Source organism: Phocoena sinus, chromosome 2 (genome assembly GCF_008692025.1).
Source record: "Phocoena sinus isolate mPhoSin1 chromosome 2, mPhoSin1.pri, whole genome shotgun sequence".
Lineage (NCBI taxonomy): Eukaryota > Metazoa > Chordata > Mammalia > Artiodactyla > Phocoenidae > Phocoena > Phocoena sinus.
In genome coordinates this window covers 124,670,059-125,803,272 of record NC_045764.1, presented here as the reverse complement: position 1 = coordinate 125,803,272, position 1,133,214 = coordinate 124,670,059, and the positions used below count along the sequence as shown (strand labels likewise).

Genomic DNA, 1,133,214 nt, shown 5'->3' with positions numbered 1-1,133,214 from the left:
GGCAAATGCTAACAGCCATAAAAGGGAAAATTGACAGTAACACAATCATAGTAGGGGACTTTAACACCCATTTGCACCAATGGACAGATCATGCAAAATTAAAATAAATAAGGAAACACAACCTCTAAATGATACATTAAACAAGATGGACTTAATTGATATGTATAGGGCATTCCACACAAAAAGAGCAGAATACACTTTCTTCTCAAGTGCTCATGGAATATTCTCCAGGATAGATCATATCTTGGGTCACAAATCAAGCCTCATTAAATTTAAGAAAACTGAAATTGTATCAAGTATCTTTTCTGGCCACAACGCTATGAGACTAGATATCAATTACAGGAAAAAAATCTGAAAAAATACAAACACATGGAGGCTAAACAATACACTACTAAATAACCAAGAGATCACTGAAGAAATTAAAGAGGAAATCAAAACATACCTAGAAACAAATGACAATGAAAATATGATGACCCAAAACCTATGGGATGCAGCAAAAGCAGTTCTAAGAGGGAAGTTTATAGCAATACAGTCCTACCTTAAGAGCAAGAAACATCTCAAACAACCTAACCTTACACCTAAAGCAATTAGAGAAAGAAGAACAAGAAACCCCCAAGTCAGCAGAAGGAAAGAAATAATAATGATCAGGTAAGAAATAAATGAAAAAAAAATGAAGGAGACAGTAGCAAAGATCAATAAAACTAAAAGCTGGTTCTTTGAGGAGATAAACAAAATTGATAAATCATTAGCCAGATTCATCAAGAAAACGAGGGAGAGAACTCAAATCAATAAAATTAGAAATGAAAAAGGAGAAGTTACAACAGACACTGCAGAAATACAAAGCATCCTAAGAGACTACTAAAAGCAACTCTATGCCAATAAAATGGGCAAACTGGAAGAAATGGACAAGTTCTTAGAAAGCTATAACCTTCCCAGACTGAACCAGGAAGCAATAGAAAATATGAACAGACCAATCATAAGTAATGAAAGTGAAACTGTGATTAAAAATCTTCCAACAAACAAAAGTCCAGGACCAGATGGCTTCACAGGTGAGTTTTATCAAACATTTAGAGAAGAGTTAACACCAATCCTTCTCAAACTCTTCCAAAAATTGCAGAGGAGGGAACACTCCAAAACTCATTCTATGAGGCCACGATCACTCAGATACCAAAGCCAGACAAAGATACTACAAAAAAAGAAAATTACAGACCAATATCACTGATGAATATAGATGCAGAAATACTCAACAAAATACTAGCAAACAGAATCCAACAACGTATTAAAAGGATCATACACCATGATCAAGTAGGATTTATCCCAGGGATGCAAGGAGTCTTCAATATATGCAAATCAATCAATGTGATAAACCATATTAACAAATTGAAGAACAACCATATGATCATCTCAATAGATGCAGAAAAACCTTTTGACAAAATTCAACACCCATTTATGATAAAAACTCTCCAGAAAGTGGGCATAGAGGGAACCTACCTCGACATAATAAAGGCCATATATGACAAACCCACAGCCAACATCATTTCCAATGGTGAAAAACTGAAAGCATTTCCTCTAAGATCAGGAAGAAGACAAGGATGTCCACTCTCACCACTATTATTCAATATAGTTTTGGAAGTCCTAGCCACAGCAATCAGAGAAGAAAAAGAAATAAAAGGAATACAAATTGGAAAAGAAGAAGTAAAACAGTCATTGTTTGCAGATGACTTGATACTATACATAGAAAATCCTAAAGATGCCACCAGAAGACTACTAGAGCTAATCAATGAATTTGGTAAAGTTGCAGGATACAAAATTAATGCACAGAAGTCTCCTGCATTCCTATACACTAACAAGGGAAGATAAGAAAGAGAAATTAAGGCAACAATCCCATTCACCATTGAAACAAAAAGAATAAAATACCTACGAATAAACCTACCAAAGGAGGACACAGACCTGCACTCAGAAAGCTATACGACACTGATGAAAGAAATCAAAGATGACTCAAGCAGATGGAAAGATATACCATGTTCTTGGATTGGAAGAATCAATACTGTGAAAATGATATACTACCTAAAGCAATCTACAGATTCAATGCAATCTCTATCAAATTATCAGTGGCATTTTTAACAGAACTAGAACAAAACATCTTAAAATTTGTATGGAGGCACAAAAGACCCCACATAGCCAAAGGAATCTTGAGGGAAAAAAATGGAGCTGGAGGAATCAGACTACCTGACTTCAGACTATACTACAAAGCTACAGTAATCAAGACAGTATGGTATTGGCACAAAAACAGTAATATAAATCAAAGGAACAGGATAGAAACCCAGAGATAAACCCACGCACCTATGGTCAACTAAACTATGACAAAGGAGGCAAGGGTATACAATGGAGAAAAGACAGTCTTTTCAATAAGTAGTGCTGGGAAAACTGGGCAGCTACATGTAAAAGAATGAAATTAGAACAGAGGGAAGAAGACTCCCAAACTCATTCTATGAGGCCACCATCACCCTAACACCAAAGCCAAAGTTGTCACAATAAAACAAAACTACAGGCCAATATCACCGATGAACATAGATGCAAAAATCCTCAACATAATACTAGCAAACAGAATCCAACAGGACATTAAAAGGATCATACACCATGGTCAAGTAAGGTTTATCTCAGGAATTCAAGGATTCTTCAATATATGCAAATTAATCAATGTAATAATCATATTAACAAATTGAAGGATAAAAGCCATATGATAATCTCAATAGATGCAGAAAAAGCTTTTGACAGTATTCCACACACAATTATGATAACATCCTCAAGATGCTACCGGAAAACTACTAGCCCTAATCAATGAATTTGCTAAAGTAGCAGGATACAAAATTAATGCACAGAAATCTCTTGCATTCCTATATGCTAATGATGAAAAATCTGAAAGAGAAATTAAGGAAACACTCCCATTTACCACTGCAACAAAAAGAATAAAATACATAGGAATACACCTACCTAAGGAGACAAAAGGCCTGGGTGCAGAAAACTATAAGACACTGATGAGAAGAATTAAAGATGATACAAACAGATGGAGAGATATAGCATGTCCCTGGATTGGAAGAATCAACATTCTGAAAATGACTATACTACCCAAAGCAATCTACAGATTCAGTGCAATCCCTATCAAAATACCAATGGCATTTTTAACAGAACTAGGACCAAAAATTTCACAATTTGTATGGAAACACTAAAGACCCCGAATAGACAAAGCAATCTTGAGAAAGAAAAATGGAGCTGGAAGAATCAGGCTCCCTGACTTCAGATTATACTATAAAGCTACAGTAATCAAGACAGTATGGTACTGGCACGAATACAGAAATATAGATCAATGTAACAGGATAGAAATCCCAGTGATAAACCCATGCACATATGGTCACCTTATCTTTGATAAAGGAGGCAAGAATATACAATGGAGAAAAGACAGCCTCTTCAATAAGTGGTGATGGGAAAACTGGACAGCTACATGTAAAAGAATGCAATTAGAACACTTCCTAACACCATACATAAAAATAAACTCAAAATGGATTAAAGACCTAAATGTAATGTCAGAGGCTCTAGCACTCTTAGAGGAAAACATAGGAAGAACACTCTATGACATAAATCACAGTAACATCCTTTTTGAAACATCTCCTAGAGAAATGGAAATCAAAACAAAAATAAACAACTGGAACCTAATGAAGATTAAAATCTTTTGCACAGAAAAGGAAACCATAAACAAGATGAAAAGACAACCCTCAGATTAGGAGAAAATATTTGCAAATGAAGCAACTGATAAAGGATTAATCTACAAAATATACAAGCAGCTTATGCAGGTCAATATCAACAAAAACAAACAACCCAATCCAAAAATGGGCAGAAGACCTAAATAGACATTTCTCCAATGAAGATATACAGATGTACAACGAACACATGAAAGGATGCTCAACATCACTAATCATTAGAGAAATGCAAATCAAAACTACATTGAGGCATCACCTCACACCAGTCAGAATGGCCATCATTAAAAAATCTACAAACAGTAAATGTTGGAGAGGGTGTGGACAAAAGGGAACCCTACTGCACTGTTGGTGAGAATGTAAATCGATACAGCCACTATGGTGAACAGTATGGATGTTCCTTAAAAAACTAAAAATAGCACTACCATATGACCCAGCAATCCCACTACTGGGCATATACCCTGAGAAAACCAAAATCCAAAAAGAGTCATGTACCATATATTCATTGCAGCACTATTTAAAATAGCCAGGACGTGGAAGCATCCCTGGTGTCCATCGACAGAGGCATGGATAAAGAAGATGTGGCACATATATACAATGGAATATTACTCAGCCATATAAAAAAACAAATTTTCTGTAGTGAGGGTGATGGACCTAGAGTCTGCCATACAGAATGAAGTAAGTTAGAAAGAGAAAAACAAATACCATATGCTAACACATATATATGGAATCTAAAAAAAAAAAAAAAGCTTCTGATGAACCTAGTGGCAGGACAGGAATAAAGACGCAGACATAGAGAATGGCCTTGAGGACACAGGGAGGGGAAAGGGTAAGTTGAGACGAAGTGGGAGAATAGCATTGACATATATACTCTATGAAAAGTAAAATAAATAGCTAGTGGGAAACAGCTACATAGCACAGGGAGATCATCTCAGTGCTTTGTGACCACCTAGAGGGGTGGCGGGTGGGATGGTGGGGGTGGAGGGATACACAAGAGGGAGGGGATATGGGGATATATGTATATGTGTAGCTGATTCACTTTGTTACACAGCAGAAACTAACACAACATTGTAAAGCAATTATACTCCAATAAAATGTTTAAAAAAAAATAAAGCATTAAAATCTAAAAAAAAAACGACAAAAAAATGTTTTGTCATAATTAACACAAATTCACAAGTTGTCTTAAAAATCTGGCCTTATTGATCCTAATGGTTTCCAAAATAAATGAGAAAACAAATCATAAAGAAAATCTCAACAAATTTTAAAAATTTGTGTCATACACACTGTTCTGTGACTATAATGACATCAATTTAATATGAATAATTGAAAGGCATAAAAAGATAAGCATAGTTTTCTAAATTTAACAATAATATTTAAATAGCTCGTGTGTTGAATATTTTGAGCTGAATAAAAATTTTAATATTCTATATCAAAATTAAAAATTATGAATAAGTGATATTTTGAGGAGAAACTATGTCCTTGCATTGTTACATTAGAAAAGAAAAAGCCTGATAATTAGTTGAGTATATAAATAAATAAGGAAGAAGTTGAGCCATTACATGCTTTAAGAAAGTCTTAAAGGCTTAACGGCTTTAAGTATGACTTTGGGTGAAAAAATTAAAGAATGGAGCAGAAATTAATGGAAAAAAATGTTACAGTAGAGATGATCAAAATAGACATAGTTTCTTTTTTTAAAAAACTAGTAGTAAAGTCCAGTATCTGGTGTTATTGGTGAATGATTGAAGGTACAAATAAATCAAGTTGAAAAAGTTATCAAAGATGAAAACTATATGATGAATAATATTATGAAACAATTTGTTCCAATACTTTTAAAAACATATAAAAATCTTACAAAGAATTACAAATCAAATAATCTCAGACGCATTAATGAATTGAAGAAAACAGTTAAGAATATCAACTGAGGTTGGTTTGAAGGTGAATTCTAGCAAAATAGCAAACAGTTAATTCTGATCTTACACAATCTCTTCCTGATAGGAAAGTGAAATAGGAACTCCATCTTGAGTCTTTCTGAGTTAAAAATAATCTTGTTTGCAAAAGCAAACTAAATTATAAAGTAATTTCACTAATGAAGATAGATGGAAAACTTTTAACAAATATTAGCCCACCCCACCTACGATTACTTTCAAAAAACAATGAAACCATTAAAAAGTTTGTTACTGATTATATGACAAGCTTAAGGAGAAAACAAATCATTTTGATAGATTTAGAAAACATATTTGATAAATTTCACCATTCTTTCTTAAAAATACGCAGACAAATGAAAACTTAGAAAACAGTAATAAAAGGTGACATTCTTAGTCTGATAAAGAGTAGCTACCAAAACCTACAACAATTACTACCCTTAATAAATAATATCTGAAGTTTTTCTTTAAAAACAGGAAAAGTCAATATCTGACATAGATTATAATAGAACATGCATTGGTGGACCTAGCCAAGTAATAATAAGAAAATTAAATAAAAGGTATAAAGTTTGGAAAGGAAGTAACAAAACTGTCACTATTCACAGATTAAGTCATTTTCTAAATAGAAAACCTCAAGGGTATTATGGATTTTATTACTAAAAAATCCATATTACTAATAAATTCATATTTATTACTAAATTATGGATTTATTACTAAAATTTTTCAGTAATTTTATAAATTATTGAATAAAAGGTCAATATATCTATTTTACATTTCTAAACATTAACAAAGACATTTAAAAACATAATTAGGAATATACTACTTAAAATATCAATGGAATTTTTGTAGTATTCTTAGACATGTTTCTCAATTAATAGTCCTCTTCAAATTTGTCTAGAAATTGATTCAAATATTTACTTCTTCCAAACTAAAACCCAGATAGAAGACACTATTAAGATTTTGAACAAGGTCCTTATATGATATGTCCCCTCCCAACAGGATAATTATATCACCCTCTCCCCATGATCAAGTCCACCTGTGAAAGACCTCCCATAAATTTCACTTCACCTCTATGGAAATTATAATATCAACAATCTTTTTCCTAAAATGTTAAATAGGATGATAAAACTTTTTGACAGCCAGTAACTCTAGGTATATATCTACCCCTTCTAGGGGCACAAGCCTATCACCAGAACCTTTTGAGAGAGAACCATTTGCTGAGGAGCCCATTCCAGTATTGGATCATGTCACTTTAATCCATTCCAAGTATCCTAGATTATCAATCCCAATTTCAGAGCTCATGGTTACCCTCAAGTATATTTAGCCTGTACTTCACTGTTCTCTTCTGAACCCAGATTTTATGATTCCCTGTTTTGACAATCCTGTCTTGACAATCAATATTAAAAATAAAAAAGAACTAGAATACTCCATATGGGTGGTTCTTGCCTCATGTTACCACAGATGTCAGTCCAATTCCAGCATCAAGGAGAGCTGACATTTCATTCTTTGAGGGTGTTTAAATGTACCAGTGTTCCATGGAGCACGTTTAGAGGAGTCTCATAAAAAAGAATTTTAGTGAACTCAGACCCACTCCAACTCAATGTTTAAATAGCTGTACTGATCCATCCACAACAAAACTCAGTGTGTGGGCACCATATAAAAAGCTATCCTATGATGTATCTCTTTTGGATAAATGACTCAATCTGCTCTGTCAGATTCATACTTCACCTTGTTTCTATGTTCTTAGATTTCCAATGCACTGGCTTCACTGCTTATTCTGCTGTTTGCCTTCCCTCCCGACCTCTTCTGATTGTGAACACAGCTATTCTCTTGAATAAAGCCTTGTGTCTTTGTTTCAGAAATATACTCTTGATTTTCTTTTGGAATTCTACTCCACATGTGACTATCCCCTGTAAACTTCCAAATAGCAAGTGACCCTGAGGTCCATTCAACTGGTCTTTTTGTCTCAGAGACAAATCCTAAGTAGCGAAGAACATTACTGCCAGAGTGAACAAACTTAACAACTAATCAGGAAGAAGAGTTAGTGGGAAAGAGAATCAACTTTGATGTTCATTTCTTGTCTTTCGAAGTAACTTGAGGTTTAACCCTGATACTCAAAGAGAATAATGAGGGTTTTGAAAGAGAAGAGTTTCTGACTGAGACATTTTACAAAACAAGTCAATCTAGAGTGATGCAGAATATAAATTAGAAGAGAGAGTTGGAGGAAAATGAAATCAGAAAGACTAGTACTTACCAAAGAAATGCTTCTGCTTATGAAGGAAGTGTTAGACTTAACAGCTCATTGAATGATGACAAAGAATTAGGAAAATTATAACTTTTCCAAATCATATTTTAGAGAAATTCTATAGTGAGTAATGTGTTTCTGTGGACTACACAGGCCATTGTTTTGAAAAATACAGATTGTGCCTGACATTTCCACTAATTAAAAATATGTGAAAATAATATGAAAATGAATCTTAAGATTTGTGATAATTTTGAGTACTTAAAATTAATACAGAAGTGTTATTTAGTGTATGATCTCCCACTGAATGAAGTAATTTTTTTTTATTGTCAAGACAATGATTATATTAACCAACTCACCCTTGGTATCTAAAAAATGGTAACTAGAGCTGCATTGTCCGAAGAAAAAGGAGAAACAAATACTGTCATGCCAGTTGATGGCTGAAAGAGATTCCTGTCACAGAGAAGGTGGTAAGTCAGCAATTACGGCCTTCACTTATCCACCAAAGTGTACTCGGGCTCTAAAATTATGTTCTAAAACACAATTTTTCCTTTCATGGGAGAGACAGAAACAAGAAACTCTATTACCAAAAAAAAGACAGTATAATTCAGCTTTTTTGTCATTACAACAATGTGTAAAATCCCTCTAAGCAAATACATTTTCATCTATATGTATATATCCATATATGTATGTATGTACATGAACGTCATGTGTAGGTGTATACATTTTTATATGTGTAATTCTGAGAAGTCTTCTAATTTTAAGTCTCAATACAGCTAATCAACACATTTGTATTAGGATATGATCAACAAACATGTCTTTAAAAGTCAAACATGTCTTTAAAAGTCAAGAATGAACGATAATGTAAACTATGTACTTGGGGTGATCATTATGTGTCAACGTAGGGGATGTAACAAATGTACCACTCTGGTAGGGGATGTTGATAATGGAGGAGGCTATGGCAGAAAAGGCTATATGGGAAATCTCTGTACTTTCTCCCCAATTTTACTGTGAACCTTAAATCACTCTAAAAAATTAAGTCTTAATAAAAAAATAAATAGGAAGTCAATATTTCCCAGAATATCACATATATCAGCTACTCAGCAATCAGTAGATCATTTGCTTAATCCTTCAATCATTTAAGCATATTGAATGGCTACTTTATTTAAGCACTATATTAGGTATCTGGATTACAGAAATCAATAATAATTGTCCCTTTATTTGATGCCCTTATGGTCTATTCTATAAAGTAGTTCTCTGTTCAGTGAATAACACTGATGTCATGTCTTTGAGTGAATGCATTCAAAGAGAAAACACAGCAGATTGTTTATGAATTCTGAAGTCAGACTGCCTGGATCAGAAGCCCACCAGCATGATCAACTAATTTTACACTTTTATTTTCTCAGTAAAATATGAATGTAATATTACTATTTCTTCAGCTTGTTAATTTAATTACCCAGTCTAAGTAAAACTCTTACAATAATACCGGTGCATTCTAGTAAAGAATGTTTATTATAACTATTAGTAAGAACAATTAGTGTTCTGTTTTAGATATATTTTTCCCAACTGTTGAACTAATAATGATAATGTAAATAGATATCCTTCTACTGATGAATATCCATATTGTGATTAATATTTTTAAAATAATTCTAATAGCATACTTCTGAAGAATATCCCAAGCGGTCATCAGATATACTCAAATCATAGCTCCATAACCCGTCTGCTTTGGTGTTTATTACTTAATACTAACTACAATGTGCTCAAGATCCAAGACAGAATATTACACATTTGCATCTGCTTGTTTACACAAATGCAAAATATGTTTGATTGGCAGCATATGTTAGAGTGAACACCAATCTGTTATGGTAATAATTTCACTGTTGGCTGTATTGCAGAGGCCTGGTCTACAATGTATTTTATTAAGATGGATGTGCTTTAGTTTGTTCAACCAGTCATAGTAAAATATTTGGCTAATGTTTTTATTGCATGCCATCTGTGTGGGCAGTAAGGTTGTCTAATAACACATGAAATGTCACTGTTTTGAATAGGCATCTAATTGAGATTTAATCAGACGGATATTTTACATTAATCAAATGCCAGCTTATTAATGAAAGTGTATTTTTGATATTTAATAACTATGTAAAAATGACACATGATTAGCTCAGAATTCCATGCATTATGCACAAAATGTAGACATTCTCATGAATACGAGCATGCAGAACAGTATGGTAGAACCTTGATGCATTTAAACAGCATTAAAATAAATGTCACCCTATTTTTTAAGAAATAGCAAGCACTATTTGTTTGGAAATGATTCTCTCTAATATCTGGATCTCTTTGACCTCTGCTTGTACTGTCATAAAGCAGCACATTTTTTTTTCTCCACAGCCAGGAAGAAATTTAAGTGTACCCACTTGCACTGAGACAAATAATCAGTTCCATATATACAAACCTAGAAGCAGTATTAACTATCAAAATGATTGTAAGAATCATAGGAGAACAAAATCGGGCAGATGTTTTGAAAAGAAAACAACTTGCTGAAATTTAGCTTCTCTCAGGAAAATTCAGAGAACAGAATAAGCTTCACTCTCTATTTGTCTTCTCTTGTCATTTTCCATCTTATCTCCTGGAAAAGCCATTTTGTTCAGTCTTGCTCTATTTCACTGTAGGTCCCCATCTCAAGTTTATCAAAAAACAATTGTGTATGTGCATTCTCCCTTTCCCATGAAAGATGTTTCCTTCCTTGAAACTACAAAGAAAATTCTGCTCAGAAGAGAAGACAGTTCTTACATGCCATTCTCTCATCGTTTATATCAACGAAAGTCATTTCTCCCCTCTTTGCTGGTGTTTTCCCTTCAGATTAAAGAGAAATCAAGGTATAGAATTAAGAATTGGATACATTTTAGACAGAATCAGGCCCAGGACTTTCCCTAGAGTGGAGTCAGATTGCCAGTGCCTCAGAACACTCTTTTCTTCTAGGTAACACTAGGTAAAGGGAAGTTTGGATTTTCACATTTAGTATCTGTAGGCCCTACTCATCGTTGAAGCCATGAATAAAGACAGAGATGTTATATATACCTGAGCATTTGTCCCACTTAATGTCTGTGTGGCCCTTGAGAACCAGAGCTTTTTCTTATTTTCTATCTTCAGTGACTAATGCACTAAATAACGATTATTTGAATGCATTATCATTTAAATACTCCATATTATCTCAAACCTTTAAGATGGATTTCCCTTTCCACATATTTGTAATGAGGTGATAAAATTAGCTATTAGACAAATGTATCATATGACCACAGTATAAATAAATTAGCTTATGGCATTCTGTTTCTAATCAATATTCCATCTAGCCCAGTAAATTTGCAAGGTTTAAGAATTTTCAAGCATCCTCAACTTTGTGCAAAAACTGGCTAATTTGTGAATTAATTTTAATATTTTTGAGTCTATACTTTTAGCCTTCAATAGCACTTTGGATAATGATAGTATTAAGTTTGCCACCTGCTGTAGTTTTATTTGACTAAAAACTACTTATTTTAGTGCGAGCTTTTAGTTCTGCTATTCTTCATTTTGTGTGAGTGTGTGTGTGTATGTGTGTTTGTATAGGTAAACCCATTTGACAATGACTTTTATGACCTTAAATGTGTCATCTAACCTCCAATATTTTTAAATTATTATACCTAGGATTTTACTATTTGTACTCTATTTTTCTATCAACGTTTAAAAATACAGATAAGGCAAAAAAAAAACGTGGCTTATCACCATAAGCATTGCCATTGACACTTTGACATCTAGATGTAGGGACTCTTTTTAATTCCTGTCTCTAAGGAGTACACATGATAAAAAGAATCCTACCATATAGAAATATTTCATAATCTTTGCAGAAGAGCAATGTCAACAAGACTTTTGGAAATTCTCGATAAATTAATTTAAAAATAAAAAGCTTAGTAAGGTTTACTTTTTCTTATAAAATTCAAGTTGCTGTTTCAAAATAAAAAAATGATCTATAATCCACTCTTTTTTATGTATCCCACCAGCTTAGGCACCAAAGAATCAATGCTCAACACGTGTTTAAAGAGTGTCTTCTAGATGTCTGGCACACTGGCAGGCTTTTTGTACCCTGACACTGTAGCTTTTGTTCCAACAGGTAATGCACTTTGGCTAACAATTTCACCGTTTCACCATTGAGTTCTTTCAAAACCAGTAGGGAAATTCCATCTGGTCCTGGGGATTTATTTATATCCAGATTCCAGATTTTCTTATGACTTTATTACTTTTTAACTAATAATTTTCTCATGTTATTTTTTTCTGTCTTTAATATATATTTATTGGAAAGCAACACTAAAAAACAGAAGATGATGGCATCAAAATGATAATTTGCAAAACATAATTTACCATAGTTGCACAAAACACTTCAAACTTATAAAATATTACTAATATGTTTTCAAATTTTGGAATTTTTCAAGTGGAAATGGAAAATACATTCATATTTTCAGGGAAAAAAGAATCCCTTTCCCCCCATATAGACATGAGCACATGCAGATAAATATCCATAAATTTAAGGCAGTTTTCTATAGAAGGTATATTATAGAGATTATTAAAAGAAACTTGAATTAATAACTCTCCAATTTTTAAGCAATTTTCTACTACTTACTCCGTACTTCTCAACACAGTACACATCAAGCTCACTTATGTATTAAGCCTAGTTAATTATTCTTAAAATTAAAGAATTTTAACTGTTGGACATTTCAGATCTAGAGTGATTTGGGCCCTAAATAATCTTGTTGATACTTCCTTTAACAATTTCCCTTTAAGTTCCTAACTCTATGATTATCCAAATGTGGCATTTAAAGTAAGATTCTAAACTAAGAAAATTATGCTTTACATAAAAAGGTATGAATTAAGTAAAAACATTTAATGATATTAACATTTTGATAAAGTTTCAAAACATTGACCTAGAGAGCATTTGTGTTAGACCAATCATTTCATAAATGTTCCAGGTATATTAATTTTCATTTCAATATCATTAAAGACATGTATTTAACTTCACCAGCCTGCTAATTCTATTTATTATGCAATCTGATTTCCATTTTACACATAAGAAAACAAGTTGATATGTGATCAGCATCACACAGCCATAGATATCCAGGGTCTAGGTCTGAACCCAGAACTGAACACTCTTTCCATCATGCTGCATTCCCTCCCTCTATTAATCTCACGTTTCCTTTGTAGCTATTTACTACACTAGAGGTCCCTTATCTCCAGGTATGCCTGGAACATGTGATTGGGAGGCAGCAAGAGAGAAATTAGGTAAGATGGAACTTTTTTTTTTCCACGAGCAGAATTAGAACAACCACCTTTGTTTTTGCATAGGGTGGGTGTGAGTGTGGATTAAGGGGGATAGTCTAAGTATCCTGGAAAAAACACTAAAAGGCCTCCATTAGAATGTGGTTCTTTAGGAAGGGAGACAAGCTGGTAACTAGGATGCACATCCAATCTCATCAACTCTTTAACTTTTCAATATGTTCTGGACATTTTATTTCATGTATCATTTTCAATCCTGTGTTTCTGGTTATCAGATTCCCTCCACAGATTAGAGCCAAGCAAAACTGAAAGACTGACGACTTGCCTCTAGAAAATTTATTTTAGTTATAGGACCTCCTTGAAATATTGAACAAGAGGCTATCATACAGAGCCTGGTTATATTATTCAAGTCATCAGCTGTGAAATTGGTGTATTTAGTTTAAATCACTCAGTTCTCCTCAGAGGCTCTCTCTTTCCTTCATGGAGATTTCTGTAAAGCATGAATACAACATCACAAGTCCCTTACAGATCTAAACTGACTGGCTCTATTGGACAAGTGTAACACATATAAGAACATTATTTTAGAAAAAAAAAAGTAAGTAAAGACATCAGACTGGGATTACTAATTTGTTAAGTAATTAAGGAAAATGTTGTTTCTGTTCCTCCTCTTGTATTTTCTATTTCAGTGAATCACAAAACCATTCAGCCCACAGAAATAAACCTGTGAATCTGATCACATCTCTCTCATGTCTTGTCTTACTACATTTAAACATCAAGTCCAGTAGTTTAAATTTCTTAATATTCCTCAAATCTTCATCATTTCTCACTTTTTCCAACTATTATTTAGTCTCTTTCTTGCTTGGCTTTCTGCTGTGGCATGCTATTTCATCTTCAAGTACTGTACAATCTAAACTATCTTCAACAGTCTAGCCAGTGAACTTTTAAATTACTGGTAACATCAAATTTAAAATATTTCCATTGTTTCTTATGATTTTTTGGATAAATTGCAAGTTTCTAAACATTTCTCATAAAGTATAGCATGATCTGGTGCCATTATCTGGTGCCTAGTATCGTAAGTTTGAACTTTCTCCTGTTTTATCCACTTCCCCTCAGCCTCCGCTTCACTTCATTTTAGGCATATAGAACTTGCTATTTCATGAATCTGTGCCATGCCATGTCTTCCTGTTAATTAGCAATAGAGCAAAGATTATTAAACAAAACACTACCTTTCCTTTATTTTTTTAATTGTATAGTTGACATACAAGATTATGTTAGTTTCAGGTGTACTGCATATGATTTGATATTTGCATACCTTAGGCAATGATTACCACAATAAGTACAGTAGCCAACTGTCCCCATATGAAGTCATTACAATATTGTTGACCATATTCCTTATGCTGTATATCACATTCCTGTGACTTGCTTATTATATAACTGGAAGTTGGTACCTCTTAATACCCATCATTTACTTCAGCCACCCCCTCCCTTCTGGCAACTATCCATTTGTTCTCTGTATCTATGAATCTGTTTTAATTTGTTTTGTTTGCTCTGATTTTTAGATTCCATGTATGAGTGAGATCATGCACCATTTCTCTTTCTGTCTGACTTATTTCACTTAGCACAGTACCCTCTAGATCCATTCATGTTGTCACAAATGGCAAGATTTCATTCTTCTTTATGGCTGAGCAATATTCCATTGTATATATGTGCCACATCTTCTCTATTCATTTGTCTATTGATAGACAATCAGGTTGCGTCCATATTTTGGCTATTGTAAATAATGCTGCAGTGAACGTTGGAATGCATATATCTTTTTATTATTTTTTTTACTTATTTTTTAAATAAATTTATTTTATTTTATTTATTTTTGGCTGTGTTCAGTCTTTGTTGATGTGCACAGGCTTTCTCTAGTTGCAGCGAGCAGGGGCCACTCATTGCAGTGCATGGGCCTCTCATTGCGGTGGCCTCTCCTGTTGCGTAGCATGGGCTCTAGAGGATGGGCCCCAGTAGCTGTGGCACACAGGCTCAGTAGTTGTGGCTCACGGCCCTAGTCGCTCTGTGGCACGTGGGATCCTCCCAGGCCAGGGCTCGAACCCGTGTCCCCTGCATTGGCAGGCAGACTCCCAACCACTGCACCACCAGGGAAGCCCTCTGGAATGCATATGTCTTTTAAATTACTATTTTTGTTTTCTTTGAGTAAATACTCAGAAGTGAAATTGCTGAATCAAGTAGCAGTTCTATTTTTTATTTTTTGAGGAAACTCCATACTGTTTTCCTTAGTGGCTACGCCAATTTACAATACCACCAGCAGTGCATGAGAGTTCCCCTTTCTCCACATGCTCGCCAACACTTGTTATTTGTTATCTTTTTGATAATAGTCATTCTGACAAGTGTGAAGTTATATCTCATTGTGGTTTTGATTTGCATTTCCCTGATGATTAGTTATCTTGAGTATCTTTTCATGTGTGTGTTGGCCATCTGTATCTCTTCTTTGGAAAAATATCTGTTCCAATTCTCTGCCTATTTTTTAATTGGGTGGGGTTTTTTCTGATGTTGTATGAATTCTTTGTACATTTTAGATATTAGCCCCTTGTCAGATATATCATTTGTAAATATCTTCTGCCATTCAGTAGGCTGCCTTTCTGGTTTGTTGAGTTTCCTTTGCTGTGCAAAGCTTTCTAGTTTGATGTAGTCCTATTTATTTTCTTTTGCCTTTGTTTCCCTTGCCTGAGGAGACAGTCCAAAAAAATCACTGCTAAGACTGATGTTAAAGAGCATACTGCCTATGTTTTCTTCTAGGGGTTTTATGGTTTCAGGTCTTATATTTAAGTTTTTAGTCCATTTTGAGTTTGTTTTTGTATATGGTATGAGAAAGTAGTCCAATTTGATTCTTTTGCATGTAGCTGTGCAGTTTTCCCAGCACCATTTATTGAAGAGACTGTCATTTCCCCCATTGTGTATTCTTGCCTCCTTTGTCATACATTAATTCTCCATATAACCGTGGGTTTATTTCTGGGCTTTCTATTCTGTTCCATTGAACTATGTGTCTGTTTTGTGCCAGCACCATACTGTTTTGAGTACAATAGCCTTGTAGTAGTTTGAATCCAGCGTTTGTGATACCTCCAGTTTTGTTCTTCTGTGTCAAATGTGTTTTGGTTATTTGAGGTATTTGGTGTTTCCATATAAATTTTAGAATTATTTGTTCTAGTTCTGTGAAAAATGCCATCGGCATTTTGATAGAGATTGCATTGCATCTGTAGATTGTCTTGGGTAGTATGGACATTTAACAATATTAATTCTTACAATCCACAAACATCAACTTTTAAATTCCATTTCTTTCCTGAACTCAAGGGCCAAGATATAGGGAAGCTATGGAGAGAAGTGTTTGAGACATTTTCAAATTTGTAAGCATACAAGTTTTGTTTTTTGTCATAAACAGCATTCCTTTTTCAGCAAATGGAATTGTGAGTAATTGGGAACATTTTTGTTCATATTGGCATATTGAAAAAAATTAGTCCACATGGTCAGGTGGTGAGTGAGGGAGTATAAGTCTAATATGAAGACTGGGGCCTAATTCCTAAGATCTCAGCAGGAGATCTTTGTTTGTTTGAGTGCAGAATCTTCTAGAAATTGTGATTAAATATAACAGATCATAATGGATCATAAATTCTAGAGTTAGAATGTTGTCTCCAATAAAGCACGTGGTACCTGTGCATGTGCAGCCTGCTAACACCTCGGCGGTTTGCCCTTAGGAGTAATTCTCTGCCTCAGGGCAGTTCCAAGACTCTCTTGGTAAAATCATACAAATATGAGTACAAGCCTATGACAGATGAAAGAAGGACAGTCACCAATGTGCTAATGGTATCATCTCTGAGATACGGGATTTCAGCACACAGAACTATACTTGGAGTGGAGACAAGATGGCAAAGTAGAAGGATGTGATCTCACCCCTCTCATGAAAACACTAAAATCACAACTAACTGCTGAACAGCCATCGACAAAAAAAAATGCTGGAACCTACCAAAAAATATATCCTACATCCAAAGACAAAGAAGATACCACAACAAGATGGGGGCAGAGAGCAGAAGCAAGAAGTACAACCCTGCAGCCTGCATAACAGAAACCTGCATAACAGAAACCACAATCACAGAAAGTTAGACAAAATGACACAGCATAGGAATATGTCCCAGATGAAGGAACAAGGTAAAACCCTAGAAGAACAACTAAGTGAAGTCGAGATAAGCAATCTACCTGAAGAAGAATTCAGAGTAACGATAGCACATGGAATAGTTCAGTCCTCTCTCGGCCTTTTCTTAACGTGGTAGAAACTGATACGTAGACAACCACAGTAAACAGTGATAGGATTAGTAGGGGTGAATGTAATGGAAATATCTTCAGCTACAGTTACAACTACGCTTGATCCTATTTATTTTATGACTACTATATGTATATATGTATAAATACATAAATATACACACATACATAAATACATATGTGTGTGTATCTCAAATATTTTTCCCTATGCATATATAGTTGCCACTGTAAAGATGAGGAGCCTACAATCAGAGAGGTTAACTAATTTCCCTAGGCTAATAGACACCCATTAAACAGCTAAATATCAAAAATGTAAGGATTTAAGCACACATTTTACTGCCCCAAATTTACTACTACTTCCACCATTTAATATATTACCTAGCATTTTACTTCTCACAATATTTCATAAAAATTGTTCTTTCCTACATATTATATATTTCTCATTCTAGCATTTCCTGAATTATTAATTCCCCCAGACTTTGTCTGGAATCAATTCAAACCTTTTTAGTCATTGTTGGGCCCTGATGGCCAGGGTGATCCTCATGCAAGTGGAAAGCTGTCATTTCTCATTAGCCCCTGCTGTTTATCACAAAACCAGCTACAAGGTTAAGCAGTGTACACAGTGATCACTGAGGTTTGTCCTTGCTTTTTGCATTTGATGGAACATTTATGAACATGAACCAAAGCTAGGCATTCACTATTATTTTACTCTTCTTAACTACAGGAAGAGTATAATTTAATACAACCAGTAAAGTAATATATTTCAGGTACACATACCATTATGATAACAATCACACTTCATTAGTTGCTTCTAATTAGAAAATAAAGGGCACTCCTGCTTCTTTACAGGGAAAATCAGATTTGTTATAAATCCATTTGCAAGCCTGATATAATGAGCATGTTACAGTTAAGCAGTCTGTTTAATCAGGTGTAACAAAATATGGTAAGCCTCAGGAAATCAAGATGATTGCCTTAGGAAGGATGTTGATGGTGAAACACAGGAAAAAGCATTAAATCTGAGATTACTCCTTTAAATGCATACAGAGGCCAAGTGCTTATCAATAATAAAAGATCAAAGCAGGCTGCTTTGGGTCTATAAAAAGGAGCAATAGAGACTGTAGTGAAGTGAGGAGCTCGTGTCCTTATTAATGGGGCAGTCACAGTTCATGAGCAAATGTTGCTAGTATTGTGAAAACTTGAAATTTTGTGGGAGAAACCAGAAATTCATAATTTTTTAAGTCTTCCAATTTTTGAATGTTGGAAGTGGATTCGATTTCTTTTGGAAAATAGAGACCAAGTCTGATATTTGTGATCTTTATAACAGTGTAGCTTTTTAAAGTTGTCAAAAAGTGTAGAATACGGCCAGTTTCCTTTCAAAAGCCCACAAATATCTGTAAGCACAGTAGCCAAGATTTGTATATCATATATAAGCTTGAAGTAAATCATAAGATGTCAAATCACCTCTGATTTTCCTCATTGTAAAAATTTTTGCAACAGGAATTATAAATTAAAGTAACAATTGTATGTGTGGTAAACATAATGGGATACATTTTTTAAATAGAAGAGATATTAGAAAATTCTTTAAGATAATTTAAGCACTTATATTAAAATCAACCATAGCAATATGACCAGCAGAAAACAAAAGCAAAGGATAAAAGATTCCAATATAAGAACCTCAGCTATCTATATAATATATAAAACCTATACTATATATGAAACCTTTATATTCAAGAACCTATGTCTTTAAAGTAATGTTTTATATTACATGAAAAGTAATCTGAAATGATATACACCAATTGTTTACAATCTCTGTATGTAGCATTTGATGTGTGCCCTTTAATTATTTTTCTTATCTGTATTTACTATTTTTTCTAGCTACATTGAAAAGATTTTCAAATTATTAAATTATTTTATTTTCTATTTTTATTCTGATTATATGTATTTTAAAAGAGAGAGCTGCCTGATTGAAATTATACCAAGTGCTTCCAAACTCTGAAAATAAATACTTAGAATGAGACAAAACCTAACCATTTGGGAGAATTTTTTTTACTTTAAATACAGTGAATTATACAAACAAAGTTATCTCATATCATGAAAGACACTTCATAAATACTAAGGCAGAATTTTGCATTCAGCATAAAAGGGAACTGAATTAAAGTCATTAATGCAAGACAATTTATCAGTGCTTTCTCTCAGGTTACCAGAGATCACAGTAAAAATGGTAAGAAGAATTGCATAGAAAATATCTGAAGAACCAGACTCTCAGCCAGAGCTCAGCTATGGGAAATTTTACAATTAAGGGCTAGGAGGAAAATATCATTGGAATGATTATGACATAATAGGACAAGTGTTCCCTTCATTCCTCATGGGGCAAGAGATGAAGCCTGTCTTCTTCTAACCACATTTTGAGAGTTCTTTCATAGTTATGGACCTGTTGTCAAAGGGTGGACACCCATTCTTCATTAGTTGTGGAATTCTAATGAACTCAGTGATTCTGGGAATCATCTGGAAAAACATAGATGTTGCACTTTTCTTTTCCAGATTCTAAACATGCTTTCTAATGAGGGAAGACATCAAGCACAACATGCTCAAAATTTATGGCCTTTATATACCAGTCAGTTTTCAAAGCACAGAGCTACCCATAAAGATACTGGAAGGAATGTGATATCAAGACAACACTGTAGACATTCAAGTGGGCCAGCTACACTGAGTGTATCATGAATCATCAGAAAAGACTTTGAAGTAACTAGCAAATTTTCTATGTACTCCAGGGAAGTATTACTTTATTTGTTTTGTTTGCTTTTGCACAAGAGATTTATTGCCAAGCCCTAGATATAGAGCTGTAGGGATTCAACAGGATGGGAGAAATTTGCCATTAAAATTAACCACTCCTAAATCTATTCTTCCTAAATCTCTGTTGATGAGATTCCGTTAAATTTTAATAAGAAAAATTATTAAGTTCAAAAGTATTTATAGTGAAAAATAAATAAGGTAAAATGAAATATAAAACAAAAATTAAAAACTAAAAAGTTAAAAAAATACATTACCCAAAAAGGGAAAATTTAAGCTTAAATCCAAAATAGTTAATGAAAGTTTTTTAAAGGAAATAAGAGAAATGAAATGTTAGTGTTACAGAAGAAATAAAAATTAAAAATAAAGAAAATGATCTAAAATGTTAGGAAAAATTGAAACTAAAATAATTGACTAAAAACATTTAAAAAATAATTTTTAATAAGAATGAAGGACAAAGAAATACAATAGTTTATAAACTTTAAACAAGTGCTAGGAAAAAGTAATGCAAGCTTAAAATCATGTGACCTTACAAAATGATAAGAGAATTTTTAAAGCTTTATAAAATAAATAATATTAGCTAACATTTATTGTGTGCTCATTTTGTGTCTGGTTTTGTAAGCATTTTACATAGCTAACAAATTTATATAGCTTCTGGCTAACAAAAGTTCCTAATAATATTGGAACATTTTACCCATTTTTTTTTTTTTTTTTTGATTTAGCACTAGACTCAGACTGTGAGCCAAGGTCATAAAGTAAATAAATGGCAGAGCCAATACAGTCTAGTCTCTCTTCCTCCAGAACATGGACTCTATTCACAACAGTATGGTAAAAAAAAAAAAAAAAAGATGGGGAAGGGCTTGGCTATAAAGAAAACAATGATAGTGTATAGTAATCATACTATATGTAGATCAGGATGGCACTGGCAATTAGCTATTTATGTGTGCTTAAGTTTATTGTTAAGTTTCCTATAAGTCGACTTTCTTAATTTGCAGCACTTATAAATTTCAGTATAACAAAAACAATGACATTGACATTGCAGACACTGCCTTGGTGCCCTACTTTCTTCAAGATAGTCTCAAATTGCCTTCTGGATTCACAGTCCCTTCTTAGCACACCTCATTTCAATGGCACATATTTGTAATCATTTTGCTTTTATGCACATTTCCTACTCATTTCACCATTATCTTGAGGCTTATTCCACCATAACTTTTAGCTGACTCCAACAACAAGTTTCATAGCCCCTTCACATGTGTGTGTATATGTGTACACATTACATGTATATTTATAAACCCTCAGAGGGTCCCTGTTCAGGTTTATACAAATGCGTAAGACAACCGTTGAATCCACCTGCTCCCTAAAACCATTTCAAATTATAGTTGGTGAGGTAAAACCATTTTTCCTTTTCTGGGGGAGAAAAATGTGGCATAAGAGAGCACCATTCTTATATTCAGCTTCATAATAGATATTTGGAATGGAATTCCATTTAGTAAAATTTTGAATATTCAGTTTTTAAAGAGATTTTGTATTAATTATAACAGTGACAATACATTAGAAATATGATATGATACCTTTCACTAGAGGCTGATTTGTTTTTGACCCCATCTGAAGAAGTTTTACCCATTAATCCACAACAGAAATATCAAAAAATATGATTACTTAGTAACAGTTCTGTTGATTTGTTTGTGTCCAAGGAAACCACAAGAAAGGTTTGTGAAAGAGTATCTAGCAGTCTTAATTTCTCACAGCTCCTGGAAGAAAAGAGATCTAGTGGATCAGGGGAGACATCTTGACATGGGAAGAGCAGCAATACCTCACGTAGAGTCCAGGGCTGGACTGAAATGAAAATTTGGATTTTTTGAATTCCACCGAGTCCTGGATTGGTCTCTGTTTACCATAGAGCAGTCATATGGGCTTTCACATTAATGACTAGATGTTCCTGAGCCATTTATTTTCACTTCTTTTGAACTCAGACTATACGTAGATGTGTTTTTTCTTTCTACACATGTACATCAATGTTAAGACCCAAAAGATGAGTTTACCCTTACACATATGGTCTCTTTGATGTTAGGATTTTACATTTTGTTTTGTTTTTGCCTCATTACTTCAGTTATGTGAGGGAAGGAAGCAAGATATTGGGAAAAGAGTACCTCTTTTTATATTCAATAGGAACTCTTTCTCTCTCTCTCTCTTCTTTTTTGCCTAGCCTCTTCTCTACCACACAAATATCATTTTCTTTCCTCCTGAAGCACAAATCTCTGTGCTTCTCTGTTCATTAATTCATTATCTACTGAATAACACTGTGGGGCACAACACATTGCTCCCCATGGTGCTTTTCAATAAATAATGAAAGTAACCAGATGACTGGGGCTTGCTAACACCCCAGAGGAGTGAGGAGCCGAGCATCTGTGAAAGTCACAGAATTATTTTTTGAAAGGAAAATTTTTTTCATTGGTTCAGTGCTGCAGCTTTGGGCTCCCTTATTTTCCCTCATGGGGTTCCATAAGATTTTAGCTCTAAAGTTTTATTGAGGAACACAACTGGGGACTTCTACGGGAACCACACTGATCTTTTCAACTGCCTGTGTTGTGAAATTGGTGAGGGAGTAAGCCCAGGAGGGCTGTCAGCAGCCACAGCATCAGCTGAAAACAAAGCCAACAGACATGTCTGTATCAAAGGAGTCACGTTTGTGACTGATAATAACCTTAGACTGATTTTCTAATGCCTTATTCATAGCACTACAATGAGGAAGAGGTGTTTATGTTGACTGGGCTCCATTTGCAATTTGTTTGGCAAGAGCCTGATTTGTTGGTGAACATTTTGACACTAATCATATGATTCTGCTGATTTAAAAGATGACATCATAATTTCTACCGGCTTAATCAGAAAATATTCTACTATGTTAAACTCGATATATAAAAGATGTATTCACCACACTTTATATCTCTAGAATTTCACCAGAAATTAAATAACGATAAAGTAAATAACTTGATAAGAAATTAGATTAAAGAAGGAGCATCTGTATTTGCAAATTCCTCTCTCTATGCTCAACATCTACTCACCTTGTCATGTTTTGTTTATCATGTTTTATTCATAAAGAGATAAAAGGAAAAACACAATAGGAAATTTTAGAATAAGCCTAGAGGAGTTGCAAATATACACCTTTGTTTTAAAATAAGACTGCACTCAAAATTCCTGAAGGAAAAGATAGCCGCCCACTTTTGTTCTGAAAAATAAGAAGCAATTTAAGTCACACCCATAATTTCCTTTTGCTACTTATCTTAGCATTGTACAGCCCTTAAAATCATGGTTTGCTTCCTGAAACTTACAAAGAAACTGATGAGTTAAATAAAGTATCTACTTTTCTTGTCTTGGGTTTTGGTTGAATTAAAATAGCAACCAATAGGTTCCCACATAAGACCAAATTATGTAAGTCCAGATAGATCCTCCCAGGAACATCATCACTACCATCACCATCACCTTCTACTCCTCACCCCTATAACTTGTGCCTTTAATTTCCCTAGAAAGAAATCTCAGGAAGAATAGAAGTCACAAATCAGTATAACCTAGGGAGTTTAGAACATCTTCTGAACATACAACATATTGAAATTTTGCCCTGAGAATTCTGCTCTTGTTTCTGATCAAAAGCCCAGTGTACCCATGTTTAAAAAGGTTTGATTTATCTCAGTCTCAGCAATTATTTTCCAAAGTTGATGTGGATGGGGAGAGTATGGGAGGAAGGAAAATATAGGTGTGACTATTCTGTTTAATTATGCTTTAATGTCATCTGAGATTATACAATGATTAAAAACATGGGCTTTTAAGAAGGCTGACTTGAGTTTGAATTCAACTTTGCTGTATACCTTGAGTAAATTACTTAAATTTCAAGTTTAAATTCCCACAATTTAAATGGACCTAAATCCATCTATCTGTATGATTCCTGTTAAGATTAAGAATAATTCACACAAAGCACCTAGCACAGATCTTGGCATCTAGGAAATGTTCAATAAACTGTAGCTAACCTTATTATTCTTTTTATCATCCCTTTAGAATGTTATTAATCACCTAATTTCAGCTACCAATCTGAAATATAAAGACACTTTTCTTTTTAAATATGAGCTTTAAAATTATTTATTATATATGTATGCATTTTAGAAATAACTGAAACAGTGATTTCTTTATTCTTAAAATGTCTGCCTCCTTGTCAAATAGCAATTTACAAAAACAGAAGTAAGATACTTCTGCCTTTTCTCCAAACATTTATTACATTTGTCCTTTTCAGCATTTAGCTATAAAAGTGATTTATTTGAGTTGAAAGTTAAAAGCGATAGCTTAATTTCTCAAACAATCACTCAAATCTATGCAAATTGAAATGTCCAAATGTGATGGGAGATGTAAAATGCTAACTACAAGTGATATTAAGGAGGCTATTCTTTTAATAAAGACTGATGCTATCAGCATTGCTAACAAAAGACATTTAAGAACAGATTCTTCCACACTTTATCTAATCCTACATAAAGTATGGCAAAAGACTAGCCCAGCCTCAGCTCTCACCACATTGCTTCAAATGGCAGTCCCCAATTTAAGAAAACAGACCCTACAAAAAAGTAACAAATGTTACAGTCATCTGCATATTCCTGCCTTTTTAAATATGATGTTAAAATGTACTTCTGGTTTTCATTTGTTCATCTCACGCACATAACATAAAGATTTTACATAACAGTATTGTAACAACATTGCACTAGAGACAGTTTTATTCATTTCAGTAGCTTATACTGACACTCCTTTTAGAAAAACAGCCATTTTGATGGTTAAAGAAAAAAAAAATCACATATTGAATATGAACATATGAGCAGCTGAGAGCAAACTCCTTGTCATGTTTGTCAGGAACTGAGAGGTACAGTCAGAGTTCTTGGAGCGAAGGGCAGATGGAAATGTGCGGTTTCTCAGTGAGAGATGTCATTAATATTCAAACTTGTAGTGGATGTTAAAAGACACTACAATCTAAGATCTGGGCCATTTGTACCAGAATTCGTTTAGATTTTTTTCAAATATTGTCACCAAGGAAATGTAGAATATTTTTCTTTTGAGAGTCTTGAAAGAATTCATGGGGAGAAAATACCAAAAAATAAGTTTGAGTTTTACATGTTAAACTTGCTCCTCCTTTTTCACAGAAAATTTGCAGCAATTAATCAGTAGATTTTTAAGAGTTGCCAATAGCCTGAGAGATAGGAACTGAGGAATTGTAGCAGCTCTCTTGTGTTTGAGATGAACTGTCACATACTGCTTTACAGAGGCTTATCTTTTTACCAGAAGGTTCTGTTTCTTAGGTAACTTGAATACAGTTTTACAGAGGTTAGCCCAATGCAGAAGTCAACCAGGCTGAGAAATGAGATCATATATGAGAATACACAAATACACACACACACACACACACACACACATACACACTTTTGTAGTAATTTAGGATGATTGTTTTGGTGTGTCTCTTCCTAACTCTTACCGTCAAACTCACTGAATGAACATTCAAGTAAAATCTAGGAATGTTCCATTGTACTATAGGTAATGCCTAAGAACAAAGGTGTCAAGGTTTCTTCTTCAGTGTACATATGTTTAAAAAACCACTGGCATTCACAAGACATCATCAAAGTGATCATAAGAACAAATGTTGGAATTCTTAATTTGTTTTAAAAAGTAAATTTTTTAACATGGTCAATATAATTGCAACAAAAATTAAAACAAAGCTTGTATAGGTTAAGTGCCATAGAAAAAAATTTCAAAATACTTACAAGTCATAATTTTCACAACCATCATTCCAAATTCAACCATCATTGAAAGACATTGCCTGAAAGACACAAGTATGTGAGAGTTTTTCCAGCTTATTGACAAAATAATGTTAACAGTCCCATACATTCTCATAAAGAAAGAAAACACTCACAGGAAGACATGAGTTGAATGAGGCAAAGTTATAACTGACTATATATATATCTTAACTATTTGCACAGTTGACACATTTTTAAAATGTTTTTCATATTCAAGTTTTAAAAGAATTAAGATCTAATAATGGATTTCTACTCACATTTAAATTAACTGAACCTGTATTCTAAGTTAACATCACTATAAGATAAAATGCTTTATGTTATTTGAGGAGATATTTGGTGGGAGGGGAGAGGTGGGGAGAGAAGGAAGGAAGGAAGAAAAGAAGAAGAAAAAAATGAAAGTTATCTCCTGACCAGGTATGTCTGATGAAGAAAGAAAAACATGTATCAGGGAAAGAAAATGTTAGCTTTAGGTTTTACAAGATGATTCAAGGAGAGAATAACCTAGAATTTTGAAAAATTGCTCAGTAGGATGTTACCTTTTAGCTCTCTTCTGTATATTAAAAAAAAAAAATAGGTACACAAAAATCTTATTTTATAACATTCTTAAAAATAAATACCTGATATTTTAAAATATTTGTATCCTACTTTCTTAATCTCACCTGATTGCCAATAATTAACATTAAAATCATGTACTTTCTCTCATTTCCCCATAATTTTATATTGTTTCCATGAAATAAAACTATGGATACACATAAACCAGCTGTGCTCTCTTTAATAGCCCATATGTTATACAAGAGAATTGATCCTGACAGGTTATTTATTGTTGGCTTTACTCCAAGGATGCAAAATATTATAACACTGCAAAAAAATAATATATTGGGAAAGGAACACTAAAGTAAAGAAAAAATAGAAAATAATTATACTGTAATTGTATTGTCTTTTATAATGTGCATAGAACATTCTTTGCTACAGTAAATACAACTCATGATACCAGAAGTTTGTTGGAATTTATATTTTGAACTTTTCTTCTAAAAATTTAAATTTTGGTTATGAGATAAATTGCATTCGTATTCTAATTATTTGGATTAAGTCAAGAGACTATTACTATCTATATTTCAGTAAACAGAATGATTTCCCACAGACTTAAGTAAACAACTTTGTTTCTCTCTAATTGAAATTTTAAAATAAATATCTTGCCTATTTAACAATGAATGACAAATAACATGAATTATTTTTATTAATTCTGACTTTGCTTCTGTAATCCAAATTGGTTCTAACAGGTTAACCAAGCTGAATGCTTTCTAAAGTTTTCTATAGCATGCTTTCTTAAGCCTTTGATAAACTTGGATTCCTGTCTGTTCTAGTAATTAATGTGAAGAGAGATTGCTATCATAATAGAAAAATCAAGAAGTATGCCAGATTACACACATTTTAAAAAATCTTCTGCAGTTATTCTTCTCTAGTTGTAATTTTAGATGAATGAAATCATATGAATTCTTTTGTCTTTTTTCTTCAAAAAATGTTGTTCCTGAAGTTCAACTATAGTTTAGCCTATGTTGCTTATTAATTTTTTGCTTACTTTTGCACTGAATGAACATATCATAGTTATCCATTTTACTGATGATATATGTGTGTATTATCAAATTTGAATATAATAAACAAATATGCAAAGAAAATACTTACTCATATATCTTGAGGAACATGTACAGAAGATTTGTATTTATGCTTAGGAAAAGGATTGCAAGATGAGAGAACTTGTGTGTCTTAAAATTTGTTAAATATGCCAAACTGTGTTCTAAGGTGATTGAAGCAATGTACATTCTTAGTAATAGAATATGAAGATACTAGATGCCTACAGCCTTGCCAATAGTTATCATCACACTTTTCTGATTGGTGAGTAATGGTAACAATACTGTCTTCTTTAATTTGCATTTTCCTTATCAAAATTGAAAATCTTTTCATGTATTTATCAGCCATTTGCATTTCCTCACACATGAAGTATTTATTCTAGTCCTACTTACTTCTCTTCTTCTCATTGATGTAGGCATTCCTTATATATCCTAGGTATTAATTCATTGTCTGTTGTACACATACAAGTCCTTCCCCCACTTGGAATCTTGCCCTTTCTGTTTGTAGTCTCCTTTGGCATTTTGCAGTTTTAGTAAAAGTTATTATTATTTTAATTTATATTTAGTGTATTTTTTGCCTCCTCTCAGAAATCATTCTTTGCAATAGATTATTGGAGATGATTTCCTATAGCACATTTTAGAATATGTTCAGTTTTGAATTTCACATTCAAGTCTTTGATCTGGCAAGAGTTTACTTATTTTGTGTGAGGTAGGGGTCCAATTACATTATTTTTTCCATATGGATATCCATTTAGATGAGCTTTTTTTTGTTAAAATGTTATCATTGGCCCACTGCTTTGCAGTACCAACTCATTATATTTCAATTATCTGTGTATGGGTGGATCTACTTCTGAGCTCTCTACTATATATTCTATCAGTCTATATATCTATCCTCAAACAAAAACTATGCTGTCTTCATTACTATAGAGATATCTTTAGTGTTTATATTTGATAATGTAAATATTCTTTTGTCTTCTTTATGACTAACTTGGCATTATTTGTCCATTGCTTTTCCATATGAATTTTAGAATCAGCCTGTCAATTCCACAAAAACATGTTGGGATTTTGAGTAGTGCTCTATTAAATCTAGAATTAAATTATAGAAAATTAGATTTTTTGAAAACTAAAAATTCTAATATATAAACATACTACCTCTATTTGGTCTGCTTTATGTCTCTCAGTAATTTATTATTTTTCTTTTGCACACATTTCTTTAAATTAATTCCTAGGTAATTTGTATATTTGATGTTATTAAAAGTGATATTTTAAAACTTTACACTAAAAACCGATATATAAAGTTTAAAATATCTAAAAATAAAGATAATTTGAAGGGCAAAAACTTTCTAGGACCAGTAACAGATGCTTGCTCTCTCTCTTCCCTTTCTCTCTCTGAATTTGAACTAATATCCAAGATAGAAAAGAAATTATTGTGTTATTTCAATTCTCAGGCAATTCTATTTCTCAGCACCTGAGTAATTTCTTTGGAACTTCTGGCTTAGTTTGAAAAATGGAACTACAGTGACATATGTAAGAAACAATGATATAATCTGAAAGTAAAAATGGATAATTTTGATTATGATGAAGTTGATGGGCTAACTTTAATAGTCTCTGGGGCTGTCAATTTACAATAGATGTGGTAATATTATATTATTAACTTACAAACCTTATATTGCATATTCATTGTCTAATTACATATGTGTGTATGTATTATATATGTATATATGTGGGTATAAACACAGATTTGCTATGGTTGTTTGGTTAATTCTGAGTACCTAACTGCTTACAATCAATTTATAATCTCAATCTTTTGTTCCTAACATAGGGACCTCTTAAACTCAGTTATCATTTATTTAATAAAAATATATTCTTTTATTGAGGAGGAAAAAATTTCAGGCATACACCTGAAACAAAAAGAAACAAAACAAAAATATATGACAAAGGTTTTCAAGACACTGGACATTGTGCAACAAAGACAGTAGGAGATAGGAAACAAATGAGGTTAGCCCTAGGAAAGTCCCAGCTTCCGGACTTGAAAAGTTTACAGGTCCTGGCACAAGAGAGAGCAATCAAGGTGGAGCTCAGCTCACTCCTTGCGTTGAGGAGACGGAAATTAGAGTCCTCATAGACCAACGTGGCCAGAATTTATAAGACAGAATACTGGAGAGGAGAAAACTTCACAGAGAATCTAATATCTGCAGAGATTGTCCCTTGATTATTCAGCAGAGTATTGATGTGTATGTGAATATGAAGAAATTACTCAAGGCCAGGGAGAGAAGCATCCAAAAGGATTAGAAGGAACAGTACTCAGGGATCAAACAGAGACAAGAATAGTATCTATTTCTCCCAGCCAGAGTAGACAATCTAAAAATTTAGTGTTGCACAGAGTATTTAGAAGGGTATTACTTCAGCAGTGGTGAATACTTAACCTTAGACTAAATGCTCCTTTGGTACTGTCCTGCCTAACAAATTTTAACAACATCATACTGTTTACAAAAAAACTAAACAAAAGGACCATACTATTTTCAAATGCTAAATTGATTCCAGAATAAAGCTCAAGACTTTTTATAAAAATACAAAAATATCCAGCATACAACAATGTAAAATATACAATATCTGGATCAAATAAAAGATTACCAGGAATACAAAAGAGAAGGAAAATATCTCCCAAAGGGAAAAGAAAATCAATAGTTTAGCATAGATAAGGGTTGATCCAAATATTAAATTTAGCAAACAAGGGCACTTAAAAAGTTATTGAACTAAATTCCATATGTTCAAAAAGTTAGGTAAAGACATATAAAAAGACCCATATCAGGTCTTCTCTGGTGGCACAGTGGTTGAGGGTCCACCTGCAGATGCAGGGGACATGGATTCATGCCTTGGTCCAGAAAGATGCCACATGCCGCGGAGCAGCTGGGCCTGTGAGCCATGGCCGCTGAGCCTGTGCATCCAGAGCCTGTGCTCCGCGATGGGAGAGGCCACAACAGTGAGAGGCCTGTGTACTGCAAAAAAAAAACGACCCATATCAAACTTCTAGAGTTGCAAATTACAGTCTGAAAAAATATAGTGGATGAGATTAATTACAATTCAACAGTGCATAAATTGGTAACTTTAACAACAGTAATACAAACTAGAAAAATTAAATTCTGAGAGAATTTTAAAGTGAAATAAGCAATAGTAAGTTTCGGAGCTATTTTAATCACCCTAATATATGAAGGAGGAGCAAAAATATTTAAAGAAATAAAGGTTGAAATGAGTCCAAATTTGATGAAAACTGTAAACCCAAGAGGCTCAACAAAAGTCAATCATGAGAGATATGAAGAGAGACATATCATAGTCAAATTGCTCAAAACCAGAGACAAGAAGAAAATCTGTAAAGCAGCAAGAGACCGACATGTTATTTACAAGGGAATAAAGATATGGATGACAGCAGATTTCTCTTCGGAAACAATGTAAGTGAGAAGCAGTGAAGCCCCATCTTTAAATTATTGCAAAGAAATTCAATTTAGGATTCCATATCCAGAGAAAGTATCTTTCAAAAATTTGAGGTACAAACTTACAAGCTTCTGTACTTCAAAGGAAACAATAAATAAAATGAAAAGACAACTTATGGACTGGGAGAAAATATTTGCAAATGATGCGACTGACAAGGACCTAATTTCCAAAATATACAAACAGCTCATACAACTCAGCAACAAAAATCAACCCAATCAAAAAATAGGCAGAATAACCAAAGAAGACATACAGGTGGCCAATAGACACATGAAAAGATGCTCATCATCACTAATTATTAGAGTTATGCAAATCAAAACTACAGTAAGGTACTACCTCACAATGGTCAGAATGGCCATCATTAAAAAGTCTACAAATAATAAATGTTGGAGAGGGTGTGGAGAAAAGGGAAACCCTCTTACACTGTTGGTAGGAATGTAAATCGGTGCAGCCATTATGGAAAACAGTATAGAGTTTCCTCAAAAAACTAAAAATAGAGTTGCCATATGATCCAGCAATCCCAATCCTGGGCATATATCCAGACAAAATTATAATTCAAAAAGATACACTTCTATGTTTATAGCAGCAGTATTTACAATAGCCAGGACATGGAAAAAAGTGTCCATCAAAAGATGAATGAATAGGGCTTCCCTGGTGGCACAGTGGTTGGGAGTCCACTTGCTGATGCAGGGGATGCGGGTTTGTACCCCTGTCCAGGAAGATCCCACATGCCGCAGAGCGGCTGGGCCTGTGAGCCATGGCCACTGAGCCTGTGCGTCCGGAGCCTGTGCTCTGCAACGGGAGAGGCCACAACAGTGAGAGGCTTGAGTACCGCAAAACAAACAAACAAAAAAAAAGATGAATGAATAAAGATGTTGTGTGTATATGTACACACATATACACACACTGGAATATTACTCAGCCATAAAAAAGAATGAAATAATGTAACTTGCAGCAACATGGATGGACCTAGAGATTATCATACTAAGCAAAGTCAGAAGGAGAAAGACAAATACCAAATGATATCATTTATATGTGGAATCTAAACTATGACACAAGTGAACTCATCTATGGAACAGAAACAGACCCACAGACATAGAAAACAGACCTGTGGTTGCCAATGGGGGGTGGAGGGGGAAGGGAAGGATTGGGAGTTTGGAATTAGCAGATGCAAACAAGTATTTATAGGATGGATAAACAACAAGGTCCTACTGTATAGCACAGGGAACTATATTTAATATCCTGTGCTACACCATAATGGAAAAGAATATGAAAAAGAATGTATATATATATATATGTATAACTGAGTCACTTTGCTGTTCAGCAGAAATTAACACAACATTGTAAATCAACTATACGTCAATAAAAGTTTTAAAAATTTTGTGGGGTAAAATAGACTTTTTCAAACACACAAAATTTGAAAGAATTCATCACCTGCAAACCAACATAACAAAAAATGTTAGAGTCTTTCAGGCAGAATGAAATGAGAGCAGATTAAAATATAGATCTCTACAATGAAACAAAAGCACAAAAAAGGATAACTATATGAATATATGTATAGGATATTTTTATCATTAATTAAATCTTTTAAAAATATAATTGATTAAACAAAAATAATAATATCCAATGGAGTTTATAACATATGTATGTATGACAACAATAACGCCAAAAATCCCCATGAAATAATATTATAAATACTCTTTTTGCTCTGAGTAGTTCCTGTATTCAATATAGATGATAAATCATTATTTCCTGAAGTAGTTCAGTATAAAGACACTCCTGTATAATACATTTATAATAACTAAATGGTAACTAATAACTAATTGGTAATAAACCAATATTAAATGCTTACTGCAAAATTTATCCTATGACATTGGAAACTGAAAATGGAAATTCATTAATGAGAACTGAATATTAAACCATGTTATTTCAAATGTTTCTCAAACAACAATATGAATAAATTAGAAATTGACATAGAAAAATGATGAATATTGATAAGATATATCTATTGTGTTTTCTTTGTATGATGGGGAAATTATTCTACTGTTAAGTGTACATAAGCATAAGGTCTTAGTGAAGATAGTAATGATGGCATTTTACATACAGGTGATAAAATCATTGTTGGTGATATGGTGAAAATGCATATTCTGTTAATTGCTCCCCTCAAACAGCCTGCCTTTATCAGTGAGCAAGAGATTCATGGCCTTTTACACAACTAAAGAGGGATTACTTAGTCAGAAAACTAGTTACTGGGCCAAATAACAATGGAATACTCTTTTAAAGGTTTTTAAAATGACTATTGTAATGCTATTTTATCCCTAAGAATGGGTTCCATCATTATTATGAGATGTCCAACTCCAGTTTGATGAAAACAGCAGTAATATTGCTTCATCTCCAAGATCTTCAAACAACTGTAATAAATGCATACTGCATATATATGTACAGATATAATGTAGCTTAGATTCTATATGTTTAGAAGTTCTACTAAACATATTTCTTAAAATAAGAGTTCTAGTATTTAAGGTTTATATTTATCCCACTATTTCATTTATCAATTTAGCAAAATATATGAATAAATAGTAACATATATAATAGACTATCAACAGTGTTAATAGTTATACATCTTGTTAGGAAATATTAATGTTTATTCATACAAACAAGCTGTTTATTAATAGAGTGCTACACTAGACATTATTGAGAATGTTACATAATTTGAAAATATATACTCATTAAAACTCTAAAAGCAAAGCAAATGATAAATTCTAAACCATATCTGGCCTGAAAGATTTCAGATTTGATACTCTAGGACTATAATTTTTTATCATAATTTGTATGGTCCATCTTGGGCTGTCATTTTGTTCTTCTAGTCTCTGGAAGAATATCTATATGAAAGAGTTTTTTTGTTCTCTGAGGAGTTTGGTGATCTTTATCTGTATCTTGAGGGCTTCATTTTTCTTTCATTATTATAGATCTAAAATTTTCCTTTGTTCTTCTTGAAATTTTTATGGTAATTTATGAATACTGGTAGAAAAATATTTATTTCATCTATCTTGTTTTAACTTAAAAATGTAATGCTGTTCTTAATTTTTTCCCCTCTCCCCTCTCCTTTCTCTCTCTCTAATTTCTACTGTATCTATAGTTAGAGAAAACTCAAGCCCTTCTATTTTGACATATTTTACCCTTCTTATTGTGTCTTCCATATGTCTTAATCTTTCTTGAGTACATTTTATCTCTTCATCTCTCTGTTCTAGACACAGTAAGTCCCCTACATAGGAACCTTCAAGTTTCGAACTTTCAAAGATGTGAATGTGTGTTTGCATGTCCAGTCACTTAGTCCATGTGTCTAGCATACATTGTCACATACGTGCATCCTCTACAAGTGGTTGTGCTTTTGTGTACTTTACTGTACAGTACTGTATAGATTACAGTAGTACAGTACCTTTATTTCAAACCCAGTATGTCCGGAAGCAAGCGTAAAAGCAGCAGTGATGTAGCTTGTACTGCTAAGAAGTGCCAAGCAATAATGATGGAAACAAAAGTGAAAATAATTGAGAGAGTGGAGCAAGGTGAAAAGATGGTAGATGTCGCTCATTCTTATAACACGAATCGTTCAACCATCAGCACGACTCTAAAGAACAAGGATAAGATCATGGAACATGCGACATCAGCTGTGCCGATGATGTCGATAATATCAAAGCAGCTTGGAAAAGTGATGGAGGAGATGGAGAAACTTCTCAGTGTGTGGATGTAGGATCAGCATCAGCTTCAAGTTCTGCTCAGTCTGATTTAAGAGAAAGCTAAAAGCCTTTATGAAGACTTGAAGAAGAAGCACGGTGAAGAATCAGAGGGCACATCTTTTAATGCCAGCCATGGCTGGTTTCATCAGTTCAAGGCTAGAGCTGAGGCATTTAGGATTTTACTTACTAGGAACAGCAAATGTTTAGATTTTTAGAAATTAGTTTACAACTCTTCAAAAATGTCCACCCACTTTGTATCTATAGGCTTATTTTGGTGGACCAGCTATTTACAAATCAGGTCCTTAACAATGATAAACCATCCCACAGACTACCCATGTCTAAAATGTCCATCATTTATAAATTCTTATAAACATACTACATGTCATCATAAGTTTAACCCTTCTTTCTCAGGGAAAATGGTTCTAAAGCACAGAGAATTATTTGAATTTATGAAAATTGAAATTGGATTCCAAATAAATGTTTCTTTTCTAATGGGCTCTCTAAAGTGTCTTTTAGATGACTCTGTTATGTGTTCCCAATTATTTTGCTTGTTGTGACAGGTGACTTTCCCTTTTAGTGATTCATTTCTTTCTATACATTACAATTCTGTTTCCTTGAGCTTATCTTCAACATGGGCTATATAAATTTTTTTAAGGAAACCCACGTGACCTTAACTGAAAATCTCATATCCTGAAGAGTTTTGCAATAGATTTTTCCAGGGCTCAAGCAGCTTGCAAGGTCTGGGACAAATTGCTATTTAATTTCTCAGTTGAATATTTTTATACGATATGAACAATGTAAATATAGACTCTAAAATGATACTTAAGATTTTAAGTATCATTAAAATTATACTTAAGTTTTTTTCTTTTTACAAGTGATTTTTGTTTTTCTTTCAATCCAAGGCTTGGGGAAGAAGACAACGTACTTTATGATATACCTGAACAAGTGAGCAAAGATTTTTTATTTTTTAACATCTTTATTGGAGTATAATCGCTTTACAACGGTGTGCTAGTTTCTGCTTTATAACAAAGTGAATCAGCTATACATATACATATATCCCCATATCTCCTCCCTCTTGCATCTCCCTCCCACCCTCACTACCCCACCCCTCTAGGTGGTCACAAAGCACCGAGCTGATCTTCCTGTGCTATGTGGCTGCTTCACACTAGCCATCTATTTTACATTTGGTAGTGTCTATATGTCTATGCCACTCTCTCACTAAGTCCCAGCTTACCCGTCCGCCTCCCTGTATACTCAAATCCATTCTCTACATGTGCATCTTTATTAATGTCCTGCCCCTAGGTTTTTCAGAACCTTTTTTTTTTTTTTTTAGATTCCATATATATGCATTAGCATATGGTATTTGTTTTTCTCTCTCTGACTTACTTCAATCTGTATAACAGTCTCTAGGTCCACCCACCTCACTACAAATAAATCAATTTTGCTTCTTTTTATGTCTGAGTAATATTCCATTGTATATATGTGCCACATCTTCTTTATCCATTCATCTGTCGATGGAAACTTAGGTTGTTTCCATGTCCTGGCTATTGTAAATAGAGCTGCAATGAACACTGTAGTACATGACTCTTTTTGAATTATGGTTTTCTCAGGGTATATGCCCAGTAGTAGGATTTTTGGGTCATATGGTAATTCTATTTTTAGTTTTTCAAGGAACATCCATACTGTTCTCCATAGTGGCTGTATCAATTTACATTCCCACCAACAGGTCAAGAGGGTTCTCTTATCTCCACACCCTCTCCAGTATTTATTTGTAGATTTTTTGATGATGGCCATTCTAACTGGTGTGAGGTGATACCTGGTTGTAGTTTTGATTTGCATTTCTCTAATGATTACTGTTGTTGACCATCTTTTCATGTGTTTGTTGGCCATCTGTATATCTTCTTTGGAGAAATGTCTATTTAGGTCTTCTGCCCACTTTTGAATTGAGTTGTTTTTTTGATATTGAGCAGCATGAGCTGCTTGTAAATTTTGGAGAACAATCCTTTGTCCGTTGCTTCATTTGCAAATATTTACTCCCATTCTGAGGGCTGTCTTTTGGTCTTGTTTATGGTTTCCTTTGCTGTACTAAAGCTTTGAAGTTTCATTAGGTCCCATTTGTTTATTTTTGTTTTTATTTCCATTTCTCTAGGAGGTGGGTCAGAAAGGATCTTGCTGTGATATATGTCATACAGAGTTCTGCCTATGTTTTCCTCTAAGGCTTTTATAGTGTCTGGACTTACATTTAGGTCTTTAATCCATTTGGAGTTCTTTTTTGTGTATGGTGTTAGGGAGTGTTCTAATTTCTTTCTTTTACATGTAGCTGTCCAGTTACCCTAGCACCACTTATTGAAGAGACTATTATTTTTCCATCGTATATTCTTGCCTCCTTTATCAAAAATAAGGTGACCATATGTGCGTGGGTTTATCTCTGGGCTGTCTATCCTGTTCTATTGATCTATATTTCTGTTTTTGTGCCAGTATCATACTATCTTGATTACTGTAGCTTTGTAGTACAGTCTGAAGTCAGGGAGCTTGACTCCTCCAGCTCCGTGTTTCTTTCTCAAGATTGCTTTGGCTATTCGAGGTCCTTTGTATTTCCATACAAATTGTGAACTTTTTTGTTGTAGTTCTGAAAAATGCCATTGGTAGTTTGATAGGGATTGCATAGAATCGATAGACTATTGTGGGTAGTATAGTGATTTTAGAAATTTTGATTCTTCCAATCCAAAAACATGGTATATCTCTCCATCTATTTGTATCATCTTTCATTTCTTTCATCAGTGTCTTATAGTTTTCTGCATACAGGTCTTTTGTCTCCCTAGGTAGGTTTATTCCAAGGTATTTTATTCTTTTTGTTGCAAAGGTAAATGGGAGTGTTTCCTTAATTTCTCTTTCACATTTTTCATCATTAGTGTAGAGGAATGTAAGAGATTTCTGTGCATTAATTTTGTATCCTGCTACTTTACCAAATTCATTGATTAGCTCTAGTAGTTTTCTGGTAGCATCTTTAGGATTCTCTATGGATAGTATCATGTCATCTGCAAACAGTGACAGCTTTACTTCTTCTTTTCCGATTTGGCTTCCTTTTATTTCTTTTTCTTCTCTGATTGCTGTGGCTAAAACTTCCAAAACTATGTTGAATAATAGTGGTGAGAGTGGGCAACCTTGTCTTGTTCCTGATCTTAGAGGAAATGGTTTCAGTTTTTCCCCATGGAGGATGATGTTGGCTGTGGGTTTGTCATATATGGCCTTTATTATGTTGAGGTTAGTTCCCTCTGTGCCTCCTTTCTGGAGGGTTTTTATCACAAATAGGTATGGAATTTTGTCGGAAGCTTCTTCTGCATCTATTGCGAAGATCATATGTTTTTTCTCCTGCAATTTGTTAATATGGTTTACCACATTGACTGATTTGCATATATTGAAGAATCCTTGCATTCCTGGGATAAACCCCACTATGATCCTTTTAATGTACTGTTGGATTCTGTTTGCTAGTATTTTGTTGAGGATTTTTGCATCTATGTTCATCAGTGATATTGGTTTGTAGCTTTCTATTTTTGTAACATCTTTGCCTGGTTTTGGTATCAAGGTGACGGTGGCCTCGTACAATGAGTTTGTGAGTGTTCTTCCCTCTGCTGTATTTTGGAAGAATTTGATAAGGATAGGTGTTAGCTCTTCTCTAAATGTTTGATAGAATTCACGTCTGAAGCCATCTGGTCCTGGGCTTTTGTTTGTTCGAAGATGTTTAATCAGAGTTTCAATTTCAGTGCATGTGATTGGTCTGTTTATATTTTCTCTTTCTTCCTGGCTCAGTCTTGGAAGGTTGCACTTTGCTAAGAATTTGCACATTTCTTCCATGTTGTCCATTTTATTGGCATAGAGTTGCTTGCAGTAATCTCTCATGATCCTTTGTATTTCTGTAGTGTCAGTTGTTATTTCTCCTTTTTCATTTCTAATTCTATTGATTTGAGTCTTCTCTCCTTTTTTCTTGATGAGTCTAGCTAATGGTTTATCAATTTTCTTTATCTTCTCAAAGAACCAGCTTTTAGTTTTATTTATTTTTGCTACTGTTTCCTTCATTTCTTTTTCATTTATTTCCTTTCAGACCTTATGATTTTTTCCTTCCTCTAACTTTGGGGTCTTTTGTTCTTCTTTCTCTAATTGCTTTAGGTGGAAGGTTAGGATGTTTATTTGAGATGTTTCTTGTTTCTTGAGGTAGGAGTGTATTGCTATAAACTTCCCTCTTAGAACTGCTTTTGCTGCATCCCATAGGTTTTGGGTCATCATGTTTTCATTGTCATTTGTCTCTAGATATTTTTTGATTTCCTCTTTGATTTCTTCAGTGATCTCTTGGTTATTTAGTAGTGTATGGTTTAGCCTCCATGTATTTGTATTTTTTTACAGATATTTTCCTGTAATTGATATCTAGTCTCATGGCATTGTGGTCAGAAAAGATACTTGATACAATTTCAATTTTCTTAAATTTACCAAGGCTTGATTTGTGCTTCCTAGACCTGACTGTTTCCTTTCCCATATAGGGAAGTTTTCAACTATAATCTCTTCAAATATTTTCTCAGTCCCTTTCTTTTCTCTTCTTCTTCTGAGACACCAATAATTTGAATGTTGGTGCATTTAATGTTGTCCCAGTGGTCTCTGAGACTGTCCTCAATTCTTTTCATTCTTTTTTCTTTATTCTGCTCTGCTGTAGTTATTTCCACCTTTCTGTCTTCCAGGTCACTTATCTGTTCTTCTGCCTCAGTTATTCTGCTATTGATTCCTTCTAGAGAATTTTTAATTTCATTTATTGTGGTGTTCATCATTGTTTGTTTGCTCTTTGGTTCTTCTAGGTCCTTGTTAAATGTTTCTTGTATTTTCTCCATTCTATTTCCAAGATTTTGGATCATCTTTACTGTCCATACTCTTAATTCTTTTTCAGGGAGACTGCCTATTTCCTCTTCATTTGTTTGGTCTGGTGGGTTTTTACCTTGCTCCTTCATCTGCTGTGTGTTTCTCTGTCTTCTCATTTTACTTAACTGACTGTGTTTGGGGTCTCCTTTTTGCAGCCTGCAGGTTTGTAGTTCCCATTGTTTTTGGTGTCTGCCCCCAGTGGCTACGGTTAGTTCAGTGGGTTGTGTAGGCTTCCTGGTGGAGGGGACTAGTGCTTGTGTTCTGGTGGATGAGGCTGGATCTTGTCTTTCTGGTGGGCAGGTCCATGGTTGGTGGTGTGTTTTGGTGTGTCTGTGGCCTTATTATGATTTTAGGCAGCCTCTCTGCTAATGGATGGGGTTATGTTCCTGTCTTGTTAGTTGTTTGTCATAGGGTGTCTAGCACTGTAGTATGCTGGTCATTGAGCGGAGCTGGTCTTAGCCTTGATGTGGAGATCTCTGGGAAAGCTTTCAACGTTTGATATTATGTGGAGCCAGGAGGTCTCTGGTTGACCAATGTCCTGAACTCAGCTCTCCCACCTCCAAGGCTCAGGCCTTACATCTGGCTGGAGCACCAAGACCATGTCAACCACATGGCTTTTGGGAAGTCTGAGGTCTTCTGCCAGCATTCAGTAGGTGTTCTGTAGTAGTTGTTCCACATGTAGATGTATTTCTGATGTATTTGTGGGGAGGCAGTTGATCTCCACATCTTACTCCTCCACCATCTTGAAGGTCTCTCTCGTGAGCAAAGATTTTAAACTTTTTTTCTTTTCATAAGTGTCATAGTCTTTGAAAGTTCTTGATTTATGAAAGCTTCTAATTCTAGCCCCACTTTGTATAGGTGCAAAGCCATATCTTGTACTTAACTGTTGGGTATTTAAACTCTAATTCCATATTCTAAAACCTTATATCCTAATTTTCTCCCCACACCATCCTTAGCCACATTGTGGTTGTTTATGCAAAGCACTCACATCAAATTCCCTCCTTTTTGGGGCATGTAAGGATGTCTTTTTTGTCTTTTGTTTACTTTGTAGCTACAGCCACATTTCCTTATATAGTCTGACTAGTAGATTGGACTTTTGCGTATTGTCGCCATCTTAAGTCTGAAGCCATGAACGGTTTTATTTCTGTTTTATAATGTTAGATATTATTGAACATTTCATGTCAGCCCAGGGTGCCATCTTTCCAAGTACTGACATTATTATTCTACTATATCATAAATTTTCAGTTTATCTGTTCTTGTTTGGAATAAGGAAAGATTAAAAAATGGGATCCTTAGGATTTTTCTTGAAATCAATTTTTGTCTTATTATTCTCTTTTTTCTATTGATTGTATGCATGAAATATTTGGGCTGATTTTCCTCTATATAGCTACCAATGCTTACTCCAATCCTTATAGATTTTTTATTAAAACTGGATACAAAATAAGATACTCTTTCTACCTCATCTTTTCTTTGGTATAACTGAACACAAACATATGAATCCTTACATGTTAATAATTTTATCAGTTATTATTACAAGGAAATAAAACAGGAATAGTTATATAATAACAGGAGAAATTGACAAAACTTAATATACCCAAAATGTTCTTACAATCATGGTCTCTGACCTCTATTTTCTCACTTCCTTCTCTGATTTCACTTTTGTATTTATTTATAGATGTAGTATTAATAATAGCCCAATCCTTATTTATTCCATGAAATTCCTTCTTCTAACTTAAAGCCTCAACATTTAAATTTATTTAAGACAGCAGTTTATCCCTTATCTCAGTTGGGTAATTTGGAATTTTAAGAATTCAAAATTAAACCTAAATTTTTATATTAGAAATTATTATCTCTTGACACTTTTTCAAAAATTCCTAGAGAGACTGAAAGATAAACCAATCTACATGGACCTTACTTCTGCTAGCAAAAACTTTTCTTAAAAAGTCAGTAAGATAGTAGGCAAGCCATTTCAAAACACATGATCAGAGATATGGGAACATATGTATATGTATAACTGATTCACTTTGTTATAAAGCAGAAACTAACACACCATTGTAAAGCAATTATACTCCAATAAAGATGTAAAAAATAATAAAAAAAATTAAAAAAAGAAAACAAACACATGATCACTTTTTGGAGTAGAATAAAGCCAGTACCAGAAATTTCCAGGAGAGACAAGTAAACCTATCATAAAACTCTTCCAAAATTCTGACCCACAATATAGTGATCTATACAACCCCCTATAGTAACATTTATGCAATTTCCAAAGTTGTCAAAAGTTAGTGTTTAACTACGGCAGGCATTAGGGTTTTAGTCAGTCATGTCCCTAGTCAAGGAGCTCTTAAGAAGTCTTAGATCATACTTGGGTACTGTATCAGCATATTCCTGATTCTATTTTAATTTCATCATAGACACTTTTTTCTTTGCTCATTTTGTTCTTATTCCTGAATTACACTTAGTTCAAAAAAAGCCTTTGTCTAGATTTTACTTTACCTCCTCCAACTCTATCCTCAGCATTCCCAAGTCAGGCTAAGAATACCTGATGCCCTATCTTTTTCAGAACCATGGTTTTGCTATGCTTCACTTAGCCTCAGACTTCAATCTTCACTATTGTTTACTTTCTACAGCTGCATTTCCTGACATAGGTTGATAGGTTGGGTTTCTGTGTATTGTTCTTGCTTGACTCTGAAACCATGACCCCTTTATGTTTCAAGATTTGAAAACTGTCACCTATATCTAGACAACATCATAATTATTATATTAGTAATAATCATGACAATAGTAATAACTAAAATATACTTTGTCTGCTATGTGCCAGTCAGTATGCTGGATTCTTTGGATGCCTTTTCTCATTTAACCCTCATAAACCTGTGAGTTGTGTATTCTAGTGCTCATTTTCTGTGAGAACGTGCAGTTTCAGACAGTAAGTAGTTTATTTTTTTTTATTTTTTTTTTGCGGTACGCGGCCTCCCACCGCTGCAGCCCCTCCCACTGCGGAGCACATGCTCCAGAAGCGCAAGCCCAGTGGCCACGGTCCGCAGGCCCAGCCGCTCCATGGCACACAGGAACCTCCTGGACCAGGGCACGAACCAGTGCCCCCTGCCTTGGCAGGCGGACTCTCAACCACTGCACCACCAGGGAAGCCCAGAAAGTAAGTAGTTTAAATAAGGTCATACAGCTAATAACACTGGAAAACAATTGGAATCCAGCTGTTTTGGACTCCAAATCTCAATCATATCACTTTTATCATTTTTCTGCTTGGGTTTTCACCATAAGTGATTTTTTTAAACCCCTAATCATAAATCCTAACTCACCACTTCACAATCTTGCTTCTGACCATATGTTGGGCATCAAATGTCTTATTTATCAACTAGAGTTACACTGGGAGTTTTTTTCAGTTCTGATGAACATTAGGGAGTCAATGAAATAGCAGGGCCAGAATCCTTATCTTGATTTGTTTTTAAAGTGATTCCTCTTAGCCTAGCTACTGTTTCTGGGGGATAAATTTAGTGAAGTTATGGTATAAGCTCAATGCCATGTTTAAAAATTATAGGATCTTTCTACCAAGAATAGATTTTCTATGCCTCTATTTTCTATGCCATTCTTAAAATAATAAGCAGCCAAAATCTAAAAGAGTGTTCTTAAACTTAGATCTTCACCTAGATCTTAGTCCAAGTGATTAGTCTGCATGCACATTCCCCCATTCTCCCTCATTTTCTTCTTTCCTTAATCCATCCAGAACTAGCCTCTGTCCTCTCTTTTTCAAATCGAAATATCTTTAAGGAGTTTCTTTCATCACTATGTCAGTGGAACTTCTACCAACCTGCACACTCCCAGATGGCTAAGAGATACTTTCAGATCATTTTAATCATCTGCTTTTCATATCCCCAATGACTCTGAGTTTATAAGAAGATTATTTTTCATGAATTGATTGTGTTAAATATGAAGAAGTTATTATAATTACATTTTTTTCTTTTAACCGGTTCTCATAACTATGGCTACATTTAGAATAAAATGATTTGTTTCTATACAGTTTATGCGTGAAACCAGGTTAAGGAAGAGAAGGGGAACAGTAATTATTGCCTATTGCAAAATGGAATGATGCTAACACGGTCAAAATACGATCAGCTTTAGGAGGCATGATTTCAATTCTATTGAATCAATCAGCAAGGGCATGGGTGAATGTAGTCAGTAGTATCTACCACTCAATAAGATTCATATTCAAAGTTCCAATCTCAATGGACTTGAGGATATGGGGAGGGGGAAGGGTAAGCTGTGACAAAGTGAGAGAGTGGCATGGACATATATACACTACCAAACGTAAAATAACTAGCTAGTGGGAAGCAGTCGCATAGCACAGGGAGATCAGCTTGGTGATTTGTGACCACTTAGAGGGGTGGGATAGGGAGGGTGGGAGGGAGGGAGATGCAAGAGGGAAGAGATATGGGAACATATATATATGTATAACTGATTCACTTTGTTATAAAGCAGAAACTAACACATCATTGTAAAGCAATTATACTCCAATAAAGATGTAAAAAAAAGAGAAAAAAAAGACCAAGCCATGATCAGCTTGGAAATTTCATCCCCCATCTTCATCCCTGAGAGAAGGGAGAGGGGCTGGAAATGGAGTTACCTGCCTACGTGAAGAAACCTCCATAAAATCCCAATAGTGCAGTGTTCTAGAAGCTTCCAGGTGGGTGAACACATCCACACTGGGAGGCGACTGCACTCCAGTCCCATGGGGACAGAAGCTCCTGCGCCTGGAACCCTTCCAGACCTCGCCCTCTGTATCCCTTCATTTGGCTGTTCATCTGTGTACCTTATCATATCTTTTAATAAACTGGTGAATGTAAATGTTAAAAAAAAATGTTCCAATCTCAGACTTTATACTCTGTGATCTGAAATATGCAAATGGAATGGTTTTAGCTTACACTTTATGTGATAAAATGACAAATTCAAGGATATGGCATCATATAAAAGGTCAAAAGTAAAGAACACAATTTTCAAATTAATCAAATTCCTAACAAAATAGAGATTGTTATGATGCATGACATTTTAAATTTTGATAGAGGATAGTTAGATCAAAAATCATTTAAAGGGCTCCCCTGGTGGCGCAATGGTTGAGAGTCCGCCTGCCGAGGCAGGGGACACGGGTTTGTGCCGCGGTCCGGGAGGATCCCACATGCCGCGGAGCGGCTAGGCCCGTGAGCCATGGCTGCTGAGCCTGCGCATCCGGAGCCTGTGCTCCGCAATGGGAGAGGCCACAACAGTGGGAGGCCCACGTACCGCAAAAAAAAAAAAAAAAAAAAAAAAAAAAAAAAATCATTTAAAATAATAGATACAAGACTATTCAATAGTCTGCAACACTATGACTATTGGTAACTAAGGTAGCCAACAAAAAGTTGCAGGAGAAAATTAATTTTATGTAATAGCAGTGTTCAATAAAGATCATTTAATAAGATATTTGTGTTGCAATTTTATAACCAAAGCATTTAAACTTGTTAACTCTCTGTCTCTGACTGTCCTGTCAAAATTTAAATGTCTGAACATTTTCTGCAAAGTTTTATGAAATAAAACTATAAGCCAACTCTGAAAAGAAATTGCAGTATATGTTTAAAAATCCAGTTCCCATCTGGTGTCTCACAGCTTGGCTTTTGTTTCAAGGTGATTTTTTTAAAGTTTATGTTACATAGAAATGTCAACGAGTAATGATCCATAACCACATGTTGACTATGTCATAGTGTGTGTTTATGCTGCAAACACTCATTTGAGAAATCAAGAGAGAAACATTACTTTATGTTCACTTGTTACAGAATCAAATACTCTATAGCTACAGCATTATGTCCATTGAGTCAAAGTAACACACAATAAAATGATCTTTTAAACATTTAATGAGAATGTAGTCAGTGAAATCATATATTTAGAAATAATTATTTTTAGAAACTTATTATAACATGGCAAATCAGAAAAACACTGCTAAATCAGCTATAAAATCTAGAATTGTTGCCTAGCTCATGATTCTTTAATCACCTCTCATATCTTACATATTTAATTTTTGCACACACACAAATTGTTATCTACATATGCATACATGTATATGTGTATGTGCAATACATCCATTGCATTATTTTATTATCCGTTTTCATAAATAAGGAAATTTAACATAGAAATCATTATAAAATACAAGTAGAGACTTGATCTGCTAATCCTATGAGTTAGCATATTCTAACTTAGAAAACATACCTGAAAAAATTTAAAACAACATTTAAATTATTAAAGATGGTAGCACAGCTTTTAAATATATAGATTATCTAAAAATTCCAAGACACTTTATACTTATCCTCCTTAATGTGAAACAAGGATGGATACAGTTTTTTCCCCTTAATAAAATAAAATGGCTATTCTTTACTTGAATACAGCAATCAACAGCTTTTAAAAAAGCTTTTTATAAACACTGTGTTTTATAAACACTTCCAGAACACTGCAGGATATTTGCTTAATATATTAATGTATTTTTCTTTCCTATTAAAACCAAGATCAAATTTAACAGTAAAATGTCTGACATTCCTAACAATGGTTTATATAGAAAATTTGTCAACCTTACTTTTAAGCAAATAATTAAAAAATAATATTTAGAAATAACAGATTCTGACATTTTAATTGTGAAAGATAACTTCTGTTTAAATGTGTGTTATATACAGTTTATGGTGGTGAAAATTGAAAAATTTTATGGGGAAAAGACAGCCTCTTCAATAAATGGTATTGGAAAAACAGGACAGCTACATGTTAAAGAATCAAATTAGACTACTCTCTCATGCCATGCACAAAAATAAATTCAAAATGGAATAAAGACTTAAATGTAAGACTTGAAACCTTAAAATTTCTAGAAAAAAAACACAGGCAGTACACTCTTTGACACTGGTCTTAGTAATATTTTTTGGATATGTCCTCTCAGGCAAGGGAAACAAAAATAAACAAGTGGGATAACATCAAACTAAAAAGCTTTTGCACAGCAAAGGAAACTATCAACAAAATGAAAATGCCACCTACTGAATGGAGGAAGATATTTGCAAAAAATACAACAAATAATGGGTTAACATCCAAAATACACAAAGAACTCATACAACTTTACATCAAATAAGCAACCCAATTAAAAACTGGGCAGGGGAACTAAATAGACCTGTTTGCAAAGAAGACATACAGATGGGCAACAGGCACATGAAAAGATGCTCAACATCACTAACCATCAGGAAAATGCAAATCAAAACCACAAGATATCACCTCACACCTTATCAAAAAGACAACAAATAACAAGTATTGGCGAGGATATGGAGAAAAGGGAACCCTCATGTACTGCTGGTAGGAATGTAAACTGGTGCAGCCACTATGGAAAATAGCATTCCTCAAAAAATTAAAAATAGAACTACCATATGGTCCAGCAATTCCACTTCTGAGTGTTTATCCAAAGAAAACAAAAACACTAATTAGAAAAGATATATGCACCCTAATGTTCACTGCAGCATTTATGCAATAGCCAAGATATAGAAGGAACCTAAGTGTCCAACAACAAATGAATGGATAAAGAAAATGTGGTATGTGTATACAGACACATACACACACAAAGAAATATCACTCAGCCATAAAAAGAATGAAATTTTGCCATTTGCAATAACATGGATAGACCAAGAGGGTATTACACTAAATGAAATTAGAGAAAATATTGTATGATTTCATTTATATGTGGAATCTAGAAAACAAAACAAATGAACAAACATAACAAAACAAAAACAAACTTATAGATACAGAGAACAAACAGGTGTTTGCCAGAGGGGCGGGTGGTAGGGAGAGGAAAGAAATAGGTGGAGGAGATTAAGAGGTACAAACTTCCAGTTGCAAAATAAATGAGTCATGGTTATAAAATGTACAGTGTGGGGAATATAGTCAATAACTATAACATCTTTGTATGGTGACATATCATATCTAGACTTAACCTGGTGATATTTTGAAATGTACAGAAATACTGAATCACTGTGTTTTATAATAGGAGCTAACGTAGTGTTGTAGGTCAATTATACTTCCAAAACAAACAAACAAACTCACAGAAAAAGAAATCAGATTTGTGGTTACCAGAGATGGGAGCAGGGGGAGGGAGAACTTGATGAAGGCCGTCAAAAGGTGCAACCTTCCAGTTATAAATAAATAAGTACTCAGGATGTAATATACAACATGATAAATATAATTTACACTGTGGTATGTTATATAGGAAGGTTGTTAAGAGAGTAAATCCCAAGAGTTTTCATCACAAGGAAAATTTTTTTCCATTTCTTTAATTGTGTATCTATGTGAAACGATGGATGTTAACTTAAACTTACTGTGGTAATCATTTCATGATGTATCTAAATCAAATCATAATGCTGTACACCTTAAACTTATACAGTGCTGTATGTCAAATATCTCTCAATAAAACTGGAAGGAAAAAAAGAAAAGTAAGTTTTGAAAGATTTTTTTTTAAAAAGAAAGAAAACTGAACAACTTTGGAGGAAACCATTTGGCACTATAAATTAAGAGCCTTAAAACCATTTGTTCCTGAGCTTCTCTGGTGGCGCAGTGGTTGAGAGTCTGCCTGCCGATGCAGGGAACAAGGGTTCGTGCCCCAGTCCGGGAAGGTCCCACATGCCGCGGAGCAGCTAGGCTCATGAGCCACCGTTGAGCCTGCGCGTCCGGAGCCTGTACTCCGCAACAGGAGAGGCCAGAACAGTGGAAGGCCCACTTATCGCAAAAAAAAGAATTTGTTCCTTTTACCCATTAATTTCAATTCTGAAAAACCAGTCTAACAAAATATATATAACCACCTCTCCAAAGTTTAATGCACAAAGATGCTCAATTTCATAAAAATAAATAATAAAAAAGCATAAAGCTCTAATTGTCAAACAGTTGGGGAAATGCTAAAGGAGCTAAAGTATTTTCTTCTTTTGTTTGATGATATAAAAATCACAGAACATATCAACCAAGAACAAGGGAGAGACTCTTATCCTTAATCTTGGGTGAGTGAAACTACTGTTGCTCCTTCCCTGTGCCCACATGATCCCAAGAGATGGGCATCTCCACTGGTGGCCTCTTTCCCTCTTTATAAAACTTGATTCTCAGGACCTTGAGTGAAGCTCCCAAAAGGAATAGGAATCTGTATTAACTAAGGATGGAATCCACAATCACTGTCTCACCCATATCCCTGTCTACCACCTCTATCCTAAGTTCTATTAGAATCCAAGGAAACTGTGAGTAAACAGGACATTCTCCCTCCTTCCAAATCTCAATATACTTGGCCTATTCCCATTCTTCTTTAGGAAAAAAAAAAATCAATTTAGTTTACTTAATGAACTTAGACATATAAAAGAGGTCTCCTTAATGCCCAATTATACTAATGAAATTTATGGTTTTATTATTAAATGGCAACTCTCCATTCAATGGTCTCAGATTTATGGACCTAAAAGAGGAAAGGAAGAATATAATTCATTAAACAAATTTCTTTTTGTGGGTGATAGATGTCAAATACTGTTTTAGACATTGAAATTACAATGCTGAACCAAAAAGGTGTTTACTCAAGGAGTTTATTCTAATGCTGGAAGACATTTAATTAGCAAGTAAAGTAAATGCCTAATATTAGAAGGTGATGTTTTTATTTCCCTTGTGATGAGCCTAGAACTGAAAAAAACTAAGACATTTAATTTCACAAATGGTTCTTCTATATAAAATTCTAAAATGGCCTAAGAGTAAAATATTAAGAATAAAAATTTATACATAATTTTTATAATCCTATTAAAATTATAGAAATATCTTCTTGTTTAAAATGATATCTAGCATTTCCTATGCCAAGTTCCAATTAAAATAGTTTTGAAGACAGAAGAAACTATATATATATTTGTGTGTATATATATATATATACTGGTAGTCACCTTATAGCTGGAGGAAGCCATAATAACATCAAGAACAATGGAATACAATGAAAAATTACAATCTAATTGCTGGTATACTAGTCAATCTAAAATGCAATCTTCCTGATAAAAGAAATGCAAGAGATTTTACTCCTTTCTCTGTTGCTTGAACTTTTGCTCAGAGAACCAGTCATATAACAACCACAAAACTAGACCGTAAACCTGAGAATATTGCATCTTGTATAAGGATGGTTTTTGAGGTGATCTGTGAATATTACACTTTCTATAGACATTTGTAGATTGATATTCCTGGAAAACAACTGAACACCAAATGTGGGGGGCAGGGAATGCCTGGTTTTGGGGAGGTGGGTAGCTGAAGAGAAGGGGAATTATTACTGCTAACAAATCTTTATCTGGGATTTTTAGTTCACATAAATTAAGCACTCAATATAGAATAAAAACAGGAAGAGTCTTTGTGGCATTCATGCTAATAGCTCTCTTTTTTTTTTTTTTTTAATGTCCTTACAGTTTAGTGTCCTAGAATCAGGAGTGAAGGTTAAGGAATAGCCCATTTCAACTCCTTTCAGTAAAGCTATGCTAGATGAATGCCTGCTAGGTATGGGGCATGGATAAAACTTTGAAATATCACTTGATACTTTAATTTTAGTTTTAATAAAGTTTTTATCTAAGTTAAAAGTGGAACATAAGCAAGGCAAATCACCTACTGGCAAATTCCTGGTCTAGATAAATCTCTTTTCATCACAGAATAATTAAGTAAAAGAAAAATCTAAGATTTTATTGTTAAAAACTCACTAAAGGGCATGGAAACTGGAATGGTTTCCTAATGTCTCAAAGGAAGATCTTAACTGAGATAAAACAGTTAACTAAAAGAACTTTTCAATAACTCTTTGGAATTCTTAACATGGAGACATGGGATTCAAGAAAGATAATCAAAGCCACAGCAAAAGATAAGCTGAGATTTAAATATGAATATATATGACAAATAAGTATGTCAAATTAAAAAATGGTTTAAGAAAATTAAATTCTAACTGCAGAATTCACCTTTTAGTAAAGTATATTACTGGCATAGAAGAAAAGTTGAGAACTTCTTCTCAGAATTCAAAGTGAAGGAATAGAAAAATGAAAAAATAAATTTTAAAGGAGAAGATATAGGGGATACATAAGAGAAGTTCAAAATTTAACAATTTTGCCTAAATACAAGAGACCAGAAATAAAAATGATAGAGAAGCAAAAGTAAAAGCTTCTAAAATATCCAAAGCAAGAAATCTGAATACGTGTATTGAGAGGGTATTAGTGATTGCTAGGGGAAAAAAAAAAAAACTGATAAGAAAAGAAAAACTAAAATCTTGTGAATTACAAAGATTAAAAACAAAATCTTTAAGCATCCAACTACAAAATAAAGCAGGATGCCCTAATTTTCTTCTGTAAGATTACTTTTTTATAAAGCAATAGAGCAAGAAATTTGGGGCATAAGAGTTGCTAATCTAAAAACACTCCAGTGAAAATTTAATCAACCAATAACAACTATTTCATTTGTTTTAAATAATTATAACTTTTGCTCCCAGGTATGATGGAGTAGTTTGTGGTACATCAATGCTCCTTTTGAGAGCAACTAAAATGGATAAATATACAAATGTATGTCTTTATAGGCTTTGGAGAGCTAATGAATCAACCTGGGATAGAGGAAATGAGATTCCCCTCAGGGGAGCAGCTTTTTCCCCTTTGGGTATTTTCTGATTCTGGCCACTAGGCAAGAATTAGACAATCTGGATTTTGCCTGGGCAGAGTTCACTGTTGGGAAGTAGAGGTAGAATAGAGTTTTTAGTTCACTCTGGGGGTTATAAAGATTTGAGAAGTAACAAAGAGAGGAATAAGAATTTAGCCTAGTGAGAAGTGAGGAATGAGAGCTGAGCCATCACTAAACCTGTTTTCCCCTCAACATTTGCTGAAAAGTAGAGGTGTGAAGTTAACTAAGTCGCCTCTGGAAAGCAAAGCAGTGAGTTTTTCAGTACCATCAGACTAAGACAAGGATTAGAGTTGAGAACTTTTCATGTGAAGAGCCCCTGGTGAAACCAGATGGAAGTCCTGCAAGGTTTGGCCCATACATGAAAGCAAGTCAGACAGGATGGTTGTGGGGACTATAAGGCACAGGAGGGTGAGAGCAGCATTCACAATGGTTGATGTTTCTTGGGTTGAAATAGATGTGCAGTCTAATAACATTTTACATGAAGTGTAACTGACAAAAACAAACAAACAAAAAAACCTTTATAGAGGCATTGTTACCCAAAAACTGGATTTGCCTCTTGGTGGGTATTGAGCCAAATGACACAACCAAGTCAAAGCATGGAAGAAGGAAGGATTAACTACTTACAGCAAGTAAGGAGAACACCGAAGATCTTTCCCAAAGCAGTCTCCCTGAACAGCAAAATTGGGGAATTTTATGCTAAGGGTACATGCATATTTATGAAGGGGCTTGGCAGTGTATGCATATTCATGAAGGGGTTTGAGTAAAGTAGAATTCAGCATAGAATTGGGGCAAAGGTTGACAGAGTCCAAGGTTTAGTTGATTGAAGTCAGGAGGGTCAGAAAAGGTCAACATCATTATTCCTTTAGTTCTGACCAGTCTGGGTTCTCAGCATGATCCTCCACCTGGGTGGGGCCTTAGTTCCTGCAGAACTCAAAAGTATGTATCAGATTGTTATGCATATCCCTTGGGGAGGAATTAGGACTCTGTTTTATTGCTGAACTATTATTGGTTTCTTGATTGCTTTTCCTTTGTTCCTGACTTTGTTTTTTCCTTAAGATAATTAATCACTGAGTCCTGTTCAAGCACAAGCATTGTGGCCAGGCTTACATCACAGAATGACTTAGGCCTAAAATGGCTTATCTTATATCAAGAAAGCCATGCCTGCTTCTCTTTCTCTGGGGATCCCCTACCCTATCTGCTTATAGCATTTTGTTTGGTTTTGTTTTGTTTCTGCAAACTGAGAACCTGAATCACCACAAATGTAGTCACAGAAGGATGTCTGTGCATTAAGAAAAGGGAAATGCCCAGACTTTTCAGAAATTACTAGACTCTGAATTGACAATTCCTTAGAATCCAAAATGTTATTTTGGTTTGCCATTCAAGTAGGCACTAGTGGGTTCAGTTTATTAATAAAGTTTTGGCTTAGGTTCATCTCATGGTAGGCTTAGTGAGATTCCAAATACATCTGTGGTTATTTTCTCAGTTCTAGAATGCACAGTGGCTATATACCTATTTAATAACTAGAAGAATCCCCTTGCTGGTTCCCTGGCATATGGAACAAGAGCTCTTATGGTAGAATTTGCCAATGGAAATGTCACTATAACTGCTTTCCCTATAAAAGTAGTAAACCCATAACAAAACTAACCCCCTAGAATATTGGCAGAGTTGTGTGCCACCATCCCAGACTTAAAGGAGAAAACGAGGGTGAGTCCTACCACAGCCCCACTTAACTTGCATGTTTGACTGTGAAGAAGACAGTTGGATATTGCAGAATGACAGTGGATTACTATAAAGTGAATCATGTTTTGACTCTATTTGCAGTTCCTTTGCCAGGTACAATATCTTTACTGGAGCAAATCAAATTAGTCCTGATACCTGGTATGTAGCTATTAATCAAGCAAACACACACACACATACACACACACACACACACACAAATATGATCTGTTAGTAAAGACAACCAGAATTAGTTTGCATTCACCTGACAAAGGTAACAATATACATCAATATATATATTTATTACCTTTCCTCAGAGCTATATAAATTCATGTCTAGCTTTGTCATAATTTACTCTGAAGGAATTTCGCACACCATTCTGATACATTTCATTGATACCATTTATTCTGATGTACAAGGTAAGCAAGAAGTAGTGAATGCTGATACACCTTCACATAATACATATGCCAGGGCAGGGACCAAGGTAAGACAAGGGAGGGACTCTCCACAGAAGCAAAATTAAAGAGGTCACCAAAATGCTCAGTAATTGAAATAAAGACTATTTTAAAGCAATATTTAAAGAAATCAAATTGATTTTAAATCCATGACAAAAAAACTAAAATTCTGAATAAAGGCAGGATCAGTACTAATGATTTTTCCTTTTGACTAATACTCTGCTATGGTGTGGCATGGTACTGTTATTGATCCTGAGCAGTAAAACAGGGCCAACCAAAATTACTACAGTCAAAGAGCTTTATTATGGGAATTTGGTTTGCACAGATATGGGAGAGACTGGAGGAATAAAGACTTAGAAGGCTGAAACTCAAGGATTATAAAAATATAGTCCTCTACATCAGCCTGAAGCATTAAGTAGGGTAAGAAGTCACTGCAGAGTATACTGGGACTTCTGGTTTCCAAATCTACATGTAAGGAACTTGAAATTTGCCACTCTGTCCTAACAACACATAAAAAGCTCAACAAACTGAAAAATCAACAAATCCTCTTAAATTTCTAAGAGAAATTAGGTCACAGAGAAAACCACTACCCACAGAATTGGAGAGACAGATAGGCAGATACAGAGAACAACTTACCAAAGCAGAGACCTATATGGGAACTAGTGCTGGGGTAGGTAAACTTAACTGTATTTGATGAATTGTCAAAGGCTAGGTGTGGACAAGTTAAAAACTCTGGGGGACCCAGTCATAGAAGTGCTCCCATGCTTTTTTGAGTTTTACTTATATGAGCTAGAACAAGTTCTCATGATAAATATTAGGGAAAAATCTTCTCCTTCCAGCATGGGGAGGGGAAAAGGAATGATTATGAAATAAGTCGAAGCACTCTGCTCTACATAACAAAGGCTGTTCTCAGGGGGAAACTAGTCAACCAGACCCTATCATTCTGGGGTATTCTCAGCTCCTAAATGACGTGGGGGAAGGGAGATACTCAACTGCAGTCCACATTAGCCCTACATGTGAGAGATGGGAAATACCTAACTGCACACTATCTAACCATCCTGTCCCACCTAAGGGAAGAGAAAAACAAAACTGAGAAACACTTGTGAAGTTCACAGTCCAGAGGCATAAGCTCACTAAAAGACTGAGACCTAATCATAGGACTATAGAATTCTTCCCCTCCCCACACACTACATTCACCACCACATTACTAAAAACCTATTTACAGCAGTCTGTTTTATTCAGACATCATATCCAGTCATCAAGGAAAAAATTACAAGGCACACCAAAAGGCAAAAACACAGTTTAAAGAGAGGGAGAGAGCAAGCCTCAGAATCAGACATGGCAGATATAATTATCAGACAGGAAATTTAACACAACTATATCTATTATGCTAAGGCTTCTAATGGATAAAGTAGACAGCATGCAAGATGGGTAATGTACATAGAGAGATGGAAATCCTAAGAAAGAATTAAAAACAAATGCTACACAATTTTTTCTTAAAGTAAAAGAAATGAAGAATGCCTTTGATGGGCCCATTAGTAGACTGGACATGCTGAGGAAAAATCTCTGAGCTTAAGCATATACCAACAGAAAACTTCAAAACTTAAAAGCAAAGAGAAAAAGACTGAACAAATATAACAGAATATCCCAGAACTGTGGGAAAGCTACAAAAGGTGTAACATATGCATAATGAGAATACCAGAAGAAGAAAAAAGAGAGAAAGAAACAGAATGACTGAGATTTTCCCAAAACTAATGATCTAGAAAGATCAGAGAATACCAAGCAGGATAAATGCAAAAACCAAAAAAACAAAAAACTATACCTAGGTATATCATTTTCAAATTACAGAAAATCAAAGATAAATAAAATGTCCTGAAAGAAGCTACAGGGAAAAAAATACTTATAGAGGAGCAAATATGAGAATTACATCTGACTTATCTTCAGAAACCATGCAAGCAAAAGAAAGTAGAGTAATATGTTTAAATTATTATTTATAAATATTAACAAATTAATACTTTTTAGAGAAAAACCCACCAGTTTAGAATTCTGTACCTGAGAAATTATCCTTCAAAACTGAAGGAGAAATAAAGACTTTCTCAGACAAACAAAAATTGAGCAACTCTGTGGCCAGTAGACCTGCTTTGCAAGAAATGTCAAAAGAAGGGGTTATTTCTACCATGAATGGGTATTGGATATTGTCATATACTTTCTCTGTATTTATTGATATTATCATGTGATGGCTTACATTAATTGATTTTTGAATGTTGAACCAGCCTTACATACCTGAGGAAAATCCCACTTGGTCATGGTGTATAATTCTTTTTATACATTATTGAATTTTACTTGCTACTATTTTGTTGAAGATTCTTATATCTATGTTCAACAGATATATTGGTCTGTAGTTTTCTTCCTTGTAATCTCTCCTTACCCCAAGTCCTTGGTTCTGTATATGTATCATGGAATTGTAGCATGGTTTTTGTAGGTATTTTGACTATTCACTTCATACGGTTTACTTATACCTTCATACTTTCTTCTAAATTCTCAATTTTCCTCATTAAATAAAAGTTTCTTTCTCTTTTTTTCTTTTGAAGCATTACCCCCTTTTTTGCCTTTTCGTAGAAGTATCTTAACTGTTTCACTTTTATGGCATAGTCTTTTATATCTGTAGACTACCTTATATTTACATTATATACTATGTCAACTCTGTACAGTTTTTCTGAGATCATACATAATATTTCATTAAATAACTTTCCTTCAACCTAAGAATCAATTAATGCTGAGAAAAATAATAAAATTAGCTTATGTTTTTCCTAATTACCCTTAGAGCATAATATTTATAACAATTTAAAATATTTCCAATTAAGTGTTTATTGTCAGCTACTCTATTAAAAATAAGTCATTTTGTCAAAAACAATGCTCTTTCCTTCTTAAACCATTTCTAAAAGTAGACGTTATCTTTTGACCATATGTTATCACTATATAACAAATACTAGTCATAGCCTGAGATGGCAATTTTCCTATGTCGTGTTTATAATGAAAAGATATTTATTTACAGGTAGTTCAAATCTCTGAATGCACACAGCTATTTACTGTTGTGTTTTTTTTTTTTTTTTTTTTTTTTTTTTTGGCCGTGTTTGGTCTTCGTTTCTGTGCATGGGCTTTCTCTAGTTGCCAGCGAGCGGGGGCCTCTCACTGTTGTGGCCTCTCCCGTTGTGGAGCACAGGCTCCGGACGCGCAGTCTCAGCGACCATGGCTCACAGGCCCAGTTGCTCCGCGGCATGTGGGATCCTCCCCGACCAGGGCTCAAACCCGTGTCCCCTGCATCGGCAGGCGGACTCTCAACCACTGCACCACCAGGGAAGCCCTACTGTTGTGTTTTTGTATTTAGCAATACACTAGGTTAAATTACATTTTATTAGTTTAAAGAAATTAAGTATTATATAAAATAATAGGATAAGTAATATGTATCTGATGTGTCTATAGGATATATCAAATATGAAAATTAAAATATGACAGTATAAGTCATAACAAAAAAGATGCTGAAGCAAATTTAGCTGGTCATTATCCTTTGCCAGGGACATCTGAAACATTTAATTACTGGTGGAAAGTTTACAGTGAGTCAGAGTTGAGGGGGATATCTTTTCCTTCTAATAAAAGACAACTTAAACACCAGCAATTTCAACTGAATTGCTATGACTGGGAAAATACATCAGTACTGACAACCTCCATAAACACATTCTCTCAAGAGATGTTACAAAGTATTATAAGTGTTATTATCTTCCTTCTTTATTTGGTGTCTCTTTTCTTTATTTGGTGTCTCTCTTCTTCATTTGGGGCTTATGCATAGCTTAAAAATCTGTGTTTCTCAGGAATGTTTTCCAGTTGACTTGGCTCTCTATTTTGACATATGGTTTCAAATCAACTCCTCCAACCTCCACAAGGTCTTTTTAAGTACCTAGTAGAATGGACCAACAGGTCTGCTTCTTAGTTGGAGTTACAAACTCTCATCCACTTTCCTCAACATGTGTTCTCCCAAATTCTAGGTCGTTTCCCAGGTCCTTCAAGTCTTCACTTTTCCCATAAATTCCAGCTTTCTGCTGCCCTCTCCTGGCCTGCGATGACATATAAGCACTTATAGATCCCGAGTTTTACATTAGAAGGAAGTAAAACAGTGATTCTAAAAATTTAACCACCAAAATCTTTTGCAGGTTTGCATTTAAGCCTTTATTTAAAGTCCATTCTTAATTGATAGAGATCAATTTAAGAAGAAATTTGGACTTCCTTTTAAATAAAGTCAAAATCTGGCTGTGAGAAGCCCTTGTGGTAAATCCAGTGCCGGATCCTTTCTAGAGCAGAATGTACGCAAATGTAATGAGTTACAAAATTGTTATACTCTTACACCCTCTCTATTAGGGAGAACAAACCCACATTTGTTAGAAAAGTTCTCAAAAAGCACTTTTGTCTCGAGACCATTGGAAAAGTAAGCTTGTTAAAGCCAGAGTCAGGGATCTATGAAGAGAAAAAGGAAGTATATTAAGGCAAAATAAAAGGAGATAGTGGGAGGTTATTATTTCCAGAAAACTATTACAATCATAAAATTATTGGTTCAAGGAATCTTTTCTGGAAAACAGTGAAGAAGCTGCTTATTTCCACAGGCTAGGAGAGAGCAGCATGGTGACAGTGGACAACATAGGCATGCTAACTATAGACAATTTTCCTGAAATTACAAGGTGACCTTAAGATCCTTGAAGATTACAAAACAAGTTTAAATAGATCTCTGAATCTCAAGGGGCTCCAGTTTACAACTGGTTTACTGACAAATTACCATAGAATTTTTAGATTTCATTAAATTCATTTACTTCTATTTTGTTATACAGCACTGTCACTGGTAGAGTATAATTCACTGAAACAATTCCTCACACACACACGTTCTAAAGAAGTGTATTTATAAAGTGGCTTTAACTCCCTAATGAAGGCTTGGGAAAGGAGTTTTGTTGAACCTTGATATTATAATCTGCAGATGCTAGATCACCAAGTTCCAAGGGCTCTAGTTTAAATTAGTGAGTGCAAAATGAAGTAGGGAGCTTGAAGTAGTGAGTACAAACATGGGACTATATAGAATCTTGATATAAATGAGGTGTTTGTCCATTTTATAACCACTTTACATCCACTTTCAGAAAACTCTTCCCTTTCCAGGTATATTTTATCTCTGTCCTCCTCTTCACATCTAATTTTTATAAAAGATTTATATGTATTTATAGTGTCCATTTTTCCCTTTTCTATTCTTTATTCAACCCATTGCATTTCTTCACGCCCCATTAAAATAAATTTTAACAAAGTGATCAATGACTACCATGTGGCTAAATCCAATGTTTTTTTTAAAAATTCATAATGTTTTTCTTTATTTTAGATTGAGGTTGTAACACTCAACCTCAAATGACTTTTTTTCTACCTCCTCCTATTTCTTTTTCTACTTTGCCAATTCATTTTCACTTACATTATATTTAGATTCAGGACCCTAGTTCATAGGTCTGCACACTATGGCCCATGAGTCAATCCAGCTTGCTTCCTGATTTTGTGAATAAAGTTTTATCAAATCACAGCCACGCTCATTCATTTATGTATTGTCTATAGCCAGTTTTGCACAACAATGGCAAAGTGTGTAGTTTTGACAGAGATCATAGACCCTGCAAAGCCTGAAATATTTACTATATAGATGGCCAGTCACAGAAAAAAATTATTGACCCCAGTCCTAGGTAACAGATCTTAGGTCATTTTCTAATCATTTTTTATAGATTACACTGACTGCCCTGCCCTGACTCCAATTTGTACCTATAAACAGGATGACTTTCAAATTTGTATCTTCAATCTAGACAATACTTTAGAATTGCAAACCTTTATATCCATCTGCATATTTACTAGTTCTAAAGAAATGTCTTACAAATATCTCAATCTCAGATTCAAAACTGAATTTATAATCTTATATGTACATGTAACCCTGTCCTCATCAGCTCCCTTTCTTAGTGAAAGGTACCACCATTGATTCAATTGCTTAAATCAGAAGCCTGACATCCATAACAGCTTCCTCTCTCCACTCCATGCTTAAGGTAACCTGTACGAAGTCTAATCAGTTCTAATTTTTGATATTCTCAAAGCCATCTAATTGTATTCATACCTATTAACTCCAACTTCATATAAGCACCTGGACAATTGCAATAACCTCCTGACTGGTCTCCCTGCATCATCCGCTTGTATTTCTACTACTCTATCTTCTCTATAAAGAATACAGGGATTTTTTTTTTTTTTCCGAAATGCAACCCTAAGCCTTAACTGCATTCTATAAGATGTGATTATAATTAACATATTTATGGCAGCTGACCCACATGCATTCCAATTTGATCTTCTTTTTTTTGTTGTTTTTTGCTTCCACTGTGGAGGAATATATATGGCTTATATTACTTAGCTATATAGGCAATCTCTAAAATAATTACACACTGATAATACACCTTTTAAATCACTACCTAAATGATCTAGTGATATACTGAGTTGTAAGTTCCATGTATAGCTTACATCCCATTCATGGTAGCATGCTTTACTTATAAAGCCAAAATACCACTGCAAACTATTCTAACAGGTATTATAAATTCCCCAAATTAAACCCTTCTGGATTAACCTTAGCAACCTTACTCTTTCAGACCTGTATTTTTGTAATAAGCTATTATATACCAAGTGCAAATATAAAGGACTTAAAGGTGCTCTGCCCAGGATTCTGTCCACAGCGTTGGGACAGAGTTTTAAGTAGACTAAATCTTTGTATTTGTCAGTCCAGCCACCCCCTCATTTCCCCCAAATCTTGACATATAACTTTATCTGTGTCAGCCTGTTTCTGAACTCCCACATCATTTTCAGAAAATAGCAGCTTCTAAATCATACACCGAGATCTGGGTAAGTCTCTTCAATAATGCCACAAAATAGCATGCCATTCAATGTTTAAAATGCAAAGTAAACAATTTGTCAGTTATATAATGAGTTTAAACATTTATCCCTTGTGACCTACTATGCAGCACCACCTAACACCAATTCTCTTCTAGCTTTGCCTCCAAATTTATCCTAGCTCTCACCAATCCCCTAGGGACAAGCATTGTAATATTTAAATGGAATGAGTCTATTCCTATGCCTTCAGCAATCAAGTCACCTGCCTCTCTAAATGCTGACTTAAAACATACACCTGATGCTTGGAAAATCTATAGCAGCTACAGGAAATGGACGGAGACCAATATCAATAGTGGATCTAAGCCTCTATATTAGTTTAACTCCTTAGTTATTCATTCACATATATAGTAAGTATGTTGAGTTATACTATGTGCCAAACACTTTTCTAAATTTGAGTGTAGAGCAGTGAAAAGGAAAATAGGGAGAGAGAAAAAAATCCCTAATTTCATGATGACACTGTGAAGAGAATGAAGAGACAAAACAAAGACTTGGAGAAAATACTTGCAAAATACATATCTGATAAAGGATCTGTATCCAAATATATAAAGAACTCTTAAAAGTTGACAACAAGAAAGCAAATAATCCAGTATCTTTCAGAGCACAGGAATTTATCATTTTAGTAAAGTCCAGTTTATCAGTTTTTTCTTTCATGAACCATGTTTTTGGTATTACATCTAAAACCTCATCAATCAAACCCAAGATCTCCTAGAAGTTTCATAGTTTTGATTTTATACTTAGGTCTATAATCCATTTTAAGTTAATTTTTTTGAAAGGTGTAAGATCTGTGTCTAGGTTCAGTTTTTACAAATGGATGTCCATTTGCTCTAATACTGTATGTTGAAAAGATTTTCCTTTCTCTAATTTTTAAGGAAATTTCAATATTCTTGAATTGATTTTACACTTTTTTGAAAATCAGTTGAATATATTTGTTTAAGTCTATTTCAGAGCTCTCTATTCTAGTGCATTGATCTATGCATTAATTATTTTGCCAGTATCTTGAACATTCTATACTGGCCTTGAAATCAGGTAGTATGACTCCTGTTTTCTGCAGCACTGTGTCTTTTGGTTTCCATGTAAACTTTAAAATCAGTGTGTTATTATCTACAACATAGCTTGCTGGGGTTTTGATTGGAAATGTATTGAGATTGTAGATAAAATTGGGAAAAATTGATATTAACAACATTGAGTCTTCCAATCCATTGGAATTATTTATTTGAATCATCTTTGATTTCTTTCATCAGTATTTTGTAGTTTTCCATATTCAAGTCCTGTACTTATTTTGTTAGATTTACACCTTAGTATTTCATTTTTTTGGTGTTATTATTTGGTATTTTTAAAATTTCATTTCAAATTATAATTATCAATCCTGGTATACAAGAAAGCAATTGACTTTTATATATTATCTTTTTATCCTTCAGGCTTGTTATACTTATTAGTTCCAGGAGTTTTTGGTGCATACTTTGATATTTCTAGATAGACAATGAATAAAGAGTTCCATTTCTTCCTTTCCAATCTGCACATCTTTTTTTTTCTTATCTTTGCACACTAGCTATTACTTTCAATAACGTGTTTAACAGGAGTGGTCAGAAGGAAAATGTTGACCTTATTCTTGATCTTTGGGGGAAAGCATCCAGCCTCTCACCATTAAATATGATATCATCTATAATTTTTTTACATGTTCTTTATCAAGATGAGAAAGTTTTTCTTTTTTCTAGTTTGCTGAGGTTTTGTTTTGTTTTTTATCATGAAACGGTGTTAGATTTTATCAAATTAGTTTTCTTTGTCACTTGATATAATAATATGATATTATTCTTTGGCTTCTGTACATGGTAAATTACATTAATTGATTTTTCAAATGCTGAACTTCCGGCCTTACATATGTAAACCTTATTCATGGTGTATAATTCTTTTTAATATGATGTTGGATTCAATTTAGTAATATTTTGTTGTGGAATGTTACATCTATGTTCATAAGAGATATTGGTATATAGTTTTCCTTTCTGGTAATGTCTTTATCTGCTTTTGATATTGTAAGCTACTCTCGTAGAATAAGTTAGGAAATGGTCCTTCAGTTTCTATTTTCTGGAAGAGATTGTGGATAATTGAAATATTTCTTCGTTAAATGTTTGGTAGGATACACAGCTGAAAGCATCTGGACCTGAAACATTCCTTTTTGGAAAGTTATTAATTATTGATTCAATTTCTTTAATAGACACAGGGATATTTATGTTATCTACTTCTCCTACGTCAAATTGTGGGTTATCAAATTTGTGGGCATAGAGGTGTTCCTACTATTCCTTTATTATCCTCTTAATTTCCATAGGGTTAGTAGTGATGACCCCTCTTTCATTTAGGATATTGGAAATTTTTGTCTCCCTTCATTTTTTAGGTTTATCAGTTTTACTGATCTTTTAAAACACTAGTTAGTGGCTTTGTTGATATTCTCTCATTTCTTTGTTGATTTCTGTTCAAATTATTATATTCTACTTCTGCTTGATTTAAGCTTAAATTTCTCTTTTTTCCTCTAGTTTCCTAAGACGAATGGTAAGGTTGTTTATTTTATAGCCTTCTCTTTGTAATATATTCATTTAATACTATAAACTTCCCTCTAAACACTGCTTTCTCTGCATCCCACAAACTTTAATAAGTTGTATTTTCAAAATATTTAAAAATTTCCCTTGAAATATCTTCTTTGACCCATGGGCTATTTAGAAGTGTATTATTAATTTCCAAATATTTGAGGATCTTCCAGTTATCTTATTGCTATTGATTTCTAGTCTAATTCTATTATGATCTATGAACATACTTTGTATGAATTTTATTATTTTAAATGCGTCAAGGTGTTATGGCCCAGAATGTGGTCTGTCATGGTAAATCTTCCAAGGGAACTTAATATTATTGTATTATGCTCTTATTTAATGAAGTATTTTACAGACATCATTTAGATCACATTAATTGATAATTCTGTTAATGCCATTTATATCCTTACTAATTTTCTTCCTGCTTGATCTATCAATTACTGACAGAAGAGCATTGGAGTCTCCAACTATAATAGTGGATTTGTTTACTTCTTTCAGTTCTATCAATTTTGCTTTATATATTTTGAGTTGTGGTTATTATATTTATGCACATTAAGGGTTGTTATTTCTCTTTTGAGAATTGACCCCTTTATGTAATACCCCTATCTCTGATAATATTCCTTGTTCTTAAGTCTACTTTGTCTGAAATTAATATAGCTACTTCAGCTTTCTTTTGATTAGTGTTAGCATGGTATATCTTTATCCTTTTAACGTATTTCTGGTTTTATGTTTAAATTCTTTTTTTTTTAATATAACATTCAATTGAGGCCTTGTCTTTTTTTTAACTCTGCTTAATCTCTGTCTTTCATTTGATACATTTATACCATTCACATTTAAAGTGATTGGTGATATATATTTTGATTAATATGTGCCATTTTTGTAGCTGTTTTCTATTTGCTGTATTTGTTTTTTCTTTCTTTATCCCTCTCTTTTTCTGCCCTCTCTAGCTTTAATAGAGTATTTTATATGATACTATTTTATCTCCTCTTTGGTCATATCAATTATACTTTCTTTTACAAATAATTAGTGTTTTCCTTAGATTTTACAATGCATATTTTAATTTAATCTAAGTTCACCTTCAGTTAACATTATACCACTTCAGGTATTGTACAAGTGCCTTATAACAAAGTTTTCACAATTTCTCCCATCCATCAATTCTAACATTGTTTACATTCATTTCACTTGTCCATGTGCTATAATCACCCAATAAATTCTCACTATCATTATATTAAACAGTTATCTTTTAGATCAAAAAAAAAGAGAGAAAAGGAAAGATTTTATTTTACTTTCATTTATTCCTTGTCCAAAGTATTTCTTCTCTTTCTAAATCCAAATTTCTGAACTGTATAATTTTCCTTCTGCCTAAATAACTTAACATTCATTTCAGGGAAAATCTGTTGGGCATGACTTCCTTCAGTTTTTGTTTATTTGAGAAAAAATATATTTCTCTTTAACATTTGAAAATAATTTCACTAAGTATAGAATTCTAGATTGCTGTTTAAAAAATAATTTTAAATATGTTACTCCATTCTCTTCTTTCTTGCATTGTTTCTCATGAGAAATCTGCTTTAATTCTTTTTCTTGTTCTTTTATTGGTAATATTCCCTACCACTCACCTTTCTGGCTTCTTCCAAGAGGTATCTGTTGGAATATGATATGCCTAGGTGTGGATTTTTAGGTATTTAACCCACTGGGTCTATTATGAACTTCCTAGATCTGTGGTTTTATGCCATTATTACTTTGAGTATTTCTTCTGCTTCATTTTCTATTGTCTTTCTGGTAATCTGATTATGTGCCTGTTACATATTTTGAAATTGTCCTATAATTCTTTGGTATTCTCTTTTTTTCATTCTTTTTTCTCTTTATGTTCAGTTTGGAAAATTTCTATTGACCTGTCTTTAAGCTCACAAATTCTTTACTAATCTATGTCGAGTTTACTGATAAACCCATAAGACATGTTTCATTTCTCTTGCAGTGTTTCTGATTTCTAACATTTCATTTTTATTATTTTTTAGAGTTCCTCTCTCTCTTCTCACATTACCCATTTCTTCTTGCATATTGTATAATCTTTCCATTGGAGCCCATTTTTTGATATTCAAAAATGTTTCTCCAGTGGTGTAGCTTTCTCCCCTTTGTTCTCTACTTCCTTCTGTGACTGTAGCATTCCCAATCTTTCCTTGAAGCCCTGATATCTCTTGACTATGTTCCCCCTGCCACCTGTTAGGTAAGACAAAAAGGCTAGAGGAGACTGAAGTGGGAGTCATTCCTTTCCTCCTGCTGAGATAAGGCTCTAACAAAGTCTTTTCTTCTGGACAGTAGTCTTTAGTTAAGGAGAAGTCTCCAGGATATTTAACAAGATATCTCTTTCCATCTCTGAGATCTTTCTTGAACCTTCACCATGAGAATCTGGTGAGGTTCTTTGAAATAAAACTAATGAGACTGTAGGGGCCACCCCAAAACTGAAGTCCATGGGAGTTTCTCACTCCCATTATAGTCTACATTCAGTCTCCAGCACATCACTAAAATTACCTTTAAGTGCTAATAAAAGTTTATGGCACCAGTGGGATATGTTCCAGGTAAGCACATCCTGATGGTGATTTTCTGGATATGCCTGTCTTTTAAGATTCTGTGGTGGCAGTCTTACCTGCAAACTAAGTTCTCTTATGTGTCCAAAAAATATTGCTTTTCAGTTGTCCAGGTTTTTCTTGTTTTAAGGATGGAAATGAAGACTTCTAAGCTTTTTACATGTTAGAAATGAAACTAGAATTTGTACTCTTTTTAATTAAATAAAATATGTCCACATATTAAGTAGCTCTTTAGTGATAGACTTCATGGACGTTTTTTACTTGGTTATATACATGTTTAAATACATTCCCAATTTCCTTCATTGAGCATCTAAAAGCATTAACAACAATGGGGCAAATAGTACACATTTATCAAAATAATATAATATGAAAGTATCTCTGGGAAAGTGTATTTAGAGCAAATTAACACATAAAAAATAATAGTATGCATTTTAAGGGCACGATGTTTTTATCTCTTTTTATCTCTTACATAAAAATGAAAGATTTTACACCTTAATTTATCTTTATTTTTTGATAAAAAGAGACTATTATTCATGTGTCTTTAGAGTTTGTTTCTACCATTTACCATATTACTGCCCAGTTAAAATGTTAGTTAGTTTTATCCATAGATTTTGTTTCTTTTTAAACTATTGTTTCCCAGAAAATAAAACTGAGGTCAAAGTTACTGCATGTACCCAACTCAATGGAAAATACATAAGTACTGAGCAGAAAGAGGAAATCTTATAAACTAGCCTATATACATTCTGAAGTCTGATGCACATCTTGGTTTCTGACTATCACTCTTTTCCTTTCCCATTGCCTTTGGAGATTTTTTTATATGATCATGGCACTTCCATATGAATACCTGATTCCAGACTTTACTAGCTGTTTGAGATTCTCTTTACTAAATTAATGACTCTCTTTACTTATTTTGCACTGGTGATAATATGACCATCGACACTCCCCAATTACTAATTCATTACGGGGCTTCTCTTGAACCAGAGTGGAAAATTATGAACAACCATTTGTTTTGTCATTAGGTGTCATAAGCAGAGTGAGTCTTCTAAGTATGTATTATATCTTGCCATGTGGTCTATAAACCAAAAGAAGTTTACTCAAAGGGAAGTTAGATTTCATATTAAGAATAGATTATTTCTGGGCTTCCCTGGTGGCGCAGTGGTTGAGAATCTGCCTGCTAATACAGGAGACACGAGCTCGAGCCCTGGTCTGGGAGGATCCCACATGCCGCGGAGCAACTAGGCCCGTGAGCCACAACTACTGAGCCTGCGCGTCTGGAGCTTGTGCTCTGCAGCAAGAGAGGCCGCGATAGTGAGAGGCCTGCAAACCGCGATGAAGAGTGGCCCCCGCTTGCCACAACTAGAGAAAGCCCTTGCACAGAAACGAAGACCCAACACAGCAAAAATAAATTAATTAATTAATAAACTCCTACCCCCAACATCTTCTTTAAAATAAAAAAAAAGAATAGATTATGTCTACAATTTATAAAATAATGCAGTGACCTTAGATAAACCAAATAAGACATTTTAGTCTAAATCTTACTGAGGTGAGTCTGCTGAATCAAGCACTATTGCTTCATTTGTCATTACCTCAGCTAATCAGCAGTATGAGATTTTGTGAAAGTGAGGATTGTTCAAAATTTCAAATCTTAACAGAAGTTTAACAAGTTGTAGTATTAAAGGTATATATGTATAACAACAGACTTTACTGGTTTTATATTTGTGCCAATAATTGCTTTAAGTTGAAAGTCTTGCCATTTGTTCTTTCATTTAATAAACATTGATCATCTAGTAAGTACCAGGTAATATAAAGTATTGGGAACACAATACTTGTCAAAACCAATATGATCTCTTCCCTCAAATTTTACAATCTAGGTTGAAAACATATACAAAGGAAATAAGCAATTAAGGTTACTCTAAGTGTTTTTACAGGAGAGATAAGAGCTCATTTACATATGATTTTCGTTTTATAAAACACTCCTAATGATAAAGACTATGTAAATAAAAGTCACAGAAAACCATATGGAAAAATCTCCTTTTCATTTGCAAAAGTGAAGATATATGTCCTATATTATATTACACTGAAATACAAAATATATTTTAGCAAGCCAATATAGATTAAAATGATATGTTATCATCCCACTAGATCTTATTTAATTACATAGAGATGTTTTAAAGTAGAAGATAAAATAATTACATGAATACATAATCTAGATATATGAACATATTTTCTGTTCTGAATTCTGTTAGCTAATACAAAACAGAAGTCAAAACTAGTTACATAATTTACATTATTAGAAAGGCAAAAACTAGCCAATTCTATAGAAAAAGAACGTTATATTCTAGGGCTAATGATAATGTATCATATATTTTTAGAGGAAAAATTTTTGTGGGGAAAACACTGCAGTGAATTTTATATGTTTAATGTTTGAACTATATTTATTGTACATTGGTAAATAATGGAAATAAACTTTAAAATAAAAAAATTTTTGAGATATTTTGTACGTTCATAAATATTAAAATTAGCGTAGATATAGACTGCGATGAGCTGATGGAAAGAAGTAAATATTGGACCATAACTGAGAATGATAGGAATATGTGGTTGTTTTAGGCTTCTCCATGGAAGTGAATTTTAAACAGAAATTCAAAGAATGAGAATAAACTTGTCATTGGGACAAACGCAAAGGAAAACATCAACAAAACTAAAAGACAACCTACAGAATGGGAGAAGATATTTGCAAATGATATACCCACTAAGAGGTTTTTATTCAAAATATATATTTTTAAAAACCACATACAATTCAACAACAACAAAACAAACAGCCCAATAAAAATTGGGCAGAGGAGCTGAATAGACATTTTTCCAAAGACGACGTACAGATAGTCAACAGGCACATGAAAAGATATTCAATATCACTAATTGTTGGGGAAATATAAATCAAAACCACAATGAGATAACACCTCACACCTGTTAGAATGGCTATTATCCAAAAGGCAGGAGATAACAAGTGTTGGTGAGGATGTGGAGAAAAGGGAATCTTCATATACTGTTGGTGGGAATGTAAATTGGTGAATTCACTATGGAAAACAGTGGAGATTCCTCCAAAAATCAAGAATAGAACTACCATGCGATCCAACTGTCTCACTTCCACGTATTTATCCTGGAAGAATATAAAAACACTAATTCAAAAAGATATATGCACTCCTATGTTTATAGCAGCATTATTTACAATAGCCAAGATATGGAAACAACCTAAGTGTGCATCAACAGATGATGTGGCATATATATATATATATATATATATATAAACACACAGACACATATACATACAATGGAATACTACTCAGCCATAAAAAGATGAAATCTTCCCATTTGCAACAACATGGAAAGACCTTGAGAGTACTGTTCTAAGTAAAATAAGTCAGAAAAAGACACTCTTCTATGGCATATAAAAAACAAACAAGCAAATTTTTAAAAAGAAAAGAAATGAACAAACCAAACAGAAACAAACATGTTGATACAGAGCTTAAAAATATTTTACTTGAAGAGATAAAATGACCTAAGCAGCCAATGTAACAAAATACTAGTAATAAAAAAGCAAGCAAGTAAGCCATAAAAGTTAAAAATCATTGAGTGATTACTGTATTTAAAAAAACTGTGATAAGGTATCTTATTTAAATTAGTACAGTCATATGTCTAGTGTTCCAGGCACATTCCTGGGTTTTATGTGTTGCTCTAGCATAATAATAGTACCTACATACACTGTCAAATTTGTCATGGCTTAGGTGATAAACTATGTTTACCAAATTATATTTAAACCATATCTGACAGGTATTGTTATAATCATTCTCTTTTTTTTATAGGAAGTAATTGAGGCATAGAGAGAACTTATCCAATGTCCACACAAGTGGTAAAGCTGAGCTTCAAACATATGGAGAAATAAAGCTTTCCTAGGTTTCTCAGTGTTCCTATAAAAAGCCCTAGCCTACTGAGACACTGAAATGTACATAATATAAAGAGAATACCCTTAGTAGAAAAGTAGGAAGAAAATGAATAAGACTCTCAATGTGATTCATCTGTAGGTGATATTATCACTTCTGATAACATCAGAAGTGATGATACCCCTATTTTATAGGGGTATTTTTTTTTTCTTTCCTAGAAGAAAAGTAGGAAGATACCAGTGAAAATTTCCAGAGAGAAGCATTGAAACTGAGACCTAAGGTAATCAGAGTTAAATATCCAGGCATAGAAAAGGGCATAGGAGAAGATCCAGATGTGAAAGAGCATGAAGACCTTCAGAAATTAAATAAACAAAACCATGAGGTTGGCTTACAGACTTGTGTGGGGGAGGGTAGAGGCTTCCAGGAGATGGGTCTGAAAAGAAAAATGGTTCAAGATAGGTCTTATATGTTTTGACATCTGTGATATCTTTAGACTTTTATTCTCTTACCTTTTATCTATTTTATTTATTCTCTTACCTTTTATCTGGAACTTCTTGATGTAATCACATATGTTTCTTATTATTTATCTTAAAATTTTCAAAAATCTGTTCTATCTTTTGGGAGATTTTCAAGGTTTTATCACTTAAGTTCTATTATGAGTATTATCATATTTTTAATTTCTAAGAGTTCTTTTTAATTTCTAAATGTTTGTTTTCCATTAAATATGCTGTAAATTTTTATACCTTTGGTTTTATTTTTATCAAAGTAACATGTAAACATAGTTTTATGAATTGATAGAAATAAAAGACAAAAAATGGATGTCCCCTTGTGACCTCTTTCCACCTTTTCCCCCACATCATTGGAACACTGACTCACAAATTTTTTGTTATTTTTCTACTTTCATATATGAATAACATGTATATACTATTATCTTTTGATTTATCAATTTTAGAAAAATATATTGACTTCCTGTTATGTTAGATGAATTTAGACTTTTGGCAGTGCTATTCTTTTTGCTTTTATTTTCCCATTATCCTACTGTGATCATATTAAGTTTCTATTAATTCAATATTGAATGCTTATGTTATTATGTCCATTCAAATATTATTCATAGCTAAACATTTTAGTGTGCTGTGATTATAATTTTTTATTACATTTTTTTGGTTTAGCTAATAATTATTTTATAATTTATTCAATTTTCTTTGTACTCACTGTTGACTTCTTACATATTTTCTAATAGCTCCTTAGTATAATTTTTCTATGTTCTATTCCAGTCACGTAATTGATGGATGTATTAATTTCCTAGAGCTGCCATAACAAATTGCCACAAACCAAGTGGCTTAAAACAGGAGAAATTTATTGTCTTATTGTTCTGTAGTCTGTAAATCAGAAATCAGGGTGTCAGCAGGGCCATGCTCCCTCTGAAACCTGTAGAGGAGAATCTTCCTCACCTCTACCTGCTTTTGGTGGTCAGTCAGCAATCTTTGGTTTCTTGGCTTGTTGTAGCACTTCAGTCTCTACCTCCTTTGTCACATGTGTTCACTGCCCTGCCCCCACCCCACCCTCTGCCATGTGCCTATGTCTCTGTGTCTCTACTCCTCTTCTTATAATAACACCAGTCATATTGGAGTAAGAGCCCATCCTACTTTGGTATGACCTTATCCTACTAATTATATCTGCAACAACTGTCTTTCCAAATAAGGTCATATTCTGAGGTCCTGGGGGTTAGGACTTTAACATAATTTTTTTGGAGAGGGAGGTGTCACAATTCATCTTATGATAGTGGATCTCCTTCCCCTCTCCCACCCCCACCCTTGGAAACATTCCCTTTGGGAATCTCAGTTTCCTTCTGTCTGAATTACTTTCTTTCAGATCTATTGTACAGCTATCATCCTGGGAAATTTTTCTCCTGTCATCCTAGAGAATTCTCCTTTGTCCTTCTCCTGGGTTGGATTATAGAGCTCTCATGACTGCTTCCAGTGCCTTCATAGGTCTGTCTCATGATTCACATTTACTCTAATTAAGTAGCAACAGCAATAGCAGCAGTACAGATAGCTCAGTAGCACAATTGGCACAGATGAAAAGAAAATTAACAGTAATGTCAAAAGGAAAAAAATCTTCCCAAGAGTCAACAATTGGAGAAAATAAAATAGAAAGCATGGGAGAAAAGTTAAGAACCTGGGAAACTGCTCCAGAAATGACAATATCTAGTAAATAGAGCCTTCAGAAAGATAGAATAGGAAATGAAGCTAGGTTAAAACTCAAGGAAACAATAGAGGGAAAGTGTCTAAAACCGAACAAGACACATCCTCAAATTAGAAGAACCCTCCTAACTTATAAGAAATGTTAAAAAACAAACACATTCTTTGGTGAAATATCACAACACCAGGAAGTAATGAGAATATCTAAATTGTTTCTAAACATTTGTCATAATATATATTTGGCAAATAATACCTATTTGGAGAATGAGAATTCTCCAAAAATAAGAATAGAGTAAGAATTCTCCTATAAGGAGTATAGTAAAGGGCATAGGAGAAGATCCAGATCCCCTATAAACATCATAGTAGAAGAATTTAATATATGTCCCTCAGAAATTAGCAGATCAAAATGACAAAAAATTAATGTATGGAAGACATGAACACACATTAATAAAATTGATCTGACTATAGATATGTAATTCTGTATCCCAAAGAATACACATCCTTTTAAAAGCACATGAAATATTTAGTAAAAATGGCCATATATTAGATCACAAAGTTAACATCAGTAAGTATCAAATAAGCTTGTGTAATATAGGACATATAATTTTAGAATTTAAGTTCTAATATTTTTGATCTATTGTTCTATTGGAGAAACAAAAATTGCTAGTTTAAATTTTATGGATATTTTAGTTGTTTTTGAAAAGACTATATTTATACATATTTCTATAAGTATCAATTAATGTAATTTTATTGTAACTTTTGAAAAATTTGGGTCTATCCTTTTTGTATTTGCTATGCAATAGTCAGTATTGTTGCATTGTTATTTTAATTTGCATGTAACACACCTTGTACATTTTACCAATTTCTAAAGTATGTTATTTCTTATTCTGTGGACTGCTTTTCTTAAAATGTTTTTCTATTGTTTGCATAGGCATTATTTAATATTACTCTCTTACTTGGCATAATATCAAGTATTTACTATATCTTTACTTCATAATATATATTTTTTTGCTGTCAAATTTATCATTTTTCATCTTTACAATTTATTTTATACTTCTTAAACTTAAAATTTACTCCTTCCTATTTAATGACTATTCAATTCAGTTGCCCTAAATCTTTTTCTGTGGTTTAATTCATAAAAAATATTATAAAATAATATACGAGGTGAGTATCGAATTGATATTTTCAAAAATGTTGAATAGTTAATACAAATAGTATTTTTAAATTCTGCCAATTTAAAATGGATCACTCATTTTTAAAATTCTCTTATAGTAATATCTATTTCTTGTTCATGTATTGGCTTGGCCAAAAAGTTCGTTCGGATTTTTCCATATTACAGAAAAACCTGAACAAACTTTTTGACCAACCCAATGTTTTGTTCAGTTAATCTCCCTTATTTTTGTTAAATTACCATACTAATTTTTTATTGCAGCTTTGTGATATTTTTAGTATTCTGTAAGAGAGGAATGTGGTTTGACAGATTCTAGAATTGCACCATTTGGATTTGTTGAGTTTTTAATAGTCATCTTTATTAATTTTATCTTAAATGTGCACATGAGATGTTCTGGCTAAGAGACTCATTAGTTACTATAATTATGTAAATAATAATGTGTCAGTTCCCTTTACTCTAATCCTTACCTCTAGGGTGATGTGATGAAAGTCAGATGGAACAAGTCCCTACATAAGTGAAAGTCATTCCATAGGCAAAGGATGGAGAAAACTGGATTTTCTCTACTTACCAAGGAGAGAGGCAAGTTCATCCTCCTCCCCTTTCCTCCTTGGAGATAGGATGGAAAGAATCCTGGTTTTCGCTTTAACCTTTTGGAATGTAAATACATCCTTCCAAGGTCCAGATAAGCTCTAGTGTCTCTCTGGCTTTTCTGACCTAGAGATGTCTCCAAGGTCCTGAAAGTCATTCCTTTTTGCAATTTAAATAACTAAGGTGATAGTGCTCCCAAGTTTCTGAACCTTGAGAGCTTAACTTAAGGGTCTAGTCTAGGATGTAATCATTTGGCTTTCTTGGGGAAATAATAGAAATTTTACAATCCTTTTGAATCAACATAATTAACTAAATAAATGGCTACAGATCTAATCCTCACAGTATGTTAAAAATAAAATCTTTCTAGGTGATACCCCTATTTGAGCACTTATTAAGCTGTCTTGTTCATTCTAGTTTATATCCCAACCTCTGACTGTAATCCTCACAAAAACAAGGAATGTGTCCATATTCTATGTCATGCTGGGTTCTACATATTTTGTTTTCATTTAATAAATGAATATTCTAGCTGTAACTGTGGAGCAAACTTCTCTTAGACACTGAAATGATAGACATAAAACAAAAAAACAAACAAAATACTTATATACTGCTGTTCTAATTTAGTCATACTTTGCTTTCATTTTCAGATGTGAGAAGATCATGGATTTTTTTTTTTTTTTTTTTGCATATCTTCATAGCATTGTCAGATGGCCTGATATCTTATTTGAAATTTAATATCCAGTGATAAGCTTAATTTTCATATTACTTCCAGTATCCTAATTTTCTCAATTTCTTACATAGATATTATCATAATCCTATAGCATTCCTTGTACCTACAAGCTTATTTTTTCCATAATATGAAATAATTTGTTTAAAACTAAATTTTTAAAAATGCTTTCAGAAATTTTTCACTGTCATCATGTTTGCCTCAAAGCAGTAGGTTCTTTGTGCTATATAAATAAAAAGTAGACTACAATATTAATGAAAATTGATTATATATGTGATATCTGTCTAGTGTTTATCAACTGTAGGCATATTTATAGGTGCTTTTTACAGAACTGCTAAAGGGTATATTTCCTATATCATTCTTTAATTTTCGAATCAGTAGTTCATGACCATTTGCCTACATTTGAAAATAACACACATTTTGTTTTCTGATTTTAAAAGTATAATACTCATGTTCAATTACTGAGAAAAAAAATCAGAAGTGATAATATCATCTACAGATGAACAATATTTAGAGTCTTATTCTTCAACTCATAGGGTAAAATAATTTTAGAATTTTTCTTGTAATCTACACCCAAAGTATTTTTGTTAATTATTCAGAAACTATACCAAAAACTTTTAAAAATACATATAGGAAATTCATTATAATTTTCCTTTTAGCTGATAATGGTTAATATTTTTGTATGTATTAATTTCTTTGAACAAAAAGGTAACAAGAAAAGTATTATGTTTTTGCACCTCTGTCAAAGCTTTTGCAGTCTAGTAAATCAGATTTAAATTCAGATCAAGTTCTTAGAATGTCTGCTTGCCACCTGGGAATGGTATCCCTCAGGATTCTGCAGACAGATGGAGAGACTGATATAATGATAAAGTGTTCTCAGGATCTCAGAAAACATTCTTGGATGGAAACAAAAAGAAAAAGATAAACAAATAGTACCTGTTTTGAAAAGAAAAAGAAAGAAGCAGTACTGAAAATGCATTTATATCTAAGCAAGTAAAATATACCTCAATTATCTAGCATTCTTTAGAATCACTATTTCAACAGTTGAAAAAGAACTCAAAAGTGAAATTCAGGGATTATTCTTCATCAATACATTTTTTAAGTAATTACCATCTTCATTTACCTCAACAGTCTGAAAATTTGCTGTTCACAGTTCAATGTGGTTCCTAACATGGACATAACACAAAAAAAAAGTTCAGAAATTGAATATATTTTCAATGTTATCATTTTAAGATTTCTATCAGAAGACTCAAGAGTTTATTCAATTTAGTCATGAAATTAGTTTTCTATAGATTTGTAGGTAATGTTGATATAGTGGGCTTACATATTAGGTATATTATATTCTAAACATTTTAGTTTATGTTTTAAATATATTCAGGTGAAACATTTATTTCCAGGATAAGACATACATTCAATATGTCTTAAAATATATTTTTATTAATTATTACTAATTTTTACTAAAAATAAATCTATACAACTCTTTATGCCTAATAAATGCTGTGGGCCACAGTTAACATTATGATATTTTCCTAATTTAAATAGAAATATATTAAATAATTTTGTAAGCTCTCTCTTTTAGGAAATTCTGGCTAAAACAAGCCATTTAAAATCTTATACAATTTTAGCTTACCAGAGCCTATCACGGCTCTTTTCTACTGCTATATTTTATCTTATGGTATTTAAAAAAAAAAGCATAAAGAAAATTCCAGATTCCTGGGTCTTTCCTGGTGGTCCAGTGGCTAAGACTGCGCTTCCAATACAGGGGGTGCAGGTTCCATCACTGATAGGGGAACTAAGATCCCACATACCGTGAGGTGCAGCCAAAAAAAAAAAAAAAAGAAAACTCCAGATTCTTAAATGTGCTTCTAGCCCTTGTGTATTTACTTGAAAGGCAGGGCAATTTAAATTGACTCCTTTAAATGAACAACTTGGGAAAGTAAAAAGGACTAACTCCAAATAATAAGAGGTCAAATTCTGTCAGGAAAAAGTGTTTGCTATCTTATGTTTTTAAAACTCTCTTTTTAGAAAAGTCTGTTAGATAGGGGAGCAAGTTAAGTGACATGTCAAAAGTGGAATAGGAGAGCTTCTGTCAGAGGCACAGTGGTGAACTCTGACTTCAACTGAATCCATGTATGAAAGGAAGCTGGCATCACAACCTGTATCCTCTGCCCTGACAGGATGCAACCTTTTGAAAATGCTTGAAATGCCCAGTGCAACATTTATATCAGTGAGGAATGCTGAATTGTTAGAAAACTTCATTTGCTTATTACAGTGGGACTTCAGTTAAACGCCCATTAATTCTCAAGATTTTACTTATTAGATTATCTCTGAGTTTAAACAAAATCTCAAACTTAAAAATGCATGTCCAATCATATCTGATTAATTAATCTACAGTTAGGATAGAATTTCTCATTTTCAGAGTTACCATTTGTTTGTTTATTTCCACATATTTTGCTTTCCTCAAGATCTATAATATTATAATGTTTCCAAAAGTGCTTATCATTCATGTATATGAAAGCAATGTAATTTAAGGGCTGAAATCCCATCTCCAGCCAGTTCTGCCATCTTTTTGCACATTCACATATGCAACCTTTCAGTGGGCTATATTCAGAATGGCACTCACTACCAGATAGATTTCTAATATTATTTTGCTCTTTAGCCAATTGTTTTGTTAATATTGACATTAACCAGGTTCATATCAAAACATAAATGCATTATACAACACTGTAAATCAATTCTACTTCAATAAAATAAAAAACAAAATAAATGCCTTTAGCAAATTAATTGAGCTACAATTGTTTGTGTTTATACAGTCAAGGATAATCCCTTATTTAATAAAGGTTATCTATTGATCACACACATCAAGAATGTGAATGTGCTGGTTGATCCTAGTTCTTCTCTACTATGAGATGCAAATCATGAGTAGCCCAAATGTTGAGGCCTCACCAACATATGAGTAAATATAAAGTCATGTTTCCATATTATAAAATTTGTGTTTCCCCCTCATAATGCTGCATCTCAAACTAAGCAAAATAGAATGCTCTCTTGTTATTTACTGGGAGTCTAAAAAAGGAGAGTATCACTTGTTCTCATAATGTAGTGAGTCCCCTGTAGTTGCAACTCAGGGTCTTTCTTTGCTGCTGCCCCAGCTCCCCCTGTGCATTGTCATTGCCCCTTAAATCATCCCAAAGGGATGGCCTATTTCCACCTGTCAATGGAGTTTCTTAAGGAATATCCTTTCCAGGGATGTTTTTCCTGGTACTCCAAAAATGTCCCACTCTCTGTGGTATAAGAATAGGGCCGGTTCTGAGTGCAGGCAGAAAAAAAATGGCTATCTTTTCAACTCTGAGCTAAAATTTTCAAATGTGTGTCAAACCACAGTATTTGGGTCCAAAATTTCAACAAAATTCTTATGAAAGTTTTTCTACCTCTTCTCTCAATTACTCATCTCTGGCAAGTAACTTTCAAAAATAAAAATGAACAACACAAAAACCACCCAGGAATAAAAATCAACAGCAAAAACCACTCATGTCCTCACTAAGAAAATAACTCTCTCCATTCAGCGCACACAAAAATGTATTTTTCCATTTTCTCACTTCACCTCACAAACAAAAAAAGCAAACATCCTTAGACATATTACTCCAGTACATGTTCACCTACCAATATATATTACCTCCAGTATAGCTCCTGGTTAACAATTTTCCTAACAACTGGCTAAATCCAAAGTCCATTGAGGTGATTTGCCTAAAATAAGGAAGCACCCTGACCCCAATGTAAGCTGAAATCTCTACCTCTAGAGACAAAAGAAAATACAACTTTTAAATGATTATTTTTCCTACCCTTTGTATCAAAAATAATAGGCTACAGTTTCATCCAGAGTCCCCCATTGTATCTGAAATCCAAATGCCCTTGTGAAATGTAAAACAATTTCATTGGCTATGACTACTCCTGGTTAACTCTAGAAGTCTGCCAAACACATGTTTACCCTTGAATTAGTAAAACACCAGTTCAAATCATGTGTTATAAATTGTTGTATTGCAGTACAATATACCTAACAACTTGATTATTTTTTTTTCAGGAGGATTATACTAAAGACATTAAATGGCATTCATCAAATATGTAAGCATATGTCAAACACTGTATAATGGCTTTACAATATTATGAAAAATCTTGAACATAATGAAAACGAGGATTTGCAGAACCCGGAATGCAGAGGGTATGAGAAATTGGAAGTTCTTAGCACACAAGAAGGAGGAACAACGCACACAGAATAACCACAGAAATCAACAGAAAAACAGCATGAATGTGAACTTGTGATTATTGCCTCTAACACAACTGCACCAACAGCAAACTTGGAAAGCCTAATATAGGCTATGGACTTTTTGTGATTGTTTTTGACTTAATAAATTCCAAACCAGTTCCCTTCCTTGAAGCACCATCTCACAGAACCTCACCTTGAAACACTGCTTTCAGTTTGTCCCACAGCTCTCTGATGTGCTGGTCTTTTATTTAAGTCCTTTTTCTCTCTGCGTTTCATTTTAGATAAGTTCTATCACGGTTTTCAACTTCACTTGCCATATTTTTCTTCAATGTCTGGTTTGCCATTAATTGTACCCAGTGTATGTTTTATCTCACCCATTGTCGTTTCCCTCTTTAAAAGTTCAACTTAAATAGTGTTTAAATCTTCCATTTCTCTTCTTAACATGTTCAATCATTCCTCAAACATCTTGAATGTATAAAACACAGTCATACTCTTTTAAAGGCCTTTTCTACTAATGCTATTATTGTTATCAATGTCAGTTGACAGATGTGAGGGTTATTTATTTGGTTTGTTTTTTTGCACGCCTATAACTTTTTGTTGGATCCGACATTAAAAATTTTGCTTTGTTAGATGCTGAACATTTCTGTATTTCTATAAATATTTTTGAGCTTTATTCTGGGATATAGTTAAGTTTCTTGGAAACAGTGTAATCTTTGGGGGGCTTGCTTTTAAACTTTTTTGGATGGCAATATAGCAGCATTTATTCAAGGTTTCATTTTTTTTCTCACTACTGAGTGCTCTACGGTATGCCCCATGAGTTATGAAGTTCCCCACTCTGACTGATGGAAAAATGATCTATTTCTGGCCATGTGTGAGCTCTGGGGATTATTCTTCTAATCCTTTCTGGCAATTCTTTTCCAGGTTTGGGTAGTTTCTTCATACTTGTGTCCTGAGCAGTGCTCAGCTGAATACCCATGGGGTATTTGCAACTCCAGAGTTTTCTCTCTGTGCCTTTCTCCTCCTTCTGGTATTCTGAAAGAAACTCTAGCCATCTTGGTCTTCCCAGACCCCCAGTTCTATCTCTTATACTTAAGGAGACTTAACAGGCCTCATCTTGCTTACTTTCCCTATTCCAACATCTGATATTTGCTTCAGGAAGTAAACTGGAGCAACTGTATATTTCATCTCATTTTCTTCCCATCTCTGAGAGACCATGGTTCTTCTTTGCCTATTTTCAAAGTCTTGGGAACCATTGTTTCATATACTTTTTTTGTTTTTGAAATTGTTTTAGCTAGTGTCGTAGACTGAATGTCCCCCCCAAATTCATATGTTGAGGTCCTAACCCTTAATGTGGCTATATTTGGTCATGTGATCTCTAAGGAAATATTTAAGATTAAATGAGTTCCTGAGGGTGGGGTCCTGAGCCAATAGGAATAGTGTCCTTATAAGAAGAAACACCAAAGTGCCCTCTCTCTCTCTCTCTCTCCACCCAACAGAAGCACAACAGAGACATCACATGAGGACACAGAAAGAAAGCAACAATTTGCAAGCCAGAAAGACATACCTCACTAGAAACCAAATTTCCTGGTCCCTTGATCTTGAACTTCTGGTCTCCAGAACTTGGAAGAAATAAATTTCTGATGTTTAAAGCACACAGTTTGTGGTATTTTGTTATAACAGCACAAACAGATTAATACAAGCAGATAGATAAATCCCATCCCTGTCACTCTATCTTGGCTGAAACAGAAGCTGCAGTTAACCTTGCACCCAGGACACAAAATTCAGAGGTTATCATGATACAGAGAACATGGAAGTGAAAGCACAGAGCTCATATAGCAATATATTAGTAATATATTAGTAATATTAGTATCAGTAACATTCATCAAGTACTTAATCATGTGTGAAGTACAGTGCTAAGGGCTTTAATTTTATTATATCATTTATTTCTCTTCAAAAACCTCGAGAGAAGTCTAGAACTTCTTCTACTCAGAATAATACCAATTCTCCCTACACCCTAAACCACCATAGGCAGTAGTGAGGAGGAATCTTGACAGTTCTGTGTACCCCAGTCACCTGACAAGATCCTTATGCTTGTTTTTCTCTCTCATTCTTAACACCAAAATTCTGCCTTGAGAATAGTAAACTAGATGTCAGATCAATAGAAAATATTGAAACAGGAGTAAAGAGAGAAAAAGAATGGAAAATATAGAAAAAGTCATAGGAGACTTGTAGGACATAGTAAAAATTCTATATATATGTATGCAGATGGAGAGGTGGAAGTGAGTGAATCAAAAAAATTATATGAAGAGAAAATGTCTGAAAATATTCTCCAAATCATGAACACATCAAGCCACAGATTCAAGAAATTCTGTAAGTCCCAAGAAGATAAAGAAAACCGCTCCAATATGCATCATAGTAAAACTGCTGGAAACCACAAGCTAAAAGAAAAATGTTAAAGCACCAAGAAAAATGGGTATTTTATCTTCAAAGGAGCAGCAATGACAGCAAGTTTCTCAATATAAATTATGATAGCCAAAAGATAATAGAATGACACTTTACAATGCAGAAAGAAAATAACTGCCAGTCTAAAAAGCCCATGATTGTATTCACCATTACAGTAACATACAGAACAGGTTCACTTCCCTGAAGTTCCCTTTGGTCCTCCTATTCATCTCTCCTCTCTCTGCCGCTACCCTAAACTCCTGGCAACCACTGTTCTTTTTACTATGTCTAGACTTTTGCCTTTTCCAGAATGACATGTATTGGAATCATACAGTATGTAGCCTTTTCAGACTGGCTTTTTCCACTGAGAAATATGCAGCTAAGTTTCGTCCATGTCTTTTTATGGATTTATAGCTCATTTCTTTGTCATTGAATGATATTCCATTGTATGGATGTATCACAGTTTGTCCATTCAACTATTGAGGGACAGCTTATTTGCTTCCAAGTTTTGGCAATTACAAATAAAGCTGCTATAAACGTTCAAAGCAAATAAAAATAAAAAGCACATGATCGGGCTTCCCTGGTGGCGCAGGTTGAGAGTCCGCCTGCCGATGCAGGGGACACGGGTTCGTGCCCCGGTCCGGGAAGATCCCACATGCCGCGGGGCAGCTGGGCCCGTGAGCCATGGCCGCTGAGCCTGCGCGTCCGGAGCCTGTGCTCCGCGACAGGAGAGGCCACAGCAGTGAGAGGCCCGCGTACCGCAAAAAAAAAAAAAAAAAAAAAAAAAAGCGCATGATCAATAAAACAATGGATAGCTGGTGGGAACCTGCTGTATAGCGACAGGGAGCTCAGCTTGGTGCTCTGTGGTGACCTAGATGGGTGGGATGGAGGTGGGGTGGGAGGGAGGTCCAAGAGGGAGGGGATATGTGTATACATATAACTAATTCGCATTGTCGTACAGCAGAAACTAACACAATATTGTAAAGCAACTATCCCCCAATTTAAATAAATCAATAAATAAAATAAAACAATCTTCAAAACTAAGGTGAGATAAATGTTTTCAGGCCAACAGAAGGTAAAATAACTTTTGTCAGAAAAATTGCACTTGAAAACAGACAAAAACCCACTGAAGTGAGTTCCAAAAGCAGGAAGAAAACGATCCAGAAGGAAATGAGGAAATGAAAGAAGGAATGAAGAGCATAAATAATAAGTGAGTAAATACAGAAAAATATTAATAGGCATGTATTGGTCACATTTATTTAAATATATGACATCTCCTCTGGAATGAGCATCCATACATCAAATTTTTGTCTCAACATCTCCTAAATTTAATATACTTCTCAAACTTAATATGTACAAAATAGAAATCATGGCCATCCTTCCAAAACTACTGCTTCTTCCATAATTGTCAATATCTTGGTAAATGGCAACTCCATCTTTCCAATTCAGGAAAAATAGCTTGGAGTCAACTTTACTTCTGTAATTTTTTTTTCACATATATATCCAAACTTTCAATAAATTCTATCTTTATGCTATTTCTGGAACCAAATGATACCACTTCCACTATTACCATTATGGTCCATCTTTTACTTGCATAATCCTAATAGTATCCTAAATCGTTTCCCTGCTTCTCCTTTCCCTCCACACATAGTTTATTCTTAAAACAACAGCTACAGACATCTTTTCCCAAACCTAAATCAGATCTTGTCACTGCTAAAATTACCTCCAGTAATTTTCCATTGCATTCAAAGTAGAAGTAAAGTTTTTCAGTGGCATACAAGGTTCCCTTACATACACTTATTATCCTGTTACCTATCTGGCTCTATCTCAAAATATATCTATCTTTTGCTAACTGCTCCAACCACAATGTTCTCTCTGCTTTTTTTCTCAAAACTCTAAGACCATGTCTGACTCAGAGTTTTTGCAACTGCTATTTCCTCTGCCTAGAATGTTCTTCAACCATATAAATGTGCAGCTACCTGCTTCACCTCCTCCAACTTTTGAAAATCTATTCTCAGATGTCTTCCTATTGGTCAGGCCTTCTGACCACATCATTTTTAACAGCAACCACACTCAGCACACCCTATCTTTCTTTGCTGTCTTATTTATACCCCAACACATCACTATCTGAGAATCTATGTATTCTACTTGTTTTGTTCTTATTTGTTTTTCCCAAATGAAACCCAAGTTCCATGTAGGCAGGTATTTGACATATATCTTATTGCAAATAGTGTACCCATATCATGGAAATAGAGCCAGGGAAATTTCAACCCCCAACCATATTTGTTCAATGAAAAGAAAGCCCTTGCAATACTTGAAAGTATTATTCTTATAATACATATTTTACCAATGTGAAAAACAAAGTAAATAGTTTTGTCAGGTTCACCAGCAAAGAAGAACTGAAATCAGGAGTAATACCCAAAATATCACAGCTCATAATCCTTTCTTTTTACAACTGGACTATATTATCTCTCCAAACCTCACTTCAAACTTCTGATAAAAAGGATTTAATCAGTCCTTGTTTTCCAACTGAGGAGAATCTAAGCTAATGCACACGGGGAGCTTTTAAGACAGCATGTAGTACCCATACATTTCTTTTAATACACTTAATCCTACAGAGCTGTTCTCTTAGAATACCTCTGCTGAAGTCAATGTCTATTCATTGGGACCTTTTAAGAAGAGAAGCAATAAAAGTTACTTGAGGGACTTCCTGGCCTTTAGCTGAATTAATCAGAAAACTTCACTGGGATTTTTTAACTTCAGATGTAGTTAATGGAGTCTAAAATTTTAACGGTTATATCTTGAAAGAGATAGTAGCCAGGTTCCCCACAAGAGAAGCAAAGATGGTCTTTAGAAAGAAAGCTAAAGATGAAGACGAACCAAGGGAACAGAGTGAGAGTCCTTTGATCATGTTTCCAGTGCATTATTTTTCTTATTGATTTTTGACAAAACATCATAAAGATTTTCCCATAAGATAACCTAAACGTTTTCAAGCTTCTTTACTTTTTAAGTTTGTCTTGAGATCTATTTCTTTCCATTGCGTAAGGGAATATATAATTCTATATATATATGAAAGTCAATTGGCAAAATATCATTCATTAACTTGTTTATATTTTAACAGTATGATTTGAGGTGACTCCTTAAGCAAACAATCTGTATAATACAATAAGTTTTAGACATTTTAGTGTGATATGCTTTCTAGATTAGAGTTGAAGTATTGGTTAGGAAGAAGCATACTAAAGTTTTTCCTTATCTTTGGGCATACCTATGGCTGTTTTTTGCCCTAAGAACTTCAAAAAACATGTGTATCAGGGAAAAATGTATTTTGAAATTACTGAACGATAATCTTACACATTATAAAGGACAAGCCATTTTAACTTTTGACCTGTTTAATAAGTACATTATATGATTGAATTTATCCAAAAATAGTAAAATGAATATTTTATTTTAAATAAGTTGCATTGTAACATTTATGATATATTCTCACAATAAATAGGTTAAAACTTACTAAAAATGTAAATTAGTCAATAATTATATAGTAGTGACAGACTTGTTTCCATTTGTGAGATTTCTGATAAAATCTATATTTTCTTCCACTGAAAAAATTATCTGATTTCTTATTAACCCAGGTATGACATTTTAAAAGTAATAATTAGGGCTTCCCTGGTGGCGCAGTGGTTGGGAGTCTGCCTGCCGATGCGGGGGACGCGGGTTCGTGCCCCGCTCCGGGAGGATCCCGCATGCCGCGGAGCGGCTGGGCCCGTGGGCCATGGCCGCTGGGCCTGCACATCTGGAGCCTGTGCTCTGCAATGGGAAGGGCCGCAGCAGTGGGGAGCCCGCGTACGGCAAAAAATAAATAAATAAATAATAAAAGTAATAATCATAGAGGGAAATAGTATAGAGTTGCATATTTCTACAGTTTTTCAGTATATATCTTATGATTTGGGAGAGAATAGTTAGAGTATTGTTGTAAGTTATATGAATATTCCCTTATTCGATAACAACTGTTCTCTATTTGGAACAGCATTTCTTAGTGTTTAAAAAGAATACCACTTACTAAGAAGGAACAATTTTTCTTCGAATAAAATTGCTTCCTAGACATCATTCAGGAAAGTATTATTTGGGTATATACACAATAAATAGATGATAACAATCTGTGGTACAAAATGGAATATGACATCTCATCTGTAGATTATTTCCATCTCTCCTTACTTTATACTGTTGCCTATCTATATTTTATTTTAAACATTGTGGAAGTGTATTTCAATGTTCTCAATATGAAGAACAATTGATAGCCATTCTTGTGTGATGCTTCTTTTCCTTTCTTTCTTTATTCATTCTTTATTTTACTTCTCAAAGATTTACACTTTTTCTTGTTTTTATATCAATAAATATATCACTTATTACCTGAAGATTTAATTAATTTCCATTTGCATCACTTTCCAGATTATTAATAAAGCTAATGTTAAGAATGATCTATATATTAGGTCCCTTCAACTTGACAGTCTGCTATTTTTTATTATTCTTTGTTTACTGTCCTTCAGAATATTGTCAGTCTTGCTGGCAACCCTCATAGGGCAGGTATGAGTTAATTTTTCAAGCAAGATAATATGAAAAATAAGAAACAACTTTAAGTGCCTTCTGATAATTGGACTCTCCTAAAGCAAAATTCTACCACTGTTTACAAAATTTATTTATAGAATTATTTATCATTAATATGAAGAGATTATAATCATAATTATTAATCTAATATATTTTAGTATTTTGTGATCTAATAGATATATAGTAAAATAAGTTGGAATGTGATTATAAATTCCATCAAGCCATTTAAAACATTTTATGAAAAGTCTTTACTCTTATTCATCTGTAGTTATTCCAGAATAAAAACTGATTCTTTTTTTTTGAGTTCCAGTAACAAACTAGCCCCAACTAGTTCAATGTGATTGTTCAATCCATCCAAAATATTTGCCAATTTGCTAATTGTGTATAAAAAATTGTACAGCTCATTTCATAGAAAGACTCACAGAGTACTCTAAACATAGGAGAAATCTTTTATTTAGTTTAGAGGAGGGGAAATATTTAATGATTAATGCACTGTCAGTTTCCTCTGGACACTTCCTATAGACTTTAATCAATATTCATTAGGTTTATTGGTCAACCAATTTTTTTTTTGTTTAATTGATAAAATTTTTCCTAATATCCCTGTAACCATCTGTCTTTTCAAAGATAAGTTTTGTTAATATAAAAGTAGGTCTTTCTTTTTCTCTTTTAGTGATATAAGATTTTACGAATTTCTTTTTTTTATTTTTTTCAGATAGATATTTCTACTTTAAGTTACCAAAGAGAAGAAACACTGGTTTTATATGATTTAACTGTATTTGAATAACAATGTATATAACCTTATGGTAATATTGATTCACAATTATACAACAATTCCTGAAATCTAAATTAATGATATTAGTCCAGGCATTGACAAATATTTTTAAGACATAGAACATATTTTTCAAATGATATCATGGGAATACCTCAAGCTATATGACAGATAAAGCAGAACATCTCTGTAAAATAGATTCAAGGGAATGGATGTCTGGGGGTCTGCCTCTGTCGGTATATCCAGACTTCTATGATTCTCCACCTCACACAACCTCAGGCACCTCCAGAAGAAGCTAATATGGTGAGAAAATCAACTCAGTTCCTTGGGAAAATGGGCACGGAGATGTATGGATTAAGAGATACACATTCAGAGGTATTGAATGGCCAACACAAAGTGTTAGTAGAATGGTGGTTAAACATCCACGTGCTAGCACGCACACACACACACATTTATTCTTAAAATCTGAGAGTATTCTACAGATATAGAGCTGCTTCTATGGAAGATTCTACTCTATTAGCTGGGTACTAAATGTACTAAATGTACTTTTCTAAGGGATCTGAAAATCTTCTTTTATAAAGCCTACTTGTAATTAATTTCATATTGTGGTTTACATATGACATACGAATCATTTTTGTGTTGCATTTATTTTCCAATTGAATTTAATGTGCTTGACATGATAATAGGTTTCCTATACCATTGGAATAAACTGTTACTCTAAGATGCTTTGTGAACAAAATGTATTTTCCTCATTTTTCAAGTAGCGGTACTAGAAAATCTTAAGCTATTCTAGAGCTAATCCAAATAAAGAAATAAAGCACTCAAGAAAAGGACATTTGTGAGGGAACTTCTCTGGTTCTTTTGAAACTAGAAATATGGAAAACAAATTAATTCTTCATTAAAGTAAAATTAAATCAGAAAATATATTTATATAATGAGGTTATATAAAATATGGTTCATTCTCATATAAAAGTAAAATTATATAGTTATTAAGTAGTGGTATATTCAAAGCCTCTTTCAAAATATTTCAGTAATTTCTGGATCATATAGCTTTGCAAATTTAGGTTGTTGAAAAACTATATTTCAATTTTCACGGAAAGTTAAATACAGCAAACTTGGCAAACTAAAAATGTTCTATTACAACTCATGTCATTTGGTATGTTTCTTTCCTGGACACTTGCTTATTATTTATATTTGACAAAGGTTTAAAACTTGGTGTACTGTTTGTATAAATGCACATATTAGGCTAACGATTTTAATTACTCAGAAAGAAAGGTGAAAATTTCTTTCCACTTAATCATGGTTATAATTTAGAAGTAGAACAAATAATCAATCATTTGAGGGCTACTTGACAATATTGTTAAGTCTGAGATTTTTAGGCTTATTACAATCTGTGCCTCCTGTGAACCCAGAAAAGATAGATGCCTGGTTGCCCTAGGGCTGGTGCTTTAGAGGGTCCAGATCTGGCTCTCCTTCACCCATGACTCTTACCATGTCCCTCTCTACAGTGTAAAGAGTGTTAAGTGTCAAGGAGATGACACTCCTACCTGAGGTCCTAGTTCCCCCTGTCAATCCATTCTGTGGATATCCAAAAACCTGGAACTTCCTGTCCCAAAGGACTGTTGCCAGGGCACTCTGACTACTACAAAGGTTTGCACACCTCTAAACCTGAAGGTAGGTAGAAGGCAACTATTGTAGGGCCAGGGTAGTGGTGTAAAGCCCTGGGAGGACAGAAAAGTGAAAAGGACACGGTAGAAGATCAGAGAATTTCAGAAGCATTATCTCCCTTAACATTACATTTCACCATAGAACTCTGAGGAATCCAAGAAGTATAAATTCAACTCTGAACCTCTAGGTTTTTATGAAGACATTTATCCATGTAAAAGTATAAAACATATTTTATATTGTAAATTGTTGCTTTAATTTGTAACTTTCAAATGTTTATAAATATATTATGTGAACATCTATCTGTACTCTGGCCCTACAACATAGGCATCTCAATATTGGACATGCACCTAATTACGATGACAGTTTCTACACATTAAGTAAAAGAAGAAACACATTAAGAAAAAGTCATCTTAAGTGACAACAAATTTGAATAATTTAGTTTCCAAATATTTGGTTTTAGCTTGTTTTCCCATTCTGGGTGAGCCAAATTGGCAGTCCACATGGTCTAATGCAATGACAAAAATGGATCATTGCTCAACCTCCCATTCTATTTGGGGATGGATGACAATTAAATGAATAATACAAAATTATTCTTTTTTGTTTTTTATAATAATATATCATAGCATACATATATAATTGAAAAAGTACAAATATATGACAAATATGTCATAATAGTTAATATATTAGTTAGTGGTATTTTTTTAAACTTTTTAAATATACTAGTATATTTTAAAATTTAGTATATTTAAATATAAATATACTAGTATTTTATTTTAAAATAAATTTTTCATAAAATTTAGTTTAAAATTCTAAATAAAATTACCTTGATCCAAATGGTACATGACACTGAGGAAGAAAATCACACTTTACATGAAGTCTTATGTATGAAAATAGAAGACTCATAATAAATTACTTATATGTGCCCCAGCAGATATTGAGTTACTCAGAAACTTTAAAAATTTTTCTTATAAATTACTCATGAGGTAAACATATTTTCTTAACAAAAGAACTCTGAATGATGATATAAATACTTCTAGTCTCAAAGAGTATAGAATAATAGGATTTTGATGATCATGAATTATATATATTTTCATGGGTATTGTTGAGCACCAATTTCATGTATGATTGATTCTTAAAATGTGTTGAATGGAATATATTTTAAAGGTTCATTTATTCAAGATGAGGTTCAAGTCACATAAATAAAATTTCTTATAAATTGTAAAGACAAAACAGTCCGCTAAAACACCAGAGTTTACATGGATTCCTATAGTAGGGTTCTTTTATATTTTTAATCAGTTCTTTTTACAGAGGCTAATTAAGAAAAAAGTATACTCTATAATCTGATCATTCAACTTAATGTCCTCAACCAGCATCCAAGGGAGGACACTTTTTCTCCTGAACTTTTCTGCACTGAATAGGTGTAGCAAGCCCTCTCCATCTCACTCATTCATTTATTCACATACATATTCATGTATTCAACCACCACTTACTAGACATTATGCTAGGTACTGAGATAGAAACACATGTATAGCTTCGGAGCAACTAAGCCTGTGAGCCACAACTACTGAGCCTGGGCTCTAGAGCCCGTGAGCCACAACTACTGAGCCCAAGTGCCACAACTACTGAAGCCCACGTGCCTAGAGTCCATGCTCCACAACAAGAGAAGCCACGGCAGTGAGAAGCCCATGTACCGCAACAAAAAGTAGCCCCCACTCGCCGCAACTAGAGAAAGCCTGCACACAGCAACGGAGACCCAATGCAGTCAAAAATTAATTAATTAATTATAAAAAGCAAAGGTACATTGTACAGCACAGGGAACATAGCCAATATTTTATAATAACTATAAACGGAGTATAATCTTTAAAAATTATGAATCACTATGTTGTACACCTGAAACTTATGTAATATTGTAAATCAACTATACCTCAAATTTTAAAAAAAGAAAGAAAAAAGGAAAAAGGGTGAAAATAGGCAAAAGATCTGAATAGACACACCTTGCCAAAGTAAAATATACCGATGACAGCTAAGCATATGAAAAGGTGCTCAACATTATGTCATTAGGGAAATACAAATTAAAACAACAATGAGATACCACTGCACACCTAGTAGAATGGCCAAAATTCAAAACACTGACAACACCATATCATCGTGAGGATGTGCAGCAACGGAAACCTCATGCACTGCTGGTGGGAATGCAAAATAGTTCAGCCACTTGGAAGACAGCTTGGTAGTTTCTCATAAAACTAAACATAGATCTATATTTCTGGTTTTGTGCCAGCACCATACTGTCTTGATTGTAAGTCAGAAAGAGAAAAACGAATACCATATGCTAAAGCATATATATGGAATCTAAAAAAAAAAGAAATGATACTGATGAACCTAGTGGCAGAGCAGGAATAAAGACATAGACATAGAGAATGGACTTGAGGACTTGGAAGGGAGGGGGAAGCTCGTGCAAAGTGAGAGTAGCATTGACATATATACTGTACCAAATGTAAAATAGATAGCTAGTGGGAAGCAGCAGCATAGCACAGGGAGATCTGCTCCATGCTTTGTGTCCACCTAGAGGGGTGGGATGGAGGGGGAGGGAGGTGCAAGAGGGAGGGGATATGGGGATGTATGTATGCACGTGGCTGATTCACTTTGTTGTGCAACAGAGACTAGCACAGTATTGTGAAGCAGTTATACTCCAATAAAGATCTATTTAAAAAAACCTAAAAATACACTTATCTTGTAATCTAGAAGTCACATCTCTGGTATTTACCCAAATGAGTTGAAAACTTATGTTCACACAAAACCTGTACACAAATGTTTATAGCAGCTTTGTCCATAATTGTTAGAATTTCTAAGCCACCAAGATGCCCTTCAGTAGGTGAATGGGTAAATAAATATCCGAACAATGGAACATTATTCAATGATTAAAAGAAATGAGTTATCAAGTTACAAAAAGACATAAAGGAACCTTAAATGCATTTTGCTAAGTGAAAGAAGCCAATCTGAAAAGGCTGCATACTGTATGATTTCAACTCTATGGAGATAGTAAAAAGATTTGGGGAAAGTAGGGAGGGCTAAATATATGGAGCACAGGGGATTTTTATATTAGTGGAACTATTCTGTGTGCTACTGTAATGGTAGATACCTGTGTCAAAACCCATAGAAAGTACAACAAAGAGAGTGAACCCTAGTACAAACTAAAACTTATATCTATACTGGTTTGTTAATTGTAACAAATGTACAATAGTAATGCAGGATGTTAATAATCAGGGAAACTGTAGGAGAGGGATAGGAAGTATATAGGGACTCTGCTTTCAGCTCAATTTTTCTGTTAGCCTAAAATTGCTCTATAAAGAAAGTCTATTAATTAAAAAAAACACACACACATACATGTATAAATGCACACACGCCAGATTATTATATGAAGAAGTTAAGAGTATAAAGAGGAAGACAGATAAGTAATTGAATTTAATATGGATTGTTAAGCCTTGTGATAGAATAAAGTTCCTGTGTGAATATCTCTATCTACTAAAATAACCCAGGTAACCTCACGTTCTCTTCAACATGGACAATATATCTTTCAGTATTAAAGTTACTTTACAGTTGTATATATTCTATACTTAAATTCTGTACTTACATTTACACACCACAACCCCAAAACAAATGAATCAACTGAAATCAACTGATTCAGAATTGACAAGTTAAAAATTAATGACAAGGACAGTAAAACAGTATAATAATTCCATTCCCTATTGTCAGAAGTTTAGTAGAAACATGGAAGATTTTTTAAAAAAACTTGTAAAGATGAAAATTTCAATATCTGATATAAAACATATTATTAAATGGGATTAATAGTGGATTAGACATTGTAGAAGCAAAGATAAATGAACTTGAAGACATAGTAGTCCAAAATGAAACACAGATAGAAAAAATACTGAAGGAAAAATAAATACAGCATTTGTGAGTTGTGGGACAAATTTAAGTGGCTTAAAAACTGTGTAATTGGAGTCCCTAAGGGAGACGGTTGGGGCGGGGGAGGGGGGAAGTGTCAGAGAAAAAAAAATACATGAACATTCTTTTAATATAAAGAAATTTATAGATTTAGGGATTTAAAAAATCCCCAAGCACCATGAATAGGAAGAAAACTATACCAAGGCACATCATAATCAAATTACTCAAAACTGATAATTTTGGGGAAATCCTAAGACAGGAAGAGAGAAATAAACAAAAGTACATATAGAAAAACAAAGATAAGGATGACAGCAGATTTCTTGTGAGAAACATTGCAAGTGGGTAGACAATGAAACAGCATTTTTAAAGTACTGAAACAAACAATCCCCATAAACCTGGAATTCTATATCCAGTGAAAATATCCTTCAGAAACAAAGGTGAACTAAAGACTTTTTCAATATTCCAAGGCTGAAAGAATTTATCTCTAGCAGGTCTGCACTAGAAGAAATATTAAAGGAAGTCCTTCATACAGAAAGAAAGTTATAGCAGATAGAAATATATATATAAACAAAAATGAATAAAGAACACTGAACATGGTAACTATATAGATAAGCATGTACGTTTTTTCCTACTATTTAAAAATCTTTAAAAGATGATTATTTAACAAAAATAATAACAATATATTGTGGGACTTATATGTTGGATTTAAACGTATGATGACAAGAGCAAAAAGGCTGGGAGAGAAGGAATGGAATTATATTGTTGGGAGGCTTTATAATATATATGAAGTAGAATAATATCATTTGAAGGTAGACTCCAATAAGTTAAAGATACATAGGATAAACCTTAAAGCAACCACTAAAATAACAAAATAAGCATTATAGCTAATGTGCTAACAAAGGAGGTGGTTGGAATCATAAAATGTATTCAATTGAACCAGAAAAATAAGGAGGGGAAGAGGAAGAGTGCAAAGCAAACAAAGAATAGATAGGGTAAATAGAAAATAAATAGCAAGATGAGTTAAATATAATTATATTGATAAGTACTTTAAAGGAAAAAATTATCAAACCATCACACTTGAAAGGCAGATATGATCAGATTGGATAAAAAAGGTAAGACCCAACTATATGCTGCCTAGAAAAAAAAGCACTTTAAAGACAGTCAGGTAAAGAGCAAAAGTGACATATATTGCTGGCTCCTCTGAAATGCAAATGTTTAATAAAACTTGCCCTTTTTTAACAGGAAAGATAGAATCTGCAGTTCACTCTAGAACACATTCCCAGGGGTGAATGTCAAGCACATAACTGGCAATTAGATAACATGGGCCCTTTTCTGATAGTTCCAAGTGGATTTAAATGGATTTATGCATAATCAGGGTTTGGCTCTTCATACTTAGTGATTGAAGCCAGTGCTTCATATACTATAAAGGACTGAAACCAAAAGTATTATGCCAGTTTGGAACTCTTGGGTCCATTTCATCAGATCAAGGCACTCACTTCACTGCCTACTCAGCACAACAATGGGAGAAGAAATATTACAGTCAGTGGACTTATCATATTCCTCATCACCCTCAAAGCAATGGCTTAATAGCGAATTGGAATAGACAAGTGAAAATCTGCTATTAAAGATAGTGGGGGATGGTAGGGAGAGACAAAGAATCAAAGAGCTTGTCTATAACCCTCTAGTGTTGTGCTTTCCAACTTAACATGAGAGCAACTACATTATGTAAATGATAAGATAGATTTACATTATATAACTTGTTATTCTATTTGGTGAAATGGGGGAACATGGGGCTAGAAGGTGTTATGGGAACTTAGAAAACTTTCCTACAGTACTACATCTTCCTTTTTCAATGCCAGATCCAATAGTCCCTGGACCAAGATACTGTTAAGGATCCCAGAGGCTAGCAATTTTTCAAAATAAAATACTTTGTCTATAACTAGCACTCTAGTTTTATCTGAATTTATAAAATAAGGCTTTTTTTCATTTTTGAACTTAAGTATATACAACACAATCAATTAATACCAAGTAAAAAATATGAATCTATCCCACTAAAAGTATGACAAAAGTTATAACACTGAAAATTTATATGAAAATTGGTCTGTGTGTATGACACAAATTAAGCATTTAATAAAGTAAAAGAACATAGGTTTTGGGATGCAAAAAGCACTGGTGATGGTCCTAAGTCCATTACTCAGTAGCTCTTTTAATTTATAAAAATTAAGATTATGATATTTTATTCAGCCAATTTTACATTCCAAATGCAGTCACAGCTGAATCCCACATTGTACATGCTCTTTTGCAATGGGACTTTGCCATTCTACCTTTGAGAGGTGAATATGGGCTCTCCCATGAATACAGCCTGGCCTTAGTGACTTGCTTGTAACCAATATCAGGCAGCAGAAGTAATAGTACATGACTCTTGAGACTAGGTCACAAAGAGGCTTATGGCTTCTGCCTAGATTCCTCGGAAAGCTTGTTCCATGCTTGAGAAGCCTGAACCTCATGAAGAAGGCCCACATGAGATCTCCAGTTGACAGCCCAACCAACCTACACTCCAACTCATCCTAGCCCAGGTGCCAGACATTTGAGTGAAGTCCCTAGAGGTTTACCACCCCCACCAGTTCAAATCACTCCTCCTATTCAAGTGGGAAGCCATCCATCGAGGCCTCAAACATCATAGAACAGAGACAAGCCCCCATCTGTGCCCAGTCTGAATGCTTTTTTTTTTTTTTTGCAGTACGCAGGCCTCTCACTGTTGTGGCCTCTCCCGTTGAGGAGCACAGGCTCCAGACGCACAGGCTCAGCGGCCATGGCTCACGGGCCCAGCCGCTCCACAGTATGTGGGGTCTTCCCAGATCGGGGCACGAACCCGTGTCCCCTGCATCAGCAGGCAGACTCTCAACCATTGCGCCACCAGGGAAGCCCTCCCAGTCTGAATTCTTGATCCAGAAAACTTGTAAACATAATATAATGGTTGTGGTTTTGTATCATTAAGTTTCAGGTAGTTTTGAAGATGGAAGAATTTATAATAAGGTATGAAGAATAACCCAATTATCAGCCTCAGTAAGGGTTCATTTCTTCCTTCTATTTCTCCTTAGTGCAAGAGTTCAGAGAGTCAAATTAGAGTTGCTAATATACCAAAACTGTGAAAAGTCCAAAAGAGAAATGGTAAGATGATAAAATATCTTATCATCTTTACCTTTGAATAAAGCACTTCACATTTTACCTTTGGATAAAGCATTGTGCATTTTTAAAATTACTGTTTTAATAGTTTATAAGCCTGATATTTTAAAGTATATAGAGTGAATGAAATAAAAATTCAACTTAATATATTCAATTTTTCTATGTGGTTTTGTTCCTTTTTTTTTAAGGAAAGACTTGTTTTCTTTTGACTGTTAGCACCCAGTAATAATGAAGACTTTATTAGTTCCACAGTGAGGGAAGTAAACCTTGATTCATAGGAACAGTCACAAGCTAAGTTGGGAACCTGCAGTTTTCTCAGCATGATCTTCATGTAGTGAACTCTTCAGGACAACATGCAATTTCATTAAATCATTCCTCTTCCGACCAGCTTAACTACTACTTCATCACACAGCTTTCCCTAAAAATGTAATCATTCAGTTACTTTCTATTATATATACTTCCAAATAATGTGTTGAGCTTTCCTAAAAAAGCAAATTAGGTAGCACCAGTTTTGTTCAGGATGGTACAGTAGTTCTAGGACAAACATGGACTGTTCTTCTGTAAAATAGGACATGATAGCCTGTCTTTTACTCCACTCATATTCTGGAGCCACAATTAAGTTTGCACTCCCCAGAAGCATGTTATAGCAGATGTGAAATTACTGCTGTTTATTACATTTGAAGTTTAACATTTTATGCATAATGAAAAGGTTTTAATTTCCTAAACATGGATAAAATGAAATGGTAAAAAGATTAAAACTTACAATGAAGTATATAATGATTGTTAATAAACATTTCCTAGCCCACCCCATCTTAGGAATAAAAATCAAACCACCATAATATTTTTTTAAAGTATATCTCAAAAAATTGTGGGAACACTAGTCACCTTAAAATTCTTCCAAATGATCCAGAATGATACAAAGGCTTCCTGGCTATGATGTGATATTTAACTTTTCTCCTTAATCATGTTGGCTGTAATTGTGACATTTAATTACACTTACCCCCCCACAACAGGCCTAGATTTTGCAACAAAATGTTTTTCAACATATCTAAAAGATAATTTTTGGGGGGAGTATATCACATTCCTCCATTGGACCAGTAGAAAATTAACTTTTTCTTCAAAAATTTGGAAGATTCTTATTTAAATACATTTTTTGTACATTTATAAGCTTCTTTAAAACACTTTAAATATGTATGAAATACTTTATCAGGCTGAAGCTCACTTGGAGAATTTGTGTCTGCTTCCTTAGAGAGGCTTCCTTTTAGTCTTTTCACATGTTCAATAAGCTTCATTTATTTTGCTTTCTGTGTGTGTGTAATGTCTGGAGGGAGTAAAACAGTTTTTGTCCAAGTTGTACTGGTTTATATTAAAAACTTCTAGGTCCTAGTAAGTGGGAAAGGAGAGAGACTTCATTTTCTATAATTTCTTTTGCCAGTTAAGAGGTATAGCTGTCTGTAAGAACAGGAATTAACCACAGTTAGAGGGTTTTCTTAGCAGGCAGTTTCATAATATAATGAAAATATCCATATTTTGTTTGTTTGTTTGCTTGCTTGCTTTTCTGTTTTATTATAGGCTCACATTACTTGAGGCATTAGCTCCTTTCTGTATTTTGCACAACTGACCCTATTAGAAATCATTGCACCAGCCCTCACCATGCCTTCCACCTCACTCCCACATACAGTTAAATTATCCTGCAACCTATGCTCTGTTGGAAATTGAAACTGAGTCCTTTGACCACTCACAGTTTCTTTGCTGTTCTGTTTCAGGCTATTAGCAAATTTCTGCTAGTAAAATTATAGCTTCAAATGCTCAAATTAGAAGAGCAGAAATATCCAAAATAGAGTATCTTTGTTTTAGTCAGTCTGGGTGACTACACCAAATTACCAACATTTATTTCTCACAGTCCTGGAGGCTGACCAGTCCAAAATCAAGGCACTAGTAGATTCAGTTCCTGGCGAGAACCTGCTTCTTGGGTCACAAATGGCCATCTTCTACCTCCATCCTCACATGGTGGAGACAGAGCAGAAAGAGAGGAGTAAGTTTTCATGTCTCCTCTTATAAGGGCACTAATCTTGAGGGCTCCACCCTCATGACCTAATTACCTTCCAAAGGCCCCCCTAATACCATCCTAACACCATGCTATTATCTCCTAATGCCATCACATTGGAGGTTAGGATTTCAACATATGAATTTTGGGGGCATACAAATATTAAGTCCACAATATACTATAATTTAAGAAATTTTAAAAAGAGCAAAATTAGTAAGTGGAAATAAAAAAGAGTAAAGATGAGATTAAAAAATCAAAGAAATAGAAAACAAAAAAGCATAGAGAAAAGCAATAAAAGTGCTCTCTTTGAAAAGACTAATAAAATTGATAAATCATTAAAAATACTAATAAGGAAGAACAGAGAAAAGACTTTTTTAATAATATCAAGATTGAGAGTTATTACAGTTTCTTTAGACATCAAGTAATAATGTGTTAATATTATGAACAAATTTATGCAAATAAATTCGGAATTTTTGATGGATTGGATGAATTTCTTGAAAGACACAAACTATGATGGTTCAAAAGAATCAGAAAATCTGACTATCAATTAAAAACATTGAATTCATGATTTAAAACTTTCCCACAAACAAGGCATGGATGTCTGCTCATACTATTTCTATTCTGCATTGTATTAGAGATTCTAGTCAGTATAAACAATGAATAAAGTACACAAAGGAAATAAAAGTCATGCAGAATGGAAAAGAAGTAGATAAACTGCCTTTTTCACAGGTATATGGTTAACTATAAAATCCCAAAGAATCTACAAAAGAAGCTTCCACCACTAAGGCATGAATTTAGGAAGGTCACAGTGTACATGATCACTGTGTGTTTGTGTACTAGTAGAAAAACTGAAATATGATATTTAGGAAAAAACAGTACTTAAACAGTAACATCAAAAATATACATTGGAAGGGACTTCTCTGGTGGTGCAGTGGTTAAGTATCTGCCTGTCAATGCAGGGGACACACGTTCGAGCCCTGGTCCATGAAGATTCCACATGCTGCAGAGCAACTAAGCCTGTGCACCACAACTACTGACCCTGCACTCTAGAGCTCAAGTGCCACAATTACTGAAACCCGTGAACCTAGAGCCCATGCTCCGTAACAAGAGAAGTCACTGCAATGAGAAGCCTGTGCACCACAACAAAGAGTAGCCCCCACTTGCCACAACTAGAGGAAGCCCGTGGACAGCAACAAAGACCCAATGCAGTCAAAAATTAATTAATTAATTAATTAAAAAAAAAAATATATATATATATATATACACACTGGAATAAATTTAACAAAAGGCTTGTGAGCCCCCAAACTGAAAATACAATTTTGCTATGAGAAATTAAAGAACATTTAAATGAATGGAAGGTTATACTATGTTCATGGATTGGAAGGCTCAATCAATAGTATGTAAATTCTTTGCAAAAAGTTCTATAGTTTCAACACAATCTTGATTAAAATATTAATAGGCGTATTTATAGATAAGTTGATTCTAAAATTTATTTGCCTGTGAAAAGGACCTAGAATAGTCAAAATAATCTTAAAAAATTACTCTGTTGGAAGACTCACACTATCCTATTTCAAAAGTTAATTAAAGCTACAATATTCAAGACAGTGCATTGGTGTAAGGATAGATAAATAGATCAATTGAAGAGAACATTAAATCCCTAAAAGAACCTACACATATAAAATAAGTAGATTTTTGACAAAGATTCCAAAACATTGGAAAGAAGCTGGGGAAAGACACTCTTTTCAACAAATGTTGCTGGACTTCCTGCATAAAGACAAGGTCATAAACTTCTGCTCATCAAAGTCACCATAAAGGAAATTTTTAAAAAAGAAGTGACAGACAGAAATATTTACAATACATATATTTGACAAAAGACTTTTATCCAACATGTAAAGGATTCCAATAAATCATTTTTTTAAATCAAGCAATTTTGGATAAAAAGATATTTTACAAGAAATATATTTAAATGGGGAATAAGTACATGAAAAGGTGCTCTACATCTTTAGTCATCAATGAAATGACATTAAAAATACAATGTCATACCACTTTACTCCTACTAGAATAGTTAAAATTAAATGTCGACAAAAATGTTGGCAATTCTGTGAAGCAATTCACACATTGCTGGAGCAAGGTAAAATTGTAAAATCATGTTGGAAAATTGGTGGCTTTTTACTAAGCCAAACAAATTGACCCAGCAATTCCCCTTGTTGGCTTTATTCCTGACCCAAAATAAAACATACATAAGTAAAATAATTACATATAAAATATTCTAGTAGCTTTATTATTAATTGGCATAAAAACAAATATCAACCATCACAAATGGATAAAAAATAATATTCACAGGGGAATATAATTCAGAAAAACAAATCTGCTGAATCACGCACCAATGGGCCTAAATCTCAACATTATGTTAACATTATGTTAAGCAGGAGAAGTTTAACACACACAAAAAAACACATATAGCATAATTACAGTTATATGAATATTGAGAAATGGCAAAATTAATATATTTAATAGAATCAGAAGTGTGATTGTTTATAGAGGTTGAGATTAATTTGTAGAGAAAAGGAACTTCTGGGGTTGATAGAAATATTCTATGTTGTAATACTTATCAAATCACATCAAATTATACAATGAAAATATGAGTTATCATTGTATACTAATCTAACCTCAAAAATAAAATTATACTAAAAGTCCCAGTGTGAGTGAGGATGGAGGGTAACTGTACTTCTATACACTGCTGATGAAAGTGTAAAATGGAACAACTACTTTGGGACACTCTTTGCCAGTATCTACTAAAACTGAACATACTTATCCTATTACTTAGCATTTCCACACCTAGTTATTTATCCAAAAAAATATAAATTCAGATGTCTCCAAAAGAGATATAAAAAATACTCAAACTATGCTATTTATAATTGACATAAAAATGAAATAAGCAAAATATCTACCCAAAGGAGATTACAATATAGTTTCTCAAGAGTGGCAATTTTGACATTTTAGATCAAATAATTATTTTGGGGGGGAACTATCAAGTGCACTGTAGGATGTTTAGCAGCATCTTTGGCCTCTGTCCAACAGGTGTTCACTAGTAAACATACAGTTATGACAATCAAAAATATCTCCAGACGTTGCCATAGGTACCCTAAGGGAGGAAACTTATCCCCAATTGAGAACAACTGAAATAAACAAATATGGTATATATATTCAGTGGAATATTACTCAGCAATATAAAGGAGCAAACTATTAATAAACATGCACAAATGTTAGACAAAGTAGTATGTTGGTAAACATTAATAGCTGCTCCCTGAGATGGGGTGAGGGAGGCTGATAGGTAGCATTTGCCCATTTCTACTATTTCTACAACTATTTCAAAAGATAGCCTTTGGGGCTTCCCTGGTGGCACAGTGGTTGAGAGTCCACCTGCCAATGCAGGGGACGCGGGTCCGTGCCCTGGTCTGGGAAGATCTCACATGCCATGGAGCGGCTGGGCCCGTGAACCATGGCCGCTGAGCCTGCACATACGGAGCCTGTGCTCTGCAACGGGAGAGGCCACAACAGTGAGAGGCCCGCGTACCGCAACAAAAAAAACAACAACAACAAAAAAAGATAGCCTTTGAATGCTTTTAGATTTATGTTTTTAGGGAGAACATTTCTATTTAGACTGTCACAAAATAGTTGGAAATGTGAAATATCTTTATTAGTGAGTTTACAGATACCATTTGACTATTTATTGAGGATATTTTATAAAATCTTATGAATCCATAAACATTGGGGTTGTGTAATTTTGAGATTTTGTAATACTAACATTTCTCCTCAGTATCTATTGCTTTTTTCCTGTTTAATTTAGGTCCATTCCTAAATGGATCTCAACTTTCAGTAATTTATATTTTTAAATATGTTCCATTTATATTTATTTACAGATTTTAAATGTATCTTTTTATCTAAGAAGAAATTACTTTATATTTTCATAAAATAAATATATTTAAATACCTATATGTGTATAAAAAGAGGCTTTTTGTCCTTACAAGTAAGTAAATGTTACACAAAAAAGTCTCAATTAGAATTCAAAGATAATACTGGGACCAGAGTAATTATTTTCCTTGAGGCTATGGTGCTGGATTGCTGATAATAAGGATATAAAATCTGACACCAGATTCTTCTACTTAAAGATGTACCAACAATAGTAATGAAGAAGGATTCAAGAAAGTTACCAAGACTTTTGACTCCAGAAGGAAAGATTTGGCATCAATTTGTAGCTCAAGTTGAAGCACCAGCAAGCCACTGCAAATTCCATAACATGGCTATAATATTTAGATTTTAAGCAAATATCACATGTGAATTCTTGACATTTGACTTTTCTTTTTCATCCCTAGTTCACTATTATTTTTCCCTGAAGACCCAAGATGGATGCTGATTATAAGCTATGCTTAATTACTAAAGAATTATTCAGCAGTCCCTAGATTGAGTCTTTAGTATGTCATATACTAATACAGTCATTGAAGTTACCAATATTAATTTGAAAACTGAGGAGTACTTGGTTTTAGCACTCCAAATCAATGCCATTCAGTAATTAGGGGGAAACTACTCTCTGTAAACTGCATTCACTCACATCACATTATGTACAATTTCTTAGAAAAAGAAGGAAAGTAAATACTGGTCTCTACTCTTCCTCATGTTAGTTGGAAAATGTAAATTAAATTAATATTGGTAAAATGGAAATTTACTTGTAGATGACACTTGAACATCTACTCTACATCCTTCAGTAAAGTTCAAAAATATTTAATTTCAAAAGCATTTCACAAAAGTTCTTTACACTTTCAATGATGGTTTAGGCAGTGGTTATATCTAGTCTCATATATGTTAATTTTAAAATTCGAACTCCTCACCAGCCTCCCCTTTACAATTAGCCTCTTGGGCACTAAATAACAATCCAAAATGTTTTAGGAAGCAAGGAAATTGACATTGTTCTGGAAGCCACACAATATATGTGATGTATGGAGTTACAGCAAAGCTGTTTGTTGTGAGAGCAAATCAGCTGCCCTTTTCAAATAAGGGAAGATAAATTATTACACTTGGTTATAGATATAACAGTATGCATTTGTTAAATAACATGAGTTCACTATGGAGAACAGTATGGTGATTCCTTAAAAAACTAAAAATAGAGCTGCCATATGATCTTGCAATCCCACTCCTGGGTATATATCCAGAGAAAACCATAATTCAAAAACATACATGCAGCCAATGTTTATTGCAGCACTATTTACAATAGCCAGGACATGAAAGCAACCTAAATGTCCATGGACAGAAGAATGGATAAAGAAGATGTGGTACATATATACAATGGAATACTACTCAGCCATAAAAAAAATGAAATAATGCCATTTGCAGCAACATGGATGGACCTAGAGATTATTGTACTAAGTGAAGTAAGCCAGACAGAGAAAGACAAATATCATATGATATACCTTATATGTAGAATCTAAAAAAATGATACAAATGAACTTATTTACAAAACAGAAGTAGACCCACAGACATAGAAAACAAACTTTTGGTTACCAAGGGAGAAAACGGAGGAGGAATAAATTAGGAGTTTGGAATTAACATATACACACTTGTATATACAAAGTAGATAAACAACAAGGACTTACTGTATAGCACAGAGAACTATACTCAATATTTTGTAATAGCCTATAAGGGAAAAGAATCTGAAAAAAAAGATATATATATGTATAATTAAATCACTTTGCTGTACACCTAAAACTAATGCAACATTGTAAATCAACTGTACTTCAATAAATAAGAGACAAGAAGAATAAATGTGTTCAATACCTTACCTAAAGCTACAATGAGTAGGTTGATTTATTTAAAAAATTAATGCCAGGTAATAAGAAATCTTATTTCATGTAACTATGAATTATAAATATGTATTAATTTGCACTTCTGTCATTGCATGCCTAACACAACTATTTAGCATTTCCTAAAAGTTTATAAAATTCACAACCATTTCAAAATATTCCCAAAGATATGAAATGCATTGAACTGTTTTATAATTCAGAGCTAAATGTAATTTGCTTTATTCAGGGTCTTTCTGCCTCAGTTATTCAGAATATGACTATAATCTCCTATAATTATGAAGTACTTCATACGTTGAGCAAGTTTTACAGCCCACTAAAAAGCTAGTTAATGTTAAGTTCAAACTGGTTCTCTCACACTGACATTGCTGTGAGTTGTTGGCTTGGCTTAAATATAAAGTGTGCTTTCCTTTGACCTTATGTAACCAAATGCAAGGGTAGCTCATTAAGAGAATTTTAGCATTTCTCTTCCACGGATATTTTAGTCATGCTTGGCTTTCAAAAGCAAAACAGAAAAGTGGAGGGAGGGGGTGCAAACTAGTGAAAGTTTAGCCAAGGTCAAATACCACATGCAGTTTAATGCCTTTCTTAGTTTGCTTTTGACCTTGGGCGGGAAGCAAATCTCTAGAAGTCAGATGTCATAAGAAAAGTGCTTATGCTTTCTTCCCTCTAGTAATTTTTCTAATATTGGTTTTAGGGCATTCAACCTATGGTTATTTAACCTTATTGAGAATTCACACAAAGCAATATTCTTGCCATGTCTTCCAAAGAAATGCATTTAAGTATGCGTATAAGATTCATTTTATGGCCACTTCAAATCCTCCTGGCCCCACCTCTTCCTCCTGTCAAAGTTCTGGTCATCATTTCCTCACAGACTTTGACCAGTTTTGTGAAAATGCACTTGACAGTGCCTTGCTTCATGCCAGTGCCCTGTGCTTCTTCTTTCCTACTCTAGGATGCTTGGGTTACATAGAAGTGTGGAGAGTTAACCTCCATGAAACCACTCTTCCTAATGATAAAGTCTTCTCCCTTTCTTGCAAGTGTAAGGAGTCATGAACTAATTTCATAAGACTCCTTAGGAGGTCCACTGGATAGAGCTCAGGTGGCCAGTAACAAATGCCAACTTAATATTGCATCCTTGGATGGTTTTCTCACTTCCTGTTTTACTTCTCTACTGCTCCCTGGGATCATTTTCCAAATAAAATACCTACATGCCAAACTTTCCTTCCGTTATGGCTTTCAGGAACTTCAGATAAGATATAAGCAATGGACACATAGAGAGTTTTTATTAAACATTATTGTCTCATGCTTTATGATATGATAAATATTCTAGGAGTAATTTTTAAGTTTCTTGTTTCACTAAATGGGATTTTTTTTTTACATACAGGACTAACATAGTACTGCCAAGTTTTTAAAATAGGTATGGATATTTAAAAACAAAACAAATATCTTCTTAACACACTAGGTTCCAAAATTTTGCCTACACCTGAATCTAAGAAATCCTGCTTGTTCAGGGTATGACTTTGGCAAGCTGTTAACATCCCTGAATCTCAGTTTCCTCATCTTTAAAATGGGGATAATAACAACATACTAGAAAGTTGTGATAGTGACATAATAGGTAATGGAGTGTATTAGATATATCTTGTTGCATAACATGCCAATCCCAAAGTAAGTGACTTAAAATATTAACCATTTAACTTGCTCAGGATTCTGCAGTCTGGGCAGGGATCAGCAGAACAGTTCTTCTGGTGCTCTCTCCCCTGGGATTGTTCATAAACTTATAATCTGGAAGTTTCACTAGAGCTAGGTGGTTCAGGTTGGCCATCTTCACATACCTGGTGGTTAGCTGAGGTACTTTGATCTATCTCCCTCCTGTGGCCTCTTTGGAGGACCCCTGATGTTTTTTACATTGAGGTAAACAGCATTCCAAGTGGGAGAGAGTGGAATCTATACAAGCACCTTAAGGCTGAGGCTGGAGAGTAACAAAAAAAAACTTCTCTCACTTTCTATTGGTCATAGCAAATCACAGGGATTGGAAAGAAAAGGAATAAACTCCACATCTTAATGAGAGAAGCAAGAAATGATATGTGGCCCTTTTTAAAGGTAGTCACCACAGGAGTAGTATTTGTAAGTAGTTTAAAACAGTGCCTGGTACATAGTCTCTGCCAGTTTAAAAAAATAGATATTTTCACTACATATTATTTCCTTTACTACTATTTTGTAAAAGAACAATTTATTTTTCTTAAAACTGTATGAAATTCATGATCTGAAAATAAAGAATTCCTCATATTTAATAAATTTAGTATAATTAAAATAGTATATATTCTTATCTCATTTCACACAAAATATTAAGTACATATTTAAATATACATATGTGTGTATACACACACACACACACACACAAAAAAAAACTAACCCTAGTCCCAGCACTAGAAGCACCAGTGTTTAGTAATTACTGGTCAAAAGCATCAGTTTTCCTTTTAAAATTCAGTCATAAGGGGTCTAGTTTACCTACTTTTTGAAAAAAAAGTTTTTATCACAACATGGCCATCCCAGGATTTCCATATAATTTCCTACGTCGAGAAGCCAAATACAAGGAGAGCACATCTATTCTGTTTGAGAATTGAATACAATTACAGGTTGAAATTATGTGGTTTCCGGTTCCACAAATGTTCCTAAGCTTCATGTGTGAGTTCAGGCATTAACTTAATTCTAGTAACGAGAACAAGACCAGTATGAATCTTCTTCCTCAGAACACATGGCCAAGTGTCAACCTCCATTCTTATCATGACTTCTTATTACTTTCTTCAATGTAAGAATGACATTTTCCTTGGGTGGTTTTAAATATTATATGAAATAATCAGGGTGTGTGATGGCTTTGGACACATTTTATTATTTATAAAGTGATTATAGAAAAGTCAAAGTTATTTTTACTCTGCAACTATAATATACTCCATGCCTAACCAGAAACTGCTGACTGCTCAGACCCCTGACAGGAGACTTTGACTGAACAGGGAATGTTGGTTCACCAATGCCTTCCATGGGCATTTGATTTCTGCATCACTTGGTTTGCTGGATTTCACATTTCATCTCTGTGTGCCCGAGTGCCTGACTGCTTCTTGTGATGTAGAACTGACCTGTAGCCAAGATAACCTATTTTATCTGCTACCTTCCCCTCCCCTTCCTGACTTTCCTACTTCCACCATGTGACCTATCATTGTTGATCTATGCTGAAAGGATTACAGTGACTATGGCAATCAGGGTAGTTGAACTTGCTGCTCTACTACTTACCTACAAATATCTATTTGAGGTGAATAGGATCAACTACACAAAGATTGTCTCTAAACAGCAATAAAATCCACCAGACACTCTAATTCCTACCCTAACATCATGTACATTGTGATATTGGTAGGATGCAGCTAAAAGCTTCTATAACATGAAGAAACCACCTTTCAATTATTTATGATCAGAATTTTTCCAGGACATCTGTACCTGCTTTCCAGAATTGATATAAAGCTGATAATGTATAAACTCCAAATTATGTGTGCCTAATCCCCCTGGGTCTTGCAAAAAAAAAAAAAAAAAACGAAAGAGCCATGTGACTCTAAGTCCAAATCAGCTACAGTATTTCGGAAGGTACTATGCACTTTCTACTTTGAGTGGTTACTTGGCAGGATTTGCTTATTCAAAAAGTTGAACTTTGTGAAAAGTGTTTAGAATTCCTACAGTTTTCAATGATTCTTATTTTATCTGGTATATATTTTCAAAATTCATAGAAATCATATGGATCAGATTTTCTAAGTATAATTTGTATTGATAAGGGAATTTTTAATATTTAGGGAATACTTATTGAATAATACCTATTGTAGTGTCTTTACAAAGAACAAATGAGGAAAGAGATGAAAGAGCTAGCAATTCAAATCATTTAAACACTCAGGTTAAGAAATCTAACTATTTACAAATTATTCTTAGTTATCAATAGCTAGGTCTTAAATGGGTTTTAGTTATTGAAGGCAAATTTATTTAAAAGCTTTGTATTATTTTCCAAGCAACATTATCAAGGAAAACAAATAATTTATATCATGAATAGTCATATAGTCTTATGTAAGAAAGGTAAACAAATGTAAATGCAGGTGGATAGCAGAAGATTAAAAAGTGAATTCAGCAATTCACCATGTAGGCATTTCTGTCTAACAGCCTTTGAACTGTCACTTACGTAAATGTTTTTGGAGCAGAAGGTGGTTTAAATTTAAGATATAAGAAAAGCCACATGAGAACATTTGCATTGTTTTTGAGAGAATTTGTTTTCCCTTGTTGGGCTTACTCAGGAATAAAATGTATTCTTCTAAATACAAAAGCTTTTAAAGGAAAAGAAAGGATCTTTTACAGGATAACTGGAAACAGAAAATAAAATTCCACTACAGGAATCAAGGTCACAGAAGGAGCAAGATGACTGTAGAATGGAAAAGAAAGGATGAAAGTAAATTTTAAGTTGCTTGGGAGAAAAACAAAGCAGCATGGAAGAGAAGATTGTGCAGAAGTAAAAATTCGGAAAAAGTGAGTCTGGAAAACTATGTTGCAATTGTTAGAAAACCTTACAAATAGTGGTGATAATAGAGCACCGAGGTATTTGTTGAAGCAGTATTTCAGCCCTCTGAAACAAGACAAGAGGAAAGACTACAGATAAATCAAGACAGTTCTTGAGGGACCGTTATCACACTCCCAGCGAGCAGCATTTGGAGGCCAAAATTTAACTCACCCTTGAGTACCTCTGTAATTGGATTTGGAATATCTGCAGTGATAAATAGTCTAGTAAAAAATATTGATTGGAAGAACAGTGCAAAATGGAAAGATCTAGGAATGTCAATGCGACCAAAAACCTGGGGTTTAAATTCCAGCTCCAGCTCTTAATAGCAATGTGACCCTGAGCAAATTATTGAATTCTATGCACCTCAATGTCCTTATCTGTGAAGTGACATTTTAACTGTCTTATTCTGTGTGAGTAAAATTATTAAGTCTTATAAATTGTAATAATTAGAAATGCTCTATCTGGGCACTGCTTGGAGGAGAAATACTTATTCTTGAAGGTCTATAATATTCCTTTAAATCAGTACTGTCGTGTCCATCACTGTAGAGCTTCTCTTCCCTCTTATTTCTTAAAATTAGGAAAGTTTAAATAAAAGTGATGGAAATGACTGAATCTAATATCGCTAACATCGTTACTGTATTTAAATTTGTAGAATGATAATTTTATTATAGAATTTAAAAGAGATTTTAGGAATATTAGGCCAGAAACTACTTAAGTCTTTATTCCTTTTATAGTTTAGTCTGTAATGCAGCAATTTCCTATTTTATTTTCTCTGTTTTATGCAATATTCTTAAAAGACAATTGAGCATTAAAAATTCTATTAAATAGTTGAATAATTAATTTTTGAAGGTTATAGTCCCACTCTCTACTGTAAAACTTTCAGAATCATAGCAACTTAAATTAAGTAGAAAAAGGTATGTTTTTTCAAATTCATAAACCAGATGTTAACCTTATGGAAAGTTTCTTAGAGCTTTCCTTTTAACTCATCAGTATAGAATCATCAAACAGCCCAGAGATTTTCCTCCAAGAGAACGTACTTTTTGTTCTTTAGTCACCACCCACTCACCAGCACTTCCAGTTGAGAAAATAAGAATTATTAACTTGAGTACTTCCATACTGTTTATTCATCACCATAATGGAATTTTGGTGATTCAGGAAAGGCTCATGTAAAGATTATTAGGATGTGACATGATCAGATCTATATTTTTGTATTTTAACTGGTGGCAGTCTTCAGGGCTAATTAGACTGGCATGAAAATGGGTCAAACGAGGCCAGAAAGGAGATGACACTATAATCCAGGAGGGAGGCAGACTAAACTATGAGATGATTCACAGCATAAGCAGCCTACTACTCAGCCTTGCGTTTCCCTATACACATTCAATATAGCAGTTTTACACTAATGTAAGAAAAGACTGAGCTACGATTACTTGAGTGGGATTGGTAGGAGATTTAAGAAATGGTAGAATGCTTGCCAGCAGCATCTGAAAAATGGTTGGCTATAGAGACTCATCAAATGGGAAAGACAGAACTATGAAGGTTCAGGAACATATAACTAGGAGAATCAAGTGAATTAAGAGATTGACATTAAGAAAAATAGAAGTAGGAGTAAATTTGGGAATGGAGGATGAACTATTTTTACTGGTTGAATTTGAGGCACTGTCAAGACATTGGGCAAAAGTGCCCTGCATGGAGTTGGAAAAAGTTTAAGACTGCAGAAATGTCCTTACAAAGTTAATTTATCTAGTGCTAGTGATTTAAGCTCCTTTAATATGATTCAGTGCTCTTGAACAATCTCCTCAATGGTCCTGGGATTAATTTCCCTGTTATCATGATTAGTTTCAGACTGCCAGTTCCTAGTGGAAAAGTTGGAAGGAAAATGAGAACTTATTCTAAAACAATATAATGTGGTTGGCTCAAGCCACAGTTTTCCCTTCTTGAATCATGTCCAAAGTATAAACATGACTTTCTTTTTCAGTTTAGCACTATCAGTGTCCCACTCAAATATAAAGTACCTTATATTAGCCAAAGCAAACACTCTTTTTTCAATATTATATAATATTTATGTCTATCTGTAAATACTGCTCCCATTATCCTTCTTTCTAATAATTTCCAGCTTTATTGAGGTATAATTAACAAAATTGTAAGATATTTGAAGTATCTATTGTAGTGATTTGATGTACATATATATTGTGAAAGGATCCCCACCACATAATTAACATATCCATCACCTCACATATTTCTCTTTTTTGTTGTTGATGACAGCATTCAGTTCTATTTATCCCCTTTCCATTTATCCGTAACTTACTTTGTACTCAGAGAGGCCTACTTATATGAACCAAACCATTGAGCTCTCTTGCCTTCTATCACCACATTGAACCAGAGATGGGGAAGGTAGGGCATGAAGGGTATTTATTCTTTCTTCTTGCCAAGTTACTGTAGGTTGGCTACATCTACCTATCAAAGACCACAGCTCTGGTTGGCAATTCTTCATATAGTTACATACACTAGGTCCTAGTAACTCCATTTCCCCCTTCAAGCTTAGGGCTGGTAAAGACCCCCTGCTATGCTAGCCCTATGCTATAAATACCCCTTATTTAAGTATTTTCAGCTCTCCTTATATTACTTGTCTTGAATATGTCATTACTTGCCTGTTGGCACACAGAGAGTAACTGATGGATTAAATGAAGTAATATATGTCAAATGCCTGGCACAAAGTAAGTTCTACAAAAAGTGTTAGCTATTATTAATATTCCTATATATTTGAAGTGCTTCTATGACATAATTACAGCTGATAAGAAATAAGTTCTAAATGATTAACATAAAGTGACTAATTTAATACCATAATCCTATGAGGTAGCTTCTTTTATACTTTACCAAAGAGTAAACTGAGTAACAGAGACACTAAGTAACTTGCCAAAGAACGTACCTCTAAGTAAGTGGCAAAACCAGAATTTAACCTGCCAGTCAGCCTCCAAAATATTTGCTCATAACACTGCCTATATTGTTTCATCTATGCCCTCTAGTGAGCCAGTCATTCTGCCAAGATCCCAGTGCTGGTTACTGCGATCCCCTACCCCGCTTCTCTTTCACAGTCACCTTCCCAGGGATCAGGCCCAGCAGATTCCCCTGTGATCCCCATAGGGCGAGAGTGAGCGGGAACTCCCAAGAAGTGACCCACAACACTGAGGGAGCTGGATGTCCACCCTAGGCTCTCTTTTCCCACTGGAGGAACTGTAAGCTCAGGGGAGACCTCCATCACAGTATGGTGCTAGCCTGGGGGAGGGGCAAATGCAGTCAGTGCGTAGCTGCTCCTCTTACCTTTAGAATGCCATCTGCCTTCATCTTTGTAGTTCAAAGGGTGCTTCAGCCTCGCCCTGTGTTCTAGGATTTTCTCAGTGGCATCTTGTCTATGAATAGTTAGCTGTTCGTCATTCTCCTTGTAAGGAGAGCAAATTCGGGAATGACCTACGGCACCATCTTGGTGATGTTGAAACTGTGGATTATCATTAGTGAAATCCATTTTACCTGTAACCTGTCTTCACTAATCAAGGTTGTTTTAATTGCTGCTATAAAAGACTTGCCTGTCCTTCAAGCAGCACATAGCCTAAACAGTAAGATGTTTGCCTGAGTTGTTTTCCAGGAACTTGGAGTCAGCTGTGTCTGGTTTGAGCTACAGAAACTAGACACAGCTGACTATAATAGTTACACAATTATTGCTCCCTTTTCCAACACGTTTCCACATGCTCCCCATACCTCAACCTGATTCTTAATCCTCAAAATACCCCGAGCCCCTTGCCTTCAGGGAGGCTGATTTGAGGCTTATTCTCCAGTTTCTTTGCTTGGCTGCTTTAGGAATCAACCCTCTCTTTGCAGTAAACCTCAGTGTCCCAGCGTTTTGGCTTGCTGTGCATTGGGCAAAATGAACCTAATTTGTTAACAGTATCACTCTCCTCTGAGCCAGTCATTTTGAAGTCTATTTTCATTCTGATGTGTTTTTAGTTCAATACAACTCTGTTCCTCTCTTCACTTATCTACACACACACAAACACACACACACACACACACACACACACACAGACACACACAAATCTATCTTGTTTCCATCCACCCTCATAGTTGATTTTTGTGCTGATATAAAATTTCTTGACCAAACACTAGATTGTCTTACCTCCTAAAAAATCACTTCACATGAATGTACATAAGCATGCACAATGCACCAAAGAATAAAAGCAAACTTAAGAACTTAAATGCTCATGTTTTAGTGATGCAACTTGAATAAAACAAAAATTCATATAACCTTGAGTGATGCTAGTACAGAGGAAAAGGGATAGTTACTGAGTTAAATCAAGCATCTTAGAGAAAAGTATTAGGAAAAAAAATCTCCAAATACAAAGCATATCTTGCCATTTCAAAATATTAAACACAATAACATAATTGTAAACATAATCCCCAAACTCAGTTCTAATACCTTACTGTTTTGAAATAAGGATATTTTTTTAATTTTTCTTGGATTTAGCTTAAATAAGATATAATTATCAAGTAACAATATGTTTATAGTACATATTCAGCATTATTAATTTAAAAATATAATTCTTTAACTTTCTATGTTAATTTGTACTATATTTGTGTCTACTAACAATGGTGCTTTTTGTTTTTATCAGGAGGAAACAACTTGACATTTTGGATATTAAGAAATACTTGCTCTTATGAAATAACACTTTACTAAAAATATAATTAATTTTAATTTAATATTCAAAACATATAAATATATATCATTATAATCTTTAATGAAAATCAATGTATATTAAAGACCTACTATGAGCCAGATATTTTGCTAGTTACTGTGATAAGAAAAAATGAGATCCAGGATCTGCTTCACAAAGCTTAACACCCAGTAGGGAAACTTAGATATAAGAATAAAACATTTCAATAAAGGAAGAATGAGACATCCTGAGGGATCCCCCAACGTGAGAGACATGAATAGTGATTGGAAATTATCCTGGAAAGTTTAAAGAATTAATCATTTGAGCTGTGTTTTAAAGTTTAAAAAGTTTTCAAAAAGAAGAGAGCATAAAAGGGAAGAGAGAAACATGTCTAGTGGAAAGAACTGCTTAACCTCAGGGACAATGACAAGGAAATGAAGCGCATGTGCAGCTTCACCAAGCTCACCTTCCTCTAGGGCATGACGCATACCAAGTATGACAGTGGAGAGCAAGCCATGAACAGCAAGGCGGTGACAAACTGAGTAGATTTTTGAATGCCAGGCAAGGAGTTTAGATTTCCTTGTTGAAAAGCCAAGTGTTTCTGCTTTAGAAAATGTAAAATGTCATCAGTGTGTGGAATAAATTGAAGGTAGGAGAAAATAATGGCAGAGAGACCAGTAAGAAGACAACTGCAATAGTCAATGCAGGGAGCAATAAGCACTTGAATTCTTATTATGTCTTTGTGAATTTAAAGTAGGAGAAATACGTAAGAAACACTTGGTATGTCCAGATCAAAATCATCCATAGAGCCTACATAGAATAGACTAGCAAATTTCTTCCCAATAAAGAAGTTTATTGTTTGACTAGGTGACTTTCTACTTTTCATTTGAGAACTTTTACGAGTAAATAGTTTGCATTTACTAAGACACAAGTAAACAAAAACTGGATAAGATGTAGAGAGCAAAGTTTTGGAGACAAGAAACAGGCTTAAGTGAAGGGGCAGTTATTACAAAGAAGAATTCTAATGTACTTACCCAAGAACTGAAGAGCTCCCTGCAAAGAAGGGAAGACTATGCTGTAGGAAGGGCTGTGCATTTACAGACACTGGCTTGGGTGCCTTGAGAGCACTCAGGCTTTGAGAGCACAGCAGCTGGGAAGTTGCCACTCAGGCTCCCTGTACTTCTGTAGGATTGGCCCCTCACCTGTTGACAACCACAGTGATCCTGACCCACATGTTCTGCATGATCCCCACTGCTGGCTTCAGCACTGTATGCCTACTCTCAACACCCATCCAAAGTGATTTTCCCAGACTTCCATCATCTTCCAGCATTTAAGGAGTTGGGGTTCTGTTTATACCAGTAGATTGTTCCGGTGGTGAATGCTTTGCTCTAGACCAGGCCTAAGACACTTAGAGCAGAGCAATCCCACATCCATTAAAACACAGAAGGCAGATAAAAATTGTAGTGTGACTGATGAGCAAGAGCATTCTTGACATCCAAACAAGTTTGTATTTCTTAGGAGGGAAGTAGGCTGTGGGAGTATAAATACCTACATTAAAAAAAATTCCACCAAGATATGGTGCTATTATCTTCCTGTGCAAATTTTTTAAATCGCCCAGAAGTTTAATGTTTATGGAAAATTTATTCTTATTTCTTTATATTCATAATAATACGATGTACCAGCTGTTTATTCATTATAGACAGTTGGTTCATGATCAGTTTGGAAATAAATTTGAAAAATCATGGTGCTGGTTAACAACAATAACAAAAAAAGAATATAACACATAAACTAAATTTCTGATAAATGCATACTGTTTTCTCTTAAATAATTTATTTTAATTAGTCATTCATAATGAAAGAATATTTAACTTTCCTTTATTATGGAAATATTCAATCAGAATATTTTCCATAATTTTGTAAGTACTTAACTTCTTAAGTTTTATAATCCCCAATTGAGCTGTTGTTTTAATACAGTTTAAAATTCAAACAACACTTTAAAGATGACCTTATTCCTCAAAAAGTAGTTGTAATAGTATTTTATTATTACCACCATTATCAAGATTGAATTCAAGATATTAGGACAGATGAAAATAATTTGTCCCAAAAGATAATTCATTTTGAGCCAAAGAGTAGACCTCATTTGAAATGAAAGATTAAAGCAAGGATTTCTACCCACCAAAAGGGATGTATTTGCTAAAATAATAGAAGTGAAAGAACAATAACTTTTACATCGATTTTCATTCATAATTCTCAAATTTACAGGAATTGGAGGGTGGAAAATGGAAGGTAGTTGTACATAATTCTTATGGATAGACATATGAAAAAACAATAAAATAATATGTTTCTTAAAAGAGATTAATATACATTAGAGTAGAACCTACTACCATTTCCCTCAGAATCTTACACACATAGTATAATCATCAATAGTTACAGTAGAAACATAAAAATAAAATGATTCTTCAAGACTGGTATACAAAAACTAAAAATCTTAATATTTTGTATTTCTAATTTTCTAGTAATATATTCTAGGACTTATGAATATAAAAAGTTTACTAAAATTCTTTGAAAATTAAAAGGGATCACATTATTAAATAGGGGACAGATTTTTCAGTGTAAAAATTTCATTTATTTCCCACTTTCTAATGTAAATATTCTGAGGAAATCCATTAATTCTAAATGTCCTTGTATGAGTTTGTCTAATGTATGAGATTTATATAATTTCACTCTCTAGAAATAAGCTAGGAAGAAGAAAGTAATATATGGTTTTAATTTTATAGTGAAAAAAATTCAGGAAAAGAGTTTAAATAATGATATTTTAAAATAGCATAATATAGCCACTAATAGAATACCTTACAAATTATTGAAGGGTAAAATAGAAAAGAAAATTAATACTTATAGTCAAAGAGAAGAAATACAAGAAAATTAAAAACTCAAATACGTAAAACGACAAACCAACATCAGTTACATCAGTGCATGTAAATATGTAAGAATCCCTTATTTATAAAGAAGCTCTCAGATTGATCTAAATAATAAAGCTATACACATTATATAAGAGGCAGATCTAAACAGTACAGGATTATATCACTATGAAAGAAGAGGAAATGAAATATCTAATAAAAAGGGATCAGTTGAATTCATTATACCTCCACAAGATATACTCATTAAAATCATGTCCTTGAAGAAAATATAAGGTTATAGGAAAATGTCCCAAATATAATGGATAAAAAAGATATTCTAATATCATAATGAATATTCTAAATATAATACATATAAATATGTCTTGATATTAAAAATAGCTCAATATTTAGATATTAGCTATTATAGCTATATATTATAGGTAGCTCAGTATATAGAGATATAGAGATTATAAATAGTACAATATAGAGAGATATATTATATATTTATATAACAAGGAAAACAAGGATACACACCAAAATATTAATAATAATTAAAATTTAAAAATAATTAAATTAAAAAATTTAAAAATAAATTAAAAATAATTAATATGATATTGCCATCATATCTGCATAATGTGATGGGTGGTAGTCTTCAAATTTTTGGTATTTTCCAAATTATGCTTCCACCAGATTTTGTTTTTATAATAGACTAAAGGGTGAGGAAGGTAAGATACATTTGCTTTGTTTCTATTTTTTTTTTTTTTTTTTTTTTTGGTACGCGGGCCTCTCACTGTTGTGGCCGTTCCCGTTGCGGAGCACAGGCTCCAGACGCCCAGGCCCAGCGGCCATGGCTCACGGGCCCAGCCGCTCCGCGGCCATGAGGGATCCCTCTGGACCGGGGCACGAACCCGTGTCCCCCGCGTCGGCAGGCGGACTCTCAATCACTGCGCCACCAGGGAAGCCCTTCTCTATTTTTTAAAAATGGGTAATCATATAAAGAAAGAATTTTACAGTCACCTCCTAGACTCAAAATTCATTGACACTATTTTGTTTTGTAGGAAAGCATTAGTTAATGTTTAAAAATAATTAGAAAGAAACAAATTACATGTTATTTTGCCCCAGATTTTTATTTGTTAATATTTGGCAATGTTAGATTCCATTATATAATTACAACATTCTGGATTTCTTGTGTTACAACATTACTTCAGTCTAAGAAGATCAAATTTAACTATAACAGTTTAACTATCATATGCTTATTAAAGGATCATTTGGTAATGTTTTATACTGCATGTTGCACCCTTAGCTTTATGTAGAGTTATTCCAGCTTATAAATATCACCTTACACCAGGGTTTTCCAACACTGACACTATTGACTTTAGACTGGATAATTCTTTGTTGTGGGGTGCATTTCAGACTTGCCAGTCCTCACAACCCCCAATCATGTGAACCAATTCTCTCTCTCTCTCTGTGAGAGTGTGTGTCTCCCATTGATTTTGTTTCTTTAGAGAATGCTGACTTATACAGAGCTTGGTACCAAGAACAGTGGTTCTAGAGGAACAGAATCTTAAGAATGAGTTTTTAAAAGTTGGCTCTGTGATTTCTGGAATTGGTTCTCTAATCAGATTAGATTTAAAGGCACTGATGACTATATTTCCAGTGGTAAAGAGACCAGTGATTAGAGAGATAGAGATAGAGACAGCGGCAGAGATAGAGTTATTATAGATATATCCTATTTTTTCTCTTTCTCTGGAGAACTCTGACTGTTACAGTAGCCTAAAATCAAGATTGCAATCAAGTTGGGATGGAAAATGGAAAAAATGGTGCAGGAAGACCCAGTTGCCTTTGATATTCTCTCCACAGCCCCCTCTAGACTCTAAGATCTGAATAATTGACACTCTGGGAATTAACCCTTAGAGAAAAGGAATTTCAGAGAATGATGGGAAATTCCACTAGAGACACGGTCATGTGGATTGTCAAAAATGGAAGTATATATTCCTATTTCAGATTCTCACCATCCTAATATGCCTTCCTCATTCATCCCCCACTCTAAACTTATGCAGAAATGCACCAACCAGGGATCAAACTTTAATCCACCTTTGCTCTTTTCCTAAAAGGAATATAATCTAACCAGAAAAACTAATGGGACCTCCAAAGAACACAAACCCTAGAGAAGAAAGGCAACAAACTGAGTAATAATAAAAGGTGAAGAAAAATTAATGAACCTGAGAGAATAAGAAATTAAAATAAGCAAAATAAATCTCTTCCTCGAAGAGATCAGGAAGGCTACTGTAACATGGAGTGAAGTCAGATCTTTATAAAAAAAGATAGTCCAACTGTTATATATAAAATACAGAATATCTAAAATGAAAATATCAAGTATGAATTTAGTGGCAAAAAAAGCAAGTCACTAAGTTAAAAGATCAGGTCAAGAAATTCTCCTAGAAAGTATTAGAAACAGATAAATAATGTGAAAAAAAGTTAAAGATATAAGTGGTAGAAGTAGATGCAGCAATATTGAAATGATAGATGTCCTAGTATGTGAAGAAAAAACATAAAAGGAAGGAAATATTTTAAATAATAAAAATTCACAGTTCCTAAGAATTAAGGAAAGATAAAAACTTCAAAAGAATCTCTCAGTCATGCACACACACACACACACACACACACACAATCTAGATAAATTAGAGTGAAATTCAAGAATACCTAAAATAGTGTGACAATTCTCCAAGCTTAGAGAGTGGATCTGACTTAAAAGCAAGCATCAGATTGATAGGATGAATCACTGACACTGTAGGCAAGAAAACAGTGATACATCATTTTCAAGTTACTGGGGAAAAATAAAAATAAGTTAATGGCATAGTTTTATACTAGCAAATTCTCATTTAGAGAAATAGACAAAATAAAATTATTTTCAATCACACAAAGTCTCAAAAGTTTAAAAAAAAAAAAACTACACGAAATTATATATGCAGGAAATAGCCAAATAAGGACAGAAATAAATCCAAAGGATGCTAATTAATAAAAGTTTATTAACATTATTAATGATGTAAGGGTGAGGAAATAACTTACTAAATTGACTACTATCTAAATATGCAGTAAACAAAAACGGTTCAAAAGAACACATAACTAAACTCAAAATAATACCAAAATTGTGCTTTGGGAGGTTGGGGTAGAGAATGAACAATCAGGAAATACCTGCATGCCAGGCATATGGAGAAGGAAGAACATTTTATATCAAGAACGTTATAAAGAAAAAATATTTAAATGACCTTAATAAATTAGATACCAAGTGAAGCACAAAAAGTAGAATTTAGGGCTTCCCTGGTGGTGCAGTGGTTGAGAGTCTGCCTGCCGATGCAGGGGACACGGGTTCGTGCCCCGGTCCGGGAAGGTCCCACATGCCGTGGAGCGGCTGGGCCCGTGAGCCATGGCCGCTGAGCCTGCGCGTCCGGAGCCTGTGCTCCACAACGGGAGAGGCCACTACAGTGAGAGGCCCGGGTACCGTTAAAAAAAAAAAAAAAAAGTAGAATTTATAAATTCTATATACCTGCCGAAGAAAATTGTATCTATTCATTTATTAAAATAAATGTAAATGAGTTAAGGTAACTTAGCAAAATAGAAATTCTCAGACTGAATTTATAAAACCAAGATCCAGCATTATGTAGTAAACAAAAAACTTTGAAGGAAGTGGGATTTTAAAAAGCTTGATAGTTAAGGAATGGAAGAAGATATGCAGAGAAATAAACCAAAGGAAGGCAAGAGTAGAAATTTTAACACTAAGCCATCATGAATGACCAATAATAGAAGGAGCTCTTAAATATAAAGCACCGGTAAATAAATTGGAGAAAATCTTTATGACCTTGGGGGTCACAGTTTTCTTTGACAAGCCACAAAAAATCACTAATCATTAAATTAAAATTTAGACTATATAAAGAACTTTTGCAATTCACTAATTAAGACAAACCCAATTAAAACAAATGGGCAAATTCCTGAATGGACACTTCAAAAAAGAATATATAAGAATGGCCTGTAAGCATATGAAGTATGCTAAATATCATTAGTAATCAGGGAAATCAGTTTAAACTACAAAAAGATGCTACTTCAGATGCAGTAGCATGACTAAAATTTTAAAAACTTGACAACACCAATTGTTGGCAAAGATTCGAACCAACCAGACTCTTGAATTGCTATAAATTGTACAACTACTCTGTAAAATTCTTTGGCAGTTAAGCACCTATTATATGACCAAGCAATTCCACTCCTAGATATTTACACAAGACAAATAAAAACATATGTCAAAAGAAGACTTCAAAAAATGTTCATAGCAGGTCTATTCATATTTTCCCAAACTAAAAATAGCCCAAATGTCCATCAACAGGAAATGGAAAAGCAAATTGTGGTATATTTATTTTATGGAATATTATTCAGCAATAAATGGGATCAATTACTAACACATGCAGCAATATAGATGATTCTCAAAAATATTATGTTGAATAAGAAGTCAGATACAATAAAGAACATACTGTGTAATATCACATTATGCATCAACTGCCTCAAGTGACAACAACTTCAGACAAGGAAGGGGCAACACTATCAGATAGGGAGGGGTTGCCTCTCCTGCCAAGAGAGGCTCAGTGACATTCAGACTTCAGGCACTAAGATGTATCTGGATCCCCCAGAGTAACCCATTTCAATTCTTAGAGTCCCACTGTTTCCCACCAGATGCCCCACACTTAAATAAGACATTTAGGGGGGCTATGAATTCATCTAACTTTGTATCGATAATTTGGCAACTCAAAGGATCAGACTGTTTCTGGTTTTTGTATGTTAATATTATGCCTTCAAGGATCAGATTCTACTGGGGCACCACAGAAGACCTCTTATCTTCTGATAATTCAATGAGCAAGGATATTTAAAGCTCTAAGCTTATCATTTTATTTTTCCTATAAATCCTCTAAGGAAGCTAAAAATATCCAGCTCAACCCACAGTCTTAATAATTACTTAATAAGCGCTTCATTCTAAGTGACTCCAGGCAATAATATAAGTAGAACTTTCATAAATATGTACCATATACTACCATTGCATAATTCTCTGGTCTTAAATTCAAGTATCTGGAGGCATATTTACTATTTTTAAGCCCTTGCCAGATCAATTCAGCAATCTCAGCCTTCTATTTTCTTTAGAGTCTGACCTTCAGCACCTCCAGCTAATATTTACTCTATCTATATTTAGTGCAAGAAGAAAGAATCCATTCTAGCTAATTAAACAGAAAAGGTTTTACTGCAGGGTATTAAATGGCTTAGAGAATTTTTGGAAGGGCTGATGAGACAGATTTGGGCCTGAGGAAGGAATGGGCCAAAAGCCACCCCAAAGAATCAGGCCTCCAACTGCTACTCTAGCCAAGATCAGGTGGCTGCCTATCGAATTGGAAAGCTGCCACAACAGTATCCCCTGCTACAATGCATATTACCATTGCATGAATGAGCTTAAATAAGATAATAAGAAAAGTATAGTATAAAAACTGCATTAGTTTATAAGAATTTTTCCGTTTGTCAATCCTTCACACCAAATGGTAACTGAAGGCAAAGTATATGAACACAGTCTAGTGCAGCAAGTACCAATAGGTGGCACTCTTTCCCTGAACATAATACCATTCACTCCCACCTTTCTCCTGGGCTCAGTTTGCCAGGTATTGGAAACGCTTAATGTGTGATTTTCTCCTATCTTTGTATATGTTGCCCTTACCTCAATAAAATAGCATAACACAGGATTTTGAGGAACACATCCATCACCTTATATCAAAAAATTCTGTTCAATGGCCCCTGTTAGAAACTGCATTTTCAAAATGCATGTCACAAGACCGACCATTCTATTCATTGCATGATATGCTTCTTATTGCAAGAACCTAAATCATATCCAGAACATGAAAAGCAAAACAGCTGGGCTAAAGTAATTTTAGGTTTTCTTAGTTTAGAAAGCAGTGGGAATAGTTGTAGAATCAACCAGGCTAAAATATCTATCAAAGAAGAGGCTCTTGGCAGCTCAACCAAAGATATATAAAGTTACAAGGAGAGAACTCTAAATAAAAAAAAAAACAGAAATAAACAAACAAAAATCCTCACCAAATGCTTCACAATAAAAAAAAAAAAAAAGCAGGAAATTCTCCACTTGCCTCGCAAATGAATCCGATGCCTTGTTACCATTAACTGGTCATTTAAGATGTTTCCTGGCCTTTTACTTCACTTCCACTACTTCTATCAGTTCTGAAAGAGCCCTCCCAAACCACCCTACCCATTAATAAAGCAGCTAGAGAGTAAGAGAACAAATGTGGCAAGAAAGAGAGATGTCAAACATTAACTGCTCCTTCTATTGCAGATGTCTAAGTCCAGGGTAGGCTTTCCCCACTAAGCAGGGGGAAAGATTTGAATTATGTAAAGGTTTAAGTTTCCTATTTTATTATCTCAAGTTGACCAAAAAAGTATGGGATATGTCTGATATTTCACCCAGAGCCAGGAAAGTGGTTTCTACATAAAGAAATCACAACACCTGAAGTAGGAAAAAAAAAAAATTTGTCTTTTGTTTGAATCCTACTGCGTACATCTCATTTAACAAACCACTTACCTTACCCTAGGTGATACTTATCTTAGATGCTAGACTGTTTTCACTTTTCAATGATATGATCACACAACTATGGCCATGGTATAGCTTTATTATGGGCAAAATATACCTGCCCTCATCTTGACATTGACTTGAACATGGAATTTCTTCGGCCAATGAGATGTTAGTGGAAGTTGTAAGTAGAGGCTTGAAATGTGGTTGTGGAGTTTGGCTTGGCTTCCTTAACCTTAGTCATTTACCATAAGAAGAAAATGCCCTCAGCAAGCCACTGTCTTTCAAGCTGGATTGCACAATAAGATACATGGAGATGGCCACATGCACTGGGTAATTGCTGGACCCAAAAGATTGAGCATGATAAGGTACAGACCTGAACCTGAGCCCAATCTATAATCTAGAATTGGGTGCCTGGAGCCTACTTTCTAGAATACAGCCTAGATCAGCCATGATGCAGTCACTCAATGACTCATGAATATGAAAATTAATTTTTAAAATTTTTAAACCACTGAATTTGTGAGTGGTTTGTTATACAGCATTATTGCAGCACTAGCTGACTGATACACACCTAAATTTCAATTAAACAATTTTATTCCTGACTATAATACATTGCTATGTCTCATCTAGCTTAGCAAAATTAACAATGTATTGATATTTCAGGTGAGGGGTTGTTGAATAATGTTAAAACAACTGTGAGAGAAATAATTAGAAAATGATGATTTTCATAATTAAAATAAAATATGGAATAAGATTTTAGCGTACCTGACAATACATTTTCTAACCTTGCACAAATCTATCTTGCTTTTGCACAGTTTTTCCCTTTTTTGTTTTTTTGAAAGCTAGGTGAAAATGTCTTCATGAATATAAAAAATCTAAACTATTAGTAAATTTATAGGGCGAATTCATCATTTGCTAGGATTAATTTTATCAAAAATAGTCTTTAACTAGAACTCATATTAATTATAACAATCATCAAAAATATTTATGAAATAACATACATGCAAATTTCATGTATAAAATAAGTTTAATATATGATTTCTTTTGACCCTTATTACAATGCTGAGAAGTTCCTATTTTAATAATTATTTCTTTTTTACAGATAAGAAGACTGAGGTTAAGATTTTGCTAAAAATATTAACACTCAAAATTTATTTGTTTACTATTTAAGTAAAATATGCTTTTAATATATTTAATAGATATAACTGAAAACATTTAAAAGTTTTAGAACGGATAATATTATTTTCCCTCACTATTTTAAAACCACCTATCTCAGCCACTTTCCTAAACATCAGTACTCTACATGTGTCAAGGTGATGGTGGGTAAAATGTAAGGCTAAAGTTGCCATCAAAGAATTCCTTAGAAAAATCCTTCAAAGTAAGAATAAAAACCCTATTCTTTAAAATGGAGACTACAAGAAGAGCAGCCTATTAAAATTTGTCCCCTAGAAAACATGTGTCCCCTAATGTACAGAGAACATTTTAAGGAAATAAATACTGCTAACACCTTTGTTAAACCTAACAAGCAGATTACTCCATGTCTAACAGCAAAGTAACAGCAAAGGGAAACAAGAATGGCAAATTATGTAGGACCAGTGTAATTGCTGTGTGTGAGCTGAGAACAGTAAGGTCCTTTGCCTTTGAAATGTAACTACAACACTGTCTTGCTCTAATACCCCATAGGCAGCAGAATGAGTGGAGCCAATATTAACTTAGACAGTTCTGGGGAGTCTCTGTTTAGCAACAGCTGTATGACTAGCACAAACCTAATATTGTAGAACTAGATAGATAGTGAAACAACACATAATCTTTTCATCACGGGGCACTATTACATAAATGCATCTGTGTTGTTCATCTGAATGCTGCCAGCAATGGTTTGTTAGATTAAAACAAAAGGACTAAAGTAAAAACTACACAACATGCAATTGTAATGATCTTACACTCTACACAGGTGTGTTAGTGTGGAGCTTTCATCCACTAAAAGCCTGCTTCTATTTCCTTGTGAGGCAATAGATCATAATGCTTAGGATTTGGGGAATTAAAAATCTGAGTGCAATTCTCAACTCAACTACTTACTACTGGTCTGACCAAAGGCAAATATCAACTTCCTCAATAGTAAAAGGAGAAAAACAATTGTGCATTCTTCAAAGAGTGCTTTGAGATATATCAACTAATATATGTTAAGCCTTTAACACAATAACTAAGACATGGTAAGTACTTGAATATACTTTGCCTTATTATTTTATAACCAATATCATCACTAACCCATTTTCTTACACTTTTTCTCAGTGTTTGATGTTCCTCTCACTTCATGCACTAGACCACTTAATTAGAATACACATATATCTAATGTGCTTAGGAAAAATGTGAGATGGACAGAAATGATGAGAAGAGGAGAGAGATATAGAAGAATCCAATAAAGAAGAAAGGTCAGTGTAATGGCCAGTAAGGTTTTGCTGAGTTCAGAGAGTTGAGCTGGTATAGTAGTTTAATAAGCCTAGAAATCAATCAGCACAATTCTCTCATTAAAACCCAATACAGGGGCTTCCCTGGTGGCGCAGTGGTTGAGAGTCCACCTGCTGATGCAGGGGACACGGGTTCGTGCCCCGGTCCGGAAAGATCCCACATGCCGCAGAGCTGCTGGGCCCATGAGCCATGGTCACTGAGCCTGTGTGTCCAGAGCCTGTGCTCCGCAACGGGAGAGGCCACAGCAGTGAGAGGCCCGCGTGCCGCAAAAAAAAAAAAAAAAACCCAATACAATATTGTTTGTTTTTCCTGCACAGAGAGACAAAAACCACCATTACTGTATTCATGTAGATCAGTGGTTCTAAACCCTGTAACAAATATTTTCTAAAGTTCCCTTTACTGCCTAAAAAGACATTTATGGAAAATATAACCTGAAACCACACATTAGAATAATTCAATCAAACATTATTAATGCAAATTTATTCATTATATTGATACAAGAGAATCAATATAATCTTCTAACTGTAAAGGAAAGAAAACATAATTTATAGTAAAATAATTGGCTACAATAAAAGACTTAATGAAGTAATTAGATTCTTGTACTTCCTTATATTAGGTTTGGATTTAAGAGGAGCTTACTCTATTAAGTGCAGGAAAATTCAAGAACAGAGATGTGTGTATACTAAAATAAAACCGATGTTAGGCTAACTAATAGTTGTTAATTGTTGATAAGACTACTAATAACATCAATACGTAAGACTGTAGACCAATGATGTCCAATGTGGTAACTACTAGCCTCAAATGGCTATTGAAATATGGTCAGTGCCACTGAAGAACTGAATTTTTAACGTTATTCAATTTTAATTAAATTAGGTTTATATTAAAAATTAAATCAGTGTAAAATAGCTCAATGATGTTTACACTATTAATTACAGGTTGAAATGATAATTGGGGGATATAGTATGCTAAATATAATATGGAATTAAAATTAACTCCCCTTGTTTATATTTACTATTTATAATATAGTCACTAAAAATTTTGAAATTATATATGTGGCTCTCATTTGTGGCTTGCATTGTACTTGCACAGCACAGCATTGCTATAAACAAAATGAGTAGTAAACCTCTGAGGATAATAGCAGAGTAAAATGGATTAACAATAAGGAATACCCCCAATTTGTTTCAATTTCTATAACCAAGATAAATTATTTCAATATGTAATTTCTACAACCTAGATTTATTTCTGCATTACAAAAATTAAATTACCTATATATACAATTTTAAAACAATCTTTATTAATGAAATTCAGTGAGAAACCTAAATATTATCTATGCTATTAAAGGTGTTCCAAGTATGTTAAAAAGAATCTCATGTTTCTCCTCTGCTACAAATATATGTATTGATATTGGTCCTTTTGCAAGAGTTACACTACAGCCCTGGCAGCCATTTCAACCAAATATGTTGTTGGAAATCTAGAGTAAGTTTTTCTTTCTGAGGAAGTGTGTATAAGTTTTCAGAGCATCCAAAACCCTTCATAATCAAATTGAATGAAGTGTGCTTTGGCCCCAACATCGGTTTTCAGCTCAATTAAATTTTTCTGAAAATTTTGGCTAACATGTTCTTCATCCGTTTCAAATGGATTAATTACCCAGTCCCGTTTTGTAAATTAAACCAAAATTTTAAAAAATCTAATCATCCTCTCTTTCTAGTAGCCATTCAAATGAAAGCAATCCATTTGCATTTATCTAACTTCTGCAAAGATGAAAGCTATAAAAATGTTTGAGGCAAAAACTAATTTAAAATAATACATGTTCATTGACAAATCCTACAATAATTCCATTCACTATGAGATTGATCTTCATTTCTAGCATCTTATAATGGATTTCATTTAACTTTGCAAACATAAATATATCTGCAAGATATATTATTTTTTGATATTTGAATTGTGATGCTTAATTTTTCATTTAATGAATTCTTTGGTTATTTTAAATAATAAACACATGTTTAACTTTACATTGAAGTCACCTTACTTCCAATTTCAAACTTTTTATTACCATTGCATAGTTTACTCTTAATTCTATTTGTAACATCAAATACAACATTCATTGATCTTGAAGTATTTCTTTAATATCCTTGATGTCAGTAAATAATATAATGAATTACTAAACTACCTAGAGTTATTAATATCAGCTCTACATCTACTCTGTAGACCGCTCATAGCTGCTATTGAAGCAGTGGTATTTGGAAAGCAAATATGTTTTCACAAGAGATTTTTAAGAACTTTGTGAATTGACAATCTCTTTGTATCCATCCTCACTAATTTTGAAAGTAACATTTCTTTCACGATTTTTTAATCTTTAAGAACCTGACATATATATGAGCAGTAATGATTCGTTTTCACATAGGATACTTCATTCCTTGTATGAAAATTTGCTTGACTGCTGTTCATTATACAGTGGATCTTCAACATTTTTCACAATCTCATCAAGGCTTCTTGATACAAACTCATTGCTCAGTAAAACACAAGATTTCTTTTTTCATTTGAACTTCTTTCTATAAATAAAAATAACAGTCTCTTAAAGAGCTGGAAAGATTAATTTACTTTAATATTTTTTGTTTCATATGTCTTATAATATATTGTGCTATTCTATAAGAAATAATGAAAACTTTAGTCCTCTGAGTAGGATATATTTAAAGCAGTCTGGTGACAGTAATACAGTTTTCAAATTTTTTCTATAAATTTAAGAAATATGCTATATCCTTGCTAATTTAATCAGTGTGTTTCTCTGCAAAATTTGCATTAAATTTCACTGGTTTTTATTGTTTCATTTAAAAATGGGTTCACAGACTAGGAATATGAGAAAGTGCTCAATTATTGGACAAACTACAAAATCCAATATTACATAATCAGCTGAATACCATTGATATGTTTTCTTTATATTTGACATTTTTAAGTAAGAATTTTGTATGTATGCTTACATAAATAATCTCTGAAAATGTAAAAATTATAAATACAAACTGAAAAATTATGTTACATTCGTGACTCAAATATCACAAGCAACATTGTCATAGTAAAGTAATTTTCCAAAATGCAACGTGACTTTTGGCAAAATTCAGACAAAAAAGATGGACAATGTCCCTTTGATATATAGGTGAAGTCCAGGAAAATTTGGTATATATTAGAACCATGAAAAATATCTTATATATGCCTATAATGAGTTAGTTTCTAGGCTCAGCTAATTTTAAACGAGAGACAATCAAAATTTGTATCCAGAGAATTTTTTAAAATATGCAGTACTTCTCCATGCTTTATAGAGTGTCTAGATTTCTTGGTCTCTATCTACTAATGCAGCAGCACCTTTAATAATTTAGCAATCAAAGAAATGCCTCCAATAAATCTCCAAAAATTACCCGAGTGGGAGTGCTTCTGCCCCCAAAGAGAGCACTGAATAAGATATAGAACAGTGAATTCTGCTATCCATGTGAAAACTTTTGCCACACTTGCCTCTCATCTGCTATTGTGTCCTTTTATATTCAATGAGTAATTTTTGCTATATTTCAGCCTCTTTCATAAAAGCAGGTATTATTAAAAATTTAGGCTTCCCTGGTGGCGCAGTGGTTGAGAGTCCGCCTGCCGATGCAGGGGACACGGGTTCGTGCCCCGGTCTGGGAAGATCCCACATGCCGCGGAGCGGCTGGGCCCGTGAGCCGTGGCCGCTGAGCCTGCGCGTCCGGAGCCTGTCCTCCGCAACGGGAGAGGCCACAACAGTGAGAGGCCCGCGTAACGCATAAAAAAAAAAAAAAAAAAAAAAAAAATTTAGCCTTTGAAGAGACTTCAGGGTTTGTCACAGAAAGATGATATTGGGAAACTTTTTACAAGTTTATGAGAATTAATCACGTTTTAGCAAATTTATGAGAATGAATTATTTTTCTTTCACTTCTTATATGTAATGCTCTCTGTAATGCTAGTTTCATATTTTTATACTATAACACATAATATATGGGTTCACCTTTACATATCTATTATACAAAGAAAATAATTTTTAGCAAATGTTACAGTGACCACTCTATATTTTATCATTAATAAAATCCACATAGCCTTCCTCCATGACACAAATATAAAAAAGGAATCGTTGACTTGCTTCTGCAGCTAGCATTTGTGTCTTTGCCTCGGATGGAGAAGGGAAGCTAACATTTAATGTGTGTTTAACATTGGCAAAATACTAAAGTAATTGTTTAATCCTGACAACAATCCCAGAAAGCTATTTTAAAATGAAGAAACAAATCTCAGGAGACTGAATGACTTTCTCCAAAGCATAGTGAAAGTCAAGTTTAGCTAAGTCTTTCTACTCTACCACCTTGTCCTCCATCTTAGCCTGTATGCTCAGGGAGTGCTCCAAACTTAACCTTTTAAAATGACACCTTATTACTTGTAATAAATATCATAATTTTTTCCCCAAACTATCAGAATGATTTTGGAAATTGTGTTTCAGTGCATCAATTATTATTTTAATGTTCTGCCCCCTTTACTTATTGTCACTCTACTCAACTTGTCCCCTGTTGAAGTATCCTGATAATCTTAACTATGTGCCCTTCAATGTAATGAGCATGGTTGTTATGGAAAAAGTGACATATACATACTTCCCCTAAAATGTTTGGTATAGTCTATGGATTAACAACATGGATTTTGAAAACGAATAAGCCAAGTTTACTGTGTTTTGCATTTACATGAAAATACTTATTTTCCTTAAGCAGGTAAGGTTAAAATTTATACTATGATGGAAAAATTTTAAGGATCTTGAGGGTTTGATAATTAGAACCATGGGAAACTCTCAGTTCTGAAGGCTCATCAGAGCTATCAATGTGAACTAAATCCATTTAGTTCTTTTTTGACTAGTGTTTTTCAGTATTTTATTCCCCTAAGATTCTGTCTGTAGTCACATTTTCTTTTGAATACCCACAAATTATCTATTCCACTCACATTAGTTCCATTGAAAAGCAGTATTTATAATGTGATAACTTTGAAAGCTATTTATCATCTCACTCAGGCTTTTATCCCTCTCTTACTTGTATCGACCGACATTTCTTCTCACCTTTAAAGAGACAGTTTCAGCCCAACCAGGATATTCATTAGTCTTTGATGTAAACTTGCTTAGTCCACTTGCTCCTGTGACGATTTATACACTTTCTTCTGCAGTTTTACTTTGATAATTAGTCCAGTCATTCTTCCCACAGCTTCTTTTCCAATTATCTTCCCTTAAATTCCCCACCACAGTGTAATTTTCCAATGTTAGAGGATAATCAACAAGTCCTTCCCCTGATTCTGCTGTAGATTCTCCAGTAGTTAAAATATGCTGCGTTATATTCCTAGGCAGAATTCTTACCCTTAAATTAAAAAATAGACTTAGAGCCATCTGTGGGGGCAAAAAAGAAAGTAAAAACTTCCTGGCCTGGGTATGGGTACATATCTGGTGTTTATAAGAGTTGAAGACTGCCTTCAAGACCCCTTATTCTCGTCATCATCATGCGCTCTGTTTTCTCATTTTCCTCAACACTTCAACAATCTCGCAAACCTACCATAGAAATAAAAGTTCCTAACATTAATGTGGGAAAGCTGCATAAAATTGTCTCTTTTCCTCATTCTTATATTGAAAAGCTTTAAGTCTCTGTTTGTGGATGTGAACATCATAAGGCCAGATAATTGCTTTTTGTTGATATAAAGTTCTTTCACTCAATGAACACTCCATAAATGTTTCATTTTTATTAAGAAATTAGTTTGTATAACAAATACTAGTAAAACTTGAAAATAGCTGCTATTTTCTACCTTAAAAATGCATACATATAAATTGGATGCTGCATGTATGTTTTAGTTTATGTGATGCTGATTGGGATGAAAGAAGGTGATAGGTAGAAATTGAAGGGAAAAGGCAATGTCTATGATTTTTAGACATAAGAGGAGAAACTAACTGGAAACAGAACTGACACTGCCTGTTTTGACCATAATACAAAGCAAGTAGCTTGATTAAAAGGGAGAGAGTAAGAAGAAAATCAGATTACTGAACTTATAAATGAAGTATAATATCAAATTCTTTAATAGGAACAAAAAGTCTCATGCATTTAAGATATATAGCAAAAGCAGGTATAAAATTCCGAAAATCAAACTCACATTTATTAAAATCTAATATAAGGAAGTTAAAAGCAAGAATCCAGAAAATAACAAGTTATACACATAGTACAAGAGTAAAATAATCCTTAAAAAAATAAATACCTTAGGGCTTCCCTGGTGGCGCAGTGGTTGAGAGTCCGCCTGCCAATGCAGGGAACACGGGTTCGTGCCCCGGTCCGGGAAGATCCCACATGCCGCGGAGCGGCTGGGCCTGTGAGCCATGGCCGCTGAGCCTGCGTGTCCGGAGCCTGTGCTCCGCAATGGGAGAGGCCACAGCAGTGAGAGGCCCGCGTACCGCAAAAAAAAAAAAAAAAAAGACCCTTAAGTGTAACTCACTTTATATTTGCAAACATGTATAATGGAATACTTTTGTATAATTAGAAATAAGGACTGAAAGCAATTTTAAAACATTTTACAGATGGCTTTCATAAAAAGGGGACCATAGGAAAACAAACATTCCAGTACAGATCCTCCACAAATACACTTTTACTAAATCACTTCCAATCCTTGCATCCAAGGCCACTGCAGTTTTCATTGATCTCTATGGAATAGAGAAACCACATGTCTGCCTGTTAAGGTACACCTTATTACAGTGACTACTGGAAAGTAATGTGCTTGAACAAACAAACATACACAATATGTTCAAAATGTTAAATCTCACTACAAAAATAAAACAGAAAAAGATTCAATATCACTAATTCAATAATAAAGATCTAAATGTTTAATATCACAAATAAATACATGCACATTAGAACAATGGGATAGCATTTCACCTTATAAAATCAACATTTAAGATATGAATTAGTTAAATTATTTAAATGATTTATTTATTTTATATGACTCTAAATAATATATGTTTTCAAATATATGTCATTAAAATAAAAATTTAACTGTCCATAATATCAGAGTTTTTTAAAAAATTGTGTGAGCCTACAAAATTGATGCAAGTGAAAATAATAACCCAATGACCAAGGAGCCCATGTGTTCTGGATGATCTCTGAGCGGCTGTGGAGCAGAGCCCTCTGATGATCTATTTTGAACATATATCCGCAGAGAAAATTCAATGTTGTGTTGAGACACTGAAATTCTGAGGAATTACCTATCATGATTCAGACTCCATGAGAGTTTCAGTGCATATGTGGACATGTACCTCTCCAATCAGAAGATCCTGGCCTCTCCTCTCAAAATATATCACTTTCATAAAAGAGCAGGGCTTACTGAGATCACTGATATCTCCAAAGAATAGAGATTAGAGTTAGACATAAATTTAGGGTTTAGATTAAGTTTTAGTATTTATTACTTAATAGATTATCAGGGAGCAACAGCCTAAGAGGTGCATACTTTCTCCCAGCCTGAAGATGACTTATAATATTGAAGAAAAATACAGTTGAGTGGATAGAAAAATAAATTTTAGAGTCAAGGAAATCCTAATTCAAATATATGTCTCACCAGTTATTGGCAGTGTGAACATGAACCAGTTATTAAATGTCTTCAACCCCACTTTGCTTGTCTGGAAAATTTATTCCCAGAGTTGTTATTTGGATTAAATGAAATACAGAACAAAAGCACATGGGACAATATCTGGTGTATAATAAGAACTAGCAGTTATCATACACTTAATAAGTGCTCAATAAATAAGAGTAAGCATTAACATTACCTTTATATGGTGGAAAGGATCACATTTTTCTCCTGCTTTTGTCTATTTTCTTCTCCTCAAAATTCTGAAAGAATATTAATTTTTTCATGTAATTCTAATATATACTTTTGACGCGATTATATTTGTGATTAAATATTTAATTTAATCAAAGCTTTACAAAAATTAACCACTATTTAAGTTTTGACCTTAATACAGTGCCTGGCCCATAGCATGATTCAAAAAGTGCAGCTTTATAATTATTGTAACAAATCACTCAATATTTTACTCATATGCAATTTTAACACATTGAATAAATGGACACAAATCCTCTCTGTCTTTCATCATTCAACATGATCTCAAAATCTCAATCAAGCTAAACACTTAGTCTCTGGACTTTAGGTTATAAGGGTGGAACCAAGCAGGAGTGCTTTTTGAGAAATGAGAGGCAGCTGAAGGAATGCTCATTAGTGCATTTATGATCTCTAACCATTTTCATGTCTTCCCCAACAAGCGTCTCTCCCAGTTTGCTACTGAGCTAATATAAATCCCACTCCTCTTCTCAGACCTGCTTTACAACAAACCGAATGTATCCAACTCACCGTTGTCTTCCTCCTACACTATTCTCATTTATCACTGAATTTTCAATGTTCCATGTCATGCACTCTCTATGTAACAATCTAGTGCTCTTTTTTTCTACAAAGCTATTTAAATTCTCGTATTATTCTAAATGGTTTTATTTTGCTTCCACAAAACTCTTCTCATATTTCAAATGAGCTCCTTGAGAGGAAGAATTGCAAAAGTCATATTTCTTTTTCTTACTATAAAAGTATGATTTTTAGATGGCAGCGTGGTATCTCTTGAAAATCTGCTCTATATTGGAAGTGTTTAATGTCAAATGAGTTTGTCAACAGAATCTGGCAACACCCTGGGCTATGTTGGGTGTTTGTAGTGAGATATAGTTCTGAAACACTCTGGGAAAGCAATCACTTCTGCATTGTCTAGCCTGAGGAATCTGGACTCCACTCGCTCCTGTAGCTCACAGATCTCACCTGCTGGCTGTCATTTTAGGAAGGGCCTTGATTGCAAGTGGCCTTAGCTGCAGGGTAGTTCTGGAGATATATATTTTTCTGTTTTAATCTATTTTGTCTATCTTCCAGTTTTTCTGCTTTTGACTCCTGGGAACAAGTATATATATATATATATATATTTACATTATATTTTGTTAAGAATTTAAAGTATCACATGCTTATATGATCCCCGAGAAAGGTTTTACTTTTTTTCTAAACTCATAAAACCAATGTTCTGTTTTGATTGACCCTCTTCAACCTGAGTTATTTCGCTTCTTTTTAAGTACATTAGAAATTACAAAGCTTTCCGAATCTCTCTTAAGAGAGATCTTAAGAGATCTCTCTTAGTAGAAAACACACTCAACAACTGCAACTAGGTCAGATAGAAACTCCCTGGAGGAAGTAGGAAATATATCTATCATTTTCACATGCTTATTACTAGGAACCCATCTGAAATCTTATTAGTGCCGAGTTTGGGGATTTTTTATTTCCCTTTCCCTTCAGCTAATGACTTATTTACATATTGACTTGTTCCATGAGATTTTTTGTGAAAAATAAAACAATAAATGAGCACTTGACTGGAGAATAAAACTGTATTCAAAAATATGTTCTTCTTATGAAAATCCTTCTTGTGTTGAATTAATAACTTTGAAATTATCACTGTCATGAAATAATCGCTAAATGACATATGGCTCGTTAATCAGCATTGTTCACTGCTGACAGGATCATAGAGTCATTGGACTTGCAAATGCAGGTTTTGACTTATCGTAGCTTAGTGTAATGTATGAAAATTGGTGATGGGGTGTTTCAAACCAAGAAAATTCAACTCTGATTTTACATGCATGGATAGTACTGGCCTGAGTGGCAAAATGAAATCCATTACCTATTTTTCTGTTTTCTATTTTTGGGAAGTTTGTTTTGGATTTTTGAGTGAGATTTTGTATGGAATAAAAGATACATGCTAAACTTTCTTTTAAAAATTCTGTATATTTGAAGATAATGCTGCTAATGATGTAGCTAAGATTATTATAGTTCTGATCCTCAACTACATCCCTCATGTGATTTACAGAAATGCATCTCTCTCCAGAAAATACCAGCTCCCAATATTACTCTGCCACAATGACTAAGGTTTTCATAAATAAAAACACTGGGTTTTTTTGTTGTTTTTTTTTCAGGCTCCGGATGCACAGGCTCAGCGGCCATGCCTCACGGGCCCAGCCGCTCCGCGGCATGTGGGATCTTCCCAGACCGGGGCACGAACCCATGTCCCTTGCATCGGCAGGCGGACTCCCAACCACTGCGCCACCAGGGAAGCCCAAAAACACTGTTCTGAGTTAAGATATTATCTCCATAAAAATCAAATTTTTACCTGGAGACAGTAAATATTAGAATAAATTAAAATAATCTTTTTCTAATAATTTGGTGCCAAATATAGAGTGCTATAGTTTTGTTTATGGCAGCTATATTACCAATATCAATAGATTTTAGAAATATACATTACTGATTTAAAAGATATTAAAGATTATATCAAAAAAATAGCATCACATATATATTTATTACAGGTGAATAGAAACTGCCAAGAACAACACATATATATTTTGCTTCCATTACAGATACAACAAAGTTGCCTAAATTAAATTGCAATGAAGAAACATTTTTTTGAGATAGCCTGAAAAACTGAACATGTGCCTTCTTTCACCTGTTTATTTTACTTAAATTTTAGTTATAGCACCCTGAGAGAATTACTTTCTATTTTACAGAAAAATAAACTAAGTCTCACAGAGGTAAAATGACTTTCAGAAGTTCAAACAAGTAGTCAATGAAAGAGCTAACATTATAATTGTTTCTGTCTTCTATTATGGTGCATTTTCCATGAGTCTGTTGCAAATTGAAGAGAGTCAGATCAACCCATAATAAGAATATATGTTAGGTCTATGATAAACGAAGCCTACAATTCCATTATAATCTCTAAGAAAAGTATCTTTGTATAATGAGACAAATTTTGGCTTGCTGGCTTCCTGATTACTGGATTACTTTGTTGCAATGGATCTCAAAATCTCAATTCATTGCCATGGTTGAGAGTAATATCTGGACACATCTGCCACTCCCTGGGTTTGTTTCAGGGCTACAGTTTGGCAATCTCAGGTTTAAGAGATTGACCTAAGATTACCTAAGAATCAAGAATGCCATTATGGTTAGCCTTGCTCCTAAGCTTAAAGAAAAGGAAGAAATAAGATAAGAAGCCTGTGACTTCTTACCCTTACATTATCATTCTACTTATTTTTAACTAATGATCTCTCAGACACCATAGTTCAAAATATTTGTTTTATCTCCAGTAGCACTTGTGCACACAAATCACGGAGTCCTTACTGATCACATGCCACTAACAAAACCTTTCTCTTTATGTGTCTTTTATCTCCTGAGTTAGAGCAACTTGATACCAGAGTTATGCCTTTTGTCATTCATAGTACAGCAAGGAAGAGTCTTTACAAACTAAATTTTGAATTATTTCCTAATTTTTGATTATTTGATTTATTGGGTTTGACTTAATCCATGTAAAGTTTTAAAATGTTACCAACTTTAGAAACACTGTTTTTTTAATGTATGTCCACATAAAATTGTTTAAATCATAGCACCTATTTTTTCCAATGATAATTCTTTCCATCTGAACTAAACACTGTACTCTAGTTGTTTCTCACAGGGGCATGGGTTAACAAGTCTGAAAAGACTGCATATGTATAGTACCATTAAACAAATAAGTAAATAATGGTGAATGCTGTGAGTTAAGCTTATCACTATTAGAGAGTGAGTCACATGTAAGCAAGGAGAAGGGGGACTAGAATGAAACATGTTGTAATGGATTAGAGTCAGAGACAGCTTTATGGATCCATATTTAGCTTGATATAGATATAGATATACAGATAGATAAATAATTATACATATCTGTGCACATGCAAATTAGTATACATATAGAATTTCCTAGTTGTGTCATTTGAGAAGGCCTGAAAGCAACAATGACAGAAAATTGAGCTTACCTAGCTCCCAGATCTTTGTTTATAAAACCATCCTCCAGTAAATGGTATCAGGGCTCCTGGGAGAAATGGCTTAATCTAGGGGTGGGGCAGAGAATATACAGAATGAACCTGGAGCGTCTTGTAATGCTAGAAAGTAAGGAAATGATAAAAAAAATTAAAAAACAAAAACCCAGAAGGATTGGTGAATGCCAAATGGACACAGGAGCCTAGCTAAAAGAGCTCCCAGTAGCCAAAGCTGGGAAAATTTGAACAATAAAATAACATAGTATTAAATTATAGGGCTTCCCTGGTGGCGCAGTGGTTGAGAGTCCGCCTGCCGATGCAGGGGACACGGGTTCGTGCCCCGGTCTGGGAGGATCCCGCGTGCCGCGGAGCGGCTGGGCCCGTGGGCCGTGGCCGCTGGGCCTGCGCGTCCGGAGCCTGTTCTCCGCAGCGGGAGAGGCCGCAGCGGTGAGAGGCCCGCGTAACGCATAAAAAAAAAAAAAAAAAAAAAAAAAAAAAAAAAAAAAAAAATAAATTATAACACAAAGTATAACATAAATATCCATAAGTCCATATTAATATAAAAAACTGAATGAATAAATAAATGGTAGTGTATATATGTCCATGCCACTCTCTCACTTCGAGATAAGCTCAGTGCTTTGTGTCCACCTGGAGGGGTGGGATAGGGAGGGTGGGAGGGAGATGCAAGAGGGAGGGGATATGGGGATATATGTATACATATAGCTGATTCACTTTGTTATACAGCAGTAACTAACACAGCATTGTAAAGCAATTATACTCCAATAAAGATGTTAAATAAATAAATAAATAAATAAACGGGAGAGAAGAGATAAATCTACTTTACCTAAGAATTCCAAATAATTTACGTACCTATTCCTCCTTCAACGAGGTGGAGCTTAACTTTGCCATACCCCTTGAATGTGCATTGTACCAAATAGTGACTTGCTTTCAAAAAATAGAATACGGAAGAGTAAAGAAGTGCCTTTGTAGTGGAGAAACCTGTCAAACACTACTTTGGCCAGGCGATGAAGGTCAACATCATCAACAATGGCATGTTGCATGTGTCTTTGATACGATGTGAAGAAAATGATACTTCAGAATCTGAAGCTCTTTTTACACAATCTATTTTCTTTACTGGTATTGGACGTACAGTGGCAACATGAAGGCTTTTATTACATATTCCTGATGACTCCCTTTTATTATTCACAGATGTGAATATTTACATGAGTAAATATTTACATGAGTAAATATTTTGAGCTTCTACCTCCGTCTTGGGTAAATTTTCTGGTGAAATCAAATGACTATTAATTTAATAATTGATATGTTTGGGTTTAATTCTACTAAAATAGTATTTTCTATTTGCCTGTCTGCTCTCTCTTACTCTATTCATCTTTTCCTGACATCTCTAGAGTGAATAGATATTTTTAGTATTCCATTTTATCTCCTCTGTTGACTTTTTAGTCGTGTCTCTCTGTGTTATTTATTTTGTGGTTTCCCTTACGCATTTTTAATTTATCAAGTCTACCTTCAAAAATAATCTACTGCTTTATAAACAATGCAAGAATCTTACAAAAGTGTACTTCAAATTACCAACCTCATGTTCTTTGTGTCCTTATCATATATTTAATTCTACATATGCTATAGATCTCACAATCTCTTGTTATTTAAATCAATAGTGTCTAAAAGATATTTAAAGAGATAAAGATATTGATATATATAAAAACATGGACATAGATGTAGATATTTAGAAATATATTTACTTATATATTTGCTTTTTCTGGTATTCTTCGTTCATTTCCTATAGCCTGAAGAACTTCTTTTATCATTTCTTGTACTGCAGGTTTGCATCACATGAATTCTTTAAGCTTTTGCTTATCTGAACATATATTTATTTCAACTTTATTTTAAATATAGAAATCTTTGTGCATGATATTTATTTTCCACCACTAAAAGCATGCCATTCCAACATTTGGTGTAGTAATTTCTGCTAAGAAATCAGCACTACTCTTCATGTTGTTCCACTGTATGTAATGTCTTTTTTTTCTCTACAGCTCTTTTACTATTTTCTTCTTTCCCTTGGTTTACCACAGTTTGACTATGATGTGCCTATATCTAGTTTCATCATACATATTATGCTTAACCTCTGAATTGATATATTAACAAGTTTGCAAATATTTTTGCTATTATCCCTTTAGTTTTTCTGCTAGATTTTTTTTAACATCTTTATTGGACTATAATTGCTTTACAATGGTGTGTTAGTTTCTGCTTTATAACAAAGTGAATCAGTTATACATATATATATGTTCCCATACCTCTTCCCTCTTGTGTCTCCCTCCCTCCCACCCTCCCTAGCCCACCCCTCTAGGTCAAAAAGTGCTGAGCTGATCTCCCTGTGCTATGCGGCTGCTTCCCACTAGCTATCAATTTTACATTTGGTAGTGTATGTATGTCCATGCCACTCTCTCACTTTGTCACAGCTTACCCTTCCCCCTCCCCATATCCTCAAGTCCATTCTCTAGTAGTTCTGTGTCTTTATTCCCTTCTTGCTCCTAGGTTCTTCATGACCTTCCATATATATGTGTTAACATACAGTATTTGTTTTTCTCTTTCTGACAATTCACTCTGTATGACGGTCTCTAGGTCCATACACCTCACTACAACTAACTCAATTTCGTTTCTTTTTATGGGTGAGTAATATCCATTGTATATATGTGCCACATCTTCTTTATCCATTCATCTGTCGTTGGACACTTAGGTTGCTTCTATGTCCTGGCTATTGTAAATAGAGCTGCAATGAACATTGTGGTACGTGACTCTTTTTGAATTATGGCTTTCTCAGGTCATATGCCAAGTAGTGGGATTGCTGGGTCGTATGGTAGCTCTCTTTTTAGTTTTTTAAGGAACCTCCATACTGTTCTCCATAGTGGCTGTATCAATTTACATTCCCACCAACAGTGCAAGACTGTTCCCTTTTCTCCACACCCTCTCCAGCATTTATTGTTTGTAGATTTTTTGATGATGGCCATTCTGACAAATGTAAGATGATATCGCATTGTAGTTTTGATTTGCATTTCTCTAATGATTAATGATGCTGAACATCCTTTCATGTGTTTGTTGGCAATCTGTATATCTTCTTTGGAGAAATATCTATTCACGTCTTCTGCCCATTTTTGAATTGGGTTGATTGTGTTTTTGATATTGAGCTGCATGAGCTGCTTGTAAATTTTGGAGATTAAATCTTTGTCAGTTGCTTCATTTGCAAATATTTTCTCCCATTCTGATCGTTGTCTTTTGGTCTTATTTATGGTTTCATTTGCTGTGCAAAAGCTTTTAAATTTCATTAGGTCCCATTTGTTTATTTCTGTTTTTATTTCCATTTCTCTAGGAGGTGGGTCAAAAAGGATCTTGCTGTGATTGATGTCATAGAGTGTTCTGCCTATGTTTTTCTCTAAGAGTTTGATAGTGTCTGGCCTTATGTATAGGTCTTTAATCCATTTTGAGTTTATTTTTGTGTATGGTATTAGGGAGTGTTCTAATTTCATTCTTTTACATGTACCTGTCCAATTTTCCCAGCACCACTTACTGAAGAGGCTGTTTTTTCTCCACTGTATAGTCTTGCCGGCTTTATCAAAGATAAGGTGACCATATGTGCATGGGTTTATCTCTGTGCTTTTTATCCTGTTCCATTCATCTATATTTCTGTTTTTGTGCTAGTTCCATACTGTCTTGATTACTACAGCTTTGTAGTATAGTCTGAAGTCAGGGAGCCTGATTCCTCCAGCTCCATTTTTCTTTCTCACGATTGCTTTGGGTATTCGGGATCTTTTGTGTTTCAACACAAATTGTGAAATTTTTTGTTCCAGTTCTGTGAAAAATGCCTTTGATAGTTTGATAGGGATTGCACTGAATCTGTAGATTGCTTTGGGTAGTAGAGTCATTTTCACAATGTTGATTCTTCCCGCCCAAGAACATGGTATATCTCTCCATCTATTTGTATCATCTTTAATTTCTTTCATCAGTGTCTTATAATTTTCTGCATACAGGTCTTTTGTCTCCTTACATAGGTTAATTCCTAGATATTTTATTCTTTTTGTTGCAATGGTAAATGGGACTGTTTTCTTAATTTCACTTTCAGGTTTTTCATCATCAGTGTATAGCAATGCCAGAGTTTTTTGTGCATTAATTTTGTATCCTGCTACTTTACCAAATTCATTGATTAGCTCTAGTAGTTTTCTGGTAGCATCTTTAGGATTCTCTACGTATAGTATCATGTCACCTGAAAACAGTGACAGCTTTACTTCTTCTTTTCCCTTTTGGATTCCTTTTATTTCTTTTTCTTCTCTGCTTGCTTTGGCAAAAATTTCCAAAACTATGTTGAATAATAGTGGTGAGAGTGGGCAACCTTGTCTTTTTCCTGATCTTAGTGGAAATGCTTTCAATTTTTCACCATTGAGAATGATGCTGGCTGTGGGTTTGTCATATATGGCCTTTACTATGTTGAGGAAATTTCCTTCTATGCCTACTTTCTGCAGGGTTTTTATCATAAATCGGTGTTGAATTTTGTCAAAAGCTTTCTTTGCATCTATTGAGTTGATCATATGGTTTTTCTCCTTCAATTTGTTAATATGGTGTATCACGTTGATTGATTTGTGTATATTGAAGAAGCCTTGCATTCCTGGGATAAACCACACTTGATCATAGTGTATGATCCTTTTAATGTGCTGTTGGATTCTGTTTGCTAGTATTTTGTTGAGGATTTTTGCATCTATGTTCATCAGTGATATTGGCCTATAGTTTTCTTTCTTTGTGATATCTTTGTCTGGTTTTGGTATCAGAGTGATGGTGGCCTCATACAATGAGTTTGGGAGTACTCCTCCCTCTGGTATATTTTGGAAGAGTTTGAGAAAAATAGGTGTTAACTCTTCTCTAAATGTTTGATAGAATTCACCTGTCAAGCCATCTGGTCCTGGGCTTTTGTTTGTTGGAAGATTTTTAATCACAGTTTCAAATTCGTTGCTTGTGATTGGTCTGTTCATATTTTCTATTTCTTCCTGGTTCAGTCTCAGAAGGCTGTGCATTTCCAAGAATTTGTCCATTTCTTCCAAGTTGTCCATATAGTTGCTTGTAGTAATCTTGTAGTAGCTTGTATGTAGCTTGTAGTAGCTTGCATGTAGCTTGTAGTAATCTATGTATGTAGCTTGTAGTAATTTCTCATGATCCTTTGTATTTCTGTATTGTCAGCTGTTACTTCTCCTTTTTCATCTCTAATTCTATTGATACCAGTCTTCTCCCTTTTTTTCTTGATAACTCTGGCTAATGGTTTATCAATTTTGTTAAACTTCTCAATGAACCAGCTTTTAGTTTTATTGATCTTTGCTATGCTTTCCATCATTTCTTTTTATTTCTGATCTTTATGATTTCTTTCTTTCTGCTAACCTTGGGGGTTTTTTGTTCTTCTTTCTCTAATTGCTTTAGGTGTAAGGTTAAGTTGTTTGAGATGGTTCTTGTTTCTTAAGGTAGGATTGTATTGCTATAAACTTCCCTCTTAGAACTGCTTTTGCTGCATCGCATAGGTTTTGGGTCATCGTGTTTTCATTGTCATTTGTTTCTAGGTATTTTTTGATTTCCTCTTTGGTTTCTGCAGTGATCTCTTGGTTATTAAGTAGTGTATTGTTTAGCCTCCATGTGCTTGTATTTTTTACAGATTTCTTCCTGTAATTGATATCTAGTCTCATAATGTTGTGGTCGGAAAAGATACTTGATACGATTTCAATTTTCTTAAATTTGCCAAGGCTTGATTTGTGACCCAAAATATGATCCTGGAGAATGTTCCCTGAGCACTTGAGAAGAATGTATATTCTGTTGTTTTTGGATGGAATGTCCTATAAATATCAATTAAGTCCATCTTGCTTAATGTATCATCTAAAGCTTGTGTTTCCTTATTTATTTTCATTTTGGATGATCTGTCCATTGATGAAAGTGGGGTGTTAAAGTCCCCTACTATGATTGTGTTACTGTCGATTTCCCCTGTTATGGCTGTTAGTATTTGCCTTATGTATTGAGGTTCTCCTACGTTGGGTGCATAAATATTTACAATTGCTATATCTTCTTCTTGGATCAATCCCTTGATCATTATGGATTGTCCTTCTTTGTCTCTTCTAATAGTCTTTATTTTAAAGTTTATTTTGTCTGATATGAGAATTGCTACTCCAGCTTTCTTTTGGTTTCCATTTGCATGGAATATCTTTTTCCATCCTCTCACTTTCAGTCTGTGTGTGTCCCTAGGTCTGAAGTGGGTCTCTTGTAGACAGCATATATACGGGTCTTGTTTTCGTATCCATTCAGCCAGTCTATGTCTTTTGGTGGGAGCATTTAATCCATTTACATTTAAGGTAATTATCAATATGTATGTTCCTATTCCCATTTTCTTAATTGTTTTGGGTTTGTTATTGGAGGTATTTTCCTTCTCTTGTGTTTCCTGCCTAGAGAAGTTGCTTTAGCATTTGTTGTAAAGCTGGTTTGGTGGTGCAGAACTCTCTTAGCTTTTGCTTCTCTGTAAAGGTTTTAATTTCTCTATCAAATCTGAATGAGAACCTTGCACGGTAGAGTAATCTTGGTTGCAGGTTTTTCTCCTTCTTCACTTTAAATATGTCATGCCACTCCCTTCTGGCTTGCAGAGTTTCTCCTGAAAGGTCAGCTGTTAACCTTATGGGGATTCCCTTGTGTGTTATTTGTTGTTTTTCCCTTGTTGCTTTTAATATGTTTTCTTTGCATTTAAGTTTTGATAGTTTGATTTAATATTTAATATGTGTCTTGGCATGTTTCTCCTTGGATTTATCCTGTATGGGACTCTCTGTGTTTCCTGGACTTGATTAACTATTTCCTTTCCCATATTAGGTAAGTTTTCAACTATAACCTCTTCAAATATTTTCTCAGTCCCTTTCTTTTTCTCTTCTTCTTCTGGGACCCCTATAAGTTGAATGTTGGTGCATTTCATGTTGTCCCAGAGGTCTCCTAGACTGTCCTCAGTTCTTTTCATTCTTTTTTCTTTATTCTGCTCTGCAGAATAAAGAGTTATTTCCACTATTTTATCTTCCAGGTCACTTATCTGTTCTTCTGCCTCAGTTGTTCTGCTATTGATCCCTTCTAGAGAATTTTTAACTTCATTTATTGTGTTGTTCATCATTGTTTGTTTGCTCTTTAGTTCTTCTAGGTCCTTGTTAAATGTTTCTTGTATTTTCTCCGTTCTATTTCCAAGATTTTGGGTCATCTTTACTCTCATTATTCTGAATTCTTTTTCGGGTGGACTGCCTATTTCCTCTTCATTTGTTAGGTCTGGTGTGTTTTTGCCTTGCTCCTTCATCTGCTGTGTGTTTCTCTGTCTTCTCTTTTTACTTAACTTACTGTGTTTCGGGTCTCCTTTTCGCAGGCTGCAGGTTTGTCTTTCCTATTGTTTTTGGTGTCTGTCTCCAGTGGCTACAGTTGGTTCAGTGGGTTGTGTAGGCTTCCTGGTGGAGGGGACTAGTGCCTGTGTTCTGGTGGATATGGCTGGATCTTGTCTTTCTGGTGGGCCGGTCCACGGCTGGTGGTGTGTTTTGGGGTGTCTGTGGCCTTATTATGATTTTAGGCAGCCTCTCTGTTAATGGATGGGGTTGTGTTCCTGTCTTGCTAGTTGTTTGTCATAGGGTGTCCAGCACTGTAGCTTGCTGGTTGTTGAGTGAAGCTGGGTCTTGGCATTGAGATGGAGATATCTGGGAAATTTTCTCCGTTTGACATTACATGGAGCTGGGAGTTCTCTTGTGGACCAGTGTCCTGAAGTTGGCTCTCCCACCTCAGAGGCACAGCCCTGAAGACTGGCTGGAGCAGCAAGAGACTTTCATCCACATGGCTCAGAATAAAAGGGAGAAAAAATAGAAAGAAAGAAAGAAAGAAAGAGGAAGGAAGGAAGGAAGAGAAAGAAGATAAAATAAAATAAAGTAACAAAATAAAGTTATTAAAATAAAAAATAATAATTAAGAAAACAATTTTTTGAAGTTAAAAAAAACGGACAGACAGAACCCTAGGACAAATGGTAAAAGCAAAGCTATACAGACAAAATCACACACAGAAGCATACACATACACACTCACGAAAAGAGAAAAAGGGAAAAAAAAATATATATCTTTGCTCCCAAAGTCCACCTCCTCAATTTGGGATGATTTGTTGTCTATTCAGGTAGACCATAGATACAGAGTACATCAAGTTGATTGTGGAGATTTAATCCACTGCTCCTGAGGCTGCTGGGAGAAATTTCCCTTTCTCTTCTTTGTTCACACAGCTCCTGGGGTTCCGCTTTGGATTTGGCCCTGCCTCTGCGTGTAGGTCGCCTGAGGGCGTCTGCTCTCCGCTCAGACAGGACAGGGTTTAAAGAGCCGCTGATTCGGGGGCTCTGGCTCACTCAGGCGGGGGGAGGGAAGGGCACAGAGTGCGGGGCGAGCCTGCGGTGGCAGAGGCTGGTGTGACATTGCATCAGCCTGAGGTGTGCCGTGCGTTCCCCCTGGGAAGTTGTCCCTGAATCACGGGACCCTGGCAGTGGCGGGCTGCACAGGTTCCGGGAGGGGAGGTGTGGATAGTGACCTGTGCTTGCACACAGGCTTCTTGGTGGCAGCAGCGGCATCCTCAGCGTCCCATGCCCATCTCTGGGGTCTGCGCTGATAGACGCGGCTTGCGCTTGTCCCCGGAGCTCGTTTAGGCAGCGCTCTTAATCCCCTCACCTCGTGCACCCGGAAACAAAGAGGGAAGAAAAAGTCTCTTGCCTCTTCAGCAGCTCCAGACTTTTTCCTGGACTCCCTCCCGGCTAGCCGTGGCGCACTATCCCCTTCAGGCTGCGTTCTCACTGCCAGTCCTCTCCCTGCGCTCTGACAGAAGCCCGAGCCTCAGCTCCCAGCCCCGCCCGCCCCGGCGGGTGAGCAGACAAGCCTTTCGGGCTGGTGAGTGCTGGTCGGCCCTGATCCTCTGTGCAGGAATCTCTCCGCTTTGCCCTCTGCACCCCTGTTACTGTGCTCTCCTCCACGGCTCCGAAGCTCCCCCCTCCGCCACCCGCAGTCTCCACCCGCGAAGGGGCTTCCTAGTGTGTGGAAACCTATCCTCCTTCACAGCTCCCTCCCAGTGGTGCAGGGCCCGTCCCTATTCTTTTGTCTCTGTTTTTTCTTTTTTTTTTTGCCCTACCCAGGTACGTGGGGGAGTTTCTTGCCTTTTGGGAGGTCTGGGGTCTTCTGCCAGCGTTCAGTAGGTGTTCTATAGGAGCTGTTCCACATGTAGATGTATTTGTGGAGAGGAAGGTGATATCCGGATCTTACTCTTCCACCATCTTGAAGCTCCTCCCCCTCTGCTAGTTTCTTACTTCTCCTTCTTGGGCTCCAAATGTATGTGTTAGACCATTTTATATGGTCCTATAAATCTTGCAGGCTCCGTTCTCTTTCATTCACTCTTTTGACTTTGCTATTTAAATTTGGAAACTTTCTTTGACCATTTAAGAACACTGATTTCACTGATTCTTTTCTCTGCTGTGGCCAGTCAGCTGATAAGCTCATAGGAAGAATTTTTCATTTCTGTTACTATATTTTTCATTTCTAGCATTTATATTTGACTATTCTTTTATAATATCTAACCCTCTGATGATACATATCATCTGTTCATTCTTGTTGTTATCTGCCTTTTGCCCTAGATCTTTTAACATATTTATCACAGTTACTTAGAAACAGCTGGCCTTTTCCATGAGACCCTTTAAAATTTCTATTTTGGTTATTATTAAATCACTGGTTGATAATTCCAACATCTCCTGACTGCTTCATTGTTGATGATAGGTCTCATTTTCTTTCTTCTTTTCTTGTCTAATAAATCTCTCTTAAATGTCATAATATTGTTAAAAAAAATAGAGACAAATAAATTATATTTATGTCTAGAAAAAAGCATGCCCCTTCTTCTGAATCAATCTTGACTGTAGTTGAGCTTGGTCTAGAATCTGTTATTGGTTTTGTTAGATTTAGTTTACTGAGGTTTCAAATTATTTGAAGTTAAGTTCAGAACCTTTCTTTTAGTAGACTTGGGATCTGAATGCTTACAGCATTGTTTCACTGTCCTTAGACTTCAGTAGGTCCCATTCTCATGCACCTTGGAGAGTTTTAATTCATCTCTGTTTCCCACACCCACTCACACATGACTTCTGCCTCCTGCTCATTGTAAGACTCCGAGTGTCTGTGGAGAGTCTACTCCTTCTTCTGCATGGTTTCCAGCATTCAGGAATCTCTGTGCACCTGTGTCTGAAGGGTTACTTTCAGCTCTCCTCCAAGCATAAACAGATGTTGCCCCCTACTCAGTAGAAGGTGTGGAGGGCTGGAGGCTTTCTCTGTTATCCTTCCCCTGCCTTCACGTTTTAGCAGGCCCATGGCACCAACACACAATGAGTACCTGAAGTGCACAGGGATTTTCTCAGTGCTACTGTCCTCCCCTCAGACTTCAGCATTCTCTGCATACCTGAATCCCAGGTAGAATCTGTCTCAGCTCTGCGGTGCTGCTCACAATTTTCTCATGAGTGCTCAACGAAGCTGTGGAAAAGATTTGGCAGGTGGTTGCAAATTTTCTATCTCTGCCTCCCTGGGATTCTAAACTGTCATACCAGCCCATTATCAGTCTTTAACAACTTATTACAAAGTATCTCTTTTCTCCTTAGTCACAGCTATGATGGCTTCTTCTTCCTCCTGCTGTTTCACCAGATAAAAAAGTAGCCATGGATCACTTCTCTTCTAGGTCAAGTTAATTACTCTGTGGTTTATAATTCAGTAGATTTCTTTGCATGCTCATATCTCTGATAAGCTTAAGAAACTATGACTTTAAGATTCTTATTGCTAAGGTGGAGGAACATTCTCTTGCAACTGTTTCTGTATCCAAAGTGGAAGCAGAAGTCCTCATCACAAATTTTATTTCTAATGGACTATTTCCTTCAATAGTCTCTTTGAACAATGACTAATGAAAGATGTTTTAAATTTTTTTAATATTTGTGATTCATTTCTCTTATTCCTAGAAGTTTTTTACTTTTAATTTCTCTAAAACTATTGAGATGCCCACCATAGGATTTCTCAGAAAGATATAAAATTTCTATGTTCTGGATTTATTAAGCCTCAAGTGATGAATTCAATGTACAGTAGTAGCTGAGATAGCATACATGGCGAACTGCTAAGAGAATATTCTGATTCCCACAAGAATTATGAGGTATATTTCCCTACATGTAAAACTAGAACAATATTGCTACAGAAATAAAAGTTTATGAATTTTAAAGTATAACTACAAAAGTCCAGGTGAGATTAAGGTAATTGTGAGGACATAAGAAGTCATGTTGAATACAAAGATTTATTGCGTAAGCCTAATCCTCAGAGTAATAGAAAACTAGTGCAATTCATTGAAATAATGAAGGGTCCATTTACTGGACTTTATATAAACAGTTATTTGAAGCTTAAGGGAAGCAAAACAATATTCTTGACATAACCTTAATATAAAATATTATCTGCATTTTAAGATACAATCACCTTGAATACAAGCTTGAAAACTTCAAATTGATTTTTTAAAAGTACTGATAGGTGGTTTTATCATCAAAATAGATATTCAATAAATTCCAAAATAAATATAACCATCCCAATGTAATGAATTGATATTACTGTATTCCAGCAATGCATTTCTAGTTTAAAATATATATAATTGTCCAAATAATCAGGAAAGTTCTGAGTTAGCAAGCAGGAAATTCAGAAATAAAGGGAAGAGAAACAAATACTTTATTAAATATTAGTATAGATAATAAATGTTGAATAAAAACTACATTTGTTACTAAAAATCTCTCATAAGTTATCCTTCAATACAAGAGGACTAATTATAACTTCAATATGGGTGAAAGGGAAGTAGAGAAACTGAACTTAAAGTATTTACTATGTGCCTGGCACTGGCAATGTTACATCACAACTTAATTTACGTATCCCAGTGTGCATTTTATAGAACTTGTGGCTCAGCAGTCAGTATCCTGGCCTAAAACAAATACTAGTAGGGCTTAGTTTCCAAATCAAGCGTGGTTGACTTTTAATTCCATGTTCCGAGAAAAAAAAATTGGAGGTACTATGATAAGAAGGATAGGTAGAGGAGGTCTAACTTCAAAGGTAATAAGTTCTCTGTGAAACCACAGAAAGCAGACATCAGAATGGGGAGAGCCATCAAACAATAAAATTCTCTTAGGAACCACTAAATCAATTCTTGGCCACAAGGAAAGGAATACAAATATTCCAGCAGCTCTCCACACTGGTTATCTAATAGTGAAACAACTTAGGCAGGGATTTAAATATTACCAAATCCCTAAGGTCTATGGCTGGAAGCATCAATCAAAGGAGGCATAAAAATGCCTCATAGGTGAGCCAAGGGACTCCTTATAAAATAAAGTTTGGTTAAAACATAGCTAGAGATCAGCAAATAGCTTGAATATCCTTCAGCAATGCTCAAGGCAATGAAAGAGTTGACTTGTTCATATACGCAGCTCCAAGATATCCAAGCAGTGGTAAGGCTGGCAGTTTAAAGACACAGAGTGATCTTGAAAAACAAATCAGCTGAAAAGGAAACAACCCTCTACTTTTCTGAATAATTGTCTTCCTCATGACACTTATTGCCCCCAGAATATTCCTTATGAAATTAATTAAGGATTAATTTTACACATGTTAACTTTCTAAACTCAACCCACTAGTCATAATCTTCATAATATACAGTAGCTCGAAAGAATGCTCTGCATTTGGATCACAGCATTTATTTATGCCATTTATACATAGCTGTTTGAAAGAGAAAAATTAAGAGCTTTGTATCTGACAAAGGACATAACTGACTGGAAATAGAATTTTGCATATTAGAATTCAAACAAATAATAAATATGCACAGACATGCATGAAGTCAAGTACGAAATTAAATAGAGATTATCCTATCATGCTGAAAAATGTGTAATACAGCTATGAAATATGGAAGTTTAAATACTATCTTGTAAGGAGGATTATTCTCTTTAAAAGCTTTGCCTATGAAAATCAGCAATGTAGGTCAGTAAGTATAATGTTGCTTCAAAATGTATCCCAGCAGAATCAAACCTAATAAGTTATTGGCACAGTTCTTTTTCTCACATAGAAAACTTGTTAATATAGGTGATACTAATTATCGAAGTCTATGGATATATCTGTGAAGCTTTAATTTTTAATCATGGTGAATGATTTGTCTGCAAGTAATAGAAAAACCAACCAAGAAGCAAGAAAATATTTATTATTTTACCTAAGCAGTTACTCTTTCCATTATGTGACTTGAAAATCAAGAATCTGAATCAGCATCAGTGGTAGTTTAATTTTGGATTTAAGGGACAGGAAACCCCAAAATAAAATGAGGGTCAAAAACATGGAAATTTAATTATTTATTATGTAAAAGTTCAAGTACATGGTCTGTGGCCAGAAAGATGCTCCACAGAATTGGAGATCTAGAGTCTATCTTGTTGCACCATTATTGTATCACTTCCATTCCCAATTCACCTTATAGTATAGGATTACTTTAGCCAGAGCCATCTTATTTTCATTCTAGACAACAATAGGAGAAAAGGGAGAGAAAAAAACTATCGGAATTTGCGTATCTTTGGTCAGAACTTAATGACCTGACAGCAACTAGCATCAAGAAAATTTGGTACATGTTAGCTTTATTTCAAGCAGCCATGAACATAGCTAAAATTCAGAAAGGCTGTTATAAAGAAAAGTGTGGAACACCTGTTCCTTCTACAATATTCTTGCAATTTTCTTGTTTTCCCCAAGATATGAATTTTTTTTCCCCAGTACTCCCACAGGAGACCTCCGATTACAACTCATTGGACAGAACTATGTCACGTGCCCATCTGTAATTACAAGGACAGTTGTGAAAGCAAGGATCTGTCCCGGTAAAGAAGATTGGTTTGAATGATCAAGACCAATGATAGTTAATCTTCTCAGACTAGGAACATTCATGTCAAAACAAAGTTCAGTGGCATGTACATATATACACTACCAAATGTAAAACCGATAGCTAGTGGGAAGCAGCCGCATAGCACAGGGAGATCCGCTTGGTGCTTTGTGACCACCTAGAGGGGTGGGATAGGGAGAGTGGGAGGGAGGGAGACGCAAGAGGGAAGAGATATGGAGACATATGTATATGTATAACTGATTCACTTTGTTATAAAGCAGAAACTAACACACCATTGTAAAGCAATTATACTCCAATAAAGATGTTAAAAAAAAAAGTTAAAGTTTTGTTAGCAAGCGAGACTGGAGTTTAGCTATTGACTGAGTAAGCCACAGTGTTTGTCAATACAACAATGTTTTGAGTGTGCTGTTAAAAATGCAATGACATAATAAAGCCAAACATAAAAATACAAAGCACATACTTTTCAGTTTTGGAAAGTAGTATTAGTGAAATCAGTGGAATTGATAGGGAGGAAGGAAGGAAGGTAGGAAGGAAGGAAGGAAAAAAGGAAGGGAGGGAAAGAGAAAGAAGGAAGATAGAAAATCAAAAAAATTTTTTGTTTCTAAATATTATTTTGCTTAAATAGGAAATCTAAACATATTATATACTATTAGAATTGACTGAAACTGGGAATAAAACATATAAAATAATACGTGATACAGCTGAAATTTTTCAGAAGAAAATGTCTTAAATGCTTATGGGAAAATAAGAAAGATTGAAAAATAAATAAACTAAATATTCGATGTTTGAAGTAACAATAACAATATATCAAATCAAAATAAAAGAAATATGCAAAGATGAAAGTGAAAATTATGGGGTAAAATTCGAGAATGTTTTAGAACTAGATATCTATTAACCTAATTTAATATTACATTAAAAGATAAAAATATATAAAAACTTCTTTAGATACTAAAAAGGGATTGGAAACAATAAGTATACATTCTTGATTTTAAAAAAATAATAATTATGTGACAAACTAAGACTAGGAGAAATTGCATTTAATCTATTAAAGACTCTCAGGAATCAATAAGAAACTCCTTATTAAGAGTGAACAAAGAAAAAAAGCCCCAAATCATCAATTATTATCCACATTATTCTTCCAATAAATATAGTAATAAAATTAGAGAATTTAGTCATCTGAATAATAGAAAGTTAACACAAATGATAGTAATCACTGTTATCATTAATAATAAATAGGTACATTAACTAACATAGTAACTGAACTTATGAGAAAACTCAGCAAGATGCAAGACAAAACACACATAGTCTATACCATATCCTTGCTCTATACCATGGGTCTATAATATTATCAGATATAGCCAGCTTTTTAAAAAGGTAATGTAAGAGTATTTTATTCACAATACAAATAAAATAAATCAGAATAAAACAAACTCAAAATTAATCAGCAAGACTTTTATAAAGAAATAATAAATCTTTACTTAAGAAATATCAAACATGGCCTGAATAAGTAGAGAGAGATTATGTTCCTGGAAAAAAGAATCACTGCGTAAAAGAGTTCACTTCTCTTCCAGCCTACATAAATACAGTGCAATTAAGTTTCTATCACCCAGTAAAACCTGGATAGATGGCTTTCCCTAGAATATAAACTTTATAGAGTTCCTGAACTTCAAAATGGAAGTGCTGGAAAGACCTCAATAAACAGCTGATCTGAGAATCAACAAAAAACTTTGCAAGACTTCCAATTTCAAAAGATAGACATGAAAACATCATGGTTAGACAAAATAATCCATGATTTCAATTATCACTCCCCCAACACAGAGCAATGAAAACCACAAGCCCAGTTGGTTCATATTCCTTGTAATAATTTGAGATATGGTTGCTGCTCACAGTAGCTAGCTCTAAGTTGAGAAGCCAAGGAACTTATTTCCAATAGTGGCTGTTACTTACACTGAGCCAAGAGAGAGAAACCAAATCAGTGACAGTAAATTTAATGTAATGCCAATAGCAATCCCAAGGTAATTATTTTTAAGTTGAAAAAATGATTCTAAAGTTAATCTGGAAGAGTAAATACATAAATTTTGAAGAAAAATTCTAATGGGTAGTTCTACCAGCTAAACTTTAAAGTGTTCTATAAAGATATTGTAAATAAAAGGTTAAGTCACAGCACAGGACAAAGAAATCATTGGAACAAAACAGAGAGTACAGAAACAAATTCACAAGGAAATGTAGGATTTGATGAAGCAGCGAAGGTTATGATATTTATTCATAAAACAGTGTTGGGATAACTGAGTATAAATTTGGAGAAATAACATCTTTTATATCTGTTCCTCATGCCATAACCAAAACAAAAAATCAAAAGGATTAAAATGATAAGAACTAAGATTTCAGAAACACAAACAAAACACAGGTAAATTTTTAGAAGGTATGCCAAATATTCTGGTGGAAGTTTTCTTCTAAGCATAGGTAATCAGAGACAACAAAGGGAATTCAGTAAACAGATATGAATTACCAGATCCTCAGCACTCTGTAAGAAAGTAAATCCTTTCAGGGGAGACATCTCATCCCTAATTTTTATTTCTCCTGAGCACAATAATTTGAAATCCTTGTCAACCATTTAAAATATACATAAACAAATTCTTCTATAACATTCAGAAATCCTTTACTTTTTTTTTTTTTTTTTAACATCTTTATTGGGGTATAATTGCTTTACAATGGTGTGTTAGTTTCTGATTTATAACAAAGTGAATCAGCTATACATATACATGTGCTCCCATGTGTCTTCCCTCTTGTGTCTCCCTCCCTCCCACTCTCCCCCTCCCACCCCTCCAGGCTGTCCCAAAGCCCCGAGTTTATATCCCTGTGCCTTGCGGCTGCTTCCCCCTAGCTATCTACCTTACTACGTTTGTTAGTGTGTATATGTCCATGACTCTCTCTCGCCCTGTCAAAACTCACCCTTCCCCCTCCCCATATCCTCAAGTCCGTTCTCCAGTAGGTCTGCGCCTCTATTCCTGTCTTATCCCTAGGTTCTTCATGACATTTTTTCCCCTTAAATTCCATATATATGTGTTAGCATACGGTATTTGTCTCTGTCTTTCTGACTTACTTCACTCTGTATGACAGATTCTAGGTCTATCCATCTCATTACAAATATCTCAATTTCATTTCTTTTTAAGGCTGAGTAATATTCCATTGTGTATATGTGCCACATCTTCTTTATCCATTCGTCCGATGATGGGCGCTTAGGTTCTTTCCATCTCCGGGCTATTGTAAATAGAGCTGCAATGAACATTTTGGTACATGACTCTTTTTGAATTTTGGTTTTCTCAGGGTATATGCCCAGTAGTGGGATTGCTGGGTCATATGGTAATTCTATTTGTAGTTTTTTAAGGAACCTCCATACTGTTCTCCATAGTGGCTGAACCAATTCACATTCCCACCAGCAGTGCAAGAGTGTCCCCTTTTCTCCACACCCTCTCCAGCATTTATTGTTTCTTGATTTTTTGATGATGGCCATTCTGACTGGTGTGAGATGATATCTCATTGTAGTTTTGATTTGCATTTCTCTAATGATTAATGATGTTGAGCATTCTTTCATGTGTTTGTTGGCATTCTGTATATCTTCTTTGGAGAAATGTCTGTTTAGGTCTTCTGCCCATTTTTGGATGGGGTTGTTTGTTTTTTTGTTATTGAGCTGCATGAGCTGCTTGTAAATTTTGGAGGTTAATCCTTTGTCAGTTGCTTCATTTGCAAATGTTTTCTCCCATTCTGAGGGTTGTCTTTTGGTCTTGATTATGGTTTCCTTTGCTGTGCAAAAGCTTTGAAGTTTCATTAGGTCCCATTTGTTTATTTTTGTTTTTATTTCCATTACTCTAGGAGGTGGGTCAGAAAGGATCTTGCTGTGATTTATGTCATAGAGTGTTCTGCCTATGTTTTCCTCTAAGAGTTTGATAGTTTCTGGCCTTACATTTAGGTCTTTAATCCATTTTGAGCTTATTTTTGTGTATGGTGTTAGGGAGTGATCTAATCTCATACTTTTACATGTACCTGTCCAGTTTTCCCAGCACCATTTATTGAAGAGGCTGTCCTTTCTCCACTGTACATTCCTGCCTCCTTTATCAAAGATAAGGTGTCCATATGTGCGTGGGTTTATCTCTGGGCTTTCTATCCTGTTCCACTGATCTATCTTTCTGTTTTTGTGCCAGTACCATACTGTCTTGATTACTGTTGCTTTGTAGTATAGTCTGAAGTCAGGGAGCCTGATTCCTCCAGCTCCTTTTTTCGTTCTCAAGATTGCTTTGGCTATTCGGGGTCTTTTGTGTTTCCATACAAATTGCGAAATTTTTTGTTCTAGTTCTGTGAAAAATGCCAGTGGTAGTTTGATAGGGATTGCATTGAATCTGTAGATTGCTTTGGGTAGTAGAGTCATTTTCACAATGTTGATTCTTCCCATCCAAGAACATGGTATATCTCTCCATCTATTTGTATCATCTTTAATTTCTTTCATCAGTGTCTTATAATTTTCTGCATACAGGTCTTTCGTATCCTTAGGTAGGTTTATTCCTAGATATTTTATTCTTTTTGTTGCAATGGTAAATGGGAGTGTTTTCTTGATTTCACTTTCAGATTTTTCATCATTAGTATATAGGAATGCCAGAGATTTCTGTGCATTAATTTTGTATCCTGCTACTTTACCAAATTCATTGATTAGCTCTAGTAGTTTTCTGGTAGCATCTTTAGGATTCTCTATGTATAGTATCATGTCATCTGCAAACAGTGACAGCTTTACTTCTTCTTTTCCGATGTGGATTCCTTTTATTTCCTTTTCTTCTCTGATTGCTGTGGCTAAAACTTCCAAAACTATGTTGAATAAGAGTGGTGAGAGTGGGCAACCTTGTCTTGTTCCTGATCTTAGTGGAAATGCTTTCAGTTTTTCACCATTGAGGATGATGTTTGCTGTGCGCTTGTCATATATGGCCTTTATTATGTTGAGGAAAGTTCCCTCTATGCCTACTTTCTGGAGGGTTTTTATCATAAATGGGTGTTGAATTTTGTCAAAAGCTTTCTCTGCATCTATTGAGATGATCATATGGTTTTTCTCCTTCAATTTGTTAATATGGTTTATCACATTGATAGATTTGCGTATATTGAAGAATCCTTGCATTCCTGGAATAAACCCCACTTGATCATGGTGTATGATCCTTTTAATGTGCTGTTGGATTCTGTTTGCTAGTATTTTGTTGAGGATTTTTGCATCTATGTTCATCAGTGATATTGGCCTGTAGTTTTCTTTCTTTGTGACATCCTTGTCTGGTTTTGGTATCAAGGTGATGGTGGCCTCGTAGAAGGAATTTGGGAGTGTTCCTCCCTCTGCTATATTTTGGAAGAGTTCGAGAAGGATAGGTGTTAGCTCTTCTCTAAACGTTTGATAGAATTCACCTGTGAAGCCATCTGGTCCTGGGCTTTTGTTTGTTGGAAGATTTTTAATCACAGTTTCAATTTCAGTGCTTGTGATTGGTCTGTTCATATTTTCTATTTCTTCCTGATTCAGTCTTGGCAGGTTGTGCATTTCTAAGAATTTGTCCATTTCTTCCAGATTGTCCATTTTATTGGCATAGAGTTGCTTGTAGTAATCTCTCATGATTTTTTTTATTTCTGCAGTGTCAGTTGTTATTTCTCCTTTCTCATTTCTAATTCTATTGATTTGAGTCTTCTCCCTTTTTTTCTTGATGAGTCTGGCTAGTGGTTTATCTATTTTGTTTATCTTCTCAAAGAACCAGCTTTTAGTTTTATTGATCTTTGCTATCGTTTCCTTCATTTCTTTTTCATTTATTTCTGATCTGATTTTTATGATTTCTTTCCTTCTGCTAGCTTTGGGGTTTTTTTGTTCTTCTTTCTCTAATTGCTTGAGGTGCAAGGTTAGGTTGTTTATTCGAGATGTTTCCTGCTTCTTAAGGTGGGCTTGTATTGCTATAAACTTCCCCCTTAGAACTGCTTTTGCTGCATCCCATAGGTTTTGGGTCGTTGTGTCTCCATTGTCATTTGTTTCTAGGTATTTTTTTATTTCCTCTTTGATTTCTTCAGTGATCACTTCATTATTAAGTAGTGTATTGTTTAGCCTCCATGTGTTTGTATATTTTACAGATCTTTTCCTGTAATTGATATCTAGTCTCATGGCGTTGTGGTCAGAAAAGATACTTGATACAATTTCAATTTTCTTAAATTTACCAAGGATTGATTTGTGACCCAAGATATGATCTATCCTGGAGAATGTTCCATGAGCACTTGAGAAAAATGTGTATTCTGTTGTTTTTGGATGGAGTGTCCTATAAATATCAATTAAGTCCATCTTGCTTAATGTATCATCTAAAGCTTGTGTTTCCTTATTTATTTTCATTTTGGATGATCTGTCCATGGGTGAAAGTGGGGTGTTAAAGTCCCCTACTATGAATGTGTTACTGTCAATTTCCCCTTTTATGGCTGTTAGTATTTGCCTTACGTATTGAGGTGCTCCTATGTTGGGTGCATAAATATTTACAATTGTTATATCTTCTTCTTGGATCGATCCCTTGATCATTATGTAGTGTCCTTCTTTATCCCTTTTAATAGTCCTTATTTTAAATTCTATTTTGTCTGATATGAGAATTGCTACTCCAGCTTTCTTTTGGTTTCCATTTGCATGGAATATCTTTTTCCATCCCCTTACTTTCAGTCTGTATGTGTCTCTAGGTCTGAGGTGGGTCTCTTGTAGACAGCATATATAAGGGTCTTGTTTTTGTATCCATTCAGCCAATCTGTGTCTTTTGGTGGGAGCATTTAGTCCATTTACATTTAAGGTAATTATCGATATGTATGTTCCTATTCCCATTTTCTATATTGTTTTGGGTTCGTTATTATAGGTCGTTTCCTTCTTTTGCATTTCTTATCTAGAGAAGTTCCTTTAGCATTTGTTGTAAAGCTGGTTTGGTGGTGCTGAACTCTCTCAGCTTTTGCTTGTCTGTAAAGGTTTTAATTTCTCCATCAAATCTGAATGAGATCCTTGCTGGGTAGAGTAGTCTTGGTTGCAGGTTTTTCTCCTTCATCACTTTCAGTATGTCCTGCCACTCCCTTCTGGCTTGTAGGGTTTCTGCTGAGAGATCAGCTGAAATCCTTTACTTTTATTTTTTTCATCTTGAACTCATATTTCCATTTCACTCCATCATTAAATTACGTGATAACACAATATCATTTTATGCTTAAATCTTTTATTAAACAGCCCATCTTAATTCTGTCACAAAATATGTATATATAATAAATTTTATATTTTGTTATACAAGGCTTTATTAAATTGTTTTTCTTCTAGATTGACTTGCATTATAATTATTATTAGTAGGTAATTGATCTTAGCACAAACATACTACTAATTTAAGTAATTTTAAGATAAAAATAATTCATTCAACATGCATATCTCAATGAGAGTAATAAAGTTATTTTTTAATTACTAAACTTATCCATGGATAAATGTGTTATTGCTGGAATATGACAGTTTAAGGTCAACCTACTGACAGTTTTCATTTTATTACTTGAAGCAGTAAAGAAACTTGTTTATCTGTAAAGCGGATAGGAATGAAAGAGGTTTTATTTTAACATCACTCAATTCTTTGAAATCCTTCAGAATTACATGCCAAATAACATAAAAGTCTATTATCAAAAATTATTATTAATTATAAATCAGTTGATTAGGTTATGGTTTAGATTTGTGGAAAGCAAAGAACATGAAGTAACCTGAATTAGAAAAATTTTTAACCCAGTAAATAGCATCATTCATTGTTTTTATTTGAGGGGGGTGTGATACTTAATTTTATGATCAACTTGACTAAGGTAAGGGATGACCAGGTAGCTGATAAAACATCATCTCTCAGTGTGTCTGTGAGAGTATTCCCAGACAAGAATAACATTTGAATTGATAGACTGAGTAAAGAAGAGTACCCTGCCCAATGCAGGTGGGCATAATCCAATTTGATGAGGGCCTGAATAGAACAAAAAGGTAGAGGAAAGGTGAATTTGTTCTTTTTACTTGAGCCAAGACATCCATCTTCACCTGCCCTCTGGTATTGCTCTCCTGGTTCTAGGGCATTAAGACTAGGATTGGGATTTACACTATTAATTCTCCTGGTTCTTAGGCCTTCAGGCTTGAACTGAATGGCACCACAGGATTTCCTGGTCCACCAGGTTGCAGATGGTAGATCCTGGGCTTCTTGGTCTTCATAATTATGTAAGCCAATTCCCATAATAAACCTTCTTTTATATATATCTATGCATATGCTATTCGTTGTGTTTCTCTGGAGATCCCTAATACATCATTACAATCAACCTAAGTTTAAAATCATCATAAAATGATTATAATTTATGCCATAAAGGCATTTGGTTAAATCCATTAGCCATGCAGATTGGGTGAGTTAGCAGTTGGAGAATAACCAGGAAAACAACATCGACAACCAGAAACAACAACACAAAGAAAGATTCGACTAAACTGTATCAATATGAAACCAATACTCAATGGCATTCTGAACTGTGAAGCACTAGAGGCATTCCAATTAAAACCTGAAGCATGTTGTCCCTAACATTTTTCAGTTTTCTAATGGAAGTTCCTGCCAGTGGAATTTCACAAAAAGGGAGGAGACTCACTACTACTGGAAAGAAGCAATCAGAATCATCAATACTAGCATATTATATTACTGCTCACTTACTGATAAACTCAAGACAATTAAAGAAAAATAGGCCTAATAAGCAATTTCAGCTGATTAACAAACGAAGAGATGAGCATTTGACTTGATAGACTAAGAAGACTGCCTTCACCAATTCAGGTGGACATCATCCAATCAGTTGAGGGCCTAGATGCAACCAAAAAGTCAGAGAAAGGGCAAATTTGCTCTTTGCTTGAGCTGGGCATCCATCTTTTCCTGCCCTCAAACATCGGGTGTCCTAGTTCTCAGGGCTTCCGACTCAACCTGGGATTTACACCATTGGCTTCCCTGGTTCTCGGGCCTTGAGATTTGAAATAGAACTACACCAGCTTTCCTGGAACTCCAGCTTGCAGACAGCAGATCAAAAGACTTCTCAGCCTCCATAATCATGTGAACCAATCCTCCATAAGAAATCTCTTTCTATATATCTATATGTACATATATCCTGTAGATTGTTTCTCTGAATATCCTTCATTAATACAGGAGGGATCCCCAAAAATCCTTTAGCAAAACTTTGTAAATGATAATTAATTGTACCTGTTATTCTTTCTCTTTGGTGCATCTTGTTTAACTTGATATAATAAGAAAAGGCTTCTATTAGATGATAAGTTTTATGTGCCCCTCCAAAGTCTTTCTCTTTCCTTCTCTGCCCTGCTCTCTGCTCTGGTGTGCTGACTTGCATCAAGAAGTCAGTGGGCTTCCAAGCCTTCTAAATTTCTCTCTGGCTTCAGCTAAAGGAAGACTTAGCAGATTATCTGAAGGAGAGAAGGGAGCGAAATCAGCGTCTTTATTCTCCTGAATCCTTCTGCTTCAGTACTGCCTCAGACTGGCTGTGTCCCTAAACAAAAGGGAGTGCTCATTTCCAAGCAGCCTTGTCTACAAGATTGACTCTCCTTCCAGGGTTCAATAAGCCCTCCCTTCCCTTCCCTTGTCCTTGTGGCTAAGTGGTGGTGACAGTTTCACTGCTGCTTGGCCCTAGTTCTCATTTCACTGCTTGTGGTTCCTCTATAACTCCACAATTCCCCTTTGTAAATAAACTGTCTTCAAAAATTCTAATTTTAGGGCTTCCCTGGTGGCGCAGTGGTTGAGAGTCCGCCTGCCGATGCAGGGGACACAGGTTCATGCCCCAGTCCGGGAAGATCCCACATTCCACAGCAGCTGGGCCCGTGAGCCATGGTCACTGAGCCTGTGCGTCCGGAGCCTGTGCTCCGCAACGGGAGAGGCCACAACAGGGAGAGGCCCACGTACCACAAAAAAAAAAAAAAAAAAATTCTAATTTTAGTGTGTCATCTGCTGAATCTTGACAGATATAGAGTTGGAGTTATGAAGATATTTGAATTCTGTTATAATTTTATTAATTTAATGTTTTTAAATGTTCTTAGCTTGAACTTTAAACATGTATTTGTCAGATATTTTGGAGCTGCAGATTAAGTTCATTCAAGTTATGAAAAAAAATGTCCAGAATACAACCAAATTAGCAAAGCCAATTCTCATTTTCAAGCCAAACATCCAATTCTTTCTCTTTGTCACATAAAGTCCTATTTCATTTATCATTTTGCATAAATATGTTTCAAGGAATATTATTAAAAAGATTGAGAAACAAATAGTGACACACATCTTGAAAGACAAATTAGTACATGCTGTGCACTCAAGATTGAAATGTTGTACATTTGACATGATGAGGTTATTTTAAATTATAAAAATTACATAATATATCAATATGCTATTTCCCATTATTTAGTTGTAATACGGCTATGCAATGTGTGTAGCTAGAATTTGTCATTTATGAGGCAAGGAGCATGATAAAATACATAATATTTCTTTGATAAACTTGTGTGGATACATATATTTTTGGCTTTCAGAATAATTAAGTAATAATCGGAATAAAAATTAGAAATAAGTTTACTTTGTTATACATTGATCATGTTTTCTTATATATTTAATGAAAGAAACAATTATCTATTGCTAAAACTAATATATCTGATAGCCAAAATACAATTTGGAAATTATAGATATAAAAGATTTTAATTTTATGTTTTATATTTTAATTTTATATAATTTCTTCTGAGTATAAACAAGATGAGTTGACTGTCATTGGAGATATAGCTTTTGATATGATTTAATAAAATAGGTTTTAACTTCCTTATTAAATAAGGTGAAACTACAGATCAAAAAGAAATCTCTCTTTCTCTCTCACACACACACACACACACACACACACACACACAGGTTTTATACTGAGATCATTTGCCTTCAGAAATTTGCTGTACAACATCCCACATACATTTTTATGTATTTTTATTAATAGCACAGATTCTTCAGTTTGAAAATGCTTTTGAAATGGACCAGGGCTCTATGGTCCTTCCTGCCCGCCCTTGCTTCAGCCTGCCTTTTGTCTGTGAAAAAAAACTTTAGCCAAACAATAAGTTTCATCAGAGAAGTGAGAAAATGCAGAAACAAAAGAAAACAGTCAAACTTGAGACAAAACAATAGTTTAGTCATTAAGCAAAGTCAAGGACCTTTACTTCCTCTTCAAGGATTATGGATAATATTCTGAGCCTGTGCTGTGAGCTGTCCTACAGATACTGAAACCCCCACCAGGTGGAAGAAATTAACTATATGATGACCAGACTGTAGCCGTGACATAAACTGCCACAATTCTGAGAACTGGCCTCAAAGAAATGGGAACAAACTGACCCTGGAACTAAAGACTACCTTTACTTAAAACAATCAAGATGATGCTGATCAGACCACTGCATGACTAATTCCAAGGGAACCGTCAGAACTGTCAGTGCTGTTTCTACATGTAGCCCCTCCCTCCATCTATAAAAGCTCTTCCCCACTGATTGTCAGGTGGGGAGTCAGCTTTTGGACAGAAGGCTGCCCTCCCCCCACCCAGGTTGCTGGCATCTGAAATAAAGCAAACTTCCCTTTCCACCAACTTGCCTTTTTATTGGTTTTTGCCCAACAAGCAAATGTATCTACTTTACATTTGGTAGTATATATATATATGTCCATGCCACTCTCTCACTTCGTCCCAGTAACACTTCCCCCTCCCCGTGTCTTCAAGTACATTCTCTACATCTGCGTCTTTATTCCTGTCCTGCCCCTAGGTTCTTCAGAACCTTTTTTTTTTTTAATGATTCCATATATGTGTGTTACCATATGGTATTTGTTTTTCTCTTTCTGACTTACTTCACTCTGTATGACAGTCTCTAGGTCCATCCACCTCACAGCAAATAACTCAATTTTGTTTCTTTTTCTGGCTGAGCAATATTCCATTGTATATATGTGCCACATCTTCTTTATCCATTCATCTATCGATGGACACTTAGGCTGCTTCCATGTCCTGGCTATTGTAAATAGTGTTGCAATGAACATTGTGGTACATGACTCTTTTTGAATTATGGTTTTCTCAGGGTATATGCCCAGTAGTGGGATTTCTGGGTTGTATGATAGTTCTATTTTTAGTTTTTGAAGAAACCTCCATACTGTTCTCCATAGTGGCTGTATCAATTTACATTCCCACCAACAGTGCAAGAGTATTCCCTTTTCTCCACACCCTCTCCAGCATTTATTGTTTATAGATTTTTTGATGATGACCATTCTGACAGGTGTGAGGTGATACCTCATTGTAGTTTTGATTTGCATTTCTCTAATGATTAGGGATGTTGAGCATCCTCTCATGTGTTTGTTGGTAATCTGTATATCTTCTTTGAAGAAATGTCTATTTAGGTCTTCTGCACATTTTTGTTTTGGATTGTTTGTTTTTTTGATATTCAGCTGCATGAGCTGCTTGTAAATTTTGGAGATTAATCCTTTGTCAGTTGCTTCATTTGCAAATATTTTCTCCCATTCTGAGGGTTGTCTTTTCATCTTGTTTATGGTTTCCTTTGCTGTGCAAAAGCTTTTAAGTTTCATTAGTTCCCAATTGTTTATTTTTGGGTTTTTTTCCATTTCTCTAGGAGGTGGGTCAAAAAGGATCTTGCTGTATTTATGTCATAGAGTGTTCTGCCTATGTTTTCCTCTAAGATTTTTATAGAATCAGGCCTTACATTTAGGGCTTTAATCCATTTTGAGTTTATTTCTCTGTATGGTGTTAGGGAGTGTTCTAATTTCATTCTTTTACATGTAGCTGTCCAGTTTCCCCAGCACCACTTATTGAAGAGGCTGTGTTTTCTCCATTGTATATTCTTGCCTCCTTTATCAAACATAAGGTGACCATATGTGCATGGGTTTATCTCTGGGCTTTCTATCCTGTTCCATTCATCTATATTTCTGTTTTTGTGCCAGTTCTGAACTTGTCTTTCCCACTTGAGAGGCTCAGGCCTGAAACCCAGCCAGAGCACAAAACCCTGTCAGCCACTCAGCTCAGAAAAAAAGGGAGAAAAGAAAAGAAGAATGAACGATAGAAGGAAGGAAAGAAAGAAAGAAAGAAAGAAAGAAAAAAGAAGGAAAGAATAAAATAAAATAGTTATTAAAGTAAAAAAATATATTAAAAATAAAATTTTAAGTAATAAGAAAAAGAAAAACGAGAACAACCAAATGAAAAATCAAATCCACCAATGATAACAAGTGCTAAAAACTATACTAAAAAAAAACCAAAAAACCGGACAGACAGAACCCTAGGACAAAAAGCAAAGCTATAGAGACAAAATCACACAAGGAAGCATACACATACACACTTACAAAAGGAGAAAAGGAAAAAATATATATTTTTTTTTAAAAAAGAAAACAACCAAATCAATAAGCAAATCTACCAGTGATAATAAGCTCTAAATACTAAACTAAAATAAACATAAAACTATAAACAAATTAGATGTGGAAAGCAAACCCCAAGGCTACAGTTGCTCCTGAAATCCACCGCCTAAATTTTGGGATGATTCGTTGTCTATTCAGGTATTCCACAGCTGCAGGGTACATCAAGTTGATGGTGCAGATTTAATCCACTGCTCCTGAGGCTGCTGGGAGAAATTTCCCTTTCTCTTCTTTGTTCACACAGCTCCTGGGGTTTAGCATTGGATTTGGCCCTGCCTCTGCCCGTAGGTCACCTGAGGGCATCTGTTCTTTGCCCAGACAGGACGGGGTTAAAACAGCAGCTGATTAGGGGGCTCTTGCTCACTCAGGCCGGGGGGAGGGAGGTGTATGGAATGTGGGGCGAGCCTGCGGCGGCAGAGGCCAACACGACGTTGCACCAGCCTGAGGCGCGCCATGTGTTCTCCCGGAGAAGTTGTCCCTGGATCACGGGACCCTGGCAGTGGCGGGCTGCACAGGCTCCTGGGAGGGGAGGTGTGGATAGTGACCTGTGCTCGCACACCAGCCTCTTGGTTGCTGCAACAGCAGCCTTAGCGTCTCATGCCTGTCTCTGGTGTCCCCGCTGGTAGCCACGGCTCGCACCCATCTCTGGAGCTCATTTGGGCAATGCTCTGAATCCCCTCTCCTCGAGCACCCTGAAACAATGGTCTCTTGACTCTTAGGCAGTTCCAGACTTTTTCTGGACTCCCTCCCTGCTAGCTGTGGCGTACTAGCCCCCTTCAGGCTGTGTTCACGCAGCCAACCCCAGTCTTCTCCCTGGGGTCTGACGTCCGAAGCCTGAGTTTCAGCTCCCAGCCCCCACCCACCCCGGCGGATGAGCAGACAAGCCTCTCAGGCTGGTGAGTGCTGGTCGGTTCCGATCCTCTGTGTGGGAATCGTTCTGCTTTGCCCTCTGCACCCCTGTTGCTGTGCTCTCCTCCATGGCTCTGAAGCTTCCCCCCTGCCCATCCCCCTTTTCCACCAGTGAAGGGGCTTCCTAGTGTGTGGAAACTTTTCCTCCCTGATAGCTCCCTCCCAGAGGTGCAGGTCCTGTCACTACTCTTTTGTCTGTGTTTTTTTCTTTTTTCTTTTGCCCCAACCAGGTACATGGGGAGTTTCTTGCCTTTTGGGAAGTCTGAGGTCTTCTGCCAGCGTTCAGTAGGTGTTCTGTAGGAGTTGTTGCACATGTAGATGTATTTTTGATGTATTTGTGGGGAGGAAGGTGATCTCCATGTCTTACTTCTCTGCCATCTTGAAGGTCCCCCAGTAACACTTACAATATGAGAAAAAGTACTGAGAATAGCTTAAAAGAACTGCCTATGTTTAAATACCTGGGGTCAGAGAGGATGGAATTTGTGGTTAGCATTCAATCATTTCTTCATGTTTTTTCTTGTACTCATGGAACTCTCCCTCAAGTGTGATGCATTCTTGCTGGCAGCCAAATGTTGGAAGGGATGACATTAAAAGAAATTTATCATCATACTTACCACCCCACTGTACCGTATATCAGATTCATTATATTGTATGAGGTCAAATGTCCCCTTTCAATGACCACATTTTGTATGCTTCACATACTTCACATAAATATGGTAGAAGCAGACATTACGCCCTGTGGGTTTGGATGGCTTTAACTAAATCATTAAAAGAAGTTTTTGTTTCATGTCCTGAAATTTGTCAAACAATGCATTTTTGTGGTTAAAGTAGCCACAATATCTAAAAATTCAATTTCTTAAAACTATATTGCCAGATTGTGTTTGAAAACTGTTTAATAAAGTATTTAACCTTACCCAGCTGCTGGGCAATGGGAGATGATCTCTAGGACCTTAGGACATCCTCCATGATAAGCGTGTGTTTATTTACCTGGAGGTCTTTACCACTGGATGTCTAACAGTGTGAATTATGATGAGAACTTTGGGCCATATACGATATACTTTAGATATCCCCACTCTATCTCCAATGAGCTGGAGACTAAAGGCCAGCCATGTGGAAAGTCAAACATGGAGCCCCAATAATAACCTTGAACACATGCTCAGATGTGCTTCTCTGGTTTCCAATATTCTGTGAATGATGTCGCATGTTGATGCCAGAAGCATAACGCATCCTAAGGAAAATGAAAGCTTCACTTTTGAAACCGTCCCCCATTCTTCCCTATGTATGTCTCCCCTTGTTTGATTTTAATCTCTATCATTACCCTGTAATAAACCATACTTGAATAGTACAGTTTCTGATAAGTTCTTTGGGTCCTTCTAGTGATTTATCAAATCCGGGAGTGATATTGGGAAACCCCAACTTGCAATTGGTATTAGAAGTGAGGACAGTCTTACAGACTGTGCTTCCTAACTTCACAGAAAATATCTCACATATACCCCCTTACAGATACTCCCTTTGATAACATTGCACTAGAGGACGTTAAATGCATGTAAAAGCATGCCTAACATGGATCTTTAATATGATATGAAGTTAAGAGAGCAATCATGAGCTGGCTAGCTACCAAGAGATCATAGGAAGTAAGGAGATTTTCTTAGAACTGTTGTTCCCAAAGATTCCAGTTAGTAGAGGAAAGAGGAAACACTGGATCAGAGAGGATACTGCTGGCAACTACTGCCATAACCTGTGCTGCTGGTGTTTATTAACTGGGACATCCACTGGGAGAATGTCAAGCGGGAAAGACATTACAGACTGGAGGAGCCTGGTGGTTTCCACCATCCCAAGGAGTGAAACAATGAACATCTTGGGAAAAGGCTAAAGATGCCTAGGCTAAAATATTGCTTCACAGAGGAAAACCTGACTCCAGTAAGACTAACTTGCAAAAATTGTAGAAAAGCACTGAAATTTGAGGTTGTAGCCTAGCATTGGGTTTTCAGTAGAAGATTTGGCCTGCTAAAAGGGAATTACAGTGCTATTTTCTAACTGGATTTCATATAAAATTAGAAATGTGTTCATCTGGAACATAATTTCCTCCTAAGAATTACAAGTTACTTAACATCTTATAATTAAGCTAAAGTTAAAATTTTATATATACACATATATGAATATACAAATGCTTGAAAATAATTCTAATAAATTAATAATAATATTTAAGTTATAATAAATATTAACTGTAATTTACATTTGGCAGAGTGGCTTAAAAGTATAAGTAATTCAATATACGCATAACTAAAAAAGCAAAACAAAACAAAGTTCCAATTAAATTACCTTGCTTGGGCTTCCCTGGTGGCGCAGTGGTTGAGAGTCCGCCTGCCAATGCAGGGGCATGGGTTCGTGCCCCGGTCTGGGAGGATCCCACATGCCGCGGAGTGGCTGGGCCTGTGAGCCATGGCCGCTGAGCCTGCGCGTCCGGAGCCTGTGCTCCGCAACGGGAGAGGCCACAGCAATGAGAGGCCCGCGTACCGCAAAAAAAAAAAATAATAATAAATTACCTTGCTTGCTTGACAGAATGTGAACAGGTAGTTCAGTCTTTGGTGGGTCACATTTAACTGTTTTTCCAATGTTTGGTTTTTAGTAAGAAGCAGTTTACTTCGGGCTTAATGGAGGAATCAAAATACTACATCAACAATCAAAGATAGGTCCGGGAGGATCCCACGTGCCGCGGAGCGGCTGGGGCCGTGAGCCATGGCCGCTGGACCTGCGCGTCCGGAACCTGTGCTCCGCGACGGGAGAGGCCACAGCAGTGAGAGGCCCGCATACCACACACACAAAAAAAATAATACATTGGTAACATTCAGCAATAATTTACCTCTGATTGTAAGCTAAGCATATTTCTGCTTCACAGGAAGAAAGCTGTTGTCTATAATGATATTTGATTAACCTGGTGAATTATATGAAGTACTATTTAGTGGTATAATCTGACTCTTTCTACAACTCTCCAGTGGCAGGAAGGTGGGTGAACAGTTTGTATTTGCAAATTTTGGAGTTTTAGAGAAAATGATCTGTCGTTCGATAAAATTAAGAACTGTATAATTTTGTTTAATGCTAGGGATTGCAGCTATCTCTCTTTGACTTCTGGAAGGTAGCCTATTTTAATTGCAAGGTCAAAACCAGACATAATACATGTTTCTGAATGGGCATAGTAGATTTTTGCAATGTTCTCATACTTAGAGATAATGCTGTGAATAACAGCGGAATGACAAGGTGGCTAAAGAATAGCTCACCAAAAACATTCAAGGCAAACAACTGGTGGAGAAACGTGACCCAATATTTCCACTGAGTTTTTAAATCATTGCATTTTGGCGATAGATTAGGGGAAAGGAGGAGAGAAAGAAGAAAAAAATAAGGAAAGTGATAACACAAGGACAAGAAATAATGAAGCTATAGGCATTTCAAGTGATTTAAATAACTCCCTTTTATCAAATTTCACCTGTGTGTGCAAGGCAGTGTTGTTCAACCTAACAGTTGAGAAGTTACTGTTTATTATTGATGGCTGTTCAGGCTCGTTCAGAGGGAGGAAAAGCTGAGCACTTCTCCAGTGCAGCCTTATCTCCGTGAAGCAGCAGCCTTGAGAACATAGGTGCTCCATCTGTGTTATAGTCTGATCTCAGCAGCTGAGGAGCAGCAGGTGATAGACTCCTAACCTCTGGGGAGCTGGAAAAAATCAGAGAGCAAAGAAATAAATGCCTGGCACAAATAACTCATTTCATCACCACTGTTTACCTACCTAGAGCTCTTTGGAAATTATGCATTATCAGTTTCAAATCATACACCTGAAGTTGTCTGATATTTGAAGCTGTTGTAGTATTTGGCTGGTAGCCTGAATTTTAGTGGGTTATAGATTTTAGATGTTTTATGAATATTGTGCCTTTGATGCTTCTTTCATTTCATAATAATGGACGTGTTATTTAATGCGTTATATTTTGCACAATTTGCTCTGATTAAGCATGTTTTTTGGGTGAATATTTTTATAAAAGTAGACGGAAGAACTTCGAAAGAATTCTGTTTTAAAATTTTCAGTTGTTGGGACTTCCCTGGTGGCGCAGTGGTTGGGAATCTGCCTGCCAATGCAGGGGACACGGGTTCGATCTCTGGTCCTGGAAGATCCCACATGCCACGAAGCAACTAAACCCAGGTGCCACAACTACTGAGCGTGCATTCTAGAGCCAGCCGGTGAGTGACAACTACTGAAGCCCAATCGCCTAGAGCCCATGCTCTGCAACAGAAGCCACTGCACTGAGAATCCTGCGCCCCCCAACAAAGAGTAGCCCCCACTCACCACAACTTGAGAAAGCCCACGCCTAGCAACGAAGACCCAATGCATACAAAAAATTAAAAGCAAAAAGTTGAGCTGTTATTGTTGCTTTAATGAGCTGTTTTTTTGTCTTGATTTTGCCCATTGTTAGCTCTGCTTAATGGAAAAGGGGAGCAGGAATTTTTTTTCTTCACACTTAAATAGTCTGATACAGCATCTAAACTGGAACAGGGAGTGGATATAGAATCCGTTTGGATTGATCAGGGGTTTGCATAATTCTTTTAGGTACTCATTTTACTGGTGTTTATGTAACATATAAATATATTCAATATTTTTTTAAGGGCTGCAGATGGTTATTATGTGATTTTTAAAGTTCTGCTTTGCAAGTCATGGAAAATTGATGAGTTAATAAGAGAGGGAGAGAGAGAGAATAATTATAAACTATGAGTTGGTGATGGTGAGTAAAAGATTCAGAAGAGTATGTTATAAATGTGATATGTCAAGCCTTTCTCCCAGCTGAGCATGCATATCTCACTGGCTTCCCTTCATGTACTAGCTGTGTGAACTTGGGCAAGTTCTATAATCTATGTATATCTCCCAGTTTCCCCATATGAAAAATATGCAAAAGAAGATTAAATAAGACTATTGTGAGGAGTAAATGAGATCACCCATATTAACAGCCTAGAATCATGCCTGGCACATAGTAAGTGCTTAGAAAATGCTAGCTATTATCTCTACCCAAATTCCCTTCCCCAAAGTCACCAAATAAAAATCCAACTTATCTAAATTATAAATCCAATAATTAAATTCTAGGGATTTAGTTGCTGGAATATGGTTCAGTAAAGTCTAGTTTTTGTGTTGTTCATAATATTTGCGCATAACACCTAACACTATATTCCTTCTAGTTTTCAATGACAATCATGCAGGTTGCAGGCTGTACAACATGGCATTCATGAGAGAAGTAAAATTCATACTCAAATTGGGAAACATTTGGCAGATGAAGAGACTTTTGAAGTCTTCTGTAGTATTGGCACACATTGCTTATTTTGGATTTAATTAAGACTTCAAAATTTTAATTTTCTTAGAAGTGGTCTCCTTAATGTCCACATGCAGATATATTATTTTTATAAATAAAACTCTTGGCCTTGTAGAATAGCTGAATGTGTCATGCCAAACCATGCCACTTTGGCATAAGGATTATTTTGAGCTGAAGGCAATTAAGAAGAAGCAGGTACAGAAAAGCTCTTTACACTACCCCTATATGCCTAAAAGTAGGACATAAATTTGCAAGGGTGTCTCCCCTCCCATCTCTATCAGGAAGGACAGAAGCTAATTACCAGGGACAACTTTAGACTCCATCAACCTGGAGACTACAACAGTAGAATCTCGATAACAAGCCTGGCTAAAACTAGCTCTTATCCACCATTAGTTTTCCTTTTCCGTATATTTGTCTTCCCACAATTTGCCACCCTAGAAGCTCAAAGTGCTTTTCCTTTGTCTTTCTACTTCTCTAGAAATTTTTTGTTCTTTTCTTAAGGTGCTAGTAAGCCCAAGTTCTAACCATCCCTTGGAGTTACTTGCCTCTGGGTATTCTCATGTCTATGCATGATGCACGTGCTAATAAACTTCTCTTCGTTTTTCTCTTGTTAATCTTTCTTTGGTCAGTATAATTACTGGACCATAGCAGGAGAACATGGCGGGGGTGGGGGGGGTAGAATGGAAAAGAATTTTTCCTCGTTTACAGCCTTTTGGGAAAAGTTATTATGTGTTTTTAGTGTGTTATATTTTAAAAATGGCTTTATGCATAGTTCAAGAAGGGGTAATCGTTACAAAATTTTAAGGGGCTATAGTAAGGCTCCACTTGTTCACCCACTGGTTGATATTTGAGATTTAATATTTAGTGTTTTATTTTAGTTAGCAAAACTTTGATTTTTGTAAAACAGAAACTGTGCAGAATACGTAGAGGATGCTCACTCAGCTGATTTCAGTCTTTTATATTTCAGAGTGAATGAGTTTATTCCACAAATCTCTTGAATGTTTAGAGATGATAAAAAGGAAAAACACCATGAAAAACATGAGTGTCAATGAGTGGGAAAGGGGCATAATTAGGAAGTAAAGTGATAAAAAATGGAAATCCGAAGTACTACAAAAACATCTTTGCCTACTTTATAATTCCCTAGGATCTGCCCCTCTGTACTCAAAGTCAGGGTGGGGAAAGGAGACCCCAAAGACCACTGCAGAGGGACAGTGTTGGGGAAGGAATAAAGTCCAGTAAATCTAGGCCATCATAATATAAGGAAGGGACCACGGAGGTAGATCAGGACTGGGAAAACCCAGAAACAACAAAAAGAATAAAGCTCTTCACCAGCGCCATGAGGAGCCATGTCTGATCCTGAGGCAGAAGGAAAAGTGTGCTCTCCAATATGCACTTATCCAAAATATCAACAAATTCCATTTGTTGAACCAATGGAGAAAAGTTAATAAAAGCTCTATAATAAAACATTTATAACTAAAGTCCTACATTGCCCAATTGTTCCTATGCTATTGTCCACCCTCATTAACTCACTTCATGTGATGTGACAGAATTGCAGCCCTGCCTGGAACTCAGGGGCTCATTAGAAACAACTATTCCTTTTGCACAGCACAGGGTCTTAAACAAACAGTAGTCCATCTTTATTTATAATTGTGTTCACCATAGTTTTTCTGGCATTAACTTTTAGTTTTAAAATATTGCATTAAAATATTATTTTCTTAACTGGCAGATTTTTTTGGTGCTCCCTTACATTTTGGGCTGAGGTGAGCGCCTCACTTGCGTCACCCTAATCGTGACCCTTCTGCTTATATGCAAGTTTCCAGATCAACAGAAGAGTAACAGAAGAGGACTAAGCAATTATATAACTGTGACAATAATATAAGAATTATATAGAGAGAATTTTATAATGTATGGTTCATGTTTTCTTCCCCATAAAGACTGTTTTTCATTCCTTTTTATTATATTTCTACAGAGATTAGGACCTCTATCACCGTGTTAATTTGAAGTAGAGACATTCTGCATCCTTGTCATATTCGTGGTATTAAAGGAAATGTTTCTAACATTTCACCATTAGGAGTCATATTACTGTAGTTGATAGTTATTGTTTATCAGGTTAAGGATTTTTCACTGCATTTTCTTCAGCTACTAAGTGATATTTCTTTTTAATCTGTTTTCATAATATTAATTGATTTTCTAATATTAAACTATCCTACCATTGTTTTGGTTCTCCGCTAATTAGATTTTTCTATATTTTGTTTAGGATCTTCTCTTCTAATAAGTCTGCCACGTTCTTTTTTCATATTATCATCTGATATTTATATCAATATTATACTGGATGGACTCAAAAAAGAGTTGGAAGCTATTCTTTCATTTTTTAGCCACTGGAGCATTGTATAGAATTTAAATGATTTATTCCTTAACATTTTGGTAGACTTCACCATAAAACCATTGAATCTCTTATTTTCTTTATGGGAAGAGCTTTAAATTCTGCATCTATTACTTAAAGGCATTTCAATTATTCTTTGTAATATTTGTAAAGTTATATTTGTCTACGTATTTTTTTCATTTTTTCTGCTTTCAAATTTTTTAGCAAAGTTTTTCATGGTTCTATTTCTTCTAATATCTGTTTTGCTAAATTGTGCTCTTCAAGAAATATGTCCTTGTCATCGAAATTTAAATTCTTATTGGGATAAAGTCATTGATAATATCTTCTTATTATACTTTTCACATCTTCAGGATCTACTGTGACGTCCCCTTTCCATTCCTGATATTTAAAATTTGTGCTTTCTGGATTTGTTGATCAGTCTTGCTTGAGGTATATCCCTTTGATTAATTATTTCAAAGAAAGAATTTGTTGCTTTGTTGAAAGAATTTGTTGCAACATCAGGCTTTTGATGTTGCAGGTCATGATCCCTGGGATGCAGACTACAGTGAAATTTAGCACAGGAGGTTGATTAGGCAGTGTTCTTGGAATTAACTCATGCAGGAGAAGGGAAAGAATTAAAAGACAAAGAAGTCGGGTTCTCTGATTCTTTACAAAAAAGGCTTCAGTCAACCCCACAGAGAGTTCCAGATGGCATTTTAGAGTTCTTCTAAGATGATGTGACTGGGCCAGGACTTTATACCCTGGCATCCACAATTGTGTTTCAGGGAAGGGGGAAGAACTTCAAGTGAGCAGCTCTCCAAGAGCCCACAGAATAATAATTAGTTTAGTAAATGGGTGTTGAAGCACAAGTCCACTTTGGAATTTAAAACGTCCACTTTTAAATTCTACTCGAATCCACTTCCACATATGTGTGGGGAGCAGCAGCTTCTCCCTGATTCTGGTGTGCTTGTTTTTGTTTTCTGTTGGAAACTCATGAGAGAAGGAGCCACAGCTACCAACTGTGCAGCACATCTTGAAGCTGCAACTGATACTCAGCATCACCCTCCTTATTATGGACTGAATGTTTGTGTCTCCCTAAAATTCATATGTTGAAGCCCTAGCCCCAATATGATGTTATTTGGAGGTGGGGCCTTTGGGAGATAATTAAGTTTAGATAAGGTAATGAGGGTAGGGCCTCCATAATGGGATTAGTGTCCTTATAAGAAGAGGAAAAGCAAACAGAGCCCTGTTGTGCTCTCTCTCTCTCCATTAGGTCCTACCTTCATCTTGTGAGGACATAGCAAGAAGACAGCTGTCTACAGACGAGGGGCCTCACCAGGAACTGAATCTGCCAGCACCTTGATCGTGGACTTCCCAGCTTCCAGAACTGTGAGAAATAAATGTTTGTTATTCAAGCCACCCAGTCTATGATATCGCATTATAGCAGCCAAAGCTGAAAGACATTCCTTAACTATTCATTTCCATTCCCTTCAGTCTTAGATAGCATCTCTGTTGGTCTCTATGACCTAGTTTTGGATGACTCAGACCTTCATTCATGAGACTTCTGTAGTCCTGGTCACTATACCATCTCAAGCATTGATTGCTGTATTATTACATTTATTCTCAACATTGGGCAGTAAGAGACACCCAAGTGGATCACCTAGTGTTAAACACATTCCTCTCTGCTCTCATCTTGAACAAGAGCTCTACCTCTTCCTGAAGCTTAGATCAACTAGTGTCTCCAGTATGGTGACTTCTCACTTTGCCTCTTGGAAAACAATTGCCTGAAATACTCAGGAAGAAGCCATAGCTTAAGTTCATCCCAGGGCCAATGCATTCTACCATTGTCAGTCAGAACTTCTATACCCATAGAGTCCAGAATTATGGGTCTGGAAAGCTCAAACACCCTAATTAAGTAACTGGCGTGATATTGAGTTATTCCTATTTTAATATCTTGGTTTTCAGACTCAGGTATTCTACCTTTTGAGAACACAAAACCATATTAGTTTGTTGAGTTAGAATAATTACAAATCCTAGAAAATGACATGTATGGTCTCATGTCTAAGCACCTCACTGGAAACATTAAATGGCCATGCCATTTTTCTACCATGTGACTGATTGGTCTCCCTGCAGAGTGGTGCTATTAGAGGGCTCAGTGATTGTCTCTGTATGTCTGGACATCATGCAGTGGCAATAGATACACTGGTGTTGGAGAGAGGGAGTGTATACTGCTCAAATCATGCATAGACTCCCTCACAGCACTGTGGTACCCATTTTCACATGCCCATCATGCCAACATTTTGAGGTTGCTGTCAACTGAGCAAGTCACTCTGTGACCTAAGGGTTTTATTAGTACTTTAATACTTCTTCCATAGTTAGTGTGCACTGATGAATGTGAACATTTGTATCATCTAATATATGGGTTGGAACAGCATCCTCAGATGTGAATATGCTGCCTCCTGTATCCAAGAAGGACTACCTAATATGTGCTTCCTTCCTGTGATGAGCAGTGCAATAAGTAATAATTTGTCCTTTACCTTGTAGATGTTCCATGATGCCCCAAACCATTGAATGCCTAAGTTTCACTAACTTGGAAGCCCTTATTTTTGTAGTGTAAGAGAGAGATTAATTTTTTTCTTTATTGATATTTAGTTGTTCCAGCACCATTTACCACCTCCCCTCCCTTAAAATGCATTGGCAAATTTGATAAAAACCAACTGACTACATATTTATGCATACATTGCTGGATTAGATTCTGTTCTATTAATTTAAATATTTGTCCTTATGCCAATACTCTATTCCCTTTATCACTGTCACCTACTATACATCTTAAAAACAGGAACTGTGTGTTCTTCAACATTGCTCTTTATTTTTAAAGTCACTTTGACTATTCTAAGTTGTTTGCATTCCATAGAAATTTTAGAATCAGCTTGTCAATTTCTATAAAAGTCCTGCTGAGATTTTAATTTATTAAAAATAGAGTTTCATTGTTTTCTGGATGATAATGTTTCAGATGAGAAGTGTGGTAATATTCTTATTTTGACTGCTCAGTAAATAATGTGTCATTTTTCTCTAGCTGCCTCTTTTTTTTTTGCACCAGGTTAGATTTGGGGTTAGGGTCAGCTTGATACTTTTAAGCTTTTTAGGGTAGTTTTAGAGGATTCTTTACCTAAGGATTACTTTAACTCATGTACTAAGGCATGACCCCTCTGAATGTTCTGGATGGTTGGAAAGCAAACATTTCCCAGCCTCGTTTGAGCTCTAAGAATTATTCACCTAAAACCTCCCAGCTTACTGATTTTCTTCCATGCATGTGCAACTTAGTGTTTAGCAACAGACAAAAGGAGTCCCATGTGTGTGTTCCTGGAGCTCCTCCTCCAGGTATTTCTTTCTCTTTGGTAATTTGCCTTACACATTCCACACTCCAGGTACCTCAGCCTCCCCTTACTCTGATCTCTGCAACTCAGTGAGATCATGTGAGGGCTCATCCTCCTGTGGCACAGTTTGGAAAATACTTCCAGGCAGATCACGGGGCTCACCTTGTTTGTTTCCTTTTCCCTTGGACTACAATCCTATGTTGCCCATTACCCTATATCTGAAAGCATTTGACTAATACATTCTCTAAGTTTTCTAGATGTTTATAATATTAGGAAAACTCCAGTCCCTGTTATTTATCCTGACTAGAGCAGAGTTCTGTATCTGCTCATTCTTGGTAACATTTTGTAGTTTACTGATTTTGTGACCTCACATATTATTTGCTTAAACATTTTATATATGGTCATTCTACATTCCACTTCTGATCACTCCAATACCTGAAGCCCTTAGGAATCTAAATGAGATATTTGTTGTTTCTGGCATCTCATTCACTGTGGTTTGATTTATTTAATCTCAATCTTTGGGTATTCTAGGATCAATTTTTCTCCAGGAGGTATATGAAATTATTTCTCCGAGGAGTTTGGTGTTGTAAGAACTGGGACCAGGCTTACTAACATAATGCCTGGTTCCCAAGATCAGCTCCCTCAGGCTTAGTCTTAGAACGCAATGCTGATAGCAGCGTTTGTCTCAGACTAGCCCTGTCTACATTTCCCTTTTGTGTCTCGAAGGCAGTTTACTGCTCCTTGACTCTTTCTCAGGATTCAGGTCATTTTTTGCATGTTTACTAGGTTATTTATTCAAGGGGTGCTTAAAGATTCACTTATTTCCCTTTAAGCACAGCAATGCATTGAAATGTAGATTTTTATGAAGAATCTATATAGATTCTTTTTCCTTGTGGGTTATTTATGTTGATTTTAAAGATCTTTTTTATGTATGGTATTACTACAATATATCTATGTGTAATTTTGTTTTATCTCGCTCCAGATTCAGTGTGTTTCTCGAACCTTAGGATTCATACTATTTATCAATTTAAAAAAATTAATAGTTACTATCCTTTCTCCATTGCATCTATCCTATTTTAATTTATCACCTTTTTTCCCCATCTTTTTTCTCTCTCAAAATTGCTTTAGTCTACGTAAAATCTTCAACTCTTTGTCTCTGTTAATGTTCTCTTGGGAAGTGTCTTACCTGCTTTTTAACCATTGTGTCAGAAACTACAATTTGTTTTCTCAATATCCACATTCTCCTTTGTAGTAACCCAATTTTTAAATGGGTAATTGTCCATCAACCTACCCTTTTCCAGGCTCCATTGAAACTACCTATGGCCAGATCAATGGGATATAAGTAAAATTGACGTGTACAACTTCTGGATCACAGTCTTAAAATGAAAAAAGCAGGCCCCCCTATTCTTCTTTGTCACTCAGGTACAGTGGAGTGCAGATGTGATGGCAAGATGTGGAGTAGCCATGCTGGACACAGATATAAAAGCTCACTGAGAATGTTACAAAAGGAAATCTGGTTTGCTGACAATCCGGAAATGCCTTATCAGCCACAGGAGCCCTGTATTGCTTGCATTTAAGAAAGGGGAATAAATATCTATCTTATTTGAACTACTATTTCTTTGGAATTTTGTTACAGCCTCCTATATCCTGTTCAGAGAGTATATATAACTATTAAACCCATATGCTGGAAGGTTTTTCTTTACTTAATATATTTTTCATTTTTATAACTTCTACTTGGCCTCTTTCCAAATATATCTGCTTTTTTTTTGCCATCTTATCTTTTATAGTAATTGACTTCTTCTTTCCTGCTACATTCAGTTTAAAACTACTTATTTTATAGTCTCTGTGTCAGTCAGAGTTTGATCTAAGAAGCAGCACTGCCAGATTTGTGTGTAATAGGGGATTTATTATAGGGATTTGCCCATACATATTTGTGAAAGCTGTTTAAATAATCACTGTGAGGCTACCGTTTCTGCATCTGGTGCCAAGCCTGAAGTTATCAGGACAAGTAGTGAGGAAGAAAAGATGGGTGTGAAGCGGGGGAAGCAATGACTACCTCATACCTGTAAGAATAAGCCAGGATCAATCAGGATGGATGGGAATTCAGGTCAGGTTTTCACTGCTTCCAAGTCCCCAACCTCAAAGGTGGGCTGATCTGCAGAAGGCACTGATATCAGCTAAAACACACCTCATTCAGAAGTCAGAGGCTGAAAGGAGGAATCTGGCAGGAGTGGCATCCCTGTAGGCCCAGCTACTATCCCACTTCAACTAGGCAAGACAGCAGAGTAACAACAACCTGCATGAGTGGCAACAGTGCCCTGTGCCCAGCACTGACTTTCTGAAAAGAACAAGAACATACTTCTTGCTTCGCTTCACCCTTCCAAATCCATACAAAATCTCTCTCATGGCCTTCACTAACACAGAACTATGCTGGGAGGGGATTCTGGGAAGCATAATTTGAATTTAGTTAATTTAGCATAATACAAATCTACAACAGTCTCTGTGGTAGCCAACCTCCAAGATTTCCCCAATAATCATTGCCACCTGGTATTCACACCCTGTGTGAATTTAATAGGACTGACCTGTGTAACCAGTAGGATATTGCAGAAGTGACAGTGTGTGATTTATGAGGTTAGGTCATTAAAGATATAACAGCCTCCCCCTTGGTCTCTTAGCCTGCTCCTTCTGGGACAGCTGGCTACCACATTGCGAGGACACTTAAGCAGCCCTGTAGAGCATCAATTTGCCAGCTGTGTTAGCCACCTTGAAGGCAGCTCTTTTAGCCCCAATCAAGTTGCTTTGGTCTGAACATTTGTGTCCTCCCCAACCCCATATGTTAAAAACCTAATGCCCAAGGTGATGACTTTGGGAGGTGCTTAGGTCATGACAATGAAACCCTCATGAATGGGACTTGTGCCTTTGTAAAAGAAGCTTCACAGAGATCTCTTGCCCCATCCACCATGAGAGGATACAGGGAGAAGGCACGGTCTGGGAAATGAGTCCTCGCCAAACACCAAATATGTTGGTACCATGATCTTCAACTTCCTAGCCTCCAGAACTTTAAAAAATAAATTATTTTATTTATAAACCACCCAGTATATAGCATTTTTTTGTAGTAGCCAGAACAAAGACATGTCTTCAGCCAGTTCCAGCTAGTCAGCCCTCAAGTCTTCCAGCTGATACACCACAAACAACATGGAAGCAGAGACAACCCATCCTATCTGAGCACTGAGTTTATAACCCAAAGAAACTATAGGATAATGAGATTTGTGTAGCTTAAGCCACTAGGCAACAGTTAAATAATACAATCTTTAGTTCTTCATACTGCTTTGAATGGATTATTTCTTCTCATGCTTTGTGATTTAGTATTTTGAACTCATTTTAGAGGGGCTTTATCTGAAATGACAACAGGTGGTTTGGCTTGAAAGTGTTCACCAGCAGAGTGTTTGCATCTGTTATTGTCAGGTGCGTGCAGGGATTCACTGATCTGAGTATAACTTGGCATTGATACTTGTAGCTTGAGAATTCGCAGATCATATGGGTTATATAAATTTGAACCCCAAATTTACATGTGGTAAAAATTCCATTGTCTTAATTTGTATTTCTCTGAAAGCATTACTTGATACAATGACTTGTGTATACATCTCATATGTGGGAGTTGATCCCAAGATGTCAGAATGAGAGAGTAAAGACAGTAAGGCAGGGAAGGATGTAATACAAATAAAGGGCATGTTATTGTGCTATAGTCATATCTGGATGCAAGCGGGGCTCAAACTTCCTGAGGGTCTTCTGGGACACAACGTGGGGTGTTCCTCAGAATCTTACCTTTGAAGGGAGGGAGTCGAGAAATGTTTTTCCTAGTTCCCATCTTCCATTGACCGAGGATTGTTCAACAGGTGCTATGGGCTTCAGAAAAAGCTGGGGTGGAGGGCAGTAACTTGAGATGGGAAGTCTGCTAAATGCATGGAAAATGGCTACCACCACTGGAGCTGAAATTGAAGATAGCTCTGGAGCATGTGATATATAGAGAGCCTCTGCTCCACATAAGCTTTCAAATTCTAAGGGGGATATTTTTTTACTCTCCATCTAGAGACTAAAAGTCACAATAAAAAAGTGTTTGGATTATCTTACTGTGACAGTGGGAGGATTGTTTTTAATTCCATCACTTCATTGAAGATTGATCACTTTGTGGATCCCAGCTTTACAGGGAAGACTCAGTTGTAACTCACTACCAGCATCCCTACTTCATCTTCTATTCTGATGTGGACCCTGGAACCAAGCTACTAAATTAATTTCTTGTTCCCTGCCAGTAAAGCTGCAACATCAGCTCATAAATTTACCACTCAGTGTTCCATCTCACCATCAATCTGAACCATAAACATTTTCTTTACTGAAAGTTCAGCTCTACATTTATAATATTTGTTTTTCAGTATTTTCATCCAGTATTTTAGGTGTTTTACAATAGGAAGGTATTCAATATATCTAGTCAAACACGTTAGCAAAATGGAAACCCCTGGTCTTCTTGATTGTTTGTAGTATGGAAATTGTCTGAGGAAAGAAATGCTAGCCTGTCTGTCATTAAATTCAAATCATTCTCCAAGGATGGAGAAGGCATTTTGGATACAAAGATCCTAATAGTATCCCTAAAATATAATTTGGGACATAACGAGTCTCGGGGGAGGATGAAAGGGGTTGGGAATGACATGCAGGACAAAGTCATTTGTTTTGGCTGCAAAAGTAACCCCCTAATGTTTAGCCTAAGATTGAAACCATACTTAATTTCAGGCTAAATGAAGTAGAGCATTGCAGTGATCATCTAAATAATTCATGCCAAAATAAGACATAAGTGTGTTTCACATATATTATGTAGCTATTTCAGGATACTATTTATTTTTAGGGAACATTGGCACAGGGTTAAAATTGTCTCATCACCCTAAATTTCCACAATTATAGTCTAAATGTATTGTTATATTTTATATCCTTCTATCAGGAGATAAGAGAAAAAAGCATTTACTCTTTTCCACTTCATTTTGTACTTTCCCGGGCTTCTTAGCAAGTGTTCATGTTCACCTGTTCCTTCTGTTACTAAGGAAGCTTAGGTCTCTTTATGATCTCTGACAGGCTATCTTATCTACTTTGTTAATCACAGCTGAGGCTCTCCTTTGAAGAAATGCATCTCCTTGAGCCTATAAATTAATGCAAATCTAGTTATCAAGATTTTTCTAGTTCTTACTCATTGCTTGTAAAGAAGCCCTAATGTTTGAAAATGGCCAGTGGTTCCCAAGACTGGCCATGCATTAAGTATCAGCCCAGGAAGTTATTTTTAAAAATAAAGATTCCCCATCCCAGACAAAATAAGCTTTTACAAGGATGTGGATCAAGTACTGATAATTTTAACAAACCTTTCCAGGTGATACATATAAATTCAGTTTGGTTCTTATCCTCAGATTAGCAGTGAGAATCACTGAAGTAGAACTGGTGATCTATTGTCCTCCAGGATCTGGACAAAATCAGGTAAATGATCTAAAGTTACAGATCTTTCTAGGGACTTCATGTACCCTGGTACATTGTATTCTTGAGTGAACAAGGGAACTATGGTTTAGAGGGAAAAAATCAAAATACTACTGTGAAAAAAGGGTCCAATCACTAAAGAAAATTGTTTAGAAGAAAACAAGGGCATTTTTAGACAGAATAGTTAATTTGCTACTTTGTTTATCTCTACAGTGGTGAGACTAAGAAAATGCTTTTATATTACACAAAAGCATAACGAAATACTTCCCCAGGGTAAAAGATTCAGTAAAATGTCCAGTCATTTTTGTATGATCAAACTGGTTTTATGTGAGCACATATGCATCTTATTTTGTAATTAAAATGCGTCATATTTTTGTCTGCACTTTTAATTGATGTATAATCAATATAGATCAACTGCACATTTTTAAATTTTGATGTCTTTTTAAAATTGAGATATATTTACCATACAACATTATGTAAGTTTAATGTGTACAATACATTGATTCAACACATTTATATTGTAATATATTTAATTCCTCAGAGGAAGTTCTAGTAATTGCAAATCTAGAAACCAGGAAATCTCACTTAAACTTGTGCCTTAATAAGTTTGGAAGGGGAACAGTGGAGGAAAAGTATAGTATTAGCACTATCAATGTCTTGGCAGGTATTAATTTAATAGCTGGATAGAAATTTAGGAACATCCATGTTGGATTAATCTATGAGAGAACTCTGGGGAAAGCAAGGCAAGGAAGTATAGAAGGGCTGACAGAAATAGATTTTAGAAGGAGATTTGGAAGAACATCATAGTATTTCTAAAGTTTCAGTAAGATTTTTGGTACTGTCTTTCTCTAGTAAAGAGGGAAGGGAAAAATCGAGTAATTCTCAGAGGTTCCTCATGGTCTGCATATTTAAACTATGTTATTCACAAATTTTCACAGACATGTTCAACTCCGTGAGTAATCTACAAAGTATTGTAACATTTCCTTACTTGGTGTGTGGTATAACAAGATTATTTTAGCTAGGACTATTCAAAATTATGAATATGACATTAATTATAGATGCATATAACCATATGATATTATGTTTTAATCTTACATGGACACACTTTAGAAATAGAATATTATTTTTCATTTAAACAAACTGAGCTGATTGGTTCACAGGAAAAGAAACTCTTCATCTGCTTATTTGATATTCACTACAGTTATTTCCTATTGAATGAAAAGGGAGCTCTATAATGTGAGTCATCCATTCTGACTCAACTTTTCATGCAGCAGATACTCAACATGTTTCATGCCATTAAATTTAGTCCATCTCTAATTTTTCTTTACCTGTATATTTCCATATAACCATTTCAACTATAATTATTCATTTTCTCCAACATGGTTTTTCTCATTTGAAGTCATAGAAATCCAAATAAGACTGAAAAAATATAAGAAAGAATGTTAAATATAAAAATATAAGGAATAATGTTGAAAGCACCCAAAATATCACAAAACAGAAGCAAAACTTTTAACAATTTTTCTCTCTATATATATTCTGTTCAGAGCCAAACTTCTTTTGTATAACTTGGCCTTAGTGCTAAGCCTAGCTAAACATGTGGATGTCTCCCTTTAGAGTAATTTTCTTCTTAGGGACTCTTGAATTTCCCTGCAATCATGCACTTGTCATTATAATTCTAAATATCAAATATAATTTAATGTATTTGATCATCTACTGGGGTGCAAAGGAGTATCTGTTTCCTGGTCCAGAAGTCTTTTTTTTTTTTTCTTTTTTCGGTACGGGGGCCTCTCACTGCTGTGGCCTCTCCCGTTACGGAGCACAGGCTCCGGACGCGCAGGCTCAGCGGCCATGGCTCACGGGCCCAGCCGCTCTGCGGCATGTGGGATCTTCCTGGACCGGGGCACGAACCCGTGTCCCCTGCATCAGCAGGCGGACTCTCAATCACTGCGCCACCAGGGAAGCCCTCAGCAGTCTTTTGACCTTCACAGATGCATAGAGACAAAGAGGAGTGCCTCCATACTTTACTCAGCAGGATCACAGCCACCTACTCCCGCCTACAAAGAGCATGTCTAACCCATGCCCGGGCAGTGGGGAGGAGAACAGTGGGGAGGGCCAGGCACTAGAGTCATTGTCCTCTCCTTCACTGCCCATATCCCTCCAAATACTCTCTGAACCTGAGTCTTGGAAAATCTTTAATGACTTTGAGAGCAAATACATTATAGGTTGCAAATTTGAAGATTACGTTTAACAAGTATTTTCAAGTATTTAACAAGTATTTTCCTGAACAACACCACAGTGGAACAATATTCATTTTCTTTTACCATCCTTGAACGATAAATTTGAACATCAAAGAAAGAAGCTTTCAGTTTTGTTCTCTAATTATAACCTGAAAGTCAATTTTCCCTAAGGATGTTTATTTTCTTAGTAAAATAAATTAAAAGGCATCTTCCTCTTTAGGTATATACATAAAATCTGTTATTTAATTTATGTAGAATTTAATGAGGAATTAGGCAATGTGTTATAACACAGTCTGCTGTTAATAGGGAATGGCAATTTTGTTTAATGATTATTAAATAGCTTTATTGCCAAAATGCATCATCAATACACATTATTAAATTGTCATGGGATCGGAAATGCAAACTGCATTAATTGTTTCCTTTTCATCCTCCCCGTATTTTCCCTCTGCACCACTGCCCACAAGTGACACCTACAGAGATCTCGTTGCAAAGTTACTAACTACTTTGAAGCAGATGTCCACCACAGTTTGATGGGCACAGCATCACTCAGGTTCCTTCACATCTCCTATTCCAGAAATTAATCACAAAGGGTGGGAAAGCAGATTATGTGTTTTTTCTTCCCTGGAAAATTTAAGTTCAAACAGAAAGCCAATGCCAACATTGTGCATTAGCCTCCCAAATAAGAGGGAAGGCTAATAACTAAATATAACTTAGAAAGTGAATTGATTCTCCCCTGCAGCATAACTGCTTTCAAGTTGCAGGAAACTATTTCCAAAATATAAGACTCAGAACAAAATGAGTTGAAATACTAATTTATTTCTTCTTCTTATTGCATTATCACTACTCTGTTAGACATCTCAGTATTTTTTCCCCAGGACTGTCACACTTTTATAAAATGAAAGCAAATATTATTCAACCAAGATAGAATAAGCACAACCACAGAGGGTAGCTAAAATGATGTATCAGGAGTGACATGGAGATACAATTTAAGAAAAAGAAACTTACTTGTTTTTAAGCAGTCATTGCAGAATGTATTAGCAAATGATGACAGCTTTCCAATCCGTTTCACAGCTCTCATTATAAACTTTATCTGAACTCTCCAACACTCTCAGTAGTGCTTTCCAGTTATTGTTACTCAGTAGTTCTTTATTATGGGACAGAGGATTGAATGTATACTGTTCTTTATTTTTTCTAAGATATAAAAGTGCAATGATAAAGTTACCTTATAATTCTTTTAAATAAAATTATAAATATAAAAATTGAGAAATATTTCCTTTGAGGATCTGAATCTGAAATCTTAGGACAAAAAAAGAAGCCTAAAATTGATTGCTGGATAATAGAGAATTATGAGATATTTCTCAGTGTATCTGTGCACGGGGGGGGTATAAAATTTTTTATAACTTTGCTTTCTTTTCATTTCCAAATTTCCGTTAAAATGAAGTAGTATTTTACCAGAAGACTCTAGCTTGCTAGGAACTCATAAAATTAGAGACTCGAAGAACTAAAAAAGAAATGAAGAGAATCGCATTCAGCTCCTCTTTATTGCCTATAACAGCATTACTTAACAGTGATGAAACAGTTGCTCTCAGTTTGATCTTTTGAAGTCCTATATGTGTACTGTATCTCAGCTTTAGCAATCAAAGTTGTGTTTGCTAAGGATTCATTAAATTCTTTTGAGTAAATAAATACAATAATTTGACCTAAAATGTTATTTTACTTGTATTCAGCTCTTATTGTCTTCAGTGATATGCTAACACCAAAATGGGAAGCATCTCTGGGTCAACTGATGCCCAAATGATAGTACAAAAAACATTAGACACATTTGGCACAGGTATAGCTGGTGATTATTATTGAATTTCAGAGTGTAGTACCCCTTTTGGGCATAAGGCAACTCATAACTTACAAATGTTGTGAATATTTTTATACTTAGGGTAGCTTGATTAATTGCCATTTTAGACCACTGACACACAAAGATGCATTTCTATCTAAAAAACTAAAATTTGTCTCCTGAATGATAGCAACTTAGTTCCATAAGGTAATGGAGAAAAACTAAAATATCACTTAAGATTAATAAGATAGGTAAATTAGAAAAATGGGTCTAAATAATTGACCTATGTATTAGATGAACTGTAATCCAATAATCAGATACCTTGTATTTGCCCACTTTGACTTTGTTTCTGATTGGTACCCACAGAGTGAAATCTTGCCTTGACCACAAGAGAAAGTATATAAACATCTCAGACACTTTATTTGTAGGCAATGTTATAATTTTATTATAACTTATTAAAAGTGATAAAACTTTAAAGGCCGCCTAGTTCAAGTGCTTAAATTTTCTTTACAGCACTACTGCCAGATGATTATGTAATTCAGTACTTGTAAAATTTTAAAATATAGATTTTTTTCTTTTAATCTTATATAAGCTGGATTCATAAAATATATAAACATGGAGCTGTTTTTACTGAGTTAGAGATGGAGACCCCTTATCCTACGAATTTGCCTCCTTAGCCATCTAACATCTTCTGAGCTTGAAATAATAATCACTGATTATTAACATATCTTCACAGCAACATAACTCTCACTACTTTTTAAGATAGTCCTTTTTATTTATTTTTTTATTTGAATAGCTGCCAGCATCAGAAAGCTCTTTCTTACAGTGGAAAAAAAATCTGCCTCTCTGGCACTTCCTCTCCATCATGGTGGTTCAGCAATTTGGAGCCAGATGGAACAAGTCTACGTGTTCCTCCAGCAGGCATTCTCAAACAAAAGTTTTCCTCCAAGTCTATTGTTCAAAGGTAAAATTCCCCAATCTTAAGGAACATACTTCATACATATTTTCAAATGTCTCTAAATCTATCAACACTCTTTTTTTTTTTTTTTTTTTTTTTTTTTGGGTACGCGGGCCTCTCACTGTTGTGGCCTCTCCCGTTGCAGAACACAGGCTCCGGACGCGCAGGCTCAGCGGCCATGGCTCACGGGCCCAACCACTCCGCGGCATGTGGGATCTTCCTGGACCGGGGCACGAACCCGTGTCCCCTGCATCGGCAGCGGACTCGCAACCACTGCACCACCAGGGAAGCCCCTATCAACACTCTTTTATCATGTTTTAGTGATCTTAATGTTGTCACTTTAATGCCCCTGGTTACTCTGGGATAAAGCATAATAAGACTATGCCCTCTCTTATTCTCAAAATATAACATAAATGTGTATTTTTTAGAAACCATATACCACTATTGACTAATTTTAAGATTTCTGCTAACTAAAATTTCTAAGACCTTTAAAATATACTCTGATGCTAAAATTTAGCTGTCTCATCTTGAATAGGCGGGTTACTTTTTTTCTTTTGACCCAAATTTATTTTATTTTCTCTTGTTAAATCTGTAACTCACATAATAAATATGATAAATTATTAATCCAAATTATTGATTAAAAGTGTTAAACAAGATTGGTGTAAATACAAAGTTCATGGCAGCAACCTCTCTCCAAGTTGACAATGAATGATTCATTAGATGTCTTTGAACACTGTTATTTCAGCCCATCCAAAGCTGCCACGAGTATTCAGCTCCTTTTTATCATCTATGCACAAAGGACATAGGAGGACATGTTCACAAGTTGATTAAAAAAATGTTCATGTATTAAACTCGCTGTTCCTCTATCTGTTGGTACTGTGATTGTTGATAATGACAAAAGCAAAAGGTAAACTTAAGTAAAATCTACTAACCATTTGTTATAATTTATGCCTTGGATTAGCACAGAGTCGGCATATTTATTATATGAGTAAAAAGTGGGGATGCTGAACTTTTGGCATATATAGAATATGAGGCATGATCACTGAATGATGGTACAAATGTGTACTTCATATTACAGCGCAACATTCAAGTTTAACCATTTATTTTTATAGTAATAGTATGATGAGAAACGGATGTTATTTATCATAGAAGGGAATAATTTTGCAGTTTGTATAACTGTAATAAAATCTTCAGGGCTTCCCTGGTGGCGCAGTGGTTGAGAGTCCGCCTGCTGATGCAGGGGACACGGGTTCGTGCCCCGGTCCAGGAAGATCCCACATGCCGCGGAGCGGCTGGGCCCCTGAGCCATGGCCGCTGGGCCTGTGCGTCTGGAGCCTGTGCTCCGCAACGGGAGAGGCCACAGCAGTGAGAGGCCCGCATACCGCAAAAAAAAAAAAAATAAATAAAATAAAATCTTCATGTGAGACAACTGACTTGTTAAAAAGATGTCTATAAAATATCAAGAATAAAAGTTTTCATCAGAACAAAAGGATTAAAAATTATAAAGATGGGGCTTCCCTGGTGGCCAGTGGTTGAGAGTCCGCCTGCCGATGCAGGGGACATGGGTTCGTATCCCGGTCTGGGAGGATCCAGAGCGGCTGGGCCCGTGAGCCATGGCCGCTGAGCCTGCGCGTCCGGAACCTGTTCTCCGCAATCGGAGGGGCCACAACAGAGAGAGGCCCGCGTACCACAAAAAAAAAAAATTATAAAGATGGCCAATATGCTGTACAAACAGCCTACACGTTAACTCTAGCACTGATGAAAATATTGGAAATGTCAGATCTCAGTTCTAGAGTAAGATAATAGGCTATGAGGACAATGGTCAACATCTGAATTTAGATAAACAAACTAGTTCTGAAAACATCATGAACACGTAGAATATTTCTACAGAACATCATGCTTCACTTTTTGAGTGATAAACATTCATTCTCTTCTTCTGAGGAAAGTTAAGCAAAGTATTCCTAAAGAAAGTAGTTGTCAGGATGAAAATATAGGTGTCTGGGCCTATGCAAAAATACATGTCAAAATCCAAGGAGAAAAATTGAAGATGTCTGATACCCAAAAGCATATATGCTTTAAAATCACAAATGAAGCCAACAGAGTTTATTTCCTCTGCATTAATGATGATCTTTATGCATAATTCATTTCACAAGATCAAAATGTCAATCAAGCTTAGTATGTAGAAACCATCCATTATTTCTAAAATTCAAGATGATAAATCTTTACCGTCTTTGAATCTGTTTTTAAAAAGAATATGTCACAGGTTTTGAATATAATTTCAAAGAAAACATTTTAAATGGTTAGCTCAACATCATCCCACAAATGCATTTATGTATAAATGCATGTATTTAACTTATTGTTTCCTTTTCCAAAAAGGCTTTAAATGCAGGAGCAGCATATTTCGAAGAAGTGAATAGCCTCTCAAATACACTGATACCTTAAAAAACAGTTATTTTTCAATTGTACAAGCTTCTGGAAAGTTTATTTTTAAAAATCATTAGCACTATTTCCCAGAAGTATATTAATTACTTTACAATTTTACAATAGTAAACACCATAAAGAGAAACAATTTTTATGGTTGAATTAATATGCACTCACTCTTTTTTCTTATTATATGCATTAATTTATATTGTCAGTAATTTACTTGCTTTTATATTATTATGAAATTTAACAAAGAGTTTATTCCACTTAAAAATTGTGGGGCTTTGAAAACTGTTTATCTTCCTTTATTTAAATAATTTCTGAAATGGAATTTGTTTTAATGGACATCTGTAAAATTAGCTCTTAATCAACTATCTTTAACTATAACTAAAAAGGTTTTATTTTCCATTTTATTTTTAACCCACAAAACAGACAAAAGGTTTAACATAGTAATTATTCATCTGGCATTTCATTATAAATTCCATTTTATAGGAACTAGCCATTTTATTCTGATGGGCTATTAACATTAGGGCAGATAAATTGAGTGTTATTAATAAATGTGTATATCTCCCTGAAAATAGGGTGGACTAAGGAAGAAAATGTTATGACTTGAATATTCGATATTTTTATGCAATAGTTCCAAGTAAACTATTTTATAACCAAAGCGTTTTAAACTGGTCTACTTTGTGTTATATCTATTCAACCCTGTAAATTACCACATGGTAGAATGGGACACAGAAAAATATTTGAATATTAAAGTTCACTTGTCTTAAAATCATATATTATTGTGCTGTTTTAATAAGAAGGTTATATTTTTAATTCATTCGACAAATTTTATCATTATTACTATGTGCCAGGCAATGATTTAGGATCTGGAGCTACCCGGTGAGGAAAACATTTTAAAACATTCCTTTCCTCAATCTTACATTCTAGTGTGTATGTTTGAATAAATGGGTTGGAAGTGAATGTCAATTCACTTCCCCATAAACCATAAATGTTTTGATGTTGTTTGACAACTCCAACTTCTTGATTTAGTCTCTCTTGGCTCTACTTCTTTGCCAAACTCCTTCATGGTTCTTTTCTACCTACTTGATGTTACTCTCCTTTGCTAGCCCTTCTTTCAGTTCTTTAAGTATTGGTGTTTCTAAAAATATGTCCTTTGGTTCTTTTGTGCTTGCATACTCTTGCTCTGAATATTTCCACTCACCCCCAAGGTCGTATATAACATCTTTATGTACATGATATCCAATTCTAATCTATGGTCTAGTCAATGCCTTTGAATTCCCGATTTAACTGCTTCCTGATCATATTCTGCTATGTACTTCATAGTAAAATTCAAGGCAAAAACATTGTATAAGGCAAATAGGGTACCTTAATTGATAAATAGTAAGTTTAATAGAAACATTGGTAGCTAGTAACATAGTTTTAAATGTTAAATGAAAGTATTATAAATATATACATTTGTTAACAAACCCACAGCAGTAAAGATGGTCTTAAACACATCTCTCAATAGGCTACATTGATAAATGATCAATACAATTACAAAGCATCTGAATATGATAAATTATAAGAAAGATATAGATTTGTCAAGTATTATACTCAAAAGAGTCAAGTTTTTTCAAGACTATGCAGTGCTTTTAATTTATTTATTTTATTTATTTATGTTTGGCTGCATTGGGTTTTCGTTGCTGCACGCAGGATTTTTCTAGTTGTGGTGAGCAGGGGCCGCTCTTCACTGTGGTGCACGGGCCTCTCATTGCAGTGGCTTCTCTTGTTGCGGAGCACGGGCTCCAGGCACGCGGGCTTCAGCAGCTGTGGCATGCAGGCTCAGTAGTTGTGGCTCATGGGCTCCAGAGCACAGGCTCAGCAGTTGTGGCACACGGGCCCAGTTGCTCTGTGGCACATGGGATCTGGCCGGACCAGGGATCAAACCCATGTGCCCTGCATTGGCAGGCCGATTCCTAACCACTGCGCCACAAGGGAAGTCCCAATATGCAGTGCTTTTACAAAATTTCAAATGTAGAAAGTGTGTTCAGGTAAAATCTGGAACTATAACTCAACAAAAACAGAAATTATATGTGAAAATTACTAACAAATTTTATTACTTAAAAATTACAAAAATTACAAAATTATATAATATTCTCCTGAACAATATCAAAATCATGATTAGAAAACCAAAACCATTAATATACAGTTATAAATTGAATACTAGCAAATTTAACTCAACAATATTTTTTTAAATATGAAGATAACATTACTAATTAGAGTTCATTATTAAAGTCAAATACATATATTAATACCATTCATCATTCTTTAGTGAAAATAGAATTATATAATTTTTTAAATTCTGAAAATGTTTGACTAAACTTATCATTTATTCCTGATAAAACTCTTGACCAACTTGAAGTAGAAAGATAGTATGATAAAGAATAAAACTTAAGACAAATTATTAACATTATATTTAATGGAAATAATTTTAAGATATTTTCAATAAAATTAAGAGAAAACAGAGCTCCTGAAGTTCTACAAGAAAAAAAGAAGACATACAACTAGAAATAGAAATGAAGATCATTTATTTTTATTTTTCTTTTGCCATTTTTATTGAAGTATAGTTGATTAACAATATTATATTTGTTTCAGGTGTACAATAGTATTTACTATTTTTATAGGTAATAGTCCATTTAAAGTTATTACAAAATAATGGCTATATTTCCCTGTGCTATACAATATATCCTTGTTGCTTATCTATTTTATACATAGTAGTTCCTATTTCTTAATCCCATACCCCTAGCTTGTCCCTCCCCTCTTTTCTCTCCCCACTGTTAAGCACTAGTTTGTTCTCTATATCTGTGAGTCTGTTTTTGTTTTGTTATTTACATTTACTTATTTTTTAGATTCCATGTATAAGTGATAATAGAGTATTTGTCTTTGTCTGACTTATTTCACTAAGCATAATACTCTCCAGGTCCATCCATATTGTTGCAAATTGTAGAATATCATTCTTTTTTATGGTTGAGTAATATTCCATTGTGTGTGTGTGTGTGTGTGTGTGTGTGTGTGTGTGTGTGTGTAAACATTGGGCTCCACGTATCTTTTTGAATTAGTATTTTCATTTTCTTCAGATATATACCCAGGAGTGAAACTGCTGGATGATATGGTAATTTTATTTTTATTTTTTTGAGAAACCTCCATACTGTTTCTCATAGTGGCTGCACCAATGTGCATTCCCACCAACAGTGTACAGAGGTTCCTTTTTCTCCACATCTTCCCCAACACCTGTTATTTGTGGTCTTTTTGATAATAGCCGTTCTGACAGCTGTGAGGTGATATCTCATTGTAGTTTGATTTGCATCTCCTGATGATTAGCGATGTTGAGCATCTTTTCATGTGTCTTTTGGCCATCTGTATGTCTTCTTTGGAAAAATGTCTATTCAAGTCTTCTGCCCATTTTTTAATCAGGTTGTTTGTTTTTTTTGATATTGAGTTGTATGAGTTGTCTATATACTTTGGATATTAACCCCTTATCATTAATATCATTTGCAAATATTTCCTCGTGTTCAGTAGGTTGTCTATTCATTTTGATGATGGTTTCCTTTTCTATGCAAAAGCTTTTAAACTTGATTTGTTGATTTTTGTTTTTAATTTCTTTTGCCTTGGAAGACAGATTGTTTTGCCTTTTTTTGCCTTGTCTTTTTTTTCTCTTAGTATAATTGTCTATATGAATCAGACATAATAATTTAAAAGTATTAAAAATAATTATAGAATTCTATAAAGTATCACTGAAAACATACATATACAAATATCAGTGCTTTCCTTATTACCAGAAAATTTGATAGAAAATTAAGATAAATGATGTACATGTAGTTGTAAATAAAATTTTTAAATACTTAAGAATAAATATAAAAAAATAAGAGCTCTGTAAAAAAAAAAATTAAACAATATAAAACACATAAAATGAAGATCATGTAACAGGTTTAATAGGTAGAGGTTTTGCTTATCTCAGAGAACCACTACCATTCCCGGAATACATTTAGCTCATATTCACCGCAGGGCCTGAGCTCTTCTCTCTGCCTGGGTCAGTCACTTCATCCCTATCACATTCGTAAGTTCACCCTGGAAATCAGTCTGGCTTCAATGTTGTCTCCCTAAAGAGGATTTTCCTGACCATCCAATTTAACCTAGAAACTCCAGAGCTCACTCTTACACTAAATTGCCACCTGTCATTCTCTAGTTTTTGTAGTAATTATCAATATCTACAATTATCCTGAGTCTAAAGTTTTTTTCTTATGTACAGTTTCATGAATATTATTTTTGTGTTTCACCCAATTGGATCATAAGTTCTCAGAAAGCAGGCACACACAGTCTTGTCTTCTACTGTGTCCTCAGACCTAGGCTAGTGTCCAACCCACAGTAGGCTTGTAATAAAAATCTACTGTGGTAGTTGTTGGTCAATATGTCTAGACACCTTTCATCTCATAACTGCTTGGTGCAGCCTCTAGGACCTGATTTGTAGATTCACTAGTTGAAAGGAGACTTTGAATATCCATGGCTGGAAAGAAAACCTAGAGATCGTAGAAGAGCAAGGTCTGTTTTGGATACTCTCCCTGAGCCAGGCATCATTTCTGCTGGAACCTTGAGGAGAGAGAATCTGAAAGGTGAATCTGAGATCACTTTTTCTTCAAGAGATTCTGAAACAAACTATCGATGCTTCAATATTATGGTGAAAATGTGTTAAAAGAAGCTCATGGGGTTAAAGAATGAACTTGAAATACCTATCCTGTGGTCTAGCCATACAACATAATTTATCCCAGCTCCATGCCCCCACATACTCATGCCCTGCTCCCACCCCAAAATGTACTTTTTCACTTGTGGCAAAAACAAATTCCACCTCAGTTTGCAAAGGAACACTATGTTCCCCAGTCTCTCTTGCAGGAAGGATAGTGGGCACGTGAACACATTCTTGTCAAACTCCTTATATTAGTTTTCAGGGCTGTACATAATCTGAGCACCATCTGTCTCTCTGACTCTGATTTCAACTCCAACTATTTCCTGTTTCACTTTTTTCTGTTCTTTATTATTTCGCAAACCCATCAGCCAAGCTGCCAATTCAGGGCCTCTGAATAGGCTATTCCTTGCAGCTAAAAGCTATCCACAGGCTCACTTTCTCATTTCATTCAAGTCTTTTCTTCATCATCACAATAATGCCTCCCTGATTACCTGATATAAATGTGCAACATTATATTTCATCCTCGGTAGTCCTTATACTTCCATCTATGCTTTATCTTTTTTCATAATGCTGATCAGCTTCTAACCTACAATCTTGTTTGCTTTTTAATTTTTTATTTATTGGTTCTCTCTCCATGAAGTCTGGGATACTTCTTTTTCTATTTGTGTGTTGTTGATGTATCCTTGGTCTATTTTTAAAAGTGTTTTAATATTGAATGAACAAATGAATTATCAAATAGATATGATTTTACCCTACGAATTCTGGTTGTTATTGTCAAGAAACATCTAATATAAATATTTTATATGTATATTTAATATCAGCCTATGGATCCAGGCTATATGCTCTCAAAATATAAACTTGACGTAGCTATTTTAGAATCAAAATATCTGTTTGATTCAGTCTTACCATGAGTTGAAGACTCTTTATCTGTAAAGTTGGGCCACAACATACTTCCACTAGATGAACTTATTTACATGTTTGCTGAAACAAATAATACCAGACTACAATGTACTCTGTTTATGCAAAGCATTTATTCCAATACAAGAAATAACAACTCTGCTTAAAAATTTAAAGATAATAACTGGATCATCACATATTTTCTATTTTTTCATGTACTGGAAAATCCTCATAGAAAAAAGTTCAAGACAGTTTGCTTATAGCAATGAAAAATATCCTTGGGTTTGTTTATTCTTTATAGATAAGAGAAATGAGACCTAAGTTATCAAAAACAGAAATGCTGTAATGGCAACTTGAGAACAAAATTGTAATAAATCTGTGGCACAGGGTGTCATTCACCTGAGAGTTCTGAAGTATGAACCTCCCACTCAAAATAATTAATATTAAAGCAATAATTTTCCAGAAGCACTGAAAGTTGTCTAACTTTGTCCTGAATTTTAAAGATGTTTGTGTCTATACAGGGAATTATGGACCAGTAGGACTTATATTAGAATCCCCTCTTCCCTCAAAAAAGTCACAAGGTAGTTAAAAGAAAAAAATAAATATAGTCATAAAATACATAAATGAGTTTAATTACCCATGAATAAACCACTATGTTTTCTATAAGGGCACAAAACCTGTGGCCTGCATAGGTGAAAACTAGCATGCTAGCAGTCTCAAAACTATAAGATATATTTGAAAGAGGTCAAAATAATAATGCAGCAAGGGAGGAAATTTAACCTTTTAAAACTTAAAAGAAATTTTATAATTTCTTAATAAGAAGATGAGAAAATAATTAACCATGGTATTATACAAAAGTCATAGATTGAGTACTAAGTGAGAGCTAAAACACAAAACTAAACAATCATCACTTGAACTGAAAAAAAAAAGTAACAGTAGGGCAATAGTCTCTGTCTTAGGGATTTAAATATGATTTTAACAGCTGTATATCTTTCCACCATGCATATTAGACTTCCTTCAACATATATGGCAATATTTGTTTAAAGACTTAGATAACATTATATAAAATTATCTAATTTTTCTTTTGTCATAAAATTATTATATAAAGGTGTGAAAATAACAAGTTTAAATATTTTTATGTGCTTATTATACATAGGTATGGTAGGCAGACTTTTAAGATGGCTCCCAAGGATTCTTGCCTCCTGGCATTCACATCCTTCTGTAATCCCTCCCCTTGACCATAGGCTGGACGCAGTGACAAACAGAATACAGTAAAGGCAATGGGATCTCAATTCCATGATAGATTACAAAATATTATGACTTCCATCTTGCTGGTTGACATTCTCTCTGTTGCCTTCTTGGCTTGCACACTTTGATGAAGCAAGATGTTATGTTCAAGAAGCCCATGCAACAAGGAACTGAGGGCAGACTCAGGCCAACAAGCAGCAATGAACAGAGACCTTCAGTCCAACCGCCCATGAGGAACTAAATCCTGCCAACAACCACGTAAGTGACACTGGAAGGGGCTCCTTTCCTAGTCAAGCCTTTATATGATTCCTCAGCCCTAGCTGACATTTTGAATGCAGTCTTGTGAGATGAAGCAGAGGACCACGCTAGACTGTGCTGAGAAGCCTGACTCACAAAACTGTTGCTTTAAGGCACTAAGTTTTGGTGTAAGTTGTTATCCTCAGTAACTAAGTAATACAATAGGAAGTATTTATTTAGCACGTACAGTATGCCAGACTTTTTTCTAAGTGTTTTGTTAGCATCTATTAGATTTATCTTTTGACGTGTCTTATGAGATAGATGCAATTATTATCACTAACACACGTGGAAACAAAGACACATATATGCAACATTCTCAAAGTTAAAGCATCCTCAATTAGCAAGCAGAAGATACAGTCTGACTTTGTTCATAAAAAATATGCTCTTAACTATTTGATACTGTCTTTCACTTAACTCTAACAACAGCTGTCATTTGTATAATTCTTTATGAGAGATAAAATTATCTAGCTTACTTCATTCGATCCTTCAAACAACTGAGTATTCCTTTTAATCCAGTTTAAAGAAAGATGAGGACCTACCCTACCTGATTTCAAAGTTTATTTTAAGCTACAGTAATCAAGATAATTTGGTAATTCTCTAGATAGTTAAATAGATCAATCAGAAATAGAGAGTACAGAAATGAATCTACATGTTTATGTTCAATTGATTTTAAAAGGCACCATAGGAAGTCAATAGGGAAAGTCTTTTTTAGGCAAAACATACTTGAATAACTGAATAACATTACAGAAAAAGTTCTCAATTCCTATCTCACACCATATCTAAATATTAATTTGAAATGGACCACTGACCTAACATATAAATTAAAATTATAAATCTTCTAAGAAAAAAATATTAGAGAATGTTCTCACAACTTGGGTAGTTAATGATTTCCTAGGACACAAAAGTGTTTACCACAAAAATAAAAGGTGGTAAATTGGACATATTCAATGTGAAATTTTCTGCTTATCAAAAGATACCATTAAGAAAATAAGATACCTTTAAGATACCATTAATATTAATACCAACCTTAATAAGGTACCGTTATATTAATGCCAATGGTATTAATATATCAGTAAGTAGTGGAGCCACAGTCTGAGAGAAAAATATTTAGAACACATATATATGACAAGGAACTTGTATCCAGCATATGTAAGAAGCTCCTATAGCCCCTGAACTTTAAACTGGGCAAAAGATTTTAACAGAAACTTTATAATACAAGATATATGAGTGACTAACAAGCACATGAAAAGATGTTCAGCATCATTAATAATCAAGAAAATGTGATATAAAAACCATTAGATACCATATTATTCCTATTAGGTTGGCTAAACTTTGAAAATATTGAAAATACCAATTGTTTCTGGGGATATATGGCCCCTTGAGTTCTCAAATATCGTTGGTGGGAGTGTATAATGGTATAAAACGTTTACAAAGTGTTTGGCAATTCCTTAGAGATTCAAGCCTATACCTACCCTATGAGCCAGCAATTCTGCTCATAGTTGTATTTTCAAGAAAAATGAGTGCATATGCCTCCCCCCAAAAAACTTGTGTAAGAATATTTGTGGTGGGGCTTCCCTGGTGGCGCAGTGGTTGAGAGTCCGCCTGCCGATGCAGGGGACATGGGTTCATGCCCCGGTCCAGGAAGATCCCACATGCCACGGAGCAGCTGGGCCCGTGAGCCATGGCCACTGAGCCTGCGCGTCCGTAGCCTGTGCTCCGCAACAGGAGAGGCCACAACAGTGAGAGGCCAGCGTACCGCTAAAAAAAAAAAAAAAAAAGAAAAAAGAAAAAAAGAACAACTGTAAAGCTGGATTACCCTAGATATTTGCATTTAATTTTCTAGGCTCCTTTTTTATCCTGTTCATCTGGTATTAGGCAATTCTGTGATGACAATGTGAGCTTCTGTACATACAGGCCCAAGGCAAAGGTTTAGGTACCTAATGTTTAAAAGACTAAAAGTTCCCATTAGCGGGTACAACTATTAGCTTTCCTCTTTTACATAAGTAATCCAAAGAAGACCTGGCTTTCTTCAAATGTCAGTACTTTAAAAATCAGCACTCTTGGTCTTTACCCATTTTGGTTCTAATATTACTCAGTTACTTTTTGTCCATTTGCATTCTCAAGCTGTTTCTTCGTTCTATTGTCCTCAAAACTAGGCACTATTTATTACTCATTGACAGAACCACATATTATGTCGCCGGCAAAGCCCATTAACAACTTCCAAGAAATAAAAATAGAATCTGGGTAATAAACTAAAGTCTAACCTTGTTTTTTTTCCTTTATGCCTCGTCTAGTTTCACTTGCTCACAGGAAGCTGTGTCCAGAGGCCTTGAACCCAGCCCTTCAGACCAGAGTTCCCAGTGTGAAACGTTTGTGCCAACACCTCAGCTCCGTGGGCCACGTGCAGAAGCACCCGCATGACACTGCAATTCAAGACGGCAGTGGCGGGCCACGTGCAGAGATGCTGCATCTAGCGCTTCAGGCTGAAATACCAAGATCAACACGACTGAGCCCAATCCCGCCAGAACTTCTCCCCGCTGACGAGATCCTATAATGCAGCCCCCTCCACCGCCTGTGGGAGAGAGTCTGTGCTCTAGAGCGAGAGCTTGCAGCTCTCAATTGTTTGGGCAAAGAATTAAACTTCTCTTTGTTTCTGAACTCTGTCTTGGCACCAGTGACACCCTGGGCAAAAGGACCCTTGTTGGGGACGTACTCCAGAGGGTCGGTAAAAACTTTAGGATCGGGGGGGACCTTGAAGATGGCGGAAGAGTAAGACGCGGAGATCGCCTTCCTCCCCACGGATACACCAGAAATACATCCACACGTGGAACAACTCCTACAGAACTCCTACTGAAGGCTGGCAGAAGACCTCAGACCTCCCAAAAGGCAAGAAACTCCCCACGTAACAGGGTAGGGCAAAAGAAAAAACAGAGACAAAAGAATAAGGACGGCACCTGCACCAGTGGGAGGGAGCTGTGAAGGAGGAAAAGTTTCCACACACTACGAAGCCCCTCCGCGGGCGGAGACTGCGGGAGGCAGAGGGGGGAGTTTCGGGACCGCGGAGTAGTGCACAGCGACGGGTGCGGAGGGCAAAGCGGGGAGATTCCTGCACAGAAGATCGGTGCCGACCAGCACTCACCAACCCGAGAGGCTTGCTGCTCACCCACCGGGGCGGGCGGGGCTGCGAGCTGAGGCTAAGGTTTTGGTTTTGGACGGAGCTCAGGGAGAGGACTGGGGTTGGCGGCTTGAACATAGCCTGAAGGGGTTAGTGCACCACGACTAGCCGGGAGGGAGTTCGGGGAAAAGCCTGCACCGGCCGAAGAGGCAAGAGACTTTTTCTTCCCTCTTTGTCTCCTGGTGCGCGAGGAGAGGGGTCTAAGAGCGCTGCTTAAAGGAACTCCAGAGACGGGCGCGAGCCGCGGCTAAAAGCGCGAACCCCAGAGACGGGCGCGAGCCGCGGCTGAGGGCGCGAGCCCCCGAGACGGGCGCGAGCCGCGGCTGAAAGCGCAAACCCCAGAGACGGGCGCGAGCCGCGGCTGAGGGCGCGAGCCCCCGAGACGGGCGCGAGCCGCGGCTAAAACCACGGACCCCAGAGACGGACGGGAGACGCTAAGGCTGCTGCTGCCGCCACCAAGGGGCCTGTGTGCGAGCACAGGTCACTCTCCACACCCCTCTTCCGCGGAGCCTGTGCAGCCCGCCACTGCCAGATTCCCGGGATCCAGGGACAACTTCCCCGGGACAGCGCACGGCGGGCCTCAGGCTGGTGCAACGTCACGCCGGCCTCTGCCGCAACGTCACGCTGCCTCTGCCGCCGCAGGCCGGCCCCGCACGCAGTGCCCCTCCTTCCCCCATCCCCCAACCCCCGGCCTGAGTGAGCCGGAGGCCCCGAATCGGCGGCTCCTTTAACCCCGTCCTGTCTGAGCGAAAAAACAGACGCCCTCCAGCGACCTACACGCAGAGGCAGGGCCAAATCCAAAGCTGAGCTCCTGTGAGCTGTGAAAACAAAGAAGAGAAAGGGAAATCTCTCCCAGCAGCCACAGAAGCAGCGGATTAAAGCTCCACAATCAACTTGATATACCCTGCATCTGTGGAATACCTGAATAGACAAGGAATGATCCCAAATTGAAGAGGTGGAATTTAGGAGCGAAATCTATGATTTTTTTCCCTTTTCCTCTTTTTGTGAAGGTGTACGTGTATGCTCCTGTGTGACATCTAGTCTGTATACTCTAGCTTCCACCATTTGTCCTAGGGCTCTATCCGTCCATGACTTTTTTTTAAAAATTCTTTTTCTTAATAATTAAGTTTAATTGTAATAACTTTATTATACTTTACCTTCGTTCTTTCTTTCCTTCCTTCCCTCCCTCCTTTAGACAACGAATCACCCCAAATTGAGGAGGTGGTCTCAGGGAGCAGGATTTATGATTTTTCCCCCTTTACCTCTTTTTGTGAAGGTGTATGTGTATGCTTCTGTGTAAGATTTTCTCTGTATAGCTTTGCTTCCAACATTTGTCCTAAGGTTCTATCCGTCCCTTTTTTTTTTTCTAAATATTTTTTAATTCAATAACTATATTATACTTTATTTTATTTTTACTGTATCATCTTTCTTTCTGTCTTTTTTTCCTTCTTTCCCTCCTTCCTTCCTTCCTTCCTCCCTCCCTCCCTCCCTCCCTCCTTTCTTTCCTTCTTTGCTTCTTTCTTCCTTCCTTCCTTTCCTCCTTTCCTTCTTTCTTTCCTCATACTTCTACTAATTCTCTCTACTTTTTCTCCCTTTTATTCTGAGCCGTGTGGATGAAAGGCTCTTGGTGCTCCAGCCAGGAGTCAGGGCTCTGCCTCTGAGGTAGGAGAGCCAACTTCAGGTCACTGGTCAACAAGAGACCTCCCAGCTCCACATAATATTAAACAGCGGAAATCTCCCAGAGACCTCCATCTTAACACCAGCACCCAGCTTCACTCAACGACCAGCAAGCCACAGTGCTGGACAACCTATGCCAAACAACTAGCAAAACAGGAACACAACCCCACCCATTAGCAGAGAGGCTGCCTAAAATCATAATAAGGCCACAGACACCCCAAAACACACCACCAGACGTGAACCTGCCCACTAGAGAGACAAGATCCAGCCTCATCCAGCACAACACAGGCACTAGTCCCCTCCACCAGGAAGCCTACACAACCCACTGAAACAACCTTAGCCACTGGAGACAGACATCAAAAACAACGGGAACTACGAACCTGCAGCCTGCAAAAAGGAGACCCCAAACACAGTAAGATAAGCAAAATGAGAAGACAGAAAAACACACAGCAGATGAAGGAGCAAGATAAAAACCCACCAGACCTAACAAATGAAGAGGAAATAGGCAATCTACCTGAAAAAGAATTCAGAATAATGATAGTAAGGATGATCCGAAATCTTGGAAGTAGAATGGACAAAATGCAAGAAACAGTTAACAAGGACCTACAAGAACTAAAGATGAAACAAGCAACGATGAACAATGCAATAAATAAAATTAAAACCACTCTAGATAGGATCAATAGCAGAATAACTGAGGCAGAAGAACGGATAAGTGACCTGGAAGATAAAGTAGTGGAAATAACTACTGCAGAGCAGAATAAAGAAAAAAGAATGAAAAGAACTGAGGACAGTCTCAGAGACCTCTGGGACAACATGAAACGCACCAACATTCGAATTATAGGGGTTCCAGAAGAAGAAGAAAGAAAGAAAGGGACTGAGAAAATATTTGAAGAGATTATAGTTGAAAACTTCCCTAATATGGGAAAGGAAATAGTTAATCAAGTCCAGGAAGCACAGAGGGTCCCATACAGGATAAATACAAGGAGAAACACGCCAAGACACATATTAATCAAACTGTCAAAAATTAAATACAAAGAAAGCATATTAAAAGCAGCAAGGGAAAAACAACAAATAACACACAAGGGAATCCCCATAAGGTTAACAGCTGATCTCTCAGCAGAAACCCTACAAGCCAGAAGGGAGTGGCAGGACATACTGAAAGTGATGAAGGAGAATAGCCTGAAACCAAGACTACTCTACCCAGCAAGGATCTCATTCACATTTGATGGAGAAATTAAAACCTTTACAGACAAGCAAAAGCTGAGAGAGTTCAGCACCACCAAACCAGCTTTACAACAAATGCTAAAGGAACTTCTCTAGACACGAAACACAAGAGAAGGAAATGACCTATAGTAGCGAACCCAAAACAATATATAAAATGGAAATAGGAACATACATATCAATAATTACCTTAAATGTAAATGGACTAAATGCTCCCACCAAAAGACACAGATTGGCTGAATGGATACAAAAACAAGACCCTTATATATGCTGTCTACAAGAGACCCACTTCAGAACTAGAGACACATACAGACTGAAAGTAAGGGGATGGAAAAAGATATTCCATGCAAATGGAAACCAAAAGAAAGCTGGAGTAGCAATTCTCATATCAGACAAAATAGACTTTAAAATAAGGACTATTAAAAGGGACAAAGAAGGACACTACATAATGATCAAGGGATCGATCCAAGAAGAAGATATAACAATTGTAAATATTTATGCACCCAACATAGGAGCACCTCAATACATAAGGCAAATACTAACAGCCATAAAAGGGGAGATCAACAGTAACACATTCATAGTAGGGGACTTTAACACCCCACTTTCACCCATGGACAGATCATCCAAAATGAAAATAAATAAGGAAACACAAGCTTTAAATGATACATTAAACAAGATGGACTTAATTGATGTTTATAGGACACTCCATCCAAAAACAACAGAATACACATTTTTCTCAAGTGCTCATGGAACATTCTCCAGGATAGATCATATCTTGGGTCACAAATCAAGCCTTGGTAAATTTAAGAAAACTGAAATTGTATCAAGTATCTTTTCCGACCACAACGCCATGAGACTAGATATCAATTACAGGAAAAGATCTGTAAAAAATACAAACACATGGAGGCTAAACAATACACTACTTAATAATGAAGTGATCACTGAAGAAATCAAAGAGGAAATAAAAAAATACCTAGAAACAAATGACAATGGAGACACAACGACCCAAAACCTATGGGATGCAGCAAAAGCAGTTCTAAGGGGGAAGTTTATAGCAATACAAGCCCACCTTAAGAAGCAGGAAACATCTCGAATAAACAACCTAACCTTGCACCTCAAGCAATTAGAGAAAGAAGAACAAAAAAACCCCAAAGCTAGCAGAAGGAAAGAAATCATAAAAATCAGATCAGAAATAAATGAAAAAGAAATGAAGGAAACAATAGCAAAGATCAATAAAACTAAAAGCTGGTTCTTTGAGAAGATAAACAAAATAGATAAACCACTAGCCAGACTCATCAAGAAAAAAAGGGAGAAGACTCAAATCAATAGAATTAGAAATGAAAAAGGAGAAGTAACAACTGACACTGCAGAAATAAAAAAAATCATGAGAGATTACTACAAGCAACTCTATGCCAATAAAATGGACAATCTGGAAGAAATGGACAAATTCTTAGAAATGCACAACCTGCCAAGACTGAATCAGGAAGAAATAGAAAATATGAACAGACCAATCACAAGCACTGAAATTGAAACTGTGATTAAAAACCTTCCAACAAACAAAAGCCCAGGACCAGATGGCTTCACAGGTGAATTCTATCAAACGTTTAGAGAAGAGCTAACACCTATCCTTCTCAAACTCTTCCAAAATATAGCAGAGGGAGGAACACTCCCAAATTCCTTCTACGAAGCCACCATCACCTTGATACCAAAACCAGACAAGGATGTCACAAAGAAAGAAAACTACAGGCCAATATCACTGATGAACATAGATGCAAAAATCCTCAACAAAATACTAGCAAACAGAATCCAACAGCACATTAAAACGATCATACACCATGATCAAGTGGGGTTTATTCCAGGAATGCAAGGATTCTTCAATATACGCAAATCTATCAATGTGATAAACCATATTAACAAATTGAAGGAGAAAAACCATATGATCATCTCAATAGATGCAGAGAAAGCTTTCGACAAAATTCAACACCCATTTATGAAAAAAACCCTCCAGAAAGTAGGCATAGAGGGAACTTTCCTCAACATAATAAAAGCCATATATGACAAGCCCACAGCAAACATCATCCTCAATGGTGAAAAACTGAAAGCATTTCCACTAAGATCAGGAACAAGACAAGGTTGCCCACTCTCACCACTCTTATTCAACATAGTTTTGGAAGTTTTAGCCACAGCAATCAGAGAAGAAAAGGAAATAAAAGGAATCCACATCGGAAAAGAAGAAGTAAAGCTGTCACTGTTTGCAGATGACATGATACTATACATAGAGAATCCTAAAGATGCTACCAGAAAACTACTAGAGCTAATCAATGAATTTGGTAAAGTAGCAGGATACAAAATTAATGCACAGAAATCTCTGGCATTCCTATATACTAATGATGAAAAATCTGAAAGTGAAATCAAGAAAACACTCCCATTTACCATTGCAACAAAAAGAATAAAATATCTAGGAATAAACCTACCTAAGGATACGAAAGACCTGTATGCAGAAAATTATAAGACACTGATGAAAGAAATTAAAGATGATACAAATAGATGGAGAGATATACCATGTTCTTGGATGGGAAGAATCAACATTGTGAAAATGACTCTACTACCCAAAGCAATCTACAGATTCAATGCAATCCCTATCAAACTACCACTGGCATTTTTCACAGAACTAGAACAAAAAATTTCGCAATTTGTATGGAAACACAAAAGACCCCGAATAGCCAAAGCAATCTTTAGAACGAAAAAAGGAGCTGGAGGAATAAGGCTCCCTGACTTCAGACTATATTACAAAGCAACAGTAATCAAGACAGTATCGTACTGGCACAAAAACAGAAAGACAGATCAGTGGAACAGGATAGAAAGCCCAGAGATAAACCCACGCACATATGGACACCTTATCTTTGATAAAGGAGGCAGGAATGTACAGTGGAGAAAGGACAGCCTCTTCAATAAATGGTGCTGGGAAAACTGGACAGGTACATGTAAAAGTATGAGATTAGATCACTCCCTAACACCATACACAAAAATAAGCTCAAAATGGATTAAAGACCTAAATGTAAGGCCAGAAACTATCAAACTCTTAGAGGAAAACATAGGCAGAACACTCTATGACATAAATCACAGCAAGATCCTTTCTGACCCACCTCCTAGAGTAATGGAAATAAAAACAAAAATAAACAAATGGGACCTAATGAAACTTCAAAGCTTTTGCACAGCAAAGGAAACCATAACCAAGACCAAAAGACAACCCTCAGAATGGGAGAAAACATTTGCAAATGAAGCAACTGACAAAGGATTAATCTCCAAAATTTACAAGCAGCTCATGCAGCTCAATAACAAAAATACAAACAACCCCATCCAAAAATGGGCAGAAGACCTAAATAGACATTTCTCCAAAGAAGATATACAGAATGCCAACAAACACATGAAAGAATGCTCAACATCATTAATCATTAGAGAAATGCAAATCAAAACTACAATGAGATATCATCTCACACCAGTCAGAATGGCCATCATCAAAAAATCAAGAAACAATAAATGCTGGAGAGGGTGTGGAGAAAAGGGGACACTCTTGCACTGCTGGTGGGAATGTGAATTGGTTCAGCCACTGTGGAGAACAGTATGGAGGTTCCTTAAAAAACTACAAATAGAATTACCATATGACCCAGCAATCCCACTACTTGGCATATACCCTGAGAAAACCAAAATTCAAAGAGAGTCATGTACCAAAATGTTCATTGCAGCTCTATTTACAATAGCCAGGACATGGAAACAACCTAAGCGCCCATCATCGGATGAATGGATAAAGAAGATGTGGCACATATACACAATGGAATATTACTCAGCCTTAAAAAGAAATGAAATTGAGCTATTTGTAATGAGATGGATAGACCTAGAATCTGTCATACAGAGTGAAGTAAGTCAGAAAGAAAAAGACAAATACCGTATGCTAACACATATATATGGAATTTAAGGGGAAAAAATGTCATGAAGAACCTAGGGGTAAGATAGGAATAAAGACGCAGACCTACTGGAGAACGGACTTAAGGATATGGGGAGGGGGAAGGGTGAGTTTTGACAGGGCGAGAGAGAGTCATGGACATATACACACTAACAAACGTAGTAAGGTAGATAGCTGGGGGGAAGCAGCCGCAAGGCACAGGGATATTAGCTCGGTGCTTTGTGACAGCCTGGAAGGGTGGGATGGGGAGAGTGGGAGGGAGGGAGACGCAAGAGGGAAGACATATGGGAACATATGTATATGTATGGCTGATTCGCTTTGTTGTAGGGCAGAAGCTAACACACCATTGTGGAGCAATTGTACCCCAATAAAGATGTTTAAAAAAAAAAAAAAAAAAAAGATATTCAAGAAAAAAAAAAAAAAAAAACTTTAGGATCTGTAAAATAGGTATATATTTTACTCAATTGTATATTTGTATACAGACTTCTGTATTATATACAAGTAAATAAATATTTAGAATTTCCATAGCCATTTCAGTGCTTCAGAATGACATGTAAACTCCCCTCAAAAAAAATTCTCCCCTGATATTGTTTATTAGTCACCTGCAGCAGTGTTCAAAAGATTTGAGTATGGTTTCTTAGAAACAGTCACTCATCTTAAATACGTGGTGCTTAACTTTAAACTCATCAGCCACGCCATGAATGTTGTCTTGTTTAAAGAACATCTTGTTCCTGGTTTGTTCCCTGAGTAAATAAGGTACCAACAAGGTATTAGTTACACTTATCTGTGACATCAGCCATCAAACTCACCAATAAACTGTGACTGTGAAGCAAGAGACGAACCTTTAGAAAAGAGCACTGAAAGCCTGTCAAAGTTCCATTAAGTACTGATTCCGCTGGCAGGGTTGCCTTCTTAGCATCCACTCCCTGACATTGATTAGAAGCAAGGGATCTAAGGGCAGCTCACTGTTAGTTAGCCCCAAAATTGCACTCTGGAAAGAGATACACAGCATCTGGCTGAATTCTGTCAGAAATTCTTTAAAGCAGGGCCAGAAAAAGAGACTCTGTATCTCATTTCTGTGGCCAACACACTGTTAATTTTTAATCTGGTACAAAGATCTGATTAGTCAATGAACATATTTTGTTGATAAAAGTTCCAGAAAACAATTAAAATGCACACCACTTTGTTTTGGAAACTATTGATGCTGTCTAAAAGACTTGCATCTGGCACCCTGAACATTTCAGCTTTCATCAAATGCTGCATGTCCCAGTTTTTGGCCATCCCAATTCATGATTATTCTCAAATTTTTGGAAATAACCAAAGGACTAATTAGGTCACTTGTAGCTTGGCTTCAGTACCAGTCCAGGATCCCAGCTGGAAGTGAACGCACTTAGGAGAGCAATCACCATGTCTAATGCTGCTGCCTAGCTTTGGGGATGATTGACATTTCAAGAGCTGAACAAGCTTAATATTGAATGAAAGGCATTGAGGCAGAGCTGACACTAGGAAATGAACACATGTGTTCTACAAATATTTGCCAGGCATTTGCTATGTGCTATACATTGTGCTAGATGCTGGAGAAAGAAAGGTTAGTATGAAATTCCCCTGCCCAAAGAAACCATAGCCTATGGATTTAGACAAATATGTTATTTACAATATAGTATGATAAGTGACACACTGAGGCAAAAAAAGGGGGGGAGGGTTACCAGAATATAAAGTAGAAGTATAAAATTTTAAAAGAAAAAGGAGAAGGAAGAAATATCATTAGGGGTAGGGGGTGGCTAGGGAAGAACAGCACATGTAAAGAAGCATGACAGTAGAAAACATGGCATCTTCTGGGAAATCAAAACGTTTAGAGTATGGAGTACAAGCAGTTTACCATGGCCCTTAATATTCTGCATTATTTGCTTCTCACTTTTTTAGCATCTTTTAGGTGTTCACTATTCTTCAGTTGCTCAGACCTTTGTTTAGATCCTCCAGTGCTCCAGGCTTTTTCCTGGCTCAGTGTTTGCCCACATGGTTCTGCCATGATTGGGTCAATCTTATTAATCTCAGTTTAAATATCATCTCCTCAAAGACATATTTAAGTGATAACATCTCCTTTATATTATTCTCCATCATGGCAACCTACAGAATTCTCATATTAATATGTATTTCATTTTGTAATCACTTCTTTTTGCATTTATTTCTTTATTGCCTATTTGTTGAAAGTATCTGAATCTTGACTTCTTTGCTTTATTTCATGCCTCTAACTTAGTAGTATTTAGATGAATTTTGGAAACTGATTTAATGGTCCCAGATGAAAGCTATCTAATGTTTTATTAAGTCTGATAAAAATGGCATTATTGTTGTAGAGTTTACTTAATATTATGTGCCTTTCATCATTCACTATGACAAAAAATAGTGATAAATTCCCTGAAAGTTTATTCGTTTTTAATATCTAGATAAGCATGAAGAGAAAGTTAAAAGACTCTCAGACACTTGTAATTTCTCCTCAGGAGACTATGTATATACACTTAAGTGTAATAAATGACCAGAATTTCATAGCGAGTCAGGAGTAGAGCTCAGGTTTGAAACTGTTATACTTATACATAGACTTTGGTTTAGTCTGAAAACAGGCTTGGTTTCTTTTCATCCCTCTTTGCTTAGTATCTCCCAAATTCATCACATGAAGGAAAAATAAATGTCTCTCAAAGCTATCCTTATTCAAAGATCCTTTTTGCATTGCAGATCTTAAGTTCTTTGTAGGAGCATCTTGTATGAGCTGGTGCCTGATCAAATGGCATTAGAACTATGTATTTATAAATTCCATTGTCTCATAAAAATCCATGAGTCCTCAGACATGATTAGAAAACTACAGATATTCAAAGAAAGAATACTTAAGTAAATACTAAGAAAAAGTGACATAGCAAGTGACCAACAATAACAAAAGAGTAAAAAATTGGACATTCACAAACTAAAATAAGATAAAATTGAAAACATCTTTAAGAAGATAATATTCTTAATAGCTTTTAATTGATAGAAATCTGGTAACGAAGGACATTTATTCGCTTATTTATTTGTGCTCATATGATCTATAAAATTGGAATCTGCTTTCCTTAAGCTAAAAAGAAAGGCATAGGGCATGCTAATGTCATGACTGTGCTTCTCTGATGTCCTATGACCTTAGTAGAATACTCTAATTCTGAAAAGTAGTTTGCTTTTATTTACTTCTGTTTTTTAATGCATTAATAGATTTTACTTATCAAGATCAAGTTCACTGATAGAAATCTTTGCAGGACGGCTGAGCACTACCTAAGGAATACAACCTGAAGTTTATCCTATAGTTCTAACACAGTGCATATACAGAAAAGACTGGCCTTAAATATGTAAATGTCTTTGCCAGAGACAATATATCATGAAACAGTTTTTCTTGGAGACCAGGAAATGATCTAGTGAAGCCAGCCACGTCACAGTTCTTTACAGACAGTCCGTCTATCGTCTATCCAAACATCTATAGGAACAATAACTGGAACTGGGGTTTATGATCTATTTTCTTGTTGCACTTAATTTCTGGCTTTTTATGGTAAAATATAAATTTTTAATTCCACTTAATGATTAATAAACTTCTAACTATTTTTAAGAAAAACGTAGTTTGCCAATAATATTAAGCAAGATAGTGGGTTTATTGGATAATTGTTTTATATGTCTCCTGTAATCTTCAGTTTTTATTACACCATTGATTATTACATTTCAAAGACATTAGGCAAATCAAATGAAAATATGGTTTATTTGGGGGGTGTGGTAAATAGTGTTTCTAAAGCCTTTATCATGAATTAATTTTTATGCCACAATAAAATGTTGTGGTTGACTCAATACCTACAACTGCTAGTTTGTGAAATCTAAAGGGCCGGAGGGCAACAATTGGCCAAAGGTCTTCTCTGTGGAGTATAAGCTCCACTCTCTCCCCAGTGGGAGAGCCGGACCATAGTGGTGCCTCATTTCTCATACTCTGGGGTTACTTCTTTTCTCAGCTTCTCAGCCAGCAGAGTGCAGTCAAACACATCCATGCTGACAGCACTCTCTGAAAAAGCAACTTACACACTTCCACTGCTTTCACACTGCTGGGTTTAGGCAGTTGAGTGTTTAGAAGGTTTACTGGTGGAATACAAAGGGGCTTTGTTTTTTAACCAAAGGGAGTATTTAATAATATTATTTCTATATTGCTTAATATGGGCATATTCTCTCTCCTACCATCACCACTAACACACACACACACACACACACACACTCACACACACATACACACACATTTTGTGGCTCATCTCAGGTCCCATGAATCAAAATTTTAATAGGTTGGGCTGAGGGAATCTGCAGTTTTATCAAGGAAATAAAAGTTTGAAAATCCACTCTTCCTAGACAGTAACAGACAATAAGGCTATCTGCCCATATCACTTTAAGAATTTTAATGATTCTTAAAGGGACACTTACTACCAGACACAGAGGAGAAACATTCTATTACTTCCCTAGTTAAGCTCTGAGAATCTTCTAAATTAATGAATTTAGATTAATGAATAACTACAACAATTTTAGCCATGACAGAACCTAATCTATTATATAATCTTAAGAACAGCACTACATGTATTATTTTAATGAAAGTTTCCCAAAATACTGATTTACTCACATGTTATTTTAAGTTCTTAGAAATGTTAATGTTTATATCTGCCCTAGTTACTAACATCTGTCTACTGATACGTGTATGCAATTTTTTATTTTGCACATTTAAATGTGAACCCATCCTTTTTTCTATTCACTATCCATCATCAATGAAATACTCCTAAATAAGCAACCTTAAATTTTCCTTTTAATATTTTAACATCACAAAGTTTGTTCTATTTGTAACTAGGTACGTTTTGGGGTAGATATAGAAATAACTGCTAGCAGTGATTCAGAGTTTCATAAAACAAAGAGCAAATGGAAAAAATGGTTTTAAATGTATTTGATTTGACTTGATTTAGATAAATTGGGTAGATTAGAAAAATTTTAAATGGCCATTATGTTTCTGTGAATTGGCAGGAGAGGTGAAAGGTAACTGGCCTGTTTAACCTCCTTTCTGAAGCAGACTGATAAAATGCTGTAGTTAAAACTAATACTTGGCAGTAGCAAGAAGCTCATAAACCTGGAGTGACTTGAGCCCTTCATTTAAAAAAGGCAAATGGTAATGTAAAAATGGACTCATTTCAGGTTTTAAATTTAGACTATATTAAAAGATTAAGAAATGAAAAACACACATTATATAGAAAGAGAGCAAGACATTGCATTCAGAAACAATCTGCCTCAAAGCAAAGAGGGTAATCCCACAAAAAAAGAGCCAGACAATAATTCTTATAAATTGTGGTTAATCAAATAATAACACTTGTATTTTATATTTATATAATGCTATTTTATTATATACATTTCCTATCAGTGAACCTGATTTGTAAAAGAACTGTCACCTAACAATAATTCACCATTGTTCCTTGCTTGTTTTTGTGTTTGTTTGTGCAACAGAGGAAAGTGATTGAGCAAAATTAAGTAATTTGGAAATTCAATAAAGGAACTAAGACTAGAATAGTCCTTACTCTTGAGTTTTTAAAATAAATCCCTAAAGAGAGTCAAAATTTGGAAATTGTGTAATTCAATTAAAGTATAAAAACCAAATCTTTTTTTCTGAATTATAAAATCTTAGGTATGACAAAGAATAGATGTGATGCATGGATTCGCACAAAGTTATGTGCCATAGAAATTTTTGAGAAGCTCTAAAGTATAGCAAAAAATACCCAGCATGAGAATTATGTCTTGGCTTAAAGGCCCACATACTATGAAGAATTCCAATAAAGATTCTCAGTAGTCTACTTGATCAGCTCACTCTCAGTTTGGGGAATATGTTTCAGTGCCACCAACTTTGATTCCAAGACCTCATCCTCTTGTGAATACAAAATAAATCAGGCTAGCCATTAATCCCACATTTTTTACCTTCATAACTACAGAACTTCAGCCCTCTTCCAAGAGATTTGCCCCACTCCAGAATCTATAGATATAATCTATTGGATTATATCCCCAATGAGGCACAGACTCATCAGGACCAAGGCCAGCTCCATACTCTGTGTAGCATAATCTTCTATTTCCTGTTTCCCAGTTAGGTAACTATTCAGAGAACCACTCAGGCTAATGCTTATGCTGCTGCTGAATTGCCTCAGACAATGGTGTCATCTCTGTTGTCTGAAGCGAACAATGAAATGTCTTCTTTACCTTTATTCTGCTTCTGTACAGCAGAGCCTCAAATCAATACAGACTTCAGGGATGTGGCTTTTTTCAGAATTTCATGCAGTTCTTTACCCCCGCAGCATATACTGCTTCCAGCAAGTCTAGGTCAAGGCTGCCACACAGTACAAGGAGCCTCGGTATCTGTTGTTAAAGCTTCCTTATCGAGTCACACTTCATCAAGGTAGAATTGTCTCTAAAAATTTGTAATCCCACCAGTTGTCTTCATTCTCATATCTCAGTCTATTCACCCTGTAAGTCTACGTGTCACTCTCCTATGATGCATGTCTACTTGCATGTAAATCAGAAGATATAGATCAACTAGTCAGGAAAATGGGGTAAAGCAAAACATTCCCTATTTCTATAAGCCATTTTAACATTCAGCAACCACAGTAAACTCAGTTGCTACAATGAACAGATAATTACAAACAAATAAATGATATCAACTTAACAAGGTTGTTCAACTTAACTTAGGTTGCTTTATATACAGTTTTATATTCTCTTATGAAAAAAATACTTGTCTTTCTCAAAAACTCACACCTGGAAAATTTCTGTGGTATATTAACATGACCATGATTTTGATCATCCTCTCCAACAACATCAATAAGACAAACAAGTTCTTAGGCTTTCCTTACACATTGTTCTTTTCCTCCATGGTACTAACATTTCACATGCATTTCATGTTTGCCAGGATTCTCTCCTTTATTCAATGTTCTATCCCCAGACACTAGGAGCATATCGGGAGTAGAGTGGACATTTGTAGTAAATATTTCTTGAATGAATGAATGAAAGAATGAATAATTGAATGAATGGCTCTGTTAGTTTGCTAGGGCTGCCATAACAGAATACCACAGACTGGGACACTTACTCAATAGAAATTTATTTTCTCATAGTTCTGGAGGCTAGAAGTCCAAGATCAAGGTGTTAACAGGTTTGGTTTACCCTGAAGCCTCCTCTTCCCTTGGCTTGCAGATGGCCACCTTCTCACTGTGTACTCATATGGTCTCTTTTCTGTGCTTGCACCCCCAGTGTTCTTTTTTATGTCCAAATTTACTCTTCTTATGACAACAGATTGGATCAGGGTCCACCCTAATAGCCTCATTTTAAGTTAATCACCTCTTAAAAGGCCCTATCTTTAAGTACAGTCACAGTCTGAGGTACTGAGGTTTAGAGCTTCAACTAAATTCAACAAGAATTTTAGGGGGACACAGTTCAGCCCATAAAATGAACTATGAACATTTACACCACTCATCTAAAATTCAAGATTACAATAAAAGAGACAAATGCTAACTCACTTATGTGTAAAATATTATTACTATCTATTTAGTCAGTATGCATGCATATCTTACAAGAAATCTAAATATTTTATTAACAGAGAAAAAATTATGTAACTAAAATAAATTTTAATGGAAACAATCAAGAAATTAGCTCAAATGTCAATGTTTGTACAAGGAAACTAGTTAACGGTTTGCAGCAATTCTCATAAGAACCTTTTACAAGTATATTAAGTAAGTAATCCTGAGAGAAAGTATGATGAATGAAGAGTACCAGAGACAAGAGGAAAAGTGAAAACAAAGCTCTAGAGTCTCTATACCCAAGAACAATATTTATAGTTTAGAACTTAATTACATAGATGGGTTGTGTAAAAACTTTTCATAAAAGAATTGTAAAAGAGAAGCAAAACCTTGCAGTGCTAAAAGCAGAGGCTGGGAGCAAAGCCGAACTGTGCCTGAATCCCTGTCCCGCCACAGCCTGGTTGTGATTTGGACAAGTTATTTCACCTTTCCAAACCTCTTTTTTCTTCTGTAAAACAAGTCATAATTGGAGATTAAAAGAAATAAGGTAAGTAAAGAGCTTTGCACAGTGGATAGAGAACACTAAATATTCGATAAATGAGAGAAAAAAGAAGGATATAAATTAAACTTTAAACTGAATGCTAAATATTTGATTATCTCACGTTAACCTATGATTATGGATATGTGGTTCATTTGGCACATATTTAGTTTCCAGCTCAGAGCAAGAGATATAAGAGATCAAATCATCATCTTCTTCTTCATCATCATTATCAATATTTTAGAATTTATATTTATTAAAGATTTACTCTGTGAGACAAAATATGCTTTTAAGTTTTATGTTCATGATCTCATTTAATGTTCCCTCTACACACACACACACACACACACACACACACAGAGGCACACTTTATGGGGTAGGTACTAACATTATCTACATTTTACAAATGAAGGAAAGCAATTTCCCCATCATATACTTACATGTACTTAGGCCTTTATGATTCCAGAATGACCTTTGGTGTAGCATAGTTACTGTCAATTACTAATAATATTCAGATTGAATCCAGAGAAGCCAACTGCAGAAGTATGTTAATGAGATTATTCAAAACTTTCAGGGTTAAATATATATTAAGTTTATCTATTTTTTGGAAATCTGAACAAACAAAAAAGTCAAATGTTTTCTCTGTGTCTTATTTTACAATGTAAAAAGGATATAACTGCCAAGTAGACAAGTTGGTTTTGGACATATACTTAAGAAGGTAACTAATCTACAGGCTCTTTGACTTAATTGGTGTGGGCCATGGGTTGATCCTCCCAGAGGAACTACCTTAGCTATTCACTTTGAAGAGAACCTTTGCACAGATAAAGAGGTAGTTAATTGAAGGGAACCCATACCCTTTCTTCTTGCCTGCCTTGATCACTAATGTGGAAAGACAGGATGCTTGAAGCAGCATAAATGATCTTATGACCATGACAGTAAAGCCAAGAGCCTCTCAGAGATGTTGGACTCAACAATTCTGGAACAACAGATATTAGGACTCCTTGCTATAATTCTTGAATTAATTGTCCTTATGTTTAAGCCATGTTTAACTGAGCTTTCCCATATGGAGAGCTGAATGTCTCCCTGAATGACCTAAGTTTGCTTTACTATAGTCAAATGTGAATTAACTGTGATAACTCTTTATATTCATCAATTTTCTCTTTAGTTCACATAAAGCTTACTATATTCCTTCCTGGGGAAAAATAGATTATAATTTTAGAATAGAGAATATGGAAAGTTGTTCTTACAGAAAAACTATTTTTATGTGTGGTTAAATTAACATAAATGCCCTGGGCAAAAAATGAAATATCTAGCAAAAATAATTTCACAGGTGATGTGAAAATTTTCCATACAGCTCTAATTATGATTATATTGCCCATAAAGCAATTGTTCTTTTCTATATTCAGATCAATACCATGCCAAAAAATAAAAAATAAATAAAGAATGTCTCTTGCCATAACTCTAAATGCTAGTTTGGCTAAAAAGAAATTCATTTTGAATGAAGTACATTTTGTCTGTACTGCTTCATCACCAATAATAAAGAATTCATTCTGTCTTCCTGCAAAAATTGTTACATGATATATTCTTAGTACAAACTTTTCAAAATTTGGAGACTTGATTCAAGTGAACTGTATGTAATGCTGTTGCTGACACTCCCCCGGTACTTACTATCCCTGAAATACTTTCTGAACTCTTCAAGTTATCATCACAGAATCACTCAACACTATGGCCTCCAGTCATCTGTACCATCACTGAAATTCCTTTTAAGGGCAATAAAAAGAACAAGAGAAAACATTCAGAAGCCAAAAAGACAGGCCTTTCCCCCTAAGAGGTTTATATGACAAGATTCTCAAGCAGAACTGGACATATATACATAAACTAAGAAATGCGTCACAGATTTGAAGTATACCTGCACCCACAAGCTAAATAAATAGTTATTTTTAAAATGTAAGCAGTTAATACATATTAGACACCCGTGAATCTGAATAATTTATTACTTTCAGAAGTGGTAGGCTTTCTTCTTTCCTCTCACACCCTTCATAAACCCTGCACAATATACTGTAATAGCCCTGTTCCTACGCTAGGACTGAAAGCGGGTGAACAAAACAACTTTATATTTCCACCTAACAAGACACATTCATACTTCATACAAATAAAGATGTTCTCACTCTCTAAAATAAGGAGACACACAGTCCCAATAGCATTGTATCTATAGTTGTTATATTAATTAATTCTCAAATTCATTCACAGTCCCACTGGATTTACTTTAAAGTAAAAATTGCACCTTTGAGGTCTGCCTGAGCCCAGCCTCTTATATACTGTTTCCACTTGATGACATATTAATTTTGCTCATGCCCAACCTTCAGTTTGATCAAAAAACAACATGACTGAGAGCTCAGACTTCATGGTCACCTGATATCCCATGGTGCATTGTCTTTCCCAATGACAAGTAGTAAAAGTCAGAAGCTGTTTCTCAAAATAATAATAGTTACCGGCTGAAGAAGGTATGGGTTTTCTCCAAAATTTTTGAGGTTTGTACTGCAATTCTCCTATATGTTCTTGCCAGATTCTCCATACAGCATTCTTATTTGCCACAGATAAGTTGAATATCATTGGATTTCCTGGATTATGAGGTCCAAGGAGAAAAGCAGGTTGCACTGGAGCCTGAACTTGCTTCAGAGTATTCTTTTGCTCAGGGAATAAAAACTTTTAGGTAATTTGGTATATAGGTTAAAATAGAACACACAAATGTAGTATATGTTGCTTTTAAATTCCAAACATCATGCCTCATTGTGTTTGTGTGTGGTAGGTGGTGTGAAATACAGTAGCTTGTGTTTCATCCTGATGAATATATCTTGTGTTCCAGATTATTGAACCCCTAGAAATTTCATTGAGGTAAGAAAGTCTTGAAATTTTGTGCAGTTTATCTGTTACTCTGGTTCGCATATGTCTTACTAAGGCATTTAAATTATCTACTACCTCCATCTCATCCTATCTAATCAGAATAATATCAATTTATGGAAACAGTGTGGATAATTAAGATATTTGCAGACTATGTTATGGCAGAGAGTAGGAGAGAAGAAATAGCTCTAAAGTATAACCATGAGGATGTACTATTGCCTGCTAGAAAAGGCAAACTTTCTGGTGGTCCCTGCAATTTTTTTGTATGGAGAAAAATGGATAGGCCAGATCAGTATTTGCAAACCAAGTCCCAAGGGCTGTTTTGATTTGCTCTGTGCCTGTTTTATTGGCTGCAAACAGAGTCACCAAAGTTATTCTCCAAGATCCATCCAACTTTTGCACAGACCAAATAGTCAAGTTAAATGAGGATGTGATAAGTATAGCTTCTCTGCATCTTTACAATCTTTGATAACAGTACAAATCTTTGCAATTCCTTCAAGTATGTAATACTGTTTCTGGCTTAATATCTGAATAGAAAGGGAGAAGCCCAGGGACTTTCACATGGTCTTTACCCATGGGTCACAAAGTTAATGTAGGGATTCTGCCAGTTTCCAAGTATATCTATTTCAATTACATATTCAAGAACTGCTGTGAGTTAAACTTGGGCTGAGACTCCGGCTTTCCCCTAACTACCATTAGCTTCTGCTTTGACTGGTGAACCATAGTGACACTTCAGGTGGAAAAGAAATTACCTGGAGAATGCTGGCTTCAAGAGAGCCACCAGGGCTGCTGCTATGGGATGGAGAAATATTTCAGAAAGCATGGACTTCTAACCTATGAAACTTGGTACTGTGGTGAAGAGTACCAGGCCTCTTGCATATCAATCCACTGACTACCATGTTGAACCCAGAACACCCTTAAAGGAAAAGAAGTCCCTTCCTCCTGTTCTGATCTTGCAATGGCCTTTCAGTGCCCTCTATTGGTAAAGTCTAACATCAAGTTACTTGGCAAAGGAGAAAAGTCCAGGAAGTCCAGGATCACAAAGCCAGGCAAGGCAAGGCATGGCAAGATGGATTTGGAGCTCAGAAGTAATAAATAAATAACTAACACAGGTAACAAGATTAACTAAGTGAGAGATGAGTGAGTAGATCTCTCATGATAGATTTTAGAGGATAAGAACAGTTATATCCTTTGTAAGAAATAACCAAAAGTCTCCCTTGCATTAATAATCAAGTATAGAAAGCAGACTTCTCTGTGGATGTCATTTGACCTCTCTCCCCTGCCAATATGATATTTTATGAAACTTTAAGTTCTTTTTGTGTGACATATTCAAATGGAATATCTTTTTCAACCCTTTAACTTTTAACCAATGTATGTCTTTGTATGTAAAGTGAGTCACTTGTAGACAATTTATAGTTGGATGATTTTTTTAATCCATCTCTGCATTTAATTTGGAGCATTTAACTCGTAGATATTTACTATTATTACTGATAAGAAACACTTAACCCTGCCATTTTGCTACTTGTTTTCTATAAGCCTTATATTTTTTTGTTTTTTTCAGTTCCTCTTTTAAGGTTTCTTTTGACTAAATTGATATCTTCTGGTGTATTATTTTAATTCCCTTGTTACTTCTCTTACTATTTATTTTTTAGTTATTTTCTTAGTTGTTTTCCTGAGGATTACAATTACTATTTATAACAGGGTTACCAGAGAGGAGTGGGTTGGGAGGTAGGGGCAGAATAGGTGAATGGGATTAAGAAGTACAAACTAGTAGGTATAAAATAAATAAGTTACAAGGATGTAAGGTACAGCACAAGGAATGTAGTTAATATTTTATAATAACTCTGTAAGGAGGGTAACCTATAAAAATATCTAATTACTATGTTGTACACCTGAAACTAATATAATATTGTAAGTCAACTATATACTTCAATAAAAAATTTATGATAGAAGGAAATTTTTTAAACTCACAAATATGTGGAAGTCAAACAACAAACTCCTAAAAACCAATGAGTCAAAGAATGAATCAAAAGTGACACTAGAAAATATTTTTATATGCTTGAAAACAAAACACAACAAACCAGAACTTATGGGATGCAATGAAAATGCTCAAAGGGAAATTCACAGCAGTAAATACCTTCACTGAAAAAGAAGATTTCAAGTCAATAACCTAAACTTTCAACTTGAAAAGCTAAAATTTAAGAAAGAGCAAACCAAACCCAAAATAAGCAGAAAGAAGAAAATAATAAAGATTAAAGAATTAACATCAATCTTTATCAAATTCTTCCCCCCAAAAAAGAAGAGATGTGGACTCTTTCTAACTCATTCAATGAAGCCAGCATTACCCTGACATCAAAACCAGACAGACAATAAAAGAAAAAAGTCCACAGATAAATAACTCTTATGATTATACTGCAAAAATCATCATTAAAACCAAATACAGCAAATCAAAACCATAATGAGATGTCAATTTACCATTAGTAGGATAGCTTTTTTTTAAGGAAAACAAGTGTTGGTCAAGATGTGGAGAAACTGAAACCCCCATACATTGACGACTGGAGTGTAAAATGGTTCGGTTTCTGTGGAAAACAGTTGGAAGAGTTTTGGCAGCTCTTCAAAGAATTAAACATAGAGTCACAAAAGGACAGAGAAATTCCACACCAAGGTATATACCTAAGAGAACTAGAAACATAAATCTACGCACAAAAACATGTACATGGATGTACATAAAGCATCACTGAAAATAGCTCCGAAATGGGAACAACCCAAATGTCCATCAGTTGATAAATTTATATTAAAAATATGATATATCTGTTAGTGGAATATTATTCAGCCATTAAAAATGATGTACTGATGCATGCTACCACATGGATAAGCTTTGAAAACATTATGCTAACTGAAAGTGAGACACAAAAGGCCATATATCATATGAAGCAATTTATATGAAATGTCCAGAATAGGCAAATTAGTAGAGACAAAAAGTATTAGTGATTTCCAGGAACTGGGAAGAAGAAGCAAATGGGGAGTGACTGCTTAATATGTATGAGATTTCTGTTTGGGGTGATGAAAACATCCTGAAATTAGATAGTGATGATGGTTGTACAACACTGTGAACATACTAAAAACCACTGAATTGTATGGTGAATTTAAGTTTTGTCAATTTTATCTCAATTTTTAAAAGTTTAAAAACTGATGAAGATAGTTTTTGCTATATACACAATTATACCAACTTAATGAAGAAATGTTCTTCTTCATATATGTTTATATCTTTATAAATACTTAGTTTTTAAAAACAGTTTTATATTTACAGGAAAATTAAGAAGCTACTTATAGAGAGTTCCCATATGCCCAAACCTAGTTTCTCCTAGTATAACACTCTATACTAGTATAGTACATTTGTTAAAACTAAAAATGAGATTAATACATTATTATTAAGTCCATACTTTATTCAGATTTCTGTAGTTTTTACGTAACGTCTTTTTTTTTCGATTTTAGGAACCCATTCAGGATACCACATTAGATTTAGCTGTCATGCTTCCTTAGGTTTCTCTTGGATGTAACAGTTTCACAGATTTTTCTTGTTTTTGATGACCTTGACAGTTTTGAGGAGTACTAGTCAAGTATGTGGTAGGATGCTCCTCTATTAGAATTTGTTGATGTTTTTCTCATGATTAGAGTGGAAGAATTTCTGCTATATAAAAATTTCGAGAACTTTCTGTCACTGTGTATGTCACAGGAATTCACTCTATTAACAAGAGGCTCATCAAGAGACTTTTTTTCTCAGCTTTATTATTTATAACTGACAAATAAAATTGTAATATATTTAAAGTGTACAACGTGATGATTTGATATACATATACATTATGAAAGGATTCCCCCTGGAAATCTTACCTAAATAATCCCTTCTTAATTTTTGCTTCTGCTGATACACCTGAAGGACTTTGCCCTCTAGTTTCCTAGAGGCTACTTAGTTTAATTGAGGAGACTTTTGATTCATATCCTTAATCTCTCAAAGAGATCTTATGAGGTTCTAAGGGAGGATTTTATGGTCACACCTTCAGCATTTTCTCTAGAGTATTTTCCTGATAATGAATTTCTGAATTTCAGCATTTTTTGCCATCTGGGTGGACTGACAGTTTCCCAAATCATCAGTTCTGGTTCTTTTTACTTTAATAATTTTTCCCTCAATTCATCTCTCTCCTCTCAAATTTTACTATAAGCAGCAAGAATAAACCAGGCCACATCTTCAACACTAAGCTAGGAAATCTACTCAGCTAAATACCAGACCATATATATTTAATCAGTTCCTATTAATGGATATTGGGTTGTACTCTGTTCTTCTACTATTACAAATAGTACTACAATAGGTTTTCTTGTACATATGGCTTTTTATATGTTCTGTCAGTATGTATATGAAATAGTACTAAAGAAGAACTGCTGGATAAAAGGGGAAAATGTATATGTAATTTGCCAGATTACCTAATTTCTCTCTTTAGCTTGAGTGATTTTTGTACTATATCAGAATGCCTGTTCCCCAAGTCTTGCTAAGACAGTATTTTCAAAATTCAATGTTTGGCACTCTGATAGGTGAGAAATGGCATTTTAGCACAATTTTATTTTGCATTTTTTATTATTGTAAGAGAAAACAGTTTTTCCTAATTTTTTACCTCTTCATTTCATTTTTGAAGACCACTTTCTGGGTATAGAATGTTTAACTTCTTTTAATACTCTGAAGATAGTATTCCATTGTCATATGGCTTCAATTTTGTTTTTCTGTTTGAGGAAACTGGCTTCAGTCCTATCATGACTTCTGTGCAGTGATTCATCTCTTTTTCCCCAGATGATTTTGTCATTTCTCTGTGTCTTTTTTGTTATTTTTAGCACATTTACCTTGTTAGGTATAGGTATATTTTCTTCATTTGCTTCTTAATCTGAGGCTTTATGTCATCACCAGCTATTTAAATTCTGAGCTATTATATCTTTAAATCTTTAATATTCTTCTTTTTTCCTCTTCAGAATTCAATCATATTTGAATAGACCTTTGTTTTTTTCTTACTCTCTTATCTCATATGCTCTGTTCTGTATTTTTCTACTCTTTTAAATATTCACATACATTTTTGAAATTGTCTTCTGACTTTTTTTTTTTTTTGGCGGTACGCTGGCCTCTCACCATTGTGGCCTCTCCCGTTGCGGAGCACAGGCTCCGGACGCGCAGGCTCAGCGGCCATGGCTCACGGGCCCAGCCGCTCCTTGGCCTGTGGGACCTTCCCGGACCAGGGCACGAACCAGTGTCTCCTGCATCGGCAGGCGGACTCTGAACCACTGTGCCACCAGGGAAGCCCCTGACTTTTAATTCAGTTCAAAATTCTCTCTTCATCAAAACAAAACAAACAAACAAACAAACAAACAACAACAACAACAACAAAAAAAAAAAAAAATATATATATATATATATATATATATATATATATATATACCACATCTTTTTTATCCATTCATTTGTTGATGGACATTAAGGTTGTTTCCATGTCTAAGCTGTTGTAAATAGTGCTGATATGAACACAAGGGTTATGCTTCTAAATATTTTCTTCAAAGATTGATTTAGATGGATAGATTGGACATCTTTGAGGAATGAATTTGGTAAGGACATGAATATATTTTAAATGCTTGATGAATTAGATAAACAAATGGCAAGTATATGCTATCTGCAGAATAAACAATGTGGACAAAAAAATTTTCAACTCTGCCTGCTGGAAGTCACTGTTTCTGAGAGTAAAGTCTTTAGGTAATTTGAAAATTAAGGTCAAAAGAACAGAAACAATAAATTAATTTTCAATAATTTGTCACAACTTTAAGATTCTTGTATGTAATATTACTTTGTACTTAATTTTTTAACAATTGATAAGAAATCAATAATTGTGTTTACCTTAATGTTTTATTAACTAAATATGATTATGTTAGTATTTGAATTGTCAGAATATATATTTGCTCCATATCATTAAAGGGGGAAAAACATTAAAATTTTATTATATGCCTAGAATTTCTCAAAGAGTGATGATTAACCAGATATGTTTTATCAATTTCCTACTTACGATTCAATTTTTCTTTTTTAAAAATTCAAGATGGAAAATGAACATAAAACCCAGGCATTATTCTGAAATTCAAATAAGTAGCTTGACGAAGTTCACTATCAGCTCTTTATTTCTCTGCTAACAGGAAGAGGACTACATTTTAGCTGAAAAAATAATACACTGAAGCAGACACTGCAATAATTGTCTCCTTCGGGCATTTGTCTGTCAAATAAGGAAGTATCTAATGAATATGGAATTACTCTGCACTGTAGGGAAAGGCTGTTCCAGAAATACATTGCATTATGTCACTGTTAAAATTAATTACTTGGAGCACTTTATAAATTCAAAAATAGTTTTTTAATCAACAGATGTATCTTAATAAAAAAATTATTATTCCAAAATGCCTCTAGTCATCCTAAAATAAAACTTTCAACATAGATTATGACTTAAATCCAAATAAAACAATTACTTGCAAACTGGGTTAAAGTTAGAATATAATGCTACAATAAAGGGATATTATTAATGTAATTGTAGGGTTTCTTAGCAAAATAATCCAGTTCAAGTGGGGAAAGGGTAGCAATTCACAAAAAGTCAGTGTGTTTCTTACATGATCTTTGAACATAGGACATTACTTTCCCACTAAGTCCAAGCCCATATAGTGAAAATATGCCTTTTACTTCCTTACTATACATATCTCTTTGATTCATTAAATCCAGGTTTTAGTTTATTTCTACTTGAGGAGAACATATTCCAAAAAATTTTGGAAAAATTATATGCGTGTTTGTATGTAAAGTATGGTAGAGTTAGGGAGCAGTTTTGCCTTTAGATTAGACTTAATAGTATACAATATAAAGCAGGGTAGATGTAGAGATAAAATGACAGGATGTCTGTTATTTGCCTAAAAGATTCATGCAAGCTAGAATTTAGAATGGTATTGAATTTTGTTAGTGTGAGCAGTAATTGAAAAAAAGTGTATGTGTGGCAGTGAGGGAATTTGGGGGTGCTGGTATTAAATATTTTATTTATTTTATCTGGGTGCCAGTTACATGAGTATGTTCAGTTTGAGAAAGTTCATTTTGCTATATATATTTACAATGTGCATTTTTTGTGTGTATATTATAATTCCACAAAGAGCTTAAAAAACAAAAAATGAATAAGATAGGATATGTAAAAGTATAGTAAATATGGATATTTATTAAAATTCGATGGCAGTTGCAGGATTATTCACAATAGCCAAGATATGGAAACAACCTAAATGTTCATCAAGAGATGACTGGATATATATAATAGAATTTTTTTTTTTGCAGTACACGGGCCTCTCACTGTTGTGGCCTCTCCTGTTGCAGAGCGCAGGCTCAGCGGCCATGGCTCACGGGCCCAGCCACCCCGCGGCATATGGGATCTTCCCGGACCGGGGCATGAACCCGTGTCCCGTGCATCGGCAGGCAGACTCTCAACCACTGCCCCACCAGGGAAGCCTTATATAGTAGAATATTATTCCATCTTAAAAAGAAGCAGATCCTGCCATTTACAACAACCTGGATAGACCCCAGAGGACATTCCACTAAGTGAAATAAGCCAGACACAGAAAGAAATAATCTGCATGACTTATGTGGAATCTAAAAACGTCAAATCCATAGAAGCAGAGAGTAGAACTATGGTTAGCAGAGGCTGGGAGCACAGGCTGGGGAAATAGAGAGATGCTTATCAAAGAGTACAACGTTGTAGTTATGTAGGATGAATAAGTCTAGAGCTCTAACGTTTCAGCATGATGACTATAGTCAATAATACTGTATCAAATACTGGAAGTTTGCTTAAAAAGTAGATTTTACGTGCTCTCATCACACAAAAAATTGGTAACTATGTGAGGAGGTGAGATGTTAGTTTGACTGTAGTAATCATTTCACTATGTATATGTATATCAAATAATCATGTTGTACATGTTAAATATAAGCAATTATTATTTTTAAATGTTAAAAGAAAAGAGACTAAAAGAAGAAGTTGGATGACAGGATCTATGGGTTTTTATATTCTACATTTAGAATTCTGAAATATTTTAAAATTTTCAAAATACAAAGATTTTTTAAATGAAATAAAATGATACAAGGCAGATAGCTGATTCGGCAACCATTGTTGACCTCCTGACGTGAAACTTTTACATAGAAAGCTAGCATTATTGTTATTGAGTAAAACAGTGGCTTGGAATAAATATTTCGATGAAATGTTTGATTGAATAGAATCATTTTCTAAAAATTACCACTTGCACTATTTGCATTGATTGATTCCCCCCCCTAAAATTTGCTATCATGTATACCCTCTGGGACTTTCCTCCTGTCTTCGAATGAGGTTCCCCCAAAAGCAGAAAGTCAATAAAAGATGCATTATTGAATGGAAACTTCTGTGGGCAACTGGGGCTCAGACTTGCTGACTATTTGCTGAGAGAACTTTCCCACCAAGGAATGAGGAAGCCGAGGCATTTATCTCCCAATAATTGTCCCTTATTGTTGTAAGGTTGCTTCTGTGGGCACAACTCTGGCCTGCTCCTTGACTTACTATTTTTCAGCGTGAGAATACCCTCACGCTGAAGTGCTTGAGGTGGGAAGCCATTCATTTATTCCATGAATTCTTCATTAAAGACACAGGTGACCTCCAGGGGGACCAAAAGAGTAAGTCCAGAGCCTTATACAAATGCTACACTTTTCCATATATGGATTTAACAAGTATTTAAAATGAACAAATGCTTAAAATGAACTAATATTACTACACATCTAATAACTTGTAATTAATAGTTTGTGCTTTTGATTCCTTTCCTTTCATATGAAGTTGATTATAAACAAAATAGGAATGCACGATATATAGGGTACAAGGATTTTGTACGCCTGAGTATTTTCTGAGTATTTTCTCCAAGATTTTGAAACAAGAATTCTCTTACTTTCAACACTGATGACATGTGTTGAATCCATCTCAGTTTCATTTCTGTTGCTCTAGAGTGAGATTTGTATTATAAAAGATTTTATCTGTGATTCCATCATTCTCTTTACAGGTCTCTTGTAAACAATAAGGATGGCTTAACAGAATTCAAAATAACTTAAACAATAAAAACCAAGGCAAATTCTTCATAATTACCAAGTAATAATATGAAGAATGATACCACTTATTCTGGGTTGCCTACAGAATGGAAGTAAAGAGAATATCTTAATGTAAACTAGGTCTAGAAAATTAAATATGATAACACCGATTTGAATGATATGTGGCTAATAGACCACTAATGCAGCCCTCTCTATATGGAAAAAAATGTGGAAAAAGACAAAACCTAAAAGGTAAGTAAAACAGACACATAACCTTAGGCTAGAATCTGGGAGTAATTGACATAATATAAAGAGAAGTAGTTTGAGGGAGGAAAAAAAGAAAGGAAGAAATTTACTCTGGATTTAGTCCTTGACTAAAGTCAAGAGGTTAGCTAAGAAAAAAATTAAGGAATATGCTTCGTATATCTCCCAACTAAATGGCGCATATCAGGTGCCATTTGCAGAGAAAGCACCACAATACACACATCCTGGAAAGTATAACTACTACAACTGAGCACTGGAGAGAGGACAGATATAACAAATCCTGTTGCAGCATGCTGGGAACTATAATCTTTACCTACTCTTTTGGTTTGGAACCAGAAAATCAGATTGTGCAAGTAGTGGAAAAATACCTTGAAGTAATAGAGAATTTCATAGTCTGTTCCTTGTTAAGGCTACATCAGTATACCCTCTACTGTGACTCTCAGAAGAGAATTTCACCATTACTTAGGTGGAGAGAGCAGGACTTAAGACAATCCATATTTTTCGTTAACAAAAATTAAATCCTGATAAATCTAAACTCTCTTTGAAAAGAAAAATAATCAGCATTGGGCTAATAAAAAATTACTGCAGCAACAGAGGAAGGGAATGGCATGGAGAGAGGGCATCTTTGACAATAATTTATTGCAATATCTAGAAGAAATTACAATTAATTATTTGACACGTCTTGTGGCCCTGAGTGTCGGGGAAGACATAAGAAGAAATAGGATGAGGTAAAGAAGGCAGTGAATGAATTATCAAAGGGCTTCAATGATGATTATAAATTAGTGATAAAGTTAACATTTCCATTTGACTCTGGTGTGGATATCCACCGCTGTAGGCAATCAAAGCAGTGATATGGACCAGAAGCATGGGAAGCTTTCCAAAAACGTAAAGGAAATGACAAATTTGAACTAATAAGAGAAAATGAATGCACACACATACTATATATTTTGGATATATGAAGTGAATATATTTATATATATCGAGAGAGAGCAAAGAGTAAAGATAGAGCAAAGAGTAGTTGTTCCTGAAAGAGTATAGCCAGAATAAACAGAGAAGACATAAGTAAGAGAAAACATTTCAAAGGTAAGAAAGGAATTACTGACATTTAAGGTGCAATTGCTGGGGAAAATCCTTATCTAGATACATCCTGATAAAATATGTGAATCACAGACATGAAGTAAAAACACTGAACACACCTATGGAGAAAAAGCAAATATCTATAGTGCATGAAAAGTCAACCTGGCGTCAGACCTCTCCTCCGTTAGAATATTGACAAGTTACATTGGTGCAACAGGCATCAAAATATCATTAGGATATAATGAAGGTAAATAATCTAATCAAGAAGGTTGCCTTTATATATTTATATTTACATATACAACTCTGTATCTTATGTTTACGATTACACTGTATTTTCAGAATCCATGAAATATTTTCCCAGAAAAAAACATCTAAAAGACCACAGGGAACATTCCAACAAACATAAAAAACTAGAAATTGTATGGTCTACATTTTCTCATTATGCAATAATTGACATGGAAGATAACTAATCACAGCAAATATTTTTAAAAGTCTCCTTGGCAGCTGATGGGTTAACCAATAATTAAAAACTACAGTTATTATAGTCTAAATCCAAACTAACAAGAAAGATAACATATGTCAAAAATACAATGAAAAAGCAAATTCTACACTCAGGACAAGAGGCATAAATCTAAATACTTTTATCAGTAACTAGGTAAGAATAAAAATAAATAAATGAATTAATCTAAGAAGCTATAGCTGGAATGCCAAAATTATCCCAAGGAAACTAAGATAGTAATAGAGATGAAAACTAATACAAAACTTAATTAGGAAACATGAAATAGTATAACTGACAAGTAAATTTGAAAGCTGGTTGATTGAAGAGACAAAAAAAGATGAAACTTGAAAACTCACAAAACTTATACACTGATACACACAAAGAAATTAAAAGTACTAAATTCTGAGAATGAAAAAAGTGATGTAATCACAGATCTAGAGAAGATGTTTATTAAATTTTAAGACTACACTACTCATAAAACAGTATTTCGTAAACGTTAAGAAATGCATGAATAACTCTGATACCATAAGTTGAACAGGAATGCCCTTCAAAAACGTGCAGGTCCAGATTACCTTTCTGTAATAATTTTTATGATATTCTAGAGCTCATAAAAATTACAAGCTTCCCAGTTAACCTAATGATTACAGCACAAAAAAAGAAATTTCAGACCAGTTTCAAATAAGAGTATAAATATAAGAAAATACTAAATAAAATTATTAGTAAATCCAGAACTTTATTAAAGCCATAATACATTCTTACAGAAACATACACAAAGATATTTCAACATAATAAGCCCTCTGTGCCTCAGTTTCCTCATCTATAAACTGAATAATGATAGGTTCTACTTCATATGGTGATTTCAAAGATTGAATATATTAATAAGCTTAAATGGCTTAGATATTTTGTTATATAATTTCTCAACAAATATCAACAGCCATTGTAATATTAACAGCAATTAAAATTGATTAAATACATCAAAACCCATCAAAGTAGTTTTGGATCAGATAAATTTGTATTTAAAAGTCTGTGTCTACCAGTGAACTTAACCCTCTCTAACATCTCAGCTTTCCTCAGGTACATATGCATAATGATAGCTTTCTTCTAGCTTTATTATGATGATTCAATGATATAATACTTAGCATGTTGCCTAGTACATTATAAATTTTCATGGTAGTTGTCATTGCCATTTGTGATGGTTAATTTTATGTGTCATTTGACTGGGCTAAGATACTTAGCTAAATCTCTGGTATTTACCTAGATAGCTGGTAAAACATTATTTCTGGGTGTGTCTCTGAGGATGTTTCTGGATGAGATTAGCACTTGAATGGATAGACTTGGGAAAAAAAAAAAAAAAAGATTGCCCTCCCCAGGGCAGGTGGACATCATCCAATCCACTGAGGGCCTGAAAAGAATAAAAATGCAGAGAAAGGGCAAATTTGCTCTGTTTGATTAAGCTGGGACATCTATCTTCTCCTGCCCTCAGATATCAGCTTTACTGGTTCTAGGACCTTAGGACTGGGACTGGGCTTTATACCATCAACTCCCCTGGTTCTCAGGTGTTCAGACTTGGACTGAATTACACCACTGGCTTTCTTGTTTTCCAGCTTGTAGACAGCAGATTGTGGGACATCTTGCCCTCCATAATCTCACGAGCCAATTCCTATAATAAATTCCTTCCTGCGTACAACTATATATATCTTATTGGTTCCTTCTCTAGAGAACCCTAATATATCATTACAATAAACCTAGGTTTAAAGTAATCACAAAATGATTATAATTTATGCCAAAAAGGCATTTGGTTAAATTCATCAGCCATGCAGATTGGGTGAGTAGGTGAGAGAAAAACATCAACAACCAGAAATAACAACACAGACAAACCTTTCATTAGAATAGCAATTATATATCCATTTGAAATAGATACTCAATGGCATTCTGAACTGTGAAACACTAGAGGCATTCTAATTAAAATCTGAAACATGTTATCACTAACATTTGTCAGTTGTATAACAGAAGTTCCTGCCGATCGAATCTCACAAATCGGGAGAAGTAAAGACTCATTACTACTGGAAAGAAGCAATCAAAATCATCATTATTAGCAGATTATATGATTGTCTTCCTAACTGATAACTCAAGAAATCAAAGAAAAAAGAAAAGTAGACCTAAAAAGCAATTTCAGCTGGTTATCAAATGAGTATACAAAAATTAAATAATTCTCCTACATACCAGCAAAAACCAATTAGAAAATGTAAGTTTTAAAATTTCTCATTCATGGTAATGATGTATAATTTTTCAAAAGTGTACAAGGCATACACAAACAAAACTACAAAATATGATTACAAACTTGAAAAAGTTTAAATGAATTAAGAAACAGTCCATGTTCCTGGGTGTATGTAAATTGTTTCTGAACTCTGAAACTGACTGTAAGTTTTATATGGTCAGTACCCAGATAGATTCATTCATAACCATAACCAATATATCTGCTGACTATAGGCTCTTTTCTCTCTTGGGATAGTCTCTGTCTCTCTCTCATCTCTCTGCCTATTTCTATTTCTCTCTGAGTTGTCTACAGGCTTCCACTTACACTGAGAATACAATCTTCTCTTTACACTGACCCATAGGGTTCTTCATGAATTGGTCCCTAACTACTTCTCAGAAAGCCTTCTTTCTCTTCCTTCAAGGCATTAATCTCCAAAAACCCTTGTTTTTCCTTTTGTCTGTAGATCTCACCTCTCTATATGGTGGGCCTTTTATTCCTGAGGTCTAAATCATAATCACTTTCCTAATGATACTATCTAATTTACTCCCCAACCCTTTCAGAGTCTAACACAACACTGTTGTTGTTTTTTTTAAAGTACTTATTGCAATCTGAAATTATCCTTGTTGTTTGTTTGGTTGTTTATTGTTCAATATCTGTCTCCTCCCATTAGAATGTAAGCTTTGAAACAAACCAAATGTCCAACATAGGGAGTTTAGTTAAATGATTATATTGCATTCACGCATTGGGATGATAGTCAATCATTAAAACTGTTGCTGAAGATGATCACTTACTGCCATGGCAAGATGTCACTCTATACTGAATGGAAAAAAATGGGATACAAAATAGGTAAAGAAGTATGTCACTCAAAATACATCTTTAACAATTATCTCTCCTCCAAGCCTGACCAAGAGATTTATTGTCTCAGGGCAAGAGAGTTAGGGTACATGCTCTTTATCTTAGGATAGAGAACTTGCTTTTTTTTTAAAGTAACACTACAGCATGTCAAAAGCCAGGCATTTGCACCCGATATGATGCTTGACACATTAAGGGGTTATGCAAAAAATTTAATGTAGCCAGACCATACTTTTTAAAAGTAAAATAACATGGAAGAGAATGAAATGGAATGGAATAGAAAGGAACACATCAAAATACATGCAGTAGGGGCTTCCCTTCCCTGGTGGCGCAGTGGTTGAGAGTCCGCCTGCCGATGCAGGGGACACGGGTTTGTGCCCCGGTCCCGGAAGATCCCACATGTCGTGGAGCGGCTGGGCCCGTGAGCCATGGCCGCTGAGCCTGCGCGTCCAGAGCCTGTGCTCTGCAACGGGAGAGGCCACCACAGTGAGAGGCCCGCGTACCGCAAAAAAAGAGAAAAATATGGGCGGTAATCACTTTATGAGAAAAAAATGTATTTTGTGTGTGTTTATGTGTGCCTGTATGTTAAATAAATTGTTGTAGGTTGAGGTTTAAAAAGATGGCAAGAAAAGAAAGTTTGAAAACTGCTGCTCTAAGTGAGTTTTATTTAAGGGAAGTAGACAGGAAGAAGAGGCAAATTCCCCTCTTCTTGTCACAGGAAAGTAAGAAAAAGAGAGGAAAGAGAAGGGAGAGATTTCCTCTTTCCAGGCTTTTGTTGAATAGAGGGTACTCATCAGAGAGTTGCAGGGGAACACTGAGGACAGAGACTTGTACTTTGATTAGTCTCTTGGGCATCCCAGGCTCCCCACCTATTTCTGGGGAGTGCTGCAGCAAAGTTAACTTGGGAATAGGAGTCCTTCAAGCCTAGTTTCCCTGGTCCTCTCTGGTTCCCTGAAAAAGGTCATGATCACCTATGTTTTAATAAACATCATTCCATTTAACTTTCACAACATTTTTCTGAGTGAGTAGTATAGTTTACAGATATGGAAAGTCATGTGTTACTGAGGTTATTGGATTTGTCCAAGCTAGGAAAGTGTGATTCCACAGTGATTTAGAAGGAAACTTCCTACAGGCAAGGATTTAAGATAGACGCTCCAGAGGTTTCAGCCAAACAGCCTTTGTGAAGACTGTTGCCCAAGAAACAAGTGTGGCTCCACTATTAGTTTTCCAGGGCTGCTGTGACAAAGTACCACAAACTGGGTGGTTTATAAAAAGAGAAATTTATTCTCTTATACTTTTGGAGGCTAGAAGTGTAACATCAAGGTGTCAGCAGGGCCACGCTCTCTGTGATGCTGGGGGAGAATTTGTTCCTTGCCTTTCCCTTAGCCCTTTGGCATTCCTTAACTTGTACATGCATCACTCCAGCCTCTGCCTCTGTTGTCACCTGGTATTCTCCCCTGTGCATGTCAACTTCTGTGCCTTCTCTTTTCTAAAGACATCAGTTTTATTGGATTAAGAGCCCACCCTACTCCACTATGACCTCATCTTAACTAATAACATCTGCTACAACCCTATTTACAAATTAAGTCATGTTCTGAGATTCTGAGGACAGGCTTTAGAGGGACACTACCATCCCAGTACAGCTCCCTGTGCCTCTTCTCTTCCATTGTCTATTTTATTTCTCTCTTATTAACCCTCATCAGAGGACTCAGCCCCATTTTTTTCTTGGCTGTTCTTACTTTCTTTGCCAGTTTGGTGGCACGCCAGGATATTTGTCTCTCCAACCTCCTAATAAACAATTTCCTACCTACAGATTTTTTCTCCCTTCTTCAAGGAACTTCCCTCTGGAAACTCTCTGGCCCACCCAGCCCTGCATTCCTTTGGATCTGCCCCTGAACTTTGAACTTCCATGTGATATTTTGCCTTCCTGGGTCACCCCAAGTAGGCAAGACCTGGTCCTACCCTCTTAGTAACTTAATTATAGGGGACCAGGCCATGCAGCTATAACGAATGTTTTGAAATATTATCCTATATTCAATTTGTTTCTGACTCCCTCTGTAATTCTTGCTGCTCTAGGGTAATATATTTATTGAAGTTGGGCATCTCTTCAGGGAAAGGGCAGAAGCCAGGGAAAAAAAGAAGTGTCAGACATTTGAGAGAAAAAAGGATTTTGGGGAACTCCTAGACCCAGGATCTAAATTATTAAGCTCTAGCTTGGAGGATTCAGACCACAGCAGTTTTTCTACAAACCAGAGAGTAGGGAGAATGCAAGGTTGAAATGAAGTCCATTTTTCCCTTTAGAAGGAAGGTGAGTACCCCCTCTGCCCTGGTGTGAAGCTTGTAGTGGGGGAGAGTGGAGGACCCCAGAGAGAGACTGAGAGAGAGGAAGGAAAAAGAGAGGTAGAGTTGGAGAATAGGGATATGCATGTCCCTGAGGACTTCCCTGTCCTCATGTGGTTGCACAGGGATTAGTGACCTTCTTATACTTTAAGAATTCCATGGTATAGAAAGCTTGTTTTTTGAATCTTTCCTTAACTCTTGGTTGAAAATGCCTCATAGAATGAAAATCAGAATTTCTACAAATGAGTAGAAATGTCAACACGGTATATTCAGGTAAACGGAGAATGAAGAATAGTGCCATTTGGTTTCCTAATGTGAGTCATGTGTAGGAGATCCAGACTCTCCCGGTGGCTCCAGAGGAGCATGGGAAGGTGCTTCCATGGCTAGAGGTCTGGGAGAAACCTGAGCTTGGAATGAGGTGGGAGCTGAGTCCTTATGATTCAAAGCCAATGGGGAAGATGAGAGCACTGAGTGCAGCAGGGTAAGTGGCAGACACCCAATAATCAAGTAGAGGACAGCAAAGCTGAATGAAAGAAGATACCTCTCCCTATTATCGGGACAAAACATGAAACAACCACTAGTCAGATAAGGACAAGAAGAGCAAATGAGTGAAACCCTAGAAAACGAAGTAATTACATGGGAGACAAAGTTTTAAACTGAGAAGAGATTCTGCTTCCTTGAATTTTTCCAATAGCTAGCTGATATGATTAGCTTGTTTGCAGATTGAGTTTAATTACAGAGAATGTTGATATTGTACTATATTATATTATGTTATATTATATTGTATTGTATATTAGATTATATATTTTAGTGTTGTGATGACACATTTTGAACCTACCACCTGATTGTACCTCAGATTTCCTTTCCTTTATTTCCTATTACATGCATATCTGTAAATTGCTCCAAATATAGAATCTTCGGGGAAATGTTTGTTCAACTCTCTCATAGTCCTTGATATCTTATCTGTGGCTTAATCAAATCACTTCTTTGTCAGAAACAGTGGGTTTCCTTATATTTCCACCACAAATTTTCTAATCCAACGCTGATGTCGATCTTTAATCTGGTCTACTGGTGACCTAGATGTGCAAGCATTGCTGCACACAAATCTGTTTTTGAAAGATAGTAAACCAGCATAGTGATAAGTAGAAACTTCTCTGCATTAATATTTAAACTGTTGAGTTCTCCAAGGATTCATCCAGGGACGCAGCAGTTTCAAAAATAATCTTGAAGCAGAATTGTACTCTCAAAATTTCAACTTTTCAGCTATACCTAAGTACTTAAATGCCAAACCGTTACAGATAAACTGTGGAAGGACTTCAGAGTTCAGTGTGACTGGACAGAAATGGGACAGGTGAACGTTGAATAAAAGCAAGTGAAGTAATGCTTTTAGAGAAAAACACTTATCATCCTTATAAAACGAAAGGTTCCAAGCTGTCAGCTAACCTCAGATGGAGCTCATTCCAGTTATTAGGCCCATATATTAATGCTCTCCAACAACCAACAAATATTAAGAAAAATATTGACAGTAATAATAACAATGTATTGCTTAAGTCAAGTGCTGAGCTATGTAACGTTCATGTATTACTTTATACAAAACTCTTAGTAACCTCTTGCTCTTTTCATTTTATGGGATACAGGAAATGTCAAGGTCACAATGACGTCAGAAATTCAAGCTCAAGGCAATCTGATGTTAAAGCTCAGACATTTACCTACCACGTTACACAGCCCTGCACTGAACATCTGCTCTGGAACAAATCAGCATTAGGTTTGTTCCCAAAATAGTATCAGAATTTTAATAATAGTGGAAAGGAGACATGTCAGAATAAGAATAAATCTAGGGCAGGGCTACTAAAATCACCAAAAGGTGATATGAGGGTATATGAGGGTAGACTTTTAAAAATAATTATGGGTTCAACATACAAACTGTATAGAAAACATGAATGGTTCACAAAATCCCAGAAGTCTGGAACTAGAAACTAGCATGTCTGTCTTGAAAGGAGGGCCTATGAGAGGGAATGCTCTTTACCAAATGAGTAAAATCTCTCAGAAATTTGCTATTTTTAGCTGATGATAGAGTATCAAGAATATCAAGGCCCTTCGCTCATATTTTCTGCCTCTACTTTCCTCTGTTTGTCAGATACTCTTCATTGGCAGCCACAATATATCTGAGACCTTAGCCCCATCATCTGGTAACAAATTACCTTGGCATCCTCTCAAAACAGTATCCATATATTCAGCCTCTCCTGGACACCTCCTTTGTTATTTGGACCCTGTATTTGCTACTTCCAGGGATTATTCTTTGGGTACTTTGTTGCTTCCTCAAGCTATACATCTCTCCTTGACTTCTCTCAGTCCTTACAAAGGGGATTTGATGTGCTTCCTCATTTCTAATATTAGCAGTTACCATTCTCATTACCCTTTTTGTTCTCACCAGAGCCCTGTCAAGGGACAACACTGTTTCCCAAAATGAAATCCTTGTCTCATATTTAACACCAGTGTCTGGGTTCTGCTTCTTATAGACAATTGCTCCCACGCTACCTCCTGGAAATTACCAGCACCTGGAACCTCCAATGCTATGCTCTGTGTCTCTGATAGGAAATCATATCTGTCATCTGAAACAGCCAATTCTATGTGATGCTGCTTAGACTTCCAAGCTTGCATGCTGGAAGCTATTACTAAGTGGGAGGAAATAAAACCAGGAATTTGGTTAGAGAAAATTTACCAGGATAGAAGACTCTGTGCCCTACAGAAGTGGTTCCAATATAGGTTAGTCAAACTTTATTGTAATCTAGGTTAGCTTTAAAGAGATCTGGTCAGAGGTTGAGGGGGTGATGGTTCGTGGTCTCAGGTACATGTCTGAGTCATAGAACAATGAGCTTGCCTTAACTGATTTTGAAATATCAGAAATATATTTAGTCTCAAGATTAAAGGGGTAGGCCAGGGATACAGACCTGTAGCCAACTGCGGTATGATTCAGGGTGGGTTATATTCCTAGTAAGCTGTGATATGAGCCAGGAACCCGTGACCATGAAGAACAGAGCAAGCACAAGGAAGTGTAGAACAACAGGTCAGGGTGCACAATTCCCCAGAGATTACTATAAACCACTGATGATTTTTACATTCTTCTTTGCTTGTATAAACCAGAAAAGGAAGAGTATATATGGGAGTCAGTGTGATTTAAAGGGCCATAAGGGAGTAGCCGTAGTAAATAGTATAGAAGACCTGGTATTTGCTTTGGGGGAGGAGGCTAGCTCTGAAAGAAAGGATGCATTTGCCACTGATAGTCTGATTTTGCCAACTCAGCTGTACCTCCAGAGTTACTAGTTTTTCTCACTTCTGTCCCACTACCTTGGGTGGATTTTGTGCCAAGCTGTGACGCTCTCCATGACGTTGCCTCTCTCATGCTACCTAGGTTGGAACATCCTGCTTATACTGCAGGACAGAGATAGAAATTTAAAATGAAACTACAGTCAATAAAACTCTAAGGGCAAGGCACAGGGATATTAGCTCGGTGCTTTGTGACAGCCTGGAGGGGTGGGATAGGGAGAGTGGGAGGGAGGGAGACGCAAGAGGGAAGACATATGGGAACATATGTATATGTATAACTGATTCACTTTGTTATAAAGCAGAAACTAACACACCATTGTAAAGCAATTATACCCCAATAAAGCTGTTTAAAAAAAAAATTACATTTCTACACACTAAAAAAAAAAAAAAAAAAAACTCTAAGGGGTTATTAAGGTAATTAAGGCTGTCAGAGGAGAGCCCCTAAATTTTCCTGGCCTTGTCATCACAAATGATAAAGTGTGCATTGATGCTTCTGTTAGCGACAGAGTAATACTCTTGAGCGGGCCCTGGCAGTAATGCAATGGAGGATTCCTTTGAGTTCTGTACAATTTCCATATTCACCATGCAAAATCCAAGACACTGGCAATCCTTAAAGTTACTTACCCTTCCCCCATAAGAAAGTGCACTAATTGGGTCACACAGATCATCCTGGCCCTGATTTTATTACAGCCTTTGGACCTGCCTTCTGGAGCATCTCCCCTTCTCTCTGATAAACCACCTCCCTGCCTGTCCTTAAGACTCAGCTCAGGCTCACCACCTGGAGGCCTTCAATAGTTAGTGCTAAGGTGTGGCTGGATACATCATGCCTATTCGGTCAGGGCAGCCTAAAAAATGTTGAATTTTAAGAAAACAAACAAACAACAAAAAACCTTGGTTGACTGAATTGGCCAATTGTTCGTAGAAGTAATCTATCATTTTCACTGGAAGGAAAAAACATATGAAATCCAGTGCAATTTTTATTCTTACTGTCATATAACCTAATTAATGGTTCCATGTAAAATCTGCCACCATGGGACTTTCCTTACATAGCACTTATAGTGTCAATAGAAGTAGTGGTGCATGTGTTGACCAACACACCCTGTCCACTTGATTGTGTCTTTCTTAAAGGAAGGGATTCTGTCCTGTATATCTTTGAATGTTCAATATCCAGGGCAAGACCTGGCCCAGAGTAGATATACCTGGTGGTTTCCTCAACTGAAGTAAATTGTAAAATGACTGGGTTCTCTAAGTTCTCTACAAGCTCCAAATATTTTATTCAGGAATGCTGAGGGCTCCATGGGTGTTTGGTCCTTACCTAGGCAGAGGTGTGCATTCCATGGAAAAGAAAGGCCCTGAACTCCTGAAGCGTAAGTCCTAATGTGGCAGGTTAAGCACAGTAATCCCTCTTAGAGATACTGACTTAGTCTGGGTTACTTTGTTAAAGTGATACACTGACTTTTTAGGATAATAAAATATTTCAGTGCAGAGTCCTGAAATCACTCAAAGAGCCTACGCTTCCATAAATAAAAGTCAAAAAAGGACAGTACAAATATACAGGTGAAGTAGTATCTCAGAATATGAGTGGCCAAAATCTGGAAGTGCCTCATGGACAAGACACATTCTGAGCTGCCATCTGAGAGAGGAGTTGCACTTTACTGCTCCTTGAAGCTGCTGTGCTGCTGTATGCAGGAATTATCTCCTTTTAAAAGACTAATTTCCTGAAACATAACACAATTCCCCTCACAGCTGACCAGTGAGTGAACTTCACTCATTCTCCTTCAGAAATAACACATTGAGTTTTGCTTCTACAGTGATACTTAATTCCATCTACTATGTGAAAGTGGCATTTCATAAAGAAGCGGTCCTCAACGCTGAGGCATCCTTTGCCCTGAGGCAACCTTCTCAACATTGGTCCTCTTACCTTGTAAACCCAGAGCGTAAGCAGTAGATCACACCCTGTAAAAATAATATGCATAATTCACTTAAGTGAGGAAAAGGACCTTGGTGGAAACAATGGGGGCTATTCATTTCCTAGTGCTCAGAGGTAACACCACCCCCTCCTGCCCCTCCTAGCCGTAGCAGAGGGAAAGGGACCTGCAGTGTGTTATACCAGTCTATTATAGGAGCAGATAAATGAATACTATGCTCCAGATTTTCTATAGCAATTACTTTTTTTAACACATGTATAAATGCACGTTTTTAGCTATTTTAACCACTTCCCTATCCATATGTTGTTTGAAGAGTGAAGAACATATTCGACAAAGTGGATTGAGCGCAGGAAGCACTAATTTTTGTGGCTACAGAGACAAATCAGAAACCGCTACTTATATTACCAGTTTTCTCCTATAAATCTTCGGAGGACTATTTCTACACTAGTTCCAATGTAAATTATAGATGCTTTGCATTTTCTAATCCTTTTGTAACTATGAATTTCTTAAGCTCCTCGAGAGCCTCTGTCACAAAAGAGAAAAGATTTTCAAAGCGGTTAACTTTAGTAGGAGACATTGCATATTAAATATACTAAGCTCTGAACTCAGTGTTTTGCCCCTAGAGCCTTCACTGCTGTGATGACCGTATTTCCATTTAAAAGGACAGAAATGGGGAAGAAACGATGCTGTTTCCAAGTGCTGTGGCCGGTTCTGCCCTCTAGTCAAGCGGAACGGATCCTGGGAGACCCTGGGCGGCGGGGAGGGGATGGTGTGTCCTGTAATTACCCGGGATCTAAGGTGGTAGCTGGCCCTTCCGCGTGCAAACGCCAACAGCGGCATCGGAAACGATAACCGGTGTCCGAGGACGCGCAGCTCCGGGAGGTTGGGGGGACGGGGGGCTCGCGGGGAAGGCTGAAGGCTGGAGGCCGGATGCCGTCGGCCTCGCGGAGCCTCTCTGCACTGTCCATACTGATGGGTTCCACGTCTGACACAGGAAGGCAGAGTGAGGAGGAGGCGCGGAGGCAGGCGACTGAGCCGCGCACCCGGCTTTGACGTCGCCCAGCTGCGGCTAGAAGCTCGCGCTCTCAGCACGTAGCGCACAACGTGACCACACACAGCCTTCCTCTCCGGCAGCCCGGCAGCTCGGCAGCCCAGCAGCCCCACTCTCGGCTTCGCCCTCCTCCTCCTTTCCGCCTCCGCTGCGCGCACCCCCGCGCACACCCAGGGATTCCGGCCGGCGTCTAGCCCTCGGCGCTTCGCCGCCCGGCCCGGGCACCTCCGCCGCAGCTGGAGCCCGAACGGCGGCCACGCAGCCGGTGTCCTTCTCAGGCGGCCGCTCCCGCGTTCATCTCCGGATGCCAGCACTACGTTAGCCCAGGCGGGGAACCCCTTCTGCGGCGCCCTCCTCTAAACTCCCGCCTGTCCCGGCCGCCCCCACCCCTCCACCTGGCGGGGGCAGCGCGGAAGCGAAGAAGACGCGCGCGGTGCCGGTGGGCACGCGTAGACGTGTGTGCGATCCTCTCTCTGCATGGCATTCTCCGTCTCCTGCAAGTGACGGTGCCTGGACTCCGCTTTCGGCTCCCGGAATTGGTGCGGCCGGTCTGAGCCCCCTCTTCGCTGGCGTGGCGCTAAAGGCTATTTTGGAGAACGGTGGAGGTGGCCGCGGCGGCGGCGGCGGCGGCGGCGGCGGCTGAGGCTGGTGCCCGAGAAAGCTCCAGACTCACACTCTGCGCCCTGTCCGTCCCTCTCCTCCTTCTTACCCCTCCTCCCTTCCCTTCCTCCCCACCCCCGTCCCCCTCGCCCCACTCCTCCTCTTCCTCCTCCTCTTCCTCCTCTCCCCGCTCGGCGATGCGAGCCTGTATCGTGTAACAGGATTGGCGTTGCAATGGCAACTGATGGAATGGGGGAAGGCAAGACAGCAGGGCTGGGGGCTCCGGACTGCGAGCGGGCGGGCCGCTGCCGCCGCTTGACGCTCCTCCGGGGACCTTCGCGAGTTACTTTGTAAAGGCGAACCCAAGCGAGGAAGCCCCTGCTCGGTGCCCCGAGTCAGAGGCCACTTCCTGCTCCCTGGCTGCCCGCGTCAGGCTCGCACCGCTCGGCACACCCGGCCCCTCGCCAGCACCCGCCGCCGGCCCAGCGCGCCGCCGCCGCCGCCGCCGCCGCAGCAGCAGCTGCGAAGACTCCGGTCCGCTCTGCTGAAGAACACTTCGCCTCACGGCTTCGCTTCCCATCACGCCCCCTGCTCCTCCCCGGCGTCTGCGATTTTCCCAGGCGCCCAGTGTGAGTGAGGCGTGCGTGTGAGTCTCTGTCAGGGTATTGTGTTGTGGGAGAGAGAGTGTGTGTGTGTGTGTGTGTGTGTGTGTGTATATGAGTGTGGGGTGTGCGGGGCTCCTGCGCTCCGCTCACGGCCGCCGCCGGGGAAAGACAGACGGACTGCGCTTCCCCCTTCCGCGAGCGGTTCCCGGGCACCTCGGCTCGGCTGGGGAGCGAGCGGAGCGCGCCCGGCTGGCCGCCGGCCACCAGAAGGTCCCGCTGCGTCCGCCCTGGGCTGGATATGTTCATGTTCACGTGAAGATGGATTTAGTGTACGGTCTCGTGTGGCTGCTGACAGTCCTCCTGGAGGGGATCTCTGGCCAAGGAGTGTACGGTGAGTGGAATCGCGACGCTATTGTGACCTTGCGATTCTTAGGGAAGATAGGCTGGTGAGCGAAAATGCACGACTCGCGCCGTTCCGGGGCCCCTCCCGGCGTGGCTTTTGATTTCCACTTCATCACGTTATTGGGAGCGATAAGGAGGCGGCGAGCGCGCTGCGAATCGGGCTGCGAGCCGCTCTCCCAGCGCCTCGGCTCGGGCTCGGAGTTGGGTCGAGCCGGCAGCCCAGCACTCGTGCGAATAAGTGGCTTTGTACTTGATTTATCCTCTCTGGGGACCCGAGCTCTAGCAGTCTTTGATTTAATAATGATTTGGCTCCTTGCATGCCTTGGTGTCGGTGCCGCGGTTTCCTCCAAAGGGAAGCTTCGAATGTGACCCCAGTGAGCTCCGCATTCTTCTCCGCCCCGTGTCTCAGCCTTCTCTTTTCTTTTTCCTTTTTTTTTGGGGGGGGGGGGTCGTGGGGAGAGTTGAATGCCTGCTTGACTTGACTTTCCAGCTCAGGAAGTGGGTTGACAGTCGAGTTGCGTTCTGCACCAACCGTTGCCATAAGCACTGACTTGGGGAGGGGAAAATAGCAGGCAAGATTCTCGGTGCCAGACACAATTAAGGGACATGTTTATGTGAATGGATGAGCAAATGCATGAATGAACGGACGGCCAAGTCTGCGCGTCTCGGCTCCGGGGCAGGACACTAGCTCACTGCAACAGGAACATAATCTCAGTTCTCCGGAAAACGCAGGGCTGGGAGGGTTAGGACGGAGAGAAGGGTGAACGTGTTAATTCGGATGTTTTTAAGTCCTCAAGAGCCAATCCAGGTTCCTTCGCCTGTCAGCAGTTGGCACCCTTGGTTTTCGGGACTGAAAGATACACACACACACACACACACACACACCCTCTGGCTCAAGTGTGAGTCTTCTCCTGGGTTAAGCAGGCGGTGCTACAAAGGAAAAATAACTTTTGTGCTCTCGAGCTATGGTAGGAAGGTTAAGAGAACAGCCCTTGAGGGGTCAGCAGGCCGAGACTCACCCACAGTTCCCAGGCTAGGGCCGACATCCAGAGAAACTGTGTGCTGGAAATTTGGCAGCCCGCCTTTGGTCTCCCTCGGGGTTGGGACCCCAGCGCTGCAGTGCTAGGCACCGGCTGCCCCGGGCAAAGGACATGAGTGTTCGTGGAAGCGCAGACCCTAGAAGTGACTTGGGAGTGGGCACGGATGCAGGGGGACCTTGAGTCCTCAAACTCTCTGGGAATGTGGAGTGCGCAGTGGGCAGGTGTTTGGGAACCGAGGCGGGAGGTCCGCCTTTACTCTCTCCGCGGTGTCTTGTGCAGGGCTGAGCGGTGCAGGGGAGTGGTGGGGAGAGGGTCAGGAGCGGCGAGCACTGGGCTCTGCTTCGCCTCATCGGCCACTCCCCTTGCCTGTCTTCCTACTTCCCTCCTTGGCTCTGGCCAAGAGATCTTCACTTTCTCCCACCTCTAAACATCTTAATTTCCCCTCTCTCCTCACTCCCTCTTTCCCAAATGAAAGAGAGCTTTCTTGGTGATGGTGGTGGTGCTGGTGCCGCTACTGCTGGTGTGTGTAGGAGAGATGCTGAGGTCTTGAACCTCTTGGCTTAAACCGCTTGGCTGATGGCAGGAGGTGAGGCCTTGAGCAGAGCAGGAATTCATTTAGTGCTCTTTTGACTTCTGCTGGACTCTGGTGTCCCGCAGCTGAGAGTGGCTAGGATTCTAGGGATGGAGGAATGCTGCAGATAAGATGGAACCTTCTCGTGTGAGTCTGAACTCTGCTTGTCCAAGTCTTTATTTCTCTCCCATTGGTTCAGATTAGCTCAAATAAAAAGAGTTTTTGTTTTGTTTTTTAAATGTGTGTGTGTAGGAGATAATGAGAAGTGAGAAAAATCGGGGTGGGGGGTAGGGGATGTTCTGGAACTGTCTGGATTAGAAAGGGTTCCATCATTTTTCTGTCACTGTTTGTCATTCAGATTGTTTGTCCTGGCAAGTCTCACGCTGGGCGGTGGGAAAGTGTAAGATTTAGGAGTGGAGACAAGTAGAGAACAATTGCATCAAAACAGTCCTGGGCCTTGCTGCTTAACAATAAGGGGGAAGGCATTTCTGCTACTGAGCTGACCGTTGTGAAGGTGGTGGTCTTTTTTTTTTTCTTTTACTATTGATGTGGTTATTAGTCACTTAGCTAGGAGTAGAATTGGCTTTGTTTGAAAATTAGTCAGCATCTCTAGTCGTTATAAATGTCATAGCTATCAGGTGAGTGAATTTATATATTATATAAATAATTATATTTATATATTACTTTTCAAATATGTCTTACAAATCACAGAAGTTAGATTCTCAAAGTGGGAATCCGCACCCTTCAGTATGAGCATCACCTGGGAACTTGTTAGGAATGCAAATTCTCTGACCCCTCCCAGGATTTCTAAATCAGAAATTCAGAGTCTGGGATCCACATTCTGTGTTTTTCACCTCAGGTGATGATTAGGATGCATGCTAAAGTCTGAGAACCACTGATAAAACTTCCCATTTCATTGCTTTGACTTTGTAAACCATGACCTTTCTTAATCTGAAGTAGTTTTATTGTGTGTGTGTGTGTGTGGAAGCATTTATGGGGAGAAGATTTTATTTTTATTTAGCTATAAAATATTGATTAACTGTAAGAAGGACGTAGACATAAGAGTTAGTGTAAGATTATAGAGTGTGTTTTGAACACTTTACATGAGGAGTCTGGAAGATGATTAATTTAAAAAAAGCAGTGCAATTATAAACAGAGACTTCAAAGACCTAGATAGGAACTTTGCTAGCATAAGTCTATATCTCTGTCACCCTTTATTTGCCTGTGTTTGCCAGATGTAAAACCATTCGTGCTACACACAAAGTATTATTTCTTAATATTGTTTTCTAGTAGCTAAGTTCAAGAGAAAATAACATTGTTTTATCGGTAATTCAGGCAAAATCACTTCACTGTAGCCTAAAACTAATTACATGATTTAGAAATATATCATTGTAACCTTTCTTCCTTGATATAGCTAGTCAGCCCTTCATTCTTCTACTGCTAGCCTGGACAATTCTGAGCATGAAATTCAGATGTTTTTAAGTAATCGAGACTATTTGTTTTAATATATAGATTATATTGTCTTGAGTTACTGTAGTCTTCTTCCTATTGTGTTTGGTACCGTGTATCAGCTTGGTACCGTGTGCACTACTTAAGTATAAAAGTTTCTGCTATAGACCTAGGGACTTACTGTCATTTATCTGGGAATACTGCTTAGCAGACTTACTGCACAGTAGCTGAGATTTGTGTATATGTGGCATTTGGGTAAGGGAGATTATCTTTTGATTTATATCTGCCTGTCTCCGCTCCACCAATGATTCTGATGTCATTAAAAAACACTTTTTAAAAATGGCATTTTTCCCTGTAGATATCTATATTTCTGTAGTTTTTATTTTTTAATTTTTTTAATAATTTTTTTTTTGGCCATGCCATGAGGCTTGTGGGATCTTAGTTCCCCAACCAGGGATTGAACCCGGGGCCATGTCAGTGAAAGCGTGGAGTCCTAACCACTGGACCACCAAGGAATTCCCTGTGTAGTTTTTAAAATCAATTTTCTTAAGTTTTTATATTCTCCCATTTTGAATTAAAAAAAATTTTTGGTATTCAAGCTTTTTCCTCAAAATAATCTTGGAAGTTTAAAGTTTTATTTTAATTTTCTTTTTACTATATTATACGTCACTGAAAACCAAGAAGTCATTAAAGAACAGCGAACTGGTATCCATTTTTGGCATTGTTAATTTTGTTGCACTAAACCCATTGCATTACGTTTAGGATAACTGATTAAACATAGCATCAAGGGTCACAATGTAAACCCCAGCTAGGTGTATATGACTGCAATACTTAGAGCTGAGTGATCCAAAGTATTTTCCTAGTTTTGAAAGTTTTCTTTGTAAGTTATTCTGTGGATGTTTAACTGTGTTTTATAGAGAACCTGTTGATAATTACGTAATTTTGAGAATCATATCTCCTGTAAACTTCACAGTTGTCTTGCTTAAAAAGGAAAAAACTGCTCCATTGACACACACTGTATGTTTACTTCTGACCTATTATACCCTTAATTTCCAAGGAGGCTAATAAAAGATTATAACTGCATTAGCACAGGACAAATCCCCACTGCAATTGAAAAACAAAATAAAAGTCTATGTCTAAATAGATTGTAATGGGAGCCAAATCTACCAATGACTTGGTGTCCTAAAATAATTAATGTACTGCCCATAAATAGCTTGCAGGATGTGCTAGAAGCAATAAATAGAATAAGTTTATCAACACATCTGTATGACAAATTAGCAAGCTGTATTCTCTCAATTCAGGTAATATCAATTAGTCTCATAAATTTTAAGAATGACACCCCAGGCAGTAGATGACAGAAAAGACTTGGTGGAACCAGGGGATAAGGTAGACAGGAAGGATCTGGAAGATCTTTCAGACTGTCAGTGGGTTGAATCTAAATGTACAGATTGACCCAAAGGGATAAGAGTGCTCTGGGAGGTCAGTTGACCATTACATCCAGTCCCAGGATGTTTCCATCCTCACAGCAAAATTATCCCAAGGTGCATTGAATTGTGATTTTTGTCCTGTTTGAGTTTGGAGAAACGCTGTGATCAGATTCTGCTTTTGACTGAACACATATTTAGGGTGTCAGCCTGTGGGAGATGACTTTAATGAGTGTTGCTAAAAAAAGGTAAATCTGAAGCTCTGTCATATGCAATTAGCTTTAACCTTCTCTCTTCCCACTCCTTACCCCACTGTCCCTATATGCACACAAGAACACGCACACACGCGCACGTACCCTGGATCATCACCACTTTGGTCACCATCACAGGAAAAGTGGGCTGTCCTTTGTATCTTGAGATTATTTTTGCACATTCAAGGTTGTCCTTACTGGCTGTGTTACTGAGAATTTGCATGACAAATGAGCAGATTATTTTATACAGTGTTACTTGCTCATGTCCTGTTTGTCCCTGGGAAGTCCCTAAGTGGGCTATTAAGTACTTTAGATTGAGCAGGTTGAACATTAAGCCTAAGGAATCATTTTCTAGAGAACAAATCAGTGAGGGTGAATAGATGTCATAAAAGAAATTCAAGAAAGGCATTTTTCACGATCTTCATTATCTTGGCTTAATTTTATTGTCTCTGATACCAGCTCTTCTTACTGATATTGTAAAATTATTTTAGTGTTTGTTTTGTAAGGCAAACCACCTTAAACCTATTTTGAGAAACAGGTTTTCCGGAAAAAATGTGCTCTGTATTCTTTTAAAATGTACTGTTGTAATGTGATTGGGGTAGGGCTCATGGGATGCAACTAATAGCATGAGCCTGTGGGTTCAGTTTGTCTTAACACAGTGTTAGGAACCGTGATCTTGGGTTGCTTTCCACCTATTGAGATAATTCATCACTCATGTTCTCTGGCCTGGTCCTCATGCTTTGGGAAGAGTCTTGGAAGAGTTGGGCCCAAGACTCGAAACCCACAAAGTCAAAGGCAAAGAGTCAGTTATACCCGCCTAGTCCTGGAACTGAGCTCTTGGCAGCTGCAGTGAACTAAAGGAATGTGCTATCAGCTCCCAGTTGAACTGGGGGAAGATCTTACTTTCCCTTTTGGCTATTTTGGAAGGACAAGCAAAGTATTATATTGAATTCATTTCAAGTATGAACAGGGTGAACGTTTTTAGCTTCACTGTAATTGCCATTAACTGAATAGTCCCTCAAAATGAAATTTCATTTCTTTGCTTCAGTGACTGTCAATGTAAAAATATTACTTAGAGCAGAATGAATAAATGATTTCATTTATAGGCCACTGTATCCTATTTTTATTTTCAAATCCAATTAATAAACTTTTGGCCCTGTAAAATCATAAAGTCAGAAGAGACTTTACGATGGCATTAAATCATCTCACTAATTTATGACACAATGGCTTTATATTATGCTACTCTGATGGTGGTCCTATCCTATTCGTGAGATTTCTTTCACAACTCTTTTTTCCACAATCCAGACTTATTCACTGGATGGATATTTTTTTGTCACCTTGCTAAAATCCCTCATCTCCATTATTGAAGCATGCACTTAGTTATTTCCCATTTTATACCAGTACAATTCCATTTTTTTCTTAACTTATATGACCTTGAACTGATCCCAATTAAGCTCTCTTATATTGGTTTCTTACTACTTTTCCAAGATACTAATGCCAAGATACTATTTCCAAGATACTATTTCTGTCTTGTGTTTTAAAACACTTATTTCCTTTCCTGTTGATATAATTGATTGAATTCAGTAAGAAAGATGATTTCCATTTCATAATCTAAATCATACTTTCCCCAGGAGTTCACAGTCATAGAAAAGGATTTCAAATGTTAGGAACATTGTTTTTGGCTATTACACATTTACTATAAATTTACCAATTAAAGGCATATTATGGTAGGAGCAAAGGTATTAGGAATTATGACGTAACTTTTCTTTCTGTCTTTTAGTATGCTACCTCTATAACTTTACATAAAAATAGGAGACATCAGTTTCTTGCTATTCCCCATCAAAACTATACCAAGGACTATTGTGTGGTTGGCAGGTGGGGTCAAATATGTGACTTGTTACCATATCCCCAAGCAGCATATTTCTTGTCCTGTTTTGTTGGAATAAGAATGGGAGGGATAAAAATAATGGAGTGATTCTGTAGAAAGGGAAACATATATGTCTGAAAGAGAAAGGGTTGGTTCATAGCTAGACCTCCCACAGTCTTAAAGGACAGCACAAGGGGCAGTGAAATCTCAATGAGGTGAGTAGGAAATCAAATGCTGGCCTGGAAAGGCCATTCGAAGAATATATCTGTCCTTTAAGTAATAGCAAAACAGCAAACTATTTTATTTCTGAAATAAATAGAACTTTGTTCATGTGTGTCAAACGGAGGAAGAAAAAACAATGTCTGCCATTTGACTGAATGACAACTTCAGGGAGATTTTTCTGTTCTCCTGAAAGGGAAAGATAGAAAGACGAGGAATTCTTAAACAGAGCCTATGGTCCCAGTGGACCAGATTATCCTACCTGCCAATTGATTGTACTTAAGGAGAGATAGGCACAGGTTAAACATTGAGGCATTCTCTCTGTTATTTCTGAGTGGAGCTATGAATTTGGTCCAGGCCTTGCCTTGGGTCCACTTCCTACTGAAGAGGGGGAGGCTCCCACGAGTCTCCTGAGAAGGATATAAAACTCTGAGGAAGATATGCAACTTTTCAGAAATTTTCAGTAGGAATTGTACACAAATTCTGGTCAGATGGTGGGTAAGTTCTGGTAACTTCAGTCAGCAAATTAAGGTATAACTACTATGGATTAAACATGTAACTAAGTAGTAAGAGCTGTGAACTCAAAAAGAGTTTACTAGTTAATTAAGAAGATAAAGCCAAATGGAAAAACAAACAAAATAAGGCTATGAGAAATATACAAATATTTGTGCAAGACGAGAGAGCATTGATAGCTGCCATGGTTGGAGGAAACTTGAAAAAGCTGGTACGTCATGGTTTGAGACTTGAAAGTAGTTTGATGTAATATAAATAAAGAGGGAGGATAGGCCAGTGCTAAAGCACAGATCCCAGCTGCAGGAATAATAGGGCAGAAAGGAAAATAACCCTGCAGTACGTGTCTAGTATTAAACCTAAGCAATTTCTCCAAAGTTTGTCCCAACTAGAAAGATGTATCCATCATTAACCTATGGTAACTCCCTCTCCCCCAAAGTCTGTAAGTCTGTGAAATAAATTTGACTGTGTGATACTCTGGAACTTGCTCAGCTATTTATGTCTACCAAGTTCCTAGGTTTGTGTGTGTGCAATGTGGAGCCACCTGACCTTCTCATCAGGAGTTAAGGCAGTTGTCTCTAAAGTTCCTGTAGGATACTGAGCCCTCCCCAATTCTACGCAAACTTGGGAAGCTTTGAACTTACATAGCAGCGCCTTTTGGAGTTAAGGTCAAAGACTTTTCAAAGGCTATTTAAGAGTGCCTGCTACTTAGAAGCAGTGGACTGTGGGTCTACAATCATGTTGTTCTTTACAAATGTACAGCCACTGAGATGAATGCGTTACCTTTATGAAAAGAGGTATGTGGTTTCATTATTTATTTATTTTTATTCTTGTGCAAGGCAGCAAAAAAAAAATCTTAATCTCTTTATCCCTCAGTTTCCATACGTAATAAACTCTTAGGAAAGTGGGCTGTTATACAGAGAAAATGTAAATAACAGCAAGAATAAAAAAGTCTGGTTGCATTTTTATATCTGGAGTAGAGGGAGACTGCATAGCAAGTGTCCTTTATCTTCTTAAAAAAGTATACTCAGGTGGTCCAACAATTGGACCTCCTAGTAGGAGTGCCATTTGGTTCTCAGAACAGAGTTAAGGGGCTTGGAAGTAACAGGGAGAAAGTAATTTTTTTCTGGAAAAAATAATTCCCATCTGTCAGTCTATCAGAAAATAACTCAAGTGGTATATTTTTAAACAGTATATGTAATATTAATATGTGCATGAAAACGCCATTTGATATTGCATCTTGTATGCACATGTGGTTGATATTGCTCTTCAGGCTAGTCTCCTCTCAATCCATATAACCCTGGAGTTTTTCCTTTTGCTCCTTAATGGTGGGGGTCGGGAGCTGGTATCCCCACTCATTTAAGAGCTCTAGAGACAATTAGTGTCACCTAAACCTTATGACCATGAGTATATTTATATATGTGTGTGTTCAAATATATGTATAAATCTTGCTTTTGTATCAAGGAGCGAGAATAGTCTCAATGTCCTGCCATTTCGAGACTAATCTAAAAATGATACAAATAGGGATATATTTGTAAGAGACTACAAGTCATTGATAATTTAAAAAAAAACCAGAGAAAAATGAGAATAAATCATTAAGTGGGGCTATCACAGGTTTATTGTGTATTTGGTCCCAAAGTGACCAAAATGACTGTTTCCCACCTAGTCGCCTAATTATTTAAAAAAATCTATAGAATTAACTGAAAAGGCTGGGACCTTATTCACCATTACACTGTAACAGCTACATACATAGGAAAGCATTTTTATATATAATGGATTTCAATTATCCTTGGTAAACACTTATTTTCTATTTTTTGAGGGTGAAAGGTAATTCACCTCAATAATACCCATTCATATAACTAACTACATGGAAGAAATTCATTAGGCTAGTTTTCTGAGTGTCAGAATATTAGCTAGTTATTGTTTGGGAATATTGGTCAGGTACTTCTGTAACCAAACCAAAAGGTCATCTTTACTTGAGACTTTAAACAGGCAACAAAATTATTAGTTGAGAATAATTTTCCCCACTACGAGGGATGAAAAATATTGGCTTTGCTAAGCATGTCACCTTAAGCATATACACACAGTAGACTCTGTGACATGCACAGATTTAACTGACGTGTAGTTTTTGAGTTGTCAGTCTTATCCTGGTAGTATTTCAGAATTAGTGAAGTTATTATCAAGAAGTTGTATAGTTATTGTTTTTATCCTGGTTCTGAACTTGTTCATTCTTTTTCATGGCTTATTCTACACCCTTATTGTGATTCTCCCCTCATTCTTTTATTTACTTATGTTTTTCATTTGGTTCATTTTTCAAACTGGACTATATTACCTGTACCCTTTCTTTGTACAGAGCTGCTGTATTAATATTAAAGTTTTCAGTCTAAGTTCACAATTAATCAAACCTCAATCTTGGGCTAATTTTGTTCTTAATTTGTCATGTGTAGCTTCATCTAAGTGTAATTGCCTAAGGAGGTGCAGCTCTCTTCTATTCTGACCCTGTAATACTGCTAAGATTGGGGTTTAGAAACTTTCCGCTCTTTACCTAAGACAAGAATAATTCTCAGTGGGCCACAGCCTTTTTACTCAGAGGCTACTTATCCTCTGATGATTTTCTGTATCTCACTAACAAACATTCCTCTAGTTGCAGCAGCTGGGGTTAAAAGTGGCCTTCTTCCTGCTTCCTGTGATTTTATAATTTACTGTTGAACTCTATTATCATTATATGATTTTAGTTGATATTTCAAAAAGCATTTACGTTTTAACTTTTCTGTCATCATTGAAAACTCACTCGTTAATGCCTTAATTCTCTAAGCTTACTGATGCAAAGAAGTACTTTGAAACCTTTTAAGTTTAATCACCTCTCCAGTTTCAGAGAAGGTGTAAAGAAGATATCTATCTTCCTACACATAAACTACACATATATATTTGTATATATAGTATATATTCTAAAATATATATTCATATATATTAACTGTCTGAGTGTGTGGGTATGTGGGTGTATCTGTGTATTCATGGAGTGGGTCTCATGGCTGAACTTTAGACGAGGAATTGGATGGCTTTCTTGCTTCCCTTGCAAAGCTGACTCTGATTCAGTGTTGACAGCAGGGCATGCAATCTCTCATCTAACATTCATTTTGTTTTTAGATATCTTTTGTGATAATTCATGTTTGTATTGTTCACCAATTTCCAACATTACCTTCAGAAACTCACATTACTTTTTTCCTTCTATATCTTTGCAATTGACAGAAATGTTTCTTAGCTGCATAAGTGCAATACATGTGAAGTTTATTTTACCTGAACTATAGTGATGTATACACTTGAAGCCTAGGGTCACTTGCATACTCAAAAGACCATCCCTCCTGCTCTATTAGCCAGGTCTTTATACTGGTCTTTTCTCTTTTTTAAGTGGGAATTTAGAGCGTAAGGCATATCTGTCTTCAAGTATGGATTCTAAAATATATCTGTAAACCAAATTCAATTAACTTGGGTTATCTGCTCTCTTTTTCCATCTGTCATTGAAAAATAAACATAGGATATCGTAGTTTTTTCATAGAATAATTGCCGTTTTTCAAGTGCCTCCTATATGTCACACCTTCTACTAGGAGTTTTTTATACGTTATGTCATACTCTAATCTTTGAATTAAGTAGATGAGAAATCTGAAATTCGTACAGTTTAAATAACTACTATATAGTTACCGGTGGCTGAATTTGAAATCACATATGAAGTGTATATGAAAATAAATATTTGTATATATTCTTATATGTATTATTAAATTATATTCATATATGTGTGTTTATACCCAGTATGATGAAGCCATGCAAGTTACCTGGATCATCTTGTGCCATGTATGTGACGTCTCAGTCTATATTTGAAATGCAGATTAGGTGATAAATTCTAGCTTTTTGCCTGAGAAATAGAAATAGGTAGCTAATGTCAGCACTTTGTATCATAATTTTCTTACTTGGAAAAAGAAGATATGCTTTATAATTTTCGTTGTTTTTTTTTTTTCTTTTTAGAAGCAAAATGCCCATACTGAGGACTCTCTCTGATATAATTTATTTTTGGACTAGTAGGATATTTTAAGCATATTCATAATTAGTGACCTGTAAAAATGAAGACATGGCTCTACTAGATATTCTGCAGAAGTAGTTATATTCCTCCATGTAAAATAGGAAGCATGTGCTCATAAAAAAAATAAACTGTCAACTGTACTACTTTATTTTCCCCCAGGCTGATTAACAATCACTGGTCTTGGTAAGATTGATAGTTAAGTGTGATATGTGGCCTGATTTTTGCCTTGAGTTCCCTCTGGGTATTGCTTGGGCACTTTTTGCAGAGTTAATTTAGGAGACTGTATCAGCGTATCAGTGGGTTTCTATTCTTGAAAATCTTGTTGTGCTCAAGAGGAGAGTTGATTGCAAGCTCTGCCCCTTCTCTTAGCTGCCAGGGAGTTCCTCAAACCTCAAAGCTTACAAATTAGTGCAGTTTAGTGATTTGTTTTAGGCTTTTAGCTACAGCATTTGCGGCTATAAAAGTAATGTTTTTCCTATGCTTTTTGAATGTAGTTATTGTGTGATATAGTATAACCCTGTACCATTCTGGCTATTGTGTGATTGATACAGAAACGGCTTCGATAGGAAACCATTTCAAGCGAGAACAGGAAAGGTATTATATTCAGCTGTAATGCCATGCATTTCTAAACAGCTGATGTTTTCTTTAACTGATAACCACCCCCCAAATTTTCAGAGGCAGTTGAGCCTTTAGAACTTTAACTCTTAATTCAGTCTGGCTACAAGAGCAGTGCCCTGAAATTCACTATACATTCACAATTCACAATGTGGAATTCATTAATTCTTAGTATAACTGGGTGCTGTGATTGTTGTGTTTTAAAGTCAGACCTCTTTAAGAATATGGAGAAACATCGATTTTGTGAATTTTTCTCTAAAGAGTGCTTCTTCATATTCAAGCCAGATAGTTGAAACTAGTGGTCTATGACTTTCTGCACACTGAAAATTGTGATAATGTTGTTAAATGGAGTGGGCCATCATGTATTTTGCAATCTAAGAATCTCAAATTAAATTGCAAGCCTTTGTAAAGGAATAGAGTAAGAGATGAGTCAAATCAAAGTTCAAAAGAGTTTAATCATAGATTGTATGTTTTTCCTACCTCACATATTTAATGATATAGCTGGGAGTACTTACAAAAAATAGTGCACCCTGTTTTTATGTCTTTCTTTACTCCTAATTTTTGTATTTTATGATACTTTGGATGCAATGATCTATTTTGGATGAAGGTGGATAGTGTCTTAATGATTAGGTATAAAATTAGATACCTAAGATGCATCTGTATGTTATGGTTTATCATTTAATTGGATATTATAAATATTAACAATTAATATTAATTCAATTAAATGTCTAAAAAAAGCTGGAATAGAGATTCTTATGAACTTGAAAATGCTATTTAAATATCTTTAGTTGTGACAAAAGGTAAAGTCTAGATATTTTTAAAGATTATTTTAAAATTGTTCTAAGAAACTTTTCTGGTGGCTTAACTATTGACAGCTTCTCATTCATTGTACATAGCTGTCATCCTCCCAACAATCATTATGACATTGCAGAGGTTTTCTCATTATTAATGAAAAACTCAGCATTTCTACAAATGGGAAGTGTTTGGTAAAGCAAGTAAATGAAAAACAGTAAAGCAAACTTCCAGTATACTATTGTGTGCTGTTCTGGGGGGATTGGATTTGAAGTTGCATGTGGAGGAACAGGTGAGTTAGTCTGGTCAGAGTATTGGCCCCCAAATAGGCAGAATCAGCTGGAATCAATTTATTGCTATTACAGGAAAGTTGGGCCCAGGTCATGGGAATTAGTAGGATGGATCAAGGCAGGATGAGGTGCCTGCTTGTCAGAGACTGAGAGGCAGATTAACATGCAGGTGGTTTTGGAGGGAGTGCTCTTGGAAGAGAGGGAGGGAGCCGGAATTCAGCAGGGAGAGAAGTTGAGCTGCGATTCAGTTACAGCAGAGTCCTAAGCTGAGCAAATGGGGTACTGTGAAGTTGGGGTAGACCTTCAGAGATGTCCCAGATAAAGATCCTTTTCATCCCCTTTTCCACCAGTCACTGGGTGTGGGCTGCCCCTGGGGAGGGGGCAACATATCTCAGCTTCTCTTGGGTTGAAGACAAATCCTGGGAGAAACTCAACTGTGAGCAATCAGAAGGTAACACTCTTGGGCGTTGGGGGAATGAATGCCTTCATGCAGAAGGGGTTCTGGACAGTGCATCACATCTTCTAGACATCACCCCTGTGGTGTTCATATTGGCTTGCTTATGAAAGTTTATCCCTTCTGGGAACTGGTCCTCTGAGAGCAGGCCTCTTGACTTAGGGATACAAACAAGAAGAAAGTCTGGGATAAACTTCAGCCCCTGCTGCTGCTCCTGAACTCTGATACTCATCATCCCTTTTTTTTTTTTTTTGCGGTACGCGGGCCTCTCACTTTTGTGGCCTCTCCCGTTGCGGAGCGCAGGCTCCGGACACGCAGCCCCAGCGGCCATGGCTCACGGGCCTAGCCACTCCACGGCACGTGGGATCCTCCTGGACCAGGGCACGAACCCGTGTCCCCTGCATCAGCAGGCGGACTCTCAACCACTGCGCCACCAGGGAAGCCCCATCATCCCTTTTTTAACCACCTTTTCTAGATCTCCCTTACCCCCAGCTAGCAACTCTAATGGGCTGGTTGGTGTAAGCGACCCTGAAGGGCTTGGGATCCTGGTCTCTATGCCCTTTTCAGGCTGCTTCCACAGTTGCTGCATTTGTCAGTTTGCTTCCAGAATCAGGAGCGAGCACCAACAGATACTTAAGTGGGTCACCTGGGTGCCTGATGTCTTCTTCCCTCCTCACATTGAGTTCATAGCAGTCTTGCCTTCTCTTGACAATTAGGGTTAATTGTCCCTGCCTGAAAGGTGACTTTTTCTTGCCTGCTTGTCTTTTGCACAAGGAACCCACAGTGGCTAGATGGCAACTGTCACAGGAGTTTGAGACTCTTGCTCTTTTCCCTGGGGGATGTGTTACCCCTCTGGAAACCGGGAATCTTAGCCACACAGGGTCTATAATTATGGGGATTGGAAGCACAGATACCCCATATGGGTTACTAGGAGTGAAGGTAAAGGGACTCTTGGACCTGTGTGTTCTACTTGCTAGGGACACAGGTCCACATGATCATTCATTTAGGGTTATACTACATCCTGTGGGTGGGTACCTGATCCACTCAGGGTATTCTCCCCAAGTTGCTCTATTAGATGCTCTTTCTTCTATCATCCTATCAGATCAGCAGCTTTTGAGTGGCACATGATGTGATATAACCAGTGGATTTATGATCACATAGTCATCGCTGTACTTTCTTTTTTCTTCAGAGGATCCCTGTGTTCAGTGCAGTGTTATGAGGGATCCTATTTGGGTGGATTACATATTCTGAAAGCCCTTGGATTGAGGTGCTTGCTGAGGCCTTGTAGGCAGTAAATATAAACCCATATCCAGAATATGTGTCAATTCTAGTCAAGATGACTCTCTGCTCCTTCATGTCTGAACGGAGTCCAGTGTAGTCAGTTACCACTGAATAGCTGGCTAGTTTCCTTGAGGCATGGTATATGTCAGGGTCTCTCTTACTGGTAGGTTGGACATTTAGCATCAGTGGTAGCTGATAAGCCTCTATGAATGGGAGCCTATGCTACTCAATATATGCATAGTGTCCATACTTTTCACTGTGGCTGCTTTCTTCTTGCACCTATTGAACAACACTGAGGTGACTGATGACAAGCTGACTGATGTCAACTGGTCAAGTCTTTATGTCTATTTGGCTGTTTATTGCTTTACTCTAATTACTATTGCTCTGTAAAAAGCTGTCCAAACTTAGTGGTAGAGAACAGCCACTTTATCATGTTCATGGAGTCTGTGGGCCAGGAATTCATACAAGGGACAGTCAGAATGGCTTATTTTTGCCCCATAGTTTCTGGACCCTTACCTGGGAAAACTTGAAGGCAGAGGGTGACTTGACATCTAGGAACTAGAATCATCTGGAGGCATCTTTATTCTGGCTGACAGCTGAGACCTCATCTGGTTGGCAGGTAGAATGCCTGTATGGGGTGTCTCCATGTGGGCTGTTGCATCGTTTGGGCTTCATCACAGCATGGTGGCTGGATTCTAAGAGCACGTATCCCAAGAGGATAGAAGTAGTCTCCTGGGATCTTGCTTGGGCAGCCACGTGCATCAATTCTATATACTCTTGTTTGAGGCAGAGACAAATGTCCACCCAGGTTGAAAGGAAGGGACTATAGATCCCACTAGTTGATGGGAATAGTGCCAAGTTCACATTGGAGGAAGGATTTGTGTGATTAGAGAAATTTTTGCAGCCTTCTTTAGAAAGTACAGTCTGCAACATGACTCTTTCATGGTGGATGCTCTCTTGGGGGCAATAACATGGTAGACAAAGATCTGTCTACTTTGTGCCCACTCCAGGCATCCAGCCAACCAACCAGCCAAGCTATTCACTGCCAATAAATAAACAAGTATATATTTAAATATATAAATAAATAAATAATATAAATACTTAAATAAATAAGTATATATTCTTACCTCATCTACTTCTCTTTCCACACAGAGTGTATGATCCCTGAAGTTCTGTCCATGTTCTGAGGGTAGATTTCCCCTCACCACTGACTTTGAAGACACCCCCTAGTGGGGTGCAGTTCCTTTTTAGTATGTACCACATATCAAGCCAAACCAATCTCTAGACCATTATTGGACTTGGTGATTATAAGGGACTTCCCATGCAGTCACAGGTAGGAGTTGATGATAGGGAGCCAGTGCTCATTAGTCAGGGTAGATGTAGGGGTCCGGACCACCTCCTCTGCATGTAGCTCACTTGTGCATTCTCTGTCTACTTGTGCTCAGTCCCAAATATACCATTTTTATCTAATAATGGATTAGTTCTGGGCCTGCTTGACCTTGCATGACTTGGCTGACAGAATCCAGCTTATAATGGACATATTTGGCTACATGGTCTCTTGATAGCCTGTGGTCAGGCGCTCTGCCTCAACAAGGCTCGGTAGTACCTTATAATCTATTTTCAAATGATTTTTAATTCTCTCTTGCAAATGACATGGGCTTTCTTAAAATCTTTAGGTGTTTATGCTGTAATTCTCTTACTGTGGCTTGCCATAAATTCTATGCGGTATTTTCTCCCACCAGAGATACTTCTAATATCGTGGAGTTTGTGGGATCATATGGCCCAAGCTTCAGGATTTCTTCAGTGAAACCTGTACCTTCTGCAAAGCCTTTGACTTCCCTATGCCCCATTCCAACCCAGCATCCTTCTGTCACACATGGTAAATGGACCAGATCAATATTCCTAGCATAGGATGTGTTCCCTCCTGAATTTAAAGAGGCCTGTTAGAGATTTTGCTTCCTTCTTATTGATGAACGACGTGAGATGCAATATTTTGTCCTTTCCTTATAAAGAGTTGTCCTCGCATTACTCAGGTCTTAGAACCCTAAAACTTTCATTGGTAAGATGTTAACTTTGCATTCTCTGAGCACATGTGTTTTTCCAAGGCTTCTAAAGTACTTGCCAATTTTTGCTTATCTGGCCCACTTAATGGGATGTGATTGATATAATAGACCAATGTAATGTTTCACATAATGTCCAGTAAGTTCATATCCTTATGGACTATTTTATGGCAAAGGATGAAAAACTTATAATCTTGGGTCAGGATGGTAGATGTATACTGCTGTTTGCCCCATGTGAGTAAGAACTGCTTCTGGTTCTTCTTGATAGAGATGGACAAGAATGCATTTGCTAGACCAGTTATCAATTACTGTTACTTAAAGTTGTATCAGTCTGCTCTATCAAAGATACCACAACTAGCCACACACCTGTGATTGATGCTTCTACTTGGTTGAATATCTGGTAGTCCACTCTCATCTTCCATCATCCATTTGGTTGTTGTATTGAGCAGACTAGTGAATAAAATTAGGACATAATGTCTCCCTTAGGGTTTGAAGAGTGGCACTAGTATCTTCCATTCCTACCGATAAACAATATTGTTTGTGATTTGCTATCTTGGTTTAGGGTTGGGATAATAGATATTTTAGTGACTCCCCTCACCCTGGCTGCCACTCTGCTGCTTTTTATGATTAATTGTGCTAACATTGCTACTGAGGCTTAAGTGCTTCAAACTGGCCTGTATTATTTAGAGATCCTATCATTCCCACTGCTGTCAGGGAATCCAAGTCTGTAATGACATCTCCTGCTGTCAGTCCTGACCTCAGCAATGTCAAGACCCCTCTCACTGGTGCAGACATAGTCAGTTGCTGATTTCTCTGGCTTTAAATAGTATATGTACTCAAGCTTTCCCACTCTCTTAACCTTTTAGAAATATTCTTTGTTTAGTCACTCTGTGATAAGAGTATAGTGTTTGGTCTGGTTAGCCCCATTTTTTGAACAGCCCAGAGATAATGAAACCCCTTTCCCCAAATAACTAGTAGTCTTGGTAACATTTAAAAATACTCCATTGTCATGCATCGTATTTCTACGCCTGACCAATTATACATTTGGTTTCCAAGAGGATTGTTATGGACTAAATTATGTCCCCCAAATTCCTATGTTAAAGCCCTAACCTTCAATGTTACTGTACTTGGAGATTAGGGCTTTAAAAAGGTAATTAAAGACAAATGAGGTCGTAAGAGTGGGACTCCAAGAGGACTGCGTTCTTGTAAGAAAAGGAAGAGATACCAAGAAAACACTCACACAGAGGTATGAACACAGCAAAAAGGTTGACACCTGCAAGCCAAGGAGAGAGGCCTCTGGAGAAAATAGTCCTGTCAGCACCTTGAACTTGGACCTCCAGCCTCCAGAACTGTGAGAAAATAACTTTTTGTTGTTTAAGCCACCCGATCTGTGGTTATAGCAGCTCTTTTGTTATGGCAGCCCTTGCCAACTAATTCAGGGATCAATAAATAAACTGACTACAATAGCACATATCTATCCCCCTTACTAGGAATAAAACATACTCTGTCTTTTGATCTACTTTTCCATTACATGCCATGTTTCTGTTTCCGGTATTTCTATTTCACCTAGTAAGGGATGTCCCTTGCAAGCCAGGTTTGCAAGCCTGTTTTACTAGTATTATTGCACTATTTCCTGGGGTCCTCACTAGGGTGTTAATAAATCCTTTATCACAGGAAGGTACTCCCATGTCAAAAAACTCTTCCTTATCCAGCTTTCTATTCTTTCCCATCTTAATCCAGCACCTTCAAAATCTGTTTCCCTGCATATTCTTCCAGCTCCTGCTAGTACTTATTGGCTAAATCCACTTCCTTCAGGGCATAGTGTTCTTTCTTCCTTGGCAATTCTAATACCTCCATGGCTGGGTTATGTTTTAATTTAACCCTGGCTATTGGATTGGCTACCAGTGTGGACTTTAGGGTTAGTTTCTAAGGGAGAAAAGTTTTGTCTTGCTGGACAGAGGTCTCTGCATCAATGAACTCTCAGTGATCCAACTTTATGTCCCATTCCCTGTAGACTCAAGCATCTTCATACTCAGCCCCTAAGTTACCCTACAGCTCTGCTGGCAATGTTGGCGAGGTCCTGTGGCTCTTGTGGGCCATTGTCCCTTTCCTCCCTCTGCAGGCTCAGCGCTTCCCCAGCCAGCTGTGACTTATTCCTAGTTGTGGACCTAGGCAGGAGAGGACACGGTGGCAAATCCTCAGTGAGGCTCATGTCCTCTTGCGGAGAACTGTCATTTGACTTGTCTTCAATCAAGGAGGAAGTAGGAAGCACTAGTCTCTAATGGGGAGGAACGTGCCACTTCTCGAGGCATACATAGTCCAGGGAACCTGATATCAAGATTGTTGCATGTGTCAAACCCGATGTTCATTTCCTAAATCTCCAGGGTCCACAGCTTCTCAACTCGGCCCTTTATTTTGAAGTAGCCGACTTCTTAGTTGAATTCATCTGTATCTAGAGCCCCTAACATAATTAAATTCTGGGCCTGACCCTCAAGAATTTTTTTTACCTTCTATTTGTAAGGAGATGAGATTATTTCCATTTACCGACAAGAAAACTCTCTGGCTTTCACACTTGATCTTAAATTGATAATTGTATTAGTTTTCTATTGCTGTTTTAACAAATTACCATAAACTTGGTGGTTTAAAGCAATAAAAGTTTTCTTACAGATCTGTAGGTCAGAAGCCTGACATGGGTCTCAGTGGGGTAAAATCAAGGGGTCAGCAGGGCTGTGTTAATTTCTAGAGGCTCTAAGGGAGAATCCATTTCCTCTTCCTTCCTGGCTTCTACAAGCTGCCCATATATCTTGGCCCATAGCCCATTTTTCCATCTGCAAAGCTGGCAGTGTTGCATCTCTCTGTGCCCTTTTTCCATAGTCACATCTACCTCTGATTACATTGGACGCACCCTGAAAATCCAGGCAGTTCTTTCAATTTTAAGGTAGCTGGTAGCAACCTTAATTTCATTTGCAGCCTTCATTCCTTTTTGCCTTGCAACCTATGTGGAAATCTTTGACGAGGGGGCAGTATTCTGATGCCAGCCTTCCACTGTTTTTCCTCAAGTGCATGGGTAGTACCCAGCCATAACCATCTAATTCTGCACTCCTTGTAGTTGCTACTTACCCCAACCTCTTAATACCTGAGGCATTGCATACACCTTCCTCTAGTATATCATCATCTCAGTTCACCTAGGTAAGCTAGAGATAGAATTATGAAAAGCTCAAGCAGTCCTCATCACAGATCTCAGCAAATCTCAGCAAAGAACTGTTGCTTCCACAACATTCCTTTGATGAATGAATTCTTTTCTCTGGGGAAATTTGTTACCACTGTCTTGTGTTTCTTCTGTCTCTTGTGTTCTATAGAAAATGGATCTTTTATTGTAAAGGACCTTAACTGTAGCAATTTCAGTTTTTCTTATGTTGAAAGTTTTTTCTTGTCCATCTTAGATTCTCACTGGATAATAAGGATCTGCCATACCTACCAGTGTGCCGTGAATTGGTTGTTGGAAGTTAGGGGAATGAAAATGGAGATTAGATGGTGTGTCAGAAAGCCGGACCTGGCTCAGAATTCCAACTACCTCTGTGGTATTTTGGCCGTATGTGCCAACTCTTTAGGGATTTTGAGATCCTGATTTCAGAGTGTGAGTTATAGTCCTTACTCATTTTTACTTTTTTGAAAAAATTAAAAGTGATACATATTTTGTTCCACTATCAATTATCAGTTATTGGAGAAATATATGTGTGTGTGTATGTATGTGTATGATATTGAAAAGATCTTTGCAATTTTAAAAACTATTAAAGAATTATAAGATACTGTTTTCTTACCCAATCTCCATTTTCCTGCTGATATTTTACAGGACTCATTTTCCCTCAAGAAGTAATTATATAAACCTGAAGCAATTTTAATGGCATCTTCATAAATTTTACATTTGTAAATTACAGCCTAATTCTATTTTAAAATGTATACCTATTATAGATGTTGAATAAATTGATCTTTTCAGATAAAGGAAAATTACCTTGTGAGTTTTCCATCATTGGAGTTAGTCTTGTTTATGCAGAATTTAAGAACATATGTGTATCATTTGATACTTCTGTTGGTTGTTATGTATATATAATGAAAGTTCAGGTTTCTCTGTGAATAATTTATTATGTCTATAGAGAACTTTTATTCTCAGAAATAATAGATGAGAGGAATATTGGCCATATTTAAGTTTGCTGTAAATAACCTTCCTTATTCCAAACAATTTGAGATGTTCCAATAGTACTTCATAGTAAAGGAAAATAATAATATTTTCTAACAAAGGAATCTGTTTCATAGATGATGCTTATCTGTATCCTTTGCTAATTCCTCCTCCTTTTAGTTATGAGATATTAGAGATTCTCAGAATTCTGTTCTTGTCGCTCTTTTTCTCCTCACTCTGCCACCTTCTTGCCTTAAGACGTTTTCCAAACCATCTCCCTCTGATGACTTGCGGACTTATACTCCATACCAGATCTTTGTTCTGAGCTCCAGAGAAACACAGGGAACTGCCTCTTTCACATTTCCACTTTGATTCCTCAAAAGCATCAAAATTAATATGTCGAAAGCTGGACTCTTGATCTTTGCCTAAATCTTTCTCCTCAGCTTTCCCCTTTTCGTTAAAGGTCACTCTGGTCTACACAATTATGCATATCATCCTCCTGGAAGTCATACTTAACACCACCATCTCCTTTATGCCACTTTAACCAGGCCCCAAAAAGGTCTCAAATGTACTGCTGCCACCACCCTGGTCCATGTCATTTTTATAGTTTGTCTCTATAGATGCAGTTGTTTCTTAACTGTTCTTCCCCCAACCTTTTTGAACAACCTACTTCATACACCTCTGTACAGACATCCATACGTCAAGCCTGCGTGATTTTTGAAAAAAGTCAGATTATGTCACTCCTCTACTTTAAAAGTCATTCAGGAATCGTTCCCATTCCTCTGAAGATAAATTTGAACTCTCATGCCATGCTTACAAATCTAAGATGTGGTTCCTGCCCACCTCTGTAGCTTCATTTTGAATTGCTGCTTTCTTTAAACATGGTGGTGGAGACACAGCTGTTTTTATTTCATCCCATAAACCTGCTAAGCTCTTCCCTGCTTTAGAGTCATTGTACATGGCTTATCCCTTGCTCTGAAATTTTCTCCCTAGTATTAGTCAGGGTTCTCTGGAGAAACAGAACCAACAGGAGATTATCTATCTATTATCTATCGATATAGATATATATGGTCAGAGATTTATTATAAGAAATTGGCTCATGTGATTATGGAGGCCGACAAGTTCCAAGATCTGTAGTCAGCAAGCTGGAGTCATAGGAGAACAGATGGTTTATAGTTCTAGTCAAAGGGCCATCAGGCTTGAGACCCTCAACCCGGGAACAGCCAGTGTTTCATTTTGAGTTTGAAAGCAGGGAAAAAACCCTGTGTCCCACTTCAAAGGCAGCGAAGCAGGAGGAGTTCCTTCTTATTTGGGGAAGGTCAGCCTTTTGTTTTATTTAGGCCTTCAACTGATCAGACAAGGCCCACCAACATTAGGGAGGGCCATCAGCTTTACTCAGTTTATTGATTTAAATGTTGTAAATTCATCCAAAAACATCTTCATAAAACCACATAGAATACTGTTTGACCAAATGTCTGGGCACCCTGTGACCCAGTCAAGTTTACATGTAAAATTAACTGTCACATTCCCTTTACCCTTTACCAGTCATTTCTGCCTAAGATTTTTCAATTCACAGATTAAAAATAGAGCAGCCCACCATGATCACTCCGTTGACTTAACTTTAAGTCCACTGTTAAACCTCTCATAGCTTCATACATTTTATCTTTGAGTGCTTATCATGATTTATTATTCTGTATTTACCTGTGAAATAATTTGTTTGACATGTATCTTCCCCACTAAATTGGATGACCCAGAAGAACAAGGACTGCTCTAACTTATTCACCATTTATACATGGAGCACTTTGCAGTTTGCCTGACACAACAGTTATTTTATTGGGGCTGGGGCATGAATGGATATATTCATAAATGAGCTCTTTAAGTTTGTCATAGAAGTAGAACATTGTGTGATTTTATTTATTTAGTCTTGTTCTACCTAGAAATGCTTTCACTTCCCATTTCTGGTGCCTTGTCTGCCATTGATCCTTCCCTGACTACACCAGCGCACTCACATCACATTCTGTGAAGCTGAGGTTTTCTTGCACTTGTATTTCAGTGCCTTCTGGTTTAGTACTTAATTGCTCTCTATTTATCTTTGGTTACAATTGTTCATTAAGCAAATCATTATTAGACATTATGTACATAACATGGTACTTTCTAGACGTTCAGGAAAACATTCAAACAATTTTGAGAATGGTCTTTGTCCTCAGATAACATATACTCCCATTGACAAGACAAGGAAATTCATAATCATACCCATGATACCATCATTTACTGAGAACGAACCTTGTGTTAGAAACTTTATTTCATAAATTCTCAAAATACTCCTTTAATAGTGTCTGAATTCAGTGGAAGAAGCTGAGTCTCAGACAGATTGTATAATTTGTGAAAAGTTATGTAGCTAATAAGCGCCAAAGCCCAGATTAGAAGCCAGAAGTGTCTAACCCCACAATCTGTATGCATGTCTCTTAACAATATAAAATAGCACATGGGCAGAGAATTGGAGGTTTTGCATGAAACATAGTTTGAAGTTGTGTGTATTTGAATGGATATTTGAGAACACAATTTAAGTGGTAGGCATAGTTTATTGTTGTTTTGTGAGCTTTTAAAAATGTGTTTTAATCATGATTACTTTATAGTTGAAGAGAAAATAAAATGATAACAAAGGCACTATAACGCATATAGCTGACTTCATGTTTTATTATATTTCATTTTTAATGTTCTAGAGCTTTTAAAACAGTTATACAGCATATATGTTTGGGACAGCAAATATCTGTGTTATTTTGTGATTCTACCCCAATATTACCCTACTGCATGGAATAGTATAAACTAAGTGTCAAAGTAAGTAATATGACTACTTTTGTCCACAAAAGGAGATCATATTTTATGCCGTCTTCCTAAAAGGTTAAGATTTGTTTTTTCAATTAGGTTTTACTCATTCAGGATAAGAAATCTTATGATTATCAGTCTCTAAGCCAAATGGTGGAAGTTGAGTTACATTTTAAAGGAACTGTGATTTTTCTTTTACCATATTAGCTTGTACCTGATGTTATTATATAGTGTTAGAGGGAAAAGTCTTCCCAGAGGTGACGTTACAGAGATGCATACAGTGCAATAAATAATTCAGTTGAAGCAGGCTGTATATGTTACTGCTCCAATATAATAACACTGAAGATAATAAGAAAACTTTGAAGCATATTTCATAAGGTGAGGCTTCAGAGTGTATGTACAGATTCAAAATACTTGAACAATTAAAATTTTAGAGTATTTTAAATCTTTCCAACTTATGAATGGCATGCATTTTGGCAAATGGATAAAAGGTACATAAATTCATTTGAGATATTAGAACACCATATGTGATACTAGAGCTAGCGATTAATCCAAGCAATATTTGCTATAGACAGCCAGACTTCCTGTGAGAGGGCAATATGTTTTATCAGTAAACCATCTCATAGATATTCCTGTATATCAGTGTAGTGGTGGAGTATGCCTAAATAGTTGTGTTAAACTTGGTACGAGGGAGGCAGAGAATCCAATCATTGTTTGTCAGCTGTATACATGCTAGAGAATGTGTATTTAAGGATCTAGTAAATGTAAGCTTCAAATTTCAGATTCATGAGCAATTTTATCTTATGTAAAACTTCTCTGTGATGCAAATTCACCCCTAAAACCAAACTATCACCTAATGTTTGTTGAGCGTGTGGCAGATTTTGTGCTAGGGTTGGAATGGCATAAAACAACGCCTAATAATAACATAATAATTGAAATTGCACCCATGGTAGGGCAGGTACTTATATGTATTGTCATTTTCACACCATGACCAAGAATGCATTATTGTTATTCTCATTTACTGACTAGAATACCAAGCTTGGAGGGATAAATAACATGTTAAGTTCACCCAACTAGTAGGTGGCAGACCAAGGATTCAAACCCAAGCAGAATGACTCTGAAGCATCATTGTCAATCACTTTGCTACTCCTTCCAGGCTCAGAGTAAAAATTTAAACTGAAAATCTAGAAAGAAGTGAGCACATGTTTTAAGAAAACTAGTTTGGTAATCTATCCTAGACACATCTCTAGCATGTGGGAAAAAAAAAAACAACTGTTGTTTTATTGTGTATTTATATCTTGATATTTGCATTGGGCATATTTCAGAAATAGAAGTTTTTGTGTTGAAGGTGATAAAACTGAGGAAAGTTTTCTTCTTTTATGTTGAATATTAATCTGTCTTGAAACAATTAATGGTTGCATTTTGATTAGATCTTCTTTTGATCAGTTATAGACCTTTTATTAGTTCTGGTACTAGGTTTATGAGAACTTCAAAATTGTGTAATAATAAAACAGACATGTCTAACTTGAATTAAGTCCTTGAAAGCAATTTTTTTCTGTTTAGAATTTTCACTTGCAGGAGAGAAATAAAGATGATCATTCAGAAACTCTTGTAGATAGAAAAGAGGCAAAAGATAGTTCCCTTCAAGAGTGATGTAATAGAGGCAACATTAGTTTTGTAAAAGCAGTGCGTTTATTTCGTATTACTGCTATAACAAATTACTATAAACTTAGTGGCTTAAAGCAGCTCAAATTTGTTATCCTACAGTTCTGGAGGCCAGAAATGTGAAATGGGTCTTAATGGGGCTAAAATCAATGTTTCTGCAGGGCAGCATTCATTCTGGAGGTTCTAGAGGAGTATCTCTTCCCGTGCTATTTCCAGCTTCAGGAGGCTGCCTACATTCTTTGGCCCATGGCCCTTCCTCCATTTTCAAAGCAAGCTTAGTAGCATTTTCAAATCTTTCTCCTAGTCTGGCATTCCTACCTAAATCTTATGAGAACCCTTGTGATTCCGTTGGACCCTTCCATCAGAAGGTAATCCAGGATAATCTTCACATCTCAAGATCTTTAAAGTAATCATATGCAAAGTGCCATTTGCTATGTAAGGTAACTTAATCACAGGTATCAAGGGTTAGGATGTGGACATCTTTGGGGGCCTGTTATTCTGCCTACCACAGTCAGATTCTACAATATAGATTAAATTATTGTTTTCATATAAAAAACATACCTTTATAATTCTTGCTGCATGTGTATATATGCTCTAATAAAGTAACTTAAAATTAGCCATGAGAAAGCTCACCTGCTTTACACTCAGATCCACTGAATGAACCTTTAATGGCTCATTTCCTCCTTTTAACTATGTAAATTAAACGCAACAAGGAGAATGCTTGGTAATGAGCTTTTAGCAGTTACTGCATTTAAAAAAAAGACTTAATCAGTTTCCCTCACAAAACATTTTTTCTATTTAAATAAAGAAGAGTGGAGAATAATCTAAACCATTGTATTTTTATTTTAGCACTGGTTATCCCCAAGTTTACCTTTGCAGGGAAAATGGAAAAGTAAGAACATTTTTGTTATTCTAGTGAAAAGAGATTCTTATTATTATATAAAGAAACTGCCAGTCAAATTATGACTTCTTGATATTTTTATGAACACAACAAAGCTTTTAAGGAGAGATTAAGAGGTTCCACCAGGTATGTTAACAGTTGGTACCTGCTTGCTTTCCCATATTTTGAATGATTGGTGATAAAAAGATGCAAGGTTTTATTTCAGTAACTAGGATGCTATTTCCTTGCATGTTAAATTACTTCTGAGAGATGAGTTTTGAGGAATTATTGGGAAGAAATTGCAATTTCATATTTAACATCATTAGCCTCCTTACAGCAAACCTGATGGGCTTAGAAAAACCAGTGATTTGCATATGCATCTCCAAAAGTGGTGAGTGTTAGTGATTTCTACATCATTTTTATAATGATTGACAAGAAGTACCAGAGATGCTAAAACATTCTGCTCATTAAATATCTTTTCAACTTTTGATAGACTTTTTTTTTTTTTTTTTGCGGTACGCAGGCCTCTCACTGCTGTGGGCTCTCCCGTTGCGGAGCGCAGGCTCCGGACGTGCAGGCTCAGCGGCCATGCCTCACGGGCCCAGCCGCTCCGCGGCATGTGGGATCTTCCCGGACCGGGGCACGAACCCGTGTCCCCTGCATCGGCAGGCGGACTCGCAACCACTGCGCCACCAGGGAAGCCCTAATTTTTGATAGATATTTTATTAAAATTGCATAATGTAGTACTTCAAAATATTTTCCTTTTTTTCCTTTCCTTCATGAACAAAATTTAAAATAAATGAACATTCACAGAATCCATTATTTATTTGGCTATTTTTTTAAGAGTAGAATTTGATTTCTCATCAACATAGGGAAAGAGTATAGTCATTGTGCTTTATCCAGAATAACAATAATAATGATAAAGCAGAAGCTTACATAGTGCTTACTATTTGCCAGGTAATAGTCCAGGTGCTTTGCACATATACGTGTGTGTGTGTGTGTGTATGTATATATGCACACGCATGCATTGTTGTTATCCTCATTTTATATATGAGGAAATGACTCAAAAACAAGTTAAATCTGACTTCCATAACTAGTAAATATCAGCTGGGGTTTGAACCCAGTCAATCTGTCTCAACAGTCTGAACTCACAACAAAACAAATCATTATTGTATTTTTAAAATATTGTTAAGCAGTAATCCTGAAGAACATGCACATAATTCACCCCACGTAGAAATCTTCCGGAGGTTAGATTTTCAAAGTTAACTTTTTTTAGTTAACAGAGGTTGGAGTGTAGAATTCACAATGTTTATGTTTTAATGTAGATATTTAGGAGTTGTGGCCTTAAGGGCTCTAGGGTTTCTGTACTATGGGTTTAGGGACATGGTTTGTTTGAGAAGAAGGAGGTGAAGCTGTGTTTGCCTAGCAATGCATGTGAAGTTGAGAAAATGTTAATTTTTGATTCATATATATCTGGTGGAGAATGAGTGAGAGCGAAAGCTCTGTCCAATTCCTCCTTTGGAATGGCTGCTGGATATAGGTCCTTGTCTGTTTTCATCTGTTGGAAAGTCATGTTTTTGAGCTCATTTTGTTATGTTAAAATGCGTACATGTTTATTTAGCACACACAGTTATATAGTGCTTATTATGTACCAGACTCTGTTCTAAGTGCCTTGAGAATATCGATTTATTTAATTCTTGTAACAATCCAATGAAATAAGTACCACAATAATCCCCACTTTACTGGTGAGGGGACTGAGTAGGGAGAAATTAACAAACTGCCCAAGGTCACTGAGATAATAAGTGGCAGACCCAGAATTCGAATCTGGGCAGTCAGTCTCCAGAGTCCATTCTCTGTTCATAAAGTAGTCCAAATCTGTGAGAACAAGTTTCTCTTGGGAGAGGAGCCTCCCCTCTCCTAATTTTAGCCCAGTGCACACTTTTTCCTACTTTCCTGTCACAACTGGAATGAGGTAACTAAATACTATGGCACCCTACCCCCACTCCTTAACCCTTGAGTTCTCATCTATAGATCGTATTAATTCTGTTCTGTTCTCTCCTCTCCTCTCCTGTTGTTGCCTCTCCTTCTCTCTCTCAAATAAGTTGTATAGACTAATGGACTGGTAAGTTAATTTATATACATCTAAAGTGGCATTTTGTGTAAAGTACCTGAGAACCTTAGCTTAAATTGTTACCTAGGAATGAAGTATTACAGTAAAACTTTCTGATTATTGCATTTTAGCTTGGAGGGTTATCACAGTATTCAGCCAAAATTGTTTTGTAAGAGGATTAAATCCTTCCAATGACAAATAGCTTGTTAGAGGATTGCCACTGCTTATCAATCTTTCTGTTGATTTCTTATTGATCGTGGTCTGGACTTTTGAACTCTTAGTCATCACTCAACTCTCTATTCGAATACTACTTCTTTTTGGTATCACTTTCCTCTGCTGGAGTTTCTCTCTCACTTCCCTTTTTCTCTGATACTTGGCCCCTCGTTATAGTGTTTTCATTAGTCTACCTTTTATAGTCATATTTGCATTTAGAATCCAGTAAGTAGAATGGTGAGCCATTTCTAGAAGCATTCATTGAATCAGGGATTACAGCTCCCCAGCGTGAGCAGAGTTGATAACATAAGTGAGAAAACAATTGATTTTGCTTTGGAATCAGACTTGCATATACTTGGTAAAGGGGCATGTTTTATTCTTTAGACCAGGCATGGTAATATAGGCATCAAGGTAGGGATCTGTATCCCTGATTATAATATGAACTTCTTGGCTTGACTCCAGGTATATCAATATTTGATATATTTAATCTGCATTGGATGGATACATATGTGTAGGTACATGCATATATTTTTGCAGTTTCTTAGTTGAATGAATAAAACAAAAAAGTTGAATACCTATCTGCTATGTTTAATTCACTGGGAATAATGAGATGAATATTTCTTCTCGCCATTGAGGAGTTACTTGAGTAGGAGAGAAAGAAGAGTAAAGAAATAATTGCACACTTGTTTCTTCAAGAAGTGTTTGACATGTACTTCCTAGGTACGGATCATACTAAGCTCTCTACGTGTAGTTGTAAACCAGAGAGGTAGTGCTCCGGCCTCTGCTGGGCAGGCTGTGATCTTATGTGATATGTACAATAAGAGAAATGAACAGAGAACTTGATGATAGCTCAAGACAGGAAGACTTCTTAGAAGAAATGATGTGTGAGGGAGTCTTCATAAAGCTATCAGTAGCATTGAGTGAGGGAGAGTGTATTTCAGGTGGAAAGACCGGCATGTGCAATAAGTCAGCCCTTGGAGACTATGAGTGGGAAAACTACTGGAAAATAGATGGATGCGGGTGGGTGAGAGCAAGAAGTAGACATGGAAGAGGCTAAGCTAAAGAAGAGGTGGAGCCCATATCGTTTGGGGCTTTATATGATATGCTAAAAAAATATGGATTTTTAAGTACTCTAGAAGGATATAGGAATCCCTCCACAGATTTTCAGCAAGTAATATGAGATAGTTTTACCTTAAAAAGCAATAGCAACCACAGCGACATAAAGGCAGCCATGTGGAAGGCTACTAGGATATAACTGGAGGCAAGGAGGACACTTAGTCATTGCAGCAAACCTGTTAAGGAATGACATGCATTGGCATATTTGTGTCAGTGTTAAATGAGGGAGGATTTACTGAAGAGGCAATTAAAAGAAGAAGCTAATAGAAGCTAAAAGCTGGATATACATGGAGAAGTGATTCTCAAATCCTTGGCTTGTGTGAATTTCATTTCTCAAGATGTAGAATATAGAAAAAGGGAACAATTTAAAGTTAGACTTAAGGAAGAGGGAAGAAGAAATGGGGAAATATTTGACTTATTTTTGAACATGTTGTGTCTTACATATTCGAAGAAACTCAGAGTCAAGTGAACATACCCTGTTAGTAGGTAGAGCATTGGCTCTGGAAATCTGGGGAGAGGTCTGGCTTAGCATTGTGCATTGACTTGGGGTCATCATTCATTTAGCATATATTTACTTACCATCCATTCTGTGCCACATACTGTGCTTAAAGCTAGTGATTCAGTAATGAGTAGGATATGGCCCTTTTTCTCAAGGAACTCAGAATGGAAGAGCCATTAAGGGTGTTTGGGAGTCAAAGCTGTGTAGATATCTGAGGTCGTCCAGGAAGTGTTTCTATTGAGAAAAGACACACCATGGAGTCTTAGGGAACACTAATATCTTAATAGATTGATGGTGGTGGAGAGGTCCTTGAATGAGACCGAGAAGCAGCAGGGGTAGGATGGCAGGTATTGAACCAGGAGAGGCATGGAAAAATAAAACAGTATACAATGTGAACTACAATAAAAGTTTTAAATGGAAAATAAAACAAAATGACATTTTTATTCAGAATTAAAGAGGTGTTATATGTGACCCTAATGAGAAGAGTCACAATACAGTTGAGTAGAATTCAACTTTGCAGTGGTTCGGGATGAAAATATAAAGTAGACTGGAGCCCATGAATGATCGTAAATGGAGAGAGAGTTAATTATTTAGATAAAATCTTTAGACAAATGTATTACTATCTTAGTTGTATTCAAAGGAAAAGGAGGTGGATGTGAGAGAAGGGATTTATCCATGTCTTGGTCAGAATAGATCAGATAATAAAATACATTGAGGGGATGATGCATGGAGATGGCAGCAGTAGTGCTTAATAATACGCTTGTTCATCAAATTTTTAATTGGGTGACATCCTCAAAAGACATGAGTAGTTCTCATGGTGCCTACAGTCTAGTGGAGCAAAATAGACAACAAATTTATATCTGTGTGTGTCTATCTATACACATACATTTACATATATAGATTATATCAGCTGGTAACTGTGCTACAAAGATTATAAATTAAGATGAGAAGGTAGGGAACAATGGCAGGAGGTTCCTATTTAAAGTACAGTAACCAGGGAAGACTTCAGGTGGTGACATTTCATCAGAAGCCTAAATTACATGGGGAAGCTAGGACAGAGCATTCCAGGCTGAGGGAACTCTGAGTGCCAAGACCCTGATATAGGAGTGTGCCTCATGTGTTCATGGACTACCATGGAACTGCACAGAACTAGAGAAAGTATCAATAATAAAAGGTAAGACCAGAGGGATAACCAGGGACCAATCATGTAAGCCCTGAACATCATTAAATGCATTAAACGTAACAAAGACTATTAAATACATTAGAATATATTCTGACTGAATGCAGTGGAAACCGTGGGGCCTGAATAGAGATGTGAGATTATCTATTATAGTTTTTAAAGGGATCACTCTGGTTGCTGGGTGTATGATAGACTAGAGAGGTTTGAAGTCGTCTGAGAGAGGCCCATTAGAAGGCATTTTCCATAGCTGAGGAGAAAGATGATGTGGTTTGGACCAGAATAGGAGATGGTGTGAAGATTCATGATTTGACTTTCTGTTTTGAAAGCAGAGGCTAACAGGATTGGCTACTGAACTGGCTGTGGGTAGGAAAGAGTGGAGATCAGAACCTCCTTGGGAATTTCAGCTTGAGTAATTGTGCAGAATTAGACTGACTAGATCTGAGGGTAAAACTTGGGAGTTCTGCAGTTCCTACTCCTTTACCTAGTATTGGGGATTGTAGGTAGGCATTTGATGAATGTTTCCCTTAGTGTCAATTTCATCTTCAAGGAAGCACAGAGGGAGAGTTTTGTTTAAGGTGCTAAGACTCACTCTAGCTACTGTTTTTTGCTCATTTCTTTCATAGCAGAACTGGATTTCTAATTTATCATTTTCCTGTGAACATTCTCAGCCCCTCACTCCTATCGGTCAAATTAAATTTATTTTGAATGATTTTAACTACAAAATGGATTTTACATTCCTATCTAGAAATTATGTGTCTGCACACACATCCATACACTCGGGCATACTTTGTGGAGGTGCCTAGATTTATTGGCACTAATTTCTTCACTATTGAGTATTTCTGCCTCTGGATGTCAGTTGCTTCATCTAAATTCTTTGTGTTAGACATCATTAGCCCAGGTTCTTTGACTCTGTTGTAGCTTTGAAGACCATAATCACATGCTCAGAGTCTGGCAGGATTTGATTGAGAATGACGATGACAAAGGAGACAGTAAGCAAAAGAATCAGAGTTGTGTCATTTCATCTCCTTGGGTAACCGCAAAGACATTTAATCTAAGCTTGCTGCTGTTTGCCTCGCCAAGGGCAGTGTGGGAACAGAACTATGCAATTAGCATGATGGTTCATTCAGGAAGAACAAAGATACGAGACCAGCTAGAGTTTAGGATTACATATATCCCATCTGAAATCTGACATTTTGCCCTATTTAAAACTATCTTGCAGTGAAAATTTGGATAGCATTTTCTATGGTGACTTCATACTGGTATATATTTCATATAATATACTACATGAGGACGTTTTTGTGCAGTGCTATACATATTTATAATCTACAGAATTTTTATTTCTTAGAGGTAGGAGTGATGCGACCTTTCTTGGGAATTTTTTAACCTTCAAAATTCTTTCCTTAAAGTCTTTGTAGGGTTATTATTCTTAGAAGATAATTTAAAATTATAACTTGTATTAGTTATTTTAAGTGGCCATTTGGCTATGTTATTCTAGAGGGAACTAAACCATTAAAAAGTTAATTTTCTCTCAAAATATTTTGATCTTTCCCTCAAATTCACTCTCTTTTATTGACATTTATGCCAGTTAGTTACCTTAAATAATTTACTGCCCAATGCTAAATGGTTTATCCATAAAATTAAAAATTTTGATACCAAATTTTTAACTATGGGCATCTTAAACACAGACATATTCTCATAGTGGATAGAGTTAGAAGTTCTGGATTTATTCTACTTGGATTTGAATCTTGTTTGTATCCCTAGCCAGCTGAGTGATCTTGGGCAAGGCATTCAACTCCGTACACACATCCATATGGATGTTTTATGAGATCTTGTTTCTTCATGTGTAAAATGATGATATAATGCCAGATTTCATAAACTTGTACATTAAAATGAGAAAAATGCATGTACAATACATCTCATGAGGCTTAGCAATAGTTAAACACTTTTTAATTCCTGGAAGTTGTTGGGTTTACACATGTATACATTCATTTACTAATGCTGGTTTCTGGATACTAGCTGTCTTCAATTGATGTAGCTATCTCTAGCCCTGCAATAATTTTAGTAGATTTTCCTCTAATGATTGACTCAAACCTAAAAACCAACAAAAGCTGTCTCCTTCATTTGTATTCAGTGAAGGCAGATTAGACTGTGTTGTGGTTTCATGTTTTCTTTCCAGTTATTCTTAAAAGTTGTTGCTTTTAATGGTAAGATTAATATTGCATGTTATCTTTTTGCTTAAATTCAAGTTATGCTTTTAGGAGGATATCTTTGTTTAAGGAATTTTTGAGTCTGGGGGGAACAAAGTGCTTGAAAGTACTGTGTTACCATGAAAAGATCAGATGTAATAATAAGATATCCCTGTTGTAAGAAATTATTGTCCTTTAGTGACAAGCCTTGTTCCTTCAGCAGCTTTTTGAAAAATGTTCCCATTTATCCTACTTCCTCTTAGTTGCTCTCTGAGAATTTTAAAGTAGGTGACTTTTTGAATGAAGATTTGCTAGGGTCTATATTTTTTGTCAGTGGGTTCAGTGTCTGTCCTTCATTCCCTTAGATTATGTCTTGCATAAAGTGTGTCTGTTTTTACCATTTCTAAATTAATACCTTACAACCATTTTCTTGGATACCTCATACACTGCTTTGGATGAAACCTATGCTCTCTGGAAGGTAACAACCAGGCATGGTTGCTTTTCTTGACAGAAAATCAGCACTTAAGGACCTTCTTGTTCCTGAAAGTTTGAGTTGCAAGATTCGCAAAATTTACACTTCTGATTTCAAGGACTGTTGAAGTTTGGAGATTAATTGTTTTCTGTGACGATAGATTTAATTAAGATAATGACCATAGTCCTGTCTATCCACACATTGATAATTTTTATATTCTTGTAGGAAGGTGTTTGCACTCTGGCATCATAATACATTTGATAAGTAAGGAGTAATGACATCTCATGACATTTGACCTGTTGAGGTTATTTTTTAAATTCATGTCCCCTTGAGAAACTATTTTTTGCACAAGTATATACCTACTTTAAAAAATTATTATTATTTGTAACCCATCTGTTCTGTGTCAGATACTGTGCCAGTCCATATAAAATTTAGGAGAGAACACATTGATTGTATCACACTGATTCCTGTTATATGTCTCACGTAATCCTGTCTAGAACGTATAATGTAGGTATTCATCCCATTTTGTTAGTGGGAGCCTAATGCTCAGAGAAATAGTGACCTACCTAAGGTCAACTTTAAGATAAAGAATTTCAGGACTTTCTCTAGGAAAGCAAAATGAAATTTATTTCTTTCAATGTACTTTGCAGAGAGCTTTTAATAAGAAAAAAATGTGTAAAACCTAGCTCTGATTAAAGTTGAGTGATGATTATACTAACATTTATATGCTGTTTTCTATGTGTCCTATTTTAAGTACTTTCCATCTGTAAATATATTTAATGCTCACAACCACTCTATTAAGTAGGCATACTTAATTATTACCCGTAATAATTAGATAAGAAGTTTGAAGCACAGAGATGTTAAACAACTTGACTGAAGTCACACAGCTTAGTATGTGAGGCACTATGATATGGTTTCAGAGCCTGTTCTTAAATTCAGTTCTTTCACATTAATGGTCTCTTTTAAAAGGATTCAGTTAAAGGACTGATACATAATAATGATTTACATGAGAGAATCTAAGAACATTGTGCCTTTTAACTAGCATCCTGCATATTCTTCATTTGTTACAAATCAAAAAATAAAAATGGTTTTCATGCTGTGTAAACTGTGGCTGAGTAAGTCAAATTAACTGGCATTGAAATCTGTCTTTCTAATTCAAGTCCTGTGGTATGGACATGAGACACAGAAGTAATCATTTTATTTTACAGAGTATAGTCCAAAGCATGGTTTATAAAAGCCCTGCTTTTCTATTGAAGACCAGACTCACAAGCAAATTTTTTTTCCAGAATGATAATACTAATAAACTTGTAGGACTGATTTTTTACTTTTGAGGAACTCTAAAAATGGACAGATATTATAACAAATATACATATTCCACAGAATTTATTAAAAAGTGACTTCACAATTATACAACTCATAAATTATTGCTTAGCCATATTCACATCTATTCCTCAACATGAATATGCAGGCAAACCTTGGAGATTGTAGTGGGTTCACTCCCAGACCACTGCAATAAAGCAAATATGGCAATAAAGCGAGCCACACAAATTTTTTGGTTTCCCAGTGCATATAAAAGTTATGCCTACACTATACTGTAGTCTATATTAAGCGTGCAGTAGCATTATGTCTTAAAAAAACAATGTGCATGACTTAATTAAAAAATACTTTATTGCTAAAAATTACTGACCATCATCTGACAACACAGGGTTGCCCCAGACCTTCAATTTGCAAAAAACACAATACCTGTGAAGAGCAATAAAGTAAGGTATGCCTGTATCACTTCCATGTAACTGAAGTCAGTATATATAAAATATGCTTTTATTTGATATTATGTAGCAACATAAAAATGCTTATGATGTGGTCATAGTTTGATTTTTTTTTTTTTTTTTTTGTGGTACGTGGGCCTCTGACTGGTGTGGCCTCTCCCGTTGCGGAGCACAGGCTCCAGACGCGCAGGCTCAGCGGCCATGGCTCACGGGCCCAGCCGCTCTGCGGCATGTGGGATCTTCCCGGACCGGGGCACGAACCCGTGTCCCCTGCATCGGCAGGCGGACTCTCAACCACTGCGCCACCAGGGAAGCCCCTAGCTCAGGCATCTTATATCTAACCTACAGGATATACTTTTGAAGGTGATTTGGGTAAGAAATAAATCCAGGGACAAAGATCTGCCTTATGTTTAAGGTGGATTACAAACTGAAATTTATAGTGTCTTTATAGCAGCATCAGTAGAATTCTGCGTCTTTCACATGGCATTTGTAAAAGAAGCAAAGTACGCTGTATAGTTCACTGTTGAAATTATTGATATGACACCTGTTTTTCAGAATATATCATAATTCTTCAAATTAAAATTTTGATGTTTCTTTTATATGCCCACTTAACATTTTGTCAAAATTTATCTATATAATTATTTATACTTTACACTTACTAAAATATGTACAACATAAACTAGCATCTCAAATTAAACATAAAATTTAAAGATTATCCCTGAATGGTTTAATTAATACACACACGCACACAAACACATATACACATACACACACTGACTGCCTCATTGCTTCAGGAAGCAGCATGATGCTTTGAGAAGTGCACAGCCTATGCAATTGGAATGGTTTCTTTTTAATTCTGAAGCCCCTGCTCATTCACGGAACTAATATTTAACTGGTGCTATTATAGGCTTGTCTCTGTGCCCGATGTCAGGAGTTCAATATTAAGTAAAATGGATGTGGTCCTGACCCTTAAAGAGCTTCTGTATAGTGGGAGCTAAAGAAAAAGGTAAAACACTTGGTCAATTCTGTATAATGGGGACAATGACAGGAGCAGTAGAGGGCGTGGTGAGAGCACTTAGGATACTGACCAAAAACATTTCTGGGGTCAGTGGAGCCTTCCCAGGAGCATGTGAATAATAATATTTATTGACAATTAATATGTGCCAGGTAGTGTGCCAACCACTTAACAAGCATTATTTCATTTATATTTTATGTATTCTATGACATGAATGTTTCTATTATCCTTATTTTAAAGATGAGTTGACTGTGAATTAGGGAGGTTAAATAGCTCTCTTAGGTTCACCCATTAAGAAATGCTAGAGTCCCTATTCAAACACAGCCTGAGCCTGAGGTATGAGCACCTACTGTTGAACTAACACCTGAAAGATGAGTGAAGTGTTATCCAGAAGGGGAGGAAGTCTGGGGTAGGGAAGAAGGGGAAAACAGTTCTAAGCAAAGAGCCTGTGCCAAGCTGTGGAAGCCAGAAAAGGCACATGACAAATTGGAGGGACTTTAAGAAGTTCATTATAGGCGGTTCTTCGAAGGTGAAGGAGAAAAATCACATGAGATGAAGCTAACAAGGAAAGAAGTGATCAGTTTATGAAGGACCTTTTAAGCTAAATCCATAAGTTTAAATTTTATTCTGAGGGAAATATGGGGCCATTGAAGAGTTTCTTCAAGGAAAGTGACATGATCCAATTTGCCTTTTGCAATGATGCCCATAATGGCCATGTGCAGAATGTACAGTAGAGGGAACAAAATTAGAAACAGAGGGGACACTTAGGAGTAGTCATCTAGTAGTAGAGAATGGTCACCAGACTAGGGGAGTGGCAATAGAGGATGATGTCAAGATGATATCTTTGAGAATTAAGGGGACTTAATGATTGGTTTAATGTTTTTGTAGGGGAAGAGAGACTTCAGGGATGCATTTATGTGTCTGGGATGGGGCTGAATCATGGCACCCTTCATTGCCAAGGGAAAGAAAGCATGATAAGAAAGTTTGTGTGGAAGATTCTGAGTTCATTTTTAGACATACTAAGTTTCCATAGCTTGGAGATGTCTAATTTATAATAGGGTATATAAATCCACAGTTCAAGAGAGATTAAAACAGGGCATCAAGATTGGTGATGTACTTGCCTAATGGTGTTCAAGTGGGATTCATGTCTATGTGCTGTACAGGGTGCGAGAAGTATTGAGTACAAGGAGGAACATAAATATATGAGACAAGAAGCCTGCAGAGTGACTGAGAAGGACCTTCCATATCATAGGAGGAAAGCCCAGAAAAGTGCAGTGTTGCAGAGAAGGAAAGAAATCAATTGAAAAAGGAAAAAATTAAGGGTCAAATGCTGGCAAATGTTGTGAGGTATTGGATGAAAAGTGACATTTGTGATTTGGGTAGAGTGGATCTTATTGAATGTTGGGGTACGAATAAGACGGGACAGGAAGGGGAGAAAATGTCACCGTCCCTTACGGTTAACTTGGTGAAGAAATTTGGCTGTGATGGGTATAGACAGAACAAGCTAAAATGGTTTGTGATGACAAAGAGGGTTTGGGGGCTTTGTTTTAAAAGATAGGAGAACCAGGGCTTCCCTGGTGGCGCAGTGGTTGAGAGTCCACCTGCCGATGCAGGGGACACGGGTTCGTGCCCCGGTCCGGGAAGATCCCACATGCCGCAGAGCGGCTGGGCCCGTGAGCCATGGCTGCTGAGCCTGTGCATCCGGAGCCTGTGCTCCGCAATGGGAGAGGCCACAACAGTGAGAGGCCCGCGTACAGCAAAAATAAATAAATAAATAAAATTAAATTTAAAAATAAATAAAAGATAGGAGAACCATGAGCATTTTAAGTTAGGAATGAGTTGACAAGGAGGGACAAGCTGAAATGACTATATATTCAAGAAGGTTCCAGGAAAGGAGTTGGAGGTGGGGGTGGGAGAAGAAGGTGCTGTCCAGCGCTTAAGGGGAAAGAATTGGCATTAAGGGTGTGCGTGGGGTGGGGGAGGAATTAGAATGAATAATCTCTGGTGTAAATTGGAGGAAAAGTGAAAATTGGGGGAAAAGAGAATATTTGTTAGAGCTAAGTATCTAGGTTATGGTGGTGACAAGTTGAGGAAGCTTCTACTTTCCTTGTGAAATAAGAAATGAGGTCATCTGTTTAGACTGAGGGGGAGTAGATGAGGACAGACGTATTCAGATGCTCCAGAACGTGGCTCTCAGCTTTGGTGCACATTAGAATCACCGAAGGAACTTTTACACTCTGTATATGAAGACCAAACATCTGGCTTTTTAAGTTAGAATCTCTAAGGGGTAGGATCCAAGAATCAGTGTTTTTAAAAGCTCTTCAGATGTTTCCATTGTGTAAATGTGGTTGACAGCTATTAAAAGGATTTACATATCTTTACAAAGGAAGATAGGAGCTGCCTTGCTCTGGGACCAGGAACATTGTTTCATTTGTAGAATGGGGATAATAGGACCTATCTGATCTAGTTTGCCTTTAGAAATAGATAAGAAAACAGATAAAACAACTAGCAAAGTCCCTGGAACATGGTAAATTCTCAGTACATATCGGTTCTGTTCTTCCTTGTACCCCAATATACAGAATCTTAGAAATGTGTTTCATTTCTAATATCTGGCTGTTCTGCGGACTCAGGACATTAGGGTAGTTGTACTGACTTCATTGGAGTGAAGGGAATAGATGTTCTGGATGTCCCTTTTTCCTTCAGCATTATCGCAATAATTCATTTTCAGACTTGTACAATGCACTTATGGGTTGTTTTAATGTTTGGCTTTGTTTTTAATATTCAGACACCTGAAAGTATAAATCTTTTTACAGAAAGAAAGTCTCTGTGTTGTTTAGATAATTCCATAAGCACAGAAAACGTAAGATTTTTATTAAAGAGACATGAAACAAGAATAGTATGTGAATCAGCTTGTATTATCAAGCATTGTATCACATAAAATTTGACATAAAAGCTTTCATTTGTGTGTGTATGATATACCCACACAGCATAGATATGTGTAGAAATTTCCATCCTGAAAATGTGGTTTTTGCAGTATGAAAATAACCTACTGAAACTATTTATTATACCATGTTGAATTACATAATTACAATTCATAATTCATAATTACAAAACATATAACACTTTGAGGTTTACATTACAGAAATGATTTTCACTTGCTCCCCACAGCTACTCATTAAGGTCGACTAGACTTTTGGTGTACTCATTTTATAAAGTACAATGAAGTGGCTAAGTGACTTTTTTTCATATATACTTGTGTGTGTGTATTTTTTTTTCCTTCAAAAATGACATATATCCTTGTTCCCCTGCCCCCACTGAGCAATATATCAGAGATATTGGCTTAAATCTAGATCACAGTCTATAAGCCCTAGTTACATGTTCTTTTGTTTTTTTTTATACCCTTGTTCCTCGGAGTATGGTCCATAGATCGGAAGCATCAGCATCACCTGGGTGCTTGTTAGAAATGCAGACTCTCAGGTCTCATCTCAGAACCCTAAATTTGAATGTACATTTTAATAAGATTCTTTGGGTGATTTGTGTTCATAATAAAGTTTGAGAGGCTCAGATGCCTCAAAAGAAACCTGTTCTTTCCTAGTAGACATTTTCTAATGAGCTACAGAGGTAGGAGAATGTATATGCCTTTAGAAAAGGGTAGGTGTTTAATTGAGAACACTTAGCTACACAATATGCATAGTTAAGGTACAAGAGAGAAAGTAATAAGTGTTACATTTTAGCTAGTATGCTGAAAAACAGCTGCCAAAGTCAGCTGGATAATTCCTTTATTCTAATAACAAACATTTATATATTTTTCCTTCTGTATAAGGCCTCCCTTCTTACTCTGAAACTAGTTATATCTTTATCCTACAGCATTTACTGTCTGAACCAATGCTTATAAGGATGGGCTCTCATTTTCTGGAAAGATAAACAGATCATTGTGGTGTTTCACAAAATATGGCATATTTACCCTCCATCATTTCCTCCCTTGACACAGAAATATCTTCAACAATGTACTTGTTCCCTTCAAGCAAATACAGACCATAATGCTTAATATTAAAAAAAAGAAAGCTGGACAATAATACCAATATATCTATAAATAGCCACTCAGCTCAAATTAACTAGAATTGCTATTATATAAATGCTATTGAAAGAACCATATGGTATCCTTCTAATAGCTTAAAAAAACCCTTTAATAATAATATATACATCTCCACAACACCAATGTGTCATAAGTTCTTTATCTATCATTTGTATCCACATAAAACACTAATTTTTCTTCTTGTCACAGAAAGGGTTTGCTGTGAAGCAGACCCTAAGATGGAATATGGCAGAATGTTCATTAGGGATGGCTCTTGGGATCAACGTCTATAGAAGTGAAGGGAAAAAAGCAGGAGTGGGTAAAGGGAGAAGTTGAAAATGATCCAGTCCCTAGCCAGCCTCTGTGGACCCCAGGGAGAGCTCTGGAAGTGGGATGGCCCTTCAGCATTGTCCCAGGTTGGAGTGAAGGGGCTGGACCTTTGGACACCCGGATGGAGAATGCCTCTGCAAGTAGGTGAGACCTGAAACATAGTGGTTTTCTTCAACTGAGGCAGTCCCCAAAGTGAGCTGACTAGGGTCACTCACTAGTGACTAGTGACTAGATTACTAGGGACGGTAATCTTCCTGCAGCACTCCTACCATCTGGGGGGATATCTTCACTTCTCAAAGGGGATCCTTCAGTATGTCTGGATAATCAAAGAAAGGTTAATGCTGTTCAGCATAATTTTTGATTCATCTTTGAAAACTGCCCATTCATTGATCTAATATTTAGTGAGAACCCACTATGGTCAGTTCTGCACTATACAATTATTTGGTGTTGCAAAGTCAAATAAAATCATTCCTCAAGAACAAGGATGCTTAGTAAAAGAGGCTTTGAACTCATTCAACAGATATTCCTGAGCCCTACTCTGCAGCAGTCACTGGGCCAGGCACTGTGTCTGGAGTGATGAACAAACCCCAAATAGTCTCAGACCTCATGGAACCTACAGAGGATGTAGAGACAGACCTTAAGCAAATGGTCATGTAAATAAGTACATAATTATACGTTTTGATAAATGCTGTGAAAGAAAAGTAAAATGTGCTATGAGAGGGGATGAGATGTGAGTTTTCCTGAAAATGGGTGGGGGGATGACTCTCTGAGGAAGTGTCATATAAGATGAGACCTGGAGATGAGCAAGGGCACAAGTGAGGAGAGAGGCACTTGGGACAAGGGAAGAGTAGATACTAAAATGGGGAAGGAGTTCAGGTTTTCTCCCCCTGCCCCCAAACTATGACAGGGGGCATAATGGGCAGGAAGAAAAATGTTGCCAGGTAGATAAGGATTTAGGCTTGGGCTGGGCAAGTCAGGTAGCACCGTTGGAGGCTGTTGTCCAGAATTCAGGGGGCAAGTCTGGACTGTTTTTTAATAATAAGATTAGGTTTACATTTTTTTTTTAAGTAACACCCTAGCTTCTATGCAGAAAATAGATTTAAACATGGATTACTGACTGATAGGATGTGACAGTTCAGAGGATGTGGTGAGGACACACAGGAGAGCATCTAATCAGATTCAAGGGTAAAGTAATGCTTGAGTGAAGCTTTAAGTCTCAGTGAGGTCAGCTGTACCAGCGAAGGGCAGGAAAGGATCCTAGGTAAGGGAACAGGATATTGGAATTTACAGAGATTTGAAACTCTCTCCAGTCCTGAGTCCCTGTAATTAGCTTGATAAAGATAGCAGAGGAGCCTGGGGTTAAAGAAAAGGCAGAAGCTAAGTCTTATGAACTTAAGAGGTTAAGGTAGGAATTTTCCTTTTATTCTGAAAACTGTGAAGAACTAGTGAAAGCTATAAAGCAGAAAAATGACAGTCTAATGAGCATATTAGAAAGATAACTCTGATGGTCATGTGGAGTAAAGATTGGAGAGTGATAGGGTTAGAACTAGGGAAAAGGTTAGAGAGACATTTCAGTAATCCAGATAATAGACGAAGGTGGCTTATTTTAAGATATTGAAACTGAAGAGGAAGGAACAGAACCTAGAAATATTAAGCATAAGTGTATTTATGTCTCTTTTCATGACCAATTTTATTTAATAGCCAAAAGTCATTGAGCAGTTTTGATATTTGCAAACCACAGTTATTCTGTTTAAGACCTGAAAACACAATATAAATTTTGTGTAACATTGCTCTTAGGGGAATATTATAAATATTAGCACTGGTATGTGATTAGGAGGTACAATCTAAGTTTTAATATGAGACTACGTAAAACACTGTTATACAAGTCATTTAGTGCAACAAAGAATCTTGCATTCTGAAGTTAAATGAATTTTATTTTTTTTGCTTATACATTATTTAGGAGCATCTGTGTTTTTTGTCTCTACTTTTGCTGCAGATATAAGAAGTTTGACCAGATTTTAACAGAGACTACTGTAGTGCTCTAAAATAAACCATTCCAAGATGAATAAAAACCTATGCAGAAACAACTATACTATAACCTGTTGTTGAAAAAGGAGCCATAGATTTCAGGAGATGTGGCTTGACGTTTTTAGCTGTCACTTGCAACAAAATCTTGAGCAAATCATCTAATTTTTAGGACTTAGGCGTTGGTCAAGGCAAATAAATTCACTCACTCTATAGACAAGAAAACCTAAAAAAATGAGAGTTTGCGTGATTTGTTTAATTTCACATGTCAAGGTCACAGTCAAACCAGAAATAAATGAGGGTTCCATTTAATTGTGATTCTAACAGAAATGTCTATACAGGCAAAGGTAAAACCAATCTGTACAGAATCGACTTATCCTGCATTTGAAAATAGTTTTATAAGTTGCCAAACATACTATCCCCTTATTTTTGTGTGATACCGTCTTTGTTTCATCTGAAAAGCATTTATTTGGTATAAAAAAGATAAGCAGAAGTGTATATTTCCTAGTTTGAAATCAAAGGAACTGAATTGGTTTTGACTTCCACCTGTTCAATGTGACCTCGATTTTAATTTAAAATTAGAAGCACATAGGAAAATTGTTTACCATCTATTTCATAGCCTGGAGCTGTTTTCAGCTGATTGGATATAAGAATATTCATTTATTTTTCAGGTCCTGGAACCAACCCTTTGGTTCTATTTAGATCCTTATAACTGAATAAGATGTATAATTTTTTTTGTTTTTTGTTTCCTCAAGGGTGAATAAAAAGATCTCCCAAACTAAAGGAATAAGGACTTCAACCTTACTTGGTTGAAGACACATCCTTTAAAGTTTACAGTGATCAGATAAAAACAATATTTATGTCATAAAGGTAGACATTAAAGCAAAAGCAGTGCCTCAAAAAGGTGGAGGATAAGGCTGATTAATAACTTCCTAAAGATAATTCTCCCTGAATGACCAGAAGGAGCCAGGCATTGGCCTGTGGTTTGGGAATCACACAAAAGAACTTGTCTGAGATGATGGGTGATTTCAGTATATACTGGGAGTTTGCCATATGGGTAGTCTACTTCTGCTTCTGAGTTTTCTCCATACATTTCTTGAGAGGCACATATCAAAGGATTAATAAACTGGGTTTTATTATAATCCATCACAAACTCACCTTGGAACCTTAGGCAAGTTTTAAAATTTGCCCAAACCTCAATTTTTTTCCAGTTATAAAACGAAGATATTAATACTGGTTTCCCATTACCATACGTTGTAATGTCAATCAAATGTGGTGTTTTCAATGAATGGGAAACATTTGAACTTAAGGGAAGTGCTTGAAAATCAAGTAATAACAGAGTCTTAGATCACATAAGTTATGCCTGTGTTGGGTGGTTTACAGAGAGAAGTGTTTACTATATCCTGATGATACTTGTAGACAGCAACTCCATCAGATACTGTATGGAGCCTAAATTTTTTTAAAAAATCCATGCTTTGGCTTCATTGAGACCTCCAGTCCTTTGAAAACCTCTGCTTTTGCCACATCTATCAGTGGCAGCACCCACCATCCTTTATTTTCCTGACTTAGACATCATATTCCATAGCAGCAGCCACATCCTTGCCAGTAGTCACAATTCCAATTCCTTGTTGGCTTCAGTGCAACCATCTGGCATCAGAAGCTACTCTGGCACAAACCACCTGCCTACTTCCCTGTGAGCATAACCAGTCTGAGTGCCACTGTAAAAAATCACCCCACTCTGATGATCAATGCCACTCTACTGCTATGCTTTCCAGTAAGCCAGCAATAGTGCCTAGAAAACTATCCCAATCTCTGGTCAGCTTCCTCACTCATTGTCTGTAATGGCAACATTGGTCCTTATCTAACTTCCTGAAGATCAGCTTTACTCCCAGCACCCCTTTCAGTGACAACACATAGATTTTTCTGTTTTCACCTGAAGAAAACTTCCTCGACCCCTTCCATGTGTTTCAAAGTCACTGTGCTTTTCCAAATGGGAGGACATATAATTGCTACTTACTTTTCATTATTTCCCCATCTCAGTGAAGGCAAAATGGCCTCATTCACAGTTGCCTCCTTAATGTGTATCACTGTGTCTGACTCACAGTTAATTCTTCAATAAATATTTATTGAATAAAAAGAGTGATGACATCATTCTTTCTCCCCTCCTCCCTCCAAATCTTATTCTTCGCCCTACTATGGCTTTCTTCAGGTTACCTGTTTGTTACTTTTTCCTTTGACTTTATTTAATACTTATTAGGTACCTGTTACTCTCCTAGGCATATCAAGAATTACTATTTAGAAAACACATAGTTCTGTTCTTTGAAAAATGTGAGAAAATGAAGCAGATACTTGTGGAATGATGCTGACTTGACAGTAGCTCACATGTATTGAATATCTCCTGTGTCACCAGCGCCATTCACATTCTCTCATTTGGTTATCACTATAAACCTATGTAGTGTTGTATTAGTTTTCTCTAAGTTATGCTGGGGTGACAGATAATCCCAGAATTTCAGGAGCTTACAGCAGTATATGTTTATTTCTCATATACGTGTGAAGTGTGGTTCAGTTGTGATTCTGCCCTGTGTCCTCCTCACTTTGGGAACTAAACAGAAGCAGCAGCCCCTATTTGGGACACGCCATTCTTGTGCTCACATTTTATTGGCCAGTGCAAGTCACATAGCCAAGCCTGATGCCCATGTTTTGATGTGTTCTAAATATAAGTAAGTGCTCTTTTCTAAGTGTACATGGTCAAGAAAATTAGATAAAAAGAGGCAAGAAGGACTTCCCTGGTGGCGCAGTGGTTGAGAGTCCACCTGCCAATGCAGGGGACACGGGTTCGTGCCCCGGTCCGGGAAGATCCCACATGCCGCGGAGCGGCTAGGCCCGTGAGCCATGGCCGCTGAGCCTGCGCGTCCGGAGCCTGTGCTTCGCAACGGGAGAGGCCACAACAGTGAGAGGCCTGCGTACCGAAAAAAGAAAAAGAAAAAGAAAAAGAAAAAAAAAAAAAGAGGCAAGAATTTGTGACTAATAATGAGTGGGCAGGAGTTCCTTTGGTTGGGTGAGTATTCTGAAATGTGAGATGGAAGGAAGAAGAGAGAATAAAAATCCCTAAGAACTAGATCTTTAATGCATTCATTGAAGAGTTTAGGGATTTGTGAAAGGAGTAGGGACTTTGAAAAAAAAGGAAAATAAAGTTCTAACACTTTGGGGAAAAAAAGGAAAATAAAGTTCTAATAATGCAGGGGTATGAGTAATGGGAAAAGGGGTTGGGAGTTAATGAGAGTGGTCAGTGATGCAAAATGTATGTATTCAGATATAAAGATCATTGCATTGGTCAAGTAGTAGGAGGGTGACTGGAATTGCAAAGGATTTGCTCTATTTAAGTAATCTTCAACTATTTGTTACATTAAAGTATTTTTGAGGTAAATGACTGAAACTAATTTTCAGCATTGGGGATGCTCAGTGATTACATTTGTAATTAGGCTTCAGGTGACAAATAGTGGGCAATTCTGCCTGTATGTGCTTCACATTGTCTTGATTAGAATGATAGTGCCTCAGCCAGCCTAACTCAGTCGGAGTGAACACAAATATCCAATCATGTACTGCCAGGGGAGGTTCAAGACTGAAAGACATTGCCTTTAATTGTTCCATTCTCTCCTCAAAGCCTTATCCTGCATGCAAGCCATAACATGGCAACCAGATTCTTATTTTCTTATAAGATTGTTTTGGACACTTAGAAGAGTCGAGTGTGTATGCTAATCTTATCATTTAGAAATAAAAATGTGCAAAATTTTTGGGACAAAGTTTATGGCACAATTAGGCAGCAAGTAATTATGTTCTTCTGCCCTCTCATTAATTGAAGAAGGAGGAAAAGCATTTTAAGCATATAACATATACCTACAATTAAATGAAATGTACTTACACGTAATTGGATCTTTATGATTTAAGAATTTAGAAGTCAGATTGAAGAAATTTTAAAAATATATTACTCATGTAGAATCAGTAATGCTTTCTATTTCTTTTAGGGAAAAAGTATACACTGTGTTGATTTGGTATGATATACTGGGAAACTAAGAACTACATGTGCTATCTTTAAAATTTAGAGACTTTAACTTTATAGGATAATTTAATTTGCATTTGCCAAGGATTTCCCAAAGTAAACAGTGTTCTTATGGTACCTTTATATATGTTAACAACATCACTGTGTAGTCCACTATGTATCATTTTATTCCACATGTCCTCGAATAGGCTACAGTATCTTAAGTGCTACTTATTGTTCTGATTCAAAAACTCAGTTATTAGTATTTATCCCTTGTATCAGAAACAGTGATTAATGGCTTGATAAACCATTATATTGATATTAGCTTCTTGATTCATTTATTTCTAAAAGTTGGCATTTATTTGATACCTTGGTTTTCTTGATATGTGCCCTATTAGATCTAAATTCATCTCATTCTTCAGCATTTAACTCGATCTCAGATATCAGCATTACGCCAAGGATTGTATGTGTATCTAGTCTGGAGCTTCCTGTGAACCTTTTCTCGGGGTCTCTTGTGTAGCTAAGATAGGAGGGCAGGTCTGGGCCAGCAGAATCAAGTAGATGGCTGTGTGCTGTGATGAGGACAGCAGCGGATCAATGTGTGGGTCAATCATGCCCCACTGTTGAGAGTGGAGCAGCTGTAGCTAACAAAATAATAAGTTAAATTGCAATCGCGTTTAAGATCAGTGTTGAAAACCTGTTCAAATATTGACTGTGTGGGGGAAAGTGTCTAATCAGATGACTGTATTTGTCAAAGGAAACAAAACATAAAATCAACAGCCTTCTTAAATGTCAGTACCAGGCTTGAAAAGGGCACTGGAGCTTGTTATGCTCAACCTGTGAGTACAGGGAAGTACCTGTTCATCGGTGAGTTGTGCTGCGTGGTCTCTTGAGAGCCTTCTGGGCTCTTTCGTTCTGAGATTCCATCTCTGCCAACAGAAAGCTAGAGTGGTGTTTCACTGCTCTCTTTATCCACCTCCGCCTACTTGTTCTGACTGAATACACAGTCCTGATTCATGGCTACTTCCACCCTTTATTTGATGTGTGGTTTTAGAGAAGCCTTTGATTTACCTATGAAATTATTGATACCAGCTTTAATGTACTTAAAGCTCTGCTTACTCATTAAAACAAATCAATCAGCTAGTCCTCTATTAGCAGCCTACTTCGTGGTATTGACAATGCACCTGACACTATTCCATGAAGGGTACTGTTTTCATTCATGTGACATATTTTGAATATCATTATTTAGGCACTAAAGTTATTAGGTACTATTTATGAGTGTCTTCTTAGTGGCTAACATAATGCTAGATGTTTTACTTACATTGTTTCCCATCAGCGAAAGTATTGCTACATATATTTAAAATTAAGAAACTGAAGCTCAGAAATGCTATTATGTTAATGTATCAAAAGCAGTATAACCCAGAGATTTCCATTCCAGGGCTGTGTGCCAAGATCTTGATTCTTTGAGCCTTTGGACCTGCAAAGAATGGCCTAGGGAAGCTAGAGCCTGTGAATGGGTCCCACCTGACCACCACGAAAGGATTTTTTTGTTCCTTTTAGTGTACCTTACAGATGTGGTCCTTTTTATGAATGCCATCAGTAGTAAGTTTGGAAAGCTCTACAGCCTACTAAGTTGTGGTACTGCAATTTCAACTCAAGCCTACCCAAATTCAAAGCTGTATTATTTTGTCTTTTTTTGCGTGACTTTTGTTTTTAAACTTAAGCTAACTTTGTTCATGATCTGAGTTTAAGGCCTCTTTTTAATTCTGTGGTGGTGTAAAAGTACTGGAATAGTAATTGTAGCAAAGCAAATGAAAAGAAGAAATCCAAAGTAGTTAGAATATTGTCCTAGCTAGAGGGCTTACTTTCAACAGACTTAGAACTTTTAACATAGTATGTATTGCAGCAAGAAAGGTACAGATGGAGAGTTTTAGAGAGTCTTAAGAAAGGATGTGTCACTTTCAGGGAGGGAATGATTGGTGGAAACATCCTGATAGATATCCATGCATCCATGGGTGGATGGGTAGGCGGTTTGATAGAGAGCAGGATTCTGATGGACATTTGGCAAAAAGGAACAGAACAGCACAAATAGAGGTCCTGAGCTGGGAATACTACTGACTTTTGTGGAATTTACTTATCTTGCATTTTGAAGTTTGCATCTGCAAAAGGAAACAAAAATGGTCCCCACTGCTTTCCAGGCATCAGAATGATATTTAAGAATTACTGTGATAATATATATGAGTGGAGCATTTTCACTGATTGGAAGAAACATCTCCACCTAGTACAGTTATGTGTGTTTACCTATGTGTTTGTCCTTGTCTTCCTTTTGACTGTAACAATAATATTAGTATGTTTTGTCATAATTACTCTGGGTTTAGCCATTTTCACCCCTGTTGAAGACTGATCAGGTTTAGTATGAAATTGAAAACTTCTGAATTCTTAGTTAAATTCAAATGTAAGATTCAGCCTATATTAGAAACTTTTTACATTTAATGTTCTTTGGGCTCTTTCCAAATGCTGGCATTGTTTTGATAAAAATCTTGTACTAATCCACTCATTGGCGTATAATGAATTTGAAATTACCCGCACCCTCCAATTGCACTGTGCTTCTTCAAGCTGTCTCTATCTCACCTTCTGTCTCTGTATAATATTTGGTGTGTATGTAGTATGTTGTATGCAAATATGTAAATAATATACGTCTAACCTAAGAAACAAACAATAACTACAAGTCGCTTGGCACCAAGCCACTCAGTAACATTTACATGTTTACAAATCAGCCAAAAAGAAACTGTCTTGGAGAGTGTCAAAAGACACTAAATATTTATATAAATATATATTTATAACTTCAGTATATACTTATAAACAAAATATAATATATATATATATATATACGTAGTCTTGATGTTTTATGAAGTCTAAGAACTGCAGTGAGCTGGTAGATTTAGTGCATAGATAATTTTTTTTTTTTTTTTTTTTTTTGTGGTACCCGGGCCTCTCACTGCTGTGGCCTCTCCCGTTGCAGAGCACAGGCTCCGGACATGCAGGCCCAGCGGCCATGGCTCACGGGCCCAGCCGCTCCGCAGCATGTGGGATCTTCCTGGACCGGGGCACGAACCCATGTCCCCTGCATCAGCAGGCGGACTCTCAACCACTGCGCCACCAGGGAAGCCCCATAGATAATTTTTTAAGACTGTAGTGATTATTAATAGTAGCATATGCAAGTTCACCATTACCTTATTTAACAAGAACTGATAAAACTTAAATAGTTTTAGAGATGCTTTATTATTCACCTAGCTTACTGGATTATATCTACTCTTCACTATACAAAAAGAATAGATCATTTGGAGGCATATAAATTTAACTCAAAGTCTGTCATTTAACAATGAGGTTATTCCAACAGTGATGCTCTAAAATTAGTGCTGTCCAATAGAACTGACTCTGATGATGGATATATTCTTTATTTGTGCTGTCCAATGGGGTAGTTGCTAACAACATTTGGCTTTTGGGCACTTGAAATGAGGCTAGTGCAACTGATGGAGTGACGTTTTAATTTTGTTTAATTTTAATTTAAATAGTTGCATGTAAATAGTGGCTACCTAGTGGATAGTGTAGCTTTAGATGACAGATCAGGTTACATTATTAATGTTTCTGGACAAATATGTCTTGTGAACATTCCATGTATATGCTCATACAAATGTGGAAATAAACTTACATTGGCAGTCCATTATCTTAAAAATTGCTGTGTTTTATATTATGGTGACTTAGGTGAAAATTTTATAAATCAGTGGGATTTCAGTTATCCTGTTTATGTGACAACCTTCAAAGTAACAAGTCACTGCTTGGCCTGTTATGTTATCCTTAAAGCAGACCCAGTAATTAGCAGGAGAAGCATAGAGATGGTGTTTGGAGACTCAAACATGCCTCAAGCAAAAGGCTTCTGAGCTAAAGAAGTGCTTACCTCAAAACTGCACTGGCAGGTGTAGAAAGAGGAAGCAAGAGTTTAACAGCATTATACAATCTAGGTTTTTTTTCATGTTAGTCCAATATCTAGAACAACAATAAATCACCTGTTATCTCATAAATATACAAGAGTAGCATAAATGGCATAAACAGACACTATTAAAATAAACTCTCTAACTGGCTAATTCAGAGTTAACTGCCAGAAACAAAGTAATCTGGGAATTTTAGCAGCCGATCAGACAGTGTACAGATACTCACTCTGATTCTTCTGTCAAATTTGACAGTAATCCTCCATCGTATTTTACCGTCTGCTTCAAAACTGGAGTCAAATATATTTTAGTTATAAGATATAACCTTATAGTGCTTATTGATCTTATGCTGAGGTTTTAGTGGTCTTGATTCCGCCTCCTCACTCTCTGTCACTCCTCACAGGGGAGGTGCAGTGACTTTTCTGCTTGGTGAGATTGGAAGGAGAAACAAGGTCTGTTCTTCAACATTTTCAGTCCCACTTGGGGTAGTGCCAGGAACCCTGAACAAGAGGCCGAGGCTCAGATCGTTGAGTGCAGTCACTGTGGAGCTGGTTAGTCCACTCAGTTTTGGGGTCAGTATCAGGATGCCCGTTTGCTCACAGATATCAGCCACATTTTACAGTTTCAGTTTTGTCAATTGTCAAGGTGAGATTTGGTTTTATTTCCTAGTTCAGAACTCAGGTTGGGGAGGAGGGTGATATTGATTAGACTCCTTTGAAAATCTAATAGTTCTCACCTGCACTGGGAGGAAGGTGGCTGAGGGTTTGAGATTGTCCACTAGAATCCCCAGAATAGGTTTTTCAAAGTGCATTTCTCCTTCTCCTTCTTTCCTCTCTCCAACTGACCTCACTCCACCTCAACCCCTATAAATATCCCCCACTGAGAACTGGCCTGGATACTGGAAGACCCAGTTATGATTTTGCTTAGCGTAGTTTTGCACACAACCCACATTTCATCCTCTGACTACTCCAGGCTACTATGCTATGAATGTCCTGTCTGTTGGCTCAGGCTAGAGTCATACACTTTAGGGTTATCTTGGGCAGTCCCTTAATGCTCAGTATAGCCATGGATCTGGATAACTGGAATTATCCTTAAAACGTTCATGAATTTCAAATGCTCCATTAATTTTTAATAAACATACATTATTATAGAATGGTTGAAGTAGTTATTTTGGTGGGAATTAAAAGCACCACTAAATCAAATGTTATTTTTATATTCTGAATAGTATCATTTTATATTAATTCAGCATCTATTCCTGAGGAGGTCAAGAGAAATAAAATACATGCCCGTATCTTTCCGATGGCCATAGATTTATGAAAGAGAATCGAAAAAATAAAACAAAACAACAACAAACCAGGAAGACAGAATTAACCTTGCTATAAGATTTTTTTAGCTTAAATAATCATTTTTCCAAATGAGTGTTTAATAAATACATTTTTAATCAGCCCACCAACTGGAGAATCCACTTTGTAGCTGCCAAATAATAATAATAATGACAACAAAAAAACTTATGGAATACCTACTGCATACCAGATGTAGAGCTAAATCCTTAATAGATAGAATCTTTTAAAAAAATCTAAACTCCACTTACAGCAAGTACTATTATTGACACCATTTTATAGAAGGAGGGACACAGAAGAACTATGTCACTATTAAGCCTTAGAGACATGGGTCTTATCTTTTGAATGTTCTGAATGAACTAGTTGATGTTTGAGATACATTAAAAAAATACTACCCTTCTTATTTACCCCTTCTTACTTTACACAGTTAAAATGATGAACCACTAGAGATTTAATCTGATCAGGTACCATTTTAGACCTTGCTCTACTGGAGGGTTCTAAACTAGGAAACTTGACAGTTTTTCACCTGTAGCCATTTCTGAGAATCACTTAATGGTGAACCTTCTAATTAATATGGATTCATTAAAGAATGTTATATTAGAATTAATCTGTAATTGTTCCATTGGTTAGCATAATGGATATGAACATAAATAACATGAATACGTACAACAAGGCCAGTAGTTGCCTTAAGTAGGCTTTCTGCTCTATAAAATTGAGTGGAATGTATCTGAGGGAAAACATTGGTTTAAAAAGTGAATAACTTGCTTCTGGACAAATTTAGCCAAGGTTTCTTATGGGGAAAAGAGGTTTTTATAGGTCAGAGTTTATCAACTTCATTTATATACTTTATAAACTTTGCATACTTTATAGTATATAAACAAGTTTATATACATTTTAAATTGAAATATAGTTAATTTACAATGTTGTGTCAGTTTCAAGTGTACAGCAAAGTGATATGCTTATACATACACATATATATATTTTTTCTTTTCCAGATTTTTTTCCATTATAGGTTATTACAAGATTTTGAGTGTAGTTCCTTGTGTTATACAGTAGGTCCTTGTATTTTACCTATTTTACATATAGTAGTGTATATATGTTAACCCCAAACTCCTAATTTATCTCTCCCCCCCGCCCCTCTATTCCCTTTGGTAACCATAAGTTTGTTTTTTATGTCTGTGAGTCTATTTCTGTTTTGTAAATAAGTTCATTTGTGTCATTTTTTTAGATTGCACATGTAAGTGATATTATACGGTATTTGTCTTTCTCTGACTTCACTTAATATGGTAATCTCTAGGTCCATCCATGTTGCTGCAAATGGCATTATTTCATTCTTTTTTATGGCTGAGTAATATTCCATTGTATATATATACCACAACTTCTTTATCCATTCATCTGTTGATGGACAATTAGGTTGTTTCCATGTCTTGGCTATTGTAAATAGTGGTGCTATGAACATTGGGGTGGATGTACCTTTTTGAATTAGAGTTTTCTCCAGATATATGCACAGGAGTGGGATTGCAGGATCATATGATAACTTTATTTTTAGTTTTTTAAAGAACATCCATACTGTTCTCCATAGTAGCTGTACCAATTTACATTCCTGCCAACAGTGTAGGAGGGTTCCTTTTTCTCCACACCCTCTCCAGCATTTTATTTGTAGACTTTTTAATGATGGCCATTCTGACTGGTGTGAGGTGATACCTCATCACATACTTCATACTATATAAGCAAGTTTATATACTTTAAAATAATGTATATGAATTTCTTTCAGAATGGCACAAATTCTGTTCTCAATTCCTCAAATAGGGTTATAGAAGCTATATTTAACACAACTCCAAATATAGCTCCAAATATATATATAAAATTCTGATATATATGTTTTAAATGTGTTCATATCTGATGAAAGAAATTAAAAATATTTCATATAAAAGTACAAGTAAAATATCCTAATAAGTACATGAAATTTCATTTTTAGTGTGATGTGGGAAGTTAACTACTATATGAGATTGAGATTTTTTCATAGTAAAGGAAATGATATGGTCATCTTGTGTGGTGAATGTTGACATGACAGATGTGTATTATTCACAAAGGAAATCAGGAGAGCTATATATAAATGTATGTGCAGAAAGCATATAAGTCCGTATCCTAAGCTGTTTGGTTTACATTGACCCTCACGATATAAAGTGAATCCGTCTTTCATGATAAAATAATATTGTAGCAAGTTCACAATTTGTTTTTTGGTGTATGTGTGTGTGTGTGTTATACATGCAGATATAACAAATTAGGTAACGTCTGCAGAGTGTGAATTCAGAACCTCTCCCTCAAAATATGCGTTCCCATCTCCTGGTGAATGTCTGAAATTACACCATGCAGCTTGCATATTTCTTTGGTTTAAGACTTCACTAACGGGTTAACATGCAAAAATTATTTTCTTGGGAGATGCTCTGGGCAGTTTGCCATCTAATGAAAAACAGGGCTATTAGGGTCAGACAAAGCCGGGACTAAACCTTGCTGGTAGTTGGCTGAGTGGCCATAGGCAAGTTATTTATACTCTAAGTTCCTCAATGTTCTCTTCAGGAAAATAAGGTAACAGTAGTTACTTCATAGTTGGTGTGAAAAAGAAATGAGAAAATTATAACAGTTATCACAGTAACTGGCATATGGAAGATGTTTAAAGCTCAATGTGAACTGTTGTCTGAAATTCTTCCCCAACTTCAGTTTTCAAAACTAAGTAATAGGGGAAAGAAAACATGGTGTCAGTAGGTCTCCAAAGGATGCTGAGAGAGGGGTGTGAGTGAGGCCCAGGAAGGGGAAATCCTACAGACAAACTTGGTCCACTTTTAGTATGGTCAGACTTAGATTTCAAGAACATACTTGCCTAACAAGTCGTGAACCAGCTGCGTATTTTAAACTGGGTATGAATTTTACTTTGTACTTTTTTACCTGTGGAAATAGAGTATGTTCACTTTATGTGTATAACGTGTTTCCTGAGCTAGAAATGCTATTTCAGCACTTTATTTGGGGGGGGAACCCCAATACAGCTAGTACTTAAAGAGCACAAACAGTGGCAAATTACTTGGAGAAGTTTTAAGGGTTTTCAAATAGGAGCACATCCAAGTAGCTTTGCATAGCCAACAGTGAAAAATATTAGACGATAAGTGCTGTATAAGACTTAAAGCCAATTCACTTTCAGTGTTAATGAAAGTTAAAATTCACATGCCAGTAGTTATAACCTTAGGCATCTAGAACTTTGAGCAGCTTAAGAAATTTATAGAGCCTATTTTGTTGTTATTGTTTTAAAGCTTATATTTATAAATGTTTTCATTTTAAAGTATAGTAATATAACAAATAGTTCTCTTACATTGCTGGTCTTTCCAATAAGGGTGTGTAACCTCCTAAATTACTTACATGAATTCTACGCAGTAAGTCTTTGTCCTGCACCTACTAGATGTCACACTCCATTCCAGAGACTGGCATTTGATAAAACACAGGAAACAGGTACATAAACATATATTTTAAATATAAAATAGAATGTGGTGAGTGCAGTAGAAAAATAGTATTGGGATACAGATTAAGGGAAACGTATTTCTTGGATAAAGTATTTATTTGGAAACTTGGAAAATATTTCCAAATAAGATAGCCAGAGTTTTCCCCACTAAATGCTACACTCAGGATCCCCAAATAATTGTTTATATTATAGTTCTGTGCTATCTGTGTCTTGCTAAACACATCCCTCCACTCTTGGGAAGTAATGGGCTATAGTGCACCTCTCCTTACCGCACAAGTATTGCTCACACAGGTGAGTCCCTGCTTTGCTCCCCAGAATTGCTGAGAGCTAGCCTTTTTTATGTGCTGTGTTGGGTTGCTGGGCAATAATATGCTTGATCATTGTGCACTATACCGCCAGTATCTTGCTACGTCTCTTGGTTCTGCTGTGCTTGGTTTGTCTGGCAATTGGCTTTCCAAGCACCTGAGATTTGGGACATCTCAAAATTAACATCAGAACTGAATGCCTGATTTTTCCTGATTGGACCTCCTCTTCTAGGATTCCTTTCCTTCTTGGTAAATGGCTTCCAGTTGCTCAAAGTAGAAACCTGGACTTTTCTCTCTCTTCCCAAACCAATCTCCAAACTGTCAGCATAGCTCTACGTTGATGTATATTCAGAATTCAGCCGCTTTCACTGCTACTGCCCTCCCTCGTCCGAGTCATAACGTCATCAGCTGTCAACCAGGTCACAGACTAGCAGCTCCCAACGAGTCTCCCGCCTCTGCCCTTGTGCGCCTTGGCCTACTTTCAATACAGCTGCCAGAGTTATTCTTTTAGAAATTATGTTTTACATCTTTCTCCTGCTGAGAACTTTCCATGACTTCCCACTTCACTCAGGAGGAAAGCCCAACATCCTTACAGTGGCCTACCAGATGCTAACTGATCAGGGCTCTGTTGCCTCTCTGAACTTACCTCTCACAACCCTGGTCCCCCACTGCTCTAGTCACAGGACTTCCTGACCATCGTTCTTCATATATGGACATTCTTTCACCCACTTCACAGCCTTTGTATTTGCTCTTCCCTTTGGAATTTTTTTCTTAGTAGCCCCATTGCTTACTTATTCATCTCTTCAAGCCTGCATGCCAAGGTTTTTCCTGACCTCTCTATAAAAGTGCAAGCTTGTCCACTCCCAGCAATGTAACATTCCCTATACTTCTTACCTTGTTTTATTTATCAACATCGGATATATTATACATTAGCCTATTTATTTGTTTCTCTCTGCACCACCCCCGTCCCACTCATCTCAGCTCCGTGAGAGCCCATATTTTTTGTATGTTCTATTCACTGTCTACAGTGCCTAGACTTTCCTCTGGAATATTATATGCTCTCAGTGAATACTTTTTGTAAGAATGTATGGTTTGGTGGGATCTAAACAAAAGTTGTTGTATCACTTGTCTTACTGCTGCCGGAGGATCATACTATATAATTAAGCTGATTAATTTCTCACAGTTCTAGTCAGAAGAAGGTGGGGAGGTCTTCAGGAATGAGCTATAATATACCCCAACTCACTAGGAACTGCTAGCACCTATCACCTATTCCTGAGCCAGTGTCCATGAGAGGTGATACGGCTGTGCTCGGTTTAGTGATGCCTTCCCCGCCATGGGGTGTAGATATTACTAAATGGACATTAAAATATTTATTTTATTGGGCTTACATTGAATATATCAAACCATTACCAGTTGTGTGGTCATAGGATTGCAAAAGAAACTCATGGTGATTTTTGGCAAGTTTTTTATATTTTTCCCCCATTGGGGAAAAGCAGCGCAGTAAGTGCATCAGGAAAACAGCAACAACGACAACCACATGGCAGTGTTGCAGTACAGAGTCTCTCTTTAGTATTTGATCTAATCACATTATAAACGCAATTTTCCCATGGGGCTGGATTAGGCTGTTCCCTATATATACAAGAACATTAACCTGTTTTAAGTAATTGAATAGCTATTGACTACTTATTTGAAGGTACTGAATTAAGTTTGCTTATTAACCAGTTTTCTAAAATACAAATCCCATATCCCTTCTGGCCTACATGGTGCAGTCAAGACCACTTAGTCTGAATGTAGGGCCCTTCCTTCTGTGTCTGTGTGTGTTTACATCCTCCCCAGGCTGTTGCTTGCAAGGCTCCTTGCCCTTTATGCCATCTCCATTTGGGTCCTTGATTACTTGTTATTGACCAACACTGCCACCACTGACCCTCGCTGCCCCACCATACAATGAGCTGAACCATTTCCTGGCTAAAAATGTTAGACTTAAAATTAAGGCCACAGAAGAGTATGTTAAAATTTTCATTTTGCCTGAGCTAAGTAGTTCCATTGATATACAGCAAGTAAAATAACTTATGCTTTTCCCACTTAACTGCAGTAAAACTGACAGTAAAAAATAAATGGTGAACAAAGTTCGTATATCATTAGCTGTGACGTCCCCTTGTTCCATAAGCGACACTGAAATACCTATCTTTTAAAGATAAAGATGAAGATAAAATACCTACCTTCATATGCTTTATTTTCTCCATTTTCCTGCTCTAATCTCTATTATAGGAGAGTAAATCTACACAAATTCAGAGGCAACATATATCTGGAGACAAATGTCAAGCAATTTGTTTTCTACTGAAATATGCATTATAATATAGAAATATGTGTTTATTTTCTTGGGCATGTATTTCTTACAGGAAATCTTAACTTTAAAAATAATTTGACTCTTGCTATTACCCAAATAATCTTTAGCAAACAATAACAAAAAATTTTGAAATTCAATTATTCTACAAATACTGGGCCAATTAAAATTTAGGACAATTTGGTTATACTAGTGTATGCTTTTTTTTTTTTTAACTCAAGCTTCCTAGTGTTATAACCTTTGCTAACGCATGACATTCTTCCTTAATATTCATTAAACTATTGATAAAACTCTATAGTTTAAGTGGTAAGGAAAACTGGTGAATTATTTAAAAACAAAACAAAAAACAAAACAAAAACCAATTCTTTGTGGTTCATGGAGCGAGGCATTTCAGCTTTGCACAAGATGCATGCTTTCTGACTCACTCACAGCAGCTCTTTTTGTCCTACAAACCGTTTCTTCCCAGTGGGAAACGAATCATATCATACATCTTTATAAGCGTACTGTGTGCTGTAGGAAATGGTGGTGCCTTTTCAAAGTGGTGTGGGTGGATCTGCTGACACAAGGCAAACCTGTACCTTTAGTATTTAGCCTCAGATGTAAGGTCGGAGCTGGAGGCCGTGATTCCGGGCTAGCTCTACACAGTTAGGTCTCAATTACCTCTACTAATGGAGAGTGGCGGGTGTCTCATGCCCTGACATGGTGATGACCAAAGTACATTTTGAACATATAGAATATATATTTAGCTCTTGGATTAAATTAGGTTCCTTTCAGTAGATACCATTTAAAAAGAGTTTCACGGCCATATCAAAATTTACCTTTCGGGCTTTCCTGCTGGCGCAGTGGTTGAGAGTCCGCCTGCCAATGCAGAGGACACGGGTTCGGGCCCTGGCCTGGGAAGATCCCACATGCCACAGAGCGGTTAGGCCCATGAGCCATGGCCGCTGAGCCTGCGCGTCCGGAGCCTGTGCTCCGCAACGGGAGAGGCCACAGCAGTGAGAGGCCCGCGTACCACAAAAAAAAAAAAAAAAAAAAATTTACCTTTCTTTTCTGAGTCCTGGTTTTGATAGAAAAGGGAAGTGATTCCAAATTGTGTGATGTGGCGGGAAGAAGTTACATGGGATGACTTTTTGCCTGGCGAGGCAGTCAGCTCTGTACTTCCTATCTATGTAGTTCATTTGCCCACTCACACATTATGTTCACATATTCTAGGTGCTAAGGACGTAGTCGTGAACAAGAAAAGGAAGGTAACTAAACTCACAGACTGTATACTTTAGTTGAAGAAAATAAAAAATAGAATAACAGAAACATAAAATAATTTCAGTTAGTGATGTGTGATATGTAAAATTTTATAACCCGATTATATGTAAAACATTACCTGGGGGGGAGGACCATATGGTATAGTGATTGGAGACAACCTCACTGAGACAGCAACATGAAGGAAGAGACTTGGACGTTGGTCAGGAGACAGCCGTGTGCATGGGCTGAGCATACTTGAGAAAAACCAAGACCACAATAAAGAGGAGAATTGAAGGAAATGAGGAGAGATAGGGAAGGAGCTAGATTACTTAGGGTATTACATTATGAAATACACTTGTACCGTATAATCAAATAGCAATAGCGATTGTTGGAACCTACTCTAAAATCTGTTTTTATTTTTGCGCGGAATACTTCAACTTGTGAGAAGGAATTTCACAAACCTGCCTCAGAATTCATGTTAAAGTTATTTTGGGGAATTCTGAGTTTCATTTCTCTCATTGTAACCATTGTAAAGCTTATGTATAGGACTGTGGGAACATAGGATATTACCATAATTTTGTTCCCTTGAATATTTGCTGGGCTGATTTGATGTGATTTTCTCTGTTCTTGTAAATGATGTTGTTCCATCTATAATGTCTTATAGAAAAATATGATATACAGCAGTTTCTAATTTCCTTCCATCTACCAGCTGAATCATCCATCCCCCAGCTGACTCATCCATCCCCGTGGGTCCATACGCTCCTCTTGTAGTTAGGACTTCCTTATAGCTGTAATCAAAAAACGTTTGTGTGTGCACACATGCACACAGACACAAACACGTATGTATTGCCACTTAACTATTTTGCTTCTTATCTGTAAGTAGGAAAATAGTGATTGCCTTCATTCTCTCTCCTTGAGGTTAAATGAATTGATGGGTTTATAGCTAACTGCTGTTACTTATTAAAAAATTCTTTACCAAATACAAAAATATGAACCCAAGGAAACACTTGTTACTAGACAAATGTCAATAGCATTGGTAGCACAAGATATCTTAAATTGTACCGAAGAAAATAGGAAAAAAAGAGGAACTGAAAGCTGCCGGAGCTTTTTGTTGTGTATTTCTCCATAACAAACCACTCCCCAATTTGGTAGCTTAAACACAATTTATTATTCCCAGTGATTCTGTGGTTTTTTCTTCTGCGGGTCTTGCCTGTACACTGTCATGGAGATGCTTCAGCAGGTGGGTCACCTGGGACAGCTGCACCTCTCTCTTCATGGGGCCTTTCAGCCTCGAGGAAGCCAGACCAGGCTTTTCCAGAGTATGATGATCTCAAGGTTGTAAGAGGGTGAGAATGAGGCCGTCTTGGAAATTGTAGGATATCATTTCCATGAAATTCACAAAGCCCACCCAGATTTAAAGGGTGGAGAAATAGGCCCCCTTCCTGATGAAAGGGGCTGCAAAGAAAGTGTGGCTATTTTTTTTTTTTTTTTTTTTTTTTTTTGCGGTACACGGGCCTCTCACTGCTGTGGCCTCTCCCGTTGTGGAGCACAGTCTCCGGACGCGCAGGCTCAGCGGCCATGGCTCACGGGCCCAGCCGCTCCGCGGCATGTGGGATCCTCCCGGACCGGGGCACGAACCCATGTCCCCTGCATCGGCAGGCGGACTCTCAACCACTGCGCCACCAGGAAAGCCCGAAAGTATGACTGTTTTTAATCTGAGAGAGCTAGAGTGAGATCCAGATTCAGGAGGAAGGAGGAGCAGAGGTGAGAGTGGTGGTGGGTAAGGAGAAAAAAGGGACAAATGAGGTACAAAGGAAGTGAGAAAAGTGACATCTGAAGTATCAAAGTACAAGTATTCCTTTCACATTTTACTCCAGTTTGGCTCAAGGACTATCAATCAATTACATGTATGTTCAGCAAAGTTTTCCAAAGGTTTGGAGACAATGGGCATGGAGCAGAGAAGGGAAAAGAGAAAGGAGGTGGGCAGAGAGAGACTGTGAGAGACGAGTGGGGGAACGGGAGATAAATTCACATCTAATTTTAGCTTAGTCTTCGGACAAAATCAAAGCATTTGCTAATCAGCATCTTGCAGAATATAGATCTCTTGTTGCTTCAGAGGAGCAACCTGACACAGGAGCATTTTCAGTGTGACATCAAATAACACCCCTGTTTGAAGAAGTGCTTCTTTGAGCAGTGGTGATTTCATGTCTACTGTATATAATTTGAGGATGGACTAATACATCACTATGCGGAACTAGTACACAGTGATGTATTAGTTTAATAAAGCATTCCAGTGAAATTGGTTAGTTTCATTAATGGCTGGGAAAGGACTGTAAAAGCGAAATCAATTAGTGGTGTGACAAAAAAAATTAGAATCCCTTTATTTAAATCATTGCAGATGGAAAAAGTAAAAATATTGCATGTCTCCGTGTTTTGGCAGACAGACTGTGTTGGTGCTTAGAGAGCTATGATCCTAATTCTTGTTGGGGTAGATTTTATATAGACTCATTAATCTAAACCCCTAAATTGACCAGATGAACTTGTAAGGATAAGCAGGCTCCTGTGGCTTTGTGTGGGCAATAAATGAATGAAAGTCCTGGGTAGGCTCCATTTAATGTATGACTTATGGCCCATGTTGTTTCCTTTTTAACTGATAACCTTAAACTTTCAGACTAAATACCTCACTTGGACTCCAGTGATATATATCAGAACAAAGTTCAAAAATATGCAGCATTGAACCTAACCTTCTGAGTTCTGGGGCCACTTCTATCTCGTACAACATGTTTCACAGCCCCTGAGCCCTATATAACGGAAGCATGGGTGTTGAGCTAGTTTTTTCCCCAAGCTCTATCTTGCATGAAGTTTGCATACTGCGGACAAACTGATAGTTAAATTTTCCTGCTTTTGGAAGCCTCAAGCAAAAAATTCAGGTACTTTGTCACTCCCCGCCCCTCCCCAAAGAAATTCCTGTTTAAAATCTTCTTTACTGGAAATAGTTTTCCATAGAGACCTAGTGGGAAACTAAACATATGCAAATTTCAACCTAGTAAGAGAGGAAATATAGGTGGTCTCTTTTTCCTGCTGCTTTTAGAGGTTGTAATTGTTTGTATTTTACAGAGTTTCAGAGCTCCGTAAACACCCTCGAAAAATAAAGTGGAATTATTCCGCTTGTTTAATGAGTGATTCATCTGATCAAAGTTCATGCTGCTCATCCCTCTTGGCACTGTCTTATCTAAAATCAGGCGCTAATTAGTGCTTTTCTGTGCTCACTCTGTGCTGGGCCTCTTGGTCTCCGCTGTCTCTTTGGATTTAGTATAACTGGTACTCACAGTATACCTTTGTGATTGTGCCCGTCGGGTAGTTGGTTAGTTGTTTAACATGGTCATTTCGTAAACACATTAAGTTGCTGGTACAAGATAGAAGCAAAACACGTGCTGCTTATTTAAAAAATAATTTCTGTTTAGATTTAAAACAGTAATAGGTTTCCACAGTCCTGACAGGAACTTTTTTTAGATTAAATATGTAGCATCAATTGTGGCATTTCTGTTCTTTCTAAATGAGTGAATTTCCTACAGTGGTCATATCTAAAACAGTGGATAGTGACTCCAGGAAAATAAGCCTAAACCAGAACTCCAAAGCTAAAAGAGAGAATATAAGTTTTGTATCTGTATGGATTCATGAGACTACTTTGCAGTTAAAGCGAGTTCAAGTTTTATTGAAGAATATCTGTTAGTACCGGCCCAGATACACACAAGCATGCTTTCATCCCCAGAGCTACATATACACTGGGCTAACACATCCAAGTGCTATTCACTGATGTAGCTGGATCATGACCCTTGGGCTTGTCTCAGATGCCACTGAAACTGGAACAAAAACTCTTTTACCCATATTTTTAAGAGCAAAGTTTGAATTTCATCTCAACTATGCATGTAATTCGGACAGAGTCCTGTCTTTTTTATTTAAAAGGAAGAATTTTTTATAAAACCATTTAGTTGCAGTATTAAATAGTGGAAAAGAAAATGAATAGAGCAGTTTTGTCCCAGACTAGTAGATTAGTAATAGAATATAGGTTTATATGTGATCATCCTTCGTAATTTAAGGGCCATACCTTAACATTCTTGCTCCCTAACCTTTTATAATCTTCCAAAAAAAATAACTGCTTTGGATCAATACACTTTTTATTTTGATTCTATATCCAGGATGCAGAGGACTGTTGGAGAAAGTCACAAGTGTTGATTTCTATCACAATAGACACATGGCCTTTCACCTCAGATGGGTCCTGGATCTTGCTCTGTAACCAAGACTGTTCCAGTTTCTCCTAGTTACTCTCTGTAGCTCTTACAGACCTTCAGTTTTTCTTCATGCCCTCTGTCTGACTCCTCAGATCTAGCTGATGGTATCAACTAGCATTTATTCTGCAGAGTAAAAGGAGTTCCTCAACCTACAACCTAGTTGGTGCTCAAAAATATTTGTTCAATTAAATGCCTAGTATTTCTGTTTGTGTTGATATCAAATATTCTGTCAGCTTGTACTATCTTTGGAAATCTTGTGACAACAGACTTGGTATTATTACTCTTTATAGCCATACAATAGTATAGATGGTAGACATTTTGGGACACATCTCTCTGCATGTTGTAACAAGGTGCTAGTAATAACAGCGTATAATTCTGGTGTCACCAAATTAAAATTTCTTGTTAAAGTTGTCCCTTTAGTCAGGGAAAACTTACCGGCTAACATGACTTTTCAGTGTTTGAAAATGGCTTTTATTCAGCTGTCAAAAAGACACCTAAAGCTGCCTTTTAGCAACAGTGATGAACTTACACCAATTAAAGTGAGCTCTTTCCAGCTTTTCTTCATGATCTGACATGCAGACACACATCTTTGATGTAGTTTACTAGGACAAGGGTGACTGAGGCTGTGACTATGGACCATAAGCATCCCCACCGGTGGGTTTTGATGCATTTCTTTTGTCCCCAAAGCCTGATACTTTAAGGAATCAAGACTACTGAGAGCCCTTGAGAAGGTATGCACACAATTCTGTTACATCCAAAAGCAGCCATGTAGTCATTAATTCAATAAGATTTAGGTAAAGTATTAAACTGTCCTCCTGGGACAACCATGTAGAGTAACAGAGAGGAGAAAACTTAACCATAGCCATGTAGCCTATACAGCTGCAAATCAGATATATCTCATGTCCTTGTAAATTTGAATTACAGTTCTTTACTCTGTATGGTATAAACTAGAAACTAAATCATTTCTTATTTTCCTTCTTTGATAGAGCTATTACTGAGGATATCCAGAACATAAATAGGTTATCCACCTAAATCTGTATTAAATCTTTACTTTCATTTATGTATATTTTTTACATTTCAAACAGATTTGTGATTCATTTCAAAACACAGTAGGGTGAGGAAATAATGACACAGAATAACTCTTCGGCAGACCTGATACCCAGCACTGACTCTATCCTTAACCAACTAGGTGATTTTGAGAATATGATTAACCCTCTCCTCACCTGATTTATCTGTGAAGAAAGAGGGTGGGAGCCAACTTATTTTTAAAATTTCGTTTCAGTTGTAAATTAATGTAATTTTAGAACACAAGCTTGTAAAGTATATGAAGGAGGCATTGTGCTTTCCAGATGGGGAAATTGAGGCAAACAAGATCAGTTATTTCTTCAAAGCCTAGTCTTTTGTATGGGGTTAAACTGATTGATGGAGTTAAATGGAAAACTCATGACTCCTACACTAAGCACATGCCACCTTCTGCTACTTCTTGAAAGAAATATTGAATGCAGCAAAATACTCAGCTGTGTGTCAGCGATTTGAGATCCGTGTATTGCCTTTTCTTTGTGTGCCTAAGTAGACATCAGTAATTATTGTAATTTGATTTGCTGCCATTTGAATGAAATGGAAAACACCAGCACTTCTTAGTTTCCAACTGACTTCAGTCTTTCCTGCTAACAGATTTTCTGTCTCTTTATGTTTCAGATGGAATTGACTTGACAGATTCCTTTTAAGTTAAAAGTCATTGACTCAATTATGGAATATCCTTCTTGTGCATAATGATATTGTGAAGCATAGTAGAGGAGGACAGACATGACGTCTTCCCCAAGTGATCTTATTATCTAGTTTAGGAGGTGAAATAAACTGATGGGAAACAAATAGAGGATGGCACACTATTGGTGTCGCATCCCAGTTTCATGATTCCTTCGACTAAACTATATTCTGTCTAGATATTAAATATAACCCCTTCTTATACTGTATCTAGCAACAGTTAATTCTCCTAATTAATTGTTTCTGTGGAGAAATGAGCTGAACTACATTTGTGGGGGAAGAGTCTAGAGATAATTGCAACTTTCTTTTAAATTATTGTTATTGTGGTAAAATATGCATAGCATACTATTTATCATTTTAACCATTTGTAAGTGTACAAATTCAATGGCATTACATCCATTCATAATGTTTTGTGACCATCACCACTATGTATACTCAAAAATTATCATGTCCAACTTAAATTCTGTACCCATTAAATAATAACTCCCCTTTCTGTTTCTACTTTTTGTCTCCATGAATTTGTCTATTCTAGGTGCTTCTTATAAGTGGACTCATACAATATTTGCACTTCTGTGTCTGACTTATTTTACTAAGCATGTTTTCAAGATCCATCTATACTATAGTATGTATCAAAATTTCATTCCTTTTTGTGGCTGAAAAATATTCTGCTGTATGTATGTATCACATTTGGTTTATCCATTCATCTGTTGATTGACACAGGTTGTTAGCACCTTTTGGCTATTGTGAATAACTCTGCTATGAAATTTGGTGTACAAGTATCTGTTTGAGTTCCTACTTTCAGTTATTTCGGATGTATACCTAGGGGTGGAATTTCTGGATCATATAATGTTTCTATGTTTAACCTTGTGAGAAACCATAAACTGTTTTCCACAGGGGCTGCACCATTTAACGTTCCTACCAACAATGTATGAGAATTGCAATTTCTCAACATCCTTGTCAGCACTATTTATTTTATTGTAGGCTTCTTAGTAGATGTGAAGTGATATCTCATTATAGTTTTGATTTACATTTCCCTAATGACTAATGATGTTGAATGCCTTTTCATGTGCTTATCAAAGCTTTCTTTTACAAAATATATGCTAAAGCATACTTTGCATCTATATCTTGTAGATACATTACTTGATAAGCTTTATACCTTTGATGTCCTAATAAATCAATATCTGTCCTTTCCCAGGGCTTGAAGTATTATATCTGGAGGTGGCAAGTCCAGACTCTGTGTTTTTTTTCTTTTAAATAAATCTTCCATATATGTAACTTTCTTTTTGACTGTAATCTACTATGTTTTTAAAGAGGAAGCCATTGTAGCAGCTGTTGAACCCAAAGATACATGAAAGTGCTTTAAAGTTGTTATAGTAATTATGATTAGGGAGAAGGGTGTTAAGCAAAGGTCATTTTGATTCAAGTGACTATTAACTTGTCACTTTTACATTTATAAAATATCTCTTGGAAAGGGAAACATAAAATTATTTTTCAAAATTTTCAATTTTTGAGATGTAAAAATACAAGGTGAAGGATCATAATAAATTCCAAGATCTCCCATGGGCTAGTCATATTATAGTTGGAATATTTTACTGACATTATTATTTCTAGTTCATTGTTGGAAAAGAGTGTTGGTGAATTTGCTAGGAAAAAGAAAGTTTCCTCTAGGATATTTTCCCTATTGAATTTTACTGCAAAAAATTAAAATATTTTCTTTAAAAAATGGACAGGCTGCTACAGAGATATCATTTCTTGATTGTGGAAACAGACAATTTTAGTCAATCTGTAAGAAATAGTCATAGAGAATTTGTTTATTTTGATGATTCCTTTAGCTTTTTCTTAAATGACTACCTATTAAATTTAACCTTGACGGGAAAATTTTCATGACCTCAGATTCTTAATGAAAGGTCTCTTGATTACTCCAGCACACCCATCTCTCACAGACTATTTCAGTCTTCTATGGGAAGAAGACCTTGATGGGATTTTGGATGTGTGGCCTCAGTGTGGTAAGACAGTGACTCACTAACACATTAGCAGGAATGCTTTATTTGATGTAGCTACCAATTAATGCAGAGTGGGGCTCTTATAGAATGGCCTTAGGCACCAAAGCATATTGGTTATGGATGCAGGCTCTTGATTGAGAGTTGAATCAAGACTCTGTAACCTACTAATTTTTAGAAGTTGGGAAAATTGCCTCATCTCTACAAGACTAATTTTTTTATCTGTGAAAATGGTTATAACAAAATACTGACTTCAGAGGGATATTTTGAAGGTTAAATAAATGAATCCAAGTAGCAGAATGTCTGGGAAATACTGTGTTCAGGAAGCATTAGCTGTTGATGATATTGGTAATAATTTTTGGTAGGGATATGAGGCAAAGAGAAACCAGAGGACAGAATGTGTTTCCTGGGAGGAGACAGAGTAGGTAAAGTGATGCTGAAAGTGGAGCTGGTTGAGTGGTCAGAAGCAAACTGCTTAATAATTTTACCATGGACCTGAACATATGAAACATCAAAGAAAAATATAAATAAGAAAATAAGCCACAAAAAAATGACTTTGAAGAATGAGTCAGAAGTGCTTTTGAAAGGTGATGAAGAGCTAAGTCCACATGTTTTTAGGTTTCAGTTCTTAGAATGAATCAATTGCATAATTTAAAAAAATTCTCATCAAGTTCTACTTCTTGACTCCAGAATTATTAGTACGACACTGGAGACCTTTTGTGTTTGTTTGTTTTTTTAACTTTTAAACAAATTTTATTGAGTTACAATTAACATACAATAAAATTCACCCATCTGAAGTACAGGTCAATGAGTATTGACAAAGTATGTGCACTTTTGTAAATACTCCTATAATCAACATATAGAATACTTTCATTACCTACCTTCCCAAATTGTCTGGTTTTCCTTTGCAGCCAGTTCCCCCACCTCAGCCTTGGGCAACAACTTGTTGGTTGGATTTTTGTTGTTGTTTTAGAATTTCCTATAAATGGAATCATATAGGATATACTTTTTAATATTTGAATTATTTTGTTCAGCAGGGGAGTCTTATAAAGTCAGACTTGTTCTAATAGAAAAGGCATTATACCTCATGCAGACTGTCAATTTCCTTGTTAGGGCTTTGAAAACTACCAAATCATAGAGGAAAACTGAGTTAAGGGACAGAGATCACTATATGCCTACATGCTTCTGCCTAGTGTTGGCACTGCCTTGGTGACTCACTTCAGGTGGTGAACATTTGAGATGCATGGCTGAGGATGGCTCCTTCAGAGAGTATAATTAATGCCTCTCACTCTATTAGGCTGTCATGCCCTTGAGTGAATTCTTCACTTGGATTCAAGTGAAAACATAGTAGGATGAGTTTGTGTGGGTTGCTCCTTTTTTTAAAATTTCTTCGAGTACATGGCTGAAAATGTCTAAAGGTTCTTCTTTTGAACGTCCCAGTTATTTCTTCTTGTTAGTTATGTGCAAAATCATCAGGGCTCTACAGTATGCATAATTTATTGTTAGGCACTTTCAGGGTGTGAGAGAAGCTGAAGGGCCTTGCTCTAGAAGAGCATGTATATGTGTTGGAGTGGGATTTGTGAAAGAGACTAGGTATTTAGCTAGACCTTGAATTTGGGTAATGTTTTAATTGTGAGGAGAGAGGAGGCATTCTCAGATGAAGGGGGAGAGCACCAACAAAGGCCAAAAGGTTGGAGGATATGGAGGAAATTGTCGAGACAGGTAAATGTGATGTACACCATATAATCTCTCTTATCCATTGTGCTAGAAGCGACTTGAGAACAGAGAGCCTTCTTTGCCCCACTGTATTCTCAGCATCTAGCACAGTGCTAGGTACACAGTAGTATTCAGTAAATATTGGTTGAAAAAATAAAAAGCATACATGGAACTTCACGGCGAGCACAGAGCCTAGTGGGGAGTGGCTCTGTCTCTACTACACTTGCAGTTAAGAACCAAGACCAAGTCCTTGTTTAAGTAAGGAGCACAACTGCATCTGACTCCTGAGAATACAAAGACCACTTAGGAGGCTTCACTTCCCCCTTAAGCCCTGAGGGACACTGAACCTAAAAGTCTATTTGAAAACAATGACAGAAACCTACTTTTACTCAACCTGAACCTTAATGTTTCCATTAATTTATGTTTTTTGATTGAAACAACTTTATGGGTCCTTCAGAGGAATCTGTAGAAGAACCTATCCTCTTATTGGAATATTGCATTTATTTACGAGCTCTCAAGACATTTTACTTTCTAACACTTTAAGATAAAAATTAGAGTAAATCAGTCATCAAAGCCAATAAATTATTATAGAGGTATGGGAGAGAATAAAGTAAGATAGAGAAGGATATCCATATCCACGTCTTTACCAAAGTCCCAACAAACTAGCTCTTTAAAAGTATGACCACTTATTCTAATGTTTATCCTAGACAAAACCATGAATTCCCTGAAAGGGAGCAAGCCTTAATTTAGGAGTTAATTTTACTTTGTACAAGGACTGTATTTCTCAAGCCACAATGAATCTGAATTCCTTACTGAGGGAAAGAGGGGAACTGATTGATTTTTGAATAATTTACTTTTCAAATTTTTTTATTTTATAGTTTTTATTTTGAAAAATAAAATTTTATTTCATACTTTTTTATTTTGAAACATGTGTAAGTTTCATTCTAAAAAACTTCTGGCACTTCTATAATTTCACTAGTGTTTTTAGTTTAATTACATTTTAAATATCATTTAAAACATGCATGTCACTGATAAAATCTCCCCACAAGAAACTATTTGGAGTAGCAAAACACAAATAATCAAGCAGGGTCTTAACTAAACTGCTGTCTTTACATGACACTGAGTTTTCATATTGTTTGAATTGGTGCCAAACCTTAACAAGTAAGTGTGAGAGCATGAATGGCAGATGTCCAATCTCAGCAGTCAAACCTGGGAATCTTCACATCAGAGATTAGCAATTTTCCTTTGCCATGAGGCAGCAGAGACAAAAATTTTCTTTTGTAAAACTGGTACTAAATTTAATAAGATTCCACAGGGGAGAGTCATTTCTTATGACATATCAGAGTTCTAATATAAAGATGAAATGGCCTCTCCTGTTCCAAAATTAGCCTGTAATTGACACTTTTTCCTAACATTTCATCATTATTTATTGATTAATCATCAGATTTCAAAAATATTACTTGGTTAAACTAATAGAAGAATTTCCTTGTCTTATGGGGTGGTCAGTGAACATATTACAAAATACCGTTTGGTGCATTATTACTATAATTATCCTAAGATACATACTGCATATGAAAATTTCTTGGTTTAACTGGTCCGTATTATCTTCTTGGCATTTTAATAACTAAATTCACAATAATGAGGACATACCATCATTTTCTCTGTAAAATATTCAGTTATACCTAGTGTTCATAATCATACCCTATGTCTTTCTCCCTAAATGCCTTTGCTTACACTTTCCTTCTGCCTAGAAGGTATCTTACCTTGTCAAAATCCAACACATCTTTTAAGATCCAGTTTGTATTCTTTTATACCTACTAAAAAATGATAACTACATCTCCTGAAACTTTAGTTATTTGCATCTTTCGTTTGACAATTTTCATATTCTGCTTTTCATTTAAAATATTTATACTGAACATCAGTTATTTACTGTACCATGAACTAAGCCACTGCTAAGCTTATATTGTAATGGGGAAGACAGATAATTTAAGATAGTATTAAAATAAAGAATGATATCTTCTCTTACCTCTCTATTCAACATTAGGGTCTAGACAGAGCAATTATGCAAGAAAAATAAATAAAAGGCATCCAGATTGGACATGAATAAATAAAACAATTTCTATTTGCAAATGACATAATTTTTTTATAGAAACCCCTAAGGAATCCATATATAAAAACTGTTAGAACTAATAAATGAATTCAGCAAGGTTGTAAGATACAAGATCAACATTCGAAAAGTAATTGCATTTCTATACATTGTCAATGAACAATTTGAAAATGAAAATAAGAATTAGAATACCATCAAGAAGAATAAAGTACTTAGGAATAAATATAACAAAAGAAGTGCAAGACTTGTATACTGAAAGCTATAAAGCATTACTGAAATAAATTAAAGACCTAAATAGATGGGAAAATGTCTTATGTCCATGGATTAGAAGATTTACTATTGTTATCATGATAATATTCCCCAAATTGATCTACAGATTCAATAAAATCCATATCAAAATCCACACCACCTCTTTGCATAAATAGACAAGCTGATTCAAAAACTCATATGGAAATTCAAAAGACTCAGAATAGCCAAAACAATCTTTGAACAAAGTTGGAGGACTCAAACCAACTGCTATCAAAACTCACTACAAAACTACAGTAATCAAGGCAATGTGGTATGACCTATTGGCATAAATCAGTGTAATAGAGTCTGGTAATAAACACTTGTATTTTGTTAAATTGATTTTTGACAAAGATGCTAAGACAATTCTGTGGGAAAAGAATAGTCTTTTGAACTTATGGTATTTGTACAACTGGATATCCATATGTGAAAGAATGATGTTGAACCTTTTTTTCATACCATATACAAAAATTAATGCCAAATGAATTATAGGCTTAAATGTAAGAGCTATAACTATAAAACTCTTTAAAAGAACGTAGGCCTAAATCTTTGTGATCTTGGGTTGGGCAATGATTTCTTACAAATGACACCAAAAGCACAAGTGGCAAAAAAATAAAAATAAATTGTGGTAGGTAGATTAACATCTCCAGAAAGATGTCTGCATTCAAATCCCCCAAACTTGTGGTTACCTTACCTGGCAAAAGGGATTTTGTGGATGTGATTAAGTTAAGGATCTCAACCTGGAGAGATTATCCTGGGTTATCTGGGTGGGTCCAATATAATCACAAGGGGTTTTTAAGGGGAAAAAGGACACAGGAAAGTCAGAGGAGGAAATGTGAAGACAGAAGCAGAGTTTGGAGTGATGCAAGACCACGAGTATGCAGTTTTAAGAAGCTGGAATAGGCAAGGAAACAGATTCTCCCCTAGAACCTCCAGAAGCAGTGCAGCTGTGCCAACATTTTGATTTTCACCCAGTGATACCCATTTTAGACTATTATATTGCCCAGAACTGCAATATAATAACTTTGTGTTGGTTTAGGCCATTAAGTTTGTGGTTGTTACAGCAGCAGTAGAAACCTAATACAAAGATAAATTGGACTTTATTAAAATTAAATCTTTTGTGCTTTAAAGGACACCACCAAATAAGTGAAAAGACAACTTCCAAATGGGAGAAAATATTTGCAAATCACATATCTGGTGAGTTGTATCCAGAAAATATGAAGAACTCACATTCAACAACAAAAAAAGACAAATAACCCAATTACAAAATGAGCAAAGGATTTGAATAAACATTTCTCCAGAGAATATATAAAGATGGTCAACAAGCATATAAGATTCACAACATTGTTAGTCATTAAGGAAATGCAAAGGAAAACCACAAGGAGATAACACTTCACAACCACTATGATGGCTGTGATAAAAAAGATGGGCAATAACACGTGTTGGCAAGGATGTAAGATATTGGGACCCTCATATGTTGTTGGTGGAAATGTAAAATGAGTCAGGTATTTTGGAAAATAGTTGTTGGTTCCTCAAAATGTTAAGCACAGAATTATCTTATGATCCACCAATTCCATTTTTGATATATCCCCAAGAGAATTTGGAACATACTTTTACACAAAAGCTTGTATATTAATGTTCACAGTAGAATTATTTATAATACTCTAAAAATAGAAACAACTCAAATGCCTACCAACTTGTGAAAGAATAAATAAGATGTGGCATATGTATACAATGGAATATTATTCAGTAATAAAAAGAAATGAAGTAATGATACGTGCTCAACATAGATGAACCTTTCAAACCTCCTAAATGAAAGAAGCCAGACACAAAAGGACACATATTTTATGATTCCATTTATAAGACAGTCCAAAATAGACAAATCTATAGAAGGAGAAAGTAGATTAGTGGTGCCAGGTGGGAGGAGTGTTCTGCGGAAATAGAAAGTGACTGTTACTGCATATGGGGTTTTTTTTGGAAATGATGAAAATATTATACAGTTAATGGTGATGGACACAGAACTCTGTGAATATACTGAAAACTACTGAATTGTAAACAATAAAAGGTGAGGTTTATGGTGTGTGAATTATATCTCAATACAACTGTTATTAAAAATATGAAAAATAAAATTAGAAAAGGCAGTAAATGCTTTGAAAGGAAAAGTGCAAGGTACTGCCAGAACCTAGGAAGGCCACCCTGACATGACTCGGAGTGTTATGGAAGGCTTCTTTATAGAAGATATCTAAATTGGAACATAAAGTAATTTGCTTCCTCCTCTTATATTCTCTTGTAGTCTGTGAACTCCCTGAAAAAAAGGACTATATTTTTGTGAGGTGCAGTATCAGATAGGATAGGCAGTTGAAGAGAATAGAATGACACACAGTCAAGCCAGCAGAGTTAGCTAGATGCCATTACTACTATAGGAATGTATAGCCTAGATTCAGCTCTGTGGCCAAAAGTAACGAATCCAAGAATTATAGCTATTTATAGTCAGGATTCAGGTACTGAACTCCAAAGGAAAGACAGTGTAGTGTTGCCAATGACTGTCCAGGAAGTTGGAATGTGAGTAGGCATCAGGGATAGGACATTCATTAAGAAAGGGTTATTGGATTATAATGGGAAAGGATCTGAAAAAAATATACATATATATGTATATATATCTGAATCACTTTGCTGTATATCTGAAACTAACACAATATTGTAAATCGGCTATAGTTTAATTAAAAAAAGAAAGGACAAAGCAGGCCTCAATCCTAGAAAGTACATGGGAGGCCACTTATAGAAGACTGTGCGATGCCCAGCCCAAGTCCCTTCAGCATTCACCATTCCTACATTGATGTACTCCAGAAAACCTCTGTGACTTTTGCCTTGAAGAGCTTTCTTTCAGCCCTCATAGGGGATGTCAGGAAGCACTTGAGGAAGGATATACCCTGGAGCTGTCCTCAGCCACTAACAAATGGACATTGGAGGATAAATATTCCAAATTCCTCATTCCTTGGGAGGCATAATTCTGAGAAGTGTCTCAGATGATCTTCCAGAGGTGCCCAGTGGAGTTAAGTCCCTGATGCCTGCAGAAATAACTTGTTTTTTTTAATGCATGCCATACTGGTTTGCTTCCATCCCTTGCCTTGCTTTCCTATTTCATACTGATGCTTCTGAGGATTATCTTACAAAAAATTGTTATACTCAAATCATTATATTTGGGTGGGTACCTGGAAAAACATTTTAGACACCACTGAAACTGGGACTATGAGTTAAGATATTAGGGAGCAGTAAGAATAATAAACTAAATCTCATGGAGTAACATAGGTGGTCGGGGTAGAGCCGGAAGACATTGTGTCCTTGGTCGCGGTTGTAGCAAAAGTACGTAGTACTAAGTACAGTCCGACGCCAGTGGTTAATGCTGCTCACGACTTCTTTAGGTAGCAGTCAGTTAAAAGGAAAAATCAAAACAAATTTAAATTTAGCCAAGATCAAGTTGAAGATGGAAATATTAAGATGGATAATATTATAGCTATGGTTTTCATCTGTCCAGTAACAGACCTCACCCTCCAGAACTCGGGAGTGAACATGTAACCTAGGTTCTACCAGTCCAAGTAGCCTCTCTTCCCACCTACAGCAATTGGTTCTAGGCTGACTGTCATAGTCCCTTCAGCCTGCTATAATATAATACAATAAACCGGGGTGGCTTATAAGAAACTAAAGTTTATTTCACATCGTTGAGAGGCTGGAAAGTCCAAGGTGATGAGAACCTGCAGATTTGGTGTCTGATGAGAGCTTGCTTCCTGATTCATAAATGGCCATCATTTTGCTGTGTCCTAACATGGCAGAAAGGGCAAAGGAGCTTTCTGGGGTCTCTTTTATTAAGGGTGCTAATCTCATTCATGAGGATCCCACTCTCATGACTTATCACATCCTAAAAGCTCCATCTCCAAACACCATCGTATTGGGGATTAGGTTTCAATATATGAGTTTTGGTGGGACACAGTCTATAACACTGACCAATGAAACCTCCCAGAGAGTGTACAAACTGAGGCTAGGAGAGAGAATGTTTCTTGGGTCTTGTTTTGCTAAGTGGTTTGCCAAAGTTGAATGATGCAAGCCTGGAGCTGTAGGACTGATGTTGGCCATATACAGTGGAAAAGAATTGAAACAATGTACATAGGGATGTAATAAAGAGGGAAGGAGGAAAGAGAAGTTGGCAGAGAGAAATTGATTCTGAAAGTGAAAGGGAATTAATGATTTACGGCAACCTATTAGGCACTCTATACTTCCTAGTTATGGGAAACGATCAGTCACCTTTTTTTGGTGTCAGTTGGCTTATCTTGGCTCTATCAGCTGTAAAAAGTCCTATCAAATAGCTATCTTTCCTGAGCACTTACTGTGTGTCAGACTCTGTTCTACGCACTGTGTATATATTCTCATTTAATCCTTACAGTAGCTTTATGAGATGTGTATTGTTATCATCTCCATTTTATTGATAAAAAGTCTGAGGTTTAGAGATAGGTAATTTGCTCAGGTTCAGATAGTTGTTGGTGGTGGTGGAAGCAGGATCTTAAACGGGAAGAATAAGTTCTTTCATAACTTAACATTGTTCTGGAAGCTGAGTGGTGCTAATGCTTTAGAGAGAATGTTGGCTGACCTACATCTGGAGACTTGGAGAAAAGGCAGCTACCACGTGCCATAAATAGTTTTGTTTCCTACAGTACCTATATGCTGTCTTTCAAATAGTCATTTATTCCTCAATTTTCACTGAATGCCAAATAACCCATTTGGAAAAAAAGATTCTAAACTTCAATAGATTATGTTAACCAAGAAGAGATACCCTTATATACATATACATTTTTGAAAGTATATTGGAATCTGGGCATTATGATTTAAGTCTTAATGAACTGTTATAAGGGGGCATGAAGGAATAAATATGTTTTTACTAGAGTAGGGAAATAAGATTCAGAAAAAGCTTTGTAGAATGGATACATGAGTGCTATTCGGGGTGAAGAGGAAGGCATTCCAAGGAGAGGGAGCACGAGGCAAAGGCTTGAAACCATGAAACAGAATGCAGGTTGCGGGAATTGTGAGGAGTCAGCTTGGCTGAGTTGTGAGATATTGATGGGATGTAGGCAATGATTAATTTCATGGAAGAACTTCTATGGGATTCTCGTCTGAACTCTATCCAGTAGAAAAGAAGGAACCATTTAAAAATTGGATTCACAAAGATAGACTTAAAGAGGAAAGATAGACTTTCATAAGAAGATAGACTTAAAAATAAAAAGTGACTTTAACATAGGCAAGAAGAGAGATCAGGAAGGCCTTTAGGAGACTTCATGATAATCCAGACAGGAGTCACTAAGTTTCTAAACCAAGGTTGTAGCAGAGGGGATGGAGAGGAGGGGATGGATGGTAAGAGGCATGTTAAGACATTTAAATGCATACTTCTGTTTCGGAAATGTGATTTTTAGTTGCCTGGACTGTAACGATAGAACAACGCTTTCCTCCACATAACACTTATCTTATTTATGGTTTTGATATTAAGATTATATCTACATAGCAAAATATCAGTTAGCAAGTATTTTTTCCTTAAACATCTTTATTGGAGTATAATTGATCTACAATGGTGTGTTAGTTTCTGCTTTATAACAAAGTGAATCAGCTAAACATATACATGTATCCCCATATATCTTCCCTCTTGCATCTCCCTGCCTCCCACCCTCCCTATCCCACTCCTCTAGGTGGTCACAAAGCACCGAGCTGACCTCCCTGTGCTCTGAGGCTGCTTCTCACTAGCTATCGATTTTACATTTGCTAGTGTATGCCACTCTCTCACTTCGTCCCAGCTAACCCTTCCCCCTCCGCGTGTCCTCAAGTCCATTCTCTAGTAGGTCTGCGTCTTTATTCCCATACTGCCCCTAGTTTCTTCATGACCAGTTTTTTTTAGATTCCATAGATATGTGTTAGCATACGTTATTTGTTTTGCTCTTTCTGATTTACTTAACTCTGTATGACAAACTCTAGGTCCATCCACCTTACTACTCAATTTCATTTCTTTTTATGGCTGAGTAATATTCCATTGTATATATGGGCCACATCTTGATCCATTCAACTGTTGATAGACACTTAGGTTGCTTCCATGTCCTGGCTATTGTAAAGAGTGCTGCAGTGAACATTGTGTTAAATGACTCTTTGAATTATGGTTTTCTCAGGGTATATGCCCAGTAGCGGGATTGCTGGGTCGCATGGTAATTCTATTTTTAGTTTTTTAAGGAACCTCCATACTGTTCTCCATAGTGGCTGTAACAATTTACATTCCCACCAACAGTGCAAGAGGGTTCCCTTTTCTCCACACCCTCTCCAGCATTTATTGTTTGTAGATTTTTTGATGATGGCCATTCCGACTGGTGTGAGGTGATACCTCATTGTAGTTTTGATTTGCATTTCTCTAATGATTAATGATGTTGAGCATTCTTCCATGTGTTTGTTGGCAATCTGTATATCTTCTTTGGAGAAATATCTATTTAGGTCTTCTGCCCATTTTTGGATTGGGTTGTTTGTTCTTTTGATATTGAGCTACATGAGCTGCTTGTACATTTTGGAGATTAATCCTTTGACAGTTGCTTCATTTGCAAATATTTTCTCCCATTCTGAGGGTTGTCTTTTGGTCTTGTTTATGGTTTCCTTTGCTGGGCAAAAGCTTTGAAGTTTCATTAGGTCCCATTTGTTTATTTTTGTTTTTATTTCCATTTCTCTAAGGGGTGGGTCAAAAAAGATCTTGCTATGATTTATGTCATAGACTGTTCTGCCTATATTTTTCTCTAAGAATTTTATAGTGTCTGGTCTTACATTTAGGTCTTTAATCAATTTTGAGTATATTTTTCTGTATGGTGCTAGGAGTGTTCTAATTTCTTTTTTTTACATGTGGCTGTCCAGTTTTCCCAGCATTACTTATACTTATTGAAGAGGCTGTCTTTTCTCCATTGTATATTCTTGCCTCCTTTATCAAAAATAAGGTGACCATATATGCGTGTGTTTAATCTCTGGATCTCTGGAACAGGTTCCATTGATCTATATTTCTGTTTTTGTGCTCGTACCATACTGTCTGGATTACTGTAGCTTTGTAGTATAGTCTGAAGTCTGGGAGCCTGATTCCTCCAGCTCCATGTTTCTTTCTCAAGATTGCTTTGGCTATTCAGGGTCTTTTGTGTTTCCATAAAAATTGTGAAATTTCTTGTTCGAGTTCTGTGAAAAATGCCTTTGGTAGTTTGATAGGGATTGCATTGAATATGTAGATTGCTTTGGGTAGTAGAGTCATTTTTACAATGTTGATTCTTCCAATCCTGGAACTTGGTATATCTCTCCATTGGTGTGTATGATCTTTAATTTCTTTCATCAGTGTCTGATAGTTTTCTGCATACAGTTCTTTTGTCTCCTTAGGTAGGTTTATTCCTACGTATTTTATCTTTTTGTTGCAATGGTAAATGGGAGTGTTTCCTTCATTTCTCTTTCAGATTTTTCATCATTAGTGTATAGGAATGCAAGAGATTTCTGTGCATTAATTTTGTATCCTGCTACTTTATCAAATTCATTGATTAGCTCTATTAGTTTTCTGGTAGCATCTTTAGGATTCTCTATGTATAGTATCATGTCATCTGCAAACAGTGACAGCTTTACTTCTTCTTTTCCCATTTGGATTCCTTTTATTTCTTTTTCTTCTCTGATTGCTGTGGCTAAAACTTCCAAAACAATGTTGAATTATAGTGGTGACAGTGGGCAACCTTGCCTTGTTCCTGATCTTAGTGGAAATGGTTTCAATTTTTCACCATTGAGAACAATGTTGGCTGTGGGTTTGTCATATATGGCCTTTACTATTTTGACGTAAGTTCCCTCTATGCCTACTTTCTGGAGGGTTTTTATCATAAATAGGTGTTGAATTTTGTTGAAAGCTTTTTCTGCATCTACTGAGACGATCATATGGCTTTTATTCTTCAATTTGTTAATATGGTGTATCACAATGATTGATTAACGTATATTGTAGAATCCTTGCATTCCTGGGATAAACCCCACTTGATCATGGTGCATGATCCTTTTAATGTGCTTTTGGATTCTGTTTGCTAGTATTTTGTTGAGGATTTTTGCATCTATGTTCATCAGTGATATTGGCCTGTAGTTTTCTTTCTTTGTGACATCTTTGTCTGGTTTTGGTATCAGGGTGATGGTGGCTTCGTAGAATGAGTTTGGGAGTGTTCCTCCCTCTGCTGTATTTTGGAAGAGTTTGAGAAGGATAGGTGTTAGCTCTTCTCTAAATGTTTGATAGAGTTCACCTGTGAAGCCATCTGGTCCTGGGCTTTTGTATTTTGGAAGATTTTTAATCACAGTTTCAATTTCAGTGCTTGTGATTAGTCTGTTTATATTTTCTATTTCTTCCTGGTTCAGTCTCAGAAGGTTGTGCTTTTTTAAGAATTTGTCCATTTCTGCCAGGTTTTCCATTTTATTGGCATAGAGTTGCTTGTAGTAATCTCTCATGATCCTTTGTATTTCTGCAGTGTCAGTTGTTACTTCTCCTTTTTCATTTCTAATTCTATTGATTTGAGTCTTCTCCCTTTTTTTCTTGATGAATCTGGCCAATAGTTTATCAATTTTGTTTATCCTCTCAAAGAAACAGCTTTTAGTTTTATTCATTTTTGCTATCATTTCCTTCATTTCTTTTTCATTTATTTCTAATCTGATCTTTATGATTTCTTTCCTTCTTCTAACTTTGTTTTTGTTCTTCTTTCTCTAATTGCTTTAGGTGTAAGGTTAGGTCGTTTATTTGAGATGTTTCTTGTTTCTTAAGGTAGGATTGTATTGCTATAAACTTCCCTCTTAGAATTGCTTTTGCTGCGTCCCATAGGTTTTGGGCCATCGTGTTTTCATTGTCATTTCTTTCTAGGTATTTTTTGATTTCCTCTTTGATTTCTTCAGTGATCTCTTGGTTATTAAGCAGTGTATTGTTTAGCCTCCATGTATTTGTATTTTTTATAGATTTTTTCCTGTAATTGATAACTATTCTCATAGCGTTGTGGTCGGAAAAGATACTTGATACGATTTCAATTTTCTTAAATTTACCAAGGCTTGATTTGTGACCCAAGATATGATCTATTCTGGAGAATGTTCCATGAGCACTTGAGAAGAAAGTGTATTCTGTTGTTTTTGGATGGAATGTCCTATAAATATCAATTAAGTCCATCTTGTTTAATGTATCATTTAAAGCTTGTGTTTCCTTAGTTATTTTCATTTTGGTCGATCTGTCCATTGGTGAAAGTGGGGTGTTAAAGTTCCCTACTATGATTGGGTTACTATCGATTTCCCCTTTTATGCCTGTTAGCATTTGCCTTATGTATTGAGGTGCTCCTATGTTGGGTCCATAAATATTTACAATTGTTATAACTTCTTCTTGGATTGATCCCTTGATCATTATGTAGTGTCCTTCTTTGTCTCTTGTAATAGTCTTTATTTTAAAGTCCATTTTGTCTGATATTAGAATTGCTACTCCGGCTTTCTTTTGATTTCCATTTGCATGAAATATCTTTTTCCATCCCTTCACTTTTAGTCTGTGTGTGTCCCTAGGTCTGAAGTTGGTCTCTTGTAGACAGCATATATGTGGGTCTTATTTTTGTATCCATTCATCCAGTCTATGTTTTTGGTTGGAGCATTTAATCCACTTACATTTAAGGTAATTATCGATATGTATATTCCTATTGCCATTTTCTTAATTGTTTTGGGTTCGTTATTGTAGGTCTTTTCCTTCTCTTGTATTTCCTGCCTAGAGAAGTTCCTTTAGCATTTGTTGTAAAGCTGGTTTGGTGGTGCTGAATTCTCTTAGCTTTTGCTTGTCTGTAAAGGTTTTAATTTCTCTGTTGAATCTGAATGAGATCCTTGCTGTGTAGAGTAATCTTGGTTGTAGGTTTTTCCCTTACATCACTTTAAGTATGTCCTGCCACTCCTTTCTGGCTTGCAGAGTTTCTGCTGAAAGTTCAGCTGTTAACCTTATGGGGATTCCCTTGTATGTTATTTGTTGTTTTTCCCTTGCTGCTTTTAATATTTTTCTTTGTATTTAATTTTTCACAGTTTGATTAATATGTGTCTTGGCGTTTTTATTCTTGGATTTATGCTGTATAGGACTGTCTGTGCTTCCTGGACTTGATTAACTATTCCCTTTTCCATATTAGGGAAGTTTTCAACTATAATCTCTTCAAATATTTTCTCAGTCCCTTTCTTTCTCTCTTCTTCTTCTGGGACCCCTATAATTCGAATGTTGGTGCGTTTAATGTTGTCCCAGAAGTCTCTGAGACTGTCCTCAGTTCTTTTCATTCTTTCTTCTTTATTCTGCTCTGCCTTCGTTATTTCCAGTATTTTATCTTCCATGTTACTTTTCCGTTCTTCTGCCTCAGTTATTCTGCTGTTGATTCCTTCTAAAGAATTTTAAAATTCATTTATTGTGTTATTCATCAGTGTTTGTTTGCTCTTTAGTTCTTCTAGTTTCTTGTTAAATGTTTCCTATATTTTCTCCATTCAATTTCCAAGATTTTGGATCATCTTTACTATCATTACTCTGAATTCTTTTTCCGGTAGACTATTTCCTTTTCATTTGTTAGGTTTGGTGGGTTTTTATCTTGCTCCTTCATCTGCTGTGTGTTTTTCTGTCTTCTCATTTTGCTTATCTTACTGTGTTTGGGGTCTCCTTTTTGCAGGCTGCAGGTTCGTAGTTCCCATTGTTTTCTGTGTGCCCCCAGTGGCTAAGGTTGGTCAGTGGGTTGTGTAGGTTTCCTGGTGGAGGGGAATAGTGCCTATGTTATGGTGGATGAGGCTGGATCTTGTCTTTCTGGTGGGCAGGTCCACATCCGTTGGTGTGTTTTGGGGTATCTGTCACCTTATTATGATTTTAGGCAGCCTTTCTGCTAGTGGGTGGGGTTGTGTTCCTGTTTTGCTAGTTGTTTGGCATAGGACGTGTAGCACTGTAGCTTGCTGGTCATTGAGTGGAGCTGGGTGCTAGTGTTGAGATGGAAATCTCTGAGAAATTTTCACCGTTTGATATTATGTGGAGCTGGGAGTTCTCTTGTGGACCAGTGTCCTGAACTCGGCTCTCCCACCTCCAAGGCACAGGCCTGACACCCGGCCAGAGCACCAAGAGCTTGTCATCCACACGGCTGCTAGTGTTGGAGGGTCTCCTGCAGAGATGGGGGACAGCTGTGGCTGACCATGGGGACAAGGGCACTGGCAGCAGAAGTTTTGGGAAGCACTCCTTGGCATGAACCCTCACAGAGTCCTCCATTAGCCCCACCAGGGAGCCTGTAGCCTCCAGTGCTGGGTTGCCTCATGCCAAGCAACGCAGTTAACAAGTATTGATTGAAGAACCCTCATGTGCCCAGATTAAAGGTTAAGCTATAATAATTAGATGATTATTCACAGGTGTGATCAGGTTTTATATTTTATAAAATGACATTAAAATATCATTGCCAGAAGAGGCCACATTTGATTCGTTTACATTTGTGTGCTCAATGCATAGCACTGTCTCTGAAAAATAGAAGGGGCACAATAAATGCTTCTTCAGTGAATGAGAGATGAGCAAATATCATGGAATCGGTGTATTAAAAAAAAGTGGAAAGTTTTATTTTAAAAAATGGATGAATTTATTTTTAAAATAAATACCTATATGTTTCTCAAATAGCCAGCCTCTTGTCATCAGGAAGATAACTAGCTAAGATGATTACGTTTTATCCAGACACTTTGAAACCATGAAAATACAGACTACAGGGTAATCAAGAATTAGTAATTTAATTGCCCAGTGCCTCAGTATACTCATTAGCATAGTAGGGATAAGGTTATCTTCCCTCTACATCAATAAGATGTGTTGAGGATTATGTGGGTTTAAAGTAATTAAAAAAGAAGTCTGAATGGACAACTAAGCTCTTCAGAGAAAGGGCTGTTTATACATAAGGTAATCATTTCAACTTCTAAAGACAGCTAATAAGGAATTTATCTTAGAAAGTAATCACATATTACCTGGGGATCATATTTTGGCTTGAAGATAGATGCAGTTTTATATTATTTTAATCCAAGATCCAAATACAGGGATTTAAATAAAGAAGAGGTAGTGATTAATAAATAGGTATATTTTAAATCTCCATCATTTCTCCATCCCCCTGAGAGTTAGAGGCAGATGATTTTGTTGCTGAGACCTAAAATTTTCATCAATTTTTCAAGGTAGAGAGAGCTCAATACATGTATTTGATATACATATATATGTATATATTTACACAGGTATGTATATATATTTACACATGTATGTATATATGTATATTTCAATAAAATCTTGGTTATTCAAGACCCCAAAGTCTGGTACCCTAAAGTCTCTGAAAATAAATTAAGAATCAATTATATAGTTTTAAAGAGAATTGTCAAGATGAATCAAAGGCTCTAATTCACATTTAAGCCAGGAATTGTAAAACTCTCTCTAGTTTCACTGGATAGCTGCTTCTTGTCATTTGGAGCTCACCATAAATCCGACCTCCTAAGAGAGATGTTTTCCCCAGCCATCCAACTTAATCTGGCTGCCTGGTCTCACATCATTCTGTCTTAAGTCTCTGCATCACACTACATTTATTCATTTATTTAGTTGTACATTGTCTGTTTCCCCTTAAGCTCTGTGAGGCTATCTTGCTTACTTCTTTCACTCTGGTGCCCGAAACAATGCATTGTGGGTTCTTGATAAAGGTTTACTGCGTTAATGAGTAATGAATAAAAACCACAACTTGGATGGATAGTCTTGAGGATGAATATCTGAAGTTTTCACAAGATGGTGTTATTTTCCCATTAAATAGAGTGCTCTGGCATGCAATCAGATGCATATTTGCTCACTTGCCATAGTTAGAAGTTTGTGAAAGTGAGAGACTGAATTGAACTTAACAAAGCAGTTGAAGTGGTGACTAATTCTGAATTAAGAGAAAATGTTTTGAATAATGCTATAATATCAAAGGTTACTGATAAACAAAATATGATTTTATTAAGAGCATAAAATAACTTCAAAGAAAACTGGTTCATCCTTTGATTTGCTAATCTGTTTGGGGCAGAACAATGGTCGTCTAGCAAAAGCCAAGCAACTATCCTAGCTGCACTCTACTTTTATTTAAACTAAGTAAAGGAGAAGATGCTATGTATATTGTATTTAGGAATGTAAGTTGTAGTGTTTATCCTATAATCAGTACTGGTACCTCAAATTTATATTAAAAATACAGTGTGATAATTACAAAAAATAAATAAGAAAACAAGAATAGAGGGACTTCCCTGGCGGCTCAGTGGTTAAGAATCTGCCTGCCAATGCAGGGGACACAGTTTCGAGCCCTGGTCCGGGAAGGTCCCACATGCCGCGGAACAGCTAGGCCCGTGTGCCACAACTACTGAGCCTGCGCTCTAGAGCCCGTGAGCCACAACTACTGAGACCATGTGCCACAACTACTGAAGCCTGTGTGCCTAGAGCTGAGCTCCGCAACAAGAGAAGAACCTCAGTGAGAAGCCCGTGCACCATAATGAAGAGTAGCCCTCCCTCCGCAACTAGAGAAAGGCTGCGTGCAGCAACGAAGACCCAACACAGCCAAAAATAAATAAATGAATAAATTTATTTTTAAAAAAAGAAAACAAATATAGAGTTATGGAAAATGCTTAAAACTTGAAATGCATATACAGAGGAAAGGAGGTTTAGCATGTAATTTAGAAATATTTCCATCAAAATGATTTAAAATAATTTTAGTGTGAAAGAGTTCCTATTCAGCCACATGTAAAAGTCATTTATTCTCAGCATCACATTTTTAAAACATGAATTTATTATGATTCCCATTTTGTTGTTTTCATGAAAAATCTTGGAGTGTTGAGGTCCATTTTCACTATACTCACATTGAAGAGTGGCCTTTGGAAGGATGCCCCCATCCCTTCCTTCCTTCTACTTTCACTTCCCATTTCCTACCTAGACCTTCGATGGCAGCTTGTGGCATGATACTGTGTCAATAATTAAGACATAAGTAATAAAAAAAATAGTAAAACCATAGCTAACATTTAGTGGATGATTGCTCTATCCCCAGCATAGTACTATGGACTTTAAGTCTCTTATCTTATTTAATCTTCACAGTAACATTATGAACTAGATACTGTTGTTATGCCAGTTTCACAATTGACTGTGTTTGCAGAAGTTAGCTTACTGAAGGTCTATAGTATTTCAGAGCTTGCGTGCTTAACTGCCATTGTTTTGCCTAGAGTAATGAATGCAGCTCTAGGCAGAATGAGGGGAATGAATATGGAAAGGAATTATTAAAACACAATGTACATTAGTCAGGTTTATACATTAATCAGCCCTAACTAACAATGTTCAGAGACTTTTAATAACAAACATTTATTTTCCGTCTTAGGTTCAAGTCACTCCATCTGTTTTCATTTTGGGGCCAGCAACTGCTGGGAATACTTTTCCCATGGAGGAGCAAAAGAGCAGACAAATTTTATACTAACTGTAACCTATGTTTTGAATAGGCAAACTGTCACTTCTGCTCAGATTCCAATGATCAACACAAGTCATGTGAACGAGCCCAAACTAAGTGAGGTGAGAAAGTGATCTTCCCCCACAGAGTGAGAATGGTGAGTGGGACTATGTCCTGTATGTATTTCATATGGTGGAAACTTCTGTGTTCTTTTCACGTTTATCAGCTAAGTGTATCCCATAGATTTCCTGATTTCTTTTTAAGAGACTGTATTTGAACATATTACCATAAAAACCTGATTGTTCACAATCCCCAATTCTCATATCCTCAAGTAATCAAAACAGTAGTCTTCAACCAGGGGCTGAGTTATTGGAAACTTGAGTGAGGACAGAGGGAAATTAGCAGGCAGAGGTGGTGTGGAAATACCACCTCCACATCGTACACTGCCCCCGCCCCCCGCCACCTCATCCTGTTGAGAACTGCTTTCCTAAAAATGTTGCTTTCCTCTAGTCAGGAAGTAGGCCCCAATGAAGAGAGTAACATAGGATAGGCTGTAGAGAGAATTTCTTTTTCCTATTTGTCTGTGAAGATAAAGGTTTAGGGCTTTCATTAGCTGCAAAGATGAATTAAGGGATAAAGACTTTTAAAAGAAAATTGCTGAAGAAATGTAAGGCACTGTGATAACTTGTATGTGCTTCTTGATTTCAGATGATTAAAATCTTGCTTTACTCAGTGATTGAGTCCTCATGGCTTTACATTTATTAGCAGTCATTTTTCTATTCTAAAACAATATGAGTCGGGAATATCTGCGAAGTCAGGCAACCACTGTTGATGTGCCCCTTTGATGTGTGGCCTGTGGAGAGTGGCACTGTCACCAAGTTGACTAAGAGGCAATAGGCAGCATGTTATATAGCAGTAGCATTATTTCTCATAATTGCAAACTGTGAGGTAAGAAAACTAGTGCCTTGTTCTGATTTAAAACCTCAGGAAAATATCAATCCATATTGTTTCAAAGAAAAATAAATAACTTTCAAGGCATATGCTAGCATTTGTTTCTTTGTGTTCTCAAATATGTAGAAACCACATATATTCTACTCTTTCAGAGATTATTGAAGGTGAATGGTTCTTCTCTACATTCCTCTTCTATAATCTCATACTGTCTCCTCATATGGTTTATAACAGTGGGTTGAGTGGAAGTGTATTTATATGATTACATTTTATGAAAACTAATTCATATGTAAAAGCTTGAGCTTTGGAGAGTAAAATGAACATAAATAGAATAAATATAAATATAGCTGGGTTCAAACACTTACTCTGCCATTTAATTGTGATGTGAATTTAACAGAGAAAAGCAGTCTCTCTGGATCTGCTTCCTCATCTGTAATATGGGAATTATAATTCCTCCCTCTTGGACCTACTTGGTCAGTTAAATAATAGTATAATGCCTTGTATATAGTAATAGGTCCCTCATAGTTTTTAGTGATTTCTGTCTCTTTTTCTAAAACCTGTTTTAACTAGAAAATGGACATGCAGAAAAAACTGTCTACCCACTATGTACCATCAGGGCCCATTGAATCAAATTTCAGATTTTCGTGTTTTCTGAGAGCAATTCTAAGTCTTTGTAAGGATTGATATATCATGACTTTTGTTTCTTAGAGGTCTTCCAAAGGACAAAGAGAACATTTACTTGTTTATTTAATTAGAATAAAACTCACCCTATCTTGTAATTATCATAAGGGTCCATTGGGCCCCTTTATAAATCTAAGTCATATTATGGGATTTTAGTGATATTATTTTTCCCATATCTTAAAACATTTTGCTATTTTACTATCATATGAATTAGTTCATTTTTTATCTTTTATTCCTAACTATTCTAAAAAAGACTTAAAAAAGAAATAAAATAAAGGAAGATGTTTCACAATTATTAAATGAATCAGAAGATGAATGAAGAGACAGTAGCATTCTAGACTTTCATGATGTTGATGAAATTTATTATGTAAATGAAATCTCAGACCATGAGTCTTCAGATTATGATATTCTAGATGAATTTTCCCAAAATCAGTGGATGAATAATACATTTTTATGGATGAAAATAAATATAGCATTTCACTTCATTAGTCATTCAAGTAGAAGGACTTAATCATGTAATACTTTACTACAAAAACCTGATGCATCCCATTTTGATAAAAGTTTATCTTTTTTAATATTTGTATACCAAAATTCTCTTTAAAAAAAGAGAATGATATGTTCAAAATCTTATGACAAATTATAATAAAGTTTTTCACTATCGCTTTACACATCTGTAAATTATTTACAAAGCTTAAAATATATATAAAAATATATTTGTATTTTAAAAATTGGATGAAGATGGAAAATGGTGATGATTATTTTTCCTGTTGTGTTGAGGGTAAACTATTCATATACTTTGACCTAATATTGTACTCCCAGAAATTTGTCCTAAGAAAATATTTCAACCCAAGGAAGAAGTTCATTGTAGCCCAAAAATGGAAACAAGCTAAATGCATAACATATAAAATGCTCTAATAAGTTCTAGTGTGTCCCCTAACAAGGATAATTGTGAACACCATGGAAATTTAGAAAACTATTTATGATGCTGAGTGAAAACAACAGCATATTAATTGATAAATAATGATTATAGATGGATTAAAAGGAAAATCATTATGCTGTCCTTCAATTATAAAAAAGAAAGTAAATTATCAAAATTAGCTAAGCTTAATTCTGCCCTACCTTGGTCATATATTACTATCATTGCTTGGTTGGGGATCTGAACTCAGATTTTGATAATTTCCAGAGTAAGGTGGAAATTCACCATGCTTTGGGGACATTATGAAGTCATTTTGCTAAAATGGGTTATTTCTACTCTACACTTCCCATCTCTTGTCTCATTTAACTTATTCCTTCCCAGAAATAGTCACAATAGCATGAGTAACTTTCCAATTTTTCTTCAATAATACTCTGGTTAGGTGAGAAAGTAGAATTTCAAAGACCAAGACATTTGTTCTACATTTGAGGATCCCCCAAATTTCATTTGATGCTTGATTATATGTTGTGGCCTATTTTTCTTCTTTGTAATTAGGTTGTAAGCTTTCTGAAGGCTGGGATTGTTTCCCAGTTCACAGAGGACCTGTGGTAAAAACACAAAAAATATTTTATAGTTTGAACTTAAATGCATCTGTGAGAATAAACCTGGTGCAATGAGAACAATGCATCTTGAGATAAGGGGAAGTGATTGAAGAAAACTGAGTCTTCTTAAGGAACTATAACATGCCAGGCATGTAGATGAAGATTCTACATCTGTTCTTATGATAATTTTCACTAAAATTTGTAGAATACATATTATTATCCATTTTTTACTAGTTCATGAAATTTAGGCTCAAAAATGTTATATGTTCAAGATTGCGGTGCTGGTAAGTTTCTGAGCCAAAATTCCAATACTGTTCTACATGCTCCACACATAGTGGGCATACTGTACACTACTCCATAGTGTGAAAAAGTAGAGAAACAGAAATATATTGCTTACTGCATAGGTTAATCTCTGAGATTGGGGAGCACAGAAAATTATGTTAAGTTGTCTGCCATCTTTTACTAATGACTAAACAGAGAAAATGAGAAAATGTGTAAGTAATTATTTGACTAGTCCAAGGTTGTACAACGGTCCACTTGGTAAAGAGAAATGAGCTTTGATCAGGTTTTGATTCTCAGTTTTGTAGATAGTCTTTTTGGTCTTTTTAAACACGCACATACACTTTCTAGTATGATGTCTTTACAGTGAACCATCTTGTTATTACTTGAAGCTGCCTGGCTGGATGTAGCAGCTCTATGGGCATATGTTACTCTGAGATAAAGTTCAAATAAGTGGGAATGAAAATAGAGCTATAACTAGGTTACTACCACAAATGTTTCAGGGCTTTTTTTCCTTCTATTTTTATTTGGAAAAGGAATAGCAGGTCATGGGTTTGTGTTGGCATTTTTATGGTGTGTACTCCAGAGAAGCTAATCACAAGTTTACAAAAAGACTGACCTTGCAGTGGCATTTGGGAGTGCATTTGTGGAATTTAATTTATAAGGAAAGGAAAAACAATTATGATTTGAAACAACTGAAGACTGGGAAATATCATCCTCAAGTTAAGTTAGTGTGCTGGGATTTCTTCCTGACCTTATTAAATCTTATTTCCCTTTTCCCACTGAATTTAATAATGTTTCCCAACCTCCATAGACTTGCCATGGATGGAGCTCCTGTGGGACAGAATCTCTGTGACACGAATAACCCTTTTTTTTAAGACTACAAAGCTGAAATAAAAGTGGAAACATACTGATGGAGAGACCAGAGCTAGCAAACATATCTTGCATTTTTTGGAGTTGGCTATAAGAGGTTATTTAAAGTTAAATGAGTATTTGGTTCAGAGTAAGTTATTAATACTCTTGTTGCTGTCAATACTAACATTTTAGTTTCCCCCACAATATCCAACTAGTATATTTATGCAAGGCTCTGTTCTCACATTTGCTTCTCCTTATTGTTTTCCAATATTGCCACGTTTACTCTGGTGATTGACACATGGGAAATATAGCTGTTTGATTTTTATACTGATTGAAATAATATTTGTACCACCAAACATAACTTGATTTTGTGGTAAGACATAAATAGGGAGATGAAGAGCCAAAGTTACAAAGAAGAAGGAATTCCTTTATTTTTAGCTGTTCTTAACATCATACCAGTTATCCACATTAAGGATGCATTGTAACAGCAGTTTTGAAAATATTGATCTGTACTCTCGAGAGATAAATTATTTTTAGGGTAAGCTGATTTTTACATTTATTTATTTATGTTTACAGTACACTTGTTTCATGAAAGCTTTGAGACTGGTTAAAAAATAGGAATCGGTAATGAAATAGTAAAATAGAAATTGAATTAGAAAATCTGTTTCAAATATAAATATTCTATATTATAAGGGTACAGATAATCTCTCTGTGATTGACACTCAAATTTGGCTCTCAGCTTCCAGAAAGCCGGAGTTGAGGTTCAGGAGAAAACATGGTGTAATTATGTAGCTTATAATACTGAACCAGAATATATATACCGGTTCTTCAGAGGAAACACAGATTTTTTTTTTTAGCATTGAATCCCAAAGTGTATCATGTTGGTTTTTATGTGCTGGATATGAATTTATATAATAGAAAGAGCCCTAAATTATAGTTTACATAATATTCTACATTAAATTTCATATATATTTTATCACCCTCAGAAAAACTGTAGGGGGCACAATATTAAAATGTCTTTCAGTAAAGTTGATTCTGTGAATGTTAAAACTAATGTAATTCAAATGCATATCCTTGCATAGTAGCTGATTTTGATCTCTAATAAAAATGTAAAATACTGAGGAAAGCATGAGATATACATATTTTCTCTAAACATCACTTCTTGTCCTTGACTGGTAATGGAGGGCAGAACACCCAAAGTTTTCTTTTCTTTCTTTTTTCATCTTTGGCCACGCTGCATGGCTTGCGGGTATCTTAGTTCCCCGACCAGGATTGAACCTGGGCCCCAGCAGTGAAAGTGCCGACTCCTAACCACTGGACTGCCAGGGAATTCCCTCCAAGGTTTTATTTTCTGATGATGACCTGTGATGTTGGCATGATAGAACTAATTTTTCCTGGAACTGTTTTAAGCCCTATACTGATGGTCACCATGTTCAGCCAGTTGATCAGTAGTTCCAAGTGGCATGGTATACTTTCTCTGTGAGTCTATGTAGTGTTTAATACAGACCAAATGGCTTTAGTTACTTGCCAAAAATAATGCTTTTGCTTTTGATAAAATTAATGTTGAGCTCTCATTCCTTTGAATATTTAGATATTAGGACCAGGATGTTGTTTTTTGCTGTCTTATTTGAAAGCCATCCATTATGATGATTAAAATCATGTCAAAAGGGTATTGCTTTTCATGGTGCAAAGTTAGTATATTGACTGCATTTGGTACAGTGGACACAATGATTAGAAATGATCTTAATCTGCTTACTTCAAAAATAACTTGGAATGGTAAACTCAGAAGCCACTCTTACTGAAATAAATAGCTATGGGTGTTCTAACAATAGAATACTGTTAGTTTTATGCATAAAGACACACATACACTCACTCACCTCTGTCCTACAGTGGCATGGCATACATCTACTTCCAGCTACACTACCCTCCAGTCCCAGCTGCCATTCTAGGAAAGAGGGTGTGGGTAGCCCAGTACCACATAGCAGCAGGAATGGAGAGATGAAATGCACAGACTCTGTGGCCAGACTTGCTGGATTCAGTTTCAGCTCCACTTACTGGCTGCATGACTGTGGGCAGGCTGTTTACTCTTCAGTGTCTCAGTTTCCTCATCTGTAAAAGGAGCTATCAATAGCAACTACCTTAGGGAATTGATGTCCAGCTTAAGTATTTTGTATATGTAAACTATTTAAAAGTATTTGATCCATAGTAAGCACTCAATAAATGTTAGCAATTATTTATGTTAGGAGTAGGAGTAATAGTAGCAGTACTAGAAATGAAGGCAAAGAACTTTCCTTATTTTAAGGGGAGAATTTAGATATTACACTTGAGCTGTCATGGCTAGAGTAACTAGAATTGGGTTATAATTCATGCTTAAGAAAATCAGAGTAAATTGTTTAATAAAAAGAATAATTGTAAATTGTAATCTGGTCATCAAAATGGAGTCAGAAATATAGAGTTGGGCTTTGGGGTGGATGAAGTAGGCCGAAAGGTCAGAGACAAAGCGAAGTCTGTTGCTGAGCCAAGGACAAGAACCCAGGGGAGCAGAGAGGCACTGACACTGCTGGTTTATGCATAGGATTTGAACATGGGGGGTCTTAGCAAGGAACCTGGGAGTGAGGATATAAAGGGTTAGGGGAGAGAAGCATCATAATTTAGGCTTATGATGTGGGTAAGGCCACAGATGCCAATCTTCAGTGAGAACAACTGTCCATGAGTCCCCTAATATCTGCTTGTGTTTAATCCACTCTCTCCTTGGTCTGACTCTAGCTTGCTAAAGATACACAGTACACAGAACCCATATTCTCCTCCATAAGAACTTGCCATTGATAAGCTAGTGTCTATGCCTGTACATGTATACATCATATGAGTTTTATCAGCAGCAGAACAAAGAGAAAGGAGAACAGTGAAAATAAAGGCAAACAATGTCAGTTTGGGTTCAAAAGCCCTTTTGGTACAGTCCATGGAATTGAGTATTTTCTTCCTATCAGTTTCAAAGCTTTGCCCTATACAGTTTTACCTTTCTGGGATTTTTAAAGACAGCAACATTCTACAATAAAATCAATTTTTAATTTTAAAAACAATGTTAACAAATTCATGACTTGTAAAACACTCCTTCCATGTCATTTCCTCCAGTCAGCTCTTCTGATTGCTTTTAGCTGATTTTAGCTGATTTTCTACTGCTTATTAAGAGCAGCTGTGTTTAAGCAGCTGGCACACAAGTTGGCCAGTAAATGCATGCTATATAGATATTTAATACCACTTAGTGCTTTATCAGGCTGTACAACCTCTAATTAGTTAAACCACAGAATACCCAAGAACATTAGGTAATTATTACTTTCCCCCCATTTCACAGATAAAGAAACTGAGCATGAGAAAGTTGTGTTTTCTACTAGATTCTAATGGTTAAATGAAGACACATGTAAGCCGAATGTTGGGTTTGTTAAAAAATGTGCTATCCGGTAAGGTGGCAAGCCCTCGGGGCTCTAGCAATGAGAAGTATAATAATATATCTGCCTGCATTATCCAAGGATTATAATGTGATTAATAACATGCTACTTTTCCAGGGCTAGAAATAGTCTATGTCTATTATGCTGGATTCTCTATCCAACAGTTCATGCTTAACTGCTTGGAAAACACTCCCCGAAAGAATAATACTTATTTCTTCAGTGTTGTTATCTTAATCAAATCTCATATTGTTTCATATTTTCATTCATAATTTGATGGAATTGATGTCTATTAATGTTTCCAGAGATATAAAGTAGGCAGAGAAGCAAATTCCTTAATGGATATATTCAGTTACAGAATTAAGTGCTAAATTAGAGAAATAATCAGTTGCAGAGGGATTGGTGATTGTTTTAAGGGATCTGTTCAAGGAAACACAAAACCATGGCAAATTCATTAAATTGATTCTTAGGATAATTTCTGCCTTTATTGATTTGGACTGAAGAAAAGAATCAGGAGGTAAAGAGCATTTGTATCAAAATGCTAATCAAAGTTGAGGAAATTTATTTCTTATATGAAATTTAAATGAGTTTGCTGGTCTGGTTGGTTTATATTGCTGAATGATGCTACCAAGGCCAGAATTTTTAGTTCTATTTATATATTGGCTGGTTAATTTACACTGAGAGAAAAAAAACACAACTTTTCTGCTTCTGTAGTTTGTATCCCCAACCCCAGTTTGTCATTTTCCCAGGAGTTGGGCTGGCTATCTTGAGTGTGGAGGTGGTAAGATCTCCCAACCAAGAGACTTAAAGAGATTCTATGCTGCCTCTTCTAGGTTTCTGTGGAATTTCCATCTGAAGGATTGACTTGTGATTTGGTCCTTTCTAAGGCAACTCACCAAAAGACTATTAACTGAGGAATGCTACCAGTTCATCTGGTGAACCTCTTTAGTGACTAAGTCTAATGTTTTAACCAGGTCAGAATTTTAAAAAATTGTCCAGCCAAAACTTGAACATATTTAAGGGATTGTTATAGTAAATAACATGATCACAAATATTTCTAAATCAAGTAAGGTATTATATGGCTAGGAATTATGAGGATTTCAACGCACAAAATGTGGCTCATGACTTATATAGCCTAAAGTTTATATGAGGATGTTAGAAATATATGAGTGATTTTTGTAAAGTAATACAAATGACATATAGAGGTCAGGATTATTGTTAATGGTCATTGTCTATACACGTACCTTGTATTTTGCAGAGAAGAAAACTAGCAAAGCAATGAATCTTGAGTATCAGAGGCAGTGCAGGAATTTGGAAAAGCAAGGGATGGGATGGGGTAGCCTAGGATTCTTTTTGAAACTTCTTCCTAAAGTAGGACCAGAGACGTGCTATTCAGAGGGAATAATGAGAATAAATACTGGAGGCCAAAGACCAAATCCTGTATTATTGCTCCATTTGCTTTTTTATTTATTTATTTTTTTGCGGTACGCGGGCCTCTCACTGCTGTGGCCTCTCCCGTTGCAGAGCACAGGCTCCGGACACGCAGGCTCAGCGGCCATGGCCCATGGGCCCAGCCGCTCTGCAGTGTGTGGGATCCTCCCAGACCGGGTCACGGACCCGTGTCCCCTGCATCGGCAGGCGGACCCTCAACCACTGCGCCACCAGGGAAGCCCCTCCATTTGCTTTTTTAATTGGACACATAAGAAAAGTACATATGTGCGTGCATAAGAGTGTACTGTGCAAGTATGTGTGTGTGTGTGTTGATGTATGCTGTACATTTTTAAGAGAAGATATGACTTCAGTTGAGAATTTGAACTGGAAATACAGAAAAAGACATTTTTGTCCCTTACGGTGTGAGACGTCATTTAATCTTCTAACAGCTCCATTAAAGGGATTTTATTATCTCTGTTTTACACTCAAGTATGCTAAGTATGAGAGGTTAAGGAACTTTCCTAATGTGAAAATGTGTCTAACTGCCAAATCTGTGTTGTTGTGTTGTATGTATTGGTATCGATCATTTCCTTCACATAAAAAAAGCTTCCTCATTTTATTTTAATTTTTCCATTAATTCTGGGGCATACTTGAGAAAGAAGACAGGTTTTTTAGGATTAATTTTTTAAAGCAACTTACAACTGGATACTTTGTAATAATATATGTGGCTAAAACTGTTCCTTTTTTCATTAAGTTAGATCATGTACAGAGTTAAACTTAATTTCATTTAAAACATTTTTCTGTCATCATCAGTAATGTGGTTTGTTTTGCCTAAACAGTTTATTCAGCACTTCATTAAAGTTCTTGCTTTGTGAGTATAACCAAAAATCTTTAAAAGCACTTTTAGTTTCCCATGCTTAAGATGAATCTTTTCTTAGAACTGATCTTTCGAAAATAAGACATTAGATGTTATTGCTTGCACATCAGTGGATACTGGACCTCAAGAGAGGGATCAATATCTGAAATGTACTTAAGTTTGAATTTCAACTGGATTTTTCTTAAACTATATTTAATCAGTTATGATGCTATGAACTGTAAGTAATGGAAATTCTGACAAAGGTAGCCTAAGCAATAGGGTATTTCTTATCTCCAGAATTTGTCAGTGCTCAAGAATTGTTGATTGAACCGTATCGCGGGGGCCTTTCTACTTCTTTGCTCTGCCATCTTTGGTGTATGTCTTTTCCTCAGGCTCTTTTTCATGGTGATTGCAAGATGGCTGAAATCGTGACCTAGGACTGTGTGTTTTTTGGTTCATATTTAGTGAGAGACAGAGAACTTATCCCCCAACTATGGATAAATCATCTCGTTTATCTGACTGGGCCAGACTAACAGCAGTTGCCACATTAATGCCATCCACTGGATAGCTCAGAGTAATCAAGATCCATCCTCTAGAGGCAGTGATGGGGTAGATATCTGAACAAAACTGTGGATTGAAAGGAAGAAAACAATGATTAGATTTTGGTCCTAAACTCTGTATGTGTGCATTTTAAAAAAAATCCAGTATCAGTGTTACTCTGATATCAACCCTAGTTTTTCTATAGGATGTCTAATTATGAGAAAGAGTTATTTTGTAAAGCAAATAAAGGCATCAACAACAAAAGGAACGTAAAATTGGATTTTATTATTTATTTCAGTAATCAGCCAAGTTTATAACTAGAATGGCCGAAGTTTCATGCTTAGTAAATGTGATAGAAGAAACTTATATACCAAAAGGAAGTAATAATCTCCAACTAGTGGCTTAGTTCGTAAGCACTAAGTTAAAAAAAAGTATAATTTTATAACCGGCAAAGGGAATGCCATCTAAAATTGATCACATGAAAATTCTGCATTAAAAAAATTTTTAACTCCAGCAATAATTTCAAATATGCCAGACTTCCCCTATTATATACTATACCATTGATAGAAAGATAATTTTACCAGTCTACAAAGACTTCTTAACAGCAATTATCTAAACCTGCTTGATTTTTATTCTCCCCAGAGAAAAGAATTTGAATCATTTTGGGGACAATTTCAGTGATATGGGAATTGGAATAAATGACCATATAAATAGACTTTGAGTGGTCTGAATCACCTAGCTACCTTTTCTAAAGACATATTTTGAAGTCTTTCTTTACCATGCAGAGAAAATGTTCTGTTTTTTGGTGGTGACTTCTTTGGCTAAAAATTGGTTATTAATCCATATCCCCTACTGTCATATTTATATTTAGATGTGGTTGTCACAAAAAGGAATTCACAAATAATTGCATTTTGTTAAATTGGAATGATTCATTCAGTTTTATATTTTATTTTAAAATTTAAAAAAATGACTGATGGTGAATGCTTTAAGTGGACGGCAGTAAGGGAAGCTGAACAGCCCTAACACTCTGACTTGTAATACAGGAACAGAATTCCCTGGAACAGCAGTTGGTTCATGACTTTAGTCTATATAGACAGCATGAGGTCCATAAAATCCACATGTGATTTTAAAACTTTTAACTTTAATGACCTTTCCGTGTCATAACTCAGGCAGGCTGGAGCATAATCCATACTGTTAGGGCCCCAGCAGTACCAGCCAGTGAAGAAAACAAGGACACTAAGATCCTGTGGAAACAGGGGAGTGAGCTGAGGAGAACTGTAAGGCTGGCTCATTGTTTGGGGGCACTGGTATGGGAGTAGCCAGGAAAGTCCACAAATAGTATCCAGTTGCTGGGAGCATGCCAACAAGCAGAGGGACAGGAGGTTTTAGAGAATCTAACAATTAAAAGCAGCATTCCAGCCAGGCCTAGGAGTAAAACAAATAAAATATACCTTATCAATACAAAGGACGAGATTTTGTTTGTTTACTATATATATATATAAAAAACATATATAATATATATTATATTATATATATTCATAATCTATATCTATGTATCTGCATATGCATACACAAAAGCCAAACCAAAGTAAAAAAGCCAACCAGACATAATGTCAAGTTAAGTGAGCTACTCTTGCATTAGGGAAGTGAACTCAGAAGCTGTAGGCAAATGGCCTCAAAATGGTAAAACGGACAAAGAAAATGTGCCTATATATGTTCTCCCTGAAGGCAGAGGCTATTTATAAAATTCACTACTTAAGGGGCTGCTTTCTTTTGTCAATTCACGTCATTTATTCCTGAGATCCAGAGATGTTTACTCATTATTTTTGGAATCTTGACAGTTGTTCTTCATTTTGTTTAGGTATAAATAATGTACTCCCCCAGAAAACTGCATGGTGAGTCAGTCATTTTCAGTAAACATTACTTTTCTACTGAAAATATAACTTCCTCCAGATGCTGGGTTAAAATCAAAACCGTTATTATACCAGTCTACACCTAAAATTTGGGGATATCAAAATGGATTTATATTTTTTCTTACCCCTGCCCACCCCTACCACAGATTTTTTAAAAATCAGGATTGGAAGTTCTTTGAGAAATAATATTATTTTTTAGAAAGCATTATACTTTTATCTATAGGCATAGATGGGAATAGTCAGAGTCTTCATCCAGTGATAAATCTTGTTTTCTAAGGGTGCTGGAATCATGGTCTTATATATTATCAGCCTTCTTTTTGACACTGCTCCCCACTTGCCTTCATCTTCACTGTCAACTATCCCACAGGATTCTATTTTTTAAAAATTCATGACAGCTCATCTTTTTTAGAAATGTGATCATTCAGACATATCTGAATTATATAAGTGAAAAAATTTTAATGAAAAATGTGGGAAACCCAAAAATCAATTTATTTGACTTACATCTTTGTTTGCAACTTTTGTATATGACAACGTGGAGAGGTGAGTTTTGCATATACAAGCTAACAAAGGGAAGCCAAATCAAAATGTGTTAAAAATTACAAATCAATTACTCACAAGTGCAAATCAATTACTCACAAGTGCATGCATGCACGCACACACACACACACACACACACACACACACACACACTCCAGTTATAGAACTGACCCAGGGTAATTATACTGCTTCCTAACAAACAGATCATTTGTTCAACATTATAGCCATAGTGCCTAACATAGAACATGGCACATGATAGGTATGTAGTAAAAGTTTGTTGAATGAATGAATAAATTAATAGATGGATTTAGTTGGACACAATGTAAGATTTGTGAAGAATTTTGAAAGTTTGAACAATGACTCCAAGCTTCCTAGCATTGTATCTGCCCTCCCTCCCTCCCTGTCCCACCTCAGCCTGCCCAGGTACTGGAAATGTCATCTCTCCTTCTCTGGTTCTTTTTTGTTGTTGTTCTCTAGTCCTTAAGGCCTGTGCGTAGGGGTTTTTTCTCACAATTGGTTTGTGAGCCTGGACTATCAGGAAGTTTTATAGACCTACCTAACACTTCAAACAAGGGATGTTAAAACCAAATCAATTGACCTTTTGTTTTTTAAACGAATTATACACTTAGTGTAAATTTTCCCCAGAGATAAGGTGACAAACCGATATCTGAAATGTCCCTAATCTTATTAGGATGTTTATAATCAGTTAAATACTAAAATTTGTCCATCCTCAAATTTTTGTGAATTTTACTTCCATTCTCAGTGATTCTCATTTTCACAGGCTCACTATTGGTCTGTTTTCTTTTCTAGAAAAAGTGTCTCTTGAAATGTAGAAATAGTAATTTTACAAAACCTCTTAAACATCACTATGATGGATTCTTACTTATACTCCTACTTATGAGTCTTCCTCTGGAGGATAAAATGTCGAGTGGCCCTAGCACATATATTGGTCAGAATAAAGATGCTGTGTCCTTCCCAGACTTAGGAGTATATATTCTTAGTTCCATTTTGTGCCTGATTTTGTTAGTCTCTCTTACACACAACTCACAAACTCTTCACAATCCCACACCCCAGTTTTCATGAGCATGCGATCCCAATGACTAATAATGTTGCAGTGCTGAGGAATGAAAAACAATGGGAAGTCAGGGTTTCTGGGTTCTAATTCTAGTGCTAGTGCCAGCTAGCTGTATGACCTTGGTTTAAAATATTAGAGATTTACCTTCAGCTTGCCAATTGAAGCCAGAGAAAGCATTGGCGATCCCTTTTTTTTTTTTTCTCAGTCAGTTGGTGAGAACGTATAAAGTATTAAGCCTATCTCTTGTTACCACCCTGTACTCTGACAGAGGCAACAGCCCTGTTCTAATAATCTGCTTTCTGTAACATTTATAGGATGTAACTCAGCATTCAGAATGTTGTTTTCGGCTGAGTTGAACTTATTTATTTGTATAGATTTGGCCTTATTCTGCAGTTCTACCAGGGAAAATTAGAAAAGAGAAATATGAAAAAAAAGAAGAGAGGTGAAATAGATAGTGCCATAGCAGCTTGTGGCAAATAACTTTTGCCCTCAGTTTCCACATCAGTGAAAGAAAGGAACTAAAGGAACTCATTGCTAAGGCCACTTCCAAATATGAACTTCTAAGATTCTGCATTTGAATATAACCAAAGTATCCTGAGGTAGTGGGTTTGGATAGAAAGAATCCAATTTTAACCACTGACTCTTAGGTGAAAAGGGAAACTAATATCTTCATCTTTAAAAATCAGAAGATTGGATCAGCTCATGTTAAAGCACTTATTATCTTAAAAATTATTTATCATGAATACAGTCGGGGAACAGAGATTTATTAAAAAATGCTGATAGTAAATTTGGCCTGCTCCTTGGAAACTTCCCGAAAGAATCATTATTAATTTTTCAGCCATCCAGTGTACCTGTATGTGCACATCTTCATCTGTCTGGGATAGTTTAGTTCTAATGCTGCTGGGGTGGTTTATGAAGACAAGATGATTTTTCGTTTTTTTTTTTTTGCATTCCTCTGAGCTTGTTTCTGTTCTTATATATAAACATACTCAAAAACAAACAACATACATTTCAAAAAATAGTCTTCAAAATTATTTTTTCCTAGCAACAAAATTTCCATCCATATCTCTGTTTTCCTGTGAAATAAAATAAACTACTAGGTGTGCAATAGATTCATTATCAGGCAGTCAGATGGCAAATGTAGTGTAGCTCAGAGAAAGAAAATCAGCCCAAATCAATAACACCTGTAATGGAACTCCCACTCTGAAACTCAGGACACAGGCATCCAGGGAATCAAATACCCTTCATAATGGAGAGTGATTTCAGCAACTGAACACTCATTGAAAGAAAATGGATTTCTTAAATCATAACAGAAGAAAAAAAATAGGGGAAGTGTTAAAACAGCAAGTTTGGACTAAAGTGCATAGAGTTGCCATACCCCACACCTGAAAATAAATAGAATGCTTGACTTCATTTTATCTGTGACTTTGCTATTAGGGAAGTATAGGGTATTTGCATATTTTCTTCATGATTAGTAAACAAATATTTATTGAACACTTAATATATAGAAAACAACAGGAAGTTCTAGAGATGCAATAAAGTATAAGAAAACATATATCCTTATATATTATAAACAAGTAAGTTACAATTCTGTGAAGTCTTTGATGAATGATTCTGGGTGAGTGCACATCAATGTGGAATGAGACAGCAAAATTGTGTGGGAGATATTGGACTTGAACTGGTCCTTCAGATAACTTAAATTTCAATAATATGGGATTGCCTAAATAAATTAATTCATGTGCATTCAATGGACTATAATGACACTATTAAAATGTTTTTGACAAATGGTTAATGACTTGATAAAGTATTTAAAATTAAGTATATTTTTCTTTATTATAAATTACATCTTATAGTATTGCTATATGTGTATATGCATATGTATATATACATGTATATGTATATAGCTACTTGTATGTATATGTGTATACATAGGAAAAAATCAGAAATATTCCAAAATATTGATAATATTGAGACAGAGGTGACAGTTTCTTTTTACCTTTTGGTATTTTCCAAAACTTTTGTAGTGATCACATAATTATTTCAAAAAAGGAGCTATTTAAAAATTTTAAAAATAATAAAGGTATCAAACATTTTACATGTTATTTATTTATATCACATAATGATACAAATTATTGAATACCTAGCAGGGTTCCAAGTGGCTGACGGTAATACACTAGTTGACTTTCAGACATCCCATGCATGCCTCATCACCATAGTTTAAAAATATTTATTAGGCATTTACTCTGTGTCACTACGTTTCTTGTTACTAGGAAGCGGTGAACGAAATAGACAAAATCCTTTGCCATGATGGAGATTACATTCTAGTGGGGAGAGTTAGGTAATGATAATGAAAACAGAAAAAAAGTGTAGTATACCAAATGTTAAATGTATAGACAAAATAAAGCAACGAAGTGGCATGAAGAGTGCTGGGGGAGAGGTTAGGGCTGCATTTTAAAATAAGGTGTAAGGCAAGGTCTCACTGAGAGGGTAGTATTTGAGCAAAGATCTGAATTGTTTGAGGGACCCAGCCAGCCAGCAGCCTGCCAGCAGATATCTGAGGGAGAAGAAATCCACGAATGGAAGGAAAGTAAATGCAAAGATCCTGAGGCAAGAGCTTGCTTAGTGTGTTTGAGGTACAGAAAGGAGAAAATGGCAAGGTTGAAGTGGTAAGAGATTGTATCATGTTTTGTAAGCCATTGTAAAGAATTTGACTGTTACTCTGAGTAAAAAAATAAGCCATTGGTGGATATGATCTGATTTATTTTTCTTTCTCTTATTTTTTAAAAGGATATAAAGATAAAGACCAATTATAAGGCTATTGCAATAGCATGGTTTTGTGGTGGGGAGTGATGGTGGCATGGACCAGTGTAGAAGGGTTAGAAATTATGAGATGTGATCAGATTCTGCATATATTTTGACATAACATATAGGAGCTGCTGAAGGAATGGATACTGTGGTATGAGACAGAGAAAGGAATCAGGGTTTACTCCAATAAATTTGTTGTATTTGGTCTGAACAATAGGAGGGATGTAGTTGCAATTTACTGAGGCTGGTGAGACTGTGGGGAAGTTTTTCTGGTTGAGATATATCATGAACCCAGTTTTAGACATTGATTTGGAAGTGCCTACTTAATAACCAGGTTGAATGGATGAGTAGACAGTTGGATAGTCAAGTCCGAATTTCAGGGGAGAGGTCCCAGCTGGAGAAATACTTTTGGGAGTAGTCAGCTCGGATGGTATTTAAGAATCTGGATTTAGATAAGATCTCTGGTGGAGTGAGTGCTTATCCAGTAGGATCACAGAAGCACTGTAAAATATAGGGTCACTGAAATGAGACAGAAGCACTAAGCTGGAATGGTGAGGGAGGAGGAAAGAGAACTAGGAGAGTTGAAGTGTCGAAATATTATTTTTACGCTAATTTAAAAATAAACTCCAAATGACAGTAACTCTTTCAAAAATGAAGTATACCTTCCTATCGGAAAACAGAAAAATAACTTGAGTCCTTTTGTAATTACTATTGTTGTTGTTATTTCTACTGCTGCTTCTCCCTTTCCTCTTATACATACAATAATTTCTTCAATAAAGATAGAGTATATTGGGAAAATCAAATGGGAATTGATTTTTTTTAATTTTTAAATTTCATTTTTTTAACATCTTTATTGGAGTATAATTGCTTTACATTGCTATGTTAGTTTCTGCTGTATAACAAAGTGGATAAGCTATACGTATACGGGAATTGATTTTTTACCTCATGAGTATTTCATAAAAAAGAAGACATTAGTAGACATTTTTAGAAATATGCTTACAACTTCTTTTGATCTTGTTTGTTTTGCTTTCCAGTCTGTCAAGAAATAGTTATGAACATGTTGTAATACTAAGGTCTTGGGATACTTGGCTTTGAGTCTATTTCTATTGCTTTCTATTTTGTGTCTTAATTCTTGGGAGACACTAGATTGTAAAATATAGAAAATATCTAATCATGCAGAAACCCTTCATTGGAGATTAATGCGAGATCAGATTTGGAGGAAGTGTTGGGATCATTACAGTAAGACGCCAAAGACACCCTTTATTTAAATAAGATGCTGTTAAAGTATTGCATGGAGACTCAGAGGAGCAATATGTACATACTTAGGTGGGTTGTGAAGACTTGAGAACATCACAGTATTTATCCTGAACTGCAGCTGCATGCAGTAGAGATGTTTTGATAAGCAGAAAAGCATAGAAAGAAAAAATGTTTATCCCCAGGCAAAGAGCAGGCTCAGTGATTTCTGAGCTGGTAATCAGACATCATTCTAATAGGTTAAAGGCTGGTCTGTGATAAAAGGCAAAAGGAAAACCACCACCTAAGCTGTCTGCAGGCAGAATTTAAAGGTATGTATATTTTGAAATATTTTTGAACCAAAAACAAATGGTCTCCTCTGAATTATATTAAATAACTAATAATTATAGTTTTAGTTTAGTTTGGAAGATGTCATATTGTGCTTAATTTCTTCATAAACTTCTTTTGATTTGCATCTTTACTTAACATTTAAAATATATTTAATAAATTAATATTAAACATACATGTTTCTCATTTCAACAAATACTTTAGATGATGAAAGCACTCCAAAAGCAAAAATGGGTGAGACTCTGTGCTTTGAAAAGACTGGGTTGGTTTTCCTCCTTGTGCTGCATAGGGACCCATGTAGCTGGTTGGCCAAGAGTCGGCTTGGAAAGGGTAAGGGTTCTGAGAGACACTCTACCATTCTCTCAGTGTGCACCTTGGGCCAATCTCTGGACTTTAAATTCAATGAGGGAGTGTTTTCTTGATATGTTATCTGGTTATCAAAAATGAGATCACCCTAGGCAGAACTGGATATAACTTGTAACAGAGAAAAACCATTGTCCCTTCTGGCAATGCTCACATAATTCCAGGAATTCTGCCTTGCTGCTAAATGCGAGGACAATGACTGTTTACAAAGACACAGTCTCATGAAGACTATGGTGAGACAGAAATTTGGTCATATTTATTTGTGAATTAAATAGTGAATTAAAAAGTGAAAAAAAATCAGTCAATGAATCATGTTTTGACTTATGTAACATCTAAGGATTACTGTAACTTTGCTTTTTCTTCACCAAATTTTCAGTTTTACTGGTGGGTTGTTTGCAGGTACTATGGATACAGGTTTAATGTCTTGCAATATCAGTGGCTGTGATAGCAATTTTCTATTTATAGAGCATAGCCTTTATATGCTTGATGTTATTGATTCTGAAGAAGGTGATGGAAGTATTAACATATCGAGCTGGCTTGCCAAACACTATACTGTATCTTATAGCCACATCCATTAACATGGGACTTTTTATATTCACTAAGAAGTCACAAGTAAAGAAAAGAAAATGCTATCTAGCCTTTAATCCCTTGTTTAGAAATGATCACTAAATAGCTTTAGAAAACATTTTATTCAATCAACTCTGCTAGGGTATGGGTATGGGTATGGGTAGCTGGGAGTGGGAATCAATAAAATTTAGAAAGGCAGGGAGAGTTGCTGATTTACAGTTATGAGTTCTAGTTGGAATATGTCGAGATTATGAGGCCAGAAGGGCATCAAGAAAGTGATACCAAGCAATAAGTTAAAAATACATGCTGATAATTTACAAGTGAGTTTAAGAGTTGAGAAATAGATTTGGGGGATAGACTATGAATATAAATTCATCAGTTTGGGTTGCCATAAAAACATACCACAGACGTGGTGGCTTATTTTCTCACAGTTCTGGAGGGTGGAAGTCTGAGGTCAGGGTGCCAATACCGTCAGTTTCTGGTGAGAGCTCTCTTCCTACCTTGTAGATGGCTGCCTTCTCACCACGTGCTCACATGGCCTTTCCTCAGTACGTATGGGTGGAGAGAGAGAGCTCTCTGGTGTTCCTTCTTATAAGGACACTAATCCTATTGGATCAGAGCCCCACTCTTACATACTCATTTAACCTTGATTATACCCTTACAGGCCCTCTCTCCAGCCACACTGGGAGTTAGGGATTCAACATATAAATTTGATGGGAGGAGACAATTCAGTCCGTAACAGTAGCCAAAAGCAGGGAAGAGGTAGCCAAAGGCAGGGAATCACTGATGCTTTAAGTATAAAGTTAAGTATAAAGATATGAGACCCAAAGGAAAAGTCTGGCAGTCAAGAGTAATGAGGACTAAAGAAAACCATTGACTGTAGATATTAAGATGTCATAATGAGAAAAGCACTTCTGGAAGAACAAATAAGGACTTCCACAAAGTTAGCTGTTCCATTAGAGAAAGAGAGAGAGACGGTTGTGGGGTGGATTGGGGGGAGCAGAGGGGATACTGGTAAGACCTGTCAACCTGAACTTTTTCAGAACTCTGGAAATCATTCAGAGTTGCAGCAATCCAAGGAGTATTTATTCAAGAAAGACCTTTGAATATCATAAGAAAAAAGAGCTTAGTGGCACTTTGTTTTTTACCTTCTCTATATTTATCTCCCTTTCCCTACCTTCACAGTACCTATGAAAATCATCAGCCAAACATGGTATCTATAAGAACCCATAGCCTATCAACCACTGGAAGGGTAAGACAGTTTTAGAGCCCCTTGAAAAGCTTCATCCCTTAAACAATCTACATACTTAATAGAATGACCAAAATCCAGAAGACTGACAACACCACATACTGTTGGGATGTGGTGCAATGGAAACTCTCATATATTACTGGTGGGAATGAAAAATGGTACAGCCATTTTGGAAGATAGTTTGGTGGTTTCCTACAAAAGTAAACGTACTCTTACCATGTGATCCAGCAGTCATCCTCCTTGGTATTTACTCAAAGGAGTTGAAGAAATATGTCCACAGAAAAAACTGTACATGGATGTTTATAGCAGCTTCATTCATAATTGCCAAGATATGGAAGCACTAAGATGTCCTTCAGTAGGTGTATGGATAAATAAACAGTAGTACATTTTCCAAGACAGTGGAATATTTTTCAATTATAAAAAGAAATCAGTTATCAAGCCATGGAAAGCCAATCTGAAAAGGATACATAATTTATGATTCCAACCAAATAACATTCTGGAAAAGGCAAAACTATGGAGACATTAAAAATATCAGTGTTTTCTAGGCTTTGGGGATAAGGAGAGGGATGAATTTATGGAAAACAGAAGATTTTTAGGGCAGTGAAAATACTCTTTATTATACTATAATTATGGATACTTCTCATCATACATTTGTCCAAACCCATAGGATGTTCAACACCAAGAATGAATCCTAAGGTAAACTTCAGATTTTTTGTGATTATATGTATCAATGTTGGATCACTAATGTTAACAAATGTACTACTTTTGTGGGGGATGTTGATAATATGGGAGGGCATGCATATGCAGGGACAAGGAGTAGAGGAGAAATCTCTGTACCTTCATCTCCATTTTACTGTGAACCTAAAACTGCTCAAAAAGAAAAAAAGAAAAAAACTTAAAAAAAAGTTTCATCCCCACTGAATTGTCACTATTTGACCTGTCTGGCAGATCTCTGGAAAAGCCTATTAGTAGGGCCTATCTTAATTTGACCTGAGTCAAGAGGTCATTTAGTGAGGACCAAGGACTTGGTTGAAAAAATTCAGCTGCAGTTGTTAACAATTGAAATGGTGATACCAGTTGGGAAAAGCAAGAGGCTGACCAAATCTTAAAAAGAAAACCTGAGAAATAAGAAGTCCATGGGGGATGTGAAACTCTCTGCCATATTCCTGGAGATCCAGAAGCCCACAGCCATAAGCACAGCTGTGTGCATGCCCAGGAAGTAATTCAGAAGGTTTTATTTTCTTACCTCTGGCTGAAAGCTTTGCACAAACAGGAAGTGAAGGCTCAGACAGAGTGCATATGGCTAATTCACTTTGTTGTACAACAGAAACTAACACAGCATTGTGAAGCAATTATACTCCAATAAAGATGTATAAAAAAAAAATGCTGGGGTTTTACAGCCTTGTCTCCAAACATACACACACACACAGAGCTCCTCTTCAAATGTTTATAAACTTACTGGTTCAATGCATTTAAGCAAATCTCTGTCCAATCATTGGCTGCTCACTAAACTAAGCAGAAACTTCAATGACTACACATGACAAAGAGTACAGACTTTCTAGAAGTAGTCTAGAAGATTCATTAAACAGCAGCAACAAAAAACTGTCAGGATGGGGATCTGATTTATTAAATTGTAGTATCAACAACAAAAAGTATGGCCCATATACAGGTTTAAAAAATTCAAAAGAAACCATCCCTGAGGAAGCTTAGATGATGAACTCCCCCCTCCCCACCCCCCCCAATAAAAACCCTTTAAACCAGCTATTAATAATATATTAATAATATATTCACCAAGCTTAAAACTATTATATAAAAACTAAAATGAAAAATTCACTAGTGGGGGGCTTCCCTGGTGGTGCAGTGGTTAAGAATCCGCCTGCCAGTGCAGGGGACAAGGGTTCGATCCCTGGTCCAGGGAGATCCCACATGCTGCAGATCAAATAAGCCAATGCACCACAACTACTGAGCCTACACTCTAGAGCGCATAAGCCACAACTACTGAGCCCGCATACTCTAAGGCCTGTGCTCCACAACAAGAGAAGCCACCGCAATGAGAAGCCCGTGCACCACAACAAAGAGTAGCCCCTGCTCACCACAACTAGAGAAAGCCCACATGCAGCAATGAAGACTGAATGCAGCCAATAAATAAATAAATTTATTAAAAAACAAAATTCACTAGTGGGGCTCAACAGCAGATCTGAGCTGGCAGAAGAAGTGTAAATTCAAAGATAGATAAATTGAGATTATCCAGTCTGAAGAATAGAAAGAAGAAAGAAAAATGAGCAGAGCCTCAGAAACCTGTGAGACACCATCAAATGTTCTAAGATGTACATAATAGGAATCCTATAAGGAGAGGAGAAAGGGCCAGGAAGAATGTTTGAAGAAGTGATGGCTAAAACTCCCCAAATTTGATGAAAAATGTTAATCTACATACCAATTCCAAGTAGGATAAACTCAAAGAATTCCATACCTACACACATTATAGTTATACTGTCAAAAGCCAAAGAGGGAATCTTAAATGTACCAAGAGAAAGCACCTCATAATATATGCAAGGGATTCCCAGTAAGACTTTCAGCTGCCTTGATTAGGAAGCATGGAGGCCAGAAGAAAGTGGAATGACATATTCAAAGTACTGAAAGAAAAAAATTGTCAACCAAGAATTCTATATCCAGCCAAACTATCCTTTAAAATTAAGGAGAAATTAAGATATCCCCAGAAAAACAAATTGAGAGAATTTGTCAACAATAGACATGCTCTGCAAAATAAAGTACAAAGTCCTAACCCAAATCCACATGTACAAATAAAGAGCACAGGAAAACAATAACTGCATACATGCATAAAAAAGACAGGAAGAACATGTTTTTGTTTGTAACTATTCTCCTATTTGACTTAAAAGACAAATGTGTAAAGCAATAGTTTTAAAACTTTGTTGATGGGTTTATAATATATGAAGTTGTAACTTGTATGACAGTTTTAGCACAAAGTAGGGGAGGGGCAAACAGCTATATTGGAGCAAAATTTTTTCATACTTTGAAATTAAGTTGGTATTAGTCCTAACTAGATGGTTTTAAATTAAGATATTAATTACATACCCCAAGGCAACTACTGAGAAAATCATTCAAAAAATATAAAGAACATCAAAGGAATTAAAACTGTGCACTAGATAATATCTAGTTAGCACAAAAGTAGAGAATAATGGAAGAATTGAGGAAGAAAATGACATAAGGTGTATAAAAACAAAAAGCATAATGATAGATGTAAGCTCAATCTTATTGTTAATTACATTGAATGTAAATTGATTACAGATCTCAATCAAAATTAAAAATTAAAAAATAAACCACAAAGGAAATTGGAAAATACTGAGATGAATGAAATGAAGACACCACATACCAAAATGTACTTGATGTTGCTAAAGCAGTACTTAGAGCTGTAAATAACTATATTAAAAAAAAGATATCCTTAAATCAATAACCTTTTACCTAAGAAACCAGAAAAACAAAAAGGGCAGACTAAATGGAGAGCAATCAGAAGGAAGGAAAAAATAAAGGTTAGAATGGAAACAAATGAAACAGGGAATGGAAAAACACTAGAGAACATCAACAAAACTAAAAACTGCTTCTTTTAAAAGATCCAAAATTGCCACACCTATAGCTAGAATGACCAAGGAAAACAAGAGGAGACTCAAATTACTAAAGCAAGGAATGAAAAAAGGGACATCACTATTGACTTTGTAGAAATTAAAAGGTTTATCAGGAAATACTATTGCATCATATATCTTTGGCTACTGTCTTTATCACAAATTTAGTGCCCAAAACAACACAGATTTATTATTTTATAGTTCTTTAGTTCCAAAGTCTGAAATGACTCTCACTGGGTTAAAAGCAAGGTATCAGCCAGGCTGCATTCCTTTCTGGAGGCTTTAGGGGAGTACCGGTTTCCTTGCTCTTTCTAGCTTCTGTAGGGTGCCCACATTTCTTTGTGGCCCTCTTCCTTCTCCTCTTCCTGTGATGGACGTATTCTCATTTCACATCAGTCTGACCTCTTCTTTTCCCTTCCTGTTCCATGCTTAAGGACCCTAGTGATTACATTGGGCCCTCCTGGATAATCCAGAATACTCTCCCTATTTTAAGGTCAGCTGGTTAGCAACTTTTATTTCTTCTGCTACCTTAATTTCCCTTTGTCATTCAAGGTAAAATATTCACAGGTTTGTGGTCATCTTTGGAGGGCTGTTATTCTGCCTACCAAAATGATAAAACTGGATGCCCAATGAAGTAGATAACCTAGATGAAATCGTAAAAATCCCTATAAAGATACAAACTACTGAAACTGACTTTAGAAGAAATAGAAAAACCTGAATATATATATATATATATATATATATATATATATATATATATATATATAACACAAGTAAATAGATTTTTACTTTTGGGAAGAATTTTTAAAATTCCAGCAAAGGAAAGCCTAGGTACACATAGCTTCATTGGTGATCTACCAAACTTCTAAATGAGAATTAATAATATTCCTTCACAAATTCTTTCCCTATCCCCCCCACCACAAAAAAAAAAAAAAAAAGAGTACGAAATACTTTCCAACTTATTTTCTGAGGTCAGTGTTACCTGAAACCAAAACTGGATAGACATCACAATAAAATTAAAGGCCAATATCTCTTATGAGTATAGATGAAAAAAATCAACAAAATTCTGGCAAACCAAATCAAGAAGCATTTATGAAAGATTATACAGCATGACAAATGGGATTTATCGCAGGAGTTTAAGGTTGATTCAACATCTGAAAATCAATCAATATTAGTAAACAACAAAAAATTACATGATCATTTCAATAAATACATGAAAGTATTTGACAAAATCCATAACGTTTTAAAATTCAGGTAAACAGAAGGAGAGAGAGGGCAGTAAACTTTAAAGGAGTAAAAGAATCATAGATAAGTCCTGTGAGAACTGGAATGAAGGGAAGAAACTGAGAGAGAAAAAATATAAGTGAGGGAGCATAGTTTGATCATTTTATTTCATGTGAAAAAATACAACTTTCTTTAAATACAGATACATTGCTTCGAATTGATTGGTTGCTGGTATTATCAAATTAAAACTATATAATTATCCAATTTATGTACATAAGTGCTTTTTCTCCTCCAAAGTTTGCATGACATTCTAACCCAAGCCAGATCTGAGTTAGGTCTGTGCTGATTCTGTGATTAGAAAATATCAAAACTGCATATTTTCAGCCTTGACCCTCTTAATCATGAGAGTTGGCCTGTGCCTGGCTGAAGTGTTCATGGTTTTCTCATTTGTTCAGCCCCATAGTAGTTTTTCAGCCTTTGTTGAATGGTTAAAAAATTGTCACAATATTTAAAATATGTGAACTTGATGCATCTGCTTCAACAATTTGATTGTTGCCTCTAAAACTCATATCCGAGGCTGTTATTTTTTTGTCAGTTCTAACATAAAATGTTTTGAATATTTATCTTATTAGAGAATTTGACTTTTATAGGTTTTGTTCCCTAGTATCTAGAAACCTTAAGCTCCTAGAAATTCAAGAAAATATTATTGAAAGGTTCTTAGCCTTCTTTTCAGTGTATCAAAAGTACTAATAAAAGCCTACATTTACCTATCATAAGGCTACAAAGAATACCTAAGGAATCAAGATCATTCGTTTAAAAATATATTCATGCAATGTGGAAATACAATGCTATAGTTAGATCCTGCTGAATAGAAGCCCTGACTGTATGTCTGCCTTTCTTTCTATCTATTTATATGTTAAAACTGGAAAGCTAATGTTGTTTCAAAATCAAATAAGTTGGTAAAAAAAAAAAAATCTCTTTAAGAAAAATCTGTCTTAAAAGGCAATATAGAAGTCGTAAACGAAAGGCTTCAGATAGTGCAATGCCTACCTCCTTAGGTTGGAGAAGATGTGGAAAAATATATCAATATGTAAATCAAATTTTATGTTTAAAGGAATGATTAGCATCTACTTTAAAAACTGACAAATATTCAGCATTATGGGTGTATTAATTAATTTTAGATTGTCATGGCAAACTTATAAATAGTACATCTCAACTAGTATCTTTTGTTTGCATGTAGAGATTTCCAGGTGTGGTGTAGTTTTTGTTTGCCTGTGTCCAGTGGTAATGAATAATTATCAAAAATGGTTCCCCAAATCTAGAGTGATAAGTTTAAAATAAAAACATCATCATAAGTTAAAATAAAAACATCACCCAAAAATGGGTGATGAGAGTTAATGTATGCATGCTAGAAAATATTCTAAGCGTTTTTCTTTCCTTGTGAACTCAGGAAGTCATTACAGCCACTCTATTATAAAATGAGATGGGAAGGACCAGAGAGGTAAAGGAGCATGCAGAGGTGTGCAGCTAGTAAGTGGCTGAACTGAGACTTGAATCCAGACAAGCAGGCCTTCATTCATAATCATTATAGTACACTGCAATTTTTTCTTTTCTTTCATTTAGACAAAACATCTCTCATTCCTCTTTCCTCTCAACTTTACCAACATCCCCAAAGTAAATGCATTAAAAATAAGTTAAAAATGTATTCTTTTAGGAAAAGTATATCTAGATTTTATGGCATTAAAATTGTTGGAGGTTATTCACATGCTTCCATTTTTTCCCTGTGTGGTATAACAGACACATAGTTAATGCTTACATTACTCAGATAGATGAGCAAGTTCAGACATTTTTTTAAGAAATATTATGGAAAGTTGGACTCAAATGTAGCAAGACTGATCTCTCATTCTGCACATGAAAATTAATCTCATTATTACCATGGCTGTAGCAATAGTAGATTTTTAAAGGACACCACTGATTATAGCAGTATCTTTACATTTAGCTTCTGCAAAGAATTACGTTTGACACAATTTTAAAGTATAAAATAATCTTGTTTAAAACTTGTTTAGGGACTTCCCTGGTGGCACGGTGGTTAGGTGGTTAGCCAATGCAGGGGACACAGATTCGATCCCTCACCCAGGAGGATCCCACATGCTCCAGAGAAACTAAGCCCATGCACCACAACTACTGAGCCTGCACTCTAGAGCCCATGAGCCACAACTACTGAGCCTGTGTGCTTCAACTACTGAAGCCCGCGTGCCTGGGGCCCGTGCTCCACACAGAGAAGCCACCTCAATGAGAAGCCCACGCACTGCAGCGAAGAGTCCCTGCTCGCCACAACTAGCGAAAGCCTGCCTCTAGCAACAAAGATCCAATTCAGCCGAAAATAAATAATAAATTAATTAATTAATTTTTTAAAAAATTGTTTAAAAATCACCTTGCTTCTTTGAGACTGAAGACATTATTCATGGAAATGAGGTTACATTGTTTGCAATATGTTATCATCCCATTTAAAGGACTATGCATGTGTGTGTGTACTTAATTTAAATAAATTTATTTGGCAATTATGCTTAACAGTAAGGTATAAATTCTTTTTGTATTGCTACTAAGATTATGAATATGAAATTTAGCTTTAGAAAATATATACTACTATTAACAGTTTTTATTTATGTGTTCAGAATGGTGATGAAACAATTTTCTACAAAGAATAACCATTCTTTTAGATCTTTAGAGCTATTGATACCATCCACATATGTACCACAAATAAATTGAATTGAGGTTTTGTTTTGTTTGCTTGTTTGTTTTTAATCCCAGTGCTTTTGCTCTGCTCACATTTGCTCTATGACAAATAAAAATTTCTGAACTTGAAACTAAAGATGTGGTTTATAACCAAACTTGAACAAAGATTACTGGTCCATCTGATTATTTGACTAGTTTTCTTACCATCACTTTTTTTTTTTTTTTAAGAAGATGTTGGGGGTGGGAGTTTATTAATTAATTTATTTATTTTTGGCTGTGTTGGGTCTTCATTTCTGTGCAAGGGCTTTCTCTAGTTGTGGCAAGCGGGGGCCACTCTTCATCGCGGTGCGCGGGCCTCTCACTGTGGCGGCCTCTCTTGTTGCGGAGCACAGGCTCCAGACGCGCAGGCTCAGTAGTTGTGGCTCACGGGCCTAGTTGCTCTGCGGCACGTGGGATCCTCCCAGACCAGGGCTCGAACCCGTGTCCCTTGCATTAGCAGGCAGATTCTCAACCACTGCGCCACCAGGGAAGCCCCTTATCATCATTCTTAAATGAATATTTAAACATGCTTTTATTTAAAATATGCCATATGCAAGATATTATAACATGTAAGGTAACTTAATTCTCAGATGTAAATCTTCATTTAAAAAGCACTAAGTTAATGTGTTTTCTCATTTTAAACCGCAGTGTGATTGTATATTTGTATTAATGGGCAGTAATAGCAACAGCATGTGATACTCGGTGGTTATTGCCTTCTCTCTTCAGTGCTAAATATTTTGGATTTATCATATTTAATAATAACCATAGGTAAAGTAAGGGATATAATTTATATCCATTTACAAATACTTAACTGATACTTACAGAATTTAACTAACTTGCTCACGGGCATACCAGGAGGAAGCACAGGGCCAGATTTTAAATCGAAGACTTCTTCAATTTAACCTCTGTATTTAACCTCCGTAGAACCTCTGTATTTAACCTATTTTGAACTTTGAAAGAATTTCATAAAGCAATAACCAGCTTTCATGCTTTTACGTGGATAAACCTGGGAATGTCAGGTAGTTGTGAAAATACTATTTCTGTATCAGCTACAGCTAGTTCATCTCCTACCATCCCACTTCCTTGGCATCGCTGATTCCCAACTCCTACTCTCCCCTCTTTGTATTCTCTCCAGGCCAAATCCTGGAGGATTTGGCCTGGATAGCACCTGGGAAAAGAAAAGAGGAAAGATGAGATAGTAGAGGAGAGCAAATTCCTAGAGTCTCCTCATTCAGTCTTTGCTTCTTTGGGGCATCAACAAAGTGATACAAAGTGTAGGTACAAGAATGAAAAGGCAAAGGGCCAGTGTTCAGAGGTTTCACAACCTGTAATTAATGCGGCAGTTGCTGACTGCAGTTCTGTCCATGTTAACTACTGTCTTTTATTGCAGTCCTGCCCGTCTTCTATACTGAAATGCCTAAAATATACTGAACCCCGTTTTTCTCTAAGATGTAGCTGAGTCTTAATTCATTCTCTAATGTACAAAAGCCCACTACAAAATTTATCTATTATTTAGCTTTCACTATCTTATAAAGAAAAAATAAGTTAGGACTAAAATGGAGCTGTTTTCTTCTAGAATCCCTTTAAGTAATTTGTGTGTGACACCTTCATTAAAAACTCTAGGGCCTAAGTATATGCTTCAGGAAAATATACCTTGAAGAGAATTTGTGGAAATAAGTGGTGCAGTTCCTTTGTGAGTTACAGAGGGTAATCTTTTTTGAAATAAAAGTGAGAATTTAACATTAATTCATTCAGTTTACTGTGAGCCAAAAATGAACCAGATACTGTTCTAGGCACTAGGTCTCAAAGTGAACAACATTAAAGGCCTTGGCTTTATGGAGGTTCACTGAAGAAAAGAAAGAGGCTAACTCAGGAACTGGAGGAACCAAGAAACACTTTTGAGGTTTTAAAGTAATCTGAAGCCCCAGACACACAGCCCCAGTTCTGGAGATCTCCTCCCCCGCTACTCTTCTGGGATATCCAGACCCCTTGTCAAAACCAAAGGAGCTTCCCTTTGTGGCTTTTATGAGTTTCCATTTCTAATGGAGACAGAGGAAAAGTTCTTCACATGTGTGGAATAAATGCTTGACATCCCAACTAAGGGCTTTGAATTTGTCTTCCCATAGAAAGGCGACGGTTCTCTTCATAGTCAATGGACATTGCCGCCTGCTCCAATAATATTATGACTTAAGTAGATTCTGTGAGTCAACTGAGATGTGTGTAGGTTTATATATAAACCTACACACACAAAGACACAACCTCACATAAATGAGTGCAGATATATTCCTATTACTCTTGGAAACATATATTCAGAAGCAAATATTACATAAAATTGGTCCATGTTATTAATTGATTAATAATTGCATGTTCTATGCTTCCTGCTTGTGACCAGCTGACCTCGAGTGCTTTCTGCCAGGACTCTTCCCATCATACCCAGTTACATGCTGCTCTCAGACTGTGCCTTGTTAGTTTGCATTTCTTGTCTTTGCCAGATTGTCGTCCCTGTTAAAGCTCTATCATTTTGCCTGAACCATGTTTTCCAAGTTCATATTAAAAGGAACCTCCTATGTAAAATATTTCCCCCCACTATCTGTAACCTCCCCTCTTGTGAATAATCATAAAATTCTGTTTGCATTTATTTCATGGTACAAATATACCATTTGGAGTAATAGCTTTGTTATTCTTTTAAATCCAGAATGCTCTCCATTTCACCATCATACCAGTTATTTAAAGGCAAGGATTGAGTTTTAAATATCTGAATATTCCTTCAAAGTACCTAGCACAGATCACATACTTCGGTGAACACAGCTGGTTCATAAACTGGGCTACCTTATTCTCAAACATCTCAGTAAACACATGATTCTTAAATTGTTCACAATGTGCTTGATGGACATGGCTTGCGAATCCTTCCCACTATCTTCTTTATTTCTGTTTGTAGCACACTGCTGTATTTGAGACTGCTGCTGGGTTTTCATGTTATCATTATTAAATAATCAGTGTAAGAATCCGAGCAGGTTGTCTTTTTCCCTTTGACTGTGACCGTGACAGAGTTGTTAAATGTCATTGATTGACACTGCAGATTTGAAATGTATTTAAAGGTAGAAAGCTTTGTTAGCAGAAATTCACCTGTGTAAATAATACATCATAAGTAGCACCCCGCGTAGTTTTCCTTGGCTTTTGGTGTGTATGGATAGACCTTTAATCTATGGTTTTCATTCTTGTTTACAATGTATATCAAATCATGAACATACTCCTTTTTGAAAAATAAAGTGTATCTAGCACATGATCCCTGCCCCTGTTCTAATCTTTTCTAATCTATAAAAGCATGAGATCTTTTGAAACCAAATATTGAGTCTATCTGACCACAAAATGGAGATTTCTTTTTTAAATGAAAGTGTGTGTTGATGGGTTTTATGGTACGCAGTTTAAACTGCTTTCCAGCCATTAAATATGGACACTTAAATACATTTCGGGCTTAGCCATCAGCTTTTAGTGGCATCAGATTTTCTATTTTGTCCTTTTATTTGCACAAATATTATTAAACACAGCCAACAGTGACAGAATTAATTCATTGATATGAAACTCATTTGTCACAGAATTTGACAGATTTTTACAATACCAATATGAGGCTAGGGGTTTTCATTTCAATACTGAGCTTGGTGTTGCATAGATGAATAGTAAAAATGATTCTTTTCTGAAAAAAAATCAATTTTAGTTGGTACAGATCATATAGATCATTATTTTATACCCACTTTTCTTAGTACTGTTCTTTTGGTGAATTAGATCAAATTTAGAAAAGGTTGGTTTACCTTTAAAAATAAATCCAGCCTTAACCTGCATATCTCTGGTAACACAAAGTAGTTATAAGACCAGTTCTTTCATACTGGTCCTGTGTTGTGACTCTCATGGTATCTTTATTTCTCTCTACAGATTTGATCCCCTTAGATAATCTTTGTATTCTCCAGTCAGATTGGCTGTGAGAACTGGTCTGATTAGCTTTGCTAATTAGAATCAATGTAATTGTTTCACATTGTTCTTTTGGGCAATTAAAAACCATGTGCAGGTTAGGAAGCACGTATTTTATCACAGTTGTTAGTCCATGACTACAAGTTTGAAATATACAAATTGTACATTTTATATCTGGAAAGCAAGTTAGAGGCCTCTCTAACCTGCTAATGGTTTTGTAAAAATCAAAAGTGTTTAAACACTTAGTCTTATAACTGTTTAATCCTGAACACAATTAAATTTTTGATAACTGTTATTTTCTCACTGGTGATATTAACCCTAGCATTTAGTCTATGACATACTTTCTAATCTTTATATTTCAAATATCTAGTTCTTTTGAATATGTTTGCTATTAGAACTTTATATGAACTAATCGCAAACCTTCAAGATATTAGTGTGGAGTAGTAGAGAAGTTTGGCCAAATGTTTCACTGGTAAATATAATGAAAAGATACTGGGTTAAAGGAAATTAATCAGGTTTGTTTACCACAAGTGTCCTCAGAGCCTTTATATGTTAATGTACTTTGAGATTCATGCAGAGAGGGTTCATAGGCTACCCTCCCCCTTTTTTTCCTTAGAAAATCTCACTGGACTAGTGCTGGGCTGTATTCACTTTGCTGAATTATATTTTAGTGCTTGATATCTTACACAGCATCTTTCAAACACATCTCCCTTGATGAGTTATAGAGTTTTTTGGAGTCTGATGGCTAGATTAGATGATTTATGACAGTAACTCTGGGAGTGTGCATGAGAAAACTCAAGATATTTTTGAATCATATGGGTAAATTCATTTGAAGTGGCAAGAATAAGGGTCATTAACTTATTAACCATGGGGAAAAGCTGGAAAACTGATAATGTCACCTGCTCAGAAGTTATATTCCATTCACTGTTTTGGACCATGCCTATGTCCTTAACTCCTTTAAATTAGAGTATTAACAATTTAACCAACTTCCCCTTGTTTCAGGGTTCGTGCTTACTCTCTGCTTGACCGTCTTTAGGCATTAAGGGTTAATAATAATTACCCACGACACCGTGAGATTTGTGCCTGAGGTGATTTGTTACACTTTCATAATTGAAGTTATTAATTATATTATTTTCTACGTCTTATGTTTTTCTACTCTCTATTCTTGTTAAAAGTGTGTATGCATTACTTTTTATAACCTGAGAAATGAAACACATTCATAGATCTATTTTCTAATTCAACACAAAGTCTACCACATCTTTGCATTAACCAGTTATCGATATTTAGAAATTAGTTGATAATACAAAATATAAGAGAAATAAATTAGAATTTTTACAACATTTTAGAAATTTAGTGTCAAAAATTTTTAATTTGATTGATTTGTTTTTATTACAGTTGACTTGTGGATAGATAGTTTTTCTTAAATTTTTTTACCAATACAAATTTACTGTTTTACCTAAATGATGGTATTATGTCCTTGACCTAGGAATGATTTTTAAATGCTATCCCTCTTTAAACTATACTGTAGTCTAAAGGCTAAAGTAAGTGTTGACTCTGAATTTACCGGTAAGAACATGAAATAGTGCCAAGGTTAAAGGAAAGTTGAAAGAACATCAGCTAGGCTAGTTGTAGTCAATCTCTGACTTCCCTTGTGTGCTAGAAGACTAATCAAATGTGCTTCCTAGAGGTTTTTACAAAACCGATGGAGAGTTTGCTACCCACACATCTTTTCAGAAATAAACATGAGTTTTTAAATGTCTGTTAAGGGCATCATAAAAAGAGATTATCCTTTTCATGAACTATCAGGGGGAAATAAGTACTTTGTTGGAAATAAATATTTGTCTATAAAATACGCTGTCCTCTCAATTATTTACTATGACCATGTAGTCACAGAACCATGGAACACACAAGTAGTGCTTTAAGACTATGGAATCCATTCTTTTGCCTCCAAGAGATGCTTGGTAACAAAATAATTATTCCTTTCTTAGTCTTCCTCTTTCTTTTCCTCCTTCTCCTCCCCTCCTCTCTCTCTCTCTCTCTCTCTCTCTCTCTCTCTCTCTCTCTCTCTCGCTTGACCAAGGAAAGTAGATAATAACACATTGAGAGAATAGCTCAGTAAATAAAAATATTCTATGCTGAAAGGAGGATATAGTGCCAGAATTTGGCTTCTTTTAGAAGACAAGCCTTGTGTGAATCTCCCTGTTAAGCAGAGATGGATTCAGGCTGAAGCGCAGCCAGAGGCCTGGGGGACAGCCCAGGGTATTGGAAAGTGATAGAAAAATTTCAGAAAAAGTGGTGTGTTTTCAAAGGAAACTCAAATACTATGAGAAAATTAGGGGTTGGAGTTGTAGAAATTGATCCAAGTTCTCATAAATATCAAGAGCTAGAGCTATAAATTCAATTCTTTTTTTTTTAAATTCTAAAACAGATGGTCCTTCTGAAAATTTACTAAGTGTAGGCAGAAAAGACTGAAAGAATAAAGGACATAAAGAGGACAGAGGGAAGAGATGTCTTTATGGGGGCAAAGTTTACTTGATAAGAGAGATGACTGAAACATTAGGGCTGAGCATAAGTACCAGAAACATGAATTTAGAAATTAAACATGGAATTTCCATAGTATAGCAGTGAGGGAAAATCATGTGATTCCTGGCTGCTGTGGCTGTCTTCTGCCTCCAGACATATTCTGTTTGTTTAGCAAAAGTGTTTTGGTTTTATTTTTGGTTTCTTTTTGTTCTTAAATTGAATCATTACCTACATTTACAAACTAGGAGATTATACCCAAAAGTCTTTATTTCCTGCCACTTTTGAAAAGTCTTAAATTGGCAAGGCTTAGTCTTATTCCTGTGTGGCCACAATTTTCAGTAGAGATGATGAACAGCTAACTCCCTTCAGACAGGACATGCATTCTTCCCTTCATCCAGGGACTCACCGCAGCCTGCTTCAGACACTTAACATTCCTTGCTTGGCATATGTAGGCATTTGAATTTTTAAATTTTGAAAGAGTGAGTAATGATCTGATCTTACGTTATAGAATAAAAGTCATTCCACATGTATTTATTAATTACCAGGCATGCGTCGGGTGCTGATCTAGGACCTAAAATATAGGGCAGTGAAGAAACCACAAAAATTCCTCCATGGAGATTCTATTCTAACGTAGATGGCAGCAATAGCTAGTATAATCAGCTAAAATATATAGTGTGTTGGTGATAAGTGCTAAGGAGAAAATAAAGCTGGAAAGGGGACAGGAAGTATCACTGGGTTACTATTTTAGACAGGGTAGTTAGGGAAAGTCTTATTGAGAAGGTGACATTTGTGTAAGAACCTAAAGAAAACAATCCCTGTGACTCTGAGGGAAGAGTGTTCCAGGCAGAGAAAAAAAATCAAGGACAGATGCCTGAATGAATTTGCTAGTGTTAAAGGAACATTCAAGAGGCCAGTGGGGGGGCGGGGCGGGGGGGGGGGGTTGCACTGAGTGAACCAATAAGAGCGGTAACAAGGGTTTGGATCTGAAATGCCTTATAAATTGTTAGCAGTCCAACTTTCATCTGAATATGAACTGTATGTCCATAAATATTAGGCCCTAAAGGAGTTGCGTTTATGCCAAACTTGCTCTGAGCTACAAATATTCCCCAATTCTCTGAAATAAAAGTAATGGTAACCTGTGCTCTTTACCTAGATACTCCATTGCAATAGATTGCTTGGAAGAAAGGATGCAGGTTGGAACAATAGATAAGAGAATCAGAATGGTTAGATGCTAATCCTGAGCCTCTTTTGATTGCTGAGTAATGTTCCAGTTATTCATTCATTGCCTCTCAGCTTCAAATCCACCCTTCATTACCTGCTCAGCTATAGTGGAGTTAGATCCTTTAAGCATTTTTCCTTTGCAGTAAATGCAAAATTAAGCTTTGTCAGTAGAGGGTGCTAAAGCAACATAGCAGAAGGAAGAATGTTTCCCTTACTGGTTCTCATGTGAATCTGTTTTGCTTCTTGCTTTTAGTGCAAGAATGCTGGTGTAGGAACATACAGTGGTACCCTGCTTCAACCCTACACCCAGAGCATGCAGTTTGATGCACCAGCTTGCTGTAGCTCTCCCTGTGGGATACCGTATATAGTAGTTCTCTTGCTGCTCTGCTGGTGAACAGGCTCTAATACCCTGACTCCTTCAGTATGCCCACCTGCCAGCCTTGACCAGCCTGCACCCCAAAAGATATTTCCTGCTTGCCTAGCAACTGTAGACCAGCTCTGGCCTGGACAACTCAGCAAACTTCTCCAATTAGACCTAATTCCAGACTTGGAGAGATCTCCTCACCTGTCCAAGCTGTACCTTCCTCAGGTACTCTCTCTCAGCTCTAGAGTTTTCTCTTGAGCTCTCATTACATCTTTATATTGAACTTATACTTAATAACTCTTTGTTATTTAATAATTTAAATATCATTTAATTTGTATTTACGCTATATCATAATTCTTGGTATTAACTTTTGCCTGTTCAAATCATGGTATGGTTTCTGACCTGATTGGACCCTGAATGATACAGGTGGTAGAGCAAAATACTAATTCTGAAACTTACAGACACATGTTTATTTTTTCAGTATTCTCAGGGATGCATCAAGCTGAAAAAGTCAACCAAAGCATTACTTGACTTGCAGTTATCAGAGAACTCAAGAGTGAGACTAGCAAGACAGGTGGGGTAAGAGAGGTAACTGACAGGTGCGAAGCACTCTTGACTAGCAAAGTGAACTTAATAAGGAATAGAAAGATATGGCTTAATTCAGGGCCATGCATATTTATTGAGCAATTTTTACGTGCAAAGCAACTGTGTCACTTGCTCTGAAACTTACAGTGATTTTGTTCTTTTTTTTTTTTTTTTTTTTTTTTGCGGTACACGGGCCTCTCACTGTTGTGGCCTCTCCCCTTGCGGAGCACAGGCTCCAGACGTGCAGGCTTAGCGGCCATGGCTCACGGGCCCAGCCACTCCTCTGCATGTGGGATCCTCCCGGACTGGAGCACAAACCTGTGTCCCCTGCATCGGCAGGCGGACTCTCAACCGCTGTGCCACCAGGGAAGCCCCTTACAGTGATTTTATTCACTATATATATTTGTTGAGCAACAGTTAAGTGCTGGCACCAGATAACTTCTGGGTAATTCCTAGGATAACCACATAGTGTAGACAGGGAATTTCTACCTTTCGAGTAACTTAGAGTCCTATGTGGAGGGAGGGGTCGGCGGAGACAGGGAGGGAGCGAGGGAGAGAACATGGGTGGGGAGGGGTGGGGAAGAAACACACACTTACACACGCAGAGTCACATCATGATGTGATAAGACTTGTGATGGGGGTGATAGAGAAGTAATAGAAGGGTCAAGTATATCAGTCATGGAGAGGTAGAGATGTTTTCAGTGTGAGCAACCTTTCAGTTAAGGACTCCAGTCTATAGATATTGCATTGTTATCTTTATGTATAACACTAAATCTCCATAAGTTAATTTCTGAGACCACTTAGTCTCATTACAAGACTTAGACAGTTTGACCTACCACTTACTGTTCTTGAACAATAATTTACTGAATCACCTGGTAGTCGAATAATGAAGTCAACTTCTTAGATGCTACTCAACACTCATGGAATAATTTGCTGGCCAGATTCTGCTAATTAGAGGAGAATAATTAATTTACAAATTGGAAATACCATGCTAATCACAAACAGTCAAACTTTAATAAAACATTAGGGCAGGAAAAGCACCCAATAATTTTATTTCATCAATAAGCCATGTATATCCAGGGCATATATTTACATATGGTTAAAATGTGTTAGCGCAGATTCAAAACAGCATACCTTTGTTTAAGTACTGCCTCTTTTAACATTGTAATTTAAATTGCAAATAGAAAAACACAGAGGATCTATTTATCTGAATCTGTATGGTCTTAAACATCAGTGCTGGTAACAGTGCTTTTCATTTAACAATATTTTTTTCCTATCAGATAAATAATACATTAGGATATAAAACTGCCCACCTGTGCTGTACATGTTTATTATTCATTATGTTTTCTTGTTTGGTTCCGAAATATTTATTGGTATGAACTCATCGAATTGTTTTATCCTTCAGGAGTATGTTGAAATCTTAATCCTGTTCTTTTGAGACTCAGTGAACCCTGGAATTAATATGGTAGCTGAAATAGGGGAAAGTTTAAACCACACTTCTTTGGCACAGGATCAATGGATCTGTTCCACTGTAAACAAATGTTGGTTCAGTCAAATTAGCCATCTGTCTCTGATGAATTTAAACAGTAATGTGACACATTTTAGTACTGTAACAAGCTTTTGCTTATTTTTAAGTTTTTACAGTGAGAAGGTATCAGTGGATAATAGTAGGCTCCAGGTTTCCTCTTCAGAGGAATTCTTGAATTGCCCTGTAGCATCCCTCTTCCATATCAACAGCTGTTGCAATTTGTTACAGCTGCACATTTGAAGGAACTTTCATTTCTAGATTCTACAGTTCTTAAATTCTTCCTTAAATTCTTCTACAGTCACTTGACCTCTTTTCAAAGTCTCTTCTTTGTGGGTTGACCAATTTAGTCTGCCATTCTTCCGTGGAGTGGTCTATAAGCTTTAACTACTTAGAGTTAGTGCCATACTTAACTTTTGAATAGACACAGAAGGTGTCTGCTTCTTTTGTTATATGACTAACTTTGGGGTAAGATCATATATTCAGGGGAATTAGATCACTGAAATGCCTTGATGGCCAAGCTATACAGAATATTCATGCTGAGCTGTCAATATTGTTGGTGGTGTAAATAAAAGCCTTTTACTTCTTACAAAGAAGTTATTAGTAATTCTAGATTGTCTTGCTGGAAATTTTTCACATTATTATGTACTCTCAATTATGTCTCACAATGGTATGAATATATTCTGGTGTTTATTCTTCACCACTGTTTCAACTGGTATGATTATTGACTAGTGTGATCAACTAGTTAATGGAGTACTTGTGAACTCTCAGTTTGAGTAATAGAACACTTGGAAACTCCCATCTGCTTTAGCAATATAAAGCTCACAAGAACTTTCATACTTCCCAATAGACATAAGACAATTATTACTTTTTCGTGTGTGCTAATGTTGACATCACATCTGTACACACAATGCCCAAGGCTATAGATGTTCTCTATAAATATTGGACCAACAGCTGGAGGGGAAACATACGTCTTAGTTCATTCAGGCTGCTATGACAAAGTACCATAGATTGTGTGAATGGGAAACAAAAGAAATTTATTTCTCATAGTTCTGTAGGCTAGGAAGTCCAAGATCGAGGCCCCAGCAGATTTGGTGTCTGGTGAGGACCTACTTCCTGGTTCATAGACAGCTGTCTTTTGCTGTTTCCTCACATGGTGGAAGGGGCTAGGGTCTCTTTCATAAGGGCACTAATCCCATTCATGACCCTCATCACCTAATCACCTTCAAATACCATGACATTGGGGATTAGGTTTCAACATATGAATTTGGGGGAACACAAACATTCAGTCTATGGAGACATTTAAATTTGTTTTAATAATGCATTTGTATGTATTTTATTTGGTAATTTTTATTTGCTTAACTGTTTTTGTGGTAGGTTAAAGTATGGCCCCTAATTCTTCACTGTGCCCTATGTCCAAGCCCTTGCCCTTTGTCTTGTGTCTTTGTAGTTCTTCCAACTAGAGTTAGAAATCCATTTCCTGATTTGGGTTTAGCCAAGTTATATGCTTGGATCAATGGGATGTTAACAGAGCTTGGGAGTGGTTTGTTATGCATTATTTTTGTGGCTAAAATTTTGACTGACACCGTAGCTTTTATTGTGTATATGCATTGACTTTAGAACTATTGTTTTGCAAGTTAAAGAATATGAAAAATTTCAGTCGACATCTATTTCATGTTTACTTGTCCTCTTTTTTTTTTTTGTGGTACGCGGGCCTCTCACTGTTGTGGTCTCTCCCGTTGCGGAGCACAGGCTCCGGACGCGCAGGCTCAGCGGCCATGGCTCACGGGCCCAGCCGCTCCGCGGCATGTGGGATCTTCCCAGACCGGGGCACGAACCCGCGTCCCCTGCATCGGCAGGCGGACTCTCAACCACTGCGCCACCAGGGAAGCCCTTGTCCTCTTTTTTTGTCTGTGAGTTATTTATATAGGACATAACCATTCCTAAGACCCATAATCTCCCTCTATTATTATTTTTATTTTTTTATTTTTTTTGCAGTACGCAGGCCTCTCACTGCTGTGGCCTCTATCGTTGCGGAGCACAGGCTCCAGACATGCAGGCTCAGCGGCCATGGCTCATGGGACCAGCCTCTCGGCGGCATGTGGGATCTTCCTGGACCGGGGCACGAACCCGTGTCCCCTGCATCGGCAGGCGGACTCTCAACCACTGAGCCACCAGGGAAGCCCCTCCCTCTATTATTTTGTCTGTCACTATTTTACTGAAATCCACTCCTCAACTCAGAGCCACTGCTTCCACCTCCTTTGTAACCCAGAGCTGACTAAACCCTTTCCTATTGTCTGGGTGATAACTGCAAACTCCTCACAATGACCGCCAACTCCCTTACAAAATCTTTCAAAACAGCCCTTTCCCCTGCCTGCTAATGTAAGACAGGACATTACTTCCATTCCAGTTAAACTGTTTGCACTTGACTTAACTTTCCAAAGTCAGGAGTTAACCTTTAGAAACTAATAAGTTCCTGACTTACATCTGCATGCCCAAGAGAGGAAAACAAAATGGCTCCTTCCAGAACAAAGAATCTGCCATAAATAGGATTTTCTGTTTCTATTATTAGAACCACTAGAAGCAAATAACCGTCCATTTTAGATATAGAAGTTTTATCTTTATTATTAGTTTTTGTGTACTCTTTTATTGAGTTGGTCAGTCAGGTGTGGCTACAAGAGGAGACTAAGGAGAGGCTCAGGAAAAATCTAAGTGTGTTATACTCACAGGTCTTAGATATGGGAGGAAGAACACATAGTTCAAGGCCATGTGGAAGAACACCAGGGTGGTCAGGAGTCAGAAGACGGGAGCAGGGGAGTGCTTAGTCCAATGGCCTTGTTTGGGTTTTCCCTAGGAAAGGCAAGTCAGGGCAGGGTACACAGTTTAGGACTGGCTAGTTTGAATAATTTTGGTGGGCTTTGGGCTATACAGCTGTTCTCTGGTTGTTGGTACTGGCCCTGGGGTGATTAAGACAAAGGAATACTGCCTCCTGGAGAGAACAGGCCCCATAGAGGAGATGTGTTTGCATATCAAAGATCTGCTCTTGGCTGGGCCCTTTGCTGTCTCTAAGAAATATCCACCAAAGGAGGAGCAGGGCTTCCCAGGTGGTGCAGTGGTTGAGAGTCCACCTGCCGTTGCAGGGGACATGGGTTAGTTCCCCGGTCTGGGAGGATCCCACATGCCGCGGAGCGGCTGGGCCTGTGAGCCATAGCCGCTGAGCCTGTGCGTCCAGAGCCTGTACTCCGCAACGGGAGAGGCCACAACAGTGAGAAGCCCGCGTACCGCAAAAAAAAAAAAAAAAGAGGGACAGTCTCTCCCAGGAAGAAAGATTTCAAAAAATCAACTTCATATTATACATAAAAATTTTTTAAATACACACACATACACTCAACAATACACTAGTTGTCAAGTCTTCAGGAATAAGAAGGTCCGGTGGCAGTGCATCCTATTACCTAAAAGAAATTGTGTAAGTGACATAAATGGACTTTATATTACTGCTTTTTAATTTTTTCATTTTGCTAGATAGGAACAAAAATATGACGTGAATCAATGTTCAACACCTGGCAATCCTAATGATGACAGATAGATTGTGAAGAAACAAAAATGAAAACGTGTTGTCATATGAATGTGGTTATCTGGCAAATAACTTTTCACAAGTCAGTTTCTAATTTTGAGACACAGTTTATGTTTCCTTAGGCTCTACCTGAGTGGCTTTCACAAAAGGCTGCAAGAAGCACAGTAGTATTGTGTTCTTTGAGTTCTGTCCAAACAGATCTGTGAGACATTCAGGCCCTTTAGTTTCTCTCCAGATAGTTTAGGAGTTCCTGGGGAAGCTCTACATTATATGCTTCACTGTGGTCCTCTCATCTATCACCTGCTGTCTGACTTTTTCGACCTTTCCTACTATTGGTGCCTAATATATTCTCCCAGAGTCCTCAGACCTGGTTCAGTGTTCTTATCAAAACAACCTGTGCCCATGAAGCTACTATATTTGCTGGTGCCAAAGCTGTCAGATTCAAAGCCAGCACTTTTCCTTGTTACTTGCTTTTTTATTGAAGCCACCAGCCTCCCACTCACTGCACCTCCACCCTGGGATTTATGTATGAGGACCTGAAGACTGGACCACAGAACAATCAGAGTGACAGATGTCTTCCTCACCTTAAAGCACTCTTACCTCTTTAGTACTAGCTCACTGCCCTTGAATGTCTATTGAGCCTCACATCTCATCCATAAGATTTTTTTTCCCAGAAGTTTTATCTAACATGAAGCTCCCTAGGCATATCCAGACCCACTTGAATACTATGGTGAAAAGGTTTAGGCTGCTTAAACTAGGACCTCCTATGAAATATAAGGAATTTCTCCCAGTGATGAATCTGACCACTTCAGTTGTATTTACCATGACTAAAGGAATGTCAAATTGTACTTATTTGCTTTCTGTCTTTATTAATCAAGGAATAGAATAATAATTAATGCTATTTAACAAATAGATATTTGGGACCTACTATGTATCATGTCTTTTGCTGAATTCTGGAGCGAATAAAACAACAAGTGATTTATTCTTCTAAATAAGTGTACAGTCTACTAATGACATATATATTCATTAATAATACATTCAGGTGATAGGTAGAGGATATCAGGGCATAGGCAGCATAATGAGGTCATAATTCTCAGATATGCAAATTAGAACATAGGTATGGTAGTATATGCTTTTTAAAATTATATTCTAGATATGCAGTTGTGTTTTGAGCATCCTCCCTATGTTTGTAGAGGTGGAAAAAAATGGATGGACGGACACATACCCTTCGATTACTTTATTCCTCCGAGCATTTAACCGGGCCTTAGATAGATGCATTAAACCATTTGATCCAAACATGTATGTCAGGTTGGAATTATTATTGATCAATCAATAAATCCCAACACATGTATTAATAATCAACTTTTGGATTTCCTGCAGTGCTGGATATTGTGGGACTGAGGAGAAAGGACAGGAAGGAAGACGATCTGTGCTTAGAGTTTGTCACCTGATGGGCCTAGTTTCGGACGTTTTTACCTTCCTTCCCAGCATCTATTTCCCCATCTCTCCACCCGGTACCCTGATTTTCCTTTGAAGGATTCATCTGCCCCCATTGTAAGCCTTGTGTTATGGGAAGACTTGAAGCTTCTTCTGACTCAGAAGAGCCATCTCTGATCTCAGTGATTCGTTTAGGGGTGTACATCTGACCTAAATCAGACCAAGAGAGAAGTAACCCCAGTATTTGTGTGGAAGCTGTCAGACAAGGTGTTGTCTTCTGCCCTGGAGAGTGTGTTGTGAGGATTGGAGAACTGGAGCTGATGCAGCCATGCTGCTACCATGAGGGAAGGACGTGATGCTGATTTAGTGGCTACGGTATGAAGGCTAAGATGTAACTCCTCCTGTAGAAGGTAGAAGAGGGAAGCACACTGAAATCCGCAGCACTGCTGTAAAGACTTTCTGTGAAGTTGGTGTTATTATTATCCACGCTTTATAAGCAAGGGACTGAGGCTCAGATAAGTTGTTGCACACCTAATAATATTGTATTTATCTGATGGCTGTCTAAAATAGTTCAAACACTTTCCTTTCCCTTTTAATATGGGACTTCGTTAGTACTGGCTTTTGCAGGACAATGTGACGTGCACATTTTGTGATCTTACACCTTGTATCCTCAGTTTGAAAGTGATCATATTTGAAGTTCTGCTGAAATAGAGGTACCAAACTCCCAATGTTACATCTTCTACCCTGGAACTCAGTGTTAATTTTCTAGGCAAATTTTAACGTCCTTTGGAAAATTAACTTTAGCCTGGAAACCTAATGGAATGTAGATTACGTGGGTTTAATTAACTTATAAGTCAGATAAGGAAACCTTTAAGGTGAATGCTAGAAGAAAATTATTCTTTGTTTTATTTTACCTATCCTTTTTTTTTTTTTTTTTTTTTTTTTGCGGTATGTGGGCCTCTCACTGTTGTGGCCTCTCCTGTTGCGGAGCACAGGCTCCGGACATGCAGGCTTAGCGGCCATGGCTTACGGGCCCAGCCGGTCCGCGGCATGTGGGATCTTCCCGGACCGGGGCACGAACCCGTGTCCCCTGCATCGGCAGGCAGACTCTCAACCACTGCGCCACCAGGGAAGCCCTACCTATCCTTTTGAGTGCTGCTCCCTCATGTTTCCAAGTAGCAAAAATTCAAACTAAAGAAAATATGATTCCTGTGTAGAGAATGCTTGCAGTTGTGTAAATGTCATAGCCGTACACAGCCTGCAACTCCTTCTGTACATCTGTACAATTGCTTTGAATGACAGGATTTCCAAAATAGAAAAGTCTCCAGCTGTGACACGCAAAACAACATTTAGTCGAACACGTAGACTTACCTACCGAAAAGGATTCTCTCTCCAAGTAGAGTTCTAGCTGACCATTCTCAGTTGTTTTCGTGAAAGAAAAGAATTCAGAAATTCAGGTCAGGAGTTCAGAATGCTGGAACAGAGCTCTCTGTAAAAGGTCACTAAGAGTGTGGAAATGATGAAAAACGGGAGAAGAATTCTCCATTTTTCCTTTACAAAAATACAGCTTTTTTTCTTTTTTATTACTTAGTGAAATATTCTCTACAAATATGCAAATAATAAATGTTCATGGTAGATACTCCAAGAAACAATGGAGCTAATGTGCACCTCTGATTTGTAGTTTTTTCAGGATGGTTATACGAAAAGGGGCTCGCTAATACGGTAAAGAGCTGTATTGCAGATATAGTTTGTTATGAAAAAGTCCTTAAAATCTTTCTCACTGATACTCTAGGAGGTAATGATGTCTGCGCCTTGTCCAGAAAGCTTTATGAAACTGTTTCATGGAATACAGATAGTCTCTACCCAAGAGTGGATGTTCAGATAGATAATTTTCTCTGTATAGTAGATAGATTGTCTTACAAAATAAAATCTATTGATAATCCTTATTCATGAGCTTCCCAATTCGATGCAAAAAGACCATTTATTTTAGGCTAAGTAAAATTATAAAAAATTATTTGATTTAGTCAATTCAGTCTAAAAGCTAATCCATCTGAAAGAAAATTAGTCTTAACCATCATTTCTATTACACAGATCATTAAAAAAATAACCTGGTTAAATGTAACTTTTAAACATTTGTTATACCGAATTTTGTTGGCATAATGTATCTATAATTTCAGTGAATGCTTATTTTCTAGTCTTATTACCTGAAAATCCGCTGGAAACCTTCTCTCAGACAATTATAGAAGAGACTATGATTTCTGTCTTCAGTTGGAAGATGGAAAGTTGCCACAAGTTTCCACGGCCACTGACTGAAGAACTTCCATATTTGAGACCCGTAACAATATGGTTGTTTGATGGGAGCATATATTGTTCTGTAAACAGCTAGAGTATAAGCTCTAGTGGGCAGGAACAGTGTCTGTTTTGTTCACTGCAATATTCGGCTTGCTAAGCTTCCTGCTGTGCCCACAGTGAGCACTGATTAAATATTTATTGAGTGAAAGCTTTGGAGGGCAGAGATGGAATTTAGCAGTGCTGTGTCTGGGCACAGGAGAAGGAACACTAGCCCACTTGGACACAAACAGATAAGAAAAGGCCTGGCTTGGCAGCAGTTCTTGTAAAAAAAGATGTGTTGGTTCTATTTGGTCTTGAGTTTAATGTGCACCTGCTCTGAAACGTGGGTACAAAAAAATGTCTGGGATAATCATATGCTATATATCATAACATCCAAGGAAGGGATCTTATTTTGTTAACTTTATGTTCTCTTGCCTGCATTTTCAGTTTCTGCCTTCGGATTGTTTCTTGCCTTTAGTTGCTAAACATACCTAAGTCTCTCTTTTTTTTTTTTTTTTTTTTAACATCTTTATTGGAGTATAATTGCTTTACAATGGTGTGTTAGTTTCTGCTTTATAACAAAGTGAATCAGTTATACACATACATATGTTCCCATATCTCTTCCCTCTTGCATCTCCCTCCCTCCCATCCTCCCTATCCCACCCCTCTAGGTGGTCACAAAGCACGGAGCTGATCTCCCTGTGCTATGTGGCTGCTTCCCACTAGCTATCTATTTTATGTTTGGTATATTTGTCCCAGCTTACCCTTCCCCCTCCCCATATCCTCAAGTCCATTCTCTAGTAGGTCTGTGTCTTTATTCCCGTCTCGCCCCTAGGTTCTTCATTACCTTTTTTTTTTTTTTTTCTTAAATTCCATATATATGTGTTAGCATACGGTATTTGTTTTTCTCTTTCTGACTTACTTCACTCTGTATGACAGACTCTAGGTCCATCTACCTTATTACAGATAACTCAATTTTGTTTCTTTTTATGGCTGAGTAATGTTCCATTGTATATATGTGCCACATCTTTACCTCTTGAGTTAAAACTAAATAACTTACCCACTGCTTTATCACTTTTCTTTCTGTCCTCAGCAAAGATCAAGAATAATTGGTCACTGATGTCTTCCATTTCTCCATTCTCACTTCCTCTTACCTCTGTGAAACCTGGCTTTGCCAAGACTGCTTTACTCAAAATATTTCCATTTAAGCCACCCATGCAGGTATTATGAGGGTCCAATGAAGAGGGTGTTTGTAAGAATCTTTGGTACATTTGAACCTTCTGCTCATGTCCTCTTTTTTGAAACTGTTCTCTTGCTCATGGAGAGTCTTCACAGTTTCCTCTTTTCTAACTACCCCAATCTCACTTCTCTCCAGCTTTTGTACTTTAGCTTTTTCCAAGGTTCTTACCTCAGTTTTCAGTCCACTGAGTGTCTCATGGGCAAAGGCTTCAAGGATAATCCTTTCCACTGTTAGTATTTTTTACACATCCTATATGCTGATGACTGCCTTTTTCTTTCTTTCCTATGTCAACTGAAAAAAATGCACACCCTAAAAGTTGAGAGTTATGTTTTATTCGGCAGACTTTTCTGAGGACTTCAAGCCCGGACACAGCATCTCAGATAACACTGAGAAACTGCTCCAAAGAGGCACGGTGGGAGAAAGGGGAGCTAGGATACATAGGAGATTTTGCAGTAAAAGACCACGTAGTCGGAACATCAAAAGATTACTGTTAAAAGAAAACCAGATATCTCAAGTTAAGGAATTTAGCGCTTTCGTATGTATGGGAAGATGCAAGAGTCTGGGCTCACTGAAATCATACCTTTGATATGTACCTCAGCTATCTGGGGCCAGTATCCTGTCTTTTCTCATCCTGAGTTTCCTAAGGGTGCACCGTTGGGGGTGACTGCAGCGGCTGCCTGGTAGATGGACTTGGCAGTGGGCAGCCCATTTGTCTCCATCCTGAGTTCCCTCAGGGGTCACCATCCGGGTGGCTGTAATGTGATGGCTTGATGGCTGCAACGTCCTTTGTTTACTAGTATGGCTGGCAATATTTTCGTTTTCACCTACCTCCTACCTTTCCTTTCTCTCTTCCTTCCATCCCTCCTTGTTTTCTTTCTATGCATCTATCTATAAAAGTCATGATGGGTAGAGAATAAAACAGTGACTGTCTGCTGATGAGAACCAAGAGGTAGTTTCTAGTTTATTCATAGTTTTATTCCTTTTCTGATTTTTTTTACAGTGAATGAGAATTACTGTTTTAATCAGAAGTAAAAAAAAATTATTTCTTATTAGAAACAAACAAATGAACAGCGAATTTGCTCAAGAATAAATGCTTTCTTCAACACACGCACTATCACCTTACACACTTAACTTTGCTCTCTGTGTTAAGTGAAGTTAAGGGTGGGGATCATATCTTAATTATCTTTGTAGATTGTTTAGCACAATGCTTAGGATTTAGTAAATATTCAACAAACATTTTTGAACTATGATAACCTCACTGCACCCTGCACAATTAAAATCACATATTCAAATCTTGATGACATGGGTGAAAATCCAAAGCAGACAGGACTTGGGCCACCACCCTGGAGAAAAGGGACCACCATGGTGGTCTCAGCAAATCATTCTAGTTTTCTGTCACAGAACCTGTCAATTTTCAGCAGAGGGAAGAGAGACCAAGGGAAAGTGTCAGCCAGGAGCTTGCAACAGACTTGCTGGGCTGGAGGGAGAAAATTTAGTATTCAGGGCTACCGAGTAGATCAAGACATGAGGAAGAAACCTCTAAGAACTGAACCAGAAATAATATATGTGATTTCCTCTGAAAGCATTTTCCAATTCTTAAACTATACATGTGCAGGGTGAAAGTCCTAGAAATCAAGTAGAAACCTGTTCCCAGGAGACCAAAGAGCTTAGCAAAGATATCAACAGCCTGATGGTCCTAGTGAGAGAGAAGTTAGAGTTCAGGGCCCAGGAAAGTGGAGTGGCCCTTGTCAATTTCACAGGCTTTCAGTCTTGATCCCAGAGGTACTATAACCTAGGAATAAGGGCAAACTGGAAAAAAGACCAGCCCTAACAAAATCCAAAACCCACGCTTAACTGAATATGCCAGTATTCTACCTGCCTTCCAGAATTTGGTTTGGAATAACATCAACCAGAGCCTTTGCAACAATATTTTATATATTATGTCTAGTAGTCATTTAAAATTACCTAGCATGCACAAAAGCAAGTTCAGATAACTAAAAATAAAAACAAAATTTTATAGACAGAGACCCAGGGGATGTTTTAGATATTGGAGTTATCAAATAGGAACCTCTAAATAACTATGATTAATATTTTCAAGAAAATAGAAGGAAAAAATGGAGAATTTTCCCAGAGAACTGGAATCTGAAAAAATGCAGTGACTGAAAACTAAGGATCCAGTGGATAGGTTAATCACAGATTTGACATGTTGGAAGAGAGGATTAGTGAACTGGGAGATAAAATGACTTAAAAATATCTAGATTAAAGCTCAGAGAGGGAGAAGCCTGGAAAATGAGGAAGAGTATAAAAAAAGTGACATATGCCTAACATATATATATAATTTAGAGTCCTAGAAAGCGAGGTGCAAGAGAATGGGACAGAATCAGTGAAAATTTTCAAAAACTGGCAATTAAGCCACAGATCCCAAAATCTTCAGACTCCAAGGGGGAAAATACAATGACAAACCACACCTAGGTGCCTTGCAAACTACTGCAAACAAAAGAGGAAGAGAAAATCTTAAAAGCAGTGAAACTACATTTTAATTTTGTTCATTTTTGAGTTCCACATGTATAGAAGGTGACTGATGAGCTAGAGCATATCCAGTGGCAAGTGTCCAGAGATCATAAAACACCTAGAGACTGGACCTGGAGACCAGGAAATAATAAAAAGGTAAAAGAAGTGGGAATGTTGAACCAGAAAAGAGTGAGTGAGACAATTATAGTAGTCTTAAAAATTTTGAAGTGTTGTCAGGATAAAAAGGCAACTTACTTGTTCTGTGTTATCCAGGGGACAGAGCTAAGATACAAGTTGAAAGGAAGCAATTTGTGACTCAGCATAGGAAAGTTTAATAAATATGCCTGAGTGAAAATGACACAGTGAACTCCGGAACATTGGGAATTTAAAAAAACTGAGATTTCGATGACCAAGTTTCCAAGAGGTAGAAGGTATTTTTAAACTGAATGTGAGTTTAATGAGCTCTCCTGTAAGACTCCTTGCAACTCCAAGATTAAATAATTCTATAATGTGCGTTCCAGTGAATGATTGTTGTATTTTCATGACCACCACTGGTTTAAGAAGCTGTCCATTTAATCCTTAACTCAGCAAATGTTAATGAGTACCCACTTCATGTAAGGCCCCATCACAGGCAGAGGAGCTACGAGGAGACATAAGACACAGTTTCTGGCATCATCTGGATCGTGTACTTGAGAAAAGCCTATTCTGGAGAGTTTATATCTTATTCAGGTCACTATAACTTAATACAAGGGAAGATAGGACATATATTATTAAAATGGAGCTGAATAGTATAAAAGAATAATTCATCTCCACTAGATGGGTATTTTATTCCTTTTTACAGAGGGGATTACACACTGTTTGTCAAACTGAACACAACTGCTATAAATATAACCCTTTTCAGGACAACCAGGTGATCTTAGCATACTGTTGCTTCAAGGCTCTAGAAGGCATGCTCAGTACCTCAATATTGTTAAACAATCTTGTACCTCTTCAACGAACCCTAGTTTCTATATTGGTTGTTAATGTGATGATTCCAATTCTCTATCATGAAGTGATCAAATAAGTCTTTCTGTGGTGGTAGGAGAAAGATGTTATTAATAGTAATTTTTAAATGCATTTTCTGTGCCATTAAGTCAAAATCCTCTGCAATTATTTTCTACCTCAAACATTTTCTCCTACTTAAATCTAAAGGGATTGAGAATCTTTGATCCCATCATTTTAATAAGCCAGGCTGAGGGGTTGGCTTACACTGTAGTCTATAATGATAATGACACATATCTTCAAAAACATACTTTTCATACCAAATTCTATTTTTAAAACTATATTCATAGTATAAAAGAGGTTTTACATTTTAAAAGCAACTTTTTAACTGGAGGGAAAAAAGGAAGGAAATACCACATATCTCAGGTCTTTTTTTATCTGTCCTTGATTTGCCCTCAAGCATCACAGAAAAATATTGTCAGTTCCACTGCCAGAAGGTTGTTTTCTGGGGAAAGTAAATGTTTCAACTGTGACATTGTGTTCCCATTTGATACACCTTTCAACTTGTAAGCTGCTGAAGAAAGAAATAGGGATATTTTGTTACAGTCACAAACTAAGGCAAAAGCAGCTTCTCATATGATGGGTAGCAAAATAAAAATGGAAGGCTTCCCTGGTGGCGCAGTGGTTGAGAGTCCGCCTGCCGATGCACGGGACACGGGTTCGTGCCCCGGTCCGGGAAGATCCCATATGCCGCGGAGCGACTGGGCCCGTGAGCCATGGCCGCTGAGCCTGTGCTCCGCAACGGGAGAGGCCACAACAGTGAGAGGCCCGCGTACCAGGGGGAAAAAAAAAAAAAAATGGAGATGTCCTTTCATTGGGATCCTGTGCTGAAGGCTTAATGAACCTATGCATAGTCGAGCTGTAAGCCCACGTACAGGCAGGCACAGAAGCCTGGAATCTCTGTGGGGCAGGGTGTCTGGAGGTCAGAGCAGAGCGCAGGTGCACTTGCCTTTCCATCTCCCTGAATGGTCCTTCCCTGTGGTCATCCCTTCAAGTTTCATGTGAATTTAGATCCAGAGAATCTGAAGATTTTATGGCCCAATTAGAGATGTAACCTCCCTGTGTTCCACATTTCAGCCTGTCATTTCTTTTGTCCACTTCAAATAGGAGATTATGTTTAAAGTGTACTGATCTAAGGGCCTTCTTTCTCCAAATTGCTTTAAAATTAAAAAAAAAATTAAAATTAAAATAATAGCCAGTGGGCTTCCCTGGGTGGCGCAGTGGTTGAGAGTCTGCCTGCCGATGCAGGGGAAACAGGTTCGTGCCCCGGTCCGGGAATATCCCACAAGCTGCGGAGCGGCTGGGCCCGTGAGCCATGGCCGCTGAGCCTGCGCGTCCGGAGCCTGTGCCCCGCAACGGGAGAGGCCACAACAGTGAGAGGCCCGCGTACCGCAAAAAAAATAAATAAATAATATTAGCCAGTAACTTAGGGTCAGTATCCATTAAATTATCTTCAACCCCTACTGTTTGTGTTACGCCCTACTGTACATCCCAAATTATTTTGTTGGTTCTGATTAGTGTAGGTTTCCCGTTAATAAAATTGTATACAGGGGAGTGCTTTGTCATTCCAAACTGAATGAGCAAGATAAATGGAATTGATTGTATTTTCATTATATTTTTGGTCCTCTTTGGCCTTTGCTTAATAGGGCGGACAGGCTGTTTCTTATATCAGGAGCATGTCATTAGTGTTTGATAACTATGAATGCATACAACAATACCGATGAGCCAATGAAATTGTTTTTCAAAGGGCAGCTTTAATTTGTTGATCTGGAGCTTGAAAATGTGGGTTATTTTGTGATTGAATAACATTCTTGAATGTTTAATGCAGGGCTCCATTTACCTTGATTAGCTCAGCAATTCACTACACATTATTTCCAAAGATGCTAATCAATATTAAATCAAAATAGATAGAATTGCCTCTGAAATTATGAAGATTGCCTGAAAGTGTCAGTCTCTTTGAGAAATTGAAATTCTGGCATCTTAATATAACCTCATTATGGAAATACTATATAAGAATAATGGGTTTTGGAAATATAAGCTGGGGTTAAATTTCTGAACATAATAGTTACTTTTAAATTAATTTAGCACTAGAATTATTTAATCAATTTCATTCCAATTGGAGGAAATAACCTGTGGTATTATTGTAGATCTCATTCCTTCCAGTTGATAAATTTGAAATTTAAAAATACTGTCTCATTAGTTATTTATTACCTCATTCATTTCTTCTGGACTGTTCAAACATTACAATTTTAAATATTCTCCCTGATCCAATGGCAATGACACTGCTCAAAACTGCATCTATAAAGTTATTTAAAGCAGAAATAGAAGATAATTTCTTTAGTGAACATACCCAATTGAATATAGCATTTCTAATTATATTTAATTAAGTGTATATATATACACACAAATATATTAATGTATTTTGGATATTCAAATATTGGAATACAACATTACATTGCTTTTATTAACCTATGTAACACATTAAAGGCAGACATTTATACTTCAAGAGAAAATAATTGGCTTGCCTATAGAAAGAAACTGAAATGCAAAGGCTTCTGACCACGGGTTTATATTAGTTCATGTGTTTTAGTTCAATGGAGTATTTAAAATAAGAGGGGAATAGAAAGGGAAAATATGTTCCCATTGAAGATTCATTGAGGGACTAAGATATTAAGAAGTAGAAGGAGAGGTTTATTTATCCAAAAAGGAAGTGTAAACACGCATAGAGAGATAAAGTCCCAATCTTTTAAAACATGAAGGCATTCTGAAGAGTGGTTCTAGCATTTTGGAGGTTGCAAAATCCCATTTCAAACTTGAGCTCCCTTCATTACTGTCCTTGGTCCTTTAGTTAAATTATTAAACTCTCTGAGCTTTAGTTTTTTCATCTATAAAGTGAGACTAATTACAGCTGCTGTATAGTTTCCTCTTTTTTTGGAGGGGGGGTTCTTTTTTTCTTTTTGTAAGATAAAGGGTAGTGGAAAGATCAAGATGTAAAGAACTTAGCACTGTACCTGGTGGATGCTCTTGTTATAACTGCCCTTAAATGCATGAATTATGAGTCAGGGAACTTTACAGAGTACACTGAGTAAGGCTGAAAAGAAAACATGTAAGAGCATCAAGAAAAAATTCTACAAATTCAGTTTTTATTGCCTTATTCAATAACTGAATATTAAGAATGACAGTCGGGCTTCCCTGGTGGCGCAGTGGTTGCGAGTCCACCTGCCGATGCAGGGGACACGGGTTCGTGCCCTGGTTCGGGAAAATCCCACATGCCGAGGAGCGGCTGGGCCCGTGAGCCATGGCCGCTGAGCCTGCGCGTCCGGAGCCTGTGCTCCGCAAAGGGAGAGGCCACAACAGTGAGAAGCCTGCGTACCGCAAAAAAAAAAAAAAAAAAAAAGAACGACAGTCATTGAACCGATGATTAAGATAACCCTGGAAGGAAGGAGCAAGTGTTTTCATGAAAAGATTGAGACTGGATTTGAGGGAGGTGGAAGATCAATTTTAGTTTCTGTGTATGTGTGTGTCTACAAAGTGGAAGTTATCTTTGTTAATTGCTATATCCATGACAGGTTTTGCCACCCTTGAGTTTAAATCAATGACAAAGTGTCAATGCTCTTCAATAAGCATTAGAAAAGAAATAAAACTCTGATGTGAGTTGAAATTCATTTTGTATTAAAATTATTTTACAAATTATTTTCCCTTAATTTTGGATGACACAATTCCTATACTTTAGGAATGGTCAATAATTAGTTGTAATTTGGATTCATCTTTTAACTTGAGAGAAATTTATTTGAGACTTTCAAGTAATGAATCCAATAGTTGGGAATCATATTTCAAGGAGTGGTCACTGGTTCCTGCAGTGTTCTGAAGTGTACGTTCATTTCCAACATGTCAGGTGCTTAATTTAAAACACTTACTGATTCTTGATTTTTGCTTGGCTGTGAGCTCATGTATTCTAATGGAGTTGTTAATAAAATGTCAGTTTTCTCCTGTTCTGTGTTCTGTATCTATTTTCTGACTACACTTACTTGTGATCTGCCATAGACAAAAAAATGGCTAATATAATTTCTCACGGCTAGCAAACTACTTACACTTTAATGTCCATATTATAAGTTTTTGCATTAGAAAGTTCACATGGGTTCATAATATGTAGCTTTACTTAGCACTGATATCAGCCTCTTCTGGGAAATTAATCCCGTGAGTTGCTTCTAGTGTGCTAATAGCAGCCACTGTGATTTGGACAATCATTTTCAGTGTTTTAAGATTTTAGACAGTGTTTTTGTTGTTGTTATTCCTATTTTCAGATACCCTTGAGTGCATTGTGTTTAGCTAGTTTCTGAAAGAGCAAATTCATTGAGTTCAAAACGTATGGTGGCTTAAAAAAAGGAAAGGAAAACACCATTAAAAAGAGAATAGTCCGCAGTGAATGCAAATCCTTAGAAAGCTCTTAGTTACTACCAAGAATAAGTGAAGTAGGGCGACTTAATGGTGTGGTGCTTCACAGAGAACATGGCTTAGAGGTCTACACTTCAGAGTACCTGAGATCTGGAAGTAGCCTATCTAACAAACCAAATGCATAGGCATGGAGCTAGCCTTTGCCAAATCAGAAGTGAATTTTTAAAAATTTGAGTTAGTTCCAGTATGGTTCTCCTTGTTCTCAAGCAGTGAGTTCAGCTGAGTTAGTATCTGGCTTCATGGAGAGAGAGGAGAAGAGTCTCAAGAAGAGTAATGGCCTTCCAACTCAGTGCACTAATTTACCTGAGATAAATATTGGAGAGAGGAGGAAAGTTTGTTAGACTCTTGTTTCTCTTTTAATTCCAAAAAAGAGGGGGGAAAGTTCTTACTGAGTTGGAAATCACTGTCTCATAAACTGTACTTGCTTGGATACTCAAAGGTAAGAATGGCTGTGTACAGTATAAACTCATGATTTGTTTCCAGCTGACAGGATGACTTAGAAGAACATTGAGACAAAAGGACTTGGAAAGTAATCAGGAAGAGTAATGGGGGTTAGAATACTTCCATTTCTCTTCTGACAAAATAAAATAAAATAAAATCTTGGGAGAACTTTTTTGCCATCTTTGTGCTTTCTTTTATAGCCCATTTTTCAAAGAAAACAATCAACCATTTCGATTAAGCATTACATGTAAGTTCAAATTCTTTCCCTTAAAATGGAGTTGCAATTTAATTGCCCAAATGAGGAGTATTTTTAAAGTCACACATTGTACATAAAGTTGCAATTTTTAAAAAAATTTCATGAGAAAAGAAAAATAATGAAACCTCAAAAACAGGTGGCCAAAAGTATTTCGACCTTCCATCTGAAGAAAACCTGCGAAGACTGAATCAAAAAACTAAATCAGCTTCTTAAATAAGAACATAGATGTGAGTAAAATATAAAGTAGGGGGGCTTCCCTGGTGGTGCAGTGGTTGAGAGTCCGCCTGCCGATGCAGGGGACATGGGTTCGTGCCCCGGTCCGGGAAGATCCCACATGCCACGCAGCGGCTGGGCCCGTGAGCCATGGCCACTGAGCCTGTGCGTCCGGAGTCTGTGCTCCGCAACTGGAGAGAACACAACAGTGAGAGGCCCGCATACTGCAAAAAAAAAAAAAAAAAAAAAAAAAAAAAAAAATATATATATATATATATATATAAAGTAGGTTAAGAACTAAAGATAAAATTGAACAAAATATTTTTAATCGATAGGGATCTTAAAACAACAATACTACTTCTTATTTTCTATGTTTTCGAGTATTCTACATAAAGATGAGTATTTCATAAAGATACTCACTAGTATTGCTAAAATAGGAAGCAAAATAGCACTAAAACATTTAGGTTTATTAGCTTTTTGTTTTTAATAAAAAGAGGACATGTGGCTGCCAAAATAGGCAACAGTTAGAAAGTGAAAGCTGTAAAAATGATGATGACCTAGCACTTACCTGGTTCTGTGCGTCTCCTGAATATATGTGTGGCAGCTCCCAGTGTCACCGGACCTTATATAAAGCAGACTGCTGCCATAGATGGCTTAGGGCTCTTGGGTAGGCATTTGTCAAATTCCTGTAAGTGAGTTTCTCATGTTAGTCCTCAGCTTTCCTTTTTTTTTTAAAAAAAAAAAGCTTCTCTATAGGGATACCTAATGTAACAGAATATCAAATAGAAAATTAAAGCATGAAGCAGGTGTAAAATAACAGTACATTTTCTTGGCAAGTACACTGCTGCAAATTATCCGTTATAGTGTGTGATGTGTCCATCAGTAATAGAAAGCCTAAATAGCGTTTTGTTTTGTGCTAAACACTTAGTGTCCTATAATAGTTTGCACCAATTTTTATATATATATATAAACATATATCTATGCATATATATAATTTTAGCATATATTTCCTCCAGAAATTATGTCTTATTATATGTAAATATGTTAAAAATTATATGATTGTTTTCTTTTTATTCAAAGGAAATTTATCAAATCTCTTCTACCTCGATATCTGTGAAGTCTATTGACCTCACCACTGCCTGCTCACCCCCTACCCCCGAAAATTTAGTATGTTTTCATGGGTAGAATTTTCTGCCTCTAGAATTCTGAAGCATAATTTAGTCAGTTGCTGTGGAAGAATTATATATTTATATATAATAATTATTCAAATTATTATTCAAATTCAAAATTTGATAATATACATATGCATACTCACTTATATCAGATACAGTATCTCCTTACTCTTTACTGGTCCAGCCACTTCAAAAGTATCTCCTTAGTTCAACTGTGTAACGCCCCCTGACACCCACCAAACACACCCCCGCCACACACACACACACACACACACACACACACACACACACATTCTATCTCCTCATCGTGGGCATTCATCACCTTAATTTTTTATACTGTTGGATTTAAAAAATAATAATAACTGAAAAGAAAAAAGTGAGGAAACTAAGACATGCAATACGTTGAGGTCATCTTTTCTTTATACCAAAAATTTCCAGTTTTCTGGTTGAGGGCTAATAGTTTAGTGAATAGGGATCAATGAACTCACGTAATTAGGTTATTAGGCATTTTTGTAATTTTCATGCATTCAAGTGTGTTATTCTTCATGTCTGAATGATATAATGTCTTCAATACCCTTATGTACAAATGTGTGAAATAACTGACAGTCAAAAGGTGTCTATGTACTGCTCAAGTTCATTGAGCTGATTCCACAGCAGAATTTAAATTAGAGTTCATTACCTCTATCTTTCTGGAATGGGCTAATTTTATTCTGAATCATCTAATGTAGTGCATATAATATAAATTTAACATAATGTGAGTTTTTGATTCTCTCTGATTTGCATATTGCTTGTTTAAAATGAAAGAGTTAAGAAAAGTTAATATTTTTGAAAGGAATAACCTACTTTGTATGTATTTTGCTCTAAATATCCTGTTTTCTTCTCTCTTTTTGTACCCTTGGGAGGAGTGTACAATGGCACACTAGTGTCTCTGCATTAACTTTTGCTGGAGGATGTATTTTGACATCATAATTTCCCTTCAGGGCTCTAGGGTGTTTTAAACTAGACTTCTCTCCATTTTAGTCATTGAACGACTCCCACCTGCAGTCAGAGTTAAACTGTAAAAGTCAGGTGGAAGCATTTTTGGCAGGCATGATTTTTTTTTTCTCATGTACTTGTGAAAAAAATTTCAACCTAAGATGGCTTTTATCTGACTGATATTTTCAGTCCAAAAGGAGGATAAATAGTCATATATGAAAACATTTGTTGATGTTTGTAAACGATTTGTTACTATCACAACTACTCTGAGTCTCAATCTGTGATTCCTTCTGAAACAACTTCTGATTGTTTCTCTGCTGAATGTATTGCAGTAGGCAATTTTTTGGTAAATATAATATCCATTATTTTTGTTCTTACGTGTAAGAATATATTTTCTGATCATTTTCTAGTTTGCTTCTGAATTAGGAATCTTTCACTTTCACACGGTAGAAAACCTAACCCAAATTGGCATAAAAAATAATTTGAAAAAAAAAAAATAATAATTTGACTTATATATCTACAAAATAAGAGATTTTACTGACTTGAGACACAGTTTGAACTAAATGTTCATGATGTCATCCAGATTTTGGCTTTTTTCTCTGTAATTCTCTAGCTGTGCACATGCTGTGTGTAGGCATAATATTTAGGTCGGCTTTCCACATGATGGCCACAGAGGGGTCAAGCCTCATAACTTCACAACATGAAGTCTGGAGAAAGAGAAGGCATCTGTTCTGGTAGCTCCCCTAAAAAAGAGGGGGAAACTGCTCTCCTGGCAGTCCCAGTAAATACCTCCTTATGGTTCATTGGCTTGATCATCCCTGAACCAAAGTCTGCAGCCCAGAGTATGGAATTTGCTATCTGGTTTAAGCAATGTGGCTTTCTATACCTGAGGCTCAAGAGGCGGGGAATGAAGTGATGTGGATTAGCTGGAGGAAAGTCTGGGTGCTGTTGAAGAGAGATTAGTAGAGATTAGATATTGAGGAGGCAATCAACAAATGTCTGCTCCAGGTCTATGCATAAAAGACCACTTCCTTTATAAGAAGAAGCACTGATTTGTTTTTAATGTCCTATGCACTAATGGTTTTACTTGGCAAAGTGTAATGCAGAGGGAGGATTAGTAATAGGTATGAAGAATTGAAAATGCAAATGGGGGTCCACTGTGGCCATAAGCATCACCTATAAAAAAGCTTTGCATAAATGCAGTCAATGCATAGAAAAAGGTACTGAGTCTTTTGAATTGGGGTTAATGATTGAGCTGTGCTTATTTTCCATTATCTCTAGGAATGAAGGGTCTCTATCTGCATTTCAGAAAATTCTCTTTGATTTAGGTTCCTAACAGTGGAATTCAGGCAAATCAGCTTAGTAACTGGTTGTGGTGCTAAAATTTAGTTGGTGGTTCAGAACTCAGAATGAACATGTAGATATTGATTCTGTACTGTTTTCAAGATGAGAAGACTGAGGTACAGAAAATTGGGCAGATTTATCCAGGGTCACACAGTCAATAAGTGGCTGAAACAGTATTTATACCTGTGCAGTCTGTGCTGTTAATCACTGCATACACTGCCTTTCAGGCTTTGTATACTTTTCTCCTAAAAAATATTGTGGAACTTGATGATTCACTCATGTTTCCAGACTTGCCCACCATGGCTTATTTATTTCTTCATGCAGCTGAAGCATAATAATCTAAGGCTTGAAATTAACCCCTTCAAATGAGAGATTCCTCTCTGGTCTCTGTCTCAAGTACTTGTTGATGTTTGGCATTCAACCACTGAATATTCATTCCGTTATCAGTGTTGGGGGGGATTCCCAAGAGTCAGGAAGCAACGCCCCACTGATCCCTATGCACATATAAACAGAAGATATTTCATCTCCCTGTTCTTGGCCTGCAGATACGTCATCACGTGACCCAAACTTGGCCCATCAGATGTGAACTTTACATCTTTGTGTGTGCAGGGTGTTCACAGGTTATTCACCGTGGTGGTAACCAAACTGAGATTTCGACAGCACTGCTGAAAATTACTGTGATGATGCCAGGGCCGGCATCCTAAATATCCATGCCTGTGGCATCACCTTTGTGTATAATCAATGGCCTAGCCCCTCATCCAGGCCTAATTCTCTTTTTCTATAAAAGTTATGAGCCACCCTGAATCCTGAAATAAATTCCTTTCCTGCTCAAGCTATTCACAGTCACTTTCTAATTCTGACTGGCAGAACCACTTTTTCTGCTCCCTGTTCTTCAACTAACCTTCTGTTTATTCAGTCAACTTTATAGGAAAATACAACATGGGCACAGATACAAAGGTAGAACTTTGCATATATGAAGAGATAAAGTATAGTTAATCTTTATTTCAGAGACAACTATGCTTAGATTATCTAGAGAAATTCATCACAGGAGATGAAATGGACCGCTGGTCTCTTACTGGTATCATAATAACTAGAGAGGTGAGAAAAAAGAAATAACTTGGGGAGAATTTTTAACATTGTTGTGACGCCCTTGTAATCAAGAGTTTGGGCTGCTAAGGGGTATCTGAAAGTAGCAGAAAAAGAAATGAAGAGGAAAGATGACATAAGAGGAGGGAGGAAAGGATCTCTTAGTCAGGACTGTTATTCATAGGTGGTCATTCAATTATAAGGCAGAATTTACCTTATACAAGTATAAATTAAGTACCACCTGTATAAAATGTAGTGCAAGGCATGGGATCTGACAGAAGTATACTGACGATAAAATTACAAGGTATTCTTCAGGACCCAGGACTGATGTTAATAGGTTTGTGGTCTTCTGGAAAAATCTCAAGAGTTTCCAGCGTTCTCATCTGTAAAACAAAGATTAGAGGCACCTATAGATTCCTCCTTCTCCAGTCATCCTGGAAGACTCAGAAGAAAGAAAGAATTTCAGAAGTTAATTTTAGCCTAGGAGGACTTCTTGATCTAATTTTACTTGCCTCCTAAGCCCATGAGGAGCTCACAAATGAGGGATGGCTTGTACATATCACGCTTCTCAGGAACTTGGAAGCATTACCAATCTCTCTTTTTAGACTTTGAAGAAAGAGGAACATTGTCTGAAGGGAAAAAAAACATGTGTTAGGTGCAGTTTTCTCTTAACCTGGGGCAAATAATTACAAGTACTACTCCACCTTTCTGAAAAACAAAACAAACAATGTGGAATTTAGTAAAAAGTCTGTTAAGGTGCCCTAGCTAAAAATCAGAGCTCCCTGTTAAGTGGGCTGGTGGTTGCTTTGCTGTTAGCTTCTGAGTTGTACCTTCTTCTTCAGTGTCACTACATTCTTCATGGTGTTTTAGCCTAATAGACTATTCCTAGAAATCAACAAGATTTGTTGAGTATTTACTGTATTTCAGATATTACACATTATCTCAATATAACCCAGTATCATCTAAAGGTGCTTAACAAAGAGGGAAGGTACAAAATAAATGAATGTTAGTTGGTTTATGAGTTAGTGACTGTCTTAATTTGGACAAATCATTTCATATTAATTTTTACAGCATTAGAAATGGAGGTCAATGAGTTTGTAACTCAGGACATATGGGATGCTAACCTAATGTGCTTTTCAGTTCTTTGAATTTCAAACATTCTGCAGCAGTCACTTACTTATGTATGGTTACTAGCCTTAGGCACAGTATGCATTAGAACTCACATGCTAGGCAGTGTTTACATTGCAATTGATTCTGCTTTCGATTACTGAATGAAATGCTTATTTACCCATTCATTTTTTAGACCCCCAAATTATCGCTCTATTTCTCTATGTGGGTAGAAGAAAGATCACTAAATATACTAAGTAGGAATGGATTTAATGGTCTAACATTTTTTATATAAGGAACCCTAGAACAAAAATATTAAATTATCCCATGAGTTTATTAGAGTAATTGTTTTAGAAAATATCTTTCATTGTAAGCTCCATTAGCACATAAACTATAATAATACTGTTTTGTTCATTGCTGTATGGGCATGTAGAAAGTCCTCAATATGTATCTGAAGAATTTAAGTGAATACTTCTCTTATATAATTTGTTAAATTTCCTATTTTCAATTAGCCAGCACATTCTCTCATCGCAATCTTAAGTAACACAGCTTTCTAAGAAATATTGTTTTTGTAAAATTCTTGCATTGTTTTAGATTTGTTTGAAGGAAATTCATATATTATAAACATTGACTGACTGGATACTGACTGGATACAATAGAACAAGATAGAACAATTCTTACTAAAATGTACATGAAATAAATTATATAATAATTAACTTTGGGAATATATAATATTTTTCTTGAATGGCATTTAGTCACATTTTTATGGCATTGTGTAGAAGCATAGCAGAGTTTCAAAGTTCAGCTCTGAATTGTGCAGTTTAGAAAAGAGGATATGTTACATAACTATGATAACATGGGACATATTTTCTTCGCATTCTTTCATCCAATTCAAAGATGACTGATACCCTCACAGTGAGAGAAAGCCATGGATTTTGAGTGGCTCTATAGGGAATCTGCTGTATTAGAGACTGACATCAATAATTTCAACATTATGCTGTCATCTCTTAAGAAAATCATTGAACTGTGGATTTAAATGAGCATTTAACAGTTGAAGTACTGTTAAGTACGGACCTTGGCACGAACTATGATAGATTTATGATGTCAATAGAACAAGGCATCTCTTCATAAGTCATTCAAATCTTTGGCACTTGAAAGGTTGATACCATTTCAGTAAGTAAAGTGGAGAATCTGATTTATGGTTTTATAGTCCTATAATTTTAGGATCTCTTTGAATCTTTATGAGCAATTTTGAGCTATAGTTAGATTGAGATCACATTAAATGTTTATATCCAGTGAATTACTATATATGCCAAACATTTTAATGACTTTTCTAATGCAGAAAAATCAGAAGAACACTTTTACAGTGGGTAAATTTACAAGTCAGCCTTTTTTTTTCATCTGACACATTCAATTTTGACTCGTTGGAGGTCAAAATCAGATTAAACAAAATATTTTTTATACTTTAATATTTTTATGTGTCCAAGTGTGTTACTGAATTTAGAAAGAAAATAAAGTGTTAAAACAACTGATATGCCTGTGTTCCCTGGGCAGTTTTCAGTAGCTCTCATGATGTCTCATGAAACAGTGTCACATACCAGCCCTATGACCCTTGGCAAGGACTTCACTTAACTGAGCCAGTTTTATTATTTGTGGGTTGTTGTGCTTATGTGTTCAACATGGCTAGAACATTTGGGGTATGTAGGCCTGCAGGTGTTCATCCTAAAAATAATCTATTTCTTTGAGGAGAGACCTGATTATGTCTATTTCTGCAGACTTGGTCATCATTCCCTTTTCACTCTCTTCATGCTCTTCCTGCATACTCAGTACAATGAAGATAGACTTCCAGCTTGAACTGGCTGCTCCATCAGTTGCATTTTATTTCTGGTTTAAAAGTGTGTTTGTGGTCTGTGTAATTTCCTACCTTTCCTCTTTCTTTTCCATGTGTGCAATACCCAACAACTTTGAGAAATAAGTTGGCAGGAACATTTTTATTCTCAGGAAAATATGTGGCATTTCCATTAGAGTTGAAACCATCAAAAAAGGGCAAAAAAACCCCAAAACACTCTTTTGTTAATTATTTGCACATTAAAGAAATTTTTACAATATTTAGCCATTTAATAGATGATTTCTATATTGTAAATGGTTATATTTTTCTGTAAACATAATTGATGTTCACTTTATGGTAGAGTCTTTCAAAATTCAATTCCTTTTCTACCAGTAATGAGATTTCCTTTGGACACAGTATAAATTGTCTTCATTCAGTCACTAATTCATTTTAATGAGATTTGTGTACTGAGGGCCTTCTTTCTGCTTGGTATTACTCCAAAATCTGAAGACACACTAGTAAATGAAACATAGCCCTTACCTTCATGAAGTTAATGCATGTAGGTGGATTGGTAGACGCAAATCAAACCAATAAAAATTAGAGAAGTGTAGATAATGATATCTGTATAAAAGAATTAAGACTGGGCAATGGGGGCTTCCCTGGTGGCGCAGTGGTTGAGAGTCCGCCTGCCAATGCAGGGGACGCAGGTTCGTGCCCCGGTCCGGGAAGATCCCACATGCCGCGGAGCGGCTAGGCCCGTGAGCCATGGCCGCTGAGCCTGCGCGTCCGGAGCCTGTGCTTCGCAACGGGAGAGGCCACAACAGTGAGAGGCTCGCGTACCGCAAAAAAAAAAAAAAAAAGACTGGGCAATGGAATTGAGACATCCGCTTTAGCTAAGCTAGTTAGGGAAGTCTGTGCCAAGAAGATAACATGTGAGCTGAGATTCAAACTATGGGAACAAAGAACTCACGTTCCAGACTGAGTAAACGGCAAGTGCAACGTCCCTCAGGCAGGAGTATATTGGAGGATACCAGGACAGAAAGAAGGCATATTTGATGGAAGGTTAAATGTGATGAAGCCAGAGAGGCACGAGCCAGCTCCTGTAAGGACTTATTGGACAACCACAAGGAGTTTAGATTTTACTGCAGTACCAAGGGGAAGTCATTGGAAGGCTTCCCATTTGTCCTTACATTCCTTGGTGACATCAGTCTTTTATCTCACAAAGAAAAGGGGGAGGAGGAATAACTTAAGGAAACATGGTTATTTGAGGCTGTGCTGATTATGTCATATTTTTAAAAGAGACATTGAATTAGAAAGTGAAAATAAATGAAATGGCACAGAAATCTCAAGCTAATATCAGGAAGGCTGAAGACCAAAACTAAGATGAGGTTTATAAAATTGCTAACAAAAAGGACTTTTGGGGGGGGTCTTATTTAGAGCAACAAGTTAAACAAGGGGAGCTCTTCCTCTCTGTCTCTCTCTCTGTGTACCTCTCTCCCATAATTTATTGCCTCGCCCACTCTTGACATAAAGGGGCTCCCTGAACTTTCCTCTCCTGTGCTTTCACACTACTCTCCTTGAATGAGCTGATCCACTCTTGTGGATCACCACTGTATTTATAATTCCTAAACTGATATCTTTAACTCGTTCTTTTTAGTTCCAGAATAAATATTCCAAGGGTTTTACTGTGTATATTCACACCCAGCCCCACCCCACCCCATCCCAGCAAAGTCTCTTCTAACATTCTGTCTTTTTTGTATGACGGTCTACCCAGTTATTCAATGTCGACTAAATTCTGTCTCATCTAGACATTTCTATTTTTCTCAGCCCTCCTGTACAAATGGCAACTACTTTTTTACTTTCTCATTTTTTTTGCCTAGCCCTCAATAACTCAACTTTTCTCATAGAAACCTATATATATCTGCAACCATCTTAACTCCTCCCCTGTAGGCTTGTAGGAAGCTGTGTCACATTTTGCCCAGACTATTACTTGTATGTGTGTGCGTTTATCTTATTCCCACCTATATTGTGCAAGTCACAGTCTCTAAACCATCCACCAGATCTCAAATCCATATATAAATAACCACCCAAAACAAACAATGAAACAACAACAAAATAAACTTCCTTGCCTCACTCTTGCTTAGAGACTTAGTTTTTATACCAACAATGAATGGAAATATGGGGAAGATCAACATCATCCTTTTTTAGAAAATTCTATTTCTCATGCATAATAAAAAAATGTGAAAAATTACTGGTGGGAAGAGAATTGAGGCGACTGACAAATTAGAAAATACTTGGTTGGTACTAGTTAACTCTACATTACTCAGGTATTTTTAGGGGCATTAGTAAACCATTGCAAATGCCTACAATGTATTTATATTTAAAAAGAACAAAAAGTATTGTCCAACAATAATAATACTTACGTTAGATACCAGCATTGATTACTATGACTTCTTAATTGGATGATTAATAGTACTTACAAAGAAATTCAACACCTGGAGCAGCATATAGGCACTAGGAATAAGAAATGCAACAGGACCTCAGTTTCTTATGTTGTTGTCATTTTTTTGTCTGTTTCTTTGTATTTCTGTTCTAACTAGACCAGAAAAGCTGAAGTCCTTTTTTCAATAATAGTACATATGATATATTATTTATATTTAGACAGGTTACATAAAAAAATGACTTTTTAAATAATTTTGACTAATTTGGAGAAATAATGTCTAGATGATAAAATACATTAAGTTAATCTCATAAATGGGTTGTATGACTCTACATGAAATCTTATTAATGAATGTATCAATACATCACCCTAGAAGGAGGCCTCTAGTGGCATTCTACTGGGTTCAGTTTTCAATTTTGTCCTTTTAAAAATTTTTGTGTATTACTTTGAAAGGGAGATGCATAGCATAATGATAAAACCCAAACACAAAGCAGTGATGAATAACCTGGGTATAGGATTGGGATGTACTTATTTTCTCAGCAGGTTAGAAGAATAGAATGAATCATTCAAGGTGAAATTGAGTAAGAATTAATATAAAATCTTTTACTTAAATAAAAATTTAGCTGCACACATACAGACTAATAACATATTTTTTAAAGACATGATAATTTTAAATGACTAACTTTGTTGTGTTGCTATTACTTATAGTTGTACAAGAAGGGCCCATAATAAGTTTTGAAGATAGCAAAACATTGAACTAATTTTAGCATAATGGTTTGATCATTATAGATAAGACTGCAGTTCCTGACTATTCTGCACTGATCAAATTCTCTTTAATTTTGTGATCCCTTCTAGATATCTGCAGAATATGGGCATATGAATTCACAGAATGGTAAATGATCAGTATGGTAAAGGTAGTGCAAACAGCTATATCAGAGATGACTTAAGGAACTGGAAATGGTTAGTTTGCAAAGACTTACAGGAGACATAACAGTTTTTGAATATTTGAATTGTAGTCATGTTGAAAAGGAATTATCTTTATATTGGAAGTCTTCTATAGAGGGTTGAAATGATTATACTACTGTATCAGGAAGACTTCTGAACAAATAGAGCCATTGAAAACTTGGATTCTCTTTCACTGATGTCAGGAAGTATGTGGTGATATTTAGATAGAGGTAGGACTTGTCAAGAGAAGTGTAGAGAGATTCAAGCATGGGGATGACTTGGGCTGCACTGGACTTGCAATCACTGTTTCAGTCACTGCTTCAGTTCTCAGACTCTCTATTGGAGTGGAGTAAAGAGCAACCTAGGCAATAAACTTAGAGATCTTAAGCCAAAATTTAATTTTATTCAGTTACTGACATAATCTTGGCAGCAAGAAAAATTTTGTATGAATTATTTAGACAGTTCTGAAAATGCGAGTATTATCTGGAAAGAATCCTTTAGGTATAAAGAAAAACATTAAGAGAATATGCATTACCTTTATCACTAGGGAAAAGTTGAAATCACTGTTCAAAACCTTTCTTCTTCTGTCTGATAATCTATAGCTAACATGTTATATCTACTTGAAAGGAACTTAAAATGAAAGGTTTATCAGCTCTGTCTTATTTAGGATCAAATATGGATCTGTGAAATCCTGTCCTCCTCCCTTTTCAGATCTGGCCTGTTTTGTACACTCTTTACATTTGGTGTTATACTGAGCTTATTTTCTCAACTTATCTTTGAGCAAATGGTTTCTAAACTGAAGTTTCAGTCCTGCTTTCTTGTTAGTTCTTCTTCTAAATTTTTAACTCATCACTGAATATATATTTTTTCATAAACTGTATTCATAATTCCCTCATTTAGGGCTTCCCTGGTGGCGCAGTGGTTGAGAGTCCGCCTGCCGATGCAGGGGACATGGGTTCATGCCCTGGTCCGGGAAGATCCCACATGCTGCGGAGCAGCTAGGCCCGTGAGCCATAGCCGCTGAGCCTGCGCGTCCGGAGCCTGTGCCCCCAAAACGGGAGAGGCCACAGCAGTGAGAGGCCCGCGTACCGCAAAAAAAAAAAAAAAAAAAAAAAAAAGAAAAGAAAATCCTTTTCCTTATTCTGTGTTACCTAATTTGAAAGAAGCCCAATCTCCATTGTCTCCTAGGCTAATATCACACTTAGATAACCTTCTATTACAACTGCAATTCTGTATTTCCTACAATTTACCTTTCTGTTCCCTCTTTTACATTCTCATGTATGACATTAACTGATTTGATCTTGTCATCTATTCTTACTTCAATCCATTCAATGCACAACTTCCAATAAATTCTTCTTATCAAATTATGATGAAATAACTTGGAAAAGCACCATGGTAAATGTGAAAAAAAAAGTTAGCTATCTTCTTTTCTCTTCTTCCTTCACCTAATAAACACCATAAAAACAGAAAAAAGTTTAAACTCATCCTGGCATTCAAAGACATAACATAAAGTCTGAATGTTAAACGTCTAGACTGGCTCTGCTCCAGGAAATCATCTAGGGACCAACCATTCTTCTCATGGCCCCATATTTTAGAGTATTTTCTTCACAAGTGTTCTTGAACCCTATTCAAATGCCAGAAATATTTAGCCCATGAGAATGGGAAAGTGAGAGAAACAAAGAAAATTCAGGGCAAGCAATTTCATCTAAAGCAGAAAAAAGGGATTTGCATTCGTATGCCAAGACAAGAAGTTGGTCACATGGCTACATCTGGCTGTAAGCAAGGTTGAGAAATATAGTTTCTAGATGGGTGGCCAAGGGAAAAATAGATTTTTGAGAGGACAATTAGCTGTGTCCTTCATCAGTTCTATTTTTCATATGTCTTTATTCTATATCTTATGCATCAGCTCCCATTCTGTGCCTTTGCTCTTCCTGGCCAGTCTATTTGGGTGTCTTTTCTGACATCCAGACTCCATTTTCCCAAACACCTTATGTTGAAATACTACTTTCCCCCGTAGAGAATATGTTGGTCACTTCAGCCAAAGGTAGTCTACTGAACTCCAATAGTTTTTTGTATGTACTCTCTCTTTTTTTTTTCACCAAGCTTGCCTCTTTTTTTTTTTAATAGATCTTTATTGGAGTATAATTGCTTCACAATACTGTGTTAGTTTCTGTTGTACAACAAAGTGAATCAGCCATATGAATACATATATCCCCATATCCCCTCCCTCTTGAGCCTCCCTCCCACCCTCCCTATCCCACCCCTCTAGGTCGTCACAAAGCACCAAGCTGATCTCCCTGTGCTATGCTGCTGCTTCCCATTAGCTATCTGTTTTACATTTGGTAGTGTATATATGTCGATGCTACTCTCACTTCACCCCAGCTTTCCCCTTCCCCCTGCTATGTGTCCTCAAGTCCATTCTCTATGTCTATGTCTTCATTCCTGCCCATCCACTAGGTTCATCAGTACCATTTTTTTTTTTTAAGATTCCATATATATGCGTTAGCATATGGTATTTGTTTTTCTCTTTCTGACTTACTTCACTGTGTATGACAGACTCTAGGTCCATCCACCTCACTACAAATAACTCAATTTCGTTTCTTTTTATGGCTGAGTAATATTCCATTGTATATATGTGCCACATCTTCTTTATCCATTCATCTGTCATTGGACATTTAGGTTGTTTCCATGTCCTGGCTATTGTAAATAGTGCTGCAATGAACATTGTGGTACAGCTGTCTGTACTCTCTTATCACTGAAACTTGAATTTTATTAGTTATTCATGCATGTGCCTATCCCTCCTCAAAGCTACTTGTTCAAAGATAATAGTACCTTTGACCTATTAATAATTTCTCTCACTTCACTGAGAAGAGAGTGTTTTGTGTATCATTTCTACTCAATATTCATTCAATGAGTGCATGAGTAATGTGGTTATTGTTTTTCTAAACTTGGGTTCAAAAGAATGAAAAATAAGTAAACAAGACACATAGTGGAAATATATAGAATAAATGAAGGTCTTGGCAGGGATTAAGAATTATTCAATGGATAAATGACTCTGGATTTGAATTTAAATTATATTCCTTTATTAATTTTGTATTAATATCACAAGAGACTGCAATGCAATTTGAAATTTGGAGTTTAATTGAAGATAAGGGCAGGATTAGTCTGCACTTTGCAAATAATGTCAAAAATTCCTGGCAAAAATTCCTAGCACTTTTTTTTACTAATATGGATTATAATAACCTAGATAATTCACTTACATATGAGTTTATTCATTCAACAAACACTTATTGAGTGCTTAATGATGCAACAGGCATTATTCTAGGTCTGTAGATAAACCATGAAGAAAACAGATGCTATCCTTACTCTCCACCTCATCATATTATAACATGATATGAAATATAATGTGATATGATATGATACAATATTATGGAGGAGAGAGGAGAGGGGCACTGGAGATATTTATATGTATATCCCCATTTTTGTTGTGAATATTATCAGAACCAGTGAGCAGTAGCAGTTTCCTAGCCTATAATTCAGTACTCAAAAATAATTTCCATGTCCAAAGAGTAATTTAGGAACTAACTATTAAAAATAGAATTTTCAAAATGAAAATGTGAAAAAATGAATCATTAGCCAGTTAAAACACCAGTCTTACAAGAGTTTGTTTACATTTTTTTAAAGAGTAATTTGGTCCTTAGCCTTCCTTAACTTTTAACCTCAGATATATTTGATATTAATTTTATTATAGAGTGATCATTAGATATTATGTCACTCAGCTGTATGAAAGAGCATCATAAAGTTGCCTTGTACACTAAGTTATTATGAAGATATTAGGGTTACACATTTTAACATCTTTTTTTTTTTTTTTAGTGCTAGGCTCTCTAAAGGATGAAAACCCTTATTTGGAAACAAAACCTAGAACTAAATATTCAAAAACTGGATGCAGGCCAACCACATTCCAAAAGAGAGTCACAGGTTGTGAAAAAGAAGAAGGTAAATAGGGCATTAAATGTCAGCACCACTCAGCCATTTTCTGGAAAGTGTGTATTGGTATTAGCAGCCAGAGAGGAACAAAATAAAGGTATAAGAATCTAGGATAGGTTTGAGATAGTAGAGCATAGTGTAGTGGGAGAGTGGTGACAATTAATTTTGCTAATCATATTTCTTAAGTAAGGCTGTTTTTTACTAAGCTGCATAAATGTGGCTTTAAAAAAATGTATCTAGGGCTTCCCTGGTGGCGCAGTGGTTGAGAGTCCGCCTGCCAATGCAGGGGACACGGGTTCGTGCCCCGGTCCAGGAAGATCCCACGTGCCGCGGAGCGGCTGGGCCCGTGAGCCATGGCCGCTGAGCCTGCGCGTCTGGAGCCTGTGCTCCGCAAGGGGAGAGGCCACAACAGTGAGAGGCCCGCATACCGCAAAAAAAAAAAAAAAAAAAGTATCTAAAGCATATTTTTCTCTTTGACCCATTAGTTTTTCCTGAAACTAATTTTAGACATAGAACCCACTGTCTACTATATTGATTATCAATAAATTTTAAAACAGCTTTATATTTCATATATTTAAAAAGGAGTAAACAGTCAACCTCTTCTCACTGTAGCCCATGCTAAAATGTGGAGGAATGTCAGGCGGCTAAGCGTCACTTTGCAGGATGAATTTGAATCTCTATACTTTAAAAGAGGCTTATGTTTTTTGTTTTTTTCCCCCTGAAGCACCCAGGAATGTTCTTAATATAATAGCATATATTTAGAAGAGTGTCTTTGATATTTAATATTTTATACTGGATTTATAAAATAGTAAAATTTTTGCACAGTATTTGTAAAAACCTTTTTAAAAAGTGAGTTGTTAGAGTGAGCTAATCAATACTATAAAAGGGATGAATTTGGGTATAAATCATCATAATCAAACTAATGAATGGCATTTCTCCAGCTAGATTTCTTGGTTTTGCACTTTGGTTCTATACACAAGTCCAAACAGTTCTGGAAGCCAGCCTTAATTTCACCTGTATGTTCATGTTTAATCTCAAACATTGATTTTATACTTTTATTTTATTCTAAGAAAATCTTTCTTATGGACCTTTTTAATCACACCAAATAAAGCAATATAATATGATTAACCCTATGTACCCATAACTCATCTTTAATAATTATGAATAATTTTCTAATCTTATTTCATGTCTTCTCTCAACATACAGTTTTGCTAGATAATTTTAGTGGAAATCTCACACATCATGCCATTTCACGTGCAAATACTTCACAATGTATTTCCAACTAATAAAATGTATATGGTGTATTAATTTGCTAGGGCTGCTATAACAGAGAACCACAGACTGGATGACTTAAGAAAACAGAAATGTATTGTCTCACAGTTCTGGAAACTAGAAGTCTGAAATCTCTTCTGGCTTGGAGATGGTCATCCTCTCCCTGTGTCTCTTTACATCACATTCTATGTGTGTGAGTCTCAGTGTCCAAATTTTCCCCTTTATGACAGTCAATCATATTGGATTAGGGCCCACACTAGTGACCTAATTTTAACTTGATTACCTCTGTAAAGACTTTCTCCAACTAAGTTCACATTCTGCTGTATTGGGGATTAGGGCCCTAACATGTCATTTTTGGGGGACAAAATTCAACCATGGTAATTTATACTAGCAAAATCCTTAATAGTATCTAATACCCAGTTCCTATTCAGGTTTCCCATCATTAACTCTAAAATATCTTTGTAGAATTGATCTGTTCAAATCAAGAGCCAAACAATGTCCAAACATTACATTTATTTGTGATGTATTTTTAATATTATAATGGACCCTATCTGTGCTCTTTTTTTGTAAATGCCATTGATTTACCAAGAAAGTGATTCATTTGTCCAGTAGAATGTTACCCATTTTGGATTTGATTGACCCATTTCTCATGGTGTCTGTAACTTATTCTGCTATCACCTATTACATGTAAACTGGTAGTTATATCCAGAGGATCTACCATGTTCAAGTTCAGATTTTTTGATATTATATCATGAAGCCCACTTTTAGTGATGCTAAAATTCATCAGTGGTTTCAGGGGTTGTTATCTTTATTTCTGCATTATAAATTCCGCATCAATATTTAATTTAGTAAAATTCACTGATGGTCATTACCTAGATCTGTTATTTATTAGGATTACAAAATAGCAATTTTCTAATTCTAACTACACCTTTCATATTTTTAGCTGGAATCTTTAATAAAGAATTCTCTATTATGCAGGAAAACATGATAAATTCTTGATATTTTCCTTTTATTTACCAACTTTCATTATAATAAGCTGGTTCTAATAAACTTGAGTACACTTCGTTGGTTCTAGTAATGTTTATTAGTGTCGTTTGAATATATGGATTTTTAAATATTTGATGTGTTTTGATCAATTGTAGTTATGATTCCTTTTGATGATGAAATTAGTCTATCGTTGACCAGTAGAATCCCTCTGGCTTGACTCTGGCAACTTCCATCCTTCTCAGCACATGTCCCTGGCTCATCTTTTATATATCCTCCCCTCATCTGGAAATCAGCTATTTCTCCAAGAAGGTCTGGTTCCTTTAATGGGAACTAGTATTTGGATAACACAAACTTGGTAGCAGATGTTGAATTTTGATTTTTAATGAAGTCTTATTTCATATATTCTGGACCAAATGTCTAAGTCAGCATATCTTCTCAGCTACCAGTTCTGATCTCTTTTAGTCTTAATTTTCTTATCTCAACAACAGAGTAGCAAAGACACCTAGTTACAATTGTAATACTATATATAGATACATATACTTATATATATTACATATATATTATGTATACAAAATAATCTCAGTTGGGAAGAAATTCCTGTTACTGATTTAGGCCTTTTTTTTTTTTTTACATGTTTATTGGAGTATAATTGGTTTACAATGGTGTGTTAGTTTCTGCTTTATAACAAAGTGAATCAATTATACATATACATATGTTCTGATATCTCTTCCCTCTTGCGTCTCCCTCCCTCCCATCCTCCCTATCCCACCCCTCTAGGTGGTCACAAAGCACCGAGCCGATCACCCTGTGCTATGCGGCTGCTTCTCACTAGCCATCCATTTTACATTTGGTAGTGTATATATGTCCATGCCACTCTCTCACTTTGTCACAGCTTACCCTTCCCGCTCCCCATATCCTCAAGTCCATTCTCTAGTAGGTCTGTGTCTTTATTCCTGTCTTACCTCTAGGTTCTTCATGACATTTTTTTTCTCTTAAATTCCATATATATGTGTTAGCATACAGTGTTTGTCTTACTTTTTCTGATTACTTCACTCTGTATGAGAGACTGTAGGTACATCCACCTCATTACAAATAGCTCAATTTCATTTCTTTCTATGGCTGAGTAATATTCCCTTGTATATATGTGCCATATCTTCTTTATCCATTCACCTGCTGATGGACACTTAGGTTGTTTCCATCTCCGGGCTATTGTAAATAGAGCTGCAATGAACATTTTGGTACATGACTCTTTTTGAATTATGGTTTTCTCAGGGTATATGCCCAGTAGTGGGATTGCTGGGTCATATGGTAGTTCTATTTGTAGTTTTTTAAGGAACCTCCATACTGTTCTCCATAGTGGCTGTACCAATTCACATTCCCACCAGCAGTGCAAGAGTGTTCCCTTTTCTCCACACCCTCTCCAGCATTTATTGTTTCTAGATTTTTTGATGATGGCCATTCTGACTGGTGTGAGGTGATATCTCATTGTAGTTTTGATTTGCATTTCTCTAATGATTAATGATGTTGAGCATTCTTTCATGTGTTTGTTGGCATTCTGTATATCTTCTTTGGAGAAATGTCTATTTAGGTCTTCTGCCCATTTTTGGATTGGGTTGTTTGTTTTTGCTGTTATTGAGCTGCATGAGCAGCTTATAAATTTTGGAGATTAATCTTTTGTCAGTTGCTTCATTTGCAAATATTTTCTCCCACTGTGACGGTTGTCTTTTGGTCTCGTTTATGGTTTCCTTTGCTGTGCAAAAGCTTTCAAGTTTCATTAGGTCCCATTTGTTTATTTTTGTTTTTATTTCCATTACTCTAGGAGGTGGGTCAAAAAGGATCTTGCTGTGACTTATGCCATAGAGCATTCTGCCTATGTTTTCCTCTAAGAGTTTGATAGTTTCTGGCCTTACATTTAGGCCTTTAATCCATTTTGAGCTTATTTTTGTGGATGGTGTTAGGAAGTGATCCAATCTCATACTTTTACATGTACCTGTCCAGTTTTCCCAGCACCACTTATGGAAAAGGCTTTCCTTTCTCCACTGAACATTCCTGCCTCCTTTATCAAAGATGATATGACCATATGTGCATGGGTTTATCTCAGGGCTTTCTATCCTGTTCCATTGATCTATCTTTCTGTTTTTGTGCCAGTACCATACTCTCTTGATTACTGTAGCTTTGTAGTATAGTCTGAAGTCAGGGAGCCTGATTCCTCTAGCTCCATTTTTCGTTCTCAGGATTGCTTTGGCTATTTGGGGTCTTTTGTGTTTCCATACAAATTGTGAAAATTTTTTATCTAGTTCTGTGAAAAATGCCATTGGTAGTTTCATAGGGATTGCACTGAATCTGTAGATTGCTTTGGGTAGTAGAGTGATTTTCACAATGTTGATTCTTCCAATCCAAGAACATGGTATATCTCGCCATCTATTTGTATCATCTTTAATTTCTTTCATCAGTGTCTTATAATTTTCTGCATACAGTTCTTTTGTCTCCCTATGTAGGTTTATTCCTAGATATTCTATTCTTTTTGTTGTAATGGTAAATGGGAGTGTTTTCTTGATTTCACTTTCAGATTTTTCATCATTAGTGTATAGGAATGCCAGAGATTTCTGTGCGTTAATTTTGTATCCTGCTACTTTACCAAATTCATTGATTAGCTCTAGTAGTTTTCTGGTAGCATCTTTATGATTCTCTATGTATATTATCATGTCATCTGCAAACAGTGAAAGCTTTACTTCTTCTTTTCCGACTTGGATTCCTTTTATTTCCTTTTCTTCTCTGATTGCTGTGGCTAAAATTTCCAAAACTATGTTGAATAAGAGTGGTGAGAGTGGGCAACCTTGTCTTGTTCTGATCTTAGTGGAAATGGTTTCAGTTTTTCACCATTGAATACGATGTTGGCTGTGGGTTTGTCATATATGGCCTTTATTATGTTGATGAAAGTTCCCTCTATGCCTACTTTCTGCAGGGTTTTTATCATAAATGGGTGTTGAATTTTGTCGAAAGCTTTCTCTGCATCTATTGAGATGACCATATGGTTTTTCTCCTTCAATTTGTTAATATGGTGTATCACTTTGATTGATTAGCATTTATTGAAGAATCCTTGCATTCCTGGAATAAACCCCACTTGATCATGGTGTATGATCCTTTTAATGTGCTGTTTGATTCTGTTTGCTAGTATTTTGTTGAGGATTTTTGCATCTATGTTCATCAGTGATATTGGCCTGTAGTTTTCTTTCTTTGTGACATCCTTGTATGGTTTTGGTATCAAGGTGATGGTGGCCTCGTAGAATGAGTTTGGGAATGTTCCTCCCTCTGCTATATTTTGGAAGAGTTTGAGAAGGATAGGTGTTAGCTCTTCTCTAAAAGTTTGATAGAATTCGCCTGTGAAGCCATCTGGTTCTGGGCTTTTGTTTGATGGAAGACTTTTAATCACAGTTTCAATTTCAGTGCTTGTGATTGGTCTGTTTATATTTTCTATTTCTTCCTGGTTCGGTCTCAGAAGGTTGTGCTTTTCTAAGAATTTGTCCATTTCTTCCAGGTTGTCCATTGTATTGGCATAGAGGTGCTTGTAGTAATCTCTCATGATCCTTTGTATTTCTGCCCTGTCAGTTGTTACTTCTCCTTTTTCATTTCTAATTCTGTTGATTTGAGTCTTCTCCCTTTTCTTCTTGATGAGTCTGGCTAATGGTTTATCAATTTTGTTTATCTTCTCAAAGATCCAGCTTTTAGTTTTATTGATCTTTGCTATCGTTTCCTTCATTTCTTTTTCATTTATTTCTGATCTGATTTTTATGATTTCTTTCCTTCTGCTAGCTTTGGGTTTTTTTTGTTCTTCTTTCTCTAATTGCTTTAGGTGCAAGGTTAGGTTGTTTATTCGAGATGTATCCTGTTTCTTATGGTAGGATTTTATTGCTATAAACTTCCCTCTTAGAACTGCTTTTGCTGCATCCCATAGGTTTTGAGTCGTCGTGTCTCCATTGTCATTTGTTTCTAGGTATTTTCTTATTTCCTCTTTGATTTCTTCAGTGATCACTTCGTTATTAAGTAGTGTATTGTCTAGCCTCCATGTGTTTGTATTTTTTACAGATCTTTTCTTGTAATTGATATCTAGTCTCATAACGTTGTGGTCAGAAAAGATACTTGATACAATATTAATTTTCTTAAATTTACCAGGGCTTGATTTGTGACCCAAGATATGATCTATCCTGGAGAATATTCCATGAGCACTTGAGAAAAATGTGTATTCTGTTGTTTTTTGATGGAGTGTCCTATAAATATCAATTAAGTCCATCTTGTTTAATGTATAATTTAAAGCTTGTGTTTCCTTGCTTATTTTCATTTTGGATGATACATCCATTGGAGAAAGTGGGGTGTTAAAGTCTCCTACTATGAATGTGTTACTGTTGATTTCCCCTTTTATGGCTGTTAGTATTTGCCTTATGTATTGAGATGCTCCTATGTTTGGTGCATAAATATTTACAATTGTTTTATCTTCTTCTTGGATCGATCCCTTGATCATTATGTAGTGTCCTTCTGTTGTCTCTTCTAATAGTCTTTATTTTACAGTCTATTTTGTCTGATATGAGAATTGCTACTCCAGCTTTCCTTTGGTTTCCATTTGCATGGAATATCTTTTTCCATCCCCTTACTTTCAGTCTGTATGTGTCTCTAGGTCTGGAGTGGGTCTCTTGTAAACAGCATATATATGGGTCTTGTTTTTGTATCCATTCAGCCAATCTGTGTCTTTTGGTGGGAGCATTTAATCCATTTACATTTAAGGTAATTATCAATATGTATGTTCCTATTCCCATTTTCTTAATTGTTTTGGGTTCGTTATTGTAGGTCTTTTCCTTCTCTTGTGCTTCTTGCCTAGAGAAGTTCCTTTGGCAGTTGTTGTAAAGTTGGTTTTGTGGTGCTGAACTCTCTCAGCTTTTGCTTGTCTGTAAAGGTTTTAATTTCTCCATCAAATCTGAATGAGATCCTTGCTGGGTAGAGTAATGTTGGTTGCAGGTTTTTCTCCTTCATCACTTTAAATATGTCCTGCCAGTCCCTTCTGGCTTGCAGAGTTTCTGCTGAAAGATCAGCTGTTAACATTATGGGGATTCCCTTGTGTGTTATTTGTTGTTTTTCCCTTGCTGCTTTTAATATGTTTTCTTTGTATTTAATTTTTGACAGTTTGATTAATATGTGTCTTGGTGTATTTCTCCTTGGATTTATCCTGTATGGGACTCTCTGTGCTTCCTGGACTTGATTAACTATTTCCTTTCCCATATTAGGGACGTTTTCAAGTATAATCTCTTCAAATATTTTCTCAGTCCCTTTCTTTCTCTCTTCTTCTTCTGGAACCCCTATATTTCGAATGTTGGTGCATTTAATGTTGTCCCAGAGGTCTCTGAGACTGTCCTCAGTTCTTTTCATTCTTTTTTCTGCTCTGCAGTAGTTATTTCCACTATTTTATCTTCCAGGTCACTTATCCATTCTTCTGCCTCAGTTATTCTGCTATTGATCCCATCTAGAGCATTTTTAATTTCATTTACTGTGTTGTTCATCATTGCTTGTTTCATCTTTATTTCTTCTAGGTCCTTGTTAAATGTTTCTTGAATTTTGTCTATTCTATTTCCAAGATTTTGGATCATCTTTACTATCATTATTCTGAATTCTTTTTCAGGTAGACTGCCTACTTCCTCTTCATTTGTTAGGTCTGGTGTGTTTTTATCTTGCTCCTTCATCTGCTGTGTGTTTTTCTGTCTTCTCATTTTACTTATCTTACTGTGTTTGGGGTCTCCTTAAAGGAGCAGCTGCTTTGGGGACTCTGCCTCACTAAGGCCAAGTGGAGGGAGGGGTACAGAGTGCGGGGCGAGCCTGCAGTTGCAGAGGCCAGTGTGACGTTGCATCAGCCTGAGCCGCGCCGTGCGTTCTCCTGGGGAAGTTGTTCCTGGATCCTGGGTCCTTGGCAGTGGCGGGCTGCATGCTCCCCAGAAGGGGGGTGTGGATAGTGACCTGTGCTCGCGCACAGGCTTCTTGGTGGCGGCAGCAGCAGCCTTAGCGTCTCATGCCCGTCTCTGGGGTCCGCACTGTTAGCCGCAGCTCGCACCCGTCTCTGGAGCTCCTTTAAGCAGTGCTCTTAATCCCCTCTCCTCGTGCACCAGGAAACAAAGAGGGAAGAAAAAGTCTCTCGCCTCTTCAGCAGGTTCACACTTTTCCCTGGACTCTCTCCCGGCTAGATGTGGTGCATTAACCCCCTGCAGGCTGTGTTCACGCCGCCAACCCCAGTCCTCTCCCTGCGCTCCGACCGAAGCCCGAGCCTCAGCTCCCAGCCCCGCCCGCCCCAGTGGGTGAGCAGACAAGCCTCTCCGGCTGGTGAGTGCAGGTCAGCACCGATCCTCTGTGTGGGAATATCTGCACTTTTCCCTCCGCACCCCTGTTGCTGTGCTCTCCTCCGCGGCTCCGAAGCTTTCCCCCTCTGCCACCCACAGTCTCCGCCAGTGGAGGGGCTTCCTAGTGTGTGGATACCTTTCCTCCTTCACAGCTCCCTCCCACTGGTGCAGGTCCCGTCCCTATCCTTTTGTCTCTGTTTATTCTTTTTTTCTTTTGCCCTACCCAGGTACGTGGGGACTTTCTTGCCTTTTGGGAGGTCTGAGGTCTTCTTCCTGCATTCAGTAGGTGTTCTTAAGGAGTTGTTCCACGTGTAGATGTATTTCTGGTGTATCTGTGGGGAGGAAGGTGATCTCCATGTCTTACTCTTCTGCCATCTTCCCCGATCTCCTGATTTAGGCCTTTAAATGTTCCTTCAGTCACAGGATTAATTTAACTTTTGTGAAAACTTTTAGAAAAACCAAGGAGTTCAGTCACTAAGAATATATGAGGAATTTGTGCAGCATAGTTTTGCCCTAAATTCAAAATGGTATGAGTCTCAGACTCATGTGTGGGGATTGCATATGTTTTCGTGTGTATTTTCTGAAGATCTGCAGATGATTTTTCGGTAGAAGTAGACTGGCAGATAAGAAAAAGAAAAAAAAAGCCTTAAATACTTTTAGTGTTGTTATAGTTCCCAACAATGTCTACCACTTAATTTCATATTTTTTTTCATCTTCAAGTTAAATATAGGCACATATTTCCCAGGGGTTATCTGGGCGAAGATAAATGCTAGGACACAAAACTAGAGAATGCACAGTTTTACTAGACTAAATTAGATCTGATTGGAAAAGAAAATCTATTTGTAAATCCTCAAGCATGGAATTTGCAGTGCCTATGAACTGTCTTTTCTCCGAAGGCAGAGCCTGGCTTGTCCTGATTTAGTAAGTAGAAAAACTCATCAAAAGATAAGTGTAGGTTCTGCTCCTGTTGTACCTTTTATTTCTCTCATTATTTTTGGAATAGCCAGTTTACAGTCATCTCTGCTGCTGGAAGCTATAGATTTATATGCTGATGATGGTAGTGAGCTGTAGAAGAACTGCACTGTTAAGATTCTAGCAGTTCACATTAAAATAGATTAATTACCTGCTTACAATTTGTAAAACACTCTCTTGTTCTAGAAGAATAGAGTTTATGTATATTGTGGCTATAGGTAGAAGGGCATTAATCTGATGTAATAGTTATAATTCTGTGTAAGTAGGAGAAGGGAAGACTATATTTGCCAATGTAATGAAAATAATTTTTCAGTGATTTTTCCAACAATAAGAAATAGATACGCAAGACCTGCATATAACAGGCAGAGCTCCCCTTGATACCTCCAGTACTCTTGCATTTGCAATGGACCTAAGATATCTCAATCTAGCAAAGACCAATCAGTGGGAAGAGAGCCAGGTTCATTTTATGCAACTTTGTTCCATTATATTATGGATCAGCTCCAGCTGGAAGGATAAGGAAGAAATATGCCTAAATAATGGACACACACCTTTGGTTTTACAAATGGACTAGTTATTAGCTGTGCTGGAGAAATATAAACGATTAGCACATGATACAATGAAAAGAAGTCCTACAGAAGAGGAAAAGTGCCAAATTGTTGAGTACTAAAATCATGGACGACTACTTCCCTGCTACATGATTCATAAACTGTGGTTTCATAAACTAAGAATGCTTATGCCCTGACAATGATTAAGAAAACTTTCTTCTTTTTTTTAAGTTTTCAGACCAAAATAAGTACTGATACACAGGATGTTTGTATGCCAGAAACTGCTGAAATCCTTCCTGTTATGACTACATTTTCCCATCTTTCAATTCAAGTCTTGACATGTTTGTTTCTTGATATTTTTATATTGCCAAGCATTGGGTGTCTTTACTTCATATGCTTTGCTACTGTGGAAATACTAATTCCAGTGTATTTAGTAATAATTTAAATAATGCCATTGTTTTATCCTGACTTAAGGGTGTATCTTAAATAGATCTTTTGTGAGTGAATTCCTGAAGAGAAGTTTTGTTATGTTCCTTTTATGAAGTCCCATTTCTCTTGTACCTACCATGGTGGGAAAGGCATTATGAGCACACATGTTTACTAACACTAGAGTATAAGGATGAGCATTCCTTCATAATAGCACCAGTGTAACTTTGGAAATCAAGGTTTTCTATGTCTATACTGTTCCAGTAACAGCTTCATGGTAAAAAGAATTTGTCCTTTGCTCAGCATTTTATTGTAGGAATATTATCTCAGTTAAGTTAGCAGCACATATAATTAGCGTTGATAAGAGGGGGTAACCGCTTCAGAATACTGCATGGAAATGAAGAGAATTACATGTAGCAAAGCGAGGTACATATAGGAGATGCTGGTATCTGGATATTGATAGAAAAGTCAGAAATTTACATTTATAGTTGACCCTTAAACAATTCAGGGAATTAATCTGAATATAATTTATAGTCAGCCCTCCATATCCGTGGTTCCTTTGCATCCTTGCATTCAACCAACCATGGACCCTGTAGCACTGTAGTATTTGCTATTGAAAAATACCCGCGTATAAATCGACCTGAGCAGTTCAAACCTGCATTGTTCAAGGGTCAACTACTTTATCAGGTTTCCTGGTCAGTGGTCCTGTTTTCCTCTGTGCTCCTGCTGTTTTGTGTCTCCTAAGTGAAGCTTGTTGAATAATTACTTAAATTTTGGAAAGAGCACCCAAAAGAGAACATTATAACTGATTCTTAATTAAAGTAATATTTACCAGGACAGTAATATACAAAATGAATTACTGTGAATTACATTGTATTTTTCTATTAATTTCCACCAACTCCAGACATATTGGTCAGCAGTTGTGATTTATCTTGTTTCAATACACTCTGACCTTGTAACTTTTTATAGAGCTCCCAAATTTGCATACATCAGAAATTAATGGTAACAGATACTTCTTAGATAATCACAATTTGAAGAGAATGTTCTGATTAAGTAATTATAAAAGGAAAAATATTCTAACACCACTAGTAATTTTACACTAATATCTTAATTTTGAAATTAGAATTTTAATATCCTATTGTTTTAATTGGAGCATAACCTATTCATAGAATATAAAGTCATTTTAAACCCGTTATTAAATTGAAGCACAGGTAAATGCAATGAATTATCCAAAATCCCTCGCCAAGTCAATGAATGATAGTGAGTGACTTGTTTAACTGAATCTCTGTATTAAAAGACTTGATATTGAGAATCTCAAGATTAGTCAAATCTTGTTTTTAATGAACAATTTTTAGGGCTGCTAAATTTATGAGACAAAAGTGACCTGTGAAAAAAATGATGCAAATTTTAAGTCTTCCATGTTACAGAGATTATATAATTAATTAAAGACGATATGCCAGTGTATTTAATTTCTAACTAAAATGTAAAACAATCTTCCTTTTAAAATTACTTATATAAATTTTCTATCTCCATTTTTCCAAAATTAAAGTTAAAATTATGTAAAAAATAAATAAGTTCTAAGGATATATTTGTTCTATTTGTGGTACTAAAAATTCCTCTCAGGAATTCATTCACTTATTCATTTGGTTAAAAAATTCTTGGTCGAGGGCTTCCCTGGTGGCGCAGTGGTTGAGAGTCTGCCTGCCGATGCAGGGGACACAGGTTCGTGCCCCGGTCCGGGAAGATCCCACATGCCGCGGAGCGGCTGCGCCCGTGAGCCATGGCCGCTGAGCCTGCGCATCCGGAGCCATTGCTCCGCAATGGGAGAGGCCACAACAGTGAGAGGCCCGCGTACCGCAAAAAAAAAAAAAAATTCTTGGTCGAGTTATAAAATAATGGCAAACAAATTATGAACACATTTAGTAAATAAATACAAAAAGAATCCTAATTAGTAAATGTACCAAGTATGTGAAGAGACGATTTACAAAAAATGCAAATATCAAATAAACTTTGAAAAAATATGTAATCACTGATTTTCAAAGAGAATAAAGTTAAAATTACAGTAAAGTAAGTTTTCAATCACCAAATTAACAAATGCTTAGTAAATGAAGTAACCCAATGATTATGCAAGAACAACAAAATGGACATTTACATACACTGCCACTGAGAATGAAAATTTATCTACCCTCTTTGTAAAGCATCCAGAAATGGGGATCTGAAACAATGATATTTTGTGTCTTTCTATTGAATTATCACCATCCTCCTTACATGTACTGTAAGACTATTAAAAATCTACGTTAGGGGCTTCCCTGGTGGCGCAGTGGTTGAGAGTCTGCTGGCCGATGCAGGGGACACGGGTTCGTGCCCCGGTCCGGGAAGATCCCACATGCCGCGGACCGGCTAGGCCTGTGAGCCACGGCCGCTGAGACTGCGCGTCCGGAGCCTGTGCTCCGCAAGGGGAGACGGCACAACAGTGAGAGGCCTGCGTACCGCAAAAAAAAAAAAAAAAAACTACATTGATCATTTAATCATCACAAATGCCATTCCATGATAGTAGGAATAGTAGTTCTTTTCCATTTTGGAGATTTAAAAAATGAGGCTATGAGAAGTAGATAAAGTTTCTCAAAACCATGAAGATGGTAAATAGGGGATACATAATTTGAAAATAGGATTGTCTGACTCCAGACTTGGTTAATTTGATTTGCCAGGCAATTATCTGTGGAGGATTTATAGATAAAGGCAAAACAACATGGTATCTAGTTTAACATAGCAATATTGCCAAATGTTTTTCTAAAGGCTTTGTTCTGGATCCTCTGAGGGAATGTAGCTTTGGCCATCAGCTACAGTTTCAAAACAGTAAGATAGTCACCAGACTATGGTCATTATGGAATGAGTTTCAGGAAAACTAAGTTTATGTAACACCCATTTCACAGATTTATATAAAACTCAATTACATATGGTACACAGTGATCTGTATCTATACCTTTCTCTTAAATGGCTACTTGCTGCCTTCTTTCCAGAGCCTTGCAGATTATATTTAAAATTTTTAAATCATGAGTTCCATTGGATATATCATATGCATTGGTAATAACAAAAAGAATCAATAATTTAAGTGTTATTAATAATCTATGGGATAGGAAAACATTCCAAGGTGGCATGTTAAAAATATTAGAGAGTTACTTTTTGAGATATATAATTAAATAAGCAGATATTTAAAATCTATTTTAGATGATTTTAATATATCAGAGTTCCAGACACATTTTAATGTAAAAATATTTTAGATATCTATTAAAATCTTTCTGAGATGGAGAAATAATTGAATGTCATAAGTCTTCTATATTTGGTTTCCCATTACCTGAAAACATGGAGGTATTTATATTAAATATTTCATAGATAGTTTAAAATGTAGAATTAACAAATGTAACTAAGTCACATTTATGAGAACTATCACTATATTACCTTGATTCTGGTGATAAAATATTAAAAGTGATACAGTAGTTTCAAAATTTACATGAAGAATATAAAAAACAATTAAAAGGTTAATGTCTGCAGTTTTGGAGAACATGAGAAAGTGAAACACAGTTTCTCTAGATTCTTGTAAAGTTAAGTATTCAAGTTTTGGGTTTGATTCTTGTAAGATATAGCTGACTCACCGTGAATCATGAACTAAAAGACTGTTTGCATTGCTTAAGTCTAGTATCATGAAGATAATAATTTTATTATTGCTACTATAATTCAATAGGGTCTTGGATGTGGTTCAGAAATTTTTTTTTAAGTTTCCTGTATGTTTTCAATAAATGTACTTATAGAAAAAGTTATACTCAATTCTTATTAAAAATAAGCTCAGACAACATGGTCTGAAATTGACCGTATTTTAACTTAACTATAGGGATGACAAATCACTTAGAAGGTAACCTTTATTGAATGACTGAACCCAGCCAGCCATAAATGATCTTTCCTTCCATTGAAGTACCAAAAATTTTCTCTGAATCTCTTTTACCATTTCTGTCCTGAATCATAATTTCGGACATATCTATCATGACTACTCATATTGTAAGCTCATTGAGAGCATATCTCTGTCTGATTAATGTTTATATTGTCTGAAGAACCAAGCTTGAACCCAGAAGTTAATGTGTCAGTCCTACAAGACTGCCACCCACGTCAGATGCCATTTGAAAGTTCAGGTTGTTACCTGTACTTCTGACCTACTGGCTATAAATCAGAGATTCCCATGACTTCCTTGAGTTAAATTAATTTGATAGAGTGGCTCACAGAACTCAAAGGAACGTTTTCTTATTGGATTACTGGTTTATCATAAAAGGGTATAACTCAGGAACAGCAAGATGGAAGACATGCATAAGGGAAAAGGACGTAGCGGGGGTGGGATGCAGAGTTTCCATGCTCCCTCTGGGTGTGCCATTCTCTCTGAATCTCCATGTGTTCACCAACCTGGAAGCTCTCCAAACCATGTCCCTTTGGGGTTTTATGGAGGTTTTATTACATAGGCATAATTGATAAAATCATTGCACATTGGTGATTGATTCAATCTCCAGCCCCTCTCTCCTACCTGGAAATCAGGCACTCTCAGTCTCACCCTTCTGTTCATGTTTTGTTCCCCTGGCAACCAACATCCATCCTTAGATGCTTTCCTAAAGTTACCTCATTAATATAAACCTGGTTATGTTGGAAAAGGTCTTGTTATGAATAACAAGACACCCACTTCATCTTTATGACTCTGAAGCTATTTCAAGAACTAAGGACCAGAGACCAAATATTCTAAGAAAAAAAGTTCTCATTGTTCTTATTGCTCAGGAAATTCCAAGGGTTTTAGAAATTGTGAGCCAGGAACCATGGACAAAGACCAAATATATATTTCTTACAAATAACAATATTGCATAGATAGAGATTTTATACAATCTTTTAAATAGATGAGTGAATGAAGATATGATCTCCTTCTGGTCGTCTCTGTTCTGGCTTTGAGACCAGAAACTATAGCAAATTTGATTGGCATCTTGGGTTCATTACAATAAAATCAACATTATTAATATATTAATACTGGGAAATTAAAGATTAAATGAAAGAAATAAGCGTGCAATTACTTGGACTCACTTGGGGGTTCTGGCATGAGGAAGCATTGGAAGGAAAGAGGAATTTATGTTTGTGGTTCCTGGTTCAAAGAGAACAAATGTTCCTGAATGATCACAGATTGCTGGAGACTCTGTAGACAAACATACATACTTGCTGGTCAAACTCAGCTTCTAAACGATGTCATTGCCATAAATAGAAGAACAATTTATTTGTTTATTGAAAAGTGGATATTACCAGGAATGTTTGAAAATACTACCATGATTCTCTGGTCAGATGTGGTAACTTTTGTTAGAGAATTTTTTTAAGAGAGACTACTGTATACTTTGAAAATTAATAATAGCTTTAATATCGTTCTCTTTAAATCAGACTTGTTACATAGCAACTAAGGTATACACATAAAATAATAATTGTCCAACAGATATTTATCATCCTGGTAGTATTCCTGGGGTTCTCCCAAGAATCACTGTTAACCATGGCTATACATCCAGGTTACCAGATCAACTTAAAACAAAAACAAAAACAACTACAGCTTTTTAGACCCCCATTTTGTCACCCTATTAGTCATCATTAGGTCTGCTTATTTAGGCTAATCAGCAAGTCTCTTGCTTATGCAGAGATTCTGGGAGATGAAGTGCTAGTCTCTCCATCCTGTAAGCATCCTTATTCTTTGTGATTGATACATTGGTGCCCTTTTGCACTTAGCTTCATGTAGGGGAGAGTTCCTCTCTACCTTTCTTGCCAGAGGGGAAAGGGCATCTTTCTCACTGTGAATTCTGCATTCCTCACAAGACCTTCAAAGAAACTCTGGGGAGCAGTTGATGGGTTGGTGTTTGGTGGTAGTAGGGCCGGCTGTGCCTTACTCAGTAAACTCTGTGTGGCATTTGGTCCTGACTCTTTGAGTTCTTGCACATCTCTTTAGAATGCAGGCTAGTTAATGAATTTCATTTTCAGCAATGGACCTTAGCTATAATTCTCAGATAACAGAAAGAATTCCACTCAACATCCTGCCATAATTATTTTCTAAAGATCAACTTATCTTTAGAAAGTGATTACATTTGTTTAGCTACCCATGTATCTGTAAATCTACCTATTGTCAGAATACCAAGGGCCAGTTCTCCTACTTCTTCAACAGACAAATAAAACACAGGTAATGAATAGTTTCTGAAACGAAAGGACTTTTAACAGGATTCTTGTCACAGATCCTGTGAAACATTTTTCTCACACAGTGCATATATACAGCTTGTCTCTAGAAGTGATACCTGCACTGGTCCTAACCATCTAATTCCTATAAGAAGGGGAACCATTCTGTCAGAACAGGGCCTGATCATAGGACCCTTGGAGGGGATTCTCCTGAGCCCACCATAACAAAGTGATCATTTTGCTTATTACATCTAATCTAATATTCTTCCTTATCACTTCATTAATGTTTTTAGATTTTCAAGGTTTTCTCCTTTGTAAATTCTTATTCCATATTTCCCTTTGCTTAAAATTCTACAATTTAATACTTTCAGTGTTGCTTCTAATATAGCTTTTTTAGCATCTCTTTTTCATTCCCACAAATATGTATAACATTGTGAAAGTGAGATTTGGCAATTGTTAAGTTAATGTGATCTGCGTAGAGGAGACAAACTACACTATCTGATTTGGTTTCAAAATGAGTCTTCATTTAGTCCTCAAAGATGTATTATATGGGGCTTCCCTGGTGGCACAGTGGTTGAGAGTCCGCCTGCCGATGCAGGGGACACGGGTTCATGCCCCGGTCCGGGAAGATCCCACATGGTACGGAGCGGCTGGGCCCGTGCGCCATGGCCGCTGAGCCTGCGTGTCCGGAGCCTGTGCTCCGCAAAGGGAGAGGCCACAACAGTGAGAGGCCCGCGTACCGCAAAAAATACATATATAAAAACATTTAAAAAATAAAAATAATTTTTAAAAATTAAAAAAGATGTATTATATGATGCTGTGCATCACCAGTTATCAGAGAACAGCTTATTTTCTTGAAATGTATTCAGAATAAAATTATTTTTCACAACTTTTTCATTTCTTTAGCTTCTAATAGTATTTGCTTTAAATGAAATGTTTTCAAATTACTGAAGATGATTCCTCTATATATGCTCACTATCGTTAGGGTAGTCAGTAGGGTTCAGCTTTTCTCCAAGTAGGAAAGTGATTTTGTTTAAATAACAACAACCAACAGAAAACTAAAATTCAAAAACATTTCATATGAGCTAACCCCAAGAGTGGCAATTTCTACACAGTTTATGAGCAAGAAGGCTCACTAGTCTCATTGTTGTAGGCCTTTGTTTGGGGAATAGATTTTATCCTGGTGTTGACAATATTATCTCTCATTAAAGCAGCCATCACAGTCACATTTTCATTTTCCAAATTAAAAGTAGGTGCACATAGTCATTCTTTGTTAGAATCCCTTTAGAAAACAGCCTGCCACAAAAGAGTGTAAGAGTGTGAAAACGGCTGAGTAATTTCTGTTCTTGAAAGTTGCATAGTTTTCAGAAAGTAACCCACTGAGTTGTAAAGGAATGCTGAGGGTTAGCTTGAGCTATGTAAGAAAGAAAAACCTATCCCGCGGAGAAAAAGAGAGCTGGACACATATTGAAACTTGATAAGATGTGGAGAGTACCAAGTGCTACCCAGCTCTTTAATTGAGCATTTATATGACTTTGGCAGTATTCCATTTGCTGCCTCAGTTTTCCCTTTATAAGGAGGAGATGGTAGCTGTTCTGAATGCTTACAGAATTTTTATTGTATAAATGGCATTAAAAAACTTGAAAATTTAACAATTATCTTATGCAAATTTTATATATGTAAAATGCTGTTTGGATTATCAGTGTTGTTTACCTCTCTTGTTCTGATGGTTTAGGCATTTCATAGACCACTGTTACCTTCACCAAATAGATGGGAGCAGAGAGTTAAAATGTTAACCAAAAAAGTAGCATTTAGGAAATGTCTTGTCTGTTCTTGTCAACAGTTAATTAGCTGTCAGTTCTTTGGGTAAGATGTTCAAGGATGAAGCATAAACTGAAAGGCTTGTTCAATTTAGTAAATAGATGAATCCTTAAAGATACACCAAGAAAAAATTATCATGAATTCAATATTAAAACATTATTTAATGAACTCCATTTATAAATTTGGAAAGAAAAACATTTAAAAATGTGATTTAGTTTTCTAAATGCTAGTTCTTGTTAAGGTTATAGTCCTAAATTTTTTTAGCTGTCATGGAAATGCTAGTTTCTCTTTAACCATTTGTAGTTTTAAATCCCATCAGTCCTCAAAATCATTATAGCATAACAAGGAACTTCAATAGTCTGTATCTCTAGATATAATTTTAGCTAAACCTACATCAGAATAATTACCAAGAACCACATTTCCTAATTAGATTGTGTGGTCACTTACCAGATCATAACTTTGTCCTATGCTTTATATGAGGGACACCTCTTACTAGCTAAGAGGAGATACTACAGTCAGTTGTCCATTTCGGCTGATTATGATGTGTGTTTCTCATGGCAATTTTTTTCTTTAGTTTTCCTAGTCAACTTGTGTTGTGCAGAAGTGGATTCATAATCATCCTTTATTAATTATGTACTTTCAGTACTGTTCCATGCATTTATTTATTTATTGTTTACTAACTTTCTTATTTGCTTATAAATCTCTAATAATCACTCACTAACCATACTGAAAATGAAAACTGGCACCTTGACCATGACCTACTTTTAGTTATGTGCTTCTCCCTCATCTCATTCCTTTTCTGTGTTCATTTTTCTCATTCTTTTTCATATAGTTTTAATTCACTAACATATATGCCTTAAAACTCTTTTATGTTAATTGCTTTAACCTTATAAAAGGAGTGGCATGTTTTTTCATGATGCATTGTTAGAAAGTCTTTAAATCAGTCACAAAGCACACATGTAAAATAGTAGAACTATAGGAGGCAAAATATTAAGAGCATAATGATTTCCTTGAATTTGATCTATGAACAAAATGCACAGGCCAGTTGCTTCATTGGGAGGGGGAACTAGTCAGCTTATTTCTCTTGCTTTGCAAAAATTGGCTTTGTAGAGAGATTTACTTACTGAAGTTTTGAAGTTTAAAGGGTTCTATTCCTTCTCTGGCCTAAGTACACTCTGTCTTGGTTTGAAATCTCACATGTCAGCCCATACACCTGACTGACGAGACAGCTCATAAGGTGACTGGATTCTCTAAAATATCCATTTATACTTAGAATGCACAAAGATGTAACCAGGGTAGAGAATGAGTGGCCTGGAGCAGGGAGACAGCCCAGAGAGCCCCCCGGGCTCTATAGAATTAAATTATTCCTACAAGGTGATAGAAGACAACCTGATTCAAACAGACATTCCTAACTCACCAATAATTTTACTTTCTTGTTGTAACAATGCTCCATGGATAAGAAAGTCCTTGCGTGATATATGAAAATAAGTGACCATTTAAAATCTAATTCAGTTTTCAAAATATAGTGCAAATTAGACTTTTATAATGGACATTTTTGAGGTATTGCCAAAACTGAGTGAAAGAGGAAATCTTGGAAATGCTAGGAAGAAAGGTTAATTATCAATCAATCCAGATTTATGAAACAGAAAGTGAAGGGTTACATTTTCTATTTATGGTACAGCTTCCCAATTTAGAAATAAGCTACCAAATAAATTTTAAAAGTGACAGTAAGCAATATTGGGCTCAAATAATTATCTGATATTCTTTTCCATTCTTCTATTCTGTGAAGAGGGCATTTAGAAGACATAATAATGGAGCCAAAGTGCTAGAAACATGTGAATATGAACAGCCATGAAGGGATAATAAAAGTTCTCATTTACTGTGAGCCTTCTCCATACTACACTCTTTCACTTATCTTATTTCATTCATTGTAAACCCATACAACTCTGTCGATTATGTTTTATAATTTTGTTACATGGATGAAGAAACTAAGACTCAGAAATATTTAGTAACCTACTGAAGGTGTAAGTTTTGATAATGTACTGCCCATATTCCTTGTTATGGAAGAATGCTAAATCTTAAAGTGAGACCTAGATGGTCTTGCCTTGTATCTGACTGAATGTGATCTACTGTATTTGTTTTGGGATCTGTTGCTGTACATGAACATCTGTCAGGGAGATTGAATAAGGCAGTGTTGCATAAGGCACTTACATTCTTTATTTTGAATAGGGTCTGTGGTACTGTTAGCTTTCTCAAGGTTTGGCTTAGGAAGAGATGAGTGAGAAGAAATTAGCAATCATTCAAACTGAGCAGTTATTTTTCATAGCATATTTTACGTGTAAAGACTTTTGTGTTTCTAATGTTGTGAATTGATGATGAATGCATAAACCTTCTCAAACACATTTACACATAAGAGTAATAAAGGAAAAAAAAATTCAGTGCTAATTTGACATCCACATGTCAATTTGAAGAGCTATTTTGGACTGTGGAAAGCTCCATAATGTTAACACCAAGCAGGAGAACAAAATTAACGGTTAGTGTTGCATCTATTGGCAATTTGAAGAAAACTTTGTTATCAAACCCTCCTTAAAATGAACAAACATCTCTGCAAGTTTTGGACAAATCTGTCATAAAGCATTAATATATGAATTATGTTTTTTTCTAATTAACCAGGTACCATTAAAAGCTGCTCTGTTTGGGACTTCCCTGGTGGTCCAGTGGTTAAGACTCTGCACTTCCACTGCAGGGCACACAGGTTCAATCCCTGATAGGGGAACTAAGATCCCACCTGCTAAGCAGTGCAGCTGGGAGCGGGGGAAGCTGCTCTATTTGATAGACTTAAATGTTTTACTTTGCAACCATATGAAATATTCCCCTATAATTGTATGAAACTGTATAAATTGTATGAAATATGAAAACTTAAAACCAACATTCATTGTGTTTTTGAAAATAAATTCTTTGGAAATATATAAATATTTATTTATTTATAATTCCTGGTCCATAATTTCTGTATAATAATTATGATATGGCTTGATATTTCAGCTTGTTTTTTAGCAAAGCTGAAATTTTGTTAAAATCAATAGATAACTCAAGAACTATTGTAAAGCAGTAAATCTATGTAGCCATATAGTCTTCATTTGGAGTTTTCTCCCCTTCAATTCTCCTTGAATTTCTTTTATTAAAATAATTAGACTTGGGCTTCCCTGGTGGCGCAGTGGTTGAGAGTCCGCCTGCCGATGCAGGGGACATGGGTTCGTGCCCCGGTCCGGGAAGATCCCACATGCCGCGGAGCGGCTGGGCCCGTGAGCCATGGCCGCTGAGCCTGCGCGTCCGGAGCCTGTGCTCCGCAATGGGAGAGGCCACAACAGTGAGAGGCCCACGTACCGCAAAAAATAAATAATAATAATAATTAGACAAAATTTGTTTTGAAAACTGCTGGTTAGAGAAAATTTATATCTCAAGGGCTATGACACCAGTGGACAGGAAAGGTACCTTTGTCACCAATACTGAGAAGTGAAAGTAAACATTGCTGAGGAGTGGGAATACTCAAATGCTTCTGGGGGGCTAGAATATGCTTTTGGCACTTGTCTTTATAATATCACACTGTTTAGAAAACGGAGACTCAAGAACTACTAAAGCATGAAAATAGATGCCAACCACTCACGGCCTGCTGAGATTTGCCAGTATGAGTGGAAAGTAAAGAGAAGTACTTGTGAGAAAATGAGGTAAATGTGAATATGTTAACAGATGGAAAGCCACTGTTATTTTGACGGCTGTGATGCACTCATGAGCTCTCAGCTTTGTCTATAACCATCTGTACTTCTCTGTACATACATGGTGGACCTCTATGCTGTGTGAGACAAGATTTAGAGCAGTTCTCTGGGGTAAATGTTTGAAATGTGAGCCCTCAGATAATGAGAATGATTCATAAAATTGGAACCTCTCAACATTAGAGGTCAGCTTTGGACATGAGAATGACGGGGCAGGAAGAGTGACAAGAAATGGAAAAAGCAGCTGCAGTGATCATAATTATGGTGATTGTGTGTGTCTGTTTGAGGAAGACTCTTGCTCATCAGTGTTTCTGATTGAAAGATTGACAAAGGCAGGCCAATAGGTATAAGGGAGGAGGGAGAACAACATGGAACATATAGAATATGTGGTCATTGAAAGTAAATGTAATAGGGAATAGCAGTAATATGTTAGTACATTTTTAAAAAAACACTTGAGAGGCGTTTTAGAATTGTGGAAAGGGAAAGATGGGGTCAATAAAAGCACTCAAAATGGTGTTCCCATAGTTATAATTGCCATGATCTGAAAGAAATATAAATGAAACACTTTATAAAATGTGAATATTTTTTATTTTTGAAAACTTGAAAGTATACCATGAAGTACCAGTTCAATATTGTAAAATAATAGTCATTGTATTGTAAATTTGGAAAGGAAAAATAAGTGTCTTTAAAATAGGAAGAGTTGGGATTGCAGAAAGAGAAATTGCAGTAATACTCTCTCTTTTTTTCATTATCCCACATCCCATTCTTCAGCAAACCTTCTTGGCTGTACCTTCAGAATATATCTAAAATCTGACTGCTTTCTCACGACCTCTGCTAATAACATCCCAGAGTATTACTATAGCCTCCTAATCGGTCTCCCAATACCACTTTGCTTCCTATAGTCTATCAATATAGAAGTTAGAACGATCATTAGCAGGTAGTCAATATCTGCTGAGTGAAAGAATGAATGAATAAAAGGAGAATGAAATCATGATATGGTATATTTTTCTTGTTTCACAATCTAGAAACTTAGATTCAAATTAAGTTTTATAAAACAAATTAGCATTATTTTACATTTAAAAATTAGAGATGTTTAAATTTTTCAGAGTTGGAGTGAACTGTAGTCCAGTGCTCTCTGTGCCAAATGAGGAAGCTGAGGTCCAGTGAAAGAGATAGCCAATATGTTCCATGTTATACTTTTATTAAGACCTGGGACTAATTTCCAGCCCAGTTTTCCTTCCAATATACCATACCACTCCCAATATGAAAATGAAAAGTATTGGTAAGGAATTGTTTGGTGTCCTGTATCATTCAAAATGCTGTTTTGTAAAAGTCTTATAGCAGAAACTGTAATTCTTCAGAGCCTTTTTTATCTTAGGGAAACTTCCCTCTGTTCCCCTCTTCTTAGACGAGTGCTATTCCTGAGACAGTATAATTTTCTTCCATACCTGGAGTCAAATCTTCCAGAGCTACAGCTTCCCTTTTTTGCTCTTCACCTAGAAATTATAATGCCTCTAAGAGCTACCTATGGAGCTATACTACATTCACTATTGTAACCCCATGATAAATTCTAACTGGAAAATCTAAGTTCAACCTACAGAGTCTGTTAATTCACTGCAATATGTTACTAAAAATATGTCAGATAAGGCCTATTCCTATATTATAGTCCTTGTATATCTTTAGCATTATGAAAATGTGGGGTAACAACATCATTATATGTTTTTAACCATTCATTTCTAACAGTATATATAGTTCCTCATACACAGTACACATTATATATATTCTCTTTGTTTTTCAGAAATAATCCATGCTAATTCAAGTGAAAACTCTGAATTTTTTTCTCTGTGGTGTTTTAATTTTCAGCATTGGAGAAAGAACCCTGATGTGATATTTTTATTGAGAAATTACTAAGTCAAATATAATTTCAAAGCCATAAATGTTTCTCTGTCTTTGAAGGCCTTCTACCTAAGATGGAGAAACTAAGCAAAACATCACTTCTCTTTTATGTGCTTTATCTGCTAATAAAATGGACTTAAGTGATTATATGACATTGGAATAATTTGATTATTTTTATCTGTGGGTAAAGACTGGGTATTTTTGAAACAGAGATATTTTACACTCAAGGCACAGAGGAAACATTACCCTCAAAGTTCAGGATATTAGTGTCTGTTAGAACACCTTCCTATTGGCTATTAATAGGGTGGACAAAATACCTTGCATCTATAAACCTTATTTTGCATCATGGGCAACCATATCCTGTAAACTGGTGCATCATGTAAATGTTGTCCAAAAAAATCTGATAGTCTATTCAGTTACATGTTGATTTTAAAGTTTCTAAGTGGAAACTGTTTTCTGCACACTGGAAATAGTACTGGCTCTTTGCCAAGACAGATCTCCTCCTACACTTACCACTTTCTATGTGGCAAAGGGAGTAAAAGAGTAGGAGGAATAAGGCTAATATCTTTTCCTAGTATCACATTAGCTTAAGCAAAGAGTTGGACCTCCTTAACTTATATTTGCAATGGCAGCGCCACTACTTATGTACCTTTTAGGGATATTAGTAGTTCTCAAGTGTTAGAATGTTCTTATATAAAGACTTCTAATATCTCAGTGTTTTTTCCCCCCTTCTTTATCCATTTGTTTTCTCAAACAATATGAGATTACCATGATAATAGCAAGATAATTATTACTGTTGGAACAATTCTCTAGGGTGCTTCTCCCTATCAGTGTAAAAATGAATCATATAATCATCCTATAGTCTCAGAATTTTTACAATACCACGTTGTCCTAATTACTACAGGAGAATTTACAACATCTCATTCTTCTTAAAGATTCCTATTTGAGCAAAAAACCCCCACAGTCTTCCCTTTCCTAGTTTGTCTTCAATACTAGGTTTCAGAAGCCACAGTGGTTGTTAAGGTTTAGTGCTGGTGGACTAAGTTTATCTATTCCTTCCTGTTCTGTGAATGATAGTTAAAACCTTAACTGCATATTTATCATTTTGAAAAAAAGGTGAGAAAACAGTATTTTTTCTTTTTCATAATATAAATGTCATACTAACCATCCAAACTATATTCTTCTGATAAAAAATCTTGGATTATTATTACTTGTTGCTTGAAATGTTAATTCTTATAACCATTTTTACCAAGTAATAAAATAAATTAGGAACTAAATGTTAGTGCTATTGTCAAATATCATTTTATCATAGATAAATTAAAGGCATCATTTTCTTAGAAATATTGTTTCTTAGATTTAAAAGATGTGTGATGGGAAAAATTCATTTGACATATTAAAATAGTCACCCAATATTTAAGCTTAAATACCACTAGAAACAATTTTAGTTCAATTCGTGCAGTTCTTAGCTCAACTGTAAACCCTAATATGTTAGGTCCTTCTCTGGAAATGTTTTATTTTGTATGTGTATTTATGCATTAATTTTATATGTGCTAAAGTATGGCTGAGTTTTAAAGAGCTGTCCATTAGAAGCTTTTAAGTAAATATTAAGAAGGGAAGGGCATTAGGTATGAGATAATTTCTAGATGATTAAATTTTTATGCTTTTTTATGTAAAGGAGCCATGTTTTTAAAATATTTATGCCTAGTTTAGCATAAGCAATTTGAAAGGGATGAACCTGGAGGGAGAGAGAACAGAAAGGATGTTATTGCATAACCTTTGGAAGATAAGATGTGAACCTGAACAATTGGCAAGTACAGATGGAGCAGATGTGATTTGATTTGAGAGAGATTGTAGGAACTGGAAGCTATAAACTAATGGTGAAAAGATGACTCAGATTTTTGTGTGGTTAGCTGGGGGCGTGGTACATCACTGGGAGAAGGAATGTAGGACATGTTATGAATAATTACTATCTGGAATCACTTGTTTCTTGTACTGTGTGAATATTTTTCCTTGTGAGAGTGAGTGAATGTTTACTGGCAGTTATTTAGAAGCACACTTCACCAATGTTTACATCATTAAATTTTTATGTCCTATATACAGGACAATAATTGCTTGTAGGGAATAAGCCTGTAATGAAAATTAGATGCCAAGAGGAGGCAGGAGATCCTTCAATAGATCGCACGGTTTGCAGCTTTGAGTCCGTAGACAACAGCCTGAAAAGTGTTGTCAATGTGTACCTTACCTTACTGTAGGACCTAGATTTTGAATCGATGCAAACCTCATTTGAAAAATAAAGAATTATGTTTAGCATTGCATGTTATCGTTTGAATCGTCATTCTACTCTATATCTCAATAGGGAAGCTGTTAATCGATTTTGAAGTATTTCTGAGTTTATATCAACATCTAATATTCATCTATTTGACTCATAATTAGGATAATTATTATGCCTATATGCAGTGCACCTTGCAAATTCAGTTTAATTGAGAAAAAATTATCCTGTTTATCAGATCGTTACAATAAAGAGGCTATGACTGTTACTCTAAAAAATAATTGTTTTAAAGTGAGCATGATGGATATTTCCTTTTGATGGAGCCGCCGAGTACAGGGAACTACAGCCAAATCTGACTTGCCTATAAAGAGCCAAAGGTGATGTTCTCTGGAAATTAGCTGCCATTTCAAAGGCTTTAAGATGTCAAAATATCTCCAGTTCAAAGCCGTGTCTTTTCCTCATCCATTTAGCATGCTCTGTCATCCACTGGTAAAATATCCTCCGCTGAATTCCTAACTCACGAGAGATTTTTCTCAATGCATTCTCTATCAGAGAAGGGTCATTTGAATTCATTGTTGCTAGAGAGGTACTGTCCTTGGATATGAAAACATATGTAAAATGATATTTGTAAATATAATTGCATTTCAGCAAAAGTACCACTGAAAGCATTATTTGATACTGCATAACTATCTTTGTTTTGGCCACCAATGTGTCCATCTAGAATACATGCAATATGTCTGTGTTTTGAAAGATAGAAAGTTCAGCCCTGAAGTTCGGTTGATTTAGCAGATGGAAAACAAAATTTCTACCCAGTCAACTGCAACTATTTAAGCTGAACTGAGTTATATTTTCTTCAGAAGAAATATGTAGGGTTGAGTTTTGCCTTAGGCATCGTGAACTAAAATACCAGAAATGTTGTCCTTTTTAAAAACAAAAGCAATCTGTTTCAGTAGCATTGGGTTTATTTTTAAGTAACTTAAAAGCCACAGGATGTCGTGGGAAGGGCAGTGGCCTGGGAATACAGAGGCCTGAACTCAGTCCTCTTACTGTTTAGCTATTTAACCATGGACCTTGACCTTGACCTTGACCATGCCTTGACCTTCAGGGACAAAGTTTTGTCCTCTTTAAAAGAAAGAGATTGTCTGGATGATCTGTCAGGGTTCTTGGTACGACATGTATGTGTGAGTATCTGTGGAATATCATGGATGGTTTCTTTTTTTTTAACTTTTTATTTTATAGTGGAGTACAGTTGATTAACAATGTTGTATTAGCTTCAGGTGCACAACAAAGTGATTCAGTTATACATACACATGTATCTATTCTTTTTCAAATTCTTTTCCCAATTATGTTGTTACAGAATATTGAGCAGAGTTCCCTGTGCTATACAGGGAACAAACTTATGATTACCAAGGGGGACGGGTGATGGGGAGGGATAGTTAGGGAGTTTGGGACTGACATGTACATACTCTATATTTGAAATGAATAACCATGGATGGTTTTTGATAGAACCAGGCAAGATCCTCTTACACATAGAATCTATGAGGATTGCTCTCTCTTTACTTATAAATGAATGAATATCATTCTCATATCTCAGACAAAGGATTTGTACAGAAAAACAAAAGTTGCTATAAGTGGAAGAACATTAGTCAACTATCATATAAAATTCGGTGTACAAAAATAAAGTCCAAGGTAGAAATCGAAGTTGAGAGCCAATAATTAGTTAAATCAGGTAAAGACAAAAGCCCTGTGGAACAAAAAGTCAGAGTTAGGGTCATAAATGAAAACTTGGTTAAGGACCTGAAAAATCAAAAGAATCAGGTATGGACTCTGGTTGAGATATTAATCATAGTAGGAGCACGCTTTCCATATTATGCCTTCATTCTTCCTTCCATTGCACAATTTTCACAAAATTTCATTTTGTACTTGATAATATTATAGGTTCCAGGGGTATTCAAATTAAAAACATGTTTCCTAACATGCAGAAGCTTAGAGTGCTTTCAAATCAAATGTCAAAAGACTGAACAAATATTTGAGTACTCACTTCATGGCAGTCATTGTATCAAGCACTTTACATGTATTATTTAATTTAATATGTGTGACTTGGTAATGTGGATGCCATTATTAGACTTAAAAAATAGAGTGTTAAAGAGACTGATTGTTGGCAGAACTGGCTCTCCATATTTGATTTGACTGTGTCCAAAGGTCATGTTATTACACCTTCTATCAGATTTTCCCCATTACAAAACTATATGCAGATGTCCACATTTGTTACTGAAAATTTATAAAACATTAATTAGGGAAAAGAAGGTAATTTAAAAATATATAGTCTCATGTTAAATGATAAACTCTATGTCCTTCAGATCTCTTCTAGGCACAATAAAGAATTTACCCATAAAAAAATCAAGTCCTACTGTGTATGTTTTCTAATTTCTTTTCTTCACCTGAGAATATGTTTATATCTTTATAAATCAATAACTGTTTATAAGATTAGATTCAGTTAATATATATGCTGTTTTATTAAGTAATCCCTTATCAGTAAGCATTAATAATATCTTAAAATTTTTCTAGTACAAAATGTTCTAAGTATATTACCTTTATATTTAAACCTTCATGAATATCTTTATTGTTTAGGATATTCAAGATTAAGTTTTATAGTTATTTTCAAGAACTTTGTTATATTTTGACAAATTGTGCTCCAGGTAATTTTTTAACATTTTATACTCCTAGCAAGTATGATTACCTCTTTCCCCATGTCCGACACTAGATTTTATATACATGTGCATATTTTTATACTTTTGACAATTTGCAAGTTTTTATATTCATGGATATTCATTACTCAGATTGAACACTTTGTCTATGCTTTTTAGCCAAAGTTTTAAAAAATTAATTTTGTCCTTGAAGCTTGTCCATTTTTCTATTGGAATTTTTATTTTATTTTATTTTTTGATGTTGGACTGAATTTTAATGATGAGCTTTTTCTTGTTAATGGAAGAAAAAACATTTCAGGTAGAGAGCAAGTATACAAAGCCTCCATAAGCAGGGAATAAAATTTAAATTTTATGATAACATACTTGTTGTAGGTTCATCCTTTGCCCTCATTCCTGCCCCAGTTGGAAAGTTTCCTCATATGTTTAATTAGTCACTGTAAACTTGATCTCCCCAATGTCTCCTGAAGCTCTGCCTTCCTCTCTTTTCTACCCTGAGGCCACTGCTTTTAGTTCAGGTCCTCATTCCTTTCTCCTGTGGACTATCACAGTAGCTTTCATGCCTCCAGCCTTGCCTTCCTTCTCCCCTTATTCACACTCTTCTCAAAATGAGCTTCCTGAAACACATATCCAATCCCATCATGGAGTATTCATTTTAGAAATTTGCTTTGTAAGTCTTTTTACATATAATGATATTAACCCTTTGACCCTATATTACAAATCCCCCTGCAGTTTGTCCTTTGCCTTTTAACTTTCTTCATGATGCTTTTTCACATTTAAAAGAGGTTAATATCAATGTAGTCAAGTCTGTTGGTGCTTTTCTTTTTGATTTCTACCTTTGGTTTCAGAGAGCTTTATTTTAAAATATTAAAGTCCTTGCTCTCTCAAAAATTGTTTTGGAGTACATTGATGTTTTCTTTGGGCATTTGTGAGGCCTAAATCTGACATTAAAACAAAATATTGTTTATAAAACAAGAGAGAGTTGTTATATCCATGGCTGATGGTTGGAACCTGTCTTACTCCATGACTTGGTGGAGAGAGACCTCTGGTGCCTTAACTCAAAATGAAGGGAATTGGAAGCACAGGGCTGCCAACTGGCAGGGCTGATTGGGCCTTTGCCCTGTGATTTGTTACTTGTTCTGATCAGTGACTTTCCTTATTTCTAACTGCTTTGTCATTACACCTTGCTTCCAGGTGTTCTTTGTTACAAGTGGCCTTTCTTCCCTTGGGCTGTGCATATGCTTCTCCTCACACTTCCCTTAATGAACCTGCCAGCTTCTCATGTTCGGTTACCCTAGACTTGGCTCATAAATTGACTGAAGAATACTATCAACAACAAAAATGAACAGTTTTGAGGGTTTTTTTCCTTTAAATCTAGCACAGAGATGCCAGTAAGCACCCCTCAGGTGCAACTTCACTGAATCTCATAACCATTCAAAAAAGTAGGTATTATTAAAATTATTTCCAGCTGAGGAAATGGAGACACAGGCTTTTAAAGTTGCCCAGCTGATGAGATAAGGAGAACCTCCCTCCAGCTCTTCTCTCTATACTCCTCCCGGATGATCAGGTTCCTCAAACCTTGCCTGACCCTTTCCCGCCACCATTTCTAGGCCATGACCTGCTAATGTACTAAAGCCGCTACAACTGTCCCGTCCTTAACAACCACTGGCATTAACTGAACCTAGCCTGCCTCATCATGCCTGCAGAGCTAACAGTCCACTGCCTTACTTTGGGGGAATAAATTACTTATGTGTATTGAGAAGGGTTTTGTCTTACAAAGTATTTTGTCATCCAGTGACTAGTATAGTAAGTCTCACAAAGTAAGCACTTGATAACTGTATGGCAGAAATGACACATATACCATAAGAATTAAGTGTTTTATGTTCTAAAATTTAGCTGTACCTTATATTTTCTGGCAGACATAATTCGTTTAAGCTTTATGATTTTAGTATCCCTAAAATTAAGCGGGCCATAGTATAAGCATCAAGAAAAAAGGATGGGGCTTCCCTGGTGGTGCATTGATTGAGAGTCCGCCTGCCGATGCAGGGGACACGGGTTCGTGCCCCGGTCCGGGAAGATCCCACATGCCACGGAGCGGCTGGGCCCGTGAGCCATGGCTGCTGGGCCTGCACGTGCGGAGCCTGTGCTCCGCAACGGGAGAGGCCACAACAGTGAGAGGCCCGCGTACTGCACAAAAAAAAAAAGAAAGAAAGAAAGAAAGAAAAAAGGATGAAAATCTGAGCAACTGACAGACACAAAAATGTGAATGATATTGTTACATAGAGTTACAAATTATCAAGGAATTTCAGTTGCTTTAAGTCATCATTCCACTTTTTAAAAATCTTAGATATTTTAGTTTAAAAGTTATAGGGTAGCTGTTTGATGGAATAATGTGCAACCATTACTAATGGCATTAAAATATGGAAAAGCATATGAGATAAATGTTAAGTGAAAAAAACCTGAAAACTAAAATTATACATATGCTATTACTATGGCTACATATTTTACAGCTAAAGTATACATATAGGCATAGCTCAAAGCTGAATAAACTATAATAGAATCATTGTGTTAGAATAATGGGATTATATATTTTTTCCTTTTCTGGATTATCATTAGTTTTGATATGTTACTGTTACAAACTTAAAGGAAAAACAATAGCATTTTTTATTTCCTGTTCCCCAATATAACTTACTACATTACCTTGAATAAAAAGCATTTCATTCACTATTCACTGGAAATATAATAACACCATAAACATTTTATTTGTGGAAGCCTGGTCTTGTAACAGACTAAAAGTTACTTGGAAAGAGATGTAAATGATTTTTCAGCTATCATCTTCTAATTTAGTAAACTATTATTCTAATACAAAATGGGAACTCTTATGGAATCCAAGAATTATTGTACTTGTCAGGCCTTTAATATTTTCTGCATTCATAGAGTTTATTACTAAGTTAATTCCCAAAGAGTAAATATGCCACTAAAAAGATTGAGGCAATTTTAAAATTTGGAATTATGTGAACATTAACTGAGCAAATTATCTAATGTTAGTTATTTTATTTGAATAAATCAATTTAATCAAGATTAAGTGTTTCTAAATGAAAAGGAGAAAGCATTTTGCTAGAGAAGTTTAGTTCTAAAAATGGGAAAAAGGCTGCCATGATTGTTTTTTAAATAAATAAGCATTTTGCTGAATTATATTTCTTAGACTTGTTCATACAATAATTTTCCTCTTCATTTTGCTTTAGTTCATTTTAAAATATGTTTAACTAGTTTAATGTAGAGTAGAAATAAGGGGATATATATTTAAATGTCAAGATAATTTTATAACGTTCTCACTACTAAGTGATTGAGCACAGACTGTGTTAAAATGATAATGTGACAATATCCAGAGTCTGTTACTAAAAGAACAAAACCAAACCAAAACAAAAAACCTTCCATTAATGCCCTTAGTCACAGGAAATAGAAGAATGCTCAAGAATCTTTCCCCTTCCCTTTTGGTTTCTATTCTGAGAGCCATCTAGCTTTTACCTGGCAAGATAAAAAAGAAAAAAAAACTTACCATTTTTTGCACTATCAATCCATAATATTTTGAGATACTAAAACAGTGGTAAGAGTGATTTAGAACCTCCTCCCCAGTACCACCCCAAGTGGAGAAGAACAATAATTTTCCCTTACCACTCCCCCACAACCTTGAGATGAGACATGTAAACAAATCCACCATTGATGGTAAATCATAACATAGAAATTTACTTCCTAAAACTTTCTGTTACAAATTTTAGGGGAAAATGCTGTCTTCTCAGCTGAGTATAAAATCAACCTTGATTCCATGTTTTCATTAATTGCTGCCAATTTGGCACTGGAAATAGCTACTCCTGGGAGAATATTTCGCTCTTAATCTTGATAGACCTGGTGGGTAACCCTTCAGTGGAAATCCCATTAAACTAGAGAAACCAATCCCATGGGCGGCTTCATAAAATCTGCTAGCTGACACTGTGATAGAGCTGAACCTTAGTGAGCCTGGCTGTAGTGTCACTGGCTGTTTTAATTTCTTTCATACAGAAGGGAGACAAGGAGAGTAGGAGGGAAAACTCTATCTACCTTTATAGACATTAACTTTAGGTTGCCCTTCTAATATAAAAAGAAGATATTAATTTCTTTCCAATTCTAATCCAAATTAATGTTAAATAAGTCTGTTGAGATAGCAATTTTTGAGTATATCATGACATCATGTAGGTCGTTATGTGACTTTTATATTTCTCTGGAGTATGTTATATATATAGCAATCAAATAAAATAGAATCATATTTGTTTCCAGAGCCTTCCTCTGGATGTAAAACATGAAAGAAAATCATTTTTCAAATTTCCAGTCCTCAGTGTGGAGCAGATTTGACATTTCAAAGGCAATTTTAAGTGATTATTATTTGCATAGTAAATTGTTAAGATTCCCTATATGCTTAGACACTTTGCAGTGAGCTAAAGTCATTTGAAAAGCAATGCACCTGGCATTTATATCCAAAAGAGGTGCCAAATTTAACTAAAATATACTTTAAAAAAATTTCCCTGTTGGTTTAAGCTAAATTTCAATGCTACTTTAACTCCTTAGTTAAAGGAAAAACACCATGAGAAATTCAATTTATGAGGTCAGGTGAAGCTCTACTGGGCATGGATAAGGACTCCAGTCTACTTTTGTTTCAGCTGATTTATTAATCACTTAGAATTGGATTAATTTTGGCTTCAGCTGCCCACCCTCATCACAATCAGAGTTACTATCCACACAACTCTTTCCTTAAAGAGGCTTTAGAAAGAAAAACTACTTACTCCACTCAGCTGTGATTAAGAGTTTTGTATTGTATGGGGGCCAATAATTGTCGTCCAGCTTTTCAACTTAGAAATAAGATGAAGGTCAACAAAACCAACACGAGCATCCATCAGCTTTGTAGCTGCCATAATTATTGATATATTCAGTTTGTAATTCCCATAAAGAATAAATCTACTCATCTCCTTTCTTTGAGACATCTTTTGAAGATTATGGATAGGTAAGACCTCAAAAAATTTAAACGTCTCATGAAGTTGGTTTGAAGCCGTCCCAAGACTGCTTTTGTCACTGTCACCCACGCAGAAATGCTTGGATTATTGGGCTTTTGCAACACTGTTCTGATTGGCCTCACCCCTCAGCTCTTTTCTCCTGTGCCAACCTGATAGCAATGCAAAACCAACGTTGCTTTCACTCCGCCACCTCTGTAAGCTTCTCCCCTCCGTGGCTCTCTGTTATTACACGATCAGTTCCAGTTTCCTTAGCCTGATTTCCAGTGCTTCTCACTTTCTGCTCCATCTTAATATAAACATTTTATTATATGACAGACACTATATTAATAGAGTTTTTACTTTAGCCATGTTTTAAGTATGGAGTTAAAGTTTATTTTATATGAGTTGTTATAACCAGTTAACAAGGTTAAAATATTAAATAATATTAAATTATATATATGGTGTTTAATATGAGTTAGGCTCTGTCCTAAATACATACACATACACAAACACTCATTTAGACATCAGCACAACCTCATTTATCCCTCATTGTACAGATAAGAGAACTGAAGCACAAAGATCTAAATGCCTTCCTCAAAGTCAAAGAGCTGGTAAGTGGGAGGGTGAGAAGGCATCCCCAAGCAGCGTGGCTCTGAGGGGCTGTCCATTTACCCACTACATTATGCTGCCTCTTCAGCTGCTTCAGAATATTAAAAATTATGCCAAGCTATCAAAACCTTTAAATGATGCCCTCATTCATGCCATTGTAGGGCATTTTAATGGAGGGAGGAGGATGAAAGGTGACAGTCTCTTTCCCCAGAGCCCTTATCCAGAACCTTTATTGCATGTCATGCTGCAAGATTCATGTCTCTCCACTCCCAGATTTCCTACTGCATGAAATTTGATTGTGTTTCTTTTGCATTTCTGCAGCACATGTACTTTGTATGCCATTATTTTGATCACTCAGCTACCCATATAGTCAGCCATGGATACATAATAATGCTTAGTCTTTGAGGAGGATAAAGGAAACCTTTCTGTAAACTCTGTTTTTTCCCCTCTCTAACTGCCAGCCTTGTTTTGGCTTCTCCTTTTAACCGTTTTGGCAGGCATTTATCATAAATCTTTGTGGCTTTTTGTTGAGAAAGTAGTAATTTACGATCTTGGTGCCATTTTGAAGAATAGAGTTACCTCCTTAGTGACACCTTCACTATCCCTCTTCAGTCATAATTGCTGCAGTTCACAGTCTCTGAGTTGGTGGTTTGTTCCAAACACTTGGCCTTGTTCCTTCTAGAAGTGATTCAACTGCCCCTTTCCCTTTTCTGCAGTTCCCTCTATTACTTACGTTCTGCACAGGAAAGCACAAGCTTCAGGAAGTGAAGTTAAAGATATCTATTGAATGAAAGAATGTATATTGTATATATATAATTTTATGTTATAATATGGTGTTAATATATGGTATTAGAAATATATCATTAATATATCAAATGTATCATGTGTATGTGTATGTATACATTTCAAAGGAAGAGTTTGAAGACTTCACTTTGAAATATCATTTCTCTTGAAATATACCCTTGTTATTCATATAACAGGAACAAACCTGTTCTAACGTTAGTTGAAAGGTGACATCTCGTTGACATCCAAGTCCTGTAAATGAGGCACAGCCTTGTTGCAGAGACTGAAACTGAAATTGGAAAAGCAAACAAAGCAGACTTCTCTCTCTACCTCTCAAGGATAATACCAGTTCTCTCTCTCTCTCTCTTTCATCTGCTTATCTGTGTCCCATCTCTCTCCATCCTTCTATCTCTGCTAGTCCCAAATGACTATGTAAATCTCAGTCTGAGTTATCTAACAAGACTTACTGTAGCACTTAGTTCAAATACTTGCAAGAAAGAGAATTGGATTGATGTTTTTCCTAGCCTATGAGTTGTTTTCTCTTGGATCTCATATCCACCTCTGGTCCATCTGTGGTCTGGTCAGCTGTGGTTCCTGTCTGCTGGCACAGGCAAAGCAACAAAGGCTGTGTGTGCATGTATGTTCATAGTAAATTAGAAATGACCTTTAAAACTAAACTACCCAGTGTATCTTGCAGTAATTGTTCTAGGGAGAACTCTAGGGAGAATTTCATAACTAATGTTATAAAATTCTTAGGTTATGTACACACATTGATGATCTGTCCTAAGCAGTCCTCTCAACAAATGTTGGGCCATTAAATTGAACGATCAAGTACAGGATTATACTTTAAGTTATAATCATGATAGACTAAAGGGATGCCATTAAATAAAGAATGATCAGAAAAACCCTAGAATTTCCATTCTATTACAGGAAATGAGTCAAAACAATAATATGAGGATTAAATGAGATGAAAAGTACTTTGCACAATGTGTTGCATATAACGGGTGATTGTAAAAGTATAGCTGTTATTTAACAATAGTATTCATATGTCTCCAGAAGTTTGCTTGGAGATTAAGAGCTCTTACTTCCAGAGTATCCCCTTTTTGTCTTCTTGCTAAAATGAATTTCCCTATATTTCGAAGTTCACCTCAATCACTATGTGAAGACTTAGCTGATTAGTTAGGCTCAGTTTATAAATATATAATATTTATAAATTGTATCACATACAGGTATTTGGACTCCTATATGTTATGGACTGTTACTGTGATTTTAGTTTTGGGCTAGCTGTGCCCCATCTTTTTCCACCTAAGTTATAAACATCCTACAAACAGGAGCTAAGACTTATAGTCTATACAGTATCTATCATTATGTCACATGCTTGGGAGGCAAGCATTCATGTGATTTTTTTCAGGAGTTTGTACATAAATAATTCTCAAAGGATTTTTTTTTCAGTGAAATGGGATAAGGAAGTATGAAAGTAATTTTAATAGAAATTCAGTTTCAGATTCAAATTTGCTGAAAATTATTATCTATGACATAATGTTTATTTTTTTTCAGTTCTATATTTACCTTTTCAGGAATTGTAAGATTCCTGAATATTCTGTTCTGAACTGAATATTCCTGTTCTTTTCCAAGACTTAGAGTTTAACTTCTTTGATACACACACACACACACACACACACACAAGATTTCTTTTCTAAACTCATGAACTTCTTCAAAGTTTATGTTAGTAAACCACAACTATACATAAATGCTTCAATTTTGCTAGTAAAGTCCAGTTTTAAAACCTTGCTCTATGTTCTTTGAGCATCTGATGTTGATATGTTGCTAATATGTTCAGTCATTTTAATATGAGAGGTGGGAAGGGAAGAAGCCAAGATAATTTTTAGTATTGAAATCATCTAGGCATAATTAACTTACTTTAGTCCTTTATTTCTATTTAAAAAATGCTCCATTATTGGTATGACTTATTTCCAAAATTACCATGTTGATAATAATCCCTTGGGGCCCTGAGCATACAGCTTCCTGTTCCTTCTTGGGGGATTAGGAGCCAGTGGCTCTCAGATTGAAGTTGTAATTTTAACAGGAATTTGTATTTTTAACCATAACTTGTATTCTGGCAGAATTTTATTGTATATTTTTTAAATTACCTCAGGCAATTCTTAACATCCAGGAAGTTTGGAAAACATCTGAATGAAGTAGTTATCCTTCTTGTCTGCTTCCTTTATTCCTAGTTACCAATCCCTGTGGCCATCACCTACCACAGTCACTAGTTTTATTGGGAACATCTCTTGTGAGCTGGATTTAAAGGTGGCAAAATAATTAGAGTTTATTAAGTTCCTTATAATGGCAAAGACCTAAGAGGGCTGTTAGCTAGTGAACTGTCTTCATTGCTTACAAGATATTTCTAATTAGAACAATTTACTGTCCTCAATTAAATACGTAGGGCTTCCACAGATTTCAGTTTAGGGACTGTTACTGAAAGCACATTCCTCAACTATGAGTTTCTTTTATTCTTTTTGTTTCGGTCCTTTCAAAGTGTTCCTCTTTGAAATAATTTGAAATTGGGTTTCTGGGAAAAGCGAACAGCTTTGAACTTCACTAGTATCGTTCACTTCACATGAAAATAAGAAAACCAAGATCATGTGTTGCTCAAATCTTTTTCATTGAGTATCTACCTTTGGTCTTTTCTTTCTTCTCTTTTTTGATGCCTTATTGTGGTTCAGTCTGTAGTCTGCAATCATTACAGGTATTTGTGTGATGGAATACATTTGAGCTGCTGAGCACAGAGTCTGTGAAGGAGCGAATGCTCACAGTTGGAAGCCACTTTCCTGAGAAATAAATGTACCACAGAAAATTTAAATTGCTTCTACTTTTTTGGACAGTGCTATTCTGTTTATAAAACTAAGACACGCTCTTTGTTGTTATTTCCAGGTCTGAATTCCCTCTGTTCTAAGATCTTTACAATTCTCTTTCTTATTTCTACTTTGAGTCAGAAGTTTGACCAAATGTTCTTCCTGGTGCAACTGCCTTGGACCCTGCTGGTTTTGTGCTTCCATCTCACAGTGTGTATATTTTTTAACTTGAACTGCTGGCAACTATGAAACTACTTAATTTTGACTCTTTCATGGAATAATTAACAAACTCTGGGGTTATTCTGCTTAGACTCCGTAGTTAGCCTCCTCCTACCATCCTCTTAGTTGGTAGGTGGGGCACTGTAGCCATCTGAGCCGGGAGAGTTCTTAAAACACAGAATCATAACTGATAAGCAGCTTTACACTTGCATGACCAAAGTGTATTCCCTCAGATTTGGAAAGCGAGATTGCAGGGTTTTCCGTTTTTGTTTGTTTTCTAAATCAACTCAGAGGCATTTCCTTTGTAAAATGTGAAGCTCTGTGGAGTGAACATAGTACATCTTTCTTACTTAAATATTGATAATTAATGTTATCATTAATGTTAATGGGACTTGTGGACCTCTGTAGTTAGCTTGGGACATGTTCCGAGGTGAGCAGATATGGATCAGGAATACTTATTTTATCCTTTGTCCTAGTCTATTTGACTGTCCCTACATAGGACCACAGGCCTCCTGGGTTCTGTTTTCAGAGCACTGTGGAATGCCATTGTGTAATACCTCCTCTTCCAAAGAGGACACACCCTTGGATGAACTGCACTGTGAGTCCTAGATTACCCAAATATGACTGCTGGATAAAATTTTGTTTACTGTCTTCCACTACCAAAGTACAACTTTCTTTTTTGTCTTTCATTATGAATGTGGCATGAATTTATAACTCTCTCCTCTTTTAGAGTAATTCTTTCCTCTCTCCTCTCTTTGTCTTTTATCTCAGTGAACAACTCTAATGTATTAGTCTCCTAGAAATAGACAAAAATACACCAAATTGTAATAGTTGCAATGCAGTGCTTGTTTTTTTACATATCTCCTTTTAGTTTTAACACAGTTCCATTGTTCCTATTTTATTTTCAAACTATTTCAAAATCATTTCATAGCTCCAAATTATTCTTTTTCTTTCTGGTGTATTCATATTTTCAGGCAGAGCAGAAACGATATTAATTGCATATGACTTAGGATCACTTACGGAATCAAAGGTTATAACACCCAAAACAGAAACGAGATGCCCTCAAAACATGTTCTGTGTTAGGCATATCTAAAAAAGAGTATTAAATATCTCTTAGGAGTCAATTTTAATACTGACTATGGGTGAGAATGAAGAAAATGGTATTACTTTTTTTTTCCATAAAAGATCAGAATCAGATCAAGTGAAAATATTTTATTTTGTAATTTTGAAGTTTAAAATAAGAGATTCAAATTAATGTACACAGCTACTTCTATATTTAAATATCTACTCTAGATCAAACAATAATAAATTACCTGGCTTGGAAATTATGAACATACTTTTCTCCTTTTCCTACTACTCTGAAAATATTTCTGCTTCTTAGCATCTTTAACACACCTTGGCAGAAATAGTTACCATAAGAGTTATATTAGTTCCTCTTGGTATTAATTAATTCTCATAAAATTTTTGAAAAGAGCAATAGCATTTGAGACTTACAAAATTATGAAATGATATACATTTAGATTTCTTGGAATTTTTTTTTCAGTACATCATTTCACTTTAAGGGTTTGATATACCCTTTCTAACAACTTTCAACTCTTGAAACACACACACACACACACAAAACACAGAAAGCAGAAAAGAAAAAAATATGGGAAAAAAGGAGAGGAAGGTAGACAGGTTAGATAGATATTATAGATAGATAGATGTATAACAAAATTCTGAAGAAAAAAATGAAACTAACCATGAAACAATGCCACAATCTAGGAGGAATTCTTTACCCTGTAAAATGGCACAGCCCAATCACATTTATTATTGGAGATACATGACCTGTACTGTGGAGAAAACCAGGCCATTGTCTCGCATTCCTAACTCCCACCCTCTGCCAGCTTTCTGTAGGTTTTCTTCTTGGGGAAGTCAGAGTCATTTCCCTTTTACCCCTCATCAGTAAGTCAACAATTCAAAGATATCAAGAAGAGAATATAGAAGAGGGATTGATGGCATCACATAGCCTTGTTGAAGTAATTTTCCAGCACGTAATGTTCTGCATAACAGTAGAAATAGGCTAAGCCATGACAATTTAGAGATTTTTCTGGTCAAAGAATATAGACTGCCTCAGATTTATTAGGACATAAACACTTCTCCTGGTTAAAGAACAGTTGGAGGGTAGAAGAAAATAAACCTCATCCCACAAAACCATACTAGATACATTTCTGGCCATTGTTGAAAATTGAACTGGAAGCTCTGCATATCAGCTCTGCCAAAAAGTGGAATATTCTTTCAGTTCCAGAGGACAGGGGGAATGCAAAGATTAATTCACGCATACCCTTCTTCTGTCAGAAGACTTTTCTGAATATGTCATTAACTCAGGATATCAGAGCAAGGTAGCAAAATTGGAGGGGGGAAGGGTCTTATGGGAAAGATAGAAAATTTTAAAAATTAGCTGCATAAAAATAGGTAACATCTTCTTAACCACTTGGAAGAAGAATGTACTTGTGAAAATAATTTACTATAATAACAGTGAATTATTTTAGAAAATATCTACTACTGTCCTTTAAAAAAAGCAGTAAAAATTAAATAAAAACCAAAATAAAGCAAAAAATGACCATACAACCTGAGACTAGGAAGCCATAATAAAAGATCAAAAGTATATTTTAAAAATATAGACTGATTCAAGCTAATATAAAATAAGGAAATAAGCTAAATTTTTTAAGTAGCAATAAAACAAAAATAAAGCAGCATAACTAACTGCAAATATGAGGCAATGAACTGTAGAGTTAACAGTGCAGAAAATCAAATAAGTAATACCAAGGAATATTGTAAGAAGCTATCTCAGTCTTCTTTGGAAAGCATATATTATCTCCTCCCTCTCCATTTTTTTCCCCTAAATTATTGTTTACACCGTTCCAAAACCATTTATCACATAGCACCTTGAATTGGAATTACTTGTCTTCATGTATTAATTCTCAATTGTATTTTAATATGGAAGGGAATGAGTTTGCATTAGTGTAGTCCTTACTGCATTTCATCAAATATTTGCAGAAAGCATGCCTTCTAAAATACACGCTGATTGCTAATATATGATTAATATTTCCTCCTCTGGGAAACCACATACGAACAAGAAATACTATATCTTTCTACTCCAGACTGATAATATCATGTTAAGACAGTTACTGTTAGTAAGATTTACCTAACTCCACTAAGTAATCCGTCCTTTTGACTATACATCTCACTGTTAATTCACATGTGCTTTATTAGAATATTCCTTCATTCAACACTCCAACTGTTGGATTCAGCCAATTGTTGCAGTATGTCAGCTTTGGTTCTAAATATCTCATTATACTGAGTAATCTAGAACATATTTTTATTCAGAGTCTACAGATAGCTTGACATTTTTTAGTATGTTTTAAGTGCTTTGTGTAAGTATACTTGCTCAGTAAGGCCTAGTGCTGTTTTTAACCAGAACACATTCACACACTGAGAGTCACCATATTTCTATTGCTCTTCTGTAAAACATTAGGGAAAGAATGCCCTTGAAATTTTCAGACATCATATTTCTTTTTTTTTTTTTTTTTTTGCGGTACGCGGGCCTCTCACTGTTGTGGCCTCTCCCGTTGCGGAGCACAGGCTCCAGACGCGCAGGCTCAGCGGCCATGGCTTACGGGCCCAGCCGCTCCGCGGCATGTGGGATCCTCCCGGACCGGGGCAGGAACCCGTGTCCTCTGCACCGGCAGGCGGACTCTCAACCACTGCGCCACCAGGGAAGCCCCATATTTCTTTTTTAAAAGAGGTTACTGCCTTTAATCATTTGTGTTTATCTTTCACATAGAGGCATTCTAACTTTCCATTTGTTTTCTGATTCATCCCTCACCCTATGATTTTACATCTCTCTGACTCTTTAAAAATCTACACAACTTTCTTGCTAAGACTGACTCAATTATCTATTTTAGTATAAATGTTATAATCTGCCCTTAAAGATTTTTCCATGATCTCTTAATACTCTAAAATGTCCTCCCCTCTAAAGCCTTATAAAAGGCTTCTCCTTCTCCCCTCATCTTCCTTTTAGTTAACAACATTTGATACAAATTCATTTAAGCAATTTCACATTTTATGTTCCACAGCCCATTCTCACTCATATTCTAATATTTAACTGCTATGTTTCTGTGGCTTATATTCGGGATTCTAACTTTGCGCATCAAAGTTCTTTAGTAACCCATATTATTCAATATTTCCTCACATCCTTTTGATTAATCTGTATAATGTATCCCTCTTTAGGGTACTTCTACTTCTATGTATTCTCAAGTGATAGAGAGTATATATTCATAAACACCTTATATTCATTTTTTGGTTCATTATTTTATACACAGGAGTGTTATAACTTGCTTCATCTTTCTTGTTTTAACATAATGTCCATGCTCTGTATAACCTAATGTTCATATTTTTAAAAGTTGTTACATGATAGTGTTTTCCTCATCATTTTAGACTACTAAACAAAGCTGAAAGAAAAGATGTATGTATGCTTTTTGAGTCACATTATTATGTCCTCTTTTCCATTGTCCTTATTAGTGTTCATTTGTCAGTACTATCTTCCCAACATTCTCCATTGCCAGGTGTTGATGTCTCCTGATTCTTCACATTTTATCTTTTGAAGTCATCTTTGCTTGGAGGAGTTTGAAATGATCTTACTCAGAAGACTGAATTCCAAATCTGAGAAGATCCTGAAAGATATTTTTTATCATTCACTACTTCAGGCAGTCATTCAGCACACTTTCAGGTCCTTTAATTTCAAGCATCATAATAGATGCCTAGCAGCGAGCCTCTCAGTTGGAATCTTTTCATGTAGATACTGAAATTGAGAAATGATTACATAGCTCAGAGAATCCGGTACATATGTAAAAGCTTGTTCTTACTGGGTGTGAAATCTATACACAGAGTTAAAAACAACTACAATGGAAGAATGAATAATGATTTTCATTGATCCTTTAAGGACATTAAGTTATTATAGAGTTAGCTTTTAGTTACTTTTGATTCTACATTTTATATATTTAAAGTATTAAAGAAATTTTGAGGTTGTAAATATACCACAGACCAGTCATTCCTCTTTCTAAAAAGCAGAATGTAAAACTTCATGATTTATGGTAAACAATATTGCTTTTTTTCACCCACCTTCCGCTTCATCATAAATAAATGTTGATGCAGTTTGGAGGGGAAAGGAAGTCTCACATGAATTTCATTTGCTCTGTCAGACATCAGAAATTACAGAGTCTGCTGCCTACCACACTCTCCCACCTCCCTGGATGAAATAGAAGCTTCGATCAATCATGTGGATCAGCCATCTGAAGAACAAAGCAGCTACATTTATTAAGCTAAACCTCCCTATCGGGGCCTATTTCACAATTCTAGTAGCAGAGGGAGTATGTAGGCTACCCTATGACAAATCAAAGATTTTCAAGTACTGTATGCAGTCATTTTAGCATGGCATTGAACATCTGTTACCTCATCTTTTTAAGTGTTCATCTATGTGGCTGGAATTTTCTGTGAGATTAAAAGACTTGCAGAAGCAGAGATAGCCTTTATTGAACCATTAGCTAATAACACCAATTCATGGAATTCACTGCACCTGATGGGTGTCAACGCTCACCCAAAGGCAGATCTTGTCAGACATTTCCAACTCTTTCCAGCTCTTTAGCTCCTTTCATAAATTGGCTAGGTATTAGTCAGTTATTTAGTGGTTACCAGAGTATTGAAAATATACTGTCGGTCTATGACTAAAGCAACTTTTATCAAAACGACTGTTCTAAAATTTAGTTAGCCAATATTCTGAAGATCTTTACTCTTTTGGGATATCAAACCTTGTGCTTTTCAGATTGACCCATAGGTGAGGGTCAGAATTAGAGCCAGTCCCAATTAAGAGGGAAGAGAATAGTAAGCATAGTGAGAAATTAGTAAAAGACATCTAGAAAATTCAAGATTTACTTAGTATTTACCATGTGAGGGAGTTATCTTTTGCTCAGTAACAAAACTACCCCCAAATGTTGTACCTTATACAAATTTATTCTTTTTCAGAATTCTGTAACTCAGGTCTTGAATTTGTCAGAGACAAAAGACCTCAGAATAAGTTGAAACTCAATAGCATCCCTTTGTAAGGACGATTTTTATATTTTAAAATGAGAGGACAAAAACAAGGGGATTTAAGACATTAATTATTAGAATAATTAAAAGCTAAACTCAGGCCCAGTCAACAGTTGATCATACTTGAAGAGCATAGGTAGCCTTTACTTAAAATTACTCTTGACATTTCTTCCATTGCCATCAATGTACCTAGTAGTAGAATGCCCAATAAACTGTAATAATATTATAATATTATTATAGAGCAAGAATGTGTGAAATGCTTTAAACTTTATTAGAGAAAGGGACATTATCATAATTTTTATTACTCAAAGTAGACTGTTAGAACAAATTAACCCTAGAATGTTAGTGACATAACGTAATAGAACTATAATTCTCACTAATGTAACAGTTACTATAATGTGCTTGTAAAGTTGGTGGCCTTCCACACTGTGATTCATGGACTTAGATGCCGTTAATCTTATGTCCCTGCCATCCCCTACAACACTGATGTTTTTTACCACATTTTTGCCTTTTAGCCAGAAGACAAGAAATAAGAGCATGGTGAAGATATACTGATTTCTTTGCCATTTCGTCTTAGAACTGACATATGTCACTTCTGCAAACATTCCATTAGAGAGAATTAGTTATGTGGCCCCATCTAGATGCAGTGGGCCTGGGAAAAACACCCTTGGCTGGGCTGGTGCTTTGTAGCAACAATTATCTTTTTTTGGAAGAAGAGCACAGATAGTATGGTGGAAATTCTACATAATTTACAAGCTGTCTAATCTATACAGGTATCTTCCATCTGTGGGGTGTGTGTGTGTGTGTGTGTGTGTGTGTGTATGTGTGTGTGTGGAGAAACACTGAGAAACTTTTAACCTTTCTATGCACGAATACCACACATGATAGCATACTTATTACCACTCAAGACTGCTTTTCCTATTTGTAAAGAATCCTATCAGAAAGTTTTCTTTTTTTTTTTTTTTTTTTTAGCAACTAAAAAACATGTCTTCTTGAAGTCCTTGGTTCCCAAATGCGTACGTTATTGAGCAAATCTAATATTTTTCTGCATCGGCATTCTTCAGATATTCTTCAATCACAAAGAAATTGTATCTCCATGTAGTGTCAAACTTATACATAATATACCCCTTGACGTGTCTCATCATTCTCCAAACATTGATGAGTCTTTCCAAGATCTTCTGCTATCTCTGTATATTTGCCTAGTTTCGTGTTGGTGTGAAAATGGTAAATATTTTATTGTGATATATGTTACTGAGTTTTCAGTTACATAGGGGAGGATAAATAAAATCTATTGGCCAGGACCAAAATCTGATTACATGGAACAGCTAGCCATGTAATGTAGCCACAGTCAATTCTATGTAGTTAACAAAAGATAGATGCACAGAGAAATCTGTGACTAAAATTGTCTTCATTACTCTAGATTTTTGGTCCATTATCTGCATCCATTTCTCCATCTTGGTACACTGGTTGACATATATGTTAACTTCAAAGGTTCCTTTAGTTTAGGTTAAGATTAGAAGGAGGTTTGACAGGAAGTTCCATTTTGCCTTTTCCCTGAACTATACCTTGCTATCTCTCTAGCCTTCTAAATAAGGGAAATCCATGTGGACATGTTCTCAGACTCCATTTTAATGCCAGGTACATATGATGGAAATGAACAGGTGACCAGAAAATAAAAAGACCAAAAAGCAATATTTGCCCCAGTTCAGATTCAAATGATCACTATATTCCTCCCACAAAATCACTAAACTTTCTCTCCTTATCACAATGACCCCCTTTGGATATTTTAAAAGATTCTTGATGGACTTGTCCAAATCAGAGATCTTCCTCCCTGGGTTGGTGAATTTAAGCTTAAGGTTACAAAGTATGCTGTTTTAGTAAGTCTTTAGAATTTACAGATAGTAAGCCTTATTCCAGTGATTATGGAGGGGGATTTGGAGGGATGTCACAGTGGAGAGATGTGGTGGAGAGTCTCCCGAGGTACTTTTTCTAGAGTGGCTGCCATTTTAGCATCCCATTGTGGTAAGCTGTAGTTACTAACAGACCTGTGACTCTCTCACATCCCTCTGATGAGTTGGAGAGCAAAAGAACTTGAGAGTACCTGCCATATCCAAATGTTAATTCAGTAGTGCCCCAGCTAACTAAGAATTTTGAATTTGAATTTGTAAGTTCATTTGAAAAGCAAGACTTTCAGTTCTCTATTCCATTAACCTTTATCATGAATTCCAATAGCAACTACCTGAAAAAATTTAAATTATTTACAATGTTTTTGCAACCATTGTGCTTCCCTTCAGCTTGAAAATAAGCAGTCCTTATTCATATTCACTCATGCAACATTTCTTCCATTGTCATAAAGGCTATAAGTAACTGCTCCTTTAGTTTAGGTTAAGATTACAGTGTCTTAATTCTAAGACAAAAATGTGTTAATAAATTCTGGTAGATGAAATAAGAATAATCTCAAATGACAGGTGATAAAAAACCAGATAGCATTATTTGACATTGATTTTTTAAAAATTTTACCTTTACATTTGTTCTGGAGGTTCTCTTCAGTTGCTTTAATGTCAACGTGAATATAGCACTGCTGGAAAATATTTCCCAATTTCTGACCCAGCAGCTCCCCTCCGCAACTTACTTCATGCTGGAAAGACATGATGCTCCTTTTAGTGATCTGTAAGATGCACCTTTTCTCCGACTGCCTTGGCTTAGGGGAAGTTAACGTGTGTTTCAAAGGACTTTGCTCAGAGAAAGTAAAAACAGAAAAGTGACAGATCCATACAGCTGTGTTTAAACACATTGGCGATCTAATGTTTGCTGCCAAATATTAGAAAGCTTATATCTTAGTAAGGTGGGAGTGAACTTCAAAAGTACAAAGAACTGTTTATTCTCAGAAAATCTTCACAAGAAGATATGAATTAAGAACACATAAGTTGTCTGTCAATAAGGACTGTAAAAAAAAAATACGAAACGATTTGAATTTCAGAAGTCCTATTTAGACTAAGTAAATACTTTTTTAAAATTATTTTTAAGCCACCAATATTTTTCTTTTATTTTTTTTGCATAAGAAAACTCATGCTTAGAGACACATTCTTATGGAGTTTGTCAGTGTCGGCCTAAGTAGTTTTACTTTCGCTTTTCAGAGTTGTGTATATTTAGAAATCCTGAAACTTAATTTTTTTTCATCTTCCTTGTTATCTTTTGTGATTGTTAATTACAAAATAATGTTAGTGACCTTTCAACTGTGTTTAACTTTCTAAGCTAAATCTATATTATTGAAGAAGTAAGCTTCTAAATTCACTTCTATTTCTAAGCCAAAATTCACTTCTATTTCTATTTAGAAAGATGACTTCTAAATTCACTTCTATTTCTAAACAAAAGTTATTCTCCTTTAAAAAAACACTCCCACCATGGCCAGTTCTCATTGATCCCTACTATATGAAAAGACTGTGAGGTACAAAAAGAAGTTAAAGGCCTGTTGTAAATTAATTTATAATAGGGATGAGTCTGACTGTGTTTCTGTAACAAAGCCCTCATTTATTCCTGCTTAAGACCGTATACAAACTGAATTTAAAATATGACATATACTTTTATGAGTGTAATAGAGTGTTTAAATGGAAATAAACTCTTTCAGACACATACAGGGCTGGGGTTCCAAATGCAAAGAACAAAGTAAGTACTCAGTACCGTCCACATTATAAAGAAGGGTGGTGGACCACTGTCTTAGGACTCGCAAATGCAGTGGCAAGATACCAGTTTAGTGAGTCTTAGCTGTTCATCTACTTCTGAGGTACATTAAAAAGTTCAAGAATCAAATAGACTTAAGACTCCTCTGGAAAGAATTGGGGAAATGCTTCCTTCTCACCTCAAGTCAAATGAGAGAATTTTTAAGATGTCATTCATAGATTTTGTCATAGGTCACCTGGAGTTGAGAAGAGTTCAAAGCTCTGATATTTGTTTCTCTCGGAGCAATTTAGAGGCAGTAGGCTTTGGCTGGAGCTGCTGGCTTGACTGTCTACCAAAGAGGTTACATGTTGGGAACAAAATCACTTCTACTGATGGTGGGAACAAAACGCCTCATTTCCCATGAACCATAATGAATTACAAGGGAGGGGAGCCAGCCCAGAGTGAATTTAAAGGGATTTTTTCTAGGAGTGCTGCTAGAAGCACAGTCTCTGTGCAGTGGGCTGCCATATGCCCTGGTAGAGTGCTGAGGACTGACCTTAGAAATGGCCAGCTGGAGAAGAGCATTGCCACAGCTCCAGGCATTTGAGGAATTCCCATGTAACCCACAGAAGCATCCAAAAAGAAAAAGGATTTATACTGAGAAACTACCAGATGAGGGAAACCTACAGCCAGATGGCATCTAAGGCAATCAAGGTAGGCCTTTCCTTTACCCTTCCCTTGGTCTTCCTTCCCTGATCTAATTCTCCTAAATGGATTCCAAAATTAGGCCAGGGGATAGAGACAGGCAATGGGAATAGGAATGAGAAAAGATTCTGACCTTTCCTCTTGTCTTCACCAAAAAATTTCCCAGGCTGAGCCATACCAAGGTTAGCTGAGGTAGGGAATGGAGAAAAGCATTAAATTCTATGAAGTTAGGAGTTCCCTGGACTGGACGTTCTTATTGCTAAAATGGTAATATTTAGTATGTGAGCGCAACATAAAATATTTTATTATTTGGAAGTAATAGGAGAATATTTCATCCATGAGTTAGGGAAGAATGAGTCCATAGATCAAGTTTAAGAGAACAGTGTGGGAAAAAAATAAATTGTTTTCTGATTACATGCTATGGAGTTCAGCGCATTCAATATAAAGATGAAAGTCACTACAAAGATGCATGAAATTCATTCACAGTATGAGAACAGAATTCCAGTCTGCCCCACTTAGGTATACAGTAGAGGGGCATAAAGTGAACATGATGGATATTAGCATGATGTATTCAAATTTGACTTTGAAAAGTGGCTGCCCTTCAATCTGACCTCCCACCACTGATTTCTCTACTTTTTCTTTTGTACACCTGCATACCCTGGCTCAGGCTTTTTAATTTAACTTAATACTGGGACAAAGCTAAGGAGACACAAAAGAGGAGAATGGATGATCTCATTGACAAATGGGGAGAAACTATCTTTTTGAACGTTATATAAACTTCACCTCAGTCCTTCAAGTCTTTATGAAGTGAAAAATGATATCTTTCTCTTTTTTTCCCCATCACCCAACTATACTCCCTACTTTTCCTTTTACAAATAATTATCATTTAGAAGAAACACCAACCAAAATGTTTCTGTTTCTTCTTCTTTCACAATAAGCCACCCCCCAAAAGGAGAGGAAGCCAGTAATATGTCCATTTAAGCAGCTTTCTTTTCATGGTTTAAGCCTTGGGGAACCAGTGTAAATTCTGGATCACAAACACATTATGTTTTTGCTAATAGCCACTGACTGCATAAACTTCCACTCAGATTTCTTGTATAATCTGCTCACACATGATTACTAAGGTGTTTTTGCTTTGTTACAGCAAACGAAGTGCTCATACGTATCTTCGTGTAAAATTCCTCTGTTGGCAAGCCATTTTTCTTAAAAATTCCACACTGGGCTAACTCTTTGGTACAATTTTTTTTTTTTTTTAAGGCAGCGAGTATAAAATTGTGGACAATTATTTTTATTTATTACTGCTAAAGAAGATTTTTTAAGCCATAAATAATCCCTTCCCCTTCTGTTGGCGCATAGAGACAAGCTCTAAGAGGTTGAGGGGGTAGGCTTGTGAGAGTTTCTTGAAAAAAAGTAACAGTGACTTTGTAGCCTAAAAATACAAAGCTATGCACTTCACATGAACAAAGTATTGACCCAGATTGCTTTCTGTGTCCTTAAGAGAGTTATGGAAATAAATTATATTTTGCTCTATTGTGTTCCTTTCTTTTCTCTTTGTCAGCCATCATAACCTCTACTACTGTGGTATCAAGAAATTGAATTCTATTTCTGACTCACTGCTTTGCTTTTTCTTTTCGCACTTATCATTGCCCCAGACCATTTATAAAGGAACCACATGGCAGCCAATGAAGCTGGTGTGCAGTGATTTTGCTCTCTCTCCCCTCCCCTTTTCGTGACGCCCCAATGTCTTCTTCACTTTCTTAATTTCTCTCTTTCTTATGGCCGTCCCCTCTGGAATTTTTTTTTTTTTTTGTCTTATTATTTCTTGTCATCTCAGTGGTTGAGAAAGAATGGGTAAGAATGCAAACTGAGAAATTAAAGTTTTTTGTTTTGTTTTTTTGGTTTCTCTCTCTCACCATGTGGATGCCTGCATTCCAACCCTCAGGGTCTCGTTCCTGCCTTAAAGATCCCCTCTTTAGGGACAGCCCCAGTATGTGAAAGGTGTCTTCCCTTGCTGCGGGTACCTTACTGGCATCTCAGTTTTGACCTTGGATTTATTCTTCATTGAAAGCTCATTGTACAGTTGATGGTTTCTGTAGAATTACCAAGCCACGAAATAGTGAAATTCAGAACAATGAATTTTATGTAGCTTACATGTATAGAGAGACAACCAGATATACAGAAATGTAATTATTTTCATTTTATGAGCCTGTTAACATAATGATCACTTCTTAATCCATTTTGAGGATAGACGTCTCCTAGTATTTTATACACAAACATGGTCTCTGCTGGGAAGTGGTGAGAGGAGGGTTAGGACACATGTTCTGCGTGGCAGTCACTAGGCCCCACTTTTTTAGTGTCTTTAAACTTTTGTTTGCCCAAGTGGAAAATGAGGGATATGATAATACCTCCTGTGTAGAATCATTGTGAGGATAAATATGTTAATGTGCAGCTCTTGCCTTCACCACTGATCTCCTGGCCACTCTTTTTTTTTTTTTAACATCTTTATTGGAGTATAATTGCTTTACAATGGTGTGTTAGTTTTTGTTTTATAACAAAGTGAATCGGTTATACATATACATATATCCCAATATCTCCTCCCTCTTGCATCTCCCTCTGTCCCTCCCTCCCTATCCCACCCTCTAGGTGGTCACAAAGCACAGAGCTGATCTCCCTGTGCTATGCGGCTGCTTCCCACTAGCTATCTATTTTACGTTTGGTAGTGTATATAAGTCCATGCCACTCTCTCACTTCGTCCCAGCTTACCCTCCCCCCTCCCCATGTCCTCAAGTCCATTCTCTACATCTGTGTCTTTATTCCTGTCCTGCCCCTAGGTTCTTCATAACCTTTATTTTAGATTCCATATATATGTGTTAGCATACCGTATTTGTTTTTCTATTTCTGTCTGACTTACTTCACTCTGTATGACAGACTGTAGGTCCATCTACCTCACTACAAATAACTCAATTTCGTTTCTTTTTGTGGCTGAGTAATATTTCATTGTATATATGTGCCACATCTTCTTTATCCATTCATCTGTTGATGGACACTTAGGTTGTTTCCACATCCTGGCTATTGTAAATAGAGCTTCAGTGAACCTTGTAGTACATGACTCAACCCAATCCAAAAATGGGCAGAAGACCTAAATAGACACTTCTCCAAAGAAGATATACAGATTGCTAACAAACACATGAAAGAATGCTCAACAACATTAATCATTAGAGAAATGCAAATCAAAACTGCAATGAGGTATCACCTCACACCAGTCAGAATGGCCATCATCAAAAAATCTACAAACAGGGCTTCCCTTGTGGTGCAGTGGTTGAGAGTCCGCCTGCTGATGCAGGGGACACGGGTTCGTGCCCCAGTCCGGGAGGATCCCACATGCCACGGAGCGGCTGGGCCTGTGAGCCATCACCGCTGAGCCTGTGCGTCCGGAGCCTGTGCTCCACAACAGGAGAGGCCACAACAGTGAGAGGTCCGCATACTGCAAAAATAAAAGAAAAAAAGAAAGAAAAAATCTACAAACAGTAAATGCTGGAGAGGGTGCGGAGAAAAGGAAACCCTCTTGCACTGTTGGTGGGAATGTAAATGGATACGGCCACTATGAAGAGCAGTATGGAGGTTCCTTAAAAAACTGGCCACTGTTTTTGCTCACACCACCCCTGTGCACTGGCCGCCAGGTCAGGTGAGCCTCTCACTTCTGGCTGTCCCCTGCCCATTCCCCCTGCCAGGGAAGCTGAGCCTCCAGACAGCCACCTGCCTGACTCATTTAGGTCTCTCTCCAAGTCATCAGGGAGGCCAGCTTAGCTAACAATGGACTCATTATCCTCTTATCCTGTTGATTTCACTTTTGTGCTGGAATTAGATTACATTCTTCCTCTGTATGTATTTATTGCTGTGTCTCCACCACTAGAAAGTAAGCCCCAGAAGGACAGGAACTTTTGCTGTTTATTCACGGTATGTCTGTAGTATCTGGGACAGTGCCTGGCATGAAATAGAACCAGAATAAGCATAATTTCAATGAATATAGGTGAAAGTGAAAAAATGCTTATGAATCCCTTAACAGACTGCTTGTCACATAGTAAGAACTCAAATTATGTTATCCATTACCTTTATTATCAATATGATTATTACAGATTGATGCCAACCTATGATAAATCACACGATGAATAGTGAGTGTGGAACAATTTCTACACCACAGTCCTGTTTATCTTTTCTGCACTATTCTGAGTTTTTCCTCCTGAGTAAAACCTTGAATCAATATATTTGACTGATTTATCTATTTTCTGAAATCAAATAGGAAAACATTTGTTTTGTTGCACAGAATGTGTACATCTGACACAGTGATTCTTTTTTTTTTTTTTCTTTTTTGCGGTACACGGGTCTCTCACTGTTGTGGCCTCTCCAGTTGTGGAGCACAGGCTCTGGAGGCGCAGGCTCAGCAGCCATGGCTCATGGGCCCAGCCGCTCCGAGGCATGTGGGATCTTCCCAGACCGGGGCACGAACCCGTGTCCCCTGCATCGGCAGGAGGACTCTCAACCACTGCGCCACCAGGGAAGCCCTGACACAGTGATTCTTTTCCAGGATATATTGTAGCAGCTGTTTTCTAGTCATTCTCAGCTTTGTACTCATGATGTTGTGTCTGATTGATAAGTTTCATTGAAACTTTAGGTACTGGTTTGTGTTTCTTTTAACACTATTCTATCTATTGGCGTTATAACCTATATACATCTATATAGTTTACCTACCAATTATTTATTTTGCTACTCTGCTAGTTGTCATTTGTTGTACCTATCATTAACCTGATTTTCACAAAACTGTAAGTTCCATGAGAAAAGGGAGTGTTTCTGGGCATTCCTAGTACTTATATTATAGGTGTTCAATATATGTTTGTTAACAAAATATTTATTTATGAAATCATCTTGGTAGTTAAAATTAGATTACCCCTTAATTTTCCCAACAAGTCCTTCAATATGGCCAAAAAATGCCTTGCTTCAATCACTTATTTGGCTTTTTAAGAAATTTATATTATCGAGTGATTTTATGGGGTTTATGCAACTTTATGTTCCTTGAGTCTGGATTCCCTCCCCAACTATTGTGGTATTGTTTCTAGTTATAATTTCTCATCAGATTTCAAAATTAAAATTGCCATAATTTATATCTGATTAATTAACCTGTTATATCCAAGAGTTTTCAGTCCAAAAAAATTGTTAATATAAAGTACTGATGTTTACTCTTCCTCTTTCCTTCATTGTGAGAAACAGTGCTTTAGTCATATGTTTTGTTTTGTTATCCAGTTAGTTTGTGGCTATTGCAAAAGCCTAGGTGAAACTTGCAATGTGTTAAGTGGGCAAAGTGTGCTTTAGGTTCTCCTCGTCCTCCCCTAAGGAAGTAGTCACTTCATCTTACCTCTCCTCTATCAAAGCCAGCTGTGAATCAAATTATTTTAGAAATCATTCACTTCAATACAAAAATGACAGCTAGGGGCTTCCCTGGTGGCGCAGTGGTTTAGAGTCCGCCTGCCGATGCAGGGGACGTGGGTTCGTGCCCCAGTCCGGGAGGATCCCACATGCCGCGGAGCGGCTGGGCTGAGCCTGTGCATCCGGAGCCTGTGCTCCGCAATGGGAGAGGCCATGGCAGAAAATGACAGCTAGCCTAAAATTACACTTCTTTGCAAATTTGAATTTTTAATGACCTAAGGTCAGTGGAATTTCAGTCATAATGAAATAGCCATTGGGTCTTCAGTGCATCCCTGCTACACCCCCTAGTCCTATTCCAATCTTGCTTAAATATTTTAAACAGTGCTACCTGTATCACGTGCTCATTATTTCTCTGCTCTCCATATTTGCCTTCCCAACCTGCTGCCCTAGTCTCTGCACATCATAACCTCTCATGTTGTTGTCACCTTGGAAAGTCTTCTCCTGCACTCTACTTGACCAAATCTCTCATATTAAGGATCTCCTCAAGAGACATCTTGGCCATGCTGCTTTGCCTGGCCACCCAGTTCAAAGTTCATTCGCTTTACCTTTCAGCTCCCATAAAGCTTTATTTAATAGTTCTCTTTGAGGCAAGTGTTTTCTACCCTGCTCTACAGTTTCTGTGCACAGATCTGTCTTTCCAATTACACCGTGATACCAAAGGTAGAGAATGTTTTAGATTGTGAATATGCAGTCCCCAGATGGAATCAGAGCTTGCCATGTATTCAGTCCTTAGCTGTGACCTTGCATTTAATTCTACTTTGGGAAGGGATAAGGGAGTGAGATAGGAGAAGTGAAAAAATTTCTGTGTAATAATGCCTTGGATTCCAAAGAAAACAACCACACCTTTCCCTCATGTATGCATAATGAGGAAGGCAAAGGGCACCCTTAGATTGAGACGAAGGTCATTTTATTTTTTATTTTTTGACACTTCTCTTCCCAGGGAACCTCTTGAAGCCTACAGAAAGGGTAAAATCATGCTGAGTAAGTAAGCATGGGGTTTATATTAGCTTTTCTTTTATGAAATTGGAGCTACCAAGATACAAACTAGAATAGAGGTTTTTTTTCACTCTTCTCTAAAGAGAGGGTATATAAAATTGTCCAGTGATTCACAATTCTGCCAGTTCTAGGTTAACCAGTCACTGGGGTCTAAGGTTGCCCTCTCTCTCACCAGAGCGGACCCCAAGACAAGGTTTCATGAGACAATGGTTTATCAGAAGGTACTCCCAGGAGTGAGGAAATGGCACAGGACAAGACAACTAAGGATGGAGATAAAACAACGTGTCGTGGAAAGTACATTGGACTCAGTCTCGCAGGGGGCTCTGGTGATGATGAAGATCACACTTCAAGCTGTCCTCTCCAGGCATGATATCTATATGTCCTCATTAAGATCTGCCCCCAAGGGTGCATCTCTTCCTGGATGCAGGCAAAGCCGAATCCAGAGGCTTGGGGGCAGCCCTCCTCTAGGGATCCACAGGTGCTTGCTGCTGGGAGTGAGGGCACTTCAGAGCCAGTGCACACGCTGGTGAAGGGATCGGTACATCAGCATGGTTGTCGGGGGAGCAGTGGCATAGCTGCAATCCCAGCCTGCACTCCACATTGGTTTCTGCTGAGAATCCTGGCCCAAGAAGGAGAGCTGATAGGGGCATTGCACTCCAAGTGCAGGCAATAAGACGGTGCAATGTCTGTTGAGGGTTTACAAACAAAAGTAAAATAAAACTGGCTACAAGTCAGTCTGCTTTTTAGTATCACCAGCAATTCTGAATAATGTCACCGATAAAATACTTCCAACCCCCTTTCCCCTCATCCCGTGTACATTATCTTGGTGTGCTGCCATCCTGGCCCACTCTTAGATACTTAAATATATAAAATTTTAATCTCTACCATGCCTAAAACATAATACTTGGACAAGATATGTATTTTTTTCTAAATGTCAGTCCTTATCCCTATAATTACAAATGATTTGGTGATTTTTTTTTTTTTTTTTTTTTTTTGCGGTACGCGGGCCTCTCACTGTTGTGGCCTCTCCCGTTGCGGAGCACAGGCTCCGGACGCGCAGGCTCAGCGGCCATGGCTCACGGGCCCAGCCGCTCCGTGGCATGTGGGATCTTCCCGGACCAGGGCACGAACCCACGCCCCCTGCATCGGCAGGCGGACTCTTAACCACTGCGCCACCAGGGAAGCCCTGGTGATCTTTTTAAACCACGTGAAAATAAAACAAAAAAACAAGAAAAAAATTTTCTGTACCTATGAGGCACAGATATGTCTTTCTAAAGCTGAATCATCACAGGCATATAGTGGGTGGAGCAGCAGAGGGGCAGGACCATTTGACAGTGCAGGGATGTTAACCCAGCATTTTAATTCATCCATTTCACAAACGTTTCTTGAACAACTGCTGGGTGCTGATTGCTGTGCACATCTTGTAATAAATGATTATGTAAGTATAAATTATTGTATAAATATGTAGAAGATACACACGCATACATAAAATATATCTTATGTATACGCACAGCAGCTATGTACCTGTCTCTCTGAACTGTGGTTCCTTTCCTTATTTGACTTAAGTCACTGCCGTGTCTCTCAATATAGCCTGCTATATTTATCTCCATTATACCAAACTCTTCTAAAGAGAGACATGTCTTGCCTTTGGAATAACTTTTCTTCCTTCCTTATTAACCAGAGCACTACTGCAGTTCATTTCAGTATCCTGAGCAAGACAGAAAGACCTAATTCACTACAGAAGCCTAATGCATAGTTAAATTCTACAGATTATTTGCTAGTGAGTCAGCCTGTTTACCAAGATAATTCAACTTGCAAATTAGTCATGTAGAAAGATTTAGTTGGCGAGGATAGAGTAGGCACATTTGCCCCTAAAAATAGACACACTATGCTTGTTCCTGAAGCAGTACAGTAGCACCACACATAAGAGACACAGTGAGGCAGCGAGAGACGTTTTTTTTCTTTTTTACTTATCCAAATGATCAATTCCTTTCCCTGATAGAGCTTGGAGCACATTGCCAAGCATTTGTGCCAGCTTTTTTCTACACTGGAAAATAACCCCTGGCCCATGCTAATGAATCAGGCAATAGCAGTACCAATTGGTCTGGTTCTTCTTTTGCTTTTTGCATTGCTAACATTTCCTCCTTCCAGCTTGGGAGTTGCAGCTGCAGGGCTAGAGCTGTAGCATATTTTTGGCTCTTGTCTCTTGAAAATGGCATCATGGAGCTAGAGAAGTGAAGTGCCGTACTAGCTTACATATATGAGGAGTGGAAGGTATTTAGAGCCTGAGTAGGAATATTTGAAATCCTTTGTAGAAATGTAATGTGTTGGGCTTTGAAGTTGGAACAGTATCCCCTATCAGGTATATTCAGTGATATTTCTTTCAGAGTTGCAAGGTGAATCTAAAGCTTGATGGACATTTGTACCAACCATTCTTTCTGGAGAGAGACATTTGCTCTTAGTATACTCTTGGCTATCCTCCAGTTGCATCACTGCAAAATGTTAGCTTCCTTGTGTCTTGGAGATGAGCTAAAATGTTTTCCCTTTAGATTATTCTACTTTTAGACTTTAAGTTTGCAAATGTAGTAAGAAGTTAAATCAATGCACAAATAGCTAACAACAGAGTACAATTAGTAAATGGATTAGTTATATCCAGTCTGTCCACTGGTGTTGCTGAATCACATCCTAATGTCGAACAGAATGTAATAATTCAGTCTCGAGATACTTCAGAATGAGGTGCTGAGAAATACAGAGCCCCCACGTGTATTTGACAAGCTGTTTGTAATGGGAGAAGGTTCTTGACTAAAAGGACCGGTATTTTATGGGGAAAGACACTGCACATAGACACGACCTTATGTAGCACTCAGGAAGACGTTGCCTTTATTAGAGTATAGCATGACTTCTCAGAATAAACCAGTGCTAGAACTCATTAATGAGGCTTCTTCAGCAAATTACTCCTACTGTGGATATGCTTGCATATTGCTGGACTGAAATATGAAAATTTGCATGTGTTTTTCCAGCTGTGCTTGTTTGTTTAATTTAAAAGATCAGCTGCAAAAGAAATTCTGATCTTATTCGTAAAGTACAAGAATGGCCCCAGTTTCCTCATCACATTTGAAGACTGATTTGTTTCACACAGTAACTTCCTGTCACTTGTTGCCTCCACTTTACCCAGTATGCCATTTGAAATTTGGAGAACCCATTCTATGTGCAAACTGTGGGTGGATTTGAGTACAAGTCATAAAGAAATACTGTAATTGCTAAAGAAATGGAGGCATAATCATTGTCTTCTAGCAACTTGCCATTTTTCTGGAGTGGCAACATACACTATATACGGTTTGAACAACTGGAAGCCTGTCAAAGCTATGAAATAGAATACAAACAACATCTAATGTTTATTGAGATTTGCCATATGCTCTGGAATAGGCTAAGGTTAGATACCTTATCACATTTAATCCTCTCACCCCAGTTGAGATATTTGAAGCCCAACGGGGTTAAATATCTTGCTTTAAGATTCCAGGGCCAATAGCCCATATAGTTACCATTATTCAGTATGGTCATGTTTCTATATAACTGCTTTGGAATGAGGAGTAATTCATCTGAGGTTATTTCTCATAGAGGTAAGTTTAGAAGAACTGAAAAAGGCACACTTCTAGGCACTGAAGATAGAAAAACGACTAAGTAATCTGCCCAATCTTAAGCAGCTTTCCATGGGAGTGGTAAAGACACAAATCAAGCAATATTACATTCTATCATCAACATTACGCAGGAGTGCCTGGTGGGGGTCTGTGTGCAACTATGATGAACACAGAGGAGCACACAAAACCCAGAGGAGATCCCATTCTCCTTCCTGTAGGTGCAGATGCAGTGAGCTTGTGTCAAGAACTCGGATCTGAGCTAGTGCTTTCCCCATGAAACCAACTGGCTAGAGGACACTTTCTGTGGTTTCCCTGGAAACCTAGGGCATTATAGGGAAATATGTTGGGTTGACCTGGAAAGTATGGAACACTGTAGTAGGTGAATGTGTCCATTTTTCTTTCTTTCTTTTTTCCACTCTATGAACTCCACTTGGGGTCCCCTCTTTATAGATATTATATATACATTTATATAATTCGATATATATTTTATGTATAAATGATGTGCAGTATTATACATACCATATAGTATTATATAGTAGTAAGTAATATAAATAACATTATATATACTATATTTAGAAGGAAATGCCATTTGCTTTGCTTTCTGGACTACTATAAATGTAACATGTATGTAATTCAGTTTATACACAAGCATGAAACATATATCCCTTAATGTTAAACCTATTTCTAATCCCCATTCCATTAGAATGCCTGAAGTATTCATCCAGGACTAAAAACTTCAGCAGTTTTTTGAAACCTGAATCTCATATCAGTTTCTATTTATCTCTGTGAGAAGAGCAACCTCTCAAGTAGTGAAAAGAAAAGGCTTGGGGTATTAGAGATGTATTCATGGATGAGTTTTCTGTGAGCTGGCCCAGTTTGAAGAAAACTGTGATCTCTGGCCTTAACTACTGAAATCCTGGGTGCACAGAATGCAGAGTGGAGCCTGAGAAGGCCTTATCTGGCAAGGATAGGCTCTGTGACAAGAAGTGACCAGCTTTAGGAAGAGAGAGAAGAAGGAAAAGAGCCCTAGAATAAGGCTGAAGGATTCAGAGAGGTCAGGCGGGAACACTGTAGATGTTCTAGAAGAAACTGAATTATGTAAATACTGTTCGATAGGTCATGTTCTACCACATTCATAAGGCATGAATTTGAGAGGTGTGAGTCCAAAATCAGGAAGTCCAGGGAGGCTTTTTCGGTGACTTGGTTATGAGGGAATGTGGTCCTCCATCACTGCATTGGCAACAGGGTCATAAAGCCGTGTGCTTCTCAGTACAAGAAAGCCTTGGTCTGAGAACCAGGATGGGCTCCTCTACTCCAAGCCCACTCTCAAGCCCCTAAGACTTGTTCCTATCCCCTGTGTTCAGGACAACTATTTTTTAATAAGCCTTTAAATATTTCCCAGCATTACCATGAATGCAAATGGAAATTTATGGTGACCTTAGAAAGTTTTACAAAACAAGTTAGTTATTTTGAAGGCAACCGTAGCTATACTTCACAGGTCATAGAAAATGCAAGCCAAGTTATTAAACTGTGAGTAAAGGGTGTTGTGAGTAAAAACAACTGACGTTCAAGACAGCTGATTCCCAGGTTGTGCTAAGTCATGCTGCCCTGGTCCACATTTCAGAGCCCAAACTCTTACTAACATGTGGGTCTAATGAGATGAAGTGTGCATAATTCCACATTCAAAAAATGAAGAGAAATTTGGAAAAAATGCACAGCAGACAGAAATACTTGCATCTCAGAAATGCGTTCAAGAAATGTCTGGTAAACACAAAGGAAATCTTGGCTTAGCTAAAAATTAAGGGACTCATATTTTTAGGAAGGTGCAGCCGCTCTTCCTCATGAGTGACACTCCCACTAGAGCTAAGTATAGTAACTCACTGCATTGTCCACATAAAATAAAATTTTATATTGCAGGATGAATTTCAATAAAAGCATTGTATTCTCTCCCTTACTGGGTCTTGAAGTATTGGGGCCCAGAGTGACCAAATCAGAATTTATGTAACCCATACTCAGACGTTACTATTCAGATACTTATCTGTGTGTCTGCCATCGATAGATAGACAAATTACACATACAGATTTATTTTACCTATAATTTGGGATTATCTTGTCTTCTCCTTACCACCCATAAATAGCTAGTTGTTCTCTCTTTCAGGTGTGGAGAGGATATTTTTACGACTAGGCAGTTTCTTTTCCAGTGTTTAGACACTAAATCCTTGTTTTATCTACTTTTTTCTTTCAAATTATTCCTACATATATAACACATAATTTGTCTGTCTTTATGTATTAAATAAATTTTACCCCCATCCATAGAACCATGAACTAAATTTGAAATTAATCATTTTTCTACTTATTGTTGATTAGAAAAATATGGGAAAAAATCAAGAGTCTTTAAATCTCTAAGTAATTTGTTTCTGTGAGTCATTTTTCTCCCTTTTCCACACTAATTTATGTACACCCAATACCTATCAGTAATGACTGGGAAACTAATGTTTGCTGAGTACTTGTATACATGTAAAATATACTCTTCTAGGTCCTTTACATGCATTGTTGATTTCATTTAGTCCAAAGCAACTTATTTGACAGGTGAGGAAAATGAAGCTCAAAAATTTTAAGTGATTTACCCAGGATCACAGAGCTACTGATTAATTGTCAGAGCTCACACTTGAACTCAGTGCTTGCTTTCTCTCTCTTTTTCTCAATCTCCATGCGTGTGTGTGTGTTTGTATGTGTGTGTATCTCTCTCTCTCTCTCTCGTTCGACTTTAGTATGGTGATGAGATGGAAACCAAAAGTTAAGAATGTTTTCTTATGCATTAAGTTGCTTTATTTTCTTCCTTACTTAGTTTTTAAAGAATCATATGGTAGAATTCAATACGTTATTCCCTACTGAATTTTTCCGATGACAGAGATTGTTAAACCAAAAGATATGTGTGTATATGTGTGTGTACGTACAAGAACTAACACACAATTTATCTCCTTTAATCAATTATTTAAATTCTTATTTAATTTTTGAGAGAGTATAACTGAAGTTCAGAGAGATTATTCACTACTCCAAAGATGACCGAGTAAGTAAAGGACGTAGGTGGGCATTTGAACAAAAGTCTCTTGAATTCAGTGCTCTTTCTAATACTCCACATCTTCCCATGTGTGTCAGGACTTTATTACCACTTAATCTAATATGTACATTAGAAGTACATCACTCCTAAGCATGTATGATTATGATGGAGGTGATTCCGATTATTACTCAAGCAAATGGTGAAACTCTAAATGTTACATGGACTTTATAAAATTGTATAGTCAATGCAGTGTAGAGCTAGAGGGTCTTACAGCTAGAGGTTCTTAGAGGAGCAGTACGTATCCTTGTGACTTGGGTAACTGGTCTCTTCATGTTTCTGTTTCCATAAGTTAATTTCATTAACTTTATGATTTTACAGACTAATACGAAAGCTCACATCCTCCACCTGTCTTCCCATTGTCTAGTTATCAATAATCCAAAGCAAACAACAACTAATAATCTCATAGTTTTAATTTTTGTAATTTTAAAGGAAACATGATGAAAAGATATCTTGAGATGGAAAGTTGCAGGAGAAGGCAACCTGGAGTGTGGAGAGAGGGTATGAGAATAAAGATAGTTAGGAGAATCTGGCAAAGAAGTAGCCCAAGTGTGATGGGAATTGCAGCAGCTCCCAAGGTAGATCTTCAAACAGAAATTCTCATTTAAAGTTATCAGGCAATTTAAATTTAGCTTATCTGATAAATCTCTTAATCCCTTGTGTATTTCCGTAAATTTGCAAAATCCTTGTCCTTGAAAAATATGGTTCAATGTTAATGCCCTACTGGGAGAAGCTGTACCAATATTGACATTTGCATTACAAACTTCAGACTTGGGGATATCAATTTTTAGTATGACCTGGCACAACTGGTTTCTAGTAATAGTGTACATATCCATCTAGACAATAAAATGAAACCAGATAAATAAACCTGCACTTAATATCAGTAAGAAATAAATGTAGGAAAAAGTCACCTAAAAATACAAAATAATAGTATCCATCACCATCAAATCCTGAGAACACATACTAATGGAAACCATTAAGAATAGTCAATATCATGTCATTAAAATGTCTAGGAGTGGAAGAGCTTCAAGATGGCAGAAGAGTAAGACGTGGAGATCACCTTCCTCCCCACAACTACATCAGAAATACATCTACATGTGGAACTGCTCCTATAGAACACCTACTGAACGCTGGCAGAAGACCTCAGACATCCCAAAAGGCAAGAAACTCCCCACGTACCGGGGTAGGGCAAAAGAAAAAAGAATAAACAGAGACAAAAGAATACGGACAGGACCTGCACCAGTGCGAGGGAGCTGTGAAGGAGGAAAGGTTTCCACACACTAAGAAGCCCCTTCATTGGCAGAGACAGGGGTGGGCAGGGGGAAGCTTCAGAGCCATGGAGGAGAGTGCAGCAACAGGGGTGCAGAGGTCAAAGAAGAGAGATTCCCACACAGAGGATCGGTGCCGACCAGCACTCACCAGCCCGAAAGGCTTGTCTGCTCCCCCACCGGGGCAGGCGGGGCTGGGAGCTGAGACTCGGACTTAGGAGCTCGGATCCCAGGGAGAGGACTGGGGTTGGCTGCGTGAACACAGCCTGAAGGGGGCTAGCAAGCCACAACTAGCCAGGAGGGAGTCCGCGAAAAAGTCTGGAGCTGCAGAAGAGGCAAGAGACTTTTTCTTGCCCCTTTGTTTCCTGGTGTGCCAGGAGAGGGGATTAAGAGCGCAGTTTAAAGGAGCTACAGAGATGGGCGCGAGCCGAGGCTATCAGCGCGGACCACAGAGACAGGCACGAGACACTAAGTCTACTGCTGCTGCCACGAAGAAGCCTGTGTGCAAGCACAGGTCAGTCTCCACACCTCCACTCCCGGGAGCCTTTGCAGCCCGCCACTGCCAGGGTCCTGGGATCCAGGGACAACTTCCCTGGGAGAACGCATGGCATGCCTGAGGCTGGTGCAATGTCATACCGGCCTCTGCCACCGCAGGCTTGCCCCGCATTCCGTACCCTTCCCTCCCCACAGCCTGAGTGAGCCAGAGCCCCCGAATCAGCTGCTCCTTTAACCCCGTCCTGTCTGGGCGAAGAACAGACGCCCTCAGGTGACCTACACACAGAGGCAGGGCCAAATCCAAAGGTGAAAGCAGGAGCTGTGTGAACAAAGAAGAGAAAGGGAAATCTCTCCCAGCAGCCACAGAAGCGCTGGATTAAATCTCCACAATAAACTTGATGTACCCTGCATCTGGAATACCTGAATAGACATCAAATCATCCCAAATTGAGGAGGTGGACTTGGAAGCAACGATATATATTTTTTTCCCTTTTTCTCTTTTTGTGAGTGTGTATGTGTACACATCTGTGTGTGATTTTGCCTGTATAACTATGCTTTTACCATTTGTCCTAGGGTTCTGTCTGTCCGTTTTTTGTTTTTGCGGGTGTTTTTAGTATAGTTTTTAGTGCTTGTTATCATTGGTGGATTTCTTTTTTGGTTTGGTTGCTCTCTTCTTTCTTTCTTTAATTACTCAAAAAAAAATTTAATAATTATTTTTTTATTTTTTATTTTAATAATATTATTTTATCTTCTTCTTTCTTTCTTTCTTTTTTATCTCCCTTTTATTCTGAGCCATGTGGATTACAGGCTCTTGGTCATCCAGCCAGGCATCAGGGCTGTGCCTCTGAGGTGGGAGAACCAACTTCAGGACACTGGTCCATGAGAGACCTCCCAGCTCCATGTAATACCAAATGGTGAAAATCTCCCAGAGATCTCCATCTCAACACCAAGACCCAGATCCACTCAATGACCAGCAAGCTACAATGCTGTACACCCTATGCCAAACAACTAGCAGGACAGGAACACAACCCCACCCATTAGCAGAGAGGGTATCTAAAATCATAACAAGGCTGCAGACACCCCAAAACACACAACCAGCCGTGGACCTACCCACCAAAAAGACAAGATCCAGCCTCATCCACCAGAACACAGACATTCATCCCCTCTACCAGGAAGCCTACACGACCCACTGAACCAACCTTAGCCACTGGGGGCAGACACTGAAAACAGTGGGAACTACGAAACTGCAGGCTGTGAAAAGAAGACCCCAAACACAGTAAGGTCAGCAAAATGAGAAGACACAGAAGCACACAGCACATGAAGGAGCAAGGTAAAAAGCCACCAGACCTAACAGATGAAGAGGAAATAGGCAGTCTACCTGAAAAAGAATTCAGAATGATAGTAAAGATGATCCAAAATCATGGAAATAGAATGGAGAAGATACAAGAAACGTTTAACAAGAACCTAGAAAAACTAAAGAGAAAACAGTGACGAACAACACAATAAATGAAATTAAAAATCCTCTAGAAGGGATCAATAGCAGAATAACTGAGGCAGAAAACGGATAAGTGACCTGGAAGATAAAATAGTGGAAATAACAATGGCAGAGCAGAATAAAGAAAAAAGAATGAAAAGAACTGAGGACAGTCTCAGAGACCTCTGGGACAACATTAAATGCACCAACATTCGAATTATAGGGGTCCCAGAAGAAGAAGAGAAAAAGAAAGGAACTGAGAAAATATTCGAAGACATTATAGTTGAAAACTTCCCTAATATGGGAAAGGAGATAGTTAATCAAGTCCAGGAAGCACAGAGAGGCACATACAGGATAAATCCAAGGAGAAACACGCCAAGACACATATTAATCAAACTATCAAAAATTAAATAAAAAGAAAAAATATTGAAAGCAGCAAGGGAAAAACAACAAATAACACACAAGGGAGTCCCCATAAGGTTAAGAGCTGATCTTTCAGCAGAAACTCTGCAAGCCAGAAGGTTGTGGCAAGACATATTTAAAGCAATGAATAGGAAAAACCTACAATCCAGATTCCTCTACCCAGCAAGGATCTCATTCAGATTTGATGGAGAAATTAAAATCTGTACAGAGAAGCAAAAACTAAGAGAATTCAGCACCACCAAACCAGCTTTACAACAAATGCTAAAGGAACGTCTCTAGGCAGGAAACACAAGAGAAGAAAAAGACCTACAATAACAAACCCAAAACAATTAAGAAAATGATCATAGTAACATACATATGAATAATTACCTTAAATGCAAATGGATTAAATGTTCCAATCAAAAGATATAGACTGGCTGAATGGATACAAAAACAAGACCTGTAGATATGCTGTCTACAAGAGACCCACTTCAGACCTAGGGACACATACAGACTGAAAGTGAGGGGATGGAAAAGATTTTGCATGCAAATGGAAATCAAAAGAAAGCTGGAATAGCAATTCTGATATCAGACAAAATAGACTTTAAAACAAAGACTATTACATGAGACAAAGAAGGACACTACATAATGATCAAGGTATCAATCCAAGAAGAAGATGTAACAATTGTAAATATTTATGCATCCAACATAGGAGCATCTCAATACATAAGGCAAATACTAACAGCCATAAAAGGGGAAATTGACAGTAACACAATCATAGCAGGGGACTTTAACACCCCACTTTCACCAATGGACAGATCATCCAAAATGAAAATAAATAAGGAAACACAAGCTTTAAATGATACATTAAACAAGATGGACTTAATTGATATTTATAGGATTTTCTATTCAAAAACAACAGAATACACTTTCTTCTCAAGTTCTCATGGAATATTCTCCAGGATATATCATATCTTGGGTCTCAAATCAAGCCTTGGTAAATTTAAGAAAATTGAAATTGTATCAAGTATCTTTTCCAACCACAATGCCATGAGACTAGATATCAATTACAGGAAAATATCTGTAAAAAAAACACAAACACATGGAGCCTAAACCATACACTACTAAATAACCAAGAGATCACTGAAGAAATCAAGTAGGAAACCAAAAAATACCTAGAAACAAATGATGATGAAAACATGACCCAATACCTATGGGATGCAGCAAAAGCAGTTCTGAGAGTGAAGTTTACAGCAATACAATCCTACCTCAAGAAACAAGAAACATCTCAAATAAACAACCTAACCTTGCACCTAAAGCAATTAGAGAAAAAAGAACAAAAAAAACCCAAAGTGGGCTTCCCTGGTGGCGCAGTGGTTGAGAGTCCGCCAGCCGGTGCAGGGGACACGGGTTCGTGCCCCGGTCCGGGAAGATCCCACATGCCGCAGAGCGGTTGGGCCAGTGAGCCATGGCCGCTGAGCCTGTGCGTCCGGAGCCTGTGCTCCGCAACGGGAGAGGCCACAACAGTGAGAGGCCCGTGCACCACAAAAAAAAAAAAAAAAAAAAAAAAAAAAAACCCAAAGTTAGCAGAAGGAAGAAATCATAAAAATCAGATCAGAAATAAATGAAAAAAACATGAAGGAAATGATAGCAAAGATCAATAAAACTAAAAGCTGGTTCTTTGAGAAGATAAACAAAATTGATAAACCATTAGCCAGACTCATCAAGAAAAAAAAGAAAACGCAAATCAATAGAATTAGAAATGAAAAAGGAGAAGTAACAACTGACACTGCAGAAATACAAAGGATTATGAGAGATTACTACAAGCAACTATATGCCAATAAAATGGAGAACCTGGAAGAAATGGACAAATTCTTAGAAAAGCACAACCTTCCGAGACTGAATCAGGAAGAAATAGAAAATGTTAACAGATCAGTCACACGTGGTGAAATTGAAACTGTGATTAAAAATCTTCCAACAAGCAAAAGCCTAGGACCAGATGGCTTCACAGGCGAATTCTATCAAACATTTAGAGAAGAGCTAACACCTATCCTTCGCAAACTCTTCCAAAATATAGCAGGGGGAGGAACACTCCCAAACTCATTTTATGAGGCCACCATCACGCTGATACCAAAAGCAGAGAAAAATGTCACAAAGAAAGAAAACCACTGGCCAATATCACTGGTGAACATAGATGCAAAAATCCTCAGCAAAATACTAGCAAACAGAATCTGACAGCACATTAAAAGCATCGTAAACCATTATCAAGTGAGTTTTACCCCAGGAATGCAAGGATTCTTCAATATACACAAATCAATCAATGTGATACAGCATATTAACAAATTGAAGGAGAGAAACCATATGATCATCCCAACAGATACAGAGAAAGCTTTTGACAAAAGTTGATGTGCAATTATGATGAAAACCCTCCAGAAAGTAGGCATAGAGGGAACTTACCTCAACATATTAAAGGCCATAGATGACAAACCCACAGCCAACATCGTCCTTAATGGTGAAAAACTGAAACCGTTTCCACTAAGATTAGGAACAAGACAAGGTTGCCCCCTATCACCACTATTATTCAATATAGTTTTGGAAATTTTAGCCAAAGCAAGCAGAGAAGAAAAAGAAATAAAAGAAATCCAAATCAGAAAAGAAGTAAAGCTGTCACTGTTTGCAGATGGCATGATACTATACATAAATAATCCTAAAGATGCTACCAGAAAACTACTAGAGCTAATCAATGAATTTGGTAAAGTAGCAGGATACAAAAATAATGCACAGAAATCTCTTGCATTGCTATACACTAATGATGAAAAATCGGAAAGTGAAATTAAGAAAACACTCCCATTTACCATTGGAACAAAAAGAGTAAAATATCTAGGAATAAACCTACGTAAGGAGATAAAAGACCTGTATGAAGAAAATCATAAGACACTGATGAAAGAAATTAAAGATAATACAAACAGATGGAGAGATAGACCATGTCCTTGGATTGGAAGAATCAACATAGTGAAAATGACTGTACTATCTGAAGCAATCTACAGATTCAGTGCAATCCCTATCAAACTACCACTGGCATTTTTCACAGAACTCAAACAATAATTTCATAATTTGTATGGAAATACAGAAGACCCCGAATAGCCAAAGCAATCTTGAGAAAGAAAAACAGAGCTGGAGGAATCAGGGTCCCAGACTTCAGACTATACTACAAAACTACAGTAATCAAGACAGTATGGTACTGCCACAGAAACAGAAATATAGATGAATGGAACAGGATAGAAAACCCAGAGATAAACCCACACACATATGGTTACCTTATCTTTGATAAAGGAGGCAAGAATATACAGTGGAGAAAAGACAGCCTCTTCAATAAGTGTTGCTGGGAAAACTGGACAGCTACATTAAAAGAATGAAATTAGATCACTCCCTAACACCATACACAAAAATAAACTCAAAATGGATCAAAGACCTAAATGTAAACCCAGACACTATCAAACTCTTAGAGAAAAACATAGGCAGAACACTATATGACATAAATCACAGCAAGATCCTTTTTGACCCACCTCCTAGAGAAATGGAAATAAAAACAAAAATAAACAAATGGGTCCTAATGAAACTTCAAAGCTTTTGCACAGCAAAGGAAACCAGAAACAAGATGAAGAGACAACCATCAGAATGGGAGAAAATATGTGCAAATGAAGCAACTGACAAAGGATTAATCCTCAAAATTTATAAGCAGCTCATGCAGCTCACTATCAAAAAAACAAACAACCCAATCCAAAAATGGGCAGAAGAACTAAATATACATTTCTGCAAAGAAGATATACAGATTGCCAACAAACATGAAAGAATTCTCAACATTATTAATCATTAGAGAAATGCAAATCAAAACTACAATGAGATACCATCTCACACCAGTCAGAATGGCCATCATCAAAAAATCTACAAACAATAAGTGCTGGAGAGGGTTTGGAGAAAAGGGAACCCTCTTGCTGGTGGGAATGTAAATTGATACAGCCACTATGGAGAACAGTATGGAGGTTCCTTTAAAAACTAAACATAGAACTACCATATGACCCAGCAATCCCACTATTGGGCATATACACTGAGAAAACCATAATTCAAAAAGAGTCATGTAGCACAATGTTCATTGCATCTCTATTTAAAATGGCCAGGGCATAGAAGCAAACTAAGTGTCCATCAACAGATGAATGGATAAAGAAGATATGGCACATATATACAATGGAATATTACTCAGCCATAAAAAGAAACGAAATTGAGTTCTTTGTAGTGAGTTAGATGGACCTAGAGTCTGTCATACAGAATGAAGTAAGTCAGAAAGAGAAAAACAAATACCGTATGCTAACATATATATATGGAATGTAAAAATCAAACAAAAAATATGGTCATGAAGAACCTAGGAGCCAGACGGGAGTAAAGACACAGACCTACTAGAGAATAGAGTTGAGGATACATGGAGGGGGAAGGGTAAGCTGGGACAAAGTGAGAGAGTTGCATGGACATATATACACTACCAAATGTAAAATAGACAGCTAGTAGGAAGCAGCCACATAGCATAGGGAGATCAGCTTGGTGCTTTGTGACCACCTGGAAGGGTGGGATAGGGAGGGTGGGAGGGCAGGAGACGCGAGAGGGAAGAGATATGGGGATATATGTATAACTGATTAACTTTGTTATAAAGAAGAAACAAACACAGCATTTTAAAGCAACTTTACTCCAATAAAGATGTTAAAAACAAATGTCTAGGATTAAAGGAAATACTAAACACACACACAGGCAGACCATAGAGGCTAGACACTTCCAGGAACAGGAAGTAAAATTATTTTCTGTACAGGAATGTTGAAGGGTTTTAAAATATCTTTCACTGAAGTGTAATTTAAAAGCCCACTTTCCCAGAGAGTTTAAGGGGAAAAAAGTTCATTTTAGCACAAGTTTGTTATACTATTCTGAGCCACTATGTAAGTATGTGTATCTACCTATCTATCTATCTACTAAAACAAAATAATGTGAAAAATCTAGATGCCCAACAATAGGGGATTGACTAAATTATAGTATTTGGTGCATGTAACTTTTAAAGTATGATAAAGATTCATATTTACAGAGGAGAAAGGACATTCATAATATACTGCTCTGAGATGAATAGCAGGCTTTGGAATTCTCTACCTATTGTGAGTTTTGTGAGTTATTTTTGTAACCATAGAAAAAATGTCTGGAAGTAAATACACTGAAATGATAAAAGGCTATGGCTGGTGAACGTCAGGTGCTCTTAAAATTGTGTAATAATTTAAATAAAAATGTTGCTGAATTTGATTACTTTTTGATGGCAGTATTGAAAGTAACTCAGCTTAGAATTAGTTTTAATAGATATAAACTTCCCATAAGCTGCTGTCATGCCACCATTGTCAATATAATAAAATGGTCAAAAAATTCATTGCCTGTTTTTTGGATTTTAAAAAATGTTTCAAATGTGTTCTCTGAAGGCAAAAAAACAAAAACAAAAACCCAAAACCTATTACACCTCCCCTCCCTCCAAAAAAGCCTGAAATTGATGGGAATACAGAGAAAGATTTAAGGAAAATAGAATTTTTGGTTATGGAGCAGCAAGAGAGACCTGACGGGTGGTAGGTAAAGGGAGAGGAAGGATTATTACGATTTTTTAGATGTTAGGGTTTGTAGATACTATGTTTTCAACATTAAATACTCTTTTAGCACTCACCAAATTCATCAAGGTAATAAGGAAAAAGAAGTCTTTGGATCACGTTCTCTATGTCATTTGGTTATTATTCATCTAAACATAAGTTACAAACACAAGAAGTCTCCTCACTCTCTGAAGTCCTCTCCTTTTTTTGCAACATTCTTAGGGGAAGCAAGACTTAATTGCAATTGAGTATTTGTCACTAAGCTAGGTGCTTGGAGCCAAGAGATGGAGTTAGAAAAGCAGAACCATTTTTCTCTTTCCTGGGACTTAATGTGATGTCATCTACTTCCTTAAGTGGTGAATTTGTTTCAATTGTCTAGCAATTCTTTCTCTCTCAGAAAGTGCCAGTGAGCGGTGAGTTAGGGGAAGCTTCACACGGTTCTGCTAAACATTTGATTCAGGGCAGGCTCTGTGAGAGATGTGCTTCTCATTATTAAGAGATGTATTGCTGGAACATGCCAAGATTAAAATTTATCATGCTGTGAGTCTAGATCTATGGATTAGCTGCACCTAAGAAAGAAAGAAACTGGAGCCAAACTCCTAAGAAAGATAAATTATTCCTTGATTTCACTAAAGCACATTTATTGATCTTGCCAGATTTTTCTTTCCTTTTTTTGAATCGCTATTTTAATTTGATGTTAAGTTCACAGAGTAACTTTTCTGGGGATGAACTGCACTGAAAATATATCATTCTATTCTGTGTGCCACTTCAAACTCAGTACATAATTGGAAACCGAGGGGAAAAAAATTAAAGAGCATTTGTTCTCTCACTTTGTTGTCTGTATTACTTATGAGGAAGGATAATTAATCTGGAGAATACCATATCAGTATCATTCAGTCCTTCTCACAGTTAAAAAGATGAATGTGAAATCCTAAAGTTTGATTGTGTTTCACTGAATATGTTGTTATGAATTGTTTCAAGCTTTCAATGAAGTTAATTTCTCCTTACATTAGAGAAATACAGAAGTTTTCATAAGTTGTTCAGTCTTACTACAAAATGAGGAAATCCTCGTGAGCCTATATAAAAGACTAATTTTATGAATCAAGTTTATATTTGATTCTTAATAGTGAGAGGGTACTGCTATTGCAAAATGAAAAAATGTCACCTTAAAAAGAATATAGTTTTCAAGAATCTGCTTCCAAAACTCTCATACATACATGTTTTATATTCCGATACTTAAGTATCATCAGTCAAACCCAAATAACAGACCCTGCTGGGACAGGCTTCACTAAGCCTAGCCTTCCCCTGTTCTATATAGAGAGCTTTATATATGTGGAGCTGTTCTACGTATATTATAAATGGAGCTTTTCCCTATTGTTCTCTCTCTCTCATGCTCACTATATGTGTGTGTGTGTGTGTGTGTGTATAAACACACAACATATATACATATATAATATATATGCTAAATTCTTGATAACATTTTTATAAAATGCTACATAGAATGATGATTTATACAAAATAATAAAGGCTTTGTTCAGCATAATTCAAACCACAGACTGAGAATAGGACCATCCATATGTTTTTTTACAATAAAATTGAGGAAATCAAGTAACCATAAAATATAAGGATAGATATATGTATATACATATATATTTATATATATCCCTATACATACATGTATATACATAACATAAAAATAATATAGAGAGTTTTGACATTCAGTCCCAATTCTTCCTCACTAAGGAAATTATAATCATTCTTTGCAAATATATGTCTTGCATTCTCTGGGTTTCTTCTTTATTTTATTCATGTTCAGCAAGTCTTTTCTATGGCATTCTTATCTCATTCTGTTCTTATACCCATTATAAAGCGTGCATCATCATCTGCATCTCTGCACTGTGAATTATCAAATGCTCAAAATTCACTTTAGGTACAGTCTTTATAAGTTAGTTTATGCAGACTTGCTGTTCCTTGCAATGTGATTAATGCCAGCTTCACTTATTATCCATAATATGACGTATTTATTCATTCATTGTAAGAATTTTTGAGATCATCAGTGTCCTAGGAACCATTCTTTGTATTGAAGATAGATCAGTGAACAAGAGAAATAATATTTATATCTGGTTGGAAAGATGGAGCATTAACAAGTAATTTCACATAGCAGTGCATTCTAGGAAGAAAATAAAATAATGTCCTACAATGACCAGATAAGGGAGAAATGAAAACAGTAATATCACAGCATTAGATAGTTTGAGGTCTGAAGATTGATCGAAAATGAGGATTGGATAATAATGACAGTAAAGAGCATTCTAGAGGGAAAAGCAAGTGCAAAGTCCTTGAGGTGGGAAAGTGAGAAGGACAATGTATCTAGAATGTAGGGAATAAGCAGGAGAGTAAAGTTGAAGTCAGAGAGGTAGGGAGGGTACAGATCCTCTAGTGTCTTGTTGACTCTGCTAAAGAGTTCGTGTTTGATTCTAGAAGTACTGAGAATAGTTTTAGGCAAGGCAATGACATGATCTATTTGTAAAATAAATATATTTTGCATATTTGATATATTTGAAAAGACCATTGTACACTGAAGTAGTTAGGAGATTGTTGTAGTAATTTAGGAGATAATTCAGAGATAGAGGTGTGACTCAGAATATATTTGGAAGAAAAGTCATTAAAACATGGTGATTGGGCTTCCCTGGTGGCGCAGTGGTTGAGAGTCCGCCTGCCGATGCAGGGGACACGGGTTCGTGCCCCGGTCTGGGAGGATCCCACATGCCGCGGAGCGGCTGGGCCCGTGAGCCATGGCCGCTGGGCCTGCGCGTCCGGAGCCTGTCCTCCGCAATGGGGGAGGCCACAACAGTGAGAGGCCCGCGTAACGCATAAAAAAAAAAAAAAAAAAAAAAAAAAAAAAAAAAAAAAAAACATGGTGATTAACTGATCAGCAATCATAAACTAAGAAAGGAATTGAAGATTTTTTTTTTTTTTAACCTGAGCAAATGAGTAGATAACATTGCCACTTACTGAGATGGTGAAGACAGGTGATTCAACTTACATCCCTGTCCTTAGCCAGGTAGCTTTCTGTGACCAGATTTGTCTTCATCTTGCATATGATCCTTTTGCCATGATCTGTGTTCCTTATGTTAGATCAAAGAAAGTGCATATTTAAGTAATTAGAGTGAGAAGAAACATTTTTATTGGGGTTAGAAATTTTAAATATCTAAATAAGGAAAATTTATTCTCCATGGGGAAAAAAGAAACAGGAGTATCATTATTAGATGGAATCACAATTAAAAAATCCTTCTCCAACCTACCCATACTAGAGGAATTCAAAAGTCACTTCTGTTTAAACATATAAGATGCTATATTAAATAAGCACTTCTTCATTGAAGTTTAAAGACTTACTTTTTCAAATGATGCCATCCCATTTATTCAAATGTTAACAGCAAACAAAATGATCAAGTGTGAGATTATCTAAATTCAAGTCCTGGCACCACTATTCTAGCTGTTTGACCTTGGACAAGTTAATTCTGTTTACTTTCATCAGCTGTAAAGTGTTATTTATCTCATACAGTTGTTTTGAAGGTTGAATGAGTACACACATGTGGAGGACTTAAAATTATTCATAGAGTAGGAACTCATCAAGCATTTTCTGCTATTATTGTTTTTATGTTATTTGTTTTGATATGTAACTGTAAATATATGTGTGTGTATATATATGTATATATATATACGTACATATACATACACACACACACACACACACACACGCTAAGAATGTCTAGTGGGAATAGATAATCATTAAACAGTTAATCAGAGATTAAAAATTCCACTGTAGGCAGTGGCAACTCACTCAGCCTTGGGTACTGATTCACAATGTAAGTTGTTGTTAACAGACTTTATTTTTTTAGAGTAAATTTTAGGTTCACAGCAAAATTGAGCAGAAAGTACAAAATGTAAATTTTCGTCATCTGGTTTAAAGAGTAGGAGGGAAGTGTCAGGTACAGTTGTATAAGTTTGATGATAAAAATTGCTTAAGGGCATTTACGTTTATCTTCTCAGTCAAAGGTCCTGAGTAAACGTGGAGTTATAATACCCATATCACATGAGTATTATGAGAATTTTATGTGGTGGTATATATAAAATGTTAATCTTGGTGCCTAGCACATAGAAAAAACTCATTAAATATTATGTTTTTGATATTGTTATAATGAGAAATGCATAACACTGGAGGTAGGTTCACGTCATGGCTTTACCACTAATTATCTCCTGAAGAAATTTGATCATATTTCAAATGTTGCTTGGGGTGCAATTTTTTCTCTGCACAGTTGAGGATTTCTGGAGTAATAATATCGCTTTATTACAGAAATAAGTTATACTTTACTGCCTACATTTTTGAAGCTTTATGGTGAACAATGAAACTAGGGAAGTTAAAAATAGGCAGAGAATTAGTTACTGAAAAATTGGATTTGTCTACATTCGATTTTTTTTAAAATGGCAGTTTATGATACATATCAGCAAACTAAAGCCTCTGAAAAGTCCTGCAGTAAAGAAACCTCTTTAAATTTGCCTAATGCAGCTTTCTACAACATGTTTGACTAAACTCTATTTCAAATACCCTTGTTAACGCCCTGAGGCATTAATTACTACTTCAAGGAACAAAGTAAGGGAGATATGAATGTAGGTGGTACATTATTTGTATCAACTGTTTTATTCAGTGAAAACAATCAGCTCTTGAAAGAGGATGTCCATTAAGTCTATATAGACTGAATAATTTGGCCAGCCTATGGGTGTTTGTGCACATGCCTATCTCTGACTTTTTAAAAAAGATTTTGCAGGATAATTGGGTTTCATATAGACATTTTTACTTCATGGTTTTGTGGTTAAAAAAATTATTTAAAATTCTGTGACAATATAAAAGTCTGTTTCATCTTCAGAGTTAGATATTCTTGAATTAACTTCCATTTGTGATGATTGAGGAAATCTCATGCTTTTATGTGAGGTCACAGTTCTGCTCAAATTTTGTCCAGCAGTTGAAATGTCTCATATTATGTTGTCTCACATGTATCTGCCAAATTAGATTAATAAGTCCCTGGAATAAGAATCTGTATATTAATGTTATTTATTTATTTATTTATTTATTTATTTTTGCGGTACGCGGGCCTCTCACTGTTGTGGCCTCTCCCGTTGCGGAGCGCAGGCTCCGGACGCGCAGGCTCAGCGGCCATGGCTCACGGGCCTAGCCGCTCTGCGGCATGTGGGATCTTCCTGGACCGGGGCATGAACCCGTGTCCTCCGCATCGGCAGACGGACTCTCAACCACTGCGCCACCAGGGAAGCCCTATTCATGTTATTTTATATGTACTTTCTGGCTCCTCTCCTAATGCCATTATAGGTAGAAGGGATTTCTCCATGGTGTTTTTAGCTGAAAATGTATGCCAAAAGAATGATAGGATCTCAGTCTAAATACATTTCTATTCTCACTTATATGAACAAAAGCCCTTACAAACTCCTGCTACTCTCTGTCTTTTTGAAACAAGAAGTGCTGTATCAGATAAGGAACTTGAAGAGTAAGAAAATGCTAAATGTTAATACTTTGAAAACTGCCCTCTCAGGGGCTTCCCTGGTGGCGCAGTGGTTGAGAATCTGCCTGCCAATGCAGGAGACACGGGGTCAAGCCCTGGTCTGGGAGGATCCCACATGCCGCAGAGCAACTGGGCCCGAGAGCCCAACTACTGAGCCTGCGCGTCTGGAGCTTGTGCTCCGCAACAAGAGAGGCCGTGACAGTGAGAGGCCCGCGCACCGTGATGAAGAGTGGCCCCCGCTCGCCGCAACTAGAGAAAGCCCTCGCACAGAAACGAAGACCCAACACAGACAAAAATAAATAAATAAATATTTAAAAAAAAAATTGCCCTCTCAGTCTTGATATCACTAATACATGCAACGTAGTTTAAATAAATCACATTCTCAATAACGGATTTTGAAGGAAGACATTTTAGAAGTTCTAGTTTAAAACTATTACCCTTATTTTATTTTTTGATGAACTAGGTAAATGCAGATAAAATGTTTGAAGATAAATGATTATCATAGAGGTTGTTTGCAGGTCAGGACCCAGGTATTAATATAATTTCATTCATCCATTTCCTCAGTATTTATTGAGTACCTACCATGTACCAGAAGCTGTGCCAGACACTGGGACACAGAGATGAAGAGGAATGGCCTGTTCTTCCAGCTCTCAGGGAGCTGCCCTCATGGTCACGTGAGGAAGGCGTGTACTTTCTTCTGTAAACCAGTAATTATAGATATAATTGTCTTTTCAAAAGAAAAAAGGTAAGGTGTAAACAGAGCATAAGAACCTGTACATGAAAAGTGTTTGAGGAGAATTTTTTTTTAATATTTATTTATTTATTTTATGTATTTATTTTTATTTTTGGCTGCGTCGGGTCTTCGTTGCAGCACGCAGGGCGGGATGTTTTAGTTGCAGCACGCGGGTTCTTCACTGAAGTGCGTGGGCTTCTCTCTAGTTGTGGCATGCACCCTAGTTGTGGTGTGTGGGCTCTGTAGTTGTGGTGTGTGGGTTCTGTAGTTTGTGGCACTCGGGCTCACTAGTTATGGCACGTGGGCTTAGTTGCCCCGCGACATGTGAGATCTTAGTTCCCCGACCAGGGATCGAACCCACGTCCCCTGCATTGGAAGGCAGATTCTTTACCACTGGACCACCAGGGAAGTCCCTGAGGAGAAATTTTAATTCAGGTAATTATAAAGTGGTCACAACCACAATACAAAGTTTTTGTTTAAAACCATTTTGACACTATTAGCCATAAGAACCTTAGAACAAGCAGAGTTGCCCTTCTGGGAAACAGAGGCCCCTTTTCATGCTACTTGGTTTCTTGGTCAGGACTGTCTTCTGGAAACACTAAGCACTGATTAAGAAAGCGAGTGACATTCCACCTGATTACAGTTTTTGAAGAGATTATTCTTTGATTCCCCAAACTAAACTCATAGGAAAATAGAGTAGACAAGAAAACTAAAATAATTTAGAATCACTTTGAAAAATGTTTATACCCTGTAAAATAATCCACATGTCTATTGCCAGTTTTGAAGTAAGTAGCTTGATATCTTAATGGAGATATTCCCTAAAGCTTTATAAAACCTAACTCAGGACTGAAGAGACATTTGGAAAGCTCCTCACTAAAGGAAATTAGAAATTCTGGATTCAGGATGTCAGGGAACTGAAGTGCTGTGGGGCTGATGCTGCCATTTACATTGTTATTCCACGAAAATGGAATAAAGCTGTCGACTTCAATTGTAAGCACACTGAGAAAAATGAAATCATCTTTTTGTTATTCAAGGCAGACAGAACATTCTCTGGTATTTAAGTATCTCATCTAGTTGTGCAGGAAACAAATTCATGTGCTAATTCAGGAATGTGTTGAAGCTTCACAGAGCATAGACTGAGATACAGTCAGTGAAACAATTATCAGGCATTGCTGAAGTTTTGCATGTGTTTGATAATCATGGTGGGCATACCTGAAATTAGCATACATATCCATAATTATTAGTTTCAAATTAATTTTGCACCATTACTAAATAAAGACAATGTAAGGCAAACATATTTCTTAAAAGAACCAGAATGCCCTTGGTATCTGAAGAGGAATCATGGCATAAAAAGCCACTTCACTGGCAAAAATCTAGTTCTTTAGTTAGGAGATTACTGTTAAGATCCTGTAGTTTAGGAAGTAATCATTGAAGAACAGCCTATCAAATAGATGACCTTTGTTATTCCTGCCAAAGACTCCATTTTTCTCTGATATTTTCAATTTTAACTAGAGTTCACCTGTCACAATAGCACTCAGGTACAGACTGTCTTGAAACAGTTGCTTAAATACTGTCCAATAATTTGTCATTTGTAGATGTTTTATGCTATTGGAACTATCAGCATTGCCCTTTAATTTGTTTCAAAAACAGATTATGAACACTAAAATTTATAGAACTGGGATTATTTGTAGCTCCATGAAACTCTGTCCTTTTTGAGTTCATAGCTTATCAATTGATTTTTCAGTTAGAAATTTAACATATGGTTTATAGCACAAAGGTATATGGGGAATGGATATATCACCATGTATATGTTGAATGGGCTGATGCTATTTCAGCGTTCTAGTTCCTTTCCTCGTGTCAATTCTAACGTAGTCCTTGTAAACGGCCTGATGTATAGAAGAGACATGCATTTTGGCTTTCCTGTTGTTGATGTTTGAAAAAAAGGATCAAATTTATTTTTCATGCAAAACTTTAGCCAAATATGGTTTCTTTTTTAACTTTGTGTTGTAGCCAACTGACTGGATACCTAGGAAAATGAATGGAGTAGAGAGAGAGGGACAGAAAAAAAAAATAATAAAATAAAAAACACATTATAGAAGTTATAATGTAAAAAGTTAGAAATTTTCAGACCTAATATTTGAATGAGGGAAACAAAACTCCACTCAATGTTTTGAATAAATTATGTCTTTAATTTAAGCTTCTTTTCCACTTGACCTTTGTTTTAAAAAATTCTTAATATGAACTTCAGAAGTATCCTGGCAGTTCTCTCATTCTTTGGGAGACAGGTTGGTTCACTTCATTTTACTTTTGTTAACCTGGAATCTGGAAGTGGGAAGTGGGGGTGGCTAGGAAACAAGAAAAGTCTGCCAAATTGGCCTTGCTAATCAAAACCAAAAGAAAACCCAGGCATCACCAGGAAGAAAGGTAACTGGAAGGTCAGTGTAAGTACTCAGATTTCCCTTTTAGTCTATAGAGATTTTGCTCACAAATGAACTCAGATACTTAATTTATTGCTGCTGTAGAGTGCTGAGAATGGTTTACTGAAGGAGAGAGCAGAAAATTTATGAGTTTAGAGATAAAAATCAGAAAATGCAAGTCTGGCAAGTTAGTAAACAGAAGAGAGAGGGTGAATGTGCACATAGAGGGCAAATTTTAGGTTTTAGGAAGAGATTAATATTCTGTTTAGTGACACTACAACTTTAGAGAACATTGTTAAAGTTGTCAAATACAAATCTTTTTTATTATAGTCACCACACCTCCAAAATTATCAAGTACATGATTTCTTTTAACTTGGAAAAATGAGTTTAAAAGTTGACACAATTGGCAATTTAACACCAAAACAAAAGGCACACTCTTAAATATTTGAAAAACTTAAAGACATTTAGGGCATATAATCTGGTTTTACAATGGAAGACTTGTCTCATTCTATTAAGACTTTTCTGTTAATAGTAAGTAAACCATTTTCGACATCATGAGAGAGATATTTCTCTTAAAATTTGGCATTTTTCCTCACAAATATAAATTAATATATATTAGATATATATGAACTAGTAGTTCAATAAAATATCAGGGATACTTACAACTCTACTAATGTACCATTATATAAAGCAAATATTTTCTGTAAATGTCAGTAAAATATGACTGTACTCCTTCTGTCCTGAAAAACAAGAAACCCAAGGAGTTTGCTGCCCAGTTGTGCTTTTATTTTCTTATTGTTCAGCTTGACCACATATTAAGGGATAGAAGTTAATGAAATATGTGCTACTGTCCATCTTTTTCTGAAAACATGAACCATAGTGTTCAAAATTGTTTTGTTTGAATATCCATTAACCAGGGAAGGCAGACTTTTTCTCCACAGTTTGAAGTTCTGTTTTGTTTTGTTTCTGACTCTTTAAACTCAGAAGTCACAGCTTTTAATTTCTTCATACTTTTTGAATAACAGAATTTTAAAATGTAAATATTACAGAGGGGAAGACCCAGAATGAAGTTCTCCAGATCTATTACAATGCATCAAACTGACACAGAAGGTGTTACTGAACCTGGACTTGGGTCCACTCGTCTGCACATAGTAAAGCCAATCTCCTGACACCAGGTTGTGGTGAAGAAAAGTACAGGGTTTACTGCAGGGCACCAAGCAAGGAGAATGGGCAGCTCATGCTCAAAAGAACTGAACTCCCCGATGGCTTTCAGGGAAAGGATTTTAAAGGCAGTTTGAGGGAGCGGGGCGCAGGGTGCCTGATCAGCTTGTGCTCAGTTCTCAGACTGATTGGCATCAAGGTGAATTTTCAAGCATCATTAACCTTTTGGTTTCAGCTGGTCTGGGTTTTATGTGTTTGTGGTCAGCAGTTTTAATCTGATGGGGATCTGCTTCCTGTAAAAACGATTTAGAAATATGTGTCAAATCTTTATCTATACCCTTCAGGGAACTGGGAGTTCAGTGACTCTACTATGTGGCTCATTTATAGTATAAATTGTTACCAGTTTCCCAACCCAACAGCTATTCTTCGTTTCTCCATCTTCACATTTCCTTATCATTAACTCTTGAGCCAGCCTTTTGAGACTTGGGGGAGGCCTAGAAGACTAAAGCAAAAGCCTTTTATTTCAAAAGACAGGGACACAGGAGCTTGTATACAGTTTCAAAGATAGATGCTCAGATTTGTTAAGTAACAAATTTCAACCAAGTAAATTTGAAGATATGATTGGCTTTTGAGCAAGTCATGAATGGGACAGCATCCTAGCTAGCAAGTAGAGAGGAGCTCCAAGGAGCTGTACAACATGGAAGGTTTTTATAGGCAAAAGGGGAAAAGGGCAGATTTTTTTAGGTTTAGGCAATCTATGTAGCAGATTACCTCATTTGTGCTGACCAGAAAATTTTAGACTGACTGGTTAAGACTGTATTCCAGGGGGAGGTTGTAATTGAAATTAGGTTGGGTATTAAGTCTTAATTTGCTTATGTAGGGCTTAGCACAGGTGACTCCATTTTGGATCTGTCCTTTCTTTTTTTAACAGATTGCATTAGGGGTTATTGAATGTCCATGTAAAATGTAACATTTTGCTATAATGTGAGTTCTCTCTAGGAGAAACATAGGGGGCTCCCTTCCTATCTTGTTCTCCACTCTGCAGTCTATTTGCTTTACCACACTTCTCAGTTAGTTTTATTTTTTTAGCAGCTATGTTTTCCTTGCACATAAGTGGATGTAAAACAACAGTAATCAAAATGTCTCCAGAGAAGAAGCACCATACATGTTTCTTCTTCCTCATGGAAGAAATAGAGCTTGTGCTATCATGGCTATAAAATACATATGTATATATTTACATATATACAGACTTTGCTTTTATATCTAAGGAAAATAGAAGTCCTTATAAAATTAGTGCCTGATATTAAAAATAAGGGTCTTTTCATTTCTCAAAATCTGTAGTACTTATGGCTTCATGAAGAAAGAATTACAATGAAAATAGGATTCTTAAAATGGTCAGAGACTTGCATACAACTGAGCCCATCTGGCCAAATGTTTACCTTCTCATCTGCTTTAAATTTTAGTGCCTGTGTTTTACAACACCAAGAAGAAAATGCCTACATGTATTTGGATGACTCCTTTCTGATTCCCTTCTTTCCTATCTCCTCTCCTCCCCTGCTTTTTTCTCACTTTTACTATCCTTAAGGTTAAAGGTCTAAATCACCCTTCATATTAATTCATTGTGTAATTTTTCCCAAATGTAGAATTTATTGGAATCACAATAGATACTGTCATGCTTAAAATAACGTAGAATACTAGGAACTTTCTTAGACCAGTCTGTTTCTTTCCTTTACATTTGAACTCTTTATCATCCATCTTTATCTGGTTACATGGCCATGTTACTTTACTAGATTTATTTCTGAAAAGATTCATGTGAATTGATGCCTTGTCAATTATCAGACTTGAATTGCTCATGTGACTTTCAATTTAAAATAATTATTCTGAAAGTAATTTTTAAAAATTGGTTATAAATTGTTACTATATATGTTACATACAAGTATATGCATATATATGGGCAAAGTTTGGATTATTTGATCATATATCCAGTATCTGTTTTGTTCTTTCTTCCATTCAAACCCCACTCATATAATTTGCCCAGTAATCTTTCTTATATTCAGAGCCCATCACCCTTTTAATAATTTCTTATTTCTATTGTTTATTCACTTATGTCTTATTACCTTTGTATAACTTTGGATTATCCTTCTTCGTATATGAATGCTGCATGTATAGCCTTAAAAATGTCTCAGCTTTTAGTAAGTATGCCTAACCCCAGAGAAGGGTCCTCCTTGTCCCTCAAAAGTAATCCTTACAGAAAAATATTTCTTATCCCTTATTCAATTATCAAACCAATTCTATAACTATCAATTTAAATTTGAATATTCAGTGCATTTTACGGAATAATAGTCTTGTTCTTTCTTGTATATATTGAGAGATATGGTATATTTTATTTACATGATTTTTTAAAAATTAACTAAATTTACTTGATGCTAAAATTATACTAAGCGTATAGAAATAAGCAGTGAACCTGTGTAAGGAATATGTCAGGAAGGGTCTTGACTGATAGGAATAAGAATACAAGAGTCCTAAGTCCAGTTAATCAAATTCATTCTTCTGTGCTCAGGTATGTTATTTAAAAGATTACTTTAAGAAATATTTTATACATTTTTTCTTATGATTACTAGAAACATGTTTAAGGATCCTGACTATCTTACTTTTTTTGAGGCATGGCCTTTGACTTCTTATTTGGCCTTTCAATATCTAAATCCTTCATAGGACCAAGAGAAAGGCCCCTTTTGCTAAATTATTCTCTCATGTGAGCAATATTGATAACATGGGGGCAGTGTATTTATTTCCCTGTACCTTTGCATTTAATACCACTTAAGCCAGGAATACTCTTTCCCTTGCTGATATCCCTTTGTCAATCCCAATAGTTTTTCTTAACATCTAAGTATCAGCATAAAAACCAATTCCAACACTGGCAGATGAATAACTGATGTACCTATATATAAGTGAATGACTTGCTCAAAGTGGCACTTCTTAAAAATAAAATGGAACTATTTACCTATGTGTCTGAATCCCTCTTTAATTTAATTTTCCTTTAACATCTCTTTAATCCTTCTTTAATCTACAATCTCTCTATAGGGCAGGAACTGAATATTATTCCAGTTTCTGTCCCCAGAATTCATTGAGTACTTAGATTATAGTAGCATAATGTTTTTTGGACAAATAAACCCTCCCCAGTGAGCTGATTTCCTTGACAGCATTTCAGATCTAATATTCTTCCTGTTCTCTCAGACCTAGGTTCTATTCCTTCATACCAGTTAGATATAATGCTTGGAAAGTGAGGTAAGAAAGCAAATTTCAGTAAGATGTTAATAAGTGATGTCTGCATATGTTTTTCTTACTAAAGCCATGTTTGTTTTACTTTTAATGAGTCAGAAGCTGGGTTACATAATTACAAGGGAGTAAATCTCTACTGGTGAAATTTTAGGTAGTCTGATAAACTGGCTATGAAGATATTTTGACTAAATGAACCTTTCAACCTGGAAATCCTCTTATTTCCTTCAAATTCAACCATGGTGGTGACTGCTTACTTTATTTGTGCACAGTACTTTTGGGACTTTACAATTTGTGAAGGAAAGTCCATTTTGTACAAGGCCTTGAGTGTATTCTGTTAAGATTTGTACAGTAATTCTTATGGGGTTAGCAGGATTGGCACATTTGCAATGAAAGAAGAGCCTTTCTATATTAGAATAAAACTGGAAAATAAATCTTGAAGAATAAAATACTTTAATTTACTCTATGTTGAGTATGAATATATGTATAAATGTTGATACCTAAATTCTATATAATATGTATATAGAACACATTTTCAACAAGGTAGAATGCCTAAAATTGGTTAAATTATCATATGTATGAGGGTGTTTGCTCTCCATGATTATGAGGCAATGATAGATCTTTGAGTTTGTTACTCAGAAAATAACTCTATTGATTAATCCAGGCTTCTTCTTTGTTTGTTAACAACCAAAATCATCCATACACTTAAAGAGTTATTGGTGTGAAGATTGCTCTGCTCTTGGATCCATTTGGGTTTATTAAATAAAGACTTTTCAAAATGGGTTTCGTCATGTCAGAATAATGACATTAGTTCATTAGTTTTAAAGGGAATGAGTGAACTAAACAAGTGACCCTAATAAAAATACCCAAATTTATAGGTAAATATACACAAACATTTACATTTTAACTAAAGATTCCCTGAACAAAAATGGATTCTTCTTTTATGTTTTTTTATTTGTCATAGAATTAAATTTGAATCTTTACAATGTTAGTTAAAATGACGATTGCATTAATCTTAATTATTGCTCTTTTGACTTGCTTTCATCTCTTTTTCAATATCTGTTTTGTTGCATCTAAATTTTTGTTGGGCTCTTGGTTATATGGTATGAATTTAAATCAGGACAGAACTTCATAAATCTTAATAATGGTCAAATGTTCAATATAGTAGTGATGTATACAATGAAATATGAATCAAAGAAAGTAATTTTGAAAACCCCAAGCTACGCAGGTTTTATATCCCCAGGTACAGTGTGCGTTCGCATTTTTGTAGAGCTCTAGCAATGTTTTGTTTAGTTTTTACTTGAATTAATGAATCAGCAAACATTTAATCTGGATCTATTTATTTCCATTTTCTTATGTCTGTGTATATATATATATATATATATAAAGAAATTTATTTCCTAGCACTGATTTGTAATTTAGCAAAGAGTATTAATTCTTGCCATTAGTAGCTAATGTTTATTAAACACATTGGTATATACTAGGGATTTTTAATGAATTATATAATTTAATTCTAAAAACTAATCTAAAAGCTAATCTATGAAAACTAGTGAAGTGTGCATTTTATCATTTTCATACTATGTTGAGGATACTTAGTCTTAGAAATGATGCTATATGGCCAAGGACACAAAACTTGTAACGGATGCTATTTGTTTCTAGTCAGTGGTCTTGACTACCATGTACATGGAACTTATGGAAGTGAAGAAATTTGATTAAGGATAAGGAGATTAATAGTACCCAAGTTCTGTAACTCCATGGCATGCAAAGTCTTTCCACACTGCCTTATTCCACTGAAATTTCACACTTCTCTTAATTCCTATAGGAAAATTTATCATTTTCTTTTGGCCTTAAGAAATGCTACTTATCATTTTATAAATGTCATCTTCTGAATAGACTTTCAAGTCCTAGAGAGCATGCATCTATTCCTTTTCTCTCCTTCCTTGGAACTTAAAACAGTCTGTGACATAGCACTGTTTATTGTGGATGACATTGATGACAGAACTAAAGCTTCCCTTCTCTCTGTTCCTAACACATATCTAAACTTGCCATTGTCATAACTGTTTCACTAACTCTCCACTCTATTCTCTTGCTTGCTTAATGTCCTTTTGCAACTTTTGTTTCTTTGCATATAGAACAGGGCATTTTGGTTTATTATTGCTTGTGATGAATAGATCATCAAGTAGGCTGGCCAATCTATTACCTTGTGTTTGTGTTTTCCTTGTAAGTGTTTTACTCTCTCCAATTATTTTGTAGACATTTTGTAATCCTTCTCTCATAGAATCATTGAGGACATAGGCAATGCCTTTAGTTATTTTTTCATTTCCCTTTTTCATGTAACTTCCATTGTTACCACTACCCTTCCCCTTAGAAGCAGAAATGAAGTCTTTTCCATCCTTAGTCATTTAATGCAATACATAAAACAAAGTAGGGGCTTAATCATTTTATGAGCTTAATTTTGTTAAAGGACATGCTCACAACCTCAAAAATTAGGCAGGCACAGATTCTAGCCTGCGTACCAGGAATTTAAGAATGTGCTTTTCTTGATGTCTAATGTTCACTTCTAGTCAAATATTTTGCAGTCTAGTGAAAACTTTTGCCATTGGATAGATGTTTAATATTGATAGGCCAAGTTTAATATTGGCCTGAAACACTGAAATATAGTTCAAAGGCTCAATCAGCCTCATAGAATACTATTATTCACATGAAATAAAAAGGTTTTGACACTATACAATTTTCTGGACTAACAAACGGTTTTGAAGAAAATCAAAAGAAATTTTGATGAGATGTTGATAGTTTTAAAAAGCACATTAATGAATCTCTGAGAGAGTCTGTTATTTGTAATATATTCAGCTTTCAAAGACCACATGTCTTGTGATAAAGGATGAGGTTGGTTTGCAAACTGGCTCCCATATTCAGAGGGTAAGGATAGACTGAAGGAAGAGGCAGAGCACTCCAGATTGGTAGGTTGCAGGTTTAATGAGCCAGGAAACTTACAAGCTTGTCTTTGGCAGCCACAAGACCGGTAGATATCCACACCTGTCCTGCAGAATCTTAAAAGTTTATATAGAGGCTTTAATGGGTTTAGTCGCTGTACACAGCCTAGATGGTCTCAGGAACACATTACTCTCTCAAGGCTGTGTCCTTGCAACAGCTCCCACTGTGGGAACAATAGAGTGTGCATTCCAAGGGCAGGGGAGGGGCTGAGGAACCTCCGATTTCCCTGGTCCAGTTCACAGGTCAACCAGTGGTCAAGTTCTCTTGATTACCTACTCCAACAGATGAATGCAAAACTGTTTATCTCAAAAGGCCTTTTCCCCAAAGCTCACCTTGAAATTGTATGAGCAACGTGTGGTTTGGTTTGTGTGTGTACACCAGTAGTATCTGTAAACCTCAGGGCCTCTTTCCCAGGGAAATTCAGAAGTCTGGAATTGGTGACAGCCTAGAGGACCCTTTTCATTCCAGCCTGTCTCTTTCTCAGCAAATCTACTGTCAAAATAATTTATTTTACTGCATTAGACATTATCAGCCATCTACAACATTTTAAAAGTATTTTTGCCACTTGAAATATTTTCATTTCTATTTTGTTTTTCTTCTAAGTAGTTGTCTGTAGAACTTTCTGTCTCATGCTTTTCACTGCCTCACATTATTCATCCTTCTTTCCCATGGAGACTCACAGACACTTTATATCAAACAAACTGAAAACAGTTGTGAGCACTTTGATGGTTGCATTTTCCTTCTTCCTTCCAGAAAATATTACCAAACAAAATGGGAACTGGACTGCATTGGGACTTTAGGTAAGCTTCTTAACTTAGCTTTGAGTTTCTATAATCTGTAAAATGGTAATATCCCTAATAAGAGTACCTACTTCTTAGGGTCATTGTGAGGAGGAATTAATACATGTAACAGTGCCTGGAACATAGCACTGCATAGGCAACCTATAGGCAGAATGCATGAATTTGACAAACCAATAGAGCAGATGGCTGTGATCTTCCTGCTTTCCACATAGATTACTGCTGACATTTTTCTTACCTAATCCTTCATGAGCCTACTACGAATTAACATTTTTCGTTTCTTCATGCTTTAGTTTCCTATCCTCTGGCCTTATATGAGTTTTTCAGTTTAAGTTTTTTTTTTTTTTCCCCAATACCAACTGTTAAGGTTCCAGAGATGTAATGAAATTTAAGTGATGGGGATCAAAAGTTTGGATAAACTTGTACTTAATCATTTTAAGGCATATGAGATTTGACTACAATCTCCCTACCTGGACTTAGAAGAAAATGGCCTTAGTTCCAGAACATTCTAGCATGTTCCAATCCAACTACACAAACCACTCTTTTGCATGCCATAATTTCCTTTTTCCCAACAGCATTGTATTCTGTAGTGCACATTCAAGGCCTGCAGGTATTTTTAACTTTTTCTGTCTAATTGTGAACTCCTCTCTCATGGGGGGAAGAAAGAAACTTCTATGTATTTCTATCATAATTATATGGAGATTAATTAATATTATCTTATCTTTCTCTTTGCAACTCACAAATGTCCCTTTTCTGATTACTCCCACTCCCAGAAGAGATTCGTCTTTCCTCCCACATAAACTGTGATCAAATATCTCTTGTGCAAATAATTATAGTTGGTACATCATTTGCTGTCTGAAATCGCTTCTTATAAGGTTGTTACAAAGATAAACGTTAAAAAGAGTGAGGAAGTGAACCTCAAATATATAAAAACAAAAGGAAAACCGGTAAATTCCATTATCAAATCAGTACAATAGAATTGAAAGAGAAGGACAAATAATCTCTTGGTTTCTTTGAATGACCTTTAACACTTCTGCTCATAAAATTTGCAGAGACTGGAAAGTAGTGATAAATTTCTCACCATTTTTCTTTCTTTTTTTAAATCTTTCATCTTCCTCTTAAGTAAGCTATAGCAAACCAAGGCTTACTCTGGATTAATTATGCTTCTCTGGGTACTAAATTGTTAAAGCTGTTAGTGCTAGAGATTAATTTATAGGTACGTCTTCTAACCAGTGGTTAGAGTGCAAAATGGTCCTTGCTCATATCCTGACAAGTCTCCTGTTTGAAGACAGCAAATATTAGTTGGCTTTTGTTCTTGTTAGAATATGGGCAGGGCAGAAAAAAAAAAAAGGTAGTTTATTAAACAGAATCAAACTTATAGTCTGTAATGACTATGCTGCTTATTATTGACCAGAAATCAGTTGTTACACATACTTCATGGCTTTGGAAGTTTTTTGCAGCTTACTCCTCAGTGATATGTAAATATTCTGCCACTGCCAACTTTTATTGGATTGTTCTAGGCTTTTTCTTTAGAATGCTCCAATCCAAGGATGGAAAAACAGTGAATTAAAATCCAGGAAACGATATTCCATTTGGACTGTCTTTCTAGTGGTGATTATACTATTCCTGTGGTTTTTCTTTTTACTGAAAAACAAATTAAAATAATATGAATCTTATTTTCACATCTAGGTATCATCTAAGTTGTTTGAAATGATATATAGCTTCTGAGAGAAGTGGCCTGGAGTACTTCTAGTATGTCATAAAAGATAACTCTTCTTAGAAGCCTGGATTGTACCTGCAGTACAGGTTAGAAATAGGGCTGGCAGCATGTGGCTTGTTATTAGGCTCACCTGAAAATATGCAGTTGCCTTTCTAAGGGTCCAGCTTGAAGTCTAGCAGGAAAGAAAGAGTAAACAGCTCATTTCAGATCAGTGTGGTGTGATAAGTGCTATGAAAATAGCATGAAGTGTTATGATAATTAAGTAAAGCTATCTAGGTGTGTCACAGAAGCTTCCTAGAAAAAGAACCCCTTAACTCTTATACGTAAATTAAAAAAAAATGTTTCCAGAAAAGGATCCCTTCTCATCATCTTTATTTTCTCTACCTTAATTTAAACAATTACAATCGTTTGTGTGGATAAATGAACAAATTGTGGACCTCTGAACAAATTTCTTGGCTTCTTTTCCTGCTCCCCTAACAGCCTGTTCCCAATACAGCAGCGAGATTGGTCTAGAAATTTTTAAATTAGATCATATCACTCATCCACTCAAAACCTTTCAGTGGATTTCTATTTTGCTCAGAGTACAAGCTCAAGTTTCCAAGGGCTGAGATGGCAAATGTTCTGACCTCGCCTCCACCTACCCTGTCCAGCCCCAACTCACTCCGCTCCAGCTACACAAGGCTCCTTGCTGTTTCTCAGAGACACCACGTCTGCATTAGAGTCTTTCCACCAGCAGGTACCTCTGTCAGAAGAGACTTCTCTCATTACATCAACTTGGCCAACATTCTTACCTCCTTTGTTCAAATCTCACCTTCTTGATGAGGACCAACCTGGCCACCTATTTAATGCTCCATCTGCCCAGTCTCCTCATACAAGCATTCCTGATTTCTCTGACCTTGCATTAATTTTAATTTTTCCTAGATCATTTAATACCTTCTAATAGATTATCTAATTTACTTATTTATTATGAATTTTGTATTAGCTTTCTATTGTTGTCAGGACAAATTACCACAGATGTAGCGGCTTGCTTCATACAAGACAAATTTATTATCTCACCATTTTGTATGTCAAAATTCCAGATTGACCTGCTGGTTTCTGTGCTCTGGATTTCATAAGGCTGAAATCAAAGTGTTCATCACCTGGGCTTTTCTCAGGAGGCTTTGGGAAGAATAGACTTCCAAGCTCATTCAGGGTCTTGGCACAACTCAATTCCATGTGCTGATGGAACTGAGGTCTCATTGACCTTGCTGGCTGTCAACTGGGGCCACCCTTAGATCCTAGAATCCTTTCTCCAGTTCTTACATGTGGCTCCCTACGTCTCAGAGCCAGCAATTGCTCATAAAATACTTCTAAGATGTGGAATATCTCTGACTTCCCTTTCTGCGTCATCTCTCTTCCACTTACAACCAGAAACAGTTCTTTATTACAGGCTTATTTAATTAGATGGGTTCTCCAGATAAATCAAGATAAACTCCCTATTATAAGGCCCACAACCCTAATTTTATCTGCAATGTCCTTTTTGCCATGTAGAGTAACTTATTTGCAGGTTCTAGGGATTAGGGTACGGACATCTCTGAGGAGCCACTGTTCTGCCTCACACATGTTGTTTGTTGTCTGTCTCTCCTTACTAGAATTAAGCAAAAACTCATGCAGATAAGAATCCCCATCTATTTTGTTTACTGATGCATTCAAAATGTCTGGAAGGAGGCCTTTCTGCTCATACCTGCTCAGTAAATATTATTGAATGCATGATCTCATTTTCACCATGATACTAAATAATTGTGCAGTAGATTAGTGGTGAATCAGATTAATGGTGTAAAGCAAATTTTAATTAGCATACAGAGAATCTAACCCTACTTTGTATACATATTTTAAGTTAGAATCTGAGAATCTAACCCTACTTTGTATACATATTTTGTTAGAATCTGATTACATAAATGCATTCCCATAACTTTTTCTAAGAATATACAATATATGAAAATCTACTAAAAGCCCAAGGACCAGCTGTAAACCATATTTTCAGGGGTGAAAACTGCTTTTGGGGGATAACATTTAAAGATTTCATGGTAATCTATGAAGAACTCACAAAAATTCCAGTTGAAGAAAAAGGCAACACATATGAATAACCAATCACAGAATAAACACAACCTGTTTTGTTAATGTACACTAAGTGCAAAGAATAGACAGAAATGAAGAAGAAACACCCCAGTTATTATGATAAATCTTTCATAGCTACATCTTATCTGTCTTCTTTGATGCATTGAAGAAGACACAATATAAATGTAACTGGACATGAAGACTAGAATATGTCATGGTTTCTCTTTGTTCCAAATTTTCCCAGGTAAATTCTGCTCCTCAGACTTTTATTTTTTTGTTTCCATACTTACTGCTCTTTTAGTGGTCACCTAATAAGCCATCCTTAATCACTACCACAACTAAGTACACAGTTACCATATTGTCAATTATTTGCACTGTATTTGCCCTTGTATTTTCAAAATTTTGTATTGTTTTCATTGCTTTGCTTTTTTTTTTTTTACATCTTTATTGGAGTATAATTGCTTTACAATGGTGTGTTAGTTTCTGCTTTATAACAACGTGAATCAGTTATACATATACATATGTTCCCATATCTCTTCCCTCTTGCGTCTCCCTCCCTCCCACCCTCCCTATCCCACCCATCCAGGTGGTCACAAAGCACCGAGCTGATCTCCCTGTGCAATGCGACTGCTTCCCACTAGCTATCTACCTTACGTTTGGTAATGTATATATGTCCATGCCACTCTCTCGCTTTGTCACAGCTTATCCTCCCCTCTCCCCATGTCCTCAAGTCCATTCTCTAGTAGGTCTGTGTCTTTATTCCTGTCTTACCCCTAGGTTCTTCATGACATTTTATTTTCTTAAATTCCATATGTATGTGTTAGCATACGGTATTTGTCTTTCTCTTTCTGACTTACTTCACTCTATATGACAGACTCTAGGTCTATCCATCTCATTACAAATAGTTCAATTTCATTTCTTTTTATGGCTGAGTAATATTCCATAGTATATATGTGCCACATCTTCTTTATCCATTCATCCGATGATGGACACTTAGGTTGTTTCCATCTCCGGGCTATTGTAAATAGAGCTGCAACGAACATTTTGGTACATGACTGTTTTTGAATTATGGTTTTCTCAGGGTATATGCCCAGTAGTGGGATTGCTGGGTCATATGGTAGTTCTACTTGTACTTTTTTAAGGAACCTCCATACTGTTTTCCACAGTGGCTGTATCAATTTACATTCCCACCAACAGTGCAAGAGGGTTCCCTTTTCTCCACACCCTCTCCAGCATTTATTGTTTCTAGATTTTTTGATGATGGCCATTCTGACTGGTGTGAGATGATATCGCATTGTAATTTTGATTTGCATTTCTCTAATGATTAATGATGTTGAGCATTCTTCCATGTGTTTGTTGGCAGTCTGTATATCTTCTTTGGAGAAATGTCTATTTAGGCTTTCTGCCCATTTTTGGATTGGGTTGTTTGTTTTTTTATTATTGAGCTGCATGAGCTGCTTATAAATTTTGGAGATTAATCCTTTATCAGTTGCTTCATTTGCAAATATTTTCTCCCATTCTGAGGGTTGTTTTTTGGTCTTGTTTATGGTTTCCTTTGCTGTGCAAAAGCTTTGAAGTTTCATTAGGTCCCATTTGTTTATTTTTGTTTTTATTTCCATTTCTCTAGGAGGTGGGTCAAAAAGGATCTTGCTGTGATTTATGTCATAGAGTGTTCTGCCTATGTTTTCCTCTAAGAGTTTGATAGTTTCTGGCCTTACATTTAGGTCTTTAATCCATTTTGAGCTTATTTTTGTGTATGGTGTTATGGAGAGATCTAATCTCATACTTTTACATGTACCTGTCCATTTATCCCAGCAACACTTATTGAAGAGGCTGTCCTTTCTCCACTGTACATTCATGCCTCCTTTATCAAAGATAAGGTGACCATATGTGCCTGGGTTTATCTCTGGGCTTTCTATCCTGTTCCATTGATCTATCTTTCTGTTTTTGTGCCAGTACCATATTGTCTTGATTACTGTAGCTTTGTAGTATAATCTGAAGTCAGGGAGCCTGATTCCTCCAGCTCCGTTTTTCATTCTCAAGATTGCTTTGGCTATTTGGGGTCTTTTGTGTTTCCCTACAAATTGTGAAATTTTTTGTTCTAGTTCAGTGAAAAATACCAGTGGTAGTTTGATAGGGATTGCATTGACTCTGTAGATTGCTTTGGGTAGTAGAGGCATTTTCACAATGTTGATTCTTTCAATCCAAGAACATAGTATGTCTCTCCATCTATTTGTATCATCTTTAATATCTTTCATCAGTGTCTTATAATTTTCTGCATACAGATCTTTTGTCTCCTTAGGTAGGTTTATTCCTTGATATGTTATTCTTTTTGTTGCAATGGTAAATGGGAGAGTTTTCTTGATTTCACTTTCAGATTTTTCATCATTAGTGTATAGGAATACCAGATATTTCTTTGCATTAATTTTGTATCCTGCTGCTTTACCAAATTCATTGATTAGCTGTAGTAACTTTCTGGTAGCATCTTTAGGTTTCTCTATGTATATTATCATGTGATCTGCAAACAGTGACAGCTTTACTTCTTCTTTTCTGATTTGGATTTTTTTATTTCCTTTTCTTCTCTGATTGCTGTGGTTAAAACTTCCAAAACTATGTTGAATAAGAGTGGTGAGAGGGTGCAATCTTGTCTTCTTCCTGATCTTAGTAGAAATGCTTTCAGTTTTTCACCATTGAGGACGATGTTGGCTGTGGGTTTGTCATATATGGCCTTTATTATGTTGATGAAAGTTCCCTCTATGCCTACTTTCTGCAGGGTTTTTACCATAAATTGGTGTTGAATTTTCTCGAAAGCTTTCTCTGCATCTATTGAGATGACCAAATAGTTTTTCTCCTTCAATTTGTTAATATGGTATATCACATTGATTGTTTTGCATATATTGAAGAATCCTTGCATTCCTGGAATAAACCCCACTTGATCATGGTGTATGATCCTTTTAATGTGCTGTTGTATTCTGTTTGCTAGTATTTTGTTGAGGATTTTTACATCTATGTTCATCAGTGATATTGGCCTCTAGTTTTCTTTCTTTGTGACATCCTTGTATGGTTTTGGTATCAAGGTGATGGTGGCCTCGTAGAATGAGTTTGGAAGTGTTCCTCCCTCTGCTATATTTTGGAAGAGTTTGCGAAGGATAGGTGTTAGCTCTTCTCTAAATGTTTGATAGAATTCACCTGTGAAGCCATCTGGTCCTGGGCTTTTGTTTGTTGGAAGATTTTTAATCACAGTTTCAATTTCAGTGCTTGTGATTGGTCTGTTCATATTTTCTATTTCTTCCTGATTCAGTCTTGGTACGTTGTGCATTTCTAAGAATTTGTCCATTTCTTCCAGGTTCTCCATTTTATTGGCATAGAGTTGCTTGTAGTAATCTCTCATGATCTTTTCTATTTCTGCAGTGTCATTTGTTACTTCTCCTTTTTCATTTATAATTCTATTGATTTGAGTTTTCTCCCTTTTTTTCTTGATGAGTCTGGCTAATGGTTTATCAATTTTGTTTATCTTCTCAAATAACCAGCTTTTAGTTTTATTGATCTTTGCTATCATTTCCTTCATTTCTTTTTCATTTATTTCTGATCTGATTTTTATGATTTCTTTCCTTCTGCTAACTTTGGGGTTTTTTTGTTCTTCTTTCTCTAATTGCTTTAGGTGCAAGGTTAGGTTGTTTATTCGAGATGTTTCCTGTTTCTTAAGGTACGATTGTATTGCTATAAACTACCCTCTTAGAGCTGCTTTTGTTGCATCCCATAGATTTTGGGTCGTCATGTCTCCATTGTCATTTATTTCTACGTATTTTTAAATTTCCTCTTTGATTTCTTCAGTGATCACTTCTTTATTAAGTAGTGTATTGTTTAACCTCCATGTGTTTGTATTTCTTACAGATCTTTTCCTGTAATTGATATCTAGTCTCATAGCGTTGTGGTCGGAATACATACTTGAAACAATTTCAATTTTCTTAAATTTACCAAGGCTTGACTTGTGACCCAAGATATGATCTATCGTGGAGACTGTTCCATGAGCACTTGAGAAGAATGTGTATTCTGTTGTTTTTGGATGGAATGTCCTATAAATATCAATTAAGTCCATCTTGTTTTATGTATCATTTAAAGCTTGTGTTTCCTTACTTATTTTCATTTTGGATGATCTGTCCATTGGTGAAAGTGGGGTGTTAAAGTCCCCTACTATGAATGTGTTACTGTCGATTTCCCCTTTTATGGCTGTTAGTATTTGCTTTATGTATTTAGGTGCTCCTATGTTGGGTGCATAAATATTTTAAATTGTTATAGCTTCTTCTTGGATCGATCCCTTGATCATTATGTAGTGTCCCTTTTTGTCTCTTCTAATAGTCTATTTTAAAGTCTATTTTGTCTGATATGAGAATTGCTACTCCAGCTTTCTTTTGGTTTCCATTTGCATGAAATATCTTTTTCTATCCCCTTACTTTCAGTCTGTATGTGTCTCTAGGTCTGAAGTGGGTCTCTTGTAGACAGAAAATATACAGGTCTTGTTTTTGTATCCATTCAGCCAATCTGTGTCTTTTGGTGGGAGCATTTAGTCCATTTACATTTAACGTAATTATCGATATGTATGTTCCTATTCCCATTTTCTTAATTGTTTTGGGTTCGTTATTGTAGGTCTTTTCCTTCTCTTGTGTTTCTTGTCTAGAGAAGTTCCTTTAGCAGTTGTTGTAAAGCTGGTTTTGTGGTGCTGAACTCTCTCAGCTTTTGCTTGTCTGTAAAGGTTTTAATTTCTCCATCAAATCTGAATGAGATCCTTGCTGGGTAAAGTAATCTTGGTTGCAGGTTTTTCTCCTTCATCACTTTAAATATGTCCTGCCAGTCCCTTCTGGCTTGCAGAGTTTCTGCTGAAAGATCAGCTGTTAACCTTATGGAGACTCCCTTGTGTGTTATTTGTTGTTTTTCCCTTGCTGCTTTTAATATGTTTTCTTTGTATTTAATTTTTGACAATTTGATTAATATGTGTCGTGGCATATTTCTCCTTGTATTTATCCTGTATGGGACTCTCTGTGCTTCCTGGACTTGATTAACTATTTCTTTTCCCATATTAGGGAAGTTTTCAAGTATAACCTCTTCAAATATCTTCTCAGTTCCTTTCTTTTTCTCTTCATCTTCTGGAACCCCTATAATTCCAATGCTGGTGCGTTTAATATTGTCCCAGAGGTCTCTGAGACTGTCCTCAGTTCTTTTCATTCTTTTTTCTTTATTCTGCTCTGTAGTAGTTATTTCCACTATTTTATCTTCCAGGTCACCTATCCATTCTTCTGTCTCAGTTATTCTGCTATTGATCCCATCTAGAGTATTTTTAACTTCATTCATTGTGTTGTTCATCATTGTTTGTTTCATCTTTAGTTCTTCTAGGTCCTTGTTAAATGTTTCTTGCATTTTGTCTATTCTATTTCCAAGATTTTGGATCATCTTCACTATCATTATTCTGAATTCTTTATCAGGTAGACTGCCTATTTCCTCTTCATTTGTTAGGTCTGGTGGGTTTTTATCTTGCTCCTTCATCTGCTGTGTGTTCTTCTGTCTCCTCATTTTGCTTATCTTACTGTGTTTGGGGTCTCCTTTTTGCAGGCTGCAGGCTCGTAGTTCCCGTTGTTTTTGGTGTCTGTCCCCAGTGGCTAAGGTTGGTTCAGTGGGTTGTGTAGGCTTCCTGATGGAGGGGACTAGTGCCTGTGTTCTGGTGGATGAGGCTGGATCTTGTCTTTCTGGTGGGCAAGTCCATGTCTGGTGGTGTGTTTTGGGGTGTCTGTGGACTTATTATGATTTTAGGCAGCCTGTCTGCTAATGGGTGGGGTTGTGTTCCTGTCTTCCTAGTTGTTTCACATAGGATGTCCAGCACTGTAGCTTGCTGGTTGATGAGTGAAGCTGGGTGCTGGTGTTGAGATGGAGATCTCTGCGAGATTTTTGCCGTTTGATATTAAGTGGAGCTGGGAGGTCTCTTGTGGACCAGTGTCCTGAAGTTGGCTCTCCTACCTCAGAGGCACAGCACTGACTCCTGGCTGTAGCACCAAAAGCGTTACATGACACGGCTTCAAATAAAAGGGATAAAAAGTAGAAAGAATTAGTAGAAGTAGAAAGAAAGAAAGAATGAAAGAAAGGAGGGAGGGAGGAAGGAAGGAGGGAAGGAAGGATAAAAAGAAAGAAGATAAAGTAAGATAAAATATACTAAAGTTATGAAAATAAAAAAAAATTATTATTAAGAAAAGAAAAAAAGGACGGAGACAACCCTAGGATAAATGGTGGAAGCAAAGCTATACAGCATAAATCTTGCTCTCAAAGTCCACCTCCTCAATTTGGGATCATTGTTTGTCTTTCATGTATTCCACAGACATCAAGTTGATTGTGGAGCTTTAATCCGCTGCTTCTGAGGCTGCTGGGAGAGATTTCCCTTTCTCTTCTTTGTTCTCACAGCTCCCAGGGGCTCAGCTTTGGATTTGGCCCTGCCTCTGTGTGTAGGTCGCCGGAGACCGTCTGTTCTTCGCTCAGACAGGACGGGGTTAAAGGTGCCGCTGATTCGCGGGCTCTGGCTCACTCAGGCCGGGGGGAGTGAGGGGCAGGGAGTGCGGGGCGAGCCTGCGATGCCAGAGGCCGGCGTGACGTTGCACCCGCCTGAGGTGCGCGGTGCGTTCTCCCGGGGTAGTTGTCCCTGGATCCTGGGACCCTGGCAATGGCGGGCAGGACAGTCTCCCCGGAAGAAGGGTGTGGATAGTAACCTGTGCTCACACACAGGCTTCTTGGTGGTGGCAGCAGCAGGCTTAGCGTCTCATGCCCATCTCTGGGGTCCACGCTTTTAGCCGCGGCTCGCGCCCGTCTCTGGAGCTCCTTTAAGCAGCGCTCTTAATCCCCTCTCCTCGCGCACCAGGAAACAAAGAGGGAAGAAAACGTCTCTTGCCCCTTCGGCAGGTCCAGACTTTTCTCTGGACTCCCTCCAGGCTAGCTGTGGTGCACTAACCCCTGCAGGCTGTGTTCATGCCGCCAACCCCAGTCCTCTTCCTGCGCTCTGACCGAAGCCCGAGCCTCAGCTCCCAGCCCCCGCCCGCCCCGGCGGGTGAGTAGACAAGCCTCTCGTGCTGGTGAGTGCTGGTCGGCCCTGATCCTCTGTGCGGGAATCTCTCCGCTTTGCCCTCCGCACCCCTGTTGCTATGCTCTCCTCCGCGGCTCTGAAGCCTTCCCCCTCCGCCACCCACAGTCTCTGCCCATGAAGGGGCTTCCTAGTGTGTGGAAACCTTTCCTCCTTCACAGCTCCCTCCCACTGGTGCAGGTTCCATCCCTATTCTTTTGTCTCTGTTTATTCTTTTTTCTTTTGCCCTACCCAGGTACGTGGGGGGTTTCTTGCCTTTTTGGGAGGTCTGAGGTCTTCTGCCAGCGTTCAGTAGCTGCTGTGTAGGAGTTGTTCCACTTGTAGATGTATTTCTGGTGTATCTGTGGGGAGGAAGGGTGATCTCCGCGTCTTCCTCTTCCGTCATCTTCCCAGAAGCCCTGCCTTGCTCTTTTTAAAGATGCAACAATGAACTACTTAATTTATATATGAGTTTCTGATTACTTCCCAAGAACAGATGTCTGACTTAACAGTGTAAAATGTATTAGGTTCATTGAAAATTATTTTCATATTTCTCCATAATGAATCACAAACTTGCAGTGTGAGAATATAACTTTTTTATATACATTAATTCTCACAATGAGGACCAACTCAATGAATTTCAGTTTCTATGGACCATTACCCAGACTTGGAAATTTATACTTTATAGAAAAATGTTAGTTGTACATTTTGAAGTTTCACGTTCTTAATTGTTTCTCTTTTATTCAAACATTGTCTCTACAGGTGCTATTAATAATGCTGAGTCATGCATGAACATAGATAACGTTTTGGAAAGATTCTTTGTGGAGTTAAATCTGTTGATTGAATTATGTGATTGCCTCATATGTCATTTATACTCTAGCAATTCGAGCACTTTAAATCTCCCTCTTATTGTCTTCATGCTCCACGTGCTTGGAAGTTTATGCAAAATTATGTGACAAAAGCCACAGACTCTAAAAATAGAATCTGTAACTGTCAACGTGATTTTGCTGTTCATAATTCAAGAAAAGGTGTTTGGAAAAGACTCTGATATTGGACAAACTGTTGCACCTTCAAAGTCAAGTGTGTATCTTTGTTTGGGGATTGATAGTTTCATTTTCTCCACTGGTGAGGATAGTAATACTGCTTAACATTACTACTCCCCTTATCTTTGAAAAACATGCAAAGCATAAAAGACATGTCAGGAAAGGGAAATAAATTATTAATTCTCAGACATTAAAAAAAACCCAGCATGTAATCATCTTTTTTATGGCTTAAGACTTTGTGGAATTTATAGATAAGATGGAATATTACACTCTAGCAGTAATGCATCAGAGTTCATATTCATCAGGAGGGAGCCAAGTGGAAAACACAAGATGAGGCTATGACTTAAATTTTATTTATGAATTCAATTAAGAACTGTAAGATGAAGGACACATTACATTTCCTTGATTTAAAAGGCAGTTTAATTAATTACTTTGTATTTTGATAAAGCTGCATCGAGGTACACTTGTTATTAATCATTTTTATGTAAATATAAGAATACATGTATGTATCAGAGAAGAAATATATAAGAAAAAATGTTTTGTGAGATATTGCTTAGAAAGCACTGATTAATTAATGATCACTATAAACACCATTCATTGCTTCAGATTTCAAAATTAGGAATAATGTGTACAGAAACTGGGCTGCAGTTTTTTTCATTATTGCTGTCTTGGGTAGAGGCTTTATTATACAAACAGATAATCTAAGACTCATTTTGGAGTAAAATAAAGTTTGCTTAAAATTCTTAAAAGATATATGTCATAATCATTTTCATAAAAATTTATAAGAAAGTTAAATGAGCCAACAATACCATAATAGCTTAAAAATGTGCTTGCTATTTTGAAAAGTTGCATCTCGATTGCCAAATAAAGTTGGAAAGTAATCATTTTATTTGGATCTGCATAGAGAATGAATGAGTGGTTGCTGTCGGGGGTGGTGTTCATAGTGGTAGAGATGGTTGAGAGAAAGTAGAATGTACTGTTAGCAAATGTATAGTGGTCCACGTGATAGAGAGCAAGGAGCTGAGTTAAGGCGTTGGCAGTGGAAATGGAGAGGGCAGATTGGAAATTCGAGAGGTTCGTTGGTCGAACGGGTAGTCCTTGGTGTTCAGTTCATTGCAGTGGCGAAAGGGAGAGGGAAAACTCCGGGAAGACTGCAATATTGACCGTGAATGTGATCAGCTAACATTCGTCTAGACAGCAGAGAAAAGAGAGTTTGCAAAAGAGACTGATATGGAATGCCCAGAGGGGAAAAGTGAAGAGAGTGGTTTCCAGGTTCTGTAACAGCAAATGAGAAAGAGCTTTAGGGAGGAGGAAGCTGGTGTTAAATGAAGCAGAGATACCAACTTGAATAAGAAATGAAAATGCCCAGTTGAATTTGCAGTTAGGGCGTCTTTGGACTTAGAAAGAGTGCTTTTGTAGAACTGAGAAGGATGGAACAAAGTTGAATGTGTTGGAGATGGAGGATGGTGACTGGAGATGAATCTCAAAAAGCTAAGAAGGGAGCCTAGCATAGTATCTGGGGAGAGACAGTGTTGAGAGAACAGCTGTTGTTTTTAAGCTGAGAAAAAGTTCAAAAGGATTTTATGTTGAGGGAGGAAAAGCAGGTCAAGAGGGAAAAGTTATATAGGGAAAGGAGTTAAGTAATGGTGCCCAATAGCTAACGAGATGAAAAGGTGAAGAATGTTCACCCACAGGAATAGAAATTCTGTGTTAATGAGACAGAAGAGAATTTCAAAATTAGCTATCATTCGTTTTTTGTTTTTGTTTTTGTTTTTGTTTTTTGCAGTACGCGAGCCTCTCACTGTTGTGGCCTCTCCCATTGTGGAGCACAGGCTCTGGACGCATAGGCTCAGTGGCCATGGCTCACGGGCCCAGCCGCTCCGCGGCATGTGGGATTTTCCCTGACCGGGGCACAAACCCGTGTCCCCTGCATCGGCAGGCAGACTCTCAACCACTGCGCCACCAGGGAAGCCCCTAGCTATCATTCTTAATGGACACTTTTGAAACGTTATTTGTATTCCAATCTACTAATTTGTAATTTCCCTATGACACACTGTTTTTAAGAAACATGAAATGTGTGCACATAATATTTTGTAAACTATGTAATGTTATACAAATGCAAAATACTATTGCTGAAGTAAAACAATTCATATTCTTTCTTATCCTTCTGTTTGTTTTTCCTTTTTTCACATTCTCTTCTGCCACTTCCTGTTCCTGTATTGTTCCAGCAACATTACAGAATAAACATGCTTTGTAGGCTAGAAAGAGAACTTCTGTATCATTTATAGAATTGTATTGGAGGGATAATGTACTCCTTGGTGAGATGGAAATGTGGCACCCAAGGACAGGTTTACTCCTCTGTTTGTAGCAAATAAAAAGGGTCTGTTAAGGTGGCATTTTTTCTTTTTTTTTTTTGTCTGTAGGGTTTCGTTCTAGCATAAATCAGTCATTTATTTTGGGGTTTGTGAAAACCTAAATCAGATTTGTGGAAACATAGTGACAACAATACCCTTAGTTTGGATTTAACTTTTTTCTATCCTTCCAAATATACTGGAAGCTACTTGAAGTCTGGAACACTGTCTTTAATGCCTTTTAAAGATGCGTTGACTACCTATGACAGATCTATGAATATGGGCACAGAAGTAAAATGTTATTTGCTGAATGAGAAACAAACTATGAAAAAGTCTTAAGTAGGTCTCCTAGCCCATATGAAATAGATACGATAAACTCTTACCTGTTTGTGATAACTTTGGACCACAAAATGGAATTTGATGGCCACTGATTTTTCATACCTTTAGGCCATGTCCTAAAGTCAGGTCTTCACTTGTTACGAGGTATTCGAATTTTGCTTACTTACTGTCTCTCACCTCTCACTGCTTCGAGATCTACTGCATTAAGTTGGCTTCACAATAAAGGAACTTTACCTCTCAGCAGACATCATAATTTATCACTTAATTAAATCAGCGAAAGATATGCAATCAGTGGCCCAGCCAGACCTGACGTTGGCTGTCACGGGTTTCCAGAAAAAGGGCTCTCAGGTGATTGTGCTGGAGACGTGACTAGGGAAGACGGACATGACTTCTGAGTGAATTGATCTGATTGAGTGCATAACGCTGGCCACATAACAGCTGTGGGTTATGGCCTGGCCTGTCATGTGCTGACAGGTTGCCTGGTACCAAACATGATCAGGACCCAAATTCACAGCTTGATTACATTTAATCATTCAATGTTGACATGTAAACTTAGCCAAATTGTAGAGGAATTTATTGGTAAAAATTCAAGCATGTTGGTGACTAACCTAATGCTAAGGTTAGTCAGACCAGTTGTACATAATTATCAGGCTCCATTAGTGCTTTTCTCTGGCAAGCAGAAGAAAACTTACTTTGCTCTCTCCCTCCTTTTAACTCCCATACATCTTATGGCTCTGAATCTTATCTTACAGCACCCTAAGCTTTCAATGTCTGTTTTAATTATACATATTCGTGTCATCTTCCATTCCCCCTTTTACTGTTTCAAAGGCTAGAGTTCCATTCTGTCTTTTTATCCAGTAGTGCCTACTGGAATAAATGTATATAAGAATTAATGATTAACTAAATAGATGAAACAAAAAAATGAGCAGTTCTTTTGTTATTGTATTCAGTACTTCATTTATTTAACATGTTTTTATTGAGGTTCTACTATTAGCAAGGAAAACACCTAGAACAGTACTGGAAACATGGTGGGAAAAATGTTTGCCTTGCTGTCCACGATTTTAAAAATGATGTGTTGTTTTTCTTCCAATGTTTTTTTTCATTGTAGGTGTTACCAATATAATTTCTACAAAGCGCTTCATATTATCATTGGCTAAATGTCACTGGTAGATTTTCAGTCAGAGCCAGATATAAATGTACAAATATAGGGAGATAGGAAAGATAAGTTCCAGAAAATAATTTTTAAAAATTTAGTCATGACAAGAAGAGAACATTGAGTAGTTGAGTATAAAGTTGGGTGAGTTTGCAGGAGAATTCACATTAAATGATATGCCTCTGGTATCTTGGGACTGCAAGCTATGTTGGAAAATAAAGATTTTAACATTAAATTATGAAGGAAACAGAAACAAAATATAGTATAGGAATATGAGTGTTTCAAAAGATTTTTCATGATAAGCATGCATTTCAACTGCTCTAGACTTTGCATTTTTTTTCTGTATATGATTGTTCTGTCAACAAGATTATTTTTACCAGAACATTATGCATCTGAATTGGCAAAACACTGTCAGGAAAAAAAGGAAGTAAATTGGAGATACATGCTATTCTTGTGCCATGGGTCAGCATTTTAGGTGTCGCTGCTTAATTATATATTCTCAGTACCACAGTAAGAGACTTGGCTGATGACCAGACCCACCTCTTTACAGATGCCTTCTTTGACCACATCAGCTGACCCATGGTGATTTTCCTTTCCTCTGAAATCCTAAAGCTTGCTATTTTTTTTTTTATTTATTTTATTTATTTATTTTTGGCTGCGTTGGGTCTTTGTTGCTACATGTGGGCTTTCTCTAGTTGCAGTGAGCGGGGACTACTCTTCAGTGTGGTGCGTGGGCTTCTCATTGCGGTGGCTTCTCTTGTTGCAGAGCATGGGCTCTAGGCGCATGGGCTTCAGTAGTTGTGGCTTGCAGGCTCTAGAGCGCAGGCTCAGTAGTTGTGGCACGCGGGCTTAGTTGTTCTGCAACTAAGGATGCTCCGTGGGATCTTCCCGGACCAGGGCTCGAACCCGTGTCCCCAGCATTGGCAGGTGGATTCTGAACCACTGTGCCACCAGGGTGGCCCAAGCTTGCTATTTTTATATCCCAGATTTGACAGTTACCATTTATTGTTATGTAGCATTGTTTTCCTTTTAAATCAGGGTTTTTTTGTTTCCTGAACTTTTTATAAACTCTTCGTGGAAGTAAAGAAACAGTTACTGAACATCCTGTCTTTGCTGGGCATTTCTCTGTATGTTACATGCTTCATCAATCTGCTCTGGCACCTGTTAATGTGTTAGGTGTGCCCTGTGGGAGAGAAAGGCATTTTCCCTACAGCTGGACACCCTAATCAACCATGATATTCAAAGAGTCAAAGAATCTTGTCCAATCATATGAACAGTTTTCTGAGGTCTCAAAACAGATGGAAATAGGGAATTCCCTGGCGGTCCAGTTGTTAGGACTCTGTACTTCCACTGCTGGGAGCAGGGGTTTGATCCCTGGTTAGGGAACTAAGATCCCACATGCTGTACAGCACAGCGGGGGAAAAAAAGAAAAAAGAAAACAGATGGAAATAAATCTCTACTTCTAAGATAATGGAGAAGTGGCTACTTATTTTGAGAAAAAAGAAGCAAATATTGGACTAGTTATTATTCCTTATTCTCCCTCTTCCTACTATGCAAATAGATATTCCCAACCCCAAGTTTCTTTACCTGCTTTCCCCACTTTGCAATCTTCTGTTGGTGCTTTTTATTCTTATCCCCATGCGACTGTGTACGATAAACTCTATGTTAGATCCGCTCCTCTTCCTGTCCCTCGTCCTCCTTCCTTTGTCGTGTCCTTTTTTTTTTAAACGTCTTTATTGGAGTATAATTGCTTTACAATGTTGTATTAGTTTCTGCTGTACAACAAAGTGAATCAGTTATACATATACATATGTTCACATATCTCTTCCCTCTTGCATCTCCCTCCCTCCCACCCTCCGTATCCCACCCCTCTAGGTGGTCACAAAGCACTGAGCTGATCTCCCTGTGCTATGCGGCTGCTTCCCATTAGCTATCTATTTTACGTTTGGTAGTGTATATATGTCCATGCCTCTCTCTCGCTTTGTCCCAGCTTCCCCTTCCCCTTCCCCATGTCCTCAAGTCTGTTCTCTACGCCTGTGTCTTTATTCCTGTCCTGCCCCTAGGTTCATCAGAACCTTTTTTTTTTTTTTTTTAGATTCCGTATATATGTTAGCATACGGTATTTGTTTTTCTCTTTCTGACTTCACTCTGTATGACAGATTATAGGTCCATCCACCTCACTACAAATAACTCAATTTTGTTTCTTTTTATGGCTGAGTAATATTCCATTGTATATATGTGCCACATCTTCTTTATCCATTCATCTGTTGATGGACACTTAGGTTGCTTCCATGTCCTGGCTATTGTAAATAGAGCTGCAATGAACATTTTGGTACATGACTCTGTTTGAATTATGGTTTTCTCAGGGTTTATGCCCAGTAGTGGGATTGCTGGGTCATATGGCAAATTCTATTTTTAGTTTTTTAAGGAACCTGCATACTGTTCTCCATAGTGGCTGTATCAATTTACATTCCCACCAACAGTGCAAGAGTTTTCCTTTTCTCCACACCCTCTACAGCATTTGCTGTTTGTAGATTTTCTGATGATGCCCATTCTAACGGGTGTGAGGTGATACCTCATTGTAGTTTTGATTTGCATTTCTCTAATAAATAGTGATGTTGAGCAGCTTTTCACGTGCCTCTTGGCCATCTGTATGTTTTCTTTGGAGAAATGTCTATTTAGGTCTTCTGCCCATTTTTTGATTGGGTTGTTTGTTTTTTTAATATTGAGCTGCATGAGCTGTTTATAGATTTTGGAGATTAGTCCTTTGTTGATTCGTTTGCAAATATTTTCTCCCATTCTGAGGGTTGTCTTTTCATCTTGTTTATAGTTTCCTTTGCTGTGCAAAAGCTTTTAAGTTTCATTAAGTCCCATTTGTTTATTTTTTGTTTTTATTTCCATTACTCTAGGAGATGGGTCAAAAAAGATCTTGCTGTGATTTATGTCAAAGAGTGTTCTTCCTATGTTTTCCTCTATGAGTTTTATAGTGTCTGGTGTTACATTTAGATCTTTAATCCATTTTGAGTTTATTTTTGTGTATGGTGTTAGGGAGTGTTCTAATTTCATTCTTTTACGTGTAGCTGTCCAGTTTTCCCAGCACCACTTATTGAAGAGATGATCTTTTCTCCATTGTATATTTTTGCCTCCTTTGTCACAGATTAGTTGACCATAGGTGTGGGGGTTTATCTCTGGGCTGTCTATCCTGTTCCATTGATCTATATTTCTGTTTTGTGCCAGTACCATATTGTCTTGATTACTATAGCTTTGTGATATAGTCTGAAGTCAGAGAGTCTGATTCCTCCAGCTCCATTTTACAGTCTTTGAACATCAATTTTCTCAACTTTAATGGGAATAATAATGATAGTTTAATAATAGTTATAATTGATAAAATACTTGTTAATGTGCCATAAAATGTATATACAGTTGCTACTACCTTGATAGCAGCCCTTTAAAGAATGCATTTTTCCTGTATAGCATAATATAGTAAATTGAAGCTGGAGAAGGTTAAGCCATTTTCCTAAACTTTCACAGGCAAGAGTTAGTAGAGTTGGACTAGGAGTCAAGTCTGCCTGGCTCGATGCTGCCTCTTACAAGACTGTTGAGAGAACTAATGCTTGTGAAATTGTACCTCTAAAAATAATCTTGATTTCTAAATTTCAAGAGTTTCTGAGTTATAAGTAAACTGGATAGACTATATTTAAGCCATAGGTTTTTTTAAATAGATCTTTATCGGAGTATAATTGCTTCACAATACTGTGTTAGTTTCTGTTGCACAACAAAGCAAATCAGCCATATACATACACATGTCCCCATATCCCCTCCCTCCTGAGCCTCCCTCCCACCCTCCCTATCCCACCCCTCTAGGTTATCACAAAGCACGGAGCCAATCTCCCTGTGCTATGCTGCTGCTTCCCACCAGCCAACTATTTACATTCAGTAGTGTATAAATGTCAATGCTACTATCACTTTGCCCCTGCTTCCCCCTCCACCTCAAGTCCTCAGGTCCATTCTCTATGTCTACCTCTTTATTCCTGCCCTGCAACTAGGTTCATTGGTATCTTTTTTTTTTTTTTAGATTCCATATATATGCATTAGCATACAGCATTTGTTTTTCTCTTTCTGACTTACTTCACTCTGTATGACAGACTCTAGGTCCATCCACCTCACTACAAATAACTCAATTTCGTTTCTTTTTAGGGCTGAGTAATATTCCATTGTATATATGTGCCACATCTTCTTTATCCATTCATCTGTCGATGGACATTTAGGTTGGTTCCATGTCCTGGCTATTGTAAATAGTAAGCCATAGGTTTTTATCATGGAAAATTTGGGCCTAGACAGTTAATTAAAGGGCATTATGGTGGAGGTCATGGACTCTGGAGCAAAACGACTAATGGCTTTGATTCCTGGATCAGACAGTTACAAACGACCTCAGTCATGTCATTAAAATTTATGGTGTCTCAGGTGCTCTTCTGTATGAGGATAATAATAGTCCTGTTCTCAAAGGCGTGCTGTAAGGGTAAAATGAGAATATATAAAAGTGCTTAGAACAATGCCTGGTATATAGTAAGTGCTATATGAGTGTTAGTTACTAGATATTGCTAATTGTTGAAGCATCTACATAATTGAGACAGATATGCATAATTGACAATAGGAACTCTACATTTTCTATATTGCAGCTCTCTTAATCTGGGTCTCTTCAACCAGCCCCCAGTGCTATCTTGTTGCATTTAGTACTCAGTTATACATGTGTATGTTTCCATGAATTTATATAAAAGTATCTGTCTATGTTTGTATGTATTTATATATATGTACATATATAATGCATATTTATATGGAGAGAGTATCTATCTATTTATAGAGATATCTATCTATAGTTCTATAGAGAAAAGAAATCCTGTAGATTTACCTACATTCTATTTTATTTTGAGTCTTGAAAATTATCCAGGTGATTCTCCCATTATAATTCTTTAGGTCTTAGTTTGGTCTCAGAGTACCTATATGTTTCTATGAATACAAGTGTGACTACAATAGTGAAAGCCATCTGCATTAAATAAAATACTAACAGAAAAAAAGAAACCCTTAATAGTTTCTTAACTTTGAAAATGTGCTTGTTAGGAAAATGTGTTTATTCACTTAAAGTTATAGGCCATGTGTGTTATTGGAAATTGATTTGTGTATTCCCTTATGAATATTAACACACAGCTTACTACTTCACCTCAATTTCACCCAGCCCAATACTTATGAAATATGTAAATTACCTTACTAGTCAGAGAGTACTCAGACTTTTTGTTTAGTTTTCTTCTCCCCGCTTACTACACACACAAGTGAATATGGCAACTAGTGGCAGATATTGCTAGTTACCTCCTAGTTAAAAGAAGAAGTCTCTTATTTATTTTCTAACTTAATATACGTTTAAACATTCTGATATGTTGGGGAGGAAGAAAATTTCCCTCTGCCCTTCTAGGCTTTTCTGGCTGATCTAAGAATTAAATTGACATGAGACAGATTAACAGGAGAAAATAAAATTTAATTTTGTATGTACCAGAATCCCACATACGTGAGAGGTCAGAGACCCTACATATGTGAAAAGTCCAAAGACAGAAAGATAGAATGAGGTATCTATGTCACCCTGAGTTAAGAAATGGGATAGGGGGTTGGTGTTTCCAAGGAGAAGAGGGTCATTCCAGGACAGGTCCATAAGAGGAGCAGATGTTTGATGTTTAGACATTTGCCTTGCCATTTAGATGGGGCCACTCAGATAAAATTTATCTCTGGTAACATCCATTTTGCTGGGAAGAATCCCCAATTTAAATTCTTTCTAGGGAGTTAAGGGAGGAGCAGTAGTTTCTCTTGAAACCACAGGGTCTCAGTTGCCTGTAGCTCAAAGTTAAGTGTTATTTTTAAAGTCATTCATACATAACTTTGCGTTTATAATTAGTAATGTTTCATTTAAAAACTTTTTATCAATTGTGGTTTTGAGCGTAATTCATGATCTTAATATATTTTTGTTCTAATTGCCATTTTACATTTTCATCATGTGAAGAAAATAGTTATGTAGTTGTGAAATTCTCAAATTAAACTGTTATAATTTTAAAGGGAACCACTAACTACAAATAGAAAAGCATGCATGTTGGAATATATGAAGGGAAATATTGTGTACTCTTTACATTCTATGCCAGATGTATACACTCAAATGGCAATGTAGTAGCTTCTCTGGTTTGGGATTAAGACAGTGTTTTTAAATTATAGTCAAATAACTGCTTCTATATGATATGCTTTCTGATTTGGTTAAATTGCTAGCACAGTTTAGATTAAGATGGGTTTTGGTTGGTAAATATTTGGTGTCTGGGACATTTTCCAGGGTGTTTCAGATGACCCATTGCAGATCCGTTGCGCTAATTCAAGAAGCTTTGATTTTGGTTCAGTCTCTAACTATTTTCCTTCAGTTGATGACTCAAAACCTTAGTAGCCTAGTTTCCTTAATTTTAAAAACAAGTAAAATATATTGTTTCTACCTTGATGGATTATTTAAAAGTTCAAATGAATGAATAGGTACAAAAGCAATCAGAAAAAGTAATGTCACATGCTTCCAAATATATAGTGTGTTTGCTACATATAAAGTTTTAGTTTTCTTGTGATGTGAGTTATCTTTATGGTGAAAGTTATGAGTTTGCATTTTCATTTTAATGGGGAAAGAGAGGGCCAGAAAAAGGTAGGTTAACAGCAATGTTGTCTTTGGGGAACATGATTAAGCAGGCTTCATTTTTCTCCTTCTGTTTCCTAAACCACTGTCCAACCCAAAGTTCTAGTGACCAGCTGTCCTGGTTTTAGCACTGAATGTCTCATTTCCCAAGAAAAACTTCAGACCTTGGTAAATGGGTATGACTACGTAGTCAGTTTGCAAACACATTTTCTCACTTCCTGTTCAAGCATAAATCACAGGATATTCTCGCTACTGAAAGACGGACAAGTAGCTGAGGATCTTACAGAGGTAGAATGTTAATTATGGCTATCACACTCAGATTATATTGGCTCCCAAAGCTTGTACAATTTTGAGGTGGAGGGGAAAAGTTCCCATGGAAATAGCATATAAAATAACAAATCAAAAACTAGAGATATGGCCTTGTACAAATAACGGGCCTTAAGATTAAGCTTCATGGGGAATTTGCTTCTGCTGATTATAAATCCACCTTTTTCTTACTTCTCATTCATCCACAGTTTAAAAGAAATAGCTTTTAGCTGATGAGTTTTAAATTTTAAATAGCAAATACACTCATGCATTAAATATGTAATTATATTTCATTTAAAAAATCAAAGAAACACAATTTATTAAAACTTAAAAAAAAACAAAGTAAATTCTGAAAAAATAAAATAAGTAGGGACCTGGTCTGGAGTTTTCAACAGTATTAATTTGACGTTACATTGCTGTAACACATTACACAGATTCTCAAGGATATAAAAGGAGTGAATGCTTTAGATTTTCCAATTGAAGCAACTCTAAAGTTGCTTTTTTTCTCAAGCCTGTCAATCTTTGAGAACAACGATTTTGACACAGCTAGCTATTTGTACATCCTGCTGCAATTCTTTTTTATTATATGGTCTATTTAGCTTGCAGCAATTTAAGGTTCATCTAGCAAACACTTTAGTTTTTAAGACTTTGGAAGACTAACTTCTCTGTTAGCCATAAAGGCTTCTGAGAAAACACTGGGCTGATCTGATATTCCCCAACAGAATTTCCTTGGCTGATGAAGAAATAAGAGTAATGAGACCCCCTAAACTCATATTATTCCCACCCTCCTCCTTTTTCATTTCCCTAAATGTGATCTTTATTTCATTCAGGCAGTAACAGACTTGTGTGCTTTTTGTTCAAATTCAGAAATCTTATTCATCAGATATTTTTTCTTAAATATGCATACTTTTTTTGTTTGTCAAGAAGTAAATCTACCTCTGCACAGCAAGTTGAAGTGGAAATATAGGCTGAGCCAAGTCACCATGCTCAGCTTCTCTTCCTCTGTTCCCGGGAGATGCTCACAGACATTTGCTCTGGCCCTTCTTGCCTGCCAAGAGGCGTTGCTTGGTTTTGTGAAGCGCAGTAAGGCCACTCTGGACTTTTTGCCTATAAATCCACTTGCTTCTTGAAGTCTGGGTCTATATTTATTTTGTTCATCATTATATCTTCCGCTCAAAGATAGTTGTGGAATGAACAAAATTTTGCTGAAATTTGGCCTGTACTCAAAGGCCTTTTTGCATGGATCTGTATTATAATGCTGATGTGGGTCAGCATGAGCTATCAGCAAAAATTAGGTCTTGCATTATAACGTACTATGACTATAATTTCCCATCACTTTAATGTTGGAACATTTGCCTAATCAAATGATAACATTTAATGATTTCTAAGCTTCACTTTTCCTTTGCCTTTGACTTTAATAATTAATAGTCTTTTCCTCTCTTCAAGCTTACCCTCAACTAATTATGTCTGTATGTATGTATTTGTTTATTTACTTACTTATTTACTTATCCATCATTCATTCACTCATTTTCATATACCTTCTATTTGGTGCTCTCCTCAGGAGATCCCAGGGTTAAAAGACTGGCATTCTGCAAATCTGATAAGATCAAAGGGAACTTAGTTTCAGGTCACTTTCTTATTGGCAATTTGCACACAAACATCCGCCAAGCTATCTTGTTAAACCTTCTAGCCTTTTAGGTGATGCACATGAAAATAAGTAACAAAAACAGAAGTATTAATCAAAAATAAGGAAATAAACTTTAAGTTTTTAATGATAAAATAGATGCAGAAACTTTGCTTGGAAAAAAATTTAATGGAAAAATAACTTTTATTTAACACTTCTCAGCTTCTTATATGAGATTTTTGAGATGCTTTGTTGATGGGATTTATAGACCACAACAGCCCACCAAGGAGAAAATTGAATGTCTGACACTAATAATAGATACTTGAGGGTTCCTAGCATTTTCTGATATTGACACTGCAGATTAGGAAAACATTTTCAGATTCATGTACTTTACTGTAGGACTTTTAGAAATAACCAAGGTCAACCTGACATTTTATAATTGACAAAACCAAGATCAGAGAAATGACTTGTCTTGATTAGTAGGTTATATTTATATGCAAACTTGTGGCTAGAACAAGTGCAATTTAAACAGATAGTGAGGTGAAGTTGGCATATAACCAGGGAAGCCCAACTAGATGGCATCCACAGAGTCCCAAAGGCCACCATTACCTTGGGTCTGACCTTCACAGCCTCAAAAATTCAGAAATTCTCTGAATGGATCACCCCTTTTCTTTTTTTTTCTTTTTTTTTTTTTTCCTTTTCTTAAAACAGTATCACACTCACCTAATCCCAGAAACTGATTCATAAAAACTATAGCAAAACAATGCCAGCCAATTTAATAGTGAGAAATCACTGTCACATGAACAGGAATTCTGGAGCAGACTAGTACATTTTCTCCCTTCATCAAATCTACACTTTATGCAGTTACAATCAGAAGATTGGGTAACATGAAGTCAGAGCAGATTTTGCAGCAAAGGAAATAACTGTTTCCAGAGTCTGCTCAGGAAAAGCTTAACAGAGGAGATCAAACCAGAGGAGGAGGTGACTCCAGCCAGAAAGAACAGCACCTTAAAGGCATAGAATCAAAACAAACATGGTGTGTCTCTAGTAATATTGTTAGGTTGTACAATGTGCAAGGGCTGGCTGGGCGGGGGCTGGTAGAGCTAGGACTGGCAAGGACTCAGTTTGGAAAGGTAGAAGGGGACCAGACCTTGAAAAATCTGGTCAGTCAATGTCAGGAAAGAGAATTCAACCAAGGGCACCAGGAAGGCAGACAGACTCTTACCCGAAAACTGGGTTCACCTCTTGTTGGGTGTCAAGCCAAAAGACACAACCAAGCCAAATATCAAGAGAAGGAAGGATTTATTATTACTTGCCACAAATAAGGAAAACACTAGGAATCTTTCCCAAAGCAGTGTCTCTCTGAACAGCAAAACTGGTGAAGTTTTAAGCTAAGGGTACATGCATATTCATGAAGGGGCTTGGGCAGTCACAGAGTCCAAGCTTTAGTTGATTGAAGTCACGGGGTCAGAAAAGATCAACATTATCCTCCCTTAGGTTCCAGTTGATCTGATGGTTGAGGCTTCTGGCTAATCTCTACCACTGAAACTGGAACTAGGAGTCTTTACAACTGATATACTATCTTTGTATTGTTACTTCCCTTGTCTGATAACAGGCAATGTCTCTGCACTGTTTTGTTCCCTTAAGGTCATTAATTGCTGAGACCTGTTCAAGGACAAACATCCTGGCCAGGCTTAGATCACAAAATGACTTAGGCCCAAAATGGCTTCTCTTCTGATAAGAAAGCCATGCCTAGTTCTCTTTCTCTGGGACACCCTAAGGTATCTGCTTAGAGAAGCAGGAGAAAATACAGGAGAAATTGGTGCAAGAGCTGGTGTTGGGGCAATATAATTAAAAACAAAATCTTCACCTAACCCAGACAACCTCTGAACTGTTCAAAGATGAACTAAGGCACATTAAATTTTCTAGAGCTTATTTGCGCATACATCCATATGAGTCAGGCAGTAGCCCACATTGCGAGTCTTTGGGACACTCCACTAACAGGAGCTAGGGGAGAGGTTTTTATAGAGAAGATGAGGAAGCAAAGCAAGAATGTTATTTGACTAGCTCTTGCCTAAGCTTGCTTTACTTGGAAAAGCCTCCTTGGCTGTTTGGGATTGGTAGTTCTTAAGTTTCATTTTCCTGGACTCCAGTGCTTTGACTCTGGCTTTGGTTTTGGTTGCTACCAAGGCATTAAAGACACCTCAATCTAATGGCTTCTTTGATTAATTACTGTACCATCACAAAGGTAGAAGGGTAAGAAAACAGTTTTTAATGGCTTCTTTGATTAATTACTGTACCATCACAAAGGTAGAAGGGTAAGAAAACAGTTTTAGTATTGAATAAGGGTTATACCAGAAAATGATGTGCATCACAGGTAACCTGCTAAGAGATTGCAAGGACAGAAAGACATCTCATCCTTTCATATAGCCATCACATACATGTTCTCAAGATAAACGATAATTAGTCCTCAGGTAAGAGGACTTGACAACACCATTTGCTGCACATAGTTCATCCTAAATTCACTTGGTAATTGGGGTGACCTTCTGTGTTAGCTAGTTGGCTTTATCCAAAGGAAAAATACATTTATTTTTCTGACAGAAGGTAGCTTTGGTGCCAGGCACCCACCAAAGTTAAACTCTTACCCACATACCCATCCACAGAGACTAGGAGAAAGAGTCCCATTTCCTTGTTAATCACATTTCAAAGGGTTGATTCTCTGGTCCTTGAGAGACATGGCTGTATTGTGAAGATGGCAAAAGCTTATCTAGCTTTCAAAAAGAGTTATATTCAGCAAAGTGATTCAGTTATACAACATTGTAAATCAACTATACTTCAATTTAAAAAAAGAATTACATACATTTCAAAGAGAGGGAAAGAACTTAAAATACAAGTTTTCTCAAGAAATTGCTCTAAGAAAAAAGAACGGGGAGAAGTCTCTCCCTTATTTTCAACAGGGAGAATTAAGCTTCTCATTTTTAACTTGTATGTGCCTTTAGTAAGTTTTAGACTGAGAGTAGTTAGTTGATCAACTAACTGAAACACTGAAGTTCAAGGCTTTTTCAAAAAGAGGAGGGACAATGGAGAGGGTCTAGAGAAATTATTGGGCTGGCCAAAAAGTTCATTCAGGTTTTTCAATAACATCTTATGGAAAAAACCCAAATGAACTTTTTGGCCAACTCAATACTATTTCCAGCTCAAAGAGACCAGTCTTCCAGTCTCAGAGTGTCCTCATTTTTGGAAGAGCACACTGAAGGAGCCAGCCTACATTGTTTTCTCTGTAAGAGTCAGGAAATTGATTACTTAATGGTTAAATGGCAGCTCTCTTAGTATCCTTTTAAAGTCAGTTGGCTTAATTCTTAAAAGTTGTTTGCGTTTGAGAGAATTATGTTGGAATTCTCTATCCTTAGGCATTTTGAAGTACTTGACTGTGGCAACAGTTTTATTCACAGGTCTCTGAGAAATTCCCCCCTTTTTTTATCCTGAGGCCCAAGGACTGTAAAGTAGGGCAGAGCTTGGCCTGTTCATTTCTACAGCTGCAGGGGGTGAGTAAGACTGCTTTGCTCTCTTAAGGCTTTTTTTTTTTTTTTTCCCTTCTAAAGGAAAATTGTCAAGTCCTTTGTAATAGTTCACACGGCATTTTATTTTTCATTTTATCCCATTGTCTGAACACATTCCTAGATAACAATTTTTTAACCTTTATATTTTACTTTTAAATAGTTTTACATTTCTTTATTTCCCCCTTCCAATTTTATTGAGCTACAGTTGACATACAGCACTATGTAAATTTAAGGTGTGCAGCATACTGATTTGACTTACATATGCGAATGAAAAATATTGCCTGCTGTATCAGTAAATGAAGGATGTTGCAGCCATCAAGCCATCACGTTACAGTCAACCAGATGGTGCACCCTAAGGGAACTCAGGATGAGAAGTACAGGATACTGACCCCAGATAGCTGAAGTGCATAACAAAGGAGTGGTATCAGTGAGCTCAGACTCTTGCATCTTCCTATACACAGAAAAGCGCTAAATTCCTTAACTTGAGATATCTGGTTTTCTTTAATGATCAGTAATCTTTTGGTGTTTCAACTACCTGGTTTTTGTTGCAAAAACTCCTATACATTCTGGCTCCCCCCTTCTTGCCTCCTCAGAGCAGTCTTTCAGAGTTATCTGAGATGCAGTGTCCCGGGCTTAGGACCTCAGTTTTGTCCACCAAATAAAACATAACTCTCAACTTTTACGTTGTACATTTTTTTCAGTCAACACATACATCAAGACATTATTACCACAATAAGTTTAGTGAAGATCCATCATCTCATATAGATACAAAAGAAAAAGGAAAAACCATTTTTTTCCTTGTGATGAGAACTTTTAGGATTTACTCTCTCAACTTTTATATATAACATACAGCAGTATTACTTATATTTGTCATGTTGTACATTACACCCCTAGTACTGTTTATCTTATAAATGGAAATTGGTACCTTTTGACTGCCTTCATCCAGTTCTTCTTTCCCCCAACCCTAGCTTATGGTAACCACAAATCTGATCTCTTTTTCCATGACTTCATTGGTTTGCTTTTGCAGTACAATTGACCTACAACACTGTGTTAGTTCCTGGTGCACAACATAGTGATTCAATATTTCTATAACGTTTCAAGACAGCATTACAGCATGACCAAAAAAAAAAAAAAAAAAGAATATCTATTGGTTGACATAAGTATTTCCATATACCATTTTAAATAACAAAAATTAGTAAGTTCAGCCTACAAAACATAAACAATGCTATTACTGATACTTTTCTAGTCATTATATGTTAGTTTGGGAACTTTAAAAAATCTATTTGCATAATGCCTACTCTATTTTAGGAGTCAACATGCTTATATGTTTATACATATATTTTCTCTATGCAGAATTTATATAGCATTTATGTTTCCAATTCATAGATCAATATGTATACAGTGCTAGTAAAAGCTATTTATGAGACACAACTATTTGCTAGTAGCATGTTGTATGTATTGGGAAATAAAAACTGAAGCACTTACAATCTTGTCAGTGAAATGTGACTAACAGTCAAAGACAATGCATCATTAGTACAGGCATTTGTGTCTCAAAGCCTCTTTTTCAATGGGATTTCTGAGACTTAGAAATCAATAAGGAATAATCTTAGAAGACTTCACACAGAAGGTGAAATGTGACCTTTAGTTTTAATGATAGTCAGTATCTTGGTTGAGACCAATGGTTGTAACTAATCAAAATCCACTCAGCCAGCTTAGACAGAAAGCAGCTTGTACTGAGAGGAGCAGACTTGGTCATAGTATGATCAGGAGTTACTCTTAGGCCTTAAGAGCTGAGAACCACAATGGTCTTGTTCTGTCTCTGCCTTTTAATCTGGGCTCAACTATTCCCCTCACTTGGGTTTTTCTATGAACACCCGCATCACTCTCTTTTTTCCTGGAATCAGCTTTGTTTACTTTTCTGCACATAAGGGAAGATTACAACTCACATTCCAAAATCCTAAGCTTTTGTATCCTCAGTTTAAGTGCCTAGCAAATGCTGACTGGCATCTCAGACTCCTGATTTCAGTAGCCTAAGAAAAAGAGTTTGACTTGGTCAAGCAAGGTCACAGGGCAACCAGGTTGGATGGCTGCCACTAAGCATCTCTTAGAAAAGAAGTAAGGTAGGCAGGAGACATTGTTCAGGTGGACATGGAAGTGGTGGGAATGCAAACAAACAGGAGGGAGTGTTGGTAGATGAGAACGAAAATAGTGTGTTAAATGGGGTGGGTCCTTCTAAGAAGGGTGAGTTTCATTTACAGAAGACTATCTTATTGAAAGGCTGTTGAAACTGACAATGTCTCACATGGGAGAGACAAGTAACAAAGATCGTTAAGGAATGAGGTGGTACAAATCCTTCCTTTATCTCCTCTCTGTGGAGGGCCTCTTAACACTGCCCCCACGTCCTGTCCAACAGCAGGAATTAGGGCTCTTCTGAGTGTCAAAACAAAACAGGGTCTAAGTCAGGGTTCCAAGCAGACAAAAAAAGCCTCGAAGATATAATTGGACTCAAAGAATCAGGTCAGTCAGTGTGTGAAAATAATGGATTTCAGGCTACTAGGATCAGTAACCCATATTAAGAGTTTTGTCCCTAAAGGAGAAAATCCAGGTCAGGATTAAGCAGCCTCTTAAGTGGTCTCTGTCAAGAGCAGGAGACGATCTTTGGCAAGAATGAATCATTGTCTCATGGTTTTCTGGGCTAGAGAAGGGGTAAAAGGATGAAGAGCAGGATACTTTCTGTCATTTGATAAAGCCTGACCATTCAATAGATTTAAGAGTCAGGAGCATAGAGAAGAGGGTTGACATCATGCAGAGAAACAAAATATGCAATAAGAATGAGGGCATGCAGAGCCAGAGGATAAAGGATCTAGGACTGGCCTTGAGAAACGTGAATAGTTATAGGGAAAAGAGGACACAAATCTTACAACTAAAAAAGAAGATTTGTCAAAAAGTCAATAGAGAATCAAGATTTGTAAGGCCACAAAAAAAGAGAGGGGGAAAAACATTTCAAGGAAGTGGGGAATATGTGTTAAATGCAACAGAAAGATGAAGAAAAATGGGATTGGAGAAAAGGGCCATTGCACGTGGCAATGAAAAGGCTGTTAGTGACCTTTGAGAGAGTAGAATCAGGAGATTGATTTGGTCAGAAACCAGGTTTCAAAGGGTTCAAAATATTGAATGGATGTGAAAAATGAAGGCAGCAAGTAGAGATCAGTGGTTTCAGATGCTTGTCTGTGAAAGGAAAGCAATAGGGAGTAATGGGATTTTTTTGTTGTTACAGGAGACACATGTTTGAAAGTTGTCTACTTACCTTCACTTTCCATAAGTCTTCATTCTCATGTATCCTGGAGTTCTCCAATAAACTGCTAGTCTGTTGGGTTCCCCACCCCCTTCGTAATGCTTACTTATCTGCTGGTCTGTATAACCTCAATTTTTTCATTACTGATAAAACTTCAAAGAGAGAAGTCAAATTACAAATCTATACATTTTACACATTTTTAGGAGGATTTGGAACACAGTTGAAACACTTGATTTAGTGCCAGTAAGAAATTATTTGAGGATTCAATTTAATTTGCTACCCTTAGCATGGAAAATGGTGGACAGTATTTAATTTCAGACTAAATTTAGGGGAAAAAATTCTAAGGAATCATTTGTACCACTACTTCTTATTACTTATACCTCCATGTCCAGTATAATTTCAGCTAGCATTCTGGGAATACCTAACATAAGAAAGGTAACAAAAACCCAAAACAAGTAAGAACAACAACAATAGACTCCTCAAAGCATCTAGTGATGAGTTCTCAGGATGAGAGATAGGAAAATATGGAAACAGGGTTTGCTGTCACTTATTCTCAAGTTTTTGGTCTCTTAATAACCAGACATTAAGAATAGGGGAAATAAGGAGAGTGAATTCGGTGAATGTTCAAAACTGTGATTCACTGACTAAAAGGCATTTCCATCCACATATTATCATTTTCCCTGATATTGGAGCCTGTACTGTGTCTGAGCCAGCCCTAAATAAAGACTGGTTTGGAAAAAGACAAGGGATCTGCTTACATATAAACATACCGTGAATCTAGAAAGGTAGTGAAATCTATGACTTTTAAAGTTTTCACATCCATTCTACAGAGGGCCTAGAGTATACCAGATAAGAGTACAGGATGTGTTTATCCTGACACAAAGATATTTAAAGTGCAAATATGTTAAACAAAATTATGCCCACACGATGACATTTGAACAAAGAAGTGTTCTTTGTTGCAAAAGTGTTTGAAACAATTGAACGCTTTGATTGATTTACTAAAATGCACAATTTAGAGCAACTTCTAAAATTTTCTCTGGCTGAAATCAGTTACGTCAAGAGTAGGAGAAAGTAACAGAGAGAAAAGTTTGGTGAGCATAAGAGGTACCTAGCAGACAGCGATGAGAGATACAAACAGAGAGCTATTCTGATGTATTGACTATAAAGATCCACACACAATAGAGTCAGACATCTGTAGCTTCCATCTCCAACCTCCGATTTTCCCTCCACGTGTAGCATGGGCTGGGGAAAACAACGGCAAGACTGAAGCAACCCACTTTACTCTGCTTGTCCTTGTCTCAAAGTATCTGTTCATGAATTGAAAAAAGGAAGCCGACTGCACAATCAGTTCTGCTTACAAAATTTTGAAGTAACTGTTAGAGAAGCCCTTATATTTCCTGAGTTTGTAGAGTAGCCAACTCCTAAAAATGTATTCTAAGAATAGTATCAGAAACTACTGTCATTACAGGTGCCATAGTCATGCCCTTTGAAGATGACTTTGAAGAACAGCACTCACTCTTGGGGATGAGTAGAGTCTGGTCATATTTGTTTTGTTGTTGCATGCAGTACACATGCCATATGTACTGTCTTTCATTTACTCCTCATTAAAAATCCAGTGAAGTAGGTATTAATGCCCCCATTTTTCAGAGGAGGAAAGTAAGCTTCCAAGATCATACAGCTAGTAAATGGTGGAACAGGATTTAAAGCCAGGCAGTCTTCCTTGTGAATCCATGCTCACAACCACTCCTTTACCAGGAGTCATTCCACAGCTCATATGTAATTTCTGAATGAAACAGATGCATAGTTGTGGAAGTGGCTTCTTTTTTTATTTGGTCTGACAAATTATCAAAAGCTAACCTCAACAGGTATTGATAGTTTGGTACTTGTCCTTCCATTTGTATCTTTTCTCTTTGTGTTTTCACTCTGCTTCTGTAGCTAATCAGTACTTTTCAGCAAGGCTAGCATTTTATATTGTCATTTCCTAAGGACTCTTTCACCTTGTAATTGTCACCTTTGTTGCTGTTTTTTCTGAAATGATTGCCACGTTCACATCTTTGAGGAATGGTGGCCATTTTACTGTGAAACTAATGGTGATGATTATCGCTTTGTTAACTACATATTATCAATCAATGGTTGCATTTTTTTCCTTTGCTAGAATCCACCATAATCAGTTCCTGTGAAATCAGAATCATTGAGAAGATTAAAAATGAATTCTGTACTTTTAAAATTAAAAAAGAAATGACTCTGATGGATATGATATGGATACCTTTATTTCATTATACTGTTCTGAATAATAATCTGCATTTATTATTTTTTCCTCTTTCATGCATTTAATGCTTCAGCCTTGGGGATGAGTAAGCAGCTGCCTCAGTTGCTATCATCACTGACTCTTTTGGACACCTTAAGGGATAATTTGTTCATTGTGGTCACATAAAAGCTATCCACCCCTTCTTCAACAGAGAGCAAATATGTAACTTCTCTGCTAGGGCACATAGAGAGAGACAGTGAGGGCATTGCTAATGGGTGAGTGAGGAGGGAGGGTAGAAGAAGGAGTCTCTGATGGTCACTTGCCTTGCTTTTGAACTATATAAACCACTAGAAGGCAAAATTAGCTTTTTAATGATCAGTGCCCATCTCTTAAATAACCATATTATGACTCCATCTTTGAAACAATGGCCTATATATGCACCATTCTTAAAAATATTTCTGATTGTATTTGAATTTTTCATCTAATAAGTACTTTCACACACAAAATGCACGTGAGCTAACATCTCTCAGTAATAAATTATACATCACTTATTTAGAAATTCCTTTTTAATTTTTACTAAAATATTTTACTGTGTCTTAAGGGAATGAATGTCAATTCTTAATCTTGATAAATGTGACCATTCTTAATTAATTTTGTTTGGATCCAGAAACTACCAGGGGCATCAGAGATATTTATATCTATATAGTTAAAATCTTTAGGCTTTAACATGCAGTTTATTAAAAAATTCTTAGAAATAAAAAGTATAATTTTATACTTCGAATTGTTTCACACATATTATTACATGTGCATTATATACATGAGGTGGGTCAGTATTCTCTCCCACTAGGGCTCTACAGAATGTTCAGTTACTTTGCCCAAGATCAGGCAAGCAGCTAATGGCACAGCTGGGGCTTTAAATCATGTCTGTTCACATCAAGAGCAGTGTTTGCTCCCTTTTAGGAAACCCTAGCAAGACACATTTGAAATAGCTGAAAGCATCAGAAGTACTCATTGTACGGTTCCTCCCTTGTTTTGGGCTCGGCTCTCCTTGTGATCCCAGGTTGCATAGTTTCCTGATTACCTCTGCAGTGTTCTGTTCATCTGGGTCACTCCACTGGGCTTAACACCCCCATTTGTTCAGTGACTTTCAATTTATTTTGCAATATTTTCTTCTCTACTGGAGAGTCTGTAAGTGGGTATATCAGGTGGGATGCAGCCACTGAGAGCTGTGTGAAAACACTGTGGCATCCACCCCAGCAATCAGGAGCAGTGATTTTGATGGCAGTATGTGGTAAAGTTGCCCTTTCAGCCATACTGCAGAACACAAAAATATGAAATATTCTAGATTAGCGAGGAGGGGATGTAAATAATGGTAAACCTAGTAGTAGTTCATGTACCAAGGAAAGTCATGTACCACAGAACAGAGAAGGAAAGGAAGAACAATACAGTGTAATAATTCTATGAGAAATGATCCTAGAAAGTTTATTTTGAAGAAAAACAGAGTTTGTACATTTGATTTTTTCCAGGTTTTAAGATCATTAAGTTTAAGATCATGATGAGCTTACATTAAATTAATTAAGCAAGTTTAGGGAACTTCCTCAGCCTTGGTACAGCCTAACTTTGGAGAACTTCAGAGTTGAACTTTGGAGTTCTCTGGATTCTGGAGTCCCTCTCATGGCTCAGCAGCAACTGTCATAGTGTCCTATTTTCTTGACTCAGTCCCTCTAGCTCTATCAGTGCTGCCAAGTATGAAATCTCTACTTTCTTCACTGCCTCCTGGACTTTTCTGTTATATCTATACGATTATAAGCTTCTATTTTAGAGTACTTTGTAAATCACTGGATATGTATCTAATATTCAAATGTCTGAGAGAATGTTTGATAGGATTAACTAGTCACTAAGCAGTATAGAACACCATTATGCTGCATGTATCTGTCTATGGAGCACCATACATAGAGGCGTTATGCCAGGCTGCCTCTAAGGACTGGACAGTCCATAGATGGCAACATTTTGTCTCAGGCATGATCACAATCAGCTGATGAAATATTCCTAATTAGAGTGGCTTATATGCATGAGAAATTCTTATGGATCTGTGTTCGGAACAATGTGATATGCTTCAATCACTTTCCGCTTAGAACTTTACTGTTTCCTTTAGTAATCACAGATTGCATATAGTGACGAGTTAATACATGGACCTTATTAGACAAGCATTCAGTTTGCACCATCAATTAATGTAGTATCTATCTCTTCAGCTTCTGAAACCTCTGCTTCAACTGTACCAGTGTGCGATGCCCTGAATTTCAGTCTCCATATTTCTCCTCTGTGCCTTTTTATAGATAATAAATAGCCATCCCTCTCTTCCCTCCACAGAAAACCATAGCTTTTTTTTTTGTCAAGTTAACTCATTTTATTACTTCCAAGGCTCACGACTCTAACATTTGCCTCATTAAATCCAAATAAATTAACCTTTTCTTTAAATTATCCATCTCTTTATTTTGTATTTCACCAATACTCTTAAAGAAAAATTATTCATGACGCTTATTGAAGACAGTAAGGCAGACTTTATTCAGGGGCCTACTACATGGGGTTTTGTGAGGACAGAGATTGGACTCAACTCAAGACACAATGAGGAAAGGTCGGAATCGATAGCCAAGTTGCAAAGTGGGAGTCAATGGATGGAAAATTGCTAAAAGGATATATCATATCACTGGTAAGGGGGAATTCTGACTAAATGACCTAACAGGATTCTTGCTGAAAGGAGGCCAGAGGGATAAACATCACCTGGGGGACTGTGGGGGTTGAGGGACTTGATCAGATATCTAGAATGAGCAGATACCAAGGTGGGGGATTGTGGTCGGACTGACTTAGCAGGATTCTTGCTAATATTGGACAATGCAGAGAAGAACATGAAAGCTCAAAAGTCAGGGTCTAGTTGAAAGGAGAATTCAGAGGAACCTGACTAAAGTTTGGTCAAGGAGAGATTTTTTTTTTTTTTTTTGATCAATTCTTATTGGTACTCTATACTTGTAACATGCTGATTTTTTTTTTTTTTTTAAACATCTTTATTGGGGTATAATTGCTTTACAATGGTGTGTTAGTTTCTGATTTACAACAAAGTGAATCAGCTATACATATACATATGTTCCCATATGTCTTCCCTCTTGCGTCTCCCTCCCTCCCACTCTCCCCATCCCACCCTTCCAGGCTGTCACAAAGCACCGAGCTAATATCCCTGTGCCTTGCGGCTGCTTCCCCCCAGCTATCTACCTTACTACGTTTGTTAGTGGGTATATGTCCATGACTCTCTCTCGCCCTGTCAAAACTCACCCTTCCCCCTCCCCATATCCTTAAGTCCGCTCTCCAGTAGGTCTGCGTCTTTATTCCTATCTTACCCCTAGGTTCTTCATGACATTTTTTTCCCTTAAATTCCATATATATGTGTTAGCATACGGTATTTGTCTTTTTCTTTCTGACTTACTTCACTCTGTATGACAGATTCTAGGTCTATCCATCTCATTACAAATAGCTCAATTTCATTTCTTTTTAAGGCTGAGTAATATTCCATTGTGTATATGTGCCACATCTTCTTTATCCATTCATCCGATGATGGGCGCTTAGGTTGTTTCCATGTCCTGGCTATTGTAAATAGAGCTGCAATGAACATTTTGGTACATGACTCTCTTTGAATTTTGGTTTTCTCAGGGTATATGCCAAGTAGTGGGATTGCTGGGTCATATGGTAATTCTATTTATAGTTTTTTAAGGAACCTCCATACTGTTCTCCACAGTGGCTGAACCAATTCACATTCCCACCAGCAGTGCAAGAGTGTCCCCTTTTCTCCACACCCTCTCCAGCATTTATTGTTTCTTGATTTTTTGATGATGGCCATTCTGACTGGTGTGAGATGATATCTCATTGTAGTTTTGATTTGCATTTCTCTAATGATTAATGATGTTGAGCATTCTTTCATGTGTTTGTTGGCATTCTGTATATCTTCTTTGGAGAAATGTCTATTTAGGTCTTCTGCCCATTTTTGGATGGGGTTGTTTGTATTTTTGTTATTGAGCTGCATGAGCTGCTTGTAAATTTTGGAGATTAATCCTTTGTCAGTTGCTTCATTTGCAAATGTTTTCTCCCATTCTGAGGGTTGTCTTTTGGTCTTGGTTATGGTTTCCTTTGCTGTGCAAAAGCTTTGAAGTTTCATTAGGTCCCATTTGTTTATTTTTGTTTTTATTTCCATTACTCTAGGAGGTGGGTCAGAAAGGATCTTGCTGTGATTTATGTCATAGAGTGTTCTTCCTATGTTTTCTTCTAAGAGTTTGATAGTTTCTGGCCTTACATTTAGGTCTTTAATCCATTTTGAGCTTATTTTTGTGTATGGTGTTAGGGAGTGATCTAATCTCATACTTTTACATGTACCTGTCCAGTTTTCCCAGCACCATTTATTGAAGAGGCTGTCCTTTCTCCACTGTACATTCCTGCCTCCTTTATCAAAGATAAGGTGTCCATATGTGCGTGGGTTTATCTCTGGGCTTTCTATCCTGTTCCACTGATCTATCTTTCTGTTTTTGTGCCAGTACCATACTGTCTTGATTACTGTTGCTTTGTAATATAGTCTGAAGTCAGGGAGCCTTATTCCTCCAGCTCCTTTTTTCGTTCTAAAGATTGCTTTGGCTATTCGGGGTCTTTTGTGTTTCCATACAAATTGCGAAATTTTTTGTTCTAGTTCTGTGAAAAATGCCAGTGGTAGTTTGATAGGGATTGCATTGAATCTGTAGATTGCTTTGGGTAGTAGAGTCATTTTCACAATGTTGATTCTTCCCATCCAAGAACATGGTATATCTCTCCATCTATTTGTATCATCTTTAATTTCTTTCATCAGTGTCTTATAATTTTCTGCATACAGGTCTTTCGTATCCTTAGGTAGGTTTATTCCTAGATATTTTATTCTTTTTGTTGCAATGGTAAATGGGAGTGTTTTCTTGATTTCACTTTCAGATTTTTCATCATTAGTATATAGGAATGCCAGAGATTTCTGTGCATTAATTTTGTATCCTGCTACTTTACCAAATTCATTGATTAGCTCTAGTAGTTTTCTGGTAGCATCTTTAGGATTCTCTATGTATAGTATCATGTCATCTGCAAACAGTGACAGCTTTACTTCTTCTTTTCCGATTTGGATTCCTTTTATTTCCTTTTCTTCTCTGATTGCTGTGGCTAAAACTTCCAAAACTATGTTGAATAAGAGTGGCGAGAGTGGGCAACCTTGTCTTGTTCCTGATTTTAGTGGAAATGCTTTCAGTTTTTCACCATTGAGGATGATGTTTGCTGTGGGCTTGTCATATATGGCTTTTATTATGTTTAGGAAAGTTCCCTCTATGCCTACTTTCTGGAGGGTTTTTATCATAAATGGGTGTTGAATTTTGTCGAAAGCTTTCTCTGCATCTATTGAGATGATCGTATGGTTTTTCTCCTTCAATTTGTTAATATAGTTTATCACATTGATAGATTTGCGTATATTGAAGAATCCTTGCATTCCTGGAATAAACCCCACTTGATCATGGTGTATGATCCTTTTAATGTGCTGTTGGATTCTGTTTGCTAGTATTTTGTTGAGGATTTTTGCATCTATGTTCATCAGTGATATTGGCCTGTAGTTTTCTTTCTTTGTGACATCCTTGTCTGGTTTTGGTATCAAGGTGATGGTGGCTTCGTAGAAGGAATTTGGGAGTGTTCCTCCCTCTGCTATATTTTGGAAGAGTTTGAGAAGGATAGGTGTTAGCTCTTCTCTAAACGTTTGATAGAATTCACCTGTGAAGCCATCTGGTCCTGGGCTTTTGTTTGTTGGAAGGTTTTTAATCACAGTTGCAATTTCAGTGCTTGTGATTGGTCTGTTCATATTTTCTATTTCTTCCTGATTCAGTCTTGGCAGGTTGTGCATTTCTAAGAATTTGTCCATTTCTTCCAGATTGTCCATTTTATTGGCATAGAGTTGCTTGTAGTAATCTCTCATGATTTTTTTTATTTCTGCAGTGTCAGTTGTTACTTCTCCTTTTTCATTTCTAATTCTATTGATTTGAGTCTTCTCCCTTTTTTTCTTGATGAGTCTGGCTAGTGGTTTATCTATTTTGTTTATCTTCTCAAAGAACCAGCTTTTAGTTTTATTGATCTTTGCTATTGTTTCCTTCATTTCTTTTTCATTTATTTCTGATCTGATTTTTATGATTTCTTTCCTTCTGCTAGCTTTGGGGTTTTTTTGTTCTTCTTTCTCTAATTGCTTGAGGTGCAAGGTTAGGTTGTTTATTCGAGATGTTTCCTGCTTCTTAAGGTGGGCTTGTATTGCTATAAACTTCCCCCTTAGAACTGCTTTTGCTGCATCCCATAGGTTTTGGGTCGTTGTGTCTCCATTGTCATTTGTTTCTAGGTATTTTTTTATTTCCTCTTTGATTTCTTCAGTGATCACTTCATTATTAAGTAGTGTATTGTTTAGCCTCCATGTGTTTGTATTTTTTACAGATCTTTTCCTGTAATTGATATCTAGTCTCATGGCGTTGTGGTCGGAAAAGATACTTGATACAATTTCAGTTTTCTTAAATTTACCAAGGCTTGATTTGTGACCCAAGATATGATCTATCCTGGAGAATGTTCCATGAGCACTTGAGAAAAATGTGTATTCTGTTGTTTTTGGATGGAGTGTCCTATAAATATCAATTAAGTCCATCTTGTTTAATGTATCATTTAAAGCTTGTGTTTCCTTATTTATTTTCATTTTGGATGATCTGTCCATGGGTGAAAGTGGGGTGTTAAAGTCCCCTACTATGAATGTGTTACTGTTGATCTCCCCTTTTATGGTTGTTAGTATTTGCCTTATGTATTGAGGTGCTCCTATGTTGGGTGCATAAATATTTACAATTGTTATATCTTCTTCTTGGATCGATCCCTTGATCATTATGTAGTGTCCTTCTTTGTCCCTTTTAATAGTCCTTATTTTAAAGTCTATTTTGTCTGATATGAGAATTGCTACTCCAGCTTTCTTTTGGTTTCCATTTGCATGGAATATCTTTTTCCATCCCCTTACTTTCAGTCTGTATGTGTCTCTAGTTCTGAAGTGGGTCTCTTGTAGACAGCATATATAAGGGTCTTGTTTTTGTATCCATTCAGCCAATCTGTGTCTTTTGGTGGGAGCATTTAGTCCATTTACATTTAAGGTAATTATTGATATGTATGTTCCTATTTCCATTTTATATATTGTTTTGGGTTCGCTACTATAGGTCATTTCCTTCTCTTGTGTTTCGTGTCTAGAGAAGTTCCTTTAGCATTTGTTGTAAAGCTGGTTTGGTGGTGCTGAACTCTCTCAGCTTTTGCTTGTCTGTAAAGGTTTTAATTTCTCCATCAAATGTGAATGAGATCCTTGCTGGGTAGAGTAGTCTTGGTTTCAGGCTATTCTCCTTCATCACTTTCAGTATGTCCTGCCACTCCCTTCTGGCTTGTAGGGTTTCTGCTGAGAGGTCCGCTGTTAACCTTATGGGGATTCCCTTGTGTGTTATTTGTTGTTTTTCCCTTGCTGCTTTTAATATGCTTTCTTTGTATTTAATTTTTGACAGTTTGATTAATATGTGTCTTGGCGTGTTTCTCCTTGTATTTATCCTGTATGGGACCCTCTGTGCTTCCTGGACTTGATTAACTATTTCCTTTCCCATATTAGGGAAGTTTTCAACTATAATCTCTTCAAATATTTTCTCAGTCCCTTTCTTTCTTTCTTCTTCTTCTGGAACCCCTATAATTCGAATGTTGGTGCGTTTCATGTTGTCCCAGAGGTCTCTGAGACTGTCCTCAGTTCTTTTCATTCTTTTTTCTTTATTCTGCTCTGCAGTAGTTATTTCCACTACTTTATCTTCCAGGTCACTTATCCGTTCTTCTGCCTCAGTTATTCTGCTATTGATCCTATCTAGAGTGATTTTAATTTCATTTATTGCATTGTTCATCGTTGCTTGTTTCATCTTTAGTTCTTGTAGGTCCTTGTTAACTGTTTCTTGCATTTTGTCCATTCTACTTCCAAGATTTCGGATCATCCTTACTATCATTATTCTGAATTCTTTTTCAGGTAGATTGCCTATTTCCTCTTCATTTGTTAGGTCTGGTGGGTTTTTATCTTGCTCCTTCATCTGCTGTGTGTTTTTCTGTCTTCTCATTTTGCTTATCTTACTGTGTTTGGGGTCTCCTTTTTGCAGGCTGCAGGTTCGTAGTTCCCGTTGTTTTTGATGTCTGTCTCCAGTGGCTAAGGTTGTTTCAGTGGGTTGTGTAGGCTTCCTGGTGGAGGGGACTAGTGCCTGTGTTGTGCTGGATGAGGCTGGATCTTGTCTCTCTAGTGGGCAGGTTCACGTCTGGTGGTGTGTTTTGGGGTGTCTGTGGCCTTATTATGATTTTAGGCAGCCTCTCTGCTAATGGGTGGGGTTGTGTTCCTGTTTTGCTAGTTGTTTGGCATAGGTTGTCCAGCACTGTGGCTTGCTGGTCGTTGAGTGAAGCTGGGTGCTGGTGTTAAGATGGAGGTCTCTGGGATATTTCCGCCGTTTAATATTATGTGGAGCTGGGAGGTCTCTTGTTGACCAGTGACCTGAAGTTGGCTCTCCTACCTCAGAGGCAGAGCCCTGACTCCTGGCTGGAGCACCAAGAGCCTTTCATCCACACGGCTCAGAATAAAAGGGAAAAAAAGTAGAGAGAATTAGTAGAAGTATGAGGAAAGAAAGAAGGAAAGGAGGAAAGGAAGGAAGGAAGAAAGAAGCAAAGAAGGAAAGAAAGGAGGGAGGGAGGGAGGGAGGGAGGAAGGAAGGAAGGAGGGAAAGAAGGAAAAAAAGACAGAAAGAAAGATGATACAGTAAAAATAAAATAAAGTATAATATAGTTATTGAATTAAAAAATATTTAGAAAAAAAAAAGGGACGGATAGAACCTTAGGACAAATGTTGGAAGCAAAGCTATACAGAGAAAATCTTACACAGAAGCATACACATACACCTTCACAAAAAGAGGTAAAGGGGGAAAAATCATAAATCCTGCTCCCTGAGACCACCTCCTCAATTTGGGGTGATTCGTTGTCTAAAGGAGGGAAGGGAAGGAAGGAAAGAAAGAACGAAGGTAAAGTATAATAAAGTTATTACAATTAAACTTAATTATTAAGAAAAAGAATTTTTTAAAAAATAGTCATGGACGGATAGAGCCCTAGGACAAATGGTGGAAGCTAGAGTATACAGACTAGATGTCACACAGGAGCATACACGTACACCTTCACAAAAAGAGGAAAAGGGAAAAAAATCATAGATCTCGCTCCTAAATTCCACCTCTTCAATTTGGGATCATTCCTTGTCTATTCAGGTATTCCACAGATGCAGGGTATATCAAGTTGATTGTGGAGCTTTAATCCGCTGCTTCTGTGTCTGCTGGGAGAGATTTCCCTTTCTCTTCTTTGTTCTCACAGCTCACAGGAGCTCAGCTTTGGATTTGGCCCTGCCTCTGCGTGTAGGTCGCTGGAGGGCGTCTGTTTTTTCGCTCCGCCAGGACGGGGTTAAAGGAGCCGCTGATTCGGGGCCTCCGGCTCACTCCGGCCGGGGGTTGGGGGATGGGGGAAGGAGGGGCACTGCGTGCGGGGCCGGCCTGCGGCGGCAGAGGCAGCGTGACGTTGCGGCAGAGGCCGGCGTGACGTTGCACCAGCCTGAGGCCCGCCGTGCGCTGTCCCGGGGAAGTTGTCCCTGGATCCCGGGAATCTGGCAGTGGCGGGCTGCACAGGCTCCGCGGAAGAGGGGTGTGGAGAGTGACCTGTGCTCGCACACAGGCCCCTTGGTGGCGGCAGCAGCAGCCTTAGCGTCTCCCGCCCGTCTCTGGGGTCCGCGGTTTTAGCCGCGGCTCGCGCCCGTCTCTGGGGTTTGCGCTTTCAGCCGCGGCTCGCGCCCGTCTCGGGGGCTCGCGCCCTCAGCCGCGGCTCGTGCCCGTCTCTGGGGTTTGCGCTTTCAGCCGCGGCTCGCGCCCGTCTCTGGAGTTCCTTTAAGCAGCGCTCTTAAACCCCTCTCCTCGCGCACCAGGAGACAAAGAGGGAAGAAAAAGTCTCTTGCCTCTTCGGCCGGTGCAGGCTTTTCCCCGAACTCCCTCCCGGCTAGTCGTGGTGCACTAACCCCTTCAGGCTATGTTCAAGCCGCCAACCCCAGTCCTCTCCCTGAGCTCCGTCCAAAACCAAAACCCGAGCCTCAGCTCGCAGCCCCGCCCGCCCCGGTGGGTGAGCAGCAAGCCTCTCGGGTTGGTGAGTGCTGGTCGGCACCGATCGTCTGTGCAGGAATCTCCCCGCTTTGCCCTCCGCACCCGTCGCTGTGCACTACTCCGCGGTCCCGAAACTCCCCCCTCTGCCTCCCGCAGTCTCCGCCCGCGGAGGGGCTTCCTAGTGTGTGGAAACTTTTCCTCCTTCACAGCTCCCTCCCACTGGTGCAGGTGCCGTCCTTATTCTTTTGTCTCTGTTTTTTCTTTTGCCCTACCCAGTTACGTGGGGAGTTTCTTGCCTTTTGGGAGGTCTGAGGTCTTCTGCCAGCCTTCAGTAGGAGTTCTGTAGGAGTTGTTCCACGTGTGGATGTATTTCTGGTGTATCCGTGGGGAGGAAGGCGATCTCCGCGTCTTACTCTTCCGCCATCTTCCCCATTTCCCATGCTGATTTTTTTTAACTGATTAAAATTAATCTTTAGGAAGGTTCATGTCTGTTTTTTTGCTCTCTCTAACTGAATTGGAAAGTGCCTCAAGACTATGCATTTTTATATTTTCTGTACCCTTCTATAGTGCCTAAGTCAGTCCCTGTGCAAAGTGACTGCTCAATAAACTCTTGCTCTGGAACTCGTAACATGGTTTTGCTGGAAAGCTGTGATATGTATGACATGCCAACATAGACATCTCATGCAAGAGCAATTGCACAAAAACAAAGGGGTCAAAGGAAATCAGCAAGTATTTCCCAAATTTTAATATTCCCTATTGAGGAGAAAACAAATACATAAAGTCAGAGAAGATAGTATTTTGGAAATTAGCAGTAAATGGAAATTGTAGAAAACAAGTTTGTGCTTGTGAGAAATCAGTGTTTATAATTTTTTTTTTAATTGAAAAAGAGAACAAATCTAGGTCTGAGTTTGACCAACAATAGTTGGGTTACACAGCTGTAATTTTTATTTTTCCTTTTTGTTAGATATATGGGCCTTTATGTACGGTTGACATGTCAGTACAGATGATGATGATATTTACCAGGAAAACAAGTGTGGAACGAGTATGTGTAAAACATTTGACTCATTTATAGGAGGTGAGCTCCAGCATCAGTTGCATTTTTTTCTTTTTTGCAGTAACTCGACACTATGCATGTAGGATTTCAAAAATAAATGATCAAAACCCTCAAACTAATTCAAATTCAATTAGCATGAAATAAAATTGATGAACATGCTTTGAGATTGAAGCATTGGAATAAATAGCATTTTCTGTTTAAGTGAAATTCTGCAAAATGCCTTTTCATTGTTTTGAAAATATTTGACAGAAATCTTTTCTGTTTTATAAAGCGAATACAATGGAATTTTATTTTCCTGATGATTCAGAAACATGTGTTTTTGTAAAGATGGATAGAACTCAGTTGGCTGATCGACCTGAAAGGAAACTGACTAGATAGGAGCAAGCCAAGTTTTCCAAATGGTCATAGACTACCCACTGAGCACCGGGTACTTTTTGTGTCTGTGTGTTGTGCTTTTTCCTGAAAAGCACACATAAGACACACAAAAATGAAGAGCAACCCTAGGAAATAACATCAGAACATTTAATAAATATACAAAATTAATTACCTCCTAAACTCTAAAAACTGTCATTTTAGAGGTTAAAGAAGAGGAGAGACATGACTTCTAGTTAGAATAATTAGGAAAAGTTTTACAAAGTAGGTAAAAATTTAGATCTGGATAATTGTGAGGATTGGGACAAGTAAAATGTCATTATATCGTGTAATGGAAAGGAAAATTATAGAATGTGTATAATCAGGGAAGCAGAGAAAAATAAATTAAAAGTTAATCTTGTTTTTTCTTAAAAAAAAGACTGACATTAGGAAAAAGACAGATTTAGGGAAAACATGTTATTTCAAATATACATCAGTTTTACTGAAATAGAAGGAAGATGAAGCCAGATTAAGAAGGCTCTTAAAGGTCAAGTTAAAGCATTTCGAGTTTATTTGGCAAATGAATACCATAATCTGGCATTGAAGACCTGAAGTATATTTTAGAAAGGTAAAACAGGCTGTAGTATGTGGTAAAAAGATCAATTGAAGTGATAAGGGGTGTGATTAACATGGAAATTGCAGGACTAAAGAAATTTTAAAAAGAATTAACTATTATTGACTCATTTTTTAAAAAGAAGGCACTATATTAGACTTTTTTTTTTTATTAATGATGACTAGTTTAACCCCCTTGCAGAACTACAATAGATACAATCTTCTCCACTTTGTCAGTGAGGAAATAGATTTAGAAATGTTAAGAAAGTGATCAAGTAAAATCTTAGAAAACAGTTAAGCCAAAATTCAAGATAAACTCTGTTTGACTTCAAAATTCAAGCTCTTAACATTAAAACACTGGAAAACAAACAAACAAAAAAACTTTGTAATGTTGATAAATGATTTGTTATGAGGATGAGGTCAGGTTAAAAGAAAACTGACTTGAAGATGACTATGGCTGGGAGGGGGAACATTTGGGTGGGTAATAAGTTTTATATTTAATCCACTTGACATCTAATAATATATGGGTATGGGTATACATTTTCTTATTTTTTTTTTTTTTTTTTTTTTTTTTTTTTATGCGTTACGCGGGCCTCTCACTGTTGTGGCCTCTCCCGTTGCGGAGGACAGGCTCCGGACGCGCAGGCTCAGCGGCCATGGCTCACGGGCCCAGCCGCTCCGCGGCATGTGGGATCCTCCCAGACCGGGGCACGAACCCGCGTCCCCTGCATCGGCAGGCGGACTCTCAACCACTGCGCCACCAGGGAAGCCCTGGGTATACATTTTGGAAGACATACCATTACAAATACCAGACTGGAACAGAAAGGTTCACATATTTCTTTTTTTTTTTTTTAACGTCTTTATTGGAGTATAATTGCTTTACAGTGTTGTGTTAGCTTCTGCTGTATAACAAACTGAATCAGCTATATGTATACATATATCCCCATATCCCCTCCCTCTTGCGTTTCCCTCCCACCCTCCCCACCCCACCCCTCTAGGTGGTCACAAAGCACCAAGCTGATCTCCCTGGGATCACATATTTCTAATTATAAATAATAACTTTCACCAGGTTGAGGAGGAAATGTGCAGAAAACCATAGAAGCAAATCCAGTCTGTGTTTTTTCCAGCACCTGCAACTTTCCCTTGCTCGTATATAACACCCCTAAATTGATCTGTCACCGATTTAGAAACTATTTTGATGTTTAATTTGAAAATGTAAGTGGCTGAATTCCTTGCCAAAAAACCATGTTTGGAAAACCGTAATCTGAAAATAGATATTCATGCAGTAATTGTAATTCCCCATGGAGTAAGAATAGGTTTGAAAATCTTAAACATTTATCAGAGACGATCAGGAGCCCTGCCCAGACTGAAAATTAGAGTATTATATCACATTTTCCTTATGTCTGACAAACATTTATACAGAACAGAGAGGAGAACTAAAAATTGAGGAAAAAGGCATCTGAAGAGTCAAAACTGATCTCACAATATGTAAGCATTTTAGGTCAGGTACATTATTCATGGGAATTCATGCTTTCTCTTAAATGAGATTTATTCTTTTACTCTTATTTAGTTGTATATTTAATGAGATTTACTGTCAAAGAAAATTAGTGAGAAATCTTACGGGAACTTCTGTTTTAATCCTTATTTATGTTAATATGATATTTAAACTATATTATATCATAATATTAAATATGACATTTATATTATTGATATACAATTTGCAAGAAAGGTATGCCATATTTTTATTGGACACTGCTGAAAAAGTCAGGTAGGTTTATAACAAAGTTTAGAATTTTTTTCCAACCAAAATATCTAAAGTTGAAAAGATAGTGTTGACATTTTAAGTGGAAATTTTCAACCAACAGGAAGTTTCACTGATATGGAATACCTTATTCTTGTTTGATGCTAGATTATAAGGTATTTAATTTAATGAGCATAACACTTATAAATTAATTTTTTAGGAGGCATTTTGCATGCTCCAGAAAATGTCATCCTAGCTTTTTTTTTTTTTCAGGCTTTTTGAGCAATCATTCAGATACCATACAACTCATCCACTTAAAGTATGCAGTTGAATGTTTTTCAGTATATTCACAGGGCTGTGCAACCATCAGCACAATCTAATTTTAGAATATTTTTGTCCCCATCAAAAGAAACCGTCTACCTGCTATCAGACATTCATCAGCCTCCTCTTGTCAGTCCCCTCAGCCCTAGCCAACCACTAATCTACTTCCTGTCTCTATAGATGCCTCTTCTAGACACCTCATATATAGGTATGATACACTATGTTTTTTTTTGTGAATAGCTTTTTTTTTTTTTTTTTTTTGCGGTACGCGGGCCTCTCACTGTTGTGGCCTCTCCCATTGTGGAGCGCAGGCTCCGGACGCGCAGGCTCAGCGTCCATGGCTCACGGGCCTAGCCGCTCCGCGGCATGTGGGATCTTCACGTACCAGGGCACGAGCCCGTGTCCCCTGCATTGGCAGGCAGACTCTTAACCACTGCGCCACCAGGGAAGCCCGTGACTAGCTTCTTTTACTTAGCATCATGTTTTTAAAGTTCAGCCATGGTGTAGCATGTATCAATACTTAATTTCTTTTTACTATTAATTAATATTCCATTGTATGGCTATGTTCCATTTTATTTATCCAGTCATCAAGTTGATGGATATCTGATTGTTTCTACATTTTGGGTGTTATAAATAATGATGCCATAAATGTTTGTTTACACATTCTCTTGAATATATTACCTAGGATCACAGATATTTTTGAACTGATATCCTAGGACTTGATTTATACACTTTATCTCTTACCAGTATTAATCATTTTAAATGTCACAATATTTTTCCAAATTAATGAAATGAATTAGTGCTGATATATATAAAAAGCAAAAGCAATTAATAATCTCCCCCATCCTTTCTTCTTTTCATCAAACCCTCCAAATAACCAAAGGTAATAGCCTAATGTATGTCATTCCATATCCCATTACTGTTCTCACATGCTAACAAACATAAAATCTACGTACAAACTTATACAAACACAAAATTATATATGCACACATATGAGGGTTTATTGTATGACTTTTTAAAATGGAATAATACTGTTGTTTGCACTTCTCTGCAATGCAAATTGTTTTTCTCATTTAAAAATATACCATGAGTATTCTTCTAGGCCAGAAGATGTAGCTTTAACTCATTCTTCTAAATGATGACACAATGTTCCACAAAACTGGTATAACAGTATTTATATAAACATTTCCCTCATTGAGTATTCAAATTTAGTTGCTTTGCCTCTTAATTTGTCACAGCTATAAAGAAAGCTACAGTAATCATTCTTGTACATATGCTTTTTATAAATAATATGTTAACTTCTATAGGCTTGCTTCCATAAAACAGAGTTGCTAAGTCAATAGTCATCCTTAATTTTAATATATATTGTTAAATTTATTTTCAAAAACATATATAGCAATTCACACTCCAAAGTAACAGTTCATGAGAGTAACTTTCACAGACTCTCCACCAACACTGGATATAGTCGATCTTTTTAAATTTGCCAATTTTATGTGTCTATTTCGTTGTTGATACAATTTGAATTTCTCTGACTGCACATAAGAGGGGACATCTTTTCATATGTTGATTAGCAATTTAAATTTCCTCTTCTGTGAACTGCTAATTATTTTCCTTTGCCCTTTTTCCATCAAGTTTGTTTGCTTTCTTCTTACAACTTATTGGAGCTCTCTATGTTAGGGATATTAATATCTGCTTATCATTTGTGTTGCAAATATTTTATCATTTGTTTTTTGAATTTGTTTTTGTTGTCTTTTACCATATAAATTTTTTTAATGTATTCATATATGTCTATTCTTTTTTTCTTTCAGTCATTTTAGTTGCTTAAGAAAGTTTCTTCTACACACTAGTAATAGGAGTATTTTCATACTTTTTTATTAAATTTATTTCAACTGGTATTATGTTCAAGCAAAAGAACATAATGTTTTTAAGGTATTCAGTAATTAACTGCAGTGAATATATAATATCCAACATTTTCTTCACAGTTCCTTTCTAAATATTGAATGCTTTATAAAATCTCAGAATATTTTACAAAATGAAATTATATACATTTTGTCTTTATATTATGTTTCAAAATGAATAATGAAAAATGGCAGTATATATTATAAATGTTTAATTCAAAAAACACAGGCTACTTAAAATGCTATCAGATATACAATGTAAAATAATACTAATAGATATTTTTATCCAAAAAGGAGAAATACTGATTTATATGATGCCGTAATATAAAATAACAAGTTGTAGAACTAGAAATCATCTTGGTGTATATTATTTTCTGGTACCCTTTCAATGAAAATGAGAATCCATTATTCTTACAGTTGGAAAACAATTAGGCTATGGAAAATATTTAATTTATATGAGACCTCTTGATTAGTATTTTTGGGATGAGGGAATTGCAGGAATATTATCATCTAGGAAACAACTTTTTTGCATTATTATCCTCGAGCTATTTATATGATTCTGTGCTTCTCTTTGTTCTATTCAGAATATTAAAATGTTCCTGGGGATAAAGATGATTAATTACTATCTATAATGTTAATATTTTATGAGAAAATATATTAAATCCTATCTTGAATACAATTTATGGCTGGAGAGAGTCAATACATTAATTTACAGGACTAAGAGCGATTGATACTTCCAGTAGGTAACTTGGGTGTATATTTGAGAATTTATGTAGTGACTTTAGGTTTTACAATTTTATACTAAAATTTAGTAGCTCTTTCTTTCATTGAATTAGAAAGTTCAGTATTTGAAAATGGCTCATACATAGTTTTTAAAAGGTCATAATTGTTACTCTAATAATAAAATCTTTTTTTTTTTTTTTTTTTTTTAACATCTTTATTGGGGTATAATTGCTTTACAATGGTGTGTTAGTTTCTGATTTACAACAAAGTGAATCAGCTATACATATACATATGTTCCCATATGTCTTCCCTCTTGCGTCTCCCTCCCTCCCACTCTCCCCATCCCACCCTTCCAGGCTGTCACAAAGCACCGAGCTAATATCCCTGTGCCTTGCGGCTGCTTCCCCCCAGCTATCTACCTTACTACGTTTGTTAGTGTGTATATGTCCATGACTCTCTCTCGCCCTGTCAAAACTCACCCTTCCCCCTCCCCATATCCTTAAGTCCGCTCTCCAGTAGGTCTGCGTCTTTATTCCTATCTTACCCCTAGGTTCTTCATGACATTTTTTTCCCTTAAATTCCATATATATGTGTTAGCATACGGTATTTGTCTTTTTCTTTCTGACTTACTTCACTCTGTATGACAGATTCTAGGTCTATCCATCTCATTACAAATAGCTCAATTTCATTTCTTTTTAAGGCTGAGTAATATTCCATTGTATATGTGCCACATCTTCTTTATCCATTCATCCGATGATGGGCGCTTAGGTTGTTTCCATGTCCTGGCTATTGTAAATAGAGCTGCAATGAACATTTTGGTACATGACTCTCTTTGAATTTTGGTTTTCTCAGGGTATATGCCAAGTAGTGGGATTGCTGGGTCATATGGTAATTCTATTTGTAGTTTTTTAAGGAACCTCCATACTGTTCTCCACAGTGGCTGAACCAATTCACATTCCCACCAGCAGTGCAAGAGTGTCCCCTTTTCTCCACACCCTCTCCAGCATTTATTGTTTCTTGATTTTTTGATGATGGCCATTCTGACTGGTGTGAGATGATATCTCATTGTAGTTTTGATTTGCATTTCTCTAATGATTAATGATGTTGAGCATTCTTTCATGTGTTTGTTGGCATTCTGTATATCTTCTTTGGAGAAATGTCTATTTAGGTCTTCTGCCCATTTTTGGATGGGGTTGTTTGTATTTTTGTTATTGAGCTGCATGAGCTGCTTGTAAATTTTGGAGATTAATCCTTTGTCAGTTGCTTCATTTGCAAATGTTTTCTCCCATTCTGAGGGTTGTCTTTTGGTCTTGGTTATGGTTTCCTTTGCTGTGCAAAAGCTTTGAAGTTTCATTAGGTCCCATTTGTTTATTTTTGTTTTTATTTCCATTACTCTAGGAGGTGGGTCAGAAAGGATCTTGCTGTGATTTATGTCATAGAGTGTTCTTCCTATGTTTTCTTCTAAGAGTTTGATAGTTTCTGGCCTTACATTTAGGTCTTTAATCCATTTTGAGCTTATTTTTGTGTATGGTGTTAGGGAGTGATCTAATCTCATACTTTTACATGTACCTGTCCAGTTTTCCCAGCACCATTTATTGAAGAGGCTGTCCTTTCTCCACTGTACATTCCTGCCTCCTTTATCAAAGATAAGGTGTCCATATGTGCGTGGGTTTATCTCTGGGCTTTCTATCCTGTTCCACTGATCTATCTTTCTGTTTTTGTGCCAGTACCATACTGTCTTGATTACTGTTGCTTTGTAATATAGTCTGAAGTCAGGGAGCCTTATTCCTCCAGCTCCTTTTTTCGTTCTAAAGATTGCTTTGGCTATTCGGGGTCTTTTGTGTTTCCATACAAATTGCGAAATTTTTTGTTCTAGTTCTGTGAAAAATGCCAGTGGTAGTTTGATAGGGATTGCATTGAATCTGTAGATTGCTTTGGGTAGTAGAGGCATTTTCACAATGTTGATTCTTCCCATCCAAGAACATGGTATATCTCTCCATCTATTTGTATCATCTTTAATTTCTTTCATCAGTGTCTTATAATTTTCTGCATACAGGTCTTTCGTATCCTTAGGTAGGTTTATTCCTAGATATTTTATTCTTTTTGTTGCAATGGTAAATGGGAGTGTTTTCTTGATTTCACTTTCAGATTTTTCATCATTAGTATATAGGAATGCCAGAGATTTCTGTGCATTAATTTTGTATCCTGCTACTTTACCAAATTCATTGATTAGCTCTAGTAGTTTTCTGGTAGCATCTTTAGGATTCTCTATGTATAGTATCATGTCATCTGCAAACAGTGACAGCTTTACTTCTTCTTTTCCGATTTGGATTCCTTTTATTTCCTTTTCTTCTCTGATTGCTGTGGCTAAAACTTCCAAAACTATGTTGAATAAGAGTGGCGAGAGTGGGCAACCTTGTCTTGTTCCTGATTTTAGTGGAAATGCTTTCAGTTTTTCACCATTGAGGATGATGTTTGCTGTGGGCTTGTCATATATGGCTTTTATTATGTTTAGGAAAGTTCCCTCTATGCCTACTTTCTGGAGGGTTTTTATCATAAATGGGTGTTGAATTTTGTCGAAAGCTTTCTCTGCATCTATTGAGATGATCGTATGGTTTTTCTCCTTCAATTTGTTAATATAGTTTATCACATTGATAGATTTGCGTATATTGAAGAATCCTTGCATTCCTGGAATAAACCCCACTTGATCATGGTGTATGATCCTTTTAATGTGCTGTTGGATTCTGTTTGCTAGTATTTTGTTGAGGATTTTTGCATCTATGTTCATCAGTGATATTGGCCTGTAGTTTTCTTTCTTTGTGACATCCTTGTCTGGTTTTGGTATCAAGGTGATGGTGGCTTCGTAGAAGGAATTTGGGAGTGTTCCTCCCTCTGCTATATTTTGGAAGAGTTTGAGAAGGATAGGTGTTAGCTCTTCTCTAAACGTTTGATAGAATTCACCTGTGAAGCCATCTGGTCCTGGGCTTTTGTTTGTTGGAAGGTTTTTAATCACAGTTGCAATTTCAGTGCTTGTGATTGGTCTGTTCATATTTTCTATTTCTTCCTGATTCAGTCTTGGCAGGTTGTGCATTTCTAAGAATTTGTCCATTTCTTCCAGATTGTCCATTTTATTGGCATAGAGTTGCTTGTAGTAATCTCTCATGATTTTTTTTATTTCTGCAGTGTCAGTTGTTACTTCTCCTTTTTCATTTCTAATTCTATTGATTTGAGTCTTCTCCCTTTTTTTCTTGATGAGTCTGGCTAGTGGTTTATCTATTTTGTTTATCTTCTCAAAGAACCAGCTTTTAGTTTTATTGATCTTTGCTATTGTTTCCTTCATTTCTTTTTCATTTATTTCTGATCTGATTTTTATGATTTCTTTCCTTCTGCTAGCTTTGGGGTTTTTTTGTTCTTCTTTCTCTAATTGCTTGAGGTGCAAGGTTAGGTTGTTTATTCGAGATGTTTCCTGCTTCTTAAGGTGGGCTTGTATTGCTATAAACTTCCCCCTTAGAACTGCTTTTGCTGCATCCCATAGGTTTTGGGTCGTTGTGTCTCCATTGTCATTTGTTTCTAGGTATTTTTTTATTTCCTCTTTGATTTCTTCAGTGATCACTTCATTATTAAGTAGTGTATTGTTTAGCCTCCATGTGTTTGTATTTTTTACAGATCTTTTCCTGTAATTGATATCTAGTCTCATGGCGTTGTGGTCGGAAAAGATACTTGATACAATTTCAGTTTTCTTAAATTTACCAAGGCTTGATTTGTGACCCAAGATATGATCTATCCTGGAGAATGTTCCATGAGCACTTGAGAAAAATGTGTATTCTGTTGTTTTTGGATGGAGTGTCCTATAAATATCAATTAAGTCCATCTTGTTTAATGTATCATTTAAAGCTTGTGTTTCCTTATTTATTTTCATTTTGGATGATCTGTCCATGGGTGAAAGTGGGGTGTTAAAGTCCCCTACTATGAATGTGTTACTGTTGATCTCCCCTTTTATGGTTGTTAGTATTTGCCTTATGTATTGAGGTGCTCCTATGTTGGGTGCATAAATATTTACAATTGTTATATCTTCTTCTTGGATCGATCCCTTGATCATTATGTAGTGTCCTTCTTTGTCCCTTTAATAGTCCTTATTTTAAAGTCTATTTTGTCTGATATGAGAATTGCTACTCCAGCTTTCTTTTGGTTTCCATTTGCATGGAATATCTTTTTCCATCCCCTTACTTTCAGTCTGTATGTGTCTCTAGTTCTGAAGTGGGTCTCTTGTAGACAGCATATATAAGGGTCTTGTTTTTGTATCCATTCAGCCAATCTGTGTCTTTTGGTGGGAGCATTTAGTCCATTTACATTTAAGGTAATTATTGATATGTATGTTCCTATTTCCATTTTATATATTGTTTTGGGTTCGCTACTATAGGTCATTTCCTTCTCTTGTGTTTCGTGTCTAGAGAAGTTCCTTTAGCATTTGTTGTAAAGCTGGTTTGGTGGTGCTGAACTCTCTCAGCTTTTGCTTGTCTGTAAAGGTTTTAATTTCTCCATCAAATGTGAATGAGATCCTTGCTGGGTAGAGTAGTCTTGGTTTCAGGCTATTCTCCTTCATCACTTTCAGTATGTCCTGCCACTCCCTTCTGGCTTGTAGGGTTTCTGCTGAGAGATCCGCTGTTAACCTTATGGGGATTCCCTTGTGTGTTATTTGTTGTTTTTCCCTTGCTGCTTTTAATATGCTTTCTTTGTATTTAATTTTTGACAGTTTGATTAATATGTGTCTTGGCGTGTTTCTCCTTGTATTTATCCTGTATGGGACCCTCTGTGCTTCCTGGACTTGATTAACTATTTCCTTTCCCATATTAGGGAAGTTTTCAACTATAATCTCTTCAAATATTTTCTCAGTCCCTTTCTTTCTTTCTTCTTCTTCTGGAACCCCTATAATTCGAATGTTGGTGCGTTTCATGTTGTCCCAGAGGTCTCTGAGACTGTCCTCAGTTCTTTTCATTCTTTTTTCTTTATTCTGCTCTGCAGTAGTTATTTCCACTACTTTATCTTCCAGGTCACTTATCCGTTCTTCTGCCTCAGTTATTCTGCTATTGATCCTATCTAGAGTGATTTTAATTTCATTTATTGCATTGTTCATCGTTGCTTGTTTCATCTTTAGTTCTTGTAGGTCCTTGTTAACTGTTTCTTGCATTTTGTCCATTCTACTTCCAAGATTTCGGATCATCCTTACTATCATTATTCTGAATTCTTTTTCAGGTAGATTGCCTATTTCCTCTTCATTTGTTAGGTCTGGTGGGTTTTTATCTTGCTCCTTCATCTGCTGTGTGTTTTTCTGTCTTCTCATTTTGCTTATCTTACAGTGTTTGGGGTCTCCTTTTTGCAGGCTGCAGGTTCGTAGTTCCCGTTGTTTTTGATGTCTGTCTCCAGTGGCTAAGGTTGTTTCAGTGGGTTGTGTAGGCTTCCTGGTGGAGGGGACTAGTGCCTGTGTTGTGCTGGATGAGGCTGGATCTTGTCTCTCTAGTGGGCAGGTTCACGTCTGGTGGTGTGTTTTGGGGTGTCTGTGGCCTTATTATGATTTTAGGCAGCCTCTCTGCTAATGGGTGGGGTTGTGTTCCTGTTTTGCTAGTTGTTTGGCATAGGTTGTCCAGCACTGTGGCTTGCTGGCCGTTGAGTGAAGCTGGGTGCTGGTGTTAAGATGGAGGTCTCTGGGAGATTTCCGCTGTTTAATATTATGTGGAGCTGGGAGGTCTCTTGTTGACCAGTGACCTGAAGTTGGCTCTCCTACCTCAGAGGCAGAGCCCTGACTCCTGGCTGGAGCACCAAGAGCCTTTCATCCACACAGCTCAGAATAAAAGGGAGAAAAAGTAGAGAGAATTAGTAGAAGTATGAGGAAAGGAGGAAAGGAAGGAAGGAAGAAAGAAGCAAAGAAGGAAAGAAAGGAGGGAGGGAGGGAGGGAGGGAGGGAGGAAGGAAGGAAGGAGGGAAAGAAGGAAAAAAAGACAGAAAGAAAGATGATACAGTAAAAATAAAATAAAGTATAATATAGTTATTGAATTAAAAAATATTTAGAAAAAAAAAAGGGACGGATAGAACCTTAGGACAAATGTTGGAAGCAAAGCTATACAGAGAAAATCTTACACAGAAGCATACACATACACCTTCACAAAAAGAGGTAAAGGGGGAAAAATCATAAATCCTGCTCCCTGAGACCACCTCCTCAATTTGGGGTGATTCGTTGTCTAAAGGAGGGAAGGAAGGAAGGAAAGAAAGAAAGAACGAAGGTAAAGTATAATAAAGTTATTACAATTAAACTTAATTATTAAGAAAAAGAATTTTTTAAAAAAAGTCATGGACGGATAGAGCCCTAGGACAAATGGTGGAAGCAAGAGTATACAGACCAGATCTCACACAGAAGCATACACGTACACATTCACAAAAAGAGGAAAAGGGAAAAAAATCATAGATCTCGCTCCTAAATTCCACCTCTTCAATTTGGGATCATTCCTTGTCTATTCAGGTATTCCACAGATGCAGGGTATATCAAGTTGATTGTGGAGCTTTAATCCGCTGCTTCTGTGGCTGCTGGGAGAGATTTCCCTTTCTCTTCTTTGTTCTCACAGCTCACAGGAGCTCAGCTTTGGATTTGGCCCTGCCTCTGCGTGTAGGTCGCTGGAGGGCGTCTGTTTTTTCGCTCAGCCAGGACGGGGTTAAAGGAGCCGCTGATTCGGGGCCTCCGGCTCACTCAGGCCGGGGGTTGGGGGATGGGGGAAGGAGGGGCACTGCGTGCGGGGCCGGCCTGCGGCGGCAGAGGCAGCGTGACGTTGCGGCAGAGGCCGGCGTGACGTTGCACCAGCCTGAGGCCCGCCGTGCGCTGTCCCGGGGAAGTTGTCCCTGGATCCCGGGAATCTGGCAGTGGCGGGCTGCACAGGCTCCGCGGAAGAGGGGTGTGGAGAGTGACCTGTGCTCGCACACAGGCCCCTTGGTGGCGGCAGCAGCAGCCTTAGCGTCTCCCGCCCGTCTCTGGGGTCCGCGGTTTTAGCCGCGGCTCGCGCCCGTCTCTGGGGTTTGCGCTTTCAGCCGCGGCTCGCGCCCGTCTCGGGGGCTCGCGCCCTCAGCCGCGGCTCGTGCCCGTCTCTGGGGTTTGCGCTTTCAGCCGCGGCTCGCGCCCGTCTCTGGAGTTCCTTTAAGCAGCGCTCTTAAACCCCTCTCCTCGCGCACCAGGAGACAAAGAGGGAAGAAAAAGTCTCTTGCCTCTTCGGCCGGTGCAGGCTTTTCCCCGAACTCCCTCCCGGCTAGTCGTGGTGCACTAACCCCTTCAGGCTATGTTCAAGCCGCCAACCCCAGTCCTCTCCCTGAGCTCCGTCCAAAACCAAAACCCGAGCCTCAGCTCGCAGCCCCGCCCGCCCCGGTGGGTGAGCAGCAAGCCTCTCGGGTTGGTGAGTGCTGGTCGGCACCGATCGTCTGTGCAGGAATCTCCCCGCTTTGCCCTCCGCACCCGTCGCTGTGCACTACTCCGCGGTCCCGAAACTCCCCCCTCTGCCTCCCGCAGTCTCCGCCCGCGGAGGGGCTTCCTAGTGTGTGGAAACTTTTCCTCCTTCACAGCTCCCTCCCACTGGTGCAGGTGCCGTCCTTATTCTTTTGTCTCTGTTTTTTCTTTTGCCCTACCCAGTTACGTGGGGAGTTTCTTGCCTTTTGGGAGGTCTGAGGTCTTCTGCCAGCCTTCAGTAGGAGTTCTGTAGGAGTTGTTCCACGTGTGGATGTATTTCTGGTGTATCCGTGGGGAGGAAGGCGATCTCCGCGTCTTACTCTTCCGCCATCTTCAAGGTCCCCCAATAAATAAATTTATTAAAAAAAAAACAAAACAAAACAGCTTAGCATACCTATCCAGTGAGGACATTTCACTCAGTTATTCATTTCATAACTATTCGTGAGCAACCACCATGTGCTAGGTGTTGGGTATGCTGTCATGTACCAAAGAAATGGCTAATAAAATCTTTTAAACTAGACTGCCTATGAAAAAAAATATCCCATATCGTACCACTGAATTTTGGCTTATAATTTAGTTTGAGAGAAGAATAAAAGTATCTCCTGCTTTTCAAGTTTATTTCAAATTGTAAAATCATTTTATGTGACTCCTTTTTCATCCTCTATTTTATTCTGGTTTCTTTTACAGACTTTTTCAATTCGAGGTATTTTACAATTCCTTTTGTGCTGTCTACTAGATGTGAGATATATATGCAACTCTTGATGATTTTTTTATAAAGTTGGAGATATAAAATGTACACTCAAGAAGGTATTAACTACCTTCTTGAGAAAGAGGAGAGACAAATTTTTATAAATGTTTATTAGGTAGTGTAAGATCAACTTAGTAAAACAGAAATACAGAAAAGAATGTACCACTTGAGGTTTGAAAGTCATTAGAAACTTAAAGCAAGTGTTTGATTTGTTTAAAAGCGGGTATTACCTGAGCAAAAGGGAAAAAGCAGAAATGAGTAGGTGCTATATGCTTGGAAGATGTTGGGGTAGGATATGTGACACTAATAATTTACAAAATTATTGATGGACTTTTATGAATGTAGCAACACAGTGAGTATTTCAATGGCTAATCAGTTTGAATAACATGATATAAACAAAACTATTTAGGTGAATAGCATAATCTTTCAATTAATTTGAGGAGAATATATTTTTTAAAATAGATTTATTTATTTATTTTTGGCTGCATTGGGCCTTCATTGCTGCGTGCGGGCTTCCTCTAGTTGTGGCGAGGGGGGGTCACTCTCCATTGCAGTGCACGGGCCTCTCATTGTGGTGGCCCACCCTTGTTGCAGAGCACGGGCTCCAGGTGCGCAGGCTTCAGTAGTTGTGGCTCATGGGCTCTAGAGCGCAGCCTCAGCAGTTGTGGTACACGGGCTTAGTTGCTCCGTGGCATGTAGGATCCTCCTGGACCAGTGCTTGAACCCATGTCCCTGCACTGGCAGGCGGATTCCCAACCACTGCGCCACCAGGGAAGTCCCTTGAGAAGAATATTTAACATAGAATATTATAACTTGTGCATCAATTTCTTTCTAGATGTCCAAACACAAAACTTTACTCACATTTATACATACACAAACAATAAACAGACCTACAAAATATTCATTCAAAATCAGATCATTGATCAACTCCCTTTTCCTAGGAGAAGCGTTTTGTCACCTATCTTAAATATCAACCCTCCATGCACACATATTCAGCCTTCTCTATGTTCTAACTCTGCTTTTGATTTTTTTTTTTTTTTTTTTTTTTTTGCGGTACGTGGGCCTCTCACTGTTGTGGCCTCTCCCGTTGCGGAGCACAGGCTCCAGACGCGCAGGCTCAGCGGCCATGGTTCACGGTCCCAGCCGCTCTGTGGCATGTGGGATCTTCCTGGACCGGGGCACAAACCCATGTACCCTGCATTGGTAGGTGGACTCTCAACCACTGTGCCACCAGAGAAGCCCTATGCTTTTGATTTTATCTTCAAACATTTGTCAACACGTGCCATTATATTATATAATTATTTGTTATTTTCTCTTTCCCGGGAATGTAAATTCCATGAGAGCAAAGGCTCTGTTTCACCCCTGGATCCCATCACCCACAACAATACTAAACTCATGGTATCTTTGTAAATAACTGTTGAGTCCATTATTGAATGATTGAATTCATTATTCCTTGAATGATGTTGAGAAAAAGATTACCATTTAGGGAAAAAACAACAGAAAAGGAATAAACCTCATACATTACTTCTTTTTTCAAAATAAAACGTCAGAATGATTAGAGTTTTTCTTTTTTTAAAATGACCACAAAATGGAATGAGAAATAATCTTTTAAGCATTAAAACTAGAAACAACATACAGGAAAAATTTTACTTATATGATTACCTAAATGTCTAGAAGCCTGTATACACAAAATTATCATAAACCAATTAAAAACTAAGTGGCTAGTTGGTTGCAATATTTCCTACTAATATATAAATGAGATAATATTTTTAATATAAAATGAGTGTACAAATCATGATGAAAATATTCAGCCTTTCTAAATGATTCATCTAAAAGCTAGGCAAAATGATTAAAATATTTAAAAGAAATACAAATGACAACTATATTTATGAAAAAAATACCATATCTTGTTTTTAATCAGGTGAAAGTCAAAATAAAACCCTAGTGAGCACCATTTTTTATCCATCCTGTGACACCTTTTTTGTGGGGAGGGAGGTGAAAATCATGAGTTCTCAAACATTAGTATAAAGAGGGAATGAGGACTTCCCTGGTGGCACAGTGGTTAAGAACCCACCTGCTGGTGCAGGGGACCCAGGTTCGAGCCCTGGTCCAGGAAGATCCCACATTCCACAGAGCAGCTAAGCCCGTGTGCCACAACTACTGAGTCCACATGCCACAGCTACTGAAGCCCGCGTGCCTAGAGCCTTTGCTCTGCAACAAGAGAAGCCACCACAATAAGCCTGTGCACCGCAACGAAGAGTAGCCCCTGCTCACCGCAACTAGAGAAAGCCCGCATGCAGCAACGAAGACCCAACGCAGCCAATACTGAATAAATAAATAAATAAATTTATTTAAAAAAGAAAAAAAAGATCGAATGAGACAAATTACTGCCGGTTGTAGGAAGCAATTCAGAAATTGTTTCAGTCTTAAAAACATTCTTACCTTTGACCGTGTACTTCCCCCTCCAGAATCTATTTAAGGGAATTTTCAGAGAGGTGGATTAAAACTTATATACAAAGATTTACAACGCAGCACGAGTTTTTGATTGTAAGATTACAAATATGTACAAAATTGGGAGAAAAATTAAATAATTGATATAATAAGTAAGTGTGCAGTTGTTTAAAATGAAGTTATCAGAGAACTTTTACTATCATTGGAAATATTTTATGTATAATGGTACATGAGAAAAAAACTATAATGAAAAACTACATGCCCAGCATGTTTATCTATCTATCTATCTATCACATATCTTAACATAAAACACTGAATTGCATAGTAGTTATTATCTCTGAATAATGTTATTATGGGCTGATTTTTCCTTTCATTTTTATAATTTTTGTTCATTTGTTCAGAATTGTCTTACATTGGGTACATACTATGTTTATAACCTAGAAAAAAGGGAATAAACATTATATCAAATTCAAATAATATATTTGAGTGCATGTATGGCATAAAATGGTGGGAATCACTTGCCAACTTTTTGAGATATAAATTTAGCCTTAATTTATTAAAGTTAGCAGGCAGGATAATGACTCTTTTTTAAGTGTAGTATTATATGACCTCTCTATGCACTTTATAATAAAACTTTAATTCACTTAAGTCTGAACTTAATTTTTTACATTAAGGACAGTGTAAACCTTGAATAAATAAAAAATATAATGGTATTCTTTAGAATAGATGGTGTTATTATAGTTACTATTTATGAAAATGAGATAAAATAGCTGGAGTTATATATTTTAGATACTAAATAGAAAGTGACATGAAATTGCCATTGACCAGCGGTATTTTATGTTTCTTTCCACAAGTATATCATTGAGAACACAGATCTAATGAAGAAAATTTTAAATCTCTTTCTTTGTCTTTCAGCCATGCACTTACAAAACAAAGATCCAATTGTATTAAACTGCATGATTATTCAATTCTATTTTCCTTTGTATCACTGTCTCGCCTTGATTGAAGAAATGTTTAATTTGCGAATGGATCTTGTTAAAGTTAGTGTTTACTCTGTCTATAGCATCATTTATTCATTTCAGTTCCAGATTACTGTGGCATATCTTCCTTTTTTTTGAGGAGTGTGGATAACATAGGGTAATTTACTTTGGTACTTTTAGGGGAAAAATAATAAATTTTATGTTTCAAGAACAGTTTGCCTTTGCAAAGATACATATTTACTTTCCCAGATAATAAGAACATCGCCTCAGTAATTGACAAACTTATTTAGAGTCACCTAAGTCAAGTTTGGAGAAATGCCCAAAGGAAAATTGGCCAAGTAAGAGAATTAACTAAAGCCGAGAAAACTGAATTTCAAAAAGGGATTAGAAGAGTAGGATGCACATGCTTGTAATTGTTGCTCTTGTTTCAATTAGATTTGTTTTTAGCAAACTGTGGAAGAAAAAGAGTAACAATTTTTAAAATAGTTTCCCCATAATAGTCTGGTAGCTAATGGTCTATCATTCTGTAGTTTTACTTTGGGAACATATTGGCCGACAACTAGACAACTGACATTTGGTTACCTGGGAAAGAGTATTTTTGGTAGTACTAGAATCAAATTAATTCCATATGAAAATAGAAAGTAATTATAGCTTTAATTTAAAAGTATTTCCTAGATGGTGAAAAGAAGAGTTTACTACACTTTATTCCTTTATGAGCATCTTGGTTACCTGACCTCTTAATTGATTTCTTACTTCTTTATGGTACAGCCAAAGAGAAGCATCAAATACAATCAACCTTATCAGCACTCAGAATTATCAGATCAGAAACCATATTACATTAAAATATATCTAATATCTGTCTTCTGTTATTTACTAGAAAATGGTGGATTTCATGAAGATTTTTTATTTTGGTTTGTGTCTTAAACTTAATTCAGAAAACAAGTCTTTTTCAAAGTGAGAAACTTAGAACACTTTTATGCCCCTTCTGAATGTTGATAAGATTTAAGATATTTTAGGACTGTATGTTGGGTAGTAACTGCTGCTATTCAGAAAAGTAAGATAAAAATAAGTGCTTCAGGGCTTCCCTGGTGGCACAGTGGTTGGAAGTCGGCCTGCCGATGCAGGGGACTCGGGTTCGTGCCCCGGTCCGGGAGGATCCCACGTGCCGCGGAGCAGCTGGGCCTGTGAGCCATGGCCGCTGAGCCTGCGCATCTGGAGCCTGTGCTCCGCAACGGGAGGGTCCACAGTGGTGAAAGGCCTGCGTACCGCAAAAAAAAAAAGAAAGAAAAAAAAATTGCTTCAGTAATTGACATCTGTGTACCTAAATTAAATGGGAGTAAAAGGCAGGTGATTTATTATTTAGATTAAATGGGTTGCAAATTGGGTAATACTGAATACAATAATACTGGCTTTAAGACAGACATTCTTAGAGATATGTATCACTAGGAAAGATTTAAATGATTTTGAAAACTCTAGGGTTTTATCTTACTCTGAAACAAAGATAGATGGGTGTTATTGCAAAGACACAAAACACTGTGGAATTACTCATAAGAGTTAATGGGTGAATTAATACCACTGTGTTTTAACTGCTTACTATAAAGTAAAGAAGAATTTAGATAGCTCAGTTTTATTTGTATTCCTCTGTGCATGTTAACAATAATTAGCTAATAAACTCCAACTCAGTTCTTATTCACAACTGTCAGTCTTTCATTTGATGACAGACGATTAGGCTTTGGAACACATCTATTTATAACAGTTCTAACTGTATAAAGTTTCTGTTCATTAGTTCTTACTTTTACAGACAAATCAGCTTTTCTTTCTTTTTTTTCTTCTGTCAGAAGCAAAACTAATGAACCAAAGTCAAACTGAAATGAATGCATTATGTTTAAATGTTGGTAAAAACACAGTATCACATATAATGTTTAAGGTATTCAAATGTGCTTAGATGTAAGTACTGTTATGAATTTAAGTATATATAACATTTTTAAAAGCTTCTGATGAAGTAACATAGTCACTTGAGCAAAGGCAAATAAATAATAATAATGATGTTGATGATAAAATTGAAGAACTCAACCTATACTGATTAATGAACTAGAAGGCAAAATTTAAGTAATACATACTTAAAAAATATATAGTCTTTGTAACAGATGAACATGTTATACTGACCATTTTATTGGCTGATAAATACAACACTTACTATAACATAACTTCCTGGTAAAAGTAACTAGGATGACGAGAAAAATTGGGAAGGAACCCCTATTTTGCTGTTATTTTAGCCTTCACTAAAAGAGACCGTGGGGAATGAGTACATCCCAGCTGATCCCAGAAGGGTTAGAAGGAATCACTCTCTTCAGAGAAACTCTAGAACAGACTCCTTTGTTCCTGAATGTTTTGCAGACTAATGAAATCAGAACCAGTTATCCTTGGGCATTCACATTTTAAAGTTCTGTCTCCCCTTCCTGCAGAAAATACACTCTTACGTAAGAGGGATTGGTGCTTGGGACACTCCAATCCAGTATTCTTCTAATAGTTTTCCTGACTTCGCTTCAATACCCAAAGCCCTAAAGCCCTCAATGGGAGAAGTTTGAGCTACATGAAGGAACCCTTGAACGCTTCTAGTGGTGTAGGGCAAATAGGTCCTGTTGTGAAAATTGCAGTCATTGAAAGTATGACTTACAAGAGTGGTTTGGAGCTGGGGATTTTGTCCTCTCCTTTTCTTTTCCCCTTCATGCATGGTTACTGAGATTGCCTTTGTGATTGAGTTCTTGGCACCTCGATTCTAAGAAAGATTTAGATAAATTAAAGAGCTTCCGAGAAAAGCCACAAAAATGCTGAAAGAGTTGGAAGTATTGATTTATGAAGAAAGATTAAAAGAATGGATATGCTTTGGCTTGGCATCAAATTAGGATGTGGTGGCATACTGTAGCTATAAATATTTGTAGACAGATGGAGAAGGAAAAATCTTTACAATGGTCCAGTGAAGCAATATGTTATGCAAGAAAGAGAAGGTTAAGTCCGTATTTAATGTCCTTCACTCTGGGTCTGCTCTGTAGGTATACTGGCTATATCTGTACTTTGAAACAGAGTGAGATACCATTCACTGTCTGAAACAACTGCCTTATACTGCTTAATGTGGGAGAAAAAAGGAGAATAAAAGTGAGGAAATCATTTTTTGAACAAAAATGCTGTGCAGTGTCCCTGGGCTTTCTTGGCCTTTCCCAAGTTTCTGCCAAGTTACTGGTCATGGTCCCAAGCAGCTGAGGAATGGCAGGGGGCTGTGCTGTCAGCAGCAAAGCTGTTGTGATTCTGTCCATTCCAACACAATCAGTTCTTTATGTTCCATGGGGTAAAGAGCATCACTCATTAATTACGGGCAAAGTTATCTCCGCCTCAACAGCTGTGCATACTGCTGGCTGCAGCTTCCGTGGGTAAACCTGGACAGACAGGAAAGATAGGGGTGGGACACCAAAAGGCACATTTTCCAGCTCTACTCAGAAAGGCATGTCTTCCTTCTAATCCAGAGGAAAAAAATGAACTCTATCATAACTCTTTCAGATTATACTATTGAGAAATGGATGGAAGTGATGGAATTGAATTTTATTTGATTTCTATGATAATAGCTTGAGCACCTGTTTAGTTGAGATCCATTATATAGTGTAGAAATCAAACTACAATTTCCCAAAAGGAACTTTATTCTGCTTACAGATGGGTTTTATTCAAGTTTTCTTAGTTGCTTCTTAGAATTCATAAACATTATATTATGAAAGCAGTATTATTATACTTGGTGATTCAATTATAGGTGAGACCATGAAATTCTGTTTTACCTATAAACTACGAATAATTCCATTTTGACTTTACTAGGCAAGTCTCCTCACACTGTTTATATAAGAAATGAACTCTAAGATCCAACTTAGAATACCAGGAGGACGTTTCTCTGGAGGGTCAGTTCCCCAGTGAAAATTTGTGCAACACAGCTTAGCATCAGTCACATTTGCTTTAAGAAAGGACCTCATTTGGTTGTCACTCAACAGAAGAACTATACTCTGTCATCTAATATGATTCATGATTAGCAGATTAGTGGATTCAATGTTAAAGAATTACATATTTACCTATTATTTAGAGATAGCATATATATGTATTCTTGAATTAGAATTAATAAAACTCAAAGAAAATCACCACAATGGTTATCCGAAATAAAGATGACAACATCAAACATTTGGGAATGCCCAGATGCTGAGTTTCATCTATAGTCATGTAATTTGGTATAGGTGATCTATCATTTTTTTCCCTTAATTCAAAATTTCTAAGAAATTCATTTTTATTCAGGCAGCTACTGCTTTGAAATATATTAACACTTTTAGGTATATGGTCTAAATTTAAGAGGTGCAAAGCAAATAAAATATACATGTTAGACATGCATTGAGTATTAAAATGTATACTCACATACTAAATTGGATTAGTTGTTCTCCAGAAGTACTCCTATAGCATGTATGTTTTGGCTTCACATCTCTTTCCCTCTTCCTTCCCTTCCTTCCTTCCTTCTCCTCTTCCTCCTCCTTCTCCTTCTTTGTCTCTTCTTCTAGCCCTTGTTTATGAAATAATTTCAATGTTTACCAATTCATTTACCATGCCTTGTGACTTTAGGTTATAATTCAATGAATAGGAGCTGTTTGAAACTTGGATATGTCGTCAATATTTGGTATAAGCATATAAATTTGATACAGCCCAGATATTCAAGCATTTTTAATAAACTTGAAAATCTGAAAGTATATGTAAAAGATATGAAAATAAGGTATATACAAGTAGAGGAAGACATTCTGCATAGCTTGTCATATTACCAAGATGATAAACACAGATTCTAATATCTTTACCTTCCATAGAACTTTTCCTAAGGGAAAGAAAAAGATACTGTTTTATGAGCATATAAAATTGTGCTACTGTGAACAAGCTATTAACTAATTTTAAAAGTTTACTAATTGCTTTTGCATCAGGAATGTATATATAAATTTAAAATAAAAATTATCAAGCAATATTAGTCCTAAGTGCTCCTATAGAATGAGACTTTACTGACAGTGTTCAGTCCATCAGTACTATATAGTCTTTGATGTATTTATTTTGAAGTAATTCAGGATAAGTAAAATAAAATAATACCTAGTGTCAAAACCATTGAGAAAGCTTCAGTTTTGAGTATTGTAATAACTAGCAAAATAACAGACTGATAGGAGATAGCAAAATATGAAAAGAGTTTTATAAAACATGATGACATATTCCTTCAAAAAATTTGGGAAGACCTAGAATCTGATGACATTTAGTTTTACCTAATAATTTTATAACCTTATATTGTACATTCAGAGAAATCATTTATAAAATAAAATAAAATGGAGGGGGAAATCTATGTAAGGTAGAACAAGGAACAAAAGTAAAATGTATATGCAACCAAGAATATCAATAATTAAATTTTCATTTTTATAGTGTACTTAAATATAGTTGATCCATACCTTGTAAAGACAAAAAACACTAAATAATCACTAGATTAATTAAAAGTGGAATGAATTAATGTGTTACTATATATATATATATATACAACACTCAAAATCATCAAAAATTATTTGATTTCATTATTTTTAAAGATTTATAACTTTACTATGATACATATGTGGAAAGGAGTCCTGCTTGAAGGAAAGGGAAAATAAACTAAGGGTACTTCAAAATCCATGGAGGTGTCAATACTCCCTTTATGAGATTCAGTTAGTGATGCAAACATGTTTGAATGAGAATGCATAAATCTAAGGCCATTTGGGACAGAAGACCAAGCCAGGCTCTGGTTCAAGTTTAAGGACTGTTGAATTTAATGGTAGAATGAAATATGTGCAGATGTATGTATCCTGTCTGATCTGAGGTTGGAAATTCTACCTCAAAAAACGAAACTCTACAACTATCTCCTTTCAAAAAAAGGACACATTTTATCAACAACAACAAAAAATTAAAAATAAAAGGAAATGTAGTATCTCAGAATAAGAAGAGAGCTTGAAAAACACATTCCAATATCCTTCCCCCCCCGCCCCCAATTTCCTGTATTCTGGTGAAAATCTTCTCATAGATTGACTAGGTATGCAGATGAGTGATTCAGCCAAACTCCTAATTTTCTAGTTCAAAATCAAAGAATTCGGGCTTCCCTGGCGGCGCAGTGGTTGAGAGTCCGCCTGCCGATGCAGGGGACACGGGTTCGTGCCCCGGTCCGGGAAGATCCCACATGCCGCGGAGCGGCTGGGCCCGTGAACCATGGACGCTGAGCCTGCACGTCCGGAGCCTGTGCTCCGCAACGAGAGAGGCCACAACAGTGAGAGGCCCGCGTACCACAAAAAAAAAAAAAAAAAAAAAATCAAAGAATTCAAGAATGGAGGCCTGTATAAACAGTCTAAGAGACTCAATTGGTCCAATCTTTTATTTTTAAAAGTGAGGAAACCATATTCTGAAGTGTATTAGAAGGCTTTGGATAATAGTTATGCTTATCTGAATATGATGAATCAGATTTATGAGGGACAACAGCATTACAATGTACCTTTTCTTACCTAAAATCAGAGGCAACAATAAGAGTTTTAAATGACCCTGCAACTTCCTCTGCATTTAGACATGGTGGGTTAGTTTGCTAGGACTGCCATAACACAATACCACAGACCAGAGGACATAACAGAAACTTATTTTCTTAGAGTTCTGAAGACTGTAAGTCCACCATCAAGATGTTGGCAGGGTTGGTTTCTTCTGAGACCTCTCTTCTTGGCTTGTAGGTGGCCACCCTTTTGCTGCCTCTTCACATGGTTGTCTCTGTGTGTGCACAAGTCCCTTGTATCTCTTTCTGTGTCCTAATTTCCTCTTCTTATAAGGGTACCAGTCAGATTGGACTAAGACCCACCACAATGGCTTCATTTTAACTTAATTACCTCTTTAAAGACCTTATCTCCAATTACGATTACATTTTAAAGTACTTGGGCTAGAACTTCAACATACGAATTTGGCAGGAAAACAATTCAGCCCATCACAGATGGTGTATATGACTTTTTGCTAAAGCATTAAGCATTGTAAAATAAAGCATTTTCTGAAAAGGGCTTGGATCTATTTACCACAATGTATTAAAGTTTAATGATGAAATAGTGATATTAAAATGTAGGGAGTAATGCTCATTAATATCTGTTTAGTAATTTACAATTTACAAAGAGCCTTTACATATAATATCTCATATATTCCTCACAATAATCCTGTGGGATAGGTAAGGTAAGTTATAATAAATGTAAGAACATGTAACATTTAGTTTTTGAACCACTATGTGTCAGGCATTATGGTGGGCATTTTATAAATGTTCTCTCAATTAATCCTTATAACTTCTTGTCTCTACTTTACATAAGAAGAAACCAACACTTAGAGGAAATAGGAAAAGTTTCCTTCCTTGACCTCTTCCTAGGATTTGGTGCTGTTGAACATCTCCTTATATATTAGATTGTATAATATTGCACTTTCCCAATTATATACCTATATGTCAGACCATTTGTTCTCAATCATTTTTGTGGGCTCTTTACTCTGTCCATTCTTTGCATCTCAATGTTATAAGGATGTCCTTTACACTCTCTCCTCTGCTTCATATTCTTTCAATGAACTATCAGACTCCCATGACTCATTTCCACTGTATGCTGATGATTCCCAAATCTTTATTCCTGTCCAGATCTCTGTCCTGTGCTTCATGTTGAGGTACTGTAAGCATCTTAACTTCAAAATGTTGAAATCTGAACACACCATCTTCCAAAAACCCGTATTTCCTCTTGTGTCCTCTATTTCAGTGACTGACAACACCAGCCACCTAGAAGTCTAAGCCAGACACCTTGGAATCATTTGTCCATTTGACTCAACCAATTTCCCCATTTCCTAATGCCTGTGCCCGGCACAAGTCAATAAAATGTAAAGTCTTTAATTCTACCATCTAAACATCGATTCCATTTATCACTTTTATCCATTCTCATTACCACTTTTTCTCCCTTTTTTCTCTAATATATCCTACCCTTATTACTTACTGGAATTATTGCCACAGTCTCCTAAAAAGTGTTCTGATCTCTACTCTTACTGCTTAACTCATTACCCACAATTGCTCTCAGAATACCTTTTAAAAAATGAACATCTGACTGTGTCACTTATAGGCTTAAAATCCGTTGCTCTTAAAGTCCAAATTGCTTAATATGGCTACTGAGCTCTGTTTACATGGTTTCCTACTTATGTCTGATCACTTCTCATTGCTTTCTCTACATACTTTAGAACCAGCCTTTCAGTTCTTCAAGTATACACCCTTGCTCTGACTGTGCCTTTTCATGGATTGCTTTCTCTGCTTGTGAAGCATTTCCTCAACCCAGTTCTCCCTCCACTGGCTCATCTTTCTGTTCTCAGATTAGCCACCAACTTCTCAGCCTTTCTTGAATTCCAAGATATGTTGAACTGCTACTTTGTATACTTCACCATATAAACTCTTTCAGCTTTATTAATTGCCTGTTTTTCTGTCTTTTATGAATTATATTCTTTAAGGATTATGAGCTTCTTGAGGGTGGTAAGTATGTCAATACTGTTCATCATTAAATCCCCAGCACTTAGAACGGTGCCAGGAACAATAAATGATTAATAAATATTTCTTGAATGAATTACTAAAAATAAGTGACATTCCATAATAAAACTACCATTAAAAGGAACATTTACTTTAGTTGGAGGATTAATATACAATTTGTAAAGTGTTTTATATACACTGTAACATGCAATCCTAAAGACAATTCTCTGAATAGAGGGACTGTTGTTTCATACATGAGTATTGAGATGCCAAAAAAAAAAAAAAAATACAATGCCTTGCCTAAAATAAAAAATAAAGGGATGTTTTTTTAAAAAAATAGAATTAAAGCCCCTGACTTCTGGTTCAACATTGCTTTTGTTGTATCTCACTGGCTGAAATCTGGAAGTGTTAAAAGTACAAAATTTGCATACTTTGTTCTATTAGACAGTTTTATATAATGCACAAGCTAGTATGGCTAACTGATTAGTACTAACAATAAAACAAGAATAATAGTTACCATTTACTGAATGTTCGCTATGTTACTTACTAGTTGTCCTTTAATTGATGTTAGCTTGGCTATTTGAACAGTTACTTTGACTCAACTCACTAAGATACCATACGCAAATGTATTTGTCTTTATAATGAGAAGAAAACAGCACACGCTTCACTTCTACGGAATATAAAACATCTAGTATTTGGGTTAGCTAATTTATGACTATTCTTTGAGCCTCATTGTAATTCATCTGTAGTCTTACAGTGGAAGAATCCTCATGCTGTGGAAATTGCCAGATCTCAATGGTTTTATTGTTTGACCAAACTTCATTTGAGAATTTGGGAGGGGGGGGCACATAAATTTTCAAATTGTAAAGGCACTATGTAGTTAAGAGTTGTCACCCAGAAATTACTAAAAGTAGGAATTCCAAACCTTCTTTGAGATTTTTTTCCATCTTTTATTCTCTCAGTACTTCACTTAAAAACGGATATATAAACTACTCTCTGGGGAGATATTTGTTTACATAATGAATATTGGTACAGTCCTTAAACTCATTGTTTTATAGAATGAGCTTGTAATTCTTACCTTCCTCTTCATAGCTTGTGTGGGAAGTATATTTTATTAGAAAAGGGACAATCTGAAGACCATCTTTGTTTCCTGTTGGGGCATTTCCAGATTGGATGAAATCTAAGAGCCATCTGTTGAATATTTAGTATTCAGAACGGTAGAACTACTCCTGGCATCTGGTTTTGCCAAGTCCTAGCTAAAAATAAATATTAAATGGAACTTGCTTCTTTTTTCATTGGTTTCAAACTCTCCTTGAAGATGTTGTAAATTCCCAAGGGAAAGAAATATAGGAAAAAGAAATGTAGGCATTTAGTTTTCATTTTCATTCACAGAATAGTAGGTTGAATTTTAAGATCAAATATGCCAAGACTTTTCTGCTTTCATTTCTTTGTCTCGCCTTTTTTTTATAAATTGTTAAGACATAATGATTACCACACACACACACACACACACACACTTTTCCAAAGTGGTATATTAAGTTGAAAATTTATGGTAAGGTAATAAAAATTTCAAATTATACTATTTTGCTGGCTCTTCGTAAAGTATTTTTTGTATTTAACTTATGGTCATTGGTGCAGTCTTAGCTGCCATCTAGCTTAAACAGACCCCCTCAAACATTAAATAGTGCTCTATTAATAAAAGTGTCCCATCAGATTTGAAGTTACATAAAAAAAGAGACAAACTGAATTAAGACATTTTTATATAGGTTAATAAATATTAATTAAATCATTCTCTATGTTTTATATGATGAAGAAAATGTTAAGAAGTTTCATAGAAATTATCTGCTCTCAAGGAGCCGCAGGGCCAGTTTGTAAAAAATGGTAAAGAATCACAACAGATTTCCTTTTTTAGAATCTGCCCAAATACCAGAGTATATATAGTTTATTGTTATTAACCAACATACACCTTGTAAAAAATTCCCTGATACTGACTAAGTCTTTGAAGACACAAAATTGGAAGAGAGAGAGAGCAGCTCACTTTCTTCAGTCATCTTTCTGGGACAGCAAACTAGTGTTTAAGGAAAGAATAAACTAGTTTCATAAATGGCTATGGTGTTGCCTGGCAAAATATTGCATCAAGACTGTTCTTGTATTGTTGAGGGAAGGTTCTTCACACAAAAGAATGTCAATCAGCCCCACCCTGGCCAGTCTTTAACAATAGGATGAGAGGCAAAACATTTGTCCTGACAACATGGCATAGTGAACAATATTTGGCTTATACACATGCCAAAACTAAAAATGCTTTCCTCTTTATGAAATAAAGAAATCTCTTATCCCTCTGAAGACATGTTTTTGCTAAATGCCAGGGATAAAGAAGGCAGAAGGAAATTGGAAAGAAAATGAGGGAAACAACTGTAGTTGAGCATGATTGTGTGGTAAACAATGATCAGCTATTTGCACTTGGGAGGGGTGACAATGACAGTTGAGTTAATTCTAGATGTGCAGAAGTGTACGCTCTTTTCTTATTTTTTTGAGAGTTAGGGTAAATGAATAAGCTGTAAAATGGTGGATTTCATTACTGAATTGAATACTGAATAACTTTGTTGCATTTTTAGATACATAGGGCTACTTTATTCTGAATTATTGCATATTACCTTAACTGTTTTCTTTTTTCATGCATTTTAAAATGCACACAGGCCATATAATTGTGCAATGCTTGAATACACAGGAGGAAAAAAAAAGGCACAAAGCACTAGGGAAACCTGTAACAAATCAATTAGCAAAACAATTTGAAATTATCATAACCTAAATGCAAAACTCTTTTTAGGAAGAGAAACAACTTTCCTGTTGTGCGTGTATGTCATTATATTTAGATAATGAGTGAAAATGGCATTTTTGTTCCTTGAGATCTGCCTTCTTTGTGAGAGAAAACATTTTCGCTCTTTGGCAGTTAATTATTCTGTATCAATTCAAGATAAAGCTAAAAGAAAGCCATTGTGAAAATATTTGGGTGAAAATGATAGAAAGAAGGAAAGAAAGGGAATGGCAGTACCAAGATGAAACAGATAAGTGAAATTTAGTGATGTTGATGGAAAGAATGGTTGTATTTAATTTGGGTTCAAAGTTAGGCTTTTCACCCTGAGCTGTGCCCTCCTTTAAGCTATGGGAACACTCAATTCATCACAGATTCACCATATCTCATTACTGCTTATAATTTAGGTGACATTGCCTTCCTGACGTAATGCCCAGGATTCAGTAATACGTCTCAAAAATTAGACCATGTTCCTTTTTTTAATGGCTTGAGACCTTATCAGAAAGATCATCAGGAATTAGTCCTTCTCACAGTAACCTTGGCTATTTCATGGTCCATCAACAGTGTCTTGAGCATCTGTTCCCCAGGGTGTCACCTCCCTGTTCAGGTGTGAGTCCCTTAGGGACTGTGCCCGGCCTCCTAGTCATGCTATCTGCTTCCCCGCTCTGGCGCTGGCTTCCTCCAGGCAGGGCTCTACCAAAGCTGCCTTTCTCTTGCTCCCGCTACACTGACTTAAGAGGAAGAGACATGGTTTTCATTCATCTATCCCAAGTATGAAATGAACCCTTCTGGTTTTCTTCAAAGTAGAACCTAACCTTTAAGTCCTTAAGGAAGCTTTCCATGGGTAACAGAAGAGAAGTTCAATATGGAGAAGAACCTATTACTACCATTGTGACTCCTCTCAGGCCACCCAAATCCAGACCCCTTTTCATGAAGTCTCTCATAGGCTTCTGTTTACCCCACTCATAGGTCATTTCATGCCTAGGTCTGGGACAGGTTACCTCCTCCAAAGAGAACCCCCTCAGTCAAGTGTTCAGTCTTCAAACTGTGGGCCTTCCTGAGAAAAACATTTCTTCCTTTCCCCCGGTGACACCTTCACAAGACTCCACATATTCTGTCTCAGGATGGAGTTCTTCCTAGTATAATAGATCACTGCATTCTCTGCTTACAGAAAGCCCACCACCAACTTCATCCATGGGTTTAAGAAAACAATAATCTGAAAGGAATACATTTCTCTACTTCTGGATTATTCAACGTGAGGCAGTAGGGAATATGAACTTGGGCTGTGAAGTAAGAGATACCAAGATTTGAATCTCAGCTTCACTGTTCACTAGCTATGAGCATCTGTTTCCTCATCTGTAGAATGGGAATACTTATTATTCATTTCATATAAGAATTGAATAAGATACTTTATATATTTATATAAATATATATATACATTTCATCTGAGCTGGGCATACATTTAACTATTAAAAAATATAAATAGGGCTTCCTTGGTGGCGCAGTGGTTGAGAGTCCACCTGCCGATGCAGGGGACATGGGTTCGTGCCCCAGTCCGGGAAGATCCCACATGCCGTGGAGCGGCTGGATCCGTGAGCCATGGCCGCTGAGCCTGCGTGTCCGGAGCCTGTGCTCCACAATGGGAGAGGCCACAGCAGTGAGAGGCCCGCGTACCGGGGGGGGAAAAAAAAATATATATATATATATATATATATATATATATATATATATATAAAATCTCTATGTGGGAACTCACAGACCAGTTTATGAATCTCTAAATAAACCAGTCCAGATCCTAGTCACGGTCTCTCCCACAGGGTCTTGCTGCCTTCTCTCCACCTTAGCTGTTCATCTTCAAATAGCTGCCCAAAGAATAACACAGGTAACTACTCAAGAACAGCCAGTTACTTCTAGGGAAAGGGAAGCAAGTAACACTTTTCCCCCAAAAAAACATCAGTGTTTACCAAGAGCAACTTTTAAGATTCTTAAGAGGAGGCTAATTGTCAGGTATATCCTTAGATAATGATAATGTTTAGTGTATTATCAAACCTAACCTTATTTGCATTGGGGTAACTTCCCTATTTTCAAACTTTCTTGAAGAACTGAGTGTATTGGTTTTCTTTTCATTAAAACAACAACAATGATAACAACAACAACAAAACAACTTAAGACTTACCCCAAAGTAAGAAATTACTTACCAAGGGGCAGATATTCTTATACTTTTAATATGATTTCTTTTCCATTTTATGATTATCAGTGTTGAAAAAAAAAACAGCTTTAGTCACTTCACTCTAGGACATCTATCACAAAGGTTTATTTGGTCATATACCATTGTATCAATAAGCCCAGAATTTTTATTATGGAAAGTACTATTAATGTCACTTGTATTTCCTAAAAAATAGTTCCCCAATCCATCCTATTATGTGGAATTCTCTTGTTCCTTTGCATATCACTAAACTGCAGTGTATCTTAAGAGGAAAATTTAGAATAAGATCGGTGTGGGGGAAAGTGCAAGATTATATGATAGCAGATGGACCTAAGTGTGGTTAGTATGTGGAAAGCAACAGTAAGTTGCTTCCAAAATTTGAAGATAAGAAATTCATTGAAAATGACGTTATAGAGTATTAAATATAGAAGGTGAGATCAACCAAACATCTGTATAAGCAACCCACCTGAACCAATATTTTGTAACTGATGGGTCTGAAATCACAGAAACAACATTATCACAAGCAGGGAGAATTCCATGGCACTGGATCTTGAATGTTTGAATATATAACATGTCTGAAAGTTAATTCTAACTCTGGGATGGCAAATGAATTTCATTTAAAATGACAATTATAATCAACTGATGGTGACTGCGGTGGGCTGCTTGCTGCTCTGAGAAAGAGTGTGAGACTCAGTCCAGATTTATCAGAGAAGAGGGCCATAATTGATACCTCCCATGCTATAGCATCAAGGAATGGCAGCAAATGATTTGCTGATCCTCTTGGTACTCTTTCTTGTAAAGGCTACGTTCACAAAATCTAGGAGATCAAGAAAGTTTTTTTTTTTTAAGGCAATTGGAAATGAATTGTTGGTTTGGTTCTAGTGCTAAAAAGTGAGAGTGCCATCATTATTAGAAACCCGTCTGGAAGGTATATCCCTGTGATTGAGATGGATTCTATAAGGAGGCAAAACTAGATGGTACTAGCTATTGATGTCATCTGCCTAATTACGTTGGGTCCTGAAATCATGGTTAAAATCAGTATTCTGGGTACTTTTTATTCCTCATAGTCATTTGCTTGATGGGAAAGACCGTACTGATCAAGTATATATAAGTATTTAGTTTGTTTAGTACTCATATTTCTCATTATAAATTAACAAGTAGGAAATCTATTTATAAATTGACTTAGGCACTGATGTCTTTAGAGTTTGGTGAACCAGAATCCTTCCAATTGAGTATAACCTGCTGTGATCTCTGGTTGTTCAAAATTAAGTGATTGCCTGTGAAACTGAAGACCGTAAACTAAGAATGTCCAGTCAAAATCAAGGCCTTGCCAAGTGGCCAGCTAGCCTCACTGCTATTACATCTTTATTTTCTCCTAATAAAATTCTAAAATCCAAAGCAATGTGTTACCTGTATATTTATTTTTAGAAGACACATATTTGATAAATTCTGTTATTTTTTGAGACTATATAAGTTATGGTATTTGTTGCCAATTCAGAATACTGGCATTAGTAGAGGAAACACCTATGTGTATACAAACTTTATGTATATATATATATATATATACACACACACACACACACACATACACACACACATATGCTTACATAAATGTAAATTAGTCTTAGAAATTTTGATTTCTCAGTTATAAAAATTTTAATATGTACTATAAAGTATACTATTTTCAAACTTTTATAACATGTTCCCTCTTCATGAGAAACATTAAATCTCTTTCAATAGTTTTATTTAATATCTAGTAAAAAATTACTAAAATTAAATAAAACTAAACAAAATATAGTGTTTCATTTTTTAACTACTTATGCCTGTTTCCTCGTTCTGTTACACTCCCTAAAGATGACTATGTACTGGTGCACTTTGAAGACTGAATGATGACAAGACGTTATTGTATAGCCCATTTTAAAGGACTGTCCTTGTAAAAGTTACAAGTTTATTACTAGTGATTAATTTAAACCAGAATAAAGTAAACATGATTTTTTTTCCTCCCTGAATACTTAATAGGCTTATAGAAGTTCTCAAAGTGTGCAACTCCTAGTAAAGGTAGTGGCTAATGGCACTCTGTTAATTAAATTAGAAGTTTGTGAGCCAGTGAGAAAGGACTGTACATCATATGAACAACAATACATGCCCTTAATGTAGCTTCACACCAAATTTCAGGAATGAAAATATTGACTGTTGGGCTTTATATATTTGTAAATGTTTCAGAGTTGAGGAAATAAATCATAGTATCTTATAGATCAAAAACCTGGTGTCTTCTGAATTATAATGCTTCTGTGAAATATCCTTATTGGAGTCAATAAATACCTCTTATTTCTAAGCAAAGAAACTCAGAATTTTGAGGTAGAATTTTGAGGGATGTATGAACCTACAGCTACACCTCCACAGGATTCTAGACTTGACAGATTGACTAAAACGGCCACTTCTGTTCATCAACTGGTTTGAACAACGTTTTCCTAGAAGTGGTTGTTTGTTTAGGTATTATGCGGACACTGCCTTAGGTTATAATCACAAATATAAGTTATTAATATGCCTTCTTAAGGCAGAGACTAATATTTATGGCTTTCAGAAAACAAAGAACTGGGGCTTTGGTATACCACATTACTGTAGAACAAAACTAATCTGGTAATGCTAAGAGGACACATTTTGGTTCTCTGAGCAATGAGTCAGTGGACTTTTGAACAATAGCTAGTGCTAGTATCAGAGCCTATTGATTTGCATAAGCCATTTAGGATATAATCAAGATTTTTACTATTGTCTTTTAAAACCAAAGTCTAATAACTATGTCAAATCTATTTCTCTTGCTGTGCTTGAAAGCTTTATAAGTTATGAAGCACTTACCAAATTTTATGCTTATTTAATTTCACTGTAAATTTGCATAAATCAGTGAGGATGTGATCATTCTTTTATGCTTAAGATTGAATATCAGGAACACACACACTCACACGTAGGGTGATATTATAGCCCACTTACATGTATGTTACTAGTGAGATATATAGTCTGTTCAGACGCACCTTTTGTCATTTTAGCAATGTGTTACCTTATATGATGCCATCTAACTCCTAATAGAGTTCTTCAGAAGCTACATATTTAATATATCCTATCTAGACAGTAAAATTATTTCCATAAACCTATCCAAACTGTCTATTTAGAGCAGACCATATCAAATGCAATGAAATCTCACTCACTCTAATCCTCATGATATAGTTTGATGAAATGCTAATTAAAAAGAACAAATACACAATTAGGATAAAACAGCTATTGAAAACCACGCTTGTCTCCCCTAGATTATTTTATTTTATTTATTTATTTGTTTGTTTGTTTGTTTGTTTTGCTGTATGTGGGCCTCTCACTGTTGTGGCCTCTCCTGTTGTGGAGCACAGGCTCCGGACGTGCAGGCTCAGCCCAGCCGCTCCGTGGCATGTGGGATCTTCCCAGACCGGGGCATGAACCCGTGTCCCCTGCATCATCAGGAGGACTCTCAACCACTGCGCCACCAGGGAAGCCCTGCTAGATTATTTTAAAGAGTAAACATACAGATTATTTTAAGATACTTTCAGAACAAAATTGTTCTGTTGCACCATACAATTATTTACCCAACTCTCAAAGGAAACATCAGACTGTAATAGAAACTACAGTGTAGTATTCTAGTGTACATGTAATAATAATAAAAAAAATCGTTATCATGGAGACTGAAGCATTGTAAAAACAATTATTTATAGACTAGCTTATTCCAAACAAAGAGGGGAATGTGGTGACATGTAGTTTTATTCTTGATATTCCCTATAATATAATCATACAATAATATACAAAATTTGATCATGTGCAATTGAATACTGTCTAATCCTAAATCTAGAGTATTTAATATTAATAATGAGCTAAGGGGAAAAGTTATTAATGGCACCTAGACACTGGCCATCATCTGAACAACTTATTCCCCCTCCCTTCTTTTTATGATCTGTTTCTCCTACTTCATCAAAGCTATTTCCAGTTTCTCTCAATTTTATTTTTGCAGCTTTTTTCCCAATAAACTGGGTTATCAGTTGCCAGTATTCATACCTTGAGAAATTTAAAAGTACCTCTGCTCTTTCTCATCCTTTACCTTCTTCCTTTCTTTCCTTCCTTCCTTCCTTCCTTCCTTTCTTCTTCCTTTCTTTCTTTCTTTCTTTCTTTCTTATCTCTTTTCTCTTTTCATTTTATTGGCATGAGAGCTCGGGTTTTTGTTTGTTTGTTTTGTTTTTTGACAAATTAGATAGATGGGAGCTTTAATGTATAAGCAGATTTGTGACAGCATTGATCCCAAAGTGGCCAAAAAGACAAACTAGTGCTTACTTTTCTCTTTTCTCCTGAAGTAAGCCTACTTTTTTTTTTTTTTAATCTGTTAGTGGCACCCAAACTACTAGATTTAAAGTCAGGATTAAATCTTAGCTCCATGTTGTAACTGAAGACTCTTTAAATTGAAAATATTGTAGGTAGAGAATGCAGGCAAGAGAATGCTGAATAGCAAATGAAGTGTTTGGAATTAATACGATTCTTCAAGCAGATGCTTCAAGAGTAATATCTGTGAATAATACCTTTTGTGGCTATATGTGTGAAATATATTAAAGTATTATCATTATTGAAGGTCTAGAAAAACGAACTAGTTTGAACAACTAGATTTCCTAATTTAACATATTCTCTATTGACATTTCACATATTTTACCTTTATTTTTCTACTTTATTTCATTGGTTATTTTTTATGAGAAGCTGAATGAATAATATAATTTATATGAAAACGTTATCACCATAATTTAATGTAATGTCACATTCATAACCAGTATTAGAGTTTGAACTGTAAATGGAATCAGATTTTAGAAGAGAATGAACATTTGTCCTTTTGCTTCTGTAAAAGAGAAGAATATCCAAGAAGATAGATATATATTTCTTTTCTCTGTATTGGCATGATTATGAAAGGGGTGGATGAAGTAAAGGTAGTTATTTATTTAACGAATATTTATTGAGCATATACTAGTGTGAGCAATGTGAGCTTGGTACTGTGGAAAAAATTCAGAACAATTCTGAAAAAATTCCTGAATTCATTTATAATTGGGAAACAAAAAAGAAATGAGTAAATAAGCAAAAAATACACATTTTGTTGAGTACTATGAAAGAAATGTACTATACGATGTGGTGGAGATCTTGAGGGGGCCTACTCTTCTTTGAGGAGGTGACATTTAAGCTGAGATCTTAAGCCCCTACCATTTTTAAGCCAGTGCGTTTATATAAAGTCTCTCTTCTTAAACCCTAAGATGCTAAGACCCTAAGTAATTGCTCTAAGGCAGTGATTCAAAGTGGCACACTTATTTAAATAAAATAATTTGTGGTTACATACTATTGTAACTTACTAGTCTTGTGGTCTAGAGCAAGTTACTTAAACTTTATAAAATAGAAAAAATAATGCCAACTTGAAAGGATTATTCTGAGGATGCAATTATTTCTTCCTCTCAAATACATCCTTTTTTGCCATGTTCTCCTTAATTCCATTCTCCACTTCCTACTTCCCTTCTCAGCTAAATTCGTGGTGGCTGTGTATGTGCTGATGCTAATTTCTCTCCTTTCATTCTTTCTCAAAACTACTCTCTCCACCAAATTGTGCTACTGAGGTCAATGATGACTTCTGTGTTGTTAAACGTAAAAGTAAGTTCTTAGTCATCCCTTTATCAATCCATGAGAACCACTTAATATCATAGAGTCAATCTTTCCCTTCTCCCTTTGGCTCGGTCCACTTGCCTCCAGAGCCCATGAGTCTGTATTTCTTCATTGCCGCTTTTTCTCAGCCTTCTTTAGTAGTTCCTCCTCATTTTCGCAGGACTCAGTCCTTGACTTCTTCCCTCTAATGTCTGTGTTTACTCTAGGCCTAATGTGAGTTGATACATGAATTACACCTAAATATATATCTTCAGCCCAAACTTCTCCCTGAACCCCCAAACCATAGATCCAGCTGCTTACTTGGCATCTCTATGTGAGGTGCAAGAGACATCTCATGAATGTTGATATGTACAATTACTGACCTTTTCCCTGGCCCCCAACCTTCCTCTCCCGCACATTTTTTTTTCTTATGTATTAGTATTAGTGAAAGCTTCATCACTTCATTGCTCAGGTAAAAACCTTGGAGTTATCCTTGAATTCTCTCCAGGACCAGCTTCATGAGAATGTAACCCTGTATGCATTCACATAGCGCTCCACACTCAGAAAGGCTCTGTGATTGGTTTAGTGTTTTGCTCTCCCTGTATTAAAGTTCTTAAAATTTTTCAACAAGAACCGCACCTTTTCAGTTTTCACTGAGCCCTGCAAATGTTGTTACTGTTCTGGTCCTCTTTTATACTCTATATTCAACTGTCCATACATCCACTGTTGTCCCTTGCTTGAGTTAAATGGACAGCATCCTAACTAGTCTTCCTGCCTCAAATTTTGTCGCCCTTTAGTCTAGTTTCAATACAGCAGCCATAGTGATCATGTGTGTGTGTGTGTGTGTGTGTGTGTGTGTGTGTGTGTGTCTATGTATTATATGTCAGATTATATTCCTCCACAGTTTAAAATCATCTAATGACTCTGATGGCATCCCACCTTGTTCAGCATAAATACAGTTATCAGAAATGTCCTCCACAATCCAATCCCCTGTAATGTTATCACAAAGGTCCTCCACAATCCGATCCCCTGTAATGGTTGCCCTCATTTGCATTCCTCTCCCCTCAGTCTGCCCCATGCTATGAACAGTCTTCACCTCGGGTCTTTGCTTTGCTGTTTCCATAGCATTGAAGGCTCTTCCCCTACTTATCCCAATGGCTGTCTCTCTTATCTACATCAAGACTTGGCTCACATGTCTTCTCTTTGGGGCAGTTTTCCACGACCACTCTATTGAAAACTGCAGCTCCTCAATCTCAGAAATCCTTTTTTCACCTTATTACCTTATATATTTTTTTCTCCATAGTATTGACCACCACATAGCATAGCATGATTATTTATTTGTTGTCTCTGTCTGTGCTACTACAATATAGGAGATATGAAAGCGGGATTTTTTTTTTTCTGCTTTGTCATTGTTGCACCCCACATTGTAAAGAGTAAGGGGCTAACACATAGTAGATATTCATAATAGCTTTGAATAAATGACATTAAATGAGGCAATACATAAAGGGCATGCTGTTTGCTTTATAGTAAGCTCCCCCAAAATAATAATTTATTACTAAATGCTAAAAAAAAACAACACTCATTTTAAAGCTAGATGAGATCTATCTTAGCAATTATGCAGTCCAGCTCCTTAACGTTTTAGGTGGGAAAACCAAGTCTCAAAGATTTTAAGTGCTTACTCAACAGATATTGCCCACTCAATATAAAGACACATCTGGTCTTGACCTCCACCCGAGGGATCCTTCCACCACATCAGACTAACTTTCTGAGCACTCACAGGCTTTTGCATTTGATTCTACTTGAATTATCAATCATGTTATAGCCTGAGTCCTTCTGACACTTAAAATGTGGCGACACCAGTAAGATGTGCATTTTGCTTGCAGAATTATCAGCAAAATATAATAATTCAGATAACTTAATGATCATTTGTCTTTAACCTTGAAATGATGAAAGATATTGAATGTATTTAAATAATTTTTAAATATAGCCACTATTTCTTTTATGTTGTTTGAAGTAATTATCTCATTAATCCTCTTAACAGCCCTATGAGGTATCACTATGCCTCGACTACAGGTGAGGAAACTAACACTTAGGGAGGTACAGTAACTTTCCTGTGATTATACAAGTGGTAAATAAAATCTGAACTTAAAATTATGCTCCCTTACTCTAGAACCTTGCATTTTAAAAATGACAATATACAAAATAGATTTGCTCCACTTAAACATACAGATCTCCTACTAAAAGAGTCATGTACCACAGTGTTCATTGCAACTCTATTTACAATAGCCAGGACATGGAAGCAACCTAAGTGTCCATCGACAGATGAATGGATAAAGAAGATGTGGCACATATATACAATGGAATATTACTCAGCCATAAAAAGAAACGAAATTGAGTTATTTGTAGTGAGGTGGATGGACCTAGAGTCTGTCATACAGAGTGAAGCAAATCAGAAAGAGAAAAACAAATACTGTATGCTAACACATATATATGGAATTTTTAAAAAAGGTTATGAAGAACCTAAGGGCAGGACAGGAATAATGACACAGATGTAGAGAATGGACTTGAGGACACGGGGAGAGGGAAGGGTAAGCTGGAACAAAGTGAGAGAGTGGCATGGACCAATATATACACTACCAAATGTAAAATAGATAGCTAGTGGGAAGCAGCCGCATAGCACAGGGAGATCATCTCGGTGCTTTGTGACACCTAGAGGGGTGGGATAGGGAGGGTGGGAGGGAGACGTAAGAGGGACGAGATATGGGGATATATGTATATGTATAGCTGATTCACTTTGTTATAAAACAGAAACTAATACACCATTGTAAAGTAATTATACTCCAATAAAGATGTTTAAAAAATAAAGATAAATAAATTAATTAATAATTTTTTTTAAAAAGGATTTTTTTAATGCATGTGTGTATAATGTGTGTTTCATCATGAAAATGAGTGAAATTCATGTAACCTAAGATTGGAAAACAGGTCTACTCTATCTCAAACCTAGACAAATTTTTAAAAACTTTTCTCCAGTGAGTCTGTGCTGTAGAGATCTCCCTCAAAAAACCAGGAAGTTCTTTGCTTCTTTTTTAATGTGTCATTGGAGGATTTCAAACCTTTCTAGCTATCAGCTTTTGAGTGTGATGAGAGGATGAGTCACAGCTCCACTCTAGACTTAATTTTAGTTTGTTATTATCATCTCAGTTGAGAGCTGTGATTCCCCTAACGTCTGAGCATCAACATTTTGCTAAAGGGAATATCTTAACCATAACTTAAAATACATAGGGATTCAGAAATATTACTTGTTTGTCACCTGGAACTGAGAAGTCACTTCAAATACAAATTACTACAACTAATAAAGTGTATACATATATTTTATATATATATATATATATATATATATATATTTTTTTTTTTTTTTTTTGGCCACATGGCACGGCTTGTGGGATCTTAGGTCCCAAACCAGGGATTGAACCCAGGCCCTTGTCAGTGAAAGCGCCGAGTCCTAACCACTGGACCACCAGGGAACTCCCTAAAGTATATTTTTAAATGTTGGCTCAGGATACTCTTGTTTCTTACTCATTTGTCAGGTCAAAATAGGATTTAATATTAACCTTACTTATTAAAATAGATTTAGAATGACTTTGTGAAATCATATTCTTGTTTTGTTAAATAAATGACTTGCTCCATTTGTGCAAGTGTAAGCATCAAGGTTGAGGGTGGAGACTGGGAGGAATGAGAGGGGAACACTTATTTTTGTTTTCGGGCCTAGCATTGATAGAAGAGCTACAATTAAATTCAGTAAGTTTCAAAAATTAATTCTGTAAGTGTTATGTTACCAAAACAAAAATTCATATTGTTGAAGCAAAAATTCTTAGATCACTGGTTTATAGTTTTGAAGAAGTGATAATGAAAGTGAAGACTTTTGATATTTGCTGTACTTTGGGATAAAGTTATGTACTGTGACTACATGATATCATGTAACTGAATTCAAAATAGTTAGACAAAAATGAATTCTTTACTGTTGTGATACTTTGTGAAACCTTATTTACTTAAATTGCTTATTCATTTAATTTTGATTTTTAAATCTAAGACTAGCAATGTTTTTTGAAAGATATTTTACACTAATATTGAGCTGGCTTTGCGCTAAGTCTTGAATTCTTTTAAAGGACTTTACACCTTTTTCTTAGGACTTGGTGATAACCAAACTTCCCTCTCAGCTGCATAGGAAGGCATGTGCTGTTATTTTTCCTGACAGGCTTATAGTTTTTTGTATTAACTCAAATTGGCTATTTAAATTCTTTTTGTTATCACTGTTTTAATATTGTTTGGACTCAACAGCATATAAGAGTTTTGCTAATGGGAGTGCTGACACGCTGTTGCCGACACTGATTGGAGTAAAGCCAGTGTGGTCACTTGGCCAATTTCTGAATGCAAACTAATCACTAATTATCTGAATTTGAGAGCTTACAGGAGATTTCAGAATTGTCTATGCTTCGGTTTTACAGATGAGAAAACTGAGGCTTAATGAAGATGGCCAACTTGTGCAGGATCACACAGAGAGTTAGTGGAGGAGTTGGGACTTGATGCCAGCTATTGGATGAACAAAATGGTCTTGTAGTCAAACTTAATATTGTTATTTTATGTCTGTAGACATGGTCCAAGTCATTTTAAAGATTTTTATTATGGCCAGACATGAGAAAACCTGGATTTTATTTCCTGTAATTCTATTATTTGTGTCTCCTCAGATTGTTTGATTTCTTTATGCTGAAATATCCCTATGGTACTAAATGAAAATTGGTTTATTTTTCTTTTAGAAACAAATATCTGTGGTCAATTATTATAAAGAAGAAAGGACTTCTTTTGAAATGTTTGAGATTTAGAAATGAAAGTTCAAATTGGGAGATTGGGACTGACATGTATACACTACTATGTATAAAATAGATAACTAATGAGATCCTACTGTATAGCACAGGGAACTCTACTCAGTGCTCTGTGGTGACCTAAAAGGGAAGGAAATCCAAAAAAGAGGGGATATATGTATATGTATAGCTGATTCACTTTGCTGTACAGCAGAAACTAACACAACACTGTAAAGCAACTATACTGTAATAAAAATTTTAAAAAAAAGAAAGTTCACCAATAGAAATTGAAAGTTTACCAGTCATTAATGACAAAGGTGTCACTGGTCTAGTTAAATACGAAGCATATACAAAATAAGGCAGCTGTTCTGTTAATCCTATTCAAATAATCTAATAATCTTATCCTTCCAATAGTCCCAATAGGCTAATTTATTAACAAAAATCAAGCAGTATCAGTAGCTTTCCAGTCAAATATTAAAATATTAAAATAATATCAAGTGATTTGAGTGAGAGGAAATATGTTTGTATGAGGTATGGTGGGAGAAAGTGGGAGAGTTTGTAAGGCATTTGTGTCAAGAGGAGCATTTATGTGAAACAGAGCTTTTTTCAGATGTCTATGTTTGTAAACTAAACTGAATTTGGATAGATTAGAATACTAGTTTCTACAGTATAAATTTTATTTTAGCACATTTTTATTACTTGGCATAATGACATGTAGAGTAATTTTTCTGTTGCTTTTCCTTTCATGCTTCACACCAAACTGCTCAGGGCTAAATACAGAAAAGCATGTTTTAATCTGAGCATTTGATTGAGGAATTATGTCATCTTACAAGAAGAGTATTTTTTCATGAAAATATGTTCTCTGATCTTAAAAGCAGTGTTGCTTTTCTTGAATTTATATATGCTTATGCAGCTATATATGTTCATCTTTAAGATTAACATAACATTTTTTCATTGATATTTAATGAAATTCTTCATGGATTAGTACTGCAATTCACAAAACTTTCATCGTAAAAATCTTTCTGATTAGTAAACCTATTTTGTGTTAAGAGGAATTGAATTTTTAAATACTGATAAAAAACAAAGTTGGCCCATTTCCCCCACATCCCCAGCCCCTGGCAACTACTATTGTATTCTCGGCTTCTGTGAATTTGACTATTTTAGATAACTCCTATAAGTAGAATCATACAATGTTTTATCCTTCTATGATTGGTTTATTTTACTTAGCATAATGTCCTTCACATTTATCCATGTTGTTGCAAATGGCAGGATTACCTTTTTAAAGGTTGAATAATATTCCACTGTATGTATCAATATATACCACATTTTCTATACCCATTCATGTGTTGTTTCCATGTCTCGGCTATTAAGAATAATGCTGCAATGAAAACGAGAGTACAAATATTTCTTTGAGATCTTGATCTCAATCCTTTTGGATATATATCCAGAAGTGAGAATGCTGGATCATATGGCAGTGTGCGGGAAATGGAGAGTTTTTATTCAGTGTGCATAAAGTGTCAGTTATTACTACATGCCCAGAGTTCTACCTTACAGCGTAGTGACTATAGTTAACAATGCTGTATTGCACACTTCATAATTTTTTACAAGGGGAGATCAAATGTTAAGTGGTTTTACTACATACACAAAAGAAACAAATGAACCAAGGAATCTCTGGGAGATGTTGGATGTGTTTATTCCCCAGATTGTGGTGATGGTAACATGGATGTTTGCATATGTCCAAACTCATCGAGCTGTTATACCTCAATAAAGCTATTAAAGATAAATAAACTGAAACAAAACAAAGCTAAACTAAAACCAGCCCAGTCTGAAGTCCATTAATAGTGGTAAATCCTACAGCTCTAAACTTCATAAAAATACAGAGAAATTACATAGTCCAGAAATATGTAATTCTCTCATAGAAACTGCCCTTCTATCTTCCTTTACTTTTTGAAGGTATATGGATTTAGATGGGCAAATATATCCAATAAAACTGTTTAAATGCTTCCTCATTTCAGTCATACATATTTGAAATGTCAGAAAGGAAATATACTCTGCAGTTCTTTGAGAAATCACTTACATAGATTTTGGGGTGTAAATATAAAATTTTTTATTTTTGCTGGTGCCTACAAAGAAGTGTGAATCATTATGATATAACAATATTTACTGTAGTCTGTTACCTTATGTTATGATTGAAATTGAGTTGGGAATACAGGTTATTCTGGTTATACATTGCAATAGATGAAGAAATACATACTGTACATTTAAGCCTCTCTTTTCACAGGCATAACTTAATTTTACTATCAGAGTTCTGCTTTTCTAACTTAAAGTTTACCAAATGTTTATAGATTATTCCTTTTGATGTTGTATTGAATTATGACATACGTCATGTAAATACTGTTTGAAAATATGTCCTCCTTTCTCTGAATTTCTTTGTATATCCCAGTTATTCAAAGCACAAACTATGGCAGCTAATGTCTCAAGTAGAAATTGTATTATAGACTAATGTACCACAAATGTATAGAAGAAGAAGAATTCCATGTATATCAATTTTAGGTCTAGGTATGTAAAAATAAATCAAATTGACTTATAAAATACTTAATATAAATTGAAATTTTTATTAGGTGACCTGTAACTCACTCATTAAAATGACAGAAATGGAACCCATTTAAAATCGCCATCATGAAATATACATGTAGATATGGATACATTTATTTTAATATTCTTCCTTTTAAATTGCTGTGCCTTAATATTTCTAGCCCAAGTGGTTTCCCAGCAGCTATTTAAAGAAAATAAAATAGAACAATGTCAGTTTGAATATTATTGAAGCATTTGTTCATGAAATTTTTTGCATCTCAGTATCTCATATCTTTGATTTTTTTTCTTTCTCTCTTTATAAATATAGAGGATTTTTTTTTTCACTTCTTATTTAGTGTTTTGAACTAAATTTTAAAGTCTCACTCTGACTTCCAAAGAAGTGACTTTGGGTAAATCATTTAATTTTCCTTTGCTTCAGTGTTATTATTATAAAATGATTGCTAGATTACCCGGAGTTCTGAGATTCTTGATTTTATATTTGTTTCTGACTATCCCTTGGTATCAGATTTTACATATTCACTAAAAACAATTAATCTATAATAGTCAACACTTGGCATTTTTACTATGAGGTTTTGAGGCTTTCTGACCCAGTATTTGTTACTTAGAGTTTTCAAAATTTCTTCGAGGTCAGAAGATACAGGAAAAAGAACTTATTAAGTGATCATAAACACCTCTACTTTTGTTTCTATAAGAAAATAAAACACACTTGAATCGTATAGAAAAGTACTGTGTTCATTACTGGGAAGTGAGAACTTTTGAAGACTATCAACCTTGGAAAACTCAGACAGAAGCAGGTATTTTTCTGTTTCAGGAATTAGTAAGGTTTACTTGAGCCTCCCCTAGCCGACTGACACCCTCTCCCATGTTCTTTTTCTTTTCTTTCTTTTCTATTCTCCTCCTTCCCTTCCTCCCTCCCTCCTTCCTTCCTTCTTTCCTCCCTCCCTCCCTTTCCCTCTTTTTTTTTCTTTCTTGACATATTTAAGAAAATAAATCCCTGTGGCATACAAGTACCGCTTTGGCTTTACGTAGTTCTTAAACCAAGACTACTTGAATCCAATGACAACAAAATCTTGCCTTGTTTATGCTATAAATATATGTGAAAAATGAGTTGATCCAGTTAAATACTTTGTCAATTCAGAGTGAAAACAAAACAAAACAGAAACATTTTGGGAGCTTGCTGCTGGATGATAATTTGAAACCTAGAAAGTTACTTTAAAAAATCAACAAAGCAAACAAAATCCTGTCAGAACAACTGATAGAGAAAACAGTTGCATACATAAGAATGATGCCCTTTATCTATAATTGAGGGCACAGTAGTTGGCCTGTGGGCTGTTGCCCACCTGCACATGTGTGTGGCTTGGAGTACAGAATGCCTGCCAGCACAGTGTCTCAAAGATTTTTGTATCAGTTGCCAACACTAAAATGGGGAGGTTTCACACACACACAAATGTATACATTTTCCTTTTGTCTTTAAAACAAAGGAGATTTATGAACAATGAGACCACATGCACACCTGGCAGCTATCAACTGGAATGGAGTAAGAGCTGGCCCTTCTCCCACCGTATTTCATACTTCACTGGGCCAATTCTTTCTGGTTCTCAGCAGAACCCACCTCTTTCTCCCTACTGTTTCTAACTTGTGGTCTGTTCCAGATGATATCTGATGTGTCCCCTTAAGCATGTGAAAAATGTTCCCCTAGTTTATAACATACATGCCATTTTAAAATATGGATTGTTTTAATAGGATAACACATATATGGTGTTTATCAAGTAAGCAGTTAAGATCAAAACCAAATCTCAATTAAGAATTTTGTCACACCTGCTCTGTTCAGGTTATCCAAAATGTGAGAGTTAACAAATGTTGCCATAATTCTCATCTCATTTCTTTGGGGATGCAGCACCCTCCAAAACACTTGAATTCTCCACAATCCTAGTTGGCCAGATGGGCAGCAGGTTCTAAAAAGAAGCCACTACTTATATTTCAAAAACACTGGAGTTATTTGTTTTTATTACTTTTTGTCTCATATTTATAACATGAACTAACTTCAGTAAAATATTTTGTGCAAGGCTTCTTCTTTGATGATTGTTACCTATCACATCCCATACCCGGAAGAATAAAAACAAAAATAAATAAAAATCAAAAACACCTGGATACATACACATCAGGGACACAGTTCTTTCAGACAGACCTATGAATTCATGCCTGCCAATTTGTTCCAGAAGTATAGGCAGTGGGGATGTATAGTGTGAATAAGGAGGGCTCTTCCAATAGTGCTTAAAATGTATACATTGTAAAATTAGGCTTGTATTACTTAAAATCTTTAAAATTTAGCATGATATTAGCATAAATTTTGGTTGTATGTTCTGAAAGACAAACAATAGATCCTCTAATATGTAGTGTTCTTCTCTGCACATTTCTGTTTTGTACTGCCCTCAGCTTATCATTAAAGTTTCCCTGGGTTGGTGGAAATAGAAGATTTCACAGTGGGTGATGAACACTGTGTGGAGAAAATCTTTCCCTTTATATTTCTTCAGGAATTTATGTCTAAGTCCATTGTCTTTTAGACAGTGCTTTCATTTGCCCCTCCCTGCTACTGTGGAGTGCTCAGACCAAAAATTTATATATATTTAAAGTGATGCTTAAGTAATCACCTCAATTCCTTTATCATGAAAGAGCTTCTAGACTGAATTTGTTAATGTTATTATGGGGTAAGCAGTATTTTTATTTGTTTTCCAGAAACAAATGTATGATAGTACATTACTCTATGTGAATCAGCATTTGTAGGCAGTAAAACTTTGTGATTAAGAGTGTAACGCGGCACTAGATTCCTGTGGTTTGAACCCTAGCTTCCATCTTTTCCTTAATATGTGAACTTTTGTTGTTGACCTACCCTTTTCTAGCTTCAGGACTCTTCTATGCTAAATGAGAATGATACACACTATGCAAGGTTAGTAAATGTTAAGTGAGTAATGTTATGTGAAATACATAACACAGAGCCAGGTATATTAAAAAACATTAAAATATTCACCCACACATATATGTATGTGCATATATGTGTGTATGCTATATTTATGTTTTGTGTAGTAATTTACATTTTACATTTTAAATAAACTATGATGGTAAGCAATTCTGAGAGCCATGAGGAGTAAAGAAACATATTTCTGGAAGATGAGTACACTAATCTGGTCTTGCTCTGCATTCGGATTTATTTGTTGGCAGTAAGGGTTAATACATGTCTCTACCTGCCAAAATCCTTGATTTTGTAGTAGATGAGAGACATTTCCAGCAATAAGGCAGTAGAAAATGGAAGCCCAGAAAGCTTCCCTGTTGCTGAATGTCAGATGATATGCTTGTTTCATACATTCAGATAAGCCTTAATTTATAGAATTCCACTGTCATATATAAAGACAGACAAATGTGCTGATATTCCCCTATTAATGCTTCCTTATTCACTCTCTACCCTTGTGTACCTTGCTGTGTTCCTTGACAGGGTGACTGTGTGGGCTGCCTCAGCTGGGCTCCCTAGCCATCCAGGTTCTGATTTGATTAGGACAGTGGGACCACAGGAGACTGACTGGTTCATAGAAGAGGTTGGCGGGGAGGGGGAGGTTATTTCACTAGCTTCCTGTCTTAGGGGGCCACAGTTTGTCAGTGGCTCTGTTCTCTGCTTAAGCAGTGGCTCCGTGGGTGGCCCTTCCTGTCCATAAATCTGGCCAGATTCAGGCTTCTGGTCTCTTTGGGCCCAGGTGGGGGCATGGCTCCCCTCTCTCACTGGTCCTGGTGTATTTCCTTGCTGTTTTCCTTAACTCCACCCACTCCTTAGTAAACAGTCTCTTCATTAATATCTCTCCTGGCATGCTTTTTGAGTGTGGCATCTGATTCCTGACAAGACCTTGACTGATACAAATGTCTTCAATGAAATATAATTAATGATTTCTCTGTAGAGAGGAAGGAATAATAGATAATTCTACTTCAGGGATCAATAGCACTTAATATCTCTAGTTATAAAGCCAAGACGACCATAACCAATTTGCCTGAATTTTTCTCTCTCTGGAATTAAGAGTTTCTACAACTGTATGTATGTATATACTATCTTATTCGCCTAAAGGCAGAGCAATGCTGTGGCTTGCATTTTAGACAACAGGTGTGACAGCATCATGGAAAGTGACTTGAGAAGGGATAATACTAAAGGTAGAAACATTCATTGAGAGACTGTCATTTAGCTGAGGTAACAGATGAGAGTAACTTTGACCAGATAAGTGAGAGGAAAATGTACTGGAGAGGAATAATTTAGAAGTTATCTAGCGGGTATTAGAGCACAATGGTTAGCTTCTTACTGGCTCTGTGACCCTAGGCAAATTATTTCACTTTTCTGAGTCAATTTCTTCATCTGAAAAATGAGGACAATAGTACCTATCTCAGAGTTGTTGTAAGGATTAAATTAATACATGTAAAGTATGTAGTATAGCTCCTGGCACATAGTAAGCATTATATAACATACACTTTACATATTATTAGTAGTATCTTTATGGATGTGGAAGGAACATGTATGGTAGAGAGAACATGTATGGGATGACTTGCAGACATATGACTTGGTGGAGTGTGTGATTTTTAGTACTGAAGTAGATAATTTAGCAGAAAGTTCAGATCTTCAAATATTTCTATTAATTCCTATTAATTTCTATTAATTATTTTTTCAGATTTGCACTGCTGCCATCTTAATGTCAGATGCTGTCATTACTATGCTCAAAATATGGCAAAATAAAACCCAAATTCCTTTGAATTGCAGGTGTATTCTGGGTATCTTCCACTATGACTATGTCTTACATTGATCTCTTTATATCCAGTAAGTCCTCCATATTGGCCTAGTGGCTCTTTCTTTCAGTTCTTTTCACCTAAATTGGCCTTTCTATAACTTTATCTGATTTAATCTTATGTATCCTCAGAAATCTGCGGCTCTTTATTTTTCCAAGTATATGGTCTTAACTCCTTAATCTAGAATTCAATGCCCTTATTAGTTTAGCTCATCTGTTATATTGCTTTATTTTCTCATTGTACTCCATTATCAGATATTTAAAGACCCTTGAGTGTTTTGATTTATTTTGCCTCTGAGCCTTTGTTATAACTATTCCCTATGACTGATATATATCCTCCTTTCCTATATGTACCCAATAAAGTACCAATCATCCTGCAAAGCTCAATCAATCCCAGTTTCTCAAAGAGATACTCTTCATATTCCCTTCTCCCATTTTAGTTAAGTTCTCTCCCTCCCTCACTTTCCCATGTTATGCTAAGTGAAGATCTATTACAGTATTTTTCAAAGTGTTTTTATATTAGAAAATAAGTTCTCAGATTTTATAGTGAATGTCATTAATACAGCTTCTTGGGTCACCTGATCCAAAAGTTTCTGATTCATGAGGTCTGCATGTTTCAATGCAGATGCTTATTTTATGATGATAAATCGTCAAAAGAAAAGGATTGACACTGCCCGTCACGCAACCCCTCCTCTTGGTATGAAGCCATGACTTTCTCATGACTGAGATATCCGCCCCTGGGATGAGTGGATGGATGCAATCATCCCAACTACACTAGATTCATGACTTGAACATTGCTGAATTCTCAATTTCAGTTTCTTAGTTAAGGATAAGTTGAGAAATCAGGTCAGATCTTGAATGGCCAACCAAAGAATGAGAATATGTCACCTCTCACACACATACCTTCTATGCTATTTCCTGGTTTTGTTTATCACATTCTAGTTCTTTCAGTTCTTTCTTATTTCCTCTCCTGCTTTTGCCAACATTTACTTCCAAAATTGTGCTGCAACACAGTAATCATGTCCTGTTACTGACTTTTGTTATAGCACTGTTCTTCTGCTTTATGTCCAGATACATGTGCCTGTTTTTCCTTCATCTATCTTCGCCAAGTTTGCTCTGTCATATATGTAGCCTACATGTTTTAAATTTAATTACTCCCAAGGCTGCCTAATTGCTCAATTTCTCCCTCTCTCTCATAAAATACTGAGCAACAACATTTACAGCACTTATCATCCTTTCCTCTTTTACCAAGTTAAGATAACCATTGACAGAAATCAAGAAAAAAACCATCACATCTTTAAATTTTCAAACAATTTACAAAAGACAATTTAAACATCCTATATTAGAATCTGAAATATGAAGACAAAGGGTCATGGCTGAAAAGAAAATATGAATGAATTTGTTTCCTGTGTATTTCCATCATATTTTTCAAGCAAACGTAAAAGAAAAATATGAAAAAAATTCTCATGATAATTTGATACAGTAATGATTTGACTCAATAGTTCTGGGTTAGAAAGGTCCACAGAGAATTCCAGATTCTGGACTAATTTGCACTGAAGAAAGAAAATATTCTGACCTTCTCTAGATGGAAGGTAACCTTGATATTTTCTAAGTGATTAATGGAATGTGCATTTTTAACATACATCCCCAGTGATTCTGTTATAGCTGGTCCATGGGCAACATTAAAGTATCTGACTCTCCTGATTGTACTTTGGGCTTCTGGGAGAAAGAGAATGTTTTATATACTTTTGTATCACTCACCAATCTTAATACAACATTTGTATAGAGTATCTACTCAATTAAACATTTCCTAAATTGAATTGTATGGAGTTATTTGAGATTAGGTTTTTCCTGTATCTCTTTTTTTTCAGGCTACTTCATGCTTTCATTCTTATCACATTCCTTTTTCGTTTAATTTCTTCCCTCTTTAGATTTTGCCAGCCTCCACTTTCGAAGCTGCATTGCAAATTAATTCTATTTGAGGATGTCATTCCAGTTGAGAATGTTTAGTTATAGACAGCTTTGTTTTCTCTGTCTTTTTTCTTTGTCTCCTATGTGAGAAAATGAACCATTTATTTTATCACATCTATTAATCAAGTCTAGCCACAAGTCATTTAGTGAATAACTGTGGTCAAGCCCTTTATTTTGAACACTTACATGTAGTCAGTCATAATTGTCATCTGGCACTATATACAGTGTATATGCATGACTTTTTTCCCCTGGGGCTAGAGTTATCTAACACCTCACAAAGTTCACCCCAGGAGACAGTAGATGAAGCTGGTCTCTAAAGGAGGGGAAAAATCTTTTACCACCCCCAAATTTGTCCCTCTGCTTCTATGTCACAGACTTAGGACCCCTTTCTCCTTTATTATTTGTGGCAACTGCAAGCTTTCTGTTAATACTAATCAGCTTGCAGAGGGAGGAAGATGTATATACTTGTGAAGAGTGGGTGGTGGTGTGGAAATCATGGTGGGCGATTATACATTCCCAGAGTTAATCCAGTGCTAATAAATGTTCCCTGTATTTGCATCATGGCTCATGGTGCTGAAAAAATATTCATGCTTTAGGTAAATAAACAGACTTTAAAAAATAATAACACTCGACTCTATGATTCATAGAACCTAGAATTATTGTGCTATCTCAACCCAAATGGAGAAACTGAGTACCCACAGATGATAAATACAATCTGAGATGTGAATATGGCATAGAAGTTACTTTCTTTATATGCAGATCATGTTTTCTGGGTGTTGTCTCATTAGAAGTCCTGCTTCTATTCTAGCCCTGTTCCTGAAGGATAAAATCAGATTGAATTCTGTTTCTTCAGAAGCTGTATCTCCTTGTCAGGTTGCTTGATTTCATCAAATTTTAGCAGTAAGTTTCATTTTTTAGTCTCTTATTTTCTTGATACAGGGCACTAATATTAAAATAATAATAATACATAATAAAGGGCTAAACAAATTACATTGCAAACCGACTTCCCAAAACTGCTGTCAGAGGGTAACTCAATTTTGACACTTCAAAACCTGTCAGCAAAATACCTGAGGAAGAGGAAGCATTATGTTACATGTGGGAAACCTTAGCTTCCCTCCCCTTACAACTGGGTACTCTGCTGTTTATGGCAATTCCAGCTGCGTAAGTTTTAGAAACCAGTGCTCTGTGACATATGGCTCATGTCTGGTCCACCAGTGTCTCCAGTAACAGGGAATCAGTCCAAATAGAACACTGTGAATGGAAAATGCTTTTCTTTATATAGAATATCTTGGAATCTGTCTCTCTCTCTGTCACTCTCCCTTCACTCAGTTTACTATTACCTTTCAAGTTTGATATTTTGGGATAAAAGCCATTTTTAGCATTTTAATAACAAGTAGCCTAAATATATCTGCCTAAGTAGAATGCTGTATACATTTGTAAAGCTATCACTTCCAGAACTGATAGGGGCCTAATTCAAATAAATTATTGCAGAATGCATTATTAAATAATTGCTACTTCTTTCTTAATATATGTGATCAATAGTTATTAATGGGAGAGATGAAAGTAAGGGTGTGTCAATTTTTCAGACAAAAAGATGGTGAAAGTTTGTTTTGGTAATGCAATATGATTACATCCTTATAAATATCATTGTATCTCGTTTTGTAAGCATCTTTGACTTGTACAGCTGAAACTGTCACTTATGAAGTGTTGTAATTTTTCTTTTTTCTCTGGTTAAGGTAAAACCACAGTAAGTTGAGTGCCACAGAGTAATGGTTGACTGTTAATGAGCTTAATAGTTCTTACTAGATCTGTTTGTAGCATAGAAGAAACCACAGAATAGGAAAAGGTAACCCCATTCCTAGGTGGAGACACCTGGCATTGAACACTTACAAGCCTAGCAGCTGGAGGCTGGGATTCAATTACCAACCTTTAGGGCTACCGATATATAGCAGCTAGCAGTGGGATATACCCTTTGGTCAAGACATTCCATTTGATAAGTAAAATTTCAGTAATTATTATATGTGATGTTAATAATGCTCTATTGAATACTGGCTGTGTCAAAAAGCAATTCATTGAAAGATAAGTAAAAATACCAACAGACTCTACCCTTACTGCAGTTACCTTGCTTAGGCCTGCCACACAAGACGGAACCTCAAAAGCAAATATATAAGGTTACCCAAAACTAACTGGAATGTCACTTTGGTCTGTGTGTGTGTGTGTGTGTGTGTGTGTGTGTTCACTCTCAAGCTAAGAAAGGGTAGCCAACTAATCACTCAGGAGCCACAATCTACTCTGCCTTCTTTCACTTTCAAATGTATCATTCTAGTCACATATATGTTTTTATGTTTTCTGAGAAGGTCCCACACTTACCATAGTATTCCATAGGGTGTCCTTGACATTCCTCAGTCAATGAAGTCCTTGCTTGTGTCCCCTTCGACCACTACCTCATAAATTTTGGTTCATCTTTATATGGATTACAGTGGTCCGTGGTAAATGGTAGAGATAGATAGCTTTCTCCTAACTTCAGTGCAAATACAGATTCTCAAGACAGTCTTAAATCTCTTTAGTCCAGGCTATCCCTTCCAGGAAAAATAGAGGGGGATTTTTCTCTTATTGAATTTCCTTTTTCTCTTACTGAATTTAAGTACAAAATAATAGACTTCTTTGCTCAGAAAACTCCCTTTTTAATGGTATTCTTGGAGGTAGGGACCATACTTATTCATCATGTTATCCAAAGGAAGGAAGGAAGGGAGGGAGGGAGGGGAGAGAGAAAAAATAACAAAGGAAGGAAGGGAGAGTAGAAGAGAGAGGAAAATAGAAGGGGGCAGGAAGGAAGGAAAGATAGGTAGATGTAATGCTATCATTCCTACTCATATCTGTTTTGGTGACTATCATTATACTATCACAGGAAAATGCCGAACTGTAAACATCCCATCCTTCTCACTAATTGTTCAATAGTGTGTTCGTTTCCTAGGGCTGCTGTAACAAAGTGCCACAAACTGGTTGGTTTAAAGAACATAAATGGCTAGAAGTTTGAGGTCAAGGTATTGGCAGGATTGGTTCCTTTCCAGGTCCGTTTTCCCGATGCACAGCAAGCCAAACCCTGAGTTGCACAGGTTCACGGTTTACAAGCCAGCCAAGCAAGGGGACTGGAGAAAAAGTTTCAGAATTGCCTTCCCAAAGGTGAGGGGGTTGGGATATTTATGGAACAAGCAGGGTGGTCTTAGGGGGTGGGGAAAGGTGATTGGAAGCAGGGAAGAAGGTGAGGTAATGGGTAATAATCGGTGTTCTGCTCCGGCGCATCTCGTTAGGAGATTCTGCATATTCAACATGGAGGCGCTGAGCGAGATTGGAGGGTGGAGTTTTCCGGCTTCTGACGTCACCAGGCCGGTGTGAGGACGCCTGCGCAGGCCCAGTTTTGGGGGCGGTGGTTGCAGCCAGCCGCAGCTGACTCGCGCCGAATGAGAGCTGACTCCAGTCCTGAGAACCGACTGGCTGTGTGAAGCTGGGAAGGTATACAATTAAAGAGAAAAAAACAAACAGAAAAGCTACAGCGAACTTAATCAGTGAAGGCAGTTTACAAGTGGAGGGTTTTGTTTTGGTTTTTTTTTTGCCGTACGCGTTCCTCTCACTGTTGCGGCCTCTCCCGTTGCGGAGCACAGGATCCGGACGCGCAGGCTCAGCGGCATGGCTCACGGGCCCAGCCGCTCCGCGGCATGTGGGATCTTCCCGGACCGGGGCACGAACCCGTGTCCCCTGCATCGGCAGGCGGACCCTCAACCACTGCGCCACCAGGGAAGCCCTGTGGAGGGGTTTTAACAGGCTGTTCCCTTATTTGTTGGTCTATAAGAGGAACTCAAGAATTTCTGTTAGTTAATCAGCTTCTGTTGACACTGTGTGGCGCAGGTTCACTTCGGAGGGCTCTGAGGAAGAGTCAGTTCTGTGCTTCTCCCCTAGCTTCTGCTGGTTTGCTGGCAAGCTTTGGTGTTTTGTGGTTTGGCTGGCTATCTCATCCCTCAGCTCCTCCTTCATGTCCACGTGGGAAAGCTTTCAGGATTTTCAGAGTCCTGTTAATAGCAATTTTATTTTAAAAGCATTAGGGAGCCACTGAAGGTTCTTAAGTAAGAGGTCGATATGGTCATTTTGAAATATCACTAGTGTGCCGTCTGGAGATGCAATTGGAAAGGGGCCATCAGGCTGCTTTTGCAGTAGTCAGGGAGAGATGGTAGTGGCTTGGGGTGGGGGTGTGTGTGGTGAAAATGGAGAAAGGGTGCCGATTAAGAGGGTAAAATCAACAACACTTGATAATTAGGGCAGAGGTGAGTTCTAGGTGTCTAGTATAAGCAACTTTTTTTTTTTTTTTTTGGTCGGTACGCGCGCTGCTCACTGTTGTGGCCTCTCCCGTTGCGGAGCACTGGCTCCGGACACGCAGGCTCAGCGGCCATGGCTCACGGGCCTAGCCGCTCTGCGACATGTGGGATCTTCCCAGACCGGGTCACGAACCCGTGTCCCCTGCATCGACAGGCGGGTTCTCAACCACTGCGCCACCAGGGAAGCCCATAAGAAACTTCTTTGATAGTATTGCCATTTCAGTGACATAGGAAATGCTCAAATAAGACTTTTTTTTTTTTTTTTTTGAGAGGAGAGTGTTGAGTCATGAGTTCAATTTTGGATATATTGGAATATAAAGATATTCAAGACAAACTGTCAAGTAGATAGCTGGATATATGGGCCTGGAGAGCTTGTCCAAGGTCTGTGTTGGCAGTATGAATTTGTGAGCAATGAAAGAGATGGTAGATGGGCCAAGCCACAACTTAATGTACGTGTCCTATAGAATAAAAATGAACGAGAAAAGGCCTGAGTAGCACAGGAAATAGTCTTGCCATGTTTGACTCTTTTTTTAAAGATAACCAAATTGATATGGGCCAAAGGCCCCACCTCCCAATATAAATGACCAATGGGAAAATGGGATCATTCTAGGAGAGGATTTCCTCAGTTTTGGTAAGCACGATGGGAAACTTTTCTTGAGAAGTACCATTGAGAGCTTTAGGCAAACTCTTCCAGAAAGTATAAAAGCCCTTATCTCCACAGCACACTGTTAGTTGTCTCTACCTCAGGAATGATAAAAAGTCACATATTTTAACCTGATACATTATATGAAGAAAAAGATTAGAGACAAATGTCATGTCAATAAGTCAAATGTTTTCGATTTGAGGTTTTCATGAATATATGCATAAATATATCATGTCAAAGTCTTTGTCCTTATATTTCTCAGAATTAGTAATTTCTTGTTCTAGTTATTTAAAGAGATATTTATTTATTTATTTATAAATAAATAAATTTATTTATTTTCAGAACTGAATTATGTAACCTCTGTACAAAATCCTAAGTAAAAAAGATTTTGAGAACCTGTATAGCTATTTACCATTACATTCTTTAAAAAAATTTTTTTATCAAATAAAGTAGAAACAGAGATATTCATGTTTGATTGTTATTTTGGTGCTCTTCTGAGTTTTTGGCTAGAGACTGTAATCTAAATTATTATTGTGTGAAGCCATTAATTGCCTGTCATAATTTGATATACTAATGTAGGTCAATGACAAAACACCACTTAAAGGTACTGGTAGCTAATAGGAACATACTGACGTTGAGAACTTGTCAGAAAGGCCTTTCATTGGAGATTAAGGAACATTTGATATATGTCAAAATAGCTCTGGAATTAGACCCTCAGGTCTCTCGTTCTCAGCCCTTAATTAAAACGGAGGCTTCATCTGCATAATGACGTTTTTGGCTTATGTCATTCCTCCGTTATTCACTTTAGGTATTGAAACTTCAGTATTGAAAATGTCACTTAATAATTGTTCGTTTGGTTATATCTTTGAAATTTCTACAAATGTTGGGCTCCTTTTAGTTTATGGAAGGGAAGCAAATACTACATGATTTGTGCCCTGAGTATTAAAATATTATTTCTAAGAATGTTGAATATAGTGATTAATTAGACAAAAGCCTATCTGAAATGCTTCTCTGTTGATAAATATACTTGTTATTCATTAGGTGTTTCCTTATTTTTATTTATTTAAAAGTGGTTTGTGATATTAAGTAAATAAAATAGTATTTACCTTGTTAAGAAGTTATTTTTCCATGTTTATTTTTGAAAAGCACCAGCTTCAGTTGATATTTTCAGCAACGATTTTTAAAATTTATTTATTTGTTTTTGGCAGTGTTGGGTCTTTGTTGCTGCGTGCGGACTTTCTCTAGTTGCGGCGAGCGGGGGCTACTCTTCGTTGCGGTGTGCAGGCTTCTTACTGCAGTGGCTTCTCTTGTTGCAGAGCATGGGCTCTAGGCACACGGGCTTCAGTAGTTGTGGCATGCGGGCTCAGTAGTTGTGGCTCACGGGCTCTAGAGCGCAGGCTCAGTAGTTGTGGCACACGGGCTTAGTTGCTCCACGGCATGTGGGATCTTCCCGGACCGGGGCTCGAACCTGTGTCCCGTGCACTGGCAGGCGGAATCTTAACCACTGCGCCACCAGGGAAGCCCCCAACAATGACTTTTATTAATTTACTTAATCAACTGGCCTTAAAAAGATAAGTTTAGATTTGCTGACAAATTTGATCATTTTACTATGTGGGCAGTTTACATAAAGTTTATAGTGTCATTTTTTACAAATGTTTTTCATTTCTAGTTTTTTTGTTTCATGTAAGTTATTGGGATGAAAGTTTGTAATGATTTTACTAATCAGCAATAATATTATTCCTCCATTGTTTCTTCCTTACATGGAGATTTCAGACTGCCAGCAAAAACTGAATGCTCAGTGCTATGATCCAGGCACTATGGTAAATCCTAGATATGATTATCTAATATGATCGCTACAACAGTGTGAAGTAGAAAGTCATTAAATCCCTACTTTATACATGAGGAAATTGAGATTACTGTAGATTAAATTCTAGTGTTTCCAACCCAGGAAATCCAACTCCAAACCCAATACTTTAAATTAGCAACATTAGAAAGATTCAACTCTTGTTGTTAGAGAATTTTTAATTAGAGGAAAAAATATATGTATGTACACACACGTATATATGCATGTATGTGTGTGCATATATATACACATATGTATATATACAGACATGTATATGTACACATTTGTTCATTATTTACCAAAAGCATTAAGCAGGTGTGGGAGAAAATTACTATTAAAAGAAAAAAAATTCATTTTCCTTTGCTTGAAATTTTGACTGTTTTAGTTATTGCTTTAAATTATGTTGATATTGTAAAATTGTAATGTTGGTGTTTGGGAGATAGATCCCTAGGAGTGTGGGCCAGTAAAAGTGGGGGTTGGTAAGATGATACATGAGTGATGACTTGTTGCAGGGGACCTGGCAAACTGGACAAAGCTGGTGACCTGAACCGTAATGAGCTTGATCATTCATTGGATATTCATGTATTGTCTTATTTCCCATACAAATAAATTGAAAAAAGTTAAAATGAAATTGGGAGAATGTAAGAAGTTATTAAGAGTTTCACTAAGGAACTTGGGAGCGGGAAGAGCAGAAGTCTACATTAGCATTTTGGAAGATGAAAAGAAGTACTTGTCATACTTCAGTGATGATACTGGATTTCAATACCAAGGATGCTTACTGAGACTTTGCTAAGACAGTTACTTAGAATTACACAATATGTGAAAAAGTCAACCTTCTTCAGAGTTGCAAACAGAGGTGGTGGTTATACTGCAGACAAAACTGGCAGAGCAAAGAAGAGGGTAGAATTGTTGAAGTCCAGAAACATAGTTTAAGAAAATTCAGAGGATTCTAAATCAATTAAAGAAAAAAATGGCCTGAAGTTTATGGGGAAAAACCTGATGGGTCCAGATAGACAAGTGTTTCCTTTATCCACTGAGATTAAGAGAATTGTGCAACTGTGAAGTGGAAGTAGAGAAAATATTACAGTCAGAGAGGTAGAGTTTCGCTCCAAATCTTAGAGATGAACTACAAGATAATTTTAGTAGTGCTGGGGGGAAAAAGTGCTTACTGTAAAGATTTGGAACTACAGATAACAGTAAGAAAAAACAAAGATATCAGAAAACTTACTGCCCCAAGAACCATGATTGTTAGCAATCTGGTCAGCATCCTTCTAGACATGTCTCTAGACACATAGTTGCACATAGTACATGAACAGGGTCATAACACACATGTTAGCAATAATTATGGATTTCTTTCCATGTCAATAAGCATAGATTCCATCATTTTATACTGGTTGTAGGGGAATCTGTTATTAATTTGGTACTTTGTGTTTGATACTTAGGTTGGTTCTATACTTTTTTTTTTTTGCGGTACACAGGCTTCTCACTGTTGTGGCCTCTCCCGTTGCGGAGCACAGGCTCCGGACGTGCAGGTTCAGCGGCCATGGCTCACGGGCCCAACCGCTCCGCCGCATGTGGGATCCTCCCAGACCGGGGCACGAACTCGTGTCCCCTGCATCGGCAGGCGGACCCTCAACCACTGTGCCACCAGGGAAGCCCTGGTTCTATACTTTTATCAATCATTAAAAAAATTAACATTACTTTAATGGTTATACATGATCATATGTTTTCCCTCTTGTGTGATTATCTCTAAATTATCTTTTAGAAAAAATTTCAGAGAACATCTTTATAGAGATCTCCTTATATGTATGTCTAATTTGTACATGTAAAAACCTTACATTTGAATTTAAAAATATTAATGGCTTACACTTGCTGCCAGCTTTTGATGAGGTGAACATTCTTCTAATAAGTTTTATTTATCACATTGTCACTAGATCCTTTGAGAGGGCTTTGATTTTTAATCAGTTTTACAGATACCAAAACAGAGGCACAGAAAGATCATTTGCTCAGTGTCACACAGTAAATGTCAGAGTAGGAATTTGAACCTGGGCACCTCAATTCAGAGACCTTCCTTATAACCACAGCACTTTATGTGATCCACATTCTTCTCAAACTTTATTTTTAAAAATCAATGACATCAACATTTTTGTATGTAAATAAATTTATAGTTACATACCCATGTTTAATAGCTTATTAGTTTTCCATATATGCTATTGTTTCCAGGTTTTCTCTTATAAGTATTATAGTGGAAACATTTGCTTCTGTAGCTTTTGGCAATTTGTCTCATTAGTCAGTTTTTTTTAGAGATAGCCTAAATGTTATATATATTTTACATTTGGAATCTGAACTGGCAAACTACTTACGCCAAGAAGTGTGCTGATTCCCATCTACCAAATATAGAGGTATATATTGCCTCAAGCTTACTCCAAAATTAGGTTTCATTTATTTATTTTTTATTTTTATCAATATCTTTGGCAAAAACAAATACTTTAATGGTTTAAATTTTTTTTTAACATCTTTATTGGAGTATAATTGCTTTACAATGGTGTGTTAGTTTCTGCTTTATAACAAAGTGAATCAGTTATACATATGTCCCCATATCTCTTCCCTCTTGCGTCTCTCCCTCCCACCCTTTCTATCCCACCCCTCTCGGTGGCCACAAAGCACCGAGCTGATCTCCCTGTGCTATGCGGCTGCTTCCCACTAGCTACCTATTTTACGTTTGGTAGTGTATATATGTCCATGCCACTCTCTCACTTTGTCACAGCTTATCCTTCCCCCTCCCCATATCCTCAAGTCCATTCTCTAGTAAGTCTGTGTCTTTATTACCGTCTTGCCCCTAGATTCTTCATGACCTTTTCTTTTTTTTTTCTTAGATTCCATATATATGTGTTAGCATACGGTATTTGTTTTTCTCTTTCTGACTTACTTCACTCTGTATGACAGACTCTAGGTCCATCCACCTCACTACAAATAACACAATTTCGTTTCTTTTTATGGCTGAGTAATATTCCATTGTATATATGTGCCACATCTTCTTTATCCATTCATCTGTTGATGGACACTTAGGTTGCTTCCATGTCCTGGCTATTGTAAATAGAGCTGCAATGAACATTTTGGTACATGACTGTTTTTGAATTATGGTTTTCTCAGGGTATATGCCCAGCAGTGGGATTGCTGGGTCATATGGTAGTTCTATTTTTAGTGTTTTAAGGAACCTGCATACTGTTCTCCATAGTGGTTGTATCAATTTACATTCCCACCAACAGTGCAGGAGGGTTCACTTTTCTCCACACCTGCTCCAGCATTAATTGTTTCTAGATTTTTTGATGATGGCCATTCTGACCACTGTGAGATGATATCTCATTGTAGTTGTGATTTGCATTTCTCTAATGATTAATGATGTTGAGCAATCTTTCATGTGTTTGTTGGCAATCTGTATATCTTCTTTGGAGAAATGTCTATTTAGGTCTTCTGCCCATTTTTGGATTGGGTTGTGTTTTTGATATTGAGCTGCATGAGCTGCTTGTAAATTTTGGAGATTAATCCTTTGTCAGTTGCTTCATTTACACATATTTTCTCCCATTCTGACAGTTGTCTTTTCGTCTTGTTTATGGTTTCCTTTGCTGTGCAAAAGCTTTGAAGTTTCATTAGGTCCCATTTGTTTATTTTTGTTTTTATTTCCATTTCTCTAGGAGGTGGGTCAAAAAGGATCTTGCTGTGATTTATGTCATAGAGTGTTCTCCTATGTTTTTCTCTAAGAGTTTGATAGTGTCTGGCCTTACATTTAGATCTTTAATCCATTTTGAGTTTATTTTTGTGTATAGTGTTAAGGAGTGTTCTAATTCCGTACTTTTACATGTACCTATCCAGTTTTCCCAGTACCACTTATTGAAGAGACTGTCTTTTCTCCACTGTATATTCTTTTTTTTTTTTTTTTTCTTTTTTTTGCGGTACGCGGGCCTCTCACTGTTGTGGCCTCTCCCGCTGCGGAGCACAGGCTCCGGACGCACAGGCTCAGCGGCCATGGCTCACGGGCCCAGCTGCTCTGCGGCACGTGGGATCCTCCCGGACCGGGGCACGAACCCGTGTCCCCTGCATCAGCAGGCGGACTCTCAACCACTGCGCCACCAGGGAAGCCCTCCACTGTATATTCTTGACTCCTTTATCAAAGATAAGGTGACCATATGTGTGTGGGTTTATCGCTGGGCTTTCTATCCTGTTCCATTTATCTATATTTCTGTTTTTATGCCAGTACCATACTGTCTTGATTACGGTAGCTTTGTAGTATAGTCTGAAGTCAGGGAGCCTGATTCCTACAGCTCCATTTCTTGTTCTCAAGATTGCTTTGGCTATTCGGGGTCTTTTGTGTTTCCCTACAAATTGTGAAATTTTTTGTTCTAGTTCTGTGGAAAATGGCAGTGGTAGTTTGATAAGGATTGCATTAAATCTGTAGATTGTTTTGGGTAGTAGAGTCATTTTCACAATGTTGATTCTTCCAATCCAAGGACATGGTATATCTCTCCATCTATTTGTATCATCTTTAATTTCTTTCATTAGTGTCTTATAATTTTCTGCATACAGGTCCTTAGGTAGCTTTATTCCTAGATAATTTATTCTTTTTGTTGCAATGGTAAATGGGAGTGTTTTCTTAATTTCACTTTCAGATTTTTCATCATTAGTGTATAGGAATGCCATAGATTTCTGTGCATTAAATTTGTATCCTGCTACTTTACCAAATTCATTGATTAGCTCTAGTAGTTTTCTGGTAGCATCTTTAGGATTCTCTATGTATAGTATCATGTCATCTGCAAACAGCCACAGCTTTACTTCTTCTTTTCCAATTTGGATTTCTTTTATTTCTTTTTCTCCTCTGATTGCTGTGGCTAAAACTTCCAAAACTATGTTGAATAATAGTGGTGAGAGTGGGCAACTTTGTCTTGTTCCTGATCTTAATGGAAATAGTTTCAGTTTTTCACATTGAGGACGATGTTGGCTGTGGGTTTGCCATATTTTGCCTTTATTGTGCTGGGGAAAGTTCCCTCTATGCCTACTTTTTGCAGGGTTTTCATCATAAATGGGTGTTGAATTTTGTTGAAAGCTTTCTCTGCATTGATTGAGATGATCATACGGTTTTTCTGCTTCAGTTTGTTAATATGGTGTACCACATTGATTGATTTGCATATATTGAAGAATCCTTGCGTTCCTGGGATAAACCCCACTTGATCATGGTGTATGATTCTTTTATTGTGCTGTTCGATTCTGTTTGCTAGTATTTTGTTGAAGTATTTTGCATCTGTGTTCATCAGTGATATTGGCCTGTAGTTTTCTTTCTTTTTGACATCTTTGTCTGGTTTTGGTATCAGGGTGATGGTGGCCTCGTAGAATGAGTTTGGGAGTGTTCCTCCCTCTGCTCTATTTTGGATGAGTTTGAGAAGGATAGGTGTTAGCTCTTGTCTAAATGTTTGATAGAATTCACCTATGAAGCCATCTGGTCCTGGGCTTTGTTTGTTGGAAGATTTTTAATCACAGTTTCAATTTCAGTGCTTGTGATTGGTCTGTTCATATTTTCTATTTCTTCCTGGTTCAGTCTCGGCAGGTTGCACATTTCTAAGAATTTGTCATTTTCTTCCAGGTTGTCCATTTTATTGGCATAGAGTTGTTTGTAGTAATCTCTCATGATCCTTTGTATTTCTGCAGTGTCAGTTGTTACTTCTCCTTCTTCATTTCTGTTTCTACTGATTTGAGTCTTTCCCTTTTTTTCTTCATGAGTCTGGCTAATGTATTATCAATTTTGTTTATCTTCTCAAATAACCAGCTTTTGGTTGTATTGATCTTTGCTATCATTTCCTTCATTACTCTTTCATTTATTTCTGATCTGATCTTTATGATTTCTTTCCTTCTGTTAACTTTGGGGTCCTTTTGTTCTTCTTTCTCTAATTGCCTTAGGCGCAAGGTTAGGTTGTTTATTTGAGTTGTTTTCTGTTTCTTAAGGTAGGATTGTATTGCTATAAACTTCCCTCTTAGAACTGCTTTTGCTGCATCCCATAGGTTTTGGGTCGTCGTGTCTCCATTGTCATTTGTTTCTAGGTATTTTTTGATTTCCTCTTTGATTTCTTCAGTGATCACTTGGTTATTAAGTATTGTAGTGTTTAACCTCCATGTGTTGGTATTTTTTACAGACCTTTTCCTGTAATTGATATCTATTCTTATAGCGTTGTGGTCGTAAAAGATACTTGATATGATTTCAATTTTTTTAAATTTACCAAGGCTTGATATGTGACCCAAGATATGATCTATCCTGGAGAATGTTCCATAAGCACTTGAGAAGAATGTGTATTCTGTTGGTTTTGGATGTAATGTCCTATAAATATCAATTAAGTCCATCTTGTTTAATGTATCATTTAAAGCTTGTGTTTCCTTATTTATATTCATTTTGGGTGATCTGTCCATTGGTGCAAATGGGGTGTTAAAGTCCCCTACTATGTTTATGTTACTGTCGATTTCCTTTTTATGGCTGTTAGTATTAGCCTTATGTATTGAGGTGCTCCTATGTTGGATGTATAAATATTTACAATTGTTATAACTTCTTCTTGGATTGATCCCTTGATCATTATGTAGTGTCCTTCTTTGTCTCTTCTAATAGTCTTTATTTTAAAGTCTATTTTGTCTGATATGAGAATTGCTACACCAGCTTTCTTTTGATTTCCATTTGCATGGAATATCTTTTTCCATCCCCTCACTTTCAGTCTGTATTCAGTCTGTATCTGTAACAGTCTGTATGTATTCAGTCTGTGTCCCTGGGTCTGAAGTGGGTCTCTTGTAGACAGCATATATACGGGTCTTGTTTTTCTATCCATTCAGCGAGTCTGTGTCTTTTGGTGGGAGCATTTAATCCATTTACTTTTAAGGTAATTATCAATATGTATGTTCCCATTTTCTTAATTGTTTTGGTTTGCTATTGTAGGTCTTTTCTTTCTCTTGTGTTTCCTGGCTAGAGAAGTTCCTTTAGCATTTGTTGTAAAGCTGGTTTGGTGGTGCTGAACTCTCAGCTTTTGCTTGTTTGTAAAGGTTTTAATTTCTCCATCAAATCTGAGTGAGATCCTTGCTGGGTAGAGTAATGTTGGTTGTAGGTTTTTCTCCTTCATCACTTTAAATATGTCCTGCCACTCCCTTATGGCTTGCAGAGTTTCTGCTGAAAGATCAGCTGGGATTCCATTTTGTGTTATTTGTTGTTTTTCCCTTACTTTTTTTTTTTTTTTAGCAGTATGCTTGCCTCTCACTGTTGTGGCCTCTCCCATTGTGGAGCACAGGCTCCAGATGCGCAGGCTTAGTGGCCATGGCTCATGGGCCCAGCCGCTCTACGGCATGCGGGATCTTCCCGGACCAGGGCACGAACCCGTGCACCCTGCATCAGCAGGAGGACTGTCAACCACTGCGTCACCAGGGAAGCCCCCCTTACTGCTTTTAATATGTTTTCTTTGTATTTAATTTTTGAAAGTTTGATTAATATGTGTCTTGGTGTGTTTATCCTTGGATTTATTCTGTATGGGACTCTCTGTGCTTCCTAGACTTGATTAACTATTTCGTTTCCCATACTAGGGAAGTTTTCAAGTATAATCTCCTCAAATATTTTCTCAGTCCCTTTTTTTTTCTCTTCTTCTTCTCGGACCCCTAAAATTCGAATGTTGGCACCTTTAATATTGTCCCAGAGGTCTCTGAGACTGTCCTCAATTCTTTTCATTCTTTTTTCTTTATTTGGCTCTGCAGTAGTTATTTCTACTATTTTATCTTCCAGTTCACCTCTCCGTTCTTCTGCCTCAGTTATTATGCTATTGTTTCTTCTAGAGAATTTTTAATTTCATTTATTGTGTTGTTCATCATTGTTTGCTCTTTAGTGCTTCTAGGTCCTTGTTAAATGTTTCTTGTATTTTCTCTATTTCCAAGATTTCAGATCATCTTTACTATCACTATTCTGAATTCTTTTTCAGGTAGACTGCCTATTTCCTCTTCATTTATTAGGTCTGGTGGGTTTTCGTCTTGCTCCTTCATCTGCTGTGTGTTTTTCTGTCTTCTCATTTTGCTTATCTTACTGTTTGGGGTCTCTTTTTTGCCAGCTGCAGGTTTGTAGTTCCTGTTGTTTTAGGTGTCTGTCCCTAGTGGCTAAGGTTGGTTCAGTGGGTTGTGTAGGCTTCCTGGTGGAGGGGTCTAGTGCCTGTGTTCTGGTGGATGAGGCTGGATCTTGTCTTTCTGTTGGGCAGGTCCACGGCTGGTGGTGTGTTTTGGGGTTTCTGTGGCCTTATTATGATTTTAGGCAGCCTCTCTGCTAATGGATGGGGCTGTGTTCCTGTCTTGCTAGTTTGGCATAGGGTGTTCAGCACTGTAGCTTGTTGGTCATTGAGTGAAGCTGGGTCTTGGCAATGAGATGGAGATGTCTTGGAGATTTTCGCTGTTTGATATTACGTGGAGCTGGGAGTTCTCTTGTGGACCAGTGTCCTGAAGTTGGCTCTCCCACCTCAGAGGCACAGCACTGACTACTGGTTGGAGCACCAAGAGCCTTTCATCCACACGGCTCAGAATAAAAGGGAGAAAAAATAGAAAGATAGAAGGAGGATAAAATAAAGTAAAATAAAATCAAGTTATTAAAATAAAAAATAATTATTAAGGAAAAAATTTAAAAAGTTAAAAAAAAAAAGGACGGAAAGCACCCTAGGACAAATGGTGAAAGCAAAGGTATACAGACCAAATCACACACAGAATCATACACATACATACTCACAAAAAGAGCAGAAGGGGAAAAAATAATATACCTTTGCTCCCAAAGTCCACCTCCTCAATTTGGGATGATTCTTTGTCTATTCAGGTATTCCACAGATGCAGAGTACATCAAGTTGATTGTGGAGGTTTAATCGGCTGCTTCTGAGGCAGCTGGGAGAATTTCCCTTTCTCTTCTTTGTTCGCACAGCTCCCATGGTTCTGCTTTGGATTTTGATCCGCCTCTGTGTGTAGGTCGCCTGAGGGTGTCTGTTCTTGACTCAGCCAAGACTGGGTTAAAGGAGCAGCTGATTCGGTGGCTCTGGCTCACTCAGGCTGGGGGGGAGGGAAGGGTACGGACGTGGGGCGAGCCTGCAGCAGCAGAGGCCGGCGGGATGTTGCATCAGCCTGAGGCGTGCTGTGTGTTCTCCCAGGGAGGTTGTCCCTGGATCACGGGACCCTGGCAGTGGTGGGCAGCACAGGCTCCCCGGAAGTGGGGTGTGGACAGTGACCTGTGCTCACCCACAGGCTTCTTGGTGGCGGCAGCAGCAGCCTTAGCGTCTCATGCCTGTCTCTGGGGTCTAAGCTGATAGCCGTGGCTCACGCCTGTGTCTGGAGCTCCTTTAAGCAGCGCTCTTAATCCCCTCTCCTCGTGCACCAGGAAACAAAGAGGGAAGAAAAAGTCTCTTGCCTCTTCGGCAGTTCCAGACCTTTTCCTGGACACACTCCCGGCTAGCTGTGGCGCACTAGCCCCCTTCAGGTTGTATTCACGCCGCCAACCCCAGTCCTCTCCCTGGGATTCGACCGAAGATGGAGGCACAGCTCCCAGCCCCCGCCCGCCCCGGCGGGTGAGCAGACAAGCCTCTCAGGCTGGTGAGTACCGTTCGGCACCGATCCTCTGTGCGGGAATCTCTCCGCTTTGCCCTCTGCACCCGTGTTACTGTGCTCTCGTCCGTGGCTCCCAAGCTTTCCCCCCTCCGCCACCCGCAGTCTCCTCCCCGCGAAGGGGCTTCCTAGTGTGTGGAAACTTTTCCTTCTTCACAGCTCCATCCCAGAGGTGCGGGGCCTGTCCCTATTCTTTTGTCTCTGTTTTTTCTTTTTTCTTTTGCCCTACCCAGGTACTTGGGGAGTTTCTTGCCTTTTGGGAGGTCTGAGGTCTTCTGCCAGCATTCAGTAGGTGTTCTGTAGGAGTTGTCCACGTGTAGATGTATTTCTGATGTATCTGTGGGGAGTAAGGTGATCTCCCTGTCTTACTCTTCAGCCATCTTGATGCTCCTCTCGGTTTAAATTTCTTTAAAAATTAGGTAGATTGAACAACATTGAACATGTTTATAGGCCACTTGTCTTTGGAAGTATATTTTGAAAGGCACAGACTCAGCTGTGTTACAACCTGGACACCTTAAAATCTGAATAACTTATTTGATCTAACCTCTAATAGATATGATCTCATCAGTTTTGCAGAGAACACTAGAAGAATTTCAAGCATAACATTTGAAGTTAGGTGAATTGTGCTGTGAGAATTTAAGCATAACAATTTTGTATTTAATGTAACGGGCTATGGCTACAAGCAATTATATATTTTTATGTATTCCTTGTTTGCTCAAAAAATCAAGGAAATACTACTAATTAGAAGTTTGTAATAGAAAAAGGTTAATGGTAAAAAATTTAAAACTCCTGTGTACTTGTTAAGCGTTATGGATCACCCATTTGTTTTGCTACTACTCTGAAGATTTTAAGATTTTGTGACACTGCAGATTTCTTATATAGTTTGTTTTATTAACAAATCCTAACATTAATAACAATTATGACAATTCTTAGAAAGGGTATTTATGAGTTCATTTAGGAGAATGTGGAAATTATTTAAAGTTGAGCACAGAGTCTTGCTCGATGGCAGACTGAAGGAGCACAGGTGATTGAGCAGGAGAGTGGGAGGTCCAACCCCTGTGACCTGATGGTAGGGAATCTGGGAGATGGCAGGTCTAAGAGCCTTCCTGGGGAATGCTGTGTCACATTGCCACAGAGGTGAACCACTGAGATACTTACAGGGACAATTTCAAAACTTCATCCTCAGATAGATGGAAATTAAATTGTTTGAACAGAAATTTGGGGTAGTTCCTCAGCTCCTGAGTATATTTCTTTGAAATTGTCAAGCCTAAATAAAAAATTAGAGGTTGAGTGATGATATTTACCAATAAGTGCTTCTGTTTCACATTTCGTGGTTTAGAAAAATGTTTTTACTTTGAACTCTTATGGTACTAAGTAATTTAATGAAAATATTCTTTGTCTATGGGACTATAAATGATTGATAATTCTTTTTTTGTATTCTGTTCTTTCCCCCTAAATTCTAAAGACAAAGGAATGTCTGTCGTTTTTAAAATGAGGATGCAGCATGGCAAAATGAAAAAAAAATATATATATATAACACAATTTTTTTCTAGAATAAGACAGAACTGTAGATGAAACTAAACTTTGAATATTCACTAACCTTCACTGGGGATGTCTTATTTTTTCAAATGGAAATTAAAAATTTACTTTTTATGGTTTTAGATAGAACTAGAGGTTGTCATAAATAACAAGCTTTGCACAGGTTCCCGGTGTTTGCTAAGTTCTTAGTCTATGAGTGTTGCCTGGTGGAGTCCAAATCGTTCTTGCTTTGTGATAATTGCTCTTCTGCCCAGTTCTGAAGGGACTCTGGGTGTGTGTCATTATCACACTGATTCCTCTATTCTGGGGTTTGAAAGGCATTTTTGTGACATGCTGAGGATCTTGTCCTTCTTGGGGCTAGTCACAAGCAGCAGCAGTGATTTCTCAATGGAGAGAAACAATGGAGAAATTGGCAGGCCATATCCTCAAAATCCTCTGCCTGCCATTGCCACTCTTGGAGAAGCAAATTGAAGTTTTCATTTTTGGCATATTCTGTAGTAAATCTCATTTGTTTTGTTGGTTAGCTAAACTGGAAGAAATAATAGCTGTCTCTAAATACCCAATTTGTGATTAAGGTTGGAGCACAATGATGACACTAATTTCATTTTAGTTAGTATTTGCTGGGGCTTTGTAGTTTTTTCCAAGAAAGCTGAGACGCTCTTAATTCTAGAGAAGGGTGAGTACATTTAGGTATACATTTCAGTCCAGAGGGTTTAAAAATGATGTAATTAGTACCGGTGGGTTCAGGAGTCCTGATCTCATAAGATGCTCTGATAATTCATGAGAGTCAGGAAGATTTGGTTCCGAGAACTTTGGAAGGTTCACTGACCACATGATATATAGCTTCAGACATTAGTAAGAGGAAACCATTTCACGAGTTTGATTTAGAGGGGGAAAACCTAATCAAGGTTTTAAGGATTAAAGCCTGCCCCCTCTTGTAGCATTATAATAGTTTTTCTGCATCCTTTACTCTGCTTCCATCATGACTCAAAGCACATAAAGAATGGTACCATAAAAGAGGCAACTCTCTTGTGTTTATGTCAGTTTTTTTTTTTTTTTGTAATGACAGTCTATGGCCTAGCTGCCAAAATTTCTGGAGTAGTTTTTTTTTGGTTTTTCCTCCTAAAATTTACTGATTAGATAGAAACATGATTCAACCTTTAGATGGAGACAATTCAGGATGTGGCATTGGATCCAATATAGAAAAAGGAACTTGTGTATAGAATCTCACATTTCTACCTACATGGGGAAAGCACAGTTCACCACAATATTTACCTTTAAGTGATAGCACACAGCTTAGTTCAGTCAAGTCCTTTGTGAGCAAAATATGAGATTAATGAAATATTTGATAACCTTTCAAATATTGCTTTCATATGTTTCTCCTGGAAAATACTGGGAAGAACATAGTGAAGGGCTTGGGGTAGGAACATCCACGTGGAGATGCAGATGTCTATGTCAGACTTTGGGGCACATGGTTCCTCTCCAGCACGCGTGTCAGAGGTTGTTCAAATGCTGAATTTGAAAAGAATGTTAAGAACCTTAGATTCAGTGAAACTTATATATTTTTAAATCTATAAAACATACTAGGGTCTTTGAAGTTTTAGCCTTAGGAATTAATAGGTGATGTTTTGAGATGAAAACAAAAAAAAACATATTTCTGATGAAATCTGAGGTTGTTAATGTAAAAACCTTAATTTAGTAATATTTAAAAATTTTATATTTCATTTAAGAAGCATAGGACACATGTCATTTTGTGGAAGATAATTCAGATTAATATTTTGCCGTTATGTATTCAGTTTTTTGTAAAGTTAGTACCTTGACTCGAGAATGTTAAAAGATGACATTACAAGGTAATTCTTTTACACAAAAACATTATTGCTTTTATCATTGTTTTTAACTTTAAAATTTAAATTGCATTATGGCTTTTTTTGTTTAACTTTAAAATTTCATGAACACAATTACATTGTTATTTAATGTCATTTTCTTCAGTGACAAACGTTCTTCCATCTTAAATAATATCTATTGTATATAACAGATAACTTACGTTTAAATTAAAAATTTAAGCAATTTAAGCTCTTTGCTTTAAATTCTTGGCTAACACTAACCTAAAAAATCATATCAACCTCTGTTATTTAGGAAAAATTAATAGCTGCTTTCTAGAACCAGGGGCTTCAGGGTTTAATTTTCTTACCTTACTTTGGGCTTTGCAGAGTCTCTCAGGGTAGTTCAATTAATTTATAGCAGTGCTGCTCAACGTGTGCTGAGGAAATAATACAAAATATCCAAAATCTTTCATATTTAGAGCCTTTCACCAAAGTCGTACTGAGGTAGATATGATCTTCTTTTGATTAAATCCAGAATATCAATATGATCTTAGTACTTTCATTTTATAACTCATCAAATTAAAGATAAAAATGTATTTCCCTCCAGTGGACAGGAGTACAGTATTAACCAAGTATGAGGGATGAGGGGAAAGAGGTAGGGAAATAAATTCACATTGATGCTGAAATTGTAGTTAATTCAAAATAACCAATGGAATCAAACAACTCAAATGAGCTAAAAGCTGATTAAAAATAATCTGTAAATTGTTTGTGTATCAAGATATTGTCCTATTTGGGATTATTTAAATGACAATTACTGATGGATTTTAACTATTTTTTGAGGAAATTGTTGGAATGGACATATAAATTGAACATTCTGCTATCTGCATGTTTCGATACATGATTATATTCATGGTTGTAATAATAATAGTGGGAGGTAATAATATTGTTTTATTGTTTTGAAGTGTAGAACAAGTGTATAATTTTAAAAGATCCTCATAGTTGCATAGAAATGAAGTCTGGTAAACTAAGACTGAAGGAGATGTACGAGATCAAAATAATGACAAATAATTAGCAGTTAAGCAAAGTGGTCTTCTATATTCCTGCCTTATTCTTTTATAAATACAATGATAGGGCAGATGCCAGACTACTGTGGCCTGAGGATTGCAAAGCAGGTGTGGAAGTATGACATAGAGTGGGTAGCATTATTTCTATTCATTGGCTGTGAAGGAAAGGCAAGAGGAGGCCTGTTGATGGGAGGATAAATGTTGTTTTGTCTCCATTCTTTAATACGGGAGAGATTAAGCATATTTATGTTCTGTGAGGATTAACATTGATTTTTATTTTTACAGAAGAGATTAGACCATTTTGAGAGATTTCTGCGTATTTGGTACAGAAGTTATCAGAGTTAAACTTGTAAAAGAGTAAAAGAACAAAAAGATAAGAAAAAAGAAAGAAAGTCAGGTTTTAGGGAAAATTAATTTTAAAAGAATGTTGAAGGATAGTAGAAAAATATTGTAGTATTGGTAAACGTTACAGTTTATGTTGGAAATACAAACATTATGGTTTGTTTCTTATAATGTAAATAATTAGTCTTTGCAATCCTGAGATGGTGGTATAAATATTGTTAAAATATTCTGTTTTATACTTATTGTTTTATACTTACCATTTCTTTTACGTGTGGGTAAACCTCAGGAGCAGTTTTACTTTTTGCCTGAAGCTTGGTTTGACCTGCTAAGACTTTTCTCTTTCTCAAAACTCACCTCCTTCATCTTTTGCCGCTATTGTTCTACAGCCAAATCTCACTTGAAATTCACCAGTGCCCTCCTAACTATCATTGGCAATGACCTTTCGTCTATGCTCCTCCTAATTGACAGCTCTGTTGTAAGTGACAGTTTTGGACAGTTCACCATTCTTGAGCATCACTTTGTGTAACTTTTAATGCACTGCATTTTCTTTGTTTTCCTTCTACTTCTGAGTCTCTTTTCTTGGCCTCTCTGTATTCATAATCTTATGGACACCAATTCTCTATCAAGAATTCACATTCCTTGCGGTTCTATCATTATCCTCTTAATTTCTCCCTCTACATGCTCTGTTTTAGAGATTTCGTCTATTCTATTGCTGTCAACCATCGACTACCATTTAAAAGCTCTAAATTTTTTGTGCAGCAACAACTTTTCAGTTGTTGGACAGCTCAACATCAGCATGTAAATCTAAAATTTTACCTACTCTCCCAAATGTTCATATTCTCCCCTTCCCTATCTGAGTTTTTGATATTAAAATATGTAATAAAATGAGCCTAAGGCAAAAGACATTAGGCAAAAGAGTTGTCAACAAGAAGAGGGATAATTATAGACTATACCTGTATACACAATACTTAATTTAAAAGTCACATTGGGAGATTATTGTGAAAAAGGGGGGGAGGAGACAACTCATGTAGTATTTTAAACTAGTAACTCAGGTAGGAAAGAGAGAAAATAAGAAGAATGGAAGACACCATGCTTTAGAAGTACTATTCACATGTGCTACATTGGAATTGTGAAATAAGCAGAAGAGACCAATTATTGGCAATGTTAATTAGATAAATGTAAGATGTCATAGAAAAGTGATAAATGTTTTATCAAATCAGGTAATCACTTAGACCAGTAGAAAAATAGAAGGAAATTTGATTATTGTTTTGTTTGCTTTACAAGCAAAACTGATCCTGCTAAGAGAATGGTGTAAGCAGTAGTGTTAGTTCTGTTATCTCTGGCCACCTGAGAGTAGAAAGGTGTGAGACATTCTATCTATCTGTCTCTGAGTCTCTGTCTCTGAACAGAATCTAGAGTGTGTGAGAGATGATGGTGCAGGGTGGCTCACTGATGTCTTCACTGGAGCTTCTAACAGAGGTTCCGTGAGCTCCCTCTCTCCACACTAGCTATCCCAGGGGATCTGTGACCTGCGCCAAGAACATAAGTTACCTTGATCTAGTGTAGCATAGTGGTGAGATTTTACTGGCAACTTGAATTCCCAAAGAATAGTTGGACCAGGGATTTGAAGGATTTACCAAAGTACAATGCTCTTGCTTGGGGTTCTTAGAAGAGAGAAAACTCCTAATACCAAACTTATTACTGGCTAATAACAGCATGTCGACATCTTCAGAAAACATGGAAAAAGCTTCTCCTTCAAAAACACTTCACGTCTAAGTCCTCACTCTAACAAAGCCCTCCGTGATTTGGGCTCAGAGCCCCTCATCTTAAGTCTCTCCCAACTGTGAATAATGGAGAGTCCATAGTGATCAAGAGAATATTTTCTATTTAAAAATGTATCTTTCACCTATTTAACCAAAATATAAACTTCACTGTCATCTTAACTCCTGCCCCCTCACTCCCTCATCAGTCAATCCTCAAGTCCTGTCTAATAAGAACTCTCAAGTAGGTTTCTCCCATCATTTCCATTCGCAGGGCTACACAGTCTCTTATGTCTGGAGACATCATGGCAAATTGAGAGAGTGGCACTGGTGTCAAGTTTTGGAGTATATTATAAACTATGTGGACCGCATGTTCATGCAGTTATTTCCTAAACGCTGCAGGCAGTCACTTATAGACATGCCTTTGAACACACTATTTCCTTTCTCTGGAATTCCTTTCACCTCATGCATTTTTCCAAACCTAAGTTAAGTGTCACTGGTTTCATGAAACCTGTTGGAATCCGCCAGGCAGATTTAGTCAGCTTCTGCTTTGTCCTGTTATGGTCTTTTCACTTCCTTCTGTTAGAATATCTATTCTGCTCAACTGTAATTGTTTTTATTATTTTTGTATTTTATATATATATATATATATATATATATATAAATTGGACAGACCCAATAGGCTATAAACCCATAGAGGGCACAGCTCATAGCATTAATCTTCATATCCTCAGCTCATAGCCTCGTGCCTGATCTATAGCAGTTGCTCAATAAATATATGTTTGAAAATCTGTATATGATATAAAAGGCTTAAAAGTGCTCTTGCTGTTGCCATTGGAGAATAAGAAAGAATTTGTGTTATTTCTCCAACAGAATATGGTGAGAATTTGGTTTGACTTTGGATATACTCTAACAAGATAAAAGAATGTCTGTCTTTTGCCCTTTTAGGCTGACCTCTTGAACCCAAAGCCAGTTTATTCAAATTAAGGGAGTTGATATGATTAGTGTTAGAAAGATTTTATGTAATGGGATTTGGCTTACTGCAAGCAAATTTGGATGAATATTAGTCTCTTGTAATATTTTAACATTTTAATTCATTGCTGACTCTACAGGGCAATGGGGATCATAACCCTTAGTCCAATTTCAGGATGATGAATTGAGGTTTTCTCTAACAAGGCAGAGGATAAAACATGTTTTGTTTCAGATATAGTACTGAAAATTGCATATATATTTAAAGTAGGCAAATTCAGTGCCATAATGGTTAATATTTTTGCTAAAATAGGTTAAAGTCCTTATAGTGATATATGCTTAAAATTATAAATTAATTATTAAATACCTACTTTGTGCTATGAATTATGTGATGTGGAATAGATGCTGAAAATTATGTTCATCCTTATAATGAGGTGCTTCCTATCAAGTTAGAATGTTAAGAAAAAGGAGAATCACTGGGCTATACAGATTTTCTGGAAAAAAGAGAAGAGAATCATTGCTAAGTAATCCACGAAGGTTTCAGCAACATTGGTCCAAAGATCAGTGTGGGAATTCTAGATGGGGAAACATCATGATCAAAGACACTTGAATTCTCAGTGCTCTTTATCTTCCCACTGATGTTGGGCTGCTGTTACAGAGAAGTGGGATTTTGGGTTGGATAATCAGTATGAGGACCATTTACAGGGCACCTAAATGCCATGTGGGGTGATTTGGACTCTGTGAAATGTCATAGGGAGACATTATAGATTCTTAGGCAGGAATACAGCATGATGAAAAAAGAAGTTACAATATATTATTTGAGAAATTGTAAGATTTCATGGATTTGATAGGGGCTGGAGACAGGATGGTGAATTGGGACAATGTTACACTGGTTACGTTTGGAACAATTATACTGTTTATATTGCTGATTTAGTTATGGTGCTTTAACTTCATGAACTGTTTCTCAATCTTTTTTATTCCCCTAGTGTAGTCTAGGTCTATTTTAGGGGTTATTTAACCCTACTTTAACTGTGCTAGGCATAGTTTTAATAGCATGAGGTAGTAAAAAGAGCCTAGGAACAGTGGTCCTGGTCTCATTTAGGCCACAACTAGCTGCAAGCCTGTAGCCAGGTCATCTGATGTCATTGGGCTTTCCTTCCCTAATTTGGAAATAAGAGAATTGACCTGGATGAATTTTAAGACCTTTTCGGTTGGACTTTCTGCAGACCAAAAGAGTTAAAGGAAGCTTCCAAAATTTTCATCTTATCTTTGAGATTCTAAAGTACTGATCATATATTTTAATGCATACTAGGAAAAATACATCTTTAACATTTATAATTTGGTAGAATATTCCACCCTCCTATAAGATAGGTGGTAGGTTCATAATGACTACAATATTTGGCAATTACCTTTTCCAAGAATGTGTTAAAATACAGAAGAAAATAGCAGAAAATTTACCCTTGTAGGTGAACACAGTGTGCTTACTGAATAATTTAAATGTTTTAAATGAAGTTACTTATTTGCATAATAAGTATGTCTTAAAAATAACAATACTATTCATTGATTTGAAATTAAAACAAATAAGTGTAAATCTGGAAAAGATGTCATGTTACTATATAATTAGATGTATTAATAAACATGTGGGCTATCACTTGTTAGGCTAAATTTGACAAAGAAATATATTTCAAGGTAATAAATCTCTATTTTTTTACTTAACAATTTTCTATTTATATTTTGCAAGTGTTTATTGATTGTCATTAATGTGTTCACCTCCATAATACGTATACAGTTGTATGACAGATGTTTTAAAATAAGTAGCTTTCTAGTATTACTTGTCTAAATTGAAGTTTAAATTTGATCACTATAGGAAATGATTTGTAGGAAACCTTGTGTGAAATATATCAGAATACCCAGATAAACACTACAGATAATTTCTAATGTCTTAAAACTAGGTAAATTATTAGTGTTTAGACAGAGTCCGAAGACATGGTAGAAAATTTTTGATAAATTGGTTTTATAAGACCAAAATATTATTTGGTTTTTTTAAGTTTTTAAACAAACTTAAAAAATTGTTTGGTTTATTTAATTTTTTAAACCAGTGAAAGGATGTATAACATGATGTTTAGTTACATGAAAAAAATTAAAAGAAAAGGACATTTTATCCCATGGTGTATTTTCTTTAATAAACAAATATTTATAAGAGCCATTAGAAAATTATTTCTAATGATCTGGTCTGAGTAGCACTGTCATTGTCATCACCTGGGATGTTCTGTAAAAAGGCAGATTCTGGGGTTTTCCTGCAGACATAGCAGTCTCTGTGTATACCTCTGACATCTATGTTTTAAACAAGTTCCTGGGGAGTTTATTATGCATACTGAATGTAAGAACTACTCTTCTAAATATATTATTCATTCTTATCCAGCTGCTGGCAGTTTTTTACATGTTTGATACTGGGTATTGGAGAGTGGGATCCTGAATTTGAGGGTTGAAGAACAGTACTCTGCTTGGGCATCCAGAAAAAAAAATGGAAATAACTGGTTGTTTTATTATCCGAAAGTAGGCTTTTCTATCTTTCAGTTTGAAATTAAGAACAATAACAAAATATGCCCTTTTCAGTTCTTAAACTCTCTGAGTGTTCTATACATTTTTGTTATGTAAAACAAAGTATTAGATATTGGAAACTATTGTTTTTTTACTTTCACAACACAGATTTTCCCAAAAGAAAGTTTCCTGTAACTTGGACTTATAATCATTTTATTTCCTCCATAAAATCACCAAATTTATCTGCAAATTTTATAGGATTCATAGTCTTTTAAATGTTAAATAAAAAATTCCAAATATGCCCATATTAATTTTTAAGCAACTATAGCCTCTGCTGATAATACTGCTGTTCAGGCTGAGATTGCTATCAGGAAATTCTTGAGGTCATTGTTCTTACATGTAGATATAGATTTTCCTCTTGGACAAACTTTTTGCCTCCACTCCAAATGTATTACAAACAAAAATTCTGAATTCACAAATGGGGATGATCTCCAATTTGAAACTAGTCACAGTAATCTCCTTGATGACAAGAAGCATATCTTATTATCTAAGTATTTCTCATTACCAAAAGAATTTTTGCATACAGTGGGTTTCCAATGATATGTAAGTCAATGAATGCTAGTCAAGTTTTATAGGCCCCTGTGACACTGAAGTCGGAGAAAATTATATTATGGAATTTGGACAGTTTCATGAGAAGTCTATCTTGAATCAGAATTTTATACTTAGACATCAGTGATTTATGGCATTCATCAGTGGCTTAATTCGGTGATTATCTTTTGCACATATTAATACAGGAGTCTATAAATATTGAAAACTAAGTTGGTGTTCAATTCCAGATAACCAAATCTTCCTATTCTTTAGCTCCCTAGTTACACCACATGACTTATAAAATTAATAGAAAAATGGCAATGTCTTTAATTCACATTCCTTTTTCCTTTCTGATGGTCTTTCTTTTGCACTACCTAGTTTTTGGACAACATCCCTTACTATATTAAATTTTAGATTTCAGAGAGGAAGGGAACTATCACATTTTAACAGTCAAGTTTTATCATTGGTCTTGTAATGATGGTGATTTTCTGAATCACCAATTTTTCCCCATTACCCTATTCCCCTTTGCCATTTTCAGACTGTGTTGGTGACTGCAAGGTAAACTTGAACTTTTCTGTCCGGCAAAATCTTTAATCCCTTGGGGATGTTCAAAGTGTTAAGACTGATGGATCTGACAGTGGTAAAGTCTAATAAGAATTGCCATAACAACCATGATGATCAGGGGAAGACAGTTTGCTTATCTTTTTATGTATCTTGTCTCTCTTCTTCCTGATTCGACAGCTCCCCCCACGGTTCGTATTGTGCATTCAGGCTTGGCCTGTAACATTGAGGAGGAGCGCTACTCGGAAAGGGTCTACACTATACAGGAAGGAGAAACCCTGGAATTGACCTGTCTGGTCACAGGACATCCACGTCCACAGGTGAGTCCCGAGCCGTGATATTGTGGAAAACTCTCTTTCAGTTTTCTTGGAAGTCAAAAAGTGTACATTTTAGGTGATTTAGCTAAAAATGTGTTTGTGTGTGTATGTGTGTGTGTGAAATTCAAGTATGTGTGCAATGCAGGATAAGAGTAGTGACTGCTGAACATTCAAGCTTGAAGTATTCATGTGGATAAGACAAAAAAAGAAATTTTTGTTTTGGTATTGTGAGAAATTTAAAAGACATTTCTAAGGAGGCTGTTAAAAAAGACAACTACAAAAATATCTCAGTCAGATAACAATTCATATGGCAAAGAGTTTATTTTAGAATGTGGAGCATGATTTCACGATGACATAATTGCAGTGGGGGAAGCATTTGTTCTAAGAATGTGATGAACGAGGTCATATGTACTTTCCTTACCCCTAGTCATTATATCCGTAGAAAACCTCGAAAAACAAATGTTTGTAGGTGCTGTATGAATTCAGGTTCTCAAGAGTCAGCAGCTACAGCTTTCATAGCTAATTTAGTAGCAGGAACAGAAATTGAGACTTTCAAAGGTCACTAAAATTACAAACAATGAGCAAAGAAAAAGCTTGTAGGAGTGAAAAAAGGGGTTAGATATAAGATAGTATCATTAGGCTATGTATCTATGATATAAAAATTTAATTCAGATACAGAATATTCAGGATGTTTTTATTCATTAATTGCCAATTCTTATTGTCATATATTTAACCTGACTGGTTCAAAATATGGATTGGTATTAAACACAAACACTGTGATGGAAAAGAAGTCTCATTTGGTAGACAAAGTTACATATTTTAAGTATTTGTATTACAGAAAAAAAAAATCCAGCTAACACGACTATATATGGGAAAGTAAAGAACAATGTGGAGATTATAAAGTCTCCCATCATTTCTATCTTGTCTTTTGGTCCTGTCATCCTTAACTCTTTAATCCTCAAGGATGTTTTGACTGTACAATTTTGACCGTGAAGAACAAATAAAAATAAGCATATGAACTTCACAGAACGAAGCAGTAGATTGTTAAGACCATAAATAAACTGAAATGGTGAAATATGTTTTATAAAACTTATGCTGCTGATAAAATGGAAAACAGTAAAAGTGATCTAGGAAAAATTATTTTAAAATATTGAAAAATATTAAAATCCATAGTGGCTAAAATTGCAAATTATGACACTTGCTAAGAACTGAAAATTTATTAAAGAATAAAATTGTCTCAATAAAATTGAGTTGCAGAAAATTTGACCCAATATAATTAGACTTAGTAGAAAAAATGATTGCAAAACTAAATATATAAGCACAGAAGCAATAATTGTTAAAATGTGATGTAGATGAAGCTGATATGTAAAGCATTTTTATTTTCAGATTTATGCAGAAAACAGTATAGTCCAATGAAAATAATTTTACTAAAATTAAAAAATGATAACACTAACTCAAGAATATTATCCCAAAGAAAGTTTAGTGTTATAATTTGATTTTCTTAATTTATATACATAGAATAAAAATTCCAGAGTAAAAAAGTTGGGATCAAAGTAGGAAGGTCCGAGTAAACCTAAAAGAGGCTACAAGAGAAGACTCATTGATGTTCCCATTATTCCCACAATGAATGTACCAAGTTCTGCAGCTTCTGAACTTCAAATTTTACTTAAAAATTCAACTTATCTTTGTTTTTAAGTCATCCCAGCTGTTCCTCTCCCTCTATCTTCATCCTTACAGTCCCTTAATATTAGACGTTTCTTATTTTCTCCATACATCTTCCCTTTTGTGATTCAGCAATCTGGATGCAATCTTTGAGCTCTGGCCAATCCAAAAGTAGTTCTGAAAAACAGGAGTAGGTTATTGCCTTATTTATTTTTCCTGAGAAATTCCATTTTTGGAAACGTTTCAGTGTGTTATGAGCCTATGAAAAATTTATTATTTCAGTATTATTATTTCTTCATTCCTAGAAGTAATTCAGGTGTTTGCAGGTGAATCAGTTTCAGTTTATATTGCATATTTGGAAAATTAACTGGGCCTCTTCTTTGTCAATAAACTGTATAAGGAAGGCTGACAGAACAGCTGGGCCTTTGCATCCTGTCCAAATACTAAAGGGCATGCTGTTGGCATCTGGTCCTGAGGATAATTTTTCTTGGCTGATACCATGAAGCTGGAATGACTTTCTTGCTCCTATGTCTAATCTAAATATGATAATGCAGTGAAAGAGAGAAGTTCCTCATTCACTCTTCAGAAGATTTCTTAATCTGTTGCCTATTCCTGTGGCAACGAGAGTCATAAAAATTTCCATTTCTACAAGTGTTCTAAGGCAGCATTTTTTCTAGATTCTTTAAAATTTTCTTTAAAATAAAATAAGTGAAGAAGGTCAGTACATAGCAGTGGTTAAGAGCACGGTACTGGGACTGCCTGGATATAATCCAGGATCCATCAGGACTACTAGTTCCTGTAGTAGTAAGGAACTAGTAAGGAACTTGGGAAAGTTCCTTAACCTCTCTGTTCTCTGTGCCTCAGTTTTCTTATCTATATAATAGTGATGATGCTAACCATCTTATCTATATCATAGACTCCTTTCAAAAGTTAAATGTATGTGTAAATATATATGTACATATATTATGTATATACCCATATATACATATATACATGGTACATAGTAAGCATTATATTGGTACATAATAAAATATATATTGGCTTTATATTATTTTTAAGTAATTTATATTTAGACTCCAACGTCGAACATATTTGAAATAAGTAAATTTTAAAAAAAGGTTCTTAGCATTTCTATAGTCTAAATTAAATGCCTTTCAATAAATTTCAATATTTTTGTGTTGTAATGCACTGCAGAGCTTTTGCATCTCTGTTAATTAGCTTTTTTTTAGCTTGCAAGGACTAGAACTGTGTTCAGCCTACCTCATTTAAGGAGGGCTTATTATAAAAGTATGTGGGAAGGTAAGAAAGAAAGGAGACAAGGGTTTGTCAGTAAATCTACCAACCTAATATTACTTCTGGATATCCATAATTTCAGGATTTTGCTACCTACTCTCTTAATTTTCCTTCTCGTCTTTTCTCCTTCCTTCCTTCTTTCATTCCTTCTCTCCCTTCTTCCCTCCTTCCTCTGTTCTTTCTCCCTCAATATTACCACACCAATAACAAATGAATTATGAATATAGTCCTCTTGTAAATGATTTAAACAATAGGATATTTGACATACTGGACCTGTTTTCTGCATCATGTGAGAGACTCTCCAACTGAAACAACTAATATTTTTTCAATGTATCTTTGGATAGAATATGGGAAAGGGTTTAGGAGAAGTATGCAAAAATTTATTAATCACAAATTTTATATCAGTGAGTAACTTCACAGTTCCCCCCCCGCCAGCCACACACACACACAGTCTCATCCCCTGGTGACATACATCTTTATTAAGGTCATGGTTACAAGAGGAAGTGTACTCACCATAGCTGTTTAGGAGAAAGCTCTTATAGCCTTTCTGATCATTGATGTCACACCTTCAAATAGTTTTGTTACCATTACTTATAATATAGAATATGGAAAGCCTCTTTTGGTTCAACACTTTACTCCAAAACTACTGATACATTTTATTCCCAGTATATCAGCATTAACCAAAGGTTTTTTTTTTAATTTAATAAAAATCCTCATGAATATAAAGGGTCATTTTTGTTCCTCAGGAGATCTGAATCCATTTGCCGTTATTTCAGAGTTTATCATTTGTTTAATTCCATGGACAGTCCTGATGCTTAGAAGAAACATTTATCATGCAGTTCCAGATACTTGCAAAAACAACGTTAGTCAGTGTACTTAATGAGATAATACATGTTGATCATTTAGTGGAGTACCTAGCAAAAAGTAAATATTTAGTCAATCATCACCATATTTGTGATTTCATTATTGATACAACATAATAATTTATTCTATACAGTTAATAATTCTCAGCTATTACTGTCATCACTACACAATTGCAGGTAACCCAGTAGAGTAGGTAGAGTATTTCTTACTCTCCCATTGAAGTTGGTTTTGATCATATGCCTGGCTTTAACTAATGTATTTTGAGCTAGCTGTAATCTGGGCCAGATGTATTGTCTGCACTGGAACAAATTGATACACCTCTGATACTAGCTGGTATATAGCTAGTCATCTGATAAATGAATGCTTTTCAGTTCTCAAGAAGAAACAGTGCTCTGCCCTGGGTCAGGATGAACTCTGTTACTCTCTGTAACATTATAGTGCACAAGGAATTTGATTATCTTCATAATCTACATAACATTATACTAGTCCATTATGTTCATTATATCATTTCATTTTGACCTTTTGAACAGGAAGTAGCAAGTACTTTGGATGCCATATAAGACAGACACATGCCAGAGGATGAGAAATACAGTACCAGAATATTAGTAGTCTGTCAAATTGGAGAAGATTTTTGGAGTCTGATGGTCTGGGGCATGCTAGGACATTCCATCTAAGGTTATAAAAAAGTTGTTGCTCCTCACAAGCCCACCACTAAGAAGGAGGTCCAGCATATGGTAAACTTTTTTGAACTTTAGGAGCTGCATATTACTACGTTTGGAAATACTACAAGTCACTTTATCAGGCAACTTTAAAAGCTATGATTTTCAAGTAGGACTCAGAGGAAGAGAGGGCTCTGCAGCAAGTCTAGGTTTTAGTGCAAACTGCCTTGCTACTCAGGCAAGGTGTTGGACACAGATGCTGTGTGGATCTTTTATTAGGTCCTAAGAATAGAGTCACAGCACAAAACTTTAGATTCTAGAACAAAACTAAACTTTCTACAGCAGAGTACTAATTGCTGTTTGAAAAGCAGCTCTTTGGTCAATAGGGAGTAGGATCCAGTCGATACATGCCCCCTTGGTCAGGCACTTCTGTAACGTATTCTACATGGCTCCTTAGAGGGTCCCAGTAGAATGGAGCCCCAGTCACTCTCAGCAGTGACTAGCATAATAACACTTTGTTGTATCGGTTTTTCTCCTTCTCTATGTCACTTTACACAGCTCCCTACTCGGCTTCCCTGGGATTAATTCTGAAAATAAACTATCTACTTATAATCTCTTGTCTCAGATTTTCTTTCCTGAGGCAACTCCAGCATATTGACAGTACATATCTCCTGGACTCAAACCTAATGAGGAGTGTGTTTATACACCTAATCAATCCTAGTTTCTGCTCTCTTGCTGCTGACCTTATGTTGCTTAATTCTGATTCAGAATTATTGTACTTCTACTTTTCCTGAAGACTTGTAAAGTTAAACCACAAGAAACTAGCCAAGGTAGGATGTTTAATTAAATTAGCATGCGTGTGGAGTATATTGTCCTCATTTATTCTCCTCATCTCTTGAAAAATATGTCTTCTACTCGAATTAAATCTAAGCATTGAAAGTTTGCAAGTTCATTTGCAAGGAATGTCATGTGATGGAGATTTACAATATAAATACAGACTGAGGATTTGTTTGGTTTTGACAGCTTTGCCTCTCATGGTCAAAATTGGATCTTCAGAGTGATCAGAAAATGGATATCAAAACAGAGTCAAAATAATTGAATATACAGATCACATGAAAGTTAGAAATTAGATGTCTCCTTTTGAAATCTACATATTTTAATGAAAAATATATGAGTGATGAGACCATAACCATTATTTTATTACAGCAGTTGACATGAAATAAGCTTTTTAAAATTATCAGGGCATTTCCAGAAGATAGAAGGAAATCAATATTGCCTATCAATATATAATTGAGAATCTATTAGTTGTATTGTACATAGTTAAAATGGATCATTTTACGGTAAATAGTTGCAATCTTTTAATGTAGAAGTTCTGAATAACTACATAGACATTGATGATTTGGTTTTGTATTTTTATTATTAGAAGAATACTCCCATTGACATATTTTCAGATATGTATTATTTGACATATGAGGAGATTTTAAAGTGGTAGATATCCTACAATATAGTTTTTTTTCCTTAGGTTTTTTTTTCAGTACGTGGGCCTCTCCCGTTGCGGAGCACAGGCTCCGGACACGCAGGCTCAGTGGCCATGGCTCACGGGCCCTGCAGCTCCGCGGCATGTGGGATCTTCCCAGACCAGGGCACGAACCGGTGTCCCCTGACTCGGCAGGCGGACTCTCAACCACTGCGCCACCAGGGAAGCCCTAAGCGATCTTTTGCTTTGCATTTATAATCAGAACAATTTACCATTTTGAATAACTCTTCACAGTGCCATCAAGAAGATGGACTGTAAGCAATCATTTTGGAAAGAGTTTTCTAAAATAACATAAAAGCATTACGTGTGTTATATAAAATACATGTAAACACATTTCATGAGATATATAAATTCTACATCAGCTAATGTCTCATATTAGCCTAAAGAGTTCCCTAATTCCAAAATTGTACAAGTGCCTGAATTGCATAGTTGTACATTGTATTAGTTTTCTAGGGCTGCTGTAATAAAGTACTATAGACTAGGTGGCTTAAACAACAGAAATTATTCTCTCACAGTTTGGAAGTCTAGAATTCTGAAATCATGGTGTTAGCAGGGCCATAATACTCCCTCTGAGATTCTGCGTAGAATCCTTCCTTGCCTTTTCCCAGCTTTTGGTGGTAGCCATCAGTCCCTGGTTTTCCTTGGCTTTCAGCCACATCATTCCAATCTGTGCCTCTGTCGTCACCTGTGTGTGTGTGTGTGTGTGTGTGTGTGTGTGTGTGTGTATGTGTGTGTGTGTGTGTGTGTCTTTTGCATTGCATTTTCTTCTTCCTGTAAGGACACCAGTCATATTGGGTTATAGGCCCACATACTCCAGTATGACCTCATTTTAGCTAATTACAGCTGCAACAGCCCCATTTACAAATAAGGTCACATTCTGAGGTACTGGGAATTAGGACTTTAACATACCTTTGGGGGCACACAGTTCAACTCATAACATATATTATTTGTTCTTTTAAATTAGATAGCTTATACCTTTGCTGGGCCTATTCTGGGGCTGCTTTTAAAGAGCACATTAGACATGTAATGACTGCTGTGCATCATTAATCTTGAAGGAATTTACAGTGCTTTGCCTACTGATTTACTATATTTGTTGTCTCTTCCACTTGTCTGCACTCCTTTCCCTTGGCCAGCTGAGTCAGTGGCTTATTTATCACCTCTTTCATAAAGTCTTGCTTGGTCAAAGAGGCTTGCTTAAATGTCCCTTCTATGTGATCCCAGAATATCAGGCCATTTCTTACCATAATACATCATAGGGTCCTGCTTTGGGGAGTGAGTGAGAATTTAGACTCTGCAGACAGACTACATAGTTTCACATTTCACCTTCTCTACTTTTTCAGCCCTGTGAATGTGGGTAATATATTTAACCTCCCTTTCAGTTGTTTTCCTCATGTACAAAATGACAATAGTAGTAGTAAATATAGGTTCTTTAAGGATCAAATAAAATCATACAAGGGAGGACAAAAATCTTGAATAACGATGATAAGGATGATAGAAATAATAAAATAGAATAATCATATTGTTTTTCCATTTCCTGTCTCTCTCGCTGAGCTGTAAACTAGAAAGCAAAGGACTGGGTCTTGCATTCCCATTTTCTGTCGCAGAGTGAACATATGTCATGATTTGCCTGGGACAGTCCTAGTTTATAGCTATTGTTCTGGTACACTTGTTGATGTCGTTGTCTCTCAATCCCCACAAGTATCCTGCTTTGGAGGATAAACTATATGAGACCATAAACATAAAAGCTTTCACATAGAGGATCTCATTTATTAAAGGAGTAAATGTGGCAGGCATTATCACTTGGGGTTAACTGTTGAATATTTTAATTAATTCGGTTCCTTTTTAAAAGTACTAAATTGTGTTTGTCTGTGCCTATGTCATTTACCTCTTAGAATTAAGCATTTAAGGAAACCTTAGATTCACCTGTGTAGGCACTGATGGAAGCCGCATACCTCAATGCCTGCAGGGATGCATTAACTGCTCCCTTGGTGGTCTCCAAGAGGACTTAATATGTCTTCTTATTTTATTATCCAGCAAGGATTTAAAGACACTTGGGAAATGGGGCTTAATAATATGAAGCTATTAAAGCCCTGCGGTCGGAGAAGAGTCTAACTTTAAACCCTCCATGCCACTTTTGACAATGGTACACATTTTTAATTACAGATATAACAGGGCAACCTTGGGATCTCAGTGACGGAAACATATTCTTAAGTATCAGACAAAAACCTGGTAATTCATTGCTTGGAATTTGTTGCTTAAAACCAAACTACAAAGTCCTAACCCTATGTCTATCTAAATAATTTAGAAATGATGGAAGCCTGGCTTTCATCAGAAAAGGGAAAAAATTGACATCAACAGAAAGTAGAACAGAGTTTGAAAAAGTATATGCTAAGGCATGTTTGACTTTATATTGTCAACTGGCCCCAGCTAATTTTGCTGGAAGCCTTTGAGGGAGTATAGCCCTAACGTTGTTCATATGGTGCAAAACAGAAAGCCCGTCCCTTCATAAGCACAGGGAATTTGGATGCATGATATAGGATGGATGATCCAAAGGTACTTTTTCTCACATATGTTTGGAGCCCCTGCTTGCAGACCAATGCACTCCCTTGGCCAATATTTTAGTTAACAAAACTTGTAAATACTCCAATATTGTGATGACATCTGTAACATTATGTTTATCAGTCTGAATATTGCCATTGGTTTGATTTGTTCATAGATTAAATTGAAAACTACATTTACTTTCTTATTAGACGTGTGCATAATCTAATTCTACAGGTGCCCTCACAACCACTTGTCTACTTGAGATTTTGATTCCTTCTGCTCTTTGATAATCACAATAAGTCACACACTTGGCTTGTGCCTATTTAACATGGCTGCTTAGTATAATTTACCAAAAAAGTACAAACCAAAATTTTTATTGGTTTATATAATTTTATTATGAGTCTGTGTGCGGGGTGTGTGTGTGTGTGTGTGTGTATCCATGGGCACATACTTAATACTTCTTGAACAGATGGTGGCAGTTACTAGTGAGCTCTTATGTCACATGGTCATCAGTTAGGGTTGGACAAGGAAAACAGAAACCATTCTGATTATTTGAAACTTTAAGTTTAGAAAAACAACAAAGATTTACTGTAAAGCATAGGGAATTATACCCAATATCTTGTTATAATGGAATATAATCTGAAAAACAAAACAATGAATCACCATGCTGTACACCTGAAACTAAAAATAGTACTTAAATTAAAAAAAAAATCCTCTGAGTTTAGAACTGAGAAAATTTAATGAAGGAAATGAATTGCTGGGAATGGAAGTGGCTGAGAAGAGGGAGAAATACATGGCTTTTCCTTTTCTTCTGTCATTCAGTCTTATGCCAGTACCAATCCATGGTTTGAAACCATTGAGAGTCTGGGAAATAGACATAACATACAAGTGTTTAGCCTCTGCTCAATGATACAGAGCAGAGTAGAGGAAGGTTTAAAAATGGATTTATGAGCAAACTGACCAAAACCATCCCTCACAGCAGTGGAGAGAGGTACCACCTGGAGAATGCTGGCTGGCTTTCTAGGCAGTCATCCACAGAGGGACTTTTACCTTGGTAAATAAGGCCACTTCAGGTTCTGATACTCATTTTGCAGGTTCATAAGCCTGGTTTTGTTAGTATAGTGAAAGCAGATTAGGGATGAGTTGGCACTTTCCAAACTCATAAAGACAGATACACATATAAACAATGCAGAAATCAGGTTAGGCATTTATAATGAGAAATGCAATTGCAGATTACAGCAGATTGTTCCACCTGTAAATCAGTGTAGGTAAGCTGCAGATAAAGCAAAATTTTGATCAAAATGCCAAAATTTTAATATGCAATGGCAAATTGAATATTGCTCTTGTATAGCAGGATCACTCTCTCAACAGGCAAACCAGTTGAGAAGCCAAGCAAAAATTATGTTGGTTAGCAAGGAATTTTAATTGGGATAGCTGAAGGCTGTCTAATCTATTATGAGATAGGAGACCTTAAGGCTTGAGTCCAATAGTAAAGATTTTCTCTCTCTTGGACAGTTCCCAAATAGTTACTACTTGCCAATTTGTCCTCCTAAAAGCTTATTTTTCTGTTCCCAAGGCAGACCAATTTCTGTTTTGATTGGCTCATTCTTTCTTTAGATATATTACCATTAATACATTCAATCACATTATAGTCAAGTCCCAGAGATGTGTTACTATGGTGCTGACTTTGCATTCTCTCTATTCTGAATTGTTGTGCTTAATTAATTATAACTGCCCTCTCTGAGGACAGTTGTAGTTCCTATATTTCTAATTTCTTTAGGATAGGTGAACCTTATTATTTTTTATTAGAATTCCAATACTCTGATGAAACTTTGAATATATATTATCCTTTCTTCTGCAATTCATACATGTGCAGACTGAGCCTGGAGAAGTTAAGTGACTAAATCAAGGCTACTCACATTGTTAAGCCATAGCGACTAGATGGTGGCTGCCAGACTGCTGACCTCATACTCCTACTCTACCAACATTCTGTAACCTGAAAATGATTTTACTTGATTGCTACTTTGATCGGCTTTTATTATTACCAATTATAGGCATAGCCCATTTGATTTAAATTTTGGTCCCTGAAACAACAGGATCAACATCAGAAACACAAATTCTTGGGTCCCAATCCAGGCTTGCTGAATCAGAAACTCTGGGGGTGGGGTGCAGCAACATATGTCTTAAGAAGGCTTCTGGATGATTCTGATGCATTTTAGAGTTTGACATTCATTCATTTCATGGATTTATATAGTGATGCATTCCAGAAAATCCCCAAGATGCTCATATGTAACCCCAGGCATATGTGGGTCCTAGATATTTACTTACCTTGTAGGAGGTACTGCATGTATGTTTTTCATTTCCACAGACTTTCCGTTCTCTAGCAGGCAGGGACAATTCTTTTATTGTCACTGAGGTTCCCCTACTGATTACACTTACTGATTCTTTGGAGGCAGTTCTCTTTCAGAGTATAGTTAATATAGGGTAATACTAGTAGATTGTTTTAGACTTACTTCCTTAGACATAGTGGACCATAGTGGTTCACTACAAGCTTTAGGGAAAGAGATTTAGGTTCCACTTTTGACTTTGTCCCTTAAAAGGTTTTTATGAGGATTAAATTTCATAAAGTATGTAAGGAATTTGAGCACAATGCCTGACAAATGTTAGGCACTAAGGTAGGTGCTAAATCACTACTGCCAGTATTACTAATACTACACAGAGCACATACTGCTACCTAAAACTACTGGTGTCTTTGACACCATGTCTGCTTTTCTTTGAATCACAGAGCTCATTTCTTTGTTTCTCATGGCCCCTTTATTTCGCACTTTATTTATGCACTCTGAAGAACCTATTCTCTTGTATTATGATCTCAATAAAAACATCAACAGTATGGAGGTTCCTTATAAAACTAGAAATAAAACTACCATATGACCCAGCAATCCCACTCCTGGGTATATACCTGGAGAAAACCATAATTCAAAAACAGACATGCACCCCAATGTTCATTGCAGCACTATTTACAATAGCCAGGACATCGTAGCAACCTAAATGTCCATCAACAGAGGGATGGATAAAGAAGAAGTGGTACATATATACAATGGGATATTAAAAAAAAGAACAAAAAGAACAAAATAATGCCATTTGCAGCAACATGGATGGACCTAGAGATTGTCATATTGAGTGAAGTAAGTCAGACATTGAAAGACAAATATATGATATTGCTTATATGTGGAATCTAAAAACAGGGTACAAATGAACTTTTTTACAGAACAGAAATAGAGTTACAGATGGTTATGTAACTTATGGTTACCAGGGGGTAAGGGGTGGGGGAGGGATAAATTGGGAGATTGGGACTGACATATGCACTCTACTGTATATAAAATAGATAACTAATAAGGACCTGCTGTATAGCACAGGGCACTCTACTCAATACTCTATAATGGCCTATGTGGGAAAAGAATCTTAAGGAAAAAAAGGTGGATATATGTATAACTGATTCACTTTGCTGTACATCTGAAACTAACATAACATTGTTTTGATAAAACAACTATACTCCAATAAAATTTTTTTTAAAAATCAACAGGCTATTTTAAAATTAGGCAGGCTTATTCTAAAATTTATGGAAACAAATAAGAAATCAAAAATACCTAAACATTTTTAAAAGAGTGGATTAACTTAGGAGGATTTACTCTACCATATTTTAAAACATATTATAAAAAATAATTAAAATAGCATGGTATTGTTGCATGAATAGACAGACCAACAAACAATTTATAAAGCCCTAGAAAAGAACCATATATACAAACAAACAATGTAAAATAAAGACAGTATTTCAAATCATTAGAAAAAACATATCATTTAATAGGTCATTTTGGCACAAAATCTTGTCTTCCTAAAAGAAAATACATTTAAATCTTTACCTTACATTTCACACTGTTAAAAAAGACATGGTACATCTATTCAGTGGATCTCTAGGTGTCTGTGAAAGAGATGAGGAAGCTCTTCATACACTACAGAGGAATGATCTCTATGGTTGAGATCTATCATCTGTCTACCTATCTATCATCTCTATCTCTATACAAATATTTTAATATTTTTAGAAATAAATAATGGCAGAAAAAAACTAATGAAAACAGTTACCATTAGGGAGTGAAAGGAGCAAGGATTAAGGGACAGAGATTAAACTAGATATCTTTGAATGTATTTTATTCTATATTTTTGATGTTGAAACCATGTATTTTTATATAGTTACAAAAATTATAAATTATTTTTAAATTCCTAAAAATTGAAGATAAGGCAAATTAACTAAAGTCATTATCAAGGTGATAGAATCAGCATACAAGGAAGAATGATCTCAAGTGATTTTAAACCATAGTCTTTTGGTTATATGTTAGTGGGATATATCCTTAATGGGGGCAGGGAGGGAGAACTGCAAAGAAAGACTAAATTGCTTTTAATAGTTTTTTTTTTTGTAGTTATGACATTATTGTTGTTATTTCTGTTGTTGTTGCTTTGGGGCCGAATAATGGCCCCTAAAGATGACCTCATCCTAATCGCTGCTGTGAATGATATGGCACATGAACTTTGCAGACGTGATTAAGTTAAGGATCTTGAGCTGAGAGATTACCCTGGGGCTCCATGTAAAAGAGAGAAGATGATATGCTGCTGGCTTTGAAGATGGAAGAAAGTAGCAATAATCCAAAGGATGTAGGCAGTTGCAGGAAGTTGGAAAAAGCAAAAACAAACCAAAACAAAAAAAACAATAAACAAACAAACCAGTTTCTCTCCTTGAAACCCCAAAAGATGCAGGTTTGGGACCCATTTTTAAACTTTTTTCCACCAAAGCTCTTAAGATAATAAATTTATGTGGTTTTTAGCCTCTAAGCTTGTGTAATTTTATTGTAGCAGCAATAGGAAACTAATACAATAGGTTAAAGAATATAATAATAGAAAAGATGTAAGTACACACTCAATTTAAATGAAAACTTTGTAATTTTAATTTTAGTTGGAAAAATCCATATGAACTTGTAATTTTCTTTTTCAAAAATATATGCATTTCCTAGCTCAGTCTAATGAAAATTTCTAGAGACAGTATAGCAAAGAGCACGCATAGCACCTGGATTTTGATCTCTAAGTAAAATTTCGCAGTAAATGGGACTAGGTCTCCTTGGAAGGATGGCTAATTCCTGTCCAGGGGCAGGAAATACACAAGGTGAGCCTAGATTTTTATTCCAGCCATAAAACAAAGGATCAAAGATGACCTAGGGTCATTTCCAAAGGACACAAAAGCCAACTGGAAAGGGTTTCCACTGGTCAAAGAAGAAACAATTTGAATCTCAAAATGACTGTATTAACGTCAGACATCAAAATCTGAGTATATAATGATACCAGAAAGCCAAAACCAAAACCAAAACCACAACATTAAAAAGTAAACGAACAAAAATTTAATGGTCACATTTAGAATTTTCTGACACATACTCATTTTTTTGAAAATTCCTTGCTTTTCCATACAGCTGTATTTCAGAGTAAGCAAACAAGTAAGTAAGTAAGAAAAGTAAGTAAGAAAATGTCTTCTTTAGAGATGAACTTCAGCTAATACATGCTGAAAAAATACAGAATTTAAACAATCACCATTTTTCAACCTCCCCCCCAAATTAATGGATCTAGGCAGGGATCATCAATGACTGCTAAAATTATTAGGTGAAATATGTTGAGGAAATTTAAAGTGGATGGATCAGTGTAAGAACACCTGGACCCTCTTATCAGTATTAACCTAACTGACAATGGGACAACCAGGTATGCTATGCCTCTTGATGATAAGCACTAGGAAGTACACAGTGCTACCCATGAATTATCCTTGCTCTGTTCCCAAATAAATTTAAAAGTGAACCTAAATATAATGAAGCCTATAGAATTAACTAGCAATTTCTAGAAAATATGGAGTTAGAGAGCAATGTTAAATAGCACCAGGATGCAATCACCTAAATATGGATTGTAGGAAAATGTATAGGACAGATCACCTAGTATACATAATATGGGTGGGGAAAAAATGTTATAGATTTAAATATCTAAGTATCATATCATTCTAATGGATAATATTTTTCCAGATTCTGACTGAAAAAAAATATTTAAAAGGACTTTAAGGACAATCGAGGACTATTGAACACAGCCTGGTTTATATTATATTAAGGAATTCTTGTTCGTAGTACAAGATGTAATGAATAGTATTATGGTTAAGTATTTTAAATGGACTATTCGATAGAGATAATATGAAGTATTTACAGAAGATATGACACAATGTCTGTAATTTGCTTAAGATACTTCAAGAAAACTAAAATAAGTGATTGTTTTAAAAAGATTAGAAGAAGGATAGGGGAACTATGAATGATAAATTATTGTTTGTTGAAGCTTGTGAAGGGTATATATGGGCTAATTAAGCAATTCTATTTACTTTTGTGTAGGTTTAAAATTTTCCAGAACATTATGATAAACATCAAAAGTAACATTGGATTGGGATTTCCCTGGTGGTCCAGTGGCTTCTTCCAGTGCAAGCGGCACGGGTTTAATCCCTGGACTGGGAACTAAAATCCCACATGCTGCCTGCTGAGGCCAAAACAACAAAAAAAATTAACATTGGATTGACTCTAGCACATAGATGACAAATAATTAAGTCTGCAGAGTCCTGTAACTCAGAGCTGGACAGTGAGAGTTTTAGCCTGGAAAACGTTTTAAAGCAGATAAGCCAAATATCTAAATACCTAGAAAAATTGTTTAATTGTGATATAATTGATATATAACATTGTGTCAGTTTAAGATCTATAGCATGTTGATTTGACCAGTTTATATATTGCAATATGATTACATTTATAGTGTTAGCTAGCACCTTTATTATGTCACATCATTCTCATTTCTTTTTTGTGGTGAGAATACTCAAGATTTAGTCTCTTAGCAACTTTGAGGTATATAATACAGTATTGTTGACTATAATCACTAAGCTTTGCATTACATCTCCAGAACTTATTCATCATCTAGTTCCATATTTGTACACTTTGACATCTCCCCAGTTCTGCCACCCCCAGTTTCTGGTAACTGCCATTCTCTCTATTTCTATCGGTTCAGGCTTTTTAGATTCCACGTATTAGTGATATCATACAGTTTTTATCTTTTTCTTTCTGGCTTATCTCACTTAGTGTATTGCCCTCAAGGTCCATCCATGATATAGCAAATAGCAGGATTTCCTTCTTTCTCATGGATGAATAATATTCCATTTCACATATATGCCACATCTTCTATATCTATTCATCCATTGACAAGACACTTAGGTTTTTCCATGTCTTGGCTATTGTGAATAAAACTGTAATAAAAATGGGAGTAAAGATATCTTTAGGTCCTGTTTTAAAAATGTTATTTTAAATCTTAGTAAAAACATTCATAAAAATTTTAACCTTAAATATAATAACTTCCTCTTATATCCATCATAAAATGGATTATATAATATTTAATAAATTATACATGAGAATTAACTTGCATTTTTGTTTTGGTAACTAGATAGATAAATGTCTGAAAATATTCTTTTTAAAAAAAGGTATTGGATTTATAAATAATTATTCTCTAGTCCTTTTTATTACTAATAATTACACAGACACATTTCATAGTTCTGGCAAATTAGGTCCAAGTGACATATACTTTTCCTTAGTTGATATATTCAATTTCCACTAATTAATATTAAGCCCATTATCTGCAATTAAATAGATTTCTTCTCTGAAATCTGCCTCTGGTCAATATTGCCCAATCAGATGCATAGGAGTTAGTTAATGGGTATATGTGTTCTATATTTGTTGGTTAAATTAATTATTCATAATTGTTCACCCAACACATATTTATGAAGCACCTACTAGTGCAGTGCTAGTCAAAGCAAGGTGATAATGGTCTAAATGTACAATTATTTATTTAAGTCTGGCTTCCTTGAAAAATATAAATCCATCTTGTTAATTATTTATCCTCACTGCATACCTTTTCATTGTTTATCTTCTGTCATAGTATCTTAGATCAAGTTTCCTGGAAGCAGTTCCTGAGATGAGGATTGGTGTATAAGTGATTTGTTAAGGAATTGTTCATAGGGGAGACTGGTAAAGGAGTGGGGGAAGCAGGGCAGAACAGAAGGATGCCACAAGATGATGTGATATCAGGCAAAGGCCCTTAGAGGGTGGCTTCAGCCTGATCCTGAAGGGAAGGTCTGCAGTGTAAGTTATAACTCAGAGTTTTCCTAGTCCTCGTAGCTTTCAGTTGGACCTTCTACCCTATACACAGTGACCTAGACCTGATAAATATATATTGGTTAGATGCAATAAATAAAAGCTAGACATGGTCAAGAATATCAAGAAGCTTAGACTCTAATCATAGGTTAAGACACAGAGGAGTTAATCAAATCTGTAAGAGCAGTAAAAATAAATCGCTATTGGGTTTAGAGGAAGAACAAAATTTCTTTTCTTTTCTACCACCTTTTCATAGAATTATAATATTTGAAAAAAATCTTAAGGTATACTTGACAGTCTCCTAGATATAGTTTAGAATCCAGAATAATAACTAGGATATGTAAACTGAACTTTGCCTCAGGGCCTTCAAATGAAAGGATACAAATCATTTAATTAGTTAAAAGAATATAGTTATTTTTTAAATGTTTGCATTATGTGGACCTTCTTTTAGAACATACACTCCTTTAACTGAGCTTAACCTAGAATAGTGTTACTAATACCCTTTTGAGAACTACATTGTACATTATAAAACTGGTATGATGGTGTGCCAAAGTTACTAGGTATGGCTCTGTGGGAATCTCCCCTGTTCTAAACAGAGGAGGATTTCACACTGCATCATGCTTCCATGCCATTGCTTGTTCTATTACCTTTGCCTAGAATGAGCTTCCACTGTTCTTTTTTTTTTTTTCCTGTGCCACTAGTCACATGAGGCTATTTATTTATGTATTTATTTATTTATTTTAAACATCTTTATTGGAGTATAATTGCTTTACAATGGTGTGTTAGTTTCTGCTGTATAACAAAGTGTATCAGCTATACATATACATATATCCCCATATCTCCTCCCTCTTGCATCTCCCTCCCACCCTCCCTATCCCACCCCTCTAGGTGGTCACAAAGCACCGAGCTGATCTCCCTGTGCTATGTGGCTGCTTCCCACTAGCTAGCTATTTTACATCTGGTAGTGTATATATGTTCATGCCACTCTCTCACTTCGTTAGCTTACCCTTCCCCCTCCCTCTGTCCTCAAGTCCATGCAGTCTACATCTGCATCTTTATTCCTGTTCTGCCCCTAGGTTCTTCAGAACCATTTTTTTTTTTTTTTTAGATTCCATATATATGTGTTAGCACATGGTATTTGTTTTTCTCGCTCTTAATTTGGTTCTTTCTTACTCTTCATTCAAGGCCTAAGCACAGATGTTTTCTTAGATACGACACCAAAAGCACAAGCAATAGCAACAACAACAATAAAACGGATAAATTAGACTACATCAAAATTAGAAACATATGTGCTGCAAATAAGACCAAGAAAGTGAAGTGACAACCCACAGAAAGGGAGAAACTATTTGCAAATAATATATCTGATAAGGAACTTGTATACAGAGTATATAAGTAACTCTTATGACTCAATTATAAAAAGATGAAAAAAACAATTAAAAGATGGGCAAAGAATCTGAATAGACATTTCTCCAAAGAAGATATACAAATGGCCAATAAGTACATGCAATAGATGCTCAAATCTTTAGTCATTAAGGAAATGCAAATCAAAACCTCAGCAATATAACACATCATAACCACTAAATTGGCTATAAACAAAAAGAAGGATAATAATGAGTGTTGGTGAGGATGTGGAGAAATTGGAACCCACTTACATTGCTGGTGGGAATGTAAAATGGCGTAGCCACCTTGGAAAATGGTTTGGCAATTTTTCAAAAAATTAAACATAGAATTACTATATGAGCCAGCAATTTCACTCTTAGGTATATACTTGAGAAATAAAAACCAGTTCACAGGGACTTTCCTGGTGGTGCAGTGGTTAAGAATCCGCCTGCCAGTGCAGTAGACACAGGTTCGATCCCTTGTCCGGGAGGATCCCACATGCCACTAAAGCCCATGTGCCACAACTGCTGAATCCTGTGCACCTAGAGCCCATGCTCCGCACCAAGAGAAGCCACCGCAGTGAGAAGCCTGTGCACCCCAACGAAGAGTAGCCCCTGCTCGCCGCAACTAGAGAAAGCCCGTGCAGCAACAAAGACCCAATGCAGCCAAAAATAAATAATAAAAATAAATTTATAAAAAAAGAAAAAATTTCCCAGAAAACTTGTACACACAAATATTCTTAAAGCATTACTTATAATAGACTCAAAGTGGAAACAACCCAAATATCCATTAACTGATGAATGAATTAATAGAATATAGCACATTCATACAATGGAACGTTATTCAGCAGTAAAAATAAATGAAATAATAGCACATGCTACAACAGGATGAACTTTGAAAACACTATACTAAGTAAAAAAGTCAGTCACAAAAGGTCACATAGTATATAGTTCTATTTACATGGAAAGTCCAGAATAGGCAAATCCATAGAGACATCATGTAGATAAGTGGGTGCTTAGGGCTTGTGGGAGTGAGAGTAGAGGTGGTGGAGGGAGATGATGAGTGACAGCTAATAGCTACTGAGTTTCTTTTAGAGGGGAGCAAAATGATCTAAAATTTGATTTTGGTGATGGTTGTACAACCATGCAAATATATTAATCGTTGAATTGTAAACTTTAAATGAATGGATAATATGGTATGTGAATTATGCCTCAATAATATCTCAATAAAACTTTTTTTTTTTAAAGCCCTGAGTTTAAATGTGGCTTCTAGAAAAATTTTCCTGAAACTTCAGTTGGAGCTCATTTTCCTTTCTTTGTGTTGCTGGTGTATATATTTATATAATCAGACATATTGCATTAAAATTCCTCATGTGGATGTCTTTACCACTAAACTAAAAGTTCCTCAAGATCAGAGATAAATAAAAATAATTCTCCTTCTCCTCCTTCTCCTCCCTCTCCTCCCGCTCCTTCTCCCACCTTCCTCTTTCTCCCCCTCATCACTATTACTATTTTGCCAGAGTCTAGCATAGATGTATAGGAAGAAACCAACCGAACTTAACTATATTATCGCTTACATTCATACAGCCTTTTGAGCCTGTTTAGAAATTTTATAATATTGAAACCAATTTTGAAATGCTTATGGACAGTAAGTAAGTAATCCTTCCCTAAATGTTAGAAAATGCCATGTGCAATACTCTTTTTTTTTTTAACACCTTTATTGGAGTATAATTGCTTTACAGTGGTGTGTTAGCTTCTGCTGTATAACAAAGTGAATCAGCTATACATATACATATATCCCCATATCTCCTCCCTCTTGTGTCTCCCTCCTACCCTCCCTATCCCACTCCTCTAGGTGGTCACAAAGCACGGAGCTGATCTCCCTGTACTCTTTTTTTAATGGAGGACAGGTTTTGCTTTGAAACTGGAGAGAGAAAGACAAGTTTCAAGAGCAGATAATCAAAATTTGCATGCAAAAAGTGACAGAATGTACTGGGCCATTAATGTCATGACTTTATGAAAGACAGATCAGACTCATTTTACTTTTTTCTCATAATATTGACTTTATCAATTTAAAAAACCTTATGATTATTTGATCTTTTTAAAAGCAGCACAAACCTTGTTAATTTACTCTGATTTCTCCTTGCCTCAGTATACTTGAGTGAAAGATGGATTGAACCACCAAAAACCTTGTTACTCAAATATTATTTTATGGTTTTACTAAAAGATTTCATTGTCATCTTAATTTCATTAATAACATAAATATAATTTGATATGATTTTTGAAGACAGCTTTATGTAACTATTATAAATTGGTTTTACATTAAAAGTTATTCTTGAAGAAAATAGAAAGTCCCTTACCTCAGTGATTTTCAAGATTTTGTGAAATGAACTCTTTTTCCCAACCAAAATCTCACTCAAAATCCAGTATATAGATCATATAAGAACAAAGTTCGTCTGCTCATTGGGATTTAAAACGAGGGTCAAGAGACCCAGATTCTAGCCACAGTAGTCTTCTGGGCTACCTCCAAAGATTGCTTAAGGCTCCTTAGAGCAAAAAACACTGCCTTAGTTAGGTGGAAAGTAGGTCTATGCATCTTCCTGCACCTGGGGAATTACATTTTTTTTAGTAACCAATAACCTTGAAGTAAGCTAAGTTAATGGCATTTTGCTAACTGATTAGCAAACACTGGAAGCTACCTCATATGCATATTGTTTTATATAGGCTGTTTTTTATAAAAAGGCATTAATAGGTTAACTCAGTGATAATACCCTGGTGTAATGAAAACAGCTATGAAATGGATTGCATGTAATTTGTTACTAGAAATATTTAAATTGCCAATTTTTGCAAATAGTTCACTTGAAAAGAAAGAAAATTCAGGGTTAATTTTATAGTAAAATTGTTTCATTCCTTTTTTTTTCTTCATTAAAAGCACTAATTGGAGAACAGAGAAAAGAGTCGAGTAACAGTTGGTGTGGGGATTGCTTATAACCTGAATGTGACTTTGGGAGTGAGTGAAGAGTGAACAGTATCCATCCACTCCTTATCTTCATCTCAATCTCAATCTCTCTCTTTTTTCTTCTGGATCACATACCTGGGTGTCTGTCTCAGCTCTGCTGTTCACCCACAGTGGAATCTTCAAATAGACATTTAACTTTCGTTTCAGTTTCCTCACCTAAGCAATAAGGATAATTGTGCTGCCTTCCTCATGGGGTTTTGTGGTATCTAAATGATACCGTCCATGTAAAGCACTTAGCAGAATGTCTGGCTTGTAATTAGCGTTCAATGAATATTAATGATTGACCTTTTAATTAGCTGTTTCCTTTCCCTTTTTTCTCCCTTCCTTAAATTTTTTTTTTATTTAATTTTTAAAAAAAAATTTTTTTAAACATCTTTATTGGGGTATAATTGCTTTACAATGGTGTGTTAGTTTCTGCCTTACAACAAAGTGAATCAGCTATACATATACATATGTTCCCATATGTCTTCCCTCTTGCGTATGCCTCCCTCCCACTCTCCCTATCCCACCCCTCCAGGCTGTCACAAAGCACCGAGCTAATATCCCTGTGCCTTGCGGCTGCTTCCCCCCAGCTATCTACCTTAATACGTTTGTTAGTGTGTATATGTCCATGACTCTCTCTCGCCCTGTCAAAGCTCACCCTTCCCCCTCCCCATATCCTCAAGTCCGTTCTCCAGTAGGTCTGTGTCTTTATTCCTGTCTTACCCCTAGGTTCTTCATGACATTTTTTTTCCCTTAAATTCCATATGTATGTGTTAGCATACGGTATTAGTCTTTTTCTTTCTGACTTACTTCACTCTGTATGACAGACTCTAGGTCTATCCATCTCATTACAAATAGCTCAATTTCATTTCTTTTTAAGGCTGAGTAATATTCCATTGTGTATATGTGCCACATCTTCTTTATCTATTCATCCGATGATGGGTGCTTAGGTTGTTTCCATCTCCGGGCTATTGTAAATAGAGCTGCAATGAACATTTTGGTACATGACTCTTTTTGAATTTTGGTTTTCTCAGGGTATATGCCCAATAGTGGGATTGCTGGGTCATATGGTAATTCTATTTGTAGTTTTTTAAGGAACCTCCATGCTGTTCTCCATAGTGGCTGAACCAATTCACATTCCCACCAGCAGTGCAAGAGTGTCCCCTTTTCTCCACACCCTCTCCAGCATTTATTATTTATAGATTTTTTGATGATGGCCATTCTGACTGGTGTGAGATGATATCTCATTGTAGTTTTGATTTGCATTTCTCTAATGATTAATGATGTTGAGCATTCTTTCATGTGTTTGTTGGCATTCTGTATATCTTCTTTGGAGAAATGTCTATTTAGGTCTTCTGCCCATTTTTGGACTGGGTTGTTTGTTTTTTTGTTATTGAGCTGCATGAGCTGCTTGTAAATTTTGGAGATTAATCCTTTGTCAGTTGCTTCATTTGCAAATATTTTCTCCCATTCTGAGGGTTGTCTTTTGGTCTTGATTATGGTTTCCTTTGCTGTGCAAAAGCTTTTAAGTTTCATTAGGTCCCATTTGTTTATTTTTGTTTTTATTTCCATTACTCTAGGAGGTGGGTCAGAAAGGATCTTGCTGTGATTTATGTCACAGAGTGTTCTTCCTATGTTTTCCTCTAAGAGTTTGATAGTTTCTGGCCTTACATTTAGGTCTTTAATCCATTTTGAGCTTATTTTTGTGTATGGTGTTAGGGAGCGATCTAATCTCATACTTTTACATGTACCTGTCCAGTTTTCCCAGCACCATTTATTGAAGAGGCTGTCCTTTCTCCACTGTACATTCCTGCCTCCTTTATCAAAGATAAGGTGTCCATATGTGTGTGGGTTTATCTCTGGGCTTTCTATCCTGTTCCATTGATCTATCTTTCTGTTTTTGTGCCAGTACCATACTGTCTTGATTACTGTAGCTTTGTAGTATAGTCTGAAGTCAGGGAGCCTGATTCCTCCAGCTCCTTTTTTTGTTCTCAAGATTGCTTTGGCTATTCGGGGTCTTTTGTGTTTCCATACAAATTGCGAAGTTTTTTGTTCTAGTTCTGTGAAAAATGCCAGTGGTAGTTTGATAGGGATAGCATTGAATCTGTAGATTGCTTTGGGTAGTAGAGTCATTTTCACAATGTTGATTCTTCCCATCCAAGAACATGGTATATCTCTCCATCTATTTGTATCATCTTTAATTTCTTTCATCAGTGTCTTATAATTTTCTGCATACAGGTCTTTTGTCTCCTTAGGTAAGTTTATTCCTAGATATTTTATTCTTTTTGTTGCAATGGTAAATGGGAGTGTTTTCTTGATTTCACTTTCAGATTTTTCATCATTAGTATATAGGAATGCCAGCGATTTCTGTGCATTAATTTTGTATCCTGCTACTTTACCAAATTCATTGATTAGCTCTAGTAGTTTTCTGGTAGCATGTTTAGGATTCTCTATGTATAGTATCACGCCATCTGCAAACAGTGACAGCTTTACTTCTTCTTTTCCGATTTGGATTCCTTTTATTTCCTTTTCTTCTCTGATTGCTGTGGTTAAAACTTCCAAAACTATGTTGAATAAGAGTGGTGAGAGTGGGCAACCTTGTCTTGTTCCTGATCTTAGTGGAAATGCTTTCAGTTTTTCACCATTGAGGATGATGTTTGCTGTGGGCTTGTCATATATGGCCTTTATTATGTTGAGGAAAGTTCCCTCTATGCCTACTTTCTGGAGGGTTTTTATCATAAATGGGTGTTGAATTTTGTCGAAAGCTTTCTCTGCATCTATTGAGATGATCATATGGTTTTTCTCCTTCAATTTGTTAATATGGTTTATCACATTGATAGATTTGCGTATATTGAAGAATCCTTGCATTCCTGGAATAAACCCCACTTGATCATGGTGTATGATCTTTTTAATGTGCTGTTGGATTCTGTTTGCTAGTATTTTTTTTTTTTTTTTTTTTAGCAGTACTTGGGCCTCTCACTGTTGTGGCCTCTCCCGCTGCGGAGCACAGGCTCCAGACGCGCAGGCTCAGCGGCCATGGCTCACGGGCCCAGCCACTCCGCAGCATGTGGGATCCTCCCGGACTGGGACGCGAACCCGTGTCCCCTGCATCGGCAGGCGGACTCTCAACCACTGCGCCACCAGGGAAGCCCTGTTTGCTAGTATTTTGTTGAGGATTTTTGCATCTATGTTCATCAGTGATATTGGCCTGTAGTTTTCTTTCTTTGTGACATCCTTGTCTGGTTTTGGTATCAAGGTGATGGTGGCCTCATAGAAGGAATTTGGGAGTGTTCCTCCCTCTGCTATATTTTGGAAGAGTTCGAGAAGGATAGGTGTTAGCTCTACTCTAAACGTTTGATAGAATGCACCTGTGACGCCATCTGGTCCTGGGCTTTTGTTTGTTGGAAGATTTTTAATCACAGTTTCAATTTCAGTGCTTGTGATTGGTCTGTTCATATTTTCTATTTCTTCCTGATTCAGTCTTGGCAGGTTGTGCATTTCTAAGAATTTGTCCATTTCTTCCAGATTGTCCATTTTATTGGCATAGAGTTGCTTGTAGTAATCTCTCATGATTTTTTTTATTTCTGCAGTGTCAGTTGTTACTTCTCCTTTTACATTTCTAATTCTATTGATTTGAGTCTTCTCCCTTTTTTTCTTGATGAGTCTGGCTAGTGGTTTATCTATTTTGTTTATCTTCTCAAAGAACCAGCTTTTAGTTTTATTGATCTTTGCTATCGTTTCCTTCATTTCTTTTTCATTTATTTCTGATCTGATTTTTTATGATTTCTTTCCTTCTGCTAGCTTTGGGGTTTTTTTGTTCTTCTTTCTCTAATTGCTTGAGGTGCAAGGTTAGGTTGTTTATTCGAGATGTTTCCTGCTTCTTAAGGTGGGCTTGTATTGCTATAAACTTCCCCCTTAGAACTGCTTTTGCTGCATCCCATAGGTTTTGGGTCATTGTGTCTCCATTGTCATTTGTTTCTAGGTATTTTTTTATTTCGTCTTTGATTTCTTCAGTGATCACTTCATTATTAACCAGTGTATTGTTTAGCCTCCATGTGTTTGTATTTTTTACAGGTCTTTTCGTGTAATTGATATCTAGTCTCATGGCGTTGTGGTCAGAAAAGATACTTGATACAATTTCAGTTTTCTTAAATTTACCAAGGCTTGATTTGTGACCCAAGATATGATCTATCCTGGAGAATGTTCCATGAGCACTTGAGAAAAATGTGTATTCTGTTGTTTTTGGATGGAGTGTCCTATAAATATCAATTAAGTCCATCTTGTTTAATGTATCATTTAAAGCTTGTGTTTCCTTATTTATTTTCATTTTGGATGATCTGTCCATGGGTGAAAGTGGGGTGTTAAAGTCCCCTACTATGAATGTGTTACTGTCGATCTCCCCTTTTATGGCTGTTAGTATTTGCCTTATGTATTGAGGTGCTCCTATGTTGGGTGCATAAATATTTACAATTGTTATATCTTCTTCTTGGATCGATCCCTTGATCATTATGTAGTGTCCTTCTTTGGCTCTTTTAATAGTCCTTATTTTAAAGTCTATTTTGTCTGATATGAGAATTGCTACTCCAGCTTTCTTTTGGTTTCCATTTGCATGGAATATCTTTTTCCATCCCCTTACTTTCAGTCTGTATGTGTCTCTAGGTCTGATGTGGGTCTCTTGTAGACAGCATATATAAGGGTCTTGTTTTTGTATCCATTCAGCCAATCTGTGTCTTTTGGTGGGAGCATTTAGTCCATTTACATTTAAGGTAATTATCGATATGTATGTTCCTATTCCCATTTTCTATATTGTTTTGGGTTCGTTATTATAGGTCTTTTCCTTCTCTTGTGTTTCTTGTCTAGAGAAGTTCCTTTAGCATTTGTTGTAAAGCTGGTTTGGTGGTGCTGAACTCTCTCAGCTTTTGCTTGTCTGTAAAGGTTTTAATTTCTCCATCAAATCTGAATGAGTTCCTTGCTGGGTAGAGTAGTCTTGGTTGCAGGTTTTTCTCCTTCATCACTTTCAGTATGTCCTGCCACTCCCTTCTGGCTTGCAGAATTTCTGCTGAGAGATCAGCTGTTAACCTTATGGGGATTCCCTTGTGTGTTATTTGTTGTTTTTCCCTTGTTGCTTTTAATATGCTTTCTTTGTATTTAATTTTTGACAGTTTGATTAATATGTGTCTTGGCATATTTCTCCTTGTATTTATCCTGTATGGGACTCTCTGTGCTTCCTGGACTTGATTAACTATTTCCTTTCCCATGTTAGGGAAGTTTTCAACTATAATCTCTTCAAATATTTTCTCAGTCCCTTTCTTTTTCTCTTCTTCTTCTGGAACCCCTATAATTCGAATGTTGGTGCGTTTAATGTTGTCCTCAGTTCTTTTCATTCTTTTTTCTTTATTCTGCTCTGCAGTAGTTATTTCCACTATTTTATTTTCTAGGTCACTTATCTGTTCTTCTGCCTCAGTTATTCTGCTATTGATCCCATCTAGGGTACTTTTAATTTCATTTATTGCATTGTTCATCGTTGCTTGTTTCATCTTTATTTCTTCTAGGTCCTTGTTAACTGTTTCTTGCATTTTGTCCATTCTACTTCCAAGATTTCGGATCATCCTTAATATCATTATTCTGAATTCTTTTTCAGGTAGACTGCCTATTTCCTCTTTATTTGTTAGGTCTGGTGCATTTTTATCTTGCTCCTTCATCTGCTGTGTGTTTTTCTGTCTTCTCATTTTGCTTATCTTACTGTGTTTGGGGTCTCCTTTTTGCAGTCTGCACGTTCGTAGTTCCCATTGTTTTTGATGTCTGTCTCCAGTGGCTAAGGTTGCTTCAGTGGGTTGTGTAGGCTTCCTGGTGGAGGGGACTAGTGCCTGTGTTGTGCTGGATGAGGCTGGATCTTGTCTCTCTAGTGGGCAGGTTCACATCTGGTGGTGTGTTTTGGGGTGTCTGTGGCCTTGTTATGATTTTAGGCAGCCTCTCTGCTAATGGGTGGGGTTGTGTTCCTGTTTTGCTAGTTGTTTGGCATAGGTTGTCCAGCACTGTGGCTTGCTGGTCGTTGAGTGAAGCTGGGTGCTGGTGTTAAGATGGAGGTCTCTGGGAGATTTTCGCCGTTTAATATTATGTTGACCAGTGTCCTGAAGTTGGCTCTCCTACCTCAGAGGCAGAGCTCTGACTCCTGGGCTGGAGCACCAAGAGCCTTTCATCCACACGGCTCAGAATAAAAGGGAGAAAATGTAGAGAGAATTAGTAGAAGTATGAGGAAAGAAAGAAGGAAAGGAGGAAAGGAAGGAAGGAAGAAAGAAGTAAAGAAGGAAAGAAAGGAGGGAGGGAAGGAGGGAGGAAGGAAGGAAGGAGGGAAAGAAGGAAAAAAGACAGAAAGAAAGAAGATACAGTAAAAATAAAATAAAGTATAATATAGTTATTGAATTAAAAAATATTTAGAAAAAAAAAAGGGACGGATAGAACCTTAGGACAAATGTTGGAAGCAAAGCTATACAGAGAAAATCTTACACAGAAGCATACACATACACCTTCACAAAAAGAGGTAAAGGGGGAAAAATCATAAATCTTGCTCTCAGAGACCACCTCCTCAATTTGGTGTGATTCGTTGTCTAAAGGAGGGAAGGAAGGAAGGAAGAAAGAAAGAAAGAACGAAGGTAGAGTATAATAAAGTTATTACAATTAAAATTAATAATTAAGAAAAAAAATTTTTTTAAAAAAACCATGGACAGATAGAGCCCTAGGACAAATGGTGGAAGCAAGAGTATACAGACAAGATCTCACACAGAAGCATACACGTACCCATTCACAAAAAGAGGAAAAGGGAAAAAAATCATAGATCTCGCTCCTAAATTCCACCTCTTCAATTTGGGATCATTCCTTGTCTATTCAGGTATTCCACAGATGCAGGGTATATCAAGTTGATTGTGGAGCTTTAATCCGCTGCTTCTGAGGCTGCTGGGAGAGATTTCCCTTTCTCTTCTTTGTTCTCACAGCTCACAGGCTTTTCCCCCGAACTCCCTCCTGGCTAGTCGTGGTGCACTAACCCCTTCAGGCTATGTTCAAGACGCCAACCCCAGTCCTCTCCCTGCGCTCTGTCCAAAACCGTAACCCGAGCCTCAGCTCGCAGCCCCGCCCGCCCTGGCGAGCGAGCAGACAAGCCTCTAGGGCTGGTGAGTGCCGGTCGGCACCGATCCTCTGTGCGGGAATCTCCCCGCTTTGACCTCCGCACCTGTCGCTGTGCACCACTCCGCGTTTCCGAAGCTCCCCCTTCCGCCTCCTGCAGTCTCCGCCCGCGGAGGGGCTTCCTAGTGTGTGGAAACTTTTCCTCCTTCACAGCTCCCTCCCACTGGTGCAGGTGCCGTCCTTATTCTTTTGTCTCTGTTTTTTCTTTTTTTCTTTTGCCCTACCAGGTACGTGGGGAGTTTCTTGCCTTTTGGGAGGTCTGAGGTCTTCTGCCAGCCTTCAGTAGGTGTTCTGTAGGAGTTGTTCCACGTGTAGATGTATTTCTGGTGTATCCGTGGGGAGGAAGGCGATCTCCGTGTCTTACTCTTCTGCCATCTTCCTATCAGCCCCCTTAAATTTCTTTTTAACATTTACTGTATTTCTTATTTATACTTACTGAAGAAAAGTGCTGAGCATTCTTGTTTGACTTCTCAAGGCTTTAGTTTGGGTGTGCTTTAGCGAAATAGTAGTTTAAAAGGGGGAAACAAAGCGTTGTTACTCATGACTACCTAGCTTATAAAAACTGGGATGCACAAAATAGAGAAATATCAACACTTAAATTAACAAACAATGATTTTCCGTATATTGTTAGATTAAACAGTTTTTGTATGAGTTGATCACCCTTAATGGAGAAGGAAAATTATTTTAGAAATCCAGGGGAAATAAGGAGCTAATGTTTGCTTTGGGGAAATCACTTATAAGCATAATTTTATTAATTATTAAAAGTTATTTCTAATTTTAATAACTTTTTAAGAATTATTTTCTAACATTATTGGTGTTGCTGTATATAAAGAGAGTAATAGTCTCATCAGCTTAAGTGATTTATTCAAAATCAAGAGGTGCACAGCCAGCCACAGGTCTTGGGATGGGAACTGTGATGTTATCATTCCTGCTACTCTTTGATACCTCTTTCTAGGCTTCCAGGGTCTTTTTCAATCAGTCTCTGTATTTTTCCGGGTTCCACTTATACTCGTTTCTCATCCTCTTCTATAGAGTGATCCTTTGCAAAAGGGCCTAGAATCACAGTTTAGACTTTTAAATTTCATCTGTATTTCCATCTTTAAAAAAAAAAACAAAAAAAACTACACACACCTTTGGATAGCAAGCCAGCGAACTTGCTCACATAATTTCCTGCACTTTTGTAGGTACTTTCTTTTTAAAATTGGTAGGAGGAGGGCAGAATTATATTAGTGATTTTAAGTGTGCTTAAAGATTAAAAATAAAAGGAAAGCAGGCATTTAGAGGTAAAGTTATTGCTAATTATTAGTGGAGTGATGATTGAAAGGGGAGTGGTCAAGGCTTTGGGGGAAGGAGAGAGTAAGTGGTGCAGATACTGAGGTTTGGAGCCATTTTAGTTCCTCTCCCTCATAGTGAGGATCCCAGAACTTGTACTGGCTACTGTCAGAGGATGTTCCTTCATGCCCAAAGTGAGGAATCCCACACAAGAAAGAAAACAGCCAAATGAGACAGAAGAGAAAGAGTAAATTTCTCTGTACCTCCAGGAAGCTTCTAGAGACAGCTTTAATCCTGCCAAATACAGATTTTCTCCATAAGATTATGCTAGAAGAAATCACATGAATAAACAAATCTTTATGGTTTTGCAAATCAAATTAAGTAATATATACTTCCAGCTATTTCTATTACATTCGGTATATATTCACACACACACACACACACACACACACACACACACACATTCACATACACATAATACGTGCAATCTGTCCCAAGCAAAAATAAATATATAATAATTTGTAGTTGTCTTGAAGTGATGATCATCCCTCTATGAACTATTTAAATAGTTTAGTGTTTTTCCACCCCTAGATTTTGTCCTAAAAACACTGTGAAAGACTTCATCATATTGCACTTCTCATTCCAGGCCACCTTGTCTTTTGAGTGATGCATAAACCAATAATAGATGTAAAACACTATGATTCCTTTTCCCCATTAACATTAATTTATATTCTCTAAATATATTTGACTATTTTGCATTTTCTAGGCCTGTTAAATTACAGCAGCTGAAACCCTTTTCTCTCTGATTTCCTAACTGACATATGCCCATATTACCAACATGAATATGAATGCTTCTCTTCTTAGTTATACCATTTCAACATGACTGGAGTTCTCTAGTTTATGTAACTACTTAGTCTGTTCTATTAGGCAAAATCCAGATTGCATACACATGGGATAGAAAATTCTGGTACTTGGAAAAGAGTAGAAGAAAATTACATTGCCTTTTTTTAGAGAACAAATAACCTTGATATAGTGTTTAAGTGTCTAATATTGTTTAATGGAAAAATCCATTGTACAGTTCAAACTAAATGAAATAATGATGTAAGTTAGGGTGCTCCTTCAAGCAGCATCTTAAGTAGATACTTATGCACTTCTGAGTTCAACCCACGGCAGCCACGCAGCCTCAGAGCTTGTTATGGAATTTCATATTCCTTTAATGGAAATGGCTCCATGCTGTGCTTTCTCTTTTCCAACTGTGGCAGTAATAGTTAGTAATCAAGTCGTAATGTAATAATCACAGGTACAGGGAAATGCTGGCTGATGTAATAGGTTGCAAGGGGAAAACATATTGGTGTTTTTCCAGACTTCATTTCATCAGTTTTTTTGTTGTGTGTTGAAAGAATCTAGGCTTATAGGTGAAAACCGCCCCTCAAAAGTGCCTATACAGATAAGACCAAATCACTTGCTTATGCGTACTGAATTTTTCTCATCTGGGTACTCGCAAAGAGCCACAAATTTGAGAATTTTATGTTAAAATCTGAAAAAGCAGTGTGCTCTGAGCAAGAGCCCAGAGCATTTCATTCTTAATTCTAAAGTCCCTCACATATGTAACTGATATTTTAATGAAGCATATATCAATAAAACGTTTATATTCTGTATTGTGCAACTATCTGACTTCTTTCAAAAACTGATTATTTATAATGTTTCAGGAATTTTCATAACAAAAGCTACTTGCTGCTTAGAAAAAGCTATTTCTACTGCTTCTTATTTTATGATCCCCAAAACTGTCTCAATTAAGGTACAGAGTCCTCTAATTTAGAAATTAAATTATATAATCATTGTGTAAAAACTATCTGGTCCACTCTTTTCATTTTTTTCTATAGGGAAACTGGTCTCTGGGAAGTTAAGTTTCTCTGTTGATGCTTGAAAGAGTGGTGTGAATGAGTACAGTTGATGATAACGGATCATTTAAAATGGCCTATAGCTTCTCTCTTACAAAAACAAATATATGAAATAGGCTAGCTGAAGAAAATGTTTGTGCAAGGGCCTATGAAATACAATTATACAGTACCAGGCAGTGATCTTAAGGGTCAGAGCATATTTTCCTTAAATATATCATTTAGCCAATTCCATCTACTTAATTGCATGAAGTTTTCCTCCCATTGGATGTTTCCTTGATCTATAAGGACTTCTCTCCTCCTCAGGTATTGAGGAAGAGGTTTTTGCTCACAGGGGTGAGCCTTGCTTCAAAGTCCTCTGTGAAAACCATATACAGGTACCCCTTGCTCTCTGAAAGTTCACCTTATGCCATTTTGCTTTTATGAAAGACTTATATTCATACCTGTTTTACATTAATTGAAAGAAATCCAAAGAGGATTTTCACTTTTACAAAGAAAATAGTTACCTTACCAATGTAGGTCTTTCATAAAAGTGAAATGGCTTTTATGAAAAAAAAAGAAAAAAAAAAAAAGCAGGGAAAGCAGGGGAAACCTGTAATCACAGCAGTGTTAACATTTTTTTAAATTAGAACTTACTAATTTAAATAAGATTTTGCTATTATTGCCTTTGCCTATGCAGTTTTTATCCCTAAACACTGATTCCTGCCAACCCTGCCGTAGCTCATTTACTCCTAAAATTCATGCTTCATGAGTGCTGAGAATGTTTTGGGTATGGTTTGAAGTAGAGTTATGGTAGTATTCTCAGATCATCACAGGGTGGAGATAACTGTGTAACCCGAATTGCATCCCTGTTTCTAAGGGATAAATAACCGTTTAATGTCTTGACACCAAAGAGATCAGGATTGTGTCTAGACTTTTGACAAAAAATAGTTCATGTTTTAAGAGATGGAAGATTTGGAAGCATTTGCCATCTTGCCTTCTCATTCATTCCCATGTTTAAGGATGAAATGTCTCTGAATTCTACTTCTGCAGTCCTGCCTTACTTAAATATCTGAGATATTCCAGATATTCTTGTAATATTGTTCTTTTTTACTAAATTTTCTAAAATTCCTTCTGTGATGAAAATTCCATTCCTATATATAAAGAGAAAATAAAATTTTTTGAGGACACATGAATAGGGGAAGCCTTGGTCATACTAGAGGAAGTACTTAAGCACAAAAACAATAATGTTTTTCCTTAAACAATAATGTTTAAGGAAAATTGAAAGGAGAGTACTCATTGGCATGAGCCCTCTTGCAGGCCGCCATTTTCTCACCAAAACCTGGCCCCACGCAACAGCCTGCAGGGACGCCTCAGGCCAAACAACCAACAGGGTGGGAACACAGCCCCACCCATCAGTAGATAGGCTGCTTAAAGTCTTCCTGTGTACACAGCTGCCCAATAAACACAACCCCTGACAAGGCCCTGCCTACCAGAGAGATAAGACCCAGCTCCACCTACGAGTGGGCAGCTTCCTTCCTCCCACCAGGAAGCCTGTATAAGCCTCGTAGACAGCCTCATCCACCAGAGGGCAGACAGCAGAAGCAAGAAGAACTACAACCCTTCAGCCTGCAGAACAGAAACTGCAATCACAGAAAGTTAGTCAAAATGAGGGCAGAGGAATATATCCCAGATGAAGGAACAAGATAAAACCCCAGAACAACCAAGTGAAGTGAACATAGGCAATCTACCTGACAAAGAATTCAGAGTAGTGATAGTAAAGATGATCCAAAATCTTGGATAAAGAATGGAGGCACAGGTCGGGAAATGTTTAACAAAGACCTAGAAGAACTAAAGAACAAACAGAGAAGAACAATACAATAATTGAAATGAAAAATACACTGGAAGGAATCAATAGCAGGATAACTGAGGCAGAAGAACGGATAAGTGAGCTGGAAAACAGAATGGTGGAAATCACTGCTGTGGAAAAGAATAAAGGAAAAAAATGGAAAGAAATGAAGACAGTCTAAGAGACCTCTGGACAACATTAAACACACCAACATTTGCATTATAGGGGTCCCAGAAGGAGAAGAGAGAAAGGGCCTGAGAAAATATTTGAAGAAATAATAGCTGAAAACTTCTCTAACATGGGAATGGAAACAGTCACACAAGTCCAGGAAGTGCAGAGAGTACCAGGCAGGATAAACCCAAGGAGGAACATGCTGAAACACATAGTAATCAAACTGACAAAAATTAAAGACAAAAGATGTTAAAAGCAACAGGGGAAAAGCAACAACTAACATACAAGGGAACTCCCATAAGGTTATCAGCTGATTTCTCAGCAGAAACTCTGCAGGCCAGAAGGGAGTGGCACTATGTATTTAATGTCATAAAAGGGAAAAGAATACTCTACCCAGCAAGGCTCTCATTCAGATTCAACAAAGAAATCAAAAGCTTTACAGACAAGCAAAAGCTAAGAGAATTCACCACCACCAGACCAGCTTTGCAACAAATGCTAAAGGAATTTCCCTAGGAGGAAAAGAAAAGGCCACAACTACAAACAAGAAAATTATGAATTGAAAAGCTCACCAGTAAAGGCAAACATACATTAAAGGTAGGAAATCATCTGCACACAAATATGATATCAAAACCAGTAATTGTGAGAAGAGAGCACAAAAGCAGGATATTGGAAATGCTTCTGAAATTAAAAGACCAGCAATTTAAAACAATCTTGTGTATATATAGACTACTGTATCAAAACCTCATGGTAACCTCAAACTGAAAATCTACAATAGATGCATACACAAAAAAGAAAAAAGGAATCCAAGCACAACATTAAAGTTAGTAATCAAATCACAAGAGAAGAGCACAAAAGAGGACGGGAAGAAAAATGACCTACAAAAATAAATCCAAAACAATTTAAAAACTGGCAATAAGACCATACATATCAATAATAAACATAAATGGATTAAGTGCTCCAACCAAAAGACATAGACTGGCTGAATGGATACAAAAACAAGATGTGTATATATGCTGTCTACAAGAGATCCACTTCAGATCTAGGGATACATACAGAATGAAAGTGAAGGGATAGAAAAAGGTATTCCATGCAAATGGAAACCAAAAGAAAGCTGGAGTAGCAATACTCATATCAGACAAAATAGACTTAAAAATAGACTGTTACAAGAGACAAAGAAGGACACTATATAATGATCAAGGGATCAATCCAAGAAGAAGATATAACAATTGTAAACATATATGCACCCAACATAGGAGCACCTCAGTGTATAAGGCAGATACTAACAGCCATAAAAGGGGAAACTGACAGTAACACAATAATAGTGGGGGACTTTAACACCCCACTTTAATCAATGGACAAATCATCCAGGCAGAAAATTAATAAGAGAACACAGGACTTAAATGACACATTAGATCAGATGGACTAAATTGATATTTATAAAGCATTCCATCCAAAAGCAGCAGAATACACATTCTTCTCAAGTGTACATGGAACATTTTCCAGGATTGATCACATTCTGGGCCACAAAGTGAGCCTCAGTAAATTTAAGAAAATTGAAATCATATCAAGCATCTTTTCCAACCACAACGCTACAAGATTAGAAATCAACCACAAGAAGAAAAAAAAAAACTGTAAAAAGCATAAACTTTGTAAAAGAAAGTATAACTGAGGGAAGGTTTTTTTCTATGTGATTTTCAAAATTGTGTGTGCATGTTTTGAATATAATCTATAAAACACTAATATTGGTTAGATATGCATAACTTAAAAACATTATCTATAGAAAATAGTGGAAAATAAAATTATCCTGACAAAATTTCTGATTGCCAAATTTAACCTGAGATATTTGGAATCAGTAGGCAAAATGAATACAAAAAACAATCAATGACAAAAATCACAGTTAAATTTTCATATGGACAAAATCAAATGGGTGAATCAAATTATTTTTATGTAATATTAGAAATGATGGACTGAGATGAAAATATTCAACCAAATGGATGTAAATCATTTAATTTCCTTTTCAAAGAATTAAGTTCCCTTTGTGATCTTAATTTTAAGGTATATTTTCTCACTTAAAATACATTCATGTTGTGGGGCTTCCCTGGTGGTACAGTGGTTGAGAGTCTGCCTGCCAATGCAGGGGACACGGGTTCGTGCCCCGGTCCGGGAAGTTCCCACATGCCATGGAGCGGCTAGGCCCGTTAGCCATGGCTGCTGAGCCTGCGCGTCTGGAGCCTGTGCTCAGCAACGGGAGAGGCCGCAAGAGTGAGAGGCCTGCATACCGTCAAAAAAAAAAAAAGATGCTAGGTTTGGGAAGTAATTTGTTAAAAAAAAAAAATATATATATATATATATATATATATTCATGTTGCTATTATTATGATTAAAAGATATGTATTCATCAAAAAGGATCACCTTTGGGGCTGAAAGTGGAGGAGTCATTTTCCCTCCATTTACGTTTATACTTGCATATTTACGTTCTTGCAAAGGACAATGTGACCAAGTACTTTATATCGTTATTCCCTTTTAATCCTCAGAATAAACTCATCAATTCATTCAACAAATGTTTATTGATCGCCTTTACTATTTAAGCCACCATTTTCAGGGTTGGGCATACAGAGATAAATAAGACAGACATAGTTCCTGAGCTCACAGAATTAACAGGACACTTACAGTACCATGCGGTAAGGTAAGTGCTTTAAATGGAGAAGTTGTGGATAGCAGGAAGGCAGGATATCTCACCTAGACTTTGAGAGTCTAAAAAGTTTTCCAGAGAAAGTGACTTTTAAGTTGAGAGTTACATAACCAGAGCAAACCAGGAGCATTGGAGAAGGGTAGGAACAAAAGATTAGCACTTCAGACAGAAGAAAGCACTTGTTCAAAAGCCAGTTGGTAAGAGCTTGGCACTTTCAGAGAATCAGAAGTCAGTCACTCTAAAAGAGGAAGCTGCAATGCCAGAGCCTGAAGAGATTACAGGGAGCAAATTGCAAAGAACTTCGGGAAGTCCTTTTAAGGACTTTGGGCTTAACTTCAGCCCTCACTGAAATATTTTAATCACGATATTGATACAATCAGACTTTAGTTTTAGAGACTATTCTAGCTACATACTAAGAAATGATGGAGCATGGGGATGCAGAGTGTAGTGGCAAAATGGAAGGAAGGAGAGTAAGTAGAAGATTCATATAGATATCCAGGCCAGAGATGATGGTGACCTGTACTGGGGTAGTGGCAGTGGAGATAAACGAATTTTGGACCTATTTTAGAAGTATAACCGATAGTATTTAGTCGTTGAGTAAGTGTAAGGGGTGAAGGATAACACAACATTAAAAAAGTCTAGAGTTTCTAGTTTGAACACTGGGTGCATGGTGTACAAGTGAACTAGTTATCATAGGTTTAGTAAACATAGTAAAGAAAGGTCTTGGGAGTTAGCCAGAATTGGGTTTGTGTTCCAGCTTTATCCCTAGTATTATTTGGGCTAATTACTTAGTCTAGTTAAACCTTATCTGTTTGCTCACTTATAAAATGAGGATAGCAGAGGTACCTCCTGCATGTGATTATAAGGATTAAATGGGGTAATAAATGTAACAACTTAGACCAGTGTCTAGCAATAGTGTTTGCCATTAATAGCATTAGTTGTAAGAATATTAGTAAAGATTTTTGGAGGGTGGAGATTATGATTTCTGTATAACTTGTGCAGAAGGCATTGCAATTTGTGATTTTTCTTTTGAAAATCCTGGAAGATGCTCAAAACACTGAACTTCTGTGTTATTAAGAATTTGGGGGCTTCCCTGGTGGCACAGTGGTTGAGGGTCTGCCTGCCGATGCAGGGGATGCGGGTTCGTACCCCGGTCCGGGAGGATCCTGCGTGCCTCGGAGCAGCTGGGCCCGTGAGCCATGGCCGCTGAGCTTGTGCGTCCGGAACCTGTGCTCCGCAAACAGGAGAGGCCACAGCAGTGAGAGGCCCGCGTACCGCAAAAAAAAAAAATAGAATTTGGTCTCATTAGATTAGTTTGGTCAGTATTAACATGAAGGCCTCTGAGGTGAGAAAAAATTATACTAATGTCACTGGTCCTCGCAGTAGACTTGTGATCTCTCTAGTTTTCAGAGATTTCCCCAGCCAGTTAAAAAAATTGTCACATCATAAATCAGCAAGTTTAAAAAGAGTGTAATTTATAAAACAAGATGAAACACTGCCTTCCACAGCAATGTCAAGTTTATGCCACTACATTTAGTCTTTCCTCCATGAACTTAAAAGCAAAGAAGATAGTAGTATACTCCAACTACCATGAGTAGAGAAGTTAGCAACTGATTTAAAAAAAAATGTGGAATGTATTTAAATAGAATATGGATTTTGCTATCATGAAGATACATATAAATTTAAATCTTGATCAACTGTTATAACGCAGGCAGTGATGTGCTGGAACCAGCTCTTAAAGATTTGTGAAAAGTAATCATTAAACATGGAGATTATTAAAAATTAAATGATATGATCTTACCATTAAATAAATTACATTAAAACTAAAGGTAGTAAATCATGAAAACTAATCACTTTCTAATTATTTTACTGCATCTTATTATTGATGATCTTGAAGTTGTTTATGTCTTTTGTATCTAAATGTTTGAAATGTTATATAATGCTGTATTGTGCATCTCTTAACTCTACAGTCAATGTCACTATACTGGTAATTTGAAATCAGCCCCATTGGAAGTATTTACACCACAGTAATTGGCAAATGTTATAAATCAATACTTTTTGTATTGATACTTTTTGTATTGTAATTTTGTTTGTTTTTGTTCAGTGAGTTGGTTATTAAACATTTACTAGCACCCCACTGAACAAAGGTGTGAATTAGGGATCAAACTCTTACAGCAATTTTAGAAAGAAAAAAATTATAAAAATTTAAAGGGAAGGTCTAAAGTATTTTTAAAGCTAGCCTGAAAGATATTGACTAGGGGCAGGACAAGGAAAAGCACTAATCACTAAGAAATTTTTAAAAGTTCTTTGGAGCTTCCATAGCCAGTAAAACTTGGAATATAGAAAACTTAGTTTAGTTAAGCCCTGTATTGTTGGTAAGGCTGAGAATGTTTTGGATGTATTTTTTTTTTTTTTTTTTTAAATTAAATGTTCTTAAATCTTCATGGTCAAATTTTTTTTTTTTTTTTTAAATTTATTTATTTATTTTTGGCAGTGTTGGGTCGTCGTTTCTGTGCGAGGGCTTTCTCTAGTTGCGGCGAACGGGGTCCACTCTTCATCGCGGTGCGCGGTGCGCGGGCCTTTCACTGTCTTGGCCTCTCCCGTTGCGGAGCACAGGCTCCAGACGCGCAGGCTCAGTAGTTGTGGCTCACGGGCCCAGTTGCTCCGCGGCATGTGGGATCTTCCCAGACCAGGGCTCGAACCCGTGTTCCCTGCATTGGCAGGCAGGTTCTCAACCACGAGCGCCACCAGGGAAGCCCTGGATGTATTATTTTTAAAGGTACCCTCTTTCAGCATTGCCACAGAAGGCAAATTTTACTGTGTTCAAAAACATGCTTTAAAAACGTTGAAAGCTGTAGTTTACTCCAATTTTTTTTTTTTTTTTTTTTTTTGCCTACTCGGAGGAAAGAAGTATGAATTTTAGCAATGGCTATTTCATTGGTTTTTGTTCACTACCTTTTAATGGTGATATCTGTAAAGACATTAATTTGCCAAAGATTTGAGAGCAGAAAAACTGGTGAAGAAATTTCCAGCAAGACATATGAGTTTTTAGTGAGCACAATAGAAATGAAGTCCAGAGGTACAAATTTAAGAGAGAGATTCAGAAACAGGACCTCTCTGCTCCTTGAAAACAACTCAAGTTATTAAATTATTCCCCAGGGACATTTTGACTTATAGAGCTTGCTTCTTGATTTTCTTCATGGGTTCAAGGAATAGTAGTAATATAGTAAATTTTGTGAAATAGAGAGTGGTTTGAGTATCACCACTTTAGATAAATCTGTTACAAAATGGAATATGGCTTTGAGAACTCACGCTACTCCACAGAGACAGGCTGGCTTTGTCACAAGTTAGTGCTTGTCAGGGTTTTTGAACTCAGGGTTGAATTGTTATTTTCTTTAGGAAAGAGAAAAAAAAAACCCAAAAAACAGACATTTTGGACATGAGAAATCATAAAAAGTTAGAATAAAGTGAATGAATTCCTTGTTGTAAGGAATGACTCAGAACATTGGCTTGTGAGAATATTTGCCAAGGCAATCACCTTCAGACAACTGTAAAGCAAATGTGAATGTTTTTGCTGTGCAGATGTGATCACTTACAGTGACATGAAGTCTGAGAATTGACCTAAGAGAGTCTAATGGGTACTGTGAATCTGTTGGAGCTTTCTAGCTCCTTTGTCTGTAAAGATAACCACATGATAATCCCAAAATAAAGAGCATCATCAGTTATTCTATCCTATAGAAGTTTTTTAATCAGGACCTCACTGAAATACTAAAAACCAGTAGTAGATCAGATATCTTTCTAATACAAATGGTGACTTCTTAGCAACAAAATATAAATCAATTATTTGGGGGGAGAGGCTTGAAAAATATTGCTTTATACCACTGTTTAACTGTGCCTGCGTACTTTGTTTTCTAGCAGTTACCTCGATGAGATCATAAGACTGTAGGGAAAACAAAAACAAAACCAGCTTGTAATTTCAATCCACATACCTAAATAAATCTAGGTTCTATAGATTAAAAAATCTAGTGCCAGTTCTCTATTATTCAACTTAGAGAAATTTAAAGCCTTAGTATCTGAGTAGCTGGGATGTCACTAGGAAGATGCAGCCAGGCTGGCAGGCAGGTGAAGGCCATACAGGGAGGAGTTATCCTGGCGACTATGCCTTTATCCAAGGTCTGCCCCACAGCGTGGTAGGCCCTACAGCTCAAACTTTTCAGTGAACTTGGGAGGCTGACTCACGATGACAAAACCCACAATGATTTTAAGTTTACAAGCAGAATGATTATTTATTTATTTATGCATTCATTTAGAGAATTTCAACTGGTAAGGGTTTCATTCTTTGACTAGAATATTCTTTTCTTGTTAGAAAGCTGTAAGGAAAGCCAAATTTTAATCAAGAGAGTTAGGCTTATGGTTCAACATAAAATAACATTAGGTTTCAAAAATCTGTTCTGTTTGTCTCCATGAGGTGAAGTCAAAGATCCCAAGTCCTGTCAGGGCAAATATTAAAACCTTTGTGTCTTATTTTTCCTGGTCAGTGCTTGAACAGGGACTGCCATCTTTGTCTTTTGACTCTGCTTTATTCAAAACTTCCACATCTTTGTCTGTCTTTGTGTGTGTGTGCTGGGCCTTCGGGAGCCACTCTTTTTTTTTTTTATTTTTGGCCGTGCTGCACAGCATGTGGGATCTTAGTTCCCCAACCAGAGATGGAACCCACACCCCTTGCATTAGAAGTGTGGAGTCTTAACCACTGGACCACCAGAAAAGTCCCCTATCTTTGTCTTTTGACTCCACTTTATTCAAAATTTCTGTCTTTCAGATTGATGGGCTAGGTGGGGTTATGCAAGCAAATTCATGGGGCAAGGGAGGAAAATATTATTTTTATTTGTGCATATTTTCATTATTTTCTATTTTATATATATTTTATATTGCACATAATATATAATGAGAATATTAAACAGTATATAGTGCAGATTGTGTGTTGGTTACTGTTCTAAGAGCTTTAAATGCATTAGCTCATTTGATGTTTAAAATAGCCTTGTGAGAAAAATACAGGTGAAGCCCAGATTAATCACATATTTGTCCAGAATAAAGGACCTGAGATTCACACCAGGTTGTCTGGCGCCAGAGTCTGTTCTCTTAACCATTACATCATGCCACTTCCCCAAGGTAATTTCTCAGTATAATTAATAGATGAATGAATCTACATACAATAATGAACAATATTTATTGATAGGGCCTTGCAAGTGAATCCATTTGTAAATCTCATCCTGTTCTTTCTGATTTGGGAGAGACTTTCACATGTCTTTGACTATACCATACTACTTATTGTGTGCTTTTGTAGTTGAAATGTCTATGGGTAACTGTTTATACCCACTACCACGTATGGTCACATTTTTGAAGTCATTTCCTGGCATCACCTTTAATAATCTCAAGGTCACTCCAGCAAAATTTACTGTCATGAGTTAATGAGTGTTCTTTTCTTAATAACTAATTCAAAGAGCAGAGAATTCTTCACTCTGCTTGTCACAAAAAGTTCTCTGCAAGAGTGTGCAGTATAGCACGTTCCTCCTAGGTTGCCTGTTTAGTTTACTCTCATTTGTCTATATCACACAGGTAGGCTTGTAAGACAAGGGCACCTCATTCAAGGAGAGAGGTTAGTTTCTTTCATCTGAGCATGGCAAGCACCCAGATGCTTAAACATATGCAACAGACCAAGAGTAATTCAGAAAATATCATCAAGTGTAAGGAGGAAAAACCTTTTTTTGCAGTGAGATTCTTCCTCAAGGTATATATTTGCTGCTGTACTTGGCATCTTGTTAATAAAAATATTACTTTGGCTGTTTTAGTTCTAGTACCTGTACTTCTGTGATATAGCACTGTGACTTAGGCCATCTGTTTTAACATCGTATGATATATTGCTCTTTGCTGTTTTTAGCGATGAATCTTTCAAAGGGAAGTTCATGAAACTTGATCCTTTCTTTTTTATTGCATCACCTTTTTCTCTCTTAAAACTGTCTGGGTATCTCAGAGCTAACTTTACATTCTACTCTTCACCATGTACTTGAGATGAAACAGGGAACAGTAAGATCAAGGCCATGTAGTTGTAAAAGATTTTGACTAAATTGGAATTTGTCCATTCCAATTTAACTTTTTTGTCTTGTTTTGTTTAAATCCTGAACTTGGAATTTTAAAAATCTTGAAGAACGTGATAGGGAGCAGGCATCAATAATGTGCTACAAGTTCTAACAGCTACTGATTGATTTGTCTTTTAAACTATGTTTCTCCAAACCCTCTGAACCCTCTCTTAAGCCTACATGGCTTTCACTGTCATTGCTATGTGATATGACATTGAAGTAATTTGCTTTTTCTCAACTTTATACCATTTTTATCTGTATTATTAACTCAGTGGGCTAGAATGCTAATAACTTTAAATAGCCCATTGGTTGTCATAGTAACTGATATTAAAGCTAAATATAAGTTTCTCTCTTGGATTTCACATTTAAATCATTGCTGGTATTTGCATTCTTTAGGAAGTCTAGGGCTGACAATGGACTTTGTATAAAAAGGGACCTTGAGAATTTAGGTTGATTGAGGAGTTGATTCAGTGGCATCTGTTTTTAGCCCAAGGTTATGATTTGTTCAGACTCAGTCCAATTCCATTATATGTATGTTCAGAGAACCCAAGAAGGATGCCCATCTAAATATTACAGGGGTTATATGGACAAAGTTTTACTTTTAAAAATTGTGTTTATTCACTGTGGGTATTTTCTGTGCTGCTTTTCTCTTTTATTTATCTTTGCAGTGATTCCTCTAATGCTTCTAAACTGTTTTTAAAATTACATTCTGAGGACTGAAATGAGAGAAGGCGCATTCAAGGAAGCTCTCTAAGAGAAGACTCCTAGATACATTCTTTCTGCTGTCTGTCTTGGGTGACTTCTGTTTCTCCTCTCTAGGGGCTCAGCAAAGATTTCACCTCTTGCTTAAAGCCTGACTGTCCCCTTTCATTTCTCTCTTGTCACTCTTTTCCAAAATATGTGCACTGCATTGAGCATGCAAAAATTTTAATTATAGTTCTAGACAGTCTCCAAGAGAAAACAGAATAAATCTCTCTCTCTCTCTCATATATGTATATATAAATTCTTCCTTATGTCAGATATTAATTCATGTTGCACTAATTTAAAGAACTCTCACCTGGAGTTTTTAATTTTTCTCTCCAGGTAGTTCAATTTTCCACATAGCATTATATTTTGGACCATGCTATCCTTTTTATCCTTTTTTCCCCCTTAAATCTCCATTTTTCCACGTAGCACCAATTTAAAGCTGAATGAATTTTCTCCCTTGATCTCTGGAGATGGAAAGTTATTTTCTTTCTAGGCTCCCACCCCCAGCCTCCAGAAGAAAGAACAGTCTATTATCAGCAGCAGCTTATTTGTTGAATATGTATGAAGTATCCTAGATGTTGAACAGTCTTGTCAATCTCTTATATAATAATTTGGTGGTGACACTGTGTCCTCTCCCTTCCCCCATATTTCTTGAACTAGTCCCTTTTCTGTTTTGAATATGCAGTATCCTGCTCAGCTCCTGGATCCCTCTCTACTCTCTCAGATTCCTTTGTTATCAGAATTCACTTTCCTGTGACATCAAGCCCTTATTTTTCTAAAGCCAGTTTTCTATTAAAAGAAGGAAAGAGGGGCTTCCCTGGTGGCGCAGTGGTTGAGAGTCCGCCTGCCGATGCAGGGCACATGAGTTCGTGCCCCGGTCCGGGAAGATCCCACATGCCACGGAGCACCTGGGCTCGTGAGCCATGGCCGCTGAGCCTGCGCGTCCGGAGCCTGTGCTCCACAACGGGAGAGGCCACAACGGTGAGAGGCCAGCGTACTGCAAAAAAAAAAAGAACGATAGATAGTTAGATAGATAATCTCTCCATGCCTCTCAGTGGCAGCATCTGGTTTTAGTGTTAAACATGTACCAATGGAATATTAGTTTTGTGGGTTGCCAGATAATGAATGTTACAAGGGAAAAAGGTTCTGTGTTCAAATATGATTTAGAAAGTATGAGTTAAATAAGCAAAACAGGTTTCCTCCCCAGAGAACAATGAATATTGTGAACCTCTTCAAAGGGGAAAAACAACGGCAGCATTTCTGAAACAGGTTTACCTTGTAAACGTGTTAAGACCCTCATTTATGGGGACTTATTTTTTAAAAAATTTAAGCAACAACTTTCAAACAAGGGTCAGTGGGTAGAGGGAGAGTGTTAAGGGGATTACCTTAATATTTTCAACCTCCATGTGTTCACTTTCCTAAAATTGATGTGCTTAATAAAAAGTTGGTGGGATTTAAATTCCTTTTCCCCACCCATGATAATCTCTCTTATCCCTTTCTACAAATAAAAAATATATATAGTTCACAAGCTTGATCTTATTATTGGTACATTACCTCTGGAGGGTGAAAAAAACCTTCAGGGCACCAAACAAATAGAAATAAGTCTTGGCGTTGAAAAAGTAACTATGTTTGGGTAAGAGATTCTTCTGCAACTACGGTGGTTTCAAGAACACTGAAGATGGACCTAATGGAGTTATCAGCTGACAAGTTACTGGAAGTAATTTTCGATGATGTAGCAAAGAACTAATGATATTCTTCCCAAAGCTTGGAAGAATTCCAAAGAATCAAAATTCTCATCTTCTAATGTATATGAACAAGTTTCTCAGTTCTAGGAAAATGAAAAGGAGAAATAAGAATGATGCACAGCCTCATTCTAGCAATAAATGGTGATCATCCAATATATATGAATTAATTGGGGAAAAAATAGACCCACCCATCTGATCAAGAGATGTGTTTCCAATGAATATTTTTCAAAAAAAGTAACGTGTTTATATTGTTTAGGTCAATTATGTACTAATAGAATTTTAGTGATGACTCAAAGAAGAACTTCAATCTCAGCCTCAAAAAATATACTTATATTTCCCCCACAGATAATATAAAAAATTGATCAGTAAGTGACTTTTAAGTACATAAATGTATATCCTCAAGGTAAAATTCTGTGGAGAAAAAGTGGAATGAAAAGTGATTCAGGGAGAAAAAAATGCTATAAAATTTCTGACTATTAAAAAAGACCATGTTTTCATATTTTTTCAACAGATGATATGGAGTATGAAATTGTTGTATAACCTACGGATCCATTTAAAAGACTGATGTAATCATTTTATTTTCAAATCTCAGTAGCTACAATGCATCTGTGCAACTAATTAAAAATATGAGAATTTTTTTTTTTTTTTTCGGTACGCGGGCCTCTCACTGTTGTGGCCTCTCCCGTAGCGGAGCACAGGCTCCGGACACGCAGGCTCAGCGGCCATGGCTCACGGGCTTAGCTGCTCCACGGCATGTGGGATCTTCCCGGACCGGGGCTTGAACCCGCGTCCCCTGCATCTGCAGGCAGACTCTCAACCACCGCGCCACCAGGGAAGCCCCAATGAGAATAATTTTAAATATTAACCTAAAAATATGTGAGGGGTACCTGGTTTTTCAAAGGTCTTTTAGGAGGAATGTGGGCCAAAAAAATGTGTGAAAGCCACAATTCTACCTAACACTTTTTGGGAAGCATTGTTCTAAGACGTAAGGTTCTTGTTCTGGTTCCCAGGTTCCCATGTCCTTCCCCTCTTCTCAGGCTAAGTGGCTCTATCTTGGTAGAGCCCTTGAAGCACTATATGTTTGATTAATTATGCAGTTAGTTTAGATAATTGGTAATATCTTTAGGGTTCAACCATTTCAAAAATTTTAGTGAGCAACATATGTGCCAGACACAGTTCTAGGCACCAGACAAACCAGCAGTGAATGAAATGACACAAATCCCTGTCCTCATGGATATTCTAATAAGGGGACACAGGCAGTGGACAAATATATAACTAAAATATGAGTAGTATATGAGGAGAGCTGGAAGGAGGTAGTCAGGGACAATTTCGAGTTTCAGTAAATTGTTTGAGAAAGCCTCAATGAGAAGCTGATATTTGAGCAAATATCTGAAGGGAAGTACAGGAGTGAAGCAAACATTTCCAGAAGAGGAAACAGCAAGCACAAGATCCCTGAGGTAAGATCACACTAATTATTAGTGAGGAAAAGAAAATATTCTATTTAAAATCACAAATAAGTAAAATCATTTCATCCACTAATGAAGTGCTAGAATATTTTTTTTCCAGAGAAATGACCTTTTGTTTGGCATATCTTTTTTAAGATATGTAAGGTGAGCACTTGAGTGTGTGGTTTGGTTGGAAAGAAGGGAGCAAATAGATGAACTGTTCTAGTAGAGAAATGTGCTGAAATTAGATGGTAAGGGGAGCCAGAGAAAGGTAGCAGGGGAGTCAGGTGGTGAGACAGAAGGAGAGAGAAAATAGAGACAAGCTCACTAATTATCGTGCTTTTGGTAAGTGTCAGCTGCTGATAAACTCCTGATTGGAATGGAGGGAAAGTGGCTGAAAGATTTTTAGAAGCTGCTTAATGGGTATGGAGTTTCAATTTTGCAAGGGGAAAAGTTCTGGAAATCTCTTGTACAGCAATGTGAATATGCTTAACACTACTGAACTGTACAATTAAAAATGGTCGAGATGGTTTTAAAAAAGCCATAGAAAAAAAACAGTTGTTTTCTTCTTTTATTGAGACATTACTCTCACTTTTCTTTCACCTTACCCCTTTGCTAATTCCTCCCAATCTCTATTAGCAGTTGCACCATTGTATAATAATAATAGCCTCTGCACCTGTTTGTCTTTCCTGAGAGAATGTATGCTCCATGAAGGCAGAATCCAGGTCCTAGTCTCCCTTGCATCTCCATAGCTTGGTAATGAATGACCCGTAACACATGTCTAACACATGTTGCTGACTGTGTGAGTGAATTAAGAATAAAAGCATCGAGCATTTCCTATATCACCCAGCAATTTCAACCCAGCCTAAAAAAAAAAAAGAAAGAAAGGAAAAAGAAAAAGAAAGAAAGAGCTAAATGGGGAACAAGATGCACCACAATCAAACCACCTCGAGATACTCAGACATCATATTCATTGGACAGCAGAGCCCTACCATTGCCAAAGTGAGTTTTCCATCCATTAATTGTTTGTAAATGGGAGAGACTTTACTCGCAGTTGGCTGAGCTTGAATAGCAAGTTATTTTCTCAATTTCAAAAAGTAAAGAAAGCTGCCAAAGAAGTATTGACTGAGATATTGACCATATGTTAGATTTTTCCTATTTCAGGCATTTTTGTTTTTCATAAGATATTACTGTTAGAAAAGTGTTTTTTTTTTTTTCTTGGCTTTCTTGCAAACTTATGTAACGTGTCACACATAAATGTTATTTTCTTCCTTTGAGACATCACTCTCACCTTGTCCTTCTCCTCACCTTTTTGCTATCTCTGTCTATATTTTAACATGCAGATATGTTTAGCATTTCCATATGTATTGAGCTTTGAATTCAGGTTGTGACTTCCAAACAGTGCTCCTGTTAACACTCATGTTTTATCACCAAAATGGAACAATAGTGTTATGTCTCAATTTGCAGGAAAAACACAATATGTTAACAGAATAAATTTTCTTAATTCTACATATTTCTTCCATAAATAATTTTAAATCTTTAGTGCTATCACTAGCCCACTAGATTATGAATGATAACTAGCTAACCCATATTAATAGAAATGTACAAAATTGTGATTAAATATTTTTCTTGTTATTTTTTGAGATGGGATCCGTGTATGTGTATTATCGTTGTATTTTATGTGGAAACATAGATGCCTTCCAGAGTTAAATGTATCACAACCCTATTCTGTTCTGAAAGTGGCCTGCCTGAATAAGCTTGACAATTTATTTGTTGTTTATTATAAGAATAGCTTATTTTTCACAACGTTTCTATGCTTCATGAGATTCTTATATTTAAAAATCTATATTTTCTAAACTTTGTCTCTCCTTTTCATCAAAGTATGTTCCCTCTCCTCTTTACGTGTAAAAGGGCCTCGTAGTATGTAAAAAATGACACCATTTTCCCATCTTACATATTTAGTTTAAGAATGAGGTCATGTGAGTCATGGTGGTGAATACCTAAGGAAGGGAACGGAGACAGGGCTAAGGCGTGGTCTGGATGGGGGCTATCGGTGTTTCTCTTATTTCCAGTAGCCCCCTCACTCTCAACCAACATGGAATAAAATAATAATAATAACAACAACGACAGCAACAAAGGAAACCACTCTGCTCTAGGAGTCAGGTACTGTTATTTTCCCTATTTTTTAGGTGGAACTAACTCAAAGAGAGGTTAAGATGCTTGGTCAAGCACCTCTACTAACAAACGAAGAGAGCTAAAATTAAACCCATGTAGTTTTTTCTTTATGCTGATTGTAGTTTTTAGCCTGAAGTTTTTTTTTTTTTTCTTAATAAGTAGATGTCCTTTTGTCTTGAGTGATATTGTTTTACTTCCAAACATCTTCAAACTGATTTCTACGCAACTGTGGAAGTCTTAGAGGTTCATGAGGAACCTAGACGTCTTGGTGTGCTTTCTGTCTTGGTGTGCAGCAATGAACAAGTGATGTTTACTTGTAGTAACCATACTAAATTTTACTGACGGAAAATAACAATGTAAGACTCATGTGATAGTTTATTCATCTTCAGTAGAACAATGCCCAAGATATGGCATATGCGCTTCAGGGCTAGTGAGTCAGAGTTGGCAAAGTCCTATATTCCTTTCACTCATGTAATAAATATTATTGAGTACCTACATATGTGATGGGAGTGTTCTAACCTTTGGGAATGCAAAAGTGCATGAGACAGAAGCTTATATCTTAGTGGAGGAGACAATGAATAATGAATACAAACAATGGCATAACTTCTAATGGTGGCCAGTGTGGTGGAGTAAAAAAGCAGGGCCAATGAGATAGAGACCGAGTAGGGGACAGCAGTACTGCTCTAGAAGGGCTGGTCAGAGAAGGCTTTCAGGGATAGCAATATCTAGCGGAGGTCAAAATGATGAGAAAGAGCAAAGTGTGTGGTAATCTCAGTGGGTATATGAGGCAAGAGACTGAGGGGAAACTTTCCAGGTGTATAAATATATATATTTATGCTTAACTATATAAATATATGAACTCTTCTGAAAGATGGAAATAGTGTCTCCATCTGGAATAACAGGAAGGCATGCTTACTATCCAGAATAAAAAATCTGGGTTCCCTAAGCTCAAGTTTCCCTTCCTGTGACACATGTGCAGGGTTCACCTGGGCCCTGTTTGAATAGAGACTCAGGGAACTGGGGCCAATGCTGGCCCTCTGGTGACTGCTAATGCTGTAATAGCAATATTGTAAAAGAAATTACTTTGTCTCTCACCCAGGAATAGTAAATTCTTTCGTTTCTAACCCAGGAGGCTCTAGTCTTCTGCCAGCATTCTTTTACCTGTGGCAGGCTACTAAAGCTTGTTAGTTTGCAAGTAGGGTAACAATCACAGCCCCTTCTGAGATCTTGACAGCCATTAATAATATTGAAAAGTTTCCTCTACAAAAGAGAGTAAGGAAACTTAGGTTCAGGAAAGGCACTCTTGAGAGATAGTATTCAAACTGAGACATAAAGGATGAGGATTATAAGAATGATTTTACCAAAAGGATCTTGGTGGCATAGTGGTTTCAGGCAGAATAAAGAGCTCATGGGACAGCATAGAGTACAGAGAGCAAGCTCGGCATAACAGAGGACTTGAAAGCATTCAGTAGGATATATTCTGGACCATTTGTTTTTACTGTCTTACTTCTAAGTTATGTTATTTTATCCTATAATATATTTTTTTATAAATTTATTTATTTATTTTTGGCTGCATTGGGTCTTCGTTGCTGCGCTCAGCCTTTCTCTAGTTGTAGTGAACGGGGGCTACTCTTCGTTGCAGTGCATGGGCTTCTCATTGTGGTGGCTTCTCTTGTTGCGGAGCAAGGGCTGTAGGCATGCAAGTTTCAGTAGCTGTTGCTCACAGGCTCAGTAGTTGTGGCTCGTGGGCTCTAGAGCACAGGCTCAGTAGTTGTGGTGCACGGGCTTAGTTGCTCCGCAGCATGTGGAATCTTCCCGGACCAGGGCTCGAAACCGTGTCCCCTGCATTGGCAGGTGAATTCTTAACCACTGCACCACCAAGGAAGTCCTATCCTATAATATTTTATGTGTCTACATTTAATGTATCTTTTGTGTGTTCCTATTATTTATCATACAACAAACAACCTCAAAATTAGTAGCTTAACATAATCATTTTATTATAACTTATTTTTTTGTGAGTCAGGAATTTTGTTAGGGCTCAGATGAATGATTCTTCTGGTTTTTTTACGTTTTTTTTTTTTTTTTTTTTTTGGCGTGTGTATGTGTGTGATTTTGACCAAAGTTACTTGGTGGCATTTAGTTAGCAGTTAGGCTGTTCGAGATGATTCAGTAAGGCTTCACTGATATGTGTGTTGCATTGTCAGAAATGGCTGAAAGACTGAGCACAGCTGGTAAGGAAAACCACAGTCCCTACATATGGACTCACAGTGTGATGGCCACAGGGGAGTTGTACATCCTACAGGGTGGCTTGGGCTCCAAGAATGGTGTTTCAGAAGATAAGGTAGGAGCTGATGGCCTTTTATGACCTCGCCTTGAAGTCACATGTCATCACTTTTGCCCTTTTGCTATTATTCAAAGCAATCACAAGTCTGTCCACATTCAAATGATAAGGACATAGATCCCAACTTTCAATGGGAGGAGGACCAAGGAATTTATGGCTGTGTTTTAAAATTACCACAATATCTTAAATTCTATTTTGTGCAATATACATATATGGTGTGAAGGGTGTATTAATTTTAATAAATGATAGATAAGAAGACAAATAAGTAACAAAACTTAAAAATACAGTGCTATCTAGAATTCACCAATGGCAATCCTGCTCCCAGAATTCAGCATGGCCTGCCCCACATCACCTGTTGCAGACTTTGACCATTCTGCTCCCTAAAAGTCCAGAGAATTGTTCTGGCTTCAGCAATTAAGCATTCCCATAAAAAGATCCATGTTAGTGTTGTATTCTTTGCCACAGTCTAAGGGTAGGAATACATTGACTCAGTGTTTAACGTAAAGCATTGTGATACAACAGATAAAACTGTAATGGAGACATTTCCCTTTTACCCCAGAATTTTCCTTCATAGCCCTGTGTCTCTAACACTGCTTCCTGAAGACTTTTTAAAGCATTACTTAGTTCCTCTGGATATGACCGTAATAGACTGTGGGTGTTCTCTTAGAGCTTCTTCCACAGTGTGAAGGTCCATTTCCTTGCCATAGAAGTACCAGGTTACAGGTGCAAGGCTTCCCATTATGTTCTCTCGTTATCAATCTTTCAGGAATAAGATTTGTTACATAAAGGAAGATACAAAGAACAGACTTTTAAAAGCTTTTTCAGCTCTTGAGCTCATTTCTGTCCTACTTTTTATAGGAGTATCTAAATCTGTTTCTCTTAAAAAAAAAAGGTAGCCTATGATTAATCTCTGTCTTATCTTAACAACAAATTCTGAAGAAGGTAGATTGACCATAAGGATTTTGGTAGAAAAGATGAATTGAAACATAAATTTAACTTCTGGGTTTTAGACAATGGTATTAACATCAAATACACTAATTTTTTCCTAAGTTCTCATAGCATTGTTGAAATGGTTTTACTAGCGTTAATTGAAATTATTTACTTTGACAAGCCTAATACTGTGTTGCTCTTACACAAAATATTTTGTTTTTGAGCCACTAATAAGATTTATAATTATTCTGATGCTCAGGAATTATATATTTTTCCAAAAAGGAAAGCACAACAAAAATAACAAAACCAAGACACTATAGTTTGCCTGATGCCAACCATCTGCCAATTTTAAGGCTCATTTTATTTCTATAAAACTGTATAACTTTAACAAGACATTAGGAATTTGTCATATATATTTTTGAATATAATTTTCCTTTTGGCTCTGAATACTATCGTCTGAATCACTTTCTTGTGGCTACTGTCTAGCTATGCTTTTCTGCACATTCATGGAGAAAATTATCTTCTCTCATTATCTTCCTAAACTTTTTTTAACATGAAATTTCCTCTATCACTTCTGTGAAAATTACGTAAGATATGGAAAGGGGTATGCTCTTTATATTACGTTTCATTATTGCTATTATCCATCTTATGATTCTCATGTTTTTTAAGAAGGATTCATCAGTATCTTCTCTCCTACTCTTTGCATAGTACATATTTATTCTTTCATGTACTTATTTATACTTTCTTGTATTTAACAAATTATATTGACTCTATCAATATGACACTATACTAGGCACTATGGAATATACACGTGTTTAATTCTGTCCCCCCTCCCTTCCTGAGGAGCTCTACATCTGGCTCCTTTGATTAAAAGCTACCCTTGTCCTTCAGGTCTAAGGTATAGGGACTGAGAGCCTCTTGTCCTGCAAGGCTTTCATTTTCTTTGTGACCAAGATGGTTCTGGCACCAACAAACCAGTTAAGGTATAGCCTGAAGAACAGTCTCAACATGAGAAATACAAAGTACTTTTAGTTAATAGGAAATGCATCAACAAAAAATCCGTACTGTGCATCCATTAACTAAGGATCCCACAAAGTAGCAGTATTTGCTACTAGTATCTGCTAGTATTGCTGTCTGGCATCGGATAGAAGTCCTGTGTCCCAAACCCAGGACTGAGGCCCTGCCCTCTGCCAAGTATTACACTATCAGGGATCTTTGGCTTTTTTTTTTGGTATATTCAAGTGTTTTTTTTCTTTATCATCTACCCCCAGAATTCACGAGTTTCTGATTATTTCCTGTTGCCTTTCTTTTTGTTTCTCTTAGAAACCCTACTACACCTTGAACTTTAAAAAATAAAAGAAAAGGGAGATGTCCTGTTTGTGCATTTTGCTAACCATATTATTAGACCTCGTTCCTGGAGAAAGTGTTGTTCTTTCTAGGGCCACAGATATTGAGTAAGTGACTCATTCTACAATTATTTAGGAGTTATCTAGCTCAACTTTCCATACCTGTCAGCAGTTCCTGATATGTAGGTATATATACCGTATCTGTTCTAACATGTGAGCATCTTGAGTTGCATGAAGGAATTATGGGAAATGGTGGCCTCCTGGAATGTGTTGAGATAGGTTGTCTCTATATTTCTGAGTGGCCTTTGAATGCCTCTATTTTTCTGCTAATGATGATGGTGTTAGAAATAGGTGTGAAATGACTGGATCAGGACCTGAGGAGGACTGATAATTTGGGGCTAGCTGTTAAGAGGAGTGGACTGAAAAACTGGACTCATCAATAACTGGAAGCAGAGATTATCAGGCAGTGCTTTGCACATAATTGGTGCTCAGTGTATATTTGTAAAGTAAATGGGCACAGGTAAATATAAAATCGTATTGCCAGTGAGCATGATCATCAAGTTAGGGTTTTGAATGGGCTGTGGAGGTAAGAGCATGGAGCAGCACAGTGTAGTAGGTGGGCCTGGATAGACCTGGCCTGTGAACCGAAGTGCCCCGGGTTTAAGCCCCACTCGACTGATCACTAGCTCTGTATGACCTTGAGCAAGGCACTTGATCTCTCCTTACCTCAATTTTATCATCTGCAAAACAGGAGTAATAATGGCAACTACTTCATAGTGTTTTTATGAGTATTAAATGAGTTAATGTTTATAAAGCTCTTTAAAAAACACTTGGAGTTAGGCAATATAAATGATTGCTATTATTATTCTCTTTAAGCAAATGGTTGCAAATAAGGGCAGGATGTTAAAATATTTGATAAACTTTTAACTAGGTAGTGAACTATTTTAATGTTTTATAGAAGTATTTTCTTTTATATTGGAAATAAGAATAAATTTAAAATTTTATATATTTACAAAAAATATGACCACTCTGTACCTAAAGTTTTACAACTTGCTTTTTTCACTTAAAATATATTTTGGACATTTTTCCATGTCAGGATATATATAAAATTTTCTCTGCTTTCATAGTTGTTTAGAGTTAGGAAGGAACTTTGAAATCATTTATTCCACCCTTCTCCTTCCATATTATGGATAGATTGTACTTTTTGGGAGAACTGCAGTTTTTCAGATTCCTTCTTACAATGTGCAGTTTGCAATTCTGTACAATGTGTCATATTTAGTATTTGGTTCTTTGGTTGTTGTTGTTTAGAGTGACTTCTCCCTCACCCCCCACAAAGAGAAAATAGCTCTTGCTATTAGTAAAACCTTGAGTTCTTTATAGTGGACAAAGTGTAAACCTGTGTAATCACCTGAAATATTGCACACAGAGCAGTGGCAAAAGTAAATGTAGAGTAACATAATCTTTTAAAACCTAGTTAAAAATAATGGATTGAACACATGCTTTAGGACTGTTTTGTTTTAAAGTTGTAAAAATGACAATTAGAATGGAGAAGGAGACTTTAGCAAAAAAATCATTGGAATAAAAACAGCAGCTGGTCAGCAGAAAAGGGAAAATAAAGCTGAATCCTAAGCCAGCGTTGTTAAAACAGAGAAAAAATGTAATTTACATCACAGGATCCTTCCTTTCCAACATCAAAGCCTTATAAACTTGTAGTATCAGGTACCTGTAGAAGTGGAGGAGATGGCAAGACTGAAAAATTGGGGGAATTGGCTGAAAATCTGTTTGAAAAGCAATTAGACCCTGATCCTCTCTCCTCGACTCTGCATGGTTGAATGGTCCTTCCTCTCGCATGCTGACAAAAGATGAAGGTTTTATATACTGGAAAGGGCAAATGAGAGGATCTCTGCTTGGGGAATGAGAGGGGTACTAAATTATAACAGGGTGAGCAAGTGAGCATTGAGTGATAAAGTTGAGATGCCCAGGCCCTAGCTTCCTGTCACCTCACACCCAGGACTCTGGAAGCATGGTGTACATCCTGCAGGTATGCAAATGGAAGCAACTTGTACAGGTAATCTGACGTGGGTGGTCAGAGAATCCTGAAAATACTGACTGATATCACAGGTCCCCAAGCAAATGGCCCAGAATATCATCATATTAAGAAGACCACAGTTAACAGAACCCACCCATGGGCATGGAATTTCCAATCAACTTTTTAATATTCTACTCTTACTGTGAGCAGAGAGCTATGGACCACTATGTATTTATGGAAGACACATGAGACAAATGATAGAGGTAAAAAAAAAAGAAGGAAAACCATATGGAAAGAAAGATGCTAACCAGGGAGTGAGGGTATCTTCAAAATTATTTATTAGTAATCTTAGAGTGATAAAACATATTATTACATCCATGAAACAAGAATAGCTTGTTATTTAAAATAGTTATCAAACATAAATGAGCTATTGGAAATTAAAGATCAGAGAGTGTGAGGGAAATCTCAATAGGAGGTTTGGAAATTAAGAATATCAGAAAGTAAAACACAATGAAGTTGAAATTATGAGACCAAAAAAAAAAAAAAAGAGAGAGAGAGAATTATTCCAGGAGGTCCATCATTTGAATAGATTAGAGCTGCTGGAGAAATTGAGATGGCAACCTATCCAAACTGGAAAGGTAGAAGCTCTTGGCAGGGACTTCTTTAATAAGAGGAAGTGAATGAAATAGTTAATGTATTTGTATATACTGAGATAGATAAGCACTTCATTGAGAGTTGAGAGTGAATTAATAATAACTGTATTAAAAAAGGATGAGACAAACAAGGAAAACCAAAAGTGGTGTAAGAAAGGAAAAATTACATAGTATCCTCTGTGGTTCAGCAGTGAATAACATTCATACAGTCATGGTACTATACACATTGAGGAATGATTAAACTAAAAATAATGGTAGACTGTATCATACAGAGTGAAGCAAGTCAGAAAGAGAAAAACAAACACCGTATGCTAACACATATATATGGAATCTAAGAAAAAAAAAGTGGTTCTGAAGAACCTAGGGGATAAAGACGCAGATGTAGAGAATGGACTTGAGGACATGGGGAGGGGGAAGGGTAAGCTGGGACGAAGTGAGAGAGTGGCATGGACATATATACACTACCAAATGTAAAATAGATAGCTAGTGGGAAGCAGCCACATAGCACAGGGAGATCAGCTCGGTGCTTTGTGACCACCTAGAGGAGTGGGATAGAAAGGGTGGGAGGGAGACGCAAGAGGGAAGAGATATGGGGATATATGTATATGTATATGTATAGCTGATTCACTTTGTTATACAGCTGAAACTAACACACCATTGTAAAGCAGTTATACTCCAATAAAGATATTTAAAATAAATAAATAAAACTAATGGTATAACTATATTTGGGAATATAGGGGGATAAGAAGTGTGTTGTGTGTCTGTGCATCTGTGTGTCTTTGTGGTGGGGGTAGGTGAGGTGGGCTATGGAGGAGAACTAAATCCCCATTTTCTACAATGGAAAGCCAATACAGAGTGCTCTAATCAGAAAGATAGAAGAAACAATATAAATATGTTTTTTAGATATGTGGAAGTAAATATCATAAAATATGCTAGAAGAGTTGAAAGTTATCCCCTCTGGTGAGCAGGAAATGAGTTCACAGGGTTTTGGGTAGCATTTGTATTTTAAAGACAAATTTCTTAAAATCATTTGATGCTAAATTATATATAGAATTTTGTTAAGTAAAATGATAGGGGGAAATTAGATGATTTTCTACACCTTTATAATACTTGCAGATTCCTCATAACTAGATTTTAAGAACAAAATCATAGGAAGAAAATCCTTCAAAAATCCTTTTTACTTGTGAAAAAAAGGGCCTTTGTTTTCTGCTGTTTTATTCAGGATTTTGAAGAAATGCCACAAGAAAAATTATAAGAATTCTGTATTATCTCCTTTACCACTGTTTGTTCCAGAACTAACTTCTTTAGGAAGTGAGGGTGAGAAATTCAAATATCGTTTTATAATGAGTAGGAGAAGACCTGGCACCAGTGTGAGAGTAGTTTACCTGTCAACATATCTTTAAATTTGAGACTGCCAACCGCAAATCTCCATGTAAAAGTTAGCTGCAAAATACCTATCCATATCTTGCAGTCATTTTTTTCTCCGTTCCCTATCCTTACCTCAGTGATGAGGAAACCATGCTTATTCTGTTTTTATCATTATACAATATTTCTTACAAGAGACTAAGGGAACCAGAGACTATTTTGGGTAGTGTATATAAAAATATACAGACACAAACCCCACATTTCAATTGCCTTTTCACTAGATAGCATCTTCTGTCCCTTTAATCAAGATGTTGTGCCACTGAAAAATGCCGCTTGGTCTGTGTGCTACAAACTAGACAACACGTTTTCCATGAAGGCTTGACTCTATTTTACAGAAGCTTTGAAAAGCAGTGTTGACATAGGTGCAAGAATCACATTGAAACGATAGAAGGAAGATGATTTTAAGGAATTAAGACAATTATATTTATAAAGGTGTAAATATGATTCCTTTAATGAACATTTATTGAGTATCAGAATATATGTGACAAAAAAATATGTAGACACTGGAGGCCAGGGAGAGGCCTTCAAAGAGCTAAGAAAGTGTAGCAGAAAAGATTGATATACAAATAAAAAAATTGCAAGAGTATAAAATTGCATACAAAGAGTCTTATTTAATTCTGTAGGGTGCATGACTTCTACTGAAAGTACATTGCTTTAGGGCAAATAGAAGATATATCACATTAAAATTAAGCTTGTATTATCTTTTCTACTTCAATACGTTAGGCATTTGCTGATTCATTAAATTAATTCACTGTAATTCCACGGGTAGTTTTTAAAAGCCTGCTACGTGTCAGGCATTCTGCTAGCTGATGAGGATAAAATAATTAAAGAGAGAGCTAAATTTTTGCCTTCAAAGGCAGGATGTTAGGAGAGATTCAGATAGAAGCAACTATCAAAGTGTGGTAAATGCCATCAAGGGAAAGTCAGCAGGACAGGAATGAGTAGAATTATAAAATTATAAAAGTAGAAAGAACTGCTTGGTCATCTAATTTTCTATAGACCAGTAAATTGAAAGTGAGTAAAAATAACAGTGTAACTAGAGACAGAGGCAAAACATATGCATGTTCTGATGCCACTGGGACATGGCTTCCAGCTACCACTTGAAATGGTTGGAGTGTTTGGCTCCACAAGGATTTAATATCCTCTATGCAAGGCAATATTTCATCAAGCTATTCAATAATTATGTAATTATTGAAAAATAGAAAATTGCAAGTGTGTGTGGTAGAGGGGGTGTAGTTTAAATTAAAAATTATTCTAAATGACATATTAGCAATTGTTATAGGTTACTGGAATAAAACATTGGAGTAGGTTTTACTGGGTTTACTGCCAGGGAAGCAGTAAAGATACTAAAGTGAATAAAAACATTTTTCATAACCTATCTCATTTTTTCTTCACAATGGACCTATGAGTTGAGTATAATTGTTTCTAATATACTGGAGAGGAATGTGAAGTTCTAGAAAAAAAGAGTAACTTTACCAGAGTTGAAGGTAAACAGATAGACTGCCAGTTATTTCTCCAGCAAAAATGGGTTTATTTGGGATCAGCAAAGAATTGCAATCCAGGGTCTGCAATCATGGTGAGCCACGTGCAAGAAGGAGAGGAAAACTCCTTTACTGTGGGGAAAAGGAAGTTGGGAGGGCTATAGTAAATAAAGAGTCCATTGGAGGAACTGAGAGTTTGAAGTATAGTGACTTTTCATTGGCTGAGTTGTAACAGCCTCTCATTGGCTGAGCTCTCTCCAGGCAAGAAGGGGAAGTCCTTCTTCCTGTTGAGCTGGACTAACTTCCTAGGGAGTGAGAGCTCTCTTTTCTGGCCTCCTGCCTCTTTTAATTTCTGTTCATTAGTTTTTACACCAAGATCACAAAGCAATTTTGGGGTATAAAAGGGATCTCAATCTAGCGTGCTAGATAAGCAACGTTTTACTGTTCCCTTGCCTAAAAAAATTCTTGGTAGGTAAACATCACTTTGTTCATTTGGATATTAAGCATTATTTCTACCCCAATGGAAAAATTTTAGAATGTAATATACTAGAGTTTTATGATACAATGAAATATTCTGGAAAGCAGGACAATTAATCAGATAAAAAGGTTGGAGAATGCAGGAGTTACGGGAATCCGTTATACTCTTTCCCCATAGGAATTCATACAAATATTTTAGGCCACAAGTAATTCACAGGGGACCTTATCCTTTGGTTCAAGGATGATGTTTAATTAAAGGAAACCCCCTTGCTAAGACAAACAACTAAGACCTTCTACATCATTTATCAGTATTAATACTTTAAAAAAAGAAACTTTTTTTTTTCCTTTTGACTCTGAAAGGAATTGACATTTTAATGGAGAAGATGTTTCTGGAGCTGGGTGGGAGTGTCCCTGTGAAGACAGACTGAGGCAATATGAGGATGTGTATCAAAAAGAGATAGGAACCTAAGTGAGACTACTAGTGGTTTCAACATTTTGCCTGTTGTAAGTCCAGCTTTAAAGCAAACACTTGACTTTTGTTATAATTACTTAATACACTATTCCTCCCTCAAGTCATGGTAAGATTCCTACAAGTTGAGTTACACCTGTTTTAGGGAAGCATTAAAGTAGCTTTTTAAATGCTCAACCTTGAAGCATCAAGTGAATCTGAATCCCCATCTCCTGGTTTGGGCATCTAATCATAAGAGTTAGTGAGTAGAATTTGAAAACCCAATAATTTCAGCAAATATATCTATGCCAGACTTCTTCCACATAACCCATTTTCCAAAATCGCACACACATAGCCCTTTCATACTCTCTATATGTATAACATTTCCTAAATTCAGCTGAATTAGCTGAATGTTATAAAAAAAAGCATCTGATTAAAGTAATTGCAATAAGTATGAATAATTAACTGAGACCACCCTCCCTAGAGGTGCTTTCAAGAGGATAGGCTAAGTGCTCACTAACTGTTAGACTGGGAGAGCAGCAGCAATGTAGCTTGCTGTTCCCCCTCCACACTTTCCTTTCTGGGTAATGTATTTTTACCTAAAACCTCTCAGTTGTGTATACTCTGAAACATCTGCTACCTCTATAGCAACAATCATTAATTCATTTCTGTCCATTATTTCCATAATTTCTTTATAAATACTTTTTTTTTCTCTCTACTACCACACTATGGTCCGTTTCATTTTCAATTTGTACCTTCTCACGTGTGGGATATCCACAGAGACAGGCACATCTGATGGTCCCTTCCTTGACATTGATGATGCACTGACTTCTTAAATCCTTCTAATTATCTAGTTACCCTTTATTATTATGATGGTTATTTTATATATATATATATATGTAAAACTGAAATCACTCCTACAACCCAATTCAAGAAACAGAACATTGCCAGCACAATATTATTCCTCTTGAAAAATGTTTCTTACCAAGAAGAGTGTCTATCCTCATTATTTTTGATAAAATCACCTTGTTTTATCAGATACTTGAGTGATGAGGTTAGAATAACTGAATGTACCCAAGATGTTTCAAGGAGTGAAATGTTTAGAGAGAAAGATTGCCGCTATACCTCAGTAAAACATATACCTATACCATAGAAAAGGTGATGTAAAATTTTGATATAAAGTTTATTGTTTCAAAAAGTGAGAATGCCATAGCAAATGTGTAAGCAGAGGACAAAAAACCCCTAATAAAATGTTAATTAAAATAGTGACTTTTTAAACAGGTAATTGAATTTATAGTGATCTCATTTGTCAAGCATTGAAGACATTGTTTCTAAGGAAGATACATTAGTATTTTATTGCAAAGGTAATAATAAAATAACCATTTGACTTACAGCTCCTTTTGGTACATGTTCCCTTGAAATGTTAAAAATTAACAAAAATCCTCCTTAATTAAAATTGAATGTCTCGAATCTTTTTTTTTTTTTTTTTTTTTTTTTTTTTTTGCGGTACGCGGGCCTCTTACTGTTGTGGCCTCTCCCGTTGCGGAGCACAGGCTCCGGACACGCAGGCTCAGCGGCCGTGGCTCACGGGCCCAGCCGTTCTGCGGCATGCCGGATACTCCCGGACCGGGGCATGAACCCGTGTCCCCTGCAGGCGGACCCCCAACCACTGCGCCACCAGGGAAGCCCCTCGAATCTTTTTTATATGGGAGAAGGCTTTTATGTTTCATATTAAATTGATCAAAGCATGTTGTTTGCCTTTTTCTATGTAAAAACATCTTTTTGAGGAGGCTGATTTGCTTATCTGTAAGAAAGTTTATAAATCATTTTATATAATGTATAGTAATTTACATTAGACATGTTAAGGTAGAAGCTTATACTGAAGTATTTATGATTAAAATAATGATAGTTTTCCTCAACTCAGTGATACTAGTCCATGAAAATAATGCTATATGGCAGAATTTGTCTATAACTTAATTGAGCACTTACAGCAATTTTCTTATAAATTTGGTTTTCCTCATAGATTGTGGTCTTCAGGATCACACAGAATATGCTTTGTTTCCCCAAGTCAGTGTAAATCTCATATTAGACTTTCAATAAAACTTCAAGTGATGGCAATAGTCAATAGCACTCAAACTTGTGGAAGATAATTCTTTGATAGTATTCCAGGAATAGTCCAACCCTGCTGTATAAATGCTGATTATGGGAATCTTCAGATAATTGAAGAGCTGAGCACAGATTACTTACATCAATTTAAAAATTCTTTCCTATTTTGGGTTTTCTACCTCTTAGCTCAATTTTACTTTCCATTAATTCAAAAATATTCCTCTGTATTCCTCTGTATTATTTGGGGTCCTCTGGATTAGCCATATTTTACTAAAAAAATCGGGGTTTTTGTTTTTGTTAAGTTTTATTTTGTTTTTACATCGTTAGGTGTAGAGAAGTTTCTGAAATATATTTCCTTTTCTGTTACTGAGCTTTCACTTTTTTTCTTCCTAAAACTGCTGAGCTTTAAAGTCTTTTCATAAAAATTCTGTGAATAAAATGTCCTTCTGGGAACACAGTGTTTTCACATTTATTTGGAGAGGTCTATAGTTAACTTAAAGCACAAACATTTTAATTAATAATGTTGATGTTTTTATTATTGCTGAATGGGTAACCTGTGTTTTGTGAGCTTATAAGAAATTGAGTCTCTTAAATAGAGTTCAGTTTTCCCTCAGAATTACATGGGGTGTTAATGAGGTCCTTAATATTTTCTAATGACTACCCAAGGAGTTGTAAAAAAGGCAGCTGGATGCCATATGTTAGGAAGTGAGCAATAAGCACCTACAAAGTGTGAGGCACTCTTTTGGTGGTGGGATACAGACCCCCTAAATCCCAGCCCTCATGGAACTTATATTTTTTAGGGGTAAACAGGTCATAAACAAATAAGCATATATTCTGATTTCTGATATTAAGTGTCCTGAAGAAAACTAAACTAGAAAAGGTGATTGAGAATAACAGAAACCACTATTTTATATAGGATGCTCAGGGAAAGCTACAATGGTGAAATGACATTTACGCAGAGCCTCAAGTGAAGTTAAGAGAAAGGAGGACAACAAAGTCACAGGCCCTGAAGCAGGAAGAATATTGGTGTGTTAGGAGGGAGGTCAGTGTGGCTGGAGGCCACTGACTGAGGGATGATTCATAGAGATGAAGAAGGATAGAGGGCCTGATGAAAAGGAGTTGGATTCTATCCTACTTAAAAGGAGAAGCCAAAGGAGGGTTTAAGTAGAAGATGATACAATGTGTCTTGTGTTTTAACAGGATGGCTTTGGCTACAACTTGGGGAATAAATTAGAAGGTTTGAGAGAGGAAGCTGGTGCTTTGTTCAGGGAGAGATGATGGTGACATTGGCAAGGGGGTTAATGTTTGGAGGTGGTGAAAAAGAGTAGATCAGATATATTTTGGGTGAAGCTTTTGTTGATGGATTTTTATATGAGGGTGAGAGAAGGAAAGTAGTCAAGGATGATTCAAGAATTTTGGATCTGAGGAACTGGGTGAATGGTGGGTGCCATATACACTGATAAGGAGTTTTGATATACTAATTTTTTAACAGTAAACTTCAAGGACACCTGCATCCTTTATCAACAGAAATATTTGCATAATGAACCTTTTGTTTCTAATATTTTTGTGCTACAGAGTGATAATCTGTGACTCGTTCCAGAAAGATTATCTGGATTCTTGTTTCCATTTCATCCCAAATTTTAATGAACAAGGAGAAACATCATTTTTACCTATAAAATCATGTGTGCAAACCCTACTCTTTATCCAGAGTCATTTCTAGTACATCGTTTCATGTGAGTTTGGAGTTTAAGGCAAGGTCTGGGAGACCTGGGTGTAAAATGTAGGTAGTAAGTGTTGCAAGTCCATTGATTATGTCATAAATTAGTATTCATTTTGCTTAATTTGATTTTAATTTTTACCAGGGAACTAAGGTGTTTTAGATAGCACAACCTTACTTTCAGGCTCAAGAAATAAGTGACTTTTTTTTCTTTCTTTCTTTCTTTTTTTTTTTTTTTTGCAAAGCTCTCCTTTTTATGCACCAGATTCTCTGGCATTCTGAATTAATAATAAGTCTGTCTAAATTAGATTTAGGTTGTAGGAAAAGGAAAACTTGCCCTACTTGCCCTACTCAATAGCTATTTTTATAGGAACCTGAATATTGTACGTACTGCATGTTCAGGGTGTTTGCACTAGTAAGTTATATTAAGAGGTAACTTGATAACAAATTTCTAAGAAGTGGGTCAAAGAGAAATATTAAGTTGGTACCTTGTAAGTTTTTCTAACAACCTGACTTATTTTGCAAGCAAAGTTAAAGAGTGAATTTTCATGGGGACTCTCCTTTATATTTTATGATCTGGCTCAGGAAAAAAGGAAAAAGTTTCTTGAATTTTTTTTTTTCTTAAATTTAATATTGCCTGTGATCTTGTTTTAAATATTTCAAACAAGTTGATTATTGGGCATTTTAACACTTTGCTTATGTAGAAAAAGTCACCATAAACTTTATCTCCTCCCTGAAGACGTTGAAGAGGTTATTCATTTATTTAACCATCATTGATCGTGTCCTGTAAGGCACCAATAATCATTGCATCATCAATCCTTACCCAGCATCTAGGGAAGCATTTGGGAAAACATCATTATCCAAGTTGGTATTCATTGTGTTTTTATAAACCTGTGGGAAAGAACATCTTGCCTACTTAACATTCCTTCATCCCAGAAATAGTATGTGACTCAATCTACTTCCATCAATATTATTCATTTATGACTTTCCTCAACCACTATTTGCTCCTAAACATTTCCTACTAAAGTTAATTGTATCCTTCAGCTTTGTTCTTTGGAACATTTATCTTGTAATAAAATTGTTGTCTTCCCACAGTGGAGTCTTCTCCTGTAACCCCATTTTCTCTGACATTGATTCACTCTCTTTTTTCTTGACTCTTGAACCCAGGCTTTGGCATTGGTAAAGTCCTTGATTCCCAGGACCATTTCTGGGTGTTCAGATCTAGCTTCTTGAGTAGCCACTGGGACCATGTGGGAGAGTCAGTTCTTGGCATGAAACTAGACAAAAAGGAAGCAGGAGACAGGGGAAGATAAGACTGATAAATTCTCTTTCATCCTTCATAGAACTGCAATGAAAGTATGTTTCCCATTTGAAAATCTTCTGAATAATCCTGCATGCACATCAGGAGCAACATATCCTTTGCATCGCCCTACCTCTTTCTTTGCCTCAGTCACACCTCTCACTTTTTTTCCTTCTTCATATCCCTAGACTTGCATTTCCCAAAGAAACTGTCAGCACTCTAATTCTTGCTTTGGGCCCTGCTCTTTTTAAAAGATCTGGATTAAGTTAGATGGCATTATTATTCTATTCATTTAGCAAAGATTGTGGAAAATAGAAAGGTTTATAAAATCCTCTTCTGCCTACACTGGGTTACTATCAGTTGTTCATATTATTCTTTCTATTATTAGTTCTGAAACAAAACAAAGCAAAAACTCATCTTTCAGAAGACATAAAACCTCTTTTTCTATGATCATTCCAGGAATTAAAAAAAAATTTATCCCTGGTCAAAACTTCCAAGTAATAAATGCATCATAAATGAATACATTGAATGAGTGAATCAAGGAATGGTGAGATTTCACTGTTAGGCATTTTGGCACATCATAGTATGTAATAATGCAAAAAAATATTCTGTGGCCTGATATGGATACGTAAGATTTATGCCACTGTCTTCTCTTTATTTCCCTCTAATATCTAAAAATAGTTAACTTTGGAAAGTAAGCAATTTGAAAGACAGTATCGTTAAGTGATGCTTGAAACTTTTCTCTTTCAGGTACTTAATAAATATCATTCACTCTTTTAAAACCAATAAGATAATGAAGATTTTGATCATTTCAGTATATCCTGTAATTGTATAATTAGATATCATAATTACATGTTCAAATGATTATACATGTGAACACTAATTTCTTAATTATAGACAATTATGTTAACTATGTAAATATACAGTAATTGACTGAAGTGACAAAAATGAAATAAGTACTTTCATCAAAAAAATGTCAGTGTAAAATAAAAATACGTATTTATTGAAAATATCTTTCAATGGACTCTAGCATTTTCTGTTTATTGGAAGTTTTATGTGAACTGTATTAATTTTACAGTGAGACATAACAAGATTGCATCTTACCTGAAGTAGTGAATGTATAAATTCATTAGAGGAGGCAAATATCCTTTCCAGGAAGTGTTATGATAGCATCCTAGGATGTATGTTGTCTCCAGTCATCTGATAAGTTCAACATACATTTATCTACTTTTGGTTTTGTATGCTCAACATGTGCCATTGCTAAAAAGTATTGACTATTTGAATATATTTGAAATCTTGGGGCTTCTTGGTATCAGGCATAGAAGTAGCATTGGTAGGTGTACATTTGGAATAGTGAGATCTTAGATACTTATAATTTTCTTTACTTAAGGAATACGTATATGAAAACCACTGATGATAAAACTGTGTCCAAACCTTAATTAGTAGTTGAGAAATGGTATCTACACCTCATGTTATTCTGTATCTTTTCACTATTATACTAGATGACTTATGATTGTAATCGTATAATTGCCTATATATAACATAAATGTAAATGTGAATTTATATAAAATATAAACATGTATAAATTGAATATATACTTATATCATATATAAGTATTTATACACATATATATTATTGGGACATTAGCCAGAATTATGAGAGGTGGGTTATTGTATCTCTGTCACTTGCTATGTGATTTTGGTTTGGGTATCTAAATGTATGCAATAAAGTTAGTAAAAAGAAACCAAGATATTTATATAAGATATTTTATAGTGCTATGTATACTGGTTTTATTATGAACCAACCAGGTAGATAAAAACATTTTAGGGGTTACTCTTTATTAGCTCAGGGGGCAATAAGCTGAACTAGTTACATCTGTTTCACTTATTTTCCTAAAGGACCTGACTTCAAAGTATGGGGCTGTTGGTGAAATCCATTGGTAGGGGCCCTACTTCATGATTTTAAAAAGGTTTAAATTCCCTTCAACTCTAGGGGTGAGAGTGAAATGTTCTCAGAAATTTCTTAATGTGAGTCTCAACTGAAAGTCATGTATTCTGATAAGTCAGTAGTCTGACTTTTAGATAAGGAGCATTATATGGCTCTTTTAATGTGCTTTAAAAAAATGTACTTATCCTGTGGTTTGTATAAGATTTTCTAGAGCAGCCTCTCACTGTTTGTACTGTGTAGCCAACAGGCCCTCCTTTGTTTTCTCTGTCTGCCATCCTTGCTTTAATGCCCCACCTCATATCCTACGCCTCAGATGAACTCATATGACATATCACATGAAGAGTATTGAAACTGTGAGATAAACTTAACAAATTGAGGACTAAAACTGCAAAGTCTGACTTTTTTCTTTAAAACTAATGACAATACACTGATACAAATTGACTATATTTCCTTACATTTTCTGGCTTGAAAACTAAGTTGGAGGTGGGGGGTGAACAAACTTACTGTAATAATTGTATCTTTGACATACATTGTGATATATCCATTTTGTAATAAGTATTTCATTTATTTTTTTACCTGAAATATAGTTTCGTTTTTCATATGCAGTTGATTCTAAATATTGTGAAATAAATCTTCATATAGGCCAGGATGAAACTAAATATTCATGACTTTTTGTGTAGATATTGGTGTTAACTTTACATGAATAAATGAACTTGTAACATAATTTACTATCAAACAGCAAGCATTTATTTTAAAACTTCATAAAATAATTTATTGAAATGTAACTACATTGATATTCTAAATACTGATGATGTAGCTCTTTTATAACAGTGCTTACCTTCAGTTGAAGGCACACTAAAGTCTTTATGACTCATGCAGAGTAGCTTGTGCATATTTCATGCAGCTCCTAATAATAATGTTTCTGTTTAGCAGAATATGACTCTTGATTGTTTACACTCTGTTGAAGGTGCCACTTCTCTCTTTAGTTACCAGTGCTGACCTATTCTCCATCATTCCTTTTCCTCTCATTAAAATTATAAGATTGAAAAACATCATTTAAACTTGCATGTTGATAAACTCTTAGGCAGCCAAGAGTTTCTGTCAATATAGTAATCTCACTGGGCAGTTGGATTTCATGGTGCTCACTTATATTTGTGGAATAAATATTGTAGTCTCCAGAAAATACTAACATAGGTAATTCCAAGGAGATGAGCATGCTTTTGGAGGATGGAGGCCCCTGAGGTGACACAGTAGTGCTGACATGACTCTGCTAGGCCTGGCTTTGAAGGTGAACCTGATTGAGGGCAGGTGAGAGTGAGGAGAAAAAGGGTGTATCAGTCAAGGTTCAGTTGAAGATAAGAGAATCTATTCTAGCTAGTTTAAGCATAAATGGATTAATCGATGTAATTAATTCCTTACAAAAACTAATTTTAAGGGCTGCAAGAGGCCCTAAGGCTGGTTCTACAGGAATGACTTCAGAATAAGACCCCAACATTTGCCCACCATCAAACTGTTTTCTCTATTAGAATCACAAAGTAACTCTCCTAGCCAGTAGATTAAAAAACAAAAAAAATGTACCTTAGTTATGATTGATTCCTCACAAAATACCTCTCTTCCCACTTAATTTATTTCTGAATTGTCATTGATAAATCTGAAATACTGTCTGCAACCGTAGTGTAAAGGAGTCTGGTAAATGTAGTTTTTAGCTTTCTGGATTCTGAATTATAAGAAGGCATCCTAGTCAAAAGTTGGAAGAGATGGTAAGCAACAAATGAACTGTATCTTGTGGTCCTAGGGGAGAATTATACTGGATGATTTCCCATTCACCTATGCCCATAAACAATTTGGTCTTCACTATCTTTGGACAAAAGTCAAAATCTCTAACTTGCTATTAAAGCCTTAATTCTTGAAGTTACCGACATGTTGAAGATTATATTCTATCAATTTCCTGTTGTTTGTGGAAACCGCTCTGTCTTAGGACAGGCTTTTCTATAGACCTTTCTCTTTTAACTTTAAAATTCCTCATTTTTCTCTCTTTTTTGTTGCCCAACATACAGATTCAAGTTCCTTTTCTTATTTCTTTCCTGTCCCAGGAATATTCAGTCCCGAGAATCACAGGATAATTTTGTGCTTTATTCTTCATTTCCATTTCAATTGGAAAAAAACAGTCTGGTAGAAATATAAATATATGCAAGAAATGTTAGAGTGGGTCAGTAAAGGTGAATGATGTGTTCTCTCTTTACTAAGAGTTAAGGTGCCATCCATTTTCATCTGTTCTTAGAGAAAGGTTCTTCGATCTACTTGCATTAAAGCCACTAGAATGAGTTTCCTGTTAGGAAAACCAGAGCAAGACTAAAACCAGACTGATTTCAGATAGAGTGGAACCATCCTAGCTTCCCCATCTACTCATTGTAGGACCTTGGACAATTCATTTTGCTGTCTTCAGCATCAGTTTCTCATCTGTAAAATGGGGCTATAGTACCTAATTGATATGATTGTGAGGATTAAATGACATCATAATAAAGCATTTACCAGAGTAAACCTTTAATAAATTATTGATTTTTTTTTTTAGTAGAAATTCAGAGTCATACAGATGCTTGTTAAAATTCTGGAACCACTAGTTACTGATTGTATGGTCATTGTATGGGATTGTATGGTCTTGAAAAAGTTAGTTAACCTTTCTGAATCTCAATTTAGTCATCTGCAAATTAAGAATAATAACATTTACTTGTAGGATTTGTATGAAGACTATTATGCAAAAGTGCATAGTATAGAATCTAACACAATATTAGTTCCCATATCTTCCCTTTCTAAGCTTTATCCAAAATTGAAACAAGTTAAATATAAATTCTTGCAATATTTTACCACAACACTAATCTAGTGGGCTGAAGTGTTTCAAATATGTTCGAGATGAACATACCATTAATACTCTCTGATTTGTAACTCCTGAAATTGGGCCATTTGCATGAACATTTAAAATGGTCCTCTTTCATTTATATTATTTTTGATGCTTCAGTTTAGTTTTGTATGTCTTCTTGTGATAGCTTTCAGTCACCTGGGTGTTGCATCGAGTTTAACTTCCAAGTCAACAGCTGTGAGTAAAGATCATTTGCACCTCTGAGTGTTGCAAGGTGCCCATAAAATGTCTTATTGTTCTTATTCTTGTTTTTCTAAAAGTTGCTCAAATATTTAGGGGAAAAGTATGTGATAAAGATTTTTCCATAGATTGAAAGTGTACCCATAGGAATTGGAGATGTTAATTTCTCTTTCTAGTTTCAGGTGCCCAGAAAAGTACAGAGGGACAGATAATTTACTCTCAGATATTTTCTTAGGCCAATTTAATATAACTTTCTTTTGGTATTTCAGATAAATTATTAGAAAACATGGAATAGAATTGTACTTTATTATTTATTTGGCACAATCTGGCTAAATTTATTTATTATGAGATTAGAATACCATAATTACAAACATCTCTGTCAAGCCTACATACCAAAAGACATTCTCATTTTTCTGTAAGTGTGCTGGTGTTTTTTTCAGTATCTCGAATGGCAAAAGTTCATTTGGTTATCTTATGAATAAATTTAAATATGGCTTTAGTAGAATGCTATCTTGGAGTGAGTGAAGCAGAGCAAGTTATTTTTTATTACATTTCTAATACTCTGCAGTGTCTGAAATGCTGTTAATTTAGATTATATTCTATTATAAAAATCATTAAAGAAATTACTGCTTTGCTTTCAACGAGATTAAGAATGATGGTGAAAAAAGTCCCATAAGAAATCCATAGGGAACTTCCCTGGTGTTAACAGTGGTTAGGGATCTGCCTGCCAATGCAGGGGACACAGGTTCGAGCCCTGATGTGGAAAGATCCCACATGACACAGAGCAGCTAAGCCCGTGCGCCACAACTACTGAGCCTGCTCTCTAGAGCCTGCGAGCCACAACTACTGAAGCCCCCTTGCCTAGAGCCCACGCTCCGCGACAAGAGAAGCCACTGCAATGAGAAGCCTGTGCACTGCAAAGAAGAGTAGCCCCTGCTTGCTGCAACTAGAGAAAGCCCGCGCAGAGCAACAAAGACCCAATGGAGGCAAAAATAAATAATAAAATAAATAAATAAATTTATTTTTTTAAAAAAAGAAACGCATAGGGAAGAAGATGGAAAGCTCGCTGTTCAGTAGCAACACTTAAAAATCCTTAATTGTTAAAATTTGTGGTTAAATAAATATTAATTGTTAAGTATAAAAGTGCTAAATATAAATCAGGGAAAACTTTTATTAAAGTTCTGGAAGAAACACTATAGTGAAATTTGACTACCCTCCTGTATTTATTCTCAAGTTGTCAAAAAAAAATGTGTTTGGAATACATCGTATGCCATTACAGAACCTTCCCCTTCACAAAAATGACATACCAATGATTAAGTTGTAAAAGCTCAGTTTAATGATTTATTTATTTTTTAACCAATGGTTTATTCTTTCCCTCATGAGCTGGCACTCAGCTCTTTTAGATGCTTTAAATATAGCACTTCCAATGCATACAGTTTATTTCTTTGAGTACTTCTAGTTGCTTCTTCAAGGGTATTATTTTGATTATTTTACATTTGGAAAAACAGAGCAGATCTTTTATTTGTAGGGTCTTCAAATGTTAAAAATGTATTTCTTATTTTTATTTAATTTTTTCACAAGTTGTGTTTGGCTGCTAATTACCGAATGCAGAAATAATAGTAGCTTAAACAAGATAAGTATCGATTCTGTCTAGAAAATAAATCTAGATGTCAAAAATATTGAAGAATTATGATCCCTTCACAGTGTCATGAGGGATCCAATCTTAGCACATGACTTCTGCCTTGGAGTTGACCCACAATATAAGATGGGTCCTGGAGTCCCAGCTATCACAGTTGAATTTCAGGCAGCAAGGAAGAAAAGGGAAAAAGATAAATGGGTCCATGCCCTTCTCTTTTTTTTTTTCTGTACGTGGGCCTCTCACTGTTGTGGCCTCTCCCATTGTGGAGCACAGGCTCTGGACAGGCAGGCTCAGTGGCCATGGCTCATGGGCCCAGCCACTCCGTGACACGTGGAATCTTTCCCGGACTGGGGGCACGAACCCGTGTCCCCTGCATCGGCAGGCGGACTCTCAACCACTGCGCCACCAAGGAAGCCTCCATGCCCTTCTCTTTTAAGGAGCTTCTTCAGAGGGCCCACACAACACTTCTGCTACAAGGTATACGTATGTACAGAAAGAATAAACCTAGCAGGCCTGAGAATACCACGCTTAGAAAGGCCTGCTTGATTGGCATCTGGAAATTTGGATTTCAGGAAGGGTCACTCCACTCCCTCTGATTAGATTGGTTCATTTTGCCTAAATTGTTTCTGCAAACCATATGATTGACATGGAACACTCGCTTTACTTTTGCAGAATGAATTTTGGTATATCCAAGGCAGATGGTGCCTATGTGACCAGACCCCAGTAAAAGTGGAATCTCTAGTAAACTTCCCTGATAGAACATTTCATAAGTGTTGTCATAATTTAATGCTGGGGGCAATTAAGTGCCTCTTTTGTGACAAAATGGGGAGGGGATTCTTGGAAGCTTGTTCCTGTTTTCCTTCAAACATCTTTCCCTTTTGTTAATCTTGCTTTGTATCCTTTCACTGTAATATGTCATAGTCATGAGTATGACTATTATCATGAGTCCTGTAAGTCTTCTGTGAGTCATCAAACCTAGATGTGGTCTAGGGGACCACCCCCCAAAAACACGAAAATTCAGTAGATGACTGTGTTACTACTTCTCAAGTTATAAAACACATTTTAAGCTCTAGCACAGATGTGGTATTTTTGGGCACTAATGTTAATAATATGATTTTGTATTTTATTGGCTTTCCCGTTTCACCAAAGTGACTGCAAAGTTTTGGGTCTGAATGAGTGAAAGGGTGAAGTTGGAAATGGAAATGGAAAAGATGGTGAGAGCTGGTTTGGAGGGGAGATCAAGAGTTCATATCTTAATCAATTTTGGATGTGTTACATTGGAGATGGAGGGTAGATGGTGGTACCAGAAGACTGGGACTAGGCGAGAGGCCTTAACTACAAATACTAAATTAGGAGTTATCATCATGTAAATGGTATGTAAAGTACTTGAGGGGATGACCAAGGAAATGAGTGTAGATGGAAAGGACCAAACTTTAAGGCAGTCAGTCATTCAGGGGTCAGGGAGATGAGTAGGAACCACCAAAGACCAGGAAGGACTGGACAGTGAGGAAGCAGCTAAACAAATCTCTTTCCAGTCACCTTGTGGAAAACTTGGAGAATATCTTTTACATTTTTTCCTATTTTTCTTTAGCCTATATGGAATGTTATAATCCTTAAATATTTCAGTTACGATAAAAAATGAAGTCAACTCTTTACATATCAATCAAATTTGAATATATTTAGCACAGTGTTTGATATTTTTATACTAGCTGTATTGCAATGTTGATTCATTTAGCAGCCTATATTCTAAAACTTGGTTGGTTTTCTGATAAACTAATTCATAACTCACATCACGTATCCTTCTGTTTTTATATTATTTTTCTCCAATATTACTAGCTCTTTTGAATGAATTTATCTTTATAAATTTACTTTTTTCCATTTATCAAATTTTATTCTTGTCCTGTGTAATACTTCTAATTGCTAATTCAATAACAATTTAAAATGTGACAGTAGAGAAGTATCATTTGATACTTTCCTCTAACTTCAGCCATCCATATTCAAAGTATAATCTTATGCTTATAAAAATGAATGGGAAAATATTTAGATATATTAATATAAATTTATAAAAAAATTATAGAATTTAAATAAAAATCCCTCTGTGTATATTCCAGAATGAAAGCAGATGAGTAGACTCAGCTTTCATTTGAGGAAATAATTTATTAAAAGATCAACACCTCAATTAACTGAAACTCATTATACTGTGGGTGCCTTGTAGAGTGGATTTTTCTGTAATTTATGTTTCACTGTCAGCAGAATTATACTGCTAGGAATCCATTCAAGCAACAGTGATTTTGTTGATTGCTACTATATCCTAGGCTCAGTGCTTTGGACTGGAGACACCAAGATCAAGGACAGTCCTTGCTGTAGTGACTTATAGTTTATTAAAAGGCAAAAAAGTTATGTCTTAGGTCTGGTTCTTTAGAAGTAGAACTTGAGAATTCAAATCTAAGTCATTTGTCAGGGAAATGCTCTTAGGAGAAACAGCTAATGGAGTAAGAAAGCAGAACAGGAAACGGAAGAAGCCAGGCAAGAGTGATTTTAGATTAGCCTCCACATTATTCTGCAAAGGAGCTCTGGAGTATAAATTATGCTTCAGAATCTGTGCTAAGGGTGGCAAGGGAGCGGGGCTTTCATATCCACTAAAAAGCTGCTGGGTAGAGAGGAAACTTTCAAGCATTTCCCAGACTCTGCCTCCGAGAGCAAAGTGGCTCCACAGCCCCGAGACCTTTTTCCAAGAGAAAGAGAGCATCCTAGGGAGGTACACATGAGAAGCACAAAGGGACTCTGAGAGAATCAGGTGGAATAAATAGCTAATTTATATAGCATGTGATGAGTACTCTCGCAGAGGGAATTGCAAGGTGCTGTGGCAACAAAGAGGACGGGGTGAGGTAGAGCTTTACGAGAGAGGGAAGCCTTTCTCATATACTTCTGGAGGATCAGAGGGAGTTAACCAGGTAATAAGTGAAGGAAAAAAGGAGAACTTTCAGGTCAGAAGGAGCCCAGTGTACAAAGGCAGAGTCACATGGTCATGGAAGAACTGGAGCTGTAAAATGGGGAGAAAAAAATTCCTACCTTTCAAGCCTGTCATGGGATTAAAATCAGCCAATAAAATAAAAAAGCTTTTTGTGAACTTTTAAAGAAGTAAAATCCTGTTACGTTGTTTGGAGTCCTTGATTAGTAAATATCTTGGTTATGCTACAAAAGAAAACCCTTCAACAAGGCAACCTACAGTAACCCCCAACATTTTGTATTTATAAGCATTTGCACCAAGATGTACCCTCTGCTGTCACCTTTGGTTTGAAATAATGCTAGCAGGCCCTATTGTAGTTCTCCATATACGTGTAGGAAGCCTGACGTTCTTAAAGATAAGCACAAAATTTATTTAGATTCTTTCACTGCTTATTCTCAGATGAATAAAGTCTTCAAAGTTTAAGTTCAAAAGAAAAGCCACAGGGCTTCCCTGGTGGCGCAGTGATTGAGAGTCCGCCTGCCGATGCAGGGGACACGGGTTCGTGCCCCAGGCTGGGAAGATCCCACATGCCGCGGAGCGGCTGGGCCCGTGAGCCATGGCCGCTGAGCCTGCGCGTCCGGATCCTGTGCTCCGCAAGGGGAGAGGCCACAACAGTGAGAGGCCCGCGTACCGCAAAAAGAAAAAGAAAAAGAAAAAGAAAAGCCACAGCCAAAACAAAGATGAGAAAACCTAAAGTCTTCTGTGCTTTAAGGCATATGTCATGTCAGAAATACCCAGGTCCTCACCTCACGATTTTCCCTTTGTTTCCAATGCATTTACCATGATGATTCCCTCTCCTTCACCGTTCTGTTTTCTGGCTAGTGAGAAGACCCCTGGTTGATGTTCAGACTCTCTTTTCTTTATTGCGTCCCTGAGCTTCTTATTTGCACTGCATACTCTAAGAAATTCTTCCTTATCACACTGTGGACATATTAACAGATAGTAACTCTAACTTGTAGAAATCTTTTAAAGCTGTAAATTATATTAGTAGTAGTAGTCATCATATTAGTAATAGTGGTAGTAGTGATCTCCAATATTGGGCGCATACTAGAAAAATATGTTTCACGCACAGAGTATAGAAGTTTTCAGTTTAAAAATTTGTTGCTTTGTCAGACAATTTTTTTTATAAAACTATATTTAGAAGCAAGTGTGACATTTTGCTGTAATTTATGGTAGACTGATACAGTTTATTAGAAATTGGAACCTGTGTGATCTGAAGTCCTGTGCCACTCAATTCTATTTTTTGTATTAAGTAACTCAAAGAAAACATATTTTCTCTGTAATTTTCCCTGATATTAGTGCAGGGTAAGAGGATAACCTTTATTTTCAAAACTGTAAAGAGCACTGTTTACTCATTATCATGCCTTTATGCCTTTTCAGGCTGTCACTCCAAAAGCAACAAGAGCTGTGACTGGCTTTGTTTAGCTCCCAAAGGCTCTGGTGGCAAATCACCCCAATAATTATAGCAGATCGGATGATGTTTACCTTTCTTTTTCTCTGGCTTTTACAGATAAGGGATCTTCTTTTAGAATATGAACAAGGCTGGGACAAAGCTCAGATTTGTCTCCACAGATTGACCTGAGTATATAAAGCCTAACTCCTTGGCAGCTGATAGAAAGTATCTTTAATTCACAAATCCTCATTAACTAGACATTAATTAAAGGGGAGAACCTAGAAGTCTGAGCATTGTCAAGGGCTTAGTACTTATTGAGTTTGTAACATCTATGCAACATACTGTTTTGGATTCAGCTAGGTCCATCTGTGGTTTGCACTTGAGGTTTTTAACATTTTCTTAAGTTATCTCAGCCAACACTGATTTTATTTGACTACATAAAAGCAATGATGTTTCTGAAATATCATTATTTGTAAAAAGCAAAGTAGAAAATTTTCTGTTGGGAGTTGGGTCACTCTAAGCTAAGTGTTATGATCTACAACCTAGGAGTATCTCCAAGTTGTTTTTTTAGATTATATAGTTACAATAAAAAAAAGTATCTCCTAAAGTCTAGTATCTTTCTTTTTGTGTTCATGTTATTTTTTATGGAAATTGTTTAATATTGTAACAGTATTTAAGCACAATCATATTTAATAATGCAGCATATCTGAATATTTGATATATTTTATTCCCACTGTGGGACTAGCAGTTGTCCCAAATATCCCCTCTTCTCTTTTTCCTGGGAGGGAGGAGCTGTTTATGGTAAAGAGTAGATTTCTCAGCCTTTCTTGTAGCTAGGGGTGGGACTGTAACTATATGAGGTAAACCAATGTCCCAAGGCAGTATCCTAGAGCCTTCTGTAAAAGGTAACTAGTGGGCACTTTTTGTCTTTTCTTCTTTCCTTCTGCTAGGAATGGGATGCAAAAACTAGATTTGTAGCTGCTGTTTTGGACCTTGAGCTCAAGCAGTACATGGTAGGGAAGGCACCTCCAAAGATCCTGAGTCCCTGAGCAGTGCCATTAAATTCACACTGGTCTGCCTTACTCCAGATTTTTTTTTTTTTCACATGAGAGAATCTAACTTTTATATGCTATAAATCACTGTTAATATGTCTATCTTACAGCTGAGTCTAATCCTCACCATTATATCCGCCAACACCTCAAGTTTCAACTCAAGACCTATATTTTCATTCAATAGATACATGTAAATTATCTACTGAACTAATTGCTAGGTTCCAGAGTTGAATTATCCATAAAGTCTTCCTATGGTACTTCTTGTCTATTTTATTGTTTCCCTATGACATTCTTCATACATATGTCAGGCTAGCCCAGGGTAGTCTCCAGAAGAAATTAAAAATGAAGATGGATTGGTTCTACTTGTATTGATCATAGTTTAGGGTAGAGACCAGCAACCTACATTTAATTAAAATGAATTAAATAAGTATTTATTTATTTATTCATTCATTCCTTAATATAGAAGGTATTGATACTTAGGGTTTATATTTTCCTCTTTGTACTCCTTTCACTGTATGCATAGATTATATATGAAATGGTTTTCTATTCATTGACTTTTAGATAGTTAGCAATTGTCCTCTTAATTTTCTCTTTGAACAATGTATTTTTCATCTTTTGATTATTTATTTATAACTATATATTGAATTAAAGTCCAGAGATAGCCTGTACTATCTTTGCTTTTTTAGTTAATTGAGGGTTTAAGGGTGGTGGTTGTTGTTTTTTGCTTCTAACTACATGATCATTTTTGTAAATGTTTAAATGGACATAAAAATATCCAGTATTCTATGGATGGAAGATTTTCTGTATTTTTGTTAGTCATAGACATTAGTTATATTTTTTGATTCCTCCTTGTCTTACGTTTTAACTTAATAGAAAAAAACTGTCTAAAACTGCCTAGTTCTCAGAGGTGTATTGGAATTTCCCACTGCAACTGCTGCATGTGTCTCAATTTCTCTTCCTAATTTTTTTTGTTCTATAATTTTAGCTGCTCTGTACTTTACTGTATACCAATTCATAACAATATACTTTTACTATCAGTTGTAACTTTTAACATTACATAAATTAATGACCTTCTTTCCCTGTTGGTGTTGTAAGTGGTAAATTTCTTCTCAATAATTTAATTGTATTGTATTTTCACTTCTGATCATTTACATATTCCTGTTATCACTCTGTCCATGCCTCTTTTCCAATCTTAACTTACAATCTTATTGACACCTTGTTTTAATATACATGATATACTATATATATGTGTGTGTATATATATAATATGTAATAAGTTATATATATTTGATACACAGCATATAAACTTGTTACTTTTAAATGTGGTTACTGTATCCATATACTGTATAATATATAAATTCTATAACATAAATTCTATATCTTTATAACTATAAGTTATGTTATTATATAACTATATATATGTATAGTTATTTGGTAAACAGCATGTAAACTTGTTGTTACTTTTAAATCCAGTCTAACAGACTCTTGAAATGGGCAAATTCAGTCTATTCCCATTTAGTCTATGACTGATACAACTGGTACCATCTTACTCCGTATAATTTTATTTATTTAAAATTATATATTTCTCTTTTCTCTTTGCTCTATTTTTGCTAATTTTATCAAATTTCTATTCTTTCCACTCTTTACCCTTTATCTCATTTTCCCTCCCATTTTTCTGTTATTTTAAACGGACTTTTATACTATTGTTATTTGTAAATAAAATACCTACTGTTTCTCCCATAGAGACATACTCTTCACCCTTCCAAGGTGCCAAAGTTGAAGATTTTAGATAACTTACTTCTTTCCTTCCCTTTCCTTTACTGAGCCATTAAGAGTTTTACCTCCTCTTTGTGTCCTACCCCTCCTCCAAACTCCTAGGTTTTGCAATGATATTACAAATCGCCTTATTCTATGTCCTTTCAGTTTTAATAACTTTATTTAGTGATTAAATTCTGTTTTACCCAGGTGAACCATACTTATCCTTAAATGCAAGTATATTAGTATTCACTGCTCACCACCACCTGGTTTTCTGTATCTTCTCCAAATCCAAGGCCTTAGATCTAGTTTATTTGTTGGGTAGTTGGAGTATTATCTCAAGTATTTTTTAAAAATATTTATTTATTTATTTGGTTGCGTGGGGTCTTAGTTGCAGCAGGCAGGCTCCTTAGTTGTAGCATGTGGGCTCCTTAGTTGTGGCAGGTGGGCTCCTTAGTTGAGGCTCCAGGGCTCCTTAGTTGCGGCTTACCAGCTCCTTAGTTTTGGCTCCTTAGTTGTGGCATGTGAACTCTTAGTTACAGCGTGCACGTGGGATCTACTTCCCTGACCAGGGATTGAACCCAGGCCCTCTGCATTGGGAGCATGGAGTCTTATCCACTGCACCACCAGGGAAGTCCCCTATCTCAAGTATTTTTGTCAGGTAGGGTTATGTTACTTGAACCCTGAGGTTACTGAAGTTTTGCGTATCACTTTATATATTTTTTCACACTAAGATGAATCAGATCTTGGCTGTTGGGTATTGGGATATAGGCCCTCCTCCCACGTTTTTCAGTAAATGCAGATGCTGTTCTACTGTTTTCAAACTTTCAGGGTTGGAGATGAAAAACCTGAAGACAAGCTGTCCTTCCATACCACCCCAGGCTTATCAATTAGAGTTAAGTTTGGCTGTTAGTCATAGAATACCCCTTGCAAAAGTATGACATAAGATAGAATTTTATTTTTCTCCCGTAAAGAAGCCCAGAAGCTATAAACAGTTCAGGTTAGGGAGGTACAACTCAGTGTCAGAGATTTAGATTCTTCTGTTTTATTGCTTCTCTGTGCTTGACTTCCATTCCATATCAGCTCATGGTCCAAGACAAGAGCCAGAAGAAATGTGCTGAAATGACTGAAATACGGAGTGCTGCTTCCCTATAAGGACATTTCTACTTGAAACACACTTGCAAGAACATAGCTGAATGGATAGCAGGGAAATGTCTTTGTTTTGGGCAGGCTTGTACTGATGAATAATGTGGGATTCAGTTGCTGTGGAAGAAGGAGAGAGTCAACATCAGGGAATGAGCAGGTTCTGACACGTTGTAACAGTTTGTTCCTTCTGCCTGGAAGCCTAATACAGTTTTCTTTGTAGACTTTGAGGTCACAACTTCTATCAGAGTATGTCTGGGGTTTCTTTTCTCATCAGTTAGGCATATAATTTGATAAGCTACCTCAGTGAGTAAACTTACATCTTTCCAAAGCTCAGGAATATTTCCTTTCAGTATTTATTATTTATTTATTTATTTTTAAATTTTATTTCATTTTTAAAATTTATTTTTATACCTCAATGGCCAAAGTAGTCTTGATATTTCAGCTTATCTTTTTTTGTCTTTTTTTTTAGTATTTATTTTTTTAAAGTAGAGGGCAAAAACCCTTTCCATAAGTGATTATTTTTGCTTCTTTCTATTGTTTTCTGGTTCTTCTATTTCTTACGTTTCACTACTGAATTGTATTTTTTCTTTTAAGTTTATTTATAATAAATACAATATTTGCTCATAGTAAAATAAACTGTAAATAAGAATTTTAAATAAGAAGTTTTTAGGTTTTTGTTTTTTTGGTTTTTTTTTTTTTTTGCGGTATGCAGGCCCCTCACCGCTGTGGCCTCTCCCGTTGTGGAGCACAGGCTCCAGACGTGCAGGCTCAGTGGCCATGGCTCATGGGCCCAGCCGCTTCGCAGCATGTGGGATCCTCCTGGACTGGGGCACGAACCCGTGTCCCCTGCATTGGCAGGTGGACTCCAAACCACTGCACCACCAGGGAAGCCCTAATTAAGAAGTTTTTAAAAAGAATGTTTTCACTATTCTTTGCCAGTCCCACTCATAGAATTAATCAGTGTTAAATTTCATGTGTATTCCGTGTATTCCATGTATAAACATATTAACATATAAGAATACACACATGAACACAAACATATACCCTTTTTACACAGATGAGAATATTCTCTTTGCTTTCTTTTTTTTAACTGAATAATACACTTTGTATTTTAATTCTTTTAATGCATTCAATTCAACTTTAGAGTCAATCAGTTTATCACCATTTCCCTATCATTTGACATTGTATTGTTTCCAGTGTTGTACTATTATACATACATTCTTCTGCATTCTTGTGCAGATGTTAGTTATATTAACTAGATAATACAGCCACTATGGAGAACAGTATGAAGGTTCCTTAAAAAACTAAAAATAGAATTACCATATGACCCAGCAGTCCCACTGCTGGGCATATACCCAGAGAAAACCGTAATTCAAAAAGACACATGCACCCCAATGTTTATTGCAGCACTATTTACAATAGCCAGGTCATGGAAGAAAACTAAATGCCCATTGACAGACGAATGGATAAAGAAGATGTGGTACATATATACAATGGAATATTACTCAGCCATGAAAAGAAACGAAATTGGGTCATTTATAGAGATGTAGATGAATCTAGAGACTGTCATTCAGAGTGAAGTCAGAAAGAGAAAAACAAATATCACATATTAATGCATATATGTGGAACCTAGAAAAATGGTACATATGAACCGGTTTGCATGGCAGAAATTGAGACACAGATGTAGAGAACAAATGTATGGACACCAAGGGGGGAAAGCAGTGGGGGGTGGGGGTGGGGGTGTGATGGGAGATTGTGATTGACATGTATACACTGATGTGTATAAAAACGATAACTAATAAGGACCTGCTGTATAAAAAAATAAAAGAAAATTCAAAAATAGTCAGCTTTTTTTTTTTTCATTATGGATATATAGTCAGTTGCCCCAACACCACTTACTGCACAATTTTCCTTTCCCCTTTTCATTCATTTAAAATACCTCCTGGATGAAATCCTAAATTATATATATATATAGTGTATATATGTATATATATATACATATATACACTATATATATACATATATATATATACACATATATATATGTTTTTGTACTCTTAACAGTATTCTCTTGTGTGGTGCGTAGATCTCTATGGGGACCCTGTGGTCTTTACAGGGAATTTATGAAGAAAAATGTGGTTTCTCACTGTGCTGCATTTACTGAGACGGTGTAAAGCAGTGGAAAATAAAATAGGAGGTACCATAGCACAGAACAAAGCTGAGGCATCAAATTGTATCAGCAGTCTTTGTATTCTTCACTAATTCACTTCCATGTACTCACAGCAAAAAAAAAAAAAAAAAAAAATCAATGTCACTAAGAATATTTTTGATAAATCGGTAAAAATCAATACTAATTTTTAACATCTTGAAAATTACTCTATTTTTAATATTTTAAGTGACAAAATGGAAAATTCCTATAAAACATTTCTGATGCTTATGAAAGAACAGTGGTTGTCTCAAGGTAAAGGACTTGTATGGTTGAGTTTTGTGGTGTATTAGCCACTTTTTTTTATAACATCTTTATTGGAGTATAATTGCTTTACAATGTTGTGTTAGTTGCTGCTGTATAACCAAGTAAATCAGTTATATGTATACATATATCCCCATATCCCTTCTGTCTTGAGCCTCCCTCCCACCCTCCCTGTCCCACCCCTCTAGGTGGTCACAAAGCATAGAGCTTATCTCCCTGTGCTATGAAGCTGCTTCCCACTAGCTATCTGTTTCACATTTGGTAGTGTATATATGTCAGTGCTACTCTCTCACTTTATCCCAGCTTGCCCTTCCCCCTCCCATGTCCTCAAGTCCATTCTCTAGGTCTCTGTCTTTATTCCTGTCCTGCCCCTAGGTTCATCAGAACCAGTTTTTTCTTTTTGAGATTCCATATATATGTGTTAGTATATGGTATTTGTTTTTCTGTTTCTGACTTACTTCACTCTGTGTGACAGACACTAGGTCCATCCACCTCACTACAAATAACTCAATTTCGTTTCTTTTTAGGGCTCAGTAATATTCCATTGTATATATGTGCCACATCTTCTTTATCCATTCATCTGTCAATGGAGATGTAGGTGGCTTCCATGTCCTGGCTATTGTAAATAGTGCTGCAGTGAATATGGTGGTACACGTCTCTTTTTGAATTATGGTTTTCTCAAGGAATATGCCCATTAGTGGGATTGCTGGATCATATGGTAGTTCTATTTTTAGATTCTTAAGGAACCTCCATACTGCTCTTCATAGTGGCTGTATCAATTTACATTCCCACCAACACTGCAAGAGGGTTCCCTTTTCTCCACACCCTCTCAGGCATTTATTATTTGTAGATTTTTTGATGATGGCCATTCTGACTGGTGTGAAGTGATATCAAACAGCGATTTCGATTTGCATATCTATAATAATTAGTGATGTTGACCATCCTTTCATATGCCTCTTGGCCATCTCTATGTCTTCTTTGGAGAAATGTCTATTTAGGTCTTGTTCCAATTTTTTTTTTAACACCTTTTTTAGAGTATAATTGCTTTACAATGGTGTGCTAGTTTCTGCTCTGTAATAAAGTGAATCAGCTATACGTATACATATATCCCCATATCTCCTCCCTCTTGTGTCTCCCTCCAATCCTCCCTATCCCACTCCTCTAGGTGGTCAAAAAACACCAAGCTGATCTCCCTATGCTAAGTGGCTGTTCTCACTAGCAATCTGTTTTACATTTGGTGGTATATATAAGTCCATGCCACTCTTGCACTTTGTCCCAGCTTACCCTTCCCCCCTCCCTGTGTCCTCAAGTCCATTCTCTAGGTCTGGGTCTTTATTCCTGTCCTGCCCCTAGGTTCATCAGAACCAGTTTTCTTTTCAGATTCCATATATATGTGTTAGCATACGGTATTTGTTTTTCTCTTTATGACTTAGCTCTGTATGACAGACTCTAGGTCCATCCACTTCACTACAAATAACTCAATTGCATTTCTTTTTATGGCTCAGTAATATTCCATTGTATATATATGCCACATCTTCTTTATCCTTTCATCTGTCGATGGACACTTAGGTTGATTCCATGTCCTGGCTATTGTAAATAGAGCTGCAATGAACATTGTGGTACATGACTTTTTGAATTATGGTTTTCTCAGGGTATATGCCCAGTAGTGGGATTGCTGGGTCATATGGTAGTTCTGTTTGTAGTTTTGAGGAACCTCCATACTCTTCTCCATAGTGGCTGTATCAATTTACATTCCCACCAGCAGTGCAAGAAGGTTCCCTTTTCTCCACACCCTCTCCAGCATTTATTGTTTGGAGAGTTTTTAATAATGGCCATTTTGACTGGTGTGAGGTGATGCCTCATTGTAGTTTTGATTTGCATTTCTCTGTGTTTAGTGATGGTGTACATCCTTTCTTGCGTTTGTTGGCAATCTGTATATCTTCATTGGAGAAATGTCTCTTTAGGTCTTCTGTCCATTTTTGGTTTGGGTTGTTTGTTTTTTTGATATTGAGCTGCATGAGCTGCTTGTAAATTTTGGAGATTAATCCTTTGTCAGTTGCTTCATTTGCAAATATTTTCTCCCATTCAGAGGGTTGTCTTTTCATCTTATTTATGGTTTCCTTTGCTTTGCAAAAGCTTTTAAGTTCCATTTGTTTGTTTTTATTTCCATTTCTCTAGTAGGGGCTCAAAAAGGATCTTGCTGTGATTTATGTCATAGAGTGTTATGCCTATGTGTTCCTTTAAGAGTTTTATAGTGTCCAGTCTTACATTTAGGTTTATAATCCATTATGAGTTTATTTTTGTGTATGGTGTTAGAAACTGTTCTACTTTCATTCTTTTACACATAGCTGTCCAGTTTTCCCAGTACCACTTATTGAAGAGGCTGTCTTCTCTCCATTGTATATTCTTGCCTCCTTTATCAAAGATAAGGTGACCATATGTGCATGGGTTTATTTCTGGCCTTTGTATCCTGTACCATTGACCTATATTTCTGTTTTAGTGCCAGTACCATGCTGTCTTGATTACTGTAGTTTTGTAGTGTACTCTGAAGTCAGGGAGCCTGATTCCTCCAGCTCTGTTTTTCTTTCTCAAGATTGCTCTGGGTATTCAAGGTCTTCTGTGTTTCCATACAAATTGTGAAAATTTTTGTTCTAGTTCTGTGAAAAATGCCATTGGTAGTTTGATAGGGATTACACTGAATCTGTAGATTACTTTGCATAGTATAATCATTTTCACAATGTTGATCCTTCCAATCCAAGAAGATGGTATATCTCTCTGTGTATTTATATCATCTTTAATTTCTTTCATCAGTGTCTTATAGTTTTCTGCATACAGGTCTTTTTTCTCCTTTGGTAGGTTTAGTTCTATGTAATTTATTCTTTTTGTTTCATTGGTAAATGAAAATTTTTCCTTAATTTCTCTTTCAGATATTTATTGTTAGTGTTTAGGAATGCAAGAGTTTTCTGTGCATTAATTTTGTATCCTGCTACTTTACCAAATTCATTGATTAGCTCTAGTAGTTTTCTGGTAGCATCTCTATTGTATCATGTCATCTGCAAACAGTGACAGTTTAACTTCTTCTTTTCCAATTTGGATTCCTTTTATTTCTTTTTCTTCTCTGATTTCCGTGGCTGAAACGTCCAAAACTATGTTGAATAATTGTGTTGAAAATGGGCAACCATTTGATGTTCCTGATCTTAGAAGAAATGGTTTCAGTTTTCCACCGTTGAGAAAGATGTTGGCTGTGGGTTTGTCATATATGGCCTTTATTATGTTGAGGTAGGTTCCCTCTATGCCTACTTTCTGGAGAGTTTTTATCATAAATGGGTGTTTAATTTTGTAGAAAGATTTTTCTGCATCTGTTGAGATTATCATATGGCTTTTATCCTTCAGTTTGTTAATATGGTGTATCACATTGATAGATTTGCATATATTGAAGAATCCTTGCATTCGTGGGGAAAAACCCCACTTGATCATGGTGTATGTATGATCCTTTTAATGTGCTGTTGGATTCTGTTTGCTAGTATTTTGTTGAGGATTTTTGTATTTGTGTTGATCAGTGATATGTCCTGTAATTATCTTTTTTTGTGACATCTTTGTCTGATTTTAGTATCATGGTGGTAGTGGCCTCATAGAATGAGTTTGGGAGTTTTCCTCCCTCTGCTATATTTTAGAAGTGTTTGAGAAGAATAGGTGTTAGCACTTCTCTAAGTGTCTGATAGATTTCACCTGTGAAGCCATCTGGCCCTAGGCTTTTTTGTGTTGGAAGATTTTTAATCACAGTTTCAATTTCAGTGCTTGTGATTGTTCTGTTCATATTTTCTATTGCTTTCTGGCTGGGTCTTGGAAGGTTGTACTTTTCTAAGAATTTGTCCATTTCCTCCAGGTTGTCCATTTTACTGGCATATAGTTGCTTATTGTAATCTCTCATGATCCTTTGTATTTCTTCAGTGTCAGTTGTTACTTCTAATTCTATTGATTTGAGTCTTCTCCCTTTTTTTCTTGATGAGTCTGGTAAAGGGTTTAATAATTTTTTTTTTCTTATCAAAGAACCAGCTTTTAGTTTTATTATTGTTTGCTATTGTTTTCTTCATATTTCTTCATTTATTTCTGGCCTGATCTTTATGATTTCTTTCCTTCTGCTCACTATGGGTTTTTTTGTTCTTCTTTGTCTAATTGCTTTATGTGTAAGATTAGGTTGTTTATTTGAGGTTTTTCTTGTTTCTTGAGGTAGCCTTGCATTGGTATAAATTTCCCTTTTAGAACTGCTTTTGCTGACTCCCATATTTTGGATTGTGGTGTTTTCATTGTCATTTGTTTCTAGGTATTTTTTGATTTCCTCTTTGATTTCTTCATTGAGCTCTTGCTTCTTTAGTAACGTATTGTTTAGCCTCCATGTTTTTGTATTTTATACAGTTTTTTTTCCTTTAATTGATATGAAGTCTCATAGCATTGTGGTCAGAAAAGACACTTGATGCGACTTCAATTTTCTTATATTTACTGAGGCTTGATTAGTGACCCAAGGTATGATATATCCTGGAAAATACTCCATGAGCACTTGAGAAGAAAGTGTATTCTGTTGTTTTTGGTTGGGGCATCCTATAAATATCAATTAAGTCCATCTGGAGTAATGTATCATTCAAAGTTTGTATTTTCATTTTGGATGATCTGTCTAGTGGTGAAATTGGGGTGTTAAAGTCCCCTACTATTATTGTGTTACTCAATTTTCCCTTTTATGATTGTTAGAATTTGCCTTGGGTATTGAGGTGCTCCTATGTTGGGTGCATAAATATTTATAATTGTTATATTTTCTTCTTGGATTGATCCCTTGATCATTATTTACTGTCCTTCTTTGTCTCTTGTAACAGTCTTTATTTTAAAGTCTATTTTGTCTGATATGAGTATTGCTACTCCTGCTTTCTTTTGATTTCCATTTGTGTGGAATATTTTTTTCCATCCGCTTACTTTCAGTCTGTATGTGTCCCTAAGTCTGAAGTGGGTCTCTTGTAGACAGCATATACATAAGGTCATTTTTGTATCCATTCAACTAGTCTGTGTCTTTTGATTGGAGCATTTACATTTAAGGTAATTATCAATAAATATGTTCCTATTACCATTTTCTTAATTGTTTGGGTTTGTTTTTTAGGTCTTTTTCTTCTTTTGTGGTTGCTGCCTAGGGAAGTTCCTTTAGCATTTATTGTAAATCTGGTTTGGTGGTGCTGAATTCTCTTAGCTTTTGCTTGTAAGTCTTTTTATTTCTCCGTCAAATCTGAATAGATCCTTGCTGGCCAGAGTAATCTTGATTGTAGGTTTTTCCCTTTCATCACTTTAAATATGTCCTGCCACTCTCTTCCAGCTTGCAGTGTTTCTCCTGACAGATCAGCTGTTAACCTTATGGGGATTCCCTTGTATGTTATTTGTTGCTTTTCCCTTGCTGCTTTTAATATTTTTTGTTTGTATTTAATTTTTGCTAGTTTGATTATTATGTGTCTTGACATGTTTCTCTTTTGGTTTATCCTGTATGGGGCTCTCTGTGCCTCTTGGACTTGATTGACTATTTCTTTTCCCATGTTAGGGAAGTTTTCAACTATAATCTCTTCAAGTATTTCCTCAGACCCTTTCTTTTTCTGTTGTTTTTCTGGGACCCCTATAATTCGAACGTTTGTATGTTTAATGTTGTCCCAGAGCTCTCAGACTGTCCTCAATTCTTTTCATTCTTTTTTCTTTATTCCACTCTGTATTAGTTATTTCCACTCTTTTATCTTCCAGATCAGTTATCCATTCTTCTACCTCAGTTATTCCGCTATTGATTCCTTCTAGAGAATTTTTAATTTCATTTATTGTGGTGTTCTTCATTGTTTATTTGCTCTTCAGTTCTTCTAGGTCTTTGGTAAACGTTTCTTGTATTTTCTCCATTTTGTTTCCAAGATTTTGGATCACCTTAATATCATTACTGTGAATTCTTTTTCAGGTAGACTGCCTATTTCCTTTTCATTTGTTTTGTCTGGTGGGTTTTTGCCTTTCTCCTTCATCTGCTGCATATTTCTCTGTCTTCTCATTTTGTTTAACTTACTGTGCTTGGGGTCTCCTTTTCGCAGCCTGCAGTTTTGTAGTTCCCATTGTTTTTGGTCTCTGCCCTCAGTGGGTGAGGTTAGTTCAGTGGCTTTTGTAGCCTTCTTGATGGAGGAGACTGGTACCTGTGTTTTCGTGGGTGGGGCTGGATCTTGTCCTTCTGGTGGGCAGGGCCACGTCCAGTGGTGTATTTTGGTGTGTCTGTGAACTTAGTATGAGATTAGGCAGCCTCTCTGCTAATGCAGGGGTGGGGGGGTTGTGTTCCTGTCTTGCTAGTTGTTTGGCATGGGGTGTCCATCACTGGAGTTTGCTGGCCATTAGGTGGAATTGATTCTTAGTGTTGATACGGAGATCTCTGGGAGAGCTCTTGCTGATTGATATTACCTGGGGCCAGGAAATCTCTTGTGGTCCAGTGACCTGGACTTGGCTCTCCCACCTCAGAGGCTCAGGCCTGACACCTGGCCAGAGCATCAAGACCCTGCCAGCCTCATGGCTTGGAAGAAAAAAAAGGGAAAAAAAACAAAATAACAGTCAGAGCCGTAGGACAAATTGTAAAAGTAAAAATAAACAGGGAAAATCACACAGAGAAACATACACACACTCATAAACGGAAAACGAACAAATAACAAAAACAAACAAGTAAATGAACAGTCAGAACCCTAGGACAAATAGTAAAAGTAAACCTAAACAGTCAAAATCATACAAAGAAACATACACATATACACTCACAAAAAGAGAAAAAAGGAAAAAAAATTTATTTAAAAAAATAAAAAATAAAATAAAAAGTAAAAAAAAAGAGAGAGCAACCAAACCAATAAGGAAATCCACCAATCATAACAAGCACTAAAAACTAAACTAAGCTAAACGTGAAAAACACAAACAAATCAGGTGTGGAAAGCGAACCCCAAGTCTACAGTTGCTCACAAAGTCCACTGCCTCAATTTTGGGAATATTTGTTGACTATTCAGGTATTCCACAGATGCAGGGTTCATCAAGTTGATTGTGGGGATTTAATCCACTGCCCCTGAGTTTGCATGGAGAAATTTCCCTTTCTCTTCTTTGTTTGCACAGCTCCTGTGGTTCAGCTTTGGTTTTGGCCCTGCCTCTGCATGTAGGCTGCCCTCAGGCATCTCTTCCCTGCCCAGACAGGAGGGGGTTAAAACAGCGACCAATTAGGGCTCTCTTGCTAACTCAGGCCAGGGATAGTGAGGGGTATGGTAGTCATAATTGGAATGCAGGGTGAGCCTGTAGTGGCAGAGGCCAGCATGACATTGTAGCAGCCCGAGGCACGCTGTGTGTTCTCCCAAGGAAGTTGTCTCTAGATCTCAGGACCCTGGCAGTGGCGTGCTGAACAGGCTCCTGAGGGGGTGTGGGTAGTGACCTGTGCTTGTACACAGCATTCTTGGTGGCAGCAGTGGCACTGTTAGTGTTTCATGCCCGTCTCTGGGGTCCAAGCTGACTGCTGCGGCTTGCGCCTGTCTCTGGAGCTCGCTTAGGCAGTGCTCTGCCTTCTGTGGGTACACGGAGCAGAAATCACCTCTTCTCGCACATACAGAAACAATGGTCTCTTGCCTCAGGCAGTTCCAGAGTTTTTCCCCGGACTCCCTCCCAAGTAGCTGTGGTGCACTAGCTAGCCCCCTGCAGGCTGTGTTCACACAGCCAATCCCAGTCCTCTCCCTGGGATCTGACCTCTGAAGCCCGAGCCTCAGCTCCCAGGCCCAACCTGTCCCAGCAGGTGAGCAGAAAGCCTCTTGGGCTGGTGAGTGCCAGTTGGCACTGATCCTCTGTGCAGGAATCTCTCTGCTTTGCCCTCCGCACCTCTGTTGCTGCTCTTCTCTGTGGCTCCAAAGCTTCCCCCCTCCGCCACCCCCTGTCTCTGCCAGTGAAGGGGCTTCCTAGTGTGTGGAAACCTTTCCTCCTTCACAGCTCCCTCCCAGTGGTGCAGGTCCCATCCCTATTCTTTTGTCTCAGTTTATTCTTTTTTCTTTTGCCCTACCCAGGTACATGGGGGAGTTTCTTGCCTTTTGGGAAGTCTGAGGTCTTCTGCCAGCGTTCAGTAACTGTTCTGTAGCAGCTGTTCCACATGTAGTTGTATTTCTGTTGTATTTGTGGGGTGGAAGGTGATCTCCACGTCTTACTTGTTCACCCTCTTGAAGGTCTCCACCACTTATTTTCATAGAATAATGTTTTTACTTAAAAGGATGATTGTTATACAAATAATGGTTATTCAGACTTGGGTATTTGGCAAATATTTTCTCAAAAATGATTGAAGTGAATTTGCCATCCCAAATAAGATACCTTAGTTATATTTATTACTAATGATAAATTTTACCTTTTCAAGAGAAAAATTAGAAGTTTGGAAAATCTGCCAACATAAGTAGTGCTGCTTCCCAGCACTTAAAGACTCTTCTGTTTGATGATATTAATATATGTGACTTGTATTATATAATGAAATATGACAACATCTGGAAGATCTGCATAACTCAGTGAATTCATATTTTCCAGATGACTAATGTATGATGCTACAAAATCATGTATGAGTAAACAATCCATTAAAAGTGCAAGATAGACCAATGGATTTTAGTCTCACAGAGTGCCAAAAGGGCATTTATATGGTTTTTGATTCTACTTTGCCATCAAATGTTAGGAAACTAACACTTGTGGGGTTTTAGTTTAGTATTAAGGAAGGCTATCCACAATTATTTGAAAAGGCTATTGAAACACTCCTGACTTTATTACCAGATATCAGTGTGAGGCAAGATTTTCTTCACATATTTCAAACAAAGCAATATGTTGCCACAGATTGCATGCAGAAGGTGATATAATTATCGAGACAGCTCTTTTCCACTAAAGCAGATATTAAAGACATTTGCAAAGCTATAAAGCAATTCCATTCATTTTACTCAATTATTTTTGTTTTGAAAAATATAATTTTGTGATTAAAAATGTTCCTTATGTTAATGTCTTCAGTTTATTAATATGATTTAAAATGAGTTAATACATAATTTAACATTGTCTCAGTTTTAATTTGTACTACAATGATTATGAAAAGATATAATTCCAATAAACAAAAGCTATTTGGGGTCCTTAATAATTTTTAATAGTGTAAAGGTGTTCTAAGACCAAAAAGTTTGATAACTGCTAGTCTGTATCATAATTTCTTCTCTCAAACTTACTTTTCTCTTTCACACACACACACTCACTCTTGTTCTTTCCCCCCACCTCCAATTCCTGGACAATTCCCAATACTGTAACAGTATTCTATAACTAAATTATTGTATTAATATTATTTTTTTAATTTTTAATTTTTTTTGCGGTACGTGGGCCTCCCACCGCAGTGGCCCCTCCCACTGCGGGGCACAGGCTCCAGACGTGCAGGCCCAGCGGCCATGGCTCACGGGCCCAGCCGCTCCGTGGCACACAGGATCCTCCCAGACCGGGGCACGAACCCACGTCCCCCGCATCGGCATGTGGACCCCCAACCACTGCGCCACCAGGGAAGCCATAATATTATATTTTTAATATCTGAAACTGCTAGGACATTTCCATAACTCTTTTTATCCTGAACTTTTTATGTTCTGAAATATTTATTTTTAAAAATCAATTTTGGTACCATATTGTGATACTCAAAGAAAACTCCGTATTTTAATTGGTAATTGGTATTTATTATATCTTAGGTTATATCTTAGAAATATCTATTACTTTAGAGAGAACATATCTCTATACAAGAACAAAATTATGTAATTTGCTTATTTATTTCAATTTTCTTTATTTGGTTACCTGTAAAATTTGAAATTTAAATTGAAATAGAATCCTAGATTTCCCCATGGAAATAGTACTTATCAAATCAGTGCCCATGTTACCCTTCATCTTTTTATGAGCATATTAATAATCAGCTTATAAACTGCTTGAAATCAGGAATCATTCCATTTATTTATTTATTTACTTTTGGCTGTGTTGGGTCTTCGTTTCTGTGTGAGGGCTTTCTCTAGTCGTGGCAAGTGCGGGCCACGCTTCATCGCGGTGCGCGGGCCTCTCACTATCGTGGCCTCTCTTGTTGTGGAGCACAGGCTCCAGAGGCGCAGGCTCAGTAGTTGTGGCTCACGGGCCTAGTTCCTCCATGGCATGTGGAATTTTCCCAAACCAGGGCTTTAACCCGTGTCCCCTGCATTGGCAGGCAGATTCTCAACCACTGCGCCACCAGGGAAGCCCATTCCATTTATTTTTGTGTATATTTTCTGCACAAAGTGTTGGATAAACATTTGAAATTTATTTTTATGAATTACTCAGTTTTTATTAATCTCTAGGTAACATTTTCATTTCATTCACAATTAAGGGCAAGCATGAATATATTTATACTGATATTGTAATGATTTGGAGAACTTTTTAAAGATACTTAATGTCGTTAGATCATAAATTTTCATTAACATTGTATGAAAATAGCATAAATAATGGCAGTATTAAAGAATTAAAAATTTTTTTTTTTTTTTGCGGTACGTGGGCCTCTCACTGTTGTGGCGTCTCCTGTTGCAGAGCACAGGCTCTGGATGCGCAGGGTCAGCAGCCATGGCTCACGGGCCCAGCCACTCTGCGGCATGTGGGATCTTCCCGGACCGGGGAACGAACCCGTGTCCCCTACATCGGCAGGCGGACTCTCAAACATTGCGACACCAGGGAAGCCCAACGATTTAAATTTTGATGACCCACTCCTTAGTTGCATTTTTCTATGTTTCTTCATTTGTGTTTGACCAGAGGATTTCTATCAGCAGTGTTTCAACCTAAACATAATAATAATAAAATATATATATATATATATATATATATATATATATATATATATAAAACAGCAGGGACAAGGAGAGAAATAAACTGAATCATTTTTACATCCTGTTTTTTATCACTTTACAGTACTATCATGTGACTTTTATTCATGTTTTATAAGCTAAAATACACAAAATTTGAGTTGAATGCCAGTCTTTATTTCTGGTAAAATCTAAAACTGTTGTGCACAGCTGTGTTTAAAAGAATGGTATTGTTTATATGGAATGTTTTAGATATTCAAAGTGCTTGGCAGTTTAATAGAAATGTTCTCTTTGGAAAAGTTTACACATTTTTTGAAAATAATTATTGATGTAAAGTGAATTCTAATTATCATAACAGACAAGTCATTTGTGGGCTTATTAAAGCAAAAACATAAAAAAAAACATTTTTAACAACCAGGTGTATAAAATTACACATAATTTCAATAAGCTATTATGGTAATATGCTTAAATTATCCAAATCAAATAGAAAATTTTGACTAAAATACTGAAGCATGTCCAGAAAGAAAGTGAGAACCTACCTGTAGTACCTTTACTAAGTAAATAAAAAGTGCCTTACAGGGTTTTGAAAATATGAGTGAGAATTTTAGAGTCTCAACAAAAAGAAACTAATCCATATTTTCAGTGTACTACTTATATTTAACTTCCTTTGTATTATGTTTATATTGCCCTTCACACTGGTTAAACTTGGAGGCACTCTATGCAACTGAATTAGAATTATACACACTATACAATGATGACATTGCATTTTAAACTTTTATAGTTGAATTACGTGTATAAACTTTTCTTCTTAATTTCCAATAACTTGCCAAAAATGGCACTGTAGCAGTTCTGAAAGCCAACTCTTCAAATGAATAATTGCTATTTAATTTTTCAGTGCGAAAACCAACCTAAAGTAACAATCTTTGTTGATGCTTGCTCAGATCAGGTGGACCAAAACAGCAGGAAGTGCCTCTGACAGATTCCAAGACTCAAGTGTCTTCAACGAGACTTTGAGGATTACAAATATTCAGCGACACCAAGGAGGCCGGTATTACTGTAAAGCAGAGAATGGCCTGGGGTCCCCAGCGATAAAGTCAATCAGAGTGGATGTGTACTGTAAGTAAATTTCCCAGAAATCTATAATTAGGTCTACTACAGGTTTCTTCTGTCTTACAACTTAAGATCTTTTTTTTTTATTATTATTGTTACATCTATTGAGAAAAACTAGGGTTTGTTCAAAAGAACAGAGTTCTATTTAGTTGAGAATGACAAGTGTATATGGTTGTGATAGCTCATTTAACATATTTCCAGAAGAAAGAATCTCCATTAGAAATTTTCATAGTTTTTATAATTAAATGATACATATTCATTATAGAACATTTAAGAACCAGATTAATAAGACAATAAATATCACTGAAAATCCAACCAATGACTGTTAGTGTTGAATGTATATACTTATTATATTTATATATAAATATGTAAATGCATATTTATATTTGTATTAAAAAATCATGCTGTACATACTGTAATTGGTTTTGTTAACTTTACCTATGTGTAATTTCTGTTATTCTTATTTTTTAAAATGCACATCATGAGCAAAGCTATTTGAATTGACTTGTGAAAGACCAAAATCTCAGTGTAGAGTCTGTTTTTGATCCAATTCTGTTGAAAGTAATCAGTACGTAGGGCAATGCTGTGCCACCTGGAATTGTTTGTTGATTTATTTTTGTTCTTGGTCTCAGTTTTCTACTTTTTGCTGTTAGCAAATATATTTAAAGTCCTCTTGGTCTCCTTACTTTCTTCCCCACCAAGACAAATTAAGGACCTACATTCAGTTTGGTCTTTTGCATAGGTTTCTATCTTTCCATTGTCTTTTTACAAGAACTTGCATTTTTTTGGTTAACTCTCTAGTGTTAGAATAAAAGGATTTTTTTAGTGATTCAGACATAAGTAACAAGTGAGGAGTTCCTGTTTTTCTACCCATCTTTCATTCTTTCCTTTTTTCTTTTCTTTCAGTCAGGGTAAGTGTTGCATAGTTGGGAAAGTGATGGGAATTATATGTGATTTATCAGATTCTGTTCTGTATCTCATGTAATTATTCAGGTGACTGAGAAGTGGGTGACAAGGCTGCATTTATGATTCACCTTCCACATTCAGGTGCTTGCGCCATTCCTGTAAAGGATGAGAGAGAAGAAGCCCATATCCAATCTTTCTAGCATTTCCTAGTCTCTTAGGCATCCCCTGGCATAACTAGGGCGTCTGTAGCCTATGTGCTGCTCTCTCCCTGTCCTTACAGGCCTTCAGGTTAGCCTTACCCCTATGCTTCCCAACAGTATAGCCTCTGGGCACCCCTCCCCTGATCAAATATTTATAGTAACATATACTTTAAAAAAATACTATGTTTAGTGTTTTTCACATATAATTTTAAATGACACTAAATTTAATTTAAATGAATTAAACACTTCTATAATATAACTTTTTAAAGTACACATCTGTGTTTTTTGTTATAGTTTTGGTCATGAAGTTTGAAAATACACAACTTCGATACCTTAGACACAATTCTAAAATCTAAAACATTCTGCAGATTGAATGGGTGTGTTTTGTTTAATTTTATTGGTGGCAACATCTAACCTGAAATGACTTGAATACAAAAATAGAAAAGATTTTCTGGTCTTTATTTACCCTACTTTGTCTGAATAATCATATGTTTTGCTCTGGAAATAATGTATTTGATTACACAGTGTTGCCACAGAGCCTGCTGGCTGTGTTATATTATACATGGTATATGTACTTTATTATCTTCCTAAAATCTGAAATATTCTGAAAAACATTCCCCTAAGGCTTTGAATAAGAGATTGTGACTTGCATTGCCACTCCAATAAGTTTGATAAAAACAATAAAATTGTATTGCTGTGTTAAAAATCTGATACAAGAGGGAAATGACATTTTTTTTTTTTTTTTTTTTTTTTTTTTGCGGTACGCAGGCCTCTCACTGTTGTGGCCTCTCCCGTTGCGGAGCACAGGCTCCAGACGCACAGGCTCAGCGGCCATGGCTCACGGGCCCAGCCGCTCCGCGGCACGCGGGATCCTCCTGGACTGGGGCACGAACCCACGTACCCTGCATCGGCAGGCGGACTCTCAACCACTGCGCCACCAGGGAAGCCCGGAAATGACATTTTTAAAGACTTTTAAAAAGAGGCTTCTCTTCTTACTGCAGAACCTTTTCAGTACTATTCTGCATTATATCCACTCTTTTTTTTTTTTTTTTTTTTTTTTTTGGCTGTACGCGGGCCTCTCACTGCTGTGGGCTCTCCCGCTGCGGAGCACAGGCTCCGGACGCGCAGGCCCAGCGGCCATGGCTCACAGGCCCAGCCGCTCCGCAGCATGTGGGATCCTCCTGGACCGGGGCACGAACCCGTGTCCCCTGCATTGGCAGGCGGACTCTCAACCACTGCACCACCAGGGAAGCCCTATATCCACTCTTTTCTGTTTGTTCATATCCCTTGCTGTCCAGACTCAGTTGTGCCTCAGGATCTTAGTTCACATTGCACACTTGGGTGGAACTGACAGCACGACTCCCTCCAGTTTTCCCAAGCCCTGTTAGTCTTTTAAGGCCTGTGTTACCTTCCAAGCAGCCATGCTTGAAGGCACTAGCTCTATTCCCTTCTTCTATGCCTCCTTTGGGATTTTTCCCACACAACCCAAACTTGACAAACATCTTGTTCTATGTAGTTTAAGTTAAATGTCATGGTGATGCATACCATAGTGAAGTACTACTTTCAGTAAGTTTCTGGTGACAAGAATTATTAGAAAGCTGTCTAAAATTACATTATTTGAGAGAATAACATGTATTCAATTATGGACTGTATAAACAAATGTGACATCTCAATAATATAAATTTTCCTGGGAATACCTTACCTTCAGCTCCAGAGAAGATTTTTTTTTTTTTGGCCATGGCTGTGCAGCATGTGGCATCTTAGTTCCCTGACCAGGGATAGAACCCACACCCCCTGAAGTTGAAGCGTGGAGTCTTAACCACTGGATCACCAGGGAAGTCCCAGAGAAGATCTTTCTTATGGGGATCTAGACATGCGTTTTAAGTAGTTATGCCTATTTTGAAAGTTTAAATAAATAAATTCCTTCACATAGTAAATTTTCAAACATGTTTTGACTGGTAAGAATACTTTACAATTGAGACAATTAGGCCTTTTTGGGAATCCATGTTGTCCAAATATAACCTTGATTGAAAAACACAGTTTTTAAGCAACACAGTTTTTAGGCTCAAGTATGTTTTCTCTACATGAATATTTATACTTTAAAACCTGTCCTATCATTGTCAGTAGCAACATGACTAGCATATCAGTGCTGAGTTTAAACTTGGCAACCTTGACATCTAGAATTGGATTATAGTCTTAAGATTCATCTGCTACTTGGATTTTGATTTGATGTTGGACTGGTCGATTGAATAGAAATTCATTTTTATAAACCATAAACAAGTGAGCAACTTTATTTCAGGTGCTGTTGCTGTAACTACTTTTTGAAATGCTAAAACAATAGGATTAATTATTATTATTTTTTTTTTATGCTTGAAGTCATGGTTTTAGAATCATTAACTACACTGTAGACTTCTATTTCTTTTTCTAAACTAATTCATCAACATTGGTAGAACTTGGAGCAGAGTATAGGCATAGAATACAAAATACAAAATAATCTGCAGGTAAGGATTATATTTGCAACAACAAGCTGAGGCAAACTATGGCTTAGATTTAACAAAAATTCTAATAAATGATATTAGAATTTATCCTTGAATCCCTTGTTATAGGTTGTCTTTTAAAAATCTTCCATAAAATATGAAGTTTATAGCCATCCTGGAGAGATTTCATAATAGTAAAAATGTGTATCTCTCATTAAACCCCATGTTCTGATCATAAGTTTCTAGACTTTAGAGCTAATACCTACCTAAAATAAAATTTAGTGCTAACTCCTCATTATTTTGATAAGGAAATTTATTGTCAGAAGAGGAACCTGCTGCAATGCTGATTGATATAAAATGAGGTGATTTTATTAGATAGATATTTTGAAATATTTGTGACACTATATTAATATTTTGATCAATTTGAGAAGATTTATTAATTTAAATTAACAATTTCTTCCCACATAATTTTCTAAAATTTATTATAGTAGAAAAATTGGACCATATAGGTTTTATAAAGCAACTACCCAAATGTATTTTTTTTGGTTTTCTCTGTGTTACTATTTTGAGAAGATACAGCTATGTTTCTCAGTTTATCATGACCTATCATTTTGTTTCTTAAGAATTCTAAAAGCATTCCAAAATGAAGTATAATTCCTTTAAAAGTATATTTATAAACAAGCAGATTTCATAACCACATAACTTATTTTTTTGTAAAATCTGACCTAGTGGTTTATACAAATATTTCTGATCAAAAGCTCATCAATTACAATTCTTCTTTTGCTGGGAAATAGCTTCTGAGGGTCTGAAAACTAACAGCTATATGTTTAAGAAAAACATGTAGGATTAGTTCTACTTAAACCTGCTGTTTTCAAACATATTCATTCTTCACATCTTCTCCCTAAAACTATGCTAAAACAATAATAAAGGAATAAAACAACAGTTCCAACAGCAAAACACATATCAACAGTGATAGAGGGAATGGGAGAGGAGATGACAGGAAAACAATTTTGAAGGAAAAGAATCAGATCAGGGAATGGCCACTGCTCAGCATACTAAAGAAAACTTGAATCAAAGCTGTCAGCATGTAGGAGGACAGAACTAGGCATACTGAAATGTTATAGAATTCTTAAATAACTCAGGAATTGGAGACACCATTTAGCTCTTAGAGTGTAATTCAGTCTAAAAACAGAAGAAGTGGTTGAAGGTCTATATAAGAAGAGTTAAATACTCAGATCTCCTTTCACATTTCACACAATTCAGTGCCCAACTACCTCCCTTCTCCCACCAACTTCCTAGTCAAATCCCTGCAGAAGGCTAGAAATTTATTTTTGTGAGATGTTGAGCCTGAGAAACTTTGAACTAAGAAACATGGAATCATTGAAAACAAAAGGCAACATAGTCTTAAATCAGGGTTATTAAGTGAAAGTTTACATACTCATCACAATCCCTTTTGACACTTGGTTCTGAGAATTCCTTTCTGGTGGAATATTGGAGAATTCCTATCTAGGAAAATTGATGATCTCTGGAGAAAAGGCTATAGATCCTGACAAAAGGGTCCTTGTCGAAACAACCTCACTAATACACTCAGAGTGAAGCCTACTGTTGATCAACAGAGCTACCAATAAGCTCTTTTATAACTGAGTCTTAGATGTGAGTATACCAGATAACCAAACGTTTGAGACAATCTAAAAAATAAAAGAGAGAAACCAAGAAAAATAAATGGGGAAAAGAATTCAGGAAACAAGGATACTTCAGGGAGACCAACTACAAAATAAAACACAATTATTGATATTTTTAATTAGTATTCTCAGAAAAAAAGGGAAATGTTGCATTCACATAACAAGAATAGGAAAAGAGAAACAAGGAATTTTCAGAGAACATCAGTGAACTCTTAGAATACTAAAAATGTTAACATAAAAATCAATAAAAGGGATGGAGATAAAGTTGATGAAATCTTACAGAGAATAAAACAAAATTTAACAATCAAAGGGATGGGAGAAGAAGGAGAAGATAAGAAGATTAGAGAAATGGTCCAGCTAATCTAACGTTTGAATAGAATTTCAAAAAGAGAAATAGAGATGAAGAATTTATTTTCTAAAAAATTAATAAAAATTTCTATCATATTTAGACATACGTTTCTAATTAAAAAGCACCCACTAGGTGTCTAGCACATAGAGTAAGCAAGATCCACACCAAAACACATCCACATGCAATTCAAACACTAGGATAAAAATGAAGATCTTAAATGTTTCCAGTGAGATTTTCATTTTTTCCAAAATGATCACATATAAAGAGGAATCAAAATGGCATAATAGAAATTGGAAAGCTAAAAGACAATTGAGTAAAGCTTTTGAAATTCTGAAGGAAAACTATTTTCAAACTAGAATTTTTCTACACAACCAGACATATTTTTTTCAGGTATTGAAGAAGAAAGAAGACATTTTTAGACCTATAACATTTCCAAATTAGTTCTGCCACGTTCCCTTTCTCAGGACACTACTTTTAGGTATGTTCCACCAAAACTGATTTAAAAAATAGGAGATAAAATACCAAGCAAAATACTATGATGATAGCTGTGCCTTGGAAGTCAAGAGCAACCAAGACAGACTGAGTCTGGGAGAAGAGGCTTCATGAAGGATGTCTTCGGGAGAGAGATGCAACTAGCGGGCTATCTGATGGTTTAGAGAAGGATTTTACACTTCTCATGGAAAGCTTAATAATATGGTAATGATGGGTGTATACATGATTGAGGAAACAAAATGTGAGTGTTAATAACAGAACACAAAGAAAAAGTTGTATGAAATGAAATTAATTGAAATATATTACAAGGTTTAACTCTGAAGATATACTTAGATAATGATAACAATAGCAGTTGACTTAACCATAAGTATATAAATATAAGGAATATGGGGAAGGAGGAGAGTTAGTATAAGAGAACTAAAGGCTTCTCTTCAACAGGAAGAAATCAGTAAGACAACGTGAAAATGGGAAAAAAATCTATAAAGAGCAGTTAAACATTTAGAAATACGAAGGCAAAAACCAAAACTGGTTAAGAGATGCATTTGAAAGGTTGCCTCTGGGTATTAGAAATATTTGAGGTTGTGTTTTGTATAATCATTGGCTTTCTAAACTATGTGCATCTATAATTTGATAATTTTTAATTCATAAAATACAGATTTGAAGATTTTGCCTTGGAGGTCCTTGTTATTAAGCTCCTAGAAGTGAAAACTAATCCCATTCCAGATTTTATCAGAAGATTGTTGTCAATTCTAATTATATTTACACTTTTCTTTAATTCTCCATAAGAATTGATGTTCTTTGATATTTGACACCAAATCACTAAATAAAGTTGACTGAAAAGGTATCTTAAAAGAAAAGGACAGACAATAGCATAGGGAACATTGTTGCCACACTCTGACTAATTTTCCCCCCAACAGATAGAATAAAACTCTTTCACTACCATTTGTTTACTGGTGGTTTAGATGAAACATTTACAAAGTAAATTTTTACCCTTCTTCATGCCACAAATATGTGAGAGACTATTCAAAATATAGTTGCATTAAATTTTGTGAGGCTAAAAAGGAATTTATTACATAATTTGTACCTTCATTGAGTTTGAACTACTTAAAGAGACAACATGAAATATATAATTTATTTAAATGGGACACAAATGTTAAGCAAGAAAGTAAATAACATAAATGATGCCACACAATATGAATGATGTGTCAGATGGCACAGAAAATGGAAGAGTGAAATGGTACTGTGGCCTCTTAAGAAGTAGGATTGACACTGTAGTTTGAAGGATGAGATTTGACATGCATCTGAAAACTTTTGGTGGTTTTTTGTCCTGAACTCTCTTTTTCCAGGATGTTTGTATAGCAAACAGCCTTAGATATTAGAGTAAGTATCTGCCTCCAGAGCAGAAGGAAGATTTGCTTCCTGACCAGGATAATAAAGGTAATGTCTCCCTCAGGGACAAAGATTAGGTATGTTTGCTAGTAGGACCTTTTAAGATCAGAAGTTTCTTAAACTCCAAATTCCTTAGCTGTGTCACAAACTATGTACAACATTCACCTGGACTGCTCCCACATTGCTCCTATGGAAATTGAAGGAGGAGAACCTATGATGACATGAGGTTCATCTGAGACTTGGGTGATAAAGTCCTTTGCTTCTGACTCAGGAGTCTCATGTCTTCTGTGAGCTTCCATGAAGCTGTGGCAGGCTAACTTGTTAGCTAGTAAATAGAGAAAATACCCGACTCTTCAGAGTTCTTACACAGTACGTTTAAATAAACAGAAGGGAAAGCCAAATGTATTCCATAATGAGTGAGTAGTTTGAAGACACAGAAGAGAGATTAAGTGAACTGTGTTTGGGGAATAGTGACTCAAATGGTGGGTTTAGAGGAAGAATGAAAGCTTAATTTGAAAAGTGGGCTGTCATATTGTGTTGAGATTTTACTGCTAATGTTTTCAGACCATATGAATGATTATCTGCTATTTATGTGAAATATAAAATGAAGAAATTATAATTTTAGGACTTCAGAATTACTGATGAGAATCAGCATTCTCCTAATACTAATACTGCTTCATTTGACCTACGAAACAATGGCCACTCATAAGGAACTCCAATATCTGTCTTTGGAGGAAGAGAGTATATTCTACAATATATAAAAAAAAAAGTAGGTTCATAGAATTTTGAAGTCCTCGTACTAAAATATATTTGTTACCTTGAGATTCTTGAGGGCGTATAAACAATTTTTTGAGAATGTGTTTCCATAATTCTTTCACTTATTCTCAGCCATGACTGTATTGCTCACAGGGTGATAGAGGTCATACAACTTTAAAGGTTAGGGTTTGATTAAACTTATTCTTAATTCAAAAAGAAATTAGATTCAGAGATGTTAGCTTAATAAGTTTTCATCTGTGCAGACACTGTTCACACATGAGACAAATCTTTTCCAATATCCATTAAACATTTTGTAAGCCTTCTTATTTCTGAAACATACTCCCCACTTTAATTTCACTTAGGTGAATTGTTGCATTTCATTATATTCAGAACAAGCAGTGAAATTTTTTGTCCTTGTCTGTTAGATTTTTTATTACATTTTCACCTGAGAAATTAACGGGAGATTAGGATGAAATGTTATCAGTTTATTCTCAGATGCAATTTACCTGTGTTAGAATTATAAACGTCACAGTTAAAAAATATTGGCAATGGGTTGTTTGAGTTTATTTTTATTAGACCCATCAACATGACTTCTGGACAACAAAGTTTAGGTAGGAAAAATGTCTACAACGACTAATGGAAATTCTGGTAGCAAGACTACTGCCTTAAATCAATCTCATGAAACATAATTTTCTCACCACCATCCCTCCTCCCTTGGGTTGGAAGGTCTTAATGATGCTTGATATGGTAATTACAATGCTTATTAAAAATGGGTTGCTGTCGTGGTAATTATCCTATTAATAAATTTCAAGACAGAATTTTGCAATTTTGTGTATCTGCAGATGAAGAATGCTTGCTTATCAGAGTTACTTACTCACGGGACACATGACCATTCTAATTCCCGAATAGTGTTAGCATTACTAATAAAAGAACTTAGTAACACACAAAAAAACCCTTTAGTGAAAACTACAGTGAGTGTATAGAGACTCCCACCAGGTCAAAGACCATGTTAGCATCATGCTAAGAATGCTTAAATTCCTGTAATCTTAGACATGAATAGGCAGATAAAGATGTATATTACATTCCTTTTAAACCCATCTAATTTCTTCTCCTCAGAGTCTTAGATAAAGTGTACTTAGCTTCTGTAATATATTTTCAGCTTACAAGTTCTTTACTATTCTTTAAGTTCTTGTTCAATATTTTGTGCAACATTTGTAGATTTTTAAAAATTATGTTGCCTTTCCTAGGACTTTAAATGTGCAAACATATGTCTACTCTTCCTTTCACGTGACCATTTTGTATATATGAACAAAGGCAATCTGACTCCCTGCACCTTTTTTTACTGATTCATTACTCCTATGTAATTTATTGTTGTTTGTATGAGACAGTTTCCAAACATTTTACCTTATAATGGACTCTCTTACCATGCTTAAGTTTGTCAGTATTTCCCCCCAAAAATTTAGTATAGATATCAGGTGATCCACACAGTCTAAATTGGAAGTATTATCCTTATAATCAAGAAATTTGTATTCTTGCTAATAAAATTATTTATTTTGGATTCTTTAAAAATTAAAGCAATAATATTTTTACTGTGTTGATTTGAATTGGCTTGTGGTAAGAATGTTTTTCACCTAGACATTTGAAAATTTACATTCTGTTAACATTTTTTGTGCAGTTGATTATATTGTAACCTGAAGGCAGAATCTTATATTCCTGGTTAATTTCGTTTTATTTTTATCTGTGCCTAAGTATTTTAAGATTTTAAAATATTTTTGTTGTAGAATTATATTTCCTATTTATTCATTTTATATTTTTCTATTTTGTTTAAAATATTATTTGTTTCCTAAATTTCATCAAATTCATTGCTAAAATATATCCTAGGGGCAAGACCAAGATCAACCCACTTTAATATGCTGTACTAAATACACCTCCAATTTTAGGCTATCAGTTATGACCTGTGATAGACACTTTCCAGATGTTTACCAAACCAGTGTTAATTTCCTTAATACACAGATGAACTCTATTTCCCAGTCTCTTTGTCTAGTGGGGTCATGAGACAAGTTTGGCAAGTGGAATGTGAGAGGAAGTGACATGTGCCATACTCAGGTTGAGTGTCTGAAACATCTCACACAGTTCTGTACAGAGTGTCTTGATGTATCTATCTCTCCATACAGAGGCTCCTGTAAAGTGTCTGATGACTCATTGGTTTTTGGAGCCACACAATGGAAAGACTGTGAATAACAAAAATCATCATTTATTTATTTATTTTTGGCCATGCCATGGAGCATGTGAGATCTTAGTTCCCTGACCAGGGATCAAACCCATGCCCCCTGCAGTGGAAGCATGGACTCCTAACTACTGGACCTTCAGTGAATTCCCCAGAGTCACCATGTAGAGGAAAGCTACCCAGGAGACCTATAAGAGTAGGAGAAATTGCATTGCAATTTTCATGAAAGGAAGATTTTTTGTTGTTTTTTAAGCCACTGAGGTTTTAGGGATATCTGTTATACTTATTCTAATCACTATTTTCTTGATTACTACTTCCATCTATTCTCCATTTCTACAGTGTATTTATGAAATTATAGAGAGTCTTCAAAAAAGTATTGGTCATTTTGTTCTTTTTAGCACATTTTAAGGGTCAGAAGTAAATACACTTTAACAAAAACAACCACATGAAAGAAAGAAATCCATTTATTGATTATGTGTACTAAATGGATAAAGTAGGAAAATTACTAATTTCTCAGATTCCAATTTTACAATCCCTGCCCACAGTGTAGGAAATACTGGTCTAAGACTTCTCTCCCTTGGAACTCTACGTTAATATCTTCTGCAGCTGAACCAGTTTCTAGTTTGTCATTTTTCCCATTCTTTCATGAAGCAAGGGTAGGACTGTGTCTCAATGGAAGAATATAATGCCAATATGTCAGCTTCATTCTATGACTTATTTTTAGTTTTTATAATGTCTCAAATTCTATTCATCAGAAAAGAATCCAATTTTTATTTGTCTAAAGTTGCAACAACTGAAGTATGAAGTAGTTGCTATTTACTTAAGCAGACCAGTTTAATAAATTGGGTTAATCCAGTTTTACATTTTGACCTGCAGTATGTTTTAGACGAACAAGATTTAGTTTCTAAACCTAAATATTAATATAGATTTTTTAACAGGAAAAGAATATTCATCTGTGAAGGATGGTTCCTATAACAAAACTGAAATCTGATTACCATTTTTATTCTAACCCCATGATTAATCACAGAGATAATATTTATAAAGAGTTCCTGCATGTGTAAAAGTGGAGAATATAAAAAAAAAAGATTTCTCTCAGTCATGATGTACCAAAAATACAGAATTTCACTGATCAACTATTGCAATAGAAAATGTATTGGTGACCTCTGATACCTTCTTCTCATTCTTTATTTCTGGGCACACTGGAGTGACTTCCAAATGCATGTACCTGAAAATTCTTTTCCTAGAGATTTTTTTGGTTTCCAGAGTCTACTCTGCCCGTATTCTCAGCAGGTAGAAGTTTTGAGAAATTAATGCTCACCCCTATATCTTTGAAAAAATTATTAGTGGGAGTTGGTGTACAAATACCTCAGCTACCATGGTCCTTGGATGGGATGACTCAGAGAGACTGTTTCACTGTTTCCCAGAGTTCCTCGGGAAAATTAAATTCTAATTCTTCACAATTGTCACCAGTTTAATAATTCATAATTTTTATTTATATTTTTATATATATTTTTTTTTTTTTTTTTTTTTTTTCCCACACACACACTTTCCCAATACCTTATGGGTGTTTCTGGGAACACTTTTCAAATGCCCATTGTGCATTTGAGTCTTTGTCATAGAGCTTGCTTCTGGGGTAACTCAAAAAGACACATGTTGATAAAGGGAAGTATGATGATAAATTATTCTAGAATGTTAACAGTTTGATTTTAGTTTCAGGAGCCAGCTACACATCTGACTCATTTGTATTTTCATAACCTTTATCAAAAGTTATTTTGTACATAGTGAGTGTTAAAATATTGATTAGCATGTATTTTGACTCATCTAATATGCAATATAATTTTCATGTAATTACCCGGTATCTTTTTAAATAATAAGTTCAGGATTTTGTCCAGCATCAATTTCAAGGTATAATTTTTTTTATTTCATCTCTAGAGAAGAGGAAATCTTGAATACTCTTTTATTCTCTTCTATTGGTGAGTTTCATTTACAGTTGTCAAATTTAGTGGAACAGAATCTGAAGCATATCACTGGGTCTATAGAAGACTTAGCTCTTCTTAATTCCCCGTAAACATTGCCTGTTTCATACCTGTTCACTGCTCCTTATTCAGAGAACATAATGGAAGAGTTTCTTTGAAACCAGTTTAGCCCTATCTTTCTCAAGCTGATTGTTTCTCATTCATTACTGATCAAACACACCCTCCTAAGAGCTATTCACAGAGCACGGACTGGAATCCTTTCCTGATTCCACAGGCACAGAACCAGAGTAGCTACCAACAGCTTTCTCTCAGTAGCTCTTCACCTGTTCCTACTGCCTTTAGGTCCTTGTGCTCATTCAACCTGATTCTGAAAATCCCAAGCATTCAGAGCCTTCTGGACTGGAGGTCCCCAAAGGCTACTTCCAGTTATAGTCAGTCAGTTTGCCATGTTATTTGAGGACCCACTATATGTAAAACATTCTAACTAGAAGATATGATGAGAGATAAAACAAAAACACAAGGCCTTTGCCCTAAAGAAGTTTATAATTAGCTGGAGATTTGAAAAATAGACATAGAAAGGAACGTGTTTGAAAAATAGACTGGTGAGTAAAATGTATATGTGTATTAAAAGTACTAGGGGAAAAGTGATATGAAATATGACATCAATTAGAAAGTCTTTCCACTAGGTATATTAAAGAATTCAAGAAAATAGGTATAATTATTAAATCAACATGCACTTAATTGCTAGGTTGTTAGGTAAAAACTATCAATTCTTGAACAAACTTATTTACTGAAAAGTAGCAATGTTTTTCACAAAAGTTGGTGACTATTCTAATGGGCAGATATGTTGATATTTTTATGTTTATTTTTACCAACAAGTTGAAACAAAATGTTTGTGTCTAAATTCAGTAAAGGTTCTTTCTCGTATCTAAAAAATTATTTAAAAGTTTTATCTGTCATTTTAAAATGGTAAATTCATTGATTAAACCAAGTAAAAGGACCTTTAGAAAACAGACCATTGGCTATGTGAGATTCCTTAGCCTAAAGTTAAATGACAGGCAGATGTTCCTGCTGAGTCAACCAGACTCAAGATTGCTATTCAGTGTTCTGATTTCCAGTTCATGGACCCTCTGAGTCTAGTTTTCTCCCTGAGATAAAGTCTACTACTATCAAATCTATATTGCATACATATTTCATTTAAAAAAGTTAGAAGCAATATAATTTGTACAAATAAAGTAGCAAATAAAATGATTTGAATCTGAAAAACATGTATGAGGATGTTTAATTAGATTTATTTCACATGTTTTTAAATCTAGCAAATTCTGAGTCTCACCAAGAGGTTAAAGTAAAAGTTTGAGTAGTAAAGTATTACAGTTGAGGCTATTATGTGACTAATACTTTCTCTGAATTTATTCAGAATGTATTACAGTCTCAAATTTATAACAGTTCCAAGAAAACCTAGTAAACTTTGCTCTGCAGCTCTGTCTATACCATGAGTCAGATGAAATAATTTGGAATATTAATTCTTGGCTAGCTTTATAAGACAAGATAGAAAGATACTCATAGATGGTAAAAAAGCAATTAGATTTATACAAGATAAGAAGCTCTTTAAAGTTAAAATGACTTCTACCTCCAAATTTAAATTAAGGCAAGATTTAAAAAAAATTTTTTTCTTTTGACAATTAAAGAAAATCGTTCTTGTCAGCCTGGCCAAGGATATGACATGTGACCTTGTTTTGATACTTCATATTTTGAAAAACTTAGCTCTCTTCTCTTGATACAGGGAGAAATTAACAGTTTTTAGCATCTGTCCCATACTGGTATGGCTGCACACCACATATTAAAGTATCTGAAAAGTACGCCTACTTTCAAGCTCTTAAATTGAAAATGAAATGAAAGCATTTAAACTCTGCTAGAGTGCAGCAGTTTTGTTTGTTTTGTTTGGTTTCTGTTTTTAATTCATGGTCACTTGGGTTTGACACTAGACTTAGAATATAAAAATTCATGTTTTTTTATGAGGTAACTATGAGGCATATATGTATTCAAGACATCCAGATGGCTGTGAATGAAGTCAATTTCAGCCATTTTCAAGTGTCCAGCCCTAAGAGTTATATTCAAAATGTGGAGTGAACACATAAAGAAAGGCTTTTAGAAATCTTTTCCAATGTTCAGAATGAGCTATATTAGAGAAAGGGTAACAGATGCTGTTTTGTAATCCCACCTCCAACTGTTTTATTCCAGTCCCTCAGCGGAACCCCACACCTGCTTCCTGCAGACCTCTCCTACAACTGTAGTACTCCTCTTGAATTTATCTGCATATCGTTGCCAGATCCATCTCTCTTAATTCAGGGCTCATCATAATACTTGTCACTAAAAATTCTACATTCATTCTTTATTTTCTTACTAATAAAACTCCAAATTCCTTGTGCTTGTTTTTTTTTCCTACTTTTGACATGTAATCCTTCATCCTCCCAAACCGATGTCCTCCTCACCTCGCCTCTCCTCTTTGTCTTGCTCTCTGTATTCTAGCTGACCGTGGCCCTCTCCTGCTGCTGAAGGGCCTGGGCTTACTTCTGTCTACACACTGTGTTTATAACTTTGTTTTTTTAACTTTATACCTCAAATATTTCATGGAATTACCTGCCTCTTTATGTTACATGTACAATATGCTTTGTGAATCCTCCAGGCCATTTTAAGATTCAGTTTTTAAGATTTTTAGAAAGGTTATGGTGAACATACAGTATTTTTTATAACATCACCAGTGACTCCATGATGAAAATATTAACATTCTCCAGCCCTCTCTATACCCTGAGTTATATCAAACATGAAGTGGGAGAAATGAACTTTATAAATAGCCTCAAATCATTTGAAGGCAATTGTTGTCATCAAAAGAGCTCAGGCCATGTCAGATTTTGTTTTCAAATGGGTTATGGAAAATCTTTCCTTTTTGAGAGTTTCTTATTCTTTAGAACTGTGTGGAAGAATTTGTTTAATTGTACATAAGGCACAAGGTCAATCTGTATCAATAGTTATTTTGTATGTTGACAGGTATTATATAATGATTCATGCCTATAAATTTTGTTTTTCTAAAGGCCTTGTAAACTCCTAGAGAGCAAGGATCACCTTATGTCATTATTTAGTATACTCCTGTCCAAATGACCAGCTCAATGCTGAACTTGCAGTAGGGTATAAGAAATGGGTGTTTGTGGAGGGATAGATTAATTTCGGAGATGCACCTAGAAGTAAAATCAAACTACTTGACCTGATCTCTTTCAGAATGTGTATCTGAATGTTTATCTTTCTTTAGACATGTGGCCCCTCTTTTATGACCTCCAAATTCTTAGAAATAGCCTATATAACTTAAATTCTGTGAGTCCCCATTTCCTGTCATAAATAACATTGCCAAATAATAGTAATACTATTTAAGCTCTTTATGGTTTTCCACTGCTTAAAAATTGGGTTCTGGGCTTCCCTGGTGGCGCAGTGGTTGAGAGTCCGCCTGCCGATGCAGAGGACATGGGTTCGTGCCACGGTCCGGGAAGATCCCACATGCCGTGGAGCGGCTGGGCCCGTGAGCCATGGCCGCTGAGCCTGCGCGTCCGTAGCCTGTGCTCCGCAACGGGAGAGGCCACAAGAGTGAGAGGCCCGCGTACCGCAAAAAAAAAACAAAAAAACAAAAAAACAAAAAACAAAACAAAAAAAAAATTGGGTTCTGATAAATTTCCTGAGTCAAGATCCAGGCAAAGAAATGATGGCATGTGTCCGTCCGTATGTCCATTGGGAACAGATAGCAAATGGCTTGTGATTTTAAAGGCAGTTCACTGAGAGAAGACAGTATGCTGTAGTTGGAAAACTCAGTTTCTTTCCTTTATTTTCTCTGTGAGTATGAAACAACGTTTCCAATGAGAGGGTGACATCTGGAAAAAAATGCCTTTGAATAGCGTGCTTTGTGAGAGTGAAATCCTACTTCATGTGGTATTATATATAGTGGCCCATTCAGTATTCATTCAACAAACAATTCTTAAATGATGTCTGTGTGGCAGATTCTGTATGACTCTGTGTTGGTGTTTTACAAAGTCAACACAGTTCATATCATCAGAGAGAATATGATCCAGAAGAGATAGTTAAGATACTTGCTGTAGTAGCTGAAATGCTGAGCTAAGATTGAGAAATCATGGTTCCATGTTTTCTTAATGCTGGCTGTGAGACTTGGTAAATTATGAATTCAATAAAGAGACAACTTTCCTGGGTTTCATGATTTTTTTTCTTTCTAAATGAACAGATTGGACTAAAATATCTTTAATCGTCACCAAAATTTTAAATTCCTTCATTCTGAATTTTTTATAGAAAAGATGCTTCAAATTAAACAAAACATCTAGAATGAAGATTTTGAGTGTGTACTGGGGCATGGAAGAGATTAAAGCTCCAATAAACAAAAATTTACTTTTTTTTTCCTAAGAACAGTTCTGAATAATTATAATGATATTTCAGTAAACATTTTTTTAGGTACCTATTAGCCTTGGGGATATTAAAATGTATAAAGCATACTATCTGCCCACTAATAAGTTACAGCCTCTTTTGAAAGTATGAATACATGTAAGCTCATAAACACAAAGATGTATTATAGAAGTCAGGGAAAGAAATAGTCACTAAATATTGGCATGATTAAAGGAAAGGCTTGAAAGAAAGTTACAAAGATAAGACTTAGATCAGTTGAGATGGAGAAGGGAGAATATTTCTGATTGGGAGAATGGGACTGGCCAAGGGTGGATATGAAATTATGTATGGCATTCTTAGGAGAGCTTGACTGTATTACATTGGTGGGAGAGAATGATTTGGGTAAAGGTTACAGGCCAAATATTTTCTGAATATTTAGGCAGTGGCCTGGAATGTAAACTTAAATAGATCGTTTATCATCTTGTGGGGAGTGAGGAGCCATATATGAATTGCTGAGCAAGGCCATGTGTATAGTTTGTAATGTGAAAAAAGAATTGCTGGTAGAAGTATGAAGAGAGAAAGCAAGAAAAGCCTCATTTCCTACACCTGTGACTTGGGTCACTCAATTTAAATAGCTTGTTCGAGTCTTCACAGCATGTTGGTGGCAGGAATTAGAAAGTAAATCTTTTAACTATGTGATTGGTATCATGGTGAAATTGTCTTAGAATGAAATAATATTGGTAATAAAGAAACTCTGGTAAGTTTTCCTCTTCATCATGTTATTTTTCACCAACTCAGCAAAACACTGTGAGCCTGAGCTGTTTTAAACTATTGTCAATAAGCTAATTTATTTAGTGAGAACACATTTTTGAGTTTCTACTCTTTATAAAACAATACTACGTGTGGAGAAGGTGTTACAACTAATAGGAACTTAAAAAAGAATGAGAGAGTGTATTTTTTTAAAGAACTGAAAATATAGTCTCTGTGCTCTACTTTGGAAGAGAATGGAAAATCTGCCTGAAATGAGGTAACAGATTATTATATGGTTTGTCAATGAGTACATTAGATTTATTTTTTCTTTTGTATTTCATGATTTCCTTTCCCACTGAATTTTATTTTATTTGAAGCACATGTAGACACAGAACACATATCCTCCACATAATTTAATAATTTTATAAGGTCATTTTTAATGGATTGTTGCTACTGAATTTTCTCACTCACCATAGTAAGTTCATAACCATTCAGTTCTGTCTTTCATATAGTCTCTTCTTGCAAGGTAAACATGCAGTGTTGTGCTAAAACAGGAATAAATCACTATAATTGGTCATTTTCACTACACTTGATAGAAAAAAATGAGGTGGAATGAATCTATTCAATATGCATAAAAAGTTATTAATTACTAAGCCTTTCAGTAAAGATTGTATAGCCTTTTCAAAATGTTCACTATGTATGAGTTCATTTCTAATTGCGGGGTTTTTTTTAAGTATATCTTCATACTTTTCTTTTCCAAATATTATACTGTGCCAACTCTAATTTTTCCTGTTGACACCTCTCAGAACTCACCATCCTTCTAACCTTGCCAAAATGCCCCCACGTGTATTCATCTGCTTCCTTGCAACTAGACTGTGTCCTCAGGAAGTGTTGTTGGAGATGCTTCTTTCTTTCTCACAGCCCTGAAGCCACATTGTGCTTCTTATCTCGGGTTATATATCTTGATCTCTTGTGAACCTTTAAAAAAATTATAGATCCTTAGTCAATCTCCGGTTTCAAAAGTAGGTATCTGCCTCAAAGTTATGCCCTTTTCACACTCTGTCAAAATCTAAAGCTCTCCCTAAAGGTTTTTGAAAATTGCCCTAGTTTGTAGAGCTTTCTGCCTCCTGGGCTTCCCAACTTCTCTGTCTCTGTCACCATGCAGTCCTATTTTGCCCAAACAGGAAGCATGGTCCATTTGATTTCACACAAAACTCCACAACCACCAAGCCTCCAATGAACACAGTAAACTTTATTAAAACTTGCAAGCTATGATGGAGGCACATTTGCATCCCAGCAATACAAACAACTTTACCTGGACCTGGTGGAATTATTGATCTTCTTGTGTTCTCTTGGTGTGTTCAGATGCTCTGTGTCTTCCTGGTGCCTTTCTCCTGGTGCCTTTCTCTTTCTTTCAGGAACAGTACAATAATCTTATCCCCATCTGCCACCAACTCCTCCCTCATGAAAAACAATATAGCCTTCTTCTGAAGCCTAATAGGCTGTCCCTCCAGTCCTTCCAGTTTCACTTTCATCTTGAACACATAATTGTATTTTCAAAAGGATGATCTCCTTGGGGAAATTAGTGTGAGATAGTAGATTATAAAATTCCTCCACCTCATTAGAGTTACATAAAGAGTATCTAGAACTCTGTAACTGCACAGTGCCTAGGCAATATCTATGATTGACTCTACTTGCTTATACTTTTTATTAATATGTATAGGTATATGTTAAGACCATAAAGGCAAACCTTTACCTTCAAGTCAAACATGATAATTGATAACTCTTTTCAAGTGTTTTAAGTACCAGAACTGGAAAGAAAAGAGTTATTTTCCAGTATTTCAAAGATTTCTCTTAACCTTGTATTTAGTTGATTATTGTTATAATAATTTTGTAGCAAGCATTTGTTCAACAATGCACTGAGAATCAATTATGTGCCACTAATCTGGGCACCACGGTCAGTAGAGTGTCATTCTTTTTTTTTTTTTTTTTTTTTTTTTTTTTTTTTTGCGGTACGCGGGCCTCTCACTGTTGTGGCCTCTCCCGTTGCGGAGCACAGGCTCCAGACGCGCAGACTCAGCCATGGCTCACAGGCCCAGCCGCTCTGCAGCATTTGGGATCCTCCCGGACCGGGTCACGAACCTGTGTCCCCTGCATTGGCAGGCAGACTCTCAACCACTGTGCCACCAGGGAAGCCCAGTAGAGTGTCATTCTTATGAGTACAGACATTGAACAAAGCTGCTGGGTTCCAATCCTGGATCTACCATTGTCAATTCTGTAATGTGTGTAACCATATAATCCATATACTTTCACTCTCTGAACATCATGCTACTAATTCTGCTCATTATTATTATACCAGATATATATGGTTGTTGTAAGGAGAAAATTATTTAGGACATTTAAAGTTCCTAGATCCATGGCTGACACAAAGTCAAAGCTCAGGAAGGTCATCTCTTAGTTGCGATTAACAAGTGACATGCTAGCAGTGTAGAAGACTACAGAGTAGTTTCAAGAAGGGTGGTCATCACTGTCTCCATTTTAAACTTAATATGAATTGATGCTTCTAAAGAGGCACTTCAGTAAATTAGTGGACTACTTCCAAGGGTAGGAATTGTTCAGTGAGTTAATCTAATCACAAGAGACCATCTCCACAATTACTAGCTTTATGACCTTGGACAAATTGCTTAACCCCTTATTAAAGGGCAATAATGATATCTAGTCCATATAGCTGTTATTACCTAATTATTACAACTGCATTTACTAACATTAATCAAGTGCCTACTATTTGCTCGGCAAAGTGCTGAGCCCATTTTAAGGATTTTGCCATTTAATTCATACAACTATAATGGTTTAGTATGGTGACTGACATGGTAAGAACTCATTAAAGGATATCTAGAAGAAAAATTGTAGGAATGAAAAGAAGAGGGCTTCCCTGGTGGCACAGTGGTTGAGAGTCCGCCTGCCGATGCAGGGGACACGGGTTCGTGCCCCGGTCTGGGAAGATCCCACATGCCACAGAGCGGCTAGGCCCGTGAGCCACGGCCGCTGAGCCTGCGCGTCCAGAGCCTGTGCTCTGCAATGGGAGGGGCTACAACAGTGAGAGGCCTGCGTACCGCAAAAAACGCGCCCCCCCCCAAAAAAAAAAAAAAGAAGAGGCAGTGGGATGTATCATATTGATTTTATTTGTTTATGCATAGGTACAAGAGAAGCATATAAAATCATTATATCACTGTTAATACTATTACTACTCAATAATAACAAAGATAACATTTCATAGCATTTAGTATGAATATACACTCTGTCAAGTTCATCACGTGTCAATTCATTAAATATACACACTTTTCATTTTATAGATAATGAAATTGAGTGTAAAGAAAGATAAATATAAGATATAAGACAGCAGGGGTATTTGATGTGAGTGAGATTCTGGAGGGAATAGAATAAAAAACTCAGATAGGTAACTTGAAGAAAGTCTAACTTTCTTGCTTTGTAATAACAAGGCAGGCAAGAAGGAAATAGAAAAAGATACAGATAAAGTAGGCTGGTAGTGGCTGGGAAGATGAAGTTTTGGTCTACTAAAATAAAAGGTAAGTCATTTGATGAGAATGTGGGCAGAGGCTGCGTTAGAGGTCTGAAGAAAATTCTGCGTATTTGGAGCATTTGTGAGGCATGGAAATGCCATTTATTTCGAGGAAGGTGGCTTGTGAAACATCATGAAAGGCTCAGTTAGTTTGGCCTGTAGGTACACCAGGCAAGACAGAGGGAAAGAATAGGGGTCCCATGTAGGAAAAGCAACAATCTGGGTTTACAATTGCAGGGATAGACTGCCTTTTTGTATATCTCAAAGTCCAGGTAATAATCTTGTTAGAGGGTGGCTAAGGTGGAATGAAAGTTACCATCCTTTTGGTAGAGAGTAGATAAGGAATTTAGAGTTAGTGAGGACTCATGCAGCACTGATGTGGGTATTGAAATCACTGAGTTTGATGGCAGGAAACATGGTGGAGGAAGAGGTTGTAAACTAGGTATAAAAGAGTTCCTTAAGAAGTTGATGGAATGGATAGGTTAGCAGATGATGCAATATGAATAGGAAGAGAGAAGCTGCATATATATAGTTCCCTGTGCTACACAGTAGAACCTTGTTGTTTAACCATTGTATATATAACAGTTTACATCTGCTACTCCCAAACTCCCAATCCCTCCCTCCCCGACCCTCCGTGATTTTTCTATTTGTGTAGATTTTAACTTTATTTTAAATGCAATTTTTAATTCATTATATTCCTGTACTAGGCATAGTTTCTGGATGACTGTCTATAGCTATTTGCTATAGGTCTCTGGCATTTTAGATATACACAAATTGAAGAGAATATACAATTTACTTATAAGTTCCTTAGCTGTTTTCCTAACTTCCAACTGTCGGTTATGGACTGAAGCAAACTTTGAATCATTGTTACAATAATATTTTAAGGTTCTATCCAAGAACTTTGGAAAACTTTGTAGATATGTCTGTATTAATCATTTTCACGTGGCCCAATAAAACCAGTTCATTAAACACACCCCACAGTGAGATATAGTACAAATTCTGGTCCTTAATGTCTTCACATTTTGATAATAGGTGTTTTCAGAGACTGAAATTTTAAATTAATGTAAGGATTATAAGTGCTCTAGGGGACATAAGAATATTTCCTCTGTTCCCTAGTTAAATTGCAGTATTATTATCCTTGGACTGTTAAGCCACAATTTTGTTGAAAAGAGGATGCTTTTTGTGGTGGTTCAATAAATGTAAAAACTATTGCCAACGTTGATGGAAATTTGAAGAATTAAATACAGTCATCTAATCTCAAAACATAAGTAATGTGTACATGGAAAGAATACAATTTGAAGTTGAAAGAATGACAGTTTTCACCCCACTGGTTTTTTTTTTTTTTTTTTGCGGTACGCGGGCCTCTCACTGCTGTGGCCTCTCCCGTTGTGCAGCACAGGCTCCGGACGCGCAGGCTCAGCGGCCATGGCTCACGGGCCCCACAGCTCTGCGGCGTGTGGGATCTTCCCAGACCGGGGCACGAACCCGTGTCCCCTGCATCGGCAGGCGGACTCTCAACCACTGCACCACCAGGGAAGCCCCACCCCACTGGTTTTAAATATAATATGTACTACCTTTATTTAACCATTATACTAAGGTTTGTACTAAAATACAGGGATTGTACTTTAATGCACAGGAGAGAAAATGTGAGAGTTTGTGTCTTATATCAAACACATTCATGTCACAATCATTCCAGAATACATAAAATAAATAAGAAAGTGATAATATAAAGGAAACATGAGCAATGCATTTGGTCCCGTCTCTATTTTAATAGTAAATGGCTATGGGAAGGTAATAAATTGTCTTTAAAGTCAGGTTTTCTGATGCTAGAAAAGGAACAGTGGTAATAACCTTTGCAGAGCTGTTTTGAAAGGGGGAGGGGAGAAGGAGAGAGATTGATTGATTCATCTAATTACCTGATTTCAATACTAGGGTAACTTAAACCATCTTTACCTGTGTGCTATCCCTTTATCTGAATCTTCAGTTCAATACTATAGTTTTGTTGTGGTTTTCTGGTTTCTTATGAGCTGATTGCTTTACTTCATCAGACCCAAGTGTTATTTTGAAACTGTGCTTCCTAGAGAAGGCCAAGGGGCCAGTTGACCTAGTTGAACAAGAACTCTTTAATAATCCCTCTTAGACAAAGGAATGATCTCAAGATAAGTATTTTTAAAAGGAACAAGAACTTCTGTGTCTGAATACTATAAAAGGGTAAAAATACATCAAAACGGACAAATTAACTGAAATTTCATATCAAGAACCAACTGATGGTTAAATTTTTGATGATTAAACTGATGATATAATAACACATAGACAGTAAAGCTACTTTGAACACTTTTTGTAAAATTATTGGTTATTCAGCAAAAAAACAGAATATTAATGTTCTATATTCTCCTGAATAAACTTGAGCCTGGATCTTCTGAATCTGTTGTTATTCTATTAAATTAGCATTTCACGTCAAATATTTAAAAACATTGTTATGTGTGGAGATTTTTTCAATTCTTTCAACTCTATTAACAAAATATAATTTTGTTGTCCAGGATACAGTATAGTATAATGCAAATACAAATCTGATATGGGTTAAAAAAATATATTCTGCTCTTTATGTTAGTGGTTAATGAGCAAAATATTGCATCTAAGTCTAATTAAAATGACCAAATGATAAATATACACTAAGACTAAATTAATGGAAGTCTACTATTTAGAAGTTCATCTTTTTACTATTGTCTTCTATTTTTATAGTATGTTTAAAGTAATTTTAGGCTGAAGGGGGTAAAGAGGTACAAAGTTCCACTTGTAAAATAAATAAGTCGTGGGGATATAATGTACAACATGGTGACTACAGTCAATAATATTGTATTGTGGGAGAGGAGTCAAGATGGCAGACTAGGAGGACGTGGAATTTGTCGCTCCTGACAAGTACATCAAGAATACATCTACAAATAGAACAATTCTCATAGAGCACCTGCTGAACATTAGCAGAAGACTTTGAACACCTAAAAGGACAAGAAAAATCCCCTCACGACTGGGTAGGATGAAAGAAAGAATAAAAAAAGAACACAGGAATCAAAAAAGGGGCCAGCAACCCTAGTGGGAAGCTGAAGGTGAGGAAAGTCCCTGCACTCAGAAAAACTCTCTCACAGTGGGGAAATCAGGCTGGGACAGAAAAGGACCTTCTTGGGATCAAAGGAAAATGCAGTGGATGGTCTGTGGAAGGCAAGACAAAGTAAAAACTGCACGCATGGTCTACACCGCAGCTCTGCACATTCCAGCCTAGGTCCTGAGTCACCTGTTGCAAAGGGGGGCTGTGTGCCGGAAAGTGGGGTTTGGAGCACAGACCCAGGGAGGGGACAGCTGTTGGCTGTGAAAATACAGCCTGAAGGGACAGGAGTAAGGAGTTCCAAAACCGGGAAAGTTTGTGGAAAAAGCCTAGGACACCACAGAAGCAAGGCATCATTGTTGAGTGGTATGCAAGGGGCGGAGCCACCATTACAACCCCTTTCCCAACCATCGGCTTCTTCAACCTCCACGGGCACTGGGAGAGGCTCCCATTGGAGTGGACCCACCTGCCCCTCGGGCCAGGGTCTCCTCAGCCCTTCTGGGCTCCAGAGGTCTGAGAGCTACCCATCCCAAAGCCTACTTGGGAATCAACCTTGGGTGGCCCTGCCTGGGACGAGAGTCCGCTGATGCTGGCTGGGGCTGAGTGCTAAAGCGTGGGGATGGGAGAACATATCCAGGGAGAGGAGCGCTGTTGGCTGCCTGGATACAGCAGAGGGGGCAGGATTGAGGGGATGCATGGCTAGGAATGCCCTAGAGGAAGTGTGGTCTCCCTGGAAAGCAAGGTGCCATTGTTGAGAGGCACGTGGGGGGCAGGGCCACCACCGCCCCCACACGCCAGTTCCTCCCTCTGTGGGCAGTTGGAGGGACTCCCACCAGAGCAAGCGTGCCAGTCTGTTGCAACTGCCTGCAGGTCCCCACCACTGCAGGCAACTTGCACACACCCCCATTTGTAGCCACCGTACCCCTTCCCAGCCTGAGTAAGTGTGCCCCAAGCAGCCACTGCTTTCTCTCCCTCTTGCCTGGGCAAGGAACAGATGCCTGAGGGTGGTGCACACGAAGAGATGAGGTCAAAGCCAATGCTGAGCCCCAGGGGTGGTGCAAATAGGGAAGAGGAATGGAAATCTTTCCATGCAGCTACACAAGCCTCACATTAAATCCCCAAGATCAGCTCGGTAAATCCTGCATCTGTGGAATACCTGAATAGACAATGAGTATTCCCACAATTGAGACTGGTCTATCCTTCACAGCAGTGGACTTTGGGGGCAAGTACACAGAGGAGTCGGGATAGGTCAGAGTCTGAGCTGGGCCCACAGTGCTCACAGCATGTCCAGAGATCTACTTAGAGGTATTGGAAGGCTTCCTGGGGAGGCAGGGATTGGCTCCACTCATTAGACGAGTAAGTTCACTGACAATGGAGGCCCCAGGAAAATATTCTTATTACCATCATTATTTTTTTGTTTCTTTCTTTTTTTTTTTTTTTTTTTTTTTGTCGGTATGCAGGCCTCTCACTGTTGTGGCCTCTCCCGTCGCGGAGCACAGGCTCCGGACACGCAGGCTCAGCAGCCATGGCTCATGGGCCCAGCCACTCCGCAGCATGTAGGATCTTCCCGGACCGGGGCACGAACCTGTGTCCCCTGCGTCAGCAGGCGGACTCTCAACCACTGCGCCACCAGGGAAGCCCTTGTTTCTTTCATTTTGTTCAGTTGTTGGTGTTGTTGCTTTTACTATTTTTTATCTTCTAGTTTTAATTTTAATTTAAAAATTTTAAAAATATATATATTTTTATATTTCTATGTTTAGTTTTTGTTGTTTTGTGGGTTTTTCTTGTTATTGTTTTTTCTTTCTTTTTTTGATTGCTTTTATGTGTATATTTTATATTTTCTTCACTTTTTTGTTCATTTGCTTTTTATTTTTTGTTAGTTTATTCCTTATTGACTGTTCTCATATTTTAATTCTTTGTTCTCTTGTTTTTTTTCTCTCTTCTTTTTTCTGTGTATGTGTTGTTGTTGCTGCTGTTTGTTGTTGTTTTTGCTATTTGTCTTGGGTTTTGTTTGTTTTCTTTATTTATTTTCCTTTCTTTTCTTTCTTTTTTCTCTGGACACACTGTGTGGCTTGTGGGCTCATGGTTCTGTGGCCAGAGGTCAGGCCAGGACTTCTGGGGTGGGAGCACCAAGTCCATGATGCTGGACCTCCAGAGACTTCCCAGTCCCAGGGAATATTAATTGGTGTGTGTGCTCATGGAGGTATGCATAGCATATCAACACCAGGACCTGGCCCCACAAAACTGCCTGCAGGCTCCAGTGCTGGACACCTCACGCCAAACAACCAGAAAAAGAGAGGAACACAGTCCAACCCATCAGCAGACAGGCTGCCTAAAGTCATACTAAGCTCACAGACACCCCCAAACACACCACCTGATGCGTCCCTGCCATTCAGAGGGAAAAGACTCAGCTCCATCCACCAGCAAACATGTACCAGTCCCTCACACCAGGAAACCTACACAAGACCCTAGACCAACCTTACTCACCAGGAAGCAGACAACAGAATCAAGAGGGACTGTGACCCCGCAGCCTGTGAAAAGGAGACCATAAACGCAGTGGCTTAGACAGAATGAGAGGCCAGAGAAATATGTTGCAGATGAAGGAATGAGGTAAAATCCCACAAGACAAAATAAATGAAGAGGAAATAGGCAATCTACCTGAAAAAGAATTCAGAGTAATGATAGTAAAGATGATCCAAGATCTTGGAAATAGAATGGAGGCACAGATCGAGAAGATACAAGAAATGTTTAACAAGGACCTAGAAGAACTAAAGACTGAACAATCAGTGATGAACAACAATCACTGAAATAAAAAGTACACTAGACAGAATCGATAGCAGAATAACGGAGGCAAAAGAACAGATAAGTGAGCTGGAAGACAGAATGGTGGAAATAACTGCTGAGGACCAGAATAAAGAGAAAAGAATGAAAATAAATGAGGACAGTCAGAGAGACCTCTGGGACAATATTAAACACACCAACATTTGAATTATAGGGGTCCTAGAAGAAGAAGAGAAAGAGAAAGGGCCTGAGAAAATATTTGAAAAGATTATAGTTGAAAACTTCCCTAACATGGTAAAGGAAATAGTCAATCAAGTCCAGGAAGCACAGAGAGTCCCATGCAGGCTAAAGCCAAGGAGAAACATACGGAGACACATATTAATCAAACTAACAAAAATTAAATACGAAGAAAAATGATTAAAAGCAGCAAGGGGGCTTCCCTGGTGGCACAGTGGTTGAGAGTCCACCTGCTGATGCAGGGGGCACAGGTTCGTGCCCTGGTCCAGGAGGATCCTACATGCTGCAGAGTGGCTGGGCCCGTGAACCATGGCCGCTGAGCCTGCACGTCCGGAGCCTGTGCTCCGCAACGGGAGAGTCTGCGACAGTGAGAGGCCTGCATACCACAAAAAAAAAAAAAAAAAAAAAAAAGACTAATGAGAGTATACTGTATAGCGCAGGGAACTCTACTTAATGCACTGTGGTGACCTAAATGGGAAGGAAATCCAAAAAAGAGGGGATATATGTATATGTTTAGCTGATTCATTTTGCTGTACAGTAGAAACTAACACAACATTGTAAAGCAACTATACTCCATTAAAATTAATTTAAAAATATTGTATTGCATTTTTAAAAGTTGCTAAGAAATTAAATCTTAAAAGTTCTAATCACAAGAAAAAAATTGTAACTTTGTATGGTGACAGATGGTAAATAGACTTACTGTGGTGATCATTTCACAGTGTACACAAGTAATGAATAATGTTGTATACCTGAAACTATTATAATGTTATATGTCAATGGTACCTGAATAAAAAAGTGATTTTTAAAAAAATAACAAGTGACAAGATACTACAATGCCATTTTCAGGGCAGGAGCCACCAAGATGCACTCAAAGAAAGACAGGCACAAATTTCTCTTAGTCTATCTCACACTATGCACTGGAATAGTCACTGCCTCCCATTATTATTAACTACTAATTGCAAAAAGTTCTCAATGTCTGCCTTCTTGCACAGTTCAGATTTTAAATGAAGAGACCTCATTTATCGCACAGCTAAGGTGGTTGCTTTCTCCAATATGCTCAGTAAGATACAGGCAGTTACTCATTATCTGAGATGGCTTTTCATTTACATAAACTGTGGCACTCTGCTCCTTTGATTAACATCTAGGTTTCTCTGCCTCCTACATACTCACTGTGTTCTCCACAGGTGGGTCCATTTTACTGTGTTTTGGCTTTGAGAAGGAAAGCTAAAATGGGTGTGTGACATTATTAAGTATTTTCTGGCTGCAGTGCATTAGATTTACCATTTAACCATGGTGTGTTCATTAATTACAAAGGATGAGCAGCAGAGGTAAAAACAAGTAGACAATTACCAACAAATCATTAGTGGGAAAATTTGGAAAGCAGTATTATTTTTAGTTTGGTAACCTCGTGTTTTCATGCACATAGAGTCATTTTCTAGTAAAGAGTTTTGGATGCAATTGAAGCAGTTAATTGACACCTTAATCAAATGAAGATGTTAACTATAGATGTGAGAATCCAAACTTTTGAAAAGATAAAATGGCCATAGATAGCCTTTTCTAATAATGGATACCATAATTAAGAATTGATGGTAAAGTTTCTAGCATTTTCTCAGTTGTTTTTAGGGATCACAAATCAATGGTTTTATTTCATTCTTGAAATGAAATAAGTGGTACTAGTTTATTTAAGGGGAGGTCTGTAAAGGATGCTTTTAAATATTTTCATAAAAGGAAGAATATTATGGCAGGTTTCTAGGGTTTTCATATTATTTTCTAATTTCTGAAGGCTTAATATAAATAGATTTCTAGTCCTTGGGAAATAAAAATACATAAGCACACACACAGATAGATACGTGTGTGTGTATATATATAAATACATACACATATATAATGTATATATAATATATATGAAATATAAAATGCATGTGTATATATAAATATATATGTGACACTAGCTAAATTCATACTAAGAATGTTTTTTTAACTTTTGGAAATCATTTTTTAACATTTCAGCTGAAAAACTATCCACCTTCCCTAAATCTAATATCACAGATTGTAGGGCAGATCTCAACCTGATGCATTTTGAAACAGTTACCTGAATGAGTGCCTCCTGAAAAATGGGGGAAAAAAACTACACTAAGTCACCCCTAACTATATTGTTTCAAACAAGGTAGTGTAGTAAGATTGAAAACTCCAGTGTACATAGAAGTCTCCTACATTGGATTTTCTGCTGTATTACTCCAGCAAGTCATAAGCTGTATTCTACTGTGGATGTGAAGAGAAAATTGATTTAGATAGTTCTGTACTGAGCCATTTTTTTCCACCACTGGAAAGATTTCTGTTGATAAATTTCATTTGTTTAAGGGGGAAAAGCAAAGAAAAATACTCCATGGTTTATATGCCATCATGATCTTCTGAACATTATGAGACTAAATGTTACATAATGTCATACAGATATGGCAGTCTTGTAGAGATGCATTTATTTTTCTTTCATAACCAAAGATAATATTTTAAGGATTGTGTCATGTCTGAGAACTTTGACCTTACATTCAAGTTGATCTGTGAAGCAGTTTATTGAATTTGCTGATGTTTATATATTTCCACCAGAGATTATGAGAAAAATTCCAAAGGACATCCGCCTTGAAAGCAGATGTGTTAATATAGTACATGTCTTGACTGCCTAATATTTCAGCCCAGAGGACAGGCAGGCCTTCCCACCCACATAATTGATTTTGACCTTGCTTGCTGTCCTGGGAAGCTGTGTATATTGCAGTCAGTGAGACTTGTTACACATTCATGCTATTTTACCACAGCAGCATTGCAAAGGGTCATTAGGTTCCAACTCCTAGATCAGCAAAGTAGCCATTTCCAGGCACTACATGAAAACAGAAAGAAGATGCTGTGCATTTCAGTTTGCTCGGGATCAACTCTAGCCTCATTTTGGATGTTATGGCAGGTCAAACTGATTTGAATTTATCATGGTCGGTTTGTTTAGTAAAGCCAGAAGCCTGAGCACTTCTGTAAGATGTTGCCACTACCGTATAGTGAAAGCTACAGATAAATGAGAGAAAGAGTTGGACTTGCTAGACAAGTGAAACTCTGGAGAAGTAATCGAAAGAGTGACATTTTACTAGGGTGTTAGAGCACAACCTCATTATTTCTTTTTATTGCTACACTGAGGTGCTTTTTAGATGTTAATTATCACCATATCAATGAGAAAGAGCACCAAATATGATTTCAAGCCTATTAAATCCATCTCCTACCTGACATGGTGATTGAAGGTTTAAATCCGTCGTCTTTGAAAGCAATGTATCTGAGCTGTGCCTCTCAGAATCAGGGTTTAAATATAAACTGAAATTCAGTAGCTATTTTTATGATTTAGGAAACAAATTTGGGCTTAAAATTAAATGATGCTTGTTTGCCTAATGGCACAGGCGTGTTTTCAGACATCATTAAACTTGCAAATCAATGATGACATTTTTGTTTAAGAGGTGATGGGGAAGAGGAAAAGTGGATGAGTTCAGACTATCTCCATGTTATATTAGGAAGAATAGAAATGACAGCTGACTCATCAGCAGCTGTGGTTGCCAGGAATAATGTTTTTTACCTATATCTAGTGATTTTGGTGAGTCTTAAAAAGAGGTAGTTGAGTCAACTCTATTCCATGGCTCTGAGGCAATAATTCCCATGCTTTCTTGTCAAGTCACTCTGGCAAGAACATTTTTCACAAAGGAGCAACAAGATGGCTTCAAACTGCTCTTGCACCTTGGGGAGTGACAGTAGCAGCAACTGACAATTATTGCTAAGCTTTAGTGTGTATTTGTGCATGTGTGTGTGTGTGTGTGTGTGTGTGTGTGTATGTGTGAGAGAGAGAGAGAGAGACAGAGACAGAGACAAACAGAAAATATGCATGCCACAGGAGGATAGGGTTACAAACTCAGGATATCAGAGCTGTCGGCTCTCCTGTTCACTTGCCTATAAGTGAAAACATCTCAATCAAGTGAGCTATCTTTGGCGGCAGCAGCAGCAGAACTTCTCATTTCTAAGGCTTACTTAGACTACGATGAAGACAGAGCCTGGTTGGGGTAGAGGAGTAGCCACAAGCGTAGGTACCACAGATTTGTGCTATTCTTACCTGAAGTTCAGTAATTTTGTGAATAAATGTTTCTCAGTAGGTTGTATGTCCTAAGTCAATTTCCGGAGTGTTGGAATGTTTGTTGCCTTCTTTGGGAGAGGATTTGTTGCTTTCCTTGCTCTGTCATGCTAAAAATTAATCTAATTATCTTTCAGAATATATCAAGAATACTTCATTTTTATTCTTTTTAACTTTACTGCTAGAAATATTTTTACATTCCCATGGTCCAGTTTATTTTCCTTTCCCAAGAATAGAGTGTTTATTTATTATTGCATAATAAATTACTCCAAACTTGGTGGCTAAAAGTAACAAACATTTATTAGCTCACAGCTTATGTATGTCAGGAATTTGATCATGGCTTAAGTAGGTCTTTGGGCTCAGAGTCTGTCACAAGGCTGTAATCAGGTTGTCAGCCAGGAGGACTGTAGCCATCTCAAGGTTTGACTGGGGGAAGATTCACTTTCAAGCTTAAATCATATGATAGTTGGCAGGCTTCATGTCTCCACCAGCTTTTCCCCAGAGATAAAAGTCCCTTGCCACATGGCAGCTCACAGCATGATAACCAGTTTCCCATAGACCAAGCAAGAAAAAGAGCAGGAGTGGACACCCAAGAAGAAAACCGCTGTCCTTGTAATTTAATCTTTGAGGTAAAATCCTGTTACCTTTGCTATATCCTGTTTATTAGAAGTGACCCACACTCAAAGGGAGAAGCTTACACAGGTCATACATACCAAAAAGAGGGGTCTTCAGGGTTCATTTTAGGAGCTGCTTACCATAAATGGTAACTAGTAACCAGAGGCTTTAGTGAAAAAAATGACAGTTTACTTAGTCATTTTTACAAAATCTCAAATGGGAAATATATTTTACCTTTATATTTTCACCTAAAGGGATTAACTTTTTATAATTTGATAGAGTATTTGGGAACATAAAAAATGTAGAGATAATAGAACAAACAACTACGTATCTACATCCTACTTTAGTAACAGCAAGGCCAATGTAGCTAAAATCCCCTATGTACCCCTGCTTTCTTAAGGATAATTGCTGGCCTGCCTTCAGTGTTCTTTTCAATATACATTTTTATAATTTTATAATATATATGCGTTATTTAACAATATATTATTGTTTTATTTGTTTAAAATCCTCATATAAATGCTCCCCTTATTTTATCTATTCATATGCTCCCAAGAATATATGTTAAAGGTTGCTGGAAAGAGCATTAATCATAACAGCAGAACAAGTGAAAAAAAAGGGAGACTACATTAACAGTAGAATGGGGGTGAAAACTGTGGTATATTTATGAAACTAAATATGATACACAGTGAAAATGAATAAACTGGAATCACATATTAACATGAATTCATCTCACAAGCCTTTAATCAAATATAGAATACCTTAAATACATATTTTCACTCAACTAATTTTTAAGTGATTTAATGTTATTCTTAGTTACTTGTTTAGAATGTGTATAAAGGACTTTTTAATTAAATAACTAAAGGCATTATGTTATCTAATACTCTGTTGTTCTTCAGGTCACCAACTGGTTATGTGAGGTAATCAAACAGAATATTTCTGAAAATCCCAGGCAAGTGTAAACTTTAAATGACTAGTTTCAAACCTATCTTATGATTATGCTCATTGTATATGTTAGGTGTTGATAGGATCTATATGGGTACATTCGGTTTGAAGTTGGTTGCCCTGGAAACAAGTCATTCTTTCTTGGTCTTTTTTCATATATTATTCTGAATGCTTAGACAGTCGATAGATGATGTATTTGTGCCCTCCTCTTCTCACCTCATTTTTCTCTCTAATAGTTGGGAAAATTGCAGCAGCTGTGGCTAACTATTTACATTGAAAATAATAACATGCGTAAATAGGATCTTTCTAACTCTTCATTACTGGCAGCAGAAATAAGTGGGAATATTGGCCTTGTCTCATCATAGAAACAGAGCCATATCCAGAATGAGATAAAACAAATGATTATAAACTCAGAGCAAAACAAGAGAACAAATTAACAAAAGAAGGTGGTAATAATGTAATCAACAATACATGATCTTCCCAGAAGAATCAAGGGGATCCAGTAAATATATTTCTTTAGAGAAGATTGAGCTCCATCTGTTGATTTACAAATTCTAAGTAATTTGAGAAGGATTGAGTGACTGTTGGTCTCAATAACAATCAAAAGTCACCTTGTGTTTAAGGCACATCGAGATTCAGTAGAGTATTTGGTTAATAGCATGAGTTAGACCATACTATTCAAATCCATGTCTGGATTTGAAAATCATCTCAGTCACTTAAAAGTTATGCAATCATGAGAAGTTTCCTAAATGCTCCAGGACTGTTCCCTTACTTGTAATCCTCATAACCCTATAGGATTTCTGTTAGTATTAAGTGGGTTAGTATTTATAAAGCTTGTAGGACAGAAAGTAATCTATAAGCATTATATAAATATTAGCTTTTATTATCGTTAGATATACAGATTGTGTGATTTTCCAATTATTTGAAAATGGTTAATATATTACTTTTAATGAAAATAATTATATTTCTGTAATGCTCTACCCATATTGGTTATCTATATATCTATAATATCTAGTAATATTAGAATTAACTTTCTAATTAACTATAATTACTAAACAGTTTCATCAAAATGTATTGCATTGGACTCACAGCACTGCATAGGCTATGAAACAAAAATTTGTCATTCTTATCCAAGTTTTGACTGTTTGCATTTGTTACATGTTTTTGTATGCATAAATCATATGTAGTATTTTTTGTGTTTCAGTAGTTACAGAAATATTGTGAAATTATATGCATTCTTTTGCAACTTAATTTTTTTATTCCACATGAATTATTTTGGAGTTATCTAAGTTAATACATGAAGATTTAGCTCACTTATTAAGCTATAGTACAATATTCTGAGTGGATAGTGATACTAAAACTTTTCTCTAAGTTTCTGCTAGGAACTAATTGAATATATGTGTAAATGTCTCTGTGTGCACATCTGTAATATTTTTTCAATGTATATATCAAGAAGTGGAATTACTTGGTCTGAGAGTGCATCTTCAACTTTACTCAGAATTGTAAAAATTTGTATCCATAATGTTGGCTGCTGTGAATAAGGCTGCAGTGACTTTGGAGGGCTGATATCTCTTTGATATACTGATTCCAATTCTTTTAGATAAATATCCAGAAGTTGGATTGCTGAATCATATGGTAGTTCTATATTTAATATTTTGAGGAGTCTCCATACTGTTTCCCATAGTGGTTGCACTATTTGGTATTTCGACCGATAGTTTACAAGGGTTTCCATTTCTCTATATCCTCAGGAATACTGTTTTCCTTTGTTGTTTGATAATAACCATCCTAACATGTGTGAGGCGATACCTCATTGTGATTTGCATTTCCCTAATGATTAGTTTTATTGAGCATCTTGTCATATACCTGTTGGCCATTTGTATGTATTCTTTGGACAGAAGTCTATTCAACTTGTTAGTCCATTTCTTAATAGAGTTTAATTTCTTTGCTATTGAGTTGTATGAGTTGCTTACAACTGTTGGCCATTTTTATGTCTTCTTTGGACAAAAGTCTATTCAACTTGTTCATTTTTAAATAGAGTTTAGTTTCTTTGCTATTGAGTTGTATGAGTTCCTTACATATGTTGGAAATTCACTTCTTATCTAATATATAGTTTGCAAATATTTTCTCCCATTTCATAGGTTGCTTTTTCACTTTGTTCTTCGTTTCCTGTAGTGCATATTTTTAGTTTGTTATAGTCACACTTGTTTATTTTTCCTTTTGTTGCCTGTGCTTTTGAGTCATATCAATGGAATAATTGCCAAGACCAATATCCAGAAGCATTTTCCCCATGTTTTCTTCCAGGATCTTTATAGTTTCAGGTTTTGTATTGAAGGCTTTGATCCATTTTTAATTGATTTTTCTGTATGGTTTAAGTTCAGGATCCAATTTCATTTATTTGCATATGGCTATACAGTTTTCTCAGCACCATTTGTTTAAGAGACTACCCCTTCCTTGTTGTGTATTCTTGGTACCCTTGTTGATCAATTGATTGTGTGTTCATGGATTGATTTCTGGTCCCTCTATTTTGTTTCATCCATCTATTTCTCTGTCTTTATGGCAGTAAAATACTCTTTTAATTACTATAGCTTTGAAATATATTTTTGAAATCAGGAATGTGATGCTGCCAGCTTTGTTTTTCTTTCTAAAGATTGTTTTTGCTATTCATAGTCTTTTATGATTCCATATTAATTTTAGAATTATTTTTCTGTTTCTATAAAAAAATGCCATTGAGATATTGATAGGAGTTGTATTGAATGTGTATATCATTTGGGGTTGTATAGATATTTAACAATATTAATTATTCCAATCTGTGAACATTGGATATTTTTCCATATTTTTGTGTCTTTTAAAATTTCTTCCAGTAATATTTTGTAGTTTTCAGCGTACAGTCTTTCATCTACTTAGTTTATTTCTAAGTATTTTATTCTTCTTTGTACTACTGTGAATGAGAATGTTTTCTTAATTTCCTTTTCAGATAGCTTGTTTTTAGTGTATAGAAATGCAACTGATTTTTGTATGTTGATTTTGTTTCCTGTAGCTTCATTGAATTCTGTTATTGGTTCTAAAAGTTTTTTCAATTAGTCTTTAGGGTTTTCTATATATTATGATCATGTAATCTGTAAAGAGGAACAGTTTTACTCTTTCTTTCTGAATTGTATATCTTTTATTTCTTTTCCTTGCCTAATTGCTCTGCCTGGGACTTCCAGTACTATGCTGAATAAAAGTTTTGAGAGAATGCATCCTTGCCTTGTTCCTGATCTTAGAGGAAAAGCTTCAGTTTTTGACCATTGCATATGATGTTAGCTGTGGGTTTTTAATATATATATATATATAGAGAGAGAGAGAGAGAGATTTTTTAAATTGAACTAGAGTTGATTTCCAATGTTTCAGGTATACAGCAAAGTGATTCAGTCATATATATATGTGTATATATATATACATATACACACACACACATATATATACATATATATATTCTTTTTCAGATTCTTTTCCGTTATAGATTATTACAAGATATTGAACATAGTTCCTTGTGCTATACGGTTGTTCCTTGTGCTACAGTAGGTTCCTTGTTTATCTGTTTTATATATAGTAGTATGTATCTGTTAATCCCAACTTCCCAATTTATCCCCCACCCCTTCCCCTTTGGTAACCATAAGTTTGTTTTCTATGAGTCCATTTCTGTTTTGTAAATAAATTCATTTGTATCATTTTTTTAGATTCCACATATAAGTGATATCATATGATATTTGTCTTTCTCTGTCTGACTTCAGTTAGTATGATAATCTCTAGGTCCATCTGTGTTGCTGCAAATGGCATTATTTCATTCATTTTTATGGCTGAGTAATATTCCACTATATATATATATATATATATATCTCACATCTTCTTTATCTGTTCATCTGTTAAGGGACACTTAGGTTGCTTCCATATCTTGGCTATTATAACTAGTGCTGCTGTGCACATTTGGATGCATGTATCTTTTCAAATTAGAGTTTTCATCTTTTTTGGTTATATGCCCAAGAGTGGGATTGCTGGATCATATGGTAACTCTATTTTTAGTTTTTTAAGGAACTTCCATACTGTTCTCCATAGCAGCTGTACCAATTTACATTCCCACCAACAGTGTAGGAGGGTTCCCTTTCTTCACACCTGAGAGAGAGTGTTTTGTGGATTAGGATAATACATGTAAAATGTTTAAGAACACTATCTTGCATATAAATCTTTATTGTTTCGCTGAAAAATTATTCATAATTATAAAATAATAACACACTTTATCACTATCAATGATTTTGCCTTACTTTATTCATATTAATAATGCTGCCATAATATTATTCTGGTTAGTATTTGTCTTTTCCCGTACACCCTTTATTATTAAAATATTTTATAACATTATGTTAACATTGTGTTTAGGTATGTCTTCTGTAAAGAGCATATCATTAGATTTTTTAAAAGGAAATTCTTGTCTTTTATTATCAACTTACATTAGTATTATTAACATATTTGGCATATTTCTAGGATGTTATTCATTAATTTCATTTTATAGGGTTTTTTGCTTTATTTTATTTCCTTTATACACTTTATTTGACTGTTCAAGTTTTACTTATTCTTTTAATGTATTTTAAAATCGCACATTCTATTTTTATATTTTAATAGTAACTTTTGGTATGCATTTTCAACCTTCTAAGTTAAACATTAATCGGTATCTCTGTTCCTTTCATAATGCATGTGTTTTAGGTGTCTTTAACTCTGCAGCTCAGTCTTCTTTGTGCTACAGCTCACAATTTAAACTGTACAGGGTGTAGTTTTTAAAACTACATATATAGTGTTGTTAGTACTGAGAATTAAACAATGAATAACGTATTCTAGTTTTCATAAAACATGTCTTTTACCTCGAGTATTATCTAATTAATGGTATTTTCAAAGGAGGGGGAGGATAGAATGACATTTATTCTACAATGCTCAAATTGATACTAATTAGGTAAACTTCCTTAGAAAATGCAAATTTTGCTAGTTTTATCTGTTTGAAAATATTGCAGCAACTTTGGAAGGAGGGAAAGAGGAAATGATAGAGAAACTGAGAGAGAGACTGAATAGAGAGCTGCATATGGACCACATGGCTATTTAATAAAGTAATCCAAATTTATACCAGTATCAATTTGTAAAATTTGTCATTATATAAGTTGATTTCTAATTAACTACATGGACAAAAAATGTTCTAAAATATCTCAATAGAGGTCTAATTTGCAGCGGTTTGATTGTTTTTTCCCTACTATTATCTGCAAAGCAATTATGCATGAATAAAGGCTGCCTGACTAGCTTTCAAGGAAATATTGACTGCTAATACATTTTAATTAAGGAATATTGAAGTAGAGAATTTAAATCAACAAAATAAACAATGTTAAATGTGGGTGAAACTTCAACAGTAAGCAATTTTAAAAACTACGAATAAATGTTTCTGTTTCACATTCAAAATAAGTATACACATAGATAGACCATCTATTTATTTAGATACACACACATATATACATGCACATGTATGTATATGCATATCATTTAAAATTAATTTATATATGATATATAATGAATGTATGAGGAATATAGTGTCTTTGCCCTAAATCAAATAGGGAGATTTAAGCCATTATTTGAGGAGAAGGGTCATTACATAGTAGGTGTGTTCATAGAATTGATATCTGACACCTTAAATATCAAATAAGAATTAGAGATCCAAAAAGGGGATGGCTACCCTGAGAAAACCATAATTGAAAAATATACATGTACCACAGTGTTCATTGAAGCACTATTGACAATAGCCAGGACATGGAAGCAACCTAAATGTCCATCAACAGATGAATGGATAAAGATGCAACACATATAGACAATGGAATATTACTCAGCCATAAAAAAGGAACAAAATTCAGTTATTTGTAATGAGGTGGATGGACCTAGGGTTTGTCATACAGAGTGAAGTAAGTCAGAAGGAGAAAAACAAATACCATATGCTAATGCATATATATGGAATCTAAGAAAATGATACTGATGAGCCTAGTGGGAGGGTGGGAATAAAGACGCAGATGTAGAAAACAGACTTCAGGACACAGGTGGGGAAAGAGAAGCTGGGACAAAGTGCAAGAGTAGCGTTGACATATATACACTACCAAATGTAAAATGGATGGCTAGTGGGAAGCTGCTGCATAGTACAGGGAGATCAGCTCAATGCTTTGTGACCACCTAGAGGGGTGGGATAGGGAGGGTGGGAGGGAGGCTCAAGAGGGAGGGGATATGGGGATATATGTATACATATAGCTGATTTGCATTGTTGTACAGCAGAAACTAACACAACACTGTAAAGCAATTAAACTCCAATAAAGATGTAAAAAAAAGAAATTTTTTATAAAAGGGAAGGATGGAGATTTCCAGGTAGAGGGAACCATAAAAGGCACAGAGGCAAAAGAATGCATGGGAGTCAGCATAGCCTCATACGTTTTGGTTTCTGGAAGACTTGGATTTGAATTCTGATGCTGAGGTATTTTGTAGAGGTCATTTAATTTCTAAAATTCTGGTGAATTTCAATGATAGTTATTTATATCAAAATTAGGTTTCGGAGGTTTGATATGTTTATGTGTATATGTGTTTTGTGTAGTTATTAGCCCAAAGTAAGTGATCGATAAATATGCTCTATTATTATTATTATCTTTGCTGTAATCATTGTTGTGCATTTAAGACTCTGTAGTTATTTCAGCATAACTTGAGCACATCTAAAAATTTAGTAGCAAGAGTTAGGGTAGCAGAAAGAGGTCATCTAGGGCAAATTATGACCCACTTTATAATCCTCACCAAAACCTATGAACATTATTTTGTGGCATTTGGTAGTTATTGAAGTAGGTGTCTACTTGGAATATAGAAAGCTCTCTTTCACTATACTGTGAAGAATGGATGTAGGAGCAGGAGGAGGGAAACCGGAGGGAGAAATACTCATAGTGTAAGCTAGAGATGGTGTGTGCCTAAACTGTGGTAGATGCAGTAGAGATTGACATGATAGAATTTAAGATGTACTTTGGGGATGGACCTTACTGGCTTAGAGATTTATTAAATTCAGCAGTTGAATCAAGGTTGATGAAGATATCTTGACCAGGGTAAATTAGGTATATGATGACTCTATTCCCTGGAAGGATAAACACAAAAGGATGTAAAGAGAAGATGATGAGTCCAATTTTACACATGTATAGATAACAAATGTTTAGAGAACAACAAAAAGTATATGTCTAGCAAGTGTTTTGCTAAACTGGATTTTACTTCAGGAGATATGTCAGCTGAAGATAAAGAATTAGAAATTATCAACATTTAGATTAAAGTTAAGTCATACTTGGGCAGCCATAGCAAAATACCACAGACTGGGTGGCTTAAACAACAGAAAAAAATTTTTTTGAATTTTATTTTATTTATTTTTTATACAGCAGATTCTTATTAGTTATCTATTTTATACATATTAGTGTATATATGTCAATCCCAATCTCCCAATTCATCCCACCAACACCACTCACCCTGCCACTTTCCCCCCTTGGTGTCCATACGTTTGTTCTCTACATCTGTGTCTCTTTTTCTGCACTGCAAACCAGTTCATCTGTACCATTTTTCTAAGTTCCACATATATGCATTAATATACGATGTTTGTTTTTCTCTTTCTGACTTAACTTCACTCTGTATGACAGTCTCTAGATCCATCCACGTCTCTACAAATGACCCAATTCTGTTCCTTTTTATGGCTGAGTAATATTCCATTGTCTATATGTACCACATCTTCTTTATCCATTCATCTGTCAGTGGGCATTTAGGTTGCTTCCATGTCCTGGCTATTCTAAATAGAGCTGCAGTGAACATTTTAGTACATGACTCTTTTTGAATTATGGTTTTCTCTGGGTATATGCCCAGCAGTGGCATTGCTGGGCCATATAGTAATTCTATTTTTACTTTTTTAAGGACACTCCATACTCTTCTCCATAGTGGCTGTATCAATTTCCATTCCCACCAACAGTGCAAGAGGGTTCCTTTTTCTCCACACCCTCTCCATCATTGTTGTTTGTAGATTTTCTGAAGATGCCCATTCTAACTGGTGTGAGGTGATACCTCAGTGTAGTTTTGATTTGCATTTCTATAATAATTACTGATGTTGAGCATGTTTTCATGTGCTTCTTGTCCATCTGTATGTTTTCTTTGGAGAAATGTCTGTTTAGATCTTCTGCCCATTTTTGGATTAGGTTGTTTGTTTTTTGATATTGAGCTGCATGAACTGCTTGTATATTTTGGAGATTAATCCTTTGTCAGTTCCTTCATTTGCAAATATTTTCTCCCATTCTGAGAGTTGTCTTTTCATCTTGTTTATGGTTTCCTTTGCTGTGCAAAAGCTTTGAAGTTTCATTAGGTCCCATTTGTTTACTTTTGTTTTTATTTCCATTTCTCTAGGAGGTAGGTCAAAAAGAATCTTGCTGTGATTTATGTCATAGAGTGTTCTGCCTATGTTTTCCTCTAAGGGTTTTATAGTGTCTGGCCTTACATTTAGGTCTTTAATCCATTTTGACTTTATTTTTGTGTATAGTGTTTGGGTGTGTTCTAATTTCATTCTTTTACATGTAGCTGTCCAGTTTTCCCAGCACCACTTATGGAAAAGGCTATCTTCTCTCCATTGTATATTCTTGCCTCCTTGATCAAAAATAAGGTGACCATAAGTGCCTGGGTTTATCTCTGCGCTTTCTATCCTGTTCCATTGATCTATATTTCTGTTTTTGTGCCAGTACCATACTTTCTTGATTACTCTGGCTTTGTTACACAGTCTGAAGTCAGGAAGCCTGCCTGATTCCTCCAGCTCCGTTTTTCTTTCTCAACATTGCTTTGGCTATTTGGGGTCTTTTGTGTCTCCATACAAATTTTAAGATTTTTTTGTTCTAGTTCTGTGAAAAATGCCCCTGATAATTTGATAGGGATTGCACTGAACCTGTAGATTGCTTTGGTTAGTATAGTCATTTTCACAATATTGATTCTTCATATCTCTCCATCTGTGTCATCTTTGATTTCTTTCCTCAGTGTCTTATAGTTTTCTGAGTACAAGTCTTTGACCTCTTTAGGTAGCTTTATTTGTAGGTATTTTATTCTTTTTGTTGCAGTGGTGAATGGGATTGTTTCCTTAATTTCTCTTTCTGATCTTTCATTGTTAGTGTATAGGAATACAAGAGATTGCTGGGCATTAATTTTGTATCCTGCAGCTTTACCGGATTCATTGCTTAGCTCTAGTAGTTTTCTGTTGGCATCTTTAGGATTCTTTATGTATAGTATCATGTCATCTGCAAACACTGGCAGTTTTACTTCTTTTCCAATTTGGATTCCTTTTATTTCTTTTTCTTCTCTGATAGCCATGGCTAGGATTTCCAAAACTATGTTGAATAAGAGTGGCGAGAGTGGACACCCTTGTCTTGTTCCTGATCTTAGAGGAAATAATTTCAGTTTTCACTGCTGAGAATGATGTTTTCTGTGGGTTTGTCATATATGGCCTTTATTATGTTCAGGTAGGTTCCCTCTGTGCCCACTTTCTGGAGAGTTTTTATCATAAACAGTGTTGAATTTTGTCAAAAGCATTTTCTGCATCTGTTGAGATGATCATAAGGTTTTTATCCTTCAATTTGTTAGTATAGTGTATCACATTGATTGATTTGCATATATTGAAGAATTCTTGCATCCCTGAGATGAATCCCACGTGATCATGGTGTATGATCCTTTTAATATGTTCTTGGATTCTGTTTGCTAGTATTTTGTTGAAGATTTTTTGCATCTCTATTCATCAGTGATATTGGCCTGTAATTTTCTTTTTTTGTAGTATCTTTGTCTGGTTTTGGTATCAAGGTGAGGGTGGCCTCATAGAATTTGAGGCCACCAAATTTGGGAGTGTTCCTTCCTCTCCAATTTTTTGGAAGAGCTTGAGAAGGATGGGTGTTAGCTCTTCTGTAAATGTTTGAATTCACCTGTGAAGCCATCTGGTGCTGGACTTTTGTTTGTTGGAAGATTTTTAATCGCAGTTTCAATTTCATTACTTGTGATTGGTCTGTTCATATTTTCTATTTCTTCCTGGTTCAGTCTTTGAAGGTTATACCTTTCTAAGAATTTGTCCATTTCTTCCAGGTTGTCCATTTTTGGCATAGAGTTGCTTGTAGTAGTCTCTTAGGATGCTTTGTATTTCTGCGGTGTCTCTTGTAACTTCTCCTTTTTCCTTTCTACTTTTATTGCTTTGAGTCCTCTCCTTTTTCTTGATGAGTCTGGCTAGAGGTTTATCAATTTTGTTTATCTTCTCAAAGAACCAGATTTTAGTTTTATTGATCTTTGCTATTGTTTTCTTTGTTTCTATTTCATTTATATCTGCTCTGATCTTTATGATTTCTTTCCTTCTACTGACTTTGGTTTTTCTTCTTCTTCTTTCTCTAGTTCCTTTAGATGTAAGGGTAGATTGTTTATTTGAGATAGGCTTGTATTGCTATAAACTTCCCTCTTAGAACTGCTTATGCTGCATCCCATAGGTTTTGGATCATCGTGTTTTCATTGTAATTTCTCTCTAGGTATTTTTTGATTTCCTCTTTGATTTCTTCAGTGATATGTTGGTTATTTAGTAATGTATTGATTAGCCTCCAAGTGTTTTTGTTTTTTCCCTGTAATTGATTTCTAATCTCATAATGTTGTGGTCAGAAAAGAGGCTTGATATGGTTTCAATTTTCTTAACTTTACTGAGGCTTGATTTGTGATCCAAGATGTGATCTATCCTGGAGAATGTTCCGTGTGCACTTGAGAAGAAAGTGTAATCTGCTCTTTTAGTTTGGAATGTCCTGTAAATATCAATTAAATATATCTCATCTATTGTGTCATTTAAAGCTTGTGTTTCCTTATTAATTTTCTGTCTGGATGATCTTTCCATTGGTGTAAGAGAGGCATTAAAATCCCCCACTCTTATTGTATTACTGTCAATTTCCTCTTTAATAGATGTTAGCAGTTGCCTTATGTATTTAGGTGCTCTTATGTTGGGCATATATATTTATAATCGTTTGTGTTTATATTATATATATATACACATATATAATTATATATAATATATATGTATAATATATACATATATAATTATATATATAGCTATATTATATAAAATTATATATGTGTATATAATAGTTATATAATTATATAATATATATAATTATATATACATATATATTACATATATAGTATATATAAATATATATTATATATATGATTGTATATATGTATAATTATATATATGATTATATATGTATATAATTATATGTATATAATTATATATGTGTATATATAATTATATATATAATATATATTATATATTGTATATATATAGTATATATATATATTAAAAATAATATATTTATAATTGCTCCTATGTTGGGCATATATGTTTATAATCGTTATATTTCTTCTTGGATTGATCCCTTGATCATTATGTAGTGTCCTTCCTTGTCTCTTGTAGCATTCTTTATTTTAAGGTCTATTTTATCTGATATGAGAATTGCTACTCCAGCTTTCTTTTGATTTCCATTTGAATGGAATATATATTTCCATCCCCTCATTTTCAGTGTGTGTGTGTCCCTAGGTCTGAAGTGGGTCTCTTGTTGACAGCATATATTTGGGTCTTGTTTTTGCATCCATTCCGCAATCCTGTGTCTTTTTGTTGGAGCACTTAATCCATTCACGTTTAAGGTAATTATCAAATGTATGTTCCTATTACCATTTGCTTAATTGTTATTGGTTTGTTTTTGTAGGTCCTTTTCTTCTGTTGTGTTTTCCACTTAGAGAATTTCGTTTAACATTTGTTGCAGAACTGGTTTGGTGATGCTGAATTCTCTTAGCTCTTGCTTGTCTGTAAAGCTTTTGATTTCTCTGTGAAATCTGAATGAGATCCTTGCTGGGTAGAGTAATCTTGGTTGTAGTTTCCTCCCTTTTATCACTTTAAATATAACGTGCCACTGCCTTTTGGCTTGTAGAATTTCTGCTGAGAAATCAGCTGTTAACCCTTTGGGAGTTCCCTTGTATATTATTTGTCATGTTTCCCTTGTTGCTTTCCATAATTTTTCTTTTTCTTTCATTTTTGTCTATTTTATTACTGTATGTCTCAGTGTGTTTATCCTTGGGTTTATCCTGCCTGGGACTCTCTGCACTTCCTGGACTTAGGTGGCTATTTCCTTTCCCATGTTAGAGAAATTTTCGACTATAATCTCTTCAGATATTTTCTTGGGTCCTTCTCTCTCTCTTCTCCTTCTGGGACCCCTATAATGCGAATGTTGTTGCGTTTAATGTTGTCCCAGAGGTCTCTTTGTCTGTCTTCATTTCTTTTCATTCTTTTTTCTTTATTCTGTTCTGTGGCAATGAATTCCACCATTCTCTCTTCTTGGTCACATACCTGTTCTTTTGCCTCAGTTATTCTGCTGTTGATTCCTTCTAGTGTATTTTTCATTTCAGTTATTGTATTGTTCACCTCTGTTTGTTTGTTCTTTAATTCTTCTAGGTGTTTGTTAAACATTTTTTGCATCTTCTCGATCTTTGCCTCCATTCTTTTTCCGAGGTCCTGGATCATCTTCACTATCATTATTCTGAATTCTTTTTCTACCAGGTTGCCTATCTCCACTTCATTTAGTTGTTTTTCTGGGGTTTTATCTTTATCCTTCTTCTGGGACAAAGTCCTCTGCCTTTTTATCTTGTCTATCTTTCTGTGAATGTGGTTTTCCTTCCACAGGCTGCAGAATTGTAGTTCTTCTTGCTTCTGCTGTCTGTCCTCTGGTGGATGAGGCTATTTAAGAGGCTTGTGCAAGCTTCCTTATGGGAGGGACTGGTGGTGGCTAGAGCTGGGTGTTGCTCTGGTGGGCAGAGCTCAGTTAAACTTTAATCTGTTTGTCTGCTGATGGGTGGGGCTGGGTTACCTCCCTGTTGGTTGGTTTGGCCTGAGGTGACCCAGCACTGCAGCCTACTTGGCTGTTTGGTGGGGTTTATGGTGTACTCTAAGAGGTCTCACACCAAGGAGTACTTCCCAGAACTTGTGCTGCCAGTGTCATTGTCCCCACAGTGAGCCATAACCACCCCCCACCTCTGCAGGAGACCTTCCAACACTAGCAGGTAGGTCTGGTTCAATCTCCTATGGGGTCACTGCTCCTTCCCCTGGGTCCCGATGCGCACGCTACTTTGTGTGTGCCCTCCAAGAGTGGAGTCTCTATTTTCCCCAGTCCTGTCAATGTCCTGCAATCAAATCCCTCTATCCTTCAAAGTCTGATTCTCTAGGAATTCCTCCTCTCGTTGCCGGACCCCCAAGTTGGAAAGCCTGACGTGGGGCCCAGAACCTTCACTCTACTGTGTGGACTTCGGTGGTATAAGTGTTCTCCAGTTTGTGAGTCACCCCCCACAGCCGTTACGGAATTTGTTTTTTTTTGTGATTGCGCCCCTCCTACCATCTCATTGCAGCTTCTCCTTTGTCTTTGGACAAAGTTTTTGGTGAGTTCCAGTGTCTTCCTGTTGATGATTGTTCAGCAGTTAGTTGTGATTCTGGCGCTCTAGCAAGAGAGAGTGAGTGCACATTCTTTTACTCCACCATCTCGAACTAATCTGCCAGTCACTTTCTATGCTCATTAATTTGTTTTACTTTTTTTCATTGTGTGTGTGTATAAAGTATTATTTATTGTCCATCTTTCTGCACTAGAAAGTAAGCTTTATGAGAGTAGAAACTTCATTCACTACAGTTGTCCAGAGTGCCCCACTATATGCCGCCTCCTCCCAGCTCTCCAAGAACAGAAATTTGTTATCTCACATTTCTGGAGGCTGGAATTCTAAACCAAGGTGTTGGTTTCTGGTGAGGCTTCTCTTCTTGGCTTGCAGATGGTTGCCTTCTCACTTTGTCCTCAACACAGCCTCTCCTCTACACACGCACTCATGATGTCTCTTCCTCTTTTTATAAGGACACAAGTCCATTTGGATTAGGGCCCCACTCTTATGACTTCATTTAACCTTAGTTAACTCCTTAAAGGTCCTGTCTCCAAATATAGTCACATTGGAGAATTAGGGCTTCAACATACATATTTTCTGGCAAACTAAATTTAGTCCATAATAGTTACAGTATCAAAATGAGGTAAAAATTCTGATAAGTTATGTGATGAAAACTGTCTCAATCAAAAAAAATTAATCATAAGAAAATATCCTTTAAGAGCGCTCTATTTGAAGAGATAAAATAATCTGCAATACTATCCTCATGTCACAGTTAAACAAGAATCAAAATATTATGGGGAGTGCCCCCCACCCTGGCCCCAAAATGTACTAGGTACAATTCCTGGCATAGAATAAGATGTTGAATTATTAAGTTTTGAATTAATGTTGAATGAAAAAGTGGCTGATTGGTTCAACAAAAAATAAATGTAGACAATTAGAGGTTTATATTAGGGAACTGAAAAATCAGTTACTTTCAACTTCTTAGTATAAATATGATGAAATTAAAATTCAGACAGGGTAAATGCCTTTTACAATGTCACACTTAATTAATAGAAAAAGTGGGTCTGGAATTAGTCCTGATTTTATTTCACCCACACTATTTAATGATATATGATGATGGATGTAATGTCATTTGCAAAGCAAAGTATAAAAATAGAAAATAAGAGAGAAAAGGAAGAGAAAAAGGAAGAAAAGGCAAATGATATTCACTTATTAAATAGGAAAGAAAATTAAATTATTGAAACAGAAAATTTAAAATTGTTTCAACTAAAATGGACTGCTACTTATGAATCTAAAATGATAAGCAGGGCTTTCCTGGTGGTGCAGTGGTTGAGAGTCCGCCTGCCAATGCAGGGGACATGGGTTCGTGCCCCGGTCTGGGAAGATCCCACATGCTGTGGAGCGGCTAGGCCTGTGAGCCATGGCCACTGAGTCTGCGCGTCCAGAGCCTGTGCTCCGCAACGGGAGAGGCCACAACAGTGAGGCCTGCGTACTGAAAAAAAAAAGAAAAACAAATGATAAGCAGTAAGCTACAGTTATCTTATTAAGCTCACCAGTCAAGATTATCTTAATACATTTATGATTAAATAGAAAGCAAAATAAATAAATTAAATAATGAAGAACAGAGTAATACAGTCACATTATGGATAAAAACAGAGGACTAATTCATTAGAATATAGTAAAACATTAATTTAACTGATTAAGGTGTGTCTCTTATTCCCAAGGTAGTCAGTAAGAAGATATTGCCAAATTTAGGAAATATCCAAATTAAAATTATTAAAAAAGATGCCCTTCTGGTTAAGATGGAATAAAAATCGAATAATTCATTACCTTGAATTTGTGTGTAGCTACTAGAATATTTTGATAGGAAGAATTTATGAGTTTAAAATATTGATGTTTAACAATTAAATATTTTTCATAACTGTAAATTTAAATTGCTTCCCCTCCCTTTGTGTTCCCATAGAACCTACAGTGCTGTGCTTTATTTGCTTTTTATATTAAAAATTCTATATATAAACAATAGTCTATTAGAATATATAATAAAAAATGTCTGATTTTATAAAGAAAACTCCAAGCCTTTAATGATATGTAAATGGACTTGAATTGATGTGGATCTGTATTATAAACATGGTTTAGGAGTCTGAATAGTATGGAGATGGTCCAGTAATTTGTTTGGAATAATAAAAGTTTTAAGTGACTATATAAGCCATAAAATGAAACCATAAATGAAAATATTGATTATTAAAAGTAGACATTTAAATTTTATGAGTCTTGTTGATTTGGTTCCTCCACATAACATTGTGTACTTGTAATCATTGCTTACTTATAATTATTTGTTTAATATTCATCTTCACGAGGACAGTCACTGTTCTATGGTCACAATTATTTCTCTATGACCTAGTAAAAAGCCACAGTAGATTCTCAATTAAAATTGCTTATCAAGCAACTTAACATTCTAATATATAGACTTGTTTTCATCATCTACCAAAAGTGTCTGAAGACCTTCATTGCTTAAAAGAATACTCATATGTACTGCTCTAACAACTTGCAGTTTCTGGAGTATACCATGCTATCTTATACCTCCAAGTGCTTGCTCATTCCTTTTCCAGGAAAAGGTTAGCCTCTATTCACTTTTTTAACCTCAGCTCAAGTGTCCCTTCTCTATATTCCCTCTTCTGGCAGAATGTTTTGCTATTTCTGCCTGGATCCCTATATAAATTTGGCTAGGTTGTTTAATCACATATCTATAATATAGCTGTCTCCAATCATTCCCATATACCTTCCACATGAGTATGTTTATTTTTCTGTATTTTCTGCCTCACTGAGTTGAGAGATCTTCCCAGGTATAAATTTTCTTAGTATTTTTATACTTCTGTACTAGCTTAAGTGCCTGGTACACAAATGGTAGACATGCAACACTTTTATAGAGTAAATGAATTCACTGACCAATGCATTTTGTAAAATTTTCTTAAAGAATAGACTAGGAAGAAGATATTTTAAGTATCTCTAAGATTACCAAAGTTAGAAACAAATAAAAGACAGAATAGTCAACGGTTTACTAGCATAGTACCAGGTTTAAATATCCACTATGTACAGTGAAAAAAGTCGAAGTCAGCCTGGTGGCTTTTGACCAAGCAGAGATACTTTTGAATGCCTCTTACTTATGAAAGGAAATAATAGCTCTAAAGAAGGCCTGGAATTCAAGACTTGCCACATGTGCACTTTCTTTGTTAAAGCATAAAATGACAATATGGCAGTTACTTTGAAATGCCATAGTGGTTTTGTAATGAATTTTAATAGTATTTAATGCCTTTTTAAAAGTTTCTGTTAAGGAAAATGGAGCTCTTCTGGACTATGTTTTTGGATTACAGAGTCTTCAACACCTACTCCCCTCAACGTGTGTTTTATAAGTCATGTATCTCTGGGATGCATTCAAAGCGGAATCTTTTTTTTACACTGTTAGCCATAGAGCAGAATTGGTTATGATGAAATTTTAGTATGTGTAGTTATAGTTAATCTGCTAAGCATTTCTATTGACCTTTGTCCTTAAACAATTCACAAATGGAAAATTAGTAAAGAATGTTTTAAAAATATATGCATATATATCATAAATTGACATAAAATTTGACATAGATTCTGAAATGATTACAGCACCTGTCTAAAATGGATATTGTCAGTGATGAATATCCTCCCTTTGAACAGTAAGAAATCACCTACTTTGCTTAGTATCATTTGTCAATTAGAAACAATAGAGGAAAATTCTAGAAAAGTAGTACCATTTTGCATGTAATCTGACCTTTGCCTCAGGCCAAGAACATAAGAGAAATGCTTAATTTTTCTTCCAGTTAAACATAAGGATTTCCTCAGTTATTTCAATGAAAATAATATGATATTTGATATATTTTATTATTTTCATTTTTTCCCTAGTATATGAAATTAAAAGGATTCATAACATTCATTAAGCTTTGGGCCATAGTATTATTAAAGTAAAGAAAACTGTCAGCCTTTTCAAATACCATTTCTTATTGCTGTTGCTGTCATTTTTCTTCTATTTTACTTTTGGTTAACTGAGAATTTAGTAATTAAACCCGGAAGCAATTTATTATTGTATCTAAAAGCTTGGATTGAGGCCAAAGAAAAGTGGTGGGCCCTATCAGTAAAGGGCGTGGACATCTTTTTGTTCCTTCAGAAGCCCTTTGTGTTTATGTGTAAGTGCTAGGATTGGTTCTGGTGGTTGCTGATATACATAAATTAAGTCAGGATAATTGAACTATTATTCTATTTATCTACCATTTGATATTTATTTAATAATACACTGTACTGCTTTGGCCAGACTGGAGCAGTGTGAATGTGGAAAAGGGGGGAGGGAGGTTCAGTAACAGTACATTTAATTTTTCAATTTCTGGATGACTTATTTAATGTATTTGCAATATAATGATTAATATTTTCTGAAAAACCATCATTCATAAGTTGTATAATCAAGAGAGAATCTACTTAAAGTTGAAGGGCAAAACTATGGAAATTTTTGGTTTTAATAAACTATAGAAAACCTTGACTATTATAATTAATGCCATTTTATCATAACTGTCAAGTAGAAAGACATTGTTTTATCAGTAAATATAAAATATGTCAGTATTTTTAAAAATTATGTTTACTGTTTTTTCTAATTAGATCCATAAGTTTATATCTTAGTAACAAACTTTTTGTTCATATATTTAAGTAATAGCTTATTATTTGGAAATTCTTAGCAAAAATTGTTGGTTACCAATAAATATGAATCTTTTTATTTGTATTTATAGGTAGTTGAAGGCAGCAGAATAAATTTTAAAAACTGTAGATACATTTTGATTGTAGCTATATAAATATCTGTGGGCATTTTAAGAGCAAACAATGGAAGAAAATATTCTGAAAAGAAACTAGTTGTCGTATGTTATTCTTGGTCATATTGTTGAACTCATTAGCTGAATTTCAATATGCTCAGCATGCCTGTTTTGAAATATGCAAATAAAACAAAGTAGCTTTTGAGTTGTTTCTTATTACCCTACTCTGCCCATTTGGAAGGGGAATGTTTTTCTTTTTTTTAACCCAGGCCCTCGGCATTGAGCGAACTGAGTCCTAACCACTGGACCACCAGGGAATTCCCTGGAAGGGGAATTTTAATGCCCAGAAAAGACTGACTAAATAAACACATAACATGAATTAATTAATCTTCCTTTAATGTGACTTTGAATGAGCCAAAATTAGACCAATTAGTTTTATAACTAATGAGACAATAAAAGACTAGTGTTTAAGTCTCATAGAACTTACATCCATAAACATCTGTCAGGTCTAAATGTTGCTAAGGTTTAACAAATTATATACGCTAGGAGAATCAGTTCTCAATCAAAGGGGAACTGTGCTGAGGTACGTGTAATTTTCATTGAATTAGTGTCTTGAAGGCAGAATTTCTTCCATTAGCTTTATTAGCATTTTATTACTTTGCTGTGAAATTCCACCTTCTTAGATTTAATGTATAAATATAACTTAAGGTGAATTAATTAGGGTTTGAGGCAGTTCCTTAAAATTGAACTTGGTTGATAGCTTAATCTCAGACTATAAAATTCACACACATTTATTAAACTTATCTCCTTTTATAGAACTCAGTTCATGCTGTTTAGTAGCATTATATTCTGAACTATGTAATATGTTACTTTAAAAATACTTTTTTGTATAGTTTCAATTAATATTTAGTATGGAGAGATCCCAGCCCAATTTACTAATTTATCGATCATTTTGATTGACAGCCTCTAGTTCTGCAGAAACAATAAATCTGACCAAAATCAATTATTTGATTCCTTGTGGTCACAAATCTGAGATTCTTTTATCATTCTCAACAGCAGAAAACTAGTCCCTGACTTCCTTTTCTTATATTTTCACAGATAAAAGAAGGGAATGGTGTGAGGCATTGTAAATCAGTTCTGCTACTCTTGCCTCTTTTCTGCTCCTTTGGCCTTTGCTACTTTGTCTTGTGAGAAGAGTGCTCACCAATGCTGATTTTCTGCTCTTGGTTAATCTCCAGTGCTCTCTTCCCTCTCTACTCAATCAGAAAGTCCTTTTTGCTTTTCACCATCAGCTGGCTCAGAGGTGCTTCCCTTGGCAGAGCCTATATAAAGAGAAGACATGGGAGCAGAGAGAGGTTAAGTAAATTGCCTTAGATTGCAATATTAGTAAAGACTAGAGCAGAGATCTTGGAGATTACCCAGTTCTCCTTGTAACCAGAAAGTTAAATTCATTCCTATTCAACTTTAATTAGAATTAGTTTCATGTAGTTACTTTTTAAATAGGTATCAACTTCAGTAATAAGGGTGAGTGGATTCTCACAAGTGGCAGTACTGCTAATTTCCTCCAATTTTCAGGGAGCTAATAAATCCAGACCATTAGGAGATGGCAGCTGAAAGCAGAATCCTATGCTCTGCATACTGGGCTAGACTGCCTGGTATATTCTAGCTGACACAAATTGTCTTGTCTGCCTGTGTGGAGTCCCCGTTGATTAGTTTTTAAATTAGAATGAGGAGCATTTGGTAATCAGTAGGAGGTGCAAAGTCAGTTATTTTCTTTGTACCATCAGGCCAGCACTGGAGTCGTATGTAAAACACTCTTTATCTCAGGTGAGGTTTTCGTTGAGCTGATACACATTTTTGCTTTTTTTTTAATTTTAATTTTTTATTTTAATAATCATCGGTTTCCAGTTTTGTTCCTTCAGGCTTTGTAGTCTAGACCTAAGGTTGTGTCTCATTTTGAGGTATCTTTATTCTATTCTGAAGACCCATTCTTACACAATGTGCTATGAAAAATACCTTGCCAAATACCAGAAAGATGCTGAAGCATGTATTATGGATGAGATAACCAATGTTGTTAAAAGCAGGAAGATACATCTTGCATTTCTTTTGAGAAGATAGAAAAAATAATTATATAGAAATACATATTTTTGGACTGATGAAATAGTATATATGTATTAGCTATTATATCTTTTTTCAAAGTTTCTAAGGATGAATTAAAGATTAATGTAGTAAACGGGGCTACTTATAAAACTGAAGAAATCAAAACTTCAGAAAGTATATATTGACCTACAAAAATTGAACTCTCTTAATAATTAGCCACCAGTGCTACTCTTAGGTATGAAATAAAGTAGGAAGTAGGACAAAAGTGTGTCTTTGTCTTACCTATCAATAAATAAGGGATTAGGTTTAGGAAAAAGGCTTATCAGAAGGCAAAAGTGCTCTATGTGTCAGGGCTCATAGTTGCAAGAGTAGCAGAATACTTTGCCTCGAGTCTCCTTGTATATCAGTTTTGGCAGAGACTGGAAGGCTGAGATCAATTTAGAAGTTGCCAAATACCTCTCGCAAAGCGAGCTGCTAGACCATCTATGCTGCCATTGGAGACACACCGCTTCAGTTTTATAAGCAATTTAGATTGGGGCCTGGGGCTAGAAGACAAGGAATTCTTTGTTGAGAGTGCTTCATTGAACACTCTCAGGTGGATTAAGATGGTAATACTTCCTCCAGCCAAGTGAGAGGGATTTCAAGAGTTCTACCTTAAGATCTGCAGACTTTTTCGTCTACAAAAGACAGAGCTCCATAGTTCCTACCTCTCCTTCCTCAGTCATCATCTCTACAGTCCTGAATGGCCTAGCCCCTATGGCTAGTGAGAGGAGGAATGAAGAGTCAAAGAACAAAAATAAGCAAAGGGAGAAAAAGACACTAAGTAAAGCCCCATCACTTTCCATTTGTTCCCCTCAGACTTTCAGGATATCAAGCTGACATTAGTATACAGCTGGAGGCAATGGAGAAAGTCTAAATTAGAAGGTTTACAAGTGTTTTTTTTTAAATTATTGAACTGGACATTTTACTTACAAAAAGGGGACTGTGCCTGTGACTGACTACAGGGAACTGGGAAAGCTGTGAAATATGCCCCAAATTTAACCAATAGCAGAAAAGAAATAGCTTATCCAATGACAAGTGACAGAAGGAATAAAGTTAATTTATTCCTTCTGCCACTAATACTAATATTTATTAGTACTTACTGCTAATTCAATAAACCATTGCATACAAGCAGGAGACTTCAACTCTGGCAGATTTAAACTAACTGAATGAATGAACTTAAATTTTGTAGACTGGATTTCAGGCTTCAGAATGAAGTTTAGAAAACAATCAGGGATAAATGAGGCTAAACAGCATGGGGGAGCACACACCCAATCCCTCCACAAACCAGTGAGGTCAGGGCTACCACTTCTGCAGGCACAGTACCCTGAATTTCCCAAAGTGCCCTGCTGTGGCATGTATCAAATGCTGGCTGCTGTCACTAGCACAGTTCTCCCTGCTTCCCAGAAAACTCAATATTATTGCTGCTCCCTCCACCACATGCCACTGGAATGGATTCTTCCATTCTGTCAATAGCTCCTTATTCAAAGTTCATGGTGGATGCATCCAGTTGGATGAGCTTGTGTCATATGCCCACACTCTGGCTACAAAAGGCTGGGAAAGAAGTATTTATCATCTTCATCTTTTTTGGTGGGAGGTGGTAATACTCAAAATATAGGGATGGAGTTCAAATGTTAGTCCTCGTACTTGATGACAGCCAGACATTTACCTATTTTTTCCCCAAATCTTTACAGATCCCAATATGAGAACGATAATATAAGAAGTCCAATTTCCAAGACATTCTTTGACTCCTTCAAATTGTGTACTCTTCTAGTTAGCCTCATCTCAGCCCTCTTGACTGTCAGGATTTACATATTTGTCATTTGTAGAGCCTTTCTTTCATATTGATCACCACAAAGAATAAAGTCAAACTGTATTAGACCATATAGTTAAAACAACTGTCTCTTGATTTGATGATTTATATTATGAAATTAACTTCAAAATGTTCTTTGTGCATGGTGAACTCAATGTAATTGCTTCCGCAAAATTTGTGACTTATTTTACAATTTCATTGTGTTTATAGTAATACTGTGGGTTATTATATAACCATTTGGAAACAACTACTCCATTTCTATTAGCACCACTCTAGTCTCTTGGACACTTGTAACAGTCATATGAGCTGGTCTCCTCATATTCATTGTTGTCGCTTGCTTTTCAGTATCTTCTTGGCATTGCAGCTCAAGCAACTTTTTTAAAAAAAAATTTATTGGAGTATAGTTGCTTTACAATGTTGTGTGAATTTCTGTTGTACAGCAAAGTGAATCAGCCATACGTATACATATATCCCCTTCCCATTTAGGTCACCACAGAGCATTAAGTAGAGTTCCCTGTGCTATACGGTAGGTTCTCATTAGTTACCTATTTTATACATAGTAGTATAAAATACATCACACATCTCCCAACTTTTATAAGTCAAATTTGCTTCTGTAACACCTTTCTTAAAACTCTTCCAAAGCTTCCACTGCCTAATATGCTATATGACCTGGTTCCACTGAGCCCTGCCTGCCTCTCAAGCTTCACCCCAGGTTTCCTTCCATTTCTCTGCCTTTGCTTCAGCCATGCCACTTTTGTTTCAGTTCCTGGAATTCACAAAGCTGCCCATTCCAGGGGCTCTGAATAATCCACCCTTTGCCTGAAATTCTCCTCAACCAGCTCTTACCAAATCCTCCCCTGATGCTACAGACTTATGTGTTCCCCCTTTACATGTTCTCATAGCATCCTATACTTTCCTCCTAGCCCTTATCATAATTTATAATTCAGTGATTTTTACAAATTATTTAAGTAATTATTTAGTGCTTTGGACTTCCTTTCCTTTCCTCCCTCTCCCTTCCTCCTTTCTCTCTCTCTCTCTCTCTCTCTCTCTCTCTCTCTCTCTTCTCTCTTTTCTCTCTCTCTCTTCTCTCTCTCTTCTCTTCTTTCTCTCTTTTTTCTTCTTTCTTTCTTCTTTCTTTTTCTTTCTTTCTTCTTTCTTTCTTTCTCTTCTTCTTTCTTTCCCTCCCTCCCTCCTCTCTCTCTCTCTCTCTCTGTCTTTCTTTCTTTCTCTTTCTCTCTCTTTCCTGTTGAAAACTCAGTACATAGACTACTGCATGGAAAATGAGAGTAGGAGGGATACAGTGAATGTTTATGAAAAATATATGATGTCATAATATACATGATATAAGCAAGAAATATAATATTTAAAATGATATTCAATCTGGTTTGGGGACTGAGAGACATACACCCAAATTAAATTTTCATCTAGATTATGGGTTGTTGTTTTTTTTTAACATCCTTCCCTGTACTTTCCCGTTTTCCTATTATTTTGCTAGATAGCTGTTAAGGAACAAAAAACATGTTTAAGGGAATAGTTCATAATATCTCATCAGTGTTCATTATTACTTGAAAATAATTATTTTACCAAAAAGTACACAATTTTGACTTGGATACACTGCCCCCTTTATCTACAATGGGTAAATTGAGACATTTCTTCATTGATACTGCTTATAAATATATATCTCTGGGAACAAGAATGCTATCTGCCCTCTATTTTGTTGTTAGTTTATGCAATGTGTATGGTCATATAGAAGGTACTTTTATGAAGCTTTTACTACATAGTTCACTAAATTATAATTAAAACTTTAATTAATTATTGAAATGTATATTTTCAAACTCAATTCTTGAAGTAACTAAATAATGGAGAAAAAGAAAAGAGTTACATGATGCTATACATTGTAATTTTGTTTTCTGTAGACATTAGCTTATATTAGGAATAATGATTTTGTTAGCATAGATAATACACCTTGTTGAAAAGCATGCTTAGAACACAAAGCCATATTTATTAAGTAGAGATATTTTCTTATGTTCATGAAATTAAATTAGATATTCACTACAGATGTAAGAATGATGAATACAAGGGAGAATTATACATGAATTTTTATGGCAATGAATATGAAAAATTTAAGTAAATTTTAGCAAATTAATTAACCAATAGAATAAATGTGCAATAAATATTACCAAAAAAACCCTACTCAAGGAATACAATAGATTTCTCACTATATGAAAATGTATACACCCACCACCAATAGGTGTTTAAAAAGCATTTAATACAATTTTGCAGCCATATTAATTTTAAAACAAATCTGTAAATAAATTAGAAGTAGGAAAAAAAAGTACTTAAATCAAGAATATTCAATTTAGAAATCCTAAATGACAAAAAGAGAAAACTAAAATAATTTCAGGTAAGATTAGGATCCAGATATGAATGCTTGTTTGCACTATTAGTTTTTATATTGTCTTAGGTTTCTAGCAAATGTTCTAAGAAAGGAAAATAAAATTATTGATGTAAATTTTTTAAAAATTAAATTTTGCTGATAAATTATAAGAACAATTTTATATATAAATATATTTTAAATATATATATAGCATCAATATAAAATACACATTTATGTATAAAAACACAAAAGACTAACAAAAAGTTCTTGGATGTTTGAAAGACTATGAAAGTAATCGAATATGAGTTAAATATACAAAAATTAATAGTCCTATTTTAGTAATGAATAATGGCAATAAAAATATTTTATTCATTATTTCAAAAATTTTGAAATATTTAGAAAAATTTTTCAAAACTGACATAGAACCTAAATGAAGAAAGTGTTACTTCATATCTAAGAACATAATATATGTTCTGAATTACTGAGAAGACATACCATGTTTTTGAATGAGTACAGCTAACATAAGACATAGAATATTCCAAATTAATAAATGAATTTAATGAAATTCCAAATTATACCCAGCGTTTTGTGTTTATATAATTTTTAAATTTGAGTGAAATAAAATAATATAGACATTAATTAGAAGACAGAAGCCTAGGAATAACCTAGAAAGGTGAAATAGAATAGCAGTGAGGGGCTGGACAGAATAAAGTTGTCTTAATAGAATTCAGAAGATAAAAACTACTGTATCATGCTAGTATGGTTTTGCACAGGAACAGACAAAGTCATAGATCCTATTACACATGGGAATTTAATATATGATAAAGCTGATGTTCAATTTATTGTGAGGTAATAAAATATTAAATGGTGCTGCTGATACCGTACCTACATCAGAAAGAAAATACAGCTAGACCTCTAAATTGCATGATATTCAAAATTCATTTCTTGATGGAGTAAAGACTTCATGTGCAATCGAGGAGAAAATGAGGCATACTTTACCATATGTTACCAACCAAAGCTATACAAAAAAGATAAATGTACTTCATTACATTCATCTGTTGATGAACACTTAAGTTGTTTCCATATCTTGGCTGTTGTAAATAATGCTGCTATACAGTGGGGCGTATGTATCTTTTCAAATTAATGCTTTCCTTTTCTTTGGATATAAACCCAGGAGTGGAATTGCTGGATAACATGGTAGCTCTAATTTTAGTTTTTTGAGGAACTTCCATACTGTTTTCCACAATTGCTGTACCAATTTACATTCTCACCTACAGTGTATACGGACTCCCTTTTCTCCACATCCTCATCAACATTTGTTTGTGGTCTTTTAGATGATAGCCATTCTGACAGATGTGAGGTGATATCTCATTGTGGTTTTGATTTGCATTTCCCCTGATAATTAGCGATGTTGAGCAACTTTTCATGCGCCTATTGGCCGTCTGTATGCCTTCTTTGGAAAAATGTCTATTCAGGTCTTCTGCCAATTTTTTAATAGGGTTGTTTGTTTTTTGATATTGTTATGTGAGCTGTTAATATATTTTGGATATTAACCCCATATTGGACATAGCATTTGCACATATTTTCTCCCATTTAGCAGGTTATCTTTTTGTCTTGTCAATAACTTCCTTTGCTGTTCAAAAGCTTTTAAGTTTAATTTGGCACCATTTAAAACATGGGGTTACATTTTTTTAATTATCAAAGATACGGTGTATTCTACCCAGTGTAAGTACATGAGTAAGGACAAAATTTCAAATAAGAATGAGTCTAAATCTTACAGATAGCTTCATTCTTATAAATGTCCCATGTTAAGAATTTGGCTGTAAGTACTCATTGTGTCTGTTTTCTTTTGTGGGTTATCAAATAAAATTAGTCATTGTTTAAAAATCACTATGCAGGAAAATATATGAAGCATTTCTTGTTTCCAAACTTGCACAAAATTTCTCATTGATTTATCTAAAAGCACAGTGCTTTTGTATTGGTATCTGCAGAAAGTACTACACATCATTGACACAGAAGCTTTGTTTACAATAAAGTACCTTATTTTTGGTTACTGATATGTCTAACAATGATTTAATTAGTTTCTCTTGTATAACTTCAAGGCAACTTAATTTTATTCAAGTTAGTTACTCAGCATTATCTATTGTTATGTACATCCATCCCATAGTTAAAATAGTAACATAACTTTTTACCCATAAAATGAAAAAGTAGTATACTTTGCTAATTTAGTGCCTCCAAGTATATAGAGTAGTTATTTTCCTTAAGAAAACACATTTGGATATCTTTTGCATAGGATTTTTAAGATTTCTGGAACTTCCCAGAGGGAAAGACTACATCCAGTACAGTATTTAGTGTGTCTTTGCCATCTGGGTTTTTAGATTCATTTGGTTTAATTCAAAGATTAAAGAAAGAAAAATTGGACCAAATGGTGGAATAACCCCTGTGGAAAACATGCTTCTGCTGTGGTTATTTTTGAGACTAATTGATTCATTAACTTGTAACTACACCCACGACTTCAGCTGAAGTTAATAACTGATTAACCATAAGCACGTAGATTAATTTTGCCAGTGCTTGCTGGGAGATGAGTTAGCTCTTCATGTCACTAGAGTATCCCAGTTTAAGTGCAGAGTAGACTAAACAACTGCTTCCATGACTTAGTGAACCTTTACTCAAACAGGTATCTAAAGTATAAGAACTGATTTTGGATTTTTTTTTTTAAGGTGAACTATCTTGCCTTAAAGGATTAAAATAATTCAAAGTTTTCTAGCCTAAAAGACTGGAAGCTTGGAAGAAAACCCCTAAAATAGGGCCATACTACTGATAAAGGAAATCTTAAATAATGTTGAGTTGTAAAAATTCATACCATAATTATAACATTAAAATGATTATTTATTAAAGTAGCTAGTTCAGGAGGTGCTTCAAGATGGCAGAGGAGTGAGATGTGGAGATCGCCTTCCTTCCCACAGATACATCAGAAATACATCTACATGTGGAACAGCTCCTACAGAACACCTACTGAAACACTGGCAGAAGACCTCAAACTTCCCAAAAGAGTTTTGGTAATCCAGCCAGGTATCAGGCCTGTGCCTCTGAGGTGGGAGAGATGAGTTCAGGACATTGGTCCAACAGAGACCTCCCAGCTCCACGTAATATCAAACGGCAAAATCTCTCCCAGAGATCTCCATCTCAATGCTAAGACGCAGCTCCACTCAACGACCAGCAAGCTACAATGCTGGACACCCTAGGCCAAACAACTGGCAAGACAGGAACACAAACCCAGCAATTAGCAGAGAACCTACTTAAAATAGGTCACAGACACCCCAAAACACACCACCAGAGGTGGTCCTGCCCACCAGAAAGAGAAGATCCAGCCTCATCCACCAGAACACAGGCACTAGTCCCCTCCACCAGGAAGCCTGTACAACCCACTGAACCAACATTAGCCACTGGGGGAGACACCAGAAACAATGGGAACTACGAACCTGCAGCCTGCAAAAAAGGAGACCCAAACACAGTAAGTTAAGCAAAATGAGAAGACAGAGAAATACACAGCACATGAAGTAGCAAGGTAAAAACCAACCAGACCAAACAAATGAAGAGGAAATAGGCAGTCTAGCTGAAAAATGAATTCACAGTAATGATAGTAAAGAGGATCCAAAATCTTGGAAATAGAATGGAGAAAATACAAGAAACGTTTAACAAGCACCTAGAAGAACTAAAGAGCAAACAAACTGATAAACAACAAAATAAATGAAATTATACATTCTCTAGAAGGAATCAATAGCAAAATAACAGGGGCAGAAATACAGATAAGTGACCTGGAAGATGAAATAGTGGAAATAACTAACACAGAGCGGAATAAAGAAAAAAGAATGAAAAGAATTGAGGACAGTCTCAGAAATCTTGGGAAAACATTAAATGCACCAACATTCGAATTATAGAGCTCCTAGAAGAAGAAGAGAAAAAGAAAGGGACTGAGAAAACATTTGAAGAGATTATAGTTGAAAACTTCCCTAATATGGGAAAGGAAATAGTCAAATCCAAGAACTGCAGAGAGTCCCATACAGGATAATTCCAAGTAGAAACACGCCAAGACACATATTAATCAAACTATCAAAAATTAAATACAAAGAAATATATTAAAAGCAGCAAGGGAAAACCAACAAATAACATGCGAGGGAATTCCCGTAAGGTGAACAGCTGAAACTTTGCAAGGCAGAACAGAGTGGCAACACATATTTAAAGTGATGAAAAGGAAAAACCTACAACCAAGATTGCTCTACCCAGCAAGGATCTCATTGACATTCGACGGAGAAGTTAAAACCTTTACAGACAAGCAAAATCTAAGAGAATTCAGCACTACCAAACCATCTTTACAACAAATGCTAAATGAACTTCTCTAGCCAGGAAACACAAGAGAAGGAAAAGACCTACAATAACAAACCCAACACAATTTAAAAAATGGTAATAAGAACATACATATCAATAACTACCTTAAATGTAAATGGATTAAATGCTCCAACCAAAGACATAGACTGGCTCTATGGGTACAAAAACAAGACTCATATATATGCTGTATACAAGAGACCCACTTCACACCTAGGGACACATACAGACTAAAAGTGAGGGGATGGAAAAAGATATTCCATGCAAATAGAAATCAAAAGAAAGCTGGAGTAGCAATTCTCATATCAGACAAAATAGACTTTAAAATAAAGACTATTACAAGAGACAAAGAAGGACACTACATAATGATCAAGGGATCAATGCAAGAAGAAGATATAACAATTGTAAGTATTTATGCACCCAACATAGGAGCACCTCAATACATAAGGCAGATGCTAACAGCCATAAAAGGGGAAATTGACAGTAACACAATCATAGTAGGAGACTTTAACACCCCACTTTCACTAATGCACAGATCATCCAAAATGAAAATAAATAAGGAAACAGAAGCTTTAAATGATACATTAAACAATATGCACTTAATCGATATTTATAGGACATTCCATCCAAAAACAACAGAATACACTTTCTTCTCAAGTGTTCATGGAACATTCTCCAGGGTAGATCATATCTTGGGTCACAAATCAAGCCCTGGTAAACTTAAGAAAATTGAAATCGTATCAAGTATCTTTTCCGACCACAACACTATGAGAGTAGATATCAATTACAAAAAAAAAATCTGTAAAAAATACAAATACATGGAGACTAAACAATACACTACTTAATAACCAAGAGATCACTGAAGAAATCAAAGAGAAATCAAAAAATACCTAGAAACAAATGACAATGAAAAAACGACAACCCAAAACCTATGGGATGCAGCAGAAGCAGTTCTAAGAGGGAAGTTTATAGCAATACAATCCTACCTCAAGAAACAAGAAACATCTCAAACAACCTAACCTGACACCTAAAGCAATTAGAGAACGAAGAATAAAAAACCCCTAGATTTAGCAGAAGGAAAGAAATCATGAAGATCAGATCAGAAATAAACGAAACAGAAATGAAGGAAACAGGAGAAAAGATGAATAAAACTAAAAACTGTTCCTTGAGAAGATAAATAAAATTGATAAACCATTAGCCTGACTCATCAAGAAAAAAAGGGAGAAGAATCAAATCAATAGAATTAGAAATGAAAAAGGAGAAGTAACAACTGACACTGCAGAAATTCAAAGGATCATGAGAGATTGCTATAAGTAACTATAAGCAAATAAAATGGACAACCTGGAAGAAACTGACACATTCTTAGAAAACCACAACTTCCCAGACTGAACAAGGAAGAAATAGAAAATATAAACAGACCAGTCGCAAGCACTGAAATTGAGACTGTGATTAAAAATCTTCCAACAAACAAAAAGCCCAGGACCAGATGGCTTCACAGGCGAATTCTATCAAACATTTAGAGAAAAGCTAACAACTGTCCTTCTCAAACTCTTCCGAAATATAACAGAGGGTGGAACACTCCCAAACTCATTCTACGAGGCCACCATCACCCTGATACCAAAACCAGACAAAGATGTCACAAAGAAAGAAAACTACAGGCCAATATCACTGATGAACTTAGTTAGATGCAAAAATCCTCAACAAAATACTAGCAAGCAGAATCCAACAGCACATTAAAAGTATCATACACCATGATCAAGTGGGGTTTATCCCAGGAATGCAAGGATTCTTCAATACAGGAAAATAAATCTATGTGATACACCATATTAAAAAACTGAAGGTTAAAAAGCATATGATCATCTCAATAGATGCAGAAAAAGCTTTTGACAAAATCCAACACTGCTTTATGATAAAAACCCTCCAGAAAGTAGGCATAGAGAGGACTTTCCTCAACATAATAAAGGCTGTATATGACAAACCCACAGCCAACATCGTCCTCAATGGTGAAAAACTGAAACCACTTCCACTACAATAAGGAACAAGACAAGGTTGCCGACTATCCCCACTCTTATTCAACATTGTTTTGGAAGTTTTAGCCACAGCAATCAGAGAAGAAAAAGAAATAAAAGGAATCCAAATCGGAATAGAAGAAGTAAAGCTGTCACTGTTTGCAGATGACATGATACTATATATAGAGAATTCTAAAGACGCTACCAGAAAAATACTAGAGCTAATCAATGAATTTGGTAAAGTAGCAGGATACAAAATTAATGCACAGAAATCTCTTGCATTCCTATACACTAATGACGAACAATTGGAAAGAGAAATTAATGAAACACTCCCATTTACCATTGCAATAAAAAGAATAAAATATCTAGGAATAAACCTACCTAAGGAGACAAAAGACCTGTATACAGAAAATTATAAGACACTGATGAAAGAAATTAAAGATGATACCAACAGATGGAGAGATATACCATGTTCTTGGATTGGAAGAATCAACATTGTGAAAAATGACTATAGTACCCAAAGCAATCTACAGATTCAGTGCAATCCCTATCAAACTACTAATGGCATTTTTCTCAGAACTGGAACAAACAATTTCACAATTTGTATGGAAACTCAAAAGACCCCAAATAACCAAAGCAATCTTGAGAAAGAAAAGCAGAGCTGGAGGAATTACGCTCCCTGACTTCACACTCTGCTACAAAGCTACAGTAATGAAGACAGTATGGTACTGGCACAAAAACAGAAATATATATCAATGGAACAGGATAGAAAGCCCGGAGATAAACCTACACAAATATAATCACCTTCTCATTGATAAAGGAGGCAAGAATATACAATGGAGAAATGGCAGCCTCTTCAATAAGTGGTGCTGGGAAAACTGCACACCTACATGTAAAAGAATGAAATTAGAACACTCCCTAATACCATACACAAAAATAAACTCAAAATAGATTAAAGACCTAAATATAAGACCAGGCACTATAAAAGTCTGAGAAGAAAACATAGGCAGAACACTCTATGACATAAATCACAGTAAGATCCTTTTTGACCCACCTCCTAGAGAAATGGAAATAAAAACAAAAATAAACAAATGGGACCTAATGAAACTTAAAAGCTTTTTTACAGGAAAGGAAACCATAAACAAGATGAGAAGACAACCCTCAAAATGGGAGAAAATATGTGCAAATTAAGCAACTGATGAAGGATTAATCTCCAAAATTTACAAGCAGCTCATGCAGCTCAATATCAGAAAAACAAATGACCCAGTCCAAAAATGGACAGAAGACCTAAATAGACATTTTTCTAACAAGATATACAGATAGCCAACAAATACATTAAAGAATGTTCAACATCACTAATCATTAGAGAAATGCAAATCAAAACTACAATGAGGTATCACCTCACACCAGTCAGAATGGCCATCATCAAAAAAATCTCCAAACAGTAAATGCTGGAGAGGGTGTGGAGAAAAGTGAACCCTCTTGCACTGTTGGTGGGAATGTATATTGATACAGCCACTATGGAGAACAGAACGGAGCTTCCTTACAAAACTAAAAATATGGCTTCCCTGGTGGCACTGTGGTTGAGTCTGCCTGCCGACGCAGGGGACACAGGTTCGTGCCCCGGTTTGGGAAGATCCCTCATGCCACAGAGTGGCTAGGCCATTGAGCCATGGCCACTGAGTCTGCGCGTCCGGAACTTGTGCTCCACAATGGGAGAGGCCACAACAGTGAGAGGCCCGCGTACTGCAAAAAAAAAAAACAAAACTAAAATTAGAACTACCATACAACCCAGTAATCCCACTACTGGGTGTATACCCTGAGAAAACCATAATTCAAAAAAAGTCATTCATTTACTACAATGTACATTGCAGCTCTCTCTACAATAGCCAGGACATGGAAGCAGCCTAGGTGTCCATTGACAGGTGAATGGATAAACAAGATGTGGCACATATATACAATGGAATATTACTCAGCCATAAAAAGAAACAAAATTGAGTTATTTATAGTGAGGTGGATGGACCTAGGGTCTGTCATACAGAGTGAAGTAAGTCAGAAAGAGAAAAACAAATACTGTATGCTAACTCATATATATGGAATCTAAAAAAAAAAAAAAGTTATGAAGAACCTAGGGGCAGGACAGGAATAAAGACGCAGATGTAGAGAATGGACTTGAGGACACGGAGAGGGGGAAGGGTAAGCTGGGGCAAAGTGAGAGAGTGGCATGGACATATATACTACCAAATGTAAAATAGATAGCCAGTGGGAAGCAGCCACATAGCACAGGGATATCATCTCGGTGCTTTGTGACCACCTAGAGGGATGGGATGTGGAGGGTGGGAGGCAGATGCAAGAGGGAGCAGATATGGGGATATATGTATATATATAGCTGATTCACTTTGTTATAAAGCAGAAACTAACACACCATTGTAAAGCAATTGTACTTCCATAAAGATGTTAAAAAAAATTGGCTAGTTCAAGCATCTGCTATTCTCCTAGAGCTCCCTATTATTTTATTGTTTTCCTTATAAACTCCTTGGTCTTCCCTATTTGGATTTAAATATGTATCTCTCAAGTTAGAGGAAAAGAAAACAGTGAAAACAAAGCAAGACTCCTATGATCACATGTTGTCCTCCAGCTACTTCCCTAACTCTTTCTTGTCAGAACCAAGTCTCTTGAAAAGATTATATCCATTCATTATTCCGTGTTTTCATCTTTTACCTCTTAAGGTGCAGAAAAATGACTACTGTTTCCATGACTCCACTGGCACAGCTCTGATGAAGCTCACCAGTAACATATTTCTTGCCAAATGTAAAGTCCTTTTCCAGTTCTGTTTTTACCTTGATTTCTTTTCACCATTTATTCTGCTCTCCAACCCCTCCAAGGGTGTGGAATTACTTTTAAAATTCATTTTGTTTCCCACTAATTTGTTTTGTCTCCACTTCTCTCATCACTTTTCCCTCAGTCTTTTTCAGGTATTTCCCTTCTTTTTTGCCTCCACTTGATGTTGACCAGGGCTCTCTCCTTGGTCCTTTCCTCTTTTCATTCTGCATTCCTCTTGAGTGGTTTCATTCCCTCAGATACTCATGTCTCCTGATCCACATCTATAGCCCAGACTTCTCATTCTGGCTCCAGCTTATAAATATTGTGATTAAGAGAGCAACAGGTGCTTGACATTGAGCACGGTCCAAATAAAAATAACTCCTTTCCCTTTCACATTTTCCTTCGCCCACTCCCATGGCCAGGTATAGGTCTCACTCTACATTTCCTATTTCAGTTAGTGCATTGTCTACCTGACTGCCAAACCAGGTCCTTCCTAAACTCCCACCTTTTCCTCAGCCCTATATCTAATCAGTTACCCAGTTCAGTTCATGTAAGTTTCTAGGGTTAAGAAAGGTAGCTTACATCATTTTATATATATAAATGACTTTAATTTGTCAGTTTATGGCATATTTAATCAACCAAAGAAAAAGTTTACAGAAAATTATTTCAGTTAGAAAGGGGTAGGTAGCTATTGCATTTATGGGGAAAAAATGAATTTTCCTTAGTCTTATTATTATAGTATGTATAGATAGCCTTGTTGAAAATTGACATTGAACATATTAGTTACAGATTAATCTTCCTTTATATTAATTTATTAGATCATTATTGACTACTTTTGCCCTTTATGTCAGGTTCTAGGAATACAACAAGCCTAAGGTATAGATCTTATCCACGTAGGGGTATATTTTATAGAAAATCATTTTAGTTTCGTTATTTAAAAATATATAAAGCAGATATTCAGGTATCAAATAATATATTCAATGATTTACATTATCGTATAAATAGGAGTTTTGGCCTCCATTAAATGATAAAAATCAGTCTCTGTTTCAAATAACATTTTGCATTTGCCAATGAGTATCATCTTTAGGTGTTTGAATTTTACATACTTAGCCTATAAAACTGAAAGAAATTTATTTTAAAAGAAGAAATAAATGCAGATAAAATGTCAGCAATAACATAAAATATCCCAGTGTTGTTTTGTAATAGTATCTAAGCCACTTAGTGTGAAAATTGATGATTGAATAAATACAGGAAATTATCTTATGGTCCCTGAACTGTAAATAAAGACTTAAGAAAATTAGAAATGAACTTCAAAGCCCTCAGGTGGAACAGCATAGCAAGTATTCTGTCTATATCCTGGGAGTTTTGGAAGATGTTGACTCTCAAGTGAATCCCTCTCATGAAATTACCTTCAGCTGGAAGGAGCCGCCTAACCCAAGTTCAAGCGGCCTCCTCACCAGGCCTAATCTAGTGACTAATCATTGTCTTTCGTAGGACAACTCTGAAAGACGATCTCCACTCTAGAGCTCCTTCTGGATCACATGGAGACTTTGTAGTGATGCATTACAGTTTAATTCCCCTCACTACCTAATCCTGCCTCCTTTTTTCTTTTTTTTTTGTTTGCACACCATCACGAGAATTGATCCTGCGAGCACTCCCCAGTAAATTTCCTGAATGCATCTCTTCATGAGAGAATCATATTTTCAAGGAAACATTCTAGATGGTCTGAGGAAGTAGAGTCTAAAATAGAATGTTAGATCACCCATCAGTGCACTAACTGGCTGGCAATGAGGACCCCATTGCTGGTGGTAGGTGGACTATGGATAGTCCTTGAATGCTATAGTGGTAAAATTGTTAAAACCTTCACAGATGGTGAACAAGGATAGGTACCAATGGAAGGTAACACTCTGTGAATTCAATATGTCAGGCTTTTGAGGAATTCAGTGGAAAGTAATAATTATAAGAACAATGGAATCAGTTTCTGCTGAGTGCTACTTATACAGTGTAGAGAAAGAATAAAAGACTGAGTGTGATTAATCATGAGTTTAAGGTGATGTGTGAGGATAAGAAAGCCTCTGTAGCAGAATATAAAGAAAGTTTTATCTTCTTTAGCCAGAGGTTATAAAAGCTGATAATAAGGCTTAGAATTTATTTAAAAGTATAGCAGAGTTCCAGAGACTCTTGAATCCTCAGTCCCAGCGTATCAGCCAAGCCAAGATCTGAACCCCAGCTAGGAACAAGTAGAACCCTGACTTGGGGAGGTGGGGTATATCTGGGTTTGTGATCTTAAAAACCTTGAAAACCTATATATTCCTAAACCTTCTGGGCCTACAGAAGTGGACCATTTCTTCCAATTAGGGGCTATCACTTCTATCTTTCTTAAATATGATGCAGAATCTTCTTCCTTTTGTGGTAGTACATACCCCTCTTAAGATATACCCTCACCTCCATTCCTTGCCACTAGATTAGTATATAGGGTCAATAGATGACATGATTTGACCATAGAAATGCTTTGTCTCTAAGGGAGGAAATATCCTATGCTATGCTTCAAATGAGCTGCACACCCTAGCCAATATTTATGGGTAGGAGTCAGGAGAGTATGTAGGGAGTAGGATCCTGAGGCTGCTGGACCAAGTGGGATTGACAATAAGATTGAGTAAGATTGGAGATGAAGGAGGTAAAGAATAAGAGTTTAGGGGCTTCCCTGGTGGCGCAGTGGTTGAGAGTCCGCCTGCTGATGCAGGGGACATGGGTTCGTGCCCCGGTCCAGGAAGATCCCATATGGCGCGGAGCGGCTAGGCCTGTCAGCCATGACCGCTGGGCCTGCGCATCCGGAGCCTGTGCTCCGCAACAGGAGAGGCCATGGCAGTGAGAGGCCCGCGTACCGCAAAAACAAAACAAAAAAAAGAATAAGAGTTTATTGATATGGGAGCATTCTCCCATGATGTACGATCCAGACCCTGGCCAGGATAGCAGGACATAGTTGCTGCTGTTAGGATGGTTCTTAGAAGCTTGAGGAAAGCAGTGGTCCCCATAAAAAGAAGTATACATGCCACAACTGCTGTGCAGATAGTAGAAAAAGGGATCAAAAGGCTCAGATATGTAAGCATGCTAGAGTGAATTTACCAGTTAGAGCCACAAAAGTCATCAACTCGGTATATTCTGTGTAAAGGCTTAGAAGACACCACATTTATTAAAGCAATAGGAATGTGCTGACAACTGAGATACAGGCATTATTGATTCTCAGAGGTGACTGTTCTTTGTAGGCAAATGTTCATAGCAGGAAATGCTATTACAGAATTGGTCTTCCTGATAACGATGGGATGGTAGGATCTCAAAGTAATAGAGGCTAGGTGGCAGTACGTAGTTGTCACAAGCAAGATGGACACAGCTCTCTTAATGAGCAGCTAGTTCAAATGTATCCAGTGCTCTAGACTCACAGAGAGCTATGGAGATGGTTAATAGAACACAGTATCCCTTGAGGCAAAATAAAAGGATAGTCAACAAGTGTATTGCCCCATATACACAATTAAAGAAATCATGGCATAGATGATCTTATTTGCAAAGCAGAAATAGAGACACAGACATAGAGAACAAACGTATGGACACCAAGGGGGGAAAGGGAGTGGGGTGGGATGAACTGGGAGATTGGGACTGACATATATACACTATTGATACTATGTATAAAATAGATAACTAATGAGAACCTACTGTATAGCTTAGGGAACTCTACTCAATGCTCTGTGGTGACCTAAATGGGAAGGAAATCCAAAAAAAGGGGATATATGTATACGTACAGCTGACTCACTTTGCTGTACAGTAGAAACTAACACAACATTGTAAAGCAACTACAATAAAAATTAATTAATTAAAAAAAAAGAAATCAGATGGATGATCAGGAGGCTGAATATGGTCATATAATAAAAAGTCAGGACTCCTTGTTAAATTGTTGAGCCTGGTAATTTTCAGACCACATGGCCTGAAGTGCCAATCATGCATTGGGTTTTGTCATATCTACCAACACTCTGTCATAAAATAGGGCAGACCTATCAGGAGTCCATCATAAGATGGAAGTGGTACATCTAAGATGAGGCATGACCAGGGCCAAAGCACCTAAGTAAAATATACAAGCAAGTGCCCAGACCCCTACGGCATCTATCAGTGTTTTACCAGCGTCTCTATCTGAGTTCATACCTGGCCACATAGAGGGTCTCTTTTGAGCTAATGGTGGAGAAAAAAGGCTAAGCTGCTTTAATAATGAGTCAGCCCAGTGCATATATGCAAGCCCAAAATTGGACTGCTGCTTCACTAAAACCCCACTCTGTGATGTCCTTGATAGACAGGAATAAGGGGAAAATCTTCCCAGTGAACAGAACTTTGACTTGGGGGGTATACCTGGCCAACCACTTTGTGTGGAAAGGGGAGATCTGTTCAAGTATTTGGATGGACCTATGGGCATGGCATGAAGTGTGATAATATTTGTATTGCATGTTAATGAGCACCAATAAGTATCTACCACAGAAGCAGCACAAAACATGAAATAGACAGAGTAATGCAGACAGTTGATATCAACCAACTTCTGTCACTGACCACCCATAGCTGGGATAACAGGCTCGTGAAAAGAATAGCTATAATGGTAGTGATAGAGGCTATGCATAAGTTTGAAATATGGGTTATATTCATGAAGGTTAGTCTGTGTACTGCCACTACTGAATATCTAACCTGGCGGCAACAGACACCAACAGTTGCCTCTTTATAAAGCATTATCCTTCAAGAATACCAACCAGTCCCTTGGTAGCAAGTTAATCATATTAGAACTTTTTTACCCTGAAAGTGACAGTGCATCATTTTGATTAAATTTGACATGTATTCTGAATATGGACTTTTCTGCTGACCTCAGCTAGCATCAGCCCTATCCAAAGGCTTTTAGAGTGTTTTATTCTTAATACATGATCCTACCTAATCACTCATGGGACCAGAAGCATATTTTATAGCAGTGAAGATAGAGCAGTGGGAGCATTGCCATGGTAATCTCTAGTCATATCATATTCTATACCACCTAAAAAAATTAACTTACTAGAGTGATAGAATGGCCTTTGGAGGAGGCAACTGAGTCTTGGAGAGATAATATCCAGTGAGGAGGGAGTGCCATCTTCTGTGATGCAGGATACATCCTAAATCAATGACCATTATTGTATGATGCTTTTGTTCTTTTCTTTCCTTCTTTCTTTTCCTTTTTCTTTCTTTCTTCTTTTCTTTTCTTTTTTTTTGGAGAATACATAGGTTCAAGAATCAAGTAGAGACCCTACTTACTACCATCACATTCAGTGATCCACTTGGGGAATCTGTGCTTCCCTCCCCACAACTCAGGTCTCTCTGCCAGTTTAGAAGTTCTAGTTCTCAGAAAGGGAAAAGCTTTTATTAAGTGACACAGCAAGAGTCCCATTAATCTTCAAGACATGGTTGCTACTCTGTACCTTAGGCTTCCTGTGTCAGAAAATAGCGCAAGAAAAGAGGAGTCACCATCCTAGCAGGGAGTAACTGGCCCATATAGTCAGCTCGAAGGTAGGATTGTCGTTACATAGTGAGGCAGGCAAGAATATATTTCCATACCCAGTTGATCCACTGAGTCATTTCTTGCTATTCTGTTGTCCAGTTTTGGTGGTAAACAGACAAATGCATCAGTAATAGCTTGAGAAGAGCACGGTTACCAGGGGCTCAAAATCCTCAGTGACAAAGATCTGGTGGCCTCACTAGGTAAGCTACTTATACCAAAAGATGTACTAGCCCAGGATGAGAGCAATCTAGAATGGTAATAGTAGAAGGAGATGATAACTATCATCCCACCACAGTTTCTTTTGAAAGATTTCCTAGGAAAGGTGACTACCCAAAATCCTGGAATAGCTTTTCTGAGATAGAGTGAATTTTCATACCTCACAGGTGGATCTGAGTGGATGCTGTAATACACCCCCAGATCCCTTCCTCAGGGCTGAAGCACTTATTCCTCCAGCCACTGAAACTTTTAGCAGCTGATGGCTATCAGCTAATTCCTTCTCTAGAAATTGCCATAAGCCAAAGAGAGCTGCCCCTCCCAAGGTCAAGGCCCCTGGTGGGGAGCAGCACACTTGCCAGGACTGGTTGATGGGAGAGAGGGTTGTAGTATAAAGGCTTAGCTTCCTTGTCTTAAGGCAGTACAGCTCTGAGGGGACCTCAGGACTCCAAAACTTCTCTAGAGTTAGAGACCTCAGTTGCAACTGCGCTGTAGTTCAGCTGTCCTCCTTAACAAATCTATTTCCTTCACTCCCCCACGAGTCTTGAAGGTACTTTCCAATACACTTCCTGCACACATCTGTCTTACAGCCTCTTTTCCGAGAAACCTGACCTAAGGCATATATTCAGTAATGTATAGAGTATACATTAAACATATCTTTTAAATGATATATTTCTATATATCACTTAAACTGTATATCATGTATGTATATATGTATGTGTACATACACACACAAACATATAATCTCATTTAAAATATATTTTTTAGCCATGCCATTATTTTGACTTGTCTAAAAGAAGTCTTGTTTTGGCTTGCTGGTTTTTTTGTTTCACTTTTAATGTGTTTTTAATCTTTTAAAATAGTAATAAAAAGACAGAAATATTTTATGCTGTACAGAAAGGTAACCACTAATGGCATATTTGTTTTTAAGTGTGAAAAAAAATCATTTGGGAGGTTTATGAAATGGAAATTCCAAAACCTGGGTGAGTCTAACAGATAATTCTGCCAATACAATGTTCAGTAAGCCATTGTCACAGGATTAGATCCTCAGAAGGCCAGTGACCCGAAACTCATCTAAGTCAGGGAAGAGCTTGTATAAAGGATTGTTTGGGTTTGGTCTATTCCTGACTGCGCCTACACCACCACCTAACATGAAAAGAGCTAGGGATACATCAATAAATGGGTTTGAAAAATACCATATTAATAACTATTTGAAACCCAAAGAATGTCACCATTGTTACAATGTTTCCCATCCAAATCTGTTTTCTTCTGAAAGTTTCTGGCTTGAGAATTTTGTTTTTACAATATAACACAGCTCATATTTCTAAAAAGGAAACTGTGACTAAAAGAAATTATGTTTTGAACAAGAGAAAATAAGTTGTTTATAACTGACTCAGTACCTTTTTTTCAAGCCACTAAGACGGAGTTCAGCTAATCAATCTCCTGTAGGATTTGATTATATATAAAAGCCTAATCATCAAATAAGAGGACTATTGATGGATTTTAAAGACCTTTAAACATTTCATGGTAATAATGCTGGTATCCCTAAGTACTCCAACTTATTAAAACCAGGCATATATCCCTGCACAGCTAATAGAATGAATTTAAACTGAAAGTTCCTACAACTTTACCAAAAAAGCAGCAGTTGTTCTGTAAATTGTCACTACTAAAATTAGAGGCCATTGAGATAGCTGTGAAAAGATTCTAATGTTGGGGGAAAAAAAAAACTCAGAATGTTGCAAAGCTAGACATCTAAGTAGGACTGTCAAGCAATTCACATTGGAAAAAAGCTTTTTTTAAAACTGGGGAAATTTGGGATTCTGTTCTTTACTTTGATTCCTTAGGGAAGCTATTACTTCACTAATTTAGTTGCCTTTTTATTATTTTAACACATCTTTCTAAAATATTTATTTGTATTTATTTTTTTATTGAGGTATAATTGACATAACAGTATATTCGTTTTAGGTATACAACATAATGATTCAATACTTGTAAACATTGCAAAATGATCGCCATAATAACTCAAGTTGCCATCAGTCACCATACAAACTTACAAATTTGTTTTTCTTGTAATAAGAACTTTTAAGATTTACTCTCTTAGAAAGTTTCAAATACACAAAACAGTTGTTTAAAAGCAAGTATGCTCCTTAATTTCTTTTTCTCTTAAGAGAAGAACCTGGGATATGGTATATAGGGGTTGGCAATCTATGGCAGACAATGTATGGCCCATGAGCCAAATCTGGCTGGGGCACCTGCATTTGTAAATAAAGTTTAATTGGAACTCAGCAACCCTCATCTTTTATTCATTTACCTATTGTCTTTGGATGCTTTCACACTACAATGGTAGAGTTGAGTAGTTGAGACAAAGACTGTGTGAACCACAAAGCCCAAGATATTCATGAATTGTTTCTTTCCAGAAAATGTTTGTTAAACCCTGTAGTAAATATCCCTTCTTTAGAATGTATGTAAAATGGCAAAAATTTAGTTCCAATATTCAATAATAGAAATATTAATGCCTTTTAATAGTACCTTCTGTTAGCACATTTTTAACTAGCAAATATGATCTGGGATATAAAGTATGAGATGAAAGAAAAATTTAACCCAGTACAAGATCATATTTTCTTACTACAAAGATTATAATAATTTGTAAACATAAGTTATTTTAAAAATACATGTTATAAATAATTGGAAAAAGAAGTATGTTAAAGTTAAGAGCTAGTTGAGCTACTTGATTTTTTTTTTCTATGACTGGTTCTTCGTTTTGGCTAACCTCTTAAGTTTTCTGATCTCTCTCATGGACCTCTGTTTTATGTGGCTGTTGATGATGTGTTGGAAATATGTAGTCATTTGTACTATTTCAGCAAATAGAGATCTTAAGAAGTAACTATTATTTGGCTTTACCTTCTATCACTGGAAATTTCTCTGCAAATGAGTTCAATAAACTCAATGAAAAAGAGTCTAGTTAAAAATAATACATTCAGGGGGTTCCCTGGTGGCGCAGTGGTTGAGAGTCCACCTGCCGATGCAGGGGACACGGGTTCGTGCCCCGGTCGGGGAAGATCCCACATGCCGCGGAGCGACTGGGCCCGTGAGCCATGGCCGCTGAGCCTGCACGTCCGGAGCCTGTGTTCCGCAACGGGAGAGGCCACAACAGTGAGAGGCCCGCGTATCGCAAAAAAAAATTAAAATAAAATAATACATTCAATTAGGAAAATTCATCTTTGGTTAGGTTTTTTTATGTATAGTACTTTAAAACCCATGTAACTCATAACACTGTTTTTATGTTTTATAGATTTGGATGATCCAGTAGTAACTGTTCATCAAAGTATAGGTGAAGCTAAAGAACAGTTTTACTATGAGAGAACAGTGTTCCTCCGGTGTGTTGCCAATTCCAATCCACCTGTTCGGTACAGCTGGAGACGTGGCCAGGAGGTGTTACTACAAGGATCTGATAAAGGAGTTGAGATTTATGAACCCTTCTTTACCCAGGTAGGAATTGAGGTATAGTATTTCCACCCCACTCTGCTGGATACCTTTCTAATTCAGGCAGCATGCAATACTATATCAATTTGAAAAGATAATTTCTCCCAGTCTGACCTTTGAAAAAATAACATGTGCTTGAAAGATCAGAGGACTCAAATAATGAAGAACAATTGGTTTATTTTTCATGTGGTAGTTAAATTGATAATGTTCACTCTTGAAAACAATTTAATGTATCCTAACATATTTCTTTGTCTATAGGTTTGCCTAGGTTTCACTCTAAAGTACGTAATTATACATTTGCTGCCTGCTTTGTTTTTTTGTGGGAAATATTTCTTAAAGAAGAGATTTTGATTTTCCCATTTGCAATGGTAAATACATTTTAAAAGAATGAAGAAATCTACTTGAAATTTATTTGGTTTTGGTTTTAGGGGAAAAGTCTGTCTAATTTTCCTTGTTCATTTTCAGTTTTGACTTAATTTAAGTATAGAACCGTAATTATGTAAAAGCTAAAATATCTGAGTCATTAAAAACATATTTAATAAAAAGAAAATTTGAATTAATTTTATATAGAGTGAATGTAATATGGAACATTCTTCTGTAATGTATTTTTTAAATTTTATTGAAGTATAGTTAATGAATTAATAATTCTTGAGGAGGACATTGAAGTTGTAGGAGTATTTAAATACTGTTATTATAAAGATTTTTTGATGACCAGAAAGGAACACAAACCTAACTAACAAAGAAAAAGTTTTAAATAAGAAAATGTACTTGGAAAAATTTTCAAAATAATTGTGACCATGAATTTTTTAAAAAAAATTATATGGGTAATAAGGTACACAGGAATTTGACTACATTGTTAAAGTTTGGAACATCATATATCCATAACTAGGGACGTATATAACCAAATTTAAAATGTTGTAAATATTCTACTTCAGAATGTTAAAGATTGTTAAAAGTTTCACATCTCAACTCTCTAATAATATAAGATTATCCTGAGTTTGTAAATTTCCCAGCATCCCATATTTTGTCATTAAATACGGCATTAAATAAATATGGCAATTCATTCTTTAATTTTTACTGAAATCCATTTTTTTTTATTTAGCAAAATAACTTAAAAAATTTTTCAACAGTATTCAGTTGCTTGGATGTCTCTAACGTTTAGAAATCCAAGTAAATGATCACCTATCATTTATGTGATTCTTTTATTGTCAATTTCTTTTAAAATATAGACATTGTTAAAATTTAGAAAACATAATTTACTGTTTCACATGATGTTTACCATACCAAGGCAATTCTAGACACATATTCACTAGGTACATAATCACTGTAGGCAGTTTCTTACCTGCAGAAGGGTCTTATCACTTATAGATGAACACATGGCCCTTGTCCAAATTGGGGAAAAACTTCTATACTTTCAAAATAATTAAGAATTTGTTTTAAAGTTATTAAATAAGCACAATCAAATTTTTCATTCATTTTGAATTTGTCGCCGTTTCTGTGTTAGCAACTCTTAAAAAATCTGTCTTACAAGAACTCTAAACTAATAGCTTTTGATTCTACCTTTTAAAGGTAACTTTTATTTTCTCTTCCTTTTTCTTCCCCCATTCTTTTGTGAGAAAAATAACTTTTTAATTTGAACATTCCAATTCTGATACTTCCTTTGTTATGAATATTAGCTTATACTATGCTGCATAACACACACTTTTTCTTTTGCTATACTCGAAACTCTGCTGCTTGTACCCTCTGAGTTAATTCTCCTAAAAAGTATTTAAGAAACAAACTTTTCTTGAAATTCTGTGCTCTGGATTCACCTGCTGTAGCTGATAATTGCCAATAACATACAGTTATAGCTTCTATTTAAAAATGTCTTTCCTGCCTTTGGTTACTTGATTATGTTGTTTATCTCTCCTTCTGAAATGGCTATGTATTTGGGGTTTTTTGGGTTTTTTTTGTTTTCTATATTTATTTATTTATTTTTAACTTTTTATTTTATACTGGAGTATAGTTGATTAACAATGTTGTGATAGTTTCAGGTGTGCAAGAAAGTGATTCAGTTATACATATATATGTATCTATTCTTTTTCAAAATCTTTTCCCATTTAGGTTGTTACATAAGATTGAGCAGAGTTCCCATACAGTAGGTCCTTGTTGGTTGTCCGGTTTAAATATAGCAGTGTGTACATGTCAATCCCACACTCCCTAATGGTTATATATTTATATCTGTCCTAAAAGTTATGTAGAAACAATACTTCAAAACTTTTATGTTATATATGTACTTAATTTGTTAACATTAAACATATTTTGTAGGCTGGATTGATAAAACTCTCAAACAGCAGCACATGGAAAGTTTAGTTCTTATAACCACAGAGAATGTTGGATTTCTCACAGACAAAATGTTGTCAGTGGTTTTTCTTCATACCACGTGTGTTGACATACTGAACATGGGCCTGATATACACAAGTCCAACCATATCACATGACTTCTATTATCTCTCCATGGAATATAGCAATAGGTTCCTAACTGGCTGTCATGTTTTATTACAGAAACCTCTAATCATCTGAGTGATCATTTTAAAATGTAAATATTTTTCCTGCTTTAATCTCTCCAGTGGCTTCCCAATGTTTACAATAAATCCAAATACGTTTCGTGACCTACAAGGCCATGTTTGACCTTGCTCTGTCTTGTTCTCTCTTACCTTCTGTACCTTATTCACTGTTTTGGTCACACCCGCCCTAGACATGTCTAGGGTGTGAATGTTCTCAATTCCTCCAAGTAGAATGTTATTTACCAGATAATATGGCAGGGATCTACTTAACACCAAGCACTCATCACCTGAGAAAGGCTTTCCCTGACAGATCTATCTGAGGTAACATCTTTTCCCTTCCACAGTTACTCTTTTCTAATACCCAGTTTTTTGTTGTTGTTGTTTGTTTGTTTTTATTTGTGTTGTTTTTCCCTACAGCACTGAAATTATCAAATTATCTTATTTGTGTATTTGGACATAAACTCAATGATTATAGTGACTTTGTCTTTTCAACAGCTCAAATGGTGCCTGACATATGGAAGATTCTCAATAAATATATTGAGCCAATATTCCCATGGAGATGTCTGGATTTGTAACTAAGGAATAGTTAAAATTATTAGTAACTCCTGAATCACTCTCTGTAGCTCCATTCCTCTTTACCCACTAAAGAAAGCTTAGTGAAATGTGAATGAGAACGATATTATAGTTAAATCAATTTTAAAGTATTTAATTTCCAAACTGTTGATGATTTTCTTGTTATAATTTTTAATTGATTTCTAGTCTAATGTCACTGGGTCAGAAAGCATACTCTCAACAATTTCAGTCTTTAGAAATTGAGACTTGCATGGTGTACTTGCCTGTGATGTACCTCCATGAATGATCCATGTGCACCCACAAAATGTGCATTCCAAAATTGTTGGGTTTCAGATAGGTCACATTTGTTAATTTTGTTGTTCAGATAGTCTATGTATTTCCTGATTTTTGTGTCTGCTGTCCTTAAAGCTATTGAGAAAAGTTAGTTAATGTCTATGACTATGGCTGTGGATTTGTCCCTTTCTTCTTTATTTTTATCAATTTTTGCTTTATATATTTTGAAGGTGTATTATTAGCACATACAGAATTAGGATTTTTATATCTTCCTAGTGGATTATCTGAGTGTATTATCTTCCTGGTAAGTTATCATTCAGATCCTTCTATACCACTGGCACTGTTTCTTGCCTTAAATCTGCATACCATATTTGCTTTAGATTTAAAATTAACTTTGTTTTGTATCCTTGAAATGCTTCCCAAGATAGATTTTGTTTTGTTTTGTTTTGTTTTGCCTTCGTAATAGCTTTGCCATTTATAATGAGATAGGAATGGTGTTTACTTTTCCTTTTGCTTATCAGGTTAGTGTGTATGTATATGTATTCTTAGGTGTTATTGATTTCTTGGACTAGTTTCCCATCAACTGCCATGTGTACTTTATGAAGAAAAAGCTTTCCATTTTAGCTTTGTTTGTATTGGAGTACTTCAATAATATTTTAATTTATTTTCATAGATCTATCGCCTCTGTGGCTTCATAGTGTAAATAAGATCCAGTTAAAATGGCTGAGATCTGTTTTGTGCAAGATATGGGCAACTCTCTATTAGAGATATAGAGGCTGCTAGGTAAGGCTCCTCCTCTAACTTTGATAAACATGGGTAGAAGTCAAAATAAATAGTGATTATGATACAAAGTGAAAATTATTGTCAAAATAGTGGCACACAATAGCTCTAGGGAGAGAATATTCAGGATGGAAAGCAATAGCATGTGTAATATACAGAAGGAAGACAAAATCTTCAGGGACTGGCCATGTCTCTGGATGGCTGGAATGAGAATTGGTATATGTAGGGAACAGTGGACTGTAAATCTGGGAAGGTATACTGGGACTATATCATTGAAGGATTCAAATGACATATCATAAATCTGCTTATTTTTAATATTAGAAAATTAAATTTCTTTTAAAGGTATTATGTTTTGCTAATCAATAACAATGTCTTATTTTAAATAAAACAGAATTTCAAAGATAATGAGATATATCTACCCCACGTGCACATTCATACTAAGTTAATATCTATATCAATTTGAAGTGAATATTTATTTCACCATCCTGTAGAAATACAAAATCTTTGATTATGCCTTTTTATAGATCATGTTTCCAGAATGAAATTGGTATGTGTTCCTGAGGCTGATATGAATTAAAAAGCATATACGTCTAAGAGGAATAATTATCCTTTTCATACTTCCACTCATTTAATATGGAAGATGTCAGCTAGCATATACTGTTATTTATTTAGAAGTTTATTATAAATTAGTCATTAGAGCTACAAAAAATGGGTGTAAATTGGAATGTTTGTTTTTTTTTTTTCTTTTTACCGATATCTGAAAGTAAACATTAAAAGAAAGTTTCAATTCCTTTTCTAAGTAAAATAGAAATACTGCTTCAGGCTATGGGCATTATTTCACTAGACAATGTCACCATTGGTAAGGGCCAATGACTAATGAATAGAATGCCTTCCCTTTATTGATTTTATTTAAAAAGTAGTTTTAAAAATTTAAATACAGGATTTTCAGATAATTTTGTGAATGTTAAAGAAATGTGTACTTAAATTTTACAAACTATATGTACTCTTGCTATTTCTCAAGAACTTTTATAAAGATGTTCATGACATCATCTTGTATATTGTAATTACACCATCTAATTACAAGACTGAACATATTTACATCAATTATGTACTTAGTTATAATTAGGCTAATTAGACTAATTATACAATTAGACAATAATCAACTGAAAATTCCTTTTTACAAATCATGGACATTCACATGAAAAAAGACTTCCAATATCACAGAATATTAAATTTATATGTTCAACAAAATAAATTAATACTATGCAATAAAACAGTTATAAGTAGTAAAGTCTAAATCATTATAAATATACTCATATGTACATGTACATGCCATTTGATAGCATATATATATATGCACATACATGTATTATATATTCTCTATTTTGTTATATATACATTATGATATATTTTTTAAAAATATTCTGAGCTTTGGGAGTTGTTTATTGAGAGGAAGTGAGTCAGCCTGAATGCTTTCCTCATTTCCTGAATGTGGTGAATTAATTGAGTGGGGTTCAAATTCTTCCTTAACTCTGCCTGTTATTTTCTACCTTCCTTTTACAGTTTTTGTCTGTATTAGCCCCTCTCCCTCTTTGACATACTACATAGAGTAGTAATCTTACATATTAACCTAGATGACTGTCTCCTAAGTTCAGACACCTTGGTAACTTGTTTCCTGACTGCAAGATGTAAATCATTTTAGTTCACCCAAAACGATTCTCCAGTCAAATGAGAGCTGAACTTTGGGCAATTGTGGACCTAGAATTCACAGTAAAAGTTATTCCTCCATTTTGTCTGTCCTTCTCATGTGTCTACTTTGTTGCTCTGATCTGCATAAGAGTTAACTAGGATATGCTGTGCACAAACCGTTATATTTATTGGACTATATTTTTTGGTCTTTTAAAGAGTGGGAATCATCTCAAAAGTAAGGCTGTTAACGGACTTGAGGGTATGGGGAGGGGGAGGGGTGAGTTTTGACAGGGCGAGAGAGAGTCATGGACATATACACACTAACAAACGTAGTAAGGTAGATAGCTGGGGGGAAGCAGCCGCAAGGCACAGGGATATTAGCTCCGTGCTTTGTGACAGCCTGGAAGGGTGGGATGGGGAGAGTGGGAGGGAGGGAGACGCAAGAGGGAAGACATATGGTAACATATGTATATGTATAGCTGATTCACTTTGTTATAAAGCAGAGTGAATCACACCATTGTAAAGCAATTATATAACACACCATTGTAAAGCAATTATACCCCAATAAAGATGTTTAATAAAAAAAAAAAAAGTAAGGCTGTTTAAGCCACTATGGAGAACAGTATGGAGGTTTCTTAAAAAACTACAAATAGAACTACCATATGACCCAGCAATCCCACTACTGGGCATATACCCTGAGAAAACCATAATTCAAAAACAGTCATGTACCAAAATGTTCATTGCAGCTCTATTTACAATAGCCCGGAGATGGAAACAACCTAAGTGTCCATCATTAGATGAATGGATAAAGAAGATGTGGCACATATATACAATGGCATATTACTCAGCCATAAAAAGAAACGAAATTGAGCTATTTGTAATGAGGTGGATGGACCTAGAGTCTGTCATACAGAGTGAAGTAAGTCAGAAAGAGAAAGACAAATACCGTATGCTAACACATATTTATGGAATTTAAGAAAAAAAAATATGTCATGAAGAACCTAGGGATAAGACAGGAATAAAGGCACAGACCTACTAGAGAATGGACTTGAGGATATGGGGAGGGGGAAGGGTAAGCTGTGACAAAGCGAGAGAGAGGCATGGACATATATACACTACCAAACGTAAGGTAGATAGCTAGTGGGAAGCAGCCACACAGCACAGGGAGATCAGCTCGGTGCTTTGTGACCGCCTGGAGGGGTGGGAGGGAGGGAGACGCAAGAGGGAAGAGATATGGGAACATATGTATATGCATAACTGATTCACTTTGTTATAAAGCAGAAACTAACACACCATTGTAAAGCAATTATACTCCAATAAAGATGTAAAAAAAAAAAAAAAAGGCTGTTTAAGCCTTAAAATCTCAATTACTACCCCATTTGTAGTCTTTACCTTTGGATAACATAAACACTAGCAGCATTCCTAATCATAAGAACTTAGGTATATAAAATATTTCCAGAATGCATCTACTACAAAAATGACCTCTGTATTTTAATGGTCATAGCTTCATTGCTGTTGGTTCAAATGTACTTGATTGTTTTATCAGTCCCTTGGGGCTTACTTTCCATTTACATGCTCTTGCTAATAATTGACTGTTCAGTTCTTCTGTGGGTGGCCCTAGCTCAGCTTCTTAAATCTGTCTTTCAGCTTACCCTAATATAAAGATTTTTTTAATTGTTATTACTGCTATTAGAGTCAATGTGGCTCAAAAAGGTTTACTGAAAACATTATGTGCAGAACAGTGAGTTGGCTCTATTCTTTTCTTGTCAGCAATCTTGACTGATTTGATAGCATGCAAAGCACAGCACAAATGGCAGGAATGGAATTTAAAGTGGCCTTATCTTATATAATAGAAAAGGCAGTATTAATATAAATATATAATGTAAATGACAAAAAACATATATAAACATATAAACAAATACAACTGGTATAGACAAAACATATTAACTCAGAAAATAGAAAGAATGTAGGAAAAATACTTTTAGAGACTGTCTCAAGGGTAAGAGCTTTTAGTTTGAAAACTCTTCCTTGAAATAATGGCTGTATGAAAATATTCAAAATAACTGTAGGGGCATTTGTTGTTTAATGGGTAGACAGCTATGGTGGGTGGAAATCATGTTTAAAATATTTTCCAACAAGAGAGGGCAAGTTTTGAAAAAAAATAATCAGGTAGACAAGTGACATTCAACACAAAATAAGTAGTATTAGAATAAATTAAAACCTACTCTCACAGCCCATCTAGTCTGCCCTCTTCCAGGCTCTGAAATTTAATGTCAATCGTCTTCATTTCTCTACATTCCAGCCACACTGATTTTCTATCTAACCCTCCAACAGGGCAACCTTACTACTGTGTTAGGTCTCCTCAGTTTTGGTTCCTACTATCTTTATTGTACTATTTGTGATAACTCATGTTTCAAACATCCTTCTAGTCATTCAAGTTTCAGTTCAAAAGCCTTAGAGATACCTCTCAGGATGTCCTATCCAGAATAGCTCACCACATCTCCATGTTTCTATCACATACCTTGTTTGATTTACTTGACAGCATTTAATACTTGTAAAAATCATTATCTGTCTTTGTTTAGATATTTATTGTTTCAAATATGTAAAGTTCAATGTATTTTTCACTGTGTTCCCAGCATTTGGGAAGTACTTAGAGTAAGGCTATAGTTAATTTTGTCTAAACATTTTTAAATTCACATATATAGAAAAGTACCTGAAACATAAGTGTATAGCATGATGCGTTTTTTCACAGAGATCAGATTTCGCTTCGTAGCATGAAGATCAAGAAACAGAACTTTCGAGCACCTCCTCTATGGTTGTAGTTAATTTAAGTCAAGAAACTGACTATCTCGTAAAATTTGATAGACAGGAAGTGTGGCATAACATTTGAAAGAATTTGAAAGGGTTGACTTTCTGTGATACAATTTTTATTTTTTTACAAAGAATAGGGAGAAGCAAGAGAGTTGACGGTGTATTCTAGTAGTACAAGTAAAAATATTTAATTGTAGAAAAATTACAGAGAAAGCATCAGACAGTTTCCAATTGATTATTAATGTGGCAAGTACTATAGAAAGGGCAGAGAAATTACAAAGTAATAAGAATGATACAAGAAATATAGCATCATACACAAAGGACAGAATGCATAGTGGGAAAAATGAAGTCTAATTTTTATAGATTTTATATTTTTGTACCTTTTATTTTTAAAAGTCATTATGATTATATATTATAACTACATTACTTCTTATAGAATATTATGAGTGGGAAGACCAATTTTAAGTATATCCTGTCAACCAACAAATATTCCTGTTACTAAAGAAGAAAGCATAGATTTAGAGGAATAGACTTGAAGTCCATTTTTGCATATGTTGAGTTTTAGGTATCTATGAGACATCAGAATGGACATACTGAGGTAAAAAATTGGCATATACATCTAAAACTTGAGGGAGAATTTTGGAATAGGGATAAAGTCTTGAGGGGGGCCAGGAATAAATTCATCAGGCTTGTAATATAAATTCATCAGCAAGGATAAAATCATTTAAGGGAATTTTATAAAGTGTTATTAACTGTAGAACAAATAGAATTCCAGAGAATACCAACAGTGAATTAAATGTTGAGAGGAGAAAGAAAAGTGAAGAAATCTAAGCAACAACAGTCACAGAGGTAGGAGGAGTAAGATGTATTATCTCATTCAAAAAATTATCTGAGTCAACAGGTTCTAGTATAACATTCTTTCAACTATGCTTTGTAACTAAGCACACTTTTATATGCATTGTATATAGTTAATATAAATGAGAACTCTGTAATACTTTGAGAGCATGTTTTAAAATTTTGGGTTGGCCAAAAAGTTCATTCAGATTTTTCCATAAGGTGTTATGGAAAAACTCGAACGAACTTTTTGGCCAACCCAATATAAATTCTAGAACCATACACTCTGACTCTGTGTATATTCCTGTGGGGTGTATTTGCATCTGTTTATACATAAAAAAGGCAATGTCTTTCCTAAAGAAAAATTGAAAGATAGAAGATTATTATTTATCCCACTGAGGAAAATGCTAAAGGTGTGACTGTTTTAAGACTGAATTTTGACAATGAATGAAAGGAATTATGGCCAAATACCCATGCACACTGAAGGAGAGACTCATTTGACATTTGGAAAACTCTGTGTGCCTGCATATGTGTGGGCAAGCTTTTTTTTCTGCAACTGAACAGGCAATGTCTTTATGTATTAAATCACTAAATATTCTGATTCTTCTGAATAGCATATCAAAGTATTGCAATTTTTAGGACTTGAATGATGTTACTTAAGTAAAATAAAAGAAACACATGGTTCTGTACAGATGTTATCTGGAAAAAATTAACATTTTAAAAATGGCTCTACCAAATATGATGTCATTGGGAGACTTTTTACCATCTCCATAATTAAGTTACTTGTGAAAGGAACTATTTTGAGAGATGCATTAACAACTTTAGATGGTAAAGAAATCCCAGGAGACCTTATTTGAATTGGGCAGGTTTTTTCCTCTTCTTATTGTTGTTTGTTCTTTTTATCTTTTGAACAATTTCAGTGTTTTTGCATGGTCTTTTTTGGCTCATCAGTGTTTTTGCATGGTCTTTTTTGGCTCATCAAGAGTGTGTAAGACATTTTTGACCACTTGCCTGATTTGAGTCTATCTGCAATTTTGCAGATTTACCCAGGAGACTTAAACCTTGAATTCCTGAACATAAAATAACACGAATAATAATAGTATAGAAACACTCATGAATACTTTTTAAATGCAGTTTAAGATTTATCATGTTATTGCTCCATATACACAAAATATTTATGTATATACATTTAATTATCTATCATTAGATTGACCTCATTAAATTTGTTTCACCAACAGTGTTTCATTTATTGACTCTTCAGAATCCTTTTTTTTTATAACATTTCATGTTGAAGTCTGCATAGGTTACAGTGTTTGTTGAATAAACTCCATTATTAAGTACACTGTTCTGATCTTTGCATAATAATTTGCATAACTACCACCAGAAATAGATTTCCCCCCTTAGGAAGCTAGTTTGCAAAAAAAAAAAAAACTATGAATTTTCATTGTAGTCAGTTAGTTTTTATCTCCAAGCACATTACAGTTTGATTTTTAAATGCAATAGTTTTTTTTGTTGTTGTTTTTTGTTTTAGTTTAGGGCATTTTCCTTAAAAAATGACAATCTGCCATATTTTGATAATATAATTTTACATACAATGCCATGATTCATCCATTTATTAATTTTGGTTACCATTGACTTTTTCTAATGACTTTTTCTACATTTTCAGGGTGAAACAAAGATATTAAAACTAAAGAATCTTCGACCTCAGGACTATGCTAATTATAGCTGCATTGCTTCAGTGAGGAATGTGTGTAATATTCCTGATAAGATGGTGTCATTTAGACTTTCCAATAAAACAGGTACGTAACTACCTCTGAATGTTTTATGTGTTATCCACAACAAATGTTTAAAAAGTCTCTTTAACTTTTTTATACACCAAATGATTTCTATAATATATGTAAGGAACAAGGCATGTTTTCTTTCCAGAAAATTCTGTAGTATCTAAAAAACTTTTAAGTGGACAGTGTAAAATTTAATTGCAATATGCTCCCATGTAATATGTTTGTTTATACAGTAAGCAAAATTATAGTTCCTTAAATAATGTATTCATAAATGTCACAAGCCAGCCTATATTCTGTTCAAAGAAATTGCTGAGAAGTATTAGATTTTTCATATGAAAATTTGTGCTCTAAATTGCTAAAAGTGTTTTGTGATCCCAAAACTGAGTAAAAGAACCTTTTTTTTACTCTGTTTCATGTCAAGAAAGCTAATTGGTAATTTCAGGTAGGTGCTTTTCTACAAAGTATTTTTGTAGAAAATGTCAAAACATTAGCAAGACTGCAACTTATGTTAGCCTGTGTTTAGTAATATGGACCCCAGATTAATTGCACACATATTAAGAAGAAATGTCTAAATGAAAGAGCAAAGAGAGCATGTGAATGAACTATCTTTTGTAAGGTTGTATATAAAGAAACAATTAAAACTTAGAATTTGAACAGGTTTTGAGAAATTTTCATTGGCAATTAATATGAATTTTTACTCTTAAATCATTATATTAAAATATAGAGTTTTAAAGGTATTTTTCCCATTAACAAAAACCTTGAAAAGTATGGGCTTTGGTGTTCCTTGGTTTGGGTCCCAGTTCTGTCACTTATTAGCTCTTGGATCTTGTTGAGCAAGTCACTTCACTCTTTTTTGCTTCAGTTTCCTCATAAACTCATAAACTTATAGGAAGGAATTAATGAGTTGATGTATATAAAGCATGTAGAACATACTTTATTCATTCCTCTGACAATGAGCTAGTAGTTAGCAACCCCATCCAGATCATTTGGTGGAAAGATTAAACCTAGGACTTTCTTCAAAGATGAAAACTTGTGTGCTCATACATTGATTCATCAACATGTGTTCCACTGAGTTGTTCAAATTTTGAAAGGTCATTCTTTTATTTATTCATTCATTTATTCATGCATTTATTCATCAGAAACTCATTGTGTTCCTATTATGGGTCAGCAATGATAGGCATAGGGCTATTGGCTAAGATTTAAATTGCCTTAAACTAGAGAAATCCTCTATTAAGCACTGGATAAAAGTCATTAGAGGAAATTAAAAGAAGAATGTGGCAGACAAAAAGAAACTTTATCAAGAAAGATGAGAAGGACTTGATGAAAACTGTGTTGCAGGAAAAAACAGAATTATAAAATCTTGTTGGCCCTAAGACTTATAAAAGTTAATAATTTAATTTCACTTAAAAGAACAAATAGGATATTGAGAAATAAAAATCACATATTAATATAAGAACTTGGTGTGATTACATTATTCTTCTTGGCATGAACTATTTTGTGAATTATTATAACTGATTTTGTTTTTCTTAGTTTCTTTAATGTATTTTTAGAATACACATGATTCAGAGAGAAAAATTAAAAATTAAATGGAAGTAGGCCCTATGGGATGGGTAAAGGCATTGCAGTGTGTCCATGGAGATAATCCATAAACAATCTATAATAGGACTATAAAAGCGTTTTATTTGAGCCAAAATGAGGACTATAGCCCGGGAGACACAGATTCAGGAAGCACCTGAATTGTATTCCACCAGGCTGCAAAATGGGGGATGCTTATAAAGGCAAAATTACGTAAGTTGTTTGTCAAGAATTAGAATTGGAGCTGGCAAGAAGTAAGGGTGCTTGTTAAGCAAATATTGGCTGGGGTCTGAAATGGTTGCACAGTTATAAGGGAAGACCTTGAGACCATAAGGTTGCAGCTGACTGCTGCTTGCAGATGTCATTTTGAGAACAATTGATTGTGTGCTTGAGTCTGATACAGTTCATAAAATACAAGTTCCCAATGATGCAGGAATGTGTCTGAAACCACATCCACAATGGCCACCTGGCTCCATCCTGGATGCCTGAACCACAGTTACTCCATTTTGATTTTTTAATTCATTCTTTTCTTTAGTGGTTAAAGCAGACATACAATGCATGTTTAAACAAGTGTAAATAATTGCTTTGGAAAACAAATGTCTTTGTTATCAGTCATGTTTTCCATGAACCCATTACATTTTGTGAATAGGAATTTTTGTTAATAAAAATCAATTTCCTAGAACTGCTTAAAAAAATGTCTAGGTGTCATTTTAAAAGTCAGTGTCATCTATAGATTTACCAATAATATGTTTTCTTAACTTTCTTACTCTTAATTGACATCATAGTAGAGCTTATAACTGTATATCTGTCATGGAGTGTCCAATCATTTGTTGGCCCCTGTTGGTTACTTGCCATGCTATGAAAAATCTTCTGTTACATAAATGTCATTATTTATCATACTAATCTAATGATCTTAGACCTTATCAAGAACAATTCACAGAATTTTATAAAACATAAAATATTATTTTTATTTATTTATTGTCATGCACACCCCCTGACCAATTGGCATAATTTTGTAGCAGGGTCTAAAAGTTGTTTTGATTGTTTTTCTACTCCCATTTGGAAGAAAATGAATATTAGCTCTTAATTGGTAAATTCTTAATATAGTTGTGTTTTTCATAGTTTATTAAAATAAACCTATTAAAATTTGTAAATTTAGAAAATTTAAAAATAAAGGTATATTTTAAATTATCATAATTATGGTAACTGTAAACTATTTGAAATTTCTCAGATTATATGTATTTCTAACATGAGGGCACCTACAAATTATGATTTTAAAAATTAATTTATTTTAATATATTTCAAGCAGTTATATGTTGATGACTCATGATTTCAAAGGCAAATAAGAATTATGTTATTTACATTAGGATGAAATACAAACTTTGTACCTGCTTGAGAGGTTATGATGAATTCGATAAAGAAATGGGGCAGGTGGGGCTAATTTTACTTAATTATATAGGTCCTTTGATTCAGTCTGCTGAAATTTAGCATTTATAAAATTATCCAGTTAGGATGTTTTCCATAAATGTGCATTACATCTAGGAACCAAGTCATTGAAAAGTATTACTGACTATAGAAATACAGAAACCTACACTTCTTTTCCTCCTGCTCTTCCATATTTTGATACTTTGATACTTGATACTCTCTTCCATCTTCTTTTCCTCCTGCTCTCCTTTCTTTCTTTCTTTCTCTCTTTTTTCCCCTCCAATCTGTCTCAATAAATTTTACCACGGAAAAAGATAGAGGTTAGGAAACATCTCTGTTCCCTTTGTTAGACAACTATTATCTGTTCTTATTATTTTATATAACCTATAGGGAAGTTGTTAATGTAAATGTTCAGCAATTGCTGTGAGACTCAATATAAAACTTTTTGTATGCTGTGATCTATTCATGGTAGTACTCTTCTATGTTTAGAGGTATTTAAATTATATGTGTTATGAAAAATAAAATAATGTTTCAGTTATAGGAATTTCATAGAAATAATTGTCTGTAATAAGAATAGTATGGACATAAACACCTCCTCTTGTAAAATAGTATGTCCATTGTCATAGATAGCCAGTTTAAGGGCAAATGGAAACGGCAGTAGAAACTTTGCTGTCATCATACCTGAGTACTAACTTCACGCATCTTTCTTGGCCATGTGGATATTTGAACTTCTTTCCTTTAGGCAAGCTCCACAGCATCTAGACAAACAGTAGCACCATTTATTAGACTCTAGGTGTAATTTTTTCACCAAGAATCACAGCTTTAACGAAAGACTATGTTTGTGAGAGATACTTAGTGTAAATACAATGACTTCCTGTATTAGTCTGCTTGGCTGCCATAACAATACCACAGACTGAGTGGCTTAAACAACAGAAATGTATTTTCTCACAGTCTGGAAGATAGAAGTTCATGATTAAGGTGCAGTCAGGGTTGATTTTTGGTGAGGCCTCCCTTTCCTGGCCTGTAGCTGTCACCTTCTGATTGTGGCCTTTCCTCTGTGGTTCTTGGAGGGAGAGAGTAATGAGCTCTGATGTTTCTTCTGACTCTACCAAGGACACCAGCTCTAGCAGATTAAAGTTCCACCCTTATCACCTCACTTAAATTTACTTAACCGCCCTAAAGGCCCTGTCTTCAAATACAGTCACATTGAAGGTTAGGGCTTCAACATACAAATTTGAGGGGGCCACAATTCAGTTCATAGCACTTTAAAATGACTGAAAATGGCCTCTGCATTTAGGATTCCTTTTCTTTTAAAATTTCAGATATAAGTTCATAATATATGTTACATCAAAGGAAGAAAATGAATCAGCCATTTAAAGAAAAGAGTCTACTCTTCAGTAGAATCTCAACCTAAAGAGGGAACTCTACTGAGAGTATGTGTGGTCCTGTATTCTTAGCTTTGGGGAAAGAGGAAGGAATAAATTGTAAAGGAAGAAGGTAAAATGAAACTTTAGTGAGGAACAAAGATCACTTTTGTAATAGTATCATAATAAAATTTTAAAAGACTGGACAAATATCAAAATATGGATACAAATGATATGTCAGTGAGTCTGCATATTGTTTTTTTCTGATCTTCCTTTTTATGATGGAGAAGTTAGTATGTGAAACAGAAGAAACAGGAGGAAGAAAAGGGAAAAGAAGCAGAAAAAATGTTTTATCTTTTCATGTACTAAAATATTGGGAATATGAATGCCTTAGTAGATTTTTTTTATCATAGATAATGCAGATTTTCTAAACAATAGTATTTATAACTACAGATACCAACAGAATACAAAAAATAGTATTAGAATATTGTTGATAGGCCATATCATTAGAGAATGAGATGTTTCCTATAACTCGCTTGCAAGAATTTTGACATTCAAAAACCTAAGGTTCAAATTTTGTTTTTCTCAAATTGGAGATGTAATTTAGCTTCTCTAAACTTTTCCCCTCCCCAAAATAGGCTTAACACAGATATCCATATTATTTGGTTTTATAAGCTGTAAATGCTATTAAATGGAAAACTTTTAAAAGAGATTCCAACACATAACAAATACAATAAATAGTAGTCATCATTGAGTTGTTAACCTTGATAATGGAAAGAAAGAATAAAATTGGTATCATCAGTAATCATGGAGAAATGATGACAAGAACCTTAGACTTTTGCTAGGATATGGTGTATAGCTTCAACCATTGATGACTAATCTTAAAATGAGTTCTCCATCATTTTTTAATTATTTTCATCAGTGAGAAAATTAAATATTAATATTTTCCAGAAAAATATATAGAAATGAATACATATTCTGGCATATGTCTGTTTAAACTATGATTGGCAGAAATGTTTACATAAATATAAAATATTATTCTGTGAAATTAATAAGGGTACATAAGGAAAATTAAAGAAATTTGCAATTTTGTTGATATGTAATAGATTCTTCATCTGAGTGCTCTGTCATTTCCTACAGTAATTGAACGTATATATGCTCTATCCTCACTAATGTAGTTTCATAAATGTGGAAATATAGGTGATGAATACACAGTGAATCTGGTGACAGAAGCAATGGTTATTATGGGGCTTCAGCTTTGGTCTTCCTGATACTATTTTCAGAGAAACAAGTTAGCCCAGATTTTTCAAAATTCTATTACCATAGTAACAGGAAGTATGCATGTTTCTGGGATCTCTCTAGGCCTGTGCATTTCATTGTCCTAGCAATGAATTTTTCAGGTTCACTATATCCAAGTTTATTCTTAGACTATGAGCTCTTATATAAAATATCCCTCATAAACTATTAACCTGCCCAGAAGACATCATAACCCAGATACAGTAGATAGCTAAGCAAAGAAGATTAAAAAAAACTGTTAAACAAATGAAAGGCAATGCTATCATATTTATTAAAAAGGGTATAAATCATTGAAATGCTGTCTCACAACTTAACCAAATACTTTGCAGCATGTCAAATAGTCTGTGTTTTAGCAAACATCTAGAATAATTTATTGATCAGATTTTCCCAGCTTTACGTAGTTATTCTTCAAACACTATTAGGCTATAATTATAATTAGACAATTTAAAAGTTATTCGTAAGAATAAAGAAGTTCAAATCATGTGATATTCCTTTCAGTGAGTTGAGTGAGAATATGTTAAAATAAAGCAATAGAATTTTTATACACCTTAGAACACTTAATTTTTAATTTTAAACTGCTTCTGATTGCAGATTTATAGACCTTGGCTTAGTACTTGATAAGGTTCTATTGTTCTAGTGAAACTGCTGAGAATTCTATTATTATAGACAATTCAGTTACTAGAAATGCATTTTAGACTTCTTGTATGTTTTTTTGAGCTTGCGCTTAGAACTTGTGGTTTAGAATATCTTTATGATCATTCACTGACAAATTTGATTTTATACATTACTGGTCTCATGATGAAGATACAATAATATCCATAAGTGCATGTAGCTAATCCCATAATTTACTTACCCAAACTCCTAGAATAGATTATATCAAGGGATGGTCTTTAGGGTTCCCAACCATCCCAGTGTGTCCTGGACTCAGTGAAAGTCTCACATCCTATAATCTCAGGCAATCCAGTATAATTGGTCACTTAATGATCTAATCCACCATGCAGCCTACCCTCATATAGAATAGTCTTAATGTCAGTTGTTAATGCTGGTACATGTGCAGGCTTAAGCAGCTCTACATAAAGAAGCATTTGTAAGAAAAACCAGGGTGTAAATCCTGATTCTCCCCAGTGGTGGGACCAAGTCCTTCAACTCTTTGAACCTGCTTTTTTTGCTAATTCATGTTGATAATGGGCTCTAGGTGGGCCACCGATTGATAGAAAGAGAATATTTACTCTCAGATTTCATTTTTATTTACCAAGTTAACATTAACAACAACAAAAACTTAGATTAAATGAGATGGCTGCAAAGAAGTAGATGCAGCCTCTATGTACACAGCTACTCTTGAGCCCCAGGATTCATGCAAGCAAGTTTCAGGCTTGCAGAATTTGACAAGATTAATACCTCATTGTGCTGTTGTCCTTTTATACGTAAGCCTTACATTACTATCTATTCAAGAAAAAGATTTAGCAAACAAAAACCTCTGGACCTGATGCACCCATTTGAAGAAATCTTTGCACATCTTGGGCTCTCAATATTTCTTTTACAAAAAGTCACTGTCAGGGAGGTTTTCATCTCATTCAAGAGAAGATGCATCACTGGCCACTGTCCTGCCTCCAGCTGTAAGACATTTAAGAGTACAAATTTCCCCACAGAACCTTACCACATTACACATACTGTGAAGATTAAATGAGATTGTATTTAAATTGCCTGGCAAATGTTGGGCTCTTAGTTTTATGGTATTGTGATTGTTAGATTAAAAAAAAAAATTACCTTTGTGAAGAAACTAATGAGGATTTCCAAAATCTCATTTAACTCTTTGATTGTCCTTTTTTATTTATTGAAAGTATCAGTGATACAATATACTACTCTGTACTTTTCAGCAGAAATATTAAATCACAGTTAAATTCCAATTTATTTCAATGGTTAGAGAAATAAGTGAATATCAAATATTGTGTACTCATTAAATGTAAATGATCATATTACTAGTATGTACATTAGTAATGAGTAGATGTTTACATTAGGTCTGCAAGATTTTTATAAAGCCTTTTTGTAATATACTTACTTCCATAATGAAGAAATAGATACAATTTATGTTCTTACCCTTTCTTGAAATCAAGTATACTAATTAGTACCAGGTAAAAGTACATTTAAAATAATTTTTAGGAAAATAGGAATTGATTATTATCTCATCAAAGAACGCTTATAGAATACATTTTCTAGTTTAAAGAAGAGGAAAAATGCAAACAGTTTTTTTTGGGGGGAGGGGTGAGCCATAAATAATCTGCTTTTATCTTTGACATTCTAATATGATGAAATGCACGTATTATTGTTAAAACTTCATGCTAAAATATTTGTTTTCAAGGAGTCCTCTGACCTTAGCCACACTACTCATAGGATTTAACATCCTGTATTGTGGCTAAGATTAGCCCTGTGGTCACTGTTAATATAGATTCATAGAGTCATTTGAGGCACAACTAGACATAATTTAAAAGATCCACATTGGTTCATGGTGGCTTCGAATTAAATTTAAAAATTAAGAAAGTCCATGGGCTTCCCTAGTGGCGCAGTGGTTGAGAGTCTGCCTGCCGATGCAGGGGACACGAGTTCGTGTTCCGGTCCGGGAAGATCCCACATGCCACGGAGCGGCTGGACCCGTGAGCCATGGCTGCTGAGCCTGCGCGTCCGGAGCCTGCGCTCCGCAACGGGAGAGGCCACAACAGTGAGAGGCCCGCGTACCGCAAAAAAAAAAAATTAAGAAAGTCCTTGTAGTAGTCCATATAGTGGGAGTAGGGTGTCTCATGTATTCTTACAGGGACTAAAAGGAGAGAGGTGAGAGGTAGACTGGATCATAATGGACAGGCAGAGTATCAGAAATGCATTAACATCAACCTTTTGACTATAAGTCCAGATGCAGCATGTACTTTTGGTTTGCTGTTGTGGCGGTTATTTCCAAAGCATCACAAATATTTTGACTTTTCCCTCAATTTTCATTTTCTGCAACATCTGTTCTGAGACATTTTTTTTCTGATAACAGCATATTCTTCTTGATTTACTTGCTACTGTTCTGTTGCTATAGAAAATAGATTTGCCCAATTGTTTAGTAATACATTTTAGTTTATTTATTTTTTATTTTTTTTTTAGTTTATGTTTTGAACAGCATTTCTTTCTGTCAGCTCCTTTTAGTCACTCTGCTTTAGTTGCTATATTGTACTACTTGAGCATTTTATTGACTACATCCTTCAATCACATACCATCCAGTGAATGTGCTGTAAAGTCAACAGTATTGATTTCTGATAGACATATTGTGTAATAGAAATTTATTGATGGCAACCTTGTCCTTTTGTTCTATTAATGGTACCTATTTCCCTGTTTTGACAAAAATGGAAATTATCAAGAAACCAGGTATAAAATTTTTGGCATAAATAGATGTGACAATTATACGAAGCTACTCTTTAAGTTTCACTTGGATTTGGCACTGCAACCCTGTGCACAGCCAAGCAAGAGGCAGAATTTTTAGTCAGTCACGTGGTGTTCTGCCTCTAGCAGCATCTGGCAACGCCAGTTTGCTTTGTTTTACTGAAAAGAGTTTATAGTTCTAAAATGGTAAAATATTGGCAATTTCATATAGTTTGACTTAACAGGTAACAGTAGATAAGAAATTTCTTCAAAATGATTATCATGTATTGAGTGCAAATTAAAATATATATTTTCAAAGTGAAGAGAGAAAAAGACACAACAGGAAATAAATGAACAAAGCTATTGGAAAAACAAGCCGTATAATATGGGTTCTTATAAATTTCCTGGGATTGAATCCACTAAGACAATTGCCTGGGAGGAACAAAATAGGGGAAAAGAAGCAAAACTCCTTCTATTCTTAGCATATCTTTCTAATTCTCTTGGTTTTGATCATGAACACTTAATAACTAAAGTCCTGCCTCATTACATTTTGTCTTTCAGCTTTAAAATTAGCTCAATCTGAAAAAATTGTAACGTTTATGTCTTTCTCATTTTGGAACCATAAGCAAAAAGCAATCAGATGTGATGTCCATATAGACTTAGGACACTATGGACTATACAAAAATATGATACTACATTTCAAGGACCCTGAAAATTCAGTGAATATGCAATGGTTTGCATACTAAACATTGTTTTGTGTGTTTAAGTAAAATGTTAAATATGAATACAGGTTTAGAAAAGCATTACTATATGTATACAGATCTACAGTCAAAGAATATGTAATATGGATTTAATTCTTAAGTCACTGGAGAGTTAAATAGGCAATTCAATACATACCAATATTAAAAACTTGAAGAAAAACAAAAAATAATTTGACATTTCAAACAAATGGTATTTGTTTCCTCTGCAAAGATATTTCATCAGTTCATATTAATCATGTAGAATGGGAAATATGGGTTTAACAAAATCTATATGGAAAACATCAGAACTAGAGTAGGAAAGTTATATTTTCAGTAGCTTAGTGAAATAAAATATTGGCAGGACATTTTTTGTGCATGCAGTTTCTCATGTGTAGAGAGGAATTGAATTTAGAGGTGATTCAGTCAGGGTTTTATCTTTCATATTAAAATAGTATTAAAAAGGTTTATTGAATTTTAATCTTTCCTTAAGCAACATTCCATTTTGCGCAGCTTTTTAGTTCCTTCACATATGTTACACTACAGTATTATCTTACTCAAAAAAGAAACACCTCCCTTATCATATAGCAGCATTGTCCTAGAATATGGCAACAATACATTTAAATGTACTCTGAATGTCTGAAATCCCAAGATAAGAAATGTAGCTAGTTTAATAGTTAGGCTTGAATTGACTTGTGTTAGAATTAGATCTGTAATAACATTCTTAAACAGCAGTTAGTATTTACAGTATGTCAACCTGATACTGTACTGAAACCTACTACAAGGTCTATAGTTTAAAACTGTCGTTTTCTCCGGTGCAAACCACAATTTTATTGTTTTGTAATTTAGTCCAATATATTGGCTCCTAACCACACATAAAACTTGGAATCAAATCCCTCTGCTTTGGCATATTTATTTTTCACAAATTATGCTCTGATTCTGCCTCTCTTTTTCTTTCTTTTTCATTTAATTATCCATGGGGAAGGAATATCGATGTAAGCCTAAAAGTAAATAATAGCTAATATATCTGTACTTGAAAGGAGAACACCTCCTGAAAACATATTTAGCCCTTTATAAAACAAAGTCTACACATTTCTCAGGTTTCCCAGGGCAGGCCTTAATTTGTTGAGGCACCCCTCAACTCCTAGAATTAGAGTCCTCATTCCAACGTTTTCAGATGCACATGTCAGTTGGAGGCTAGTGCAGAAATCCCAGTTAGGAGGTTGGTAACAGATACTTGGCAAGGGCTGAGGTACTCATGACACTGCACTTGTCTGGGTTGTGACCCAATTCAGCGATCAAGGTATGATATTCTTAATTTTATGAAACTACTTGTAGAGTCCAATGTAAATAATCATTATAATGCTTAAATGTGTTAAGTATGAATGTATGTATGATTTGTATGCTTTGATTTCTTTAATTTGACCTTTGGTCCAGTATTGTATTTAGCAAAATATGACTACTTTTGTCCTTTGCAAAGTAGTATTTTATAGCAAACTTTAGAAGCACCAGCAAAAGTCTCTCTCTCTTTTCCCCCCATCCCATGATTAATACCTAAATATATGGATATATTATTCTTTTCTTGCTTTTTAAAATTGTATCTGCCTAATCTGATATTTTGGGGTTGGCAATTGAAATGTCAATAAATGAAGACTTGGTTAATAGTTTATGACCATGCTTACTGTTCCATGTAATAATACACTTGTTTTTCTTACTCTTTTCTTAGTGACATATTGTCAACTGCCACTGTTGTTCTCCATTGTTCTGTCTCAGGAAGTCTTTCCTTGTTTAAATTTTTCCTCCTTACCTTGTGAAGTCTGAGAACTTAAATAACTGAGCCCATTATAGTTTTGTATGAGTTAGGAGTGAAAACACTGTGAGCAATGGCCTAAGAGCCTTTTCCACAGTCACTTCAGAATTTAGGCTTTTAAATTATGCCTTAGGGGGTTCACAAGTCCCTTTTGCCTTCTATTCTAAGTGGTAGAGATTTCTGGAAGCCTGACTAGCAAACCATGTTTATTTTTGCCTTCCCTAGGCTTTTATTATAATAGATGATATTAATGTTATCCCTTTTTTCTATTAGAGCAGCAGCATTAATTCTTTCTCTGACATAAATATCATCAGGAATTTAATTAGAGCTTGAAAATTATCAACTTTATTTCACTCTGGAGTTTATCTACAATGCTTTAAATCCATCTCAAGTCAGACTGCCTAGATTAGAATCTCAGCTCCACCATTCACTATGTACGTGACCTTGGGAAAGTTATCTAAAGTCTCTCAGATTGGTAATAAGTAAAAGTTATCTAAACTGTTTCTCAGATTGGTAATAATAGTAGCTATCTCATAAAATTACATGAGAAATATATGAAAAGCTTTCTGAAGTGTGCCTGGAACATATTAAGGGCTATAGTTGTCTCCATCTAATTACAAACACCTCGAGGGCAGTATTTTTGTCTGTTTTGTTCTATTGTCTCCAATGCCTAGAACAAGGTCTGACACACAGTTGGCACTTAATAAATATATGTTGAATTAACAGTTTTTCTTTAAATAAAACATAGGTTATTCCTTTGTTTGCTGTCGGTTTATTTTGTTGCTATCAATGACCTGGCTAATTAAGCTCCTGATCTGATTTCTAATCTTTGCTGTATCTTGGAACCAATTTAGATATTTGAGTAACCTGAGTATAGATATGTGACAAGATATATATGCCAAGGTGTTTTCCTAATCAAGGTAGACATTTGGCCTGGGCAGTCCTTTGGAAACTAATGGAATTCCCTTGGAGAGGCAAACAGAGGCCCAGCAGAGTTAAATCTGTTCAACATTACTCTTTAAGATTAGCTATGAACCACCTTAGCAATATTACTATAAAATGAAATTGTAGAATCATAAAAAGTTTCAAAATATAACATTATAATACAGTGTCACCAGGATGGGTAATAAAAAGAAAAAAAGAAAAGCACCTAGTTTTTATCAGACCGATAAGACAAGAGTAAGAGAGTAACTAATAAGAGAGTACCTTTTTGCACCATCCCTCTATGTTACAAGTACTGGTTTTAGAAATACCAGCTGCCTCCATTTCAGCAGCTCTGATGGCCAGAGCAGAATTATTGTTTTGTTGTTTTTGCTACTCTAGTGAGGCCTCAAGAAGTATAGCTGGGAGATCAACACCAGATGGTCTTGGAGGTGATGTCTTTATCTGTTCTCCTACTGCTGTGTCACTCTTACAGAAGAGCCTTAAATCTTAACTGATCTTTTTAATTCTATATTGAATTACCCACATACTGGTCCTCTTATGACAAAGGCCATATGCCTTTAGTTTTGGTTTCAGGGACATAATTTGGTTTAATCAAATGGTTTACTGATAGTAATGTATGTGCTATAACTGAGCAAAGAATTAAGTACAAAGAAGTGTAAATAATATGCTGTAATTATTTTATGTGAGTAGTGCACTAAATTTTGAAAGAGAAATTCTTTGCTATCACCTTGTTAGTGATATAAAGCATGATTAAGTTTAGATGGGTTGAACAATGAGAGAACAGAAAGGTCTTCATAGCTAGTATTTTTCAATGAATGGTTCATGAAATCCTGAGTTTTTATGTTTTTTTTTTTTTTTTGGTTAAGTTTATGACAAATAGGTCTTATGTGGAGTTTCTGTTCTCTAGTCTTTAAATTCAACATTCTTTTATTCAATAAGACTTTATTAAGCACATAATTCTTTGCCAAATCCTTTTATGCATGCTGTTGGTACGAATATGAAAAACACCACCCTTTTCACAGATAATTCAATTCTTAAATATCGCACAGTGAAAGGCGAAGGTAAATGTTCTAATGGTGGCTAAGGTATGTGGGGAGGGGTGTGTGTGGGAAGCTATAATAAGCCACTATGCTTATACAAAAGAGGAAGGAATTCAATTGCCTTGTACAAAAACTAAGAATTTGGTAAAAAACTGATATTGACACTTGACCGTGGTAAAGTGGTTTACCAGGTGAATAAGCACTGGAAGAGAATCCCAGGCAGCAGGAATAGCAAGTTCATGCCTTGTTGATTTTGTGAGGAGGATATCTTTGCAAACTGGCACTATTCCTAAAAACCTGGTATCTTCCATGAAGAACAGGAAAATTCCACGGACAGCAAGTTTCTTGGTTGGAAGTACTTAGCTTGGATTTTCTCTCCACGAGTGATGACCCTCTGGGATTCTGCTGCGGCTGCAGATAATGCTCAGTTTCTGGTGAACTTGAATGAGACCTTGCTTTGCCAAGATTTCACCTGTTGGAAGGAACATTAAGGGATTGTTGGCCAAGGGAGGGAGATGTAAGTGGTAATAAGGTTCTTCTTCATCATGTTTTAACAATATTTATGAAGAGTTTTTAGGCCATTAAGTACTAGTACCCCAACTATTGGCATAACTTATCGACTGAAATAAGCTTTTGACTTTATCTTTTGCTCACCTTGGAACACAAGTTCCAGTTCTAGTTTTTCTGTTTATCTTGTTTAATGACTAGATTCAAATGTAAATAACACTCATTATAATTTGTAAACTCTGATTTCATTGAAGATATCTTTTGGCAATTTTTTAAAAAAATATTTATTTATTTATTTGGCTGCACTGGGTGTGACCGGGGATCAAACCTGGGCCCCCTGCACTGGGAGCATGGAGTCTTAGCTACTGGGCCACCAGGGAAGTCCCCAGATTTCTTTACTCATTATGCTGTGATGGCATAAATATTCTGGTCAGGGATCATAAATGCACATGACTTCAGAGAACAGGGAGGTGATGTAAATATGTGAAGTCACCCAAAACAATGGGAGTCATGGGGAGAAGGCTGGTTCTCATCCTATTAGGATGTAAGATTCTGAGTGCAGGAATTCTTGGGCTGTTTTGTTCACCATTATATCCCAAGTGCCTATCACAGGCCTTGATACATAGTAGGTGCTCAATAAATACTTATTAAATGAATATGTTGAAATGTGTTATACTGGGGAGACCAAACAATACCTAAAGACATTTATTCCTAATAATGATAACAACAACAAACAATAAATAATATTGTGCCAATCAAACAAAACCCATCTAGGGAAGCCATTTTTGGAACTCATGGCATTATGCAGTAGGTCTCTTCTAGGAAACTTTTATGCAATTTTCCATGAAGGAACATATTTACTCTGCCTCCTCAATCATTTGCAGGACTATCTGTCCTTTGAACATTAAAAAAATGAAAAATGCTTGTTAGCTTCAGTATCTATAGCAAAGGCTCTCTCTTGCATTAGAGACTATTTATGAATACTATTTCAAATATTGCCATAACCTGGAACATTGTTTTAAATAGAATTTCCTAATATTATATCATTCCTGGGCTTCATGAGAATCAATCAATTTGTCAATAATGATAATATTTGAATAATAACTTCAACTATATGCGTGGATTATTTTGAATTTTCAAATCAACTTCTAATATATTCTCTCATTTTTATCATGTGAAATGTCCATTGCTACCTGTATTTCAGTGAAACATCTGTTGAAAACGAATTCCAATGAAATGCATGAAAATACAGTGATTCTTGTATCTTAGTGAAATGACTTCTTTTTGCAAGAGAAACTTTTTTCTATTCTTTGAATCTGTAAACATAGCATGTCGCTCCATATAGAAGCTGGACTTGGTTTGTCTATCATGTGTATATTTTAGTTTAAAAAATGTACGGCCATGGAAAAGAAGCAGAAAGTTAATTGTATATATTTTTACTTCCTCTTCCTTTTATTCATGGTGTGCTCTTACTTATTTTATTTTGTGTTTATATCCTGATGGGTAAAGGTGCCCCTACTCACCACTGATTTCTTCCTTATTCTTTCTTTAGCCTTTTCACCTTATCTCCATGTGGCCAACTACTGATCATTGAATTTACATGGAAAGGGTGTCCTAGCAGACACTGTGAGTGCCCTGTTTTCTCCTCTTAGCCTGTTCTGGAGGTTATTGTAGTTTCTTTTGACAGATTCGATTCAATATCCTTCTGTTTGAAAACTTTCGCTGGACTCAGCAATGTGTTCAGCCAATGCAGAAGGCTGGTAAGTTAAGACCTATAGAATAATCCTTAACTAATGAAGGACAGGAGTTGGTAGGTAAACACCCCAGCCAGCCTCCTCACTTTTCAGAGGGAGAGTTCTGAGATGTGTTCTATCTAGTTTTCCAAAGGGTCCCCAGCAGCAGGGAGTCAGGTTTCTCACAGTGACAACCGCTCATTAGTGCTCCATTACTGGGTTTTCTCCCTTTGTTTGTCTCTTCCCTTCTCCTTCAGTATTCTTCCTGCGATCTCCACCCAAATGAACTATTTTCTTATATTAGGACCTGCTTTTGGGAGGATTCAAAATAAGACAAATACCATCCTAGCTGAGGATTTTTTATTGGAGTTCATTCTGGTGGGGTTTTTTTTATTGTTGTTTTATTGGTTTGGGGCGGGGTTTTGTTTGTTTTTTCATGTTCTTCCTTCCTTGTGATTTTTCTCTGTGACTCAGTATTCAAGTTCCTTCCAATCAAAGAATCATATGTCTCAGATTATCTCTAACTCAAGGCAACTGGCAGCTTTTACTGTAGTTAACTATTTCATATCAATTTAATCGAAGCGTCGGGGGTGAAAAACTAAGTTCCTTTTTAAAAATTAAAAGGCCCAGATCCATGGAGAGCCAAATCTCTAAAAATATAAAGATGATTAGCACTACATTGTTTTCAATTATTTTAAACCATATTTATCTTCAGCTAGCTGTTATGTTAGGTAGTAGCCAAAACAAACCCACCAATACAATAGTATTTTCTTCCTACAGAATGTATTCTTAATTAACCCCAAACTAAATCTTTGTATTACATATCCAGAAGACCTCACGAGGAACTGTCTCTAAAATTAATGGTCATTAATCCCAGTCTACAAACTCAGGTTTGAAAGAAATATATCTTCATTATTCTATAATTCAACTTCATTTTTATTTCAACTACCTCTTCTGCCATAATTTCAGAAATTGTATCTCAGTCAACGTGGAGTTCCCATTTCCATGAGATTTTATTTAAATTCTAGGGGGTGCTATATTATACCAAGGTGTGGGGCATGAGATCTGGATCCTTTGACAAGCACGTATCATCTAAGATCTCCCTCACTCGTATTGTCTTGCCACATTCAGTTCTGGCCCATCTCTCTGCTTCTTCCATTCCATTGTGTGGGGCTGGGGCTGTTCCCCTGAGGTATGGAGCCTTTCCCATGAGACTCACTATGGCCTGTCTGTGTAGCCAGTCATATTTAGTGACCTCAAAGCATCCCCTCTGCTCTTGAATATGCAGATGTTCAGGATTTGGTGTGGGAGTCAAGAAGCCAGTCCTCTCTGTCTCAGACCAACTGAAGTAACTGTTGCTTAGCCCAAGAAAACTTTCTTTTTGTCGGCCAGGAGGGGAAGAACTGAAGGGAACATGGGAAGAATTCTCTTCCTCAGAGATATTTCCTAAAATATACTTTCCGTGTTGTAGTTATTGAAGGTTTAGGATTTTGGAAAATAAAAACCACAGACTATTTGGTCTCTCCTCTCTTTCATTTCCCTTCCCTTCTTTTCCCTTTCTTTCTCTTTCTTTTTCTGTCATTCTACTTCATCACATCCCTCCCAGGACAACTAATTTATAGATCTATCTATCTATCTCTCGTATTTCCACCACAGAGAACATCAAGCATGCTAGAATGTTGACATACTGATCTTAAAGTAGCCAAGTCTCCAAGATAACTGCTGTGGTGATGCATGCCTTCCATCATTGAGTGCTGGCAAGATTCTCATTTGGATAGTCTGATGGGCACTTTTTTTATGAGCACTGTGTACATAGAGAATGTTTATAGCTGGTGGTGTATGTCTGTGCATGTGTCATATTAAAAGCAGACTTAGTTGGAATAATTTTTATGTAATTTGAGCCATGTTTTGGCAATAACTATAAAACATGTTTACAATAATCTATGATTTTTAAAATATACTGTAGGGCTTCCCTGGTGGCGCAGTAGTTGAGAGTCCGCCTGCCGATGCAGGGGACACGGGTTCGTGCTCCAGTCTGGGAAGATCCCACATGCCGCGGAGCGACTGGGCCCGTGAGCCATGGCCGCTGAGCCTGTGCATCCGGAGCCTGTGCTCCGCAATGGGAGAGGCCACAACAGTGAGAGGCCCGCATACCGCAAAAAAAAAAAATAATAATAAATAAATAAAATATACTATAGATGCTTCACTTGATAGATTTACTTTTTTACTTTATGTATTTCACCTTTTTCTACTTTTTACTTTGGTTCGATGAACATCCCAAATAAAAATTAACATACTGTCCACTCAGTGTTTCTCTTGTCCCTTTTCAACTTCTCTGTTTTATTTCTTTATTACTTAAAATGAGCTTCAAATAGTAATCTGTCTCTGATATGTTGCTGTGAAGAATGACTGGCTATCTAGATCCTGCAGTATGTTTTAGAACCATGCTCTTGTCTCATGGTTATAAGGAAGCTGATGATCTCAATGGCTTTACATGTTTATTCTTAAATAGTGATGGGATAATTCAACCAAAACATGCAATAGGTATTTAATGAACACTCAACCACATACATGATTTACTGCAATGAGATTAATCTTTCTTAATTTCCTAATTACCTGTATAAGTGCAGGAAAAGAAACAAAATGCATGGACTCAAGGTGGTGTTGGAGAGTTTAAGAGCAGTATAAAAAACTAGCATTCACTTGCACTTCACTTTTGCCTGTGAGCTTTTTTTTTGTCTCTCTGTGTCTGATTTATCTATTTTTTTAACACCTTTTTTGGAGTATAATTGCTTTACAATGGTGTGTTAGTTTCTGCTTTATAACAAAGTGAGTCAGCTATACGTATACATATATCCCCATATCTCTTCCCTCTTGCATCTCCCTCCCTCCCTCCCTCCCACCCTCCCTATCCCACCCCTCTAAGTGGTAACAAAGCACCGAGCTGATCTCCCTGTGCTATGCTGCTGCTTCCCACTAGCTATCGATTTTACATTTGGTAGTGTATAGATGTCCATGCCACTCTCTCACTTTGTCCCAGCTTAACCTTCATCTTCCGTGTGTCCTCAAGTCCATTCTCTAGTAGGTCTGCATCTATATTCCTGTCCTGCCCCTAGGTTCCTCATGACCTTTTTTTTTTTTTAGATACCATGTATATTTGTTAGCATACAGTTTTTGCTTTTCTTTCTGATTTACTTCACTCTCTATGACAAACTCTAGGTCCAACCACCTCACTACAAATAACTCCATTTCCTTTCTTTTTATGGCTGAGTAATATCCCATTGTATATATGTGCCACATCTTCTTTATCCATTCATCTATTGATGGCCACTTAGGTTGATTCCATGTCCTGGCTATAATAAATAGAGCTGCAATGAACATTGTGGTACATGATTCTTTTTGAATTATGGTTTTCTCAGGGTATATGCCCAAGGGTGGGATTGCTGGGTCATATGGTAGTTCTACTTTTAGGTTTTTAATCAATTTACATTCCCACCAACAGTGCAAAAGGGTTCCCTTTTCCCACACCCTCTCCAGCATTTATTGTTTGTAGATTTTTTGATGATGGCCATTCTGACTGGTGTGAGGTGACACCTCATTGTAATTTTCATTTGCATTTCTCTAATGATAAATGATGTTTAGCATTCCTTCATGTGTTTGTTGGCAATCTGTATATCTTCGTTGGAGAAATGTCTATTTAGGTCTTCTGCCCATTTTTGGATTGGGTTGTTTGTTTTTTTGATATTGAGCTGCAGGAGCTGCTTGTAAATTTTGGAGATTAATCCTTTGTCAGTTGCTTCATTTGCACATATTTTCTCCCATTCTGAGGGTTGTTTTTTCATCTTGTTTATGGTTTCCTTTGCTGTACAGAGGCTTTTGAGTTTAGCTGGGTCCCATTTGTTTATTTTTGTTTTTATTTCCATTTCTCTAGGAGGTGGGTCAAAAAGGATCTTGTTGTGATTTGTGTCATAGAGTGTTCTGCCCATGTTTTCCTCTAAGAGTTTTAGAGTGTCTGGCATTACATTTAGGTCTTTAATCGATTTTGAGTTTATTTTTGTGTATAGTGTTCAGGAGTGTTCTAATTTCATTCTTTTACATTTAGCTGTGCAGTTTTCCCAGCACCACTTATTGAAGAGGCTGTCTTTTCTCCATTGTTTATTCTTGCCTCCTTTATCAAAAATAAGGTGATGATATGTGTGTGGGTTTATCTCTGGGCATTCTATCCTGTTCCAGTGATCTATATTTCTGTTTTTGTGCGAGTACCATACTGTGTTAATTACTGTAGTTTTATAGTATAGTCTGAAGTCAGGGAGCCTCATTCCTCCAGCTCCGTGTTTCTTTCTCGATTGCTTTGGCTATTCGGGGTCTTTTGTGTTTCCATACAAATTGTGAAATTTTTTGTTCTAGTTCTGTGAAAAATGTCTGTGGTACTTTGATAGGGATTACTTTGAATCTGTAGATTCCTATGAGTAGCATGGTCATTTTCACCATGTTCGTTCTTCCAATCCAAGAACATGGTGTATCTCTCCATCTGTTTGTATCATCTTTAATTTATTTCATCAGTGTCTATAGTTTTCTTCAGGCAGTTCTTTTGTCTCCTTAGGTAGGTTTATTCCAAGGTATTTTATTCTTTTTGTTGTAATGGTAAATGGGAGTGCTCCCTTAATTTCTCTTTCAGATTTTTCATTGTTAGTGTATAGAAATGCAAGAGATTTCTGTGCATTAATTTTTTATGCTGCTACTTTATGAAATTCATTGATTAACTCTGGTAGTTTTCTGGTAGCATCTTTGGGATTCTCTATGTATAGTATCATGTCATGTGCAAACAGTGACTGCTTTACTTCTTCTTTTCCGATTTGGATCCCTTTTATTTCTCTTTCTTCTCTGATTTCTGTGGCTAAAACTTCCAAAACAATGTTGAATAATAGTGGTGACAGTGGGCAACCTTGTCTTGTTCCTGATCTTAGTGGAAATGGTTTCAGTTTTTCACATTGAGGATGATGTTGGCTGTGGGTTTGTCATATATGGCCTTTACTGTATTGAGGTAAGTTCCCTCTGTGCCTACTTTCTGGAGGGTTTTTATCATAAATCGGTGTTGAATTTTATTGAAAGCTTTTTCTGCATCTATTGAGATAATTATGTGGTTTTTCTCCTTCAATTTGTTAATATGGTGTATCACATTGATAAAGTTGCATATACTGAAGAATCTTTGCATTCCTGGAATAAATCCCACTTGATCATGATGTATAATCCTTTTAATGTGCTGTTGGATTCTGTTTGCTAGTATTTTGTTAAGGATTTTGCCTCTATGTTCATCATGATATTGGCCTGTAGTTTCCGTTCATTGTGACATCTTTGTCTGGTTTTGGTAACAGGGTGATTGTGGTCTCATAGAATGAGTTTGGAGGTGTTCCTCCCTCTGCTATATTTTGGAAGAGTTTCAGAAGGATAGGTGTTAGCTATTCTATAAATGTTTGATAGAGCTTGCCTGTGAAGCCATCTGGTCCTGGGCTTTTGTTTGTTGGAAGATTTTTCATCACAGTCTAAATTTCAGTGCTTGTGATTGGTCTGTTTATATTTTCTGTTTCTTCCTGGTTCAGTATTGGAACCTTGTGCTTTTCTAAGAATTAGTCCATTTCTTCCAAGTTGTCCATTTTACGGGCATATAGTTGCTGTAGTAATCTCATGATCCTTTGTATTTCTGCAGTGTCAGTTGTCAACTCTCCTTTTTGATTTCTAATTCTATTGATTTGAGTCTTCCTCCTTTTTTTTGTTGATGAGTCTGGCTAATGTATTATCAATTTTGTTTATCTCCTCAAAGAACCAGCTTTTAGTTTTACTGATCTTTGCTATTGTTTCCTTCATTTCTTTCTGATCTGATCTTTATGATTTTATTACTTCTGCTAACTTTGGGAGTTTTTTATTCTTCTTTATCTAATTGCTTTAGGTGTAAGGTTAGGTTGTTTATTTGATATGTTTCTTGTTTCTTGAGGTAAGATTGTATTGCTATAAACTTCCCTCTTGGAACTGCATTTGCTGTATCCCATAGGTTTTGGGTTATCATGTTTTCATTGTCATTTGTTTCTAGGTAGTTTTTGATTTCCTCTTTGATTTCTGCAGTGATCTCCTGGTTATTAATAAGTGTATTGTTTAGTCCCCCTGTGTTTGTATTTTTTATAGATTTTTTCCTGTAATTGATATCTAGTCTCAAAGCATTGTGGTCAGAAAAGATACTTGATATGATTTCAATTTTCTTAACTTTACCAGGGCTTGATTTGTGGCCCAAGATATGATCTATCTTGGAGAATGTTCCATGGGCACTTGAGAAGAAAGTGTATTCTGTTGTTTGTGGATGGAATGGCCTATAAATATCACTTAAGTCCATCTTGTTTAATATATCATTTAAAGTTTGTGTTTCCTTATTTATTTTCAGTTGGATGATCTTTCCATGGTGAAAGTGGGGTGTTACCGTTCCCTACTATGATTGTGTTCCTGTCAATTTCCCCTTTTATGGCTGTTAGCATTTGCCTTATGTATTAAGGTGCTCTAAGTTGGGTGCATAAATACTTACAATTGTTATATCTTCTCCTTGGATTGATCCCTTGATCATTATGTAGTGCCCTTCTTTGTCTCTTGTAATAGTCTTTGTTTTAAAGTCTATTTTGTCTGATATGAGAATTGCTACTCCAGCTTTCTTTTGATTTCCATTTGCATGGAATATCTTTTTCCATCCCCTCACTTTCAGTTTGTATGCGTCCCTAGGTCTGAAGTGGGTCTCTTGTAGACAGCATATATACGGGTCTTGTGTTTGGATCCATTCAGCCAATCTGTGTCTTTTGGTTGGAGCATTTAATCCATTTACATTTAAGGTAGTTATTGATATGTATGTTCCTATTCCCATTTTCTTAATTGTTTTGGGTTTGTTATTGTAGGTGTTTTCCTTCTCTTGTGTTTCCTGCCTAGAGAAGTCCCTTTAGCATTTGTTGTAGAGCTGGTTTGGTGGTGCTGAATTCTCTTAGGTTTTGCTTGTCTGTAAAGGTTTTAATTTCTCCATCATATCTGACTGAGGTCCTTGTTGGGTAGAGTAATCTTGGTTGTAGATTTTTCTCCTTCATCACTTTAATTATGTCCTACCACTCCCTTCTGGCTTGCAGAGTTTCTGCTGAAAGATCAGCTGTTAAACTTATGGGGAATCCCTAATATGTTATTTGTTGTTTTTCCCTTGCTGCTTTTAATATTTTTTCTTTGTATTTAATTTTGATAGTTTGATTAATATGTGTCTTGGCATGTTTCTCCCTGGATTTATCCTGTATGCGACTCTCTGCGCTTCCTGGACTTGATTAACTATTTCCTTTCCCATATTAGGGAAGTTTTCAAGTATAATCTCTTCAAATATCTTCTCAGTCCCTTTCTTTTTCTCTTCTTCTTCTGGGACCCTTATAATTCGAATGTTGGTGCGTTTAATGTTACCCCAGGGGTCTCTGAGACTGTCCTCAATTCTTTTCATTCTTTTTTCTTTATTCTCTCTGCAGTAGTTATTTCCACTATTTTATCTTCCAGGTCACTTATCCGTTCTTCTGCCTCAGGTATTCTGCTATTGATTTCTTCTAGAGAATGTTTAATTTCACTTATTGTGTTGTTCATTATTGTTTGTTTTCCCTTTAGTTCTTCTAGGTCCTTGTTAAACGTTTCTTGTATTTTCTCCATTCTATTTCCACAAATTTGGATCATCTTTACTATCATTACTCTGAATTCTTTTTCAGGTAGACTGCCTAGTTCCCCTTCAGTTGTTTGGTCTGGTGGGTTTTTACCTTGCTCCTTCATGTGCTGTGTGCTTCTCTGTCTTCTCATTCTGCTTAACTTACTGTGTTTGGGTCTCCTTTTTGCAGGCTGTGGTTTCATAGTTCCTGTTGTTTTTGGTGTCTGCCCTCAGTGGCTAAGGTTGGTTCAGTTCGTTGTGTAGGTTTCCTGATGGAGGGGACTAGCGCCTGTGTTCTGGTGGATGAGGCTGTATCTTTTCTTTCTGGTGGCCAGGTCCATGTCCAGTGGTTTGTTTTCTTGTGTCTGTGACCTTATTATAATTTTAGGCAGCCTCTCTGCTAATGGGTGAGGTTGTGTTCCTGTCTTGCTAGTGTTTGGCATACGCTGTCCAGCATTGTTGCCTGCTAGTCGTTGAGTGAAGCTGGGTGCTGGTGTTGAGATGGAGATCTCTGGGAGATTTTCGCTGTTTGATATTATGTGGAGCTGGGAGGTCTCTGGTGGACCAATGTCCTGAACTCGGCTGTCCCACCTCAGAGGCACAGGACTGACACCCGGCCAGAGCACCAAGACCCTGTCATCCACACGGCTCAGAAATAAAAGGGAGAAAAAAAGAAACAGAGAAACAAAAAATAAATAAATAAATAAATAAAATAAAGTTATTAAAATAAAAAATAATTATTAAAAATCAAAAAATTAAGAAGTAATTTAAACAAAAGAAAGAAAGAAGAGAGCAACCAAACCAAAAATCAAATCCACCAGTGATAACAATCGCTAAAAACTATACTTAAAAAAAAAAAAGGTCAGTCAAAACCCTAGGACAAATGGTAAAAGCAAAGCTGTACAGACGAAATCACACACAGAAGCATACACATACACACTCACAAAAAGAAACAAAGGAAAAAAATATATATATTGTTGCTCCCAGTGTCACTGCCTCAATTTGGGATAATTCGTTGTCTATTCACGTGTACCACAGATGCAGGGTACATGAAGTTGATTGTGGAGATTTAATCCGCTGCTCCTGAGGCTGCTGGGAGAAATTTCCCTTTCTCTTCTTTGTTGGCACAGCTGCTGGGATTCAGCTTTGGATTTGGACCCGCCTCTGCGCGTAGGTCGCCTGAGGGCGTCTGTTTCCCGCCCAGACAGGAGGGGGTTAAAGGAGCAGCTGATTAGGGGGCTCTGGATCACTCAGGCCAGGTGGGGAGGGAGGGGCACGGAGTGCGGGTCGAGCCTGCAGCAGGCCGGTGTGATGTGGCAACAACCTGAGGTGTGCCGTGTGTTCTCCCGGGGAAGTTGTCCCTGGATCACGGGACCCTGGCAGTGGCGGGCTGCACAGTCTCCCGGGAGGGGAGGTGTGGATAGTGACCTGTGCTGGCACACAGGCTTCTTGGTGGCGGCAGCAGCAGCCTTAGCGTTTCATGCCTGTCTCTGCTGTCTGCACTGATAGCCGCGCTCGCACCCATCTCTGGACCTCATTTAGTCTGTGCTCTGAATCCCCTCTCCTCGCGCACCCCGAAACAATGGTCCCTTGCCTCTTAGGCAGGTCCAGACGTTTTCCCGAGCTCCCTCCCGGCTAGCTGTGGCGCACTAGCCCCGTTCAGCCTGTGTTCACGCAGCCAGCCCCAGTCCTCTCCCTGGGATCTGACCTCCAGAACTCGAGCCTCAGCTCCCAGCCCCAACCTGTCCTGGCCAGGGTGAGCAGACAAGCCTCTCGGGCTGGTGAGTGCTGGTCGGCACTGATCCTCTGTGCAAGCATCTCTCCGCTTTGCCCTTTGCACCCCTGTTGCTGTGCTCTCCTCCGTGGCTCCAAAGCTTCCCCCCCCCCGCCACCCGCCATCTCCGCCAGTGGAAGGTCTTCCTACTGTGTGGAAACTTTTCCTTCTTCACAGCTCCCTCCCACTGGTGCAGGTCCCGTCCCTCTTCTCTTGTCTCTGTTTATTCTTTTTTCTTTTGCCCTACCCAGGTATATGGGGAGCTTCTTCCCTTTTGGGAGGTCTGAGGTCTTTTGCCAGCATTCAGTAGGTGTTCTGTAGGAGTTGTTCCACATGTAGATATATTTCTGATGTATTTGTGGGGAGGAAGATGATCTCCACGTCTTACTCTTGTGCCATCTTGAAGGTTTCCCTGCCTATAAGATTTTAAAGGCACTACTAAAATTAATCTTGAAAAACAATAGTTTCAACTTACAAATTAAAATATATCAATAAAACAAAATTAATAAATGTTTTATTATGTGTCCTCAAAATGTATGGGTATATTTAAATATGTTTTTTGTGATATGGCGTAGGACCTCCAAAAATCAAAATGGTTTTAAAATATCTCTGTCAAATGCATCAGAGTCAAATATAAAAATTATATCGTTTAGTGACTACATTTTTTACACTAGTCATTCATTTATTCATTTGCCCACTTATTGATTTGCCTTACCAATATTTATTAAGCACAGTAACTGTACAAGCACAGGATGAGGCTATGGGGGTGGTAATGAAAATAATGACAAAATAAAATGCTTTTTCTGTGCATGTTTTGTACTAGGTACTATTGTAAGCACTTAACACGTGTTAAAATCATCTCACCTCTGTAAGACAGGTAATTATTTTCCTCCATTTCAACAGTGGAAAACTGAGGCACTCAGGAGTAGAAGAACTAGCCCAAGTGCACACAGTTATTAAATAATAGCAGAATCAAGAAACCAGGTATTGTTCTCCAGAATTTGTGCTCTTACCATTCAACTATCAGGCCGTATTTCAGAGAACGCAGTCATGATGCTTCTGTCTGAAGAGCCATAGTGGAAGCCTGGCTAATGTTATAAGATGTGATATGAAAGGGAAAATAAGGGGGCTATGGAAGCTTATAGCAAGGGACTTAACTAGCCTAGGATGAAATCTCTTCTTAAAATATTTTTAATAATACACAAAAATTTTTTTTATGTTTTTCCTACTTTAATTTTTTTTCTCTATGGCATGATTTACACTTAAGCTTGATGAATCCAATGACCCTATGGTTCTTAAGCATAGCCTCATAGTTTAAAAAAGCTGATATTTACAGAATCAAACATAAGATGCTAGAACAAAATGACAATTTCACCTTTATCTCTTTAGAATTTAAAGCTATAAAATTTTGTTACTAAAATATGTATGAGCATTCTTAAAGTCTTGAAAGCATTAGCCCATTTGGGGGGTCTTTGTGGGATATTTTTAACATCAGGGATTATCAGAGAAATAATGCCATCTTTAATAAAACTAAGTTGGACAGTGCGCTGTTTTCAATTTAGATTTGGAAAAGAGAATTTTTAATAAGATTATGAATACACTTCTGCAATGCACTATAGGTAAAACAGTGGTCTCTTGTTATTTATATATTATTTTATGAGCTTTGAAATTCTCTTGAACCTTTTTCTTTAAATATTGTCTGTCTAATAGAAAAACAACTCATCCTTATACAAGTCAATTTCAGGGACAAATATTTCTTAATGTCACCACTGTGTGTTTCCATAATCTAAACATAGACTATTAATGGCCCTTAGGCCTTGGGACTTTTAATTTTACTAAAATATGATGTAAAACAAATGAGTTTTACTAATAAAACTGTTGGACTGTCTACAATTGTATTTTAACTAAATAGTTTTGTAAGATTATATTATTTACCTCACACTAAGCTATAGGAATTTCTTTTACTTTTTCATAATGCTATGTCAATAATTAAGTATAATATCTATTTTTAAAATATTTAATTAGTAGTTTCTTTTTTATCAGTTTAACAATATTAAATAACTCTTTGAGATGCTTTCTTTTCTACCAAATTGCAATGCCTTTTGCCTCTTATTTTCATTTTGTGAATTCCCCAACAGGTTTATCATAGATATTCATAATTTCAAGTCAACATCTCACAAGGGCAATTAAGATACTTTGGAAACTTCTGTGTCCCTTAAGATGACGTTAGAAGGGCCAGCATGCAACAATGATGTTTAAAAAGGTCCTCCAGGCATTCCATACTTATTCCACAGAACCATAATTATAATATGGAGTTGTCTTCTTGCTCTCCTCTGGAGTCTTTTCAAATTTATTTTTTATTGAAGCAACATTGACTAATAATATTATATAAGTCTCATGTGTACAACATTATATTTCTACTTCTTTGTACCCTACAGCATGGTCACCGTCAAAAATTTAGTTTTCATCAGTCACCATAAAGTTGATCCCCTTTACTCATTTCACCCTCCCCCTGCTCCTTTCCCTCTGGTAACCACTACTCTGTTCTCTGTATCTGCATGTTTGTTTTTGTTTCATTTGGTTTGTACATATATTTTGGGTTTTTGTTTGTTTTTTATATTCCAAGTATGAGTGAGATCATATGGTATTTGTCTTTCTGACTTATCTCACTTAGCATCACTTACATAATATTCTCAAGGTCCATCCATGTCCCAAAAGGCAAGTTTTCATCTTTTTTATGGTTGAGTAGTATTCCATTGTATCCAAACAAGGCAGACAATATTGAATCACACAAGGAGTTTACCTTATATTCTGAGAAAAGCACTCTCCAACTCTAAGCTGAAATTAATATCTAAAAAAAAATGCACAGTACAATTGAACACTTTGTGTTCCCAATATGGATAGATTTCAGTTTTAACTTTGGCATCAAATATTTCTGAATGCGTGAACTCAAACATTGGCCTAATGCATTCCCCCCGTTTTTATTTAGGAATGCATTATATAGGCTGGCACTGTGGTATAAGCAGAAAAAAAAGTTCTGTATGTGAACAGAGTTTTTATGCAGTTTCTACTTTGAGTGTTTGATGAAAAGTCTGTAATACAGCATTTTTTATTGAATGGATATTTATCTACAATTTTTTTTACCTGAAAAGTTGCAAACAACTTATTTTCACTGGGGAGATTATTATAACCCAAACATTGGAGTGGTGGCTGTCATAGTTCGGTGACTGTTTGAACAGTGGTTTATTTGTTTCTAAGTTTTAAAGCAGTGGTTATGAAAACTCATTGCCTAAACTTTCTGAACAGAGAAGGTTAGAGAGGAAATATGGGGGCTGCTTTAAGTTACATGATTTTGTTATTCCTTTCAAGATGAAAAACCAGGCCCACTGCTTAGTAAAAACCTCCATTGATCTTTTATCTTACTTGGTTGTGTTCAGGTTGCAAAATATGTATCATTTCACCTCAGAATGATCCAAAAATTAAATAAATGACAATCTTCACCATGAAAATACAAGGACTAAACAGCTGCAATATTTATACCTGGAAGGACAAAAGAGATTGTCAGCAATTCTACATGATTTAAACTTGATTAATACAGTAAGATTTTGGCACAGGAGAACAATGTTTCATTTTAATTGTTTGAGGAAATATAAAGCATACTGTTACTCTAGTTGTAGTAGATCTAAATAGGTGCATGTTCTTTTGTTTATGTCTTTTAGCATCTCCGTCAATTAAACTCTTGGTGGATGACCCTATAGTTGTAAATCCTGGAGAGGCCATAACATTAGTATGTGTTACGACAGGAGGAGAGCCTGTACCCTCTCTCACTTGGGTCAGGTCCTTTGGGACTCTGCCTGAAAAGACTGTTTTGACTGGAGGAACTTTAACCATACCTGCCATCACCTCAGAAGATGCTGGTACTTACAGCTGCATTGCCAATAATAATGTGGGAAACCCTGCAAAAAAGTCTACCAACATCATTGTGAGAGGTAAGTTTGCATAGAGAATGTTACAGCATAAATTTCTATATTTTCATTGAATAGTTTTCATAACATATTTTTAGTGATACTATGGAATAGTTTTATAATATGTTCTTAGTAAAAAAAATGATTAAAATCCAAATGTGGCATAGGGCATTATGCATTGTTATACAGATTGTGTATTAGTTTAAGGATTTAACAAATGCACCAATTTAATGTTTAATAAATATTTATTGAATCCCTATTACATGCAGAGCTTTAAATTGTGGGATTACATAGAGATCTATAAAACATTATCTTGTACTCAAGGATTTTACTCTCAGATAGTGAAAAAATATATATATCAATTTATAGCCATATGATGCAGTGTTTGGCAAGCATGAGTAAAAGCTATAAACATAAAAATTATAGTAGTTTCTGGCTGAGGTTATTAGGGAATATCTAATGACATTTGCATCAGGTCGTGTAGGCTGGGTAGAGTTTTAACAGACTGAGATTAGCTAAGGTCATGGAAAAGTCAGAGTTAGTAAAAGGTAAAGTTTATTTGAGGAATTTATATAAAAGGTGGTTCACTAAGTCAACAGCAGTGATGTTCTAGCTAGTGTGCTGGTGCTGCCTGTGGAAGAGATGCTAACCTTCCATTTCAGAGAAGGTGAAGTCACTGTGCAAGGAAAGCATATGCATCTTCATGTCTCACTTTACCTGGTGTGGTCCTGGGCTGGGGATGGAGGATGGTCACCAAGGCCTCTAAAGTTAAAATAGACATCCATATGCCCAAGAGGACTCTTCCAGTAGAGAAATGAAAATGTATCATTAATGAAGGATTATAATGGAAGCAAAACATAATTGAGTATATTGAGATAAATGCTTGTGATTTTGTGAACATAGACTGTGGTGGTTTTAGTGACCATAGTTATCTGTTACCACCCAAACTATCAGAAATATGCTACTTGGCCAAAAATATACTCTAGTCAAAATATTGTAAGATGTTACAGTGTAAATCAAGACACTGTGGATTTCATAGCTACTAATTTCATGTCTACTGCAAAGCTAAGGAGAAGGGGAGGCGAATAGAGTAAGTTAAAATGCCAGAAAGCTTTTTGTTCTTACCTAGTTTTAGCTGTTTTTCTTGAATAAATCCTTCTCGAATTTTATCAAGGCTTTGGTTAATTTCCAGAATTCTGAAAAAGTTGATTTTTGACATTTTTGCCTGTGTTTTTGTTGCTTTTATGGAGGGCCAGATTTTCAGAGACCTTTATTATGCCATTCTGGAAGTGCTTCTGTCTGTATTCATTTTTTCACAAAAGGAAGGGGTAAACCATGGGCTAATAAAAACATTATTGGGGAGTAATCCACAAACCATTTTGGATATATATTATAGGGTAGAACAAATGCACAAATATATATTGCTTTTATTGAGAACCAGGGTTCTCACTGTGGGAGAAGGAAGATACATATATAGGACAGAGATCTAGTGGTATGATACTCTAGTAGCAATGAACATATCTGACACCCAGTTCTTGGTTCTAAACACTATGCCCCCTTGGGAAAAAAAAAAAAAGAACATTTGGAGAAATAGATGATTCCAGGGCAAGGGCTGGGAAAGTAGAAGGTGAGCCTGGGACGTATTTTGTGCCAGAAAGCAAAGACTAAGAAGGCTAAAAAAAGGGTGGGGGAGGAAAGAAATAAGTGAGAGAGACTAAGAAGTACAAACTTCCAGTTGCGAAGTAAATGAGTCATGGGTATGAGTTGTACAGTGTGGGGAATGTGGTCAATAACTATGAAAAGTAAAAATAAAAATAATAAAGCATCTCGGAAAGCTCAAAGACTAAGGGAAATGTCAAAAGGACATAGGAGACAGCTTAAAGTGACTCCCATTGGCCAAATTAGTGGCAATTTGAGCATTGAAATGCGTTAACGATGATAATGGTTTGTAATATGTTAAATTAAAATTTCATTAGTCCATAGTAATAGTAAAATGAAAAAGAAAAATAGAAATGAAAAGCTCTTCTTTACAGAAGGATCCCAGCTAAAAAATCATAGAAGGAATGGTAGAATAAAAGAAAACAACCATTCTGCAATCCCCGGTGTAATAGTTGGTTCAAGGATTATCAATGGATGCTGAATTATTGGGTAAAATATTTGGAGGCAATAAAATATTCACAAGATCTCCAAGTATCACCCCAAACTACAAGCTACCCCTTTGTAGTTTTTACTAACTACAAAGCAGGAAAGGTACCTTTTCAGTTGAGAGATTCAGCAGTCTCCACTCTAACCAAATGATCAGACTTAGGGACCACCAAAAGGGACAATTTGACAGGAAGAGCCTCCTGATGAGATTTACTAAAAAGCCACAATATCACCTATGTAGGTTTTCACCAAAAAAATGTCAAACCTGAACCTAATCATAAGTAAACAATCAGATAAATCTGAACCAGGGTTTCTCAACCTTGGCACTACTGACATTTTAGGATGGTAATTCTTTCTTGTGGGAACTGCTCTGTGCATTGTAGGATGTTTAGATGCATCCCTGGCCTCTACCCACCACATTCCAATAGCACCTTGCTATTGATTGAATGTTCCTGTCCCCCGCCGCTGCAAAGTTCATATGTTTATATCCTAATCCCCAAGGTGATAGTATTAGGAGGTTGGACCTTTGGGAGGTGATTAGGTTGTGAGGGTAGAGCCCTCATGAATGGAATTAATATCCTTATAAAACAGGCCCAACCCAGGTTCAATCCAGGGAACTAAAATCCCACAAGCCACACGGATTTAAAAAAAAAAAAAAAAAAAAGAAGCCCAAGAAATCTCCCTTTCTCCTTTCACCATTTGAAATTATAGCCAAAAAAAAGTCTATGAACAAGGAAGTGGGTTTTCACCAGACACTGAACCTGCTGGCACCTTGATCTTGGACTTCCCAGCCTCTAGAATTGTGATAAATAAATTGCTGTTGTTTATAAAAATTTTAAAAAAACGACGCTGTGGATACTGCACTATCTGCTACAAAATTGTAAGCCATACAATATTTAGTAATTGCAAGATATACCATTATTTTATGTATCATTATAAAATAAAACATCATGCCAATTGAGCTACTACAGTGTTTTCCTATGAGATCAAATGTTATTGAAAGAAGTCTTTCAGATTTGTTATACTTAGGTTTTCTTTTAAACTGTGTATCACCCATTAACATACATAAAAAGGAAAATAAAATAAAAATCAATTGATTAAATTATTCCTAAAACTTCACAATCAGAACCAACCGAACTTCTAAATCAGTTTTCATCCCAGTCTTTGATGACTATGGTTTTCTAAATCTAGTTTGATCGTAGGATCATCTGAAACTATATTGAATCCCGGTATAACTGGCAAAATGTCTAGCATAAAATGTTGGTGTTGCTCAGGTACCCTCCATAAGGAACTAACTCAGTTCACAGCAATAGATGCTCCCAAAATGATTTGCTCCTCCCCATCTCATCTAGAACTTTTTGTCTGTGTTCTTACAAAAGGCAGTTTTCAGTTTTGACATGAATGGCCTAAAATAAATAGAGCCTTAAAAATGTACTTCTCCAATTCGTAATTTCTTTTTTATGCCTTAAATGTATCTAAAGTGTACATTTGCATAGTCATATTGTATTACCAGTAGAACCTCTCAGCAGTGGCATTTACATAATTCATAAAATTGAGTTTGTATGTAATCTTACTGAATATAGAAGTAGCCTTGGTTAACGGGTCCTAGGTTAAACTGTGAGGAGAAAAACTACTACAATAATATGTGGCATTTGATTTCTGCCACAAAGGCCAAGAAATTCAGTTAAAGAAAAACGGTTTTCTTCTTATTATATCAAAGAAATTATTTTCAAGTCTTCTGAATTTGTAGACCTCTGCAGTGTCTTAGATTAACTGTGTCATGGACACAGCAAAAACAGAGCTCTAGGTTCATTTTCCCCTCATTCCTTTCTGTAATTAGATCAAGATCCACAGACCAGGTTTTCTGAACAAGCACGACAATATCTGCATAGAATTCCCACTGCCATTTGAGAATATCCATGAACAAAATAAGATTGTAGGATGCAGACAGGAATAAAACTCTAGAAACATTTCTGAAGTGTCATTTGACTTTGAAAAAAAAAAAAGAGAACACTTTAAATAATGTAGATAATCCTCCATGTAGATAACAAGCTCCAAAACTGAAGAAGAATCTCATATGTTTTAAAATTTTGTTAGGCATTCATAAATATAGCAGCAGTGCCTTTTCTTATGATCCTTTAAGAAGTTGCTGTGATTGAGCCACCTTTCTCTCAAGTCAGGAGAGAAGCAGTTGCTTAATACATTTGATAAGAAAACTATGTTGATTTCCTAGGTACATGTGGGGTGGCCTGAGGTCAGGGCTTTCCAAACTTTCCCACCTAAAGTTCTCTGTTGTTGTGAGTCACTGTAATTAGAAATGCCCACATTTCTCTTCCGTCATGAATTGAATGAGCCACTGTCTTGAGCAAACATGGTTCATAACATGACCAAGACATTACTGTATCTTAGTGTCCTGTGGTCTTTAAAAATTTTATTCAGTGGCTTAATCTTCCCCTGCTTCAGAAGAAAAGTCGGCAGATCCCATAACTCTTTTGTTCATTATTAGAAATAGAGTCCTACAGTGCATTCAGGTCACAATCATGCATTTAGTTCAGTGTTTTGGATACACGTTCCAAAATAGTAATGAAACTCCAAACCTGATTTAATGTAAAATTTCCTCCCCTGCCCCGCTTGGGTCCACTTTGGGCTGGAGACTTGCAGTGGGAAAGGGGACAGAGGCTGGTGTGGTTGGCTTCTTCCTGTTTGTCTGTCTATTCTCTACCCTCCTCTCCACCACCCTATCCCTGACCTGATAGCCAGATTCTGACCTTCCTGGCTTGGGGCAGGGTAGGAAGGTCTTCTCTATATAAAACATTTTTTTTTCTTCCTTGGCACATTAATGGACTCTTGAGACATTCCTCTACCTAGAAGAGATGCACATCTGTGTGCACCAAGGAGAACTCTCTACTCATGGATTCTCCCAAGACCACTGATGTGCCACATTCCCTGAGCATCTCATGCCCTACCTCTGCCACCTTTCTGCTGAGAGCTTCTCTGTCTCCTCCAGGTAGCCAACTCAACAGAGCCCAAGACAAGAAGCCCATACTACCTCTCCTTCCGTGTGTGACTCACAGCTGTAAGCAGAAGCTCTTACCAGTAAATTCTGTGAGAGCACACAGATTCCAATGTAGCCACCTCTATCCTGTTGTCACACAGGTTTTGGTTTCCTCAGATATGTCAGGCATCATTTCAGGGAAAATATTTTAGAGCTTTGGCTGCTCCCATGAAAAGCCCCTCACTAGGACTGAGATGAAATAGACAGGCTCTCTTGCTGCCTTGGGCCTGGAAGAAGCTTCATCTCACAGTTTTATCCAAAGATATCCTTCCAAACAAATTTGGTCTCTGCCACTTTTTATGTGCTTAATTTCTATAAAGTCCAAGAATCAAAGAATGGAGTTTCTTTGAAAATTCTGCATAAGAAGGAGCTTTGTCTTACACTCATTGTGGAATTCTGTGGATTTTGTTCTCAGTCAAAAGTGAATCAGGAAAAGTCTATTCTGTTATCTGGTTTCACAAGAGTATTGAAGGATTATAAGAAATTTCAAAATTTCTAGCTGATATTCTTAAATGTGATCATCAGTAAGTCCTTTTGGTTCTATCTTCAAACTGTACTCTGAATCTGACCATATCTTGCCAAGTTCACTGTTACCACCCTTGTGTCAACTATCAGTATATTTCCCCTAGTTGATTAAAATAGTCTTTTCATTAATCTTCTTTCCAGTCCAGCCCCTCTTTTAGAAGGGGCTGCTTAGCCACTGTATTAGGTAAGGTAGACTTGACTGAGTTAACAAATAGACCCATACATATAATTACTCAAAGCAAAATTACTTTAGCTTTTTTTCATGAAAAAGTTAGGGTGTTTCCTAGTTGATGATGCTGGCAGTGGTGTTGTATATGATTGGTTTTGGGGCAGGGGGTGGGGGCGGGAGCGGGTGTAGGAGTAAGAGAGTCTATTCCGTGCAGTCATTATGCACCTAGGGTGATGATGTTTCTGCCATCTTCAAACTGTGGCTGCTAAGGTTGTTCTGAGTATTACCTCCATCCCTGTCAGCTGGAAGTAGGAAAGAGCTTGAATGATCACACATGGGAGACTTTTTATGGGCCAGAAGCATGTTAGTTCCAATCACGTTCTGTTGGCTAGACCTTAGGCACATAGTCACACCACTGTGTGCCAGGTATAAGAGGGCATGGATTTTGGTCAACAGCTAGCCACCTCTTTTACATTCATACAAGAGCTAGAGTGATTGAAATCAATTCATTCCCCTGATCGGATTCCTCCCATGGCTTCCCATCTCACCAAAAATGGAATTCACATTTCTCATTGTCATCTCATGTCACTTTCCTCTTTACTCACTCTGCTTTAGACACATTCTTCTTGTTCTTTTTCACAACTCAGGACTTAAACATTTGCTGTTCTTTCAGCCTGGGGTGTTAATTTTCAAAAACCGTCTTCTGGGAAATATCTTCCCTGACTACCCTATCTTAGATAATCAACCCCTAATCCCTTGAACGATCTGTTGATCTGTTGTTTCTTCTTATCACATAACTACCTGGAGTTATTTTATATATTTTAAAAATGTATTGCCTGTCTCTTTCATGACACTGTATATAGTGACAAAGAATTTATCAGTTTGTTGTGTTTCTCAGTGACATCCCTGGAGTCTAAAAAATTACTCAGCATATAGTAGATTCTCAATAAATATATGTTGAGTGAATGAATCACTTTTTATAAAAGTTTACTGGCTTACATTAGATATTTCTTTTGGACATCTATCATCCTTTGATACCCTGTGTATAATAAATGATATCAAGCAAAATATGGAAATTCTATATACATGTTAAATCATATTAAACATTTGTGTGATGTGACTAGCTCATGTGAAAGGCCACATTGTTCTAATCATTCATTGCTGTGTAACAAGCCACCCCAAAACAGTAGCTTAACATGATAACATTTATTTATTTATTTATTTTTAAATTTTTTTGTGGTATGTGGGCCTCTCGCTGTTGTGGCCTCTCCCGTTGCAGAGCACAGGCTCCAGACGCGCAGGCTCAGTGGCCATGGCTCACGGGCCCAGGCGCTCCGTGGCATGTGGGATCTTCCTGGACTGGGGCACGAACCTGTGTCCTCTGCATCAGCAGGCGGACTCTCAACCACTGCGCCACCAGGGAAGCCCAGCATTTATTTATTTTACTCACAAATCTGGGGGTTGAGAGACTCAGCTAAAAAATCCAGGGTCTCATATAATTGCACTCAGAAGATGGCAGGGCTGGAATCATCTTCAAAGCTTTTCCAATCAAATTTCTGTCCTGGACTAAAAAGTTCAAACAGCTGGGCTCCTTAGGTTAGTCTCTCTCTGTCTCTGTCTATCTGCTTCTCATTCTCTCATTCATTCTCAATAGTCTTTTTATATGGTTTCTCTGCATGGCAGCCTCAAGGTAGCCAGACTTGTTACAGGCTCCCAGAACCAGGGTCCCAAGAGCTGCATGAGTTCTAGCCTTTGAAGTCATGCAGTGTCATTACTGCTATTGTCTATTCATCAAAGCAGTGCCAAAGGTTGGCCTGGTTCCAAGAGGAGATCAAGTATCTTCACCTTTTGAAGGGATGAGGGTCAGATAATCTGCAGATGTGTTTTAAAGCCACCACAATACGCAGTGTACTCCACAAGCCATATTCTTCACATCATACTCCCATGCTGCCTCAAGGCTCATTTATGCCCCTGTTTTTTCCCCTTTCCTCCTTAATTTCATCAGCCCCTATCTTGAACACACAGCCTCTGCAAAAGTGATGTCCTAAACATATTTCCTCTTTGAATTCTAGAATTTCTCCAGCATATCTTTGTTGGATATGATCTCAGAATACTAATATGGAGAACAATCACTTGTCAATATTGAAATAGATTTAACCTTTATGGAAGAAGTCAATATGTATTCAGTGAGTCATGAATTTACACTTTCCTAACTGTACAAAAATATATATTCTGTAACCTCCAGGAATGTCATAACCCTCTGTTCTGAAAAGTGTTGATTTGCCTAACTCTAGTATATCCACATGAAAGGACTGAGATCTTTAAAAACCTGAATTTTTATATTAAACATATTTGTTCAGAACTCACTTAATAGAAATATATCAAATATTACCACTGCTAACATTTCAAAATGATCTTTAGACTTATTACCAAAAAAAATCTTGTAATTCAAAAATTCTATGAAAAAAAATTTCGAACCTTTGAGTATGCCAGTTCTGTTTAGGTAATAGTGATAGTTATTATTGATTTGAGCACTTACCATGTACTGGGCTACCTGGCACACCATATACATGAACTTTTTAATCATTCCCAGATATTTATAAGGTAAAAAATATTATTGGTCCTATTTTAAAAATAGTAAAACTGAAGAGGGAGCAAGTTAAGTAACTTCCCCCCAAATATAAGCTTTATTTAAGCAGCAAAGCCGGGATTCAAAACCCACACACTATGGTTCCAGGGCCACTGTCTTAATCAAGCTACCATAGTGCCTTTCAAAATTTAGCCAAGTTTTTAAAAATGTATAACTCCTCCTCCTCTCCAAATTGAACTGACTAATGTCCTTTTCTATTTCCTCTACCCTTGCCTTGCCAAAAACTTACTAAGGATTCTTTCTGGGTTGTAAATTGAATACATTTTTATGTTTATTAAAAGAAAAATCCCCAACACTATACAGTCCTTCCCAATTACACCATTTCCCTCCCAAGTATACAATCATTTTTGATTAGAGGAAATTCTGTATTTTTGCTAATCAGTACTTTTTTCTCCAGTAATGGTGGGCATACTTTAATTTCAAGTTCTAAGCAACATACTCTTTGTAGTTTATGATTTTCTAAATAATATTACATTTGAAGGATTGAGCATGACTCTGTTACTTTTACTGGTAGTCTTACAGATTATTGGACAAAAATTTTAAAGAATTTCTCTTAATCATAAGAGATCAGGGACTTCCCTGGAGGTCCAGTGGTTGGGACTTTGGCTTCCAATGCAGGGGGTGCAGGTTCGATCCCTGGTTGGGGAGCTAAGATCCCATGTGCCTCTCAGCCAAAAAGAAAGAAACCAAGACAGAAAACAGAAGTAATATTGTAGCAAATTCAATAAAGACTTTAACAATGGTCCACATAAAAAAAACTTTTTTTAAAAAGAGATCAATTGAATAACAAACGACAAAGATACAAAATAACTGCACAAATAAGACAACTAGTATAAACAAGGAACAAAACAAGACCTATAAAGTGTGTTCATTGTTTTTGCTGAAAGGTATATACCTTCAAGCTATTGGTCAGAAAGTCAGTCAGAGTTAATTGCCAATTTTCCAGGAAGAATTGATCATATTTAGCTTACAATGAATTTCTAAATTATTTGTGAATTTCCAACTACAGGGTTGGTGTAGTTCCTCCCAAGCATTTAGATTAATCAAATTAAATTTCCAGTCATCAATAGTTTTCTTCCATGACCTTTCATTAGTAAAAACTATAATGATAATAGCTGAAATTGTAGAAAACTAATCCTTTAACATTCTCCAAGAGCAAAACTGTCTACTATGTGCAGGTGTCCCAATTACACATGTAGATTAAGTGCTCTATTTCTGTTTTCCCAATTTAATATTCTGTAGTAATTACATCTCCCCAAAACACCAGAGAGAATTTTAGTATATTATGTTTTTTAGCTCTGAAATTGTTTCATTATTATCTTTTTAAAAATTAATCAGGGCGGGCTTCCCTGGTGGCGCAGTGGTTGAGAGTCCGGCTGCCGATGCAGGGGACACAGGTTTGTGCCCCAGTCCGGGAAGATCCCACATGCCGCCAAGCGGCCAGGCCCGTGAGCCATGGCTGATGAGCCTGCGCATCCGGAGCCTGTGCTCCGCAACGGGAGAGGCCAAAAACAGTGAGAGGCCCGTGTACCACCAAAAAAACAAACAAACAAAAAAATTAGGGGTGTACAAAATATAAAAATTACCAATTCGGTAGTTCTCATCTGAATATAGATAACGCACTTTTCTCTTTCAAATGAGATAACTCTAACATCTTTGTTCAGTGAAATAACATATGAGGAATTTTAAGATACAATTTCAAGTTAAAAAGTTTATCTAGATATTGTATAATCTTATAATTACTTTTATACAACTATATACATACAGCTTAGTCATACATTTTATTTTATTAAAACTTAGGTTGTCCTGATTGGTAGTTGGAATTTCTGTCATATTTACTCTAGTCAAAAGGAGATGTACCATTTGGTAGTAGTGCTTTAAAAATCAATACCTGTTAACATCCAGAAAAGAAGAATCTTATTCAGTAACATTATTTTTAAATTTCTTTTGTCAGTTTCTTTGAAGGCATTTTATAGGTTTTTTGGTGGGGGGCGGGGGTGTTGTTTGGTTTTTAGATACCCTACAGTTGTAAAACAGGGCCAAAACAATGATACTAATTTGAAAACTCCTGATTCAGATTTTTTATCCTGTTATGGCAGGTACCTATTTCTCAAGCCTACTGGCTCACCACACTTAGTTTGTGTGGGTTAAACAGTCTGTAGGCAGTAAGGTATAGGGAAAGAGATCTATGATATGGTTCTGGCTTCCTTTAAATTAGCTTCCAGATCACAAGTATGTAAAGAGGCCCCTGCTTACTTTACTCTACACTAAGAAATTGGAGTGCATAATTTCTAAGATACTTTTGCTCTAACCATCTATGATTCTATACTATCAAAACGTACCTTGACCTATGCTCCTTTCTGGACTTAATCACTCTTTATTTTTGCTTACAAATTTACTCACACAAATACATGAGTACAAATACATGGCAGTATAGATATGATTACTAAAAAACACTGAACTTCCAAACAAAATTCTTTTTTAAAAAATTATTGTTTACTTACCTTAAGATATTAAACCAGGAAAGTAAATGTAAATGGTACTTTCAATAGGTATTTAGAAAATTTCTCTTCCATACTAGATCTGTGTCAGTTGCTATAAGGGACAGAAAAGGAATGAGTACAATCCCTGAGCCCATGGAGTTCTTACACTTACAGGGAGAAAATCATCAGGGCAACTCCCTCCGTAGATCGTAAGAGAGGTCATAATCATAACTTCACAATAGAAGCATAGACAATGTGCTGTTGGAAGCTCAGATGAAGAAACAATTAATTCTGATTAGGGAGATAGAGGAAAATTCCAAAGAAGGTGGCATTTGAGATGGTCTTTGAAAAATGAGAGTCCTTATATATTTAGAAATGAAGTGTCTCTTTCCTGTGCTGTCCAGAATGGTGGCATTAACTAGCTTTTTGAACTTTCTCCGTTTTCTTATTTATTGAAATATTAGAAACTATTGATAGCCTTTAAAAGAAAAACGTATGTTCAACTTCCATATTTTATAGTAAATATTTTCAGAAACTAAGTAATTTATACATTTTATTTTGTGATTTTGAAATAATGCTTAAAGGTTAATATTTTAATATTTTGCAGTCTTGAGTTGCATAAGATTTTATATAAAATTTTTAATTGAATTAGTCAGCCTGCCAAATTTTCTGTTTACTGCGTTTTCTGTTTCCCTTTGAATTCTGTCCAGTATTCTTCCAACATCAGTGCTTTTTCTAAATGCTTCAGGAAATTTCTAGAGACCATCAACCTAATTCTTAAATTATTCCTCATCTAGACTCCGTAAGATGATTTCTTAATTTTAGCATTCAAAGAATCTTTTCTCTTTTTCTCTTTTTTTTTAACCTTATTGTCTCAGCAGATATATTTATCTGAAAATTGTGTGTGCATGGAAATCATCAACCCAGTCATTCAAATCCATCTTAATGAAAATGTACCTGTTAAAATCAATCAAGTATGAATGACTGGTAAGAGAAAATTTATCCATGGAAAGTCCATAAATTCATTCCAAAACTAACTAATTTCCAAAATCCAAAAATTAGGAAAATACTTTTTAAACTTACTAAAAAAAATCAGTTACTTTTTTCTAATTAGAGAAGTTTTTTTTTAGTCATGCAAACATTAGGATTGGTCTTTCCATGGTTCTTTCTATGATTTATGCCCCACATAACCTTATTTAGTTAACATGCACAGAGATAATAAAATTCACATTCAAGTGTCAGCCATCATTGAGTAGATGATGGGAACCCATTGCAAACAAAAGAGATAGAAGAGAGAGGTGGCATTTTATTTATCTGCTTAGGTCAGTGGTCCTCAGTTGGGGGCAGTGTTTCCTTTTAGAGGACATTTGGCAGTGTATTGAGACATTTTTGACTGTCACGACTGGGGGTGCTGGTGTGTCACTGGCATCTAAAGGATGGAGGCCAAGGATGCTGCTAAACACCCTATGATACACTGGACAGCCTGCACACAAAAAATAACCTGGTCCAAAATGTAAATAGTGCTGCTGTTGAGAAACTCTGGCCTAGGTAAAGGTTTCCCTTATAGCCAAATTGAAAGATGGATAAAACTACACACTCATGCATGCACACACATGCACACACACACAATTCCAAAAAACACTGTACATTTTGATACAATATTGATGTAGATTATAATCATTCTTGACATATTTCTTAGAGTTTAAAATGTCAGTAGTTCTTAACCTGACATGCATCTTTCTCTGTATCTTGGGAAAAGTCTATCATCTGGCCCTTCTTGGGAAGTTCTTATTAGAAACTTAGAGCAATGCCTCTTTTTTGTGGTCCATATTTATGAGCTCTTGTCTCCTGGGTTGTAATGATCTCTCTCTGTGAATCTCAATTGCTCACCTAGTCAATATCTTAGACTCATTCCTGTGAACCTCCCGTACTCATTTTGCTAACAAAGCTCACTTTGTTTATTAAAGTTTTTCAACGTGCTTCCTAATTTTGAAATGTAATATTTACTCCAATAGTAAGAGCTCTTTTTTAGGCTTCTAAGATGTGCTCCCTTCCCCAAGTCATCAACTGAGCCTATGGAGTCAATGAACACAGCCAAATGAACACAATTTTGTCATGTATGGCCCTCTTGGTTCCTATTCAATCTCCATGTTTCCAGTAGCTCTAGAAGATACCCTGTCAGGTTGTCCAAGACATGAAACCAAGATGATGGAGAATGAAAAAATGGATATTTATGTTGCTGTTATCAGTCTTCCTAAACTTTCTCCTCATTATCCTGTGTGTGTGTGGGGGGGGCAGTCTATAGAGCTTATAAAATGTCATATTATAGCTTCTTCTTGCACTATGGATTAAATGCTGACTTTCTTTATAGAAACTTATTTTGAAGGACTGTTTCTAGCATGGCACATTTCATTTCATTTTATACTGACTATTAATTTATTCTGAGAGAAATAGGAAAGCCTAAAAAGGGAGGCATGTAACTGATTGCAGTTGACCTATTAATTTAGAAGTTTATTTGGTGTGAGAGCTCAGAGAAATAAATGATGTTCACTAGGATACAAAGTTTCTGGTTCAGTAATTTTTTCCTCTCACAATAATGGAAGTCTAGACTTGGTGACCCTGTGCATTTATTATTAGTTTTAATACATTATTGTCATACAGTACCCTTCTGCTTGCTGATTATATAATCTGGGTATATTAAGGTACTATCTTAAAAAATATAATGTAAGATATGACTTTATTTTAACTTGCTAAAGTGTAACAGAAATTGTAGACCTTATAAGTATATACCTTAATGAACTTTTACAGAGTGGACACATCTGTGTCAGCAGCACCCAGATTGAGAAGCAGAGAATTAAGAGCTCTCAGGAAGCTTCTCTCTGCCCTTCTTTCACAGCGTCACTAAAATGTGACCTCTATTCTGACTTTAAACATCCTAGATTAGTTTTGGCAGTCACCTCTTCAAGTCTTTGGCCTGTTTCCCCCTTTTTGGGTTGTATCTTTTCTTCTTTATGCGTAGAGTTCCTTATATATTTGATATGTCACTTATTGAATATATTTATTAAAAGTATTTTCTTCTGCTTTGTGGCTTGCCTTCTCACAATCTTAATGCCATACTATAATGAATAAAAGTCCTCCATTTTGATCCAGTCTGAACTATCAAAAATTTTTTAAGGAATTTTAAGAAATCTTTTTTTATTCTATTTAAGAAATTGAATATTTCTTTTTCTATTTAAGAAAAATTTTCCTAACCCTAGACAATAAAAAATATACTCTTATGTTTTCTGCTAAAGTTTCATTGTGTTACCTAAATATCTGATGGGAATTCATTTGGAATTGACTTTTGTATGTGGCTTGAGGTAGGACTAAAGTTATTTTTTTTTTAATTTGAATATCTGGTTAAATCATTAACACCTATAGAATTGACCATTATTTCTCATTATACTGCCTTGTCACCTTTGTCATAAATCAAAGGATCAAATACATGTGGGTCTGTTTTTCAACCCATTTCTTTTCTATTTGTCTTTGTTTATCCCTATGCTAATACTACTATGTCTTAATTACTATAAAATTGTATTAAATCTGGTAATGCAAGGATTCTGGCTCTTTTCTTTTTCAAGATTGCCTTGCTTAGTCTTGGCCCCATGTGTTTCTATATATATTTTATAAGTAGTTTATCAATTTCTACTTCACCCCTTTCCCCTAAAAAAAAAAAACAAAAAAAAAACCCTGAAATTTTTATTTGGACTGAATTGAATCTGCAAATCTTCCAATTATTGACATTTTTTATCCCTCCATTTATTTGTCTTCTTTAATTTCTTTCACTACAGTTTGTGTTTTTCAAAGGGGTGATCTTAAACATCTTTTGTTAGATTCATTCTGAGTAGTTGAGAATTTTGTCGTTCTTTTTCTTGGCATTGTAAATAGTATCATTTTTAAAGTTTTATTTCCTATTTATTTTGTACTGATGTATGGCAATGCAAATGATTTTGTATACCAACCTTGTATTACTTAACCTTGCTAAATTCACTTATTGATTATAATAATTTGTCTTAGAGTCTTTTGAATTTTCTATGTACACAATCATGTTGGCTTCAAATAATGAAAGATATACTTCTTTTTTTTTACATATTTTATATCTGCTTCTTGATTTGTTTTATTGTCAAAGATGTCCAAATTACATGTTTAATAGATGTAGAATATCATGTATCCTTCTCCTTTTTCCAATCCCAAAGGGAAAGTTTTAAGTATTATACCATTAAATACAATGCTTACTGCTGGCATTTTAATGATACTCTTCTTTCATAACTAGCTAAGAACTGTTAATGAGTGCTAAATGCCATAACATAATGAAATTATGATTTAAAATGCAAGAAAAGAAGAATAGGGGAACAAGGACATGTGGAACATACAGAAATTAGACCTTAAGCAGGAGAAAGAAAATAATAAAAGAGACGTATGTCAATGAAATATACAAAAACAACAGAGATACTTAAGCCAAAAATGCGTTCTTTGATAACATTAGCAAAGTTGATAAATTCCTAAAAGGATTGATTAAAAAAAGCAATAGATAAAATACAAAATACTAACATCGGGAATGAAAGAACTATCATTACTACAGAATTTACAAACTTAAAAGGACAGTGAAGAGGTTTTATGAGCAACATCATGCAAATCTATTTAATGAGTAAAATGGACACATTTATTGAAAAACACAATTCATCAAAACTAACATAAGAAAAAAATTTAAAGATGAATACGTTAATATTCATTAAAGAAATTGAATTCATCATTTCAGAATTTCCAAAAGAGACATGTTCAGATGACTTCACTAGTGAACTCTGTCAAACCTATAGGAATAAACAGTGACAATCCTACACACACAAGCAAAATTCATAAAATCAAAGAGAAGCAGAAACTCCAATTCATATTACAAAGTCACCATAACCTTAGTAGTAAAAGAATATGATAATATATTACAAGAAATGAAAATTTAATACCAATATCCTTCATAATCTTAGACACAAAAATCCTAACAAATGCTATCAGATCAATTCCACTAATATTTAAAGAGGATAATATAAAATTATCAAGTGGACTGTATCCAAAAAATGTGTTGGTTTAACACTCAAATAGCAATTAATGTAATCACTGCATTACCAGATTAAAAGAAAAATAATATTAATATTTCAATTAATACAGAGAAAAAAATAGTTAAAATTTAACATCACTTTTAGAAATAGAAGGGGATAGTCAGTCTGATAAAACACAACTACAAAAGACCTACAGCTAAGATAATAATAGTAAAATACTGAATACTTTCCTTCCCAAGACTGGCAATAAGAGAATGATGTCCTTTCTCACCACATCTATTCAGCATTATACCTCCTGCAATTTCCACCAGTGAAATAAGACAGGAAAAAGAAAACCCTGTGGATTATAAAGGAAGAAGTAAAACTCTAATTATTCTCTGATGACATATTCTTAATGAATCTATGAAAAACAAAACTTGCCATAAAATAGGGATAAATTGAATTTTATAAAAATTAAAAACTTTTGTCCATCAAAAGAAACTATTAAGAAAATAGGCCAGAGATGGGAAGAAAATACCCTCATCACATATATATATGATAAATAGCTTATATCCTGATTATATTCGTAACTCTTGCAACTCAGTAATAAAACAATAAACAGACCAATTTTTTAAAATAGGGAAAAGATTTATACAGACACTGATAAACGAATGGCTAATAAGCACACAGAAAAATGCTCAACATCATTGTTCATCAGGGAAATGCAAATTAAAACCACAATTAAGTACCACAAGACCCCCACTAGAATGGATTCATGAAAATGATTTATCACCAAAAGTTGTAGGGGATGTGGGGCACCCAGCACTCATAAACTGCCAGTGGGAGCATAAAGGAGTCAATCCTTTTTGAATACTGTCTAGCAGTTTTTCACAAGTTAAACATAATTTACCTTATGACCAAGGAATTCTTTTCCTAGGTATTTTTCAAAGAGAAATTTAAATTATATACATAAAAATCCTTGTATAATACTGTATAACATCTTTTTCATATTAGCCAAAACATGGAAGCAGTCCCATCACCTTTAAGATAGATAGATAGATGTGATTGCTTCACATATCTTGCTGCTTGTTTTTTGTTTGTTTTTAGTGTATACACATTTAGAACTGCAATGTCTTTTTGGTGTCTTGACCCATTGTCAATATATGATGTCCCTCTCTGAATCTGGCAGTTTTCAGTTTCTTTGCTGTGAAGTCTATTTTATAATAATGATATTATATAGCTCCTCTTTCTTACCTTTGATTGAAGTTTACATGATAAGGTTTTGTTTTTTATTTTTACTTTTAATCTACCTATATCATTGTATTTGAAGTGAGTTTCTTGTAGACAATGTATAGTTGAGTCATGATTTCTTTTTTAATTTCACTCTGTTTTAGTTGATGTTTTAGTTGATGTATTTTTATACCGTTTACACTGAATGCAGTGATTGAAATGTTAGAGATTAAGTATGCCACTTATCTTCTGTTTTCTGTTTGTTCTCTGTTTTTTTATTTTTCTGTTTTCTTTCATCTGTCTTCCTGTGGATTATTTGAACATGAGGAACTTCTATGTCCTGGAATATGGAGTAGATGTACTTTTCCCTCTTTGTCCCACTAAATACAACTAAATTTTTAAAGTTTCCATTTTGATTTATCTGTAGTGTTTTTGAGTATGTCTCTTTATGTAGTTCCTCAGACCCACCCCATGGCTGCTTTCTAACAGTCTTTTTTTTTTTAATTTTAGATATTTTAATAGTTTTCCTAATATGTGCTTTGATGGGATTTTTTTGTGTTTATCCTATTTGAGTTTTTCTGAGATTTTTAAATCTATGGATTTTAGTCTGTTTTATTTGTTCCACTTCTTTTACCTCTTCTTCATTGATTTCATTTATACTTATGTTAGACTTTTCACTGTTTCATGTGTCTTTTATGCTCTTTCCTATCTTTTCCTCCTTTTCTCCTCCATGTGTGCTTCAGTATTTCTTATTGCCCCATCTTCTAGTTCACCAATGCTGTATTTTATTTCTTCTAATCTATAGTAAAATACTCTTACTGAATTCTCAATTTCATTTATTGTATTTTTCCATTGTAAAATTTATGTTTGATTTATGGATTCCAGTTATTTGGTGAAACTTGCCATCTTTTCATTTCACTTTCCCCAGTGTTTTATCTTATTTCGTTGAATGTTTCAATCATAACTATTCTAGTGTTTTTATCTGAGAACTCCAGTGTCTTGATCACCTGTGATTTGTTGTTATTCTTCTGTTTTACCTTGTCCTGTCTCTTGACAAGCCTTATTTTCTTATTGAATGCATATTATTCTATATTAAAAATTGTCTCAGGATTATGTTATGTTTCTTCAGAATATTTCTTTCTTTTCTTTTCAATTTTTTTCTAGGCAGAGAGAGTGTAGTTTTATTGTCTCAGTTCAGTCAGAGATTGAGCAGATTCAAGGCTGGGTTGATAATGCTATGTCTCCTATTTGCCCCACTCCTAGGGCATGGCTCTTCACAACTTCCAGCTGAGTATCCTGGGCTATTCACTGGAGATTTTGGCTTGGATCTTCAGCCTCCTGTTACAGGCAAATGACTTGAAAGAAAAGTGGCTGCAGTATGTTAGCTCACCTTTTTGTTTTTCCCTTCTCTGGGATTTTGACCCCTCAAATTCAGGTTGCCTGAACTGATGTTTGATGCTTTCAAAAAGGACTTTTAAGAATTTTTATTGGCTTTTCTAATTTTTCTCCATCGGAGTGACTGTCGGCTGCAAGTGACCCTAGTAAAATCAGAAATAGAAATCTGATTCAGTATACTTTTAACAGTAACATATTTGTAGCAATAGAGACTAAATTTGTATTTGAAGAGCAATGATGACAGAACACAGAAAACTCAAACTTCATGAGCAAGTAAAATAGAAAATAACCAAGTAGTTTAGGTTTGTTCATTTTTCCACCGTAAATGTGATGCTTTTTAAGTTCCTACAGTTAATTGAAGCTTTTGTTACCTCTTCATTTTTGAGGAGCAAAAAATGTAATAGAATATGATAGGATTTGCAATTTGATGTATTTACATGGTAAAGGTGCTAACAGTAGCATAATTTCACAATATAATGATCATCAGCACAGAAACAATAATTGGCAAATGGTTTAATCAGCAAATAATGAAAAATTTAAATTGAGCAATAAATTCACAGTTCTTTCTTCCCTAATTGGAAATGTCTTAAGTGTAGGCACTGTGCAATGAAACTAATATGTTAATGGATATGTATTTTTCCAGTGATAATTTAGGAACTGTTCATAGTTACTAGTCAATACGATATAGCAATTTGTCTAATTCAACCATTTTATTTAAGGAACACATCATTTCCAAAAATAGCTTGCTATGATATTCCCTTGCCAAATAAACTCTAGTGTCTTTTCTTCAAAAACACTTTGCATCCAAATTTCCTGCCTGATTTTCCTGACCATATAGAAAAAGCCCAAATACACAAATGATATGTAAGCTTAGAGATTGCATTAATGTATGAGTAATATATTCTTTTGTTAACAAAAGTAAAATTGTTTTTGTTAAATAATATTTAAAATATTACTTGACTTAGAAATATTTCATTTTTATAGTTTTGATACATCTTTTCCGTAAGTTCTATTCTTCTTTTTCAGTATCTATAGATTAAAGGCAATATAGTACACATGACCTAGACATGAACCTTTGGAAATGTATACATTTAAGGGATACAACAATTTTTAAAAATTGAGAGAGTTGTTTGCAAGGTAAAATGAGAAGCAGAGACTTAACGCTGTTCCAGAGGCAAAAAAAGAAAAGCAAATTTCACAAATGGAGGTAGGGTCAACAGCATCTAGGTGTAAAATGCCCAAAAGAGTTAAGGTAGACAAGGACTGAAACTTGAAAATGATGCCACTGGAGTACTGTGACACTAGAAAGATGGATCAGAAGCCAGATATCAGCAGATTATGGGAGTAACTGGGGTTCGAGAAGTAAAGATATATATTCAGTAAGGCTGGGAGAAAATAAATAATATAAAAGTAAGCCATGGGCTTCCCTGGTGGCGCAGTGGTTGAGAGTCCGCCTGCCGATGCAGGGGACACGGGTTCGTGCCCCGGTCTGGGAAGATCCCACATGCCGCGGAGCGGCTGGGCCCGTGAGCCATGGCCGCTGAGCCTGCGCGTCCGGAGCCTATCCTCCGCAAGGGGAGAGGCCACAACAGTGAGAGGCCCGCGTAACGCATAAAAAAAAAAAAAAAAAAAAAAGTAAGCCATATATCTCTCAAGATTTATAGAAAAATTATTTTTAAACCAATAGTCAAAAATTGTTTTCTCATTGAAGTGAAACTCATTCAAAGCCTTTGTGGAAGGAAATTAATCTGATCCTGTGTCCCAAATAAACTGGTAACTATGTAAATAGAACAGACGTCTCTTCAACCAGAAATCACTGAATTAAACATAAGTGCAATATAAATTATTTTTACTACTCTTAGTTTCTAGCACATTCAGCTTTGTTTTAGAATCATAACAGGTCCCTCCAATGCCTGACTTATGTAACTGATATGCAGTAAGTATCTGTTTAATTTAATTATACAGAGTGTTAACCTTCACCTACCTATAGCTCCTTCTTTCTATTTTATTCAGTCAGGTGGGTTGCAAATAGAAATTAGGAGAAAAACCACAACTGACCCAAATAACGTAGTATATTGGTAGCATTTTTTATCAACACTGCCTAAAACTACTTATTATCAGCATTAATACTGACATTTGAATTCAGTAAATATTTTCTATAGTAAAACTAAGGGACAGATAATTTGGCTCTCCTTATCACTAAGCTTTATTATCAAATTTAAAATACTGCTACCATAAATTATCTATATTTTTCATATTTGATTTGCCTGCATTCCAATATTTGTGCCAGTTTCTACCTCAAATAATGTTCAGAATGAAGGTATACTTAATAAAAACATAATTCCATGCTAAGCTTCTCTGCTTTCTAAAAGGTTGAGGTAATGAAATTTCATAATTGCTTAAATTTTTCTCTATTTAGCAAACAGAAACATAATCAAGGTGAGAATTAAATGTGGCTTAGTTCTTTGGAGCAATTAGTAGTTTGTGCATCTCTCAATCTATTAGTGACACATTATCAACACAATTTTTCCGTCACGTATTATCCTAATTAGTACCCTCCTTCAATGGCTAAAAAAATCACCCAAACAATGTAAAGTTATAGAGAGTCCTTCATTAAGGAAGATTTATGTCAAGTCAAGATTAAGTTACTGTGTTAAAGTTCGGAAAGATCTCTTTATGCGTACCAAATGCTGATCAAATATTAGTGACTGCCCGTAGTACAATGTCCTGAATGATTTTGATATGTTATGCAGCCTGGATAGGAAGGACTAATGTATGATAGGAAGGATTAATGTATGATAATGGCTATAGACCTATGAAGAAGTAGGAAAGCAAATGTCACATATTTGACATGCTGAGTAGTCAACATAATTTTTTCCAAAAATTTACTTTTAAAAGATTATTTCCATCATGAAAAATATGTGAGAGAAGTCATCTAAGGTTTTCTCTTAATAATTTCCCCTCAAATTTGTGAAGGAATAAACAGTTGCATAGGTTGGGCTGTACTAACATCTAAATTGGATTTATATTTTAAATATTTGATACAGATGTTTTATTTTACATGTTGTTATTCTAAGGAGTTTATGTCATCAAGACTCTGAGCTAGTTTAGGGTAAGCTTCTACTTAGCAGTGAGTTTTAAGCTCCACAGTTTTTATGGGAGGCTGTCTTGGCTTAGCTGATTGTTGAAACATCTGGCTCTGTAGTTGACTGTCAGTATAGATTGGTTGCCCTGTGGTTACTTGTCAGGGATTATGACCACAAATTTATTGCTGCTCAGTATCTTTCAGAATCTTGATTAAGAATATCAAATATATGGAGGAGTTCAGGTAGGCTGTTTTTCAGCTCTTCCTTTAGGTCAGTAGTTTTCTTCTCGATGCCTGAATCAGAATCCGTGGTGTAGCCTACAAATGTAGATCCCCAAACTCTACCCTAACGTAGCTTACTTGGAATCTCTGGGGTATGTGACTCAGACATTGTGATTCTGATGCTTACTTTTAGTTAAGAACCCACTGGCTCAGTGCTCTAAAATCAGTCCCTAAATTGACATACCATAGAGTATTGCCTCAACCCACACATATTAGAATCCTCCTTGCTGAATTCCCCTTGGTTTGATGTTTTAAGCCTATACTGAGCAATTTTTTAAAAAGAAATAGCCTTCCAAAGTTGTTCCCTATTTGTCGTAAGAAACTGTTCAAAGATATTATTCATTACTCTATCCTCTACTCTTTTTCTGAGGAGCATAGGAATGGTTGTACTTCTCTTGTACAGCTGTTTTGTTTTTATTCTAAAGATACTGTCAGTTTTATAATTGGTTATGTTTTCCTCATTATTTTGGCTGCTATAATGTTTAGTATATAATCTCTGTCTTGCCGCGATTGAATAACTACATAGAGGTTTATTGTATTTATTTTTCATATCAACTTCACTCTGGCTCTGTCTCATTTTCCTAACTTGATTTAATCATTGCTTCCTTGTTTCTTGTTGTTTTTACTACAAGATGCAGTATATTAACAATAAATATTGTAAGTCCCTTAGATCTTTCTTAGAATATGGCAAGGTATAAATAAGTAAGCAGCAACCTCTAAATTATGTTAAGTCCCACTATGTAGAGAGTGCAAAGTGATAATTACACATATACAGCAACCATACCAACTCAAAAGAACACAACTAAGAATTGAGATACAACAAAAGAAAACCCCAAAATAACAGAAAATATAACTATGGAAAGAAAGAGCACAACTGCCTGCGATAAACCTCATGTATATCTTTGGGAAAAGAGATGAAGTAACAAATTAGGAGAGGAATAAAAGTTGTTACACGAACTCTATGCTGATAGTGGAAATAAGAGTTGATAGTCATCAATAAAGAAGATAACAGAGACCAAAAAGAAACTGACACAGACTAAAAATACATACCTGTCTGTAGCCTTTAGTAAAGAAAAAAAGTAATTCTGTCATAATTAGTAGTACTTAGTATCTAACTATGAGTTAAGTAAATTGGTGATGATAGCCCTCAAATTTTCAAGAAAATGCAAAACTATGTTTCAACTCCTTTCCTAAAAAAACAGGGATGTATGTAATATATTTTAGAGTAAATGCTTTTAAAAAGCTTAATCTTTTAAAGTTGTGGCCCTAAGACGATATATTTTCAACAGAAAAACCTTTTTGTAAATCCAAAATGTTTTCTCTGAGTTTCCAACTGAATGAGTTTTAAATTTGCTGTAAGAAAACGTTTATTTTTAAAAAAGGAAAGAAAAAAGAAAGTAGAATTGTGCCAGATGTTCAGGTAAGGAAATATTTTCCAGATCAGCTAAATTTAAATTAATCCTTTATTTTGTTATCATGTAATGAAACAAAACATATGAGGCTAATGTATTGCTCCATCACCTAGGTCAAAGGAGTGGATTCAGGAGAATAAATTTTGAGAGGATCTTTAGAATAACAGCTTCATAAAATTCTCATTGATTTGTTCCCAGATTTCATGTGGACCTCCAAATAAAGGTGCCTGGTCCATATAGTATGATCTCAAATATGTATTTCTTTTAATAGACTATATTTACAGAAAGCAAATAGTGTTAAAAAGGAGAGTCACACAGATATTCCTTAAAGTGGTGATAAAAGAAGTTTTAATTGAGGCCCATGGACTCTGAAGTGCTGCATCACATAGAAAGCTAGCAGGTGTTTGGAAATAAGCAAGTATAACTTAGTGAGGTGGGTGCAGAGGGTTTTACTAAGGTGGCATCTGTGCTGAAACAGAAACTGTGGATGGAAAAGCAAGTTGTGAAGTGATAGTGTAGACAGAGAAGAGAAAAGAGGAGCACAGATTCAGGACAAAGGAAGTGGAAATAGAGTCCGTCTGACAGCTAGAAACAAACGGTCAACCCTTAAAAGTTGTGCTACTGGTGGGAATCAAATCTAATTGGAAGAAATTAAAGGTGAGCGGTTTATATCTTAATGTTTTGACAGTGAGAAAACAAAAGAGAGTGAATAAGAAGTAACTCCCATGAGATAAAGAAGTTGAAGACAGGTTCTCTGCATTATTTAGTTGTTGCTTTGTTTTGTTGTAATTAACGAGGAGATTCTGATCATGTTTATAGATATAAGGGAAGGGCCTCAGGTGAGGGAGAAGTTAAGAGAAAAAGAGAGCAGAAAATTGAAGGTGTGCGATATTCCATATAGAGCTCGGGCTGAGATCAGGAGCACAGTTTAAGACATTAGCCCTGAAAGGAGGACCAAACTTGTATCCTCAGAGACCGGAGGAGAATGGATGTGAATGGTTGAAATCACAGAGAAATACAATTTGTGGAATCATGAGGGGATTTGCTAGAGTTTGAGAAAGCTGAACTAGACCCAATTATTGGTACAGTAAAAATCTTTCTGAAATCACCTCTCAGCATCTTCAATCCCCTGTATTCCCTTTCCTCCCTAATTCTCAGGCTTTCCCTGCCTCCTTCATGGTAACTAACTTTTTTTTTTTTAAGTGTTCCCTTCCATAATACCTAGTACAATGAATCTTTGTCTTTTATTGCTCTGTATATAATATTATTTATTTCTATGCTTTTCTCCACCACTAGCCTCTTCATCTTTGCACTTTTTTGGCAGCAAGCAGAGCAATAGATGTGTTGTGAGTGCTCAGGTGACACTGAATAGAAAGCAGCTGACATCTAACATTTGCTTACTCAGTGGTGGTATCAGCATACTCAGAGCTTCATGGATTAATTTTATTATCATCTCCATTTTACAGATTTGGGAGACTGAGTGAATTACACAAGGTCACACAGCTAATAAGAGATGAAATCATTTTGAAACCTAGACAGTCTGACCTCAGAATACTTACTCTTCACTGTTAGCTACATTGACTCTATTTGAAGCCATTGACTCTCAGAAGAAAGTTGGTGGGCTATCAATCTCTCAGTCACAAATTATGAACATAATCATTTTTTAGATATTCCTACATGATATTTGGTTACAATTCAAGAGTTACAATTTCTTAGGTAAAGAAGAGGAAAGTACTTTATATTGGCCACTGTTAACATCTTTGTCATTTTGTGAAGAAACCTAAAAATAATAAGTGCTTTTGTGAACCTTTCCTCAGGCTTTGGCTATGTGGAAAGGACGTAGTTACATGTTAAGCTGTGTGAGGTCAATTTAGACCCTGTTGTTATTGATACTTGCAGGAGCTGTTCCTTAATAATATTTCACATGTTATAATCAGGGTAAACAATTTCTTGAGGGCCTTATAAAGAAAAATGATATGCTGTGGCCACTTTTAGCATGCTCTTTAATAACTCAGTAATCCTCTGGATGAGCTGATGGCCTGTCTCCTTCTCTTCTGGCTCTGCATTTCTGGAGGATGGATGGACAATTGTTTTCTTTGGGCGCACCACGTGTCTTGCAGTATCTTAGTTCTCCGACCAGAGATTGAACCCAGGGCCCTGGCAGTGAAAGTGCCGAGTCCTAACCACTGGACTGTCGGGAACACCCAAGGATAATTGTTTTCTAAGACAGTGGTCCTCAAACTTGAGAGTACATCGGAATCACCCAGTGAACCTTTTAGATATGGATGGCTGGGTCCTACGCCAAGAAGTATAGTTTTGCTGTGGAGGGGCACCCGACAGACCAGGTGCTGCTATTGGTCTAGGATCCACACTTCAAATACTAATGCTCTAAATTACAGATGTCATAATTTTAGTTTCAAATAGTAGGCTTACCTTTAATATATTACTAGCCTTATTATCTATCTAATCATTTCCTTGAAGAATGAGTTAAGAGCAATTCTTCCAACACAGAAGTCATTGTTTCTGGGTAAATGTGTCCTAACACTGAACTGGCTTATATCCAACAATTCTCTAAGTAATGCAAACAGTTGATTTGATCTGGGAGATATAGTGTGAAACCATTTTTTTCTTACTCAGCATGTTTTACGTCTTAAAGTTGTATTTTCATTGGATTTCAGTACCATGTGGACCTTTGTCTTGTTCCTGTCCATAGGTATCCCACTATCCATCTCTTTACAGAACTTGCATCCTAGTTTGGCTTTTCTCCTTTCTAAGAGTATGTGAATCTTACATCTATGTCAGTTAATACTTAAAGCAGATATTTCCATATAACCCTCAATATATAATATCTGCAATACCACCCTCACACCATGACCACCAATGATAACCTCCCTGGGTTATTCTCATAGACTATAAACCTGTATTGGCTACTGCTTAATACTCACTGAAACACTATCTTTCGATTTATCTTTGAATTGAGCCTGAACACCTGTGCACCTAGACCATACTCCTTTGTTCCAGTATAAATTGATGTAATTAACAGTCCTGTAATTGAGGGACAGGTTGGCAACTAGTTCTGTAAATTACATTGTTATGATCATCATAAGGATGTGGTTAAAATGCTGCTTGTTGTGTGTCTCATTTATGCAGGTTTAGGAGATAAATTCTACTCAGATCTCTGGACCAAGAATATTTTTTGTCTGTTGTTTGTTTGTTAGGAGTTGGGATATTTTGAACTCACAGATACTATGAAACATGAAATTAGTATTTCCCTCTTTTTTATTCCTATAAAGATCAGAGCCAATTTATGGCCCAGCTACCAATTTTACAGGATATAAAAACATTTCTGTACCACCATCATTTTGACCTTATCTCATCTGCTTATTTGCCAGAATTTTCTCATTAAAAAGAGAAAAGGAAAACTATAACATATATTTCTAAAATCTGCTTTAAAGACTTCTAGAGCAAGGGTAGGGTGTACTTTTTAAAAGGGAAATATTACACATTTCTCTTTATAATATACATATTAAAGGTATTTAGTTTTAGAGTCAGTCTCTTCACACTGCATTTTAGCAGTCCTGTCATCTTTTGGTTAACCCACAAACCCAGAGTCTTGTCCTGTGGCCTATTATCAGAAATTCTAGACCCGCAGGGCATTAAAGATTAAATAGGGCTTACCACATTGGAGGAAACATAGCTTTATAAAGGGATTAAATTAACCTCCTTAACTCTCAAATACGTTTGTACTCATGTAACATTTCATCTTTGAACAACATACTACAACGTGTGTGTGTGTTGTGACCATAAGCGTTATTTTCTTTAGTATTTGAAACTTTGTAGCAGTGAATTTCCTAGAGTTATTCAGTTTTCATCTGTTTCAATAATGCACATTCTATAATGTAAAAGACCATAATGATGTAAAAGAAAAATATCAGACACTTTATAAAACAGCAAAGAAGACTGTATTCAAGACTGTTGCAAAAGGAGTCACGACTCTTGCACTAGAGGAGAGAGATTAAATGTAACTCTGCTGAAACAAAAGACGGAGGATTTTTAAATACTAGGATGAGCTAATGGAAAAGTACTGGAAGACATTAGGGGAGGTTGGTGAATGTGATTAAGCCATCTTTGCTTGCTAAGTGGTCTTTTCAAACTTAGGTTCCTACCCTCCTATAGAAACTGGGATTAGAAGTACTATCTCTTCTGATGATTACAGGCATACCTCATTTTATTGCACTTCACTCTGTTTTGCTTCACAGATATTGTGTGTTTTTTTTTACAAATTGAAGATTTGCGGCAATGCCGCATTAAACGAGTCTATTGGGGCCATTTTTTCAACAGCATTTGCTCACTTTGTGTCTCTGTATCACATTTTTGTAATTCTCATAATATTTCAAACTTTTTCATTATTGTTATATTTGTTATGGTTATCAGTGACGTTACCATTGCATGGACTTGCTGAATGTTAGGACTTGCTGAAGGCTGGGATGATGATTAGCATTTTTTAGCAATAAAGTATTCTTTAATTAAGGTATGTACGTTGCTTTTTTTAGACATAATGCTATATTGCACACTTAATAGACTACAGTATAGTGTAAACATAACTTTTATATGCACTGAGAAACTAAAAAATTTGTGTCAGTTTATTTGAATATTTGCTTTATTGTGGTGATGAGAAACTGAACCTGCAGTATCTCTGAGGTATGCCAGTACATTTTAGATGGATGGCTCCTGGGTCCTTAAGAAAACTAGTTCTGGCTTGTAGAAGATTTACATCTCAAAGGAGCAGAGAAGGAATCTACAACTGAAAGTTTTCTAAAGTTAACTGCTCTAAGAAAAGGGAGACCAGGGACCTGGAGCCAGGAAGAAACCTGTCTAATGTTTAGTCACACTGATGGGAATGTTTAGCTGGTTTTTGTCATTGGTATTGACACTTGGGCTCCTCTCAAAATATGATAAGATAGTTAAGATCATTTTTATAAATTCCTAGTAAGTACAGATATTTTTCACTTGGTTTTTCAACATACCTAGGTTATTTTCCTTGCTCTTTAATATTAAAAATGAAATAATATATTCAAATGATTAAATCATTATTTTAATTTAAATTGAATATGTTGCAATCTTTTGTGTGTCAAGAAACAAAACAAACAATGATCATATGTCCCCAAACATGTGCAGCAAATTGGAAGGTAGAAGATTAAGTCAAAACTCTGTGATCTGCAATTATGACAAAATAATTTATAAAGATCCTTTCTCAACAAAGACTGACTTTACAACTACTGTTTGAATGATGAAATTCAAATGAAGTAAGGAACTAGAAAGTGGGTCATGACAATTGTGGTGCAAAGTCAAACTAATTTATTTCCTTAAATATTACATTTTCCTAGTCATAGAAGTCTATAGAAAGAATTTTCAAGAAGGAAGAAAGAATCAGTAATGGAAAGTGATATGAAGTGCAAAATACATGTGATATAAACATGGAGAAGAACTGGAAAATATCTTTGTGTTAACTGAGTAAGAGGTTATTGCTAACGTTTGAGACTTCAGTGTCAGAATAGCACCGGTGAAAACCAAGGTGTGAACTGTCAAATTGAATGAGTGCATAATGACACAAGGAGGCAATTGGTGTTTCACTATTTTTTTTAAGAAAAATGCTGCAAATAATTTGTAGGATTATTAGGGTTAAGGGATGTCTTCTAAGTTTAGATGTGACCTAAACAACTTTCTACTCTGAAATTAAATAGCATATGAAAGAGAATATATTGAAACTTCAAAAGAAAGTGGATAACCAAAAGAATGCATGTCATCAGGGTACAGGGAGAGAGGTTGCCAGATGGGCAGGATCATTTTGGAAAGGAGAAAGTCCACAGCTTTTGATACAGAAAATAAGGAAAGCAAAAAAAGTAAAGAACGATTTTTAGTTTGTTAGTCTCATTATTTTCATCCAGTTTTCACTACTACATGATCAATTCCATAAATATTAAGGATGTACTATTTTCAAAAAGACTTCAGAAGAACTATGTTTAGCACAGGCTTTTCTAAGCTGCAGTTCATGTTATAGCTGTTTCTAGTCCTAAGTCTAAAAACTAATAAAAAATATAACTCATCCTGGACTCGTTCTTCTTCTCATAGTGAAGGGACATATTTAATTTGATAGAAAAGGTGAGCTCAAAATACCTACTGATTTTTAATGACATAGGATACGTAAATTTACTGATTAATATTCTCCTATTCAGGTAACTAGTGCTAAGACATACTATGTTAAATACCATTTACATAGTAGCCATACTATGAAAATGTTTGTTTCTATTTATGACATTATATGGACACTTTGATAATTTATAGCTAATATATATTTACTCCTTACTTAAGATAGGGCTGAAATAAGAATGGCAAAATAATAATGATGATAGTAATAATATGAATTTTGTCTACTTCTTTTTCACCTCTCAAAGAAGGGCTTACATCAAAAAGCAAAATTTATGTCCCCCTAAAAGATTTTTTCTTCCTTTCATTTCTACTCAAAATACTTACCTGCGGTTATTCTATTGAGCAAGGACATTAAAAGACAAAAATTCAACCATACTTTGCTTGAACATTTTGAATGATTAACTGCAGTAATTAGCTTTGAGTAAATTCACAAAATAATTAGAGCCTTGATACTTCACAATTAAACAGAACCCCAACTTCTTTTAAGCATTTAATTCTGCATTCAAATTATCAGGGGTGCTATTTTAAACTACTTTTAAGAAATGGGTGTAATGAGTTTTGGGTTCTTGCATTATTAATGAACTTTCATTCAGACTATAGGTTGGCGACTGGTGGTGTTAGATAAAGGGAAGTGAATATAAGAATGCTGAACAGTATATAAGAAAAAACAAGAACTTCCTCCTCATATCCATCTTCTAGAAGTTTTAATACTTCTCATAATAATAATTTAAATACATTTTTATAACAACATAAAATATAAATAAATATAATTATTATTTCCTCAAGCAACTGAGCTAAAGTCTTTCTAGCTTATATCAATAATTGCAAATTATACAGATGCTAATACATTTAATTCCTTTTTCATGCTATTTGCATATTTCAAAATGTGCATTTCCAAGATAGGAACAAACTGTTAATTCAGTTTTAAGAAATCCTGGTTGTTTGGGAAAGGAAGGAGCCACACTGCTGTTAGTGCAGATAGCTTTATTAGATGGCTCTGAAGTATGTTTTATAAATTCATTGCACCATTAGACATTTCCCCTGTCCTTTAGTTTTTTTAATTATAAATTTTATTTTCAGAAGAGAGTTGTATCTTGTCTATCATTTTGTGATGCTCATAATGTAAATGACTAAAACATCAAGAATGGAGTCTAGGGGCTTCCCTGGTGGCACAGTGGTTGAGACTCTACCTGCCAATGCAAGAGACACGGGTTCGAGCCCTGGTCTGGGAAGATGCCACATGCCGCGGAGCAACTGGGCCTGTGAGCCACAACTACTGAGCCTGCGTGTCTGGAACCTGTGCTCCACAACAAGAGAGGCTGCGATGAAGAGTGGCCCCCACTTGCGGCAACTAGAGAAAACCCTCGCACAGAAACGAAGACCCAACACAGCCAAAAATAAATATAAAAATAAATTAATTAATTAAAAAAATAGTATAACGTTCAGTGACTTGAATAGGGCTGGTTAAAAAAAAAAAACAGCTTTCAATAAAAAAAAAGAATGGAGTCTAATTTTAAAGTCATTTCAATGATTTTCATTAATTAATAGATTCTCTTTATTCTGTGAGATACTAGTCCTGAAAGATATTCCACAAATAAAGGGTTTTTTGTTAAGTATTACTGGCCCCTCTAGGAATGTTACAATGTGCATATGAGCATGTTCAAAGCTCTGAAAAGTTCTGCAGAAAAACGAACTTTTACTTAAATAGTCAGTCCTCAAACTCTGTTTGTTCTGCTTTCTTTTAACATGATTCCTATTAACATTTTTCTGAAACAGGTTTTAGCAAATGCTATTTTAGATAATATAACTATGTTTAGATGTCAGTTTTCTTCCTTCTTCCATATTTCCTTAGAAATAATTATCAACTGAGCTCTAAAGCATGCGAACAAGCCCTTTTGCATGAAATTCAGTCTCCTTTACAAAGCAGGGATGAGTAACTGATATCTTGTTTGATAGCTGATGTCCCTGGCACATTATATAACTGGGACACAAAGCTAGCTAGTCAGTAGGTATGATGGAATGATGTCTTCTCAGTTTTTCTGTACAGAATTCCCTTCCTCACATATATCCCAATGTTAATACTGTTAGTTCATCAAATATATTTTGCTCCAAAAACAAAACCCTTAAATCCTTGAAGACATCATTTTTTTTTCTTTTTTCTCTATCCTGTTTCCCCCTATGCATCTCAGAACATGACTACCAAACAGAAACAGAGTTAACATAGACATATCAGACTGAATGGAAACAATTAGAATCTGTAAAGTTAATGCTTTGTCAAGTTTAATTGATTTTAAAGAAAACCATTGAATACCAACTATAACAAGGAACCGGGTTCAGGATTAGGGACAAAAAAGAGAGTAAGGCATGGGCCCTCTCCCCAGGTATTCACAGTCCCCTTGAGGAGAAAGATAAGCATCTAATTATAATAGGACAGGTTATATCTATATACTCTCATTTACTATCTCAGGTTGCTTTGCTGATGTAATATATTTCCAGCTCTTTATTCAGTTGGCGTCCAGTACGACTACCAAATACTTTTTTCACTCAGATATCTTTATTGTCTTTAACAGAGAATACATGAATAGAAAATCAATTTTTATTTGTCTGATTACACTATTAATTATTTCTAGATTCATTCTTCTTAGCAACATTTTGCCAGTGTTTCATGTTGACCAGAATCCTACCGAGATTGTAAGAAGTGATATATTTGGAGATTTTTAACTAATTTATCTACTTGGAATGGTGGTCAGTGGTCAGTTTGTGTCTCCTCATCCCTCTGAAACACATTCTTAACAGAGTTTCAGAAGCTGACACCTGATATTTCTTCCTCCAAAGAGATGCTTTGTCATTAAAATTTAAAACATTTAAAAAATGTCATTTAATTTAATGTTATTTTTGTTCCATCTACAAATTTTATTTTAATACAGACTATTATGTGTTGTATAATTCATGGAACATCTGACAATCCGTGCATTTTATCATTTTAAATCTATAGCTATAGGAAAGACACAATCTCACAGCCTCCTCTTTGTCTTTATCTGCATATTGTATTCCTGGAAGCCATGAGCCTAGACTTCTCCAAAGCCAGTGGTCTTTAGCTCGAGGATAAACTCAAGAAGTAATCTAATTTTAAATAATTGAACTATGCCTTAGAACTTTAGTCATTCATAGGCAAAAATCCACTTTTCTCTCTAGGGAAAGGTCCGCAGCAAGCCCTACCCAGATCTTTGCAGTGGCCTTACATTTATACACTAGTTTCATTCTATTCGCAGAACACCTTTGTAAATCTCAAAGTAGAGGGACTTTAGTGAGTGCAGTTAGAATGTCCTGGCAAGTAACCTCTCAAAAGTGAATGTGAGCCAATTGCATTCAGTTCTCACAATGTTATGAAAGGAGGCTGTGGGTTATATTGCAGTGTTCCTAAGCTGATTATCCAGAACAGAGGCTCAGCTTGATGGCAGTTCTTTACATGCATTGCCAGACTAAACAAGTACCTTTTGAGGTTCATCCATCACAATTTATGATACATTAAGCTAAATCTAATGTTATCTCAGGCTGGTGTTACAGGATTTTCTATATTCAGGCTAAGAAATTGCATTTGGGGAAAGGGATTTCTCCTCTCTTTTTCCATAGAATTTCTTTAGTTCTACAAGAGTCTTGTTATGCCTGTTGGACCCCTGTTATACTCTGGTACTAATCACAGATTGATTTTAAGTATTTGAAATCAACTGGTAGGAGGAAATGATTTTAACATTGCATGAACTACGATAAATTGTTCACTGAAAAGAGTGTTTAATTATAAACGAAGAAACCTGCTTCCCCGTTGATTAACTATATTAAACACTTCATATTTTCAAACCGCTACACTATTGTTAATAAGCTATTTCTCACAATGGGTCTCAGAGGGAGCATAATACAATCACCTCCTATTTTTATAAATGATGCACTTGACCCATAAAAATTAGATTGCCCATATCGGACCACATAGAAATGAAAAACTAGAATTGGCTTTCAAGTTCTTAATGCACCTGTGCCTAGTTAGCAGGGGTATGCTCTTAGTTTTCTGAGCAGCCAAAATAAATTAGAAAATTAAGTAAATTTAACTGTCAGATGGCTACACACACACACATACACACACACACACACACACTTTTTTTTTTCCTTAGAACATTTCTGTTCAGTATGCAAAACCAGATATTTTGTTATGGAGTAACATAAACTCAAAGAGATGGCTCTCCAATTGATCCATGCTACTTATTCTGATATTCCCTTATCTTTAGCTCACTTGCCAGACTGACTTGTCCCTCTTTTCCTTTTCAGAATATGTCATTTGAAAGACTAATATGATTGACTTTGGCCAAATCATAGAATTGTCTGATACTGAGATCAACAAATATTTGTGGCAATGAGTTCGTTCTTAAAAGCCCACTTGCTTATATTGCTTTCTATCAAAAATATAGTTACATATCATATTTAATTTTATTTCTGAATTGATTATTAGATTTATAATATTTAAAATATTTTAACTTTGGATTTTAAAAGTTATTTCTCATGAATAAAACAGTCCATGATATGTAACATAGATATTGATCTCTTGTTTTTTTATCAGTGGCTTTTGAATTGTTTAGTAGTTTAAATCTAATTTGTCTGATGAATTTGCAGTTCTCTCAACATCAGTATCACTTTAATATGTCACTGTACAGAAAACAAAGCTAGAAAACAAAAGCTGCCTAGTCAATAAATTTTAATCACTGAAACATCAGTTTTTTGTCATATTTGTATATGGCAACCAACATAAAACTTAGGAGTGGAATTTATCCTAAATGTACCCCCATACGAAACTATTACACATATATATACAAAATTTTTATCTTTGAAAAGTATGAATCATCTGTTTAACTTTTTTTAGCTTTATTATTTCTCTATAGAAACAGGATAAGGAAAATTCTTACCAAATGAAAGGAAACTTTCATTTAAATGTTATGAATGCTAACAAAAGTAAATGTTCCTTGATATACTATTTTTTTAGGTCTGTTAAAAAAAAGTAAAGGACATTCTATGATCTTATAATTTGCTATGTGCTACAGAAATTTAATTGCATTTGAATTATATGTGCACAGTATATTATACTAAATATAGTAGCCAGATATGGACATTTTCAGCACATTTCCTTTTCTAGATATAAAGTCATATATTTCAGCACCCTATTAAAATATAAATATATGACTGTACATAATAGAATGCCATAATTTCTCCTGATTTCATCCTAAAGTCATATACTGATAAAGTTATGGTTGGGAATAAATAAGTTTCATAAGTTGCATTTGGAAGATGTAACAAACAACAATATAAGAATGTGATTTAAATATTTGTCTTTCGGTATTTTCATTAAGACTGAAGCTTTGTGCATTTTCTAAACAATACTTTGGAGGATTCTCCTCTGAGATTCAGAATTCTTCAAACTTATAAAACATTTCATATCTTTTTTTAGACATAGGTGTCATATGCATTGGGTAGATAAACTGGACTATAAGTTATGAGTACACAATTTGCCATACATGAGGGTCAAGTTTATGTCTGTTTTGTTCATCTCATGTTATAAGGTCCTTGCCTAGTGCCTAGTCCTGAACAGGAGCCCTATAAATATTTCTTGAATAAAAAGAATGATATAAATGTTACTTTTGATACTCATTTCTCTCTCCTTATTAAGATGCAAACAAGAAAGCAGATGAAAATATTTGTGACTGAAAAGTAAAGAAAATTAAAATAATATTTTTAAGATTTAAAAATGTATTAATCTCTAGTGTATTCTTAAATAGTTCTACAGATTTCCATGGTATTTCCTGGCCTTTATTGGACTGAGGAAAATCAAGTTAAATTGAGGAAATTTTACCCAGAATGCAGTTAGAAGGCCTCCAATATCTTCAGGTCTTCTAAATTCACGTCACTTTTGTCAGTGTCATCATATATTTAGGTTTAATTGTAAAAGTGAATGATAATTATGTTTCACTGCATATGCTACGTTTCATCATGTAGGGATGGTGATGTTAAAGGAGAGGGGCATGAGTAGGATGTTGGAAAAGAGAAAGATGGGTATATGAGTATAACTGCCATAAAAAGGAACAAACTCTATTCCAAATTGAGTACATGGTATCATTCAGAGTTCAGAACTGGAGCCCTTAAGAAGCCAATAGATGCTCCCCCAGCAGTTTCTGGTAGATATCGTTACTGACACAGGTTGTGAGAACAGCACTGACCTTAGACTCAGAAAGCACTGCTGTTAGGATACAAACACAGCATGTTTTCCAAGCCATCTGCCAAGAGGTTCTTTTGGCCATCTGCATAAAATAGCCAGCAAACAGTTTCTACTAGAGACATCTATGAATGGTGGAATAGAGCCATCATAGCAAATTTTTTGAAAAAAGTATTTCTTTCAATTCAGGTTATTTCACTACTATTGAAAATACCTCATGAATATGAACTGACTGACCAAACTAGTTTTGGTCAGCATGTAGATACAATCTTAGAAGAATTTTCTTTAATATGAAATTTGTGCAATATTTGAGTTATTTGGGAAATTGTACCATAATTAAAGTATGACATGGGTAAGGAATTGGACTTAATGATCCATATAATTATTTTTAACTCTACTACCTAATGACTTTATATAAACACGTTTCATCATTTGTTCAAAATTCAATGGCAACAATGTTTAAGTATCATATATAGATTTAAAGCATTTTTTATATTATTGGAAAATATTAACCAATTTATAAAAATCAGTTTTAGAGTGTCTAAGTGACTTAGGTCTTTAGATTATTTCTAAATTACCTAAATGAGGTTTATTAATATGCACACTACTTGGAAACTGAAGAAGCATATGTACATTTTACTTTATTTTGTTTTACTTTATTTCAGCCCAGAGATGACTACCTAGAGTGAATGCATCCCTAACATTATGAAAGTAACACTAATAACTTACGAAATTTTTATGTTTTAGCATTAAAAAAAGGACGATTTTGGATCACACCAGATCCTTATCACAAAGATGACAACATCCAGATTGGGCGTGAGGTGAAAATATCTTGCCAAGTAGAAGCTGTTCCTTCTGAGGAGTTAACATTTAGTTGGTTTAAAAATGGTCGTCCATTAAGAAGTTCTGAACGGATGGTTATTACGCAGACTGATCCAGATGTCTCCCCGGGAACGACAAACTTGGACATCATTGATTTAAAATTCACGGATTTTGGGACATACACATGTGTAGCATCTCTGAAGGGAGGAGGAATATCTGATATCAGTATTGATGTTAATATATCCAGCAGCACAGGTAAGAAGCATATTTATGATTCAAAAGATGTTCACATTGAGAATAATTTTCTTTTTTTACGTAAAACAAAATAGTCTTCAGCCAAGCTAAGAACATTCTAATTTTCAAAAAGCTTCCTGAAACCAAAGTCCTAACATTCCGAATGCCCAATAAATATCATGTTAAGAGACTTTGATTTTGATTAGATTTAGAATTACATTAGGTTTTGATTTAGACTTAGATTTGATTTAGATTTACATGAGGTTTTACAGAAATAGTGCAAATAAAGTTAATAGTGTTGTCTATGATAGGTATAGCCTTCTGGGTTAAATGGTACCAGTTTTTAAATTATTAACTAGGAACTCTCTGTAAAACCTAAAATTATGTTAATTAATAATGTTAAACACCAAATGGCTAAAGAATTAGGACAATTTTCAGAATTGTGAAGCAAGCAGAAGCTATTTAGTCCATAGAAGAAAATACTGAGAGATAATTTGAGTATTCAAATATAAGGAATATAAGAAATGTATTTTCCACCAACAAAAACCAATGATAAACATGTTAAAATTGTAATCAGATGTGACTCAAGAACCTTACGATAGAATCTCTTCACAATGAGAATGGCTAAATATAAAAATAGATTGGAGTGAAATTTCTTCTGTTAAGGTTAAAACCAAAAATATGTTATCAATTTTCTCTCAATTAAATGAATGTCTATGGGTAAGGAAAATTACAGGGTAATTTTGGTATGGAAGGACATATTAACTTAATTCTTAGGATGTTTTAAAGCCCTGTGATTCTATGAACTGCAATCAGTATGCATCTGGAGAACTCCAACGTTGCTTTATTTGTTTTGCCAGCTTGTTACTAGATTGAATTTTAATTTAGGATTTTTATATAATCCTAGGGTGAATAACGTGTGTTGAAAACATAGAGCACAAATGTAGATAGCAGACATACTCTGTTTGTTTGCTTTTTTTAATTGGAGTATATTTGCTTTACAGTGTTGTGTTAGTTTCTGCTGTACAATGAAGTGAATCAGCTCTATGTATACATATATCCCCTCCCTCTTGGACTTCCCTCCCACCCCCATCCCACCCATCTAAGTCATCACAGAGCTTTGAGGGAATTTAAATGGTTGGCTTCTCCTTTCCAGTCAGGCAGTATTTTGACTCTTGTATGTTAACAGATTGACCTGAGATTTTGTGTCTTTTCATGATTCCAAATTGCAATGCATGCTGGATTGATTTTACTCCTTAAGGGATATGGTCCATACCTCAGGCTGACCAAATGTGCTTACTTTTCACCGTTCTGCATTATTTCTAAAGGATATTCCATTCTAGGGTGATGAAAGGTACTTGTGTTTGGAAATATGTCCTTTTCTAGGTAACAAACAAACAAAACCACAATAACTATTTTTTATCTAACTTGTGTTAAAAATTAGTGCTATCCCGTGGGCTTCCCTGGTGGCACAGTGGTTGAGAGTCTGCCTGCCGATGCAGGGGACACGGGTTCGTGCCCTGGTCCGGGAGGATCCCACATGCCACAGAGTGGCTGGGCCCGTGAGTCATGGCCACTGAGCCTGCGCGTCTGGAGCCTGTGCTCTGCAACGGGAGAGGCCCACATACCGCAAAAAAAAAATTAGTGCTATCCCTAGATGGACTCAGTTGAGGATATCTAAGGAAAGCTGTTGATATGCTCAGTCAGTCATCATTCATTTATGTATTTATTCAATCAACAGATGTCCATTGAATGCCTCCATCAACATGCTAGGGACACCCATATATGATGTTTCCCATAAGAGTAAGAACAATTTTGTAAAATCCATGATCATTTTTCCTTATTTATGAGAGACAATTTTCCAGATGGTCTACACTGAATTATGACCATTGCTTTGTTTGGTTGTTTGCCTGGTTTTGTTAGCTTGTTTCGTTTTTGAAACCGATGACAAAAACTTATATGTAAAGAATCAGTGCTCCTATCTAAACAGACTTGTCTGATAGGAGTGCAGTTCATATACCATTAAACTTGGACAAAAGAGGGAGCAGAGAATGGAGAGGAGAAAGGAACATTATATAATTATTCATAAAATGAGTCCTAACATTCATTTTTATATACACTAGTTAGTTACCTATTTGAAACTGTGTTGTAAATGACCAGCATTGATTCATGAAATTTCCAAAACTCTTAAAAGGAAAATTCCAAAAGATGATCAGAAAAGCAGAAAATCCTCAAGAAATGCCTCTTATTAAAAAAAGTTTAGTTGTAATAATTAAGGTTTTTTAACCATTATTATTTGTCTGGTTACCAAAGGTGACAGTGCTCGAGATGAAGGAGATATATTAAATCCAAAACACTCCCTTTTTTGTTCCCTATCCACCACAGACAGACCTGGTTGTGGTCTGTCTCCTCCCTAGAGTGGAAGCTCCATGAAGGCTGGGACTTTCTCTGTATTGTTCATTGTTGTAATATCAGCATCTGGAACAATACATGGCACTTAGAAGATACTCAATAAATTATAATTAAATCAAAAAAATGAGCTAATTTGTGCATGTAGCTTTCCTTTTAGGTTTCTTTCCTCCTCCTATTATTACCTCTGCAAGGTAGACATTTGGTGTCTCTCTTCTTGATCTTGTAATTCCCTGCAGACTTTAAGAAAATCATTCATAGACCAATTTATACTATTATTTAATATGTTATCACTCTCAGGGGCAGGACTGGCTCCATAATTTGTGGCATACATTGAAAATTTTTAAGAATGTGTCCCTAGTTCAGAACTTGATAAGGATTCCATGATGGCAATATCAGAGCATTAAACCAAGTGTGGGACCCTTCTAAGCATGGCTGCACAGGTGACATGCTTGCAGGACTGGCCTGTGCACGGGATTGTATTTTGATAGAGGGGTCTGCAGAAGATGGTGTTTACATATCACGAATGTGATTACATATTCTATTTTCATGCTGAAACTGGGTTTGATGTTTCATTTTGCTTACAATAGAGTTGAATACCAGAGTGCAATATAAAGATCTGTAGATCAGAGATTGTGTGATTCAGTTGGTATCAATAAAAATTATTTTTATCCCCACAGAGTAGAAGACTACACTTAAAGCTGTGCTTTAATCTGAAATATAGAGATATTACTGGGGATAGAGTTTGAACAAGCTATAGCATGGAGGAAAACCTTAAACTATATTAATTCTATGAACCATATAGGATTCAGAGGAAATTCCCACAAATTCAGCAAAGTCAAAAAGAAGGAAACTACTGTTAAGACATAAGTAAATATGTGGGGCCCTTTTACATTTTGGGTTTTGCTAGTTAGTACTATTTTAGGGAATTTAGAATTGACCAAGTGGTCAGTGGTTTTCTTGTGTGTTAAGCATTGTGATTATGTTAAATGTAAGCAATTTTAGGATGACATTTTAAACTTAAAAAAAATCTGAACCTTTTGTTTTTCATACAAAATCTTACATTGAATCTTAGTTGTTACTGTGTTTTAAGAGACATATATGAAACTTACTAAGATGAGAATGAGGTACCATAAGGCACTTCTGCCTAACAGTTTGAAAACTGTTTCTTTAAATGACAGAACTGCATCTCTAGATATGTTTTTGAGGACTTTAAAATTGAAATATAAAATATCTCAGGAAGATAAATCCTAGTTTACAGAATTATTCATATTTTTAAAAGGCAGTGATTTGATTTAAGAAAAAAAAACTTTGAAGAGAGAGGCTACATGCATTTTGGAGTTTTCCTCATGCATCTGACTGAATAATAAAAACTATGATATATGTGATAATAGATTATGTCTTCTTTTCACATTAATTCAACATTAGAAACATTTTTTTTCCTCCTGGTTCTGCAAACATGCAAATTGTTTTATTGTGAGTATTTGTTGTTCTGTCAAGTTAAAATCATGTCCCTTGCAGGTTCTTTTACTGTGTTACTGCTCTGTATCTGGCTGTATGTCTCATGGTGACAGGCAGTGGGCCTTGCCCTTAGGGAGCTTACAATCTAAGTTGTCAAATTACTTAGTTGTCAGATGATTTAAAAATAAGGCATGATATATAGTGGAATGGATGCTGTACTTAAAGTTTTATCAGACTTCTGTAGGACTCGTGAATGTTTTTGTCAATGTGAGCACAGGAAAATTCCACAGAAAAACAATATTTAAGTTAAATCTTGCTAGAAGGAGCATTATGACAGTGACAGTGAAGGGAGAAAACATTTGGCAAAATATACAGGATGAAGAAAGTCCCAGAAATATTATGGGATTCTTGCTTTTTACTGTAGAATTAATATTAACTGATACTAAGACAAGCAAGTTTTATTGGTTTATTTCAATTTTATTATTATCCTTAATGAAGCTATATTTTATGTGGCTAGACTGCAGGTAACTTACATTGTAGTAATTGTAAAGTTCTCAATTAAAAAATTAAATATACTGAAATATTAATTGTTGCAGTTAATCTTGTAAAATGAAAATCGTTCACATACTTGCTGGAAAATGCACGTAAATGTTAGCCTAAAATTTTGGCAACAGTTAAAATCAACCCTTAAAATATTGTTTCTTGTTTCTTATTCGGTTACATAAGTATAATTGTTACAGTAGATTTTTAATTTTCAGAGGGTTGCTGAAAAATATCCCATTGCTTCCTCCAGTATTGTTATGCATAAAGTCCTTTGGTGCTCTTCAGCTTGCATGTATTCCTTTGCATGACCTGAAAACTCGTAGGTTTATAGTAAACTCTGAAGCATCTGCATCATGCCTAGAAAATATAAACAGTGAGCCTGGTGATCTGTGGAATTCCATGGTGAGACATCTGGTAGGCACATATAGCAGAAGACTCAATACAAATTTGATGATTTTTTTTTCTCCCCTGTTTGAGTACAGGGACATTTTATATAGCAGAAAATGGAGCAAGATTTAGAGGATTAAACCGGAGGCAGCAGCATAAGCATAGGTACACAGAGAAGGTAACAAATTGAGAAAATTAGTTGGAAATTTTATCTTGGCTGCTGACTACCTGGCTAGTTACTATAATTATGATAGTTAATTGTCTGTACAAGTATTCACACCTGTGAAATAAAAGTTCTTGATAATAGAGGACTATGGTACACAACTAATAAGAATAATTGATGAGCATGAGAGCAAAAGACAAATGATTGTCTTCTTAATTGGATTTGCTTCTTTGCCCTTTTCAAGTTAAGGAGGAGTAGAAACTCATGAAATTTTGCTGATCAGAACTGAAGTTTTATAGAATGACTATAGTGGGTGACAGGTTGTTTTATGTAAGAGGAAGTCATAATTAAGACTAACACATGTAAGAACTGACAATGAAGCTTCAGAGGAAGCTTCCATGTAGTCAAAAGTTATGTAATTGGTTCCTGAGTTACTGGACAAAGAAAAATTCATTTTCTTTCTTGATTCCAAAATTGTGAGGTTCAACCATCACATCCAAATTAATGATGGAGAACAGAGGTCAGCAATTTTTTTCTGTAAAGAGTCTGATAGTAAATATTTTAGTTTTTCAGGCTATATGGTTTCTGTTGCAACTGTTCTGCTCTGCTAATATAGTAGGAAAGCTGCCACAGACAATAAAATGAATGGGTACTGCTTTGTTCCAGTGAAACTTTATTTACAAAAACAAGTGGTGGACCATATTTTCCCATAGGCCATAGTGTGCTAACCTCTAACCTAGACTTCTGAAACCCTGTTAATTAAGAAATAAAATCATAACAAAGCTGAACTCTGTGAACTTACTAGGAAATTGTTAAATCCATGTATAACTTATTTGTTTGTACAAACATCAATATATTTTCTAATAATTGAGTCAAAAATCTCAGTTATTCTTATTTCTCATTTATGTGTATACAGTTGACCCTTGAACAGTGTGGGGGTTAGGGGCACTGACACCTGAGCTGTGAAAAATCCGAGTATACTATAGTCAGGCCCTCCATATTTGAGGTTCCACATCCTCATATTCAACCAGCCCGGGATCATGTAATGCTATAGTACATGTATATTGAAAATCCACACAGTTCAAACCCATGTGGTTTTAGGGTCAACTATATTTTACTGGGCTCCTTGTTAAACATATTGTTTCTGCTAGGGTGCCCATGTTCTAGAATTATGCTGCAAGGATTCCTGAGATTACTTTGCAATTGCTCGTCTCATTCCTAGCATATAAGATTTTCTGCTACTGTCTCTATTCTGTTTGAGAACTCTTTCACCTATTTTTTTATCTGTTTCTATATACATATATTTAAATTTTGAATGGCTGAGGAAACAATGAAAAAACCCACAATTTTAAAGCAGTGAGATTTACGCCAAACTTTAGAGTCTTCCTGGATATGGAGACAGTTTCCTTATTTCAGAATGGATGGCTGACTTTCACACTGGCCTTAGGCAGGACTAATTTCATACAGATTGAATTTACTCTTTAGGTGTTGAAAATTCCTCTCTCTCAGTTGACTCTTGTGTTTATTGGAAGGGGTATTATAACTGTCCCTGATAAGGGCCAGAAAGAATAGTGTTTTAATCAGCGTGTCAGTAGGGAAACTATCCCACTAAAAAAAAATAGAATTATCTCTTCTACAGCCTTTCCCACTTTCTTTTCCTAGGCATTGAAAATGCCTCTTCACCTATATAGCATTGGAACTGGAACTAAACGTGGCTAGCTGATATCTTTACTGTGGCTCTTAGACCCTTAAATTGCTATTGTATTTAATGAACTTACCAGAGAAAAAAGGAACTGCATAATATTGTTTTTATTGACCATGTATACAGAACATTCCTCAGGAAATATTGGGCTTACAGCATGCTTGTAGAGATACCTAATTCCATTTATTTGTGCTTTTTCAGTAAAGGATGGTATTAATGTCAGCCTACATGGCAGGCATAGTTATAAAATTCATATTTAGGTATATAGAATTTACCAAGAAGAATATTTTATGCTTAACATTGCCTATTAGAAAATAGGTTTTACTCATTATATTAAATGTTTATAAAAATTTATTTAATAATTTGGAATTGTTTCTTCTGCTCATTTATGTTAGCCTTAACATTGTTCTGTGGCTGATGCAGGTTTTCTATATAGGAGACATGTAAACACAACAATCTGGAAGTCTTGGGAGTGGTTAGGGGGCTTGTCTGGAAACTGTTTGAATGAGTAATACAGTTGTTGTTTTTTTTAACATCTTTATTGGGGTATAATTGCTTTACAGTGGTGTGTTAGTTTCTGCTTTATAACAAAGTGAATCAGCTATACATATACATATATCCCCATAACTCCTCCCTCTTTTGTCTCCCTCCCACCTTCCCTATCCCACCCCTCTAGGTGGTCACAAAGCACCAAGCTGATCTCTCTGTGCTATGTGGCTGCTTCCCACTAGCTATATATTTTACATTTGGTAGTGTATATATGTCCGTGACACTCTCCCACTTCATCCCAGCTTACCCTTCCCACCCCCCATGTCCTCAAGTCCATTCTCTACATCAGTGTCTTTATTTGTGTCCTGCCCCTAGGTTCTTCAGAACCATTTTTTTTACAGTTTTTATTCAGGTTATATATTGAAAATAATGAAAGAAGGAAGGCAGACAGCAGAAGCAAGAAGAACTACATTCCTGTAGCCTGTGGAACAAAAACCACATTCACAGAAAGGTAGACCAGATGAAAAGGCAGAGGGCTATGTACCAGATGAGTAACAAGATAAAACCCCAGAAAAAAATCGAAATGAAGTGCAGATAGGCAACCTTCCAGAAAAAGAGTTCAGAATAATGATAGTGAAGATGATCCAGGACCTCGGAAAAAGAATGGAGTCAAAGATCGAGAAGATGAAAGAAATGTTTAACAAAGACCTAGAAGAATTAAAGAACAAACAAACAGAGATGAACAATACAATAACTGAAATGAAAACTACACTAGAAGGAACCAATAGCAGAATAACTGAGGCAGAACGGATAAGTGACCTGGAAGACAGAATGGTGGAATTCACTGCTGCAGAACAGAATAAAGTAAAAAAATGGAAAGAAATGAAGGCAGCCTACAAGACCTCTGGGACAACATTAAACACAACAACATTCGCATTATAGGAGTGCCAGAAGGAGAAGAGAGAGAGAAAGGACCAGAGAAAATATTTGCAGAGATTATAGTCCAAAACTTCCCTGACATGGGAAAGGAAATAGCCACCCAAGTCCAGGAAGCACAGTAAGTCCCATACAGGATAAACCCAAGGAGAAACATGCCAAGACACATAGTAATCAAATTGGCAAAAATTAAAGACAAAGAAAAATTATTGAAAGCAGCAAGGGAAAAATGACAAATAACATACAAGGGAACTCCCATAAGGTTAACAGCTGATTTCTCAGCAGAAACTCTACAAGCCAGAGGGAGTGGCATGATATACTTAAAGTGATGAAAAGGAAGAACATACAACCAAGATTACTCTACCCGGCAAGGATCTCATTCAGATTCGATGGAGAAATCAAAAGCTTTACAAACAGGCAAAAGCTAAGAGAATTCAGCACCACCAAACCAGCTCTACAACAAATGCTCAAGGAACTTCTCTAAGTGGGAAACACAAGAGAAGAAAAGGACCTGCAAAAACAAACCCAAAACGAATAAGAAAATGGTCATAGGAACATACATATCGATAATTACCTTAAACGTGAATGGATTAAATGCTCCAATCAAAAGACACAGACTGGCTGAATGGATACAAAAACAAGACCCATATATATGCTGTCTACAAGAGACCCACTTCAGACCTAGGGACACACACACACTGAAAATGAGGGGATGGAAATATATATTCCATTCAAATGGAAATCAAAAGAAGGCTGGAGTAGCTATACTCATATCAGATAAAATAGACTTTAAAGAATGTTACAAGAGACAAGGAAGGACACTACATAATGAACAAGGGATCAATCCAAGAAGAAGACATAACAATTATAAATATATATGCACGCAACATAGTACTACCTCAATACATAAGGCAACTGCTAACAGCTGTAAAAGAGGGAATTGACAGTAACACAATAATAGTGGGGGACTTTAACACCTCACTTACACCAACGGACAGATCATCCAAAATGAAAATAAATAAGGAAACACAAGCTTTAAATGACACAATAGACCAGATAGATTTCATTGATATTTATAGGACATTCCATCCAAAAACAGCAGATTACACTTTCTTCTCAAGTGCGCACAGAACATTCTCCAGGATAGATCATATCTTGGCTCACAAATCAAGACTCAATAAATTTAAGAAAATTGAAATCATATCAAGCATCTTTTCTGAACACAACGCTATGAGATTAGAAGTGAATTACAGGGGAAAAAACATAAAAATCACAAACACATGGAGGCTAAACACTATGTAACTAAATGACCAAGAGATCACTGAAGAAATCAAAGAGGAAATCAAAATATACCTAGAAACAAATGAGAATGCAAACATGACAATCCAAAACCTATGGGATGCAGCAAAAGCAATTCTAAGAGGGAACTTTATAGCTATACAAGCCTACCTCAAGAAACAAGAAAAATCTCAAATAAACACTCTAAACTTACACCTGAAGGAACTAGAGAAACAAGAACAAACAAAACCCAAAGTTAGCAGAAGGAAAGAAATCATAAAGATCAGGGCAGAAATAAATGAAATAGAAACAAAGAAAACAGTAGCAGAGATCAATAAAACTAAAAGCTGTTTCTTTGAGAAGATAAACAAAATCGATAAACCATTAGCAAGTCTCATCAAGAAAAAGAGGGAGAGGACTCAAATCAATAAAATTAGAAATGAAAAAAGAAGTTACAACAGACACAGCAGAAATACAAACATCCTAATAAACTACTACCAGCAACTCTATGCCAAAAATGGACAACCTGGAAGACATGGACAAATTCTTAGAAAGGTGTAACCTTCCAAGACTGAACCAGGAAGAAATAGAAAATATGAACAGACCAATCGCAAGTAATGAAATTGAAACTGTGCTTAAAAATCTTCCAACAGGGCTTCCCTGGTGGCACTGTGGTTGAGAGTCCACCTGCCGACGTGAGGGGCATGGGTTCATGCCCCGGTCCGGGAGGATCCCACGTGCCGTGGAGCAGCTGGGCCCGTGAGTCATGGCCACTGGGCCTGCGCGACCAGAGCCTGTGCTCCACGGCGGGAGAGGCCACAGCAGTGACAGGCCCACGTACCGCAAAAAAAAAAAAAAAATCTTCCAACAAACAAAAGTCCAGGACCAGATGTCTTCACAGGTGAATCCTATCAAACATTTAGAGAAGAGCTAACACCCATCTTTCTCAAACTCTTCCAAAAAATTGTGGAGGTGGCTTCCCTGGTGGCGCAGTGGTTGAGAGTCCGCCTGCCGATGCAGGGGACACGGGTTCGTGTCCTGTTCCAGGAAGATCCCACATGCCGCGGAGTGGCTAGGCCCGTGAGCCATGGTCGCTGAGCCTGTGCATCTGGAGCCTGTGCTCTGCAACGGGAGAGGCCACAACAGTGAGAGGCCCACGTACCAAAAAAAAAAAAAATTGCGGACGAAGGAACACTCCAAAACTCATTCTATGAGGCCACCATCACCCTGATACCAAAACCAGACAAAGATACTACAAAAAAAGAAAATTACAGACCAATATCACTGATGAATATAGATGCAAAAATCTTCAACAAAATACTAGCAAACGTAATTCAACAACATATTAAAAGGATCATACACCATGATCAAGTGGGATTTATCCCAGGGATGCAAGGATTCTTCAGTATATGCAAATCAATCAATGTGATACACCATATTAACAAATTGAAGAATAAAAACCATATGATCATCTCAATAGATGCAGAAAAAGCTTTTGACAAAATTCAGCACCCATTTATGTTAAGAACTCTCCAGAAAGTGGGCATAGAGGGAACCTACCTCAACATAATAAAGGCCATATACAACAAACCCACAGCAAACATCATTCTCAATGGTGAAAAATGGAAAGCATTTCCTCTAAGATCTGGAACAAGACAAGGATGTCCACTCTCACCGCTGTTATTCAACATAGTTTTGGAAGTCCTAGCCATGGCAATCAGAGAAGAAAAAGAAATAAAAGGAGCACAAATTGGAAAAGAAGTCGTAAAACTGTCACTGTTTGCAGATGACATGATACTATATGTAGAGATCCTAAAGATGCCACCAGAAAACTACTAGAGCTAATCAGTAAATTTGGTGAAGTAGAAGGATACAAAATTAATGCACAGAAATCTCTTGCATTCCTATACACTAATGATGAAAAATCTGAAAGAGAAATTAAGGAAACACTCCCATTTACCATAGCAACAAAAAGAGTAAAATACCTAGGAGTAAACCTTCCAAGGGAGACAAAAGATCTGTATGCAAAAAACTATAAGACACCGATGAAAGAAATTAAAGATGATACAAATAGATGGAGAGATATACCATGTTCTTGGATTGGAAATCAATATTGTGAAAATGACTATACTACCCAAAGCAATCTATAGATTCGGTGCAATCCCTATCAAATTACCAATGGCATTTTTTACAGAACTAGAACAAAAAATCTTAAAATTTGTATGGCGATACAAAAGACCCCGAATAGCTAAAGCAGTCTTGAGGGGTAAAAAACAGAGCTGGAGGAATCAGACTCCCTGACTTCAGACTATATTACAAAGCTGCAGTAATCAAGACAATATGGTACTGGCACAAAAACAGAAACCTAGATCAATGGAACGAGATAGAAAGCCCAGAGGTAAACCTACACACCTATGGTCAACTAATGTATGACCAAGGAGGCAAGGGTATACAATGGGGAAAAGACAGTCTCTTCAACAAGTGGTGCTGGGAAAACTGGACAGCTACATGTAAAAGAATGAAATTAGAACACTCCCTAACACCATACACAAAAATTAACTCAAAATGGATTAGAGACCTAAATGTAAGACCGGACACTATAAAACTCTTAGAGGAAAACATAGGCAGAACACTCTTTGACATAAATCACAGCAAGATCTTTTTCGATCCACCTCATAGAGTAATGGAAATAAAAACAAAAATAAACAAATGGGACCTAATGAAACTTAAAAGCTTTTGCACAGCAAAGGAAACCATAAATAAGACCAAAAGACAACCCTCAGGATGGGAGAAAATATTTGCAAATGAAGCAAGTGACAAAGATTTAATCTCCAAAATTTACAAGCAGCTCATGCAGCTCAATATCAAAAGAACAAACAACCCAATCCAAAACTGGGCAGAAGACCTAAAGAGACAGTTCTCCAATGAAGATATACAGATTGCCAACAAATGCAAGAAAGGATGTACACCATCACTAAACACAGAGAAATGCAAATCAAAACTACAATGAGGTATCACCTCACACCAGTTAGAATGGGCTTCATCAGAAAATCTGCAAACAACAAATGCTGGAGAGGGTGTGGAGGAAAGGGAACCCTCTTGCACTGTTGGTGGGAATGTAAACTGAAACAGCCACTTTGGAGAACAGTATGGAGGTTCCTTAAAAATAAAAATAGAATTACTGTATGATCCAGCAGTCCCACTACTGGGCATATACCCAGAGAAAACCACAATTCAAAAAGACACATGCACCCCAATGTTCATTGCAGCACTCTTTACAACAGTCAGGTCATGGAAGCAGCCTAAATGCCCATCGACAGACGAATGGACAAAGAAGATGTGGTACATATATACAATGGAATATTACTCAGCCATAAAAAGGAATGAAATTGGGTCATTTGTTGAGAGGGGGATGGATCTGTAGCCTGTCATACAGAGTGAAGTAAGTCAGAAAAAGAAAAACAAATATTGTGTATTAATGCATATATGTGGAACCTAGAAAAATGGTACAGATGAACCGGTTTGCAGGGCAGAAATTGAGACACAGATGTAGAGAACAAACATATGGACACCAAGGGGGGGAAGCCGCGGGGTGGTGAGGGGTGGTGGTGTGATGAATTGGGCGATTGGGATTGACATGTATACACTGATGTGTATAAAATTGATCACTAATTAGAACGTGCTGTATAAAAAAATAAAATTCAAAAATTCAAAAAAAAAAGAAAGGAACAAATGAAAAGCCAAAAAATATATATTATGAACGAAAAGTAGCAGAGTTTTCTAAAAATGGTTATACTCACACTAAATTAAGTTTGAGAAAATGTCAGTTGTCCACATCAGATATTATTGTTTGTATTATTATTGTTTTTATCAGTTAGCCTCAGGTAGCATTGATGAAGACTGTTTGGAGCTAAAGTCTAGTGTCCTATTAATATCAATCATTCAAACAGTCAAAAATCCATGGTTGAATATTTTCAGAATAAAGATACCTCCAGAAGGCTTACCAAATGCCCATTAGAATATGCTAAATGACCTTGGAGTGAAATTGCTAAAATTACACAAAATAGAGGTATGTTAAATCAAATGAGAGCAGTTTACAGAGACTTCCTAAAACGTCTAAGGTTTTCTTAATAAAAATAGGAAACCGGGCTTCCCTGGTGGCTCAGTGGTTGAGTCCGCCTGCCGATGCAGGGGACGCGGGTTCGTGCCCCGGTCCGGGAGGATCCCACGTGCCGCGGAGCGGCTGGGCCCGTGGGCCATGGCCGCTGGGCCTGCGCGTCCGGAGCCTGTGCTCCGCAACGGGAGAGGCCATAGCAGTGAGAGGCCTGCGTACTGCAAAAAAAAAGGAAACCTACCACAAAAGATGAACACAGTATTTGCAGCTTACGTCACTGGTATTTTTTTCCTTCCATTTGATATATCTGACCTTTATTTCACAAGCCCTCAGCTTTAAATAATCTGTTCTTAGCGGAGGAAGATTGCGGTTGAAAATTTAAATTTGAGAGGCAAGGGTTAACTGATGATTCAAGTCAGAATAATGCCAAGTGTTCCAATATGGTAAAGAGAAATTAGGTAGAGCTGTCTTCCACAATTCTGGGATTAACTCATGAAATGTAGTGCACATTCAACCTCCCAAAATATTTATTAAACAACCACTATAGGAAAGGGACTATAGGAAGAAATAAAAATGTATAGGGTCTAGTTCATGGATTTTATATCCCATAGACTTGAAAATTTGTATTAACAGATAAAGTCAAGTATTTCCTTTATAAACTATCAGAGTGATATAGAAGGATACAAGATGAAATTATTGAATCTATTCAGCAAGAGTTCCATAGAGCAGGCAGCATCTGAGCTGGATTAAGAATGGGGATTATTTGGCACTAGATCTTAGGAGGAAATGAATTAATTAGATCTCCTTCACACAGTCAAGGACGACCACGGAATTTTATCAAGGTAGCAGCATAATCAGATTGGTGTCAGGAGGGCCTATTCATTGGGTGAATCTGCAGTGTTCCAAAAAGAGACAGAGGAAAGACCGTGGAGAAATAGAAGAGAGTTTCAGAAAACATTTCAGAAGCTTCGCAATCAATCAGTTGGGCAAAGAAAACTTTTCCACTGTTTTCCCAACATTGTAGACTACCTTTGCATTGTGAGGCGGTGTTCAGTGAGTCCATTAGTGATAATGTGAGAGAGGAGGCAGAAACTTTTTATTAGGAAGTAAATTAAGGCCATGGAGATATGTATTACTTTATGGATGTGTCAGGTTAGAGAGGGAAAGATACAGAAGGCCTAGCTGGTAGAAGAAGCATGAGACTCGCTCATAAACTACATCTGAGAAGTCAGGTAACCTCTTTACATCTTAGTTCCTTTTCTCTCCACCACGGCTTTAGGATACTTTTAAGAAAGAGTTTGAGGATATAGAGTGGAAAAAAAGGAATATAAGAAAAAAAGAGTTTGCCCATTAGAGTGTGTGTGTGGTGGTCAGGTTCGGGGGGAGACTATTTATTCAGCTGAAGAGGTTGATAGGAATCAGATGAAGTGCTGAGGGACACTCACAACCTCTGTTAAGGGGCAGTTAAGTCAGTGACCAATGCTCTCAAGTCAGTTGGGAGAGTGCATGATTGACATCAAGCAGCTTAGTGTGTGCAGAGCCCTGGACTTGGGTCCAGGCCCAAATTTACCACTTAATAGCATTGCAACCTTATGTCTGGCTGGACCCCAAAGCTTTCCGTCTGTAGAATAAAGGGATCAGCTGGGTAACTGATTTCTAAATGGTGCTCCAATCGCAACTAGAGATTTTTAAAAACTATTCTCAGGGTCTACTGAACTGTGCGGGGAAGGGAAGTAACCAGATGAGAATTTTACCCTTTTTTATTTCCCTTGCCATTTCACATAGAACAAAATATATATCTCTTTTATATATAGAACTTCTATCTATGATTAAATTTGGACAGGAGATTCTGACTTAAATTCACAAACACATACATGTGCATACAGTATTAAAAACATGTAGTTGAAAGCCATTTGCTTAGATGAGTTCTTCCAGTCCTCCCAAAGTATGTTACACTTCTATGATTCCAAAATGTTATACTTCAGTTCAGAATATGGTAATGCCACATTCTGAGGAATGTTAAGTCTGAATGAGGGACTTAAAGAAAGGTTTGAGAGGACAGATTGGTTTGGGATTAGGTGTACTTGAAAGGTTGGTAAGACATTCTCAAGTTTCTGGTGACCAATTAGAAAGTAGGGTTTGGGCTAAGGCTCAGACTTCCTGGCCTGGTGATGACACGATTTTTGGGAAGATCATTCACAAGGAAATTCCAGCCAGAATCATTTATGTGGATGACCAGTGTCTCGCTTTCCATGACATTTCCCCTCAAGCACCAACACATTTTCTGGTGATACCCAAGAAACATATAACCCAGATTTCTGCAGCAGAAGATAATGGTGAAAGTCTTCTTGGACATTTAATGATTGTTGGCAAGAAATGTGCTGCTGATCTAGGCCTGAAGAAGGGTTATCAAATGGTGGTGAATGAAGGTTCAGATTGGGGACAGTCTGTCTACCGTGTTCATCTCCATGTTCTTGGAGGTCGGCAGATGAATTGGCCTCCTGGTAAAGCGTGTTGTAGGGATAATTTTCCCTTCTCTATTCAGTGATCAAGTTTGCAAGTTCCAATATGCTAAACAGTACTTTTATTTTTTTGCCTGTGTATGGAGAGATTGCAGAAATAATTTTAAAAACCCATACATAATAAAAGATTGTTGTATGGTCCCCCCCCAAAAAAAAGTAGGGTTTAATAATCGAGAGAAAGGTCAGAAGTAGAACATGGACTTCACAGGTAGTTGCCTTAATTAGAAGTGGATGAGCTTATCCAAGAAGAGAGTATGAAGCAAAAACAAACAAAATGTCCAAGGACATGGTGGAAAAAGCAGAAACCATGAAGAAAATGGAAAAAAAGTGGTCAATGGAAACCAAATGAAAGAGGGGAATATCCAGTGGAAAACTTCCTGTATTTACAGCATCTTTAGAGCCTTCAATACCTTTTTATCAGCATGTGAAGATTATATTTGTTTCAAGTACTTTAATATTGATGCATGGAATTTGATAGTGGAAGTGAGCGCTTATATTTCTTCAAGTGAAAAGATTGGAAATTGAAGGAGGGAAGGTGGGTGGGAAGGAGAGAGAAAATAAGAGAGAGAGAATGAGAGAAAGAGATTTACAGACAGTAACAATTACACTAATTCTCTTTTCAATTAGATCATTTACAAAAGTGAGAAGAATATTGGAAACATTTTTAGTTGGCCTTGTCAGAAAGTTATAAGTTGTTTTGAGAAGCATAAATTATATCCATATTTCTACTGCTTATTTTTGGGGAGAGCATAAATGCAAAGATTGCCTGCATTAAATTAATTCTCTATTTTCTGTAGTAGTTGAATAAACATTAATCATGTTTTTATATTGCATTTTCTCATAAAACTGAATCTATCTAATTATGAAAATAACATCAGATTTATGATTTTCCTCCAATTATCATCTTAAAATATCCAGCACTTTCTTCCCCAAATATCAGAACCAAGATTTTACCTTACAAGCCATAGTTTAACAGTGGTTAATTAGCTGTTGTCTAATTACTGTGTCATGTGTTGAGGATTTCCTTCACTTGGCAGAATTAAACACTTTTTGAAATTCCCAGATTACATTGAGATAAGAGCAGGTCAATGAGAAATAGGAAAGAATGCCCAATTTATGTTTCCTATACCCTTCATCCACTTATAAATGCAAGCAATGGGGACATAGAAACTATTTGAATTTTAAATGACTGAATAGAGATTCTTCTAATCCAGAGGACTGAACACAGTTAGTTCCATAATTTGCACTTAATATTATAATAACTAGCAATAACTTACACAAGTTAAAGAAAGAGTTATGAAAATTATATTCATTAACTGATGAAGAATAAACGTCTCCATCAAACTCATAGTTGAGAATGGATGTAAATCAGGGTATATTATTTAAAGCTACAATACCAGGACTGACTCTGTGTCTCTTGACTAGAGGAGAAGATAGAGATGTGGGGAGTGGTATTAGATTCACTACTGATATGATTATGATAACACTTGGAATTTTTATGTCATTTTTAGATGATACTACCAAGCTACCATTATCAATTGAAGAACAGAGAAATAAATAGAAGTAGCCATAGAGACTAGATCCATAGACTAACAGTTTGATCACCGTTTTGGTCTATGTGATAGCAAAAGATCTAGAATCCTAGATTTCTGGCATTAGATAGAACAATTATTATAGTGATATAATTTGTTTGTAGTGACTAGGTTTCATTTTACAGTTTGGAATGTCTTAAAGCTATTTCTTACAATAGCTCCAAAATAGAAGTTAGAACTACCATTAGTGCAAAGGACTTTCCCCTGAAAATCTGCTTACAAATGAATTCATTTTAATACATAAAAAGAGCATCATTAGTTTTTACAGTCTTAATTTTTTATCCTTCATTGTGTGATATCAGTGAGCTTAGCAAAGAGATTAAATAAATTTAGAAAATCATTACAATTAGGATTTTGATGGCACAATTTGAGGATATTTATGAATTCTGAATATTTATTTTAAAATAAAAACAAAAGACTATTGGGGCAGGTTCCCATATACCTATTTTGTAAAACATTTTAAAAAGATTTCTAAATGTCTCAGTTATTGGCATCGTTTTTAAATACTGAGGACATTTATAGATTACCTAGTGCCTTCCATTTATAGAGAGGAAAATGGGATCCCAACGCTTAGGTACTTGTTCACTTCCTATAGCCATAACCTGATTCAACTTTACAATCTCAGATTCCAAATTCAGTATAAGCTTGCAGCATCTTACGTTAAGTGGGTATGTCTCTTTACTATCGCAGGTGATTCTGATATTCGGTTATGGCCTTTGACAAGGGCCTTGCATCAAAAGATCACTGTAGGCAGGTATTAAAGCATTCTAAAAGGAATTCAGGTAATATTCTAGTTGGTTCCTGTGACTATGTGTTGGGTTGATAGTGGGGCACAACACTCTCCCCTACTCTGAGAACACCGCTTCAAAGAGTGTTAGGATGTCAGGTCCCATTTGCTCATCTCATATTCCTCTCACTAAAATGGGGCATGGCCTCACCCTGTTCTAACCTAGGTGCATAGATTGAGCAATATTCATTTCAACAAAGGAGACCACTTTCAGCGTTATGCTAGGTTAAAAATTCTCTAGGGCAGCTCAACATGATGATACTTGTCTTGTTCTAGCTTCCTGAGAAGAGTGGACCCAGAGTTTGTGTCTTTAAAATGCTGCCTAACCACATCTAGGGCTGTGTACTCCTGAGTGGCATGAATTACATATTAAAGTAACCCTAGTCTATACATTAAAATTTGCAGCACGCAAGTGCAGATCACATTGTCTATGGTGAAGTATTTTTGTTAACTTTTATAGCAACATAACAAAAACATAGAAAAATGCATGAATTGTAAGCATAAAGCTTAAATAGTTTACATACATATATATCCACACCCAGTTTAAGAAGCAAAGCATTAGCATATGCTGAAGCATTTCAAAGTGTTAAACATAGTTCAATTCTGACTGCAAAACCCAGGTTCTTTACACAAAACACACAGCTTCTCAACGGAACAAGCACACATAATGAGATTTCAGACTCCAGGGATAAACTTTGAGAAATGTAAATATTTTTGTTGAGTGAATCCATTTCAGAAAACCCAAATCATGGCATGTCTGCCTTCTTACCTCTCTGACTAAGGAATTGGAGCTTGGGTGGTCCGGTTGAGTGAAAGTCAGCCTAAGAGACAGCCTAGGCTCAAACTGAAAGCTTTAGATAAGGAGACAAGACAATAGTTTGCAGGGGAAGGGAAGAACTGAGGACGCCATATTCCTCTGAGTACATAAATAAATCAGGTAAATACATCAGAATTTCCCAAATTTTAGGGATGTTCTACCATAATAATGATGAGATTTAAAAAAATGTGAAATTAAAAGCATATCATTGCACTTTAAAAAAAGGTTCTATGCACAGTATGAAATATATTGGTAATTTAAATACACGAAGTAGAAATAATAAAATGACAAGGAGTTCAAATGTCTGCACTCTAAAATGCACTTAGTATGAATTACAGTTCACTATAAATGAAACATAAGTAATCCCCTTTCACCAAGACTATCTAAATAATACTTGTAAACAAAATGTATTTAGTTGACATTTAAACGGAAATATCCTTGCTTAGGAATAAAATGGAATGTAAAACTATATTAATAAAATGGTACTAAACTCTATTCACACACTTATTAGCTTAGAATGAGTTATATATCATTCCAATCAATGATGTTATATGAGTTTTTATGTGGTTTTAAAATTAGGCCCATATTTTTACTGTAGCATTCTATACTTCTACAGACTGGCAGAATGAATCATAAAATACAATCATGCATTTGTAGAATATTTGTTAATAAAGTGTCCATGTGTTATAAGAAAACGCTTCTCCTATGTTTTAACTGACCAGTTCTCTGCTAATGGATCTGTTAATTAAACCTCATTTGCTCTAAAGAACATGTGGTCCTAATCTGTTGATGGAACATTGTGTTCACTGGTTGTTTCACTTTGCTCTTGACAAAGCATGAAAGAGCCAGCTTCATTTTATGTCAAAATGTTTATTAAAATGGTGATAGTGTCTATTTCCACAGGATAAGGCATATTCAGTAGTACATAATCAGTGATATAATTAGGGAATTTGTAAACCACAGGCATTGTTCAGAGTGATCATGTATAAAAGGCCAAACAATGTCAGATGGATTCTACAAGGAGACAAATGACCTTTTTATTATAGAAGTAAATTGATTTTTCTAGCCATTAGGCACTGAAGAGTTTATCACTGTGAGCAACAGTTGCTCTAGAATAGCGGTCCCCAACATTTTTGGTACCAGGGACAGGTTTAGTGGAAGACAGTTACTCCACAGACTGGGAGTGGTGCGTGGAGGAGGGGGCCAGATGGTTCAGGCGGTAATGTGAGCGATGGGGGGCAGCAGATGAAGCTTCACTGGCCCGCCCACCGCTCACCTCCTGCTGTGCAGCCCGGTTCCCCAATAGGCCACGGACCAGTACAGGTCCACGACTCAGGGACTGGGGACCCGTGCTCTAGAAAATAAAATAAATTGTGGATTTCTTTAAAGCATCTTTCTTTTGCTGTGCTTTCATTGCACTTTTGATATATAATTTATAGCTTATCCTTTTAATTTAGAATTCCTTCACCCACAGGAAAGCATTCACATAATTAACACGATCAGATAGTTCCTTTTTACTTATTGGTTCCCAGTTTTCATGGCAAGACCCTGACCTTTGTGAAAATGTACAGCAATGACATTTTGTCATCTTCATAAGAGAGAGATAGATATATGGAGGAATGTCCAAACCTCATTACTTCATAAGAATAGAATGGGTGCTAGGATTTCTGTATTTTTTTTTTAACATCTTTATTGGAGTATAATTGCTTTACAATGGTGTGTTAGTTTCTGCTTTATAACAAAGTGAATCAGTTATACATATACATATGTTCCCATATCTCTTCCCTCTTGCATTTCCCTCTCTCCCACCCTCCCTATCCCACCCCTCTAGGTGGTCACAAACCACCAAGCTGATCTCCCTGTGCTATGCGGCTGCTTCCCACTAGCTATCTATTTTACGTTTTGTAGTGTATATATGTCCATGCCACTCTCTCACTTTGTCACAGCTTACCCTTCCCCCTCCCCATATCCTCAAGTCCATTCTCCAGTAGGTCTGTGTCTTTATTCCCATCTTACCCCTAGGTTCTTCATGACATTTTTTTTTCTTAGATTCCATATATATGTGTTAGCATACGGTATTTGTCTTTCTCTTTCTGACTTACTTCACTCTGTATGACAGACTCTAGGTCCATCCACCTCACTACAAATAACTCAATTTCTTTTCTTTTTATGGCTGAGTAATATTCCATTGTATATATGTGCCACATCTTCTTTATCCATTCATCCGATGATGGACACTTAGGTGGCTTCCATCTCCTGGCTATTGTAAATACAGTTGCAAGGACAGCCTCTTCAATAAGTGGTGCTGGGAAAACTGGACAGGTACATGTAAAAGTATGAGATTACAATACTCCCTAACACCATACACAAAAATAAGGTCAAAATGGATTAAAGACCTAAAGGTAAGACCAGACACTATCAAACTCTTAGAGGAAAACATAGGCAGAACACTCTATGACATAAATCACAGCAAGATCCTTTTTGACCCACCTCCTACAGAAATGGAAATAAAAACAAAAATAAGCAACTGGGACCTAATGAAACTTCAAAGCTTTTGCACAGCAAAGGAAACCATAAACAAGACCAAAAGACAACCCTCAGAATGGGAGAAAATATTTGCAAATGAAGCAACTGACAAAGGATATCTGTATTATGTGCCATTTTATAATATAGTCCAAACACACAGTTCAAATTAGTATATCTAATGGCAGAAATCTGCACCTTCTTTCGTTGGATGGCTTTGGGGGTTGCCTCTGACTACTCAGATTAAAAAGGTTCACTCCTGTCCTCTCCAAAATATTATCTTCTTCAAATAGTGTCCTCATCTGAAATGAATGCATATTTCCAAGACAGCTGACAATGGTAATGATATATATATAAAATTTATAAAATATTTTGTTGACCCTATGTGTACACATGTTCAGTACTTGAGACATCACAGGTATGAATAAAACAAAATATTTGCCCTCAATATAGAAATATATGCAGAACGATAAAATACAGTCATTGATATCACCATAATAAAAGGCATTGAGGAGAAAATATAATAACTAACGTATATTGAGTATTTACTGTATGAGAGACCTTGTGTTCAAGATTTTATGTGTATTATACTGCTTAATTCTAAAAAAAGAAAATTGAAGTAGGTAATATTATATTCGCTTTACTTAAACTGAGAGATACTGGTTAGATAACTTTCCTGAGGTCATGCAGCTAATAGGTGGTAGAGCTAAGATCTGAATCTAGGCTGCCAGACCTGAGCCTCACTCTTTACGAGTATATTACACAACTTGAAATACTTTACACTTCAGAGGATGCTCTAATGTGCATTATGCCATTTTATCTTTAAATTCTCCTTTTCCTCAGCCTTATTTGCTGATGAGAAAACAGATTAAGACAATCCAAGATTGCACAGCTAGTAAGTGGTTAGGCCCTGTGTCCAAGTCCAATTTCTAATCTTGTACACTTACAACTCTTCCAGACTATACATGTCAATTAAAAAAGGCCTTCTGATTTAAAAATGATTGTGAGCAGTTATCAGTTACTGAGAATTCTCCCTATTTATCAGCTTCCATAATGCATACTGAAAGTTTTAAATGTAGTTAAAGGTCTAATTTATCTCTCTTGCCCCCAGTCTTAAGCATATTTACCTATTTGAGGGGCTCAAAAATGTGTATTAAGATGAATCGGTAATAGCTCCAGCCTAGGGCATAAGTTTTCATACATGTAGTTCTGCTTTTGTTACTCCCATAATGTTAATTTAAGGGATAGTGCATTTATACACGCATTTAAATATATTTGGATAAATCATGGCACCATTTTCAAGAGTGAGTAGGCAAGAACACAAATGTGTAATGGAATATCAGAATTCCAGGAATTTGGGAATCTCTGGGCTAACTTTTAAGCTATAGGACTCTTTCCTGTTTGTTACCTTCAGTTTGTATAATACATGTATAGAATGTGGTATTCAACTTTTCAAGTTTAAATTCTTAATCAATTGTTTATACCCAATTAACTATAGTTTTCCACCTTTACTCTGCATTATTGAAAAAAATATATACCAAACATGAAATGGAACTTGATTAACAGTAGAGAGTTAAGTTGAGGAATTTGTCCCCTATTTCCCAGAAATGATTATAGATTGATTAGCTTTTCATCAAATGACCTGGTCATATCTTAGTAATTAAAGATCTTAGCACTTTATTTGAGGTTTTGACTATTATAATATCTCCTTTCTTATTACAGAAAAAAGCAAGTTCTTCTCAGTCTAGTTCAGATTCCTAGCTTGCTAAAATGTTAACATAATTCGAGTCACTAGCAAGCAGAATTATCTTGGTCCTGTTTTTTTATTTAGTTGTCTCAAAGAAAACAAGTTTTTCACATGCGAGACTTTACGTAATTAGTCAGTGACCGTCGTTCATTTCTGTATTGCAGTACGTGAGAAACACAGTAAGTCAGGAAAGGGAGGTTAAACTCAGAAAAAAGATATGCTTTCACACCTTTTCCCAAAAATGTCAGTAAAAAATTGTCTTGTTGCTATAGATTTATATTAATGATTCTAGAAAATATTTTACTATAAGCTCAAGTTAGCAAACCAAACTATGTGAAGATCATAGCAATTCAAGATACCTGAAAACTAAACTTAAGCGAATACTACATAACCCCTTAAGCAACCCCAGCTTAAGGTTCCCTTCACTTATCTGTTTATGAGGCGGCAAGTATTTATTTGCAACTGGCCTTGTAGCTTGTGTAGCAGAGAAAATATGAATGCCACTCAAAGAATGATTTTCTCTTTTGCTCTTTCATCTTACACTTTGTGTTCCACTGAATCCCTCGGAGGCTATTCTTGTGCCATAGCAACACCTGCTGGGAGAGGGAAGTTGGAACAGCCATAACTGTTGCCTGCCAAACCTGTTTTCCTGATTGAATGGTACTGCATGTCCTCCATCTTCTAATACTAAACTCTCCAGAGTTGCTTCGCTTCAGGATTCTGCATCTCCCCATATGTTTCAAATAACTAACAATACCATTGTAATAAGATTTTCTATAACTCTTTAAAAAATAAGCGTTGTGCATGTGTGTATGTATGGGTGTGTGTGTGCATGCACATTTCCCCTAAGAATTTCAAAATGCAAACACCGTGCTATTTTAACCTCATGTTTGTTTTTAATACATGCTTTCTTCTTTATAGCTAGATTTGTAAAACATTGTCAATCCTGTTTTATTAGCATCTCCTCATTTATTATAGGTGAGTCAGTAAAAAAAAGTGTATGTCAGTGCAGAAAAGGCAGTTTTTATTTACAGAGTATGATAAGAGATGTATTTATGCTTATTCATATTATGGACAAAAACAGTAAGCTTACCATATGGTATGATGGCATGTTGAAAAATAAGTGCCTATTTCATATATGATTTACCCACAAGACTGTAAGTAATACAAGTCTTAGAATATGGGTCCAAATGGACATTCTGAGCTAACTAGCCTTTCTTTAAAATTGATGATAGAGGAAAGCCATAGCATGGACAAATTACTCAATACTACCAAATACTTCCAATATTTTACCTCTCTGTTTCATTATTATGCCCAAATTAAAATCTAGTATACGTGCTAACTTTATGAAAACCTATGGTTTTTGTGTTTTTTTAAACTAAAAATAGAGTTGATGTGTGAAAATGATCTTGAAATTTATATACTTTATAATTAAGCCTTTGATAATCAAGAGGTGATTATTCATCAATAGCTTTCTTACTTTGGTTGCTTAGTAATCTTGATTGGTGCTCCATCAATTAATCATGAATTTATTAAGCACCTCTGAAATACTTTAAAATATCACATGGTGTGGGAGCTATTTTCTGAGGAACTAGATAAAGCCTAGCACTGACCTCAGAATGTTTTGGCTACATATGTAAAAGAGTAGACATTTTGTCGTGACATAGATAGAATAAATCAGATACAGAGACATGGAGGATGAATAAAAGATACAGAAATCAGGAGACTTAAGAGAACAGGAAGTTTCAGTTGGGTCTTAGAAGAATGGGAAATCATTGGATGGGTATTATGATGGGAAAGTCATTCCTGGAGTGAAGGAAGGAAGGCAAGGAGTAGGAAATGAGCCAAGTGTTAAACAGACCAAAAGACCTTTCAAAATTGAATAGCGAGCTTTTCACAGAAGCACTATGGCTTAATAAGGGTTGGCAGGTAAAATGGAAAATAAGCAATGGGATTTAGATGTTCTAGAAAATGGGGAGCTACTAAAGCTATTTGAATGGTAGAATAATAGGATTTTTAAGAGAGATTAATTCAGAAATGGTAAGATTTTTTTAGGAGGAGGAAGAAGCATTTGCCAATTAGATTTTAGTGATCCATTTATATGGGGGAAGATAATTCAGAAGGAAGTGCAGCAATGCAATATATTATTATATTAACCTTTGGCTCAGGGAAGTTCTGCATATTTTAAAACGACAACAATTGCAAAAATACTCTGTGCTGCATATCATATAAATCACCATATTGTCTCTGTGTTTTTACAAAACAGGAAGTATCCATTGGCAACCTTTATTTCTTTCATGAGAAATGAGCTCTAGAGTGTCTCTGTCTTTCATCAAATATTGTTACTCGTCATGGTCTCTAAAAGAAAGCAAATATGAGCAAATCCATTAGTAAATGAGGAGTCTTTAGCATGTTGGATTTCTTTTGTCACCTTGAATATTTTTCAAGCACATCTTACTATACATTTTAATTGACATATAATTATTAAGAAAATGGGTCAAGCTTATTAGTTTAAAAAGTATTTTGGGGATTTGGATTAGAATTATTTTTAAGTTGAAGGGGATTCTCAAATTTACCTTATATCATCATATGAATATTTCTCAATGACCACTTATTCTTAAAAATTCCATGTATTAAGGCAGTTATTCCAAATCTTAGTGTGTGCTCATCAAATCAGCTATGAGGTGCATGAGAATTAGAATAGTTCCACTATTAGTGTATGGATGTTTTAAAATACAGATTACAGTATTGATATTATTCTCACTTACATTGAAGATACTTAATTGAATGGAAGAGAATTGAGTGGAGTTACAAGATGCTGACAATTTCACTTAACCAAAGGCTTATCTTACTTATCCCATAGTCCATTATGAGAAGGTATTACTGATGTGCCATTGATAGTGGTTGCAGTTGCAAACTCTTCAGTTCTTTGCTTCCATGTAAAATTATTTTGTGATTTTTCAAAACCTCAAAATCTGACTATATCCATGTACAAGTCTCATGCTTACAAAGCTAATCTGTAATGTGTTGGAAAAAACAATTGAGAACTGCTGACTCGGACACTGAGAAAGCACTCAAGTGTGATAGAGGTATCTTTCCTTTAAAACTATGTGGTGTGCAATAAGGATATAGCTAAGCTTGGAGTTTCAATCAGTAGATCACCAAGGATGAAACTCACATCAAGTCTGTAATAAATTTTTTTACCTCACCTGTTGTTTTTGAAGGTTAAATAATACAATAAATTTGGTTCATTTGGATTAGTTGAGTCTACAAATTCACTATTTACTTGAGTCTTAACTTTTTTACATGTGTGTATATGTACATAGTCAGCATGAGAATTCTTGAATTCTGACTTCTGGGGTTCACTGTCATAAACACAATATTTTTGGTCTTATTTACTTATCCTTTAAATGTAGATTATATATTCTACTCTAGAACATACATATATGCTATAAACTACTTCTCCCCCTAAATTCAAATATGATTGAATTAGTGCCATACTTATTTTAAGATTCTTGAAAATATGAGTCTAGTTGTCCTTCTGGAGACAATTCTACTTATTACTTAGTTTATTATAAAAAATTATAATGTATTAAATGAAGTATATCTTTTGTTTAAACATCTACTATTAAAGTGCACTATGCATATTTACATATTTAAACCAATAAGTTCATAATAAGCATATTCTTATGTCTTTGTTTCAAACAGCATGATATTTTCTCATGTAGTTGAGATGAACTAACCTTCCCCTGTATTCTTTTGAGTAGGAAAAATAAGCCAGCCATTTTCTGAGTAAAAACTGAAGATTAAATTTCCTCACCTTCCTTCCCAATGAAGAAATGGAAGCATTTTTATTTTCTATACTTACTTTATTTTACAGTCTGTGATACAGTGGAAAAGTTGAAAGAGAACCAGTTTGTTCATATTACTTGTCTATTTTTTTTTATGTTTGGAATGAGAAGTTTTGGTGCCATACCATGTTTTTTAAGTTTCTCCGATTATAGCATCTCCTACAGTAGCATTTCAGGTAAGAAAAATCAAAGCAAGGACAGTGTATAGACTATATGTCAAAGAATGTATCTTTGTGTTTTTATTAGGAGGGACTTTTTTCTAGCAAATGCATTATGAATAAATCTCACAAGTTGCAGACATTTCAAATTTTTCTACTTAATTTAACATTTTCATTGTGAGACAATATTTTAAGAAAAAATAATTTAGTTGATTAGAGAAAGAGCATAAAAACATCATGACAAAATTAAATGTCATGTCCTCAGATTGGCTCTTTTGTTTGTTTTCTGTTCGTTTGTTTTTTAAATTTACAACTTACCTATCCAAATCTTAAATGAAAGGAGAAAGAAAAGGAAAACTATACGAATCCTTTTTTTACTCTCTTATCTCTCACACACCTTCACAAATTTGAAGATCTACTGCATCTGAAATCTATACTAACAATATATTTTAGAGGAGATTCTGCTAGTTGTATGGATTACTAATTATATAGAATTATTACTTTACATTGTTATTTATTACTTTTTTAAAATGTTCATGATTTTTATCTATTACATTTATTTCTTTTATATTCACAGATTTTAATCTTTTTCCCTTCTTACCCTCTTGCCCTCTCTCCCCCTCTTCCTTCCTCAATTATTTCATGACTTCCTGGTCTGTGCCATCCAGGAAAGCAGGGCATCAGGCTTTAGAGATAGAGTTAGACACTCTGTGCCTTCAAGGAGCTATCTGGTCAGGGATATAGACATGGAAGAAGATACAGGGTGAAGCTTCGAGTACAGGTTAAATGGGTATACAACATAATATGTGGTCAAGAAGAGTGAGTAACAAACTCAGCCTAGGAATAGGCAAAGTATCATCACATAAGTGGTAACTTTGGACTGAATCTCAACACACGGGGCAGGTAGGGGGTGCTAGAAGACAAGGGCCTGACTTGCCAAATACAGGAAAGAACTGCAAGGGCACTGAGGTTCACTAGTCAGTGAAATTCTAAGTGATGAGTGTTGTAGGGGTGAGTTATTCTAGAGGAGCACTTCTAAGACTATGTTTCTAGAATACCATGTCTAGAGTGATATACTTGTTGTTATTAAAAAGTGGAGTTTTCATCAAATGAGCTTTGGATAATAGACTGCATTAACATTTTAATTTTCTCTGGGCTTCTTGAAGACTATAATATGCTAATATGCACAGCACATATTATAGAAGAATGAAAAATGAACAATATACAAAAAAAATTACCAATAATCCCACACTCAGGGAGAACCACTGTTGTTAGTGTTTTGGTATAGTTCCTTCTGGGCTTTTTTTTCCCTCTACAATTTTCCCCATGTAAATCTTGTTCTCTTCCATAAATCAGTGCTCAACTGCCTCACTGTCTTAATTTGTACATTTGGTATAAACATTTTTACTGAGTTCCTATCATGTGTAAAATAGAGTGTGGGATGCTGCAAGTATAAAGATGAATTATGTATATTCTCCGTTTAAGAAACTCTCTGTTATCAGTCATTAGCATATGTCTTTTTTTATATAAAAATGCGATACTGTACATACTTCTCAGTAACATGTTTTACTCACTTTTTAATAGTAGTTGTAGCTATTCATGCTATTCAATAGCATGTTTTTCTTGCTTAACAATATAAATATCTTTGTCAATAAATGTGGGTCTGTTACATCATCATTTAAAAAGGCTGCATCATAATCTATTATGTGACTGTACCACGATTTTTTTTTAGTTAATCTGTCAGGCTGTTTTCAGTTATTATTTTTTTTAATTAAAGAAGTATATGATGAGCACACTCATTGAGGATTGAAGTTTTTCATAGTTACAGGAACATGATTTTATTTGTGTTGATAAAGTTTATGACATAGAAGCAGGAGGCCTGGAAGAATTAAACTGGCAGCAGAAAGACCACTTAGGACACTGTCACAAGAAGAGATAAGGATGACTTATACTAAGAAAGCTACCTATAGCCATAAAAAGAAATAGGCTGATATGAGAGATATTTTTGATAGAGAAACCAAAGCTGCTGATTGGAAGTGGTGAGTTAGAAGATGGTGAAACAAAGAAAAGTCTATTGTTTTTAATTAACAGATCAAGTGTCCTGATAATTAACTAACAACTAAGTCAAGAAATAAATAGTGCTTAGGTTTGGAGATTTGCAAGACTTTTGGAAAATAGTAGTAGGCTGCAATCATCGACTGGAAGAACCTTGGGGTAAAGTTACAGTTCATATTATAAACATGCAAAACAGAGAGATGTTCATGAGAACAAACAAAATCTCCTGACAGAAAAATTATGATAATAATTTAGAGCATTCTAGAGAATGGAAAATTTGATGTGGAGAGAGAGAGAAGTCTATAAAAACTATGACAAGTTTTAAGACCTTCTTGTCCAAGAAAGTTGCAAAGAAAGGGTTAACTCTGAAATCAAGATTTAAAAAGCCTCATGGAAGAGATGGAAAATAAACTTTATTTTAATTAGGCTTTGGTGTTTATTTTAAAATGAGCAAATTTATTAAAAAATCAACTTGTAACTTACCTAGATTGAAACTGAGGTTTACATTTCTATAATTTTGATTACATCGGGAGAAAAGTTTATCTAACAAATGAATAACGTACATTAACAAGGGAGTTTTTGAACTATCTAGCATGATAAACTTAAAAAAATATAGCTAGTCAAGGATCTGTTTTTGTTAGACTGGCCTAATGTAATAAGACCTTTGAATATTCATCTTATTAAGTTAGAAAATAGATACTTATTATTAGCCCCACTCCTATCTTTAACTTTTTACTGTTTGTTCCTATAGTCAGAACATTAATAACCTTGGAGCTGGTAAAGTATAAATTCTTAGTTTCAAAAATGAAGAAATTCATACTCAGAGTGCTTAAGCTTGGCCAAGGTCATGTGGTTTGTTTTTGGAAGAGATGAAATCTTCCGATTTCAAATAATAACATTCTATTAAATAATCTTTTAATGTATAATTTCTTTTCATTTATTTCACATAAATGTATCATAATTTGGATATTTATTTAGAGTGGTATAGCTTATAAGAAGTTTTGACTTGTATACAGGAATTATTCTCATACAGGTAGATACAGATATTTAAAATAGACATATAAGATGTAAGACAGATAGAAAAGGTAATTTGCAACATATGTATTATTTACTCCCTCGCATTTCTACCTTGACTCTTTTTTATTGTCCCTGAGACAGTAACCAAGAGATGGGCAGGTAAAACTGGTCCAGTTTGTCCATAAGAACAGACTAATTATGAGCAAGAGTCCAGTACTAACTCAAGTTATTCATTCCAGACACCATACATTACTGGAGCCTGCTTCAGGGTTCATATCTCTACGTTGGCCACCTGCTATAAATTGGCCTCAATTTGTTCAAAGTATTTATCCTCTCATTCTTAGTGTTCTCATTTGTTAAATTTTAATATTAAATATTTGATCCTAGGATTGTCATGAGAATTAATGAAAATGTAAAATCCCTAACTATGCCTGGCACACAATAGGAGCATAATTAATGTTAAATGCTGAGGTTATTGCTGTTATTCTGTGTCCTTTCTAATGGAGGGTGAATAAATATTGCAGCTTCTTTCAATCCTATTGTTACTAGATGATGCTTATTTAGAATTGCATCATTCCCTGGTGGTTCACTTCAAAAAGAACAAATTATTTAACTAAATTATTTAGTTGTTTATATTTACAAGAGTAAATTATCTAATCATGGAGGTTTTAAAAATGCAGCCATTTTTAAACATGTTTTTTGTTAATGCCAGTTCCTAGAATATATATATATCTACTTCAAGAAGGTAGTGGTTAGTGTTTCATATTTTCTGATTTCTAAGATGCTAGCATTATTTACTTTGTCTTTTTTAATTAGAAGTAAATGAAGGAATTAAATGAAAAAGACATGAAGATATTTAAATAGCAAGATAACTAATTCTCATATCACTTTGTACTTAAATTTATTTTTCTCTATGTGTAATAAAGAGGAACAACATTTCAATATTAGTTGAAAAATACTTTAAAAATTGATTATATTTGTTTTTGTTCCTGGGCACTGGAGCACAGTAATGCTAGAAGGGAGAATAAAACCTTTGCCTTTTTTGTCCATATTCTGTATTAACTCCAAAGAGGGGAAGCATATGACATTTATCACAATGATAGAATTATTCATATATTTCTGGTTATTCTTCCCTTCTAGTTTAGCCCATGCTTTTTTGATAGATGTCCTATTGCATAAATACTTTTGAATTCATACACATTTGTATGAGAAGTAAAAGTCTTCCAGTGGAACAGGTGATATGGTTTGTAGGAAAACTCATTGAGTAGTACTTGCCTCTTATTAGTTCATTTTTCACCAAACCCTAACATAAATATATTCCAGCACAGTAAGGTAAGTTCCTGTAAAATCAATCTAATTTTCTCATAAATATCTTCAGTAAAATCAGAAATTAGCTTTAATTGAGAAAATTAAATTCTTAGATTATTGAAATATATTTTTGAAAACTCACTTAAAATTAATTTTACAGAAATAGTGGCAGCATCATGACAAACTATGTATAGTGATCTCAAAATCTTAAAGTGAAATCATTTGAAATTAAAATGTCAAAAAATATTAAAAGTCAAAAAGAACAATACACTGGATTGTCAGAGTGTGGCATTGTAGTCAGTTGTTCCATTTCATTTCCTCGAGGGAGAGAACGAATCCTAAACCTTAGCAGTTTGGCAACAGTTTCTAAACCAAATTTAGAACTTCTGGTTTTATATCAGAGGTTCTTCTTTTTCTCTTTTCTATTGCATTTACTGTGCCTGCTAAGTCTATAATGTCTCTTATCCCTTTCTTATACCATCCTTGGATAAGAGATAACAGCATAGGAAGCAGAAGACTGAAAAGCTAAATCTTACCTCAGCAAGTAGGATCACTCTTCTGTGAAATGCAGATCTTAAAGACCCAGTTAATGGCTGATAATGACAAGTCATTGAGTAGATCGTTCTTATGTTGACCATTCACGTTCCAATGTAATGCTTTATTTTGCTAATGTTTGAAGACCTCATTTGAGAAAGTTCTACGAAAACAATTTAGAATTATTTTAAGTGAGGGTAAGTGTCACCCATCCCCAAGGTCTCTGTAATTTTTGTCATCTGAATTGTCACATATCTTCAACCAGCAGAAGTTGTTTCCTTATGATTTTCTGTGTTTGAATATGCTTTACCAGTACATACTAACCTTGAAAAATTTTCTTTTTCCCATTTCAAGTTCCACCCAATCTGACTGTTCCACAGGAAAAATCACCTTTGGTCACCAGAGAAGGAGACACAATAGAACTGCAGTGTCAAGTAACTGGAAAACCTAAACCCATCATCCTTTGGTCTAGAGCGGATAAAGAAGTTGCAATGCCTGATGGGTCAATGCAAATGGAGAGTTATGATGGAACACTGAGGATTGTGAATGTATCTAGGGAGATGTCAGGAATGTACCGATGTCAGACCAGCCAGTACAATGGATTTAATGTGAAACCAAGAGAAGCCTTGGTGCAGCTCATCGTGCAGTGTAAGTACATTTTTTTCTATGTATTTTGAGACTGGGGGGACAAGGGAAGAAAATGAGGTGATTTTTGGAATTGGATTAGTAAACAATATTTCTACATTATTGCTACCCAATTTAAACTATAATTTCCCTAAATCTGCCTATTATTTGAACTAATACACACTAATGGAAAAGAATTGTATTAGTATGTGTGTGATGATTATGATGGTGTTATGTCATTGGTTAATGCCAAAGAATCAACAAGCCTAATGGTTAAATACTGGCCATGTGCAATGAAGCAAAATGGAGATTGGAAGTAATTGCTAATTCAGATTATAATACTCTTTTGTTTTCATAGTTTATGTTTCTGCTTCAGCAATTGCGTGCCCTTTGCCCAAATTATCCACCTATTTCAAGGCATCCCTTTGCTTAAATTGTGGAGACATAATCATTGCAATGCTATGTGCAATCTGAAGTTGTAAGAGTAGATTACATAATTATCTAGTAATATATAGATAATTCAGGCAGATATTAGGAGCTAAAGTTTTGCTTGACTTTCTCCACAGATAATTGCTTAACTGTGAGAGCTGAATATGATAGATTTTTAACTATTTTCAATGAAATCACTGTTAGAGTTCTAATAAAAAAATGCAGACATACTGCGCTTTGTATTTGCTTTTAGTATTAAAAATATCTAAATTCATGATATTAAGAAGTTTAACAATGTCACTGGTGTTGGGTTATTAGAGGATGATGCCCTGGTATTTTGGATAGCAGGTAGTGTGGATATTGTTAAAGAGAAGAAGCAAACTAAACACAATCTGTTCAAACTCCAGGAGTGTTGCTGAACAGTTTAGTTGATGTATTATTTGTTAACTACATGGTGGCAAAGCCTTCAAGAAAAAGAATGAAGTAGATGAAACTATACACTTCAATAAGCAATGATGTTGTTTTCTTTCTGTGGTTCTTCTGTAACTTGGAAAATAGCAATTAGTCCAAAATGTCTATTTTTATATAAGACTTAAGGATGCTGGCAGATTAGATGATCTGACTTTAAATTTGGAAGGATAATTGAGATATAGAAGGATTATGTTTGGGGCAGGTAACAACACATGGGCCTATGTATGAGGAGTATGAGTGGTGAGAGGAGCAGTGTTCTGGGTACTGCTTAACCATTCCCTGTCCCTGTTCTTTAGAAACTCAGATTTCAGTCTGCTGTTTATCCTATAAATATGCACACTTCTATTTGTCAAATATCTTGGCTGATTTCCAACTGATTACTAGTTTTATCTCTAAAGAATGCACCTTTTAGGTGGCAAGTTCCATTCCACAGTTTAACATTACATTTTTTCCTCACTGGCCTTTATACTCATGATAATAAGCTCATGGGTAGGAGGTTCACGTGAAAACAGGTTTCAGAAAGAAAAAAACAATTTTTTTTAACGAAACCTCTCCTTAATTCTCCAGAAAAAAAGAGACATGCTCAGGTAACCACAGAGGAAATTGATACAGTTTGGAGCACCTCATTCGTATTGGTAATCACAGGATTGTGTGTTTCCTCCAGAGTTATGCACCAAGCTTCAGTGTTCCTAAAGCCACAGGGGCAATTCGTTTTCACCCTGCTCACACTCTCTGGGGAAGCTGTGAAACCCACTGGCTCTAGGGAATTTTAAATTGAAGGTTCAAGAACCAGGATCTCTTATCTCCATAGAATATACTAACTTCCAGGATTCTATTGACAACCTAAATTTCCTTCTTTTTTTCTTCCTAATAAATTTCATAGATAATAAGTTCAGCACAAGGTCTTAAAATTCAATCCTATAATAGCACATGAAGATAAATAGACACAGTTGTCTCTAGTGTCACAAGGATGTAATTGACTGAAAGCCATCAACAGACATAGGCAAAGCCAAGTTCATTTAATGTAGAGAAAAAGATCTGCATCCCAAGGTGACTTTGCAGAGCAGGGGGTATAATCTAACAGCACTTCGTCTCAGAGGCAACTTCCCTGGCCTACCCAGAAAGGTGGCTGGATGCCAGCAGTCTTGACAGTTTCAGATAAGATGCCATCATGTCTTTCAAAAAGCTTAATTTCATGTATTCCCAACTCTTCTCAAGAATCTAGTTATGTGTCTGAGCATTTGCCAGGTACAAAAACTGGTAAGAACTTCAGAATATTTCTGAGTCAAGCATTCATTTTCCAGGCACATAATCCCTGCTAGCAGGTTCAGCTTGCAAGCCTACCTAAGCCTTATTCCTGCAAAACTAGCCATGTAGGAATCCTGATACATTTTTAAAATCATAAATATTTTAACTTTTATGGTGACTTCTTAAAAGTATGAAAATAATATGGTATTTGTGCTTAACTGGGGTAGCCATGCTACAAGTGAGGATTCATATAGAATATAAAATACTAAGTTATTTTCATACACACATGCACACAAATATACATGTATATGTGCATGTGTTTATGTCATCCTCAGCAATTAGTTACATCGTTGCATAACAAGCTATGCTTTATATATTTTGTATTCCCAGCATAATATATTTTACATTATAGCTATTTAGAAAATGTGTTGAGTAAATATGTTATGATAACAAATGTAATAAGAATATATATACACACACACACATATATCTTGCTTCTTGCATAACTAGTTCTTATTATTTAGGTTTCAAGAGTATCTGAGGACTTGTTGCATAACAGTTGTTTTTCTTTTTTTTTAATCTTTCCTGGAGTATAATCACTTTAAAATGGTGTGTTAGTTTCTGCTTTATAACAAAGTGTCAGCTATACATATACATATACACCCGTATCTCCTCCCTCTTGAGTCTCCCTCCCACCCTCCCTATCCCACCCCTCTAGGTGGTCGCAAAGCACTGAGCTGATCTCCCTATACTATGAGGCTGCTTCCCACTAGCTATCTATTTTATATTTGGTAGTATATAATACTCCATGCCACACTCTCAGTTCGTTGCAGCTTACCCTTTCCCCTCCCCATCTCTTCAAGTCCATTCTTTACGTCTGCGTCTTTATTCCAGTCCAGCCCCTAGATTCTTCAGAACCTTTTTTTTTTTCAGATTCCACATATATGTGTTAGCATACAGTATTTGTTTTTCTCTTTCTAATTTACTTCCCTCTGTATGACAGACTCTAGGTCCATCCACCTCATTACATATAACTCAATTTTGTTTCATTTTATGGCTGAGTAATATTCCATTGTATACATGTGCCACATCTTCTTTACCCATTCATCTGTCGATGGACACTTAGGTTGCTTCCATGTCCTGGCTATTGTAAATAGAGCCGCAATGAACACCGTGGTACATGACTCTTTTTGAATTATAATTTTCCCAGGGTATATGCACAGTAGTGAGATTGCTGGGTTGCAAGATAGTTCTATTCTTAGTTTTTTAAGGAAACTCCATACTGTTCTCTATAGTGGCTGTATCAATTTACATTACCACCAACAGTGAATGAGCGTTCCCTTTTCTACACACACTCTCCAGCATTTATTGTTTGTAGATTTTTTGATGATGGCTCTTCTGACTGGTGTGAGATGATATCTCATTGGATTTTAATTTGCATTTCTCTAATAATTAGTGATGCTGAGCATTCTTTCACCTGTTTGTGGGCAATCTGTATATCTTCTTTAGAGAAATGTATATGTAGGTCTTCTGCCCATTTTTGGATACTTTTTTTTTTTTTGATATTGTGCTGCATGAGCTGCTTATAAGTTTTGGAGATTAAGCCTTTGTCAGTTGCTTCATTTGCAAATATTTTCTCCTATTCTGAGGGTTGTCTTTTCATCTTGTTATGTGCATCTTGTTGCTGTGCGAAAGCTTTTAAGTTTCATTAGGTCCCATTTGTTTATTTTTGTTTTTATTTCCATTTCTCTAGGAGTTGGGTCAAAAAGGATCTTGCTGTGATTTATGTCATAGAGTGTTCTGCCTATGTTTTCCTCTAAGAGTTTTATAGCATCTGGCCTTATATTTAGCTCTTTAATCCATTTTGAGTTTATTTTTGTGTATGGTGTTAGGGAGTGTTCTAATTTCATTCTTTACATATAGCTGTGCAAAATCCCCAGCACCACTTATTGAAGAGGCTGTCTTTTCTCCATTGTATATTCTCGCCTCCTTTATCAAAAATAAGGTGACCATATGTCTGTGGGTTTATCTGTGGGCTTTCTGTCCTGTTCCGTTGATCTGATCTATATTTCTGTTTTTGTGCCAGTACCATACTGTCTTGATTACTGTAGCTTTGTAGTATAGTCTGAAGTCAGGGAGACTGATTCCTCCAGCTCGTTTTTCTTTCTCAAGATTGCTTTGCCTATTCGGGGCCTTTTGTGTTTCCATACAAATTGTGAAATTTTTGTTCTAGTTCTATGAAAAATACCATTGGTACTTTGATAGGGATTGCATTGAATGTGTAGATTGCTTTGGGTAGTAGAGTCATTTTCACAATGTTGATTCTTCCAATCCAAGAACATAGCATATCTCTCCATCTGTTTGTATCATCCTTAATTTCTTTCATCAGTGTCATATAGTTTTCTGCATACAGTTCTTTTGTCTCCCTAGGAAGGTTTATTCCTAGGTATTTTATTCTTTTTGTTGCTATGGTAAATGGGAGTGTTTCCTTAATTTCTCTTGCAGATTTTTTCATCATTAATGTATAGGAATGCAAGAGATTTCTGTGCATTAATTTTGTGTCCTGCAACTTTACCAAATTCATTGATTAGCTCTAGTAGTTTTCTGGTGGCATCTTTAGGATTCTCTATGTATAGTATCATGTCATCTGCAGACAGTGACAGTTTTACTTCTCCTTTTCTAATTTGTATTCCATTTATTTCTTTTTCTTCTCTGATTGCCATGGCTAGGATTTCCAAAGCTGTGTTGAATAACAGCAGTGAGAGAGGACATCTTTGTCTTGTTCCTGATCTTAGAGGCAGCGCTTTCTCTTTTTCACCATTGAGAATGATATTTGCTGTGGGTTTGCTGTATATGGCCTTTATTATGTTGAGGTAGGTTCCCTCTATGCCCACTTTCTGGAGAGTTTTTATCATAAATGGGTGTTGAATTTTGTCAAAAGCTTTTTCTGCATCTATTGAGATGATCATATGGTTCTTATTCTTCAATTTGTTAATATGATGTATCACATTGATTTGTGTATATTGAAGAATCCTTGCATCCCTGGGATAAATCCCACTTGATCATGGTGTGTGATCCTTTTAATATGTTGTTGGATTCTGTTTGCTAGTATTTTGTTGAGGATTCTTGTGTCTATATTCATCAGTGATATTGGTCTGTAATTTTCTTTTTTTGTAGTATCTTTGTCTGGTTTTGGTATGAGGGTGTTGGTGGCCTCATAGAATGAGATTGGGAGTGTTCCTTCCTCTGCAATTTTTTGGAAGAGTTTGAGAAGCATAGGTGTTAGCTCTTCTCTAAATGTTTGACAGAATTCGCCTGTGAAGCCATCTGGTCCTGGGCTTTTGTTTGTTGGAAGATTTTTAATCACAGTTTCAATTTCAGTGCTTGTGATTGGTCTGTTTATATTTTCTATTTCTTCCTGGTTCAGTCTTGGAAGGTTGTGGTTTTCTAAGAATTTGTCCATTTCTTCCAGGTTGTCTATTTTATTGGCATAGACTTGCTTGTAGTAATCTCTCATGATCCTTTGTATTTCTGCAGTGTCAGTTGTTACTTCTCTTTTTTCATTTCTAATTGTTGATTTGAGTCTTCTCCCTTTTTTTCTTGATGAGTCTGGCTAATGGTTTATCAATATTCTTTATCTTATCAAAGAACCAGCCTTTGGTTTTATTGATCTTTGCTATTGTTTCCTTCATTTCTTTTTCATTTATTTCTGATCTGATCATCATGATTTCTTTCCTTCTGCTAACTTTGGGGGTTTTTTATTCTTCTTTCTCTAATTGCTTTAGGTGTAAGGTTAGGTTGTTTATTTGAGATGTTTCTTGTTTCTTAAGGTAGGATTGTATTGCTATAAACTTCCCTCTTAGAACTGCTTTTGCTGCATCCCATAGGTTTTGGGTTGTCATTTTTTTATTGTCATTTGTTTCTAAGTATTTTTTGATTTCCTCTTTGCTTTCTTCAGTGATCTCTTGGTTATTAAGTAATGTATTGTTTAGCCTCCATGTGTTTGTCTTTTTTACAGTTTTTTTCCTGTAATTGTTATCTAATATCATAGCATGGTGGTCAGAAAAGATACTTGATACAATTTCAATTTTCTTAAATTTACCAAAGCTTGATCTGTGACCCAAGATAGGATCTATCTTGGAGAATGTACCATGAGCACTTGAGAAGAAAGTGTATTCTGTTGTTTTTGAATGGAATGTCCTATAAATATCAATCAAGTCCATCTTGTTTAATGTATCATTTAAAGCTTGTGTTTCCTTATTTATTTTCATTTTGGATGACCTGTCCATGGTGAAAGTGGGGTGTTAACATCCCCTAATATGATTGTGTTACTGTCGATTTCCCCTTTTATGGCTGTTAGCATTTGCCTTATGTATTGAGGTGCTCCTATGTGGGTGCATAAATATTTACAGTTCTTATATCTTCTTCTTGGATTGATCCCTTGATCATTAGGTACTTTCCTTCTTTGTCTCTTTGTAATAGTCTTTATTTTAAAGTCTATTTTGTCTGATATGAGAATTGCTACTCCAGCTCTCTTTTGATATCCATTTGTATGGAATATCTTTTTCCATCCCCTCACTTTCGGTCTGTATGTGTCCCTAGGTCTGAGGTGGGTCTCTTGCAGACAGTATATATATATATATATATATATATGTCTTGTTTTTGTATCCATTCAGCCAGTCTGTGTATTTGGAGCATTTAATCCATTCACATTTAAGGTAATTATCAATATGTATGTTCCTATTACCATTTTCTTAATTGTTTTGGGTTTGCTATTGTAGGTCTTTTCCTTCTCTTGTGTTTCCTGCCTAGAGAAGTTTCTTTAGCATTTGTTGTAAAGCTGGTTTTATGGTGCTGAATTCTCTTAGCTTTTGCTTGTCTGTAAAGGTTTTAATTTCTGTGTCAAATCTGAATGAGATCCTTGCTGGGTAGAGTAATCTTGGTTGTAGGTTTTTCCCTTTCATCACTTTAAATATGTCCTGCCACTCCCTTCTGGCTTGCAGAGTTTGTGCTGCATGAACAGCTGTTAACTTTATGGGGATTCATATGTATCTTATTTGTTATTTTTCCCTTGCTGCTTTTAATATTTTTTCTTTGTGTTTAATTTTTGATAGTTTGATTAATATGTGTCTTGTCATGTTTTCCTTGGATTTATCCTGTATGGGACTCTCTGTGCTTCCTGGACTTGATTAACTGTTTCCTTTCCCATATTAGGGAAGTTTTCAACTATAATCTCTTCAAATATTTTCTCAGTCCCTTTCTTTTTCTCTTCTTCTTCTGGGGCCCCTATAATTTGAATGTTGGTGCGTTTAATATTGCCCCAGATGCCTCTGAGACTGTCCTCAACTCTTTTCATTCTTTTTTTTCTGCTCTGCAGTAGTTATTTCCACTGTTTTATCTTCCAGGTCACGTATCCGTTCTTTTGCTTCAGTTATTCTGCTTTTGATTTCTTCCAGAAAAGTTTTAATTTCATTTATTGTGCTGTTCATCATTGTTTGTTTCTTCTTCAGTTCTTCTAGGTCCTTGTTAAATGTTTCTTGTATATTCTCCATTCTGTTTCCAAGATTTTGGATCATCTTTACTATCATTAGTCTGAATTCTTTTTCAGATAGATTGCCTATTTCCTCTTCTTTTGTTTGGTCTGGTGGGTTTTTACCTTGCTCCTTCATTTGCTGTGTGTTTCTCTGTCTTCTCATTTTGCTTAACTTACTGTGTTTGGGGTCTCCTTTTCACAGGCTGCAGGTTCGTAGCTCCCATTGTTTTTGGTGTCTGCCCCCAGTCGCTAAGCTTGTTTCAGTGGGTTGTGTAGGCTTACTGGAGGTTGCCTGTGTTCTGGATGATGAGGTTGGATCTTTTATTGCTGGTGTGAAGGACCACATCCGGTGTTGTGTTTTTTGGTGTTTCTGTGACCTTATTATGATTTTAGGCAGCCTCTCTGCTAATGGGTGGGGTTGTGTTTCTGTCTTGCTAGTTGTTTGGCATGGAGTGTCCAGCACTGTAGCTTGCTGGTCGTTGAGTGGAGCTGGGTCTTAGTGTTGAGTTGGAGATCTCTTTGAGAGCTTTTGCTTTTTGATATTACGTGGAGCCGGGAGGTCTCTGGTGGACCAATGTCCTGAACTCGGATCTCCCACCTCGGAGGCACAGGCCTGACACCTGGCCGAAGCACCAGTAATACCCTGTCAGCCACATGGCTTTGAAGAAAAGTGAGAAAAAGAAAGAAAGAAAGAAGAGAGCAACCAAACCAAAAAACAAATCCACCAAGGATAACAAATGCTAAAAACTATACTTAGAAAAATAATAATAAAATAAAAATAATGGACAGACAGAACCCTAGGATAAATGGTAAAAGCAAAGCTATACAGACAAAATCACACACAGAAGTATACACATACACACTCACAAAAAGAGAAAAAGTAAAAAAATACATATATTGTTGCTCCCTGAGTCCAGTGCCTCAATTTTGGGATGATTCGTTTTCTGTTCAGGTATTCAATAGATACAGGGTACATCAAGTTGATTGTGGAGATTTAATCCGCTGCTCCTGAGGCTGCTGGGAGAGATTTCCCTTATCTTCTTTGTTTGCACAGCTCCTGGGGTTCAGCTTTGGATTTGCCACACCTCTGCGAGTAGGTCGCCTGAGGGCATCTGTTCCGCACCCAGACAGGACAGGGTTAAAGGAGCAGCTGATTAGGGAGCTCCAGCCCACTCAGGCTGGGGGTAGGGAGCTTTGAGGAATGTGGGGTGAGCCTGCAGTGGCAGAGGCCAGCATGACGTTGCAACAGCCTGAGGCCTGGGGTGTTCTCCCAGGGAAGTTGTCCCTGGATCACGGTACCCTGGCAGTGGCAGGCTGCACAGGCTCCCGGGAGGGGAGGTGTGGATAGTGACCTGTGCTTGCACACGGGCTTCTTGGTGGCGGCAGCACCAGTCTTAGCGTTTCATGCCTGTCTCTGGGGTCCACGCTGATAGCCGCGGCTTTTTCCTATCTCTGGAGCTGGTTTAGGCGGCGCTCTGAATCCCCTGTCCTAGCGCACCCTGAAACAATGTTCTCTTGCCCCTTAGGCAGTTCCAGACCTTTTCCTGGACTGCCTCCCGGCTAGCTGTGGCACACTAGCCCCCTTCAGGCTGTGTTCACGCAGCCAAACCCAGTCCTCTCCATGGGATCTGACCGCCGAAGCCCGAGCCTCAGCTCCCAGCCCCCACCTGTCCTGGCCGGGGTGAGCAGACAAGCCTCTCGGGCTGATAAATGCTGGTCGGCACCGATCCTCTGTGCAGGAATCTCTCCGCTTTACCCTCTGCACCCCTGTTGCTACACTGTCCTCTGTGGCTCTGAAGCTTACCCCCCACCACCCACTGTCTCCGCCAGTGAAGGGGCTTTCTAGTGTGTGGAATCTTTTCCTCCTTCATAGCTCCCTCCCAATGGTGCAGGTCTTGTCCCTATTCTTTTGTCTTTTTCTTTTGCCCTACCCAGGTTCGTGAGGCGCTTCTTGCCTTTTGGAAAGTCTGAGGTCTTCTGCCAGCGTTCAGTAGGTGTTCTGTAGGAGTTGTCCCACATGTAGATGTATTTCTGATGTATTTGTGGGGAGGAAGGTGATCTCCACGTCTTACTCTTCTGCCATCTTGAAGGTCTCTCACATAATAGTTTGATAACTGAAAACATCCAAGTGTGTGAAGGGAGAAGATGTCAGTTATTCTAACCCTTACAAGACACTTTTCAGCACTTGAACTCTACACTTTAGTTTATTAAGGTCTCCTTTCTTAAAATGGTTATTACACTGGTAAATTGTAGGACAGTCTATTCTAGGACAAAATATGTATATGTATGCACACATAATATGTATACATAAACATATATATATTTATATATAATTAATCAATTTTGAAATATAAAAGAATGAAACAGAGATGGTCATAATAAATAAGAAACAAAAACAAATGTGTCTCTAAGGCATTTTTTTTCTCATTAAGTTTTAGTTGTGTCCAATTAAACAATAACCAATCAAAAGGATTAAAGGACCAAAGAAGAAATTGTATTAGGCCTTTGATGAGCATAGGTTTAAGGACCTAAATATAAATGGTATAAATGCTTTCATATTACATAAAAAGGTTGAACAGTACATTTAATTTAATGTTCTGAATCTTCAAATGAGATTTATTCTTAGCCCATGTGTTAAAATAATAGAGCAATTCTTTTATTAAAACTTTTTCAATTATTTACTATCTCCAATTAATTTTCTTCTTAAAATGTGTGGATAAAGATTTAACAAGTGACAGAAGCCTAGAGGTATTTTACAGAATTTTATATCTTATTAAGGGTAGCTTAATCACCATAATGAAATGGTTTAAATTATTAAATTTTTGTGCACATTGCTCGTTCCTTGAGAGCTGAAGGTTTATTTTATAATATTTTTAATTTCTATGATTGCCAATTACTACAAATGATATAGACCAGAATAGGGAGTTGCAAATATAAGATTTTGAAAAATAGTGGTTTAAAATTCATCTAAATTTTTTTAAATGCTAGATGAAATTGCAATGTATATTGTAGAGTTTTTAACAGACCTTTAAATATTCAGCCACTATTTAATTTAATTTCATTTACATGTTTTTGAAAATGTATAACAGTTCTTTTAACTTTCTTGCTTATATTTATGTGAAGCAGTATTAGGATAGAATCATTGAAAATAAAAATGTTGGATAGGTTAATTGATTAATATCATTTAAAAATTATAGTATGTATAGAGCTTATTGAACAAAACTAGAACAATTTCCTAAACAAAATAGCAGTAGTAAAAGTTATTTTTAAATTCATCAGTAGAGTACTAATCATCTGAATACTGATTAAGTAAAAATGCCATTGGAAGAATATATTCAAATATTAAATGAAGAAACTAAGATATGCCTATTGTCTTCCTAAAAGAAATTATTGCTCTTATATTTGTGTTATAGATGTATACATATTACATACTGTGATTTTAATTTCATAAACTGTAACATTTTATTTTTAATAAAAGCTATACTTTAAATGATTTTATCTCAAAGCACTAGTAAAATCTTTTAGAGAAGTGAGTGTGTTTTGAAGTACATTTCCTTGAAAATCAGGTGAAGAAGATAAATACTGTATTGGATGTTAGTTTTATATTAAAAGCTTTATTATCGATAGACACATTTATTGTACCTACAAGATAAGATATTTCTGTTATAAAATACCCACTAAAAACCAAAAACTGACCATAATGTTAAAATGTATTAAGTAACCATCTTTCAGCTGCCTTCAAATGAGATTTCATGCACCCTTTACTTACAATTTCTATTTACCGAATGAAGAAAAATTATGAAGGAAAATAATCAGAGCTATTGAAAGACCCCATGTTCCTCACCTATTTCCAAAGCAAGACCGAATTTTGTAAAGAGGAGGGAGCCAGAGATCAGAGCTTTATCGCTTATTGTTTTTCTCAAGTAATTTAGTGAAGTGTGTATGATTACTTTCAGTCAAAATGAATATTCAACCAAAGCAGAACACCATGGACCTTATAAAGAAAAAGAAAATTAAAGATAGATTGGAATGTAATGTAACAGATATGCTTACTATTGTTAGATGAATTACTGAGTAATTTTCTGTAGTGTTGAGATATACAGAATGACTGTGTTGAGCAAGTATAACTACTTTTTGGATTTTTTCAAAAGAAAAATTGCTCTACAAATATTGCCTAGAGATTGATCTAAAGCTAATATAAGAGACTAATATAAGCTAATAATATGAGGTAAATATTGATTAAAGAGGAAACAAGGAAGCAGTTTGCTGTATTCACACAGGAAGATGTTAAAGGCTATCCAAAGGAATTTATAAGTGAATGGATAAGAATTTTAACTTAAAAGAACAATAAAATGCCTTCTAGCATAGCCTAGAATGCTCTACTTATTCAGATGTGTTCCTTTTTTTTTTTTGTATTAATTCAGCCCATCTCTTCTTAGCCTCATAGACATGGTAATTTGGTGTTGCCTCTGTAGTAGATTCCTATTCCTCCCTTCTCCTGTTCCCACCAACTCTTCAATTCTTTTTCACCATTTAAGTCTTGCCTCAGTCCTCCCTCTTTAGGAAGCCCCTTGCTGACTGAGAAGAGGGCTCTCCTTGATAGCCCTGTGGACACTGGCATTTAGTCTGCACAAGTTAGAACTTCAAAGCAAAACTTCATTTTGAACATACATATTAGATGATAAACTTCTTTCAAAATCATTGGTTATTATTTCACTGTTGGCCTTCATCAAAACTCTCCTTACTATTGCTTATAGAATTAGTTTGTTAATTTAATACTATATATGTGGCCCTTGTCCAATATCTTAATTTCTCTGAGCTTTAGTTTTCTATTTCCAAGAAAAGAAAAATGTTTTCCATTTTCAATTAACATTTATTTGAAATAATTTTGCAAAGCAACTAGAACATTGCTCACCATGCAGCACAAAGTGGAAATTATGATTATCATTTTAATATATCATTTCTGGTATATTTTAATGTAAAGAATCCATTTTCTTGTAAATTATTGCTCCTATACCCCATTTTACTGTTTACTATTTTCTTTTTTTTTCTTTTTCTAAAGACTGTTGATCCATTACTACTATAACTTAAACGCTTTGTGGGCCTAAGAAACTCTTACATTTCTAGCACCACAGCAGTTGTAAAATTGGTAGATTCTTGATTAACTGATCCATTTCCAGGGCCTCTGTACTTGGGAAAAGTTTAAAGCTAAACCTCTGCTAATAAGAAATTTTAAATTTTATCTTCTCAACTGAATGTAGGTTGGGGAAAGCTTTTACGTTTACTAAGAAAATACTTAATATTTTAAGCATTCATTTTTCATATTTTAACATTAATGATTATTAAATAGAATTCAGCATTTATTACACACTGTTCCTTTATTTGAATTAAGTGGTCATATTTGTTCTTCTGATGTTTGCAGCAGTTATTAGAAACATTAATCAACTGAACCTTGAGGCAGTGTTAATATTTTGAAAACATTAATATCTGTGCTATTTTCTCCCATCCTACCTTCCCCACCCCAAGGTAGTTAAGATCTTTTCTTTAAAAAGAAGAAACAATAGCTGTATACGATGGTGTATAATTTAAACTGTATAAAATAAACTCTAAATTTTTTATTTCAAGTCAATATGTCATATAAATATACTTCACCTCATTTCCCAGCAGATTTAATGAGAAATTATAATGGAGCTGCATTGAAAGCAGATTTGTTTAAACTTTTTATTTTTATGTTCCTCTTGAATATTTGAAATTTGAACTTCCCAAGTGAACATGATATTTTGCAGAGTCTTTATGATGAATATACTTTAGCTGAACTGCTCCTGCCTTCCTGGGCTATCCCCTTTCTCCCTGTTTCTCACTCTTTCAGAGAATACAGCAGGGTATTTAATCTAAGGAAATTGTCAAAGACAATAGAAACTCTCCCATTCTAAAGAGCTTCTCAATGTAGAGCACAGACAAGATGTCTTTACTGAGCCATGGATCACAGATTACCTGGAAAGAGGATCAGTTAAGTATATGCATCTTGTAAAGAAAATACATGCATAATTTTTCCCGTGGTTCCATCTCTGCTTCTATCTTAATGTAGATACAACCATAGTTTAATATTTAGAAAAAAACCCCTTCATTAATAGTTTTATTTTCAGCATCTATGCAAAGAAGTGAGATAGGGACCAGCCAGCTTAAACAGAATGATTAAAAGTATTGACAACTTAACTCAGACAAGTTTTTGTTTATTGAGGTTGTCAGCTAAGTACTTCTGCCTGCCCCTGTTGTGCAGAAATGAATTTAAGATGATTGTAGTATTTCCATGATACTGAAAAGATCATTTTCTCCCTTGAAAGCCTTCAGATATGTGATTAGATTAAACGTATTTTGAATGAAGAAGGTTTACATTGCCTCTTTCCCTGGGTCTCCTCTCCTTCCCCCTTCCTCACTTTATGGAAATATATTCTCTAAGAGAGGTGAACATGAGCACATTTGTAAATATATATGTGTAACTACAAAAACCTGTGCCTTTTTAATCTTTCTTAGTTATAAAAGGATTTATCTCTCATCCGAAAATAAATGTATTCTTCCCAAATACAGAATTTATTGTCTATAAATTGTCTAAACACTGCTTTTCTCCCATGAAAATAAAAAGGTAATAATAATAAACCATTAAAATAAATCACACACAGAGGTTTACAATAATATATCCCATGAATGTGCTTATGACTTGATCAATTTATTTTATAGATATACCCTCCTATGAAATGTTTAGTGCAGAGGAAAACATAAGGTATGCAAAAGACATGACTCTCCGGTTAGGAAAAAAAGCACAAGCACTTCAGAAGTTAGGTAACAATGTAAGAAATTGAATGGCAAAAAGGCAGTCAGTCAGTGCATGATAAAATCATCGGGAAGTGAGAAATCAAAGGCCAGTATTGTGAAAGGAAGACATGACTTCCTGTCTCTCCAGCAAGAGAGACACAGTTACCAAAGTTTAATCCATTTACAAACATTGTTCATATAGAATTTTAGCTTACATGTTGTTGTTAGCAATTTTATCTTTATTTATTATCAATTGTTTGATCCAATATCATATTTTAATATTTAATACCAGCCAAAGATTTTTGCATATATTATATTATTTGGGGTTATATTATATTATACTATATTATATTATGTTAATAACTTTTAACCTAGTAGTGAACTCCTCTATTATATAACCTACCAGAGGGTCTTCTTGGTTCAACTATATTCAAACTCATGGGGTTACTGTAGACACATATGGAATCAAATTCACTTTGCAGATATAAGACAAGAACCACAGCTTGCCAGCATGTCCTCCCATCCCTACTTCTGGGGACACTTGAAAATTCTGAAAACATTTTTGATTGTCATAATTGGGGAAGGAGGGATACCACTGCTAAATGTCTCAAACGCATAGAACTCCCAACAGGGAATTATTCTGCCCAAAATGGAATTTTCTGTTGTGTGTGGGGGCTATCTTGTTAATGTTAGGATCTTTGGAGGTGTCCCTGGCCTCTAATCTTGAGATGCCAGTAGCACGCCCCTCCCTCATGTCATGACAATAAAAAATATCTCCAGACGTTGCTAAGAGTTTCTGAGGGGCAAAATTATCCCAAGTTGGGAACCTCTGCCTAGATGATGGCTCATATATAAGGAGACAAGATCTATGTAATTTGGGGATTGGAACTCTGGCAAAATCCTCTTCCCCACAGGAACCAACATCTCTATGTCTCTTGTAACAAACCTATAGGTATAACTTCCAGAGTCCCTGAAGCTACAAGAGTCACTAACTACACTAAGCTTGAAGTTAATGTCTTCCTATCCAATATTAACATTCCTCTCAATCCAGAATCAATTTAATACAGAAATGTTGCCTGAAATCATAGCTGACATTCTTCCCTTTACACGGAGAGCACAGCTAGAACTTTAAAAGGTCAGATTCTCATGCAGGAGGGAATTTTTTTTTTCATTTTTTCAAATTCATCTACTCTCTTCATCTGCCATGTTAAATTTTCTTAGTAATTCTTTCGCTCTAGTATTTTTCTTCATTTGGTTGTAATAATTACAGTTATGTATATTACGCAAGTATGTTTCTAGTATACGTTACTTTTTTTCTCTTAACTTGCTTTTTGACTCATTTTCTGTGTACTGCTGTGCTTATGTTCTCTCTTTGCTGGTCTTACAGCTTTGTATCTGGGTTTGGGAGGAAGTAGCTGTATTTTATTCATGGACCATTTTGATCATCTTTTGAATTCCTTTCTTCTGGCAAACGCGTATTTCCTTGAAGCCCTAAAGATTCTAGTAGGCAAAAGCAAAAGTTCTTCAAAAGGAAACTTTGAAAATTAGGCTGACCATGCACTGTGAATTTGAAAGAAATTCTCCATTGATTTCATTCTTATTAGACTTATTTTAAATGTGGAAATTACTTTCTTCTTAATTACAAACTATTTCCAAAGAGAAAAACGTCAAATAATGTTCTTGAAAATTAGTGTATACATGGACTTTGTTCTTGATATTGTTTCTCAGTGAATTAAAATTATTGTTTTTCTTGAGAAGAAAATTAGGTAGCTTGAGTACCTTTCTTAAATTTAAGAGGGATTTAAACATACAAAATTAATAAGGGGGAGAAAATGTTCAAAATTAAGCAGGAAGTTGAAAAATATTTAAGAAAAATGAGACAATTTCTTAGCAGTTAAATTATTTGCATTGAAATGTATGGATGAAATGGCAGAAGTAATCTGACATTTCTTCAATTGTTCTTAGTTTCTTTCTGCTTGTCAGTGTCAGTATTTTCCCTGGTGATCCTAGTGTTCAAATTATATGTTCTTAAACATAAACTAACTGCTTTGTGTACAATATAAGATGATAAATATAGTACTTTTTTATTCAGTTAAAAACATAAGTAATCTGAGTATATGAAGTTTTTGCTTTAAGTGCTGACTTCAAACCCTAAAGTACAAATGTATCAATCAATCACACATATAAATAGATATAGATGCATATTATGCAAATATGTAGAGAGAGATAAATACATATGATGCATATCTATCTAACTCAATGTTGGCTCCATGAAGAGGGCATGTTTATGGAGTGAACACTCATTACTGTTAATGCATTCCTCTTCTTTGTCTTTTATGTTGCTGTATGTGCTAGTTTTGTTTTTAACCTTCCAGTCGTGTCTTTATTGCTGTTTATCCTTCCTTTCTCCAAATCAGGCTTTGTTCCTATTGTTCTCTTACTCTGCACTTTCTCACTTGGCAATATAATGACTTAAGCCATCACTTAAGCCATCTCTTGTGCAGATCTTCCCCACATTTATATGAGACATTCAGCCAGCTTCTGTGAAATTCCCACTTAGTTTTCTGATGAATTCTAAAATCTAATGTGACTGAAATTAAACTTTATAATTATTCCCCTTAATTATTTTTCTCCTCTTGAATTCCCGGTCCCACCTTAAAGGATCTCTCTCCTCTCTGTTACCAATATTAGAGTCACTATTCTATCTTCCCTTTTTCCTCGTATGCATTTAAAAATTAGAATATTGGATTCTGAAATTAGACATGTGGTTTAAATTCCAGCTTGGCTGCTTTAACCATAATTTCTCTCAATGTTTGTTTTTTATATCTGTCATAATGGAGATTTATTTTCATTGTATCATAGATTTATCCGAGGATTAAATTAGATGATGCCTGAGACGTCTTTAGCCCAGTGTTTGACACATAGATAGTACTTCCTAAATATTAGCTGTTATTTCTCAAAACATTCTCTGAATTCATTCCTACCTCTCTAGTCGAACTGTCATTTTCAAAGGGAGGCCCTTTTATCTCCTGCAAGAAATTCCTACTATTTTTCCCCACCTCTGATCTTCCCTTTCCTCTCAGAACATTGATGTTGGATGAATGTTTCTTTCTGAGCAGGAACACTGTCAGATGAAAGTGACTGAAAATTCTTGTCTTTTATGGGCAAGAAAGTATAGTGGGTTTCAGGAGCTTAAATGTTGCCTTCTTCTTAACCATTAGCTCCATTCTCTGTTTGCTTTATTTAGTGGTTCTCATTATTTCCAGCTACACCTGAAACAAACAAACAAACAAACAAACTTGCCCTCTTTTACCTCTCAACAAGGATTAACTCCAATGGGACATGATTTACTTGGCTTGGATAACCAAGCCAAATTCATGAAAAGGCATGAATGCAAGCATTGATTGTTCTCTCTCTGTTCAAAGACTCTATATGACTACTCACTATCTGTGATTCAATGTTCAGACTCCTAAACTGGAGAACAAGATCCTTCACCCTTCTCTGAGATCATATACCATATTCCAGTCAAGGTGAACAGTTCATTATCCTGTGCACTTTTAAACTTGGTGCTTTTTGTAATTTCATTTCCTCTGTCATAAATATCCTTAGAGTCACCTCTATGAGCTCACTCTTACCTTCAAAGCAACAGTCAAATGACTTTTCTCTAATGGTATCCTCCAAAACCTCCAGCTATGTGTAATCTTTTTATCCTGTAAATCTGACCCTTTTTCTGTTCTTAGTAATGTCAACCTTCCAACTACTAATTGATACAGGTATAAATATAGATATAGATATAGATTTTATCTGTATTTATCATATCTATACATGCATGTCTCTGTTCTCTCTCCCTTTTTTTCTGTCTCTTTCTCATTAGAGTATAAGCTCTTCCCTTTATGAATCGTAATTACTTCTTCCAAAAGAGCCTAGATCAGTAAATGCATTAGTTAATGAATATTTGAAATACGTACTCCTGACTTTGGCCATGTTTTTCAGTTACAGTTTTGTTAATGAAAATATAACACTACACATCGTTTTTACCATAACTATGAATATGGATACACTCTGGAATAGGGGAGAAATAGGAGACTATAAATTGTAGCATAGATTCTAAATCTGGCACTGGGTTCTAATTCTAGCAGTGACATTTTTAATTGTGTGACTTTTAATTGTCTCAGTCTCTACCACCAGTTTCTTTATGCAAATGAAGAACTTAGTAAGATGATCTCTTAGTATTCTTGAAGTTTCAAATTGTTACCAACAAACCATTACAGTAGTATTCTTGAAGTTTCAAATTGTTACCAACAAACCATTACAGTTAATGCATATATCACAGAAAACACATATTCTAGTAACCATTTCAGGAATCTCCTAGAAACTACATACTTGAATTAAAAAGATACATGGATTAAAACATTTCATCACATAAATACCCAGGGTTAAAATAATTTGGATGTCTATTCTAAGTGAAAAACGAGAGTAAAAAATTTAAATAAAAGATAACTTGGAGACTAGAGGCACCTATAATTATATGTGCTTGGCCGTTTTGCATCTCTTGCATCTAGAGAGTACAGTGTGTTTGAAATCTTACTTAAAAAGCATTCTTGGTACATATAATTACAAAATTTCAGTGTCTGATAAATTAAAATTTAAAAAGTTTATTAAAGAAGTTGCCTTGTGAATTTTACCTGAACCTTTCCCCTTTTTTTTTATAAATTATGATTAACTTCATTTTATAATAACAATGATCACTAGGTACAGTACTGGATGCATATACTAGTCCAAACATCATGCATACAAATATGTGTTATTTTACAATTACTTATGTTTACAGACTTTGGATCTACTGTCTGGCTCCTTCTTGAAAAAAATAACACCAGAATACTTGGTAAATCAAATTAAATCATTTTATTTTTGTGTGTATGTCTGTTTCTATGTAGATATCCTTTGCTGCTTATCTGTAAAGAAGATAAATTTTACAAAGCAATGAAAAGGTATGGTAGCTTGAAAATTAGTACTTCTCTCTCAAAAGTGATTCTATGTCAAGTGCCTGATTTTAAAATTAGATTACCTGTTGGCTTTAGCAAGTGTATTTTTTTTAAGAAGTTCCCAAGTCTTTTTTAATAGAACAATCTGTTAACAAGAAGTTCTGCTTCCAGTATTTTAAATAGATGATTTCATTTGGGTTAAAAAAAAGAAAAAGAAAAAACAAATTTCTTCAGCATACACATTGTATTTGTCTGTATTTGAAAAATATTTTAATTGAAATAGTCATTTTGACCTTGGGCTACACCCAAAGTAGCATGTGATAAATCATGTGACAACACTATAAGAGGCATGTTAAGTTTCCTCCAATAGTCTTGGGAAAACATGATTATTTTCTTAGGTAGCTTTGGAAGAGTCTTACCGTCAGAAAGTCTGTCTGTTTGTCTGTCTTTTCCTCCCCCACCCCTTGTCATCTTCTCTCCCCTCCCCATATGTATATACACACACATACATACATACATATTTACTTTTAGGTGATTATAATTTGAGCCTATTGCTCCTTGTTTGAAGATGGAACATATCTTGCTACTCTCTGTTTTAAATAATCAGACTGGTTTTCTCTAGAATTCTACATGAAAAATTCTTGATCTTTTCCTTTCTTCATACTCCTGAAGATGAGCACCAAGCCATCCCATGTTATGGAATACACATGGTCCCAATTTGTAGGTTGGCCATAATTCTTGGGTTTTCACATTGATGACTAAATAAACCAGTGTTTCTTAAGAATCATATTTGATCTTATAACCCTCAACTATAGGTGCAATAATTTAATATTTCATATTTTAATTAGTTCATCTGCAAAATTACTTAACACTGATGTGTTTATTCATGTGATTGTTAGATAGATTCTCCTAAATGAAAAAAAAATAGATTTGATTATCTGAATATACATACTGTTTGTTGATACTTGATATCAAAATATCAGTGCCTTGAATTTTCAGCTTTAATGTTGAATGTGGGCCCGAAAAGTTGGGGTTAATATGTCTATAAAATTCAAATAAAGATTCTGTATTCACCTGAATATACTAAAACTAATAGGAATAGAAGTGTATGTTCTCTCCCTTTTAGCAATAGTAATGCTACATAAATTCAGTGTAGATAAGATGCTAGTTTTTGGAAGTGTTTCATCTCTTTTGCCAAATAAATAATTTGACTTTATTTCTCCATATAAAATATTCATTGTTCCAAATCCCTTTATACATTGTTAAAGCAAAAATTAAAAGATAACAATAACAAACAATGAACTGACATAAAAAAATAAAGCCAAATTACAGAAGAACATTTACTTGTAGTGTATCTTTTATGCCTCACCATGACTGTTTTGTATACTTCCTTTTTCCTGTGTTTTGCTCAAAACAATGACTGTTCTTCCTACATTATAAACTCAAACATTGGCATTGTTTTGACTCCTGGCTTATATATGTTTATTACTAAATGCTTCATTCTTTTCCAAGGTAATGAAACTGTTTCTCTTTTCCTTGTTTTCACTTTAATCAGTATTCAAATGGGGAAGCTTTAATCCAATTCAGTCAATAAATATTTACTGATAACCTATGAATTTTTGTGCTAGATAAGGGAAGTTTTCAAATAAGAAAAGTAGTCTGTATGCCAACTAAGATAATAATGTAATGTAGAACCAGACAAAAACGTTTAATGTAAGTTATATAACAGGTACCATATGAGCACAGAAGAGGGGGTGGTTTTAGCTAATTATGCTTTGTCCTGACAGCTGTATGTTGAGTATATATTTTTACATTTGAATTCACCAATATTGATAGATATAAATATGAATGTATAAAAGTTTTATTTCAATTCTCTCACTTCATTTTTATTCTCTCAACATAAACTTTATAAAATGATTTGAGCCCTACAATTAATTATGGGATGTTTCCTAGCCTGCCTCCCTAATATTTCTAAGAATTTTGGGGGTTCTTAATTCTGTGAATCTTTCACTCTGAATTCCTCCTGTGTTCTCAGAATTCCCCTCACCATCATCCCTCCCTTAGCAAATCATAATTTTCCCCTCACATAATTTAATTTATTGGACATAATCCCTCTTCCTAATTTCCCTCAAACAGTATTAATCTAACGTTGAGAGGCAGAACAGATTACTGAAGCTTTCCAGGACTGGGGGACAGAGTAGAATGAATTATCTGAGTTCCCAGATAATCATCATCAGCATTTCCCTCTGTAAGCAGTCACTCTCTGGTTGGTGTTTCCTTAATTCCCTCCTAGGTGACATCTTTACTTCCTACCCGTGAGCCACTAATAAAAGGCATAATTCATATATATCTTACTTATAATGTATAGAAATTTAGTTTTTTTCATGGTGGTGCCCTCCTATTTAGACTGTTCTGTTTAGACTAGTAAAGATATTTCTTTAAAAAAGAAAAGAGAGCCAATTACCCCAGAAAAAAAAAAAAAGACGTTTCCACGGAGTATAGTCATTTGGGGCTTTAAAGCAGTACATTTTTTACTTTCCTTCTCTGTGTGGTGTGTGACTATATGTTTCTGTGTGTACTGGTGTGTTTGCGTATGTGTGTGTGTGAGTGTGAGTCTGTATCTGCAGAGCACATATCAAAGATAGAGCAGGTAGTGTACACTGGGAAAAGAACAGAGAGTAATAAATACCATAAGAATTGAAATGAAAATTCAACAAAGTGACAAAAAGGGATAATACCAAAGCAAATGTCCACATTTTGCTTGGGGGTCCTCTCTAACATCTTGACAGAATATATGTCCTACTTCATGCATTTTGTCTTAAAAATCATTATGAACAATATTGAAATTTAAAGGAACACAAGATGGTAGTGTTAATCCATTTATGTAGAATCTTTCCCTTAAAATTTGAGAACATGTATTTCCCACATATCAGAACATGAAAGTAGGGTTTTTCTCTCTAATAAATGAAAATAAAAGAAAAAAAAATTAATAATTATATTTTTCAGCTTCATGTGGAATTTTAAAACTATTTTCTTAAGAAATCATGTTAGGGTTTTCTTGTCCCTTCTTTTGTCAAGATTCACCATTTCATATCCTCTGATTCCATTTTAGATTGAAATCCTTTTACACTTTTTTCCCCCTAAATGTTGAAGATGGCATGTATGCTAGAGCTCTCAATTTAGGGTTTGGTTAAATCCTGAGACTCTGTCACATTTCTTTCTCTGGTCTTTTGAAGTTCTCTCTTTTTGTGTTTGTATCTCTTTCACAGCTGGACATAATATAGAATTAGAATGCATTTTACTTCTTATTATATATTTTCCTACTTGATTTAAAATATTGATTAATGGAGTATTATATTTATCACTCAAAAACTTTGCAAAATATAAAAACTAGATTTGAATTTTATTTCTTTTCTTTATATGAGCCTAGATTAATTCTTTTTGACCCTTTGGGTGGTGGCTTTTAATGGAACTAGGTTTTCCTAACGCAGTCTAAAATAAAACCTGTCTCTATGGGCAGCAAGGGAACATGAAATCAGGAAAATGTTTTCCTTGATAAGCTTGAAAACTCAATTTCAAGGATAAAGTACCTTGATAAAAGTGAATCAGACTAGATAAACACAAATGGAAACCAGGAGAAATAGAGACATAAATAGGTACATAATACCTCGTTTTCCTAAATAAGAAAGGTGGTAAGACATAAAATGGTGGTACTTTGCAACATGGAAACATTTTGTAAAAAAAGAAAATAGAAAAAAGGATAGAATATGGAAGAAAATAATAAAAACTACCAAGAATGAGAGATATGAAAATATTTTAAGCAAGTGTTTTAGAAGCATTTGTCTGTGAGTTATGTAAAATTTAAATAATTTCCTATTAATTTTGAACTTATCCTAGATGCATTAACAAATATATCAGAAATTTAGATTCATACGTTCATATTTACAAAAAAATAATGATAAAGCTACATTTAAAAAGTACTCATGTTAGCTATATTCACTACGAATTTGTTTGGTAAGATAGTTTTCCCAGCTCCAAGGTGCATGATTGCAGATTCCAAATTAATGGAGTAGTAATGAGAGTTTCAGGCTCTTTTCCTTTTCCCAATGGAAATTTTAAAATATATTCAGGGTAGTCATTGAAATATATATACTGACATTTCCAGTATGTTTATTTTCTAATTTCATGTAAACTGATAAATCTATGTTCACTATGCAAAGTGAAATGTAAAGAATAAATTTTGAATAACAGAGAAATTGTCTAGCCTAGTGTGCTATGTAAACCTTGAAAATCTAACAGATTTAAGGAAGTTATAGAATGATGATTATTTGAGAAAATATTTTAGGTATTATTAATAATATACTTTGGATTGTATAAATAATTGTAATTACTCACTGGATTAAATTGTCATAATTAAAACTAGTAATTGTTATTATCTATGTTTGGTTTTATTTTTTTCTTGTTTTCCTTAACAAAGATAAGAGTTATATACATGTTTATACTCCTTGCTCTTCTTCAGAGCTCACAATGTAGGTTGTTATAATTGTTATACAGTATTAGAACTTTCAGTCCCACCGCAGTCCTCTGGGGAGGGGAGAGAAGCTGGAGATGGACGTTTAGTCACCAATGGTCAATGATTTAATCAATCATACCCATATAATGAAGCTTCCACAAAAACCCAAAAGGATGGGGTTCAGAGCACTTTCATGTTGGTGAATCTGTGGAGGTGCTGGGAGAATGGCTCACCTGGAAGGGGCATGGCAGCTCCCTGCCCTTTTGCCATACCATACATTGTCCTATACATCTCTTCCATCTGATAGCTCTATTCCCAGAACAGGCCTTTTATCTAAATTCTTTTAAACAGTTAAGGGAGAGGTAACAAGAAAAGCTTCCTGAACCTTCTTTTTCCAAAAAAAACAATCAGCCTGTATTAATCCTCATGTCAAAAAGAGATATTTTGTGGTGGTAAATTTCACTCTCCTAGAAGTGGTATGTACATTCTTAAGGCAGACCACAGATACATGTAATGTTCATTTCAAGACACTACGCTTAATTAACACAATATTTAGTTGGTTAACAAAAGGAAGTTGGACATTCTAAGCACTGAGTGAATTAAGTGAAGACATTTCTGTGCAGTCTTTATATTAAATGACTAGAATCATTGACTGCTCATCCCCAGCTAATATTACAAGTACTGTAGGAGGCAAAACGGGGTTTTGAAGATATGAATTGAGGTAATCAGTTCCATAATATGCAGATTTTTAAAAAATTGATTTATTTATTGAGATATGTCAGAAAGGTGAATTCTACCCTTATTTTAAACAAGTAGTTGCCTCGATATTCAACCTCAGAGTGTATACATTCAGCTTTAATGTCCTGGAAATTTTGATTTTTTTATATCTAATTTACATTTCTTTTTAAGAAGATCTCAAAAGCTTCTCTGATTATCTCTAAACTATTTTTTCAGATAAGTTCAAAGAGCATATATTGAGCATCTGCATGTCAGCAATTGGACTAAGTACTGAGAGTACAAGGGTTATTAAGGTCTAATTCCTATCCTTAAGAATTTCCAGTGTGGCTGACTAGTCAGAATAGCCATGGATCATTTCTGTGCTAGTCATAAAGGGAAAGATTCTTCGGGGACTTGATAGTCAATGGAGAACATCAATAAATGGAGATTCAGTGTTGTCTAGTAGAAGGGGGAATCAGAAATCTTTCTTACGGTGATGTCTAAGCTAGGATTTGAAGGATGATCAGGACTTAGTTGGTTGGGAAGAGTGTACGGAGCACAGAAACCAGCATGAACAAAGGCTCAGAGGGCTAGAAATAGCATGTTGTTTATGGGTGACAAGAGGAAGTCAGTATTGCTAGAGTGAAAATTGAAGACAAAAAAAGGCACAGCTTTGGCTAGAGAGGTGTGAGGGGATGGAGTCATGGTATGCTCCCTCTTGTGGCTGGCTGCAGAGTTGACTGTCTCTTACTACTGCTGTCCTCTTTCCCTGAGAGACTGAGTTCAAAATTCTTACCTACACTTAATAGGATTTAGTAAGTATGTCCAACAGGGGAAATTAAATGCACTATCTTACCAGGAAAGATGGAATCACAATTTAATGTACAAATAATGCTCACTCATTATATCACATTGATCATAGCAAAATAATTCTGAAGTCCTAGTCATTGTAAGTCTGATTTTTTTTTCTTTAACTTTGTATTTCTGACAGAACTTAAAACATTTGCTATGTGCTAAAGAAAAGTGGATATTGATCAGGTTTTAAAGATTGGGAAGCAGAGGGCCAGAGAGGCCAGTTAACATGTCAAGATCCCATAATTATCAAAGGAGGTAGAAAAGGGTCAGGTGATCTGATCCATAAGGCACACGTTTAAAGAGTAGTCCAATTGAAGTCACCTGTATTTACGATTTTTTTTCCTCAGATTGTGACCTTAAGAAAAACCACAGTATATTAAAATAGCCAGCTTTATTAGGACATCTAATCATTTTATTTGAACATTTCCATAGTACAATATTCCCCCGTGCTTATTCCAGAAAAAGAATATTCTTATACATAAGTAAAAAAAATTGTTATGTGTCAACTTGATTAATGTGGGTAATGCAAACTAATTTGTAGGACTGTTTGAGTGCCATACTCTACTATTTTATTGTTCTATGAAATAAATATTGCATTAAATTGTATTGCCTGATTAAACACAGTTAACCTGGTGATATTTGCTAGGAAGTTTAATTTTGTGTTGGGTAATGGAAATATTTTCATGTAGTTCCAAGTTATTAGGTTAAAAATAGAAAGAAATAGACATTAGCTTCATTTACTGAATAAGATTTAATGATTAAACAGCTAAGATGTGCTCAGGGAGATATAAACATTTGAATGAATTCTTAATAAGGATCTTAGATATTTTTAAATAACAGGAATATTATTACAAAAAGAATAAAGACACTTTATTGAAGGGACTGTGAGATCTGATAGAATGATGTACAATTATAATTATGCAATGTTTTAATGTTTAAAAACTCCTTTAAGAACATTTTGTTTCATCTTTACTTCCAGAGAAGATATTTTATAGATAATGACATTGTAACTTAAGAGGTTAAGTGACTTAACTAACTCATACACTGGATTAGTGGCAGATCTGGGGCCAGAATTTGTAGTCCAGTGTTATTTTTCACTTCATTACTGCCAAATTCTGTAAAATATTTAAGTCTGTGCTGGGCAGAAACATAAAATACACCATGCTTTTTAACTGTAGAGCTCAAAGGATATGATAGAAATAGTACACTCAGATCAGTCCTAGGAATTGGAGACTGATTAGCAAGGTGGCCCAGGGAATATTTGTATTCAAAGACTTATTTCCACATTCCAGATACAGATGGCAGTTATCACTGTTTAGCTGCTTGCATGAGCCAACTACAAGAACAATAACAATTAGACATTAGCTAATTTCTCCAACACTGTCTGTTAGGAATATTTTGATATACCTTTAGCTTTGAAATTTTTATTTAAGCTTTATGTTTTTGTTTTTTTCATAATCCTTCATTTTTATCCAGAGGACCTCTGAATTGTTTTTGTTCCTCTAATGCACATATGTCCAAAACTTACATCCTGCCCTAATAAAGTACATATAGAATGATACTTCAGTACATATATACATTATGGAATATTTAAAGGTGTGATTATCCAGTACTTGTTTCACATTTGCCATTTTATAATAAATAAACTTGAAATTTGAATTGTAGACACAAATAAAGGTCCCAAATAAAACACATTTGGAAATTGGATGTTTTCCAAAATAATTTTCATCATGGTAAAATTCACCCTGTGCTTATTTTATTTCCCTAAATCATAACTGGAAATGAATATAATTGAATATCTAAAAAATTTGCTTCACCTAAACTTAATTCCAGCAGAGAAAGCAACCCACAGCATGAAAATGAGCATGATTTACACAATAGACAAAACAATCTAGTACTTATATATACATATATATATATATATATATATATATCAGTAAAAGTTTTACCCAATCAGCATAATTGGGGAACAAGAGTAAAGATCTAGAGATCATTGAAAAATATCAGTGCTTTTAAACTGTATTACATTTCCCTACTTGTCGTCTTTCATTTTCTAATCATAGAGGAGAAACAGACTTTCTACCGTCAAGATGGTAACATTCTGAACAGTCTGTGTAAAGTTCCTTAATTCTCAGAGTAGCTGTGTTGTTCACTGTAAATATCTCTAGTAAGTGGTCCACAGTGCCCTCACAACTAACAGGATACCATGTAATTTTAATGTTGACTAAAATAGCCTTTATGTTTATGTGTAAGTATATGGTAAGCTCTTTCCAACTACCAAATTAATTTCTCTCACCTTCACTCACCAGACTCATCAAATCCTATAGCAGATACATCATAACATAGAGGAAATACAACATAAAATATCAACCTTCGATTAATTAATTACAGTTCATCAGAAAAATTATAGGGCAGCAAAATTTTGACTGGAATTTTTTCCTAAGGCATCTGTGTTAGATGTGTATAATTCTGCTTGATGAATATATGTTGCTCTGCATCATCAGACACCTCTGTGCATTACTCCATCCTCTTTATAAATGTCTTGACTCAGGAGTTGAGTTTCACTCACAAGACCAGAATTTCTACTGTCATATGATACAAATCCTATAGGAACTCCTCACTGGTCTTTCAACCTGTTTTCTTTAATAAACTATCAGTTATCCAAAATGCTGAACTTTGTATAGAAAATGTTCCTTCCTGAAAATTTCTTGTATCTATATAAATTTGAAGAAAAATGGTTGCACTGAGAAAGAACATTGCCTAAATTACCCCCCAGAAAGCTTATCTAAGTCTCCAGCCTGCTCCAGGCCAAATAACAGTCTGTTAGGCTATTCTCCCAGAATAATGCATACTTTCCTCCTTTACATCTACATAGCTGAAAGAAGCCACCCAGGTGATTAATTTCAGACATAGGAACTCTGCTTAAAGATGAGTTTGCATCTCCCTTTTTAAAGAAAGAAAAAAAATGGCAAATTTTAGATGGCAGTCTTCTAGCTTAAAAAAATAACAGAAAGGGCTTCCCTGGTGGTGCAGTGGTTGAGAGTCCGCCTGCCGATGCAGGGGACACGGGTTCCTTCCCCGGTCCGGGAAGATCCCACATGCCGCTGAGCGGCTAGGCCCATGAGCCATGGCCGCTGAGCCTGCGCGTCCGGAGCCTGTGCTCCGCAACGGGAGAGGCCACAACAGTGAGAGGCCCGCGTACCGCAAAAATATAAAATAAAAAAAAATAACAGAAAATAAAAAGTTCCATTCCCAGGTCATCATTAGGTGATACCCCAAGCAAGTCATTTCTGGGAAGGAGCAAAATATTAGACATCATCAGCTTCCCTGACAATGGAATAATAAAAACATTTCATTTTCCTTTTCTAAAGGAAAAAGTCTTTTTTTATAAAATATTATTTAAATTTTCTCATATGATAAACAGTTGATTGAGTACTCACAAATTCACATTTTATATTCAAACTGAAGTGATGGTCACTCTGTGTATTTAATGATATTCTATATTTTAAGCACATATATTATTATCTTTTATATATCAATATTATAATAAACCATTCTTACACTATCATTCTATTTTTTGTAAAATGGGGATTGGAGATTATTTCATGTTTAGTTATTGTAAATTTATTAAAAATCTTGAAAATGGCTTGGAATGAATTGTCTCCTGATAGCTGAAGCAAACCTGAGGTTTACTGACCAGAATAGTCCTTGCATTGCATGCTCAACCCTTAGGAATATAATGGTTATTAATAAAATAATATTTTTTGAAAACAGTTACTAATCTACATTTCAACTTGGTAAACATAAGTGAAAATTTTGAATTTACTGTTAATCCCCAGAAACAATCATACTTACTGATGACCATTTTAAAGGACTCAGAATAATTCGGTGATTCTCAGAAAACATGTTGAAAAACATGGTTCCCTAGTAATCAATGTAAAGTGCTGACAATATCCATTTATTTAATTACAGAATATAATTTTATAGATTTTTAAAGTCCCTCATAGTGTTTATAAAGCACAATCGATGCATAAACATGAAAAATAGAAACAAATCACCTGAATTCCTAATACCCATCAATTAGTATCAATATCTTTAGATTGATATGTATTGAGAGGTGAAAAGAGATATATATATGTTCATAAATATTTAAATCAAAATTAGATCACATTTGCAAATATTTTCTCCCTTTCAGTAGGTTGTCTTTTTGTTTTTTCAGTGGTTTCTTTTGTGGTTTTTCCTGTGCAAAAACTTTTTTTTTTTTTTTGCGGTACATGGGCCTCTCACTGTTGTGGCCTCTCCCGTTGCGGAGCACAGGCTCCGGACGCGCAGGCTCAGCCGCCATGGATCATGGGCCCAGCCGCTCCGTGGCATGTGGGATCTTCCTGGATCGGGGCACAAACCCATGTCCCCTGCATCGGCAGGCGGACTCTCAACCACTGGGCCACCAGGGAAGCCCCACAAAAACTTTTAAGTTTAATTAAGTCCCACTTGTTTATTTTTGCTTTTGTTTCCTTTGCCTTAGGAGATGAGTCCAAAAAAATGTTGCTAGATTTGTCAAACAGTGTTCTGCCTATGTTCTCTTCTAGGAGTTTTATGGTTTTTGGTCTTACATTTAGGTTTTTAATCCACATTGAGTTTATTTTTGTATATGGTTTTAGAGAATTTCATTCTTTTACCTGTAGCTCTCCAGTTTTCCCAGAACCCCTTACTGAAGAGACTGTCTTTTCCCCAATGAGTATTCTTGCCTCCTTTGTCATAGATTAATTGACCATAAGGTGTGGGTTTATTTCTGGGCTCTCTATTCTGTTCCATTGATCTATGTGTCTGTTTTTGTGCCAGTACCATCCTGTTTTGATTACTTAGCTTTGTAGTATATTCTTAAGTCAGGGAGCATGTTACCTCCAGCTTTGTTCTTTTTTCTCAAGATTACTTTGACAATTCAGGGTCTTTTGTGTTTCCATACTAATTTTAGAGATATTTGTTCTAGTTCTGTGAAAAATGCGATTGATATTTTGATAGGGATTGCATTGAATCTGTGGGATGCCTTGGGTACTGTGATTATTTTAACAATATTAATTCTTCCAATCCATAAACATGATGTATCTTTCCATCTGTTTGTGTTGTTTTCAATTTCTTTCATCACTGTCTAATAGTTTTCCTAGTACAGGTCTTTTATTTCCTTAGTTAGATTTATTCCTAGGTGTTTTATTATTTTTGATGTGATGGTAAATATTATTTTAATTTCTCTTTCTGTTAATTTGTTGTTAGTATATAGAAATGAAACAGATTTCTGTAAGACACATAAGGGATAATATCCAAAATATATAAACAGCTCATATAACTTAAACAACCCAATTAAAAAATGGGCAGAAGACCTGAATAGACATTTTTCCAAAAAAGACATACAGATGGCCAACAGGCACATGAAAAGTTGCTCAGTATTTCTAATCATCAGAGATATGCAGATCAAAACCACAATGAACTATCACCTCACATCTGTCAGAATGGCTATCATCAAAAAGACCACAAAAAACAAATACTGGTGAGGATGTGGAGAACAAGGAACCTTTGTATACTGTTGGTGGGAATCTAAATTGGTGCAACCACTGTGGAAAACAGTATGAAGGTTTCTCAAAAAACTAAAAATAGAACTATAATACCATATAGTCCAGCAAGTCCACTTGTGGATATATATCCAAAGAAAACAAAAATACTAATTAGAAAAGATAAACGCACCCTAGTGTTCATAGCAGCATTATTTACAATTGTCAAGATATGAAAGCAACCTGTATCTATCCACTGATGAATGGATAAAGAAGATGTGGTGTATATATGTCTGTGTGTGTGTGTGTGTGTGTGTGTGTGTATATATATACATATATATACACACACACACATACATATATTGTATATATACACACATACATACACACACACATACACAATGGAATACTAATCAGTCATAAAAAGGATAAAATTTTGCCATTTGCAACAACATGGAAAGACCTGGAGGGTATTATTCTTGGTTAAATAAGTAAAACAGAGAAAGACAAATGCTGTATGTTTTCAGTTATATATGGAATCTAAGATATAAAACAAACAAATGAATATAACAAAACAAAAACAGAAACAGATATAGAGAACAAACTAGTGGTTATCAGTGGGAGAGGGAAGTGGGGAGGGGCATGATAGGGGTAGATAATTAAGAGGTACAAACTACTATGTATAAATTAAATAAGCTACAAGGATACATTGTACAGCACAGGGAATATAGCCAATATTTTATAGAACTTTAAATGGAGTATAATCTATAAAAATTTTGAATCACTAACTTGTACATCTGAAACTAATATAATACTGTAAATCAACTAAACCTCAGTAAAAAATTAGATCATGTTATACACAAGTTCTTTCAGAAAAATTAAAAGTAAGGGAATTATTTCCAAGTCATTGTACAATACCAGTATTACTCTGATACAGAAAACAGACTATATTTATTGTTTGTAGTTTTTTTTTTTTTTTTTTTTTGCTGTACGCGGGCCTCTCACCGCTGTGGCCTCACCCGCCGCAGAGCACAGGCTCTGGACGCGCAGGCCCAGTGGCCACAGCCCACAGGCCCAGCCGCTCCATGGCACACGGGATCCTCCCGGACCAGGGCATGAACCCGTGCCCCCTGCATCGGCAGGTGGACTCCCAACCACTGCACCACCAGGGAACCCCTGTTTGTAGGTTTTTTGATGATGGACATTCTGACTGGTGTGAGGTGATACCTCACTGTAGTTTTGATTTGCATTTCTCTAATAAGTAGTGATGTTGAGCACCTTTTCATGTGCCTCTTAGCTATCTGTATGTCTTCTTTGAAATGTCTATTTAGGTCTTCTGCCCATTTTTTAACTAGGTTGTTTTTTGTTTTTGATATTGAGCTCCATGAGCTGTTTATATATTTTTGAGATTAATCCTTTGTCCATTGCTTCATTTGCAAATATTTTCTCCCACTCTGAGGGTTGTCTTTTCATCTTGTTTATGGTTTCCTTTGCTGTACAAAAACTTTTAAGTTTCATTAGGTCCCATTTGTCTTTTTCTTTTTCTTTTCATTACTCTAGGAGATGGGTCAAAAAAGATCTTGCTATGTTTTATGTCAAAGAGTGTTTTTCCTGTTTTCCTCTAAGAGTTTTATAGTGTCTGGTCTTACATTTAGGTCTTTAATCCATTTTGAGTTTATTTTTGTGTATGATGTTAGGTAGTGTTCTAATTTCATTCTTTTACATGTAGCTGTCAAGTTTTCCCAGCACCACTTACTGAAGAGGCTGTGTTTTCTCCATTGTATGTTCTTGCCTCCTTTGTCATAAATTAGGTGACCATATGTGCACGGGTTTATCTCTGGGCTTTCTATCCTGTCTCATTGATCTATATTTCTGTTTTTGTGCCAGTACCATACTGTCTTGATTACTGTAACTTTGTAGTATAGTTTGAAATCAGGGAGCCTGATTCCTTCAGTTCTGTTTTGATTGCTTTGGCTCTTCAGGGTCTTTTGTGTTTCCATAAAAATTGTGAAATTTTTTATTCTAATTCTGTGAAGAATGCCATTGGTAGTTTGATAGGGATTGCATTGAATCTGTAGATTGCTTTGGGTAGTGTAGTCATTTTCACAATATTGATTCTTCCAGTCCAAGAACATGGTATATTTCTCCATCTGTTTATGTCATCTTTAATTTCTTTCATCAGTTTTTTATAGTTTTCTGAGTACAAATCTTTTGCCTCCTTAGGTAAGTTTATTCTTTTTATTGTGGTGGTAAATGGATTGTTTCCTTAATTTCCCTTCCTGATTGTTTGTTGTTAGTATATAGGAATGCAAGAGATTTCTGTGTATTTATTTGTATCCTGCACCCTTACTGAATTCATTGATGAGCTCTAGTAGTTTTCTGGTAGCATCTTTAGGATTTTCTATGTATAGTATCATGTCATCTGCAAACAGTGACAGTTTTTCATCTTCTTTTTCAATTTGGATTCCTTTTATTTCTTTTTCTTCTCTCATTGCCATGGCTAGGACTTCCAAAACTATGTTGAATAAGAGTGGTGAGAGTGGACATCCTTGTCTTTTTCCTGATCTTAATGGAAACACTTTCAGTTTTTCACCATTGAGAATGATGTTTGCTGTGGTGATGTTTTTCACCATTGAGAAAGGTCACACATGGCCTTTATTATGTTGAGGTAGGTTCCCTGTATACCCATTTTCTGGAGAGTTTTTTATCATAAGTGAGTGTTGAATTTTGTCAAAAGCTTTTTCTGCATCTATTGAGATGATCGTATGGTTTTTATTCCTTAATTTTTTAATATGGTGTATCACATTGATTGATTTGCATATATTGAAGAATCCTTGCATTCCTGGGATAAATCCCATTTGATCATGGTGTATGATCCTTTTAATATGTTGTTAGATTTTGTTTGCTGGAGAGGGTGTGGAGAAAAGGGAACCCTCTTGCACTGTTGGTGGGAATGTAAATTGATACAGCCACTATGGAGAACAGTATGGAGGTTCCTTAAAAAGCTAAAAATAGAACTACCATATGACCCAACAATCCCACTACTGGGCATATACCCTGAGAAAACCATAATTCAAAAGGACACATGTACACCAGTGTTCACTGCAACACTATTTAGAATAGCCAGGACATGAAAACAACCTAAATGTCAAACAACTGATGAATGGATAAAGAAGATGTGGTACATATATACAATGGAATATTACTCAGCCATAAAAAGGAACAAAATTGGGTCATTTGTAGAGATGTGGATGGACCTAGAGTCTGTCATACAGAGAGAAGTAAGCCAGAAAGAGAAAAACATATCATATATTAATGCACATATGTGGAATCTAGAAAAATCATACAGATCAACTAACTCATTTGCAGGGCAGGAATAGAGATATAGACATAGAGAACAGACACGTGGACACAGTGGGGGAATAGGAGGGTGGGACAAATTGGGAGATTAGATTTAACATAAATACACTACCATGTGTAAAATAGATAGCTAGTAGAAACCTGGGGTGCTCAGCTCAGTGCTCTGTGACAACCTAGATGGGTGGGATAGGGGGACGGTTGGAGGGACATCCAAGAGGAAGGAGATATAGGTATGCATATAGTTGTTTCACTTCATTGTACAGCTGAAACTTACACAACATTGTAAAGCAATTATACTCCAATAAAAATATTTAAAACTGAGGGAATAAAGAAAAAAATGTAAAAACAAAAAACCCCCGCAAAAAACAGACTATAATAGTACAAGAAAATAAAAACTACAGGCTGATATCCCTTGTGAACATGAACACAAATTCTAAAAAAAATTTTAGTAATTGAATCCAGCAATATATAAAAATCATATTACATTATGATGATGTGTGGCTTATCCTGAGAAGGCAAAGTTAGTTTCACACTCAAAAATCAATCAATATATTTACCATCTTAACAAATTAAAGAAGAAAAATCATATGCTTCTTTCAATAAATGCAGAAAAAGTATTTGTTGAAATCCAACAACTTTTCCTGAAAAAAAAAAAAGTAACAATAGAAGGGAACTTCCTATTCCTGGTAAAATAAAACTGAGTTAATGTCCTACTTAATGGGAAAAATGTCATAATTAATTGGAAAAAACTGTGCGATTTCTTTCTTAAGAAAGAGGCAAGGATGTCTTTTCTTGCAGGTCTGTTCATCATCATACTGGTGATTCTAGCTAATACAACAAGGCAAGGCAAAGAAGTAAATGGCATCTATGTTGGAAAGAAAGAAATCTAACGGCTTTATTCACAGATGATGTGATTGTCTATGTAAAGAATCTAACAGAGTCTACTAATTGTACTAGAATAATTGAGTTTAGCAAGGTTGCAGGATAAAATGTCAATATACAAAATTAATTGTAACTCTATGTATGATCAACAAATACACAGAAGATGAAATTAGAAAAGAATCCCATTTACAATAGCATTTTAAAATGTGATGCTACTCTATGATATAGACGAAAGTTTCACAAAAGAAGAGAAGGAACTACACAGCAAAAGGATAAAATATTGCTGAGAGAAATTAAAGATCTAAATAAATGGAAAGAGAAATGTGTTCATGAATTATGAGATTAAACATTGCTAAGATTTCAGTTGTCACCAATTGGATCTATAGATTCAAGTAAGCTCCTTTGAAATTCTAGATTTATTTTTGGTAAACAACAAGCTGATTCTAAAGTTTATATGGAAATACGAAGGAACTACAGTAGCCAGAACAACTTTGAAAAGGAAGAACAAAATTGGATGACTTAACACTACCTGATCTCAAGGCTTATTGTAACGACAGGTATTCATGTAAAAATAGACTAATAGATTAGTGGAACAGAATATAGATAAATCCACATATATATGGGACAACTCATTATTGGCAAACGTGTAAAGGCAATTTAGTGGAGAAAGAATAATTTTTTCAATAAAATGTATCGTAATAAGTGGATTTCCATTACCTAAGAAATGAACTTCAATGCATCCTTTGCTCCACAAACAAAAAATAACATAAAATTTATCATGAATTTGCATTTTTATTTTCCTTATGAGTAATAATGTTTAGTATCATTTCATATGATTGCTTGCTATGCATATATCTTTTTTGGTGAAGGGTTTATTCAAATCTTATGAAGTTCTTATTAGGTCATTTTCTTATTATTGGGATTTTTTTTTTGTTTTTTTTTTTTGCGGTACGCAGGCCTCTCACTGTTGTGGCCTCTCCCGTTGCGGAGCGCAGGCTCAGCGGCCATGGCTCACGGGCCCAGCTGCTCTGTGGTATGTGGGATCTTCCCAGACTGGGGCACGAACCCGTGTCCCCTGCCTCAACAGGCAGACTCTCAACCACTGCGCCACCAGGGAAGCCCTTACTATTGGGTTATGAAAATTCTTTACATATTCTGGATACACATCTTTTATCAAATATATGACTTGCAAATGTTTTGTCTCAGTCTTTGACTTGTCATTCTTTTATGTCTTTCAGCAGATTTTTAAAAAAATTTTGATAATGTCTATTTATTCTTTCTTTTTTATGAGTTGTGTTTTGGGTGTTATATTTAAGAAATTTTTGCCTAATCAATGGTTACAAAGATTTTCCTCTACAAGTTTTATAGTTTTATGATTTATTAGATTCAGCAACCAAAACACAATCCATTAATAAAAGATAAATTGGACATTATATTTAAAAAAATACACTTCTCTTCTTTAAAAGACACTGTTAAGGGGCTTCCCTGGTGGCGCAGTGGTTGGGGGTCCACCTGCCGGTGCGGGGGACATGGGTTTGTGACCCGGTCTGGGGGGATCCCACGTGCCACAGAGCGGCTGGACCCATGGGCCGTGGCCGCTGGGCCTGTGCTTACAGGGCCTTTGCTCCGTGGCGGGGAGAGGCCACAGCAGTGAGAGGCCCACATACCGCAAAAAAAAAAAAAAAAAGACACTGTTAAGACAATGAAAAGACAAGCCACAGACTGGAAGAAAGTATTTGCAAATCCAGGGTGTGTGAAGAATTCTCAACTCAATAACGAGAAAACAACCTAATAAAATATGAGCACGATTTGAGTAGACACTTCACCAGAGAAGATATATGGATGGCAAATAATCACATGAAAGTTTACTCAACATTATTACTCACCAGGGAAATACAAATTAAAACCACAATGATATACCACTACACACTTGTTATCAGTGGCTACTATTAAAATGACTGACCACACCAAGTGCTGGCAAATGTAAATAGGAGACGGAACTCTCATACTATGCTGTTGGGGATATAAAAGGTTACAACATCTGTGGCTAACAGTTTGGTGGATTTTTTAAGCATTTAAAATTCACATATCATTATGATCCCATCATTCCACTCCTAGATGTTTACCAATAAGAAATGAAGCCTTTAGTCTATTCAAAGACTAATATACACATTCGCAGCACCTTTGGTTATTGTAGCCCAGAACTAGAAACAAGGCAAATGTCCACAAATAGGTGAATAGAGAAACACTATGGTATTCCGTAAAAGGAATGAACTATAGGCTAACAATAACATGTTTGAACGTCAAAATAATTATTTTTAGTGAGAGAAGCCAGACAGAGAAAAGAATGCATGATGCTTGATTTCATTTACACTGAGTTCTAGAAAATACAAGCTAATATATATTGACAGAGAGCAGATCACCTGGGGATGAGGAGCATTGGGAGGAAGGAATCACCAAGCAGTGTGGAGAAACATAGGGTGATGGACATGTTCTCTATTGTGGTTCTGATGATGGTTTTACAGGTTTGTCAAAATATATATTAACATATATCAAATAATACACTTTAAATATGTGCATCTTATTTTTTATCAGTTAAACCTCAATAAAATTGGTAAGATAGGTTAACTGAAATAATACATATATTCATTTCAAAAAAGGTCTTATTAAATATGCTACATCAAATATATTAAATTAAAATATGATTAAATTAAAATTTTTAATGTAAAAATAAAAGTTAATGAATTGGTTTTCTTGACCACAATAGATTTTTTTTCTCATAAAAGATTTCTCTGTTTAAAAAAAAGAAATTGGGCTTCCCTGGTGGTACAGTGGTTGAGAGTCCGCCTGCCGATGCAGGGGACACGGGTTCGTGCCCTGGTCTGGGAAGATCCCACGTGCCGCAGAGCAGCTGGGCCCATGAGCCACGGCCGCTGAGCCTGCGCGTCCAGAGCCTGTGCTCTGCAACAGGAGAGGCCACAGCAGTGAGAGGCCCACATACCGCAAAAAAAAAAAAGAAAAAAAAAAGGAAATTAATTAGTGCAATTAATGATACGAAAAATTAAAAGGCTGGAGACCTGTATTTTTTAACAATATATAAAAACTTCAGACATATTCAGGAATTTAAGCCTTCTTAATTTAAAATCTCCTTTCATTAACCTCATTTTTATAAGCATTATTATTATTATTTTTTTTTTTTTGCGGTACGCAGGCCTCTCACTGTTGTGGCCTCTCCCATTGCGGAGCACGGGCTCCAGACATGCAGGCTCAGCGGCCATGGCTCACGAGCCTAGCCGCTCCACAGCATGCGGGATCCTCCCGGACCAGGGCACAAACCCATGTCCCCTGCATCGGCAGGCAGACTCTCAACCACTGCGCCACCAGGGAAGCCCAGCATTATTATTTTTACATTATGAAAGTCTATGTATTTTACATTCTGATTTGTAATCATTATTTTTATATGTTTGTATCACATCAACTCTGTGCCCACCACCAATCCTTTTTCCTTAGCTTCTCTCTTCCCAGTGTCTTCATTTTGATCCCTAAGTTGATTGAATTTTCTCATCAATTGCCACCACCCCACAATATAGAGATAATAGGTATTATATATCTTGATTTAAAACATATATATTTGGGAATCATTTACTCTTGCTTTTATAGTCTAATGACATTTTGACTGGATATATTTCTCCATATATAGATATTACTCCATTGATTGTTACTGTGAAAATGTCTGGAATATATTTACCAGCACTGTTGCCGCCAACATGTTCCCCAGAAGCTGTATTCAGTCTTCCTGGTTTGCTGAAGAACTACATCTTTATCCTTGAAGTTCAATAACCTAACTGGGACATGTACCAGTGATTGAGCATTCTACGTAACTTTTTTTTTTCTTGGAATATGGTGGGTTCTTTACATTAAGAAAAAAAACCTTTTAGTTTGGGTAATCTTCAATTTCATTTGTTCAGATTATTACTTCAGGAATGCTTTATTTATATATTGGTTAGTGTTTGACCTCCCTATTTATTACTTCCTTTCTAATTTGTAAAGTCTCTTTCTTTTTCTATATACATGTACCTTAGTTATTTCTTTCTACTATGTTAGTAACTCAACTTTCAGCCACATATATTTTATTCCCTCTTGTTTCTGATTTTATTTATTTCTTTATTGGTTGTTTTGGGTCTCATTTTGTGTCTGTAGGTACAGTTTCTCTTTTCATCCTGTTTTGTTGTTTAGCTTCTCATCTAAAAACACTGATTTTTCAGAATTCAATTTCTTAAGAAGCAATCTTATTTCATAGAGCACATATAAATTTTTTTCTCTTCCTGAGATTATGCTTTCTTACTCAGCTGAGATTTTTGTTCATGTTTACATATCACATTACTTTCATTTTTAAGTGTTCGATTGAGATTTTGTACTCCATTATAGTTGCATAACTGGATTGAAATTTTTTCCATTTTGTTCTGGATTTGAAAGCTCACAATAAGCAATTTATTCTGGTATAGAGTGATTGCCGTTTAGAGTATATATCCACTGTCTCCTCCCCTATGCTAGTGTTTGAAATCTGAGTATTTAATGTTCTATCCACACCTTGAACAGCTGGGCTGATAAGATGATACTTTGTTCTCACTTAAACTACTTTGAGAAACTAACTTATTTTCTTTAGATGTCACATTGAAATAAAGTGTAGTATGCTTAGTTTAGAATCATCCGTATTTAGTTTAATAATAAAAGGATTGTTTAGGATTTAAATGTTGTTATTTTCTTCCCTCTGTGTATACTAGAAGGAAGATTATCAATGAAAAGTCAGATATCCAAAGTGCAGCATTCTTGGGGATGTTAAAAAACCATGAAATTAGGAATCTAAGAAATTCAGTTCACTTCCCTGATCTGCAGCTACCAACTGCATGATGTCAAACAATTCATGTAATGACCTTGCATTTATTATTTTTTTAACATCTTTATTGGAGTATAATTGCTTTACAATGGTGTGTTAGTTTCTGCTTTATAACAAAGTGAATCAGTTATACATATACATACGTTCCCATATCTCTTCCCTCTTGCATCTTCCTCCCTCCCACCCTCCCTATCCCACCCCTCTAGGTGGTCACAAACCACCAAGCTGATCTCCCTGTGCTATGCGGCTGCTTCCCACTAGCTATCATCTACTTTATGTTTGGTAGTGTATACATGTCCATACCACTCTCTCACTTTGTCACAGCTTACCCTTCCCCCTCCCCATACCCTCAAGTCCATTCCCCAGTAGGTCTGTGTCTTTATTCCCATCTTACCCCTAGGTTCTTCATGACATTTTTTTTCTTAAATTACATATATATGTGTTAGCATACGGTATTTGTCTTTCTCTTTCTGACTTACTTCACTCTGTATGACAGACTCTAGGTCCATCCACCTCATTACAAATAGCTCAATTTCGTTTCTTTTTATGGCTGAGTAATATTCCATTGTATACATGTGCCACATCTTCTCTATCCATTCATCCAATGATGGACACTTAGGTTGTTTCCATCTCAGGGCTATTGTAAACAGAGCTTCAATGAATATTTTGGTACATGACTATTTTTGAATTATGATTTTCTCAGGATATATGCCCAGTAGTGGGATTCCTGGATCATATGGTAGTTCTATTTGTAGTTTTTTAAGGAACTTCCATACTGTTCTCCATAGTGGCTGTACCAATTCACATTCCCACCAGCAGTGCAAGAGTGTTCTCTTTTCTCCACACCCTCTCCAGCATTTATTGTTTCTAGATTTTTTGATGATGGCCATTCTGACTGGTGTGAGATGATATCTCATTGTAGTTTTGATTTGCATTTCTCTAATGATTAATGATGTTGAGCATTCTTTCATTTGTTTGTTGGCAGTCTGTATATCTTCTTTGGAGAAATGTATATTTATGTCTTCTGCCCATATTTGCATTGTGTTGTTTGTTTTTATGTTATTGAGCTGCATGAGCTGCTTATAAATTTCAGAGATTAATCCTTTGTCAGTTTCTTCATTTACAAATATTTTCTCCCATTCTGAGGGTTGTCTTTTGGTCTTGTTTATGGTTTCCTTTGCTGTGCAAAAGCTTTGAAGTTTCATTAGGTCCCATTTGTTTATTTTTTGTTTTTATTTCTATTCCTCTAGGAGGTGGGTCAAAAAGGAGCTTGCTGTGATTTATGTCATAGAGTGTTCTGCCTATGTTTTCCTCTAAGAGTTTGATAGTTTCTGGCCTTACATTTAGGTCTTTAATCCACTTTGAGCTTATTTTTGTGTATGGTGTTAGGGAGTGATCCAGTCTCATACTTTTACATGTACCTGTCCAGTTTTCCCAGCACCACTTATTGAAGAGGCTGTCCTTTCTCCACCATACATTCCTGCCTCCTTTATCAAAGATAAGGTGACCATATGGTGCGTGGGTTTTCTGTGGGCTTTCTATCCTGTTCCATTGATCTATCTTTCTGTTTTTGTGCCAGTACCGTACTGTCTTGATTACTGTAGCTTTGTAGTATAGTCTGAAGTCAGGAAACCTGATTCCTCCAGCTCCGTTTTTCGTTCTCCAGATTGCATTAGCTATTTGGGGTCTTTTGTGTTTCAATACAAATTGTGAAATTTTGTGTTCTACATCTGTGAAAAATGCCAGTGGTAGTTTGATAGGGATTGCATTGAACCTGTAGATTGCTTTGGGTAGTAGAGTCATTTTCACAATATTTATTCTTCCAATCCAATAACATGGTATATCTCTCCATCTATTTGTCTCATCTTTAATTTCTTTCATCAGTGTCTTATAATTTTCTGCATACAGGTCTTTTGTCTCCTTAGGTAGGTTTATTCTTAGATATTTTATTCTCTTTGTTGCAATGGTAAATGGGAGTGTTTTCTTGATTTCACTTTCAGATTTTTCATCATTAGTGTATAGGAATGCCAGAGATTTCTGTGCATTAATTTTGTATCCTGCAACTTTACCAAATTCATTGATTAGCTCTAGTAGTTTTCTGGTAGCATCTTTAGGATTCTCTATGTATATTATCATGTCATCTGGAAACAGTGACAGCTTTACTTCTTCTTTTCCAATTTGGATTCCTTTTATTTCATTTTCTTCTCTGATTGCTGTGCCTAAAACTTACAAAACTATGTTGAATAACAGTGGGGACAGTGGGCAACCTTTTCTTGTTCTTGATCTCAGTGGAAATGCTTTCAGTTTTTCACCATTGAGGGCGATGTTGGCTGTGGGTTTGTCATATATGGCCTTTATTATGTTGATGAAAGTTCCCTCTATGCCTACTTTCTGCAGGGTTTTTATCATAAATGGGTGTTGAATTTTGTCAAAAGCTTTCCCTGTATCTATTGAGATGATCATATGGTTTTTCTCCTTCAATTTGTTAATATGGTTTATCACATTGATTGATTTGCATATATTGAAGAATTCTTGCATTCCTGGAAAAAACCCCACTTGATCATGGTGCATGATCCTTTTAACGTGTTGTTGAATTCTGTTTGCTAGTATTTTGTTGAGGATTTTTGCATCTATGTTCATCAGTGATATTGGCCTGTAGTTTACTTTCTTTGTGACATCCTTGTCTGGTTTTGGTATCAAGGTGATGGTGGCCTCGTAGAATGAATTTGGGGGTGTTCCTCCTCTGCTTTATTTTGGAAGAGTTTGAGAAGTATTGGTGTTAGCTCTTCTCTAAATGTTTGATAGAATGTGCTTGTGAAGCCATCTGGTCCTGGGCTTTTGTTTGTTGGAAGATTTTAATCACAGTTTCAATTTCAGTGCTTGTGATTGGTCTGTTCATATTTTCTATTTCTTCCTGATTCAGACTTGGCAGGTTGTGCATTTCTAAGAATTTGTCCATTTCTTCCAGGTTGTCCATTTTATTGGCGTAGAGTTGCTTGTAGTAATCTCTCATGATCTTTTGTATTTCTGCAGTTTCATTTGTTACTTCTTTTTCATTACTCATTCTATTGATTTGAGTCTTCTCCCTTTTTTTCTTGATGAGTCTGGCTAATGGTTTATCTATTTTGTTTATCTTCTCAAAGAACCAGCTTTTAGTTTTATTGATCTTTGCTATTGTTTCCTTCATTTCTTTTTCATTTATTTCTGATCTGATTTTTATGATTTCTTTCCTTCTGCTAACTTTGGGTTTTTTTTGTTCTTCTTTCTCTAATTGCTTTAAGTTCAAGGTTAGGTTATTTATTCGAGATGTTTTCTGTTTCTTAAGGTGGGCTTGTATTGCTATAAACTTCCCTCTTAGAACTGCTTTTGCTGCATCGCATAGGTTTGGGTTGTCGTGTCTCCATTGTCATTTGTTTCTAGGTATTTTTTTAATTTTCTCTTTGATTTCTTCAATGATCACTTCATTATTAAGTAGTGTATTGTTTAGCCTCCATGTGTTTGTATTTTTTACAGATCTTTTCCTGTAATTGATATCTAGTCTCATGGCATTGTGGTCATAAAAGATACTTGATACAATTTCAATTTTCTTAAATTTACCAATGCTTGATTTGTGACCCAAGATATGATCTATCCTGGAGAATGTTCCATGAGCACTTGAGAAAAATGTGTAGTCTCTTGTTTTTCGATGGAGTGTCCTATAAATATCAATTAAGTCCATCTTGTTTAATGTATCATTTAAAGCTTGTGTTTCCTTATTTATTTTCATTTTGGATGATCCTTCCATTGGTGAAAGTGAGGTGTTAAAGTCCCCTACTGTGAATGTGTTACTGTCGATTTCCCCTTTTATGACTGTTAGTATTTGCCTTATGTATTGAGGTGCTCCTATGTTGGGTGCATAAATATTTACAATTGTTATATCTTCTTCTTGGATCGATCCCTTGATCATTATGTAGTGTCCTTCTTTGTCTCTTGTAATAGTCTTTATTTTAAAGTCTATTTTGTCTGATATGAGAATTGCTACTCCAGCTTTCTTTTGGTTTCCATTTGCATGGAATATTTTCTTCCATCCCCTTACTTTCAGTCTGTATGTGTCTCTAGGTTTGAAGTGGGCCTGTTGTAGACAGCATATATATGGGTCTTGTGTTTGTATCCATTCAGCCAATCTGTGTCTTTTGGTGGGAGCATTTAGTCCATTTACATTTAAGGTATTTATCAATATGTATGTTCCTAATCCCATTTTCTTAAGTGTTTTGGGTTCGTTATTGTAGGTCTTTTCCTTCTCTTGTGTTTCTTGCCTAGAGAAGTTCCTTTAGCATTTGTTGTGAACCTGGTTTGGTGGTGCTGAACTCTCTCAGCTTTTGCTTGTCTGTAAAGATTTTAATTTCTCCATCAAATCTGAATGAGATCCTTGCTGGGTAGAGTAGTCTTGGTTGCAGGTTGTTCTCCTTCATCACTTTAAATATGTCCTGCCAGTCCCTTCTGGCTTGCAGAGTTTCTGCTGAAAGATCAGCTTTTGACCTTATGGGGATTCCCTTGTGTGTTATTTGTTGTTTTTCCCTTGCTGCTTTTAATATGTTTTCTTTGTATTTAATTTTTGACAGTTTGATTAATATGTGTCTTGGCATATCCAGTATGGGACTCTCTGTGCTTCTTGGACTTGATGAACTATTTCCTTTCCCATATTAGGGAAATTTTCAACGATAATCTCTTCAAATATTTTCTCAGTCCCTTTCTTTTTCTCTTCTTCTTCTGGAACCCCTATAATTCGAATGTTGCTGCATTTAATGTTGTCCCAGAGGTCTCTGAGACTGTCCTCAGTTCTTTTCATTCTTTTTTCTTTATTCTGCTCTGCAGTAGTTGTTTCCACTATTTTATCTTCCAGGTCACTTACCTGTTCTTCTGTCTCTGTTATTCTGCTATTGATCCTATCTAGAGTATTTTTAATTTCATTTGTTGTGTTGTTCATTGTTGCTTGTTTCATCTTTAGTTCTTCTAGGTCCTTGTTAAATGTTTCTTGCATTTTGTCTATTCTATTTCCAAGATTTTGGATCATCTTTACTATCATTATTCTGAATTCTTTTTCAGGTAGACTGCCTATTTCCTCTTCATTTGTTAGGTCTGGTGGGTTTTTATCTTGCTCCTTCATCTGCTGTGTGTTTTTCTGTCTTCTCATTTTGCTTGTCTTACTGTGTTTTGGGTCTCCTTTCTGCATGCTGCAGGTTCATAGTTCCCAGTGTTTTTGGTGTCTGTCTCCAGTGGCTAAAGTTGGTTCAGTAGGTTGTGTAGGCTTCCTGTTGGAGGGGACTAGTGCCTGTGTTCTGGTAGATGAGGCTGGATCTTGTCTTTCTTGTGGGCAAGTCCATGTCTGGTGGTGTGCTTTGAGGTGTGTGTGGACTTATGATTTTAGGCAACCTCTCTGCTAATGGGTGGGGTTGTGTTCCTGTCTTGCTAGTTGTTTGGCATAGGGTGTCAGCACTGTAGCTTGCTGGTCGTAGAGTGAAGCTGGGTGCTGGTGTTGAGATGGAGATCTCTGGGAGATTTTCGCTGTTTGTTATTATGTGGAGCTGGGAGGTCTCTTGTGGACCAGTGTCCTGAAGTTGGCTCTCCCACCTCAGAGGCACGGCACTGACCCCTGGCTGCAGCACCAAGAGCCTTTCATCCACACGGCTCAGAATAAAAGGGAGAAAAAGTAGAAAGGAAGGAAGGAAGGAAAAAAGGAAGGAAAGAAGGAAGGGAGGAAGGAGGGAAGGAAGGAAAGAAAGAAAGAAAAAGATAAAATAAATTAAGAGAAAATAAAATAAAGTTATTAAAATACAAAATAATTGTAAAGAAAAAAAAGAAAACGGACAGATAGAACCCTAGGACAAATGGTGGAAGCAAAGCTATACAGACAAAATCTCACACAGAAGCATACATATACACACTCACAAAAAGAGGAAAAGGGGAAAAAGTCATGAACCTTGCTCTCAAAGTCCACCTCCTCAATTTGGGATGATTCGTTGTCTATTAATGTATTCCACAGATGCAGGGTACATCAAGTTGATTATGGAGCTTTAATCCGCTGCTTCTGAGGCTGCTGGAAGAGATTTCCCTTTCTCTTCTTTGTTCTTACATATCCCTGGGCTCAGCTTTGGATTTGGCTCTGCCTCTTCGTGTAGGTCGCTGGAGGGCGTCTGTTCTTCGCTCATACTGGACGGGGTTAAAGGAGAAGCTGATTAGGGGGCTCTGGATCACTCAGGCCGGGGGCAGGGAGGGGTACAGAGTGTGGGGCGAGCCTGCTGCGGCAGAGGCCGGCGTGACGTTGAACCAGCCTGAGGCGCGCCGTGTGGGCCTTTCACTGTTGTGGCCTCTCCCGTTGCGGAGCACAGGCTCCAGACGTGCAGGCTCAGCGGCCATGGCTCACGGGCCCAGCTGCTCCGCAGCATGTGGGATCTTCCCGGACCAGGGCACGAACCCGTTTCCCCTGCATCGGCAGGCGGACTCTCAACCACTGCGCCACCAGGAAAGCCCTATTTTCTATTCTTATACATATAATTGTAGTTATATTTAAGCAGTAAAACTAAAAGTTGTAAAGAACAAATGACTTGTAAAATTTGTGCTTCTAACAAAGGGCAATGCTAGAGTTTCCACCCAGGTGTTTCACTTTAAATGTCACCATAATTAAATCCTATTCATTGTATCTGATGAGCATATATCATTCTTATGAAACCCAACTACCTAGAAATGTGTGCAGGTAGATCATGTAGATGATCTAGCATGTCCTTATTTGTTAGGTATTTGTGCCCTGCTAGGCTATGTCTTCATGAATTTAAATACACGTCATGGTGATTCAATATTTCAGAAGTAGGAGGAGATGAATAAGGAGAGAGAGAATGAGAGATATTGCCATTTTTGTGGTTTCCAAGCTGGCAGAAGAGGAAATATACGTTTTCCCTTATTTCCTTCACATCCTTATTCCTTCTTACATAGTCAATATTTTAAATATTTAATGTTGGATTTATTGTTATTCAGTCATTCTTATGAGTACAAGTTTACCTCATTGTAAATATGTCTATCAATAGATTACAAAGTGTAATAGCAAAAAAACACATTTTTTAGACATCAGTTATACTGAAAAAACATACTTTTTGAGCTGTTGCACCAGCTTTAGAATCAAGTAATTTTACGCCTATTTGTGCTATTTATGGCAAATCTGTAATTTTGAAAAAACTTTTTATTTTATTTTATTTTATTTTATTTTATTGTGGTACACGGGCCTCTCACTGCTGTGGCCTCTCCCGTCACGGAGCACAGGCTGCGGACGCGCAGGCCCAGTGGCCATGGCTCACGGGCCCAGCCGCTCCGCGGCACGTGGGATCCTCCCGGACCGGGGCACGAACCCACGTCCCCTGCATCGGCAGACGGACCTGTGCCACCAGGGAAGGCCTGGAAAACCTTTTAAACACTTGACCTTAATGATTTTTTTTAAAAAATCAAACCACTTGTTATAACTACTGGTAAGTAGTGGTGTTCCACTAATGCTTATGATTTCAAATATCAAAAATATTTTTATATTAAAGATATTGGCTATTACCTTTATTAGCACTATAGTGCAAAATAGTTGGACTGCTTTGCAGCTATATATATATAATTTTTTTTTTTTTGCTGAGATAATAATAGGATTTTGTCCCTCTGATTCTGCAATTTATACTTAAATCATATTTCAGGTTGCCATTTTTTTAATTTGACAAAAAATTCAAGAGTTTGAGTTGGGGAATGAAAAGAGTAATGATAATTAGCATATGCCTGAGATAGTATTTTTCATCTTCTACAATCCATTCTGCATTTCTATTCGACTTTATTATTTTACTGACAGATCACTTAATAAACAGTAGACTGTTTCCTACTGGGAAGGTTAGATTCCTGTAATTTTCCATGGTAGAACAATTTATAGTTGAACAAACTTAAAATTGCATGGGAAAAGTAGGACAAGGGAGGTCAGGGTTATGAATGAAGGCATTAAAACTTTTCTCTGTTTTAAAAGCCTTGAAGTAATAAAAAATCAGTCCACTAGTTAAAATCATATAAATGATATTACAGACATATTTAATTAGTAGTCATGGGTAGCATATAATTAGTGCCCATTTATTATTCACAATTGATAAAATAAATTTCAAACTCTTTTCTGGGAACTTTGCAAAATTATTTTAATTATTTTTATTTTGCAGAAGATACCTATTTTTAAAGGAATTTTGAATGAGTATCTGATCTTCCATGAGGTTTTCTCATTTTATGACTTGCTGTTAATAGTTTCCACCTTATGGTCTTATTGGGTTCAGAAATGAAGAAGAGCTTGGTCTTGCAGTTTTAAGATTGAACAAAGTTTAAGTAACCTTTATTTAGCCTACTCAGCTTTATTAAACTTGTTGAGCAATGTATTTGTAAACTTTTCTCCAATACATATGTTTATATAACCCCAGGTCTCCCAAGATAGCTTCATGAGTTTCACCCTTCTTACAAGTGGCTTAGTTTCCTCACTCCTCATCGAAACAGAGAAGTTGTTTTCTAAGCCTCATGATGCTTCACTTCATTTCCCTTTTTTTCCCAAAAGCTCTTTTAAAACAACTCTCTTTTCCTTCTTTGCCATTCATTTCTCTTTGTCTAAATTTCTCACTCTTGGTTCTTATTTTTTCTGATGATATTTAATATAGATTATTAATAATCTTCAAATAACAAAACCATCATTCTCCTGATAAAGAAGAGATATACACAAAATATTTGCATTCATAGATCTTTGAATTTGGAGTATTCACAGCAAGATTGATTTTTTTATGATATTGATACTTGTCACACGTAGAACTTTTCCACCCTAATTCCTTCCCATTATTATGGAATTCCACAAGTAATACTTGTGAGCAAAACAAATATTTTAAATTCCCGTTGCATTTTGAATTTGAATGATGTTGAGCCCACAGAGATTTAAAACAATAATTCAATAATGAAATAATTTTCTATAAGCAGAAATTTGGTGATTTTTGAAAGTAATGGTAAAACTTAGAGAATAAAAAGCTTTTCCTGAAACCTATAAAAATAATACTACTCTTTCTCACTCTCAGGATACCACTTAAATACTTCACAAAATTATTCACATATTCTATTTTCCTACTCCTATGACTAATGGTGCATATGGTTAAGACACTGATCACTGGTTTAAAAGTGAATAGATATTGGCTGTAGACCAGTCTTTTAATGTGAAAAAATGAAATGGCATTTCCAGTTTTTTCCAACCATGTTAAACACTTTACTTTTATAAGAAACGTGTTAGAATTCAAGAAAATTGTTCTTTAACTTGTTCTAATCTCAAATTCTTATTTCAAATTCTTATTATCCTATCATATGAATAATATAAGGGATAGTTTTATATTAATCAAATAAATATAAACTCATTGTTACATTAAAACCGTTTTATGACAGTTTCATTATACTTATCCTTGCATTATTTTAAAATATTTGAAGAAATAAATTTTCACACTCATACAATTATATTAAAGATGTTTCTGCTGAAAAAACATCTAATTTAGATATTGTCAAAAGAAACTTTAAAACATTCAGAACAACTAGCGAGAGCTTTTTCTGATAATGAATTCAGCAAAAGATACTGTCAAACAAAGCAATTGTCATAGAAATAAACACATATATTACCTGACAAAAATCACAAAAATTATGTAAACAATCATAGTTAATTAAATGGTACAATGCTGAAAATTTTAACTCCTAGAATACAATTAAATTCCATAAACATTTATTTAGTGCAAAGCAATGTGCTAGGTCCAGTCTTCAAGAAACTTTATTTAGTTGATAAGTAAAGTAGTCTTTCAATTTTGATATTCAAGAGAATCATTTATAGAGCTTGTTAAAATATAGAAACTCGGGATCCTACCCAATCTGCCAATTCAGAATATCTTGGGTTAGGATCTGGGAACCAAAAACTCACCAGTGGTTGTAATGGACACTGATTTGATCAAAGTCACTGCAGTAGATGATAATGCAAGAGAATATCAATGGAAACAGAGTAAATAGAATTTTTTTTGTTTTACTTTACTTTAAAATTCCAATTTTAATTCATCTGTTTTAATGCTGTCTCATACTTTTCATAAAATGACATTCATAACCATTTAATGGTGTACTTTCTCTTTCTGATTAGAGAAATATCATTCTACTCTGATCAGGTTTCAGAAATATTGTTTTATTCTGCACTATATGAGCTAAATTTGGAAATAAGAATTACAAATACTTCATTTTAATGTTGGTGTTGACAAATGTGGATGCATCTACAAGAATAATATTGTAATGAGGCAAGGTCTGAAAATGATGTCTTCAGAGAACTGATTAAAGAAACTATCCTTTGTGTTTTAGAAACATGAAAAGATTATAAGGAGTTACATTTAATTGCATTTTCTACACCTGCTATGTATTATTTCCTTTGCATCAGGACATGAAATTGATGGCTTAATACTTTCCATTATAGAGGCTTTATATTTAAGGGTTTTGCTCTTATATTTGTTTTGCATGTACACTTGAATTAGCTATTAAAATCTATTTATAGTGTAAGAGGCTTGAGATCAAACACACATGGCACTGACAGTACGTTACTGAAATATATTTGTTGATCTGTAGTTTGTTATGATGTTCATTTTTATGTTGAGACTGAGTTTCTGTGTGGTGTTTTCCAGTGGTGTGTGTGTGTGTGTGTGTGTGTGTGTGTGTGTGTGTGTGTTTGCCTTTTAGTTAAGGTGTCATCTAAACACTTCTGCCTGGGAGTTAACCAAACTGCAAAGTTTGAGGACATAGTTCTCGGCAGACTGCCCTTACTTCTGACATCGACTGCAAGGATTAGTTCAAGTGGTCTCCTAAACCACCCATAGATTCCACAGTTTGCTGGAAGGATTCATAGAATTCATTGAAAGCTATGTATTCAAAGTAACAGTTTATTACAAGCAAAGGAGACAGATTAAATAGGAAGACAGAGGAAGACACACAGAGGGTTCCAAATGTGAAGCTTCCTCTGACTTCCCCAAGAAGCCAGTATGTGTTACCCTCCCAGCACTGATGTGACAATATGCACGGAGTATTGCCAACCAGTGAAATTTATCCAAGCTTCAGTGTTTACAGATTTTATGTACCAAGCATGATTGATTGATTGATTGCCCACATGGTTGAACTCAGTCTCCAGGTCACCTAATACTGCATGATCCAAAGCTCCCACCCTAAATTACATGGCCTTTCTGGTGTGACAAACCCAAGACTGTCTGGTGTGGCCAGCTGCCGCCCTGAACAAAGACATCTCTGTCAGTTATGATATAGATATGTCCCAGAAACTGAGAGTGAAAGTCAGACCACTCTTTGGGCTGGGCCAAATTCTTTACTTTTACTACACAGCTTCTTAAAGCAGAAAGATAAAAAGCTTGAATGAGTAAAATAGAGATAGTCAAATGGACCCTGGTATCAAAGAACAACATAGGAAAAAAAGTGATAATTGTATGAAATTCATTATAAATACTATTTATTAACAGTGATTTAAATGCACAGGATTTGGAATTGATGGCTTAGTATGAAGTATTTTAGGATGAGAACCTAACTAGGTAGTGAAGGAACCTTCTGGAAATAAAATGTTGATAGAGGGAATAAATAGTTTTTAGGGTTTTTTTGAATAATTTATATCAATTTATGGTTAACTGGGGTACAGTTTGAAAAATATGCTTAATAAACTGCTATTTTATTAAAAACTGCTTCACGTCATCATATTGCCAGGAAAATAATTTTTTAAATTTTTTCCTAATAACCTGTTAACATCTTTTTCATCAAGGGTGACTCTTTCCTAGTGTATGAGAAACTGTGTGTGTGTGTATGTATAGATAGATATGTATATTTATATTATATATGTATTTCCACACTAAATAACTAAAGTGACAAGTAAAGCTCAAGGTATAGTAATTCAGTTTTGGGGGAAAGAGGTATACAATTTTGGGACATTTGGTTGAAAACATTTTCATATCACTCATTTTCTCTTGTCATTATTAAATATGTAAGTGATTAGGTTAGTCAAGGCATATTGCTGTGTCATTAATCAACTTCATGCATGGCTCAGGAATCATCAGGACAATTCTGGAAACTATTTTTGCCTCATAATTCATTTCTTAGAGCTGAGATCAAAATTTAATTCCTCTGACACATCAGAAGTGGCACAATTTACATAGGTATGCTTATTACATAGAAGCTTTTAGCAAAGTACAAGTAAGTATATGGTTGCTGGAAAATTCAGGTGTCTGTCTAGCTACTATGAAAAATGTATCAGTAAATGATAAGAATGATATGCCAGAATATTCTCTTCTAGAGTGAAAACTTGTACAAATGAAAATAACTACACTGTAACATTTGTAGTGTGTAATAAATTTGAGCATTAATTTTTGTCACAAGCTACTGTAGTATATAAATTTTTAGTAAATTGTTCTGTAGCACTTAATTATAACAAACATGGAATTGTAAGCAGTTATTCCCTCATAGGAAGAAAACAACTGTAAGATTTTTAAAATATTATTTAAAATTCAAAGCTAATTGCTTAATTTTTGTAGAATTTGTCTATCATTTATCTATTTCTTTTGAATAAAAGTACGGATTTAGCTTCACAGTAGATATTTTAACTCAAATTATTTCCAAATATGAAATTTCAAGTTAGAGTTACCATTAAACTATTCTCCTTTCCTTTCTTTGCTTATGCCCACACCAAGGATTTGAACTGTGCAAGAATTTCTTAATCATTGTTCCTGGAAGTAGTTTTGTTGTCAAGGTGTATACCTCAACTGCTGATAGCAACTGTTAGTTCTACTCTTTGACAAAAAGATTATAGTTAAAACTAGCTGTTCTCACCAAATCATGGAATAAGAGTTGAAGCAATTATTTTCCTCCTATTGAGATCACACAATTATGCGTTTTTCTGAGTCCATGACAAAAAGCCAACATACAACAAGGCTCTTTTTGTATTTTAACCTTTGAATGGGATCCAAGAGAGTCTTATACTAAACTCTATGGTATGATGGATCGTGATCTAGCAAAGTTCCAGGATTTTGAATGAACAAAGATATTAGAAAGTTTACTTTTAATTTTAGGAATTTATTATGAAACAGAGTTGCATTAACTTTCTTCTTGCAGTCATAGGGGGAAATAACTGCCTTTTAGTTTCAGTGGATAAATATTCTCTTAGAAACATTCAAGCCTGAGAGGATAAAAACTGATTAACTGTTGATAGGAGTTATATGTTTGGAAATGTCCTCACAGGCATCATTAGTTTTTTCATGAAAAGTATTGTATTTTCATTTAGTGGATATAAAATTGCCAAATAATTTAAATATTAAAGCCATCGATGACTAAACTTTCCTGCTTCAAATCTTAGGACATAAATTAAAAAAGAAAGGAGGCATTAGGAACTATTAAGGTAACTTATTGAGTGATGGCTAGTATTGCTGTTTGACAAGTGTTCTGTGTGATCAATAGTCTGGACAACTCAATACTTAAGAAAATAATTGTGTTCTAAGTACTGAGATGAGGATACTGTTTCTTTTCTTTCTGAAACCTATAAGATTTTCTTTATATTTCATGAAGGATTTAAATAATTCTCAGGAGATGACCTTTCTAAAGAAGAAGATGTCTTCCTTATTATTCTGTATCCTGAAGTTTCTTTTAAGTGTATGACATTTCCACAGAACTTTAAATAGAAATATTAAAGGACAGAACAGGAAGTACATTCATTATAATAAAAAGTATCTGGCTATATGACCCCAATAAGACAAGTTAAATATATTAACACTACTTATTCCATATTGAAGGGCCAGATAGTAGCCAGAAAATAGTTACTGAACATAAAGCCTAATTCAATGTGTACTCTGACGCTTACAGCCATTATCCCATAATCCTTTACGGAAGTGATCAACAACCGCTTGCTCCTGTATTTGCTGGCTCTGTCTTATGCATGTGTGTAATTGATTCCATATATGAAGAGAAGTCAATAACTAGGAGCTTGATTTTTATACCTTTTCTAGCACTTAAATTATTAAGCATATTACTATATATAACAATGTAAAATTTGATATAAAATACAAATAAAATTTATATTTTATTACATATCCATATCTAGTATCCTTACTAGAAATTATTTTAAATCTTTGATCTTATTTCTTTTTAAATACAATATTTCAAAGACACCATTTTCCAACGTGCATTGCATACAACTCTAAATGTTAGCAGAAACTCAAAAATAAAAAGAGTAGTTAACATTTTTGGAAACTACTTAACAAATGTCAGCAGGTTTTGTTACCTGTACCTGTTTATAGTACTTCTCAACACCTTTTATTTGTTAAAGTATATCGTGGATTCCCAAGAGAAGAATAGAACCTGCAGCATTTTCCAAACTAATTTTACTTTAAAATTTTGTATCTTTTAATTTATTCAGGAGATGTTTGATGACTATGTGAATCACCATAGTAAACAAACCTGAACAAGTCCCTACTCTCATGGAGCTTATGTTCTAATAAACTAGTCTCATAGGACTAGTGCGCTACAGAGCCTTTACAGTAGCTATCAGACTGGGAGCAAGGAACTACATTAAATGCTTCATATATATTATCTTATTTAATCTTCAGAACAAACCTGTAAATTAAGCACTATTATCATTCTCATTTTACAGATGTGAAAACTGAAGCCTAAGAGAAATTTAGTTCACATATTTCAAGGTCATATGTCTAGCAAATGATAAAGTCTGGATTCAAACCTGAGCGCTCTTAACTACCCTATGTTATATAAAAGACTGATCCTTTATAATAGTCTGCCCTGCATAAGACATGACAAGGCAAATATTTTGTCATATATATTAAATTTGATGTTGTAATTTTAGTTTCATAGGATGAATAAACTGAATGGTAGAAAGTAGTAGCAGGAATTCGGGCACTAATGGGCTGTTGAACTTCTGACTTTTAATGTTTCTTCCACTGCTGAGAATTCTGTGATTTTATGAAATATTCATAATCCGTGTGATGAGTCACTCTTTGTGATTCCTGCCACCTTTCTCCTCTGCCAACTGGTGTGGTCCTACATAGCTAATCATATAAAGCATGTATAGGTGCTTGTATGTAGTTCTATCTCTGATAAAATGCAATCTAAATGGAACCTATCTTGAAAGAAAAAGCAATCCGTTATTTATATTATCTCTATCTTTTGCTCTCCCATTGGTACAGTCACTCAGGAGTTAACTGGATGTGTTTTGTGTAGCTCTTGCCAATAGACTGTTTAAGCTGATATTATATTTAGTCTCTCCTCTCATAGTACTAATATTATGTAATTCAGGCGATTTTGAAGATTACTCATGTACTGTCAACTGCCAAGATTAAAAAGTATAAGCTTGCCACCTTGTGTTTTTATTTACCTTTAGTTCATTTTCCAGTAAGAATTTTCTCCAGACATGTCTATTTTATTGTCTTTACATGTGTGCTTTTATTTCACTGTCCCAGTATTTTAGGGAAGTTCCATTTCCCCATCACTTTCCTGTAAATATTTCTAACCCATACAGATGTAAAAGACCACTAAGAGCTGCTAGTGAAATTAGGGCAAACAGAACACAGAAGACACATAACACAGAAGTTTGTAATGACATTGGAATTTGGAGAATTTACTGCACAGATCCAAAGAAAAGTGAACTGGGCAGAGAATTATAGGTGCATGTGATGAGTAATTCCCTATTAGTATAAGGAACTAAAATTTGTGACTTGCTTTTTAAATATAAATTAAAAGAAATTAGAGCAAATCTCAGGTTATGCCTTGGATATGTTTTCTTTAAAATGAAGGGTGGAAGTAATGCTAGCATTCTAGGAATTGAATATATCATTTTAGTGTTTTAGCAATCCTTGCCCCTAATCTGAGAATACGTGGGATCGTATTGTGCCTGACAACACATTATCCAGGTGTCATGGTAGAGAAACAGTTGAAAATCACTCTTCTAAAGGGATCTGTTTTGCAATGCATCTCATTGCCACTGGCAAATGCATAGAACATGAATTTCAATTCTACTGAGAAGAGACAGGTAAATCAGATCTTCCTGAGATTTCTTTCTTAAAGCTCTGCTCCGTACATCCCTCTTTCCAGCTTACATATGGCATCCTTGCTAGCATATATAAAGGCTGTACCTGTTCATTCTCTTTATTAGCATTTACTTTTCTATGAGTGCTTCTGCCACTCTTTAGCTTCTTCCTGTCTATAATATTCTTATCCTGGTATCAAACTGCTACACTGGGTCTTTTGAGAGCTGAGACACTGCTATCACCACACACAGCATCAGCAGCCTTTCTGTCAGCCAACAAGTCAGAATCTAACCTTTGCTTCCCTGGTGTCTCAGTTTCTATTAAGTTGTTTATGTCCAAATTTGACTTTGTGGCAGAAGCTGTCTGAGTTGTGGACTCAGAATTATGCTAATTTACTCGATTTTTTCCATCAACTCCTACTTCCTAGACACTCCATAAGGTATATATAAATCCTCAATTATTCTGTGTATTTTTTTATTTGACCCTACTTTTTTATTCCTATTCTTTATAATTTATGGAATACTCAGCACAATTCTCCCATTGTGAATCTGAGGACACAATAATCAACCCTACGGAAGGAGGACAAAAGACAACCCTTCTCCCTTATTCCTATATGGCATTGCTAACTAGTACCATCTTCAAAAGCTATCTTCACTATAATAGTAGTGAGAATATGTCCTAAAAATCTGAAATGTACTCTTTCTTGCAGAGAGTTAGTAAATATCATTTAGGACCACAGTTCTTACTGAGAGCGACCTCTTTAGATGGTCCTTCTGCGTATTCCTCCCTGTCCTTCTGTTTTCATGATTATGTTCAGAGGAAGGGAGAGGAAAGAGAAAACCAGTGTTTAGAGTAAGTGATGCCAAAGACAGGAGAATGGGAGTGTTCAAATGAATGAGCGTATTGATTGGAGGTATTGGGATACTCAACTTGCATCCTTTGAATGCTTATATCCCTTTGATGCCAATTTATGCTATAATTCCTATTTTAGAACTTTGAATATTCTATTTTTCCTTTCAAAATTAGTTTTGGACAAATATAATTTGTCTTTGTGGTTATCATAACCTCTTCACTTTTGTATTTTTAACTCTTGATAATTATCTTCTTATTGGCTATAATGTTGTGTTGACGATATTTTGCTTTTCTCTGAAGGGCTATGAAATGTGTTCTTGGATAGACTTTTCCAGAGAGCTGATTGGAATGTTATGAAATGGTTTATTGAACAGATTCAGTCAGATTTCTACTTTTAAAGTAGAAACCTTCATCTTAGGCTTCTTCTCTTATCGATCTCCATCTCCATGACTTACCCTCAGCTCCCACATAACATCAGAATTAAAACTTTCCAGTTTCTCTCTACTCTGGTCTCTACTTTGTTCTTTTTCAATGATGGATTCTAATCTCTATGACTTTTTAATAATATATAAAATAACATTATGTTAATGATATTCATTTCAGCACTATTATTTATATTTCCTATCACCATCACCTACTATAATCTCCACCCTAAATAACTGTAGCATACTTCTACAGTAAATTATTACACACAAACCCCAGAGTATTCTATATCAACATCCTTTTCCATACATATTTCCCTTACCTTATAAGACATAATAATTTATCAGTAAAGAAGTCCTTTTTTGAGGCCCTAATGGTCTATACTATATTTTGACTTCATTTAATCCAGGTTAAAACACCTAGCATGTAGTAGGAACTTGGTAAATGTCACTAGTATTCATTTGCCTTGATTATCAAAGCAGTATTCTAATATTTTTGTGAATCTTATGCATATTTAGGAGATTAATTAAACAAAAATTTTTATATACAGTAGTGTTGCTCCTTAAGGTGATTTTCTGTTTTCAACTCATCAAGGTAAGTTTCTTCTCAATTTATCAATATGGTGAGTATCATGTTGCTTCTGTGCACTGGAACACTCAGAACATAGGCCTTATGCCCATCTGCATAGAAGAGAGAATCTCTTAAACTGCTCCATGGTTCCTGAGAAAGAATAGGTCTTGTGGATATTATGAATAAGTGGCGGATGATGACATTTTTTTTCTTGGACATTTTAATGTCAAGTTCTCTTGGCAGGGCAGATCACAAAAATATTTTGTGACATTGTCTCAGTATTAATGAGGAGGGTGACTCATCACATGGACTAACATATTAGCAATGAGAAATTCAGCCCTGTTTGCTCAGCCAGGCTTTTATCCAGAATTCACTTTGATCATATTAGTACTTTAATCATTTACTTGAGAGAGCTGTCATTTTGAGAATGATAGTTCAGATAATGTTTCTGTGAATAAATTTCTTAAAATAAGTTGAGGGAAATGCAGATTCTGTCAGTTATCTTAGTGTTTTACTATCATGAATTACTAAAAGATAGATGACAGACTAGATAAATAGATAGGTAGATAGGTAGGTAGATAGATAGGTAGATACATAGGTAGGTAGATAGATAGGTAGATGACAGACAGACTGGGACAGAGTTGTAAGCATCACTGTAATAGCTTGAAATCAAACCAAGGCCACTTTGGGTAAATGGGAGAAGTTGCATTTAAGAGTCATAAAGTTCTTCCCCCAGAATGGTCCTGAAAATCAATATGCATTCTTAACCAAGGTTTCTAAGTAATTTCTGATAGAAAATCAGACACTCTTGACAGGCTATGCTAAGAAGTGTAGAACAAGTTAGTTCTACTGACTTCAATAATTAAGTCACTCCTAGGCAATCAAATATAGCTCACTGCCGATGCTTAGGGACAAACAATGTGCCAGTGTGTTGGTAAGAAAACTAAGCATGGTAAACAGTTAGCTGTGCCTTTTGGGTAGATGATTTCTGTTAAACCTTTAATTTTCTTAGGAAGTTTCTCTTTTGGATATTTCCTCAATAGCCTGTTTCCTCAATAGTATCCCACAAAGTTAAACCTGAATTTAATCAGCCTGTAGATGAGAATCAGAAAGAAAATCTCACATCAGTATTTTCAGGGAAGGTGGTTGGGATATTCTGGGATCAGTGTTGGCAGATACTCAGGTTGTCAGCCTTCAATATTGTTCTTCCATTTTATGTGGTCATTAGTGTTGAGCAAAGCACCCCAGGGTTTTATAATTAAAGGGAGTAGCTTACCTCAGAAAGAATCCCTGAAGAGGTTTTGTTGGTACAAATAATAAAGGCACAGATGTAGAGGTAGCTGATAAAACTTTTTGTACAAAGGGCTTCTGTATCCATTTGTGCATAATTGAGTTCTGTCTATGACACTGCTCTTGAATGGAAAACAATTGATATCTCTGTGCCATTTGTTATCTTGTGTCTGTGCCAAGTGCTAGCACCATAAGGTAAAAACAGTGGTTTGTGAGCACTGCAGTGTTCTAATACTCACTTGGAACCTGATATTCCAGGAAGGGTTCCTCAGGCTGTCAAACTAATAAAATACAGTGATGCTTTTAAGTAGGCAAAGTTATTACTCAGAATGTTACCTTTTGGTGAATCACATTTATGGAGCAATCAGTAAAACCCGAGAAAGCTTAATTCTTTTTTTTTCCTGGAAAAATTTCTCAGTTGCAGATAGCTAATGGTGATTTGATAAGGTGGATGACACCAGTGTTGATGCTGTAGGATACGTTGATGAGATCTGTGATTCTTCTGTCAAATGTCTCCCTTTTCACTTGAATACCTGATTATTGAAATAATGTAGGATTTATGAAGGTGTTCCTTGACTCTGTTATTTCATGATCAATCTATGATACCATCCCAGATCCACTGTTGGCCAACTCTTTGTTAGCTCCAGGGTAAAACATTCAAGTAAAGGTTTGCTTAGTTGTAGGAGAGATGCCATATTTCACTGCTTGACATTGAGAGTGGATTTTCCCACTGTGGTCTGATTTTCTTTATAAGTGCATAGTATGTTGTTGCCAGTGCATGCTATTTTGAGTAGCAGAACATCAGGGAGGGGATAACTGTGCCTTCAAGAAAACTGACCTTTCTCGAAAACATTATCTGTCCTAACCATACTATAAATCACCAGAATTACAAAGAAGTGAAACATTAGCAGGAACTTTAATAGGATAAAGCAAGGTACTGACTTATCAATTTAGCATCCCGTGGCATCTAAATACTTACATGTATAATAACATATAAATGCATACTCCTCTAGGGTCAGTTCAATTTTTGTCAACTTTTTCTCTAGGAGAAACACTTGTTTTCAAGAAACTGTACTGGCTTTCTCAAACAAATCAAATAAATTAGTAGAAAATAATGTTAATAAATAAATTATTGCCTTCCACTGTATTATCTTACATTTTTTATTCTTTTTTTCAGTTTTCAAATAAAAAATTATTCTTTATTAAAACAGCTAAATTTGAATAATACAACTGAATTAACAGGAAAAATTAAACTTTTATTGAGCTACTACTATACGCATGGACATGAGGTAGATGCTCACTGCAATTTATTTATTATTTTTTAAATTTTTAAAATGTTTTATTGGAGTATAGTTGATTTACAATGTTGTGTTAGTTTCAGATGCACAGCAAAGTGAATCTGTTATAAATATACATATATCCACTCTTTTTTAGATTATTTTCTCATATAGGCCGTTACAGAGCATGGAGTAGAGTTCCCTGTGCTATGCAGTAGGTCCTTATTAGTTATCTGTTTTATATATAGTAATGTGTATATGTCAATCCCAATCTTCCAATTTATCCCTTCCTGCTTACCCATGGGTAACCATAAGTTTATTTTCTACTTCTGTAACCCTATTTCTGTTTTGTAGATAAATTCATTTGTACCCTATTTTTTAGATTCCACATATAAGCGATACCATATGATATTTGTCTTTCTCTGTTTCCCTGCAATTTAAAGATAAACTAATAATAGCCTTTTTGGGTTAATATTGAATGATAACTATTACTAAACAAGGAAGAGAATGTGGTAAATACTAATTTTGCACAGTAACAATGGTCATTATTTGTTGAACATTTATTATGTCAACAATATCTAAGGTCAGAAAATATCTAAATATTGGCTCTAATGCTTCCAACCAGTGATCTCTGTAGTTTTTCATTGATTGTTTCTATCTATAAAATGTTTCTGAGTATGCATCTCCCATATGTGCTCATCTGTAGAGTATGTATATACTTTTATTTTTTATTACTTCTTTTTAACCACTTTCACATCTGTTTCATTCAGTCTTCATGAGAACTCATCGACAAAGATGAGTCTATACTTAAAATTCACAAAATAAAGACTAGAACATTGAATCTGATCAAAAGTATGTGGCTGGGTCCCAGTCACCTAGACCATCAGCTTCAGTAATAGGAAGGGACTTCTGGCTCCTTGTCTATAGCTCTTTGCACTTTATTCTCCCCTTATTTCTTTGTAATAATCTTCAGAAGGCCCTAAAGGAGAAAATGAATGAAAAAAGAAAGAAAATACACTACTGAATATTGAAGAACAATTCCTATTTAAAATAAAATTGGTGAGGGAAATTCAGCAAATGCCTACTTAGAGATTTCAGTACTAACTATAATTTAGGATGACTGTTACTAAGTTTATTGCTAAAGTTTTCCTGGTGACTTGGATATTGGAGATGAAAGAGCAAAACAGAAACTTCAGTTGTATATACATGTTGGATTTTTGTTAACAGAAAATTAGAACATGAAAATAACTTCTAGTTCTTTTGCATGTTGGCAATTGCAACCATTTCTCTATTGCAGTATTTTGATATGGCTGCCAGAGCAGGTCCAGTTCAATAGTTAAGGAGAAACTATAGTGTCGTAAATCAGCTGTATAAGATTTTAACTGGTGAATGGATGGACTGTGTAAATATTCTTGACAAATGTGATGGAGATGACTGGATACAAGTATCCACTGGAAATCATTGTCCTGATTTGGACATAGTGGCACTGATCTGCTGATTATAGATGTGTGAGCAGGAATCATTTATTTTCTATGATGGAATTTTATGATTTTATTGATTATATTTTGCATATTTGTATAGTAAATAAACTTTTACTCAGCATTCTTAAAGAATAGAATACATGTGGAAAAGGCAGAAAAATTAGTAGAAGGTATATCTCGTGTTGCATCTGTAAACCTTCATTGAGTCCTTTCCTTGTAGGATAATCCAAAACCCAGGCCAAAGTTATTTTTGGAAGATTATAGTTAGATAACGGTGAGCAAAGGATCTTAAGGATACCATATAAAATTATTTATAAAAATTCGTTAAAAATAGAAAATACTTATACATTAAAAATGGAAATAGGATCATTAACTTCCCTAGAGACTACAATTCCTGATTAATTTCCCTACTACAGTTTGACGAATCAGAAATGCATGTCAAGTACTCTTTTGAAATACCAGGAAAATTAAGTAGTGGGTATAGTTTGTTGTTTTGGTAAGATAAATAAAGAAACAAGGCTCAGGATGTAAATGCTAGTAGCTATGTCTGGAAGTTTAGAAGTCAAGGATCTAAGTTAAGATGTTCATTAGAACCATGCAAAATATTTTTGTGTATCCTTATTAGAATAATATATCTATATTGTTAGTGTTATACTTATAGTCATATTTATACTAATATTAGTGATTTATTAATTCTACATTAATAAATTAATATTCAAACTAATTTCATTGAGCACACAGTAGGTATTATGAGGTCGCATTTTGTTGGATGAAGAAGAAACTTAGTCAAAACTCTCTTCTCTGTGTTTTTTCAACTTTTATTGAAATATAATTGATTTCTCACAGTGCTTGACAAACTGATTTGCATTTGGTAGTATTATGAAGTATATGTAACTTATAATTTTTATTTCTTATCTACTAGTTCAGACTCAGAGTTTCTTAAAGGTAGAAAAAATGTCTTGCATGGTGTTTCACATGATTCCTTATCTCAGTATATTTATTTACTGACGTTAGTGTGTACTATTTTCCAAGGAAAAATAATAAAGATACTTTAAAATCAGGGATGGTCAGAACTTTTCAAATTTTAAACATAGACATTTTTATGACGCCGAATACTAACCCAACTGTGTTTATGTTTCAGTCAATGCATCTATATAGAGAAAGTCTAGGAAAAGGGCCTATTTTGCAAACTCAGTATTTAATATAAATGTACAGTTTCCAAAATACATCCTAAAATGTGTGAATGGAGATACAAATATCATCTTGCATCTCTGAATCACTCTTCAGGAAAGATATAGCACTTTTTAATAGGGCTTCTGTAATATTTTCCCAATGTTTGCAAATGTAGCAACTATGATTTGGCAGAGGTAATGAAAGCATTTCTTCCTCTGTTACCAACAATGACTCCCAGAAGCTGCAATTTCAGATTTATAGTTACATGATATACAAGAATTTGCAACGGATTAAAAAGTGCTTTGCTTCGTCTGTCATTACCACTAAGTGAAACAATAGTGAAATGATACATGGGTTTTTTTTTTCATAGTTGTTGGCTGCTTTGAAGTATATCCTGAAAGCTCCAATATAGGGCCCTATAATTAATGTAAATAGCATAACACATGACTATCTAAATCACTACCTATATCCCTCCTTTCTACACAAACGTATTTAATGTACTTCTTGACTACTAACATGTATGCTAAATGTTTTTGTTAAATTATGATAAATGGAGAAGCCATTTTTGATACCTAAATTAGCATAATATGTTAATTGAAATATTTTCTCCATATGAGTGGTTCCTAACAGTCTCTTCATCAGACTGTTTATCTTTGTTATAAGTCAAACAAGTAAAATAAAACAATGTGATCACTATATTTGATGATACAATTTTGCAGCCACTGGTATTATAATCATTTTGGTTTTGTTTTCCTTTTTTTTGGGGGTTTTGTTTTCTTTCTTTGTTTTATTTGTTGTTTTTGTTGAAAATATCTTATGTATAAATAAATAGTACATGAAGAGTCTTTAACTTTTAAAGAAAATAAGACAACTAAAGCATCCACTAAATACAAAAAAAAAATACTTTGAAGGAAATCATAAGCCAGGAGCAAAAACTAAAAAAACCATACAACTTCTACTTTGTAATATTTTTGGTGATGGAGTTCATTTTTTATAGCTGCTTGCTGCCAAGACTAAAGCAACACATCATCTACTACGATTGACATAAGATTAGGCTTCACAATTTCATAGAAAGATTTTCAAGGATAATACTTTTGCTGAGTTCCCCTCTTTACTTCTGAAAATTTCTACACCTACTAAGTTTACTATTGTGTCAGTGATCCATAGTATCTAGATATACGATTTGTAAAAGATGAATGAATTAATATTTCATTTGTCAAAGTAGGAATCTATTTTCTTAAATATATTCCTTTGACTTAGAGCAAACATGGCTATATATAACAGGCTTCTATATATAAAATGCAACATTTAAAATATATTTTTGGCAGATCTACATGGTTTCATGTTTTACCTAATTGGGGCTATTATCAAATAACCATTTCGTATTTTGATGTAGAAGTATGGGCTGAGATAAAATAAATGGATTTTCTAATTATGATTTTTTACTTTGAACATAGAAAATGAGCAGTCTCTCTGTTTTTTATTATTAATATTTGTCTATCCATGTGAAAGGAAGAAAGTGTTAAAAATTTAACTCATTCTCATTTCAAACACTTTCATTTAACGTTTTCAAAGCTACTTTACATTATCCTTAAAGAAAAAAGTGAGGGTCTTGGACTCTAAGCTGACTACTAAAAGTAAGCCATAAAAAGGATTTCTGAGGATGGAATTTGAAAATTGACATTCTTTTCTAATATAAAAGTTCTAGAGTTAATTTTTACTCTTTTTGAGCTTGATGATAAACATGGCATGTGGTCATGTTAATCCTAATATTCTACTTTATTAAATATAACTTATATAACACAGAATTGAGAATTTGGTCCCCTTGTCCTTAGTAGCATAATTTGGATTGAATTTCTCTCATCTTCTATCCTAAATTCCAAGGGAATTATGAAGTTTGAAAGATATAAAGCAATCGTTTGTGCATATTCTAAGACCTAAATTTATTAAAATTACAAACAATCTCGAACTAGCTACGCATTATCTTCAGTAATGATGCATATAATCTTAAAGAGCAGATGAGTAAGAAAAGTATATTTACTTCCTAACTGTGAAGTTATTTGCCAGCATCTGCCATTGTAGAGACTTTTGGGGACCAACCTTGCTTATATTTTCAAAGGATTATTTGTAAATTTGTTTACATGTATTGCAGATTATATACATAAAGCAAACTTCTGCCTGGCCCTCTAACTAAATGTTAAGCTGCTTTTCTTACTCTCTGATTCAAATTATAAAGACACACCAAATGGAACCATTGGTTCCAGAGGAGCCAATTAAGTGACTGTTCTGTATTCATGGGTGAAAAAAAACTTTGATGTAATCTTTGTTCAATTTCCACAGTGGTGGTACATTGGTATTCTTAATAGACCCTATTCTCTTTTTTCCATACTCAAGGAAAATATCAGTCTCTCTTTACTGTGCCACATACCTTTCCTTCCTTAAAAATGCAGGATGTCTACTCTACTGAATACCTTAATTTTCCTGTTACGTTTATCTTTGCCAAAATACATTTTCATAAAACTTGTTCTCTTACTTTGCCTTTTGCTTACTTCACATTCCTGTTTCCAATGTCTCATCTTTTTTTCTAAACATCTCCAATAGGAATTGCATTTGCTAGAGGAATCCCTGAGTCACACCTATAAATTCATGTTTCTTATTCCTATATCTTATTTGCATATTGGAACCACAATATTCAAAAATCCTTTTTTAACTTATTCAGAATTGAATTTTCTATGTCAAAACCACATTTTTATAGACCTCTCAATTCCTCTTTAATTCCATCAGAAACTAAATTTTCTTGGGAAACCTTTTTCATGAAACAATTATCACTTCCTAAACTTAAAACAATATAAAATGTAACATTTCTTTTCCCAGATTTTCAAGAATTTGTTCTATGATCATTGGTAAGCTACTGCATCTTCTAAATGCAGATTCTTCTGTGTTATAGATTCATCTTTCATTATATAAAAGGGTGAACTAGATGATTACCACAGTTTGTTAAGTCCTAAACGTATTCTAAGGTGATAGGTTAATGAGTCAATTCTATTTATTTTCAGTTTTATTTTAAATTGAACTAATTTTTAAACTGGAATTTTATAGCATGTATCAATTTGCAACACTCAAGGACAGTTACACGACATTATAGTCTATAGACCAAATTCAAAATTTACTGTAAAATCTAGTATGTTGTTTTTCATTTACTTGTGTTGTAAAATCAAACATGAGCACAAATTCAGGCTATTGAAATTTCATTTTCTGAGAAGGTTATTCTGCTTAATTGAACTTCTTGGTTGACTTACAGTTAAGTAAAAGGCCAGTTTATTGAAAGGATCCTTACTGCTTATGATTCTGAAATATTCCTTGCATTGATGAATACAAAGGATAGAAAAGGTTGAGGCTTTGAAGATTTAGTTTCTTCTGGTTCTTCTTCTTCTTCACTAAAGACTCCATCTCAGATATCGTTTGACTTTGTTGCTAACAAGTCAGTGTTCCAGCTTTCATCTAAGCCTTTATTTTAGCTTTGATACCAGCTTGTTGAGTTATATGGACACACAAGTAAGCTCTAAGAGGCTTTAAAGGGACTGGATTTTTTTAGCTGATTTCATCAATAAAAATATATTGCATAACTGCTCTTACCAACCTCCTAAATTTCCCATTCAGATCATCAGCTGACTTTAATAGTGTGCTGTGATGTAATTAGTTTACATTTTGGTACAACCTCCTTATCTTGTCACAGGCATGTAACAGTTTTTGAACCAGACCTGGACGTTAGACTATACATTAAATTGTGCAATACTAGATAATTGACCTTAAAATATTTTCTGAATAATAATATTGTGAATACATTTTCTTTCTTTTCGTGTTGCCCTTTTTTCTCATAAAACAAAGGAAGGATCTAGTTAGTTGAAGATTTCTATAATGTCCATGTTAAATGTACACTTCCCCCAAATTAACAAAGAACTAAAGCATAAAAAGTTACCCAGAAAGAATAGGTATTATATTACTTATATTAAAAATTCCTTTTACATTGAAATTATTACCAAATCTATGTTGCCAGGAGTTCCTTGGCATTATTTTATATTTTTTTAAATTGATATATAAATGACGTATAACATTTTATTAGTTTCAGGTATACAGCATAATGATTAGATATTTGTATATATTGTGAGATGATCACCATAATAAGTCTAGTTAACATCCATCACCACACATAGTTACAATTTTTTAATAAAAATGTAAGACTATTTCAAAGTAATCATCTACCATTTCAAATGTAGGCACATATGTAAATAATTTTGAAGTAGAAATAGCTATTTTAAATACTCAGTCCTATGTTTCATTGCCTAATATTAGAAAAAAGCACAAAGACTCTTTCTTTGGATACACTATTGTAGTCTAGTTAAGCTTGTGCCCACTTTTAAAGAGTGATATTACAGTAGAATTTTCTTTTTTGTATTTGCCTTTTTGACTAAAAGAGCTGTATGTTTAATTTAAAAATCAGGTAAACAATCCAATATAGTGTTCTCTTCTGACTCAACATTTTTTTCTTGTGTGTTCAAGAAAGAACACACAAGCAAGAGAATTTTATTAACTAAAACTTGAGGTAATATTGGGGACAGTGAAACAGTTGCACTGATTCTCCTGAGCAAAGCAATGGAAAGGGTAAAGAATGCTGCTTCTCAGGGAAGCCATACATAAAAATGTTATATGTTGGGGACATTTGGTCACAATAAGAAGAATGTAGAGAATAGAATAGCAGAAGCTAATGTGTAAAATATTGATGGAAGAGAGAAAAAGAGGATTTTATAGATTGAGGAAATTTAGAAGAGAAGCATAAGGTTTTGACAAGATCAGCTGCTTGAGATGCAACTCCTCCTCAATTTTTTTTTGTTGTTTAGTTTGTTTCTGTAAGTCATTACTTAGTAAAGATTTAGTGAATTCTTTAGACAGATGACTGAATGTGAAATCATGATGCTACTGACCCTATGGGTGACTTAATTATGTATGAATTGTATTCATTTATACTGTTTCACCCTCATTAGATTTTTAAACAAAAGATCAAGTCTGAAACTCTGCAAACTCATGAACAGATATAAATTTTTGTCATTTACGAATCTTTAGGAGAAAGCTTCAGAGATTTGCTGTGATGAATGCTCAAAACAGAGGTGTTCCAGTCAAATCAGTGATTATAATCATAACTCTTGATCACTAGTGTAACAAGTTTAATATTTTGCAATTTTATCATACTACTCCACTAAAATATCTCTTACACATACCCATGTGCATGTATGTAAACTAAATAACTACAAGAGACTGTTTTTTTTTTTTGGAATGTCTTATTTTTTTGTTAGTAAGACATATTGCTCATACATTTAAATAAATTGTATAACTGTTAGCAACCTTTTTTCCCAAGCATATAATATGTAACAACTTAATTGCACCACCTTGCCCAAAGTTGACCATTGTAACCTTTTAAACAACAAGAAAAATGTAAATAAGACAATGAGGATGTAACAGGAGCAAAGGACAGGAAATATATTTTTTCAACTTTATTTGGGTATCATTGACAAATAAAATTATGATATTTAAGGTATAACATGATGATTTGATATATGTATACATTGTGAAAAGATTCTCCCCATCGAGAATTAACACATCCATCACTTCAGATATTTGCCTTCTTTGTGTGTGTGTGTGTGTGTGTGTGTGTGTGTGTGTGTGTGTGTGTGTGAGAAAACATTTAAGTTGTTCTTTCTTAGGAAATTTCAATTATACAGTACAGCATCATCTACTATAGCCACGATGTTAATTATTAGTTCCTCAGACCTTATTCATCTTATAGCTGAAAGTTTGTACCCTTTTACCAACTTCTTCTTATTTCCTCTGTACCCCAGGCACTGGCAACCACTTTTCTGCTCTGTTTTTATGAGTTTGACCTTTTAAATTATAGATACAGGTATAGATATAGGTATACTCCATCTATTAGTGAGTCCATGCAATATTTGTCTTTCTCTTTCTGACTTATTTCCCTTAGCATAATGCCCTCAAGATCCACCCATGTTGTTGAAAATGGCAGGATTTCCTTTTCTCTCATGGCTGAATAATATAGCTCATATGTTTTGAATATTAACCTCTTATCAGATATGTGGTTTGCGAATATTTTCTCCCATTCCACGGATTGCCTTTTCAGTTTGTTGGTGGTATTTTCTGTTTGTTTGGGGTTTTTTTATTTATTGTTTTTTTGCTGTGCAGAAGTTTTTTAGTTTGATGTAATTCCACTTGTTTATTGTTGCTTTTGGTGTCTTTGCTGTTGTGTCAAATCCAAAAATAGCATTGCCAAAACCAGGTCAAGGAGCTTACCCCCTAAGTTTTCTTCTAAGAGTTTTATGGTTTCAGATCTTATGTTTAAGTCTTTAATCCATTTTGAGTTGATTTTTCTTCTATCAAGTAAAGTTGTGGGAAACAATATCAATATATAAAAATAGTTGTGTTTCTATACACTAATGATGAACTATCAGAAAAAAAAAGAAATTAAGAAAATAATCCAATTTACAATAGCATTAAAAAGAATAACATACTTGGGAATAAATTTATCCAAGGAGTTGAAAGATCTATATACTGAAAACCATGAGACATTGATGAAAGAAATCAAAGAAGACACAAATAAACAGAAAGACATTTCTTGCTTGTGGATCTGAAGAACAAATATCGTTAAAACATCTGTATTGCCCAAAACAATCTACAGATTTAATGAAGTCCTGATCAAAATTTCAGTGGCATTTTTTACAGAAATAGGTAAAACAGTCCTAAAATTTTATGGAACCAAAAAGACTCCAAATAGCCAAAGCAATCTTGAGAAAGAAGAACAAAGCTGAGGTCATTATGCTTCCTGATTTCAAACTATATTACAAAGCTATAGTAATCAAAAAGATATGGTATTGACATAAAAACAGACACATAGTGTTACCAAACCAAACTGGACTACTCACTGGACATGTGTCAAAGCCAATCTACTGACACTGGGTTGTGGTGAAGGAAAGTACAGTGTTTACTGCAGAGCACAAAGCAAAGAGAGTGGGTAGCCAGGGCTCAAAAGACCCGAACTCCCCAATAGCTTTTAGGGAAGGGTTTTTAAAGACATGTGTGAGGGAGAAGGTTGCTGGGTGCCTGATAAGCTCATGTACAATTCTCTAATTGGTTGATGGTGAGGTAACGGGGTGGTATTTTAGGAATCTCAGTTTATCAGTTATCTGGCTCCAACCAGTCTGCAGTCTACTTGCTGGTTGTCAGCATGCAGTTAACTTCTTTTACCTGGTGGAGGTTTTAGTATCTTCAAAACAGCTCAAAGATACAGCTCAGCATATTATCTATAGCCCTTGAGGAGGAACTAAAGGTCTTTGACTTTGTTTTATGGATAAACTGTTATTATTTTGTCTTGCTTGACCGCTTTCCTTTGTTTCTGTATTTTATTTTAAAAACCATTTTTTTTCTGATTTAAAATATGACTTCTTTGATTGAATTTGCTCTTTGGAACTTGGGGAAGGCCTAGGAGGCTAAAGTTTTTCTACAAAAAAGAGGCAGGGGTCTCAGTTTCAGTAGTCCAGTGGAACAGAATAGAGAGTCCAGAAATAAACCCAAGCTAATATGGTCAACTAATCTTTGATAAGGGCACCAAGAATATGCAATGGAGAAAGGATAGTCTTTTCAATAATGGTGTTGGGAAAACTGGACAGCCCCATGCAAAACAATGAAACTGGGACTTTATACCATACATAAAAATAAACTCAAAATGGAAATATATTTCTGTACTGGTTCAGGATACCTTTATCATCATAGTGAGTAATGATGTTTCTAGATCTATTTATATATATATCAAGAATCTAGTTGAGTGAGTTAGAAGCAAAACATTTTAAGTTCCATTTAGATTCTCTCTATGGATACTGCCTATAATGGAGAGGTGCTAATTAAAACAATTTTATTCATATTAATAGCCTAGAAAAATTTAAATAATTAAATCGTTTTATTATAAACACCTTGAATTTTTTAGAGTTGTTTTATTCTTCACTTTCTTTTAGACCTAGGAACAGTATAACTAAGTAATAAATAGTATCTAATAATCATACAAAGCAAAGCTTCTATAAACAGACTAAGAGTACTGAGAATACTATCATTTTTGTTATGAGGAAGAAATTGCAATGGTTCTATACATTATCCATCATGTGCCTAACTTGAACAATACAAATGTACCAATATTTTCAGTCACATAGCAATAATTCTACACTGTAACTCCAAAATTTTGTCCTGTTGAGAAAAGTATTGGAGATATAAAGTAACAATTATTAACAATCTCAGAATGTTTGTGGAGAGCGGTGAATACTAATTTTGTAAAGTGTACCACCAGATCTTTGGGGTTGCTTTCCTGCTAATTATTTACAAATGCTATAGACTATTTTATTTTTAAACTACATTTCCCAAAATTGCCAGTTTCCAAGTTAGACTAACATTATGTTAGGGACTAATTTACAATTTGCTTTTGGTGCTGCTTCCTCAATCTGTTGTGCTGGAAAGAACATGGACTTTGAAGTCATGTTGTTTTAGGTCTGAAGTCTGTCACCTGGGCTGTGTGGGATGCTTGAGAATGTAACTTCTCAGATTTTGTTTCTTTATGTGTAAAATGGAAATACACACTTTACAAGGTTGTTGTAGAATTGAATGAGGTAATAAGTATGTAAAATGTGCGAGCACAGTTATACAGAGTATATTAATCCTAAAAATGTTAGCTGTTTCAATCCCTGTCTCTTCTAGATACATTAGCCAGACCCTACAAACTTCTCAGTATCTTTTTCCAAGTCCATCCTTTTTCGTATCTTTCCCTATTGAATAAATTAGGCTTATTTTAAGACTTGATTAGCAATTATATTTTTCGTTCTGACACCAAGTAAGTGGTGTGTCTTCCAACACCAGTTCTCTGATTCTCTGACATCATCTGGATGTCCAAAATTCAATTCACTTCTGACACTAACTGCCTGGCGTCAGTGCAGATCCTACAAGTTAAAGAGCTCAGTGCCACGAGACCGCCTCCACTTCAGACATCAGTCACAATTCCCAGTTGCCATCCATACTTCTAACAAACCAACTATAAATTTGGGGGTTCCCATGACTTGGTAGTTCCTCTCCTACCAAGTTTGGTAATTTGCTAAAATGACTCATAGAACTTAGGAAAACACTTTTTCTTGAGTTTACCAGTTTATTATAAAGGATACAACTCAGAAACATCTAAATAAAAGAGATGCATAGGGCAAGGTATGGGGTGGAGGAGGGATGCTGTGTCAAGATTTCATACCTTCCTCAAGTGCACCACCCTCCCAGCACTTCAGTGTGTTCACCAACCTGGAAGCTCCCCAAACCCCATCACTGAGGTGTTTTTATGGAGGTTACATTACATAGGCAAAATTGATTAAATCACTGGCATTGGCGTTTGAACTCATTTTTCAACCTCCAGCCTCTCTCTCCTCCCTGAAAGTCAGGGGGTGGGACTAAAAGTTCCAAGAGTTTTAGGAGATCTGTTCCAGGAATGAAAAACACAGATCATATATATATATAACATATAATTTATATATATATGTATTTCCTATCATACTACAGCAATTAATTAATTATTGCCTTCTAAGAATTTATATATTGTTTGTATTAAATTGTGCATACTCACATCTGTTAAGATGTTATCTTTACACTGATACTGTAAATGATATGTTAATAGGAGCCCTTTTATTCATTTTTGTTTAATCTCTTAATATATCATCATGTACCTAACAGTATCTAAGAATTTTCTGAGTATTTATGTGCTTGATTGATACTAATAAAATAGGGATATTTTGAACCTATATCTGTATGGTAACAAAATGCTTCAAGATATCACATGGTCAAATCTAAATGGCTAACATCTTGAAGATAAATTAGCCTAGGTTCAAATATGTTTAGTGTCCCTCGATGGCCATAAACAGGTTACTCTCGCTCATCTCTTTGAAGTTCAGTTTCTTTACCACTGAGATAGATATAATTATAAGACCATGAAAAGATCTGAGAGAAACACACACACACACAGAAACAGAGGAATAGAGGTTGTCATACACTAAAGGTAATAATTTCACTATTTTTGTTGGACAAAGGAAGGATTTAATTTGCTGACTTAACACTCCAACTCCTCGATTTTCTCATCTCAGTACTAGACTTTTTTATTTTTAAGGGCACAATTTTTCTAGATCTCCTCAAACAAAAAAACAGCAAAGAGCAGACAAGTGTTATATTAGACAGGCATTTGACTTGAGAAGAAATGACCCTATTGTGTGCATGTTTATCAGTCCCCTCTAAGGATTCAATAATTAAGATCATTCTTGCCCTGAAGTTCTTCAAACAGGTGAGCATTCTCCTCTTTTAAACTGTAACTAATTTTTCATCTATAGTCTCACACTCCCTTAAAGACTTAAAAATGGGTTTTATTAATATTCTTTAAGATAGCTTTGGAAGGTTTTTACTTATTCAAATGTATTTTTTTTTAAATCAGAGGTATTGATTTGCTCACAGTCCTGGTTATCATTAGAATCTGGCTATTTTTTTTAAGAAATAGAGGCAAATTTTTATTCATACACAATGTTAAAAGAACTCATGAACTTGCCTCTGATCCCCTTATTGAGAAACAAACATTAATCACATTTCTCTATAGTCTGGTGTTTTCATTCATTACTCTTTCCAGATAAGTTAGACATTTGTATGTGAATTTAAACATTAGAACCATTCCCCATTTGTAATACTTGGAACCAGTAGGTACAAGAACAGAAAATGCTAAAATCTTAATTAATTTTGTACACTTTTTACTTAATTCCTATCAAAATCCTTAATAACTTTAAAAGATTACACATTTGCCTCCAGATAGCTAATCTGCAGGCACTCATCATGTATATTAATACATGGATAATACAGAAATTCATTTACATGAAGTACATTGCTATATAAACTGCAATTTGAGTCTGGTTTGAAATCCATCGTTAACATTTTTCTTTAACATAGCAATTTTGTTGCAATACTTCTTTGCTTTCCACAAAACGTGTTTCGCATTTTGACTCATGAAAGTTTGTGAATTCTAAATGCTGGTGTGAATAGGCCAACATCTACTTCAATTGATAACTTTAATAGGGCAAAATTTTCAAAATCCTCTGAGGAAAAGAGTGAAATCATGAAACATTGATAATATTTTTAATTGGAAAGAATGAAGCATAGGTTGTTGCTAAGAGCGTATATTCTGAATCAGATTACCTTGTTTGAATCCTTATTCTGCTACTTTTTAATGTTTGGCTTTCCTTAACTGCTTTGTGCCTCAGTGTCTTCTATAAAATGACTTATTATTATAAAAAGATAAACTTTTATTTATTTATTTATTTATTTATTATAAAAAGATAAAGACAGGAATAAAGACACAGACCCACTAGAGAATGGACTTGACGATATGGGGAGGGGGAAGGGTAAGCTGTGACAAAGCGAGAGAGAGGCATGGACATATATACACTACCAAACGTAAGGTAGATAGCTAGTGGGAAGCAACCGCATAGCACAGGGAGATCAGCTCAGTGCTTTGTGACCGCCTGGAGAGGTGGGATAGGGAGGGTGGGAAGGAGGGAGACGCAAGAGGGAAGAGATATGGGAACATATGTATATGTATAACTGATTCACTTTGTTATAAAGCAGAAACTAACACACCATTGTAAAGCAATTATACTCCAATAAAGATGTAAAGAAAAAAAAAGATAAACTGTGTGAAGATTTTAACACAATACCCAGCACTTAGTAAATATTCAGTATCAACCAATATAATTATTATTTTTATTACCATCATCCTCCAATATATTTGTAGGGAGATATTTTGACAAACTTTTCAACCAGAGATTTTTAACGTACGTGAATCCATTCAGTAAAATGTAATGATGTATGTTTAGAATCATTTTATGTAATTGAACAAAACTCAGGCACCTATTTATTCTCCTAAGCAGTCCTACTTTTAAGTATTTCATGTCTAAGTGGACTTTTTTCTCACGATATTTTATTTATTTTAGTTTCTTAAGATTATTTCATAATAGAACGTACTGATTAACTCTTATACCATGAAAAACTTGTTCTGTCAGAATAGTGAACTTTAACTTTTTTGACACCTGAAGCTTTCTTTCATCATATTCAAAGACTTCATATTGCACCATTTAATCATAACTGCACAGGTTATCCTCACTGGATATTCCAAAGAATGAGATGCTGAGCTCATTAATAGCCAGTGAGCTTAAAGTAAACCTTATTATCACAGAAGTTTTCCATAGGCAGACCTGATTGAACTATAATGAATATTCTCAGTTTTACATTATCTTGCTTTTTTGAGGTTAAGGAAACACCTTGGAATCCAAGTAGTTTGGGCAGTATTTTAAATTGCAGTAAGGATTACCTTCATTTAGGGATGCTTTCCAATTCAGATTCTATTGAATGTATGAAAACACACTGTGCTTGAAAAGTTTTAACCCAGCACTGTCAGATGTCTTTACAGGGCTAAATCTTCTAGGTTTGGATGAATGACACATTCATATATAATGAGGGTCTAAAAAATCCATTACTTGAAATAACCTAATAGGTGAGATACATTCAAAGAATTCTCATAGAAAATCATTCATAGAAAAAGTAAATATGTATTTTAAGATATATCCCTGTTAGGTATAATTAATTACATTTATATTCTTTGCCATTTAAAAAGAAGTTAAGAAGGAAGATAAGTAGTTGCAAATACTTTGTTTTGCTAGACAAATGCAAATATAATTTGAAAGTAATTGTATATTCTCTTAATTTATTTTCATTTGACTCTAGTATCCTTAATCTCTACTCCACTTTAGCATTTTGTTTCAATGGCCATATCTCTGATCTTGTAATCACTCTAAATTTCTCTCACTGAAGTATTAAATTGCGGCAAAATTCTATTTATTGACTACAAGGTTTTTGCTTCCTGATTCCGTTGTTTTCAGTGTATTTGCTTTTCAAGTTTTCTAGTTGTCCTAGTAATCCAACCCATTGATTATCTTCCCCCATTAGTTTCCGTCTGAGCTAATTCCTTTCCAGAGCCAGTTTGGATCCCATGGTCTGTTGCTTACACTGTGTCTCCTCAACTACCCTGTCCCCTTGTCCTTAGGCCTCACTCTGCTAAGTCTTCACATAGAATATCAAACTGCTGGATTTTCAAGGCTAAAAAGCATCTGTGTAAGTTATCTATTACTGTGTTAAAAACTGCTATATTACCTAGGAGCTCAAAAAATATCACATCTTACTAAATCTAGTTATCTAATCTCTAGTGAATCAATAACTTGAGGAGGCTATTCTTTTGCTTCATATGGATTGTGGTATTCTGGATCACTTGGTGGTACTTTGTGGGTGGCTGGGCTGGTCTGGAAGGTCCAAGATAGCTTCGCATCCCCTGAAACCTGGGGATGGCTGGAAGGCTGGGCTTAACTCTGCCCTCTCCGTTATGTAATCGCAGGACCCCTTCACCTCATCTCTTTAGCAAAGTAGTTGGACTTATTACATGGGTCAGGACTCTCAGAGTGAGTATTTCAAAAAATAGAAAGTGAAATTCCCTGTCTTCTGTGGCCTGGGCCCAGAAATCAGCACAGCATCATTTCTGCTATATGCTATTGGTCAAAGTAATCACAGAGCCCATCCATATTTAACAAAGTGAATATAGAATCCAGGTCTTGATGTGGAGAATATTGAAGATACTATGGACATCTTTGCTCTTTTACATCATTCATTCATTCATTTCAGCATTCATTTATTCAATCAATAATGATTTGTCATTAATTATAATACTAGGTACTTGATGGATACAGAGGGTGATTCAATGGCTAGGAAGTTGTAAGTTTCTTTATAATGGAACTTACACAGGAGACAAATACAATAGTAACTAACATTATATTATTAACAGTAGGAGAGATACTTCACTTACCGGTAGTCAAGGATGGGCTTTCTGAAGGTAAAATCTAAAAGATGAGAGTTACAGAGCCATGGATAAAGTAAAGGAAAGACAAAACAAAATCAGAGGTCCATTGTCCGGAAAGGGTTTATCATACAGAAGCTGGAAGAAAACCTATGTTTCTGAAACATAATGTTCAAGATGAGAATAGCTGGATATATGACTAGAGCCAGAACTTTCAGGACCTTGTAGGCCTGGTTAACAAGCAGGGGTGAGTCAATAAAGTATTCTAAACAGGAGAATAAATGGGCTGATTCTCTGGTAAAAGGACATCTGGCCAGTCTCAGAAGGTTGAGAGAAGGTCAAAAGAGGAAGCATGTTGGCCTGCTAGAAGGCTATCACAGGACATTTGTAATAGTCCATGTGAGAGGTAATAGTGGTGATAGTGGAGACTGAGAGAAATGTATAAACTCCCAATATATTTTGAAGGTAGAATCAATAGAAATAACCATCTTTTCTAATCACAGACAATATTGTTGAACAAATAGTTTTCATTACTGATCTCTACTATTTAACCATCCTTTCATATGCCAAAAATCTGTAACCCAGGTTATAAATACTTCACAGAAAATGCTTTCACTATAATCATTAATAATATTAAACTTGTCAAAAACAGTAGATATTTTAAGTATTAACTTCTGCCTTGCTAACATTTGGCACATTGTATTACTTCCTGTTCTTTGAAGCATACAACTCCTTCAATTTTTGTAACACAACTTTCTGGATCCACATATCTCTCTGCTAATTTATGTTTATTTTCCTTTAGGAGCTTTTATTTTCCTCCAACCCCGTAAGTGATTATATTCAAGAGTAAATTCAAATTTGACATTTTATATGGCTTTGTTTATACTTTCTCTGAGATATCTCAACAGAACTATAGCCTGCAGTCAGCCTTCCATTCTGAGCTTTAGATCCATATTTCTGCTTGGCAATCAGAGACATGCATTTCTGGGCATAAAATAGATAAAATATTCCACAAAACCCTTTCAATGCAAACAACTGAAAATGCTAGAAAATATTCTTAAAATATTATGAAAGCATTAAAATATTTATTTAAAAATTCCAGGCCAAATTTATACAAAAATAGTACAGTGAGCCTACTTTTGCCCTTGGGAGCATTTGCTGACATGGGCAAATTTGAGCTTCAGTTTTTTGATGGCATCTCTGCGCAAGGGATGCAGAACTCCAAACCTAGGGTGTTCCCTGGGAAAGTGTCTACCAATAGAAGTTGGAACTCAAAGGACTGTACCCACAGGGTAAGAGTAGAGCAGAAGTAAACCCAGTCTACACATTCCTACTCTCAAGGGAGTGCAAAGAGCCTTGCCTTTGACATGAGAAGGATGGAGATGATATAGGAACCATTCTTGAAGTTATAATCACAAACCAGCTTTTATATATATGGATTTTGAACTCAAATTCATGTGACCCACATGATTAAAATAAAACCTCAAGCAGTGAACTTGGATTAATGTGATCCTAGACATTGATGCCAAGAGTTGCCTATGGACACAGATCTCTAGAGGAGGAAGCCATCATCTGAGGCATGAAGTATCCTCATAAATATATTTTAAAGGACAATGAGTAGCACAGAGTTAAAATTAACCAAGAATACACAGGAACAAGGTACCCTGAGAGAAAACCAACAGAAAAGCCCTGTCAATACTATAATTGGGGGCTTCCCTGGTGGCACAGTGGTTGAGAGTCCACCTGCTGATGCAGGGGACATGGGTTTGTGCCCTGGTCCGGGAAGATCCCACGTGCCGCAGAGCGGCTGGGCCCGTGAGCCATGGCTGCTGAGCCTGCGCGTCCGGAGCCTCTGCTCCACAATGGGAGAGGCCACAAGAGTGAGAGGCCCACATACCAAAAAAAAAAAAAAATACTATAATTGGAAATATCAGATGGTATAAAACAATTACTTTGTTTAAAGACAAGCGTTACTACCTTTGCAGGTAATAGGAAAGTATTAAAACAGTGGTATAAAAGGTATACCAAAGGACTACACACATTTAGAAATGAAAACTACATTATTGTAAATAACACAATGAAGATTAAGCAGAGATAAAGAAGAATTAGCTCAGAGAAGTTATTCATGCAAAAACCTCAAGAAATGGTTGGAAGAGAGATTAAAAGACATGGAAAACAGAATAAAAAGGATTCCCAATTGAGAATAGAAAGAGAACAATACAGGTTTATTTGAAGAGCTAATGATGAGAATTTTCCAAAAATTTCCTAGATGACAGACACCAAAGTTTAATCAAGAGATTTAAGAAGCCCAGCAAATTCCAAACTATAAGTAAAAAGAAATCTATACCTAGAAACATTATATTGAAGCTGTAGAACATCAAAGCAAAAAGATTCTGAAAGTAGCTGGAGGAAAAAAAGATGTTCACTTCAAAGTATGAGACTTTGAGCTTACTTTTCTACAGCAATAATGGCCATCTGAAGACAATGGAATTATATCCTGTTGTGCTGAAAGAAAATAACTGCTAACCTATAATCCTGTGTACAAGGAAAATATCTTTTAAGAATGAGGTTAAAAGCCCAGAGATAAACCCATGCACATATGGTCACCTTGTCTTTGATAGAGGCAAGAATATACAGTGGAGAAAAGACAGCCTCTTCAATAAGTGGTGCTGGGGAAACTGCACAGCTATATATAAAAGAATGAAATTAGAACACTCCCTAACACCATACACAAAAATAAACTCAAAATGGATTAAAGACCTAAATGTAAGGCCATACGCTATAAAACTCTTAGAGGAAAACATAGGCAGAATGCTCTATGACATAAATCACAGCAAGATCCTTTTTGACCCACCTACTAGAGAAATGGAAATAAAAACAAAAATAAACAAATGGGACCTAACTAAACTCAAAAGCTTCTGCACAGCAAAGGAAACCATAAACAAGACAAAAAGAGAACCCTCAGAATGGGAGAAAATATGTGCAAATGAAGCAACTGACAAAGGATTAATCTCCAAAATTTACAAGCAGCTCATGCAGCTCAATAACAAAAAAACAAACAACCCAATCCAAAAATGGGCAGAAGACATAAATAGACATTTTTCCAAAGAAGATAGCCAACAAACACATGAAAGAATGTTCAACATCACTAATCATTAGAGAAATGCAAATCAAAACTACAATGAGGTATCACCTCACACCGGTCAGTTTGGCCATTATCAAAAAATCGACAAACAATAAATGCTGGAGAGAGTGTGGAGAAAAGGGAACACTCTTGCACTGCTGGTGGGAATGTAAATTGATACAGCCACTATGGAGAACAGTATGGAGGTTCCTTAAAAAACTAAAATTAGAACTACCATACGACCCAGCAATCCCACTACTGGGCATATACCCTGAGAAAACCATAATTCAAAAAGAGTCATGTACCACAATGTTCATTGCAGTTCTATTTACAATAGCCAGGACATGGAAGCAACCGAAGTGTCCATCAACAGATGAATGGATAAAGAAGATGTGGCACATACATACAATGGAATATTACTCAGCCACAAAAAGGAACGAAGTTGAGTTATTTGTAGTGAGGTGGATGGACCTAGAGTCTGTCATACTGGGTGAAGTCAGTCAGAAAGGGAAAAAGAAATACCGTATGGTAACCTATATATATGGAATCTAAAAAAAAAAAAAAGGTCATGAAGAACCTACAGGCAAGACAGGAGTAACACACAGACCTACCAGGGAAAGGACTTGAGGACACGGGGAGGGGGAAGGGTAAGCTGGGACAAAGTTAGAGAGTGGCATGGACATATATACAGTACCAAACGTAAAATAGATAGCTAGTGGGAAGCAGCCGCATAGCACAGGGAGATCAGTTCGGTGCTTTGTGACCACCTAGAGGGGTGGGATAGGGAGGGTGGGAGGGAGGGAGATGCAAGAGGGAAGAGATATGGGAACATATGTATATGTATAACTGATTAACTTTGTTATAAAGCAGAAACTAACACACCATTGTAAAGCAATTATACTACACTGCAGATGTTAAAAAAAAAAAAAGAATGAGGCAAAATATATATTTTTTGAAAATCAACATCATAAAGTGTACTAAATTTAATTCAATATGATATACTTTAGGGGAAAGGAAAGTGTTCACAGATTTGGTAGGTCTGTGATGAAAGAAGGAATTAAGGGCAAATAAGCTAACATATATCTGGGTAATTTAAAAAATAGTGCAAGTATAAAGTATGATATTGTCCAATAAATTTTAAAAAAATGAGGGAATTAAAGTTCATGACTCAATAACATATGTCAGAACAGGAATAAAAGAAACAAAGTGTTCTAAGATTCTTATTTTGTCTAAGAGGATGGTAAAGGTATTAATTGATGTTTTGGGATAACTTAAGTAGGCATGTTGCATGCTTTAAGACAATCAATAAAATAATAGAAACAAAGCAGTTAAGTTCCCAACTAGTAGCAGGAAAAGGGTTAGAATAATGATATAATCCATTAATACAAAGAAAACAAAGAAAGAAAGATCACAAAGCAAACAGAAAGAATAAAATAACAGGAAACACTTGTACCCAAATATATCAATATATTAAACTGAAGTGATTGAAGTGCTAAGTACTCTGGGTAAAAGAAAAAGATTGTCTGACTTTTTTGAAAAAATAGAATATAACAATGTGCTGTTTAAAAGAGGTGCTAGTAAAATATAAGGTTACTGAAAGTATAAAGGGATGGAAAAGACATAACATGTAAATATTAACTAAATGAAAGCCAAGGTAACTATATTAATATGAGACAAAATAGAGTTTTAAATATTAAAACATTAATAGAGATAAAGGAGATAATTCACAAAGATAAAAGTTTCAAATCATCAATAACATAAAGCCGATTTAAATTTGTATGTAATGAATAGAATTGCCTCAATATATGTAGAGCAAAAAGGAGACAGGACTACAAGAAGAAAATTTTTAAAAGCTACTACCCTTTTAGAAGAGTTCAACACTTTCTTCTAAGTTAATCCAAGTAGAATAAATGGGGCAAAAAAAAACACCCTAACAACTATATAAATGATATGGACAACACAGTTATCAGACTTAACCCAATAGATCCACATCACATCCCCAAACTACAGACTACTCCTTCTTTGCAAGCACAAACAGGATAAAAATCGATCATACTCTGGGAGATAAAACAAGTTTTAACAAATTTCAGTTGATTTAATATATACGAATTGTTTTCTCTGAATATGATTCAGTTAAGCACAAAATCAGAACAAAGAAAAAATAAAACATAACCATATGTTTGGAAATAAAGAAGTACTTGGGAGCACAAATTCAACATGTCCACCAAACTCCAAACTACCCCTCCTTTCTTCCCTGTCTTCATCACTCATCCCCCTCTTGTCTAAGGCATCATTTATGGTCCCATGACATTGCCTTAGTTCAGGTCTTCTCTTTGAGTTTCCTTTCTTTGAGGTTCATGCTCCTCCTATCTGCCACAGTATGCCTTCTAAAAGATTGGTTTAATCATATAAAGGCTTTATTTAAAAATTTTTTAAAGACCCTCAGTACCAACAGGATAAAATTCAAACTCCATAACATGACATTCAAGGATCCTTGATAGAGCCTCTGCTTTTCTTTTCATCTTTATTTCTTCCCAAGCCTTCGTGCACCTTTTATGCATCAGTTATGCTATTCACTTATACTTCCCTAAACACCCTGTTCTCCCTGTCTCCTCCTTACCTTTGCACCTACTTACCCCTCTACCTGGGATGTCCTCTCTTACTATTCACCCACTTGACCATTTCCTATATATCCTGGGAGATACAATTCAAGTATCACATTCCTTGCCTGGTCAATCCTCATAGTGTTATTCACTTCTTCACTTTCTACCCTAGAATTGTTTTTTGTACTCAGTTTTTTAAATTAGCTATTTAAATGTCTGCCTATTGCGTTAGACCATAAACTACATGCAGATAGGATTTTTTTTCTTGTTCATTTCTTTTTCTATTCTTAGCACTTATATAAGGAGGGCTCAAAAATTGAATTTATGAATAAAATTAAAATTCTTATGGTAGCTTAAACATATTTGTTGAAAGAAGCAAAAGGGTCAGTCAATATGTTGGCTATGAGAAAGGAGAGCAATATTATAAAAAGTAGATGGAATGACATGTAAAGAATATCAGATGGCACATTTGGTGTGGTAGTCCTAAAACCTTTTAGCATCCTGAAGGAAGGGCTTCCAGGTAGAGTTGTACAGCTTTTATACCGCACAACTCAAGAGGGTGCCATACACATCTAGTCAAGTATGTGATATTGTTGCCCAGAGCAATCCTGAGCGCAAAAAATCCTGAGGGGTCCCACACAATTTCCTTGATCAAATGAACCATGTCATTAGAGCCCAGGAAATAATTGTTATTTATTATGACAGTTGGGAGTCATCATTAAGAAAAGGCCTGTATTTTGCATACCCTAATGAGAGAAATGTGTAACACCTTTTGGAAATCTTCCCATCAAAAACAAAAAGATTAGGTACCTAACGTAGCAAGTTTTGATTGTATGGGAAAAAAACTTACAATTAAGCCAAATAAATGAGCCATTGCAGTGGGCTGAAATCCATATCCACCTGTGGTATAATTTGCAAAGTTTGTTTAAGGTTTACGCATGAATATTATGACTTGCAGTCAAATTCTTTCTGACTGAATAATTTAGAAAATAAATTTATATACTTGTGTTACCCATTTTATTAAATAATTGATATCCAGAAGCCCAAGCACTGAGCCTCATATGGAATAATTAGAATTCACTGTTGAACCAATGGCTTCGTCTGCTTCAGAACATCATTTGCTTGCTAACAGTATAAACCAAACGTACTTACGACATTTTTTTCTGGGAAGCAACTAGAAAGAAAAAATAAACTCTGCTTAGTTTCACCTGCAAATGCTTTTTTTAAAGCAATGAGTCTTATTCATTGCCCACACTCAGGAATCACGTTTCCCTACCCAAGCTGAAATTCCCAGGTCTAAATATGTTCTCCACCCACCTCTTAATATTCCTTCCCTGTTGCTAGATGTATTCTTGAAAATAGCTTCTCACAGTAAGAGTAGCCCCTGGCTCATTGCAAACCACATATTTTATCTGTTTTAATATCTCTTTTCTACAGATCCTCCTGCTGTGGAACCAGCATTTCTGGAAATCCGGCAAGGACAAGACCGCAGTGTCACTATGAGCTGCAGGGTCCTGAGAGCCTATCCAATACGGGTGCTGACCTATGAGTGGCGCTTGGGAAACAAATTATTACGGACGGGTCAATTTGACTCTCAAGAATACACAGAGTACCTGGTGAAGAGTCTTTCCAACGAAAACTATGGGGTTTATAATTGTAGCATCATAAATGAAGCTGGAGCAGGGAGATGCAGCTTTCTTGTTACAGGTAAGATGCTGAATATTTTGCATTTTTTTTTTTAGATCTTGGGAGCTTAGGCTTATGTCAATATAAGAATGAAAGCATTTTGCAGATCCATGGAGCATACCATGAACAGCTTGACTGTTCATATTTAGAGCTTCTACTCATTTATTTTCAAGGAAAGTCTATTTTAGTAGTTAAGATAGTTAATGTGCCTATAAAATTAGAAGTTTATGTGAATTCAAATAGAGTTGGTGATGAGGTTGGTTATGTTGAGTGTTTCAGTAATAAAGTGACAAACCTTAACTAGCTTTATTTAGATCAAATTGCAAATATTAATACATGTTTTCTTTTGCAAGTTTTAAATCCCTTGCAATCCAATACCTGTTCTGGTTTTAATAGTAGAGAGTGATTTCTTTCTTTTTCTTGTTTATTTATTTATTACCTCTTAATGTATGGTGAATCTTCATTTTGTCCCTGGCTTACCATAGGACCACAGATATTCAAAGGGAAATCAATATAGTTGTATCTGGTATATAATGAATTAGAGAGAATTATCATTTTTGATATCATTATCTTTTAATGTATTTAAGGAAATATGAAATCTGTATTAAATTATACATGTTTATTTAAATTATTTTGGTAATCTAAAGTAAATCTGTATAATTTTTGAGCTTGGGTTTAGGCATACATTAAAAGGATATACTCCTTTTCATTATTATTTTGTTCTAGATAAAATTAGTTGAAACGGTAATAGTGTTTATGCTACTAAAAGAAGAAACTGGACATTGTATGTTATCTGGAAAGCAATCATAAAAATCATGATTAAAATGTTTCAGAATTAATTAAATCTTGTTCATTGGTAATATAAATTCTTATTAATAAGTTCTTACTCATAAGAGAACTCTCTAATATGGGTTGCCTTGAGACATTTTTGCTTCCTGAAATGGGATATTAGGTGGATAAAATACAATTGACTAACCAAAGAATATGAAGACATCCTCTCTGCTGTATCTTGCCACCTCTTGGTTTTGCAATCCCTTTTATTAACATTCAGTTGAACTTAAGGTTTTTCTACTTTGATACTTAAAATGAACTATTAAAATGAAATTAAAAACCCCTAGGACAATTACTTACATGGTGATTTAATTTCTCTTCCTAGGAATATTTACAAGGGTAAGAGAATGTACTCTATTACTCTATGGGATAATTTAAATGGCATGATATACTTTCATTCCTTATTTATATGTTATTATCCCAAGCAATAAGAATCCTTCAAAGGCAATTGTTTTTCACATATTGGTACAAATGTAGCACTTTACTTTCTTTCATTAACCCTCCAAAATAAAAATACTCCATAAAATTAACTAAACCTCTTTCTTCAATCTTTTTGGCTTTATACCCATTCTGATTTTCTCTGGTGACACTGTTTTCTAACTTTGACTGGTTTAGACCATGCTGCCTCTGCAAGATTTTCATTTGTTCTCTATTATATGATCCAAATCCTATTTTTTGAACTAGAAGACAAGCTGAGACCAGAATAAACACTAGCTCCATTCTCCCATTCCAGATCCATGGGGTGCAGAAAGTAGATTTCAGTAGTTGCAGGAAGGAATAAACCTGTTGTGGTTGCCCCATAGGGGGAGAGGAAACAGCCCCGTGCATTAATTTGTTTCCAGTGTGCATTTTTCAATCTCCAGGTCAACCTCATTGTTTCAAGATCTCCACATAAAATCTAATAAAGTTTTTTTTTGTTTTTTTTTTGCGGTACGCGGGCCTCTCACTGTTGTGACCTCTCCCGTTGTGGAGCACAGGCTCCGGACGCGCAGGCCCAGCGGCCATGGCTCACGGGCCCAGCCGCTCCGCGGCCCATGGGATCCTCCCGGACAGGGACACAAACCCGTGTCCCCTGCATTGGCAGGCGGATTCTCAACCACTGCACCACCAGGGAAGCCCCTAGTAAAGTTTTGAAGAAGAGAAAAAGAAATGATTGAATTCCAAATACAGTATAATTCAGGAAAATATATAAGGAAATCAATGATCCCATATAATCAGACATCTGGAAGAAGCTTTGAAAGGCTATTTACTTTTCTACTAAAACATACCAGAATTAGTAGTAATCCTTATCAATTTCCCATAATTCAAAACTCTTTGAAACTATGCAGAAGAGAACTAGAGAATATAATATATGCAAGGATTCATATATTTATTATGCATATGTTCTTTACCCACAAAGCAGATCTTTGAAGACAATTCTTTTCCCTTGAGGCCCAAATTAACTAAGAAACATTTAAATTTTCAAAGTTATAACTATTGTACCAAATTTAAGAATTTAAACTCTTCCACTTGCTTGTCCTAAATGTCCTGCAAGTGGACTTGATCTGACTGCACATCAAAACGTACAGAATTGAACTAAAAGGCAATGGCAGCCCTCAAGTCTGTATGTATTATAGCTCCCAGGAAAGCTCAAAAGTTCGGACATGTTTTCTTCATTTATATCATGAGTATACAATGTGTGTGGGTGTTTGGGGGTAGGAGAGTGGGGTTGTGTTTACCAAGAAGTCAGAGGGGCTGTGAGAATATTTTCCTGGAAAGGAAAAGAAGATAGTAAGCAAAGGTATTTTGGGAAGAGTGACCAACCTAGCTTGTTGTGCACTGTCCGTATTAGAGAATATTAGCTATAATACTACAAAATACTGTGTACTTTCATTTATCTTATTTACTAGTATTGTTATAGTGAAGTTAAGCCTAGTTTTTTTGTGTTTTAAACCTTTTTGAACTATGGCAGGAACCCAAACACCATTTATCATATTTTTCTGTGGGAGAGAATTTTTACAAGTTCTATAAATAAATGTGACATATTAATTTATTATAAGTCCACTTGTAAATGTGCAATTCCAAGTATATATGTATAAATACATAGAAAGAAGTATTTCTATATTAATAAATACTTTCATACTGTTTAACAGATTACTCAACTGGAGCATGGATTTCAGTTTATCACAGGTTCAAATGTTCCAAATTAACATTTGGAAAAAATGTTTTTAAAGACTTCAAAACATCTAGGCACATTCATTACATTACAGATACAAGTGAATAACATGCTAGGTTAGATCCTAGCACACAGCTTGATCCAGAAAAGAAAACCAGTAAATCTGGGATAATGGAATAGATAGAGGATGGCCAAGAGTGAATGATTAAATGGAAGTAATCTTACTGAAAATTATTTTTTAATGGGAAAAGAATGAGGGTGAAAGAGTAGTTCAAGTTGAAAATATGTAGTGGGCTGAATAGTATCCCCCAAGAAGGTAAATCCATGTCCTAATCCCCAAACCCTGTGAATATCACTTTATGTGGCAATACATGATTAAGTTAAGGATTTTGAGAGAAGGAGCTTATCCTGGATCATGTAAGGTTAGTGAAAGATTTAATGTCCTTATGGTTGCATGATAGAGGGCCCTAGCATTTTGCTGGTTTTGGGCTGAAGGCCACTCTCATGTCTTAGAATATTTCTGCAGGTCCTAGAGATCACCTGTAATTCCTTGTCACATGTGCTTTTCCAACGTGGCTGCTTAATTCATCAAGCCATGAGGAAGAATCTCTTAGCTCTAGTCTGTTAAGATGGAATCTTATATAACATAACCTAATTACTGAAGGAACATCTCATCACAGTTTTTTCCCACCCTCCATGGGAGAGAATTATACACAAAGACATTAATAACAGAGGTAGAAATCATTGGAGTCACCTTAGGTTCAGTCTGCCACATGTATCAACATCACCTGCTGCTAGGAGTACTTTTAAATACAACCTACATATGAAACTGTTTTATCTATGGCAATAGTTAAAGAAATTCCTCATAGTTTAATCCCTTTCAATAAACATGGCAAATAGGGTTTTACAAACAAAAATTTGCCTGTGACTGTTGCTTTCACCTCTAATTTGGAAGTATTTGTACTGGGATTGTGCATCCTCTACTTTTCTTTTGATATATTACAACATTCAGATTGACATTTTGGAACTACTCTTTTCTCCATATTCAGCACCAGCAGATCAGACACATAACCAAAATTAGACAGATCCTAGAGAACAAATAAAGCAAGAGTGAGACATTTTTATGAAAGGGAGCACATGCTATCACTCAGTGAATGTAAAGAAATTGAGGATGACTGAGAACTGTGATATGCCTAAGACAGGCTGTTGGATTACTCTAGCATTACTTAGTTCTAAAGAATGAAAAGGATGAAATAACAACCAAGTCAAATTTGACTCCAAATCACAATGTTTTATTCTTGTTTTCTAAAGTCAGATTGAGTTATGTAGTAACCAGACAGAAAATGTATTTTATTCTCTGGTAATGCATACGTTTGTGCTATTCAGCTGGATACTTGTTTGTTATGAATGTCTAAACATGAACAGCATAACACTGTAGAAAAATCATTAGAACTATCAGAAGTAAGAGCAAATGAACTAATTGAAAAATATCTAATTAAAATTCCCTGTGATAGGGCTTCCCTGGTGGCACGGTGGTTGGGAGTCCGCCTGCCGATGCAGGGGACACGGGTTCATGCCCCAGTCTGGGAAGATCCCACATGCCGCGGAGCGGCTAGGCCCGTGAGCCATGGCCGCTGAGCCTGCGCTTCCGGAGCCTGTGCTCCGCAATGTGAGAGGCCACAACAGTGAGAGGCCTGCGTACCGCAAAAAAAAAAAAAAAAATTCCCGGCAAAAAATTTCAATGTCAAATATTTTTCAGAGCCAAAATTCTGTTAAATTTATTAGAATTTTACTTATGATGATAACAGGTAGACTAATGGATCCCAGTGTTTCAGCCAGCGTTATGAATTACAGTTATGTTAAAACTATAGAGCAGAAAATGCATTATATGTCCTAACAACTCTTGATGTATTCTATGGTGTACGAAGTGATTCCACTTGTATTCTTTTCATTCAAACAATTCTGCTATGTGTGTAAAAGAAGCAATATCACCCTTGTATGAAAGATAAGCTAATAGAGGCTAAGGAAACCAAAAGTAAAATGTGTATCTTCTGACTGTAAATTCAAGCTCTTTTTGACACACCTCAGTAACTCTTTTATTAGTGGTTCTAAAGGAATTTTTGGATAATTAAGCTAGATAAAATGTAGATGAGTCCATGCTGAACCTAAAAAAGTAGAAATAAAAATGTAAATATTAATTAAGGAAGTTAATACTATCACTTAGCAAAAATTTTACCAAAATATTTACTTTAATATTGAATCTAATTTATACAATATTTTAGAGATGGAACAGAAAGGGCTGATTAGAGGAAGGCTTATAGGAGTTTGTGTTGATTCCATCCTAGTCCTTACCTGAAGACTTGGGATGCATAGATAAGGTGAAACTGTTGAGGCTTAGCGCACTCTTCTATATCAGGTTCAGAGCAGAAAAGTGACAGTAGAGTTCAAGCAGTGATGGAGAAAGCTAGAATTTTCAGCTTAGCAAAGTAGGATATACCTTCTTAAAATTCCGAACATCCTGCTGAGATATCAGAATGATTAAGCCTTAGGAGTCAGGGCCTTGCTTGAAAATAAAGACTTATTCTAGATACTCCCAAACAAAGGCTAACACCAAGCCCTGATAAGATTCATGGGGAGGTAGAATTTGGAAGTAGAGTTCCACCAATTTGTTAGAGCAAGTCTCTATGTTCTCCATACATCTCACCGTGATAAAATGTAAAAAGGCAGAATACAAAAATTTGAGGTGATGAGCAGGTAGCTGAATTACCTACTAGAATAAACATCGACACTCTTTAGAGGAAGAGAGCATAGTCCAGTTATCTATAATATATTATATAATATGTATTATACATTACAATGTAATAATGTAGTGATAATTACTAATAATGCTCAATAAATAATAAAAATTACCTGACATGCAAGGAAAATAGGAAAGTGTTACCCTTAGTCAAGAATAACAGTGATCATGGGACTTCCCTGGTGGTGCAGTGGTTAAGAATCCTCCTGCCAATGCAGGGGACATGGGTTCAAGCCCTGGTCTGGGAAGATCCCACGTGCCGCAGAGCAGCTAAGCCCATGCACCACAACTACTGAGCCTGCGCTCTAGAGCCCGAGAGCCACGATTACTGAGCTCGTGTGCCACAACTACTGAAGCCCATAAGCCTAGAGCCCATGTTCCACAAAAAGAGAAGCCACCGAAATGAGAAGCCCATGCACTGCAACGAAGAGTAGCCCCTGCTCGCTGCAACTAGAGAAAGCCCATGTGCAACAAAAAATACCTAATGCAGGCAAAAATAAATAATATAAATTTAAAAAATAAACTAAAAAAAAGAGAGAATAACAGTGGTCTTTTAAAAACTAACCCTGAGATGGCCCAGATGTTGGATATAACACAGCCTAGCTATTATAATAATTTCAAAGTATTAAAGGAAAATATGTTCAAAGATTTAAAGATAAATGCATTTTTGAGCAAATGCATAAGAATTTCAGCAGCGGGAAAAAATCCTTTAAAAAATAACCAAATGCAAATACTATAACTAAAATGGTATAATAACTGGAATGAAAAAATTACCTCAATGGAATGAACAACATATTGGAAAAGGTAGAAGGGTCAGTGAAATTGAAGACAAATTGAAAGAGCTGAAACAATCTGCTAGATAGAAAAAAGATTGAAGACTAAAGAAAATAGACCTAAGGACCTGGAGGATAATGAAAAATGGCCTAAAATAATTGCAATTGAATTTCCAGACGTTCTAGAAAAGAATGAGAATGAGACCAAAAAAGAAAAAAAAGTTTTTCAAACCCACAGATCCAATCATAAAATGGAACACAAACCAAGAAAAAATACAAATAAAACCACACCTAGGCACATCATAATCCAATTGCAGAAAACCAAAGACAGAAAGTTTTCAAAGCAGCCAGAATAAAAATGATATTGTGATGATATGCATGACAGTTACCTTCTCATTAGAAGCAATGTGAGCTAGAAGACAATGACACATCTTTAAATCTTTAAGCATCTTTAAAATACTGTCAGTTAATAATTTTATTTCCAGTGAAAATGTGCTTTAAAATAGGGTCAAACAAATATATTTTTCTGGAAAATGAAAGCTGGAGAATTAGTAGTCAGTAAAACTGTACTACAAAATATGCCAAAACATATTCTTCATATTAAAGGGAAAAGTTATCAGTGGAAACCAGGATCTACATAAAGAAATAAAGAATCTTTTCTCCTATGTTTTCTTCTGTGAGTTTTGTTTTCAGCTCTTATATTCAAATCTTTAACCCATTATGAGTTAAATTTTGTGTATGGTAAAAGACACGTGTCGAATTTCATTGTCTTAAATGTGGATATCTAGTTTTTTCAACATCATTTTTTAAAGAGACTATCCTTTCTCCGTTGTATATTCTCGGTACCTTTGAAGAAGATCAGTTGACCATATATGAGTGAGTTTATTTCTGGGCTCTTAACATACACACCTACACACCCACACATGAACACAAAGAAACTTTTGGAGGTGATGGATATATTTATTACCTAGATTGTGGTGATAGTAACAGGAGGTATACGTATGTCTAAATTTACCAAATTGTATTATATTAATTATATTCACTTTTTTTGTATACCAATTATACCTCAATAAATATGGGGAAAAAATGGAATGAAGATGATCAGATCCAGTAAATAGGTGGGTAAAGATAAATTTTTTTATAATTTCCCTAATAAACAGCTGTACAAACAATGGTCAGCAAATTACAGCTTGGGGACCAGCCAACAGTTTTTATAGATAAAGGTTAATTGCAACATAGCTTTCTTCACTTGCTTATGTATTGTTTATGGCTCCATTCATGCTACAACAGGAGAGGTGAGTAGTTGTAACAGCAACCATATGGCTCATAAACCTAAAATATTGGGTTGACCCAAAAGTTCATTCAGATTTTTCCATAAGATGTTACTGAAAAACCCAAACGAACTTTTGGGCCAACCCAATATTTACATCTAGCCCTTTGAGGAAAAGTCTCTCAATCCTTGGTTTGAAGCAAAAATAATAACATTATATGTTAGGGTTTATAACATATCATGAACCAAAATGTTACAGCAATAACACAAATGATGGGATTAATTTGAGTTGTATTTTTCTAAATTTATAACATTTGTGAAGTAGGAACTGAGAAGCAAATAGGGACCTCAGAGAAGCATGAAATGTGAAGTGTGATATATTAAGTGATACAATATTGACTCTAAATAGAGTAAGTTAAAGTTGCATAGTTTTGGCCATACAGAAACTTCTAAAAAGTTTTTTTAAAAAGTGGTGCATTGCTGCAATGAACATTGTGGTACATGTCTCTTTTTGAATTATGGTTTTCTCAGGGTATATGCCCAGTAGTGGGATTGCTGGGTCGTATGGTAGTTCTATTTTTAGTTTTTTAAGGAACCCCCATACTGTTCTCCATAGTGGCTGTATCAATTTACATTCCCACCAACAGTGCAAGAGGATTCCCTCTTCTCCACACCCTCTCCAGCATTTATTGTTTGTGGATTTTTGGATGATGGCAGCACTATTTACAATCACCAGGACATGGAAACAACCTAAGTGTCCATTGACAGATGAATGGATAAAGAAGATGTGGCACATATATACAATGGAATATTACTCAGCCATAAAAAGAAACAAAATTGAGTTATTTGTAGTGAGGTGGATGGACCTAGAGTCTGTCATACACAGTGAAGTAAGTCAGAAAGAGAAAAACAAATACCGTATCCTAACACATGTATATGGAATCTAAAAAAAAAAAAACTGGTTATGAAGAACCTAGGGGCAGGTTGGGTATAATGACACAGACCTACTAGAGAATGGACTTGAGGACATGGGGAGCGGGAAGGGTAAGCTGGGACAAAGTGAGAGAGTGGCATGGACTTATATATACTACCAAATGTAAAATAGATAGCTAGTGGGAAGCAGCCACATAGCACAGGGAGATCAGCTCAGTGCTTTGTGACTGCCTAGAGGGGTGGGATATGGAGGGTGGGAGAGAGGAAGACACAAGAGGGAAGAGATCTGGGGATATCTATATTTGTATAGCTGATTCACTTTGTTATAAAGCAGAAACTAACACACCACTGTAAAGCAAGTATACTCCAATAAAGATGCTTAAATAAATATCAAAAAAAAAAGTGGTGCATTGAAGAAACTAAAATACATTCGAATTTACTCGAAATATCAGAGGAAAAGATAACAAGTGAACAACAACAACAAAAACACTGAAGGGACAATGAAAACAATGAGCAAGATGATAGACTTTAACCCAATTATATTAATAATGACATGAAATGTAAATGAACTTAACACTTCAGTTGTCAGAAATCATTGGACTGGATTTTTTTTTTTTTTTTTTTTTTTGCAGTACGTGGGCCTCTCACTGTTGTGGCCTCTCCCGTTGCTGAGCACAGGCTCCGGACGCGCAGGCTCAGCGGCCATGGTTCATGGGCCTAGCCGCTCTGCTGCATGTGGGTTCTTCCTGGACCGGGGCACGAACCTGTGTCCCCTGCATTGGCAGGCAGACTCTCAACCACTGCACCACCAGGGAAGCCCTGGACTGGATTTTTAGAAAAACAACAAAAAGCAAGCTATCTACAAGATAGACACTGCAATCTACAAGAAACACATGTTAAATACAAAGACACAAAGAAGCTGAAAGGACAGGATGGAGCAATACATAACATGCAAAGAGCACATAAGAAAGCTGACATGACTATATTATTGCTAGACAAAATAGACTTCAAGACAAAATTGTAAGAGTTAAAGAGGGACGTTTAATAATAGTAAAAGAGGAATTTACAGGGAAGGTTATACAGATATAAATATGTGTGCACCTAATAATAGAGCTTCAAAATTCATAAAGAAGTGCCAGGAGGAATAATCTACTCATAATTACACTAAAGGTTTTAACATCCATCTATGAATAATTTATAGAATATGTACCCAGAAAATCACTAATGTTTTAGAAGGTCTGAACCATACTACAAGCAAACTAAATTAATTGATATTTGTAGATTATCATACCCAAAGTTGTAAACTACATATTGTTACATGTGCACATGGAATACTCACCAAGATAATGTGCTGATCAAACATTTTCCTTCTAAAATTGGGAGCAAAGCAAAAATACCCACTCTCATTAGTCACAAATATTGTACTGCAGGTCCTTACCACTACAATAACACAAGGAAAGTAAATAACATGCATAAATATCAGAAAGAAAGAAACAAAATTATTTCTAGTCACAGATTATGTCGTTGTTTTTGAAGACAATGCTAAAGTATATATGAGAAAATATACTTGAATTAAGATAATTTAGCAAGAGCATAGGGTATGAAATTAGTATGTAAAATCAATCATATTTCTGTATAATAGCTACAAAAATTTGAAACTGAAGGGTAAAAAATACCATTTCCAGATCAAAGTGTAACTAAATTTAATAAAATATGCACAAGACGTACACTGAAAAACATTAAAAAATTGCTGAGGGATATGAACCAAAATAAATAGAGAAATATACCAAGTTCGTATTTTGGAAGAATCAATATTGGTTTCATACTTATTGTCTCCGAATTGATCTACAGATTCACTGCAATCCCAACAAAATACCCAGCATGGTTGTTTTTGGTTTTGTTTCTATAGAAATTGAAGATCTGACTCTAGATTTTATTTGGAAAGCTAAGGCTTAACAATAGCTAGACCTATGTGCAAGGGGAAAAAGAACAAAGTTGGAGGACTCACACTACCCTGTTCCAAGTCTTACTGTAAAGTCACAGTAATCAAGATAGTGTGGTTTTTGTATAAATATAAACACATGGTTCATTGAAACAGGATAAAAGATCCAGGAATAGACCTCTAAGGTCACAGAGATGATACCCATATGGTCAAATGAGTTTTTCAAAGTCACCAGCATAATCCATTAAGAAATGATAGTCTTCTGAATAAATTGTGCTAGAACAACTGGATATTCATATTAAAAAAATAAACCTTAAATAATACCTCACATTAACCACAAGATTAATTTAAAATTGATTGTAGATGTAAATAGAAAAAACTAAAATTGTAAAATTCTAGGAGAAAACTCAGGAGAAAATCTAGGCAAATTTGGAATAGAAAGTAAACCCCAAAAATCACCAGTCATTTAAAACTAATACAAATAATAATAATACAAGCATAATTAAAACTGCAGTCTTCCTGCTCCTCAAAAGACCTCATTAAAAAAGGAAAAAGCTTCCACATGTAAGCAATATCATATGACATTTGTCTTTCTCTATCTGACTTACTTCACTCAGTATGACGATCTCTAGGTCTATCCATGTTGCTGCAAATAGCATTATTTTGTCCTTTTGTATGGCTGAGTAATATTCTACTGTATATATGTACTACTGTATAGCATAGGGAACTCAATACTCTAATGACCTATGTGGGAAAAAAATCTTAAACAGAGTGGATATATGTATGTGTATCACTGATTCACTTTGCTGTACACCTGAAACTAATACAACATTGTAAATCAACTACACTCCAGTAAAAATTTTTTTTTTTAAATTATTGGTCTAAAGAAACAAAAAAAAAAAAAAAGGGAAAAAGGAAAAAGCAAGCCACAGGCTGGAAAAAGAATTTGAAATACATGTTTGTGACAAAGTGTTTGTATCCAGAGTATATAATTCTTAAAATTCAATAATAAGACAAATGGTCCAAATAAAATTGGTAAGAGACTTGAATATACATTGCACAAAATAGCATACAATTGACCAGTATTTATATTAAAACTGGTAGCCGTCCTTTGTTATCAGAGAAATGAAATTTAAAACACAACGAGTTAGAACTACACACACATTATCATGACAAAAGTTAAAAAGGCTGACAACAGCAAATGTAGGTGAGGATATATAGTCACTGAAATTATCACACATTCTTGCTGGGAGTGTAGAATGGGATTTCTGTTTTGAAAATGGCTTGTAAGTCTCTCAAAAACTTAAATATTTACTTACCAAATGATCCAGCAATTCCACTCCTAGATGATTATTCAACAGAAATGAAAATGTATGTCTATACAGAGATTTATACACAAACTTTAATAGCAACTTTATTTGTAATAGTGTCTGACTAGAAACAACCCAAATATTCATCAACAGGTGGCTGAATAAACAACTTGTGATCTAATCTACTCATGCAGTGGAATTTTACTCAGTCATAGAAGTGGAGAGAACTACTGATACAATACATGAATGGATGGATTTCAAAAACAATTATATTGAATAAACACAACTAGCCACAGAAAGTGCATACTTTATGATTCCATTTATATGAATTTCCTGAACACGCAAAGCTAATCTTTAGTAATAGAAATTATATTCTTTGGCTGGGGCTGAAGGTGGAGTTGATTGATTACAAAGGAGTAGCAGGTAACTTTCTGCAGTGATAGAAATCTCCTATATCTTGATTGGTGATTACATAGTAATATATATTTTTCTAGACTCAGTGAAATCTGCACTTAAAATGTGTGCATTTTATTGTATGTAAATTATACCTCAAGTATTATTGAAGAGTGGATGATATTTGCCAAATAAGATAGGGTTGGGAATAGGAGGTGTTTCATAATATGAATGGTATTGTTCGATTTACTATTGTCATGTATTTACTTTTTCTAATCCATATTGTGTTAATTTTTTAAACATTTGGTTGTTCCTCGAGAATCGTTTGTTCCTTTTTCCTCCCCTAACCTCTAAATTACTTTCCTTTAGGAGGAGACAGTAAACTGGTTATCTTCACAGTAGCTCCCCTCCCCAAGATAACCACTTTGCCCAACTGTATATCTTACTTTAAGAGATAGTGACTGTTACATTAAGAATATTGAATGACCCAATATATTGGTAACAAAGGTCACGTATACAAGTGAAATCAGAAGGATATGAATCAGGTTTTGGAGAATTACCATTTTGTAAGCAAGACCATCACTGCTGGGTAGAATAAAGGGAAGACAGAGATATCAGCATAACAGGGTAGGACACAGTATTCCAAAACTATTGCTCACAGCTTCCTTATATTATTTTGGGCAAGCATTAGATCCAGTTTTTAGAGGATAAGAAATGGTTCGAAATCACAGTTTCTCCTGAGAGAAAAGAATTTTTATAATATTCTCTGACATCAGAAAAGAATAAAGCAAAGAAACCCAAATGTAGAAGTCCACACATATGTATGTGAATATTATATGTTTAGTATTTCTATTCTTAAGAGTCTGTTTAGCACTTAGTACAGTTGGATTTTTTCAGTAGATATTGGGTGGTAATAAAATCAATCTGTGAAAGAATCAAAGGACTTTTTAGTTCAGTGGAATCAAAGCCGTATCCCAAACCTCCAAGTGTCTATTTAAGCACTTGGCCTTTGTCCATCACCCTGAAGGGATGATTAATGGATGAGAACAGTGCAAAACTTGTTCCAAAGACATGCCAGAAACCAGACTTAAGATGGTCAGATGAGACATTCCACAGATAATTGCCCACAACCTGATACAACCTGTTGTCTTTTCTCAAGGGATATTTTGTGACATAGCAGTAAGTTGAGAAAGTTGATAGAGGTTTTCTTTTTATAAATTCTTTTTGAATTTCAGACCAGAGGATACAACCAAAGTTTTATAATTTTGCATTACTTATGTAAGCATTACTTAAGAAATCACTTTCTTACATCATTCTAATAAACTTTGTCTATTTCTAAAGCACTGATCAAAATGACAGTTGCTAGTAGCCTCAGCATCTAACTGCAGACAGATACTTGCTTTGCAATCAGATCCAGACCAGTGCTTCTTAGCAATACTATAAGAACAGTTATTTGTGCTTTAATCTTTTTCTTGCTCTAGGAGTCATATCCACAGATCTTTTGGTTATTCTTAGAGAGTCACAGTTATTCAGTTTCAATGACTGGTTTCCTTTATTCACATCTAAATCCATTTTATTAATTCAAGTTATATGTTTTGGGGAAAATAAATGTTCCTAGAAGATAAACAGCATACCTTCTGGGCTCCTCTCCAACTCACTTGAACACCTCTTACTCCCTGCCTCAATGATATTCCACACATTCATATTCAGCAGTGGACCACCCACATGTGTGGCAGCGGTGCTTGCCAGGAAGTTAATGTGCTTCCTAAGTACACCATTGAACAGTCAGTCCTCTCGGCCTGAGCGCTGCTGGGTCAGTTCATCCAGCCATTCCCCCTCCGTGCACACCCCCCAACCAGAGGTCCTTCAAAGGAAACCAAGGCTTTTAGACACTTTGGAACTTTTCAGTTTTTAGGGAATGTAAAGCTTTAGGAAAGACTGAATTATTTGCAGCTTATTATATATTCATTATTTCTGAGTTAAATGCTTAACAAGTACATGTAGTTCTCATTCTAGAGATTTAGTCAATCCTTATCTTTATAAATTCCTGACTTGATAATACTTTCAGATAACAATATAATATGGCAAATCTGGTTGAGTCCCAAGGGTAAATTGTAGTTTAAGTTTCCATACTCACAATGGGCAGAGTAGGGAAGTAGGGATCCTTGTTAGATTACTGGGAGTAGCACCTTATCAGGAAATCCACCAGCCTATACAGTCTTTGTGTGCGAATTAGGAAAAAGGTGCCCCTTTCTTCAAGCAGTTGTAACTCCCATACCAGGGCACAAGTGGTTGCAACAGAAACAGAGCCTGGATTTCAGCCCTTTTCACCCCTTTAGCCAGTCACACGTGGTAGAGAGCAACCCTATCCAAAGACGCTGGGTGTTAGAATAAAAAGGGCTTCTGATGTGGATTCAGAATGCAGCTTTGTTACTCCACAGTTGCTTACTATAGGGCAATTTGTTTAAGATCGCTAATCTTCACTTTCATCTTTCACAAAAGGAAAATGGTAAGAATATTCTCATCCTGCAGGGGATTGTGAATATTAAGAAACACAATGTATGCAAGTGGTTAGCATGGTGCTGGGAAAATAACAAAAATTAACCACATAAGTGCCTTTAATAATCTTATTTTTGTCTAGGAGAGATCAAGCATCAATTCTTCTTTAAGCCAAAAGGAACTGTTTTATTCCCTAGATTAAGCTTTCTCCTAATGTCACAATTAGAATATTTTCTGTGTACAGGTAAAACACTGCAAGCAGGCTTACAAAGAGGAAGACCCCAGAGGAAAGCATTTCATGAGAATTTTATGAGAAGTTGTATATCTACAGACATACACATGCTATATGAAAAGAAAAATCCAAACTGAACAAAAATAAATGGAAACTCTAATATTGCATTGTCTGTGGGGTTTTTCCCTTGTTTGGGCATATTCTATTTCAAATTTGAACACTGGTATGTTTTTCATATACTGTTTCTGTTACATAATTCAGATTTACATAAAATTTCCCCACACTGTACACAACCTCAAGGGAGAATTTCTCTGACTGTCCCTTTGATGGAAGCTGGAATAAGAAAGAAAGGGCAGGAAAGCCTAAAGTGACTGGCTTTTGAATTATATGTGAGATGTCTTTTGAGGATTCCTAGAAAAAGGAAAGGAAAAGTTTTGAAGTCTTATAAAAATGTGGGCCCTAGTAAATAAGCAGAGATTTTGGTTATTCCATATCTTGACTCATAAGTATCCATGTATATTTGAGGGGAATGCATATAGCATTTCTGGGCCATATAAGAATTAGCAATTGAGTTTATGAATAAATGGTTGCTAGTTACTTCAGTGATTTGATTTTCTAGCCGCATTTCTTAGGCATGGGATGTATAGGACAGGCGAGGGGAAATGGTCAGAGAACAGGGATGTACTCACTATTTTTATAAAACAGTACACTTGCTACAAAATAGATTTGTGCTTAGCTCAGGAACTGGACACCATGTATATCTAATCATTTTCTGTTTCTGAATCTGCTTCTGTTTTGTGAAATTTAATGATCTATAGAATTTCTTCTGCAACCTCAATTGTCTGTGCTTCCCATGCCAGCACATACATACATATTATAGAGTTGGCTCATTAACAAGCATAGTTGTGATATATGAAAGAAATGGCATAACTCTTGAAAGGATAGCAAAAGAGCATCACAAAATCAGCCTAGAGCCATGATTGTGACATAGCCAAATGTGATACTCCAGATAGCTACTCCAACCTTGTCTTCCCTCACCAATGACAGGAAAGTTTGGTGTGTGCTTGCCTCACCCACTGACAATTGACCTGTACCATGTATTAATGAAATGTTTTTCTAAAATATAAAATGAAGCAAAATAGTTTTGTATTCTTCTGCCTTGGGAGTATTTGCTGCAATATTTCTGAAAAGAGAGATTTCTAATAATTTCATTTTATCCTAACATTCCTGAAATAAAATACATTGAGGAAGGTAGGGATGATCAGACCCTCTCAGTCTGAAAGCCAACTTCCTTTGCATATTTAGGTAAATAGTGTAACCTCTCTTCCTTCTCACAAAATATTCATTTGGATCTTTTTGAGGGATGATCTGCAGACCAGACAAGGACAGTAGTCTGCATTATTTCATTAATTATGATATTCATATTACCTTTCCAGATTTGCAGTTCAAGCCAAGTAATATCTCTCTGCATTTTTGCCCTTCCAACTTCTGTGAGGACTAAAAGAAGTTAATATTTGTGGAAGTACTTTTTAACTGTAAATTCCTATATAAATTTGAGATACAGTTTTCATCTCTCAAGATTTTTCTTGCTTCATGAGTCCATGGTTGTAGTGGTAAATTATAATAGAATAACTTTTAACAGCAATCCTAGACATACAATTCTGGTAGGTGTCTCAAATACTTGACAGAATAGTAGTGAGCAAAGGCCCTTGGGCCAACTCTATTTTGTACAAGGGGATAATTGAAGTACAGAATTTAAGAGCTGTGTTTTCTTCTTTCTCTCAAGTCAAACATCTTTATTCCTAGAGGAGCTCTCCAGATTATTTTTCTTTAGAACATGTGGTTTTTAATATACATAACACTGACTTAGATATTTCCAAGTAAAATATCAATGGATTTATAATTTTTATCTAAACTTTCTCTAAACCCTTAGCAGTTTCCTATTTACATGCCTAATGTGAAAGCTAATTGTTTCATCAAATCCAAATCATCTTTTAAATTTTTTGGACCATATCCTAATCTAAGCCTATTTTGGAAAAAAAACACCTCATATTATTCATATTTAACATCATTTTTGGCAAAGTACATTCAGGGTTTTAGAGTAAAAGGGTTATTCATTTAAGTTAAAATGTTATCTGGTAAGTTCATTCATTTATTTTATATTACCCAAGGCAACCATATATATTTGGTGCGTAAGCCAGTAAATACTTGGTATAAATATTTTGTTCTAGGCTGATGCCATAAAGGGGTCAGAGGTGACTCAATTGTGTTGAAATAGTGCTTCATTGAAGTTTTAAAAAAATAAAATAGGAACTCATTTAAATTTGTCTAGTTTAGTTTTTAAATTGCTTCAAGTTCCTGTGCTTTTAAACAGTAACAGTGGAACCAAACTATGGAACTCTTCCTAGAGAATTTTATTTTATATATATATTTTTTCTTTATGGGAGAGGGTACAGTGTAAGATTAATGTTTATTAAATACTTATTATTTCCCCATTGCTATCATAGGTATTTTATATAGACTATGTTAAATAATTTAAATAGAATAAATTTTATGTTTTTATCCATTGGGATCTCCAGAGATATCTTTTTAACCTAACTACTTCATAAAACAATTATTATTTTTGAGAGCCAAAAAGCCTAACCTTACCAGGAACAAATGAATCTATCATTATTTGCTGACTATACTATATTCATTAATTCTTTATTCTATTAAATAAAGAATCTTGACTTTATATGGTAGATCCCTACTCAAAAAAACTCATGCACCCTTCTGAGAAGTATCTTAAATTGGGGGAGAATTTTTACAGTGGGAAACATATCACATTAGCCCAACTGAGATGGATATATGTGGCTTGAGCATTTAGTGATTTGTTAAAATGAACCCTTTTCTTACAAGAATTACCAAGCCATATTACTTCTGAAAATCCTACCTGATTGCCTACTTATTGCAGTCTGAGTGATTTGTTTCCTAATAACCAAGGGCAGGATTCTTGGTAAGTTATACAGTCTTTGCACCTGACCATCATTTTCAGTTTCTACTTCCTAGCAAATACGCCTGGAGACCATATTCTTTGGTCTTATTTTAATGGCCTCTGCCTTCCTAGAGATTAAGGAAAAGGCTAAATTATTAATATATGAAGATGATTTTAGGAGAGTGTATAAAATTGGATCTTGTGCTCATTCCACGTTTCAAGAAATGAGGTAAAAACGATATTTTAATTTAGACAATTTGAACTCATTATAGTTAAATAATTTTCTGAGTAGGTATTTCTATAAACATATTTACTCTAAATATCTAATCATTTAGGAAGTATCTGTAAAGGAAAATTGAATTATATGATAGGATATTATATTCAAGTGAACTTATTGAAGCAAACTGTGAAAAGACTAAGTTAGTTTTGCACACAAGTCTTAAGTATCTTCTTTTAATGTTTTTTTGTTAATTAGGAAAAAAGCATTGGTATCTATGTAATTTTAATTATTTAATAACTCTTACACTTCATGCTAACACATTTTAATAAATAGTATGAACTTTATGAAGATGTTTCATGAGAATCTTGCTATATGGCATTTTCTCTGAATGCATTTTATAAGGTTATGTTAATAATAACTAATCAACTTCGCACCTATGTGGATCAAGCAAGAATAACTGAGATTTGTCAACTTCTAAGTAATATACAAACACATTATTCCATTTTGCTCTACATCAGTTTTTGTTATTCCAGTAATATACTTTATTGATCTATTGATTATTCCAGCAAATTGTGTTTATTTAAATAAAACTTTAAAGGAAATTTGTGTAAAGGCATTCACTGCAACAAAACTGACAACATCATCTTATTTATCCTAAAAAAGACGCTAAAAATAAATTGAAAGGAATTGGGCTAAAATACTCCTTTCTACATTACAACTGGAAAATGATGAAATAGTCTTTCAAGGTCCTACTGAAATTGGTTATACATATTTGAGTGCTCTGTTCTGGGGAGATATTTTCATTAATAATATTAACAAGTTTAAAAATCTTTTCCCAATCAACAAAATTTTAGTTAATGTGATGACAACTCTGTAAGCAGTAAGTACCTGAATTACTCCTCACTCCACCCCAAAAAATACAGATGCAAATGACCATTTACATGAAAAATTTTAGTAGAGATATTTTTTGAATTCAAATGGTTTTCTTCATATCCTCAACTGAGGGGACAGTATATAAAAAATGAGGTATCTGCCATCAAAGTGTTTATAATCTATTAAATAAAAGATAATTTAACATAACCATAGAACGGGGGCAAATATTATAATTTGGGCAGTGCATGGAGTTAGTACAGCATATTAACAGCCACCACTGTATCAAAATGATGCAAGATGTAATAATAAGGATTTTATGAATAATTCTGAATCCTATTTTTAATTTGTCATTAAACAGGGTCTTATATAGAATAATTTAAGCATGAGAAATGAGTGCTTCATTTTAGTCAACATTTTCTTTTAAAGGTTTTAAAATTTGTGATGTTTTAAATACTTCATTAAATCTCTAAATATTTTTATTTACATTTTTTTTTTTTGTTTAATGATGTTGATATATCAGAGAATAACACATTGAATACCAAAAGGCTATGATATAGTAGTTGACCATTTTGGGGGGTGAATACACTAATGATATAGTAAATCTATTTCAATTTGCTCTAGAGAATTTTTTTAAAGTATTGCTTGTATACATCTGCAAACTATAATTGGTTGTTTTAATCAAATGTCTGTGAGAGATAAACTAAATTCTCTTAAAATTTATTAAAGTCTTTGTCAACATGTAGCTACTACATGTGAGAATATTGAACTTCTAAGTCTTTTCATTTGGGGCACTTTTTTTAATTCCTTGGGTTGTTTGAATACTTATGAAAGATATAGATTTTCAGCTGTGAGTACGTACAATTGGAGAGACCTGGCCAATTCTGAAAATCATAAAATTTGGAATATTATTAACATGTCAACTCATTGGATAAGTAGAAGAATTTTGAATTTGTATTATATTACCTCTCAAATTATATCATCTTGAACTACATGAATTAGTAGTATCTATAATATCATAGTTGAATAGTTGTGACAGATATCTTATGATCACAATTTAAAGCCTTAGAATACTTACTATCTGACCCTTTACACAAAAAGTTTGCTGAAGCCTGGTTTAGAAGGTGGTCTGGTAGAGTCACAATTACCTTAGATATCCTTGAGGAGAAAGGGAGCAAGTTACAGAGTTTCTTAACTTTTTCTTCCCTGGCATATCAATATTTATGTTAACATATCCTTATCAAAGCTCTCAAAATAATATTTTAAACTACAATCAGAAATAAAAACATGTAAATGCTATATCAGTTTTACAGTAATTATCCCATTTTATTTTTTCTTTGCAAAAATCATCCTAAATATCATATTGATGGATTAATGTTAAAAACATAGGCATGCCTAGGGAAGGTTGTTCTTGGTCAGGAGCAGTAAGTTTATTTAATGTCTATAATTAAATTAAAACTGGCTTTATTTAGAGATATTATCTATTATACCACAATTCTGATTTTTTTAAAAAAATGTATGTGTGTGAAAATTGAAACATCAATATTATTCTAAAACAACAAGGCGGTGGTTGCTTTACATTGTTCAGTCCACTCTATTGGCCCCAATTACATTATGTCTAAATCTGGGAAAGGGCCTCTAATCAGAAAAATAAAAATGATCATACAGAAAATATTTTCAGGAGTACTTATATATTGGTGTAGTATTACAATGTGTTTTCCTAATTAAATGTTAAGTATGGTAGTATAAATATTTATCATTGAAGAAAGAGTAATTAAAGGAAGGATAGTTGTGATTTGGGTACCAAAAGGTAAGAATTGATAAGCAGGTAGAAATTACACCAGGAAAGCATTTCAGTTTAAGGAGTCAAAATGTGTGAGGATAAAACTAGAGTTTTAGGAACTTTCTGTCACTGGCAAGCTGAGTCACTAGAATGTAGGCAAGCGAAACGCAATATAGAGAAAAGTTTACTGAGTCATTTATACAGTACTGAGATTGCTGTTTTTACTGATCTTGCTGTTATGTGGTACCTCATTTCTAACATCTCATCTTAATTGACCCATTAACCTCATCTCCTATTGCCTTAAAATTCCAGCTCCCAAGGATACAAACACCAGCAACACTCCTTTTCTCCCTAAGCTCCTGTTCAGTGTCTGATTTTCAATTCTTTGTTTTTTGACCCCTAAGAAACAATTCCCTTTCTGCTTGCAAGCTTAGGAATGCATGTAAGAAAGATTTTTGTTATACTTTTTTTTTGTTGTTTTTTTTTTTGCGGTACGCAGGTCTCTCACTGCTGTGGCCTCTCCCGTTGCGGAGCACAGGCTCCGGACGCGCAGGCTCAGCAGCCATGGCTCACAGGCCTAGCCACTCTGCGGCATGTGGGATCTTCCCAGACGGGGGCACGAACCCGCGTCCCCTGCATCGGCAGGCAGACTCTCAACCACTGCGCCACCAGGGAAGCCCGGATTTTTGTTATACTTTAATCTAACATTTTTAGACTAGGAAAGTGACATGTCATATATTCTTAATATATCTTTTACTTTGAGGTTTATGCATAAAATAATATTTTGAAAACTCAATTTACTCACTTTTGAGAAGCTATTTGCAAAATAGAATAAATGTACTTTTATATAAATTTTTTAAAATTTGAACAATTAAATTTTTCTCTATATATATTTTAAGAATATTTTAAAATCCAAAATCTGTAGGTAATCATACATATCTAAAAGTTATCTGCTAATTTAGATAATGAATATAGTTCTAGCTCAGTTAGTTTTAAATGATTTAAACTCGAACAATGTTGCATAAAAATAAAAGTAGACTATAAAAGAGAATGAAAAATAATTTTGGTGTGCTTGCTAGAAGGACAAAAAAAATGCCTGAAGGATAAAAAAGAAGAAAAATTATGAATTATTTCCCCGTTGAACCAGCAGATGTCATGTTTCATTGTTACAGCCTAAGATTATTATAAGGGCATTTCCTTAGTATTACTATGTATACTATGTGCTTCTTACAAAACAAGTATATAAATATTAAATATGATTGGCTCTGAAATCAGAGAACAAATTTGTGGGTTTTTTTTTTTTTTACTTTTAAGATAGATTTCTCAAAGTCAGAAAGCATTTTTCCTTTATCAAGTTTATCCAAAAGAGGTTTAGTACAAAGTATGCTCTGAGACGTAGCAAGCATATTTATATTTAACTATAACTACACAAAATCACTTCTTATCAGTAATTATTTGTTGCTAATTAATATGATTTATGCACCAACTAAAAAAGCTTTTCTCATCTTTAATTCTAAGGTGGTAACAATTATTCAACTAAATTAAAACTATATCAACATCCATATATCATCACCATATCTATTCTGTCCCAAAATTTATCTGTCATATGAGACACTGGAACTGGTCATCTCTATTTCCTTTTCCAATCTAATATTTCATGAAAAAATATTACATATGATGTCACTCATATGTAATGCGGAATGTCAATGCAAATAAACTTAAGTATTTTCAAAAATACATTGAAAAGCCTTCGTAACAATCTCTAATTAAAAATAAAGTTGAAGATAGAATTTTATAGTAAAATTGGATCTATTTAGAATATTCAAATGAGGGTTAAATTGTAGCTTAATTTTTCACAACCCTGAAAATAGATTTTGATAGACAAATTCATGTTTTCACAATGTCATGAGAATTTTTTTTTTAACTTCAGTGTCAAACTGCTTCAATAACCTGTAAAGTATTTATTTAGATAAACAATCAGTTCTAGTATTATGACAATTTGCATTTACGACATGCAGCTAGTTTACCCTTCTGGCAGTCAACAAAAAGCAGGATTAGAATACAGATAATAGAAACATTAAATGGAATTTATAAATAAGTGTGCTTAAAACAATTGAAATAATACAAGAAACAGTAGGCAAATGTTTCATAGCACCCTAGAGATTTGAGATTGTGCCTTACCTTGATGGCCATTTTGTGGACAGTCACTCACCCATATCGACCCTGCTAAATGGCAGTTAGGTATTGACTAAATACCTCTAGTGAAGGGAAAATCATCCGTATTCAGAGAGGATTGCTAGAACATTTCTAAGTCAAAATATGTATCCTTTAATACCCACTCACTGGCATTCATCTTATTTCATAGATCTGTTAAAATTTAGCCTGTGATGGAGTTTCAACTCTCAGAAAATGTCATTTGCCAGTTTTTGAGAGATTTTTTTTCCCTTTTCCATGCTAAATAGACTTTATTCTCTTCTCATTTCTATTTGGATGTATCATTCCTTTTATGAAAAACGTGATACTTAGAACTAAATCTAATACCCCTTGTATTTCCCTCTTGGCTAAAAAACAAAAGCAAGCCCCTCTTCTCCCTGTGCCCCTCAAAAAAATAAAAATAAAAACAATAAGCAAAATGAAAAACCAACCATTGAGACTCTTTATCTCCTCAATTCAATCTAGACACTAATGTCTAATGAAAACACTCTAAGTTGACATTTCTCACTTAAAAAGCTCATTACTTCATTTATAGGTTTTGGATGCTTTTTTTTTTTTTCGCGGTACGCAGGCCTCTCACTGTTGTGGCCTCTCCCGTTGCGGAGCACAGGCTCCGGACGCGCAGGCTCAGCGGCCATGGCTCATGGGCCCAGCCGCTCCGCGGCATGTGGGATCCTCCCGGACCGGGGCACAAACCCGTGTCCCCTGCATCGGCAGGCGGACTCTCAACCACTGCCCCACCAGGGAAGCCCCTTGGGTGCTTATTTTTAATCAAAACCCCTGTCTCTTTATTTAGGCTACTACTAAATGTACCTCCTCAATAACAGTTTGGGAAATTTGGTCTCAAATACAGGTTGTCAGTGATGTTTTGGATATTGATTCCTTCATTCAGTATATTGTGTTCCTCTCATCTAGATTTTGCTAAGTGTTGTGAACATGAATTTGTGCTATCATTTAGTTAGTAATAATAAAAATATCATACAACATATAGAAGAAATAAAATGAATGTGATGGCTCTTTTCCAGAGACCTCCTTCTATGCAAGATTGTTTATATAGAGTTGATAATCCATTTTCAATAAAACTGAATGAATATTCATAGAACATTTTTTAATGCACACAGTGTTGATATAGGAGACTTTTCCAAATGTTACTAAAATTCAGATATGTAATTCAATGTATTTAATTTTACTAGTAAATTTGTCAAAAATTAAATTCAGTTCATCTGACGTTTTTTTCCTGGTGAACCTCACCAGGGTAATAGAGACCATCACTTTCATTCTTAGTGTTCAACATTCATACTTTAACTATATGTTATAAATTCTTATGAATCAACTCTTCTGCAATCCCTAGATGATAGATGACTAATGATGGAGAAAAAAAGAACCAGGTAAGATATATTCCTGCATACAGGAACCCAGGAGGAAAACCCCAGGAGGACATTTAATATTTAATCTAATTTCAAAAAAAATCTGTTGAATAATGTACAACTTATTAAATCATAATCCAGTAAAAATTGCAAAGCTATTTGAAAAGTTGGAGAAAATGTAAGCAATTTCCAGGAAGACAGAGGCCATACCTCCTCGTTCATTGCCTAGAACACTACTTGGCATTCAATAGGCTCTAACTAAATACTGATTTAATAAATAAATGTATTATTGGTAAAAAGTAGATGGTGTGAAAAAAATCTATATTTCAGAATATCAAAAAGTTGGGATACTTTCCTGGTGGCACAGTTGTTAAGAATCTGCCTGCCAGTGCAGGGGACACAGGATCAATTTCCTGGTCCAGGAAGATCCCACATGCTTGGGAGCAACTAAGCCCGTGTGCCACAATTACTGAGCCAACGCACCACAACTACTGAAGCCTGCACACCTAGAGCCTATGATCGGCAACAAGTGAGGCCACCACAATGAGAAGCCCGCACACCACCACGAATAGTAGCCCCTGCTCACCTCAACTAGAGAAAGCCCGCACGCAACCATGAAGACCCAATGCAGCCAAAAATAAATAAATTAATTAATTAATTTTTTAAGAAGTTGGACATATAATTCCCATGGTCTGTGTATTTTTCTATTTGGCAATTAAAAGACAAAAACTGAGATGGTTTATGTATGTTACATATACTATGTATACCTCACATATCCTTAAAATCTAAATAAAACCCTTTTTTGTTATTGACCAAAGTTCTTGTGTTGTTAAGTTTTTGTTTGGTTAATTTCAGTTTAGTGACCAAAGACATGGATAATATAAACACAAATTGTCATCTTCACTGATTTTTTTTTTGACAGAGTTGATCATTTACTTGTTGACATACTTCTTTTTTAATTATTTATTTATTTTTTCTGGAAGTATAGTTGATTTACAATACTATATTAGCGTCAGGTGTACAGCATAATAATTCAATATTTTTATAGATTATATTCCATTTAAAGTTAGTATAAAATGATGGTATATTTCCCTGTGCTGTACAGTATATCCTTGTTGCTTATTTTATATAGTAGTTTGTGTCTCTTAATCCCATACCCCTATCTCACTGATGTACTTCTTTTGATTTCTAGGATGCCACATTTAAAATTTTCCTCCTGTTCACTGGTTGTTCTGTCTCAGGCCTTTGTGGGGTTTGTTATCTCCTCCCATATCTCTTAACCTTGGATTGCCCCAGTGGTCAGACCTTAGCCTTTATCCACACACACTCCCTTGGTGATCTCATCAGTCTCATGGCTTAAATTTAAACTCTTATCTATATGCCTGTGGCTAGCAAGATTATGTCTCCAACCCTGGCCTCTCCTGAATTCTAGTCAAGTGTATCCCACTTAATGGCTCCGTTTAGATCATTCAAACTGTTCAAAAATAATTTCCTGATCTTCTCCCCCGAAATTTGATCCTCCCATAACTTTACATATCAGTTGATGGAAACTTCATTCTTCTGGTTGCTTAGACCAAAAAACTTGCAGTCATCCTTGATTCTTCTCTTCCTCTTACACTGCTTATACAACCAACCAGGAAATCTTCTTACATCTCTTCTCAAATTCTCCAGAAATTGATTAGATTTTAATCACATGACTTTTTAAATACAAGAATTACTTATGGAACACGAAGTAGAAAGTAATAAAAGGGCATAAAGAATAAGTATGTTTAACTGTAACATGTCATTTAAATTTAAGGACTTTTTCTGTTTTTAGGAAAGGCCTATGCTCCAGAATTCTATTACGATACCTACAATCCTGTGTGGCAGAACAGACACCGTGTTTACTCCTACAGTCTACAGTGGACTCAAATGAATCCTGATGCAGTAGATCGGATCGTTGCATACCGGTTGGGTATTAGGCAGGTGAGGAATTTGTCTTCTTTTGTGTGTGTGTGATCCTCTGTGAAGACCTTGTTACTATGATGTGTTGCTATAAAGTTTTAATCAATTTGCATGAATTCCAGAATATATTTTTCTATATCAAAGATAATATTACCTTACCCAGAACTGTTCCAAATTATTTACAAATCTTTGAAATTAATTTATGCATTTTTCACTATGACAGGAGACATATTAAAGTGAGCTTTCTGAAATCCTTCATCATTACATGTGCTATAGAAATTACATGATATAATTTCTGTGAAAGAAACTAAGATGTTCTCACACTTACCTATACTGCATAATTCTTTGTCTTGTTTCCTAAGCTAGAGATTCTACATATTTTTATTCTAAGAGGTTCAAACTATATATAGGATTTTTAAAAGCTAATTTAATGTGTCTGTAGAATAGAAATGTTTTGGTAAAATGAGAAGAAACAGTGAAATATGATGTTTTCCTAAGGTAGCTGAAGATTATAGATTGTGTAAAAATATCATAGCTTTTTCAAATGAACCACTGTTAAACTCAGTTATCCTTCGTTGGTATAAATGATATTTTTGAAATTTAAATGTAGGTCTTTACATTATTTCCTGTTACATAGTAGGTTATCTGGAGTGACTATTTCAGCATAACAAAACGTTTTTGAAGATTTATTTGATTACCACATAAGCTATTAGCTCTCTTTCACATCTTTGTATTATCATAGATTTGTAAAATGTGTTTTCCCCTTCCTTAGCTAAATCACACAATAGCATTTTGAGTTTGGATAGTAGAAAGGACAGAATATGCTTGGAGAAAGATTGGTCGACCATCAGCAATCCACTCAGTGTTACTATCATAAGACCAATGTTTTTTTAAATCTTGCTAACAAAGTTATAAGAAGAGACTATGTAAGATACATCATTAAAATTAAGATACATTGTAAGTTGAACATTCTTATCCTTCTTGTCTAAGTATTCACAGGTCACAGACATGGTAGACAGGAGTGGATCATTTGGAAACTTTTTCTATTACTCTCATTTACTTTGGTCCCTAAGTAAATCTGAGTAAATCCCAAATCCATATCAGAATTGTTTGTTGTACTCATTCTAATTTAATGATAATTTTTCTTGATAGAGAAGATAGAAAAAAGAAAGAGCAGCAGTCTCCCTCGGTTTATGGGCTTATCCCTTTCTTTTTCTTTTCTCAACACAGCTAATATTTTTAGATCTTTTATATTTGGAGCATCTTAGCACATTCTTGACTTTAGACACCTCACATTCATTTCCAAGTCCTTACTACATGATTTGGTCATTCACATTCATCTTTTATTACCCTATGTTTTCAAAAAACTAAGAACCTAATACCAAATTGCTATTTGTAAAATTGAGTCATTTTATTTAGGTGTCTTTTCCTTTTTTCTGGTTATAGGTTTTTTTGCAACAATAGAGTCAGAATTTCATCTTTAGTTCTTCACCTTCTTCCTCAGCTATATTTTTTTGGAGTGTCTGGGTAACTGCCCTTTGCTTCCTGTATGCTGAAGGGCTGCCTGTTTTAATCTGCGGAATTAATTTACCCAACCCTACTCATCATTCCTTTCTTTTATGCTAACAGTCTTCTAAACCTTTGTTCCCAAAGTCTCCATTATGTATGCAAGTCACCTTCTCCATGAGTCAAGTTTAACAGAATGATTACTATCTCTGTCCTCCCTCTCAACTGGAGCGATTTTAGGAGAATTAGACTTCCTCCTAAGAGGGATCCACCTAATTAAAGCCCTTCCTTCTCATCCATATCTTGTACTAGTTATTAATACACTACCTTCTATAATTTTTTTGGCTAGGATTGCTATGCTATTTTCCAATGACAGTTTCTCTTCTTAGATTTTCCTTTCCTGATATGAACATCTCCGCTAAATTCCTGTCTTTATGTTTCCTGATCATAAAACTAGTATATAACTCCCTGATATGCAGTGACACACATTTCCCGGTCTGTGTTCATCCTTGTGAACAAATTAGTTAGGTAATTTCCCCCTACTCTGCTACTTTACAATACATTATATATGCATGCATATATGTGTATAAATTTCCCCTTACTGTGTTTTGTGAAAATTATGAGCTCCTGACACATCTGGCTTCCGATTCTAGCCAATCTAGCCTTATCATTTTTAGCTATATAACCTTGAACAGGTTCCTGAACATACCAAACCTAGGCTCCTACTTGGGAAGTTGAAGATAATGATAACTGTCAGGCATTCGAAGTATGGAGTGGAATACATCCCCCATTTATCCCACAGGCCAGGTTCCCTTGTGCAAGGCACTCTCTGCACAAACATCTGTGGCAATTCTTGCACTCATCTGCCTGGGTTGTGTAACAGTTTTTTTAAGTGCATCTTAAGAGCTTAACATATCTACCATTTTTATTTCAGTTTTATTTAGTACACTGTATAACCTGGACCTAAGTATTATGCCAAGCCATGATTTTCACAAAATAATTCCTAGACATTTTTTTCACTATGTCTTATTTTTATTTCAAACCTGCTGTCCTCCATAATATCCATTTTACTGATTCACATTTTTCTCTTCCACTTTGAGTCTTATTTTAAAGCCTTCCTGATCAGATCGATGTCTGCTGCTAACACTATTCTTCCCAAGTTTGTGAGATTCATGCTATGCACTAGAGGAAAGCATATTTCTAGTGTTATAAACCATGGTCCAGAAAACAATCCTTTCTCTTACACAATTTCTGAAGCTAATTCTTTACTTGCCTTAGCATTATTTATTTTACTAGAATTTTCTTTTATATTTAGAAACAAGTATTATTTTTTCCTGGAGTGCTTTTTTTGTAATACTATATTTATTGATAATTTTACTAAGATACTACATCTTGCCATGGAAGAGAAACTTTAATATATCTTTTGTGGGTGTCTCAATAAAGAGTATGGCCTTCTGCTGTTCTGCCAATATGAATGGAAAGGAAATGTTCGTAGATATGGTGTAGGAACAGAAAGACCACGTATAAACACTACTCTTTTCCCCACTCCCATATTCTCTACACTTAACCCTTACATGAAACATCTTAACATGCAAAAGGGCCTCAATAGACATCATTTCTTTTGAAGATCCCCTTGCATACCAAAATTGAGGATGATAGGGCAGATGCATTTTAGATACAGTGAAATTGATATAATTCTTTAAGAATATCCCCTGTTTAATAATAGGACACAAAGTCATTAAGTAAAATAAGGTTATATTATCTTAGAAAATTTAGATTACTTCTTCCTCGGGTACGTACATTTGGTTATCAACATTGTTTTAACACACAATCAGACACCAGCATTTAAAATAATCACTCTTGAATTCTGATCTGATGATCATTTATGTTACATATTCTGATTTTAAAATCGTCATTTTACCCTATATTTTTATTTTGAGCCTATATATCTAATTTCTTCTATCCATAAATTATCTAGATTATCTAATGAAAAGTACTTCCACTTTTAACATCAAACATGACCTAAAGTGTACAACACACTTCTGATTCGATGAAGTCTGAGATGCAAATTTGATCCTTTAAGACTCATGGCAAATTCAGTTGTAAAGCGTCCGACTTTGTAGTTTTTTGTTTTGTTTTGTTTTTTGTGATATGCGGGCCTCTCACTGTTGTGGCCTCTCCCGTTGCGGAGCACAGGCACCGGACGCGCAGGCTCAGCGGCCATGGCTCACGGGCCTAGCCACTCCGCGGCATGTGGGATCTTCCCGGACCGGGGCACGAACCCGTATCCCCTGCATCGGCAGGCGGACTCTCAATCACTGCGCCACCAGGGTAGCCCAGACTTTGTTTTTAATCCACAAACTGTTAGAAACTTTATTACTTACTCTTAAATTAAGTAAGATTATAAAATCTTATTAAATTATTAAATCCCTGACTGGATGGGGTTGGTAAACTGAACCCAGCATTTCCCCACCTTTCTGGTAAAATTAGCTGACCCTTTTGGTTAAACTGTAGGGTCTTTATTTAAATATAATGAGGAAAATTGTCTCAGAATTTGAGTATTGGCTTATACCCTTTTCTTAAAAGTTGCTGCAGTCGATCTATAGAAAAGCACTGGAATTCTGGAATCAATGCTTTAAAAAACTTAAAAAGAGAACAAATATTTCATGTGAAGTTAAAAAATTAGTGTGGAAAAAAGTTTTCTCAAAATCTTAATGTCCTTAAGTTGTACTTTTTAGGCTCAGCTAAGCAATTGTTTAATCTCCTTAGACAGCTACTAGTCTCCCAATTGTTTGCTTCCTTTGTTGCTTAACAGGAAAGAGAAAAAGGTTATTTGAATGTCTGCTTTCCTTAGTATCTAAGGAATTAAGAAACAAGCAAAACTATTTCTAAATTATCTGAATATACCAAACAACACAAATATCATTTGACTCCATTTAACATACACACTATAGGTTCTGATAATAAAGGATTTTAGACTTTTATACAGTTTCCTTTTTATACTCCGCCTAAGACATGCACAATGAATGTGACTTTTTGACTGTCATCTTTGGAAAGTGGGATATTTTATTGAATAAAATATTTTACTTCACCATGTTCCTGTCTTCTTAAATCTTGATATATTAAAATGCTTAGAATTATCATACCCACATGCTTACCCAGTCAACAAAACTTTTAGTAAATTAATCATCTAGTGAATACCAGGATTTTAAAAAAGTATTGTCCTCGATGTCCTGTTAAAAAAAGTGCTATAATAGGAGCATGTCCAAAATTCCATAGTAACATGAATGGGAGCAGTAACCACATAGTGGTTAAGTGACATGATCAGCAAGCAAAGTAGAGACTTGTTAGTTTCTATAGGTTTATCTTCATAAATAGTTATTGTTAATAATGACTAATTAAGAAATCACTAATCACAAATACACTTTTTGGTAAAATTGATTACTGGATGAATTTATTATAAATTTTATTTTGGTCTTCATACGTGCTACTATAATGATTGAGCTAGAGTTTATTTCTCCTTCCATTTAAAGCATATTTTTTATTTTATTAAATAATTCATTGCTTATTATTGTTTATTAAAGGGCTAATGTTTTAATAGATCATAGTAATTAAAATTTTATAAATTTATTGTATACATAGATGACCATATGCATTGTAACTATGGTTGTTAATACAGCTAATACCTAATTTAATGCATTGATCGAAGAAGCAGAAAAATTTGAAGAGATGGCTTTTTATGCTTTAGCATCTTGTATGAAGTATTAGTGTCTATGGCACAGTCTACAGATGCTGAAGGAAAATGGTAGAATAAGATAGAAGTGAATAGAATAGAATATTCTATTATTATGAATAATAATAATATTATTAGATAATATAATAATATTAGAATATAACAATAATATTAGAATTATGTACATTAGAATAATGTACATAATTGACTTAAGGCCATTGGACAGATTTTATTGAGAGAGGTGTTTGGTGGAACCATTTGACAAAGAGCATTTAATGCCAAGTCCAGGGAAATCTGTGGCGAATTGACAGATCATCTGAATTGATTTTATAGTCTTAAGTCATGAGTAAAATGACATCTTCTATAGATAGATTAATGTGATATCATACATAGTACATTGAATGATATTACAATAGAGGCAAGGCCACAGTTAGGCATGTTTGAAGTAAGTTTTAATAAGATTTAAATTAGAGTAGTGAAGGGGGAGAGAAAGAAAAAATGAATTAAGAAAAATTTGAAATGGACAGAACTTGAATATTGATTTAATTTTGAGAAACAGTTTTTAAGAGTATAGTGACCTTATGTTCTCTGCTGTTTACTTCAATTACTTTAGTGAATGCTCAAGAAATTATCAAATATATAGATGAAGAAGAGAGTAAGGGATATAGAGAAATGTAGAGAAACCATTTTGTAAATGGTCTTTTTGGCTCCAGAAAAGAAATAAGCCAGGGGCTTCCCTGGTGGTGCAGTGGTTGAGAGTCCGCCTGCCGATGCAGGGGACACGTGTTCGTGTCCCGGTTCGGGAAGATCCCACATGCCGTGGAGCGGCTGGGCCCGTGAGCCATGGCCGCTGAGCCTGCGCGTCCGGAACCTGTGCTCCGCAACGGGAGAGGCCACAACAGTGAGAGGCCCGCGTATCGCAAAAAAAAAAAAAAAAAAATAGAAATAAGCCATAAGCCAGTTGGTAAAAAATGACATCGTCTCAATATTCCAAGTGAAGGGCACTGCACATATTCCCTTTATTCCTATAAATACTAACATCACAATGTATCTGCTAGGAGGAATAAGCATAGTAAATTTTAAAACCTGGATGACCTACAGACCTTTGATATAGAAGGCTTTGTGAAATAAGGGTATTTTGTCTTGGAAAATTCCAAGTACTTTCTGAGGAGTTTTTCTGAGTCTGTGGCCTTTTGTACAGATTTCATTTTGTGTAGCAATACTGCTAAGGAAAATTAATTAGAATTTTCCTTTTTATTGACCCTGAATGTAGTGGAAAATGAGGAACCTCAAAGAGACTTTTGGAGTGAGAAAGTATTAAATTATTGCCAGAAATAAGATATTGAATCAAAGTTTGCAAATATACTCATGTCTTCAAATTGGTCTTGTTAAATTTGAGTTGATAGAGGAACATCAAGCAAAAGTTACCGTAGTTAGAAACATGTTACTAGAATTTGAGTGAACACTTCCCCTTGAATGTGTAAATTTATAGGTCAGAAGGATTAGACATGAGAACCAAAGCTAGCAGAAATGTAGACGTAAATGTACTGTATGAAGACAGTAATGATAGAAGGTCCAGTGAAAAAGAAAGAACTGAGAGGTAGAAAAATCTGCCAATGTCATGGAAACTAAGGGAAGAATATGTGAGTGTGTGTGTGTGTGTGTGTGTGTGTGTGTGTGTGTGTGGTGGTATTTGTACTTGTAAACAAAATTTTTAAAGATTAAAAAACCCTAAATTTTTAAAATACCAGATACTGACAAATCAGTGTTGCTTTTTTAAGAGGGAAATAGGAAGAAAAAAAACATTGTATATAGGTTTAATATTATTCCAAGGTCAACTGATTACAAATTTAATTAAATTTACCTAAGCCTATCCTGACTGTCCACTTGAATCAATATTTTATAAAGAAGAGAAGACTGACTGATATATTTCCTTAGATGAAAGAACAATTTTTAAGTGTCTAAATTGTTTCTTTTACAACCTATAAACCTATAAATACATGGTTATTATGGATTCCAAGACTTTATCCAGTCAAAGAAACTACCCAACAGACCAATATATATATTCAGTGTCTTAAATGACTGGGAGTGTAGAGTTCAATGGAATACAGTCACTTATTTTGTTTGTTTGTTTTTTGGCTGCGTTGGGTCTTCGATGCTGTGGGCTTTCTCTAGTTGCGGCGAGCGGGGTCTACTCTTCGTTGCGGTGCACGGACTTTTCATTGCAGTGGCTTCTCTTCATGTGGAGCACAGGACTTAGGCGCGCAGGCTTCAGTAGCTGTGGCTCGTGGGCTCTAGAGTGCAGGCTCAGTAGTTGTGGCTCACGGGCCCAGCCGCTCCGTGGCATGTGGGATCTTCCCAGACTGGGGCATGAACCCATGTCCCCTGCATCGGCAGGCGGACTCTTAACCACTGCATCATCAGGGAAGCCCGAAAATAGTCACTCTTTCAGCTACTTTTCAGGAAAAAAATGATCAAAGCTTGAAGTGAAAAATGGAGTTGGGATTAACAGTCATTTTCTTTTTTTAGGCTTTAACACCATGCAAGTTGCTTGTTTGAGTACAAATTTGTATATGGATTTATAATCTATTTATGTACTGTATCAATTAATAAACAACACAGTTTTCTTTGTCTTATATCAGTGGTTCTCAAATTTGAGTGAGCATCAGAATCATCCATAGGGCCTGTTAAAACAGTTGCTGTGACCGACCCCCAGAGTCTGGTATAGTGGGTCTGGGGTGTGGCCCAAGAATTTGTATTTTTAACAACTTCCTGTGTGATGTTGGTTTGGGGCCACACTTTGAGAACCACTGTTTTATATTTTCAGACTATAATAAAGAGACTAAGATCAGATTCCATTTTCATCTTTTGGCTTTTCCTTATACTAACATTCCTATATGATCTCAATATGAAAAACAGTATTATAAATACTGATTTAAGAACAGAGCTTGGCATATGGTGCTCAATACCATTTGTGGAATGAATGGATTTGAAATTTACGTGTTATAATAGGTAACCATTAAGTTCCAACTGGAGGTGCATCCTCTAGTTATGCCTGGATTGATGCATTTCCAAAACGAGTGATTATTAAAATATTGTCCTCAGTCCACTGTTGAGTTTCAAGATTTATACCATGGACTGAGAAATAACCCAACTACAAATATTTTCTTTAGTTCTTCTGGGCAAGATATACACATCTCCTTAGGCTTACATTTGTATATATTTCTAAGGGCTTTTTTAAAATAAGAAACCTATTAATGAGATATTAAAAGTTACTTAATTGTGGTATGTGTAAACTAAAACTTGCATTTGGTAATTCTGATGGCTAATTCAATGCTTTTCAAAGGAGCATGACTACCTTAAAACACAACTCCTCAGTGAACATTCCCTCAGATTTCAAGACTGAATGTCAGAGTTGTCTTGAATTGATAACTATTTCCTATTACTTCTTTTCATTTCTAAATATAAATTACTATTTGTTTAGCTTTATCATTTTCAGTTGTATTTCTTTAAGTTTCTTAAGTTGTTTTAAAATCTGGAGTCATACTTATTTTTACACTATTTCTATACCAAAAACCTGACTATTTTTCAGCAGTTAAAATATTTTAACTAAAATAGCTGGAACAATATTTACCTTTGAATAATAAATGTTGAACATAACAGATTTCAATAAAATGTTAATAAGGTTACATACAGTAACTAGTGCTGTATGATAGCTTGATTATAGATTGCTGGCTTTTCCAAGTTTCTATTCTGTTTTAAAAAGTTCAAACAAGAAATGCAAAATATCACAAAGTGCTTAAGTTGCTTTAGTGTACTTCAAATTAAGGAAACCATTTCTGAAAAGATGGAAGCAAGAAGTTGAGTAGAAATTTGAAGGTAATAGTTTGAATATCATAGGCGTTACCTATTTTTAATAGCTGACCTGTCCTTGATGTGTGTGTGTGTGTGTGTGTGTGTGTGTATATGTATCTCAATACCATAAAGTCTGACACTATTCTAGGTGCTTTACATATATCATCATGTTTAACTCTTAAAACAACACAGTGAGGTAGATACTATTGTTATTTCTACCTTAAGGCTAAAGAAACCATGGGGTTAAGTAACTCATCCAAGATCATAGAATTAAATGAAAGACTAAGCTGGATTTGAACTCAGTCATCTGGCTTAGAGTCTGGCAAGTGTAATTCAGCTGAATACCATCTGAGCCATGTGCCTTTATCTTTATATTTTTCTTCTGTTTCCTCTTTCTCCCCCTCCTCCTCCTCCTCCTTCTTCTGATAGACTCTACCTTTTTTCCTAATTTCTCTTGTAGTAATTTTCTGTTGAAATTTTCTGTCTCTTTTTGTATTAACTTCAGTTGCCATTCATAATTTAATTAAATTATACACTTCTATATTTATAAACTTATGTCAACATATTTGAATATTATATTTTTATTCCTTTAATCTCTTCTATATTTGAGAATATATCTGCTTTTCCACCAACAATGCATGTATATATTTTATACAAGGCTTTTCTGTTTCTGGATATCTTTTCTCAACTTTTAATTTTATAAATTAAAATTAAAATTTTAAATCTCTATAAACTTTTAACTTTAAAATTTAATTTTATAAATTGTTCAATTATGATATGATATTATCATCTTTTAAAAAAATTTTAATGATAAATGAAAAAATAAAATAATTGGTTTCAGAAAAAAATGTAAATTAGGAAAATATTCAAGTATAATATTAAATAACAAAAATTCTGTAAAATTGGTATTATCACTGTTGTTTAGATGCAGAAATAATCTTACAGAATTTAAGCTGTATAACCATGCTCTACAGAGAGAGGTCACTGGGGAGCTAGCTTATTAACCTTTTTTGTTTAATTCTAAAAGCTCCCTTCTTAACTTTTATACTTTACTGCTATAAAACTAGATGTAATTCTATGAATTATTAGAATATAAAGAGAGGTGGGGTTATTTTGGAGATGAGATTGGATAGGCGGAACAAGGCTCTATCATAAAGGGCTGTAATGTCTACTCACCTCTTGCTGCTCCCTCTCCAAGCAAATAAAATAAGTTTATAAATTAAAAATGCCAATACAAGAATAGGGATTTGCTTTGCCTTAAATAAATGAGACGAGGCAAAAATGGGATTAGGCTTTATTTTAAAACAATACTTAAATCTGTATTCTATATTTCATGTCAATTTATAAATAAGTCGTTAATAAGAAAGAAGAATTATTTCATGCAATCAACAAAATATGTACAAAGTTCAGATTAAAGATGAAAGGCTCTGTCAAGCATTTGAGTTGCCAAAGGAGTGAGGATGGGAAGGTGAGAGGATAGTTCTTGTCTTCAGAGAGTTTGAAACAAACAAGGAGATAGGCAACCAAGCAGATATCAAACTACAATATAGTTTGATAAGTATTATAATAAGTGTGGATATAAGGTATTATGGGAAAACATTGGAGGGGAACCTAAGATGACTTTGGGAAGTGAGGAATGCTGATGGAAGAAGTACTAGCAAACTGATACCAGAGGGGTGAAGAGAAGTTACCCAGATCAAGAGACTTGGATGAAATTAACAAGTGCCTGGATACAAAGCCAGCTTGATGACATTTGGAGAACTGAAAATAATACAGTATATCCGGACCTCTTCTGAATCATAGTTCAGGAGAGAAGGAAGAGATCAAAGTGGAGATACGAGGGACTGAGATCATGAAGGGCCATGTGAACTAGTCCAAAGAAATTGGACTTTACCTTGAGAAAAGTGGGAAGACACATAGAGAGACAAAACAGAGGAGTCAAATAATCACTATCGTGGTACAAAATAAGGGACAGCATAGAGTAAAAGCTGTTGTTTTATTTCAAGTGAAATATAATGACCTGAATCAGTGCTGCTACACTGGTAATTGGAGAGAAATTTATGTGGCAAAATCAGAAGGATTTGATGATTAAGTGTAGGTTGGGGAATAAAGGGAGCAAGAAAGCAGAGATGAAGAAACTGTTCACTGCTTAAGTGCTTGTTGGCTTTACAAGATCTTATGGCGAAAATGTTAATATTGGTTTTCTCATTTTTATATGTTAATAAAATATTCTTGAATGTTATTGTTTATATTGAGAGAAAAATGAATTGTTACTGAAATGAATATTAGGCACATATATAATGGAATGTTTTCAAAGAAATGTAAAATGATGAAATTTTTTTTTTTTAGTTCATTGCTTGTTACAGCCTTTTTTTTTAAACATCTTTATTGGAGTATAATTGCTTTACAATGGTGTGTTAGTTTCTGCTTAATAACGAAGTGAATCAGTTATACATATACATATGTTCCCATATCTCTTCCCTCTTGCGTCTCCCTCCCTCCCACCCTCCCTATCCCACCCCTCTAGGTGGTCACAAAGCACTGAGCTGATCTCCCTGTGCTATGTGGCTGCTTCCCACTAGCTATGTATTTTACGTTTGGGAGTGTATATGTGTCCATGCCACTCTCTCACTTTCTCACAGCTTACCCTTCCCCCTCCCCATATCCTAAACTCCATTCTCTAGTAGGTCTGTGTCTTTATTCCTGTCTTACCCCTAGGTTCTTCATGACCTTTTTTTTTTCCTTAGATTCCATATATATGTGTTAGCATACAGTATTTGTTTTTTTCTTTCTGACTTACTTCACTCTGTATGACAGACTCTAGGCCCATCCACCTCACTACAAATAACTCAATTTCATTTCTTTTTATGGCTGAGTAATATTCCATTGTATATATGTGTCACATCTTCTTTATCCATTCATCTGCTGATGGACACTTAGGTTGCTTCCATGTCCTGACTATTGTAAATAGAGCTGAAATGAACATTTTGGTACATGACTCTTTGAATTATGGTTTTCTCAGGGTATATGCCCAGTAGTGGGATTGCTGGGTCATATGGTAGTTTTATTTTTAGTTTTTTAAGGAACTTCCATACTGTTCTCCATAGTGGCTGTATCAATTTACATTCCCACCAACAGTGCAAGAGGGTTCCCTTTTCTCTACACCCTCTCCAGCATTTATTGCTTGTAGATTTTTTGATGATGGCCATTCTGACCGGTGTGAGATGATATCTCATTGTAGTTTTGACTTGCATCCCTCTAATGATTAATGATGTTGAGCATTCTTTCATGTGTTTGTTGGCAATCTGTATGTCTTCTTTGGAGAAATGTCTATTTAGGTCTTCTGCCCATTTTTGGATTGGGTTGTTTGTTTTTTTGTTATTGAGCTGCATGAGCTGCTTGTAAATTTTGGAGATTAATCCATTGTCAGTTGCTTCATTTGCAAATATTTTCTCCCATTCTGAGGGTTGTCTTTTGGTCTTGTTTATGGTTTCCTTTGCTGTGCAAAAGCTTTTAAGTTTCATTAGGTCCCATTTGTTTATTTTTGTTTTTATTTCCCTTCCTCTAGGAGGTGGGTCAAAAAGGATCTTGCTGTGATTTATGTCATAGAGTGCTCTGCCTATGTTTTCCTCTAAGAGTTTGATAGTTTCTGGCCTTACATTAAGGTCTTTAATCCATTTTGAGCTTATTTTTGTGTATGGTGTTAGGGAGTGTTGTAATCTCATACTTTTACATGTACCTGTCCAGTTTTTCCAGCACCACTTATTGAAGAGGCTGTCTTTTCTCCACTGTATATTCTTGCCTTCTTTATCAAACATAAGGTGACCATATGTGCATGGGTTTATCTCTGGGCTTTCTATCCTGTTCCATTTATCTGTATTTCTAAAATGATGAAATTTTAAAACATAAAATGTGAAGGAAGCTTCATGTTATAATGTAAAGTACCTTTAATGTATCAATATATCTATGCAACATTTTTTAATGTTCTAAAGACACTAAGCTGAAATTTATTCTCAAAGATCCATGTCTTAAGAAAATGACACAATAAAAAATTCATAGGAAGTCTTCTTATATTTAATTAACAGCTTCTTTTCTTAAGAATCTAATTCAAACATATATTTTTTTATAAGGTGCTACAATAAAAGGTCCTAAATGTAACAAACAAACTCTAGAAGAATCTTTGGTAAGAATAGTTTCACTTAACATATAATTTTTTTTTCCTTTACACTGTCTCCTCTATATTTTTTGTATTATCCTTTCCTTAAGTGTCCGAGTGTCCCACAAATATTGGTGTACTAGGTTAAGTACTACTGTATACTGATACAAAACAATCGTTACAATATCAATTGTTTTTTGGAAGGGACCATGTTGAAACATGCACCAGCTTTTAAAATCCTCCTCCTCGGGCTTCCCTGGTGGCGCAGTGGTTGAGAGTCCGCCTGCTGATGCAGGGGACGCGGGTTCGTGCCCCGGACCGGGAGGATCCCACATGCCGCGGAGCGGCTGGGCCCGTGAGCCATGGCCGCTGGGCCTGCGCGTCCGGAGCCTGTGCCCCGCAATGGGAGAGGCCACAACAGTGAGAGGCCCGCATACCGCAAAAAAAAAAAAAAAAAAAAAAAAAAAAAAAATCCTCCTCCTGGAAGGAGGACATGTCACTTCTGTTCATATTTCCTTGTACAAAGTAAGCCCTATGACATGATCTGAGGTTAAACAGGGCAAACAAGTGTTATCCTTATGTACTGCAAGGAATAAAAGAACCAAATATTTATGAAGAACTCAAATTACCACCCAGATCTGCCTTTCTGGCCAGCAGTATTTGATTGAATATATTAATAATGCCATTTGATTTTATACTGAAAATATAACCTCAGAAAGATCTACTTCTTAAGTTTACTTATAAAAATACTAAAAAAAAAGTAAAGATTTATTATGAAATTGTGCCATTTATTTCAATGAAAGAGTAAAGAACTCAAAGGGGCTTGTGTGTTTTGAGTGCCTGAGTCAATAAATAAAGAATGAAATAAATGCCCTTGCATACATATGATCTATGTAAAAGAACACTAAAATCTGACACATGCTCCTTTAAGTAATTCATCAAAGCCTTAACGTTAATTCTTATTTTGTAATTAAATGTTACATACTGTTATATGTACATGGAATATGAAGTAAACGAGACAGAAAAAGGCCATGATCTCATGGACCTTGTATTCTGGTAGAGAGCAGTCCAAAAAATAAAAATCAAATAAGATAAAATAATAATAAAATAAATGAATAGAATATTATCAGAAATGATTAATGCTATGCAACACATAAAGTAGAGATAAAGGAAAACTGGTGTCTTTAAAATTCATTCTGTGCTCAGAGAATCTCATGAAAACTTGAGAAATAACAGAGGCTTATCTACTTTTTCCACATGTTCATCATTTTGAGACAGTTATCAAACCATGTTCATAAGAAGTGGACTTATAGTTCAGTCTGGGGGAAAGAAGGAATAAAATTTTGAATAATCAAGTACATTAGCTAAAATAAAAAAAATAATAAACTTCTCCTGCATTCAGTTGCCATTTTAGTTATTCTTAAAAACTAAATGAAATAAAGTAAATGACCCAAAAATTCAGTGACTACATTCATAATCCTTAATTATGTTCAGGAATAAGAGAATAAATCTGAGTTGTAATACAGTTTAAACCTATATATTTTGACAACATATTTTGACTGGTCAGTGTGTAAAAACCCATTGACAATTTGCAAGACAGATCACCTGCATAGGAACAAATTGACAACTAAGAGGAACATAATGCGGTTATAAGAGGCATTACTGTGGGGACAAGAAGTCCTACTTTCAAAAGAGTTGAGACTCCTAATGCTTTAATCATAACTGTATTTCCTTACTTCTTTAAATAATTAGTTTGTATTTGGTATTCCAAAAATCACAGTTATTTAATTGGTATAAAATGAGCCTAAATACCTCTGCCACCAAAAAAAAAAAAAAAAAAAAAAGATCCAGGGTTAGAATATCAAGATGCTAAGAGACAGGTGACAAAAGATAAAATTGAGAAGGAAAGAGCTGCCGAAGGCAGCACACATGATACCAAGAAATCAAGAACTAGAATCTTAGCTATTCCCCCCTTCAAGACAGCTCTATCCATGGCAAATGGAATATATTTTGGTAATCTTTAGTTTCTGAAATTCTGGATGAGGTTTATGTACTCTGAATTTTTACCTTATATTTTATAATAAGCACCAGGAATAGAAATGTTAAGGATCATTTTGGTTTTATCACCAATAAATGGTTAGATGATATGTGTGGCTTTATTAGTATCTGGTTTTATTGCTAACAGTGGTATGATGATATGTGTGGGGGTTGTTTGTAGGACGTTATATCAAGGATGTTGTCTGAAACTCTTCCTGTTGCCTTTCAATTGGGACCACAGCTGAGGACATAGATTTGCCTCCCACTCTGAGCTAATGAGAAGACAGAAACATCCCGAACAATATATTCAGGAAAAACTCCTTGCCTTATGAAACTTTCCTTTTGATTTAGGACGAAATCCAGTCTGCAAATAAACAGCTATTATGATTTTGGATAGTAAAAATATGTTTTGGGGATAAAATGTAGCAAGATCATGCAGTAAAGAATGAAATTGATACTATATGAAATAGTGTGGTCAGGGACACCTTTCTTAGGAGTCAGTGTTGAGTAGAAACATGAATGAAGTCAAGAAATATGAGCCAGGGACTTCCCTGGTGGTGCAGTGGTTAAGAGTCCGCCTTCCAATGCAGGGGACACAGGTTCAGTCCCTGTTCTGGAAAGATCCCACATTCAGTGGAGCAACTAAGCCCATGCGCCACAACTATTGAGCCTGCACTCTAGAGCCTGCGAGCCACAATTGCTGAGCCTTTGTGCCACATCTACTGAAGCCTGCACACCTAGAGCCCATGCTCTGCAACAAGAAGAGCCACCTCAGTTAGAAGCCCGTACACAAAAATGAAGAGTAGCCCCTGCTTGCTGCAACTAGAGAAAGCCCACGTGCAACAAAGACCCAACTCAGCCAAAAATAATTAATTAATTAATTAATTATTTAAAAAAAGAAATATGAGCCAGAAAATTATTGAGCATAGAGATAAAAGCAACACATATGTATATCAGAGGAAAATAAATGCATATGTAAACTGTATATTTTTTATATTTAGTTTTGCAGGCATTATATATTCAAATGTCTATTGGAAAAATAGAGTAGTTCTATTACAAGAAATAGTGGACTCAATACATAAGGCAAATGCTAACAGCCATAAAAGGGAAAATCAACAATAACACAATCATAGTAGGGGACTTTAACACCCCACTTTCACCATTGGACAGATTATCCAAAATGAACATAAATAAAGAAACACAAGCTGTAAATGATACATTAAACAAGATGGACTTAATTGATATTTATAGGACATTCCATCCAAAAGCAACAGAATACACTTCCTTCTCAAGTGCTCATGGAACATTCTCCAGGATAGATCATATCTTGGGTCACAAATTGAGCTTTGGTAAATTTAAGAAAATTGAAATATCAAGTATCTTTTCTGACCACAATGCTCTGAGACTACATATCAATTACAGGAAAAATTCTATAACAAATACAAACACATGGAGGCTAAACAATACACTACTTAATGACCAAGGTATCACTGAAGAAATCAAAGAGGAAATCAAAAAATACCTAGAAACAAATGACAATGAAAACACGATGACACAAAACCTATAGGATGCAGCAAAAGCAGTTCTAAGAGGGAAGTTTATAGCAATACATTCCTACCTCAAGAAACAAGAAACATCTCAAATGAACAACCTAAACTTATAGCTAAAGCAATTAGAGAAAAAAGAAAAAACCAAAGTTAGCAGAAGGAAAGAAATCATAAAGACCAGATAAGAAATAAATGAAAAAGAAAGGAAACAGCAGCAAAGATCAATAAAATGAAGATTTATTTGAGAAGATTGAGATTTATCTTTGAGAAGATAAAATTGGTAAAAATTGGTAAAAAATTGGTAAACCATTAGCCAGATTCATCAAGAAAAGGAGACTCAAATCAATGCAATTAGAAATGAAAAAGGAGAAGTAACAACTGACATTGCAGAAACACAAAGTATCATGAGAGATAACTAGAAGCAACTATATGCCAATAAAATGGACAACCTGGAAGAAATGGACAAATTCTTAGAAAAGCACAACTTTCTGAGACTGACCCAGGAAGATATAGAAAATATAAACAGACCAATCACAAGCACTGAAATTGAAACTGTGATTTAAAATATTCCAAAAAACAAAAGCCCAGAACCAGATGGCTTCACAGGCAAATTCTATCAAACATTTAGAGAAGAGCTAACACCGATCCTTCTCAGACTCTTCCAAAATATAGCAGAGGGAGGAACACTCCCAAACTCATTCTACAAGGCCATCATCACGCTGATACCAAAACCAGACAAAGATGTCACAAAGAAAGAAAACTACAGGCCAATATCCCTGATGAACATAGATGCAAAAATCCTCAACAAAATACTAGCAAAGAGAATCCAACAGCACATTAAAAGGATCATACACCATGAACAAGTGGGATTTATCCCAGGGTTGCAAGGTTTCTTCAATATAAGTAAATCAATGTGATATACCATATTAACAAACTGAAGGATAAACACCATATGATCATCTCAATAGATGCAGAAAAATCTTTTGACAAAATTCAACACCCGGGCTTCGCTGGTGGTGCAGTGGTTGAGAGTCCACCTGCCAATGCAGGGGACATGGGTTCGTGCCCCGGTCCGGGAGGATCCCACATGCTGCAGAGAGGCTGGGCCCATGATCCTTGGCCACTGAGCCTGCGCATCCAGAGCCTGTGCTCCACAACGGGAAAGGCCACAACAGTGAGAGGCCAACGTACTGCAAAAAAAAAATAAAAAACTTCAACACCCATTTATGATAAAAATCCTCCAGAAGGTAGGCATAGAGGGAACTTACCTCAACATAATAAAGGCCATATACGCAAACCCACAGCCAACATCATTCTCAATGGTGAAAAACTGAAACCATTTCCACTAAGATCAGGAACAAGACAAGGTTGCCCACTCTCACCACTACTAATCAACATATTTTGGAAGTTTTAGCCCCAACAATCAGAGAAGAAAAAGAAGTAAAAGGAATCCAAATCAGAAAAGAAGAAGTAAAGCTGTCACTGTTTGCAGATGACATGATACTATACATAGAGAATTGTAAAGACTCTACCAGAAAACAACTAAAGCTAATCAATGAATTTGGTAAAGTTGCAGGATACAAAATTAATGCACAGAAATCTCTGGCATTCCTGTACACTAATGATGAAAAATATGAAAGAGAAATTAAGGAAACACTCCCATTTACCATTGCAACAAAAAGAATAAAATACCTAGGAATAAACCTACTTAAGGAGACAAAAGACCTGTATGCAGAAAACTATGACACTGATGAAAGAAATTAAAGATGATACAGACAGATGGAGTGATATACCATGTTCTTGGATTGGAAGGATCAACACTGTGAAAATGACTATACTACTCAAAGCAATCTACAGATTCAATGCAATCCCTATCAAAGTACCAATGGCATTTTTCACAGAACTAGAACAAAAAATTTCACAATTTTTATGGAAATACAAAAGACCCTGAGTAGCCAAAGCAATCTTGAGAAAGAAAACCGAAGCTGGAGGAATCAAGCTTCTGGACTCCAGACTATATTACAAAGCTACAATAATACAGGCAGTGTGGTACTGACACAAAAACAGAAATGTAAATCAATGGAACAGGATAGAAAGCCCAGAGATAAACCCAGGCACATATGGTCACCTAATCTTTGATAAAGGAGGCAAGAATATACAATGGAGAAAAGACAACCTCTTCAATAAGTGGTGCTGGGGAAACTGGACAGCTACATGTAAAAGAATGAAATTAGAACACTCCCTAACACCATACACAAAAATAAACTCAAAATAGATTAAAGACTTAAATATAAGGCCAGGCACTATAAAACTGTTATAGGAAAACATAGGAAGAACACTCTTTGACATAAATCACAGCAAGATCGTTTTTGACCCATCTCCTAGAGAAATGGAAATAAAAACAAAAATAAACAAATGGGACCTAATGAAACTTAAAAGCTTTTGCACAGCAAAGGAAACCATAAACAAGACCAAAAGACAACCCTCAGAATGGGAGAAAATATGTGCAAATGAAGCAACTGACAAAGGATTAATCTCCAAAATTTACAAGCAGCTCATGCAGCTCAATAACAAAAAAACAAACAACCCAATCCAAAAATGAGCAGAAGACGTAAATAGACATTTTTCTAAAGAAGATATACAGATAGCCAACAAACACATGAAAGAATGCTCCACATCACTAATCATTAGAGAAATGCAAATCAAAACTACAATGTGGTATCACCTCATACCAGTCAGAATGGCCATCATCAAAAAATCTACAAGCAATAAATGCTGGAGAGGGTGTAGAGAAAAGGGAACCCTCTTGCACTGTTGGTGGGAATGTAAATTGATACAGCCACTATGGAGAACAGTATGGAGGTTCCTTAAAAACTAAAAACAGAACTACCATACGACCCAGCAATCCCACTACTGGGCATATACCCTGAGAAAACCAAAATTCAAAAAGAGTCATGTACCAAAATGTTCATTGCAGCTCTATTTACAATAGCCCGGAGATGGAAACAACCTAAGCGCCCATCATCGGATGAATGGATAAAGAAGATGTGGCACATATATACAATGGAATATTACTCAGCCATAAAAAGAAATGAAATTGAGTTATTTGTAGTGAGGTGGATGGACCTAGAGTCTCTGGTACAGAATGAAATAAGTCAGAAAGAGAAAAACAAATACCGTATGCTAACACATATATATGGAATCTAAAAAAAAACATTGTTCTGAAGAACCTAGGGGCAATACAGGAATAAAGACACAGATGCAGACAATGGACCTGAGGACATGGGGAGGGGTAAGGGTAAGCTGGGATGAAGTGAGAGAGTGACATGAACTTATATATACTACCAAATGTAAAATTGATAGCTAGTGGAAAGTAGCCATATAGCGCAGGGAGATCAGCTCTGTGCTTTGTGACCACCTAGAGGGGTGGGATAGGGAGGGTGGGAGGGAGATGCAAGAGGGAGGAGATATGGGGATAAATGTATATGTATATCTGATTCACTTTGTTATAAAGCAGAAAGTAACACACCATTGTAAAGCAATTACACTCAAATAAAGATGTTAAAGAAAGAAAGAAATATTGGAAGTCCAAATAAAAAATTTTAGTGTGAATCTGATATTTATAATAATAAAAAGGCCAGCAGAAGAGAATAAGGCATTTTGCTGATTAGAAATGTGATTAGAAGATGTTTTCATAGTGTTAGGATGAGAGGACTGATAGGACACTGATTATGTGGGAGATGAAAATGCAGAGTCCACAGCTGATTTGCTAGAAATTAAGACAAGCAAAGAATGAAACTTTGTTTTAATTGTGATTGCTCAATGAGAGACAGTTGATAATTAATTTTGGTGTTGGCCTTGATTTTTTATTAGCTCTCTGTCAGTAAATGTAAGTAGTGGCACAACATTTTGTTAGGATGGGCAAAATGCCTTTCTTGCTGATCCTGAAAGTAAGATACATCTTTCTACTGAGTAACTGACTCAATAATGCTTATACAGCAATTCAACAAATACTAGTCTAGACTGTGGGAACGTTACAGTAACCACCCCCCAAAAAAAATTTCCTTCACTTTGTGGAGCTGCATTATAGAGGATAAATTAACCCATTGTCAGACAGTTATAAAGGGCAATGAGTTCTAGCAATAAATCAAACTTCATGCTTATGAGTGCTTCATTTTTGTCTGTCACTAGCTGATCAGTCATATTGCTGTTAAAAGCAACTGGCTGACATGCACACGCTGCTATATTTAAAATAGATAACCAACAAGGACCTACTGTGTAGCACAGGGAACTCTGCTCAATATACTGTAACAACCTAAGGGGCAAAGAATTTGAGAAAGAATAGATACATGTATATGTATAACTGAATCGCTTTGCTATACACCTGAAATTAACACATTGTTAATCAACTATACTCCAATATAAAACTTTTTAAATTGAAAAAAATTTTTTAAATATTCTGTGATAAACCATAATGGAAAAGAATATGAAAAATAATGTGTGTATGTATAACTGAATCACTTTGCTATACAACAGAATTAACACAACACTGTAAATCAACTATACTTGGATAAAATAAATTAGAAAAAAAGCAACTGGCAATAAAGTAGTTGTAGTTTACTATATTTTAGTACCATTTTGTATAACCAGATAATAACTTGATAAATTTTAATGTTTCAGAAGTATTGTGCACGCCTCTGCTTTGATTTCCTTACATTTGCTTCTGTTTCCAGTTTGTGTGTGGTTTAGTGTGCCTATGCATAATGACGCAGACTGGTATCAGTAATTACATATGAGATAGTTTGCATGCTATCTCAAAAGAATATAAATAAAAGTGTAAAATGGAATTTGAAAGATAATGAGTACTTTTGCCAAGTGAGAACATGAGACATGGTTTTATATGTGTTCATGCAAAGGTTACTACTTAGTATTTTGACAGAGATTTCAAGAAGTCCCACATGCTCAAAAATAGCTTTCCCAATCTTGAGACTGCACCACTGGGAATTGCTTTGAACATCTGAAATCTTTTCTGTCTTTATTTGTCTTCTTGTGTGAAGTGAGTAATCCAGATGAGATGAAATCCTGGACTTTTCATCTAGTTAGCAACTTATCGCAGAAAAACTTAATAGATAATGGTCTTGTGAGAATGAAATGAGATGAAAGATAATCATCTAGGCATAGAGAAGAGTCTTCTGGGAGATTGAAATTTTTTTCTGATTATCTGTTTTGCATAGGGTTGTCCCCGCATGTTCCATTAAGAGCTGTGACTCCTCCATGGCTTCTCGCAGCTGCAGAAATTCACATTTACTTCCAGGGATCCTACATAGTCTACCCTGGTAGTACCACTTAAGAGGCTAGGATATAGACTTCTAAGAATGAAGTGTGAATTGTCTAAAAAGCAAGGATATTGAGACCCTGAAGTTGGATGTATTGAAAGAGAACTCACTTGAGTGCAGGTTTTAGTCAAGTTTCATCTTATGAGTTTATGGATTTTTTAAGAATGATATATGCTATTCATTATTTGTGGACCCCTAATTCTTTAAAAGAAAACTTGCTAATGTGAACACTGAACCATATTAACTTGCATATTAGAGACATCAAAAAAGATTTGATAAAAATAAATAGCTCAAGTATGAATTTTCTCAACTATTCTTAATATGTTTGAACACTTAGTAATAATTCTATTTTGGGTAGCTCATCTGAGAATTGTATTAGGCTCAGAAAAGTACTTAGTCTGCCTCACTGACATGCTCTGGATGTCTGTATATTATTTTATGGATTATAATGTTTAAAATTATCAATTTATTATTGTCAGTGTTAATAATAGCAATGCTGTGATATGTAACAAAATATTTCAAAGAAAATTTCAAACCTCATAAATTTTTCTTTTTATAAAACTTTTTATAAGTTTTTCTTTTTTTAACAAATGTATATTTTGAAACCACCTTTGTTTACAAAGTGATTCTAATTGACTCAAAATCGTCTAAAATCTTATTATTTTTAGTTAATATAAAATTATTTTATAATGTGTTCTAGATTGACAGTTCTAATTAGATGAATGCAAAACAACAGTAGTCAAAAAATTGCTATATACAAAGGTATTTAATATCATTTCAACTTCAAAAAACTGTTCCTTGTAAACCGAACTATCATAATAAATAATTAAATAATGCTTAATTAGCAAAACCACAACCCAAGATAGAGTAGGAACTTTTAGTGGTAGAGTGGGAAGAGCATTTCATTATGCCATATAGTACAAATAACGTGACAGGCACATATATTAGACTAACAATAAGTTCAACTAGATCTCCTTGGAAAGTAAGTAAATTATATTGGCTATCTGACACAGTGGCTCTATAATGGAAGTGAAGAAGGAAAATACTTTCTTGGACTGGAAACATAATAAAGTTCCCCCAAGTCAGCTATAGAATTGGACATTTTAGTCAAGATTAGAAAATAAAACTTTTGAAGCATCAAAATAAAATTTATTGTTTTGAGATAGTAAAAAGTCAAAGCACATAATGAACCATCAATTTTATCTATACATGCTACACTAGGCTAACTCTCCCCTAACACTAGCATTAAATGAATATATTTCTTGACATTAAAAAAAACCATAATTTTATTTTCTGGTGAAATCTATTAAAAATGGGAAATTAGGTTATACTGAAAAGAGAAGCACTGATTAATCTGTGTATTTAACTAAATCTATGGATTCTCAGTGCCTTAGAGAACGCAGCAAATGAAGTATTGCCATACATAATAGTGTAAATCTTCAGAATATGCATGTTTTCTCCACTTTAAAATGCTACCTTCAACATAAAGCAGATTCTTAGTCATTATTAGTTGATAGCATGAGGATATTATGCCCATGTATGAAGCAATAAAGATAGACAAATAGTGGGAAGAAACTCTTGTTGTAATTCTTGTATTATACACATTCTACATCAACACGATGCCAGGCCCACTTAGGTGCAATTGCTTAGAGGAAAAAAAAAAAAAAACTCAGTTGTATAAAAATTATTTTTAACATAGCAAAAAAGTTGGTATTTTAGAAGAAGACAGTTTTTTCTTTTTCAAGCAGCATAACTTCTATGTATTCAAATATACGTTGAAAAAGTATGAAACCATATTTAGGAAAAGATCAAAAAGCACGTCCTATGTATAGTCCCTCCCTGCGATGAGGGAAAAGGAAATGTATCAGGAAAGAGGTAGATTGTGGGGTTCCATTAATCTGTAAAATTTTATCTCTTTTTAAAAGACATCTAAGCAAAATATTGAATTCATTTTATTAATAAATACAACATGGTTAATTGTTTATATATTCTCTGTATGTTTCTGCATTTTAACCTTTTTCATAGCTTCAAAATTGTTTTTAAAGGGCTTCCCTGGTTGCACAGTGGTTGAGAGTCCGCCTGCCGATGCAGGGGACACGGGTTCGTGCCCCGGTCCGGGAAAGAGCCCACATGCGGCAGAGCGGCTAGGCCCGTGAGCCATGGCCGCTGAGCCTACGCGTCCAGAGCCTGTGCTCCGCAACGGGAGAGGCCACAACAGTGAGAGACCCACGTACCGCAAAAAAAAAAAAAAAATTGTTTTAAAATTAAAATGCTTCCGTAGTTCAGATGGTTAGTTTTTTTGATCACACAATCTAATAATCTTCAAGCACTTATAGCAAATATTCAGCCAGCTCATTATTATTTATTAGTAGAAAGGAAAAATAGTGGATTATGATATAGTGTTAATAGTGCATCTCATCTACAGAATTGGATATTACATAATGTTCAAATATTCATCAATTTCAGTGCTACAGTAGATTTTAAAGACCACCTTATATTACTACTGAGGAAACTGCAGCTCTCAGATTTCTTGATGGGCTCAAATATAAACAGCTAATAGTTATGAAAATAGAAATAAAAACCAAGTAACCAGACTTACGTATTCCATCCTTAATCATCCTGGACCCTTTTGCTTTTAAGACATTTCAACTCAATTATATGCCTTTTCTCTTCTAAATCTGTTTAATGAATCTTGTTAGGTAGTGTCCTTGTGTTTTTATAATAAAATTTTAGTAATACGCAAGCCACATTATAGCTATCATTTTTAAATAAAGATATAAAAGGACAAATACAATATAAAGTCCCAGTTGAAATAGAAGAATAACCATAAAAAAGCACTTCATATCCCCACAAGTCTGGGAAGGTTCATATGGAGTCATAAGTATACTCTAATATTGCAAAATCCAGATTAGGGCCTAAGGAATTGTATTTTAATAATGTGGAATTTTTCTTTTCACCATAATTTTTGTGAGATCCTTTGTTCATTATCCAACCTTCCTGATTTGTCTCATCACACTTATTACTCTCTGACATATTATGTATTTAATTTTTATTATTGTTTAGTGTTGTTTCCCACAACTAAAATGCTAGTTTTGAGAAAGCTGGGTATTTTTCTTTTATTATTATCATTATTGTTGTTAATTTTTTTTACTATGAATTCCTAGTATGTAGATAATGGAATACTGTATATCTCTTAGTCTGGTTAAATGCCTGACATATAGAAGGCACTCATTAAATCTTTTTTGGTATATTAATGATGGTATATTAAAAAAATCTACTAATTATCATTTATGTGGATAATGAGAAGTACAAAAAATAGTAAGAACAATTCAAATGTTAAAACTTTTTCAAGATCGAGATCTTGGTTACACTGTTGAAAAAATGAACTAATTTAAAAAATAGAAATATTTATTTAACTGAAGACATACTATTTCTATACTTGTGTATGGTTTACATAAAACCCTTTCTTGTAAAACAAGGAAGGGAAAAGTGAGAGCAAATAATAAGTCGTGCTTATGTGTCCCATAGTGAGAGGAAGTAGAAAGAAGAAGGTTCATCAGTGACTCTGGATTTAGATCATAGTAACATCTGTATATTTGCCTTATGAAGTTACTGCTGAAACTCCTCCACAAGCCCAAGCAACATTGTCCGTGGTGGTGAATGATTAAGTTCCCAACACAAGCCACAGTTATCTCTTTTTAGGTTTACTCCCAGGGTTAGCCATAGTACTTTAGTTAAGATTGCCATGCCAAGATGGTCCAGAGAAAGCTCCAGCCTTGGCCACCTGCTCGGCTCACCATTTTTAAGCTCTAGCAATGAGCCTAGGACAGTAGGGAAAGGAAAGGTGTAAGCATGGCTTTCCAAACTGGTTGGGAAAACTAGAGACAATCACAGGTTGGTGAAACAACATCTACAATGGCATAGAGGCATGGAATAAGATATTTGGGTCTGTTTAATTCATTGTGTTATTTATTGCGTTTGGCACATAGCTGCAGTGCAGTAAATATTTGCTGAATAAATGAATGAGTATACGTGTGATAATTTAGCTGGACATTAGTATTAGGTTTGATTTTCTTTCCTTTACAGTTTGAAAATATTGCTCCATTGTCTTTTTTATGCACTGATGCTATTGAGAAGCATATTGTCAATCTGATTTTCCAGCTTCCAATATTTTCTTTTTTATATATTCTTAAATTTTACTATAACAAGTTAAAGTGTGTTTGTGTGTATGTCTTTTCCTCACCATTATGTATATCTTTTAGTGCTTTAAATGACTTTTCATTATGAAGTCATTTAAAAATTTTTAAAAACTTTTATTTTGAAATAATTATAGATTCATGAGAGGTTACAAAGAATTGTACAGGGCAGTTCCATGAACCCCTCCTCCAGCCCATTTCCAAGCCAAAATCCCACACAGAGTATATTATCAAAAGCAAGAAATTGATATTCATATATTCCATAGAGTTTAATGAGAATTCTCTAGTTGTACAGGCACTCATTTGCCTCTCAGGAAAACTTCTTTTTCTCCTGTGCTGGAAATGCTGTGTCTTGTAGTCATTTCCTCCAGGAAAAATTTCTTTGCTCCACTTTTCTCCAGGAAAGAAGAGTGAGGAGGAAAGAAAATACTCAGGTTATTAATCTGCCTACAACTAATATATCCACTTCCCAGCCTTTTATCTGGTATGATTAAATTTTGGCTTCTCAGCAGGAAAAGCCTGAGCAAAGATCAACTCATAATAATGATGTGGGGCGGGTGAGAAAAAAATTATGTGCCAACCTGTCTCCTCTTTGTGACATGGCCTTTTCCCATTAGGGTTGCAATTTACCCCTCTCCCCAGGTTCATTAATCTCCCTGTTGCTTTCATGGTGTCTCCAGGGTTAGGTCCTGTTAATTTCCTTTTTATTGAGAACTTCACTGACTATTAAATACTACCTTTACTTAATCTGTGCTAAAATTTTTATTGTTTTCCAATATTTTTGTTGATGTTATCTGTCTAATTAAAGTGATTGACACCCTTTGTCTTAATTACTTGACTGACCTTAATATATTATTTCCTTCCTGAAGTATTTGCTTTTAACTTTTCAAACTTTCATTTTCTTTTTCTTTAAAGGAGCCACTGAACAATATGTGATTGCCATTAACTTACATTATTTGTCAAGTACCAAAGACCATATCCATGAATTATGTCCTCAAAGTTTTAGTGCTACCTCCCTAGACCTACCCACTTGATAAATCTGTACTTGGATGCCTCATTGCCTCTCAAATGTAAACATGTCTAACTGCTAACTTATTCTATTTCAAGCCCAGTCTTCCTCCAGTGTCCCCATGACACTGAATAGTCCTATCATCCATCCCATTGTTCAAGCCAGACATAAACTGGAAATAATTCTTGACACTTCTGTTCATTCCTCCTCTCCAGTTCATCACCAATTTCTGCCAATTTTTTTTCTTGAATATCCTCAAATCTTTTCACATTTATCCATCTCTACCACCATCACCAAATCCAGTTTCTTGCCAGAGAAATTACCAGAGCCTCATGCTGGATACTCTTGCCTCCTTCAAATTGTTTTCCATAGTTATCCAGTTTATTTTTAATTGCTAATATTTTTATTTTTGATTATACAAGCTCTTCTGTATATATTAAGAATTCTGTCATAAAGTTTGGAAATATTCTTTCATGCACTTATCCTTCATTTATGTTATTTTTATTGTGCATATTTTTAAAAATTTTTATACAATTGAATTTTTCCATCTTACGGTTTCTGAATTTTAAGTCTTCTTGGAAAAGCCTAGCACACTCAAAGATCTAAACAAAATCACAAACATTTACTTCTAAAAATTTTATGGATTCATTTATTTACTTTAAAATTAGAATCTAGCTGTAATTTATTTCAATAAATTTTCCTTTTTTAAAAAATTAATTTATTTTTTGGCTTCGTTGGGCCTTCGTTGCTGAGCACGGGCTTTTTTTCTAGTTGGGGCGAGTGGGGGCTACTCTTCATTGCAGTGCGTGGTCTTCTCATTGTGGTGACTTCTCTTTGTTGCAGAGCATGGGCTCTAGGCACTTGGGCTTCAGTAGTTGTGGCATGCAGGCTCAGTAGTTGTGGCTCACAGGCTCAGTAGTTATGGCACACAGGCTTAGTCGCTCTGTGGCATCTTCCCGGACCAGGGCTCAAACCTGTGTCCCCTGCATTGGCAGGCGGATTCTTAACCACTGAACCACCAAGGAAGTCCTAAATTTTCTAATTAAAGAAAATGGGTAAAAATGATTATAATCCCCCAAACTAGGTCAGATCCCCATGTTAATCATGTTATAATTCCCAGATTATGATTATATATTTTTGAGTGATAATTAAGTTAATCTCTTTCTAACTGCACTCTTTTTACTTACATACCAATTGCCTATCAGAAATAATAATACTAGTCTTAGGACTAGCAGATGTAACTATTGTTATATTAGCTAACACTTATGTAATGCTTGCTTTGTGTTACACATTGTTTTGAGTGTTTTACATGTATTAAGTCTTTTAATTCTCACGGTATCTCAGAGGCAGTTACTAGGTTAGATTTTTAAGCTCTATGAAAAACAAAGATTCTGTTTAATTTGTTTAAGTAATAGGCTGTCAGTATATGGCTTTGAATGAATTAATCAACCAATGATATTGTGCAACATTTTCCATTAAAATAAGGTATAATTGACTTTTGTTATTGAAAATGCAAATGACTGTAGTATATACCTTTGCATAACATTGCTTGCTTCTCTGATCATTTTCAAAAGCAATATTCTAAGAATACTTGGATGATTAAGACATTTTTCTGGAAAATGACAGGAATACAGGATATAGGTATGAGGATAATATCAAGTTAAAATAATATTTAAGCATAGGCATACTTCATTAGAGTGATGTTAGATTATATGCTTAATAATACATGTAAATATATTAATAAAGAGTAATGACCTAAATATGGTTTCACATATGGATATATATAGATATCACATTATGAGTTTTCTGAAAAACATTTAGTTATTCTATAATAAGACATTGCTTCAATTATCAATTTATTTTTTGCCATTTTGGGGGAAGGGGCTCACATATATCATTTTTTTAAACAAAAGACTGTTGATATATAACTGTTTCAGTATTTACTAATGAAAATTTGTAGAATGATTTCAGTAATTACCTCTTCCCTAAAACTGGAATTAGTTTCATGTTATAGAAAAGAGCTATAACTAGCTAAGCATCTATAGTTGATGACATTTTTTAGATAAGGTAAATGTTAGCTTCTAAAAATATTGCTTTTAATTGTCGTATATGAAAAGGACTATGAAAATGCAATTATGTGACAGTATGATATATCTTGGAGCTTAAAGCTCCAAGAACTTATATATTTAAAATTTTCCCTTTAATAAGAAAACTTTGCTGTTGGAAATGTGTGATACACTCAAAGTTCTAATACCACATTATAGAATATTAGATTGTTGTTCATCTAAAATTTATTTCTGCCCAATTCTGATCTTCATGGAAAGAATGTATCCTGTACCCACAGATATTGAGCTTGGGCATGTGATTTCCTTTTGTCATTATGGAGTATGTACAGAAATGTTAGACAAATGTTAGTTGTAAGCCTAGGCATTAAGAGGCCTTGCATGATTTCTGGTCACCCTCAAGGACCATCTGACCTCATCAATGAGACAAATGGTAGCTTGGTGGTCCAAGAAGAATAAGAGACATAGAATTGACTTGAATTTGATCCATGACTAGTGACAAGTAGAATCAAGTGTAGCTTAAATAAGCCGAAACTGAACCAACCTGCAGATGCACAAGCAAGAAACAGATGCTTATTGTTTTATGCCATTAAGATTTTCTGGTTATTTGTAAAACAGCATTGTTATGCAATAGCTAAATGAAACAAGCATACTATTATTTTTTCCTTGATATCTTATATTTCAATTTTGCAAAGTGAGTCTTTGATAGAAGACAACATTAATGCAACCATAATCCGATCTGTTAAAAATGTCTGGAAAAATTTATTTTACAATTTTACATTGAGTAAACTCAACAGTCTGTTTTTTTTTAAAGATATATAGGAAAAGAAACAAATTATTAGTATCTATAATAATTAAGATTGTGGGGGGCTTCCCTGGTGGCACAGTGGTTGAGAGTCCGCCTGCCGATGCAAGGTACATGGGTTCATGCCCCAATCCGGGAGGATCCCACATGCTGCGGAGCGGCTAGGCCCGTGAGCCATGGCCGCTGAGCCTGCGCGTCCGGAGCCTATGCTCCGCAATGGGAGAAGCCACAGCAGTGAGAGGCCCACGTACCGCAAAAAAAAAAAAAAAAAGATTGTGTATAGTTTCATATAACTGAAAAGAGCAAAATAATAAGGGCTTAAATGAGATAGATGTTTATTTCTCTTTCACATAGAATCACTTCAGACATCAGCAATCCAGAGTTGACCTGTGCTCCATAGTATCGTCAGAGACCAAAGGTTATAGCTTTCTTTTTCACTGTCGGTAGGCATGTCTTTCATGCCCAGGTTACCTGAGGATCTAAGATAGCTGCTAGAACTTGAGCCATCACAAATTAATCACAGGCCAGAATCAAAAGTAAAGGCAAAGCATTAAAAGTAAAATCCTTAAAAAACGAAAAACGAATAAAAACCCTTACTGGCTGATTAGACTGTCTGCCCCAGCCTTCCCAGAATCACCATGCAGCAACTCTACTCACCTCTCATTGGCCAGAATTAAATCACATGACCACATCTTGTTTAAAGGGAGACTCAGAAATGTAGCACAGCTAAAAATTGGGTTTTCTTACTAAAGAGCAAGGGGACTGGGAATGAGTTAGGAAGCAGTAGCTTTTAGTGACAGTGCTCTATTTATTTATTAAGAAAAGTTATTGTATCTTATTGGCCGTAAACTCACTAAAAAATAAAGGCTTTATATCTCAGGAAACTTTTAAACCTAAATTTCCTAAGACTGTAAAAAAATGTACACAGAGTTTGAAATTATCTTTGAAACGTGTTTGAATATATTTTATATAAATTCCCATTATCTTGTTCTCTCACCCTTCCATTTTCAGTTTAGCAGATGTAAAAAGAGCTTACTCTGCATGGTTTCTCCTTTTTTGTGTTTTTTAATGCCAATCTAGTTAGGTGATTTTTTAATAAATGAATAAATGTATCAGTCAATGTTTCTGTACAGTGTTTATTATGAAAAGAGAATATCGTTGATTTTCTTCCCCAAATGCAGTAAGAGATTCTAATCTCTACACATTTGGGTAAGCGTTGTTTTTTCTTCTAAGCCTATAATTTGAAAGCAGTTGGATGATTAAGACTTTTTATCATTGTCAATAATTGATAGTATCAGTATATCAATACATTTAAATTGTTACATGATTAGTTTCTATTATATAAAGTTTATGAAAATATATTAACCTGAGGCTTCTCCCTATGAGTGTCAAATTTATTGCCCAAATAGATAACTATTTAAGTGGTATCAACATATTCTAATGAAACACAGAAAATATTCATGGTGATATTGTAGATTTCAACTAAGTTTAATTGAATAATTCATCAAAGTACCTAGTGAGTGTTCAGTAATGTTAGCTATTATTATAAATAATACTACAAAAGCATTACACTCAGGTAATTGGAGCAGGAAAATAAGATTAACTTACTTTGGTGGCAATATATAAGTTGGGTAGGAATGAAAATTCACTAGTAGTAAAGAGTTCAATTAAAAGATTAGAGGAGGGCTTCCCTGGTGGCGCAGTGGTTGAGAGTCTGCCTGCCGATGCAGGGGACACGGGTTCGTGCCCCTGTCCGGGAAGATCCCACATGCCACGGAGCGGCTGGGCCCGGGAGCCTGCGCGTCCGGAGCCTGTGCTCCGCAACGGGAGAGGCCACAACAGTGAGAGGCCCACGTACCGCAAAAAAAAAAAGATTAGAGGAAGTTATTGATGAGACATGGAGGGATCAGGTGGCATTTGTAGTATAAAAATACAAAGCTATTAGTAATAAATCCAGAACATAGCTGTAGTAAAATATCTTAGAGATGTAAAGCAGTACACTGGGTTGTTCATAAAAGGAAAGATGTGATTATGATCCCCTTTATATCAGAGAAATATCAAGATGAAATGCCAAAATCAAAACCCTAAAAACTGATCTATTTAACATCCTGAAAAAACTAACATGAAAAATGATGCAGCCTGAACTGCTTAATTCCAATTTATTAAGGTTGAAATCTGTAATGAATTAATCTTTAGGCTGAGGTGTCTTTTCACCTGCTGATCCAAGCATGGCAAGAAAATAATTAGACTGTTATTTCCAAACTTGATAGGAAACCAGTTTTTCTTCTATAGTGATTTATCACTACCTGCTAAAGAATGATTATTTTTACTGTTTTACATGGTCTCTTGAGTGGTTTCAGTGTTGTTGTTTTAACAGATGAGAGTAATAAATACATGGTTGAGGGGATACACCAGTAACACAGGCGAGTTCTTTCCTGAGGCAATATAAAATACCATGTCATTTAATGATTTATGTAACAGTTATAAGCACAGAACTTAACACAACCAGAGCATACATTCACTGGAGTCCCAGCGTAAACTTCAAAAGCAGAATCTGAATTCTCTTAAACTGTCAGGACTCACAGAGTCAAAAGCTTTTTGTATGACTGACCCTCATCCAAAAGATAGATCCATTAGCTTAGTCTATCACCCATTGCTGTGTAATTCAGTTCCACATAATTAGGCCTTCCCTAGTGTAAAAATTCTTTATCACTTTTCTAAGGGGATGTGAATAAAGTGCACATAGGTTTGAAAAACTTGTGAAGGCAACACATTTAATATAAATAATAGGAAATAAAGAATAGTGATTAAGAGGGTAGCCTTGAAATTGGACAATATTGGGTTCCTATATCATCTCTTGCTTCTTATCAACCATGTGACCCAGAAAAGTTTATCAGTTCTTTAAGTCTCAGGTTCCATGACTGGGGAAATAAATATAATAATTCTAACCTCATTGGAGTTTTATAAAAAGTAAATGAAAAATAGTATATAAAATCCTTAGTACAAAGCTTGGCAACCTCAAAAAGTTGGTAGCTATTATTTTTTACTTCTCTTAGTAGACAAAAATACTTAAATAATTTAGTTGAGTATTACCAGCTGTCATCCCAAACTGCAGTTCCATAAACTGTGGAAGATGAGCCAAACATACTTTTAAAGGATCAGACTTTCTTGTGTCTGGTGGTTGAATTAAAAGGCATACTATACAGGAGTTATCATTTATGCAGCCTGTTCCCTGCTGTCACAATGAATTGAAGGGATCCTGATTTACTACTATTTATGCTCAAAGAGAATATATACTTAAAGAGAATCTTTCAGTAAGCTCAGTCTTTTTGATTAATTTCTTAATTCCTATGTAAAGAACACTGGAGTTGTCAAATTTGTTCCTAGAAATTTAAATGTACATTGAAATATGAATGTACTCTATCTACATTTTTATAGTTAAAAATGAGTGTTATATTATATTCCTTAAAAGAAACTTATACTTCACTTTTAACAGAGTTGTCACTTTTATCTTTAGAATTCATGTTTCTCATAATGGGACCATATCCCCACAGGTAGAGAGAGATATGTTAGCCTGACCATGACCAAAATGACAGTTTTTCTGAGCTAGAACCACCCATATTCACTTCTACTACACATTAACACATGTTTAAGTTTAGATAGGAGCTTTTTCATATGTTCAAATTTTGTTTTATTTTTAAATCTTAAAATGGTTTATTATAATCATAGTATGAAATGGATCATTATCAAAAATGTCCATAATCAGGGAGTGCTTGGGGTGATGAATTGTAGTTATTAGAATTTTATATTCTAACCTTTAGACAAAAATAAACTATTCTTTATAAACTGAGAAAAAGATCATTTTAGGATCAAATCAAAAGATTTCCTTATGCTCTGCTAAATACTAGATCTTTTAAATTCTACCAAATTTTGAGTTTAAACTATATTTTTCAATATAGTTTACAATTATGCCTACAATTACCATTAAAGTTATTATTAAGTAACTTCATAAAACAGGAAAAAAAATCTCATACTTATATAACAAGATAAACGTGTTCTACAGAGTTAAAAGAAAAAAAGTTTCCTGGAGCATTCCGTAAGCTAAGTGTTAGCAGCTACCTTTCAAACGCCATGTATGTTACAAAGGATCTAAAATGTTCATGCAAGGGGCAGGAAAAGAAGATTAGCAAGATTCATTTGAATGCTCAATTTGTTCTGTATGTCTTCTGAGGTACCATATTTACTCTTTTTCTCTTTATTTTTATTATTTTACTTTTATCAGATGTTTTTATCTTTGGAAACAATTGTACACATTATAATAGAATAGGTGGAAATACCCCCTATTCTACCACATTGAATTGTTTGTGCTTAAATTAAATAATAACTAAAATACTTAGAACATCCTAGTATATATTGAATTGGCCAAAAAGGTCCTTCAGTTTTTTTCTAAAAGATGGCTCTAGTAGCTCTTAGTTGTCTTTAACTTCATTCGAAACAATTTTGTTAGACTGTATTGTGACAGCTGTCATATCAGAGTGCATTTTTAAAAAGACTTATAAAAATTGGTGAATTTTTATGTAGCCATTTTAATATTGAAGATGGAAGATAAAAGCAACATTTTCAGCATATTATGCTTTATTATTTCAAGAAAGGTAAAAATGCAACTGAAACGCAAAAAAAGATTTGTGCAGTGTATGGAGAAGGTGCTGTGACTGGCCAAACGTGTCAAAAATGGTTTGCGAAGTTTCGTGCTGGAGATTTCTCTCTGGACAATGCACCACGGCATTGTCTTCAAGACCACTTGAAGTTGATAACGATCAGATCAAGACATTAATTGAGAACAATCAATTGTTATACCTACATACAAGAGATAGCTGACATACTCAAAATATCCAAATCAAGCATTGAAAATCATTTGCACCTGAAACCAAAAGTGGGATCCGGCTGCTCACCGTTCAAGAGCCAACAAAGAGGCCAGGGTGGTAGAAAGGAAATTTTGTTTTATTTTGGATGCTGGCAACCAGTGGGGAGGGTGGATACCTGTCCAAAGGCTGACTCCACCCACTGACAGTCAGTGGGCAAGAGCTTTTATAGACAGAGGGTTGGTGCTACATGCAGAAACAGCGCAGTCAGCTCTGACAGTCGTCTTGAAATTGGTCATCCGTGGTCTGACCAGCATCATCTTGATTGTTTTAAGTACAGTTAATCTTCAGTTCCAGGGTCAGTTTATTCCCATTTCCTTGAGGCCAATTCTTGGAATTGTGGCAGCTTATGTCATGGCTACAGTCTGGTCATCATGTAGTTGACTTCTTCCACATGGTGGGGGTTTCAGTAACTGTAGGACAGCTCACAGGATAAGACTCAGAATATTATCTATAGTCCTTGAGGAGGAACTAAAGGTCCTTGATTACGCTTAATGACTAAACTATTATTATTCGGTCTCCTTTGACTGTTTTCCTTTCTGTTTGCATATTCTCACTTCTGTGATTAAACTTATTCTTTGGCTAAAGTTATTCCACAGACAAAAGGCAGGTAGAGATGAAAATACAACCCTCAGAATGGGAGAAAATATTTGCAAATGAAGCAACTGACAAAGGATTAATCTCCAAAATTTACAAGCAGCTCATGCAGCTTGATATCAAAAAATCAAACGACCCAATCCAAAAATGGGCAGAAGACCTAAATAGACATTTCTCCAAAGAAGATATACAGATTGCCAACAAACACATTAAAGAATGCTCAACGTCATTAATCATTAGAGAAATGCAAATCAAAACTACAATGAGATATCATCTCACACCGGTCAGAATGGCCATCATCAAAAAATCTACAAACAAATGCTGGAGAGGGTGTGGAGAAAAGGGAACCCTCTTGCATTGGTGGGAATGTAAATTGATACAGCCACTACGGAGAACAATATGGAGGTTCCTTAAAAAACTAAAAATAGAACTACCATACGACCCAGCAATCCCACTACTGGGTATATACCCTGAGAAAACCATAATTCAAAAAGAGTCATGTACCACAATGTTCATTGCAGCTCTATTTACAATAGCCAGGATGTGGAAGCAACCTAAGTGTTCATCGACAGCTGAATGGAAAAAGAAGATGTGGCACATATATACAATGGAATATTACTCAGCCATAAAAAGAAACAAAATTGAGTTATTTGTAGTGAGGTGGAGGGACCTAGAGTCTGTCATACAGAGTGAAGTAAGTCAGAAAGAGAAAAACAAATACTGTATGCTAACACATATATATGGAATATATTTTTTAAAATGGTCATGAAGAACCTAGGGGCAAGATGGGAATAAAGACACAGACCTACTAGAGAATGGACTTGAGGACAGGGAGAGGGGGAAGGGTAAGCTGGGACAAAGTGAGAGAGTGGCATGGACATATATACACTATCAAACGTAAAATAGATAGCTAGTGGGAAGCAGCCGCATAGCACAGGGAGATCAGCTCAGTGCTTTGTGACCGCCTGGATGGGTGGGATAAGGAGGGTGGGAGGGAGGGAGATGCAAGAGGGAAGACATATGGGAACATATGTATATGTATAACTGATTCATTTTGTTATAAAGCAGAAACTAACACATCATTGTAAAGCAATTATACTCCAATAGAGATGTTAAAAAAAAAAAAAGGCAGGCAAAGGACATGGTGGGGAAGGACCATAGGGTCCTGCTCCATTTCACACCAGCTTGGTTACGTTAATTGCTTTAATGTTTGGGTCCCACATAAGTTAAGCGAAAAAAACCTTCTTGACCATATTTCCACCTGCAATTCTCTACTTAAATGTAACAAAAAGTTCCATTTTTAAAACAAGTTGTGATCGGCGTTGAAAAGTGAATACTGTAGAATCGTGTGGAATGGAAGAGATAGTGAGGCAAGCGAAATGAACCACCACCAACCACACCAAAGGCCAGTGTTCATTCAAAGAAGGTGATACTGGGTATATGGTGGGATTCGAAGGGAGTCCTCTATTATGAGCTTCTTCTGGAAAACCAAATGATTAATTCCAACCAGTTGGCCCAATTAGGCCAACTGAAAGCAGCACTTGACGAAAAGTATCCAGAATTAGTCAACAGAAAACACATAATCTTCCATCAGGATAACGCAAAACCGCACATTTCTTTGATGGCCAGGCAAAAACTGTTACAGCTTGGTTGGGAAGTTCTGATTCATCCACTGTATTCACCAGACATTGCACCTTCGGCTTTCCATTTATTTCAATCTTTACAAAATTCTCTTAATGGAAAAAATTTCAATTCCCTGGAAGACTGTAAAAGGCATCTGGAACAGTTCTTTGCTCAAAAAGATAAAAAGTTTTAGGAAGATGGAATTATGAAGTTGCCTGAAAAATCGAGGAAGGTAGTGGAACAAAAGGGTGAATACATAGTTCAGTAAAGTTCTAGGTGAAAATGAAAAATGTGTCTTTTATTTTTACTAAAAACTGAAGGCACTTTTTGGCCAACCCAATAGTAGTCACTCAATAAACATTAACTATAAAACTATAAAACTATTTAAAATATTCTCATGTAACTCTTCCAATATATTTTAAACAGTCCCATTGGGAATGTAAAGTTAAGTCACATTAAAAAATACAAACTAAACACTTAAGACTATATAAAATGCTAGTCTTTACTAAATGTTTAGCTACTGCAGAAACATTAATTTTTTTAGGGTACTAAAGGACCTCGTTTCATCCAAAGTTCTGTTCTAATATTTGTCTTCGTTTTTCTGGAACTGCATTTTTAACTTTAAGCCATGGCACACAATATATTTAGGAAGTTTTATGCTCTTAATTTTCTTCTACTTCTTGTATTCTATTTCTATGATCACTGAGCAAGCATATTTCATTTGGTTGTCACTGAAGACTGTTCTATGTGCCTGATGTTTAGTTCTCACTTTTTAAATCCTTGAAATGTATTTGCAAGGTCTTTCATTTATATACCAGTGATGTTTACCAGAGACTCTGCCTGCATATCCACTTTTCATCCCTCTAGACAGCAGTGGCCCACCAAGGTAGGCAAGGATGGAAAACATCAAAACTGCATGAAAGACTGAGAGATTCACTGAATCTGTGGACCCACTTGATGCTGTCTTTACCTGAGGGTTGTTGTATTCTTTTGTTTTGTTTTTTAATCAGGTAACTATTATGATAAAGAACATAAATTAGAAAAACTATAGGGAATGACAATCAAGACATTCAAAGCTAAATGCAGATTGACATTCATATACTATGTAAGTTAAAATGTTGATTACAAAGGACAGTTGGGAATTTGAAATATTAACAAATGCATATTTTTATCCTTGTAATTCTCTTTTATCAGCTACTTTCTCATTATTTAAAATCACAACACAGGAAGCTGAGGTTTATGGTCCAAGAATATGAATACAAACCTACACACACTGGTACAGAATTAAAAAGATAACAAATGAGCTTTGAACAGACTTTATAAAACCTAAGGACAAACGATAGCCTTGAGAGCCTAGACTTTAAATCAAACAAGGGTTCATAGAAGTGGGCAGGAGGTCGTTAAGGGAGAAAAGGTTTTGAGTTTCAGAATAAAAATATAGAAAGATATTCCAGTGCAAATACACAGAGTCCCCAGGTATCAGGGAATATTTTAGTAAAAGTGAAAGAAGAACAGTAGAGTAAGTCCTAGAAATTCCTTGAGAAAGGTACCTACCATCCACTTGAGTAGGAAAGAAATGACCCACTTCTCCACCAGTAGATCAGGAAGACTACAGAACTTACCTTGAAGCTCTTGGTCCTGCCTGAGGGGGCCCTTGAGTATCACAATATCATAGATTGAGTCTGATTTTCAGGGACTGGGGCCTGGCAAGTCTTGCTTCACTGTGTTACAGGAGAAACAGGATTCTTCAAACCTCTAAAAAAGGGCAGAGATGGAGCTTTTAGACCAAAAGAACCTGTGATTTGCCTGAGAAAGATGCAGATTGAATAGAAATATTGACCATTGGCCAAGGCAGTTCCAAAAACAATGCAAAAGATGCTAGTACAGGACAAGAAAGACCCGATGAAGTTGACTAAATCCAAGAGAACATCAGTAGGAAACAGGATAAACCAAGCAACAGTTATCCCCAGGAGCACTTAGGCTGGGGAATGGGCTTCCTCTGCCCCTGCCCCACCTAAGTACTTCCCTAGATGGTACCCAGTACAAAAAGTGATTGGGTTAAGTTTATCAAGTTCAAATCTTAAACGTATTAAGTTTAACCTAGATTGGCAAGAATTAGTATTTCATCAGCAGAAATGAGGTAAGTAGAATTCAGTTTTAGAAGAATAAAGAATATCCGATTTTTAAGAGAAGCACATTGGTGCTTATAAAATCCATACTTTCTCCAATTGCTATTGAATATAGCTTTCTAATACTCCTCCATGTCATGCTGTAAAACTGTTCTGAGCCTCACTTTCTAGAAGTCAGGATTTCCAGATACTGTGTTTCAAGTTACAGATCTTAGCATTCAGAAAAATCATGGCTCATTTCTTCTTCAAATAGTGAAAATAGTCTTCTAAATTATATGAAAGGAACACATCTCCTAGGAACAGAAAAAGTTACATGGAAATTTTTTACAAATAGAAATGATAAGAAATACTTTACACATTGTTTTCATATCACCATGCTTACCAGGTATGTTCTGGAACTGTCATCTGTAGTTATGTTTTAGGTCCACTTTCTCTGAGGGTTTTGTGGTATTACCTCCAAACAGTGGACTAATATTGTATTTTCTTTTGTGTATTTGCAAACATTGCATTTAGTTTTCCATTTTTACATTTGCACATCTCACTGAGATACAATATGAAGTGTTTAATTGCTTTTTCCTCAACTACTGAAGTATATACTTTCGTTATAGCTTTAAATTAAATATTTAGAATCAAAGTTATTGCTCTTTTAATACACATATGAAGTTATCTACTCCATAGTTTGTAATAAGTAACATCAATGTACATGCCAACTAAAATTACTTGAGTAAAGCATCTCATTATAACAACAGAATACCAGTCTCTCCTTGGGATGTACTATAAATATTGAGTGGTATTAAACTTATATTTAACATCCAGAAAAGTATACCTTGATTAAACTTGTATGTCTTTAGATAATAGTATAATGTCAAATTATTATGTATATATTCCTGTGGGTTTAAACTACTTTTGTCTTCTGAAATAACAGTACTTTGCCTTTAGTTCATATATAATAATTTAAAAATCTAAAGACATTGAAAGAGTTGACATTTGTATTATATTATTTTATAGAATTTTTAGTCTCCAAAACTGTTAGAAACTTTGTAGTGTCTGGTGTCAGCTATGCATGAGTAAAGTACTTTCTGTCAATTTAGGTTTTAGGTCCATTTTCACTAGTGTTTGTAAATTCAGTGACTGTATGCAGTTATCACTAAGTTAGATTTTCTGCTGCACTCATTGGGTCAGTTAAATATACACTGTGTGCTGGAATTTAATCTTGTCACATCTTTACCTAGTTAATGATCAGACACTATAGGTAAAAAAATTAATAAGAAATTGTTCCTGATTTATAATCTATGTGCCAAAAAAGTACTTTTAAGTGTATTATAACTAAATATATAAAGACACTGGTTAAAACAAGGGAGCAATTAATGCTGGGGAAGCAAAGGAGGAAATGATACCAGATAGAGTCATTTTGGGTGTAACCAAATTTTGCAGCTGCTACTCTCTAGACAACCTTAGGAGAGGTACCGTAACTTGCTTCTTCCTCAGTTTCCTCAGTTTGTATAATAGGGCTAGTATTAGTTCCTACCTACTAAGGGTTGTGGTAGATTAAATATAGTAGATATAATACAGTTAACATGGTGCCTGACTGGCACATAGTAAGGACTAATAGATGTAGCAGGAGTAATCAGTGTAGAGATATAGAAGAAACCACTAGTATTAATGCTGTGGAACTAGCAAGGGAGCTGTGCCTCAACAAATACAGACCCTGGGTCACCTGCTTCCAAATTACCCTGTAAAGGAGGAGGTGCTTTTTTTTTAAAAAAAAAATGTATTTCTAAGCTCACTGAAAAATTATATCTGTAGACTTCATTGAAGAAGAAATACTGGTGGTTAAGACTTGGAATTTTGGGTTTTAACAAGATTGTCCTGTGACTTTCATTCTTGCCTAAAAGTGAGAACCACTAACACAGTGTATTAAAAACACCAAATATAAAACTCCAGAGACTATCAACACTTAGAACTCAGGAAAAGGAAAAGCAGCCCAGTAAGCAGATGAGTTGCCACAGATGTAGATGGAGGAAGCAATCAATACAAGAGTGCAATCTTAACATTCAAGGGAGAAAGAGTTTTAAGAAAACTCACGGTTGCCTGTCTCTTATTCTTCAATTCTCTCTTTGAAAAACAAAGAGAAATATTTCAGGCATAGCCAAAAATAATATAAGTATTTTTATATACCTGCTACCAATCTAAAAACTAAAAATCACCAGAGTTAAGTCCTTTGTTATCTCCTCACAATTGCATCTTCTCCTCTTGACGCTCTTCTAATCCATGTGACCAGTATGTTAAACATAGCATTTACTATTTTCTGCATTTCTTTATACTTTAATACATATCTATGCATCCCTTATCAAAATGCATATATTGAACTTAAATTTTATAATATGTCTGCTTTAAAATTAATTTTCGCTCAATATTTTGTGAAATCCATCCTTGGTGATGTATTTTGGATTAGGTTCATTTTTTATGCTATATTTTAAATTATATTTTATGAAGAGTATACAATTTGATAATTCTATCTCTTACTGATGTTTAGATCATTCTCTGTGTTTTCTATGCCATGAATATTCCTGTTTCCTGTGTACACGAGTTTATCTGTTCTCATCGTAATATTGTTTTTATTGCCAAATGCTCTTTATACTTACACCAATTTACATACTCATAAAGACTATATTTTTAGAAGACAGTTTTCTGTAGGTCTCTTGCTTTTTTGCATAACATATGTGCAGAGGCACTGTCTTTTTTACTCCAGCCTATCTTTTCAAGGTTATTTGCATAGCAAACATCCTTAGAATATAGAGACCTCCCCCTGGAACAGAGGTAAAGCCCATTTAATATCTAGTATAATAAGTATAATGTCTCCCTCTTGGGCAATGGTTAGACAGGCTTGGGTACTGTCAGTTATAAAACACTAAGGTCTCTTAAGCTCAGGGTCCTACAGATGTGATACAAACAGAAGGCATGTGCAAATCCAATTGGACACTTCTGCATCACCCTGTGGGAATTGGGAGGCAAAGGGAACCAGTTTGAAAGTAAAGCTTGTACTGTCTGCTGTGTCATGAATCCTTTTCTCTGACTCAGTAGTCTGGATTCTTCTGCTTGTGCCCATGATACTGTTGCAGGCTAACTTGTTAGCTTGTAAGTAGACTAAAATCTTACCCATCCACCCTCTGCTGCTCCAGGTTCTTGACAGGTATAAAGATTCTCATTGTTTTATATTTGCAACAAACCTTAATGTTGTTATCTTTATAAGCTTTTATCTGGGAAATAATATTGTGGCTTTAATTTTCACTTCCTTGATTCACCGTGAGGCTGAGACTTTTCTCTAATTAGTTATTTGGGCTTGCTCATTTACAAAATACCTGTTCCTATTAGGCTCATTTTGCTATTGAATTCTTTTTCTTATTTAGTTATAGGAGTTTTTAATATATTCTGATTAACTGTATTTGTTCTAAATATCTTTTTTCAAGCCTCTGCCTTTATTTTACCTGTTTAATGAGGAGCACTGATGAGAAGAAATTTTTATGCTAAAATTTTAAATTTAATATTAATTTCAAATTTAAGATTGGCTAATTTATCAATCTTTTCCTTTACTAATTGTGCTTTTCTATTCTAAGAAAGTAACACCTTACCTGAGGTCATAACGACATTCTTCTTTTAAATTTAAGTATTTGATCCTCCTGAGACTGCCTTTTCTTTTTTTTTTCTTTTCGTTATAAGATATGTGATAGGGATTACATTTATGTTTTTTTAATATACATAACCAATTGAGTAGTTTATATTTTCATGTCTTCTATGTGAACAACCCCACAAATCTATATATGGGCTTTCTGTTCCATTTCATTATTTTATTTGTCATTTGTCTAATGCTGTACTAATAGCACATACTTGAGATTTTCATTTCCAGAAATATAGCAGGCTAAGCTATATAATTAGGATTAACCCGCCCTCAGAAAACAAGCAAATATATAAATATATGACTATGTATATATATATACACATTAACATATATAGTGTGTGTATGTATGTATGTATATATATATAGAGAGAGAGTGCAGGCGCGCACACACACACACACATACACATTGCTTAGGTAAAAATCTAAGGGACAATGGAAAATCAAAGTAATAAATGGGATTTCCCACCCAAATTGCTTTTGTCCTCAGCTATTAACCAACCCAGACAAACTTGAACTTTCTTATTGTTTGGCAGTGGTGAGGCAGACAGGATTGAAAACCCAAGGCCTGCCCAAAGCAAGGGATCATCTCCACTTTAATCTGTGACACCAAAGGGCTTCATATTCAAAGTAAAAGTGAACCATACTATTGATGCCCCTAGGAGCATATCAGAAACAAAGGTACATCTCTAACGGAATATAACTTTGTCCTAGGCCCCAAAGAATCCCCAGCAGTAGTATTTTTAGCCACATGACCAGCACACAGTTAAGAATACCAGGAACATTATTATATAATTCTTTTAATTTCAGGCTGGACAGCAGCGATGGTGGGAACAGGAGATTAAGATAAATGGGAATATTCAAAAGGGAGAATTAATTACATATAACTTGACTGAGCTAATTAAACCAGAGGCTTATGAAGTCCGACTGACTCCTCTCACCAAATTTGGAGAAGGAGATTCAACAATTCGTGTCATCAAATATAGTGGTAAGTAGCTTTTCATTTAAAAGTATTTATTTGCATACTAAACTCTCTAGAAGGTTGTAACTATCTACCAGATTTAGCCACAAAATAAAACTTAACATATTGACTTTCTGGGTCATTAGCCAAGTGAAAAAAAAAAATCCCACAATACTTAATCATCATAAATTGTAATATTTGGTTATAAATAGAGATATAGAAAAATGTTTAATTAACATTGAACCTAGCTGATAATGTCACAATGTCTTTTTATTTTCTATTGCATAGTTGTGAAGCAGTATGTATACATGTTTTTTCAAATTCTTGATGATTTTAAAATTAATATCATTAAGAAATTAGGAAATGTGATTGAATTTTAAGTTTTTTTCATTTTTTAGAGCAGTTTTAAATTTACAGAAAATTGAGTAGGAAGTGCAGGGTGTTCCCATATATGCCTTCTCCCCCGTCACAGTTTCCTGTATTATTAACATCCTACATTAATGTGGCACATTTCTTACAACTGATTAACAAATATTGATACATTATTAAAGTCAGTAGTTTACAGTGGGGGGTCATTATTTGTGTTGTACATTTATATGAATTTTAACAACTGTGTAATGTTATTTATCCACCATCACAGTATCATACAGAATATTTTCACTGCTCTAAAATTCCTCTGTGCTCCACCTATTTATCCTTCCATCCCTCCTCCAACCCTGACAACCACAGATCTTATAACTATAGTTTTGCCTTTTCCAGAACGCTGGGTATTTGGAATCATACAACATATAACCTTTAGAAACTGGTTTATTGTACTTAGCAATACACATTTAAAGTTTTTCCATATCTTTTTGTGGCTAGGTAACTCGTTTCTTTCTATTGTTGAATAATATCCCATTGTGTAGATGTACCACAGTTCGTTTATCCATTCACCTATTGAATGACATCTTAGTTGATTTTTTTTTGGTCATTTTTTTCTTTTAGATCTCTAATGTTAATGTGTATATGTTAGTGATAGTTTGCATTTATAAACAATATGCATTTAATATTTCTTTACTATTTAAATGTCCTACTTAAAAGCAGAAAATAGTATAAACCTGTGAAACAAAGTTGGTCAAAAACTTTCTAATAGTTCAAATAGAAATCATGGTGATTAGATATGATATTATTTTTAACATATACCTGACAGATTAATATTTTATCAGTTGAAATTTATGTACATTTTTTCGGTTGAAATTTATAATATTCAAAGACTAGCTCTAAAATCATCAATGTATTTCTCAAGGTTGAATAAGTCACTGGCAAAATATTTCATATGTGTTTCATTACTTCAGTGGAATATTATTCTTTTTATTATTGATTGTTAAGGTTTGAGTTAAAAAAAGATAATAGAATGAGGTTTTTTGCAGCTGAAGTTCTCCATTCTGTTTAGCATTAAGTATTTTTTCCTACTTAAGAGGGTAACAGTGAATATTGTCAGAAGTAAAAAAATAAAGTGAAATTATTAAAAACTCAGAGTTGTGAAGTCACTTTTCTTCACTCTCATTAGAGTACACATTGGGCATTATATATTCAATTTTCATTAAAAAATTGAAATATATAATGTATAGTGGAATATTCATACAGGATCAAGGAATGTAAAAGCATTAGAATCACTGTGTATATTTTCTTGAATATGATTCTTTTAAAAATGTACATTTTCTTGTTAGTGATATAACTATTATTGCAGAAGAGCAATTGTTATTCTGTAATCACCTTCATGATTCCATCGAGCAGACAACTAGATAACATCCCAGTATATTTTTCTAAATTTTTAGTGTCATACGTTTTTATAAAATATGAATTATCTCCTCCTAACTAGTATTTATGCTCCCTGCCCCTAAGTTGTAAAACTGTAAACTATGTAATATGGAGGGGCATTGTAAACCATGCATTACTATCCATTCCTTTAAAAGATGAAGATATTAAGACCCAGAAAGTTTGTATCCTGTAGAGTTAAACAACTATGAAATGACTAACTCTGACTAAAACTAGGACTCACTCCTCCATGACAGAAATCTTTACTTATTTGCTAAGTTTAGAAATTATTAGAACTTGTCTTACAGAGATATAGAAAAAAATCTTCATAAACTCAGTAGTTCTTATTGAAAACTCCGAGGTAACAAATGAAATGAAAAATAAATCTGGAAAATAGATATTATGTTTAGTTCCAACTTTCTTTAATTATCTTTATATCTTAGGCATGCTTATTAAAATCTTAAACATTTTAATTAAAAATAACTTCTATATACTATGGACTTGGGTAAAGTATACTTTAGTGTATATAAGCATATAATGTATATAGGCATCTATAAGAAATTTGACATGCTAGTTTGAAAAAAGAAAAATAGACTCACTGCAATATTTCGAATTTAGAATGGCAAATTTTCACAAGGTTAATTGCGATATTTATAGTGAATTTGGTGATGAAAATATTGTAGGAGAAGTCTCAAAATTCAGTCTGGTCACAGGTTACATGTAGCTGTGACATTTCTTAGAACTAAATTATAATTTAAAGATGCTTACTTCTTTCAAAGACAATATATAAAAATTGTAACTTCATATTATTCTAATTATGAAATAATTTTAATTTTTAACAATTAATTTTCAAATTAAAATATACCGATACTTTGCAAGAAAGATAATTATTTTTTCTCCCCTTCAGTGGAACTAATAAATGTATAGTCCCTTCTCTGTGTTATTCATTTCATAATTTACAATGGGGAATGAACAACTGGAACAACTAAAATAATGGGAATAGTCTGTCTTCTCAATGTAGAAATAGTAAACAGTAATTTATTGAGAAACTAATCACTTGGTTAAAATTGATCTCAGTGTACTAAATTTAACAATTATATATGAACTTATTTCATGCATGTGTGTGTATTTTTGACTATCATACTTTACTAGTATGTCCAAGTTTAACAAAAGTGGTTAATGGCAAATACTAGGAATTAACAACAAAGTAGACAACCTTCTGGAGGTTAGATTAACTGTCCATTGTAATCTTGGGAGACCGCAATAATGCTTTCTTTTATCCAGAATGGAATTTTCTCTCAGAGTGATAAACGCCTAATCGATATATACAGCTACCATTTTGTCTCTTAGGTTAGACATATTTTTGTTGCTGTTTCAGTAATATTTAAAGTATTCATTCCTCTTCAGGTAGAAGTCAATTGGCATTTATATTGCAAACACAATTAGTTTTTTGAGATAAGTATTTATTCTGGTACAGGAAAATACAAATGCATTGCTTAGCATTTGAAGACTGTGTTGTGTGTGTGTGTGTGTGTGTGTGTGTGTGTGTGTAAATGTAATTAAAGCAGCATCATAGTAGCTATTTGTTTTGGGACACACATAATGACATGATATGAGGATTGCTTTAGTTTCACCAGAAGTAGATAACAGCAAAAAAAAAACCTAAAGTGTAATCTCTGTTGGATAATTGCATTCATTGTTAAACATCTAGATTATAGGTTGTCAGCCTCAGTTTTGATTTCTCGGTTTTGTTTAGCACTGGTTAAGATATAAAAGATCAGCAACTCCATTCCTTGGAAAATGAACAAATCCCACAGCTATTTAGCATTGATCTTTTGGGTACTTTGAGGCTGTTACTGCTGAGCTACAAAGTACATTCTATTCAATCCTCTAGAACAAAATGGATTGCAGATATAATTCTCCATGGCCACAGTGGGCAAGATCATTAAGTTTTGGTTAGGCACTATGAGACACTGATTAGACTTTGATTTATAAAAGACATTCAAGCCATGCTAACATTATTTTTTGCTTTTCTTGTAGCTCCTGTTAATCCTCATTTGAGTAAGTATATTTTCACTTTAAAAATGACACTGTATTTGACAATTAAGAAAAATAGAAAATGCATAAACATACAAAGTTTATTTAGCAACTGTTCATATTTGGTTTAAAATAGAATGGCTTGGAAACAGTAAAACTGACATAATTGTAAATTTTAAATTTCAAAAGATATGGGTGTAAAGACAAATAATTTAATGTTGATAATTGACTTTTCCTAAATATGGAGCCATTTCCCCAACATGCTTAACATTTGTTATTTGTGTAACTGTAGTTTACACAGTTAACAAATGTTATTTGTGTAAACTACAAATAATAAACTGTTGTTTCTTTTGTGGCATTGCATATTATTTGTATTGCTATTATTTGTTTCTTTAATTTTCATTCTTTGATTTCTACATTCCACTCATGAAATATTATATTTACTTAGAAAGTTAGTATTTGAATGGTTTAAGCAAGAATTTTCATGGATCATTATTGTATATCCCAATCTTCTATGAAGAAGAAGATAATCTGAGCACCATCCTCTTGATAATATTTCATTTTAAAATTAAGAATTGATTTTTTTGTCTTCTATTTTGTGTCTAGAAATATATTGTTCTTGTCTAACAAGAGACTAGCCACCTTTATACTCTTACACATATCCATTCAACATTCTCAATTTCCTATACTTAGTGAAGAAAATGTCCAAATCTTTTTTCTCATTTTACTGTATTCTCTTTTCTGCAATGGCCTTTAACTGATTATATAACAAAGACCAAATTCTGTAACCCCTGTTCTTGCTGTATTTCTTACCAAAGATCCTCTTTTACTCCACTTTTGCATGTCCAAATACTAATACTGAATATTTTTATAGATCTTTATTGTTCACATCTTGTTTCAGTGCATAAAAGTTCATTTAGTCATCACAATGACCCTTTAATGTGGATATTATTACCAACTCTTTGAGGTTCATTTTTCTTATTATGTTTAGCACAAATACTTCTTCCTCCATTAATTATTCCCTCGTTTTGATTTTCCATAACAATTTATCTTCATCTATGTGGAAGCTATTTTTGATTTTCTCATATCCTCCAGTAGACTGTAAGATACTTAAGAACTAAATCTGTTTCTAATTTCTCTCTACATCTCACTATCTTTGTGTCTATCACAGCATCTCATATTTAGCAGGTGTTCAATGATCATTTGCTAAAAGAACAAATACATGACAGCTTCAAGATGAACTAATGGCATAAATCAGGTTCTCCCTGGCTTCTACCCAGGGTACTATTGCTAATTAGTTACTATATTGATTATAATTCTTTTGAAGGTAAGTACTCTGACTGCACTTCCAGTAGAAATGTTTAAAAACAGTTGTCATGAGAAGATTAAAAGTAAATACAGTCCATTAATGGACACTTAGGTTGTTTCTATTTCTCATATATTGCAAATAATACTGCAGTGAACATGTGAATGCACATACCTCTTTGAGGTACTCATTTCATTTCCTTTGGTTATATATTCTTAAGAGGTATTGCTGGATAATATGGTAGTTCTGTATTTAGGTTTTTTTAGGAACCTTCATACTGTTTTCCATAATAGCTGTACCAATTTACATTGCCACCAATAGTATAAAACTACTATACTCTTTTGATTACTGTAGCTTTGCAATATATTTTAAAATCAGTAAGTGTGATGTTTCCAGCATTGTTCTTCCTCCTCCTAATTGTGTTGGCAATTTGGGGTCTTTTGTGGTTCAATAAGAATTTTAGGAATATTTTCTATTTCTATTAAAAAAAAAAAAACACGCCACTGGCATTGTCATAGGGATTGCATTGAATATATAGATCACTTTGAGTAGTATAGAAATTTTAACAATATTAATTCTTCCAATCCAAGAACACGAGACATCTTTCCATTTATTTTGTCTTCTTTAATTTCTTTCATCAATGTTTCATAGTTTTCAATGTACAAGTCTTTCATCTCTTTAGCTAAGTTTATTCCTGAGTATTTCATTCTTTTTGATGCTACTGAAAATGAGATTGTTTTCTTATTCCCCTTTCTGATAGTTCATTGTTAGTGTATAGAAACACACAGATTAATTCAAAGACATGATCCCAACTTCAAGGGCTCCACTCCCAGGAATATCTGATAAATGTAACCCATTGCAGGGGGAAAAAAATGGGAGTTTTTATTATTTAGGTGTTTATATCTTTATGAATTGCAGGGAATCTGTACTCACTTTTGACTTCATTATTTACTATCTGGAATTAGCCAAAGCTTTCTCCTACATCAGCCTCATGAGTTAGCATTTCTGTATTTTCATAGAGTTCTTATAAGTTTGAATGAAATAATATAAACTACGTGGGTTTTTTTTTTCAGTTAAGGATAATTTTAATTTTGTATCTGGTGGAGATTATAAACTCCATTATTTACTCCCCTGTTTCAAGCAGGGTCCATCCCAGTAAGAAAACCTTTTGATACCTAGAAATATTACTACCACCCTCATTTCAGGGACACTTAAGGAAAGCTCTCAGTGAACTTGTTGTTGGGCCTTAACTCAGCATGTGAAATCCCAAGAAATCCCAGTCCTTCCACAGGGTCTTCATAAAGTTCTCTTCATTACTTTATTTCTAGTGAATTTCAAGCACCTGGCAAATCTACATTCAAATAAAGCATGAAAGATAACTACTTTTAAAAATAATTTGCCATTATCTTCCCCTAAGTAAACTTCCATTTGTGCAAATGGGTATATGTGAAAGCATCTCGAGACATGGAGTGAAAAATTGTAACCTCAAGGTATACAGCTTTAAAGTGCTGTTGGGTAAATTAATAAAGATCTTTTTCTAATTGACAGTTTTGTTTGGATTGTACCTATACTTGAACAATGAAAGTTGGGGAAATTCTTCAGCCATAATACAAGCATGCATTGTATTCTTTAATTTCATTTATCTGGATATTTCAGGGGAAAATGGTTTGGGTTTAAATTATTAAATAAGAGACTGCTTTACATATCAAGATTATTTTTCATTTTCATTAAAATTGAAATAGTTTTAAGTTTAGTCATCATCTTGTGCATTATTTTGGCTATGGTGCCATTATTGCAATCTTGCATTATTATTGCTGTATAATGTTTTAAATTTTTCTTATAAGAATATTGCAATATTTGTATTCATTTAATTTATCTTAATTATTTTAATTAAAATTCGTCAACAGGAGAATTTCACTGTGGATTTGAAGATGGTAACATTTGTTTGTTTACCCAAGATGATACAGACAATTTTGACTGGACAAAGCAAAGTACTGCAACAAGAAATACAAAATATACTCCAAACACTGGACCTAACGCTGATCGTAGTGGCTCCAAAGAAGGTATGAGGGTATGAAATGTTGTGTTCATAACAATCATACTCCAGCCTTGGACTTTTTAGAAATGCTGTTAATACGAAATGCAAGATAATGTTTAGCAATAGATTTGAAGATTTTGGAATAAAACATGAAATTTTTATGTACCATACAAATAATTCAGATATTTCCAAAGTCTGTAATCATTAATTTTCACTCAGAACTCACTGACATATATAGAGTTTAGGAATTTTTTTTTGATAATTCAAGTCTAAAATTCCAATTTTGTCTCAAGTTTTTATACATTTTAAACAATTTTATCTTTATATAGATTATTTATTCTTCATATTATGTTTGTATATATACATTTTATAAATGAGATGCAGACTCTCCTATCAATCTTTACTTTGTATGAAAACTCTAGAACTTCTCAGTGATTTTAAATTTCATGTTGCCTAATAATAATTTGCTTAAACACTTTATTTTGTCTTTTTAAGGTTTTTATATGTACATTGAGACATCTAGACCCAGATTGGAAGGAGAAAAGGCTCGACTTCTCAGCCCTGTTTTCAGCATAGCTCCCAAAAACCCTTATGGACCCACAAACACTGCATATTGTCTCAGCTTCTTTTATCACATGTATGGACAACATATAGGTGAGATGGAAAGAATTACTATGTTTATTCAAAAGTAAATCATAACTCAGAAGAAAAAGGTTCACAAACACATAGCATGAAATCAATTTTAGTCAAAGAGTATCATCATTGACTTTTAAACGGCTTACCAGCAAATTGCAAAATAAGATGCTAGGAATGTTCCCCCATCATGTCCTAATTTCCCAAATTTATATTAAAATTTGAAATTTGGGTGCATTACCTACCTCCTCTAGAATCTTAATTCAGGCAGACCATCAATAGGTTAAGTTCTTTATGAGATCTTCTTGGAAATTAATACCAGTATAATTTACTCTGTTTGTTTCCAAAGAAATTTGCTTGAATAATGCCTCAGTGTATATTAATGACAGTGAAAAGAAGCATTGCCATACTTGGAAGACAAGTGCTTTTAGCACTATCTACACATTTGGAATATTGGTGATAGTTTCTTGTTTATAAAGTATGCCTAACACACCTAGTAGGATTTGAGAACATCCTTGATCCTGAAAAACATACAAATATAAAGACACACTTCCTGCCCTTAGAGACCTTAAGAATAACAAAGGCTAAGATGAGTAAATACGCAATCATGCTAGACAGAATACCACATAACCTCGAGAAGGAACCTAACAAACCTGGTAAGGGCGGTGGGTGGAAGGAATTCATGCAGATCTACAATTCTTTATGTGCAATTCTAAAATCAAAACAACTGAACTCAAAATTGTTTTAAACGTGATTATCTGACAACACATGCTAACCTGATCTACATGTGTTAGAATATCTGGCCTGAACTGATATGAACATATGTATAGTCTTTATTTATCCAAATGAGTGTGAACATATGTACTATTTACAGCAAAACTATTACTATGTTTAATTATGGGATTCTGTTTCAGTTCTTTCCTGGGGATGTTACATAATATACAAGACATACCCTCTTTTAACTTTCTAAAGTAAGACAAAATTCTGAATGGTGAAGCATATCTAGCTCCACAGAGATTGACAAGGGATTGTGGATCTCTGTCTATTTGGAGGATAAGGCAATGCTTTGGGACAAAGGGAAATGTTTCTCTATGAAAGAAGTGTACATTTTCAATAGACAGAGATAAGCATAGGGAAGATTAAAGCACTGGTAATGAGGAAGTAAAATGCAAGATATGAGGATAATATGGTCTTAAGATAAATTTAACAAAATAAAAGTGTAAATATTTTCATATAAAGTAACAAAATTGTGCACATGATATATACCAGCTACTATACTTATGTAAGTGAAGTAATCCTTTTAATAAATTTATAAAAATGAGCATCATTATCCATGTTTCACAGTCGAGAAAACTGAACCTCAGTGAGTTTGTATGAATTACAAGTAACTGGTTATGCTGGTGTTCAAATTCATAGCCAACATTATTACTCCATATTCTTCACAGTGGAGCAGTAGGTGACAAGCCCAGAAAGGAAAACTCTTATGCAGCAAAAAATGCCCTCAACATGAAGTTAGGAAACCTGGGTGGGAATTTGGTTGTAGCAGTCAGTCACTGTAAGAATTTACAGAAGTCACTTAAAATGTCTAGATCTTGCTCTCCTCATCTGTAAAATAGGAATAATAATTCCTAATTCAGAAATATGTAGTTCAAGTTAAATGAGATAACATATATAAAATCTTCTATCAGATGGTAGACACACATAATCTTAGGTTACTTTGAATTTCAAAGAGCAGCAATATTATCAATAATAAAGTAATAGCTAATATTTATGAAGTAATCATAATGGACCAGGCCACTCTTCCTAACACGTGATGGATTATTTCTCTTAATGTTCACAATAAATATTTGCACTCATTAAAATTGTTATCCTGTTTTTTATAGATAAGGAAACTAAAATATAGAGAATTTTAATTACCATGCCCATCATATCATAACTGATAAGTAGTGAAGCCAAAATACTAACCTGGGAAGCTGGACACGTAGTTTGCCTGCTTTGCCACTCTGCAGGGAGACCTTTGCAATGTTGTGAAAGCTTAGCTATTTAGTAGTCAGGGCGGAATTATTACGAATTTTGTGTAGACAACAAGCATAGTGAGATATATGATTTGGAAAAATAAATCTTATAAGTGTGGGTAAAATTATTGAGAAACAGAATATTGACTGGAAAAGCAATTAGAAAGCTGTGAGAATAGTCATGGGTTCACTACGGCCTAAACTATGAAGGAAATAAATCTCCACACAATTGCCAAACCATCTGACTTATTGTGAGATTACTCTCATTACAAAGAGAATTAGCTCAACTCTAATTCTTCCCTTTAGTTGATGAGGTATGATTTTACTTACTCTCTATTTCAAATATATTTCATGGACTTTTTTTTCTCCTGATTTACCTTGGAACAGGCATATTTAAAATGGTTTTTAAATAAATAATTCCAAGATCAATATATTGAATTACTTTAATGAGTAAACTATGTATTTACCTTATTTTTGAGGCTGGCTACCTTAGAGCTCCCTCTCAAACTTTCTGCATATTTATGCTGAATCGCAAGATAATTTCAATATACTTTTAACTTCACAGTTGTTATTCTTATGCTCTTTATTGTCAGTGAATGCCTCCTTGTTCTGCTAGTTTTGTTCTGCTTATTTCAAAGAGAAGGCAGTTCTCCATTTCTTCCATGTTCTCAAATATTTACCACTTTGAAACCTGTGCCATTTCTCTGCTTCCTCAGATGGTTGGTTGAAGGTTGCAGGTATTAGGTCTGTCACTTGGGTCCCCTCTCAGCAGGACACAATCATGCTGCTTACTAAAATCTAGGCAAAAATATCTGTTCCAGACATGACTAATTAGTGATGGCTAGGTGAACTACCTCATTAGAGAGTTGCTGCCTGTATCTAAAACCCTTCCTCTTTGCAAATATTATTCTAAGACACTCATTCATCTGTTAAACTGGGGTGCATTTGTAGTCACTGGTTTTTACAAATTACAGTCTTAGTTTTATTCCTTCTTTTGGAAATCCAGATTCAAAAATGATTTGTCCTGGATTTCTAATAGCCTACTTGCAGTTATTACTTCCTGGTCAACCATAAATAATCATTGCTCTTTTAACTGGGACTAACGGACAATATATCATTGCGAAGAGTCACAATTTTTTTAATAATACAGAAAAGGGTGATCAGTTATTCATTATTTAGAAAAGAGGTTCCTCTTTGAAATAAAGTCAGATATGTTATATTACTTATCTATTGCTGCATGATAAATTTCTCCCACATTTTGTACTTTAAAACTAAAAACATTTTATACTTTAAATCATTTATGATCTCATATTTTCTGTGGGTCACGAGTATGGGTATGGCTTATCTGAGTGTCTGTAGCTCTAGGTCTCTCATGAGGTTGCAGAAAAGCTATCAGGTAGGACTGCTGTCTAATTTGAAGACCTCATTTGGGGACAATACCCTTCTAAGCCCACTCACTAGGTTTTTGGCAGGTCTCACTCCCTCACAGGTGTTGGACTAAGGATACTGATTTCTGGCTGGCTGTTGGCCAGAGGCTTTTCTCAGTTTTTTGCCATGTGATGTCTCTATAGGACTGTCTCCTGGCAGCAGGCCTCCTCCAGAGCAAGCAATCTATGAAGAGAGAGCAAATACATGCCCAAGAATTTTTAACAACTTGATGACTGGAGTGATATCCCATAACTTATTCTATTTATTATAACTGATTGATCGTTTCAACTCACATTCAGGGGGAGGAAATGACACAAGAGTGTTAATCCTAGGAGGCTGATATCATTGGGTAGCATCTTAGAGGTTATCTGCCACAGTGGTACAATTTCTTGTTAAGTTTCCATCAAAATTGACTTAATAAAATATAAATGAAAGCTCTAATGTGTCACCCTTTAACTGTTGATTCATATGTACATGATATAATACAATGTACATGATCTGGCTATTGACAATAATATAAGACTATTTCAGCAATCCTATGACCACTAGGAGGCATTTTGATTGATTAATCAGCTAAATTTCTAATTTTCTTACAAAGAAATTGAACCTCATATGAGGTCACTGGATATGACAAGAGCTTATTAAAAATCAGTAAAATATGTATTTCATTTATTTCTAGAAATGAGAATTTGAAATATAAGCATCATAACATACAGGAAATTAAATATAAAAATACAAAAGACACTTATGAATACATTCATTGAACTTGATAACAATGGTTCAAATACAGTTGTGCCTCTAGAAAGCTAATTTCATTGTGGAACAAATGGGAAGCAAGGAAAAGGAGTTCATTAATGACATCTATTGTCATGAATCTTGAGGGTGAGGAAGAAGTGATGAAGTAGAGAGATGTGGGATTGTAAAAGGACTTAAATAAGAGAAAAAAGAGTTAAAAGAAAGGGTAAGTTTAGAGATACACAAATCAGAGGGAAGCAAGTTTCTTGAAGAGATGAGAATTTAGAGGTCTGGTGGGGGATTAGCCTTGAAGAGGATACTAATGTCTCTTCTACTGAGATGGGATGAAAACAATTAAGAATGTGGCTTTTGATTCATTCTTAGATGCAAGAACAGCAAACAGATGTGAAATTTGTCTTTTTAACAGTTTCTATTTTCTGTTTAAAATAAATGCAAAGGTTTCATTTTCAAAGAGTAAACCATTTTAGGAAAGTGGCAAAAGGAAATCGATACTGATCAGGGATATAGAGAGAGTTGGAGAGGTTGGCGATCAGGACATCAATCCTCAGTGTTTTGAAATGTATTTTAGGATATAATGCTCAGTTTGACTCTCCATCCCTTCTTGTGTATTGTACTGAATTAGTCTGCTAACTGCCTTCCTTGCTGTCTCTTTGGCCCCTAGTTTCTGGGGATAAAGATCATTCTCTAAAACTAGTAATGTAAGGGCCTCAAGGATACATGCTTTTCTGGCATCTCCTTGGGGCAGCTCCATGGTTTATTCCAGTTATACCTGAAGTTCTCCAAATCAATCTGTGTTGTATCTGGGGCTTCTTTACAGACTCTGTTTTTTGTCCTGCTTGAACTGTATACTTTGGAAGAGTAGAAACAATGATTCTTCTCATCACATGGTACCCTGCAAATGTAAATGTTTATTTGACCATCCATAAATATTTGTTAAGTAAATGAATATTTTTAAAAACATATGGTAGAAGTAGTACTTTTTCACCTCTTTAATCATCTAGGTTACTCATATTCTTCCTTCAAAATCCAACTCAAAGACATCTGCTCAAGTTCCTCCCCATCCTCCCTGCTCCTTCTGTTCTCCTAACACCTGGTGCACATCTTTATCATAATGTTTGTCATCCTGACCCCTGTTAGACTGTAAGCTCCTTGAGAGCAATAGCATGATTTATTTATATTTGATCCTCTGGAAAAAACAAATGCTCAATAGATTTTTTAAAAATCATCCAAAAATAGATACTTTAGCTTCTGAGTGTGCTAGAAGAATGACAACATGAGGGAAATGAAAGTATGAGTTTAGATTGAAACCAGAAGGTAGTTTCACCAAGACCTTATAGGATAGGTTGGAAAAAAAATAGAAGTTAATCACTGACTTAACTTGAATTTGAATTTAAGTTATCTGGCAGCTAAAGTGTAGAGGAAAGCAAAAGTGTCACATATTTCTTAATTAATTAAAGGGAAATTTATCTTTATGAAAGTACTTAGTATTTTATAAAAGTGCTCAGTATCTATAAGCAATATAGATATTGCTATACTATATAGATATTGCTATACTCTTAGCAATATCTTCGTGTAGTATTTTTAGAAAAAACATGAAACATGTACAAATAAAAGTTGTATATACTGAAAGGCCATAATAACATTAAAGAATAAAATTTGGGTTTTCAGCTGAAATATTATGATCCATGTTACCTTATGATGATCTAACAAAATGTAGAAATAAAATTTAATGAATCTGAAATTAACCTCAATTAAGTTTCTCAGGTTATCCTTTAGCAAGAGCTGGATTAAAGCTTTCTCAGTGCTGACATTCAAAGATTTTTAAAAGGGGACTTAAATGTTTTTATACAAGGTGTAGAGAAAGCAAAGGTGACACTCTTTTGCATGATTTTAGGAGTCTGATTTTTATTCTTATTTTAGTTAAAGATCATATTTCTTCTGATTAGTATTTTTTAAATCAACATTTTTGCTTATATCTCAGATATATTTGTAAAACAGAAAATCTACTCACATATTTTTTCCCCTTGGCATTAAATACCGTGTGAGAGTCGATTTGAGCCTGAAAAAAAAAATATTAAGGTGCCATTATTTTAGAGTCTCAATTACATTGACTGTAGAAGAATCTCAGCAAAATAAATATGTAATTTTGAGATACTTACATCTTGATAATTTCTCAGAATTAAGGTCCTTGTAAAAGACAATTCTCTGGTGGCTGAGAGAATAGATAAAGTTATTTAGTATTCTACAGTTAAATGTTAGAGAATAGCTACCTACAGTGGGCTGTTAGTTAATAATTGATATTAAGCCATTCTTTCTGTTAAGAATTATATAATGCTTTCAGTGAAGTCTTGTTTGTAGTTAATACTGATAATGCCAATGTCATCAGTGTGAAAACAATGCAATAGAAAGAAGATATTCATTCAGTAAACTGCTTTGTTAAATTAAGATGTATTTTTTAAGAGGGTGGTAGATAGACTTTAACCATGATTTATTACCACGTATAATCAAAATATTATTACAGATCCTTGTCACAGACTCTCTAATAAGACCATATGTAATATGTAGTACATTTACCTTTTAAGTCTCTGGTTATGAACCACCAACTGTCCCTAAATTTATTTTCTTCCTATTTAATTACTCATTGATGATGGTCCTGTTGAGGAAGAAGTTTTCCTCTACTTCTCTGGGTTCTGTCTGGTCTAAGAATTAAATTGACATGAGATAAATTAACAGGAGAAAATCAAACAAAGTTTAGTAACGTGTATACATGGGAGAGACCCAGAAAAACTGAGTAACTCATCAAAATGGCCAAAGTCCTCACCTTGAATACCCTCCTCAGCTAAAGATAAAAGAGGTTGTTGAGGGTAGGGAGAGTCAGCTATGGGAGGTTACCAGGAAAAGTGCAGTAACTGGGTGATTGTGATGCAGATTTAAGTCATTGCCTTCTCTATTGATAAGAGTTTCTAGAGACCTGGTTGTCCTCATGTATACATGTGTCCAGGTATAAGAGGGAGACACACTTACAAATGGAGATTTCCCTTATAAATGTACATGTTTCTTACAAAGGGGCAACTCCTACTTGGTTTTCAGAGTCTTTCCCACTTCTGCTGTTTCTCAGAAAATAACAAGCTTAAAACAATTAATATGCCAAAGAGACATATTTTAGGGTGGCAAATTCTGATCCCCTACATTGCCTCAGACAATGTATAGTAGAAGCTAGGATGTTTAAACAAAATTAATAATGTGACTGAGAAAGTCTTATGTTTCAAATATACATCTCATTTTCAGTGTAATTAATAAACAGTATTATTTCATCAATCAAATTAATGGTAAGCAAATAAGTTAAATGCTTTTGTTTCTCATCCAGTGTACCAGCCTTTTTAAACTAACTTCATTGGAAGTGCAGTTTTATTATGATGAGTACTTTTACCCTTAGGTCTTAGATTCACTCATTTCTGTTCAATAGGATGAATTGCACATGCTATGTGCCTAGTGGTGTTTAGGGAACGATAAAGGATAAAAGAGAATTAAGATAGAAGGTTCTTATCCATCAAATAGTTTATAATTTATTTAGGGTAATAAATTACTGAATAAAAGCCAAAAAGTAATATACACCAAAAATGCATGATAGGCCCATGCCATGGGTGAACAAGGAGAGAACACCTAGAACAGCAGAGTTAAAATAAAGTTTCTAAAGAAGAAAAGAAATGTAAACCATCCTCTAAAAGAGGTAAGTGTTGCTGAATGCAAGTTAGTGTGCCCCATGCACAGTGAGGCCAAACAAACCCAAGTGTCAGAGTTTGTATCAGGGAAAGGTTTATTGCAAAAGCCAAGCAAGGAGAACACACAGGTCAAGCTACAAAGCCCAAACTCCCTGATGGTTTTTGGGGAAGCGTTTTTATAAGCAAACTTTGGGGTGAGCGATGCAGGGTATGAGACTTTCTTCTGATTGGTTGGTGCTGAGGTAACAGGGCAGTGCTCCAGGAATCTTGTGCTCAGCCATATGTTACCATCCTCCACCTAGGTGGGGGCCTTAGTTCGTGCAGAAGAATTCGAAGATGTTATTATGTATACTTCAGGAGGAACCAGGACCCTGCACCATCACTGCACTATTGTTTCTTGACTGTTCCTCCTTTGTTTCTGCATTCCTTCACTTTTCTGGTTAGCAACTGTTTGAATTTGCCCTTTGGTAGTCCTGAAAGGTCTAGAAAACTGAAGCCTTGTTCCTATAAGCAAGAAATGGAGGGCTTGGAAAGGATTTGTACCTGGGAGGGCCCCACAGGGTCCTGCTTGGCTTTAGAACCAAATAATGACAAGATCTATATAAGGTATCTGCATATATCAGAGAAATAGAAAGCCTGATGAAAGCTATGTTTTACTAAATTTATTGGACACTAATGTAGAGATTCAACTGGATACAAGAAGGCATGGTAATGACTGGAGAAAGTGAACTGACACTTTTTATTTAAGATATCATTGCAATTATATATTTTAAAAACTAACAATGAATGCTGCAGCTATTTCTATTCAAGCAGAAAATAATGATTTTATAATTTCCCATTTTGTCTGTGTGTATAATACAGATGATGTTACCAATTACCTATCAATAGACAGCTCTTCCCTGGAGCTAGGTGATTTTGGCACATCTTGAAACTCAAATTAATGAGCCTGTATTAATGATTAGAATAAAAATGTGATTTATATTCAAGTGATTCCCCAGGCTTTGGAGTAAAGCAAATTACAGATTAATTTATATGAACTTGGTAATTTCAAGTATCTATTAAAAAAAGAAGTATATACATTTTAGGACATATATTTAAATTATTTATCTAAAACATATAAAACACATATTTATAGTAAAATAATTAAAAGTAAGTTTATGCTAAGGACTTAAAGAAAGAAGAGTACTTGGTAACAGTAATTATAAATAATATTTAAGCAACTTATATTTTATACTGCAATTTATATGAAATAATATTAAAATAAGAAGTGTGTTATTGAATAACACCATGAATAACCCCAAACCTTAGGTCACTGCTCATGAGATAATACGGCATTTAGTTCATTTAGCCTTTCTGACTGTAATCCCTAAGCATGAGATGAACAAAGTTATCTCTAACTCTGGCACCTAACTCTTAAAGACTGGTGGCCAAAAGATAAGAATTTGGAAACCCAGAAGAAAAAGATAGTTAAGTTTTGCTTACCAACTTCAAACTTGTGTCATGGCACTACATAACATTTGAAAATCCTTGGGGATGATTAAATTCATACCTATTGATATCTGGTGCTTACCAAAGCGTAAATACACTGCCTCTGGGGATTTAAAGTTACTTTTAAAGGGTATTAACACAATCCATCATATTCACTTTGGAATTTTCTTACTGTAATACTATAATAATGCTCCGAATCAGCTTTGCTGAATCTAACTTCTCTTGAATAGCTTTATTCTGTTTTGCAAGTTCTAATTTTGTTGACCAAGATGACCTGGACATAAGTTTAAGTAAATTTTGGTACTGAATTCTCTTTTATACCTTAAAAGCTATAAACATGATTTTAAAAAAGTTCCAAAATCAGTTGTCTGTTAATAGCATTTTTGTCATCAGCTCTAAAATAGACCAGTGAATCAATAATTTGTATTCATTGATTTGGAAAATGGAATATAATTAATATTATGCACATAAGAATAAGACACTTAAATTATAATATATTTGAAAGAACTTATTTCAGTTATATTTCTAGTGTTTTTTTGTTATAAAAAAAAGTAATACTTGCCTTTTTAAGTAAAATCTAGCTATATAATCTATTCAAAAACCAATTCAAAATCTGGGATAATTTAGACCTGGCCTCTTTAGACCTAAGAAAAATATTTTTCACATAGTACACATTCAATAAATATAAACAGTAATAATTCAACTTTGAAATTATATTATATATGTAAAACGAAAATGTTATTTAAGAAAAAGTAAACATGATCACAGCAAAGCATATTCTCTGAGATAAAATACATTCAATATAGATACAGGAATCTATCATTATTGATATAGTAATGGTAAGTCATATATATTAATATGTGTTTTATTTCAAAAATATGCATTTATTACTTTAAGTAAATTCTGAAAGACAGATAGTAAACACTGCTTTGTTAGCCTAATTAAAATGAATAAGTCTAAAAAGTGTATAATCATTTTATTAACATTTAAAAGAAATTTCCATGTACTGATTTGATGACAGGATTGATTCCTGTCACTTTAATCAAAATAACAGGCCATGCTACCCAAGAGAAATAAGACTTCCATATAAAATGGTAATTCATTCACTGCCATCTGTTTACATTAGCACCTCACATTTACTTAAGTATCCATTGATAATTTTTTAATGTATGGAACAACTTGAACTGCATTGGTAGCTTAGAGGGAGCAGGCTTCATTTTTTTACATGCAAGCTATTGAAGGACTTCTACTAGGTTAAGAAGCTAAGGGGGTACATTTAAGAAATACAAAAAATAAAGTAAAATAAAAATTAAAAGATAACTGTTACTTTCCTTTCTGAAAAAAACAATACAGTTTAAATAGAAATCAGTAGAAATTATTACAGCTCAACTCAGTCAGTTACCACTGATACAGCTAGAAGCTATAGTAGAGGTAGGCAATGGAATAGGCAAGCAGTCCTTTCCTAATTAATTCGCACACAGGCTATTTCTTCAAATAATTTCTGAAAGGTATACGCTACATAATGCTTTGTTCATCCAATGACAACAGGTTCAAAAAAGTACTATTACTTTATTTAATGTTTAATGCAATTTAATTATTTATTTATTTATATTTTTTACATCTTTATTGGAGTATAATTGCTTTACAATGGTGTGTTAGTTTCTGCTTTATAACAAAGTGAATCAGTTATACATATACATATGTTCCCATATCTCTTCCCTCTTGTGTCTCCCTCCCTCCCACCCTCCCTGTCCCACCCCTCTACGTAGTCACAAAGCACCAAGCTGATCTCCCTGTGCTATGCGGCTGCTTCCCACTAGCTATCTATTTTACGTTTGGTAGTGTATATATGTCCATGCCACTGTCTCACTTTATCACTTACCCTTCCCCCTCCCCATATCCTCAAGTCCATTATCTAGTAGATCTCTGTCTTTATTCCTGTCTTACCCCTAGGTTCATGACTTTTTTTTTTTTCTTAGATTCCATATATATATGTGTTAGCATACGGTATTTATCTTTCTCTTTCTGACTTACTTCACTCTGTATGACAGACTCTAGGTCCATCCACCTCGCTACAAATAACTCAATTTCGTTTCTTTTTATGGCTGAGTAATATTCCATTGTATATATGTGCCACATCTTCTTTATCCATTCATCCGATGATGGGCGCTTAGGTTGTTTCCATCTCCGGGCTATTGTAAATAGAGCTGCAATGAACATTTTGGTACATGACTCTTTTTGAATTTTGGTTTTCTCAGGGTATATGCCCAGTAGTGGGATTGCTGGGTCATATGGTAATTCTATTTGTAGTTTTTTAAGGAACCTCCATACTGTTCTCCATAGTGGCTGAACCAATTCACATTCCCACCAGCAGTGCAAGAGTGTTCCCTTTTCTCCACACCCTCTCCAGAATTTATTGTTTCTAGATTTTTTGATGATGGCCATTCTGACTGGTGTGAGATGATATCTCATTGTAGTTTTGATTTGCATTTCTCTAATGATTAATGATGTTGAGCATTCTTTCATGTGTTTGTTGGCAGTCTGTATATCTTATTTGGAAAAATGTCTATTTAGGTCTTCTTCCCATTTTTGGATTGTGTTGTTTGGTTTTTTGTTATTGAGCTGCCTGAGCTGCTTATAAATTTTGGAGATTAATCCTTTGTCAGTTGCTTCTTTTGAAAATATTTTCTCCCATTCAGAGGGTTTTCTTTTAGTCTTGTTTATGGTTTCCTTTGCTGTGCAAAAGCTTTTAAGTTTCATTAGGTCCCATTTGTTTATTTTTGTTTTTATTTCCATTTCTCTAGGAGGTGGGTCAAAAAGGATCTTGCTGTGATTTATGTCATAGAGCATTCTGCCTATGTTTTCCTCTAAGAGTTTGATACTTTCTGGCCCTTACATTTAGGTCTTTAATCCATTTTGAGCTTTTTTTTGTGTATGATGTTAGGGAGTGATCTAATCTCATACTTTTACATGTACCTGTCCAGTTTTCCCAGCACCACTTATTGAAGAGGCTGTCCTTTCTCTACTGTACATTCCTGCCTCCTTTATCAAAGATAAGGTGACCATATGTGTATGGGTTTACCTCTGGGCTTTCTATCCTGTTCTATTGATCTATCTTTCTGGTTTTGTGCCAGTACCATACTGTCTCGATTACTATAGCTTTATAGTATAGTCTGAAGTCAGGGAGCCTGATTCCTACAGCTCCGTTTTTCGTTCTCAAGATTGCGTTGGCTATTTGGAGTCTTTTGTGTTTCCATACAAATTGTGAAATATTTTGTTCTAGTTCTGTGAAAAATGCCAGTGGTAGTTTGACAGGGATTGCATTGAACCTGTAGATTGCTTTGGGTAGTAGAGTCATTTTCACAATGTTGATTCTTCCAATCCAAGAACATGGTATATCTCTCCATCTATTTGTATCATCTTTAATTTCTTTCATCAGTGTCTTATAATTTTCTGCATACAGGTCTTTTGTCTCCTTAGGTAGGTTTATGCGTAGATATTTTATTCTTTTTGTTGCAGTGGTAAATGGGGGTGTTTTCTTGATTTCACTTTCAGATTTTTCATCATTATTGTATAGGAATGCCAGAAATTTCTGTGCATTAATTTTGTATCCTGCAAGTTTACCAAATTCATTGATTAGTTCTAGTAGTTTTCTGGTAGCATCTTTAGGATTCTCTATGTATAGTATCATGTCATCTGCAAACAGTGACAGCTTTACTTCTTCTTTTCCAATTTGGATTCCTTTTATTTCCTTTTCTTCTCTGATTGTTGTGCCTAAAACTTACAAAACTATGTTGAATAACTGGAGATAGTGGGCAACCTTGTCTTGTTCCTGATCTTAGTGGAAATGCTTTCAGTTTTTCACCATTGAGGACGATGTTGGCTGTGGGTTTGTCATATATGGCCTTTATTATGTTGAGGAAAGTTCCCTCTATGCCTACTTTCTGCAGGGTTTTTATCATAAATCAGTGTCGAATTTTGTCGAAACCTTTCTCTGCATCTATTGAGATGATCATATGGTTTTTCTCCTTCAATTTGTTAATATGGTGTATCACGTTGATTGATTTGCATATATTGAAGAATCCTTGCATTCCTGGAATAAACCCCACTTGATCATGGTGTATGATGCTTTTAATGTGCTGTTGGATTCTGTTTGCTAGTATTTTGTTGAGGATTTTTGCATCTATGTTCATCAGTGATATTGGCCTGTAATTTTCTTTTTTTGTAGTATCTTTGTCTGGTTTTGGTTTCAGGGTGTTGGTGGCCTCATAGAATGAGTTTGGGAGTGTTCCCCCCTCTGCTATATTTTGGAAGAGTTTGAGAGGTATTGGTGTTAGCTCTTCTCTAAATGTTAGATAGAATTCGCCTGTGGAGCCATCTGGTCCTGGGCTTTTGTTTGTTGGAAGATTTTTAATCACAGTTTCAATTTCAGTGCTTGTGATTTGTCTGTTCATATTTTCTATTTCTTCCTGATTCAGTCTTGGCAGGTTGTGCATTTCTAAGAATTTGTCCATTTCTTCCAGGTTGTCTATTTTATTGGCATAGAGTTGCTTGTAGTAATCTCTCATGATCTTTTGTATTTCTGCAGTGTCAGTTGTTACTTCTCCTTTTTCATTTCTCATTCTATTGATTTGAGTCTTCTCCCTTTTTTTCTTGATGAGTCTGGCCAATGGTTTATCAATTTTGTTTATCTTCTCAAAGAACCAGCTTTTAGTTTTATTGATCTTTGCTATCGTTTCCTTCATTTCTATTTTATTTCTGATCTGATCTTTATGATTTCTTTTCTTCTGCTAACTTTGGGGGGTTTTTGTTCTTCTTTCTCTAATTGCTTTAGGTGCAAGATTAGGTTGTTTATTCTAGATGTTTCCTGTTTCTTAAGGTAGGATTGTATTGCTATAAACTTCCCTCTTAGAACTGCTTTTGCTGTATCCCATAGGTTTTGGGTTCTCGTTTTTTCATTATCATTTGTTTCTAGGTATTTTTTGATTTCCTCTTTGATTTCTGCAGTGATCACTTCGTTATTAAGTAGTGTATTGTTTAGCCTCCATGTGTTTGTATTTTTACAGATCTTTTCCTGTAATTGATATCTAGTCTCATAACGTTGTTGTTGGAAAAGATACTTGATACAATTTCAATTTTCTTAAATTTACCGAGGCTTGATTTGTGACCCAAGATATGATCTACCCTGGAGAATGGTCCATGAGCACTTGAGAAATATGTGTATTCTGTTGTTTTTGGATGGAATATCCTATAAATATCAATTAAATCCATCTTGTTTAATGTATCATTTAAAACTTGTGTTTCCTTATTTACTTTCATTTTGGATGATCTGTCCATTGGTGAAAGTGGAGTGTTAAAAGTCCCCTACTATGAATGTGTTACTTTCGATTTCCCCTTTTATGGCTGTTAGTATTTGCCTTATGTATTGAGGTGTTCCTATGTTGGGTGCATAAATATTTACAATTGTTATATCTTCTTCTTGGATCTATCCCTTGATCATTATGTAGTGTCCTTCTTTGCCTCTTGTAATAGTCTTTATTTTAAAGTCTATTTTGTCTGATATGAGAATTGCTATGCCAGCTTTCTTTTGATTTCCATTTGCATGGAATATCTTTTTCCATCCCCTCACTTTCAGTTTGTATGTGTCTCTAGGTCTGAAGTGGGTCTCTTGTAAACAGCATATATAAGGGTCTTGTTTTTGTATCCATTCAGCCAATCTGTGTCTTTTGGTGGGAGCCTTTAATCCATTTACATTTAAGGTAATTATCGATATGTATGTTCCTATTCCCATTTTCTTAATTGTTTTGGGTTTGTTATTGTAGGTCTTTTCCTTCTCTTGTGTTTCTTGCCTAGAGAAGTTCCTTTAGCATTTGTTGTAGAGCTTATTTGGTGGTGCTGAACTCCCTCAGCTTTTGCATGTCTGTAAAGGTTTTAATTTCTCCATCAAATCTGAATGAGATCCTTGCTGGGTAGAGTAATCTTGGTTGTAGGTTTTTCTCCTTCATCACTTTACATATGTCCTGCCACTCCCTTCTGGCTTGCACAGTTTCTGCTGAACGATCAGCTGTTAACTTTATGGGGATTCCCTTGTGTGTTATTTGTTGTTTTCCCCTTGCTGCTTTTAATATGTTTTCTTTGTATTTAATTTTTGATAGTTTGATTAATATGTGTCTTGGCATGTTTCTCCTTGGATTTATCCTGTATGGGACTCTCTGTGCTTTCTGGACTTGATTAACTGTTTCTTTTCCCATATTAGGGAAATTTTCAACTATAATCTCTTCAAATATCTTCTCAGTCCCTTTCCTTTTCTCTTCTTCTTCTGAAACCCCTAGAATTCAAATGTTGGTGTGTTTAATGTTGTCCCAGAGGTCTCTGAGACTGTCCTCAGTTCTTTTCATTATTTTTTCTTTATTCTGCTCTGCAGTAGTTATTTCCACTATTTTATCTTCCAGGTCACTTATCTGTCCTTCTGCCTCAGTTATTCTGCTATTGATCCCTTCTAGAATCTTTTTAATTTCATTTATTGTGTTGTTCATCATTGCTTGTTTCCTCCTTAGTTCTTCTATGTCCTTGTTAAATGTTTCTTGCATTTTCTCTATTCTATTTCCATGATTTTGGATCATCTTTACTATTATTTTCTGAATTCTTTTTCAGGTAGACTGCCTATTTCCTCTTCATTTGTTAGGTCTGGTGGGTTTTTATCCTGCTCCTTCATCTGCTGTGTGTTTTTCTTTCTTCTCATTTTGCTTATCTTACTGTGTTTGGGGTCTCCTTTTTGCAGGCTGCAGGTTCGTAGTTCCCGTTGTTTTTGGTGTCTGTCCCCAGTGGCTAAAGTTGGTTTGGTGGGTTGTGTAGGCTTCCTGGTGGACGGGCCTAGTGCCTGTGTTCGGGTGGATGAGGTTGGATCTTGTCTTTCTGGTGGGCAGGTCAATGTCTGGTGGTGTGTTTTGGGGTGTCTGTGGCCTTATAATGATTTTAGGCAGTCTCTCTGCTAATGGGTGGGGTTTTGTTCCTGTCTTGCTAGTTGTTTGCCATAGGGTGTCCAGCACTGTAGCTTGCAGGTTGTTGAGTGAAGCTGGGTGTTGGTGTTCAGATGGAGATCTCTAGGAGATTTTCGCCGTTTGTTATTATGTGGAGCTGGGAGGTCTCTTGTGGACCAGTGTCCTGAAGTTGGCTCTCCCACATCAGAGGCACAGCACTGACTCCTGGCTGCAGCACCAAGGGCCTTTCATACACAGGGCTCAGAATAAAAGGGAGAAAAAGAGGAAGGAAGGAAGGGAGGAAGGAAGAAGATAAAATAAAATAAAGTAAGATAAAATAAAATAAAGTTATTAAAATAAAAAGTAATTATTAAGAAAAAAAACGGACGGACAGAACCCTAGGACAAATGATGAAAGCAAAGCTATACAGAGAAAATCTCACACAGAAGCATACACATACACACTTACAGAAAGAGGAAAAGGGGAAAAAATAATATATCTTGCTCTTAAAGTCCACCTCCTCAATTTGGGATGATTCGTTGTCTATTCTGGTATTCCACCTATGCAGGGTACATCAAGTTGATTGTGGAGATTTAATCCGCTGCTCCTGAGGCTGCTGGGAGAGATTTCCCTTTCTCTTCTTTGTTCGCACAGCTCCTGGGGTTCAGCTTTGGATTTGGCCCCGCCTCTGCATGTAGGTGGCTGGAGGGCATCTGTTCTTGGCTCAGACAGGACGGAGTTAAAGGAGCAGCTGCTTCGGGGACTCTGGCTCACTTAGGCTGGGGGGAGGGAGGGGCACGGAGTGCGGGGCGAGCCTGCAGCGGCAGAAGCCAGCAGGGCGTTGCACCAGCCTGAGGCGCGCCGTGCGTTCTCCCGGGGAAGTTGTCCCTGTATCCCGGGACCCTGGCAATGGAGGGCTGCACAGACTCCCCGGAGGGGCGATGTGAATAGTGACCTGTGCTCGCACACAGGATTCTTGGTGGCTGCAGCAGCAGCAGCCTTAGCGTCTCATGCCCTGCTCTGGGGTCTGCGCTTTTAGCAGCACCTCGCGCCCGTCTTTGGAGCTCCTTTAAGCAGCGCTCTTAATCCCCTCTCCTCGCACACCAGGAAACAAAGAGGGAAGAAAAAGTCTCTTGCCTCTTCGGCAGGTCCAGACCTTTTCCTGGACTCCCTCCCGGCTAGCCGTGGTGTACTAACCCCCTGCAGGCTGTGTTCACGCTGCCAGTCCTCTCCCTGCCATCCGACAGAAGCCTGAGCCTCAGGTCCCAGCACCCCCTTGCCCCAGCGGGTGAGCAGACAAGCCTCTCGGGCTGGTGAGTGCTGGTCGGCACCGATCCTCTGTGCAGGAATCTCTCCACTTTGCCCTCCGCACCCCTGTTTCTGTGCTCTCTTCCGCAGCTCCGAAGCTTCCCCCTCTGCCACCCGCAGTCTCTGCCCGCGAAAGGGCTTCTCGTTTGTGGAAACCTTTCCTCCTTCACAGCTCTCTCCCACTGGTGCAGGTCCCGTCCCTATTCTTTTGTGTCTGTTTTTTCTTTTTTCTTTTGCCCTACCCAGGTACGTGGGGAGTTTCTTGCCTTTTGGGAGGTCTGAGGTCTTCTGCCAGCATTCAGTGGGTGTTCTATAGGAGTTGTTCCTCGTGTAGATGTATTTCTGATGTATCTGTGGGGAGGAAGGTGATCTGCGCGTCTTACTCTTCCACCATCTTCCCCCCTGCCTTCACAATTTATTTTTATTTGAGCTTGATTTCCTTGGGATCTCTCCCTATTGTGGATTAATGTTTTAAAATATAATGTAATGACATCACACAGAAATATGTGCTGTGGTGACTTTTCCTTCTGGCACAAAATTGCCTTTCTGAAGTACAAGAAACCAGCACCAGCAAGCAAGAAAAACTGAGCCCCATTGAGTGTCCAAAATAGAAAATAGAAAGATGGATTCAGAAAGCTACTCCCTGCCACAATGACTCACTGAGCACAGAGGCAAAACCCCAGAAAGTTCAACTCTTAAAAGGCTCAAGGTACAAATGCTTTTCCACTATTCTCAGATTGTTAAATCTTTATCTAGTAGTGAAACCTCACGTTCACCTGGCCTCCAGCTTTAGATCTTAGAGGACGAGCTAACAAAATCCACACCCATCCTGTGCATATAAAAGAAGCCCCATTAGTAGTTTTGAGGAAAATGCCACAAGATTACTAAGTACTATTTAAGATGAATAAAGAGGAAGAAAATAAAAGAGAGAGAGAGAGAGAGAAAATCAGGCTCGATTAAAGATTCCACAGTATAAAAAGAGGCTAACATGCACACAGTAAAAAAGCACATATTGTTGAAGAAGAATTACTGACAGTTCAGGGGAAGGCAAATTTGTACAGTATATGCTTTAGATTTTCAATAAAATTGGAATATGAACTTTATGAGACAAAAAAAGATAAGAATGTTAAAACAGTGGACCAAGAAAAGAAGGAACTGGATAAAAGACTAAAATAAAGGGGAGCTTGATGAGATCAGAGAAGAATGTAACATCATAAACAATACAGCTGGATAAAGATGACATTAGAAACAGAAGAACAGAATCTACACTATGGAAAATAAATCAGTACCAAGGAGGTACTGATTTTATTTCTTACACTGAAGGGGAAAAAGATAGATGATAATAGATTCTGAAGCAAAAAGTGATCTTGCAAAGTGGAAAGATAAGAAAACAAAGCTGGATAAAGTTGTATATACATGCATTATTTCTAAATACAATATATATGCATTATTTCTAAATATAATACTAGCAAATTAAATCAACCATAATAAGAAAATAGTAGTCCTATACCAAGTAAAATTATTCCTGTAATATAGTCATAGTTCGACATCATGAAATGTACTAATATAATCTATTGCACTGAGAGAGAAATAGAGAATATTATTTGAATCTTGATAGATAATAAAATATAGTGAAGATAATGTTTGAGACATAATTTATGGTTTACATACTTTAACTCATTTTAATTTTCCCCAAAAAACTTATGCTAGTTACTATTATCATCATCACTTACCTGATGAGGAAATTGAGGCAGAGAGATTAAGAGATCAAGACAAGGTCATCCAGCTAGAAAGTGACAACTATTATGTGAAGAATGTAGATTTTTTTGTTGTTTAAAAATTGGGTATTCATATTTATACATTTGTGTATAATATGAATACACGTGGTCTTATGTATAAAGAATTAGACAAAATTGCTCTAAAAATCTGAAGAATAAACTACTTTACACCATACAATATTACATATGCAGATATACATTAAAAAAAAAACTGAAGCAACATACAGCAAAATACTAAGGAGGCTACCTCTGACTGGTCAATTTAATGATGATTTTGTCTTTTCTGCTTTTCAGTATTTATGTGCCATACTCGCATAAACAAAAACACAAACAGCAAACATTCTCAATGGTGAAAAACGGAAAGCATTTCCTCTAAGATCAGGAAGAAGACAAGGGTGTCACCTCTCGCCACTATTATTCAGTATAGTTTTGGAAGTCTTAGGCATGGCAATCAGAGAAGAAAAAGAAATAAAAGGAATCCAAACTGGAAAAGAAGAAGTAAAACTGTCACTGTTTGCAGATGACATGATACTATACATAGAGAATCCCAAAGATGCTACCAGAAAACTACTAAAACTAATCAGTGAATTTGGTAAGGTTGCAGGATATGAAATTAATGCACAAAAATCTCTTTCATTCCTATACTAACAATGAAAGAGCAGAAAGAGAAATTAAGGAAACAGTCCCATTTACCATTGCAACAAAAAGAATAAAATATCTAGGAATAAACCTACCTAGAGGAGGTAAAAGACCTGTACACAGAAAACTATAAGATACTGATGAAAGAAATCAAAGATGACACAAACAAATGGAGAAATATACCATGTTCTTGGATTGGAAGAATCAATATTGTGAAAATGACTCTACTACCCAAAGCAATCTATAGATTCAATGCAATCCCTATCAAACTGCCACTGGCATTTTTCACAGAACTAGAACAAAAAATTTTACAATTTGTATGGAAACACAAAAGACCCCAAATAGCCAAAGTAGTCTTGAGAAAGAAAAATAAAGCTTGAGGAATCAGGCTCCCTGACTTTATACTATACTACAAAGCTACAGTAATCAAGATAGTATGACATTGGCACAAAAACAGAAATATAGATCAATGGTACAGGATAGAAAGCCCAGAGATAAACCCACACACATATGGTCACCTTATTTTTAATAAAGGAGGCAAGAATATACAAAAAGACAGCCTCTTCAATAAGTGGTGCTGGGAAAACTGGACAGCTACATGTAAAAGAATGAAATTAGAACACTCCCTAACACCATACACAAAAATAAACTCAAAATGGATTAAAGACCTAAATGTAAGGCCAGACACTATAAAACTCTTAGAGGAAAACATAGGCAGAAAGCTCTATGACATAAATCACAGCAAGATCCTTTTTGACTCACCTAGAGAAATGGAAATAAAAACAAAAATAAACAAATGGGACCTAATGAAACTTAAAAGCTTTTGCACAGCAAAGGAAACCATAAATGAGATGAAAAGACAACCCTCAGAATAGGAGATCTTCTGCCCATTTTTGGATTGGGCTGTTTGTTTTTTTGATATTGAGCTGCATGAGCCGCTTGTAAATTTTTGAGATTAATCCTTTGTCAGTTGCTTCGTTTGCAAATACTTTCTACCATTCTGAGGGTTGAGTACTAAGAAGACTTTTGCCTCAGTCTTCTGAAGGAACCCTCATGCACTGTTGGTGGGAATGTAACTTGATATAGCCACTATAGAAATCAGTATGGAGGTTCCTTAAGAATCTAAAAATAGAAATACTATATGACCCAGCAATCCCACTCCTTGGAATATACCCAGAGAAAACCATAATTCAAAAAGACACATGCACCCCAGTGTTCATAGCAGCACTATTTACAATAGCCAGGACATGAAAGCAACCTAAATGTCTATTGACAGAGCAATGGATAAAGAAGATGTGGTACATATATACAATGGAATATTACTGAGCCATAAGAAGAAACAAAATTGTGTCATTTGTAGAGATGTGGATGGACCTATAGAGTGTCATACAGAGTGAAGTAAGTCAGAAAGAGAAAAACATATATATTAACTCATATATGTGGAATCTGGAAATATGGTATAGATGATCTTATTTGCAAAGCAGAAATAGAGAACAGATGAATGTATACCAAGGGGGAAATGGGGGTGGGTGGGAGGAATTGGTAGATTGATATTGACGTATATACACCATTGATACTATGTATAAAATAGATAACTAATGAGATCCTACTGTATAGCACAGGGAACTCTAGTTAGTGTACTGTGGTGACCTAAATGGGAAGGAAATCCATAAAAAAGGGAATATATGTATATGTATAGCTGATTCATTTTGCTGTACAGTAGAAACTAACACAACATTATAAAGCAACTATACTCCAATAAAAATTAATTAAAAACCAAAGATGTCAGCAGAGCTGCTCCCTTATGAAGCCTCTAGGGGAGAATCTGTCTACTTGTCTTTTCTAGCTCCTAGAGACTAACTGTATTCAGCTTGTGGTTCCTCACTTCATTTTCAAAACCATCAGTGTTGCATCTTATCTGTCTTTCACATGACCTTCTCTCCTGTATCAAATCTCCTTCTCCCTCCACTTAAAAAGAAAGATATATGTGATAATATTTAGGACCCACTCAGGTTATTTGGAATAATCTTCCCATCTCAAAATTCTTAATTTAATCACCTCTGTTAAGTCTCTTTTGCCATATAAGATAACATTCACAGGTTCTAGGGATTAAGATGTGATCATTTCTGGAGACCTGCCACATATGCCAGGCGTCCTAAGAGCAAGATTGGAAATGAGAGGGGAAGAGAAGAGGAGACACTGGAGTGTTCTGTGAAATTTCATTTTTAATAATTTACAAGTGTTCAGTCAAGAAGAAACAAACATGAAGCCAAAGCAAATATACAAAATAAAATTTCATTGTTATTTTTAGGTGTTTTAAATGTTTATCTACGTTTGAAAGGGCAGACAATGATAGAGAATCCACTGTGGTCTTCAAGTGGGAATAAAGGACAACGATGGAATGAGGCACATGTTAATATATATCCAATTACTTCATTTCAGGTAAGAAAAGAGCAATCATGTCTGCAGATATATTTTTGCACTTGAGCATAATGTTAAAGGCAGATCTTGAGCAAAATTAGAATGAGTATGCAAAAATTCTGACATGAGCATCACAAATATCACATGATTAAGTTTTCCTTTAGTTCTAAAAGTTGTTTTATAAGGAGAAAATGTCCTTTTCTCTTATTAATTAACATCTATCAAGTAATATGTTTGAATAATTGTCTATCTGAATTCAAGTGATTTGCCTGGAGAAAACATAATTTGTTTCTATAAAATCGTATGTGTGTATTTTTTTCCTTGAAGACAAACAACATAGATTTTTATAATAAAGGAAGCTGGATGATCAATTCTCAATTAATCTGTTTGAATTTTACTTGATGGAATTTTGTATACTTTAGCAAAATGTGTCTCTTTGAGGTAATGTCATTTTAGTAATTTATTACTTTGATTATCAAAGTTAGAGAACTTTAAACAAGTTACTTTTATTTGTTTTTATATAGAAAAGAAGACAGGCTTAGATAGGATTAAGAGAATTAGCTGCAAATCTATAATAAAAATTTAAATGATTATAGCAATGGTCATCATGGCTAGAAAAAGTTTTTCATAAACTATTTTAGTGGAGAAAATAATGTAGTTTTAGTGATTTTAGTAACTTTATATATGTATTTTATATACTCAGGCTGAGTATGTTTTTCTACTGGGGATTTCTTAATTGCATTTCATGGCATTTAGTAAGGGTATAGAAATTCAGAGAGCTTCAATTATGCCAATTTTCAATTGGTGGAATGCTATCTTCTTGTAACTTAATCTATAAAATTCTAATGACTGATTTATAAATTACACTTCTAAAACTAACCAGGATGATAAAAATGCACTCATTTTTTCACTCTGGTAAAGAATAATGGAGTAAATCCTAGCTGATTATCTACAAACACATAAAAGCAACTCAATTCATAGATCCTAGTAATTATTTTGTTTCTATGAAGAATAAAATAATTGAGTAAAAATGAATAAAATAAGTTGAATAGAGAACAAAAAAGAATAAGAAGAGAGAATTAAAAAGTTGAATGTAGGGCTTCCCTGGTGGCGCAGTGATTGCGAGTCCGCCTGCCGATGCAGGGGACACGGGTTCGTACCCCGGTCCGGGAAGATCCCACATGCTGCGGAGTGACTGGGCCCGTGAGCCATGGCCGGCGAGCCTGCGCGTCCGGAGCCTGTGCTCCGCAAGGGGAGAGGCCACAACAGTGAGAGGCCCGCATACCGCAAAAAGAAAAAAAAAAAAAAAAAAAAGTTGAATGTAAAGCAACATATCATTAAACCAAATTAAACTGGGATGACAGAACTCCAAAGCATTACTGATAAAAGTAACCTTAATATTAAAATGTACATACCCCTATAGGCATCAAAGAACCTTTCTTTCTAAAAAATGATGTTCTTCTAGACATATTTTTGCTTCCTATGTCACTGCCTTACCAACACAAAATTATTAAGTCAAATACATATAAAGTAAGTATTTAAGGGACTAGTTATATTGTTTCCTTCAGGATAATCCTTTATTGCCATAGACATCAACTTAGTAAATATTTATTGAGTACCTTCAAGACAATCATTTATTGTCACAGACAACAGTACAATAAATACTTATTGAGCCACTACTGTGTGCCAGGCACATTGTTAGCCATGAAGATTTCATAGTGATTGTTTACCTCAGATTGGTGGAAATACACATTTAAACACATACATCACGTACTATAATAATTCCAGTAATAGAAATATGCACAAGTTTCTATGAGCACACCTAATCAACAAGAAGAGTATGGAGGAGAGTCAAGAAAAGCCTGTTATATGGGGTGAAACCTGAAGAGAGGGATTGCAAAGTAGAAAAAGGTCTAATATTAATATTGCAGCAGAGTTCAGAGTAAACCAAGACATGGAGGTCATACATCACAGGATTTGTCAGAGAAACAGAGAGACGTTTATCTGGAATTTGGTACACAAAAATAAATCAAAGACTGATGTGAAATGAGGTTAAGGAACCTCAAGAGCATAGACACTGGGGAGTTATGGAAAGATTTTACTCAGGGGATGACATGGTGCATCACTTAGGTTGTTGTATGGAAGATGATTCAAGGAGATAAAATCGGGCCAGCAAACCAGTTAGAACACTGTCATAAAATCCACATAAAGGATATTGAAAGGACAAACTAGGGAAGTGGTATGAAGAAAAGAGGATGGTTTCAAGATATACTTAGGCATAAAAACTAGCAGAACATTTTTATGTTGGGAATTTGGGAAGTAGCCATGAATGACCAAGAAGCTTCTAACTGGGGTGTCTTGAGTAATGTCTGTTACTTTATCCATTACCTTAAATAACAAAAAGAGGAAAAGAGACAAGCTTCAGGGATGATTATGGTTACTTCTATTTTGGACATGTTAATATAAAATGCCTGTGGAATATCCTCTTAAAGGTGTGAAGAAGGTAGGGCTTCCCTGGTGGCGCAGTGGTTGGGGATCCACCTGCCGGTGCAGGGGACGCAGGTTTGTGCCCCGGTCCAGGAGGATCCCACGTGTGAGCCATGGCCGCTGGGCCTGCGCGTTCGGGGCCTGTGCTTCGCGGTGGGAGAGGCCACAATGGTGAGAGGTGCGCGTACCAAAAAAAAAAAAAAAAAAAAAGATGTGCAGAAGGTTATTGCATATGTTTTTCTGAAGCTTTGGGGACAAACATTTTTGTAGGTCATTAGGCTGTATGTGCTGCCTAAAACTCTGGGAGTGGTTGATATTTCCAAGGAAAAGTGTACATATGTGAACAGTGATTAAAGACAGTGGAACCACACAGAACACTAATCAATCATTAACATGAACTGTGGAAGAGGAGCTTGATCCTAAGTAGTGTTTTTTAGAGTTATAAGGAAGGAGATCCAGGAAAGTTTGGTGCTCGCAGAATTGAAAGACTGTGATTCTCAAATTGGAAAGGAGGTCAAGTCCAGTACTTGTCATTACAGAGAGTGCCCACTCTAAAGAAATTTGCATAAGGTAGTAAGGAAATTGGGAAAACCACCATCTTATCTAAAATTATTTCACTATTCACAATTTATAGAATAACCTACTGTCTTCACATTCACTAATCATTTCTTTTGCAATGTCTAATGTGCTTTCAGTCCTACTCAGTGTATTTTTCATCTCAGCCATTATACTTTCCATCTCTGTAAGTTCAATTTGAGTCTTTTTTAAAAATACATTTCATGTCTTAAGTTAATGTTTTGAACCTATTAAATCCAATTATAATAACTGTCTAATGTCATTGTCTGCTAACGATATCATCTATGCCAGTTCTTGGTTGGTTTTGATTAATTGATGTTTTCTCATCTTTACAAGTCATTATTTTCATGCTCCTTTACATGTTTGGTAGTCTGACTGGATGTCAGACATTGTAAATTTTACCTTCGTAGTTGCTGGGTATTTTTGTGTTTCTTTATAATTGAGCTTATTTGTGATGTAGTTTAGTTACTTGGAAACAGCTTGATAATTTTTGTTTCTGCTTTTAAGATTTGTTACATGAGACTAGAACAGTGTCTGATATCAGGCTGATTATTTCTCAATACTGAGGCAAAAGTCTTCTGAGTACTCTACCCAATGCCTCATGAATTAGGTTTCCCAAGTTCTGTGTTAGCTGGGCACTGTTATATTAAATGCATCCCCCTGGGTCTTTCCCAGGTCTTAGGCAGTTTCCTCACATTCAAGGCCTGATCAGGACTTTGCTGAATACTTGAGGGGTACCCTCTGCAGATGTCTCTTTCTCTGCAATTCTTTCTTGGCCTGTATTCTACCCTGCATACTCTAGCTGCCTTGGATTCCTTGGACTCTCAGCTCTATCGCCTCAACCCAGATTATCTACCAGGCTCTACCTTTGTTCTGCTTTCACCATAGTCTATAAATTCTGTATAGGGCAGTCATAAGGTAAACCTTGTTTGATTTCTATCACTCAGGGGTTCACTGTTCTTCATTACCTGATGGCTAGTGTCCTGAATACCATTCTTTCATATACTTTGTCCGGTTATTTGGTTATTTCAGTTGGGAAGATAAATCTGGTTTCTGTTACTCTATCCTGGCTGGAAGCCAATCCAAAAATGAAGATTTTGAATCAATGAATTTCTAAACTATTTAAATTACCAATGGGAAATGAAGATAAATAAAACCATATTTTTATATTGGATCTCTAGGTCCTTATTTCTCTGAGATATTTCTAGGTCCATTGGCTAAGGACTTTCATTTCATAAATCTTGATTGTTCAAGGAAATGCAACTGCACCATCCTACCCCATTTTTAAAATTTAATTTTGTTTTCAATTTCTTGTTGTTTTCAACTTTTTTCAGACAAAGTATATTTTTCTTCAAAAGTCATTTATAGGGCTTTCCTGGTGGCGAAGTGGTTGAGAGTCCGCCTGCCGATGCAGGGGACACGGGTTCGTGCCCTGGTCCGGGAGGATCCCACATGCCGCAGAGCGGGTGGGCCCGTGAGCCATGGCCACTAAGCCTGCGCGTCCGGAGCCTGTGCTCCGCAACGGGAGAGGCCACAACAGTGAGAGGCCCGCATACTGCAAAAAAAAACAAACAAACAAAAAAGTCATTTATAAACTATCAAGCTTTTCAAAAATCTTGCTTTGGTATATGATGCCTACCAGAAAAGCATGGCAAAGAAAAGTATAGAATATATTACTGTACAGATTAAGTTGTGAGAAGTTTTAACGTTATTCAAATGTAGATTTGTGGCATTCTAGGATGTCTTTAATTCAAGTGGAAAGGTTATCTCTTACCTCTCAGAATTTTAAATGAAATATAAGTGATTTTGAGACTCTGTTACATTGACACATTTTATGATTTGTTTGGAGTTGTATGCCTTCAAATTAGTTTGATCCATAAACCCTTTAAAAAAACAACCACTTGCAAAGTTCTTTGTCTCAGTGTGTCCAATTAGTTTGCTTAGCTGAAAATCAAATTATTGTGTAGTACTTTTTCAGGCAAATAGAAGTTTTCTCCTACTGAAATTTCTTTTGGGGCTCTTTTTCTAGAATTAATTTAGCATGATCGGTACTTGTGAGGAAAATATATTTAGCTGGATTCAGAAGGATTAGGGAAAAAATTTCCAAAAAAGTAAAATTAATATGGTGTTAGTCTTAGAATGTCACTTTTATTTTATATCCTACACCAGGGAAAATATTTAACTATCCTTTTAAATGCTTTACTTCTTTCACAGTACATTCCAAATGTTTTGTGAGGGAAAAGTATAGAGACGTTATAATACTGTCTTTACATTTTCTTAGGTATAGGCGAAAAGAATTCTGGAGATCTTCTTATATCCTCATTTAAAGATTTGAAAGTATGTTTTGAGACAATTTATCTTAAATCACACAAATCCTTAACATTAAATATGGATTGGGAAAGAGATTATAATGCTCTCATTACATCATGCTGCCTTTATATATTTCTATGAATAATAATAATCCAGAAAATATCATCCTCCTTAGTAGACATTACATGCTCACATAGATACATATCTGACATTCTAAGCCAAATTCCGGAGCAATTATAAACGTGATGATGGCTCCTGAAGTAACTATTGAAAACATTTTCTAATTGCAATTCACAATGAGATCTAGTTCTTTTTGTTTTTGCCAACAGTCAAAATCTCATGTTATTATTTCAGATTAGAAGCTTTAACAACCAACTGACATTTATCCAGCAAATTGGACTGGCAGAGTCTTGTGAAGTTAAACTCAGTGTTAATATTTATATAGTTTCTCCAGAGAAAAAGCTTAGGCTACTCACCTGGTTTATTATGTTACCTCTCTTCAAATCTCTTCTGTACTGGTTAAGGATAGTTCTGCTCTTTACAGGTAAGAGGGAAAAAATAAAAATAAAAATAAAGGATAGTTTAATTATTTGCTGAACCAGTAATAAAATAAAGGTAAAATTATTAATGTTAATAGCTATTTTCAAATTTATTCACATCTTAAAGTTTTTCCAAGTGATGTACACTGTCAGTTTTCAAACTGCATTCCAAGACTTTGGCTTTGCCTTAGCAGTAATGATCAGAAGCGATGTCTCTTGTCAGAAAGAAAACATTTGCAGAGGCACTATTAATGTTGAGTCATCATCAGAAGTGTGTTGTAGTCTTTGACTCCCCATTTACTTTTACTCATTAGTGCTACATGTAGCTCTTCCTCCCTTTCTGAGAAATTATATTTGAACATAAACCTTTACAGCATCATCTGTATCTCCCTATATATTGACATCTATATCTACATGCTTTAAAGCATTATAAATAAATGTAAGAAACTGTCAATTGAAGAATTGAAATAGTTTTGTGTAGTGTAATTCTAATACAGAAATTCACGTACATTTTTTAAACTCCCACTTGCAGTTACTCACCAGGAATTAATTTTCTGATCATGCAGTATTTCTTGCATATTAAATTTGCTGAATTGCAGGCACACACTGTGAAAACGTTACAATTTTAAACTTGTTTCAGTTAAGGGAAACCATTTTAAGTAAGATCAGTGTGATTATGTGAGAAGAACAGGTTTTGCACAATTTGAACACTCTTTTTAGGAGACCTAAACGTCAACATTTTCTCCCTGAGAATCTAGATGCCATTAATTCGGTCTTCAAGGCAATTAAGCCAAATGCATTTCAGAAGTATTGAAGAGGAAAAGAACATAGTCTTATCCTTGTAATGTAATTGTAGTCAGAATCATGATGGTACTTCATTAAAATATGACATATTTAATCTATTAAACTAGAGAGTGTTTCTTCTCTGAGTGAATGTAATTCAGACTTTTTTCATTGCATACAGATCACATCTTCCAAGTTGAGATACATCATATTATAATGGACTGTTATAGTTTCTCATCTTTGTATTTGAGAAAAAAGATGTTTGTCACCAAGGATTTATTTTTAAAAGCACTTGAAAGTTTGGCCAAGGTACATTATTTAAATTTAATACCTATGCATTTTATTTCTGTTATCTATCTCATAGTCAAAAACAATATAAGGAGAAAATATCCCTCTAGGTCTTCATCTCAAAGCCGTTTATAAGTCTATTAGAATCTATAAAATCGTGTTATAATAATTCTAGTTGGAGTTAAGAGCATAAACAGAACAATGCAATAAATATTTCTTTGTATGAGTCAAATGAGTTAAAAAACAATCTATATCTTCCCAATAACAAAGCTTCTGTGGAAATTAAAAGGAAACAAGACAACAACTACGCAGTACCTTTTTCTTTCTTCATGTTCAAATAGGACCCTGAGGAAGACTACGGTATTTCTCTAGCCTATTGGATTGGATTCCCTATCATCATAAGATTTCAAATATATATTAAAAGTACCAATTATATAACTGTGCCAAGAGTTTGATTGTCAAAAGTTATTTTTATCATCCCAGTAATAACTACTACTAATTCTCTGATTTATTTCTACACAATAACTAAAACACTGCTATGCTTGGAAAGTAATCAAATTGCTTTATTCAGAGACAAACTGTATTATCTATAGTTGTGCAGATAAATGTAAATAATAGATTTACAAATCAATCAGCTTTTATTACTGTAACACTTCATCAGGATCACCGAGGGATGAAGTATTCATATAAAAGAATGTTCTAGATAGAGGCAGCCCTCTGTACATAAGACAATTCAACTTTTGTTGATTTATATTTCTGCTGTTCAGCCAACTACACATTTGCGGTCAACATGTTGCCAGTAGGCAGGCAGCACACATATTAAATTCCATCCGTCAGTCTACTCTCTGATGTTTACCACCAAAGTCTCCCCAACACTCCCTCTCAATCTGACCACAAAAGAAGGGTGGCAGCATCCTTCACAACCTCGCTGCTTCAAGACTTTTGTTTTTAGCACAAGCCTAGGTTCAACCTTGGGTTTTTGATCAAGCTGCACAGCGAGGCAGAAAGAAGGAAAGAAAAAGAAAATTAATAGGAAAAGTAGGAATGTTTAATACTTTAAAGTCAGTAACAGAAGTTTTGAAATGCTTTGAGCAATGGCAAGATCATTCCAGGGAAAGAAGCTTTGAAAGGTTCAGGAATGATTTTGATGATTTAGACATTTTAATTTTGAATTTTAAAATAATGCCATTATTTTATATTGACACTTATCTCCAGGTAACAGCAACTTATTAAGTGAAAATAATTGTGTACTTTAAATAAGAAAAACTGTGGATAATTTTATTGTCTACTCACCTCTACATACCTAAGATGGAAAAATCCATGTCTCTCAAGCGTGTTCCTCCAGCATCCTTCCCAATGCAAGGATTATGACTTCAGCTTCATCTCTTTAGATTTCAAGTGTGAGCAGGTGCAGAACATTCTAACCTACCCGTATTAGCCTTTTCACCAACATCTCACTTCGCACACAAATCATACTGGAATGCAATCCTCTTATCTTTGCCATGGCCACATTACAAACCCTGTATTCTGTTGTACAAGCAGTGTTTACTCCCTTTCTCTTTCTACTCCATCTCTTAAAATTAAAACTCTTGGTGTTTGAAGAGGTTTCCTCTTCACCATACCAAATTTTTCTGACTAACACATTCTTATTCCTGCTTCCTTCCAGAATTAAACTTGACTGGGAGGGAGAAATCTACATTTTCTTCCATTCAGTCCTTTAAAAGAACTGCGTAAAAGAAAAATTTGTGATGACAGCCCTCCACTTTCATTAAGTAAAGTATTAGTCTTGGGGGCATGGTGGAAAATATTTGATTTTGTGGAATCAGACTCTTACAGCATGAATCTTTGAGTTCTGACTTTCTCCAAGATAACATTCCATTCATGTTGTTATCTTCAGGAGAGAAGACTCAGCATCACATGACTGAAACTAAGAAGGGGGTGGGAATACTATTGATTTACTCTTAACATTGATTCTCTACCAGGTAAGCAGCACATGTCAAAAAAAGGAAAAAAATACCCAAATACTTAAAAACCCATGGTTAGGAAAAAGGCGATGCCTTCTCACAGATAGACTGCTGATAGGGGCAATTTATAATGACCCTAAAGAACCATATAATAATTGTGTGTAATAATCAGATGAAATTCAGCCTTGTTCATCTCAGCCTTGTTCAGAATAACTGAAAATAATTTTAATGTCTAACAATAACAATACATGCTGGTTAAATAAATTTTGTTGCATCCATGACATGGACTATTCTGCAGCCATTAAAATGACTTCTCCTTTTCCAAATTCAGTGCTCTTGAATTTTTATACCATTCATTTTTTTTTTTTAAATCTTCTCTCTTGCAATTTAAATAGTCCTCTGAGGGCTGTGTAGCCACTACCCAGATACCTTCCAAAACACCACCGTAAGTCAAATGCAAGTTATCATTTCCAGGCAGCCAAATTAATGCTTCATTCCTGATTCCATCTGAGGATGGAGAATTCATATACTGCCAATTTAGTTCTAAATATTTTAACTCTGGTTTGCCATTTTATTTTGGCTTCAGTGACAAGACAAATTGGATGCCTTTCAAAGAAATGGTTTTGGACACTCTTTATTAACATACTTATCTCAACATAGGTAAGCAGGAAACCCTCTCTACACAAATTAAATATAATAATAAAAACTTCCCAAATCTTTTTCTCTTATCAAATTTTTTCCTATCATGAAAATTATTCTTATAGACCATATTTAAGTGGGGGAAAGGACTCAATACAAAAGGTGGTAACTAATGCCTCTACTCTCCTACTTAGAGATTTCGATTGATAAAATTATGATAGCATATCAGAGAACAATGGTAGCCTTCACAAAAGTAGTGTAAGTTCTCTTAAATTCATCACAAATTTGCCTTTAAGGAGTCATATTAAGATACTTTGAAAAACAAAAATTTTGGCATTGATAAAAACAGACTTTTACTCCAATTTGTTGCAGTGAAATAGACTAGAAATTGTATTAAAATGCACACATTAGTTTGATGTTGAAAACAGTTATTAGGCTAATTTTTCTTCGGAAAAAACAAAGTAGGTATTTCATTTTGGTATGTAGAAATTTTTCTGGGAATATAATCACTACATGCATAGGTTATTTTTTAGTATCAAAAGAATTAAAAGGTTTTACTGGAAGCAAGGAGTAATTGTGATATAAGACAAAATTTTAGAAGACTCTTATTTCTATAAAAATGAAATAAAAATTTGCTAATTGGGGCTTCCTTGGTGGCGCAGTGGTTGAGAATCTGCCTGCTAATGCAGAGGACACGGGTTCAAGCCCTGGTCTGGGAGGATCCCACATGCCGCGGAGCAACTAGGCCCGTAAGCCACAACTACTGAGCTTGCGCGTCTGGAGCCTGTGCTCTGCAACGAGAGGCCGCGATAGTGAGAGGCCCGCGCACCGCGATGAAGAGTGGCCCCCGCTTGCCACAACTAGAGAAAGCCCTCGCACAGAAACGAAGACCCAACACAGCAAAAATAAATTAATTAATTAATAAACTCCTACCCCCAACATCTTCTTTAAAAAAAAAAAAAAACTTGCTAATTGTCCTTATATTGACCTTGTATCTAGAATTTAGTGTTAAATGGAGACTTATTTCATTCATCTATTCTTTCAACACTAATGTCTTACCTCAGTGCCAAACACTGTTCTAGATACTGGAAATTCAAAGGTCTGCCGCTAAACACTCAACATAAGTAAACCCATAAATATCTTCAAGGGTTTAGAAACAAAGCATATGGGGAATATGATGAATTTATTCACTGTATTTGCAAGAGATCAAACAGTTTTACAGAGATGGTAAACCCTTGCTCTGTGCTTCATTAAACATAATACTGTCGCAGTGAAACCGGAACTCATTCATCCATAAAATATTTCTAGAAAACCAGTGTTATGGGATATGTTTAGAAAACATTGGAGGGAATCTATTTCAGAGAAATATTTCAGAGAAAAACTTTTCTTTACCTCTGAAAACAAAAAGTGATACGATTTGTAATAGTAGCTGCTTTTATTCAGTTAAGTTTAGTTTTGTTTTAAAATTGACACAGAGCTTGTCATATGGAAAACTATGCTATACAAGGAAAATCCTATTGGTTTTGTTGAGAAAGTTTATGTTTTTTGCAAGTAAGAATTCTGAAGGCCATCAATAATAAATGATGCCAGGATTGTTGTCAGTTTTAGGTTTGTTTCCTCGATTTCTCAATAAAAATTCATCTGCACATCAAAGCCCTACATTTAGGTTTGTTTTATTCATATTTGTAGCTCATTTTTGAAGGTATTCGAGGTCCTGGCATAGAAGGTGACATTGCCATTGATGATGTATCAATTGCAGAAGGAGAATGTGCAAAACAAGACTTAACGACTAAGAGTAAGTGTCTCTTCTTGGATCAGTTGGTGTGATGTTAAAGTAACGTAATGACAAACTAATGAGGTCTAATTGTTAAAACTAATTTATTTTTAGTTTATTTAAAAATTTCCTATGCATGAGACCCTAAAATTTTAATTATATTTTAAAATCAAAGTATTAAATCTGATGGTAGGCATTTGAACTCAGTTATTTGACCTAAAATAAAAGTAATTTTGATTTAGGTCTATGTAAGGCAAGCACACTTTGGTTTTTAATTAAGATTTTAAAATATTCTTAATTTATATTATTAATTTCAGAGGGTTTTTTCACTTTTATTAAAATATTTGGCTAATCTATATACTCAGCACACATTTATATAGCCATGGCTGTTTTTATTCCTCCGAGTTTATGAATGTATTTTGTAGGTCTAACTTTTGCCAACCATTTTAACAGATTCAATATTGTGAAGAGCCTTAGTATATATATTAAGTAATGGAGCAGCCTAATTCTTTGCTGGTATAATTAATCTCCTTATACCTGCCTCACAATCTTGTTTAGTAATTTGGTTTCACTTTTTATTCTGGTTTGAATATTATGGTATAATGATATCTTCAAATTGTATGTTTTTCACCAAAAATCCATTTTTAGTAAAAGAGCTATAAATAAAAAATTATAAATAATGCAAAAAAGCATCAGAATTATGTGTTGGGCTGTTTCTTAAAATCCTCATTGTACTATTCATGTGAAGGTGAGAAATCTAAAATTATACTTATGAAAAATTCTTCTTAGTTGAAGGATTTTCGTAGGGCCACCTAGAATCTTTAATTTTGTGGTCATTTAAAGAGGTTTCAATCAAACTAAATACATACAAATAACTCAATTATTTAGCACTTACAAAAAGAGCATGAAAATCCACTTTGTATAAGTCTATAGCAAATCAGGGTCTTTGTTAATTGAGTACAGTTAGTGAGAAATTATATCAGTCTGGATGTTGAAAGTCATTTGTACAACTACCCAGTGATTGCTCATATGAACTGACATTTTTAAACATTGTTAGGAGACAAAAACTAAGATTGTACATAACAATGAGCCATTTTGCTCATAGTTTTCACCTTCTTGTCATTACACTTAGCATTTCAAGTAACAATTTTAGTAAAAGTTTCTCCCTGTGTCTGGCTAATTTTTCTTTAGAAAACCAGCAGCTATATCCAAATGAAGTAAGTTTGTCAAATGCACAGAAAAGCAAGCATTCTTCTCAGAGGAAAAAGGGATTTCTTTTGAATTTCACAACATGAATCAGTGATAGTAACACACACTATATTAACTGAAGATAGTTACCATCTGATAAAGAAATCTTACATTTTGATAATTAAATCACTGAAAATTAGTATAAATAGAATTAAACTTTCCAAATGAGGAAAGCAAGAGAACATAATTTACTCCCCAAAAAGGAGAAAGCAGAAATGTAGCCACAGTGAAATGACTATGAAAACCCATAGGCACTTTATTGTTATACAATAGAACATTTTCATAATCAGTTTTCTTCTCTTAAACTACTAAATCCAGGAAAAAGTGTGACTATTTCAAGTAAGATATATCTATACTTATTGGAGGTATTTTTATTTAGCCTCTGTAAATCAGAGGAAACAATTCTAATTGAACAAAAATATTTTCTTTGGTATGAGAAAATACTCTGCTACATTTGTATCTCTTTGACTATAACTTATTAAGTCCATTTTGATGAATAGTGTTTGTGGAATATTAAATTAATGTTAAATTCTAAGTACAAACCAGCGTGGAGGCCAAAGGCCTCTTCCTAAACTTCTCAGGCTTCCACCCCCTCTCCAGTAGTAAATGTAGTACTATGGCCACACTATCAAAAGCTGAGACTGTTTGTCTCTCATTTTCAAAACCCAGCTCACTCCTAGGTGAGAGCCATTTTGTAACTTAAGGTAGGTTAATGAATTATTGGGCTTGCCTATGTTAGTCCTCCTAGGTAAGCTATACCTTCTAAGAGGTATCATCTGTACATGAATTTTACTCGAAATACCAGCTACAGTAGGAATCTCAAGGCAGATTGGTGAAAGAGATTTTTTAGTTAGAATGGACTTCATAGCACTTTTAAAAATTACACTAAGGAGAAAATTATTTACCCAATTTCTAGATAATAGACTGATCCTGATATGTATAATCCACTGTTTGCAGTAGTTAATTTCTCCACCCATAACAATCCCTACCAGGTTTTCATAAAGGGTAGTTTTTCTCTCAGTGGTCTTTAAGCTTAAACATTTCTGAAAGCTTTAAAAAAAAAAATGAAGCTGAACTTTTAGATTTTGGGGAATTTTCTATGTGTGCATGCCTTCATGTGGCTAGCAGAACTCTGAGGTTGAGCTCAGCCATAGACTCACATAAATATCTTCTGAACAGGTTTTCGTAGCATAGCATATCAATTTAAAATCTGAAGATATTTTAATTTTATCAAATGTCTCACCATATATTCAAGTTATTTTCCTTTTCACTTGTCTTGGAAGTGAAGCTGATAAATAAAACAAACCAAAAAACAAGTGTTTTCCAAAAATATCTTCCATATACTAAAATTGTTTTATTTGTTCACCGAAGTTGTATTGGTAGCTACATGGAATACTTACTCTCCTTTTTAATGATTTCTTGGCATTTACTTCCCTTGTCTTTAGATTCCGTTGATGGTGCTGTTGGAATTTTAGTACATATATGGCTTTTTCCGGTTATCGTCCTCATCTCTATCTTAAGTCCTCGAAGGTGACCTTACCCTGGCAGAGGCTATAAAAGATTCACCAGGCACTGGCATGAAGAAAGAGTCTTTGTAAATGGACATTGAAAAAACAAACTACCAAAGATTCCTCCACTGACTACTGACTCAAAATAAAATAATAAAAACAAATTTTTTAAGCACTGGGGATAAAAAGACATCATGGAAATATAACTTATTCCGCACTACAAATAAAAGAAAATCTTGACCTGAGTAGAGAAGAGACCTTCAGGTGCTTTTGTGGCTAAAAAGATTACAGCGTCATCTGATCATCTGGTTGAACTCGAGAAAAAAAAAAAAAAAAAAAAAAGCTATAGAAATCCTTGTCAAAGCACAAAGTCATGGCTGGTTTTGTTTCAAATGAATAGTTTGCTTGTTACCATGGAAACCTAATGGCCTGCCAACAAAAACCTCACTGTAAACAGGGTACGTGAAGAGCTGGCATTTATTTTCCTTTTGAGAAGGTTTTGCATAGAGAATTAAATAAATGTAGGCCCTTTTACCTTTGGCTGTTACCATTCCTTGAAAATAACCTGAACTCAGAATTATTTACAACATTCTTCTTCCTCCCCACCTTATCCCCATCCCACCTTTATTATTATTATTTGTTTTCCTCCCATGGCTAAACTAGATAACTGTATGCTGTCTCTTTCTGCATGCACTACTATCCAGGATGGTAAACCTGGGCTTACATATTACACAGGCTTATCGGAGTTTGCTTGCGGCCACTTGAACACCCAAACTAAGTCATCTGTTCCAATGAAGAAACCAAACCATCATCTTTTATAAATCGCCATGGAAACCAAGTGCCTTCAATGAAACAAGCCTGAATAATTTTCAACTCAGAAGTTTGCACTGCTAAGAGTGGTTTGTGTAAAACTGTTTTATAAACAAACTACAGAGCCTAAATGTGCAAATTACAGGCAAGACAACGAAGCCGCTTCTGAAGAAGAAAGGACCGAAGCTGCTGCGTAAGCCCATGCAGACAAGATATTTGTTGTTTGACCTCCTAGACAGCCATGGCCTTTCGGCTTATTGTCCATTAGAAAATAACTTCCATTGAGACCAGACATGGGAGCAACACTTTTTTCTTCCAGGTTATTAAATGGGTCAACCAGAGCAAAAGGTTGTTAAGATAATACTTAGCGCAGAAGGTGGTAAAACAGGAGTGATTTTTTACTCTAACCTCCATTTGAAATGAAATTGGCCCTAGCTTTAGAGGGAACAAGAAAATGTTTGTGATTGCAGTACATACAAACTCTACAGTGGAACTGGGCCTGAAAAAATCTGGCTTTATTCTAGACACTGAGGGTAATATGCCTCTGCCCTTTAGTCAGACTCTGTGAAAATTGTGAAATATTATTTTATTATTTTACCAAGATTAAAAAACACTTTTACAAAAAAACAAAAACCTGTAAAAATGATTTTGAGCTACCTGAGGACAAATCATACCTTTAACCAGCCAGTTTTCCAATGCATTGTAAATTTCACTTAAACCTGTTGGTTATGAAAATTTGAAGATCTTTTTCCTTAAATTATCTCAGCTTTTAACTTCATTTAAAAAGACTTTTGTCTAAAGAAGAATATTATTATATGTTCTTTCAACACCCCAGGATTAAAAAAAAACTGATTATGCAAGTAATTGGGATATAAGTATTAAATTATAACATTTGCAAATATTAATATAAAAAGCACAACAAAATGTAGTGGAAAAATGACACAGCTTGATTTTTTAAAAAAAATAATTCTGTAGAAATGTTTGTGCAAATTCAGTAATCCAACTTAAAAGATAATTTTACAGCTATGTTCAATAAAGCCTCTTTCCAGGTAAGGTATGAAAAGCAGTATGTGTGTTTGTTGAACGATGTTCACTTATCACCAAAATGAGACTAGTTATACAATTTATTGGTTATGTCTCCATGGGATAAATCTTCAGTGCTTCATATAATTTAATGTCTGCAGGAAGAAATTTTGATAGGAAATCTCTGATGCACTCTCCCTTATTTGTAATAGTTGTAAAAAAAAGTCAAACTTTTGAAAGTAAAATATGAAACAAATATGAACTTGGAATTTAATGTGTATTTTCATAGTTAAAGAGGGAACCAGTCTGAATATCCAGGTAATGGTAGAATTGAGCTAAGCCATGTTCTTTAAATTAAGCAGAATAAAGAAATGAATTTTATAACATACTGGAACAAATCAGGCATATTGAAAGAATTTCAAAATTATAGTCACCCATCTATTTTATCAAACCAAAGAGATTAAAGTAAAAATATTCAAGGCACTTAGCTTAACATTTACTAAATCTCCCTTCACCTTGACTTCCATTTTATGTGGCAACTAACCACTTCTCTTCACTATCCCATATTAGCGGATCATATTTTGAAATTGATTTTCTGCGTACTCATTTCTGATAATATCATTGAAAATGTTCTAGATCAAAAGAGAGGCTTAACTCATTGCCGCCTTCTTTCCCTGATCTTTGAGTGAGGCTTTTGCAAAAAACAAAAAAAAAAATCTACATTCAGCATATTTGGATATACATGTGTCCTTTCCAGGAAAATAATCAAGTCTTTTCTCCTAAGTAACCCTGCACAAAGAAACTGCTGTAAGCAAAAGATTCAGTTCTACTACTAAACATTCATAAAATACTAAAGTCTTTCCATAACCTTTCACACAGTAAGAATACACAAGGCTTCGGAAGTTCATGAGAACCGGCTGGTACTTCAAAAAGTAATTTTGATTAAATGTTTGAGAAATTGCAGATGAGTACCAAGAACAAAGGGGTAAATCAGAAGAACTGCAAAGCAATCAACTTTATTGATATGGTAATAAGTTAAAATATATAACTTAAATGGGTTCTGGATAACTTATATAAACGAGCATACTTAGAATCAATGTTTTTCACTCCAGAGCAAATGTTTAGTTACTGTAATTGAAAGGCAATGGATAAAAATGCAAAAATTTTTTAACAGTCAGCATATGTGAAATGTAAATTAAGTATTCCCTTCTTTAATATTAGTTATAATAATGACAACCTTAAAGCACTTACATGTTCACCAACTGCCTTCCTTTTCCTAATACTTTTTTGTTTATGAGTTGAAATCTCCAATGTATTCCTCCTTTTCCTTTTTGATAACACATTTTAAGTGTAATTGATGGCAATATTTTGTTGTTGTTGTTCTTTCGTAGGAAGGCATTAGGCAATGGAGCTTTTAATTTCCTGGGAGAAAGATTATATCATGTAATCTCCTACTGCCAGTAGTTGATCCCAATTAATTAGAAGCATTACTTTTTTTCATCAGTTCAGAGATGATTGTTTCTCCACATTTTAACATCTCTGCAATCAGGATATTTTAATTATAATTAGCAGCATTTCTGTGTAGTGATATATAAAATAATAGTGCGTCCTAAAAAACATGGCATCTTATGTACTGAAATTCACCAATGTTACCAGAAGTGTCAAATCATGCCCAATGTTATTACTTTTCAGTAGTAATAATAGCCCCTTCGTATTTGTAGGATTATATTAAATACTCATTGAATACACATTATTTAAAAATAACATAACTTTTATTTTGTGCTTTTTAAAAATCTGAGTCTTCTCTTACATGCATTATATACATACCTAGCCCTGCTTTCTTTCTTTTTCTTTTTTTCCTGCTACCTATTTTTTAGTTCTATTATGAATTACAGTATGCCATGTATCCCTGGATTAAAATTTTTTCTGGTTTTATGTGATTCATAGCACTTAGTAGGTTAGAAGTTTGGCCTGCCATTAAATTTTCTTTAAGAGATTTGAAAAATGCATGGTGCATTACAATGTCATGTAATAGGCTAAACTAATGGTACTTCATTTCATCTACATCACAGCATCAACTTTGACATAGCAATGAATTGTGATAATTATAATAATGAGAATTACAAACCAGCTGGTCAGTTACATCATGTTACAAATGGTAAAAAATAATGCCATTCTTTACTTTTATATTTTAAAGTATGACAAAATATGAATGACAGCTATACTAACTTTTCACCAAACATGCATTTTTATTTTAAAGACTTTATAATAAACGTATCTGTCAAAATGTGTAATTTGAAGAACAATTAATTTAGTTCTATCCTTAAGACTGTATGAAACTGGCTGTGGTGTTTTTCATGATCTATTTTTGTTTGTTTTGATTAGTGATTTGAGATACTGGTAGACTACATAACCTGAGTTTGATAGAATGCCTTCAAAGGATTCTATTGAATGCATGTTCTTTATCAAAAAACTTTTTTTTAAATGTGCCTTTCAAAGATAAGAGCCTCTCAACAGACATTTAAACTGGAAAAATTTTATTCCGAATTCATTTTCCTCTTGGGTGATGATGACTTCTTACTAATTGCTTCATCTGCGTCTCAACAAAGCAGAAGGTATACTCTTCTTGCAACTGGGTAGTTGATGTCAATGAGGAGTTATTGCATTTTCTGTGAAAACAATAAAATCATAGGGTTCAATCCCAAGCTATTTCCTTTCCGACAATGTTCCCTTTGTGGTTAACTAGCTTACTTAGTTTTCTTAGTGCTTATTTTTAAAAAGCAATGTCTCTGACATTTTCTACTTCTACTTAGAAAAGCTACCACAGAATGATCAGAACTTCTTTTCAAATCTGGTATAAAAAGTTCTCTGCAGAGTATCCATAATATTTATAAGTAAATATATATGTTATTACATAGAAAAAGTATGACTTAAAAACTTGACATTTTAATGTGAAATATGCCAGTTCAGAATCCATCTATCATAAGTTTATGTCTGTTTGGAAACAGAAGTGAAAGTTAGGGAGAGATAAATATTCCATATATTTGTATATGGACTACTTTATTGACATTATTAATATAAAGCTTAATAAATTATTATTGGTGATTTCATTACCATGAACCTACATTGAGTATATTGGAATTAAGGAATTGGAATTCAAAATTTGAATAGGGCAGGGGTTAAACTCTGGGTAGAAACTGAAATCGTTTTCTTAAAGGAATATTTACAACTGATTGAATTTAATTTCAATTGTACTAATTTTCCATAAGATGAGCTAAAATGTATTCTTATTTTTCAATAAAGTTATGGGAAATTTTATGAAATGGGGATTAGCATATTAGTTTCAGTTTGTTTTCGTATGGCTTTTAATTGTTGTCCTGGATTTCCAGGATATCATTTTTATTTCTTGAGACATCAGTATATTTAAATGTATACGTTTAATCAAATATACATTGTGTTAAATTCATATCAAATATTAGTTACATTTTAGATCTCAAAGTTTAGATTTAACTTACTTTTCCTTTTGATATTTTCCTTCTGCAGATAGCTGTATGTTATTTTCCCTTGGATTTTCTTTCAATAAATGAAATAATGTTAAATACTCTGTTAGCGTTTTGGGGAAATTTCTGCTGTCAATAAGCACTGAAGTTAAAAACAAAAAACTATTTAGAATAGCAATTATATTTTCAAATTAAGATGAAAATGCCATCATTTCTCTCACTATTAAAAAGCTTTTATAGACTTAACACTGCAGTGGAGCACAATTAGCCCATTAAAGATATGTGTTGATTTTCACATCCTTTGTGAGGGATCATTTATAAGATTGTGTTAAACAAGTAGGCACTAAAATCTTCCTGAATGAACTGTGATTTAAGAATGATGGTTCAATTTGGTAACTGTGGGCTTCTGTATGGTATGTGAATAACTGACTGAAGATTAACAGTACTGCTGTTTTCCAGGATGAAAGTTTTAATCACATATTTCACAGCGGCACTGTAGGCTAAATGTGGGCCTTCCGAGGGAAATAAATAATACTGCTTGACAACGATTTGCCTGAACCAAAGTATAAATGGAATCCTAAGCCTTGCTTATTATTGTTTCCCTACTGCCTATTTAGCTTAGTTTTTTCTTCTTCTTTGTTATTATATCTCTAAATATATCCATGAAATTTTTGAAATACAGGTGCAATTAACATTAACAGACCTAGTAACCATCTTTAGAAATCAACTCCCTAACTGCTCCCTAAGTGCATATTAAAGTACTGTTTATTCTTCATAAGCTGTTTTGTTTAATAGTCAAATTAAGGACTTTGTCCATATTTGATTCCTATCGTACTTATATTCCATTAAATTATTATTTAGTAGTCTGCATATCTGCTTCCCAGCTGAAGTTGTAACCTCCTCCATGGCAAGGACTATGTCTTTTCACAAATTTAAGAGCTTCCAACTTACATAGGTTCTATAGAGATTATTGAATTAATGATTACTGAATTAATCCATGATTTAGACCTGCATTTAGAATGGAACTTATTCAATGAATGTAGGAAATAAGCAGTAATATCACCTTTCAGTTATAAAATCAATGACATTTCACGGACAGAAGACATCTATGTGCTGAGAAAAATGAGGAGTCGAGGAAGATGAAACATCAGTTTAAGCATTTCCAACACAATTTTCTGGCACTTCTTAGTTTAACAGAAAATGATTGTATTTCTTCATAAAAGGGCAAACGTTGTTAATATTTCTGCAAACAAAATCATTATATGGTTAAACTAAGGAAAAGGAGGCTAATTCTGTTTTGTGTTAGATGCCATCCTTATACGTGAGAATAATATGACATAGAATCTCTTCTTTTAACCAAAATGTATTAATTATAGAATATTATGCTTAATTTTATATTAGGGAGATCACGTGAGCTGAATTCAGTCTTAGCTCCTTTGTAGAGTTGGTTGTAGTATATATGTTTTGGGATCCAGTCATCCACTAAACATGATACGAAGTATATTTTAATATGCAAATATTTCAAAGGGTTGTATAATAATTTGAATTATAAAACACAATTATAAAAAAGAAGATATTTATTTAGTTCTGGGTAATATTTTAGGTGCAAAAACTAGACTTGTATACATGGGACAAAATAATGAGAAAGAAATTTATTTTCAAAATTGGTAACTGTTGAACAGAGACAACTATAATTTTATTATTTTATTTTGTTTCAGCTTTGAATTATATGTCTCAATTTCCAAAATTGACACAATTCAGCAGGCTAATGAGCCCAAAATAAAAGATGGTACAGTGCTAATATGTGGCAAATAGGAAATAATTAATAGTTAATTTACAAAAATAAGTAGTACACTGTTATAATTTTTTAATGAAACAAACATGCATCTTTTATTTTTCATTTAGTTTTTGACAATATCATATACAAAAGTGGGATTTTATGTGTGCTCAAAAGGCCTTTACAGTGCAGGAGTATCTGAGGGCACTGGAAGGGTATCCATTCTGAATCAACATCCCACACCAGGAGTGAGATTCCTCACTCAGCAGTCCATTCCTTCATGCCTGGTGTTGCTTTCTCCATTTAGTCTTCTTTCAAACTATAAATATTCCCATCAGGAAAACATATTAGTCCCTAATATTTGGGGGTAACATTTTATCAGCTCACAGTCTTCAAATATCTAGCAAAATTGACTGAGTAAACCCTGGACCTACTGGAAGGGGCTAAGGAACACGAAGGAGATGCATGCAGAGACGAGAGGTACAGGATTTCAAAGACTGCATTCATTTCACAGTTTTTCTGAGGACAGCTCCAGATTACATATCTAGTATATAAAATAGGGATAGAATGAGAGGAATGTCAGGCTGTCAGACACAGGCAAAGGCTCAAAGAACAGAGTGAGAGAGCTTCTAGGACAGAAACATAAACAATGAAGTCACAGAGAGGGGACAGTGTGAATAGATGTGGATGATGCATTTAAAAATGAAACTGATCAAACTAGATTGTTCACACCAGTAGAAAGGAGAGAAAAGGAAAATTACATAACTAGATGCATTCTGTTGAGGGTCATAATCTAAAAAATGAAAATAAAATGTTTAGATCAAGTAAGTTTGAAAAGGAACTACAATAAATATATTGTACCACCACTTTTTCATTATACAATTTTAGTTTTAGTTAACTTATTCAATGTCCCTAACAACTCAGTTTCCTCCCCTGTAAAATAGGGATAATATCATCGGTAATAATATAGTATTTCATAGGATTGCAAGGAGGCTCAAATGACATAAACTACATAAGACACTTAATTTCCTAGAACACAGTAAGAATTAATGAACAGTTTTTACTGATATGCATGCTATTCTTAGAGAAGGAAGGAGAGAAAGTTGAGAATCATGACATCTGTTACCTTCCACATATGCCAAGTTTGGAAATAAGCATTTTCAAATTGTTTTCACTCTCTCTAATAATCTTACTTCGAGCCCATGCATATGCACACATTCATACATACATGTCATTAATATGATTTATCATTTTCCAAGTGTTTTCACACACATTGTTTCATCTGTTCTAACCCAAAATGTTTGGTGACTTCCCCGTGGTGGGTGTGAATTGAGGTATGATGGATGTCGTCCTGTCCTCTTTCCATCACCTTGCCTCTCACAGCATGTATATGGGCACCTGTTCACAGTGACCCAGGACTGAAAAGAACAGTGTTTAATAAGCAATGTCTTTTGTTTTTTATTATCCAGGGAGCCTCCATACTATATGAAATCTAAAACAACATTATTTTGTGTACCACTAAGAAGAAAAAGAACCACATTTTTACTGTGATTGTAAGACACCATAAGTTATAACAGGCAGTCCTATTTCAGAGATGTCAAACTGTGAAAAAATTGAATCTTAAGATTAATGAAATATGACATCATTTTTAATGTACTAGATATTTCATTTGAAACTTACAGAAACCTGCTTTGTGTATTATAATGTAGTTGGACTCTGTCTTTAATGTGAATCAAAAGCTTCTAGAATGGTTGTTGAAAATATAGATTCCAGAGTCTTGGCACCAGATGTTTTGAGCTAGAGGGAGAAGACAGGGGTTTTTTAACAAGCCACTTAAATAATTCTGACATTTGTGATTAAAAGAGCCACAATTTGATAAAGATTGGTGTAATGGAAAGAATATAAGTTCAAATCCTGATTTTTACCACTAGTAGCTGTGTGACCTTGAGCAGATGTTTTAAAAGCCTTGAGCCTTAGTGCTCTCGGAGACACCATAGAGCGGTCTGCAGTCAGACTGCCAGGTTCTTCATTATGTAATCTCCCTCAGTTCCCTTATCTATAGAGTGGGGTTATCTAATTAATGAGCTAATATGTGTAAAACATGTAGAACATTCCTGGTCTATAACAAGCACCACATAATATCTTGCTCGTCTGCAAAATTGGGATAGTAATAACAGTACTCACCTCAATGCCATGATGAGTAAATGAGGCAATGCATCTCAAGTATTTGGTAAAGAGAAAAGTGTTTTGTTTTGTTTTGTTAGATACTGGCTTAACAAAGTAAGATCTTTCAAAATAAATTCTTTAAAACTTCTTTTCATGGCTAATCCTTATTTCCTTTTCCTTGTTTTCTTGAAGATGAACATCTTGAAGACGGACAAGGAAAAATTTTCTATAGTATTTGAATGTTCTTATTTATCTGGCATGAAGTATATTAGCCCTCCAAATGACATAGGCCCTATGGCATTACTTTATAATGTAAATGATTTTTTGAATAATCACGCTTATTTTAGGATATAAAAAATCGTTAGAAAAAGTAGACAATTGTTAGTAAACAAGAACAAGTTTGACATTCTTCAGAAGTTGCCATTGATATTTACATATGTGTTGATGTTCTAGACAGAAATGCTGCTCAGTTTTTAAAATAAACTTTTATTTTGAGATAATTATAGATTCATTGTAGTTGTAAGAGATCATATAGAGAGATCCTGTTTCCCGAGTGATAACATCATGTATGTGTATGTGTGTGTGTGTGTGTGTGTGTTTAGTTCTGTGTATTTTAAAAAATTAATTATTTATTTTTTGGCTGTATTGGGTCTTCATTGCTGTGCGCAGGCTTTCTCTAGTTGCGGCGAGCGAGGGCTACTCTTCCTTGCAGTGCGCGGGCTTCTCATTGCGGTGGTTTCTCTTTGTTGCGGAACACAGGCTCTAGGCACGCGGACTGCAGTAGCTGTGGCACACGGGCTCAGTAGTTGTGGCTCATGGGCTCTTAGAGCTCAGGCTCAGTAGTTGTGGCACACGGGTTTAGTTGCTCCATGGCATGTAGGATCTTCCTGGATCAGGGCTCGAACCTGTGTCCCCTGCATTGGCAGGCGGATTCTTAACCACTGCGCCACCAGGGAAGTCCCTAGTTCTGTGTATTTTTATCACATCTGTAGGTTCATGTATTCACCACCACATACAAGGTGCACAGTTCAGTCACCACAGGAACCCCTGTAGTGTTGCCATTTTATAACCACATCCACTTCCCTTCTGCCTCCCCTCCTCCAACCCATCCCATAATCATGGCAACAACTAACCTGTTCTTCATTTCTACAATTTTGTCCTTTCAAGAATGTTATATAAATGCTATCAAACACTATATAAATTGGGAGGATTGGCTTTTTGCATTCAGCATAATTCCCTGGAGAATTATCCATGTTGTGGCATGTATCATTAGCTTGTGCCTTTATATTGCAGAGTAGTATTGCATAGTATGAATGTACCAGTTTGTGTAACCATTCACCCATTGAAGGGCATCTGAGTTGTTTCCAGTGTTCAGTTATTACAAATAAAGCTGCTATGAACATTCATGTACACATTGTTTTGTGAACATAAGTTTCCATTCCCAAGAAAAATGTTCAGGAGTGCAACTGCTGGCTGGTATGGTAATTGTATGTTTAGTTTTATAAGAAACTACCAAATTGTTTTCCAGAGTGGGTGCACCATTTTCCATTCCCACTGGCAATGTATGAGTAATCCGATTTCTATGCATTCTCACCAAATTTGGTGTTGTCACCACGTTTTTTACTTCAATATTCTGATGGAGGTGTCATGATATCACATTGAGGTTTTGCATTTTCTTAACAGCTAATGAAGTTGAACACCGTTTCATTTGCCATCTGAATATCCTCTTCTGTGAAATGTTTACGTCCTTTGTCATTTTTCTAATTAGATTTTAATTGTTGAGTTTTGAGAGCTCTTTTTATATTCTACATGTAAGTCATTTGTGGGGTATGTGGTTTTTAAGTAGTTCCTCCCAATTTATACCTTGTCTTGTCATTCTCTTCACATGGTATTTTGCAGAGCAAAAGTTTTTAGTATTGATGAGGTCTAATTTATTTTTTCCTTTTTTGGATTATGCTCGTGGTGTCATCTAAGAACTCTTTGCCTAGCCCTAGATACTAAATATTTTCTCTCTGTTGTTCTTTTAAAAACAATGGTGTCTTTATCCCAAGATGGAAAACTGGACAAATTTTAAGTCCTGTTTTAATGTTAGGTACATTTATTTTAGTTTAAATATATAATATTTTCTCATAGCAATGATGGAAGATGTTTAAACAGAGCAGTAAATGAGGTTAACAAATTTAGGTATTTTAGATATTAAATCAAAATTTTGAATGTTACATTTAAAGTTATATGATATGATAATACAACCATATAAAGAGAAGAAAGTTGCATCTCTTCATCTCAAGACATACCAAAAGATTACTGCTTTTATTTTTTTCAAATTCTTCCTTAATTTCACTTATAGAAACTGTGTAATGAAAATCAGACAGCCATGCAAATAATCATGTATTAGGTATTGTGGCCACTTATAATAGTGAGAAAACTAGAAACAATATAAATGTCCATCAGTAAGGGAACGATTAAATAAAGCATGGTTGTGCACTCCCATATGGACTCCAACTTTCACACAGCAGTACAGCCTGAAGACTGCCAATTTTGTGAGAGATTTCTTCAGTGCCTACACGTGCACTATAGTTCAAAAGTGCCAGGAATTAACATCACTCAGCACCGGCAGTCCTCACGCAATGCATAATGCCCTAGCTTTCTAGCCCTGAGGGAGAATAACTCCAAAATGCCCATTCTACAGACTCCCAGAGTTCCCCATGGGACCAAGTTCATTATCCTTGGATTAAGAGAAAATTTTTTTTGGTTGCCTTTCCTTCCCTTTATCACTTCCTCATATCCCTGTTAGAATTTCCTTGAATCATCTTCCAGAAAAAATATTGCACTGAAACCTTGTCTTGAAGACTGCTTCTGAGACAACCAAACTAAGACAATTATCTATAGGAGAGAGAAGCAGGCATCTCTTTTTTAAAATGGGCTTGAACTTCATATAACACATAAATATGTTTACTATATATTGTTGGGTTAAAAACATACATAACATTACATGTAGTCTGATATATTTATAAAAATACATATGCCTCAAACTTGTAACGTTCTTCTTGTCTGGTTGGTTTTGTTTAGCAAAGTTTGATTTTCTATTTCATTCCTGGATTCTTAATTTTTTGGACATTAAACGTATGTTAATTTTATAGTCTCAAAAAACATAACAAAAAATCCTAGGGAGAGGAAAGGAAGAAAATGGCTCCGTGTAGGGAAAGATTTTGGGGTTTATTTTCCTTGTTCAAAAGTGGATCTTTTCTAGATTTAGGTGGCCTAGAAAATATAGCTTTAGGCATTCTATATGGAGGCATAAGACAGTAAGGAGAAACGCCATGTCCACCTAGTGAGGTCTTAGGGATGTGCTGGCATAGTGAAAACAGAATTACAAGGGCAAAATATCATTGAATGTTGCCGCACGCTGGCAGAGGAAATTGGGTAACATTGTAGAGCCAAAATATGCTCTGCTTAATGCAGCATACTTAATTCAAAGCTTAAATTGGGAAATGTTAATTGAAAAAAAGTGAAAATCTTGTTTGTAAGTCAATGAAAACAATAATGTGCATTAATTATGAATAACAATAAAGAGTTTGCATGCCAGAAGAAATATGCAAAATTCCTGTTTTAGAATATAATATACATGTTCCTCAAGACTATTTTTCTACTTTTATTGCTTCCCTCCTGTACACTAATTATTTGTTGATCTCAGTTATAGTCTCTCAACTGTATTTATTTGTTCTGGAAAATAGTACACTGTACATGAAAGTAATATTTGTCACAAAGAGTGCATTTCTTTTTACCTTTCTGGCCTGGTTAGCTCTGTTGTTTGGGGCATGTGCTAATGAGGCCAGTCCTGTATTTTCAAAAACGCCATCCTAATTAGCTGTGCATAGAGAGATGAACTCTGTGGATGCTCGCTGACAGTCTCAGTCAAACCAGTACTTTTTATTGGTCAGAAATAGGACTATAATTGCGTGGCTAAATTGATGGTTTTCATTATTACGATAGAATAAAAATTTCAAAACCTTGTTTTATCTTGGTGTATTAATAGCCACCACTTCTCCAGTATGCCTCATGCCTAGTATAGCACTAACAGTCATTATAATGTGAGCCAGAAACCTGGGAATCATCCTTGATGCCTCCTTATTCTTCATCCCTATATCCAATCCATCAGCATGTCTTGATTTTGCCTCCTAAATATATTTTGAATCTGTCTTCTTGCCACCATTTCTGCTGTCTCTGCCCCAGACAAAGTTACTATGAACTCTCGCTAGGATACTGCATTAGCCTCTCATCGTAGATTTCTGCATCTTACACTGGCACCCTCACTCATTCTTCACCTTGTAGCTTAGGTATATATACATCTTAAAATATAATACAAATATAAGTTCATTCTCCTTCTTGAAACCTTTGAATGGATTCCCATTTCTTGCCAAATAAAAACTGAATTCCTTAAGGCAGCGTAAGAAAACCTGCATGATCTGGCTTCTTTTCACCAATCTAGCCTCATCTTAAACTGGATACTGGTGCTTCCCAGTACCGATCGTATTATGCAGTCTATCACTGGCACTCATCAAATTAAGATGAAGGAATGAATGATTAACCTACCATTCTCATGCTTGCTCATGTTGCTGAAGACACAGATTTTCTTCAGTTTCACCAATGCTGCTTCCATACGCAGGGCCTTTTTCCTGCTTTTCCTATGTTTCAGATACTCTAAGCCCTCTTTCCCCTTTGCCCAGTTTGTTCTTCATCTCAGCTTATACAAGAGTTCTTCTGGGAATCCTTTCTTCATCGTTTAGACCAGATCAGTTTCTTCTATTATATCTTCCCACTATCTTGTCTTAAAACATTTCTCAAATGTTTAATTGAATATTTGTGTATTGATTATTATGAATTCCCTTACTTTACTGTGAGCTCTATGAAGCCAGAGGAAACATGCTTATTTTGCTTACCATCTTTTTAAAATTCAGAATAAGATATCAAATATTTTGTAAAGCAATGATGAATGACTATATTCCCCCGCCCTGCAACTTTGATCTTTCAGAAGCCAAGTCCAAAGACTTACCCCCTAATTCATTCTGTTTAGTTACTTTTTGATAAATTATTTTTGATAAATGTTCATCACACTTTTTTGAAATAACCAACTTTTTAAAATTACCAACATTGGTATATGTTATAGTATTTGCTGGCTTTTCCTGATTGGTTTGGATAATATCTATTGCCTGCATGCCACATATTCCTTCTTCCATCTTTAACTGTAAATATTTTCCAATGGTCTAAATTTTTTTTTGGTCCCATCCCATCCACTACCAAAAAGCCCTTCAATGGATGATGTTCAAATTGACCTTACTCTCCAGGCCTGCATCTTTTATATAGATTCAAGATTTATGCTGAATTCTACTCTCTATAGTCCAAATCAGTAATCCTGAAAAGCATTTTGATCCCTAAAAAACAAATTCTTCTCCTGAATTCTCAAATTCTTCATCTGAATTCTCTGTCTCATTAATTTGACCACCATTGGTGGTCAAATGCTACCATTTTCCAGTGAACTATGTTTAACTATGCTCAAAACCTGTAGAATCACTTTTGCCTCCATTTCCCTTGTATCCTAAATTTAATCAGCAGTGCTTCCTCATTTCTGTCATCTTTAACTCTTTTTAAATTCCATTCTGCTTTTCACCAAAAATGACTGTCCAGACAGTGTAAAAGCATCCTAACTCATGTCATTGCCCTTATGTCCCCTGTTCCTAAATTCATCATCATAACTGTGTCAAATTGGTCTTCCTAAATAGAGTCCCACTGCTTTACAAGAATGTGGAGTCTCAACATATTGGTCCCCTTCTCAGGAATTCTTAGTGTCTACCTTTTATATACTGACTAAGGTACAAATGCCTAAGTGTATACCCACAAATTTTCTTAAATGTTTCTGATACATCTTGCCAGATCACTATACACTGAAATTTTACCAGAAAGCATACCTTTCCTAGAACATATTCACCCTTTCTAAATTCTTTTTAGAAAGTTTTATCTTACTATTCCACTTGACTGAAGTGACTTCTAGCTTATGGTCTTGGGAGTTGGGAGTGGGGAGGTGGGGGGAGGGGAAAGTCCTACCCATTCTTGGACATTCATGTCAAATGCTACTTTTTTACCTGATACCCTTCTCGAAATTCATAACATCTTTTGGCATCTCTTTTATGGAATAGATATTTTGCTTTATATTATAACTTTTGGGCCCTTGTCTTATTTCCTTAATAGAGACTGTAAGCTCCTTAAGAGCAGGAATTATTTTTTATTCATTTTATGTTCCCTGCAATGTCAGTTTCATGAATTGGCATATACTAAGTGCTCAATTAATATATATTCGTTGAATTAAACTAAATATGTAGGAAAACAAACTAACAAAAATGTATATATATATAGAGAGAGAAAAAATATTCAAGAAATGACTGAACTTTGTACCTCAGAATGTATATAATAATTTATTGTTCCTTCTGTATCATTTGTTTTATTACAGAATTTAATAATATTATTTATGTTTATAGGATTTAATTGTCTTCAATTTTTCTAACAAAACATTAATGTGATGTTCCCAAACGTTCTGTGAGATAGAACAAATAATAGCATGCTCAGTCTATAGACAAGGAAACCATAGCACAGGGATTTTATAACTAATCTACTTAAAGTAGCATGACTGATAACAAAGCCTGAACTAAAATCAGGGCCTTTAGACATTTGTCACCATAACATACTCTCTCCTAATCTCAGTATGATTTGTTTGCAGATGTAAAGTGAATTAATATTTAAATGGAGTGTAATGGTTTAAGTTCTGTTTTACTTAAGTTTATAATATATGTAGAATATATTCTGCTGGACATTCTGAAAGATGATAGGAATATTGGAAAAACTTTATTATAAAGAGAATGCCAATAATTAGAATGTATCAGTTATTCACAGTTATGTATACATGCACACACAATTGGTTGTGTATATATGTGTATATCAGCATGTATACATATATAACATCTGACTGAAAATTCTAGTCACATAATTATCTTTCCCAACCTTTTTGTGATTTTAGAAGAAGGGTTTTAGTGACTCTCTCAGAGGCCATACTCATCTCTTGATAATAAATCATTAATCCCTATATCATATAGTACCTCAAAGGAGACAAATGGAGAGAGATTTACATTCTCATCAAAATATAATCATGTTCATTTTAGTTTGAAATTATCTGTAGCATATCAGCATAAAATAAGGCTCATATAACTGCAACCAGTTCAATTATTCTAGTGTTGTTTGTATGCAGCTGCCTGCACATGAATAAACCAGATTCAGATTCTTTGTGACACTTTGCAATTTGGACCTAGAGTCACATTGGAAATTATACAAGGAAGATATGGTGTTTAAACTTCAATAGTCATCTTCATTCATCCTTAGCATTGAATGCAAGCTCAAAAGAAGAATTGAAAATGCCATGGCGGTAACATGAAATGTTCTGATACTAAAAAGTATACAAGGGCTTCCCTGGTGGCGCAGTGGTTGGGAGTCTGCCTGCCGATGCAGGGGACACGGGTTCGTGCCCCGGTCCGGGAAGATCCCACATGCCGCGGAGCGGCTAGGCCTGTGAGCCATGGCCGCTGAGCCTGCACATCCGGAGCCTGTGCTCCGCAACGGGAGAGGCCACAACAGTGAGAGGCCCGTGTACTGCAAAAAAATAAAAAAATAAAAAAAATAAAAAAATAAAAAAAATAAAAAAAATTAAAAAAAAGTATACAAAAGATTTTTTACTGACACACTCACACTGAGAGCCTGGTGTGACTAAGGTTTAAATGCATACAAGTGAACTGATGTTGCCAGAGCAATGGCATGATTTAGCTGGAAAGAAAATTTATTTTTCTAATTTCTCCAAAAAAGATTTTGTTGAGAAGTACTATGACTACTTCCATCTGGCTATAAATATCAAAAGGTATTTCTACAATGTGAATTATGTGTTGAAATTCATAGAGGTAAGTTTTATGAGGTAGGGGAGATTGTTTATAATGTTTACATTTATAATGACTAAGAAGAATGTCATGCTTCTTTATAAAAGATTTCCTAATATTGCTACAGCTATTTCTTTAAACGAATTTATTTTCTATCTTTTAGATTAGAAAAGTATTGATTTTGAAACTTGATAGGATAAGATCAGTGCTTTATATGAAATGTAATCTCTTTGGTTAGAAGAGAAAGTTCTATTCTAAAAATTGTTTGCTGACAAGGGAAACATTTCAGTCTTTTAAAATAGTTTGAATAGTACAATTTGGTTTGTCAAATGTCTAAGAATTTTTTTTAACCTTTGGATTCATTTTCTTTATAATTGTGATTTGATTCAGTCTATAGTGTTGAGGGGAAGGCAGGTGGATTGGATTGCCTATAGTAGAGTGTAGGCTTTATAACTCAATGTCGTTGAATTTATAACTGTTCTTCTGCTTCCTTTTCACTTCTGGATTCATTCCTTCAAGTATGCATTATTTTAACAGATCTATGTAACATGCTATTATGAGCCAGGCAAGGTGCTAAGAACCAGGAATGCATTGTGAATAAGATGGAAAACACTGCCTATTCTCATTAATATCATCAATTTAAATGGACTTTTGCTTTTTTATTTTTAAGGTAATCTAGTCTCAATCTTCTGGGTGGAAAACAGACAGTAATAAACCTTGAGTAAAAGATTTATGTGCATGCTTTGCAGAAACTCTATTCAATCTTCAGTAAATATACTTTAAATATACCCCACCCTAGTGTTTCTTCATGTTGATTCCACTCTTGTTTTGCATGACAAAACTTATAAGGATCGTATTGAAAATAGAGTAACACTCTATTTTCACAGATCATTGTTAGATAGTCTCAGAGGACTTAGCTCATTAACCCAGCATGCTTTATCATGTGAAGCTGTTGTGGTAGCCAAAATGGAGTGATCACAAGTGGAAGGAAGGAATCTTCAGATTACAAATCTAAAGAAAGGATGCTGAGAGGCTCTGTGAAGGTCACGTGCTCAAAAAGTCCTCTCTTCTCTTAGCCCTGATATTTTGCATATTTATTAGTAAAACTTATAAAACAAATGTATTAAAAATTCTGAAGATGTAACATAAGCAAACTATCTTTTTGTGAGGTTAGCTCTGAACTGCAACTTAAATTTATTTTTAAAAAAGTAATATACTTACCAGGAGCTTAATGAAATCTATGATGCTGTGCAGTCAATTGAGAAAGAAGCTATATTGAAAGAGTCTTCAGTTAAATATGCCTGTTTCTGAAGAAGCTATTACTAGCCTGACTTTCCGTATCCTTAAGTAAAGTGATACCTATCTGATTAGATATTGCAATCAAACCTTCCAGAACTGAGCTGTAACTATAAAGGAAGAGTAACCTAGAAATAAAATCATGGGATTAGGAGGACAACCTATATTTTACTTCAACTCTATTCTGTCCCCAAACTGTAAAAACTGCTGTCAGATTCAATAACTTTGTGAGTGACAACTCTCATAGTGACATTATAGTCAAAGTTGTTTAACTTTTATTTAATCAATTACTCACTTGTAATAAAATGTTTCTATTTACACCTAATGTGAGAGGCATATTTAAGTTGATGGATGCATGCATGCATCTGTCCATCTACCCATCTATCCATCCATTCACTTAACAACACAAATGAGTGATTTCTATGAGCTTGACGCTGGTCCATGTACTAATAACAATGTAAACAAACAAAAATACCTACTCTTATAGAGCTTATATTCTAGTGGAAGTAGAAATACAAGCATCACCACTGCCAACACAAACAGCAAGGAACATAACAACAATAAAATAATTAAATTGCATTATGTGTTAAACAGTGACAGTGCTATGAAAAAAAAAAACAGCATGAGAGAAAGAAGTGTTGGAATTGTATGATGTTGTGATATCATTTGCCCTAAATAAGTTGGAGAATAATTTAGGAAGTAAATTGATAACAATTCATGATAAAGCACTAAAGAGAAGAAAGCATTCATTATCAAATTACCAAACAATAAAAATTACCTGAAAATTCATCTCTTCTCTTTTACCCATAATGGGGAGATGAGGCAGAAAATAATGAAAACCAAGAACTACACATTATCTAGAACTTATTAGAAACTAAAAAGCTCTCAAATGATTAAAGCTAGTATTTTTATTAAATAGAAAATATAAAATCTTGATATTAAAATTCATATTTCAAATATAAATATTGATATTGAAAATCATATGTGCACCCATGATTATTGTACATATCTTCCTTCTGCCATGTCACAAATTTTTTTTAGAGGATAGATGAAAATGGCCATTTTTAGATAAGCTCTCACTTTTTGGCCATAGAAAATTGAGAGTTACATTTAAGCCATCTAAAACTTCCAATGTGTCAAATACATTCAGAAAGAAGAAAGTCTGAAAGATAAAAATCAAATTACTGCTTACTTATGAAAATTGTTTAAACATTGAATTTAATATTTATATTGTTAGCTTACATTTAGAATGTCTGGATCGTGACAAACCTGCATTGGTTACCTGCAAATATATCTCAATTATTTGCCTTAACTACATATTGTATACCAAGTAACAGCTGGGTGTCTAATGACCTTAAACTGTCCTATACTCAGCAGGACACATATCACAATTTGGCATATGGGTAGAAATGAAATATATATTTAAGTATGTGATACTTTTTACAATCTGTATGCAAATATGTGTAAACCTTTAAATATAGTAATCATGTTTAAAATTAGACTTCATTCAGGACAATCTTTTGTGCAGAGGGTAATTTAACAAATATTTTTGATAAATAAGAACATGTATTAAAGGTACATCTTGCAAGCAATGAATATTTTGCGTACTTTACCTTATTTGATATGCAGGATAACACTATGAATTTAGTATTACTACTATGCAGTATTTAAAATAAATTTGTTATGTTAAGTAAGGTCAAATAGCCTGGGTATGAGTCTTAGCTCCACTATTTACTAGCTATTGATCCTATCTATTTACTCTTCTATATGCCTCAATTCCCCCATCTGTAAAATGGGGATAATTATAGTATGTGTCTCACAGACTAATATGAGAATTAAATGAATTAAGACATGTACATTTCTCAGAACAATGTGTTCACATACTTATCACCTAGTATTTGTTAACTACTATGATGGTAGTACTGTCATAGATAAAGATCTAAAGCTTAAAGAAACTAATATAGTGTAACTACAAATCAGTTGAGCAAAAGCACAAAATCAAGTCTCTTACCTTCATATCTTCTATCTATCTTTCCAAAATTCTAGGTGACCTATTACAGCTTGGATGGCTGAAAAGTTGAGTTTCTTCAGATGTAGGAAAAAAAAGAATCATAGGTGTGGGTATATCATCAGGAATCTCTGTCTAAATTAAAACTCTATTTCAAAATGTAATTTTACTTGAATTTTTTTCACTTTTGATTTTTAAATTTTGAAATGATTATTTGAAACTTCATCAGTTTTAGATATCTCTGCCTTTATTATATTATTGTGCAATTGCCTTTAAGAGAATGGATTCAAGGATGTAATATTTTGATAGAAAAAATTAACAAATTAAAAAGAGCACTATATATATTGAATTAGTCATATATTTTTTTCATTTGTATAAATTAGAAATGAACCTTGAGTCCTAGAACTGGCTTGACATTAGTATAATATATACTTTCTTTTGCTACTTCTCTTTGATATCATTTTTGGTGCTAGTTTGTGGTAGGGCATATACAAAAAGAAGCCATTAGCAAGGACTCATAATTACTGACAGGCTTTCCTACCTTCAAAGAGTGTGACTGCAGTAAAGAAATAGAAGAACAACACATAACTCTATTTCCACTTTTCCATCATTCTCTTCCACAGACTTACAACCTGACAATCAGCTCAGACTCTTTCTTAGTTCATCTTCCTGATAATTTTTATTGATTTTGACTTTACTGAGTTCTGGTTCACAAAAGTAAATGACATATAATAATTCTGGAAAAACAGTGGTCTAAATGTATAGGGTCCATCCTAGGAACGTAGGTGAACTTCTGAAGACTTTTGTATTTCTTAATGTATAACTCTTCTCTGTTGATACCTGAAAGATGCCTAACTGGAGCAGTCAGGTAAGGCTATTCCAGATTCTTACAAATTTATTTGATAGGTAACAAAGGCTTCTACCTGCGTCCTCTTACATGTGTAAAGTTTCAGCTCTCTTAGTCCCTTGCTCTCATGAGTCTGATTTTTATTATACAGAAGAAATAGCATTCCATTAAAATTTGGATTGTGAACTGTGATTTAAAAGCCATCATTTCAAGATTTTATTGACATCTTCAAATATAAATTAGACCATATTATTTATTTAGTTTGATCAGTTTCTTTTTTTTTTTAAATCTTGCCTCTCTCTCAGAGTTACAAGGATGTGAGAAAGAAGGGTCATAACTTTGATTATTTGACTTCTAAATATATATATCTTGCCTTTATATTTAAACTTTTCTCTAATCTATATCTCCAAGTAAAACATTCAAAATTTTGGATAAATTTCAACTCTTTTCTTTGCCTCATTGTATTCCTAGAATCTAATCAGTCAGCAGATTCTACCAACTTGTTCTTTTCACCTGTTTTGTATTACTGATTTTTCTTTTCTTTGCGGTACGCGGGCCTCTCACTGTTGTGGCCTCTCCCGTTGTGGAGCACAGGCTCCGGGCGCGCAGGCTCAGCGGCCATGGCTCACGGGCCCAGCCGCTCCGCGGCATGTGAGATCCTCCCAGACCCGGGCACGAACCCGCGTTCCCTGCATCGGCAGGCGGACTCTCAACCACTGCGCCACCAGGGAAGCCCAGTAGCGCATATCTTAAAGATGCTTTTTCTCGGATTGTTACATTGACAAAGGTGAGTCACACTGTATTGAGAGATAATGGGTGGCCTTAAATGAGCCATAAAGCCAGTCTATTGACTGAAACTAATTACTTGGCACCAGTGGTTGCCTATGATAATAGAGCACTCATTTAGTACAACATAGAAAATTAGAATTATGTGATTATGCCTTCAGTATAGGTAAAAAACTATTGTTTTTCTATTTAAAAATTTGATACCTACTTGGACATTGTGGATTGAATAATAACTCATTAACCCCTTGCCAACCAAAATTATTAAATTCTTTACTGTGCCATTGCTGGAGGAGACTACAGGATGTTTTAAAAATGGTAATTTGGTTAAATATGAGAAGAGAATAAAGTAAAGCACTGAAATACTAGAGTATATGTATGTGGTTTTTCTTATTGCAGGGAGGAATAAACTGCATTTTGAGAAGAAACAAAATCTTTGGCCACATCTTGTGAAATATCTTTTATTTAGTATTGGATGACAAAGGGGTTTATCATAAATTTAAGAGCGTCTATACAATTCTAACAGCTAACCATGTAATACTTTGGGCACAAATTCTTTTGTCATAATTATTACTGTGAGAATCTGAAAGCAAATGTACCACCATCACTGGCAATTACCAGTGCCAAATTATTAAGTGCATTAATGATTTTAAGCTATTGGAGTTCCACTTAATGCACTGGAGTAGCAATTTACTAAATAGACTCAAGTGGCCAGAAAGGTCTAATGCACCCCACAAAGATATGCGCTCAGTCACTTTATTTCCATTTGGATCATCTGTATATTTAAGAAGAGCAGAATTAGGGGAGTTAAAAATGATCGTTGAGAAACAAAAAAGACAAAAATATAAGCAATTTGGGAATTGCATTTTCTTGAAAAGTCAGAGATTTTAAAAGGCATATTTTTAGAATATTAAATTCATTAAGTCTGATGTGACAAATTATAGTCAACAAAGTCAGGCTTTTTAGAAAAATAAAGATTCCAAGGTAGAACTATATTGATAAACAGTGGAATGTGAAGCTCCTCAAAAGAAACAGAAAAAGAAAAAGAAGCCACTCATGAATAGAGAGCTAAACATTCAAGGTCATTCAATTAACAAGCAAAAAAGACATTTGACCTTATAAACCTAATGTTAACTTATGTAAGGATACACAGAATGCAAGAGTATGTAGTATATGCATTGAATATTTAAAAACATTTGGATTAACTTGGTTTATTTTAATATCGTATTTCAACTCAGGCTTCAAAGAGAACAACACCACATATAATCTCCCCTGAGCTTGCCTTTCTAACTGAAAATAAGTTTATCCTAAGAATTATTGATACAGATTCTTGCAACTAGCTATTTTATGCAAATCTATTTTGAAATGTGGTTATAATTTATGAATATCAATGAATATATTTAATAAAGTCTCTTGCATGAATATTCCTCAGTTATAGTTTTATAAGTTCATCATATATTAAGTGTGATCCAAAATTCTTTTGAAGTAGATTTTATAAATACTTCATTTCATAGTCTAGGAAATTTCCTTATGTTTTTGCTAAATAAAGTTGATCACAGGAAATAAAGACCCACACAGGATATTTCTGGTAATGAAGACTATTATTAAGGACACACATGGGTATGAGAGACACTGAATGTCACATCCATGTAAGAGGAATTTTATGTGGCTGGGGACTAGAATTCTTTCTGGATCCAAGGCTTTGGTAAGCATCTGGGCAGCAGGCCTTCAAAGATGTGCATGACAGTGGCTCGACTGTTCTCTGTGTGTCTATCTTTATCTGCACAGCGGTGACTGTGACGTTTCCTCCAGACCGCTAAACATGATAGGGACACCCTTTAATTATGTTTAACTACTGTACTATATCCTAGTAGAATCTATCTTCTACTCTGAACCATCTCAACTTATATTTGATAATGTTATCAAACCAAGTTCTTTAGAAAGGACTACAGAATGTACTAAACAATAGAAAACTGGAAATGTAAACTGCTCCCCAATTGACCCTTGAACAACATAAGTGTTAGGGGTGCCAACCCCCTGTGCAGTCAAAAATCCATGTATAACTTTTGACTCCCCCAAAATGTAACTAAAAATTGTAATAAATGTAACTACTGTTGACCACCTTACCAATAACATAAATAATTAACACATATTTTGTATGTTATATTTATTATGTCCTATATTCTTTCACTAAGGTAAGCTGGAGATCTTACCTTAGTGTAATGTGGGATCTTCCCGGACCAGGGCACGAACCCGTGTCCCCTGCATCGGTAGGCAGACTCTCAACCACTGCGCCACCAGGGAAGCCCTACATTATCTGTTTATAAGATAAATTGTCTGGGTATTGTAATTCTTCAATGTTTTCTAACAGTGTTATAAAACAGTAAGAAAACCAACACATTAATTTTATGTTAAATATCACTCACCTTATGCTTATGTAATGATAGGCTATGTACTTATACAAGTCTTGCATACAATGTTCTACCCAATGAATGCTTAGATAATAATGACAATGATGACACAAAAACGTCTCATACCATACAGTTCTTACCATAGTTATTAGATTTTTCACAAGAAGACACACACAGCAGATAAGTTGATTAACTGTCCATCATGATGATTATTTACTATGCATTAAGTGGAAGTGGATCATCATAAAAGTGTTCACCCTTATCATCTTCACGTTGAGTCGGTTGAGGAGGAGGGGGGGGATAGCCGTGATGTTTTAAGGGTGGCAGAGGCAGAAGAGGTGGAAGGCAAGAAGGCAGGCACACTTGGTGTAACTTTATAGAAATACACTGTAATTTCTGTCTGATGTTTTTCTTTTTCTTTTTTTTTTTTTTTTTTTTTTGCGTTACGCGGGTCTCTCACTGTTGTGGCCTCTCCCGTTGTGGAGCACAGGCTCCGGACGCGCGAAGGCTCAGCGGCCATGGCTCACGGGCCTAGCCGCTCCGCGGCACGTGGGATCTTCCCAGACCGGGGCACGAACCCGCGTCCCCTGCATCGGCAGGCGGACTCTCAACCACTGCGCCGCCAGGGAAGCCCTGCTTTTTCATTTTTGTAAAACCATTTCTATATAGTACAAACCCTCCCACCTTTTGCTTTCGTTTCAGTGCCCATATCATAGAAGTGTCCATGTTGCAAAAGAAGTCAAAAGCATTTCTGAATAATGGGAACTATTCTGCTAGACTGTTGAATGTCAATTCGGTTTTTGGCACTACTTCATCTATGTCTTCTTCCTCATCGTCTGGCCCTGGTTTGGAAGTGTTCATTTCCATCGAGTCATCTTCTGTTCATTCCTCTGATGTGATGTCTATTAGCTCTTGAATTTCTCCAAGATCTATATCTTCAAACCCTTCATCCCCCCATTTTTTTTTTTTTTGCCAATAGTCACAATCTCTTTCATGATTTCCTGGATTAAACTTGTTGTAAATCCTATCAAGTCATGCACAACATCTGAACACAGTTTTCTCCAGCAGGAATTTATTGTTTTGGGCTTGATGGCTTCATGAAGCTTTCTATAACAATGGTTTCTTCAAGGGTGCCAGACTTTCATAATATTCTTTCTAAATGGGGCTCTCTTCGATAGAGTTGACAACCTTTTCAATAAAGTACTGCATGTAATGGGCCTTACAGATCCTTCATGACCCCCTGATCTAGAGGCTGAATTAGAGACATTGTGTTTGGGTGCAGGTAGGCCCTCCAAAGCTTTTGGCATTGAACTTATGGGGTTCTGGGTGGCCAGGGGCATCATTGATATCAAAAGAACTTGAAAAGGCAGTCCCTTACTGTCAAGGTACTTCCAGACTTCAGGGACAAAGCATTGATGGAACTAATCCAGACAAAGCATTTCTATCGTCTAAAAGACTGGCAGCGGGTGTCTATCTTTTTCTTTCAAATCTCAAGGGTTAATATCTTTATATTACATAAGGGCAGTCCTGATCACAAACCCAACTGCATTTGCACAAAAGAGTAGAGTTAGCTATTCCATCCTGCCTTAAATCCTGGTGCTTGCTTCTCTTCCCTTGTGGCATTTTCTTCCAGAACTTTCATCTGCATTAAAAACCTGTTCAGGCAGATATCCTTTCTCCTCAATGATTTTCTTAATGGCCTCTGGGAACTCACCTGCTCCCTCTTAATCAGCAGAAGCTGCTTCTCCTGTTATCTTGACATTTTTTAAGCCAAACCTCTTTCTAAAATTATCAAACCATCATTTGCTGGCATTAAATTCTCTAGCTTTAGGTCCTTCACCTTCCTTTTGCTTTAATTTGTTATATAACAACTTTGCTTTTTCTCAAATCATATTATGCAGACCTCAATCTACAGTACATATCAAGCAATTCAACTTCTTCTTGTAATGCCACGACTTGGCTTCTTGCAAGCACTTCCAGCATCACTAGTGGCACTTTGTATGGGTCCTCTGGTGTTATTCATGTGTGTTTGTGTGCACTAAACACAATGAAAAATACACAAGAACCATGAGAGATCATTTTTACTGCAATATGCAATTTAGACCAACTGCTCAGACAGAGATGATTATGATCACATGATGTTTTAAGCAGATACAGGTATCACTTGAGCTCACCTCAATAGCAACAGGAGGTGGCTGAAAATTATTACAGTAGTACAGTATGTATTACAGTTAATTTTATGCAGTTATGATTTAATACAGCATCTCTATATTTGCTTACATTTCTCACAGCTGTGAATGGTGCCATGTATGGTCTATAAGTGTGTGCATAAGTTTTGATAAATTTTAACTTTTTATAATAGATTTGTGTATATTTTATGGTAGGAAATGATAAAATAGACTAGGATCTACATATATTTTATGCATTCATGACATCCTTAGGCTTTTCTTAATTTTTTGATATTCCTAGGCTACACCGTTTGTGAGTTTTTTCAAATTGTCACAAATCTCCAAAAATTTTTCTAGTATATTTATTGAAAGAAATCTGCTTATAAGTTGACCCACAGAGTTCAGACCCATGTTCAAGGGTCAATTGTATATGCCTTTCTTTTAAAAGCTATTAACATTTCAACACCTTGCTTGGAAAGAAATATTATCATTACTAGGCATTTGTAAAGTCATTTTCTTTTGTCTGTTTTCTTCTCAATCCTCTGAAATAGCAGACAAGAAGAATGGAATTTCACAGATGCCTAGTTAGAACCTAAGTTTTGTTGTTTGTTATCTTTTCCCCAGTGGCTGAAGAATGAGACAACTTTCTTGAAAACTGATGTCCCTTTAACATCTCCCAAGCTAGAACTATCTAATCTTAAAGTATCTGATGCATTTCAACATTTCAGATTTCCAATGAGGAAACAGGACACGTAAGAATATTTTAACAATCTAGCATTTGCAACTTTAAAATATCACAATGAAATATGCAACAGTCCATACCACTTATCACTTTACAATAATATGCAAATGTAATTATCTCACTATTAATAGTAATTTTATTATTAATAGTAAATATCTAATTAATTATTAGTTATCTGGAAAATGGAAAAAAAGAAACTCTTCCAAAAGACTCAAACTAGTTAAAAGTTAAACTAAGCAAACTAAAGTCATATGTATTTTAAAATACCACTTTAGAATAATTTTGGAAGTTCACCTGTTCCATATGTATGAATAAAATAGTCAACACACATTTGAGGAACTGAGTCAGCTCTGTTTTAGGAAACACTGGATTTTTTTCTTTTTTGTTGCCTCCAAAAATTGATAGGACTTCAATCTGTAAAGACAAGCAAATTATTCAAACCTTTTCTGATTTATGACACTATAATATAATAAAAACTTCTTTCCTAGTAATTATCATATATAATAAACAACTTTAACCACATTTTTTTATCCATGCCTGAGGTACAATAAAAAAATACATGTTTGATCTTTGTCCCTGGCACAAAACCTCTGTAATCTCTTGAAAGACAACAGTGTTTTTGGTGTGCTAATAAGATGACTCTTGGCTGGGGAACTCCTAGACAGTTTCAGGATGGACCCTGTTTATCAGAAAGATCAAGCCTTAATTAAAAGCTTGGAAGTTCAGTCTCATCCCCAACCACCAGGGGGGGGACAAAGGCTAGAGATTGAGGCAATCACCAGTGTTCATCGATTTAATCAATCATGCCTACATAATGCAATCCCCATAAAAAAGTCCCTAACCAAAGGGGTTCAGAGCACTACAGAGGTAGTGAATGCTTCCATACACCGGAAGGGTAGTGCATCCCAACTCCATGGAGATAGAAGCTCCTGTGTTTGGGACTCTTCCAGATATCGCTCTATGTACCTCTTCATTTGTACCCTTTATAATAAACCAGTGATAGTAAGTAAAGTGTTTCCCTGAGTTCTGAAGCCATTCTAGCCAATTATCAAATCTAAAAGGGTTGGGGACTGTTAGTGGGAACTTGCAGCCAAATTAGACAAAGAGTATATGCCTTGGAACTCAATTCTATGCATAGTCTTTTGGGACTGAATCCTTAAACTTGTAGAGTCTGGACAATAACTTCTTGTAGTTGGTGCCAGAATTGAACTGAATTGTAGGACACCCAGTTTGGTGACTAGGAGTTGGAGAGTTGGCTGTAGGTATGGAAGAAGTCCACATATTTGGTTCAGAAGTGTTATGATAAAAAACAGATCATAACACCACAGAATATGGTGTAAAAATTAATAATTTTATTATAATTGTATTATTGTCAATAATTACATTAAATATAGTTGTATTAATATTAATGCAAATCATAATTTTTATTCAATGTGTTTATTGAAGATTTACTATGTTCCAGCCTTAATATAAGTACTGTGTAAAAAATGGAAAACATTCTGTGGGAATATATTTATCAAATGAGAAAAAACCAAATATATATACACATATATATTGTCTTTTGGACAGTCTGAGACTGAGAATTTTCAGAATTTTCAGAATTTTACCTCTTTCTTCTCACACTTTACTCTAAGCAGCATGGTATCACCCAGGCTGCATGCATCACTTAGGCTGGAAATATCCTTAGCTAGATCATTAGGTACATTTTCCATTTGTATATTGTTCTTTCCCATTAAATTACAAGTATCCACTTTCCTCTGATTTTCGATAGAATTTTTCTCTTTCCTTTAAGCCTTCACCCATGGCCTCCTCAAATGGTACGTCTACAAACAGCTTCTTCTAGGCTTTTCCAGATTTTCCAAACACTCTCAAATTTTCCTAGTTTCTTCCCACTGCCCAGTTTTAAAGCCACTCCTACCTTATAGGATTATTTTATGCTAGCTCCTCGCTTTCAGGTACCAAAATATGTATTAGTCATACCATATTACTACTAAAATCAAGTAGCTTAAAACAATAAATATTATATTATAGTTTCTGTGGGACAGGAATTCAGACGATGCTTATTGTTTTGAATCAGGATGTTTCATGTGATTATAGTCATTTGCTGGCTAGGGCTGCTGTCACCTGAAAGCTTGGCTGGGTTAAAGAATTTGCTTCAAGGATGACTCACTCCTCTGATTGATGAAAGGAGGCCTCAGTTTCTTGATTCTTGTTGGCAGAAGGCTTTAGTTTCTCTCCACATGGGCTTCTTGCAGCAGTTAACTTCCCTGAGAGAGTGACTGAACAGGAAGCTACAGGACCTTTACGAACTGATCTCCAGAGACATTCCATTGTTGCCATTTAATTCTATCCATTAGAAGCAAGTCCATCCCACGTTCAAGTGGATGGAGATTAGGCTACATCTCTTATAGGAGGAATAGCAAAGAATTTATGGGCATATTTTAAAATCACTCCTCCTTTGGGAATTTCAATTACTTCAATTACATACATATTTAGCGCTTGAAATTGTCCCTTAGCTAAATGATAATTTGTTCATTTGTTTTCCTATCATTTTTTTTCTGTATGTTTTATTTTGGATAGCTTCTATCGCTATACCTTTAAATTCATTGCTCTTTTTTTTCTGTAATATTTAATCTTCTATTGATCCTATCAAGTGTAATTTCATCTCAGACATTGCAGTTTCATTTCTAAAAATTAAATTGTCTTTTTGATTCCTCTATATTTCTACTTAATATGTTCAATCGTCCTCTATATTCTTGAATATATGGGATACAGTGAGAGACATTAAGCTAATGTCCTTTTCTATTCAATTGATCATCATTTTATTCATTTGCCATTTCAGAATCAGTACATTTGATCAATATTTTTCTTAATTATGTGTAGTATTTTCTTGCTTCTTTTCATGCCTAGTAATGTCTTATTGAACTCCAGGTATTGTGAATTTTCCTCTGTTCTTTGCCTGGATTTAGTTAAGACACTTGGAAACATTTTGAAACTTGCAGATTAAGTTTTAACCTGTATTGTATGGGACCAGAGCAATGGAATTACGGGGACAATTTGCACAACTCCTGAGACAAAATACTTCTGAGCACTTTACTCAACACCCTGGGCTGATGATGGCTGGTGGGAATAGGCACTTAAGACTCACCCTGTGAGAGCACTGGGGATTGTTCCACTAATTCTTTCAAGAGTTCCTTCCCTTGCCTCAAGTTCCCTCACATGTAAATGCTAATTATTACTTAGCTGAATTCTGGAGGGATACTGTCTGCAAATGACCAGAGCTCATCCCATGAATAGCTCTCTTCTTTCTATTATTCTTCCCTAAGCACTTTACTTTCTTTACCTTCCTGAACACAGAGCTCTATCTCGACAACTCATTTAGTCTGTTGATGTTTCCCTTGGCCTCACCAGTTGCTCTTTGGCCTGAAATATTTCTACAGGTAGTAAGCTAGGGTTACCCTAGTGTTCACCTTATTTGACTCGCATCTCCCAAGAATCACTGTCCTTGGTTGCCTGATGTCCAATGTCTTGAGAAACATTATTTCCTATATTCTGCCAATGTTTCACTCATTTGAAGAAAAAGGGTAAATTCTGTCATCGTTGGCCAGAAGTAGATATCCTCAGAAGACTATTTCATAGAATGTATCTTGAATTTCAAAATTTTATTTTGTAAATGTTTTAGCAATTATATATGGGTCAGTCTTAATAGCCAAATAAATCCTATTGCTAATAAAAATGGTTAACATGGGCTTCCCTGGTGGTGCAGTGGTTAAGAATCCACCTGCCAATGCAGGAGACATGGGTTCAAGCCCTGGTCCGGGAAGATCCCACATGCCGCAGAGCAACTAAGCCCATGTGCCATGACTACTGAGCCTGCATGCCACAACTACTGAAGCCCGTGAGCCTAGAGCCCGTGCTCTGCAACAAGAGAAGCCACCACAATAAGCATGCGCACTGCAACAAAGAGTAGCCCCCACTCTCCACAACTAGGGAAGGCCTGCGCGCACCAACGAAGACTCAACACAGCCAAAAATAAATAAATTATTTAAAAAATGGTTAACATATGTTTGCCTATTAACATAATTTGTTGTCACATAATAAGATATATATTTCTTTACTTCTCATATAGATATATGTATATAATTTTATTTGGAATTTTTAGTAAAGTATACCAAACAAAGCTTTAATTTTTAGTGAAAACATTCAATCAAGCAATAATTTGCTAACATACATTCTAAAAGAAAAATATAATTTTTTTCATGTTTTATAGACACATCAAATATAAGGCCCAGCCCCACTTAAAAAAAAAGAAAGAAAGAAAAACATGCATCTGGCCCTATATTTATAAGATCAAGCCTCTAGTTTCTCTTTTATTAATTCCAAGTAGCAAATTTGATTTTATCTTTGTGTAGGACAAGCTCAAAATATCTTTCAGTCATGTAGTACTAACTAATCCCTATGAATTGCTTTCTGAGTTGTTTTTATAAATTATTTCCTTTCGGAGCATATTGATTGCTGTGGAAATGAATTAAAACTGTCAGCACTGGTTTATTTAGCTGACTTCACACGTTTGAATTTTTTTTTTTTGCAGTATGTAGGCCTCTCACTGCTGTGGCCTTTCCCGTTGTGGAGCACAGGCTCTGGATGTGCAGGCTCAGCGGCCATGGCTCACGGGCCCAGCTGCTCCACGGCATGTGGGATCTTCCTGGACTGGGGCACGAACCTGTGTCCCCTGCATCGGCAGGTGGACTCTCAACCACTGCGCCACCAGGGAAGCCCATAAATTTAGATGCTATGAAAGTAAAAATTTAATTTTAATACAAAATTGAGGAAAATGAGCAAAAAAACAATGATTTCTCAGAAGATGAAATGATGGAATTATTCTCTTCCATACTGGGAGCTATTCCAAAAATAATAATGGTTTGCAAAATGGTCCTCTCTGTATTGCTCATGAGAAAGTGCTGATGAAAGTGAGCACTACATTAGTGTTCTTCACTATCTTTCTATCCAAATTGTCATTCATGCACAATAGGACAAATGGAACTCAGCACAGACCAAACCTGCTGACTCTATGACACCATGTCTTAACAAACCATGAAGGAATATTTTTTCTCTTAGCAGTAAATTAGAGCTAAAGAAAGAAGAACAAAAGGGTTTTTGAAAGAAGATTCATCTTGAAGTAACTATAAATTAAAACTATACTTTGAAAATAAGGCTACTATAACACTGGAAAATGGCTTGAATGTCCCTAGAAAGCCTAAAACAGAGTCTTGAGACAGTCATTCTAATTATCATTTTATTAACAGCCTTCCAGAAAGAAGGTTAGCATCCTTTAAAGGAAAGAAATTAATTCCAGACCCTAAGCAACATAGGATTGACAATGTCTAGCATATAATTTAAAAATCACAGAAAATGTGAAGATACAGAAAAATGTGAACCATAACCAAGAGAACCTCCCAACCCCTCCTCAAAAAAAAAAAAAAAAAAGAGAAAACAGAAAGAAAAGAATAGATTCAGAGTTATTATATAGTTTGAAATTAGTTGACAAGGAATTTAAAACCACAACTGTAAATGAGGTCAGTGATATAAAGGAAACAATGGATATAATAAGTAAAAAGATGGAAAATGAAAGAATATAAAAAAGAAGAAATGAAAATTATTCAATGAAAAATACTATATATGAAATGAAAAATGTATTGAATGTGCTTAAAAAACAGATTGAATGTGCTTAAAACAGATTGAATGTGCTTAAAAACAGAAAAGATAAGTAAAAAATATCATAATTAAAACAGAGAGAGTCTGTGTGTAGAAATTTACTTAGTCATGTTAAATTATCCTAAACTTCCTTAGGTTTCATGTTTAATTTATTTTTTTTCATGATTCATTGTTTGCTCATATACAATGAGAACAAAAACTGTTGCCTGTCATATCAGTAAATAAAGGATGTTGCAGCCACAAAACCATCACATTACAGCTCCTCCCCCCATCCCCAATGGTGAGCCATGAGAGAACTCAGGATGGAAGCAGGAGGCCTGCCATCAAGCCATCAGCCACTGCAGCCATCCCCCAACAGTGCACCCTGAGGAGACTCAGGATGGGAAAACACAGGATACTGGCCCCAGATAGCGGAGGTACTTATCAAATGAATGTTTTCAATGAGCCCAGATTTTTGTATCTTCCCTTACATAGAAGAGCTAAGTTTGTTAACTTGAGATGGTTTTCTTTAATTAACAATAATCTTTTGATGTTCCTCCTGATGTTTGCTGCAAAAACTCCTACATATCCTGGCTCCTCCCTTACTTCTTCAGAGCAGTCCATTAGAGCTATCTAAGAGGTTGTCTCCCAAGCTTGAAGTCTCAGAATGTCTGCTGAATAAAATATAATTCTCAACTTTTAGGTTGTGCAATAATTTTTCAGTCGACAATATGTATAGGGCAAAGTCTTAGGGAAACAAGAGATTATATTAAAGAGTCTAAGAGATCTTTAATTGAAGGTAAGAACATTAAAGAAGATAAAAATTGAGGTGGAAAAAATATTTGAAGAAATAATATACTGATATAAATTTTTACAAAACTTTTAACTCATAAATCCAAGGATCTCAGAAAACTTCAAACATGATAAACCTCCCCCAAATTACACCTAGATACTTAATAGTCAAATGTTGAAAATCAAAATAAAGGAAAAAATCTTTAAATCAGCCAAAGAAGAGACATCATAAATAAAAATGGACAAAAACTCAAATTTTTTTATCATCAGCAATGATAAAATCCAGATAAATATGAAAAGATATCTGTCAGATGTTGAAAACAAAAAGATGTGTCAACATAAAATTCTGTATCCAGCAAAAATATCTATCAGTAGTGAAGCTGATTATTCCATTTCTGTTTGGGATGTTGAAAACCCCAAGAAAATGTCAATTACTTCACTAACAATGAGAAAAGAGCTGAACAATATGCAAAATTGTGTTATCTATTTTAAGTTCATTAGAGATATGAGGTCACACAGCAATAAGTATTCTGAATTCCAAAGAGGGACAAGTTTCCCTGGGAAGAGATGAAACACAGGAATTGTTTTACTTTGGACAAGCACTAGAAGAAAAAGTGGATATCATAAAAGCAGGTAAGAAAAAAACCAGCTAAAATTTTAAAACATTCTTAAAGAGTAAACAGAAGATAGCAAGACAGTTTAGATAACTATGAGTCCCCTGAAACTCTGTGGTTTCATATAGACTGTCAAGATCTCTTCCATTGGTCATCACCAGGTATTTTTAAGAAAGACCAGGAGCAGAGCAAGAGTCAGAAGAGGGACTCCACACAGTTTCCCAGACCCTTCTCTCCCATGAAGCAAAATATAAGCACTGGAAGAGAGGCAGAAAACTCTCATAATCCTAGGGCCATGCAAAATCCATCACCCAAGAAAATTCTTTAACTTTTCTTATAGTGTAGATCTACTTGTGGTAAATTCTCTCAATATTTACTTAAAAAGACTTTTCTTGGGGGCTTCCCTGGTGGCACAGTGGAGAGTTCCGCCTGCTGATGCAGGGGACACGGGTTCGTGCCTCGGTCTGGGAGGATCCCACGTGCCGCGGAGCGGCTGGGCCCATGAGCAATGGCCACTGAGCCTGTGTGTCCGGAGCCTGTGGTCCGCAACGGGAGAGGCCACAACAGTGAGAGGCCCGCGTACAAAAAAAAAAAAAAAAAGACTTTTCTTGGGCTTCCTGGTGGTGCAGTGGTTAAGAATCCACCTGCCAATGCAGGGGACATGGGTTCAAGCCCTGGTCCAGGAAGATCCCACATGCCTCGGAGCAGCTAAGCCCAAGCGCCACAACTACTGAGCCAGTGCTCTAGAGCCCGTGAGCCACAACTATTGAGCCCATGTGCCACAACTACTGAAACCCACGTGCCTAGAGCCTGTGCTCCACAACAAGAGAAACCACCTCAGTGAGAAGCCCGCTCACCACAACAGAGTAGCCTCTGCTCACCACAAGTAGAGGAAGCCCACACACAGCAACAAAGACCCAACACAGCCAAAAATGAACAAATAAATAAATTATTTTTTTAAAAAAAGACTTTTCTTAAAAACATTGTTTAAAAAAATTTTCAAATGTGGAACAAAATTGAAAGAATTATACAGTAACCACCTGTATACTTACTATCCATATTCTATCAGTAACATTTTATCATATGTGCTTAAGCACACAGGTATCCATACATCCATCTCTCAAGATTCTATTTTGAAGGTAGAGCCAATAGGATTATTCTTGCTTGATAATTTTTACAAATGATGGTTTAAAGTAAAATCTTAACAATATCTTATTTAGTTTATAACACAGAGAAAAAATGTTACAATAATAGCACAAAGTATGAGGGGGTAAAAGGAGGTATATTACTGTAAAGTTCTTACATTATATTTAAAGTGGTATATTAATTCAAGGGGGGTTATGAGACATTAATGATACATATTGTGGTTACTAAAACAATATTTTCAAAAAATAGTTATAACTAATAAACCAAATCCTAAGACTCTAGAAAAAGAAAAAAAAAAAACCCAAATAAGTAGAAGGAATAGAATAATATACATGTGTGAATAAATCAAAGGAATAGAAAAAAGGAACTAGAGAACTGAAACAAAGTTGAATTTTTGAAGAGTTAAATAAAATTGAAAAATTCAGATCATGGAAAAAAGAGAGAAAACACTCTTACTAAATCAGAAATGAGAGGACACGTCTGCACATTTTATGAACATTAGAAAACTAACAAGTCAATGAAAGTCTATGTCAATAAATTTGACAAGTTATATGAGATGTAAACATATTTAGAAAGAAAAAAATAACAGCAGACAAAAGGTAGAAAAATATGAACAGCATTTTGTTTTAAAAAAAGGATTTTATGGGGCTTCCCTGGTGGCGCAGTGGTTGAGAGTCTGCCTGCCGATGCAGGGGGCACGGGTTCGTGCCCCTGTCTGGGAAGATCCCACGTGCCGTGGAGTGGCTGAGCCCGTGAGCCATGGCCGCTGAGCCTGTGCTCCACAACAGGAGAGGCCACAACAGTGAGAGGACCACATACCGAAAAAAAAAAAAAAAACCCCAAGCACAGAAGTCTTCATTGCTAAATCTTGCCAAACATTATCAAGAAATAATACCAAACTCACACATACTCTTGCACAGAATAAAAGAAGAGGGAACACTGTCCAACCCCACACAAAGAAATTACAAGAAATAAAATTACTAAGCAGTATCTTTCACAACCACAGATACAAAAATCCTAAACAAAATATTAGCAAATTGCATCTAGTTATAGATTCAATAAAAAGGATAATCATGACTGTGATGGTTTTTAAACATATCCACAAATATTTTCACTGTCTTACAACAAGGCTACTTACTTTTCCCTTGAATATGGGCTGACTTAGTTACTTGCTTTTAATGTATAGGAGGCAGTACAGTTGATGCTTCATGCCAGAATTTTTTTTTTTAACTTGGGGTATAGTTGCTTTACAATGTTGTGTTAATTTCTGCTGTTCATCAAAGTGAATTAGCTATATGTATACATATATCCCCTCTTCTTTGGATTTCCTTCCCTTTTTAGGTCACCACAGAGCACTGCGTAGAGTTCCCTGTGCTATACAGCAGGTTCTCATTAGTTATCTGTTTTATACATAGTAGTGGATATATGTCAATCCCAATCTCCCAATTCACCCCACCTCCCCCTTTCCCCCTTTGGCATCCATACTTCTGTTTTCTACATCTGTGCCTCTATTTCTGCATTGCAAATAGGTTCATCTATACCATTTTTCTAGACTCCCAGATTATAAAGGGCAAAGCAGCTCCTGTCCAGTTCTCTCTCAGGACTAGTGTCCTTGGAATCCAGTCATTAGAGTAGGGAAGCCCAGACCACATGCAGAAATTTCCAGTAGGTATTCCAGTTTGCAGCCTCTGGTAAAGTCACACCCTACAGCTAGCATCAACCACCTTACATGCTGGTGAGGAAGACTGAGGGGACTCCAGCTCGACTGCAACCCTATGAGAGGCTGTGAGCAAAAAACATCCACCTGCACTGTCAAATATAAATAAATAATTTTTGCTATTACAGCAACCCTAAGTTTAGGACAGTTGGCTATGCAATAGATAACTGGAAAACTAACCTAATGTGGTTTATTCCAGGAATGTATGTTGGTTTAATGTTTTGAAATCAATTAATTCTATTCACCACATTAATAGAATAAAGGAATAAACTCATAAGATCATTTGAATAAACAAAGTAGTCCAGAATACAAACTTGTAACTAAAGCCAGAGAAAGAAGCTTTTTTCCATGGTTTTTGTTCAGTGGTGTCTGGGAGAAAAGAGATCTTTTATCACTGATCATAAAGTTGTGAGTACATGATCCTAGAGTTAGAAAAGTAAATGCTAGTTATTTTGAGAAATACAGTTAGAGAGAATAAAGCCAGAATACAGAGAATGTAGAAACAAGAGTTGGAGAGAGATCCCTGAATGCATTTTAATCGGAAGTCATGCTCTCCAATGTATTTCCCTTAATGCTCTTATGCATACCAATAAATTATCTCCTTAACGTTTTTTCATCAAAGATAGCTCAGGTTAAGCCTTTGCACTTGCAAAGAAACTTCATTCTTTCCTATAATCCTCTTCTAAATTAAATCTCCCGTTTTAATAACAAATATATTGAAAATAAAAACAGAGTAAGAGACTGGAAAAAATGACTACAAGTGTTTGTGATAATGTATATTAATATTACAGAAGAAAAAGGTAATATTAGAGGCTTGTATAAATTTTACACAGAGCAAAAGACATAAAACCTGAAGCTATTCTCCTTTTCTTTTGTTTTTGTTTTTGTTTTTTTGTTTCTGACTTGAAGAAGTGAAGAAAGCAAGCTAGAGAAAATGCTGGGCCCTGAAAAGATAAAATATTTTAAATTGCTTGATTGCTCTTCTTGAAGCTAAAAAACAAACAAAAATACCTATGTAAGAATTTTATTTATATTAGGGCAAATTCCTAGAATAAGCATAACCTTTTTCCCCACAGATCAGCAAACACAGATTAAAGAATAATAATTTTGTAAAAACAATAAAGAAGGAAAAGGAATGATACAGGAAACACACAAGAAACAGAGGAAGAAATGGTGCCAAGGCTTTAAGATACCCACAAACATGCTCTAGTGAAAGATCGTAAAAGGTACAAAACAGGTGCAGAAGCCAGAGACCTCAAATGGGCACAGAATTAATAGTCTAGAAGCAGGAAGACTTGAGGAAGGCAATCATAAGTCTGAGAGTCACTTGTGTATTGAAACATGGATTTCATATTTGTTTTTGCTCCTTGCAGGTTTTCTGAAATTTCAGTTGTCTGAGTACTGCCTTCCCTACTTTTGTTACATGATGCTTGATGTTTTTCTTTTTTTTTAACTTCAGTGAATCTATTTTTTAAACAACGTTTTAAAATAACACCCCCAATGAAAAGTTGAACAGTTTTTTTTACTTACTCACACATTTATCTTTTACTTGTCATATTGCCTTGTGTCTCATTCTACTCTATCTGACTGTGAGCTGCTTATGAACCAGAACTTTACCTCCTTCTCTCTCTCTTTTAAAAATATCTTTGCAACTTCAGAACCTGTTGCTACTAGAACTTGATACGTGCTTAATAACTATCAAAGAGTACCTCAGAAACTATTAAAAGGCTGAAGATTCAACTTACTCTGTCAGAAAACGGGCAAAGGTGATGGCCTGGTCTTCTGACAATGGAGTGTCAGGTGTTGTATTGCAGACCTTTCTGGTGATTATCTGACAATAAGAATGTGAATCTTTCACTTTTTAAAATTGAAGTATAATTGACATACAGTATTATATTCTTTCATTATTTTTGACTAGTGTATTTCATTTCTGGGGGGTAAAACAACTTAGGTTGTAGGAAAGTGATGGCAATGCAAAAGCTTATTGTAATAATAATGCAGACATATCATGTCCAGTAGAGAATACGTATATATAAGTATATATGTGACATATATATGTCAAATTTTAATTTGAATTCATATGGTTCCCTCAATAATTAAGGAAACAAAATATTTGAAATGCATTAATTTTTAGAGTCATGCTTTTATCTTTTTGAAAATTATACTTTATCAACTCATATACATAAGGTGGGACATCCTTCTTAAAGGTTGTAACTCTAAATAAAAGCAAGGTGAATTTTATTAAGGGAAAGCTCAAAATATTTCACAAGAAAAAGTGATTGCTCTTTTTAGTCAAGTTTATGGTTGACAGAATTGCTGGCTGCAGGTGAATGCTCTGTTGGCTGATTGGTGACCTATCAAGTTTCACAGGGTGATTTATCAGTACCTACTTTGTAGCAAAATCAAACCAGAAGAGCGAGCCAAACCAAGATGGAGAACAGTAGCATGGTCAAATACCTTCCTCTTAACTTTTTCTAATATGAGTTCTCATAATGTAACTCTCCTGTCATCATGGAAAACTGTTGTGGGAGCAAAGATTGTAGTTAGAACAACTGAAATTTTGAAATTTCAGCATAAACAATATAGAAAGATATAAGGACTTATCCTTTTGAATTAATTATAAGGAGCTTGGAAATCAGAGGATAGTCAGCATTTGTATTTTCAGGCAGATTTCATGCAAAAGATAGAGCTTAATTGAATCTACAAAAATGGGATAGGCAAAAGACAGGAGGTGGCATTTTATGAAAAGAAACATTAGCAGGGGTACAACAACAAAGAATGAAGTTGGTCTGGAATAACAGAGGGTGAAGCTCAGAACCTGAGTATTCTTATCAGACTTTTCGCGGGCCTCTCACTGCTGTGGCCCCTCCCGCCGCGGACCACAGGCTCCTGACGCGCAGGCCCAGCGGCCACGGGCCACAGGCCCAGCCTCTCCGCGGCACGTGGGATCTTCCCTGACCGGGGCACGAACCTACGTCCCCCGTATCGGCAGGCGGACTCCCAACCACTGCGCCACCAGGGAAGCCCTCTTATCAGACTTTTGGGGATGAAGGAAAAACCCTGAGGGGTTGAAAATAGGTAGTTGCATGTATAAAGAAATGGAAAGTAGCTAAGAATGTGGGTATCAGGCAAGAAGAAAAAGAGATAGTGGGGAAAACAGCCTGGCTGATGG

The 1,133,214-nt window shown here is 35.8% G+C and overlaps 2 protein-coding genes across 3 annotated transcripts; both read left to right on the top strand.

Moving 5' to 3' along the window:
• Positions 1–241,018: 241,018 nt before the first annotated feature.
• MDGA2 (MAM domain containing glycosylphosphatidylinositol anchor 2) lies at positions 241,019–1,092,894 on the top strand. 2 transcript variants are annotated; one of them, XM_032624718.1, is made up of 17 exons: positions 241,019–241,474; positions 611,455–611,594; positions 705,652–705,826; positions 781,826–782,022; positions 793,188–793,320; positions 822,320–822,589; positions 859,279–859,608; positions 892,335–892,628; positions 977,207–977,476; positions 1,003,835–1,003,983; positions 1,047,963–1,048,140; positions 1,051,951–1,051,971; positions 1,055,161–1,055,316; positions 1,055,787–1,055,945; positions 1,078,350–1,078,480; positions 1,089,735–1,089,840; positions 1,092,513–1,092,894. In XM_032624718.1, exons 1-17 carry the CDS (start codon positions 241,195–241,197, stop codon positions 1,092,599–1,092,601), a joined length of 3,078 nt encoding a protein of 1,025 aa, XP_032480609.1. In that variant the 5' UTR covers positions 241,019–241,194; the 3' UTR covers positions 1,092,602–1,092,894. The 2 variants fall into 2 exon arrangements, with proteins under 2 accessions (XP_032480609.1, XP_032480610.1); XM_032624719.1 differs by lacking the exons at positions 241,019–241,474; positions 611,455–611,594; positions 705,652–705,826; positions 781,826–782,022; positions 793,188–793,320 and adding an exon at positions 808,961–809,020.
• LOC116749853 (histidine triad nucleotide-binding protein 1-like) lies at positions 875,099–875,617 on the top strand. The gene has a single exon (XM_032624658.1). It carries the CDS (start codon positions 875,099–875,101, stop codon positions 875,615–875,617), a length of 519 nt encoding a protein of 172 aa, XP_032480549.1.
• Positions 1,092,895–1,133,214: the final 40,320 nt, after the last annotated feature.

Excerpts from the sequence above, each read along its gene's own strand:
- MDGA2 (XM_032624718.1), top strand. The coding sequence starts at position 241,195 with ATGAGTGTGGGGTGTGCGGGGCTCCTGCGCTCCGCTCACGGCCGCCGC. Across the intron at positions 1,003,984-1,047,962 it reads ACCGGTTGGGTATTAGGCAG|GCTGGACAGCAGCGATGGTG; the intron begins GTGAGGAATTTG and ends TTTTAATTTCAG. Across the intron at positions 1,055,317-1,055,786 it reads TCGTAGTGGCTCCAAAGAAG|GTTTTTATATGTACATTGAG; the intron begins GTATGAGGGTAT and ends TGTCTTTTTAAG.
- LOC116749853 (XM_032624658.1), top strand. The coding sequence starts at position 875,099 with ATGAGGGACTTAAAGAAAGGTTTGAGAGGACAGATTGGTTTGGGATTA.